Source organism: Colletotrichum lupini, chromosome 3 (assembly GCF_023278565.1).
Source record: "Colletotrichum lupini chromosome 3, complete sequence".
NCBI lineage: Eukaryota > Fungi > Ascomycota > Sordariomycetes > Glomerellales > Glomerellaceae > Colletotrichum > Colletotrichum lupini.
The window spans coordinates 1,988,488-2,906,980 of NC_064676.1; the positions used below are offsets into that span (position 1 = coordinate 1,988,488).

A 918,493-nucleotide genomic window follows, 5' to 3' on the forward strand; every position below is an offset into this window, starting at 1 on the left:
AGTTTACTAAATTAATTATTAATTTTCCGTCCTTTCTATACGTATCTCCTAGCTAGGAGTTTATTTTTATTAGGGGGTCTAGTTTTCTAAACCCGACTCTATTTTAATAAGGCCCGCAGTAGTGTTAATAGTAGTTATAATAGTCTTCGGCTTCTTAGGGTAGTCCTTAGAGATATATTTAGTATTATTATAAATAAAGTAAGTACTATTATCCTTAAGCTTTTAATATAGGGCTTTAGAAATCGTCTCGCGGGTAGAAGTATAACCTTAGTCCTATTTAGTACTTTTAGTACTTCTATTATTTCCGCTACTTTTATTATTTCTATTATTTCTATCTAAGGTCTAGTAAGTCTAATTAAAAACTTTAACCGCGCGGTCCTTTATAAAAGGGGGCTATATTACGTTAGTTAGCTAAGTAACGTACTTAGTATATTTTTAAAAAGTAGCCGTATTATTTAAGTACTTTAATATAGCTTAGTTATGAAGATATATAAGTAGCTTATTATAAAAACGGCGCTTTTACTAGGACTTTAGAAGCTTATTAATACGCGCGAGCTTAGCGAATATAGAGCGCTTTTAGTAAACGTTTTTAAACGTAATTATAAGTACGTCTAGCTTATAGCTAGCGTCGTTTATAATAATCGGGCTAATATAAGCTAACTTAAGCTCGTAGAGTAGCTACTTAGCTATAATAATCTCGTTAAAAGTTAGTAATAAGTATATAAACTCCGTAGCGCTATTTCTAATCTTATTAATAATATACTCTAAGTAGTACCTATTTATATTATAATTAGCGTTCTTTAAGCGCTTCGTAATATACTAAAGCTAGTAATCGAACTTAAGGCTAGTATTATTATTTATAAAAATAAGTACGTTAGGTATTTTTTAAAAGCCATAGGTAACGGGATAGGACGAGGCTAGAGTAGTCTTATAGCTACCCTACGTTTTTAAATATACTAGCCGCTATTTTAGTATATTAAGAGTAGTAGTATCCTAAATAGAGCTAGCTTAGGAGCCGTTTTCTAATTACTTTAGCTTTTTAGTTATAGCTATATTATTAATATAAGCTTAAGTAAGGGCTTTTTTTATAATACGGAGCTCTATAATAATAATATACGTAAAGTCGAGGTTTTTATAAGTTATTACGTATAGGTACTTAGTACTATTACTTAGCTAGCTAATAGCGGATACTAAGACCTGCTCTAATTAGTACTAAGCGATACGTATTTTTAACTACTATTCGATCTACTTAAGTAGGGTCTTTTCGTCGTTTTTAAAGTATAGCTTTTAAATAAGGTCGAGGTCGATATACTACTTAGTATTCTTTTTAAAGAGGATATTATCGTAGATATAAATAGGTAAAGTAAGCTAGTTAGTTACGTTACTAAGGTACGCTAGGCGATCGGCCTAAGTAGTAAAAAGTAAAAAGCGCTCTATTAGCTAGTTAAATAGTACGACCTCTAGGTCGATAACTAAGAGCTTAGCGCCTTTATTAGGGCCTACGACGCTCTATTAGGACTCGTAGAGGCGGCGGCTTTATTAAAAACTATTAATATAAAGGGAGACCTAGCCTCCCTAGCTATATTCTCTAACTATTATATTTAGTAAAGGGGGTATATATTTAAAGAGTATTAATTACGCTACTTACGTATAATTAATTTAACTAGCTATCGCTTAGCTCTCTTATACGCTTTCTTAATAGGGGTAGCTAGTAATTAATTAATTAAGATATTATCGTTCTATTTCTAAAGAATAGTTAATTAAGTAATGTTAAGTAGTATTACGAAAAGGAACTCGAGGTAGGTCGGAACGCTATTATATTAACCTAATTAACTAAAGACTTAACGTAAAGAGGGAAAAAATAGAATAGTAAGTAAAAGCTAGTAAGCTAGCCCTTTAGGCCTAGCGGTCTAGCTTATTACGTAACTACTAGGAGCTTAGCCTCGTAACTTAAGGCTAAGCTATAGGGCCCATAGGGCCCTAGTGCCCACTACCGTAACATAGTTACTATTTATATTATTTACTTAGTCCCTCTAATTATAATAAGAACTATAATTTATTCTTATTTTATTAGACGTTAATAATTTTCTTTAGTAAATTAATAAATAAAATTACTATTAGTATTAGTAATACTCGTCCGTAAATATTAAGTAGTAGTACTAGTTCTAAGTAGTTAATTAAGATTATATTATATATTTTTACGTATTAAGATAAGTCGAGCTTATATACGAGTTATTTAACCCGTTTAAAAATTATAAAAGGCCTAGTATATTATTATAAGTATTTCTTTTTTAGCGTAGTTAATTATAGTATATTATAACCGCGGTATAGTCTTAGTATAATACGTTATCTAACCTCGAAAAATTTAATAAGGCGCTTCTAGTTATAATATAATTTTATTTAGACGGTTATAATAATAATAGCATCGTATACTTTAAGTCGTATCTCTAGTTTAGTTAGTAGTTTATCTATTACGTCTATAATTACGTTAATAATATTATTAAGAGTAAATCCTAAAATAATTTCGTTAGGTAACTTAGTTATTATTACTAATTTATTATTAATCTCGAATTATAATTAGGGAATACTACTGGGCTATTAGTTTAGAGATTCTAGCGATATAAAGTATATTCGTAATACTAACTTAATTATAAAATTTATCTATTTAATCTAGCTATTAGTCTAGGGATAGTAGGCTATTAAGTATAATAGTTTATTACCGTACTTATTTTATATATATTTTTATATTATAAAAAGGAATTTAGGGTTTCTATTACTTAGGATTACTTTTAGTAATCCCTAGTTATAGCGCTATAAAAAGTTTATTAATAACGTTATTACGGTAGTAGGTATTAGGGCCCCTGTGGGCCCCGTGGCTTAGCCTTAGGCTACGAGGCTAAGCTCTTAGTAGTTACGTAACGAGCTAGACTGCTAGGCCTAAAGGGCTAGCTCGCTAGCTTCTACTTACTATTCTATTTTTTCCCTTTTTATATTAAGTCTTTAGTTAATTAGGTTAATATAGTAGCGTTCTGACCTACTTTAAGTTCCTTTTCGTAATACTACTTAACGTTACTTAATTAACTATTCTTTAGAAATAAAACGATAATATCTTAATTAATTAACTACTTATTATATTAACTAGCTACCCCTATTAAAAAAGCGTATAAGAGAGCTAAGTAATAGCTAACTAAATTAATTATATATAAGTAGCGTAATTAATACCCCTTAAATATATACCCCCTTTACTAAATACGATAGTTAGAGGATATAGTTAGGGAGGCTAGGTCTCCCTTTATACTAACGGCTTTTAGTAAAGTTACTATTTTTACGAGTCCTAATAGAGCGTCGTAGGCCCTAATAAAGGCACTGAGCTCCTAGTTATCGACCCTAAGGTCGCGCTATTTAACTAGTTAATAGAGCGCTTTTTACTTTTTATTACTTAGGCCGATTACTTAGCGTACCTTAGCGACGTAGCTAACTAGCTTACTTCGCTTATTTATATCTATAATAATATCCTCTTTAAAAAGAATACTAAGTAGTATATTAACCTCGATATTATTTAAGAACTATATTTTAAAAACGATAAAAAGACCCTGCTTAAATAGATCGAATAGTAGCTAAAGATGCGCATTATTTAGTATTAATTAGAGTAGGTCCTAGCTTTTATTATTAGCTAGCTAAGTAATAGTACGGAGCGCCTATACGTAATAACCCGTAAGAACCTCGACCTTATATATATTACTATTATAGAGCTCCGTATTATAAAAGAAGCCCTTACCCGAGCTTATATTAATAATATAACTATAGCTAAAAAACTAAAATAATTAGAGAACGGCTCCTAGGCTAGCTCTATTTAAGATATTACTACTTTTAGTGCGCTAGAGTAATAGTTAGTATATTTAAAAACGCAAAGTAGCTACGAGACTACTCTAGCCTCGTCCTATCTTATTACCTACGGCTCTTAGAAAATACCTAACGTACTTATTTTTATAAATAATAATACTAGCCTTAAGTTTAATTACTAGCTCTAGCGTATTATAAAGCGCTTAAAAAATACTAACTATAGTATAAATAGGTACTACTTAGAGTATATTATTAATAAGATTAGAGGTAGTACTACGGAGTTTATATACTTAATACTAACCTCTAACGAGATTATTACGGCTAAGTAGTTACTTTATAAGCTTAAGTCGGCTTATACTAGCCTAACTATTATAAACGACGCTAATCGTAAGCTAGATATACTCGTAATTATACTTAAAAACGTTTATTAAAAGCGCTCTATATTTACTAAGCTCGCGCGTATTAGTAAGCTTTTAAAGTCTTAATAAAAGCGCCGTTTTTATAATAAGCTACTTATATATTTTCGTAACTAGGCTATATTAAAGTACTTAGATAATACGGCTACTTTTTAAAAATATACTAAGTACGTTACTTAGCTAGTTAACGTAATATAGCCCCCTTTTATAAAGGACTGCTTAGTTAAGGTTTCTAGTTAAACCTGCTAGACCTTAAGTAAAAATAATAAAAATAGCGGAAATAATAGAGGTATTAGAAGTATTAAATAGGACTAAGGTCGTACTTCTACCTATAAAACGATCCCTAAAGCCCTATATTAAAAACTTAAGGATAGTAGCGCTTATTTTATTTATAACGATACTAAATATATTTCTAAGGACTACCCTAAGAAGCTAAAGACTACTATAGCCGCTATTAACGCTACCGAGGGCCTTACTAAGATAGAGTCGGGTTCGGAAAACTAGAACTTTTAATAAAAGTAAACTCCTAGCTAGGGGATATATATAAAAAGGACGAAAGATTAGTAATTAATTTAATAAACTTATAGGATCTTATAGGGGGCTAGCCCTTTAACATAGAGCTTATATTAGTATTTAATAAATATAGAATTTGCCTAAGAGCCTTACTTAATACGGGAGCTAATAAGTACGGATTTATAAATAACCGCGTAACCCCTCTATTATAACGGTTCTGCGCAGCCCTATTTTATAAATTATAACGCCTAATCCTTACTACTGGATTTAATAAAGAGCGATTAAATAATACTAACGTAGTATAGACCGCTAACCTATATATTAATTAACGGGTCCTTCTAAAAACACCCCTCTTTTAGCTTAATACAGGCCGCTACGACCTAATCCTAAGGTAAAAGTAGTTCGAATACTACGGGGTAAACCCTAATATTCGCTACTCACGTTTAATATAGCTAGAGGACCTACCGTTATAAAAAACGCCCTTTATTATCGTTAGGGATATCGAGGACCTATATACCCTAGAAGTTATTAACGTATAATACTAAATTAACGCCGACTATTAGTAAGACCTATTTAAAATAAATATAACCCGCTATAACTAAAAGCTTTAGTAGTAGCGGGCAAAGGGTATACCGATTAAGATATTACTATACCCGCTAAAAATAATAGCCCGTTAAATATAGCGGTTAGACGAGGCTAAGAATACGAAGAAGATAGAACGTGCTCTTAATAGTACTAATATTACCCCTATAGAGAGGGCTAGGTAGTAAAAACTATACTTAGTAATAATATAAATAGATATTACCTTTATTAGCGCTCCCGCTTTTAAAAAAAACCTAAGGTAGAACGACGTTGAAATAGGCTCTATATTATTTTATAAGCTTAACTATATTATAAAAAATAAAAAGGAGGAGGTAGACCTTTTATATAACGACGACTAGGTTACTCATAACTTTATAATAACGAACTTATTAAAGTATTTGCGGCCCTAGACCGACGTTTTTAATAAGGCTACTAGCGATATACTAGCGCTTTATAGGCTATATAACTATAAGATTAAGCTCTTAAATAGTAGTAAAGAGAAGCTAACTTACTACCCTCTATATAAGTAGTTAGTACCCGAGCTAAAAGCTATAAGGGCCTATTTACTAAAATATTTATAAAAAGGATTTATCGAGCTAAGTAATACTCTTTTTATATTACCGACGCTATTTATAAAGAAGTATAATAGTAGCTTACGCTTTTATATTAACTTCCGTAAGCTTAATAAGGTTATAAAAAAAGACCGCTACTTATTATTATTTATTAATAAGACCCTCGCGTAGCTAAGTAGGGCGAAGGTATTTACTAAGCTAAATATTAAATAGGCCTTTTACTATATCCGACTCGACCTAGCCTCTAAGGACTTAACGATATTTAAAACCCGCTATAGGGCGTATAAGTATAAAGTAGTACCTTTTAAACTTTATAATAAGCTTATTACGTACTAACGATATATAAACGAGATATTAATAGAGTACTTAGATAACTTCTATATAATATATATAAACGATATCTTAATCTTTTTTAACGACCCCCTCTAGTACTAAGAGTACGTTATTAAAGTACTAGACCGCTTATAGAAAGTAGGCTTATAAGCGGATATTAAGAAGTACGAATTTAGCGTTATTTTTACGAAGTACCTAGGCTTTATAGTTTTAATTAAAAGTATATAGCTAGATAAGGAAAAAGTTTTTATAATTAAAGACTAAAAACTACTTATATTACTTAAGGGTATTTAGTTTTTCCTCGGGTTTTATAACTTTTATAAGAGGTTTATAAAGAATTACGGCTACTTAGCTAGGCCCCTTACGAGGCTAATAAGTAAGGGAGTTCTTTTTAACTTTAGCGCCGGTTATAAAATAGCCTTTAAGGCTATAAAGCTAGCGCTAACGTCGGTACTTATCTTTTATTACTTTATACTAAAGCTATTAACGCGGTTAAAAATAGATATTTCTAACTTAATATACGCCGAGGCGTTATTATAGTAATAAGAGGATAATAGGTTATAATACTTAGTAGCCTTTTGCTTAAAGATAATAAGCGGCGTAGAGCTTAATTATACTATTTATAATAAAAAAATACTAATAATAGTACTATACTTAGAAAAATAGCGCGCGGAGCTCGTAAGTTATAAATATAGGTTCGACGTTATTATAAACTATTAGCTACTACTATTTTTTATAATTAAGCGCCTATTTAACTTATAATAAGCCCGCTAGGCTAGTATGCTAGCGGACTTTAATTTTTAAATCTACTACTACCCGGAGAAGGAGAATATACTAACTAACGCCCTTTTATAAAAAATAAAAAATATTTATACTTAGTAAGTACTAAAAAAGGCTAATAGGACATAAGTCCTTATATTACTAGGACTACTATTTCTTAATATTATAGCGGAGCTACGGGCGCTACTAAGCGCCGCCGTTAGCTAACTATAGCTTATAATTAGCTTACTTTTATTAAAAAACGAGCTATAGGGGTACTTATTAATAAAAAAGATTCTAAAGCTTAATAAGGACCTTATTATAGCGTCTCTCGTGCTAATACGAGCGCTAATAACTAAAGGACGCGAGCGCTAGTCTATTTAAAACGACGGATTATTAGTAATAAATAGGAAACTCGTAATACTTAAAGAGGAGAACCTCTATATTATAGTTATTCGCAAGGTTTACGAATAGAAACTCCTCGCCTACCCGGGGCGTAATAAGGTCGTAAAAATAATTAAATAGCGGTACTACTAGCCGGGCCTAATAATAGATACTTATTAGTACGTTTAGAACTACTATACTTATTACTAGTTATAAAAGCTGCGTAATAAACCCCTAGGGGAGCTAAAACCGCTACTAGTACCTAACTACCCGTAGTAGTATATCTCTACCGACTTTATAACTATCCTTATTAATTAAAAAGGATTTAATAATATATAGGTAGTAGTAGACTACCTAGGTAAAAGGGCGATATTTATTCCTTATTATAAGACTATTATAGCGAAAAATATAAGCTAGATATTTTATAAGCGGGTGCTACCTATCTTCGGCCTATTAGAAACTATTATATCGGACCGAGGCCCCTAATTTATTTTTAACTTCTAAGGGGAGCTTTATAAGATTTGTAAGGTTAAGTTATAGCTATTAACGGCGGATTATTTATAAATAGACGGCTAAATAGAGGTACTAAACTAGTATATCCTATAGCGGTTAAGATTACTAGTTAACTAATACTAAGATAATTAGAGTAATATACTATTTATAGTCGACTTTACTTATACTACCTAGCTTAGCAAGACTACGGGGCTATTATTATATAAAATAGAATTCGGTTACTAGCTACGGCTTTTTTTTAATTAGTCTAAGCGAACTTACTAATTCGGCTTTACGAAAAAAAAGCTAAACTATACTAATACGTAGTATATAGCTTAGAAAATATACGAGGCCTAGGAGATCGCTAGAGGTAATATAAAAGTTACTTAAGTATAATATAAAAAGTATACCGATTACCGCCGGCGCCCGGACGACTTAAAAATAAGAGACCAGGTCTTTATTAATACCTCGTATTATAAGTCTGCTAATACGAATAAACTATAGTAGCTATAGGCCGGCCTATAGCCTATTATTAGTACTAAATAGGGGGGTATATAGGTCGTAGAATTGTTAATAAGTAGCTAAGTATACCTAGTTTTTTATTTAAATAAGCTAAAGAAGGCTACTAACGACCTATTACCTAGGTAGAACTAAGAGCCGTTATTACTAATCGTTAATAATAATAGCGAGCTAGAGTACGAGGTCTCTAAAGTAATTAAGTTATATTTATATAAAGGAAAGCTATAATACTAAGTAGATTAAAAAGGATACGATATAGATCTAACGTAGTACGATATAAAGAGCTTTAAGTATGCGCTAGCGGCGCTATAAGCGTTCTATTATTAATACCTAATTACTAAAGGTCTATTACGGAACTTAAATATATAAATAAAAGCCGCCGTAGCTAGCGATTCGCTATTACTAAGGGACGACGATAATACGATAATAGTAATTATAACTATAGATTTACTAAAATAAAGGGTAATTAAGAGGTTTATTTTTCGGCGCTGCGGATAGCGCCCTTTAATATAGAGGGGGGGGTAATATTATAATAATAAGTATTAGGACCCCTATAGGCCCCGTAGCTTAGCCTTAGGCTACGAGGCTAAGCTCTTAGTAATTACGTAACGAGCTAGACCGCTAGGCCTAAAGGGCTAGCTCGCTAGCTTCTACTTACTATTCTATTTTTTCTTTTTTTACGTTAAGTCTTTAGTTAATTAGGTTAATATAGTAGCGTTCTAACTTGCCTTAAGTTCCCTTTCGTAATAACGTCGCCTATTCTTTTATTATTATTATTTTATATTTAGGTATTAAACTAATCTATTTAAATATCTTATTAGTTATTAATAAGATATAGTTATATTTTTTTTTAAAGTTAGTAGTTTTAAAATAAAATTAATAATAATTATATAATAGGGATATAATAACGGTATAATAGGTTATATACTACTATATAATTAGTATATTTTAAGTTTTATCATTAAGTACGTTAAGTAACCTTAAATTTAGCGCTTTAGATTCTATATAAGTCGTAATATATAATATTTAAATAGTATTATAGCTATTTTATCGTAGCCTATATAGTTTCCTCCGTAAGCCGTTTTAAAAATATTAGCGTAGTATATTTAAAGGATATATAATCGGTTATATATACTATACGTTACTTTTTATAATAATCCTTTATATAAAAGAAATAGTAATTTAGCGCAGTTCTTTTTAAGTAGTATTATATTATTATAGATTATCTTAATAATAGATTTAAAAACTAGGTCTATGTCGTAGCCCTATTAGATTTTTTTTTTAAAACTCGGTACTATTTTAAGAAAAATTATACTAATACTATCTTACGTTACTAGTAGTATAATATTATTTTCTAATTACTAGTTATTAGTTATATATATTAGTAGTAAACTAATTTATATAGTATGGGTATTATTAGTTAGGAAAACTAATTGTGCCTATATCTATATTACCTAATCGTTTAGTACGTTATTTAATAAAATATCTAAGCCGCTATTTATTAAATTTAGCTCGTTATATCCCGAGTCGGCTAGTAGTTTAAATAGCGCGTCTAGTATAATATATTCTTTACTTAGCTTATATATAACTTAAATATTAAATTAGCTAGCGTACTCTATTACTCTAATTAGTTTTTTATTATTAGTACTATTCGCCGTAATATTAGCGATATTTAATTATCGTTATAGGCTTATAATAGCAAAATAATTAGTAATAATTATCGTAGTAAGTTTTAATATAGAGATCTAGTAGTTATATTTTTTTAAAACTTAGACAAAACTTAGTATTTCTATTTCTATTAGCTAATATCTTTTTTTAGGCTCGGATAGGGTTTATAATAAGTATAATACTAGTTAAATAGTACCCTTTAATAGTAGTTTAGTTAGCTTCCCTTTATTATTTATAATTATTTATAGTACTTCTAGCTTAATATAATAAGTTATAGTATTAATACCTATTACTATTATATTAAAATTAATAAATAGTAGTCGTATTAGATTATAATAGTATAGTTTAATATTATTTAGTAAGTTACTACGTACTTTTTCGAACGCATATCGTTCTTTATTAATAATTATAATTAGAACTAATTTTATTTATTATTTGCGCCCGGGATCCTTATTAGTAATTTGTTTACTATTTTTAGTCTTTTATTATAATAAATCCGTCTTTAGTTACTCTAGTAGTTTTATAATAAATATATATCCCGGGACGTTATTATAGAGATACCTTGCGAGGTTAATAAATATTTCGAAGTTACGGAGGGTCGTTAGATATTTAAGTTATTTAAGAATATTTAACTTTTTTATTATAATAAATAAGCCGAAAGCGTCGACGTGTTATTTAAAAACGGTAGTACTTGGAAATCTTATAAAGGTCTTTAATAGGTTAATATTAATATTTTTTTATTATAATAAATAAAAGACGGCGTCGAGGTTAGTAATATGCTCCTCTAATATATTAGATCTAATAATAGTATTATTACGGTAGTGGGCATTAGGGCCCTATAAGCCCTATAGCTTAGCCTTAGGCTACGAGGCTAAGCTCTTAGTAATTACGTAACGAGCTAGACCGCTAGGCCTAAAGGGCTAGCCCGCTAGCTTTTACTTATTATTCTATTTTTTCCCTCTTTATATTAAGTTTTTAGTTAATTAAGTTAATATAATAGCGTTCTAACCTACCTTAAGTTCCCTTTTATAATACTACTTAACGTTACTTAATTAACTATTCTCTAAAAACGGAATAATAATATCTTAATTAATTAATTATTAACTACCCCTATTAAAAAAGCGTATAAAAAAGCTAAGTAATAGTTAATTAAATTAATTATATATAAGTAATATAATTAATACACCCTAAATATATACCCCTTTTACTAAACGTAATAATTAAAGGATATAGCTAAGGAGGCTAAGTCTCCCTTCGTACTAACGGTTTTTAATAAAGTCGCCGCTTTTATAAGTTTTAATAGAGCGTTATAAGCCCTAATAAAGGCGCTAAGCTCTTAATTATTAACCCTAAAGTTATACTATTTAACTAGTTAATAGAGCGCTTCTTACTTTTTATTACTTAGGCCGATTACTTAGCGTACTTTAATAACGTAGCTAATTAGCTTACTTTGCTTATTTATATTTATAACAATATCTTTTTTAAAAAGAATACTAAGTAGTATATTAACCTCGACCTTATTTAAGAGCTATATTTTAAAAACAACGGGAAGACCTTACTTAAGTAGATCGAATAGTAGCTAAAGATATATATTACTTAGTACTAATTAAAATAGGTCCTAGCTTTTATTATTAGTTAATTAAATAATAATACTTAGTACTTATATATAATAACTTATAAAAACCTCGACTTTATATATATTACTACTATAGAGCTCCGTATTATAAAAAAAGCCCTTACCCGAGCCTATATTAATAACGTAGCTATAACTAAAAAACTAAAGTAATTAGAGAACGGCTCTTAGACTAGCTCTATTTAGGATATTACTACCCTTAGCGCGCTAAAGTAGTAGCTAATATATTTAAAAACGTAAAATAGCCGTAAGACTACTTTAGCCTCGTCCTATCCTATTACTTATAGCTCTTAAAAAATACTTAACGTACTTATTTTTATAAGTAATAATACTAGCCTTAAGTTTAACTATTAGCTTTAGTATATTACGAAGCGCTTAGAGAATACTAATTATAATACGAATAAGTACTATTTAGAGTATATTATTAATAAAATTAGAGGTAGCGCTACGGAATTTATATACTTAATACTAATTTTTAATAAGATTATTATAGCTAAGTAGCTATTTTACGAGCTTAAGTCAGCTTATACTAACCTAATTATTATAAATAACGCTAGTTATAAGCTAGACATACTTACGATTATATTTAAAAACGTTTACTAAAAGCGCTCTATATTCGCTAAGCTCGCGCGTATTAATAAGTTTTTAAAGTTTTAATAAAAGCGCCGTTTTTATAATAAACTACTTATATATTTTCGTAACTAAGTTATATTAAAGTATTTAAATAATACGGCTACTTTTTAAAAATATATTAAGTACGTTACTTAGTTAACTAACGCGATATAGCCCCTTTTTATAGAGGACCGCCTAGTTAAGGCTTTTAACTAGACTCGCTAGACCTTAGGTAAAAGTAATAAAAGTAATAGAAGTAATAGAAATAATAAAGGTACTAGGGGTACTAAATAAGACTAAGGTCGTACCTCTACCCACAAGACGATCCCTAAAGCCCTATATTAAAAACTTAAGGATAGTAGCGCTTATTTTATTTATAATAATACCGGATATATTTTTAAGGACTATTTTAAAAAGCCGAAGACTATTATAATTATTATTAATATTATTACGGGCCTTATTAAAATAGAATTAGGTTTAGAAAACTAAAACCCTTAGTAAAAATAAACTCTTAATTAAGGGATACGTATAAAAAAGATAAAAGATTAGTAATTAATTTAATAAACTTATAGGATCTTATAGGGGGCTAGCCCTTTAACATAGAGCTTATATTAGTATTTAATAAATATAGAATTCGCCTAAGAGCCTTACTTAATACGGGAGCTAATAAGTACGGATTTATAAATAACTACGTAACCCCTTTATTATAATAGTTCTGCGCGGCCCTATTTTATAAATTACTATACCTAATCCCTATTACTAAGTTTAATAAAGAGCGATTAAATAATATTAGTATAGTATAGACCGCTAATTTATATATTAATTAATAAGTCTTTTTAAAAGCACCCCTCTTTTAGCTTAATACGGGCTATTACGACCTAATCCTAGGGCAAAAGTAGTTCGAATATTACGGGGTAAACTTTAATATTTGCTATTAATAACTAATATAGCCTAAGGACCTACCGCTATAAAAAATACCCTTTACTATTATTAGGGATATCGAGGACCTATATACCCCAGAAGTTATTAATATATAATACTAAATCGATACTAATTATTAATAGGACCTATTTAAGATAGATATAACCCGTTATAACTAAAAGCTCTAATAGTAGTAGGTAAAGGGTATATTAATTAAGATATTATTATACTTATTAAAAACGACGGCTTACTAAATATAATAATTAAATAAGGTTAAGAATATAAAGAAGATAGAACGCGCCCTTAACGGCACTAATATCGCCCTTATAAAAAGGGCTAGGTAATAGAAACTATACTTAGTAGTAGTATAAATAGATATTACTTTTATTAACGCTCTTAATTTCGAAAAGAACTTAAGGTAGAACGACGTCGAAATAGGCTTTATATTACTTTATAAGCTTAACTATATTATAGAGAATAAGAAGGAGGAGGTAGACCCCTTATATAATAATAACTAGGTTATTTATAACTTTATAATAGCGAACTTATTAAAATATCTATAGCTTTAAACCGACGTTTTTAATAAGGCGGCTAGTAATATATTAGTACTTTATAGGCTATATAACTATAAAATCGAGCTCTTAAATAGTAATAAAGAGAAGCTAACTTATTACCTTTTATATAAATAGTTAGTACCGGAGCTAGAGGCTATAAGAGCCTATTTACTAAAGTATTTATAAAAAGGATTTATTAAGCTAAGTAATACTCTTTTTATATTACCGACGCTATTTATAAAAAAGTATAATAGTAGTCTACGCTTTTATATTAACTTCCGTAAGCTTAATAAAGTTATAAAAAAAGACCGCTACTTATTACTACTTATTAACGAGACCCTTATGTAGCTAAGTAGGGTAAAAGTATTTATTAAACTAGATATTAAGTAGGCTTTTTACTATATTTACCTTAACCTAGCTTTTAAGGACTTAATAATATTTAAAACCTACTACGGGGTATATAAGTATAAAGTAATACCCTTCGGGCTCTATAACGGGCCTATTATATATTAATAATATATAAACGAAATATTAATAGAGTACCTAGACGACTTTTATATAGTATATATAAATAATATTTTATTTTTCTTAAACAACCCCCTCTAGTACTAGGAGCACGTTATTAAAGTGCTAGACTACTTATAGAAAGTAAGCTTATAAGTAAATATTAAGAAGTACGAATTTAGCGTTATTTTTATAAAATACCTAGGCTTCGTAGTTTTTATAAAAAGTATATAGCTTAATAAAGAGAAAGTCTTTATAATTAGAGATTAAAAGCTACTTATATTACTTAAGGGTATTTAGTCTTTTTTTAAGTTTTATAACTTTTATAAGAGATTTATAAAGGACTATAGCTACTTAGCTAGGCCCCTTACGAAGCTAATAAATAAAGGAGTTCTTTTTAACTTTAATACTAACTACGAGACGGCTTTTAAAGCTATAAAGCTAGCGCTAATATTAATACTTATCTTTTACTACTTTAGGCTAGAGCTACTAACGTAGTTAGAAACTAACGCCTTTAACTTAATATACGCTAGAGCGCTATTATAATAATAAAAAGATAATAGGTTATAATACTTAGTAGCCTTTTATTTAAAAACGATAAGTAGTATAGAGCTTAATTATATTATTTATAATAAGGAAATACTAATAATAATACTATACTTAGAAAAATAGTACGCAGAGCTTATAAGCTATAAGTATAAGTTCGACGTTATTATAAATTATTAACTATTATTATTTTTTATAACTAAGCGCTTACTTAACCTATAATAAGCCCGCTAGGCTAGTATACTAATAGACTTTAATTTTTAAATTTATTACTACCTAGGGAAAGAGAACGTACTAGCTAATACCCTCTTATAAAAAACGGAGAATATCCGTACTTAGTAAGTACTAAAAGAGGCTAATAGGACTTAAGTTCTCTTATTACTAGGACTATTATCCCCTAATATTATAATAGAGCTATAAGTATTATTAAGTATTATAATTAGTTAATTATAGCTTATAATTAGCTCGCTCTTATTAAAAAACGAGCTCTAGGGGTACTTATTAATAAAGAAGATTTTAAAGCTTAATAAAGACCTTATTATAGCGTCCCTTGCGCTAATATAAGCACTAATAACCAAAGGATACGAGCGCTAATTTATTTAAAATAATAAATTATTAATAATAAATAAGAAGCTCGTAGTACTTAAAAAAAAGAACTTTTATACTATAATTATTTACAAGGTCTATAAGTAAAAGCTCTTTACTTATTTAGGGCGTAATAAAGTTATAAAAATAATTAAATAATAATACTATTAGCCGGGCCTAACGGCAGATACTTATTAATACGTACGGAACTATTATACTTATTACTAATTATAAAAGCCGCATAATAAGCCCCTAGGGGAGCTAAGGCTATTTTTAATACCCGACTACCCGTAATAATATATTTTTATTAACTTTATAATTATCTTTATTAACTAAAAAGGATTTAATAATATTTAAATAGTAATAGACTACTTAAATAAGAGGGCAATATTTATTCTTTATTATAAAACTACTATAATAAAAAATATAAGCCAGATATTTTACGAATAGATACTACCTATCTTTAGCTTATTAAAAACTATTATATTAGACCGAGGCCCCTAATTTATCTCTAACTTCTAAGGGGAGCTTTATAAGATTTATAGGGTTAAGTTATAATTATTAATAACTAACTACCCCTAAATAAATAGCTAAATAGAGGTACTAAACTAGTATATCTTATAGTAGTTAAGATTACTAGTTAACCGGTACTAAAATAACTAAAGTAATATACTACCCGTAGTTAATTTTATTTATACTACCTAGTTTAGTAAGACTATAGGGTTATTATTATACGAAGTAAAATTCGGTCGTTAGCCACGGCTCTCCTTTAACTAGTCTAAGTAAACCTACTAATTTAGTTTTATAAAAGAGAAGCTAAACCGTACCGACGCGTAGTATATAACCTAGGGAATATATAAGGCTTAGGAGACTACTAGGGGTAATATAAAAGTTATTTAAATACGATATAAGAGGTATACTAACTGCTACTAGCGCCCGGACGACCTAAAGCTAGGGGACTAGGTCTTTATTAATACCTCGTACTAAAAGTCTACTAATATAAATAAATTATAATAACTATAAGCCGGGCTATAGCCTATTATTAGTACTAAATAAGGGGGTATATAAATTATAGGACTATTAGTAAGTAGCTAAGTATACCCAGTTTTTTATTTAAATAAGCTAAAAAAGGCTATTAATAACTTACTACTTAGGTAGAACTAAGACCCGCTATTACCGATTATTAATAATAATAATAAACCGGAGTACGAGGTTTTAGAAGTTATTAAATTATACTTATATAAAGGAAAACTATAATACTAAGTAAATTAAAAAGGATATAATACGGACTTAACTTAGTATAATATAAAGAGTTTTAAGTATATACTAGCGGTGCTCTAGGCGTTTTATTACTAATACTTAATTATTAAGGGCCCGCTATAAAACGTAAATATATAAATAAAAGCCGCTATAGTTAATAATTTATTATTACCGAGGGATAACGATAATACGATAATAGTAATTACGGCTATAGATTTACTAAAATAAAAAGTAATTTAAAGGTTTATTTTTAATACTATAGATAGCGCCCTCTAGTATAGAGGGGGGGGTAATATTACGGTAATAAGTATTAGGGCCCTATAGGCCCTATAGCTTAGCCTTAAGCTACGAGGCTAAGCTCTTAGTAATTACGTAACGAGCTAGACCGCTAGGCCTAAAGGGCTAGCCCGCTAGCTTTTACTTATTATTCTATTTTTTCTTTTTTTACGTTAAGTCTTTAGTTAATTGGGTTAATATAGTAGCGTTCCGACCTACCTCGAGTTCCCTTTTATAATAATATTGTTATAATATAATTAGGCTAAGACGTTTATAAAAAGGGCGTCTATTTATCGTTAAATATAGGCGTTTAAGTTTTTATAACCTATTATAGTATAGTTAAAAATATACTATCCGTTAAGTATAATAATTATAAAAGCGTTACGAGATTTGGGGTATACTTATTATTAATAGTAAAACGAACTTACGTTTATAATTATAATATAGCGCTTATCTTTAATAATATTAAAGATATTATCTTACGATTATATTAAGTAGCTATTTAGGAGTACGATTTTATTCAGTTTATAAATATTAATAATTATATAGCCTTTTTATTTTCTATTAATTTTATACTATATTATAAAAACTAAGAATAAAAACGGTATTAAGTTTATAATACGATATAATCGTCCTTAGTTAATAAGTATATTTAGTTATTTTTAAATAACTTCCTTTTTATTAACTCTTAAATAGTAAATCTTCCTCGTCTTAAGGACCTCCTTTTCTTAGCCTAGTTCAAGGGTAATTCGTATTTATTAGTTTTTAAGAATATTAATAAAGCCGGTATTTTTAAAAACGTCTTAGAAATAGTTTAATAGGGGTATAAAGTAGTCTACTTTATTAGCTCCGTTATATATCGTAATTCTGGTTATATATTTCTTTATTTAGTTTATTAACTAGACCTTTATTAACTTAGAAATTATAATTTTATTTAGCTTATTATCTATACTACCGAAATTAGTTACTATACTTACTTAGTTATTATTAACTTATTAATAATAAGTATTTTTAATAATTAAATTAAGGGAGCCGACCTTAGCTTTTATAGGGATTATAATAAGTTTATTAGTATTATTAATAATTATAATATAATATATATTCTCGTTAGTTAATAATACGTAGGATACGAACTTATTATATAGTACTAGCTTAAATAGTAAGTTTTTATTAATTATTACGGAATATAAAACTAAGAGTAGGGAAGATATATATAGTAGTATAATTATTATCGTAGCCGATTAGATCGTAGCTTTAATAAGTAGTTGATATTTAGTATTATAAAACGCCGGGACGTTAATATTATATAATTAAATAATAATAGTAGAGGTAGTAAAGTCGATTTTAAATTTTTTTAGTTTTATAATATCGGTACTAATTAATATATTTATTTATAAGCTATTAATTAGCGATATTTCTTATATAAAGTATGCTAAGGATAGTATGCTATTATTTATAATAGTACCTTTAATATAAAATAAAAAGACTATATAGTCTTATATTTAGTATATATCTATTCCAATACCTCTAATAGTTAGAGAAACGGCGCGTTATTTAATTTTTAAAAATAAAAAATTAGTTATAATTTATTATTACTTAGTAATTGATTAACTATAGCCTATATTAATATAAACCTCTTTTTTAATATCGTTATTAAAAGAAGTTATAAGTTGTAGTTATATAATAATAGATATTTTTATTCCGAATCCTATTTTAATATTTAGCTTAGAATCCGTAATAAAAGTAATAATAAGTAATTTAGCTTTATTAATAGCTAGAGTATTTATTATTAACAAAGTAATTACCGTGTCGTCCTTTATTATTAATATAATATTATTAAGTACGCTTTTCCTTAATCCTTATCGTTTAGTAACTAAAGAATCCTAAAAAAAGCGTTAGCCGTTAGTATTTATAGTCTATATTAAAAACTTATATTATATGCGTTACGGAGATATTAAAATAGTTTATTATTTAAAGCGAATTACTTATTATATTTTTTATAATCGTATATACTTAAAGAGCTAATAATAAAAAATACTACGTCCCTAATTATAAGTACTAGATTATAGTTTAGAGGTCCGTAGTCTGTATTATTAAAATTATTATTTATATTTAGTTCTTTTAGTTAGTCGTTACTATAATACGCCTACTTTAAATTCTAGTCCTCGTTTTATTTTAATAGCTCTTCGTCCTATTTTTTTAATACGTAGGCTTATATATATATATAACGTAATTAGTTATAATTAGAACGGTTTAAATAGTAGTTATTATATTATTAATATAGTTTATTAAGGTTATTACTAGGATTATAAGTATACTTATTAAATTATAATAGCGCTATAGAACTTCTTATTTAGAGAGGTTAGTATGGCTAAGACTAAGTACTTTATTATATTTATTACGTAATATTAGTTATTTAGCTATTAGCCTATATCGTAAGTTAATTATTTAACTAATTACCTCTTTAGAAATTACTATTTTTATATAAATTATTATACTAAGTAAGTAGCTTATAGTTATTTAGATAATTAAAGTCGTTATATTAATTATAATTAGACTACTTATTAAACTATTAGTAATTATAGTTTAGTTAGTAATTATTAAACTCCGGTTTTTGCGATAAATAGAGAGTATTTTAATATTCTCTTTTTTATAAAGCTAACCTTAGTTCGGGGACTAAGTCGTTATTATATAAAGAGCTCGTTATTATTTATTATATTTAGTAATTATTTTATATAGAATATTTATCCTTAGTTATGCGAATTAAAATACTCTCTCTATTATCGAGGTAGTTTAAGAACTAAGCTAGGGTTATTATTATCGTTAGCTTTTTTATTTATACTTAGATTTTACTATCGAGAGCTTTAAAAATAACTCTAAGTTATACTTAAACGTTATTAATCTCTATATTTTATACGTTACGAATTATTATTTATATAAATAATCTAATTATATATTCGTTAACGAGGTCCTTAATTATAAGTTTTTATATGTATAATATATTAAGGGCTTCGGAGGAATTTTATTTAAACCGCTTTTATAAAGTTTTAGTAATAACTTATATTTTATAGTTAAATAGAGCTAGTTATTTTAGTTATATAAGCTTAGTAGTATATTATACTAACGCTATGCTTAGTAAGTAAAATAACTATACCTCCCTAACGGCTACGTTACCTCTAGTTATTACGAAATACTAGAGCTTATTATAAAAAATATAGACGTTAATATAAGTAGTAAACTTAGTACTAGAGGTAATACTATATTTTAAATTATTATAACTAATTAAATTAAAATATTTAATCTCCTTTAGCTTTAGGGGTATAAACTAATTATTATTAAGTCTAGGAGTTAATTATTAGCTATTGTCGTTATTATTATTTATATTATTTATAGTTAAGGCTACTATTTTAGTAATTTGGGTAATTATATTAATAAAGAGATTATTAATCGGGTTATTATTACTTATAGGCTAGTTATTATTATTTATATTACTATTTACTATTTTAGGAAGCTTTATTAACTCGTCGTAGTTATTAAGTAGAGAAGGGTATAAGTAGTAGTTATTTAGGTTAATAATAAGACTTTTTAAATCGAAGTAGTTACTTAGGTTAGTAATACGTATTATTATTAATACCGAAGGTATAATAAGTAACGACTATAATTAAATAAGAGTCGTTAAATAAGTATTATTAAATAACGTTAGTTAATAATTAAACTTTATAATATAGATTTATTAGATTACTATATTAACTCCTTATACCGATTTTAAAAATTCAATAGGGTAGTCTAATTTAACTTTACTAGCGTAAGTATTAATAATTTAGTTAGCTTATTATAATACTTACGTTACGTAACGTTAGTTAGTATCTATAATTCTTATTACATAGGGGTAGTTCGTGTTATTAATATAAAAACGTAGTAATTATTTAGCTTTTAGCTTAGTTATTATTAGTTATATTTTTATAGGGGTAGAGTAAGGATTGTTTAGTAAATTAAATCTTAATTATAATAATATTACGAAAGGGAACTCGAGGTAGGTCGGAACGCTACTATATTAACCTAATTAACTAAAGACTTAACGTAAAGAGGAAAAAAATAGAATAGTAAGCAGAAGCTAGTAAGCTAGCCCTTTGGGCCTAGCGGTCTAGCTCGTTACGTAATTATTAAGAGCTTAGCCTCGTAGCCTAAAGCTAAGCTATAGGGCCTATAGGGCCCTAGTACTTACTATTATAATATTACCCCCCCCTCTATACTAGAGGGCGCTATCCGTAGTATTAAAAAAATAAACCTCTAAATTACCCCTTATTTTAGTAAATCTATAGCCGTAATTACTATTATCGTATTATTATCCTCTCTTAGTAATAGTAAATCGCTAGCCGCGGCGGCTTTTATTTATATATTTAAGTTCCGTAGCGGGCCCTTAGTAATTAGGTACTAATAATAGAACGCCTAGAGTACTATTAGTATATATTTAAAACTCTCTACGTCGTACTAAGTCGGATCCGTATTATACTCCTTTTAGTCCGCTTAGTACTATAGTTTTCCCCTATATAAGCGTAATTTAACGACCTCCGAGACCTCGTACTCCGGTTCGCTATCGTTATTAATAATTAATAATAATAAGTCTTAGTTCTACCTAAGTAATAGGTCGTTAGTAGCCTTTTTTAGCTTATTTAGGTAAAAAACTAGGTATACCCGGCTACTTACTAATAGTTCTATAATCTATATACCCCCCTATTTAGTACTAATAATAGTCTATAGCCCGGCCTATAGCTATTAAAGTTTATTTACGTAGGCGGACTTTTAGTATAAGGTATTAACGAAGACCTAGTCTCTTAGCTTTAGGTCGTCCGGGCGCTAGCGGCGGTTAATATACCTCTTATATTGTACTTAAGTAACTTTTATATTACCCCTAGCGGTTTCTTAGGCCTCGTATATCCCCTAGGCTATATACTACGTATTAGTACGGTTTAGCTTTTTTTTTATAAAGCCGAATTAGCGGGTTTGTTTAGACTAGTTAAAAGAGAGCCGTAGCTAATGACCGAATTCTATTTTATATAATAATAGTCCTATAGTCTCGCTAAGCTAGGTAATATAAGTAAAGTCGACTATAAGTAATATATTACTCTAGTTATCTTAGTATTAGTTAATTAGTAATCTTAATTACTATAAGATATATTAGTTTAGTACTTTTATTTAGCCGTCTATCTAGGGGTAGTCGGCCGTCGATAGCTATAGCTTAACCTTATAGATTTTATAAAGTTCCCCTTAGAAGTTAAAGATAAATTAGGGGCCTCGGTCTAATATAATAGTCTTTAGTAAGCCGAAGATAAGTAGTACCCGTTTATATAATATTCGGTTTATATTTTTTATTATAGTAGTTTTATAATAAGGAACGGATATCGCCCTCTTACTTAGGCAGTCTATTACTACTTAAATATTATTAAATCCTTTCTAATTAATAAGGATAGTTATAAAGTTAGTAGAAATATGCTACTACGGGTAGTCGGGTACTAGAAGTGGCCTTAGCTCCCCCGGGGGCTTATTACGCAGCTTTTATAATTAATAATAAGTATAATAGTTCTATACGTACCGGTAGGTATCCGCCGTTAGGCCCGGCTAATAGTATCGCTACTTAATTATTTTTACGACCTTATTACGCCCTAAGTAAGCGAAGAGCTTTTATTTATAGACTTTACGGATAACTATAATACGAAGGTTCTCTTCTTTAGGTACTACGAGCTTCCCGTTTATTATTAATAATCCGTCGTTTTAAATAAATTAGCGCTCGCGCCCTTCGGCCGCTAGCGCTCGTATTAGCGCGAGGGATACTATAATAAGGTCTCTATTAAGCTTTAAAATCTTCTTTATTAATAAATACCTCTAGAGCTCGTCTTTTAGTAAGAGCGAGCTAACTATAAGCTATAGTTAACTAATTACGGTACTTAATAACGTCCGTAGCTCCGCTATAATATTAGGGGATAGTAGTCCTAATAATAAGAGGACTTAGGTCCTATTAGCCTCTTTTAGTGCTTACTAAGTGCGGATATCCTCTATTTTTTATAATAAAGCGTTAGTTAGTACGTTCTCTTTCCCTAGGTAGTAATAGATCTAAAAATTAAAGTTTACTAACGTACCGGCCTAGCGGGCTTATTGTAAATTAAGTAGGCGCTTAGTTATAAAGAATATTAGTAGTTAATAGTTTATAATAATATTAAACTTATACTTATAGCTCATAAGCTCTGCGCGCTATTCCTCTAGGTATAGTACTATTATTAATATTTCCTTATTATAAATAGTATAATTAAGCTCTGCGCCGCTTATTATTTTTAAATAAAAGGCTACTAGGTATTATAACTTATTATCCTCTTATTATTATAATAGCGCTCTAGTATATATTAAGTTAAAAGCGTTAGTTTTTAGCCGCGTTAGTAGCTCTAGTTTAAAGTAATAGAGGATTAGCGCCGACGTTAGCGTTAGCTTTATAGCCTTAAAGACCGTCTCGTAGTTAGTACTAAAGTTAAAAAGAACTCCCTTATTTATTAGTTTTATAAGGGGCCTAGCTAAGCGGCCGTAATCCCTTATAAATCTTTTATAAAAGTTATAAAACCCGAGGAAAGACTAGATACCCTTAAATAATATAAGTAGTTTCTAATCTCTAACTATAAAGACTTTCTCCTTATTAAGCTATATACTTTTTATAAAAACTACGAAGCTTAGGTACTTTATAGAGGTAACGCTAAATTTATACTTTTTAATATCTATTTATAAGCCTACTTTCTATAAGCGGTCTAGTACTTTAGTAACGTGCTCTTAGTACTAAAAGGGGTTGTTTAAAAAGATTAAGATATTATTTATATATGCCATATAGAAGTCGTCTAGGTACTCTATTAGTATCTTATTTATATATTATTAGTACGTAGTAGGCCCGTTATAGAGCCCGAAGGGTATTACTTTATACTTATATACCCTATAGTAGGTTCTAAACGTCGTTAAGTCCTTAGAGGCTAGGTCGAAGTAAATATAGTAAAAGGCCTACTTAATATCTAATTTAGTAAATACCTTCGCCCTACTTAGCTACGCGAGGGTCTCGTTAATAAGTAATAGTAAGTAGCGGTCTTTTTTTATAACCTTATTTAGCTTATAAAAGTTAATATAAAAGCGTAGACTACTATCGTACTTTTTTATAAATAGCGTCGGCGACGCAAAAGGAGTATTACTTAGCTCGATAAATCCCTTTTATAAGTACTTTAATAAATAGGCTCTTATAGCCTCTAGCTCTAGTACCGACTACTTATATAAAGAGTAGTAAGTTAGCTTCTTTTTACTACTATTTAAGAGCTCGATTTTATAATTATATAGCTTATAAAGTATAAGTATATTACTAGCCGCTTTATTAAAAACATCGGTCTAGGGCCGTAAGTACTTTAGTAAGTTAGTTATTATAAGGTCGTAAGTAACCTAGTCGTTATTATATAAGGGGTCCGCCTCCTCCTTTTTATCCTCTATAATATAGTCTAGCTTATAAAGTAATATAGAGCCTATTTTAACATCGTTCTGCCTTAGGTTCTTTTTAAATACGGGAGCGTTAATAAAAGTAATATCTATTTATAACGCTACTAAGTATAGTTTTTACTATCTAACCCTCTTTACGGGGGCAATAGTAATACTATTAAGGGCGCGTTCTATCTTTTTTATATCCTTAGCCTTGTCTAACTACTATATTTAACGGGTTATTATTTTTAGTAGGCGTAATAATATCCTAATCGGCGTGCCCTTCGCCCGCTACTACTAAAGCTTTTAGTTATAGTAAGTTATATTTATCTTAAATAAGTCCTATTAGTAGTTAGCGTCGATTTAATATTATATATTAATAACTTCCGGGGTATATAGGTCCTCGATATCCTTAATAATAGTAGAGGGCGTTTTTTATAATAATAAGTCCTTAGGTTATATTAACTGTTAGTAGTAAATATTAGGGTTTACCCTATAGTATTCGAACTACTTCTACCCTAGGATTAGGTCGTAGCGGCCCGTATTAAGCTAAAAGAGGGGTACTTTTAGAAGGACCCGTTAATTAATATATAAGTTAGCGGTTTATATTACGCTAGTATTATCTAATCGCTCTCTATTAAACCTAGTAATAGGGATTAAGTATAGTAATTTACGGGATAGGGCTGCGTAGAACTATTATAATAAAGGGGTTATGCGGTTATTTATAAATCCGTACCTATTAGCTCTCGTATTAAATAAGGCTCTTAAGTAAATTCTATATTTATTAAATACTAATATAAGCTCTATTTTAAGGGGCTAACCCCCTACGAGATTTTATAAGTTTACTAAATTAATTACTAATCTTCTATCCTTTTTATACATATCCCCTAGCTAGGAGTTTATTTTTACTAGGGGGTTTAGTTTTCCGAACCTAACTCTATTTTAGTAAGGCCCGTAGTAGTATTAATAGCGGCTATAGTAGTCTTTAGCTTCTTAGGGTAGTCTTTAGAGATATATCTAGTATTATTATAAATAAAATAAGCGCTATTATCCTTAAGCTTTTAATATAGGGCTTTAGGGATCGTTTTATGAGTAGAGGTACGACCTCGGTCCTATTTAGTACTTTTAGTACCTCTATTATTTCCGCTACTTCTATTACTTTTATTATTTTTACTTAAGGTTTAATAAGTTTAGTTAAAAACCTTAACCGCGCGGTCTTTTATAAAAAGGGGCTATATTACGTTAGCTAGCTAAGTAACGTACTTAGTATATTTTTAAAAAGTAGCCGTATTATTTAAGTACTTCGATATAGCCTAGTTATAAAAATATATAAGTAGCTTATTATAAAAACGGCGCTTTTACTAGGACTTTAAAAGCTTATTAATATACATAAGCTTAGCAAATATAGAACGCTTTTAGTAAACGTCTTTAAGCGTAATTATAAATACGTCTAGCTTATAGCTAGCGTCGTTTATAGTAATTAGGCTAATATAAACCGACTTAAGCTCGTAAAGTAGCTACTCGGCTGTAGTAATCTTATTAAAGGTTAGTAATAAGTATATAAACTCTATAGTACTATTTCTAATCTTATTAATAATATACTTTAAGTAGTACTTATCCGTACTATAGTTAGCGTTCTCTAAGCGCTTTATAATACGCTAGAGTTAGTAATCGAACTTAAAGTTAGTATTATTATTTATAAAAGTAGGTACGTTAGGTATTTTTTAAAAGCTATAAGTAACGGGATAGGACGAGGCTAGAGTAGTTTTATAACTACCCTACGTTTTTAAGTATATTAGCTATTACTCTAGCGCGCTAAGGGTAGTAGTGTCCTAAATAGAGCTAGCCTAAGAGCCGTTCTCTAATTATTCTAGCTTTTTAGCTATAGCCGCATTACTAATATAGGCTCGGGTAAGGGCTTTTTTTATAATACGGAGCTCTATAATAGTAGTACGCATAAGGTCGAGGTTTTTATAAGTTATTATATATAGGCGCTTAGTATTATTACTTAACTAGCCGATAGCGGACGCTAGGACCTACTCTAATTAGTACTAAGTAATACGTATTTTTAGTTACTATTTAATCTACTTAAGTAGGGTCTTTCCGTTATTTTTAAAGTATAGCTCTTAAATAAGGTCGAGGTCGATATACTACTTAATATTCTTTTTAAAGAGGATATCGTCGCGGATATAAATAGGTAAAGTAAGCTAGTTAGCTATGTTACTAAGGTACGCTAAGTAATCGGCCTAAGTAATAGAGGGTAAAAAGCGCTTTACTAGCTAGTCGAATAGCGCGACTTTTAGGTTAATAACTAAGAGCTTAGCGCCTTTATTAGGGCCTATAACGCTCTATTAGGACTTATAAAAGCGGCGGCTCTACTAGAAGTCGTTAGTATAAAGGGAGACCTAGCCTCCCTAGCTATATCCTCTAACTATCGTATTTAGTAAAGGGGGTATATATTTAAGAAGTATTAATTACGCTATTTATATATAATTAATTTAACTAGCTATTACTTAGCTCTCTTATACGCTTTTTTAATAAGGGTAGCTAGTAATTAATTAATTAAGATATTATCGTTCCGTTTCTAAAGAATAGTTAATTAAGTAATATTAAGTAGTATTACAAAAGGGAACTCGAGGTAGGTTAGAACGTTACTATATTAACCTAATTAACTAAAGACTTAACGTAAAGAGGGAAAAAATAGAATAATAGGCAGAAGCTAGTAGGCTGGCCCTTTGGGCCTAGCGGTCTAGCTCGTTACGTAACTACTAGGAGCTCAGCCTCGCAGCCTAAGGCTGAGCCACAGGGCCCACAGGGCCCTGGTGCCCACTGCCGTAATAATAAGTTAATAAAAAAGAAATTCCTAGTACTGGGTTATATTATAGGTTGTGCTATTAGATTACTAAGGGTAAAAGTAGGGTTAATATAATATGTTAAGTAGTAGTTAATTCTTCTAGGTAATATGGGCAGAAGCCCCTAATATAGGCAGAAGCCCCTAGGTATAGTTGTGGCTGGTCGCCACTAGTTGTGGCACACAGCCTGTGGCTGTGTAGTGTGGCATGCAGGTTGCGACAGCAGAAATTCCCTTTCTGGGTATTCAGATCGTGATCGGTGGGGTCTTGCACTGTGCTTGCTCCGGTCTGAGTCTCTACGCAGTAGTCTCCAACGCGGAACGACTGGGACCAAGTGAGGTTCTCGAGTTTCTCAACAAAAGGTGTGGGTGAAAGGATAACAGGCGAGAGTCGCGGGAGTATCGTCCGACGCTACTGTCAATTGACGGAAGAGTCGAACAGCTTGACTATCTTGTTCTCTTGGAGAATGGAAATTTGCTGCAATCGTTCGCGACAAGACAAGATAAACATATCGTGAACGACGAGATAGTTATGCTCCTCTAGCATATCGCACTGTACGTAATCCACCCAATTGCCTGATTCCATCACCCTCTCCAACAAAAGATCCAAAATTCTTCTCGTCGGAGAAAAGAGGTTCGTGACCTCGGCATCAGGTAGGCATGTCCCCAGCAACTATGCCGCAACCTTCTCGCAGCTCTCAAGTACACAGCATCTCACGATTGGTCAGACAGCGCACCTCTTTCCCCAAAACGGAAGATCTCTGGGGGATGATATTTGATGAAGTAGAGCCAGCGCAACAGCGGCGCGCACGCGAAGTCTTTTTTGGTCTTGCTGTGCTGTGCTGCCGTGCATGCTGCGCCGTGCATGTGCAGGTGGGTGATTTTACAACCGACAGGGGAGGTTTCTTAGCTTCGCCAAGCAGCGGATCCCCGCGGCTCTCGAAACCACACCTCCCATCATCGACCTTCTCCAGGGATCATTGAGCCCCGGGTAGGTAGTCGTCCATCTCTTTTCCTCGTCCAGTCTCCGCGTGGCGGGTACGGTTCCATGCACAAAAAGGGTTTGGGTATCGGTTCAGCGAGCTTCCGTTGCACGACAGCCAACAGGTTGCTTCTCGACTCGTACTGAGAGTGAACTCGGGAAGCTTTTACATAGCATACAGCTGGACCACGTATACTAGTCCCATAAGATACTCTCGTTAGACGCTCACCTTGTGATACGATTTAAGAAAATTTAGAGGAAGAGACCAATGCATAAGAAGCGTGAAGCCTGACACGGGACTCTGCACTAAGCCAACTCAGGCCTACGCCAGTTCACTCGCCATGTGGCTTCTACGCCGCCGCTAGCACACAAGGGCAAGTGTTTCGGCCGCGGTGGATGGTCCACGGAGAGAACATCGATGTCCATGGTGTAATGAATTTTTGTAGGGATGTGAGCACTTGGGATGGTCCTCTTTACCGAGGAGGGAGAGAGGGGGGCGGGGAAAGCCCACCTCAATGTACACTGACCAACCATTCGTCTTTGGTTTGATTCTCTCTGGCCGTCCGCGGGCTGCTGCCATCGATGGATCATGGATTGTGACGGATGGAGGATGGGTGATGGATCATCACATTGGGGGTTCTTGGCATTTTGTGTCTTTGATTCTCTCCTCACATTCCTCGTCCCCTCGTCCTTCGACCCCGTCCCCCTCCCCCATTGTCTCCAGCACTGGCTAGTCTCAAGCAGACCCCTAGCACTGCACTCCGAGGACCCCGTACCGAAGCTCGAGAGAAAGAGAGACGGTACGGATAGACGGATTTGGGGGGGAACAAGCTAGGAACGGTAGACCAAGTGGGGATGAGCCCATCGTAGTAGCTAAGGGTCAATGAGGTGTACTTTTACTTTGTACTCTGTCACTGCTTTCATACATCCTTTTTAGCTTATTCGATACATACTTAATACTTGTAGTCTCAGCTTTCCACCCTCCAACATCAGACCTACCCACATCAGATGGTTATGCCTTCGTTGCCCAAACTTGGTCTTCTTTTTGTCTACAACTGGAGCGGGTTTTCGATTTATCCCGTTCCTCCGTACATAAGCTATCGGGTTTTGCGTTCACCGGTCTCGACGAGTTCCTGGAATATAGTCACTGCGCCGTCCTCTGTCGACTCTCTCTCTCTCCACCTTTTTCCTGCGTTACGACATTTGACGACTGCACGTCAACTCCCACTCGAGCAGTACCGGAAAATCAACCCATCTTCGCCAAGTTAAAGAGACGTTACTCGAATTTGTCTCGCCCGTAGGCGATCCTGCATCTCAGATTCCAGACTCGGACTTCCACCCTCCTTACCACCGAATCTCGCTAGACGACACGTCCACAGGAATCCACTCACCATGGGTCTAGTAGACCATGCCCTCGAGTACCTTACTCTCAAAGTCATCTTGGTCTTTGGCGCAATAGCTTGGGGTTTATGGGTAGCCGTCAAGCGCTTCGATGAGACCATACGGCTGCGCCGCCTGGCACCCGGCACTCGTGGCCAGTCCCTCAATGCCCGTTTCCCCGGTGGTGAGTTCTTCATGCTATCCGCGATGTAACTTACACATTCGGTGGTCAATGTACTTGAAAACCCCTTTCATCAATGGTTCTGGTTACTCACATTCCCCTTCCCCATTAGGCATCGACTTCATCTTCAAGGCCGTCCGCGGGACAATGACACACAAGAACGTCGAGTTCTGGAAGGACATGCTCTCCAAAGTCAAGGGCTGGACCGGCGAGAAGAGGATTCTCGGCCTGCGCATTGTCTTCACCGCCGACCCGGAGAACATCAAAGCCATCCTCGCAACCCAGTTCTCCGACTACGGCAAGGGCGAGCCCTTCCATCAGGAATGGAAGGAGTTCCTTGGCGACAGCATCTTCACCACCGACGGTGACCAATGGCACGCCAGCCGGCAGCTCATCCGACCTCAATTCATCAAGGATCGCGTCAGTGACTTGCACTGCTTTGAGTCGCATATCCAGACCTTGTTCAAGGCTATTGCCAATGGCGGTGCCTTGGATGGAGAGGATCAGGTCGTCAACATGGATGCTGTTGACGGCAAGGTCATGGACGTCTCGGACCTCTTCTTTCGATACACCTTGGACGTGGCCACCGACTTCCTCCTGGGCCAGGATGTAAAGTCTCTCTCGTGAGTTCCACACCACCAAACCTATACAGCACCACAGACTAATACGGGACCCTCCAACAGGACCGTCAAGCAAGAGTTCGCCGAAGCCTTCAACGAAGTCCAGCGCGTCCAAAACATCCTCGCCCGCGCCGCCAAACTGAAACCCTTCATCCCCCTCTTCTCCTTCCGCGCCGGCCTCAACGTAATGAACGACTTTGTCAACAAGTTCATCGAGCGCGCCCTCCGCCTGAGCCCCGAGGAGCTCGCCTCCAAGACGAAATCTGACCAAGGGTACACCTTCCTCCATGAGCTCGCCAGCTTCACCCGAGATCGCAAAGTCCTCCGCGACCAGCTCGTCGCCGTCCTCCTGGCCGGCCGCGACACCACCGCCGCCTCCCTTTCCTGGACTCTATACGAGCTGGGCCGCCACCCGGAAGTCGTCCGCAAGCTCCGCGCCGAGATCATCGAGCAGGTCGGCCTCGACCGTGAACCCACGTACGCCGACCTCAAGAACATGAAGTACCTCCAAAACGTCATGAACGAGGTTCTCCGCCTCTACCCCGTCGTCCCCTTCAACGTCCGCCTCGCCCTCAAGGACACGACCCTCCCCGTCGGCGGCGGGCCCGACGGCACCTTACCGCTCGCCGTGTGCAAGGACACGCCGATCGGGTACTCCACGCTCCTGATGCAGCGCCGCGAGGACCTGTACCCGCCCGTGTCCGAGACGTTTGCGCACCCGGAGACCTTCTCGCCCGAGCGGTGGTACCACTGGCAGCCCAAGCCGTGGACGTATATCCCCTTCAACGGCGGTCCCCGGATCTGCATCGGGCAGCAGTTTGCGCTGACGGAGATGAGTTATACGCTGTGCCGGCTGTTTCAGAGGTTTGAGAGGGTGGAGAGTTACATGGATGCCGTTGACGGCGGGAAGCCGACGCTCAAGGCGGAGATTGTGCTGCAACCTGGGGATGGCGTAAAGGTTGCTTTTTGGAGGGCGAAGCAGGGGTGAATGTGAAGGATATCGACGCTGCTGAGAGAGGGAGAGAGTGAGGGAGATACAGCTCGTTTTGCGACGAATATTGGAAAGATATTTGAGATTAGGTGGATGACTGATGATTACGACGAACAATCTCAACACAATACTCTTCCTCTGTACGAGGTATTTGTCAAGACAGCGCCAGACGTCTTCGAAGCGCACTGTAGACCAACTGGTGTGGGAGGTTAGGATAAGCAAACCTCTTTTGTGTAACGGACAAGCCCCACACACAACGACAAGCCACAACCCGACCTTTGTCTCCCCCAGAGACTGAGGCTACCCTGGAGGATGCTGCTAAAGCAGGCGCCTACTTCAAATTAGGAGTAGAGTACGGAGTGAGCAAGAGCGGGTACTCGCGTTGGCAAGCAGGGCTATTTGATAGGTCTGAAGTGAGAGGCGGCCGAGTTGAGAGCGGATTGTGGCTGCTGATCTGCATGGGCGACCATTGTCTTGGTTTGGCACCTTTGGGTTGCAGTGTTTCTTGGAAGCTAGCCTGACGGGAGTCGTGTCAGGGGCTATCTAGTGATTGAAGAGGCTTGCGAGACGGGTTTGGAATCCGATGGCGCCGAAGATCTCTTACGATTTGGATCCGTACTTTTATATATATCTAAGGAACCGTGTGCTCTGCATGGGGACATTCCTTGCAACTGGACCGTCACGTTGTGTGCACATTGCGAAAGATGAATACTACTCCGTTGTGATGTTCGTTATTCGAAAAAAATACCCAATCATGAGTCTGAGCCCTGTCATCTCTCATAAGAGAGCATAACTACCTCTTGTTCTAAGCCCCGTAGTGTGATAGGAAACAGATGACGCGTAGCCTCTGAGCCCACGCTCCAATGTGATGATGATGATGATAATGCTAACCAACCTATAACCCCCCAGACAAACTCATGTTGAAAGCATAGCCAAAATGATGCAGAAGATGATGTGAAGATTCAGAAGCGTGAAAAAAACAAGAAACAAAGCAATACCGCGGGAAACGTGGAAACCAAAGGCCTGCAAATAGTTTCGTTTTTCACACAACTCGGAAACTCTCTTTGATGGCAGCTCCCAGCCTCTGAATCGCCTTATCCATATCCTGCTCGCTGGCCGAGGCGAACGTGGCGCGGAAGAAGAGATCCTTGAGCGGGGTGTCCTGCTCGGTGCGGAACCACGAGCCGCGGGCGCAGAGGACGCCCTTTTCGATGCACGAGTTGAAGATTTCCTCCTCGATCTCGAGGAGGGGGCGGCTGGCGTCGCTGTCCGGGTGGGCGGTGTGGTCTATTTTGAGCCATAGCTGGATACGAGTAGGAAGTTGGTTAGTCTCGGAGCGAGTATCGTCACATGGGGAGGTGTACGTGTCTGGGAGAAAGGAGGACGACGTGAAGAAACTCACAAACATGCCGGCCGCGGGGGGCGTCCAGCTCACGATGTCACGGGGGAGATGCCTCTCGCACGCGGCGAGCAGCCAGTCGCGGCGCTGCGTGTACTCCACGCGCAGGTTCATCAGCCACTGGAGGTACCCCTCGTGGCCCCAGGTCTCGTCGAGCAGCTTCCACACGGCGATCTGCGAGAACCCCGAGGGCCCCTGGTTCGCGACCTCGGCGTGGCGGACGAAGCGCTCAATCACCTGCGCCGAGGCCGTCACCCAGCCCAGCCGGGAACCGGGCACGAGGACCTTGGAGAAGGAGTCCATCCGGAGCACGCGGCCGTCCGTGTCCATGCTCAGCAGGGAGGGGATCAGCGCGCCGAGGAACTCGTCGACGGAGGACGGGGGCGGGGCCGCCGGCGCAGAGGCGTCGGGTCCGGCGTAGGGCTGCATCTGCAGGAAGTAGTACGGCTCGTCTTCGACGATGTAGAGGTCGTGCTTCTGCGCCACGGCGTAGATGGCGCGCCGCCGGGCCGCGGACTGCGTCGCCCCCGTGGGGTTCTGGCCCGAGGGGACGGTATACAGCAGGTGCGGCTTGCTGTGCCCGCCCCGCGCCGCCGGGTCCCAGGCAGAGAGCATCTCGTCCATGGCGTCCGGCAGCAGGCCCTCGGCGTCGACGGGGACGCCGACGGCCTTTACGCCGAGCGGGGCAATGGTCTCGAGCGCGGTGGAGAAGCTGTACTCCTCCGTCAGGACGGCGTCTTTGCGGTCTTTGTCGCAGAACATGCGCAGCGTCTGCTCGAGGGCGGCGGTGCTGCCGACGGTCTGGCAGCACTGCCAGTCGGCGTAGGGAGGGTTGTAGACGAGCTCGGTGTGTTCTGTGACGAAGCGCATCATTTGGGCGGAGCCGGTGGACTGGGTGTAGTTTAGGGCGATGGAGAGGTCGTATTCGGCGTCGGGTGCGTCGCGGACGTCGTATTTGCCGACGGTGATGTCTTGGCCGTGGGCGCCGATGGTGTCGGCTTCGGAGAAGTGCGGGGCCGTGGGGACGCGGACGGAGAGGGAGGCGAAGGGGAAGTAGGCGCTCGAGGGGAGACCGCCGCCGAGGGAGATGAGGCCCGGTTTCTTGAGGTGGCGGGCGGCTTGTTTGAGGGAGCAGGGGTGGCGGGAGAGGGACTCTTTGGAAAGGTGATCTTGAAGGTGTGTCAGTGAGATGTTCAGGAGTGAGACCATATGTGAATGGAGCTTACGGTCCCATCGCTTTGATTTGGGTTTCCCAACGGCCTGTGATGAGAGGTCAGTATAACGTCACTCGAAATCTGAATGCCCTAAAAGAGGAAGCATACGGGAGCCTTGAACATATCGCTGTCTGAGGCGGCGGCCACACCCGCAATCAGCTTGCCGGCCTTGGCCCTGCGTTCCCGGACGCCATCGAACGGCGACGGCTGCTGTCTCTTCTCAAAGGTTGCTTTCCTCTCCACGGGGACGGCGTCTGCCACGGACCTGTCACTCGACTTTGAGTGAAACGGGCGCTGAGAGGCGACGGGCTCCCATGTCGCCGGGGCGCGTTCCCGGCTCCGGCGCCGGAGATCTGTAAGTCGAGATGGGGTGCGAGGAGGGGCAGCAGCTGCTGATAAGGGCTCAGAGGAGGCCCGGCAGACGGAGCCATTGAGGCCACGGCGAGCGGCTCTTGAGTACATGCTTGCGGGGAACGAGTTGAGTTGCAAGATGTTTGAAGAAGAGATGTGTTTACTGTGAGATTTCAAGAGGTGTTGTGAATAATGTTGAAAGTTGTCGGTTATCTCAGCCCGAGTCCAGGGAGCTTTCGAGATAACAAAGGGCGTAAGGCGTATCTGACACTCTACACGCGGGCGCGGGTGCACCAGGTGGTGGGGCAGCCCGCAGCTACCCGCAGCTACCCATGACTCCCCCGCATTGTGCTACTGTTTGCCCGTAATTTTTAGGTAATTAGGGGTTCTCTGACCGCTGCGGGCGCTGTGAGCGTTTCCTTCTTAGTGCTGGTAGAAGACCAGTTTGGGACTCTAGTTGCAAATGTGCTAGATTGCGGGGAGGGAAGGGGGGGATTACCGGCCTGTTGAGGATGGATCGCGTGACGCCGGTTGCGGAGAGAGATGGCGGATCCAGTTCGGCTCCGGGTGGATACCCGAGACTGGGGCCTGTCCGGGGGTACTTGGCCGTCGGCCGGTTGGCGGGACCATCGAGAACCGGGTGTCAGTTCACACATAGCAGTGGGTCAAACGAGATAAGAATCATAATGGACACAGTATCTGTCCGGGATGAACGGCATTCGAGACTGATCCATGTGCTTCTTTACCAAGAGCACAGATGCCTGGCCTTTCAACGAGTCCAACACGCCAGCGCACGGAAATCTCAGATAGCGCAACGGCTTCCATGCGTCACGGGCATGTCGCTGTAAGTGTCAGTCACCGCTAGCTGCCTGCGCCCCCCGTCCGAGACACCTGTCCGCCAGACGTTCGGATGCGCAATCGTCACGAACCCGGATGTGAGAGCCGGCGCCCGTGGACATCGAAGCCCGAAGAAGGCCCCCCTACCGACTCGTAGGTATCCCACACTCGTGCGAGGCCTCGCGTCCCGCATCCCGAGCCCCCATCTTGCGTACTTTGTACCTGAATATCATCGTCAGAGACTTACTCCCCATTCAGCTACCTTGACTTCTACTAATCCTTGGAGGTTGCTGCGGAAGAGGGGTCTCACGAGATTCTGGCACCGAGCCAACGGGTCCTGAGTCCTGACGCCAAGGGTCTGGCGGAGCCCCAGCCACCCGTCGTTCACCAGCCACGCCATTTTCGACGCTATCCACCAACCAATCAGAACCTTTGAATTCATCCCAACCTCCCCTCGTCTCAACTTTCTTTCCAGGACAGCCAATCCGAGTTGGACGGACAACGAACAGGGAACACCACGTAGCGGCACCGCGGAACAACGGCCACTGATTGCCTTTCGTCCAGTGCAAGAAAAACATGGAAAACATCTCGATGTTGATGTCCCTTCATTTCCACCCATCAACCATCCCCCCACACCCTCTTGGTAGGTAGTAAGGTACTAGGCAAGGTAGACCGTAGGCGGCGCATGGGGTGATGAATTCTCTTGGACTATTTTCCAAGGCCCAAGGCCCGAAAAAACTGCTTGGAACCCTAGAGGACAAGAGGGAAAAAGGGCCCTGCGCGGCCCGATGACGCTACTGCAGCTGCCAGTGGCTGGGCACATGGAAAATGATTGGGAACATACGGAGTACAGACAGCTCAGATCATATAACACCAATCTGCCGCTGCCATTCTATCACGGCCCGCCCGTGTGATGTACAATTTTCCTTGTTCTTGCTGCTGTCAGTTCTCCCTACCTACAGTACCTCGCGCTTACTCCTGTCCACCCACCCCCTCGTGTTGCCCAAGTGCGACGTGCCACGGACTTACACGGATCCTTGTCTGCATCTTCTTTCCCTGTGACGTCGCCAGCTCCCAACCGGCCTTGGCTTTAGGTCGCAGCGGGCTTTTTTCTTCTTCCACGGCGGTTCGACTTGGAGATTCTCTTCAAGTGGGAGGAGACTTGAGTTAAACCTCTCTTCCTCTCTTTCACCGACGACTTCACCCTCGACCTCCCGAGTCTGTAACACCCTTGCCCTCCACTGGTTCTCTGCGGTGGAACCCTCACACATCCAAATCACGCAATGCTCTTCTCAAGGAGACTATTCGCCGGCCTGACGGCGTTGGCAACAACAGCTTCAGCTCAGACGTATTCATCGTGTAACCCCCTCCAACAAAGTAAGTCTTAGTTACCGTCACACGATGCCACCGACAAGCAACATAAGGTACTAACCTATCCCCGCTCTCCAGCAACATGTCCCGCCGACACAGCTCTCGGCATGGCCATCCACGTCGACTTCACCCAGGGCGCCGTCAACTCCTTCGCCGCATCAGGTAACCCGACCTACGGCTCCGACGGCGTGACCTTCAGCGTCGCCGCCTCGGGCCAGGCGCCGCAACTCATGTCCCTCTTCTACATCATGTTCGGCCGCGTCGAAATCACCCTGAAAGCCGCCACCGGCGCCGGCATCGTCAGCTCCCTCGTCCTGCAGTCCGACACCCTCGACGAGATCGACATGGAGTGGCTCGGCGCCGACCCGACAGAGGTGCAGTCAAACTACTTTGGTAAAGGCGACGTGACGACCTACAACCGCGGCCAGTTCCACCAGACCAGCAAGAACAACCAGGAGAATTTCATGAAGTACACCATCGACTGGACCTCGGAGCGCATCGTCTTCTCCGTCGACGGCACCGTCGTCCGCACCTTGAAGGAATCCGAGGCCGATACAAACCAGTACCCGCAGTCGCCCATGCAGGTCAAATTCGGCTCCTGGTCCGGCGGCGACCCGGCCAACGCCGCCGGCACGATCGACTGGGCCCGCGGACCGACGGACTTCTCCAAGGGGCCCTTCCACATGGTCGTCAAGGACGTTTCGATCACGGACTACTCGACGGGTAAAGAGTACAAGTACACCGACACCACGGGCAACTGGGGCTCCATCCAGGCCGTCGACGGCCAGGTCAACGGGAACCTGGGGAAGGCGAGCCAGGTCACCTACACCGCCAGCGCGGCCGCCGAGACGGGTTCCCCCGCGCCCACGGTGCCCCGCGGCGGTATCGGCGCCGACGAGTCGGCCTCCGCTACGCAGACGGGTTGGCCTTGGGTCGCGAGCGCGAGACCTACGGGCGGTTCTGTGCCGGACGGATGGCGCATGACGTCCGAGGGCAAGATTATTCCCGACGGCGCGGGCAGCTCGGTGCGTCCTTCGTGTCTGGTCTTGGTGGTGTCGTTTGCTGTCGGTATTTTCGCTTTGACGGGGCGGTAGAAGAAGATGTCATGATACGCTCTCCCCCTCCGCCTGGAGAGGTGTTTTTTTTTTCCGGAGTTTTTTAACATGATGTAATGGATATATGTGGTGGAAGAACATTTGCTGGTTTCTGGAGGCACGATATTAGAAAAACGGACGGCTCACATTGAAAAGAAGCCTATGCATTGGACGGCGTTTGGGGAGCATCAGGGGACGGGAAACCATACGAATTGGATTTGAAACGTATAAGACGCATTACTTTTGTAAATAGAATAGACGCAGCAATTTCCTGCGTGAAGAATCACCCGAAACGAATGGATCGGAAAGCAGTTTATCCAACCGAGTCTTTGCAATTGATCCATTTGGATTGTGATTTCTCGTCGTCGCTTCGAGGAGCGGGCAGCCCGGACGGAGGAACCAGAGTGGGTCTGGGACGGCTAGGCAACTAGAATGACTTTACCGTCCGAGCAAGATATTGGGCGTTGTGGCAGAGTGGTCTAATGCGCAAGACTAGAAATCTTGTTCCTTCGGGAGCGTCTGTTCGAATCAGGCCAACGTCGATATCTTTTGCTTTTTGGGCTATTTTCCCATAGCCTCAATCGGTGGCACTCATTGTTCATTTTGCACTTTATTTCATTGACTCATTTAGATTGGGTGTGGCGTAGAAGCCGTTTTTGTTCTGTAAATGCCGTTCAACTGAGTGACATGGAGGTACAGGTTTACAAGCCTCAGTTCCCTCAGACATTGAACCACCAGCCCGCCACACCATCAACATTCTGCAACCACCTCGAAAATCTACTCCGCTTCGTGTTCTCGGCCTTAGGTTGGGTTTGGCATAGCAAAAAAGTCGTGCCATGTCCCCGTAAGCAATGAAGACATGCTGCGTATTGTCGAACCCCAACCTTTGGGGAACGACTTGTTGAAGCCTGACATCACATCTATGCGACACTCTGAGTTGCTGAATTCGCTGTTGTTTTAATTAACTAAGCTAGTCTAGTCTGCTGTGGCCTGTTTGTGGCTCTATAGCAAAAAGGCGTAACCGGCGGACGGTGGCCCCCAGGTCACCGTTCTCTACAAAAGCCCCGTTTTATCTCTTTAAGCAACACCCCCTCTCTTCGCTGTATGCATTGGCACTTCCTCGCGCCCTCAACCGCATCTGATATATACCTTTTTCTCCTTGCCGTCCTGAGTGACTTTCTCCAGATACCGAGTTGGGCCATCGCGTAGAGTGGTCCCTAACTGGCAGGACGTCCCAGGCCCGGGGTAAAATGCTGAAATAGAAATGCTTTTGGTACAAACAAACAAATACAGTAAAAGTGACGAGATACGATGGGGTTGGTTCAGCAAAGCAACTGAAGTTCTGGAAAGAACGCGATCAGAACTCCCAGTCATCATCCTCAACAGACTTGATGGCCCAGCTGAACTTTTCGCGCAGCGTCTTGGAGAAGAACTTCTCAATAGGAACGTCAAACTTCTTGGCAAAGACAACCGTAAGGCGCGGATCAATGTAGTTCTGAAATATGTTAGCTTTGAAATCATTTCAGCCAAGCGAATAACTTACGATCTTGGAGGTGCTCAAGGCAACCTCCTTGTTGCCATCACGATCAGCAGCCTGAAGCTCCAAAGTCTTGACTCTGTCATCAATCTTCTTGGCCTGCTCAACAAGCTTCTCAACCGTAGGGCCTCGGCCTTCCGGCTCGACCTTCTTGGACTTGTTCTCTTTCTTGAACTTGGCGGCGAGCTCGTCCGCAGCCTTAAGGCGCTCCTTACGCTCCTTATCGGGGAAAGGCTTCTCGCCATCGGCCAGGCGTTTCTCGTTGTCCTTTTGGAATTTCTTCTCAATCTTGGTGCGCTGCTCTTCCACCAAGAACTTTTGGTGCTCGAGGATCCACTCATCGGTCAACTCTTCGGGGCGAGCAAAGTATTCGGCACCCTTCTTCTTCTTCACCTTGTTGTCGATCTGAAGCATCATCTGCTTCAGGCGCCATTGCTGATACCGGAGGCCCTTGATGCGGTCGCCGAGTTTCTCCATCTGTGCCTCGTGGGCAGCACCGACAGTGCGCTTGTGGTTGCAAAGAATGGCTACCTCACGGTTGCAGTCGTTGTACAGCTTCACCTTCTCCGCAATCGTCAGGTTCTTGTGATCGACAAGCTTCTGGAGGAGAGTGGACATGGTGAAGGACGCGTTGTAGGTACGGAACACCTTTGCTGTCAGGCCCGGCATGTAGTTCTTGAGATGGTTGTTCAGCTGCGTAGTGGTCAGGCGGTCGAAAATGTCGTCACCGTCAGTCTTGGGCGACTTCTTGAAGAGCTTCAAGTTCTTGAAGACCTGCTTCTCAACAGTGACCTCATCGTAGAATCGAATACTGTCCTTTCCGAGGAAGTCAAAGATGACGGTATTGGGCTCGCGCAGGGTGATATGCTCATACTTGAGGGAGCAGCAGCCGACGGTCTCGGCTTCGTTCTCAGAGTCCTTCTCGTTGCCAGCTCTGAGAGCAAACTTGTCAATCAGGTACACGGCCGTGGCTCTTTGTCGGTCCGCCATGACCTCGCTCTTGAGATCCTTCGTGTAATCCCTTCGAATCTTGTCGATGTGCTTCTTGAGTTCTCTTGCCTTTTCAAACTTCTTCATGTCGCTCTGACCCTTGATCGCACTGGCAGCGCCAAGCATCACGTACTTGTATGCACCGTTGATGTTCTCCTGCCACATAGCCAGCCAAGTAGCCTTGTTGTCGTGAACAACCGCCTTCCACTTGTGACCCTTGGGCGGTGTCGGAACCTTGGCGTCCTTGCCAATGTTGATGGTGATTTGCTCAGGATACACTCGCTTCTTGAGCTTTCCAGTCTTTGGGTGCTCGCCACGGCCGCGGAATAGACTTGGAGGTTCAACGCGGAAGTTGCCAACCTTTTCCTTGCGGCCATCCCACTTGCAGTACATGAAGGGAGCTTCCGTCTCATCCTTCTCAGCCTTGATTGCCTTCTTCTCTGCAGCTGTCCGATTCTTTCTGATGGCGCTCTGTTGCTCGTAGTAATTGAAGATGGGCTCGAAGTCCATCTTCATGAAGTCCTTGATGTCGACCTTGTTGCCTTGCTTGTCGGTTGCTTGGCCTGACTCCTTGAGAACGGCCTTGAAATCGTCGAAGAAGTTCTTCTGGAAGACGGGATTGTCGACATTGTGCTTAGAGTTAAGCATCGCTCCGAAGAAACCGGCAACTTCTTCGGCCTCGACGGGCAGGTTGACCGGCTTGCCATCGTAGAGCAGTCTGACGTTCTTGGGGAGGGGCTGGTATTCGGGTGGGAACATGACGCCGTTGTGCTCCAAGGTCTTCCACTTGACGCTGTCATCCTCCTTCTTAGGGGCGTTCCACCATTCGTACTCTTCCTCCTCCTCGTCTTCAGGAGCCTCGCTTTCCGCCTTGGCCTTTGCTCCCTTCTTGGCTGGTGCTGCGGCAGCCTTGCCCTTTGCTGCCGTAGCCTTGGCCGGGGTGGCCTTCTTCGCTGCAGCCTTTCTTGCGATAGGCATATCGGAGTCGGATTCGGATTTGACCCCATTTGACTTTCTGGCGCCGTTCGATTGGCGCTTCTTTGCTCCTGACCTGGCCAAAGGCACATCGTCGTCGGAGGACTCTTCCTTTTTCGCCTTCTTCGGGGTTGCCTTCTTTGCCTTGGCCTCGCTGGCACGAATGTTGCGAGCCTCCTTGGCGGCTGCCTTCTCAATGTCCGCCTTCTTTTGCGCGAGCCTGGCGCCCAATGGCTGATCATCATCGGAGGATTCGTCGGGCAAGGCTGTCTCCCGGTAGGAAGGAGGCAGGTTCTTGCCCCTCTTCGAAGTGAGAGGTTCGTCGTCCGAATCCGTTTCTGGTGCCTTGACCTTGGTCTTTTGTCGCTTGGCCTAGAGTCGCTGTCAGCCTCGGACTCCGCCACCGTCTGTCTGCCTGCCATGTGTAACCTACCAAAGGAGCATCGTCGTCGCTATCTTCGGTTTCGTCCTTGTAATTGACCTTGGGCAATGATGAACGAGACTTGCGCTTGCCGTTCGTCGATGGGCCATCGACGTCCATCGCATCGTCATCCTCTACGGGTCCATTGCGGATAGAGAGACCGGGCGGGGCCGCTCGTGCCTTGGAGGCGGTTCTGTCCATGGCGATGTCGTCGGCTTTCGATATCCTCGATGCAGAAACTGTCGGTGATCAGGTTAGAAAGCTGTTAAGTTTTCATTTGGTTTCGTAGGCAAAGCCGGGATGCAGGAAGTACGCGACGAGTCAGGTGGGTTCGCTGGGGCGAGAGGAGGGAAAAAGTGACACGTCCGGCGTAAAGTGGCAGGCGCGAAGGGTAGAGCGTCCGAAAGCGCAAAAGTTTATGTTTCTTAGCGTACTTACTATGTCCGTTCGACCTCGCAAGAGGTGCGTCGTCGTCTGAGGAACTCATGGTGGGAAAAGGTCTCGGTTCGCGACGTTTACGGACGGTTAAGTAAGAACTGAATCGCAAAGTCCAAAACCGGGGCTTGGTGGAGCAGAAAAAGTTGTTGTAGAAGCCGATCCGCGCGGAAGAATCGCGTAGATATAGAGGCAAAAGCCGGATGGTTGGAAAGGCCGCCACTTGGTGAGTTGAAAGACGTAGGGAATGGCACCCACGTCTCTTCGAATCGAAAGGGAAGACGAGGATTTTTTTTTTCGAGGGATCGAGGGAACGAAAAAAGAAGGCCGGGGGTGGGAAAGGCGTCGAAGACCTTCTAGCTACGAGCGAAACTTAATGGGGCTGCCCCTAGGAGTCTAACTGTCTAGGTAAGCCCGGGTAGGTAGGCACAGGTAAGCGGGTGGCAGGTGCTGCCAGGACACAGGAAGGCCCGAACCAATCCAAAGCCTGCGCCACAGCTTCATAGCACACGTGACCTTCCTGAGCCACCCGGTGCCGGTCAAACTCAGTTAGCCGGGAAAACGAGGTGGATGGAGTCGGGTGCGAAGACTGCTAGCCGGGGAGGAAAATAACCTCGAACCTACCAATCTCGCTATCCCGAAGCACCGTCCGACAGCCTCAATTGATCTCGAAAGCGGTCGTGGTCAATTGCTCCCCACAAACGGCAGAGGCTCGATCTCCCTAATATCTCAAACTTCACAATGCTTTCCCGGGCGGCGAGACCAGCTCTGCGAGCTGCGGCTGCGGCTCCCTCGCGGTAAGTCGGAATCCACACCTTCCTGAGCTCGGAAAATCGGAGGAAAGGGACAACACGTCAGACGAGTGCCGACGGTCGGCCATCAGCGATGAAAGAGGACGGGACTCGAGGGACATGCTGGGAACGATACCAATTGAACACACACGAGCGAGAGGAGAAATGAGATAAGAGAGCTGTCATGCTGATTGTGCGGCGTTTCCAGAGTTACGGCCAGCGCGCCCACCAACGCTGCCAACTTCGCGACCCTCCGTGAAATCGAAGGCCGCCTCAAGTCCATTCGCAACATCGAGAAGATCACCAAGACGATGAAGATTGTCGCCTCGACCAAGCTCAACCGTGCCCAGAAGGCCATGTCCGACTCTCGCGTCTACGGCGCCACCTCCAACGAGGTCTTCGACTCCGCCGAGACCAAGCCCCTCGAGGGCGAGGGCAAGAGAGAGCTCATCATCATCTGCTCCTCCGACAAGGGTCTCTGCGGTGGTATTCACTCTGGTCTCTCCCGTACCATCCGTCGCGAGTTCGCCGAGAAGAACGCCACCGCCGACCTCGTCATCCTCGGCGAGAAGTGCAAGGCCCAGCTTCAGCGCACCAACGCCAAGGACATCCGTCTCTCCTTCGCCGGCGTCGGCAAGGACGTCCCCACCTTTGCTGATGCATCTGCCATCGCCGACCAGATCGTTCAGCTCGCTGGCGACTACTCCTCCATCAAGATCCTCCACAACAAGTTCATCAACGCCACCAGCTACGAGCCTGTCACTATTGAGGCATTTTCCGAGGAGGCCATCACCCAGTCTCGTAAGCTTGCCCCAACATGAATCAGATCTATACCGGACGAATTGAACTAACATTGTATTCAAAGCCAACTTCTCCGCCTTCGAGGTCGATGAGGAGCTCATCCCCAACCTCCGCGAGTACGCTCTTGCCAACTCCATCTACTGGGCTCTGGCTGAGGGTCACGCCTGCGAGATCTCTGCCCGTAGAAACGCCATGGACGTACGTTACCATCCTCCTTGACATAAACTCTTGTCCAAGATAGTACTTTGAACTGACACGCCATGACAGAACGCCTCCAAGAACGCTGGTGAGATGATCCAGAAGTACCAGATTCTCTTCAACCGTACCCGTCAAGCCGTCATTACCGGAGAGTTGGTTGAGATTATCACTGGTGCCACTGCCTCCGAGGACATGTAAAGCGGGTTTTTTGGCCAAAAAAGCGCGCGCATCAGATAGAGATGATTATTGCCTCTCTTCCCTTTGTATCAAGCTACCAAGGGCGGCTAGTTTAGCCCTCAGTGTACCAAATCCTCGCGAATACATCCTGATCTAGAATATGGATCGGTTATTTTCATCTATCTTAAACCCGAGTCTGAGAAATCTGTGCCGTTTGATAAGCGTGTTGCCATTTATTGTTTTGCACACTCTTTAACGAGGGTGCCTTTATGTACGGGAGCAACAGTAATTACTGTGCAGAACGTTTAAAAAGGCTGGTCTACTACAACCTTTTCAAGGTTCCAACGAGAGCAAATATGACATGTACGGAGGGGGGGGTATGCAGAACTCCTCGACACCGTGAACGAGAAACAAAAATTGACTCCCACCACCACAGACGAGCCCCCCGAATGCACCCTTCCTTGCCCTCCATGCAAATCCGTTTAGAAAACAACAGCCAACGGCCTAACCCCTCACTTAATAGAAAACGAATACCTCATCACACCACCCGCGCCTCGTCAAGTAAAACAAACCCGTCAAAACTCCATCTCGCTGCCGTCACTTTCGGCGTAGCTGACATGCTTCGTCCTGCGGTACTTTTGCGCATTAATCTCCCTTTGCCGCGCCGTAGCAGCACTGTAACTATTCCCACCGCCGCTACCGCTCCCTCCTCCTCCTCCTCCGTTCTGCTGGAGCGGCACGTACGGGTGCTCCCGGTGATACGCGCTCATGGTCTCGACGTACTCTTTATCCCACCGCGCCGACGTCTCCTCGTACTGCTTTACGGCCTCGGCGTACGCCGTCTTCTGCGCGGCGGCCTCGTCCTCGAACGGCTTCTTCTCTTCCACGGAGGCGGCCCGCCACATCTTGGACGTCATGACGCGCACCTCGTTCGGCGCCGTCTTCTTCTTGTTGCCGTTGCCGCTGCTGGCCGCCGCCGCGCGCTCCTCCTCGCACCGCGTACGCGCGACCTCGAAGAAGGCCCGGCTGTAGAGGAGGTAGGCGTTGGCGGCTACCTTGGCCGGGCGTGCGGGCCGCTCGCCGATTTTGGCTTTGGTGTGTTCCCAGGCGGAGAGCTCGTAGGCTTCCAGGCGGATTTGTTCCGGGTCTTTGGGCCCCTCCATTTCTTTACGCTTGTTGGACACGTTGTTTCCTTTCCTTCGGACAAGGGGTGTCGGGACCTCTATCGGGCCGAGCATCGACTCGAGAACCTCTGACGCGGCGCGGAGTCCTGAGAGGTAGGCTCCGTGGACGGTAGCCGGGTGGGTGCCGATTGTGTGTTCTCCAGCGAAGAAGAGGTTGCCGATGGGGCGCGACATGGCGTCGTAGTCGTCCGGGTGCATCTCCGGTCCGGCCGAGGAGTAGCTTCCTCTCGCGAACCTGTCCGACGCCCAGCGGGTGACTACGGACTCGGCGGGGTACGGCACGCCGGGGCCGAAGACGCTGCGTAGGACCTCTGTCGCCTCGGCTATGAGGTCCTCGTTACTGCTGTGCTCCGTATCGAACCCGGCATCACCGGCCATCAGGGCCACGAGGCACGGTATGCCGGTGGTCTGCGTGACGTTGAACCACTGGAACAAGCGGCCTCGTGAAGAGCCGTAGTCGCTTTGGTTTAGGCTGTGGCGGTTTGGGGCATCTCGAAGAACGCCAAAGATGTGCCTTTGCGTATCCCAGAATGGTTGATCATAAACCAGTACAAGCTTGTTGAGCACTCCGTACCCTATACGGGTGACTGCTTCCGTCTTCCACTCGGGCAATGGCGGGTCGAACGCGACGTTGCCGTGTTTCAAGACTCCCAGAGGTATCGTCGAAACGACGTAGTCTGCGTCGATGGACGTCCCGTCCTCACACTCAATCGAAGCACGCCCGTTATTCTGTGGTTGGTACGTGATCTTTTTGACCGCGGATTTCGGGCGTACGTCGAGAGGAGTGGGACAGTGCATGAGGCCTCTGGGAACGCTTTGGTAGCCACCGACGATCATGGTGTGCTTGCCTTCCCACTCATTGCCAGCGTCAATGTCCCAGCCTCCAAGACTGAGATTATGAAGATTTGTAGCGTTACTGTATTCCAGATTCGCAACGTGCCAGTTGATGAGACGGTGATCTTGGGCAGTCAGGTCGACAATGTTGCGGTATTGAAGGACGGCTTCGTCCATGACCGAACCGAGCGTGGCCGCTGGCAGAGTAACAGCCTCGTTCAGATCGATATTGGCGTCGTTTGCCAAACCGGTCTTCAACGTCCACCCCATTGCCAGGGCTTTCTCGGTTGCCTTGAGTACACCTGGTGTGCCAGGCTGAGTGTGGACGCGGCCAGTGAGCTTATCTGACGAGACCGGCACCAGGTTTACTCGTTCGGGGACATTTTGTTGCGAAACGGGCGGTGCATGTGGGAGAGCCGCCACCGCTTCCTCAGCTTGGTGAATTGTCCTGTGGCCGTCACTCACGGCGTCTCGCGCCTCGTCGATCAAGTCTCGATTGCCCTCGATAAGCTTGGCGGGCTGTGACTTGAACTTGTATTCGCTGACGCGATCTAAGCAGTCATTGTAGAGCCTCTCTACGAGCTGGTCCCTTGCAAAATCCACCGGCTTGCCATTGGAATCGTAAATTGTCGTTTCCGATCTCAGGGCACGGTATGGGAGGCACAATTGCGCACGCACGAGAACGTTCATCGGGTTGCCGCGTTCGAAGCCAGTGATGATCATGCCGCCCATTTCGGCGGTGAACCGTTCCCCGTCAAAATCGGGCAGTGATATTGTCGGTTTTGTTTTGAACTCCCTCGAGTAGACCCTTCCACCCACTCGCCCACGCCCTTCCAGCACCACAATTTCAGGCACTGGTTCTCCGAGCGCCCGGAAACGATCCTCATACTGCCGTATTAAGCCGTCCAAATGTCTGGCGCAGCCCAAGCCGGACATACCAGCACCGATGATCACAATCCTTTTCTTGTTAAGCGGGACTTCTGCCTCTACGTCTTCTTCTTCTTGTCGATCGTTCGTCGCTGGAAACTCTACACAGCCAAAGTTGATATACCCGCGTCGTAACAGCCAATCGTAACATATACTTGCGACGTCAACCCATCTGGCACCAGCGCAACCAACCGCTTCGTTCCTTGTCACTGCAACACGTGGGTTATTGTACCAGAGCCGGAGGATGCCGTTTCTGATATTCAGATACGTGGTGACTTGAACATGGCTGATGTGTTGTCGCAGCATCTGATATTCTTCCTGGTGTAGGGCGTACGGGTTTAGTCTCGATGACTCGGCTGCTTCTATGCATTGCCTTGCATATTCATAGCTTGATAAATTCGAGGGTATGGACGACTTCGGCTTCACGTTGAAGGTCTGTCGCAATGCCTCGCGTACCGGAGGGGTCTCTGCTGACGGTATAGACTCTTCCGTATGCCCGTCCAGTTCAACAGGGGTCGTTGCCTTACTAGACACCGACGGCGGGACCGATGAAAGCTCAGACTGGTCGTGATCAGACAAATTGGTCATCGGCGACTCGAAAGATTCGTGAGGGGTATCGTGTGACTGGATGCGGAGGGTCTCTAACGGAGCAGCCGCGTCATCGGGCATTGGTGAACTGATCGATGGTCAGCTAAACTCGATCTCGAGCCTCCCAGCATTCATCTGATGAAGCCAGGACACCATCGTGAAAAGATGCCGTAGTGTATCACCTACTCAGGGTCCGATAATGTGCCGGAAGGATGTTCCGCCTCATCCAGGCTTGAGTCATCCAGGTCCATGTCCATGTCTTCTGTCCACACGACGATTTCCGGGGCAATTTCTGAAATTGCTTCTGATGAGATTCGACTTGACGGCGTTGGTGTCGTCGATTCTGATAAGTGTGAAGTCGATATCCGACTCAGCATCGCACTGGCCCTCGAAGGCGTGAAGTCTGATATATGTGAGGCCCGATCCGGAAAATCCATCAATGATCCCTTCCCAAACCCCGGTTCCTGCTTAACCCGAGACCTCGGACTTGATCTCATATTTCAGTCGTCGACACGGATTGAACTCGAGTATGAAAGATGGATATATATGTTGGCGCAGGCGGATGGTCGGTGATGATGAAATCTGCTCAGTCTGAGTCCCGACCAGGGTGTTATATGGCGGGTCTAGTCCCGAGTCGATAACATGTTACGATATCTCAGGTAGACCCGGATAGTCTCGCTGTATAAGCCTGGTCAGCTGATTTAAGTTCTCAGGCTCGCAGGACTTGATATAAGACGAAGCAATTGCAATGTACTTACCTTTTGACTGCGGAGACGCCACTTGCCCCAGCTGCAGGGCACTGTCCCGTGTTCGGTGCTTGATTGAGCCGTCCCGATGCAGGTCAAGTCGCGGTATACCGAAAAGGCACTAGGTGAGTCGTAAACAACTCAGTCTATTGTTTGAGACAAGTATGTTGAGAAATCAAAAGTAACCCGGTCATAAAAGGAAGTCGTCAGGTACATGACCCGTTGAAATCGCTAAGTTCGGCATTGGACATGAGGAGCTCAAGCGTTCGAGACAAAAAAGGTGGGTCACGTGATGGGCCTTTGCTCCCGTCAGTCGCAAGCCACCCGACCTGACACAGTGCTATATGGGCTGACTGCAGGCCCGAGCCAAAACCGGCAACACCACTGAAGTTCAGGAAGGCACTGACTCGAGGGGCCAGACTGCCGGCTAGCAACACCCAATATTCACGACGAGCAATGATGATTGCTTCTAGTTGGGAAACACTTCTCCACGAGAAGCTCATTATCTGTATGTTGGTCGTATCTTCAAATGCCGAATACGGCGTTCCTGTCTCTCAGCTCTACCAGTCTTCCACCACAAACCCTGCGCCCTTTCTCATGCAGTTGGGCTCACCGGCTTGACGTTATCTCTTGCAAACGAATCCTTCTCAATTGCCGCATCCATCATTCGGTCTCCGCTAATGATCGATGTTGTGCAGATGACGATGTTTCTCCGAGCTACGAATGATACAGATTAGTTTGGCAATGCTTCACGAGATAAGTTCAATATGGATAAATACCTTCTTCCTGCTTTGCAATGAACCGCAAAGCAGCGATTTCGGTGAATGTTATACCTCCGACGAACACCACAAATACCGTTTGCTTCTCTGTGCCTCCCGAAAGCAACGCTCGAGCTTTGACGGCCTTCTCCTCACCCTTTTGCAGCTCGTAGAATGTCTGCCCGCGGACGTGCTTTACGGCCTCGTCGAAGCCGTGCCAGCCCTGAGCCGCGGACGCTCCTGTCGCACCACTTGCGCCATTGCCTCTGGTGACTTTGAGCAGATACTGCTTTTGCAGCACACATTGTACAAGACGGATTGACAGTGGCGCATACCCGCTGTATACATAGGCGATGTCGTTTGGATCGTCTTCCTGAACTTCATCGACGATGAGACGCAGAAGTTTGCGGAGATACGTGTAGTTCGTCTTTGTCCCTGTTGTGTTGCCACCAGAGCCAGTCATCGGGATCATTTCTGCCAATGGAGAAGAGCGCGACAAGAATAATTGAAGCTTCTCGAGGTTATTAAGCGTGAGGATGTGCTGATAGCCGTAGCCCTCGAGGATAAGTCGTCGGAACTGGTCGAATTCCTTCGGTTTGATGCCGCCTGATATGCATGAGTAAATGCAAAGCAGCCTCAGCACTTCTGGTAACGGTGTGTCGCGGGCGATTAATTCCTCGATGGCTTCGAATTGTGAGGAAGGGTCCGCGCCAGCAGCTAGATTCTGCTGAGCTTCCAAGAGACCTTTGAACTGGTCTGTCCGTGTGTACTTCATGACCTCCTCTGCTAGACCTGTATGTATGCGCAGGCTTTGCTGCTCCGCTTGATATCCGGGCAGCTTACTGACAAAGTCCTTGAGCTCAGCGATGGATTTGTGGCTGTTTCGTCCTTCGTAGTCCTTTTGCAAATTCTGAAGTCGCCGAGCGACTTTGTTCAGCAAGCTACCGACAATGGCGAAATTTGTGTCGCGAAGTTGTTCGTATAATTTATCAGAGGAATCCAGCTGGATTTTGCGTTTCCTGGCTTGCGCGCTTGTCGCTGAGGATTGAGAAGGGGCACCGACAACTGTCGTATCAACTTCAGCTTGGTTGTTCTGGATGCCGAATACTTCGTCGATGAGTCCCTCGTAGGTCAGTTGAGTTAACAGAGGAGTGACAAAATCCACTTCGCGGTCGATTATTATAACGCTTTCGGTGAGTGTGCTTGGTGCCAAGCCACCTCGATTCGTCTCGTTCGCATCCTCGCCCGCAAGTATCTCTTGTCGCATTCGTGCTAGGAGCTCCGCAACTCGTTTTGCGTTGTCGCCTTTGCCGATGATTCGGGGAAACAAGCCGTGATTCTGTTGGATCTCCATCAATGCCTTGGCGAGCAGGAATGACGGAGTGACGTCTTTCGAGAGATACAGGTCGCGGAAAGACTCATCCAACTCGAGGGAGAGAAGATCCTTCTCAAGCGGGAAGAAGTATAAAGGCAGTTCAGAGATGTTCACGTCGCCCAATACGCCGGCCTCCTCGAGCAACTTGTCGGAGACGAGTGTTCGTCTAGGCACCCAGAAGATGTGGAATTCATGGCCTGTTTGGCTCTCTCGCTGTAAGCGACGGATCTGCTCTGAGAGGTTGTTAGCATGAAGTGCTGCTCACCCAGTAGCATGGAGATCGGCTGCAAGAAGCCTCGCCACCAAGCACTGTCTTTCTCGGCAGACCACGGATGATGATCGCACGAGTAAGCCTAAGAAGCTTCGTAGAAATCCGATTGGAAGTGAAAGAGAATGTGAGATCCGGATAGTGAAGGGTGCTGACCTGCTATGGCTGACGCATGGCGAGCGCACTCGCCGCGGGCTATGAAGATGACATTTCGCTGGCTGGTGTCGGCGTTCTTGTTCTCGAGGAAGAAGAACTTGTCTACGCCGTATTCCTGGAGAGTAGCGACCTTGACGATGGTACTGATCGGGCCCGCTAAGCTGCGCTCAAGAATGAGGTTCTTCTTCCCCCGGACCTGGAAACGCCGAGGTTAGCTCACGAAGAACAGGCAGCCGGGGCGAAATGCCTTACTTACAGCCTCGAGCAGGTAGAGGAGGTCCTTGCGCGCTTTGTCCTTTATCTGGTCCGTATTGAAGCCAGCTCGAGGAGCCATTTTCAGTTCTCCATGCAACTGGCACCGGGTGTTGTTTCGTGGAGCGCAGATTGACCGCTGCTGGGCGAGGTGACGTGGTCGGGGTAAGGTGAGGTAGGTAGATGGAACGGTGACGGAGAGCTGTGGTCGCAAAGCACCTGGAGCTATCGGGTTGAAAGATTAGATTGGCTACCTCAGTACGGGAATCTTGCACAGAGAGCATTTGCGTCAGCGGGGCCAGGCCACCAGGGTGATTTAGGTGCTACGCTACCTCACAGTGCAGGTGCTCTTTCGGGGAATTCCATGCCGGATCAGTGGGGGCCAGTCACTGTGTCCGGCCCGCTATCCAATCCGCCAGGTCGATGAATGTCTCAACCTGGAAATGTTTCCAGAAACAATGCTTCGCGATCGTTGGTCGCGACGGTTTATTCTGCAGACTTGCAGCATGAAAGCTCTAGAATATGATCTACTTGCTAACATGATGCGCAGTCGAGGTCACCTAGGATGTATACCTTACATGGCCAAAAAAAAGCATGGTCCGCTGATCCTACCAAACATCAACATGGGTGTCAATACCGTCCTCTACGGATGCGATCCCGCTCGTGACACAATTTTCCCGGCTGATCTCTTCGAGATATCGCTCCACGAAAGCTGACGAGGGCCAAAATCGCCTTAGTCACCTCATCTTCTCCCCCTCAGCCGAGCACCAGCTCCCGAACACTCCGCTTGTCCTGGGGTCCCCTTCTGTATGCCGAAATCCGATACAACGCCATACCCAACCCTGCCGCGCAAATGTCTTGTGTTGTTCAAACGGTGTTATCGTGATAGTAGAAGTCAATATCTCTAGGGCGCAAGCGATTGCTCCGAACGAACTCGTCATCTCCCGCCGGCCGCTCGTTCTTTTCGTTGCCTGTTAACATGCTCTGTATACTCATGCAGACGCTCTCGACGTTCTGTACGGGACTCCAGCCTTGGCTGCCGAGCAAATCGAGACAGATGATGCCATTGGAGTAGATATGAGGGTGCATGGGAATCGGTCGCTCGGTGGTCTTGACGAAGGTGACCTCTGGGGGTTCTATAGACCAGATTATGTTACTTGGGGAGGTACTGAGGAGCTGGTATGCGCTGAGAGGCATACCTATGGGATATTGTTGGGAGAACTTGAATTTCAGCCTGTAAACCTGGTCTTTATACAGCGGGTTGTCGTCCAAGACTTTGATGTCCATGATCCATTCTTCGAAGTTGTCGGCCGAGATGAGCTCGATACCGGGAGGCAGGCCAGAGTTGAGCTGTGAGAGTTAGGAAGATTCCTGAGGCGAGCGCGCGCAATGCGACAAGGTGCAAATGGATCGATCGCGGGACGGACAGGTTGAGGCAGCGAGCTGGGCGTGAGGTTACGAACCTTGGACAACTCTTTGGCCAGCCGCTTGGAAGCAAAGCTGGAAGCCATTTTGAAGGGCGATCGAATGGGCTGGAGGAGGATGAAGCCCAGGCGAAAGTGGCTCGACGAAGGAAAAGGGAGAAGTTGAGCGAAGGAGAAGTTGTCAGTCGGCGGCTCGAGGAGCAGCCCAGGCAAGGCAGGCGGGTTGCGGCTCGCTGCTTGCTGAGGGGCTTGTTGGTCGCTTGGAGGGGCTGCCCAGAGAGGAGGACCCCCCGAATTGGTGGTTCCTGCCGAGAACAGCAGCCAAAGTGTCCAGGAATGTGGGAAGCAGCCGATGCGGGAGCCAAATCCCAGGGTCTAAACCTGGGGGTATTAAAGAAAGCCGGATGCAAATCAAAGAGGACGGCAAAGCAAATACGCGCCCAACAATGAGAGTGAACGAGGCAAGTGTGCAGCAACGTCAGTTGTTCGGTCGGTTTAACAATGTTGAGACACGCGGGCGTGTTGGAGACGGTCCACGAGTTACAGGCGTGTACGGTGGCACTTAGCTCTTTACGTAGCACGTAGCACTCAGGTGCTCTATAGGTTGTTTACTGTATGAAGTACCTGTGTACTGCGTACACAGATTAAAGTACTATACTGGAAAGCTGGAACACCTTACCTAAGGCTTTCAAGGTCCAAATGACGCCGCGGGGGAGGATTGGCGGCGGCTCAATGCATCTTGAACCGATGCGAATGCGCGTGCTGTAACCCAGTCGCAGGCCCGGTGGATCCACTTTTCTCAATGCCAGTGACAGCCCAAAAAGCATTGCATCTTTGAAGAGCAAGAGCAAGAGCGGCCAGGGACAGCCTACCTACAGGTACCTTGCCTTAGGTACGTATTCGTTGTGTGAGGCAGTCCTGTTATCAATAAGGTAGCCTCTCATAACTGGGCACCTACCTTATACTGGATTCTTTGCCATCAATCTTCTTAGCCCTCAAGAATAGGTAGGTATATGTATCAACATCAAGACAGCAAGGCGCTGCAATGATAGATGAGCATGCACTTCCGTCTAGACGCAGTCATATGTCACGCGCCATTTCTGAGGATATTGCGGTAGAGTCTGCCAAATATATGTGCTTCTGGAATGTCACAAATGTCTCTACCTTAGCCAGCAAACTGCTTTCTGTCTGAATCATTTCCCTGCTTGAGGGCCGACGTTTAACCACGCCAGACTCAAACACCCAAATTGTCATTGATGACGTCTGCTGGCGAAAACACTTCATGGGCCAGGCTAGGAGGATACATGCAGAGTATAGATCAGGCTTTGCTGAGCAACACTGCAACTCTGATCTATGGATGTCTAAATATTGACAGGAGGGAGCCATCGACACTGCAGCTGTCGACTAATCGGATACCATACCCAGCATGCCTCGTCCACTTAAGATCGAAGATATGGGATCATCTACCTCTGAAGATGCGGTTGCAAGCAGATCGAATCGGAGGATAAGCCTTACGACCCAGCAAACCCAATGGATTGGAGCCTGGAAGTCAATGCCTGTCATAGGCACACGAGGGTGACAGGGCAGCCAGCAGATAGATGCAAGGTGGAAAGAGTGGCCTCCTCAGCCACACTTCGGCGGCTCCCTCATCCTCCGATGTGTGCCTCCATTGCCTCCATTGCCTCCACAGCTCCAGTCGTTTTGATCGTTCAGGATACGGCGGTCCACTCCAAGACGCCCAGGACCCTTGTCCATCATCGTTAGTGCTCGTGGATGCCGTCGCTCATCCACGGCCATGTCCGTGCTCTCCCTCTTCTTCTGCGGCCTGCCCCTCATTTCTCTGCGGCTGAGCATCCTTTTCAATTCTTACCAGCCCACAAGGCTCACTCCAGCCTGCCGTGACCCCTGAATCTTGTTCCCGGTGATGCCACAACCGCCTTTTTCGTTTTTCTGTGCACATGCTGGAGCTGTACAGCCTGAAGGTTAGGTTAGGTTGCCTCCAGGAGGTATGCTGTGTAGTGACTTTACCTTGGTACCTTTACCTGCCCCCTACAGATAGGCTTTACAGATAGACGCAGCACATGAATATATGTATTCAAGAGCCATTCACCCCCAGACCCGGGGACAAGAAGTACCTATTCTCATTCTACCAACAGTTGCAAGGTGCTTGATCCCAAGAGTACCTCTTACGCTCTTACTTCCCGCTTTACCCCACCTCCCCCTCAACCCAAGCACCAAGAGCTACCAGCACCCCGACGACCCCCCTCCCGAATCCCGTCCAGTCTACCTGGGAAGTCTCCATCAGCAACCGCTGCTTCTCTGTCCTGTCCAGGGTCGAGCCTTCTTTCTGCTCGATTTTTCTACTCCAGACCTACGCCAGCCTCAAGCTCTCCCTCATAAACGTCGTCTGCACTCCCACCGCTGACGCCCGCCTCTTCTCGGTCCCATCATCCCCAAGGCTGTGTCTGTCCGATCATTCCACACACACAACTCTCGCTGCGACCGATAACCCCGCCTCAAAAATGAGTTGTAAGTTTTTGGATCGAACTGCTCTTCTGTGATCTTGCCAGGTCGTTGTCCTGCTCTGCCGTGATTGCGAACATGCTACCTCGCGCAACACTTCTCCAGTCCTACTGCTCCCAATCCACAATCAATGCTGACCGCACGCTCGCCCATAGTCTCCAATATGCTCAGCAGGCTCCAGGGCCAACCCGAGAGCTACGATAAGAAGTACGAACAATTCCAGACCAATATCTAGATACCATATCCTGACGTCCTCTCTACAGGGCTAAATATCGCTTCGGTCGCACTCTCGGAGCTGGAACTTACGGTATCGTCCGTGAGGCTGACGGTCCTACTGGCAAGTGCGCCGTCAAGATTATTCTCAAGAAGAATGTGAAGGGCAACGAGAGAATGGTCTACGACGAGCTGGACATGCTCCAGCGTCTGAAGCACCCTCACATTGTCAAGTTCGTTGACTGGTTTGAGTCGCGTGTGAGCAACCCTCCGCTGCGAAGCCATGCCCGGACTGTCAAAACTGACAACTATCTTATAGGACAAGTACTACATCGTCACTGAACTAGCTACTGGCGGAGAGCTGTTCGATCGTATTTGCGAGCAGGGCAAGTTCACGGAGAAGGATGCTTCGCAAACCATCAAGCAGGTCCTCGAAGCCGTCAACTACTTGCACCAGAACAACGTCGTACACAGAGGCAAGTTTTGCCATTATAACTTGGGTGCCCATTTCTTTCTAACTAGTAGATCAGACTTGAAGCCCGAGAACCTCCTGTACCTTACCAGAGATATGGAGTCCGATCTCGTCTTGGCCGATTTCGGTATCGCCAAGATGCTCGACCGCAAAGACGAAGTCCTCACAACAATGGCCGGTTCCTTCGGCTACGCAGCCCCTGAGGTCATGTTGAAGAAGGGCCATGGTAAGCCGGTAGACATGTGGTCCATGGGTGTCATCACATACACTCTGCTTTGCGGTTACTCTCCTTTCCGCTCGGAGAACCTCCAGGATCTTATCGATGAGTGCAGTAATGCTCAGGTCGTCTTCCACGAGCGCTACTGGAAGGATGTCAGCGATGATGCAAAGGACTTCATTTTGCATCTTCTGCAACCAGAGCCCGTCAAGCGCTGGTCGAGTGAAGTATGTACCAGCCCTGCACCAATGTCGACAAATAAGCACTGACAATGACAACAGGAAGCTCTCCACCACCCGTGGCTCAGCGGAGAGAATGCCACCGACCACAACTTGCTGCCCGAGATCAAGGCCTACATGGCCAAGGCCCGTCTTCGCCGCGGTATCGAGATGGTCAAGCTTGCCAACAGAATCGAGACGCTCAAGGCACAAGAAGAGGACACAGAGGACTCAGACTTCCCAGCCGACGCTATCAGCGCCGCAGACCAGTCCAAGCACGTTGGCGCACACGAAGTTGCCACTGGCGAGAAGCGCAGCCTTTCCAAGACCATCAAGGGCGCCATCTTCCGTGAGGTCGTCCTTGCCAAGGTCCGCGAGATGAAGCAGCAGCAGGACACACTCAAGGTGAAGGAGGATGCGGAGAAGGAGCACAGAAGACGCAGCTTTCAGGGATGAGAAGTGACGCACGTCTCTGTATGGTGACCTGGGCGAGTCAGTCAGGACTCAGGAAGATGATACCACACGGGTTGGATGATACAACGGGCCACTGGTCGCGGCTCAGCAGCGGCTTTGAAGTTTTTTTAAGTTCTTACTGCTTTTCGTTGAGCACTCATTTCGTTTCAAGCCGAAGATACATGGCTAGATGAGCGCTATATGTTTGTTGCTTTGCCTGGGCGGGCGAGGGGGGACAGAAAAGCCGGGGACAGATATGACTTTGAGCAACACCCATCACTTCTTCCAGATTCGAATCTCTTCTTACGCATTACTACTTGATCTTTGGTGAATCTTGCATCCGTGGCATACAATATCTGAATGCTTTATGAAATGGCCATTCTTAGTCTCGAGCAATGAAAGTCTCGGTCGCCAGCCTCTGGATATGAGACTAGACTTTGGTAGAAGCGACGTATTCATGCTCTGCTACTTAAATACATACACACAGGAAGTTCATCCCCTTCAACACGGTCTCCGTCATCAGCACAGCAGACGCCTTCCTAGGTCGGTTGGTCAGGTCAAATTGGGCTGGATGGGCGGGAATGGTTCAAGGTCAACGACAATCAAATCACTGCCCCATAGCCTACTCGACGATAGGCCTTCTTCCCCAAGTTCTCCGAGTTTGATTTCCTAGAATGGGCACGGAGAGATGTAGTCCTACCCAATGGTAAATTCTTTATTGAGGGCAAGCAAGGCCCTTTCGATGCTAGGAGCCGTTCGGGGTAGTAAATGTACCCATCGACTTGACCACACAGTCAGACATGGCCATCATCAGGCTCGTGTACGTGTATCCTGCCCCTGACTGCATCTACCTCTCCTTGCCCTCTTGGTCTTCAGGTTTTGTCTTTCATACGCAACTCTCGGTGGGGACGCAAACCCTGACACAGGGAGAGGGAGAGAGAGCGTTAGTAATCAGTCACGGCACATGAAAGACTTTAAACGAGGTACTATGATGTTTATCAAGATGGAACTTTGCTATTTGGCATTGCTGCTACTTGAAGTCGGGGAGAAGGGGGTGAGTCCGGGATAGACTTCTCCGCTGTTCCTTCAACCCCTGTGCTCTCTACTAATACTACTACTACTACTACTAATTGTATTGTTTTGGGTTCGTAACGAGTCGTTGTTGTGCTTGTACAAGGTATATCGAGAGAGAAGTCCGAAAAGACAGACCACCAATCAAGTGCGCCGTCCTGCCCTGAGATGCTGCCGAACGGGGGGTGAGAAATCCCCCTAGATGCTTTTTGTTTCGCCGTGAAATAAATGGACAAGATTGCTTCAAAGCATGGTACAGTAGAAGAAAGAGAGACCGGAGGTCGGTGGTATCATTGTAAACTGGAAACAGGTGGGGAAAAGTGCAAGATACGAGGAAAAGGAGGGTTCGATCATCTGGAAGTGACGGTTCATTCCAACTCAGCGAGAACGCTCTCGCGAAGCGCCTCGTAACGGCCGATATCGAAGCGACGTCTTTGCCAGTTGTTCTGGCGCAGACGCTCAATACGGGCCTTGATGTCAAGATTACGGAGTTCATCGCTGAGCTCCGGGGTCGCTGCCCTGGCGGGGAGAGAGTGGCGTCCCGTATCGCTTTGTCGGGGTGCCGCGAGCTGCTCCTCGACGTTGGAAATGTGGACTGCGATCTGCGATCGTAGGCTGGAGAGCAAGCCGCAGTAGCGGTGAATGGAGCGCTCTTGAAGGAAGTCGAAGGCATCGCAGTCCTCGTTCAGGGGCTCGGGCGTTGTTGGCTTCGCAACCTCTTCCGCGGGCTCATCGGCAGGCTCGGGCTCCTCTTGGAGGACCGGGAGGTAGCGCGGGGGTTCGGGCTGTGGTGGGGCACAGAGAAAGTCGTCAAAGCCGAGAGTGGGAGAGTCAGGGCGGATGAACGGCTCTTCAGGAACGTCGCAGAAGGTGACACGCTTCTTTGGTGGCGGTTGGGTCGCGGAGAGCTTGTTCATGGCGTCCTCGACGGAGCACACGGACGGCGTGGGTGACGAGAAAGCGGTTGAGTTGGTCCACGTCCGCGAGGATGCATGGGACGAAGTAGAGCTCGAAGGCGAATGCATACTCGAGGTCGCCGCTGAGGATGGGCGTGAGGAGCGAGCCATGGTCTCATCCGCCGCCTTGCTCAGTTCCGAGGCTCGGGTGTAATGTTCACGAGCTTGTTGGAGAAGCCGTGTCCGATACGGCGAGGCGCATTGCAAAGGCCGGGAGAGCATGTCAAAAGAGCTGGCGGCGTAGAAGTGAAGATAGATGAGATAAGCCGGCTCAACGTTTGCCTATTGACTCGGTCAGTACAATCCCAAGCTACTTCAGATGAATGCGACTTACAGATTCCTTAATATTGTCTAGGATCTCGCAACAACGCAAAGAGCATGGTCGGTACTTGCGGTTGATATACTGACGCTTGACCTCAGAGACAGCCTTGCTCCATTCAGCAGATGTATAAGGCAGAACGGGGAGCGGTGCCGGCTGCGATGCAGACCGCTTGTGCACTCGAGCCTTAGGAGGTCCAACTGAACTGGTGGCCATGGTTGGTGACGTTGCCACAGGCTGTGGTGTTGTGATGGGGGCGCTGGGCGACGGTGCTCTGTTGATAGGAAAAATAACGCTGCCACGGGAGCCGGCGGCAGCGGGCTTAAGGAGGAGAGGTATTAAACCGCCCATTGCGATAGATTTAGAGTGCTTGCGCGCGTGAAGAGAGTTCGCGATACTAGGTTGGCTGAGTGATGGACGACGGCTCACTCAGCTCGCCACCTTTTCGTCCGATATGAGACCAATGGCTGGATGAAATCAGGGCCAAAGTCTACTCGTGAAGTCGATAGTGCGGGTTGAAGTCCAAGGGCCAATGGCAAGCCGGCGCGTTGTTGGACCAAGCAATAGTGTTCGTTGGTGACACTTATGACTTACGCTCAAGTCGAAGTATCAAGGCAGATGCAGAGTTGGCTCAGAAAAGACGAGAGCGACAAGTGAGGGCTGAAGAGGCCAGACGTGTCCGATAAAGCACGAGGCAACGATTCGGGTGTAAGTGGGTTACCCCGAAATGCGTAACAGGCGTTGTACCGGGACTCGGGAACAGTCTCAAGTCGTCTGAACTTTCGTGCAGGTCGCGTGCAGGTCGATGGTTGACCTTAGCACCCAGAATGATCTTCGTCCAGGGTTTGTGTCAGAAGTTGCGGCAGGAATGTTGGGCTTTTCAGACGTCTAGATGTTCCCACGGCGCGGGATTCGCTTGCGGGTGAACCTTTGGGTTTGCAAGGTTATTAGGACGAACTGGGAAACAATGACGTGCCCAGGTAACAGTCGTCGAGGTGTTGTAGATCAAGGTCGTAGTACGGATACGTAGTACAGGAAATGGTTCGATTCTTTTCCCGTGATCTGTCGAAAACGGGGAAGCAAGCTGTCTGAGGCTGGAGTTGAGATGAGCTGAAGGTCGAAGAGACAGGAACAGCGAAGCGCCGATCGAGTTGAAGACCAATAGTAAGGATTTGTATGTGGTAGCCAAGTGGTGAGGGTGGCGGCTGAATAGTCAAGACCGAGACAAGGTACACAAGGTGAGACCAGCGTAGGTATCTGAATTAATGACGAAGTGGCCACTGAAGGAGAGCTGGGAAAGCTCAAGTAGAAAAGACGGCTTGAGGAAACTGTCAGTTGAGGCTGATGGTACGGAGTATGGACCAAGGCAGTGAGTGAATGGGTGGGCAGCCGATACGATGCGAGAAACACAACAAGAAACGACGGAAGAGGCTGGGGATCGATCACAGGAAAGATTCCTCGAAAATCAAAACTAGAGGCCCTTTGGGCCTGGGGGGATGGGCCGTGTTCAAGTACCTCATGGAGTCATGGATTGCATCCAGGGGAGGTGATTTCGGGACCCCTCAAGCACTCGAATTGGGGATCCGTACGGATACCGTCCACACGTCTGGCAGAGCAGAGCTCGAGCACTTTTCGAGTTTGGTTTGGGTCCTGGGCAGGGTGTTTGCGCATCGACGTTGGACTAGGGAGAAAGGGGGAACAAGCTTCAGGCGTGAGTGGCCTGCGCAATGAGATTTTCTCGTCTCCTTCGAGGACCTGCATATCGAGCTCCATCTCGCTGTGGTGTGTTCCCCTGGCACCGGCGTGGATTTTCCTGTCGACCCTTGCCTCTAACCCTGCTCGTCGTTGGTGCTGCCCATGGTGTTGAACCCCACCCCAATGCAAGTCTCTTGCGTACAAATGTAACTCTGCCCATAGTAGTTTGCGTACCTGGCTACGCGTTGTGCTGCGCAGCCGTGTGCTTTGGGCGAGATTTCAGCAAATCATAAATGGTTCTCTCGGCCCTCGCGTGGATACGCTATGAGCTGCGAGGCGTTGCTTGGTGCGTGGGATGGCTTGAGATGGCTTGGGTTGCTCGGGTAGAGTTGTGAGAAACTCGCCCTGTGCAATCTGCAAGGTGCGAATAGTTCCCACCTCGCAGCAGCGCCCTAGTCCGTTAGCCCGTGGACTGGACACGCTAAGTATCCGTATGAGCCTACGAGAGAAAAGATTCAAGACGAAGACGGGGCGGTCGAAGCCATCGAAGTTTGTGGGACTTGTGCGTATGAAGCAGAAGTGCCCGTACCTGAGGCTATTAATTGCATCCCGAGAGCGCCGTAGCGTGTTCTACACGCGATAAGTAATTAGATGCGATTATGAAGCAGGGATGGGCTTCTGTCAGTGTCAGGTCTGGAATTGCGATGGGGGGAGACGGGCGATGCGCGGTCCCGTTGTGGATTGCACGGGATGGACGGAGATGATTCGCACGCCGGTCGACTATTAGATGTCATTTGCGAAGGGAGGTGATGCTGATTAAGACTCTAGACTCCGAGTCACGGCTCACGACACATTGGAGAAACGCCGTCTGTGTCTCGTCAGCAAGAGAGTTCGACACTTGAGTAGCAACGAACCGGAGGTCCCAACGCCAAGTTTGAAGGGAAGATTCTTGCACATAGCGCGGCTTCTTGACGACTGGCCAGCTGTTGGTGGAGCATGATGCGAGACGGTTGGAAGACACACGAAACCCTTGCTTGAAAGGGACAAGAAAGAGAAAAAGAAAAAGAAAGCAACCCGAGGAGAGTCGGTAGAAAAGCTCGCAATGCCTTTCTCTTTTCGTAGCGTATCGGGTATCCGTAGACTTGAAGCAGAAAACCAACGGCCGTCAAAGTCGAATCCACCGTGGGATAACTCAATCAACCAACGGTTTAATTAGGCCGTGGACCTTCCAGACCTTCCAATTGTATTTGATTTCCAGTTCCCCGGTTGGCCGTCGATTCCGCCGTGTTTGCCGCTGGAGTCTTGCTGGGATTGGTTTGAGGCTTTGAGGGGTGACGAGATGAAGAGAGGGGAGCCTCATTGCCCTCACCCTGGGATCTGGGAATTGGGGTTTGGGAACTTGTGCGGCATGCCTTCTTCCATTGGAAAGTGGGAGTCGAGACGTACCTGCACAGCCAGGGACTTCCCGTCGTGCCTGCCTTCCTTTCCTGGGCGTGGTGGACTGGTGACTGGGCGACCTGCTGCCCTGCACCGGAAGCCACGAACCGACAACCGAACAGCGGGTCTTTCCCTCCCAAACCTGTCCGTACGAACACGTACCCAGTGTTGCAAGTCTCAAAGAGGGCAAGGGGCTCCTAAGATGCTCCACGGAAGGCACCATCCCCTGCATCAGATCTCCATCGTCGTTCCCTTCCTTGGGTTGCTGTCATTTTCCACGCTTCTTTCGCCCCCTGCCTTCCCTGTCGCCAACCTCGTAACCTCCTCTCACCTCTACGGCTTTTCATTGCACCTTATTGAACATCATGTCCACAAGCAACGCGATGTTTTGGCCGGCCCTGTTCTCAGGAACTCCTCTTCTTGTCCAGGTTCATGACAAGTGACAGCATCACACCCACTTCCACGTTCATAACGCGCAGGTGTGACCCTGCAACACTCTCCATGCCACCATGGGACCTTCGACTTTCGAACCGTTCCTTGGGAACTGTGGTCCAAGAACCTAGCTAGCCTACGATCTCTCTCTCCTACTCCTTGTGCACTTGGGCCTCCTTCACCTATTCGGGGCCGGCACTCGAGTAATGCAGAAAAGCATGCAATATGACACGCCAGCGAATGAATCTCCGCCGACATGTAGCAATATGCCCCCTTGGGGCCCTGCCGCGGTCCGCCAGCAGCACCGCCCGTCGGTCCCAATAACGTGGTAACCTCAATATGCGGTGCTCCGTACGGATATCCACGTCGGGCACATGTGCCAGCGCCATGGTCCCTTTCTCTACTTCATCATGGAGTGTCTTTCAGTGGGCAGAATATTCCAATGAGTAGTCAAGCTGCCGGGTTGCCATCACTGCTTCTTGTTCTTACGGTGGCCTTGATGCCCGTCCAGACCACAAGAACGGTGAACGAAAGGAATACAAGTGGCAGAAAACTTCTTCCACCGCCACCGGGACTTGGAGGGAAAAGCAAACACGAAGTGCCAACGCAGAGGAAGTGGACGATGCGGACGAGGAAAAGCAATACAATGGGTCAAACTCGCCGCATCAACCCAGCCCAAGCCCTTACACATGAAAGTAAAAAGGATACAAAATCGACAGAAACTATCCCCGGGTGTCTTGGCGCCTATAATCTCGTGTCGCCCTCCTCGACAAATCCGACGCGGTGCATACGATCCAGATAGTTCGTGCTCGTCCTCGTAGTTGCGATTTCAGGGGCGAGCCAGACGCCAGCGAACGACGGTCGTTGTGCCTAGGAGCGAACTTGATCCCAAGGACGAGGCCTCAGCGCTGGCTCAAGGCTCACGGACTCGGAACCATCAAAAATTGGGACTGAAACGAAACATCTCCATCTCCCCCGCTCGCCTATGAGGTCCCCCCAATTCCTCTTCCCATTACCACCACGTTGTGGACATCCGCACAGATCTCCAAGGACTCCAGACGGCATGCACCTCCAATCCCTTATCACGGTTGCAACCGTGGTGCTGCTGCACAATGGACGTCCGTGCCTACACATTTCCGGTTCTCACCGCAAAATCAAACAGTAGTCTGATTCGTCCTTCCAAGTTTGAAGACTCGTCGAAGACGGGTTTTGTGTAGGTGTTGTTCGTTTGAAGCTGAATGCAATGCAACAAGCTTTGAGCATAACATAGGTGAGTAAGTCTCGTCGGGTAATACTGACAAGTGCGACACTCGCCACATGTTTGTTGTGATTGATACCCTAACAAGAACGACAACTCGTGGGATGGCTATGGAACATAGAAACAGCCATGCACAACGGACAAGCACGAATTTCTTCCAAAGAAGCAAAATACCTTAAAAAATTCAGACGAACGTTGTGCTGCACCTAGGCCCGGTCCCTCCTGCAGTAGCGGACGGAAACCACACCACAAGTGCCAGTTGCCAACCGTCAATCGACCGATTCGTGCAGCTTTCGATCCATTCTTCCGTTTGCAACAAATACGCTCAACTTCTCAATGTCGGCGTTCCGCAAAGCTTTTGCCGGGTTCCTCTCTGACCCTGTCACCTCTGGACAGGCTCTGGTCAGAGGCCCTGTCAACTTTGACTCGAGCCCTGCTCGCCCTATCACGATGTCGGCGGGGTTGTGCGCCTTGGATTCCTTGAAACCCCCACCCGACTGCTTATCGTCGAGTCCAGGCTCCAGGTCCAGCGCTGAGGGGTAAAGGAACCTGCGCGCGGGTCGGCTTGAAGAGCAGGGAGACGGAAAGAGAAAGAAAACGGGACGTCTGCTTGGGTGTGATTACGCCTCATTTGAGCGCGAGCAACTGCGAATGGCTTCAGTCTGTCGCGAGCGGTTTCTCTCCATACCCTACCGACCCCGGATCTTCTCTGTCTCTCTCTTGCGTCGCGATGGATACACTAGCCTTGGACAGTACAGAGATCCGGGGTTGTCTGCCACCTGTCGATGATCGACGGAGCTATAAGGAGAGATGTGCTCTACGACATCAGGCCATCTGAACCCTCGAGCTCTCGAGCTGATCAGACAGCGTACGAATAGCTGGGTACACTAAATCTAGCCGACCCAAGTTCACGTACGAAGTACAAGTCCCTGTGCGCATTGAGTTTAGCACTAGATCCTCCATGGTGCGACGGAACCAAGCTTTTTCTTGCGTGCGGCCGGGTGCCTGACAATCCCGCCGTTGCAACCCGCCAGGGGGCGTTCTGTTTTGAGCTTCCTTTGTGAAGTAACATGGTGGGAACGAAGGTCATTGCTCTGACTACCTACTTGTGCTACTTACACTACTCTGTACTCGTCGTTTCTCTCTCCCCCTCCTCCCCCACGTGGTGGTTTGAGAAATGATCCACGCCAACCTGTAACGATAAACTCGACGGGGAAGGGGGGTTTCTAAATTCTGACCGTGTCGATCTGGCTTGCTTCTATGCGCTACCTGATATAGGTGCGATCGCGGGATATCACTATGTAGGTAGAATCGCTGGCCACAGACAAATTATAACTTATGGTTTAGATAGTTTGACTTGTAAGACTGCTCGGCCGTATTGCACGAGCATTATAGCTAAGAGTCGACTGGAAGATCACAATTCGGACTTGGAGTGGTAGATAGATACCTGAAGGTAATGAATGCAAATCATCGCCGACTAGGTAGGTAGTTGGACGGCCGTTTCTATTTTCGAATGCTTTTTTTGTGCTTCTGCTTCTAAAAATCTTGACCCCACCTCACCGTAATCTATGCGCTCGGTGCTGCAGGCTTGCTCTCCTCCGTAGCTTCCGTCGTCGCCGCCGCCGCCGCCGCCTCCGCGGGCTTCTCCCCTTCCGAGACAGCAGCGACAGGCGCCTCGGCAGCAGCACCAGCAGCAGGCGTCTCGACGACCGTCTCTTCCTTGGCCTTCTCCGTGGTGGACGTGGTGGACTTAATGTCCTCGCCCTTCATACCGCCAACGACGCGCAGGCCCTCGGCCCGTGTAGCAAGGTTGTCGAGCTCGTGCTTCCGCGACAGGCGCTTCTGCACCTCGGGCACGAGCGACGCCATGTCGACGAGCTCGCCGTCCTTTTGGGGGTGGCCCTCGGGCAGGCCCAGCTCCTTGATGCGGACGACGCCCTTTTGAACCTCGTCGTCGCCGAGGATGATGGCGAAGGGGGTTGCGTTGGACTCGGCTGCCTTGAACTGCGGCGGCAGCTTGGGCTTGACCTTGTAGAGGAACTCGGCCTAGAGGGAATGAGTGTCAGCGATGTGCCTTCTTTGTGATCGACTGGGAGTTCTTGTAAGTTGGGTCTTACCTTGACGCCGGCGTCCCACAGCTTCGAGCACACCTCGAGTCTCTCCTTGATCAGACCGGCCTTGGAACCCAAGGACATGACAAAGACGTCAACCGTACTTTGCGGCGCCTCGCTCTCGGCCTGCATCCGGGCCTTGGTAATGCTAAAGATTCTCTCGATACCAAAGGAGACCTAAACTGCCTGTCAGTATCCCACGCGATCTCTTGTTTGACTCCTGCGCTCTGGCGAGGGGGATCACTTACACCAACGCACGGAATTTGCGTCTTGCCGGAGAACATGCCCACGAGGTTGTCATAGCTGCCATCCTTTGTTAGCGGCCTGAGAATTGTGACCTAGAACAATCTAGTTTTCTTTCTCCTTACCGTCCTCCGGCTGCGACACTGCCGACACCGACGCTGGGGTCGTCGGAGCGGTCGTCGTCGTCCTTGCCCTTGCTCTTCTTCTTGGGCTTCGCCGTCTTGCCGTCTGCGTCAGGGGTAACGGCCGGTGCGGAACCTTCCGTCACGACCTCGTAGATGAGGCCAGTGTAGTAGTCCAGGCCACGGGCGAGGGAGAGGTCAAACGACACTCTGTCGAGGGCGCCAAAGGCCTCTAGGTAGGTGAAGAGAAGTTCGAGGTCGGCCATGCCGGCCTTCATCGAGGCGTTGGCGGCGAGCTTGTCGTCGCGCTGCAGTTTCCGGAGCAGGTCCTGCTTGCCCTTCTGAACAACCCACTCGCCGATCCTGTCGGCCACCTCGCCGTCCAAGCCCTTCTCCTCGGTCATCTCCTTGCGCACGTCGGCCCAGGGGAGCTTGTCGAGCTTGTCGACGGCCGAGGATATCGTCCGGATCTTGTCCTCGGGGACGCCGCAGACCTCAAAGATACCGTCGAGGATCTTGCGGTGGTTGAGCTTGATGGTGTAGTTTCCGTTCCAACCCAGGCCCTCAAAGACCTCGACGACGATCTTGATGATCTCGGCATCGGGGATCATGGAGTCGTAGGTTCCGGCGATGTCGAAATCGCACTGGTAGAACTCGCGCATGCGGCCCTTGTTCATGGCAGGCTGGTCACTATGAAGAGTATGTCAGCCAGCTGTCGACTGTATTATAGGAAAATGATGTCGTAGATCGTACCGGCGGTAGACCTTTGAGATGTGGTAGCGCTTGACGCTCTGAATGTCCTTGTTCATGGCGAGCCATCTCGCAAAGGGAACGGTCAAGTCGTATCGCAGGGAAGTGATCTCACCACCCTGATCGGCTAGGTCGTAGATGAGTTTCGAGTCTTCGCCATACTATAGAAAAGAGTGCTGGTCAGCATCCTGCATCTTGTTGTTGAGTCGAGAGCCCCAAGTGGATCGCGGGGTTCTCGCAGGTGGGGGGAGGGGTAAACACGGAAATATGTCGTACTTTGCCTGACAGAATCTCCTTCAACTCGAAAACGGGGGTATCAAGCTCCATGCCACCGTGCTTCTGGAAGACACCCTTCAGCTGCGAGAAGATCTTCTCGCGGATGAGCATGTCCTTGCCGAACCCTTTGAAGCAAACATTGTGTTAGTCCGCAGCGCATTCCGTCGTACGATGCCGTCTTGGGTCGCAAGAGTAAATATGGACTGACAATCCTTGGTGCCCTTTGGGGTCTTGAGCTCAAACTTTGATTTCGGCGCCATGTTGGGCAGTTGCTGTTCGTGGCTATCGCTTTGGTTACGAGACGACGACGAAGACTTGGACGTGGAAAACGCGCGGCTGCTACTGCTGGGCCTGATGCGGGTTCTAGGCAAAAGAGGGGATGTAATTGGGCTTGGAGAAAGAAAAGTCAGTCGGTAGGCCGGTCGGGCGGACCTCGAGAAAATCTTCACCTGGATCTGCATTCACCTGGCTTCCGAGATCTCGGGCGCTTGTTGCGCGGAGGGGGTACCGACTTCAAAAGGGACAAAAAAAGCGGCGCCGGGTAAACTTGGTTGGGTAGGTGACTCAATCGCAGGTTTTGGAGGGGCCGTATGCACTTGCGACGGGTTTTGGGGGAGGGACGGGGTTTGTGAGGTCGAAAAATGGCTGCAAGGCTGTGACTCGACGGGGATGCACCCCCTTTGCGCCATCCAATGACGTACCGCGTAGGAGGTGACAGATCCCTGCCCGGCGAGGCTGGCTGGACTGGTGCCGCTATGTCATCGAGAGCAACAAATCGACATTTCCTACGGTACGCGCCGCGTGATAGATACCAAATTTTAACAGGAATACCCATGAATTATTTCGACGATCTGAATCTAGTCGACTCTGCGCTACTCCACGATTTACGTTGCAACAATCCGAAGTTACACCGTTCGCTGTCCGAAAGATCAAGGTAATGCATATCTTAACAGTATAGGTATTTGGCAGGTATCTATCGCAACAGACGTGCTGATCCAACTTGATAGTCTTGTTGGTTTTTGCAGCACGGCCATGATCACCATCAAGTTGCAACTTCAGCACTTTTGACGGCTGGCCATTGAGTGAAATTTGGCCATGGATGTGCAACCCAGTTAGGGCAATAAAATGATGACGAGAATCAGTTCCTCTAACATACCTGAATGACGTAGGGATTAAAACTAGATGTAACAGTCGACAAGCCTCAATATTGCAAGTTTCAAGTCTATCTTGAATCTTAAGCAGTTAGTCCTGTCCACGTGATCGAAACAGAAAGCTACTGTAGATAGTCTTCCGGACCAATATTTTCTCGTCGCTTCGGTTTTGCGGAGAAGTGCCGCGGAAGCACAATCTAGCTGTTGTCGGGTTCCTACATAGAGTCCGAATCCGATGATGACCCAATTCGCAGTGACATGACAAGGGACTGGCCAGATTGTCACTGAGCAGCCCCCTACCTACAAGTGAGAGAAAGCTTCAGCGGACTGTAGTACCAGCGCAGTCCCATGAAATTTGGCGAAAACCCAATGTCCCGACAGTCGGAGTTTGGTTTCTGGCAGGCAGCAGCAGGCAGAAACTCCGCAAAGGTATGAAGATGAAGAATATGTGTAGGAAGTGTCTGGGATGACGAAAGGTTGTGGCGTAAGCAAAGCGCTACCTGTTCAATTGATCAATCTACTGGAAGTTACCGCAAACGAATTATCTGTCGATAGTAAGCTAACCATATTGATAATGCCCCTGTTGTCAGCCACGCTGAAGTAGAAAAAATGAAATGCGAATGGCCAAGTTTCGATGGCATGGTGATGTGTGAAGATGCACGGCCCGTAAATATCGTAAAACAGTTGCCCGGCGCTAAAAAGTGGGACGACATTGACAAACGATGAGAACAACGCCCAGCGCCGTAAACAAGGTACGCTAACCCCCTTTTGGCCCTTTACGACGCGGACTCTCATTGGCTGCGGACTAGCTTGACTGGAAGACACACTTGGATACGCTTATTGCTGTAGGTTTGATCTTCGCAATCAGAACGGCCTCGTTGGTTGATAGGGACCCAGCAAGAATTGATCCGCGTATTCGGTATCCCAGCGGTCCGTTAGAAACGGGAGCCGGGAGGTTTGTTTTTTGTGACCCAAATGCCAAAATGCCAGCCGACATCGTCCTAAGTTCATCCAATGTTCAACATGGTCACAGTACCACGAAGTCTTCTGACCCTTCTGCCGTGGTGTCCACCCGTTTTGATTTGTAGCAAGAGAGCAAGCCTTGGCTCCGTCACCTGAACATGTCAGAAAATGCAAGCAGCCAGGCTGCCTAGACACTTCCATTTCCCCCAAACAGGACCTCACAAACAGGTACCTCAATTAGACTCGTAGGATGTTGGTGGTAGGGCAGACGATGGCTCGTGCTACAGCTCCCACCATTCCTAAGCGGGATGATTATCCATCCGAAGTGGGCCTATGCTGACCCACCTACCGTCCGTTGAACTTGGAGTCCCCCGGCTGGTACCCCTACGTGCCGTAATACTAGTCGGGTCAAGGTTGCTTTGAGGGCGCTGCTGCACGTCTCGTAAAAGTCCACGCCTGGATAGAAGGCCATTTTTTACGACAAGATGTAATAGACTAGGAATCCGCTTCTTTTTGGGGTTCGACGTCAAGTCGTCCCCTCTTGAGGCTTCCATCACTCCCTTTTGGCTACATGTATTCTCTCTCGAGTACAGATGTATAAACACGTTTAGGACCAACCCGGTCTGCTCGACTCCTACCCTTTCCTCTTCATGTTCATGAGACACGAAAAACATTTTGGTTGGGTTCTTTACATCTTCTTTCCCATTGCCGAGCCGAACCATCATTGGATGCAGGCTTCTTTCATCATTTCATCTCTCCGACGACCGACTAACTATGTCTTCTTGAGTCCGATTCTCGAAAAACAAACGCTTCAGCATGCATAACATCGAGACGGGTACGGTGCCGTCAGACGCCCTGCCTCCAGTGGCAACAGGCGTCCTCGACGACAAAAAGGATGCGGTACATTCAACTTCAAGCAAGGACGATGCGCCTACTCCCGAAACCAAGATCAAGCCCGAACGGGAACCTACTTTCAAGGACTACCTGCGCGTGTTCACGTACGCCACGAAATGGGACATTTTCGCCTACTTTGCGGCTGGCATCGCCTCCATCGCCGCCGGTACCACGTTGCCATTGATGAACAGTAAGGAAATACAACCTTGTTCGTAATGACTGACCATCTGACTTACATGCGCAGTCATCTTCGGCCAACTCGTCAACCAGTTCAACGGGTTCACTTCAGGAGACGGCTCAGTATCTCCAGACGATTTCAAGAGGATTGCCGACAAACAGGCCCTTTACCTCTTCATCCTCTTTCTGGCTCGCTTCGCCCTCAACTATGTCAACAAGTTCGCGTTTAGGATGATTGGCATTCGGCTGTCTTCTGCAATTCGTTTGCACTATCTCCAACGCCTTTTCGGCCAGACTATCCACGTACTCGATTCGATGCCAGCTGGAGCCGCTGCCGGCACCATCACATCGACCGCGAATACGCTCCAGATTGGTATCTCGGAAAAGCTCGGCGTCTTCCTCGAGTTCAATGGCACAATTTGGACTGCCATCATTGTGGCTTTCACTTACAATTGGTCCTTGACGCTTGTGACGGCGTCGGTGATTCTCTTCATCCTCCTGGTCTTGGGTGTTCTGTTGCCTTTTATCATCGAGGGCCACAGTCAAGTGACCCGGGCGGAAGGCAAAGCTTCTGCTGTTGCTAGCGAGGCGTTCTCAAGCATTCGTATGGTTGCTGCCTGTGGTGCTGAAGACCGCATCGCTGCTCGGTATGCTCGCTGGGTCAATGTTGCTCGTCAGAGGGGCCAAGCTACGGCGCCTTTGATGGCTCTCCAGTTCGGCATGATTGTAAGTTCACACTCTCTTCCTTAGTCTGGAATGGCAATTTGTTCTAATCCACCGTAGTTCTTCGCTCTCTTCGGTACTTTCGGACTGGCATTCTGGTACGGCACACACTCATGGGTTGACGGGAGAGTTGACAATGTCGGCGAAGTCATCATGTAAGAAACGCTGAGCCACAAGGACCCTTGAATCACGACCTAACCTACGAGATAGTGTCCTCATGTCAGTCATGCTTACTGTCATGTCCCTCGAGCGTATCAGCACTCCTTTGCTCGCCATCAGCAAGGCAATGGTCGCGGCATGCGAATTCTTGACTGTCATTGACGCTCCTCGTCCAAAGACGGGAGAGCTGAAGGAGCCTGAAGTATCCGCCAACCAGAACATCGAATTTAAGGGAGTCACCTTTGCGTATCCCAGCCGGCCCCACGTCAAAGTTCTTGACGATCTGGACCTGACTATCGAGGCGGGCAAGGTCACGGCTATTGTTGGCCCCTCGGGATCCGGCAAGAGCACAATTGTAGGCCTGATTGAAAGATGGTATACCCTGCAAGACCAGTACATCATCGCCAAGACGATCGAGAAGGACAAGGTGAAGGACGCCCAGAAGAAAAAGAAGAAGAAAAGCAAGAAGAACGGAGCGGATGAGTCTGACGATGAGGAAAAGCCAGAGCCCGAGGAAACCGGACCCTCCGTAGAGCTCAAAGGCTCCGTTTCTACTTCTGGCCATGCCCTCGACGACATCGATCTTAAATGGTGGCGATCACAAATTGGTCTTGTTCAACAAGAGCCTTTCCTTTTCAACGATACGATTTTCAAGAATGTTGCCTACGGATTGATTGGCTCACAGTGGGAAGACGAATCCGAGGATAAGAAGAGAGCTCTTGTCAAGGAAGCTTGCCAAGAATCATTCGCCGACGAATTCATCGATCGCCTGCCGGACGTAAGTACATCGCCTTGCCTTGCTTCTGCGAACGCATACTAATCGTGAGCCTCTAGGGTTATGACACTTTTGTCGGCGACAGTGGCGCAAAGCTTTCTGGCGGACAGCGTCAGCGCATTGCCATTGCCCGAAGCATTGTCAGAAAGCCAAAGATCGTGATCCTGGACGAAGCCACCAGCGCCATTGATGTTCGCGGCGAGAGAATCGTTCAAGCTGCTCTCGACAAGGTCTCCCAGAACCGCACGACAATCACTATTTCCCATCGACTTTCTACCATCAAGAAGGCCGATCGAATTATTGTTCTGAAGAAGGGCAAGGTTGTTGAACAAGGCACCCACGAGAGCCTCCTAGAGGATGATGAGGGTGTTTACTACGGGCTGGTCCATGCCCAGCAACTATCCCTCGGAGACCAAACGGAAGCCAGCGATGACGATAACCCGAAGGAGGAAGACCTCGGCGAGTATCTTGGCCGGGAGAAGAGCGCTGCAATGTCCGAGGCCAGTGGTACACGCCAAAAGTCCGAGGCTGTGAATCGCAACCTTTTCCAAAGTTTCGGTCGGTTGCTGTACGAGCAGCGGAGCCGTTGGTATCTCTGCATCCTCACCGTCGTCTTCGCGGCGTGTGCTGCGGCTGGAACCCCATTGCAGGCATACCTCTTTGCCAAAGTCATCGTAGTGTTCAACCCCCTGAACTCACCTGACAAGATCCGAAGCGACAGCAACTTCTGGTCTCTCATGTGGGCGGTGCTTGCTATCGGTATTGGTCTGTCGTACTTTTTCATGGGATTTGTGGCAACACATCTGGCGGCTATTATCTGCGCAGTCTACAGGCAGCAGTATTTCGAGGCTATTCTATTCCAGAAGACCTCGTTCTACGATGAAGAAGAGAACGCTCACGGCAGTCTTACAGCTCGTGTGGCTGGAGATCCTAAGCAGTTGGAGGAGCTCCTGGGTCTCAATATGGCCATGGTCTACACGGCAATCTTCAACGTCATTGGTGCCATCTCTATTGCGTTTGCTTTCGGTTGGAAACTGGCACTGGTCGCTCTCTGCGTCACGATGCCTATTGGTCTCATATCGGGATACCTCCGCTTCAAGTACGAGATCGAGTTCGACAAGATGAACGCCGCAGTCTTTGCCGAGAGCTCCAAATTCGCCGCCGAGTCCATTGGGGCTTTCAGAACAGTCTCGGCCTTGACACTAGAGGACATGACTTGCTTACGGTATGAAAACCTGCTCAAGGGCCACGTCAGCCATGCCTTCAAGAAAGCTCGGTGGACGAGTGCAGTATTTGGTTTCTCAGACTCGGTTTCCATGGCTTGTCAGGCTCTCATCTTCTGGTACGGTAGTCGACTCCTGGCGTCCGGAGAGTACCAAGCTCAGGGTTTCTTCGTCTGCTTCATGGCCGTGATCCAAGGCGCGGAAGCCGCCGGACAGGGTCTCAGCTTCGGTCCCAATGCAGCCCAGGTCACGGGCGCCTCGAACCGCATCATCAACATGCGCGAGTCCCGGAACCAGGACCTCATCCCCGCGACTGAGAGGATTCCCGACTCGGAGGGCGGTGTCCAGATCGAGCTGCGCGACGTGCACTTCAAGTACCCGACCCGCGACGTGTCCGTCTTCAAGGGCCTCAACCTGACCATTGAAAAGGGCCAGTTTGCCGCCCTCGTAGGCGCCTCCGGCTGCGGCAAGACGAGCATCGTCTCCCTCATGGAACGCTTCTACGACGTGCAAAAGGGCGCCATTCTCTGCAACGGCAAAAACATCAACGACATCAACGTCTACGAGTACCGCAAGCAGCTCTCCCTGGTCGCCCAGGAGGCCACGCTCTTCCAGGGCACCCTCCGGGAGAACATCCTCTTGGGAGTTGAGGATGACACCGTGACGGACGAGCAGCTGCACCAGGTCTGCCGCGACGCCTCGATCCACGAATTCATCGCGTCCCTGCCCGAGGGGTACAACACCGACATCGGCAGCAAGGGCGTCTCCCTGTCGGGTGGACAGAAGCAGCGCGTGGCGATTGCGCGCGCCCTCATCAGGAACCCCAATATTCTCCTGCTCGACGAGGCGACGAGTTCCCTCGACTCCGAGTCGGAGAAGCTGGTCCAGGCCGCCTTTGAGAGGGCAGGAAAGGGGCGGACCATGGTTGTCGTCGCGCATCGTCTCGCGACGGTGCAGAATGCCGACGTCATTTTTGTTCTGGGTGAAGGCAAGTTGTTGGAGAAGGGCAGCCATAATGAACTGTTGAAGAAGAAGGGTGTGTATTGGCACATGGTAGGTTCCACCACCCCCAAGCAACAGAGAGACAGAAGATTTACTGACTTATTTTTCGTAGTGTCACAGCCAAGCACTCGATAGATAGATCGTTGGTAGATATATGGCTCCTCGATGTGCAGAACGGAGGAGTATGAGTGTTACATGATAGGTAGAATAGCTTTGAAAGCTAGAAGGATGGAGTTTTTCTCTTCTCTGCAGAGCATGATGTACATTACTAGAGAACTACACTCCAAGATTCGTAATACATGGAACCCAACATGCGTTGTCTTCCCACCTGACGGCATCAGCACATGCTCGGTGTCATCTCCCTAATAGATGACTATCATGAATATTGTACGTGTGATCCGGTGGTGCCTGATGCTTCACAGGAGAAATAGACTCGGATATTTCCTCAATGGTGGAGCGGCATCTGTCTGCAATAAAACATTCTCTAGGGCCATCAATGATTACGGCAATGCCGAATAGTGTGATGATTCGTGTGGCTTTTCAGGAGCTAACCACGCTTTGGTGAGTTAGTCTCAGGACCTCCTTTCTATTCGGAGCCCTAAGCTCTCCACGATGTCCAACGGCACGATGAGCCTGCTATACTGCAAAGAATACCTTGTATCAAAATGCCTCTCTATTCACAGACGCAGTAGAGCGTCTCGATGCAAAATCCCCAAGGCCCTCAAACTCTCTCTCTCACTTGGAAGAAGAAGGCTTCACATCCCCCATGCCAACCCCGTAATCCTCCTTCAACACCTCCCCGCCAACCTCAAGCGGCTCCGCCTCCTGCAGCACGTACAACATGCGCCCCCACTCCGTCTCGCTCACGTTCTTCCACGCGTGCATCGTGCCCCTCTGCACGCTCACGTCCCCCCTCCGCATCCTCCTCGTCTCGCCCGAGTCCAGCACCAGGTCGATCTCGCCCTCGAGCACCACCCCGTAGTCGAGGCTGACGGTCCGGTGCATGGGGCTCAGCGACCCGGGCGCCATGTCGACGATGCGCACGACGCTGCCGCCGGGGATCACGATGCCGGGCGGGTCCGACAGGCGCCGGGCGTAGGCGGTCACGTCTGCGTTCTGGGCGAGGGGGACGGGGGTCTGCTCTGTGGTGTAGCCGAGGTAGAACTTGGCGCCGCCGCCGACGGTCTGTTGCGGGATTTCGGGGGCGATGGTGGTGTTGAAGATTGCCTTGCCCGTGGAGGGGTCGTGGTCTGTTATGAAGCGGTGGGGGCGGCGGAGGTCGGTGGGCGAGGCGTGGGAGGCCATTGTTGCGGGATGTATGTGCTGTTGTTTGTCTTGTTCAGTGTGGTTTTGTACGAGGTTGATGACGGATGGGAGGTTGCGGTGTCCAGCTGTTTATGTGTGATGTAGGTGCAGTTACTACGTTTGTTGAAAGACGTCAAAAGTATAAATAGTCCATGCCGAAGTCGAGGGGAGAGCCGTGTGACGAAGAAAGTTGAGACGAGCAAGCTTTCAAGAAGGAGGATGGGCGGTCTTCTACTCCCCTCGAAATAAAAGCAACCCATTGAGCTTACAAATGAACAGCTGCAAAGTAGACTTCTGTAACATCCCGTTGATCATTCCCTTTCCCCCGCGCCATCCCACCCCCTCTCCCCCCTCCTCGACCACCATGTTTGAAAGTAGTTGCCGTGTCGGCATTCCGGCGTCGTACGGGCTTTGAGCTTCGCCAGCTTCTCGCACCCATCTGCCATGCCGGAGCGAGTGGGCGGAAAGTGGAGGTGGGGCCGGGACGTCGAGAGGAGGTGGGTTGTGCGGGGACGGGTGTGGGAGGGCGGACAGCTACGGCGGACGCTATGAAACTGTAATCTCTTCACACGTGTCGGGTCTTGTACGGCTGTGCATCTGAGGTAAAAACAAGGCCACCAGAAAGCTGGGGTGGAAGGTTTGTTCTCTGCACATGATCTTGAAGGGTCCTATGCATCGTTGATCTGAGATCTTGGGTTCGGGCTCACGGACGACTGTAAGAGCCGGGTATATTTGGGGAGGGGGCTGAGAAAAGATGAAGTGGAATAATTCAACTTCACAAGGTTGATAGGAAGAAGATTACTGTATAATCTTTTGGAAGCGGGATTGCAGAATGATGCGCATGGTCAGCGTCTTCATCTGGGGCATGTCCAAACATGTTATGGGTTTCGATTATCAAAGTACAATGTTGGGTATTCACCAGGCCCGAAGCCTGGATGCCACTACGAGAAAAAAGTATACACAATGCCTCCATCATGAGATCTGATGATATGACAATCTCTTCCCCTTGCTCCTAGACTTCCCAAACTGCCCTACTCTATCCTCCGAGCCGCAGAAACGTTCGGCACGCCCGTCCCCTCAACGACTTTGGCACCCACAACCTCATAGATGGGCATCTCAGCCAGGAACTTGGCAACGTGATGCAGCGTCGGCAGCTTCTCCCAGTCGAGACCGTCCATCTTGACCGAGACGTCCGCCGCAGACGCCCTAGACACGGCGTGTACCGTGGCGGGGACGTCCTTGGCCTCCTCCTCGTGCGGCACCACGCACGCGTACTCGGCGTCGGCCTTGCCCGGCTGCCCGACCGAGGGGATATACCGGTACGTCAGGATCCCGTAGTCCGCCTCGCCGCCGATGGTGCCGTGCTCCGTCTCGGGCTCGTCGCGGCGCAGGTTCTTGAGCGAGATGTCGGCAAAGGTGGCGCCCCGCCACGAGGCACGGACGCGCGCTGCCGTGGCGTGGTGCTCGAGGTCAATGTCGCAGAACAGCTTCGGCATGCCGAGCTCCTCGCGGCCCGATACGATGGGATCCGTCAGGGACTCGAACAAGACAGACAGGTGGGTGCCGCTGATGGCGGTGCTGTCGCGCTTGACGTACTCGATGCCGTGGATGTACAGACCCAGATGGTTGTAGCCGCCGCCGCCGAGCCAGGACATGTTGTTGAGCTGGGTGACGGAGAGCGAGGCGGCGCAGACGGTGCCCGGTTCCTTGAAGCGGAACGAGTCCGTGGGGAGGATGGTCTCGAGTAGCGTGCGCGACGTGAGGAACTTGACCGACATTGTCTTGAAGGTGCGCTCGAGCTCGGACGGCTGCCGGCGGCCGAAGAAGTCCTGTCGGGGGCCCGGGAAGGGACCGAAGCCGATGGGCATGCGCCAGTACATGTCCTGCTTCTTGGACCAGAGGTACTTGTTGAAGATCTTTGTCGCGTGGTCGTGCTCGTCGTGGCCAAAGTTGTAGTTTGTGTAGTTCATCACTGTTTTTCGTCGTGTTAGTTGATTTGCCAGGGGGTGTATGTGTGTGTGAGAGAGGGGGGGCTTTCACGAACTTTTGATGGCGGGTGGTTGGCCTGGTATTCTGTCCTTGCCGGCTTGACGAGAGAACTCTTGGATCTTGTGCGCGCGCTCCATGCGGATCTTTTCGTACAGACGTAAACGCTCAGGGACTTCGTCGGGCGATGTGCCCTTGGGTAGAACGACTGCTAACGCTGCTCCGTCTTCCATAGCCTGGCCTGCGCCTTGCCCCTGATCTACGGCTCTGTTAGTATCTTGAGGTGGAACGTCTCGGTAAGACGAGACTTACGAGGTGTGAAAGGGTGCGCGGCGTCACCCAAAAGGGCGAGCTTGCCATTCACCCACGTCGGCATAGCCTCCATATCCAACAACTGCCATACATTGACTTCATCGGGATTAACCTTCTTTATCAGCTGCAACACAGCAGGATCAAAGTCCTTGTAAACCTTGAGTAGTTGTTCGATGGAGCCCTTCTTGTTCCATTCTAATGCTTCATCAGTCTTGTTGCTGTACGATGGGGGGTGAAAGAGACTTACCGTCGCTTGCGTTTGCCTGAGACTCGGTATCCGGGTGAATGCAAACAAAGTTGAGGAGCTGGTTATTGTTGCACGGGTAAATCACAATACGCCTGTCCGTACCAAACCAAATTCCCAGTGAGTTCTCCCTGTCGACCAAAGGCGCAGTGACGGGGTCCTCGAGGGCGGCGGCGCGGGGGATGAGGAAGCGGAACGCCGCCTTGCCGGAGCGGAACAGCTTGTAGTCGGTGCCAGTTACAAATTTCCTGACCTTGGACTATTTGGAGAATGTCAGTATCGCCAGCCTTACTACACCTCCGCTCCTTCGTTAACCTACGTAAATACCATCGGCACCAAGAATGACATCTGCCTGAACGGTCGTCCCGTCTTCCAGCGACAGCTCGCCCTTCTCGGGGTCCGCGCCGACAACCTTGGACGCGACATGAAGCTTGGCCGGCGTGGTGACCTCTCCGTCCTCAGCCGTGGCGACGTTGCGGATCTCGTTGTGGAGGTAGGCGCGGTGGACGAGCTGCCAGGGGTGCTGCCATTGACCCTGGGACTTTGTAATGTCGACGTCGAAGCCGCCTTGGTTGTTCAGGTCCCTCTCCTTGAAGTGGTGTGAAGGGTTGGCGCCGAACGTCTCGGCGTAGATGCCCCATCTCCGCAGGAGACCGTTGGAGTTAGGGGCCAGATGTACGGCGGCACCGGTCTCGTTGGCGAGTCTCGACTGTTCGTAAAGCTACGGTTGAAAGCGTGAGTACGATGGGCAGCACGAATGGGGCAATGGGGCGAGTGTGATGAGGCTACGGGTGGGGGGCATCTTACGTCAACTTGGTGACCTTGCCGGCGTAGTGCGATGGCTGTGCTTAAACCACCAATGCCGGCGCCTACAATGGCAATCTTGAGAGGCCGGGGATATTCGTGGACCATGGGACTCGAGTACACGCCATTAGGGCGCTGAGGCTCTCCGTTGACCAACATGGTGCCAAACTGGACGTGTGTGCAGAAGGGAAAAGAGGGTGCGTTGTTCTGTGGTCAGATTGTGAAACAAAGACCTTTACTTGACTCTCGCAGTTGTTTGTGGACGAGGAATTGTTTAAGGGGAATGTCAGAGCTGCGAGTAATGTGGATGGGAAAGTGTGAGACCGAAGCGCCGAGATGTGAAGAAAAAAGGGCCGCAACCATGTGTTATGAGAAAAAAAAAAGAAGACGAGATATAACCGATGTTTGACGGGGGAACGAATAAGACCGTACGACTTACACTCCCCGTCATCTCAAACGCTTCCCGCCCCGGACTTCGACGCTACGCCACCGCGTCGATCGTTCGGTCTGCTGGGCTTCGACAGCTCGGCCCCTCCCTCCCTTGTCTCCATTGCAACCACCATCAAAACTGCCAACGCAACCCCGGACTTTTTGCAATCGCCGAGCTCTCACAGGGCAAGAATTGGAGGGAGCTAGTGAAAGTCATCATGCCCCCTTCCTCATCAGAACAAAAGCCATACCGAAAGAGGGTGACCACTGGCTGGGCAGATTGCTCCCCCGCATTTTCTGCCGACGGGCGGAAGGCCGGAACCATGGCGGGGGAGGGGACGTGTTATACGCGGGACGTCGTTTAGCCTCATCATCCATACTATGCGATCACCTAGTAACCCTGTTCCTCACAGCTGTGCCCATCTGTCATGAGAGAAGCAGAAAACAATCGTCCCGAATAAACTCTTTTGAAAGTACTTGAGACTAATCGAACAGCTGAGCTTATGCACAAAGGTCTCAGCGGTAAGCCTCCTTCGAGTAGTCCCCCCTCCGCCCATTCACAGGAACTTGCAAGGGGAAGGTGACAACGGCCGTTATTCAAAAGGTTGTAATAAACATTTTCAGCGTCGAACTGGAAACCGAATGGTTTGTCGTACAGACAGACTTTCTCGGTAAGGATGTGTCGGGGAGTGTTTGCGGTCAAGGAGGGGGGGGGAGCGAGCAAAAGATCGGCTCAGGTGGGGGTGGGTCCGTTGGGTTTCTTCTTGTTGCTGCTGCTGCTGCTACTGTGACTTGTAGTTTACCACAACTTCCTACACCAATATGTCTATTATTGGGGGGATACATCCAAGCGACATTGAATCAAAGTCATAGCATATGTGCCTCTGTAACTGATGCATCTGCCGCATATAGTACCAGGTATTTGTGTGTTCCAGGTCCAGTTCCAATTATGATCCAATTCCTACCTGTCCATCGCACTCTGTAGCTGCTTATGTTGCGAATACGGCAAAACATAGGATGAGTTGAACTCAACTCATTGGGAATATCAATCTGACCAAAACTCTTCCAGGCCTCACCTTGTTCTACTTCATCCCATCGGATCTAGTCCACGGTAAACGGAACAATAAGATCAGAACCCTACTGCTCGCGCGAACCCACATGGAACCCTCGGCACCCGCGTAAGGCACTCTGCCGCAATCATTACCCCGCCCTTTTCTTCGGCTCCTTGGTGCGCATGCCGGCCCCAATCTGGTCCCGACCTTACCCCGCCCCGACACCGGAATTCCGATACAAAGCTCCGGAGTTCCTTTACAACACAGAGCTCGTCGGGACCGAACAAGGCCGCGCTCACTGGCACACTCACACCGCACTCATCACCCCTTACTTTTGCCGATCGAAAAAAAATTCAACAGGAACTAGGGGGGAAAAGAAGAGAAAAAAAGGAAAAACAGAACACTCTCAGAAACCATGTCTCCAATCCCAACCGCCCTCATCACAGCAGGCAGCGCAGGCCTCGGCGCCGCGACAGCCAAACTCTTCGCCCGCAACGGCTACAGCGTCGTCATAAACTACGCGAACAACAGCGACCGCGCGGACGCCCTGGTCAAGGAACTCGAGTCCCTCTCGTCCACCTCCCCTTCTTCCACAGAAGGAGGCCAAAGGCAGCGCTTCCACGCCATCAAAGCGGACCTCTCCTCCCGCGCCGAGACCTCCGCTCTCGTCGAGAGCGCGGCCGACGCCCTCGGCGGCCGCCTCGACGTCCTCTTCTCCAACGGCGGCTGGACGAGGCTCCGCGACATCGCGGACCTCGACGACAACGTCGACGAGGACGACTGGGACCGCTGCTTCAACATGAATGTGAAGTCGCACCTGTTCCTCATGCACGCCGCGCGGCCGTACCTCGACGAGGCCGAGGGCGCGTTCATCACGACGGCGTCGCTGGCCGGTGTCAAAGTCAGCGGGAGTTCACTGGTAAAACATTCTTTTCTTTGCAATCTCGTTTCTCTCCATCTCTCTCCTGGTCCTCGCCATCTCTGCTGCCCAATATCGTATGGGCGCAGGAAGCAAGCAAGGCAAGGCAAGGCGGATTCTCTAACACGATATGCAAAAACAACATAGGCCTACGCCGTCACGAAAGCAGCCCAGATCCACCTCGTAAAAGGCCTCGCGTTAGCAGCGGGCCCGAGAATAAGAGTAAACAGCGTCTCTCCAGGCCTCATGTTGACGGTATGTTACACAATCCCCACCCTTCCCCTTCCCCATCACTCCAACCCTCATACCTTACCCTTATCTCTGCCCCCCCCCCCCCCCCCCCCCCCACCCCCCCCCCCCCCCCCCCCCCCCCCCCCCCCCCCCCCCCCCCCCCCCCCCCTCCTCCCCCCCCCCCCCCCCCCCCCCCCCCCCCTTGTCTATCTCATCCAACTACATACGTATCACGGCAAGACACATCCGTGAAAAGACAGAAACAGACATGCTCACTGCATACCCACCGTTCCGCGTGTATAGGAATGGGGCCTACAGTTCCCGCAAGAGAAACAACAGGCCGCCCGGGACAGGACGCCGCTCAAGCGCCTCGCCACGGTCGACGATGTGGCCGACCAGGTGCTGTGCTTCGCCAGGAGCAGGAGCGTCACCGGCGCTAACGCCGTCATTGACGGGGGGCTCAGTATTTGAGAGAGAGAGAGAGAGAGAGAGAGAGAGCGAGCGGGAAGGGGGGTTTAACGGAGTACGGTCCACGAATATTTGGACGGAGTATGGATTCCTCTTTAAGAGAAGACGAGGTCACGAGGGAGAGAAACAGAGGTCACAGAGAGAGAAAGCCTGAGAGAGAGAGTCTGGGACAGAGCCTGGCACATACGGATACATGGGTACTAATAGCCCACACACCCCGTCGCCCGTGAAAGCCAGCCACGCAAGAACTAGGGATGATGATAAAGTTTTACTCATCATTGACTCAGGGTCCAAAAGGGCAGAAAGGAAAAAAAAAAACGGCCACCACCACTTTGGCTAGGCAGCCAGATTAGTTGAAGCGAGCCACTGAGGAACCACTGAGCAAGTTTATTTTCAAGGAAAACACAAGAAAGTATGATCAAAAATCTGTATGAAATGGCCTGTTCAAGGGGTCCAGGAACGGGGCTGTTGCGAGCTGCTCAGAGCTGAGATTGGGCGAGAGACATGTCGTTAAACCTGTCCGCGGCCTTGCTTGCCCCCCCACCCCGCTTGCCTGGGCGGCGCTGGTGTCGGGAATGAGGGACCCAGCTCCTCCCACATCCCGAAGAGCCAAGGTGGGCTGGGCACGCCCTGGGCTTGCGTATTGGTGCAACGAATGGGGGGAGGCCAAAGCAAGACCAGGAGGAATTACGGATAGGAAAAAAAAAAGAACGAAGGAGGAACCTTAAAGCTTGTAAAAGGCGCTTGCCCTTCCTCTTATTTTTGCTGTGCTCTTCTTTTCCCGTCATAATATGAAAACTCAATTCTTATAAGTACCGAAACGCCTTGCTATACGTGTGCTGCCGTGAAGGTATCGGTGTGGGATGGGTACAAGAAAACTACAACTTCGTCCGGTCTCTTCTCTTTCTCTCTCTCCTCCTCTCTCCATCGTCTCTTTTCTTATTCCCCTACCTCCCTGTCTTCGTTCCAATGGATATACCGGATGATCGGCCACTTCCACGACTCGTGTCGTATCGCCTTGCCCCAGACGAATAACGGCACCCACAGGACCAAGACGGCAGATGCGATGCCCGCCATGGCCCCAAAGGCATTGTCGTACCCTGCCTTTTCAACCCAGGTATTGGTGTAGAAGGACAACAGGAAGCCAAAGAGTGCTGCAGCAAGACAAGGACCAGAGTCAGCTTTACATGCCGGACAAAAAGAGGGATGCCAAGAGTCGGACGCCCACTTACACTTGAAGCCCATGACGGCCAGGGTGATTTCGCCGGCGACGGGCCGGTAGGCATCAATCACGTACACGAGACAGATGTTCGTTCCTTGGGAGATGGTGAAGGTAACTGTAGATGGGATGATCAGAAACACCGTCGTTTCGACAAAAGAGCATGGAGGGGTGGGACGGGTAGGAGAGGAGAGGAGAGAGGGGGGAAGGCAACGTACGAAGTCCAAGGCCGATGGTGGGACAGATCCAGTGCAGCTGGCTATCGATGCCGACGCCGTAGAGAACGAGAGCCAACGGAGTCGTAACCATACTGATGACCATGCCAGGCAGTCGCATCTCCGGATCCCGCATCCCGCCGTTTCGTCTAGTAAACCAATCCGCAATCATGTCGCCAAGATGCCCGCCCGCCGGGATACCGAGCAACGCACCGAGGATGCCGGCAATGAAGCAGAGGCCAATCTGCCACGAATCGAACCCGTACGCCGTGTAGAAGGCGGAACCAGCATTGGAAGACACAGCGACGAGGAAACCGACCGTCACGGCCTGCACCAGCGCCGCCCAGAGGACCGGCGGCAAGAGAATCAGGCCCAGGGGTCGCAACGCAAGCTTCAGCAGGCTCTCCTGCGTCAGCGTCTTGTTGAAGATTTTCAGCGAAGAAAGGTATGATTGCTTTGAGCGTCTTGTCGTCGTCGTCGAAGCTCCTAGCGGACGAGCGGGCAGCTCGCCTTCGGACCTCACCGACCCGGGTTTGCTCCCGTCTATCGAACCCAGGCGGTTCCAAGCACTCGCTTCGTCTCTCTCGTATGCGGTCTCGGGGAAGGTGAAGAATGCCAGTAGGAGCACAACGCCGACCAAAGCGGCAGAAACTTGGTAGATGACTCTCCAGTTATGGTTGATGGTGATGAGACTGCCAGAACACACGACGGTTAGAAAATTTCCGGCAGGCTCTGGGACGCTTTCCCCATCACTTACCCTGAAATGACCACACCAAAGCCGACGCCCGCAGAAAGGAACGCGGTATAGAGTCTGTATCACTAACGTTAGCGAGCTGCCAGCCTGCTTCTCTGCCAGAACAAGCACTCACGCCATGATGGTTCCTCTTTCGTGCAGAAAGAAAACGTCAGCGATGGAGATGGGCGCGATCGTCTCCGCGGCTCCAGCGCCAAATCCCATCAGGATTCGGCCGGCCAAGAAGCCGCCGTACGAGTGATCGAAAATGAGCCATATTGTGCATGCAAAGTAGATGGAGTAGCTCGCAACGTAGACTGGCCGTCGGCCAAACTTGTTGGCGAGCGGAACCCAGAAGAAGTTGCCCACCCCCTGGAGCAGGGCGGTTGTCGTGAAGAAGTAAGCAGTTCTGGCGATCGCGAGGCTGAGAACATCAGTATCGGTGGCGGCTGCCGGGAAGAACTCCAAGGCTGTATCTAGCAACGCGATCGAGGGTCCTGCAACGACATTCGTTAGCCGGTCGTCTTCTAGAGTACTCTGGAGACGATGGATTCGAGCATACCCGCTGCCAGAAAGTTACACATCATCATAGCGAAGCATATCAACCCCGCCATGTAGTACTTGTACCATTGTGGCCTAAGCGAGTCAGCTGAAAATCCCTGGCTTCTTTGACGATCTAGGTCGCCAGTCCAGTACCTACCAGTTTAAGGGGTCGTTTGGATCTGCTGATGGCGTCGGGATCAATATGATCTCGTTGGTCTCTGGATGCCTTAAACGAACGTTTCCCAACGTCCTCGCCCGCGTTGTTTCCTCCGCTACATGTCTTGTGTTGCTATCCATTACTGGATTTGTGTCGAGAGTCCCCCGTGTTCTGACGATTCTGACGATGCAGTTTGTCTGCCCTCGGCTCGGGATCTCTGGAAGGTTATGGGGCCCTTTCTCCAGAGGGAGTCTTCTAGAGAAGTCACGGCGCACTGTTTGCAAGCCGGGTGAACGGAGTCGTCCGGAATTCCGTTCCAAGAAGTTGGGGAGTAGTGAGAAGCGGCTACTCCCCCTGCTTGAAAAAGACGAGCCCGATCGATGAAACGGTCGAGTCCAGGCGTATCTGCCGCGTCGATCGTTCAACGTGGTTGCATCAAAAGGGAGGTATAGGCGGGCGCGGACGTGGTTCACTGCTACTACTACCTAGCACTTTGCAGAGAGAAGAGAGACGGCAAAAGGTTTAAGCTTTACTGTCTCGGTAGCCCGTCGTTGATTGGATTCTGTGGGGAAACATGGGGCTTCTTTTTCAACAATGTCAAACACAGATGATTCGTTGGTATGATCTCTGAGAAGATGAAAAAGAAGAGATAACCAGTAGAGAGTCGCCGCAGACGAGGAACAAAGAACAATAGCGGGGGAACAGCAAGTCGCGAACGAGTTTGAAGGGTGACTGATGCAAAGTCTGAACCTGGCGTCGCAGCTCCCTCGAGAACGACAACAGCTACCTTTCGGTAGTCTGTGTGTACGGATACACTCACTACCTAGTACCTGGCGATACCTTGGAGAGGCCGACGCGTGGAGTCGCAGTGATGGATGGTGCGTGAGGGCCGCCAGGAACACTGGATGGCACATCCCAAGAGCCAAAGGACGGACGGGGATAGGCGACGGGCCTAAGCAGGAGATTATCAGGCCCCAACCCTGCTCACCGAATTTGAGCACTAGGGTAAATGAGGACAGACTTGGCACGCAGAGGAATGGGAACAGACAAGGATTTAGCCGCAGCGGCCACTGTCTTATCCGCGACTAAGGGGTATTCGATTTCAAGGGGCCAAGTTCCACCAACAAGCCTTTTGCCAAGCCTTTGGACATGGGCGACCGAAACATGACCAGAGGAAAACCAATTGGTGGGTTCTAGCAGGAACGCTAGTGAAGGAGCCAACGAGGGAGTAAAAAGGGACAGATGACAGATGCGACACCCTCCGAGATGAGACGTACGCAAGTGTCCGTCTTTGCATACTTTGTTCACACGGAGTCTGACGGAGAAGAGAGAAGAGACGGAGACAAGGTGACAGGCAAGCAAGCAAGCAAGCAGGGAAGACCTCGAAAGTCGAGACATGTTCGTCCTGCGCGCTTGCGAACAGACGTCAGACACCAAAAGTGTGCTGGTGCTTGATGATGATGATGATGATGATGATGAAGATGCTGATCATCTTAACTGGGAATCATGGACTACATGGAAGTTTACAATGCAGTCCAGCCGAGTTCCGCCCCGCCCAAACCCGCCACCATCGCACGCGTAAGATCAGTTGTAAAAGGTTTCCCGTCCTTGAACAGGTCCAAGCCTTGCTGGAAAGAGCCTCAAAGAGAGGAGAAGAGTTTGTGCCGCATGAACTAAGCATAGGACCCAAAGTGCCGTTTTCGGCCATCAGCTCCGGGTTATGATCCACGGTGTGCCAGTCTTACGTGGTGAGAAAGTGTGGCTGGTGCTTAATATGGGGTTGAAAAAGTAAAAAAGAGGTAGTACACTAGTCGGCTAGTGTGCCAGAGCCGGCGGAGAGACCCTGGCATGCCGCATGTCTCGTCTAGGAGACGCGCAACGCGCTCCCCACGCAATATCTGTGAAGGGATATGTTGCCGTGGACACTAGACAACCGTCAGTAAACACTCCATAGTAATGCTTCTCGACCGTGAAGGCCGGGCAAAAGAAAAGCCTCTAGAGGCCGCTCATGTGGTTCTTGACGGATCCCGCCAGCCTCGCTTGCGGGCAGTGCACTGCATATGCATCTACGACGCTCGGAGAGTGCCGTTCCTGGAATGTGTCAACGACATGCAGAGCCGTTATCTCTTCGTTCGTGGGCCGAGGTCGACAAGGCAGGCTTGGATGATGTTAGAGTCCCAGACTCCAGAGATGTCGGATGTGAGGGCCGAGGCGGGTAGGCGAGGGTTGACCAGTTGAGCGGTATACAACTATGGATCTCAGAGGAGTGGACTTGCATGCGCCAGTCGCTCCGTGATGCCTCATTCTTCTCTTCCTCCACACGGCTCTTGTGTATGGCCAGGCGATGGACCAATTTCATGGGCTCGTATTCTGGTGATTAGAGTAAGGAGTGTTTCAACATGACGTTTCTCCCATCTGACTTACAACAAATAGAGTAAGGGCATGGGCATCGTCGGTTGAAGTTTACCATGTTTCCATATTTGGGCCCTGATCGTTGGCGCCGGCGGGTTAAAAGTTGAAACAACGTGAACTCGTCATGGCCCTATATGTGATGGAGCCATGTGAATAAAGACGCGTTTGCTTTTGTTCAGCTTGCCCCAGATGCCCCGTCAGGTAAGGCAGAATTCAAGCTTCATGCCACGGGTCCATCGACGGTCAAGATATTAGGGTTGCCGGGATATGTTTGACGAGGCTTAAAGGGAGGGGAGGGGCAGGCAGGCTTTCGTCATCCTGCGACTGGCAGACCGCAGAAGCAGCAAACACACCAGACACGGCGGGCTGTCATCTGAAGTTGTGAGTGTCTGGAGTAGTGCGCGCCAATGAGTGGACGAGTTGATGATAGTCGAGACCAAGAGCAGAAGAAGAAGTGTGGTCAAATTCCGCCCGCAGTGTTGGCGCAAGTGGAGGAGACGACGTGGAATCAGAGATGCAGCAATCAGATGCAGGGTGAGGGAGGATGGTGTGGGGCCTCTCCGCCGACAGGAGTACGTATCTACTTTACAATCTTGCCTAGGTAGGTAGGGACGTAGTATGTACTGCGCAATGTACCTGAGGAAGGCACCTTCTAAGCGTGCGCTAGTGAGTGTACGTACTCAAGCCACCAGAATAGAGATGGTGTACTTAACCTTGCTAAGGTCTAGCTAGCGCAGACAAGTACCGCGGCGCTAAAGACCCTAAGGTGGTGTACAAACGAACAGGAAGGCAGGGTACCTTGGACTTATGTCTAGTGCCACGACCCAAGATGATTTTGAGCGACGTGCTTTTGGATGAGGAATTGCGTGGTGCGTAATTGCTATGGTGAAGGGTTCCATTATCAAAATTACTGGGGGAGATCTATCAATAGAGGATGAGTGAGCTCTCCACCCCTAAGCGGGTCTCCATCGGGGAGAACCATGGCACCAAGCCTTTTCGGGACAACCGAACAGGCTCAGGGATGGCACGGATATTAGGGCCTACGTAACGCTCCTGTTCAATCCCGTGCCGATGTTTTCTACGCAGCACTTGCACACATCTGCAGCTGTGCAGCGCAGCGCAGCACCTCACTGCAGAGTGCACCTACCTAAGGTGCCTACCTACCCTCTCCATCAGATGAATCAGACAAGACGGAAGGCAGGACAGTCAGTGGCTTCCTTCCATCCCTTCTATTGTGCATCACATTCTCATAAGGTACCTACCTTCCATATTGCAATGGTCCAATCAACATCTTTGAGTATCTAATCTTCTGATAATGTCTAGAGTCTAGACGCCTTGTTCTTGGGAGGGAAAGACATGCCATCTGCATCCCGTCTGCATCTTCTGTTTTCATCAACCGCCGGAATCCCACCTGAGGCACGGAGTACTCAACATGTCTCTTCCCTCCACTTGGCACCGGACTCTGGACTCTGGACGACTGACGAGCACCACCCTGTCACCTGTGCCTCTCTGAACTCCGCGTCTGGAGTCCCTTGGAAGTCTGGTTACTGGTCACTGATGTTTTCTCATGGGGAACTGCTGGGGCCGCTACGGGGATCCCTGGGCCGCCGAGTCCCCGATGTCTACTTTGTGTGCTACAGTTTCCGCCCATCGCGTGCACAACATTTTCAACTCTTCAAGTATCCCAGTACCTCAACTACCTAGAACACCAGCAAGGACAAAAAGGTATCTGTACCTTATCTGCGGATACTAGGTAACCGCAGTCGCAGCACCGTCTTGCGCCAGCTCCTGCGCCTGGCAAGTCATTATCCATCCCATCACGCTGCACCGAGCTGCATAGATGCAGGGCTTTGCTTCTCCGTCCACGGCGAGCGGAGAGGAAGTTTCCGCCGCTCGATTCCTCACTCCACTCGTCAATTTGCTTTTCCTGGTCAAGACGCATCCTCATGGAGACTTGCGATCTCATCCTGTGCGGCGGTGAATGCGGTCCATCCCGTCAAGTCAGTTGTCACTGTGAATAGGCAGGAAGACCACCGCAGTTTTGTCTGGCCAAGCCGGCTAGGCATTTCGTCACGTTCGTCGCGAGTCATAATGAACGGGGTCAATTGACTTTTTGTCCAGTGTTTGAGCCGACCCGATCGGCAGCGCAAATCGATGACTCGCCCCTACCAAGATCTTGGACATCGATTGCCTTTGAGCAAAAAAAAAAAAAAAAAAAAAAAAAAAAAAAAAAAAAAGGGACAGCCGGAGTGCTCCGAACAAGGCCGCCCACGAGGTCCAGAGATGGACAAAGAGGCCACGACTGGAAATGGCAATGCAGCATACGGATATCATGCCTTCTGCCCGTCTCAAACCAATTCGCATCGGGACTTTGGTCAACGGGGGTCGTGGCCAGCATTGGCAACATGTCCATCAACTGTTTCGAGCGACTGCCAGGATGTCCGATTACTTCCATATGAATGGCTCCATCTGCTTACCTACGTTATCCACTAGACGGGCTGAATTTGTCGGCTCGGGATCTTTCTCTGGAGACACGCGTGCGCGTGCGGGATATGACATGCTGGCCCACAATTATATACATACCTACACCAAGAAGCCTCGCCCTCTTCAACAGCGGAGGATTGTGAAGCATCGGTTAGCATCGTCTGATGATGTTGCCCGTTATTCTCAGCCTCAGACTGCTTCAAAATGGGGTTTGGCCGGTGTGTGTATCCGTATATGTGTGTCCTGGATACTCCAAGGTTATCCATCCGACCTCTTGCGATGCCATCTGCCGGCTGATGTTGTCGTCGATGCCAGAGACCAAGACAGAACTGAATAGGACAGGGGGAGCTTCTTCGGATCTTTTAAGGCATGGTCACAACACTTGGTGAACACGCACACGCACATACCGGTAGTCATACAACGGCCCGGATACTACAACAGTCTAGTCGAGGCCAGGCCGGACTCTTGTTTTACAGCAGCTACACCTCTGAATCTCTGAATGATCATTGGCAGCATCAGCTCAAGACACCTTCTTACTCGGTAGCTAGCACCTACCGTCTTCGCGGAAAAGCCGCGACGTCGTCGTCTCAGTGCTCGGCCGTCAATGGACCCTTGCGCGTCGCCTCGGCCGGGATCTAGGTCTGGGTCTCATTCTCCAGTCGCCCTGCATAACTCCAGACCTGGTCGTTCCACCAAATGCAACCAACGCCCGAGTTTTGGGTTTCGAAGCTCTGGCAGCTCGAGCCTTTCCCCTTTGAGGTCCAGCGCCGGCCAGAGGATGACGAGGCCACCCCCGATCGCTGTCTTTGGTTCCTCTAGGGCAGCCCTCGCATTCGACGTGTTTGGCCCGTCAAGCCAATATACTCATCACCAGCGGCCGACGTACTACAATGTGGCGTTGAAATAATACCACGAATAGTACCGTGATTGAACTGACGCGGCACCTTACCACGTCCACCAGGTCCATGAGGTCTCCAGGTTGGCCTTCTTTTTTCGTCCCGCTTGCGAACCGCAGCCGGTACCAAGTTACGAACGGAGTACACCGTACCGTACGGAGTACCTACCTACCTTACCCTCTTGCATAGCGCCGCCCCCAACATCCACGGCCACAGCTTCCCATCCGCGTCTGCGTGCTCAATGCGCCTCACAGACGCTCCAGCAACTGGGCTTTTACGGATACAACCAGGCTTATTTCGACGGACAAGTACCTACCTACCCTACCTTACCTCACCTTACCTACCTTACGAGTACGTACCTTGTCTTTTTTAGAGGAGTCGTCCCGCTCACAGCCTGAGTGAGCAGCAGCTGCTTCCATGTCCCACAGTTCACAGTCCACCATCCACCAGGCTATTCTTTCCCCTTGCCCCAAGGTCCAACCCAACCTTGTCTCCATTACCTCACATCAAGGTACCTCTACCGCTATCCATACGCCTACCTGTACCTTACATGACCTTGCTTTTACTTTACCTTGACTTGGGCCTTGGCTTGGCTACGATTAACTACCACTACCTTACTTGTGCTTGTTCTACTACTACTACGGCTTCTCCCCGAGCTCAACTCCAGTCTCAACTTACCTCGAGTCAAATCAAAGACTCTCGGCAACAAGACAAGTCAGGTTTAAGCTAAAGCCCTCAACGTTCCCAAGAAAAGACGACACAAGTTCTTGTCCCGCAGTTTTCTGGTCTTGGCTGCAGCCGCACGCTTTTCGCTCTAACTTGGGTTATTATTTGGCTTGCACCCACACCGGCCACCAGCACCAGCACCAGCACCAGCACACTCGAAGCACAGCACCAAAGCTCTCCACCTACCACCTACCTTACCTTAAGCAAGCTTCTGCACCTGATCCGCCGCCCTTGGCTCATATTTCCTTTTCGTCTCCCTCTCCCGACAACCTCCCACATCGGATCTATCCTTCCTGAGGCCAGGTTTGCAAAACTTTTTTGCCTTCACAACATTCTTTTTCCCCCCTACCTTCCGTCCAGCTTGCCGACACAGCCGTCGCGCGCTGCCGTTCGCAGCCAACCATCTTCTTCCGACCGCTTACGGTTTACCACCGCTCCGTCCGGCGCCGTTGGCCTTTTCACGGCCGATTTGCCGGACCCGCCCCGACCTTCACTAACACAACATCATGATGGACGGTGGTCACCACAACATGATGCCAACCCGGGGCGTTGGTACCGATGACCAGCGGGTTTCTGCTTCCAACAGTAACACCAACCCCCTCGCCTCCGGTCCTTCTCCGAATGCCACAATAGTCGTCTCGGCAGCACCTTCATACAACCCTAATGGTCCCTCGCAATCCGTCTCTCCTTCACCCGTGCCAACAGCTCAATCTCCCTATCCCACACCAACCCCGGGCGGCACCCAGAGCCACGCTGCTACCGCCAGTCTGTACCAGTGTGCTCACTGCCAACGGCGGTATTCTCGACCTGAGCACCTCGCCCGTCACATTCAGACCCATACTCTTGGAAAGCGATTCGCGTGTCAGATATGCGGCAAAGCCTTTGCGCGCCAAGATCTCCTCAAGCGGCATGTCACCAATCACGAGAACGACAATGACCCCAACAAAAAGAGACGTCGCACCGATACCTCACCCGGTGCCGGCCGTGTCTCTCACGCCTGCAGACCTTGTGCCACGGCTCGTGTCAAGTGCGAGGAGCAAAAGCCATGCACCCGTTGCCGGAATCGCAACCTAAACTGCGAGTACTCATCTACCGAAGCCGGCTCAGCTGCGGCCATGCATCTGCTTCATCTCTCGGGAAACCCGCACCAGACAACATCAACGCCCGGATCTCTTGCCACATCTCCCTCACAATCTGCCTATGATAGCAGCCCCTCAACAGCGTACCAACAGAACCCTCAACATGCAATGCTGCCGCCCAGAGACGACAGTGGCCAGCTGGGACCTGCTCACACCATCAAGTCGGAATCAGGCCGCATACCAACGACAGAAAATGCCATGCAACAAGTCAACGCCTCCGGCATGCCTGTTAACTACGAGATCGGCAACCAGCAAGGTGTCGACATGACCTTGCCTTTCTCAGACTTTCTCCAAAATGTCATCTACACAGGAGAGATGGAAGCGTCGCGCATGGCCGAGGCACAGGGTCTAGCTGTCCTGGACTTTTGCGACAACTCGAATCTCGAACTGAACGAAGTGGACTTTGGCCTTCTGGATCATTGGAACATGGACGGCATGGGAAATACCGGATCCAACCAAAGCTTCACGCCTCGGACCGACGACTCTGTCGATTTGGTCCAAATGCGCCAAACGCTTGTCAAGGTCTGGACAGAATCACCGTGGCAATGGGCGCCCAACAAGCTCGACTCGGGCTATTTGGAGCACCCAAACTTCTCCGTACCATCCGACGACACAAGCAGCGCTGTTTTCACCGAAAGCCGGAAGAAGCACGCGAGGATTGTCAGGGACAAACTGGACCAGTCGGGCCGGGATCAGATTTTGGCAATCGTCTTGTCAACCTGCAAGAACGACAACATCATGAGCCGCGTCGCATCCTCTTTTCCGTCCCTTGAGGTGATGGACAGCCTTATCCACATCTACCTGGCGCAACATTTCTGCCAGACGTCACAATGGATTCACCACGGCTCGTTCTCCATGAACGCCCAGTGGCCAGAATGGCTAGCTGTGGCAGCTTCAGCTGGGGCTACCCTCACTCCGGTGCAAACCTTGCGCAAGTTTGGGTTTGCTCTTCAGGAAGCGGTCCGAGTTACCATCCCGGCAAGGTTCGAGGATGCCAACACCACGATCAAAAATCTCGGCCTTGTGCAGACTCTGATCCTGGGCCAAGACATTGGTCTGTGGAGCGGGAACCGACGCAAGATGGAGATCGCCGAATGTCATCTCATGATTCCTATTACGGTAAGTAGCTATTTTCAGCTGTCCGTCTCCCACAGCCTGGTTGCTAATGCTTTGCATAGATGATGAGATATCGCGGCAAATTCCAGCGAGCATCGTACCCCATGGTCGAGGTCAACATGTCGGACGAAGGCGAAGTTTTGGAGAAAAAATGGAGGGCCTGGTGCGAGCGTGAGTCGTGGAAGAGGTAAGCTTATAGACCCAAAGGTCCGGGATATCCTTGTGCTAACGCATTTAGACTACTTTTCCACTGCTTCGTGCGAGACGCTCAGACCTCCATGACAACACTCACCAACCCCTCCATGTCGTACTCGGAACTTACCCTGCCCCTCCCTGAAGCAAAGGAGCTGTGGTTTGCAAAGACGGCGGCCGAATGGAAGATGCACTATCTCGAACGAACGAACGGACAGAGAAAACGACCACCTTCGATCGGTGATCTCTTCCGGGACATCAGTTTGTTGGCGACGAACCGCCAGCGACTAGATCTGCAATTTGCAATCTCGATATACCTGCATGGCTACTGGGCGCTCATTCTTGAGTATCTCCAGCTGTGTTCCGTCTTGCGCACCCGGACTTGGCTGAACAACTCTGGAGGGAAGTCTGAGGAGGTACTACGTTCCAGACATGCGGAGCTTTGCAAAGACCTGCAGGGCTTCTTGCTGGTCACTTCCGACTGGCACGAGATGCTTTCGACGCAGGAGAGTCTGGTGCTCCATCTTCTCATGATGAACCTGCACCTCTCCCTCAACGATTTACAGCTCTTCTCTGGCAAGGAAGGCGAGGACCAGGCGCGCCGGGTATTCGGTGACCTGCGCGAGTGGTCGCAGAGCGCCGAGGCGCGCCAGTCGCTCTGGCACGCAGTCCAGATCCTGCGTCAGGCCAAGATGTTCCCCCAGGGCCATCTCAAAGACTTTTACGCCATCGCCGTCCACCATGCGGCTCTGGCGTGCTGGACCTACGGGGTGGTCGCCAAGACGAGCGGCACGGGGAAGACGCCGGTGCAAGGGTTCGACCAGGAAAAGGTGTTTCTGGACGGCACCGAGTCGAACCTGGTGCACCGATTCATTGGCTTCAACCAGGGGCGGCCGGTGATCCTAGGACCCATGAGTAGGGCCGGCGCCACCGAGGCGTCGCTCGACGATCCCAAGGCGTGCATGGAAGTGGCCCAGGAAGTGCTCCGGGCCAACTTTCGCGAGTCGGCGGATCTTCACCCGCCCATTGTCGAGAATTTGTGCCTGCTGATCAAGCAGCTAGGCCACGCTGCTTGGGCAGTCGGCATGTCATGATGATTTGTTGTTGTTGCTATTCATTACGAGCCATATTTTGATATTTCTTTTTACTTTGTTTGTTTTGTACTTCACGAAGAGGCGTCTAGAGGTAAAATGGCGGTCGGTTGTATACCCATGTATCAAAAAAGTTACCTGTCTGCGGCTTCTTTCCAAAGAAGGTGTCTTGCGCTTAAAGCCAAGGTTCTTGGAACCACATCAATCTATATTGCCTACAATACCAAAGATGTCTAGCCTTGCGCTAGCTGAATTACAATTATCGTCCCTTCTCATTTATGGTGTATTCGGTTGCTATCCGAACTAGAACATGGGCAATTAAGCTCACCACTTAGAGCTCAACTTTGGACGGCTAACGCAGGCCCCCCTACTGCGTAGAACAGACGGACGTTTCCTTTCCGACACGGTGGCCTTGAAACTCCTCTTCTCCCCATCGGACTGGCCCCACCATGTTGAAGTTCAGCATGGTTCAATGCTGCATCCAGTCTGCAGAAAGACGGATGTCATATTCAATGTCTAGTGTTCAGTGTTCGAGGCCAGCAAGTTCAGCCACGAGCTTGCAATCAATGGAATTGGATGTATTCGAGCATCAAAGACTCGGACACCTCCGTTTGGGAGCCAAGTCACGGTACTGCGGCATCGCGGCAAGATACAGGAGAGCGTAGGGGGGACACATCCGTCATTTCGGAAATACCGACCCAGAGATTGGCGTTAAGCAAAAATGCAAATGTCTTACACTGCCCCCTTTTTCCCCCGCCCTATAGGGCTCTTCTTAAAGAAGATGTATTATTATGCCTCGCGGGGCATCCGTACGGAGTACAGAAGACTCCAGAGTAAGGGTGAGGTCGTGTAAGGTATGTTTAAGTCAATCACTCGCAGGGAATGGTTGACCGGCTTGCCTGCCGGTACGGGAGCGCTTCCGCAGCACGGAGTAGAATATAAAGCAACGCAAGGGAAACCTTTTGCTTTGGTCCTTTTACGGATACATAGTAAACCGACTTTATCCGTGCTTTTTTTTTTTTTTTTCAAACATTCTGGCCTGTACGGAGTACTGCGTAAGGTAATATGTACCTAGATCCCGGTCCCGGTTCAGCCCATATGCCGCGAGTCATAAGATACCGGGATGCGGATCCTTTGGGTTCCCTAATCTGTGAAGGACTTGTGATGTATGCCACTCCTAAGGTAAGTGTAATCAATGAGGCAAGTCATCCCGCGGGACAAAGTGGATATGACGTTCTACTGTGTACCCTAGATGAGTGTGACGCGGGAAGATGGGGGGGGGCTTCGGGGATATCCCAACCTCCATCGGCTCAGACATGAATGAAATTCGGAGAAGAGATTGAAAAGCGCGGAATTGTAGCGAAGATGTCGCGGCTAATGTGCGCGCTTGCTTGATTCGTTGATGGGTACTGGTCAGTAGTAAGTAGTCAGTCACTTTTTCTGTGTCGCAATTGAGTTTTTTTCCCGGTAAAAGTTGACGTTTTGTGACGTTGTATCTCGTACCTTGCCTTACGCTCTGTCTATTCTTTTTTTTTTTAAACCGTGCTTGGCAGGCATTTCCATGAGAGAATGCGAAACCGAACCGGAGGGAAAGCATTCATTGGCTACTGTCATGATTTACATCCCTCCTCCCGTGCTTGTATTTCGGTATGTGTAGAAGAAGGGAATTTCTTACCGAATGCATATTTCCCTGTCTCTCTGCCCAGCCCCCCCAGGGAGTCGGGAGAAGGGAAGGGAAAGAAGAACCGTGGTTGAGACTCGCCTGTTATGAACAGTGAGATTATAGCAAACAGGACACCCATTGCTGGGTCTTGCTTGGTTCGATACCCGACCCGAACGTCATGGGGGCTGGGTGGTCATACGAATGGTACGGAGTACCCCGTAAGCAAACCAAAGATGCATGAGGTACGGATACTGCGCGCGCACGCACATTTGAATATCCGCACGTACCTGGGGCAAAACAAAATCTCAAAAGCTCAGAGCTCTCGACCTAGCTCATACCTTTTCTCCCACCCCCCCTGGCCGAACGACTGGGGCGAGCATAGACGGATGGGGTTTCTTCACTCCTTATCGAGTTCGGGAACGGGTTTGCAATTGCGGGATGCCGGAATTGTCTGAAGCTGAGAACGGGGCTTGTGCGTGAAGAGTTTGCTGTTTTTTTAATATTGGGACTGAGCCGAGTGTTCCGTTCATTTCTTGAGACGAGGCTGTTCGCATAACTAAGTAACAGAGAGAGATAGAGAGAGAGTGTGTGTGTTTGCGTGGGTGGGTGGTGTTGGTGAAGTAAATGCAGCGAGAGTGGCATCGGCTTAAGAATCTCAAACCTTTGATCACCCGCGCATTCGGATAGTATACATGCTTCAGATGAATGCTACTGCAAATGCACCCAAATCGATGGGTTTTGGGTCCCTCCTTGGCAATCTTTATTTTTGGAGGGGGTTGCATTCGCCAAGGGTTTGAACGGTACAGCGGTTTCGGAGCATTTACGTCGAGTAAAGTGTGTCGTAGAATACTAGAATACCTTATTATAAACCCCTTGTGGATGGGACTGCTTGGCTTGTGACTTGATGATACTCTACGTGATACGGCCCGACGTTCGGGTTCGGTTTGCACAGTTGACCTTGCTGCACAACATCAAAAGTGCAGCTTGCTTTGCTAAGTCGACTTTGACGAGCTGAGTGGCAAAACCTATGGCACTGAAGAAGTTGACACGTCTTTGAAAATAGAAATTACTTATATGGTAGGGGAAAATGTATCTCGTGCAATTGCGGGCGATAGCTTGGTCTTCTGCTGGTCAAAAAAAGAACAAAGGAAAAATAAAAAATCAGTCGGTGACGAGAAAATCCGAGAGTGCTGCGAAGCTTGATATTCGTTGAAGTTCCGAGAGGTGAGGTGGACGATCTCTGAGAGGCTTCAAAATTCAAAGATCGTGCTATACTCACCATGAGTTGCGTACAGACTATATTGTCCATCGTTATCGTCGGAATATCTAGTGGTTTTTACACATCCCGAGCCGAGCCGCCTACGGTGCTGCCGAAAATCATATTTAACAGTCCTGCACTGCACAACAAGTACTGAGTCTTCAGACTCAGTAAGATCATGCCGAACACAATGCATCAGAAAGTCGAAGCCCACAAATTCAAGTAGGAAGCTGAGAGTTGGGTAATTCGGTTGGTGTTCTGATACGTACGCGGCCAATTCGGGGCGGGATCTCTCTCTCTCTGCATCTACGGAGTACCGAACAGATCCCGTGCCGACCGTTACCTGCCAGCCGGGAGCGACGTCTCCACTTTTGACAGGACCACGTGGGGCCAGCGATAGGGATCCGGCCGCTGCGGAGTACTCCTCGTGGGGCCATCTCAGAGTGCCAGGGGGACCCTCCCCGGGCCGATCTAGGTAGTTTGTTGGTTCGTGAAGGAAAGGGGAAAAAAAAAATGACGCCGATCCTTCCACCAAACGCGCGACTCCCGCCGTACAGCACCGGGGCACCGAACACCGACGACAGGTCCTCGGCTCAGCCTCACCAACGTCATCTTACCTTTTTCGAGGTTCGCAAAGGCTTTCCGTCTCAGCCTTCTTTGCTTGCACAACCGTTCCTGTTTTATGGAGTAGTACTCTGCAACATCGGCACAAACACTCATCTAGGGCTCTCTGACTGAGGATCTGTCTAGAGTTGCATGTGCAACAGGCTCCCCACTCGTTTGCGATCCGTGACATCCGGTATATACCAACATCCCGCATCACGAAAGCCCAAATTCCTGCATTTGTCGCTTTCAAACCACCTATTCGCACGATGGAATCCTTATTCAGCGCCTCCATCGAGCCAAAAACGGCGGCGATCGTAGCTACGACCGTCGTCGCGACGCTTTCCTTCCTGTCCCTTGCGCGACTCGGTCTCTACCCAAACTGGGGCACTGCCATCCCTAATCCTCTCAAGACCAAGATTCCCACGCTCGCAAGCGATGAGGTCAAGAAGCTTCCCTACCACCCAGACTACTTTCCCGGCGCCCGTGATGTGGACACGCCTGTAAGATACCACCCCTTCGCCACCAGCTCACCATCTCCTCAAGATGCGCTCCCTAGTACCTTGCTAAGTGATTGACTAACACACACCCTCTCAGTACGGCTCCATCCGCGTCTACGAATGGGGCTCAACCACCGGGCCCAAAGTAGTTCTCATCCACGGCATCAGCACCTCCTGCATGACCCTCGGCCCCATCGCCCACGCCCTCGCCGCCCGCGGCTGCCGCGTCCTGCTCTTCGACCTCTTTGGCCGCGGCTTCTCCGACGGCGTCGGCGACCTGCCCCACGACACACGCCTGTACACCACACAGGTCCTCCTCGCCCTCGCCTCCTCCCCGCTCGCCTGGTCCGGCACCGACGCCGTCCGCGTCGTGGGCTATTCCCTGGGCGGCGCCGTCGCCGCCTCGTTTGCGGCGTCGTTCCCGCACATGGTGGAGAGTCTCGTCCTGCTCGCGCCCGCGGGTCTCATTCGCGCAGAGAACTTTGGCGTGCTGGCGCAGGTTACGTTCCAGTCTGGTCTTGTGCCTGAGCGTATTCTTGCAGCTGTTACGAGGAAGAGGTTGCAGAAGCCGTTGGCGAGTAAGCGATCTAATGCTGTCGGGGACGAGGAAGATCCGGTTGAGAAGGTCGTCGACGTCGCGGCCGCGGAGGTGTCTGGACCCCACGGTGGCAGCGCAGAGGATCAGAAGGTTGAGCGAAAAGTGCGGGAGTACGTCCCCTGGATGGTCGCGCACCACGAGGGTTTCGTCAAGGCGTTCATGTCGTGCGTGCGATGGGCGCCGCTTACGGGCCAGCACGAGACGTGGCGGGTTCTGGGCCAGAGGAAGAAGGGTACCACGGCGGTGTTTATTGGAAAGACGGACGAGGTTATTGATGTTGACCACTATGCCAAGGATGGGTTGCCGTTGTTAGGCGGCGAGGAAAATGTGACGTGGAAGGTCCTTCCTGGGGGTCACGACTTTGTCATGACCAAGACGGAGTATATTATGCGCGAGTTGGATGCATTCTGGGGTTTGAAGGTGCAGTCGTGAAGATGGGTTTTGGGGGAAGGGGGGAATGTGAACATGACGGCTGGGGAGCCATAGACGAAGATGGGTGCGGACAGATCATGAGACGTGTTACTGATAGACTCCTAGAAACGATACCATTGTTTGCTTCCATTCCTGGGGGACACTGTCTAGTAGCAGCGTCCATCTTCGATCTTTGACTTCCAATCTATGCTGAATTGGTGATTTTGTGTAAACATGGACAGTACAAGGATAACGTATTACTTGTCTGCAAGCGTCTCCATCCATTGGCTGACTGGTAGCATGGTGAAGTCTATGAGATGGTTCTATTAAGCTTGTTGGTATCCTTCCGCATGGAATCATGTAGAGAAGCCAAACTGGCTTAACTTCAGCAGCTAGGTTGAGAAGAACATGTAATGAGACGCACACATGTTTGGATATTGACTGGAATCTGCCGCGGGTATATCCATTCTGCCCATCTAGATATGCTATAGACTTTCCACCTCACAGTGTGTCAGCAGATGGGTGTGGGATCTGTACTGTTTCGATGATTGATGTAGAACAGTGTCGCGCTTGTGGGTACACCCTGAACATCACCCGCAGCTGCACAATATAAGATGGACACATCTCTGTCACCTCGAGGCTTCGAAATTTTGAGTTCGCATCGTTGCCCTGTTGGTATAAGTAGAAAATCTACTCAAGTTGGGAACTTCCCACGAAGCCAGGATGTTCATCGTTCAAGTGATAGGACATATACACCCTGTTAGTATAAGTGTATTGATAAGAAGAAATAACACAAAAGCTCAGCACAGTATTCGGGCCACTTGAGCCAATCCTGTGCTTATGAAAAATCCGTTCTTTTCCATCCATATTTAACCACTCAGCTACGTGGCTCCGGGGAGTACTATTGGCCCCTGAGGATTTCTCGTTCCTTCCGACCAATGACCTACCTGTCTATGTACCACCTAGCCTAGAGAATACATAGAGAAAATCAACAAAAAAGCTCGGGCGTTGGTTCGAACCCTATCCCTACGAAAAACCAGCGTCCCAGTTTCTTCATCACCCGTTTAACCACCAGGCTACGTGGCCCCAGCAAGTTTGCACTGTACCGGGGAGACACTTCTTCTTTCGAGTTTGTGTCCTATATACCCTCTAACCCATCTGTGTTGTGGCTCTCAATGGTTCCAGTCAGTATTACGCCCCCAAATGGTCATTCCGCTGCCTCCTTACCTTGGGTAGGCAGCCACGGAGCTTCAATGAAACCTCAGATACTCCGTCGCCTCTCCTTCCATCCGGTCGATCGTTGGCAGATTGATACCCATTTCATTCGGTAATTCACTCCCAAACTAAGAAATGCTGTAGCCGCTAACCTGAACGCCTTTGAAATATCATATGGATGTTGCTCATCCTTCAGTAAGATAGAGTAAAGGTTCGACATAAGGAACACGATAAGTGTAGACTTCTGTCGATTAGCCAATCCCAACGCCATGAGCTGGCACGATCAATCGTTCGCTTCAAACAGTCATTCTCACACCACTGCCCATACTCGATTACGAACACAAGATAGACGTGAATTTTGGGTTAGAAAAAACAAGCTTGGTATCACTAGCTTTGCGCTATCAACGGTTTCTGCAAGCAGGCGCATAAGTTCTAGGAGGCCCGCGATATTGAAAATACGCGCTCTCGTCTCACAAGTCTTCAACCTCGGATGACACTCTATCATGTCCAAGATATAAGATACAACGGCATCAAAAGTGTATGAAGTGGTAAATGTATTGCGCTACTGAAGATGGAACGCAACGGTTGAATGTTGATGGATTTGGGAATTAGCTAAGCTGGGAGACCCCAGCCACGGTGGCGATCCCTGCTCGCCTGGAATGGCAACAATGGGTCGTACGGCAGACTACAAGAGGCACTCTGCTAAAACACTTTTTTTATATATTAAAGCAGAAATCGTATTTTATAGTTACCTTACTACCCAGAATAGGGTCTAAATTAGTATAATAACTTATAAATAGGGGTTATAGAGATTTATAGCTTAAGAAATATTTTAATTTTATAATATATTAAACCGTATAATAATATATAAAATTATATAATATCGTACCCTAATATAAAAGTTTTTCTTTTTTTTATAACTTTATTATAAGAATAACTACTACTTTTTACCCTTTTATAAATAAAAATTACTCTTTACTTAAGTTATTAAACTAATAGCTCGTTTATAAATATTATAATATAAATTTATAATAACTTCTAGTTTTTATATAAGACGTTATTAAACTAATTAACCTTATAATACCTTTTTATAAAACTATTTTAAAACGACTAATTAATAATAATACTTATATAGGCTCTACTCTTTTTATATAATAAGAATATATAAATATATAAGCCTTAATATTAATAAAATCTTTTTTTATAAGCTTAAAAGAGCGGGAACGAAGTATTTAATAAACGAAAAAGGAGCTAAAATAATTATTAATAATTAATATCTCTATTATATTATATAACATATCCTTTTTTAAGAACGAACTTAATAGTTTCTAAGTAACGACTTATATTAATATTTAAGTTATTAAAAAGTTTATTAAAAAAGTTTAGTTTAATCGCTTCTCGACGTTTATTTTATATTAAAATATAATACGATTTATTATTTTATATTTTATAATAAATTAGTAAATTCTTTTAATAAAATAGATAGTATTTCTAATTAATATAAAAAATCCTTATAATATTTTAAAATATTATAAAGTAGCGTACGAAGTTATAAGTTTAAAAAGATTCCTTTTTAAAGCTACGATTTTATATAAAAAAGATAATTATTAACTTTTTATTATTTCTTAAACTAGAATTAAGTTACTAATTATTAAACCTTAGCTAGTAAAAAAAAAAAAAGGTCGTATAAAACTAATTATAACTAAAACTTTAAGTAAAACGACGTATAAAAATATTCTAAAAATACGGCTTTTAATAAGTATTAGTATTAAACTAATAATAAAAATTAAGGAGGAATTATTAGTTAAGTAAAAAAAAAAGATCGTTAAGAAAGAGGTAAAGGCTAAGAAAAAGGTTAAAAACGATAAAAACAATAAAAAAAACGAGATTATAGTAGTTCGATAAAAAAAAAGTTTATAATAGTAAATAACCTAGTATATTATAAAGATAAAAACGAGTATTCTCGTTAATAAATAGTTTAAAATAAACTATAATTATATTTATAATTCCTTTTTATCCTTAGTATTACTTATAATTACGAAGCTATTTAATACTCTAAGTTTAATTCTAGAGTTTTCTAATCTTTACTTAACTTATATAATACTATTTTATAATTTATTAAGTAAAATAATTTCTAGTTAAAGCTTATTATATATATACTACTTTAAATAAATACGAAGATATTAATATACTTTAAAATAAGGATAATTAGCCTCGCTAAACTTCGTACTTTTAGCTAATATAATTAGGGAGCCCTTAATAATTAAAGTATAAATTTATAAAGTAATTTAAAAAAAAATATACGTTTAGATTATTACTATTTTAAATAGCGTTTAATAATTATTAAACTTAATCTTAGTTAATTAGCTATATAAAGTCTTATATAGTTCGTAACGTAAGTTAATAATATAATTACTATAGCTAATTAGAAATAATATAAGGGCGACTTTTTTAATAATAAATTTAATAAGAGTTCTAAATTTATATAAAGTTAATAAAATTAGAACGAATTAGTAATATATACGTAAATAGAAATATAATTTAGTTAGAGAGTATATTTATATAAAATAGCCCTTAGAACTTAACTAGTTAGAAGTATTTTTATAAACGTAAGTATACTTATATATACTAAGATATATATTACTTACTTACTAATATACTAATTTATTTTAATAAAAACGATTTTACTAACTCTTAATCTTAACGTTATAAATACTTTTATTAAAAATCTAGTAATTATAAAATATAATTAGACTTTTTATTATTAAATAGTATTATGAAAGGTAATAATAAATACTAAATATAAGAACGGTTTCTTTCTCTCGGTCTAAACGAACTCGTAATAATATAAATCCCCGTTATTAAATAATAGTAAAATATTATATAAATATATTCCGGGATATATAAATAAAAACCCCTATATAGAACTATATAATAAACTACGAATAAGTATTAATATTAATATAAATTTTAAATTTAAATAGTAAAAGCTTATTATATATATTGAAAAATTAAATATAATTTAGTCTAGGAGTTATAAACCCTTTACGATAATACCTTATTTTACTTAACTAATCTTAAACTTATTATAAAAAGGTTTTATAATATATAAAGTAAAGTTTATCTTAGTTAATAATATAAGCTTATTAGCGAACTTATATATAAATATACTCTTTATTATACCCTTTAATATAGTAAGTAACTTTTAATATACTAAAAAAGAACTTTTCTAATCGTTATTATATAATTATAAGCTATTCTAGTATTTATTATTACTAAAGCTAATTTTATTAACGAAGTATTAATAATTTTATAGTTATAATTATAAATCCTTTAGACTAGAATTAAAAAAAGGATATTTTTATTATTTAAGTATTATTAAAAAATAATTTTTAAATACGAATTAATAAATCTTTAAAAAAGACTATACGCTCTTTTTATTATGAGTCCTATTTCGTAAGTTAACGTTCGAAAGTTCACTTTATAATTCTAGTATTAAAAACTATAAAAATATATATAATAATTATATTATAAGTCTAATTACTTTTTAATTTTATAATAATTATCGTTCGATATAATAAAAAATTAATACGTAGTCGTACTATTCTAAAAAAGTAGTAATATATAAAGTAAGAAACTAAAAAAGAAATTTTAAATAAGACGTAAATATTTATATATAATTATAATAATATATAGGGGTATCTTTTTATTTATAAGGTCTTATAAGTATATATATAAAAATATAGACGCTTATAGGGATTTATAATACTAAAAAGAATAAAAAAGTATATAATAATAATATACGATAAATAAAAGTTTTATAATTTTATTAAAAACGTTAAACTTTAGGGGGAGCTTTTATATAGTTAGTTACGGCTTTTTACGGGCTAAACTAAGCGTATATACTTTAATTTATAGTTAATAAGTATCCTATAACTCTATAGGGGCCTTATTACCTAGGTATTAAGCCTAATTATACTATATCCTAATATATACTTATATAAACTCTTATATTATACTATATAAAAATATTAAATTAATTACTCTTTATTTAGAATTTATATAAGTTAATAATACTCTTTATAATTTTATATATTATTATATATACCCTCTTTATTATCTTTAGCCTATTTAGCTACTTATTTAAAAGCTTTTATTATTATATAGAAGTATATAGCGGGGATAGTACTTAAAGACTTAAGTAAAGCGCTAATACGGACTTTACTACGACTCTTATAATTATAACTACGCTTAACGACCTTAATAAGCGTATTATAAACTAATATAAACTATTAGTAAACTATAAATAAATATAAGGTAGTATAAAGTAATATATAAGTAATAATAAGAGGTATAACGAGCGTATACTTATATATAATAAATATATAGTTATAACTAAAATAGCCCTTATTTATAAAAATAATATAATTAGTAAAAATGCCTTTACTAGCTTTATAATAGGCGCATAACTCGGTATTAATCTTAGTATTATTATATATAATTATTTCAATAATATCGGTAGCCTAAATACGAGTTATAATAATATTTAAGGGTATATAATAGCTATTTTTAATAATTTTAAAGTTAAGCTTAATTTAACGCTAGGGCTAGATTATACGAGTTAGTATAATAATATTAAATAGTATAAAGTAGTATATACTAACTTATATAATATTAAGGTTATAAATTTAATAAAACCCTTTAGGGTCCGGTCCGCCTTATTAAGGGCTATCTTCGCCTTTACGGGTAAGCTAGTTTATTAGGGTTAATATCGAGTATTTTTATTATATACTTTAATAAAACTTTATAACTAACTATAGCCGGCCGTAGCCGTTATTAAATACTAATAACCCCGCTACCGTAATATATTAATCGCTCTTTAAATAGCTAAAAACTACCCCCTACTTTCTACTTTTTTTAATAGTACTAGATTTTTCTTTTTAATCCTTCCTAATTTACTTTTACGTAGCGATTTTAGAGTATTAATAATACTCGGGAGTCGGTTAGGTATTTCGAGGCTATTATATTATATTAGTTAGGTACTAATAAGGGTAATACTTATATTAATATACGTATTTCGGATTTTTAAGTCGATAGTATTTAATCCGTATTTCTTAAGACGACTTTATTATAGTTCGGGGTCCTTTAGTATAATACTTATAGGATCGAACTTCTAGCCCTTGAGGTATCCCTATAGATCGATAAGTTAGCGTCTCGGTATTTTAATAATATATATTTAAGAGTAAGTAAATAATTTAATAATAATAATAATAGTATAATAATAATAAACGGCGAAAGAAGCGTTTTTCGATTTTAATAAAAGAAACGAAGTAATAAATATATATATATATACGAGTTAAAGTTAAAAGCGTAGTAGACATTAGTAATAAGAGCTTATAGAGGTCGGTATTATACTTAACGACGGTAACGAGGGCATCTCTAATACTACACTATTATAAGCTACTATTACCTAGAGAGTAATAAACTTAGCTAAGTAGGCGTAGGCTTATAAAGTAGTAGCGTTGGGCGCTTAATATTGCTATTAATCCGTAATTATAAACTTTATAAGAGGGAAAGTTTAAAAAGGTAGAAAATCTAAAAAAATAGTCTAACGAGATAGTATAAGTATCTACTAATATTATATATTAATACTATATAAATAATATTAAGAATCGCCCGAGTAACTAGTAAAGGTAGAAATAAAAAAACAAATTTAATAAAAAGTTTTTAAAAAAGAAGATAAAGAGCTTATAAATAATATAAAAATCCGTATAATAAAGAAGCTATTATATAGAGGTATATATATTAATAAAAAGGTAAAAGGTTATTTTATAGGACGTAAGGTTATTAGGGTACTACGTAAGTTAATATATAGGGACCGTTAGGAGCTATATATTTTTAATACGGGCTAGAACGCTATATTAAGCGCTTATTATAAGTATTATATAGCATACGTAATTATTAAAAAAGGGAGTATCCTATACGAAATTATTAATATATATACGTAAATAGTTAATGTTAAAGGAAAAAGTAAATAAAAAAAATTAAATTATAAATAAATATATACGCGTAATTATACTTATAATTACGTATATATTAGCCTAAAAGGAAATATAATTACTAATTAGTAAAAATTATACTAGCAATTGCGCATAAAATTACCTAATTATACCTAATTAATATTTCTAATTAGTAAATTACGAATATTATACTTATAATTGCGTATATAATTAGGTAATAATAATAAAAATAAAGTAAAAAAGGGTATAAAGTATAATAAAGCAAAATATAATTATTAATAAGTAACTATAGGGGCGTAGGTAAATTACTTACCTTATTTAAAGAATATTAGGTTAGTTAAGAAAAAAGGGAAATTAATTAATAATAGAAATTAATAAAGAGGATATACCCCTTAATTACCTTACTTTTATTAAGTAGTATAATTACCCTTATATAACTACTACTACTTAAGGTCATAAGTAATTCCTTATAATAATATATAGGATTTATTATAATATTTATTTATATATATAAGAAAGTCGCGCTATTGATATCTAAAATTTATAGTAGCCGTAGGTCTATTAGAAAGAACGGTTTTAGCGGAGTGCCTCTTGCAGTCTGCCGTAGGTCGTTCCCCGCGCCACATATCAGAGCTGGCGCCAATCGCGCGATAAGACGGGGAAAATGGTCTAGGCCGCGATAAGCCTCCAACCGTGGACCTCCCTACCAGGGTGGCTCCAAGAGGTGCATGTGCTCATGCTCGTGTGCCTCGACTTGCCCCTCCAAATATTCCTGTTCCATCCATCACCTAGGAGGTTCCTGCATATTCTGCATAGTAATCGCCTCGCCGACGACAAAAACCGAGGCGCAAATGCACCCGACCGCCGTTGATTAACTGAGTTCAAGTAACATTCGACCCCACCATCTCGGATATTGACTCTTGTTTCGTCATGCTGACTTATCACTGGCCAACAGCCTGACTGTCGTTTGTCCACGACTCGCTCGCGACAGTGACTGATTGATGCGGAACGTATAACGACTAGCTTCATCTCGAGACAAAAGAACAACCACCGCGACCGTACACACCGATAGAGTCGCCGGAGACGATGCAAACGATCTAAGATGGCGAGCTCAGATGGTGGAGCTGCTCCAGCTTCCCTCGACGATCATCACCGCCTGCTCGACGATGCAGGAGAATCGATATCGGGCAGCTCCCACATCGGGAGTGATGCTTCAGACGACTCTTCCGAACGGGGGCAATGTCGCTGGCGGACGTCTCGCTACCACGATATGGAATGCTCTCGCTTCTTCGACTGTCCTACCCATGTAGTCGAGAGGCATCTCTCTGACGACGAGGCCGACGACAGTGAGGCTGAGGAGGAGCCCGCAGTGCAGCATCAGACGGGCGACGATAGGCCTGAAAGTTCATCAAGCGCGAGGCTACTTACCGTCGATTCTCCTGTGCCTGAAGAAACTCCAGAGCCGACCCCAGCACCAAGCTTTGCGCCCGGGCCCGAGGAGACGAATACGGGGCAACCAAGAGAACCAGTAGATTCAGCACAGGCAACCTCAGCACGGGATACTGAAGGGCCTGATGAGTCTCAGGATCCCGAGGAAGCCGCACCTGCACCACCAACACCTTTAAGCTCTCGACTTTCAGAGACTTCTCAACCTCTCCCACCGACTGCAACGCCTGCAACGCCGACCGGAGAGTTCGTCCCACCGGAAAGATCATCGAGCTTGGTTACATCGCAAGCGGCAAACACATCGTCACACGATTCACCCCTACGCCCAGCTCTGATATCCAGCCGATCTCACGAACCCCCGCCTCCACCGCCACCCAGACGGGCGAGTTCTTCGACTGCTATTCAGCCTCCTTTGCGCGGTCAACAAGGATTTGGAGAGAGAAGTGGTCCCCCCGAGTTTGTCGTCCCACGTTGGCAACCGGACGCAGAGGTTGTTCTTTGCCCGATTTGCAACGTACAATTTAGCATATTCGTCAGGAAACATCATTGCAGGTATGTAGAAGTTGAGGGGCTGTGTGACGTAGTTGCTAACAAATTGCAGGAAATGCGGAAGAGTCGTCTGTAACGCCTGTTCGCCTCACAGAATCACCATTCCTTACCAGTACATTGTTCAAGCGCCAGGACAACCGCGATTGGCCGCCCAGAGATACCCGTCTTCCCTCATCAGTGGTGAGGGAGGATATGCAGATTTCAGCAGCCTTGGTGGAGGAGAGCGCGTTCGTCTATGCAACCCATGCGTCCCAGACCCAAACACCACACCGCCGCAGCAGCCACTTGGCTCGCCTTCTCAATTGTCTCCTCGAGGATCGCATTATAGATCGCAAAGCAGCATCAGCACAATGTCCAGCAACGCGCCCGCTCCCTCGCGGTTCTCCGGCTACTTCACGTCGAGCCCCTCCCCGGAGACCTATGCCAGGTCTAGAAGCATTACGGTAAGAGTTGATCCAGGTTCACATTCCATTCATACGCATGCTAACTCGCGCAGCACTCCGGCTCCGGCGGGCCCTCGAGCTCTCGCGGACATTACCAGTCCACTGGAAGTCGGATCATGGCAGGGACTCCGCCGACGTACTACCCGTCCTCATCTTCCGGCTACCCAGGCTCATCCCGCTATCGATCCATGCTGGATGTTGGCCCATCGTCGTCCTCGTCGGCGCACTACAATCGTGCGCTGCCGCCGCCGCCGCCCCAAATAGCCGAGGAAGACGAATGCCCGGTCTGCCATCGCGAACTGCCCTCTCGCACCCTCCCCAACTTTGAGCAGCTGCGAGAGACTCACATTAACACCTGCATCACTTCACACAGCGCTTACGGCGGTACACCGACGGGAGAGACCCCTCCAGTCGGAACGCCACCACCCTTGGCGGTTCGCCGGACTGGTATGTTCCCTTATGTTGCCACAGAAAAGGACTGTGTGGACTCGGCCGAGTGCACCATCTGCCTAGAGGAATTCGAGGTGGGCGTTCCCATGGCGCGTCTGGAGTGCCTCTGCCGTTTCCATCGATCCTGTATCTCAGCTTGGTTCATCAACCATCCTGGACGGTGCCCAGTCCATCAGCATGATAGTTTTGGCTATTGATACCTCGTGTCGTCGGTTCGTTACTTCTCCTCTCGCAGGCTCTGATCTTCCGGCGTTTCGGTTTGCATAGGAGCCGTTCAGTTTAACCAAGTCTTTCCTTTTAACGATGCTTGCTTTCTCTCGTTTTGTTTTGACTACCAGAATCCCATTTCACCATTGTCCGCCGCAACAACGCTATGGGAACAGATAACATGAGCTGAGGCCGGGAAGCGGTCGTCGCCGTCAGCGGATGTGAGTATTTAGAATGGTCGGGGCTGATTTGCTTTCGTTTTTGTGGACTGGATGGCCTCATGGTGCCTTGCTAGTTTTTTTTTTTTTTCATATATACATGTCAGCCAGTGTGCCAGGGTATAATACTTTTGCCAGTAAATACTTCTGAAGCGAAACGGAGGAGGGAGAGGAGGGGAGGCGGCGTGTCGTTGCGCAGAGTCACACTCTCTCACTCCCCTCGATGGAGATACCAGCCACTCAGATTAGATAGATATGTTAGGTTTACTTCTAATAATGAGATGCCATGCTCACTTGTGGAGATTTGGCCCGCCCAGGTACATTCAATTCTCGAGTTTCTCCCCAACTCGTGTCCTGCATTATCCAGAGGAGGGCATTGATTCTGTCACCCGAGTGCGCGCCCCGTCTTAATTATTGCACCCAGCACCTAGGTACGGCTGTTTGTACGTTCACGCCCTGATGGTTGACGGAATGATCTGCCGCTCATATCGAGTTTCTCTCGATGCCTCTACTACGCCGCTATCGTTCCCTTTAGTGTTGCCTCTGCTGTTTCCCTTATCAGTACGATAGCTACTTTTCTTACTTCACGGAGTATACTGTCTATATAATGTACTTGAAGTATCGTAGTACAATGGGAGTAAGGACAGTAGTGATGGCGAAAACAGCGATAGGAGAAAGGACTATCGTATTGACCGGCACATCGACTTCGTCACCCACTTTGTCGCCCTTCCATTCAGAAACCAGTGCCTGACTGTGGTCGTTTCACTCTAATAGAGGAGTCGTAGTTTTCGTGGGGATTCAAGGGGACAAACACAAGGCGCGTTTATATGTTGTAAGACACTCTTCCAAGGTAACGGCAACCCACTTGTACCGCTCCCACCTTGGGACCGTCAAAGGTCCGTCCGGCAGGCAAGCGGACGGAGTCTGGATACCTGCCTACTCCAAGGGAAAGCGACGCACGTCACTTGTCTCGGTAACGGCGTCTTTGTGGCCTCGTTTCGACGTGGTACGTTTCGACCGTTCTTCCTAGTGTACTCGACGTCAAACCACGTTTTGAGCAGAGTGATCATCGTCTGCCGGCCCCTCCCCTCCGTAACCCCCCCCCCTTTTTACGCCTCCTTCCCGTCAAGAGCCAAGACACGGGAAGGCCACTGCGATAGGTAGGTAACCTCGCGGCTCACGCCATTGATGTTCTAAGACCATAGTCTAGAGGAAAAGTTTGGATATTCTTCGTATTTAGGATCCGGATGAGGATCCGTACATCATAGGCAGTGCTGGAAAGGTAGGGTAGGTAGCTGGCCAAGACGCGGGAACATTCCATCTCTAGGACGAGGGTGTTCGAAAAAGGGGGGGAGCCTCCCTCGAGGAGGGGGGGAGGAGAGGATCTAGAACATGCCAGGGCAGCACGATCGCCCAATAAACAAGATCCCTGCTGCGAGTCTCCGGGGGGTTTCCACTGGGCATATCCATGCTCCACAGCCTCCACCCTGGCCGACTGGCCCGACCTTGCCGAGGAGGAGGAGGAAGAGAAGTAGTTGATACTGTGTATGCTAGATCCTTAAAGCCTCTCTTTGAAAATAGAACCGAGCAGCATCTCTTCGACAAAACGAAGATTATGAATCAGCCTGGACAAAGGTGACAGAGAGAGAGAGGGGGGGGGGGGGGGGAGATAGGAAAGTCTGTAAGTTTAGGGACCAGCAAGGACCAACCAGGTCTATCAATGATGAATCAATTACACACGTCGCCGACCTGCATTCACCCACCGGAATCCCGATAATGAGCTTATTTCTTTTCTCCAATCTGTCGAGTGAAATTTTCTGCTCAGTCTCCGAGTTTCCCGTTTGCTTTAAACTCGCCGACTGGTAAATTGCTGCCCCAGCTTTTCTTTTTTGTTCTAGTTGTGTACTCCGTACGGATTACCCAACGGTCAAAAGTCCCGAGCAGGAAAAACAACTCACCTGCGTTCTTAATTTCTCGCGGTGAGGGGTAGTCGCTGCTTACGGGCATTTATATGCGCGCAGTACGGATACACCTCACGCAAGTTGGTATCCGTAGGATGGCAGTGTAAAACCGTGTCAGAGACATAAAACCCTAGAAATGACAGAAATGACTCTGCGTCACTGGACAGTGCAGCAAAACTGGAATGATTAGATGAACGCGACCAACACTTTCCGTACCAGAAACCTACTTTGTAAGGATATACAATGTTTCATGAAACTCAGCTGTCCGTAACCTACGACCCCACCCCTCCTTATACGTTCATCGGATTATTGTCAAGATGCGGGAAGGAAAAGGAAAGAAAAAGGAGGGGCCGGGTAGGTTGTTTGGGGTAGATGGTGATTCGGGGAGGGAGGCTATATCATGAGCGGTATTATGGCACGCCATATGCTTGAAGTTGAGCATGTCTAACGTCAGTTCAAGCCCATTCTTGACACATTCTTGACAGAAGGGGAATCGGGGTGCAGCTTTCAGCCCTAGCCTGGTGTCACCGAGCCCCTCTGATCGTTCACATTCCTCGAGGGAAAGCCGAGACTGTCATCGAGTTGGGGCTCTTGGCGTTAATCCGTTTCGTCTTGATGCTGTTTTCACAGCATTGTTTCGCACGCAAGAACGCCGCCGGCTGGCTCTGGCCCTCGTGGTCCGGTCCCTCAGCGCGGGTTCCCACCCCCGCTGGATATCCTGGTTTCAACCCCCCGTCAATTTTAGATGACGATGGAGCCACGCTCTCGCCACGGAGCAGCGCGCATGCCTGCCCACGGCACCACGGCGCCGGGAGCATAGAGGAGTGGTTCCTCTTTTTGCGTTCTGGACTGCATTGTTTGGTCCGCACGTCCGCCCTGAGGAGCGAGGATGAACCCCCATGAGGCAGGTTGGTAAGGTAGGACCGTAGGATGGACGGCGGCGGCGGCACAGTAGGAGGAAAACTCTCTCGCGCGCGTTGTTTTTTCCTTCCCGTTGGTGGCGCTTGTCCTTCTTCCGTCCCTCTGCAGGATCGAGTAAGATTAAATCAAAATAATACCGGTGTTATGGTTGCCTGCCCTCCTGCTCTAGGCTCTTCCCTCAAAAGGATTGCCATATCCTGCCATGTAGGTGTGAAGTCTTTCCTTGACCCTTTCTCTCTCTATCCACGCTGGTCTGGAACTCTTGCTGCACCCCTTTGAGGTCCGACATTCCTTCACTTGTTGATATTGCCGACTGCTATTCTGTCATTATCCAAAGAAAAGACACCGAGCTTGTCTCTGTCCGAATTGAATCTGCATCCGATCAGTAGTTCCTCCTTGGCTAGGAACCTCACCGTAACACATCGTTATCACGTCCATCGTCTTCGACACAATGAAGCAATCCATTCTCTTGTTGGCCGCCTCGGCCGCTCACATGGTCTTCGCCAAGCCCGTCAAGTCCTGCTCAGCCAAGCCGCGTAGCACCACCGTCCTCACCTTCTACGTCACCCCGACCTACGGAGGCCCGACCATGACCCCCATCCCGACGGCGCCGGTCGTGCAACCTACTCCCGTCGAACCCCCCGTCGAGAGCTCCGTCGAAAGCTCCGCCCCCGTCGAGACTCCCGTTCAGATGCCATCGGTCATCGCAACGACCGCATCGGCCTCGGCTACCGTGGTGGAGCAGGCTGCCCCATCGTCGAGCAGCAGCAGTGCCAGCACCCCGGCCTCATCCTCGACGCCGATCGGCAGTGGTGGAACCAAGCAGGGCAAGTCGACCTTTTACGGCGGTAACACCTCTGGCGGCATGTGCTCCTTCTCGACCTATACCATCCCCTCCGGCCTCTACGGCACTGCCTTCTCCGGCCAGGCTTGGGATTCTGCCGCTCACTGCGGTGCTTGCGTCAAGGTCACTGGACCCAATGGCAACAGCATCACAGCCATGGTTGTAGACCAGTGCCCCGAGTGCGACGAGGGCCACCTCGATCTGTTCCAGGATGCCTTCACGCAGCTCGGAACCGTCTCCGAGGGCATCATTTCGACCTCGTACGAGTTTGTTGAGTGCGGTATCACTTCGCCGATCAAGCTCCACAACAAGACTGGCACTTCTGCCAACTGGTTCTCCATGCAAGTGCTGAACCACAACGAGCCCGTGGCGAAGCTCGAAGTCAGCACGGATGGCGGAAGCACTTGGCAGGCGACCAACCGCCAGCCGTACAACTTTTTCGAGAACTCGAGCGGTTTCGGAACCGAGACCGTCGACGTTCGCGTCACGAGCGAGTCGGGAAAGACTATCACTGTCAACAGCGTCAGCGTCGCCGCCGATTCCGAAAAGGAGGCGTCATCCAACTTCTAAGTCGTGAGCATGATAGTCTCATGAGCTCGGACATTGGAAGTATGGCTGTCGTCTGAGGACGAGCGCGGTTCGGAGATTTTTGTTTCCCTGGCCTGGGCGTCTGTTGCTCTGGCTTGTCGTCTGCGTATGAGCCTATTGTGGCACCGTGTGCTTTGCATGCTGCAGGGACAGAATGCATCGATCGCGATTCGCCTTGGTCGATAGCCCTTCATTGCTTGAGCGAACTCTTCATTTCTTTTTTCTCTTCAATGCTCGCACTGGGCCTTTCTTTCTTTCATGTGAAGACGACTTGGGGTTAGACAGTATGGTTTGGGACCGGAAAATGGCTCGGGGCTAGCCTAGAACTTCCCACTTATGAATTGGTTTTTTGAGCAAGCTCAAAGCGCCTAGTTGGTTTGCGTAGCATTTACGTGGACAGTGTAGCAATAGTTCTCTTCAGATGATCTCAATCTTGCCGTCGACGAACGGCATCTTTCCTCATTGCAGGATCGGAAACTCGATGCGTGCGAGTGTATACGTCTGCGTGGTGTCTGGTAGAAGGAAGCCTTGGCTCGTGGGTGCATGATTCGTTTCGCGCATGTACGCGTGGATAAAGTCGTGCTGTTGTTAGCGTTCGGCCTTGGGTGATGACCGCGATGTGCAAGTCTAAGTTCAACGATGCCGGCATGTTAGATTACCGGTAGAGATCGCCAGGAACCGAGCCTGTCTTGGAAATAGCTGAGACCAATCAACAATGCTTGCAGAGCGGGTTAGCTCGATCAACACGCAGTACAGATCTCCTATCCTCCTAGTCTCTGCTGTTCTGAATCTCTGACTCTCGCGTTATCGGCAATCGTAGTCCGTAGTCCGTAGAGTTTCTAATCCACAAATCAGGAAATGAAGGATGCCTCAAAAGTGAAAACGCGTTCTTTCGAGGTGAGGCTAGCGGCTGGTACCTGCCAAGACGGCGGCGAAACTGTCTTAGTCTTAAATCCCTAGGCAGGAACATGGCGCGATGAATGGACAGATGCTGCTGGTGCACGCTGCGACAAGCTCTGTGTTACTCAACGGCGAGGCTGTACGCCATGGCTAACTTGGTTGAGCTTGCGCAGCTCGCATTTGACTGGTTTCCAACTCCCCTTTCTTTGTAGGAATCGCTGGGAAATGAATTGTACCACGGCATGTTTCGCATCGTTGTAGCGGCAAAAGACACTGGCCACGGAGAGGTGAAATGAGCATTCGTCAGATCGTGGGCAGCAATACCTAGTTGGCGACGGACCACCGAGTTTAGTGTATCCATAGGTGTGATTGTGGCCTGTCAGTCATGAGCCTGTCATCGGTTCGCCATGGTCCGATCGATGAAGGATTGCCGGCAAGGATCGGGTAGCTGGGATGGACGTGATTCGACCGTTGTTTGGTAGCTTGACCGTTGGTCAGGGTGCCCAAGTTTGACCGTTGGCGGAGCTCTGCTGTGCCAGGACCTCGGCCCCCATCCAGCCACGAACTTCCCTGACAATCCTGACGACTGAGTGCAGAGGGGAGTGTCGAGACTGGAGGGGTAGTCGTGAGGAATGTTGGGGTGTACGATTGATTCAAGGTGATAAGCTCGGAATTTGTAGGGTATTAAGATAGGTAGCGAGTCGTCGACGGCATCGAGCCTCTGAAGCATGGATGTACCAGCAGTGCGTCGACTGGTGACGATCGATGACTTGCTTCTGCCGGTGCGGGTCAAGGAGCGTGTAGGGAGTCTGATCGGATAAACTTGGCGGAATTCAATGTCGCAGAGGTGCTGGAGTTGAGACGACACAGCGGATAACGCAACACCTTATAGACGACTGAATTTATCAGCATACGATGCAGTAGAGAGGAATGTAAGCGCGGACGAATGGTGTCGCATCTTGTATCTCAAAACCAAAGTGTGTGAGGTGACAGAGAAACAGGTATTACCCGCACGCTGTATCCGTAGGTATTCTGTATGTCTGCAGTAGTGTGTGTATTCGTAGTGGAGGTGGACGAACTGGAGGAATGAGCTTTCGGTCTCGGCGACCCTGACCAAGCTGGATGTTCGGCTCTTCCCCAAGCCTGCCCTGCCCTGCCCAGCGCCATGCAGCTAGGCAAGGTACGTAGTAAACCGCCCCCGCTTCCCTCTGGTGCTTCCATTCCAAGTGCAACCTTTCCGGGAAGGCACCCAACCTGGCACTTTCCCAGCTCGCCAGTCCCCAAGCAAGCTGAGAACCCCTGTCTTGAAGCTCCAGTAGCCAATCCCGCTGGTTTGGCTCGACAGGGATTGCTGCCCTGAGGTGCTGTAGGCAGCTCCCCCGCCCGACTTCAGCAACCAGTCACAGCCCAATGCAGCATTTCCCCCAGCTGAAATCTGCTGAGGTAATGGCGAGTATTACGTCGTTATCCGCTTTCTCTCTCCCTCCTGCACCACGGACACCAGGAAGCTGGTTGACAGCTTGCAAAGTACCCGCGGAGAGGCCTCATTGCGATTGCTTCACTCCGTACTGCCCGAGAAGTCATCCAAAAGATACCTAACCTTAGGTATCCAAAGAAAATAAGGGAGGTGTGATTACTGGAAATCATGGTCTTAGCCAAGCACTCGAGGTACCTTTATGGTTTAGCATCGCACCTTGCCTGACGGTTAAAACACCCCACCCCCTGCTCTGCTCGTCTCGCTTTTCTGGTGCCATGAACCGGTTGAAGCTGCAGTCGTAATCTTGTAATGTCCCAGTCGCACTTGCACTCACTTTCTTGCATTAAGGTAGGTTCTAGTTGGTCAGAAAACTTGTACATGGCACTTGTACACTCTGCACCACCTTCCATTGACGCCCACCCCATCGATCGGCCTGTTGTTCCGCCCGGGCAGTCTCTCCAAGTTCCAACCGTCTCCAAACGCACCAAGTACTTCGTACCGGCTACCCAATCCATGCCACGGCGTAGCCGCTAGCGAACCTGACGTATCTGTGCCAAATTCCCAATCCAACCTTCACCTTTCTGATTCTCCATCCACTTCATCACTGCCACCTTTGCCTTGCCCTCCCTCCACCTTGGCTTCGTGGCTTCCCGCCTTCTGTCTTTCTTCTACCGAATCTTGTTCTACTTCGTGCCGCCCTCCACAATTTCTTCACTAAGCTATCTTAGTATTCCAACTACTGGCCGACCAGCCACAGTCCGGCCACTCTCCATTCACTCCCTCCTTTTTCCCTGTCGCCGATCTACTTCTCTCTTCTCGTCTCTTTTTAGTCCGAGACCCTCCCTGAGACCCTCCTCGCGTCCCTTCTCCAATTTCGTTACTTGTTCACTCTCTCCCCTCCAAACTCCAATTCCAACGAGGCCACCGGTCTACCTCGTCCATTGCAAGAGCTACAATTGCATGCGTCGGTACAGCATCGCAAGCTGAGCGCCTGGTTAATTGACTCGGTCATCCCACACTAAGCTGCTCCGCGCGGCGCCCGAGAGCTTGACAAGATGGCTTCCGCACTCGAGAAGAACGAGCTCAAGGTTCAGGGTGTCGTCGAGGCTGCCCAGGATCCCGAATCCAACGTTTCCGCAGACGATGCTCAGAAGAAGATTGTCGAAGAGTCCAAGAAGGCTGGTATCACCGCCTTCACCTTCGACCCCGATGCGAGCCCTGAAGAGAAGCGCCGCCAAGCTGCAGCTGTGAGTTGCCCAACCGAGTTCCCCACTTCACCATTGAATTGAGCCGAACTGACACGTCTCTTGTTTGTCAGGCCGTTCCCGCAGGCTTCCATTCCCAGCGAACCAAGGGTATTTCAGTCGTAACCGATGTGGCTGATTCGAGTGCTCCCGTCACCGATCTTCCACCCCCGACCAAAGAAGGCGTCATCGAATTGCCCAAGGACAAGGACGGAAACACGATCAAGACCCACGATCCCCAAAGCCATGACGAAGAACCATACACGAGAACTGGTTGGGCCCCGAGGTTCGGCTGGCCCGCTGACGACCTCCATGATGCGGCAAGTCTCCTAGATCACTCGACCTGGCTCGAAAGTAACATCCCGGATAAATTCTACGGAGACTGGTACCACAATGCCGCCATCATTGCCTTTGCCTGTATCTCTTCATGGCTCGTCGCTGTTTTGGGCGGAGGCCTTGGCTGGGTCTTCATTCTCATGGCTGTCTGCTCAACTTACTACCGGACTTCCATTCGCCGAGTCAGGCGCAACTTTCGAGATGACATCAACAGAGAACTTTCGCTGAAGAAACTTGAGACTGAAACCGAATCGCTCGAGTGGATCAATTCCTTTATGCTCAAGTTCTGGCCTATCTATCAACCCGTTCTGGCACAAACCATCATCAACTCTGTTGACCAGGTTCTCAGTGGTACTACTCCCGCCTTCCTGGACAGCTTGAAGCTCAAGACGTTCACTCTCGGCTCAAAGCCTCCGCGAATGGAGCACGTAAAGACGTATCCCAAAGCTGGAGATGACACCGTCATCATGGATTGGAAATTTAGCTTCACCCCCAATGACACGGCGGATATGACCTCCAAGCAAGTCAAAAACAAGATCAACCCAAAGGTTGTTCTTGAGATTCGAGTTGGAAAGGCCATGATTAGCAAAGGCCTGGACGTGATCGTTGAGGACATGTCCTTTTCTGGCATCATGCAACTCAAGATCAAGCTACAAATCCCTTTCCCTCACATTGAAAAGGTGGAGATGTGCTTTCTGGAAAAGCCCACGATTGATTACGTCTGCAAACCTCTCGGTGGTGAGACTTTCGGATTCGACATCAACTTCATTCCTGGACTCGAGTCTTTCATCCTCGAGCAGATCCACGGCAACCTGGCTCCCATGATGTACTCTCCCAACGTATTCCCCATTGAAGTAGCCAAGATGCTGGCTGGAACCCCGGTTGACCAGGCTATCGGCGTGGTTGCTGTTACTCTCCATGGCGCTCAGGGCCTCAAGAACCCGGACAACTTCTCTGGTTCGCCCGATCCGTATGCCGCCTTGACCTTGAATCGCCGCCAGCAGCTTGCCCGCACAAAGCACGTCAAGGACACCGGAAACCCGCGCTGGAACGAGACTCACTACATCATCATCACTTCTTTCAATGACTCTCTGGATATCCAAGTATTCGACTACAATGACTTCAGAAAACACAAGGAACTGGGCGTGGCATCGTTTGCTCTCGATCAGGTCGAAGAACTGGCTGTTCACGAGAATGAAGTCCTTGAAGTCATTGCAGACGGCAAGGCTCGAGGTCAGCTCTCCTGCGATATCCGATTCTTCCCAGTCATGGAGCCCAAGAAGTTGGAAGACGGCAGCTTGGAGCCTCCGCCGGACTCCAACACTGGTATTCTCAGATTCACAGTGGAGCAGGCTAAGGATTTGGATGGCACCAAGAGTCTTGTCGGTCTTCTCAACCCTTACGCTACTCTGCATCTCAACGGCCGAGACGTCCACTCTACAAAGAAGCTAAAGAGGACCAATAACCCGATCTGGGATAATGGCTCGAAGGAGATGTTGATTACTGACAAGAAGAACGCTAAACTCGGAGTCACGATCAAAGACGACCGCGATCTTACTGGCGACCAGGTCATCGGCAAGTACCAGATCAAACTCGAGGACATGCTGGAGTGCATGGGCAAGAGCCAGGAGTGGTTCCATCTCTCTGGCGTCGCGACCGGTCGCGTAAAGATGATGGCTCAATGGAAGCCGGTTGCTCTTTCTGGTGTAGTCGGTGGAACGGGAGGTTACGTCACCCCGGTTGGTGTTATGCGTTTCCACTTCAAGAACGCAAAGGACCTTCGCAACTTCGAGACTCTCGGCAAATCCGACCCCTACGTGCGCGTTCTTCTCTCCGGCATTGAGAAGGCTCGCACAGTTACCCATAAGAACACTCTTGATCCCGACTTTGATGAGGTTCTCTACGTCCCAGTCCACTCGGCTCGCGAGCGTCTTACGCTCGAAGTCATGGACTCTGAGAAGATGGGCAAGGATCGCAGTCTTGGTTTGATTGAAGTATTCGCTGGCGACTACATCTCGCAAGCTGAGAACGGCGAGTACAACGTTCACGATCAGAAGAAGATGTTCCAGGGTGGTCTGCAGCTTCATGGCAAGGGCATCGCAAAGGGTGTTCTGACCTACACGGTATCCTTTTTCCCTTGTCTCAATGTTGCCGACCCCGAAGATGAGGAGGAAGAGGCTGAGGCGGCTGCAGCTGCGAAGGCGATCGAGGATGCTCCGCGATCGTCAGAGGCCGGTAAATTCAGCAGCTCCATGGAGAAGAAGACCGAAGAGAAGAAGGACGGAGCCGAGTTGGAAATCAGTCCGCCAAAGACACCAGTCACTCCTGTCTCCCCTACTATGCCCAGGAAATCCAAGGATGAGAGCGGCCCGCCTAAGATTCGGCTGTCCCCTCAGGAGCTTCTGAAGTATGAGTCTGGTCTCTTGATCTTCAAGCTCATGGAAGCGGAGATGCCTGAGCACAACACACACTTGGAGGTCTGGGTCGACGACATGGCCTTCCCTTCGTATACCTCGTCTGCCGCCAAGCACAAGAAGCACGCATTTGATGAAATTGGCGATTGTTTCATCCGAGAGCTCGACTTCTCTCGTCTTACACTCAAGGTCCGTGAGAAGGGCGACAAGGTAGAGGGCAGCGACAAGGACAAGGACCACACCATCGCCAAGCTGCAGGGAAACACTTTGGACACGCTGAAGCAGTGCCTGGTGAGTTTTTCCATCTCCTGGAAACATGACAAATTGCTAACCAGTTTTAGAACAACCCCACGACTCTCAAGTTGAAAGACAAGGAAAACCGGCCCAGCAGCGTCAAGGTCAGCCTCAAGTATATTCCCGTCAAGATGCAGCTGGATCCGAGCGAAAGTATCAACAACATGGGTACACTCCGCGTCGATGTTTTGGATGCCCAAGACCTACCGTCAGCCGACTCAAATGGCAAGAGCGATCCTTACTGCAAGTTTGAGCTCAATGGCGAGGATGTGTACAAGACCAAGGTTCAGAAGAAGACGCTGCACCCTGCCTGGAACGAATTCTTTGAGGTTCCCGTCCCATCGAGAACGGCTGCCAAATTCAAGGTCACTGTGTGGGACTACGATTTCGCCGACAAGCCCGACTTCCTTGGAGCTGCCGACATCAACCTTGAGCAGCTGGATCCCTTTAGACCTAGTGAGAGTCGACTAATTCTGGATGGAAAGTCGGGCACAGTCAGATTGAGGATGCTTTTCCGGCCCTCGTATGTCACTCGCACTCGCCAGGGCACCTCTACCTTTTCCGGAACATTCGCGGCGCCTGGGAGAATCGTCACTGGCATTGCTGGAGCACCCATCAAAGTTGGCAGCACCGTTGGTCACGGCGTGGGCAAAGGTGCCTCGTTCCTCAAGCGTGGTTTGTTTTCCAGAAAGGAGGATGACGCAGATGGTGCGTCGTCTAGTTTCAACGATATCCCGACCATTGTCGAGAATGGAGGCAGCCCTCCTGGACCGACACCTGGCCTCGGACTCAAGCGAGCAACTGGATTCTCCACATCGGATGGGAGTGAATCTCCCGATACGCGACCGGGCACCTCCAATGGCTCTACACTAGGAGGTCACGCGCGGAAACAGAGCAACGGGGCCGCTTCTGTTCACAGCTTGAACCCAGGTTCCCCTGGCTCAGGAAGCGCCTCTTTCACCGTCGTGTCTGCTACGGGATTCCCTCCCTCAACCGACTTGTACATCACCATCAACCAGTTGACGCCCAAGCCCAAGGCAATTGGCAAGACCAAGCACCATAAGGACGCCACTGGTTTCTTCCGATTCAACGAGACTTTCAAGACCACATGCACACCCGATACCCAATTCAAGATCGAGGCCAAGGGCGAGCACACCCTCAGGAGCGATGACGACCTGGGCGAAGCCCTTTACTTCGTCGATGAAACCGGAACTGGAGCCGAGAAGGAGATCAAGGTTGGAAGCGGAACGGTCATTATGAAGAGTACCTTCGTCGCATCAGCCAGCACCTTGGACCCTGACAGCCCCAAGTCGATTGTTCGCCGCAGCTTCATGAGCAAGCGTGAGAGTCGCAGCAGAGAGGGAACACCGAGCTAATTGATTTGGTTCCAGCTCGTGTGTCGAACCTCGTTTCTGGACCGTAATTGTTTTTTTCATACGTCCTTTTCCTTTGATAACAAAAAGCTTTTTGAACTCTTTCAGATACCTTGGATGTTGCCCAACAAGCTGGCGATTACCATCCACTAATGAGTCTTTCCATTTTTTCTTCTCATTTTATTTTGTACTGGAGGGCGTAGTCGGAGGCTTTGGGGAGACGGTCGGATAGGGCGTGGACGGGTGGTAGAGAGAGCAGGGCAAACAGGTCCATAGCTTCTTGTACCTGAGTTAAGATGCAATTCAAGCTATCCAATTTCACTGAGCCAGCTTTATACGCTTTTATGCTACATCAGCCTCAAAGCCTTGCACCGTGTCTTAATGCTCGAATTTAGGTCAAACATCAGGAATCTCTTTTCATCATCTTTCGCCTTGTTTGTAAAGTAGGGACTCAGCCAGCCAACCTGGAACGTTTCCTTTAGAGACTCGGACAGCGGACAGCGGGACGGCGAAAAGAGCCACCGTAGCCGAGAAATTTTCAGTGGACCCCGAGTGCATTGTGGCTGGCGCGCGCACCTTTAGCTCACTACTTGCTTGCACGTACTGTTGTAAGCTCTACGAAATCCCAAATACCAAATAATTATTTCCTTCACTAGGCATCCATTGGAGCTCAATCGGCCCCCCCCTTAGCTACAGAACCCTCGAATGACGCCTTCGAATCACCCTCTTCACGCGACTTTGCAATAACTCTGACTTTCCCGGGCCGAAAGCCCTCCCGCTGCCCAAGATGATGCACCCTTCACGACAAGCCTACGTCGAGGAGGCAATGGACGAGGATCGAGGTATCGCGCTGGAGGACGTCCCCGTCGACCACGACTACGAGATTCCCTCCGCATTTGCCGGCGCCGCGCCTGAGAAGACGTCGGCCGTCCTGGCGCAGATGGAGAGGAAGAAGCTGGCGGCGAGTATCGCGGTGCCCACAGACGACAACCGGGTGCGCACAAGGCTCAGAGAGATGGGCGAGCCGATCACGCTCTTTGGCGAGGGCAAGCCCGAACGCAGAGACCGCCTCCGGAACCTGCTGGTTACCCAGCTGCTGGCCAACCAGCAGGAGATGGATGGCATCGAGAACGGCGACATCACAATGGAGGACGCCGAGGATGAGGACGAGGACGAGCAGGACGAGGAGTTTTACACACCCGGCGGCCAGGCCCTGCTGCAGGCACGCATCGATATCGCAAAGTACTCCCTGCCGAGGGCGCGGCGGCGGGTGCAGTTTCAAAAGGCCGAGTCTACGATCCCGTTGCGTACACACGTCAAGTTCCGGAAACAGATCAAGGAGAAGCTGGATGGCTTCGAGCTCCAGGGCAGTCAGACGGCCGGCGAGAGACACGTCAGCATGACGAGATTATCGCCAAACGGAGAGCTCGTTGCCGTGGGGAACTGGGGCGGAGCGCTCAAGCTCATTGAGATCCCGAGCATGGAGACCCAGATGAATCTCCGAGGACACACACAAAAGATTAGCGGTATCTCATGGTACCCGGGGTCCACGCTACCCGAGGCCAACGTGTCACCCGATACCGTGAACCTCGCTTCCGGCGGAGCTGAGGGCTTGGTCCACCTGTGGTCTCTGAACAAAGATACCCCCCTTTCGACCCTGACGGGCCACGGCGGCAGGGTATCCCGCGTCGAGTTCCACCCTTCCGGCCGATATCTGGCATCGGCCTCAGACGACACGACGTGGAGGCTCTGGGACGTGGAAACGACGGCGGAGCTACTGCTGCAAGAGGGCCATTCCAGGGGCGTCTACGCCGTCAGCTTCAACGCCGACGGCTCCCTCCTGGCCAGCGCGGGCCTGGACAGCATCGGCCGCATCTGGGATCTGCGGTCCGGCAGGACGGTCATGATTCTCGACGAGCACATCCAGCCCATCTACGCGCTCGACTGGGGTTCCGACGGCCACAGGGTGCTGTCGGGTTCGGCCGACGGCTGGGTAAAGTGCTGGGACGTGCGCAAGGTGCAGCGGACGGCGAACCTCGGCGCGCACGCCAAGGCCGTCTCGGACGTGCGGTGGTTTCGGGGCCTGGACGACCCGATCGACGGCCACCCGCCCGGCCCCGACGAAAAGGGCGCGCAGCAGCCCAAGAAGGCGGGCACGTTTTTCGTCTCTGGCGGGTTCGACGCAAAGATTAAAATCTTCTCGGCCGACAACTGGGGGTTGGTGCAGACGCTCAGCGGGCACTCCGGGCCGGTTGCCAGTGTCGATGTTAGCAGGGACGGCAAGTGGATTGTCAGCGGTGGCCACGACCGGACGGTCAAGCTCTGGGGCCGGAATGATGGCGAGGGAGTCTAAGGGAGATGATTTGGTTTTAGAGACAGACGGAGACACCGACTCCTGTAGAACAATAAGATACCCCCTTCCGAGTTCAGTCAACTCGCCAACTCCCGTCGAACCAGATTTTGAAGCATCGCCTCAAAGTTCATGAAAGACCATCTATAACCTCGCCTTGGGCGATCCACCAACCCCATCAGACGCCCCCCGAACCCTCCCAAGAACCTCGTCCATCACATCCCCCAACGCCCTCATCGCGCTCTCCCCAACCTGGTGATGCAACACGACCCTCTTCCCATCCAACTTGATCCCCCTCCGCCTCCCAGCCTCATTCCACCGCTCCAAACCCACACCGCAACCCCGGAGATCCAACCAGACCATATTCGTCTCGACAGGCTTTAGCAGGACTCCGCCCCGGGAAACCCACATCCTCCCAACCTCAGCCGCCATCGCCCGGCTCCTCCCCAGCACGCCCCGAGAGTCTCGGTTACCCGGGCCGAAATTCTCTAGAACGGCCTGCCGCGCCGCGGCGGCGAGGACGCCGGCCTGTCTCATCCCGCCGCCTATACTCTTGCGTATCCTCCGCAGACGCTTGATCAGCTCCGACGAACCCAACACCATGGCGCCCATCGGCGCGGCGAGGTTCTTGCTGAAATCTAGGGTTAGAACGTCGCAGCACCGTCCGAATTCTTCTAGAGTGCCCGCGCCCGCGGAAACGGCCTCCCAGAGCCGCGCGCCGTCCACGTGTACGCCGATCCCCCTCTCCCTAGTCCACCCTCTGATCCTCTGCAGCTCCGCGAGCGGCACGACGACGCCGGAGGACGTGTTCTCGATGCTCACCACCCGCGTGGGGCATTTATGTACGTCGTCCGTCACGACGGCATGTTTCTCGACGTCTTCTAGGGTCAGGTACAACCCGTTGCGCGGGCGGATGCCCTGGATCGTGGCGCCCGAGAGGTGTGCTACGCCGCCGGCTTCCCAGTGGATTATGTGCGCGGAAGCGTCGGCGAGGACGGCGTGGGGCGGTTGGGTTAGGAGGGTGCGGAGGGCGAGTTGGTTCGCCATTGTGCCGGTGGGGACGAAGGCTGCGGCGGCGTGGCCGCAGGTTCTCGCGAGCGAGGTTTCGAAGGCGGTGGTTGTGGCGTCTTCTGCGTAGACGTCGTCGGAGAGGGTTGTTTGGGATATTGCGGTTAGCATTGTTAGGGAGGGGGTTGTTATTACGTCGCCTAGGGGAGGTTAGTGGTATTTCTCTCCCTCTCTCTCTCTCGCGCTTGCGCGCGGTCGAGAGAGATGAACATTCGGGTGATTGGGAATAGAATGAAGACGAAGATGAGGGTTTTGCATGGGCTGGCGTAGAAAGGAGGACTGAGAGGGAAAGGGGGGTTCGACTCACTCCTGAAGTCGGACGCGGCGCCGGTTTCTTGGGGCGAACCCCAGAGGATAGGGGTGTTCTCGTCGTCGGGCATCATAGTGAGGAATTCCAGCAGATCTTTAGATGCCGAAGGACGGTGTATAAATTGCTAGTCTTGATGAAATCACGGCGAGTTTCTAGAGCATTTCCTGTATGAAAACTATCAAGCCGAAGCAATGCCGTGGTGGAACCAGGAATCAGGCAACACGGGCAGTTTGGCAGTTGCTTGCAAGTGCGTCCGGCAAGCGCTGTCCAGGTCTTGCAGGGACTATGTTAACAAGGACGCCCCTCAGAGGCAAGACGATCTCATCTCAGCCGGATTGGAGATGTTATCACGAGACACCTACGTTTAGATCTCTTGCCGCCTTACAATCTGAGCCGAGGAAAGGAACATCACCACCCCATCCGAACTCATTGTGGCGTTTCTAGAAGGATTCGGGTTGAGGCTGTCGAGCACACAATCCTCTGTCAGCCGCGCGCGCGGGAGGGGCATCCAGACGGGAAACGGCATGGCGTATGTATGTATGTATGTAAGTGAGAGATGCCATGCAGTCAGCTCAGGGCCCATCGCAATCACGTCGCCCCAGGTCTGTCAAATCAGCGATATAACCATCCTCAAGAGGAAACGAGAGAAGGCTAGTGAACATTCTAGGTCAGCTAAACAGGTCGATTCTAGAAGGTATGCTCGATATGCCTCGGGCTCGGCTCCAGCCCCAAGTAGATCATCGAGGTTCAATGCCGTGATGTGTATCAGTGATTGGACCGTTGACGCGACGTCGGCCTCCAAGTGCTTACGGCAGATGTAACCCGTCTAGGATCTCACATGCAGCAAATAGTCTGCTTCTCCTTTTGATCCTTTAATCACCATGGGCTTTCATTTTGGTGATTTGTAGCAGCATTCACGATCTCCAGACGGGCTTCTTGGATCTCTTGGAAGGGGAACTTAGAGGCTGAGCCTTTTTTTTGCTCGCTTGCTTTCGCCTCTTCGGGATTAGCTGGGCATTTGTTGGCATTGTAGGATTTGTATTGAATATGTATTTGTTTTTGTTTTTTTTTCTGCCTTTGCTGGTTGCTCGGGCGGTTCTTAATATCGATTATATAGTATTAATATATAATATTAATAGATACTCCTACTATCTTGATAGACTATTTTTTTTAGATTTTCTAACTTTTTAACTTTCCCTCTTATAAAGTTTATAACTATGGATTATTAATAATAATATTGGGCGCCCGACGCTATTACTTTATAAGCTTATACCTACTTAGCTAAGTTTACTACCCTTTAGGTAATAATAGCTTATAATAATATAGTATTAGAGATACCCTCGTTACTGTCGTTAAGAATGATACCGACCTTTTTATTATTAATATATACTTTTAACTTCGACTCGTATATATATATATATATTTATTACTTCGTTTCTTTTATTAAAATCGAAAAACGCTACTTCCCTCGCCGTTTATTACTATTACCCTATTACTATTACCTTATTACTATCGCCCTATCGCTATTACCCTATTGTTATTATTATTATTATTACTATTAAATTATCTATTTTAAATATATACTATTAAAATACTAAAATACGTAGTTATTATTAACCCCTAGGGCTTCTTTAATAGCTAGAAATTTAATTTTATAAATATTATACTAAAGGACCCCGAACTATAGTACGGCCGTTTTAAGGAATACGGATTAAATACTATTAACTTAAAAATTAAAAAAATATATATTAATATAGCTATTATTTTAATAAGTATTTAGTTTATATAATATAGTAGCCTTAAAATACCTAACTAACTCTAGAGTACTATTAATACTCTAAAAACGTAGCATAAGAGTAAGTTAAAAAAGATTAAAAAGGATATTCTAAAATTATTAAATAAGGTAGAAAGTAGGGGGTAGTTTTTGGCTATTCGGAGGGCGATTAATATATTATAGCGGGATCGTTAGTATTTAGTAACGGCTACGGCCAGCTATTATTAGTTATAAAGTTTATTACGTAATAAAGATACTTAATATTGACCCTAATAGACCAGCTTGCTCGTAAAGGCGAAGATGGCCCCCAATGAGGCGGACCGGACCCCAAAGGGGTATTGAACATGTATATGACTAAGAATATGAGAAGGAGGAGGATATGTTCTCTTGGCCTAACGTGTGTGTCTGTTGAACAGAAAAGACCGATGCCTTGTCTTCGATCAGCGGTGTGGGATATAAGCCGGTAGCCGGAAGCATAACGCAGACCCAAAAGAAAGGGGGAGAAATACAGACGATGGTACTCTGCTGGCGTTTATTCTACGATTCTCCTCTTCAACCATATTCCTTTCCTCTCGTCCCTTTCCTATACCCACCCACCTAGACTATGCTCACCTCTCATCTATAGCGTTCATCCCCTCGTCCCCTTTCCCCCTCCCACCTTACGCCGGACGCCCCCAGCCATGGTCCTACAGAGCCACGACGCCCAGGAGCCGACCGGGTTTCCCGATGTCAAAGCCCTCGCCGCCGCTGCCGTCTCCTCCTGCGCCGTCGTCGAGGACACGAAGGCGGGTACGTATACGGATGAGAACGCCGTCCTAGCAAGGTACGGACTCGAGAGGCGCGCCGACGGCTTCGTCAACTGGCAGCGGGACTGTGCTACGCACCCGCGGAACTGGACTACCAGACGGAAGGCGTTTGATACCACAGTCATCATTCTGTTTGAGCTGTACACGTGAGAGAGAGCCTTTTTTCTTCTTTTTTTGTATATGTTTTCCGTAGCTGACAGGTTGAAAAGTACAATTATAAGTACAACTGGAGTATGTAATCACACCACCTTACCTTGTCTTATATTGCCTACTCCCCATCTCTGTCGAACCGTACCGAGATAATCCGTGTCGCGGCAGGAACCGAGCAGCGTGGGGGTGTTCGTTGCTACACCAAAGTTCCCTATACTTACCTTACACAACAATGTCAACCTACCCATCAAATACAGAACCAAAGACAGAATGATATGCTAACAAGGCTCTGCCCCTACACAGGCCGTCGCCGCAACCGAGGCGGCTCCAGACTATGGTCTCAGTCGTCAGGTATCCCTGGTGGGCTTCACCCTAATGTAAGCTTCTCTCTCTCCCCCTCCTTCCCAGTTCTCCTGGAAAAGAAGTCCTGACGGACAACAATAATAGGTACCAGCTAGGCCAAGCAATAGGCGGCTTCCTCATCCCCCCCTTTTCCGAGCTCTTTGGCCGCCGCCTCCCCTACCTCATCTCCTGCGCCGCTTTCTGCCTCGCGAGCCTCCTCACCGGCCTAGTCCGCGATCCCGCAGCCGTCTACGCAGGGCGTTTCGCAGCGGGGCTCGCCTCGGCCGTGCCGTCCGTCGTCATCGCCGGTAGCGTGGAGGACATGTTCAACACGAAGCAACGGGTCTGGATCATTGTCCTCTGGAACGCGGGGACAACGGTCGGCTTGTGCTTCGGCCCCGTCTACGCCGCGTATATTTCGCAAGCGGTCGGGTGGCGGTGGGTCTTCCACAGCGCGGCCGTCGTGACGGCGGTGCTGTTCCTGGCCATGTTTGGGATCAGGGAGAGCCGGCCTAGTATCCTGCTGGGGGCCATTATCAAAAAGATTCAGAGGGAGAGGACCACGATGCGACAACTGTCGTGGCATAACCCGGACGAGGCGCGCGACTGGCGGGCCCTGGTCCGGATCAGCGTTCTTCGACCGGGCAAGATCTTGCTCACGGAGCCGTTGGTCGTTATGGTGGCGCTCATCTCGGCGTCGTCGTGGGGCATGATTTACCTTTTTACCGAGTCGCTCACCGTGGTCTACGTCTCGCTCGGGTTCACCAAGACGCAGGCGTCGTTGCCGTTCCTGGCCATCGCCGTCGGCGTCGTCTTCACGTTCCTCCCTCGTCTGTGGGATATGAAGGTCGTCCGAGACTGCCAACGAAAGCAGATTCCCATCCAGCCGTGAGTTTACTCATGTATTCCTCCTATACGTTCATCGAGATCTCTCAATGCTAACCTCCCTTGACCAGAGAGGACAAAATCATCGGCTTCGCGTTCGCCGCCCCGGCACTCGCCATCGGGCTGGCGTGGTTCGCGTGGACGGTCCCACCCCTGGTGCCGGGCGTCCACTGGGCGGTGCCCATGGCGTCGCTCGTGCTCGTGGGCTTCGCGGTCAACGAGACGGCGCACACTTTGAGCGGCTACCTCGCGGACTCGTACCTGCTCTACTCGGCGTCGGCGTTCTCGGGTCTCGCGCTCGTGCGGGCCGTCGCGTCGGGGCTGATGCCGCTGGTGGCGCACGAGATGTACGCCGGGCTGAACGCGAACTACGCGGGCACGATACTGGCAGGGCTGGCGGCCGCGTTCTGCGTGACGCCGTGGGTGTTTTTCCGGTTCAGCAAGAGGTTGAGGCAGAGGAGCCCGTTTGCGCGGTTTAGTCTGGAGACGCACTACCTGACCAACGTAGAAGATAATTAGTAGATCAGTAGTGATTTCCAAAAGCCATGCAGAGAAGTGAAGCGTCGTTTTGATGTCTGGCAAAATTATAGTTTGGGCTTAGTCAATCGGCGTTGACGTGACCATCGAGGAGGGAAGATCGTCGTCGGCCGAGTTTCGACAGGGTTGGATGCGGTGGATGGCGTACCTTATTCGGTGGGAACCAGTGGGGAAGGCGTTCGTGGGTGCTGCGACGAACATGTGTTTGCGGTGTTTTGATTGATTCCAGAAAATGAGGTTGATCATAGAGCCCACGAACTATACGATTCCTGACAGGAAATTGTTGGTGCCAATAACCAGTCGCCTAACGTTCAAGTGACGCCTGGATATCTTCTGGGTGTCCGGAATAAGGTATCTATGCTCAGCTAACCATTGTCAACTCAAAGTGAGACAGAATGCTCGGGCCAGCGTAGCATGCATTCTGCATAACCCGGTAAAGCCACAGGAGTCTCGATCTTGTCCGAGACATGCCACAGAGATGAGAGACTAGACTTATTTCCTCCCCTGGTCAATCCTCTGACGTGGGCTCTTTGTTCCAGACGGGAGCTCCATGCCAGTTGGCATTCCTGAGATGCATTTCCTGCGGATGTTCAAATGTTGTTGTGTTCCCTTTTCCCTTTCAAGTTTTCGTATTCTCCCTTGGGACCCTTGGGAGAGATTCTGGTCTGGGCTCTTGGGTTGCGCAAAGACCAACTAACGGGTTGAGAGAGAGTGTGTGAGTGAGAGTGAGACCGTGAGACGGGGCTGGCGCATAAAAATAGCAAATTTGAGGAATATTAGCGAAGAGGCGGCGTTACTATGTGCGTGTTTGACGAGGTAGCGAAAGAGGCCGGTGTCAGACCACTTTGTGAGGTTACTAAGGCAGGTAGGTACCTTGGGTCCGTACTTTGTATCTTTGGGCTCTGCCGCCCTCCACATTTGGTGACATTTGGTGGACGTCATAAGGCAATCAATCAATCAATCACGCATCCTTGGCCGCTGGAGTCGCTTCTCTCTTTAATCTCGTGGTTTGGAGACGAATGGAGTCGGGACTGAGAGGAATCATTTTGCTGCCTCCGTCGATAGTCGGACATAAGCCAGCAACTACTTGACTGCAAGAGCATGTGAAAGTGGGGAAAGAAAAGAAGTCCAAGTTCGATTGTTGGTGGAATTCCGACTGCGACTGGGAAGAACGATGAACATCCGGATGGTACCTTCCCGCTCCGCTGACAGCGCCGACCAGATTCGGTAATACATTGCAGAATGCCACGCTGATCCCCGCTGCTAGCCGGCGACGATACGGAAAGGGAAGGCTTCGAAAGGGACGCCAGACATGTCTTTCAGCCCAGTGTTGTATATCTGTCCGGCATGACGCTGCATCAAATACAGTGGCCAGGGCAGGCAAAGGAGATACCTTACCCGCAGCCGACCTAACAAATTGGGAATGCCGTGACAATCCAGTGTCAGGGAAATGGGGACAGGCCACTGAAGGAGAGCCAGAAAATGCAAAGGGAAAAAAATCAAAAGACCCAGGCAATTTGGGCTGAGTTGGAACGAGGCAAGCAATGTCCATCAGGTTACAGGCTTACAGCCCCTGCGCCTGCCCAATGATAGCACCCGAAAAGGCCCCAGCGCGGGTGCCCAAATTTTTGGCTTCCGCTTTGCCAATCCCACACCAGTGGACCAGTGTACCTGTGGATCCACATTTCCCCCTCGCGCCTCCCCCTCCAAAGTGCGGTGCTTTTGGTCACTTTCGGTCATTTTGGTGTGGTTTTGGGTGGGTAGGAAGTGGGAAGTGGGAAGGTGGGAGGGAAAAAAAGTGTCCGCTGCCCACAGCCATGTGAATGAAAAGTCACTCAGGTCGCTGGCTGACATGGCCTGGCCCTCTGGTTGGTCCGCTCACCTTGGGTCCGCCACTGTCTTACTGCAGTACTTGTCATTTGTACCTGCCACTTGTACCTACCTTACGCCGAAACCCCCTGTACCCAGCCTGTGGGTGGCCTGTCCCGAGCGAAGGAGGAACGGCTTGGGCGGGCTGAATTTTCTTGAATTTGTTAAACCTTGGAGCCGGCCTGTTTCCATTTGATCCTTTCTCCTTTCCCTTTCTTCAACAACACCATTTTGGTGAATGCAACCATTCCTCCCTCTGAAAATGCCTTGTTGACTGACCGACTACTCAAGAAACCCCATCAAACACCAATGCCTAGTAAAAACGACACTTACGACATCACTTCTTGCTCATTCTTCCGCCGCCAGATGCGCCGAAACCCGAGCCACCAAAACCTCGAGAGAAACTACGAATCTGACCCGCGCGACGACCCCGAGCGACGACGAGGCACGATCTCCGTGCTTCACTCTTATCCATAACCCTCCTACCAAAGTGACGGCCACTACTGGTATAGGGCGCGACCGGGACACCGACGCGCGCCCCTCGTTCACGAGCAACCCATACTTTTACACGGAGCGGCCACCTTAAAGCCTTTCCCGTAAATTACCACCACCACCACCAACCCAGCCATGATTGCCAAGGCGACGCCCGCACTGAACACGGTGCGCGGCTTTCAAAACACCCCCGTCACCTCCGGCGATGAGGATTCCGACTACGGCGTTTGCGCTACCCCGCCTCTCTCCGCGAAGCGCTCCGGCCGCGCTGCCCTCATCGACGATGTCGTCAGCGCCAACTGTAGCCCCAACATGCGCGGGGCCTCCTCCCCTGCTGTCTCGGGCATCGCCAAGCTGCGCTTGCAGATGGAGCCTCTCAGCCTCGACAACTCTTCCCGAACGAGCACCTTGACCCTCAACGGCAGCAACGGCCATGGCGGCCTTTCCAAGGGGCTGGGAATCAGCAGTGCTGTCATGAGTCGCTGCGGGAGCCAGGACGGCAGTCAGAGTGAGGCTGGCAGCGAGCGTTCTGAGACCGGGTCTACGAGCTATGAGGTCAACCTGGAGCATGACTACGTCGACGAGAGCGTACGAGAGCGAAACGGCCACATTGTGCCCATCGAGGGCAGCAAGGACGTTCAGCGTAAGATGACGGCCGACGACTTTGATCCCCTCCGATGCCTAGGAAAGGGAACCTACGGTACCGTGCTTCTCGTCAAGCAGCGCAACACCGGCCGGCTTTACGCTCAGAAGCAGTTCAAGAAGGCTTCCCTTACTGTGCACAAGAAGCTCATCGAACAGACTAAGACGGAGCGTCAGATCCTTGAATCGGTTAACCGACACCCCTTTGTTGTCAAGCTCTACTACGCCTTCCAGGACCATGAGAAGCTGTATCTGATTCTCGAGTACGGCCAGGGTGGAGAGCTGTTCACTCACCTGAGCACCGAAAAGATGTTTGCGGAGCCCGTTGCCGCCTTTTACATGGCGGAGATGCTTCTCGCCATCTCGCACCTGCATAGCACCCTAGGTGTCGTGTACCGTGACTTGAAGCCCGAAAACTGCTTGCTGGACGCTGAGGGCCACCTGTTGCTCACCGATTTCGGCCTTTCCAAAGTCGCGGTCGATACCTCAGAAGACCACTGCAACTCGATGCTTGGAACTGTCGAGTACATGGCCCCCGAGGTCATCCAGGGACAGAAGTACGGAAAGGTGGTCGACTGGTGGTCTTTCGGCGCGCTGGGCTACGACTTGATGACTGGCAACCCGCCCTTCCGCGGCGGCAACCATGCCAAGATTCAGCAGAACATTGTCAAGCAGAAGCTCGTCATGCCGTACTTCCTGAGCCCCGACGCCAAGGATCTCCTGACGCGCTTGCTCAAGAAGGATCCCAAGAAGCGTCTGGGAGCCAACATGCCCAAGGACCTGCAAATCATGAAGGGCCACCGCTTCTTCAGAAAGATTGACTGGAAGAAGCTCGAGGCCAGAGAGGTCGAGCCGCCCATCCAGCCCATGATCACCGACCCCGAGCTCGCCGAGAACTTTGCGCCCGAGTTCACCGATTTGTCCCTGAGCCCCGTCATCACGGCCAAGGACCCCTGGAGCGCCATGTCAGCCAAGGAGGATGACCCCTTTGGCGGCTTCAGCTTTGTTGCGTCGAGCAGCATGTTGGAGAGCCACGCGTTTCGATTCACCACTGAAGTCTAGATTGTATTGTTCGTACACATCATCAGCAGTGCTAGACGAAAGAGTATAGAGAGATTTGGGAGTGCTAGGCGAATGGCATTGGAAAAAAGTCTAGGAGCCTCATTGTGAATTGGCGCGGCCAATGGACGCGCGCAGTACGGAGTTATTGAAGAGAAGCAAAGTCCGTTTATCTTTGGGCACTGAGGGTTTCTAGTCCTTCACTGCCCCGTTCGGTGCATGAGCGACGGAACAGTGAAGCATCGAGATTCGTTCTGTGGTTGGTTTTTTTTCTGGCGCATCACTAGTCCGTAGTTATACTTTTCCCCCTTCTTTGGTAGTCATTGGGCGAAGCATCGTCACGATAATACATACGAGTTTTTTCTTGGTTGACTTTTTTGTCGTGCCCCCGATTCCCTCCTCTTCTGCTTCAAAGACTTTCGGCGACAGGCGCATATCGCGCCAAGCTTCAGTTTGCTTTGCAATCCAGTGGCTGGGATTTGGTCCTGGCACTTTTCTTGGACTCCGTAGTCAACCGCGCGCGCGCGCGAGCGCTTGCTTGGCAAATTCACGGATCTCAAAGGGGGGGGGGGGAGAAGGTGTGTATTCTCCTTCAAGCCTGGCCTGGGTCCCAGAGCCTTGGGACCTTCTTGGCGGTAATCTGAACGTTCGGGAAACCGAAAAAAGCCATGACTAGCTGCCAAGATTTCCAAGACCAAGACGCCGGGGGGATTTCGTAAACGGTGAAGACAAGGAATGTCAGTCGGGATATTGACTAAAAGGTAGAAGAAAGTCTGTTCATCCTTTCCCTACGGGACACAAAAACACCAAGAAGAGACACCGAGAAAGGTAAAAAAAAAGATGGGCTTACGCCAGGCTCGCTGGTGATGTCCTCTATCTTGCTTTCAAGCTAGAAGCTAGTCTGTGGCAGAGGCCGATCGTGGTATATTGTAAATCAGTGATATGGGGTATTAGCTTGTAGCGTTCACTGCATCCCGATTCCGAAGTCATCATACGTTAGGTCGCGTTACCTTGCTTACCTTGCCCCGGGCGGGTTTTCCCTGAACGTCGAGAGGCTTCGGTACACGGCAGGTTTTCATCCTCCAGGATCGATTTGCGCAGATGATAAGTAACAAACAACGAAAACCCGAATGCTCCGGCGTCCAAAATGCTGCTCCGCGTGGAGGGAGGGGTGCATACGGTGATTCCCAGGACATCGGATTGCTGGCCTTGAGGATCTGGAGCATGTTGTCGATGCATTTTGGGGCATTTTTCTGACTACCGGGCTGCATAATGAAGGATCTCGTTACTTTGGCATCAAATAAGTGTGCGAATTGTTTCATGAGCCAGGGGGCCGAGGGCCATGTTCTGAGCGATGCTGATGATTTCAATATCGGATGGTTGCAATGTCGTCGATGCTGGAAGTCTCTCTTTGCAATGTTTTTTGCCAATCGTCCCTTTCTTGCTTGTCGCGCGACGACTGAGGAAAGGTCAACAGAGTATAGCGCAAACCAGATCCATGGTTACACTTGTTGGCAATCCGTTTGAACCTGGCGGACAAAGTATTACCAAGGCAGGGCAGTATTGACCACGTTGGGTTTGTGGAAGAACAGGGCGAGACTAGATAGAACTTGGCGTCATTTGCGCAAAACTCGTACCCGCTTCACTCCTGACTGACAGTAGTCAACGGGAAATGTTTTGCGCCCAACGAAGCTTGGACCCAGCTTGCAGTAACCTGGGGTCCTGGGCAGAGTGGCCGCTGCTGGTGAATCTAGCTGGAATCTGGCGGTGACAAGCATTCGTGATCGAGCTTTGAAAGCTACGCGGTTGATAGGGTATGAAAATACTAAATGAGCGGTCGAAAGAGCCGGCGCATTGAGCGGAACTATCGGACCCCGGGGCGCCATATCGAACAGAGTCTAAATCCGAATACAGACTGAGGTAACCGGGGGATTGGGACCCGTGATGTTACATTGTGCTGAGAAGTGTTGACCCAACGCAGAAATAAGGTAGTCGGCTAGCCTGCTCGTGGGCCATTGGAGTCGAAATTGCTTTTGACGTTTGCTCAGCCTCCACAAGCTCTGCCCTAAACAATAGGCTAGACAGCATGTCGTGGGATTATGAGTAAATCGTGGCCGTGGTGGTTGCGGAGGTGGAGGTCGCCGGAACAACTCATATACGGCGCGGGATGATAGTTGCACCATCGCCTAAGCTCAGCGTTACAGTGGACCTTTCCCCGACTCGCGGGCGGCCCATTTAGTGCAATTGCTGTGTAAGACTGTTGGTCAACCTGGGAAACGGGAGCAAAAACCTCCCATCGGCAAGGTGAAGCCCCGCACTCGGCCCCACACCGGTAACGGCTGCCGTATTGGGTCATCGAGATCGTCGCGAGGAGCCCATAGTATTCGATGTGTTCACTGTGAGCTCAGGTTGGTATGATACGGAGTAGTAAAATAGAGATCATCGGGGATTTGAGTTTCGCTGGCGGCGTCGCGACAGGCTGGGGTTGCTTTTACAGCATGGCGAAGCTGGCCGCCGTTGCTCTTGGAAAAAACCTTGCAAGTCGTAACGAGTTGCCTTCATGGTTTCGCGGTCTTGTCGCATCATCATCTGACACTATCCAGTACTGGGCGCATCAACCATGCCGTTATTGTATCGAACGCTATTCGAGATCCAGCGACCAGGAAGCTCCTGGGCCATTCTTTTTTTGCGAAGGTCTACGTCCAGTTGATATTGGGAGTACACTGGCAGTGTTTTGCGAGGGTGTAAACGCAGTTGATGGGTGTAAGTCCGACTCTGTGATGCTTAGATTCCCGCCAAGTCAAGCCTGTGGGCCCCCTCACTGGCTATTGCAGATCGAGCCCGTGAATATACTAGATGTGACGAGTGCTGTCAAGCAGAAGCCATTGGGATGCTTTTGGCTTGGCGATGTGGTTGAAGCGTGGGGTAGATCCCTGAGCCACACCAAGTGACGCAACTTTGAAGCTGCTTTCGGTTTCTACACTGGCAACGCCCATGTACGATTCGATGATTTCTTGAATTTGTGCACCTTGGTGTTTTGTGTGCTGTCTGTGACCTGCTGAGAAATACTCGGCCATCACTGGCCGTAGACGGAATTCAGGGTTGCAGCTTTGACACAAACAGGCCTGCAAGTCAGCCGGTATCCGTATCTCAACTTGTCCGTGTTGCAGATGTTGAAGGGCTGCGCCGCACCCGAATGACACGACTTCCAACCGTCCAAAGTAGACAACAGTCATCTTGGGAATGCAGATTTCGGATTGAAAGGCATCGTTACCTAAGCCAAGGAACAGCAGGAACCGGCAATTGCCTGCTCAACGTCGGACGAAAAGACGGAACTGTATTGCTGTGAGCTCATACCTTGCAGTAGCAAAGTTTCATCTTCTGGACATGGCGTCGAGAGCGGGCGGATCGCAAGGCTCAAGATCAAATCCTTCCGAGTTTGGCAAGGAGCTTGGTAGCTTCAGCTATGCTAGTAGCGTTTAGCATGGTCTAGACTGATGATATCGACCACTGTCGGCGATCTGCTATCCTTCCGGCCCGTCTCTCAGCACTCTGTCCGCTTTCTTCAATGGGCAAGAATGGAACAAAACATGGAAGCATTGCGCGTCCTGCGTCGGTGCTGATCTTTCTTGTGCCACTGGTGCCGTTTTAGTGACAAGATTTGGCAAATCGGGTCGGGTGTGCGGATGCTTAGTTGGACGGTTTGATCGCCTTTGCTTCCCTAAATCTGGTGTGCAGGCTTTAGCAGTCCGTGAGCCTTTCTTGCACCCACATGGTTCAGTAGAGACCGACTTACACGTGTTTGGACATCGGAGGGGTCGCAATCCTCGGGCAGCGGAAGATGGGCCTTGACCGACGATAGGATCTCGAAGCATTCCAAGAGTGAGGCCTCGCGGGAACGAAAATAGGATTGTCCATCCTTTCGGTGACAGTGAAGGCATCGGGCTGAGACGCAAGAGCAGGGGGATGTTGGGAAATGCCGAAAGCTGCGGCTGCCGTCAGATAAGCCCCTTCCTTGGCAACAACGTACATCGTCAGCAAGCCTGCTGAAAATACTTGGCGAGGATGCTATAGGCGCATGTTGTGAGTCGTGAGAGTGATCAGCTATGATGCTGGGAGATTGTAGATGAGCACAGATCTCGAATCGCCGTACCTCAGTGGTGCCGACTGAGCACAGGTCTCGCTGCGTGTTCTAGGCACTTTCCCTTTCGATACACCGGATATTCTTAGCAGGTGGGCGTCATGAGAATGGAAGCAAAGCTCTGGATTGATCCTGCCGTGAGTGAAAGGTACTTGGGAGTGGAAGTCTGTGAACACACTACGTATCTACCTGGGTACCTGAAAACACATGAGATGCTGAGGTGCCTTATCTGCGTACAACTGTGAGGTACGTACACAACATTTCAGCCAACATGCAGGTGCATCTCGGGCTGTCTCTACGGTCTACCAAGTGCATCATGCGCTTTCCAACAGCTGTCACAGTATTGGACAAGGCGCATGGTGACGATGGATGCAACCCGAAGGCGCGGCTTGGTGCGCTTACCCTAGCGATCGGTGCTCCGTTCCACATCTTTTGTCTTTCCTCTGGTTCAATTCGCCCTCCATGGTCCAAGCCAAGAAAAACAACATGACATGCTTGCGTATGCTTTTCTCACGCTCCAATGTCCGATAGTTCTGCCCTCTACTGTGTAATACGGACAATCCCAAGAAACACTGTTTCTGACCAAGGCTTATGGCAGCAGACACATCAATCACCCGCGCGGCATCTTTTTGCCTCCGGGAGGCTGAGCCCGCCAAGCACATCCATTGGTCTGTTCACCTTGACCTTTGCTCTTTTTCCAACTTCCCAGCATGGTCGTTGCCTTTTCAGCAAACTACGCACGCGCATATGCAGGGTATCGAGAGCCATCAACGACAGGCGTTTCGTTTGCAGTTTCTCTTCGCCTGCCAGGGCTACAGGTACTCCCCTACCCTCTTCTCTCATCTTGTTAGAGTTCGTGCCGGACAACTGGCTGCCCACGGCCCCAAGAAGGACCAGCAGAAACACCCTGCCAACCCACTAGTCCCATCTGCGTAGAACTCTGGTGCTTCCCGCCAGGATGGTCCCCTTCGACGGCCATGCTCTAGATGGCATCTGATTGTTCACACAAATTTGCGACTCCCTCACTGGGCGAGCAAGCGGAACTTTCTCTGGCCTACTCGTCACTGACTACCTTGTAGATGTCAACTTATTCATGCCACTTTGTCACAGCAGGTTCGGTCAAGGACTCAATGGGAACCAGAGGCTCTCTTCCAGCAGCCCCCGGACGGACAAGGACTTCCCCTTCGGTATTACAGGGGTTGGGCTAATCTCTTTGCCCAATCATATCCATTCCAATTGTGTCTGACACCCTAAAGAGAGTAGACCGCATCCAAGACACGCTGCAAGGAGTCAAATTTACGACCTGGGGAGCCTGTGCCTGATTAGTCCTTCTTCCCATTTTTTAGGCTTTACTGGCCCGGGGAACGTGTTGAACCGACCGGGTCCGTCGACGTGGGCCCAACTCTCAGTTTCCCCCCTTGGCTGGCCCATTTGTCTCTACGACGCGAAGCTACCAAGCTACTAGATGTACTATCAAGCCGACAGCAGCTCCTCATCTGCGTGGCTGTGTTAGCCAAGATGTGCCGCCAGACACATGCTGATCTCTAGCCTTCTCTAGAGCGCCTTCAACAAAAATCACCGATGATACCTGGTACTGCAGCCGGCCAACTTATGCGTCGGTTACAAGTGCCCCAGGGGTCATCCCCTGCGTGGCTGGACCTGTCAGAGAAAGTCGATTCTCACTGCCCGCACTCCCCCAAGCCGAGAGCAAGCAATGAGTGGGTGGGCGTGAAGGATGGAAAGGCATGGGCCAGGGCCTGACTCTCGGAACAGACTCGAGAAGTAAAAACGGCATGACTTTGTGCTAGTGTATGAAGATGTCGCCAAGATCTCATAGAAAACGACGTGGGGAAAGAAGAGCAAATGCCAATAAACGCAAATCATAGCAAAACGGTTGGCAAAGGGAGCAAAGCCACGGTGAAAGCTCCGGCCCCTCTCTGTTCGCCGCTTTGAACCTGGCATCCGCACTGCACATCTCCGCCATCGACTACCACGGAGCTGGACTGCCGTCGCGCGTCCGTCACGTCTTCATAAGAACCCCCGGAGCTCCCACCCTTCTACACTCGATCCAGACTCCAACTGCCGTGTCACTCCAACATTCAGTCCGGAGCCTCCCTGCATATCACAACACACACCCAATATGTGCGTCACATCCTGGCCCCCACTCCATCCCGCTGTCTTTGATTTAAGGTCCTCTGAGGCCTCCATGATAGCTTTCATATAGATGTGAACTAACACAACCAATAGTAACAACCACGATATACACGCCTTACCAGCGAACACGATGAAGGCCTTCACAACTTCCTCTCTCGCTGCCGCGCTCTGTATGTCTTGAGCCATCCCTCCCAGACCACCGATACTAACACTTTTGACAGATGCGGCGACAGCCTCCGCCGACGCTATTCAGGCTTGCCCGAATACTGATGTCTGCTTTCGCGTTGCTGTCCCGGCGGCTTCGTCCAGCTCCGGCAGCGGCAACATGTACTTCCAGATGTCTGCTCCGACCAGCTACCAGTGGATTTCCCTTGGCACGGGTTCGTCCATGTCCAACGCCAACATGTTCCTGATGTACGCCGACGGAAACGGCAACGTTACTATCAGCCCTCGCACTGCGCGCGGCCACAACATGCCTACCCTCTCGTCAAGCACCACCCTCGAGCTTCTCAGCGGCTCCGGTATCGTGAACGGTAACATGGTCGCCAACGTCCGCTGCACCAACTGCGCGTCCTGGAGCAGTGGTTCTATGTCCCTGAACTCGGCTTCCAGCTCCTGGGTCGCTGCCTGGAAGTCGGGCAGCGCCCTCAACTCTGCCAGCACCAGTCAGAGCATCCAGCAGCACGACGAACACACCAACTTCAACCTCGACCTGACCCAGGCGACAGTCCAGACCGACAGCAACCCCTTCACGACTACCTCGGGAAACAGTGGCAATGGAAGCGGCAGCGGAAGCGGCAGCGGCAGTGGCAGCGGGAATGGCGGCTCCACCAGCGGCGGCGGTGGTGTTGTATTTAATGGAGGCAGTGGTGTCTCGTCCAAGGTTCTCCTCGCCCACGGGATCATAATGACGATCGTATTCGTTGCCCTTTACCCCATCGGAGCCATCCTCATGCCCTTGGTAGGCAAGTGGATGGCTCACGCTGCTTGGCAGTCGGTTGCCTTCTTGCTCATGTGGGCCGGCTTCGGCACTGGCTACGCTTATGCTCGCGACAACGGTTATGTGAGTTGCTTTTTTCATTTTTTTCGTGAACCGGGAGGATGTACTCCCTCGGGTCGTTTCCAAGACCCTCCACAACCCAGACATCCAGGATCGCAGTGCTGATACCGCGTAGCTCTTTGCGCAAACCCATACCCTCCTGGGTACCGTAGTTGTTGCCCTCTTGGCCGTGCAGCCGTTCCTCGGATACGCCCACCACGCCTACTACAAGAAGTTCCAGACCCGCGGTGTTATCAGCCACGTCCACATCTGGTTCGGCAGAATTGTGATGATTCTCGGCATCATCAACGGTGGTCTCGGTCTCGAGCTCGCTAGCTCATCTCGGGCCTATGTCATTGCGTACTCCGTGGTTGCTGCTATTCTCGGCGTTGCGTGGATTGGATCCGCCGTTTGGGGCGAGATGCGCAAGTCCAAGCGCAACACCGTCAAGCGCGAGCAGAGCCACGAGTCTCCGGATTCCCAGCAACGCATCCCCTACCGCCAAAAGAAATAAGCGCTCGGCCTAGCTCGGTTCCGGGGTTTGTTATGGACGACGGCAAGAATACAGAGGAAAAGACCATATGGGATACAGAGATTAGCCTCTAATTTGTTTTGTGTAATCGTTATACCACAGGTGGCAGTGTGCCGACCTTTCCACGTCTACGAAAGATCTGGGCCGTAGTATGAAGACACGGCAACTCGGGTAGAGCACGGAGTTTGTGGCGTTGTTGGTGATGGGTTTCTTGAATGATAGCTTATGCAATAATGGTCACTTGATCTAAGCCATCGGTATTCGCATGTGTGACGGATAGTCTTGCAGGCTTTGAACACGAGCCCTCGACTCATTGTACCCATCGTTGTGCCCTTCCCTTCTAATCCAACACGGGTAGTATAGCAGGGTGAGCAACGACGAGGAAATTATAAATATGCCGGAAAGTAAGAGAGAGAAAGACATCTTTCCATCAACACAATTCTGCAATATCTTGTCGCTTGTCTCTAGAACAAAAGCAACTGGACCAATCGAGACAGATATTTAGCAAGGTAAATGAGTGACTGGCGACCTGGCTCGGCTTCGAGCTCAGCGTACAACAGCAAAAACACTCTTGATAGTGACGAAAATGACGGAGTATGAGAGACATGGATGTATGAGGTCATGCACCAAAAAGTCGATTGGTCGCAACTGTGAGAGAGCTAGCCCGGATCGCCAGAGGAGCTTAGGCCAAGCTTGGTCCGAACAAAGTGTGGCAGTTTGAACTCTCTTGGTGCGTACTGGTAGGTGTGCCCGGCGTCAAGTGCCAGCCTATGATGTCGGCGGTGGTGGTTTGGTGGAGGGGGGAAGTTGACGAAACCGTTCCTTCTTGGCTGTCAATTACTCCCAATGACCACATCTCGCCCAGCTAGCAGTCACCTTCCGGACGAGATCTGTACCAGAAAGAAGATGGGCAGCGTACGGTAAAGTGTCATCGGTCGTTTCCTCACGTGATATCAGTCCACCCGCCTCCGCTTGTTGTTTCCCCGACCCGCTGCAGCAATGCGTGAGAGGTGGAAGGACGTGGGAAAGTGGAGAAAGGCAGCAAAAGACAGGCGGACAAGTTCTACGCCTGAGACCTGAGGCATCAAAATCACAGCGGTCGGCTGGGAATCATTGCGTCCAACCAGAACTGAACCGGCTCACTCCAGCTTTTTACTGTCCCATCCCGTACAAAACCCTCAACCACCCGTCGTCCGCCTCCCTCCCCCCATCCCCCCCGGTGTCCCCAATTGAGCCAGCCACCACCCACATATCAAGATGCTCGTCCAATTGTCCAGAGCCACTGTACGTTTCTCCTCTCTCTTCCCGTTGTCGTGATGATGATGTTGTTGTTGTTGCCTGTTCGCTGTTGGCATCGGCCTCCGTTCGGACGCGCGGACCGTCGGTCGGAAATCAAGGAAAAAAACTGACGACTTTTTGCCCAAACAGCGCGCCGCTTCGGCTGTCTCTCGGCTGGCGAGGCCCAGCGCCGTCCAGATGAGGGGATTCATCGCTCCCACCGTCTCCCGCAGAGGTTCGTCAATATTTCTCCCGTCTTCGATTTCAATTGCCCCCCAGGAGGAAGAGCGAGGTTGCGTTCGATGCAAAAGCGTTGGCCATTTCGGGTTGCCGGTGCGGCTAAAGGGAGGCCAAGCTCCGAAGCTGGGGAGTGCGCCTGGCTGTCGGATAACGATACCGGTCACGCAAACCACGTGAACATACTCGTCGTCCATTACATTCGCATCGACCACCCTACGCCGATTAATGGTCTTCTATCTCTCCGATTCGCCCGTCGCTCGCTCGTCCTTCCTCTTCTTCCGTTGCCGTCGCTGTCGTCATCGCCCAAAAACTCTTGCTCCGAACCCGTTTCACTAACCCTGCAATCCCCGATACAGCCGACTTCGTCCAGGAGCTCTACCTCAAGGAGCTCAAGGCCTACAAGCCCACCCCCATCAAGGAGTCCGACTCCCAGGGCCAGGTCCAGACCTTCTCCATCCCCGCCACCCCCAAGTCCCCCGAGGAGGCCGACCTCGCCGCCAGCCTGAAGGAGTACGAGAGCATGGCCGTCGAGGTCGAGGGCCAGGACGCCACTGCTGCCGCCAACGGCGAGCCCGTCAAGCACGACTGGCTCATGATTGAGGAGGACGAGGAGGAGCCTCACCACTAGAGCGCTTCAGCGACGTGCAAAACCGTTATTGGAAAAGAAAACAAAAAAGTTTCAAAACGAACCACACCGTCCCGGATTCCCCCGCCGAAAAGATAAAATCGTCATCAATCCTCAAGTGATGGGAGGGAAAAGTGCTTTTCCAACCTTGGCTTCTGGGTTTGTAACCTTTGCCGCTTGCTCCGAACCGACCAAAAGGAGTGGGAAACGTGTTTTTGTGATTGAGAGGAAAGGAGAGAAGGAGAGAGAGAGAGAGAGGAACCCTAGAAACGAGGGGAAAGGTGTGCTGGGAGGTGGTAATCCCGTGTATATTGTCCAACTAAACCTCGCTGGCTAGGAATGCTATTCGCATGCGCTTCAACGTCCTCGGTCCCTCTTGTGTGTATATGGCTCATGCCAATCATATGTGTGATTTTACCTGGACGTCCTCGACCAACAACCACCATATTCCGGCAGCTCCCATGCCAAATGGATTCAAATGACTCTCTTGCTTTCCAAAACGGACCGCATACCTGACTCTGAGTCTTGAGTGAAGACATTGTGGGGAATCCGGAATCTCCCGAACAGAGCCAAAACCACCACCACCACCACCACCACACAGAACCGTCGTCAGGCGGAGAGCCCTTTATCAAAAGACCTCTGATACCCGGGAAATAGTAATTTCTCAACACACAACTCGCACACAACTCGACGGAACCCCCGCCGATTGCTTCCACCAAGATTCCCTGGACGAAAGGGAAAAGAGTCATCTACCCTATGCTACGGGGTCTTGTTTTCAATGCACACCGGGGTGGGTTCGCGTAGTGTTCCTGGGACAACAAAACGACGAGTGATCCACGGCGATTATGCTGGCTACCATTTCCAGAGGTGGAGAGGGGGTGACGGGATGATGTACTGTCTGCTACCTAACCTTGCTTGCCTTTCTCGCCTACTTTGCCTTGCTTTCCTTAACCTTTCATGAGTCTTCTTGATGGCTATCCTTATCCTTTGTCACTACTCTCCCCTTTCTTGATTGTCTTTACCTACCGAATTCCACATTCTTCGAGGGAAATACATACTGTCAGTATGGCAGCTACAGACTCGGCATCTTACACCTCGGAGAATGCATCCCTCCGTTGTCTACGTATATAAAGCTACAAGGTTGACAGTTGGTAGCACAACCTTCCGGGCATACGACCAGCCCCGTCTGTGGAATCGAGTACCATACAGAAACTCCTTTTCCTCTACTCCCGCACCTGCAGGCCGCATCGGCAGCGAGTCACATCGAGGAGGGGGGAAGCTTCTGCGGCATCGGCATGACTGTTCTATTCGCTGAAAAGGTATAGCAGAGACACAAGAACAAAGGTAGTGGTGATAGAAAGAGTGACCCTTACTTGTGTGTCAATCAGGGACGTTGTTGTATGATCTATTGGTAGTTTTGGGCGTCACTACAACACAACCACGTTGGAAGGATACGTCAAGAGAACCTAGCGTCCTTTGTGGTTTTTTGTCAAATGTAGCTGAAGCTAATTAAGCAGTATTACAGACGGTTTTGTGTAGAGCTGATCGCTTTCCTCCTCACTTTCTTTCCGTTGACGGCCCCTCCTTTCTTCGTCGGTACCATCCACCACTCGATATACCGCATGGCGCTTGATGACCGATACAAGGGTTTGTTTGTTGGATATCTAGGCATCCTTCGAACCCCACCCCCCCTCCCCCTGATTCAGTCTCCAAGCCCATGGACCATAAGATTGCCCCAAACGCTGAACGTCTGTCGCAAAATTGCAGTATATCCTATAGGCAAGACTGGTTTCCCCTCCTTTCCTTTCGTACCACTCCATTCGTGAAAGACACATCCTCCCAAAATGCAGCGATGCCTGTGTATCAGCCTTATATCTGATGTGCGGATGTTCCCTATGGCAACGACTCGTGGGAATGTAGAACAACCACATCTTCCGATAAAGGCATCAAGGTCACCAGCATCAGCATCAGCGAGCGGTATGCAGAGCCTATTCGTCAAGGCCTATCGTCGTTGTTGTAGTTATTGTTTGTATCGTGTAAGTAAAAGCTCTTCGATTAGCATGAAAAGCAGCAGTCTGAGGGGCCGATCAGGAATCCGAATGTTCATCGCTTCAGCCCAAAAACGCCATGTACCGATTACACCCCCCGGGCCCAATGATCACATGCAAGGTTTGACCGCCCTTATGCACTGAAATCCATGAATGTTCGTTTTTTTTGACTTCGTAATGATGATGACCGTGTTTTGCTTCTGCAAGAGAGAAAAGGCTGTGTGTGATGGAACTTTTCTTTGTCCTCAAAATAGAACCCAAAAACAAATGACCCAGAAGTACCTTTGGAAAAAAAACCAGAATGCATGAAGTCATTAAACGTCAAAGTGACCACCACCAATCATCTGCTCTTCGTTGGTGGTTGTGCGCACAATGCCGCTCATGCGATTGCCTCTCTGGTTCATGTCCTCCAGGTCATCCCAGTCATCGTCCTGGTGGTGAGAATCACGCATCTCTTCGTCATCATAGCGGCCCTTATCTCTCATGTGATCGTCGAGAGCGCTCTCGTCCACAAACGTGAAGCCCTGGAAGTTGGCCTGCACAGAGGGCGAAAGGGGCGTCGATGTTGCGAATCCCTTGGACAAAGCAGCGGCCCGTTCATTAAGTGAGCCATTGTTATCAAGCGCGTTGGTGAACTCGGGGTCGAAGTACGACACGTCTGTGGCAGAGGTCAACTTGGGCTTGAAGGGAGGTGTGATGAGCTTCTTTGCCAGAATGTCCCAGTCAATGTCGGCAAAGAATGGGTGGCGCTTCAACTCCTCCGCATCGTCCGTCGCACCAAGTCTGTGCTTGGGGTTTCTGTTGAGCAAGCCCTTTACGAAGTTGCGACCCTCCTGTGACAAGGTGTCCCGAGGAAATCTGACCTTGCCAAAGGCGATGTTCTTGTACATCTGTTGGGTGTCCTCCGCATAGAATGGACTCCAACCGCAGCACATCTCGAAGACTAGAACTCCCAGCGACCAAAAATCCACCATCTTGGTGTATCCCGACTCGTCAAGGAGAACTTCGGGAGCGAGGTACTCGGTTGTGCCACAGAATGTGTTTGTGGTATCGTTCTTGGTCAAATTGGCCTTTGACAGGCCAAAATCACAGAGGGCAATGTGACCATTTGCGTCGAGCAGAATGTTCTCTGGCTTCAGGTCACGATAAACGATATCGTTGTTGTGGAGGTGCTGGATGGCCAAGATGAGTTCTGCGATATAGAACTTGGCTCTACGCTCATCGAACCGTCCTTCTTTCTGGAGATGCCAGAATAGCTCACCGCCAGACATGTAATCAGTGACCAGGTAGAGGTCTGATGGCGTCTGGAAGGAGAATTTGAGGCCCACGATGAAGGGCGAGTCGGACATGGCTGTCCGAACCAGGATGTTGCGCTCACCAACGGTATGGGCGACTTCCTTCTTCTGAACAATGACCTTCTTGGACAGGACCTTCATGGCGTAAATGCGTTCGGTATCCTTCTTCCGGACCTGGTAAACTTGTCCAAAGGTACCCTTGCCGATCAACTTAAGAATCTGGAAGTCTTCCGGACCAAAGTGCTTTCTCTCCGTTCGCTGGTAAACGGCTTCCACGTAAATCTCTCCTGTGGGGGCATTCTCTGCCATCGTGTCGGCGTGTCCCTTAAGCTGGAACCAGCCACGTACTGGGTTGCTGGAGTCCCTGTTGGCCTGGAAGTCGACTTGACCCAAAAACTCCTCTCCCTTGTCGGTGTGGTCATAGACGGAAATATCAACCAGCATGTTCGAATCAACAACATCACTGCCGGAAAGTCAGCCAATAAACCAAGTACATCAATCAGTGTGCCCACTTACAATTCTGCCTCGGCGTCCCACTTTGGACTGGTGAAGGATCGGCGGGACCGGTTGCGGAATGTGTTATAATCGGAAATGCTGGTGTTGCTGCTCTGGCGGCTGCGCATAGGAATAGACATGACCGGGCGGCCTGAGTCGCTGCCTTGTCTTTGAATCGGGATGCCTCCAAAGGAGGGGGCCGGGAGGTTCACGTCATCCTCCTCTTCGACGGAGCGCGGGCCTCCTGAGATGAGCTCGCTTCTCTGAAAAACCGCTACGACGTAAGGGTCCTTGGCACGTCGCAAGCCCTTGGCCTCGACGATCTTGATCGTGAGTTTGCCGCGAGCAGCGGGAACTTGAGCGCCGGTGGTACCACGGCGGATGGGTGTCTGAACGCCGCTAGGAGGGACCGTCTCGTTGCTGCTTCTCTTGGAGGTTGACCTCTCCTCAGCCTGAGAGGGCTGCGCCGTTGAAAGCGCCCTTGTAGGAGTTGGTGGACCGCTCTTGAATCCCGCAAACTGTGTTAGCTTCTTGAGCTGATCAACTGACGAAGAGCTGTGAAGGGAAGCGGCTTTCTGCGCTGAACCAACGTGGAAAGTAATGGGGGATGTTGGTGTGATGGGCTTGTGAAGACTGGGGTTTGATATGTGATAAGCATGCACAACTGAAGTTGTGACGATGCTTGAAGGTTGGGACATGAGGGTGAGGCTGTGGCATTTTTGCGGGTAATCTGTGACGCCTCTTTGGAGCTTCGGTCGCGCAGATGAGGATGCCGCGGACCGTGATTCTCCATATCGCAACGACAGACTTCTTTTCAAAAGTCCCGCCGACGACCGTCTGGATATCGGCGGTGTCGGGTACTGATGTGTCTGAACCAGTGCCATGGATGAAGGGTGTGGTGATGATGGCCGCTCTTCGGGGTGGGGGAGTGATGGGGATGTTGGTTCAGGATCGCCACCGGGCACAGCATCCACTGAGCTGACCTGAGAAGCCTTCCCGTCCGTCTCGACTTGTTTCGTTGAGGGACCAGGAAGCGGTTGTCCTCGATTGCGATCCGACGCGACAGGGGCAGATACAGAATTGTGAGAAGAATCTGTACGAACCTGGCCGAAGTAGCTCATAATGCCCGGCAGGCGTTTGTCATGGAGGTCGGGTTGAGGGGTCGCCACCCCGGAGCGGGGCGTATCAAAGCCGATCTGATCCGCGCCATCTTCGTCAGGTGCGGCCGCGGGAGTCCTGCTGGGGTGGTTAACAGTGAGATTCATCTTTAATTGTGGCGGATAATGCGCGGAGGAGGGAAAATCGTGGGTTGGACAACAGAAACAGAGGGATGACACGCTGAGCAACACAGCGAAAAGCGGAGGCAAAATTTAGAGTGAAGAGCTAGCTCATGACGGCTGCCAAGACCATGACCACACTTGGGTACTTGTGGTGAGGACGAGTAATTGAGGCGAGGCGGAGTAGGGAGGAGTTCTGCCTTGTGTGCGTCCCTCCGTGTGTGCCTCTGGCGGAAAAGAACGGGTAAATTTTTTTCTCTCTTCTCTTCGTCCTCTATTGGGCTTGGGGGTGGAAGCAAGGATGCCGTCGCAATAGCTAGCCGGGTAGGTAGGTAGTGCAGTTCGAGGGGGGACGATGCAAAGGGCCAAAAGGGAAGAGCCGTCAAATAGAAAACATGAGTAAAGTGGACTTTTTTGTTCCGAAGACGCCCCGTCTTCATAGGTCCTCGAACACTAGTCAAGGCCTTGGATCGGAGGTTTTTAGTAAATGCAATGGCGGGGCAAGGACACTGGGCGGGCGGAGGGGAAAGAGGAAGAGGGGAAACCATTCAGACGACGCGAGGTGCAGGGAGAGCTTCAATGCTGACTTGACTAGAGCAAGAATGACTGGTTATTCCTACTTTGGTCGTTGGACCATTGTTGGACGAGTCAGGCTTCTCAACTTTGATAAGCCTCTTGCAGCATTGGCTCTTGGACTGGCTCTGGCGTCCTGGCCATGGCCGCCCCCGCGTCCCTACACCTCTATTTGCCATCTTCTAGTTCTTGTCACCGCATTGGCGACCGAACGAAGGGTTCGGGTAAGGTAGGTAGGTGAACATGGGTAGGGGAAGGGATGGGACGAGGGGTACGCGGTGATTTGCATGTGCAAGCGAGTGCTGGATGGGGGGTGTAACAGGACTTTGGACTGATGCGTCGTATATCGCCCTCACTCGCGACATGGTCCACGGAGCAAATGTCAGCTTCAGGTATGCCTGCCACCGGCGCCTACACGAAGCGAACGTGTGCTGCGGGGGGGGGGGGGACCAGTCAAGTGAGCAAGCTCTTAGACCATGTTAGGATAGAGCGAGAATGGGAATGGGCTCAGTTGTTTGCAGCCTCGGACACTCGTCCGGGATCGTCTGGGGTCCCTCAGCGGTAGGCTGAAAGGGCCGTTGACGGCATCGGCCTCTGGCACTAGCCAAATGAGGAACGTCCTGACAGAAACCCATCGGGTGCAGGAAGTGAACAGGCGACAGGAAAGGCCCCTCGTTCGCCAGCCACCCCTCCATCGCCACGCTTTTGGGTAGTATGTGTCTATGTCCGACGATGACATGCCGCATGGAACGGGCAACCTTCAAGAAGAGAGGCTCCTTCCAGGGTCCAATGCGCGCCGTGGGGAAGATCGGGGGCACATATGGGAACAACAAGGTAATGTGACGGGGTGGTGACAGGTAGTGAAAAGCGTCGATGACATATGAGGAGATACCTAGGGTCTCGAACACCCACCAAGCCTAGCTAGCGAGTGACGGAGACAGGAAACGGTACTTTCCATGGTTACGCAACTCCAGCTTTGAAGAAGCAACCAGGCGAGAGGCAGGCAGGCCGGGGTAAAGTCCCATGTGTAAAGGGAAATAAAGGACGGATAACAAGCGAATTGGAAAGGCGTCACAACGCAAGCCGAACAGAGTGAGCGAGCAACCAAGCAAGCAAGCTAGCGCCACAGCTTCGACCGAGCACGCGGTGAAGCAGTTCAACCAACTGGCCGGTGCAGGATTCAAGGGGCATGGAGACAACATGAAATGGGTGCAAAAAGGGGTCCGAATAGGAGCAAAAGGTAGTGGGCAAAGAGGATGCAAAGGGTGTAGAGCACGGCAGAGAGGCACAACGAAAAATTGCACATACCTAGAAGTCGAGCCTGACATCATCATGGCCTGTGTCGCTCGCTTCAACAGGTCGAAGCCGCCTGTGTTTGTGTTTGCATGTGCACCCTCGGAGCCGGACATGGTTGCTGGCTGGCGTCTTTGTGTGACGGACGGTGAAGGTGAAGGCCTAGTCGAGGCAGAGGCCTGAATCCTTGGTTGACGTCAAAACAGGCCCGTGATATGACCGCGATGCCGAGAGATTGGTGGGCGCGAGAGACGAGCGGCAGATGGGGGTGAGGTCTCGCGCAGGTGTGTGCGTGCGAGAGAGAGAGAGAGTGTGTGTGTGTGTGAGTGAGTGAGAATGCGGTGTGAGAGTTGTGAGTTTGGTTCGTGAGAGGAAGCGGCGGCGAGTAAGATGCGGCTGGCGTTGCGGTTGCGGTTTCGGTTGCGGGTGATGTGATTTTTCGGAGGTGAAATTGGAGACTTGGATTTTTTTTTTTCTCTCGCTCTCTTTCGCTGGAGGGGGTTGAGAAGTTGAGAGAGTGTGAAAGTGGGATGGAGAGTGAGAGAGAGCCGGACCACGCTATGAGATCGGGTTGCCTTCAGGTTGTGTGCGTGGGAGTGGAGGCGGCAGGGTGGAGGAGGTAGGGAGGGGGGCGGACAGGAGCCACGAGAGGGGAAGGCGTGACTGGGTCCAGTTGAGACTCGAGGTTTGTTGCTTCCTGCCTTTTTTGCCGTCCTTCTTTTTTGTAGGTACCTTTCCAGGTTGGTGTCCACTGTCAGGTACACAACGCCGACTGGCCAACTGTGGAGGCGAATAGAGGCACGCCGTGCAAGCTGAACTGAGTTGCGTCCTTCCAGTCAGTCACCGGTGGAGGGGAAAAGGAAAGGTTCAATACCAGGCCGGATGGGACTCAGGAGGACAGAGCGGCTGCGAGCAGTGAGGTGTCTCCCGTTGGGTACGGACCACTGGTCGGTACTCTTGTAAGGTAAGGTTGGTGTAGGTAGGTACCTTGGGTGCTTGGGTATCGTGAGGTGTGAAAGTGGGTCAACAGTGACAGCGTAAGGGTAGCAGCCCAGTGTCGAATGGACTGAGGTTATCCAAGCTAAGGCCCGATTGGAAGCCAGGGAGTCCGTGATGCTGGCGATGACAGCATCCAGTGAAAGCCAGAGGCTGGCCAGAGGGGCGGATCGTGAAGTGGCACCCGTACTATGGCAGAATGTATGTACTGTAGTTCTCAACTCTGGAGGATACTACTCCGTCGAGGATTCCGGTTCGTGAGGGGAGAAAACGACCCGATTCTGGGAACCTGGAAAAATTGGGTTCGAGCCTTCAAGGGTGGAGACGGACGAGTCGAAATGAGGTCAAGCGTTGGAGAGTTGACCTTTGAGGTGAGGTGAGGTGGGAAGTTGGCCAGTGAGGCGCCCCGAGTATTTCGTGGGGTAAATAATAAAGCTGACCTGAGTGAGTACCCAAGGTAGTCGTCGGATCGGTGAGATGAGGTGAGGTGAGGTACAGAGGATGTGAGCATAAGCATGAGCGTGGGAGTCGGAACTCTGCGAATGGCAGGTTACAGGCGAGGAAGAGGAGGTGGTGAGGCGGAGTGAGGTAAGAGGCGTGGGAGGAAAGCGGCAGCCCAGGCCCAAGAACCAAAGCCTGCTCTTTCTCTTCGAAAGTGGGGTCTTTGTGTGGAAGGAAGGTGCCTGTCACAGAGGCTGCGTCCTACCTTACTCGGTACTCGATGGATAAGGTAGCCAGCCACCTGGATATCATTCCCAATGGTGACGAGAGTTGTTATAAGGGAAAGCCCTGCCCTTTCTACCTTGAGTTCCAGGTCTAAGGTACGGAGTAAGGTAGAGTTCGAGCAAAGAGGCCGGGAACACCGATCCATCTCTCACATGTACGGTCGACGATGTCAGGGAGAATAGTCACAATCTAAGGTGCCGGTGGAAGGTGCGATGCAGGTGCAAGGCAAAGGTACGGTATTAGCCCGCCGGCCAAAAGATAACCCCACATACAGTCAGAAGGGTAGGTATCTATCTTAATCAACGGTAGCATCTACATGCTTTTACAATACCTACCTTACCGAGTAGATGTGGGAGAAGGCTGGAGAAGAGAGTAAGTGAGGCAGAACCAAGACACCAAGACAATCAGATACCGCCACCATGTATGTGTGTGCGTGTGTGTGCTCACGTACATTAGTAGGTACGAAGAAAAAGTTCAAGAGACAGACTACAAAGTACGGCCACTCCGTACAGAGCTCGGAATGCCGTTTTGGGGAGTTTGAGACTTTTCAAAGTGTTCTGGATTGCCTCCACAGCATTCCACAAATCAACGGCCAATCCGCCTGTGCTTACCGCGCTCTGTGCATCCAATTTGCGCCCCGGGAATAATCACAATGCGACTGGCTGGATGACTGCATCTAGAGGTATCTGGTATTTTCCCTGGTGAGACTGCCCTGGTACATGCTCACATACTGTCGACGGAAGATATCTCGCGCTGCATCTCATCGACATGTATATGTTACAACTTACAGCCCCGAAGTCAATGCAGGCGCAGGTGCAGGTGCAGAGCAGATGCAGCAGGTGCACCTCCCAACTCGCATGTACCTCTTGCCTTTTGCATCCGCTTCCACTTGCACCTGTACCTACTCTTTCATGGATTCCCTTTTTGGATTCGCTTCTCCTTCTACCTCGCCTTATTGTACGTACTCGACTGCAGTAGTCATCCTCGCCTGTTTTTCGGTGCCCTCCGCCAGAAGCAACCATGAGACACGCTTTGATATCTTCCTCAGTTGACCTTGAGGTAAAACCTCGAGGTGTCTGATTCATCTTCATCCTCAAAAGCTGACTTGGTAAGTCATTCCAGAAAGAAACGCCATGCCTTCCAAGTTATACTTAGGGTGCCATCGCGCCACACTTCGGCTAGGCTTGCTCCATTACAGGGGAGCATTGTTCCAGACGACCTTCTAGAACAGACCCAAGATCCAGAGAGGAATGACCAGCGCCTCTCGCGCCTTGAACCAACTGCCAACCGGAGCAGACTTACCAGGCTATCTAGATACCAATATTAAACATCATCTCCGAGCTGAGCGACACAGGTCATTGAGAGGAAAGCGCCGCATTACTACGCTAAAGACTTTGGCCATGGATCTCTTGGGCGGGACCTAGCGCAGACCTGTGGGGGGCTTCGCCGGCTTCCCTCCGAGACCGCCGACCCAAGGGATCCTCCTCGGGAAACCAAAACGTCGACCCGCCGGCGGGCCATGCTCCTCCATTCGACAAGGGCAACCCGCGCAGCGAACCGCCAGGGTGGGTGCGCTGGTGGGTGGGCTTGACGGACGATGCGATTGACAAGGTGGATGAGTCAATCAAGTCTCGACGAACCAACTCCACATCGCCTCTTCCAGCGAAGCATTGGCTGCAACAGAACACCATGCCAAAGTACGGATACCTAAACTATCTCGTGGTCTCGCCCTCTCTACGGATACTTGTCCCCATCCACGCGACTGGAATGTACAGCCACCAACACGGACAAATGACCCCCAAACACCACACCAACGACCTAGTTTTCTTATCACTTATCGATTCACCTCCCACGGCGATACCTGCACCTCAGTTGTGATCCATTAATTACCTCGCCGAGCCAAGAAGGGGGCTCTGCTTCGGCCTGCCCACAACCACTCAACAGCTTCCATCGCCTTTAACGCTCCTCCATCTGCAACAACTCGAATACATGCACTAGCGGAATAAGACATGACCCAGACCTGGATCATCTCTCGGGACAATCGCAGCTTCAGCCTTCATGATATCCGCCACTGTCTTCAGGCTTCCATAATGTCAGCTTTTGACGCTATACCACAATACAGGGCATAGAACCCCCGGTCCATTGCTCAAGTTCGCCTTCACAGCTCCCACATCTCTCGCTAAAACTGAAATTTCTACCGTCCACTATGGGGTGGTATTTGGCACAAGATAACCTTCGTGGCAATGCGGCGGTCAGATAGCCTATTGACCGATGAGTTGCCAGTGACTCCTGTGTAAGCGCTGACCGGCATGCCAGTGTAGGCCATTGCTTCTCTTAGTGTGCTGATGGGCTCAGCTTCATCAATAATGAACCAAGACAGTTTCTCTCGATGGGGAACATTCATGGCATAGCAGACAAGGGGCAAGACTTACAGTACTCCAATGGGGAGCCCCGTTTGCAAGCTATGCCGACTTGCCTAAAGACAGGACATCATCAGCTGTTGCGGTATTCGAGGTAACCAAGCGCATACAATCGTCATAATGGCGAACACTTTCTACTTTGCTCTTCCCTCCTGACATCCACACTAAGCTAGTCAGTCAATCATTCACCTGATGTATCCGTCTTACCACACCGACATGTCTTCAACTATCGGTCAATTCCAAGCGTACTCCTAGGCCTTGTCTTGGAGGGACCGGCTTCGTGGCGACGACTCGCAATTCCGCTTAGCCTGGCAGCCTGGCAGGGCATAACATGGTCCTCTATACCTGTCAACCAAGAACAATGTATCGGTACCGGAGCACCGCTCACTGCAACCATGCGCTGACGTCGCGGGATGTCCTCTGAATCCTGCTTCACATCTCAAGTGACTATTATGCGGGATTCCTGCGCCACAATTTAGTTGGCAGCACCTCAGTATCATGTCGAGACTTTAACCCCGACATTCCCCCACGCTTGGTACAAGATGATGGACGTCTAACGACAACCGTCAATCTTCCCCGCCGTTCAACTCCGGTGGAGAAGCCGTCCCGCCGCTACATTACACAAACCGGTCGACTCCACTACGTCAATTGCCTCTTTTTCGTCCTCCCTCCTTGACGTGGGCGTCCAACTTTGCACCCGTCTGATCCGACGTTGCCCAGCGTTCGAGACATGGCGGGTTTGCGGCTTTTGGTCAACGAGTCGTTAGGCTCGCTTCGCTTCATTGCCACGCCATGCAACCGCTACAAGACCAACCTCATGTCTTGCATCGCTGCCACGGTGTTCCCTAACCGCTATACAAGAACCGGCGGCAACACGAGCATGCTTGACCGAAAAAAAGTAGCGCATGCCTGAGCATTTGATGGGAAGTTGGCTAATAAGGTAACGGTTCCCCGGCACAGAATGTCACGTCTGATAGCCATCTACGGAGAAAAGGTCGACATGTTCCCAACAAGAATTGCTCAACCTATGTAGGAGTCACAAGTACATTGGCCAGTGCCAGGCACGACCGACGAACATGTCTGATCTCCTCTCCGTACTGCTGTACACCCAAACTCACCTTCAAGTCTCTTCTACCGCGCGACCGCGCGTCTTTCACCAACGTTTCGCAACCACACAACGTCCTGAGCGATACCTACCTAGACTCGTCCGAAGAGACACTCGACCCGACCCGCCGGATCTGCACCTCGCCCATCCCGGTTTGTCAACCCAGCAAAGTAAAAGGTTTCGTCCAAGCTGTGGCCCGAGTTCCTCATTGACTGACATTCCCCCCTCATCTCGGAACCCACATGCCGATGAACCTACGTGCTTCTTTGTACGACCCTTCGTGCATGAGAACACTCTTCGACTTTGCGAGACTCGCCATTCGGCATCAGCTTGCAATGGTCTACGTTCTTGGCAAGTCAAGCAAGATTCCGTCGGCTTCGAACAGATCTACGATGCTTTTTTTGTTCTACAGGTTAAGTGAACTTAGGTTTGACGGACCCTCTCGTGCCGTTGGGGGGGAGCTTCATGCGTAAAGATGCAAGCTCGACGTCAATGCTCTCCGTGTTCTGCCGATGAGGGGTCGATGCCTTTTTTCCGGATTGCCATGTGCCAAAGCCGGACGATCTAGATCAATCTGAGAGTGGGAGAAGGAGAAAACGAGAGCCGAGTACAAGGTTTGGATCGATACAGTTTCGATATGTCCCACCTTTATTCCAATGGTAATACCGATATGCTCTGGGCGGTCAACGGCGGCTCCAGGCTGGGACGAGCCACAAGCCTGCCGCTTCTGAGCCGCTTTCTTGGCATCTGGTCGATTGTGATGGACTCCAGTGAGATGACTCGGCACAATCGATTTCTCTGGTTGCTCTACTACCACCACAGTAGGTTCAGCAGTTACATCCAGTCACATCAAGTCATGCATCATTCGAGCATGGCACACCACTCTGCTGAAAAGGTATCCTCATATACATCATCGAGATGCCAGATCGTACATTCAACTCAAGGTCACTCTTGTGTGGTGGTTTTTTTTTCCGGCTCTACAGGCGCAAAAGATCGATCTTAACGGGATGAGGCTTTCAAGGGAAATCACACGATACGGTACAAGGCCACTCTTATAAACCGGGGCTTTAGAAACCAACAGTCTCGCATTCTCATTATCTTCGTAGTTGCCTAAGCATCTACCATCTATGATGTACCCTCTCACGGTCTCGCGAGAGAATTTCTAATCGTGCCCCAGTCTCTTTCCTGTTCATATCCCCAACAGATATACCGCTGACCTAGCAATTATCGGTATAGGAGTTAGAGAAGAAACCTCTCTGAACGAAGGGACAGCTTCTCTCCCCCCATGAGAAATCTCCAGGATTCTCTTCATGTGGGATCCTGTTCTGAAGTCCCTTCTAATGCCGTAACGCCTTTGGGTATACCGTATGCTTCCGATAAACAAGACATTGTTCCTCGTGCCCCTTTTTCTTCTCCCGTATCTAACATAATGCAACGGCGGAGAATGGGTATCTCTCTAAACGAACGCTCGATCTGATGCTTGGAATCAAGTTCGTAAGTCGTAAGTGGGAACTCTTTTGTCCCCGGTGGGCAGTATACATCGGTGCCCATATGTACGATGCTCTTCTCTGCTCTCTCTCTCTCTCTATTCCTCTGCGCGCCGTTGGCTGTGCAAGTGTGCATGTATATTTCGCATACTCACTCACCACCACGATTCGGTCACAACACAACCTAGGTAATAGGCCTCATCTGCTTCTCCTTCCAACTCGCAAGCGGGACTTTCACCCAGACGCCGTTACTCGCTTCCATCCACGTGAGATTCCGCGTCGAGATGAGGATCCTCGGCTTCAGCTTGGGGTCGGCGTTCGCCGCCGCCGCCGCAGAGAAGGCGGAGAAGGGGGATACGCGGGCCGCGTGGAGCGCGACTTGCTGGTTGAGCCAGTGGTCGACGCGGGCGGCGGTGGCGTAGAGGGATGCGAATCTCGGGGCGTATGTTCTGACTGGTGCCGTTGCCGGCGCCTCTGGGGTGGGCGTCTCCGAGACCGTTGACTCTGTCGACTCCGTGTCTGTCGTCGATGGGCTCCCCGCTGCGGCTGGGTGTACCGGGGTCCTGGGCTCGGGAGACTGACGGGAGCCCGCGACGTCTTGGTGGCGGTGGAGTTTCCGGCGGCGGCTGGCGGCGGAGGCTGGAGACGAGGACGACGAGGCCTTGAGCTTGAGCTTGATTGCCTTTGGCTTGGTGCCGGGGTTCGGGGTGGTTGTGCCTGCTGTCGTGGGCGGGGTGAGGATGGGCTTGGAGGGCAAGAGTCTGACTTTGGTGATGGGCTTGAGGTTGGAGGCGTTGGTGTTTGGTGTGAGGATGTTGGCGCCGGCGCCGGCACCGGTGGATGGGGTTTGGGGGTTGGCCATTGTGAAGTCTTGTAGTTGAGGTGTTTGATGTAGTGTAAGTGCTCCCTTTGGCCTGGATTGGCCCCTTCGATATGGTGAAGTTGGTTGGTTGGACTTTGAGGCCGAGGCGGAAGTTTATACTTATTATGCCCAGGTTGGAAATCGCAAGGCGATGAAGGCGGGAGTAGAGTAAATTGAGATTGGGGAAGGATGTTTGCCTTGAGTCTTGATCAAGTTGAGTTGTAAACGATGTTGCTATCGAAGCCCTGGTCGTTGTTCTAGTCTTCGTTGTTGTTGCAATATGTTTGCGTTTCTTCTTCAGAACCGCGAAAGTGTATGAAGGATGTATGAAGAACCAGAGAAAGATGCTAACAATAGCAGGGCCCGAGTACGCCTTTATAGATCGCTCAAAGGACGAAAAGGGCGGTTTCTCGAATATGGGCGGTGGCCGAAGAGGTGAGTGAACGAAACAACGGAGATGGCTATTTGCCTGATTAACACGGCCAAAATGGGACTTTTCAGATGAAGAAGTTGAGGGGAGCTTTTATTCACTGCCTTGCCCGGTCTGACCTTGCTGGGCTGGGCTGAGCCATCTCCGTCACAATTTTGAGGGCGAGGCGAGGCAAGGCGAGGAAATAAGGTCGGGTGGGTGGTTGGTGGTTGAGAGTGAATGACCGACCTGCCTGGTCCGCGTGACTACCTCACCCTACCAACCTATCTCCGTATGCACCTCAAGACTCGAAAAGCCCCACAAGGCTCCAGCAGTCACTCGGCCTCTCTGTGATTCAGACAATTGCCATGCCTTGTCTTTTCCTAGGTTTTTCCAAGGTTCGTGGTTTTCATGGGTTTTGACAACGGAGAAAGATCAAGTTGAATGGAACGGCTCCTTTCACGCAAAAACAATGTGTTGAAACTCCCCTCTATTTCGGGCATCAAACAAGCTAGACAAAGAGTTGATGTAGACAACGTACTCTCAAACACACAATAAAGAGGTTGAAATCCTTCAATACCTCTCTTGTTCTTTCGTTCTTTCCCACCTCAGTTGCAGATTTTGAGCATGGATCAACGAATATCTTGAGCCCCTCCCCTTCACTCCCCTTAAACCAACTGACCGACCTGATAAAATAGATCAAATGGCGACCTAGGCGAAATTTGACTCTTTAATTTCTTGCCTTGTACTCGGCGATAATCTTGTCGATGCGTCGCTCAGCCTCCGGCGTCGTCTTTGGGTTATTTCGGGGATCGGAGCCGCTTCTTGGAAGTAACGGGTCCGGGAAATGCTCTGTTTTTTGGAAGTATTTTTGTAAGCTTAGCCCTCTCATCTCTTTCTCTTGACTTGCTTCAACCATGTCGTTAAGGTGGGTGCCATCAAATCACCTCACAAGCGGGGGGGGGGGGGAAGTTTGGAATTGAAGCGAACGAGGTTCACTTACTGGGGTCGAATCTCTGGTCGAGAAGTTTCGCCTTGAAAGACTCGTACTCTTCTCTAAACTTCTTATTGTTCCAGCTGGGTGCGGCCGCTACCGCCGCCGAAGAAGCTTTGGGGTCGTCTCGGATGCTTCCTCCAGCCTCAGAGCTGGGGGTCTGAAGCTTTACGCCACCTGCTGCCATTGTATCTGCTGCTAAATAAATTTCCTTCAACGTTGTGTAAACGCGGGTTGCTGAAAAGTGATGAGCTGTTTGCCCATGTATATCCTGGGGTTGGGTGTTTGTACCACCGCTCAGCTGTAGCTCGTGAACTCACCTTGAATCCCGACTGGGCAGTAGGAGGATGTGCCAAGAACCGGCGGAGGTGGTTTCAGGAGATTATTGAACAAAGGCCTCGAGAGTTAGGAAGGAAGTATTGAAATGTGGGACCTTTTGCTAAATCCTGTTGAAGAAGCTAAAGTTGAGGTTATTCCGTCACAGCTCTGCCCAAGCACCGCAGTGAGTGATAGAGTGGTAAGTCAGGTATGAGGTGAGATGGACATCGCTCGCCTGCCTCCAGCTGTCACCCGGGCCCAGCCAACCCCACCATTCCAAGGGTGTTTCCAAGATCCGAGGCGCCTGCTGACCCCTGGGTGCCCCTCCACACAAGTCCGGAGAGAATACTTATGGAGTACACAGTTTTTCGCTCAGATAGAGGCGAAAGTCAAAGTAACATCATGTCCATGGCTCAGCTGAGGGGAGCTAAAAAAAAAAAAAAAAAAAAAAAGAAAAGCCGTAGCCGCCTCGGACGCCTCTGACCAAGGCACAACCGACAAGGGGTCCGTTAACCTCACTCATCTCATCCCACCTTTTTTCCCCCTTCTACCTTTAACATCATTGTGAGCATCGACTTCACCACCCTTTGGACAACCTGCCATTTTTGGTTCTTGTGTGTTCACCTTTATCCTATCCACCCATCCAATGCTCCCACATTAGCCCGAGATCACCGCTCGCCTCGTCACGGTCACAGCACACCTCTCTCCTCCCTTTCAGGTCTCAGCTTCCTCAACCGATCGATCGCCCACCACCTTTTTGCAGGCAGGCCTCGACACCCTAGTGAAGCTTCACCCACCCCCACCATCACGGTCACGTTATCACAAACTTGGGTCGCTTCAGGAAACACCACCCGACAAGAAGCTGAAAAGATGGTCAAGAAGGGCGGCGCTTCTCTCGTCCCTGACGCCTGGGAGGATGATGACTGGGAGTCCGCAGCCGACAAGCTTGACGCCCAACCCACAGAGGTGCAGCCTGAACCACAGGTACCGATGACCAAGGCAGAGCGGCTCGCCCAGCATGCCGAGCAGAATCGAAAGCTTTGGGAATCAGCGTATGTCTTTTTACCCGGAGTGTTTTCACGTGCCCAAACTTTGGCCTTTTCTTTCCCCTATTCCTTGTACTGCCAATGGCAATAATTGTCAATAGGGAAAAAAAAAGAAGAGGCAAGCAGCTAACACAAAGTTCGACCTTCACTAGTGACTCCCCCACGCCCACACCAATGACCTTCCTTGAAGCCCAACCCTCAGTCCCCCTCGCCACGGGCTTCAAACCCCAGGTCAAAGTCCTGAGCCGAAAACCCGCGCCCCGAACAATCGCCCGGCGCGACCCCGTCACCGGCCTCCTCTCCCACCTCTCCCTCGCCGACGATGACGCCGACGATCAGCACGCCGAGAAGAAGCCGCAGCTCACGCCCGAGGAAATTCGCGCTAAGCAGCAGCGTGAGCTCGAGGAGAAGCAGCGGCGGTACGAGGAGGCGCGCGCAAAGATCTTTGGCGAGTCGAACCCTTCCTCTGGCGCTTCGAGCCCGAGTGGGACAGTCACGCCACCTAGAGGGGGAGGAGGAGGTACCGAGAACGAAAGAGGTGGAGGGCGCGGCCGTGGACGAGGACGTGGTCGTGGCGGCGGCGGCGGCGGTGGTGGATATCGAGGGAACTCGAATCGACAAGACGACCTACGACGACCTGGTAGCAGTCGATCCGACGCCGTTCGCGCCGAGAGCGGTCGTGAGCTCTACGACCCCGGATACGCACCCCGAGGCGGCTTCGGGATGCACAAGCGTGGGGGCGGCGACAGCCCAAACACGTACAACACGTACAACCCGCATTCTGGACGTTCAACCCCGAGAGACGTCGAGGACCAGCCCAAGCAGGCCATTCGAGCTCCACGCGGACCGGATGGGACTGGAAGAGGTGGATTCGGCTTCGCCAAGCGAGGCACAAAGGAAGGATGAAATTATTGCTATGCTAATTTGACTCTTCCTTTCCTTCACAGAGAGAGAAAGAAGAAACAAGCAAAAAAAAAAGACTACCAGCCTCCACCAATCTTTCCCGCCAGCTGAACGACGCGCTCCGTGTCGCTGGCCTTGTCCTTGCCCACGTCGCTGACCACCTCGCGATACGTGGTGAGGGCCAGTCTACCCAAGTCTATGCCAGTGCAATTCGCCCAATGCGCCAGGGTATCTCGAATGTAAGAAGGCGAAATTCCGTCAACAACGTCGTCTGCTACTTGCAGACCGTCGCCGTTTTGAGTAATACCATTGCTCTCCTCGCCGTCAGAGTCCTCTGCTGAAAAGTAGGCCTCGTCGACCTCGGCCAGGAAATCCTTCTGCTCCAGAGGGCCCGGCTTGCTCTCGTAACCCTTGCGCTCCACGACGATCGGGTCGTCCACCTTGATCTGCCCACCGCCGTTGGTGCAGCCGCCGGGGCAGGCCATGACCTCGACATAGGCGTACTCGAGCCCGGCAGACTTCCCTGTAGGTCTCCTAGCGGCGCCAAACGCCTTGCCGCCGGGCATACGGGACGGCCGCGCCGGCTTCAGCTTGCGGACCAGGTTCTGGATATTGCGGAAGCCGTAGTACCGCGCAGCCTTGAAGATGGGGTCGCCCGTGGCGGAAGCGACGACGAACTCGACGACGTCGGCGTTGCGGCCGCGGATGACTTGGATTTGGGAGTTGGGGTGCTTGGAGGCCACGGTCTGGAGTGTGAAGTAGAGGTTGCCGCCGGAGGAGCCAGCGGCCACGGAAGAGCGGTGGGCTCCACGGGGCGGGAAGAGGAACTTTTCCAACCTCGCGTCCGGGAACGGCGTACGTTGGAGAACACCGGCGGATGGCTTAGCCCGCGGTAGATTAAAGAAATTGAAACCCCTTGACTCGGCCAGCATGAGGACCTCCTTGCTCGTGATAACGCAGTCCACGTCGCGGACCCCTCTACCGGGCTTCCCGTCCCCGTCGGGACCCCACACCGAATCCGTCAGCTCCTCGCGACTAGCCTCGAGCTTCTTGTCGAAGCACGGCATGACGGCCAGATGCCAGATCCTGCTGGGCGGGATCCCTAGCTTCTTGCTCAGCGTCGTCTTGAGGAGGGTGCCCACGAGCGCCTGGGGCGACTTCACGCGCGACAGGTGCGGGAGGACGTAGGGGTGCGTCTTTTCGGCGTAGCACACCCACCCAGGACACGAGGATGTGAGAATCGGCTTGGTCGCGGGGGTCGACGGTGATGGGGACGGCGAAGCGCCTGCTGCTGCTGCTGCTGGGCTACTGCCACCGCCCAGGACCTCATCCGCCCCGAGAACGAGACACGCCTCGCGCGCAACGTTGGTATCCAACACCCACGTGAACCCGTTCCCGTGCTTTCCCCCGCTGGCGAGACCTTGCTCGCCGCCGAAGAGCGCGTCCAGCATGTACCCCGCCTGCCTCTCCGTCGTGCCGTCCCCCGCAGCGGCAGCCAGGCTCGCCCTCGTCTGCGGCGAGACGCTCGCCACGAAGAGCATCCTGCTCTCGTCCTCGAGCCCCTGGACGCGGAACTCGCCCGTGGCCGGGTCCGGGCCGACGATGCGGAGGGACGGGCCGAAGTCGAGGGTGTTGAGGACCTCGGTGTGGGATTGCATGCTCACGAGGACGGCCTCGGCGGAGGTGACGCAGCCCGAGCAGGCGAGGCAGTCCGTGAGGGAGATTTCGGCGGGGGGCGCGTTGCTCGCTGCGGCGTTGGCGCTGGAGCCTGGTTGGCCGTCGAGGATGACTTCGTGTTCGAGGGAGGCGTCGAGGGGGGGTTGCGGGGGCGCGGAGGGGAGGGTTTCGATTGGTTTTATGCAGGCTACGCCTGGACTTATGAAGTCGTTCAGGTCGTCTGCGGAGAGGATTGCGCTCATCTTGGAGGATTTTTCTGGTCGGAGTGTCGTGAGGCGTAGAGGAGGTGAGGGAGGGAGGAAGAGTGGGAAGGGAAAGGAGGGGGAGGCGGGATGTCGAAGATGGCGGGGCAATGCGCGGATGCGATGCGATAGAGAAGTTGGCGATAAGAAGTGTGAGTCGCAACGTAGCGGGGTGAGAGAGAGAGACGCGAGAACACAAGCCGTTCGTCCAAGTACGAGTATGAAAACGAACGATGGGAGAGAGCCTATCTTGGTTGTGGACGACCTGTGGTTCCTCCTTGTATTCCGCGAGGCCGGAGATGCGCAAACCGAGTGGTGGATGGGAATTAATCGTTGATTGCAAATCCATCCCCCACCACTGGGGGTTTTTTTTTTTCTTTTTCGCAGAGTCAACACTGCTGACAGTGCAGGGGCGCCTAGGCTTTGCGAAATCGGCATCCACTCAGTGGCGGGATGGGAAAAGTGGACAGGGACCTGGGCGCCCCTCGCGGCATCGGCCCCTGAGGACCTGACAGGATTACAGGGGGGCATTGCAGCTGGCCGACGCAGGCCGTCAAGTGGTAATCGGGACTATGGAAGCCATGGCGGGCAAGGGACGCGGTGCCGGGGGCCCGTCCAATGACGTCGGTTCGTCGTAGCTCTCTCTTCCCTGAGCTCAACCTTGAAGTCACCTCATTCCACGCGAGGCAACGCTCTACGAAGCTTCATTAATACAGCAACGCAAGCTCTTACAGCAGTCATCCGTAGCCTTCAACTCTTCAATTCCACCTAGATCACTCGTCATACAAAAAAGAAGTCGAAAACTGCTCACCGTATCACCCAATGGACGTAAGCCGTCTTCCATCCACCATGCTCGTCTCATAGAAATCCTCGCTGACATGTAGCCCCTACCATGAACCAATAGGCGATATCAACCTTCAGCTTCGGAAACCTGGGCTGGCTCGCGACCCAGGCCGTCCCGCTCATCATATGGCCGCGCTTCATCACCAACCTCCTCCGCCCCGATGACTACCAGTACGCCGCAGGCTGTAAGTCTCTCCGTCGCCCCCATCCCACCCACCTCGTGTGAGTCCCCAAGAGTTGGCTGACTGACCAACACAACCTCCAGCTCTAGAAGACTACTTCGCCCGTTCCCTAGGCTTCGCCCTCCTGACCCTAGGCCTCCTCGTCGTGACCCTCTCAGGAGCAGTGCCCCTCGCATCAGAGGACCTAAGTACGATGCCCGTCATCCCCCCTCCGTCCCCTTGATGCCCGAACACCAAATCTCTTAGTCTATTCCCGGTTCACGCAACTAACCTCCCAAACAGCACCCGCAGGAACAGTCTCCCCCTACGCAAACGCAGCTCTCATTCTCTCCTCCGTCCACCACGCCTCGGCCGGCTTCTACTGCTACAGCAGATGGCTCCGAATGGGGCAGACGGCCTTTGCCCTCGGCTGCCTCGGCAGCGCCATCTTCGCCGTCTCGGGGCTGTGGTGCCTCATGTTCGCCGGGGACAAGTCGCGACGCAGCAAGAAGCACGGTTACGACAAGGACACGAGCTCGTTCCCCTTTAAGAATACCGAGTCGTATAGATCCAAGAAGAAGGGTTTGTAAAGTGGAAACGGAAAAGCGAAAAGAGAGAGAGAAAGATTGTAGCTGTTGTAGATCGAGAGGATTGGCGGCCATCTGAATGCTGGTGAACACAGAATGGTGGCAAATTAGCAATAATGCTTTTCCTTGATTATGTCCAATGGGCCTTGACTGTCATCTTGTGGTTAAGGTAACACAAGAAAAAAGTCACTCTTCACACTTTGCGCTGCCAACAAATACCTTTGTGAGATGGCATGTTCGGAGTCTTATGCAAGGTTAAACAGGCAAAGAAATGACAATGAGAAAAGCAGTCATAAGCTGCTTCTTTAAGTGCAAATTGAAACACTCTCCCTAGTGTACATATACTCCATGCGCCTATTTCCCTGGCCGCCTTCCTCATGACTCCCGTCATGCACCAAAAGACGTCAAGTTGTGCTGTCCATACTCTCTGCTTCTTCTTGGGATGCTTTAGTAGGTATCGTTTTACGTCCTCTTGCCTGACGCCCGCCTCCGTTTCCTGCTTCCCTTGATCTCATGACGGCCTTGACGAGGGTGCGCAACGTTCTGCTTCTTCTTCTGCTGTCTGTTGTTTTTGGCAAGTCGGAGTTGTATCGTTTCCTGTAAATTCCTCGGCCGCCTCGACCGCTTCGAGCGCACGCACACCGGTACCGTCCTTCCGGTGCGTTGTGATAAGGTGATAAAAAAGCATGAACCAGCCGCAAAAGATGCACAGAACCGGGGAGTCACCCATTCCCTAGGGCACTCCTTGATATTGCCGCCGGCCTAGGTCAATCTGTCCAACTAGAACTGGACGCCTGGGTTCCAGGATACCAAGCGCTGACCCTAACTAGCTGCCGCTACTTCGGTGGATTTAGCTCCATTCGCCAGAGTCTCTTCGGCCTTGGAGGTTTCCTGGGAGTCTGCGCCTTCTCCGTTGGTGACTGTCTGGTTACCTTCTTGGCTCTCCAGCACGCCCGAAAGCTGGACATCTGCTGCGCCAGAAAGGACTGCCTGCCTGCGTTCGTGCCAGTCGACCTCACTCTTGACAACCTGGGAGAAGAGAACCTCCTTCTCGCGCCACAGGTCCTTGTACTGCTTCTCCCAGTACTTGACCTCTTCCGCCAGCTTGACCGACTCCTCTTGCGCCCACTTGACTTGGAATCTACAGAGCTTGTATAGCCTCTCAAGGGGGATCTTGAGCTCTTCAGGAGTGAAGCCTTGATCTTCAGTCAAGGGAGTAAACAGGTCGGCAGAGAGCTCGTCGTCGTCAGCTCCGTCATCGATGGCATCATCGTGTCCCGCAGCGTGTGATTGAGGAGTCTTGATGATGATTTTGAGCTTTCCCTTTCCCGTGGGGCCCGCTTGCATAGACTTGGGGACAGGATCGGAGGGACGCAGGGCCTCTGTCTCGTGGACGGTCCGCATGTGCTTAGCGAGAGCATCTGATCTCGTAAATGATCTATCGCATTCTGTCTTCAAGTTAGCCGGTATGCCCCAAGGCTCTGCAAAGGATGGTCACAAACCTGGTAGATAACAGTAGAAAGGCTTCTCCCTGGTATGGCTTCGCATGTGGGCTTTCAATGCGTAACCGCTAGCATGCCCCATGCTCTTTCTACTGCATCCGGTCCATTCGCACGTGTATTTCTTCTGCCGGCTTTCGATGTGATCGCTGTGAATATGCTCCACCAACTTGTCCATGTTGCCAAAATCACCCGCGTCGCAGCCTTCCCAGGCACAGGAAGTTACCTGCTCCTGGAAGTCTTCCTCGTCTAGTTTGGCGTTGATGGGAGAGCTGGGAATGTCGCCAGACGTGTCCGAAGACACGTCCGACATGCCCTCCAAGGGATCCGGCTCGGGTACGGCTTCTGGTTCGGGTTCCGCGACCACCGCGGGAGACGTTGTCGAGGCTGCGCCTAGCTTCTGGCGCTTCGAAGGACGCAGGAGCGACTCATCCTCATAATCGTGGACCTCCTCCTCCTCGGAGGTATCGTTGTGGTCCGAGGTGAGGGGTGAGTCGGGCGGTGTTGAGTCTCCACGAGCCATGTTGGGCCGTTGAATGATGGAAACCTAGCACTTTGAAAGAGGCAGCGATGAAAGGCTGTGGATTGTTCGGTGATCAAGCGTAAGAATTATCGCTGCGAGAGGAGAAGAGATCGGAGATCAATATAATGAAAACCAAGCTATGCGCTGCTATCGCAGATGGTATGATGAATTAATTGGGAGTAGCCAGCGGGATGCAGGTCAATCGCTAGAAAAATCACATCGGCCTCGTTCTTGACAACTTTAATGATGTTTGCGCCTGGGCTCAATCCTCAGGGTGTCGCGACGAGCAGCGCGGCTCACGGAGCTCATCTTGTGGGTCCACTTACCAAACCAACTCTGCCAGGTGTCAGGGGTACCCTCAGAGGGCAGCCAGTGGGAGCCAGCTGTCAGCGTAAATGACGGCAATCGCCTCCTAGCCAGTCGGTACCTGGCACCCTGTGACCACAACCAGGCACACAGAGGCAAGCCGCACACAGGCACCCACCCGGGCTCACCCCCTGCAACTGTGACTCGGGGGTCGTGTGGAAAACAAAATAAAGTGACTTTGTTTAACCCCTCCCCCACCATAAACATCCCCGACATACACTCATTTTGCGCCTTCGCTGCCACCTTGCTCCCAGCCTTTTCAACACTCCTTGCTTATCAACAAATCTATCATGGCGACCACGCGCAAGGTGTTCTCTCTTGAGGGAAAGGGTCTCAAGCTCGATACTGGCGCCGACCTCGAGCCCCACATCGCCGACTTGCGCTCGGCCGACGTCGAAGAGGTCAGGTTCCTGGGAAACACCCTGGGAGTCGGTGCTTGCAAGCTCCTTGGTGAGGTCCTGGCCACCAAGAAGAACCTCCAGGTAGGCGAACAAGAGTTTCCCGCACACGTAGAACCATCCACTGACCAAAAGTGACTAGTCCGCCGACCTCTCCGACATCTTTACCGGCCGTCTCCTGAGCGAAATCCCTGAGGCCCTTTCCTCCCTCCTCACTTCTATTCTCAACCTCCCTAAGCTCACGACGATCAACCTGAACGACAATGCTTTCGGTATCAACACCCAGGCCCCGGTCGTTGCTTTCCTGGCTGCCCACGTGCCCCTCCAGCACCTTTACCTGAACAACAACGGCCTCGGCCCCCACGCTGGTATTCTGGTGGCTGATGCGCTCTCTGAGTTGCACGCCAAGAAGGAGGCAGCGAGAAAGGAGGGCAAGGAGGTCCCATACCTCGAGACTGTCATTTGCGGTCGCAACCGTCTGGAGAACGGCAGCATGCAGGCCTGGGCCAAGGCCTACAGCCTTCACAACAAGATCAAGGAGATCAGGATGATCCAGAATGGTATTCGCCAGGAGGGAATCAGCCACCTTATTAGTGAGGGCTTGAAGACTGCGACCGAACTGCGCATCCTCGATCTCCAGGACAACACCTTCACCATTAACGGTGCCAAGGCCCTTGCCGGTGTCCTCCCCAATTTGACAAACCTGCAGGAGCTGGGTCTCAACGATGCCTACCTCACGCCCAAGGGTACCAAGGTTGTCGCCAAGTCTCTTGCTAAGGGCAAGCAGGACAAGTTGGAGACACTTCGCCTGGCTTTCAACGACATCACCCCCAAGGCACTGGAGAGCATCGCCGGCGTTGTTACCGAGTCTCTGCCAGCCTTGAAGAAGGTTGAGCTCAACGGCAACAAGGTTGAGGAGGAGGACCCCTCCATCATCGCCATCCGCGAGTTCCTCGAGGAGCGCAAGGAGAAGATTGGTGGCGATGTCGTTGATGAGGACGCTTGGGGACTTGACTGCCTGAGCGACCTCGAGGGAGAGGACTCTGACGAGGAGGAGGAAGAGGAATCCGAGGAGGAAGAGGAGCTGGATGCCGAGAAGGAAGCCGAGATCCTTACCAAGGAGGCTGAGGAGGCCCAGGAGGAGCCGACCGTCCAGCTCAAGGACAAGGAGGTGGACGATCTGGCCAAGAAGCTGGCCAAGACGGAGATTTAAGAGATGTATGGAAGCATTTTCTTTGGTTTACAGGTTTAGATGATGGAACGCAAGAGGAATGACCCCCCATTATACAGGAGTGAGGAGACAGAGACGATACCCCCCAAAATTACACTTCATCCCAAACAGTCTTGACCGTGGTTATTACATGCAGATTGTCATCTGACCGGCGGGAGTCCGATGCAAAAATATCTACGTCATTCTCCTGGTCATTTAGGCTTGTCGCAGTACGGGTGGTGTGCCCGAGGTAGCACCAATCCCGATCGTCACTCCACGGTCACCCCACGAAGCCGGCATCCACGGCGATGCCAGATCACAAGATCAACGAAATGGAATCGCGTGAGCTTGAAGGGCAGTATATAGTATGCGAAAGACTGTCCCTTTAGATTGATAGTTGCAACTACGAAATGATTTCACGAATAACTCGGGTAACGAATATACCTTGACGAACAAATACACTGCACAGAAAGAACTCACCCCCTACCCATCTGAAGCCAGCAATCATGGACTACCTCTTCAAAACCACAGACTCGGTCATTGAGATCCTATGGGACGTCGCGCTCGCCTTCTTCATCGTTCGCATCGCATTATCGTACTTCTTCTTCACCTTTACCGCAACAACGCTGCTCTCATGGACCGTCTATACATATCGCCAATACTTACGACTGCCCCTCGTCTCCGATCAGCAGCAGCGGTATCTCACAACCTCACAAAGCGACCCTTTCGTCTCGGCGGTGATGCTTCTACAGATCGTGGTAGGCCTCGTCGTTGCGCGGTACGTGGTGGCGGTCTACGACGTGCCGCGCGTGGCGTGGTTCCGGCTTGCGATCGGAGGTCTGGCGGCGGCGTTCGCGGCCGGCGCGGAGGGGCTGCTCGGGTTGATTATATCTGTGTATCTACACGAAGGAGGGGAGGACGGAAGGGATCCATGGGTTTGGGAGAGTGGGGATGGATGGGCGTCGGTCGCGACGATGTTTGGCGGGTTGGTTGCCTTTGCGGCGATGCCTGCAGTGTTGATGTGGCTCGAGAGGGCCGAGAGGGCTCCGGCTCCTGCTGGAAGGGCTGAGGGGAGGGAGAAGACGGGGACGCAGGGGCTTGGTGGCAAGGGAGTTTGAGGAAGGGGAATTTCAAGCCAGGGGGTCAAAAGTCGGAGAAGCCCTGGCTATGAGGAATATCGAAACCGGGATGCCGGCGTTGCAATGGATTTGTGTTCACGTCAAGAAAAGGGAGTCTTATTGTCTAACGTTTTGGAAAGCGAGACATGGCTGGATAAGAATCATCAGGGGAAAAGGGTTTTGGTTGGAGTCTTTGGTGGCCCTGCGTGTAAGTTTGAGTCTTGAGTCTTGAAGATATTCACCATGAGGGCATTGTGGTTGGTTCGTCTGGGGTTGGAGTTGAAATTACGATGTATTCCAAGTTTATTGCCTTTGCTTCAGCCTTGAGGTCGTCGTCACCGAGACTGTAGGACTAGACTATTGGATACTTGATTCTTTTGGATCGAGCAAGTATAAAATGAAGAAGAGCCTCCGAGAACCGGTAGAAAGTCAGGTATGTCAGCCGAGACATTGTTCTCAGAGGCGGCGCAGCGTTTGTGGGCTGTCAGCCATGTATTGGCGTGTAAGCCAGGGCGGGTCAAATTTTTAATCTCTGGAATGTTACGGCCTTCCTACTTAAGCTATCCTCCGGGAAGGTTTTACGCCCTCGTGGCGTTTGGCCTGCCCTTGGATCCTGCTTGCTTGGATTTATGGAGAGCTACAATGGTGCTCTGAAAAATCTCCAAAACATGAATGAAAAATCATCAGGATACAGTCGCAACGGAACCGGTAGAAGGAAAAAGCATTCGATTCTGGGAACCTACGAGGTTGAGGTGGGATCGGATGGCAGCTGTCAGCGGGCAAGGTACATCGGGCGCTCCCGCTGTGGTGTCGCTGGAAAAGTGGCAGGGTTTCCATTCTTCAGCGTGGCCACCTCCCCGGGAAAAGCGGGGGCATATCCGGAACCCCTAGGCTACGGATACATCTGCCGTCTGCACCTGTCCGACTACCACCGTACCATATTCTCTACCCAACCTGGCATACTCACTCATCTTTTCTAGCAGCACTTGAACAGCCTCCGATCTGCCAGTGACAGAGACACCTTTTCATATTCAAGGGCATCACAAGTGACTAGCGCTTATCGACAGGCTCACACGAAAGGATTCTGTCCAATGCTTGGGATATGATCTATTGGACTGGGCAAATATCTCTGAAACTCCAATCAAGCGCTTCTGTTGGCAGTTGTGTTCAATTTTCAAGTCTCATCGAAGCATCGTTAACACGATCAAAGTTGATTTGGGAAGAAAGAAACCTTGCTCCAGTCACATTCTCTCCTGTCCTGTCTCCAGCTAGACGAGTGAACCAGAGTTGGTAAACGTTGATGGGCGTCTTTCCGGGAAACGTGTGCCGGAAGTCTCATATTCCCTTTGCCTTTTTTCTTTTCCAGCCCATGTTGCAGATGTTCCCTGGCTGGGGCCCTGTGGCCCTGGAGGAGATCCAGAACTTCGGGGTGGAGGTTTCTCATTCCTACACGTGGTAGTCGACTGCGATGTCAAGGGGGGCTGCTCACAAGGCCACTCCACCACCACCACCTTCTCCTCCTCCCATTCCAATGCCTCCAATACTGCTTTCTAGCATCACTTGGAAAGGTCTTGGAGGTTGGTGAAACTCGCACCACCAGACTCTACTCATTCCTCGTCATGAAGCATCCACGCAATACCCCTCCATCGTCGGGAACCACTCCCCCACTCTCTCTGGATAGTCAACGCGGAAGTCTTGAGAAGGGGAAAGGGAGGCTCAAGTAGCACGACCATAGTCCAGAAACAATAAGAAGAGCCGTCCATCTTCGCACCAACCCGTCCAGACCTTGCTCCTCCCTTTTCCCCTGTCGATCAAGCAAGGTAAATCCAGCCTTCTCCATTCACAGAAAGCTGAAGCAGTCTCGCCCACCATGGTCGGATCATCCCTCCTCCTACCTCTCCTCGCCGTCCTGGCCTCCATGGCCGGCGCGGTACCTGTAAATGAGCGCCGCTCCGTCCGCCCGACGTGCGGAAAGCCGGGCACGGTGGTGTCCACCTCCCAAGTCACGATACCCACCTCTCAAGCGGCGACAGCAGCACCCACGAGTCCGCCCGCGGTGTCTCTTCCTTCACCCATCACCGTCTCCTCCTCCTTTGTCACTTCTCGTCTCGCCTCGTCGACTTCGGCGGGGGTACCTGGCGTTTCCTCGTCGTCGGTGAGGACGTCGGCGGCGGCCTCCTCAGCTTCTGCTGCGCCGTCTTCTCTATCATCTGTGCGAGTGTCCAGCACGGGCACCGCCTCTCCGCCTGCCACCGGCACAGGAACCCCGGCATCGGGATACAGGAATGTCTTGTACTTCACAAATTGGTACGTTAAATGAAAACCCCTACATCTGCAACGGGACCCCAGATGTCCTCCGTGCTAACTTCTGCTTCAGGGGCGTCTATGGGGCGAACTACCAACCAGCAGACATTCCAGCAGACAAGGTGACGCACTTACTCTACTCCTTTGCGGATATCCAAACAGACGGCACGGTGTAAGTTGATCCCAAGATACCAAGGTAGAAAGTTTGCAAGAAGTAGGAAAAGGCTGACGAAAAGAAATTCAGAATCTCGTCAGACCCCTATTCAGACACGCAACGCCAGTACTCTGGCGACGACAACCAAGCAGGCAACGCCTACGGCTGCGTCAAGCAGCTCTACGCCCTCAAGAAGCAGAACCGCCAGCTCAAGCTCGTCCTCTCCATCGGCGGCTGGACCTGGTCCAGCAAGTTCCCCGCCGTGGCCGCCTCGGACACGGCTCGTAAGCAGTTTGCTTCCTCTGCGATCAAGCTCATGATTGACTGGGGATTCGACGGGTAAGAAGAACCACATACACGCAGAGACTCACATACACCTGTGCATGCCTTGCGCTAACAAAACCCCCCTTTTCGCAGTCTCGATATTGACTGGGAATACCCAGCCAGCGACACGGAAGCCGCAAACTTCGTCGCCCTCCTCAAGGAAGTACGCTCCCAGCTCGACGCCTACGCCGCGGCCAACGCGGCGGGCTATCACTTCGCCCTCACAATTGCCTGCCCCGCGGGTCCCTCGCACTACAAGCAGATGAACCTCCGCGGCATGGACCCCTACGTCGACGCCTGGCACCTCATGGCCTACGACTACGCCGGCTCCTGGGACACCACGACGGGCCACCAGGCCAACCTCTACCAGAACCCGTCCAACCCGACGGCGACAAAGTTCGACACCCAGACCGCGCTGGCGTACTACCTCTCCCAGGGCATCGCCTCCAGCAAGGTCGTCCTCGGCCTGCCGCTGTACGGCCGCTCCTTTGAGAACACGGCCAACGGCGTCGGCCTGCCGTACTCGGGCGTCGGGACGGGCTCCATCGAGCCGGGCGTGTGGCACTACAAGGTCCTTCCCAAGGCCGGCGCCGTCGAGGTGTACGACTCGACGGCGGGTGCACTGTACAGCTACGACAGTTCCACAAAGGAGCTCATCAGCTACGACAACCCGGCGAGCGCGGGCGTCAAGGCCCAGTACTTACTCGACAATAAGCTCGGCGGCGCCGTCTTCTGGGAAGCCGCTGGTGACCGCAAGGGCGAGGGCAGCCTGGTGGGTGTGTTGGCGAGCAAGATGGGCAAGCTTGATTCGAACCAGAACTTGTTGAGCTACCCCAACAGTCAGTATGCCAACATTAAGAGCAACCTAGCGTGAAAGGGGGGCTCTGGCTGACGCAAGTTATTTGTGCTTTCTTTCAATTTTGTTTTTGGGCAGGTCATTAGAGGCGTTGGTATGCGCTATGCTGCATTTCTTGACGGGATATGACTTGTAATGAAGTCTTGGGACACGGGCATTTAGCGATGCATATGAGATACGGCCGAATGAAGCCAATGAATTAGACGGCAGCATTCAAGTTTCGCCGAGTTACCAAAGAGTACTTTGCTTGTAATGATTGGTCCAACAGTCAGTGGACTATTCTGTATTGGAGACTGGCCAAAGTCACCGTCGAGTAGCCACAGCATTCACGTAGAAACCAACCTACCTCTAGATCAGTTCAGCTCCCTCAAGAACATGGGCGACAGCTGGGTTGCTGAAACTAGTCAAGAACTTAGTGGGACTTTTGTGATGCAGCTCAACGGGCGCACAAAAGAAGAAACAACAGCGGAAGTATGCCGAACGGTCGAGCACTACGGAACGGGAGAGTATTGTCATCGGACCCGAACGCTCTATCCACAACTGCCGACAGCCCTGGCTCAAGGCTCCAGTGCAAAGGTCGAGTGGACTACCAACGCCGTACGTTTTACGACGACTGCATGGCGATCGCCGCGAGGAGCTTCCAGGGGCTTGGCTCAGCGCTTCGGCAGGAGCCGAGGACTGTATGAGTTTAGTGCTGACGGGAGGGGGCGAATAATCGGTGATTTGGGACTCGACCGGGTCGCTGTAAAGGGGTTAGTTGGGCCCCAAGGACCGCCCACTGGCTCGATCCAATGGCCTAGACTTTGTTCTTGGTTCTCCATTCGAGCCTTGTAGGGTGCGGTGGGAGTTTGAATAGACTTCTGTGCTCAGTTAGATTGTCGAACCGAATTACTGGCCTTGTCGTCCAACCAATTGTCAAGGTCTTGGTCCAACGTGAGATTCCCAAAGGAAAGGCTCGTCCCACCGTGCAAAGGCTCCAAGTGGAAGCGACCCTTCACCGATGGAGGCCGGGGAGGCTGCCGAGGCTGGCCGATAGATGGGCCGTCAATCCCAGTGCAGTCTGTGGGAAACTGCCGACCTGGAGATGGGATGACGATGTTGATGGGTGGCCGTCGTCACGATGGAACTCGACTTCAGATGGTTTTGCGTTCTTCGGCGATGAATTGCTGACAAATCGAGGAAGAGAGGGTAAATTGGATGTCGGAATACGACTAGTACTCGGCGATAGAGTCTCAGGTTCTCCTAATGGTAACGGTCCATGGAGTGATTATAGGTTGGGCACATGTGCCGTTTCGTCGACTAGATGAGTCACACGGCCAGCGACCGAGAGAAAAGGCGCACAAGAGTACCAATGGCACCCTTGTCGGCGTATGAAGAGGGGGAATTGGCGGTTGCGGAGGCAGCGGAGCACCCGAGAAGATCGGCAGAGGAGTTGGTTATCATGTTTAGGCTACCGTGTATTCGTATGTGCTTGAATGCCTGTGTAACTGGTGCAGGTCAGACTAGCTGCTGGGCATAAGCATTCGACATGAAGTTGAGGTTGTCTGGTTGATTGGTGTTGGTCGAACACCCAGAGCAGCAGCCAATATTGGATCGGAGCGATAAGCCTGGGGAATTGGGGGGACTTGAGGTTGACGTCAAACGGAAAGGATTCCTATTGGAGGGTTACATTACTATACGGGCTATTCATCAAGTGGGGTGTTCTTTCTTTGACTCCAAGCCTCCAAGCCACCCCGCTTTCGTCATCAGCTCAGCTGGCGGACCGTGAGCCATGTATCCGTACCTTACCTTTCCATGCCTGTATTTTTCTCCGCCAGTTCCAGCTCTTGATTGAGCGCAATATTGCAATATTTTGGCCCAGGCTTGCTTCATCTTTTGTGCGCGGGGTGATGGAGACAATGATGTTGCTTAGTGACTGTCCATCTCTTCATGACTCGAACCTTTTGCAGATAACCTACCTACAGTAAGGTCAGTACTGCGTAAGTACCTAATGTCTTGTCCCATATCTCTTGCGTGTAAGCCGTTTATACGCAACAAGAATAAGACCGATGATGATCCGGCCGACGTCCAGGTCACTGGACCGTGGTAAGCCGGTTAGAAACATCGTGCATGACCTTGCACTATTCCGCATACCCCATAAGCTTTCGCAGAATGACTCTTGCGCTGTACTGAATCTCTAACATGGCAACGTCAACCAAGGTTTCCAGACCAAGGACTGGATGGCCGTCGCTGACAGCGGTCCACTCTTAATTCCGTTAAGTCCGTCGCAGGTCCAGAATGCGGTTTTGAGCCGCTAGCACTCAAAGTTATTCAGGGTTCCATCCCAGCCAAGAAGTTGCTGGAGACTTCCGGCACCAAGCTTGGGGACTGGGTTTATCTTTTTACATTGGTGCTGAAGTGCGCTTCGGGTTCCCTATTTGCTTATGGAGTATCGTACCCATATGCAGGCATACAATGCAGCTCGGATAGAAGCATGTAAGAGACATGTTCCTAACGTCTTTAGACCTAGAACGTGTGGGCAGCAGGGAGGGGTATGAACGCTACCCGAATTATCCATCGCCCAATCTTTTGGGGTGAGCGTGTATCTGAATAAACTATGAGATATGCGAGTGTCGGCAACCCACCACAATTCGAGAGTTCAGGACTCGCCAGGTGTGCTATGCCACCCTTGTCTGCGTTGCATCCTAGCGCCATCTGGACAGGGTTAGCTGTGAGTAGGCATCAATACACGCGTATGTAAGCCGTCCTGATCAGCAGAACCTCCAATGCGGCTACATTGCGGGACGAGAGGAGGGGAGCAGGTAGGAAGTGGAAGGAAAGAGGAGGGAGACGAAGGAACATTGAGGTGGTGGCGGGTCTCTCTCAGGTCTTCCCCTTCACCCCCTTACGTACCTATCCACCCCTGCCTGTCGTTCGCTGATCATGCTGATGGCGGCCTGCGGGTGCTGTTCATGATTTTGTCGAATCTTTCGACTGCGATAGTATCCGTAGCAATCTCAACTCTTCCCCTCCATCCTCTCTCTTGCTTGACCTTTGCTCACCCACCCCGCAAGTCGCGCAGCTGCTGCAGACGTTACACAGCAATCTCTCGACTTGGACTTTTCTCAATTCGTGGCTTGGTCATTATTCCATTTTCTTCCTTCGCGCAGAGTCTAGTACAGGGCAAGAGTACCCCCAAAAGTGGTGAGTCTTGACTTGCTTGGGCAGTCAGGTTGTGTGGTCGCGGACCACTCGAATCCTTCCCTTGCCCCAACCCGAACCACCAAAAGCTGACGCCGCCGCCAAAGACGCGATCGCAACCTTCCGACACCTCGCCTTTCTTTCGCCATCTTGTCGTCGCGCTGACTTGCGCTACCGCTTTCCGACACTTGCCACATACACCTGCGGCATATCGAGTCTACCCTTGCATTGCGCCCGCATCCTAACTTTGGTGCCTCGACGCCGACCCTATCTTGAGACCCCTGCGCATTGCGGAACCTCCCACCGACTACCATCTCCAATTGCTCCTTACCTTGTATCCGTACACGGGTCGACCGATCCGACCTACGATTGCCGTTGCCTGTCAGAACCTGTGGCAAGATTGCGCTTTTACTGTGGCGCCTTATCACACTGCGACATCGTCAGCAGCCTCGACGTCTAGCTGCCTTGCGCCCTTCGCTCTCGAAGTAACGAGCTTCCCAAACAGTCACTGACCTTTGAGGCGAAACCACGGTCATTGGTCTTATTCCAAGACTTCGGACTGTGACCAACGAAATTCGAGTAGCGCATCTTTGAAGGCCGGACGGTCACATTACTTGCGCTTCATACACTTGGCCGGGCCTTGCTGAAGTACTCGGCCACTACACCAACCTGCCGAGACCGCTCCTCCAGGGCTAGGTTGCCGACGGTCTGGCCGTTGTCAACGTTTCAGTGGCTAAATTTGTACACTCGTCCTGAGTGTCTGACAGCCAACTTGTCGAGCCCTTTACTCTTGCCTCGCCGTATAAGGGATCTTTGTCGGCCAGTGCCATCACTGGTTCCGAAGCGAAGAGTATACACCTGCGTGTGTTGTGCTAGATAGGACCTCGAGTCCGGAGCACGTTTTCATATCCGTGGAAGCCATCGCCAGAGGTCTTTTACGACGCATCTACCTGTTCCACGGATTCCATTGCCATCATGACTCCCACACCACCATCCACGACGCCCTCCTCGGGATCAGGTCGGTCACCCGAGGAGCAGTTTCGAGTCGTGAGGAAGAGGAATAGGGTACCTCTCAGCTGCTATCCGTGTCGGACTAGGAAGTGAGTGCCAGATAAATGCCCCATATCGACTCAACTCGCTAACTTGCTTCACAGATTGTGAGAAAAGATTCACGGCCCGTCACACCAACGCAAACTGATCGATTTGTAGGAAATGTGACAGAGGTCACCCGTGCAGTAATTGTGTAAAGCGTGAGGGTGGTGATGCGTCCTCATGTTCATACGCTACTCCTGCTACTCGTAAAAAGAACCAAAGTCAAGGCTCTTCGAGGCCCGATGACATGCAGAACCGTATTGACCGTTTAGAAGGCCTAGTTTTGTCTTTGATGCACGGAGGTGCTACTATTGACCCTTCTACCGCAGCAGCAGCGGCCGCCGTGACAGGCGCCTCGACAACCAAGTCGAATACTGACAGCACACCTACCTCGGCCAAAATCGATCCCGACGACGAGACACAAATGCGAGATGACGATGAGGACAGTGATCCTGATGGCGAGCTAGCGACATCTTTAGGCGTATTGAAGGTCGACTCAGATAAGGGCAAGTCAATGTACATTGGCCAGGAGCATTGGCATACGATATTGGCGGACATATCCGAAGTCAAGACATATTTTGCGAATCACAAGAAGGATTTGGAAAAGAGCTATGAAAAGGTCATGATGTCGAAACCGGCCAGCGCCAGAGAAGGACCTACGTTTTTGCTTGGAGCCGCGCCAGCTACCGAGATCGAACTGCGAGCGGAATTACCACCCAAATCGGCCGTCCTTGCGCTCTGCTCCAGATACTTCAACTCGATGGACAATGCGGTAAACATTATTCACGCGCCGACTTTCCAGCAACAACTTCGAGCCCACTGGCAAGATCCGTCAAAAACGCCCATCATGTGGCTTGGATTGCTCTATTCTATTTTGTGTCTCGCCATGCTGAGCTACCACAAGGTAGGGGACGAACCGCCGGAGTGGAAAGGGCGGACGCTGGACCTGGCCTCCGAATATCGACTACGCACCGTCCAGTGCCTCATTGCGGCTGATTACACCAAGCCGGTGGAATACACCGTGGAGACGATGCTTCTCTATGTGTTTGGAGAATACTCTTCGAGATGGGATGCTGATCTGGGGCTGTGGCTGATCGTGTCCTTGCTCACAAGAGTTGCCTTCAGGATGGGGTACCACCGCGACGCAAAGTGGTTCCCGACGATTACACCGTTTCAAGCAGTGAGTTGTAGTGCTCCAGATATATATCTCTGGGCAAGTCAGTGTTAACATGGTATTCTAGGAAATGAGGCGGCGTACGTGGGCACTGGTGAGGATGGCCGATGTGGTGTTCTCACACCAAGTTTCGCTGCCATCCATGATCTATGGTCATGATTGTGACACTCAGTTGCCGAACAACATCTTTGACGAGGAATTCGGTCCCAACACCAAAGTTTTGCCTCCTTCACGGCCTAAGACGGAGCCCACCCCTATTGCGTACATGATTGCCAAATCCAAGCTATGCAACGAGATGGGTGACATCTTGCAGGCCACCAATCGTGTGGGCAGGCAACTACCGTACGACGAAATTCTGCGGTTCGATGCCCGGCTTCGAGAGATCAACGACGAGATCCCGCCTCATCTCAAGGTTGCGGCCTTGGAGGGTTCGCACGACCCAGTCACTTTGATCATCGCGAGGTTCAACATCAACGTGCTCTACCTCAAGATCCTCTGTCTGTTGCATAAGAAGTACGTGCCGCGAGCTCGTACAAATCCACGATATGCCTACTCGCGCAGAAGTGCAGTAGAAGCGGCTCTAGACACGTTGCGGCATTTGGTTACTCTCGACAGAGAATCACAGCCTAGTGGCAGACTTCGATCTTTGAGGTGGTTCGTGAACTCGATAGCAACCAAGGACTTCCTTCTGCCTGCCATGCTGGTTGCGCTTGACCTCCACCACGACCGGGTTGCGGAAACGAGCGATGATCGCAGGGCGTCAGAGTCGGCCATGTTCTGGACCCCAGAGCAGCGGATGGAGATGCTTAGCAACTTGGAGCGGACCAAGGAGATCTGGCAAGGGCTTGCAGACGGGTCGATGGAGGCCTTCAAGGCATCCAAAGTCTTGGACATTATCCTGGAGAAGATCAAAGGCCCCAATCCTGAAGCCGAGATCTTCAAGAACGAAAGCTTCCCGGGTTTTGAGACAAATCCGGAAATGCAATCGGACCACAATGCGGCAATGACTCTGGGTATGCTCTCTGGTGGCATGACGCCAAACACGGCAGCCGCGCTCGAAAGCAGTATGCAAAGTACGAACTCGTTTAGCGGCATGGACTTTGGAGTGTCGTTGCCCATGACGGGCCCAGGCATGACGCCAAACTTCCAGGGCGACATTGGTATGAACAACGCGGGGTCTCCGTTCTCGATGTTTACAAACTTCGAGTCTGGCGGAGATTTCCCCGCCAACTTCGACTGGGTATGTTGCGATTCCGCCAATGGCATAATGACATGGTGACTGACAATGGGCTAGAACGCATTTGAGACGTACACGCAGAACGCGAACTGGGCAGCTGATACAGGGTTTGGGCAGATCTATCCAGGTCAATCCTCGCCAGAAACAGACGGCAACGGGATGCCGTTTGGCAACGCCAATGGCGGCATGGCAGGCTAAGGATGCGTTAAAGGCCCGAAGCGCGGGGAGAGCAGTGCAATGGATGAGGGAGGTAATGTGACGATGAGATCAATGACAGAATCAGGAAGGCCTGAGCGATTGGTTCGTTCAGGTGGACAAAATGGGGAACTAGGCATACTCACCTCCGCGTTAGGCTCGGCATGGTAGGATAGAAAGATGAATCCAGATTTTTAGGACATTTGGAAAATACAATACCCTGCTCCCTTTTTTTACACGTGCTTCTTGTTCTACCTCTACCAAGTTACACGTGCCAGAGAGATGGGAGTGGTAAATCGTGGAGACTCCGCCTCGAGGTGACATTGGATGAACCGCGAGTGTGGTGGTTGGCCACATGGACGGGATGGCAGGTCCCAAAGCGGGCGTGGGGAGGTGGCCGTCCGGCGTGGCATTCGGCGCCCATGCCGGCGGTATGCACAGGATTCGGTCCGTCCCTGACACCATGTGCGACGGCTGAGGTGGGCGGGCGGAGGTTTGGCGGAGGTTTGGCGGAGGTGATGGTAGTGTTTGGTGGTGAGTGAGCGAGTGATGTTCTGCAGATGCCAGCAGCAACTCTCTTTCTTCCTAGGTTAGGTTTTTCCCCGCGCCGTGTGCCTTGCGTCAGGCCCAAAACGTCAAAGTGAAATATTGAATCCTGTGCCTGCAGCGTGGTGAGGGAACAATGCGGGGAGAGGGGATCTTGGCTTGCGCGTATTGGTGGGGGTATAGGCAGGAACAGGAACAGGAAGTTGGGAACACTCGCGCGGCGTTAGGAACATGGCATGCCGCATGCCGCACCACGGCCACGACCACGACCACGGGATCTTTGAGTCGTTGGTTGATGGTTCCCTCCCCTCCAAGCACCCGTGGACGCGGCGACGCGCGAGCACTGTCCACTTGACGTTGCCGAGTCATGTCGCCGGGCAGGTAATCTGTCCACTGCGTCCAGTACCTACTACTTTTTTATCTGTAATTAATACAATGCATGGGCGAGTGATGGCTCGCTTTCTGATAGCTCTTGTTAGTTGCCGGTACGCGCCGACGAAAGCGAGGTACGAATATTAGTGAACAATAGCGCGCAGTAGGTACGAAAATACATCGAGAGAGAGAGAGAGAGAGAGCAAAGTAAAGTTTGCTGTTTGGTATCAAGATCAGCAACGGCATCACTTATTCGGTCTTGGCAACGGCCCCCTAAGCTTTCCAAGTTTCCATCTCATTTCTCGGCCATTGCTTAACTTTTTTTTTCTCCTTCTCTCAACCACTCAAGGCAACCTCAACTCCGCCTTTTCTCCTGTTTCCCATCTCGGACCTCTGACCCCCCTCTCCCACCCTTCGCTTAAAGCCTCCACGACCACAACGAGCAGAAAGAACAAGACCCCGGTGGTAGTCGTTGACTTGACCTTTTCGGACCTTGGCAACATCGATACATCACTTCACCAGTCTCCAGGAAAGTCCCAACTACCCCGTTAGGTAGCGGCATCCCGGAGCGGTGAGTGATGGGATAACCCCGCTGATAGGGCCGATCGTGTCTACCTACCCCAGTCAATACGACCCCCCCTTTCACAGCCGCCTTCTTGAAGAAAAATCGAAAGAAGGAGGTGGGGGGGCGGGCGTCCGCTCAAGAAGTTCTCCACGGGACCTTGCCCTGTTGACCTTCTCCCGTCCCCGGCCCCGGGTCTGGGAAACTGCAACAACGAGAAAGGCAGAGGGAAGGGGAACTCATATTCTTTCTCTTTCTTTTTCCTTTAGTTCAAAAGTCGAGTTGGTTCCTGGTTCCTGGCAAGTTTTTTTCTTAGGCGAGGAACTAGGACTCGACTTCAATCTCCTCAAAGGCTCCCACCATCCATCTCTTCATAGTCCACCAACGATTATTCGATCATCATTATCCGACCCTTCTCAACATCGACTGCCTGGCAGCGAAAGAGTCAGAAACCGAGGTAGTCACTATCCTTTCGGATAGAAGACGGCCTGATTGGCTTACCCTACATCGCGCCCCGGCCCCTGAGGACCCCGAGAAAGAGCCAGACGTCGCCTGCTCCGCTGACTACGGCTTCGGGGGTAAGTCACCTTACTCAATCTCCGCTGTAGCTCATCTCTTATAAACTGTTAAGCTTTCGCAAAGCCGGCCCAGCGCCCCGGTTTCCTTCAACGCACATCAGCAAGCCTCCCAACGGGCGGCTGAACCGCAAGTCTCGCCTACGCTATCTCAAAGCATCGCACTCGTGCCGCAGCGCCCTACTCCGTATTCCGCCGCCTTATTCGGCTCTGGGGGGATCCCCTGCTCCAGATCCGGCGAGAAAAGGCTTGAGAGCGCAGACCGGGCATGGGGCCAACCGTCTAATCTTGTCAAAAAAAAAAGTTCAGACTGAAGGTCCGCCAAGAAGTCTATCCGATTACTCGTTGCTGTTCTAAGCCCATTTTGGGTTTAAGGTTGAAGGGGAGAAAACGAACATATAAGTTACGACTTGGACGCCTTTCACGAAGTTTTACGCTTTTTTTCGCTGTTTAGACTTGTTCTGTACACTCTTTTTTTGTTTGTTGTTTCGTCACTTTTCTTTACTTTCTTTTCCTGTTTAGTCTCTTTTCTTTCTTTCTTCGAATATCGGTCACTCTCACTCTCACTCTCGGAAACCTGAAAGCCCGCGGAACGATGAAGGCTCCCACGGCTTGGTCGATCCTGGCGGCCGCCGCCGCTCTGCACCAAGGCGCCGTCTCGGCACTGAGCGCGGCGGAATGGCGGTCCCAGACGATATACCAGGTCATGACGGACCGATTCGCGCGGACGGACGGGTCGACGACGGCGAGGTGCGAAATGTCGGATCAGACGTACTGTGGTGGTTCGTGGTTGGGCATTGCGCAGCAGTTGGATTACATTCAGGGTCTCGGTGCGACGGCTATCTGGATTTCGCCCTTTGTGAAGAATGTCCAGGGCAAATCCCGTGACGGGTGAGTTGGTCCCTTTCCTTTTAAGTTGTCATGAGATGAGGCACAGGAAGTGGTGCTCTCATGAGACATGATGAACAGCTCAAAAGAGAAAACTTAGTCCAACTCGGGAAAATAGAAATCACTTGCTAACATAACATCAGCGAATCGTACCATGGCTACTGGGCGCAGGACATCTGGGAGGTTAACCCACGCTTCGGCACCGCCGAGGATCTCATCTTCCTCGCCAATGCCATCCACGCCCGTGGTATGTACCTCATGGCCGACGTTGTCACGAACCACATGGCCTGGCTCGGTCCCGGCAATACGGTTGACTACTCCATCTACCGCCCCTTTTCCAACGCCTCGGCCTACCACACGCCGCCTTGCGTCATCGACTATTCCAACCAGGACTCGGTCGAGAGATGCTGGCAGGGTACCGACGCCGCTTCGTTGCCGGATCTTCGCACTGAGGACCCACGCGTGCGCCAGGTTTTCAACGCCTGGATCAAGCGCGAGGTCAGCCGCTTCGGCTTCGATGGCCTGCGACTCGACAGCGCAAAGCACGTCGAGCCGTCCTTCTGGCCAGCGTTCGAGGCCTCGGCCGGTGTCGCCGCCTTTGGTGAGGTCTTCCACGGCGACCCAGTCTACGTAGCCCCTTACCAGGACGTCATGAGCGGTGTTATGAACTACCCGGTGTACTACTGGCTTACCCAGGCCTTCCAGTCGACGACAGGCAGCATCTGGAACCTTTCCAATGGAATCAAGACGCTCATCACAACGGCGCGTGACCTGACGCTGTACGGGGGCTTCCTCGAGAACCACGACCAGCCTCGCTTCCTGAACCACACCTCGGACCGCACTCTGCTCAAGAACGCGCTGACCTTCAGTCTCCTTATGGACGGCATTCCCATCATCTATCAGGGTCTGGAGCAGGGGTTCAGCGGTGGTGAGACACCGTACAATCGCGAAGCGCTGTGGCAGACGGGGTTCAACACGCAGTCGGAGCTCTATCTCTGGATCTCCAAGTTCGTGTCCCTGCGCTCGATGCTGGCGGCGCTGGATGGCGGGTACCTCTTTTACAAGTCCCAGCCCATCCACACGGACGACCACACCATTGCCATGCGCAAGGGCTTCGACGACGGGCAGGTTGTGAGCGTCTACTCCAACGTCGGCACCAACCGCACCTACAGCGTGTCTCTGGCCCAGGAAGACACAGGTTTTCGGCCGTGCAAGCTGATCCTCGAGGTCGTTCAATGCCGACCCTACGTGACGGATGCGACAGGCGTGCTGAAAGCGACGAGCGGGAGCGGGGAGCCGCTCGTGTTTGTTCCGGCAGACAAGGTCATGGGGACGGGTATCTGCGCAGGTGGCATAGGCAAGCGTCCTCCTCCTCCCCCTCCCCCTCGTCGTCACAAGCCTTCTCCTCCACCTCCACCTCCCTCTGGGACATCCACCGCAACTGCTGCCCGCTTCTCTACCACGCGCCTCGCTGTTGAGAGTACCGATTATAACTTAGATTCTATCGGACGTTTTAATAACATCACTTTGTCGCCTTGCTTGACATCCCAGCTTTGATACGTGTTCCGAAAATTCGAAACTAAAAGAAACAGCAGACTTTACATGCGAAAAAAAAAAAAAAAGCTCAAGACGAAAACAACAAAATCAAACTCCCGACCAAACAGCAACAAGTCTTCTTTCACAACGCTCATTCGACAGCTTACTTTCCTAGATATTAGTGTGTAGTTTTTTTGGTTTGTTCCTTTCCGACCTCTCACCCACCTTGGGTGGCGGACTTGTATATCGGTAGGCAAGCGACTGGGCGAGAAGCCTAGGGGGGATTATTCACTTCTCTGCTCTGACGGTTGGCAATCCAGGACAGCCTGAGGACACACACTCGAGGCATCCTTATACCCGCAAGACCACCTTTAGGCGTACATAGTTTGTGTGTCGTTTTTTTACGACCCCGAACATAACTTTACAACAATGAACATATGGGAGTTCTACACTTGTAGAAGCCACGGTTTTCAATCTCACACTTCGTTATCGTGGGGGAATGGTTACTGAGACTGGTGATATATTCGTGGTTCGTATCCCTATCCGATGCTGCCAGGTAAATTGAAATGGTATATACAAGAAGTTGAAAAAGGTTGAAGATGAAGAAGAAACGATACAGAGTCCAGCTCCGGAGTATCGATCTCGTGATTTATGCCAGCCCGAAAGCCCCCTTGGCCCTAGCCCAGTACGCGACACGGTCCTCGGTGCCCGAGGTACCGATGCAGTCCATGTAGAGGGTGAACCCCTTCACCGTGCCGGCCGCGAGGTTCTCCCTGACGTCGGCGTCGCACTGCGTCGTGAGGAACCAGGCGGCGGAGCCCCAGGTGTAGTCGTCGGGCATCACGAGCTCGAGGATCTGGTTCTTCTTGTCGTCCGTCAAGCTGTTTCCGTCCGTGACGCCGCCCGCGATCTCCGTCGCCTTGTCTTTCAGTTCCGGGATCGAGAGGGCGTACACGAGGTTGTACCCCGCCATCTGGAGGTTGCGGGTGCCCTGCCCCGGGCGGCCCGGTTCGGGGAAGTGGTTGCGGTTGTAGCGGAAGTCGCCCGTCTCAAAGGCCATCAGGGAGAGGAGGGCTGCCATTTCGCCTTTTGTCGTGACGTTGTATTTCTGGAAGGCCTGGGGCAGGTAGGACGCCACGTGGGATGCTGTTGCGCATTCGTCTGCGAAGGTGGTTACGCCGTCGCAGGAGGTCGATTTGGGGGCTGTTGTGGCGATGATGGATGTTGCGTTTAGGGGGGCGTCTTCGTTTGCGCGGCGGGTTGGGAGGATTGGTTTGGCGAGGGTGGAGGGGAGGAGGAGGGTGAGGGGGAGGAGGGTTGTGAGGATCATTTTGGAGGTTGTTGTTGGTGTTGTTGTTGGTGTTGTTGTGGTGTTGGTTCGAGGTGAGTTGTAAGTGGTGTAAGAGGTGGATGGATGATCTTGTGTAAGGTCAAGAGGAGAAAGCGTTGGATGGCGATGATGCTGATCGTGAACCGTGATATAGGAAGCCAAAGGTTACACTGGTTATAAGAGAAAAGGCTTTTCAAACGAAACAAAGACCCCGAGTACAGAGTACCAGAGCCGCAGCAGGTGAAGGAACGATTGTAAGGTGGCAGAGTGAGTGACACAGTCAGATCAGAAAAAGAAGCGAAGGACTGACGAGAGACAGAGAGAAGATGAGAAAGCAGACGCAAGGAAGAGCGAGGTGTTTGTCTTTTTTTGGGAACCCCCCCCGCGGGAAAGGAAGCAAAGGATCAAATGAACCGGGCTGGGATCTGTGGGTTTTGAACAGTCCCGCCCCTGGGCACAGCATCTTTTGACGTGGGTTCACTAGAGCCCTGGAGGTGAGGTGGTCATGCGCGCGCGCCGTGTAGAAAGACTTTCTGCTTAGTCGAAAATGCAGAAACGAGAGCCAGTGCCTTGCTCCGTTCGGAGTTCCCTTGAGGAGTCCCATTCCCTTGGTGGAGGTCTAGTGTAGAAGAGAGGTGATGTTCCCGTCGCCCTCCGCGCGCTTGCGCCAGTAAGATTTGCGGTTTTGCTCTCCACACGGGATGACCCTGTTCAGAATCATTACCGCTGTCCGCATATTCGGCAGAAAGACGTCTAAAGAAGTAAAGTTCTTTTGGGCAAGTTTGTGAGGGGGTTCCCAGGATAGGGGGTAAAGAAGGGATGGGATTGGGAGGGTTCTAGCTAGGTGCAGCGTGCTCGTTAGCCAGAGATCTTCGGCGAGGCCTCTGCGAGGTGGTCGTGGTGAAACGAAACAGGGGCCAAGCCTACCCCCGTCGACATGTCAAAAGGATGCAGCTGCGCCGTAGTGATTGGCTGAGGGGCTGCGGCTGATGGTGCGGAGCTTCGTGATGTTGCCTCCCTCCCCCCCCCCCGGCTCGGGGGGAATTTGGAGGGGTAATTGGGTGATGCCGTTGCTGCCGAAAGGGCGGCAGACTGAAATGCTTGAAGGAGGCTGGCTGGCTGGTGTGTGTTTTTCCCTTTCCCATCACCTGTTGTGTAAGTCTTGTGGAGTTTGGCGAACAACATGGACTGGCGAAAGCAAGTTGCCGCAGCGGCTTGCACGCATTTCGAAACCCACATACACATAAACAGGCAGACTTTTTGCTTCTTGGGCGGCAAAGACTTGCTGTCGTCCTGTCTTTCGTAGCAAGAGTCAGGGGCAGTCCCGGAAAGACGCTCGTGTACTCTGCACTGTTGCAGATAGACTGGCGCGAGAGATGATGATCCGTCTTGGTTCATGCGCCTCGGACGGCCAGCCTTACTAAGGACTGGGGTGTGTCACTGTAGTACTATGTATACTACCTGTACTGGCGGCCTTGAAATGTACCCAGGAATCAAGGTTAATTTTGGCAGAGAGCATGACAAAGACCCGGTGGAGTCTTTGTCCGTGTTCAAGATGTTTGATTGCGAAAGGAAATGCACATAATGTCAACAGGCAATTGTTTGAACTCTGGCGAACATGGGCGCTGAGTGAGATGTTGAAGCGAAGGATTTCGAGTCCGATGAACTGCCCTGTTCAAAGCCCCTTCCTTGTCAACTACAGCCACAATGCTCTGCCCTGGGCTGCTTGACTAAGCAACTCCCCGGTCTCCACCCAGCCCGAAGCGGATCGACCAATGAGAATGTGTGCCTGGCCCAGTGACCATCAGCGCCAAAGTGGTCGGCTCCTCAGCCCATTGAAGCTCCGCGACCGCGACAAATCATTCATTCAATCCTCCCCTCGTCGCGACCAAATTCAGCTTCGACTCGACCGCGCCGCATCGAGTCAACCCACACAATCCGACAACTCACGCGCGCCCGCGCGCAAATAACGATCACGCATACGCACACGCACACGCACCTCTGACGAACAAAAAGCCATGGGCGAGAACCAAGCGAATGCCGCCAACGCGGCGCAAGGCCCAGCTCCGACAATGCAAATGTACAGAGAGGAACAAGTCCGCCTGCGCCAGATGCTGGACAAGAGGGCAGTGATCGCCAGGAAACTCGCCGCCATCGAGGCCGACATTGAGCAAAAGGAGACGGCCTACCTCGACAGCACGCCAAACGGTAACATCATTGCCGGCTTCGACAACTACATCAAGGGCTCCGGCGCGGCCGCCCAGCGGCGCAAGGCCGGTGCCACGGAGCAGAACCGCGTCTTTTCACGGAGTTCGGTGTCGTATCGCCCTGGCAGTGTACGTCTCCCCGTCAACCGATATCACTCTGGACACAGTCGCTAACACAAAAAAACTTGTAGGAAGCCACGACGCCCGGCTCGACCCCCGCTTCGCATGCGCCGACTCCCTTGTCGACGTCCTTCAAGGACGGCGGCGGTTCGAACCACGCGACGCCGACCTCCGCGACGGCATCGAAATCCGGCAAGAAGAATAAGAAGCAGAACGAAGAAGACAGCGACCACGACTCGCAAGCGCCGAACAAGAAGCGCATCAACTTTGGCGCCGGACGCAAGTGAGAAGGTCTCTCTGTACGCCAGGCTCCATCACACATGTTGGATGAATCGGCAAAGGATGATGTTACGAAGATTTTCTTTCGGATTATGGCAATTTCATTTCGCGTATTGCTGAGGCGACTTCTTTCTGCTTCGCAGCGGTTGCAATCTTCGTAGGCTCCCAAGGACGTCTTACGATTGCGACGTGGGGACCGAGAAAGCTGTTTGCCCAGCACCGCTTACTTTCAGACGTATTTGTATATAGTTCATGCCCAGGCGACGAGTGTAGAAAGCTTGGCCTAGGAGGCAAAAACGTTGGTGGGAGTTGAGGAGTTCCGGAACCACGATACCCTAAAGGGCTTTTTCCAACAGGAAATCTCATCCCAATCACAAAGTGTTGGGCAATACATTGTGGCCCATTGGCTCTTTTTTCATCCAATCCGTCTGCCCTACTGACACATCAGAGATGAGAGGCGATTTGACCAGAAGTGTGTATGTTTGGCCGAGGCTAAGGTCTGTTGCGGGCACTTTTGCACCGAGACGTTGCAAAAGTTCGTCTCCACCCGGTACTTTTGCGCCGTTGGACCCTTAATACTACGACGGAAGGAGAATCTACTCATATCTTCGTATCTAGGCATTGAGACCACCTGCCAACTTGAGAGCATCTCTCTGCCCAATTTATTTCAAAACACTATATTTGGATCAGTAAATTACTGTGCGGGAACAGCTTCGGTCTTGATTATTGCCCTCCTATAGGGTCCTTTGGAAGCGAACTGCCCTCCGTGCTCGTAGAATCTTGGGATCGAGAAGAATCAAACAGGAGGATAGACACTTAAAAGGGTGGACTATGGGGTGAAAGGACAATCTACATGGACGAGAAAGATACCTGCCTACCTAATACTAAAACTCAACCTATATTGGGTACATTGAACAAAGTAGAGAGCCACCCTACTCAGATGTTCTCAATTCCCAGGCCTGCAAGCTTCTCATATTTCCAGCGATATCTCGAACGATGGTCGGTTTCCCCAGGCAGCTACCTACGCACACTTTTATCTCAACTATTTTCGACCTTCTCACCCACCGCCCGCCGCCGCCGCCTCAATACATCAATGGGAAAGAAATTTGTTCATTGTTATCACCAAGGCCCATGGCGTGGCGGGGAATGACCTCGTTTGTATGGCCCCGCTCCCATGGGTCACGAGTTCGAGTTCCGTGTAAAATCACTAGCATCGATACAATTGAGGAATAGCACGTAAAGAGTGAGCCTGGTGATTTTCGTAGGCCCCCCGTGAGGGGGGCTGAGCTTTTGTACTTTTTTGAGATATTTATTGCCTAGAATTTGATTGTGTGTCGTTGTTATGGCGATTCATGGTCGGAGGAAAAGGGCAAGATGCAGGTGGTTCCCTTGGCGGCGCCTTTGCATGATGTAGAATCTGTCGTCTGACGAAGCTTTCTCTGAAGAGTAGCTACCGGGTTGCCTTCTCCACGGACAGCTCTAAGCAAGTTAGCATACCGACCGCTTCGGAGCCGACGGGCGGCGGCAGCGGGCCAAGCTGCAACGAGGGGCCACAGTCTGTGCAGCGCCTGCGCAGGGACTGAGAACCTTGTCGGCCCCAGTGTCCAGCCGTTGCTAGCCTGTCCACAGCTAGTGCGGGGCTCTTCAACCGAGCTTCCATGCCAGTGGAGGTCGGATAGTCGATCCCCCGTCGTCATGTCGCAATTGACAATGCATGTTGACCGACATACATGTATACGACACCTTTCCCAAGCCTTGTGTGTGTGTCCTCTGTCACCACTTTTCCTTTGAAACGTAACTGATTCCATGAACCACCTCTACAGCGTGGTCCTCTAGCTCCTCATGATGACGATTCAAGCCTCCAAGTTTACCCCAGAGGCTCTGCTCTCTGCCCCGCGCAGGTCCCCGGGCATTCCTAACCCATCTGGCACGAAAGTGCTCTATACTGTGAGTTGGCAGTAAACTGGACGAGTCCCAGACGTCGCAACATTGCTATAGGATTTTGTGCTTCTCAATTGAAGTGGTGAGCGCAGACTAACGTAGCTCAGGTCTCGACCTACTCGTTCGAAAGCCACAGCAAGACCTCCCAAACGCGTGTTCTTGACGTTGAGAGTGGCCATTCAAGCCTCCTTTACGAGGAAGCATCCTACAGTGACGTGACATGGATTTCGGACGAGGAGATCCTGATACTGCGAAGCGGTGACAAGGGGGCTACGACCCTTCTGCTGGGAGATGTTACGAAGCCGTCTACGTAGGTCGTCTCTGTCACCAGGCATGCTAAACCCTTCGTTGACGTCAGCCATTACAGAGTCACCGAGATCCGCCACTTTGAGGGCAGCTTGTCAAGCCTGAAAGCCAAGCGACTATCCGACGATGAAGTCGCCATTGCCGTCGCCGTCTTGACAACCCCGGAGGGTGCCATGTACAACCCGGTAGCCGAGAAGAAGCAGTTGACGACGGGCAAGGTGTACTCGAGCCTGTTTGTAAGACACTGGGATGCCTGGGTGTCTGAAAACCAGAACTCCATCTGGTACGGTCTTCTGAAGAAGAACGACAAGTCGTACAAGTTCGAGGGTCAGGGTTTGACCAATGCCCTCGAGGTCTCGCGGCTGGTGTCTCCGGTCCCCCCCTTTGGTGGCAGCGGCGATTTTGATATCGGAAAGCACGGCATCGTCTTTGTCGCGCGCGACCCCAATATCTCCCCGGCCATTTACACAAAAACGGACCTCTACTTCCTGCCTTTGAAGTCCTTTACCGAGGACAAGCCGGGATTGCCTCAAATTGTCAAGACTAGCAAGCTCCGTGGTTACTCGGCGGCACCCGTCTTCTCCAGGGACGGCAAGAAGGTCGCCTTTACCCGGATGAAGAGCGACCAGTACGAGACTGACAAGCCAAGGCTGCTTCTCGTTCCCGACGTCTTCGACCTGGCAAGCGTACAAGAGTTCTACCAGACAGACGACGGCGCCGGCGGCTGGGATGCACGCCCCGAATGGATCACATGGAGCAAGGACGACTCGGAGCTGTACGTATCGGCGGAAGAGCACGGGCGTGCTAAGCTCTGGAAGCTGCCGGCGACTCCGCACGAGGCGAAAGACCTTCCCGCAGCAATCTACGAGGAGGGTTCTGTTGTCGAGGCGAAGCTATTGGGAGATGATGGAGAGAAGCTCTTCATCAGCACGTCATCTAGGGTCGAGAACTCGGCTTACTCCGTTCTGGATCCCGTCAGTCAAAAGACCGATCTCGTATCCTCGAGCTCCAAGCACGGAAAGTCGTTCGGTCTGTCCAAGTCTCAGTGTGACGAGTTCTGGTACAAGGGAGCCGAGGGATACGACGTTCACGCCCTCGTGGTGAAGCCGTCCAACTTTGACGAGAACAAAAAGTACCCGCTCGCGTTCCTCATTCACGGAGGCCCTCAGGCCGCGTGGATGGATAGCTGGAGTACGCGATGGAACCCTGCCATCTTTGCGGAACAGGGCTATATCGCAGTCATGCCCAACCCGACGGGAAGCACTGGTTACGGACAGCAGCACACCGACAATATCCAGAATGAGTGGGGTGGTCGCCCGTACGTGGACTTGGTGAAGTGTTTCGACCACATCGAGAAGAACATTTCGTACATTGATTGTGGCAACGCGGTTGCTTTGGGTGCTTCGTACGGAGGATACATGATCAGTGAGTTAGGACAGTAGTGTATCACGTAGCGATAGATGCTAATCCCTCGCAGACTGGATTCAGGGTCATGAGCTCGGAAGAAAGTTCAAGGCATTGGTCTGCCACGACGGTGTATTTTCAACACTGAACCAGTGGTCTACCGAGGAACTCTTCTTCCCTCTGCATGACTTTGGCGGTCCTCTTTGGGAGAACCGAGAGGGCTACGAGAAGTGGGATCCCGCCCATCATCTCGACCAGTGGTCGACGCCACAACTGGTCATCCACAACGAGCTAGACTACAGACTTCCCATTTCTGAGGGCCTCGCCATGTTCAATGTTCTGCAGGCGCGCGGCGTGCCTAGCAAGTTGTTGATGTTCCCCGACGAGAACCATGTAAGTGCTTAGCTCCAGACGATATTTGTTGGATACTTTGATTACTGACGTGTGTGAACAGTGGGTTCTGAAGCCTGAAAACTCTCTTGTCTGGCACAGAGAGGTTTTGGGATGGATCAACAAGTACACAGGCCTCGACAAGTCTGAGGATGTGGCTATTAGGCAGTAATATGGAGTAGGAAGGTCTGAGAAGGAATGGTGAGAGTAGCGATATGTTGTAAATCGTGAGTCGTGGCGGTACTCAAAAAGTTGAAATGCCATTCCTGATTGGAAATAATGAAGAGGATTCGTCTACCTTGTGTCGCTGAGGCAAGGCATCCAAGCATAAGGGGCTAGAGGAGTGCTGTGCAAATGTGAAGATGCCTGCCTTACATTGAAGTTGTTCGAGAGCATTCGTGATAAGGTAGTAAGTGCCCCGGGGGCAAGTACAAGGTAGGTACAGTATCCACACTGTCGGAGGAGCTCTCCCCAGCGGTTCCCCATCCTGCAGTAGCTCCCACCTCACCTCCTTCCGATACCTTTAGGTCCAGTTCACTGCTGGTCCGAGCTCCTTCCATTTCACCAAGGCTGAAATTTCGCGAACTTGCACCTTCTTCACCCACCCTTAAACTAAAGAACGACTTGCACATAGGGATTGACGTGACCAACGGCTTTCTTCTAACCTATATGTCCATCCAGTGACGACTTGCGACCCGAAAATTACGCGTCACAACATCATGCGAAGCTTCCTGAACCTACCTCAGAACCGAAGGTGACCGACGAAATCGCAAAACCCACGAACGAGCCCAGTCACAGCAAACCCGCGATTTCCTCTCGAGCCGCTTACTACCCTTAATTCTTGGCCCCGACAAAATCTTTGAGCTCTACGATACTCCCGAGGGCGGACCAAACACCTTAATTTCACGGAAACACCCAACCAAATACACGAAAGGACAAACGAAAAAGCAAAATGACACCCCCACCAGTCCTCTTCCACGCCCTCCTCCGCCCCGCGGTCCTCCAGATCCTGCGCGCGACAGGATATCACGCCGCACGACCCGTGGTTCTCGATGCCGTCACTGAGCTCGCGGCGCGCTACATGTTCGCCCTCTGCCAGGCGACAGCGCGGCACGCGGGCGACAACGACCCGCAAGGCGACGCTGGCCCGGGCATGGTGGACGTACGCATGGCGCTGCAGGAGCTGGGTGCCGTGCCTCCGGACGATGTGCTCGCTGAGGGGAGAGGCGCGATATTGGGCGAGATTCTAGACTCGCTGGACGAGGAAGGAAGGAGCGAGGCGGGCGCAGAGCTCGCGGCGGCTGCTGCTGCTGCAGCTGTGCCGGACGGCGAGGGAGACTTGACAATGGCGACGCCGACGGCGGTAACTGAGAGGGGACGCGAGAGAGAGAAGATCGTTGAGGATACGAGAGGCGTGGACGAGTTCATCAAGTGGTTCTCCGGACCGCGGAACAAGGCCATTCGCGAGGCGGCGGTTGGTGATGGGGAGCTGGAGTTGGGCGACTACTTGAACGGTTCGTTGCCTCGACCTCCCTCAATTCACGGGACGGAGAGGAAAGAGAGACTTGCGACAAAAGCTAACATGATGAGATAGTCCTGAAGAAAAAGCACAGCAAGACGGGCGAAGACTCCAAGTACCACGGCACGATCATCGGCAAGGGCAACGACGTGGGCGAGGTCCAGGTCGAGGGCGGCGACCTCCCGAGCATCCACACCTGGCGGTCCAAGATGCAGGGCCCGCCACCGGGCAGCGCACCGTCGGCGACCTCGCCGCGGATCAAGGAGGAGTCGAGACCGCCGAGCTCGGGGCTGAGCTCCGTGGGCGACAGGCTGGGCGACGACCGCGACAGCATGGACTTGTCATAGGGGGCAAACATGCGGAGACGGACGCGCACCGGCAGCACGGCCAGCCAGGCGAGCGTTGTCAGCGTTGCCAGCGTCAGCACGAGTAAGACCGAGGGCCGCGAGGGTTGCGCGGTCCGCCCGAGAGGGGGCCGGGGCCGAGGCGGCTCGACGGCGGGCAGAGGCAGGGGCAACAAGCCTAGCGGTGGCAGAGTCACCAAGAACAAGACGACGACGACTACGGCTAAGGCTAAGCCCAGGAGTAGGTCCAGCACGAAGACGAAGCAGAAGCAAAAGAAGAAGGACAATGACAAGGAGGACGGTGATTTCACGGCATAGCGCGGCGTTTTTTAACAAGGGGAGGGGAAGGTATCATTACTTATTTTTTCGGGTCTGGCACTTGAGCGAGAGAGACAACTCCTACCCTGAACCAAACCAAAAAGTTTATTCGTCACTTTGGAGGCGGGAACGGCAAGCATGGATCGATATGCATGAATATGGGAAGTCATGGGCTTTCATGAATACGGGAAGGGGTGTGTTCCCCCTCCTTCCTTGGGAGGAAATGAAAGTGAAGGAGGGAACGGGTACTCGGATGAGGACAGCATTCATCATACAGACTTCTCCAGCCGAGGACAAGCAGCTGAGGAACGGGGTCTGGCTTTTTTTTTTTTGGGCAAAGCATTGTATAGAGGCCCTTATCTCTAGGCCAATACCTTTTCTGCTTCACCTTAGGCTCGTGACCACATTGAAGTTTGAGTTTCTATTGAAGTGTACACCCTTCATCTGCGTGATGTTACGCCAGTTTGACGAGGTCACGTGTGCCCAAGATGCTCGCTATCTGCAAAAAAAATGTCATGGTGTCAAAAATATGGTTGGTGTGCTTCTGATTCTCTCCGTGTCTATCCTCTCGATAGGGGCTTTGCACTACTATGATGATGGCCCTTTGATCATCTCTCGCCAATTGGTATATCCACCTCTTCTTCCCTTCAGGGGGGGGGGGAGTTCTCTCTCTCTCCCCCTCCTTATATCCTCACGGGGGATAAACAAAACCCAACAACAATTATGTACCATCTTCTTTACCAATTTCGTCCTGGGTGGGGTGCCCCCCTTTCCCGGAAAATGTTTCGCTTTGAAAATAAAACTCCTATGCCTGCCCTTATGTCTTGCCAAAAATCGGCGAGATATGCTGTATGCCTCTTCCCAAAAAAAATATACAGTTTGTGGCTCTTTCTCTTTCTTCCCTTCTCTTTCACCTGGATATATAAAAAACGAGAAATGAAACGAGACACGGCTGTCTAGTTGTCGCGGTGGGCTTGGGCCGTCCTCGACTCGTGCGCGGTGTGTCCCGGGTTTGGCAGAATATCGCCGTCGGCAGTGACGAGGTTGTCCTCGTAATCGGTGCTGTTCCTCAGCAGACCCGCCTCCTCGCCGCTGCCGTCGTCGTTATCGCTGCCGCTCGAGGAGGCGCCCGAGGCGTGCGCAACCTCCATGTGGCCACGCTGAACCTCCTTCTGTGCGTCCTCGCGCATCTGAGTGATCTTGATGTAGTTGTACGCGACGATGGCGCCCATGGTGGTGATGAGACCGACAAAGTTGACGGGCGTGAGGCGGTCGTTGAAGACGATGGCGGCGGCGGAAATTGTCACGACCTCCTTGAAGATACCGGCGATGGAAAGCGTCACGACGGAGGTACGCTGCAGCAGAGCGAATTCCGAAGCTGTCATGAGGAAGGCGATACATCCGGGGAAAAGCAGGAACAGCGGCGTCGTAATGGCGCCCCATTCGGCGACGAGGACTTTCAGGCCCTCGATGAGGGCGGGGAACCCCTCGACGGGGATGGCGATAACGATCAACGTCAGGAACATGACGGGCGCCAGGAAGAAGATGCTGGAGAAGGGGTTCGACGTTGCCGGGTTGCGCAGGAGCAGGATTTGCGTCAGGCCCCATCTGAAACCAGAGAAGAAGGCCGCAGAGATGACGAGGATGAACCCGCTGACCTTGAACTCGACTTCTCCCGACACCATCAGAACGACACCCGCAGTCATTGTCGCAATGATAGCCACGAGGCGCCATGTGGGTTTCTCGAGTCTGAAAAAGAAGGCGAAGATCAAAACGAACGCTAGGGAAGACGATTTACACATGGCTAAAGAGGGTTTAGTTGTTTGCGGTGAGCGTCGGGCGGCGCATATTACTTACTGTAGAATGTCAGGGTGATAAACTTGAGCGAGGTGTTACCGAGTCCAATATCGAGACCCGTTGCAGCACCACACGGCCCAATGCGCGTCAGATAGAACATCTTGGTCATCAGAGGTCTGTCGGGCTCTGATTCGTGCCTCGAGCGGCCCAAATCCGAATTGCGCACTCCATTGGACGGGCGCAGGGAGGGTATTAAGAATAGCACTAATGATGCGAGGCCGAATTGTACCAACATATGGCAGGCCGTCGTGAAAAGAGGGAAAGCAAAGTTGAGGCGGTTCTCATCAAACATCCACTTGTTATACTGTGGGCCTCTTGTGTCAGCTTGTGATTCTGCGGGCCGTAACGACAAAGAGCAGCGTATGGGCAAATGGGCTTACCAGTGAAATGCTGAGAGAAAAGAAGTACCACAGCAATATCAGGGCGACGTTGACGGCGGATTTCCTAAAGACGTTTTGATCTGCTTCCTTCTTCTCCTCGGCCGAGATTTCGCCGCGGACGAAGCGCTGATCTAACCGCGTGTTGTTCCTCTTCTTTTGCTTCTTCCTCCTCTTATCATTCTTGGTCAAACCCGTCTCCTCGTCATCATGGAGATCCTCGTCGGAAAAGCTATCGTCGTCGATGTTCTTAGATGCCGATGGTGTTGCTCCGAGATCCTCCTCCGATATCTTTGGCTCTTCCAGCATGTTCCCCTGATTCCTTGACGGGACTCTTTGGTGGTTACTAGCGCCGGCACTTTGCATGAGCGAGCTGCGGCGCCGGCGGTGGCCGGTTCCTTTCAATGGCTCCATTTCGATCTCGCCGTCGTCGGCGGCGACAGTAGGAGAACGTTCTCGAGCGGCGGTGTTGAGGGAGGAAGAAGAAGGGCCCTGGCGCAACGATGCGTGGGCAGTCTGAGCGGTAAGGACGTCTCGTGGCCGTGGACCATCCGGGTTCGAGGGTGTGTTATCCGTGGTGGTCGCGTGTCCAGGCGAGGGTGCGGTGGGTGGTGGGAGAAGCAGAGGTGACGGGCTCAGGAGGCGACGGTTGGTGGTATCAGTAGTGTGGTGGTGGTCGTGTGAGGAGGAGGATGAGGAGGGGAGGGCGTCGTCGTGGTCAATGGGGTCGGGGGAGGATGACACGGCACTGGCAGCAGCCGAGACGGAAACAGAGGCAGATTGAGATTGAAGTTGAGAATGAGATTGAGATTGGCTAGGGTCGGGAGGCAGCAGGACATGCACAAGTGAAGAGGAAGTCGAGTCGGAGGGCGAGGAGGAGGATTGGGGCATGATTTAATCTGGGAATCCACAGCGGGATTCACAAGCACAACCTAAGCTGCCGGGGCTGGTAGGCTGGGTGTATGCGTACGGTGTGTATTACCGGGTCAGATCCAGTTTACCGGCCGTCGTCTTCTCTGGGCGCCGCAATACCTTCGCAGTAAAAGGTAAGGTAGATCGGCCTAGGTCGATGGGGTCTGGGCTTGTGGTGCTTTGGTGCAATGTTTGGTGCATTTGGAAGCACATTTGGAGTTAGGCTGTCGAGAGGACAGACTGCGCGTGAGAAAGGTCCTAATCCTGGTTCACGGCCACGGCGGTGCGGTGCGGATCATTTCTCCAGTCACAGGTGTCGCGCGGGCGCCCACACGCGGACGAGGTGGGTACGTACCAGACACGCTGAGTCTCTACAAGTAAGAATGGTCCACTGCTAGGGAGAAGGAGAGGGACGGGGCAGGCGGGCTGGGAGGGGAAAAAGGGGACCGGGGACTGCGGTGAGGTGGGGACAGGCCCAACCCACCTAGCAGGTGTGGCAGGGGGTACCTCTGGAAGTTGCTGTAGGTACGTACCGCTGCCCACTGCCCGTCTGGCCCTGCAGCCCCCTGCCCATGATCTCGGTGGCTTATGCTTACCGCCAATTACCGCTACCGCACCCGCCTTCCACTCAACTTCTCTACGCATTAAGTCGACCCACCCCCTTTTGGCCACCCCCCCCTTTTGGCCACCCTATTAAAACATAGTATCAAAACATCGCCACTAACTACACTTAATTAATTAACTATCTTCTACTACTATAATAATATAATTATTATTCTCCTTAAGTAATTCAACCCCTACGAGTTAACTAGGACTAACTAAACAGTCGCTAAAGTCCTCTTAAGCTCTCTATATATTTTAAATATTCGCAAACTTAGTATTTAGGTCTATTAGTATACTCTTCTTTTTTTATAACCTTAATTAGTTAACTTTAGCTTTTAAAACTCGAATATAGTACTAAAATATTACTAAATAATAAGCCTACTCGCTAAATACTTTTTTTACTTTTTTAAATAATAGTCGTTAAGTATTATAATCTAAACTAAGCTCTATAAATAACTTTAACTAATCGCAAAGCTTACTAGCCTTCCTAAGTATTAACTAGTTAATAATAAACGCTATTAATACCTAATTAATAGCTTTTCTAATATTACTAGTTACTTACTTAGTATCTGCGGTCTTTTTAATTAGTATAACTAAGTTAAGTAGGACTATTAGATTAGTAAATAGTCTAGCTATATTAAGGGGATATAGTTTAGTCACTTTTTACTTACTTCGTATATTTAATAACGTTAAACTAACTAAACGAGCTTTTTAATAGTAGCTTAAAAAGTACCGCTTTTTAATAATAATAGAATTATTTACTATATCCTTTTTATTAAGCTCCTTTTTATACTTAAACTTAATAGGTCTAAAAATAGCTATATTTAACGGCTAGAGGATATAAAAAGTATATAGTAATAAGAATAATAAATAAACGTTATTTTTATAGTATTCTTATATAAATTCTATCGTTATATAACTCCTATAGCTATTTAGAACTAATAGTTAAGGCTTATTAAGTATACTAAGCCCCCTAAGGGGAGGGGTCTTAGTCTATAATAAAAACACTATTTTTAACTACTTAAGGGTAGTCTTATTAGTTATTTAGCTATTATCTATTACTATAAACTCCTAATTAGTATAAGGGTTAAGTTTAAATAAAAACTACTATTATTATACCGACTTTCCTTTATATATAATTAGTAATTTAATAGCTCGACTATTAATAAAAATATACTTAATTATAAATACCTAAGTACGCAAACTAGGCTCTTTTTTTTATATTATTATAGTCTCTACTTTACTTAAAACTAAGCTATTAAATCCCTTACTCTTTAAAATACTAGTCTTATTTATATTATACTTATTAGCCTATTTAATATTATTAATCTCTAGTATATTAAGTAATCTAAACTATAACTTAATTATATTAATAATAGCCCTATTTAGATACCTCGAATCGATAGTACGACTTTTCTAGACCTTAATTAATAAGTTCCTCCTTAAGTAAGCGTCTATCTATCTCTTTTTAAGAGGATTTATATCCCCTTAAAATTTTAAAACTCGCTTAGCGAATTTTATAAGCTATTTATAAGTTAATATAACGCTTAAATTATATTAAATACGAACTTACTAAGCTAGCTAGTTTTCTTATTATAAAAGAAGCCTTTAGAAATCTACGAATACTATTACCCTCGTTTAATAGCCTCTCCTATAGTTATAAAAAGTTAACTTTAGAACTCTAAACTTAATTAAGGCCTAATTAACTAAGAGACCTTTTTTAATAGTCTTAAGAGCCTAAATAACTTTATTTTTAATATATAAGATTATTATATATTAATAAATAAGTATATAAAAAAGAATTGCATTTGGACGATTTTTGTAATTATTATAGTAGTTTGAAAATCGTAGGTAGGGTTTTAATACAGTAGCTGGGATAGAGAAATGGGGTGGCCAAAAGGGGGTGGGTCGACTTACACAGTAGTATTCGCATGTACAGTCTGAACTTCTCCTGAGGACAGGTGCTTCAATCTCTGCACAATGTCTCTGCTTCCTGCTCCCAAGATGAAATGTGGAGATGGCCTTGGCACGCCTCACGGTGGAGATGTCTCGTGGGCTTCTGCTGCAGCACTGGCACAACTGCACTTCGCTTCCAGGCTTTCTCCCATGGGCGGTCAGGGTCGTCATCAGGGATGACCTTTCCTTATGCTCCCTGTGACATGCCAGCTCAGAAGGACGCTCACCAAGGCACGCGAGGAGAAGGAGGCGACTTCTGGGTGGGAATCCACATGCAGAGCGGCCTGGCGAGAACAACTGTCAACAAACAGTGCATCCCACCGCGGGCTGGACGAGGATCAATGGGCCTGGAAGAACTGAACGGAAGGAAGAATTGGGTCTGCCTGCAATAGCACCCGCTACTATGAGAGATTTCTCTCTCACGACTTCACCACGGTCACCACCCGGGACGAATGAGGTAGTAACAATACGCGTGTTTTTTGAGTCACCATGCTTCTTCGTTCGTGGTCCCCGTCTTCAGCTGGACAACGTTCCTTTGTCTTTTTATGCTTTCCAGCGGCCCGTCACTAGTGTGTCCTTCTACTAAAGTATCTGAGATTACCTCGAGGTACGCGAAGTTAGCTGCAATGTGTTAGCCCCTTTATCCGTACTGATCCCCCCATCAACCTCACCTACACAGTGGTCCGTAACTACTGGTAGTACTCCGTAAGGTAGGTGAGGTCACAGACCGAGTAGTGTTAAGCATGGAAGCAATAGCATAACGCGAAAGTGGCCCAGATCGCCAGTAACTGAGGGTCGTCCGAAGATGTGATGCTTCAAGTTTCACGGGCGGTAAATGGACCCGTTCGTCCTACTAAAATGCTATCCGACACACACAAACCCAACACCTCCGAAAATGCAACCTCCCATTTAAGCTTGGCCCAGCCGTCTCTCACATCCAGAGTCACAGGATCTCTCATCCACTTGTTGGGGGCCCTGTCCAACGCAACCTTACCGCAACCCCCTCTCCCCCAGTCCCTCCTCTCCTCTCCTCTGCCCCTCACCGCGCTTCTGTAGTCAAGCTGCAGGGAGGTCATTCATCGTGGGCAGTAGCACAAGTCTCTCGGTTATGTTGCTAGCCATGTGCTTAGGTATCACGGTCGTCGGTAGAGCTCTTACAGTCTAACTACCTACCTACCTAGCTACAGGAGTCTAGCGGTCGGGACTATTCCAACTTTGCGACGAAGGTGCTCGGGTGACCAACTGCCCACAGCGATCCAACCCACCTTTGAGAGAGAGAGAGAGAGAGAGAGAGAGAGAGAGAGAGAGAGTCTCACAATGATCTCAGTCTCACACACCAGCCCGTGATTTTCTCAACCCAATTGAAGTCGCGACTCCCTCTCCCACCCGGCCAGCTTTGACCATGTTCCGGAACCGGATCCTCGGGCTGCACAGCAACCCTCTGCCGAGCAAAAGAGAAGAAAAAGCCCGCCCAGCATCTGTTTGAATCATGTTGTTAGCCACCCCATCCCTCTCGGTCTCGAGGTTGCTGATTAAGTGATCAACCTCCATCCTGAACAACAGTCGCATTGTTTTCGTTTCCGAGTCCCATTTCTTTCTGAGACCTTCGCCTTGCAGATACAATGGATACAGCAAAAAAACATGCTTGTTGCCTCGGTCCGCATCCGTTCGCAGGGAGGCTGTTGTTTTCCCCAGCTCTCCCGTCGCCCTATCCTCTTGACGCATGGACCTAATATCCGCACGGTTGAATCCATCCCAAAAGAGGCATCGAACCTCACAGACGGCGGGCATGAGAGAATCCGAGTCCGATGGGTACTCCAGAATCGGAACTATCGACTGACAGATGCAACAATGTCGGTAAACCACCGCGCCAACCTCCCACACAAGTCTCATTTTTTCTATCCTTCCTCTCTCCCCGCAGACGCGGAGAAAAAAGGAATAAGACGGCGTCACAAGCTACCACAGGTCCCACAAACCGTGAAGCTTCCTTGGCCCCTGAGCTTTCGAGGCCGTTGAAATGTCTTGTCTTACCCAGCCAACCAGCCCCGACGTGCTGTTTTGTGCGCGAGAAATCAAACCCGGCGCCAGAAGGATTGAAAAGAAATACCTACAAAAACCCAAGGCGGTTAAGTGAGACACCTAACCCGCCTCGTTCAGCCTTCCTGATTACCTACGCGTACCTACCCGCCGCTGCCCGTACACCGTTGGATTTCCTTTTTCTTTCCCTTTTCCCGTTCCCCAGCGCGTGAGTGTCTCACCCTTTCGTGTAAGATGCTGGATGGGAGGTTCTGATTGAACAAGCTAGACGTTCCAAGGGAGAGAAATAGGTCCAGACCCTTTTCCCCATGATGTCAGCCACCGTCATTCAACACCGTACTCTGTAGATCGTCCCCCGCATACGATGTCCAAGGTCCTTGCGATCGATCTCTCTGTTCAGGTGAGCGGTGGGTTCTTGGGCAGAATAGCTTCGGAAAATCTCCACCATAACCCGTAATCCTTTTCCATGAGAGTTTCTACATAGTACATAGTATTGGGTTCTATTTGATTTTCGTCACATTGTCTAAGCTCCAACAGGGTAGCTTTCGCGCGTGTTGTGCCTGGGGCCTGGGCCTGGGGTTTTGCCGATCTGGCAGCTCAACTTCATTTAGGTACCCATATGAGCTGAGCTGAGCTGAGCTCCCAAAGTGGATTCTCACTAGCGGCGCGATGCGATATTGAACAGCGTCATCAGACTTTCGGGTGCTTGACATCACGCACTTTGGGTCCAAGTCACGCCCCCCTCTCTCAGAAGCTGTCTGCCTTGGGATAAACAATACAACTTTTCATCCGAAGTACAGCCTTTCACCTGAGAGCTCCTATAGCTAGTGCTCATTTGAATTTGGTAGTAGGCAATCACGCAGCGGGAGCGAGCGGCGCATCCGTTTCTGTTTATGCTGCAGCACGTCGGCTGCAGGTCGAGACAACCTGAGCGCTAGGTGTTAGTCGGCGTTAATCATCGAGAGACGACACCATGACAAAAGCGTCCGCTGACATGTGTTTTGTTGGTTTCTCCCCGCAGCCACAGTCGGGTAGCCGCAGATCGTGGCTTCCGCTCTACCCGTTCTCTCTGTGTAATCGCCGGGGTTTAACCCCCCCATTGCTTAGACCTCAATCTTGACTTCATAGCTTACGTTCAGTTGGTTTCCTGGCTGTTCAGCAGTAACCATAGGCTGGATGTCCCCTGTTGTTTTCTCATCTCTATCATATTCATCTCACTGAAAGAGGTCTCATATGAGCACATATAATATTTGACCATATTTGATATCTCCAACTAGCTTCTCCGACGATCCAGGAAACGACGTCATGGCTCAACAGTGCTCGACGAGGCATGTCGCCGGCAGCCGCGCCGGGTACCTGCCGATCGAGGACTATGGTATGATTGGCAACATGCATACATGCGCGCTCGTGGGGACGAACGGTTCAGTTGACTTTATGTGCTGGTATGAGATTGCCTTTCTTCCTCATTTTGTCTTTATGCTACTTACACGTTCCCCTCGGGCCGACGTTACACTCGGCCGAGTGATGAACTTCCCAATGCTCTCTTCATCTCTTCCCATAGCAGCCGATGAGATGATCAACGGCATAAGATGCTACAAGAGGATCATCTCAATGTACCAAGATCTCGAGATCAAAATATCTTGAGACCAAAGCGGTTGAAAGGCCTATCTATCATCCGGCCCTCATGAGCTCAAATTCCCTAGTCGATGAGATACTACCACTTACATCTCGCCCACGAACCCTGACATCTGACGCACCATTGCCCAGGCCGGACTTCGATTCTCCCAGTATTTTTTGTCGGCTACTAGACCAGGAAAAGGGAGGCTTCTTCAGCATCTGTCCTCCTCTGTCCAAGCTGTGCACAACCAAGTGAGCAAACCCAACTACTTTCCTCCATCGTGATACCCCTGACCAGTTTCCAAAAAGACAACAATACCTCCCATCCTCCAATATCTTGCAAACTAGATACATCCACGATGACGGCGTCGTCGACGTTGTGGACTTTTTCCCTCGACCCAAGACTGCCACGGTCATATCGAAGAGCACCCGCCAAGGCGCATTCCGTGAAACGACCAAGATCCAGGAGGAGCTGAAGAAATGGCTCGTCCGTCGGGTCGAGTGTATCCGCGGCCGTCTCCAGCTCGGTGGGTAGCCACTGTTCGATACTCACAAAGGTTCAGTTCATGCTAAGCTGACATTCCCAGATATTGAGATTTTCCCGGCCTTCCAATACGCCAGCGAGTCCCACGTCACCACCATCATCGAGCCGACTCACACGGCAAACAGCCCAAGCAAAGCCGTCACCTTTCACAGCGAGCACTACAAGATGCAGCTCGACGTCACCATCGACGACGTCGTCCCCGAGTCCGAGGCGGACGCATCGGCAGCGGCGGCGGCGGCACCGGCGCCCTCCATCACTTTCAGAAAGGAGAAGCGCGACGGTCTGCTGGGCGAGGGCGTCGTCGCGCACCTGGAAATCACAGAGGGCCAGGCCGTCTCGTTCGTCCTGCGGAACGACAAGCCGGACCACGTCACGGAGAACGTCACGACGGCGGTGCTCGACGGGCAGCAGCACGACACGCAGTCGTTTTGGTACAACTGGATCTCCAAGAGCAAGTACAAGGGCCGGTGGCGCGAGGTCGTCAACCGGAGCCTGATGCTGCTCAAGATGCTGACGTACGAGCCCACCGGCGCCATCGTGGCCGCGCCGACGTTTTCTATCCCCGAGGATATCGGTGGTGTTCGGTAAGGCATTTCACATAATCCCATTGTGCTTGTTTCTTCCCTCTGCTTCCCCTTCTTCCCCTTCAGCTCCACTAGAGAAAGCTCACTGGTTCACGACAGGAACTGGGACTACCGCTTCTGCTGGGTCCGCGACTCGAGCTTCACAATCTACATCCTCCTCCGCCTCGGCTTCTCCGCCGAGGCAGACGCCTACATGGACTTCATCAGCGAGCGCTTCGTCAAGTCGCGCGGCCCCAGCGGCGAGCTGCCCATCATGTTCACCATCCGCGGCGAGACCGAGATCCCCGAGATGGAGCTCGACCACCTCGAGGGCTACCGCGGCAGCAAGCCCGTGCGGATCGGCAACGGCGCGGCGTTCCATCAGCAGTTTGACATCTACGGCGAGCTCATGGATGGTATCTATCTGTATAACAAGTACGGGAAGCCCATCAGCTGGGATCAGTGGTGTTCTGTGAGGGAGATGCTGGGTATGTGTTGTCTCTTTGGACGTTGATGATGTTTTTTCTTTCTTCTGCTGAGCACTGGAGCTGACTTGCTGCATAGACTTTGTCCTTACTTTGACAGATCGTAAGTTGTCAACTTCTTTCCTATGGAATAAGGACATGAGTATTGATGTTGACTAGAACCTGACATGTCCATCTGGGAGGTCCGCAATAAGAAGCAAAACTTCACCTACTCAAAAGTCATGCTCTGGGTCGCCTTCGACCGCGGCCTCCGGCTTGCAGACAAACGCAACTTCCCCTGTCCCAATCGTAGCAAATGGCTCGAAGCCCGCGATAACCTGATGGAGGAGATAATGGAAAAGGGTACGTTTCCCTTATCCTCTGGCGCTAATCTACCCAACCTTTCACAACTCTCTATCCCTCCATTGTTCCTTGGCGCATACACATGCACACATGCCAAACATCACGCGCAAGAGCCGACTGAGAGCAGAGACGACAAACTGACAACCGCCGCACCGGCGGTATAACAGGCTACAACAAGGAGATGAAGTGCTTCGTCCAGAGCTACGAGAACAACACCATGCTCGACTCCTCCATCCTCATCGCCCCGCTCGTCTTCTTCATCGCCCCCAACGACCAGCGCTTCCTAAACACAATGGACCGCATCCTCATGCCCCCCGAAAAGGGCGGCCTCACCAGCACAGGTCTCGTCTCCCGTTACGATACCGAGCTGTCAGACGATGGTACGCCCCCCCAAAACTCCCCATCTCTCGTGCGATGCGATACCTAACCTATATCGCTTGCTCCCCAGGCGTCGGCGGAAGAGAAGGCGCCTTTAGCATGTGCACCTTTTGGCTCGTCGAAGCGATGACGCGCGCCTCCGTCTACGAGCCAAAGTACCTCGTCCGCGCCGTCAACCTCTTTGAGAACATGCTGAGCTTCTCCAACCACCTCTCCATGTTCTCGGAAGAGATTGCCCGCAGCGGCGAGCAGCTCGGCAACACGCCCCAGGCTTTCAGCCACTTGGCCCTCATCAGTGCGGCTTTTAATCTGGATCGTGTTACCGGGTTCCAGCGATGATGTTCGGTCTGGGGGGTTTTTTTTTTGAGTGACTTACCGAGTTGGATGGAGTGTGGGAGGGATGAATTTAAGCTTGGATGAAGGTCATTTCATCTTGAGTGCCTCTGTTGTGCTACCACCTGTTACACAACCAGCCGCGTAAAAGGAGGATGGATCGAGATGAGGGACCCTTGGGGGATTTCTTGGAAATTCTCTGATGGTGTTGTCTGACTTCCCACCTTCTTCACCACGTCAAGAGATGTAGCAATCAGTAGCAATCAGTAGCATAACACGGTACATCGAAGAGGGCCCCGCCAGGAGATGCAGTTCATCACATCACACAGTTGGTACATTCATTGCAAAGTCTGACCGAGAAAGTACTTCTATTTTATGTAATTCTTTGATTATGATGGGTATGGGTGACCTCCAACTCCAGAACGCCAGTCTAGCCGAATGAGCTATTTCTGAAACCAAGAAAAAATCATCCAAGCAATTTGAGGCCGTTCTTGGTCTTCTGTCCAGGCTTGATGACACCGTGACTATGCACAGGGCCGAGGTGGGGTTCATACCCGGTACCATCTGCATTCTTGTTTCCTCCGCCACCACCGTTGCCAGAGTGCTTCTTGTTCTTGTTATTGCGGTTGTTGCGGTGGTCCTTGCCCTTGACGTTGGTGATCTTGATCTCCGTGTTCGCCTTGCGCACCGTGACGGGGTGGCTCTGGATGTACTTGCCATTCATCTCCTTGGCGGCCTGGAAAAAGTCGTCGGCGTCGCTGAAGGAGACGAAACCGTACCCCTTGGACTTGGCGGTGCGCTTGTCGCGGATCACGCGTGCCTTCTGCACCGACTGCCATCGCGAAAAGGCCTTGAGGAGGGATTCGTCTGTGACTTCGCCCGCGAGGTTACCGACAAACAGGCGCAGGTGACTCGGATCCCACTCGGCGAGGGTGTCGTCGGTCCACTTCTTGCCGCCACCCTCGCGGACGACGGTCTTCTTGCGCTCGGGGGGTTGGTTCGCTGCTGCTGCCGCTGCGGCCGCGGCTGCGGGGTCGATGATGGGAGGGGTCGCGACGTTGCTGCCTGTTCCAGGGAAGCCCCCACGACCGCTGGGGACGACCGGGTCTTTACCGCTGGCGTCCTTAGTGCCGTTCGAGCTGTATGCGCTCTGCCACTGTGCTATCTGCATCGCCATGTCCGGGTCGTAGTCGGACGCCGAGGCGGCGGATGCGCCGGCGGCAGGGGCGCCGGTGCCGGGAATCGGGAACGGGTTGCGAATCTGCGGCGCTGCGCCGTAGGTCGAAGGCGGCGCATTGTAGCTCGAGGCCTGGCCGTAACGAGAGCCGGCGCCGGGTTGTGTGTATGAATCGTAAGAGGGCACCGGTGCTCCATAGCGGCCGGCGCCGCCTACCGAGGGCGACGGCGACGGTTGTTGCGAGTACGATGCGTAGGGTGAGCCATAATGGGCGGCGGGCGCGCTGGCATAGGTCGGTGCACTCGAGTAGGAGGTAGGCGCGGATGAGGCTGCAGCTCCGTAGGCGGGTTTGAAGGCGGGCTTGAAGCCTCCGGATGACTTGCTCGGAGGGGGCCTCGCGGGCAGGGAGGGATGAGAAGGTGGATTGCCGGTAGAGGGGCCGCTTGAGATACCTGGAGGGGGCGGGTAGGCCATGATGAATGAACTGCGGGTATGATACGGTTTTTTTGTGCAAGCAAGGCGCGTGTGGCTTTGCTTGAGCTTTTTTGTGGTAACGTACCTCTGAGCCTGGGATGTTCCTGCTCAAAGAAGTCAAATCTCCTTTGCTGTTTGCTATAGCCGACGGTGGGCGTGCTGTTGTCGGGGCTGTCGCAAATGCAGAGATGGGTTTTGCTGGTGATGTATTCGGAGAAATTGTGACGATGTCGTCTCAGCCTCGGCGATGGTGTGTGGCCAATGTGGCTGGTGGCTGAGTTTGATCTGTCACGTGCCGTCTGTGGCTTGTTCGTGAAAGAAGCTCGGACAGGGAAGTGTCCATTGCTTGGCACTGCTCTTCAACCTTCCAGGTGGGTGGACTACACCAACTGCCGCTCATTGCATCCCGCGCACCTAAATCAATGCTTCTCGAATCCCGAGGTTCACAATGCAGCCCATGCCGCCGATTAAACGCCCAGAGAAGTCTAAACTCGGAAAACAGGAATCCCAGTTCCGTCTTGAGCCATTTGATTATTTGGCACCGGCCGTGCTGGTCAGACTCACGTTCCGTTCGGCTGGGATTATCACCATCCCATTTAACCATGCTGTTCCTGCATCAGCTGCATTTTATCCGTCGGACATCTTCAGACGGACATAACGGATAATCAGTAGTGCAGCTATCGGTGTTTGCTGACTGACATCATGGCCTCCGTCGCCCTCCGACACGACGCTGCGTTTTCCCTCGGTCAGGGCCATGCCAATCAGTAATGCGCGTGGATTCTAAGCGGAGCATTAGCGGAGTTCTCAACCGACGACTCCGGATCGTGCGACCGATCCAAGGCCCGAAGGCGGCGGTAACCCCCACTGAGGTTGCCCCTCGTTTTCCCTTTGTGAGGGCCATATTTCTCGATTTGTGAGCAGCGAGGGACGGATTCACCGTCGGCGGTTGCGCTGCGGCTACGCTGCCTCCATCCACACCTTGAGGTACCTTGGGAGATGGAGGTGCGATATTTTCTGTCCCTTCTGCTGAGGGCGTGGGTCTCAACGAACCCAATAGATTGAGGCTGCTTCGGCCAAGCAGTCCAACTGGAGGAATTGGAGGGGTTCATTACGGCCAGCTTCGGTTTGGTTGGGGCCGACTTCCTCTGCACACCATTGGAAGCGCATCGTGATTTGTCGCGTATATCGAGCAAGGCCCGCTATCCGCTGTCCAGGGATAGGAAACGCGAGGCGCATGCGCATCGGCCGCTGTCTTTTTCCCATCCAATGCCTAATTATAATCGCAATCGTTTTGGTGGTTGGTAGTGGTGGTGGTAAGGCTGCGTCTTTCACGGCGTTCTCTCCGACTGAAGGCGGAGTGCCGAGCGCGCGCTCATGGATGAATAGCGACAACGCGACAACGCGACGTCCCAGTATCTCTCTGCACTGCAGGCCTCCTCCAGGGTTTGGACGTTCTCGAAGCTTTGCTGGAACGGCCCGGCAGCATGGGGGTCTCTTCTATGCTGAAGAAACGGAATTTCCTCCAATGCAGTCCGGAGCGAGAGACAGATGCTGCACGTGCAGGGCGGCTCTCAACTCAAAGTCGAGGGACGTTTGGGGCATGGCCATAGGCAAGACAACGATGGACCAGACAAATCACATTCCCTGTGGTTCCTCACCCCCTACCACCCAAGACGGTCCAGGAGCATACGAAGCGAGCGAGCGAGTACCGGAGCTCCGTTGGGAGGGCAATAATATTATATGCCGCCAGCAGACAGGCCGCAACGCTGCAGTGCGTCGCGCAAGATTAGCATTGGTGATTAGGCAAAGCCCCCGCGGCCTGTTAGACCGAGCGCAGAGTGTTCCTCCGCGGCCGTGGGTTGCGAAACGTCAGGGTCTGACGCATCGAGTTTGAATACCGGAGTCGCAAATCCCTCCCCTGGAACACGCAGAGTGTGAGACATGCTCACGGCGGCCAATGGGAACGGGTGCCTATCGCCGAATCGGACCACAACAGGACGGATCCAGAAGCGCCTTTTTGCACGACGGGCTTCGTCAGGCTGGCGCGCTGCTTGACTAAAACACCACCGGCGTGGAGCAGGCATGATGGTCGTTGCTGGGCCGCCCTCCGCCGTGCGGGCCGGTTCTCTTGCACAATGCGGTAACCGTGGTACATCGGAGTCGCAGTGGAGAGTTGGTCGGGTACATTTCATGCTCTCTGAGAGCACAAGTATACCTGGTTGGCGTAGGTGGTGTTTGGTGTCAATCTGCTTTGCCAGACACAGTCAAACGAGTGAAAAAGGCTTCTGGCTTATTTGCTCAACAACAAGAATGGCGGATGGCAGAGAAACGCGGGAAAGGCGAGGTGACAGAAGAGAGCATCGTCATAAGTGCCCCTCCTTGACAGGCCGTCCAATTGGAGCTGGCTGGAGGAGGGTCTGGTCCTCTCAATGGAGCTCCACGTCCTGAGCGGTGATGTATGTGTCCCTCTTCTTTTCTGTATGCGTGTACATACTCCGTAATCCGTACGGAAGTGCTGGAAGTGAAAGTGGGATTGGATTGCCAAAGCATGGAAAATACAAGCAGCGCAAGGCAGAGTAAGGTACCTACATTCTGCGCATGTACCTCTTTGTCCATGAGTAAGCTCGTCCCGCCAACAGGAAAAAGCCAATCATCTCGAGTTAGTCCAGGAGAGTCCAGGAGGGGCGGCCACTGACCAGCCAAGTCAAAGCAGCAAAGCAGCCCTGTCGATGGTCGAACAAGCCGTCTAGTCCCGCTTTTCTGCCCAGTCTTTGAGAGATATCCCACCCCCAAAGAAAGAATGGGAAGCGATGGAAGAGAGAGAAAAAGTTGTATCCGTACCGCAGTAGGTAGAAGGCCACGCTGAGAAAGCACCGGGAGGTACTTGTCGACTTCCATTGGGAACTTGGGGGAGTGGGAGTGTGCACATCTGCGCTTGTCATGGGTGGCCCCTGCACTAAGACAAACCACCCCCCCTCCCCTCCTACCCCTCCGTCGACCCTCCCCCTACAAACTTCGTCCGGGTTGACGAAAGCTCCAGCTTCTCGTCTCCTTCTTGACACATTCCCTAGAGATAAATAACTCGACGCTCCCGCATATCATCAAAGATTCGCGCGTTTGAACCTCTCCTCCATCAAACAACACCCCCCACCTAAACCACCGACACATCATTCATCATGTCTGGACCTGTGTAAGTAATACCTCGCTCTGCCTTCTAAACCCCTCTTCGCTCTCAAGCCAAAAGAAAAATTACCCCACCACCCCGCTCCCGACCTCCGATGCCTCACGACAATGACCATGGCTGCGAATTTCCCGCATGTCGACGTCCGTCGTGATGGCTTCGGTGCCGGTGCGGCCTCGGGAGGTGCCAATGCACATGTAACATTGGCCTCAAGTCATCGCCCTCTCCTTTCTCGACGCAATAACATACTCATGCTCGTAATGCAGCGCTCGTCTTGCCAACCTTGTGGCAGGCGTTGTGCCTGCTCCGAGGTCCCGCTCCGCTCTCCTTCTCCTCACACCTGAATAAGCAACGTCCGGCTAGTGAATACTCAAGCTGACCATCGTCACAGCGCTGATATGGGCCTCATCGGCCTGGCCGTTATGGGTCAAAAGTAAGTTCTACCAGATTTCCATGTGTAAGAATTGAATCACTAACTCTCTCATAGCATTATCCTCAACGCCGCCGGTAATTCCGACAATCACATCCCATACCCATATTCAGGTGGCTAATATCCTTTTCTAGACCACGGTTTCACCGTTGCCGCCTTCAACCGTACCGTCTCCAAGGTCGACCGATTCTTGGCCAACGAGGCCAAGGGCAAGTCCATCGTGGGCGCTCACTCTCTGGAGGAGTTCGTTTCAAAACTTAAGAGCCCCAAGCGAGTCATGCTTCTCGTCCAGGCCGGTAAGGCCGTCGATGACTACATTGACACCCTCATCCCCCTCCTTGAGAAGGGTGACATCATCATCGACGGTGGTAACTCTCACTTCCCCGACTCCAACCGCCGCACCAAGTACTGCGCTTCCAAGGGCATCCGCTTCGTCGGCTCCGGTGTCTCTGGTGGTGAGGAGGGTGCCCGCTACGGTCCCTCCATGATGCCCGGTGGTAACGAGGAGGCCTGGCCCCACATCAAGGACCTTTTCCAGAGCATCTCCGCTAAGAGCGACAACGAGCCCTGCTGCGACTGGGTCGGTGATGAGGGTGCCGGTCACTACGTCAAGATGGTCCACAACGGTATTGAGTACGGTGACATGCAGCTTATCTGCGAGGTATGCAACCCCACCCGAGCTCCTCGTAGTTATATGCTGGTAGCTAACACCACATCCAGGCCTACGATATCCTGAAGCGCGGTCTCGGCCTCTCCTGCAAGGAGATTGGCGATGTCTTCGCCAAGTGGAACAAGGGTGTCTTGGACTCTTTCCTGATCGAGATCACCCGTGACATTCTGTACTACAACGATGACGATGGAACTCCCCTCGTCGAGAAGATCCTCGACCAGGCTGGTCAGAAGGGTACCGGCAAGTGGACCGCTATCAACGCCCTTGACCTCGGTATGCCCGTCACCCTCATCGCCGAGGCTGTCCTTGCCCGCTGCCTGTCCTCCATCAAGGAGGAGCGTGTTAAGGCTTCCAGCAAGCTCCAGTACGTTGGCCGCACCAACAAGTTCGAGGGCAACAAGGAGCAGTTCATCGACGACCTCGAGCAGGCTCTGTACGCCTCCAAGATCGTCTCCTACGCTCAGGGTTTCCAATTGATGAACGAGGCCGCCAAGGAGTACGGCTGGAAGCTTAACAAGCCCTCCATCGCCCTCATGTGGCGTGGTGGCTGCATTATCCGCTCCGTCTTCCTCAAGGACATCACCAACGCTTTCCGCAGCAACCCCGACCTCGAGAACCTTCTCTTCGACGACTTCTTCAACAAGGCCATCCACACTGCTCAGCCCGGCTGGAGAGACGTCGTCGCCAAGGCCGCCCTCCTCGGTATCCCGACCCCGGCCTTCTCCACCGCTCTGTCTTGGTTCGACGGTTACCGCACCAAGGATCTCCCCGCCAACCTCCTCCAGGCTCAGCGCGACTACTTCGGTAAGCTTCTTGATACCACGAAGTCCTTTGACATTTTGCTAATCATACTGTTTCTGCAGGTGCCCACACCTTCCTCGTCAAGCCCGAGTCAGCTAACGACAAGTACCCCGCTGGCCAGTACCACCACGTCAACTGGACCGGCCGCGGAGGTAACGTCTCTGCTTCTACATACAACGCTTAATGGTTTTCTGGATAGGTTAAATAGAGGGCTCACTATAAGAACTGGTATAAGGATGCCAGGAGAATGAAATGAAATGATTACACGTAATTGAAACAAAAAGTTCCACCACTTTCTCATTCCGAACCCTTCCAACGTGCGCCATGCCGAATTTATGAGGTGAAGCTGTTGAGCAGAAGCTCGTCTTAGCTATGACCAAAGGCGGACGACTATCTAGCAAAAAGTTAAAACACACACAGTCACACAGTGTGTCATGATGCAAGTCTCATAAGTAAGCATGTGTGGCAACGTGTTGTACCTTGACTATACTCCACATCCTTCCACATCACTTTTCTTCTATGTAGAAAGATCTTGCGATGCGAAAGGAATCTGACGAAAACTTGACCCCTCCTTTACCGGCGAAGAGCCGGCTCAAGGTCGGGACTAACAGCGAACACGGAGCTGCTGGCACAGTGTGTTCGGAGGCTGGACTCACGGTACCCGAGAAATTGTACCCACATGCACGGACCCTAACCGGTACCTCTATGATTGGCCAACTGTCTACAAGGGTCACTCGTGGTGCCGCAGCCTCGTCGCGACAAATTTGGGGACCGCGAACCAAGCTGCAAGTCAATCAATCCATCAACCAACAGTAGCTTCCCCAATTGTCGCGCCATCTCAATCCTTCCCACGTCTTTGTCGATTGCCCTCCTCACAGATAATCACGGCCTGAGGAGACAATCGCTTGTTCTGCGCGACAAAAGCTGTGCATCAGCATCCGCCCCAACCCCATCGCATCATAAATCCCACGTCGCGATCCACCATGGCGCAAGACCCAAGTGACGGTATCGATCAGGAGCTGGTAGGTCACCGCAGCCAGCATTATATTTGGTATCGAAAAAAAATATCAACTCATCGCTAACCATCTTCCAGCTGAGCCATGCTCATCTCATCTCCGCCAACCACTATGCCGACCAGGCACGCGTCGACCTGAACCAAGTAACGAAGTGGTTAATGGCGGCGCCCCAAGTCGCGAAAGACAAAGCTCCCTTCTTCTGGACCTACCTCGATCGACCCCGCGACGGCCAGGTCTATCTTACATGGCAACCTCTCAAGAGGCTCGGAACCAACTTCGCTAGCGACGGCATGATCTGTGGACCCGAGCAGTACCATAGACAGGACGTTGGAAATGGATTGGTAGGCATCCTGTCGCATTATTGAAGGAATAATCTGACTTTATTTTCAGTCTCTCGAAATCCACTTCGTCAAGTCGGCATTCATTCCTGGCGAACAGGTCGCCATGCATGCTCGTCGCAGATTCCGCCTCGTACCCTCGCAGACCGGAGTAATGAACGCGCCCCAGCCAGACATCAGTCTCTGGATCGTTCATTACGGCCCTTCCGACCCCTCCGACCGCGTCCCTGTCAACCTGATCCCCGTGTCACAAGAGACCCAGCACATCATGGGGACTCGCAACCACCTTCAGAAGTGTGGTCAGATCGCACGAAAGGACTTCATGCTTTCGGATCGCGCGAGCTGGCCCTCGATCCAGTTCCCGCGCAATGGCGGACGGCCTCAGATGTACAACCCGCCGGCGCAGTCGCGGCGCGTGCCGCAGCAGATGGCCTATCCCCCGGCGGGTCCCCAGGGACGTCGTGGCCGCCAACAAGCACAGGCGCAGGCGCAAGCCCAGCAGCAACAACAAGCCTTGGCTCACGCCGAGGCTCTCCATGACGACGAAGAACTCGAGAAGGATCTCTTTGACCATCTCACCCCTAGAGACATTTCCTTCGCACGGTACCAACAAAACCATGAGTGGATGGAGGAGATTGTGTCTTCGCCCTACGGCCTCAGTCAGATTGCGCCCCCTGATCTCGGACTAGGCCTCAAGGGAGAGCTGGCACCTTTGACTGATGGCATCTTCTCAGCGCAGAGCGCAAACGCACTCACTGAGCCGCCCCAGAAGCCTTACATTGGACGGCTAGAGCCTGGCCTGGCTGATGAGTTCAGAAAACGGGTCCAGGAGCACCTCGATGCCACCAAGGCTGAGATGGAGAAGATGAAGGCGGAGCATGCAAAGAACCTGGCAAGCCTCAAGGCGAGCTCGGTATTCGTTGATGCGGAGAAGGATGTGAAAAAGTCCGTTCAGGAGCGTGGACCAGAGCCGTGGCGTCTGGAGGGTTACTCTGCCGATGCGGATGATAACTCCGGCCCGTGGTCACAGAAGCACAACAAGAAGGTGGACGAGATTGTGGCTCAGGTTGAGGCCAACCTGGGCCGGCACATCGAGGTCCTCCACAATGTGCACCGCATACAAGATGGCGGTTTCCAGGAACCCGCCCCTGAACCTGTTAAGGAGCCTTCACCAGTGCCGCCGCCGGCGAGCTCACCTCCCGCCCCGGCAGCTGGTGTAGATGCGAATGCCTCGGGATCACGGCGGCCTTCTCAGGCTGGTTCAAACCACAGTGGCGTGATGGTAGGCGATTCGGATATTGATATGGGAGGCACGGCAGCAGGACTACTCGACGAGGTGCACACTGGGTTCTCTGCCAACTCGACTCCTCTGAACAACTTCCCCACACCGCAAACACACATGTCCGCGTTGAACTCAAACGCAGGTACGCCAGCCAACGCAAATGTGCAGTCGCCCGCACCGGTCCCTCCTACTATTCAGGAGGAGACCGAGGCGCAGACTTCCACTGGCGCTCCTGCTGCCACGGGCGAGGATGTCACAATGGGCAACACAGAGTCCTCCAAAGATGCCTCTGCCACCGCGCCTGATCAAGGAACCGGCAGCGGTGAATGGGTCGTCGTGCCTAAGGGAGGCGCAACGCCCGACCCCTCCGCCGGAGCCGCCGCCACCACCGCCACTGCAACTGAGGGCGACGCTGCCAAGCCTGCTGTCAAGCCCCCGTCTGCTGCCGGAACGCCAGCAGATACTCAGACGCCCGGCGGCTTCAGCTCACTGGGTGACCTGGACTCGGCCGGTGACGCCATGGCTGGCTATGGCGGGTCTATGGGCGATGGTCTGGATATGAACATGGAGATGGAGGACTCTGCGTTTGGCGATGCCTTCCACGGTGTGTCGAACACCAACACACCTGGGAACCAGTCTGAGGGCGGGGCTTAGGGGCCTATCGACCCGCATTTCGATTGGGATACCAAGTATTAGTGAGAGACTGGTGACTCGAAATGAGGGCAGTGTATGTTTAATGCGGCAAGGTGGCTCAGTCAGGCTGGTTGGGACCACTTTTTAGTTTTGTTTTCGAATTGGAGACGACAGGGCCTAAGGCATGTATGGTATTACAATCCACACGGATGGTTAAAGAATGGAATGAATTCAGTCTAGTTCAGGCTTCATGCTCTATTCGCACTTGCCACGATGATGTGTGGTCAAGGGTTACTACGTGTGAGCCCGGTGCCGTAAGGTGTTACATGTGAGGCGTGTAGTGAACAGGCCGCAGGAGAGAGCATTGGGTAAATATTAAGTAAATTGCGAGGTCTATTGACTTCGTCACGTAATGAATTGTATGAAGTTTCCACACGAAAAACCCCAGCGACGTTGGATATTCACATGGTTCAAGATCTACAATACCGAACTAGAAATTTACTTCAACGAGCATTGCCACTACCAAGATCACTGCAACCCGGCATTGAGTGCTGGGCTGAATGACGAGAATGAATACACATTGCTGAAGGCTTTGAGAGTATCCTTAAGGAGCTGGGATCTATGCTTGCGGAAACAACAGGGCGCTATCATCCCAAGGTAGGAGATAATTGATTGGGCTCAATGGTGTGACCAAACCCTTGACCGTGTACCGGTATTGCAGGTGAAGGGCCAATGACCAAGACCTCATGCCTTTTGCTCTTGGAATCCACAGGCTGAACAGCGTCAAACACGGAGAAAGAATGGTGATACATGGCGGTTCATCCCACAGCGAGCCCGGATTACGTTGACAGGGGCCGTGACCAGTGCGCTCCTGTTAGGGAGTAAGCGGGGAGAGAAGGCAAGGCCGCTAACACGGCCCCACCGTCTCCGCGTCGCACCGGGCGGGAGGTTTTAGGTTTGATCGGCGCTAGGTACAGACGTCTCAGCCGCAGGCTTTACACGAAGCCCCCCCCCCCCCCCTTTCCCATGTCATCCCGACTTTTTCAACCTCCCTCTTCCCTCGAAGGTTCGAATGAATTAGCCCTTGTTTTTTCCCGGCTGCTCATCACTAATGGGAGATTAGACGAAAAAACACGCAACAAGGTGCTTTGCTGCCCATGGCTTGGGTTTACTGGCTCGATATGGGGCATCGTAGGGAGGTGTTGTCTGAAGTTTTGCTGGGCTTGCCCCCTGTACCCTTCCCCTTCCTTCACACGAGCTTAACTGTCCATCGTTAAGACGAAAGCTTTCTCAGGAGCTATGAAGAAAATCGACGAGCTTGATTTACATTGTGTAGATTGACGAACTACGGGGTCTACGCTTACATCTCTGCGTAATGCGCCACACTCTAGCAAGCGACTAGTGGAAAAACAAAAAGAGAGATGCCCAGCTGGAAATCGGCAGAAAGATGAAGCAAAGCCCAGGATCGCGAAACCACCCTTGGCCACTTACGAGATCCTCTCCCGCCGTCCCGCCATCGCCGCCCCTCCTTCCACCACACTTTTACCGCCGAGGTCCTTACCAAGTGGCTGAGTGTCGCTCTCGCAAATGTTTCTTGTGCCATCTGGGCAGCCATTGTAGTTCTTGGCCAAAGTCCACTTCACCGAATGGGACCAGGAGGTTTTCAACTTTGTGGTCCCGCCCTCTCCCCCGTCGTCGTACCGAGTCTCGGCCGATGAGACGTGGACCATGGTCGAAAACCCCCCCTGCCCAGCCTTTTTCTCCTTAAGCTTAGGATGACGTTCTGGGGAAATGGTGCGGTTTGTCCACGAGGCCCCCTGTCCAAGGAGTTATTGGACTTACACGCGCCGCTGCGAGAGAGAGAAAGATCCATCCCATCGAAACTCTTCCCGGGAGGTGAGGATCTCGAAGTGGCTCCCCCTTCTTTTGCTTCCCCTTCTCTTCTGCTTCTTACACTTGATCTTCGTTTCTCCATTCACTTCTTGTTGCGCTGTTTTCGAGTTGCGTTTCTTCGATTCTGTCTGCTGACTGTTGTTCACTTCTTCTTTGAACGCCCTTCTTTTTTTTCAAACCTATCCTGCAGGTCAGCTTCACTTCAAGCATTCCGTTCGTTTTACACACGCCCGCCCCTTCGACTTTTTTCGATACCCGAGCCCAAGTTGGCCGACTTTTTTCTCTCTAATCCAAAAAAAAAATTACGATTCTCAATACGTGGTTGCTTATCTTGGGTGGAACTCCGTACGATCTTTATACTCGACGCAAAACATCTTGAGGAAACAACAAGGAAATAAGATGCGATTTACCACGTCATTGAGGCTTTGGGTTTGCGCGGTTGCTGTGTCGGTATGCAATGCGCAGATCTCGAAGCCGAGAGCCGGGGATGTGTTGATGCCGAACCAGCAATTTGAGGTTGAGTGGCAGACGGCGGGCTTACAGGCCCCCATCAACGTTGACCTGGTTCCCAGTGGCAAGACGGACTTGTCAGTCATTGCGGAGAAGATTGCAGGTGAATTTATCCAAGCCAATTTGAACATCAAGTGGAAATCTTGATCTGTTAACCAAAAATGTCATGCAGTGCAAGTCGACAACGTCGGCCGTCTGAACTGGAACCCCAGCGCCTCCATCACAGCCTTTGAGAGCTTCGCCATCGTCATTACGGATTCTGCTCAGGCCGTCGTCGTCTCCGAACCGTTCAAGATCACCCAGCTCACGCAGCAGCCCGTCGTCCAGACGATTCTCGGGGCGGACCCGGCGCAGGTGGAGATCCTCACCGCGGCTGCTGGGCCCCCCAAGGTTGTGTACTCTGGCGCGTTGCCCGCTGAGGCTATCCCCGCCGGCGTCGCTGAAGCGGAAGCTGCCCCCACGGAGCCCGCTCTCGTCCAGCCTGAGGAGTCCAAGAATACTATCTCGAACGGCACTGCGCCTGGAGCCTCTCCTTCTCGACAGAGAACCGGCAAATCCAAGAAGCAGCCCGCGACCCCCAACGAGGACGCCAAACCTCGCAACTCTTCCAAACCGCTCACGAGCATCGCCGAGAAGAACCAGACACCTACGCCGATATATTCGACCATCCAGTCCGCCCCCTCCGCGCCCGCGTCGTTCCCGACATTATCAGCGACCAAGAACCAGACAGGAGTCCCAGGACGTGGCGCTGAGGTCACGCCCACGCCGATATACTCCACAATCCCGGACTCGGGCCCGGCATTCCCAAGTCTCTCGGTCACCAAGAACCAGACGGCGCCCGCGAACGCCGAGGTCACTCCTACCCCTATCTACTCCACGTTGCCCGATACACTCTCGAAGTTCCCGACCCTCGCGCCCACGAACAACCAAACAGCTCCGAGCGCCGAGGTGAGTTCCCCCTGGCTTCTTTCCCCTAGTCTAGCAAACACTAACAGCAGATCCAGCAGCCGGCCAAGAGCAAAGCGCCCGCCGCCACTCAACCAGCAGTAGAAGTCCCAGCAAACCGCACCAGCATCACGCCGGAAGCGCCACCCACGCCCTCCCTACCGATCGTAACTCTCCCAGTTCCTAAGAACAGCACCACCCCCGCCTCGCCCCCGGCCACAAGCGCGCCTCCCGTCCTCCCGAGCGCCGCGAACCCAGCATCAAACAGCAGCGCCACCCCTACAGGCCTGCCCGCCCTCCCCGTCACCGAGCCCGCCGCCGTGGCTCCCGTGCCCATCGCTGCCCCGTCGGCGCCTTCGAACCCGCCGAGCGACGGTACAGGCACGGCTGTGACGAAGCCTGAGCCCCAGACTTCTGACCCGGCGGCGGCGCCGCCGTCTGCCGCCAGTTCGAGCGGCGCGTTGCCTTACAAGGGGACTCTGCCTGCGGACGGCGGCGCGGTCAAGTCCGACGTCCCTGCGTCGACTACCGGTGACCCTACCGATACGGCTAGCGGGGTTTCGGTGACGCCTGTGCCTAGTACCACAGCTGGTGGCGGCAAGGAAAGCGAAAAGGGGGGCGACAAGAGCGGGGACGAAAGCGGTGGTTCCGGCAGTGGTTCAGGAAAGGGGTCAGGCCAAGACTCCGACACCGAATCCGATAGTGAGTCCGGCTCCGGCAGCGGTAGCAGCAGTATCAGTGGCAGCAACACGGGAGTCAGGCAACCCAGCACGTCCGTCTCTTCCACGGCAGCCATCGTGCCTACGCCCCAACCGCAACTTGGCGTCGGCATCGGCGCCACGCCCGTCGTCCAGATCGGACCCAGCATAACGTTGCCGTCGTCCCTCTGGACGTCCATGATCCTCGAGACGGCGGCCGGTTTCGCGGCGCCGAGTGGCGGGTCCTTTGCGGTGGCGACGTCTCCTGCTTTGCTTACGGTTCCTAATGCGGGTTGTAGGACGACGCAGGGGGGCGGGTATGTTGCTGCTGTTTTGGGTGCTGTGACTGCGCTTTTGGTTGTTGTTATGTAGGAGATGAGGGGACAGCGATTATAGGAATCGGGGACGGGGCGAGGGGGGTGGGTTTGGGTGTTGACTAGTGTGTGAACTCATTTTTATCGCACCTTCAATGATGGTACTATCAGGGAGGGAGGATATGAGGTTACATGTAGACAAAATGAGTAAACCGAGTTTCGAGATATCTCATTTTGGACTTTGAACGATGTAGCTTTTGACGATTTCAGGAGTTGAGTGTAGGGTTCAGCGAGTGTGGTCCGATCCTCCTCGAGTTGAGCTCACGGTCATGCCAAAACCATTCAGTTTAGAAGAATATATATTCATTCTGTTGCTTGTATAAGACACCACTAGATATGTTCAAGGTGCTGGATGACCGCACAATGATGAAGCAAAATCATTTCTCTAGTGGGACGGAAAGGGGCCAGGTCAGCAGTGTGATTGGGTAACATGTCACCGCCTCCTCACCATTCATTTACGCAGTGCTGGAGAAACAAAGATTCTCCGGCGTGCTCTCAAGACGATTTTGGTGGTGACCGTGCTCTGGGTGAATCGTCAATATCTCTTCTGAGAAGATTACATAAGTAGACGTTCATAGCTTATAGTTTAATACTTGACCCTCGTGTGAGCACGCCGCTATGTACCTTTCCTTTCTACCCAAGAGGAATAAATCAAAAGTATGTAAACTACATGAACCAAAAAGAGTTCACCCCCCCGGTGCTGAACTGGGGGCTACATCTCTTGGTGCTCATGCTGGGATTCGAACTCGGGTACTCGTATGCGCTAAGCCTGTCGTCGAGTAGGCTGGTTGGCGTAGATAATTGATGTTGACCATTAACCACTCCACCACCCAGCCAGTTTGACCTGACCCATCGACCTAGACGGGCGCCTCCTGGCTGGTGACAGGAATGGATTTGAGGGAGGGTATAAAGGCTTCCTCACCTGTATTCCATCTGATCTCGAGGTAAACAAGGTAGGCGAGGAAGGACCGCTGCGGAAATCTGCTGGAGATGAATCATCCACGGCCATCAAGGTGCCCAGTCTCATATGATACCGTTGCCCAGCACGGGAATGAAGATAAGGTAGAGTGCAATGCTACAATACCTAGCTCTTTCTTGAGCGTATCTATGGGAGCAATGGGAGTCTGATACGTTGACGACCATACCACCACCGTGATTGAGCCCTACCTCAATATTTGGCTAGGAAGTAAGACGATGCTTTTCATCACAATAGATCTGTTCTGTAGTGTATCATGTTCTGGGTGAGGAGTGGCGCCCCGCTGATCATTCTCTCTGATAATCGAACCTCGCATAAGAATAAACAAGGTCCCAACACAGGAATAATGAAGCGCTGTATTCAAGGGGTGCATCACACAGAGTTGTGCCGTCTACCTTGAATGATTTCATTGTCATTGACGATAGCGTAAGACGAACGAGCCCTAACTAAGGTACCTGAAAGTATCCGCTCCGTTTGAGATCGCCTCTGTATCTCATGTTCTCATGCCTTGAAATGCGTCAACTTTTGTGTGCCGGGCCTGTGTCTTGCAAACGATGATTACTCTGGCCATGCCGAATCTCTGAGCCCGGAATCGCAGTTTCTTGAATCAAAGATATCTTTCAACCAGTTTCCCAAGTGTCTCTTCCCAGTCATATTTCTCAGATCGGGGACAACCTTGAAGACCTTTAAACGATGGCTGACTGACTGGCGAATGACTTGATCACACCAAGGGCTATATCGTCGCCCGATCTAAAAGCCAGATACGATTTGGAATTCGAGTGGCCAGGCAAGGATGTAAATCAAATGTGAGTGGGTATGTAAAGACTACGAGAATCGTCACGTCTTACACGGTGAGGACCGGGCAGGCGTGAATATGCAGGATGTTGTTGATGACTAGGCGGATTACGCAGCGGCCTCAGCACTGGCCTTGATGCTGTAAGGGCCGAAGAATTCGGGGTCGTTGGAGAGTTCTTCCTTGACCTAGGGAAGGGATAACGTTAGTAATTGTGAGTCAGCAACGGCGCTGAGACTTTTCCACTTACGATATCAAGACCACCAACCAGCTCACCATCAACCCAGAGCTGAGGGTAGGTCGGCCACTCGGCATACTCCTTCAGGCCCTGTCGTACCTCATCATCTGCCAAGATGTTGAAGAAGCCGTACTTGACCGAGTGCTCTCTCAAGATGGCCACAAGCTGTCTTGAGAAGCCGCACTGAGGCGAGCTGGGGGTGCCCTTCATGAAGAGCATGACTGGCGCCGCCTTAACAAGGTCCGCCAGGCGCTTGAACAACTCCTCCTTGGCCTTGGCCGGGTCGACGGGCTCGTCGACTTGCATCGCGCTGGGACCATTCTCGACGCCCTGGTTGCCGTTTACCGTGGCAGCGGCGCCGGCGGGCTTCTTTGCGTGCGTCTCGATCGCGTTGCGGACCTTGACAGCGCTGCTACCGCTGACAGTCTCGAGGACTTGACCGTTGCGCAGGAGAACGAGGAAGGGCACGGCGGTGACGTTGTATGTCTCGCTAATGTCGCTGAGCTCTTCGGCGTTTATGGAAACCCAGGATGTCTGCGGGGGGCTGGTGACGGGGTATTCGGAGGCAAGGGTCGAGAGGACGGTAGCCATCTGGGCGCATGGGGCGGCCCATGGCGCATGGAAGGAGATGATGTGGAGGGTGGAAGGCGGGGTGGAGGCAATGTGCTTCTCCCAGTCGGCAAGACTGGTGATCTCCGTGATCGTCGACATTGTGCTTTTTTGGCGAATCGCGAATTCTTGGGATGGTCGGTTGTTGAAGGTGATGCGTTAAGGGTCTATTCGGGGTCAATCGGATAGAAGTGGCCGCAAGAGGGAATCGCGTGGAGTCGTAGAGTCTTGTGGAACGCACTCGAGAGGAAGGACGGGCTTGGTCGGACGTTGAATCGCGGAATGATAAGTCCAACGGCTGATAAACCACGGGTCTCCGATACGTCGGGTGGAGGGGTATTATTTGGAGGGGCAAGTCGTGATTTTTCGGGGTGGCTGCGATAGTATCGGGTATAGCGATCTCCGCGGGCAGGAGATGGGGTTGCTGCATGGGTTGATGACTGTAGGGGAGAAAGTCTCGAGTTGCGTCATCTGTCGCGATATTTACGTGGCATAATTACATATGTGAAGAATCCCACTCGGCGGGGACCACACGGGGGCATGCCCAAGCTGCCCCACTAGAGCAGCGCAGAGGCCCGAAGCGGAGAGCGAAAGCGGCAGGCACCTTCGGAGCACAGTGTGTCCTGTACTACTTCGTACGCCGCCTTCTCTGGCCCGCCCTGTTCCTCCCCTCCCCCCCGTCCCCCTCCCAGGCTCCTAGTTACTGCCAGTCAGTCACTTTAGGTAGCTGCCCAGCCTGCCCCGCCTCGACACCTGGCCAGCGCTGAACAACGCTGAGCTGCGTAACCGACCGTCCGCGTATTGGATGCTGGCGGGACCGTGCTTCACCTCCAAGTTCTAGTTCCACCTGTGCTGCGCCTCTCCAACTCTCGGCTGTCCACGACTTTCTGCAATAGAAGAGAGGGCTGGTTTGCTACGTCAGCTTCTTGCCCGTCAGACATAGGCGACTCTCCGACGGAGACCTTTACGATTAAACATCTTCCACCCTACTATTATACCTCTTTCCCCCCTCACCAATCCCCCTCATCTACTGACGACTCAACGATCGACGACCACTGCTAGTCGAGCTTACTGCCCAAACTCGCAATGGCGTCACTCAATCTGTCCATCAACGGACCCTCGATCAAGAGCAGCTACCAGGGAGTCATCAACGGCCCGCCCCCAAACTCGAGCTCCCCGACATACGCTCAATGGGCCTTGTTCTCAGTTCAGGCTCCTTTGGCCAATGCTTTCCAAGACAGCGGCAACAAGGAGAGTGTGCTGAAGGTCCAGAGCACTGGTGGTAAGTTCCCCCGCTCTTTCGCCCGAGCTCCCGACCTCGCTCGGGGGAAGACAATGCGCTGACATGTGTCCTTTCCCACGTAGATGGCGAGCTCTCGGAGCTCATCGAAGACTTCAACGAGGGCCGCATCCAGTTCGCTTTTGTCAAGGTCAAGGATCCCAACTCTGGCCTCCCCAAGCACGCCCTAATTGCTTGGTGCGGAGGCGGTGTCCCCGAGAGGACCAAGGGCTACTTCACCACCCATACCGCCGCCGTTTCCAAGATCCTCCACGGCTACCACGTCCAGATCACCGCTCGTTCAGACAGCGACCTCGAGCCAGAGAGCGTCATGCGCAAGATTGCCGATGCCTCCGGTGCCAAGTACTCAGCAGGCGGTTCCACGTCTTCCGCTGCCCCACCTCCGGTTGCCTCTAAGCCCGTCTTCACACCCACCACATCATCAAGCGGCGTCAACCCCATCGTCGCCGCGCGAAACCGCAAGCCCGCAGGTGTCGACGAGGATGGCTGGGGAGACGATGCGCCTCAGGTGACTCGGTCCCAGCTGGAGAAGGTCGAATCTGCGTACAAGCCCACCAAGGTCAACATGGCAGAGCTCACGAAGCAACGGCAAGAACCCTCCGGCTTCAACGGAAACGGCTCCCAAGACAGGCCTGATGTCGTGAAGGGCGCATACCAACCCGTTGGAAAGGTGGACATTGCTGCGATTCGCGCCGCAGCGAAAAACCAGCAGGATGACAGGCCTGTCCCGGTCAAGGGTGCGTACGAACCCATCGGCAAGGTCGACATTGCAGCTATTCGCGCCAAGGCACAGAAGCCCTCAGAGGCTGCGGCACAGGAGCCCGAGGAAGACGAGCGGCCTAAGTCGCTGGCCGAGCGAAGTGCCGCATTCAACCAGTCAGAACGCTTGACGTCACTGCCGAAGCCCAAGGTCGCCAACAAGTTTGGCGGTGCGGCAGCTTTCACCGGCACTAAGGCCCCCGCGCCCGGTGGTCTTGGATTCGGCGCAACCTCCGCTCCCGCGCCTCCACCAGTGGGTGCCGCAAGCCGCACATTTGCCGACCAAGGCGGCAAGACGCCAGCTCAGCTCTGGGCCGAGAAGAAGGGAAAGCAGGGCGGATCCGTATCCAACGTTGTCTCGCCTCCAGTCACTTCTCCGATTGGCGTTCAATCAACCGGCGAGTGGAAGAGCGGCTACTCTGGCAAGTCTTGGGGACCCGTCAAGATGCCCGAGTACGGCAAGGGCTCCATCAGCCAGGAGAACACTGGCGAGGATGCCCAGCGAAGTGTCGAGACGCCCGCTTCTCCTAGTGGCGGCATTGGTGCCCTCAAGGAGCGCTTCACCGGCGGAGCCCCGCCTATTCCCCGCGAGTCGCAGCCTCAGCAGCAGCAGCAGCCCCAGCAGCAAGAATACGATGAGCCGTCTCCTCCTCCCCCACCTAGCGGTTCCCGGCCTCCCCCGGCCGGTGGGTTCGCTCTACCCGGTCTGCCTTCTAGGCCAGCCCCTGAAGAGGAAGAGGAGGAGGAGGAGCCCCAGTCTCCCATCAGAGTTGCGCAGCCCGTATCTCGCGGACCCCAGGTCGAGATGGAGGCGCCCGAGGAGAGGGAACCTCCCCGCCCTATCCCTACTCAGCAAGAGCTACCCAGGGAGGAGGACCTTCCAGAAGACAACGATGCCGGCCGTGGCGCTGCCGCAGCTGTTGCAGAGCAATCGTTTGGTCAGGAGCAGGTAGCGGCGGGCCAAGCGGACACCGGCGGCAAACGCGCTGTGATTCAATACGACTACGAAAAGGCGGAAGACAACGAGCTTGAGCTTCGCGAGGGCGAATATGTCACAAACATCGAGATGGTGGACGAGGACTGGTGGATGGGAACCAACTCCCGCGGCGAGAGCGGCTTGTTCCCCAGCAACTACGTCGAGCTTGTCGAGGATGAGCCTGAACCGGCGCCGGCGGCACGAAGCGCCCCTCCTCCCGCACCGGCTCAAGCGGAGCCGGAACCGGCAGCTGCCGCTGGCGGCCGAACAGCCACCGCGCAATTCGACTACGAGGCTGCTGAGGATAATGGTAAGAAAAGCGCATCCCCTATTCTTTTGATACCCCAATGCTGACTCTTAGTCTGTAGAACTTTCGTTCCCCGAGAATGCAACGATCAAGGACCTCGAGTTCCCTGACGAGGATTGGTGGTTCGGTTCCTACGGTGGCAAGCAGGGTCTCTTCCCTGCCAACTATGTCCAGCTGGACAACTAGGGATGGATTCATGGGTAGCGGTTAGAAAAAGTCGCCATGACGGCCAGCGACGAATCACGCCCTGGGCCTCCCAACCAAGAACAGTCTTGAGTTGTGAGGCGCTTAGCTGCGTTTGAGAGGAATAAAAACATCGGTCTTATTGTCCTGAGTTTGATTGACGAGAAGCTTGCAGCATTCCGTGATTCCGCCATAACCGTTCAACGCTCAGTAAATGTAGATGTATGATATGTGCACACAAGCCCATGGACGATAATGGCGACTGAACGTTGGTGCTTTAGTCCATATCTTCATCTCATGTCACGTTGACCACAAGTTTCAATACTCATATTAGTGAGGTATACATATTGATTTGCCAAAAAAGAAAAAAAGAAGAAGAAAAGACTACCAAAGAAAGGAAGTCATTACGGCGCATAAAAAATGCGCCCACCGACAAATAATTCATCCAGATTTGACAGATAGATGGAGAGAACAGCGCCATGAACGCCCGTGGGGAAAAAGTAATCAACGAGGTCGCTGAACCCATCGTGAACCCCGTCCCTCCCAAAGTTTTCCACTTTCCTCCAATCGATTCGTCCCTATAACCATCCCAACTTCATTTCGTCGTCTCAGGTTTCGTGTTCTTTTGCGAGTTTGCTTTGCGCCAGTCGAGGCCGATTGAGCCGTGCGAGAGGCCACGTGGAAATAGAGCCGTCGATTTCCATCAATTTTCCTTCCTCTTGCCTGTCGTCGTCGTTTGGGAAATTTGTTGGGAGCCAATTACAGTTTTTTCTTCGACGTTAGGTATTCGCCGTGATCCCGTCGGGTTCCCCACTTTCTTTGGACGGAAACCACAGACCGTACTTTTGACACACCGAGGATGTCAGGTTTTTTGCTGAATCCCGCAAGTGAATTGAAAGAGAGAAGAAAAAAAACATCATCTCTCGCTCTGGCTCTCATTTTGTTGATATGAGCTAAAGTGGGTGAGTGAAGGAGATTTTTTCTCAATTTATTTAGCAAACGTCGAAGCAGCACTCGCAACTGGGATATCGTCAGTCACCGTATATGATAATGGATTGAGATAAGGACAGAGAGAAAACTCACCATTCTGCGCAGCATTCGCACGTCTCGTCAATGACGCAGCAACAGCACAGGGCGGCGAGACAGGCCGTCAAGCAGTTTCCGCCGCCCTGCTTCTTCTGCCGGGGCGCCTGCATGGGAGGCTGTTGCTGGTACTGCATGGGCGGCGGGCCGCCTTGGGGGTAGTAGCCGCCCTGCTGCTGCTGGTAGCCTCCTTGAGGGGGACCGTAGGCCTGAGAATGTTAGTGATTGTAGTTCGCATGTCAAATTCATGATTGTGAGCAAGGTAGAGGCCCGGCGCATGTAATCAAGCTGAGGCATTGGAATGCGCCAACGGAGAAGAATTGTCTGGGCGTGAGGAATGGGGGAGGACAAGACGAGGGTGAGTGCTTACAGCTTGGGGGTGCTGAGGGTAACCGCCTTGAGGAGGGCCATAGTTTTGGTTGTTGTAGTTGCCACCCTGGTTGTAGTAGTCGTTGCTGGCCATCTTGTGTACGTGTGTACTTGTTGTTGATTGCTTGAGATGTAGGTGAAACAATGAAGCTATTCAGAGAGCCGAATGATGGGGAGGATCTGATGGGGAAGACAGAGAGAGGCGAACTGGTGGATAAGAGTGAGTGTGTGAGATGAAAGAATTCCGAGACGGCAGCGGTAGAAGAAGAGCGGAAACGTGTGTCGATAAAAAGGGCTGTATGGAGTAAGGCACGGTAATAAGGCAGTGAAAGAGAGAAGTGGCCCAGTGACAGGTTCGAGGACATCCCTGCTCTGCATCGAAAGTGACGGGCTGGGCGATGCTGCTTGGTGGCTCCCCCTCCTCTCCACCCCCCGTCCCACCTCAGTCACAGTGGAGGTGTAAGGTAGGTACGACGCATCAGCCCAGTACTTTCCAGTCTAAGCATTTTAGTTCCCATAGGCACGTATAGGCACGTAGTGTAGTGTAGCCTGTAGGTATTCCGTCGTCGGATGGGTACTTTGGTACCCTTACCCAGCTGCCACTGCCAGCCAGTATGCAGAGTGAAGTGCCCTGCGTGGTGTAGTCTACCTAGGGACCTACACAATTTCTTTTTGCTGTGCTGAGGTCATTCGGAGAGAGCGATGAGCTGCGGCGCCGAGGAATCGAAGCTTTTTTTTTTCTTCTTCCCCAATCCCAAGACAGTGCCCCCCCGAGACAGCTGCGCATGCCGTAAAGTACCTAGGTAGCACTCCACTGGGACCGAATGAGCGAAAGAACCCCGACTTACCACCACGGACACGTTTTCAGGCGGGGCGGGGAGCCACGAAATACAATCGGCCAAGGCCCGATGAGCGCGATAGATTGAGGTACCCGCGAGTAATCCCGAACCCAACTAACCACTAGGCTACCGGGGCCCCCGTGTCCAATAATGGGAACTTTGCAGTGCTTGCATAGCACTCTTCCACAGTACCTAAAGACTCGGTTTAGACCCGGCATGGCTGAAGGTGATGACTGTTCCTTGCAGACCTGACCCAAAGCGCAGCGCAGCAGGGCCACAGCCGACACCGCCAGCGCCCCAGCCACAACTTGGGGAAAGGTGGATACCGCCTGATTGGCCGGATGCGTGTCCCTGGTGGCGGCATGGTGATGCGTCCTCTCTCCCGTCTCTTTCTGTCTCCTTCTGTTTTTTTTTTTTTTTCGCCATTGATGATGCTGCAAGTCTTTGAACGCCGATTTGTTCCCATGACCACATTCTGTTTGGAGGGAGCAGCTCGTGGGCGATTACCTTACCTTACCGCGCCTTACAACCTTACCCACCTAAAAGCGCTCCGTCCCAATTTCCATCCATAGCTTTTCGCCATGGGCGCGGTGCATAGATGGACCGTCACTCGGTATATGCCGCAGCATTGAACGCCATGATGACAGATTCGATTCACCCTCAACGATACTCGGATTCCGAGGTTCGCGTTCGTGGCGTACTACCACGAATGAGGCACCCTTGGTTCGGGCCAGAGTGAGTCTAGGTAGGTCGTTAGGTGGTTAGCTGCCGCCAAAGTGGCTAGGACGGACGCTGGGCTCGTCTTCGCGCTTGACTTTCGCTGCTCCCACCTGCGATATGCATCTCCGTGGGCGCTTGCGTCGCATGGGAGGAAAGGGAAGAGGTGACGACGGCCTGGGAAAGGAGAGTCTTGTAGCTTCCAAGGTCGGTCGCACACGAAATGTAGTCATGCGACTGAGGCCACGTCCCCTGGCGAGACATTTCCAGCGTATTGTCTACGTCGCTCGTCCCGGCTGACCTGACCTTCTCACGCGGACCGGAGAGACACTTCTTCTTACTACTGTAGACTACCGGTAGTTATACTCGAATACATAACAAGACAGCCCAACATGAACAATACCCACACAAGCACTGCAAGCTGGAGAGCCAGAAGCACCATGATGACACCCCAAATCCAAAACGTCAGGTGTCACTGTTTGAGGTTCTCTTCACATTTGATAGGGAACCTCCTAAGAAACATCCACTTTGGTCAAAGGCATCGAGATGCCAGATGGATCCGGTACCCGCATGAACGTGCCGAACGAACTCCACCAGCAAACATTGGCGCGATTTGGGTGCCCTTCAATTCCCTCCCACACTTGCGCAGCAGACCCAACAGAACGAAGAGAGAACAGCGCACTGCAGCTGAGCCTCTCTTCTTGCCGCTGCGTCTGCTGCGTTCGTACCTATCGTATGCCGCACAGCAGAATGGAAACCACGCACGAGACTCAGCCACCGAAGCATTCAGTGATCCCATCGTACTGCGGTAGAGAACCATGCCGAGCATCCGCCGTTTCTCTTCTGATTGGCCGGAACTAAACCTCCCAGATCTCTAACGCTCACGAACGGGTATCACAGACGCACACCAATCAATCAATCAATCACATGAGCTGCCAGATCTTACCTTTGGGTCTAAGTGATCTCTACCTAGGTTCACACGCTTTTGGCTGCCACAGCCCCGCCTATCAGGAACGATGCCAGTAGAACCTTGGGCTCCAGTACTACCTACCTTACCATCCGTAGGTATTCGACCAGGTACGGAGTACCAACGACAGAAACGATCTGACAATTCATGCCAAGCAAAGGGGTCCAGCCGCCCGGGCGCGGCCCCCTTCGAAGGAACGGTATCGCACCGTTCCTACCGTTCGAACCGCCAAGCTTTGCGGCGACGGCTGTCTCGACGTGTTGGCGTCTCAAACTCTCTCCAGTGCCACGCCCCATTCCCGCTTCTTGGCTGGTCTTGGTTCCCTTTGGAAACGCTCTCATGTGGCCTGCCGCCGACTACAACTCGACTTTCTGTCAATTTTTTTTTCTTCTTCTTCTCGTCGGGTTTGGTCTTGGATAATTAGCCTACTTGTCAATAGCGTCATACCAGACGTCAAACCATATCTGGATGCCTACGTAACGCATATTTAGGTCACAAATCTCTAAGCAGATGGTTTGGTTTGATTGCCTAGCGCAAGGTAAGAGCAGCAGTAACAACAGTCGACATGTTTGATCTCCGGAAATCTGCTCGCGCCGGCCTCGGGGGGCCGAAACGGTCAATACCCGCCCAACCCTCAACCTTCAGCGTGACATTTTCTTTTTGCTCAGAAACTCCGAAAAAAGAAAGGGAATGCCGGAAAATCCGTCAATGGCGGGAACGCGGCGGAACGACAACCTGTAACAAGAACAGGAAGAAAAAAAAAAGAGAGGAAGAGGACAAGACAAGGGCAGCAGCGTTTGATCGCCCAAATCAAGCCTTCGACAAGCACTTTTTCTTCGTCGCAGCGGTGGATCACCCGTTCCCCCGTTCCCCCTTCCCGTGTTCCATGTAGCAGTTTCCAACAAGCAAAACAGGCGTAGGCAGCAAAAAAAAAAAAAAAGGGGGGGGGGGGGAGGCGTGTCACCTACCCCCAACCCTAAAACCCCACCCCCCCCTCCCACTCCTCCCCCCCCCCCCCGATGGCCAACAAAAGAACTAGAAAAAAGAAAAAAGGGAGTGGAAAAAAAAAAAAAAAAAAGGGGGGGGGGGGGGGAGCTATTGTACCTTACCTAGCTACTTAATTACCAGACCGTCTAGTTCATTCTTCCCCCCTCACGAACCCGGAATCCCTAGGTCCGTCGGTGCTCTCTGGTTATCCCCTTCACTCCGTCCACCACACCCAACCCGGGACCCAATCATTCCCGTCGAGTTCGCAACTACGACTCGAAAGGAACTTGAACAAACTTGAGACGGTTCGCAGCCAAGAGGTCGGGGGCTGGAAGCAGCCGCCCAGGCTGTGGTGCTGTGGTGGTGCCAAACACTCGGGACCAAATCTGATAATCTATGCAAACAACTTCGTTTCAAGATGGGTGGCTGCCGAGCGCATCGCATGTCAAATCGGCGGCTCGCCGCGCGCCAAATCTGCATATGCCATGCGGCTGGGGCGGGACAAGCTACGTTCGCCAAGACTTGGCCCGTCATTTTTCAATATGTACCATTACGTATCTATAAAGATGTAGATGTTCCTCTGGTGCGCAATGGTCCCCGCAACGAAATTTGAAATATATGTCATATTGCTTGCTGTATTTTTCGCTCTCAAAATTTCGTTTCACACGTTCGTGTCTCTATAGTCACTTTGTAGATGACGCACTTCGCAAATGCTCACAACAACCACACTTATTATACACTATTCACCCATTGTTCTTTCATGCCTCGTGCTCCAACCCCAGTCCCCCCTCCCGTTGTATCATCATCGCTCATACCTCGGCAGCTGTTCTGAGCCTGCTGCGTGGTGTTGGTGGCTGGATTGTCCAGTGCTTGCTTCTGTGCTGTAACTGTACTGCTGGCCGTAGTCGTCTTCATCCGCTAATACCGGCGCCGACGGCTCGGCGACGTCTGCTGGCGGTGCTGACGCCGATGCACTCGGCCCCGCATCGTAGTCGTCTGGGAATTCCGGTGGCGCGCTGGCTTCGACCAACAGCCGTTGCCGTTCGAGCTCCTGTTTGTCTTCTGTCCGCGCTTCTTGGTGTGTAGAAATGTCATCCAGCGTTGGCGCGGATGGCTCTTCCTCCACTCCATTTGCTCCACGATGATGCGATTGCGGTACGGGCTGGGGCCCATCCTCGGCGTCGTAGATATTCGGCTCCGGTGCTGATGCCCCTGACGGGCCTGCTTCTGACATCTGGGGCGGTCGACTCGGTAAAAGTCTCTCCTCTTGACGACGTGCCCGCTCTTTCTCCGTCATCCTCCCCTCGTCCGGAACTTGTGGGGGAGGTACGTAAGCTGGTGCTTGCATCTCCTCGGGAGGACTCGTGGGGTGTATCGTGATGGTGGGCTGCCGGCTGAGAGGAGCTGGCATCTCAGGAGGCTGCGGCCAGTAGCTCTCACCGTCGTCTGCGTGTATGTCGTCGGTCGGCCAGGGGCTAGAAACCTCTTCCCTGCTGAGCGACCCTTCTCGCATTTGGTATGTCCGCAACGTATTACTCCGCCCACGCAACCTTGAGCTATCCGTAGAACCTAGAATAACCTCAAAAACGACAGAGATGACCCCTTTTTCGCGTCGTAACCGATCCGTATCTAACACATTTCCTCCCCACGAGTTGAGCGCCGCGTTGTTGCCATCGTTGGCCCCTGACCCGGGTGCGAACTGAGCCACCCTAGACTGGCCTCCACCTTGGAGTTGGCTCGCGAGCCTGCCACCCAAATCAACCAGGACCTCCACTTGGTACTTGAAGCTGACCATATCCCCGGGCACGCCTTTGATGGTCGGGAAGACATCTTCGGGCACCTTGAGCGATGCTGTCACCGTCGTTTCCAATGTAACCGGATCGATAATGAGCGGGGCAACGGACTGAGATAGGTCCTTTCGGAAGACGCTCAGTGACGAAGTCGAGGTTAGTGACAAGCCGCCCAAACCGGTCCGTGACCGCGGGTAGTAGTCTTCTTTCGCCAGCTTGCGGGTCTCTTCTTTCGACATAATGTCTGCAAACATAGAGGCTGGCGGTGCCGTGTCAACCCTGCCTTGCCGGTACATGGTGACAATAACACCATGCATGCTCTTTATCCGTTTGATATGCTGCACCGAGACCTTAACTGACACTGTGTCACCTGGCAATGCGCCGCCCTTCAGCATCTCAATCGTTGCCGTGATCGTCTTTTCGTCGACAGCTTGCATTTTGGAGTTTGTCAGCGAGCTACTGGCCAGCTGAGGCTCAGCTCTTGCTAGACTGATGCCCGTGCTTGAGCTGACGGTACTGTCACCACTGACTTCGCTCTGTATATCCGTATGCGTTGGGCTTCGGGGATATTCGAGCGGATCGTGAGGGTGATCTTCTGTTGGCGCTGGTGACTCTACCGCACGCTCGGCATCGTGTTGATCGACATCTGACCCTTGCTCCGTAGTTTCCACTGTGGCCGGATTCTTTTCGTTGCCAGCGGTCCGCTTTCGTCTTGATTTCTTGGAGATGGGTTCGAGATAGATGGTTCGGGAGCGCGGCGGCGCGAGGGATCCAATGTCTATTTGCTCAACCAACTGGATTTTTCGATCGCAGGACGATGTCGGAGATATCGAGGTCGGACGCGTCAGAGTTGCTGTTATCATGTAGGAAATCGTGCCTCGTTCAAACTAAACGCACGCGCGTTAGCAAGTATGCCTTGTCGTGCCAGTCGCGGAATCCGGACGTACATCAATGCTACTAGGTAAGCCCTTTTCGGGGAACACTAAGTCAAACTTGAATTCGTATTTTCCGGCCTCCAACCTGCCCTCACCACTGAGCACCTGCTCGTCCTGAAAGAGCGATGCATAGCCGTTGCCATGGTACTGCGCCGAGGAGCGTCCGGACAAGGCGGGTTTCGCGACGGGGGGCTCGCTGACGGCTGGCCCCTTGTGCACGCGAACGTAGCCATGCAGGGCAACAGTAAGATGGGTTATGCGGATGGGCTTGACTACGGTCAGGACTACAGCGCCATAGACATGGTCGCCAGCCGAGTACTGGCGGTGGGGGTCGTCGGGGCGGACGTGGAAGTCGGCGAGGTTACGCGAACGCGATCGGCTGGGTAGAGCGAAACGAGAGAAGAATGAGCGAGCGGAGGAGGTTGTTTCTTCGACGGAGCCGTTGGAATGCGAATATGCGCCCATGTATGCAACGACTTGTGGGCCGGGCCTTTGGCGGTGTCGTGAAGTTGTGGGAGTCGTCGGTGGTGGTGGTGATGGTCGTGGCGGGTGGTGACGAGAACGGTGATGTCGGCGACGGTGGAGGAGTTGGCTGAGCGGAGAGGGTGGAAGGGCTCAGGCTCAGGCTTAGGTTCAGGCTCGGGGTGGAGATGGGGAAGGGGGCGCAGCAAAGGCGACTTGAGTTGCAGCCTCGACGTCGACATGCAATGAGGGGATTCGCACAGCGACGCCTTGGTGGCTTACAGCTTTTGGCGGGGGGGTTAGTCGAGACTCGACGGTATTGTTGGACGTCCCAGTGGGTTTGTCTTGGCTCGAGGACGGGAAAACGGTAGGTCGGGCGGGCGGGTTCAGGACCGACTCCACGAGGTCTCGGTGTGTCGGGACGGTCAAGGGACCTGTGCTCTGGTCGTCTGGAGCACCTCAGTGTAGGGAGGTCTGCGTAGGGAGTAGGGAGTACGGAGTATGGGCCTTGGGGGTGGTTTAGGCGGGCGTGGGCGTGGCGGGCTGGCGGGCTGGTTGGGAGGGGGAATTGATTTGATGATGGAATAGCTAGCAGGCAAGCTGGGATCTGAGAGATGCTGGCAGCGGATGTTCTTGGTTGCATATGCCAAGAGCGAAGAGGGAGCCTTGCCAAGAAAGCTTCGCTTTTTCTGGAAATCTCGAGGGTTCACAGTCTCAGATTGCCCGTGGGTGCCGGGGGTTCAGGAGAAAAACAACCTGAGGCAGGAGAAACTTGGGGCGACGGGGTCGGGGCCACGTAGTGTGTATTACTGTACAGATGGTACGCCGGATGTAGATTGCGCGGACGCGGACTTTGATTTCCCAAGGGCGAGGATATCCTGCCAGCAGCTCCCGCTATTCTGCACCCAAGTGTGGCTGCGGCCGCCACACGACCGCCGGTCTCGGGTACATACGTAAGCTGGGCTCTGCGTAGTCAGCATTTGAATAGGCTAGGCTAATCAGAGGCCGGTAATTAACTTGAATTATTTTAGTAAAAAGTACGGTAATCGACGCGTTAGCCCAAGTCGACGTATTAGCCCAAGTCGACGAATTAGCCTAAGTCGACGAATTAGCCCAAGTCGACGATTCCGTCGAATTAGCCTAATTAGCCTAATTACCCAGCTGCCCAGCTACCCAATTAACTCGCTCGAAAGGCTAGAACGAGGTCGAGGATTTGCGACGCTTATTCGGGTAGGTTAACTCTGCGAGGCGTTACTGCTTTTAATCATAACTACTATCTCGTGGGTAGCCTCGTTAAGTACTACTCTAGCCTCGGATAGGGTAGCGCTAGCCGTAAAGTAGGCAGTCGTACTCTACGTAGTCGTATTAGTAAACAAAGGGATCGTTAACTTCGCGATTATTCTCTTCTTGCGGCATATTAACGTTAGGAATAGCTTTAATTAGTAGTAGCGGTAGCGGTAGCGACGGCGAGGTCGACGAAGTAGTGGTTATAAGTAGGTAGGTAGGTAGGTAGGTAGGTAGGTGGGTGGGTATGGGCAGCTGGGCTCCGTGGTCGGAGGCAGGGCCTGCCGCAGCCACACTTGGGTGCAGAATAGCGGGAGCTGCTGGCAGGATATCCTCGCCCATCATGAAAGGAAAGAGGCAGAAAGTGAGATAGAGAGCAGCAGAGACAACCTCCAAGACACGCCACTCTAGCTGGCGCCGCCCGAGACGCCTTCCCCCCCCCCCCCCCGCCTCCGTCTCCGTCCCGAGTCTTGCCATTCGACAATTCGAAATCTCTCGATATGCCCTGTGCCCTTGTTGTTGTTGCTGCTCCTGCTATGTCTGGGCTGGCGCCTTATCCGAACCCTGTCTCCCGTGCCTGAGGTGATCCAATCTTGTTGGCCCTCTTGCAGCATCGCTTGCCCGTTTCTGCGAGTCGGCGACCACACTGTCCACCCACAACACACACACACCTCTAGCAGATCCAACCTGTAGGCTGCCCGAAGGGTGGTATCCGTCATAACTCATTGCTTTTAGGATGCCGACAGCCGACGGGAGACCCTTTCCTTCGAACACACTGAGGGATTGACAACCAATGTCTGCCTGCCTCTGTCTGCCTTATTACACGAGACCCCGACCAATCAGTCAACCAATGGCTTACTTCCATTCGGCCAGAGGCCGTGTAGTGTTTAACAGACAAGCATACGGATGGTATACGTGAAGCATGTCGTCCCAGTCCACTCAGGATTCAGGAACAAGAAATGTAAAAATAGCGGAACTGTAAGGTAAGACGTACGGATTACATCCCATGCCTTTGATCCCCCATTCACCCTATCCCACCCCCCGTTTTGCCAAAAATTGCTGTATACAGATACGCCTTCGAGACATAAACTATGCCTCCTCTTCCCACTTCCTCGGACCTCAAGCATAGTCTCAAAGAGGAGAGGGGAGAGGAAACCACACAGAAACCCCCCAGCTTACCTCAGACTGAGAAGTAAAAGACCACAAACTGTGATTCGGCCGGCACCATCCTCTGTGTTTCTCGACCTTCCCCCTGGGACCTAGGTACCCTCGTCGATATTGACATCGGCAAAATAGACGCAGGCCAAGACCAACGGCCCAAGATAAGCCTTGAGGTACTGCTGCGTTGAGTGGGATCAGGGCCTCCTCCGCTATAGTCAAGTCGTAGACCCAGGCAGAATTCACCTTTCTTGGCGGTTACACCGTTTCTTTGAAGGCTGCGGATCTCCGCCCGATCTGGGACTCCGACGTGGAACCTTTCTTGGCTGGCGGGAAAGAAACAGTTCAGGGTTGACTTGTCAGCAGCAACATAGCACTCATAGGCAAATAAACGCCGGCACCTTTGGTCAACATCAGTGGAGCGCTGGGCACTGGGAGCACGGCCTTCCGTCTGACCCTTCGGCCGCAGCTCCTCATCCTCGTTTCGCCTCATCGTCACTCACTTCACATTTGGGCGTGCGCCGGACATACATAGTAAGCGACTCGGGTGATATTTGCCTGCTTCGACAAGCCTTGTTTCGTTTTAACCGTCTGGTATCATGCTATTAATGTCTCGTCTCTCTATTTCTTTCGCACCCCATCGATGCTCTCTGTTCGAGCATATACCATGTTGATGCCCTGGGCTCAGCCTCATGATCCTCAGTCCCTTATTTCCCCAAACTCTCAAGTGACGTTTCGATCAAAATCCAGACAACCTATTCTTTTGACATCCATTGCCCTGCCGACCGTGTCCATCGACCCGCAACAAATCCCCAAAAACGCCACGTGCCATGCCTTTCCGGACTCCGATGCCATGCAAAATGCACAATGAACCCAAGTACTTCTACACTTTTATGCTATGCTGTAATGATCAATCCAATGCTTCGCCGCTGAGAATGCTCGACAAAATACCCGCTCCGACACCCTCGGCAATGTTCTCCATTTCCTTCTCGCCAACGCAGCTGGCCACTCGCTTGTCCTCTCCGGTGGGAAGCGCCGCCTTGCGGCCTCTCTTGCTGGGTGTCTGTGTCATCACAAGTCCACCTGTCTTTCCATCAACAGGGTTGACCAAACCCAGTGTCTCCAGACTTCCGATGACCTCTCGAAACTCTGAGCTTGACAGCGGGTGCAAAACTGAGTCTCTAGTGCAAAGGATAGAATACGTCTCGTACAGAGTTTTGACTGTGGGTGCCATCGTTTGTGACTTGGTGGGGGTAGACGGGCCAGTGGTCATCCTCAGCGCTCGGTTGCGTTTCTCGAGGGCCACCAATGAGCAGAGCGCCGCCTTCTGTTGAAGGTTGAGTGCTTTCAGCCTCTGATTGGTTCCGTTGCTGAAGGCCGCCTGCGTAACTTGGTTCAAATGCTTGAGGAGCACACGGGGTGCACTCTCGGCTGTCAGCGCCTTAAGGGATGTTGCAGCGATGTGTGAGACGCTCCTCGAGGACCCGCTGGAGCCGGCCATATTCGCATTTTCGCCGAGAGGCTTCCGGGACGGTGTCATCTGCAGAACCTTTTCTCTTGCTTCGTTCTCGTGTTGCCGTCTGGTCTCTGACTCAACCACGTCCAGTGCTCTTCGGCAGATTTCGAAAGCCTTGCGCAAATCCCCAGTCTGACTCGAAACCTTGCGCGAGCAAAGCTCAATCGCCGCAGGATGGAAAAAGGGAAGCGTCTTGTCGCTACTGTCGGCCGGCAACAACGTCATCAGACGGGTGCTGATGATACTCTTGATTTGCGCGGCTGAGTATGGGTGGAAGGGAAGAAGATCCGGCTTGAGGTTCTTGGATTTCAGACGCGGCAGAAAGCGGTCGGTGAGGTCGAGGGCGTTCGCAATTCCAATAAGCACCAGTCGCGAAGGCTGCTGCAGAGACCATTCAAACAACCGGTACAGGCTTTCCAAACCCATCGTCAGGATGTGGTCGATTTCATCCAAGACGAGCAAGTAGACAGGTGAGCCCTTCTTCTTCGTCACAAAAATATTTTGTAATTCCTCCATCGCCAATGCTTCCGGTAGATCGCTTTCGTGTCCAAGAAGCTCTAACAAGGTATTGTAGAGGTCCTTTGATGACTTAACACTCATGCAATTGACATATGCTTGACGCACAGCGGTCGATTCTGTGGACTTATCCGTAATCTCCTTAACCATTGCGCTTTTCCCGGTTCCAGGGGGGCCGCTGACATAGAGACATCCATTGGGGGTTGTGGAGGAGCAGCGTTGAACGAATTCCGTCAGTTGCTCTCGTTCTTTCTCGCGTCCGACAAGCTCGCCTGGGTCGGCACCCCGAGCAAAGAGCTGCCGGGCAGAATGGTAGATGGTTTGGAGAGAGCCGGGAGTCAGGGGAGATTGGGGCGTCAGCCTCTGGAAAAGCTTGCCGGCAGACTTGACGACCTGGCGAGGGGTCGAGGGAGAGTTCGCGAAGACATCACGGTGTCTTGGGGTCTGAGGCGTGATTGGGATCGACTTCAAGAAGTTTTGGGAAGGGGAACGTCGGAGCTTCTTCGCAGCCGGCTCAACGTAGGTGTCGTCGAGATCGTTGTCGACATTTGGCGTGGTGGCAGTTACTTCGGGATCCGCGTTTTCGTCGTTCTCTGAAGCAGCTCGAGTTTGCCGTCTGGTACGCTTGGCAGGAAGGTCGACCAAATCTGGGCTGTGTGTGAGAAAGTGCGTTTGGCTTATAGGGGTGATAGGGCCTACCTTGATCCTGGACGGACCTCGTCCGCTTGCCGAGTGAGGCACGAGACATTGTTGCTGGGGATTATGATTATGGTGAAGAGGCAATCGTGACTGACAACTCCGAAGTAGACAACGCAGGAAAGCTTGTTCGAGGTACCAACAAAAGTGAAGTAGGAAGTATCGAGGTGTGGGAAGTCGGAAGCTGTAAGTGGAACCGCAGAGTCTTAATTAAGTGTTAGGCGCGCGCCAGCACGATGACCGGGGAACGACGCGATGCCAGGGTCGCGGAACGCGCTTTCTCGCGATTCAATTAAACACGGCTCGGTGGAGTACCTTGGTCCGTGCGTACGCGACCCAGAAAGATGGGGTCTTGTCTTCGTGCCTCCCCTCCCCTACTTCCAGGCTCGTGCGCAGCGGTACCTTACATAATGCAATTGGGACACGGTTGGTTTCACAGTGTCGGCTCATATCGCCTACGACCGCACTGTCTACCCCTGTTTCCCCATGACGGCCACAGACGGCTTGTGGCAATCGACGACCGGCCTATTGAGGCAGCGGAGGTGCCCGGCATTCTAGCATGAACGGCGGACAAAGCCGCCATCCCACGATACCTGTCTTGGCTCATGGCAATCTTCCTTTTCCTCGCAGATGTGTTTTGATTCTCTCCCACAATGACACACAGACAATCTCTGAATTCATATACACATTCACTCGGATATGCATGGGCTTGGACGGGCATTTCGTCTCACCTAATCCGGCGCATTTGTTAGACAGAGGGGTCACTAGGTCACTAACGTTCCCAACGTTGCTGTTTACCTACTTCCATATCCCTCCCTAACAACCCTGACTACCAACTCATATTTTGCCTTTTACGACCTGTGGTGTTCGTGGAAACACTTTTCACCGTCATGGTTGACGCGGATATGAGAAGCTATAACTCCCGAGTGGATGAGTTCAGGGATAGGGAGTTCCCCATGATCAAAGGTTCATTGGTTCATCAACTACAATTATTCTATCTCAACTTACTGACCAACAACACAGACTCCATATATCTCGACCATGCCGGAACAACGCTATATGCCAAGTCTCTGGTTGACAGATTCTCTGCAGAATTGACATCAAACTTGTTGGGCAACCCCCACTCCGCTTCGCCTTCTTCTCAGTATAGCACCTCTCGCATTGAAGATATTCGCCTCAGACTTCTCCGTTTTTTCAACGCTAACCCTGAGGAATTTGACTTGGTCTTCGTTTCCAACACCACAGCTGGGATCAAACTTGTTTCCGACGCCTTCCGAGCCTCACCAGAGGGCTTTTCTTACGTATACCACCAAGCTTGCCACACAAGTATAATAGGGGTTCGCGAAGAGGCGCGTGAGAGCAGATGCGTTGCGGATGGCGATGTGAGACGTTGGATTGATGGGAAATCTCCTCTGGATGATTCGGAAGCATCAGACTCGCCCACGCTATTTTCATACTCAGCTCAATCTCATATGGATGGGCGACGTTACCCGTTAACGTGGCCATCTCTACTGCGAGAGTCGCCTGCCGTCTCGCACCGGCAATTTTTTACGCTATTGGACGCAGCCTCACTAGTGGCCACTTCTCCTCTAGATCTCAGTAACTCGGAAACGGCACCCGATTTTACGGTTTTGAGTCTTTACAAAATCTTTGGCTTTCCAGACCTTGGCGCTTTGATTGTTAGAAGGCAGGCCGAGCCGATTTTCAATCAAAGGCGCTATTTCGGGGGTGGCACCGTCGATATGGTTGTCTGCGGAAAAGAAAGATGGCATGCTCCAAAATCGACGTTCCTTCATGAGAGGCTAGAGGACGGCACTCTTCCATTTCATAACATCATAGGACTTGATGCTGCTCTAGATGTTCACGCAGAGCTCTTCGGAAGCATGAGTAGCGTAGCATCGCACACAGCATTCCTTAGAAACCGACTACACGATGGACTTGCCAGCCTCAAACATGGAAATGGGCTGCCCGTCTGCACTATCTACTCAGAACGACGCAGCGAGGTTAATGGCTCCGTAGGAAGCGGGCCACTCGTCTCGTTCAACATTCGCGACGCTGCCGGAGCCTGGATCAGTCTATACGAGCTTGAAAAATTAGCCACGTTGAAGAACTTACATATTCGAACCGGCGGCGTCTGCAGTCCTGGAGGTATCGCTTCAGCACTCGGCCTGAGCCCATGGGAGATGAGGAAGAATTTCTCCGCTGGGTTTCGCTGCGGCACTGACCAAGATGTCATCGCTGGAAAGCCGACTGGCGTTATTCGAGCAAGTCTTGGTGCGATGAGCACTATTTCCGACGTTGACTTCCTGATCGACTTTATTGATGAATTCTATCGAGAAGAAGTGTCAGTTGATGACTGTCGCGCCGAAAACCAGACTTCATCGATAGGGTTCCAGGTCCAGGGCATCAGCGTCTACCCGATCAAGAGCTGTGGCGCCTTTTCTGTTCCGCTTGGTATGGACTGGGAAGTCATGCCCGAAGGTCTGGCTTGGGATAGAGAGTGGTGTCTTGTCCACCAAGGGTCAGGACAGGCACTAAGCCAGAAGAGGTATCCCAAGATGGCCCTCATCAAACCCACTCTTGACTTCGACGGTGGCGCGCTGCGTGTAGCGTACAGAGGGAGAAAATTCTCTCACCTACCCGACGAGATCTCAGTTCCTCTATCTGCGGATCCCACTTACTTCGAAACAAACGGCGGCCCTCGTGAGAGGTCCTCAAGAGTATGCGGCGACAAGATTACGACGCAAGTGTATGCCTCCGATCATGTCAACGGCTTCTTCAGTGATATTCTCGGTGTGCCATGCGCATTGGCACGATTTCCAGCGGGAGGACAGGGACCAAGTATGCGTCACTCAAAAGCCAAGGTGCAGAAACATCAGCACCCTCAAGTTTGGGTGCCAAAGGGGAGTTTCGGGGCATCTCCAGAGTTGCCTTCTCCGCCGGATTCGGACTCTGAACAATCACCAGCAAAGATTCTACTTTCCAATGAGAGCCCAATACTCCTGATCAATACATCGAGTTTGCGCGCCCTCAACGACGAAATCCAGGCAACTGGCGGGGAACCAGTTCCCTCCGAAGCATTCCGAGGCAATATCTTGGTCGGGCCAACTCGAGATCCTGACCATCTCCCATGGGCAGAGGATGGATGGACAAAACTCACGATTGGTGGTGAGGATTTCACTATGCTGGGATCCTGCCGCAGATGCCAGATGGTATGCGTCGACCAGGAGAGCGGCGAAAGACACCAGGAACCTTTCGTGACGCTGAGCAAGGTCAGAAGGTTCGACGGCAAAGTGTACTTTGGCACTCATATGAGCCATGATTCCACTAAGGCACTGCTCGGAGAAGGAACGCGCCGTCCAGTGATACGAGTCGGCGACATGGTCAGTGTAGGAGCATGATGTAAGGTACTTCAGAAAGGCTTGGCTGGCATCGGTCAAGATGAATGTCAGTATATGTTCTCAATGAAATACAGACCCCACAGCGGCTACTCCGTTCAAATAAGCTATAGTTGCCCTCGCACCTTTGCTGTCAAGTTCACTGTTCCAAGGTGATAAGCCTCGGTGGTTGCTCCCATAAGAAAGAAAAGGACCTGTTGTAACCAATTAGATCCACCTGCTGGAATAGAATTCCACTTTCTTGATTCTATGGAAGTCAGGGCTGGTTTCTCGTACTCAAAACTCGTCAGGTATCAGGTAGTGCCAGCGAAGAAAGCCAGCAATCAATGATTGAAATGAGCATTTAGCTACTTAACCTACTAATAGTACTTAAGCTTTACGGATATGTAAGGTAGGTACAGTGCGCGCTTTCCTTACTAAAAGTGACTTAGGTGAGGTACCTTGCCTTAACAGCGCCCGTGCACCTATCCTTTCCCGGAAAATGTCGCGTCCTGCAGCTGCAGCTTCGAGTCTATCACGTCTGCTTCCCGAGAAAGTAAGCTGTCTCGTTCCTTCGATTTTTATTCTTACCGTGAAAACGTTTTTCAAACCTTTTTGGTCAATAATTGCTACTTTTCCAGCATCTTGCAGCAGCTGAGGGAAGCGCGCCAGCTTCCTAGTTTCCCCCGGTTGATTTACCACCACTGACGCGCGACAGGTCGGGTGCCCTGGCCCATGAAGGTAGTTTCCACCACCCCCTCCACACGTCCCTACAAATACCCACCTCTAGCCCTCCTCTCCCTCTTCGGCCTTCTCCCAGCTTCACATCCTTCAACACGACCTCTCGACGCCGTCAAGTCCCAGAGGCAATCAACAATCTCCCCGCACCATGGATGGTTGAGCAAATTTCCCGTGTTGTGCCTCTGAGCCAACAGCTTTCTTTTTTCTACCACCCTTTCACGATATTTGCTATCATTCGCAAGCTCGTTGATCCTGCTCGCTCCGCCCGGAAGACTTTCTATCCCGACAGGTCAGTCTGCGACGGCATGCTCCAACGATGACGACCAGACTGCTGCCTCTCGTGGCCAGTCGCAACATAAGGTGCTGCGGTAATCTTGAGTCGTTGCTCAAGGTACGCAGTCGCAGCCTTGTTCTGCTTGTTGGGCTTTGCCTAACGGCAACAGTCCCAGCTTCCAGACATGCTGTCGGCCGACAGAGCAAGTGAGCTCATATGAGCTGCCCTTTCTCTACCATCACGAATATATCACCGTACTGTGCTTTGCGCACTGATCAGGGGCCTTGGAGGCGCACGCGGTGTTAGGCTGGAGTTTAGCCTAAGACATCCGTTCGGCTTCGCTGGCCTTTTCTTCGTCACTTTGTCCTGGGCAGGACGTAAAAAGGCCTTGGGGTTGCATCATGGCAACGAATGGACGACATAGAGAGGCAAATACAGCCCATGTATTGAGGTTACGTTTATGATACTCGTTATGGAGTCACATGTGGTATGTCCCGAAAACTATAGCTCTAGCAAGACAGCTCCCCGACTAACCCACTTTAGCAACGATCTCTAGACTTGCGACGTTCCCAAGGCTGGGCAACCAAGACGTACGACACCATCTCCTTTCTTCAGCAATTAGACTTCGACATACTCTACCTAATTCTGATGACCCGCCACGATAATGACATGTTTGTCTGAGACTTTGGCATTCTTGGTTCTTTTCTTTTGCCAAATGGTATGGATAGTAAGTATTTTGCACCGTACTTGTCCTGCCTTGATCGTACCGCTAACCTGAGCTACAGGACATTGGATCGAAAAAGGACGGCGCCCTGATCATGATTTGTCCTGGGCAGGACTTTAAAAGGCCCCGATTCTCTACGTTGAGGATCGGCACGGATGGGTTTGCAGCTGCAGTTCGGGAATTATGTCTGTCTCCCTCTGCGAATAGGAAAGGTTATCCTGGCAACCCAATTACGCCATTTGGCGCACGAAAATGTCCAGATTATCCTCAGATCCACGGATCACCAGATCATGAGCGTTGGACAGGTGGGCGGCTCCGGCCCCCGCCCCCGAAGATGGCCGATGTGGCCCCGGTCTCCGGACCGGCTTCCAGGCCCGCCGAAGGCAGCCTGGTTGAAACGACGATCGAGATCGACAGCAATGTCAGTATTTCTTGTCACAATCGCCCTCTGGGCATATACTGTGTTAAAATTCGCATTATGCGGAAATATCGAGATGTAGCACGTACTCGCGTACTGTGTTTGGTGCTCTTCAGCTGCGAAGCTCAAGAGCCCGACCCACCGTTGCAGCTTGTGGGCGACTGATGGAAAAGATTGAGCAACACAACCGCTGTCGGAATCCTGACAGACGGGGGTACGCAGGCTGTTATATATTTAAACAGTCTGCCTATCCAGTGCCTACAGACGGGGTCCTTTCTGAAGGAGATAAGCGCGATAGTAAGAGCGACATGCCGAGATCGTCACATCAACTCTCACGATTTCTCGCGGCAGAGGCTACTTTGCTCCGGAGCCAGCATCTCGGACTAGGCCGAGGAGGATCTACCCCACGATACACGCCACCACCCATCCGGGTGCCGATACGTGGGGACAACGTTTGTATTGGGGGCCCGAAAGGGCTCATGAGTTTGGGCTGGTCGCGTCTCTCTGATGTGGTCACATCTGTGGCCATGGAGAAAAGCTCGCGTCTCGATCAACAGTTTTGGGGTTCTACGGTGGGACCATGCGACAAGGGGAAGCAACAGGTGGGGTATTCTGGCTTCAAGCCATGGGAATGCAAGCCTGGCACTTGTTCCCGACTTTCGAGGTTGGTTAAAACTTTGACGACATTGGGGGACAGCGGGTGGAGGATTACTGTTTAGAGTGGGATGACTTTTGATTTCCTAGGATATAGTCCTGGCAGTCGTAATTCAGATCCGACATTTGTCCCCAACCACGTTCCCACTTGACTTTCCTTTTTGTGTTTTGCAACACGTTGACGGCAATGAGCCACATCCAGCTTTGGCGTGTTATGGTCTTCCTAGCGTCGACGGATTCTGCGGCAACGGACAAACTGGGTTAGAAGTGAAAACTTTTGGTTACTGGAGTACGTGGTCAATGAAATGTAGATCGACCATTTCTTCTGGAAGAAACACACCGCTGATCGAAATGTAAAACCCACCACCTTTACTCTCGGAGTAGAAACAAGTTGATCATCTACGAGCTTGTTGACGAAGGGCTGTATGCATATCATATAACACAGTCTACAACAGATGGTTGAAACTCGCCGCCATGTTGAAGTCTTCCACAATGCACGCGTGGGAGGATAATGTGTTAGTCACAATCATCATGAAGGATATTTAGGCCCAGTCAATAGAGATTAGAATTCCATATTCTGTACGGCAAAACGTGACAGGCTAATGTGCCGTGTGACTTTACAAAACTGAGTACCTCAAAGGGCTTCTCGTCTGTCCCAAAACGCCAAACCCACTCAATCTTACAAACTCCCTTATCGCCATGCTCTTGTCACAAAGATCCTATTTCGGGGGGCTAGCAGGGCCACGAGTCCAGCTGCAAAGGCGCATTAGTATGGGGTGTATAATGTAAGCATTGGGATAAACCTACTTATGCCACATTTGCCCGATGAATCCCGGCGCCGGCTTTGAATCTGTCATTGATTGTCTACGGGCTGCGTTGCCGTCGTGGCGCTTTTGGTCCATGAGACCTTGGAAGAGAGTTCCGGAGCTCTAAGTTTACACGTGTGAGCAGCGTGGCGTGCAAAGTTGGATTCAAGGGGTTCTTACACGTCTGCGGCCGGTAGGGGAGACGGGAATATCGACGTTCTTGCTTGAGTCCATGATGACGGTTGGTGTTGATGTGTGTGTGACTTGGTATCTATTCGACAGTGGCTTGTGATTGTAGTTGTCAAGGCGTTTGTAGCTGTGATGCAATGAACGATCTCGAGGATATGAGGGGAAGAAGAGGAGGTATATAAGCAATCCGGCGTCACAGCTGGGTCGAAGCACCCACCACCTAGCTCGAGCTTCGACTTGCCATAGGGCATACGTTCAAGGTAGGTAGCTCGAACAAGGGCCCATGGTGATCCTGTACCACCCACACCCTGAGAATGACTTCACCAATGAGACCACCGCCCACTCCCCTGACACAAGGGATGCGGGAAAGCTTGTCGATGGGCCGGTCAGAACGATGACGGTGTTTACTCGTCTGTCACCATCACACGCTAGAAGGACTAACGCTACTTGGCTACGTGGGGAGCTACCATGTTAGTGTAAGGGGACTCGGGAACGGGGAACCCGCTCGAGGGAAAGGGTGCAGCGTCGAATACCAGTGTAGATACTCTGTAGAGTGCTTTGGCTTTGTTAAGCGACGACGTAACGGCACAAGGTCGAGCGCTGGCGCTCTCCTCCCTCCATCATTTTTGCTGTGGTCTGCCGTCTACTAACCAACGGGAAGTGCGTAATAGTCGATGGACAAGCAAGACATAGACCCCTAACTGCCCCTCGCTCTCGTTACCCCGCGCAGGTACATGGTCTGATCACACTGAACCTGGCACGATTGATAGCTTGCGATGCGATGCAATGGCTCCCAGCTGGAGACAAGATGCTGGATTAGTCTGACATCATGAGCCAGTCAGATGTCGTCGATCCTGAGAAAATGGCACGGTCTATCCTCTTTGAGCATTGAGTTTCCCGCTTCCCGAAGCATCTTGGATTTAGCAAGGGAGACCCCATGGTTGGAACGGATGACAATCGAGTGCCAGGCTTCGCTATGAAACCCATAGAAACATCTGAGGGGGAGCTCGCTTCTTCTCTGCGGTGGGTATTGCTACGTTTGCTACGCTAGGCATGACTGCGGCGTTCTCCATGCAAGCCCTCGCGAATCATGAGCTCGACACGTGATGTTATGCCCAAACCGGTACGAGATCTGCGTCCTGGTGCACATGTCATAGTAGCTCTGACGAAATGATTGCAGTGGATAGGTAAGCAGCCATACAGACAAGAGAGAAAGGGGCAGAAAGGGATCATCGCCATTGGACATTCAAGCTGCGCCCAGTCTGGTGTGCTGCTTCTCTGCCACAACGATCATGTCGGTAGGTAGGTACGACATTGGGGACGTATGTACGGATCATCGTTCGTTGGCTCACGCTCCCGCCCACTCTCTCCACCGCGGAAGGCAACGATCGGCGGGGGAGGAGTAAAAGTGTGGGGAAGTCCGCCGAACGGCAACTCTGCCGGCGCGCCGCCCAGCAGCAGCCATCATGCGTCTAGACCGATGCAGCCTGCCATCCTGCGTCAGGGTCCTGCTGTTCTCATCGGGGCCCTCGTTTCGGAGGCACTCAACAACACGCGCAGCCAACCGTTCTTGTGATACCTATCACCGTGGGTTGGGCTGGACTTGTGGTGGCTAAGAAAGAATGTCCACGCTTTTTTGAGCAGCTTTGTTCGCCGCCGACGTTGCAAACCGCATTCGGACAAGGTAGGATTCGGAAGACTCTTCCACCGTCTCATCCTAGGAGACCAGCCTGATCAGACAATCAGCAGACAGATGGATCGAGAAAGTCGTTCGAGTCAAGAACAGGAAGCCTCGATCACCGCGTCTCAATGGATGATGCCAGAGGATCCGCCGCGTCCCGCTGTTCTAGATTTCAGATAGAGCAGAGATTGACCCGATAGACGCGGCGGCGTGGGGTTCGCGTCAGGCATCGTCTGGTCATCTTTTGGCCCCGATTCTTGGGATTTCTTGGAAACGGCTAGGCCGTCAGGACCTTGCAGACTCGAGGCTTGCAGGAACCGGGAGAGCCAGAGGGCTGGAGCAGAAGCAACAGCGGCAATGCCGTACCCTTGCCCGGCGTGCCACCCTGCTCCTCTGAAAGCAAACGCCCGCCGCTGGCTGTGCGAGTGAGTGGCTTGACGTCAGGGAGCTCAAAGGTAAAAAACGAAGCTAGATGATGGTCAAAGCTGAAAGATAGCGAATTCGGTTTATCGGTCGCAGAGGAGGCTTCGATGGATGATGTAGGTGTGTGGGGAAGGGGAGACGGAGAGATCGGGTACCCACTACCTCCCTTGCAGCCCCTCAATATGCGCTTATCTCAGATAGCCCGATAGGGTGGCTGGCTATTCGATTATCGAAGAGTATGCATCCATTGCAACGACCAACGACGGTTCATCTCAACTTCTGCCCGTCCATCCCTTCGTTCGCAAATCATTGCCATATGCAAACCAAACTGTGTTGATCGGCGAATTACATGGCTTTGGTACTCGATGGAAAAGACACAACTCGAAGGCAATATTGCCCAATTCAACACGCCTCTTCTTCGTGTACTGGACACAACGTCGGTTTGAGCTGATCTGCTAGGCATAATCGTACCGAATGATCGGCTGTTATCGATTCTTGCTCGGCTGGTCGGTACTATCCACTCATAAAGAGTATCACTGTGAGAGACGATAAGTTTTAAGGATCGACAGTTTTTATTGTGTTGTCCTGGGGGACATGTAGAAGAGAAGCTAGGTTGGTAAAAAATGATTAAAGACAAGAGTTAGGGTTAAAAGGAGCCGCTAGGACTCGCCAGATGCCCGCAACAAAGTTCAAAGTCCCCGGTTGATGTTGAATGATCACCGCTAAATCCCTCGCGTTCCAGTCCTTTCCTCTCAAAGTCTTCGGAATCTTTTTGGTATCATGCAGACCGCATGCTGGAAGTTGTGGGTGGAGTGATTGTGGAAAAAGTGCTTTGCGAGAAGCCCGGTCGACAAGCCGACGGGGCGTTGTCAATTATGCCGAAACTCGTCATGGGTGTGCAGTTCCGTGGCTGCAGAGTACCTGCCCGAATGAGTTACCGGCCTGCGACGATTCTCGAATTTAAGCACGGCCACCGAGGAGGCCGCCGCCGAGGCCACCGAGAAGACCACCGAGGAGGGGTCCGAAAAGGCCGGTGATGAGGCTGAGGACGCCGCCAAGGCCGCCGAGGCCGGAGGTAAGACCACCGAGGTCGGGGAGACCGCCAGCGGGAACGCCTAATTTGAAGAATCAGTAACTGTTCGAAGGTGAATGGCATAGACAGTACTCACCAGGAAGGGAAGGAAGACCGGTGCCAGAGACGAGAGGGGCAATCTGGGCCTGGATGGTGGCAATGATGGCCTGGATCTGCTGGAGCTGGGCCAAGCTGAGGCCGGCGGGGAGGCCGGAGCCAATGGCCGTGGCGTTGGCGACCTGGGCCTGAAGGGCACCGATCAAAGCGGTGAGCTGCTCGGCGCTGACAGCACCGGTGGGGATGGCGGGAACGGAGACACCGGGGATGGTGGGGATGGCAGGAAGGCCGGGAATCGCACCGGCACCGGGAACACCCTGGCCTTTTGGATTTGTCAGTTGAAACGGTTCGATCTACGAGCTCTTAATTCACTTACGGATGTTGCCAACAACGCTGAGGACACTGGCCAAGAGGCCGGTGAGGATGGCAACAACGTTGCTCGGGCTGATGGGGAGGTTAGAGAGACCAGGAAGACCCAGACCCGCCAGGGCGCCCAAGCCGGGAAGGGTGGCAAGGTCGATGCCACCAAGCTGGCGAGCCTCGAGCTCGACATTGCGCTTGGCGATGGCGTTGGCGTTGTCAACGTTGGCAATGGCAACGGGGTTGGCGGCGACGAAGGCCAGGAGGGTGGTGAGGACGACAGCGGACTTCATTTTGATGGTTGGGGTTTCCGAAGAAAAGGGGGATTGGTTTGAAGAAGAAGTGGTAGTGAGTGATCCGAAGACTTGAGAGTTGAGAGAGTTGAAGCGGCTGACTATCCTGTAGTGAAGGCGTGGTGTGATGATGAGAGAAGAGATATTGCGATTTGGACGGCGGACGACGAGGCCTTTTATAATGAAATTAGGCTATCGACGAACTGAGGGATCATGGTGAGCTGTCTCTACATTGTCGTCGTCGGCGTTGTCGTCGATGAGCAGTCAGTCTGCCTTCCGTCTTCGTCGGCTTTGCCCTCGACTGGCCCACATCAGTGCCAAGGTCGCAAGGAATCCTCAACGTGTGGTTCACGTTGATCCCCTGCTGAGCGTGACAGTTTCGTGAAGTTCCCGGCTACATTTCCCGCAGAGGCCCATCACAGAGGTTTCGCTTCGGAACCTGACACCGAGCCAACCATGAAGAGGGACCCTTGGGCGGGCACGAAAGGCCAGGCTCCTTGGCTCCTAGGGCCAAGGCGGTCTAGGGAGGGCGGGAAGTCTGAGGCCAAGCGCCTTTGACAGCTTCCTCCCGTCAAAGTCGACCAATCGCTGACCGTCGCTCCAGCCTGCGCGCTACTAGATCCGTCCTGTCATGTCTCTGATGGATAACTCAAACGTGAGACATATCCACCGGTGGGAGGATCGTGGCATCTTTCCTCCTTGCTTCCTCATTGGTGCCTTTCATCTGCGAACAGCTTGCGGGAATGAGTCCCACGGGGGTTCACAATTTCCGCCCAGACCCGATCTCCGTCACGGAAAGGCGCGAATCCCCATATCCACCCATATCCTCCGATGAGACACGAAAAGAATATCTCGGCCGAAGGCCTAGTGACGTTTGCGGGGGGGAGTTGTCGTGATCAGAGTCAGCTCATTCTTCGCCCGCCGTTGCTCCCGCCGCCGATCACCGGTAGGAACACATACCACACTACCTCTCGGATGATATGATGTTACGGCGTGGCTCTTCAATATCCGGCAGCGTCGAAGGAAAGTTGCCCCCTCCCGAAACGATCCACAGGAGATGATCAATGGAGCCCGCTTGCCAGGATATCCTCTCGAGAAGATGGCTTTCGAGCCTCTTGCTGCAATTGTCTCTCCGCCTGTCCTTTGCTGCAACTTCTGCTTTCGTCGGCGGGACACATAGGTGGATGCAATCGTGATGATTGTCGGAGAAATTCTTACGTAGGAGGTTGTGAGGTGAGAAAAACAATAAGTCTATTTTGTCTCAGCCTCCCAAAGCCTCTTAGCCTCAACTTGCCTCCTTTCCCGCTCTCCCTAACGGGAGCTTGCATTCCCGCCCAACCCCGTTTTAGCCGCCTAGACATAAGCGCCTAGAGCCGAAGTAAACTTGAGAACTGACAGCTTGTCTAGGGCAAGATTTTGAAAAGGTCTCACCAACAAGTCTGTCGAATCACGCTCCAGGCTTCCGCCATCTGACATGCTCAAGAATTCATCCTTGGCAAGAGGCGGTCGCGGGCCGACACGACACATTTCTCACTCTGACCAAGTCAAGTTGTGAATGGTAACTCCTTCCGCCTCTCACGCCATAGCTCGCCATCTTAGATGCGAGACATTGAGAACCGTCTTGGGCCGCAATAGGTAGTCGTGGGGCTGTGTCGGTTGGCTTGACTTGCCTGAGGTATTTCTCGAGCATATGTCGAATTCGCTCTTTGGAGGAGGGCTCCGCCTTTGTTGGCACCAAGCCATAACCAGCCCGGATAATAAAATGAGGGACATGAAGTACGGGTCGGGCATCTAGGAGGCTGAATCAACCTTCCGTATCGGTCTATTGCAAGCCACATCAGAATCCTGCCAAGATTTTGAGACGAATGGCTGTTCCCTCACTTGCCTTTCACTCCAAATTCAACATTCAGCACCTCTTTGCGTGAAGAAGGGGTATTCTGAGAGGAATGAAGGCTGAACTTGCACGTCATCTTAGGACGTCACTGACAAAGGGAGTCTCCCACATTCTGAGGACATTCAAAAAGAAGAGACATCTTGCTCATACGTAGGTGGAGGTGGTAATCTCAACCCAACTTACCGCCAGGAAACATGTCTGGCTTGACAGCTGTAACGTCACCCCGGTTGCTGTCACACGGCTGTCAACTTAGAGACGACTAAAAGGAGGCCACCAAGCGGATGTTGCATATCCATATTCATCTATTCTTGCCGCAATAACCGACAAATAATGTCTTTCGCCCTCCTTCACAGTAACCATTATCCAAATTAAGCAAAGGCTACTACTCTAGACAGATGGCACTTTGGCGGCCGCCCGCTCGTGAAGCACGCAGTATGATAGTGAATATAGCAAGCAAAGACTCAGCTTCTTCCCTCCAAGGTAGCAAGTGTCTCCTGCCGAGCCTCCCATACCGATATTTTCTCCTCTTCATGCAGCAAGCTGCCGGGTCTCCTTTCAGACCGCCGATCCTCGTTGCCGGCATCCGGGCTGGAAGGGCCCAGAGACATTCCGACGACCTGGCCTGGGGAGCCTTTGACGGGGTTCGTGGGAGAGCGATTGCGAGCGGGGACTGCAGCGAATACAAGCTTCTTCCGACTGCCATCTCCGGGAATCCTTCGCCTGCGGACCATCCCTCCCCCTTCGTGGCGCCGCTGCTCCTGGTCACGCCGGTCTTGGCTGCGTCCCGCATTGCCCAGTCGCGAACCCGCCTTCTCCTTCTCCTCCTCCACCTCCTCTCCAATTTCAAACCTCCGACGCTGCCCGAGCTTGGGATGTTTCTCCCATAATTCCTCGTGTTGCCTCCGCACGTGGGTCCGTTTCTTGTCGCTGTCGCACAGCCTGCGATGAGCGCGGCCATGTGCCTCGTGGTCGTTGTGCGCTACGCGGTGCTGGTCCGTCTCCTCTCGTGCGAAAGGCGGCCCAGCCCCTTCTGAATCTGATGCTCCCGGACGACAAGAGACTCGAGAAATATTCCCTCGGTGTCCGGGATGCGGTCCCACAACTACCGAGACGTCTGGTCGAGGATGGCGTTGGACCAAGTGAAGCCTAGTGAGCACTTGCTCGTCATTCCGGGACGAGGACATCTCATTCCTTGTTTTGATTGTTGAGCAAGAGCGGGGGCTCAATGTGTCGAGCGTACGATTGGTTCGTGAACGACTGGAGAGATCATCTCGATCTCGAGGGGGAGGATGCCGAGCCTTACGTGACTCCCCAGTGTGTCTTGCCGCAGTCACAAACATCTCATCCCTGGCGTCTTCTCTACAAACCTTCGGCTGCTTCTGAGAACCCTTCGCGGTAGTGGGAAACATTGCGAATCTGGCATCATCTACGAGACGCATCAGAGCTTCCATCTCCTCAGCCAAAGGTCTCACCTCGTTGGAATCAGATCTCCTCAGGGAACAAGTCTCGCGATTCAACCTGCACCCAGTCATTGATCTCCTATAGATGGCATGTCGAACAATATCTCGGCGTGCGTCACAGCCCGTCTCGGTGTGACCAGTGTGATGAGATGATTCAGGCGTTCCGCTTTCTCGTACGATCTTGGGCAGCCGGCGAAGGTTCGAAGGGGTCTTTGGCAGGAACCACAGGGCCACATGACCTCTTCTCGGCGTATAGCCAAAGAAGATGTGTGACGACGCGGTGATCCCTTCTCGCAGGGACTGAAGTATTTGCAGGGTGCCATCGATCTTCTGATAGATGACGATCCTCGTTCTCTCGTCGATCCACGCGTCCGTATATCTCCCTGCCTTCTGCCACCATACAGGCGCATGAACGAGACTGCTTCGCCGCGCGGTATCTGTTGACTTGTTCTCCCATACTCTTTTCCATTCATCACCCCATATAGTCAGCTGTTCATGAAGATCCTCGACAGCCCATTTTGCGCCGTTGGGTAACTTATTGGAGATCGCGAAGCGTCGAGGACCTGACGTGGACGCTCTTGGAAGCTGAATTTCCCCTCTCATTCTGTCGTAAGTCACCAGGTCTAGAATCCGGGAATCATGTGCATCGAGTAGCGAATGAGCTTCCATTGTGTGTTGTTGCCCGGGTTGATTACAGGCAAAGTTGTGATAGTGGCTGGATATTTGGCTGGATATTCCGTCATAGACGGGATCTGAATGGCTCTGCTCCATCTATGCTGCTGTTGGAGTTTGCATTGGCCGTGGTGTACCAGCTTCTTGAGAACTATTGCAGTTGCCACTCGATGAGACATGCTGGCATACGAAATGAGGATAAATGCAGCTAGGTTCGATCAAGCGGCTGTGAAGAAATTGGGTGTCCTGAGCTAGAAATACATTTGAATCTGCCTGGGAGGCTGGTATCAAGATGGACTATCATAGGGTGAGAAGGTAGGGGAAAGGGTGACTAGGGATTTCCGTAGGATTTTCGAGAAAGGGCTTAACAGTCTGGAACTTTCTTGGTGTAATCAAAAAAGACAACTGTGTGCCTAACCATGTGAACTATGAAACTATAGAAAGAACGTCGAAAGGACGCGACTGAGAGAACTAAGCTACTGCATTAGGCCTTCTGTTTTCTTGATGATTGGTCTTCTTCACAACTAGGAAAAGGTCTCTTGATCAATGGAAGCGAACATTTAAGGCAGGCTATGTTCAGAACAAAGAACTTTTGTTACACCTAGTCTTGACTACTTAAAGAGGTTCGGTTACATAATCTTAAGAAGTCATTATGTTCAATACCCGACAAGCATGTAAGCATGTAATGTAGTAGTAATGGCGCTTCTTCGTTTCCAAAGTCAGCTGCACGTATTGTGATAAAGGTGGTAAGCTGAATATTTGCCTCGAGCTTGAGACAGGAAGCAAGACTCCGAAGTACCATAATTGTTTGTCGAGGTCGAGTTGAGTCGCTCGATACCTTGGTAGTAGGCAAAGTTGATATGCAAATGACTCACTTGATCAAGTTATGAAGGAAAGTCACAGTCGTATGTAAGACTGCCTATCATAGTCTTCACTTATTACAGCAAGTTCGAATTGTGAATAGATACAGGTGTTCAAAGTCTCTTGTGTGTATTGTGTCAAAAGGCTTGGTTTCTCTTGTTCGAGGCCACGGAAACAAAGGGATTATGCCAAACAACGGCTGTGTGCATTGTCGTGAATGAAGAGAGTTGCAACAAATCTCATGCTTACCCTTTGTCGATGATCTTTGATCGCGAGTAAAGACTATATTGTGACAGAGCTATATAGAAGTATCCTGAACGAGAGAGAAGTCAGAGCCGGAGAAGACAAACCAAAGTAACTAAAATCACTTATATCACAACAATTGACATAACCGAAGACTTTCCCGGAGTAGGCGGACATACTTGAGTCTCCAAAGCCAGCATCACGTCCGCCATTGAAGGCAACTTCATCCAATAGGAGTAGCAGCAATGTGCTTCGCCAAAACGATTTACACATGCCAGCACCAAGAACGAAAACGCGTAACCTGCCGCAAGACATGGCGCCATCGAGCGGGCTGGTGTTTCCGCCCAGTCCTCTCCTTCTTCTTCGGCGACGCCCCCGAAGAGCCTTGTAGCGAGCTCCGCGCCAACGACACCGTCTGGCCCAGCGTCACCTGCCCAGAGTGCCGCACTGCCGAGGAGACCGGGATCGCCACCAAGGGCATGGTCACTAGTACGACCACGACGAACAAGTACCGCGAGAAGCTCACGCCAGCGGCGCTGGCGGCCTCGCGGCGGCGTAAGGAGGAACAGGATAAGAAGGAAGAAAAGATGCGGACAAACTACTGGTCGATCCAGGAGGACTACCGAGAGGGGTTGAGGAAGCGGGAGATGGAAGAAGCTGCTCGACTTCAGGGCGGTGGTGCTTCTCTTGTTGAGGGGAGCGAGAATTATGCTGATAGGCCTCTCCCCGTTCTTCCTACCTTTCCTGCTGCTTCGGTTGGTGACACTCGCGGGGATCCGGGATACCAGGACCCACGACTCCGTTCCAAGAATATGTTCCCTCCGCCACCGCCTCCGCCTCCTCCATCGACGCCCGGGAATAACAAGACTACTAAGAAGAAGCGCAGGAGAATGGAACCGAGACGTCTGCCCACTGTAACCAGTACTGGTAGCCCGATCAGCAAATCATCTCGACGCTCACAAGAGCAAAAGCGACGATGCTCAGAAGACAAATGGAGACAACACCCACAAGAGAAAAAGAGACGGCGGGTGGAAGAGCAAACAAGACAGAACTCAGACGAGCTAACGAGCCAAAGTTCAGAAGAGGGCCCATATGAACGACCGACAAAGGAGAACCGCTACGGCAGAGACACGGCCTCGGGTAGACAGGCCGCCGACGAGGCTATCCGGATCATGAAGGAAGCCGATGGGCCATCACCGGCAAGGCAGTCTATCGCCGTGAGAAGAGGCAGGGAGATGAAGCAACTGGCCAACAGCTATCGAGAGGAGCGGGCCGCTCCGTGGCCCGAGGAGCCGAGTATTCAACGACGTCCCACGCCCCCGCCCTCGCCGGAGCCGGAGAAGGCGGCAAAGAAGAGTGGCAAGCGCAAGGGCGGTTGGAACCCGTTTGGTAACAAGGATCGCCGAGACGATGTGACCCATTAGGGGAGAGGCACCCGCCGCGAGGTTGTTTCTGACGCTCGTTCCGACGTTCAGTCCTTTGTGTGTTGTGACGCCCGCAAGATAGAGAGAGGGAGAGATCACCATTCTTAGGTATACCTTATGATGCAAAGAGACGAGGCAGAGGGGGAAGGATGAAGGAGATTTGGTGAGTGAATGCTTCATGTTTGTTGAACTATGTATGTGTTTTGAGGGGTTTCCTTGTTTAATTGACATGGACAAATAGAGGCTTCTTTCCCTTCCCAAAAATAAGAAGAACACGATAACCGAAAGCAAGCAACGCGCAAAAGGGGTCCGAATAGGAAACTCCTTTCCGACCATAAAGTATTGTAACTCGGCCGGCAACAGATCCAACGATTGACAATCTGTATACGCGTAAGCTCAAATTGGTATATGATGAAAGTACTCCGCCTATGAAGTGATGGCTCCTGCCCGAATGCTCCCACGCCCTGGGGCCTTAATCCTTCAATGTCTCTTCTGTTCGCCCGTGGCCTCCCTGTGATGGCTTCTCAGCCTTCTTAAATTTGCTCATCTCTGTCAGTGTTAGTTAGGTAGGCGGAGTAGTAAGCACTTGGCCAGCGCTTGTAGTCTTTCCGATAGGTGTGTGAGTTTGGTTGAATTTACATCGCAAGACCGGGTAAGTATTTTGTCATCGGCTGGTCTGCAAAGACTTCATTGGGCCTTTCCGTTCTTGGCGTCGCCGTTCGCCTTGGAGGCTCTGAACTTGGCAATCTCCTTCTCGACGGCCTTGTCAACGCGGCCCTTGAGCTCCTGACGGTACCCGAGCTTGAACAGGAACTCAAGCCAAACAAAGAGAGGGGCCAGGAAGACAGCCTGAACCAGGTTGTCCAACAGCGCCGGCGCGCGCCCCTCGAAGGCGCCGTGCCCGATAAACTGGAAGATCCAGCAGGCGATGTGGATGCCGATGGCGGCCTGGTTGGTCAAGGTAGGGTTCTCAACCCTGAAGTGGTTGCCAGCGGCAGTGGCGGCCAAGCAAATGACGGCCAGGAGCGTGCCGGCAACAGGTTCGAGAAGAACATACAGACCACCCCAAGTCAGGGCTGCCAGTGTCCCCAAGTTAAGATCTAGATTAGGGACGGTGAGCCAGCTAGGGAGTGGAATGAGAGTTCCTGTGTTGGTGGCCTGGGGAAGTCTGTATGAGCTCAGATGAAAAGACTCGAGTTACATCTCATTGACTGCTTACAAGGCAAAATCCGGAAAACAAGATGATGGGCACACATGCCATGTGGATGCCGATGTTGACGGTATTATGGTGGTATGCACCATACTGTGAGCTCATTAGCAACCATGCTAACGACGTACTCTGGAAAGTCGGACAGTTCACGAACAAAGGTCAGGTGTTTTTCCAAGTCTAAAGACATGATGGCGGTGAATGAAATGAGATGGTGCTGAGACCTAAGCCAAGGGCGATGTGGTGGACTGAGAGCCGAGGTTTGTTGCAGGATAGATGCACCAAGACGAGGCTGGCTGCAGGGTCGAGGCTCAGCCGCGGGCGGATCGGCAACAGCTGGAGCGTGAGCGGGCCGGACGGATTGGTTGTGGTGCACTTTGGAACGGCCGTATCGATACCAGAAATTAGATTAGTCGCGGATGCACTATGGGCGACTGGGGAGAGAGTTGGTGATGTTGGCGTCGTTGCGAATGATGGAACTTGAGGGAATGCCGTCGTGTTCCGGACAGGGTTGCAATGGTGTTCATATGTGTCCCACCCAAGCACGTCGAGTTACCTTGCCTTCCGCCGAACCTTTGCGGTGCAAGTACCCGTGGGGCCGCTGGGAGCGCGTTTTTGCTCTTCGGTTCGGGGAGTTCGTAGGGATTCCACTAGATTTCCAGCAGTCCTGGAAGCGACAAGGTCCACAATGGCGGCTTCTGACTGGAGATTTTGGGGGGAATGAGTCCACTAAAAATCTCTAAACGTGCATGCACCAAACATACGACTGATTTCCTCCGCCCAATCTAACGTCGTGCATTTGTCGTGTGAGCGCGTCGGAGGCTGGGGAGGCTCTTAACCGACTCTTCTGATTGAGCTTGAAGGACATCCGGATGTCAAAACATGAAGCTGGCCAATTTTACAGTCCTCGTTGGATAAACAGACTGACTCCATGCGTGATCTGTGCCGCAAGCCCAAATTATGACGCCAGCTCCAACTCATTAGGGCTGGGCTCTCACATCCGCGGCCCAAATGGCGCCACTTGTCGCATCCTGCTGGCATCTGACAGTGCACTCTCCAGCATCGCAATCCACGAATGGGATTTGTCGCTCATTTAATCACTATTCAAGTCGCGCCTAAAGTACCTGCCTTCCAAGGCGTCCTGAACATCGCGCTTACCCCGGCTTCGGAGCGACGACCTTTCCGCCACGGGCCTTCCGCGCTAGCGCAGTGTTTTAGCGCAAGCGCGGTAGAACGAAGTGAAAGGTGTGGCTTGAGCTCCTGCCAATCCCACTTTTCCTGCCTGGGGCATGTGTAGGTGTGGCTGCCCGCAGGCCAAAAAATTCAGGAGCCACTTCTTGCCGTAACAAGGCCATCTCAGCCTCGTCAGGTTCATCTCAGGACAACCTCTCCGTTCACTACCCGTCGAGTCACAACGCTGGCGGCGCATCTCCTTCAGCGCACCACAGAGGAGATATTCGTCAACATCCCGATTCCTCGCGCTTCTCCTTTATTCCGTCCTCGTGTATTTTCTTTCTCGGAGGCGTGTCGCGCGTTGCAACCCTCTAGCTTCAGCTTGTTCGCGACTTCTGACCCTACTCACCGGTCTGCATTTGGAAGCCGCGCATCGATTGTTTCACCCCACGCTTCCAGTCGTGTCACTCGATCGCGGATCGATTGAGACCACATCAACACGGGCACTAGAATTATTCGCATATAATACGAAGAGCTTGGGTTAATAACGCGCCGACGCGTTGTTGGAGGCAGGATACGGCCAACATCGCTGACGACGACACGACGACGATCCGCTTCTCGCCTCCGAGCATTCTGCGCCTTGAAAGCCGTCACGATGTTCTTCCTCTACAACATGGAGCGCAGGGTCACCCTGCACCCCTCCTACTTCGGCCGGAACATGCACGAGCTGGTGACGAGCAAGTTGCTGAAGGACGTGGAAGGCACCTGCGCAGGAAGTTACTACATCATTTCCATCATGGATACCTTCGATATTTCCGAGGGTCGCATTCTCCCAGGCAGTGGCCTGGCCGAGTTCACGGTGGGATACCGAGCCGTGGTTTGGCGACCCTTCAAGGGCGAGACGGTAATTGCTATAAATCTGCCTGGCTTTGTCGGGGAAGCGGCTTCTGACATGAACCCAGGTTGATGCTGTGGTCTACTCAGTCAATCACCAGGGCTTTTTCGCCCAGGCGGGGCCTCTGCGGTTATTCGTGTCGGCACATGTAGGTTCTCGCTTCCGCGCTGGCCAGGCAGTACCTTTTCGTCGATAGCTAACCGCTGCTATTTCTTTATCAGCTGATCCCTTCCGAGATCAAGTGGGAACCCAACGCGACACCGCCTCAGTTCACCAACAATGAAGATACCATCATTGAACCAGGAACCCACGTGCGTGTCAAGGTAATTGGTACGCGCACAGAAGTCGGTGAGATGTGGGCGATTGGCAGCATTAAGGAGGACTATCTCGGGTATGTCAATAACTGCGAAGCCTTGATTGGGTCTAACTCACATATCCTCGCAAAAGCTGCCTCCAGGACTAAACGTCACCCACGATGGGGAAGAGTAAGGAGACGGGCCACGAACGACCACGCCCAACGCGACCTATACAGGCTTTGGTCGGCGAGAGGTGGGTATTCGACACTCTACGCGAGTGGATCCTTGGCCGTTTATGGCAACAAGTGTTGCTACCGCGCAGAGCAACCCTTTTGGACAAGGCCCGGACGAAAATATCGAGAGAGTCGTCTTTGGGCCACAAACGAGACATCGCTACGCTGACCAATCTGCATCCGGGAAGTCAAACATAGAGAAAAGTTTGGAGAGAGAGAAAAGAGGGCATACGCATGCCTACATCGTACAGGGCTGGCGCATTTTTTGCGATCCGCAGCGTCAGATCTGGGTTCCTGAAAGTTGTACAATAAGCTGTTGCTTTCCCACATTCAACGAAATAAAAAGAGCAAAGCTACGAGCAAACACAATGTCGCTCGGGTAGGCTTCTGGAGCGGCCATCCTTTGACGGCGAAGAGTTGAAGTCCCGAAAGTCTATATTGTGACCAGATTTGTGTTCTTTGTGAAGTTTCGAAGGTCTCAAGCTTGGACTAATTGCACGCACTTATCTAGGTAGGTACCTACCTTTCTGTGTATACCTTTGGTGACATCAGGTAGCAAGCACCTGACGAGAGCTTGCTGTGGTGAGGTCGCGGGAGCCGGGAATTCGGCTAGCCCCGCCCAAACATACCTCTTCCCCCACGTTTCCTCCCTGGGTAAGGTAGCTCTGATAGACTAATAACCCCCAATAACATCCGACAATTACCCCGCCGCATGAATATCTCCGTCCCGTGGGTCTTTTCTACCCATGGTACGGATACTGTGGTGGGAATGGACCGAGTTCCTGTCCTAGAAACCCGCTTTACCTCCCCCGGCCCGCCTCTATCTGTTATCCGCGTGCATGCGTAGAATGGGGCGCCATGGCCGGCTTTCCCTCCGAAGAAATCAGTAAAGCACCCCCGCACTAGACAGACAGACAGACGCCTACGCGTATCTGACATAAGGCGCGGGTGACACATTGGGTTGGAGGGGTTGGTTCACATCATGAGCCGATTCCGGTGCTTGATCATGTAGTAAACCTATCAGAAAGGAAAGAAACAAAAGATTTGTATCTTACGTCGCACAGGAACTGTTGCTACTTGCAATTCATATAAACACCATCATTATAATTCGTCAATTTACCACTTCACATTCGTGTATACAAACTACAATGTCGGCGATGCAAGCGGCCAACAAGCTCCGGACGGCCTTCACCAAGGGCGCCGGCCCCAGTTTCGGGTTGTGGCAGATGATTCCCGGCGCCAACGTCTCCCGGGTGCTTGCCCGGAGTCCCGGCGTGGATTGGGTCTTGGTCGATTGCGAGCATGGGAACATTGACGGTGAGCTTGATTGAGTTATCAGAGCAGTGTTGATGCTGAACGCTGAATGAGAGGATCAAGATGAGAAGCTGACTTGTTGGTGTCCTACTTCCCAGATGGCGCCATGCACGATGCCGTCCCTGCCATTGCGGCGGCTGGTGTATCTCCCATTGTGAGGTTGCCGGACATGCAGAGCTGGATGGTGAAGCGTAAGGGCACTACCCCTTTCTCGTGTTTGGGGCAAATTAGACTAACCACATATTCAGGTGCTTTGGATTGCGGTGCTCACGGGGTAAGCAGACAAGCCTCATGTGAACAGGGAGAATGTTTCATTTACATGCGGTGTTCGCAAAGAGAAGAAGCTTGGCTGACGTTTGAAAAAGATCCTCGTTCCGCTGCTCCGAACCGCCCAGGAGGCAAAGGACCTGGTGCAGTCGGCCAAGTTCCCGCCGTGGGGACGACGTGGGTTCGGGTCGCCTCTCGCCATGGAGCGCTTCAGCCCGGCGCCCAGCATGACGGAGTACCTGCAGCAGGCCAACGACAGCCTGCTGACGATTGTGCAGATTGAGACCAGGGAGGCTCTCGAGTCCATTGACGAGATCGCGGCGGTGGAGGGTATTGACGCGCTCTTCATTGGCCCCTTTGATCTTGGTCAGTTTATGCCATCCCTTGAGCCATGCACTTTGGGCCGCTTGTTCACTTGAAGTTGGACGATCTTGGCTGACCGGCATCACAGGAAACAACATTGGCCACCCAGTGATTAACGGCGTCATCGAAAAGGAGCTGAGCGATGCTATTGAGCGCATCCTCGAGGCGACGCACAAGGCGGGTAAGAAGGCCGGCATCTTCTGCACGAGCGGCGAACAGTCCAAGTTCTTCGCGGATAAGGGGTTCGACATGATTAGCGTGGCGACGGATTACACGGCATTGCAGTACACAGTCTCGGAGTCATTGAGCATAGCCAGGGGAGGGGCGAAGCCGGCCAAGGGTGGATCGTACTGAGCGATACCGTAGGAGATGCCTAGAGATTCTCGAGAGTAGAAGGGTATCGAATATGGTAGAGGAGTAGGCTGTGCTGTTTGGTTGGTCGAACTCTTGGCTCGCCTGCTGGCTACCTCCTGTGAGCCAAGCAACGCTGCGGCCGCTCTGGATGAGTAAGAAAGACGATCTTCACAGAGTTTACTTTTCTCCCTCTACTTGATCCATCTTGGCTTCGATCTGATCTGGGTCGAATCGATGCATGAGCTTGACAGCTTTGCCCACGAGTTTGACATCCTCCTCAGGGGCCTCGGCTTTGCTAATGTGGATCTGGGGTAAAGGGGCGCACGTCAACGGATTAGAAAGGGTTAAAGGCTCACTTTTGCAGTAAACTTTTGCGAAGGTGGATGTGCATCATCGGATGGCCTCCTTTTCATCCCACGCGGCAAGGAAAGAAGGATGAACTTACCACGGGCACGTCGAAATCGTAAAGGTCCCTCCACTTCTTGTTCTCTGGCTTCGTGATGACGACCTCCGTGTAAGCAAAAGGCCGGCGATCCCAAACGTTGGAGAGTGCCGATTTGGCCCGCACGCACAAGCCGCACTCATCGCGGGAGAAGAGGGTGATCCGACATGGTTGGACCTTTTGAAATAAACGTCGTGTTGGTGCAAACATTTTTATGATTGCTGCAGATCAAATTGCAAGTCTGCTGTGGACGTCTCGCGATTAACTCGAAATCTGACGTTTATCCCACCGTAGTGTGTGGGCACAACATACTCTTGAACCGAGAAAAAGAAGGAGGCTCGAAGGCTGTGAAACAGCCTCGTTCTCGGTCAGCTGGGAAAGGAAGACGAGGGGAGGAGAGAAAGGATAGGAATGTCAAATATGACGACTGGTACCAGGGATCAGGGTAGGTTGGTGTTGGAGTTGAGTGGGAGGGGCGTACAATGTCTGTGGTTGTATTTGAGATATGTCTGTGAGATTCAAAGTGAGATGATGTGACCTGCCAATGTCTGCCAGTTGCGAAGGTGTGGAGAGAAACGCCCGTTGGTTATCGTTTCGAAATAGTCCGATTGATTGAATGGTTGGATCCGCCACGAAGAAAGCAAAATTGCTGCTCGTCCCAGTCCGTCTTGTGATGATGATGAAATGGGCAAAAAAAGGCAAAAGTGTGGGCTGAAGATGTCTGGTCTTTTTTGGGTCGTAAGTTTGAAGTTTCCGACTGAACTTCCACCCCGGCCGAGTTGCAACTCTGAACCTGCAAGGACAAGGCCGGATGTAACCTGTCATTGTCTTCGGTCAATACTTGCCGAATGTGGTCACATTACGGACGTCTTCTTCAGGAAGGCGGTCAGGACTTTGAAGCAATCGCACCCCACCCTTCGTTATCCATCTCCGGCGAATCAGCAGGAAGATTTGGCGGAGCTTGTGCCCAACATGCATAATTTTGAGCCGCTAAATCGCAGTGACGACGACCCCTGGGAAATTCTGGAATCCTGGAGAACATAGCAACCCCTCCATCGACGACAACCACCCACTTCCACTTACGGGGGCCCTTTTCGACAATTTACATCCTGCTAGACCCGCCGCCTCTTTCATCCACACCAATTCTCAAACGTCACCCGTCGTCAATCTTGAATCTTGTTCATCCTTAACAATTTTTTCCCCCTTCCTTCCACTCCAATTCCTTGGAGCATCACTGTGTGTCCAGCAAACTTCGCTTGCATCTCACCTCAGCACGCGAAAACGGTAGCGAAAGCCCAGCAGCATAAGCTCATCCTGCCAGCCCATCATGGCAGAAAAGTGCGTCCACCAGGGCTGCGGCAAGCTCTACTCTGATGCTGAGGAGCCATGTGTCTACCACCCCGGTCCTCCCGTCTTCCATGAAGGCCAGAAAGGTACTCACTCCTAGCCCCCCAATCACCATACAAACTCTACACAAGTGCTACGCCATGCTCCATGGAGAACGCGTCCTTCCCGTTCTTGTCCCGTGCGGATGTCATGGGATTCCCCTTCTTTCGTCCAATTGCACCTCTCCCATCCCCTTGCCACGAGCCCCGTTCAACCGCAATCAATCGCATTGGAAACATTTCACACGAGACACCGCGGCTAACCTCATTCACCGCTACCAAACAGGCTGGAAGTGCTGCAAACCCCGTGTCCTCACCTTTGAGGAGTTTATGGCCATCCCCCCCTGCACAACCGGCAAGCACTCCACAACCGACCTCCCCCCAAAGATCGAGCAGAAGCCCCAAGCGGACCCCGCGGACGCGCCTTCTCTCCTCGATAAGCTCGCATCGGCAGCGGAACCGGCACGCAAGCCCCTCTCCCAAGCCACAGCCGCTCCCTCCCCTCCGCCTCCACCCCCGGAGTCCGAGTCCGACGACGCTTCCCTCGAGATTCCCGACGGGACCACCTGCCGTCGTAAAGCCTGTTCGGCCACCTACCGCAAGGCCTCATCGCGCGATGGCGAATCCTGCGTCCACCACCCCGGTGTCCCCATCTTCCACGAGGGCTCCAAGGGCTACAGCTGCTGCAAGCGCCGTGTTCTCGAGTTTGACCAGTTTATGAAGATCGAAGGTTGCAAGACCAATGGCCGTCACCTGTTCATCGGAAGCGGCAAGAAGAAGAACGCTGCGGCAGCTGGCGGCGAGGAGAAGCTCGACACAGTCCGCACCGACTTCTACCAGACCCCTTCTACTGTCATCGCCTCCTTCTTCCTCAAGAAGATCGTCAAGGATTCGGCCAAGATCGAGTTCAAGTCGCAGTCCATCGCACTTGACCTGCCCACCTCAGACTCGCCGCCCAAGCGCTACACCACCGAGGTACCTCTGTTTGCGCCAATCGATACGGAAAAGTCCACCTTCAAGGTGCTTGGCACAAAACTTGAGGTGAACCTTGCCAAGGCCGGCGGTGAGTCGTGGCCTGTCCTGCGCAGTGATGACCGTCTCACTGGTGAGATATTACAAATCGGCAAGGCGGGGCGCTTGCAATAGTTCAAGACACCACCACAGGTACGGACTTACACTCTCGCGCACTCGCGTTCCCCGGGAGAGCATTCATGCGGGCTATCGGAGTTAGATGGTCACAAACCCCAGGAGAAACGTCAGCCAAAAGAGATGTTGAGATGACGCGAGAGAGAAGCGAATGAGGAAACACGTGTGTGAGACACGGGCGACCTCTAGACGCACAGAAGGGGAAAGAAAAGAAGAGAAAGAAAGATACACCAGATACCTCTAGATGGGTATGTGAGACATTCATGTCCCACCCAAGGATGCGGTAGCTACTGTAATCCAAGAAAAAACCGTAAAACAAGAAGAAAAAGTTCAAGACATGCTCCTTGGCCCTGACCCCCTACTACTCGTAACTTCGAGGTTCCTTTGGCTCTTCTGTTTTTGATGACGCCTCTGACTCTGCTGGAATGCGTGCTATCTATCTGCCATCTGCCTAGCCAGCCCCATTACCGTGCGGCGTGCTCAAAGGTCATGCTCTGAGAGGCCCGGAGGAGGACAAGGCCTTAGGCCTCGGAGGGGGGATCGACTCGAGCCGTGATCTGGTATGTGCCACGGCATGTGACCAAGGGTCTTGGCAGACAAAACGTGATACGCGGCCCCCTCCTCTGTTGACTCGGTGAAGATCCGTGTGAAGTGGTAAAATGAGTAGCGAGCTTCTTCTCTCTTCCAAATGATCAGCCTCGCAAGAGAGCGGCCTCCAACTCCAACCAAACCGACCCCTGAGAGCACGAGCACAAGCACGAGCACGGATCGTTCTGTCCGTCCGTTCAACCCCAAGACAGAATACAGAGAAAAAAAAAATCAGAAACGTTCTCGCCGTGTGTCACCTTGGGCCTTTTTTCCTGCTTGATTACCGTGGTAGACTCGCGCTTCAGGATTTGTTCCAAGAATACTCGGCCTAGAAACCCGTGCGCTTTCCTCTGTGCTCTTGCGACATGGCCGCCCGCGGCGTAAAGTTCACCACTGAACCAAAAGATTGTCCCCCTTTTTTTTTTTTTGTTGAGATGACGGAAGGTGATGATCCGTGGACATATCTCGATGTTCTGTAAGCAGGCCGTGAACATGTCTTGGCATTCGAACCGCTGTCCATTGCGTCTTTTGGCGGTCAGATTTCCTTTCCTTCTTCCTTTCTTCTTCTTCTTCTTCTTCAAAAAAAAAAAAGGGTCCCATGTTGTCTAGCTATTGTTGCACTGCCGCCTTCGTTGTACTTGCCTAGAGGCTAGAGGCTAGAAGACTAGAATGTGCCGCGAAATGCAGTCTTGCCAAGCAGTCGGAAACGCTGCTAACGACTCTGGTTGCGCGCGCGCATGGGGGGTCGGTTCACCAACAATCACCAGAGACATCACTTTACTTAGTCTGGAAGATAAAGTTGGCGATCATCATGACGGGTCCTTCATGTGCCGGTGGACGGTGTGCACCTTACTACTTAGTGGCTGGTGCCAAAGCTTGCCTTGTCACGCTTGTAGTGTACGGATAGTTGTCCGTGTGTGGGATTTGACAATTTGTGTAATGCTCAATTGGCTTATCTGATTTCCGCAATCTACCTAGTACTCTAGCCAAGGCCAAGCTAGCTAGCGTCAACCGCCCCTTACGGAGAGTTTTCTCAACAGCTTTTTTCTTGTGAAAGCAAACCCGAAAGCCAAGATAATAGGGGACGTGAGTACCCCCCTCCGGCAAACCACAAGTGTGTGTGTGTGTGTGCATGTGAGAGAACAACACACACCAAGGCAGTTCCCGGAGTCCCGATGCAGCTCTACCCGCAAACTAATACCGACGCTAGTGACAACACCCCTGGCACGACTGACATATCAGATAATCAGTCAGAACGAAAGGAAAGCCAGGGGGTGGGGAATTTTCAATGACTGAAAAAAAAAATGGAGAAAATAAAAAGTCTTGGCTTGTTGCGGCCTGATGCAATTGTAAAGAAAAACAGATTGATAAACCTTTTCCAACTCCGAGCCTAGCTGCCAGCCAAACTTGCCAGGGATGATGGACGCAGGCACACGAAGCACGGATAGTGGTGCGCGCAGCACACACCGTCCGTATCTAGTGTCGAGTCAACCACCCTCCATAAACTGCATCACCCAAAACGCCAAGCCGGTGATGTGGATACAACAGGCATGAAAACATGTAGATTGGGAATCTGTGAGAAAAAAGAGGAAGAATAGGCAGGGAGGGCAGATCGAGTGCCGCCGCCGCCACATGAAGGTGGGAATTGTTGGAAATCGCAGAACGCATGCTTGGTAAAGAAAAAAAAAACGGAGTCCTCAACGAAGCGGAGTCCGTCACCCCCGCTGGACCGGCGTCCGTTGATGGAAACGCCCTTCCACTGCCGCGTCAGGATCGGCTTCGTGCTCCGCTTGGCTATTGCCACGAACTGGTCCGTTGTGGTAATACGGCCAAGACGGTGAAGTCGGCGCCCGCCCGGTAGTCAGGTGACAGTGGCTTTGCTCTCTAGCGCGGGAAGGGAGGACGTGTGCCAATGTGCCCGCCGGAGCTAGCAATAGACTCTACAGTCGTAGCTCTAGACCAGCCGCCGTGCCGCTCCCTATGTGGCAGGGATCACCCTGATAAGAGGCCGAAAAGGGATAAAGCCAAAATGGATAGGACGCAGGCCAGTGGAGAATAAGGCTTCAGAAGGGCTGTGCCATGACTGTGGGCGGTAACGGGCGTTGTTGGTCATAGTCGTCCAGATATGTGTATGCGTGGTGTAAGCTGGAGAGTGTGGTGTAAGAGTGGTTATGGCGACCCGTTCTGCAGGGACGCAGCTCGTTTGTGCCTGGTGTTATGACGTGGGGTGTAGCCGTAGGCGGCTGATCTGACGGGATCTAGACTTTTGTTTTTGACTTCGCCGCACCAATGCAAGGGTGGAGCCTGCCCGCTGCGGGATGCAACGGAACCGGCGCCCCTCGCCCTCAACCCGTGCTCTTAGTTGCCGGGTTGGGAGAAGGCGCTCTCTCGTCCGTGCCATTGTAAATCAGCTGGAAGCCATCGCGGCGGCAGATAACAATGGGCTTGTCGTTGGAGCAGCGCCCGATGATTTCGCTGTTGTTCGGCAAGTTGTAAGGCACGGCGTCCTTGAAATGGATGATTGGGCCGCCGTCCATCGTGAGCCCGATAATTTCAGCTCCTTGAATGCCATCATCCTCATCAGAAGACTCGGCTTGAATAGTGTTCCTATATCTCGTTTTAGCGCACATGTTTTCATCTTGGCGGGGGGAGGTTGGGTAGCAACCAATTTCCCGGGGTGGAAAGGTGCACGTACACTTGGCTCATGGGGAGCGTTCCGGCGTCGCTCATCTTCCTCTTTCTCGCTGACGCCTTCTTGACTCTTCGGACCATGCATGTGTGGAAGTAGTGGAACAAACCCGCGATGACCAAGACGGGTGTGCCGAGAGCAAGAGCCCATGGACTATAATGATACGTTAGCGAAAACATGAGGCTTGCAAGTATGGCAGGGAGGCTACACACGGGTTCTTGCGTTGTCTCAGCTGGTGGACAAGGGCCAGAATGACTCCGCATACTGCAATGAGAGATCCGACCTGAATCATGGTGAAAGTCGACCAGTACAGCGACATGAGGTCCTCGCCGTCGCAGAACTGCAATGCCATCAAGGTGAAGACCTCCATAATGACCGTCGCTAATGAGACGCAAACGCATCCCAAGTTGAACCAGATGCAATGCTTGATGGCCTTTTTCCTTTTTGCGTCCGTCTCGGGGAGTTCGCTCACAGCGTCCAATGTCCTGAACAGTTGGTCAGTGAGACTGTTTGAGGAAAGATGACCGTGAGACGCAACGGTTTTGCGGGGGAACTCACCGTGTGTAATTCCATGCTGCCAGGAATAGGATGAACAGATTGAAAACGAACAAAAGCCAGTACATGACATCGAACTGCCATCTATCCAAGTGAGATGCGAATCTGGCATAGTGCTCACACCGCACCGGGTCGAAAGGTGTAAAGTCTTCTTCGTTGGCCGACATCGTGACTGTTGTGTGCGTGTTGATCTGGTTGTTGGGTTGTAGAAGATGCTTTCACGTCTTCTTTTGAAAATCGTCTGGTGCTCCGGATGACAGAGCGTTGATGATATTGGCACTTGACAGATGGTGATGCAAGAGGCTCTGCTTCTTTATAGGTAAAGAGGCTCGTTTTGTAAAGTCACCGATCTGCAGGGTTATGATGAGTCGGTGCGGACTTGTCCAGGCTTGCGTGTGCGAACAGGGAGGCGCTTTCAGTCAGGCTCTGATGGCGGGCAGGGGTTGCCGTGGTGCTAAGTCTGCCGAGGGACACCCCGGTGTGTTCGTGCAGTGTGCGGACTATGAGGCGAGGGGTGTATACTGAGATAATCTGTACGGTGGAGGTATAGACCAAAGCTCCTATGGCTTGTCAAGCAGAAATGTGAGATTAGCTCAGATTGAGATGGCAGAATGGCTCGTCACTGCCCAGGGGACTACTGCAGTTCTGCAGTCACCTAGAGGCCGTTCGCGCCACTCGGCCTTAGACCAATGTGTGGATCCAAGGCCAAGTTCAAACTCATCTTGTCACCAATGATGCACCGATGCTGAGTCGAGAGAGGAGGGAGGCCAGGAATAGTGCTTGAAACAAGACGATAGTGACAGCGTCGTCGACATGGCTGGTGGTGATCCGCATGTGGATGGCGATGCTGTCTGGGCGATGTCTGGGCAGTCTCTTGGCAAGATGCGCGGGATAGGACGTAGATTGCCGATCTGTAGGCGGGCCCTTGGTGACGGCGCATGTGCATTTGGATTGGTCGGCCGCCGCATTATTCTCCGGACTAGGGGGGGCTTAGCAACGACGTCCAGACTTTGCAACTCTGTTGCACAGATATTCCATGGTTCCCTAAGCTCCAACGACGAGCTTCCCTTGTCCAACAATCCATTTCTTTCCCCCCATTACCCCGTCCCATGCCCGCTCCGACGCCGTCAGTGGGAGGCCACCCCGCGTGCCCGCAGTGTCCGCACGTCTCATCAACGAACCCTCAACTCGAACATGTGGTTCCTCAACTCATTCCCTCCATCAGCTCAACTCTGTCAAGCATCATTCCCTTCAGACCAAGATACTCCTTTAGCGAGTCCCACTCAATACCGCCCTCCTCACCGTGTCGCCATTTCTCTCTGTAACCCCAGGCGCATGCGATGTCATCCATGCCCGCCCTCTCTTCTTCACGCAGCCAGCGCTGGTGCAACGGAATACCGGGCGCCCAAGTGACTCGTCGCATATGATCATTGACAGTGGTTTTGGCAACCATCCCAATCGTCGCTGTGAACCCCAGATAAGCCAGGATGGCGGCGAAGGCGAACTTTGTGGCTGTCACGGGCTCCATTGTGTTCTGGAATGCCGAGAGATTGGAGGCAAGAGTGTAGACTCCAAAGGGGGCCGCTGCCACGGCCGAGACGGGCAGAAGCGCCTTCCGCAGAAGCTTTTGGCGGTAGAATGCTTGTGTTGCGTAGCAGGCCTCAACGATGCCAATCGCAGCGTCCAGATTCTTGGCGTCGATGGCGGCACCCAGAGCTGTTTCGGCCACACTTGCTTCGATTGCCTTGTCTGCCCTATTTGGGTTCTGCTGAACATAGGAGATTGCACCCTCGACCGCCTTTGGTTTGGGCTTTGACGCATACAATTCGAAAACATGGGGAAGTGTCTCGGGCCTGCCAAGCCTAGCTTGGATGTTTACGTATAAGTCCAAGACCTGGGGACCAATGGAAACGGTGGGGTGGGCGATAATTTCGTATGCTGACTCGGAGATTGTGTCGACTGTATCCTTGACAGAAACTGACGGGATCGACGCGCTACCAGATTTAGCTGCAGTCAAGTTCGAGTCCAAGGATAACAGATTGGAAGCGGTCGATGCTGTGAGTGTCGAGGCCGGACGATTCTCCGACCTGGATAGATAGGGTTGAATCGCATTTGCGGCGCCTTGGCACGTTTTCAAGACTGCAGTGACGAGCTGCGTGGTGGGAATTCCGTCTGTAGAGAGGAAGTGCTTTCTGCTCTGTTGAACCACGGCCGCCAGCTTGCTCAGATCAGGGAGTTCCTTGGACGACGGACTGGCCGTTGCAGGCCTCTCGTGACCATTCTTTTGCAAAGCCGAAGCAGGTACCGTGCTCGCCAGGCGACTTTTCTCAAAACCCCGTCTCAATGTGGTATTCTCGTAGAGCTGGGCAGATCGAAGAGGGACGATCGAAGGCACGTTTGGCTTGGCGGTATGCTGGAGTCGAGTCTGTTGACCGGCGCGTGATAGGCCCACGCATGATTGACAAACGAAGCGAGGCTGGCGAGCCGCTGGCCGGATGAAGGCGGTCCGCATCATCTTCGTAGCGGAGAGGATAGTGCGCGAGGTCGGGTCGAGGAGGAGGAGGATGACGAGCGTACGCGTCTTCGGTGACTGAGGATTGGACGATCTGAAGCACACAACGAGCGAGCGGGCGTGAAGTCGTAGACTGGCCTCTCTGGGCTGCAGCAGTAGAGCGAACAGCGAAGCAATCGGGATAGATAGTCCGTTTCGTAGCGAGGCAAGCTAAGAGAATCAAGCAAAAGGGGGCCGTCGGGCGGGTGAGGCAGAAACCGTGGGGGACAAGCAGCCGGGAGAGGCCGTCTTGGGGCTTGGTACTGGTCGAGGAGAGAAGGCCGACAAAGAATCCCGGGTGATGTGAGGCACTGGTACCGTGGGACGGTGGGATGAAGCAAAATTGGAGGACGGGAAAGGACTCTCGGAGCTCTGGACGCGACGGAGGTTCCGGGGAAAGCTGGGAGCTCATGCAAAATTTCCACCTTGAGCCCCATACCCCCCAATAGCACGTCGTCTAATTACCCGCACCTGCCCCCCTTAGCCTTACAGGCGATCATTCACGCGGCAGGGAGGCTCTCGCAGCTCGGGACAGCGCGCCGCGCCAATGAGATTAGCAGTTGCCCCTCCTAGGCGGGGTCACTTTGGGGCAAGTACAGGAGAGTACAGCGCCCAGCCAATACTTGAAGGTGCACTGAAGAAACGTGGCCGGCAGCAGCCACAGCCGTCCACTGGCGTTGCATGCCGAGTATTCTGAGAGCCTACGCGCACCTCTTTGGCGCGAACTGTTACACTGCCACTTTACTCACACCGTCTGCTGCGTGTTTCTCAACACCATTTCTTCCAAGACGTTAAAGCTGTAGATCTTTATTGTAGCTCTGCATTAGATACAATTAACATCTTTAGCAATGAGTTGGTCTCTTGGGCCTATTCCGGTTTGTTCCGCAAGTTGTCTTGGCTTGCGAGAGTGCTCATACCCTGGATCACTATTCTTCCCATACGCCACATCGCATGCTTACGTACTGCCCAGCCACAGGTACGTGGAGAGACATTTGAGGCTGATGGGCCATAAGATACTTAGGCTGCTATGGCATCTGCCCGCTAGTTGGAAGTACCTCAGACCAGGCAGGCGCCTCAGCCCACTTTGACTGTAACGGTTGCACTGCCAGCGCCTAACAGCGCAGCGCCTTTGAGCGAACGACCAAGATACTGCCCGAAGATGACGAAACACCACGCGGCTGAAAAGCGACCCCAGAGTACCATCATCCCATCGACCCTTGAGGACACGCTGATCGAACCCCTCGAGAGCCTCAATCTCCTCCTGCTATTGAAACAGCACCCTGTCGCTCCATTCTACTGTATCTGAACGACATCTCTCGCTCATTCTCGCCATTGAACCCAACCTATCAAGCTTGGCTTGCATGAGCCTCCGTCCAATTCCGGCCGACGACCTAACCACCATCAACCACCTCTCCATCGACGAGAGTCAACCACAACAACCATCATTTACTCGATACTGAAAGCGCAAACACATAAAAGACATAGCAACAAACTGCATCATGCCCCCTCCACCTCCGCCGCCGCCGCCGATGCCTGCGATGGGCGGCCCTCCTCCGCCTCCCCCGCCGCCAGGAGGTCCTCCTGGAGCTGGCACTCTACCTTCGAGACCACCACCAGGAGGCAGAGTACGTCTTTGGAGCTCACAAGTGGACTTGAACGCTTTGTCACAGCATCATACTGATACGGGTCACAGGGCGCTCTACTCTCCGACATCACGAAAGGCAGGGCTCTCAAGAAAGCCGTTACGAACGATAGATCTGCGCCGGTAGTTGGGGGTTCGTCTGGTGGCGTTTCCTCCGGAGGACCGCCTCTAGGAGGTGCGCCTCCGGTCCCAGGCTTTGGTGGTGCCCCTAAACCTCCCGGTGGCCTCGCTCCTCCGGTGCCCGGAAATCGAGCTAGAAGCAATAGCGACCAGAGCGGGCGAGAAAGCGCGCCTGCACCGCCCACACAGGCAGCACCACAATTAGGGGGACTCTTTGCGGGAGGCATGCCGAAGCTGCGGAAGACTCGTGGCGCCGTTGATACCGGTGCTTCTATGGACTCGTCATATCTGTCGGATCCCGAGAGCAATGTGCGGTCGTCCTCTGCGCCGAAGCCACCAACATTCGGAGCACCAAAACCTCCTGGCGGTGCGGCGCCGGCCCCGCCGGGAAGGCCGCCTTTACCTCCTCCCAACGCCGCACCGGCCCTGCCACCATCCATTGCCAACTTGCGCAAGACGCCCAGCGATCTACCTCGGCCAGGCTCTTCAGCATCGATGAAAGGACCTCCGCCTCCTATAGGCAAGAAGCCGCCGCCACTGCCAGCATCCCGGAAGCCCTCGACTACGCCGAGCCACCCGCCTCCATTACCTGGATCGCCAGCTCCAGGAGCACCCCCTCCACCACCTCCATCGTCTGCTCCAGCACTTCCGTCCGCACCCCCCTCGGCGCCGCCACCACCCCCTGCTGCTGCTGCTCCCAGAGCTCCAGCGCCATCGCCTCCGTCGAGGTCCCCAGCACCTCCACCTCCTCCACCGGCCTCAAACGGACCTTCGCCGCTGGCAATGCAAGCCGCTTTACGAGCAGCCGGCCAGGCATCTCCAAGTGCTGCTCCACCGCCTCCCCCATCGGCGGCCCCCTCGCCCCCCGCCTCTGCACCTCCTCCACCAGCAGCACCCCCTACGAGGGCCCGTGCTGGTTCTGGTCTACGATCTTCTATGCTAGATCCAAGCGCCTTCACGCTTGCTCCCAATGGTGCAAAGAGTCCAAGTCCTACTCGAACGAACACGATGAGCAGTCTCAATGTCGGCGGTGGTGGTCAACGATACATCGTACAAGATCCTCGATGGAAGTTCCAGGATGATGCCATGTTGCCAAAGCCAAGGGACTTTGTAGGCGGTCCCCGGCGATACAGAGCCGGCAGAGGTAGCAGTGTTCCTCTTGATCTCAGCGCCCTATAAGGGGGTCGGACTAGATACGGATTATTCCGTAGCCTGATCAGCGTCAAGTTCTATCAAAGTTTGGGTCTAGAGTGGCGACCAGCCTCGGGCAATCTACATGAATCAAACGATCTGCACTGCTATGATTCTTGGTGGAAACGCACCCCTTGTTGCTGCATGGAAGTCATCCGGCTGAGATTTCTCGCAGAAGACGGAGAGGGTTCAATTTCGACGCCTTTTGCCGGTGGGCTATTGTTAGTCGCCAAATTGAGGATATTCTGGAGGATTCGGACTCCGCAAAATCTTATACAACGGAACAAGCATTCGCAACACATCCTGAAGGCGTCGTCGTATCGGCACTTCTTGGCCCCATTACCTTGGCGAAACGATCGACTGAGACGAATCTAGATCTCTCGGCTGTACTCGTCTTGGGAAATCTCTTGGTTTTCTTGGTATTCTTGGTACCAAGAACCATGGTTGCTTGTCGAATGCTTACACTCAACGTCCTCTTCTTCGGATGGAACGGGGGGTTTCTACAGATTCTCTTACAGGGTCGTCAGGGACTTTGAGGGGCAGACGGGCTTGGCATGCAAGCAAGCACTCGCAGCGATCTGGAGAGTGAAGAAGAGCAAAAGATCACGTCATTCAAGGGAGCCATCACGCTAGCGAGATGCTCGGTCTTTCTGTTAGACATTGGTAGAAATCAGATTACTTACAAGATCCGGCTAGATTCTAAACCTGATCGTTGCTGGTATATTGATTACCAACCGCTCCATCTTGAACATACGGGTAGAACCAGTACTGGAGTGGATCCGCCGTTGTGTATTAGTCACGTCCGTCCGTCTTCGAGGCAGCCCTCATCTACCTCAATCCCTGAATGCCAGTCGCCTCCGTATAGGCCCGATGGGAAGAACATTCAACCCAGCACGATCACGATCACGATCCTACCTTTCACAAATTGATAATGATAACCCCTCATGTCGTCCAGTTGAACCTGGCATGCTTCATCAACCGGGCACGTGAATCGAAGCAACTCGGTTCAACTTTCCGACTCAGGTAGTAGTAGACCCCATCGCGTCTTCAACGCTTCAGACGAAGGAGTTCACCTAGTTACACAAAACGCAACACAGCCTCGTCAACGCAACTGGTAGTCAGTAATCAGATCTTTCGTTCTGCCCTTGAACTTTTTTTTTTGACAAACTCGCGACAAGAGACTAAAAAAGTTGAGACGAGAATCTCTCTCTCTCTCTCTCTCTCTCTCTCTCTCTCTCTCGCCCGGGCCCGCGTAAAATTGACCGGTTGAGCCAAGTCTCAGCATCTGTAACCGAAACTTGCTTCGGCGCGAACCTCCAAAAAAAGACTTGACGTTGAAGAGAGAAGAGAAAGACCATCCGTAGAAACCCCAGAAGACACCCCTCCCAAAGGGATCAAGTTACGAACAAGGCTCAGGCTTCAAAACGTCCCAAAACAGGCATCATACGAACTCCTCGGGGTCCGGGGGAAAACTCACTGCCCAGTCGAGATTACATCTTATCACATGCACAACATACGTAAAGCGGCGTCCCCGGGAGACGAAGGAATCTTCATGTGAACCGTGCCCCGTTGATTGATTAAAGCTACCTCCTGTAGGGCGTGTGTTTCGGAGAGGAGAGAGGAGAGAAAAAACACCCCGTTGCTATCCCGCAATCGAGGGTTTCAAATACGTCCGCCGGCCGATTGCTTGCAGAAAAACGAAGAAAAAATCACTTTAACCCATGGGTTCGATAGCCCCGCGTCGAGGTTACGATCGATAACCTCACACCTTTGAACAACTCCCCGCTCTGATGCTTCGAACAAATCAAAAAAAGGAACTTGTACGCGATAACCCCCCCCCCTTGAACTGGACCTAGACAAGAGAAAAAAGCTTTCACGCCATGCCGGCCCAGATCCTTGGCTGGTCTCATCCACTTCCACTCCTACACCCCAGATCATAGATCGTTGATCATTTCAGATGAAGATCAAGAACGAGGGGTTCAGAAAAAAAAGATTGATAATGTCCCCGCACCACACAAGCCACCCCGGTTTGAACCCCCGTTTTCGTTTGCCAGGCATATTCCGCGTTTCCTTCCCCCGTTTGGGAAGAAGAGGTATCCATGAAAAGATGAGAAAAACTTGCAGTCGTCTATATTCGTCAATGTCCGCGCTCATACCCGTTCGTGACGAAAAGAGAAGAAAGCCGACAAGAGGTGTATGAAGAAATAGGTCCGGAAGCCCAAAAGATCCAGTACCCCGGATCCGCCTGTACGTAAATAGCATCCGACGCTTCATGATTCAGACGACATGTTCGACGATCGACGCAGATTCAAAAATCTCAGGCGACGACGCTTCGACCAACCCCCGCACCCCACCTCAGGCGACGAAGCCCGCCGCCGGACGATCGAATAACTTCCCGTCCGCACGAAGATGAGTCCGCAACTGCCGAGGCGTTGACACCTACTCCTGCCGATAGTGCTTCCTGACGTCCTACTTCACGGCCGATCACATATCCCGCACCAAATCCTACCACAGACACCAACACTACCACGCCAGCACTGACAACCCATGTCAACAACGTCGGGCTGATGAGGGCATCCTCGCTGGCCGCGACCTTCTTCTTCTTTGTCGCACGGGACGAGCGTGTCTGTGAGGAAGAGGTTCGCTTGTGCTTATCGACACCGTCGGTCTTGGGTGATGAGGGGGCAGAAGACGCCGCCGTCCGTGACGGACGGGCAGCGGGAGACTTGGCAGGAGAGGCGGTCTGAGGTTGGGTAGGTCTTTCAGCCATGAGCTCAGATTCGGGCATCAGCCGTAACTCAACAGGTTGAGAGCTAGGTCCGACTCCGGCATGCGCGGGTGGAGCGCCCTGTCGCTCGGTAGTATCCTTATACTTGGGCAGACCACGGGCGGCAGCGGCGCACGACAGCAGAGTCGTGAGGGAAGCACGGAGAGCCGCGTCATTATCGGCTTGATATGCGGGGGACATGAAGTTTGGCGGGCCCCGGCTGACACTAGTTTGAGATCGTTGGGATAGTGGCGGCCTTACACCGCTGTGCGGATGCTGGTGGATCGCCGAGCTGGCCGAGTGTCTCCTATCCAAGCCCGAGGGCGGATGAGAGAATGCGTTTGGCTGAGGTCTGAAGACCGGATCATCGGAAACGCGACCCAGGGCGGTAGCAATCTCGTCGCTATCGTCAGAGTCCTCCGAATCCTCCTGCGCCGATGGTTGCTGTTGGAACGACGCTCGCACCGGAGGCCGAACGTTCTCGGTCGAGCTCGTCAGACATCGGTCCTCCTCGCTTTCACTCTCCTCGTACTCCTCCTGGCTACTTGTACCAGCGTGGATGGCCGTCTGGTCGACATGAAAAGATCGTGGCACAGGTTGGTTTTGGTGATGTAAGCGACGTCGGCGGGCGGTCATGGACCCACCGACTCGGAGACCGGTGGTGACGATCTCGTCGCCGATGGAAGAAAGAGAAGATGAAGAAGGCTGCGACGAGACCTCTACCCACGAATCTAAAAAGAGAGATGTCAGCATTCTGTCAATCTGACCAGCCGAGTGGCTGTCTTCTAGTGACTGACCGTCATTCCGTCTGCGAGGGCCCGCGGCGGGCTGTGATCCGTTCGCCGACATTCTGTTGTTCTGGAAGTTGTGTCCTGCGCGGTCGTCGCGCTGCTGTCCATCCATTTTGAGGTTTATATTTTTTTGACGCCGTTGAATTTCGAAAAGAAAAAAAAAGTAGCCAGAGATATAGAGAGAGGTCGTTCGTAATCGTCAGACGTCGTTGTCGTCGTGGTCGTCGAGGGAGGTGGTTGGACGTATGTGGGGGGAGTACTTCCTCCGTCCCAAACCCCGCGTTTTGGAGATAAGATACGCTCGTGAGATCTCCGTAGCAAGGGGTCCGAGTTGTCTGTTCGCTCGACGTTGAAAGTGGTTTGAAAAACGCGCTGGTTCACGACGGAAAAGGAGTTGAAGTAAGAAGGGGGAAACAAAAAAGTAGGTAAGAAAGGAAGGGTTGCAGCAGACCGCTTCGACTATAGCCGGCTCACCAGGCACGCAGGGTCGGTGAGATGGTGTTGAGGCCCGGCTGGTGGATGGCTGGCTGGGCCTTTGTGCAGCACGTAGAGGTCGGGGAACCTGGAAGGAGGGGAGGGGCCTCTGTGTCTCTGTGTCCACCTTGAGCGTGCAATACGGCAGGTGGGATAACGGACGCTAGTAGATAATCTGGAATGTCACTGGATGTACATCTGCAGCAGTCATTCGCGTGGCAGATACCTGGTCCTCCGAGCCGGCGCTTGGAGGTTCCGGCCACCGTACCGTGTCAGGTGGCATGGCCTCCGCCTTATCAGACGGGCGTTGGCCGGCTGCAAACAGCGCGATAAGCACAGTACGACATTTCTCTGATCAAGGGAACGTCCTTGATATGGATGACGCTATCGTTACGGTCAGGGGGGGAGGAGAGACAGCCATACACTGTTGCGTACTCCGTACTGAATGGACGCATCCACGTCCACGTCCCGCCTCAGAACATCCCACTTTGGCACTTACACACCGTCCGGGCCGCTAAGTGCAGGCGCTGCAGGGGGTCAGGTGGGGTCGAGATTCACGGCGTTTTGCAGCGGGAAGCGCGAGCTGCGCCCACCACGAGTCCCTCGACCACTTAACACCGTGACACCGACACCGGCTCTCCAAGTTTCGGTCGCATATTGCGTGGTCTACCTCTGTACGGCAACATGGGAAATGCGGAGAGGATTGCCGTCCGGCGCTGCTAGTGGTCTGCCGACGCCGCGACATGCATCCCACGACAAGGACGATCCCAAGACACGCCGTGATTCTCGTCTTATTATCGTTCCCTAAGTCATGCCAGATTCCACTGACGTGCTGTCGTAGGTAGCACTGGACTGCTGCCCTACTCCTTGTCCTTCCCTTCGCACCACCGTTTCCCCAACAGAATAGCCTCCGTTTGGCGCCTTGGAGAAAGGCCACCTAACTTAGTCAAACGGCTGAGCAGGTTTTACAACCATCTGCTGGCGAACGGGTGATCTCCCGTGACGTTTATTAGCTGAGAAGGGCAGGAGTGACCAAAGGACGGGTGTTCTAGTGGGATGGGACATTTCAGAGGAAGACACAGCTTTGCCCGTCATCACGGGGCTGAATACGCACCTCGTGCCGCCCAATGACGCAGAATCGCACATTTTAAGCTGGCCACGAGGCTACCGTTGTATAGGACCGAAATCGGGCAGTTCGCCCCCCCTCCCCCCAAATGAGACATGGAACCACGTTCCCGTCTTAGAACACGGCCGCGATCTGAGATAAGGTCGCAGACGACATCAAACATCACGTGTTAGGTAAATATGCATAGATGAAGGAGGATAAATGTGTATTCATCGAGGAAGGTATCAAAACTTTTATTACAATTGGAGCTGTTCCTTAACGCCGAATCCACCTGGCAATATATGCCTTTTTTGAAATGACATTCACGGGGAGAAGTATACTTACTCCACATCCTGCATCGCATTGCATGGTATCGTTCCAAGTTCAAGAGTAACCGAAAGGGAAGAAAAACGCCTGACTAGCCACATCAACAGCCGAAGCCGTTAAAAGCAACCCCCAGAGCCCACAGAAGCCGTCGTCATCTAGAATCATCGAGTCCCCTCCGTCGAGGCCTGCTAAGCTGGCAGACATCGGCAAGGATCTTCCCCAGTTTCATGATAATAAGCCGTCTGCCCACTGTGAAGATGTTGCAGTGCAACGAATGCCCTCTTGGTCAACCCACAATAGCGTACAGATCCCGCACCGTCTTCTTCCATAGAAGGAGACTTGCCACAAGCCTACGGTCCAAATGAAAAGCCCTCAGGTCCATCTTGTCTCCCAAGAGACTGCTCTCAAAGCCCACAATCCCAAAAAAGGGAAGAAACTTGTGTCGAACCGACAGCCCACAGTAGCCCACAGGAATGCCCGCGAAGTGCCCTCTGATCAATCATCAATGTGCGGCATGCATCACCGTTTAGAAGGTGACCTTGGAGCCCTTGAAATCGCCGAAACCGCCACGGTTGGTGGAGGAGAAACCACCACGGCCGCCACGGCCACCACGTCCACCGCGGTCACCACCGCCACGGCCTCCGAAGCCGCCGCGTCCACGGCCGCCACCACGGCCGCCACCGAATCCACCGCGGCCGCCACCCTCACGCTGGGGCTTCTGGCCGGCGTAGTCCAGGCGGACAGCGCGAGCACCGCGGCCCTCACCAAGGTAACCACCGTTCAGCTGAGTAAAGGCAGTCTTGGCGTCCTCGACAGAGCCGAAGGAGACGTATCCGAATCCCTTGAGGTTACCCGACTCACTACAAAGGCGTTAACATTGATCAAGTTGGTACAAGTTGTGGAATATACTCACGGGTCAGTGGGCAGACGGACGCTGGTGACCTCAGCAGCCTCAGTGAAGAAAGCGCGGACGGAATCCTGATCAATGTCGAAGGGAAGGTTGCCGACGAAGAGGGTGTCGCTCTCGGGGGAGACCTGGTCGCCGTGCTTCTGGGCGCGGTCGAAAGCGCGGGCGGCGGGGTTACCCTCGCCCTGGGGCTTCTGGCCGGAGAAGTCGATGTTCATGGCACGGCCAGAGAGCTCACGGCCCTGAGCGGCCTCGAGAGCAGCGGCAGCAGCCTCGGGGGTAGAGAAGTCGACGTAACCGAAACCACGGCTGCGGCCAGTGTTCTTGTCGGTGACGACGCGAGCGCCGGTGAGATCAGCGAACTCCTCGAAGGCGGCGTACAGGGAGTTATCATCGACAGCCCAAGCAAGGGAGCCGACGAAGAGGGTAGAGCTCTTGTCAGAGACATCGGTGCGTGCCTTCTTGCCCGGGATGACGGGGTCATCAAGGGCCTTGCGCTTCTTGGAGGGCTCTTCAGCCTTGGTCTCAGTCTCGGATGCTTCCTTAGAGTCGGAGGTCTCCTCCTCATCAGAGTCAGAAGAGTCGGAATCGGAGTCGGAAGAGTCGGAGCTCTGTGAATGGATTGTTAGAAAGTGTTATGGTCCTCAAGACGATGGTTAAACTCACGGCCTCAGCCTTCTTCTCAACCTTCTTCTCGGCCTTCTCCTCCTCAGACTCGGAGTCGGAGTCCGACTCGCTGTCAGAAGACTCGGCCTTCTTGGCGGCACCGTTGGTCTTGGGAGCAGCCTCAGCCTCAGACTCGGAGGAGTCAGAGTCAGAGTCGGAAGACTCGGCCTTCTTGGCGGCAGCAGCCTTGGGGGCAGCCTTCTTGACGGGCTTCTCCTCCTCAGACTCGGAGGAAGAGTCGTCGCTGGAAGCCTCAGCCTCAGACTCAGAAGAGTCGGAAGACTCGCTCTCGGAAGACTCAGACTCGGGCTCAACGACCTTCTTGGACTTCTTGGAGGCCTTCTTCTCGACCTCCTTGGCAATGGCCTTGGACTTGGCCTTGGGGCTCTCAGAGGCCTTGGTGACGCCAGCGCCCTTCACCTTGGTGAGAGGGTCGGCGGCCTTGGTGGCCTTGGTGGATGACTTGGTCTTGCCCATTGTGATGATTTTGAAAGGGTAAACGGAAGGGGTATCAAAAACAAGAGATTGATATTTGGAAATAGGCAAGAGAAAGACTTTTTCCAGAGAGGTTGCACAAGAGAAAAGTTGATAGAAGCTTGGGGGTGGGAGCTTGACTTTTAAGGCCAGGGTCTTGGTGGTTGGGGCGAAGGGTCTTGCGACAGAGATTTTTTTTTTGCGATTTGCCAACTTTTCAGCGGGGCTTCTCCCTCGACTGCGCGGGCGGTGTGCGAGGGGCTGCAAGTGGCGGGTCCATCTAGGTACGTACCGAAAAGCCGCAGCCGAGTCGCTCTGGGGGAAAGCAGGAACGACGGCCGTGGCCCGTGAGCAACGGGGGCGCGACTGAGCCTGCGAATTAAGGCCGCCGGAATCTGGCTGACCTCTCTAGCTGCCAGGTTCCTCCACTCCCGACAGCCAACGGTCCCGAAGTCGACCATTGCGAATCCACGAAGCTTGACCACACTCCGTCCGCGACCTCCGACCTCCTGGCTCAATTCGAACTTCATTCCTTCCTCGAGAAGACGACTTTTGAATACACAACTCAGTCATAATGCCGACCCCCGAGTCCGCGATGTTCCTGGCACAAAAGCCCAAGGTGCCCCCAACTTTCGACGGCGTTGACTACGACGACACCAAGGCATTCAAGCAGGCACAGGACGCCATAATCCGTGAACAATGGGTCGGCGCTATGATGCTGCGCCTTGTTGGCGAGGAATTGGGCAAGTGCTACAAGAAGGAGGGCGTGAACCACTTGGAGAACTGCGGTCACCTCAGAGGTTAGTAGGCCTTTGCGAGAGACGGAGGGGAGAGCTCGATTTGCAGTCCACCAGCGGGTGTATCTTGGCCGGGTGAAGAAAAGACGCTGATCAGTGATACAGAAAAGTACCTGCAATTGTTGAAGGAGAAGAAGGTTAAGGGCACACTGTTCGAGCAGCAGAACTACATCAGCAAGCAATAGATATGCTGTACGATGGGACGGAGTAGAAGGGACTGTTGTGAAGCAGGAAGCGGCGCTCTCGAAGACGACCTCTCTCAGGATTTAGAAATGAGGAACGCAGAGACGAGGCTGTGACGGTACTACGTCAACGAGCCGGAGCGTGATGGGCGATATCCCTCACGATATGTACAAATGAATCAAACAGGGCTTTTGAGGTTATGCATCTATCCGTGTCCCAGCTTCTGGTCACCCAATGGTTCTCGAATCAGCCAGCTTTGAGAAAATTCCCGCTGGCTTCTATCAGATAATTCAAATTATTATCTTGTGTTCATCAATTGACTTCAATGACGGGTTGTAAGTGAGGGTGAAGGGCCGGTGAAGCGTAGTGCCCAGAGCCTCCCATGCCAAGTGCGCAACAGGCGCGTTCCGCCCGCCCCAGAATTTTTCCACCCCCGAGCTCCAAGCTCACGCATCCTGCAACACCACCAAAAGTTCAAGGTGATCCTCGTCGACGAACAACCCACAAAGATATCCAGCACCGGTGACGCAAATCGGCCGCGCTCGGCAACCCCCCAGATACAGAAGCCATGATTTGCAGAACGTGCATGCGCCGCGGCGCCTCGGCCTTACCCCGTCTCCAGGCCCCTCGCGCCTCGTCCCTCCTCATCAGACCCTTCTCCCTCTCCGCGCCCTCAAGAAACGCAGTAGAAGCGCCTGCTGCAGGAGCTGCTGCTCCTGCTACTCCTGCCGCCACCAACGCCAAGGACGCACCCCCGAAGCTCTCCTCGTCCACCGCCGACATCCCCGAGGCCGCGGCGCCCATCTCCTCCTGCCCGCCCGGTACCGTCCTCAACGGCCTGAACTACTTCAAGAACAAGACGGACCCCGTCGCTCTCCCCGATGAGGCGTACCCCGACTGGCTGTGGACGGTCCTCGAGTCCAAGAGCGATGCTGTAGAGTCTACGGATGACCTCGCCGCCGAGATGTTTTGTACGTTTCCCTTTTCCCACCCAATTTGCCCTGGCTCAAGAAAAAAAACCATGTTGAGTACAACATCTAACATACAAAACGCACAGCCAAGTCCAAGAAGCAGCGCAAGGCCGCCGCCAAGAAGCAAAAGGCTCTCGAGGCCAAGGTTCTTGCCTCAGGCGACCTCGAGGCCCTCGCACCAAAGGTCCCGCTCCCCCAACAGTCCATCAACTTGCCCGGAGAGAAGGGTGGCGACGTCGAGCACAACCTCGAGGCGGCGACCAAGAGAGACGAGCTGCGCAAGGCGATGCGCAAGGACCGCAAGGCCAAGATCAAGGAGTCCAACTACCTCAAGTCCATGTAAGCGGGGGGTCGTGGTGGCACCGCTGTGGTGGCTTGTTGCATCTTGTATGGTTGCTACGTATGTGGCAGGAAGGGGTCGAGATTGTGTATCATAGAGAGCTCTCAAGAAGGGGGCTCCTGTACAATATCTACGGTCGTCATGACCGGCTTGTTATATCATCACCAAAATATCAACTGGACGAGTAAGACGAACGATGTTCTTAGAGCACTGCGGGCTCTGGTTTCCAATATTAAAAGCTTGTGGGCATGATAACTATACATAGCCGTAGATAAAATTGCTTTGAAGTGGATATTCTTGCCCTTCCATTTGCAATCTTATGTGGGCGCTTAGGGCGCTTCTGCCTTAATCGTCGTCCTCCTCTTCTTCGTTGATAGACGTTTGCTTGAGCGCCAATTCTGCCCTCAGCTGCTTCAACCTGTCCTCCACACGCTTCCGCAGAATCTTGTTTTGTTGGAGAGCCTTCTCCTGCTCCTTTTTTGCAATCTCTGCCTTGAGATTCACGATATCTTCTCTGACGGCCTTGATTTCGTCCTGAGGCGGCTTGTCCTCGTCGTCATCATCGTCATCGTCGTCGTCGTCGTCATCTTCGTCCTCTTCACTAGCGACGGACTCATCCCCATCACGTGCGTTGGCTGCCGGTGTGCCGGCGTTCATAGTCATCGGCGTGGCCCCCTCAACTTGTGTTGCTGGTGTGCCAACCTCAGTCGTGGCCTGGTTCAACTCCTCTTCGAAAGCAGCCTCGAGCTCTGCCTCCAAATCGTGGTCATCGTCGTCAAATAGTTCGCCGTTGGCATAGCCCTCAGAGGGGAAGTAGCCGCTGTCATCGGCCTCGCCATCGGCGTCCTGTTCGTCGTCGGAGTACTCGTCGCCAGACTGCATCTTTCTGTCGTCGATGAACTCATATTTGGAGGACATAGCGGCCGCATCGGCCTGCAAGAGTTTCTTAACCTCGTTCTCCTTTAATTCGATCTCAGAGCGACTGATGATTTTTGCGAATCTTTGATTCGTTGCGTCGTGCATCGGTGGCGTCAGTCCGTGAGGCCACTTGAAGCCTGGCTGAATCATCGCAGGTAATGGTGCCTTCTTTGCCTCTTCGTCACTCTTTACAGGCTGGAAGACCAGCAGCATATGGCAGATGTCGGCTGACTTCATGAGCGTCTTCCGGTCCCAGGACTTCATTCCTTCCGTGATTGTCGGTAGCTCAACCATGACCGCTGCGTACGGTTGGTTTTTGACGACAACGACCGCGCGCCGGCTTTCGTCGTCGAAAAACTTCATCATTATATCCGCGCCACCATCTTTTCGAGTGAGGCCCACCTTGCCTTCTTCGACGCACTTCCTGACGTATTCGCAATGCTCTCCTGGCATCATGCGCAAAATGAACTGCTCCTCGATTGTAGGGTCCTTCTCTTGGTCGCTGGCTTCCGAGTCGTAGCCATCACCAGGGGGATGTACTGGTGGTTTGCCTTTCGACTTGACAACGATGTGACCCGATCTAGGTGTCGATACGTTCGGCGTCTTGAGAAGCTTGATCTTTTTCGAAGACGGTTGGTTTGCGCCGTCGTCATCTTCGTCTTGTTCCCTCTTCTTCGACTCGATGAGCTTGCTCGTGGGCTTGGATTGACGCCCAGCTTTTGTCTTGATCGGTGTTAGTGCTGCCGGCCCAGCCGGCGTTGGCGGTTGTGATGATTTGAGTTTAATCTTCATCCCAGAAGGTGTCGAAGCTGTAGGTGTCGCGCCGTTCTGTTCGCTGAATGATGTCTGTCGCGAATTCACGCTGAGCTTCAGCTTCGGCCGTGGCGGCGGCGGCGCACTGATGTCTGGCATCTTTCAAGGTCGCTCGTCGAAAGTATTACGGGTGTTCGCAGTAAGGTATTTCTGTTTGTCGCATCCAGGGGGTATAGTCAGAGTTAAGAGAAGGATTTCGTTTGTGTAGATCGGAAAGGCAGGCGCGCCTCGATCTTCGCGGGGAGGTTAAGTGGAGCGCATACGGGATCCCTTTCTGATTGAAGGCGCGGGAAACAATGTTCAAGGACTCGTTGAATCAAGTGTGCCGGAGTTGTCGCCTTGGAGAAACTCTTGGCAGATCCGTACGCAATAGAATTCTTGGGTAGAGATTCGAAGGTGCGTGCATCAAGACCGGAGGCGCAAAGTTAGAAGCGGAAGTTGAGATCCATGGGTAATAAGGTACCTTAGGTCCTAGCTGACCACGGTACTTACGCAGTAGAAAGGTACCCGCACCCTGGAAAGTAGCTAACTTTGAGCAAGACCAGCCTTGCAGGTCGCGTGTGGTGAGTGGAAGCTTTAGCGTGACAAACGCTGGCGGCATGGTGCACAGACCCGACTGCTCCTTCAGGCAATGGAACCAACCGCATTCACTTCAATCACCTTACTGGAGACGTTGCGGTCGAACGGATACTCAGATCCATCTTGGTACGGAGTCACAGACTACGTAAGGTAGTTGGTTGAAAGCAAGTCTTTTTCAGTATCTAACTAGGATAAATATGAGCTCTGTTGCCACGCTACCTGTTAAGTTCCATCATCGCTATTTTCTCATCAAACATTGCGTCCTCTTCTACTTGCCTTCTATTGGCCGACAACCATTCTATCAATGTGCTTCACCCAAAGATCGAATGTTCTGCGCTTTGAGCCTGCGTCTCACTCCAAATCATCTCGCAGCTTCGGGTCATCAACAACCTGACTGATATCTTCCCACTGGAGCTCATTCCCTATGGCAATGAATCGGGATCCTTTACGGGTCTTGAGTTTCCGAACTGAGCCAGAAAACTGTTTCAAGAGGTTATCCTGCACAGAATTGGAAATTCCTTCGTCTTCAATGCCCTGAATAAAATCGTTGATGAATTTCCTCAAATCGTTGCCCCTCCTGCGAGGCGCTCGGTAGTACTCATCCATTTTGCCTTGCTTGTATCTCTGGAAGATCTCGAATTGCGTTGGGAGGCGCTTGGGAGCATTGGACTTTGCCGGTTTGGACTTGGGGGCTCTAGACTTGGATTGTTCGGGGACCAATTTAACGCGTCTCTTCGGTTGCTGTTGAGACTTGGGCGGCGCTGAGATAGGCTCCTCACTGTCGACAGCTCGAGGCCTCTTTCTGACAACAGCCCGAACTAACACATGTCAGCTTCGTACTCTGTGTTTTGGGATTTGGATTTCCTACAGTTATCTGGGTCATCCTGCGTCGCCTGCAAGGACTGCTCAGCGACGAGTTGTGCAACCTTGCGGTCCAAAGCCGCCCTCTCTTCATCGCCCTGGAAGAGCCTATCTGCAAAAGCTCTAAGCTCTTCCTCCTGCTTCCGGATCTTTCCCTCTGCTGCTGCATAGTGATTGTTCAGTTCGGCTCCCAGATCATCCAGTCGCTTGGGCATGGGCTGCAGCTCCTGCAGCCTCGTCTCGCTGTTTTTGTTCGTCTCGTCGCTCTTCTCCTGGCGACGAGAAATGTCATCAAGAGCACGACGCATGGTCATGAGCTCTTGATAGATGACAATGTGGCTCATGCCAAAGGCCATCTGGGTTGCGGGAATGGTATTAGTTGCAGCGGCACCATTGTTCTGCATGTACCGTGACGTATTAGAACCAACGGCATCACACAAAGAGCTCTACTGTTGCTTACAGACGGTCCGGCAGGGGCAGCTGTGTGTTCGAGGTTCGACGCTGTAGCTGACCGTTTCTTCGACGTTGCCGGCGGCATTGTGATGGTTGTGGCTTCTCCTGGTTTATGTAAGAGAATAGGAAGGCACCGAGAGGAATGACGTGATAGAAGAACACACACAGAAGTGGTTGGCCAGGACAGAAGAGAGGAACGTCGAGCCGGTTGATGATATACAGAATGAGGGCTGAAGAACCGCCTGCGTCTTGTTTGGCGATGTGTGGAAAGGGGTTGAAAAGAAAGGAGGGCTTCGATTGCTCCCACAGAAGTCGGGGATGGCAGGTCAGGTGTCTGGTTCCAGGGTTTGCATGGCGTCGGAGGAAGTCAGGGCAGGTGCGAGAAGGTTCCTACCATTCCCAGATGTTCGTTGTGGGAAGGAGCCCAAGCCAGTCATTCATGCACCTGCTCTTCCTTGGGAAAGCTGAATCTAGAAGGGGCTCGAGGCATTCAGTGGCTTTTAACGATCATGTGTATTAGCTTAAACTCCTACTGCAACTTAGGTATCGCGTACTGGAAACTTGCAAAAGGCCTCCTCTCATGCGTGTACCTGGCCATTTGTCCCCGATCCTCCTCCATTCGTACTTCCTGCCGCTGGCTCTTTCCCATTCCTCGAAGACACGCCTTGCCTCGAAGTGCGACCACCCTGCATCGAAGACTCGGCATCCTCCAAAGTCATAGACGGCTTGCGGTTCGGGATCTCACTCCCTCCACCGTTCCCCTTGACGGCAGTCCACTTCCCTACGCTCGTTCCCTTCTCCCGCTCCTCAGCAATCCAGCCTAGAAACAGCGCAACGTCCTTAGCCACCACGCCAATGACGGCCTTTGCCTGAATCCACGCAGGCAGCACCCCCTTCGCGTCCGACGCCGTAGCCATAATCCATTCAATCGCCCCCGTCGGCAGCTTTCGAACCCTCTCGACGCTCACGTACGCGCCCACAACCACGCCCTTCTCCTTGACGAGCTTCCCGTGCTCCGACGCAGCTAGGTCCGAGACGGGTATCGACACCACGACGAACTCGTCCACCGCACCCTTGGCCCTGGCCGAGATAATGAGCACGGGGAACACGCGGTTCTTGAGCGGCATCCCGAGCTTATGCTTGATCTCCGACACCCCAATCTTGAAATTCTCCCACGACAACCCGCCCTCGTCAACGACGATACCGCTGCAATCCCACGCGAGCGCCTCCCGCGCCTCCATCACGTTGGGCGTAAACGCCTTCTCGGCCTCGACGTGGTCGTCCTTGAAACACTTGACAAACTCCTCCCACGCCGCCGTCCCCTTGCCCGGCCGATCTTTGTGGATGCTCCGCCGGCACGCCCACGTCTCGCTCGCGACCGAGCTGCTGTTGGGCAGCTGGTTCCTCGCCGCCTCCTTCTCCAGCTCCGCCGCGGGCACGATGCGCTCGTACAGCTCCACGGGCGCCGTCGACTCGGGAAACGTCTTTGTGCCCTTGGCCTTCCACTCATTGGGGCGCGCCGTGCCGTCCTTGGGCGCCACGGCGTCGATGAACGGAACGGCTTCTTGGAGCACGGCGATGAGAAACGGCGCCAAGTCCGCCGTCGTGGCGCTCGGCGCCGGGAGCTGCTCCGTCCGGAGGCCCCATAGGCGGACCAGGGGTCCCAGGTTTTCGTCCTCAGTGTTCATTCCGGCAAGGTCCGGGGGTTTGTTGTACGCCTAAGCTTCTGACTTTATGAGACTGTAGATCCTGGTTGTCATACGAGTAATGCGTGCTTCCGTCGCAAAGAGCTCAAGGTCCCCCTAATCCTGTCACAATCGCAAATTCCCGACGGGTTTCTTATATGAGACGGGTAGATCGGAACGCAGTCTGTGGGTTAAGTAGATGTTGGCTACGCGACGTCAGTGAGCAAAACTCAAAACCCCACGTTTGGTACGCGGCTGTTCGTCTGGCGATTGCGCGAGGTGGTTTGACAGTGACGATGTCAAAGAATAAAGCTCAAGCTCAAGCTCCAGCTCCAGCTTTGGGATGAGTGTGAGGGGAGGAGAGGGATGCGAGGGGGAAGGGCGGAAGGGGATAGCTATACCTAGCTGTCTGAGACGTCCTTGCCAGGTTCGCCGCACTGACCTTGAAACAAAACCAGGCCGATCAGCCGGACCACTCAGCGACGCACTCGATTGTCGTTATCACCACTCTCAGTCATGTCAGGACCCCGCAAGCTACCAATGCTGGGCTACCATGCTCCAAGTGCATAATTATTCTCCGAAATCTTCTTTACTGGAAAAAAGATCCATGGTCTGCACTGGTTGGTGGATGGCCGGTTGGATGGATAGTCGTGATGTCATAACGGTCTTTTGTATTAATATTATTCGGTGGTGACCGTCTAGTCTGCCACCTTCTGGCGCCGTAGCGCTGTCATGTCTAAGTCTCTTTTATCCCTCTTTACCATGTGATATATAGTCATAATGGCTTGCAATGTACAGTCCTCAACCCAGAATCCCTCCTTTGAAAATACTCATCATCTAGGGGTTGCGCTTCTCCCAGTAGATGTTGGCGGGCTCCAATGGCCGTGAGAAAAGGGAGGCGTAGTCTGTGCCGTTGATCTTATTGCTGCCATCGGCGTTGCGGAACTTGAATTCTCTGACAATCATGGCGGTAATGGTCTGCAGCTGCAGGTTGGCAAAGTGCTCACCGATGCAGCGGTGACGACCAGCGCCGAATGGGAGGTAAGGCGATCCGGCACCCTTGCTGACCAAGCCGTAACCGTAATCGATCTTCTCATCATCGGCATCTTCGGGGCGTCCGAGTCTGGGGGCGATAGGAGAGTCGGCGTCCCAGCGGTGGGGGTTCCATTCCTCGGGCTCGGGGAAGTAGACGGGGTCGGAGCCAGAGACACCAGGAGCGGCGAGGAGGGTGTGACTGGTAGGAATGACGTACTTGGTACCGGGAACGGGCATGGGAGATGTGACGGCGCGCATGATGGAGTGGATGGGGGCGTGCAGGCGAAGAGTCTCCTTGATGATGGCCTGGTTAAGGGGCAGCTTGGCGAGGTCTTCGTAGGTCAGGGGAGGAAGGTCGGCGCCGAGAACACGGACCTGCTCCTCGTAGAGCTCCTCCATAATCTGAGGGTACTGGGCGAGACGAAGCATGATCCAAGAGCTGGTGGAGGAGGAAGAGTGCTGGCCGGCCATGAGGAGGGCAATCATCATGTTGGCGATCTCGTGGTCGGGGACCTTGGTGCCGTTCTTGTAGGTAGAGTTCATCAGATGGGTCATGATATCGAGTCCGTCGGTGCGGCCTTGCTCGCGGCGCTGCTTGATTTCATCCATGTAGATCTGAGCAACGGTGCGCTGGGCGTGATCACGCTTCTTGTTCCAAGGGAGAGGAGCCCAGTGCAGCACAAAGTTGATGGAGGTGAAGCCCATGTCGAGGTCGTGGTAGAGAGAGGCAAGGGACTCGTCAAACTTGTTGCGGATCTCGGCGCCCTGAAGAGCGTGGGAGGCGGTGAAAATGGTGATCTCGGCCAGCTTGGGGGGCAGATTGACGACGCCAGACTTGCCCTTGAAGTCAGGGCTGCGCTTGAAGTAGTTGGTAACCTCGTCGGCAATGATGGGGGTGTAGGAGCGGAAGGCCTCAGTGGTGAGGGCAATCTTCATGAACTGGGGGGCGCGTAGCCAGTCAGCATACAACTTTGCGCAAACAGAGTTTGGACTGTCCGCATACCTTCTTCTGCTCCATGAGCTTGGCGTTGGGGCAGTCGTAGACAACATCGCGTCCAAAAACGGGAGTGGTCAAAACAGTGTAGATATCCTCAGCATTCACATCCTTGAGCTTGCCGTTGAGGATGAAGTCATTGCCCTGAGTTCCGAGAGCGACCGTGGTCTTCTTGCCGAGGAGAACGAAAGTGAAGACATCGCCAAACTATGGGAGTAGCGTGCGTTAGTAAGAGACCACACGAGGTAGGTGAGAGTTAGTTTCGGTGGTGGTGCGCATACCTTTTCGCGGTTGGCCTTGAAGAAAGCTGGGGGGTCCATGCCATAGATGACGGTGCTGCCGATGAAGGGGAACCAGTGGAAGACCATGGGAGGCTCATTCTTGTTCTTGAAGAGGATCTGGTTTGCGACGTTGAGGATGACAGAGACGACCACGACAGCAGCGAAGACGATTGTGACTTGCGACGCAGTTCCCAAAGTCTGGAACTGCTGGGACACCGGTCCCGCGACTTCTTGGAGGAGACCCATACTGGGCAGATGAGGGTCTGAGGACAGAGGATGCGTCAATCGAAATGATCTGGCGCGGTTGTCGAGGTTGCCTGTGTTTTCGAGAGCAGTGACCGCACGCACAAGTCGAATATCAGTGGCACGAAGAAAGTGGAAGGCATCGAGAAGGGGGGTCCAGCAGTGGTTTTAAATTATCCATTAATGAGATTAGATACCTGCCGCGTTTTGTTGGGTTCCACATTTTCTTTGCGTAACCAAGGAGCACCACTACCTTACGTCTGTGTGCGCCTACCTTACCTCACCTTACCTGGCCAGCTAGCAGCTAGGCCAATGTACCTAAGTATCCGTTGCATAGCGGCCATGGCTAAGGTAGGCGGTCAAGCATTTCGCATGTCAAAAATTGTCGTGGAGCCAACAAGCTGTGACATCTGGCCACCCGAATCGATTTTGAGGCGTCTGTCACAGGGTTTCTAGCGCATTATGGCAGAGAAAGCCGCGCCGCAACCTCTTCTTCCTTTTGCTTTCTGCCCTTTCTTTCCCATGTTTGCTTCCACGAGATGCCAGGTGCCCCCCCAGTGGCCCCCTTTCCACTCGGAAGCACCTGTGCGTCCCTGTTGGTCGTTGCGCCAGAAAATCGGGAACAGGGGAGGGACCAATCGGTGGCACCAGCAGCTCATCCAATGACGGGCCGTTCGTATTCGTATCTGGAGACCCTCCCTGCCTATTCGAGCAATGGGAGATGGGAATGATTCGATGTGTGCTCCAATTCCCCAGACTCTGGAAACCACCTTTGAACGCGATCAAGCCATTTCAAAATTGCCTCGCTGGTGTCGTCAGTTTTGTCATTGCATGCTGCTGTTATTGATTTCTTACCTCTTTACCATCTTCAGGGGTTCTGGGCTGGATCCTCTTCTTTGCTTCTCATTTGTTTCCAACCCACCTCAGCCCAGCCCATCCGTGCCATCCATCCCACTTTGCTTGACGAAAATCTGCGAATCCTTCCGAGGCAGGTACCAGAGAAGCAGAGAAAAACGGTCTGGCCACTCACATGTGCTCAATTGACAACCCTGGCAACCCGAATAAGAACTCGAGCGGCTCATGCCGTCCACCTCTCCGATGTCCACTATCATTGCCTGCGCCTCCTAACGCGTACTTGTTTCTCATACAGTCTTCAGCTACACAAGGGAAATGAATAGCAGCATATGTCTGGAAGCTCAAGGTCTTATCTGCGAGGAAGCTCATGTCATCTCAAAAGTAAGTATGGACGTAGATGAGGGGCTGCTATTTACCCCTCCATGAGTCCATTCCTCCTCTCATTCTGAATTCACTGAGCTAGGAGTCTAGTCTCTCGAGCCACGGGCAGTACAGGCGTATTGGCATCATCTGACTAATGCACCACAACGGTCTTAGCAAGACATCCTTGCACAACAGGTTTCGACGACTAAGTGAAGGCCACATCCGTTCGAAATCACTGTAGAACCTCACTATACTCATTGTTGCATCCTTACAGATGGGAAGTCCATTATCGTTGCTACATGTCTGCAAGCGGTGCCACTTTGCCAATCGTCCTATGAAGCATAGATCTTCCTAGATAGCAATAGCCAGACGAACACACGATCTCTGCGATCGAGCTCTGCTTGACACTTGTTGCGGGGTCATGGGCAACCAGCAAGTGGCAGTCTACCTACTGCGAGGGACGAGGAGGGTGCCGTTAACAACGATTACCTTTCAACTGATCATGATAGATAAGTAGAAAGAAGCATTGCCGAAGTATCCTTGAACTCTTGTTAGCTTATGACTTGCTGGGTGGTGACGCATGGTGCAAGTCGTCGCGCCAAATTGATCGAGTATGTTCATGTTGCTCGCAACAACTCCGGCGCCGACTCTTATGAATGGGCTCAGCTTTGACTGTTGGCATGAATCAAAGATCAAGGATGCTAGACTCGTCTTATTAATTTTGTCAAGTCGAAGACTCATCGCAGCGACGGACTCTACAACCGGGTCAATGTTTCAAACGCAAGTAACGGAAGGGAAATTTGGACGCATGTGCCGGCGGCATTCATTCGATGGTGTTTCTTCAGGAGTGAATCACCTTCGAAAAGAGCAGTATCGACCCCGTTGCGACGCGACACAATAACAAGCTCACCCATAAGCTGAATATAAGCGAAGAACATTCATGTTATATCCCTGCGTTACGAAGATACGATACAATCGGTATATAATGAGAAACCGCCAACGGCCTTATCGTTACGCGAAACTCGGCCCAAGACGGGAAAGGGCTGACAGATTCTCATACATAGGGTGGGGGCTGGGGCTGGGCTCCGGCCTTGGGCGAGGCGGACAGGTTGCCCGCTCGGAGCACTAGAGTAGATTTCATGTCAGCAACATGAAAACAGAGTAAATTAAAGGGCATTAATGCAGAATGAAGAAACGTACAGGTAACCGCCTTAGTGACATATGCGAGGGCGATAAGCGGAGGGCAAACTAGGTCCTGGTGCTATAAGAGGATCTATTTGGCTGGCTGGACGCATTCCTCTCGGCCAGAAGATGGTGTCGTGTCAGTCGAGCTCTTTTACTAAAGCACAACAGTGTTATCCGAACCTGATTCTGGTGCTCATGGCTGCTGCTGTCGTGCAAGACATTCCTTCAGCACTTCGTGTCGATCATCACCAGCTATACTAAGCATATTCCATGGAGAATACATCACCAAACTTGACGGCGACTTCTGTACCGTTCACTACATCTGTCGCCTACATGATATTTTGATAACCTCACGAAGCCAGATAAACGCCCACCCATAACTCATGGCGAATTGCTCAGCAACTTGTCAGCAACTTGTCAGCAAGTTGCCATCCGACATATTTCTCTGTGCCTGGGACGAGTATTACACGGCACCGTGTCTCCTATTTAAACCGTCATCGCAGGCCACATCTCTTGACCCTTTCAGATTTATCAGGCCCATATCAAGGAAGTCTTGTGCTTGCATGATTGGTATTGGAGGGCAGGGTATGCGAAAATGTCAGCGCCCTTGTGGTCGAACGCGTTCGGCCGCAGAGTCCCGGATGCCCGTTGAGTCACGACCATCGCCCATCGTGGGAAACACTCGTCACCAGAGTGCCTTTTCCTGTTGCCCGACGATACCCGGGTAGTCATTCTTGAGTCGTAAAAAGCTGTAGTAGCGTTTGCCAGCGACGGACGACGCACCCAGAAGCGACTTGCAAAAGCCCACATGGTCCGTCGCATGCTTCTTACAGAGTTCCTAGAAAAAGCAGGAATGGCAAGGATATGACGCATGTCATGCCCTGTCCTCGACCCTTCTGCCTCAATACATGAGAAAGACTACAACATAGACAATAGCGATCTCTTGTCACAGACAAGATAGTAAAATGCTCACAAAGCCTGTCTGGACAGCATGTTGCAAAGTTGACATATGACGGTGCCAAATGTTACTATGCTTGTTCATGGGACCAGTCTTACCTACAGTTACAAGGTCAGGAGATTACCGCTTTGTCAAGATATTGGTCTGAAAGGGCACGAGTACTGTATGGCGGATGGTGTTTATCACATACCTCATAGCAACATAATCAAGTTTCCTTGGTAGCATAAGTACTCATCAAGACATGATCAAATCACACGGAGAACAAGCTAAAGTTTAGAGAGATGTCTTTCTTAAGACATTGATTCTTGCTATCTAGCGTCTAGACTATAAAGTCTGCGCTCCTTGTTTGATGTTTGTCTGGTTGTTTTTTGTGTAATATAATTAGTTGATGCAGTAACGACTGTCGGCCATGGCAATCCGCCAGCCCTGAATGCATGCAGTTGGTTATGATATAAACAAATCAAACTGCAGAGGTATCTCTTTTGTGTAAAAACCCAGAAAGGAAGAATCCACGCCAGAAATGAAAAAGAGGAAAACAGAGAAAAAAAAACAAGCAAGGTACTTTTTGCCTTTGTTTGCTTTGGACGCCGTAAACACCGGAAACCATGCTATGATGAAAAATAGTTGAATGCTTTCCTCATGGCCCGAAATATACAAGCCATGCATGCACTTCCTTTATTGTTTCTGTAGGAATGTAGGCGGCAGTCATCGGGGTAGCTCAGAAGGACATACCAGTCCATCCATAAGGCCCGTCGACGTTGACCCAATTGTGTGCCTCCATGGCGGACTCCCAGCCCATCATGACGGCAAGCAGGCGGCAACCCATGGCGCTGACGGTGCAGACAATCGCATCGCTGGCGTTGGCGAGCACAGCAAGGTCCATCATATACGCGCGACCAATGTAGCCGCGTAGTCGAAGAGTCTCGGCCGAGGGAGCCAGCTGCATGTTCTTCGCCGTTGCAGCGTTGGACGCGCTCATTGAGGAGAGCCCAAGATTCCAGAACATGGCCGCAAAGAAGCCACCCTCCCATCCAAAAGACTCGTCCTCGAAACGGTGCATGACGTGCTTGTCCGTGGCGGGCTTGTGGGTCTCCTGCTTGGAGGCAAGACGGATCTGCTCCTGGGCACGCATCGAGCCCTTGAAGTCCTCGGAGTCGTACACGGTCGGGTCATCGGATGCCATGACAATCAGCGACTGCTTCTTGGCAAGTTTGTCGTCTGCACCATCTCTACCGGTGTTGTTGTAGTTGGCGTCAATAATCTCCTGGGCGCGGTTGGCGATGATCTCCATCGGGATGTATGTGCCGCGGTATTTGTATTCCAACGGGTGACAATCCCCATGCCGAATATGCACACCAACTACAAGACCGTCGTTGGGGTTGGCGTCTCCTGTGAGAGACTTGGTCTTGACCTCCTTGACCCTGTTGATGACATACTGAGTGTCATCCTTGTTGAGATCAAATAGTGCCCGGTAGCCGTCGTGCGCGAGATCGAATAGTTCGCGAAGACCTTCCTCGTCCTGTGCACGGAAGTCGGCATAGGGTTTGCTCAAAGAACCGGCCCAAAGAGACTTGGCCGTTTCTGAGGTGACCACCAAGTGGCGAGCTCGGGGAGGACAGGGAATCATCTCATGACGTGGTGGTGGGCGGCAGTTGGGAATGGGAGGCGGTTGGAAGATGTCGGTGTATTTGCCATACGCCCACCGGGAGTCGTCGATGAAGAAGGCTCGGCCCTGCCTCTGTGCAAGCCCGTAAAAGGTCCAAAGCTGCATGATAGAGTGTCCGATTCCGGCGTTTTCAGTCTCCAATACGAAAGTCATTGACCTCTGGCAAACAGGCTTCTCAACCAGAGAGTCCTTATTCTCTCCAACGAGGTCTCCGTCTCGGCCCTGACCCTTGCTCGGCCACTGACTAGTGGCAAACTCCGGGAGGAGACCTGATTCCTGGGCTTCCGTGACATCGATAAAATATGGATCGGCCGGGGCATCGTTGCTCAAGAGGTTCTGGTCGGTGACCTGAGAACGGTGTCGCATGTCCCTCACACGGGCAGCCACCTCACGGCACTTGCTACACATGTCTCCATATTCCTTCACTGACAATGGGAAGTCGTAACTCGGGGGGATCGAGACAGTCCATTTCGATTTGCCACTCTTGTCGGTGATGACGATAGGAGTTGGGAAGTCTGGCAAATCATCCTGCCCTACCATCTCAAAGTCATCGTTTTTGCCAAGATGAGGCAAGTTGAGCTTCGGCACGCCGAAGATGCTCCGGAAAGGGAAGGTCGCAAAGTAGAGGAAAAGCGCTCCGAATGCAAACCAAAACGTGAATCGAAATACGCGACTGGGCCGCGGGTGGATGGGTGATTTTCGGGGAGGTGGGATGAGGGCCGGTAAGCTTGGGGACGGCGGCGGCGACGAGAAGAGCAGGTGATTGAAGCTGAAGCGGGACGAGGTGGCGGACAGCGGAATCTTCTCGTAGTTGGTGTTACCCGTATGTGAGGCAGACCGTCGCAAGTTCATCCGCGGGTCAGAAATCGACAGCTTGGATTTGCTGAGATCCAGAGGAGCTGGCATGTTTGCTCGCATTATAAGCAACGGGGTAGTAGAAAAATTGTTGGTATCCAAAAGAAGTAGAATTCGTAGAGTCGTCGTTGTTGGGGGTCGTGTCCACTAATAAGAAGCGGTCCCAATGGGTATCTTGTAAGAGGGTTCGAGCTTGGAGCTTTCAGAATGGAAAATAGACTGATGATGGTCTTAGTAAAGGAGTGTCGGATGGCTTCGAGCCTAGTTGGTCATTGGCAAGAGGATCTCCTTCCTTCTAGGAGGCGTTCATGATAGTAACTGTTCCAGCAACGGTCGCACAGGATCGGAGGTCGACGTGGGCAGGCGGCAATGCGGTGGCCAGCGCGGTGGAAGACGAGCAATGCAGCGTGCGTTCTGTGTACAGGACGAGACCGAGGCCGGGGGCGCGATCGGGTCAGGTCTGAAGGAAGAAGAAAAGTATGGTGAAGAAACCGGGGGAGGCGGGGATAGAAGTAAGGTCGTGGGCAGACAGTGAGGGACGGAGCAAGGTGAGGCAGACTCGGGCAACTTCTTCTTTTCGGGCCAAGACTCCAGGCAAGGTACGAACACTCAGTACGGATACTCCGTGGCCTCCAGGGTAGCAGCTGCAGGAGGAGGAGGAGCTTAAAGGTATCTAGCGGCTACGCAGAAAGTGGCCGACCCTTGTCCGAAATCAAGCAGAGAACGCAGTGAAAAAAGAGCCAAGGGGACCCAAAGGGGACAACCGAAAAGGATGAAAAGTGCGATCAACTGCGTGAAGTAAATGACTGATGGTGGGTCTTGGCGGCGATCATCAGAGACCAGGGTTCGGTTGGAGTAGGAGCTTCAAGCAGTGGTGGACTCAAGAGGCTGGTATTGCCCCGTATGTTCGGCCGGACGTTGCGTATGGAGCGGGAGAAACTGGATCAGGCTGCAGCCATTGCTGTAAGGGAAAATCGGGAGGGTAGAGAGACGACTACTTAATGGACTGGGTTGGACGCCGGCTTGCCGACCGAAACAGTCTTGTATGTCATGTAATGCTGCTGGGTGCGTCGTGGACCGGTTGTCTCGTCCGCGGTCTGTGGTATATTGTTTGCAACAATGTGCCCCGTCTTTGCCTGTGTTCGGCCCTGGCGTTCCCCTCTAGGCTTTGGCTCTGGCTTCCCGGCTTTTGGACAAACTCTATCCGATGCCAGTTCGAGTGACAGCGAGAGGATGAGGGAGTATGGTACTGCGCGGTAATTGGGCAGAAGCGAAGGATGAAGATGGGACGATGAGTTGTTCGTCCGGGCCTTTGACTTGATACCCGGTCCAGCAGCGCCGAGAAGGGGGAAGAACCCAGAGGCGAAAGTTGAGAAGGGGGGTGCGGCGTGCCGAGCAAAAAGATGGGCCGAAGGATGGGCAGATGGGGAAGGGCGGGAAGATTGGGGGGACAAGAGGTGTCAGAGCTCCTAGGAGTCTAGGAGGTGTCGTGTGGTGTGCGAGTGAAGCGCAATTGCAGCGTCAATGTCCGTGGGATGAGGTGTCAGCTGTTGCTGTCAATGCCTTGACCTCTTGCTTTTCTGTGATGGTGTTGGTGCCGTGATGGTGCCTCGTCTAATAGAAACTCGGGTGTGGCAACGGGCCTTGCGTTTGCAACAAAGGACAAAGACTATGTTTCTCACGCTTTCTTTCTACCTGAGTTCGGTTAAGACTTGAGAGGGAAAGGAAAAAGTCTGGGGCGCCCGTTGTCAAGAATAAATCCAATTCAGCGGTCTTTCGCATTCAGCCTGATCGGCCTGCTTTGGTCTCTGCCCTTTTTTGGCTCAATTGCAACGGCGGGGGTAAGGTGGACCAACAAAATGCGTCAAACCCGGTGTGCTTGACAAAAGGTATGACGATTGGCAATGGTCAATAGCTGAGCATCCCAGAAAACCCAACTGCGAAACCATGAACCGAAGCAGCCGCGTGGCGGTGCGAGGTTCCATGGTGGAGGGAGCAGCATTTACAGGCTACAGGCTCCAGCAGTAAGAGCAGTGAGAGCAACAGTACATAGTAGCAGATCGTCCGAGGCTGGGCGGGACGGAGTTTCTGATTCTTGCAGCATCATGATCGTCCCCCGAATAGAAACTCAGTTCAGGGTTTCCCCTCGAGCCCCTCATCTTCAGCTGGCCCTTTCACGTCGTGTCATTGCTCCAATGCTGCTCTCACTATTGCCAGGGAGCCAGAAGAAGCAAGAAGCGAGGGAGATCCCACGGGATCGTCATACCCAAGGCGATCCCGCAGCAGTGACCACACGGTCGAACCCAGGCAGATGCCAAAGAGCCCCAACAACCGTCGACACGTTCCTACATTGTGACGGGCGGATGGACGGTTGGCGTTGTATCTCGCATGGGGGGTTTCGCGAAAGTCGGAACCTCGCGGCGAAAGTTGCAACACCATGAAAAGTGGGCAGTAGCTTTTTCAAGGCCAACCTTGACAGACGGAGCCCAACGGTGAGCCCCAAACCAACCTAGCCGTACTCCGTAAAAGAAGTGGAAAATTCGCCTCCAAGAAGACACCGAGGTCAGAAGGGGGAGCAGCGCGCATTGCATCTGCGACACTGGTTGACTGGTTTGCGGGACCGGTCGAGTACGCGCTGAGTAAGTTCCCAAAAAGGAAGCCGATGGTTCAAGGGTAATCCGCCGCGCAAGTATTTTCCTGGTATTGTGCATATGCCAGCCATCCACACAAGGTACCTAGGTGCTAACTTGGTGCTTGCTACCTCTTTAGAAGTCAGGAAGTGTGTGTGGTGTTGGGCGGAGGAACCTCACCGTTCAGTCGCAGCTTCCCAAATGCTTCTCCCCCCACCTTATGTGGTCGCCGGTCACGATTTTAGCACGTTTCAGAACCTCCGGGGTGATGAAGCAGCCAGTCAGAGCCCGCATTCTTGTGTCCCTGAGCCGCAGGGGTCCTCGGATGAGATCCGCCCCTCTCCATCCCAACAGGCCAATGAGAAGACGTATTTAGTGCCTCCCGCAACGTCTTCTACTCCTTTCGGCGCTCTTACTCTCATCTCTGGCCTCCCATTGGGCATCTTGGTTACCGCACCTCCATCGCACCTCCATCTCGTTCCTCCCGGACCTTCTCCCGAAGACGGTCATCACTTCCTTTCTCTAAAATCTGAAAGCGCGTTCCTCCTCCTCTCGGCTGTCAGTGTCACGAGTGTCAACTCATGATCAAGCGCCGCTCCAGTTCGCTCATTCCCAAAAAGGTCATAAGACGGTCCTTCGGAATATTTGTGACGGGGATTGCGGGACCGCTTTGTGACTCCTTTTCCTACCATCTCCTCACCCTCAATCTATGACTTGTGCGAATTCTTCTCATCCCGTCTGCTTGGCTTCCCTCTCGCAAGTCCGTATCCCCAACGCGCTTCTGCATTTTCATCTGCACGTTACAAGGGTACAGAACCGCCGTAATAGGCTCGGACTCGTCGTCAAAAATATGTCACGATTCGAGGCACACACGCACACACATCCGCATTCCCAAATCCAGAAGGCCGCACGTGGACATCAAAGATGGGGAACTCACACCCCTGTCGCGACCCCTTTCTGGATCCCCCAATTTTGGGTCAATTCCGAGCAAGGAAAAACAGAGGGAAAAAGGGCACTGCACAAACTGGGTTACTGAGCGTTGACATACTGCGTATATACCAGGCCGTTGGAAAGAGAAAATCTGCTCTAGTTCATTTTCCCCCCTCCCCGCGCGCGCGGGATCCGCCGTCCTGGACTCCTACCTTGCTCGCTGTCACGCTGAGCACTTTTTAAAGTGGCATCTTAGCTCGGCTTTCCCGCCCGCGCCGTTGAAACCTTGAAGTATGACCCAATTACGAGGAAATCAGCGAAGCAAAAGGTAAAATACACAGCAAGCTGCAAAACAAGGCGTCACCATCACAATTACTATCGTCAGACGGGGGAAATGGTACAATGTCGTACCACCTACTGTGTAGTCTCTCACAAAGGCAGAAGGGAGCAAACAACTTCTTCAACTAGCCAAACACAGCATCTCTGTGCTCAGTCACAGACTCACAGGATCGTCCAAGCACCAACCAATGGATCAGCAATTACACCCACCAACCGAGACAGACAGACGGCAGCTGAGAGACACGGCTCCACGAAAGAGTCAGGGAGAGTCAGAGAAATGAGGCCAACGACTGGTCGGTGATCAATGATTGACAAGAGACAGAGAGTCATGAGTGACAATCTAGGTTTCGTCCTTTTTGTCTGCAGATCGCCATACTTCGTGCTGCGCAAGGTAGGTATTCGGTACTCGGGACCGGGGGGTGCAAGTCCCCATTTGCGTCATATCAAAACAAATTTTGATATTGCGATCCATCATCATCAATCACGCAGTGCAGCAAAACCGCGCCCGTGCCCGTGCCCGGCAGGCAACCAGGGAATCAACAGATATCGCGAACCCACTCCCGACTGTTCCCTGTTCAACTGGGAAAGAAAGGCTCCATCGCAAGGCGCACGCGTCAATGACAAGTCATTGTCTCTTTTCAGAGTTTACGCCAACAAACACCAAACGACCCATCACAAGATTGATGATGGAGAAGCCTAACGTCCCATGGGAAACCTAGATAGACAAGAAAGAAGAAAGAAAATAACGAAACCGAAAGAGGCATGATCCAGGTTTACAAGGCTTTCAAGGCTTCATCCGAGTCAAACCCCATCACCGGAAACTCAAATCAGCTCGCTCCCTCACAGCAAGTCTCGAACCCGTGTCCCTGCCCCATTCAGCCTCCTTCCACATGGGCAAACAAACAACTCTCTGTTCAGCAGCCCGTTTTCCAAATCTCACCACAACTACTCCGTACAATCAGTCATCAACACCATCTATCCAAATTACATCCCAACGCTCCGCGCGCCCGTGCTCGCTCCCGACCGTGCACCCGCCACTTCCGTCCATCGGGTCTCGTCTCTGCCGCCACGCCGCGATCTCTCCGTATTCAAACCCCTAAGCCACACGGGAGGAACTTCAAACCACCACCACCAACAACGTTAATGCTCTTTGAGATTTTGCTCTCTCCTTTTTCCCGCTTGCCATCACAAGCGTCCCCCTCCCTTCTCCTTTCCCGATCCAGCCATCTAGCCTCTCGCCCAAAACCACAAGATTCCCATGTGCGAAATCAGCGAGGAAAGCAGAACTAAAAATAAGCTCCTCAAAGTTCGCGCGCCCGCCCGACCCAAGCTCGCGCACCCCTCCCCTCCTTCTCCTTCGATCCGCCTCGTCAAACCGTCATCTTGGGAAGAACCTGCATCCCCCAAACTCTGTTTGCTCCCCCAAGAAAGCACTCTGAAAATGATGGTCGGGAATCGCCGAGATTGCACCTTTGTGATGGCCATGTGATGATCTGATATCTTTGTGATGGTCTGTGATAGTTTTCCTACGTTACCGTTGAGATTCTCGAGTACTCATTTTGCATGAGATGAGAAACTCACGCTAGGGTTGAACTAAGACGCCTTGATCTGCCATCGCGACTAACATGCGGCCCCCCCTTCGACATGGCGTTGAGAAGGGTCGCCCCGTCTGCCATCCCCCCCTTCCCCCGCCCCCTCTCTCAACGGTCGTCCTCCGCCTATCCTATTCTGCAATCTTAGATTCACCAAGTCCCGGCTAGCACTCCGTCTCGTGAGGCGACCTGCGTTGCCATCAAACAGAACTGGTGGTCACAATGGGTGGCAAACAGAATGCAGCAATCCGCGAGGTGAAGACGTGACACATTGTGACGGGTCCTTGCGATTGGCACACCGTTTCCCCAAGTCGATTATATATGCGCGTTGTAGGTCCAACGGGCATGTAAACCAAACGTACCGAAACAATCATCTCCGCTGTTTGGCTTCGATCACGGCCACAGTCACGGGTACGAGCACGGGTACGGGAAGGATGGTGGCATTTGATGGATCGTGGTATTCTCTTCTTCTGGATGTCGTAACCGCTCATCCGTTATTAGCTAGCTGACCAGGCCTGCTTTCTGATATACGTGAGCCATCATAATCATCCATCAATCCAATATTAAACTGCCACAGGCAGGCCTCGTCGCTTTTCCCATCCTTCTCTGAAACTTCCGCCAATATCAATATCCTGAGCCTGCCTAATGCACTGAGACCACACCTGGTCGTGCAGTGCCTGAAATCTCTGCCGACTCCTCCCTCGTGGGCGTATCAGTACGCTAATAAAACAAACCGACAGTCTCAGCTAACGTCGAAAGAGGGTGACTTGAACCGCCGTTCTTCCAACCAGCGACTACGGCGAAGTAAACTGTAGGGTATAAAAAGAAAAAAAAAACCAGATCGTTGTCGACCTTTCCCGAACGCCTTTCTGGCCTCGTGAGGCACCCTCGCGAAGTCCAACCATTCCCACACCAGATATAAACGTTGAAACTCACACTCCCGACAGAAAAGACCGTCTCACATGCCCATCACCGAGACCTTGTTGGTTTCATCAAATGATGCTGCCTTCCTGAGGGGTTCGAGATCCGCAGGCAACTCTGGATGCACCTCAAGTTTACGATCGCTGACGACGCGAATGCTTCCCCGTGCTCCCTTCACGAGATGGCCCGTCTCGACGCGGTCCTGGATCATCTCATCCAGGATCTTGCTCATTTCATCGACACTCTTGGTACGGTTGCGAGGAGTGTTATGGGCGGCGGATGGTGCTGGTGGCGGGTTCACCGTCGGTGGTGGGCTGTGTTCGTAAAGGGCCGATGTCCTGCCATCGGTGTGGCCCTCTGCCGTGTCTCGAGAACGCGCTGCAGACCGAAGCGCACCCAACATGCGATCCTTGTCGTCCAGTCTAGCCCGAAGCTCTGCGATCTCGGCATCCTTCTCCCGCAGAAGCGTTGACACACTATGGTCTTCTCCGACCATGATGCCCTTATTCGGGGCGGAGAAGCCAACTGAAGTCCTCGAAGAACTGGCTCTTCGTGCCTGCATAAGCCGTTTCTCCAGCGTCTGGATGTATCTTGTCTTGTCCGCTAGGTCGGCTTGCAAGGCGCGGTTCTGAGCTGATAGGGAGGCGCTTCCGTCACCATATTCGCCAATGCTGTCGTCGTCTGTTACAAGCCCTCCTTCGCCACTAGATTGGCGTTGTCCTCCACTCGATCGACCGCTAGAACGACGGCCTATGGTCGATGACGCCGATGTCATTGATGCTGTCCTTTCGAGAAGTGGCCTGCCGCCATTAGAAGTGGCCAATGATGATCTTGCTGATGCCATCGAGGACCGAGGATGGATGCCAAGAGCGCTGTAAGAGCCGCTGACGTTGACACCAATTGATTTGGAACTCAAGATCAGACGGTTGAGGTGATCGATCCGTTCTTTAAGCGCTGTGCGAGCCAGCTGCATTTCGAGCATTTGCTCTTCATGCCGATGCTCAGCCTCAAGTTCACGGGCCTTCTCCTCCAAGACGTCTCGCTCTCTTTCTTCCTCGGCATACTTTGCATTCTTTTCCTTGGCTTGTGTGTCGAGCTGTTGCCGTAACTCAAGGATCTCCATGCGATACCGCTCCAAGAGAACTCTCGCACCGCCATCACCACCGCTTCCGAGAGCCTCTTCCGCCTTCTTGGCATGACTGACAATATTATTCTTTGCTCTTGATGCGAATTTGAGGGTGTTGATCGTCTCTGATGTGTGGGAGTTCGAGGACGCAGCGCTGCCAGCCGCGCCAATCTGAATAGTGCAAAGAATGCTCACCAGCGATCCGCCTGACAACGCGCCTTGCAAAAGCCTGGTCAGCTTGCTGTCGCGATAAGGCAGATGCTTCCCGTCCTTGTCGGCCGCCTTTCCATCCTTGTCCTTGTGCTCCGAGAGTTTGGAGATGACAGTGCCCAAAGTGAGCAAACTCTTGTTGATGTGCGAGCCTTCGGTTCTTCGCTCTTTGGACTCGGCAGCCTTTTCGGATCCAGCGAGATCGATCAAGCTCAATGTTGACACTCGCACGCCACCGGGTAGCATTCCTGACCTTTTGCTGTCGCCACCTCCAGGGTTCCCTGGTATCCGCTCTCGGCTCTCCACCACGATTTGTACGACTGCATGACTTCGGGAGCTCCTCGCATTAAACTGGGTGCTTGCAGTTCTACGCGCTTGGTCTCCACGCGCAATTACCCTAAGAAGCTGGGTAGGACTCTGAACAATCTCCTCTTTCAAGGGGCTAGCGTAAACACCGCGCTTGCTGTCTTCGCGTAACTTGATCTCTTCCTGCCCACCAGCGGGTGCGCCGGGCCCAGTTGACATACTCAGCAAGTCGTGAATCTTTTCGTTGTAGATTTCCAAATAACTGACACGAAGCAGGAATTCGCGGGATGGTGTCTCTCTGATGTAGGAAAAGATATCTGTAATGGCGAGCGGGATCACACCAGGCGAAGAGGCGGTTCCTTGCATCGAAAACGTCTTTCCGGTACCAGTCATACCGTAGGCGAAAACCGTTCCATGATAGCCTTCCATCACACGGCGGACTAGACGCTTTGCTAGGCAGTCGTATACTCGGCTGTTGTCGTCGTGTGTTGTAAAGACATTATCTGACGTCTTGGGTTAGAAGAATTTGCGTAGTTTTGCGGAGCAATAAGCCTCACCATAAAAGTAGTCTCCGCCTTCCTTTCCTCTGTACGCAACAAGAGACTTGCGTCCATCAACCATCCACTCGCCCTCGGCTTTGGTATTCTCGTTTCCGCTCGCATCTGGTCGCACTCTCACACTGACAATCACATTACCCTTGCCGTCTAGTTTGGAACCTCTCTTGTCACTGCTGCCGTCAGATGAGGATTTTGCCGCCATTCCATCGATAGGGTCATCATACGTCGTCGCGGAAGTTGAATACGAGTCCTGGGCAGAAGAACTCCTGCTTTGGGGCGGTGAAGAAATGCTGATAAGGCCATCGGACATACGCACACTTGCGCTTGATATTGACTTGCCCTCGGCACTGTTGTTCAACAGACTTGGCGCGCCGTTGCTTTGCGAATACGTAGACGCTACGGAGCCCTTTGACTTGCGTGTAGAGTTCCGTGAGGAGTCAGCACCAAGTGGACTCGGGGGGAGGCTACTGATGCGATTGTCGCCTCGGGGCGGTTGGGGGAATGAGTTGATGCTCACTGTCTTACGCAACGTCCGCACAGAAGAATTACTCATGGCAGAGGCTGTACGTGGTTGCGGAAGGGCTGAGGTGGGTGCGGGAGTTGTGGGAGGCAGAAAGCCTGCGGAGGGAGCTCTGAGGCCACTCTTCGAGTTCGGTGTTGACGGTGCCCTGGAAGCTGTCGTGGGAATGCCCCCAGTACTTTTCCTCGTTTTCGGTACAGGTAGAGCGGGCAGTGCCATGGTTGGCGGGCCATTCGACGGCCGGGCCGGCCGTGGGAGAGTCGCCATATCGTTGAATAATTGAAGGGAAGGAGCCGTGATCCGTACGCAACTACGGAGTCCCGAGTTGGGCAAGCAACCTTCTAGATTGTCGAGAGCAGTCGAGAAATTGGCCGGTCCATGAACTCGGAGGGTGGAAGAGGGTGGGTGATCGTCGGGATGTTGATTACGTCGATAAAGGGACGTCTTCCGCGTGGGTTGTATTCGTCCGAAAACCACGAGTGTGGACGGGGACCTGGCCTGCGAATATGCCTGTATCCCAGTACTCTGGACCAATTCGAGAACAGGGACGTATGAAACGTTATTATGCGTTGAGGGTGTACAGAGTGAGGTGGGAAGTTTTCATCGGATTGGGGGCTCGACTGTCAGGAGGGTTGTCAGTGCACCTGGACCATGACAATTAAGGCAGCGGGCACGGGACTTGGGCATGACTTGCAGATGCGCCGGCATAAGGGCGATCCCAAGGGGCGGAGCGGATAAGACCAGGGAGGAAGAACCAAAGGGAAAAAAACTTACCAAAATATGATTCAGTGGACAACGCTTGTGTTGTCGTGTTTGGTGGTGGGCCGAGATGGGGTTGGTGAGAAGAGAGAAAGGCAGCGTCGAGCGATTTGAAGGGGGAATCCTGGGATTGAGGTGGCTTCGTATGTCTCGTAGAGTGTTCCTTGCGGTTCAAACCGGGACCCTGTCGGCTCTGTTGGAAGCAAGTGTGGAGGGAAAACAAAGGTCTGACTGTAGTGGATTTTTTGTCGTCGAGCTGTATTCCTTGCGCTAGCGGGCGGCGGGCGGCGTACGGCTTGGGGTTTCTTTTTCGTGGGCTGTCTGCAGAGCACGGTGCCTCTGGTGTCTCGCGCAGCTAAAGTCGCAGGACTGGGATGGCGACGGGTACTCAGATTGGGCGGCAGGTCGGGGAAAGGCAAAAAATTGAGGTGGACGCGGGAGGAAGGGAAGGGGTTGGTTTCGTCGAGTGGAAATGTTTCGACAGCAGAGCTGGGCGCGGGATTTGCGAACGCGGATTCGCTGTAGCTTCGGAGCGTCTGAGCTTCACAAAGGAGAAGTAGGAAACAAGTCCACAGAGTTTGGGTGACGAAGTGCGGAAAGATATTCGACCGGGGCCGCGGTAAGGTAGAGTTGGGACGGAATTGCGTCAAGTCTGAGAGCTGGCGGATGCGATGAGCTCTGTGATGCCGATGGGGTTGCGATGGTTTGTGGAAAGGAGAGATCCGAGTCTCGAGCGCTGGGCTTGTTTGCGTCTCTTGGTCTTGGCGGAGTAATCCGTAGGTTAAGGTAAAGAAGAGGAGGCGGCGGCGGTGGAATCGTACAAGGCAAAGAGTCAGGTTAATTGAGGCGTCCCGTGGGCAAGGTAAAGGAGACGCAAAGCGTAAAAGCGCACAGCGAGACGAGATGAGTAAGGAGTGTTTGGTCGAGAAAATGGAGAAGGCGTGAGTGAATGTGGTGATGAAAAGTGCGTTTCGGTGCGATTAGTGCAGTGGGCGGCAATGTAAGCGGGAAATGGCCGCTATGTGCAACGACGTGGGCGGCGCGAGGAAGGTGAAGGAGTGGCTGAAGGTACTAGGCAGATCCGTCGGATAAGTTGGGAGCGATCTGAATGTGGACGGACGTGGTCGTGAAAGTAGACGTAGTGTAAACGTGGGCGGCAGGCAGGAGGGGGAGAACTTTGGAAGTGAAAGAGGTCGAGAGTCGAGGTGTTCCAGACCAGTGGGATCCTTTCCTCGAAAAGGTCTGTTCCGTGTTAGGCGCGTCCTCGATGCGAAGGATGTCCAATGTTGGACGTTCCTTCCTCTTTTTCTTTCCCTTTTCTCTTTTGCTATTATTGCGAGTGGGAAAGAACCTGGATAAAAGAGAGAGCACCTTCCTCCTCCTCTTCTCCTCTCCGTCTGCTCCTCCTCTCTTCGTTGGTCCTACTTGCCCGGGGCAAAGTAGCGGACAAGTGACAGGGTGCAGGAGTGTAAAAAACAGTGGACCCTTGTACGTACCGTTAAACCATTCTTTGCTTTTTCTGGACGGGAGCTTGTGAGGAATCCACAAAAAGTTGTGCTTGGATATGCCGACAACGGGAAGTATTGCGCAATAGGAATAGAGGGATAAGCTGCCAAACCCAGTGACAAAGTGACGATCCTCGATATCAGCGTCAACTAAGATTGCGGGACGTGATATCTGCAAATCGTAGAGGAAAGAGATAGTCGTCGTCTCTGAGTCAATCGAGAAAGAGCTTGTTCCCCAGAACTAGGTAGGTATTCTAAAGTACCTTGGCTGAATGTGAGGGGGGAAAAGGAAGGAGAAGACAGGATACAACCGGGGTCACGGGTGAGATGGGCAAATACGTATCCATGTACGAAATACTCGTGCCAAATACCAATAAACACAGAAAGGGGAGGAGGGAGGGAGACGAAAGAGAGATGTTGCCTCCCCTGGTCTTCTGCGACCTTGCCCCCGTTTATCGCTTGTATTTCTCGTGTCTGTGTCATTCCCTGCCTTCGTCTCGATTCTTCCCATTTTCACTTCCATTTTCTTTTCACCCCTCCAGCTGGCCGGTCAGGGCTGAGGAGGGCGTGCAACACGGTTGTGATTTCCCGTCCCCGCCATTCACACTTCGATTAGCACGTGCAACTCTCTCTCCGGCCACGATGGACTTTCAAGAACAAAAGCACTATTTCTCTCTCCTCTCTCGACTCCGTCACGAATTGCTTCCCCATCGGCAACTAGTCAGGTACTAGAGACAACGTCCAAGAAATACACCACTCATCACAACGCCCGCAGCCCAACCCAGGAAGTTTTCCCTCGCTAGTCTGATCATCGTCAAATTGGTACCCAGACTTGGAGATTCTACCCCTGTCACATCCCCAGCAAGGACCATCGCTCAACTCAGGAACAGCAAGGGGGAAATCCCTTTCCAGCTTAGTCCCAGAATATACACGGTGCCGCCACGAGCTACCAGCATCAGAGGTACTCGGCACATTAGGACGCCCCTTTAATCGCGAGAGACTGCGCGAGCACTTGGACCATGAGCATTGCTTCCCACTGCACAAGCACAAGTGTCTCGAGACACGGCGCTACTATATCCCTCCCTCATGGTCCTTGGATGATAAGCCACGCCGCTCTGTGGCCTGACTCCTGGCCACTACTTGGTCCCTAGGTCTCGGGATACTTCCAAGACCCCTGCTGTCAAATCCCAAACTGGCTTGCATCTGCGAGAGAGAGAAAGAGAGAGAGCTTGTGGGATGATGGATCGTCTACCTCGCTGGGACCGACGGCACTTGATCCACGACAAGACGCGGATGCACATGCGCGAGCTCCGTACCACCGTCGCACGCATATGCGCGTGCTTTCCAACCCTCAAGCAAGCAGAGTAGCAAGCGTCCGCCGTCAGCATCCAGAGCACAAGGTGCGCATGTAACGAATTGTGGTGATATTGCGCAGCCTCACCTGTCCATCCCACGCCGAGACATGGTGCTGCCACATGTCTGCCTCTTTGTCTCTCGCAAATTTGTGCAGAGTATGTGTTCTGGGTAGCACAGGATACCAGGTATAGCTACGGATACGCGTCACTCCACTCCTACCGCCCAAAGAAGCCTACTTTGTACGGGTTTCCCACGAGCGCCAACAGCTCGGGTTCCCATGATCCATCTCCATGAATCTTCCTCAGACCCGCTCATCACCCTCGGTGCTTTCTCGATCTGTCCCCGAATCCACAGAATCCTCGACAACGTTGACTCGATCAACAATTGGACAGAGCGCGGCAAATGGACTGACTGGGGGCAAACACTTTAAAGTGCCAACCGTTGTTGCAATCAAACAACGTCTACGAATTGCCAGAGACCCCCATATGGACGGACCACGCTGTAATTTCCGGATGCCATCACATCACTACCTCTTCCAGCCAACGAGCTGCCATCTATGGCGTCCCCGTGCGCAAATCTTCTACTAAGCACGCCGAACTAAGACCTCGATAACAGCCATCATATGCAACACTTTCTGCACGACTGCAGGAGCCGTCTCCGGGAAGCTTCCTAGCACGACCCAGAGTTGGAGAAGACGCTGTTGGCGTAAAAGTCTGTGTGACGACAAGCACCTTAGCTGCACTGCTGCAGCCTCGTCCATTCCCCGCCGAACCTCATTCGCCAATGAAGCAAAACGCGACCATGGCCCTGGTCTGGCAATCTCACAGAGCCTGGGCCTGTCGCACGAATCCTACGAAGCCCCCCCCCCCCCCTTCGAACTGGTCAGATTGGCACCATTGGACATTGCGTCTTGGGGTCTGGGGCTCAGGCCATCAATCTATCTGTTGTTCGAGCAGAAAACGTTCAGAGAATGACGGGCGGGATGGTAGAACCCCCGACACCGGGTCACTCTCGGCGAGCCGTCGTGCCGGACGTTCATGTATCACTGCCAGACCTCATCCCGTACTTCACTGTTCCCGTCATCCGATGAACCTAGCGTTCTGCCGCGTTGCTCCGTCTCCGCATTCCCACGTCGCAGGATGGTTGCGCAAGTGCCTCACCATGCTTAGCACTTCGATCCTCTGTCCACATCAAAACGGTACCTGTACTGGCGAGCTTGGAACTTCGAGTCCCGTTCAAAATCGAGCGTTCCACGAGCTCAGTTAGAAGCACAGGCGATGGATGGCCCAAGCTCAATTTACCTCACTGGGACTGAAGTCGGTATCCGTTCCCCAATACTGCACCTCAAAAGTGCTTTTTCTACGTTTGGTTAATGCACGCAGGCAAGCTGCAACGTCTTGCGCCCCCAAAGAGGATGTTGGAGTTTCCAATACTTTTTCCTGGTGGGCTAAGAGCCTAGTCTACGGGGCAACGGGGCTGTCGATCTTGGATCATGTTCCTTCCGACGATCTCTGCTGAGTGTTTGCGAGCTTCTGACAAAACAAACGCTCTTTTGATTAATGAGCTCTATATTATCTATACACTGACTAGTCCAGGTGTCTTGACTCTTGCACGGCTGCCATAACATCCGAGATATCTTGGCTGATTGGGTGAATTTGGATTAGCTTTCTTTGCTCTCCCGCCCGACCTCGGATGGCGGGCTGAAGTACGGCAAGCATTTCAATTTGACAGTTGTGAGCCAACGTCTTCTTCGCTCGGACAATACTATACTCTGGAACACTAGCTGCAGATGGACATACACTATCGTACCTCTCTCCACACAGCCTTTGTGTAAGTTTCGAAAACCTCAAATACAAACCGAAATTTCTGGCGACTCAGCCAATGCAGTGTGTTGTTTGGTCTTCCATGTGGAGGCAAAACGAATGGTGTGTGTCGCTTTTTGCTACCAACTACACCTTTAGGTCCCAAGCCTTTCAACTTTTGACAGCAGCACGCAAATCGATGCAAAGAACGGATGAGAGGCGGTTGACATTCATGCTCTGGCTTTCACAGGTCCGTTCATGACTCAAGAGCCTATACCTAACGAAGTCACATTTAAAAACCGGCAGTTCTCGTCTAAACGTTGGTCCAGTTGCACGATGCTTCGCGACTGGGCGAAGCATGGAAGATCAAACCCCAGGCCCTAGGATTTACCTAGGTGAACCTGGAGCCGCATCACCCTCCGCCTCGCCTTCAAGTGCGACCCTTCACCCTCTACAACAATTTTCGTGCTTGGCAGATATCGACAGGGAGCCGGGGTTCTGGGGAAACTTCACTAATCAACAGGCTTGTTCCCCTTTCAAGCTGGCCGCGCAACCTTCACGGGTTTGCCGTCTATCTAGCAGTTCAATGATGTATTTCGAGAGTAGGGAAGTAATTTTCTTCTCAAATTACGGAAAGAAACGCTGTTAGCAGATAACAACAGCAACTGACTCAATCGGGGTGTGTTATACGTACTATGCTACAGTAGCTCTATCTCTATGATTTTTTCTCTCATCGAAGAATGTTCCCGAGAAACGACCCTCGGACGAACATGCCAGGAGGCGGCCATGGCATCCCAGTCAAGTTGACGTGATGGGGGGCTAAGCGACACGGCAGCTTGTCAAGAGGCAGGTTTCATCGACGCCGATGTTCCCAACATTGTGTCTCTGGTCGCTAGCGACTGGTCGAAGAACATTTGGGATTTCCACGGTATCAAGCTTAAAACCTTTCCCCCGCTGCAGCAGACGACGTACACGGACTCCGGGGTCTCACCCACGATCACTGTATCACAGGAGGCGGACTCCCCTACCTACGCTCCGTGTCTCAAAGACTTCCACGACACCGGCGCCCATGGCTTCCTCCAACACCCAGTTGAACTCCAAACCGTAAAACTCCTTCCATCGTTTGGTCCTCCCCGGCAGCACGCCGGCGAATTCTCCCCTGGCCCTCCTTGCGAGGCGTGCCTCGTCACGGGCTACGCCACCCTCCCACCGCTCCTGGAGCATAGACACGGGCATCTCCCTAAATTGAGACTTGGACAGGAGATGGGCCAGGTGCTCCACAGCGGCGGCGGTCAGTTTTAGAAACGACCCGTTACCGGGCACCGCGATAGTGAAATCGGTCCCCGAATAGGATGACGCGTCGGCGGCGGCGCCGCGGGATAGACGCGGCGCCCCTCCCCCACCACCCGCGGCGTGTATTCCTCCTTGTCCGCCCACGGCGTCGAAGCTTCCGGATGCTGCGCGGGAGACTGCTTGAATGCTCATCAAGCTACCGCGGTCTTCGGGCCGCAAGTGTAAGTTCATCAATGGTGTATTTACGTGCTGCGGATGCATGCTGGATGTAAGAAACCCGGCCCGCACCAGGGCATCGGCCTGTATATGGCCGCCGCAAGCCAGTCGCGGCATCGTCTGCGCCAGCGGGTTCTCTCTCAGGAACTTGACATAGGCGGACCTCGCGTCGTCGTCCAGCTCCGCCGATTTTGCAATCATGTCCTCCAGCTCAGACGTCTGGATCAGCGCCTCGCCCAGGCCGCCGCGGCGTTGCACGTAGATCTTGCGCAGCGCTCCGCCGCGCTGCAACTCTGCGACCTCGCGCTCCACCGCCGTGGGCGAGGCGAGGAGGGCGTGTAAGTGCGATGTTGTCACTATGCCCGGCATGGCTCTGCGGTAATTGAGCACCTCGGCGATGCGCGTGGAGTTCATGCCGGCCGCCTCAGTGGGGACGGGGCCGAACATGCGGCTGCGGGTGTACTTTATGGCCTGGACGACGTCGCGCAGCGACATGTCCGTCGCCAGCGCCGCGACGAGCCCTGCGTCGTCGAGCCTGTCGTGGAAGAAGTCGTCGTCGTAGTCGCCGTCGTCATCTTGGACGTCTGATGGGGTAGTTGTATTCCTCTTGGCGCTGCTGCTCCTGCCGCCGGCAGACTTACGGGGGCTACTTGTCCCGCTATTCTTCCGCGGCGAAGCTGATGGCTTCGGCTTTGGTTTTGGCTTCTTTACTCGGCCGCCGCTTAATATTGACCGCAAGCTCATGTTCTATTACTTTTTCTTTTTTTTATTCTCATTCTTCTCTAGGCGTGTTCCCTAGCGTAATTCGGAAAATGACAACGTCGCAAGAAAATGAGAGAAGAGGTAAATAAGGTTGAGGATTCGTACGGATGGCCTGGGTGTGTAGTGTGAACGTGGGATTTCCGGTACGTCAAAGTCCGGGCGGCTCCACTCGTGCTTTTATGCCCTGTTGACGGATTGACGCACGTACGCCGCCGCGCCCTTCCGGGTGTAGAATTCGGGTGCAGGACCCTTTTTTCGTCCCTCCTTCCTTTGGTTGGTATTGGTGGTGGCGAATCCAACGACTCGGTGCCGCGTCCTAGTTTCTGCGTGAGATTTCCCTTCGTTCAGAGGACAAAGTATTGTTAATCAGCAGTCACGGTACAAGTAAGTAGTCGCAACTCGGGCCCTCGCCAAGAAAGCTGTCAATTTACGTGATGAGAAAAGAGACAACGAGGCTGACCGGTCCGTGGCCTTTTGAATTTTCTGCCTGAAGTCTATCTTATTCTGCCCAGAATAGGGGGTGAGAGTATGTCGAGTTCCGGTCCGTCTGTTCTTCTTTCGGCTTCCTTGGCTATGGTTCGGCTACGTTGGCGAAGGACCGAAGAGGTATCGGAGAAGAAGAAGATGACAGGTGAAATGCTTCTACTTCTCTCGCATTGTTGCACAAAGCTTAGATTCTTGGAGAGAATCAGTTCTGGAACAGAGGGTTGGGACGAAAGAACGTCCACGTTAGTTCTAGTACAGCAAAAGAGATACCTCGCCAACCCTAAGAGCATCGATCTTGGGACGAACATCAAACCCGAAGCTTGGCAATCTTTACTGAAATTCGTATCCTACACTGTGCTTATGGGTTGGAAATTGTAACAATTATTCTCTGCAAAAACGCGCCGACGCTCTTTACTTCATCATGCTGAAAATGAGACTTTTTCCCAGGGCAGCGTTGAGCTGGTTGACGGTCGAGATTTGAACGTTGTCTTCAATGGAAGGTTGCTGGTGAGTTGCGGCCGTAACTTTCCTTGTGAGTATCATCAGTCCGGTCAGTGTTGCAACTCGGCTACGTGAGCACATAAGACTGCAAAGAGAGTCTCGCCGTTGCGCTGTTACGCCGGGCCGAACATGCCGCTCCTCTGCGTTCGACACGAAGGATGGCCGAGGGCCATTGTCCTTTTTGCTTCTCTTTTCGTCCCCCTTTTTTGGTTTCCTCCACCCATCCTAGTTGAGGTAGCACCGTCATTTGATAATGTGTTATCGTGGTGAATGCTTTATCGTCGGAATCCGGCCCCCAGGTTGCACGCATTAATTTCCCGGAATTCAGGCAGAACCAGACTTCGGCACGGCATTGATGTTGGACGGCGGTGACATCGGGATGTAACGCAATGAGTTTGCCTAAAAGGGGGAGGAGTCTAGGAGGTTCATCTGAAATCTTTTCTGCAAAAAAAGAGCTACGGTGAATGTTTAAAATGGCGGCAATGATGTTGGTCTCCTCAACGACGAGGGATCTTTGCGTTGCAATGAATTCTAAGGGTCCCGTATCCGTCCCGAACCTACAACAAAGGGGGGCCTTGATACGTTTCTGCGACCCGGTGCCTAATGTTGCGTGAGACTACCGCCAGAGCTGCTGCACATTCTGCTGCGCTCAAGTATCTCTCCATACCGTGCCCAGTATCCTAGAGCTACGTATCGGGTAACAAACGAGTCCTACGTCGACAGAACTGTTACTATTCTATCTAATACGATTCTTCAACCGCTCTTTGCCGTTCAAGACATGGATGGAACTGGGCTCTAGCAAGTCGGGCGCCCACTCTACGTAGCGTTCAAAGCCAGAATAGTATGGCCTGCCTTCGCATCCGAAACTGCCGACGTTGGAGTCTCCTATTATCAACATTTGGTCTCCGTTCAGTGTCGCGGAAATCAGTTACCAGGTCTCCTACTGAGTGTGCTGCATCGCCCGCCTCCGCCTCCGCCTCTGAGAGTCGTGATGCTTCAATCCTCATGTGGTCCTCTCATCGACGACGGCGACGACTGCTGCTGATTGCCGATTCATCGTATAGCAGTATTTGGCTTCTTTGGCTGTTCTGTGCGGTTCAGACTACCAAAAGTCAAATTTTCTGTTCCATTGAGAGTTCCACTGTGAAACATATCCTTCGAGTATTAAAGCGTCGGTCGTACTCATTGCAAGAAAGGCGGCATGCTACCCTCTTCTCTTTAATATTCTGCCCAATTCTGTTCAACGATGATAGAGTTCTGGGGATATGACAAAGAGGTCGTAACACGGTTGTAGAGGCAGAAGCCCGCCTTAGATCTCGATTCTCCTGACCTACCTCGGTTATGGCTTCACCAAGAAACCTGCCACTCTTCTCGATAAGTATGAAAGTCGAGGTCAATGGCTCGTTGATATCATTGTCGAGCATTAGGAATCGTAAATAGCTCCGAGCCGCCCCTCTAGCGTTCATGTGTCACCTCACGAAGTCGTCGGGGCTCGACTAAAGGCTTTGACTCTGTAAAGGTATCACAACCAAGCTCTCAGACAGCCTCGCTTCCCAATGCGACAAAAACCACGGCACTGTCAGTCAGACCGTAGCATATTTCTCCAATATGGCTGTCACTGTGGCTGAGAATAGAGCCCGGTTGCTTGGTCATGCCGCAGCCCGAGTATCTATATCGCGGGCATCTGCGTTTTGTGTAGTCATCAAACTCGAGGCTCGCATGAAACTCATAAGTCGCGACCATGCCGTCTATACCGGGAGCTCTTGTCTCTTGCGAAAGCGTCGCAACTTGTGGAGAGTAATTTCACCGCGGGGATGACTGATATGCTTCTTCAAAGTCTTCAACATATGTTCATCTGAATATTTGGAAGTCTCCGCGAGGTGATACTGGCACAAAATCACTGTTATCGGTGTTGATTCTACTTAGTGGCGAGCAATCTTTAATCGTTGCTTGTAGAAAGACATTGGCTTACTCTCACGCCACGTCCCGTTGTGTTCACGATGCCTGTGGTCTTCTCATGCCGTTGGTATGGCTCTCGAGCTCCTCGCCATCCAGTATCGTAGATTGCCAAAGCATGAATGGACATTTCCGCTGCTCTCCACTGGCCCTGGATATTCTAGTTAGGAGGCTTCAGAGACAAATCCCTCAAGGGTACTCCCCTGGCGGTTTAGGGATCGGAGTAATAGAGTCAACCTCGCCATGCCATAAAACGAGAGATACGCGTGTAATTCCTGACTGCACAAAAGATATCACGTATTCTTTATACTGGCCAAGAGTGAGTTCATCTCCATGACCCATCGAGCACTGGTCGCTCCCCGTTCCAAGCTCCCAAGAGCTCTCGCCAAGTTTCTACGGGAATCTCGAATTGAAATCCAGGATGCGCAGCATAGCTAGGCGACTCTAGCAAACGTCTTTTACCTAGCTCTTGTAGAATACCAGATGACACGTCCAAGGAAACGACGACACAGGTCTCTTAACTCGGGATTTACAGGTATCTTCGTCCCGCGTCTGCCTGATATGAGAAGAAGACTCCGACTCACTCCTATGAAAGCGCACCAAGCTCAAGCTTGCGGTTCCGCGAATCCCGCTCCAGACAGGATATAAAAAACAAATAATACGAAAGACAGCAAGAGCCATACGATTGCTCATCCCCAAGTCCAGCCTGGCATCAAGGCCACGGACTCGGGCATGTCATATAACCAGCTAGACGTCAGCCGCAACATAACAATACCAAACCTCACACGAGCCTAGAAGCCGTCCCTTGATGAGACCAACCCAGAAGAATACGGGGAACGCGGGCCAAAACAGCCCAGCGTCAACATCACCACAGCTACCAGAATTTCATAGCGAGCGATGCTCCCAACAATAGAGAATGAAAATAAAGAGAGCACACGACACCAAAACATGTCCCCCCGAGACAAAAACAAACCAACGTTTGGGCGGAAATCAAAGGGTCTCAGACACCCCGGCAAACCCAACCAAGACATTGTCTCTTCCTGACTCGACTCTTTCTCCATCCGCTTCTTATCAATTTGTCACTGCTCACTCAACAGTCAAAAGGACAATACCAAGAACGAAAGAGCAGACTCAAAGTTACAAGACAAGCGATCCTCTTGTTGATGTTAAAATTTTTTTTTTTTTTGCTTCTTCTGTAAGCACAGAGGGAGGAGTATTTCGCACTCTGTGATGCCTGATGTCTAGGTAAGTAGGTAGGTAGGTACTCCAACAAGGGAGTAAAAGCTATAAACAACAAGAAGTATGTAAAATAGCACAACCTTCGCTAACGGGAAGTCCAAAATCAATGTACCGGGGAAAGTAAAGACACCCCAAACCCTTTTACACAGCCTTCTCTACTTTTTTAGTATCCTGACAACTCCAATGACATAAAGAAAAAGAAATAGGTAAAGTATCTCGATAAATCGCGCTCGGTGATCGCGTGAGAAAAACTTCGTCCGTAAGGTGCCTAGCCGGCAGTGGTTAAGATATACGAAGTGATGGAGGACATCCGCTCACTCGTCAACTTCAACGAAACCCTCAACAACTCCTGCGCAACATCCGGCTGATCTTTCTGCAGCCGTTGCCATCCCTCCTTGTCCATCCGCCAGGCGACGCAGTCCCTATCAACCGTCACCGTGGCCGTCCGGTCCGTCTCCGAGAAGAAGGGCAGCTCGCCGCACGTCGTGCCTGCTACAATGCTCTCTGTAAGCTTGCCTTGCGGCATGTCGTAATCGGCGCGTAGGATGCCCTTCTCCACGAGGTAGAAGCCCTTGGCGGGCTCGCCTCTCGTGAACAGGACTGTGCCGGCCTGGTATTCCATCCGTGAGAAGTACCCAACGGCCCGGAACCAGAAGTCCTCGTTCCTCTCGCTCAAGCCCTGGAAGATCTGCAACATCAACCGCAGAGGCTCCTTAAAGCTCTGCCACCTCTTCGTGCCCGAGGACTCTGTGTTCGCCAGCGCGTTTCTGGCAGCTTCGTGCAAATGGTTGCGTCTCGGTGAGTTGATGACCAAATCGAACGATCCCCGGTCTGGCTTCGAAGGGACGTCGAGATTCGCTGTTGGTGCGTGACGAGAGCCGTTGTGAAGCGCCTCCTGGCTTGTGTAAAGAGTCTTGAGCAACTCGTTCTCGCAGCTCTCCAGAGCCGAGTTGAGGTCGGGAAGCAATGTAACTTCGATGCTTTCATTGTCCTCATTACCCAGTCCCATGGCCCGCAAATTGCGGCCAACTTCACTTTCCGCGTCCTTCCCACTCAACACCATGACGATGCCCTTATTGTCGAGCAGCCTGCTGATAGTATTGAAAGCTTCACCGGCGGAGTAATCAAGACCTGTGACGTGGTACAGGTCGAGAACGAGATATTTGATGGGCCTCTCTGCAAAGGCACTGTCGTCGATGAGAGCCCGGATCTTTTCTTCTACACTGACGACGGTGCCGAAAAAGAGGAAGCCAGTGAGCTTTACAATGTAGATTTGCCGACGCACTTCCTGCAAGTAGTGATGCTGCGAGGGGTTTCTGCGTACGGTTGAGCCAACAATTTCGCCTGTATAGCTTGCTCTTACAGCAGATACTCTCGAAGTCTGAATGATTAGTGACGCAAAGGCGAGGATAATGCCCACACCGATGCCAATGACGAAATCATAGATGCCCATTACTAGGACAATTACAATCACCTGGTCAGGGAGTTAGCAAAGACTAGTAAAAGACAGACAACAAACATACCGTCAGATACTCGGCCAGTTTCAGCTTCTTCCTTGGAAGCCACACGGCTTCGAGAAGAAGCTCAAAGCCAAGGTCGAAGATAAGAGTGCCGACCATCATGATGGGGATAAAGCCAATGATCTTCGGGCCAATCACCATGACACCAAAGGTCAAGGCTGCTAGCATGACGCCAGCAAGCCGGCTGTCTCCGCCAGACCGCATGAAAAACACGGTGTTGGCGTAGACAAGATAGTTTTGAATACTGCCGCATAGGCCAGAGATAAAGTTGGAGTAGCCGTGCAACTTCAGCTCACGGTCGAGGTCAGCATTGTCCTCACCAGTCTGCAGGGCCAGGGCCGGAACATTGATGGGAACGTGGAGGATGCCGAAAAACGTGAGTGCCAGCATGGCTGGAATGCACTCCAAGACGGCATCCCACTCGACTAGGTTGAATTCTAGAGTTATACTTTAGCAATAGCTGGATACGTGAGGCATAATTCGCTTACTGTACAACGTATAGAAGTACCACCAAGGCTCATCGGCCGGCGGTCCTTCAAAAATCCAGCCATGATCTCGGAGAGTATCGGGCTCTAGCGCATCCAGAGAGAACACAAAGAAATAAAAGACAATCGGGATGGTGATGATGTACAGCGGCAAGAAGTACTTGGAAGCACCTCTTGTCTGACTGTAGAAAAGAACAATGGCCAACAAGAGGGGGATCAGCCAGAGAAGTACTGTGTCGGACTGGAAGAGTTTGTGGAGGGTGTCCATGTCGTATTCCAGACTGCCATCCATTCGGGCAGAAACTTCGAATCCCGTGGCAACCAGGAACCAGCCGACACCTCCAATGCAGCCGATCAAGATGTGCCTGGGGATGAAGCCAACCATGTAGCCGAAGTTGAACTTGCCCATGAGATAGAACACCGCGCCAGTCATCATAGAACTGATAGCATACGTGACAATCGTCGTTGCGATTACAGCGTCTGGTTGATCCTCGCCAATATGGTCCGTAATTGTTTGGGCCATATTATGGAAAAAGGGTACGACCTCGATCTGCGGGAAAGTGAGCGAGGGCCCTATTGCATGATCTGGAAGAACTCACCAATTCGGAGCCGACGCCTCCCTTGAAAATACTACCAGTTGAGAAGGTCAATTGAGAAACAATGGTGCTAACATAGAAAATGGAGATGCCCGCTGAGCCCAGCCCGGCAAAGATGGGCTTGCCGAGGGGGAAGAGAATCATGCCTAGTCAGTCCAGTTAGAATAAATGCCGTGGATTTGTGTACCAATTTCTTTTTTTTTTTTAAAAAAATAAAAAATAGAGAAGGGCATACCGTAAGATAACGCATCGAGAACATTGAGCAGCAATCCAACAATGACAGCCGGCAAGCAAGATACCGGGGCCACCACGGCATTTTGCCATAACGCTTGGCGGTCCCATGCTTTGGGACTTGTCGCAATCTGGTAACCATGAACGATGCGCTCTTCGACGTTCACGGTGAGGTCCTTCAGACCTCCTAACCACCGCTTCTTAGGTCGCTGTTTCTGCCCTTCCACGTCGACTTCGGTGCTAGCTCCGCTCGTGTTGTAGCTCTCGAGACTATCAGACGATAACCTGGGGATCAGGGGAGTACGCTCAGTAGGCTGTCTGACAACGATCCTCGCCGGTTGCTGCTCCTCTCGTTCCTGTCTCTCCGCAGAGAGCGCTCGCTTCGGTTCGGGGCTCGATGGTTCCAATGGCTCGGAATGGGGTTCTGGTGACGGGTCTCGGTGCGACTGAGGAGGTGACTTCTTGAGTAAGTTCGTCAAGATTGAGGGGCCATCCTCTGGTATTTCATCCTCGTTTCCATCCGGCGACGGAGGCTCCGATACCTCTTGTATCGTCTCGGAGCTAGTTGCATGCGTAATTTCGTCATCGTCCTCCTCCTCGTTGTCCGAAATAGCAGTTTCCCGTGCGAGAGCTGACGACTGGGCGCGTTGGCGCGACAGGAAAGCCGGGCTCTGACCCGTCTTCTTGTCGGACAGCAGATACGAGGCGAGTTCAGCCGTATCTTCGCGCACGCTGCGGGCGAACTGGGCGCTGTCGACGGGGGCTACGGATAGCATGTTAGCTGGTTGTGTGTCCTGTATGACGTATGCGCCGACAACGGGATGCTTGCCTAGGTGGTCTCTCACGTTGCCGTGAATGAAGGAACGGATCGGCTCTCGGTGACTCGAGCTCACGGAAGAGGATAGTAAAGTTCTCGAATCGGGAGCATTCTGCGAGTTCCGGCCGGGACTGAGGAGCGGATTTTCCGGGTTAATCTCTGCACTGTTCCTCTGAGATCTCTGGGAGCTCAAGGAAGCGGCTCTTCTCCTCCATGGAGAGAAACCGGCAAAGTTGGGAGAAGACATGGCCAAGGTAGCTAGCTAGCTGGGTGACTGAGTATGCGAACAGTTGGTGTTTGGGCGCCGAGGATCACCGTTGCACCTCTTAAAGGCGCCAATTGTCAGGGTGCCAGGCCGGTGGTGCGGCTGTTCTTGCAGGTTTTACGTCGTGGAAAACATGAGAAGCTGAGCTGGGGTGTGCGCGCGCGAGAGAGAAATGTGTGGTGGGTTTCGGCGCAGATAAGAGATGGGAAAGTGTAGCACTCCGTAGGAGATAGCAGACAGACGGGGCCAGATCTACGGGAAGAGCCAGGATGGCCCGTGTAAGTCGTCCTGGTTTCTGGGTCGTGAGCGGAAAGGCTCCAAAGGCTAACAAAGCCAAAGAAGGGTTGGATGGAGAAAGATGGAAGAAGAGCACGAACCTGGAAACAGGAACAACCAAGTGGGTGGACGGGCTGGTTTAGAGCAGACGGGACGGAGATGGAAAGCGTGGAGACCGTGGAGAGCGTAAGAGCCACCTAAGAGGTAAGTTGAGGGTAAGATGTGAGGGAAGTAGTGGAAGTGTACCAGAGAATTGGACGAGGTTCAAGAGGTTGTCGTCAACATGGCAAGGCATGGCGCGCGCAACGCAACAGCATGCAGAACGACGCAGCACGCAGCAGGTAGCACGCAGAATTAGACGAACGACAAACCTTGATCCAAGTCAAATTTGCATTTTGCATGTGGCCCCTCGCCCCTCAGTAGCGTGCCTCCTACGGCATGCTACCACTTTTACTGCATGGGAGGCACGCAAGTGCTGGGTCCAAGTCGCCCAACTCGCTCAAGCTTGCCAAGTTGCCTCTGTACCTACCTTACCTCAGGAGGTACTTCACTTGAGGTACCTACCGGCTAGGTAGGCTGTTACTGAGATGCTTGTCCCTCTCTTTACGGCTAGCCAGCGCAAATCCTCGTGGTATCTTGGTGCGGGCATTCCGTAGCCCATCGCAGTTCGGGTAGCCGTAACCACCGCACTCTGTATCGTATGTGTTCATGAACCATGAAGACCTACGCAGTGTGTATTGTGTGCATCCATTTCGCTGGCTGCCCGCGGATGGGTGCCGATGGCGCTCGACTCTCCAGTTGCACTACGTAACGCCCGCGAACAATCCCTGCACCTACAGCACGGCGACCCCTCCAGTGAGCCACTTACAGCCGCTGCAAGGCGAATAGAATGGCGAAATGGGTACCGAGTGCTCTGTACTCCGTACCTCAGAAAGTATTCCGTCCGGCACAATGAATGGTTGGACTGGAAGCACGGCAGACCAACTGGGTAGCCCACCCTCTCCAAAGTCGGCTCCCCCACTTCGGATCCAAGGATTTTTTCCCCCCTTCCTCTGGGCTTCGGCGGCCGGGGCCACACTCTGCACACCCTCACTTCTTTCTCCCTCCATCGTGGATCGTGGTGCGGTACCTACCTGTGCCTGTATATCCGTACCTACCCTCCGCTCTCCATGACTTCCCAACAACAATCCAAGCATCAGGCTCTGGACCGGGGGCTATCCAGTGGGCCGTGGGCCGCAGGCAGCATACGGAGGGGAACGAAGGCCAAACGCCCGCACCGTCGAGCGGGTGTCTCCGTCTGGTGTATCAAGATTCATGAGTGACCATATCCTAGCCAAAGCTCACGTCTGAAAGACCCAATGCAATGCATCTTCAAACTCTGCTTCCTTCACAAGTCTCGCGTGGGGTAATACGGCGTGTCAATTGGAGAATTTGGCGTCAATTGCTCGTCATCGTCTCCCTTCAATGGCTCGACATGTTCTGCAACGCTGCAAGATGTACTAATAAGCTAAGGTCACAATCAGCAGACTAACACCTTTGGCCGTCTCCTACTTCGGCCTACATCGGCCCTCCCTTGCTCAGTTGCTGAGGTATACTGTGGGTGTACCTAGCTACCTCATGTCCGGGACTACAGGTCGACAGTCGACCAACAGCGACTATGATGCGGCGCATGATGCAATGCAGCGCACAAGGCCATGCCTGTGCTGTGCAACTGAGCTGTTTTGTCCACAACCGACTGGCTACTCTTATTGCGGCTCCGGCTCGTTAGATGACGGCCCTGCTTTGAATTCGCTTCAAGAGATGTCCAAGGTCGTAGACATGTCTAAGGTTTCAATGCAGCCCGATCTTCCAATGTCGCTATCGCTTTTCGTTCTTCTCATCCGCCGCCGATATCGCGACATCTGATGTTCATTCCCCGCGCGCCACCACAACTGGTCCAAGCTGCCGCACACTGGCTTATTATCGAGGTGGCCCAAGAAGTTGAGGTGCACGTTTGCCTGCCACATGCGAGACATATTCCCCAATTCTCCCCTCATCGCTGACAGCCCAAAAGCAAGGAGGCCGTTACAGACTCAGTCAGCCCAGCAACCCTAGATATGCCGCATGCCTTCTTGGCCCCGGATTCCGTTACTTGAACCTTCATCAGACCCTTTTTGCGGGCCTCATTGTGTTGTTGCTATGCGAGCCACTAGATTTGGCCCCGAGTCGGCCGCATCGGAAGCCGTCCACGATGATGCAGATCTTGGCCCCCATGTTGCTCAGGACCAGGCTTCATGTTGGCAATAACGTTACTTTGATCCATGGAAAGAAGTCGCCTGCACCGCTTGGTCTCTTCTCGCAAGCCCGATCGCTCACAGCCCCTTAAAACTGCATGTGTGCACCCCGGGTACCCCGCGAAGTGCCAGCAGAATATTGCTCACATGTCGAGATGCTCGCATCATCTTGACGCATCGCACCAGGTCATTTTGCCGGCAATGGTGCCCCGCCTTGCTTTTGACGAGAATTTCGAATCTTATCATCCGTGCAAGGGTCTGGTCAAGGCAGCCGTACTTCCGTACCACTTGAGCTCCACAGATCTCCAAGAATGGTAGAAATGAAGACACATTCCTCTTAGCATCGTTATCTTGAGACTCCGAGGTCAACCAGCCAGGTCGAGGTCGTTCATGAGCATCAGCTGAGTTTCTGGAGATAACCCTGTGCTATGAGCCGCTCCACGTCGCCCTGTCTGACATAGAATTGACTGTTCTTGGTCAAGTTGATGGCGCTAGATCCCCGGCGTCAGACGCAATCCTTATCTGCGGTTCAAGAGGTTCAAACTCACCCGTATTCGGTCTGGATCTCTCCTGCATCCTTCAAGACTCTCACGTCGATGAAGAGGTCTCGCGGTGGCTCCAAGCTGCCCGTCAAGTCGATGTCCGTCCATTGCCCTTTGTAGGCAGCCAACAGATCGCCGTACTGCCTCACATACTCCTCCTCTTGCGGGCTAAGGCTGCTCGTAGGACCGTCGGCATTGCCATTAGGGCCCCCCGTTGATGATCCCGCATTGCCTCGTACTTGTTGCCCGGCCAGGTCAAGCACATCGACTCCCTTCCATGCTAGCTCCTCCAATTTATCTGTCCGAGTTCGGTGGTATGCGAGAACGCATCGCTTATTCCTTCGCATGGAGAGATAATTGACAAGGACTGTGCAGGCTGTCGCTTGGTTGGCGGCTGGGTCGAAAGAGCCCTGGAAAGGTTCAAGAACCTCCGTCACATCTTTTTCTAGGTCTCGTACTTCGCGCGTAACGGCGCGTACTATCTCGGCTTGGTACGCTGGCAAATGCGAAAGGTTTTGGGTTCGTTTAGCATGTTGCACCTGGCAAACGCGTTAGCTCTTTGAAACTACGTGACGAAAGGCTGTCTTTGGGCCTGGTCGTACCAACTTGTTGCCCAAATCGCCGTACATCTTGACAAAAAGTATTTCAGCCTGGGCAAGCGAGTGTGAGCTGGTTGTGTTGCTGCGGCTGGCGCGTCTCGTGTCGACGTTCGCGTTGTAAGCTTGAAGCTGGCGGGTACGCAGGCACGGTTCACAAGCTACTCGAGTCGCGTTGGATTGGCTTGCTTACCCTCCCGGGAGGGCCCTCGATGGAAGCGAAGAATTGCCCCTCACTTAGCGCCGCCCCACTTTGATACACAATTCACCTTTGTAAGATTTTGACTGGGCGAGAGCAAAGAGTCATCAAGGTCGAGAGGTGCCAATTCGACCCCTCAATCAGGATCAAGGAATCGGGACACAGAGAAACTAGGGATTGGAACAGAGGTATTGTCTTCTTCAAAAGGTTTTCATAACCTCATTTGTATTCATAAAAGGCCTTGAGCCCGCACTCTTTGTGCGACAAAGGACGCTGCCTTTGTTGGTGCCAGAAACTGTTGCGTTTCCTGAGCCATAACCTTTCTTGTGAGGATTCTATGGATTTTTTTTCATGTCTCCACCATCATGCCTCGTGAAATCATCCCTCCCGTTCATCATAAAGCCCCTTACAGCTTCTGCATAGCAGCAATGTCCACGGACTGGACGTAGTCCTCAAGCTCGGCAATCTCCTCCTCGAGATCAGACAAGCTGATCTTCTCATCCTCGACAACGAGGTTGATCTGGAGCTTCTTGATACCGAAACCGACGGGAACAAGCTTGGAGGCACCCCAAACGAGACCGTCGTGCTCGATGGCACGGACACCAGCCTCGAGGGCAGCCATGTCAGTCTCGTCATCTGCAATTTAGTCAGCGTCATATCCTTGATTTACAGTTCAAGGAGAAATCCTTACCCCAAGGCTTGACATCCATAGTGACGACAGACTTGGCAGCGAGCTTGGGCTTGTTGTCCTTCTTCTTCTTGTACTCAGCAAGGCGCTCCTCACGGATGCGGGCAGCCTCAGCGTCCTCCTCCTCGTCGTCAGAGCCGAACAGGTCGACGTCATCCTCGTCCTCCTCGGCGGCCGGGGCCTTGGCGGGGTTCACGGGGAGCTCAGTGGCCTCAGGGCCGTAGACGGAGTAGGACTTGGAGGCATCACCGGGGAGGGTGGCGAAGTCGCTCTCGTAGGAGGCGATGTGCTTGTACCATCTGGCGGCGTGGGGGTACTTCTCGGCATCAGGAGCGGACTGAAGAGCCTTGAAGGTGGCAACGTCGGCCTGGGAAGGGGTAGAGCTGTGCCGATTGTTAGCGGCAATGTCTTGCCCAAGTTTGCTTTTGCGAGATAAAAGTGAATGGGTAAGGCGGGGGTCAGAGTTGCACGAAGTGCTGGTTTTGTCGTCAAATAGCAGGTCTTGAGGCTGCCTCCGAAACACGGACCAATTTTCCTCATCATATAATGCCAAAAGGGAGTCGAGAGAGGATCATTCGGGAGCGGTGAATAGGGGGGGTTGCAAACTTACCCGACGATGTAGGAACGGGTGGTGAGCCAGCTGTTCAGCACTGACACGATTGTCAGCCCGTGAAAGAAAGAAGAATCATCGCTGCAGAAACTTACTGGCAGCACCAGCATCAGTGAGAAGGTCGGCGAAGCCCATTTTTGCGTTTTGAAGAGTGTGTAGAGGGAAGGGAAAGGGGTATCTGTGGAAGAAGCAGAAGAAGGAGGATGTGTTGAGGTTCAGGTAGAAATAAGTAAGTGAAGGTGGGGTTGGAAAGGACCAGGTCGAAAATTTTGAGATTGCGGTGCTCTTCACTCAGGCTCTAAGCGGCACGGACCCCACCATCTTGGTTGCCCAGCGCCAGACCCCTCTTCGGAGTAAGGACGGGCCGAGAGAGCCCCTGCGGTGGATCCCACGACGGGTGGGATGAGGTACCTGATGGATCCGACGCCGCCAACCCACCTCAGGCGGTAGGCAGGGAGCTCCTACGCAATTGCGGTCGATAGCTCCAAACGGGACAAGCTCGACCTTACGCCAATCGCCCTTCTCCAAATCACCATACAAACGACTACCAAAACCGGACTTCACGACAACAACCCGCTGTTCCTCATCACCCAAATCCAAATCGAAGACACACCATGTCGTCGTCGATTCTGCCGATAATCACCTTTAAGGCTGGTATCTGCGAGGCAGACGTCAGTAGTGCAGTTCCACAATCATTGCCAGACCCTGGTTCGCTGACATCTATCATAGACCTCCAGCAAGCCTTACAAGATCAAGCCGCAGGCGACACCTGGCTACATCTACCTCTACTCCGAAGATGGTTCGTATATTTGCTACCGATATCTCTTGCAGATGCCTAATAAGTCACAGACTTGATTCACTTCTGCTGGCGAGAGCGCACCGCCACCATGGAGAACCCCGATCTCGACCTCGTCATGGTGCCCATGGACGGTGAATTCATCGCTCACGCTGCAGCCGATCAACCCTCAGCAAAGACAAACGGTCGCGTCTTTGTCCTCAAATTCGGTTCTTCCTCCCAGAGACACTTCTTCTGGCTCCAGTCCAAGCCTCAGTCGCGCAACGGAGACCCCAGCTGGTTCAGCCCGCGCGACAAGAAGATTGGCGGAATCGTCAATGCGCTTCTCCAGGGCGAGGAGGTCAACGTGAGCCGCGAGCTGGCGCAAGTTCGCAACACCGACGACAGGCGGGACGATGACGATGACGAAACGATGGAGGATGCTGAGGGCCAGGGTGACCGGCACGAACAGTCCCAGGGAGGCAGCGGTGGTGCTGGTGCTGGCGCTACAGGAGGCGATATCAGAGAAGAAGGCGAGAATGCCAGAGAAGGTGGAGGTGATGGAGCACGAGCGTAGGTTACTTCCTCATGCATGGCTCTGGCGGTTGGAGCCTAGGGTCGTTAGAGTTACACGGGCTACATGGGCACTGGCGAGGAAAAAGACGGCCCGTCTTATGGCGTCACCTGTACTTTTAGAGCCTTTCAAAAGACAAGAGGGTTCGGAGTTTCGGCTTTTCAGCGCAGTGCCCATGGCTTGACTCTTCCATTATATTCTCATGTGCTAATCGCTTCATAGTGCTGCTGGTGGCTCCAACACTGTCGCGGATGCTGCCGTTCGGAACTTCCTGGCATCATTACAAGGCAACGCCAACTTGAGTGGATCACAGCAAAGCGGGCAGCAGCAACACGCAGACAAGCCTTTCCCGTACCTAAGCCATCTTCTTCCGAACGAGATCACCATTCCAATGCTTCGATCGGCATCGGAGGAGTTTATCGACAGCCTTTTGAGCTTTCTGCCACCCGCAGTCGTCGTGCTTGCCACGGAGGCGGACGACCTGGGTGACTCTGAGCCCACGGCAGACGCTGCTGCTGCTGCCACAGCCACGTTGAGCCTTGCAGAGAAGAAGAGCCTGCTGGAGAGAGTGCTCAGAAGTCCCCAGTTCCACCAGGCACTTGGAAGCTTGACCATGGCGCTGCGTGATGGCGGTCTTCCCACAATTGCGGAGGCTCTTAGCGTTAAGGTGCCCAATGGCGGTTACATGAGGGGTGGTGCTATGCCCCTGGGCGGTGGCGAAGCGGTAGAGGCCTTTGTCGAGGGCGTCAAATCAACCGTCAAGGAGAAGAAGCAGGGCTAGATGTGGCTTGGATGTTGAGATGATAGAAATCGAAACAATAGACTGCCTGATATTCAGACCCTCGTCTGGCATCTAGCGATGATGATGATGATGTATCTGGTGAAGACCCTCTGACCTGTCTGCAGATGGAGTGCGAGAACTCCCAGGAGAAACTGAATACAGCAACACATTGTAGGTGCCTTGGGACTAGGCATTGTATGCGCCGGACATATTGAAGGTAAGGAAGTTGACACACGCCCCAGCAACTGATTGACACAAATGAGGTTCTACAAAGACAGACAGCACATTCGACATGTCTGTTCGAAGCCGCCAAATGCTGATTTTACCTCGCTTCCAATATCGAGAGCATTTTCCATAAGTACATTTATCCGTACAAAATATTTGTTATATAGCAGGTAATTCATTCCGATTACACCTACTCCCGACGTATGGGAGAACATGGAACCTGGAAAATCGTGTTGTTGGGTACGTACCCAAGGTTGAGGGACGACAGGACCCCACGTTGACCCCAGTCCCTGCACCGTTGGCCCACTAACGTCACTGGAGAATGCGATCGGAATTCGTGCCTAGATTCAAGCCAAAAGGTGCATTCCAATTTCAGACACTTTGAACATCACACCAAACCTTCACAGCGTTCAAAAGTTTTTAACTCGAGGGATTCTTGCCCTGAAGCCCTCAGTAACCCTTCTCACGATGGCTGATCAGTTGAAGGACCCTCTACCGACGTTCGTCGAGGACTTTGGCAGCGACGAGCGCATCTCCTTCTCCAAGCTTGACAACAAGTACCTGGCCGTCCTCGACGACGGCACCGAGCTCGAGTTCGACCCGGCGACATCCACGTGGGCCGAGGCCGCGGACGAACCCACAGAACCACTCGACGACGAGGACGAGACCGCGGCGCAACTGGCAGACCTGTCGAGAGCCGGCGCCGGCCCGAGTTACAGCAATGGAGGCAGCAATAACCCCAGGAAACGGAAGGACTCGCCCACGTCAGGAGATGCGGGCGGCAACGGCAGCAGCAGCGGCGGCGCGGACAGACAACAGAGCGGCGGTGACGGTAATGGCGGTAACGACAACGGCAACGGCAGGGCGCGGCCAGCAAAGAAGGCGAAGCCAGCGCGCGCACCGCCGCCGCCGCGCCAGAACACAGCCGTCTACGTCACGGGTCTACCCGCCGATGCGACTGTGGACGAGGTCCATGACCTCTTCTCCCGAAAAGCCGGCGTGATTGCCGAGGAGATTGACAGCGGCCGACCACGCATTAAGATGTACACGGACGAGGCCGGCAACTTCAAGGGCGACGCGCTCGTCGTCTTCTTCAAGCCGCAGAGCGTCGAGATGGCCATTATGCTGCTGGACGACACCGAGTTCCGCTTCGAGCCGGGTCCGGCGGGGGCAACGCCCAGGATGAAGGTCCAGGCTGCCGACTCGAGTTATAAGAAGACAAAGTACGACGAGGACACCAATAGCGCGGAAGGGGGGGATAAGAAAGGGGGAGACGCTGCTGCCCCCCGGCCACAGCGGAGCACGAACAACGGGGACAAGCAAAAGATTATCCGCAAGACGCAGAAGATGGCCGCGAAGCTGGCGGACTGGAGCGACGACGACGTGGCGGCGGCACCCGTAGAAAGCACCTCGAAGCGCAACCGGACGGTGATCCTGCGGCACATGTTCACGCTGGCGGAGTTGGAGGAGGACCCGGCGGCGCTGGTGGAGATCAAGGAGGACATTCGCGACGAGTGCGGGAAACTGGGGAGGGTTACCAACGTGGTGCTCTACGACGAGGAGCCGGACGGCGTGGTAGCGGTCAAGTTCTCGGATACGCAGGCCGCGCAGGCGTGTATCCAGCTCATGCACGGGCGGGCGTTTGACGGGCGGATCGTGGAGGCGAGTATAGCGAAGCCGAGGGAGAAGTTCAAGATGTCCAGGGGACAGGTCAGCGATAGCGACTAGGTACTCTGTGGATTTCGTCTTATCTTGTTTGGGACGGTTGGTTTCCGCATTGGAAGGCTTGTATATATAGAATTGTATTACTGCAGACCGCAAGGACGCATGGTGCGGAAAGAAGAGCCTTCAATGGCAGAATACCATATCAATTTTGGGCAGCTTCAAACGTTTCGTTCAAACTTCCAGGCCGCGTTTGCCTTGCTTTTTGAACGGCCAAAACGCAATGCAAGGAGGGTTATCAACTGAGACGGCTCATACGTCGATGAGGGGGGAGAGAAGCGAAGCATTAGACTTGCCAGTATTTTGGCTAACAAAAAAGGAAGGAGTAAGAGATGTAGAGTGAGGGCATTTTCAGGATCCTTATCTCGATAGCGTTCCCACACCTGCAATCCCTATATTCGAGGTTCTACTCATTATTGAACAGATACATTTATCGCCCGTGGAGAAGATGAAGATGTCAATGAGTCAAATTGTTTTTCGTTTCATCTACTTGTTTCTGTTCTATCAAGACTCCTCCAACTCCAGGCCAAATTTCAACTTCATGCCAATTGCCAAACGGAAAGAATCAACAACCCCTGATTTTTGATTGCTGTAAACTGTTTGTGTGTGCGTGTATGTGTGTCTTGATAAGCGCTTTCAAGGCGAGTAGCGTAAGACTGCTCGAGGAAGAGTCTCAAGCGGCCCTCTCGGCTTGGATGTCTGTTCGCTCGGAAACGACGTACCATATAGCCGCCTCAATGATCTTGCACACGATTCTCAACTCGTGGTCATCTGTAAGATACAGTCAGCATTGGTGAAGAACGGTATGGGCCAGACCTGATTTCTTCTCTCCTCCTCTCCCTTTCCCGCGACGATGTATAAATTCTTGTTCGCCTTCGTTGTTGGCTCTCTGCTGGAACCAGAAAAAAGAGTGAACTGTGTGACATCTAGCCGTCACCCGCCGCCGCCTTGGAGAGCAAGGCAGCGGTTTCTTTTCCAAAATCCAAAAAAATCATCATGTGTGTGTGTGAAGAAACGTACCTCGCGGAGCATATACCATGACGAACTCTTCCGGCACGGGCATCCTCACCAACGTCCCCTTCCACGCCAACGGATGCCGCTGGCCCCAGCCCTTGGCCAGCACCTCTCGAATGTCTTCGGGATGGAGGTTCATGTGCAAGCTGTGGTCCGAGTCGTGGACGTGGCAAACCTCGCCGTTGCACGTAACGTTGACGGGGTGCCGCGCAAACAGTGCCAGGCCGTGCTTCTCGAGACAGGACCTCGCGGTACCGAATTTTCCCGGGTTCGCGGCCGCGAGCTTCTGCAACGTCTTGCGGAGGGCGTGGTAGTGCGGCACCGTGCCGTGCTGATCCAGCTGCCTCTGCGGCGCGATGCCGGCGACCTGGGGTCGGGGACCGGGACGATATGGTAGTCGGGTGAGGTCTCCATCCTGGCGGAGGATGCCTCGCTTCGGGAGGATGTTTGGCCTCGCCTCGGGCGCCGTGAAGGGGTCTCGGAGTGCCCAGAGCCGCAGCCAGGCTATTCGAACGTAGCCCTGGAACGTGGCCGGTGTGCCGCCCGGTCCGAGGCCGAGGAAGTTGTGGTAGTCGTTCCGCACGAGCAGCAGGATGGGGATGATGACAAGAAGGGTCTCGGCGATCCTGGGTTCGAAGAAGTGGATGATGAGAGCCAGAGTCATAGACAATGTGAAGATGGCGGGGCCATTGAGAGTGACAGAAATGGCTTCCTGCTTGAGGACGCAGCTCACGGAGGCCTGATCGAGTTCTAGGCCTACGCCGCAGGCATTGGGGGAGGCAATTGGCTCTTCATGGAGGAGAGTTGAGGCCGACGAGGTAGTGATAGCGACGGACATGGCTGGCTTTTCTTGTTCTTACGAGATGTTGAGACGCATGGGCACTAATATGCACAGCCGCCAGGCTCAAGAGGATGGGATGAGGTGAATTCGAGCAGCGGATTTACAACGATGTGGATGAGATGGAGCACGATATAAGTAGGTGAAGCAGCAAGAAGAAGAAGAAGAAGAAGAAAGAAAAAAGATAGGCGAGGAAAAGTGAACGCAAAGTAAGGGTATGTGGTCGACCGGACCTGACACACGAACGAGTGACCACGAGGTTCGACTAGCCACCGGGGGGTCTTGTCGCAAGTCAGACTACCTTATGCGGGGTCGTGGGAGCTGGGCGTCGAGGTGACTGTTGATCAAGTGACGGTGTTTGACAAAAGCGTCAAATCTGAGTGGCCAGTTTTAGGTGAAGGGAAGTCTGAACCACAAGCCGCATATAGCCTTTGGCCTGCAACTCTTCACACTAGGCTCGTGCGAGGTAGAGATAGGCAAAGTTCCCGCCTCGGCGACCAAGCTAGGGCAAAGCCAGTACCGCGTACCGTGGCCCTGTATGCATCAGGCCTCCTGTCCACCAACTTTCTGAGGCAAGCAAGAAGCCGTTGTAATGCAGCCCTCAGTCAACGCAGGACCCTTGCCGAGGCGAGATTACTCCGCACGCTGGAGCGGTGCACTTGTCGACCGCGTTTTTGAGCCTGATCAACTACTCGAAGTGACCGGAGTATTCGTAGAAGTTGTCGGGCGTTCAACGGTAGCCGTCCCACGCCTCGGTGTTGAGTTGAGGTTGCAAGGTTCCACCGCCAGTTCGGGGACAATGTCACCCAGGCCGCCGGTGCCGGAGGGCTTCCTGGGGCCCCGGGGACGGTGAGAGGTCAGGAGGATGTGCTTGAGTTTGAAAGGAGCCGCCGGAGCACTTTGGGGCCAACGGATGCTTGTCTCCACCGTGAGGGGCGCACTTGTACAACTCGACGGCGGCGGGTCAGCCGATTCCCTTCCGAATTTGTCTTCATTGGCTGGCTGCAGAGTGACGACTCTCGTAAAGTTCCTCAAAGGACGATGTGTTGCTTTGCTCGACATCTAATGTTGTTTGATCCTCAGCTCGTATTCTCAGGTGTTGGCGGTGCACTGCCCCTTGGACTATTTACAGGGTTTCAAACGCAAGAAGCTTCCAATTTCAGCAGCGAGTGCCTAACCAGAATCCTCTGAGTTGCACACAGTTGGGCAATAACAACAGTGCAAGAGTCTCGCTGAAGAACTCCAGACCGGAATTGCGTTTTGCAGTCATGGTGACCACGTCTCTGGATAGGTAGGCCGTGCGACTGTGACTATAGAGTTTGCGCATGCCCAAAAGCATCGAACTGCCCTCTCTCTCCTCTTCTTGCCTCGAGCATTGAGCGACCGAGGAAGTGATTGGGAGTGAGAAAACGGCACAGTACATGAACCGGCATGAATCTATTAGGAATGTGGCTTGCCGTTGTCGTGAAGTTTGCTGAGACCGGGAGACTATTCTTGTCGGCTGCGGGCCGTGTTGGGTAAGACGGGACGCGTCAAGGTCTTGCCATCGGAAAGCGCCAATCTATCTAAGCGATGCGGCGCCTTTTGGAAGCGATTAGATAGGTACGCCGTTATGCGGAGCTTGGGAGTTGGGTGGACTAAGTGGGTGAATGTATAATACCTACCACCTCGCAGCCACGAGTTCAGGAGGTAGCTTTGACCAGGGATGAACATAAGGTATGGATAGGGGGTTGCATTGGGAGGGCGACTTTTTCTCTGTACATACGGAGAACACAGCGAGCGTACCACTGTACGTTGTTAGTGCTACAACGCAACCACAGTACGGGGATGCACCGTAACAACTTCCGCCCTCAGCCACATGCATGACAAGATGAAAACTGGGTATGCAAATCGATATTCGCCTGCTAAATCTCGGCGTGTTCTAAATTTGTTCTCCTGGAATCTGCAAAGTCGGCGAGACACGATTGACGGATTGGCGGATCGGTATGGCATCTCATTGCGATAATCTCCTTTGTCGCACTGGCACACTGCGTCGGTGCTTTCTTTGGGTAATGTTTGAAATGAGATGATGAGTCGCGGTCCGTAGGGATAGGCGTTCTTCGTTGGTGGTCTTGCTCGAAATTCGAATCCATCCTCCCTCACCAAACAGCTTGGCAGCATGACGTCGATTTTTTTGGAGATACAATGGGAGACACTGCGGGGTGCATGGATGGGTCAAGATTCATGCTCAAGATTGAAGCTGGCTGAAGAAATGCCTCCCTCGAGTCGGACCGGTAGTTGTAGGTACACTCACGGAATAATGGAGAGACCATGTCTCATGGGACAGCCAAGAGCGTTGGAGCAGGACTCAGGGCTCAGGAGAGGCTGAGACGAAACAGAGCAGCGCGTCCGAACTTGTTGCAGCTTCATCCAGTCTCATTGTGCAGGTCAGATGAGAGTTGCGACAAGACAGGAAACGATTCCATATGTGGCGCGGGTTGTGATTGATTCATTCATCGGCTGCAGTTGCAAATTGCAGACAATCCCTCCTGTGGGCTGAAGCGGAGTGCGAATTGCGATTGGGGGCCGGCGAGTGATCCCTACCTGGCCACCTAGTCAGTTGCAAGTTGGAAACCCAGTAAAGGAAGCAGCGTCGGTGTCAGTTGTCTTCTTTCATCGTGATGCCATGGACCAAGAGACCAAAGACGGTCAAGGCTCGAAAGAGGAGTGTCCAGACAGTGTCAGGATCCTTCATTTTGCAATTCGAGCGTCTTGGATTTGCTGGATTGCAGGAGGACGGGAAGTGGAACGCACCTTCAACTCAAGGAGCCGAACCGTAGCGGGCAACCAGTCCCGGAGTTGGTTAAAATGGTTGTCAGGGAGACCCCAGTCAAGCTTTTAGCGAGGAAGTCGAGACCAAGGCGACAACCCTTGCTGTGCTCCTGCAAGTTCTGGGCGACCCGCATTGGCGCGCACCTAGAATCCAGTCGTAGCCGGCGGGCCTAGGAAGAAAAAGCAGGAGAGGGCAGGCGTGCATCTTGCATTTTGTTCGTCGCTGCTTTGGGCCAAGGTCCCGGTGCGGCGCTGCGGCCCTTGAACCTTTCTTGGTCAACATCCAATAGGCAAGAAAAAAAAAAGCCTGGCACCGACAGGACGGGGGGAAGGGGCAAGGCTACAAGCTGGAGGGGAGTGGAGTGTTCGTAATTCTGCCAAAAGTCACCGCCTACACACCCCCGTTGCTCAGAGCAACATGTAGTTGGCCAGTCATCGTCTGGGACCCCCACCAATTCCCCAATCAGATCCATTCTTTTTAGTGGCGATGGCGTGGGACGCGGATAGGGGGGCCCAGGAAAGAACCAGCTCCACACCCTCACCCTCCTTCCCGGTCCAACAAAGACAATGAACTCCCCCCGTCTCTTCAAATGGAAGGCTCAAAGCAAGGACGACACACACCATTTCACAGTGTGCATCCCACCCAAAATACGTAGTTACTCGGACTGCCGAACCACACTGGTCAACCTTAGCAGCAACGAAATACGTACCTCTCCCAGGTTGTCTTTCGCTGTTTTGCTCCTGCCTTTTTTCCTCATGTTGTCCCGCCGTCGCTGGGTCGCTCATATCCAACATTGATAGATCCATATTACTCGAGGTGGACTCTGTTGGCCCAAACTAACCTCCGTCGTTCGTTTCCCTGCTGCGCTTCATTTCCATATGATGCCCTAGCACCGTGCCCCCGAACCTCATGTCCATCTTTTTGGCTTGCGACCTCTACTTTATTCTGTCCAAAGCATTCATTTCCCATCTTCACCCAATACTACCGACTTCGCCTTTGCTGTATACTATACTCTACGACAACTTTTACCGGAAACCTCACAGGTCTTTCTGTAGTATTACGCGAATCGTTTACACCCAGGCGAGTGTCAGGAGAGCCGCCACGCCCGTCCACCGGGCCTCTACCAACAGCACTTGGAGGTGTTCACGGGTTTCTCGTGGTATACAACCACCGACTGACACCGCTATTGTCGTCTCTGTCTGCCCCAGAAACTAACTCTGGGAACCTCAAGACTCCAATCCAGCACCAAGAATGGGTGTTTTTTCAAACCCATTGCGGTCTCGCGAGAACCGCACGGGCAGATTACCAAAATACGAGCAGCTCAGTCCTCTGCGCACCAAGGAGCGCCTCTCAAACGATGACGACGACTATTACTCGTCCGACGATGAATCGGAAGACTACTCGACATCCTCCTCGCCGAGTGCGAAGAGCTCACGGCAGACTTCAGGATCGCTCTCGAGCGCAGCCATGATGCTCCCGAAGCGGGCTCTCGCGACAGCCCGCCGCCCGCGTACCCACCTTTACCGCTTCCCAAACCGAATCATCCGATACTTATGCTTAGGACTGCTTACGTTCATGGTGGTCATGATCATGTCTCTGGTACGCGCAAGTCACGTTGAGAACAAGATGATCATCGAGGGCAAGGTAGAGAAGAAGCCAGACCCTCCGCCGGTATGGGAGTCCTTTGGCTTCATTCAAAGATACTACGGAGGTGTTCGATCTATAGTCGCCCCTTCCAAGTACATCCCCTCGTACCCCCGCTCCTCAGACGAACTTCCCTTGGACCAGCTCGACATCAACACCACCGTCACCACAACGAGTGAGGATGGCAAGGACGATGCCGTGAGACGCGCTGTGCCCAAGAGCAAGGAGTTCATCGACCACCCTGGCTCCATTTTCGTGACAAAGCCTGAGAAGATGAACGAATGCTTCATCGACAAGGACAACAAAGTTCGCGTCCCGCCTATTCGTTACCTGGAAGGCCGCCCTCAAGGTTTCCCCCAGCACGTCGAAGGTTCTTACGATCTACTCAACTTGCCTGAAGATATCTGCTACGAACGATTCGGACGCTACGCGCCCTATGGTTTTGGGTACTCCGTCCCTGCTGGAGGTCTCGGAATTGGCGAGCACGGCGAAAAGGAAGGTTCCGATGCTGTGTGGGAGAAGACCCCTCAGGTGGACTGGCGGCAAGTCGATTGGGCAGACGCTCAGCGCCGGTGCTACCAGTCAAACAACGAGAGATTCAAGCCGATGCCCCCCAAGACCCCCGCCGCACGTGGTTTCTTCGTCGACGAGCCTGCTCAAAATGCCACCTTGGTGACGCGCGATCCTCTCGACAACTTGGAGCCCGGCGCCAAAGCCACCCAGCCAGATACGAAAGCCGACCAGGAGCAAAAGCCCAAGGAAAAGATGTCCCGTACAGCTGTAGTAATCCGTGTTTGGGACGAGTACAACTGGCGCGAGGAGGATATTATGAACGTTCGCTCGGTCATTTCCGAATTGGCACTGGCTTCAGGCGGACGCTACGATGTCCATCTCCTCGTTCAGATCAAGAACGACGCAGCACACCCCGTCTGGGCCGATCACGAGGTTTATGAACGCCGTATTAAGGAGCGCATTCCCGAGGAGTTCAGAGGCCTGGTCACGCTGTGGACAGAGACGCAGATGTTGTCTCTGTACCAGGGCATCTTCGATCTCTACACTCGTGGACCTGACTTGCCAGTTCACGGAGTTTACCGTGGCCTTACTATGGCTATGCAATACTTCGGCTACCAGCACCCTGAGTACGACTTTTACTGGTCCTGGGAGATGGACATCCGCTACACTGGCCACTACTATGATCTCTTCTCCAAGATGGAGAACTGGGGCAAGGAGCAACCGCGAAAGGGGATGTGGGAGCGCAACTCTCGATTTTACATCCCCAGCGTCCACGGTTCCTGGGAGGACTTCAGACAGATGGCCCGTGTGCAGTCTGAGATGGGAACAGATGGCGCTGATAACGTGTGGAAGAACATTCCTGGCGCGAAGCCTAAGGAGAACCAAGATCCCACCAAGATTACTAGAGGTGAGAAGACCATCTGGGGACCCGAGCGCCCTACCAATGAGGATGACTGGTTCGAGATCGAGAACGACCCTAAGCCGCCTACCACGTACGAGAAGGACAAGTACACTTGGGGTGTCGGCGAAGAAGCCGACTACATTGCCTTCAACCCCATCTTCGATCCTGAGGGAACCACTTGGTTGCTATCAGAGGACATTACTGGATACAACAAGAACAACCGGGACGAGCCTATGCCGCCTAGACGAGCACACATCATCACGGCTTCGCGCATGTCCCGCCGCTTGCTCATGACGATGCACCGCGAGACTGCTTTCAAGAAGCACTTTGCCTTCCCGGAAATGTGGCCTGTTACCGTCGCTTTCCAGCACGGCTACAAGGCAGTATTTGCGCCTCATCCCATGTATGTCGACAGAGAATGGCCCACGGAATATTTGGCCCAGGTTCTCAACGGCGGCAAGAACGGAGCTAGCGGTGGTGCTCGCACTGCAGTGTTTGGTCAGCGTGAGCACAACCTTCGTGGTCTCAGCTGGTTCTACAACTCGGGCTTTGCTCCGAATCTGTACCGTCGCTGGCTCGGCCTCAAAGTCAACAATGATGGTGGCGAGGAGTTCGAGAAGACGGAAGATCTGAGCAAGGATGGGTCCAGTGTTGGCCAGATGCGTGGTGGTGAGGGCCGTATGTGCCTGCCTCCAATGCTCATTCATCCTGTCAAGGGAGTTGATATTCCCGTGGAGAAGATACCCGAAGAGACAAAGGAGAGCGTTCCTGAGTCTGATCCGAACGCATGAACATGAGGAGGCGACTTTGGAGGTGTATGAAGCATGACCTATTTGCGTTGCACTTGGTGTTGTTTTGCTCTTATTTCAAGGGCTACATTTGGGACATACAGATGGTACGGCGTCTTGGGGTTAGCTTTGTTGGATTCTATAACGCATACTTTTGAGGCTTACGAGATGGACTCGTGGCTATTGTAGGAAAAGGCATTAATGCGTTGCCGTATACATGATGTATGATGTACATAATGACTGTCAGGTTAGAGGGAGTCATGATGGCCACATAGGATGGCTAGCAAAAATCTTGCATCACAATTCGATTCAGTAAAATGACCACTTGTTCTTTTGTGAAGTTGTTGCCTTGTGAAGTTTTCCCCAGGCAGCCGGTCAGTCACCGTCCCATCTCGTCGCTTTGAACTGATTTGTGGCAGCGCAGCAAATGGTACCTTGCGTCATCCATAGGTGAGACAGTTATTGCAACGGTATGTTAGCTTCTGGACACGGTGGTGAATTCGAGCTCGTTTATGGCAGCCTGCCTCGTAGCGCAATCTTAGAGGAGGTCATCCAAGTACATTCTCATAGAGGAAACCCAGACTGTGATTTCGTGTGAGTCACAAGGACTACACCAGTGCCATCACAGCTGTGCCTAATGAATCCGTAGATGGGGTATTTAGACGGCTTCCGGTGGCATTGGTGTCATGGATGGAAACCTCCTGTAATCCCACATGGCACGCACGAACAATGCTGGCCGGTTCCGGCTTCCTGTGTGGATGTTGTAACACAAATATTTCCTCTCGAGTAACGAGCTTGTCTGCCAATTGTTGTTATGTAGATGCTTAGACAATGCCAATGGTGCTCCAAGGCTGAGAATAAAGACTCTGTGAGGAGTCTTGTGGTCAAAGACGCTCAAAGGTTCGCCGGTATTGCACTCCATATCAAAATAGCCAAGCCTTGCTTCATGTTCAGAACCATTCGTGTCATTCATGTGATCTATGATACACTATACATCTCAATCTCATCTCCAGGAGTGTTGTTGGCATTCTGGTCTCGAAGAGCATCCTGCCAAGATCCCATCCCTTTTTTGTGCGCCTTCGACCTGTCGTCCCCAGCACGGGTATCCGGAAAACGAAAAATGACGACGCCTTTTTATTCTTAAACTACCCTCTTGACCTCGAAGAATCTGCGAAGCCACCACACCTGGAAGACGGACTCTCCAACGACGAGGCCAATGACGAACAGGTTCCACCACTTGACTCTGCTGTTGGTGCTCTCGGCGGTATTACGGTGAGTGCGCTCGCGAAGGACAATGTAGGACTGCTCATCCTTGACCTGGGCGAGAAGCTCGGAAAGGTGACGGACTATAACGAGGAAGTGTTAGAGAAGCCTAGAAACCCCACTGATAAAACCCATTGCGCTGGCGTGCTCCTTACCTTCAACTTCGAGGGGGTCGGCAGGGACATCGGTTTCGCTAACGTAGACAATGCCGTGGACGTTGAAGGAGACCTCCTTGCTGTGGGCGCCCCAGTGCTCGTTTCCGAAGCAGTAGGTGTACTTGCCGTCGTGCTTCGCGTCGAAAGAGAAGTCGCCGTTGGAGACACTCTTGTCAAAGGTCTCGTACTGGCCTTGGGGGTTCGTGATCTATGGGCGTAGGGAGTCAATCGTTAGTCTTGTTGCCTTTGCCATGATGCAATTGCGCGCAAAGTACGCGATTCGAAAGGGGGTGGTGGTGGGGTAGGTTGGAGCTGGATTCGTACCCAGAAGTCAATGTCTAGGTTGCCGGCGCTGCCAAACTCGCGGTCGCCGACCTGGAAGGTGACGGTCATCTTGTCATCGCGGTGCAGCGACTCGTGGAAGCACTCGCGGCCGTGGGCGGGCAGCTGGATGTTGTGGGCCAAGGCCGAGTGGACGAAGCCAGCTGCGAGGAGCAGCTTGGCGACTGAAGGGAAGAACATGGCGGGAGCTTCCAATCTTTTTTTCCTCAGGGTGGTGTAAGAGCTCTCTGTCGTGGCCGATACGAAAAGACGTCAGACTCAAGCTGGTCGGCAGGCACAGCAGAGTCGAGCTGTTCTGGAGTCGAATGGTAGAGGTCAGGACCGGAGGAAAAAAGGAGCGACGTTGGCTTGTGTCCAGGCTGTTCTCCAGATCGGTTCCTGGAGGTGATCCCTGTTCCTTGAGTCTGGACACTTTGGCGACGTCTGGTTGGACTTGAGGCTGAGCCAAAAGAAGTCTAGCTCGGGGGGCCAGACGTAATGGACCGATGCTTTTCCGACTTTGTTTCTCACGGTACATTGAAGCCGACCCCTGCACGTGATGCGGGTACTTTGTGCTTCAGAAGGGCCCTTTAGCGGTTGACAACGCTAGAAGGGAGCCAACAGGGAGCTTCGAGTGGCCTGCCTTAACCTATCTTATGGTCTGTGCCCAGCTTGACTTGGGGCCCTCAGCACGCAACCTGAGGTACCTTACCTTACCTTATGGAACATGACAGCGTGGGCAGTTTTAGGAATCCCAAGGGCAAGTATTGCCAGACAGTAGCTTGCTAGGGAAGGTACCTCAGCGGGCCACAGGGTGGCGTCCGTTTGTAGCGGTGGTCGAGTAGAAGTGGGGACACAGAGTTTGAAAAACATGGCCTTTCTGAAAATCACCACCAACCTCGTTGAGCCGAAGATTATCTTAGCAAAGCCCACCCCCTCTGCTCGCCTCTATTCCACCCACCTAAACTAATCCTCTTGACACTTGGACTGTCTCCCCCCCTTCACCGACAATCACACCCACGACCAAAAAAAACCACCACCACTCGTCTCCAGTCTCCCGTCGCAGAGGGACTTCGTGAAGAAGTAAGTCACTAGTATTCTCGTCATCACCTGTTTTTGTTTCGACTCCGTCCCTTTCTTTCCAGCCTCTGTGTCATCTTCAGTCGGGTCTTCGTCCCCCTCAGTCCCCTTTCCCACCCCCTCGGCCAAAGTTGCTCTTGCGCGCGTGCCTGCATCGGTCTGGACACGACACCTCAGGATACAGTAGAAAGGCAGAGCAGCCCACCACACGCCCCCCAACCCAATCCAATATCCCTATCCCTCCCTCCCTCCACGTCGCCTGTCCACATCCACTTCTTCTATCCCGCTATCTCCTCTCCTCTATTTGCGAATTGCGGCAGCCTGGTTCTCACCTTCAACCTTGACCAGTTCATCATCGCATCATCTTGCCTTTGCTCAGCGCCCAGGCAGACTTTGGTCAGTGACCCGATCCTGCCCGCCTCCGTTACGATCTGTCCTTTCCGACTGTGCTCTCTTCGTTGCTTTATATCCCGCCCGCATCTTCTCCCGACGTCACTGCCATTTAATCTAAATTCATCAATTGCGCGCTTGCTTACACTGTCGCTCCTCAACAGATTACTTCTTCCTACCCAACGCAACCGACACTTAGACGTTCATCACAGCCCGAACCGCAACCATGGGTCTCGCATTTTCCAAGATCTTCGACAAGCTTTGGGGAAAGAAGGAGATGAGAATTCTGATGGTCGGTCTTGACGCCGCCGGAAAGACTACGATTCTCTACAAGCTCAAGCTCGGTGAAATCGTCACGACCATTCCTACCATTGGTACGCACCACCCCTTACCACCCTATTCTGCCTCTTGTCATCATCGAATCCCGCGCCCCCGCTGTCGATAGTCAATGCATCGAGGAGGCGAATGGCGTGCTAACATTCCGCCCTTTCAGGTTTCAACGTCGAGACCGTCGAGTACAAGAACATCCAGTTCACCGTGTGGGATGTCGGTGGTCAGGACAAGATTCGTCCTCTGTGGAGACATTACTTCCAGAACACCCAGGGTATCATCTTCGTCGTCGACAGCAACGATCGCGACCGTATCGTCGAGGCCCGTGAGGAGCTCCAGCGCATGCTCAACGAGGACGAGCTGCGGGATGCCATTCTCCTGGTCTTCGCCAACAAGCAGGATTTGCCCGTATGTTACCCCGCCACCCCCTCCCCCCTACTTCGGCGCTCCCTGAGGCTTCATCAACTGAAAGCATGCGACTGACCTTTTCTTCTACAGAACGCCATGAACGCCGCCGAGATCACAGACAAGCTTGGCCTTCACTCCCTGAGACAACGCGCCTGGGTATGTTTTCCCTCGAGCATGACAAACTACGACTCTCATACTAATCCCCCCAATAGTACATCCAGTCCACTTGCGCTACCTCCGGTGATGGTCTCTACGAGGGTCTCGAGTGGCTTGCCACCACCCTGCGCAAGGCGGGTCACCAGTAAATGCCGCGAAGAGAAGCCGAACGGACTACCTCTCTTCTGCTACTCTTTCACGTCATCCCTCTGGTACGGTTGTAATTCGCAAAGCTACCGGTCACAAGGCAATCGAATAGTCCATAACTCATTTTCTCGCATTTCCTCGTCCTTCCATCCCCTCCTCCCCATGGTGGTCCCTGACATCACGTGAGCCACACTCCATTGGCATTCTCGACGCAGCAAGCACACACATTCTGGTCTCAAAAGGACAAGTTTCGTTTTGGAAGAAAGGGGGCGTCTTGGGTTGGGAAATCTGTACAGTCCTCACGCAGCAACTCTATACGCTTCTCTGTCCAAATGTGACGGAGAAGCCTACTCATGAACACCCTGGCTTTCTCGCCTCCGCACAATTCCATGAAGACGGTGTTTTCTGCTCTTTTGATGGTCTGGTTTGCCCACTATTCTCGGTAGGGGAAGGGATGAGACCTGGGCTTAACGATTTTCTTCATGACTGGTCAGTCCCCCTATGAGGGGTGGTTCGCCCTGCTTTCCTCCAGTTTGTCGTCTTTGTTGTTAGGTATGGAGGGGGTTCAGGTAGTTCTAGCCTTGAGAGTTGGGACAGAATCGTTATAGACTTGTCTTCCTTTTTTTCTCACAAAGTTTCATGGTGCCACGGGATATGCGATAACGTTCTTTTTTTTTTGGTGCTGCCGCCGTCCCAACCCCTCCATTCGTTGAAAGGCCCCTTTGTGGGAAATGTCTCGCGGCATCCTCAGCCTAGAATTCTAGCCCCCCCCTCTTAAAGCGTACGCTCCAACGCCGTCTTACCGCAGAGCCCCTTTGTGGAATGCTGTCTTGGACGCGTGGGTGTGGGTACTCGACGTCACAGGGATGGGATGTAGGCAGATGCGACTCAAGAGGACAAATGGCTACTCGTGAAAGGTGGGTTATAAGTGCACAGGCTCACTAGACGAGTAGGATCGAGAACGAGTATTGTCCGTGGGTTATGGGGTGGAACATGTGAGTAGAATGCACGTGTAAATACGGTCTATCTGTGATTTTACAGTCTTATGCGGCGTTACAGCAATGCTACAATGGTAGTTGACAAACACTTTCGAGAGAGGGGAATCCAGCCTTTTCCTTACATGTACTCCGTGCGCCTAAACAATGACTCAAAACAAAGTAGTGGTACATGTCGTAATTAGATGATCCCCTTTTCACGCCTTTGACTGAGCCGCAACTTTCAGGCCCGAATTATCCTCATTGATACTGACAACCGCCGTCTCACCGGAGCGCAACTCGCCGCGGATGATCTTGTCCGCAAGCCCATTGCCAATTTCGTTGGTGATGAGGCGGTTGAGCGGTCTTGCGCCGAACTTGGGGTCGTAGCCGCGCTCCGCGAGCCAATCTCGCACCTCGCCGCCAACGTCGAGTATGATGCGCTTGTCGTCGAGTCGCTGCTGCAGCTCCCGTAGGCGGATGTCGACAATGTCCCGAAGTGCGGCGAGGGCGAGGCGCTTGAAGACGATGAAGGAATCGATGCGGTTGAGGAACTCTGGCGGGTAGTTCGCGGCCACGACGTCCATAACAGCCTTCCGGATGGAAGGGTCGATCTCGCCGTCAGCCGTCTCCTTGTACGGGTGGATGGGGTCCGCGCCGACGAGTATGTTTGCGCCGAGGTTGGATGTAAGCACGATGATGGTGTTGCGGAAGTCGACCTTGTGCCCCTGGGCGTCGGTGAGGTAGCCCTCGTCAAGGACTTGAAGGAGAAGGGCAGAGATGTCGCGGTGGGCCTTTTCGAACTCGTCGAAAAGGAGGACGGCGTAAGGCTTGCGGCGAACGGCCTCGGTGAGCTGGCCGGCATCTTCGTAGCCTACGTAGCCGGAGGGCGCTCCGATGAGGCGCGAGATGGTGTGCTTCTCCTGGAATTCGCTCATGTCGAACCGGACAACCGCCGACTCGGTAGAGAAGAGGAAGCCCGCGAGCTTCTTGCAGAGCTCCGTCTTTCCGACACCAGTCGGTCCCAGGAAGAAGAAGGACGCCAGCGGCCTATTCTCGCCACTGAGACCGGCACGCTGGAGGCGCACGGCGTTGGAGACGGCCTTGATTGCCTCGTCCTGGCCGCGGACAGCCTCACGCAGGGAATCTTCCATGTGCACGAGCTTCTCAATGTGGCCAGAGGTAAGCTTGGAAATTGGAATGCCCGTCACCTTTGAAACGACCGCTGCGATGTCATCCGCAGTGACGGCATCGTGAATAAGGCTGCCGTCTGACTTTTCGCCATCTTTGGGAATCTTTTGCTCAAGGGCGGGGATGACGCTGTATCTCAACTCAGACGCGCGGCCGAAGTTTCCTTCTCTCTGTGCCTGGTCCAGCTCGATTCTGGCCTTGTCGAGCTCCTCCTGAGTCTTCTTGACGGCCTCGATCTCGCCACGTTCAGCCTCCCAGCGCTTGGTAAGCTCAGCGATGTCGTCTTCGTACTTCTTCAGGTCCGTCTGCAGCTTGTCGCGACGCTCTTGACTGGCCACGTCCTTTTCCTTGCGCAAGCTTTCGAGTTCAATCTGAATGGTCATGATCTTCTGGTCGAGGGCCATGATGTCTTCAGGTTTCGATTCATGCTCGAGCTTGAGATGACTGGCAGCCTCGTCCATCAGGTCGATTGCCTTGTCGGGCAAGAATCGGTCGGTGATATAGCGGTTAGAGTAGGTAGCGGCTGCCACCAGGGCACCATCGGTAATGCGGACACCGTGGTGGACTTCGTACTTGTCTTTGATACCGCGCAGGATGCTAACTGTGTCCTGGACGGTGGGTTCGTTGACAATAATAGGCTGAAATCTCCGGGCAAGGGCAACGTCCTTTTCGATAAGGCGGTACTCTTCCAATGTAGTTGCACCGCAGCACTGAAGTTCACCACGCGCAAGTGCTGGCTTCAGCAGGTTGCTCGCATCGATCGATCCTTCGGCCTTGCCGAGGCCGAGCAATGTGTGCAGTTCATCGATGAAGAGGATGACTTCGCCCTCTGCCTGCTGGACCTCGGTCAAGACCTTTTTCAGTCTCTCTTCAAAGTCTCCCCTGAACTTTGCGCCCGCAATCAGCGAGCCTAGGTCCAGGGCGATAACACGCTTATTCTTGATGCTCTCCGGGACGTCGCCACGCACAATTCTCAGTGCAAGGCCTTCGAGGATGGCTGTCTTGCCGGTGCCGGCTTTGCCAATGACGACAGGATTATTTTTTGTCCGCCGTGATAGAATCTGAATAGTTCGTTGGATTTCAGCGTCGCGTCCAATGACAGGGTCGAGCTTTCCCTCCTTGGCTTTCGCCGTCAGGTCGATTCCGAATTGCTCGAGTGCCGGTTTCTCTGGCTCGCCACCCATGTTCATGCGGTGTGTACCGCCTGGAGGATGAGGTCTTCCATTTGCATAAGTCCTTATGGCTATCGTTGGTAGAAGCCTGCTACTGCTTCTGAGTGCAGCAGATTCGTTGATGATGGCTCTTGAGATTAGTCGTGTAGGTCTGGGTGACGATGACCCGACGATACGCCGGGCGGATGAGATGAGTTGTCTTCTGGCTTGCATTGTGACTACTGGTCAATGCCAGGTGTTACAAAAGTCGTTCCAATATGACAATTGTACAACAAGCTAAAGAGAGACAAGTACACGGCTTCAAATATCCTTTGAGCAACCCCCTAGTGTTGTCAAGTCACGAAGTCGGAAGATTTCACAAGTACATTCTCGCACTCTCGCTGAGGTCTAGCATGTTCCGAAGCTTTATCTTATCAGCACGTGGCCCATGCGCATGACGAAATGCGAATACCGCCAACGCTCTTTGCCCATCATAGGTAGGCAGTCTTCTGACTACTCAGTAGAACTACATTCATGGGACAGAGACTGTGTTTGACGGGGTCAAGAAAATACCTGAATGAGAGCTCTTGAATACTGATATTTTTTCGGGTAATCAACAGCTCACCCACCACCTCGGGATTAGCAAGAGAGGGAGTTACGTGCTGCTTCTTCGAGGTTGTTGACGTCCAGTGACATCCGACTCCGGCCCTGAGCTGGGAAGCAGACCGATCAGTGGGCCCTGGGGGTCTGGCCCCGGAAAATCGGGCGCACAATCTCCCGTTGGAAATTGTCGGTATGGGAAGGGGCCCTGGCTTACCGCCCGCGTCTACAGAGAGTGCAGAGGTTTCTGCCGCATGCACTCTGCCTAATCCGGACTAGCGGAGGGCTTGCCTTCCACACCCGCCGCCCACACTCGCTAGACATTTTCTGAGAAATCGATTTCCGCCGACCCGACCCCAACAACCAAAGCCTCTCGAACGAGATCAACCACTTCCTTCTTTTTCGTTCACGATCCCCATTCTCCGCTAACCACAACAGCCCTCCACGAGGACCGAGAGCAACCATGTCGGCGAAGACGGAATCCACGACCAAGAAGTTCGGCTCGTCGACTCGGGTCGTCCCCGCCCCCTCCCAGAAGGCGCAGAAGTGGTACAACGCCGACGATGAGCCCGAGGCCAAGAAGGTGAGTTTACTACATCTGCGTGCTGGCGCTGCTTGGAATTCTGCGCATGTGCGATGGAAGGAGGGAAATGTCATTTCGAGAGCGGTCACGAGTTCGGGCTAGGGATGTAATTGGGAGGACACGACAAAGCGAGCGCAACAATTTTTTCGAATTACGACGCAAAACTTCAAGAGTCCCAAGTCGGGACAGCCAAGAGATTGCAGGAGGGAGACAACACTCAATACGGGCACAACAACCAATCGCAAAATCGACCAACGCACACAATGAATTGGAGGCATGGAGGAAGAAGACGCTCGTGATCTGCGGAATGACATGGCCCCCTTTATCACAAATGTCGAATTGCAAGCAACACGCACAAAAAATCTTGAAAACTGGCGACGGCGATACTGACGACGATTGTCACTAGGTCCGCAAGGCCGTCCGCCCCTGGGCTCCCCGCCAGACCCTCCAGCCCGGTACCATCCTGATCCTCCTCGCCGGCCGCTTCCGCGGCAAGCGCGTCGTTCTCCTGAAGACCCTCGACCAGGGTGTCCTTCTCGTTACCGGCCCCTTCAAGATCAACGGCGTTCCCCTCCGCCGCGTCAACTCCCGCTACGTCATCGCCACATCCTACAAGGTCGACGTCTCCGGCGTTGAGTCCAAGAAGATTGAGGAGATCTCCGCACCCAAGTACTTCACCGCCGACAAGGCCAAGAAGCAGGTTGGCGAGGACGCTTTCTTCAAGCAGGGAGAGAAGCCTGAGGTACGATTACATCTTCTGGGACACCCAGATCTAAGTTGAATACAATGGGAACGGGAGACTGACAGTACATGTGTTTCTACAGAAGAAGGAGATCAACAGCAGCCGTGCCGCCGACCAGAAGGCCGTCGACAAGGCCCTGCTCGCCAGCATCAAGAAGGTCGACATGCTCGCCTCCTACCTGGCGAGTTCCTTCAGCCTGCGCAAGGGCGACAAGCCCCACGAGATGACCTGGTAAACAGTTTTTTTCCTACACCAAAAAAGCTGTTGAGAGGGAGGTTTCGTTTGGCGTGTGGGCTTTTCGGGGGTTTGCTCTCTTCGTCGCTGGTCGTTTCAAAAATCAAGGCTTCCGGATGATGTGGACATAGAGACTCCGTGGAAAAGGAAGGGGACAAAGTCAATTGGGATCAAAAAAAGAAGAACCACACATTTTTTTACGCCCAGTTCGCAACGGTTTGAGGAATGTTGTTGTAGACGACGAAGAACTTATGGCTACACGGGCTGGGCTGGTTTTGCCAATTGCATTTGGAAGTCGACGGCATCGGTCACATTTGGCGTCTGTAATGAGGTTCTTCACAAATCCAACACACAAAGAAGATAACGCATCCGGTCCAACGACGACGTGCCTCCCCCTTTACGAGGGAATGACAATATTTGACATGAACCATACACTGCACTTCCTCGACTCGTGATGACTAAAGTGGATGATGTCAAGATTTGATGTAAGGAGCCTGACGAAAATCTCGGAAACGTTCAAACAGCATCCACTGGGTTTCACTTTATGCGAATGGTCTACGAAACTTTGAATGTTCTGGCCCCTTTTAGGAGCATGGTATTACAAGGTTTATTATGGTTGATGCAGGGACCCCTTTCGTTCTCTTCACAGCCAGCCTCTCACAGTTTGGCTGCCTCGGACTTTGGGCTTAGTCACAAGTCACGATCGACCCAGCTCTGGATGATACCTGCCGGAGACGCCTCGTAGTGCTTGATGCTGACCTTGCCGGTGGCCTCGTCGAGGTAGGTGTTGGCCTGGACGAAGACCTTGCGCGGCTGCTTGTTGGCCAGGACGACGTTTCTGGCCTTTGTGCCCCAGAAGTCCATGTCCACGTTGGTCATCTCCTTGTAGAAGGCGGTGCCGTTCTCGACGTCGGCAGTGGCCTTGTACACGTGAAGCTTCTGAAGATACTTTCCAACGGCTGCAAATTGGCAGTCAGCATTGATGTGCCCCAAAGTGCGCGTCACGAGATTGGGAATAACATACCCTCACGACCAGTGGTCAAAATCTTTGAACGGTCAAGCTTGATCTCCAAGTCGGACAGATCATCCTTCTTGTACTCCAGCTTGCAGAAGTCGTCGCCAGCCTGGAGGAAGCACTGCAGAGAGTGATAAGTCAGCATTTGGGCATTCATAAGCGTACGTCATTGTCACCAACCTGCAGGATAGAGAAGCGAGCCTGGGAGTGCGCTTGGCCCCACTTTTGGCTCTTGGGATCCCACATCTCCAGGGACACAAGACCGGCGCGGGCCATCTGGAGGTACGCAGCATACAGGACGTTGCCAGCCTCGTTGTTGATGTCGGTGCTTCCGTCGCCGAAGCCGAAGATCTTAAGAACGGGGAACTCGCATCTGTGCCCAGATTAGTCAGGTATTTCTACACAGCTGGTTGCAGGATACATACCCAAGGTACATAGCGACGAGCTCAGCGCGGCACTCCTCGTATGAAGCAGCAAGACTGCCGAATACGGATCCCCATGTCTGTCCGGGCTTGTACCATGTGGTCACGGGCTTGTCAGTCAAGGGGCTGACGGGAGGGTTCTTCTCGTCAAAGTTGTAGGTTCCGGGAGAGGTCTCCTGAAGAAGCTTGCCGCAGCCGTGGCCAGTCAACTCGTGAAGGCCAACCTGCACCTCAAAAGCAGGGTCCCTGTACTTGTGGTACAACTCCAAGTCGGCTTCGGAGATGAAAGGAATCTTCTCGTTGGGAGCCTTGGCGCTCAGAACGTTGCCGAGAGAAACGTTCTTGAAGCCCTCAGTCTGCCTAATGTCATCGTAGTTGGGGATGTTAATTCCAGCAGGAATTCCAGATCCGGCAAAGGTCAGAACCTCGAGTGATGTGAAGTCGGGCGACAAGAACTTGTCCTTCTCAAAATCCTTGCTCCACGGGAGGAGGGGAATCAGTTCGGGCGCAGCGGAGACGAGAGCGCCAAAGGCGCGGGTACGCTCCAGGTTGACCACAGATGCAAAGCCTTCCCACTCGCCACGAATACCAGCGGGATCTCTGTAGGTCTCGATGAAACCAATGTTTGACTCAACCATAGGGCCCTTGTCTCTGATCCAGAATCTCTGGCTGTCCTTGAATGCGAGGAGGGAGCCACTTGAGAAAGACTTCGCGTATGCCTCGTGCATCTTTGCTTGGTTCTCGTTGTCGCTATTCTCCTGCGCCTTTGTGATATACTCGGAAATAGCCTTCATCTCAGCGGCATAGTCGCCGTATACCAGCTTGATCGTCTTGCCTTTGAGAAGACCATCCTCCACCTGGAACTCAGTCTCCTTGCCAATGTCACCGCCTTCAGCGGGAACGCTCGTGACAGCCGAGGCAATGAGAATTTCGAAAGTGCCCTCCTTGGTCTTGCGGAGACGGTTGTTCTCGGGGAGAAGGCCCTTCTTCTCCATCCAGGCGGACACGGCTTCGATCTCCTCCTGGGTAATGTGAGGCGAATCGGGGTAGTAGGTAGTCATGTGACCCTTGTCAGGGAATCCAAGGTGCATCAGCGCCTGTTTGTCAGAGCTGAAGATGGCACCGTTGGTCGCCTTGTAGAAGCGCTCAGCCTCAGGAGAGGTAGCAGCAAGGGCCGCGAAAGTCTTCTCATCGGCTCTAGGAATGAACTTGGCATCGCCGAAGCTCTTGTAGTTGCCATTGTTGCCCAAGAATTGGGCAGCATACTCCAGGAAGTGGGTCAGTTGGCTCTCATCGACACCAGCCTTCTTGGCAAGGCTATTCCAGTCACCACCACTGCTCTTGTGTAAGGCAATGATGAAGTCGTAGATGGGCTCTGACTCTGGAGAAAGTTGTCTGAGCACAATACGGGTTCCCGCAAACGAGGCTCTAACATGTCCTTTAGCTTCCGCTCCCCCATAAAAGCTTGGCATAGCTAACACCAAGGATGACATGGCATCATAACGGGGTTCTTACTTGCTGATGAAATGCGCATAGCGCTTCTGCTTGTCGGTGAGGGGTTCAAAGTGCTTCTCAATCTCCAAACGGACGACGCTCGGCGGCGCGTCAGCCAGGTAGTGCTTGAGCTCCTGAGCGTTCATTGTGGAAAATCTCTGCCGGCAGGGTTTCGCAAGCAAGGGGAAGTGATTTCTAGGTCTCAAAGTCTTGGGAGAAGTGTGAAATAAAGAAGAAGTAGCTCGCAAAGATGTCAGCCTTTGGAGGGCGGAAATGGATGAAACCCGCATGAGGAGTCGAGATGGTGCCGCACTGGTCATTGGTCACTGATGAGGCAGGTGCAGTGGATGAGCAGACGACAACTGTGTTCAGGCGCCGCCAGCAGCGGGGAAGAGCCACACAAGCCGCAGACGGAGGTTCGTTATTTGAACAGGGGAGCGGCTCTCTATGCACAGGCCAGGAGCTTCTCTATCGTGGCGCTCCGTGGCTTGACTTTCTTTTGACTGTGACGATTGGCCATTATGTTGGAAGCCACTTCTGCTGGCCACGAGACCTGTGGAAATAATTCCCCAGTCTGTAAATAATCTCGTATGCCATGGGGAACATATTCACCTCCCCAAACAGGCTTGGAGGCAGGCGACGACGTTGGAGCTTCAGCCACAATGAGGGGCAATACTGGAACTTTTGTTAACGAAACAACTGATTTATTTACAAAACTACAACCAATAGAGAAGGAGGGGCAAGCGATGGGAACATTAGAAACATTCCTCCAGTGTATTCCACTATACCTGGACACTTGATTTGCTGTGATTTCAGTTCGAGTCTTTGATATCACACAGGTCTGGGATCTCGCCTGCTCGTACCTAGTAGAGAGCCCGGTTGACCGCGGTTAGTGTTGGCTCATAAAATGTGAGTGCCATCCACATGGGGCTTCGCAAGGAGCGAACCACCAACTCGAAGTCAACTTCAACACCAACACTATCGGTTGGATGGTTGAAAGGACAGACTTGTACTTTCTGAGAGACACTGAAACGTCTGGCATTGAGACACAAGAATCCAAGAGATATAAGCGCATGATATGAGCCGTTTGCTTGCTTGACAGCTTTACCCCTTTTGCCCGCATTTCACAGTTCTGGTGCTTTTAAGAACGCACTAATACTTAAGAGTAACGTCCATAAAAGCAGCAGGCTAAACCTATCATGAGAGACACGACCATTGATTGCTGAGTAGAATGGCTCTCTCAATAGTCCGAGTGAATAACTTATACTAAAATAAGCTAGAAGAACGGACTTTTAAGTTGTTGTGAAAGCATTCTACTTGGCGACAGACCACCGACACCCCAGTTCATCGCTGGCGAAGCGATGCCGACTCTTCCCGTACACCGTTCTGCTCACCGAGAGGATCTAGCTTACAGTCTGCACCTGAGTCTAAGATCTGCAGATCGTGCCTGTCAATTGCAGTCTGTCGTTCTATGCATACTTCAAGAGCCAATGGATACCTTCACGTGAGCTACCTACTCGTGCATGAGCAGGCAGACAGCATTGGCAAGCTGCAATGCGCACGTCTTGGTGGTTGCTTGCGCTTCGTTCAAAACCTGGTTCTCGCTATCATATCTGACATTCATCATCATGTTTTCGCGTCGCCACTGACATCCTATATTATTCCCAGTCAGGCCGTGCAGACGAGACGCCTGAGGGTGTAGCATGAGCGGCTTTGAGAGGGCATAATCAAGTGAACGCGCCACCAAGTCACTTGATATATATCCCTCAACCACGACGGAGCAAGGAATGTCGACGGCCGGACGGTATGCTGCAGGAAGCGCAATATAAAGTCGTTGTCGCATAGGCTGGTAGACAAGTTGGGCGAGTTCCCCTTGTCTAGAACGTAGCATTCGGCCAACTAAGCCACCAATGTCAAAGTTGCAACGCAGCGTCAGCATAGCGACATTTGACGTGTCCTAGAGCTTGCGGCCGAGAAGCTCCTCATAGGTACCGGTACATCAGGTACCTAATGTAGGCTTTCGTGGAGGTTTGAACAAGTCTTTAGAGCGATACTGACAGACACACAGGCAGCATCTTGATCAGGCGGTGCAACCAGCCGTCCAAAATCGGTTCACGTTTCTCTCGAAATTCGCAAGGATGTCGCTCACGTTGCGTCTGTTGTGCGACGGATGTGTGGATCCACAGAAAGGAAGAAGTGTGTCGACTCGGCCGGGAAGAGGAGCCGACTGGTGCTGCATGCCACTTCGAGTTGCGCCGAGTTCTCGACCGGGGAAGTGAAGAGAGATCCCGGGGATTCCGAGTGTTCGGACCATTTACCTTGGCGTCTCGGAGCGAGCAGTGCTGCAGGTCAGTTTAAGCGCCCTTGAAACCAACGACGGTGACATGGATGCTCAGACCGAGGGCGGTCACCGGGGAACATCCCCCGCGCCGCCGTGGCTTGGACAAGCAGTATTATTCGAGTTTCACTCTTCTTCTCGCACTTGCTTCAGTACCAATGAGAGTATCCGTGTCTGTGTCTGCGGTGTGTGGAATCCGGAATGTTGGGCGCATTGCATGTAGCCTTCGTCCAGGCCCTCATCGGGAGCGATCTGCCTGGACTGCAATGTCTTGCATGGGCCTCTATCGTGCGTGCCGATGATGACAGGACCGGTGAGCGCGCTCATTGCCAGTTTGCCTCACAGGTTGGTAAGGAATAGAGGAGTTGTCGCAGCCTTCCATAGAGTGGATATGACCGGAGCCCGATGACAATACTGCTGTGATGGCAAGTAACAATGAGATGACCGTTAGAAGAGGACGAAGCTAGGCAATGGTTGCATTACACCAGTGATTCATTCTCTCGATTGACACAGGTACGGATGAATGTGATGTTCAACTTGATAATCGAACCACGGTTACTTTCTCACTGTGTTCAGAGACCCCAAACCACTGTAAGAATCGCCGAGACCTTCTCACCCCTTGTCAAAGAAACATGGCGTTGTGGGGTTTGACTTTGAGCAAAGTGTCACGAAACTTGCAATCGATTCCCCCGCAATAGATGAGATGGGCGGGGGCCATACGGATGCCGCCCGTTCATTGAGCATATGTATATGATGGCAACGGCGTGAGCCTATTTGGTGCAACGTCCACATCACTGCGGAGTATGCTTTCTTGTCAGAGTTGAGGTCAAAAGCCGAGCCGATAGTCGATGGAGACAAGCGTTCCCGATGCATCTATCGCAGTCGCGACGCAATTTTAATAGACTGCATGCTCCACCGAGATATCAGTCACCTGGCTCATGTTGAGAGCGGTGAGAGGCCGATGTGCCGATGAGCGCGGTACTGATTGGTATCGGTACTTGTGGACAAAAATACGCACGTATTTACGTAGTGTGGTCCGTATGTCGAGACATTAAGAAGGAAAACGAATTTTTGGAAAGGGCCCATCCTTGTCCGCTCGCGTGTCGCATCCTCTGACCGTTGGGTTGGGTTCAGTGTTGGGGAAGCTGGCGGGGAGTGCTTGGAGCGGTGGTCGATCCACTTTGGGCTTGGAGAAGGCGGTCGAAGAGTGGTGAGAAATTTGGAGACTTGGAGGAGCGAAAAAGAAAGCGGGCAAAATAGGATGGGACAGCAACGACAAGACGAGCACACGAGCTGACTGCTGGCAATGCACCACGGCTGGTTGCAGCAAGACCAGGACCAGGGCCTAGCGGAGTCTTGCGGAGGGAATTGGAGCCTTTGAAGTCTGAACAGCGTGACAGCGTGGGCTGTGTGGGAAGAAAGAGTGGACGCAGACAGAGGCAGAGGGCCGATGGTGGAGGAAGAGAGGAGCGCGAAAAAAGAGTCTCAGGATGATAGGACGCAATCCGAATGGCTGGAAAGTAGTCAGTGCGATGAAGGGAGGGGGAACTGTTTTCAGACTCCAAACCGAAAACCACATTTTCCCAAGTTCAATGGGTGGGCCAAGGACTCGAGCCGCCATGTGGTGACAATGGTGCCGGCTCGTTATGAGCCCCGCCCGGAGCTCCAGCCGAGCCGAAACTTGAAAGAGCACCTCAGACGCCAGAGTCAGAGCATGCAGACTGCACCTCATGACCCATAGTCCATGGTTGATGACGGGACCTTAGGGCGACGGGGGCAGAGTGGATTGGGCTGGCACGGCTGGGAAGTTAAGATGCAGGTGCATCGGTACGGACCAAGGAGAATGTATGTACTGCCGTCTCGCAAGTTTATATGAATGGACGAGGGAGCTAGCCCCGGTGGCCACTTTCCTCGGATCGCAAAGTGTCAGCCGGCTCTCCCCCGCTTGGCTGTCTTCTATTATTCGTTGGCAAGGTAGGTAGGTACGGGGAGTACGGAGTAGATACCTCCAAGGTATTGACATCGTCCTCGTGCATTCGGAAAGAGAATGGAATGAAAGGCAGCAGCCATAGAGCGGGAGCAATCGTACCAAGTATCCGTAACTACCTCTTTCCCCACGACAGAGTACAGACACAGACACTGCATACCCAGGAGGCAGGTATGATGTAATCCTTGCTTCTCGGTGCTTGCCCGAGAGCCAAACGCACTTTATTGCACTTTCCCCCGTCCATCACCAGTTCCGGACGGGGACCAGGTCTGTTAGCCAGGCTGGTCGAGCGAGAAACGGACAAGTCACTGCACTTGTTCCACAGGAACAACACGGAGTTACAAGCAAGCATGCAGGTGTCCGCAGGTCATTAATGATTAAGGTATTTGGCTACTAGATGAAAGGTGTTCCGAGCTACCGATCCCAATTACCGTAGGTAGGTGTGCGGGTTTTCTCAACATGACCTAAGGTACTGTGCAGGTGTTTTACCTTACTCACCGAACCGACCCCCACTGACCAAATAGGGTCTTCCGACTTCAGAAGCAGAGAAGGATGTGAAGTATCTTCAGTTGTGTTTACTTGAGCAAAAGGTCACCTCATATTCACCTCAGGTCAAAGCTTGCTGTTTGCTGCCCATCATCGGATACTTTCCCCCCACCGAGGCTGGAAATTTGGTCGAGGGCCTAATAAGTTTTTCCCCCTTTCTTTCTATTTTCCGTCTTTTTTTGCGTGTCGAGTGACCTCGCTCGATTCCCTGGCCCCTGCCCGATTCAGGTAATTATTCCCTAGTGCCATGTTCTAGAAAAAGTGTGTCCCCCCACGCTGCTTCCTCCACAGTCCACACCTCGCCAATGGCACCCCCTTCTCTGCCCCCCGCCATTCAGGTCTCTCGAACCCTTTTCATCCTCAGCATCGTCATCTCCTCTGTCTCTGACCAACTGGAGTCTTCCGTCTTCCTTGACCGAGCCCCGTCCTCCGCCCTCCCCGGGACCCGCGACACAAGTCCTGTCATCGCCGCCGGCTTTGCCTTTTCCCAGCACTACGTACACCTACTGCGTAATGCCACACCCTGCTCTGTGCCAATGTGCTAACACTCAGCACAATTGTTTTAGGTATCGGCGTTTGCCCTGGACAATCACTTTTCCTGGTACGCCTGACACTCTCATCCTGGTCTCGTTGAGATGCCGTATGCACACGACGCAGCGTACCGCATCGCACCGCACCGCGCACCGCAGACTGGTACAACACCTTGGGGGAGTGGTACGAATACACTAGAAACACACAGGGGATTCGATTCGCGAACCGAATACAGACACGAAATACCTTTATTCGGCTCTCGATGGTTGCCGTTGTTGGTCTCCCTCACCCTTCCGCCATCACGGTACAGACATAGGATGTTCCGAAGGCCATCAGACTTATTCTGGCTATAGTACATGACAGCCTAGTGGACAATCTTGGAGGGCCGGCCTGAGCACGTCTACCACCTTACCTAGTTGCCGTACCGCAGCTACCAAAGATGATCCCAATAGTCGATTGCGCGCCATTGCTAGGTGCTCAGTCTCAAAACCTAGACACCTGAATGCAGTTACCCGTCGCAACATCTCATGCTCCAACAGCCGGATATTGTAACTTAACAACGGATTCGTTTCGTCCAACGATTTGCCCTCCATCAGGCGCAACTCTGATCTTGTTCCATTCGTCCCACGTCTGCCCCAGATGCGACCTCCTTGGCATTTGGATCCCGCGGAGAAAAAGTACAAGGCGAACGTATCCGTACATGGAGACAGCAGTCAAGGACATCAGACGCAAGCACACAGTCATCTCTGAGCGCACCCCCACGGATATGGGCTTGACCACCCTCCCCCAGTGCTTTGTGGAGTAACGGATTTCTCCCCGCTGGGGTATGCAACACCTTGATTGGCCACCATGAAGACTAGGGGACGCCGCTTTTTGGGATCCGGGTCAGTGACACCCCCCTTGGTCCCTCTCTACCCCTGGCCCGAGAGAAGTCCGCTGAAGTCCAGGTACTGGAACCTGCTGTGCGCTCCCCCCAGGGCGTTTTAGTTGCCGTCAGGGCACCCCTTGAGTCCCGGTTGGAATTTTTTACCTCATCGATCCCCCAGACCCAGAGAAGTCTCGTCCGTGACACTTATAAGACAGGAACGCCCTACACTTACACTCCGATCGCCGTTTCCTTGACTTATCTCTGATCTTTTTGTCACCCTCACAAAAATTAACTTACATATAATACTACACGTCATCTGTTGAATTCTTCAATATCCCATAACTATCTCCTAGATCGTGTCAAAGACCTGAGCTGCTACCTACACGCCTCAACCTATCTCCTCCAGACAACGCAACAGCGCCATAAACCCGCTCCCCTCGAAACAGTCTATCCGTGACCCGTTCCTCCTCACGATATCTCACAAAACAATGCTTTCCTACGACTCCCCGATGCCTGTCAGTGGACAAACTCCCAAGTCTCCTTCGGGACTTACCAACGGCGTACAACAAGCCGTTGCCTCCAAGACCCAGGCTAGAGTTCCTGGGGTTCCGACTACGGCAAACAATGGCGCACACGTAAACGGATCTCTCGACACCAAGTATCACCACATCTGGCTAGTTACTGGTCCCGCTGGCTGTGGCAAGACGACTGTCGCCGAGTACCTCGCTCAAGCTCTGAAGCTGCCCTACATTGAGGGTGACAGTGTAAGTGGTGCTTTCTGGCCTCGTATTTCGGAATTCTGTCTGACTCGCGCCTGAAAAGTTCCACCCTCAAGCAAATATCGAAAAGATGGCCAATGGCATTCCTCTTACCGACGCCGACCGTTGGGACTGGCTTGTTGCCCTGCGCGAAGAGTCCCGCCACCAGCTGGCTGCAGGCTCCGACGGAGTCGTTCTCACTTGCTCGGCTCTGAAGCGCAAGTACAGAGACGTGATCCGCGTTGCTGGATACTACGATCGCTCGATCCTCATTCACTTCATCTACCTGTCGGCCTCCGAAAGCGTTCTGGTCCAGCGTGTGACGGCTCGCAGCGCTGCCACCAACCACTACATGGGCGCCAACATGGTCCGCAGCCAGTTCCAGTCTCTCGAGGCCCCCATGGCCGATGAGACCGATGTCATCAGCCTCGACGTCAGCCGCTCCCTTGAGGAAGTCAAGCGCGACGCCTTGGCCAACGTCAAGGCCGCAATGGAAGAGGAGGCGTGAGTTGTATACCGGCTATAGAAGGCGCACTGTCATTGGTCCTTTTTTTTTTTGGCAGCTTCTTTTTTGGCAAATTATCCTACGGGATATTGGAGTTCCGGGCATAGAAGTGAGCGTTTACTTTTGGGTATTCATGGCGTCAGCATTGGGATCTGGTTCACAAAACTGCTGGCTTTGACAAGTCAGCCTGCATGCAATGTACGGAGATGAAGGGGTGTCACGAGGATCTGCGCCACGAATGGCATCCTTTGCGCAACCCAATCAGCGGGATGAAATCATGCAACAGGGAGGGAGGAGGGACAACACATGGCAACCTGATATATCAAGGCCAGACAGGTTTAATGGGCTGGCCATGGAGGCGACAACGGCGACGTTGAGCCGGTTTGGCGCTTGTTTCCTCACTCCATGCAGGGGTTCGCAAAACAGAGAATTCTCAATGGTCAGGCTTTGGCCGGGTAGATTGTTGCGTTTTCTGTCACTTGCAACTTCTCTTAGTTCAGTATTATACAATATTATAACTGACGAAATATGACTACTACTACCATCTTACTACATCTTCCCTCTCAACGTGCCCAATCTGCCCCTTCTTCCTTCCTCCCCCTTCTGTGGTGTACTCATGTGCAAACCCTTGTTACTGCTTGAAGTGGTGGGCAACCTGCCGGATCGAGGCACTTGCATTGCTACGGAGCATAATCGTTCACGTTTGCCGTTCAGGGATTCTTTAGCATTGGCTGGCGTCGACTCGGTGAGGATGTGGAGAGGCGTTTGTCCGTCGTCACTGGGCCGTCACATATGTCCCTGCCTACAAGTACACCGAGGAGAGGGGGGTCGGCCTCGGGGGCATGTTGGCTCTGTGGGGCAGCCTGGAGCGTTTGGTTGATGTAAGGTATCAATATCACGGCCTTCAACGCGCAAACGCATACGGTCGTGCGTACTTGGGTACACTGCCTTATTTGGTGTTGGGTTGCACACGATACAGTTAAATGCTTGTCAGACGTGCGTCGGGCAGCAGCCCAATCTTGTAGATTTGATGATGATCCTCGTTTTCGTTTGAACTCTTGGATTTGAATTTTTCCCGCAAGCTATTTTTGCCCCTTGATGGTGCTTGCAGAGTAGGTAGGTAGTTGGTTACACCCACCACTGTAGAACCCCTGCTCGCCCTCGCCTCACATCTACAAATCATTAGACGTCTAATTGTCAAGAGTCTTGTAAGTCATCCAGCCCTCCGCCCGCCGACCCACACCTTCATGGAATCCTCGGCCTCTGGCTCCGCATCACGCGGCGGCCGAACGGCGTCATCCATAAGGCGCCTTACTGAGGGTTACCTTTTCCTCTCTCACCATCTCTCTTGGGGTGGTGGGTGGTCCCGGAGTCATAAGGTAGATACAACACACACGCACGCTTACTCCCTTTCCCCCAAAATTCCTCCAGAACAAGTTTTGCAACGCTTCTCACCTCAGATGCATGACCATGACGTCGGGCTCCTCCACAACCCGCCGCACCACCTCCGCGGCCCGGGCCATGGTCGCGCCGTCCACCACGCGGTGGTCAGCGCTCCAGCTGAAGTTGGTAACGTGCTTTCTCACCACCCTGTCCGAGTCCTCTCCCTCGAACGCCGGCACGGCGCGCATGCGGCCGATGCCGAGGATCGCGACCTCCTTGTCGACGATGACGGGCGAGAGGTAGGTGCCGCCAATGTTGCCAATGTTGGAGACGGTGATGGTCCCGCCCTTGAGGTCCGCCGGCGCGAGCTTGCCCGCGAAGGCCGCCTTTTGCAGGCGCGTCAGCTCCGAGGCGATGGAGAGGATATTGAGGGAGCCGACGTCGCGGATCACGGGCACTAGGAGGCCGGCGGGAGTGTCCATTGCTACACCAATGTTGTGTTGGCTGCGCATGACGAGGGACGGCTTTGACGACGGCGAGGAGGAAGGGTCGAGATCGACGCGCGCGTTCAGGATGGGGTATTGGTAGAGCGCCATGGAGACGGCCTTGATGATGAAGGGGAGGTAAGAGAGCTTCGCGACGCCGGCCTCGCCGCCGTCCACCTCGGGGGACGTCGCGAGGACGCGGTTGAGGCGGGTGCGCAGCTGGACGAGGCTGGAGAAGTCGATCTCGTCGGCGTAGAGGAAGTGGGGGATTGCGAGGGAGCGGGTCATGGACTTGAACATTTGCTGTTGGGTGTTCGTGAGCGGGACCCGGGTTTCGAGTTGTGCGGCGCCGGAAGGCGGGGCCGCGGCGGCCGGGGATGGAGTCGTTGCCCCAGCGGGCCTGTCACCGGCGTCGCGGCGTTTGACAAAGTTCTGTACGTCCTCTTTCAGAACCCTCCCGTCTCTTCCCGTGCCGTTAATCTCGGCAATGTCTACGTTCAGGCTCTTGGTCAGATGCCGCACCGCCGGTGTAGCAAGCGAGGCATGGCTACCCTTTGGCCGTGGGGCATCCTCAGTACTGGCCGCATCCTGAGATGCCACCCCCGATTCTTGTCTGCTTTGGTCCTGTGTCTTGTCTTTCTGTTGTGACTTGGGCTGTACAGGAGGTTCCGGCGTCTTTTGTGAGGGCTTCTCCTGTGCCGCTTCCGTCGGGGCTGTCAGCGCATCCAGGTCCTCCTTCTTAGCCCCGCCTTGTATGTCAATGTCGACAAAAGGCTTGCCGACCTTGGCCATGTCGCCGGCATCGTAGTGCAACTTCTGTACAACGCCTGAGAATCGGCTGGTGATCTCCACAGACGCCTTGTCGCTCTGGACCTCACACAGAGGGGAGAATTCTTCGACTCGGGCGCCGGGCTCGACGAACCATTGTATGATTTCGCACTCCACGATGCCTGTGTAAATCGGGACTGTTAGACATGTCTCTGTGAAACAAGGGGTAGAACTGGGTACTTCTAACCTTCGCCAATATCTGCCAGCAAGACAGGCTTCACAACCCGCAGATGCCGTGTGCCGTGGAACTGTCTGGAGGGGTAGACGCCGGCAGCTCTTGCCGCGGCCAGGCGAGCCATGCTCTTGGAGACGTGCCATTGCGTCCGGACGGTGCGCGATCCTCTTTGAAGAAACATTTTGGTTTATTTTTTGAAAAGTTAAAAGGATAAGAAACCAATTCCCAACTTCTAATTTTTGTTCTTTCTAAAAGAGAAATGAGAAAAAGGGAAGGTACTCCCCAAGGAATGTGCGAACGCACTTGCAGGAGGAGTGAACCGCTCGGCGACGGCATTGTCCTTTCCCCCAAACACTCGGCTATTCACGGTGTTCGGCCAGTGAAGGTCGATTGAGTCCCCCATGACACAATGTGAAATGCCCCTCGGGGAAGCTGCAGGGTGGCCCGAGACCCGCTGCGTCGGTGTGCGCTTGGCTCTTTCCCCCTCGTCTCCGCATTGAAGCGTCGCTAATCCACTCTGTTATCGCTCGCGGCTCAAGGGCCTTGGGCTTTTGTCCAATTGTGGCTGGAGACCTTGTGGCGCCAGCTTCGTACGACAGGGAAGCCGGAGTAATGTGGCGCGAATTTTTTGATGTTCAACAAGGCATGGATAGACCAGACCTCGACAGAATTTGAAAGTCGAAGCCAACTACACCAAAACGACCAGGCGCAATGGTTCCAATCACACCGTTACGGACAATGGCTCTGTCCATGGGGGCCTCTAGAAGGACGATGGTCTCTTGCACAGTCTGCGCATGGCGACGGCACCTGAGCACCTCCCGACCTTACCTGGCCGACAAGCTCCCGACCCCGGCGCCCGGCGCCGCCCCCGTAGAGGCTCCGAAGCCCGACCTTCCCGGATCTGCCATTCATGCCCCGAGAGCATACGGCAAGAAGATCACCAACTTTACGCCGCAGCCTCTGCCGCGCCCTATCGGCATGGCGCATCCGCCTCACCCAGAGGACAACTCTGGCGTGGATAGGAGGTCGCTGAAAGAACGGAGGGATGACTTTGTCGACTACGACAAGCATCTCGTGCGTCGTAAAGAGCTGTGAGTTCCCCAGTGATAATGCCTCAAAGAAACACTCAAGACCGTATGGCTGATTGGTATGTCCTTCCTTGTGTAGTAAGGAAAAGATGGCGCGCCCCTACTTCCGCGACTGGCGCAACATGCAGTTCCACGAGGGCAAATCCTTCATCGCGCCCCCTCTACCCTTCAAGGCCGACATGTCCCTCTTCTTCCCCAACTTCGTTGGCGACACCCTTGCAAAGAACGCAAACAACCCCCGCGACACGACGCGGACGCTGCTCGGCAAGGTCTCCGTCGTCGCCGTTTACAGCAGCCAGTGGGCCGACGACCAGGCAAAGACCTTCATCTCCCCCGAGGCCAATCCGGAGCTGCATGAGCTCCTGGCCAAGACGCCCGGCAAGACGCAGGTCCTCCAGCTCAACATTGAGGACAACAAGTTCAAGGCGTGGATCGTAAAGATGTTCATGGGCAACCTGCGCAAACAAATCCCCGAGCATAATTGGGGAAAGTACTTCTTGGTACCCCGCGGCATCACAAACGAGATTAGCGAGTCTATTGGATACCTCAACAGCAAAGTAGGCTATGTTTATCTGGTGGATAACCTGTGTAGGATAAGATGGGCTGCCAGTGGCCCTAGTCACCCCGATGAGAGGGAGAGCTTGGTGAAGGGCATGAAGCTAGTCCTCCACGAGTGGAATAAGAACGAAAAGGCAGCACTTGAGGCTGCCCAGGTCAAGGACGCAGCGAAGGGAAAGAAGGAAGTATCCTGATAAAGAGGACGAAAACTTTTCCTCAGGTGGCTCAGGAAAGCCAACCTCGTATAGCAGTCAGGCTCGTGTAACCTGGCTTTGGCTTACAGATATTCGTGTTCTTATAGTGTACAATATGCACCAAAGATACCCCCTATCCGATTAAAAAAAAGTTCAAAAACAATCCCAATAACGCCTCCGCATTTCCCTTATGCCAATAATTCCCTAGTCGTAACGGCTTTGTTGAACACATAACAAACACACGAGGAACGTCATTTCAGCCATGCCGGGCCTCCGCTTATTACAAGAACCACCAGAACATCAGGAAGCAAAACGCAATAAATGCGCCCATTATGATGCCGTCCCGGCGCTTCTTAGCTGAGATACGGCTAATTAGACTGTTCAACCCCGGTACCTGGCTGGCAGCCATGGTGATACGACGGTTGATGCTGGCGAGTGTCTCGCGCTGGATATTGAAGCTGTCCTGGACAGCGTATGCCTGGGACAAGACGCTATCGGCCATGTTGTGACTATTATCGATGCGGCTGCGCTCAGCAAGCATGTACTCGGCCTCGGCGTTTTCGGGGTTATTGGCACGGTATTCGTCGATGTCGGAGCGAACGTTCGTAAGAAGGTGGGCGCGATCGCGAGCCTCGGAAATGGTTTTGCGCAGGCGCACGAGATCGCGCTTATGCTCGGCGAGCTTCTCACGAAGGAGAGCCAGGTTGTTCTGTTTCAGAGCGGATGAGGTGAGAGCAGCTTCTGAATCGAGGAGGCGGGATAATTGTGAAATGACGTTCTCGCGCTGATGGTTTGGCGGCCATGTTAGTACGGACGTTCAAGGCAGCGAAGGGGGTGAGAGCCGAGGCCTGTCGAACGAGGGCTTGAGCGTACTTTTTCGAGGAGATCTTGGAGCTTCGCTTCTGTGGTCCTTTCTTCTTCTGTGGGCTTTGCCGGGATGTCGGATACCGTCGAGAACTGAGAGTAGGTGTGGAATAGCGTCTCTGTCTGTGGAGGCCGGATGTCAGGGAAGCCTGGATGACGTTCTGAGCGGAGGAATATCGTACCTGTGTTTCTAGACTTCTTGCCTGTTGCCGCAGCTGGGCCCAGCCGGTGTTTCCTGTAGCTGCAGCCATAGCGCCTCGATGCTAATTGTGTATGGCTTGGTGGTTGCTGTACGTTGGTAGACCTTTGATGTCGAGATGTTGTCTTTGGATGGACTCTGGCATGTCCGCGTGTCTGGGACTGTCGGCAGGGACCAGACGCAGCAGGGGAGGAGCTCGGCGTCACATGGACCGTGCACATTGAATGATTATGTAAGTGCCGAAAGTGTTGCACGAGAACTGCAGGTGCGGGTAGAGTCGCATTAAAGTCTGGAGCGTCAAGGATTTGCTCATGATGTGCTAGAACGCCATGAAAAAACTCGCTTGTAGAAGGTATTATCACTCGGGCATTCTGTTTGCCTCATTAGATACTTGTTGACACAAAGTCTTCTGACGAGGGACAGATGGCATGAAACGGGAATTAAGCCTGTGATATCTTTATGCCCAAAGGCAAAAGGGCTAATTGATCAACTTCGAAACATTTGTGCAATATCGCCAGATTCCCTAGATGTCTCCAAAGATTCTAGACAAAGTGTTGCAACTACATGTCGATGCCATTGATATCTCGCTCAGTCAAGCTGCTTTGGCTTGATAACGGCCAGCCCCGGTGACAGACTGTGGCTGGAGTCGCTGTGGCGCAGTTCATGACCAGCGACTTCGAAACCCCAAGGCCCACATGCACCCAATCACAGCAGGCCCCGCGCCGGGTCCCGAATTTTTGCGCACAAACTAGGGCAACAGCTTTTTGCCAAACTTTCAAATTTACGATCGATCACCTCAGCCTCTCTCACGACGTGTCGATACTAACCCAGATATCCAGCGCCACCCCCCATATCAGTCAAGATGGTGAGTGAACCCCTTTTGCTCTCCCTGATGGAATTGGCGATCCTCGAATAGCCCGACGCAACTTTCCCGCCGAATCCTCGACACCCCGCGCCCGAAATAGCCCCTTCCCGACGAAAAAAAGCGAACACCAGAGGCGGCAGGAGCTGCTTGCAAGGAGCCGCATAGGAGAAAAGAGAACCCGTTTCGCTGACGAGAATTCATCATGTCCCAGTCGTCCGGAAAGGTCAAGGCCGTCGCCCTTTGGAGCAAGAACAAGGATGATTTGACCAAGCAACTTGGTGAGCTCAAGACCGAGCTCGGTCAGCTCCGCATCCAGAAGATCGCCTCTTCCGGCAGCAAGCTGAACAAGATGTGCGTTTGATCCCCCCTGTCCTGATCCGAGTTGATTGGAGGAATCGTCGATCGAAAAAAGAGAAACCAAGAGGACTGACCGGTGAAATTTTCCGCCCTACAGCCACGACATCCGCAAGTCGATCGCTCGCGTCCTTACCGTCATCAACTCCAAGCAACGCGCCCAGCTCCGCCTGTTCTACAAGAACAAGAAGTACGCTCCCCTCGACCTCCGCGCGAAGCAGACCCGTGCCATCCGCCGGAGATTGTCCGAGAAGGAGGCCAGCGCTGTCACCGACAAGGCCAAGAAGCGCACCACCCACTTCCCCCAGCGCAAGTTCGCCGTCAAGGTCAGTAGAGTCGGAATATCTGCCATTCGAATGGAGGCTAGGGAGCCATGAGAGGAGCGATTGACGAAGGCCGCATCATGAGGGGACGATCTTCGACACTCTGTTGAGCGCTACTTCTCATGTTCCCTGGCCGAGATCACGAATGGCATCCTTAGGAAACATTGAAACTGACTTCTTCATACAGTCTGCTTAAATTTAGACCGACCGCTGCTGGGTTAGATCTGGGGATGAGGAACAATGAAAATGGTCACGGAGGCGTAACACGTTTTTGGCACACGGGGATCCCGAATTACTCGATGATGCATTGCATGGTCACGGAGGGAAATTAAGGGTTTATTTGCACTTTTATCATTTCTCCCCCCAGTGCTGCAAAACACGAAATGGATTTCTCTCAAGACGGGTCAAAACATTGGTCAAGCGAAAAACGAAAAAGGATGGGCTTCACAAGAATCCCCCTCTCTTGTTCTTTCCCACCCCTCCTTTCTTGCGTGGTGGGAGGGAGAGGATTCCCTCGGGTGTGTGTGGTGTGAGGTAGCATAGAGCTGCCAAAATGATGGGGCCCAAAGATGTCCCGACTTCAAAAGTTTGCTCCTTTTTTCTTCTTCAAATGTGATGGAGTCCCTATACACTGATATATGACGTTGTGTGATGATTACCATTGCTTAAGAGAAGTAAGCAGACACAGGCCAGACGATGTCCATGCTCAAGCTTGTAGTCCCCTCTCATTCGTCCATGTCTACTGTCTATGGCCTATGTCCATTTTTGATGTCGACGCCTTAGACTTGATTTCAAGTTGTGTTACTGCCCTCCTCCCCCATTTAACTGCTTGATATCTGGACACATGTCTACCTTACGAGATTGGCGTCTCTATCGCTGAATTTCGACGTGGTAGGTAGATGACAAGCGCCAATCCGAGGCCTCCGCCACACTTCATCGCCCTCGAGACTGGCCTCTGAAGCTCACGATTTCATTCGCAAACTACAGCAAAGAACACCAAGGCACATTGCCTCATGGAACCATGGTTTTCTTCAGAAGATGAACACTTCCACGCGATGATATGACATTAGTCGGTGATGAGTGGTCATGCCGTCCCCGTCACCACAGGCACACCTCTACTTCCTTCTCGCCGATGGCGATATCGTCTAGAGTCTTCTTAGTGGCAACTACTACTGGGACAATTTTATTCAGCGCAGCACGCTTTTTCTTAGTAGACCAGACTAAAGCCAGACAAACGCTGCTCCAGCTCCTGTAGTTTCCTGCAGCTTACCCCATTTTCTCTTCCCAGGCCTCCATCTCCCTGTGAAACCCTGTGCGGACAATAAGAAGAATCGACCTCGGGATGGGGCAAGTTGCGTGGGAGGGGGCATCCCGCCAACACAAGTACGACCATCTTCTCGTGCCTAGAAAAAGGAAGTAGCAACATGATATCCCGAGGCTTGGCTCCATACAACGTGCAATGCCATGAAATAAGATACTTAATGCCGTGGTGAGGAACAACGGAGGCACGTTTCGAGGGCCGTCTCAAGTTCTTGTCAAATGTGTATAGACTCTACAAAGTCTTTACTTGTCTTAACGTTGAATTAAGACGACAAGGATACTGAAGTGGAATCGCTCACAATGATTGGTTTACGGGTATTGGACGCCGTCTTCTGGCGATGTCATTGAGGCTTCATCCAACGCTCTACCCTCGATGCCTTCGTATGGGTGGAACGGGTCTGGACACCAGGACACAGCACTCGCTCATGGAATTCACAATATTGCCAGTGAAGCGAGGTCATTCCATGGAATACTTTCATTGCTATTCCATCCGTTCCGGCCTAGTAAAGAACAGGCTTCACCCTCACGTTCTGTTACGAGTCTCTCCAGCCATAGATAACAACTCTCGTCGGCAAGGCACATCAAGTCCAAAGACAGCCTGAACTCAAAGGATTCTTCACGATCGGCACGAACACGGCAGACAGACAAAATAGGCCCGCCTTGCCATTCCATAGCGGTTTTTGGTTAACATCAGCATCCACCTCACTTGAGACCCGCTGAACCGCCACCAAACTTGTCGAGCATCACGAACAACGCCCGCAGCCAAGTTCAGGGCATCATTTCCAAAGAGATCCTCCCCAGACCAACGCAAGACTTTCTCCTCAACGCGGCAAATTTCATCATCATGTGATGCCTCCCCTTTCGTGAAGCCACAATACAGAATCTCGCCGAAGCATCGCCAGGAGGCAGGAGGGGAGAAAAAGGGGGAAAGGGGCACGAGGGGTAGGGTGCAGAAGGGTAAATCTACCAACTTCACGCCCCCCCACCCCCCAAGGTACACCATGTCCCTCATCCGAGAGCTCATCGCGTCGGGTATGTCCCTCTACGACCAAACCGATTCCCCTCTCCACCTGACAGAACGCCTCCAAACTTACATTCACCGTACTACCTCTCTCTCGGAAGATACCGTTCACGAGAGAAAACCTTGTTCGCTCTGATTCGTGAGGAAGTCCGCAGAACGTTTTATTCGTGGTTCGCCAGATATGAATTTTGTCGTCAAAGTCTCCCGTCAAAGTCTCCTACTCCTTGGCTGCCTCGCCAGGATGGCGAATAAAGGCGAAAAGTGGGACATAAGCTCGCACATAGTCACCTTCTGTACCGATGAATGAAGACTTCGTTTGTAATCTGATCATCACCATGCCACATGACAATTCTATCATCTCCACTGTCATATCTAGTGCCGTGTAATACTTGGTCACAGGCTGAAGCGATGACGAGACTGGCAAACTATAGACACCACATAGAAAGACTCTCACCATCTCCAGCTCGTATCCATCAACGCCTCAGGAGCACGGAACCAGGACGAAAACCTACGAAAGAAAAGGCAAGAACACTGCTCTGTTGCCTTGCGCGGCAATCGTGGTCATGTCATTCATATGTTAGTAACGCTGCATAAGCCTTCTCCCCCTCCCTAGCTCATACGTGCCCCCGAGACCGGGTCGCTGCCCACTCACCTACTCTGGTCGCAAACCCGGTTTCTGGGGTTGTGATGGCCTGTGATGGCCTACAGGGTGCGTAAGTCCTACCGAGACAGAACATAGATAGCCATCACCGGAATCTCAATGACCCGTCCTTCCCTGATTTCCATGGCAAGACCGGAAAACCATTTTAGCTGTGGAATATGTGCTCCCGAAAGGATCATCTACGGATTGATACAGATCTGTCGTTCAATGATAATATTGGCCTCTGGGCCGAGTGCGGGCATAACCAAGTCCACTAATTTGGAAACAGAAAGATACAACTCGAAAGCCATGGAGAACACCCTCAACATGTTTCGTCAATTAAGCGTCATTCATACGGTATTACTGCTAGTACTGTATTGCTACAATACTAATTCTATCCTCATTGCTGACCGTACCTACCGTGAATTCGTCATGAAAAACAGAATGTTTTCCCAAGCCCACCAAAGTCAGAATAAGTCCAAGTCCCTTGAACTTTTCGCCGCCGCCTTGAACACCGAAGTCTGTTATGCCGTCCTGACCTGATCCATTTCTCCATGTAAACGCCAGTCCGGTATCTTGGAGCCTATAAGGGTATTTCATGAGACGTCGACAAAGAAAAAAGCCATCCGTAGTGTGAGAATGCCCCCCCCCTGAACCACAAAAACCACCAGCGAAGCGATCAACCTTGTCCACGTTGATCACTTACTGTTTCTTCGATCTGCTGTCTTTGTAACTCGACCGCCCTGTGTCTTCTTGATAGACGGAGTAGAATTATCAGCCTTAAGCGCATCCGCGACCTTACGGTGAATCTTCTCATGTCTGCGTTTCTGGTCCAGTCTATGAAAGTCCTTGTCACAGAAATCACACTTGAAAGCACCCTTCACGTTATGCGTCTTTCTGTGTTTCGACAAATTGGACGATTCGCCAAACGCCTTGCCGCAAACCTCGCACTTGAGTGGCTTTTCGCCTGTGTGGGTTCGCTGGTGCATTGCTAGAACATAGTTAGAAATTATTTGGACCCAAGGATATTGGTTTCACTTACTCAATGCACTCTGCTGCTTGAAGGATGCTTTGCAATCGGGAAACTTGCAGGTCCAGGGCTTTTCTCCAGTATGAATCCTCATGTGCTGCGCAAGAGACTGCTTGGCAGACAACGGGGTATCGCATATAGTGCACCTGACCGGTTTGACTAGACGCATTATCAGCATACTTGGTCATTGAAGATGATGAGGACGTGACTCACAGCCGGTGTGTGTCTGCAGGTGACGTTCAAGCTTGCTCTTTTGCGTGAAATGCCCTTCACGCGCACATCCCTCCCAGCAGCATTTGTATCCTGCATCTGTCTTTCCAAGGTTGACGATGTGTCTCTCCTTGCAATGCATCTGCAGAGCGTCATCGTTCGAGTAGCTCATACCGCAAATCTGACCGGCGATTACCCATTGGCAAATGAACACTTCAGCCCCGGGCTTATCAGGGCTGGGCTGGGTTTGTGCAGTGGCCGGAGACGGTCGTGGGGACGAAGACGCCTGGAGCCCTGATAGAGGAGATGTGCTGGGCTCCTTACCTTGGGCAGCATGGGCCGGGTCAGGAAGACCTCCTGGAAGGTAATCAGACTGACGATTCGGCGCCATCAGGTTTGGGTAAGAGTGTTGCGATGCATGGGAATAGTTGGTATGCTCTCCTTCTGGCGCAATAACATGTTGTTCTTGGAAATGGCTAGCCCAATCCTCGACGCCGTTGAGCTCAGCGCCGCAAGGTACAAACCCTGAGCTTGGGTCGGGAATGCAAAAGGAGAAATCAAGTTCACCTTGATGAGCATGCGCTTGGTGAGGAAGCGGGCACCTGGTTGGCAAATTCCGGTTCTCTGTCATACAAGGCCGTATACAGGTTGTCTGAGCGTGTGCATGATCGTTAAGGTGCAAGCCAAGTGCCATCCATCCTATGGGCTCAGGCATGCTAGGATCCTGAAAGTCGATTACAGACTCGAGGGCAGTGTGAAAGAGGTCGGGATTACTCTGAAAAGAGTTGCCCATATTCATTGAATGAGCCATCGACATGGTCATCCCGCCGGCGTGGAAATGACTTGGAGTTGCTGCTTGGATTCCTCCATTTTGATAGGAGCTTTGGGTTGCGTAATATTGAGAAGACATCGACGGCATCGAAGACATCGACGGAGGTAGCATGCCATCCTGGCTGAAAGCGTCCCCAATAGACGCCAGCACATCGGCAGCAGCTTTGTCCTTATCAGAGATGATGTCGTTGGCTGGACACTCGGCGTCTGTACAAAGCGCAGCAGCTTCGTCGCAGTCGTCATCGTCGCAAGCTTGAGCGCACTCTGCATCGGTGCAAACATCGCCAGCTTCACTAGCGCCACACTCGCTAACACATCGATTGCAGTCCAAGCTGCTGCAAGCCGCGGAGGTACTATCATCCTCGAGCTGAGGGCTCGAGTTGGGGGTCGAGACGCCAAAGCCTATGGCCCCCGTTGGTGACATGACGGCATTCGAGCCGAAGCCCAAGGGCATTTGGCCTCTGGGATCGAAGTAGTTGGGTAGTGTAGGCATCGTGGATAGGCTGTGGTGTCTTCGGGCATGCATCGGCATGGTGTTCAGGGTGAGAGGGTGGTTGTGGTTGGGTACAGGGTGGTGTTGGTTGTTGCTATCCGGGCCTCTGCAGGCAATATGGTCGAAGTTCAAATCCATACAGGACTCATCGTGCGATACTGGCAAAGTGACGCCACCGGTGAAATGGTCGTTAAGATGTTCCACGTCCAACGGGTCGAGAAAGAAGCCGGAGGCGTGGCCACCGAAGGACGGTAAGCCGTCGTGCTGGCCGTCCATAACTCTGATATGACGATGTTAAGGATCTCTGAATCTTCCATGCGGCTCGGGAGAAGTTCCACGGAGACTGTCGATCGACCGGCAGCTTGGGCCACTGGAGGTCGGGGGGTTCTTGGAGAAGGTGGGAAGAAAAGAGCCGCAAAACTGAGACCCTGGGGACGGAGAATTCCTCCAGGTGTCAGAGTCGGGGAGGGTAGATGTAGTAGTAACGGAATAACGTTGTGGAGGAAGGTCCAGTAATGAATGCCCTGACGAAACAGAACCAAGACTTGGGTAGAAGGGTAATATGAAAGTGGGATGAAAGCTTCAAGGTTGGTACGAAGCGAGGCGAGGCGAGGCGTGACCAGGCGAGTCAAACCGTTGACAAGGCTTGAGGGGCAAGAAGTCGAGAATTGAAGAATTGGATTGGACTGGGCACCACTGGTTCCTCTTCTCAGGACTCCCAGGGACCAAGGGCAACCCGCAACGGTAGGAAGTTCCTACCCACGTTGTGGGAAGGCGGTGTTGCAGGCGCGCGATGAGCAGGTGCGGTGCGGCGTGAGAACCTTGATGGCCTCTGGCGCGAAAATGCGGCCTCTCTGGCTGGTGACGGAGGGGCTAACCTGCCAGCGTAACACCAGAACCCCTGTCATTGCTGTCAATCACCTTGCCAAATATGCGCTTCATGATTTAATAGGACGTACCTGTCGGTATAATTGAGGAGCGATGGTTGTTGCGCCGGGCTTTTTCTTCCCTTTTTTTCTTGTTCGCGATATTGCACTGCAAAATTCACTCAGTCTCTTGAGAATGAGTCTTTGCCGTGTCTGTTCCTCACTTCCAACCGCCCCAAGGTGCCGACTGCCGCTGCCTTATTATACTCGTCAAGGTCGACTGGAGAAGAAGCCCCAAAACCTTAAAGCCGTAGGAAAAACGAGAGGACCGCCGAGATGAGGCCCTTTCTCCGGTCCTCATGCCCTCGCCCATGTGTCTCTCGAGAGAACTGGCGGGCCCGACTCCAAAGAGACTTCGTCACTTGGCTCTGAGAGGCTGACCACAGGGGTGTGGGTGCCACCGGGGGGGTTTCTGTAATCACTGGCCCGTGGTTGGTACCTGCCCCACCATGTGCCCTTTCTCAGCACATGAGCAGCTCCCCATTGGTTCGGACTGTCTTGCCAGGGTCTGCGTATGTAAGCAGTGTGCAATATCAGATTGCGTGCGTGCCTGTTTATTTGCACTGGAAGACAATATCTCTGAGAATAATACGCAGTAATACCTAAGGTACACAGTAGGTGACGCTAATGGTCAGTGCGCTAGGGACCGTCCTTTATCAACCGCGAGGGGGGCGTTCAAGAGGCAGCAGACCAACTGACGGGTAAGCAAGAGACAAGGCAACATCCGTCAATAGTTCATCCGACTCTAGAACAATGGCAAGCCACTGGGCTGTCAGACACACGGAACAATGACGCGCAATAAAGTTCCGAGGACGACGCCATTGCATGTTTTCACTTCAGAAAATCTCCACGATGCCGCCTCAACACCAAAATTGACTTCTCGAAATGCCCCAAGTGGCGTCCGGGTATGGTAGCCAGCCTTTAGGAGCGGTAGATGTCAGCCACACGTGAGGGGAACGCCATTATAGAGCTGCATGTCTTCGTATGCACATCTTCGTATTACCTTGCGAATAGACTTCCGTCTAGAGTCGCCTTGCCATTGATTGCCATACCATGTTTGCGTCGACGAGCTTGCTTTAGATCCCGCGTCGGGAGCTATTGCGAGATCGGCAATTCACGCATCTGAAAGTAGATATCATCTGCTTCGTAGTCAAAGAGGAAAACTCTAAATCATACGCCCGATGCCGCAGGTTCTGCATAGCACGTGAACACAAATTTCTCATCTCATAATGGCTTTTATTTCCATGCAGCCACCGATTTCAGGCTCCGCTAAACTAAACTCCTTCAAAGTCCATCCCATTGTACTCCGGATATATGTTGAATATCACAGTCATCTGACAAAAGCGGCCCAACGTTTTTTGTAATCTGTGCTTAGCAAATGGTGTCTGCCACCTCACATGGCCAGCCGACATGCCGCCTAACGTGCCGCTCGCATGCTGCTCGCATCTAGTTACGAAGGCTGTTGGGTTGCCAGCTATCATCATCATTTGAAACTTTTATTCCCCCTTTCAGGACCAAAATCCGTCCATTCTCATGCCCAAGATGAATCCCGCAACACCGATTTGGTATAATAACAGACGCTTAATGATGGAAGAGGCGGACATTCTGCTCAACAAACGTAATGCCAAGCTTCTCCGCAGTCTCGAAGACAGCGCCGTCATTCTGGCTGCCTCCGGGAGCTGCAATGTACTTGACTCCGGATCGAGATGCGCGGAAGACGTTGTCGACGAAGGGGAACTGTTTCTTGTCAGAAGGTTTTCACTCGAAGCAGGCACGAACTTTACTCACGAAAGCATCACTTGACACAGCGACATTGGTCAGCTTGCCAAGCCACTCTTCTCTCTCCGCATCAGTAAATGCGGGCGGAACCTCCTCGAAGACAGCCTCGAACATCTCGCGCTCCGCACCGGACTTGGGGAGCTCGCCGCTGACCAACAGATCGATGGCGTTGCTCTTGTCGGGGCGCTTGGTGCCCTTCTTCCACTTGATGCCCAGAACACGGGGGTGGAAACGAAGCCACCAGTTGTCTGCCTTGTCGCCAGCGAGGCGCGTGCAGTGGATTCTGGACTGCTGACCAGCGCCAAGACCAATGACCTGTCCGTTGTAGGCGTAGCAGACAGAGTTACTCTGAGTGTACTTCAGGGCAATGGTGGCCACGGTCAAATCTCGGAGGGCGGACTCGGAGAGAGGCCCAGACTCCTTGGGAGTGATGATTCTGTTGAACGACTTGGGCGCAATCTCGATATCGTTGCGGCCCTGCTGCAGAGTGACTCCGTAGACGGTCCGGGTCTCGGTCTTGGCAGGGACGTAGTCGGGGTCGATCTGGAGGACGAGGTACTTGCCGCCCTTCTTCTTCTTCAGGAGCGCAAGGGCAGCATCCTCGAAGCCAGGGGCAATGACACCGTCAGAAACCTCCTTGGAGATGATGCTGGCAGTGGGGAGATCGACAATGTCACTCAAGGCAATCACATCACCGAAGCTGCTCATGCGGTCGGCACCGCGAGCACGGGCGTAGGCCTGGGCAAGAGGAGAGGAGTCGATGCCCTCAATATCGTTGACGAAGTAAACCTTCTTCTCGTCGTCGGTAAGGGGAGTGCCAATGGCAGCACCGGCAGGGGAGACGTGCTTGAAGCTGGCAGCGGCGGGCTTACCCAGAGCCTGCTTAAGCTCCTTGACGAGGGGCCAGCTGTTGAGGGCGTCAAGAAGGTTGATGTAGCCGGGCGAGCCCCCGAGAACCTTATAGGGGAGCTCTCCACCACTGACGAAGGCAGCAGCAGGCTTCTGGTGGGGGTTGGCGCCGTATCTCAAAGCGGAGAACTGCTTGCCATCGGCGGCGTATTGCTTGCGGAAGAAGTCGGAAATGGCAGCATCGTAGTCGGCAGTGTGCTCGAAGGCCTTGAGAGCGTAGCGGTTACGGCTTGCCTCGGTGATCTCGCCAGCCTGGAGCTCCTTGAGGAACTCGGCGTAGTCGTTGGGGTCACTGAGAATGGTAACACGGCTGTGGTTCTTGGCGGCAGCTCTGATAAGAGTGACGCCACCAATATCGATCTCCTCGACAGCCTCGGGGACAGTGACATTGACCTTGGCAACAGTATCCTTGAAGGGGTACAGGTTGCAAATGACATAGTCGACCTTGTTGATGTTCTGGTCGGCCAAGTCCTTCTCGTCGGACTCGAGGTTTCTTGCGAGTATTCCGGCGTGGACGGCGGGGTGCAGAGTCTTGACACGGCCAGCCAACATTTCGGGGGCCTTGGTAATGGCAGAGACGTCCCTATCAGAAAAAAGCCCATGAGCTTCGGGTTGCACGCGTGAAAGTTTCGGCATGGACTTGCAACTTACTCAACGGGGAAGCCAGACTCCCGGATCATCTTGGCCGTACCGCCGGAGGCGAGAATGCGGACATTCTGCTGGTTCAGGCCCTTGGCCAGGTCCAGCAGACCAGTCTTATCATAGACGGAAACGATGGCAATCTTCTGACCCGACATCTTTGCTTAGGTACTCTCGCAACGACAAGTTCTTGGGGAAGGAAGAATTGTTGTTTAGAGGATAGAGCAAGAAGAGGAAGAGAAGAGGGAGGAATCAGGAAGGATCAAGGGAAACAAAAATTTGCCTTGCGCGATGATGCCTGTGGGTAGGAGGAGAGGTTGCGCAAAATCGGCTTCCGATCAAGGAGGGGGAGGGGCAGGAAGCTACGAAACTTTTTCTTGTTGGCTACGTGATGGGTACGGCGTGTTCCCATACGCGTAGGGCGGCAGGCAAAGTATTCTCTAGGTAGTTTTGCCCCACGTAGCATCGGCATCGCATCCGCTGGAGGCACGAAAAGGAAGGGGAAACGCTACGTTATGCGACGGCAGCAATGACCTCAACTCCAACCACCTAGCGGCTCGAGTGGGACATTGGATGGCCCAGGACTTTCACTCGCTCAGATATCGTATTATTGTTTTCTACCAAGCACTCACCCATCTTCCCTTCCTCAGGTCACAGGTGAAGAAATATTATGATGGAGGAGAAGCAAACTGTTTCATTGTATGTTGCTCATCCCCCCACCTACTGATTCAAGCTCATCAAACCTTGTGGAAAAAAAGAATTGGAGTTTCGGCCATTGGCCCGTCAACTTTTTTGGAGCATCCGCCTCTCTTTTGAGCCAATGAGCCCCGCCCCCGCCGTAGTCTCAAAATGAGCACAACGGCAAGGGAGGGAAGGTAGGTAGTGTACGACCTGAATGACTGTCACTGCGGTGCACTGGACGGCCCGGCAGGGGTCCATGACTGCTGATGGGCCTTAACCCCAACACCGCTAGCGTGCCCCTCGTACCGGGTGGCACAGAGCACTGTGGCAGGGCAATGGAATGGGCGGGAGGCCGTTGTGAACCAGTGAACGTCCCGTCGCAAACCTGGGCGGTCTTGGCCTCATATCGATAGACGAGGTTACCTGACGCGGCCACGCTGATTCTCCGGCTAAAAACCAACAGCCTACCTTTGACACTGCCTTACTTCCTTCCTCGTGACCTTTTTACTTCAAAATAGCTTCGCAACCCGCAAAGCCATCTATCGTAGCGACGGATTTCCAAAACACCTACCCGAGCGTAGAAGCGCATTGCGACAAAAACTGACCGCCTCACCTCCGAACCGCACCTTCCCGGGACCCTGCTCGAACACCTTACGTACATCCGGCCCCGAACACCTCCGTCCCCCGACCTCACCCCGTTCTCCCCCGAACGACTCGCGCCGAAACGACCTCGCCACTCCGCGCGCGCGCACCACCACCTCAGCGATACTATAACCCTAGATACCATATCGCAATCGCAAACTATCCTAACTCTCCTACAGAAACCGTAATGGGCTCTGTCTGCGGCAAGGAGAAGGGGGACAACTTCGACTCCCCGGGTCGCCCGCTTGGCACCGCTCCCCCGCCCCAGCCCAAGACCGCGCCGATTCCTGCCAGAGTCGGCGGTCCGCCACGGACACTGGGCGGTGGTAGCGGTGGCGGCGCATCGGGACAACAATCGTCTGCCGATGCCGCAGAAGCGCGGCGCAAAGCCGCGGAGGCAGCCGAGGTGAGATTCACCTGCCATCTCCCCCCCCTCTTCTCACAATACTGCGCGAATAAACCTACTAACACCTATGCCCCTCAACAGGCCCGAGCAAAAGCCGCAAATAAGTCCACCGGGAAGCTCTCCTCGCAACTGAACGCCCAGAAGAAGCAGACTCAGAGCGATTTGCTCAAGGACGCGAGCACCCAGCAGCTGAGACAACGTGATGCCGATGCCGCTGCGGAGGCTAGGACGTACAATTAAAGACAAGATACGTAGTAAAGGGGGAAATAGAGAGAAGCGGGGTTAGCGACTTTTCTTGATGAATTAGATAATGGATTTGGGTGGACAATGTTCGTTGATAATACCTCTTCGTTTTGGTATTGAAGCTTGGTTTGGAGTTCATACATTGCTGGCGTCTAGGGTGATCTAAGTCATTAGTTACTACATTTCTTCATTTCGCTTTCTCAAACTGCGCTTCACTCTGGTGCTATTGATCTCCGCGCCGACTGCTCTAATTATTATCCTAAAAAAATCAAGTGCACATCAACAACGAACATCTGCACCAGCGTTATCATTGACTCCTCTGCGCCCCTGCCCTATTGCTACCATGGCATTATCTGATATACTACAAGAAACCGGGCAATTTACACGACATTATAACGTCCAGAAGCGGGAGCACGGCTGTCGGCCGTAGCCGCCGCAACAGTTCCTTCACTGAGAAGTCGGGTAAGCTCGGTCATAGCAGCGCCAACCACAACCTCCGTGTCACCCTCAACGAGAATGTACAGCTTCGGGTCCGCTCCGGCCGGGACTTCCTTGCCAGCAGGATAGAAGGTTCCCTTTGTCGTGATCGACACACCAGTTGCCTCCAAAATCTTGGCCACGTTCGTTCTGTTTGTGACCGCCCATCTGGCCTTCTGCGGGAAGTCGTTGATCTCGAGGGTGGCGTGGTACGCACCGGCATCGGGGCCCTTGTTGTCGATGGGCTGTCCTGACCGAAGCTGCCCGGCCTTGCCGAGTCGCTCGTTGATGTTCCTAATGGCTGCGCTGACCATGTCGAGAGGCTGTCCCGGCTTGCCTCCGGCGCCGCCGGCAGCCGGTGTATCCTTGCCCTTGGCCTCTTCAGGCTTGTTGGCGGCACGGGACACAACGGCTGATACCTTGGACTGAATGTCGATGACAGCAGACTTGCCCTTGTCCTCAGCCTTCTCCTCCTTCACGTCATCTTCTTCGCCCTCGGCCTTGTGAGTCTTGCGCTCACGAAGACGAGCAGCTTCACGCTCGGCATCGAGTCTGTCCAGACCCTTTCCACCAAAGCCAGAGTTATCCTTGGCTTTGCCTGCCTTGACCTTTTCTATCCATGCTTTACGCATCTCTTCCAGGCGCTTAGGGACAGGAACACCGCTTTGCTCCAGAGCCTTTGCGATGCCAGGGGCGCAATTCTCCTGGTCTTCAGAAATGTAAGTCACTGCGGTTCCAGTGTTACCTGCTCTTCCCGTACGTCCGGATCTGTGCACCATGTCCTCATGGTGAGAGGGTGGGTCATAGTTCACAACCAACTTGAGCTGCTTGACGTCCAGACCTCGCGCTGCAACAGACGTTGCGACCAGGATTGGCACGATACCGTTCTTGAAATCGGAAATTGTAGAATCACGATCGACCTGGTCTTTACCACCGTGGATCGACATGCAGGGGTATCCCTTGGTCATGAGTTCCTTAAGAAGGTCGTCGGCCTTCTCCTGACGTTCGACGAAGATTAGAGTACGGGCGTCCTCATCCTTTTCGTAAAGCTCACCAAGCAGGCCTAGTAGATGGTAGAACTTTTCAGTCTCGGGAATAACCTCAACAATCTGCGTAATGTTTGCGGGCACGATACTGCGGCCTCCTACGGTAATCTCAACTGGAGACTTGAGTACCTTCTTGGCCAAGGAATCAATGCTGCGAGGCATGGTTGCGGAGAACATGATGGTTTGCCGGTCAGGGCGGATATTGGCGAAGATTTTCATGACTTGTGGCTCGAAACCCATGTCGAACATGCGATCAGCCTCGTCGAGGACAGCGTATGTGACGCGACGCACATTCGTAACACGGCCCTGGTTGGCAGCCAACAGGTCAATCATGCGGCCGGGCGTGCACACGACGATTTCGGCACCGCGCTTGAGCTCGGCGATTTGATCTCTAATGGGAGCTCCACCATAGGCACAGACAGCCCGCAAACCCATTGCCTTCAGAAAGGGTTTACAATCGCGATGAATCTGGACTGCCAGCTCGCGAGTCGGTGTCATAATGAGACCAATGGGACCGTCGGTGTCCCTGATGGGCGGCTGATCCATAATGTGACGGAACATAGGAAGGAGGAAGGCCATTGTTTTACCTGATCCAGTCCTGGCAACGGCGACAACATCACGCCCCGACATGAGAATGGGCAGAGATTGCATCTGAATCGGCGTCGGCTTTTCATAGCCAAGGCCGGCGATGACGTCCAATGTCCGCTCATTGAGACCGCACTGGGCCCACTTCTGTACCGGCTTAGGGACGTTTTTGCCCGAGACTTTGATGCCGTCAAGCTCCGCGCGCAGTTCGGTGACCTCTTCTTCGCTGAGAGCGGCAAGCTCCGCTGGTTCGACCCAGAAATCCTTACGAATAGGTAGTAAGTCTATCTTGCTGTAGTCCACCGTGGGAATATCTTTCTTCTTGCGTTTCGCAGCCATGGCGAGAGCTGCATTGGCGTTGGGGCCATCGTCTGCTTTGAAAGCGTATTCATCGTCACTGAAGTACGCCTCAGGCTCCTGGACCTTCTTCGTGGATGTACTTGCCTTGGGACCCGGCGCGGCTTTTGTATCCGACAGATCGGCCATGAAAGCGTCCAACGGATCAACATCGTCCTCTTCGGCTTCCACGACCTCCATCTTGTCGGCGACTGGAGGCTCTTCAACTGGCTCAGCAGTTTGCGTTGGCGCAACATCCTGCATGTCGACATCTTGCTTGGACTCTTCTTGCGCCTCCTGCAGCTCTCTCTCGCGTCGTTCGTGCGCAGCACGGGCAATTGCAGCAGCTTCTTCTTCCGTTTCGGCAAAGTTGCCACCGTCCGACTCATCGTCTTCATCTTGATCAGCGTAGGGGGTGTCATCAGCCTCGAGGGGAAGTGCGGGTAGCTTTGTGAGTTTCCTCTTCGTCCCTTCCTCCTCATCGAGATCGAGCTTGCGCTTGTTTGCGAGCTTCTCACTGTCGGCAGTCGCTTTGCTGAAACCAAAAGCGCTCAGGTTTCGGTTGGCGGGAAGTGCTGAGGCTATTATGCTGTTAGTATGTGTCCCTCTCATGACTGCCCCTTGCGCATCTGCATAGGAAGGGGGTGGTAGCTTACCCTTCGTGATTGGTGCAACAGGTGCCGTGGGCTTCTCGGGCCGGCCTTCCAGCGCGCCCAGCACACTATTCGTGCCGGTGTTCTTGTGAGACGCTGCCGATTTCTTCGCAATGGCCTTGGGGTCAAACTTGCCCGCGAAAGGCACAGCTGGTGATGCGTTTCCAGAAGTATTGAGCGTTGGCGCTGGGGATGCCGCCGGGGACGCGACTACGGGAGATGCGACAGCAGGCGAGGCGACAGATGGCGAAGCGGGAGCCGGGGACGCCACGGACTTTTTGTCCATCTCCGCGAGGAGATTCCTAGTCTGACTTGGATTAACCTCATTCTCTTTATTGGCCTTGTTCTCTCTGCTCTTCTTCCAGGCCTCGAGCCTGGCGAGTCGTTCGGCCTTTTTGTCAGCTTCAGTCTGGGCTGGGGCGGGCTTGGGCTTAGCAGCCTGTGATATTGAGTTAGCGATCCATGATGGAAAGGGCATGGTGATTGGTCTCACCTCATTACCAGGGGTACTGGTTTTCTCTGGAGGCGCTGCGCCGCGTGGGCGGCTATCATCGCGCTTGCTACGCGGACGGGAGTCAGCAGTTCCCTCTCGCCTCGCGCGAGCTCGATCCCTGGAGTCGTCTCGCCTTGGACGATGGTCCCTGTCGCTATCACGATGCCGCCTTCTGTCGAGAGATCGGTCTCTGTCGGCGAATCGATCGCGAGACCTCCTCCGATTGTCTCTGTGGCGGTCGTTGTCTCGTCGGTCTATGGAGCGATCTCTCCGGCGGTGAGAGTCGCGATCGCGCTCGCGATCTCGATATCGTCGCTGTTGGTACCTGTCAGAGTCGTCCCATTCTCGTTCTCTGCGGTGTCTTCTCACATCGCCAGGGCTCCTGGACCGCGAGCGACGACGGTAATCTCTGCCTCCATCATCACGGCGGTCCCTCCTGTCATCGTCTTTGCGGCGTCTCGCGTATTGGCTTCCTGCAGGCGATGGTGAGCGCGAGTCCCTGGTCCGAGCCATGTTGTAGGTCTCGAGCTACTTTTTCGACAGGGTCTTCACTCGTGTATTTGTTTCTTTGCCACTGTTTATTCTGAGAGTTCGGAACCTGATGGGCAAGTACCGCTGTACGGGGCCGCTCTTCCAATGTACTAGGTCTGTTGGCAAGCGAATGACGGATCTGGCATGAGGGGCGGAAAAGTTGCGACGTGACGATTATCAGATTAAAGTTGATGCGCCAGGAAACGAGGCCAACTCCACCGAGCTTTATCCGCGACAATGCACGGACCATTTCCCAGCCACATCGCAGGTGTGGCTGGTTGCAGAGGGAAGGCACCTCATTCTCACTTAAAACTCTTTTGGCGATGGTTAGTGAAAGAGTTCTTGACTCACTATGTTCAATACCTATGCCGGTTCAGTCATTTAAAATTCACAATAGGGGACTCGACGGATTTGAATATTACAGGTGATATTAGCAATTAGAAAGGCTGCCTTAGGTGATACCTCACCACCTTAAGGCTCGTGCATTCCCCAGATTTTGTCGCCTGTCGCGTGGGGCGTTGAAGCACACCGAGCTTCTCACCTGTCCCCAATTATCTTGTCCCTCCATCGAACTCATTCACTTCTCAACCTACGTCAATCTAACCTAAAAGGACATCTGTCTTAGACCTTCTTTGACATAAAGATTCCCGAGTCGATACAATGGGTGGTCTGGTGGCGTACGCCAGCAGTGACGAAGACGATGAGGTCGAAGATGTAAAGGTGCGCTCACAAAGATGCTCCTCTTCTCACTCAGAAAGCCAGTCACTTACACAATGTCTAGACTGAGATTGCCGATAAACCCACATCTCCCAAGAATAACACAGGCTCAAGTAACACCTCGCCAACTATTTCAGGCCTTCTCACAACCTCGTACTAATGAGCCTCTCAGATAATGACAAGCCACCATCAACATCATCTGCTGCTGCTGCTGCTCCTCCTCCTACCGCCGCCGCCGCACCTCAACCACCAATAGAACCTCAACCATCCACAGAAGCCATAACAATAGGCCCAGTCCAACAACACTCCGTCCCACTGGGCCCCTCCCTACCCCCAATGGACAATCAACTGCCAAATCTCCCCTCAGGAGAAGATCCATCCCAACCCCCAGCCTCGCCATACACCGCCTCCCGCGCCCTCCTCCGCGATCTCACCCTGCCCCCGGTGCCCAACTTCGACATACCCCCTTCGCCGCCGGGCTCCCCACCCCCCGCCCTCAGCGCCAAATTCACCCAGTTTCTCGACCTCAAGAAGAAGGGCGTCCACTTCAACGCCAAACTCGCCCAGTCCGCCGCCCTCCGCAACCCGAGCCTGACGGACAAGCTCATGTCCTTCGTCGACCTCGACGGCCGCGCGGGCTACGCCACCACGCTACCGCCCGCGCTCGGCTGGGACCCGACGTCGGAGGATCTCTTGCCGGAGTGGGCGGGCAGGACGGCGCTGCGACAGAGCCAGGATAAAGTGCGCGGCGCGGGGGCGAGGAAGGGAGGCGGGCCCGTCGAGTTCGTGCCGGCTGCCGCAGCAGGTGCCGAGTCTGCTGCTTCGCCTGCGGCTGGGATTGAGCAAGGGGGTCTCGTCTCGCGTGGAGGAAAGAGGAAGGCGGGTGCGCTGTGAAGAGCAGCAAGCTGGGCCTGGTTGGTGATTCCGTTTGGCAAGGCATCCGAGCTGTTTGGTCACTGACGTCTGTCAGCTGCCTCAGCTTCGGCTTCAGCTGTTCATTTACTACGGTTATCTTGCTTGACAGGCGTTTGAGGGATTCAGCAACTCGGCAAGCTGACTGCTGGGGTACCCATCAGTCACCAACATCGATCCTTCTTCCTCACACTTCTGTGACAGGGGCTACTCTACGGGAACTTGTCATACATCGCGTAGATGGGTCCAAAGCGTCCTGCTCTTTTCATTTCCCGCTCAAGGTTGACCTGCTCGGGGAGTTTCCAGGTTATCGATGCAGCTATCAGACGTCTTGTGTCATTGATTGGGGGCTAATCCTCCACATCTCTGCCATCGCCAAGCGAACTATTTCTGTGTTAATTCCATCCTTGATCCTCTAATTGCAACCCATCCTCGAGTCGCCCGAAATCTCCTTCTCAATTGGCAGCCGCAGACCTCGGTGTCTCTCTGACGCTCGCCGTCGATCTCCTCGGCATCACTTTATTCAATCAATGGCAATGAGGGGAATAAGAATGTGCTGGCATGCCTAGCCGCAAACAAACACACATACGCATACAATGTACGCTAGTGCCGTGGAAAAAGAATATCATTATAACTCGAGGGGGGTTACATGGTCCGCATTGCCGCACAGTGGGGTCTAGAATGGAGACAGAGTTTCGTAACGGCGTCTCAGGTGCTGGGGGGTTGATTGTGTAGCCTCGTTTCTCCTTCTCTGGCCTTGGGAGCCGAGGCGCGCGTCAACGTTGGTTGCGGATCTTCAGCACGTGGGATTGACGACGGTTATCGGATCTCTGATGGGCTTCCCCGCGCCCGACAGCAACTTGAGGCGGGGTATCACACCGCAAGAGGTAGCAAGAGATCTAGAGCAAATATCACACAGCCCCAAAAGCCCTTTTAAATCTTCGCGATTGATGCCCCTACTTCGGGATGACGACTGCCCTGGCGGAAACGTTATGCGCTCGTGCGCTCAAAGAGGGTGTGCTCTGAAAAGCGTCATTTGTCGTCAGATGGTCGAGTTCTGGGACACGGACCGAGAGAGAAGGAAAAAGGGGTATGGATGGGATTTCTCTTTACTTGGGACGACAGGTTGTGTGTGGTAGATGCGTCACTTTTTCTATTCCGTCAGAGTTGAGGCTGGAAGTCGTAGGGACGAGAGGGAATGACGTCGAATCTTAAAAACAGAGTGCAAGTTTGCGACACTGTCAGTTGAAGGTCATCGCGACATCGTATGTGATCTTACTTTAAGTCGCGCTGTGATCAGCCCGGGCAGTAGAGTCAGGTAACAAGGTATCATATTCCAGCTATGTTACGGCTCTACGCCGTCGTAGGTATCTAGGGTCGCTAGATTATCACCACCGCAAAGGTGTCCGATCCATCGCTCTCAACGCTGCCCCCGAGTCGCAAGAGCTTTCCAAGCAACATAATAAAATTCATTAATACTTTCATATTCGTGCAGAACTGTCAACCTTGCCACCCACACTCGTTTCTCAACGCGCAAATAGTGTGCCCCCTTTTCGTTCAGTCCGTGGCAGACTTAACAAAGTCGCTTGAGAATCTAGCTAGTGCAGGTGAACGTGATGTTCAGAGACCTCTTCAACGATTCGCCAATGTTGATATCCGTAACAACCTCGCCAGAGGAGAGAGCATCGGAAAAGTAGGACAGCCTCTGGCCATTGCTGGTAACGTTCTTGCCGCGGAGGCTGAAGGGAATGATACCGTTCTCGCAGGCGGGCTTTTTCTGCATGGCGGCAAGGACGGGGGCTTGATAAATATTGGCACGCATGGTGACGTTGTTGATGCCTGGGTGGAGTAGGAGATTGTCGAGGTAGACGGTGCCAATGTCCTGGCCGTCCAAAAGGTTGACAAAGGAGGCGTTGCCCTGAGAACCTTGATGTTAGTATTGGTTTTTTTAAGAGAAGTTGCATAAACGTACAATTTCCAATGTGAGAACAGAAGGGTTGGGGATCGAGACGTGACCCTTGAAGTTGTCACCCTGAGCGTCCGATGTGAGAGAGATGGTGTTATCCGTAACATTAAGGCCCTTGAAGCCGTTCAGACCTAGGTTTCGTTAGCAACGTGTATCATGGACGCAACCTGGAGATTAGTGTAGTGGCGGCGGAACTTACCCTTCAAGGTCATTGTGTTCTTGAAAGTAACCCCGTAACGCCTGGCAATGCCATTGACCTTGATATGAGTGTCGCCCTTGACCGTAACTCTGACAGACTCATTGTTTTGAAGCCAGGTATTGAAGGTGGTGAAGGCGGGCATGTCGTTGATTTCGATGGGCTGGCTAATGTTGACGGTCTGTAGCTTAACTGATTTGGTCTCGGGGAACGTGAGGTTCACGAAGGCAACTTCTCCTGGAAGGTCCGTCAGGAACATTTTGCCGTCGAAACCCTCGATCGTGGCCTTGACTGAGCCGTCTGATCTCAGCGTCGAGTTGATAGCCATGTTGTATGAAGTGGGTGTTGTCTGGGAGACGATGATGCTATCAACTGTGAGCTCGGCATCATCGAGCTTCTTTTGTGCAATCTTTGGTACGGCAACAAAGATGCTGAGTTTCGCGTTAGAACACTTGGGATTTGGACCGCCTTGGGGAGGATGTTGACACTTACATGAGAAGAACGACGAGAAGGATTCCTGCGACGCTACCGATCAAATAGAGCCACCAGAACCTTGCACAATGTCTCATACATGTCTTCCTCTTGCCACCGCCGTATGCAGCACCACCACCGACGGCGTTCTCGGAGTGAGAGATATCGTGTTTACTCATGTTGTCCGAACTGCTTCGTTATGCGCGTTATATCGTTTGATAAAGCTGTAGGGTTATCCTTCACTTCCGTGAGTTCCCGATGTATGTGGGAGTGTGCGTGTGTACGTATTCGAGTGAACGATAGGAGGAAACTGTCTGTCAAACCTCGATGTCGATGACAGCTCAACAGTTTTTGTCTGGTATGTCAGAGAACGAAGTAATCGAGTGGGACCGAGGGTGTTTAAGTACAGAGATCGAGAGAGATGCTTTCTGGGGTAAAAGCTGGGGATGCCAGGGAATGATAGGCACCCTATGCATCACACGGCAGCGATAGCTCGAGATCTCCATGTCCACATCAGGTATGTAACCCTTCCCCTTCCTTACAGACCCATCGACTAACCCAGCTCGACTCGGTAGGGTAGGCAGGGTAGTGTAGGTTGGGATGTGCTGCGGACCTGCGGTACCTGGGGCGTGGAGCAGGCATCGTGTGTAAGTGCAAGCAAGGTCGCAGCATGTGGTCCGTTAAGCGTGGGTGTGTATGGGCCGAAAGTGCCTATCGAACGGATACATGGCTAGAGTGCGTAACGAGAGAGAACGGATCGGCCAGTCAGATGGCAGGCGTGGCAGGCTGTCCACAGACCAACACAGAAGAATATGCCAGGTCAAATCTTTGACGTCCGAATCTGCGATGGAGGGGAGGTCGAATTACAAGGGCAGACCGGGGCAGCGTTGCCAGATTGGGTGGCATGCCGAGCTACAAGGTCGACACCATCTTCCTACCTAAGCGGATGCCCCGCATTGTGTGTCGAGGAAGAGGTAGGGGGACCCCTTGCCCGCTAACACCAGAGTTACAATCCCGCTGGGCCACCAGAGTGCGGTCCCTCGGCATCTCGTGAACAAGATTGAGCATATGAAAGTGATGTTGGGTGGTTGTGTGTGACTGGGTGTTTACACAGGTCCCCCTTCTGCGTTACCACGGCGCAATATACCGACCTGCGTGGCTTGCCCGCCTAACCTGCAGGGGTGTTGATGAGATTTACCCTGTAGTGTACAAGTGAAGGGGCGACGGATACGAAGTGAGCCGTAGACACGGTCCAGCCGTTGCGAGGAAAGCCGGATCATGTTGGGAGGCAATTGACGATGGACTGGCTGAGATTTGATAGCCTCGAATGAAATGGTGAATACCTAGCCAAGAACGCAGCGGTCCTCTACGCCGTGGTGCTCTCGATGAGACAACCGTCAAGGTGGAGGCGAGTAAACCAGTGGACGTTGTCAACTCCAAGGATTCAAGAGTGCGAACGCCGCCCACTAGGAGGCACTCCGGCGGGCTTCTAGCGTTGGAGAGGGTATCCCCGGCTACCCAATCAAAGTATCATGACCTTGAGGCTGATGGCGTTCCTTCTCTCGTTTTGTGCCACTGGTGAACCTCTTGGGGGTATCCGTATCGTACTGTGTGATACGAAGGGCCAATGGAGGTTCTCAAATTGTACGGTTTGTCAGGTTGACTTTGATGGAAATCTCACCGAGTCTTGGCTTCATCTTGCGCGAAAACGACAGAATTGGTAGCGCGGCGAAGTCGACAATCACATGGTCACGAAGTGTCAGAATTTTCACGGGGGAGCTGAGAAAAGAGAGAGAGAGGGAGAAAGAAAGGAACCGGAGGCAGTGCGGCGCGGAAAGGAGCTGCAGCTGTAAACGGCCAAAATGGGCAGATGATGGGCCAGGATTGGTCGAGCCAGACGTGCCAGAATGAATTGGCTCGGAGATTTGACGCAGAAGGCCAATGATTGACATTTGGAGATACGGAAGGACCTTTGCCTCGCCCTCTTTCCCTTGTGCCCTCGTGAGCTACCTTGTCGTGCAGCCGTGCTTGCCTTAGGTGCCCAATGTTCCCACTACCTACCTTAGGAAAGGCAAGAAGAGGTCGACGTCCCGCTCTCGCCTTGCCCGCGCGCCTCCATTCGCCCTGCCAATGTCCCACTCATTTCTCCCCCAGCATCCCCCAGAGTCTGGGCATTTTTCGGGTAGGAGCGGGGACGGGGACTTACACTAGTAGAATCTTAGCTACCTGGGGAGCCACTCAGAAAGCGCCCGTTACTGAGGGGGAACCTGGAGAGCCCCCGCCTTCCTTACGGAGTATGTATGTACACAAATTGGTGGAGTCGGGCACTTCAGAAGTTCAGAGCTTAGGTACCTACTGCGTCGGTTGGGAGCCACTGTGGGGCGTCCTTCCTAAACGACTTTTTGTCCACCGGAATCATACACCACCACCTTGGAAGTCACTATCAACAGGTACGGACCTCGCGGACCCGAAGGAAGCTCAACATTAGGTTGGATGTCCACGTTGCTCCCGTGTTAAATACTCTCTGCTGTCATTACAAATGGCCTCATGAAGAGCTGCAATTGAACACAGCCCTTACCTTATCTCACTTCTTCTCGACAGTTGAACCCTCAACCGGTCATATCGGCCTAAAGTACCTACCTAAGGTACCTATCTGTACGGATCAGCAGTACCGTTTTTTGAGTTGTTTTGCCTTTCCCCAACGTAACATTCGGCCGATTGAGTCAGCCAAGCTCATTTTTGGGCAAGAAGCTTATGCCAGCCTGCTAGTACTCCGTGCATCATCAGGACACCAGGGTCATGACGAACAGAGACGACAACATCCCACGCGGCCGTACCTTTGTACTCTAGGCGCCGAAATGCATGGAAAGGAAAGACAATTGCCTTTCTGCCCATCACCTCATTGATACCCCGCGGGGACCCCAATGGCTCGTCATGGAGGAAACTTTGCCCATCGTAATTGTGGCTGGATCCCCCGATCCGACCAAGACTATTTTTTCCACAAACACACAGACTTGTCACCGGCAGCTAAGGAAGAGAGGTGAGAGACAACAATCCCTGTTACACCGCGACCGGCCTTAGCGGGGAAATGGAAGCTTCAAAGTTTATGGTTTATAGTGTAATAAAAAGTCCTCACGCGACGAGACACACTACCACGCACATCGCGCTACCTCCCCAACCACCCTACACCGGGCCGCCGTCTTTTCTTCACCACGGTCCCTGGCCTATCAGACACGATGTCGACGTAATTCGTCTCGAGTCGCTCCGCTCCGCCTGACGTTTCTGACCGAGAAAGCTGCGGCACATCACTGCCTACCCACCACCACGGTATACTCTCAACTGGGATTCTGCCTCTCGGGACTCGGGACGACGAATGAGAGAAACTTCGTCGGATCGAGAAATCCCCCCCCAAGAATGGAAGGGGGTTCCATTACAGTCTTCCAAGGGTTTCGTTTCAGGACATCTCAGACCAGCCAGTGACAGGATGACAATGATGACACTGGCTGACATCCGAAGCCTAAAATTCGTAAGAAATTCAGAACCCTCAGCTTGCTTCTATACTATACTGAAGATGTGTGACTCTACAAAGACGACTCAAATTGAGCAAGACAACCGTAATGCTGTGGCGTAACTGATGTCGGATATACATTCCGCGATAGCTACCTTGACCGCTCCTATCCCGTCAGCATCTCATCCCAACGCCCTAAGAGATCCAGGCATATCCTGCTACGAGCGTGAGGCATATCCCACCCTTCGTAGTAAGGACTTCATGCAAACGCTCGGCTTCGTGACCAAATGATGCCATTTACCCCACGTTGGCCCAACAATTTTTACCGTTTTACAAACACAACGTCAGATCAGCTTGCTTCGGCTGTTTCCCTGTCGTGGGGAACTTCCACACTACCTCAGAGCTTCGACTTCACCCACAGGCTAACTCTATTCTCGATGCCAGACTCGCCGTCGTAGATATCTCTCTCCACTGCGCGGGTGTTGATCTGCGGCACTCGTTAGCATCCGACGTCTCACAACAGTCTTGAATCTTGGCCATTTTGGTGTTGCCGCTTACAAATTTAGGTCCTAGGTCGCTGATGCTCTTTGCTCCAAGCAGCCTCATGCATGTCTCCATCTCGGCTTTCAGGACTGGGCGAAAGGTTAGCGATTCGTTCACAATGACACGGCTCCCACATCAAGACTTACTTTCGTATGTCCGCTCGACACCCGCTTGGCCTCCGGCTCCAAGACCAAACAGAGCAGCGCGACCAATGCCTACAGCCTTGGCGCCCAGGCACAGAGCCTTGACAATATCGGTACCGCGCTTGATGCCGCCGTCGACCCAGACCTCGATCTTATCAAAGACCTCGGGGCAGTACTTGCGGATCTCCAGAAGCGTGTGAACGGCGGGAGGTGCCGTATCGAGAGCACGACCGCCGTGATTGGAGAGAATAATGGCCTTCACCTGCGGCGCGTACTGAGCCGCCAGGTAAGCATCCTCGTGCGTCTGCAATCCCTTCAGCACGATGGGCAGGTCGGTGTGCTGGGCCAGCCACGGCAACGTTGTCTTCCACTCTAGGTCTGCTGCTGTGCCGAAGAACAGCTGCTGTCCGACACCTCCACCGCCTGGCCGCTTCGCCTCTTCGGCCTTCGAGTTTGACTCGGACTCGACTTCGAAAGATCCCTCGAATTGCTGCTTCTCGTCAAGCTCACGCTTGCCAGGCCACGGTGCATCTAACGTCAAGGTGATGTACTTGTAGCGGTCCTTCATAGCGTTGATGCGCTTCAGCATGGCCTCACTCTTGGCCCTGTCATTCTGCACGTAAAGCTGCCATCCAAAGACTTGGCCTTCAGGGGAACCCTCAATGATCTGCTCCGGGGTCATGGACGCGTTATTCGAAACGCATTGCATCGCATTGAACTTGGCCGCTGCCCTCGCAATGCCTCGCTCGCCGTCGGGGTGGGCGAGTCTTGCCATGGCAGCCGGCGCCACGAACAACGGAAGTCCTACGTGGTTGCCGAGCAGAGTTGTGGAGGTGTCAACTTTCGTACAGTCGACAAAGACGCGAGGCCGCAGCAGGATCTGCCTGTACACATGACCGTTGTTGCTCTTGGTCCAAAGGTCGTCAGAGGCTGAGAAGTAGTATGCCCACGCCTTCTTGGGGATAATCTTTGTGGCAGCCTCCTCAATCTCGTCGAGGTTGAGCAGCGTCTCGAGCCTGGGCGGGCCCTCCTTGGGTTTTTCGGATTCCGCCTTCGCGGCTTGAGGTTGTAGCAGCGCTAGCGACTCGGGGTCTACGGTGCCTAGACAGTTTTCGGGCTTGAGGTTCTCCTCGAGGATACCCGGCGGGTGTATAGGGTCGTACTCTTCTGTCGCATCTTTGCCGGAAAGCTTGACAATGATCTTGGAGCCGCCGGGGTGTGAAGGGAGGAATTCGGTCACATCGTACACTTTGCCGTAGAGCACCACCCAACAACTGTCGGATGTGTTGTGCTTGGCCACTGTGAGAATTGTATCAGCATTGACTCGATAGCATCGCAGCAAGGGAAGCACGGCAGACGGACCTTCTTCAGCAGTGAATATCTTGGACATTTTGTTAGCAATTCGGAGCTCTACTAGTAGTACAGCCTAAGGGAAACATGAAGAAGAATCTCAACAACTGACAGAGCGGGAACATCATCGTAATAAGTCGCCAACCATTCGGCGGGAATTACCCCGTACGTCTGGCGTCGGAGACCAGGCCCGTGGGGGGCTTGATCTGGGGTTGGGGGCAGTAGAGGAGCCACCCAGTCGTCGAATCACAGGGCACTTTTTGGTCAAGCGTTCTGTGGAGAGGCTTTGGAGTTGCTGGAGCAGTGGACCGGGAGAGCACTGGACTTTGCAAGCGGGGCTCACCCCAGTGGAGAGAACACCGCGAGCGTGCAAAAGAAACCCCGAATATGCCCCGACTTCGGACTTAGATGTCGGGGCGGCTCTCGGCGCTAGACGCTTCGCTTCGCTTTGGCGCGGCAATGATTTTACGGGGACGTCATCCAAATCCGCCCCCCAGAAAGCAATACGTAAATTTCGTCGAGCAACACTTCAGTGACGACTCTCACGATCGCATAGAACCAGCTACTTGAGCTACGATCTCGAGTTGTATACACCAGAATCAAAGCTCAATTGCGATACGTTCACAAGCAACATGCGCACATCAATCCAGACCGGCGTACGAGACGTATCTCGCCTATGCGCGAAATGCCGGCGACAAGCGATAGTGGCCCGGTCATCCGGCGCAGTAGCCATGGCCATCGCCAGCAGTTCGTTATTCACAACACATGCACGATGGGCTTCTGAAGTCTCATCCACGATCCCCAGCCAGAAGCGGTGGATGTCCGGGACCGTCCCGCTGACACGGCCGGCGACGGCGACACCAGACAGCGAACCAACCGCCGCCGCCTCAAGCACGCCCGACAGCACCATCCCGAAGACGCACTACGACTTCTTCCCCATCACCCTCCCCGACGGCCCGCCGCCCAAGGGCCACTTTCCCATCGACCAGCGCGCCCTCCGCCGCGAGTTTCTCCGGCTGCAGGCCAAGGCCCACCCGGACATGCACCCGGCGGAGCTGAAGACGCGCGCGGAGGCGACGTCGGCGCGCATCAACGAGGCGTACAAGACGCTGTCGAACCCGCTCCTGCGCGCGCAGTACCTCCTCTCGCTCCGCGGCGTCGACGTGGCCAACGACGAGACGCTCAAGGTCGAGGACCCGGAGCTGCTGATGGTGGTGCTCGAGGCGCGTGAGGAGATTGAGGAGGCGACGGTCGAGAGCGAGCTCGAGGGCCAGAGGGAGGCTAATGATGGGAGGATACGCGCGAGCGAGGAGGTGCTCGAGACGGCGTTCCGGCACGACGATATCGAGACGGCCAAGAGGGAGGCGGTGAATCTCCGGTACTGGGTTAATATCCAGGAAAGCCTGAATAATTGGGAAGCCGGGAAGCCGATTGTTCTGCAGCACTAGCTAGAGAAGCAATGGTTTTTCTCAGACAAATTCAATAAAATGGTGGACACTTCTATATAAAATAGGAAGGAAGAGAAACTAACGAAGAGGAGAGAGAGAGAGAGAAAAGCGTACATCTGTGATGAGAAGGGCTCGCTCGTCATCATCAGCCGATGATGGGCCGATATTGTACAATACCAGGGTGTTCATAAATTTTAATGATTGCATAACTCTGCTCAACCCCCACCCATCCCTGTTCGCGAATTTAACTGGACAAAATCGACGGAAAAGGTATTAAGTCACGTTTGGCAAAAATTCCCGACTACCCAAAAACTCCGACCTGCAAAAAAATGTTCCGCCTCCAAAGTCAAGGTATCTAAAATAGCACGTTAACTTCATGAAACCAAATCTCCTAGTTTCCGATGGTTCACCGAATTCAGAGGCTGTAATTTATCTGCTTATTGGGGCAATTTTGATTGGTAGAGTTTGTGGTGTCGTACATTACAGAGGTTTCCGGAGAGAACGCCGCTGTATTGAACAATTGCAGCAGGCTCGGTGTGAAAAGACTGTTTACTGCGTTGAAATATGGGCAAAGGATATACGTGCTTTGCGTTCAATGAACGACTTTGTTGTGCTCGTAATGTGTGAAATGTGCTGGCCAGTCAAGTTCCCTGCATCGTAAATGGTCAAAGAGGAATACTCAACTGCCTTTTGACTGATGTTGCCCATTAGACCGTCTCTAACTAATTCCCTATATAGATGAACCAGCTATGAACCATTGCAAGTAGGATTCTTTGCAAGGCCAAGGCACAGGAAAAGAACTTGGAGAATGCCTCATCTACAGCACAATAGGCAGATTGCGGGAGTCTCCAAATCGTACTTCGCGGGCAGTCATGAGTGTGATGATGGCCTCAATTTGTGCTGTTTCAGACCAATCGTCTTCATTATTTGACTCCCATCTCATCTATACTCCACATCGCATGATAGGTATGAATGGCATGGAGAAGTTATGGTGCCCTTTGAAGCATATCGAATCGAGTGCTCCGGAACCTTGGCCCGTGGGCCCCTGCACCGGGGCACCCCTCCAACGGCCCCTCAAAGCTCTTACCCCACCATGCCTGCCTAACTCTATCAATGACAACCACCCAAGAGCTCACCTCAGCTCCTACAGCTCCACGGCTTGACGATCAACAACCAACGTCGAGAAGCACAAGCTCAGATACCCACCCGCCTCCCGCCGCATCACTCCCAAGATCATATTTCACACCAACAGATCACGCACAGCTTGACATACACACATCAGCACACATCGAAACCATGGCGCCCTCGCAAAAGGTCGCCGAGCGGCTCGCCCAAGCCGATTCGGTACCCGGGGACAAGGCCCCGGCCTACGAGTCCATCATCGCCGACATCAAGACCCTCTCGTCCCCTCCGACAGCCGCGTCCGACCTCAACGCCGTCCTTGACGCAATCTTCGCCGCCTCCCTCGGCATCGTCTCCACCCGCACCCTGCTCGCCTCCTTCGTCACCGCCCTCCGCGGCCTCCAAAACGACGACCTCTGGATCGCCGTCGGCAACCACACCCTCGCCCAGCTCGCCACCCAGCCCTCCTCCTTCCTCAACCAGGCCGCCGCCGTCCGCGAGCTCGTCGCCGAGGCCCACGAGAGCGCCGAAGACTTTCTCGACGCCGCCAACGTCCTCGCCGAGATCCCCCTCGACGGCTCCCAGCGCAAAGTCACAAACGACGACAAGGCCCGCGTCTGGGTCCGCATCGCCCGCAACTACCTCGAGGTCGACGACACCACCGCCGCCGAGACGTACGTCAACAAGCTCAAGAACATCATGCACACCGTCCAGGACCGCGACCTCGACCTCCACTTCAAGCTCTCCATGGCACGCATCCTCGACTCGCAGCGCAACTTCCTCGGCGCCAGCGGCCGCTACCACGAGATCAGCGTCAGCCCCGCCATCGCAGAGGAGGAGCGCCTGCACACCCTCGGCATGGCCGTCAAGTGCGCCATCCTCGCCCCCGCCGGTCCCATGCGGAGCCGCGCCCTCGGCCGGCTATACAAGGACGAGCGCTCCGCGGGACTCGACGAGCACGGCATGCTGGAGAAGATGTTCTTCGACCGCCTGCTCGCCCCGGAGGAAGTGGACAAGTTCGCTCAGGGCCTGCAGCCGCACCAGCTCGCCACCACGGCCGACGGATCCACCGTACTGGCAAAGGCCGTCGTCGAGCATAACCTGCTCGGCGCATCGAGGCTGTACCGCAATATTGGCTTTGAGGCGCTCGGCTCCCTGCTCGGCCTGGACGCCGAAAAGGCCGAGGAGACGACGGCGCGCATGATTGAGCAGGGCCGATTGCTCGGCCGGATCGACCAGCTCGACGAGGTGATTTGGTTCGAGGGCGGCGAGGCGTCTGGGAAGAAGGGCAGCGGGCGCGCCGAGGTCGTCGTTGGCAAGGAGATGCGGAGGTGGGATGCGAATGTGCAGAGCGTAGCCGAGGAGGTTGAGAACGTGACCAATGCTCTGCAGAAACAGTTTCCCGTGAGTTTATTCCCTACCTTGCGGTTTTGCAAATCTTCGATGAACCACCTACTAACAGTTCCATAGGAATTCGTGGAAGCCAACTTGGTCATTTGAGATGGATTACTACTATGAAACTGAACTTTACACACACTCACACACATTACCGGCGTTGTAAAAAAGGGGGTTAAACACTGGCGTTTTAGGGATTCATGCGATCAACAGAGACCGCACTGCATATCACAAATGAAGAGAAGAAGCACGTCAGCATGGAGCAGTCACGTAGCCCGACTTACGTAGTAGACAGGAGCTAGACTGAATAAGAGAGGACGGCGAATGAACCATGGGTTTGGAGGCAATATTCGCATTGAAAGTAAAAAAAGGTATCTAGTTCAAGTCTCTCATCCGCACGACCACATAACCCTCGCTGAGCGAGTGTGGATCGCCGTCCTCCTCGTCAAAGGAGATTTGCTCCTCAGCGTTGCGCCGCGCCCTACGCGCTCTCTTGGATTGAGGATTGCGCTCGAGCTCTATAACGTCACGGAGGGCCTCGGCGATGTGCGTGCCCATCCAGTCGTAGCCCGCTGGTGTCAGGTGCAGGCCGTCGTCCCAGTATCTTTTGCACTCCCGATCGGTGAGGGCGTGGAATGGGATCCTCGGATTAAGATCGAAGGCGTGGCTGGGTATTTGGCGATTAGTACGTTTGCTGTGTAATTCTCTCCTGTACACGGAAAGACACAATGGGGAAAACGCAACGAGAGAGAATACGTGTTAAGGGCAGGACATACTAATTTGGTGATTGATGGGTGAGGATAGCGTTGTTGAGCTGTCGCCGGCGGGCATCCAGCTTCTCACTCTTGGTTGCACATTCGGGGACTGTCAAGGCAAGAACCTTGCTACCCTTGGCAATGGCGGAGTCGTATACTCCCCGGAGTGAGTCAAATATCCTATCTGGCGGCACGTTAAATGCAAGGTCGCTGGTGCATCTCGTTAGTATGAGGCGGCTTTCCGGGAAATCTACGTATATGTTGAACGTACTTTGTGCCTCCCAGTATGATTGCCCAGTCGTATTGTGCTTGGCTCACTAGAACATGAAATTAGCAAGTATTTCATCTCCCGCAAGCCGGGCAGATGAGATGAAATGAGAGGAGGGGTGAGGAAGTCGTGATAGAACATTGCAGCGACGTAATAACACTGAATGAGAATGGAAAGGCAAAAGTACGAACTCTCGCTGTCAAAACGCTGCGCAAAGGCTCCCTGCGAAACGACATCCCCAGGCATGCCGTTGTCCGTCGCCACGATTTGCGTGTCGGACAGGTACACTGCGAGCAGCTTTGTGAGGGCGATGGAGTAGGGGTGGTAGACGGCCCCGTAGGACGAGTATCCGGCCGTCAGCGAGTCGCCGAAGCAAAAGATGCGGAGGGTCTTGTCTTTTGACATTTTGAAATCTCCGGCTCCCTTGTCTTTCTCACAAGTCTTGGTGGTCCTCGTCTACTGAGGTTTATCGTATTGTCGGTTGCTGTGTCGGTTTGGTCGGATTCTGCCTAGGTACCTGCGCAAGTTCGCCCCGCCGTTCACGGTAGACTTGTTAACTGCCGTCGGCCTTTTCCCAATCTCTTTCTCGGCCTCCAGGTCCTGATATATTGACCTCAGTTCACTTAAGATCCGGATATTGGTATTTTGACCAGAGTGAAGCTCGCTAAACACCGGGAAAGTGAGGCGAGATGTTGAGCGTAGAACCACAAGCCCCCGGGAAGCGGTCACCGAGAAGCAGGGGGTGTGTGTTCAACCGTCGAAGTCGCAGAGCAAAGATCAAGCGTCGCCCGAGAAGATAGTTGATACGTTCAAAAAAAGGCAAGTATTCGCGCAGATATTGATCCGCTCAATACTGAGATGAATGGCTGGCTGGTTCGTGTAGAGTGTTATCCAAATGATGTACAGGCATTAAATTGTCGTCTTAGGTCAAGCAGGCTGACGGAATGGCATGAAGTTGGACAGAGGTCAGGTGGGGTGGACGGGCGGCGGATGGGCGGGCAGGCAGCTTACCGATTGTAGGGGGAGACACGCCGATAGGCAGGCAGTCACACCTTACTTAACGGGGCAGAGAGTGTGAACTGGTGGTGGGGGCGGGGTTGGTGGCTGCTGCAACCGGGCAGGCTCCCCTTGGACGTTTTAATCGGCGCTTGGGTCCTCAACTCCAGCGTGCTGACTTTCGTATGGAAGGCAGCGAAACCCAAGGAAACTTAGCTTTGAGCAGTCAGCAACCACGACTGGACCTCACCTCGCCTCACGTAAGGCAGGGTAAATCGAGACAAGAGTGCTCAGGCAACAGCGACACGGTGGTTTTTCTTATGGGGCAGTGCAAAAACGCTTCGCCTTCTACGTTGAGGTGTGTTTCGTACCCGAGTGAATGGAAACTACCGTCTCGATACGTGCCTTTGCGTCTCTTTGGACTGAGCGGGTTTGGCTCCGTAGTGGCCAAAACACATGGTCCTTCTCATGCCTTGTCTCATAAACCATTTTCTTTGGAAAAATTGACAGCTCAGTAAAACGACCTTGTTCAATGTGGATTTCGACCGTGCGTAGATATTGAATTGTGTGTGGTATTACACTACAAACTTGAAAGTTTCCATTTCTATGTACATCCTCCTCTTTCTTCCACTTGCCCATCGTAACCGTTTAGTTATGAATACCGTTATAAACATTATATACGTTAAATGTGTATCTTTCCCTGCTGTTTCGTTTGGTATCTTGGAGGCATCTTGACCCGATTCCCCCGTGCCCTTGCGACAATTTGGATATCATGAAATTGGCCGTTTCATCAAAGACGTTCAAGGAAATAAAATGTGACGCTCATCGTGAGGCTGATTCGCACTTCACGCGAGCTCCGGTTGTTGCCAGCGGCCTCTCTCAGTGTGCCACCACCTCTCCCGATCCTTCTTGTCTGAGACGGTCGAAGACGCGTTCCACCGTCCCTGGCAGCCTTCTCGCCCAACGGCGATCTCCTCGCCGTTGTCAGCTGTCAGATCCGCAAGCTCGACCAGCCCGCCGCGCTCGTCCTTGGCGCCCGGGTCAGGACGCAGGTTATACGTGATGCGGCTCTCTACCGTGCCGATGAAGGCCGCCAGTCCATACTTCTCCAGCACCGTGCCGTCCTCATCGATGACGTTCAAGAAGAACCTCGGCAGCGCTGCACGCGCGGCTTCGAGACGAGCCTGCGCCGCGAGCCGGGCTACGTGGAGGTTGGTGCATTCGCGAGGGGCGTCGCTCATGACGGGGGACGCCGGGGCTGTAGGCGAGCGGGACGGCTTCGTCGGCGAGACGGGGCTGTGGGTCGTGCTGGGGGTGGGGAATGAGGAGCTCCGGGCGGGTCCGTTGGGACCGCGGAACCGATCGCTGGCGCTGTCTGTCCTCTCCTGCGGCCGGCAGAGAGCTTGAAAGATGCCCTCGGGATCGTTGGGGCTGCGGAGACTGCGTAGGGAGGGGAACCCGTCGGCGGCGATGCTGCGGGCGAGGATGGAGTCGGCGGCATTGGCGTGGGTCGTGTTGCTCGTGATGTCCCAGTGAAGCTTACGGAGGGACGAGGAGGCAAGGTATGGCATGAGCCAAATGAATGTGTCCTCCGGGAGCATGGGCGCCAAGGTCTGGACGAGGGTAAAAGACTCGAGGTGAGTAAAGTTGGAAAAGATGCGGGCCAAGGCGGGCAGCGAATCGAGGTTCGTGTGGCGTAGAGTCAGTTTCTGGATCGCCTGGCTCGTTGGGAGGGTAGCCAAAGCAGAAATGCCGCTGCTGGTGACACCCGGTACGTGGGTGAGTGAAAGTGTACGCAAGGGAGGGAGTGAGAGCAGGGTGCTGTCATTAAAGGCGGTTACCGGCATCCATGATAGGTAAAGGTGCTGCAGAGACGTTAGGTGCATCAGTGCTGAGCTGATGAGGTTATCCGGAGTAAGGGTAGCGCCGGGGAGGCAGTGAATCGACAAAGTCGTGAGGTGGGCCCAGTCGACGTGGAAATCGAGAAATGCCGCACTCTGGTGTGGTTGCAGGTCACCGGGTGTGACGGAAGCATCGTAGGTTGCCTGGGTCATCGCGGCGACATTACTACCCGAGCTCGACTTGAATCGGTGTTGTCGCTGAAAGGGTGAGGGCTCGACGATCCAATCCATGTGCTTGAGGCGCTTGCGCGACGAGAGCGCATGCAAGAGCTTGCTGTACGAGTGGTTATAATGGGGGTGAAGGCCGATGAGGCGCTCAAAATTAGGACATGCCATGATCAGCGCGGCAACCTGATCGTGATAGTCCTCCAGCAAGACCCCGGTAGGGGGGCTTGGAACCTTGAGAGTGTGAACGAGTCCGGCGAGATACGAGTTCGCTCTCAGCGTCCGTCTAAGGAGCATCATGCGCGAGCCGAACGTGACTTTATGCCGCTTCTTTTGAGATGCTAAATCGGCTCCTACGAGTTGAATATCTTCATACCTGAGAAACGCTGTTAGCCAAATAGCGAGGTCGTGGCGAAGGTGTGAGTCTCACAATGCCACTCGCGCAAACTTGCACCATTTCCTCGCCGTGAGAGTAACCGAGCAGACATCCCTCATCCAACATGTCGCGCAGCTTTCCGTAGGCTTTTCGAGATGCAGCTTTTTGAGCTCGCCCAGGATCAGCTCCAAAACCTCTCCGGGCAGCTTCGCAAAGATTTCCCCAGGCTTCGCCTTTTTTCTAAAGACAGTCGTCTGACTGGGCCTCGAGTACATGTAGTCGGGCCTCCACATAGTGGGACTCGAATCGATGCTTGTCCTGTGGCTGCCGTATGAAGAGCTTCTGGATCGTGTCTCAAAGCTTTCTCTCGAGCTGTTGATACTCGTAACGGTGATGGTTGATGCCTGAGAGAGCTTCCTTGGCCTGTTGAGAGCCGTGGTGGGTAATGATTCGCAAATGAGCTTCGAATCTAAAGGAGCCGTCTGCAAGGCGTATGGCACCCTGGCGATGCGCGGACTTGAGCGCGCGGGGTCTGTTGTAGCCATCGTGGCCATTGTAGACTGTTGCTGTTCACCCTTATGGTGGTACAATTCTGGAGCGCCGAAGTACGCCGGAGCAGGTCCGTGACTGGCGGTCATGAGCGGAGACGACGGGACGGAAACGGAGGCGGAGATAGCTGGACGCGGAGCGAAACGACCAGGGACTCTCAGACGGTTACCATCATGGAGGATGTAATTGGAAGCAGCAGGTGCAGCAGAAGCTCGCCTCTTGTGTTGAAGAGGTCTCGGGTTGCTATGGAGAAGAGACAGGTCGTGTTAGTACGAAGGTACTTCAGGGATCATCCAGCAAACGGAATTCGGCAGCGGGCAAAGTTCCAAGCCAAGAATGGAACAGGTAGTCGGGAAACAAGCAAATCCCAGAAACAAAAGAGCGAAAGGCGCCAACGTGACGTGACGGGGGGTTTCTGTCAAGTTTAATACGAAAGACTTGGAGGAAAGAGAAGGGAAAAAAAAGAGAGAAGGAAATTAGAACCTGGAGCCGAAAAAGGACACGCAAAGAACGGCACCGGTACACACCAAAGAGGCTACCGCTGGGCAATCTGCAAGTGCACCCTGGATTCGACAGAGGCTTGCGCGGGCAGAGAGGTGCGTGGGCTGTGCCCGGACCGGCGCTCGCTCTGATGATCCTATCCAGATGGAGTCTGATGAGTGGTCGCCCATCCCATTGTCTAGGGGGGGTGAGGGAGCGATTTGGGGGTCGTCCTTCCTCAAAGACCCCCTTGACCCTTGGCCCTTGTTGGCCCGCCTCGAAGGGGAAACACTCATCAGCCGTATCTCGAGCTACCGAGGACTTAGAACTAGGAGCGCCCCAAGGCTGCGATGTTGGGCGGCGACTACGGATAACGCAGTGCAGATACGCAGTGACGAGCTAGCCGAGTCGCGCAACCCAGCAACGTGGGCGCGATGACAAGAACTCCCTACTTTAGCACTTGCGCTAGGGCTTACACTACGTGCGGCGCGAAGAGGGACAGAGAGAGGCAGAGAAGCAAAACTTGTCTCGTGGCGTTGCCGCTTGGCGGGTAGCAGCGCAATTCTGCCTTGCTTTGCAACTGGCAGAGACGCGCGCCACTGTTCCTGGTGGAAATTAGGACAAGCTCCTGGCGGTCTCTAGGCACTCCGTTCTGCCGGGCCCCGTTGCGATGGCTCCCGCAGATGGCAAGCCGTAAGCCGTCCATCCTGAAGAGTTACACTGAAGCCTCCAAAACTGCGTTTGAGAATCCGCGAAACAAGGGGAGGGGAGGTGAATCTTGATAACGACGCAAGGATGAAAGCACCATCATTCGATCATGGGATCCGCAACGCTCAACTGAAGCTGGAGACGAGATGCAGGGGTCATGGCAGGGGAAAACGTGGAAGAGGAAAGTCGTGGGTACAGAGTAATCCGAGCTCCCATTTCGTGCGTTGATGCATTTCCCATCTCAGAAGTGACAAGTAACTCTGTCTCCGCCCCGCCCAGCCTGGGCAGGAGGATCTCGTGGGGACGTAATCTTGAGGACAAACCAACCGGAAGAACTTGACGGCATCGTAGGAAGTGGCTTGTTCAGTCGGGCTGGAATCTCCTGCAGTAGGGCCGAGTGCCTATCCGTATCTGCCGGTCTTGCCAGAAGCGTGCCCGCGGTGTCAAGAGCTATAGACACTAGAGAAAAGATCTCGGATTTCCACGTCTGGAGGACGCTTCCTAAAGCAGCCTCCGTTGGGTCCGGATCCACTTGGAAAGAAAGGCTCGGGATCGATAATAAATGAGGCGTGGGGCTGCCCCCATTCAGCACTTTCGTCGGTCGAACGACGCGACTCCCACTCGCGAGCCGTGGGCCGAGGCGTCATCGATGTGCTTCATGTGGGCAGAAGCAGAACAGTTCCGAAGAGGAAGAAACAGCCAAAGAATATGGCCAGGGTGATGTAGAAACGGGGAAATGGGATGAGCCAAAACGAGCAACCACAGCCCAGCGCCATCGCCATCTCATCTCGAGCCGTGCAGGAACGAAATCCCAGACGCAGCAGGTGACGGATCGCGTGAATGAGGAAAAAATAAATTTGCAGCAGTGAATACGAGGCCAAGCGGAACGATGCAAAGTAAAGTGGTTAAACAGAAAAAAAGGCGCGCGACAAGAAGCAGTAGAACAAACAGGCCAGCGAATCAACGACGCAGTAGAGGAGCCAGTACGTGGAACCAGTGGTGTACATAGAACGATGGGGAAAATGCAGTCGTCGATAGTGTTGAAAACTGAAAGATGGGGCCAGCCACTAGAAAAGAGAGACTTACGGAGCTTCTGATTTGCTGCTATTTTTGACATCCAGGAAAACGTGTGCGTAGACGCCATGTCGAATTTCGTTGGCACGTTTGTCGTCCAGCGCTGACAGCGATTGCCTTGCACCCGCTGGCCCAAGGCCACTGCCAGAGACTGCCCGGGCCGCCCGGTAGTCTTTCTGTTCGATAGCGTAGCTGTGGTGCCCGTAGTCGAGTCCGTAGTCGGGATCGAACCGCCGGTTGCCTTTGTAGGAAGTCGTGATCGCTTGGCCCGCAGGCGGGATCTCGTAGTACTGACGTCCGCTGATCATTGTGCCGTCCATGATCCGAGGTTCGTGACCGTCGCTTGCCGATATATCTAGTCGACTGATGTTCTTCTCCTTATTCTCTGTCGTCTCGTTCGTCTCTTTCGGACCGTTCCACGTGCCGTCCAAACCTCGATGAGTTCCGTCGTGTTGCTGCTGCTGCTGCTGCTGCTGCTGATGCTGATGCTGATGCTGCTGCTCTTACCGACTCTTTGCGCTCTCTTCCTCTCAGCCGCAGTCCTACCACCAAAGTTGGGCTGAACGACGAGGCCACACCTTTTATTTCAACGGACAAAAGGGGGTTGCAACCTTGGCCTTCATGAGGTCGTTGTGCCGTAATTTTAATATACCGGACGTGGGGATAGCTTGGCCAGTTGCCGTTGTTGCGAGGGTGGGTTTTCAATTCAGTAGCCGACCCGCTTCAGCCAACCCAAGAGCATCATCAAGAGTAGGATGCTGTTGCGAACTTGCGATGATGGATGAGCCGGAAAGGGGAGACGAGGGGGAGTAGAGACCGAACAATAAGAGCCAACAACTATAACCTGTCAATACCAACAAAACGAGGGTGGAAAGGGAAAAGATGAGAAGACGAGGGAAGCAAGAGGGCGAGGGCCTTCCAGATTGCAGCCTTCATGCATATGGGTGCATTATATTTGAACTCAAGAACCCCATCTCACGCTCGAAATATCCCATCAAATCGCGGTCTGCGGCCTGGGATCTGGACCTCGTGGTCCCAAGACAAAAAGTCAGAGCCCTGCTCGGCGCTCACGCACTCCCGGTCCTTCCACTCCCAAAAGCCCTTACTAGAGCTGCGCAAAGCAACGCAATATGGCGGCAACATTCTGCACTGCAGCGGCTGGGAGGTGCCTTAGTCGCATGAATGATTGGAATGTGGGTAATCTAACCCCTCTATCCCCCTCGTCTAGCTTGTCTCGCGCCTCCAGCTCCAGGCAATCGACGATGGGTCGCAGCGACTCGCAGCTGCCAGGCACTCGACTCAATACATTGGAAGCACCCACATTTCTGGCGTGGATTACTTGTACCCGCTGCCTGGGAAAAACAAGGTTAACAGCCCGACAGGGTTGGTGATGTTCTGGAGCTCTCACTCAAGCTCCAGGCCATTCCCTGAGTGGCGGAGCGGGAGACCGGCCACGACGACTACCGAAGGCGACGAATGAGCGGCCCGGAGGAAGCCAAGGCATATGGCATCTTGCCCTGGCTCTGTTTCGCGGGGTTGCGACGAACCGTGCCGACATCCAGTAATATCCGTATCATCATGTGCGATGCTGATGCTGCACAGCCAGTCCATTCAGAGTTGCGCACATCTCACTACCCAAAACACACTGGCTGATAACTCGTCGACTCAGAGGGAGGAAGACAGGTACGGCAGACTGCAAGAGGCACTCCGCCAAAACCGTTCTTTCTAATAGACCTACGGCTACCGTAAATTTTAGGCATCAATAGTGCGACTTTCTTATATATATAAATAAATATTATAATAAATCCCGTATATTATTACAAGGAATTGCTTACGACCGTAGGTAGTAGTGGTTATGTAAGGGCAGTTATGCCGCCTAGCGAAAGTGGGGCAGCTAGGGGGCATATCCTCCTTACTAATTTCTATTACTAATTAATTTCCCTTTCTTCTTAACTAACCTAATATTCCTTAAGTAAGGTAAGTAATCCGCTTACGCCCCTATAGTTACTTATTAGTAATTATATTTCGCCTTATTATACTTTATACCCTTTTCTACTTTACTTTTATTATTATTACCTAATTATATACGCAATTATAAGTATAATATTTACGATTTGCTAATTAGAAATATTAAATAAGTATAATTAGGTAATTTTATACGCAATTACTAGTGTAATTTTTACTAATTAGTAATTATACTTCTTCTTAAGCTAATGTACGCGCAATTATAAGTATAATTACGCATATATACTTATTTATAATTTAATTCTTTTTATTTACTTTTTTCTTTAGTATTAACTATTTATATATATATACTAATAATTTCGTATAGGACACTCCCTTTTTTAATAATCGCGTACGCCGTATAATACTTATAATAAGCGCTTAATATAGCGTTCCGGCCCGTATTAAGGGTATATAGCTCCCGACGGTCCCCGTATACTAACCTACGTAGTACCCTAACGACCTTACGTCTTATAAAATAACCTCTTACTTCCTTACTAGTACGTATACCTCTATATAATAGCTTCCTTATTATATAGATTTTTACGTTATTTATAAGCTCTTTATCTTCCCTTTCGAAGACTTTTTACTAGATCTATAACCTTAGTATTATATAAGTTAGTATATACTACCCTATACTATCTAATATTACTATATTAACCTATATAATCTAGCCCTAGCGTTAGATTAAGCTTAACCCTAAAATTACTAAAAATAGCCGTTATATACCCCCAGACATCGCTATAACTCGCACTTAGGCTACTAATACTATCTAAACGACCGTATATAGCGACGCTAAGATTAGTACCGAGTCGTGCGCCTATTATAAGGCCGGTAAAGGCATTTTTATTAATTACGTTACTTTTATAAGTAAGGGCTGCTCTAATTATAATTATATATTCACTATATATAAGTATACGCTCGTTACGCCTCTCGTTATTACTTATATATTACTTTATACTACCTCATATCTATTTATAATTTACTAACGGTTCGTACTAACTCATAATACGCTTATTAAAGTCGTTAAGCGTAGTCGTAACTATAAAAGCCGTAATAAAGTCCGTATCGGCGCTCTATTTAAGTCTCTAGGTACTATCCTTACTATATACTTCTATATAATAATAAAAGCCCTTAAATAAGTAGCTAAGTAGGCTAAAAATAACGAAGAGGGTATATATAATAGTATATAGGATTATAAGGAGCGTTACTAACTTATATAGACTCCGAGTAAGGAGTAATTAATTTAACATTCTTATACGGTATAACACAGGAGTTTATATAAGTATATATTAGGATATAGTATAGTTAGGCTTAATACTTAAATAGTAAGGCCCCTATAGAGTCGTAGGGCACTTACTAGCTATAAGCTAGAGTATACGCGCTTAGTTTAGCCTATAAGAGGCCGTAACTAACTATATAAAGGCTCCCCCTAAAGTTTAACGTTTCTAATAAAATTATAGAACTTTTATTTATTATATATTATCGTTATATACTTTTCTATCCTTTTTAGCGTTATAAATCCCCATGAGCGTCTATATTTCTATATATATACTTATAAAACCTTATAAGTAAAAATATACCCCTATATATTACTATAATTATATATAAATATTTACCTCTTATTTAAAATTTCTTTCTTAGTTTTTTACTTTATATATTACTACTTTTTTAGAATAGTACGACCGCGTATTAATCTTTTATTATATTAAACGATAATTATTATAAAGTTAAAGAGTAATTAGACCTATAATATAATTATTATATATATCTTCACAGTTTTTAATACTAGAATTATAAAGCGAACTTTTAAATATTAACTTACGAAATAGGACTTATAACGAGAAGAGCGTACGGTCTTTTTTAAGGATCTATTAATTCGTATTTAAGAATTATTCTTCTAACAATACTTAAACGATAAAAATATCCTTTTTTAACTCTAGTCTAAAGGATTTATAATTACGGCTATAGGATTATTAATACTTCGTTAACAGAATTAGCTTTAGTAACGATAAATACTAAAATAGCTCGTAATTATACGATAATAATTAAAAGAGTTCTTTTTTAATATACTAGAGGTTACTCGCCGTATTAAAGGGTACGGTAAAGAGTATCTTTATATATAGGTTCGCTAATAAGCTTATATTATTAGCTAAGATAAACTATACCTTATATATCGCAAAACCTTTCTATAATAAGTTTAAGATCGGTTAAGTAAGATAAGGTACCGTCGTAAAGGGTTTACGACTCCTAGACTAAATTATATTTAGTCTTTAGATACGTACAATAAGCTTCTACTATTTAGATTTAAAATCTATATTAATATTAATACTTATTCGCGGTTTATTATATAGTTCTATATAAGGGTTTCTACTTATACGTCCTAGAATATACTTATATAATATCTTACCGTTATTTAATAACGGGGATTTATACTATTACGAGTTCGTTTAGACCGAGGGAAAGAAACCGTTCTTATGTCTAGTATTTATTACTACTTTTTATAACACCGTTTAATAGTAAAAAGTCTAATTATATTCCGTAATTACTAGATCTTTAATAAAAGTATCCATAACGTTAAGATTAAGAGTTAGTAAAATCGTCTTTATTAAAATAGATTAGTATATTAGCGGGTAAGTAATATATATCTTAGTATATATAAGTATACTTACGTTTATAAGAATACTTCTAACTACTTAAGTTCTAAGGGCTATTCTATATAAATATACTCTCTAACTAGATTATACTTCTATTTACGTATATACTACTAATTCGTTCTAATTTTATTAACTTTATATAAATTTAGAACTCTTATCGAATTCGTCGTTAAAAAGGTCGCCCTTATATTATTTCTAGTTAGTTATAGTAACTATATTATTAACCTACGTTACGAACCGTATAAGACTTTATATAGCCGATTAACTAAGACTAAGTTTAATAACTATTAAATACTATTTAAAATAGTAATAATCTAGACGCATATCTTCCTTAAGCTATTTTATAAATTTATACCTTAATTATTAAGGGCTCCCTAACTATATTAGCTAAAAGTACGAAGTTTAGTAAGGCTAATTATCTTTATTTTAAAGCGTATTAATATCTTCGTATTTATTTAAAGTAATATATACGCAATAAGCTCTAACTAGAAGTTACTTTACTTAGTAAACTATAGGGCGGTATTATATAAGTTAAGTAGAGATTAGAAAACTCTAGAATTAATCTTAGAGCATTAGATAGCTTCGTAATTATAAGCGATACTAAGGACGAAGAGGAATTATAAATATAATTATAGTTTACTCTAAACTATTTACTAACGAGAATGCTCGTTTCTGTTCTTATAGTATACTAGGTTATTTACTATCATAAACTTTATCTTTTTATCGAACTACTATAATCTCGTCTTTCCTATCGTTTTTATCCTTTTTAACCTTTTTCTTAGCCTTTACCTCCTTCTTAACGATCTTCTTTTTTTACTTAACTAATAATTCCTCCTTAATTTTTATCGTTAGTTTAATACTAATACCTATTAAAAGCCGTGTTTTTAGAACATTTTTATACGTTATTTTACCTAAAGTTTTAGTTATAATTAGTTTTATACGACCTTTTCCCTTCTTTACTAGCTAAGGTTTAATAACTAGCGACTTAATTCTAGTTTAAAAAACAATAGAAAGTTAGTAATTATCTTTTTTATATAAGATCGTAGTTTTAAAAAGGAATCTCTCTAAACTTATAGCTTCGTACGCTACTTTATAATACTCTAAGATATCGCAAGGATTCTTTATATTAATTAAAAATACTATCTACTCTATTAAAAGAATTTGCTAGTTTATTATAAAATATAAAATAATAAATCGTATTATATCTTAATATAAAATAAACGTCGAAAAGCGATTAAACTAAACTTTCTTAATAAACTTTTTAATAACTTAGACGTTAGTATAAGTCGTTACTTAGAAACCGTTAAGTTCGTTCTTAAAAAAGGATGCGTTATATAATATAATAAAAATATTAATTATTAATAATTACTTTAGCTCCTTTTTTATTTACTAAACACTTCGTTCCCGCTTTTTTAAGCCTATAAAAAGAGATTTTATTAATATCGAGGTTTATACGTTTATACGTTCTTATTATACGAAAAGGGCAGAGCCTATACGAGTATTATTATCGATTAGTCGTTTTAAAATAGCTTTATAAGGAGGTATTATAAAGTCGATTAGTTTAGTAACGTCTTATATAGAGATTAGAAGTTATTATAGATCTATATTATAATATTTATAAGCGAGCTATTAGTTTAATAACTTAAATAAAAAGTGATTTTTACTTATAAGAGGGCAAAAAGTAGTAGTTACTTTTATAATAAAGTTATAAAAAGAAGAAAAACTTTTACGCCGGGGTATAATATTGCGCAATTTTATATACTACCGTACGGTTTAATATATTACGAAATTAAAGTATCTCTTAAGCTATAAATCTCTATAACCCCTATTTATAGGTTATTATACTAGTCTAGACCCTATCCTAGGTAGTGGGGTAACCGTAAAATACGATTTCTGCTTTGACACATGAAAAAAGTGTTTTGGCGGAGTGCCTCTTGCAGTCTGCCGTAACAGGGACAGGCCACCGAGGCAGGGTGAACGAGCCTGGCGTCCGCCTCGGGCAAATAGATCCTGTATGCGTAGCTCTTGATCCTCCCTCTGAACCACCTCGTCTCATCATTCTGACCTCGTTTCGTCCGGACCATCACATCAGTTCGGTCAGTGGCGTGTCGGCGGGAGGCTGGGCTGGGGCCAACTAGCAGTCCCGTTTCGCCCTGCAGCGCAGACCAGATGGAAAGTCGATGAGGGAGGGGTGTTTGATGCAGCTAGCCATGACGGGACTCTTCTGACCACGCAAGTTTTCTTTGGCACAGACGGGGCTGGAACCTGCAAGCTGCAGCCGTTCAGATAGACAACGGCCTTTGTGTACCTTGGCCGCAGCACTGATCCAGGAACAGGAACAGAAAACCAGGAAGTTGAAGTGGGACAAAACTCACTTATCCTGGAAATCCCATCTCCAAGGCCGACACACCGAAAGCGCAATACCTAGTCAAGGGGCTCCATTTTCCCAGCATCCAGCTCTGCCAGGCTCCAGCTTTTGCTTGCACCAACACCAGAGCCCTGTGATACTGTGAACCCCCAGGCGCCATAGCGCGTGCTGAGGTCGCATCAAAGTCGCCTCGTCAATCTGGGCTGGACGTCTTACGCGCATCCCGTTGCCGCTTCCGCGTCTGCATTCCCGTGCCGTGTGCCTGCGACGACTGGCCTGCTTCATAGCTGGGTAGGTATCCATCGTCACATCCCGCTTCGATAGCTTGTGTGGTTCATGGATACAGTGACTATAGTGCCTAAGTGTTCTTATTGTTCACGAGTATCCATATAACCTTCTATTGCATTCCTTGAGCCTCGAGGACGTCTTACTGTATTCGCAGAGGCCGTGGAGCGATGCAAAAGAACGTGAGAATGGATAGTCCCGAGAGATCGGAGCAAGGTAACTCGTTCGGGTAAGCTCGTTGCCGTGGTGAGAATCGGTTTCAACGGGCGTCCCTGCTGCTTTCTGTCTTAGTTTGAGGTGGGCTTTTAGCGGCTAACCTCAGACGAACCACCCAGCCTCTGGAATTTGGGGAGGAAACAGGGGGCGAAGGAGTTGAAAGGAGCATTCATCGTTGGTTCGTTATCGACAATGATCATTGTAGGGAGGTGAAAATCGTGAAACGAGTCAAGTCGCCTGCGTCAAGCTGTTCAGAGGTCTCCACGATTGCGCGGCGGTTTGTCGAAACTGATGCAAGTTGGAGGCTCTCTTGGTAGATGTGCATCGTTGGTTCAACTGAAGCGGACAGGATGGGCAGAGAAACGCCTCCCTCTGTTTCTTCCTCGGCCTGAGCCTTGCTTGCCTTACCTAGCTTGTCGTTCTTGCCTTCCGTTGCCATGCTCGGGTAAAGGTTGACAGTTTCACGGAACTTGGAAGGCGTCATGTCATGTCATGCCATGGTTTTTTTTTTTCCTTCTCTCCCTTCCTTTCTTCTTTCTGTGCTCGACGGGCAGGCACGGAGTGGAGAGACAAAATCGTTTCGAACATGGGGGTTTGTCTGGGTCCCTTCCTTCCCCAAATCCCCAGCGTCTCTGTCATCCAAAAGTGCAGGTATCATCCCCAGCCTCTTCTTTCCTTCCGTATTGCATCCTGTGGATCGCACCTTACCTTATGTACAAAATGGATCCACGATCTCCATCGAAACCTTCTTGCCGAGACCTCCGCATTGCATCATCGTTTCGTACCCGTTGTCATCCGTCCTAACGGTTCCTTTGTTGGGCTTACGTATCCGCAAGATCCAAGCCACGGAGTTACCGGTTTTGTTTTTCCAAGAAACAAGAAGGACATGACATGTGAATAGCCAACATACGGCATCCCACAGCCGCCTGGGCGAAAGGGGGGGAAAACTCCAAGCGATGCAATCTCTTGTGCCGGTCCTTTCTTTTGTTTATCATACGTTGGTCGTTGAACCTCATATTACACACGTCCCCTCATCCGTGACTTGGCCATGCCTCGAGTGTCTGTTCACTCGTCTGTTCTCATCCTCCGTGCACCACACGAAAAAACGTCTGAACCCAGTCCCAAAACCCACGAGGTTATCTCGCTTGGCCTTTCCCAGTCCCTCGGTCGAAGCGGCCGCGCTACAGAGTCTTGCCGTGGACCGGGTTCCGCTGTCAGCTAGAGAGGGTAGTACAAACATAAAACAGCCGACGCAACTTTTGCACGAAGCGTCTCCGTTCAAGGTGAGTAGAGGCTCAAGAGAGAGCAAATAGCTAATGCATTTCCCCGTTGGTCCCCGTCCCGGGCCGGCCTCGGACTTCGGCACCTGTCTGCACTATCACTATGAATAGGTCCTTTCAGAGGGGCCGCCGCCTCTCGGACTGAAGAAGTTCGCTTGGCAACAACACCGGCAACAACATGATGTTGCGCCGAGAAACAAAAACAGTGCGTCGTGATGTTGTTAGAAATACCTCGCGTTCCTCCGGCAACAGCGTTTACTGCACTTGACGTTGAACTCGGTTCTCATGCGAACCGATGAGGAATGACTCTGACCAAGGTATCACTAACAAAAGGTTAATTGCGCAAAGTAAGAGAATCTTCAAACAGTGATGGTAGAAACGATTCTTATTGCTGCTGCATCCATGTGCAGCTTAGTTGGTATCTCGAGAGCGCTATACAAACATAATCCAACAAACCTCACCCGTCGTAGAAAGCAGCCACCTAAAAGTACCGCACGAGATCCGGGCCACACGCCCAAATTTCACTCGCCATGCTGAGTTCACCCTGAACTCTAGAAAAGTGCTATGAAAATCGCACTTTTGGCGGGGACTGTTCATCGCTCATTTCCTTGTCCTCTGCAGAGAAGCGCAGGCGGCGCACAGGTCTGGCGGGTTCCCCTCCCAAGTCTCCGTTGCCTTCAGGCTTGGAACTACGCGGGCGCTTAAGACCGCCCATGTTTGTACCATTTGCCAGCTCATCCTTGACCACCGTCGACTTCATCTCCGTGCCATTCGCCAGAGTATCCTCTTCCGAGGACTGACCGCCAGCAAAACTGCTGCCAAAGATTGGCTGAGGGCGCTTCAGCGGAATGGCCTGCGCCAAGTAATCTTTCTGGTCCTTTGGAAGAGGTATAATGCCGACGTTCAAGATCCAGTTGTAGATGGGTTGGTCGTCTATGATGGACTTGCACTTCCAATGCTCAAACTGCGACATGGTCTTCTTGCGCTCCATGATGACTTCTTCGATGCTGTCCCGGAGGACGAGCGTCTCGACCGTCACGGGTTTCTGCTGACTGATGCGCCGGGCTCTGCCAATGGCTTGGGCTTGGATCTGGGGGTTCAGAACGGGGTTGATAAAGTAGATTCGCGAGGCAGCCCTCATGTCGAGACCAATAGCGGCCTGCGACAAGTCCATGAGAATGGCCCTGGATATTTTCTTAGCATACGCAAAAAAACGAGAGTCCACTGAAAACGAACCTGATCGTAGGGTTGTTATTGAAAGTGTCCACGTACTCCATCTTCCGGGCATACGTGAGCTTGCTGGCATAAATCAGGTGACGCACGTGAATCTGGATCACAATGTTAATTCGGAATCACCTGTCGTCGAAATGCTCAAACTCACTACTTCAAGAAGACCCGCCAGATACCATGCCACATTCTCATTCTCGTAGAAGATGATCATCTTCTCTTTTTCTTGGTGCTCGACCACAGCGTCGATAAGGTATGAGAGCTTTGCTGACACGGTGGAAACCAGCATCGCCTTCTTCAGATCGTCTGGAAGTTGCTCCAGCTCGGGCACGGGCTCAGCGGGCTTCGAGGCAGTAGACTTCAGGTGTCGAGCAACCCGTTCACCTCCCAGTCGCGTATTGCCAGCGAGAACCCCTGGAGACTTTGACGGCCGGTGGTCAACCGCGACACCCTGTGCCCCGGACATGATCTGATCGGCTTGCTCTTTACGACCCTCAAATTCCAGTTGACCGTTGAGTAGACTATTCAGCTTCGTGGGCTTACCCATGGCAGAGGCGATCAGCTTCTGCGCGGTAAGTACCATGCCAGCATCGGTACAAGTAGGATTAGCGTCTCGATCGTCGAGGGACCAGGCAGAGCCCACGCCATTGGGGAGAAAGTCGCGGATGAAGATGGGGACCTCGTTATACTTGTTGCTGAAGTCTTTGAGTTGGTTTTCGATGGCAACGTGGGCAACTTCAACGGCCTGTTTCAGAAGAGCTTCGTCTTTCTCGCTGATGAGAACCTTTTTCTCTTGGAGAAAAGTCTCTGCAGTTTCGAGTGCCTTGATTATATCGTCCTTAGCGAAGAAGACACCGCCGAAGAAACTGGATTGCTTCAAGTTGTGAACCAACTGGAGCAGAGCCTTGCGTTGACGAGCGTGGAAGAAGTAATCCATGTCGACTCTTTGAGACTGGACGGCGTTGAAGATGATCATCATCGAGAAGATGTTAAGCGACAACTTGTCTTGGTATGAACCTTCCAATACAATAACGTTCTCGTTGACTGATGGAAGCAGGGTGTTAAGCTCCGACAGTCGATGCCTGACGATGAGAGAGTTCAGTGTAGCGCGCAGCACCCCCATGCGGCCGGTCGACCGGGAGCTATGCTTCGGCTGCATCACGTACACTGCCCAATCTGCCGTCGTATCTCCTGTTTCGTGTACGCTATTGGACCAAGGTCGAGCATTGAGGTACAGCGATGCTATCGCGCCAATCTTCTCCAGATCTCCCTTTTCCGCCTCGGCGAGGGCTGCCGCCTTGTCGGTATTATTTCTGTCGTCGGAATGGGTATCGTTGAAGTGTTGGTCGTCTACACCGAATAAGCCAGTGGCTGGCGTGCCGGTCACAATCCAGCGAGCAGAGATGTGAAGTGCGTCAATAGCCAGGAGGACATTGCTCTTGTTGTTTATCTTCGCGTAGCCTATCTTGTGCCCTTCGTCGACTATACAGCGCTTGAAGTGGACTTCTGCCAGTGGACACCCCATCATCATAGTTTCTCTCCATACCCTATCGAGCCGTGACTGGGTAATGAGGACGAGGTCATATGCTGCGAGGACTTGAGAGTTGGGGATTTCCTCCTTCTGGCTAGTCAACTTCAGGACCTTAAGACCCGCCGGGTTTCCTGGGTGGACGATGTGCTTTTCGAGTTCCTGGATCCATTGTTGAACAAGGTTGTTGGGGACGATAACTATGGATGCATGAGTGTGTCGGACTTTCTTTGCCGGGTTACCAACAGAATTTTCATGCCGCCGAAGGCGCTTGGGAGGCTCCTCGGGGACGTGGTAGCGGCTGGGGTTGCGGCGGATTGCTGCTATGCACTTGTCGTACTCCAGCTCTTGGTTCGCATCATAGACGTTGAAGAAGATCTTCCAAGGAGCTCCTTTGATGTTGGCATTCGAGGCTGCCATGTCAGCGAGTGATCCAATCTTCTTCCTTACGCGCACGTCGCTCCCTTGGTAAATATCGGGGGTGCGGGTGGACAAATGTCGAGTCGCCAAGATGACGGCCAGACAGATCAGGGTCTTGCCTGCGCCCATCTGCTCGGCCAATATACCGCCTCTGACACCATCGTAGAACCTTGGTTCCTTGACGAGGGCTCCGGAGCTAGTATCGTAGTAATAGGCTGCACCATTTTGGTCGATTCCTTTGGCAATTCTTGGATCCAGGAACTGGCCAGGTTCACTTTCGCGCTGAATCATGACCGCAGCTGAGCGACGCTGGTAGTCATAAAGCTTCGACATATCATTCAGACCAGGCAGGTTGCCTTCGAGTACGTTGTAAATGGCATCTTGTTCAAATGGGTTGGTGACAGCATGGGGCGCCGGGTCCGGGGAAGGAATGCTGTTGAACATCTGGAGCAACGAGGTTGAGTCATGAGAGTCTTCTTCATCTCTGAAGACATGTTCGAGTGTGGTTGGAGTCGAAGTGGGCTGGCCAGACCAGGCCTCTTGAGAAAAGTCGAGTTGGGCAATGAGCGCTCTGCGTGATCTTCTTAGCTTAGTGCGGTCTCGGTCGATGGCCTTATTGTCGACGTCGTCAGGCAAGACATAAATTCTTGCAGTTCCGCGTTCCTCACTCTCCGGGCGAATGAGTAGATGGACTCGGATCCATCCTTCGACCACCAGGTTCTTGTAGCTCTTGAAAGCCGCAGACAAGAGGAAGGTATCCTCTACGTGATCAAATGGCTTGGGGGCTCTGACGCCTTTGGCAGGTTTCGTCGGCGCAATGATGCCCCATCTTCCGAATCTCTTCTCCAACAGCTTCCACTCTTCAGATGTAAGCTCAGTGTTTTCCCGCGTGATGATAAGGCTTCCTAATGGAATGAAACTCGATGGTGACGCCATCAAGCGTGATAACAGGCCACCGTAGTGCGTCCAGTTAATCAAGAAGCAAGATAGTACTTATCATTCATAAAAAGCCGCGTAAGTCTTGCTCCTGAATGAGTATAGATGGGAATTTGGATTTTGCAAGTGACAGGTTGATGAGATTGGATGGTTGCTGATGTTTCAGTGTAAGAGGAAGGTGAGAGTAGGTGAGTGAGGCGAGGTAAGTTTGGAGACGCATTGGAGCCTAGGTACAGTGCAGACGACCGCCGGACACAGTTTCTGTGCGCTTTCCGCTCGGCGGAATGAACAGTGCGACTTTGCGAGCAGATGTCAAAGAAGGTATAGCTTTGTAATTCACCCAACTCAATAATTGTTTCTCATTTTCACATCTCTCTCTCAACATCATCTGAATTATTTAGTCAACGAATTAAATCAGAAATTTGGCTCCCCAGCGCGCAAACTCCCATCGCCCATGTTTCGTGTCCCATGTCCTCCAACCCCAATCATGACCAAGACGAGGATAACGCCAAACGACAAGTTGCTCTCTAACACCGACCATGCCTGTCATGGCAAGCAGTTCAAAACTCTAGTTCTTCTTGCCCTTGGGCGCGGAGGTGGCGCTGAACGAGACGCTCTGGCTGGTCTTGCCCTTGGAGGCCGTGTCGTTCTTGACGTTGTTGTCGAGCTTCTTCTGCTCGGCGTCGATCTTGGCCTGGTTGCTGGCGCCCTGTGCTTGCTGCACCTGGAGAGCGAGAACCTCGAGCTGGAGCTTGAGGACCTTGTTCTTGATCTTGCCGACCTTCAGGGCATCGGCACGGCTCCGGACGCCTTGGCAATGGCGTCGTTGAAACCGCCGGCGTCGGTCTCGGCACCCTCTGCGGCGACGCGGGCCGCCTGGAGAATGGCCAAGTCATCCTTGCTGACTCCAGCAAGGTCAGCCTTGATCTGAGCAACCTAATGGAGCGGTTAGCGTCGTCGTCTCGCGAGTGGAAGCGTGTGATGGTAGCTTACGGGGAACTTCTGGGCAACCTCAGCAAGAGCGTTGCCAGCGGTGCCGTCAGAGACTTGGAACTGAGAGTAGTCCTGAACGGAAAGAAGCTTGGCCTGGCGCTTTTCAGCTCCCTCAATGGGGGCGGAGAGACCAGTAGCGGCCAGGGTGAAGAGAACGGCGATCTTGGAGAAGTACATGTTGTTCGAAGGTTGTCGAAAGGCGTGGGTAGTTTGGTACTAGTAATATTTACAGTTATAAAGATATTGTCCGGCAAAGAGTGAATGAAACAGCGCTGCTGTGATGAATGAGAGGAAGGTTGATTATGGAGTTTGATGTATTGCTGATAATGAGAGGAGCAAAAGAAGGAGGCAGTAGATGGTCGGGGCAGCGGGAGGATCTTATACCAAAACTCCCTATAGTACCACAGTCTATTCATGTTCGTCTCCTCCATCCTAACCACACGCAAGGTTGTGCCCGTGGGCCCCGCGGCCTCCCTCTGACCTCTTCGTGGCTCGACGGGCGACTCTTTTTTCGTCTGTCTGACAGGGCACCTCATCTCACATCCGTCACAAAACAACCCCATAGATGATGCCCTGCTCCTGAGTCGTCCGAACCAGCATCACAAGCCCGTGATGGCTCATGGGCGTCTCATCCGAGCCTGGCTGCAACATAAGGGTTGGGCGGTTGCATCAACAAGACCAGCCAAAGCCAGGTTCGACCCCTGATGGACTCTATCGAGGAGACAAGCTTCTTTGCCAAGTAGCGGATCGACGAGCAACGTCGATTGTTCTCTCGGCGAGCCACGATCCAATCATATGCCGCCGTTACATCCTTGTAACCTATAACCTGCGCAATTTCTGCCAATTCGAACCGTCGGCTACCGAACAGGCTCTTCCATCTTCTCGTGTGTGTGTGTGTGTTGGAAGTTTTGGCCTTGTGGCTGTTGCGAGTTTGAAGTCTGTCGAAGATCATGGTGGATCTGCCTCATACCCATGGCAGCTAAACCCGATCGGGCCATCGCTACCTGCCTGTCTGGACAATGTGGGGCGGCTGCCACCGGTTGGCTCATGGGAACGGGTGGGATGGAACGACCAGATGGTGCAAACTGCAAGGTACGGCCACTTTTCCGTCACTCTCTTGAGTCTCTATTCCCACTTCTTTAACATCTTAAAACTTCCCCCGTCAACATTCTGCCCAGAAGCGATCCCGGAGTCGTTCCCGTCTTGGCCATTTGGCGCCCCATGAGCCTCATTGCTTCGCCATTAGTCCCAACTCCTGGCCCATATTACTTTCTTCGGATGACCAGATCCGCGAAAGAGGCAACACATGGGATGCCATCACTCGCTCGCAGCCTACCTTACACAGTACATAGTAAGAGCCACATGATGAGAAATCTCCAGTCTCCAGTAGAAGTTGCGTCCGACTCAAGCTTCGAGATCCCCCGTGCCACCTGACATCTTCGAACACTACCCCTTTCCTCGGCTGCAGTAGCCTCCAAAAAAAAAAAAGGTCGAAGCAGTCGCAGTCACCCATATTGACGGAATCCTGTGAGCGTGTTTCGAGCCTTGGCCCTACCTAGTAATGGGCTCTGCCACTTTCATGCAACCCCCGCCTCAGGAGATCGGACGTTGACCCTCCCGATGAAATCTAATAATTTCGGCACCACCTGCCGAAAGCCTTGCTCCCTTGCAGACACCAACAGGAATGGCCGTCTCTTGTTAGCCGTCGACCTTTTACAAAGTTAGACGACATCTCATATCGGGACGTCAACTGAACCTTGTCCCGGATGGCGGGCGGCACTATATGCGAACGACTGAGTCGAGAGCCCCCTCCCCTTTTTTACGGCCGTCAGATCTCTAACGACCGCGTTTGGATCGACGACGTTGAAAAGTCTTTTTTCTTTTCAACCTTTTTACTTGACTTGTCATTGAATCGTTTCTAGACATGACTCAGCCTCAACATTACGGTGCTTGAGCCTGGGGTTCAATTGCATCATGAGTAGAGCGCTTCTTGGCGAAACAAGCACTGTTTTCCCGCTCAATGCAGAACTCAATCGACGACCAGGGCAGCTGTCATGTTCCAGAAAGACGGAGAAATAGTTTAACAGTTCAACAAGTCTGATTCGGGGGTATCTACTGATGATACCCACGTGTGAAAAACGAAAGCTAGGTATATGCGTGTACCAAGGAGCCATCTCCTCCCTCTAACGCCATGTCTTCCCATCATGCCTCGAAAAGAAAAGAAAAAGGTTTCAAAAGGGGTCATCTATCCAGTAGATGAAGAAGAAGTGAAAACAATGAGTCGTAAATGTCGTCAAAAAGGACCATGACAGAAATCAGCCTCCAAACGCCTTTGTACTTGCGTCCACCACCTGAGTCTAGACCTGTATAACGTTCACTCCAAATGAGTCAAATGAGTCCTACCACCCCCATTCTGCATCTCGTGTCTCTTTGCTCTTGGAAAAGAGTAGCTCAGTTCAGTAACCAGTTGCTCCAGGAATGGCCGAGACGCCAGGGATCGGTGCTGAAGGCAGCGCCGTCGGAATGCCAGCAGCAGCCGCGCTGGGAGCAACCGAAGCAGCGGCAGCCGACGCGCCGCCGTCAGCCTGGTAAACCTTGACCGAGTTGATGAGCCAAAACGCCTCGGTGAAGGCCTGCGGGTTAGCCGCGACGTAGTCGGAGCACTGGGGCGCGAGCGCCGTGCACTCGGCGTTCTGCTCCCATACTTTGCCGGCCCAGTCGCCGCACAGGGCCGTGTTGAAGACGAGGTTCTGCTGCTTAAAGTGCGAGGAGATGTCGCACCCGGAACCGCCGTTGAACTTGGCCAGGGGCTGGCCCCAGGAGGAAGGGACCGGGTTGCCCGAGCTGACGTCGCCGGGGATGGCGCTGCGCGGGAAGAACCAGACCGAAATGGCCTGGGAGTTGAAGTCGACGGCGTAGACGCCGCCGCCGATCGCGTTGAAGCCGTCGCCGTAGTTTTGGTTGCTCGAGGTCGACTGGCCGCAGCCCGTGGAGGCGCTGCCGGCGTTGCAGTCCTTTTCCTTGAGGGTTGTGGAGGAGATTGTGCCGTCGTTGGTGATGCTGCAACCGGGTCCCGTGTGGAGGGTCACGGCGTTGGACTCTTGCGTGTTGACTCCCTCAATGATGTCAATCTCACCCGAGTTGGGCCTGTGAATTATGTCAATAAGTCATTTCATATCGTCACCACGGCTCATGGAGTACTCATGCAGCACTCATACAAAGGCAAACTTACCAGTTGGGACCAAACATCCAAAAGGCGGGCCAGACACCGCAACTGCTAGTAGGCATGTGCTGGATATCAGCGACGAACAAGCCCGTATCAAATGCCTTGTTCGACGTGACCCTCACCGACTGGCGTCCCTGGCCCTTGGTCTTCGAGTCGACACCGAGGTAGATGCCGCCCCGGGCGTAGCCCGCGAGGCCGCTGTTGTTGGCCGTCACGGCGCTCGTGTAGATCTGCGAGCCCTTGGTCGGGTCTGGCTGGTCGAAAAAGCTAAACTCGTTGAAGAAGTTTGAGCTGTCGTAGTTGTCGTGCAGGACGTACTTCTGCTGCTGTGCCTGGGCCGGCCCGGTGTGGCAGCAGAGGAGGAGGGCGGCGGCGCCCACCAGTACCGTCTTGATGCTCTGAGAAGGCATGGCTGAGGATATTCTCTCGAGATCGAGATCCTTCTTGTCTGATGAAAAGGGAAGAAAGGAGGGGTTTGAGACCTTTTTGAGAAATGTTCCTCTTCGGGGTTCTGTTTGGCTTGTATCCTTTCGGTTTAACTCTGCCGGGCTGGATGAGGTAGGTAGTCGAGTGCTGGGATGAGGGTCGATGAGAGCCACAAAAGGAGGATAAGATGTCTGAAGGATATGAATCAAAAAAAGGGATCAGGGAGAGTCAAAGGGTCATCTAAAAGATGAATGAAGTGAAGTAGGAAGAAAATGAATGTCGTCGTATGTTCTGGAGTGAGCCGGTCACTGTAGGTGGTTGGTGGGAGAGAAGTTTCTCGTGTGTGTGTGGTATGTTGCGTCGTCCAAGTCTGGGCAAGACTTCAAGAAAGGGAGAAAAGAGGGGTGGTCCAAGGCCTCTGAGGAATCTGAACCGTTTTTTTCTTTCCAATAGTCCAAAGGAGTGGAAACCCAAGGGCAGAGAGACACACACGATGCGGCTGGGAGCTCTTGGTAGTGGGGTGTTGAGGAGAGAGGATCTCGGCGGCCTCAGCTTCAAAGGGTGGGCAGGAAAGAAAACTCCCAAGAGACTCGTGTCGACTCGGTGATGGTGAGATGGACAATGACGCACAGCGTGGTTGGTTTGCTCGCTCTGGACCCTGATTTTGCTCAAAAGATCTGACTGACGCGGTGAGTGAGACCGGTGGACTTGTGTCGTTGCGCTTGGCAAGAAAGGTGACCAGATGAGGCAAGGTGAATGGGACCAAAAAAGAGTCAGAGGGTTGTAAGAAGGAGTGAAACCTCTGGTGACGACGATAACTTCGGCCGGAAAAGGATTGAAACGGCTGTTGCCTGCCTCCTGGGTGGCTGATGAGAGAGAATGAGAGAAGAGAATGAGTGCCTCGAGGGGGCTGTGAGAAGAGAAGAGAAGACGAAGAAAAAACGTCTGAAGGAGGCTGAACAGAGTCCTTGAGTGTTTAAGCACGACACATCACGGACTCATTAGCCTCAACCACATTGGGGAATGCAGCCAGCTAAATACGGCTCGAGGTTTCCTGTGGTATAGACTGGTGGTGTGGGGAGGGTGACAAGGTGAGCAAGCACCCCGGCCACCGGACAACATTTGGGGATCATGAAAGGTGACCTATCTGATCTCTCCATCTCTCGTCTGTTCTACCGAGTTCTAGGTACCCGAGGCCAGGCCACGTACACGCCGCACAAAGGGCATGGGTGGTTTTGGGAACCATGGTGAGACTTTTTTTCCTTCCTGGCCTCCCATCTCTTTCTCAGTCTATATGCCATCTCGGCCCAACTCCCGGGGGTCCTTGCCCCACGTCTCCATGTATGTGGTTGCGTTGCGCCGAGTGTGTGCTCGAGGGTTCACTTTCCAACGAACGACAGGTCCTTGTTTCAATATGTTTACCCGCCAAGGCTTGACAGAATTACCAGGGGAACCCCCGGGGGAGATCCATAAAGCGAAGACGGGATGATAGGGGAGGGTCCAGCCCGTTTCGTTCTTTTCCCGTGCCGAAGAAGCTATATGTGTTGTGGGTGCTGTACATGGAGCATGCGAGTCGCCTGCTCTGCCGAGGCGAGAGCCAAGTCGAAGGTGGCAGTCAGCGCGAGCGGGGTGGGTTTGTGCGTGCTTTTTGAAAGAAGGAACTGGGGACCGGGGGATCATCATGTAGATTCAACGGGTAGGGGCAAAAAGAGGGTGATCGTCAATGGGTACTTTGCCTTCACGTTAGTACCCTATAGGCTATAGCACGAGTATAGGGGGCTTGCATGGTTCCAAGATGGGACGGGAGAGTAAAAAGGAAACAACTTAGGGGGAAGAGGAAGTTACTCAGGGGAGAAGGGCCAGCCAACGAACGGTCGAGAGCAAGGGAGGACGAAAGACAGACAGGACCGCAAATGGAAAGACGTTTGAAGGTCGGGTTGGATGTCAAAGATTCTAGACGTGGAGTCGGGCGTTAGGTTGTGGTGGGTGGGCGGTTGTAAAGGTGTGGTGTTGGTCGTCTCTGAAACTCGGGCCCCCCATGCCAGGGGCGGGCGGACGGACGTCCAATCGTCTCGCTCCCGCGCCGGCGGGGCCCGTCAGTCTGGAGCACGCGGCACCCACTCGCCTTAGCGGCGGCGGCTCTCTTTCCCAGTCTTTTCTTCCTCAGTGGCTCTGAAGACCTCTGCTACCGTGGTACATCACCGTGCTCCCCCTGCTTCTGTGGGTGCTCTAGCTCTGATCCATGTATCTTTCTTTCCCAGACTAGGGCAAAAGATAAGGTACCAGATGAACGCTGCTGCAGAGGCAACGGCAGTCAAGGCTCAAGTGAACTTAGGTATTGCGCCGAGTCGCTGACGGACTGACAGAGTAAGAGAGAGTCGCCCGCAGCTGTCTGTCACTCCCTCAGACTAACGCAACCTTTTCCCCCTGACAAGAAAGGAGAGGGCGCTAGAGACCTGACTTCGTCGGCCCCTGCATCGGCTCTGTCGCTCGTGGGTTGGTGGGGTTCGACGTTCCCTCGAGGGGCTTGGGAGGTTGAAACATTTGCAGAACACATTGGCATACCCAGAAGACGGGACTCGCAAGAGGGAGGCAGATGGAGGGGCACGCCGCACGAGAGGGACAGTCTGACAAGACTGTAGACAGGCTGAATTGAAACATCTGCCCAACCGCACTCACACATCATGATACATCACACACACTCTCACTCACCTCACTCACCTTGGCTACTCACCCACTCACCTCACTCACTTTGCCACGCACTCACGTAGCATTGCGCACAAGCATATTTCCCCCGATTCTATTCAAACCAAACAACTCTCTCTCGTCACACGGACTCAATCCAATCCATGAGACTCAGCCTCGGACTCGACTCAACTTTCATGAGTTTCGTGCAAACCGTAGTCCTACAGATCCTACTCTCATCGCATCAGCCTCACTCAGGAATGTTCGAGCCTCGAGCCGCCTCGAACAACGGGGCACGCGTGGTGGCGCCAAGATCCACATTATGAGACATTTAGACCGACTGATTCTTTCTTGTCCTTTTTTATCTTTTAATAGTCTTCAGGTTTTTTTTGCTTCTTCGAGGTGTCAACCATCGTAGTACCTAGATATCCCTCGGCACCCTTGCCCACGAGACGCCGGGGCTCATATTAGCCGCTGACGAAACCGCCTGCATCGCATCGTCACAGCACATTGGGGAAAGCGCAAAAAGAGAAGAGTTCATGCTTCTCAAACACACTTACACACATATAGTACGTACACATATACGCACGCATGTGGTACGGTTCTACGAATACTACTCAATCCTTTTTTGCCGATACCCGTTTTCTCCTCATGAACCCCCTCTTCGTCCTTCAAGGGCTTTTGTCTCCTCCTTTTCGGGGGGAACCATCTGCGTGCGATCTTACTGTAGTTGGGACGAAACACGCGCTTCGTTGAAGATCGACCCCTTCCCCGTTCCCCATTCACCCCTTGTGCCGTGCGCCCGCGGCAAAGCGGCCATGCAGAGAAGATGGCACGGTGGATGGGAAACAGATCTTTTGCCATTGCAAAAAGGTGGATATCCATCCCCATTGACATCCCTCATCTGCTCAACGCGCCACTCTGTCTCACAAGTAAACGTCGCATTCTCTCTCACAGCCATGGGATTTGCGACCGCAATGTTGGGATAAGTACGAAGCTACAGACGCAATTTTCATGCAAGCAATGCGATCAGTGTCGGGATAGGGAAAAATGAATGATTGCTGAGGCCGAAAAAAAAATATCCCAAAGCTCCAGAGTACCAGTACCCCTTCGAGGGCCCTCCCTCCACATTTCCAGGGGTTCTAGAAGCAGGGGACGCGACGATCGCCCCGAAGAAAACAAGCTGTCGCCATCCCGAACAGCCGGCGCGGGCAGATCAATATATTCGGAACTCGCAAAGTCCACATCTCCCCGTCCCCAGAAGCCCTGGACGGAGCCCCTGTGTTCGTAAGTGCCGAGCTCTGACTGCTGCCGCCATCTGCTCGAATCAAGACGAAAAGGACGGCGCGATTGCGGGTAACCCAATAAGTTGGCAAAGGAGTCAGTCAGTCATGGAGACGGATTGATACGTGTCAATCCTCAGAGTCACCATCTGCTCTTTGGTTTCTTTTTGATCGTTGCTTCATGCTCTTGGTTCTTCCAGTGGGCTATCTCAAAGCACGTACCGAAGCAGCAATTCTTCCGCAGAAAAAACAATGCAACAAAAAAAAATTGATACTCAGACTGCCGCCACTTAAGGTAAGGTACCTGATAAGAGGCGAAAGGGAACCTTCCATCCTTTGTAGACTGATCACGTCCCGGCGGCAAAGAGTCGCTCCCGGAGTGGAACCGGGGCACCCGCATCACCGCCGCGCCACCCGTTAGCCGCCCCCCGACACGCCTCGACAAAGTCTCAGTGCCGAAGGAAACGTCGCTGGCGAGCCACTTTGCGGCTGCCACAATGCTTATTATCTCTTGAGTCCAAATCGACATGTACCTGTTCCCACATCTTGAAAGTCCCGGTGTTGTTCACAACGCATGTTGGAAATGGCGCAAGCGCTCCGCTTCATAACTTGCCGTGGAATCAAGTTGTCGTGTTCTTGTTTGCCATCTTGCTAATACGGTGGTCAGAGTCCGGTGGCAACGATCCATGCTCGCGATGGCCCAGCAAAAGTGTGTTCCTTTCACAGCTTGACTTCCTCCCCGAATTTCAATCGTTCTCTCACTCGATTTTGAATCGAGCTTCTTCCTTAGACACACACTAGGATTTGGCAAAAGAAGATTGCGAACAAAGTACTCGTTGCCAGCCAGTACTTTGAGAGAGGCGGAATATCTGCTCCCTCTTAACTAATCCTGGCCGTTAATCCCCATCCTCGTGCAAGGAACAGCCTGCCATCGCCACCTAGCCCATCCCCGGTACCTCTCCTCAGGGGCGGCATTGATAAGCTTGTTTGTTTTCAATGCTCCCCCTCGATAAGGCTACCATTGTGTCCGGCACCAATGTCAGACCATATCGGTAATAAATCTCCAAGCCCAAGGAAGCATTCATCACAACAGTCGATCGTCATGCAAGAAAGTCACCATCGGCTATGTAATAGGTAGAAGAGACACGTACAAGTCGTAAGGTAGACAAGGCATAGATTCATCACGCCACCCATATGCAAGCTACCTGTCATGGAGCTTCCTAAGGAGCTGGCGGAGGCTCTTCATGCCAGAAATTCTTTCAGGCGGCCCTGCTCCTCATATACTTCCACGCATATTCTGCAAGTACCATGGCGTACAACGTCTAATGTAGCACGAACAAAAGATTCAGGGGCCGGAAAACAAGAACAGCACCCCGAATTTTTATACATCTCAACATGAGAGAAAAGTCTCCTCCGAATATTCCTAACCGCCTTCAACAATGAACGCCCTTCGTTTTCGAAATGTTATCCCTTGGTCCGCGAAACCGCTGCTGTGAACGGGTTCTGCTTCTTGTTTTTTTTTCATACCGCTCATGAGGGGTGTAGACGTCAGGTTCCCCAAGCTCCCGGGCTTCGCATGCGTATATGTGTAGTATGCAAGATAGGTAATTCCCATTGATAAACAGGACGTTGGAAGTGAAACACGGTTGACCAGCCGTTATTAGATGGCCCAACGGTGATGCGCAAAGACGTATCAGGGCCGTGTCTTGGTGGATCGTCAGCCGTCTCAGAGCTTGACCTTTTGGCCGGTGATCTTCTCCCAGATGACAGCAATGAGATCCTCCTTGAAACGTTCCCACGGATTGCGGTTCAGATAATAGCTGAGCTCGCGGTAGTTGTACATCTCACCCCAGCAATCGCGACCCCATTCGCAGCCGGCCATGTTGACGAGGAAGTCTCGGTCCTTCTGGTCGTAGTGGATACGAGTGTCGTTCCCGTTCTCGGAGCAAGCGCCTGGCGGAAAAGCGTTGATCATGCGCTGAGGGAGGAAGGCCGTGTGTTTGCGGATCCAGGGCTGCGTTTTGTAGAGCTGCTCCAGAGCGTCCTGCTCCTTGTGTTCCCATTCCATGTGCTTCTGCTCGTAGGCGACGGGATCCCACCAGACATCCAGCATGCGATCAGCCCAATTGCCTCTCTTTACGAAGAAGGAGCCGAGGTTGAAACCAGAGCAGTCCTGGGAGAGGATCAGGTTGACCGATTCAGCCTTTCCATCGCCAATCGGGCTTCGGGACTCCTCGTCCAGGTAAGGATCGGTGAAAGGGTGGCTAATGTTCAGAGGGTTGTACTCGTTGATGTCGCGGTAGACGTGTTTGCTTATGTCGTTGAAGATATGGTTCTGTAAGGGATAAGATAGTTCCATGACGTAGGTATTCAAGTCGAGCCACCAAACCCTGAACCCATTATTAGTTCAATCACGCTGAGAATTGAGCGCTGCGACATACCATTCAGCCTTTGGATACTTGCGGAAGGCGGAGCGCACAAAGTCGACCTTCTCCCAGCTCTCGCGCCATTCGTGTGCATATCGCTTCTTGGTGCTCATGTCTACGATCTCAAGATCATATCCCCATCGGTTGGCGTACTTCTTCTTGTTCCGTACACTGTCTCGCTCAATAGCCCATTCACGGGCCCCCTTCCACTCCATGACACCTCCTCCGATATTGGCGGCCAAGATAATGACATACTTTTGGCCTCCACCAAAGTGTCTTCGCCAGTGGTAGACGAGAGCTGCGAGATGGTTAGCGAGGAAAGGAGACTCGAGTCAAGAGGAGGAACGTACGAGTGTTGTAGAAGATGGTCATCGCGAGTGTGAAGAGGAGCAGGATCAGCAGGCGCAGCTTCATCTTCCTGCCCATGCGCGCGAAAATGTTCCGTATCCTTCCCACGAGGGGAACCTTCTGTGCCGCCCATGATCCTCGCCCCAGTTTGTCCTTCTCCTTCTCGACATATGGACTCTGGTTGTTGAACCGCGGTAGGCTGCTTGATATCCGGCGCATGTGTCGTGTGAAGAAGCCTTGGTTCTGGGTAGAAAAGGACGGGTATCCGTTCATACCAACGGTCCTCATCTTGCTCTCCCAAGGGGTGGAAGCGCCGTTGGATGCTGAGAAGCCTCTACTCGGACTCGATCGACCGCTGGTGTTGATGGTCAGGCCAGGGCTGGCCCAACCGCCTCCAGGTATAGGCGAGGGACTGCGCGAGAGCGACATTGCGGTGTTGGGGGTGCCTGCAGCGATAAAAGAACACGAGCTGTCAGCAAGCGGGTCCCGTCATTCGATTGTCCAACCCGTATTCACATCGGTGGCATGTCGGTATACGGGGGGTTGGAAGACGTAGACATATGCGAATAGGTGTACCACGGGCCGGACTAGGAGTTGAGGAAAAGGACGGGAGGATGATGCAGGACAAGACGTACCTGGAATTGGCGCAAGACCAGGCTGCTGGCCGTGGACTCCCAGGAATTGGGGAGAGCCACGGTCGCCTGGGCCGTCAACGTTGACTGCAAGACCGCCAGATGCAGAGGAGCGGCGTCGATGATGTGAACGTGCTGGCCTGCGATCGCTGAAGGACGAAGAGGCGGCGAATTGCTGTGATTGATCCAGGATGAAAGATTATCGAGGGTTGTGACCAGATGGCACTTTACGAGCCGTCTGGTTACAACGCGATAGCCAAGAAGAAGTATTCGCTAAAGGTGTTGGGGAAGGGGGTCGATGTATCCGAAAAAGGGGGTCCCCTCTCTCTCTTCGGAATAGGCAGAATGGCTTCTGGTGGTTCGTGGAATTCAGGGTGAGGCTGTACAGGTAACCCAGCCAGGGGAAGGTGTTTTGCTGCGTGGGCAGGGCAGGTCGATACAGGACCTGGTTGGTAAGGTAGAAGCTCGGAGGATTATGGACGGCAGACAGCCAGAGCCTAGGTGTTAGGAATTGGTGGCTCGGTTCGGTGGTGCTTCTCCCGTAGTAGTGTCGATGCGACGGGGACAGGTGTACGGAGTAGACAGACAGATAGAAAAGTGTTAGGGAGGAGGGCGAAGTGGAGGAGAGTCGTCTTCCGGCTGGGTCACTTTTTTTTCTTTTTTCGCGAGGGTGTTCCTTCGCGGCGCTGGTGGCTGCAGCAGGAAAGAGAGACCGGGAATTGACCGCCTGCTGCCACTGGCGTGGGGTGGAAAGGGAGGGGAAGAGCACGCGGAGACAGGATTACCACAGTACGTGAAGGTACCTAGTTGGGGGGCAGGGATGATTGCTGACGGATGACAACTGGACCAAATGAAGCAGAAGCTGTGGAGGCCGACAATGGAATTCCGAATCTCACAGGCAAATATGAGTAAGATATTGGCAGAGGGGAATGTTTGATTCGTAAGATTCAAGAAAGGGCCGTTTCCCTTTTGTGCGACTATTTGTTGATTTCCCTCCTTTGATCGTCTCGTATCTGCAAAGGGAATGGGCTGGGCTCAAGCTGGGCAATAATACCTGAAGGGAGGCCGTCCATCCCGGTTGGCCACCGTCCAGTCCATCCCGCCGTCAGTCTCTCTTCTAAAAAAGGGCACTTAATTTTGTATTGCTAACCCCTTCTCGCCCGTAGTCCAGTATAGATGCAGAAATCTGGTGCGTCTAATCTTTTTTCAGATGGAACGTCTTTGCTGGGTGCCAGGATGCCAAGGTTTCAGGGCTTCTAGCGGTCCGCTGACATTAAATCATGGGCCCTGCATTGACTCGGGTAGCTTGCACACGGCGACAACGTTCATGCCGCAGCAGTGAGACAGGTCAAGTGTACTTTGAGACTGGTTGTTTAAAGTAATAGGCTCGAAGCCTCCTCAAACTCTCTCCTCTCAATAACCCCGGATTAGCAGCAATTGACATATCAATCGTCTGAATATCGTGATGAGAACGATGTCATAATCATGGATGTTATCTGCCCAAAAAAAAAGAAAGAAGAAAAGAAAAGAAAAGTTTATGAATAAATCATCCTGAATTGAGTTCACCTGATACATGTACAGATTGAGCCAAGGGAGGAAAAGAATACAATCTAGGGCATTCACGAACCTGTCGCAATCGTCAGGGATACCGAATAGCTTGCTGAGGTAAGGAGGTGACAAAAAACGCTCTCTAGCCAAGACATGAACTTTAACGCATTTCAATGCGGCCCTTGAATACCTTACACAGACTAATCTCGCATGTGCTGAAATGAGATGCTAGTGGATGTCGAGTGACGCTGCTCAGCATGGCATCAAGTGGTGTACCTACCTGTCATTCAGCCCTTGAGGCGCGTCTTGCTAATTGGCAAGAATTGCACGATGTTACATCTAATGGTTTCCGCCCCGGAACCAGACTTTCGAGCGACAAGCTGCGGTATAACAATTCTAGACCACATGATGCTTGCCATGTTTGATCCTCCCGATTGGAGATTGCGTTCAAGATCGAGTGGAGCTGTCTCTCGTCTTCCGCCTCAAGTCCAGACCAGTTTTTAAATTAACAGCGGTGTTTCGGTGACGCCAGCATTACAGCAAAGATGCCAACTCCACAGCCAGCGTCTTGTACGAATACTCCTGCCGAAACAACCGCGCCAAAGTTCATTCATATACTGGCGTTGCACGCCGATGACGAAAACTGTATGAATCATACATGATCCCAAGATGTTAATGCTCCTCTTTCGCCCTGCTCTTTGGAACGGCAAGGTTTTCGATTCAGAAAGCCCGAGCCCTCCCTCGTCCATTGCGAGGCAGCTAGCCGCACAGCCACTCACCCAATCAATGCTCATCGTCCACCTGCTCAGGACCTGAGACCGGATTTGTATGGCCCTGTAATTCCATCCCACAGCCATGACAAAAACCAAATCCCACAGCTATGGTAAATGAGGGGTGACGGCTGGCGTGCAGACACGTAACTTGTAAGATAGGATGACGGGCTGGAAGGAAAACCTGTACCTCTGCCCACCAATGGCATACGTCGTGGCATCGGGAAGACGTTCCAGCCGGCGAGGCGTGATACCCGAGTTCTTGACTCGATCGCTTCCGATGCCGATGCTTTACTGCATTCCGACGCGTTGCTGGCTCGTGGAGGACTCGACAATACCTTGAGTGCTTTGGCAGGTGTGGCATATTTTGCTATGACGTCCTGTATGAGCATTCCAATTTGACAAGATCGGAATGTAGCGCGTATAGTGCGAGACTCACATTCGACACACAACGAAAAACGGGCTAGCTGGAACGTTTCGACATGGCTAGCCAGCCAGTCACTGACTTGTTCTCAACTTTGAGATATCAGCTAGAAAGTGAGCAATTCAGCTTTGGAGTTGACAAAACCCGGCCCGGGCAGCGGCATACAATTGTCTCGGGTCTCCACTTCTTCGGCAAGGTTAGGTGCGGAAGATGATCCTTTAACGGCGGCAGGCGTACGGACTCGGTGAAAGGTGAATCTAACTACACAGGTTGTAACTGGCGGGAAATCTATTAATAAGACCAGAGTGGCGTAGGTATGAGTCTTCAGCCACACCTTGTTCAAGCCACCCACACCTACCACAACTTCCCCAAACTCACTCACTCAAACCACACACAGTCATTTGGCTCATCGTGGTTCACTGAATGATATGATTCGGCTACGCGAGATGAGCCAACACTCTGTTCATGGATGTCCTGCATGCCGCTACATCCCGCAGAGCCGTCCTGCCCTCCATGTAACCGCGGCCAAATGAATGGCCAGCGTTGCGGTTGCCTGTGCAGGCCCGAGAGCTGGCCAGCGGCACCACGGCCAATCAGAAGCTCGAGATGTCCAACTGGGCGCCTACCTCATACTGCGAACTGCATCGTCCAGCCAAACATCGCGAGGCCTGGCCGTGACCCATGAACTCAAAGCCGCCGCGTGGTGATTCGGCCCTAGTCATATAATGAAGCTACCTGCTCCTGCCGCGCCATTGCCCTCCTGCTTGTTTCGTGTTTTCAGACGTAGTTGAACGAATCTCGGTGGGTGGCTATCCGGTTTCCCTTTTGTTGTTCATTGTGCGCCTATCCACGACTCACAGCCGAGTATTCCATGTGGGAGAGTTCGTTGTCAATCATTGTAGCACTTTCTTTGGACCTGCCGCTCTTTCCCTCTTTGCTTCCTTCCCGAAAATATCCACCAGCATCTCTTTCAAAGTCACGCCTTTGTTCCAGCTTGACACCACCTCGACCAGAGAAGCCTTTCAGTGATTCGTTCATTCTTTCTCATTCAGAATTTTCTTGAGAGGCTCGAAATCTTTGCATCCTCATCGAATCAGTTTATCACTTCGGAGTCGATCTACACGCATTGTCCCTCCAAAGTTGTGTTCTGAAGTCTCGGACTTCCTACATCAACATGTCCTCCAACGGGCCCACCGTGCCTCAACGGCAGCCATACGATCACCGGCATGATATCGAGAGGGAAGACTGGGAGGAGTGGGAAGATGAAGATGTGGTCACCCCAATCATGGACGATGACCAAGAGCTCATCATGGACAAGACGGCCGCTCCCAGTCCCCTGAGACCAAACAAACCGGTTTCGACGAGATATTCACAGCCACGGTATTCAGTCCAGAAGCTGAGGCGTCTCAAGTCCCGCCAGCGGCAAAAGGCGCAGAACGCCAAAGCAGGGATCAAGGTGGTTACAGACATGGCAACGTTGCGACAGCAGCAACAGGCTCAACCAACCCGGCTTCCTGATCTCCAGCAGCCCAAGTTTGTCGATGCAGCAGCACTGAGGGCCCTTGAGGGGTCACCTAACTCCGCGTCAGTCGGCAATTGGAACTGGCTGAAGATGAAGAAGTCGGACCCAAACGCAAAGTCTCCTCAAAGCGCTGGCCGCAGCCCCCTGGAGCAGGACCTATCCCCAAACGACCGCCCGATTGTCATTGGCATCGCATTGCCGTCAGAGATGGCCGACAGAGAAATCAGCCCCCAAACAGCCATCATTGAGACACCGCATGATCTGCCGCCGAAATATACCAACAAGCCTACCACGACGGGTAAAGCAGACACTGTCACTCCATTGACTCCCTCACAACAGAGATCTGTGTGGAGCCCAGACACACCAGATACCACCTCCCCTTTCCAGTCACCGCACCGCACTTCCAGCATTTATTCTCAAGCAACTGGTCTTGGTGTTGGTATTGGTGTTGCCCACGACGCTCCTCCTGTTCCTGCAGTGCCTTCTACCTACAAGCAACAGGAAAGAGTAGTCAGCGTGGTCCTCAAGAATAGGGATGATGAGGACGATGATGGAGGCAGCCCATGCACCTTGTTTGAGGAGGATGGGACGGCCTCGAACCGACCAAAGCCAACAAAGGCCAAGGAGGCATCAAAGAGCCCAGACAGCGCGGCAACGCAGACTCGTGGTTGGTGGGATCATATCACGACACCCTTTCTAGAGAGGAAGAGCCCTATTGTCCCACCCCAGAAGAGTGAATCACAGCCAGTCAAATCATCAGCGCATGAGGACTGGTGGAGTGAAAAGGGCGCCGGGGTCTTGGTCTCGGAAACAAAAGCCTTGCAGCCTACGGTATTCAAGCCACAAGAAGTTCAACAAGTTATTGTTCAGCGACCAGGCCTTCCAGCATCTCCAAGGCCATCACCACGCAATATAGAGGCGCCGATAGTCAGAGTTCCTACTCCGAGAAGGACCCCATCACCACTCATGGACAGACGGGATCCTTCACCCGCGTCGTCTTCTCGATCAGCTACTCCACGACTTCAGCCCCGGTCAGAGAAAACTCAGCTTGCCGAACCCAGCCCAGCTCCTTCAGAGCAGCCGCCCCCATACTCTCCTCCTCCTCAGCAGAAGGCCGTGCGGTACCGAGCTGTCTTCCCTGCGGGCCACCCTTTGCAGGCACTTTATCCCCCGTCTCCGGGACCAATCTCGCCAGCCATCAACGGAACAATGAGTTCCCAAGGCGGCATCAACATGACCGACATACCCTTGACACCAGCGCCAAGAGGCAACAGCCCTGCTCCTGGGCAGCAAGGCCGCCTTCCAGAACGATTCGCTGGCACGTTTGTGCCGCCGGAACACTTCCTTGCAGCAGAAGGGAACGGTCATCGCGTTGAACGACAGCGTCGTCGCCACGAAAAGGAAGAAATTGCAGCTCGCAAAGCTGGAGGCTTCTGGCAAGGCCGTGGGTGCATTCCGGCGAATGGATGCTATGGTCGCAGCGGTCGTGAAGGTCGAAAGAGAAGACGCGTTTGCCTTGGCATATGCGGAGCTAGTCTTTTCCTCAGCATTCTCATCATCGTTCTTTGCGTTACCCTCATCCCGCGAAACCACGCCTCTGCACCAGTTGACAGCATCTTTCTCAACCTCACAAACTTCCCTCCGATGCCAACCGGGGTTCTCTCAGTTGTTGGCCCGGACAACACCGCCGCAGTCACCGGCTGCAGTAGCCCTTCGACTGTTTGGAGCTGCGCACTTCCCAAGGAAGAACAGGAATCTGTGGCTCCCAACCGTCCCAACCAGCCGACTTTCACCATGCAGATCCAGTGGGATAACAACACGCGCAATCTCTGGAATGTGCCAAATGGTGAACCCCCTCGGCCCGGATCTACCTCTGGGAAGCGCTATTTGAACCTCGGCGGCATCATAGCTAGGGCAGGGGCACTCATCAAAAGACAGAACCCAGTTTTCACACCCAACCCAGCCCCTCCTTCCTTTGAGGAAATGTACTTCCTCGGAAACACAACCGACGGCATTGTCTCCAGCGAGAAAGCTGGCGAACCGACTCCGTTCTATCTCAGTATCCTCAAGTCCGCCAGTGAAACCGTCGGCCCCAACGCTCTGGGCAAGCGTCAGAGTTCGGGGAACTCTACTGATGACTTTGGCATCAGACTACCGGCTCCAGATCTCGAGGCAGATGGCACTGGAGCCCCCGCACAGCTCTTCCCTCATGCTGTCCAGCAGCCCGTACGGCTTTATGATCGCGGCCTCCCGACTGAGCACTACGGTTTCTACACCTACTTCAAGCGCACCATCTACCTCAAGTCCGTCACTACCCTCAACGGGACTGAGGGCGAGAGCAATGTGCCGCTCGACAAAGACGGCGGATCCCGCAGAAGCGAGGCCAAGTTCCTTGTGACGTGGTCTCAGACGCGTTTCCTCGTCCAGGTCTGGACCCGCTCGGCGAACACCACGCAGCTCCTCACCACCCCCGGCACCATGCCTTACCCCGTCACGATCAAGACGGACACCCACGGCGGAGAGTCGGGCGAGAAGTTCGTGTGGCACTGGCCCGTGAATGATCGCCAGGGCATCGATACGAGTACACCGAAGCTTCTCCCTAATGATATCGGCTTTGGTGGAACGACTGTGAACCCTCGAAAGGATAAGAATGCTTCTTTCGGCGGTTTCGATGGTGGTACCGGCGGCTGCCGCTGCGAGTGGGTCAATTTTATTGCCAGGAGGGATAGTGGTAACTAAAGATGAGGAAAACTTTACAGACATTCATGATAGTTGAACGTCGGCCAGGATATAAGGGCCGACTTGTATATGAACTCGAACAGGATCTTGGAGTTGGAAACAGGGATGACATCAGCATTATTAGCATTACTACGATTGCATGGTTGGTAAACAGGAGGAAAAGGATTTCAAAAATGCATGGCAGCTAGAATCTGCACAAAATCTTAATCAATGAACTCTCCAAGATTCTTTAATCGCAAGCATAAGTACATGTGTAAGTAGATTCGCTAAAGAAGGGAATTTTCGTGCGCGATACGTCCCTAGTCTTCCACGGCAAGGGGCGGCCTTCACCAACTCCAGCCACAGCAACGGCGGAAAAGAAGGAGAAAATTTCATTGGGATTCTCTTGGTTTCGTAGTAATTGAATGCCATCTAAAGGCTCAGCTCCCTCAGTAGAATAAAGAAGATTGTCTGACGGGCTGGGGAATACACCAGGCGTTGCAGCTTGGTTTGGGAAGCGTGTAAGTCGGTGAGCCCTCGGTGAAGACAACCGATAAGATTACATGTGATAAGATAAGAGCTTCCCGAACTTCTCATCGTCGCATTGTAGCCTTCCTCTCGCGAAGCACTTCCCGACACCTATATCCACACCATGCTCCCTCAATGCGCTGCCCTTCCCTCACGATTTTCCAAAGATGGCGCGCTCCGTCTCTTCACCTCCATCGAACCGTCAACGGTAACGCAGCAATAGCCCCGGCAGCGCATGTGCGGCCGACACCCTTTCGACAGCAAAACCAGCTCCAGCGCCAGCACCAGTGCCGAACTCTCCTAACCCTCGCAATCGAAACATCGTGCGACGATACCTGCGTCGCCCTCCTCTCCAAAGACCCCGGTCCCCTGGGTCGCGCGACCCTCCACTTTCACCGCAAAATCACATCCGATAGCACGGCCTACGGCGGCGTCTACCCGCCCGTCGCCCTACGCTCCCACGACGCATCGCTCGCGCCACTCGTCGCCGAAGCCCTCTCCTCTCTGCCCCCAGCTGCCTCCGAGGAAGAAGCTCGGAATCACGATGACAGCAAGTTGATACGAGAAGACGGGAAAGGGGGAGGTCGCTTTCTCGCAGGAGAGCTAGGGCTATCAAGCAACAACACGCTCACAGTCGCCGGCACTCGGCGCCAGAAACCCGACTTCGTGACGGTGACCCGCGGCCCCGGCATGTCCGCGAACCTCGCCTCCGGGCTCTCGACGGCAAAAGGCCTCGCAACAGCCTGGCAGGTGCCCCTCCTGGCCGTGAACCACATGCAAGCCCACGCCCTGACCCCTCGCCTCGTCTCCGCGCTCGCCCGCCATGATCCGACGACATCTACAGCGTCCTCATCCACCACCGCCTCCTCCTCTCCAACAGTCGATGTCACCGCTACTATAAAACCAGAATACCCCTTCCTCACCCTCCTAGTCTCCGGCGGCCACACCCAGCTCGTCCACTCCCGCTCCCTCACATCTCACCGCATCCTCGCCTCCTCCTCCAACATCGCCGTCGGCGACGCCCTCGACAAGGCAGCGCGCCACATCCTCCCGCCGGACATGCTAGCATCCCACGGAGACGTCATGTACGGCGCCCTCCTCGAACGCTTCGCCTTTCCCGACTCCTTTGTCCCCTCCTCTCTATCATCATCAGATCCTAGAAGCCAGCACGGTCACGACTACGAATACACCCCTCCCCTCCGCCGCGTCGACGAAATCGCGCCGTACACCGCTCCCCCACCCTACTCCTGGACCCTCCACCCTCCCCTCTCCGCCTCCCGCGCCTTATCCTACGAGTTCAATGGCCTAGGCAGCGAAGTCCGCAAAATCGCCACCTCAAGAGGCGGCTCCATGTCTCTCGACGAACGACGGATCCTCGCCCGCGCCACCATGCGCCTCCTATTCGAGCACCTGGCAACTCGCATCTTCCTCGCTCTTGCCGCCGAGCCGGAATTGAAAGATGCACTGAAAACACTCGTCGTGAGCGGCGGTGTCGCAAGCAATCGCTTCCTCATGCACGTGCTACGGAAGATGCTCGACGTCCGCGGATTCGAGCATGTGGAGATCACGGCGCCCCCGCCAGCGTTGTGTACGGACAATGCGGCCATGATTGCATGGACCGGCATGGAAATGTACGAAGCTGGCTGGGAGAGTTCACTTTCCGTACATCCTGAGCGCAAGTGGTCGATTGACCCGTCCAGCGAAGAGGGTGGCATCCTGGGTGTCCCTGGATGGAGAAGAAGAGAACATTAAAACCTTATGATACCCCTTTTTTGGTTATAGAATCACATGTAATAACAATGTAGAAGAAGCGTGAGAATGAACTTGTATCATAATCTAGTGTACAAGTTACACAACACCTGCACTCTCCCTTAAGAGTATAGATGTCTAATGGACAACCTGACAAGCCATGCTCGATTCCGCGACTGCGCTCGATTTGCCTATCATAACCGTTCTATTCATTCCTGTGCGAGGTAGTAAAATCTTCTTGTCTCCTTGCACGTCATAGTGATAGGTGGGATATATCGCTCTGTCCCGGCAAAAGCGACACTGGAGCGAGATTCGGTCTCGGGCTTCCGCCTGGAGACTGGCCGAAAGCGGGATTCTGGAAGGAACCCCACGACACGTATGACTTCAGCGGCACCAAATCACTGTCCTTCTCCACCGACATCTAGTCCAAGTCGGCAGTGACGTTGGTGAACTCGCCCTTCTCCAGCTTCGTCTTCCAGAAAATGGGATTCGTGTCATTGAAGCCGTGCTTGACCCAGCCCTCCTCCTTGACGTGGTAGAGGTTGATGAAACCACCAGAGTAGGCGTCACGGTGCGTAGCGGCAAGAATACTTCGGCTACCGAGGTCAAGAGCTTCCTGGTCGGTCAAGTCGTAGCGGTACTCAGCGTCCAAAACACCGTAGGCAAAAGTCTGACCACTGCCGACGCAGAAGAGGTTGCCAGGCAGACGAGTGCCGTCTGAATCGACGTAGTACAGCGCGGGGCCCTCCTCCTTCGTAACGCCGGCACACATGGTGCCCATGCTGAGGCCCATGCCCTTGTATGAGTAGACGAGGTTGGCGAGAATCTTGGACGCCGCGGCGACGGAAATGCGGCGCTTGTGGCGGAGTTCGTGCAGGCGGCACTGCATGCCCAACCATGCAAGCCAGTACTGACAGTCAGCGGCACCGCCGGCCATGGTGCCCAGGAGCACTGAGTTGATCTCAATGACCTTCTTGACTGTTTGCGAGGCAATCCAGTTTCCGGCAGTCGCACGGGAATCGGTGGCGACGATAATGCCGCCTTGGAATCGGAAGGCGAGGGTCGTTGTGCCGTGGGCAATCTTGATGGGGCAGTCGGGGTTGGCTCGGTCGTCTGTTGCTGCGCGGAGCCAGGAGGAGGGCTGCATTGAGGGGTTCCCCATGTCAGTCTGATGGTGCATCTCAGGTTCAAACGGAAACCCAGTCAAGAGGTTGAACTCACATGTGCGACCGGGGGCATAGCAAACTTCAATGACAGCGGCGGCGCTCCACCCAGGAGCTCAAGGTCCTCCTGCTCATCGTCTCTGAAGGTGTTGTGTTGCTCGAACGCCGGGCGGCTGTACTTGGCCACAAGGCTGTCCATCTCGGCGGTCAGCGGGCGGGGGAAATTGTCGAATTAACCGGTCGATAAGGGGTGGTGAGAGTAAAGAATTATTTCTGAGCGGGCTTCGTTGATGTTCGTGGAAGTGTTGGGCTTGGTGATGATTGGAATGGGGAATGGGGTTCTTTGACGTTGAATTGGGGAGTAGCTCAGGCAGCTCCATGCTCGCGTCACGGCCAGCTTCAGCAAGGGAAAGTGCGTACCAAGCTGATTGATGCCTTGTTGCCTGATTCGGAATGGGCAAATGCTGCTGCAGGTACGGAGACACCTCAGCACCAAGGTCCGTGTGCACCTCAAGCTTACATAAGGACCTACCTACCTCGAAGTGCGATAGCTTCCAGCGCAGGCCATGGACCGTAACGTACCTACCTTAGGTAGTAAAAGTATTTTCGATGCTTCCTGTCCTCGAAATCCGTAGGCACTCTACACAACCATGATGAAGTTCTCGACATTTCTCCCCTCTTAAGGATCCCTTAAGGGTCAAAATTCGGGGATGGCTAAATCGAGTAGCTCCCCATTTACCTGACCTGAACACCTATCTATCTTCCCATCCGATGTACCTATCCACCTGCTGGCCAGGACACGCAGGGGTCTAAAGTGATCACGTGGATCTGTTGATAAGATAACGCGACTCAAACAGGGTCGAAAATCCACCTCAGCTAAACCAAGGAAAGCGATTCCGCCATCATCCAACACTACCACTTGCGACGGCGAGCGCCATTTCACCCATGATCAGTCTCTCACATCAACTTTTACCAATCGCCGACTTGGAGGTATCACAATAATTTCGCGGCGATGGCTAGTATCGATCGCTATCGGCCTTCCAGAGAGGCCTACCAGCCTCCCACGCTCCCCCCGGGTCCGCCTCGACCAGACCGGCAATCCAGATCTCCCGGGCGTCGTCTCGATGTGCCACCTGCAGTTCCATCTCCCCCGACACACTCATCGCGGACCTCGCCGCCGCGCCCTCATTCTCAGCGAGACACGCGCTCACCCCAGCGGTCAAGGGCGCAAACACCAGGACCTCCGCCCAATCAGTGGTACTTCACCCCCGACGAGACCCTGAGCACACCGAGTATTCTAGATGGCATTTCACCGGCAGAGGAGCGCCTACGACGCGCGAAGGGTGTCAACTTCATATATCAGGCCGGAGTTCTTCTCGACTTGCCCCAAATCACCCTTTGGGTTGCAGGTGTCTTCTTCCACCGGTTCTATATGCGATACAGTATGGTTGAAGAGAAGAACGGCATCCACCACTACGTGAGACATATCTCTGCTCAATCCCCAGTCTAAATGCGTTCGTGTTGGTGTCTTATAAGTGTCAGGCACAATCCGCACTTCCCAGATCCAAACGAGGGACCCAAAAGGCTCAAGCTGAACCAATGCTGACGGAATCGGTTGAACAGAACATTGCAGCCACTGCGCTCTTTCTCGCGAATAAGACAGAAGAAAACTGTCGGAAGACAAAGGAAATCATCATCACAGTGGCGAAGGTCGCCCAAAAGAACCCCAAGCTAATGATAGATGAGATGAGCAAGGAGTACTGGCGGTGGAGAGACAGCATTCTCATGTACGAGGAGTTGATGCTGGAATACCTCACATTCGACCTCATGGTGGAGAACCCTTACCAGCGTCTATTCGAGCTTCTCGGTCAACTCGAAATAGTTCACAACAAACATCTGAGGCAGTCAGCTTGGGCGTTCTGCAGCGACGCCTGCCTTACCTCCATCCCTCTACTGCTCGAAGCACGCGACGTTGCCATCAGTGCCATCTTCTTTGCCAGTATACACACACAGCAGAAGATCGAAGATGTCAACGGCGAACCGTGGTGGAGGGCACTGAAAGGAAACGAAGACAAGTGTGCCAAGGCCATCGACATTGTCCGACAGTTCTACACTGAGAACCCGCTCCGTAAACAGAACCCGTCACTGCCATCACCAGCTTTTGACCTGGCCAATACTAGACAGCCAAGGGATCAGATGAGCCAGGACGCTCTCTCCTCTACAGCAGGCACGCCTTTTGAGCTGGATAGAGGAACGCAGAGCCCAAGAGCTAGGGCTAATGGTCGCGATGACGTCACTAATACTGAGTCTGGCTCGCAGGCCACGCTTAAGGAGCCCGAGAGAGCGAATGGCAATAACCTGGCGTCCCCAGGAAAGAGGAAGGAGCTTGACTCGGATTCCGAGGGCAGAGAACAGAAGCGGGCACGACTGTCCGATAAAGATGAAGGGGAGGTCTTGGACTAGGAGCTCTAGCCTGTAACATTGTAATAATTCCACGGACCATGGGCGTTGGAGGTCCATCGCATTTTACGGCGGGTATTCGGACAAAGGGTCGACAGGCGCAAGATGACGCTTATGTACCATAGTGGTCACTCACTTAAGGCGGCTTCAAGCGCAAGCATCTTGGTATGCGCGAGAGTCACAGCACGCTTTCACAGAGACACGGCGTTCCAAGGGTGGTAGTTTGGCAGAGGTCATGGCGCAAGCGATGCTTTGCAAAGGTAGGAAATACCTTAGCAGTGATTACAATTCATAGCGAATTTATCATAAAGTCAAGAAACATCGCTGCAGATTGAGAGGGTAGTAGTTCATGGTATATGAATTGTTGAGCTACGTCTCGGCTCTCGATGAAGTCCTTCCGTCCTGCCTGTCTTGCGATTGATCGCATCATCCAAGAAATCTATCACGTCCACCATATTTTCGAGAGCAAGTAATGCTGCCCTCTCCTGTCGATTCAGCAAAGCACGCTTATCTGGCCCCATACCTGGTCCGCACATCTCGTGAAGGTGATGCTGAACGAGCTTCACTGGCATCGGGGCACGAATGACGTGGCGCATGAAGCATTCGACAGCCTCCCACGGGCAAGACTCGAATCCAGCGTAAAGAGCAGGGTTTGCGAGGATACCCCGCGCAGACATGAGACCTGCCAACTTGGTGCCACTGGGGGTGAAGTCCGTATAGCCATTATGGCCGTTGATCAGTGTCGGTTCCAAAGGTTCTTCTGGTGCTTTGGATACCGTCGACAGGGGTAGCGTGGCCATGGAGAAGACATCGCCGGATAGAAGGATTGGGAGCGTGTCACCGTATTTCTCGAGGAGAATGCCAAGAGATTCGGTGTTAATAGGGGTGGTGGATGCTGTATGACGGGTACGGGGATGGATCGTCAGGAAGTCGATATTACGGTTCAGGGGGTTGCCAATGACAGTGTCGATGAAGTCCATCGTCTTCCTAGTCAGTGAAGCATGTGGGTAAGCGGAGGACGGTTCCCGAGAGGAGGTAAGGTGCACTCACCTCAAGTCCTTGTGCACACGGATCTTGACGCTGACGCTCCTCCCCTTTGGACTGTCGATATCCCGCTCCTTGCCAACATGCCAGCCGTCACTAGCCAAGCGTTGACGAGTCTCAATGACCATATCTCGCACGAGTTCACGCTGCTCCATAAGAGCGGCACCAAGAGTCTCTGCGCAAGCCCATGACTGTGGGCACCCGCAGTTGAGATCGACACCGTTGACAAAAGGGGCGGCAAGAGATGATGAGCGGGCGAGCTCGAGAGGGCTGTTTGCGCCAAATTGAACTATCGTGGGAGGCTGAACTCCACGGGTGGATATTGTGAGATCTTTGGAGAAGAGTCAGACCGTGGGAAGGTACCGGAGTGAGGCGCAGGGGAGTCAACGAACCACTGTCCCGGGCAAAGTTATTGCGGTTGAACTCTTTCGACAGGATCATGGGTGTCCAGCAGAGATCGGTAGCATATTCATGAACGGTTTGACGGAAAGCGAGCTATGCGGTGATGAGTCAATGGCCTCCTTGACTGAAATACCAGATTTGAATCACCTTGCTATACCTCACCATAGGGGCTGAGACGTTCAGAAATCTATCTTGACTCTTGGCAGCATCGAATATTTTCAGGGGACTGCGTAAAGTCACATGTTGTCAGTCCCCTTGACTCATGGTGAACAAGAAGTGGAACTCAAAACCTACTGTGTTCTATCTGAAAGAGTTCCATTATAGAGGTCGGCCGCCATGGTGACAATCTGGACACCCACAAGAGTGAGTGGTATAATGCCCGAGTTGAGATGAGAGTGTGATTGAGTCGGATTAGGACTCACTCACAACGTCGAAGGCGCCTGCAGCGAAGAATTACAGAGGTTCTTAGTGGAGCAGGGGGGCCCTGTGGCATCAAACCTAGATGGGCGATCCTCACCTGTGCTGTCATAGTGGGGGTGGGGCTCTCTTGCGACGATAACGGCGGGGTGATTTTTCACCGCCTGCCCAATGAGGCAGAAACCTGTAAACTTCCTGCGTCAAAACTTTGCTCTACCCCAGCCAAGTGCTTGCATTTATGAGTCGTTTCTTCCCTCGGGAAACACTCTCTCCACCCTTCTTTTGATCTGGGCTATTGTTTCGCTCTAACTTGCTTCTCCTCACCTTCGCACTCGCGCTATCATAGTCGCAAAGTCGATTTTCACAATGGTCAAGAAGCCCGTCATCGGCCTCCTTGGAGGTGGCCAGTTGGGCCGAATGTTGTGCGAGGCCGCGGGGCCCCTCGGCATCGATATCGCGATCCTGGACGAGGCCAATTGTCCTGCGAAGCAAGCTAACCAAAACAGCCGGCACGTCACCGGTTCCTTCAAGGACCCGGCCAAGATCAGAGAATTGGCTGCCATGTGTGACGTCCTCACTGTCGAGATCGAGCACGTAAACACTGAGGTTCTCGAGGAGATTGCGACCCGCGGTGTTATCACTGCTCCAGGCACCGTTAAGAAAGTACCCTGTAACCCCCATTGGCAGACTCTACGTCTGATCCAGGACAAGTACTTGCAAAAAGAGCACTTCGCCAAGGGTGGTCTCCCCATTGCCCCTCAGATGGCCATTGAATCCGGCCCTGCTATGCCTGAGAGCCTCACGGCCGCTTACAGGGCATTCCAATTCCCATTCATGCTCAAGGCGAGAAAGGGTTCCTATGACGGCCGTGGTAACTTCAAGGTTAGGGGCCCGGAGGACTACGAGGAGGCTATCCGGACAATGGGCAAGCTCTCACTCTACGCTGAGAAGTGGGTACCTTTCGAGATGGAGCTCGCCGTCATGGTTGTGCGAACTGAAGATGAGGACGGCGAGTTGAGAAAGGTTCACACTTACCCGGCTGTCGAAACTATCCACGAGGAGAGTATCTGCACCAAGGTGTACTACCCACCTCGCCAAGTCAGTGCGGATGTATGTGAGAAGGCACGCCAGGTGGCTGGGGATGTTATCAAGACGGTGAAGGGCAGAGGTGTCTTCGCTGTTGAGATGTTCCTGCTCAAGGACGGTCAGTTAGCAGAGACTACAAGACTTGAGGATCAACTAACTTGATGATAGGCACAATCACCGTCAACGAGGTTGCTCCTCGTCCCCACAACTCGGGCCACTGGACTATTGAGGGTGTGCCCTACATGTCGCAGTACAAGGCGCAGCTCCACTCCATCTTGGATATGCTCCCGCGATCTATCAAGTTGCGGCCTCGCGTCTCCGGCGCTCTGATGCTCAACATTCTCGGCGGTGCGCGTGAAGACTCCCACGAAGAGTTGGTCGACCTGACCACATCCTTATACGATGACAACATGGATGTGTTCCTCCACCTCTATGGCAAATCGTCCAAGCCTGGCCGCAAGATTGGACACATCACCGTGACGACTCACTCTGCCAACTCCAGCTTGGAGAGGCTAGCAGCGCCTCTGATTAACGAGGTGAACTACATGCGCGAAGCGCGACTTGATGCTGCTTCAGACCAACTTCGTCTACAAGAGTCTCCTGCCAAGAAGACCAGCTCCCGCAACGCCGATAAGCCCTTGGTTGTTGTCACCATGGGTTCTGACTCAGACCTCAAGGTCTTGAAGGGTGCCTTCGAGATTCTTGAGCATTTCGAGGTTCCCTATGACCTTGACATCACTTCTGCTCACCGTACGCCCCATCGTATGGTTGAACTTGGAAAGACCGCCGCGCAGCGTGGCATCAAGGTCTTGATCGCAGCTGGTAAGTCTACATATGTCAATCGACCCTTTGGAGACATTACTAACATCACCAAAGCCGGCGGTGCTGCCCATCTCCCAGGCATGCTGGCATCCGAGACAACTGTGCCAGTGATTGGCGTGCCCGTCAAGGCCACTCATCTTGACGGCCACGACAGCTTGCTGAGCATCGTGCAAATGCCCCGCGGTTGCCCCGTGGCAACGGTCGGTATCAACAACTCCACCAACGCTGCCCTCCTCGCTGTCAAGATTCTCGGGTCGTCCAGCCTCGAGTACCAGCAAAAGATGGCTCAGTACATGAGCAACATGTCCCGGGAAGTTGAGCATAAGGCTTCCGAGCTGCAGAGTAAAGGATGGAAGGCGTACCTTGAGAACCAATGAGGGAAAATGAAGAGATTTTATTAGCATGTGTGGAACTTCATTCCACGTTTGGGCAGCATTGATTGATACCAGCAAAGGCGTACATAGGAAAGTTAGAAAATAACAAATAAGGGGCGGTCACTACAATATCATAAATGCTTGGTTTCCGGGATAATGCTTCGCTGCCGTACTGCCACCTTGGCTGGTGTGAGAAAGAGTTGTTTCATCAAACGATTTCCGGGGAGATGCATAAGGACTTGCGGTTGAGACATGGCCCAGCGCTGGGAAGATGGCGTGGGTTACCGCTTGAAACAGGACCCGGGGTAATGTGAGCCTACACCTTGAACCCTGAGAGAATCGCCTGCCGATTGTTCCAGAGTGCAAATGACTTCTTACTTTGTAGGCACCACTATATTGTCTTCTAGGTCTGATGATGATGATTGGCATGACTGGCGGGGCATCTATCACTTTCTTGCGGGAGCTAGATATCGGAAGGAATGGCCAGAAACACTAGGATACACTTCTTTCCACTCGGGGGGGTACGGTTTCGATCTCAAAATCGATGATCGCCAGGTCGCCCAAAAACAGACTGTTGGGATCAAACCCACCTCATGCTACGGATATTCACCTCGATTCCTCTTTTCACTTGACTTTGAGCCACTGACATTTATTTTCCAATAATAGAACTTGCTGAAGACGGCCTCGTTCATGTGACTCGCAGTCGGTTGTCATGCCCCAGCACGCCTGGTACATGTAATACGAGAAGGGGCTGTTTCAATCAAACGTGGTGGTCACTGACTGTCTGACTGCTATCAATGAAGGAACCTCTAAGCACATCAGAGCACTGAGTATGTGGCAAGTACAAAAGGGCAAAATCGAGGTAACTATGATATACGACAGGAGCCTGCCATGGCTTATGTCTCAGTGCGACGGGTGTGATCTCTCCCCGCGTTCCGACCAACGTATGTCCTTGACTTGGACAACGTGAGGGGAAGACAAGTGGCCAAGCTGGACAGGAAGAAGGGGTCGATAGACTTCTTGGGCAATACCTCTTTACATCAATGGAAGAAGTGATCAGCCGCATGCTCGGTGCTATTCATAGCTTTTGCACGTTGCGAGGCTTGGTGCCCGCTTCTCGATCCCGGGATGGACATTCCTCGCAAAATACGAGATGACATCCCTTCGAACAACTATCTAACCTATCGCCTGATTGATGTCATCAATTTTGACTACCAAGCGGTGAGCGAAATCGCTCACAGCATGTTACAGCAAGCTGCCTGGAACACACCTGCGGTGACATTCCTCCAAACGGCGGAAGGGGTTTGTGGCCTCTCGAACCATGTTTGTTGGTTCCACACTCCTGAGAGCATCGCACACACTTGACAGCTTGGGTATTGCGTGGGTATCTAAGGTGAACCTATCGAGGATTCTGGTAAATGACTTCGGAAAATGTCCCGGCCGAGCTAATGCCTGCTCTAATACTACTTGCTTAGGATCCTGCTCGCCACATGGCGCATCTCGCAGCAGACGGCCTGATGCATCGTCCTGATCTTTTTGATCCGAAGGACCGGATGCGACTTGAGAAGTGAGTTAGAGATCACCGGTCCAAATCTATCCGCGGAGACCGTTCGCTGACAAGTTGGTCCAGATCGACGCCCTCCTGAGACAAGCGCCTTGGCAGGAATATGATAATCTGGGGCCTCGACAGGTACTGCCTTGACGTCGGCTCGCACCGGTAACTTCTCTTGATAATTAGGCACTGTAGAGCTATCGAGAGTTTCTGCAGATTGATCTAGACGACATCGAGACCATCACCACTATTTCTATGTGTAAGTCTACTTATGAAAGCCCAAGCTTGTTTATTGTGGGAGAAGACTTCATTCTTCGCCAAGGACATGATCGATAAGAATGTATACCTACCACAGCCCGCAGAAAACCGTTTTCTGTCCGATTCCGTCGCTCGCACATCTTTCTCAAGCTGAAGGGTATCACGAACAAAGGTCGTGTGTCTGTATAACCCTATGGGACCCCGCAATCCTGTCCATTCATCCCTTTGATCCTCGGGAGCGAAAACCTGCTAACCTTCTTGCGGCACTGTGGATGGAATTTGAGCTGTTCGAAAACAGCCTGAAGAGTAAGACATCGACTTCACCGTCGATCCTAGATCACCAGACAGCCGTCCATTATGGACTACACCTTGCGGCTTGGTCCTGCGGCGCGCACTATGTCGCCAATTCTGAACCGGATGCGCTCATCATCCCATTCATCGCAGCCCTGGGATGATCTGCACTCGGGTCTAGCATATCTCTTCCTCTCTTGGCAATCACACCAAGAAGGCCGAGGTCACCACCAATTCGAGGCTATCGTGGAATGAACTACCAAACTGGGGCTGCGTCTGCTGAGGCTGAGCAGGGCGAACCAAGCTCGCCTGCGGCCGAGAGAATCACAAACCTACATGTGCTAGTGCCCGTCTTCCCGTCTTGGTAGCTACCCTTATGACGGAGATCGGAGAGCTCGCCGACCCGTACAACCTCGAGGCAAACTTGGGAACATATATAGCAACCTTGATGTCCAGCTTCAGAGACTTTGCTACAGTGCAACTTACATCACCCACTTGACAACTGCCCCTCTGTATCTCAAGCTACACCACACCGCAACCGCAGAGATTTCGATCATCTTCATCACCAAAGGTCACCACGCAACCAAATAGTCAACATGCTCTCCAACAACATCTTCACAATACTAGCCATCGTCGGCCTATCAGCCGCCCAGATCCAAGTCCCGCCCTCCAACGCCGCCGACTGCCCGCGAACCATGTGTCTCGACGGCATCAACCCAGAATGCGGAATCCGATGGGGCGGCTGCTACGACATGTGCCAGCCGCAGATGAAGCCCACCATGCCGCCTTGCAAATCCACGCTGAGCAAGTCGACAATCTCGAAGACATTCAAGCCCTCCTTCACTAGGCCAACCCGGCCCAGCCTGCCGCCCACGCGCAGCCCGACAATCACTCGGGCACCGCCCAGCTTGACTACTTTACCCACGACGGCGGTCGACAACTGCAGCACGCGTAGCGTGTGTGTTGATTACATTAACGAGTGCGGACAGTGGTATGGCGGGTAAGTTTTGCTTCTTCGCTTCTAATGCCTCACATATTAGTACAGCGTATCATGTTTGCTGACTTTGCCGTAAAAACGTAGATGCCACGCCGACTGCAAGCCCTGGCCGTCGTACTCCAAGCCTATGTGCACACCCACGTCCAGCTTGAGTGTTGACCCGTCCACGTTACCAATCGATTACTGAGGGCGCTCGCCGACGCCACAAAGTTATGAATGGGATGAAAGAATTAGGAAGCGATCGAGACAAACGTTTGATGATCCTGTATAATGAATAGATGATATCCTTCATACAATACATATTAGCAGCCTGGTTTCAAAAAGGGTACTTCAGTTTCTTACACGATGATACAGTCGCTGGAGCCACGACATCGACGACATCCCTAAATTTGTACTCAGATTCTCTGTGCCTCACAATTAATTGATAACTCAATCAACTCCGATAGAGCGCTAAGGACACAGAGAATAGGCTGCCCGAGTGTAGTCTTTGAACAAAATGAATTTCTCCTCCTACTTTACACGTTTTTAACTCCAGAGCCAAAGCCCAAAAGCCTGCGGTGTATGCACCAGCCCTAATAGCCTGATTCCAAAGGGTCCAGGTAGCGATATCCCCCACGCGGCTCACCCACGATCATTAACTAAATTGTTGTCGTGGTATTACGATTGCCTTTGATATTGCCTTCCGCCACTCTCTGGCCCTCCCATCGTCTTCGTCTTCCTTTCCCCTCGCATAACCGAATTTCCTACCAACACCCGACACCGGTTCTAATCATAACAGGTTTAGTACACACGCTTGAAGGGAGGAACAGCCTTGCACTCGTTCTCGTCCAGAGTGTTGGCAATAACACCACGGTAGCCGAGGTCGACCTTGCCGTGGGGGTTCTTTTGGAAAGAGAGGGTGTGCTTCATCCAGTTGACGTCGTCACGGTCGGGGAAGTCCTCGCGGGCGTGGGCACCACGAGACTCCTTGCGAGCGGCGGCGGAAGTGGCAGTTTGGGAACTATTCGTCGTTAGTTAACGTCCCCATGAAAGGAACAGTATTGAAGGGAACTTACGCGCAGGTCAACAGGTTGCGGAGCTCAAGGGTCTCAACCAAGTCAGAGTTCCAGATCATGCTCTTGTCCTTGATGGAAACGTCGGGGAACTGAGCGTCAATCTCCGTCATCTTGCGGACACCCTCGTCCAGAGACTCCTGTGTTCTGAAAACGCTGACCTCAGTCTGCATAGCCTTCTGCATAGACAGACGAACGTCGGATGTGGTTCTGCTACCCTCGCGCGTGCGAACGTCATCCAGAGTCTCAATGGCCTCAGCACCAGCATCAGCAGCCAGAGGCTTGTGCTTAGTACCAGGAGTGAACTTGTCACGGATGGTGTGGGAAACGGCACGGCCGAAGACGACCAAGTCGAGGAGAGAGTTGGCACCCAGACGGTTGGCACCGTGGACAGAGACACAGGCGGCCTCACCGCAGGCGAACAGACCAGGGACGACCTTGTCGTTACCAGACTCGTCAACAGTGATGACCTCACCGGTGTACTTGGTAGGAATACCACCCATGTTGTAGTGGACGGTGGGCAGAACAGGAATAGGCTGGGTGCGAACGTCGACACCAGCGAAAATGCCGGCGGTCTCGGAGATACCGGGCAGACGCTCGTGAAGAACCTCAGCGGGAAGATGGCTGAGCTGGAGGAAAATGTGATCCTTCTCCTCGCCAACACCACGTCCCTCGCGGATCTCCATGGTCATGGACCGGGAGACGACGTCACGGGAAGCAAGATCCTTAGCGGTGGGGGCGTAACGCTCCATGAAGCGCTCACCCTCGGAGTTCAGGAGGTAACCACCCTCACCGCGGGCTCCCTCAGTGATCAAGCAGCCAGCGCCGTAGATACCAGTGGGATGGAACTGAACGAACTCCAAGTCCTGGTTAGGCAGACCAGCACGAGCAACCATGGCCATACCGTCACCAGTGCAGGTGTGGGCAGATGTGCAAGAGAAGTAGGCACGTCCGTATCCGCCGGTGGCCAAGACGGTGTGGTTAGCAAGGAAACGGTGCAAAGTGCCGTCCTCCTGGTTGTAGGCGACGACACCGCGGCACTCTCCATCCTGCATAATCAGGTCGAGAGCGAAGAATTCGATAAAGTAGTTGGTGTTGTGACGGAGAGACTGTCCGTAAAGAGTGTGGAGAAGAGCGTGACCAGTACGATCCTCAGCAGCGCAGCATCTGTAAGCCTGTCCACCCTTGCCGAACTTCTGAGACTGACCACCGAATGCACGCTGGTAACTGTGAAGCGAGATATGTTAGCATCTGTCTGTATCCAAGGTGTTTCTGGGCCTTCTTTTCTTCGACTCACATCTTGCCATCCTCAGTTCTTGAGAAGGGGCATCCGTAATTCTCAAGCTCCACGATGGAGGCAGGCGCCTCACGGGTCATGTAGTGAATAGCATCCTGGTCACCGAGCCAATCTGAACCCTTGACGGTATCGTACATGTGCCATCTCCAGTCGTCCTCATGCATGTTTCCGAGGGCGGCGTTGATGCCACCCTGAGCGGCGACAGTGTGACTTCTGGTAGGGAAAAGCTTTGAGATACAGGCAGTGTTGAAGCCAGCCTCTGCGAGGCCGAAGGCAGCACGAAGACCAGCACCACCGGCACCGACAACAATGGCGTCGTACTCATGGTCGACGACGGGGTACTTGCTGGAAAGGTAGGGTGAAGCCTCCTTTGCGCGGAGGTGCTGGTTCGCGTAGATCCGCGCGGCGGATCTGGTCGTGGAGAATGCGCGCGCCTGCGAGAACTGAGATTGCCAAGTATTAGTTCTACTATTCAAGCCGAGGCCGTATTTAAACGCAGGACGGATCAAAGGAGCGACGTACAGCAGGCTTAGCAGCAAACCTCCTCAACGCCATTGATGAGGCCATGATTGATGTGTACACTATCTTGCAGTATCAGTATGCGTTTCGGTCGCGGCTGTATGTTCTATCTAGAATTGCGGGAGGCGAAGGGGGCGAGGTGATGATGGCCGAAGATGTTGGGTTGAAAGCCGCTCGTGTGTAACCGGGTGGATGGATAGATCGGTACTGACCGTTATCGGAAGACGGAAGAGAGAGCGGTCTCCAAAACGAGGTGCGGTCTCTGAGTGATGAATAGACCTCCAACCAGTGTATGGAGAAAAGTACGGAACAAACCACGGCAAACCTCGCACACGTCTTCTGCAATAAGTCAGCTCGGCACCTCGGGTAATCACACTGTTGGTGATTGGTTGAGATAGCTATGGCTAGTGGACTCACGCCACAGCCATAGTCAAGCCACAGTTGGTTTCCGGGGCAGAGTTCACATGTAAAGTCCCGTCAAATTCCGAGATCGATTCCGGGGTATCATCAGTGCGACCGGATGAAAGCTTAGCCTTCGTTGATCAGCCGCCCGAAACTCGAGGTTCTATTCTTAACAGACAGGCAATGACCAAAAGTCAATGTCTCTGGTTGCGATCAATTGTTGACTCTATATTTTGCCATTTCCCCTTTCCCTCTGATTGACAGTTTGATAACTTGTTAGTTTGCACGTCGAATTGTCGAATTGTGTACATACGGGTGCTCTTTGCCCGTTCCCGAGCGGCATTGCCGAGGTGCGGGTGGAACTGGGTCTCTTTGTCGATGGGGAGGAGAAAATCCATGACTTCACGACGAGAATCGCCCATCGTCAGCAGTTCTACTTTGCCACACTTTCAAACAATGCAGAGCCTCGGTAGACAACCACACAACTAAAAGGAGAACGTGACTCTCAACCGACAATTGAAACGCCAACCAATTAGACTTTTAATGTCTTCAACACACAGTAATGCGACTTGATCAGGCGCAACGATCTGCGCGGTTGCTGCAAGACCAATTAACCCACAATAACTCTTGCGCTGCAGAAGTGAAGTGTTGAAAATAGTAATTTAGGGTTACTCTAGGTATCTGGTATGGTGAAGCCACCCCGTCGCAAACAATTCGCCCGTGGCGACTCACTAGTATCGCTTCCTCTGCGTCCTCTTCAATCGGCTCGTTCCTTCACGTGCCGTGCCAGTCTCGGGCCTAGCTAAGCCTGGTCTCCCATCTCATCGCTCAGGCACTTTCAGACACAGGGCCAAACTCCTATGAGTTACTGCGGGCTAACGAAAACAAAAGAAAGCCTGAATTCAAAGTCCCCTTTTAGTGTGTCCAAGGAGTTCAAACTCCAGCCATGCTCATAAAGTACACACTACCTAGTATACAGCCAATATCGCGCCGCCCAAGATTATGACTCCAAACGTAGACCCCACAGCTTCTCTAGCTTCTTAGAAAGCCATCTGCTTCTTGATCTCGGCAATAGCCTTGCCGGGGTTCAAGCCCTTGGGGCAGGCACGTGTGCAGTTAAGAATCGTGTGGCAACGGTACAAGCTCATGGAGTTGTCGAGTGCAGCCTTACGCTCGGCCTTCTTCTGATCGCGAGAGTCGGCGAGCCAGCGGTAGGACTGGAGGAGGATGGCGGGTCCAAGGTACTCCTCAGAGTTCCACCAGTAAGACGGGCACGAGGTTGAGCAGCAGGCGCAAAGAATGCACTCGTACAGACCGCTCAACTTCTTTCGGTCGGCGACGCTCTGGCGGTATTCCTTGCCCTATGGAAGAGGTTAGCTGGGGTCATTCGAGATGCTGCAGTCTGAATCAACGTACATCAGGGGCAGGAGTGTCTCTCTGGAGGTAGGGCTTGATTGAGCGGTATTGCTTGTAGAACTGGGTCAAGTCCGGCACCAAGTCCTTGACGACGTAGGTGTGAGGCAAAGGGTAGACCTTGACGTCTGAAGCGTTCTCTGAAGGGATACGGCCTTTCGTTGTTGTTAGCATTGAATCGCCGTGAGTTCTTTCAGCAGCTTGCAAAGCCAGGGGGCTACAAGGGTGCTTCAGGAGTCAACGTACAAAGGCAAGCGAGCGTGTTCTGGCCGTTAATGTTCATGGCGCAGCTACCGCAAATACCCTCTCTGCAACTTCTGCGGAAGGTAAGGGTAGGGTCCAGCTCGTTCTTGATCCGAATCAATGCATCCAGCATCATGGGTCCGGTCTTGTTCAGGTCCAGCGTGTACTCCTGCATCTTGGGCTTCTCGGTCGGCGTGTCGGGGTTCCAGCGGTAGATGGTGAACTTCTTCATCTTGGGCTCCTTTGTCGCAGGCACTTGATCGCTAGGGGTAGCCAGGCCACGGCGAGGAATAGTGACGGCAGGGCGGAAAGCAGCCTTGGTGGCCGAGCCCAAGACGCGGGTGGAAGAGCGGAGAGATGCCATTATGGCGGTTGGTTTTCGTATGCAACTGGACAGAAAATGGAGATGAATGAATTGATTGTTGACACACCGAGTTGAAGATGAGCGATTCCAACGAATTGGCGGGGCGCGGTGTGGGAAAGCTGCGATTCACCGTAGTATTATCCTTGGTGGCGGTTCAGAGTGTAGTGGTAGACATCATGGAAGTTTGCTTCAATCCCTCGGTTATTGTGTCGAAGCGGCCGGAGCAAAAAGGTGGGACCCTTGACCAATCATTGCTGAGTGATTTTAAACCACATTTCAATTGCCGCTTTTGGCCTCAATCCCGAGCTCTTACCTTGTGTTTCCGGATAGATGCTCAGCAAACCGACTCGAAGGTCCAAAAACCCTGCTTTTAAAGGCATCTTCATTGTTGTGTGAGTAATATACCGATGGTGAAATCTCCAGACTACCTTACTTCGCTGCACATTTTGACAATCATATCTGTACATCCGGAATACCGGCTCGTGATAACTTAAAGCAGCGTGCACCTCCTTCCCCCGGTTTTCGTGTGGAATAAACCGGCATCTGGGACCGGGAGCAGCTGAAAGCTGACTCAGCGGGAATACCCCGGGTAGATAGCAGCCCTGGGGAATCTGGGGTTGGGGCCTTTTTCTTATGACATCAAGTGGACGTTGCATTCCCTTTCAGACGCGACTACCTATCACAAGTCGTCTATCCATTAGACGTTACGAAAGTGCTCGTGTCGAAGAAGCGTCTCGAGCTACGAGAATATCTTGGGCCCGCAATTTAGCTATGTGATTCCAGTCACATTTCTGACGAGCAATTGATACGGTTAATATGCGGACTGCGGAAGCACCGCATCTCCAAGAAACACTCTACATCGCAGCACATTGGAAGCAATGGCCGCAACGGTGACAGTACTGCGCCAGCCTCTGGTCCTCCTCCCTGCCACAAGGCCATTATCACAAGGTACGCTTCTGCTTTGCATCGAATTCTAAAATCCTCGTACTAATTATACTTTAGCATCCGTTAGCTTCTCAAAGTATCTCGCCCGACAACGGTCGACCCCTCCGACGAACATCTCATCGCGATACTTCTCAACAGCCAGAAGCATGAAGTCCGACTCGGCTGCAAAGCTATCCTACCACGTTGCTGCGTCTTTCACCGCGAAAGACCATCCCTACGACCCATCAACACACGTCTTTCACTTCAATCCCTACAACCGTATCCAGCAGAACCGTAGCAAACGCTCCAGACCAGACAGCGGACACGATGCCTTTTTCGTCAGTCGAGTCGGCGACTCTGGCGCAGTAGCCCTTGGTGTGGCTGATGGCGTCGGCGGCTGGGTAGATTCTGGTGTTGACCCGGCGGATTTCTCACACGGTTTCTGCGATTACATGGCTTCGACAGCCTACGGACACGGTTCAATCAAAGACGACCCGACCACAAAGGGCACGGGTGACAAGGAGCCGCTAAGAGCGCAAGATCTGATGCAAAAGGGATACCAGGCGATCAATGAGGACAGCACCGTCATTGCTGGTGGCAGTACAGCGTGTGTTGCTGTAGCATCCTCAGACGGCAACCTCGACATTGCCAACCTAGGCGACTCTGGCTTCATCCAGCTTCGATTGAACGCCGTACACACCTACTCTGAACCCCAAACGCATGCCTTCAACACGCCTTATCAGCTCTCTATCGTGCCTCCCAGCGTAGCCGCTCGGATGGCAGCTTTTGGTGGCCAGAACCTATGCGACTTTCCCAAAGACGCCGACGTCACTCGCCATGACCTCCGTCACGGCGATATCATCGTTTTCGCAACTGACGGTGTATGGGACAACCTGTTCAACCAGGACATCCTCCGTATTGTTAGCAATGTCATGACAACGACAGGCGCATGGCTCATGACGAAGAATGGTGTCCGCGTCGTCGACAATCTCAAGCCCTTTACAAAACCCGCTGAAGACGCCTCAGAGCGACCTTCCGCAAAGTTTCTTACCTTGCAGAGCGTGCTCGCGGCGGAAATCACGTCCGCCGCCAAGTCGGCGAGTCTAAACCGCAACGTTGACGGCCCCTTTGCCAAGGGAGTGCAGAAGTACTACCCGCAGGAGAACTGGCACGGCGGCAAGATCGACGATATTTGCGTTCTCGTCCTCATCGCGTCGGATGACTCCAAGGCCGCGGCCAAGAGTCGCCTTTAAGGCCGTCTTGTATCATTACCAACACTATTTGCGGTATCTGAAGCTCATTGCTGCTTTTTCCAGATGTTCAGAAACACCCCCCCCCCCCCCCCCTAGAAGCCCCAAAAAGGAGCGCCACCGCTGCATTTGCCCGTTGTATCGTAAATCTTCGACCGTCGCCAATTTCTCATTCGGTGACGCAGCAATGTTGTACAAAGGATCCTGAGCAATATCCTATTTTCTCACATACACGCAATGAAGAGACGTCGAGAAGTCAGCAGTCAGTCAGTCAGTTATAGCAGCATAAAAGAATACCACCCAAAATCGATGTCTGACCGTTTCATCGTACTCTACCTAAAAACCAATCTCTACTCGCCTCATTCAATTGCATGTTTCTCTGCTTGGATTTATGCTTCTCCACTGATTAAACTACACGTTTGGCTCATGCGATCGGCAGGAACGGTCGAACGAGAGGTCCAATCGTCTTCCCTTTTCCCCCTTGTTTTCTCTTCTCCTTTGTCCTTGCTATGAAGCGGGGCGAGGCGCTGGGAACTTGCCGATCGCAGCTGTGGCTCTGCTTGGGCGGGTTTCTTGTTGCTTTTCTACGGATAGAGTATCTTCCAATGGACGGAGCCCCTTTTTTTTTTCTTTGAACTCCACGTCAGCTCTGGAGCATGCACCCCTTTCTCCTGTTTTTCTCCACGTGGGGTTGGTCTGCTGTATGAACCACTGATCTGGGTCGAAGAAGATACAGGATGAAACAGCTTTATTCTCTGGGGAAACCCAATGGACTGTGCTTAAAAAAAACCTACCTTACCTTACATTGTGGATGAAGGGTAGAAAAGACAACGAGTTTGGTGTGGACGGGCCCAGATCGATATTTTGTTGTTTGTCTTTAACAGTGTGACGATAACTCGTAGTACGGATGCATAATGTTACATGCCCCTCATGCCAGAGGCAGAGCACGTCCGCTTCCGAGTGGGATAGGCGCAGGTCGAGTGACACCACTTTGAGGTGCAGACGGAAATGTCACCTCACCGAGGGCAAACGGTCATGCGATGCATGCAGCCTGAAGTGGTAATGTCCAGACGCGGGGTTGAGATGACCCAGGTCTCGCTATAGATGACAATCATAGGGAGCAGAAATAAAGATGTAGAAAGGCAACAGTGGATTGAGTTGCTAAGTTATTGTTTAGAGGCCCAAAGACTTCCGATAGGCCCCGACTAACACACAATGTTTACTTCATCATCCCCTGTCCTTCGAGAGCTTTTTGCAACTCGACCCGCTTGCTTCATCTGAAATGCAACTCCTGGTCCTGTTCGTTCTTGGATCGCATTACTGTATTATTAACCTTGGTTCGCATCATATACCAGTCATTGGGCTGAGACAGCCCGAGCATCCTCTCTAGCCACCAGCTTACTGGAAGTAGAGCATGGCAGCGACGGTAAGGCCGATCAGGGCAATGGGAGAGCCCATGCGGACAGCGTCACTGCCGGGAACGGTGGTGGGAGAGCTGGTGGAAGAGGTGGAAGCGCTGGTGCCTATTCAACGGGTTAGTCAGGGTTCTTATGCCTCAAGTAGATGGCCACGTACGGGTGCTGGCGCGGGTGCTGGTAGAGACAGTGGAGGCAGCAGTGGAGTTAGCAGCAGAAGAGGCCGAGCTGCTCGCAGCGGAGGCGGAGGAAGCAGAGGCGGAGGAGGTGATGGTGGAAGCAGCGACAGTGGTGGTGACGGTGGCGGAAGCAGAGGCGGAGGCGGAGGCAGAAGCCGAGGAGACAGAAGCGGAAGCAGTGACGGAAGTGGTCAGGGTGAACTGCTCAGAGTAGTTGGGGGTGCCAGTAGAGTCAGAGATCTCAATGGCGTACTGGTCGGTGGGGAGAGTGGAGGAAGGAGTCCAGGAGAAGGAGGTACCACTCTGGCCAGCTGAGATAGAAGTCAGTATCAGATAGCATCTCACCAGGGCTCGAGATGTACTTACTGGCGATGGTGGAGACGGTCTTGAGGTCGGTGCTGGGGCCGTTCTTCAGGGTGAGAGTAACAGGGCCAGAAGCATCAGACCAGGTGATCTCGAAAGCCTGACCAGCCTGGACGTTGAAGTTGGTGTTGGTAAGCTGAACAGCCTGGGCCATGGCAGCGAAGCCGGCGACGAGGACGGAGGTGAAGCTCTTCATTGTGACGGATTGGGTTGTTTTTCGAAAATTAAGTGATGAACGAGTGTAGGAGTATTAGGTATCGGACTACTGTAATTTAGCAAAAAAGGTCAACAACGAATGTCGGGAATAGGCTCGTGAGGAAACAAAAGGGAGAGAGGCAGGCAACGATGTGAGGGGGGGACAGCTGGGTAGAAAAAGGCTTCCTCGTCTCGCGCAGGCGCGAAATTAGGCGAAGTCGAATCAGGGGTAGAGCATGGAAGGGGGGGCGTGTGCGGGTTCGGCGGAGAGGCAGGCAGGCATGCGACTTACATCAATACCTAGACGGGGCTTTTCCTATAATTACTCGCACGCGTTACTGTTGCTGGGGGTGTGCGGATGGATGGGTGGCTTCTGGGACAAAGTAGCACCAGAAGATCAGCAATTTGAATTCTGGGAGTGGTGTGGTTGTGATTCTTGGTTTTCCTCTTGTGCGCAGAGTGTTGGAGCCTTGGAGGAACTTATTTGTAGTGTGGACCGGGCAAGTTTGTTTGGATTGAGATGGTGATGGAATGGATGAAGAGTCAGGTGGGAAAAGATGGGCGCACTTGAGCTTAAGAGGAGGCAGGAGGTATCGAGGTTGAAACAGACAGGCGCGCGATCGAGCCTTCCTCTTTGCTATCTACCAAAGTAGGTCCTCATGGCGACATCATAACAAGCACCCAACGCAGCAACAGCCGGGGACGAACAGCAACCGCGCGCACCTTGAGGCTTCTCGAGGGCGCCGCGGATGGCATCACGGCTCCCACTGGGTGCGCGGACTTACATACCTACCTTACCTTAGAGTAGGTACCTGACCTTACTTGTAAGGTAGAGTACCACAGGTAGGTACCTTACCTTGGTCCTCACACTGGTGTGGTAAGCGTTTTAAGGGTGGTATGGTACCTTAGCAGCTGAGGAAGTCGCAGGCTATTCGTCGCAAATGAGAAAAGGAAGCGACGACGACGAGCGGGGGGCGGGTACCTTCCCACCTCTTCCAGCAGCCCTGGCAACAGGAGTGGCACTAACTCCCAGATTGGACTAACGTGGAAAATTCTTGGAGGGTACCCCTGTCGCAGAGAGGAACCTGGCGAACCCCAGGAGAAGCGCTAACAAAGACCAAGCTTCAGTTTCTTGTCCTTTGGTTGTTTTTGGTACTGGCTGATGTCCGGCCTGACTTATTTCTGCTTCTCCCAGTGGCCTCCTCTTCTGCCGTAAAATGCCACGACTGCGTGCAGCAGCTTCAGCTTACTAGCGTTGGTGTTCCAGGTTAGCTGCAAGTTTTACCTTTGCTCAATTCACCATACATCCGCACGCCGTCGTCCGGTACTTTATATTCGACCTAAGGCAGGTCAGGTACCTAGATAGCAACTCTAAGACGACCGTATGGTATTCTTACACGGTACCTAAAGTAGATTTCCTCCAAGCTTACTCCAAGGCGATGTACGATTTCTCAACTACGTGCAACCACTGGGCAGACCCCCGATGCAGCCGTCAACTCCCCTGGTACTCCTAGCTTGCGTCCCCGGAGTCGTCCAAGGCTCCTTATTGGGCCCTTTTGGCTGGGCAATGGAAGGATCACGACCATCTCGGGCAACAGCAGGGAAGTTGGAAGAGGTCTGGGCCTCAACGGTTCTCGCCTGGGAGTCTGGGACTCCGTCCTGGGACCCAGGGCAGTCACTGGCGTCAATTTGAACAATGCGCCCAGCAATGGCACAATCTTCCACATGCCATGCCATCTCGCTTCCCTGCTTTCCAGCCCACAGCAGGTGACACCACGTTGGAGCCCGCTTGAACGGCCCAAGGCGCGAAGAGACCCCAAAAACCCCTCGGCCGGTCTAAGTACCTTATTATCGAAGAAAGTTAATTCTTTTTAAGTTATAAGTATAAGAATATAGTTTTAATAAAATAGTATAGTACCTATTTAGTACTTAAATTAAAATACTTTTTTAAGCTTATTATAAAAAAAGATAATTATATTACTAATTACTTATTATTAAAGTTCGTAATATTATAGTTTTAATTATAATAGCTTTATTTATAATAAGTAAAAAGTTTAATTATAAGTTTTTTAAAAGCCTCTCTTTAAGGGCTATAAGAGCCTCCAAGTTAAGTTAAAATATTTATTAAAATATTAATAACTAAACTAACCCTATAATAACGGCTTTAATAAAAAAACTAAGAAATAAATTAAGAAATAATATTAAAATCCTTATTAATATTAAGTACGATTTATAAAGCGTAGTAACGTAGTTATAAAGTATTAATAATATATTTTATATTAAAAAGACTATTATTAATATTAATAAAATAAATAGGGCTATATTAATATAATATCTTAGCTTTTTTTTATAACTCGAGGACTATAACTTTAAATAATATTAGAAATTTATTAAAAAGCTCTTTTAAATACTTTAATATATTTATTATTATTTCTATAATAATAAGACTCTTAGTACTTATATATAAGTATAAGTTATTTATTTTTAAATAGTAATATTAGCTTATTAATAAGCTATTAAAACTATAATTCTAGCGATTTTTTAACGAAGGAGAGGGTAGAATAGAGGAAAGGATGGGTAAGAAAAGGGTTAAGGTTAAATAGTGCAGAATTCGAGGGCAGGGTAGCGTCTATATATACTATAGCAATCCTCTAGTAATGCAAAACGATAGAGTTAAACAGTGCCCTCGGCCGGTCACTGACTCTCTCACCATCGGATGGGTACATACGCAGTACAGGTCACACTACCCTTCATTGTACGTTCCGACAAGCGGTGGGTACATTCGTTCTGGTCCGGTAATGGGGAAAGGTTCCTGTCGATCTGGGTCTCTGGAGGCGCAGCAAGGGAGAGTGGTACGCAGTAGACGTCTCCATCTCGCACATTTCCAACGGCCGCCCTCCTCCGAAGCCCCTTCTTCGCATTGGAGTGATTCGCAGCGGACAACCATGGCGAGGGCCCTTTTCGCCCCCCATGGGAATGTGCGAATGCTTCTGCTGCTGCTGCTGCTGCCGCTGACGCCCGGCTCAGCCTGCAATTGCGTGCGCAACCAACAGCATCCATCCCTCCACCCTCCCTTCCAGCTCGTGTTCCATTTCTCCACGGCAAAACTTTACTTTCCGCGGACCAGTCACGAGCCGCCTGCGATCCCATCATCGATCCGAGTAGGCAATGACAGCTCAAGGCTCCCCCACCACACTATTGGAGGTGACGACGCCTATGGATGCTTGATGCTCGTGAAGGTGGCTTTTACGAGTGGTATATCCGTCGAGAAAACCTATGCAGAATGCTCTGCGCTTGTGCATTTGGAAGACTCGAAAATAGCATCGGCACTTACACACCTAGCCTTGATGTGTTGGGACACTTACGTCGTCAATCGTCCGAGATCTGTGCTTCATCTGCAGAGTAACATGCCTGTACGTTCCGTTCCACGCCTTGTTGTGTTCGGGTGGGAGCACCGACATGACTGACGCGCGAGACAGCAGATGAACTGCTGTTGACATACTCAAGCGTGTCAAGTTCCTTTTCCTTTGGTTCACCAAGACACTACTCTGAAAATCAAGCAATACTGGTGTCCGTCCCGTTTCGCAAGGACAGTCAGACGCACATCAATCTGGAATGGGACAGTCCTCTAATACCGACCAGGACAGCCTACTGTGTAGAAGAAGTCATGGCAGGCTACGGATCGCCTGATGAGGATCTACCGAGGGCCTCTGGGGAAAAGATTTCACTCGCGCCTTCACCCGCTTGATCCGTGCCGCAAGTTGCCATCCCGCCCCATCGGTCCAAAGTGCAAAGTCTCACGGAGGAGCCAGGAGCATGCACATATTGCGTATATTACCGTCCCATTTGTCGACGCGCCTCGCTGAGTCGCTGCATCCCATCAAATCATCGCGCCAAAGCGGCAATCTCGCTCTCTTTCGGGTGACCGGGGAGCCTCCTCCAGAACGATGAATAAGATGCAACGACGTCAGGCTCGCCGCTCGCCTATGCCAATGGCGTTTTCCAGTTCCCAGTTCCCACCGAGTCCAATTTCCAATGCACACCCCGTTGGGTCCCGTTGTGGAGACCGACATTGGCCAAATCTCCCCAGCGCACGCTACTTCACGGCTTGCACGGTACCTGCATTCTGCGCAATGGTCCTTGCTTCTGGCCTCCAATCGACGGACTCGGACACTAACAGCTCTCGCCTGACGGCCCTGGCCCAGGACTCTCATTGGAACCCTGTCCATGCGTATGCGCCCTTCAGAGAGGCTCCACGGCCGACGACGGGAAGCCTGCAGCATCGACAGGGCATCGCCTGGTTCTGACTATGTCGTCCGAACCCGTCAGCAAGTTTGCCAATTCCAAGTTGTCTAGTGTATTTACCACGAAATGCAGCTCCCACAGAGCCATCGCCCCAAACCATCGGATACGGCAGCTCACAGGATCCGGCAGCCTCTTAACCTCCGTTGGGAATACATGCAGGGGTCGCACCCTCGCTCTCTCCGTGATAGGCTGGGCTCTCTCCATACTTTGCATATTGTCCACCCAAGCCACTTACTCCGGACTTGGATCTGGCAGTAGGTAGGTATCTCAATCCTCAACCAGCCGTGCGATGACACTTCATGGCCATGCCATGCTTGGTTCTTGGCTGAAATGGAACAAGCCTGCTCGCTCAGGGGGCGTTTCACTCTGATACTCGACTGGAATGGAAGGGCACCAGAACCACGGAGTTTTCCTCGGCTTGACTCAGATGACGTAAGTATAACTCTCTGACGGCGATGGTAGGAATGCCGGCCTAGCAGCCATCACTTCAGTTCAATACAATCATGCCGTTTCAGCTCATAGCTCGGTCAAAACATCAAATTCAGACTGGGGCGATGGATGTTCTGCAGCGCCACAGCCGCGTGCGTCAATCAATAGACGCGATACGTCTCGTTCGCTGAAAACGCTCACCAAGCCGTCAGTCTCGTAACTTGACCGAAGGAACAGTCTTCCATGAGAATTTACAGGCCCTTGAATGTTGAAAACCATGCCGCGAGCTGGATCGTCATAGTGTCTTATGTTCCAAAAGGCTCACAAACCCACATCCATGTGACAGGTTGTTATCTTACATCACCGCAAAGCCTCCTTTGCCTCAGCAGAAGACAACACTCGCGAACTCATGGCCATTGCCCGAGATGTATGCATATATGCTGTTGCGCCGGTCTATCAGTCGACACCATAGACCGGGATGAATGGCATGAATGGCCGTGGCGGTGGCAAACTCACAAGAGAGGCCTCCTCTCCATGTGGTATGTAGCTTTGACTGGCATGTTGTCTATTCACGAGGCGAGCCCAGAGTGCATCGAACGACACCTCGCCGAACACCCTCAGCCTCCTCCCTGACTTGAGTTACCGTTGCTCCTCTTCCCCTAGCCTTATCCACAAAATCATCGAGTGAACCTCCAACGCCAAAGTAAAGCCGCTTCGCCCCAACCAGCGCCTGCGACTGGCAGTTGCTACGTTGGCTCTGTTCTCTATTGAGGATGGCAAGGACCATCTCGTTGAAAGCGTCGAGTGCGAAGGGCGAGTAGATGGTTTCCGCTCCAATAAGAAGGGTATCGAAACTGCTGGACCCGTCCAGCTTGGACTGAGTCTCATAGAGAAGATCAACAAGCTCCACTGACCAGCCACCAGAAATGAAATTGAGAGAGATTTGGGAAGACGTCAGGAACTCCTTGAATTGCTGCAAGACCTCTGATGTGAGTTCGAGCTCGTCTCCCATCGCGAAGGCCTCTTCCAGGGCGGGGTTCTGGTCCCTGCGTTCCAGAGCCCAGGCGAGGATAAAGTTGGGCAACGTGACCAGTTGCAAGACTGTCGGGTTGTAGTCGGCCAGGGTCAGCAAAAGTGGCGATCTCGGCGCTGGATTCCTCAAGGTCCATTGCAAAAGAGCGAGCGATGGAAGCCCTGTGCCGCATCCAAGCTGCGGATAGGTCGGTTAGCTTTCGGTTCGCCGCCAGCAGGGCATGCAAAATAAAAATAAGAATAAAAACGCGCGTCAGGTGTTCAGATGCTCGTACCTCGATCACTCGGAGAGGCCGTTGCTTGAGCAGGTCCAAGTATTGGCCACTGGCGAGAACCTTGACGAGGTCCACGCTGCTCTCCCAGCTCTTGAAACCGCCCTCGTAGACGCCCGTCTTGACATCGTGGCTGCCGAGGCCTTCGGCATCGGCACCGTCACCGGCGGCCTCATCCTCGGCCATGAGCTGCACTCGCACGTCCCAGAGCTCGCGACGAGGGATCTTGATGAGGCTACCGTCGTCCAGGGTGACGTCCAGGGTCCCGAAGGCGACCTTTGAGGGCAGCCTGGAGAGCATGTCCTGCAGGTCGTGGGCGGTGGGCGGCAGCTGGGGTTTGCCGGGCACCGGAAAGGCGCTGGCTGTTGCAGCGGACTGCGGGGTCTCGGGCTCCGGGGCGGGCGCGGAGGCCTCGGCGGCCGGGACGGGAACGGAGTCGTCCTCTATGTCATCGCCGCCGAATCCGAAGGAGAATGATGCCATATTTCTCTTCGAGGGTGGGAGACGCCGCGTGGATTTGCAGGGTTTTTGTATTACCTTTCTGCAAAAGATGAGTGAGTTGAGTACGCACGAAAGAGACTATGAAAATGTGGGGGCGCGGGTTCACTCACAGAGTCACACACACAAACACAAAACGAAACGCAGTCTCTTATTGGAACCTCACCGACGCAAGCTACCTTATCGGGTGTGTTTGTCGAATCGGAAAACCAACGACAACAGAGCTCTTACGCCACTCGAATGACTTGGTGGCTTGCAGATGTAAGAAGTCTTCTGAGGCAGTGAGTCGATTAAGCTTGAATCAAGTTTGCGATGCTGGTGCCTGTCAGTAGCATGAGTTGGTATAGTCAGGAAGTCAACTGCTTAGATTGGACTCACAACGCCCAAGGTTGGGTTCAAGCCGTCGCCACCAGCAAATCTCGGCCTTAGCAAAACGTCTTCCTGTTGCTCGCATATCCAAGGCACCCAGAGAGTCGCCAGCTACTAATTGGCCGAGTCGACCACCAAGCCAATCGTCATCGGTGGCCAAGACTGGGGATGCTTGCTTTTTGTTTGCCAGAAGTTCTTCCCTATCGGCGCTTTATCATTCGAAGACTCTTCTAATTCTGCACCAACGCCGCCCGCCGCATGTTTGGGCACTTGCTTGGTCGCAAAGAGACCAATAACCAGCAACTTCTCAGAGAGGCTCCATGCAGTGCGGCGACTAGGGAGGAGGCATCACAACTGGGCGATTGTCTCATATCTATGTACCTGTACAGAGCCACGGAGCCTCCCCTTCGGCCTTCGGATCTCGTGCTGACCAGCCCAACACCCATGCCCTGCTGGTTTCTGCGAAGGCGAGGGCGAGGGCGAGTGTAGAAAGCTGCAACTTTAATAGGCTGAGTGGCGTTCGGGAAAATGATCCGCAGCTGAGCCTATTCCTCCCACGTCTCTGACCGCATCTCTCGCGCATGCTCTGCTCTACCCTCTGCGCTTGCTCTTCACGTAAGGTAGATTGAAAAAACAAAAAAGAAGAAGAAAAAAAGCCGCAAGCTGAAGAGCCAGCGGCCGTTCATGGCACATGACGAACCTGCAAGCCGTGGCCGCAGTGGTTCATGGGCTCAGCTGCAGATGCCTGCCAGACAGACACGCATCTCTGCATCCTAATGGCCCGGAGGATCTGGTGCATCTCGAGCTTTGTGCTCCTTCAAATGAGATCTCGTGTCTCAGTGGTCAGCAAACGCGCGAGGATGCCGCCCCCTCCCGTCATCCCACCATCTCTACCATGCGGCGCCGAACATGCTCACGGCCGATCGACAATGGACCCGGCACTCGCGATTCCCTCTCTCGGCGATCCACTCTAATCAGGGCATCACACATCCCCTTTCTTCGGTTCTTCGTCAGCTGAGATGTCGTCAAGAAAATAATGAAGCTGATAGAACGGTCGGCAGCCAAAGCATCCTCATCCTCAGGACCGCATTGTCTTTTGCCTCCAGGAAACGGCCGGGATCAGACCCCTACAATGGCATCTTCTCCATCCGTAGATACGCCCCGGTTTGCGCTCCATATCGCCCCCCGTCCGCGGCACTCACCACGATCCCGCTCCGGCTCCACGCCTCCATCCTCCAGTGCGGCAAGAGTCGTGATTCGCCACTCACCGTACTTAGATCCATGCCATGAACACCCCTCAGCCCGGTTCTTCCCTCCTCCCGCCGTGGTTGGATGGTTTACGACCTGGTCCAGCCCAGGACCCTTTTCTTGCTAATCGGACCTTGCTTGACCGCAACGAGCTAGCAGACGTGCAGACAACCCATTTTGTTCAATTCTTCTGCCCATGGACCAGCCTTGTTCCAAAGTCATTTGGATACGTGCAGCCACACCATGTGCCGTTGCACCAGCCAAGATTGATAAACTGCCCGTCGTAAATCAACCAACAATGAGGCCCGGTGCAGACCCCTCCTAGGCTCCTACGACAGGAACCCCCAATTGAGAGGACCCATACCCATTGGCGCCTCTCTATCCGTAGAGTCCACCGTTTTGTTTCATGTGAGCTGTCTCCTTTTCATCGTCAAAGTCTATGTAGGTATGCCTCTTGACAAGAAAGCTGTGCTGCGTCAGCTCGTAGTTTCCACACTAAGGTGGTGCGGTTTTTGGTGTTAGTCGCGGAGGCATGGTAGATTTCACCTCGGACTATGCTGCCTGTCACTGACAAGGACAACGTCTTTTGGATCCCGCTCCAGCGGATTCACTCGTTGCTTCTTCCTCTCTGGCGCTTTCCGGTTTGTCTCATCCCATTCTGCCATGGTAGAGGCTCCTTTGCAATTATTGGCTAGTCTCCGTGACAGGCCGCCGCGCGCTACACTTGCCAAAAGTCCACAGTCACCCGCCCGCATCCTCTCTTTAAACCGTATCTCCACCAAGCGAGCAGGAGAAAGGCGCTTGTTCGGAAAGAGATTCCTTGCAGCCACTCGCTGGCGCCTTCCTCGGGACTCAACACCCCTTGGCATCTTCAACTCAGATATAAACCGGTCTCTTCTTCCTCTCTATTCTGTGCCTAAGTAGCTCTACAGGCACGCAAACCAGCAACTCTCACAATGACACGGCAACTCCCTCAACTATCTCGTCATGTCGACGCCCAGGGTAGCGGATCCAGTCAACCTATTCGCACCAATACCGCCTACACTGTGAAGGAAGCGCCGTTCGGGACTCCGCAGCCCATTCGCATTGTCGGGATCGGCGCCGGTGCAAGCGGCATCAACCTGATACGCACCCTGAGAAACACTCTCGGTCCCTCGACGTACGAGGTTATGGTCTACGAGAAGAACGAGAATGTCGGGGGTACCTGGTTCGAGAACCGATACCCCGGGTGCAAGTGCGACGTGCCTAGCCACAACTACCAGTTCAGCTGGAGACCGAATCCGGCCTGGTCGAGCTTCTTTGCCCCCGCGGCAGAGATTGAGGACTACCTTTGCCAAATATGTGACGACGAGAAGCTGCGGCCCTTTATCAAGACTTCGCACCAGATCATCGGCGCGGCTTGGTCGGAGTCCAAGGCCGTGTGGGAGTTGCAGATCAAGAACTTGGGGACTGGCGCCGTCTTTGAAGATTATGCCAACTTTTTCATTGACGCAACTGGTATCTTGAAGTACGTACATCTCCATTGGAGTTGTGTATTATATTAACGTCTGACTTGCCTAGTAAATGGAGATTCCCGGACGTGGAAGACATCGCGGTTTTCGAGGGTACCCTAATTCACAGCGCAAACTGGCCTAAGAACTTTGACTATACAAACAAGACGGTAGCGGTCATTGGGAATGGTGCGTCCGGCGTCCAGATCGTCCCAGCAATGAGACCACGTGAGTATATACCATCCCTATCATGGCGACGCAGCCAGCTCACAGCAAGCAGACGTGAAGAAGCTACATCACGTCATCCGGACGCCCACCTTGATTATCCCTCCTCGAGTTGCCACAATGAAGATGGGGCCTTCAGCAGCTCTCCTGGACCAAATTGAGATGGACGAGAACGAGCGATTCTCAGCGGCGACGATTGAAAAGTTCAAAAATGACCAGGCCTTCTACAACAAGTTTACTAAGACTCTCGAGATGGACTCCAACATCAAGTTCGCCATCTCTCTCATTGCGGGAAGCCCTCAACAGGCTTGGGCGCTGGGAAAGACTAAAGAATTCATGACTGCGATGCTCAAGGGAAATGAGAAGCTCTGCAAGCAGCTGATACCCGACTTTCCCCTCGGGTGTAAGCGACTCACTCCCGCCCCTGGATATCTCGAATCGTTCCACGATCCCCGGGTCTCCCTTCACACCGACGCCATCAAGAGGTTTGTGCCGCAAGGCATAGAACTGGCCACTGGGGAGATCCTCGAAGTCGACGTTGTCGTCTGTGCCACTGGCTTCGACTCATCGTTCCTCCCCTCGTTCCCGTTAGTCGGTCGACACGGCAACTTGCAGGACATCTGGTCCGAGCAAACTCCTAAAGCATACATGTCCCTTGCTGTTGCTGGTCTGCCAAACTTCTTCAGTAAGTCGGGATTCCCTTGCGCTTACCGCTTCGAAACTAACCATCCTGCTTGCTGTAGAGTTCCTGGGGCCCAATGCGCCTGTTGTGCAGGGTGATGTCTTTACGCTAAGCGAGCACATTGCCACTTACATCGCCAATACTATCCTCAAATGCCAGACAGAAGGCGTGCGGACTATCGCCCCGTCTGAAGCGGCCGTGGAGGACTATTTTGAGCACATCTCAGCCATCATGCCTCGCACAGTCTTTGCGGGCGGATGCAGATCTTGGTATAAGCAAGGCGAGGTCAACGGCCCTGTGACAGGTCTGTATCCCGGGAGCCGTATGCACTTCATCCGCTTGCTGGAGCGATTTAGGGGCGAGGACTGGGAGTACACGTATGAGAATTCGAAGCAGAACCGATTCGCATACTTGGGCAACGGGTTCACGGCGCCAGAGATGGCGATGCTCAAGGCTGGAGCGCCGCCTTCATGATAATGGCGTTGGGGGCCGCGGGGACCAACATTGCCTTGTACATAGACAGGGATAGACGGCTGGGTCTTGTACTCAGTGGCATCACTTTCTGGGTGGTTTGCAGGCGTTGATTTCTGGGAAGGGTCTAGTTCTAGGCACGACGGATGATGAAGTCCGATTTGAGTGTTTGACGATTCAAGCAAGTCTAATACCAGAATGGCGTGTGACACACTGCACAGACAGGAATCACACGTTAACTTTATGACACCACTATTGCTTTCCCCTGTGGACCCAAACTTGTTGCCTGGGCCTCGAGTCGTCAAGTGAGACCCCTGTTTTTTTTCTCTTTAAGTCGGAGGAGCCGCGGCCTGCGGGAGTCATCCAATGTCTCGGATGCTGAGCCACGGAGTGGTTGTGTCCAGGCAACTTGGCGCGGCGCACCCGAGTGTTGGGTACGTTGCTGGGTGGCCCCGTGAACCGACTGACCAGTTTTCCCCTGGTCCAGCTGTGTAATGCCTGTTCGTGCGGAGTTTCTGCGGGAGATGCGAGGGCTCGACCGGATAATTGGTAATGGCGCTGTTTTGGGTCGTTGGGAGGAAGTCTCGATTGCGCTGGTGTTGTCTTAATGTGAGATATGGCTTGTACCGGCCCAAATAGGCAACACGAATGCCTGTTGGTTCTAGTACATGTAACTTGAAGGTTGGGTTGGAATTGCTTAGACGAAGCAGTTTATCTTTGGCTTGATGGAAATGGAACATGATCTCCGCCTCAAAGAACGAGTACCATCGAATGGACGGTAATACTAGTCCATGAGCCTCCAGTGGCTTGCCCTGCAACTGAAGATTTGTTTGGCTGGAGATAACGGAATGCTGCACGTAGAATGAAGGCAAGTGATTCAAGACTATTGCTGAACGAGTTACGCTCTGATACGGCATTACACTTGAGCCGAGTAACTAGGATGGTTTCGAGTCAATGCGATGGTTTAATGTAGACTATTGACAACTCCGTCATCTCGAGACCTTGCGGCTGAGATGCTGGGGAGTAGAGTCTTTGGCTTTGGAAAAAGAGTATCATCAAAAGGGCGATAGTCTATCTTGCAACCGAGACATCTATCCATTATGTCAGTGTTATACCGAAGGAAGTTGATGGAGATTGGATCTCAGACTCTGAAGGCGTATATATGCAGCTCTTCAACCGGTTTCTTCGAGGCATGCTCACATTTTCCTCCTCCTGAAGGGTAATTTTAGAATTGCATCCTCACCCGTCGGGGATCCTGGACAAAATTCAGTGTAGACACGCCAGTTGTCTGGTGTGAGTTGACATCGAGGAATAGTCTCGGCTGGTATTATCGGTTCCGCCAGACTTAGTGGCATGAGTGACTTTGTGGACTCTAGTGTCCTTCTTTCATGGAAACTGGACTCCATTAAATCTCGGCTGGTTGACTATAGCCTCCGAACCTATCCCTAAATGACGAATATCGTCATTAAGACAAAATCGGCGAAACGGTGAGCCGAAGAGCAACCAGCTTAGCCTTTTACATAGTCCAAACTTCCCATTTCATGTACAGTACTTTCACAAGCCTTTTTCGTCTACTTGAAAAGTAAGATTCCAGCCGGGTTGATGGTTCTGCATGAGAAATGGTTGGTTGGCACGTAGTTTGTTGGTTCAAGTTCGATCATCATAGCGCCACCCCGTTTAGTGGCCCGACCCGCTCCATAAGGCCGGCGCTTAGAATCATGCACCAACCAATTCCGAGTCTCATCTTTCTCTTGTCTTCTGACTCCTACAGATATCTGATTACATATCTTTCACCCCATTTCTCGATTTTGTGGCGCTTCTCACGAATGCCTTCTCAATGAGATTGTCAAGCAGCATCAACACTTGCTTCCCGGATCTCGTTCGTATTCCATCTCGTTCTGCCTTCGGTCACGTATGTTGGGAACATGCTGCGCCCCTCCGTTTCAACCAGGGTCTGCAGGAGGGCAGACTGACAATTGCTGCGCGAATGTAACAGTCGCTATGAAGCCTGCCAACTGAGGCGCACATTTGACCACTCCATCGGGTTGCCACAGTTTCTCAGGTTTGCTGCGTCTGGTTACAACTTTACCTAGACAAGTTAAATGCAGTAGAGGTCAGCCGATGAAATATGCATGTCGGAAAGTTGGTGTTGGCAGCCAGGATGAGAGTTCGCAGGCCTATTGGTGTGTATGCGGCGCGTGTCTGCTCCATATCCTGGCGAGTGCTAGGCGCTTAGCATGCATAGTGCATCGGGGCGGATTCCAAAGAAGGCCCCTCTCGTGGGCTTGATCTTTGGGCAAGTATCTGCACTGCCCAGATGTTGGTTGAGCGGATTCATTGAAGAAGTGCCACTGTCCCTCACCTTGGTTCCCTGTTGAATGCGCAAGTTTTGCATTTGCCTGGCTCGAAAGCCGGGAATCGCTATCCTTATGAACCTATTCACTGTTTCTTATATGGACTTCGTTGTTTCACTCTTGATCGTACACTGCCTGGGTTTTTGTTCTAGATCGTCGCAAGATGAGCCAAGATGAGCCAATCTATCTTTTGTCGTTGGGTATGTTGCTCCTTGGCCATTTGGGAGGCCTTATCTAACACAAGGCAGACGGTGGAGGCATCAGAGGGATATCAGAACTCGTCATACTACACGAGATTATGAAGCGGCTACAGAAGGTGGCAGGACTCAGAGAATTACCTAAGCCTCAGGACTATTTCCATTTGATGGGTGGCACAAGTACTGGAGGGTTAGTTTGTCTTTCCAATACACCGTGTTGCAAAGTTCCGCTAACAGCAGATCGTTGGAAAGACTAATTGCCATCATGTTAGGTCGCATGGGTATGTCGACTGAGGAAGCCATCAACGCATACGAAAGTTTTGCAAAGGACGTTTTTCGAAAGAAGAACCGCAGGCGGTGGTGGAACAGAACTTATAAAGAGGAAACACTCGTCAAGATCATACAAGACAATGTAACCAAGAAGAAGCTCGCAAAGACCACGATGCTCGACGACACGAGGGAAAGGGGGCTCGCTTTTGTCTGCGCAGCCACATATGACGCCTACGAAGCCTACCTCTTCCGAACGTACAAAGGGAGCAGCAACTGCGCTCACAATGTGGAAATTTGGGAGGCGGCAAGGGCAACATCAGCGGCACCGACATTTTTCCACCCGATCTCCATCGAAGTCGAGGCGGAGAGGGACCAGTACGTCGACGGTGCCGTGACCTGCAACAACCCGGCTCGCCTTGTGTTGAGTGAAGCCGAGTCCTACTTCGGCCCGAGGAGGACGTTGGGCTTTCTTCTCAGCTTGGGCACCGGACTGAAAGTCTCCGATAAAAAAGTCAATGTGGTTCCTCAAGGACAGCTTGTAGATCGTCCAGTCGTGGCCAGACAAGGCAGCGGCGCACTCTTCTCAAGAGGCACGATAAAGATTCTCAAGCATGCCAAAGCATCGCTGACTGATTCCGAGCCTGAGCACCAAGCCCTAGAGCAACGGTTCCAGAAAACACACTACGCATATTGGCGGTTGAATTTGGACCGGGGTGCTGCAGATATCAAGCTGAATGAATATAAGAAAATGGGGTTGTTGCGGGCGGCAACGGAGAGGTACTTACAGGACATTGAAGTCTCTACCAGCATCGAAAAGATCGTCAGCATGTTGCACAAGAAGGAGGGCGTCGACCTATCTCTTGATGCCGCATGTAAGTATCCTCACCAAGCTACTCTGCTAAGTGACTGACTCGCAGTAGGTCATGCAGTTTCTGACGCAGCCTCGAAGCAAGCCCTTCAGCAAGAGGTTCAGATCAACAGTATTGCAAGCCCGCAATTCACTGGCAGATTAGACATACTCAACAAGATGGAACGACACTTTTACGAACGCCCTTCCGGATCGTCGCCTAGAAGACACCTCCGAATTTGGGGTATGGGTGGAATTGGGAAGACGCAAATTGCCCTCAAATTTAGAGACTTGTATGGGTCGAGGTAGGTGGCACGACGTTCATCTCAACCCATAGTTTTCTTACTAAGTCCGCGTATTTCAGATTTGATCGGGTGTTTTGGATTAACGCCGCCACGAAAGATTCTATCTTTGAGAGCTTCAGATTGTTAACAGCTGAGATTTTCGACGAAGAAGCTGGCAAGCCTAACATCAAGAGAGTCCAGAATTGGTTGGCGCAAAATCAAACTGAAGAGTGGCTTCTTGTCTTCGATAACAACGACACAATCGACGTGAGCAACTATCTCCCTCCGGGAAACACTGGGAATATCCTTTTCACCAGCAGACGGAAAGACATGTCACCTATCCTGGACGCCAACCAAACAATCCCTGTCGACATCATGGATGCAGAAGATGCAGTCACACTATTCCTCCGCGCGTCGCAAAGGCAACAGGCAAAGTCAGAAGATGATGATGTCGAGAAGTACGGGAAGGCAATCGTTCACGAGCTTGGATATCTCCCTTGGCCATCGATCAGGCCGGTTCTTTCGTTTATATTCAAGAGTGCTCATTCAAAGACTACCTCAACAACTTCCAGAGACGCCGAAAAGACATACTAGGGGACCCGCCTCTGTACCCAGGAGTGTTCGAGCACAACCCAGCTGTCTACGGTACATTCGAGCTTTCCTATGATGCATTGGAAATGCAGTCAGTGGGAAAAGGTCGGAAGGGCCAGGCTGCTCTGAATGCTCTTCGCGTCCTCAACATCTTCTGCTTCTACCACAATGAGAACATAACGACGTATATCCTCAGTAGAGCAGCCACCAATAAACAGATGGAGACGACTTTCATAAGCGGTGAAGAGGGTAGCATCGCGCCGCTTCCATTGCTCGACCTCACAGAAGAAGGTGACTGGGATTCGACAAATTTCAATGACGGGATTGCGATGTTGAGGAGTTACTCTTTGATCAAGAACTCTCTCCTGTACGATGAATCGTACTCTATGCATGTTTTGGTGCACTCTTGGGCTAGAGACCGAATGAAGCCAGAAATGCTGGTCTTCCAACGTAGAGCAGCCCGTGAGATACTCTTCTTTTCCGTCGGGAGAAACAATCGCCTCATCGAAGAGCTCTTTGCCAGCCAGGTGCTGACACATATGCAGGCATGTCTCGACCAGGGAGGCTCGGAGGATATCGAATGGATGAGACGAACGGAGCAAGAAGGCAAATTCGCCCAAACACTTGCGTACCTGGGACTTTGGGACAAGGCCACCGCAGTCCTGGAGCAGATCGTTGCCGGCAGGCAAGAAAAATTGGATTGCAAGGACTGGGCAAACATAGCGGCATTGTGGGATCTGGCTAAAGTGTATCGCCACTCTAGCAGGCTACGAGAGTCCGACAAAATTTTCGGCTTGATCTTGAAACTGCTTCCGGAATGCCCTGACAAAACCAAAGTCATCAGGCACAATTTAAACATCCAATTCGACTGGCTAGAGTTGCTTATTGTTCAAGCAGGATACTTGCAAGCCAAGATGTTGCTAGAAACCATTATGAAAATAGCAAAGCCACAGGGGTGGACATCTAAATGGTACCACCGCGGCTTGGCATCATTAGCAACTATCCTACGAATGGAAGGCGATACGGAGACGGCTGTCGCCCTGGAGATGGAAGTTTACGAACACTGCATCCGCGACGACAAAATCGAACCGGGTCACCGCAACATGATGACCTCAATGAACAATCTTGCAGCATTGCATTCGGAATGGGGGATGCATGAGGAAGCGCACCAACTCTGGTGTCATTTTCTGAGCAATGAAGAACGCCTCAGAGGCAAAGAGAACCCAATCACCCTGCAGTCGAAGCGAAACGTCGCCACGGGCTGTGCAAATTTGAACCGTCTTAAGGAGGCCGAGGAAATCTTACGCGAGGTTCTAGAGGTCAGCGAAAGGGTTCTTTGGAGGACGCATCTTGATACGCTGGCAACAATGGATCAGCTGGCGGGCGTTTTGGCCCGGCGCGGTGAGACGGAGGAGGCCACTCGGCTTTGGGAGGAATGCCTCGAAAGTTGGGTGGGTAATCTTGACAAGCACCATCCTCTTATAATGAGGACGACGAAAGTTTTAAAGAGATTAAAGGATGATGGTGCTGTTCTCGGGCTGGAGGACTTTCAGGCTGGTGGAATCATGCGTCCAAGTGGATGGAGATTTTATTCTGTCAAGTTGGAGTTGGAATTCGACACGCCTGTACTCAAGGAGATTGCCGCCAAAAGTTTGCTTCTCTGGCGAGAGAGGGTTGCACGAAACCAAGGGCGTAGACTTTAATCGATAAGTTCCGAGGCGGGGTGCTACATTGGTAGTGGCGTCTCTGTGAGAATCGTCTGTAAAATACTTTCGTCAAATTGAGGGAAATATCCCACAATATGATCCAACGAAGGTGCGCGATCATCCAAGGCGAATTGTGTATCACGACCTTGATTCAGACTGCCGCATAGCAGGTTAAGTCGGTGCCCATTTTGCGTCTTGCTGCGCCTCTGTGCCACTTAACGGGCAGAAGGTAATGATACAGCATGACTAGTGACATTCCAAGAGAAGAAAGGTCACTCTTTGGATAACAATCGCTTTTCAAATCATAAAATTGAGATCTCGCTGTTATGGAATAGCCCCTTCTTCAACAGCCTCACAAGGCACAGTCAGTACGAGTGTACGCAGAGACCCGCAGGAAGGCCTACACATGCAAGATGCAGTTGTCTGCTGTACAGTGTACAAGGCTCTATCGGGCACTGTATGGATCATCTCAGTGACATCGCAGGGGAAAATGGCGATTCACATGACGAAATCCCTAAACACTACTCACTATTATCTCGAACAACTTGCATCGCGGTGACCATTTACCATTGGCCCGAAGGCTCATGATCGTACTCGAGATCTAGTGTCTTAAATTTGATAGACTTCGCGCTTTCCTATTCACTCAATTGTCGCAGCCTCCGACCCGAAAACTTCATCACCGCCAACACGACATTATGCGATCTGCTTCAATCCTGAGGATGGCCTCGGCCTCCGTCTCAAAGGGCAATGGCCTGAGGCCAACGCCGATGGCCCTCTTGCCCCCTATTCCGCTTTACCGTCGTCTTCTGCGCGCACACCGCAAGCATCTTCCTTCCGAGATGCGGGTGCTGGGTGATGAGTACATCAAGGCCGAGTTTCGTGCTCATCGCACAGTAGATAACCCGGCGCACCTGGTATGTCCTCTGCTTTGGTGATGGCATGATTAGGGGAATCATTCTTTACCCGAGAGAACTTACTAATAATACCTTCGAAATGTGCTAGATCGGTTTCTTGACCGAATGGCAATTATACGCGCAAAAGATTGAGGGCAACTCGTGGGTTGGCGAGAAGATTGACCCCGTTAAGGTTGCCAAGATGAGTGGTGAGTTCCCCTTCATTGGTAACTGTCACAATGGCTGACGACTCGTTTCCCTGTCAGACGAACAAATCGGCCAGCTTTATGAGCTGATGCAGGCAATCAAAGAACGGCGTGAGTCAGGAGAGGGCGAGGATCAATCATGATATCATTGCCTCAATGAAGTACCATCCAAGTCAATAATGCGACGTCCGCGACTTGTGCGCGTTTGTATTAACAACTATGTAAATCTAAACGTCGAAGAGAGAAAATGCTTGATCGGTGCGGAGTCTCTACAACGTATGGAAGGCTGCCCCTTGTGTGTAATTATAGACAAGAACCAAGAAGTCAGGCCTTGCGCATCGTCATCGTCGTCTTTCAGTGTCTCTCAGTGTCCCTCAAACGCCTCGACAATCCAGTCGGCTTGAACAATGCTTACTTTCTTAGCATAGTTTTTCTGCGTGAAGACATGCTCAAGGAACATGATAGCCTCTTTCTTCTGTCCGTGTAGCACACTGGACGGGTGAATGGCAACAACGTGCTTGCCTTGTGACGTGACGTAGCTCGCATCCGGCGCCAGTATAGCTGTCTTGGACACGAAGCCACGAAGGAAGCACTTAAGCAAAGCTTCGGCCTGTTCCGGAGCTAGAGGAGTAAAGGGCTGGGGGTCTGGCGGCGGAGCCTCTGTAAGAAGGCCTTCTTTGAGACAGAGGCTGCGTAGTTGTCTGCGGATGTTGAGCGCTGTCTTCATGTTGCGAATATTGACCTTTCTCTGCTTGCACCACTGTATGCGATCGGCGTTCTCGGCGGCGTATTGTTGCATTGTGGTAAGATATGTTAGGATATCGCCTTCCCGGCGGTAGAGCTCCTTGCGAAGTTCTTCAATTTCTTCGCGTTGTTCTTCCGACTGCAGCTGATGGAAGATGTCGTCGCCAGACGTGATGCAGGAGATGACGTCTATCGTCTCTAGGACGCAGTCGAATTCTGGCTTGGCGGAGGCAAGCAGAACCGCACCAAACGTCGCAGAGACGGGAAATCCGGCCATCTTGCGGCCGGCCTCGGTGATTGTGCCGTCGTCTGCCAAAGCACCTAGTCCATGAAGGCTGACTAGTGCTCGTTCGATGGCTTCCACATCAGGGGTGTCCATAAGGGGAAACCCGAGAATGTCATCAATGCCTCGTGCTTTCATCGTCAAGACAGCTCCCAGAACATCGATCCTCAGGATCTCTGGCAAGTCTGTTTCCTCGAGTGTGCTGAATGTGCCTTCAGTGTATAGCCTGAAGCACTTGCCAGGGCCTTCACGACCAGCACGGCCTGTTCGCTGGATGGCGGAAGATCTGGAGATAGGTTTTGCTAGTAATGATTCCATGCCGAGGCGAGCGCGAAACTGCTTGACCTTGGCCTTACCGCCGTCCACCACGTAACGTACACCAGGTACAGTCACGGACGTCTCGGCAATATTCGTAGCCAGCACGATTTTCCTCGTGAAACCTCCCTTAACAGGCTGGAAAGCTGCATGTTGTCCTTCCATTGAAAGCTGACCATATAAGGGTAGAACCTTGATTTTGGGAACATTGGAGGCCAGCGTTGCGGCGTATTCCTCGAGCAGTGACTGAGCGGATTCGATTTCCTCCTGTCCGGTCAGAAAAGCAAGAATATCGCCAGGGAGCGGCTCTTCCACATGGATTTTGAAAATCGTTTTCAACAGGGATTCCTGGATATCCGGCACTGGTTGGGGAGTATGTATCGTCTTGACCGGGTACTGCCGGCCCTGGATCTTCAGTACTCCCACAGAGTTGCTTGTCTTGTTGATCAAGTCGTCACCGCCGCCTTTTTCTTCGGGACTGTTCGTAGAGAAGAAACTTTGAATCCGCTCAATATCCGCTGTGGCACTCATGACAACAACCTTCAGTGGTATGCCGCCACGGCCCTTCCTGCTACTAAGCAGGATTTGCTTAAGAAATCCGGACACCAGATCCACGTCAACACTTCTCTCGTGGATTTCGTCAACGATAACGGCGCTGTATTGTTTCAAATCTGGATCTCTCAGAAGCTCCTGAAGAAGCATACCTTCGGTGAGGAACTTGATCTTCGTGCCCTTGGGGACCTGGTGATCAAAACGAACTGAGTATCCAACTACTCCGTCACGGCTCTCACCGAGAGGCGCCCCAGCCTCGCGAGAAACTCGATGCGCTAAAGTCGTGGCGGCGACTCGACGTGGTTGTGTGACTGCGATCATGCCACCGACACTGACTTCTCTTGCCCCTGCGATACTGACAATTTGTCTCCTACACCACGGCTCCCTGACCAAGAACTGAGGTATTTGAGTACTTTTTCCGGAACCAGTTTCACCAACGAGAAGGAGTACATCATTTTGGCGTACGCGAGTTTGTATCTCCTCTCGGTGTGCCCAGATGGGTAACTTTTGCCTGATCTTCAACAAGGCAGGATCTTCTCGCCATCTTGGGCCTCTTTTGTCAAATTTTGGCCTGTCTCGATCCTGGGATGTTTTCGACGAATGGTTGATGAAGGTCGGAGCTGTTTGGTGCGAAATTTTTGAATCTTTGACTAATGCGTCCGACGTGGCATCATTTTCTGTATCCTGAACAGACCGTAGCTCTTCCTTTGGACGTGGCTGAACTTCTGCTTCTTTTTTCTTTGCTGGGGGGTTGAGATATCCCTCGAGAGAGATTACTTTGTTACCAACCTTGATCGTATTTTTGCCATTAAGCTTCCGCTTTTTGGGGGCGCGTTCAGCGTCCAGTACAGAGGACATGTTGAGGTTGCTAACAGAGTTTGCGATGTGATGTGCAGTCAGCGGATAAGTGAGAAATTGACGGGAAGAAAGAGGAAGAAATTTATGGGGAGACCGCTGGGTTTGGGTTCGCACCAGGTGAGTTTCTGTTTGACTATCTACCCCAGATTTACACAGGGCACCTGGGATATGCACCGAGGTAGGTACCTGACCGCCTCATCGCAGTGGCCGCAACGTCTCCTCCAGAGCCTCTTCTTGAATAGGATAGTTGAAATGAGAAAATTGATAGAAATCTGTTAAATACATAAGTGATGGTAGCCTGTAGTTGATTCTCAACTGGCGAAATAAATACTCCCACCAGGTCTCCAAATTGTGACTGACTTTGTCCGTGTGCATCATGTTGGTCAGACGCCCAGCCTCGAAAATACTGTGTCCCAATTGCAAATTGCGTCACTTTGGTCGCTTTCAAGTGTTTCCCCTCACTCGTACTGATACAAATCGCTTGCTTGCTCCCGCCTTCTCGTATAGCAAGGCTAGCCCAGCGTTCTCTCGTCGACAGACGATCTTCACCCCAACAATGGCGGACCGCTACAAGCTCATTTACACCGTGCCAGGTTCGGTCTGCTTGATATTATCGAACAGAAACCAAATCATACTAACTTCCTCTGGCATTCCAACAGCTTCCCACTTGGTCGCTACCAAAGACGCCATCTTCGAAACGGGTGCCGGTGTCTATGACCAGGGCAAGTATGTTCAAGTGGCCTTCGAACTTACCGGCCAAGGCCAATTCAGGCCCGTAGCGGCAGCTGGGGCAGACCCTCACACAGGCGCAGTGGACCAGCTTGAGCGAGTCCTAGAGTATCGAGTCGAAATCCTATGCTCTGACAGAAATGTTGCGAAAGCCGCTGTGGCAGCTCTCAAAAGGTATCAAGTTTAAACTTCAAAGTTCTTCTTGCTTTCGATTGACAATATGGTCTCTGTAGCGCACACCCTTACGAAACCCCGGCCTATGAAGTTTACAAGCTGGAGAACATTTGATTACCGACCAAGCTCTTCTTTCATGTTCTTTGTGGACATTTTCACGAATGGATATTTGGTGGAATCGTCTCCCAACCATCTACTTGATGCGGTTCAGACGCTCTCTGTTCATTCTGACTCCGTCGTCGACGGCATCGCTCTGATGAATAGGATTTTAGCATCAACACAAAACATGAATAAAGTTTAGTGATAAGACTTACCTTTTTGGCAATATTGTTGATGAGAACAGTCTGTGCATCGACCTCATTCCCTAAAGCGTGGGCTCCCAGGTTAAGACGCGCAACCGAACCGGAAATAGCGGTGATATTGTCATCAATCGCCCTCTCTTTCTCTTCTTCTTCCTCGTCTTCACTATCGAGAGTGAACTTCTTCTTGGTTTGTCCCTCTGACTCCCTTTGAGGACGACCAGACAGCGACATTTCCCTGAAGGTATCTTCCATTCGCTGGTTGGACTTGAAAGCCTCGTGTCTGGTTGCCTCGCGAACCTCACGCTCCTGGCGGTGTCGGTCGAGAATCGCCGCATCTCGTTGTGCCGCACGCGACTTGGATGTGAATGGGTTGGCGATGTGAACTGCAAACATGCTTCCATTGGCCTTTTTAAGATCCTTGGCGCCCTCCTCCGCCTTCTTATTGTGGTTTGCCGCTATGTCCATGTTCCTTTCTGTGTTGTGCAGACGCTCGCCTTGAGCAGCAAGCCTAGCGAGGGACGCATTGGCTACGTCCTCAATGTTGCTCGCATTTTGACGCATTCTTTGGGTGGCCTGAAGAGACTCATTTCTGATATCCTTGATTTGTGACTTGGTAGCTCGGTATTCCTCCTCCTCTTGCTCTTCGGCTGTGAGCTCACGGGGAGCTCCGTATCCGCCGTATCCCCCATCAGCGCCAGACGGAGTCGTCGATTGGCCGTAGCCTCCAGCCTGCGGCTTGTTCTGCTGGTATCTGTCTTGAGCTCCGCTGAAGAGCTCGTCGCGCACAGCATCGGTGCTGTCACTGTTGGTCCGGCCCAAACCGCCGTAGCCTCCGGGTCCGCGAGCCCCGCCATTGGCACCTGATCGCTGATTCGCGCCGTAGGCGTTCTGGTTGTTGTCGTAGCGATTCGCCCCGTATCCTCCTGCGGCCCCGTACTTTTCATTCCCGTACCCACCGGCAGGCTGTGGCGGGGCACCTGAGCCAGCACCGGCCCTCGGGCCGCCAGGAAGGCCGCCGGGGGCACCGCCATTGATGGGCACACCGGCTCGTGCTCGTTGATAGGGCGTCATGCCGGCGTACTTATTCGCGTCCTGAGCGTAGGGATCGCCGCCAGCTGGAGCTTGTGCGTAAGGATTGTCGTTGCCCGGAGCAGGAGACTTGCTCTTTCGCCCGAAGAGGGCGGAGCGATTGGCATCGTCGCCTTCGTCGCCGCCTTTCTTGCCGAAGCCGAACTTCTTCATGATGAGGAACGATAAAGTGGAAAACTTGGGTTTCGTCGAGGTATGGTGAATGTGGTTGTACAGTTGAATTTGTTCTAGAAGAAAGCAAAACACAACGTGCCGCTGAAGGTTTGTCTAAGGAAACAGAACGTAAGGTAAAGGAAATGTATAAAAATAAGGGGAAGTCAGGTCGTGGAGGGACAGCACGGTAGATGGTTAGATGCAAGAGGTACGAGCAAGGGACGGGCAGCACCAGCGGGCCCAGCGGGGACCTAGCGGGGTTGGACAAGGGGCGTCCAGTAGCAGCTTAATGTGGCAAAATCGGGCCCGTCTTGGGTGTGTTTCGAAGGCGAACGGAAGTGCCCCCCTCAGGCTTCAGGGTCTAAGCCATAAAACATTCGTCAGGCTTCTAATGGTTTGGGCCTGACTTGGGGAATTGGGCTTGGGCCAGCGACGACCCGAAGCGCAACGAATCAAATATGCAAACTGCCTGGGTCAGGCCTGGGTTCAGTGTTGCGGGCTGCGGCAATGGAGAAGACTTTATCCTGTTCGAGATGACAGGGAATGAGTTAGCTACCCAGGTACTCCGTACCGACATATGAGTTGGGGTACGGATCTCCGTACACGCTCTGTTGACAATCAGATTATGGCGCAAGGAGCGGGCTATACAATGGTGGTGGTCATCATCAGCCTATAGCAGCTCTTCGTGCTGGACTCAGCCTTGATCCTAGCGCTGGAATCATCGCTTTTCCTTGGTCGCTCTTCAGCTTACTGCGTAATCCGGATGTGTCGTCTTACTGCGTAGTGCCGCAACCAGACTCAGTATCAGACGGCATTGGGCTGAATACCTAGGCAAGCCGGTCGCATCTGCGTATACCTACCTTACCTAGATAATGTATCCGTGCTCTGTGGTTTTCCCACAATTCGCCATACGCATCTTATCTAAGCATATGGCCAAATGTGCAGTAGCATTATCGCTTATGCTCTGTGAACGTGGCATTATGCGCTGATTACCTACTCTTTCCAGGTAGCAAGGAGATGAAATTAGGACTGATTTCCGAAGCAAATGAGTCCAGCCTCATCTGGGAGAATGGTCCTGCGGAGTACTTCGACAGTGTCTGTGCCTAGAGGCCAAGCGAATGCAGCCTTGCAAGACCCTAGGTGCATGTGAATGCGGCAAGACACGTTGGCTCTTCTACCATGTTCCGATAGACTTGGAGATTCGTACCTTAAGTTAGTGCAAATGTTCGCTTGCAGGCAGTGGTTATTTTCATGCTGTACCGGATCCTCGGGTATTACAGAACCAAGGTACGGAAGGGGGAACAAAGATAACCTGACTGCTATTATTAGGCAAAGAGATTTATTGAGCCACTGACACAGGTACCTTATGTAAATACGTACAGACCTGACCGGAGTCCAAAGATTCAACGCATGGCGAATGACCAAGTTATCTTACCTAGGAACAGTACCAACAAAAAGAGGATTGCCTACTTGGTATTCAAAATTCAATGTCAACCATTTACAAGAACTCTCTTCAATGACAAGACTGGCTTTGTCATAGCTAGCCAAGCCCGAGGCCAACAATGTAGGAGCTGAACAGATCTCAACAAGCGCAGGTGGAAGAGTTGATGAGCCCGTTGGCATGAGTGAGTCTACTTCAGGTACTCGCAGCGTAGACAAGTTTCGAGATCCTTGGTCAGAGTCGTCGCTATGGATACTTTGATGCAATTCAACGCTGTGGAGTGTGGACTCATGGAGTCATTCACCGCCGGCCGGTAACCTAGTGTAATAGGTGGCTGCTATATGGTGCCCCATGGTCGCTGGATAAGCTGGTGGTGGAATACCCGGACTTTCCCCGCCCGGGGACTCCATAGTCGAGCCACTCAGAGAGGTGCTAAGGCAGTGTCCCATCTTGCCATCTTACCCAACAAGGTATCTTAGTCACTTTGAACTTGACTTCCGGCCAACTGCGTCACACCTCGGCTGAGACCTCTCACCGTCCTTCGAGTCATTGCTTCGGCCAGACTGCAGCGTCAAAACTTATCCATAGCCTCTCTCTGTCCAAAGCCTCCAATCTTTGAATGCACTTGCAAACTTCCACACCACAAATATCAGACACAGCTGCGCATAGATAACGATCGCCATGGCCTTCAACTAGGAATCCAATTGAGATTCCTCCCCGTCACTCCAAAGTCAGCAACAGCGCCTTGAGCACGTCGCAGATATCACCACTCAGCTCAGTTATCAAAATGATACCGCGCATAGCGTTTCGTTCCTCTGCCCTTTTTACTGCAATAGCTCTTCAAAATCGGCGTTGACATTCATCGCGAGTTTGTTTCTACTCGATATCACGCGCCTGAGAAACTGCCACACATTCGCCACCACACTCCCCATCCTATCGCCACCCTTGTACTTGAACCATGGCTTCCGGCTCAATATTCACATTCGATACGGATCCTCAACGGGTCTCATCCCCATGGCTGGCTCCTGAAGACTCTGGGAAGAGGTCCAACTCTGATAGTGGACAAATCCGGCCGGGGCACCTCTCAGACTACCGCGTCACCAAGTTGGAAGCAGAGCCGCAAGAAGGTCCCACTGAATACAAGCTTCACCTCTTATTGCGGCCAAGACGGACATACACCGCTATGAGCACCATATCTTCCACCCAAAACTCCAGAATTCCCGCCAGCCGCTCAAAGATTGCAACTGCTGCCCTGTCGGCCTCTAGTCAGAGCCGACAGGTCCGTCTACAACAACTGACTACGCAATTGCTTTGGAGGCTCCAGCAGTCTTGTGCCTACCATGCTCTGAATCCCAAGGACCTCATCATACCAAAATTACCCGATGATACGGACGACTTGAGCCAGGCCATGACTCCGCAGAAACCTCTCCCAGGCTTGGAAGAATCTCGTGGAGCATTGTATGAGATTGGTGTTGCTGATGACGGGACTCTGGTGGGGCTTACCAAAGACGAAATGGACGAGAGCATTACGACACTCAAGGTCATGGCAGCCACGCTAGGCTGCCGCGTCGAAATCCTACGCCATGTAATTGTTGGCGAGTGCGAGTGGCTAGAGACGTCCGAGTTGGTGGATAGTGTGGCCACTCACCCTGCCCAAATTGCTCGACAGGCAAGACTGTGGGTTGTAGAGGCTCTCGTTACTCCCGACTACTCAATGAAGAACGGGCACCCAGATGGCTCGGCAGAGGGGCGTCGCGAAGTGAAAGAATCGCCAAGGGCTACCGAGTCTGTTGTGCAACCAAGCAGAGGGCGCTCTACCACGGATCAGCTAAGGATAACGCTCACTGGACCAACGACGTCCGGGAAGTCTACTTTGCTGGGTACTTTGTCCACGGGCACTGTCGACAACGGACGAGGAAAAAGCCGGATCAGTCTCTTCAAACATCGGCACGAGGTCGCATCTGGGCTTACTAGCTCAGTAGCACAGGAGCTTATCGGCTACAAGGACCGCGCCATATTCAATTATTCGCAAGATCACGTTGAGTCGTGGATTGATATACACGACAGTGCTGAGAATGGTCGCTTGGTTTTTGTTTCTGATTCCGCCGGCCATCCCCGTTACCGCCGGACCATTCTCCGCGGTTTGTTCGGCTGGGCTCCACAGTGGACTATTCTCTGTCTGGCGGCAGACGATACTGACGCGAGTTCGACAAAAGACGGAGCGAGTTCTACCGCCAATGACGTCCTTGGAGTCGCAGGGGCTGGCGTTGATCTTGCCAAAGCTCATCTCGAGTTATGCCTAAAACTGAAGACTCCGCTGGCTATTGTCATCACAAAAATGGACCTTGCGACCAAAGCTAGTCTGCATCGAATTCTTGGACAGCTCTTGACACACATCAAAGCAGCTGGCAGAGTCCCCAAGATCCTCCAACCAGCTCAAGGCAGTGTTCAGGAATGGACAGCTGTTCCTTCAGCAGATCTCGACAAGGTGAAGGCTGTCACCACAGAGATGGATCGGGATGGGGACCTCCTCAAATTCGTTCCAATAATACTTACCAGTGCTGTCAGCGGTGCTGGTATTGGGATGACACATGCCCTCTTGGAGAGCCTCCCCCTGCCACCAGTCCCTACTGCCAACGACTACGTCGGGATGGCATTGAATCCCGAACAGCCGTCGTGCTTGTTCCACATTGACGACACTTTTAGCCTTCCAGCGTCCTACGCTTCTCTTGCTGAGAATCCCGATCAGAATGACATGGGAACGGTTGTATCCGGATACCTACGTTTTGGCCAGCTTTCGGTCGGAGACAGCATCATTGTTGGACCATTCCCTTCCGGCGAGGACGACTTCAAAGGCATGACACCGGAGGACCGGGCCTCTCCTGGCAATTATGGGCTGTCAATATCTCACCCATCGTCGGCAGAACTTGCCAAGATTGCAATTCGCAATACAGTGGCAGCCTCCACAATCCAAGGAGAATGGCACAAAGCCAAAATTGTCAGCATACGTAATTTACGGCTCCCCGTGAACACACTTGAAGCTGGTCAAGTCGGCACCATTGGAATCGTGCTGGAAATGCCCCAAGAGAAATCGGCAGAAGCGGCTTTCGAGACACCGTTGGCAGCTCCTCGAATCCGGAAAGGCATGGTCCTGGCCATTCCATCCAAACATATGGCGGACACCGGCATGTCCCTCCAAGCAGCTAGTGGACTTACGGTGTCATTCAGAGACCCCAACACTGCATCGCTGGCGTATGGGTCTCTTGTTAATGTTTACGTCGGTAGCGTTCGGGCGGCGGCCCGAGTCAAGGGTGTTTCCAGACTTGCCTCAAGAAACGGCTCGAACAAAGTCAAGCCCGAAGAGACTGAAGATATCTTCGACATAAACGAACATGACGAATCAGCCCCTACATATGATCTTGAGTTCTCGGGCGGCGTTCAGGTTACATTGGAGCTGCTAACCAGTCGAGAATGGGTCGAAATGGGCTCTCAAATCCTTGTGCTCGAGGGAGGCCGCAATGATAGATCTGGTCTAGAGGGCTTCATGGGAACTGTTGTCGAGATTGTGGACTGATTTTGCTTCTTGCGTTTTGCGTTTGCGTTTTGCGTGGGAATTTTGTTTTGATCAGACTTTATAGCGGCGTTGTTGAGCATGTTGCCACATCCTTCACTTATAGGTATCGTTATACCAGCGTTGTCATGTTCATTTTCAGATTATGGTTCTGCCATGATGTATACCTGCGACTAGACCCATATGCTGGTTCCCCAACGCCTGACGCCAGAAATGCCCCCTTGACTATCCGTATTTTATTATGCCCTCACCAAACCGTAGAACAAAGTCCAGGTGAGAATGAAACCTGAAAGACCTCCGAGCAGCCCACTCGTCCAGAAGTCGAACGGCCCCTTGAAGTAACGGCTCGTGCTGAGGAATGGGAAACCTGCTGATGTCGATTCGGGAGCGATGCGCAGGACGTAGAACAAGGCGGCGGTGATGAAAGAGAAGACGAGGTAGAAGAGGAAGCCGCTGTACGATTCGAGACCGAGGATGCCGGCTGCGACACCAAAGAGGGATGCTGAAAGACTCTGCAAGTTTGATAGGGTCTGCAGAGGGCGCGATGTGGTTAGCGACAAAGATTACGTCGGCCATTGAGGCCAGCTTCAGGGACCTATCCCACCTTGGTGTTGTGCATCACGGATTCCTGCACAATGGGGGAGATTTGGTAGTCGCGTTCCGACGGCATCGTGGCGGTGTTGCTGGTATGGGGTGCACGTTTATCAGGTCGCCGGAGAGCTCGTGTCTTATCAGGGGGCAACGGAAGACCTTGGGTCTCGCGGTCGTATCTTTTCCGTCGGCGATGCACTTCGTGTTTGGGGGATCTACCTTAGGTAGTGGTGTCTGTTCTGTTCATTGAGCTCTTCCGTCACAAAGCGGGCCACGGATTAGGTAATGCCAGCTTCCAATCGAATAAGGTATGGTCCGTTGGGGTTTTGGCAGGTCACTGGCTCACTATGATTCCTTACCTAATCCCGCGAAGGAAAGTTGGAGATCGGTTCACGGTATGATAATTTTCCAGACTCCCTACCTACCTGCCTATCCAATCTTGCGTTAGTGTCCCCAGATCGGTGGGTGGAGAGTCATGTCGGTCTCGGCTCCGCCCCGTGTCGTCCCATCCAATGTACCAAAATAAAAAATATGCAAATAATAATCCCCAGGTACGCAATACGTGATGCACAAGCCACATTCTCGGTGCGCAAAACCTCACCGCGACACCGTTAGAACGCTCCGTTAGCTGGGGCAGATCATATGCAACCACCCCACCGAGGTTCCGACTTTGTACCCCTAGCACCTTAATCGGTTACAGGGGTCCAGTTTCCTTCCCCATTCGCGAGCGGGCTGGTCACTCTCGGGTCGGCGCTTTGAGCGAACTCTCCCTTCCCCCCTGGTGAGCCCTCCGCAATCACAATACGTATCCGTACTCCGTACATACAATCCGTATATATCCCCCGAAGCACCGTCTGCCTACTAGAGAGCAGCGTTTGCTCATATTTTGCCTTTCCCTTGAGTCTTTTAAATATTAGTCGACCAAAACATCTCACCACCCCTCAAACCGTTCACGATCCCACTACGCAGCGGCCAACGCGACGACTTGGGGCGACAGATGGCCGTGCTGCTTGCAGGTGCCTCCTCGATACTTGCCAGGTCGCTAGATGGAGCCTGTTGTGTTTGACCAGTCGCCGCTCGCAGAGTATCTTCGTGGTGAGTGCAACTTCCTCATAGGCGAACACCCGTCATGCCATTGAGCTCGCCCACTGATAATCTGCGCGCATGCTGTAGACGAAGGCGAAGAGGAGCAGGCAGGATGGGCGCACGACGATCCAACCTACGATGTGTCGCCTCCTTCGAGCCCTGAGTTCGCGCCGACAGGTCGGCCGATGGTTAGGTCGAGATTCCGCAATAATCCCCTCAGAGTCGACATACCTACCAAAGCGGCCTCCGACAAGTCTTACAGACTCAGCTATTCGGTGCGCATTGTAAATCCCCTATCTGTTGGCACATGGGGAAATTACTGATGTGTGTCCTTTCCAGACCGCGGTAGCATCCAGGATTGACCGAGCCGACAACTCCAAATTCCTTGAGCAATTTCGCTATACTATTATCGCGTCCCAGCTATTGAGTGGGCACTCCATATTATCCCAGAACCATGCATCATCCCGGTCCGCCGATATGGCCATTGACGGAAACCCGGCCGACAAGTTGCTGGATTCAACGAGCGCGGTCGTCGTCGTTCTAGGGGCATTGGCTCTCGTCGTCTCGATCAACTGGCTTGCAGGAACAGGGCCATTGAGCAAACGGCGCACTTTCGTCATTCTGTTGGTTTTTGTGATCGCTGCAGGGATCGCCCATGTGTTTATGCGTAGACAATGGCTGAGGTACAGACGGCTCCAAGCACTGTCAGAGGTCACTGCATTTGTTTCAAACTCTCAGGAATTCGACAGCGCGACTGGCGCAGCGATTGCTCTGGTGCAAGAGGTGGAACTTGTTTCCAGAGGTTACCGTCTGTAAGTTCAATTTCTCCTCTGGCCCAGTAGCTGGCGAGAAAGTCCGTGATGCGCTGACACAAACTTTAGGAGTGCGCCTCTTCCGCCCATCAGCCGCATAGAGGATCGCTCACAGACTCGCAAGTGCGTGCGGCTCCGCAGGGCTCTGAGGGCGTGCTTCGCGGATGTCATTCCCGCATACGATCAGACCGTGGCGGTAGTGAAAGGGTTCTCGGAACAACTCGACCTCGAGAAGTACTACGACATTTACGATATCAGCGATTTCGACATGTCCGATGCCCAGCAAGGCTTCAAGGAGGATGAGTTTGAGGACACCGAGTCTTTGAGGACGCTCAAGATCCTCGCCGCACGGTTTCACACCATCCGGAAGATGTTCTTGTGTGCATTGTTGGCCCTGGACGCGAGCGGTGAGAGCGACGACCTCTTGAAATGGACTACCACAGTAGAAGCGGTGCGCACTCTCAATACGGTCACCCAGAGGGCATTCGACAACCTGAAAAGACTTCTGAGCGATGAGGAGTGTAAGTGATCTTTTTATCTCACTATAAGGCGTGTTGACTAACGTTCGCAAGCATTCCCACCACCGCCAACTCCAAAGATGCCATTAACACCTGGTCGTGAGAGATGGAGATCACAATTACGGAAACTGAACTCTTTGTCCAGCGGTATTCGCGGCTTACAGGCTAAATTGACGCTGTTAAGGGAGGAGTCTGACAGAAGCCTCAATGAGTCTGACGACATTTCCGAGCTCGGATCCAACCTCATGTCACAGTATGAGTCCATAGGAGCTGACCTGAAGATACTGATGCAGGCCTGGGAGGAAGGCAAAGCGGCACTCGCTCTGGGTATCGACCGGAACGAAAAGCGACTTTCTTCCATGAGCACACTGCTGTCTCCGACCAGCTCTCTCAGTGGGCTCACGACAGTTGATGAAGGAGGCGGAGCAGCCGAAGCCCTCAAAGCTTTGAACGGAGAGTCCCCCTCAAGCTTAGACTTTAGCAGCACAGGAGAGCCCGACACGGAGGAGATATTTGAGGCGGTCGCTAAGCCGTTCCGGCCCCGCAGCTTATTGACGAGAGACGAGCGCATCGTCAAGATGAGAGAAGACCGGGAGAAACGAGAGATCGCCAAAGAAAAGGCGGATGCCAACAGAGGCATGCTCAAGGAACTTGAGATGGTCATCAACCTCCGGCCCCGCCCACGAACCGGGACGAATCCATCACGCATTGTTTCGATGTGATGAGGACATGACATTTGATGACGGACATGGCGTTCTGGTGCAACGATTCAGCTAATCACAGTCATTTGAATCTTCGTTTTCCTTTTCTGTTCTTGGTTTCTGATACATAATCTCTGCAAACACATTCGCACTTAGGATGCATATAGAAGGGGATTTCAGGGAATCCGGATGGGAGGTATCGATCGCTTCCAGTTGACCCATTTGTATTGTATAATGGCACTCATGCCCAGCATGACATCTGGTGCAGGCTCAGAGATCGGGCCAGATAATCTCTGGAGACTACTTTAAGTACTACAAGCAAAAAAAGTTAGTATCTACTAGGGAACTAAAAGCGAGAGAAATCAATAGCCCTATGGTTTGATCTGTACTTTGTTTTGTTTACATCTTCACCAGCCACACAGGGTTGCAACAACTCCAGTGTTTTGTGCCGTTTTCATTGCTTATATCCAACGGTTGCCATCCGGAGCTTGAACAAAGAAGCCCGGTCGTCAGGGAGAAGAAAGGGGGAGCCACAATTCAGGGGCTTGGAGCATCAACGTACACCCCTGGCGAAGTGGAGAGAGCTCGGTGAGCCCGGGCCAGCTGCTATCTCAGGAGGGCAAAATGCGCCTGGCAGGCTGCTCGCTTGTCCTTCCAAGGATACGTAGGTGAACGGTGCACGAGCCATCCGTCAGCGATCAAAGACGGAGCGGACGCTGGCTGGCGTGCCTGTGAGTGAGTGTTCCTGCCCCCCCCCCCCGCGCGTTGTTGGCGTTGAGCCCTATTTAACGCTTGACGCGTCGTTCCCTCGCCAGCCCACTACGACGCGCGACCGTGTTTGCCCATTAAAGTGCTTTCCGCGACAAGACCTTCCACCCTTCATCAACCCCTCAACCACAGACTTGACGATCTCAACTTTCACAACAGCTCACCATCACCTCTGTGCCTTCCCTTCCGCTTCCTTGATACCCGAAGATACCCCTCTGCTCTTATTCTTTTCACAAACATATAATCAGCCAGTACGTCGTACCATCCGCACTATTTTTTTTCTTTCTTCCACGATCCTCCCAGTTTTCGATCCAAGTGCATGACGCTGACATTTCGCAGAGATGTTGGAAGCCAGACTCGACCAGGCCGATATCCTGAAGAAGGTAATTCTTTCCTAGCTTGGTTTGATAGCCATGGCTGCTGGTTCTGTGACTAACCTGCCCAGGTTGTCGACGCCATCAAGGATCTCGTTCAGGACTGCAACTTCGACTGCAATGACTCCGGCATCATGCTTCAGGCCATGGACAACTCCCACGTTGCTTTGGTCTCCATGGCTCTCAAGGCCGAGGCTTTTTGTCCCTTCCGCTGCGACCGCAACATTGCGCTCGGCGTCAACCTTGGCTCCTTGACCAAGGTCCTCCGCGCCGCCCAAGGCGACGACATCCTGACGCTCAAGGCTGAGGATGCCCCCGACAGCCTGAACATCCTCTTCGAGAGCTCAGCCAACGACCGTATCAGCGAGTACGACCTCAAGTTGATGGACATTGACCAGGAGCACCTGGGTATTCCCGAGACGGACTACGCCTCCACTATCACCATGCCGAGCAGCGAGTTCAGACGCATCTGCGCGGACTTGATCGCAATGAGCGAGTCGGGTAGGCAGCGCTGTCCCTTCTAAACACTTTTTTGAAAATACAAATTCTAACTTGCTGCCGCGTACAGTTACGATCGACGCGAGCAAGGACGGTGTCAAATTCGCTGCCAGCGGTGACATTGGCAATGGATCCGTCACCCTGCGAAGCCACACCAACGTGGACAAGCCCGAAAACAACGTCGAAATTGAGCTCTCTGAGCCCGTCTCCCTGACCTTCTCTCTCAAGTACCTCGTCAACTTCTGCAAGGCCGCCGCAATTTCCAAGCAAGTCAAGATCTGCCTCTCGAACGAGGTACCGCTGCTTGTCGAGTACGCTCTGTCGGGCTCCAGCTACCTGCGCTTCTACCTGGCGCCGAAGGTAAGTCTAGTCTCTTGCATGACACTCAACACCATCAAGACAAAAAGCTAACGTGCATCCTAGATTGGTGACGAGGAGTAAATCGGCGATTAACGACGGAATGAAGTTGATATTGCTGGCGTTGTACGGGATCATGGACGGGGCAAAGGGCCTGTCCTTTTTCACTCTGGATTGAGTTTTGCATGTTCTAGAGAAGATACGCAATACGTTGGTGAAGGAAGAGCAAAAAGCACTTTTTGGGACCACGAAAGATAATGAAATAACTGTTTCCGCCTACCTTACATATGAGACCATGGGTCCATGACTTTGATACCTAGTGTGCTCGCCATTCATCGAGTCCAGTCCTTTACTGGATTCTCTCAATTGAAAGAGTGCGCCAGCTGAGAGCAGCTGCAATGAGGCGAGCTAGCTACCTTGCCGTCAGAGCTTTCCAATCTCGGGCTAGTGCGGGGTTCTTCGATGCGCCCTTTGGTTTTTTTGGCGGGGTCGATTTTTTCCCTGGAAATGTCACATCGGGCTGGGCGGTCATCGGCCGTCGCAACGTCAGAGTCAGAGCAAGAGCCACTGCCAGAGCGGGAATTGCGAAGCTAACCAAGTGGAAGAACCTGGAACCGCATTACACCCGTTTGGATCCTTTCTAATCTCACTTAGTCACTCCCATCTATTACCTCTCTCTCTTGTCTTCACACGAGACCAAGAGATATCTCCGGAATAGATAGACATCCGGGTAATTGCGCCAATACAGGACCTCTCACTTTGCCCAGATTTTTGTTTCACAACGCATCGAGTTTGTTTGTCTTATTTCCGCACCATTCTTCAACGCAACACTCCTTCTCATTGTCCAGCAACTGTAATCGTTCCGCGCATCGGCATCTTTCCCGATAAAGCATCCCGCCGATAACCGACTTTTGAGATCTGAGAAACTACATACACACGCCTTCAGTAAAACATACCTACAGTATACCATAACCACGCATTTTGAGCAAGCAATAAAGTGTTGTTCCTGAGACGTCACAAGTCTCGCAACAGGATCATGACGGTGGAACTCCCGATCCCCGATACACGCGTCCTGGCCGTCGCCAGTCATGTAAGGCTTTTTCTCTGAGCTCTCACAACCTCGACCGAGATGTGTGACTGACGGTCCGATACAGGTTGTGTCCGGGTGAGTTTGTGTCGCGCCCTTTCACATACGCCCCATGTGCGCTAGGCGTTTCGATAAGCAGAGTGTTGGACCGCGGGTCTGACAGCCTCTCGCAGAAATGTAGGAAACAAAATCGCCGTCTTCACACTGCAGTCCCTTGGCTGCGATGTCGCGGCTCTCAACACCGTCCAGTTCAGTATGGCCTCCTCCTTCCACTCTCTCCTCCCTCTCTCCATGACTGACTTCCCTTCCCTTCCTCCCCATTATCATAGGTATTACTTTGCTAACACACACTCTCTCAAAAAACGATAGGCAATCACACAGGCTACAGACAATGGAAGGGGACAAGGGTGTCCGCCCAGGAGATCCGGGACCTCTTTGAGGGGCTCAAGCAGTCGTACCTAGACGACTTTGACATGATGCTCTCGGGCTACATCCCCGGCGCCGAGGCCGTCGTGGCCGTCGGCGATATCGCAAAGGAGCTCAAGCGGAAGCAGGCCGCCGCGGGGACGCCGGGCGGCTTCTTCTGGGTCCTGGACCCCGTCATGGGCGACAACGGGAAGCTGTACGTCGCCGAGGAGGTCGTGCCCGCGTATCAGAGCCTCGTCGAGCACGCCGACTTGATTCTCCCCAACCAATTTGAGGCCGAGTATGTTTTCTATCCTCTCTTTGTCTCCTTTCCCCCCTCCCCTTCTTGTGTAAATGGTCAGATATCCACAGCACCTCGGCGTCTTTTCCTTCCCCCCCCCCCCGGTGAAAGAACCCTCATATGAAGAAGGAAACGTCAAACCCCTCTTTCACACGCACAACAGAGACCACAAGACAAAAAAGACTGACGAACGGGAAAACACCAAGGCTCCTCTCGGGCGTCAAAATCACCGACATGCAGACGCTCCAAACCGCCATCCGCGCCCTGCACACAAAGTACCGCATCCCCCACGTCGTAATCACCTCCGTCTCCCTCGCCTCGCCTGACCACCCGCCCTCCCACCTCTCCGTCGTCGGCTCCAGCATGTCGCCCTCCACCGGCGAGCCGCGCCTCTTCAAGATTGTCTTCCCCGCCATCGACGCCTACTTCTCCGGCACGGGCGACATGTTTGCCGCCCTCATGACGGTGCGCATGCGCGAGGCCGTCATCGCTGCCAGCGCCAACAGCGAGGACCAGCAGCAGCTCAAGGACCGCGAATCCTGGCTCAGCGGCGACGAGGTCGACGCGCTGGACCTGCCCCTCGCCAAGGCGGCGGAGATGGTGCTGGCGAGCATGCACGAGGTCCTCACGCAGACGGCGCGCGGGATGCAGGAGGTCGTCGCGGCCGCTGGCGGGGACGCCTTGGCGGAGACGGAGGAAGGGAGGACGAAGCTTCACCTGCTCAAGAGCAAGAGCGCCGAGCTGAAGCTCGTGAGGAACCTTGCGAGCTTGCGGGAGCCGACTGTGGAGTTGAGAGCGAGAAGGTTGTAGAGGGTGCTCCCCTTGGACGATAGGGGTCAGAGAGTCAGGGGTTTGGAGGGGACCGGGGGGGGGGGGGGGCGTGGTTCGAAATCTTTACGACGGGGAAGAGAGAGAGAAAGACCTATAGAGGCGTGTTTGGTTTTGGAAAGGCGCTTTTGTGTGGTGTTCCTTTGCTGGTTCATAGATTTGAAAGTAAGCGTGCTTGGGTAGATAAATGTCACCTGCATGTAGAGACGGCCTGTGGATCAGGACTAGAAAAAGGCACATCGTGGTGGTCGTAGCATTTGTCATTATTCGTCCATTTCCAGTTCTATAAGAAATCCATAACTTTTGTATCGTTCCCATGGTGATGTGATGGCATCGGTTGGTTCATCCCCGTGAGCTCAATGTCTTGTAAGCCATAGCGCGAGGCCTCCCTATCGAACCTACCAAACGCTACCGTATCTACTGCGCAAGAGAAACGCCGGTGCTGCCGAACCCGCCAGCGCCGCGCACGCTCTCCTCGAGCTCGGCGACCTCAACGACCTCGGGAGTGAAGATGCGCTCGATGATGAGCTGGGCGATGCGGTCGCCCTCAGCGACCTCAAAATCGGTGTCGGCGTGGTTGAAGAGGAGGACCTTGACCTGGCCGCGGTAGTCGGCGTCGATGACGCCGGCGCCGGTGTCGATGAAGTTCTTGGAGGCGAGGCCAGAGCGGGGAGCAACGCGGCCGTCTATAGTGTACGAGAAAGTGTGGTCAGTATATCGCCATGACTACAAGTGCCAAGAAGGGGGAAGCTCTTGAGGAGCTAGCTGTCAACAGGAGAGGTCTCAACACATACAGGTGCCAGCGGGGACAGAGATGGCAATGTCGGTGTCGACCATGGCCTTGCCGCGGGCCGGGATGGTGGTGACCTTTGCTGCGTAGAGGTCGTAGCCGGCGGCGAACAAGCTGCCGCGGGTCGGCAGGCGAGCCTTGTCGGAGAGCTTCTTGATCTGAAGAGGTGGGCAGGGCTCCATGGCGGCGGGGACGGGGGCGTCGTTGGAGGAGGTCTTGACTCGCTTGGCGGGAGGATCGGACTGCTGCTGTTGTGCGGCGACGGGTTCAGAAGAGGTCATTTTGGGTTGAGAGAAACGTTAGGGGATGTAAAGACTACAGAGTAGAGTTTACCTTTTCGCCGTTTGAATTCTGGGCTAGAGCAAAGTGGGGAGTCGAATGCTGAGCGAGAGTCTACTCCTTTGAATCGACAAGCTAGGTGCCTGCTCTGCTGGAGTTTTCCACTGCCGGGTTGTCAGTGGACACTCTCCCACCGTCTGCACTCTGGCGGTGTCGCGCGAGACGCGTCAGGACGCGGCAGAGCAATTGACCAATCAGAACCAGAGATGCCAATTGCCCATTTACATATCAAGTACGGAGTACTCCGTACTATGAAGAGGTCGTCATCCGACTTAAGGTAGCATGCAAGGGCATAAGCTACCTCATGGCATGGCAGAGTTCATTCATCTTGCGACGATCTCTCTCAGGAGAATCAGATAGCCTCAGAGTTGCCTTGTGAACCCCTCCTGAAAGAAAGGCTCGAAATCTCAAAAGTCTGTCGATTCTCCATACTGATTTCTTGCATTGACGAGGGCGGAAGGAGATGCTTCAGACGCATGCTTCGTACGCCAAGGTGCCAATCTGGACACCAACTTTTTTTTTTCCGTTTTACCCAGACCCGGAGGCAAGTGTAGAGTTAATCGCATACACTGTGACGCACTATCGAAAACGAGCGCGCACTGTGAACATCGGAGCCTCACTTGTACACTGCAATGGCCCCAGTGAGCCTATGAGAACTGCGTGCCCTGAGTCAAGAGACTCAACGCTTAACAACAGGAGCTTTTCTCTGACATTGCAAGGCCCAGGGTAGACATGCTATCGTGAAAATTTCATTTGATTGCCTGGTTGGCCATCTCCACACGGGGGATCTGCGCCGACTGCGTCGCAGTCACACTCGCACGGATGTGCGGCAGATCAAGCCCTGCTAGTCGTCAAGCTCTCTTCCAAAATCAATGAGCTTGAGCCTAGTCGCGTCCCTAGGATGGAACTGCGCGACCTTGGACCTGACGAGGAATCGCGCCGCTGCTGTTTCCTTTGAGAGCTTAACGTACGCCGCAGTGCTATCGCCAGCTGCTTCAGCATGTTGATTCAGAAGCTGTTCTGTAAGATCGCGCATCTCGCGACCAGCAGCCGCTGCCTCGTCCGTATTGCCTTTTCCGCGGCCGGCATCCTCTTGGGATAAACCCCAAACTTCCTCGAGGCGTCGTTGTCGTTTATCCTCGTCCACATTGGATTTGACTTTGACAGGTCGGCCCTGGGCGTTGAAACCAGCACCGAGTTGATCCGAATCAATTTCCATCATGTCGCCCACGACAGGTCCGCCGAGGTCTTCCGCAGCTAGTTGACCTCCCAGGTGACCGTCAATGAAGTTTCTCAAAGCTTTGAGTAGCTTGGTTGTCTCCTTGTCGTAACGCTTCTTCTTTTGCCTCAGTTCGTCCAGTCTTTTCTTGGCTGCCTGTTCGGGCGTCAATTCCATCCTAGATTCGGCCTCGTCTTTGAGAAACAGAACTCGCTTCTCCAAACTCTGCTGGAGGGTTTTCTGGTCAGACAAATTCGCCTGCTCAACTTCGAGCCTGCGTTTGGTCTGATCGAAAGTGGCTCCTTGACTCGTCAGATAGTCTTGGGACTCAACAACGGTCTGATGAGTCGTTCGCAGGGCAAGTAGCGCGGGTAGAACGGATTCCGAGAAAGGTACGAAGGGAGGCGTGCTGGCAACTTGCTCGAAAGCGCCTCTCATGACTTCATAAGGTTCTTGTCCTGGTCCAGGAACATTCTGGCTTGAGTTGGCATTTCGTTGAAGCTGTTCACGTATTAACTTATAGAACTCAACGAGCATAAATTAGGATGCATACTGCGGCAAGCTCTTCCCGGTATTGCTCAATCTTCTCTTGGAGTTCTCGCAAGCTCTGATCCAGGCTCAAGGTGTACCTATCGCTGACGGGACGGGGTGTTTCGTCCATGCTGTGCTGAAAGCGGTCGCTCAAAGTGAGAGGCTGCTGTGTGTTGTTGTATGTCCCTGATACAGGCCAAACAATCCGGTATTTTGGCGACACGGTGCAAATATCAGATAGAATGGCGCACGCGACCTCGAGAGGGTTTCCCGGAGGAAACGAAACACTTCAAGCAACGGTAGCACGCGCAGGTCTTCAATCCGTCCTAAGCTCACGGCCCGTCGGAGCAATGGGCACGTCCAATGGTGTCGAGCGTCTGATTCGATCCTTGTCAGAATAATTAAGGCGACTTCGGGCGCTAGATCGTCTCTGCTTGTTTCATACGAGGTGTCACTGTGTGTCGGGTGCTATCAAGATTTCCGGGGGCGCAGACAGTCCGCGACTTGCACAGATGATGGCTCTGTCTTGGCTGTCAAGCAGTCTGGCGCGCTGTCAATCGCGATTCCTGACTCGGTGGACTGGATTAAAGAAGGAATTGTTTTAGTCGTCGGTAGGGCTGTGGCTGCTCATAACGATGACACTGGCAGCGACGAGGAAACTTGTTGAAAAGCAATCGATGCCTATCTCTCTCACATTGGCGAGACGTGTCGTGACGTTGTGCCGGTTCGCTTTGTGTACTCTGTAATACCCCGTACGGAGTATGGTGTGCAGGAGGTGTGTTGGTGCCGATGGGAGCATCCCCTTGCATTGGAAACAATGCAGAGCACCGCGTTGGAGGCAGGGTCGGTCGCAAGGCGCAAGGCGCAGCTTCCATTTCCCTCCCGCACCTTTTTCCTTTGGTCAATTAGTCTGCGGGAGATGTGCGGAGGAAATGCACACGAAATAGCAAACACTGTGCGGCTCGCTGCATGGATCTGCCCAATGAAACATCCAATCCCCAGCATAGGCACATAGGTGGGAAGGCACACAGGTATCCGTACGGCATCAGAGTACCAGAAGGACCAGCTGGTTGCGCACCTCACGCTGCGGAAGGTACGTTAGGCACCTCCGGAGCGGGGGCCACCTTCTCCCCCATGTTGCTTAATCTGCCGGAAAGGTATCGTCTCTCACTGTGTGGATACCTCTCTTTTTCTGGTGCAGAGTGGAGACTTGTCGAGGCCAGGCCGCAAATGAGGCAAAGGCACTGGCTGCGTCAATGTAGAGGCCGTGCATCGAATTCAGACACTGTACTGGCCCTTGCCCCTAGGCGGGCACCGATGGGCTCCTGGCATTGGCGCCGCGCTGGCACTTGCGCTGCTTGTTCTGAGGAGAAAGCGTGAGAATATCTTGCCTTCCCATCCCGTTTCTCAAACCTCTTCGAGACATCCGGAGCCCCCTTCCAACCCATCTGTTTGCCCTGCACGGTTTTCTCTCCCCATCTCTTTTAATCACCGACTCGCCTCTTCGTCTCTCTCCTCGTTTGTCGAAAGCTTTTGGTGGGTTGTGTTTTTCCAACGGCGCAGCGCATCGGTCCCCCACAGTTTCGCTTCCCTCTCACGTGTCGCTTCCAAAAGCTATCCAGGTCCGACTACTCTGGCTTGACGGTCGGCGCGTTGCCATCATCGTTTCGTTGCTTAACAGCTCGACAAGCTTCAAGGAGACAAGGAACCTCACGCAAAGAAACATCAAAGCTCTGCTTGCAGACTTGATACCACGTCGCGATACATCGCAGCTTGGACTGTTCGGAAGAAAGGTTTGAGCTTCTGCATCCGAATCGCCTCCCAGATACAACCTTTGTCAATCATCAGCTCCTTCCCTCCCACCTTCTCTACCTCTTTTCCATCATCCACCTTCTTCCTGCCCGTCCGCTGCCTCATCGCCCAGCCTCGCCTTCCCTCCGCTTGACCTGAGTATCTTTGCGATTCTCACGATTTCGGAAGTCACCTCGAACCTGATAGGATAGGAGTCATCCTGAACCCACATCCCGATCTTTCAACTTCACGATCTCTGTCTACCCTACGACCTTTATCCTGCACGATCAAAGCCACTTCACCGAAGAGACATTCTCTGAACCCGATCCCGACTACGCCACTACACCAGCCCGTTTTCCTTTGAAAACCGTTGTGGTGTAGATAGTCGAATACAAACAAGCTCTTCTTGAACATACACGGAATTGCGAAAACTTGTGTGAGACATTAACAACTAGCCCATCATGTCCGCGTCGCCCACCCAACCCGCCAACTCGGCCAAGCGCCCCCTCGAGGAGACCTCGTCCCCTTCGCGTAGCAACGACCAGCCCGACGCGAAGCGCCCAGCCTTGGACAAAATACTGAAGAGTGATGAGGAGGTTGAGATGGCGCAGCCACTCGACGCAACTACCATCCCATCCACGGATGTGAACGGTGCCGACAAGACCAACGGCGCTGATACAAAGTCTGAGACTGGCGCCGAAGGTTCCGAGACGAAGCCTATCCAGAGCTCCGTTGCCGGCTCCGTTCCCGCGACCTCCACGCCCTCGGCAAGTCACGATGAGAGAGATTGGATTCACATTCGCGCTGTCATTTCCAGCCCGGAAGCTGCCACCGTCATTGGAAAGGGTGGAGAAAATGTGTCAAACATTCGCAAGATGTCGGGTGCCAAGTGCACCGTCAGCGATTACCAAAAGGGGGCCGTTGAGCGCATCTTAACCGTTAGCGGCGTTGTCGATGCTGCTGCAAAGGTTTGTAACTGAATCGCTCTTGCCCAGAGGAGTCGTAGCTAACCCAGTCGAATAGGCCTTCGGTCTCATCATTCGGACTCTCAACAATGAGCCTCTGGCCGAGCCATCCAGTGCCCAGTCAAAGACGTACCCTCTGCGCCTGCTCATCCCTCACATCTTGATCGGTTCCATCATCGGAAAGGGCGGCGCTCGTATCCGCGAGATCCAGGAGGCTTCCGGTGCAAGGCTTAACGCGTCCGACTCCTGCCTGCCTCTGTCGACCGAGCGTTCGCTGGTGGTTATGGGTGTTGCTGACGCGGTTCACATCGCTACATACTACGTCGGCAGCACCCTGCTAGAGCAGCTGAATGACCGGTTCGGTGGACCTGCTGCCTCCGCATATGCGACAAGGAGTGGTGGCCCCGCTGGCGTTGTCCCTGGCGGCATGCAAGTTGTCCCATACAGCCCGCAGCCAACCACTGGCAACTACGGTAACCGCGATAACTACAACCGCAGACACGACGCTCGCGCCCAACATCACGGCCTGCCAGCTGCTCCGTACGGCGCGCAGCCCTACCCTCACCAGGCAGCCCAGCCCAACCCGGCCATGCCCATTCACTACGGTGCGGCGCAGGCTGGCGGCTATGGCGCCGCTGCTCCTATGCAACCCCACGCAGGTGCTGCCATGCCTCAACCTCACGGCGCTCACCCAGCTCAGCCCGTTCACGGAGGAGCCATGCCAGGCGCGCCTTTGACCCAGCAGATCTACATCCCTAATGATATGGTTGGAGCCATCATCGGAAAGGGCGGGCAAAAGATCAACGAAATACGCCAGATCAGCGGTAGTGTGATTAAGATCAACGAGCCGCAAGACAACAGCAACGAACGCCTGGTCACAATCACGGGCACAGAGGAGTGCAACAGGATGGCGCTTTACATGCTCTACTCTCGTCTTGGTAAGTAGATTGAGGCCAAGGTCAGCAGGGTCGAGCAAAGTGCTAACAAGTACAACAGAATCGGAAAAACACCGGATCTAGCGTTGACGACGTTCATGACTTTACTGACTATCAAATTTTAGTTCGGCAAACCAAAATTTCGGGCGGAATGGCACAGTTTCTTTTCTTTCGCGAAACATCATCGCCGTGTTTGGGGGATATCGGATTGGTCTCTAGCGACATCTACGCCGCGAGACCCCGGCTACATCTGGAAAGGGGGACTGGTCTCGATCAGCTTCGGCAGATCAAAGGTGCTTTTAGAGGAGGTACTACTTTTAATAGTGCACTACTCTCTTTTACTTCATCCATTCTCCAGCACATCTTGACTTCCTGCCCACTCTCATCACTATCACCGTCGCGCGCCCCATCGGTCGCCGCCCTGTTCGGCCCTGCTTGTCGTCCTATCACCCTCACTCACACAGCCCTGACGGTTATGACAGCCTTGACCCCTAGAATATCGTGACCCGTTCCCCAACATCGTCCTGATCAACTCTACCACATACATTCGTGCACTCTGCCCTACTACATTCTCTCTACCTGCCGTATGACACGCGCGCATATCTCGTCTGGTTGAGGAGCAGATCAATTCTTTTTCTTGCCCGCGCCTTGGCGCAGGAGACGAGGTCACAGTGGACACTGATAGTTTGGCCTCGTGAGAATGAGATTGCTAATCGATTCCCAATAGGCATCGGACGAAGGCGGCAGTGACGAAGTTTGCTGGCTGGGGCTGAGACGCATCCACAACTCGGAATTCATGAGATGGACGTAGGAGACGGTAAGTGTTGACATTCAATTTGCACGTGCTGATGACGCGCAGCAATCCTGCCTCGGATCAGAAGTAAGCCGCACAAGTTTGCACACAGGATATCGTGTTGATAGACGGTGGTTGGGGCACAAAAGTATATTACACATCTCGTCTCATCGTAATCCCATCATAAAGGTACAGTACGTAATCGTAGTCATCCCATCCTGGTAGCTTTCTCCTTCCAAGGAACAAACTTTCACATGGAACTAGCATTCAGTATATTCGGTCCTCAGATTTGCTTCAGATTTACGTGATACTGTTCATCGTCAGTCAGTGATGCAGGCAAGTAAAAAGATATCGATGGCCTCGACAACAACATACCATGGAAATGTCCTTGCGGCCTGATCTCAGCAAGTGAATGTTATCAGATATGGCTGTAAACAAACTCAGTCAGCTTTCTTGCTAGAGCCTACGTGGGAAAACCTCCCTCGGCAGGGGGTTAATGTTGACCAAACTTACGTCCAGCCTTGGCTTTGGCGTCGAGGTGAGCCTGCTTACTATCCCATCCCAACAAGAGCGTCACAGCAGGGCCCTTCTCCCCGTCCCCGCCTCCGGAGGCGGCGTCCACGGCAAGGGGCGTCGAGATCTCGCCGTACGCGTGCCTGTGATACCCGACGACGCTCGCCCGCCCCTCCGCCAACCCTTTGGCAAACTCGGCCGTCTTGCCCGCGAACTCGGGTTCTACGCCGTACGCTACAAAGACCTCTGTGCACGGCGCGCGGAGGACAACGGACGGCGGGTCCTGGTTCGCGGAGAGAAGGGGGACCTTGTAGAAGACGGGCGAGGAGGCGGCGACGACGGCTTTGAGGGAGGCGAACCAGGGCATGTAGGCCTCGGACGAGGCAAAGGCGGAGAAGGCGTCCGGGGAGGCCCACTCGATGACCAGGACTGTTTTGGATGGGTCCTCGAGCTGAGTGCCCGTGTAGAGGGCGTCTACGCCGGGCACGGATTTGAGGGTCGAGGTTACGTCGGACCAGGCTGCGGGCGGTTGGGAGGGGGGCGAGGTGTCGTGGTTTTTGAAGGTGAAGGTTATGAATTCTGTAACTGGGGCGGAGGAGGCCATTGTTTTTGATCCGGTTGACTTTGGAGAATGTAGAATGGTTGGGATGATTGATGGAGGTGGAAGAGGGGTGAGGTGTGTGAGATAGGTGTGTGAGATAGGTATCAGGTCCTCGAAGACACTTCGGATATGTAACTGTTTCCCCGGGGTTGAGTGGGACTTTATATCTTGGACAGTTATGATGCTATTCACGACTTTGGGTTTCCTGCAATCAACAAGTGATTGACTTCGTCACGAAGTACGAGCACCTTCTACAAGGTTCTACATTCGAGGCGGGACGTTGCACTTCCATCCGGCCGCATCGGGACGTATAGGTCACGTGGTGTGGTGCGGTTCTACTCCGCACCGCAGGGCGAAGCTTCTGGTGACACAAGTCTCTAAGTTTGCGAATGTCGCAAGCCACATTGCGGCATGTCTTCTGCCGGTTCCTCAAGCCCGGTAGGTGTGCATGTTCTCTACCAAGGGATTAACAGGAGCCGGGAAAGACAGGCCCACGGGCTTTGATCGGATTGCTGAAGAAAAAGAGCGGGAGTTGAAATGACGGACGGGACAGCCATGCATCGGGCTCCGCACCAGTAGAGGCCGGCCGGATCCACTCCCGCTCGCTCCAGTTCCACGGAACCTCCGCCCAGCGACGGCGGTGATGAATCTCGGGCGCGTGGCCAACCTAGATGATCCTGAGCGGCACTTGCTCCCATGTGCATTCTTCGTGCAGATGATGACATCGAATGGAAAAAACACCCCAAGTCTGATCATAGCTTGACGCTAGTAATAGCGCACCTTCTTGTGGGCAGGGCATTCCAACGGTTGAGACCCGGCTCAGAAGTTGTCTGGCCTTGAAACCACGAAAGGGTGAGGCACAGGAATGCCACCATTCCGACGATTGCTTCTCCTCATCGGCAGTGGGCTGGCTGGCTTGCGCTTTCCTTACATGGGGGTGGGAGAAAGTACCGTGCTTGCCCAGGCGCGCCCAGGTTTGCTGAATGCTGTCTTTCGGGCATCGCAAGTTGACTTAGGGCTGAGGTGAAATCAATAAAAGGCTTTTTGGTGTGGCTTTCGATGTCGCAACCAGTTTCTTAACCTGCAGGAAGCTTACAAGGTTGACTCGTGTGGACCACGATGCTACACCCTTCCTCACCGTCACTCGGTAGTCACTGAATGACAAGCAACGTTGTGCGAGAGCCCCAGCATCGTGGCACCACTACACGCATGCGAAGCTTGCTCGCTAGCACCGCCTGCATTGTCGCGGGAAAAGAACGACAGGCAGTCCTTGACCACACTAACTGGAATGCATAAAGGCGGTCTTGTGACACCAGATCTCGCAGTGAGCGCTATCGCTGTGCCACTTGACTGCACGTAGCCGAAAAACCAGTGGTCCGTCCTCGGCCGTATTCGAGCTGCTAGGCACGCTGACTGCATCGTAGAGTTGCAGAGAAAAAGCAAACTCGTCAACGGCTGTCGAGCGTGCTACAAGAACCACAACCTAGCATGCGTTTTCAAGGTCTAGGTGTCTTTGAAAATGGCCTCAGTTAGATATGTGCGAGCCCACCTACGCAGAGACTATTTCTGTCGCTGTCGAATTTGCTGCCATTGGCCCATGACGTCGCTTGAATGTAGTGGCAGGTCAAGGGGCTTCTCAGCTTCAGATGTCCTGCCAGTCAATGCCTCCATGACTTGGGTTCCACGGTTTGCGACTCGTTGTGGATGGGTCTTGCTTGCTGGGTCGTTAGCTAATTGACTATGGGTAATAGAGTTTGGTGTTGAAACTCTGACAAGGGACGCAAGCGATGGGGACCTTGCTGACGGCCGACCCGATGCGTCGGACGAGTCGTTCCTTGGGTCCAAAATTGGGTTGTGACAGTGGTGAATGCAGAACATCGGATTATGCAGAGACGGGGCGGAAGACTGCAAGCTGGAAGTCATTGCGAGGGCTGAGGTTCGTAATCGAGCCATCATATGAGATGTCTTCGAAGAGATGGTGTTTTCGCAAAGCTACGAGATAGCCGAGTTCAACTTCACAGCGCCCATCGGCTTCTGTCCGAGGTCTAGATTGGAGCAGCTGGTTTAAAGTGGAGGACGTTGGGTTAACCATTGCGCGAAGCTGAGGCCCAGTCCGCCCCTCCGTGCTGCATTCAAGCTGCCCCAGGTCCACGATGTCCTCACATTCCGCAAACAAGGGTGTGAGTCGTCATCGGCGTGGAAATGGAAATGTCTCCAGACTCCAAGTGGCAGGGGTAGAAAAGCAATTGCCAGCGGGGAGACTGTCTGGTGTTCCGTGATTGCGACATCTCAAATCCAGAGTTGGATGCTTCGTCAAGTAATTGATTTGGTTGGATCCGCTTTATCTGTGATGTGAATTAACTCGCAAGGCCAACTCAAGGTGGCAACGGATTTCCAGCTGCAAAATGGATCAATCGGACACATTACTGATTCGAATTTTCTCGCTGGATTGTGAGCGTGTATGCTCTCGCTTGGCAGCTAGTGTCGCTCCTTCGTGTGGTTCTGGAAGGGCCGAGGACACAAAAGATCCTTTTGTGCATGATGTATCGTCACTTCGGGTCCTCGGGGGGGGGGATCTCCAAACGTCTCTTCCCCTGGTTGACCACTAGAGTATGAAGCACAGACTAGAGGATGCGGCATGGCAAATTTAAGTGGCCGCTTTGACGCCAGGCCGATGGTAGTCCGCCACCTAGCACTGCGGTGAAAAGGAGACGGATGAGAGACGGACTGGTGCCAGGTGGATGGCATAGGTGTCGGCGAAAGCTGAGGGATGGAGAGTTGGCGGCAGCGGCTGGTGCCAAGTCAGGCGATCCCATGAACCGTTTCCTCGTTCCTTGCAGTGGCCGTGTCTGCTCCTGTCGGTACGTACCAACGAAGAGATGTGACTGAGCAATCAGCAGTGTCTATTTCGAGATCCCCGTTAAGGTAATTAATTAGCTTAAACGCTCTCTCGTCAGTAGATGGAACACGCTGTAGCAGAACGTCGCATCATCTGAGCCATGTGTGGGCTCATCGGGAGCGAGACACCACCAACAATGACCGCTGGAAATTGGATAATAATGAGTATTTATGTCAGCGTAGCAGGTTTGTTGACCACACCCGTACAGATAGATGGCCGGGGAAATTCCCTCGAGGGGCGAGACCGCCAGAGCATAGAGGTATGTGGGTAAAGCTACCTACCTTGTGAGGGTCGATTTAGCGGTTGGAACTGCTGGCCGCAACCCCGTCTTGGTTCTTGACTTCTTCCAGTTGTCTCCAGGCTTTGGTTGGAGGTCAAGTCAACAATGCTGCTCCGCCTCGAAGCATCTCTTCCTCGATGTACCTTGGCTAGCACGCCATGCCCGAAACTTGGCTCTTGTTGGCGGCCTAGGCTAGGCTGGCCTCGTGCGTGAAGTGGTACTCGAGGCTTGATGTTTGTTTCCAAGTTTCCAGAGCTTACACCGTGCTTCGTACACTAGGTTCCGCCCTATCCCGGCTGTTGGGAAACGTAGCCATTCCGTTTCGAGGCCTCGCGTGAGATGGGTGAGTATCCGTAACATGGGGCATTTCGAAATGGATGCGAGCAAGAGTTGCAAGACGAAGCGAATTCGAAGTTGCCGAAAGCTTTGATTGCCTCGGAGGTGGTACTGTTGCCTTGAGGCGAACCACTGCACACAAAAAAAAAAAGTGTCCGCCTGCAAATGGGAGCAGCTTCGGAAGCAAGTGGGTTGCGGGAGATCTCGACGTCTCGTCACCCCCTGGAATGGGACGAGTGGGTTACCTAGGAGCCTGCGAGGTGCTGCGCTGGTCGCTTCATTGGGTGAAATCGCGGTCCACTGAGCAGGAAGCGGAAATCGCGTTGGCTCAGCCCTGTTCGGTTGTGATCTGTTCCTTGCACTGAGTGGGAAAGTTACTTTGCAATTGGGAGAGTATCCGCGCCGCATTGTGGCACCCAGTGGCACTCTTCTTGCAGAAGATGCCAATAGTGTAATGCCGTCAGGCTGCAGCTCCACGAATTGTCAGTGGGAACCCTTACTGCGTAGAAATCTACGTACGCGCTTCAATTCACGCCGCGGTCAAATAAATGGAGCGTTACCTGACCTTGGGTTAGAGATGGAAAGAACTGAGGTCGGCTGGTTGGGTGGTCCTTCGAGTCCTCAGGTGCAGGTACGTACCTGTCTTACATGAGAATGGAGGAAGTTGCAGTCGGGAAGGAGGTGCCTGCCTCTAGGCCCTAGGTACCTGCGCCAGGGAAATTCAATGGCCCACACCCCCTGGCTTAGATGATTCCACCCAATCAGAACGGGGTAATCTCGTTTTTAATTTCCACACCCATGTCTGCGCTGTCGGCGGCGCAGTTGACAATTGCGACGATGGCATGCACAACTTCACCAGACGGCGGGAACATTGCGCCCAACTTTGCTGGGCTTCCCCCTTCTGTGCCTTACTTCGTCACAGCCTGTGCCTGTGCCTCTCCAGGTTTTCGCTCCCTCCCAATGTGATGCCCATGAGGCCATCGTGTGTACCTTGCCTAATTGGGTCAGGATGTCCCCGACTCACCCCTCTCTCTGTCTACACCCGTAGAACCTGGTATTTTCGCTGAATGTCAATGTCAATGGGACCCCCCAGACCATGGAAGAGAGGAGGAAGGAAGCCATGGGCCATTGCCTTGCACCCCCTTGCCGCGCGCCCGGAGCACTCACGGTTCACCTCACCACCCTCACCCTCGGGGTGCAGTACTAGCAGGGGTCATGCTCACCTCACCTCCTCTTCTTTTCCTATCCCTCCTGTCGTCGTCTGCTCTTTCCTTCTCTTTCCTCTTTCCCTCCTTACCCTCAACCCAAGTCCCAGTCACTTTACCCCGTGCCGTTGTGCGTCTCATCATCTGGCTTCAGCCTGACACTCTTTTAAATATAGTCATTCATTAACCCGTCGCATAGACACTTCATTCTCCCTTTTTCCAAAACCAACCTTCTCACTTTCGAACTTCCAGTCGCTCGTTCCTGGACCTTTTCAGTCTTTTTTATTTTAGACCTAACTTCTAATCAACACCTCTCCAACACTCAAACGACCTCGTCGACTCAATCCATCAAAATGCAGTTCAAGATCTCCGCCGCTGCCTTCCTGGCCTTCGCTGCCTCCGCCCTGGCCCAGAACGCCAACTTCGACCCCGTCACGAAGCCCACTCCCAACGAGAAGATCAACGCTGGTACCTCCTACACCATCGAGTGGACTGCCCCCGATGCCTTCAAGGACGTCACCGTCTCCATCAGCCTGATCGGTGGTGCTACCCAGAACACCCAGATTCCTCTTCAGGACATTGCCTGTAAGTATACAAGTCACCTGGCTGTGTGGGACGTGATGGAGATATCTACCATCCTCCCGGTAGCCAATTCGCGATGAGATCAGGAAGGAGAACTAACACGCTCTCAGCCGGCATCCCCAACTCTGCTGGAAAGTACACCTGGACCATCCCCAGCACTCTCGGCAAGGACGCCTTCTACGGCCTGGTCGTCAAGTCTGAGTCCAACCCCACCGTCGACTTCCAGTACTCCAACCCCTTCCACATCATTGCTGGCGAGGGCTCTGCCTCCGGCACCACCACCGTTGTCTCCTCCTCGCCCACCGCTACCGTCACCCTGTCCGCTGCCAGCGTTTCGGTCACTCCTACCGCCTCTGCTTCTGCCTCGGCTTCCGCCTCTGTCACCAAGTCTGAGAGCGTCATCGTAAACTCCACCGCCGCTCTTTCCACCACCGCTGTCCCGACCCCCGCTACCCTGAGCGCTCCTGCCTCCACCATCACCAGCGTCACCCGCCCTGCTACTAACAGCACTGGCACCGCTACCCGCTCTGCTATCGCCACCGTTACTGGTGTTGCTGCTGGTGCCCAGGCTACTGCTGGTGTCTTCGCTGTCCTCGGTGGTCTCGCCGTTGCTGCCCTTCTCTAAGCAACCTCCGTTGCAGCATTTACTCGGATTCACTACATCTGTTAAAACTGCATTGAGCTTGGTTTTGGGTTTCAACGTGCATATTTGGTCATGAATGGATAAAAAGACGGGTGACACGGCTTCAAGGCTAATGAACTCGGGTATTCCGTATCACTACTGCCTTGAGGAATGGGTTCCTCCGCACATGGCGTTTTCCTGTGTTTTCGATACCAGTGTCCCCGTGGACGTGGGTGATCACGAGGGACGGGTTGATACCTTTCTAGTTGATAATGTGAGAGAGAACGATTCAGTCTGTTTCTAAAGAAAAAGAAAACAACTTTTTACAATGCTTTGAGTCTTCTTGCCTATGATTCAACTGAATTCTGTGACATGTCGATCACATTGGGGTAATGCTGAGATGCCGATCAGATCACCTTGCAGCTGCCATGGGACGGCCGCAGCTTGTCTGACGTGAACAGGTGGGATTTTCAGGCACAACTGCGCTCCCTACCACGCCTAGGTCCCAGCACACTGTCTCGGCGGGCTGACTTCTTGTGTTGACCACAGGTGGCAAGGGTCTGCAACCACAACAGCGATCCTGCAGCTTGGTACCGACAATTCTACACCGTGAAGCTAGGTAACATTTTCCTGTTGTGTTGTTATTCATTCTTGAAATGACACGGCCGATTCAATTTCAGCAATGACGTCTTTGTTCGTTCTTCCACAATGCCCATTGTTCAGGCAATTTACAAAGGCCGCCGATCAAAAACCCACAAAGCAAGCCCCCGGCCGTCAACGGCTACGATTTCCCGGGCCCGGTCGGACTCGGGTTCAAGAAGGTGGCGGTCGGGGTCTGGCTCTAGCGGCCAACGACAAACGAACGCCAAATTTTCAAAGCCCCCTCTGTTGCTTCCCCACAGCAATCTTCAATAATCTTCAATAACAACATAGGAACAGCGGCCAGCTCGCGCCAAGACAAGGTTTTATGTGTGTGTGTGTGTGTTTTTTTTTCCTTCCCTACACAGGGAGTACGGAGTATTAGTTCGAGAATCAGAATAAGAAACCTGACACGAACTGGCTCATGACTCGGCCGGTTTAGATTGCAACTCCAGTTTTTCTGGAGACGGTTGGAAACTCTGTAAGAAGTCCGGCGGTCCGGGATCAGACTTGTTGAAACCTTTCCAGGAGTACTCCGTTTGCTGAGTGCGAGGTATCCGTATGCAGCAGTTCTTGCTTTTTCCCTTCTTCTTTTCTCCTTGGGCGCTTTCGGTGCCGCCCGAACTCGCCATTCTATGATTCTTCAATCTATCCTGGCGGCCCTTGTTTCGGATTTTGTCACTACCACCTCAGATACCGGTACGGCAGCATCTCTGCTCTCTTGGGAGCGGCCACTCCGGCGGTTCCGGATTTACCTGCAGCTATGGTAAAGACTGGTTGAGAGTCCCCTAATCACCAGGTATTCTCGATAATAAACTGCAGTTGGAAGACAAAAGGGCTCAGATTCATCACGGGTATCCAATACGATTACGGAAAAAGCGGCGCTGATGTGGGAATCTACCCTCAATATAAAGGAAATCAAAAGAGTGCGACTGCATCTGCGTCTGCGTGTGCAATGTATTATACTTTCGGCTTCCTCATCTCGGGAGGAACGTTGTGGGAGTATGCGTGGCCTTCCGGCGCGGCAGTACCGACTACCGCAACCCCCTCCCACGGTGACATCGTTGCCCAGGCTAAACGGTTCTTTCACGCACGCCAGCAATACCGTCTCACTTTGCTGAATGGCGGGGAAACCATTTATTTCTCCCAGTTCCTTGGAGGGTTTGACCTTGTTTGAAAGCTGCGAGTGCGGTATTGCGGTCGTATATTGAAGAACTGGTTAATGCCCGTTGAGCCGGTCTAATCAGCTGACACTCCGTCCAGCTGAGAGTCAGGCAGAGGAAAACATTCTCCCTGGATATCCGGGTCCGGGGCGCTGGGTGTATGGGCAGTAGGTAGGCGCGCGTCTCCCCCTTGAGCCCGCAAGAAACGCACTCCCCGTCCGTTCCAATCATGTCTGCCACGGTCCTGAACCCGTCCTGCTTGCGTGACACACATTCTTTGACGGTGCGTGTCCAGGGGGGCCTAGGGGAATCATCTCAAACTTGACTAGAATTCAGCCGTGGTTTGTGGCAAGAGCTAGATTCTTGCGAAATTCTTGCAATGGGAAGGGTTCACTTGGATATGCTAAAGCCCACGGATCATGTCTGGGTCGTGCTGATGGAGTAGTTCCGTGGATGGTATGAACTCCTTGAAACGAAGCATGAGCATAGTATCACTTTGTTCGTTCCACTGCCATGCTTGTGCTGGGAGACGCGGCTGCGCGTACGAAGGAGGGCGTGCTCTTGATGGGTGGATGTTTAGGAAGTTCATTCATCTTGAGAATATCTTTCCCAATCAATTCGCAAAATCGCGATTACATATGCCAGGCTGAAGGTCTAACTTACATGCTAAACTTGTTCATGCTGGAGTGCTCTCATAGTAGCGTCTTCGGCTCCTCTCAACGTGTTTTCAAAGCTCGGCCTGAACATCTGACCAGGTTGCCACAAGTATCTGCTCAAAGAGTATGGATAGCAGAGCCTCCCAAATTCATGGCCATGTATCTCGTCGTCAGTCTTATCAGGGTGTATGTAAGCACATAATCAACGGGAATACGCTCCTAACGAAGGCAGATGTCGGACACTCATCTCCTCCAGGCAGTCAAGAGCGACCCTGCTCATTGTCGGCGCTCGGTAGAGAGACTTTTAGGAGTGTATAAGCCCCCGTTCGTCTGTGCCGAAACACAAGCAGAACTCAGTTCCAAGCTCTTATATAGCTAGGTCCCTAGGGTCGTGTACGCTATAAGTATCACTTGCGAGGTCTGGCACCCCCGCCATCTCCCTCTGTTTCCAAAAATTGACAGGGCGAGAAGTCTTAATACCAACGATGGTAGTGTACTAAGGCTGAGAGAGTACAGAGTGTCGACTTGCCTGATTCAACTTGGAACATATGGAGCCACTCCTGGTGAGTCTGCTGTGATGGGATCGGACCTCCTAGTCATAAGTTTACCCCCTCTGTATGCAGAAAATATAGAGCGTTTGTGAGTCTATTTCACATGTCTTCAACGATGTTGCTTTCAATTTCAAGAAGCAGACAATCTCATCGGCTTCAGCATGTAAAACCCGGTACCGAGCAAAGTACAGCGACGAAGTGAACAAGAAGCCATCTATCACTTCCGGCTTCTCAAGAGCGCCAAGTTGTATTTTTGTACTGAACCATAGCGTTCGGAAGTGTCACAAAAGCGCGAAGCAAGGCTACTTGCCTTCCATAAGCCCAGCCTCCGGAACGAGTGGGTCCAAAATCTTCAAGGAGTGCTCACGTTCTACGACTATTGTCAGCTCATCGTGAAACGAAACCCGATCAGCTTTCCAACGAACCGAGATAAGCTACCGGTGGGTGGTCTTTCAATTCTGAAGTCACTGATGTACAGATTGCAAGTGCCGGCCATGCGCAAGAGAAGTAACTTGAACACGAGTCAACGTTCCCGTTTTGGTACACCATATCAACCCAGGCATCACTCTACGAAACGACAGACGCCTTCAAATCCATCATGACGCCAAGACATGGAGGATTGTACCAGAACACAAGAAAGTCACCAAATAAACACGGCGAATGATTTATGTGCAGGTGAGAGGATGCCAGTGTCATCAACGGGGACCCACCGAATAAGCTCATACTTCAACTCACACATCCCAGCCCGTGATGGAGATCTGCCCAAAGCCCTAAACGCACACATACAATGGTGGTGAGTCGAGCCGGGCTGCTTTGCGGAAAGGAAAACCTACTGCATATATCAATCCAAGAGATCCTCAAGTAATGTCAAAAGTAGAAGGCGAAAGCAAAGTCGAAAACGAAAAAAAAAAAGTGTTTGCGTCAATCGCTGACGGGAATTGAGCCCGACGTCGCTGGTTATTGTTAGTGATGTTGCCCTTGATGTTTTTCAAGTGATGGATGAAGCTTACGGGTCGAACCCACAACCTTGAGATTAAGAGTCTCACGCTCTACCGATTGAGCTAGCCGGGCGGATGGAATCCTGCCTGATGGTTGGTAACGGGTCGAGGGCCGTGGACGGTTATGGATGGAGGGCGAAGGGGGGGGGGGGGCTCCATAGTCTTGAGCGGGCCCCTCGTAGCAGTTTGGAGGATATATACATGGAATGGTGTAGTCCCTGGGTATCAAGTGCTTTGAGGTACATGACTTCTCGAGTAGTTCCAATGCTGAACATGATGGCCAACTTATTGGAGCTTGTAGGTAGCAAGGTGAGACGGAGGTTGGCCCCCTGTAGACATACCAGGCAGATGTGCTGAGATGTCTAGTCGTACGTATTTAGTATCTCATATATAGCCATGAGGTAAGACCTTATCCGTGCAAGCAACGGCGCTGGTGTGACTGTGAAACTATCCCTGATCAATATGCCAGGTGTCTAAACATGTTGGACAGGTTCAAATGCTTCTTACATGTCTTAGCTTCGTACAATTCAGTGTAGCCATGACCATCTCTTGTCTCAAGTCTGCCACATGCAGGACTTGCGGGAGATATTCATGTGAGGCGAAGGAAGGGCGGCCGGCAAGCACTGGTCAGTGCCATTCAGATGGTAACAACCATCAGACACAAATTTTGAGCACAGGCACATTCCGTCTTCTATGTGAACGATTCCATAGTACGAGGGAGAGCACCTGATTCAATAAGCTAAGAGGCGGCGGCCAATGTCTCTAAGTACCAGTCATAAAGACCTTCCTCGAGACTGGAGAGTCCAGACCTGTGTATCGTGTGCCTCGCGAGGTGTGTCTCTTTCAACGGGATGACTAGGAATGGGATTTACTTCGCTACTACGCGTAAGGGCCTTCGAGCGTGGCATGGGAACAGCCTTAGTATCAACATGGGCATTCAGCCTCTGCAAAGGTTGAGATTCTCAATTAGCGTAGGCTTGCCAAAGTGGTGTAAATGGAAGAGACCTACTATCATGCCCAGAGAGCACGTTGAATTCGCTAGCCTGTCTCTTGATTCACTGCATATCCAACTTCTGTAAAGCAGGTTCGAAATCGAGAAACTGGAAAAACTTCCTGCAGATCTAGACGCACCAGTTGAACTCGGCATTGGTAGTGCTACTGGGCGAAGGGTGTGGTCTCGTGTCTGATGGCCTGGCGATCTCAGAGATGACGTTGAAGGGTGACCATTACGTGTTGCTGGAGCGTTCATCTGTAGAACAACAACGAGTATCGGATGGTGATTCACCGCGCGAACGCCGAGACAAAAGCCTCGCGCAGGCTGGTTTGATATCATTGGATGTCCTTAGCCGTTGTTGTCTCGGACGTAAGAAGTAAAGCGGCGCAGTTTGGACAGCATCAGAAACACTGAATAGATCGCATCGTACGTTTTGTTCGCTGATGGCAACCTCTGGCCAAGATTTGGGGGGGACCTAAATATTGTCGTACAGGTTAGCACGGAGATTCCGGTTCGAAGACATCGGATGAAAGCTGTTCTCGTCGAACTGTGAGTCCTGTGAGTGGTCGCTTTGCTACGAGGCATCTTTCCCATGATTCTGCTAACCGGGTCAGATGTGCATGTCAGCGAGAATACTAGGTCACACAATTACGAGAAATCCTGGCCGTACCATGTGGCATGCTATTGAGCTAATTGGTACTTAGTCTGGGGCACCCTTTCTCACTAAATGCCCGAAATTGCAAATACATCATGACCGTGGCGAATACATGATTGGGCTCGAAACGCTCGGCTGGACACAAATCGTTCGCTCTCGACGACGAGACTGCTTGTGGGACAAGTAGCCGCTTTTGGGTGGCATATGTACGGACAAGGTGCCATTTACTTTGTGCCCCGACTGAAGGCTTAGATGTGATAGCAATCTGATTTCAGAGCCTGTCCTCAACACCAATCAGTCCAGGTAACTCCGCTCCTGGAAGAGATAAACAACACCTACCTCGCCCAGATGATACGTAAGGCCATACATAAGTAGGCTAATCGGGTTTTCAAATCAATATTGGACGCAATGGTGTCTCCATGAGTAAAGATATGGGTGTGGACGTTAGCCGGAGATACAAATTTCGATCCACTTGCTCAGACGAGGAAGGCAGTTTTGTGCCCACTGCCGGCCAGCTCGTGGAGCCCCGGGCAACTAAGACTTGCTTCTTAGACCCCACGTCCTCTGGCGTTATGCTCTTGAGCATGACAAGTCGGAAACTTCAACAGCGTCGTCACGATGGCGCCAGATAGGGAGTTCTGGACCCGGCTAAGTTCACGAATGCCAGTGGAATTACTCGCTCTCAATGCTGTGATCGGAACTTGTCGTGCTTGGCTGAAGGGAAGGGTGTCCTCAACAGGCCGGGGATCCAAAGGAGGCCAGCTTGAAGCAGGGTTTAGGCGAAAGGCGAAAACACTCAGATACAGGTCCCTGCCGCCGCTCACAATGGAAAGAAAAGCATAAAGTTAGGTGTCCAGTGCGGCCCGCTTGGCCAGGAAATAGCGGGCATTGTGAAATGTTGAAGCATTAGGCTCCCTCCGTCTCAACTTCAGATAACAAAAGGTCGTCGTTAGTCTGATAAGAGAGCACCCGACGAAATGCTTTTGCTCAGCACTACATATGTGTCACGTTTCCTGCGCCCTGAATGTGCTACGTATGCTGAGCGCCTGCTCCCAGGTTGTACCTGTGATGCAGTCGAGTACAAGCAAACGCCTGTATGGTCAAGAAATCTTCGGACAGGTTTTATCCATTACTCTCATCTCAAGTCAAGGAAGAGAACTGGATATGTCCATGCAGCCGCAGCTTAAGCGCATGGGTCTCTGAATGCACTGAGGGCTGGCGACTGGATGTTGGTTGTGCCGTTATCTTGGATTGGACAACTCCGCGGAGGTTGACTTACACGTGTGGAAATGGCAAAGGGGGTCCGCATTGCCGCGTTGAGTGGAGGCTGAAAGAGCCGTTCAAAACGCCCGCAACCCACGGCCGCTGTGCCGGATCCATACACAACAGATGCGGTAGCGCCAGTTTGTACGATGCTTCTAATGTTGACATTTGAGCCACAAGCTCCAAGTTGATAGACATGGATTTTGAGGTCGGAATCGAGTAGTAAAGTCCAGACCTTCGCCACGCCGGGTGTGGATGGCAGGGAATGGAAGCCGGCAAACCGGGGGTATGCACGTCGCGACGGGAGACGGGAAGACTGAAGACCTGAACCAGACAAATGGGACTGACGTGGGGGTTTGAATGGCTGACATAATCCATCGGAACCCTTTGTTAGTGGATCTTCTGTGCGGCTAGGTAGGGCCTTCCATTTTTTGTTCGGCCTTCGTTGTCTCTTTATCTTATCTCAACTCAACCTCCCTCTCCGAATGCAGCGTAGCAACCTAAATCTCCCTAGTCATCCTCAATTTTCATCAGCTCTTGGGCAGCTGGACCCCAACATGCTTCTCCCGTCATACTTGGGGAGCATCACGGCCAACGAAACGTGGGGAAAGAGAGTATCAGGGAGAGCCGGCGGAGGATACCACAACCTTGCCCCAGTTACGGGTCCCCGGACTACACCACCCCGTTTATTTCTGGCCAGTCTTTAAGGGACAGCAAGCGGCACGCGGTCCATGATCAGGATCAACGTTGTGCCAATTCCTCTGCGACGTCAAATAATGACAAAGTATGACATTATTGTTCCACGACGTTGGCCTCGCTTTGTGATGACTGCCAGCTAGCGCAGACGGCACCATCACCAAGGAAGACACGGCCGTCGGGTGCCAATTGGACGGGCCTAGTCCATATCAAAGACCAGTGCCAGGTCCTTACCTAGTCTAGTTTTTTCTAGGGAGCCAAGCCAGTGCTTGAAGTTAAATCGTCGCCGGCCAGGACTCCATCAACTTTCACCTTTACAAAACGTTGCTCACCTGATATTCTGTGCCCTTCAGTCGCCAACAACGCAGGAGAGCATTATTACAGACCTCAAAGTCGGTTGGTTCCAAACCATCGCTACAAACTTGACGCACATGCCATTCATGGTCGAATGAGCCCCGCGGAGATCGACGCCAACGATTAGGCATTCGCCAGTCAGATACCAGAGTCAGTTCCTTATCTCTTGGATGCCAGGGGTGGGGCCTGGGCTCGACCGTCACAACCACATCTTGAGCGCCTTCTGTGAACCTACCAAAGATAAGCAATAAGCTCAGAAGCCTCCGTTTCGTCGTATTGTTCCCCCTTCCCTTTGCCCCCCTGTCCAATCATTCCCCTTCTAAAGCACTTTACTGAGTATCTTAAAAAGGCAAGGACTGTCGAGATAAGGCATATGAACCTAGCGTCAGAGGCCACCCGTTTTGGCTCATCACATCACTGCGCTTCACTGCCTATTACACTGAAGGTTGCGACAGCGCAGTTTTAGGCCTCTTGCTATATTCAGGCCGCTTCTCAGTTGACGGAGAAGAAATTTCTAGCTGATTCTTAAGGCCCAGGAAAGAAGTACGCCGTCGTTGGCGTTCGTCTCAGCATTCCTCTCGGCTCTGGAAGAGATTCGCCCGTGTCTCGTCAAGATCGTGGCTGTCTCTCGCTCACTTCATGTTGGATCCTCAAACAATAATTCGCAGTTCATAGCTGTCACTTGTTAGAGCTTCTCCTTGGCTTCCGGCTACCATGACCTAGGAGCCACGTTGGGTCGAGGATTAGAGACACAACGTGCAGTATCGGCACTCTCATTCAAGACATCGCCCTAGTGCCTCGGCCTACCTACGCTACAGGAAAGATTGTGTCATCTCCGTCTTTCTCCCGTCGACGTATTCTTATCTGAGAGATCGACCAGCCAGCCTGCTGCCCAGTATCAAGTCTATCACGCAGTTGGTGTGGTCCGGTCCCTTTACGCCTCTTGGCCGCCTTCCATCCCGTCAGCACGTCTCCGTCACCTTCGCATTTGTCCCCCCCCCCTTCATCCTTGTATCCCCGCGGCAGGGCAGGGGATTTCTTGCAGGAGAATCAATCCGGTTTAGCGTCTTGCTGTCCCGGAGATGCATCAACCGTCTTCGATCTTCAAGAAGCATATGTCTATCTGTTGCAAGCATTCATATAAGAGTGTTCCTTGAGCCTTCCCAGTAGCCATAACCGTAGATCTCACCATCCAGACAATCGACAACATCAGCAACCAGGTTCTTTTAACAAGCCTCGAGCTTCGGAATCCTTTTCTACGTGGGTCATCACTGGCGACTAACACGAACCCACGACGTTTACCACGCCTTAAACCACACGACACCGAAAACTACGAGGAAACAGCGCAATCATCATCACGATGCAGCTTTCCGTTCTCTGGAGGGCACCTGAGGTGAACCCTATCAATCGCAAAGCGCGCAGTATCCCTGTATTCAACATTTTCAATGTCTACGCACGAGCTTTCCACTTTTCGTGGCTCGGTTTTATGATTGCCGTGCGTATAAGTCTTGGTGGTCTCTTCCGTGCATGTGGACTGACATGGCGATAGTTTTGGGCCTGGTACACGTTTCCGCCTCTTTTGACAGTCACAATCAAGAAGGACCTCAACCTTACTACGGCACAAGTCGCAAACTCCAACATTGTTTCTTTGGTCGCAACACTCTTCATGCGGCTCATCGCTGGACCCGCCTGTGATCGCTTCGGTTCGCGTATCGTCTTTGGCTCGCTGCTTCTCATCGGCACTATTCCCATTGGCCTTGCACCGCTGGTCAAGGACGCCACAGGCTTATACATCTCCCGCTTCTTCATCGGTGTTCTCGGTGCTACTTTCGTTCCTTGCCAGGTGTGGTGCACTGGGTTCTTCGATAAGAATGTTGTTGGAACCGCTAATGCCCTGGCCGGCGGCTGGGGTAACGCTGGTGGTGGAATTACCTACTTCGTCATGCCCGCAGTTTACGACTCTTTTGTTCACGCACGCGGCTACTCCCCTGGTCAAGCTTGGCGGTTGACCTTCATCGTACCCGTCATCTGCCTGTTCTGCTGTGGTATGGGTCTTCTTCTCCTGTGCGAGGACACACCGACGGGCAAGTGGGCAGATCGCCACCTCCATGCCCAAGAGAACCTCCACTCTCACGGCGTTGATGCCGCTGTGCGATCCGACGTTGTCGATGTTCCTGGCGGTATCACTGACCGCAACAACACGGGCTCCATGGCATCCGATGAGGAGAAGAACAGCACTCACGGCAAGAACGGTGTCGTTTCCGACCATGAGGCCACCCTCTCTCGCACGGAGATGATTGAGACGGCTCAAGCTGATACTGTCGTCAACCCGTCCTTCAAGGAGGCCATGCAGGTCGTCTTGTCTCCTCAAACCATCTTCCACGTAGCCACCTACGGCTGCTCCTTTGGCGGCGAGCTCGCAATCAACGCCATCCTCTCTTCTTACTACCTGAAGAACTTTCCTTCCCTGGGCCAGACTGGTGCTAGCAACTGGGCTGCCATGTTTGGCTTCCTCAACGTCGTCACCCGCCCCGCTGGCGGTGTCGTGTCTGATCTGCTTTACCGCTATGGTGGACAGAACCTCTGGCTTAAGAAGGGCTGGATCACGACTTGCGGCGTTCTCACCGGCGCTCTGCTCATTCTCATCGGTCAACTGAACCCTCACAACGAATCAACCATGTTTGGTCTTGTCTTCCTGATGGCTGTCTTCCACGAGGCAGGCAACGGAGCCAACTTTGGTCTCATTCCGCACGTTCACAGCTATGCCAACGGTATCGTGTCTGGTGTCACCGGTGCCGGCGGAAACTTTGGCGGTGTGATTTTCGCCATCATCTTCCGCTTCATGGACCAGGGAACGAACTATGCAAAGGGCTTTTGGGTTATTGGCTGCATTCACATTGCTGTCAACCTGTTGGTTTCTTGGATTCACCCGCTTCCCAAGGCTCAGCGCCACTGAGCGCAAGGACGTTCACGAACATTAATGACTTTTGGTTACGATTGGTTTCTTGTCTCATAGCTCGCTTGTTTTGAATAGGGTCTGAGCCCGGTAGACTGGCTTTTGGGGGTCTGTCTGGAGTATGGAACGGACAAAAATGATATCCACTGTTGGCATTCTTAGTAGATAATTCGATTTTGCGCAATCTTAGCTCCGTCTACAACGTATACAACCACTTCTGGACCTTTTTCGTCGTGACTTTGTACTGATGGCTTAGCTGATGTGGTTCGACTGCACCGAACAGAACAGTGATGGAGTGTCAGAAATTGTACCTCAACCGGGAACCAGTGAGTGAGAGCCCAAGTGGGAAGTTTACTGACGCTTAAAACATGCGTGCATATGAGGAAAGAGGCGTACCTTCCTCACAAACAGACTTGTCTGATGACCCACGTCGAACTTGCGGCATCGTGGATCTCAAAGGAACAGGTAGCTTCCCGGAGTGCCGCCAACACTCTAAGTAAGCACCTCCCCACTCTCCTGTTCTTCCTTTCCGCCTCCACATCATCAGGTCCCGGCTTCCCGTCCTTCTATTCAATCCCCCCACTGAGGGTCTGAAAGATAGGAGGGACATTGCTCCGTCCGAGGAAGCCACCTCGCTACTCAGGTACGTCATGCATAGGAATCGATTGCACAAGCGCCGTAGAGATTGCGTGTAAATTATGCTACTATTCTCTCTCTTTTGCCAACAACATTGCGGGAGAAAAGTCTTGGTATCATGACCGGAGGTCTCTGTGCAGCAATGGCATCTGAGATTGGGATTTTGGCAGGACGGAGAACATTTCAGTTACCCACTGCATACGGGGTATCCTTCAAAAAGACATTCCAAATCACAACTTAGCCAGTAATAAACGGATCTTCGTCTTGCCAACCATCTACGTTGCAAAGTTTTGTGAGCGCTTGCCAGTGAACGCCATTTCCAGCCTAATCGTGGTGTAGATTGAAAGGGCAAGACAATCATAACTAACATGCTGATCATCATGCGAACAGCGTCGGGATGATGAGCAAGTGTGATTGGCTGCATGAGAAATGTCGTCGACAGGTAGGCCCACCTCGTACTCGAGCGCCTGATCACGTGAAGACGAGATGCTTCTTGGGCAACTGACTAAGCCAAGACGCGACGACACGCTAGCTAAAGTGGGTGGGGGAGCAAACGCGGTACGCACTTTCAGCGTGATGGGCCGGGTGTAAACACCAACGACGAATCTTGCAACGACCATCAAAGAGCCTCAACTGTGCCCAGAAACGTCTCCCAATGACGTTCGGAACACCCCAGGTATACTACCTGCAGTCGGATAAATGACTCGAAACAACCTTGGGGACCATCTCTCCTGGCTGCTAAGCAACGTCGCGCTATCTAAACCCACCGATCTCGCCTTTCCACCAGCCCACGACCCCTCCGGTGCCGACTCTTCACAATCCCAGAGCCGCTTTGGTAGCTCAAGCTCCCAACAAGAGCTTCCGACTCGACCAAATCCCCAGTCAATACCTGGCAGGACGCATGCAGGATCTGCACTTCATGTCCTGGACGCGGTGGAACAGCCACGGGACTCTAGGGTGGCAACAACGGGAAACTCCGCGTCCATGGCGAGATTGACATCTTCCACAAGGCCTAGAAAGCCCTCGTTGGCGGTGAAACAGCAGCAACCGCCACAGCAGCTGTTGACGCCCTCCTCGACGACGAGTGGTGGCAGATTCCAGCAAGCTTACACAGCTAAGCTTCGGCAAGAAGGTGAATACACACTATCCATCTGAAAGTACACTGACTGACCGACTGTAGATGCAGAGAACGAGCGAAACCGGGATGCTCCATCATCTTCGAAAGAAGGAAAACACAAGCCGGCGCCGGCACCCACGCCGGACTTCCTCGACGACGACGATGACGAAATTCTCGACCTGACTGGCAATGATACCGTTTTGTCATCAGACCCAGTGGGATTTGATGATGGGGTCACCATATGGAACGAGGCGCATGCGTCAAGACCGGAGCCGCTGAGCAAACGAGGGCAGAAGCGGAAGAGCACTGAGATGAGCAAAGCGGGTGACTTGGAGTCGGATTCGGACGAGTTCCCAGACATCTACAAGACGTTGGGAACACCTGCGCCAAAGGGTAGTCGTTCGGTTAAGGGACCGAGGACAATTCCCTCCAGTATTCGTCGAGCAACTACCGACAAAGGGGTCATTGAAGAGCGTACTATTACACAAACAATCAGTCGGACCCAGCGTACCTACAGAATGTCTGAAGAGCCTGCTGGCAACGGCACACCGCGACGATTACCTATGGCTTCGGGAGGTCAGCAGGTGCTTGGTCGGACACCAAGCAAGGCTTTACGGATATCGTCAAGTCCAGAGTCGAACTCCAGAGTCGGGTCACTAGATCTCCAAGCACAGAAGCAACGCAGCAAACCCCGGGTAATACAAGATACGGATGACGAGTTCGATGACGGGGATCTTGATGAAGAGCTTCTTGCTACACCAAGCCGCCATACAGGCTCAACTATGCCGTTTACGAATCCTAGGTCAAGGCCGGCATCGATTCCTCTCGATGACACTATGCTATCTGATGGGCTTGTTGCTCCTGATACCCCCTCCATACCTACCTCATCGGTGCTGCGACCGGAAAGCCACGAGGCTCCAGCCGAGACGAGCTATGCACCCTTGCCGTCTCGAGATCAACCGACGAATTCCACGTCTCAGCAAAGCACCTCTTCACAGACGCAAAAGTCTGCTGTGCTTAAGTTCATTCTAAACAACAGAGACTCCCTCAAGGCCAGGGAGAAGATGATTCAAGACCAGCGCGATCAGAACCTGAAGGACTATGCCAGGGTCTTACGAGAAGGCACTAAAGAAGATCGTGCCCAACTTAAGATTGCAAAGGAATTGTTGCTGAAACAACAGGCTGGGCTGGAGGAAGTTTCTGAGCTGCTTAATGCACATGCGGCACTTGAAGATGAGAGAGAGCCTCTCGCAATGCAGATTGCCGATGCATACAGCGAAGGTCGCGATACTGAAGAGGAAGAGAACCGCTTAGATGAAATCGCCGACAAAGTCAAAGATTTGGAGCAGTCCATCGATGAACTTCTCCCTGGTGTCGGCATAGTGGACGAAACCTTCATCGAAGAATACCGCAGATCCAAGTCCGTGGTCATGAGCACGCAGCCTGGCCACAAAATGTCTTCTAGGGCATCCAGGGATATACCAGGACTCACGGAAATGGATAGTCAAGTCATTCACCAGACACAGTTCCCCGGGTCGTCAAGGCTTACTGACCCAAGAGATCACTCGCCGCCGCCGTTTCCCCGGAGTCGACCGGCAGCTCCAAGGAGTGCGAAACCTGTTGCACCAAGTGCCAAGCCCCGTCGACGCGATGAGTTCGAAGATGAATTCTTCGATGATATTGAAGACGATTACGGCGCATTCATTCCTCCCCCGCCACCTGTGTCTAGGCCAACACCAAATCGAAAGAGTCCTCCCAAGAAAGCGGGTCATCGTGCTCAAGACATGTCCAGCGACTACGGCGATGATGCAGACGCGGACATGCTTGCACTGGCTCACGACTTCGAGCTTCGGCAGTCTTCGTCTGCCGAAACAACGAGAGGCCGCAGTGCACTGACTTCGACATCGGGCAATGCTGTTCAGCCTTTGAAGGCAGTCGAATCACTGAAGAAGAGAGAGCCTTCGAAAGCGAAGTTGTCAATGCCACCAGAACTGATGAAACACCCCTGGTCAGCAGACGTGAGGAAGGCTTTGAAAGACAGATTCAGGATGAGAGGGTTTCGCTCTAATCAGCTTGAGGCTATCAACGCCACACTCGGAGGTGAAGATGCTTTCGTGCTGATGCCAACCGGCGGCGGTAAATCCCTTTGCTACCAACTTCCAGCTATTGTTACTAGCGGCAAGACGAGGGGAATTACGATTGTCGTCTCCCCTCTGCTTAGTCTTATGCAAGATCAGGTGGATCACATGTCAGCTGTCAATATTCAAGCTGTTTCGCTCAATGGCGAGACGAGTTCCCAGAAGCGAAGTCAGATTTTCTCTTCGTTCAAAGAGAGGAGTCCGGAACTTTACATCCAGCTGCTCTACGTCACGCCGGAGATGCTGAATAACAGTGACAACTTCATGAGGGCCCTGACCAGTCTTTACTCCAATAAGCGGCTCGCACGAATCGTAATTGACGAGGCACATTGTGTCAGTCAATGGGGTCACGACTTTCGACCAGACTACAAGGCACTAGGCAAACTTCGCAACCACTTTCCTACTGTTCCCATTATTGCACTTACGGCCACAGCGACTCAGAACGTCATTGTCGACATCAAGCATAACCTAGGCATGGACAGCTGCCAGGTCTTCAGTCAGAGCTTCAATCGCCCAAATCTCACGTATGAGGTTCGGCGGAAAGAGAAGGAACTGATCCACAAGATCGCTGATTTGATTATGTCCAAGTACGACGGACAATGTGGAATCGTTTATACTTTGTCGAGGAAAACTGCAGAGCAAGTCGCCGAGAAGCTGCGTTCTCAGTATGGCGTCAAAGCAAGTCACTACCACGCGCAGATGACTCCTGAGGACAGGATCAGAGTACAGAGGGAATGGCAAGCGGATAGGATCCATGTCGTTGTAGCGACAATTGCGTTCGGCATGGGCATTGATAAGCCTGACGTCCGTTTCGTTATTCACCATTCGATCCCCAAGAGCTTGGAAGGCTACTACCAAGAAACAGGGCGCGCTGGGAGAGACGGTAATCCTTCGGACTGCATTCTATTTTTCGGTTATCAGGATGTAGCCACACTGAAGAAGATGATTTCGCAGGGCGAAGGAAGCGAGGCACAAAAAGAACGGCAACGAATGATGCTCAATCGAGTCACTGCGTTCTGCGACAACCGGGAAGACTGTCGCCGCGTTGAGATTCTTCGCTACTTTGGCGAACAGTTCAACTCTGACGAGTGCGAGAAGACCTGCGACAACTGTCGAGCAGGCGCTGTCTTTGAGCAGCAAGACTTCTCTGAACTTGCCGTTGGAGCTATACAGACCATTCAACTTCACGAGCGCCTGACTATAAACCAGTGCAGTGAAATCTTGATGGGAAAGAAGTACCAAAAGACAATCGATCCGCATCCTGACGATCCTCATGGCATCGCAAAGGGGATGAAGAAGCATGAACTCGAACGCATCATCGATAGACTTACAGCTGAGGAGGCCCTAGAGGAGGAGAATGTGGTGAACAAGAGGGCCGGTATCGCGATCCAGTATCTCATCGTAAGTTGCTCTACTGCTTATATCTGGCTCTATTCAATAAATCTAATACGTTCGTAGCCTGGTCGCAACGCCCACTTATTTCTCAATGGCCGACGCAAACTATTGTTATCGGTCCAGGTTTCTGATAGGAATAGGGAACCATTGGCACCAAAACCCAAAAAGCGGACACAAAAGAGCAAGAAGAACGAAGAGCAGGATCTGGACGAAGAACCGCCGAGGAGACGCCTGCCGCCTTCGACCAACGTGTCTTCGCCAGCGCAAGCTCGAAGAACGCAAGACAAGAGGTCAAAGGGCAAGTCCCTTGCGACCGTCATCGATTCTGACGAGGAAGACGAGGTGCTAAGGCAAGAGATGGCAGAGGAAAGTCTTTCGCTACACGCAAACGGCTACATCAAGGATGGCTTTGTCATGTCCGACAATGAATCTGACGATGGATTCGAGCCACTGCCCCCACCTCGAAAACGTGGGAATGCCTCCAAGCCGGTTGGGCCCCGTATCGAGGAGGACATACGACTAGGGGCACTTGACGAACTGCACCAAGACGTCGTCCACAATTTTGTCCAGGAGGCTAAGCAGCTCGAGGAGTCTCTGCGGAATGCGCAAGGGCTCCGAAAACCTCTGTTTTCCGAGAAGAGTTTCCAAGAAATGGCTATCCGGTGGACAGAGACTCTCCCTCAAATACGACAAATTTCAGGGATTGAGCCAGAAAAGGTGGATAAGTTTGGGAGCAAATTCGTGCCCCTGATAAAGCGTTTTCACAGCAACTACAAGGCAATGCTCAGCTTTGCGGACGAAGACGAAGACATGGAAGCCGAAGAGCAGAGCATTGTCGATTTGATTAGCTCCGACGAAGACGAGAACATGGATGATGAGGAAGAGGAAGAGGAATCTTCGAAGTATTTCAGTAGTGGACCGCCTCCCCTCGCGCCTTCTGTCCAGGAATGGAACCAGCGAATGAAGGAACTAGATACGGCGCCTCCGAGCCGAGCCTCATCGTCAACTTCGACAAGGGGGCGTGGTGGTGCTCGAGGCGGTCGGAGATCAGGGGGTCGCAAGGGCTCCAGCTCATGGGCAAGCAAGAAACAAGGAGGCGGCGTTACCAAGAAAAAGGCTTCTGGCGGGGCAAACAGAAGAAGCAGCGGCGGAGCATCAGCTTCGAGAAACAGCGCCGTGACCAGCTACTTCTCCAAGGGAAAGAGAGGTGGTGGCGGTGGCGGCAGCGGTATCGGGCTAATGCCACACTGAGAAGCCGGTGAGAAGGGCTAGCATATGATATATGTGTTGGTATGGAACTAGACATACCTAAAGGGATACAACGGACGAGAGGAACATCAAACATGACTGGGGTCAGGAACACAAGACACATGCTCCACTTTATTCGAGAAGCAAACATTCATGAGGCAGGGGGGAAACGGTCGTGACAAGTTGGGGGAGAAGAAGTTTTATACCTTTCATGTCTCAGGGCGGCGATGGAGCAAGCGATTCCGTACGATGATGATTTCAGGGGCAGGCGTCGCCCGGTCTACAAGCATTCTCTCAGGCGCAGCATAGGCACATTTTGGCATTTTAATGTTGACCATGAATGATTAAGACATGTATTCCTCTGCCGTACTCAAGATGCTCCCCGATGTCCACAACCTTTATGGCAGATGATTCTCTTGCTTCATAACATGACCAGACTAGCGCTAGGTTTTACTCAGTCCCAATTCGACCCTGATGTATGAGAGTAACTTTGGGACTCGAAAATACGAATTATCAATTTGCGTCTTTTCGCGCAGCTAGCTATCTAAACCCTCCCTCTACGCGTCTCCTGCCCTCCGGCCCATCCCACCATTCCCGTGAGATATCAGTATCATGAGGGGTATAAAGTCCGTTCGCGAGGTCCGATCCATTCATTGCAATACAAGTGGTGTCTTTTGTTTTGTTTGTTTTTGAGGGTATAGCCTCGGGTTCATCGGAGCGCGACTTGGGGTTTCCGTGCAGTGCATCGTGACGGTGATGGCTCACGATCATATTGGACCTTCCCACATTCGTCCGAAATCAGACTCCATGTTTCCCCTCCTGGTATAATACTAAAAAGACCGTCAGGCAGGTATCCTCCTGCCCAAGATTGAAAACTCAAACGCCCCTCGACGGATCCCAATCCGACGCCTCGCCAAAAAGCAAATAAAGTAGGATCAATCAGTGGCACTGCCGTGAAAGAGGGTATTCGAATATGTACAAACTTCAATATCGTGGTGTGATGCCAATCCGGCCGAGGCAAAGCAAGTCGAAAACGACTCAAAGCCTTGTCCTCCGTTTCTACCATTGGTGCTTCGTCAAGTCCGCCAGCGGGGTTTGCCTGTCACCTCAGCTACCGCCTCGTTTTGCTGCGTAATTGTTGCCAACGGAGAACTAAAAACCCTCCTTTGCCTGGATAAAAGAGACTCCTAGCCCCTCCATCGAGGCTTCTGGCTAGAGGTGCTTTTAGACAGCTCTGGGAGAGTCTTGCGTGTAGTATTCCGCGACACTGATCGGGTTGGAGGGGTCTCCATGCCACCTGTCGTACTGCTTGCTTTGAGTTGTGGCAATTGGCTAGTTCGACGCGTCGATGCCAACGAGCTTGCAGGACGGCTTGGTACGGCTCTGTCGGCAAATGAGTGAAGCTTGGGTGGTTGAAGAGAGGCACGTCGGCTGGACTGAGACTCCAGACCGGACGTAGAGACAGATGAAGATAAACGCGGCTTAGAGAGTGTCTGCTGAGAATACGGGACAGGTGAGGCCAGACGCTCCCTAAAAGACAACTTCGATGGGGCCCTCTTCGTAGGTGTGTCCTCGGGCATGGGCGACGCGGATGACTCTCGGGTCAGGGGGCTCCGAAGGGTTGGCAACCTCGTACCGCCGGGCGATGAAGATCGCGGGGTCAAAGAGGATGATGGACGGGCGGCTGGCGATGTCTTCTTGGCGTAGGGGCTAGGGCAGGTGAGGGTCAAGGGTTTGAAGTTGTGACCGATACCAACATCAGTAGTGTTGGTCGAACCATTCCACCTGGGCCGATTAGGCTGCGTGGAAGCAGGTCTGGGGATATTGCCCGCAGATGGAGTGCCAAGCCTCGAAGTCATATTGGACAATCGAGGTACCAAGGGCTTGCGAGGCATTTGAGAGGAAGGTGTTGGCAACGACGACTGTCTTCTTCCCGATGGCTGCGGCAAGTGACTGTTGGTGCTCACAGAACGATTCTTGGCCATCTTGTTTCTGGGAGTGACTGGCTCTAATCCGAGACTCGACATAATTACCGAGGAAGGAGGGGAGCTGCCGGGAGTATCGCGGCCACTACCAATCGTGGAGCGATCATTTGACAGCATGCTGGAGATAGAATCCCTCAACTGCTGGCCTCTAGTATCCACGTGAACTTCGTCCACAACCACGTCCATCTCTCTCATCTCATCCTTGATCGATTCCCATTTCGCCTGCATCTCGGCATGCAAACGTAGAATTTCGCCATTGACAGTTAAGCGGTCCTTAACACCCTTGTCGATGATGGCCAAAACTCGCTCGATAGCTGGGCCATAATGCGTCTTCTTGGCGTCGTAACTCTCGATCTTTTTGATCATTGTCGGTGGGTTGCTCAGATGCATACCGGTGTCGACAGCTTCCCTTAGCTTGATCATCGATCTCTCAACTGATTCGATCATCTTTTGGGCCTGTCGTCCTGCTCCGCGAAAGACAATGACCCAGCGATCCTCACCCAGCTCCTTACGCAGTGATTCGGCATCCTTTTCCAGCTTTTTGTAACTGCCATCGAGACCTGTGCGTCGCATGTCCAATTCCTCACAAGCAGTTGGGAAAGATTTCTCGGCTCGGGCAGCGAACACCGCGAGCCGCATGGGGAGGAAGTCTAGCGATGCGCGCAAGGGTTGCATCCGCGCGAATAGGGCTAGAAGACTAGAATCATCTTGTGACAAAGTGGGTGTAGGGGTTCCTGGAGACGTTGATCCAGGACTGAGCGGAAGACCAGGTAGGCTGAAGCGGTTTTGCGCTTGCATCCTGGCGACGGGAGGAGGAGTATCCTCAACAATATTCTCGAGGTCTCCAATGTCGACGCCGTCGCCGCCTGCGGCAGCCATCAAAGACTTGTGGCGTCTTTCTTCCATCTCGAAGACCAGACGGCTCAGTTCGTCCATTTCGCTTTGGATGTCTCCCAGAACACTGTTCCACAGTTCCTCCCACTCCATCGCGATTTCGACTTGTCCTTTGACGGTATTGAGTGCTGCTTTGATGTTGGCCCATTCCTCGATGATGGACTCCATTTGGGAGACGGCGCGATGGAGATCTTCGGGCGGAACGTCGGCAATGTCTTCGCGGCCTTGCAGTTCTTCGATAGCACCGACGTACACTTTAATCAATTTCTCGAAGCGATGTATGGCGTTCTCGACCTCTTCGTATCCTTCGCGACCTCCCGCCGCGGCCCACTCAACGTCATCATCGCTATCCAGACCGCCAATAACCTCTGATGCCTTATAGATCCAACTTCTAATTTGCTCCGCAGCGTTGATCAAAGCTTTCGATGCAACCTGTGCTGTCGGGATGGCAGACACCTTGCTGGACAAGGACTCTGCATCAGGAAGCTGGAGTGATGTAAGTTGAGCTAGCTGATTGGCGAAAGATGCGCGGGAAAGCGTGTAGATGGAACCGGGTCGCTGATGACCGGGAGTAAAGTATGACGCAAGATCAGGCGTAAACTCGACCGCTGGCACCGGCGGTGTATCTTTCGGAGGTGGAGGTGGTGGTTGATCGGAGGCGGGAAGGGCTCCATTGCGTTCGAGATGCTCTCGTCTAGTCTCAAGTTGTACCTTGGTACCGTTCCCATTGGTGTGGTCAGGCAGACGGTATTTATGTGTCTCCATGTCCAAGGGCGCCGTTGTTATGATCTCGGGTAGGACAAGAGACGCGCCCGGGGCAACGTCTGGCGAGGATGACAATATCCAAGTGTTGGGGTCTTCTCTCGAAGCAGTAGAAGATGCAGTCTGTGGTCTCGGTTCGTCGGACGATGTAAAGCCCTTCCAAGGGCGACCGCGTCGATTGATCTTCGATTCGACGGAACTCGCCTTATGGTTCTCGTCTATCAAGCGAATCTGGTCTTCAGGCAGGCGCCCAACTTGGTCTTGTTGAAGTGGTTGGTCTGTTGACTTCTTGTGCGAGGTAAAGCCGAGCGCTTTCAATCGGGCGGCGAGATTGGGTGAGGGTTTGCGAGTTTGTTTTGCCTTATTCGTTGTAGGGGAGCCTGATGGTGTGGTGTTTGTGGATTTTGAAGTTACTGTGTTATCATTTGTCGGTCGTGAGGACGGTTTGTTTTCGGTGGTGTCGATGATGTTGTTGTTTACAACCTGGGGCTGCGGGTTTAGCTGGAAAAGTTGCGGGCTGGAGACGTCAGAGAAGCCAAGGGTCAAGTGGTCTGCTGTAGTAGTGGCTTCCTGGGCCTGCGCCAGGTCCTCCGCGTGCAGCAGGCGCTGTGGTTGGTGGCTGGAACACGAGTCTCCAGAGGGGACAACGGCACAAGCAGTTGTATTTGTGTTGTTGCAGCTGGCCTCTGCCTCTGCAACCGATCCTTCCGTGGCTGACATTTGTTCTTAGTGTTTTGTGGGCAAACCTTCAATTGACGTGACAGCCCTTTTGCGGTTTTCTGTCCTTGATTCTAACGCAGGCCCCGCGCGCCTCTGTAGAGACAATCGCCTCTTGCAGTTAATTCTGCTGCAGTACGGTACGTGGCCAGTCGGAGACGGATGACAATGAGAGTACGACTGAGCTGGCTCGTGGATAGGCTGGGTCCGGTGGTCCTGAGCTCGAGTGATGACTGGGTCTAGCAGACTGATCCTCGCCGGGTTCAGTTGGGTCATCTGTGGGTTGTCGAATGAGGAGGATCGATGAGCGGCGCTGGAATGCTGGGATTGCTGGATGCCTGGGCGAGCTCGTCAAGCGCACTGTTGTCAGTGCCTTAGTCGGTGGGGTACGCCGCAGCATTCAGCGACCAGGGAGTCTGGGGGAGCCGGCGAACGGGAATGTAATCGTTATTGGAGGCAACAGACATACGCCGCAGTATTAGGTATGGGAGTGCAGACGCCGGTCGGTACTGGTGTGGTTCTTTGTTGGGCGTCCACGCGATTGGGCTGGGATGCAGAGGCAATTCGTCCAACAAAGCGCCAAAGATTTGAATGGATTGCCTAGCGCGGCATCGGAAAGGTAAGGGTGAGAGGTACGTATGGGATATGGATGGGTCTCGCAAGACCTCGGGAGTTTGGAGACCAGCAGGATGTCAATTCAGTCTCTGGCTTAATTGGCGTTCGTTCTTTACTCGGATCGGTCGCATGCGATTATGCTGGGTTGGTCCTTGCTCCGGCGCAAGTAGGAGGAGGACTAATGTAGGCGAGGAATCTCCAAGAGCGATCGAGGAGGGACGAAGCGATGAATTCAAAGGCGTCGTGTCTTGTAGTAAGGCGTCCGGGTCGACTGGGTGAATGAGGCAGAAGGGACAAAATGAATGGAAGAAGCAGAAGAAGAAGAAGAAGACGAGAAGGGATTGGGCAGCAGGAATGCTAGAAACAGTGTGTGAGGGAGCGACGACGAAAGTCAAAAACGTTCTCCGGAGTATTACCTCTGGCGGAGTGTTCGTATTAGTCAAGATGAGGTGGAATAAGGTATGGAAAGAAAGCACTGGCCAGAAAGAAGGAAAGAAGGGGAAAAGGGAAAAAGGAAGGAAGGGAAGGGAAACGAGTGCCTTCCGAGAATGAATTCGAATCGGGGGGGTTGGAGGGGAACGATTTAGGAATTCGGGAAGGAAGACGATGAGGACCTGGGCGATTTGCACAAGACGCGGCGGGCTCGTTTTCTTATCCCTTCATCAACGGCGTCCCGTAAATTGTGATACTTTATTGATTTGCACGAAGCTGCGCAAGCTACATCAAGCTAGCCTCTACCTTATTCTGGAGCTGAGCCTTTCCCTCATCTCTCTAACCTTACCTCGACTCCGTGACCCATCGTCAATGTTACACGGAGAACTCAATAGAGCATGGAGCCACAGACCGATTGTGACAAAACGAGACTTGACTCAAGCATGAGCTACAACGCCCATCTGCGGCCTCCTTCTACCAGTACGACACATCACAGCAAGCTGTCTCACAGACATAACATGCAGCCGTTGAATACATATATCTTTGTGCGTCGCCATCGTCAACACTTGACGACTAACACCGTCTGTTCCTCGACCACAGTTACATCGGCCCAAGCTTACTTATCTGCCCAGTCGTTCTCGACGCTCGCTCCTTGGCCCCCGGACGATGAAACATACTTCGACTCCTTGCACATGTCCTTGTTGATTTCCTCCGAAAAGTTTCGCCATGTTCAACAATCATCGTCTTTGACACAAAAGACGCCCGCATCTATTGAAGCATTCGTCGAGACATGTTTTCCCTTTGTACGGCAGCAAGGTGGTGGCATTAGCCTTTACTACCACAAGACAACCTCGGACATAGCTGTTCATCATGTCGTTTTATGCTCAGACAACGAATGAACGTCTCAAAAGATGGATTTCAAGGTACTCGTCTCTAGATTGCCGCCACCAAACGCACAATTTCGAACAAATTGTCAACAGAGTAGCGATTGCTCAACCGTCAACGTATCGACCCGCGACCATGCCCCATGTCGCTCACGAACCAAGAGTTCATTGCTCTTAGGGTCTAACATTAGTGCCCTTGCAATCCCCGAGTGGACCACCACGTTGCTCGAGACAGCTCTTATTAGAGAGCCTTGACCATATTTCCGCAAGTTACGACGTTGCAGTGGTATCACCACTTGTGGCAGCTGATGTCCTCTCCTCTCCGCCGACCCTGACCGCAGTGGCAGACCTCGTTCCCCGTTCTGGACTGGTCACCCGCTAGCTGGCCGGGAGTCCTGGCTCTTCGGAAGCCCGTGGAAGATTGGATGAGCCGGGGGGACCCTGTGTCGTGGGCCAGCGGATCGGTAGCCGTGGGCCGTAGGGCCTCGACGCTTCGCGCACAGTTCCAGAGACCCGGACATGTCCTTCTTGCTTCTCGGCTTAGGCAAGGGCTGTTGCATCAACCACGGTTGACTGATCGGTATTTCATATGCACACGTTGCGTTTCAAGAACCAGCAGCACGAGCCGTTCGGCGCCTGATGTTTCTCACATGTGCCAGTCCAACAGGCATAGCCGTTGATACGCTGATACTACGTCAGGTAACAGAATCTAACAGAATCTAACAAAGACTCACACATTTCGGGACAAGTGTTGTCGGATTGAGCTGCGACACCAACGGCTAGTGCTGCATAGCATGCTGCATATTAAGACGTCGGGCTTATGCAAGGTACTGGCAGTTCTATTAACGGCAATAGGTTGGATGAATGTCTCTCGTCCAATTTCCTGAGAAACTTGGATGCACGTCATACCCAATTCTGCCTGCACAGATTTTGTGCTCCTCATTTATACACGCATTGGTACAGATCACGGATGAGGTTGAGCACAACGCCATTGATTATATTGGGAGGGGAGTCGTGAGTGGAGAGGTTAGCCCCTCAAGCTGACATAGAGTTGTCTGACGCGATGGCTTGCATATTACTTGCATTACCGGAATCACCAGGGGGCCAGAATGGAAAATGACAGAGATGCGGAAATGGAGAGTTTTGCACTCAGCATACCTAACATACCATGCTTGAGAGCACAGAAGCAGAAGAACAAGGGTGAGGGCAAGACACAGGCAGGCACTACTTCACCTAAGACTTTTCAATGCAGCATATATCTTTCATATTCCGAGGCCGCAGCGAACTTGCAGAATGTCTCTTCGGAACCTATCGATCCACTTGCTCGGAGAATCCAGATGTTGAGACACTGACAAAAGGTCGGCCAGCAGACGAATAGAGCTTCTGTGGGACAGGGTCAAGCATGGGGCAATGGTCTAGAGTCTGGCGGGAATGGCCGGGCCGCGACACGGATAGGGCAAGAAGCAGAAATGTATGGCCCTTGGCGCCATGTGGCTGAGGTTGCGCGATAATTAACAGCCATGCTTGGTCCTGTTTCTCTCGCAACTTGTCTTTCTGCGCTCCTTGGAGTGCACCCATCATTTTCGTGCATTCTGGGTGGGAAATCCTCAGTATATTTGCCGACCAACCAGCGAGGAAGTTGATAGCGATGCGGGAGGGAGCCCGTGTTTGGGATTGACGAAGAAAGAGGGGGGTTTGTTGGTCTGGTTCATCTCGATATCGGGAAACACGGAGGCTTTTGGCGGAATGAGATTATCCACTTGTGCTTTGTTGGCCGGACGAGCTGCTGCCAGCTGGACATTATTTATGATTTGTGCCCCTGAAAATGTCATCACCACGGGAATCCGACTTGCAACAAGGTAGAGGGATGGGATAATGAGCTCAACGACAGCTTGGGATGCAGGAGGGCTGATGTTTCTCATGCCTAGGGTAGCTTTATCATATAGTTAAGATAGAGGTTGAGCTCGTTCTGGGCATCTTTACGCAGCTTGGCCATTTGCGCGTTGCTGAGTCGATGTTTATGAGTTCCCTTTGAGAATGTCTGGCTGAGATTCAGCGGTCATTTGCTTCGCACTTAGCGCATCCTGACGAGTTTGTGGCGGAATAAGTAGTCGGCGATCCCCTCTGCCCTAGTGTATGTACCTTAGTGAGGAACACATGAAGTTGGAGAAGCTGCTGATAATACCAATCGTTCTTTCGGGTACCTACGCTAGCTACCCACCTTCAGGTCCAGTTGTGGAAACCAACTTGTTCCGTTATTCTTTATAGTAGGCCATACGGTCGTACCTGTCCGAGGTGCTGCGTTTCTTTCTGAACTCGAGAAGAGCCAACCAGCCGTTTTGTAATATCTCTCCGAATTCCGAAAAGAAAAAAAAGGCAATCACACACAATCGAAGATAACGGCTTCCGTTTCACACGTTCCATCGTATCCCTCCAGCTCCAGCCTCCAGGCTCACACTTGAAGCAGCAAGCTCCAAGGTCCCGCGTCCCGCATCCTACGTCCCACCTTCCCCTCTCCTTTCCTTTGCACGCAGCAGGCACCCTCGACGCACCCCACCTTCGGAGAAAACGCGACGTTCAATCTAAACCGTCCCTTCCTGGCAAGTCGCGAGCCACTCGATTGGACCCCCAATTTGCCCGCTGGAGACTTTCCCTCGTCAGAGATTCGCCCTCGGCCTTTCCACACATCTCCACTGACGCAACCGGGACGAGGATCTTGGCGACCACACACTCCCGTCACACACCGCACCGGACTCTTTCTTTCACCTAGGTACCTTGCCAGTGCCTTACGTTGTGGCCAAGCTCAACACAGACCCCTGACACCGGAGAGTCGCGTCTTGTCACAGCACGCAGTCACGCAGGCACACCTTACCCTCGACCGTTCCTAGCCCACGACGAGCCTTGAAGAGACGAGACTTAGCTTTCTTTTGCCCTACCGTTGCCAACCTACCCTGCCTAGCCAGTGTTTACCGTCCGGGGTTATTAGTCCAAGAAACTTTCTCCGTCCGCTTCGTTCATTCTGGGGACCGTCCGTCTAATCACCACTCGCTCGCTTCATTCTTTTTTGGCTTTCACCTGACCAAATAATTCGCCGTACGTCCCTCGAACCACCAGCACACGTTTCTTCGCGAGCGTCAACCGTCTTGCTTGCCGACCCTCTGGACGCTGCTGTGCACCCAGTTTCCTTTACACGACCGTTTCATTTGCAAATAGACCTCTCCGACCTGTACATACCTTGAATCGTTGCCACATTGGTCATCGCACCCCCTCACGTTGCCTATCGCATAGCTTTGAGACCACCGCCGATACCTAGCTGAGACGAGACGTCGACATCATCTGCTCGACCGCTACCGCACCCTCCACAATATCACGTACCCGCCCAAGAGCTTACACATAATCCAACCAGGCTCTCGAGCTTCAGAGCATTCGACTTTCTCAGCATAACCGAAATAATGGCCACGGCAAACGAAGAGACGCCGTCGTTCCGATGCGACTCCCCATCATCAGATGCATCTCCAACCCCAGCTATTGGCGCTTGCCCCGAGCTTTCTCGCTGCGTCTCGACTGCTTCTTCCGTCTCCCACGGATCCGCCACCGAGGGCAACTCTCGCGAATCTCTGGGAAGCTTCCGAGGCAGCACCTACTCCAGACAGTCCTCTGGAAACTACAGCCGCCGCTCCGATATCAGCTTCGCATCGTCTCGACAGTCCACTTGCAGCAGCGTGGAAGTTGGCCGCTCTTCTAGTCGCCGCCGAGGCTTTGTTCGACCGCAGGGCACCGACTTCGCTGCGAGTGCTCGTCACAGAGAAAGCGTACTCAGCCTGGGAAGCATCGCCCACCTACAGTATTATTTTGCGCGGACCGGTCTTCTCGACGGCAAGGGTGCTCAGCTAGCAAGAAAGAACAAAGCCAAAGGAGGACTGGATCTCTCCTCTGTCAGCAGCTCCAGCTCGAACTCGCCAGGAATCGTTGATTCGGGGGGGAACAGCCCAGAACTAGGCTCTCAACCTTTTGGCGCAGGACCCATGGTGGAATCGCCTACAGATGACCACTACTACTCTGACGATTTCGAAGAGGACCCGGATGTTCTGCCTCCGACCGCGAGCACTTACATTCACAGAAACAAGCCGGTGCCGAAGCCTCCTACGATCGAAGAGCTCAAGGCGGACTTGACAGGATCTCTCGGGAAGGCGGCTCAGGCCTTGAGACACGCAAAAAAGCATAGGGATAGCAGCCCTGTGCCGGAACTGCCGGAGATTCCTACAAGAGGACAAAGCGAGCCCCCCAAGAAAACGTCAACAGGCTGGCACGAGGTTCAGGGCATGCACATTCTTGATGTCATGACACTGGCCATTCGAGCTGCCAGGAACTATTACACAGCGCATGAAGTCCCCGAGCGACTGGACGCCATCAAATCTGAAAAGGAAATCCGCACAGAACTGCTCTCTGTCATGGAGACCTTGAAGCAGATGGCAACTCGACAATGGTCAGGCGGAATGAAAGACGAGGAGCTGCGCATCCTCGAATCGTGGATTTCCGGACTTTTCAGCATGTTGAAGATTGAAGAGGAGATGATTGAGGCAGAAAAGGCGGAGCGAAGCTCTTGGACATGGCTGCAGGGTGACTGGGCTGGCAAAGAAGTGGAAAGAGAATTAGCTTTCATGGCTTCTCTCGTCCCCCAGGCCGACCCGCTACCAGACTACACGCCTGCAGCTCACGCAAGCGAGTGTCCGACGCCTTATCTCATCAGTTTGCAGAATGGCATTCACCTAATTGAACTGCACAATGCGGCGGTGAAGAGGTCAAAACGGCGATTCGGCTTGATTACTACATTCCATACCGACACAGACAAGCCGTATCGGTCTGCAGACAATATCAGATACTGGGCCAAAGCAGCAGAGCTGCGCTGGGAAGTGCTACTCAAGGTGGACGCCTTGGGTATTGTTTACAATAATTCTCCCGAAGTCTGGGTTAACTTCGAGAAGGCCATCATGGATTGGAGCCGAAAGGTCCGCGAGGAGATCACTTCTGAACTTTTGGGCTAAGCATTTGCTTGTCCTAGGCTGCTGTCGTTATGATTTACGCACCCAAATACCCGTCTTTTCTGGAGTTCTGTGGTGGAATTTGGTTTTCATTTGTTGCGTTTAACCCCCTAGGAGGCTTCGGATCTATGCACTACACACGTACTCGACGGTTTGCATGTTATCTCGCAATACCATCTAGATTACGGAGATTTCAGGAGATTGAAGTGTGGAAAATTGATGGTCCATCAATGGACGTGAGATAGGATATTCGGGCGTTGGACAGTTGTTTCCTACCATTCTTAGTACATAACTTTACTGGAGGCTTGTCCCTCCCAATTGATATTGATCTACGACCACTGCGCTTTTGAACCTGCCTCGATATCTGAATGCTTGAGATTTCGGTACCCGATTTGCTGGATGTATAACATATTCTGTGGGGTTCTCCTGACGAGAGGGAGGATTGAGTAGTCATTAATGTGCTTTTCACTCAGGAAAGCTATTCAAATTGAAGCTCCCGTATCAATGTTGCCCACCTGAACCCATTCCATCTCTCATATTCCAGCATTGATAGAGATTTGAGGCCGCGTTCAAAAGAGGGCCGATTTATCAGACCATCGAAGCCACAGTAATAGGCTACTGATGAAGTGAGCTTCGCTAGTACTTCTCATCAATGCACAGCACTTCAAGCTGAAGCCGTCATGTTCCTTGACGATGGTAGGAGCTGAGGATTGACCGGGAGCTGGTATTTCCCGGGGCCGAGATTACAACCAATCAGAGCAAAGTGGCAGAGCTTCGGTGGCCACAGGGATAGGGCGCTAGTCGGAGCTGAGCCGTGCTTGCCTTTGAGGTAGAAGGCTGCAGTGGGACGTACGTCGACACCACAACCTCCGAAAACAACGATCTGATTACCACACGAGCTACCTCACCCACTCCCATCCACCAACCGACCCAACCTTCGAAACTCGAACCCCGAACGCGATCACCCACCGCCACAGCACCACCTTCCGAACCGCAGTCATTCCATTTCCTCGACGAGATCAAGGCAGTAGCCCTTTCCTCTTCAACTTCCCACAATCAGAGATGTCTTCCGACGAGGAACGCCAGAAGGCTCTCGACTCGTACCGGGCCAAGCTGCTCGAATCCCGGGAGTGGGAAGCTAAGCTCAAGTCCCTGCGGCTCGAGATCAAGGATTTGCAGCGGGAGTTTGACAGAACCGAAGACAACATTAAGGCGTTGCAGAGTGTCGGTCAGATTATCGGCGAGGTCCTTAAGCAGCTCGATGACGAAAGATGTAAGTGAAGGCATCCCCATCCCGCTTTCCGCCTCCGATGGACACCGTCCCCGCCCCACCACCACTACCTACCACGATTGCCGCCAAGATAGAGACGCGAATGATTGGGACTCAACTTTTGCTAATCAACGTTCCCATTCACGAATAGTCATCGTCAAGGCTTCCTCCGGTCCCAGATATGTCGTCGGATGCAGATCAAAGGTTGACAAGGTCAAGCTCAAGCAAGGCACGCGCGTGGCACTCGATATGACGACACTCACGATCATGCGTATGCTTCCCCGAGAAGTCGACCCCCTCGTCTACAACATGTCACTGGAAGACCCCGGTCAAGTCAGCTTCGCTGGTATCGGTGGACTGAACGACCAGATTCGCGAGCTCCGCGAGGTCATTGAGCTGCCGCTCAAGAACCCCGAGCTCTTCCTGCGTGTGGGCATCAAGCCGCCCAAGGGTGTTTTGCTTTACGGACCTCCTGGTACGGGAAAGACGTTGCTTGCACGTGCCGTGGCAAGCAGTCTCGAGACCAACTTTCTCAAGGGTAGGTCTACTCCGTGGGGAGTGGTGGAAGACGGTAGAAGGAAGTGTGCTAATGAGGTCAAACAGTTGTTTCTTCAGCAATTGTCGACAAGTACATCGGAGAGTCTGCCCGCCTGATTCGCGAGATGTTCGGCTACGCCAAGGAGCACGAGCCCTGCATTATCTTCATGGACGAGATCGACGCCATTGGTGGACGCAGATTCTCTGAGGGAACCAGTGCGGATCGTGAGATCCAGAGAACGTTGATGGAGTTGCTCAACCAGCTGGACGGTTTCGACTACCTCGGAAAGACCAAAATCATCATGGCCACGAACAGACCTGATACCCTCGATCCCGCGCTGCTTCGTGCTGGACGTCTCGACCGCAAGATTGAGATTGCCCTGCCGAACGAGGTCGGCCGTTTGGAGATTCTCAAGATCCATGCCCAGGGCGTGGTGACGGAGGGTGAGATTGACTTCGAGAGCGTGGTGAAGATGAGCGATGGTCTTAATGGTGCGGATTTGAGAAACGTCGTGACAGAAGCGTAAGTGACTGCACATTTTGACAGCACCCGTAATACCCGAAGCTAACTAGTCATGCCCAGTGGTCTGTTTGCCATCAAGGATTACCGCGACGCAATCAACCAGGACGACTTCAACAAGGCAGTACGTAAGGTCGCCGAGTCGAAGAAGCTGGAGGGCAAGCTCGAGTACCAGAAGTTGTAAGGTCAGAGAGGAGGCGACATGATGATTCACGGGATGAGGCGCGGAGGAGCAAAGGAAAGACATCGAAAGGGGCGGCTGGATCGAGCATCGTCGGTTCTCAGCCGTTTAGAGGGTCTTTTAATGTGTTAAACAGTGTACAATACCCGAGTCCAGGTTTGGGGTTGTTTGCCATGGGATCATAGAGACGTACGGTGTGGAATAGAAGCAGCTACGGGATCCCAAAGATGAAACAAGTGCATGCACAAGCAGTAATGTCCATCGTTGACGGCGACGTTGTACGGAGGTATATTAGCCCGTATGATCAGCTTGCATTCCATGACCGCGCAACAGGACCTATACGAAGCGCTTTGGCGTTTGTATCAAGAAATATCATGAAGAATGCATGGCCATGGTGAGTTTTCTTATCTCTGCGCCCTTCGAATGTTCCCTGGTAGGTAGGTAGGTATTTTTGGGGGGCCCGAGTCTAGGGTAGCCCGTAGCTGTGAGGCTCCATTTTTGAAGCTATTGATAATTGCACAGCCTCGACTGAGCTGGGGGGCTGGGTACGGGGTGTGGTCCGGCGCGGCGGCGCCACGTGCCAGAGTGCCATCTTATTGAACTGCTCAACAAACAATAGTGTGTCTGTACTCGAGAGCGCTACTCACTGGCAGAAGGCCTCCGTTTACTCATCCACCTCGGCGCACGGCGAGGATGCCGTGTTAGGCCAGTCACCAATGTCGAGTTCGACACGGGCCTTCATATCTACAGCAGGCCCCCGAGTAAGCGTAGGGCTGGGGAGAAAGGAACGGGGGGTGTACCCTTTGTGGTCCAAGCCACAGATAGCTCAGGGGGTGCATTTAGGTACTGCTCATCGACATGGCTTGGTGTAAGCGAAGCTACAGCGGGTTGTGCTTCTTAGTCGAGTCTTACATGATCTTTCTGTTCCTTCGCTAACAGCTTACACCGCAGGCAGACGACGGAAGCACATGCTTACAATCCTGTCTGACGAGAAGAAAACGGGTGGGGAATGAGGTCGCACATTGTAAGCCCGGGAGGATCGAAGGTCTGGTCCTGAATTTGTGATTCGACGAATCCGCCATGCCGTGCAAAGGAGGCTGTTGAAGCTGCTGCAAGCGGATGGCGGGGCTCTAGCTGAGACCACCTCTATGTGCTGGGTGATCTCGCACGGCAACGAATAGAGACAAAGCTTAGCCACATGTTTTCGAGGGGAAGATTGCCGTAAGACTGGAGATGAGCGACTGCAACCGGGGCATGCTCTGCAGGCGACGTCTCGAGTACCCCGGCGGCCGTCTGATATGAACGCATCCACGCATGAGGTGTTGGACTTTGTTTGAATCTGGCTTGGTGGGTACGGCGTTCGCTTTTCTTCGGATTGAGCAACACTGAAGCCATGGCGAGGTGCCTCATACAGTTGTGCGATGCATGGTTTCTGTGTGGGCCGTACCGGTCTTCCATTCGGCCTATTTGCTGATTCCAGGGACCGTGGAACGTGGATTATGCGTAGCACGAAATCGATATCAGAAAGATCTGGATAGCGCGCAACGAGCGGCTGTATGATACTAAACAGGCGCGCTCGACGTGTCCGGGCTTGGCTCAAAACTTCAGGGTTTGCCTCGGCTGGGTGGACTCGCGACCGATTCGAGAAGATCTGGGTCAAGCTGGGGCGGCGAGATGGGCGGTGGCATGGAAAAGTTGCCAGATGGTGATTTGCAGGAGAGGCCGGTCTAGCAGGGTTCTCTCCTCGGTGCGAGATGTTATTTTTGGCGACTGGTATACGGAGTGGACGACAAGCCGCCCCTTTTGTGGCCCGTTCTCACGATGGCAATTGAGGCTGTACCTCTTCTTAGTGCGTTGTCTTCTCTTTTGTTTTTTTCCCCTTCTCGTCCGCTTCTTTTCGTACCTGGAGGCCCCACTCCCTCCCTCCCCTGTGCAGCCCCTCCATGCTTCATTGGTGCAACCAGCAACGGAGCCAAGCAGCAAGAGTTGGACACCAGGGGACCCGAGCTTGGGAATTCTTGTCGCTTGGTGTCACATTGGCGACGATCCCCGCTGGATTCTTTCTAGCGCTTGACAACCAAGGGGTGTCCGCACCCAGATGATTGGGGACTGGGGCACGTCGGAGCCAGGTAATACGAAAAGAAGGGGTAAAAAAAGCGATGATGTCGGTGATGGAATCCTCAAAAAAACGTTGGAGGGTGGGACAGGGCATGACGAACGTAGGTAGCCGTTGCACCGATGCCCGAGAATAGGGGACGTCTTTGACGCAACACCAAGAAATAATCAAACCGACAAATCGGGTGGACGGAGCGTATCGCAGACGTTAGACAACTAAGGTAGCGAGTTGTCATGTTTGATCTCTTGTGTACCTGACTATTAGTGCACATTACGTGCAGTTGTTGATTTGCTTGGTAGAATTGTGATTCCCAATTAATGACGAGATGTTGTTGGGATAAGGCGGTAACTGGATCAGATCTTGATGTTGGCGGGTTTGGGGGCACATGGGATGAGCACTTCAGGAGGCGCGTGCTCGGATAGGTACGAAGTACTCCGTACACCGTACCTGCCATGCCATGCGTGTGCATGTATTATGGGAGAGTGGGGGAGCTCGGGTCAAGTTAAGTTCCCGTAGCTACTTCGTACATAGTAGTCCATAGTCCATAGGAAAGACGCGCTGGTAAAGAAAGGTACGGGCTGTGGCAGAGAAAGAGGTGTGTTGAAATTCGATGGATGGCAAGGCGGGTGAGGCTTTACAGCAGAAGTTGATGGCAACAGCTTTCCTAACTCGGTGCCTGCTTGGTGCAGGCTTCATCATAAGCTGACTATTTCGGAAGGCTTTAGCGTTACAAATGCAGCTTGCGGAAATCGTGCCTTTCTAGCGGCTGGATTGGAATGGAAGCGGCGAGAGCAGCATCGGAGTCAGTGGATGCCAAATCGTGCTCAATCAAGTGTTGGTTAGCTGATCATCTATAGAATTCCTCAAGCGAGAAAGGTGAATGCGCATAGCACATATGGTATTATCCAGGACTCCGTACTTGCAAGTAAGTGCTATGGAGATATTACTGTGAACCATTTGGTCAACAGCATTGGTCGTACTGTATCCGTAACAGCAGTTGAAATGAAGAAGCAAGTCTTTTCTAAAGCCCACGATGTTATCGCGGTACGTACCGAGGGCGATCTTTGGAGCTAGTGTAGCAGCCGAATGGCTCAGCCAGGGAATGGCGCCACAGTCTACGAAAGGAGGGGGGGGGGGCTTGAGGAGGACGGGAGGAGGAGGAACCCAAGAGGAACCCACTGGGAGAGCCTGGAGGAGGTGAGGGATGGGAGCGGTGGGTGGCATTCCTGCACTGCGCCTGCGGCCGCGTCCAGGTACCGTACGGATAGTCTGAAATAGTGTCTGTCTCTGGATGAAATGAAAGCAAGAGGTGGGATGGCACAGAAAACGACGGACCAGTCAATGATGCAGCACAGACAACATGTCAGACATTGGGCTGTAGGTATTCTTCCTTGTCTGCAGTCTGCTCAGGCACACAAGAAACAACGGATTTCGCCGGGATGGGGCTAGAAATGTTCTTCAAGATGTGTGGTTAAGTCAAGGTTCCAAGGAATATCGCGATGTGTGTTGCTGCAGGCAAGTGGTGCCAGAAGCTGCAGCTCCTTTGCTGTTGCCGGTGAGGTGGGGGCCCTTCCAGTCTCCAGAAACCTGCTGCCCCTCACTCGCTGCATTCGCGGCTCTTCCACTGGCTGAGCACGTCTGTCTTTCCCAACTCTGACCGGGTCGCCCCAGACATCGAACTGCAAAGAAGTGCGGATTACGGATACCGGTACGGATAGGTCTATGTCTGTCTCTCTGCAGTCTACAGAGTACATAGAGTAGGTAGGTATTTCTGCTCCGTCGAAATCTAGATCCATTCTCCATTCCGTTGCCCTAGCGCCTGTCTGCTCCGAGTCCTGACATATGCCATCCCAGCTGCAAAAGTGTCAGACACCTCCGACTCGGTGACTCGAGAACTGCCTTACCCATCATCATTTGTAAACCGACCCAGCAAAGAGTCTACTGGACTTTCCTGGAGGCACTCGAATCAATGATTTAGACATGATATCCAGCAAGCGAAAATGACAACGAGACGCTGCTTCCTGCCAACTTCTACAGCTAAAAAAGAAAACGGGCAAGACAACTAGCTCAATAAACAAACATGACCGTCTCTCAAAGCATCTGGCCTCATTCACTGCTCTCAGAGACTGAAGTCTTCTGCTGATGTATCAGGTGAATTGTAGGTATCCGTACACACTATCCGAACTTGCCTGCTTGCTATCCTGTGATGAAGGCATTGCCTACCAAACAGCAAGTAAACAGTCAGTACACTCAAAACAACACTTCAGCAAATCATTGCGCGCTTGTTTCTTACAGCCTTGTTTCCTTCCCTGGCTTTCTCTGGGCAATAGCAAGACATCATCGTCCATAACAAGAACGAATACCACCACATAGTGTACCTGGCCCTGCCCACTCACCCCCATCCTTCCGTCATCTTTGGTCCTCACCCTCACCCTCAACCCGTGCCGCGCCGCGCCCTCTCGGTCATCCTCAATACGAGCACGCCCCTGCCACACCCCGCCCACCGCCCCCCTCCACGCCTCTAGGCGCTACTGCGTATTCTCTCCACGTACACAATACACTCTCCCCTCCCATTGCTCTCCAGCCAGTTGAACCAGCTGCACATAAAGCTGCTCAGCTCCCGCCTCCTGCATCTTGCTCTACCCTACTCATTCTCTCTTGATCCAACTATTCATCTCTCTCGCTCTTCTTGATACCCTTCGCCGCCGCCTCTACCACCCGAGTCTCCGCCTCTTTTTGTTAATTGGTCTTTTACGTTTCTTGTCAGGGTCTTCGATTGCGTTGAATCAACATGTGGTATGTCCCCCCAATTCCGCTCCCCGCTCTCCTGAAAGCTTGCCGGCATCCTCCCCTTCCCCTCCATCCAGCTTCTGCCAGCTGAAAAAAGGGGTCGGAGCGCCGACAGCCACAAAGGCAATTGGCAGCACAGTAAGCAGGCAGTAAGCTGACGTGCACCTCTCTCCCAATAGTGGCATTTTCGGCTACGTCAACTACCTGGTGGAGAAGGACCGCAAGTTCATCCTCGACACTTTGGTGAACGGTGAGTACACCGCCTCCTCCTGAATACTTCCAATTGGAGCCACATAGCTCCACCTTATCTCGAGAGCTGTTTTGCTAACGGGCCTCTGCTTCCAACAGGTCTCTCCCGTCTCGAGTACCGTGGATACGACTCGGCCGGTCTTGCTGTCGACGGTGACAAGAAGAATGAGGTCTTCGCCTTCAAGGAGGTCGGCAAGGTCGCCAAGCTCAAGGAGCTCATCGCCGAGTCCAAGGTCGACGAGACCAAGTACTTCGACTCACATGCCGGTATCGCCCACACTCGCTGGGCTACCCACGGCCCCCCGTCTCGTCTGAACTGCCACCCCCACAGGTACGTTTGCACACCCGCAAAAACAACAGCAAACTTTCCCCTTAGAATGCTTCCCTGTCATCAAAATCTCAAGTAGCTGACATGACTTCCCATCTCCTAGATCTGACCCTACCTGGGAGTTCACCGTCGTCCACAATGGTATCATCACCAACTACAAGGAGCTCAAGACCCTCTTGAGCGCCAAGGGCTTCAAGTTCGAGACCGAAACCGACACCGAATGCATTGCTAAGCTCGCCAAGTACCTGTACGACCAGCACCCCGATATTGGCTTCACCGACCTCGCCAAGGCTGTCATCAACGAGCTCGAGGGCGCCTACGGACTTTTGATCAAGTCCGTTCACTACCCCCATGAGGTCATCGCTGCCCGCAAGGGTTCTCCTCTTGTCATTGGTGTCAAGACACAGAAGCGCATGAAGGTCGACTTCGTCGATGTCGAGTACTCCGAGGAGGGTGCCCTCTCTGCCGAGGCTGCCTCCCAGAACGTTGCCCTCAAGAAGCAGCAGGATAACTTCTTGAACCCCAACACTCTGCTGGGTGCCCCCGACAAGTCGCTTCTGCACCGCTCGCAGTCGCGCGCTTTCATGACCGACGACGGCATGCCCATGCCTACCGAGTTCTTCCTCTCGTCTGACCCGTCTGCCATTGTCGAGCACACCAAGAAGGTCATGTACCTTGAGGACGACGACATCGCTCACATTCACGAGGGCTCGCTGAACATTCACCGTCTTAAGAAGGCGGACGGCAGCTCCAATGTGCGCACCATCCAGACCCTGGAGCTTGAGCTTCAGGAGATTATGAAGGGCAAGTTCGATCACTTCATGCAAAAGGAAATTTTCGAGCAGCCCGAGTCCGTCGTCAACACCATGAGAGGTCGTCTCGATGCCGCCAACAAGACTGTCACCCTTGGTGGTCTCCGCTCCTACATTTCTACCATCCGCCGCTGCCGCAGAATTATCTTCATTGCATGCGGTACCAGTTATCACTCATGCATGGCCGTTCGCGGCGTGTTCGAAGAGCTGGCCGAGATCCCCATCGCCGTTGAGCTGGCTTCCGATTTCCTCGACAGACAGGCGCCCGTCTTCCGTGACGACACCTGCGTCTTCGTCTCCCAGTCTGGTGAGACTGCCGACTCTCTCATGGCTCTCCGCTACTGCTTGGAGCGCGGTGCCCTGACCGTCGGTATCGTCAACGTCGTCGGTTCCTCCATCTCCCTGCTCACCCACTGCGGTGTCCACGTCAACGCCGGTCCCGAAATCGGTGTTGCCTCTACCAAGGCCTACACCTCCCAGTTCATTGCCATGGTCATGTTCGCCCTCTCCCTTAGTGAGGACCGCGCATCCAAGCAGAAGCGTCGCGAGGAGATCATGGAGGGTCTCGCCAAGATCCCTGAGCAGATCAAGGATATCCTCACCCAGGACCAGTCCATCAAGGAGCTCTGCTCCAAGACTTTCCAGAACCAGAAGTCCCTTCTGCTCCTCGGTCGTGGTGCCCAGTTCTCTACCGCCCTTGAGGGTGCCCTGAAGATCAAGGAAATTTCCTACCTTCACTGCGAGGCTGTCATGTCCGGTGAGCTGAAGCACGGTGTTCTTGCTCTCGTTGACGAGAACTTGCCAATCATCATGATCCTCACCCGTGATGATCTCTTCAAGAAGTCGCTTAACGCCTACCAGCAAGGTAAGTCTAGAATATCAGCCAACGTTAAGCTTGGTAATTTGCTAACAAATTGGATAGTCATTGCTCGCAGCGGAAAGCCCATTGTCATCTGCAACCCTGGTGACGAGGAGTTCAAGACCAGCGAGGCTGAGAAGATTGAGATCCCCAAGACGGTCGATGCCCTCCAGGGTATCCTCAACGTCGTTCCTCTGCAGCTGATTGCCTACTGGCTGGCTGTCATGGAGGGACTCAACGTCGATTTCCCTCGTAACCTGGCCAAGTCTGTCACTGTCGAGTAAACTGCTCACATAGCCTGAGTGAAGTTTGGTTTATTGTCGGGTGATTCGCCCCCTTGGAGTTGGGTTGCCAAAAGGGAGGATAAGCCCTTGATGCTTTTGATGTCACAGCGGGCCACAAAAAGGCGATGGCAACTTCGGAGCCCTCTGATGTATTACTGGGTATTGTGAAAATGAGGGAATGGTCCAGCATGGTAGATTTGGGCCGGTCAAGATAAAGGAGCGTATCTTTTTGAGGTTAAATGCCGTAGTCAGGCAACCTGAAGCAATGAAGAACATTATTGTCTATTTCATTTGGTGTTCCACATGCTTGCTCGCACACGCCTGATTTCATCGTGATGTCGATAGGCCCTGGGTTGCAGGGCTCGTGCTTCTCTTCTACTACTTGCGTCTCATGAGTATTCCCACCCACGGAACTGCCAGAGCTTATGCCGAATACCCAGTCATTGTCATGTCATTTCCACCCATTCTCTCACTGCCTGTCTCTCTATGTCCCAAAGATCCTTGTGTCCGTGCCTTCCCCTTAGTTCACCTGCGTACCGTAGCCGCGGATCCGTTCCGCAAACTTCCAGCTCTGCTTCTCAAGCTTCTCACTCTCCTTCAAGTCGACTCCATCCTTGGTTACTACAGCAATCGAGTAGGAATCCGAACTGCGAGCGTCACGGTAGAAGAGAACCTTCATACACTCCTTAATCACGTCGACGGCCTGCTCCTTGGAGAGCTTAGCGGCGGTCTCCTCATCGGGGGCGTAGCGACGCATGATGGGTTGGGCGAGGGCTGAGCCGAAACCCGTCGCCAAGGAGGGAGAGGTGAAGGTGGTGCCGAGCAGGTCGGCGGCGGCGAGGAAGGGCTTGTTGTTGTCGTCGAGGCCGGCGACGAGGAGGTGGTTCCAGAGGGGGTCGAAGTCGGAGCGGCGCTTGTAGAGGAGCTTGGAGAGGTACTTGTGAAGGTTCGCGGCATTGAGCCGGGCGGGGGCGTCGTTGGCCAGGTCGTAGGACTCCTCAATGTCGAGGCTTGAGAGATGGCGGTCGAGGTATTGCATGTCGGAGACGTCGCCGCCGAAGCCCACGACTGTGGAGTTGGCGAAAGTGCGGAGACGCTTGACATCGGTGAAACGGGCGAGGGAGCCGTAGGATGCTATATGATAGAAGAATTGTCAGCTTTCATTATTGGAACAGTATGGTGACAGCACAAGACGGCATTGAAAGGCGAGCAAAGACAAAGACGTACCCAGGTTGTCGGCGGCGATGACGACACCTTCGCTGAACTTGATGGCAATGACTGATGTACCCGTGACGATGGGGGCCTGTGTCGCTTGGTTGGGACCATTGGTGTTCATGTACGAGCCATCGTAGGCTCCGTAGACGTCGTCTCTAGGCTATGAGGAGGGGTTCCGGCTTGTTAGTCTACAATGCGAGGCTGAGATTCCCGGGGAGGAGGGGAGGGGGGAGACTGGGGATTGCGTACACGGCCCCAAGCTTGCGGTCTGTGATCCATGATGGCTGGATTTTGTGTAGTTTGGAGATCAAGGTGATGAAAATGTGGTCGGAAAGGAGGATAGACTTCGTCGTTGTTGCAAGTTCGTGGGTGGGTTTGGTGATGGTTCGGTATGTGAAGTTGATTGAAGCTTGTCCGGGGTGAGCTTCGCGTCCCGTGGGTGCCTCTGCAGGCCGCCTGGCTGGCTGACTGGCTGACAGGCCAGTTGCTCCTGCTGCTGCTCCCGCCGCCGCTAGAGCTACTGCGTCAAGGCTCTGGTGCCTGACAAACGGGGCCGCAAGTTTGGGGTGGGCTTACCAAAAATGGTCAGCTTGGAGCTGTTGTGGTGGGTGATTGAAGGTGGCGTACCTGGTACTCTGGTTTGCACCCTTTTATCATGGTATTTTGGTACTCGGTACATCAGAGCTCCAGGGGTGGATGGTCAAACAAACAAGGAGGTCGACCAAGTTCAGTCGCATTGCTCACAGTCCCTCGTCATTCCGTCAATACCACGGACGGCAATTGTGGTGTCGAAAACACACCCCCGACTCCCCCGACTCCCACGATTGGCCTGATCCTAGCCTCAATACCGCTCGCATTCGACTCGCCCTATCCAGCCCCTTCCGGATTGCCCTATCGCAATCGACCACCACCATTAAACATCTCCCGGCTCGCTCCAAAACACCAAACACCAGCCCACCCACAAGATCACAACAATGTTGACAGCAATCGGCCGCGCCGCCGCTCAGCGCGTGCTCCTCCGCACCGCCCCGCTGGCAGTACCGCGAACTCAGCTTGCCGTCGTGCGCGCAGCGTCTTGCCGCGGCTTCTCGACCTCGCAATGGGCGCGCATGCCTGCCACCAAGGCGGCGACAACCACTAAGACCAAGACGAAGACCACGGCCGCCAAGAAGAAGCCTGCCACCAAGGCCAAGAAGCCCGCTGCTAAGAAGCCCAAGGCGAAGAAGAAGGTCGCCGTTAAGAAGGCTGTGCCCAAGAAGAAGGTCAAGAAGGTGGTGCTCACGCCCGAGCAACAGAAGAGGCTCAGGGTGCGGGAGTTGAAGACGGCAGCGCTGCTGGAGGAGCCCAAGAAGCTCCCAACGAACACATTCCGGGTGTACGCTGAGCAACAATTTGCTACGGAGCCCACCTCAGACTTGAAGTTGACCGACCGGGTCAAGAGCATTGCCGAGTCTTACAAGAACCTGTCCTCATACGAAGTCCAGGTAAGGCCTGACCCTCTGTCTTGTTCCTTCTGCTGTGAATCTCCAACAGAAGCCCCTCGATCCATATCAAACAAGAGACTGACAAACCTGGAATACATAGCGTCTCGAAGAGACTGCCGAAGCCAACAAGCTGACCAACAACGCGGCCTACAAGTCGTGGGTTGAGTCGCTCCAGCCTACGGTTGTGGCCGAGGCCAACCGCGCCCGCACGAGGCTCCGCAACCTTACCGGCAAGCAGGTCCCGCGGACCATCCGCGACGACCGCCTCCCCAAGAGGCCGCACAACGCCTACGCGCTCTTCGTCAAGGCGCGATTTGGCAGCGGCGACTACTCCAACCACACCGGCAAGGCGAGTGAGAACATGCAAGCCATTGGCAACGAGTGGAAGCAGATGTCACCGCCCGAGAAGCTCGCATATGAGGAGCTCGCCAAGGCTGACTTTGACCGTTGGGAGCGCGAGTCGCTGGAAGTCTTGGGCCATGTCGTCAAGCGTAGCCCTTCTCCCGAGTAAGAAAAAATTTACCCAGTTCAGGTCACGAATCTGAGCGGTAGCCCCTTTCTTTCTCTCCTCGAGGATTCCCCTTGAGGAATAAATTCCACCCCGCGGCGTCAAGTGTCAAAAAAGTAGGATATGCCTGAGCGAGTTCAGCAGAGCGATGAATCGTGTACGAGGAGGAGCAAGCCGGGAAGAGGAGGGTATGCTTATTGGTTTTCCTTGTTCTGTACAGAGTAGGAATTGCTAGAAGGATCGATCGGTCGATGTTTCTTAGCTATATTTCAGATACCAAATGTCAAAGAGAGGTTTCGCGACTAGAACGAAATGTTCAATTTGCTCCCTATATACCATTTTGAAGGTGCGCCCATTGTTTATTTCTATGCTAATCAGGTTGTTTGCCCCGTATCCAAACTTGTCAAGCAGTACCGCCCTGTCGAACCCATTACCTTATGCAAACGCCTCGCTTAGCCAAGGAAAACAAGAAGGAAGTAAAACGAAATGAAAACAGCCCGCCGCGTCGTCTCCCATCCTACTACATTCCGTCGTCGGGATCGTCCTCCACGCTCTCCCCAGAGTCGGAGTTTTCGTGGCCATTGGTGATGACAATAACCTCACCCGCACCGTCCAGCCACCTCGCCGCATCCTTCTTCAGCGCCCTCTCGCTCGCCAGGTATAAGGCCAGATAGATGTGACCGGCGATGTGGCCCCAGCAGTACACGCGTATACAGGACCAGTCCTCTGCGCGTTTACACCAGACGCCCCATCCCGCGAACCCTTCGAGGATGTAATCCGTCAAAAAGTGCCAGGCTCGCTCGCGGAGACTCGGTCGCCAGCCGGTCCAGTCCAAGTGCCAGTGGCCTCGCTCAAATGGACGCAGTTCCCTCGTCTGTTCAACCGGGGCAAAGCGCTTCGATATCCTGAGTTGGCGGGCCAGCTCCTTCAGCTTGGGCGTTAGGAGATCATCTGGCGTCAGCTCGCTGGTGCCGACGGGGGGGCCAACGGGGTGGATCTCAAGACGTGCGAGGTAGCTCAAGTGCCTCTCATTAGGAGGCCGTTGAGGTCTGAAAAGATGGCTGGGCCCAGGGCCTACATCTGAGGAGCTTCTCGTGATGACAGACCTCGATTCCGAGATGGGCGCTGACCGTTTGTGCCGTTTCGATGGAAGTAGGGGCTCGGAGCCGGCTCGGTTTGGCGATGACGGTATTGCTCTCTTCCGAGACGGTTGGCAAGGCGTGTCCTGTATTATCTGCTCAAAAGGAGAGCTGACTAAAGGCGGTCGCTTCAGAGCAGGGAACGGCGTGTTGAGGATTATAGCATCTGCGGGAATAGTAGAGGCCGCTGGAACTGGGGTGGCATTGCTCTTAATTGCCAGGGAGTTGCTCGACGTTACGAGAATAACCTGACCATCGTCCTCATCTTCATTACAGTCTTCCTCTATGACTGGCGTAGCCGTTGCGACTACTTCTGGAACTTGTTGCTGGCTTGCTTCTGAGGACAGTTGCTGAGATTCCTCATCGAGTTGGCTATCGAACTGCCCTGCCAGATGTTCAAAGAGCCGGCTCGGGGATGAGAACTCGGCGAGAGTGATGTCATATGACGGCTGAGAATCACCGACGACACTGGGAGGAGCTACCCAGCTAGCCTGCGTTGGCTGTGAATCAGCCACAGGTTGAGACGAAGGCGGTAAGTCTCTAGATGCAAGTGGCTGACCGAGACCCGGGGAATTCCTATTATCCAAGACACTCCTAAAAGACAGTTGCTGTGATTCGAAAGATCCAAAAGTTGCGGGGTATTGAGGTGGCGGTGGTGGTATATGTGGTGGTGATGAGGTTGCCGGTTGCGTTGTTTCGCTATCGAGGTTCGGCACATCTGACCAAGCAGGCAATGCTGGTGGCTCGGCCTCTGAGCTGGGGATAGCTTCGACATCTTCCTCTTCTGAAGGTTTGCTGGAAATATTGGTCTGTCTCGTTGGTGCAAAATCGAGATATGCCTGTGCAAGGGCTCGGTAGCGCACATCATCGATGTTTCTGCACGGCGCTGTGACGTGCACTAGGATCTCAACGTTGTCATGTGCCTCCATGACAACCTCACTGCGAAACTGGAGAGTACATTCATCTCCAAGAGCAAGCGCCAAGATGCATAATAATGGAAGGTGCTTTCGTAAGGTCCAAAAAAGATGAAGCAGGTTACGAAGATGATAGGTGACGGTAGCTTTGACCAAAAAAGGTGAGAAGGAGAATAAAGGAATCCCGTCTGTCACTCTTCGCCTAAGAATATGTCAGACTCAAAGTGAAAGTGAAGTCTTAAGAGACGCGCCTACATAGCAGTCTCGAAAGTCAGTGCTCTTCGAGGTGGGGCACCTTGCTGTATTCCCCCCTGCACCTCATGTCATGTTGAATGCGGAAGCAGACACGCATCTCACCGGCCCCACTACAATAGCGTCGTAGAGGTTGGATGTTCTGCGAGGTATTCTCTGGCATGTTCTCCATACGGGTAGCCTAAATGCAATTAGCGCCACTCAGAAAGTTCACAAGTAGTTATACTAACCCTGGACGAGTAGCATTGCCTAGCTATTGTGTACTAGGTACTCAAGCTGTACTTTGAAATTGGATCGAACAAACTGAAGCTTGGCCTCTCTGGTGCTGTGCCATTACCCCAGAAATCCTCAGTTCAAGGGACCAGAGACAACAGACCACGCCAATTAATTCTCCTTTCCCAGAGCCTCCTCCAACTCCTCCACCTCAGCCCGTGATAACACCCCAACGACCACCCTCTCTCCCACCCAAAAACCAGCAGCGCCGCGAACATGTCTGCAAAGCCCACCACGCCCCCCAACCTGGGCAAGGTCCTCGTCGTCGGCGGCAACGGCTTCCTCGGCCACCACGTGGTCAACCAACTCCTGGCCGGCGACCGCTGGGCCGTCGCATCCGTCGACGTTGTAGATCTCCGCTGCGCCAACAACCGCAACCCCAAAGCCAACTACCACGAGGCGGACATCACCGACGTAGACAAGATCAAGTCCCTCTTCGAGAACGTTAAACCCGACGTCGTCGTCCACACCGCCTCTCCCGCGCCCCAGGGCGACAGCGCCATCGCAAAGGATCTCTTCCGCAAGGTCAACGTCGACGGCACCGCTTCCATCATCGCTGCCTGCCAGGCCGCCTCCGTAAAGGCTCTCGTCTACACGTCTTCCGCGAGTATCATTAGCGACAATGCCACCGACCTCATCAATGCCGACGAGCGTTGGCCCGTCATCCGCGGCGAACTGCAGACGGAGTATTACTCCGAGACCAAGGTGCGCACGCCAGCCTACGAATTCCCACGCTCCATTGCTCTTATAATGCGATGGCCAATCTCCTGCTCTTCTCCTTCACGTGTTGTTGCGTTACCAATGACTGACATGTGACCATCCGTAGGCCGCCGCAGAAGAATTGGTCCTCGAGGCAAACCGCCAAGACCCCTACCCCCTCCTCACATCCGCCATCCGCCCCGCGGGCATCTTCGGCGAGGGCGACACCATGGTGACGCACCAAATGGTCAAGATCTACCGCGAGGGCAAGACGGGCGTGCAGCTCGGCGACAACGACAACCTCTTCGACTTCACCTACGTCGGCAACGTCGCCCACGCCCACCTCCTCGCCGCCCGCCTCCTCCTCGCGACCGCCGCCTCCTCCATCACGCCCCTCGACCACGAAAAGGTCGACGGCGAGGCCTTCCTCGTCACAAACGACAGCCCCATCTACTTTTGGGATTTCGCCCGCGCAATCTGGCGCGCCGCCGGCTCCGACAAGGGCACCGACCACGCCTGGAAGATCTCCCGCGAGTTCGGCATCGCGCTGGGCTTCTGCTCCGAAATCTTCTTCGCCATCATCGGCAAGCCGCCCATCTTCAACCGCCAGCGCTGCATCTACAGCTGCATGACGCGCTACTACAACATCAGCAAGGCCAAGCGCCTCCTCGGGTACCGACCCATTGTCGGCCTTGACGACGGCATCAAGAGGGGCGTGCAGTGGTTCCTCGACCAGGAGAAGGCTGGCAAGGTGAGCGTCAAGGCATGAAGGACGCTGTTACAAAGGCGATGATGGTTATGATGAAGGACGGTGGTGTTTTAGGGATATGAGACCTTCATGTTGAAAAAAAAAGTTTTCAGAGATTTTTCATCGTATATATACATAAACAACCCCTCAATGCCAGAGGGAACTAATAAACGGCCAATAAGCGGCCACATCATGAGCAAGAGCAACATATATCAGGCCGTATTCTTTGCCTTTCTATGCGTGTAAGCAGGCGTTGCGAATGGGCTGTGAAACATGATTGTAGGACACGCGAGCAGCAACATGTTTGCACACATATTCAGAGGCAATAGTTGGAGAAAACCTGCAGGCAATGCTTGGCCTGTCCTATTCGCGTTGGCGGAACTACCTAGGTGGCCCTTTTACTCCATCCATAGCTACACGGAGGAGCGTCTTTCAAAGGCGAACAATGGACGAGGTTTCCCCATTCCTCCCGACCCCTTTCTCGAGATGCGCGCAAACGTGGCGCACTATTCGGCCTCCTCCCTTCCCCCTGGCTCCAGATCATCTCACAAATGTAATCCGATATCTCCCTCTTTCAACAAAAGAAGCGAAGCTATACTAGGTCTCTCGCGCAAGCCAAGAAGAAACGAGGCTAGCTGTCCAGCTCGAGACATACCAATCAAACCAGACCGGTATCACCCATCGACAAGTCAATGGGCATAGGGCCTTTACTCCAAACAAGCCAGGGTCAAACCAAGACCACCAGTCCTCTTTCCCCCCCTTTCCAGTAGACGACAGGATCGTAATTTGTGCGAAGGAACACCAGCAGACCGTTAGGATGCCTCATTCCATATCGATCCGATGCTTCACTCTCGGAGAAGCCAAGAAGCAGAGGGTTTGACAAAGTGTTGGAAGAGAACTTTGAAAAGAAATACAAAAATCATTCATGCCGCCTTGTCGTGAGTTGAGTAGCTGAACAAAAGAAAAGTCTTTTGTCCTTTTGATGAAAAACGGTTGGGAACGCCGCCAACAATGCATGGATATGTGACTCTCCGAAACCCCAAATCGCAGTCCCAATAGAATGCGTAGCAAGTGATGTGAGCCTCGTAGGAAATCACTCTTCGATATGTGTGTAGTTTTGCTGTTGCGGTTTGGTTTGGTTGGATTATGTGTTTCCACCTACGCCAACACCGCTGTTCTGTCTTCCCCAAACCCCACCCGACTGGCGCCATTCTCTCTTTTGAGCTTCCGAAGGGCCTTCGGTGTCTGAATGCTCATACTGGCTTCCACCATAGGGTGAAGGGTGGCCATTTTCTTCATGTGGCCGCCATCTTTGGGGTGGTGTACCAGGATTGGGTTGGTTGAAAGGAGGAATGGGCATGGGCGGTTCCTGCACAGTGCGAACGCTGCTCTCTTGTTGTTGCCACAGAGCGGGGTCAGTCTCAACCCTTCGGGGAGGGGGCCGGGATGAGTTATCTGGTCTGTTAAAGACCTCATTAACTTCGCCCAACCCTGGTCTTTGACCCATGCGGTCCTGGTAACGCTTGAGGATGTCCTTTGTAGTGAGATCGGCAGTGTTGCCAAACACGAATGGATCGTTGACCATTTCCATAAGCTCGTCGGGAACCTACAACTAATTAGTATTGCGAAATGTCTGATGACGGGACAGCAATCTTACCAGGCACATTTCTTCGATAGACGTGATCATATCGTTCACGGCGACAATGGCGAACATGGGGTCGCTGTCCAGTGCGGGCGCTTTGTTGCTGTTGTAAAGAATGTTCGGTGCAATAACGGTTGCCAGATTCTTGATGTCCATCCTAGATCCGGCTTCCTCATCCACTTGATGGAAGGATCCGGCCCACTTCAAAAAGCAGAACAGAATCTCCAAGCAGTCTCGGTGAGCCTTGGGCAAGAGACAGCAGATGAGGTGCAGATACGACTTGCGCTTTGCATCGTCCTGAATCTTGGCGACAGAAATCCAGAGCTTCTGGAGCTTGAAAGTCAAGAGTGGATCGGGCAGCTCACGCAAATAGCGCTTCAACAAAGCGGCAACCTGTACAACAGGCTGGTCCATGAAGCTAATGCTGTCGCAGCCTTCCCGGTCGATTCTTTCGCAGAGCTCAGACAGCTTTTTGATGTTGCCGTTCTTTCGGAAAACACCCTCAACGGAAAGATCCATTTTTCTCATGGATGAGATGAGGTCGTCAATAATTGCAGGAATCTTGAGTGTTCCGGGGCCTACACCGTCTGTTGACTCGGCGCCATCCTTGTCAATGATGACGTCCAAGGGTACTCCGAAAATGCCCTTCTTCTTGACATTCTTCGGCCGGTCGTTCTTGAAGGCCTTGCCCAAGTTTTTCCAGAACGTGGGCTGCTTTCTCGACTCGATAAAGCTCAATAACTCTTCCAGAGGGAATTCGTTCTCAACGGCAGGCGCCAGAGTCAAGACTGCCAGGTGGCGCACGATAAAGTACTCCAATCCCGAGAGCTCCGAAAAGTACTTCCGTCCCAGACGCTGAGGCATCGCATCGCCCATGCGCAACTCAGCCTCTCTACCTGCCGACTGCGATCTTTGATGTCCCATGGGGTCGGTTGCGGGGGACCGGAAGAGTTCCTGGCGGTTGGGCTTATATTGTTGCTCTTTGACTTGTTCGGCAGCAACGATTCGCGGGATATCATCCAGCGTCAGAGCGTCTTGGTGGTTGAACATTTTGTCCGTTGTGCCTTCGTCGTTTGGGCCTCTTCGTTCCTCGAGAATATGGAGGTCCCCATCAGCGCGGCCTAAGTCCTCGCCCGCGGATCCTGGGCGAACGCTACGTCCCTCAGGCCCGTCCATGATGCGCGACGTTCTGGCCTTGCGAAAGCTTGAAGACAAATGCTTGTCGAGACGAGTACTTCTCAATCGGCGAACATCATTCAGCGTGTTCTCGTAGGAAGACTCGCGATTGTGCTCCCGTTGATCTCCAGCGTACGACTTCGAGCGGTTGTCTGAGTTTAGGTAGGGTGCTTCTCCGGGAGCCAAAGTTCGGGCACCCTCGCCTGGACCATAACCATCCGAGTTCTGGTCATCGTTTTGCCGAGGCAAAGCGCCATTGCTTCGCAGGATGTCCAACAACCGCGCGAGCGCCACCTTCAACAAGAAAACGTACTGCTGGAGCTTGGTGACATGCTCAAAAGGCGGCATATCATCACCGTTGGCGCCGATGCAGTTGTTGCAGTAGATCTTCTTGTCAAAGGCATTGTAGCGAGCATCTTCCAGCTTGCGACCGATGTCTCTTGTGCAACGTGAGCAGCTGACGCAGGCAATGTGCCATCGCCGGTCGGAGTTCTTTGCGCACTCGTCTTCGACAGACTTATTGCAGAGTGCACAGTGATCAGAATCCTTCGCCGAAAGGCGCGAGTTGCCCGCAATAGCCTGTAGAGTGTTGTCGTCGGGCTTTACGCTGTCCAGTTCGCTCAGGTCATCCAGGAACTGATAAATGCCGTCGGAGCTCTTAGACTCCTTCTCAAGGCGTAACGCTCCCTGCAGACAGATTCGAATGAGAAGCTTGAGATAGTGAGCAAGACCTGTGACTAGGGACAATAACTCCTGAGTGACGCCAAGCTTGCGGGCTCCCGTGTCCTGGGTCTTGGACAGCAGCGAGAAGAAAGATACTATCTTTTTGCACAGAAGCTTGGCCTCACGACCGTACGACAATCCTATTTCTGGGCTGTTAGCGAAGAACGTGATCTGAGAGTATGGCTATTCAAAGCTCACCCTTGAGCTTCAGTTGATCCATGGAGTAGTCCAGGCGATCAGCAGACTGGAACAAGATCTCAACGTGCCAGATGAACTTCTTGGCGACCAGCACACCGTCGACATAGGCGCCGTTGCTCACGTGGAGGAGCATATCGGAGATGCATGCTGCGGACGACTCCTCGAAAGTTGACAGGACGCTCCAAATACGGTAGACCTTCTCCTCCATGCGCTCTTCCTCCTCTCTAATGATGTCGCGCATCGCGGGGTCGTCGGTCTCCTGAGGTAATTCGGAGGGGTCACTCGGCTGCGTAAGTCGCACGTTCCAAAACTTGTGGATCATGTAACACTCGGGATGCCAGTGCTGGTTCTGGCCGTTCCTGTAAATTTCCACAAACTGCTTGAGGATTGCAGTCTGGCAGCCATTGCATCTTTGCGCAAACTGCGTAGAGTAGTGGTAGTGACAATACACGTTGCCATCGTGCTCGTAGTAGCTGTCCTGCGCGCCAAAGACCGTGGGACACAGGGAGCATGTGAAATGGTCGACGTGATACTTTCGGTCGAGAGCGGTGATGTAGGAGCCTCGAAGGGCGCCGCCGCACTGGAAACAAAGCAAACCCAGCCGGCGGAAGTAGTCTGTCTCGCACAGAGGATACTGTCCTTCACCACCTTCATCATCGACGGGGAAGAACTTGGAGGCTACAATCTGGCCGCAATCCTGGTGGTAAAATCCGGGTTAGAACAATTAGGGAAGGACAGGGGATATTCTGAAGACGTACACGACACTTGAAGCAATCCAAGTGAAAGGTTCCGTCCAGTGCGCGAACGAATTGGCCGGTGAGAGGCTCTCCACACTTCTTGCAGGTCCTCTGTTGACCGCTGGCTGACCGCCCACCTCCTCTTCCTTTGGATCTACTGCGTTCACCGCTCCGCCTTGAGTCGCCCTCTCGACCAGGTGTTCTGGGACCGGGTGAACGTGAGGGCTGTTGTGAGCGGTAATTTCTTTCGGGAGTTCTCCTTCCTCCGTTCTGCCAGACTCCATCACCGGGATAACCAGGTTCCATAGGGGTGGCGGCGGGGTGGGCTTGCAAGCGGTCGTCCGGCGCCCCATGATCGTAATCCGACGCCATGGTGCAGTAATGTTTGCGTCGTCTTGTCTGCGCGTGGTGTGTTCGATTGCGACTCTTCACTGGTAGGGCGGGATGGATTGGAAAGCGGCCCGTCAGCCTTGAGTGTCGGAGGTGGAAGTTGCCAGGAAATTATCGGTCGGCATCAGCTGGGCTGCGAAAATGCCGGGGGGTGGTCGTGGTGGAATGGGTAGGTAGGTATGTACTGGGGTCGAGAATTGAAGAAAAGGGTCGTCGTCGCACGGCGGCGGTATCGTGCTGGGCGATAGTAAATAATTCGGGTAACGGCCGTCAGGTACTCGCGAGACTGGCAGGAGACGGGTAGCCACGTCGCAGGCGCTGGCCTGAAGGGGATGGTGGTGGTGAAAGTAGTGGTAGTCGGGGTTGGGATTGGGATTGGGAGTCGGTCGAGTACGAATAGTCGGGGGTCAGGGTGAGAGTGAGGGCGTGGGTGAGAAGAGGGTCGGGGAGAATGGGTCGGGGTCGTCGAGGTTAGGTTGTTGGCTTGTGGTAGTGGAGCAGCCCAGCAGCGACAGGGCGACGTTTGGAGCAGGAGCTGAAATGCTGCCAGCGACCGACCGAACACTTTCGTCTCTCGTCTCGTCTCGTCCGAAGAAAGGAAGGCGGAAATGAGATTGAGAAGGGAAAAAAAACCACACAAGGGCGGACCACAGTAGTAATGCAAGGCTATGTGATGCGGGAGGGGGAAAATAGGTAAAACCTAGAAACGTCCTGTCCTGGGCGTCGTATACGTAGTGGTAGTGGTCGCAGTCCAAAGTCCAGCACCAACACCGGCTGGAGAAAAGGAAAAAAGGGGCCGGGTCGAGGATGATCAAAGGAGTGTGGGCGAAGGCGCGGTGGTGGTTTTGTTGTGAGGCGTTCGTTGCTGGCCGTAGGGAGATTTAGTGTGGGCTTGATCGGCTGCACCCAAAAAGATGGGCGAATCCCAGGGCCGGGCTGTACTGTGGGTGCAGATGTGGGTGATGTGAAGGTAAATAAATGGGCAAGAGAATCCAAACCCTCTATCGTTTTTTTTCTTATTCTCTTGCGTTTTGTTTGTCCGTACCTTAAGCCTTGAGCACGCAGAAAAGGTACCTCGGGAGGAAGAAAGTAAGGCAAGGTTTGTATGGGAAGATGAGGTACCTACGTAGGTACGTAGGTAAAAGGTACGGATATGAGTCGCCAAAAGTGAGGTAAGTGGTGTGCACTGTTACCGTGCCTGCTTCTTGTGTGGTGTGGTTTGTGCGGGTGGAAGGTAAGTACCTAAGGCAGTGGAGGGCAGCGAGCGGTAAGGCGAGCAAGACAGAGCGGAGTGAGAGCTGGGCGGGCAAGGAATGGGAGAGCCGAGAGAGGGCGAGAGAGTGAGACTGGGTCAGGTTTCTTACCTAACCTTGGGTATTACCTTCAGGCAGGTACCCAAAGTGCATGGGAGGTTCCTTACGTTACGAAAAGCCAGCACCCAGGCACGCAGGAAGTCAGGCACGCCACACTACGGAAAGTGTAAGGTACCTTCCCGTCCCTTCCTCCTTCGGATACCCAAATTACTCCTCACTGCCGTAAGGCGCTAACACTGGGGATCATCATCTCTATGCACTGTTTGGGTTCTTCAGAGACGCTGGCTTGTGGCGTCCCTGAGGATGACTTCTTTTTTTATTTTGCCCACCTCCTTCCTTCAAGCCTCCCCAGTCTGTCTGGAACGAAAGATACGACGGCTTACCTACGCAGTACGTGATGTACAGATTAAGATACCCCCGGCCAATGAGAACGAAGGTGACAACATGTTTGGCCTTCAAGTCATCGGCGTTGGGCTTTGCTGCCCATACCTATTTGTAGGTACCTTATTGAGCCTGCACCTGCATGGTGGCACTTCCGCCCTCTCCCACCTTCCCAGCCCAATTAAGACGGTGAGTCCTCTGTCTGTACCGTGGATGAATACCTGTCAGGCAATCTCTCACGAGGGGAAGTTATCCAAGTAGAACAGCCAGCAGCACCTGGCAGCAGAAGCCGTCTGCCATGCAATGCCTTGCCAGGGGGGCTTTCATTGGGCGTCCCCCCTCTTCTCCCAGCGGAGAACGGGACAAGTCTGTCTCGTCCTCACTGGACATGGAAAGGGAACCCGTGATGATGATGGGGATCCAATGCTATTTACAGTGGAATTGCAATGCTCCTGCCAGGACGAGCGTGTGGATACCATACCTTTGCCCCCATTGGCGCTTCAGCCGAGGAATCAAGTTGACGTCGGTGCACGGTCCACCGCAAAGATGCCCGCGCAGCGGAGAAGGAGGAGGGGCTTCACAGCATTTTTGGGCGCTTGGCCGAGCAGGAACGAGGTCAGGAGCAGACAATCTGACCCGGGACGCGAGACGTTGCCTTCCTGTCGAAACCTTACCCCCAAAGTTTCTTACATAAGACACCAAGGCACCTTTTTACAGTACAAAACCTTGATTTTCAAGTCCGATGATGGCAGTCAACCAATTCCTCAATAAGAGAAAGTCACAATATCAATTAAGCCAGGTTGCCTTTAAGAAAGCTGTGGTAAACATCGCAAGGGGGAAAAAGCGTCCAATCACCTGCAACATCACGTGGATCTGGCTGATCTTCGGCCACCTCCCTCCTTGGGATGATCTCGAAACGGGGCTCCACCAAAATTTGGATATACGAGTTTACTTTAGATAAACGCCGATGCAAGCTTCGGGAAAGGTTGATCTAAAGTAACATTGCCGTCGTATGTAATCTGCTGATCCCAACGGGCCTGCTCCACCCATCTAACGACTCATCGTGAGCCTCGGGACGAGACCAGGGACCTCACTCGGTCTCGGAACTTGTTCACCGGCTTCTTCTCACAAGCGTGCTGGTCTTTTTCAACCCCCTTTACTTATTCAACCTCAGTCAGATCACTTCTGACTGCTACATCAGTCTCTTATGCATCTTGCGCTATCCGAAAATATGTTTGCATCTTCAGCCACGTCCTTGCCTCTCATCTTGCCCTGCGTCGTATTCAGAGAAGACAATTTATGTGATGCCTAGCCAGCCACCTGTAGCTGCAAAATATGCTTGGTCCAGACTGTGGTCTTGCTTACCCGTTGCTTTGCGTCGTCCGATAGTTCGACCGGTGCTACGGTCCGAACAGCTATTAACAAGCTACAGCGACCTATGCGCCGTACAAACGTCTGGTTTTCGGTTATTAGGTGAATAGGTTGGCTCAAGTGATATCGTGGTCTGTGTACATGAGAATCTACGACTCAGCTTCCCAGCGTGACAGAGGAACATGGGTTGAGCTGACATGGTGATGCAGCTAGGTATCACTTTCGCTTAATTTCATCTGCTGGATGTACCATCTGAGCTTTTTTAGGTAACACTACCTATGACTATAGTCTATCTCGGGCTCTTCCAGAAATGTTATGCCTTGTTCTCTTATGGGCTAAGTGCTCAATCCAGCATCGTTCCATAAGATACGACTGCAGAAGTCCCGGTGCCAAGTATCGTGATGTATTCATTGAACATCTGCGCTATCTATGCCCTTCTGACGGTTTTCAGAGTGGCATTCTTTGCCACAGTCATATCAAACTCTTTACGTTAGAGTATGAGCTTGATCTGCCCCATTATTGCCTAGTTCCGCATTTCCTTGTGGACAGACCTGGCGGTTTGCTGTCAAATGTGTCAAGGCACGACTCACTCAAGAGGTACGCTACCCCTAGAATGAGACCGTCGCAAATGCCTTCTATGGTCATCACGTTCGGAGGCTCGTAGTTGAGGGACCAATCGTGGCCATTTTCAATCTCTTTAACATGACGAGCTGATTCTATTCATGTTGCTGCAACTTGCTCCCTAGGATGGATGATCTTGACAAGGCGAGATGACCAGAGTTGAAATGGCCTCATCGGCCGAGTGGGTTTCCGCAAGTGAGAACTAATTTCACCCCTTCTCACCACCCTAATTTTACAATGAGTCTATCATCTAACATGACTGATTTGACGTAGTCGGTCATTCGGCGTGAGTTTGACACATTTCATTCGGTGAGAGACGTCCTAAGCCGAAGGCAAAAGGCTCCAACTACTTCCAACCCGATATCTCTTGAAGCATTTTGTGAATATTCCAGCGCACACAGGATAAGTGAGAGAGAGAAAGAGGCTGATATCCACCATCGAAGCTTTCGGGTATCGTGTTGACCATGCAGCGAACTCAACGTGGCATAGTCTCGTAAACACACCATCCTCTGGAACCAGAGCGCTTGTCCCGGAGATACAGAGAGTGAAGACAGACGGGGTAGACCCAACTTGAATATGTTTAGTTACGGAACTACACTAACTCAAAGTCCCACATCAATGCTTTTCGATCAACCGACTATATAATTGCTAATTGACGCGTTTATTACTCGCGCGCGTAGACATCTTGCCGACTGGTTATCCCGCGCTGGAGCTACGACCGCACACACGTCCGACTTCACCCCCGCGTTGCAACAACTCATCAACACAACGAGCCCAAGTCCTCTCCAACGCTCCCAAGTAAATTCCTCCCATCTCACAGTTTCGAAGGCCTTGATGCCCATCAATCTGGTGATTTTCGTAACCCATCATCACCAAGTGGAGTACACCGATAAGGACCCTCCCAAATCAAACCATCTCATACGCCACCCCTATCTTCGCCACCAAAGTCTCTATCGTACTCAAAAGCACACTCAGCAACACGGCTCTAGCGTCCTTTGTACTAGACACTATTTTCCTGCTTTGCTGAGCAAGAGTTGCGGCAAACTCTCGTCCTGATCAATCCCAACTCAAACGTGAGACCCTTTCCCTTCCAATACCAAACAATCCCAAAGTAACCCCGCCCCCACTTCGTTCGCTTCCATCCACCCACCTCTCAACTGACAACCTTGCCACCCAGTTTCCCAACGGCAGCAATATGAACGACACAGAAGGTTTCGCGATCGCAATCGAGGAAGCCAAGACCGGCGCCTCAGAGGGCGGCGTCCCGGTACGTTAAAACTCATCGCCATCCGGGGAAGACGTACGACCCCTAACCCGACCCCAGATCGGAGCCGCCCTCGTCTCCGCAGACGGCAAGCTCCTCGGCCGCGGCCACAACCGCCGCGTCCAGATGGGCTCGGCTATTCACCATGTAAGTCAAACAAGTCTTCCGATGAAACCCCCCTTCCCCCAATCACAAATCGTATCAAAAACTCAAACGGCTCTGGACACTAGGGCGAAACCGACGCCCTCTTCAACTCAGGACGTCTGCCCGGAAAGGCATACAAGGGCAGCACAATGTACACGACTCTTTCCCCCTGCGACATGTGTGAGTCTCCCTCCCCTCTCTTCCCCTCTGAATGCTGAACCCGGTTCTCAACCTCTTCCACCAGGCACCGGAGCCTGTCTGCTCTATGGCATCTCTCGCGTCGTCATCGGCGAGAACAAGACCTTCCTCGGCGGCGAGGAGTACCTCAAGCAGCGCGGCGTGGAGGTCATCGTCGTCGATAGCGCAGAATGCAAGGCTCTCATGGACAAGTTTATTGCTGAAAAGCCTGAAGTCTGGTAAGGAAGATGCCCGTCCCCTGCCAACCGGACGGCACATCTTGCCATTAAAGCACCTCGAGAGAAAAATACTGACCAAGCCAGGAACGAGGATATTGGGGAGGAATGAAGTAAATAGCCAAAGGTGGACAACGTATGTATAGGTAGTGAGCGTTTGACAACGTATCACGCATTATGTTGGCTACCAGAGCCTTGAGCTACAGCTTTACTCGAGAACTTGCTTTATTCAACACTAGGACATCTAGCAACCGCCCTTGGCACAAGGAACCCATCCCGTTCCGCCAGCCTCCCCGGTGCAGCCAGTTGCTATCACAAGACAACGTGTCTGTACCTTGACACAAGTTTTTCTTTCGCGCTTGAACGAAATGCATAATCTACACTAGCGGGGCGGGAGTTTCTGCTCTCCGGCCCTGGACTTCAACCATTCCTTATACCTCATACCATCTTCCAAAACTCCCCAAAGTCGCAAAATGAAAGAAACATGCCGTAGTCTCTCAAGAGAGCAAGTTGCGTAGAGAAGGACTAGTGCTCGCTCCCGCGGGTCGAGGCGGCTCGTTGGAAGGGCGCATGCCGGGTGTCCTCAGCGGACCTCCGGCATCATGAGCTGGGGGACTTCCGTATGGTGAACGCTGCGGAAGAAGTCCCTGAGCGAACGCATCGGGGCCTCTAGGCTGAGGCCCGCCATTTGGTAGGCCGTGAGGTGATCCGTGAGGAGGTTGCCGATAAGGATGCACATAGGGCGGTGCGTGTGGGCCATGGGATCCATGAGACATGGGCCCCGCCATCAGCGGCGAAGGCGGCATTCCGTGATGCACAGGCTGGCCGATATGTCCATTGGGACCGGATGGTGGTGTAGGGGCCATCGACATTGGAATCATTGGCGGAGGACGTAGGTTAGCCAACGGCTGGAAAATAGGACGCTGTGGTGGCGATCCATGACGTGGAGGTGGGCGACTGTTCCACTCGTATCTTGGTGCCGGAGGAGGGCCATAGGGACCCGGAGCTTGGTGAGGAGCTGGAGCCGGGTTTGGCGGCGGTGGTGCGGCAGCAGCCTGAACTGGCGGCGGCACGGGCACAGGCACAGGCGCTGGATGCGGAGCTGCAGGCTGGGAGGCAGACGGCTGTGGAGGAGGTGCCGGAGCAACCCAGGCATATGAAGAGAGGCTTCGAGCTCTGGCCTCTGCGCCGGTCGTTGGTGGGCTCCTCAAGGGCGGAGGAGGTGCTGCGAGAGCGTGATGTGCGGGGACAACCGGTAAAGGTGGAGGTGGTACCAACCTCGCAGCAGCCTCGATGACTGGAGATGGTTCTTTGGGTGCATGGGGAACCGGCTTCCTCTTCAATTTGCGGCACTTGTGACACTGGAACTTTCTCTGCTCGACAAACTTCTGAGCTTCTGAGCCAAGGCTTCCGTAATGACCATTGGTGAGTTCCCGCTCATCGGAGTTTTCAATGGGCCACCACTTGAGAGCGACGTCGATGCCACAGGTAATGCATATCTTCTCTCCTGCTTGGTGAGTGCTCGGGGTTTCGCTGTTCACACTCTGAGAAACAACGTTAGAAGGTGCAGTGGTGGTTGATGCTCGCCGAGTGCTTGGCGTCACAGGAACACCTCCCATCTTCGCAGCATTCGTCATCAGGTTGGCCTTTCTGACTGTGCCAGTCAAGGTGAGATCTGCCTGCTTGTAGCTCTGCACATAGTACTGTAGAGCAGTGAGGCCATCCTCGTCAACAATGTCGTGCATCTGATGAATAACGCTCTTTGTTGGAACGTGCTCCTTGCACCACACTGTGGCGGACATGACACCAGTTTCGCCATTAATGGTGACGAGATTGAACTGGTCACGGCGAGACCCCTTTACAGGGGTGATGTCAAAGCCGAGGAGATAACCCTTTTGGCGAGCGCATTCAACATGAACTGGGAATAGCGATTAGTAGGCATCCAAGAAGTTGAATGAGCAGTACTTACGAGGGTCTCGGCAGTAATGGCAAGTAATGCAAGCACCACCTTTGTGGTTGCAGGCCAAGCAAACCTCATCGTACCTGGCACGAGGGATAGAAGGAATGCCCTCAGATGGACTCAATGCCTTAGCATTGCCAAACTTGACCTCAGGTGTCCAAACAGCACAGGTGACATGGACCCAGTTGTTGTCTGCGGTCCGTTTCAAAGGCTCCCTGGGGTTGACTGGGCGATTGGCATCCTCCTGCTTTTTCTTGTAGTAGTCGGCAGCCTTTTGTGCCTGCTCTCGTTCCACTCTCTCGCGCTCCTTTTCCTTCTCTGATTTCTTCTTGGAAGTAGAGATCTTAGGCTGCTCAACGAAGTCATGCTCAGTATGCTCAATCGGGCACAAGACACACTTGTATTGCTATCCAGAAGTCAGCATATGAAACGAGATTAGTCAAGGGCGGTAAACCACTTACGATCGAAACCTGTGGGCTCTTGTCATTGGCGCACATATCGCAGGTCCACTTGCCAGGGTGCCTGTTGTCGACAACTCCATAACAGTTGCGGTGGACTGTCAGTCTGCATTCCTTACACGACAGATGCTGATCTCCCAAGGGCTCCAACTGGTTGCAAATTGCGCAAGGCATAGTCTTGGGCTTCGGGATTTCTGGAACTGGTGGAGGCGCTGGTTTCTCTTTCTCGACCGCCTTTTCCTTCTTCTTCGGTGGAGCGGCAGCAGGAGCTGAGTCTGAGGCGAGCGACTCTGAGTCTCTCTCTGGGGCTGATCCCTTGAGCTTCTTCCGCGGAGGTTCGCTCGAAGGTGCCGCTGAAACTGCCACAACCGGCTCTGGAGCGATGGCCGGCGGAGGGGTGTTCCAGTAAGTATGCATTTCCTTAGCTGCCTCAAGCTCTTTGAGGAGTTCCTCGTCCTGTCTTTTCTTCCAGGCTCGACCACCTGCTTGAGCGATCTTTTTGGCGACCTCATCCATTTCTTCCCATTGAATGCCGTAGCGCCGCCAGAGCTCCGCGCATCTGCGACAAAGAGCATTGATGTACTGGCCTTTGTCCTTGGTGGAATTCTTGCCCTCGCTGACAGGTGTTCCCGATGCATTGGGAGCTCGCCTCCATTGCCTGGAATATTTGGTGTGGCAGAACTTGCACACGAAACTCTTCTTCTTGCTTGCCGCCTTCTCGCAATCGAATGCAGAGTCGTCTGCATCATCGGCGATATCGTCCTGCAACTTGCTTGCAGCAACCTCTGCCTTCTTGGCTTCCTTCTTGCTTTTTCTGTTCTGGAAATTTCCCCAGATCTGTTTGCCTTGCGGGGTCTTCTTCCAGTTGTAGTAATATCGTACAATCTCTCCAGGCGAAAGAGTCTTGACGTGTCGCTTGACGAGATAAAGCTCGGATCCGTACTTGCTGACACCTTCCTCGAACCTCTTCTGTTCCGTGGCCGTCAGATCGGGTTCCTTGAAAGTCGCCTTGTTCACTTCCGAGAGCGCCTTCAGTGCGCGATCTTCATCAAAGTCACTGCTGTAGTACTTTGCCACAGCAATATCGTGGAAGTTGGTCGAGTTTTTTGCCAGACCAAACTTGGCCGTCAACTCTTCCGCCTTTTTCATGTACCGGTCGAGCTTGGCTTCCCACCCAGTATTCTTCTCCGTTGCTGGGGGAGGCAACCAGATGCGTGTAGCTGTGGCGTTCGGGTCGTCAGGGTCGTCGTCTTCTCCTCTCGCCACATAACCCGCAGGTTCATCTTGAACCCACTTAGGACGCTTCTCACGTCGAATCTTCTCAGCCTCCAGAGCGGCAAGCGCTTCTTTCGATAGCCCGGGCCCTTTCTTCCCTGTCCTCTTGAACTCCAGAGGCTTTTGATACTGTACAGGCTGGCCGGGCCAAGGAAGCACGGGCGCTTGATGTTTGGGACCTATGCGAGTGCTAGCGCGGGGGTAAATTCGGTCATCGTAATCGAGGGCATCTTCGGGCCTGCAATGCATTCCAAGGTAGCGCCAAGGCCACAGGCTGGCTTGGTAGATTTGCTCTGCAGTGCCCGTACGATGGGCGTCGTCGTCCTCAGCAGGACTCGTCCGTTCGGTGTCGATTTGCATCTCATCATCATCGTCGTCGTACAAGTCCTCATCATCAGCATCGCCTGCATTTTCCTTGAGACTGTTCGGGTTGGGAGTATGCCGAGCCTCCAATTTCCGTTCCTGCGCACGACTACAAGCAGCGCAGGACCAAGCGAAGCCTCTGGAGGGTTTCTTGAGCAGGGGCGGCCTGACACAGTTCATGTGGTATGTCTTCTTACACACAGCACAGTCGACCGAGTCATTGCTGTAATGCTGTTAGTGACCCCAACTCTCCATGAGACTGCTGCGTGGGCGGACTAACCTTGCACAGTAGCCACTGCATCGCTTGCAGGACTTCACCGCACTAGTGAACTCTTTTCCGCGGCCCTGCTCCACAATAACGAATTTCCAGCGTTCGTCTAGCACTTTCTTCACCCTCTCAGGCACGTTCACAATTGTCGACGTAGGGATCAGATCGTAATTTTTCTGGATGTAGCGGTCGTACAATTTTTCGTACCAGAAATTGTCCGAAATTTTTCGGTATTCGTCCATATTGGGAATTTCCGCCTTGTGCAGGATGTGGCACTTACCACGCAAGGCTGTCAAGGGACTGATATCGGAATGCATCGTCGCAAACACTAGTCGGGTGTCATTCACCTTCTTGCCGATATCCTTGGGTCGGTAGAACCAATTGATGCGAAGTGCATCCACCGGCTTTTTGCTGTTATTCTGCATGTGGAGAAACTCCATGATGCGACCCAGGTAATATGGCTCGCCCGGAGGCTCACACACGAGATAGACATTGTCTGTGAATCTAGATCAGCGAACAATCCTCTCCAGGAAGAAGGAGGGAAAAAAATTGAGACGAGGCGTAAGGATGATGAGTGAGGGTACGTGAAGGTGCGTGTGTGGTTTGTTGCTGTCTTACCATTGGGTGCTAGTACGGTACCGTCATCCGCCACCAACTTTCCATCTCTGGGGACTGCACCGGAGTTCTCGAAACTGAGCATGTTCGTCTCTGCGTAAGAGCTAGCGTAAGGACCCGACGCCGTTTTTCGTGATGCCCCTGTGCTGGCGCCAGACGACGAGGCCGTCGCAGAAGCATGAGCCTGAGAAGTCGCAGCTGCGGCGTGTAAAGCAGCCTTGCGCTTTTTTGAGGGTTGCGTCGAGTTTGTCGAAGCCGGTGTTTGCGTGGTCGGGGTGGAATTTGCTGGCTGCACGTCCTTTGCTCCGTTCTGAGGGACGGTCGACTTTGTGTCGTCAGATGGCAGGGCCTTGCGGGTTGAGCCGTTGGGTCGCGCGTTCTCCTGGATGGACGCGGCCGACACATTACTGTGACGCGCCGATTTCTTGGACTCTTGATCCTTCTTCTCTGGGGCGTAATCATACATGTCGACATCGAGATCCTTGTCCTCGGCGTAGTTTGGGCGCGATGAGCCAGTGCGGTTTCGTGACCGCGTCCCATAAGGGTTTGCAGCTTCAAAGGCGGCAGCGTCCTTTGAAGACTGGTCCAAGCCCATGGCAGATGACTTGGTCGTGGGTTGAGCGTTGCGAAGGGCGGCGTCCAGCTCAGTCTGATGTAATTTCTGGGCGGCAGATGTTGATTTGGATGTCGACGCGCCCGAAGTGGCAGGCTGCGTGGAATCCGAGGCGTCTTGTGCAGACGGTGTGGCGCTGGCAGATTGGTCGTCAGAACTGCTGGCGGTTTGGTTTTTCTGTGCCATGATGGCGGTGGCTAGCTGCGCGTTGGCGGGAGGTGAGATGAAATATGTCGGGGCCCTTCCCGCGGGTGACGAGATGCAAGAGGGCCGACAGGGTGAAGTTCGTCTGCAAGGCGGCGGAGGCTCCGATCCATAGGCTGAGCCAGATGGGACCCGACGTCGACTTATCCGGTGAGGCAGGCGGCCGTGAGCCAGACGCAACCCATGAGATGGAGATGGATATGTGTGAGTGACCGTGTCGAGGTGTGGAAGAACGGTATATGTAAAAGGCTTGGAGCTCTATGGACCAGAAAAGAAAGTCGCGGGGGGAAGGCGCGTGGAGGTAGTGACGCGGGTGAGTGTGGAATTTGGATTATGAATGTGGGAGAAGTAGAGATGTGCGTCTGGGTTTGAGCGTGGTGGGCGGTGGTGGTGGTGATGGGTGAGGTGAGGTGAAGTGAAGTGAGTGAGGTGTGGTGGTGTAGATGAATGAGAATGTGAGTGTGAGAGACGAGACGATGGAAAAGCAAAGGGCGAGTGAGAAGCTGGGACCCCAGTAGGTAGGAAACCGACGAGGAAGGTTCGACGGATCCGCGCGACCAGGGAGAATGGAAGCAATGGAGCCAGCTGGAGAGCCGAAATCGAGCGTGTTTGTGAAGGTGGTCAAGATGGGCCAGGGAGGAAGTGATGTGGAAAGGAAGGAAGGAGACGGGAAGAAGAAGATGGGTCCAGGTCCAGACAAGCGGAAGGCAAAATGGTAAGAAACGTCGAAGAAGGTCGACCGACCCCGTACCTGCCTTTTGTTCTGAGGTGTGTAGGTGTACGGTGTACCTTTCATAGCAGCGCCGGCATGGCACCAAGTCCCGTCCAGGTCCAGGTCCATGTCCATGTCCAGGACCAGCAACCACAGCAGAGTAAAGCAAAGCAAAGCAAAAGCACCACGCACCGACGAACCTGCACCTGATCCGTCTTTACCTCATCCACTTGCCTACCGATAGATTGGCCTACCTGCTCTTCCCACCTTAACCTGGCTTTGCGACTTGCCTTGTCTTGCCTCATCCATAAATCTGGGCTGCCGCTACGGAGACCGACTGCTACGATGGATGGCTCCCACTGCCGCAACGCAATGAAGTCGGGTGGGTATGTAGCTCTCCCCAGCTAATCTATGGCAAGATACTCACACACACGGGGCAAGGGCCCAGGGACTTTGATGGGACAAGTAGTATTAATATGGGAGAATGGGGGGAGGGAGAGAGAGTGCGTGTGTGCGCGCCATATGGAAATCTGGAAATGTACGGATACGTACCTGCGTACCGACAGACCAATGCTAAGGTAAGCTAAAGTACCTAATGCCTCTCCAGTCCCGTCTGGGCCAGCAGGGCGGCAGCGGGAGCAGGAAAGAAGCAACAGCAGCAACAGAAGCAGGAGAGAGAGAAAGCAGCAGCGGCAGGCCCCCCTCGCTCTCTTTTTTTTTTCTCTCTTGCGGATGGATGGGGCTGCGTGGGAGGTGAGAAGTATCGATCTGCTGCAGGTCGGGGAATGCTACTCGCGGCTACACACAAAGTACGCGCAACTTTGGGTATCGATACGTCTCCACGACCTGCATGATACAGATGGATCCACTCTGTACCTCTGTACCCGCTCCCGCAGTCATCACTCTCGCACCAAAGACCGGGCAAGGGCCCGGCGACCTCACACCTCACCACAGGCTTGCCAACGCCGCAGAATCCAACCGCACGCCCCCCCGTCCATCTCACCACCCGTTGCCTTCTATCAGATCGTCACCGTACTTTTGCTGCGGTTTTTGCTCTTCGTTCAGTTTCTTCAATCGATTCCAAGGGTCTAGCCCCGAACTCAGTCAAAGCAAGTCATAGTTTTACTCATTCGCGTCCGCAGAGGTGCGCGCGAGTGTATGTGCGTGACGGAGGGAGGGAAAAGAGACGACAGATTCCATCGATTGAGTGCGGCACCTTCAAGGTAAGGTTGTCAAGGAAATATCCCACAAGAGGAGAAAGAGACACAGAAACAGATGGGGAGTGGGAAAGGAAGCGAAAGTGTGAGTGGACGATGCCCAAGACCTGCATGAGGCGACGTCTGTCCCTCCGCACGCGCGCCCTCTTTCTCTGTCTCTGTCTCTCTCTCTCGCGCGCGCTCTCTCTCTCTCTCTCTCTCTCTCTTCCTATGGTCTCCGTCGTCTCCTGTCCCTGTCTAACTACACTAGCAAAATAGCCATGTCTCTGTCTCTCTCCGTGTCCCGCTCACTCGCTCGCTCGCATGGTAGCTAAGGTATTGACGTACCTTGGCTGGTACCCGTTCTCCGTGCATACGCTACCCTGCCTTCATCGGACATCAGATACCTTGCCCCGACCACATCTCTTGCTATCCGACTTGCCGAATCAATTCTGGATAAATTACATCTCGCACCTTGTGCCATCAAATCGCGCCAGCAACTTGGCCTCATCCGATGCGAGCTATCAGTCTCTTCAGTTTGCTTCGCTCGCGATCAAGTCGAGTTAACGACGTTGACGTTCAGAGAGCCTGCCGGCCGGGGCTAGCTGGCTCGTTGGGTCTGGGTATGGGTCGGGGTTCTACGCACACAGTACTTGGCATGGAAGTACGAGTACTTTGGCAGACACGCAGCGCAGCGCGGCACGAGGCGACTGCCTGGGCATTTCATGGCAAGGTGCGAGAAAGTCACTTTTGGCTGTCTTTTTTTCACCACACAATTGTTACCCAGCAGGACCATGTCCATCCTGTCTGTCCCTCCATCTCGCCATCTGTTTTGGCACTTTCCCTGCAGTTTTGACATCGCCCGCCTTTCCTAGCCGACTAGTTCTCCTTCCTGCTTTCCTCCTTCACTTTCATTCCCAATCGCGCCCGCCTTTGAATCTGGTCAAGGTATCGACAGTCTTTCCTCTTCAACTCTTATGTCACATCACTCAATTTACATCTCAAACGTTGTCCGGCATCATCCAGTCAAATCTTGATCAGCATCTTGATCGTCTTGACCTGAAGAGCCACCGAGATATCTTTCCTGCTCCTCATCCGGTGACAAAGAGCACAGCAAAGGAATGCAGGTGCGAAGGCCCTCATAGGGACTGACAACATTGACTATCACAGTCGCCGCGCCTCCTCTGCCTCAATTGTTGCTTGCTGATTGAAGGCTGCTGCTTATGTTCAACAGGCTAACGACTCGCCTACTTCTTCCTTCGATGCCCTTCCTAGGTTCGTTGCACCCCCGGCTTGTCCAACCCTGTGGAAACGAAGGGCTCCCTACCACGTAGGGATGTGCCCACGAGATGTCGTCCATACCCCCGTCATCATCCATGTGTGTCGGTTCCATTTCCATCCCACCTCCTGGGATACTCAGTGGCTCTTGGCCGCCCACCCCAATATCAAATCAACAGCACCTCCTGCTCTCGCCGTCTAGCGCCTGGGTTTTCCCTCTCTTTCGCCTTTCCTCAATCAAATAGGCGCCTTTTCAACCGGGCCTGTTTCTGCTTTCCTAGCCAACTATGTCTGTATTCGCATATTGCTCCAGGCTGGCCGATCGACGCCCTACATTAGATGGCTGTCTTCTCCACAAAATGGTGGCCGCATGAGGTGGTCACTTCTGGCTCAACTTGACCTGCACACCAACCGGATGGGACGGTGCCTCATTAATGACACCCAACTTCATACGTATGCTGTCTTCCCTTGGTACTCTTTTTCTTACCCCCCCATTGTCCAATTTTCTTCCCCTTTCCAATCAGTCATAGCATGACTTCGGACAACAGACCGACCGTATTGATCCGCCATTCCCTACTACGATTTTCGCACTGAGCTTGGTTATGTGCATCAAAGCCCTGTCAAACTTATATGCACGACATGGGGGTAACAAATTCCGGAGGTTATCACGGCAACGCTTCCAATGTCCCCCGCTGTCGGTATTGAGCACCCTTCTTTTGCCACCCTCACCCCTTTCCTTAATCTGAACCTCACCTCTCGGCGGATTATCCCATCGTGTGCCAGTTCGCCTGGCATGCAATCTGGGTTTTTGTCAATTACCAGCCCCAGCACTGGTTGTAAACCCAGCCAAGTCGAGACACAGCTGATGCTTCTGACGGATGCAATTCCACATCGTCAATATCTTCCTAATAATCACTATTCTGCGGAATCAAATGACATGGATTTTTGCACGTGAGCTGTGCGGATACGGCACGTTGTTGGTGGCAGATCAGCCTTGGGCCTCGACCATTTTTGCATCGGTCTTTAGCTTCTTGGGAAACCTACACTCTGAGTTACCGTCTGACACTGTAAGGTTCTCATATGAAATGGCGGGTCACCCAAGCCACGCAACCAAGTTTCCCGTCTGAGAATCAATGAGAGGTAAAGAGCGACAGCTTCAATCAGCAGAGCGAGAGCTGCATCGACAGAGCAGTCAGATGCCGACCGTTGCCCGCCCAGCTTCCGAGGCAAGGCGCGCGCACCACCACACAGAGCACTTGAGGACTACAGATGAGATCGAGGCACACTGGGTCCCGCTCCCGCATTCCCGGGACTTGTTCTTAGGCGAGTGCAATATCCTATTGACGTTTCTGGCGACCGTCCGGTTTGAAGACACATCAGCGCAAACAATACTACGATGTGTTTCAAAGTTCAAACCACAAGCCAGCTCGACCCATTCCCTCCTGGCACGGAGACTCAGCGCGCTGAGGTTTAAGGCGTCGTGGAGAGACAGGTAAGGTACGTAGTACATGGTCATGTATCCCAACGGATACGTACCGACTTGGACGTCGGAGTGGAGCCGCAAGGGACCGCTGGCAGACGACTAAGAGGTACGTATCTTTCCTCCACCATTCCAGGAGTGGCGGCACTACCTTACCTAAGACAACTCGAACGTACCTTATCCCAACGATGATGGGAGACCTGGAGGAACCTTTCTCTCTCGTTCTCTCACCTCCAAGACACTTGTTTTGAAGGTTTTACACAATCGGTGTCAGGACCTTCAAATCAGTTTTATTTGAAGAGTGAAACAAAAGGGCACTACTTGCTTTTGTCTCTAGCAGAGATACTGCGGAGTGAAGTTGGTGCTTTCACAGCTTGGGCCACGACCGCGCCGCAAGCCATCGGCGGCAGCGACCGCATCGCGCGAAACAAACGGGGGGCCAGCCTCGGCGAGCGCGACTAATGAGGTGAGGAGTTCTCCGTGGTGTGCAATCGACAACGGGTGTGTACACCCACAAGGCGTACAAGCAGCTGCTTCCAATCTAAGTCTGGATTGTGCAGCCCTGGAGCCGAACGACGAATGGGCCACGTCTTTCTTCTTATGAGCCAAAAATCCATTTACCCCCTTTGTCGCCATCGAATGCTCTCTCTCTGGCGATGGGGATATCCTGCCATTCCATTTGCTGGGTTTCTCAGCAATGTCCACGATATCGAATCCCACCCTTAGCTACATGTGGCTACCTTGGTCGGAAATACAAGCAGTTCGTTCACGAGTCAATCGAGCGCCCACATTTCAGCATCGCGCACAGCTTTCCACGATTGCTCTCAAGGGAACATATAAGATGAAAAGGATTGAAACGACCAAAATCGTGATGGCTGCCCGGAGTGCTTCTGTCGACTGGATATTATTTGGACGCAATGGCTTTCGCGATCGGTGGTGAAGCCCACTAGCGGCAGACGGGGGACGTCAGAAAAACCAGATAAGATTGACCGCATTTGTCGGTTGGTCCGGCACGCCGCACAAGAGAGGGAAAAAAGGAAGGGCACCACATGCCACATGTTGCCAGGGGCCGATCGCTGACCAGCAACAAGCGCATTCCCGGCCATTTCCAATCACTCCTAATCTACCGGCTTCCAAGTTATGCGCTGCCTTGAACCCCGACTCGTTTCATCGAATGGAACCCAAGGTCAATACTGCGTATGCAACTTAGGCAGTGGGAGAGCGCGACATTTTTATCGTGAAGATCCGACTTTCACTTAAATGTCAGCGGTAACGCACCAAGGCACACGAGGCAATCGCTCACCCGGTCGGACCAATGGCCATATGCCCTGCGCCGAGTCATCGACGCCCCGACTGGAATTGACAATATTGGACCTCGAACCTGGCTGGGCCTGTGCCGGAGTTAGTCCCTACGCAGCATATGTCTGCCCTCGAATCTGGTGCTCCGAGCGTGACATGCACAAGGTATGTTCCAGCTGATCTACTGCTACTGGACTGGCTCTACAGGTGCAACTGGCTGCATCGATGTGGGAAAAGGTATAAGATGAAGGCCAAGACGTGGGATAGGCTTGACCGAGGTGACAATTTTCGATGCAGTCATTGAGCTGCCAGTACATAGAGTCAGGCTTTAGCTCGCTGTATCCATCAGGTTGACGAATAGCCTCACTCTACGTCGGCGACAGTGTTGGTCATCGAAGGAGGGGAGCCCTTCTGGCTGACCATCTTCGTCATTGGGAGATGGGGTCGTGATCACTGGTGGTGGCAGGCCATGACGGAGCGTTAAGGAATATGTGGGGCCGACTTGAGGATCCCTGTATTGTGACAGGGTCTTGCTCCTCACCAAAGCTAGGCATTGGGGACCCGATACTTTCCATTCCCTTACCTTACCTTACTGTGTATAATCCTTACCGTATGGTTCCAATGCTCCAATACCACTTGCTCTGGAACCTGGATCATCCTTCGCCCAAACGAATTTGTTCTGCGGTGTAGTTTGGGTTCCTGATGGCTGCTGCTGGCCACCTGTCCGGTGCCTCTTACAAAGGAACCGGACCCCCTTGCCCCCAACGCGCGCTGAGAGGCTGACCTGTCCCGCCCTGCCCTTTGTCTTTTCGACTGCGGGTTCTTGTCTTCCATTGCCAATGGTCGTTAAACGGAGACTACCTATCCAGACTTCTTCCCTCCGCACCCCCGATCCCATCCCGTCCAGTCTCTTACAGCTCAGACAAGCGCCCCCCCCCCCGGGGCCAAGCGAACTTGGTCTCCCCTCAAAATCTAACCATCACTTGGGGCAGCCCGTAGCCCCCATCGGCTCAAGGTTATCTAGTCCAGTCCCTGACTGCCTACCTTAGTCGGCCCCGATTCCAACAGATTTCTGCAACAGCGATGGAAGGTCAGTGCCACGTCTGGTCTATGGAGTAAGGTAGGTAGTCAGCCACGCAGGTCACCAGTGGTACTCCACCAGACTGGGTGTGAGAAGTGTGGCTCGGCCTCAAGTGGGGGCGGTCTGACCGGTGCGTCTAGAGTACGTATTCGCGACCCCGTCGACCGGCCGATTCCAGAAGCTCGACTTTCACCTGGTGGTTAAATTTCGGGCGGCACATGAGGTAATACCTGCCACACCGGCCGTCTTCCGTCACGGTGCTGATGCTGAGGTAACCAAACCACATCCTCCAACACATGATTTCGCGTGGCCCAGCAGAAGCGGGTCATCCCTGCTGCTGCCTTCCACACGTTCTGCAGGACGCGCTTTCCCCAATTTTTAGCAACAAGCGTTGCATCACCAACAGGAAGTAGCTGCCTGCCGATGCAGTCCCATGCACAACAACATTCAAGTCTGATGCTGGGACCCATTCCATTTCACTTCTCTGCTCGTCCTTTTGCTGCCTTGGCTTTTGCATCTAACTGCAAATTTGGATTTGCCCTGTTTCAATGGACTGCATTTTGACGTTTGGTGACATCTTGCTTCACAATGGCCACTAATAACAGCATCTGGCACAAAACATCCGTCGAGGTTGCCGAGGAGCAAGGCCGGAGATATCACGCCGTGACAACCACAATTGCTGGGCAGAAACGACCTCGCGCTGAGTCTGCCCATCCCACTGCGCCGAAACCAACAATCTTGCCCAGTCACACCTCGCTAGTGCAGAGAGCATCAAGTTTACCACCTGGGCCCCCGAAGCTTGTCGCGAGCCCGATCATCTCATTGAGCCCGGCGGCTACTCAAGGTCCATCTGAATACACACAGCGAAGAGAGCTCCAGCCCACGCCTTCGTCGTCTTCGGATCCCTTACTCGCTCTTGCCCATCCGTATTATGGACTTCCACGTTCCTTGGTCCGGAACTTCTACAGCCTGGGTATCAAAATAATGTATCCATGGCAAAAAGCATGCCTTCGCGGACCGGGGCTTCTCGCTGGCGAAAGAAACCTCGTTTATAGTGCTCCGACCGGAGGTGGAAAGTCTCTCGTGGCTGACGGCAAGTTCGTCCATCATTCTAGCTGACACAGGACTGACTAGACGACAGTCTTGATGCTGAAGAGGGTGCTCGAGGAAAAGAACGCCAAGGTCCTTTTGGTTCTACCCTATGTCGCCCTTGTACAGGAAAAGGTCCGTTGGCTTCGAAACATCGTCCAGGGCGTAATGAAACCAAAAGATGAGATTGACGACGAAAAACGCATCTGGAGGCAGCGAGCAGACGAAGGCACGATCAGGGTCATTGGGTTCTTTGGGGGAAGCAAGATTAAGCCAACTTGGTCCGACTTTGACATTGGCGTGTGTACCATAGAGAAGGTGGGAAGCATACGGCCTACGCCTTGGATTCAGCTAACTTTGACCCGACAGGCCAACGCACTTGTCAATACGGCGATAGATGATTGCACCATTAAACATTTAAAGTCAGTTGTCCTTGACGAACTTCACATGATCGACGATGACCATCGCGGGTATCTGATGGAATTAATGGGCACAAAGTTGCTCACCCTGCCTCAACCGGTGCAAATCATCGGCATGAGCGCTACCATGTCTGTGGGTGCGATCTTGCTGCAGATTTTCAGCCACGGCATATTCTGACACGACATCTTAGAACATCAGTCTCTTGGCTACGTGGCTGGGAGCTCATTCGTATGAAACGCGCTATCGTCCAGTGCCGATCGAAGAACATCTCGTTTACGAGGGCAACATATACCCAGCGACAACGACAAGCGAGCTGCTGAAGACGGCCAAGAACCTTAATACAGCCACTCAAAAGACGGGATCAAGAGCCACAAGACGCATAGAACCTTCCGGTCACAAGGAATTCCAAGATCCCGTACTCAACGCTGTTGTTTCACTTGCTAGCGAGACTGCTAAGGCTGGCTACGGAGCCTTGGTCTTCGCCAGCAGTCGTTACGGCTGTGAAGCAGACGCCCGTTGGATTGCCAAAGTCATGCCTGCTGTAGACGAGCTCGAATCTGGTCTAGTTGAGAAGAGGACTGAACTCATGGCCGAGTTGCGTAGTCTCGGAACAGGTATCGATCCTGTTCTGGAAGAGACGGTACCCATGGGCGTTGCATTTCACCGTCAGTCCAACCACGAAACTTTGACAAGCTGAAGAACTAACATAATCATATTCAGATGTCAGTTCACATTAGATGCCGTGTCATTGAATCAGTAGCTAAATGTTGCAGGCGGGTCTTACCACGGAAGAACGAGACATCATCGCCAATGCATACGATGCTGGGACACTCAAAGTGTGTGTAGCAACATGTAGCTTAGCAGCTGGCATAAACTTGTAAGTCCAGTGGTGTGGCACAATCGTGTGTTGATTTGCTGACAGCTTTGAGGCCGGCACGACGAGTAATTCTTCACAATGCTCGTATGGGAAGAGATTTTGTAGGGCCATCGATGCTCAGACAGATGCGTGGACGGGCCGGTCGCAAGGGAAAGGACGAAGTCGGAGAAACCTACCTGTGCTGCCGAAAGGACGATCTTGAGCAGGTTGTCGACTTGATGCACGCTGAGATACCGCAAATCACAAGCGGGTTGATGACGGACAGAAAGCGAATACAAAGGTCAGAGACTCGGCATAAACGCGCAGTAGTATCCATCGTGCTAACAGTACTCAGAGCACTTTTGGAAGTCATTGCCATACGGTTAGCAACAAGCCGAGATGCGCTGGACGAGTACATAACAAAGACTTTGCTAAGCCACTCTGGGCCTCTGGAGTCCCTCCAAGACTGCGTCGAGGTCAGCCTCAGAAATCTGACGAACATGGGCTTTGTGTCCGTAGACGACTGCGAGAACTACCAACCGACAAAACTTGGGAGGGCCATTGTGGCTTCTGCATTGGATCCTGAAGATGGTGTCTTCATCCACAAGGAACTGGAAAGGGCGCTTCAAGCATTTGTTATGGACGGAGAGATGCATATCCTTTACACTTTCACACCCGTCCAGGACTCTGGCATCAACATCAACTGGCAAGTCTTCAGGAACGAGATGGACAATATGGATGAAAGTGGACATAGAGTTCTCGGTTTCCTTGGGCTTAAGCGTGCTGTAATCAACCGGCTGTAGGTACTCCTCGCGCCCTTTTTTGATGTCGCTAACCGTGATCAGAGCGCAGGGTAGTGCACTCAAAGAAACGACTGCTGAGGAGAAAGAAGTAGTTCGTGTACACCGTCGGTTTTACATGGCCTTTCAATTACGAGACCTGTGTAACGAGATGCCCATCCACGTTGTGGCGCGAAAGTACGATGTGCCGCGAGGTGCCGTTCAAACCCTATCCCAAACTTGCAATGGGTTTGCGGCTGGAATGGTCAAATTCTGCGAATACATGGATTGGGGGTAAGTCGAACTACGCGCCACACGGGTAGTAGATTAATCGCTAATCGCATCGGCCAGCGTTATGTCTGCTGCATTAGATCACTTTTCAGACCGTTTGAGAGCTGGGGCAAAAGCCGACTTGCTGGCCTTGGCAAAGATCACTTTTGTGAAGAGTCGGACAGCGTAAGTTGCGCGACCGGGGAATGCGTCGGAATATCGTCTAACTTTGTGGAACAGAAGAGTCTTTTGGGAGAACGGTTTTCGCAGCATTGCGGCCATCGCAAATGCTGATCCCAACGAGCTCCTACCAATTCTGATGCAGGTAAGCAGGCGACGGAACTCTTGATTGATAACAACCTCATTGTTTGACAGGCTCAACCAAGTAAACTGCGCATCAAGGAGCAGGAAAGTATCAAATACGAAGGAAAACTCATGGCCAAGGCCAGGGTCATCTCGGATTCGGCCAACCGACTGTGGCGTAAGTCAAACCGAGAGACATATCGGCGCCGTTGGTGGACTGTAAGTCGGGCTAGCACAGCAGCTGACTATACTTGCGTACAGGTATTCAAATGCAACAGGAAGTCTATGAGGAAGAATGACCAACATGTCGGAGGTTGTTGGCAACGGTTGGAGCGGCCTACAGCACGCTCTTTACTTGCAGCTTGGTAGCACCGCGGCCGTTACGAAGCTGGTACATCGTACCCGGGCATTTGGCTATGGTGCTCATAGGCTCTTTTTACTACCTCCCGCAATAGATGCGCATGCATGCCGTCGCACATCCGCCAATAATTGGTGACGAAGATGCCTAACCTGCATTGCATCGGATGGTGGCCCCTCCCACCGCATTCGCAGGGCCGGATATTAACGCGAAGTGCGTGTGATAGAGGGCCGCTCCCACCGCTACTCTGGGTCCCCGTGGCTTCTCAGTGGTCTGACTAGCCGCGATTTTGGAACAAGGCCGTAGACCGACAGCAACCAACACGAAAAAAAGGTGCAACGGTGTAAGACAACCAAACGCAACTCAGGTTCATCACATGGCACCCGCAGTACGGTGCTGCATTTGCCTGCGTCCCGTTCCGGAGGTGCGCATAGGTCCAGACAGGCACCCACGCCAAGACTGACCTGGGTCCTAGACACCCACGGCGACGGATTGCATAGGAAGCAGACCGAGGTGGGTGGCATTCCTGGGAATGTTCGCTAGAGAAATAGAGCCACAACCGATCGACCTAGGAATGGCAAACCCAGCGCAAATCCCGGGTGGCACCTGACATGCAATCGATTCTTCTATGCGACAACACAACCGTTCATGCGCGAGTTACACAGCAGGGGAGACGGGAAAAGCAAAGAATCTGACTCTGTCCCGAAAGGGTTTTGTCCGGCGGACCTCTAGTGACCGAGGTGCGCCTCGCCATAGGTAGTTGGCGGTCGCGCCCAGAAGGCTCGCGACCAACAAAGGTCTGACAGCCACCGCCCACCGAGCTACCCACCCTCATCCGTCTTGTTCGACATTTGCATATAGCTGTGGGTGTGGCTGCCTGACCTCGGTCTGGTACAAGTCTAAGCTATATGAAGCGGTTGTTCCTTGTCTCCGAAATGCGCTCTCATGTTCCTCTCTCTCCTTCTTGTTTTTGTTTTCTCGTGGTTCTTCGACTCGACTTGTTCATTTTCTCTTCTGGTCACCTGTTACAGCTCATCAGAAAACAAGATCGTGAGGTCCGGCCTCGCAACAGTTCCTACAGAGTCGAACTGATTCAACCTCGTACACTGACTGCATTGCGAAATGTCCACTCAGAGCCATGCCCATAGTGCTGGCGGGAGCAGTGCTGATGCAGATGATGCCGTTCGAACGCTGGGCGATGTTATGAGAGCACGACCGACCGGGTTCCCGGACGTCGTTGTCATCGATCAGACACATGAAGAGAACGAACGGAAAGATGATCCTAGCCCTAGCGAAGATTTGTGGCTCAGTTCAGCAGACGGTCGATACAGTTCGACCATCGTTCCCTTGCGAGTTGGACGAGCGCCGAATCAAGAGATTTTCCATGTACACAGAAATATCTTGCTAGCGACGGAATATTTCCGAAAAGCCCTTTGCGGAGATTTCAGAGAAGCTGAGGCCCAATCCATGGACTTTCCAGAAGAGGATCCGGCCATTTTCCACTTTCTCGTCGCCTTCCTCTACCAAAGAAGCTTTATTCCTATCAAGCCAGCAGCGTCAGCACTGGCTGTCGAGGCATCAGAACGAGGGAAAGCACAAGACTCTGGCTACCGAAGCGAATCGGAGTCGGAGGTGTCATCGTCGGAGGCCAGTGAGGCCAGTGCCAGAAGTCGAATCCGGGCGCAGAGGCGGCAACGGCGGCGGGAGCGGCAATGGGACCGCATGAACCGGAAACAGCCAGGTACACACCGCCCAGATTGCAGATGTCCGCGCTGCACCACAACCATCGGCTCGCCATGCTGGAACTGTGGCGTTGGTCGCGCAAGGCCGATTCCGGGCCACCTTCCGCCGCACATCATCAACCCTATGCCGCCAGTGCGGCCCCTAGGTTTACAGCCACACAGCCGACGCCGTAGCCGACAGCAAGTCATCACACCGCCAGAGTCAACGCCCTCGGTCGGTTTGCCAGTCTCTACCAACGACGAGTATGCGGATGGCGACCGTATACGAGGCCAAGACATGCGGACTTTTCTGCTCACATACGAGCTGAGTCTAGAGGTATACATTGTTGCCAATAAATTCCTCATGGATGACTTCAAAACTGCGATCCAGCGTCACTGCATCGACATGCTCGAATCCGCCGGACCTGATGCAGCGCAGTCGATTGTGTTGCAACTTTGTTCGAAGCTCTACGCCGGCGTCCCTGAATCTGACCCATTATTGAGGATGATCTTTGCGCGCGTTGGCTTCTTACAGCCTCTGCTCTGGCAACGAGCGCCGCAGTTCACGTCGGAATTTCTGATTGGGCATCCAGAAGTTGCGGCTCTTATGCTCCGAGAGACAGCCATTCGAAGAGAGGAGGATCTAGGCAGTAGGGCGCTACCGTCCATGGAACGGGCGACGCACCCTCACGTCATGCCTATGTGGCCGGTTGCGCCGCCTATGCATCCTCATATGCGGCCTCCGCCGCCTCCGCCGCCGCATCATTGGCATCCAGGACCGTTTGGTGTTTAAGTGTTCAGGAAAAGGCACGGCTTTCTCTCGATGGAGTCTGCCCTATAGGGATTGTCTGCCATGGTTGTCTTGTTCAACAAAGAGGAGAATATGGAGACGGCGGCACATGAAGGCAAGAAATCGTCGTCGACATGACTAGGTAGTAGGCGGTTGTATCTGTATGTTGTTGGGAAAAAGGAGGAAAGCGAAGACGTTGCTTGCTACATGGGTGGTCGAGTGGTCAAGGCGAAAGAAACTCTGTTCGATGGAGCCCCATGTTCGGGAGCCTTTGTCCCACGGCGACGGGTCCCTCATTGTGGAAAGAGATATCACCCCGTCATTTGGATGGAAAGCGAGGGAAGAAATTACTGAAATAAAACAAAGGCGCATCCCGTTTATCCGATCGAACCAAAATCCATGCAGGTTTCTGGCCCATGTGACCCTTTTTCTCTTGCCAGCAGCCCGGTTCGGCGCGCTGCGCTGCGTTGCGCCGGGGCCGTGGCGGCAGGGTAAAAGCGGTCGGTCAATTTTGGAATGAATAGGTAGTGGAAGGTTAGTAAGGTAGGGTTTGTTGCATCGCGATATTAGGACAGACTCTAGCCGTCGCATCCACGCGGGCCCGCGAGTGTCAAGCGAGTCGGCAGAAGCGAAGGGTAAGAGAGTCATTGATGCCATTTGATCCATCACAAGTAGAAAGAGAAAAAAAGTAAATGGTTGCGGCGGAGAAATTGCATGGTCGAATCTGCCATCCATACGAATACTTTCGGGGCATGATTGTGCAGAGATACCGAGCGGCGCGAGCCCACCACCCCCCAACGAACCCCAACCCCCCCGTCACCACCAGCTTTGCTGATTCTGGGGGAGTCGGGGACACTGGTTCACAGGCTGTTCAGCGCTGCTCGAAGCTCCGCAGCTCCGGGGAAGCCAGTGAAAAACAGCTTCACCAAGAGGGGAAACCTTGTCCGCCCAAGATCCCCACCATCGGCGCTAGCTACCCCACACACGGAACCAGGCACAAGGAAAGCAACAATGACAGCTTCTACATTCTTCCTGCTTCTTGGGGGTTGTTCGCGATGCTTTCGTCCGGAACAGGCCCCGAATTGGTCCTCTGTTCCCGGACGGCGGATGTACTACGTATGGTGGAAATGCAAACTAGTGTAGATTGGGCAGACAGGCTTGGATTACATTATTACCTACATCCATTGGTTGACCCCCTCCTCCTCCTCCTCCTCCTCCTCCTTAGGCTCCCCTGGGGGGCGGCCATCGGTTGCAACGGGGGGCGAACTGTCTCTACATGGGTATAATAATCGTCTTCCAGCCACCAGCGTCAGCTAAAGCCCATCCAGTTCGTTTCCGGCGTTCTTGCTGAAGCCTCGTGAGAGTCGAGTCGAGTCCGCCGCTGCTCATCGAAGTTACCCTCCTCCCTCTTTGAACACCGCCACCCCACGCCGAAACGAGGATCTTCCACCCTCCCCGACGATCGTGTACCGCAATGGCGCCCATCTCAGGAACCGTAGCGACGGTGATCACGGCGTTGACGGCGGCCTTTAGGACCTCCGGCCCCGCTCTGCAGGCGCAGGCGGAGCAGAATCACCTCCTGGCCGAGCTCGACTACGGCAACTTCCAGGGCGCCTACTCGGACCAGTATAACATCTCGTACTGGCAGAAGATTCCCTACGCGGCGCCTCCCGTGGGTGAGAACCGGTTCCGGGGGCCGCAGCCCCCCGCGGCGGTGGAGGGTGTCGTGTATGACTCTAGCCAGCCGTTTGATATGTGCCCTCAACGGACGGTATGTTCTCAATCTTGTGGTTTCGTGGCTGTTGAGTCATTGAAAGAAGAAGATGTTGTGCTGACTGGATCCTGGGCGCATTTGTAGGTCAACGGCTCCGAAGATTGTCTGTACCTCGGCCTCTACTCCCGCCCCTGGACGCAAGACCAACCCCTGAAGCCCGTCGTCGTCACCTTTTACGGCGGCGGCTTCATCCAGGGCTCGGCCTACTTCAGCATCCCGCCCTCGGCCTACCCGATCCTCAACGTCTCAAGCTCGTCCGACATGATGTTCATCTACCCAAACTACCGCACAAACGCCTTTGGCCTCCTCCCCGGGAAGCAGATCGCCGCGGACCCAAAGTCGGATCTGAACCCGGGCCTGCTGGACCAGGAGGCCGTACTCAAGTGGACGAAAAAGTACGTCAAGCAGTTCGGCGGTGACCCGGACGACGTGACCATCTGGGGCCAGTCTGCGGGCGGCGGCAGCGTGCTGGCGCAGGCCATCGGCCGCGGGGGGCAGCAGAAGCTCTTCCGCAAGGCCATGGCCAGCAGCCCGTTCTGGCCAAAGACGTACGCCCACGACAGCCCCGAGGCACAGGCTCTCTACGACGAGCTCGCCTCCCGTACGGGATGCGCCGGCGCCGAGGATAGCCTGGCCTGCCTGAAGAAGGCGGACGTGCAGACGATTCGGGACGCCAGCCTCGCCATCTCGAGCTCGCATGTCACGAACACGTCGTCCTTCACGTGGTCACCTGTCATTGACGGCGAGTTCCTCAGGGAGCCGCTCTCCGAGGCCGCCGCGGCGGGGCGGGTGAACATGGACCTGGCGTTCGCGATGCACAACACGCACGAGGGCGAGAATTTCCTGCCCGGCGGGCTCCAGAGCGCGACGGACGTCGGGTCTCCGCCGTTCAACTCGAGCGAGGCCTCGTTTGACAAGTGGCTGAGGGGCTTCCTCCCTGGCTTTGGCGACTGCGAGATTGAGGGCGTCAAGAGGCTGTATCCTGCGGCTGGCACGACGGAGACGATTTCGTATAACACGACGTATGTGCGGGCCGGACTCATTTACCGGGACGTCGTTCTGTCGTGTCCGGCGTTTTGGTTTTCGGGCGCAGCGCCGAAGGGGGGTTGGTTGGGCGAATACTCACTCAACCCGTCCAAACATGCTAGCGATACCGTCTGGGTGAGTTTGGGTGCCTCTTCAGGGAAGCATCTAGTCGGTGGGTTGCTAACAGATATGCAGTGGAATCAGGTCAATGCCGTGCAAAAGACGGACCCAGCACGCTACCAGGGCTATGCCGGTGAGTACACAAGATTGCATGTTGCCTACGGTAAAATACCATCACTAACACTTACTGTTGCAGGGGCGTTTGCGTCTTTCTTCCAAACGGGTGACCCGAATGCGCTCAAACTGTCGGCATCAACGGAAGCTGGTGTGCCGCCCCTCAAGGACAGCAAGGAATGGGTCGTCAACCCTGAGGGGTTCGCGACTACTGACCTGGGGCAACTAGAGAAGAGATGTGGATTCTGGAAAAGGACGGCTGCGAAGATACCCATTTGAGGCGATTCTAGATATGTACATGCGTGAAGTGATGAATAGAGGTACAAACTAGTCGATTGGGTTGTCACGAAGCTTGAAAAGCTCCCTCATCACCTCTTCCGTCTTGGCGCGCAGCGCGGAGTGATATAGCTGGTTCGTCTCGTACACCTTGGCCTTGACGAGCGCGGCCGTGTCCTTGGCGAACTCGTAGTCGACGTACATGTCGTCGATGTAGCCGGCGGCGTACACAGGCACCGTGTTCTCGCGCAGCTTCTCTTGGTCATACAACTCCGGCCACTGGTCAAATTTGGCTAGGATCTCGGCAGCTTCGCGCAGTTCAATCAGCTCCGGGTACGTCTCAAAGTGTAGGGGAAAGATCATCTCGCCCGAGAAGTAGAGAGGCGGGGCTGTGAACTCGGAGATAGCGGGTTCCTTCGCCAACCAGGAGAACTTCTCCAAGGACTTGCCGACTCTGTAGGCTGCCCAGTTGGAGACAGAACCCGGTCCATCAGTGTAGATGGCCTCGTGCAAAATAGCATAGATGATGTTGCTGTCAAAGGACGTTGCCGTCTCAACGTCCGTCAGGGACGCGCGCGTGAAGAAGCCGAACTGGTCCAAGTCCGTCTTCAGCTTGAGGATGGTCGAATGCACCGAGTCGAGTCCACCATGAGCACCAAAGGCAAGGCCAAGAGTGAGCAGTCTTGGAATGGTGAGGTATCCGCCGCCAGGGAGGTTGACCTGCTTCTTTTCCTGTATGAAACGAGCCACCTGATGGACGGCTTCGATGTCTTCGGGATACTTTTGGTAGTAGGCTTGGTTTCTCTCCTGGACTTTCTTGAAGGTTGCCTCGTACACCTGCTCGGGCGACTTGCCGACAGGTGCGAGACCGCCAGTGAGGAAGACTTCCCGAAGGCCTTGAGGGAACCTCGAAAGGTAGGTGAGAGACACAAAACCGCCAAACGATTGACCGAAGAGGGACCACTTTTTCTTTTCTTCCGGGAAGTCTTCAGTAAGACAGGCTCTAACGGCTTCGAGGTCATTGACGATGTTGTCTTGGCGAAGTAGTTTGAGATGATCGGCTTGCTTCTGAGCATTGCCCTCGAGGGCTAAGGTAGCAGCGGAGACGGGAGAGCTAAGTCCAACTCCTCGATAGTCCAAGAACAGGACCTGGTATCCTCGATCCAAGGCAGTGCGAGTGATGGGACTGTCCTGAGGCTCTGGGTTACCAAACCCTGGCCCGCCTTGCAGAAACACCATCCATGGTTTCTGCTCTGCCTGCTTTTTCTCACTTTCTGTCGGAGGGACTATGGGCCTCTCGTGCTTAGTGACACTTCTGCCAAACAATTGAAGAACGCCCGAAGCTTGATTGCTGTAGTCCTTTGGAACCTCGAAGAAGAGTTCAGACACGAGGAATTGACCTGTCGTTTGATCAGTGCTGATCTTTAGACGATCCTACATGGAGAATTACCTGGGATGACATGCGACCTCTTACTGAGAAGTTTCGCCGCACTAATTACTTTAGAAGCCATGTTGAGCCGGTGGTGGTAAAGTGAAGGCTTGGTGACGGCACAGGAAAGCGGGAAAACCGCAGAGCAAACTGCTTAAACAAGAACACTAGACTTGATGCTGGCAACTACGCAAGCATGAGGACCTTGAGAACCCCGCCTAGATGGCGGTGCAAGATAAAGTGCCGTGAGATGTCGCACCTTCTCAGTTGGGCAACCGGGTCGGTCACAGTGTGACACTGTGAGCATCGCATTTCAGGAACAGCACCTTCAGGGAAAGCATTCGATCACTGAACTCCTCAGGTTTTCCACTTTCAAGAATTAGAATTCGCTCTCAATTTGGAAGCAATTATGTGCCAAGGTATATGTCGATAAGCTTTTAATGACTTCTTACAGAAGTCACGGGGATATGCATATGCAACTGATTATATATTCTCGAAGTTGGCTAGAAAGAAGAGATTTAACTGCTCAATAGAGCATAAGGTGCTGGCGTCCTGAACAATTTCGAGCATAGGGACCGACATGGACTGGTAATACATGAGGTTTGAGGAAGAGAGAGAGAGAGAGAGAGAGAGAGAACAGAAGACCTGTATGTGATCGCACAATGCAATTACACAAAACTGGAATTACGATGAAATACGCGCGTAGAAAGAAGCAAGCATGCTGGCGATATTGCGGGCCATCCGTTGCTAGGCAGGAATTTCTTCCGACTCCCATTCCTTGCCTCACTTTCACTTTCTTAGAGGTAGCAATGTTCTAGATTCCTTACATAAGCTCAGCTCCGATTCCGGGTGACAATCCACCAATGACATCAACCCCCGCGTACGATCCGAAGGTGCTCGGCTCGGCAAAACCTGGGTCGGACTCCACGCGCGCCGTCTCTCTAGCGAACCTACCAAGTCCCAACTTGGGGAAGCGCCTGGTGCACGATGGGCTGCCAAAGGAAAGTCTCCCCATCCACCCAAACATCGAATACCTTCTCTTCCCGCCACTTCATGCCCCATTCCACATGTTCCGAGCGCGAAGCCACCAACAGTGGGATGAATTACATACATCTAACTACGACGCTTGTTGAATCCTTCAACGCTCTTGCCGATGAGGTCCAGATCCTGACCGACAGGAAGACGATCCTGGAGCACAAGCTCAGATTCGCCCACGAGCAGGTGAGTTGAAACGAAACGCGCAGGGGTTTGTCAGCAGAGCCACTGCTTTGCGACACTCTCCTCACCACCTCCAACATGATGAACAACCTTAGCTCTAGATCAAGAGCTTCTTACACAAGGGGCGAAGACTGATTCCTTTTACCATTTTCTGACTTGCAATTTTGCAACTCCCCCATCGCTTTCGCCTCCAGGCCAGCTTCGGTGGTAAACCTTGCTAATCGGCCGACCTTCGCAGTACCAGTATTTGGCCGACAAACATGCCCCTGCTGCCCCCGAAATCTCCGAAGTATTGGCAAAGTTACAGCTGCCGCCAGAACTCGCGAATCCATCGCTAGAAGACGCCAACCCCGTACCGCTACCGAAGCGCAATAAGCTGGATACCCGAAATCAGATTGCTCTCATCATCCGAGACGGCCGGCGCGTTGCTCAGCAGCTTACGTCAATCGGCGAAACGAGTAAGACGAGCGACTCTAGCAGAGAGACTTCTTCTCGTGAGGCACAGACCGGAACTTCGATGTCTACCGTCCTTGAGCAAGACTTTACGATCGAGGGGAAGAAGGGGCCTTTGGAATGTCCTTTCTCTTCTCAGAAGGCGGACAGCGCAGGCGAGGGCGATGGTGAAGCGCAAAGCGCTGAGAAGGGCTCCCAGGACCCTACTCCGCACCACTCTACGGACCCCATCTGTGCCGCCATGTTCGAGGAATCAACATCTCAAGCGGCTCCCGGCGCTGCCGATTCCCCGGCCAAATGTCCCATTCGCTACCTAGACCAACACTCCCCGGAAGAGATTGCACACTACGTCGAGACACACAAACACGAGTTGCCTCGCAGTCACGAGGTCTGTGTGAGGAGATACCAAAAGAACGAAGTGCAAATCAAGAAGTTGGACGCAAAATACGGCAATCTGGTGAACATGATTCAGGGGCTTAGTGCGCTACATCAGCCAATGTTGCCAGAGTCACAGCAGGAGCAGGAAGAAATCGAACGGGCCTCGAATGAGAGGGTTCACAACTGGGCAAAGGCTGTCACAGACACGACGGTAGATGATGCCGAGCAGTCTCAGCCGGAGCCCGAAGATGCAGATGAGGCCCGACAGAGCCACTTCGACCGAACGCTAAAAGAGGTTCGAGTAGGCGAGTCTCCTAGCCGTCCATGGGGTATTTCGGTCCCAATCTACGAGCCTCATGGTATGGGCGACGAAGAGCGTCCTCTTTCGCCTCCTCCAGCACCCGTCTTTATGCCATCTGGTTCTGAAGGCGAAGAAACACCAGCGCCAAAGACAAAGACTGGCAAATGCCCCTTCGATCATACGAAGATGGCAGCGATGGCAGCCGCTCGTGAAGAGGCCCAGCCTGTGTCTCCTACACCAGCTCCAAAGCTCATGTCAAACGAGATAGGCGAAGATGTATCGCCGCCAAAGCCTGCAGGAAAATGCCCTTTCGATCACGCTCAACTTGCTGCCATGGGCTTCGCGTCGCCTCCGCCAAATACTGGCGATCAAACCTTTGTCCACCCTGAACCGAATCCTCAACCTATCGAACTACCGTCGACGCCTGTGAAGCAGCAGCCGCCTTACAGCGCACCCCCTCAACAACCGACATTCATCAACCCACCTCTCGACGCGAACAAGCAGTACACGCCGAACGGCGTGCCACAGATGGTCTTCACGGGCCCAGTGTTCATCGGCTATCCCATTGAGCAGGCGATCCAGTTTATGCAACACTTCCAGGGGAGGCAATAGTGATCTGAGCTCATGACACCTTCTAATCTTTGTTTCTCTCCATTTTCCGTTTTGCACATACGACTTTCTATTTTCGGGAAAGGGCGGCGTTTGTCTGTTTTAAGCGAAGGCGTTGGGATGTGACCTTTAATCCAGAGCTAGTTTTCCTCGTCCACCTTCGTGGATTTTCCCTATTCCAGCTACACCCCGCGGTGTACTGCACGAGCTTGATGTACGGATTGATGAGGCAGAAAGGGAGGGTATGGTATGAGTGGACGCAGGAGGAAAAGCAGACAGAACTCGTCCGTATGATACCACACAAGACCCGAAATGAGACATTGATATCACGAGAATACTCCGTACTATTGCTGCCCGATTGGTGCTTCCCCGTACGCTGCCCTGAGCATCATTTGTCCTGAAACATTTCAGTCATGTTTGATGTCTAGAAGCAGTGTCTAGTGCCACATCAGCTCTAAGTCTACAGTGCCGTTGCTGTCCGTTTAGAAACAAAAAAACGCCTTACTCCGAATCCTTGAACCCGCCCCCCTTTCCGTTGTGCTCATTATCAAACGGATTCACGGGCCCCTCGCGCCCGAGTTTCTGCCCGCCGCCTTCATTTTCATCGTCGTCGTCATCATGATACCCGCCCTCCTCATCAGCCTCACGCGTCCACAGCGAAATATCGTCATCGTCCATGAGCGCCGCCACATCCTCTGGGTCCACGAGGCCGGCCTCAATATCCGAATAGTCGGGTGCGTCCTGGCCGGGCACCAGACCGCCCTCCGTCTCGGCCTGCTCCAGGGCCAGCTCGGCAGCGCGGGCCATGGTGCGTTGGTAAATGAGCCAGCCGACGACTAGGCCGACGAGGCCACCGAGGATCATGGAGATGTAGTTGATGGCTTTGCCGCCGGCCGTCATCTCGTCTCCCTTTTCGGCAATGAGGGCGAGGCGGCTGCCGATGAAGACGTGGACGAGAAGCTTTGGACTATTCGGGATCCTCTGTTAGTTGTGCTAGAACTTGGGGAAGTGAGGCGAGGACACAATTAGGTGTCCCTACCGTGCTCACCTGGCAAGGGCCGTTGAGACGGCGAACATCCAAGGCTTGATGGAAGGGATCGTGGACAGGAACCCGTTGGACAAGCTATACGGCAGCGGACAGAAGCGCACCGCCGTCAACATGCCGATCCCGTCCTTCCTCAGCACCTGGCCTAGCGCGATGAACCGGTGATCCTGCCCGACGAGCTTGTGCACGTAACCGCTGAAGATGCCCCTGCTCGTGTAGAAAGCCGTCAAGCTGCCCGCGATCGTGGCCGTCGCGACGATGGGGTATCCCAGTGGAAACCCGTAGACGAAGCCTGAGACCGAGATGGCGGTGCTGTAGCCAATCATGGGCGGGAAGGCCGTCATGAAGGTGAAGGCCCAAATGATGAGCCAGCCGAACGGCAGCGCGCGCCATTTCTGGGACACGGGCGCCAGCCACTTGAAGATTGCGTGCGAGTAGATGAGGAACAGAAGACCCAGGACGTTGACGACGAGGAGGAACGCGGCGACGGCCACGCGCTGGACGGGGCTGAGGCCGAGGTACATGCTCCAGAGGCGGTTGCCGGCCTTGACGGCGGAGCGCACCGCGCGGTTCACGCCCGATAGCGCCGTGGTGCGCCTGGAGCCGGATTGGCCCCCGCGGCCGAAGCGTGCCGCGGACATGCGGCGGGTGGTTGTCGTTCTCGAGGAGGACGAGTTACCGCCGATGTTGCGGATCCATGGCGGGCGAACGTCGGCGTGGGCTTCGGAGGGAGAGGACGGGGGATTCGGCGAGAGGGAAAGCGCCCTCGCTGCTGATTCGTAGTCGGCCGGCATCGTCGGTAATCGATCGGGGATCGGAGGAGGCAAAGACAGATGGAAGCGTGGTGGCTTTTTGGGGCCCGGAGGCTCCGGATACAGGAAGCTATTCGCGGGGCTTCGACCAGTCGATTGCACGCTCGTTTACCGTAATTTCGTCTCTTTCGCAGTTAGAATTATAACTGGTTCACTCAAAAGTTTCCGAGGCCATTTCGACAAAATGGGATAATCTTTGATGGAAGTACAAAAATGGAACACAGAGAATAGTGATGAGGGAGGAGAATGCGTCGCAATGTTGAAGGAGCTGACCTCACTCACCCACCGCGATGAGGTAAGCTGCCTAACCAGAGTGCCCCAAGCCACACCTAGAGACATGCGTTACGCAAGGTCCGCGGTTAACTTCCATGGATCGCCGGGCCCGTCAATGCGGGCGGGCTGCTACCTTGCCAAAAATAACCGGGGTTCTCCAGGGTCGTTGGAAATGCCCTAGTACGACGTACCTTATTTTAGTTGCCCCAGAATGTACGGTTACACGTATAGAAGGGCCGTGGTAGGAAACCAAAATACGTGAACTTGCGCAGAAAAGAAACTCAGAGTTGGAACACCAAGGCTTGCTACCGTTCCTGATGACGACGTTTACAGAGCATTACCTAAAGAGCCCGTTTCATGGGAAAACGCAATGAGAATGTCTCATGTTTCCTGCGGACGGTTTCAATTGCATGGCATACAGGGGGTTCGATGCATAAGGCACTCGCACGTCCCAAAATGGCAGCCGCTGTGCATCCCGTCCACGTCGGTCTGCCTGCCGACTGACCGGCCCAGTGTCCGGCGCTCTCCAACCTCGGTGGGGGCTCCACTCGAGCTGGAAAGCTCAAAGTGCTTCTTCCCTGCATGAACTCAACCTACCGTAAGGTACGGATACCCGCCCGATCTTACCTAGACGCGGCTCTACTTCCACCGTCGTCATCAGCAATAATGCATCACTTTACGCGCTAGGGCCTTGAGATAATTCTGATAGAGGAGTTCGCTTCCTGGAGCGTCTTGTTGACATTTTCTACTTGCGGTTCTTTCTACTTTATTGTCTTTTCATCACTTCTAGGTAGCCGGTTGTTATCGCCGTCCACTAGGCCCCTTCGGAGGATCCCTAACAAGCATCCTGACTTTGCCGTCCCCAATCTCCACACCCTGACTCAAGATATCAACCTCTTCTTTACTGTCGTCTGCACTCGACGTTCCTTCACGCGCCAACGACTTGTCGTAGCTTCGAGCATCAATGCCCAAGATGCCACCCATATTGTTGCGATCTCCAGGGACGGAGAATTCGCGGTAGGCGTACCTCCACTCGTTCAAGAAGTTACGAATCGCCTTGCCGACCTTGTCCTTGCCGTTCTTACTGTGATGACCAGTACCGGTAATGGCGTAAATCGGTCGAGTCTCCTTGCCGTTCTCCATTAGAACCCGCTCAAGGTATTCCACGGCTTCCTCAGGGTGAAGTCCATGCAGGTCTACATATATCTCGGAACTGTTCGCAATGCCTCTGTTGCGTTCCTCATAGAGCTCGCGCGCTGCTTCTCGATGTGCCTTCCGCATCAAGTCATTCTCGCTCTGGCCTCGCAGACTCAGAGCTTTGGCAGCCCTAGCATCGTTCCGGTTCCATGCTTGAGCAGCGCTAGTTTAGTGGTTAGTCTGGCGAAGTATCTTTCAGAAATTGCTGCTCTTACCTCTGGAGGAACTTATTCCTGAGACCGCCGTGCTTAATAGCTTCTTGTCGAGCTTTGAGGTAGGCCTTGTTGGCTCTTTCGCCGGTTTCTAACCACGGAATGTGTTTCGGATTCTGGATCGCCTGTGCTGCCGCGCTGTTTTCCCCGTTCCGGATATTGGTTGAGCTCCCATTTCGTCCAATCTTTTTAATATCTTGGCGGAGCAAAGCCGGCCCTGGAGACGGCGACATCTTGACGATTTCAGCAAGGGAGTTTGGTGCGTAATTTTCCTTATGATTGTGGCCGTGTCCACCCCTTTTCCCGTGGTGTTTCTTGCCTTGCTTCGCTGCAGCAGAGCCTAGAGTAGGGAATGCGTCTGCATCGTCCAGCGACGGAGCCACAAGTTCCCTCGCTTGCTGGTGTCGGCTTCCTGGGCGAGATCTAGACCGAGGGCTGTCGCTCGCGTAGAACGGCTTCAGGCCGGGTGGGGGCGTAAGCCCGATTGTAACACCTGGGCTTCCGCTATAACTGCCAATGTGATCAGGCGTGCCGGGTGGAAGTGCTGGGAACAAGTTCAGATCGGACAAGTTGGCCTGCCTTGTTGGCGGAGTACTGGCCCCGTCCAGCGCCAGCTTGTTCATTAGATGTGCTGGGTCATGGGAGAATATGCAAGTTTCGCCAGCTAGACAATTGCCCATTACCCAGTATCTTGGTAGTCATGTTAGCTGAAGTTGTACTTAAAGCTGGAGTAGGATATACTTACTTGCACAAATGATTGCTCAAGTCATGACTGAATCTGCAATCTGCCCTTAAACATTGTCCCGTGGACATGTAGAATTTGCAGATAACGCCCGACCTTTGTCCAGCTGGGGTACTGGGCCGTCCTTCTGCAGCAAGCGCCTTTCCTATCAGAGACACCTTATTGTCGTCAGGCTGCGAGCTGCTATATCCGTTCTCTTGCGCCTGACTTTCCATGATTGATGCAATCGTTGCGCTTAGGTCGTAGCCATGGAGGGCAAGAGCTGCTTCAATCTCCTCATCAGTTCGTGTCCGGCCGAGAATTGAACGCAGCATGTCATATGGAGACATGTCAGCTTGCTGTGACGACATGGAGGAAAACTCGGGCGCAGCAGCATTCAGGCCACTTGAGGTTCCGACAGATGATGTAACGCTGATAGCATCATCGGCGACAAGCCACTCCACGTTTTCCGTCTGATAGTCGCCAAAAGTTTCATGAGAAGGTGATTTGTCGTTGGCGAACTCGTATGCGTTCAAGTTCGGGCTATTGGGTATGGCGGGTGTCGCAAATGCAAGTCTCGGAGAGGGCCTCGGAGAGGAGAAGGGAGAGGCCGCAGACGATTTCGTTCTCGTGAAAGATGGAGTAAAGGAAGGAACAAAGCCTGGAGGGGCCAAAGGACTGACCCCAAGTCTGGGCGAGCCAGACAGAGGAGTGGCATTGCCGCGCCATGATGCAGGTGATGGTCGCCGCAAGATAGTCTGGCGGATAGGAGGAGGGGAGGCCGCCAGTCCACCTCCATCACGGTATCGCCATAGGACATCCAGGATCGCATTATCTAGTGAGGAGCCATTCAGAGTCGTCTGGTTTCGCAGGAGATCTTCTAGCTTGTCCGTCTTGTCTTCATCCTCAAGGGTGACATCCTGGAGAATCGGTAGGCAGATCTCGTAATGCTCGTCGGAAACCATGTTTGCGCGGTTGGAGGCCAAGACGCGGGCCTGGGTATAGCAGATAGAGGCAGCAAAGGTGCGTCAAAAGTAATGTATTGCGTGCGTATGTAACGGTTAAAGCCGAGACCGTAACGGCGCGTCTATAGATGGTATTCGGTCTTGGGTTGAAGCGGAGCAACTACTACGTAAGGCTGACGGCGGGAATGCAAAAGCAGCGGTTGTAGCGGCGTCAGGCAGGGTTTAGGTAGGAGTTGACGTCGGATGTCAGCCTTCGCGGATGGCCGTGGGGGGTTGTGTTTGAGGGTAGACGAGTTCTGTCCGCCAGCGCAAAGTCAGAACTACTAGAAGCAGGACGCGCTGAAGTCTCGTGTGTACTTGAAAGAGTAATCGAAGAAAAGCGAGCGAGTTGGCGATGGGAGCGAAGTTGGTGGGCGGGATTCGATGGTTCCGTCACATGGTTTCGGAGCCAGGGGCAGAGGGGGGATCGTCTCGAGCTTGCTGTTGAATGAAGCGGTCGGTATTACGGGCATAAAGTACGCGAAAGAAAAGAGGCTTCCCCTTTTAGGTGGGCTTGGGTTGCTCACAAACTGAGCCTTTGTTGCCAGCCGTTGAAAGGCTAATGTAGAAGCGAGACACGACGGGAGGAAAATGGGAGATTTGGAGATGGTGGTTTGGATGGCGGAAATGCAGCCAGGTGCACGTCGTCGTTCCCCTTCAGCTGAGGACGGGGCCACTTGAGGGCGGCAGAGGTAAGGTGAGTTGCGGTCGGGTACTGGTGCGTGCGTGCTTCCTGCGCTGCTGCTGCACCGCTCCTGTGGATGCAAGGAAACAGGTTGAGGCAAGGTGAGAGAGAGAGTCTAGAAAGGTAGGTAGGAAGGGATGATGCACACCACCCACCAGCTGGCCAACAGCTCTTTGGGGGTCGGGGAACTGGGACCCGGTGTCAGTGGACTCACGCTTAGCGGGCACGTACCGGAAAGGAGCCAATCTCGAGGCACGCTAGGATAGTTAACCGGGACGTACCCCCAAGAAGCACACCTCCCAATTGCCCACCCAGTGATCCACTGATGGGAGTCCTCAGGGACGACCACAACGGGGTGGGGAAAATGATGTACGTACCTTGCTTGGTACCTCGCCTTACCTCAAGTTCGGTAGACACCCTCCTATCCTGGGCAGTGACATTTTCATCTAAACTGTTCGAATTCAAGAATGCCCAGGGTTCTGACTTCAGCGACAGCTTGAAGCGGGTTATGGCGTGAGACCCGATATCTGAAGTATGAAGCTATCTACACCTGCACCCTGGAAAGAAATCCAACATCTTGGTATGCTATATGTTGTGGGTTCTTCTTGCTTTTGAGGAATTACTCGAATACGTTTTAGACTGGAAAGGGAATATGGTAATGCTGTCTTTCCAATGTTAGATGCTAAGCGGCGAGGTACTCGGTAGCGGAACAAGATTGAAAGACAGATTCTTGTTTATTCGGTGCTTTCATTGAAGCCGATCCTCTGTTCAGCTCTGCCCTTGCCGACCACAGTACGCCCTTTGTACTATTCTGACTCAAGTCGCTCCGTCTTAGTGAGCGAGCTGACTTTGATGACACCCGAGCAAGGTTCAACCAAGGAGCCATTCTTGTACTCTGTTTCCAAATCCCATTCGGCTGAGGGCTACCTACGAGGTGTGTCGGACAAAGCTGCGGCCAGGAGAGGGAGATACAAGGGTGGCTCTGCTTCGTCCACGATAAATCAGCCATGTCTTTGAAAACAATGAGTGATGTACTCGAAAGACAAACACAACGAAGGGTCTCTGCCTCCCAGTATCGGACAAATCCTTGCTCTAGTACGCCGTATTGCCATGTACAATAGGCAGCTTAAGGGATTTCTTCATCATCCAGGTCATCCCCAAATCCGAAGCTGAAGCCACCTCCGTTGGCCTCTGCCTGGCTTCCGCCTACTGCTTCCTCCCACTTCCTCTTTTTCTGGATGCTCTTCTTCTCCAGAATCCGAAGGGCCTGTTCTAATAAATCTGGCTGTTCCTGGCGGAGTCGCTCAATGAACAATACGTATGGATCAGCTACCTCTTGCTTGAAGCCAGAAACCTGGTCTGGCTTGTCCCTTAAGAATGATATGACTTCGGAGAGCTGGTTCTTCGGCACGAAGTTCTGGGTCAAGGCAATTCCGCTTTCCAAATTGACCACTAAATGCCACCATCCACTAGGCACGTGTAGAATTTCCCCCTCTTGGCAGATACCCTCGACGCAGTCGGGTGACCGACGTGCTTCAGCATGAAACTCGAGAAGCCATTCTGCGATGCTCAAGGGGCTGGTAACCTCGCTGCTGTCCTCCGAGACAATCACTCCGGGGACCATAGCCGCGGGTGGAAACATGATCCAATATTTCGCACCTTGGATCACCGCGTTCCATGCACTTGTCCCGTTGGGGTCCTTATGAAAAGTTGATCCGCTCCGTTCAGGCCCGATGATGAGCCAGCGATGGGCAGGCCGTTCCTTTCCCAGAAGCTCGAATAAATCCGGACCAAAGCACTCCGGCTTCCAATAAGCTGCCCCCTCCTCTTGGCCAATCGTAATCTTCATCTTTTCGGCAAATTTCTTGTCGAATAGATAAAGAGGGCTCTCGTCATCGTTGTTGTTCATGTACTCGTTATATGTCGAAAAGGGCCAGTCAACAGCCTCTGCGCGGAACTCTACATCTTGGTAGCGTTTCGATATGGTATCAATAGTCCATCCGTGGCAAACGGGCCACTTCTGGATGTAGTTGGTGAGAACGAAAGGGGTATCGGTCCAGTTTTCAGAAAACTCCTCATAGGTCAGGGTTTCCATGCGCTGAATCGTGTTGCGAGTTGGTATCCTTGAGGTGAACTGCTTCAAATCTACATGGCTGCAGACAAAGGGTCTGTGTAGAACGTCGGAGAAGACATCACTGCAATCAATGACTGCTTGTTGCTCAGACGAGAGTTTCAGCTGGGTAGCCCTCCAAGATCCTTGCCATTTGCCCTCAAATCTTCCTGAGCTGTGAGATCTAAGATTGCGTTAGTAAAGCCAATGAATTACTAGTCAAGATACGTGATCACGGTAACGTTCTCTGATCCTTCTAGGATAAGAGTCACCAGGAATGCCCAGGCGAGTACAGCTCTTATTTTGATTGAGTAAAACCACCGGGGTGCGGATGACTCTGTAAGTCGCAGCGCTTGCCACTAGACACCAATAACACCCGATCTCATGATTTCCCTTTACTCAACAAAGTGGCCGACTTACTGAAGGAATAGCGTCTTCCACAAATCATCCGATCGGCAGAATGCGTAGAGGAACCTGGAAGTGTAGCCTAGCTTTCGAAGACGATCCTCATCGAGATACTCCAAAAGGAGCATAAGAGCCTCATCGGGCAAAATTTTCAGATATCCGATGTGTTTCCGAGCGTTCGGACGGTCCGAGAGATACTGGTTGCCCAGCGGTTTCACTCCCAAAGGATGAGTTGGAATTGACTCAGTCGACGTGACTGCATTTTCAAGGGCCTTTGAGTCATAGTCGTCGAGGCTGGTGTTGTCAGCATGGCTGTTGGTCCGGCCATTGGATACAGTGCCATGGTGTGGCACAAATGAGGTATCGTTCGCCATGTAAGGTGGTAGGTAGGCGAGTGACTAGGATCCTTGGGTCATTGGAAGGACATTGACATGCGTATGTGCTGCTTTTGGCTAAAGGGAGGAAAAAAATAGTGACGGGGATGACGTTGGAGAAACCAGACATGCAAAAAGGTTGAAGAATCTACCTGACAGTCTAAAGTCAAAGAAGAAGGGTGTGAAAATGAGACGAGAAAATAGCTGTACAAGGAATCATGTCACTGGGCGTAGCGGCATCGCAGGTGCAGGTGGTACGAGCCGGGTGTGGGTGGCAGCAGTGCGTGGCGGACACATGCTTCGATAAACATGTTCTGTGACTCAATTAATGCATGAAGATTGTCTAGAAGAAAATCTGGTAGGCATTCCGCCACGATGCACCCTCGAGGGGGACGGGATGGGCGACAGAGCAAAGAAAACCTAGCAGGCAAGTGCGGCTGCTGTGCCTTGTATCGTTCCTGCTATCTCCGGCCTTGCCAGCGCTGTGTCCCGCTGTCAGCAGTCTCTCATAGCTGCACTGCTAGTGGTCGCTCATTCACTAAGGAAGGCACGGCGGGTGTGCCCTAATCACCCATCCTGCCTGTTCCGTTTAGCGCCACCTCGCTTACCGCATAAATCGAGGGGCCGCCCGCCGCCAGGAAATTTTTTACGTGGTCAAGAATTCCTGCAGCTGCTGATAAAAACTTCGTCTCCCACCCCGAACAATCAACGTGCACCATCACCCCACGAACAACCAAACCAAACGCACCCTTTTTTCCTAGATTCAGTTCTACTCTTGCGTTTCGCCAAGAGTATCGGATCTAGTTGAGACTTTAATTCTTAGACTTCGATTCGTCGACATATTTCGCAAAACTCTCCAACGAGACGTTTGCGATTTTCCAACCCCTCGCCAAACCCCACCTTCACGACGATATTTCTAGATCCCAAGCTGTGCTTGTGATCTAGATTTTTTCCACAACACAACCGCAATCATGGCTGACAAGGGTCTTGAGGATGTGCCTGAGGGTAAGTCTTGCGACAGCATATGAGAGAACGTGGGCGCGGCTGTGCGAGGCTTCGTATTTCGACACTGAGGACGTCTACGAGTCGCCGACCGACCGCCTCCCCCTCCCTCTACCCAGCGCCTAGTGCATTATTTTTTCAAGACGACAAGTCGCTAACAAATATCTCTTGTCAGGCCAGATCGAGTCGAACTACGATGAGACCGTCGACTCCTTCGATGACATGAACCTGAAGTCGGAGCTCCTTCGTGGTATGTCTTCCCGCGCTCAAAATTTTCGGGCGGAAATGCCCTCACTGTGGACTATGTTGCTGACTCTGCCTCACCAGGTGTCTACGCCTACGGTTTCGAGCGTCCCTCCGCCATCCAGCAGCGTGCCATCATGCCCGTCATCAAGGGTATGTTAAATACCTAATTGTTTTGCGAACTCCATTGCTCACGCTTTGCCCAGGCCACGATGTCATTGCTCAGGCTCAGTCCGGTACTGGCAAGACCGCCACCTTCTCCATCTCTGTCCTCCAGAAGATCGACACCAACGTCAAGGCTTGCCAGGCCCTCATCCTTGCTCCCACCCGTGAGCTTGCCCAGCAGATCCAGAAGGTCGTTGTCGCCATCGGCGACTTCATGAACATTGAGTGCCACGCCTGCATCGGTGGTACCAGCGTCCGTGACGACATGAAGGCTCTCCAGGACGGCCCCCAGGTCGTTGTCGGTACCCCTGGCCGCGTCCACGACATGATCCAGCGCCGCTTCCTCAAGACCGACTCCATGAAGATGTTCGTTCTTGACGAGGCCGACGAGATGCTTTCTGTAAGCTATAAAAAAGACTGCAATTTTTCTTGATTACGTGCTAACATAATCTCTCAGCGCGGTTTCACCGAGCAGATCTACGACATCTTCCAGCTTCTTCCCCAGAGTACCCAGGTCGTCCTTCTGTCCGCCACCATGCCCCAGGACGTCCTTGAGGTCACCACCAAGTTCATGCGCGACCCCGTCCGCATTCTCGTCAAGAAGGACGAGCTTACCCTTGAGGGTATCAAGCAGTTCTACATTGCCGTTGAGAAGGAGGAGTGGAAGCTCGACACCCTCTCCGACTTGTACGAGACCGTCACCATCACCCAGGCCGTCATCTTCTGCAACACCCGCAGAAAGGTCGACTGGCTCACCGACAAGCTCACTGCCCGTGACTTCACTGTCTCCGCCATGCACGGTGACATGGACCAGGCTCAGCGTGACCTGATTATGAAGGAGTTCCGTTCCGGATCTTCCCGTGTCCTGATCGCCACTGACCTTCTGGCCCGTGGTATCGATGTCCAGCAGGTTTCCCTGGTCATCAACTACGACCTTCCCGCCAACCGCGAGAACTACATCCACCGCATCGGTCGTGGTGGTCGTTTCGGACGTAAGGGTGTTGCCATCAACTTCGTTACCGCCGAGGACGTCCGCATGATGAGAGAGATTGAGCAGTTCTACAGCACCCAGATTGAGGAGATGCCCATGAACGTTGCCGACCTCATCTAAGTAACGAATTCACGGATACACGCATACTTTCTCTTTGGAACGGAACAGGCCCTGTTGTCTGCCGAGATCGATCACGCACCGGATCTGGCACTGACGTTTGAGGGTGGATTTTACTCGAGATTCATCAGGACTTGTTTGTTGATAGATCGCGGAAGGCTACCTGGCGAGTCACAGGGCGTGGCCAGCTGACCATCTTCTTGGTTGACCGCTGGACGCGCCCCGACTCATGGGTGGAATTGAAAACTGGCTTGCATGCGGAACGGCTTACGAGTCTTTTGGCACCTTAATACCACGAAGGTGCGGCGGACTGGTACCTAAAAGAATCATTGGCAAGGGTTCTAGTTTTTGATTTTCGGTTTCCTAGTCTCTCTGTACGTAGGGGCCACGTCACGATGAATCTTCTCTTAAAAATACTCTCTGTGTCTCTCTTGTTCAAAGTGATTGTGCCTGAGCATACGTCGTCGCAGAACGTTACGGCGAAATGCCCCAAACTCCCCTCTTGACACTCTGATCGCAAGGCAGTATACCAGCAGGGTTCCAACGAAGGAAGCGGGGGCGAGTATGCACGAGGCTGGATACTTGGGAATGGCAGGGCGACTTGCTGCCACGACATGGAGCATCGCCCTCGGATGTTCCACCATACAGGCTTGCCAGTGGCTGGAGTCCATTCAGACACAAACTAACACGCAGTGCGTTCAGTGAATGGGGCCGTTGAGCAAGGCCTAGCTGGGTCTTGTTATCAAGGCACTTGGAAGCAACCGCCGCCCATCAAACGAGGTTGGGCTGCGCCACGTGGGCGGGCCGTAAATTCGATGTCTCTCTGGTCGCATCCCAGCTTGTGTAAAGGCTCTCAACGTTCGTGGCTCGACATAGCCCAGTCGGAGCCTGAGCGTGCAGTTGTGGGGCTCATGGACGATGCGACAACATTTTCTTCTTCAGGTTTCCTTAGACCGAATTTTGTGCTGCAGTAACACAGTTTGAAAATTCTACTAAAAAATCACGATCAATCGCCTCACGTTATATCGAACTACTTAAAAAAAAAGTTCAAAAAAATTGGTAGCTTCTCTTTGATTGAGCGTGTCATCCTTAGTGCAGGGGCCATGCTACTGTGAGGGAGGTTAGTGACTGTTGCACGATTCGAACCCGGTCTTTCAGAATAAACTTACATCTTCTCTGTATCGTTTCAAATTGACCAAATGCCCGAAGGCGAAAGCAAGCGCAAATTTGGCCCCCTATAGAGGGCGTAAGTTCCGCACCAGTAGGTCCGTGCTCAGCGCCTGAGGCAGAGGCCATTCTTAGGCTTCATCCTCAGGCCAGAGCTCAACAACCCCTCCTCCCCCTTCACCTCAGCGAGAGAACCTGAATGTCAGTGCTGCCAAAATTTTGGTGGGGGATTTGCTGCGTTTGCGGGACATCGGTCTTTACCCCGCCAAACACACCAAGACCCCGTCACCACCAAAGTCATTCTCGTCGAGACTCAGTGTCGCTTACCACAAACTAAGAAGATCAATATCTTTTCATATTACCCTTCAGACTTGGTGATACACTCGACATGGCGAACATGATGTTTTTTTCGTTGAGCAACCCGGAGACACCGGTGCAGTGCATCGGCGCGCAGACGACAATTTTTTGTGGCCCGGCCGATGAGGGTTTCGAGTTGTGTGCGGGATAGACCTTGGTTGAGGGGAAGAGAAGTTTCATGCCCGGGGGATAATTTTTTCATCCGCCGCGGCTGACTTACAGCAGAATCTCCCTCCCCTCCCCTCCTTGCCCTGGCCCTTCCGGCCTTTCCCTTCCTCCCTTTCTCCTCCGTCCTGTCAAAGGACCGTCTGAGGTGTCGGGGAGGGGACCACCCCTGGGAACCACCCTCCCCTTTCTGTTTCGTTTCGTTTTGGGCAGTTCGTTAGGGTTGCAAGGAAGCGGGATTGAAACCTGCATTGAAACTATTGAGTGTATGCAACTAAACGAATGACCAGGCCCTTGCCAAGGGGGCGTGAGATGGGGAAACTGCCCCTGTCCATTAATACGGGGCTGCTTTGGCAGTACATCTCCGGGTTGTGCAATTGGCACCTTCAAATCAGCAATCATGTTTGGACAAGTTCTGACGATGCTTTCTTTCGGTCTTGATTAAGATGTGCGTTGCTAGAAGCGCGATCTCCTCAAGTTGCATACCTGAGGAGTCTCATTGCGAAGGCGGTAAGAGTAGGCGCTGCCAACCACATGGCGGTAGATCATGTACAGAGCATAGTTCTTTGAAGGTCTTGAAAGGTGATTCAAGCATCTCGCCCGTTGAAAGAAACAGACTCTTGTTGCCATACACTTGGCAGATACATGGCGAAGGCTGCTATTTATCGGTGCCAAAAAGAAAGAAAAAGAGCTACTGTAAAATGAAAGTCTGTTCAAGGAGAGCACATCATCCGCCGTAAACTGCTAGGTAGAGACGCTATTCATATCCGTGGGGTTCCAAAGTGGTGCAATGCCGGATCTGTTGACAGGACATGTCTGCTATGAATATTTGGGCCAGAGTGTTCGCAGTCATCGTTGGCTTGCACCCGTCGTAAAGTCTTGTTGAATCCGCAAGACGTCCGGACATTGCTTGATATTTGCTAGATGTTGCGCACTATGCAATGCACAATACCGCCGAACATTGGTCAACATGCAGTCAATGTCTTCAAATGATCAGATAGTAGGAGACCAAACTGACAGAAGAGGTTCCCACTCACGCCTGTGATACTCAAGGGGTATCCTGCCGGCTCCTCTCCTTATTCCGGATATCTAACTCCCAAGCTACTCGCTCGTGATGCCTGGCTCCCAGATACTCAACGGACGAGTCCATATAATAACTCGAGACACCAAGCACTTGGTAATGAGACCCATTCTTTCAACACCCAAAAGCCAAGAACTAATTTCCCAGCGTGGGTTAGGCAAATCGTATTTCGGAACTTTTGCTTGGGGGAATATGTGTTCTAAATTCACGACAAGCTATAGGCACATGTTGAGTGACATATCTGTTTGTAGATTGGATGACTGAAGACCGTAGCCATCGGTCCAAAACTATTGCAATATCCTACTCAAGACATGTATGGGTTCGAATTTCAATCGACTGCCCATCTGCATCAAGTCAATTGACTCGGGCATCTCACTCCTCATCACCCCGGCCAAGCATGCTTTCCCTTTCCTTACCCAATCTCAACGCCAAATCACCCCATACCAGCTTGCGCCAATGATCTGATCCCCATCAGTACCACGAGGGGCCGTGTGGACGTTTCATCCCTACGGCAAAAAGCTCTTTCCACACACTTATCGCTGATGAGCGCATGAGCTCGTAGGTTCTCACCTACTTGTATAGCACGACGACGGGCCGTTCAACGGCCTATTTTCCGCCGGCCCGGGCCCTCTCCAGAACGTCTGGTGGTGGGAGGTACTCAGGGCCAAACGACAGCGGGAGAAGCTATTCACGATGATCAGCCCAAGAGTTTGGCTCAATGACTTGGGTTTTGTGAACTTACGGCTTCCAGTCTCATGACTGCATACTTTCCGTCCTTGTTGAACATGAGGATGGGCGTTTCCAGGTCCACGAACTCACGGATGCTAACAAAAGAAATGTCAGTCAAGGGTCGCCTTGATGGTTCATGATATGTGTCCGAAGGCTGCGAGACTAGGGTATCTTCAAGAGGTTGACCTACAACTGCCGGCACATGCCACACGGGCTACACGGAGCCTCAATATCGGTGGCTACGGCGACAGCTTTGAAACCCCGGATGCCCTCTGTGATGGCCTTGCCAAAGGCTACTCGTTCGGCACACGTGCCAACCGGATAAGAGGCATTCTCAACGTTTGCTCCAGATGTGTACTGTCCATCTTTAGACAATAGTGTGGCTCCTACGCGGAACTGACTGTAAGGGCAGTACGCCGTCGCCTTTGCTGCCGTTGCCTTTTGGTGAAGCTCAGTCACCTCGGCTGGAGTAAGTCCGTACTTTTTGGCTGTCTCGGCCGTCTGAGACTCATTGGCGATATCGAAAACCTCTGGTGTGAAGCCCATATTGATCTTAGGTGAGAGCAAAGATATGTGTGGGAAAGGGAGTGATATGATGAGGTTGAGAGATGAGGAAGCGGACGTGATGTATGAGACGAATCTATGATCCTATGTGTGTAGTTTGGATGATGGGTCCACGGGCTGCTGCTATTAGTTTGTTCTCGGCGGTCTCTACGGTGGGAACGCCCTCTGTGAGAGCTACTGGCATGCTCCATTTATGGGGGGTCCGGGTGCCAAAAGCGCCCCCCGGCCGTCTCCGAATTCCGTTTGCGTCTCCTCAAAGTAATCTTTTTGCTATCAGTTTTGGAACCGAAAACCCGCACTTGCCATGAACCCTCCCGTCCTCTCCCAACCGTCGCAGACGTCCGTTTCCGCCTCCAAACTTCCTGCCTAGTTGGGCTGCTTACACTCATGACATTAGACCCCCGGATTGGACGGACATCCCCCCCATATGACCATGGCTTAGCATGTACGCCTCGCCGTTCTGCAACCACTGGACAACCCCGCAGTCTATCCTTAGCTGATTACCTACCTTCAACGCCAACTTACGCCTTGCCGAGGGGTATCGTAAGCGGGTTCATGGCACTAGGTAATCGATATCCGTGAGCTAATGCCTTGGTTATGGGGTCACGAGATGTGCCTTGACGGGATACACTTACGAAGAGCCGCCGTCGACCACCAGGTTTGCTCCCGTGATATAGGAGCTGAAGCCCGAAGCTAGGAATCCGGCTACTCGAGCTACTTCTTGAGGGCTACCTGGTCGCTCGAGGCCCACGCTTGCTTCCGATGCCTTTGGATGAGGAGTGTCACTTTATAGATTCATCGGGCCTAACTTTCTCCTCTTCGCCCTTGTTTTTGTGGGGGTTTTGACTTACTTCCTTTCCTTGCAAGACCGCAGGCGGGAACTGGGAGTTCATTCCCTTCATATCGACCTGTATGGCAACACTGATCAGTACCGTTCTGCTCAGCTTGGGGAAGCAGAGCACTCTCACCCCGTTCAAATCTAGGCCAACGTCGATCTGGCCCGGAGAAATGCAGTTGATCCTCACCCCCGAACCTTTGAGCACAGCAACGCCGGCTTTCACGACACCAAGCGCGGCGTGGGCCGCCATCGTGTAGCACGGCCCCCAGCACCCGCCATACGTCGATGCCACGCTGCTGATGACGATGATGCTGCCGTACTTTTGGCTCTTTGGCGCCGCGTTCGGGTACGATTGCTTCTCCGTCAGTTTGGCCATGGCGGGAGGCGCATACTTGAGCGCGAAGAAGGGCGCCATGGAATGTGCCTCGAAACACCGCTGGAGGTCGGCTGGTGTCGTTTCGTTGATGGACGGGGGCCCGAGCAGGCCTGCGGATGACACCCAAATGTCGAGGCGCCCAAAGGCATTGAGAAGCTCGTCAATGAGAACCAGAGTCTCTTCTTCTTTGGCAACGTTGAATGGATAGGGAATAATCTTGGTGTTGGGGTGCTCTTGGTGCACCTTGGTGACGAGAGGCTTGAACGTCTCATCACTGGCCGTCTTGTCGCATGCTGGACCGTGTCATTCATTTTCTGTCCTCGGTTTCGTTCAAGATTTTGGTTGTCATCTTACCATATATAGAAGCGGCCCCATGAGCTGTCTATGTATTAGTGACGCCTTTTCGAGGTAGCGAACAAACTCCTACCTGCCAGCTCTTCGATGATAGCCCGTCCAACAGGCTGAGCGGCTCCTGTGACAACGCAGACGAAGCCATACTGGCCACGATACTTAGTACACCATGCATGAACTTCTAATGGTAGCAATGACGTACAAGCTTGCCATCGGCGCGGTAGGGACTGAAGTCAACAGTCGTATCCATCTTCGCAATTTATGAGATGATGTGCTAACTAAAGTGAACCGTAATTACATATACGTGAGAAGAACAGAACCTAACAGAGTCTCCTCTCAGATAAAACAAGGGAGGCCGAGCTGAAATATTCAGATTCGATACAAAAAGTCAGGAGCAGAAGAAGTAACCTCAAGTTGTGCCACACTCGAGGCTAGACTCTGAGCGGCTCAACCTTGCATGCCCAAACGGGCCAATGCCGTCACCAACACGCGAACTGAGATGATGCTTCTCCGAGGGGATTGGCAGCCTTTGCAGCTACCAGACTGTGGAGGCGAAACTTCCTCCAACCAGTGCAAGATTTATGCTGTTTTTTGGTCAGAGATAAGGTATTGCAAAATCAATATAAAAACCATCGACTCAGGTGTTGTTCCACTCGCTGACTTGAGAAGTCAGTCTTTGTACATGCCGTAAGAACATGGCTCAACTCAGTCTGCGAAACCAGTTAACGGTGGGTTTCGTTGCTTTGGGGCCGGCATTGGCTCTAGCTTTCAGCCCGCGCGGGGTGTCCATTGAGATCCGCGCCTACTACCGATATCAGTGACATTCAAATCATTTTTGTCTGATTGGAGGATTCTGGTCGTAGGCCCGGACGACGGAGATGCTCATATCTCCCCCACCAGCTTCCAGTAATAATTTGATCGCATACCTACCTTACAGATCGGCCTATCATATGCATTTTGACGGTTGCTGGTCATTGTATGAGCTGATCATCATAATATCCTGCAGTGCTGTTGACCCTAATGCAATTGTTGATCATACTTTGGCAGCCTTTGAAGCCTAGAGTAGTCAAGCATTTAGAAGGTGAACAATACGTCGAGGAATCGCGCGAACTTTCTTTCATTCAATGTGACCCACTGCAGGGGAAGTAAGCCGGTGTAACTCTTGAAATCGGTTTGCCCTGTTGGCAGCGACGGTTCTGGAATACCTTGGCCAAGTATCGAAACCCGTGAGGCTAAGACGCCAGCTTCTGCTGGTGTCTATGCCAGCTGATTTCCATCGATGAGAAGTGGAGGAAGTTATACTGTGGTAAGAGAACCGAGTATCGGTATGCCCAAGAGTGCTGGTTATCTTTCTTAGAGATACTGAGCTTATTCAGGGCCGAGTTTCAAAGGAGCAAGAAGTGTACCGTTCCTAGGACGACACTGTCCGAGCACGACCAGAGGTGCATTGGGTACCTAAGGTCCGAAATCACGGACATCTGCAGGATGAGGAGGATGACCTGAACACACCCGCAACCGGGTCAACGTTCTGGAAGGCCGGGAACCTCAACAAATATCTTATGAGACGATGCGACACAATAGAGTGCGACCACGCATGACTTAAAGATGAGCGTAGTCTGATGCCATCGGCCGAAGTCGTGGGGGTTTTTTGCCAGTATTAGGTATGAGGTTTACAGTTAATATTGTGTTGCCACACGTTCAACGAACTGTTGAAACATGAATACTTACAACCAGGCATATTTGTTTGATGAGCAATTAGTAGGGTGAGTGCCGGCCTCGGAACGCTGATGTGACAGTACGACAAGGAGGTTGTCTCGCACTCAGCTAGAGACTGGTGTAAGCGAGCATGTCTGTTTGCTGGAGGCTGAGCTATCCACCGAGCAGGCAGTCGCCAGCGGTGACTGATACTCCTATGGAGACTGGTCCGCCGTTCCTGCGCAGTGCAGAATGACGATGACGGATGAGAAATCCACCTCTACCTTTTGCCCCGCTTAGCTAAGATTCCCGTCGGGTGGTGGGGACCAGATTGTCGGAAATTGTTAACGGGCTACTTCTGCGATACGTCGGATGTGTGGGATAAGAATAGGCTTCGAGGCTGGTTGGGGAAAGGAAATCAGGCTGAGAGACGGCGCAGATTGTTATCAGAGACCCCTGGAAGGCGGACAAAGAGTTATTTCTGGGGCGATCAGGGTCCGTCCTGCTGGTCCTCGAGGTAGGAGTCGAAGGACCGTCAAAGACCCCTCGGACCAGGTACCTATGGTAGGAGAGGACGGAGAGGCTGCAAGTATTGCATCATCAGCACCGCCACAGTGGCTGGAAAGAATTCCATGTTCTTCCATCGATTTCAATTTGGGGCCATTTGGGCGCGGGACATGCGCAAGGCGACCCGCCTTTGCAGCCTGCTTCTCCCTTTATTGTGAAAAATCCAGTGTCCCAGTGTCCCGTCACTAGCGCACTTCGGTCCATTCAGCCAAGGTACATTTCCACCGTACTCCTCCCCGCCAGGAACCTCACCCATCAATAACTTCCTCGCCAGCCCGGCTACAGATCTCCTCTCAATTTTTTCCTACTTTCCCCCGCAACTATCTCCCTCTTTCTAGTTTTACATCAGATACCCAGTTGCGCAATCGCCATTCTCGACTTCTTTCAGAAAGTGAGTACCTCTCGGTGTTTCCTGCAGCGCAAAGCGAATCGGAGTTATGTTTTTACCCGCCAAACTAAGTCCGCTTTACCTCTTTCTCCTGCTGAGACGGCTCTACCCCGAAGCCGCCAAAAAACGATGGTTTTCTCTGCTTCGACCCTGTCTTTTTCGCATCACAAAAGCGGGAATGCGCAAGACGACACTGCAAACCTAGCGAACCATTTTCGATTCATTCAGCTGACATTTGGTCACCCAGGCCCCTCCATAGATTCCTATTCAGACCTCCGGTTATCGTCAAGCCTTAGATAAGGATTACTGTACCAACCAGCACGATGGTCAAAGAAACGAAGCTCTACGAAACCCTCGGCGTACGTTGAACACGGAAGTGCCTCCAAAGAGCTGGGACAGATCATTAACATTGAAACAGGTTGCGCCGACGGCGACCGAACAGGAGCTGAAGAAGGCGTACAAGACAAATGCCCTGAAGTACCACCCTGGTAAGCACCAATAAACCCGCCGCATCCTCACGGGCCGGCTGACAAGACCTCCACAGACAAGAACGCCCACAACCCCGATGCTGAGGAGAAGTTCAAGGAGATTTCCCACGCCTACGAAATTCTTTCCGATTCCCAGAAGCGTACTGTCTACGACCAATATGGCGAGGCTGGTCTCGAAGGCGGTGCCGGCGGTGGTGGCGGCATGGCTGCTGAGGATCTGTTTGCTCAGTTCTTCGGTTCCGGTGGCGGCTTCGGCGGCGGCCTTGGAGGCATGTTCGGTGGCGGCGGCATGCCTAACCGCGGACCCCCCAAGGCTCGCACGATTCACCACACTCACAAGGTCTCCCTCGAGGATGTCTACCGCGGAAAGATCTCCAAGCTGGCTCTCCAGCGGTCCGTCATCTGCTCCAAGTGCGAGGGCCGTGGCGGCAAGGAGGGTGCTGTCAAGCGCTGCGCTGGCTGTGATGGTCACGGCATGAAGACCATGATGAGACAAATGGGTCCTATGATCCAGCGTTTCCAGACCGTCTGCCCTGACTGTAACGGAGAGGGCGAGACGATCAAGGACAAGGATCGCTGCAAGCAGTGCAACGGAAAGAAGACCATTGTCGATCGCAAGGTTCTCCACGTCCACGTCGACCGTGGTGTCAGGAGTGGCACCAAGGTTGAGTTCCGCGGTGAGGGTGACCAGGCCCCTGGCATCCAGGCTGGTGACGTTGTTTTCGAGATCGAGCAGAAGCCCCACAACCGCTTCACTCGCAAGGAGGACGACCTTCTGTACCAGTGTGAGATTGAGCTGGTGACTGCGCTGGCCGGTGGAACTATCTACATTGAGCACCTCGACGACAGGTGGCTCAGCATCGAGATCCTTCCCGGTGAAGCCATTGCACCTGGTATGTCAAATTCCGTGCTGCCTTTCATGTTCGTAGTTACTAACACGTCACAGACGCTGTCAAGATGGTTCGCGGCCAGGGTATGCCTTCTCCTAGACACCACGACTTCGGCAACCTTTACATCCAGTTCAACGTCAAGTTTCCTGAGAAGGGCTGGACAGAGGACCCCGCGGCCTTCGAGGCTCTCCAGAAGTTGCTTCCCGCCCCTTCGCTGCAAACCGTTCCTCCCCCTGAGGCTATGACCGAGCCCGCCGACCTCGAGGATCTCGACAACTCTTCCCAGGCTAGAGTCTTCGGAGGTGCTGGCGGTATGGACGAGGACGACGAGGACGGCCACCCCGGTGCCGAGCGCGTGCAGTGCGCTTCTCAGTAAATGACGTCATGTTCCGATGGTATTGGTATTACGAGCATCTCTGGCGTGGTGGGGGGAAGGGGGCGTGGGCGAGATTTCTTTTCACAAACCCGTTCGACAGAACGAAATTGCATATTTTCTCCAGTCACGGATGAACGGACACGGTTGCATGAAAACGGTGAAGGGGCTCGCCGTTGGGAGACCGTTCTCAGATGGTGGAAATCAACCAGCCACGACGTCTCGCCTAGACGCCCGTGTCGGGTTCGTCGAGAATGGAGGCTGGATTCAAGTGGACCAGCACACATTAACAGGGAAATCTGGTCCAGCGCGTGCTTATTCTCAAAACATCACTTGGCTTCTTTTGCTCGACGGACATTCGAGACTTGGTAGGAAGGCGTTCACGGTCATAGAGAGGATAATTCGCTGAATCGAATTGATGATAAACGTGCCTGATTTGCTTTTGCCCGCCTGATGTATGCAGCCCCCGCAACGTAAATTTTGACGCAAGTTCTTCCCATGTCTATTCTTTTGACACAGGCTCGCCTTCAGCCTGCGCTTGTTCCTCGCCTTCTCCCTCCTCGCCATGCTCATCATCGCCTCGCTTGCGCAAGTCCTCGGTATTGTAAAGCAATTTCCTCACCTGCTCGTGAGACATATCGAACTCAGCCTCACTCACGCTAGCGTCCTGGATTCCAAGATCCTGGGACGAGAAGGCGGCGCCGGTCCATCTAAAAGAGACGATACCGTTGGGTGCGGCGTCGTTCTCTGACGGGTCAATGGTCACCAATATGCTCGTCATTGAGTTCTCGGTAGCAATAGGTGCTACGTGAAGCGGGTTTCCAGGGAGCGAGATGGTCTGTACGTGTGAAAGGGTGTTGTCTTCCGCCAAACGAAGGACGAGGATGGCAGATACGCTGATTATCGACTTAGCTATCATGGATTTGGTGTTAGAGATAAGAGTGACGAACCTTTCGCATACTACCAGGACGACAGGCACCTGTAAGCCATTCTCCGTGACATTGGCCGAAAGCAGCTGGGCGACAGCGACCTTTGTAGTCTCCTTGTCGATTTGCTGAACTTGCCCCAGGATATCGAATTTGGAAAGGACCTTGCCGTTCTCCCAGTCCCAGGCGAACAGCTCGCTGTCTCCGCCTCCCGAGACCAAGATATCCTGACTCGGCAGCGTCAGCGCACTGATGAAGTTGGCGTGGCCGAGGCAGAAGCCCTCGATGACGTGGGCGTGCGGCATGAAGCGCGAGACACGGATGTGCTCGTCGCGGTCGGCCGTGATGATGTACCGGCGGGATCCCTTTGACGCAAGCGTCAGCGCAGTGAGCATGGAGACGTGGCCGATCTGGAGCGTGTGCTCGAACGCCGGCTGTTCCTTTGTGACGTCGCGCTTCGACTTTTGCTGCTCGCGCAGCTGGCTCTGGAGAGCGCGGAGGTTGCTCTTGGAGTGCACTGTGAAGGAGTTGGCTTCCGGCGTGAATGGTTTGGCAAGCGCGGGGGCCGTTTCGGAGGCAGCCTCGGGCTGAGCCGCGGCGTCGGAGGATTGCGATACTTCCGAGGGGATTAGCGGCAGAGAGTAGACGTCTCCGAATTTGTCTGCGCTCAAGATGGTTTCGCTGTCTGGGCAGATGAGGACCGAACAGGGACGTTTAGGCATTTGTCTTTCGAGTTATGTGTTAAGGCTAATGTACATGACGGTGTAAGTCGGACAACGTACCTCTGGCTCAACTCCTTCAAGTTTCCCTTGCCGTCGTGCTCAAAGACCCAAAGAGACTTGTCATGACCCGAGATGGCCAATAGGTGACTTCCGTTGCTGGTGGTCGTCATGATAGTGATGACAGGGTAGTCCGGGACTCTCGCAAAAGCTGCGCCGCGGTTGTTTTGCTGGCCATCCCGGTTGTTGCGCCTCAAGTTCTTGGTTCCCTTTCTCCTATCTCTTTTCTGCTCTTCGGCCTTCTGAGGTTCGCTGTCGACAACCATGGCATCGGTATCCTTGACTTCTTCCTGGGCCTCTTCCGCCTTCCCCTCCTCGCCGCTATCGACTCTCTGACGCTTGGCGGGCGGTCCATCCTCCTCGTTGGCTGGAGTTGAAGGCGTGGGAACACCAGAGCTCACTTCAATCTCAACTTTCGCCGCAGCAGCTGACGCAGCAGCAGCAGCAGCCTTTTCGACGTCGGGATGCTTCCATGTTGAGATGTGAGCGCCGTCTTCCAGGCTGAAAGAGTGAATCTTTCCACCCCTGGCAGCAAAGATCACATTACCCGCAGGCTCGAGGCAGTTGTAGAGAACCTTCATGGTGAAAATGCGACTTATTCAAAGTTGTCCTCGCTCAATTGGCATGAGTTGAAGTTGCGCCTGCAAGGGACGTAGAACTTTCACTTCAGACTCATTGCATCTGAGCACATGCCCCACCACCAGATCTCTGTGAGGAAAAAGAGCGGTACAAGCTAACATGTATCTTTTTTCTCCAAAGCTTGGGCCAGCAATCTGCCTGCAGGCTGCCCCGCGCTTGTCCTCCTCTGGGACTAGACCCACTCGGTTGCCCTGATGGGGGCAGCGGCGCCCAGCCGCAACACACACCGAAATTTCGTTTGGTGAAGCAAAAAGCGCAAATTCTGGGGACAGCCTTTTTTTTGCCTTTTACAACATCAACTTTTGATACCCAAATTCCCATCACCAACCAATACCCAAAATTTCTTTTGCCCTTAAACAACCTGCCTTCGTAAATAAGAAGATATGGGGGGCAAAACTGCGAACAAGGCCGGCTACTTCGACAAGCTCAAGGGCTTGCTCGAGGAGTACAAGTCCATCTTCATCGTCACCGTCGACAATGTCAGCTCTCAGCAGATGCACGAGATCAGACAGTCCCTCCGTGGTGAGGGTGTCGTCCTGATGGGAAAGAACACCATGGTACGTTTTTCGCGACGCGGAGCTCAATCGCGCATCGCCGACCTTGGAAGAACGCGTTTGCTAACCTCAGTTTGAAATCTAGGTTCGCCGTGCCCTCAAGACCTTCATCCCCGACTCCCCCGAGTACGAGCGTCTCCTTCCCTTCGTCAAGGGTAACGTTGGTTTCGTCTTCACCAACGGCGAGCTCAAGGACATCCGTGACAAGATTCTCGCCAACAAGGTCGCCGCCCCTGCTCGTGCCGGTGCTCTCGCTCCCGCCGATGTCTGGGTTCCCGCTGGCAACACCGGTATGGAGCCCGGTAAGACCTCTTTCTTCCAGGCTCTCGGTGTCCCCACCAAGATTGCCCGTGGTACCATTGAAATTGTGTCGGACCTGAAGCTCGTCGAGGCCAACACCAAGGTCGGCCCCTCCGAGGCCACCCTCCTCAACATGCTGAACATCTCCCCCTTCACCTACGGCATGGGTATCGCCCAGGTCTACGACCAGGGCAACTGCTTCCCCGCTGATGTCCTCGACATCTCCGAGGACCAGCTCCTCAAGACCTTCGCCGGCGCTGTCACTGCCATCGCCGCCGTCTCCCTGGCCATCAACTTCCCCACCCTTCCCTCCGTCATCCACTCTTTCTTCAACGGATACAAGAAGGTTCTCGCTGTCGCCATCGAGACCGACATCTCCTGGCCCGAGATCGAGGAGCTCAAGGACCGTATCGCCAACCCCGACGCCTACGCCGCTGCCGCTCCCGCTGCCGGTGCTGCTTCCGGCGGCGCTGCCGAGACCAAGGCCGAGGAGAAGGAGGAGGAGAAGGAGGAGGAGTCCGATGAGGATGGCGGCTTCGGCGGTCTCTTGTATGTTCACCCAACCCTTCTGCGCGTTTTGCCATTGCTAACATCCTTTCTAGCGACTAAATTTGACGGGAAATCGGTGATGTTACGGCTACTATCTGGGCTACGAATGGGTTTACGAAGATACGTGGATCTTGATCGCTGTATAGATGGGTTGCCGGTCAATCAAGCACATCGCATTTGACGGCAAAAACAATTCGCTCTTGACTCTTGGTGATGTGACTATGCTCGTAAGCATTCACTTCTCCGTCTCTCAAAGGTTAGTACTTGCTTATTTTTTGTTTCTATAACTTCCCCCTCGCTTCCTATGATTATTTAAATGTTCAAGAGCTTTTTAACCCTGATCTACTTGATGTCACACAATTTCCGTATGAGAGAGCAACTTCAATCGTTATCTTTACTTTTCAGCCTCAGTTCCACGTGGGTATCATGGCTAACATACAAGAAGGTACAGGTTTTGATATCACACCGCCCTATCGTACAGTGAATTTTCCCCACCGCTTCCCATGCCGCCAAACGTGATGACCACCACGCCTTACTTAGCCTAGATTTTTTCAATACCAAGAACATTTTTCGCAATGCTTACAGCCGCTTCAGGCATATTGGCCAATTTTGCAACCTTGAGTGCGTGACTCTGCCTGTTGATGCCCTTGACCAGCTTATGAATGTAGACGAACCCGCCGTCCTCATCCTCGTCCACATCTGTACAATACATCTCCACCCGTACCCGTTCACTCACACCCTCACCCTCGCCACCGCCCAACCCATCCCGCACCGCCAAGTCAGCAACACGGTGGAAGTGCGTGGCGAACAGCGTCCGACACTGGTTGACGGTCACCAGATGATGCAGACAGGCGTACGCGACCGCTGTGCCGTCCTCGGGCGTCGTGCCGCGGCCAATTTCGTCCATGATGACAAAGGACCGCGGCGTCGCATTACGCAAAATGTGCGCCGTCTCCATCATCTCCACCATAAAGGTGCTCTGGTCCCGGTAGAGGTTGTCCGCGGACCCGACGCGGCTGAAGAGGGCGTCGACGACGCCTATCTCGGCGTAATCGGCCGGCACGTAGCAGCCCACCTGCGCGAGGATCGTGATGAGGGCGTTTTGGCGGAGAAAGGTGCTTTTGCCTGCCATGTTGGGCCCCGTGATGAGCCAGAGCTTCGCCCCTTGGGAGCCGGAGCCGGAGCCGCCACCTACTAGGCAATCGTTGCGGATAAAGGTGCGCCCTTGCTCGTGGAGTCCGCCCTCGACGGTGGGATGCCGACCGCCGATGATGGTGTGGCCGGTGGAGTTGTTGACAATGGGCCGGGTGAGGCCCTGCTCGACGGCGAGCTTGGCAAAGGAGGTGGCGATGTCGAGCTCGTCGAGGACGGCGGCGTTGCGACGCAGCTTGACGAGGTTGAGCACGACGGCGGCGCGGAGGGCGTGGAAGACGCGCTGCTCCTCGGTGCGGATGCTGTGCCGGGCGTGCTCGAGCTGGTGGCCGAGCTGCGTCCACTCCGGGTCGTGGAAGGAGCTCGTCGACTTGCTGGAACTCAGGGCCCTGATGCTGGTGGAGGCGCGGGCGGCGTCCTTGCCCCTGATATGGCAGAAGTGGCCGAGGGCCGGTGACCAGCGAAGGGTCAGGGAAGCGGCGCCGTGGCGGTCTCGGAGCGTCTCCGTGAGGGATTCCTTCTCAGCGTGGAGGGCTGCTAGGTCGGCGTGTAGCCGGCGTAGGACGGCGCTGGCTTCGGGTTTCATGATCCACGTCTCGTTGTCGTCGGCGTAGGCCTCCCGGACCGAGGTGGGGCGCTTCTTCTTCGCGGCGGCGGCGGAGGCTCCCTTGGGGAGAGCAGCTGCATCATCTTCTGTGCCTTCGTTACTGACGATTTCCTGGGCGAGGGCCATCATTTGCCCTGCCTCGCTAGCCTCGATCTCATGCTGGTGGACGATGCCCTCCTCGTCGATGGCATCCTTGATACGGCGCGCGAGACTCAGGGGCCCCTTGAGGTTCAGGCGGGCCGTCATGTGCGCGAGGCACGTTGTCTCGTCGGCTGCTTCCGCCAACAGCTGATGTATACTGTTGGTGGCATGGATCGTGTTCGCCAGGGCCACCAGGTCGTCCGGGTCGCCTCTGCCGAGAGCGAACTTCTGCACGAGTCGCTGGGAGTCGTGGCTGCGGCGGAGCAACAGGACCACGCCGTCGCGCAGGTCCGGCTCCTCGATGAAGCGGGCGACCAGGTCCTGCCTGAGCTTGATGGTGTCGAGCGACGTGGACGGCGCGCTGAGCCAGTCATTGAGGAGCCGGGCGCCGCTCTTGGTAGCCGTCCGTCTGATGGCGTGGAGGAGGCTGCCGCGAAAGTTGCCGTCCCGGATCGTCTGTTTAATCTCGAGTGAGCGCACGCTGTTCTTGTCGATGCTCATGATTTGCATGTTCTCGTGTCGCGTCGGCGGCTGCAGCTTCATGCTCAGCCCTAGCAGCCTCTCCTTGACGTAATGCAGCAGGAGGCTGCCGGCCGTGACCTCGCGTTCGGTGAAGGCATCGCGCGTGGCCTGAGGGATTTCGCTCTCCAGCATAAAGGTCCAATCAGAAAGACGCCTGATGTCGCCGAGGGGACTGTACGTGACCAGATGACGGTCCTCTGCGAGAATGGGTAACAGGCCATGGTCGGTCTGGGCCTGGATCTCGCTGTCAAGCACGACTTCTTTGGGGCATATCCTCGACAAGATCGAAGATAGAGCCGACAGATCGGTGGCCTGCGTGTAGAACTGGCCGGTGGACAGGTCTAGCCAGGCGAGGCCCAGGGGTAGCGGTGGTGGTGCGGCAGAGTCACCAGTTGCCGGAGTCAGGCTCCGGTCAGCGGCTGAATGGGACGAGTCTGGGGCTCCTGTCTCGTCTACCCCTCCCCCGGACTGGGCTGTCGTCGCATGGATAGCCAGCACGTAGTTATTGGCATAGGGATCCATGAAGTTCTCATCAATCAAGGTTCCTGGCGTGATGACACGAGCAACTCTCCGATCATGCAACAGGCCACCGGACTTGACCTTCTCGGACGCATTATTGGGAAACTCCTCAGCAATGGCGACATAGCGATTCAGATCCTGGACCAGCATCTTGAGGAACCGATCCAGCTGAAAGAAGGGAAAGCCGGCCTAGTAATCATCACATATCAGAACCAAAGAACACGAGACTAACAACGCACGTTTTTCTGGTACACGAGAGGAGAACTAATTTACCATGGAAACCGGACCAGCACTCGTCTTTTTCTGAGCAACCTTGAGGTTCAAGAGGGGGCCGAACTCCTCGGCGTGCTCAAAGTACAGCTCATAGAAACCGCCGACTCGCGTCAAGAGCACGCAGTTGTCGAATTTTTGCATGTTGCGGCGCGCTTGCAGCACCACGGTTGGATAGGTCGGGCCCTCATCTTGCACGGGACGGGGATCCAGCGGCAAAACGCCCTGGGGTAGATCATCCAGCTTCACTTTCGACTTTGTCTTCTTGCCCCTGGCAAAGACGGACAAGTGCCAGCTCCTCCCGCCCGGCAGTCCAGAAACTCCAACTTCTCGGCCGAAGCTGGAGCCGCGAGTCACTCCATTGCAGCGGCGTAGGCGGAGGTGAGGTGCGGAGACAGAACAAGATCGGGCAGTAGTCAGTAACGGGGTAACCAGATCATGACAGGCGAGTGTGGTGAGTGGTCGGGGTAACATGTGAGCATATCATGAATGTGAGCTGTTTGGACGCGATGTCGGTCCAAGTTTTTTCCTTTGGCCTTGTTGGTTGATTGGGTTAGTCAGTGTAGGTACATGCGCAAGGGAGCTTAGGAATGTAGTATGGTGCTGTGACGGCAAGCGGAGGCTACAGTCGAATGATGAGATAATGATTCGGGTAAAAGATAGATGGAAACCGGGGTTGAAATGGGCTGAATGGAAATCATGCGAGCGGCAGCGCGGACGTGAATTATCGCGAGATTTTTCGGGACGGTAGCTTGAATCCGCCCCAATCGATTGGCTCCCATTGGGAGGATTCTTTGCAGACGGGCCTGGCAGGCCGGTCGCTGTGAACTGCTGTGTGGGGCACATGGTCCAGGTGTCCGGGTTTGTGGTTCGCACCGCGTTGAGGTGCCTTAAGTTGAGGTAAGGTAGCATGGCATAATTACGTACAGACCGGGGTGGAAATGGCATGACATGTTCCTGAAGGCTATCGGCGATAAACGGGCAGTTAAACGAGGCCCTCTGTGTCGTCGGAGATGTGACGGCGGGGGGCCTGCTTACACCAACACAATTACACAATAGACGGGAGGCAATCGGACTGCGGGCAATAATGAATGCCTGCGGATACCTTGGGATCTGGATAAAGCCAGTCTATTGCGGTGGTAACGTAATCATTGCGGCAGCTTCGCCAACCGGATGCAGGACCAAACAAGAATGGAGTTGCCAAGCGGAGAAGAAACGGGGTTAATGGAGAAGGGGATACTATCGGAATTAGGGGTCCTGTACCCGCAGAAGTAAGGTCTTGTTTGGCCCATCGAGGCAGATAGAGTCGGTCTTGTAAGCAAGATTTGCGGCGAAAGGGAGGGATGTGTCAAGATCGCAGTTGCTGTGAGCGCGAAAAAGCCAAGAAAGGACAGCATCAATGACGATCAAAGATTGCGTTTGCTGTAGGGTGTTGCATTTGGGTAGGCACGTTGGTTCTTTTTTACGGGTACCTGCCTGGTGTGCATCATCGTCTTACGAGACTCTGTTTCGTCTAGCGTCATTCTGTTGGAGAGGTCGTACGTAGCAGGGACAAGCGTGGAGGCCCGTTGGAGTTGAAAGGGCCACAATTACAACAACCTGTTGGCCAAGATAGGGAGTTTCAATGGATTATGGTGTGTGGGTAACAGTGCGCTCCTGTAATGGATGACTGTATTTCTTTCCAGTAAACTCGTCTCGAGGGTGAAGATCTCAAGCCCCGGGTTGTTTTGGATGGAAGGTTCGGGTATTCTTGGGCCAGAGTTGCGGAACGATCCGGCATCGTGGTTGCCTCGTTGCAGCAAGGAGGTGAACGAAAGAACCAGAATTTCGGGCACAAAAACACAGTGTCTGACATGCCAACAGCGCCTAGACAACCACTGAGAGGAAGCGAACTCTCTGTTGGTGGTGAGGCTGGTGCTATAGTGCATAGCTCTGCGGGCGATGGTCGAATGATAACACCGTCATGTTGAGATTGACAGGGCGGGGGTCGCATCATATGTAGCGGCCATGGCCATATCGTGGCTCACCGGCCATTGGGATCAACGAACAGCTGGATCCATCACCTTGACCATTTCGGGTCTTTTGGGTCTTTAGGGGGAACTTAACCTATGAGCCTGAGACTGCTTGCAGGAAGGCGGATGAGGGTGGGCTGGAGACAATCAAAGATGGGCAGACGGGCAGAGGTTGCCGCCGCCCCAGAACACCCAATCTCCATTGTGCGGCAGCACCCTGCGTTTCTTGCCCTTTCCAGGGTAGCTTTGCTCGTGGTGCCTTCCTAGCTTGACAACTACCTGTATGTAATGTGTGCTGGCGGTGTCTGGGCCTGGACACATGGCAGCGGCGGCATGGGAATGTCCGGTTAAGATGGAAAGACATGGGCTGTTGTGTTTTGACATTGACGATGGATGGAGAAAAGAATCCGCATGCCAGGACCCGATCCGCAGCGCGCGGGGCTGCAAACGGGGGTTTGGTAAGGGGGAGAAAGCCAATGTGAACAAAAGATGGAGTTCAAAAGCAAAAGTTGCGTTGATGTTGTGCGAGTGTGGCTACTGAGACGGCATGTGTGATGATGGGGTGGCTTGGTCTGGCAGCGGCTGCTGGAGGCTATCTGGAGAAGACATCGTCGGATGTGCACGCATGTGGACGCAAGGCAGACGATGGGACAGTGCAACATGGGATTATGGGGAAATGGATGGTTCGGATCGTAGCATGCCACACTCATACCAGGCGACTGGATGATGCTTGGATGAGAGTCCACCCACTTCACCCAGGCTGGCTATCGAGGTGAGGTGTAATGAGGTTAGGTTGGGCCCGGAGAGTTGCGACGACGTGTAAGCACAATAATGCCACCCACTGCTTACCTCACCTGCGCCGGATACATCGCTTTTTGACGGAAAGGAAAGTACAGTCTGACCGCCATTACCTCCCTTTACCTTAGCACCTTGGTAAGCAGGTACCTTACTTTACAGGAAGGTAATGCGCTTGACCGGTAAATGGCTGTAAGGAAAGCACAATCCCCTAATCCCTATGTCCGCTTGATGGATGGAAAGTGCGACAGAAGGAAGAAGGAGCACCTTCGAGAGAGAAAGACAAGAGGACCCACCCGTGGCTCACGGGATGGCCGTTGTAAGCGGAGTTGCAACAAGTCGGTGAAAGTACCTGGGACGCCCGCCCTACAGCATCGAGGTACGTGGGGTACGTACCGGGCCTGGCCCCAAAAGTACGGCGCGGTTGCCATTCGGTATCGGCCGATTTCGACTCCTTCTCAGCCCATTCTCGCTCACTCTCCAAATTTATCATCAGACCCTTGGCCCAAACATGGCAACATGCGCCGTCATGTCGCCCTTTGCATTTGAAATATCGCCTTGTAGGTATATATCTCTTTTTCAGTGCCCCCCGTTTCCAATCCGTCACCCCTCATTTCCTACCGAACACTTGGTTTGATACGTCTACCTCGCCTGTCCATCTGTCTTCAGCGGATCCCATCCATCCCACACCCTTATCCGTCTCATCTGCTGCCAACACAACTACTACTACCACCACCACCGCCCACCACAACCACTACTATTACTCCCGCCGCTCCCAACATCCACGACTCCTTCCTGGTCCTCGATCCTCCCGGTCTCACCTCACTCTGTTATCTATCACTACCGAATACCTTATCCTACGACTTGTCTAGTATTTCAGATATTATACACCATTCTCCCGTTGCTGTTACGAACGTGTCTTCGATCGACAACAGACCGAACTCGCTTACACGCCCCGGTGCACTTACAACTTGAACCTCAATAACACCAAACCAACTACACCACGTTCCACGATAGAGCAACGCTGCTCACATCACATCCACCCTTTATGGCGGCGCATCTACCTACAATCAACTTCAACCCTTTAGCTCCCGTCACACCTCCGCCCGAGCATCTCTCCTTCCGGAAACCTGCACTTCCCCTGTCTGCTCAACTGAAACGCAAGGCCGCCGAGGCCAACATCACCAATGATCATGTCACAATGAAGAAGGAGCAATCCCCATTAAACAACCCGTCCATGGCCCCTCCAAAGCCGACGTCGATTCCTAGTGCGAATGCAGACCCGAACCAGCCGCCCATGGATCCCAGATATGTCGCCATGGTTTCGCGTATCGCTGCCTATTACCAGCAACGTTGCCAGGCTATCTCCAACGCGCAGCAGCAAAGATGCCAGGCTTGGGCCAACATGCACAGGCAAAAGTGTCAAGAGATGATGCAGGCAGCCATGCTGGTGGTGGCGTGGTACATCCGCGACCGGATTCAGCGGAGACGCCGGAGGCAAAAGAAGCAGTTCCGCACCGGCTTGAGGGCGCAGAGCACCCGATCCCGCGTTACAAAGGGCGAAGGAGTACGGCGCTGGGTCATGAATGTGCCCGAGGGCATGTCATCACCGCACATCCCGGGGCTTGATGACCTCGCTGACCAAGAGGAAGCCCACTTCTCCATGGACAAGGAGGTCCCACCGGACAAAGACACTAAGCTATTTGAGATGGCCGACAACATGATTAGGAGTCAGTACCGCAAGGTGGAAGTGCCCATCCTCGGCGTGCTAGGCTTCGAGGAGGACGAAAGCGAGAGTGAGAGCGAGGCCGACGACGACTTTGACCAGCTCATGGAGGATGAGCTCGAAGATGGGGAAGTTGAAGAATACGACGATGAAGATTTGGATCTAGACGATGAGGAGGACGAAGAGGATGGATCCGAACTCGTTCACCGCGGTACAGGCACTGGCACCGGAAGTCGGGGCAAGGACTCTGGCTTGTCATCTTGAAGTTGGTGTTTGGGGACTTCAGGTTTGCTTCTTTCTCGGCTTTTTGGTTTTTTTAATGTGTGGCGTTGAACGGCGGGCATGGACAACGATGTGACGATTGGATTAGTTACCCTGGGCGATCTACGTACCTTGCTATTTTGGCCACTTTGCACATAGTATCTATATATCCTGGACCGCGTCTGTAGGAAACAAAGACGAATATTCTTACAACATATTGAAATCATCCCATTCTACAAGTTTCAGCTGATGAGTGATCATCTCAAGCCTTGAAAAGCTGATGGATCTCTGCCTCTGAACTTGCAAAGTGATAGAAGTAAATGGGGGGAAACCTTAAGTCGGGGGATCGTATGTTGGCGGGCACCGATTTTTTAAATCTCGTGGAACAATCGAACCATTGCTTTTCGCTTACGAACAGCAAACCATGCCCTCCAACCAACCGGGGTTGGGCTTGTCTTTTATTGGCGCCACTTCCGTCGGTTGACATTTTCCGGTGCTGTTCTCTTGCACATGGGAAGTGGAGGGGGTCTCCTATGAAAGAGTGTGCCCTCGGGCTCTTAACTGGTGATCTGGTCATCGCGATCAAGCTGCCGCCGGTTCCCCATTTGACTGACAAGCGATATGCGCACTCATCTGCACGTCTCCCACTCCCTACAGGTTGCCCCGGATATCCACCTCGTTCTACCCTTACATGCAAGCGAAGGCGTACAGAACTGACACCTGCTCTGCCCGATGTCTCCCAATGATGTGACCTCTTCTTGTCGTTGTATTGGTGTAACTGTATTTGCGTCTCAAGCTCACAAGACCATTTTTTGTCAAATCGTGGTGCGTGATATTGCGTTTGATGGCTGGGCAACTGTTCACGAGATCCAATTCGAAGTTGTGAATATTTATGACCAAGTACCCTGACTGTATGATATGACTTTCCCTCTCTCACCATTTCCATCCATCTGATCCGTTGTATGGACATTGAAGTCGAAAGCGCGTATGGGAAACAATGCAACGTGGTCGAGATAGTGAACGAGTAATCCAGGTAGGGAGGTGCTTCTAACCAAAATACAATATTTAGCCACAGGGTAGTTCGTTGCGGAGCCCCCTTCATGTGTAACCTAGGTTTCTGAGAAGCGCTACGTACTCGCCCACTTCAGGCGCAGCAGGAGCATTTTGGACCGCGATACCTGTATGACCATGGATGAACCAAGGTAAGTTGCAAGTGCGCCAGTCGAAAGCAACCGTACTTGCGTGTTGGTGCATACCGGCTGGGGGTAAGTACACTCGGTCGAAAGCAATGAAAGTATGACTTACAGTGGGGTGTCAAAGGTTCGTGTGCAGCGCACAGTATCCCGCAAAAGTATCACTTTTCAACAGCGAATAAAAGCCTCATTATAATAATAAACTCAGGAAAAAAAATCACTATATAACTATTTTACTATTATTTTAGTATATATATAAGTTACACTATAGTTTATTCAATAATTAAAGCGTAAAATAAATCTTTTAGGAAATAGGTTTTAAAAAGCTTTTATTATAGTAGATTATAGGGCCTCTTAAGTACGAATAGCACTGTACTTCTTAGTAAATTTATTTTTCTTTTTTACTCTACTTTTATATTTTACTATAATATACTAATATAACGTATATTAAAATATATAAAAAATGATTCTATATACCTTATATACTTAAATATTTAATTAATATTTTAAAGTATTTTATTTATACCTAAGTTTTTAAAATATTCGTGGTTATAAAGAGACGTAATTAGTAGGCTCAAGGTGACGCACTGGGAGGGTGTACACGAACTTTTGGCACCCTACTGTACACCGACGAAGGTACATCCTGGCTGTCTCCAAATTCTATCGTCAACATCACACTTACTGCAAGGTGGCATTCGACACCTCACAATAACAAGCTGTGCTCTGCATCGTTTCTTGTTTCCTTTCTACGAGGGCACTTGTTCCTTTTTGGTGGCCATCCGTATCCTCATTGTACTCGTCTACCTCATCTCCATCCGTGGCGCTTCTTGCTCCGGCCATCTCAGCCCGGGCGGATATCGAATCACAATCCTAACATCGGTCTTGTCGACAATCCTCTATACCGTCACCTTCCCCTCTCAGCCGCTGGGCGCTGTATTCGTATCACCACATCGACAAGATGAGGTATGTGAGGTGCTCTCAATGGTGGACGATCCACCGAGCATATTCCGCCCGGTGTTCCGAGCTACTTAGCTTCTCCAAGGGGGATCGCATGATGGCTGCGTCACCTCCATCACACGCCCATCCTTTGCCCAACCTCCCCGCACTTGTCGCTGCACCGAGCTGTCCCCGCACGCTCCTACTGGCTGTGTTTCAGTGTCTGTCTATCTGTACTGCAGGGGTACTCCCGTGCTCTACCTTAGCTCCCCCCTCAAGAGCTTCGAGTCCGTCTCTGCTTTCAGACAATCCCGAGGTCAAAGCTAACAAGAACACCCTCCTTTCGTAGCCATAACAACTCCAAAACCCTTAATCAACACCTCAACGACGCCTTCCAAGCTTCCCAGTCTTCAGAAGAACAAGGCGCCGGTCCACCTTTAACTGCTTCGCGATCCGATCATCACCACTTATCGGTGCCCCATCGTGTACGCCGATTGAACAATCGATCAGCTCCACCTGGTACCGTCGAGCAATTGAAGCAGTCCGAAGACAGGCTACTCGACAGCTTCGCTGGACAGACCACCATGGGCGGCGGAAAAGAACTCAAGAGCAAGAGCTCTTACCCAGCTCTCGCGTCTCGACCTGTCGGACAATGGATCTCAAAGCTCTACAAGGATAGAATTAACCAATTCTACTCTACCGGGCAATGGGAGAAGCACAATCTCCTGGCGTGCGTAACCCCCCACAATGCCCCGTAGTAAAGCTGGGGAACGTCCCGCTAACTGCGCTATAGCATGATGACGGAGGGCACCGCATCGGGCGAACCTCATGTTAAACTGTCCGTCTGGGACGCTCCCGAAACCACTCGACCAACGTTCAAGGACGCTGTTTCGCACGAATTCAAAAAGACCGAGGTGGGCGCCTGGTTTGGCCCATCATGGTCGACACATTGGTTCAAGGTTGTCTTGACCGTTCCGAAAGAACTTCGTGACAAGGACCTGCTTGAACTTCACTGGGATGCCAATAATGAAGGCCTCATCTGGACCGAGGATGGCAAGCCGCTGCAGGGTCTTACTGGGGGTGGCGAGCGGGTAGAATGGATCCTGCCCAAGGAGTTCAGGGACGGCAAGGAACACATCATCTACATCGAGATGGCCTGCAACGGCATGTTTGGAAACGCTCCCGGTGGAGACTCAATCCAGCCTCCAGACCCAAACAAGTACTTCCAACTGGGACGGGCTGACATAGTTGCTGTCAACCCCGAAGCACGAGCACTTTACTTTGATATCTGGATCATTGGCGATGCTGCACGGGAGTTTCCTCAGGACTCGTGGGAGCAGCACAGAGCTCTCAAGGTTGCCACCGATGTCATTGACGCCTTTGAGCTCGGCAACAAGGAATCGATCGTAAAGTGTCGAAAGATTGCTCAGGAGTACCTTGGTTCGAATGTCGACTCGCACAAGGTCTACAGCGATGACAAAGAGCCTCAAGTCTACGGCATTGGCCATTGTCATATCGATAGTTGTTGGCTCTGGCCTTGGGCTGAGACCAAGCGCAAAGTCGTCAGGTCTTGGTCTAACCAGTGCGATTTGATGGATCGATACCCAGAGCTGAACTTTGCTTGTTCGCAAGCCCAGCAATACAAATGGTTGAAGGAGTTGTACCCCTACGCCTTTGATCGTGTCAAGACGAAGGTCAAGGAGGGCCGATTCCATCCTATCGGAGGCAGCTGGGTCGAGCACGACACCAACATGCCCAGTGGAGAGTCTCTTGTGCGACAATTCCTGTACGGACAGAGATTTTTTGAGAGCAACTTTGGCGAGCGTTGCCAGACCTTCTGGCTTCCCGACACCTTTGGATACGCTGCTCAGCTTCCACAGCTGTGCCGACTTGCTGGCATGAATCGCTTCCTCACCCAGAAGCTCAGCTGGAACAACATCAACAACTTCCCACACACCACCTTCAACTGGGTTGCTCTTGATGGTAGCCAAGTAATCTGCCACATGCCACCATCAGAGACCTATACTGCCGAAGCGCACTTTGGCGACGTGAAGCGCAGTGTCAGCCAGCACAAGTCGATGGACCAGGACCACACCTCCTTGCTTGTATTCGGAAAGGGCGATGGTGGCGGCGGCCCTACTTGGCAGCACCTCGAAAAGCTCCGCAGGTGTCGCGGTATCTCTGATCAGATTGGCATGCTGCCTAGAGTGCAGATGGGCAACAGCGTCGATGACTTCTTCGACAAGCTGCAGCCGAAAGCCACAGAGTTTGTCACCTGGTACGGCGAGCTCTATTTCGAGCTTCATCGTGGTACATACACCACGCAGGCGAACAACAAGCTCAACAACCGCAAGTCGGAGGTCCTGCTCAGGGAAGTTGAACTGCTTGCCACCATTGCGACGCTTAGTGATACCAGCAAGAGCTACAAGTATCCCAAGAAGGAAATCGACGATATGTGGGAGGCTGTCCTGCTCTGTCAATTCCACGATTGTCTTCCGGGTAGCTCCATCGAGATGTGTTACGATGATTCAGACGAGGTAGGTCTCGACACAGCGGATTTCACCTGAACTATTGCTGACTAGATTGGCTAGCTCTATGACATGGTCTTCAAGACGGGCAAGAAGATTCTTGAAGATATCCACAGTGTCTTTGGAGCGTCCGCCGCCACCACCGGCCGTCTTAGTGAGACGGTTGCCCTGAATACTCTCCCTTGGCACCGCAAGGAGGTTGTCGAAATATCCGAGACCGAAGCGGGTGTTGCCTGCGGCGAGGGCCAGTTGTTGACCATTCGTCCCTTCAAGATTTCTGAAGAAGAACCAGCTGTTACGATTGAAGAAGTTAGCAGCGGCGTCTTTGTGTTACAAAACGACCAGCTCAAGGTCAAGGTCGAGAATGGCACCATTACATCCCTCTACGACCGCAATGCCGATCGCGAGGTGATCGCAAAGGGAGGTAAGGCCAATCAGTATGTCATTTTTGATGACAAGCCTCTCTACTGGCAAGCTTGGGATGTCGAGGTGTACCATCTCGACACTCGAAAGGAGCTCCCGAGTGGCACAACGTCAATTACTGAGCAAAAGGCCCATCGCGTCAGCTTGACTACTCAGATCAAGATCAGCGAAGAAAGTTCGATCAAGTCCACTATTTCTCTCTCCGCCGCCCTCAAGGGGCAACAGTCATGGGTTGAGTGCAGTGCTGAAGTTGACTGGCACGAGACTATGAAGTTCCTCAAGGTCGAATTCCCCGTGGATGTCAGAAATACCGAGGCCTCTTACGAAACAGCGTATGGCCTTGTGAAGCGACCTACTCACTACAACACTAGGTATGCTTTTTCCAATATGTCATGACAGAGCTATTGCTAATGAATTGTACAGCTGGGACATGGCCAAGTTCGAGGTCTGCTGCCACCGTTTCGCCGATCTCTCTGAGCACAACTACGGAGTTTCTATCCTTAACGATAGCAAGTATGGTTTCGCCACTGTCGGTAACCTGCAGCGCCTCTCTCTTCTTCGGTCTCCCAAGGCTCCTGATGCTCACGCCGACATGGGAACGCACCAAATTCGCTGGGCGATCTTCCCTCACGAAGGAACACTGAGCTCCTCCACTGTACGGGCAGCCTACGCCTTCAACAGCCCTCTGAAGCTACTCTCTGCGCCCAGCGCCGTGCAGGCATCTCTCAACAAGAGCCCTGTGAAGCTCACTGGGGATGGCTCTCTAATCCTCGATACCGTCAAGCGTGGCGAGGACGACGAGGATGTAACGCGTGGCGAGCTCCCCAAGCGCAAGGGCCGCAACGTTATTCTTCGCGTTTACGACAGTCTCGGCGGCCAGAGCAAGGGTGTCATTGAGACGACTTGGGACGTCAAGCGCGTTTTCAAGTGCAACCTTTTGGAGGACGACATTGAGGAGATCAAGATTGACGGTGGAAAGTTCTCGATTACTCTGCGACCCTTCGAGATCGCAACATACCGCCTCGAGTTGTAGGACGAAGATTTGAGCGACTGCGGTCTCGATCACGAGTGTCCCTCGGATGAGTATGAGTATGACGAGGTGAACGAACAGCTCGCCTCCACCTTGAGCGAGATCTTGGACCACGAATATGTACACTTGGGCTAGGAGGCGCTGCGATGGATAATGAAGGCTTTAAGTAGGCGCCTGTACTTCAGAAAACTCTTGAAAAAAAAACCCAAAAAAAACCCAGAATATCTCTCTAGCTCCTTTGCCTACATACGCCCTCCCTAGAACGCCGTGGTGACATGAAGCCCATCGAATCTTCCTTGGGAATAGTAGAAAGATGAAACATCGTTATACAATACATCACTCTTTGCGCAAGCCTCTTGGTTTCGTTCGTCCTTTGAGTCCGTCTACCTCATTCACAGCGACCCCTCTTGAGGCAGGTCTTCAATGACGCTCTCCACCAGGTCAATGAGCTCGTCAATGTCTGGCCTCTCAGTAGGCTCGACATTGAGACATTTCCTCACGACATCGCGAATGGGCTCGCTGATCTTGACTTCTCCGGCTCCCGCACCGGCGTCCGCCGTGGCGGCCGCTTTGCCCTTCATGCCGCCGCTGGTTCCCGTGCGCTTGATGCCCTCGTCGGGGAAGCGCCAGTCGCCGCCGAGGACGCACATGCTGAGGGAGCCGCCCGTCTCGTCGGAGCGGGCCTCAAAGGGGGACTTGCCGACGAGGCAGGCGTAGAGGGTGCAGCCCATGGACCAGATGTCGACTTTTGTGTCGATGACGGTCCCCGTGCGGACGTCGAAGAGTTCGGGGGCGCGGTAGGGCATCGTGCTGTGCTCGGCGGCCGTGTCCTGGACGGCGATGGCGAGGGAGTGGGACGTTATCGGGATCGGGGAGGGGGCGATGGAGCCCAGGTCCATTAGGATTGGGTTTGAGCCCGAGTCGTCAATCATGATGTTGCCTATTTTTGGTCGCAACGTTAGTCTTGGGCGTCTGTCTTTCTGAGGAGCAGACGAGGGCAATTAGGGATTAGGGAGCAACGAACCTGGCTTGATATCCCGATGCGCGTACGACTTTACGTCCCCGGACCCGGGCGTCTCGCCCTCCATCAGCGGCCTCTGCTGCTCGTTCTCGTCCTCTTCGTCTGCGCCCGCGGCGGCCGCCATACTGGAGACGCGCTTCCCGCCCTTGTTCTTCTTCCCGCTCTTCTTGCGCTTCGGCCCGGCGCCCTGATCGTCTTCGTCGCCGTTGCCCATCTCCATCCTCTCCATTGCGGCGGGCTGTGACGAGGATTGCCCGCCACCGCCGGTGTAGTGATGCATCTCCCTGAGCGCCTTGCACACCCCGAGAAACAAGAGCATGAGCCTGCGCTCGGGGAAGGCAGTGTGGTTTACGAGGTTGGCGTTGATGAGGTCCTGGAGGTTGCCGCGGCGGTAGTAGGGGAGGAGGACGTAGACCGTCTTGGAGCCGGGCTCGCCGCCGCGCTCGGTGGCGATGGCGTGGTCGACACCGTGGATGATGCCCGGGCTGCGGGCGAAGAGGCGGTAGGCGTCGACCTCCTTCATGGCCTGGGCGACCGACTCTGCGCCAAAGGGGCATCGGATCTTTTTGAGGGCGAATTCTTCGGCGGTTTGGGTGTCTTGGACGAGGTAGACGTAGGAGAAGCCGCCCTGTGTGTTTTCTCAATGATTAGTGCATGTTCCAATTCGTCAAGCGTGGAAAAGAGGAGAGCGCGAAGGAAGCTTACCTCGCCCAGCAGGCGGAGGATCTTGAAGCTCCGACTGTTGATCTTGAGTGTCGGCGAGCCGGGGAAGCAGTTGAGGCAGTTGCCAAAGGAGTAGAGCACGTCGAGGAATATTTGCGCCATCTTGAAGGGCGGGTGTGTATTGATTGCGTAAAGACGACTGGGGGGTTCAACCCGGTACGATACGGTAGTCTAGGGAATTGTCGTCGAGTTCGCGTATGGTAGACGTTGAAGCGCTGGTGTTGCAGACCAAAGAGATTCCGCAGTCGTCCGTTCTGGGTCGGCGTATTGGTGATCAGACACTTTGAGAAGAGAAAGCGTATTCTCTACCCGGAATTGGAGGTCCGTGACGAATGAGGTCGGGAGAAAAGTGTCGTTAAGCAAGTCTCGCGATTGGAACTACGCGGACAACAATTGAAATGACAAAAAGAGGCCCAACGGGGTCGAATGCTGTAAGATCGTGGGATATTGCGTTGGCGCGCGATTGAAGAAACAAGAATCAGGACAGCTAATAGCTTGCCCGCTTACTTGCTGCTATGCTGTGTGCTGTGCCACTGCTTGCTTGCTTTCCCCCCGGTAACCAAAGTGGGCAGGAAGCTGACGGGTTGACGGGGACGCTGACGCAGGTCCGTAGTGCTGCGGTACGGTCCACGTCCCAGTAGTGCGCTTCCTAGGATCCGCTTTCGGGGAACGCGGGACTCGGGAGGGCCGTTGTAGAGTCTGCAATCGAGTACAGTAGGGTGCCAAAAGTTCGTGTACACCCTCCCAGTGCGTCACCTATAGCCCACTAACTACGTCTCTTTATTACTATAGATATCTTTTAAACTTAGGTATAAATAATATAGTTTAAAGTTTTAATAAAGTATTTAAGTATATAAAGTATATAGAACTATTTTTTATATATTTTAAAATATATTATAATAGTACTTTATTATATAATATAAAAGTAGAAAAAAAAAAGAATTTACTACGAAGTATAGTGCTATTCGTACTTAAAAGGCCCTATAATCTATTATAATAAAAATCTCTTAAAACCTATTTTTTTAAAAGATTTATTTAACGCTTTTATAATTAAGTAAAACATAATATAACTTAGATATATACTAATATATTAGTTAATTAGTTATATAGTAATTTTTAATATCTTTTTCTTATTATATTTAAGTTTTTATTCGCTGTTGAAAAGTAGTACTCTTGCGTGATACTGTGCGCTGCACACGAACTTTTGACACCCCACTGTATATAGATGTTCTAGTGTATAGTCGCTGGGAAAGAATGCGATTATTCTGTGCTTGCCGCAAGCAATTGTTAAGGACGAGATCACTATTCTCAATGGGAAATTAAAGGGAAAAAATACGACGAAAACTTTGACATGATCTGAGGCGACTTCTTCGAGGGGACAGACACATCAGACCAACAACGGAGTATGTACCTCACCAGACGTGCCTGGCACCCAATACCCAGCTCTGGGCTGCGCCCTGCTGAGGATTTGAGGTACGAATCCCCCGTCGTGCGCAAAGGCCGTGAAACGTCACCAGGGACCCTCTGAGGTGGAGAAACGTGGAAGGGCACACACTGGAGAGTGGCATTGAGCACCAGAGGCCCCCGGCCGGCAGCGACGGGAAGACCCTTGTCGTCTGAACGCAGCCCGTCCGCTAGGAACATTTGATGATATTGACTTCTCGACCGAAGAGCTTCACAGCCCACGAGAATCTCCCGTCGATTGAGGGGTGTCTGCAATGGATTCATTATTCATGTTTTGAAGGTCTACTACTATTAGTATTATAGAAACCTCTCGGGGTGAACTGAATGTCAACAAAGCAAGCCAATGACCTCATGTCACCATCCCCTGCTGTCGGTTGACTTCAACATGCGAAACCAACTCCGCGAAACACAATTCTCATCGAGCTGTGGTATCATCGCTACAAATGCTGTCACGAACGAAAAACTTCCATCGCTCTAGCCGCCCTTGAATCCTACACAAAATGGGATATACCGCACTCTGACATTGAAAGACCGGCCAAGACAAGCACACCAGAGTGGCCAGGCCCTTCTTTTCAATCCAAAACAACGCTTGCTGTCGAGATTCAAAGTCCATCCGCCTAGAATGCATCTTCGAATGGACAATCGACGCTTTCGTGTCCATCTCTCTCACATAGGGCACACCACTTGGAGACGTCGACAATTCCGCTCTCCTTTCCAGCCACAGGGCCGGAATCCATCGGATTTGGGAAGATCTTGACGGTCGGCGGAGGAGCAAGCGGCTTAGACTTGATTGGCGATAGAGGAGCCGGTTTGTCTTCGGCGGGGATGGGCTTCAGTTCCTCCTTGATGGCCTTGCCGGCATCGCCGTTGGTCTTGCCACCCTCGTTGCCAAACATATTGGTGCAAGTAAGGATATCGTGTCCGCCAGTCTCGCAAATTTCGCACCAAAGAGTACTATTATCCGTGACTGACGAGTAGGCGTCACTTTCGGGCATCGTGTCCAGTGTACGAACACGCTTGTGCGTCGTCGTGGGAGACTGGGGCTCGCTGTTGCGCATCAAGATGACGGTATCTCGAGAATCGCGCAATGAAGAACGCTGCGCACCGCCGTTGGCCAGAGGTCCGGTGAGCTGAGTCGTGACGCTTCCCCTACGAAGTCTCTCCACTTCCCGCTCGAGCTCCTCCTCGCGACGGCTCTTGTCTTTCACGACATCATTGAGCTCTGCCAGCTCGAGCTCCAGCCTTTCACGAGCCACTGCGTTCTCGCGTACGGAGGGGTCCTCAGCTTTGTCGGCCCCAGGAACAGAATCGCGACTGAGAGAGTGGATGATCGCCTTAAGACCCCGAATCTCATCTTCCTTCTGCTCCAATTCCTTGGAAATGGAGCCACGGTCTCCGTTGCTTGGACCTGTGGTGCCGTTCATTCCGGCTGATGCCTTTTCGCGCTCCCTGCGCAGCTCAGTTCGTGTACGCTCGACTTCACCACGGAGGAATTCGACCTCCCCTCTTGCTTCCGCTTCACCGCGTCGTGCGTCCTCGAGACCCTCTTCGAGCTCTTGAACCAACTCCTCAAGCTGCTTCAACTGACGAGCTACCGAATCTACGTCATCCGTCCGCGATTCGAGCTCACGCATTTCCATCATCAACTCATCGATGCGCTTTTCGTATACTCGTTCGGTTTCGGAACTAGCCATTTCGAGGGTGTCGATGGTGCTTCGGAAGTCGGCTCGGTGTGCGTCGAACTCGGCAGTGAGCATCGCAATCTTCTCATTCTTTTCTCTGACCAATGCGCGAAGTTGCATCGAGTCCTTATCGTCGAGACTGTTGCGCTTGGGTGCTGACAGATCCGAACTCTCCATAAGAGTCTGAAGCTCGGTCAAACTGCTCTCCATCTCTGCCAACGTAGATGCTTGATCCCTCAACTGCCTTTCACGGTCGTCCAGTTGTGCTCTAAGCCGGTCAACCTCGTCGTCGTTCTGAGCTCGTGACGCGGCCCTTGAGCCGGCTCCAGCCCGCGATGGTACTCTGAACTTGGAGCTGTAGGAAGATACCGAATTGGTGCTCCCATTGGTCTGTGTTCGCTGCAGAGTGGCTGGTGGCTGGGGCATCGGCTCTTCGTCAAACATTGACGTTTGGCCAAGGGCAGAGGCACTGCGCGGACCAACACTTGGCTTCCTATCCAATCGTGAACCTTTGCTCGGGTCTCCAGCCGTTCCACGAACGCTCTGCGCGAAGCGATTCGGGGCAGGAGAGCTGTATTTGGAAGGCACCTTTCCGGGTGTCGCCAGTGATGGTCTCGGTCCTGGGGTCATCTGTAATTTTCGTACAGGCGACTCCGGGCGTACAGAGGGCCTGCTCATCGACTTCTTCAGTTGAGGACTGACTGATCGGCCGGGGGCAACGCCAGGGCCAACAGATTTGCTGAATAGCGGCACTGACGGCGTCGGAGGTGTGTTCGTGGAGTTCTGCGTGCCGACCTTGAGACCGCCCATGGTGCTGGCAGTGGGAGTGTGAGGAAACGAGCTGGAAGACGAGCCCGGAGGAGAGTCTCGTCTCACGGCTTTGTTGAGAGGGAGAAAGATGCCTGCGCCAGGAAGAGTCGTAGTAAAGTAGGAAACACTAGATGCAGTCAGGCGCGAATGTTATTGACAAACTGGTTGGGCGCAAACTTACCCTTCCACTTCGCCCGAGTTCTTGCCCCGCTGAGAGAACTCGGGATGCAGCTCGACACCAGCAAAAGTGCCCTTCTTTCCATCCACCGAACCAATAAAACGGACAGTGCCTAACATGTTGCCCGGGACTTCAACGACATCGCCGAGAACGAAATCGGTCCCGGCCCTACCGGGCGTGGCGGGTGGCATTTTGCGATCGGGCGACTCGGCTAGCACGCTGTTGTAGGCATAGGACTCGCTTACATCGGGGATGGAGGCGAGAGACTTGGGAGTAAGAGCAGCCAAGGAGGATTTGCGCGGAAGCGATTGATGGGAGGGCGTAAGTCGCGAATGTGTGTTGTAGAGGGAATTAAGACTGGGAGAGGAAGCGGTTGTGGAGGAGGCGAAGTTGCTAGTGAAGCTGGTAGCTTTGCGAAGAGTTCGCGGCGGGTGGGCAAGACTTCTATGGGTCGGCGCGTATGCGGCGGTCGCTGTTGTTGTGGTGACGGACATGATGAACAGTCAGGTCGGGTCGATTTGGGTGTTTAAGGCCAGACGGGTCCAGAAGATTATTGGGCGCGGGTGCTCGCGTACAGGGTGCCAGCCAGTAATGCGACCGCTAGATTGCGCACCGGATGGCAGCTTTACTGGCCTTGGCTCACTACTAGGCGGCGCGGGTAAGACCAGGTTCCAGGTTGTGGTGGTGGTGTTGATTCCCGAACGCCCCACTCGTCGCCCGCAAGGTAAGGTATCTTGGGGCCAACGTCAACTAAGGTTGCTTGCCTTAGTCGCAATTGCAGCCGAGCAGCGAATGAGAGGCGCGAGGCAGGCCGTGTTGGGCGATAGAACGGGAGGGTTAATTCGTAAATATCTGACAGCCTTGGGTGGGAAAGGCAAGCGCAAAGACGTGGCGGACAGGACAAATTTCGGTCGATTGGGCGGTAGGCAGTAAACTGACAGATAGACAGGCGGACGCTATACCGAAAGAGCGCTAAGAGCTAAAGAACCGTGAGGTGTGATCGTCTCGGGGCCTTGGGCGTGTCTTTGACGTGGAGAATGATTTGTCTCTAACAGTCGTCGCGAGTTCGTCTTTCAATGAGCCTGACAGATCATCTGACAGCTCCGAACAGCTTGACCAGCGCCGACTGATACCAAGGGTTCCGTATGAGTCGCAGGAAGAGCGAAAGAGAGAGAGAGAGAGAGAGGCCCGGGCAAAGATACCAGGGCAGTCGGCAACGACGGCGACGATGAGAAGATGAAGGACAAAAGAAGCCCGACGCAAGCAAAAGAGTTAAAGTGGTCGCCAGACGAGGGGCTTTTTGTGACGCTCTGAGCCTCCTTTCCCCTTGTGAGCCCTTGTGAGAGAGCACGGCCGTCCTGACTCCTTGGGATGGGGTCTCAGACGTTGACCACTTATGGTTCAGCTCTTTAGGTAAGGATCCGTAGACCAGCGAGATGCAGGGGTGATGGATGTCAAGGGGAGCGGGAAATGGGTTGGTGATCCGTCAGTTGGAGTAGCGTTACCCTTGCGGTGGGATCAGGTACCGTGACGGAGGTGTGTGTGGTCGTTGGAAGGTGGTATTCTCGGGCGAATACTCAATACTCTGTAATTGAAGTGAGGACTGAAGTGAGGACTGAAGAGAGGTAGGAGTCGCAAATTCGCAAATGAGGTGGGATGGCGGGATGGTGGGATGGTGGGATGCAAAGAATGACAAGAGCAAGACACATACGCCGTGGCACACGGGCTGAGAAGAAAGAGGCGAGACAGACGGAAGACTGGAAGACGAATGATTGGGAAGGAGAGAGCTATATCTGAGTTGGGACGAGACAAAACGAGCAAGACTCAACTGTGTCTGCGTCTGCGTTGGTCTTCTTGGTTTTGGTCTCGTCAGGTCGGGCACATTCCACAGCTGTCTCTTTGTATCGCGGAGCAACAGCTCAGCTACTTGTTTACGTGGATCCCGATTCAGTCCTTCGCTGGACTGGACAGGCAGCTTCGTCTACCTTACCTTACCAGGTCTTGAAGCTTCATGAGGTGACGAGGTACCTAAAGGTAGGGGATCGAGTAGATGCCCGCCTGCAATTGGGCCATCAGCCTGCATCGCTCCTTCATCTTCCCCATCACACATCGTAGCGCGGCCGCAGATCTCACAAAAAAAAGACCCTGGAACGTCGAGAAGACACAAAAGGAGGCTCGTCAGTGGCCCCAGCTGCTCCCCATTCCCCTCGCGGTTGCCATGACGCTGTCGTAGCTTTGCATCGTCCGAACCGGTGGCTGCTTAACGCTGCATGCAGACAGCGGAGGTGTATGTAGACGCCCAGCCCAGTCCAGCAGGGGCAGTTTGACCGCCTACATGCACCTCAACGTGTTCGACGTCTGAGGAGTATCCGTACAGAACCTGTCTCTTCCTCACGCCGCCGTTGCTCGTTGCCATGCAGCGGGTGGTTCACCAGCAGAGCTACTCACACCATGGGTGGGAAAATCTGCCTCCTCTCATCTTGATGGTGTGCTTCATCAAAATTTCTGCAGTCGCACATGGGCCCTATCATCTCTGGAAAACAATGACTATCCAATGTATCAATGCAACTTACACTGTGACTGGCGTAGCATCAGAGCAGTTATTGCGAGCAACCACTCACAGTCCAATGTCGCCAGGCAATCTTAAGTTTGGCTCGATGCACCAGTTCGTTCCGTCTGCGCCTCCCAAATTTAGACAGACACCGGTCGAATTCTGACGGATTTGGAGGGTCACATAATTACCACAACAAATGTTACCTCATCAGTACCCCCTCATCCCGGCAGCCCGCCCATGAAAACCTACTGTGTATTCATCCTCAACGGTCGAACCGACTCCAAGAAAGCCAGGGAATGAGTCGTGTCGTAGTACCGAGCATTGCGGCATTGCTACTCCGGACTGTCCTCGGCTCTCAAGAGAGAAAGAGGCTCCTCCAGGTTATCCGTTGAAAGAAGATGGATCCTCCCTGCAGCCCGTCACGCGGCTGCATGATGCGAATCAGCACCAGTTAGGAAAGGACAGCGTCGCATCAGATCCGCCAAACGGCGCTGCTGACTACAGAATAGGCACAGAGTACTCCGTACGGAGCACAAGAGGTTGAGAGAGCCCGCATTCCGGCTCGTCGCCGTGCTGCTCGTATCAAACCCCTGCATCAAGCTCAAGTAAACAATACTGATCCGAGTCAGAACGGCGCAAGTCATGTTCAGCTTGTTCGTAACCCAATGCATATTCCCATTCGATATTATCCATCTGAGAGCACTCCACGGATAATCAATCCACATGCTTTCAAGACCCGATGAACCGGATGAGCCGTACTAGGACCGCCTGGTCGGTCGAGAAATGGGTACCCGACAACTTACAGTACAAGCCGAAGATGAAAGACGGGTCCCGGGGTCTAGTGTCAAAGCTTCTGGGAACAAGCCTCCGAATCGGGTGCGGATAGCTGGGCTTGACCAGTGTCACAGGGTGCCACCGGTTCAGTGCGTTTACGCGCTAATTTCTTAAAGCTCGACGCCGGAGCCTGGCAGTTCCCCAGCGCCCAACGGCATCCATCATCGGATGAAAATTACCTGGGTTCGCGAATCTATCACCCTCACCCCTTGGGCCATCGTGCACGGCAGACGGTGGGGTTAAAACGGCATTTCACGTACTAACCTGAGAAGCAATTCGATCCTCTTCTTTGTATCTCGTCATAACTCTATCGCTGGTGTTATGCTGCTAAGCTTGCTGCACCCATCCCATGCAGGCTTGTTGCTCGCGGAAGAAGCCCCGCCCCTTTATTTCTCTGGTCGAGTTTCCCACCTCCCGAGTCAATGAGACGCGAATGCTATACTCCAGGCTCCGTACGGAGTACATATGCCGCGTCTTGACGCGTGCCTTTAGTCCAACTCATGTCATACGACATGAGGCTACCCTACCCCTACTCAATATCGATGGCTTAAGAGTGTCTCTGGCTATCCATCCTCTCGCTGGTCTGTGCTGAGTAGGAGTTCCTCCACAGAAAACCTGACGGCACGTCGCCTGTCACTCATTGCGATGTTGATGCTGTCTCCGAATATACTTGAGCGTACATTGTGTGTCCCTGTCGGGCACTTGCGCGATCCCGCCCGTACTGCTGGGACTTTTCTTTGCTTTTCTGCTGGAACCATGCTTGGTGTTTAGCTTGGCGAATCGTGGCTTCTCTCGATTATGTCCTCCCTTCCTATCGGTCTGGTACCGTCGTTGAACACCATTGCCTCACGGTGCTGCCGCCTAAGACGCTGTTCTTCGGCCGAGTGCTCTCGTGTCCGAGGGACTTGCTCGACTGCTTGCAGCGCTTCCGCGTCGTCATCAACGTCTGCATTGCACAATGTGGACTGCAAGGCAATGGTGAATCCGGCCAAGTTGGTGTCTGGGTTGAGGTCGAAACTCGTCTTGGCGGCGAGGTTGCAGGCGAGGATCGCCTTTGCGCCTTGGGTAGTGTGTGCGATCCTCGTGACAATGTCGACGATGCGGTTATTCTTGTGCTCCATGTAGTATATGAAGTTTTCCTGCCTTTCGGCTTCGGTGTCTCCCCAGTGTTGTTTGGCCAACCACTTTTCCACGAACTTGGCCTTGACCAACATGTCGGCACCGTACTTGGTGATGAGCTCGAGTACGAACATGAGGCAGAACCTCTCAGCCATATCGCGAAGGTAGTATTCGTCCCAGTATTTGTCGTCGAGTTTCGTTTGCTCCGTATCGTCGAGACTTAGTTCAAGGGATCTGACGAGGGCAGAGTACGCTCTCCATGTGTGCAACTTCGACAGGCCCTCTGCGAAGTCTAAAAGTCAGTCAGCTCGTCCGTCTTGTAAAAAAGATTCCCTTGCCTACCATTAGTCTGCCCAGTAAGCGTTGCCAGGGCACGAAGGTTCTTCATACGAGTATCGTAGTCCGGTCGCGTGATGCCGTAGAGGAGCTGTCGCACCGTACCGCTGTCGTTTACAGCACGGTCGCAAAGTATTTTGATGGCAACATCTCGAATGGAGAAGTTGGGGTGGCATAGCAGCTTGTCGAGAGTATCAAGGCCAAGCGCGTCTTCGGTTTCTTGTGTAATGTACTGCGTCTTTGGCGGAGTGACTTTTACTTCGTTGTCGTCGCGAATGTACGTCAGCATCTGGGTCATCATAGTGACCAGGCCAAAAGTAGCGGCCCCAATGCCAACAAGGATGATGCGCTCATCGCGGATAAATGACGTGAGAGTCATCTTTTTTGATGCTGAAAAACGGCCCTATGAAGCATGGTCGCCTATCGATACATAAGCATTGAGCTTTCGCGTGTGGGAAACTCTCAAGGCACACAGCTGTACGGAGTATGTAGCTTGTAACGATGGATGCTCGGAGCTCAAGCCAAAGCATCCATGGGTTCTGCCTTGCGCCACCGCCCAGTCAATCCCCACCATCCCGATAAGATAAGCCAACCGTCCCGCTCAAAAAATTTGGGCAAGTGCGAGGACCGATTTGCTTTTTGATGGAGTTTGCTCGTACCTCAGCGACAACAACGCCGAGTATCATTTACGCCCGACAAAATGGCCGGCTCGCAACTCAAGCGGCTCAAAGCCTCCCTGAGGGAGCAGGGAATCACTGGTCCTCAGAAGTCTAAGAAGCAGAAACGCCAATTCGCGCAGGACGAAAAGGCCAAGACTGACAAGCGTCTTCAAAGAGGTGCTGCGCTGGGACAAATCAGAGAACAATTCAACCCCTTTGACCTGAAGCACAACCCACGAGGACCCAAATTCGATGTTACAACCAACAGGCCTCAGACTGGAGCCGCAGCGAGAGGAGTCAATGGCCGTCCTACCGAGGCCAAGTCTCTGGGCGAGCAGAGGGTAAGACTACACTACCGCTCCTGCGCAGCACTTTGCGATGCTAATAAATCTGATAGCGCCGAGAGACACTTCTCGTCGAGATGCAGAAGCGCAACAAAGTCGGCGGTATTCTTGATCGTCGATTCGGTGAAAACGACCCCTCCTTGGCCGAGGAAGACAAAATGCTCGAACGTTTCGCCCGCGAAAAGCAGAGGTCACGCAAGAAGACATCGCTATTCGATCTCGAGGAAGCCGAACCACTGGGCGAATTGACACACATGGGTCAGGCTCTCAACTTTGAGCACCATCCGAATATGGCCGACGATTTCGACGAGGACGACCTTGGCTCAGACGACGACAGCGACTCCTCCCTTTCCGCGAAGAAAAAGCTCAAGCGCCTGCGCGAAGCTGGTTTCGGTGAAGACGAAGAGGGAGCGGTTGACGAGCCGGACAGGAAAAAGTCCAAGAAGGAGGTCATGGAAGAAGTCATTGCGAAATCGAAGATGCATAAGTACGAGCGACAGATTGCCAAGGACGAGGATGAGGACCTGCGAATGCAATTGGACAAGGAGCTGCCAAACCTCCACGCTCTCCTCATGGCTCATGGAAAATCGGATGCGCAGAATAAGGATGAGGGTGGCAAGTTGATTGCTGGAGTTGACAAGGCAACTTTCGATAAGGAATTCGATTTGCGCCTGAAGAAGCTCGTTCAGGACCGCCGTGCAGCCCCAACAGAGCGCACAAAGACCGACGAGGAATTGGTGGAAGAGGAATCCAAGAGGCTGAAGGAGCTCGAAGAGAAGCGCTTAAAGAGAATGAACGGCGAAGCTGTCTCTTCCGACGAAGAAAGCGAGGAGGATGAAGAGATGGAGGATCAACCTGCCGAAGATCCTGCTTTCCAGTGGCTTCCTGAGGAGGAGGAAGAGGATTTCGGTCTCGGAAAGGGCATCAAGACCAAGACCCGCCCGACGGCGACAGAGCTCGGCTTTGACGATGAAGACGACTTCCTCATTGAGGACGATTTGATTGCCAGCGGTTCGGACCTGGAGCCTATCGAGAGCGAAGAGGAAGAATCGGAGGAAGAGGAGGAATATCAAGGCGACGATTCCGAAGACGAGGAATTCACCAAAGGTCTGCTCAACGAGGAGGAAGCGAAGAGCTCTGTGTTTGCAAACCCTGGTGGACAAGGAGGCGCGGAACTCGACAGCTCTGAGCTGCCTTACACTTTCCCATGTCCGCAGAGCTACGATGAACTCTCGGCGCTGGCACAGAAGTACCCTAGCGATAAGCTGCCTACCATCGTGCAGCGTATCCGAGCTTTGTACCATCCGAAGCTGAACAGCGCGAACAAGGAGAAGCTCGGCAAGTTTGCTCAGGCGCTTGTGGACATGATCGGTCACGGCCCACGGACCAACAGCAGCCCATCTTTCCAAGTGCTGGAGAGTTTGGTACGACACATCCACTCCCTCGCTAAGATGTTCCCCGTCGACATTGCCAACCAGTACCGTTCCCATCTTGAGGAGATCAGCCAACAACGCCCTCTCGCAGTGCATGTTGGCGACCTGACACTACTGACTGCTATCGGATCGACATTCCCTACATCAGATCACTTCCACCAGGTCGCAACTCCTGCTATGCTTACCATCGGGCGCTATCTCGGTGGTAAGATCCCTCAAACACTCAGCGACTATGCCACTGGTATTTACCTTTCGACCTTGGCAGTCCAGTATCAGCAGTTCTCGAAGCGCTACGTTCCAGAGGTCATGAGTTTCTCTCTCAACACCCTGTGTGCTTTGGCTCCCTCAGCAGTCTCGAAGCTTTCTGGCAACTTCCCTCTTCATGAGCCTGCAGCGGATATTCGCGTCGCAAACGCGCGGAAGACGGAGCTCCGACAGCTCTCTCCGGCTGACTGTGCCAAGTTAGAGGTGAGCGGTGCGGAAGCTGAATCCAAGAAAATTGCCCTGTTGAGCACAACTCTTCAGCTTTTGGGTGCTGCTGCAGACACCTGGACTGGAAAGCCTGCTTTCAATGAGACGTTCCAGCCAGCACTTGACATTGTGGCTCACCTGAGCAGCAAGTCAAGCCGCTCGAAGTTCCCTGAGGCTCTCGGTGGACACCTCGCCAAGTCCAAGCTCAAGATGGAGCGCATGCTCAAGATTGCCCAGCTCTCAAAACGGCCGCTTGAGCTGCACCACCACCGCCCGCTTGCCATCAAGACATTCATCCCCAAGTTCGAGGACTCGTACGACCCAAACAAGCACTACGACCCGGATCGCGAGCGTGCGGAGATGGCCAAGTTGAAGAAGGAGCACAAGAAGGAGCGCAAGGGTGCCATGAGAGAACTGAGAAAGGATGCCCAGTTCATGGCCCGCGAGAACCTGCGTGCGAAGAAGGCCAAGGACGAGGCGTACGAGAAGAAGTACAAGAGGCTCGTGGCGGAGATCCAGAACGAGGAGGGCAGGGAGGCGAATGCGTACGAGAGGGAGAAGGACGGCAGAAAGAGGGCCAGGAACCGGTAGACGGTTTGCGCTTCGGTCTTTTGTGTTACGGTATGAAAAAGTTGATGGGTGCTTTTCGGCATAGTTTATTCCCTTTTTTTGTATTCAATACCAGTAGAGGTAGAGGGGTGGAGAGCTCAGTCGTGGCTTCATATACATGATTAGGCAAAGGGCCATTAATCAAAATTCCACACCCAAACGAACCAGTCGGCAGACGGAGTGCCATTATAAAGCCCGGAGACACCAGCGTTCATGGCTCTGTCATACGGATGTGTGAGGTGATTCGAAGTCGTCCATATGAAGTGCATTTGTACAGTGTAACTAGCTAAATTTCCACCATCCATTGACTGCCTGGCCTGCCAGCTGACGTCGGTCCCACTCCAAGGTACCCCAGAACGTGCATCAACAAGCTCTTTCGACATCCCTCAAGTTCAACATTGCGATGAAGGCGGACTGCCACCATTATCACAGGTGTTCGTCTAAGAGGCCGCCCCGGTATAACGACTCAAGATCTCTCCAGCTGTTCACAAGCCGTGAATTCCCCAGCTCATAAGATCTGGATTCAACATACCAACACTGCGCCTCATAACACTGAAGAACCACCTACCAAGTCCACGCTTACACGGCCTCACTCACACCATTAAACAAACCCAATACCCAAGAACGCGAAAGCCTTGCGTTCAAAAACCAACCCCACACCTATACAAAACTTTCAGGTGGACAGGCCCTAGGGCAAATCCGCCACCATCCAGCAAGCCATGGCAGCCTCCGACGATGAAGACGACTACATGAACATGACCTTTGACGAACCAGCCGCCTCCACCAAAGCAAAATCCCAACCAGAAACCTCATTGCAGCGCCGCCAGCGCCTCAAACGCGAAGGCGAGATCCGCGGCCGGCCCAAGTCCAAGGAGGAGCTCGCGGCCGAGGAGGAAGCGGCGCGCGAAAAGGCGCTCTCGCGGTCCCTCCTCGAGACCGCGGCCGCCAAGAAGAGCAAGGGGTTCGCGATGATGGCCAAGATGGGCTTCAAGGCGGGCAGTGCGCTGGGTGCAGGTGCCGGGGCGACAGGCGGCTCTGGTGCTGGCAACGATGCCAGGACGGAGCCGATTGCCGTCGAGGTCAAGGCGGACCGGGGCGGTATCGGGATGGAGAGCGAGAGGAAGCGCAAGTTGAGGGAGGCGGCGGAGAGGATCGAGGAGGAGGTGAGGGAGGGGAAGAGGGTAAGGGTCGATCCGTTGGAGTATCGGGACCGGGTGAGGATGGAGAGGGAGGCGGCGAGGGTGCAGGCGCAGGTGTTTGCGGCGCAGCGGGTTTCGGAGAGGATGGCGGAGGAGAAGGAGGGCGAGGAGGTGGCCGAGTCGCTGGTTGTCGAAGGGGCAGCGGAGGACGGCACCAGTCATCACGACGAGGGAGACGGCAAGAAGGACAAGACGACGACGAAAAAGACGCGAGCGGCCGGCGCGGCGTCGAGACCGCTCAAGTCGATCAACGTCCTTTGGAGGGGTCTCGCCCGCCACCGCGAGGAAAAGGAGCGGGACCGCAGGATGAGGTATGATCTGGAGCAGAGCCTGTCGCGGCTGCCGACGTACGAGGACGACGATGAGGACGCCGACGACCGCACGGCGCTGGGCAAGAAGCAGGTTGTCTACGTCACCGCGGAGGACCTGGACGAGGAGGATCCCGAGCTTGACGAGTTCAACGAGCTGGAAGACGCTGAGAAGCTGCGGCGGCTGGTGGAGTATCTGAGGAGGGAGCATCGGTACTGTTTCTGGTGCAAGTACACGTATCCGGACGATGAGTTGGAGGGGTGTCCTGGTGTCACGGAAGAGGATCACGACTAGGTGGGAATGGAATTTTGCATGCATGGTATCATAGTATTGAGTGTCATTATAGTGTACAATATCTACATCTTGATGTTACAGAGAGGACTTGTGGCGTCTAGCCCCTGCCTTTGCGTGCCAATATATCGTACACGCCCATCTCCTTGGCCACCATCGACACCTGGCCCTTGGCCAGCTCACCAGCTTCTTGCATGTACGCCGTCTGCAAGTAAGACGAGTACTCCTCGCCACGCTGCTTGAGCGACATCTCGTCTAGAGTCAGAGTTCCTCCAATGGACTTCTGTCGGGTTTCGACGTGCGAGTCAATCTTGCGCTTAATGAGGCGAAGCTTCTGTCGCGCCTGCGTTGTCTCCCAGGCAAGACTTGTAGTCTCCATCATCATCTCGAGGGCCAACACCTCGGGCGGAGTGAAGTCGAAGACAGCCTTAAAAGCCTGGAGGGCAACGACGATGCCGATTTTGTCCTTTAGTCGGCGGAATGTGTGGAGGATCTTCCTCGCGATTTGCCCGTCGAGACCGTCTGGTTTGAACACAGACGCGAAGCGAACCATTTCTGCAAAAGTCTCGCGTGTAATTCTGGTTTCGTTGACGAGCTCGTCGCCTGCAATATTGTGCAGACGATTGGCACCAAGCATCTTCCACAATGCCATGAACGTGTAGGGATCAGGTTTGACCTGACGGTCATACACGAGAGTCTGGTACAGCTGGCGTGCCTCAGAGATGTTGCCGTTCTGTGAGTGGGACTCCAGCAACTGGTTCATCATGAAGGCGTCCGGGCTGATTTCTGCTTCTCTGAAAGCGTCCCATAACTTCGCTAAGTCGGCATGAAGACTTCGAAGGCGATAATTCTCCGCAAGTAGGGAAAACGTTTCGAGCGTGGCCTTGGGCATGGCAGCTGTATGAGATTTCACAGACACTTCGACTGTACGAACCGGCCCTTCCATGGTTGAAAGTCGACGACGATTCTCGACAAACTCCACGCGAGCATCGATCATTTGCCATGCCAACTTGTCCGCCTTCTCCAAATTGTCGGCGCCACCTGACCTTTGCCAGGCACCAATAAGCCCATTCACCTGAATGCTGGCCGCTTCGATGCCCTTAAACCGCATGAATTCGAAGACGCTATGCGCTCCATCGAGGTCTCCAGCACCGATAAGTCGCTTCAGCCATTTTCCGAAAAAGAATTTGTTGCCGATTTGAGAAGGCAATCGGTCTCGTCCACTCAGCTCGACCGTACTAGAGCTCATCATATCGACGAAGGCTTGCAAAGCGTATTCCGTTTGTCCAGTCGTTAGGAAGAAAGAGATCACCTGGTCGTAGTCCTCGAGCCCCATTGAAGAGCCAAGAAGGTCCCTCATTCGACGGTATGCGTCCCAGGCCTTTATCCTTGGCTCCGCGTTCGGATTTGTTGCACAACTCCTAATGTACGGCAACAGAATGCGTGGATCGAGTTGGCGCTCGAGAAGCTTGTTCACCGCGCGTTCTCCCTGCACAAGATCACCTTGTTGGCAGAACATGCGCACTCCAAGCTCCCAAAACTCCTTGAAGGTATCTGCGCCACTGTCGCCGAGGGTGGACATACATCGCTTCCAGTTATCGATGGCCTTGGCCTCCCATCCGTCCACGAACATGGCTTCGACTGTGACAAGCTGTTGCGAAGGGCTCAAAGCAACCTTCGCCTCGCTCATGTCTCTTGCTAGCAGCGAAAGATATGTGAGACGGCTTGGGTTTTTCGCATCGTCAAGCGACAGAATGTCCCACAGAAGGTTCCAAACGTCTTGAGGAACATGCGCCCAAGCCTTGGCTAGAGATTGCCTCGCCGCGCCGTACGTCTTCCACACCGTCTGGGCAGTCTTTGCCGTAACATCCTCACCTCGTCGCATCTCTTTAGTCGTTCGGGAGAGGAGCGTGTTCAATCGTACTATCCGTTTTCGCTGGTTGAAGCTCCACACTTTCTCGGGGATCTGCGGAATTGGGGGTTGCTTCTTCCGTTGTGAGGGGTCCACGCGAGCAGTCGCCTGTATGACGCCCAGTGTTGCCGCGTGGTTCTTGTAATCGAATTGACTGACATCGAATCCTCTTGCCTCGAATTGGCTTTCTAAGTCTTTGATGTATGCGTTCAAGCTCTCCAATGTGTCTTCGGGGTTCCTGGCATTCCCGAGCTTGTCTTCGAAATCTTTCGCAATCGAGTCGACATCGTTGATTCCCAAAGCACCCAAGCCGCCCTCATTCTGAAAACGAGAGAGCGTGCGCCGCATATCAGCCGCAAAAGTCTGGTTCAGTTCCTTCTTCAGATCGTCTACGCCACCCATAGATTCTTTGAAAGCATCCTCGTCCCCCAGCCGCTCAATCTGGCCGGATTCACCCTTCTCGAAGAACTTTATAATAGGCTCGTCGGTTCTTTTTTGCATTAGTTCCTTGAGAAGGTCGGCGGCTGCTCTGCTCGGATCGGCATCGGTTTGGGTGGAGGGCGTCGGAGAAGATTTGCGCTGTGCGTTCTGAGCACCTGGTCGAGGCTTGACTCCTAGTTGAGCAATACGGGAGCTATGTCGAATCGCCCATGGCGGCGGGGCAGAAGAGCCCAAAGTTGACTGGCATGACTGGCAAATGAATGTGTTTCGACATGCTATGTCACGAAAAAAAGTTCTATGAGACATAAGGAGAGGCGAAGTTGGTCAACATAAAGGAGAAAGCGAAGAAAATGGGCGCTTCAAGCAAGAGAGGAAGCTCATGGCACGTAGAGAAACGGGTCAGATTTTTTGATGGACCCTGAACCTAGGTGCACCTGCATCTGCGCGTCGCGAATCATTAAGAGCTTATCTTATCAGAGACATCTGTATTCCCTTTACCGCCTACCACTTGTAACAGATTCTGCGGTCATATCCCGGCAGAAAAAGATAATTTTCTAGATCCCACCTTCGTCTACTCTTTTTTTTCTGGCCGCGGATATCACCAGCACCCAAACGACCCACGGCAAAAATGGCGTCCGCTCCCGAGTACCTGCGGTTCACAGGACACAGGTCCTTTGCGCAGCGACTAATCATATCAACTCTGACTGGTCGGCCAGTTCACATCTCTAAGATTCGCAGCTCGTCGCCGACACACCCCGGTCTTGCGCCCCACGAGATTTCATTCCTCCGACTACTGGAAGCCGTCACCAATGGTAGCTCTATGCAAATTTCGTACACCGGTACGACCATCACGTACCACCCCGGTCTGATCACTGGAACGATGGCTGGCTTTGGCGCATCCGACGGCGACGTCATCGAGCACAACCTCCCCGCAAACAACAATCGCGGCGTCACCTACTTCCTCCTCCCAATCTGCCTCCTCGCGCCATTCTCGAAGGCGCACGTCAACATCCGATTCACTGGCCCGGGTGTCATCACATCTGCGACTGAGACCGGCGATATCTCTGTCGACTCCTTCCGCACAGCCATCCTACCACTCTTTGGGCTCTTCGGTATCCCGCCTGCGCGAATTGAGCTGAGAGTGCTGTCGCGATCCTGCCCTGGAAAGAATGGTAGAGGTGGCGGTGGTGTCGTTGAGCTCCGGTTCGCAAGCCAGGTCCGACTCCCGAAAACGTTGCACCTAAACCGCAATCCCGGCAAGATAAGGAGGATACGAGGAGTCGCATACTGTACGGGAGTCTCAGCGTCCAACAACAGCAGAATGATTCACTCGGCAAGAGAGGTCCTTAATGCTCTCGTTTCAGACATTCATATCGCAGCGCAGTACGATACAGCACCTCTTATCACGGCGGCCGACAAGTCAAAGACACGAACAGGCATCGGCTTCGGTCTCAGTTTAGTGGCTGAGTCGAGCTCTGTCGGTGTTCTCTACTCGGCAGATGTAGTAGCGCCACCTGTTGGCGGCGTAGTGCCTGAAGATATTGGCAAAAATTGTGCCTATCAACTGCTGGAAACCATTGCGCAAGGTGGATGTGTCAGCAAAGCATCGGCCAGCACCGTCATGACGTTGATGGCTATGGGATCTGAAGATGTAGGAAGATTGAGGATAGGAAGGGATGTCATCGGAACAGAAGAGATGGTTGGGCTCGCCAGGGACTTGCGGACATTCGGCGCGAGTAGTTGGGGTTTAAGGGACGTTGAAGACGACGAGTCGAACGATATACTTGTTTCGGTCAAGGGAAGCGGTGTTGGTAATGTTGGTCGCAAAATTGCTTAAGATACCAGAATGCGATCATGATACCATCTAGACTACCTCTGATTCCTCTGGTTGCGTTCTAGCTGTGGTATCCTCCTCATTGCGGACAGTCTCGTCAATGTCGCGGTATAACCCAGGGTTTGAAGCGAGTGACCTGCCGCTCCCCAGTAATCAGTGGTAGCGTGTCTAATAGTGTGAGATATGTGGAACTCCCCCAAATCGCCGTTTCCTGAACTGAAGACATCGAATAAATGCATCCCACTGGCTGCATTCGAGGACGAGCGTCGTCTTGAGGATCTCCTTCGTGAAGGTTCCTGGCCATGTTCAGCTTCGCCGTTAGGCCTCAGAGACTGGAGCTCCACGCTGTCTGCGCCTTCCAGGTCCAGTCCAGGTGCATCTCTCAAAACGCCCCGCTCTTCGGCGTCGTGATCTTGGGTCGAAAGACCGATCGTCTCTTCTAGTGCCGGGGGCAGGCGGAAAAGCAATGGCCTTACAATAGGCCGTAGCTTCTCTCGCTCGGCATGGACTGCCAGCATGAGACATTGCACAGCCAGTATTATACAGTCGAGAGCTAGAAAAGCAAGCCTCGAGGTTGGTGGTTTCTGCCCGATGAAGTCGACGATGACGCCGCCGTGAAGATAGCCACGCGCAGCTTCGCCAGCTACAGGTAGGGATGCAAATATATGTAGCAAGATACATAGCAAGTTCGGGACAAACACTGATATGACTTGTGACCGGGCTGCCGCCATAGTCAATGGGTAGTCGTCAGGCTTGGGTGTAAGCCAGTGGTGTTGGCCATAGACGCGAACTGCAAAGCGGAAGATGGAGCACCTGAATAATAGTCAGAACATGAGATGACGAAGCATAAGAAGGGGAGAGTGGCATACTCCATGTAGTATAATGTGCATAGCTCTGCGTATACTATGGAGTCGAGATTCCGCAGTAATTGGGTCAAGAAGTCGAACTTCTTTGCCAGGCCGGGATTGATCTTTCGATGTTTCCGCCGTCGCCTTCTTCTGGAACCTCTAGCTTCTGCATCATCGGCGCGGTTTAAAGGCTCTGGATCCCCTCTGCCATCCTCCTGGTCGTTCCCGAAAGGGATTGATCGGCCTGGCAGGGTCTCTGGCGCGGCATCATCGACCATAGCTCGTTGGCCTCATTGGTGTCGGCGGGGATTCCTGCAGCGTGGCGACAAGTGCGACGCTTCACATACTCCAGCAGATTGGCAAATGACGGCTAGAGAAAGTGGAGTTGGGTGTCAAGATAAAAGCACGAATGAAGGTATTCCCGACCGTTGGGACCGTGATGCGAACAGATGTGGATAAAAGCCGACCGAAGCCAGCTGCAGGGATACCAAGTGTGACGCCACAGCTTGAGGAAGGGAAGGCAGGCACGCAGGCAAGCTGTCCAGGACTCGACGCGGTAAGCTCAGGAGCTAGATCCACTGGCGCGGGCACCTGCTGATATCGGAACAGGAGAATCTTTGATACGAGTACCCCTCCATCCATCCCGCGCAAGGGTCCACACTCCCCTCCGATTCGACATTCGCAGCGGCCAAATTTCTGCCAGGAGTTCCCGCCTAATTTACAAGTGCCCCTCTGACTCAACGAGCCGAACATCGACATCTCGACGTGCAAGCCACCTATCCAGACAACAACGCACGAAATCATGGCGACGGCAAGCAACGGTCCTTCTGGGGACCTTACATCCCAGATCCTTTTGGCTTTGTCCCAGAAGGATCCCATCCTGTCTGCCGAGCACTTCCCAGAGTTCCACTTCACGGACGTCAAGGCCGCACTGGACCGCCTCGCTAGTCGTTCCATGGTCACATACGAGTCAATTGACCGGGAGGAAGCCGTCCTTGAGGCCGAGGGCAAGCAAATTGCTGAGCACGGCAGCCACGAAGCTCGTGTCTTTGAGGCGGTCCGGAAAGCCTTGGAGGGGTTGACGGTTCAAGAGCTTGAGGCTGCTGTGGGAGACAAGAATGTGACGAAGGTCGGCCAAGGCAAGGCCTTCAAGGAGAAGTGGATCAAGAAGGGTGGCGACGGCAAGCTCATTGCGACTGTAAGTTTGCCTGCCTCAAATGTCACCACTACATGCTAATACCGTGTGCGCAGGCCGACTCGATTCAAGATGTTACTCAGGCTCAGCTTAAGCAGATCCTGGAGACAAAGACCCACGAGCCCAAGATCATCACCGACTTGAAGAAGCGCAAACTCATCAAGACCCAGAAGGTCATCGCATACAAGATCCAGAAGGGACCTGAGTTCGCATTGGAAATCAAGAAGGAGGAGACGGACTTGACGGCTGACATGATTGCGTCTGGCTCATGGAAGACTGCCAACTTCAAGCCGTACAACTTCAAGGCTCTTGGATCCGACCAGAACTCCGGCGCGCTTCACCCCCTCAACAAGGTCCGCCACGAGTTCCGTCAAATCTTCTTCGAGATGGGCTTTGAGGAGATGCCGACCGACAAATTCGTCGAGTCTGGATTCTGGAACTTCGATGCCCTTTTCGTGCCCCAACAACATCCCGCGAGAGATCTCCAGGACACTTTCTACATCTCGGATCCCAAGGTTGCAGACAAGCCTGGTCCGGAGTCGGAAGACGACAAGAAGGATTACAAGACGTACTGGGACAACGTCAAGGAGGTCCACCAGGATGGCAAGTTTGGCTCAATCGGCTACCGTTACCCCTGGGCTGCGGACGAGGCTCAGAGGCTTGTTCTCCGCACGCACACGACAGCCATCTCCACCGCAGTACTTCATCAGTTGGCTTCCAGAAAGGGACCGGACGGCAGACCTCCTCCGGCCCGTTACTTCTCCATCGACAGAGTCTTCCGTAACGAGAGTGTCGACGCTACGCATCTGGCTGAGTTCCACCAGGTCGAGGGTGTCATTGCGGATTACGGACTTACACTGGGAGGCTTGATGGAGTTCATGGAGATCTTCTTCAACAAGATGGGTATTACAGACATCAAGTTCAAGCCGGCGTACAACCCGTACACGGAGCCGAGTATGGAGATTTTCAGCTTCCACAAGGGCTTGAACAAGCTCGTCGAAATCGGTAACAGCGGTATGTTCAGACCGGAAATGCTCGAGGCAATGGGTCTGCCCAAGGATTTGAGAGTATACGGTTGGGGTTTGAGTCTGGAGAGACCGACTATGATCAAGTACGGCATCTCCAACATTCGTGAGCTGTTGGGACACAAGGTGGATTTGAACTTCATTGAGAGAAACCCAGCAGTAAGACTTGACAAAAACTAGAGGATTCGGCATGGGAAAGTAGAAAAAGGGACACGACTTACATGAGATGAGCTTGGGCTGGCATATGTTGGCGAATGGAATACCAATCACGTTTTGAAAGGTCGTACTGTCAAGCTGTCAGCCATGAGGTTACCAGGGTGTTAGGACTCAGGTCTGTCCCATCGACGATCGTGAGATTCAGCTGCCCCACGGCTACCCTTCCGCAGGTGGACGATTTAAATGAGCTGTCAACGTCTGGCAAGGGTCGGCAGGTGATCCTCATGATAGATTTTGACATCCCATATCGGTGTCATTGGTGTCATCGGCGCCAGGACCGATTCGGCCGCCTCCGAGTCGTTCAGCGGCATTTGCTCGGACTGTAGTTGAGGCATTGGCCAATGGTTGAGATGAAAAATTGACGACTCCCCGGCACTGAGTGCTAAAGGCGGGGCAAATGCCAGATGTAGCGGGGTTGGTTAGGCCAAACGTCAGATCGCATCCCAAACGGTAAGAAGCTCGGGCCCTCATTCAGGACGAAAAGGTGCGTGCAATTCGACTCTGGCACAGGGTGTAAGACTCACTGAGCACCGTGGCGCCTCAGTGAGAGTAGACGACAGACGGGCAGGAGCGAACGAGCGAGCGAGCGAGCGCCGTGAGTCACTCCCCCAGGACTCCAATGTCGAGTAGTCCTTGCCAGATTGACTGGAGCAGCTGCAGCACGCCCGGGGAATATTTGCAAGTCCCCATGGGTCTCCAGCCGTCTCAATTGAGTCAATCATTAAGGTACACTCCCGATATGTACCGTACATGTAGCATTATTTCCATCCCGAAAGAGTTTGTTTCCGTGACTCAACAGTGCATGTTGTCCAAGCTGCCAGCAATGTCTGGGCACCTTGAGCTCAGGGCTACCTACCTCCGCAGACACGCAGGAAAGAATGGAAGGCAAGGTATGCACAAAGCTCGAGTCGGCTGGGACGAACCAGTGGGCGAACCTCCAGCTTCAAATACTCTCTCGCTTTAGGATAAACCAAAAGCCAGGGAACGGCTCGGGGCATCTGACGGTTACAGACGAGGATGCGTTGCTGAGAGTTTTGACAACGCTGTAAAACCTTGTTCAGTACCTGCACTGTCAGAAATTTTCGCCAAATCCCAAGCCTCGCTCATTAGAGGTGAGGGCGGGAGACACTAGGGTGGTCCCTCAGCGAGAGAGAGATGGATGTGCGAGGGTGTGTACAGTCACTGCGGTGACGCAGAAAGTTGCGATAACGGCGCCCAAGTGGTCCCTGGCGCAGTAGACGGGGCAGCAGACGGGGCCTTGAGGGAAGAGACGGATGTGATACCACCCCAGTTAGCGTCCTGAGCCATTGTTGGGCCCCCCCGATCGGCCAATTCAACAACCGCTGAGAGAAAAATTTCCTTATCTTATCACAGTTCGGACCGCCTTTTGTCGCTGAAGACGAAGACCGCTGCGACCATCTTCCCTCCCCACAACTCTAACAAAGCTCACGGAAGAGTCACAAACCTTCCCTCCCCGGCGGCCATAATACCTCTTCTCTCTTGGTCCAAAAACCATTCAATTGGCTCTGACCTCGAGTATTCTCTCTCTTCCCCAAGGTCTTTGTCGCATTGATCCCTTGAATCCTTCACAATGCCGTCGGCCATGTCAAGTTCTTTGGCAGGTCGAGCTCCGGCTGTCCTCCGACATGGTCGCCGAGTCCCTACGGCTCTGACTGGCCGCAACTTCACCCTCGCCGCCTCCAACGGCCTGGCCAGAGCCCAACTCCAGAACAGCAGTGCTAAGCTGCTTCAAAAGCGTCTCTTTACCGCGAGCGCACTTCGTCCCAGTGCCGCGCAATCTGCGCCGAATCCCAAGGCTTATCTTGAGAGCGGTGTGATCAAGCCTTCAGCGGGCGTCGATGTCAAGAAGGTGCTCGTCATTGGCAGTGGTGGTCTCGCCATTGGCCAGGCCGGAGAGTTTGACTACTCAGGTTCGTTTGCTTGCCAAACTCGCGCTCAACAAGTGCAGAGAATGAGTCACAGACACCAAGGAGCATTCTGGCTAACACGACTCTTCATAAAGGATCACAAGCTCTGAAGGCTCTGAAGGAGGCCGGCGTCAAGTCTGTCCTCATTAACCCGAACATTGCCACCATCCAGACCAACCACTCGCTCGCCGATGAGGTCTACTACCTCCCCGTCACACCGGAGTACGTGACGTATGTCATCGAGAAGGAGAAGCCCGATGGCATCTTCCTGTCTTTCGGTGGCCAGACCGCCCTGAACTTGGGTGTTCAGATGCAGCGCCTGGGTCTCTTTGAGAAGTACGGAGTCAAGGTTCTCGGAACCAGCGTCAAGACCCTCGAGACCAGTGAGGATCGTGACCTTTTCGCCAAGGCCCTCGGCGAGATCGACATCCCTATCGCCAAGTCCATCGCCGTTGGCACTATCGAGGAGGCTCTCGACGCTGCCGAGAAGGTCGGATACCCCATTATTGTTCGTGCCGCCTACGCACTCGGTGGCTTGGGCTCTGGCTTCGCAAACAACGAGGAGGAGCTTCGCAACATGGCTGCCCGCTCCCTTACTCTTTCCCCCCAGATCCTGGTTGAGAAGTCTCTGAAGGGCTGGAAGGAAGTCGAGTACGAAGTTGTCCGTGACGCAAACAACAACTGCATCACTGTTTGCAACATGGAGAACTTCGACCCCTTGGGAATCCACACTGGAGACAGTATTGTCGTTGCTCCTAGTCAGACTCTGAGCGATGAGGAGTACCACATGCTGCGATCTGCCGCCATCAAGATTGTCCGTCATCTTGGCGTCGTCGGAGAGTGCAACGTTCAATACGCGCTCCAGCCCGACGGCCTTGACTACCGTGTCATTGAGGTTAATGCCCGTCTTTCTCGCTCTTCTGCTTTGGCCTCCAAGGCCACCGGATACCCTCTTGCGTACACTGCTGCCAAGATCGGCCTGGGCCACAGCCTCCCTGAGCTCCCCAATGCGGTCACCAAGACCACTACTGCCAACTTTGAGCCTTCCCTTGACTACATCGTTACCAAAATTCCCCGCTGGGATCTTTCCAAGTTCCAGCACGTCAAGCGCGACATTGGCAGTGCCATGAAGTCTGTCGGTGAGGTTATGGCTATCGGCAGAACCTTCGAAGAGTCTTTCCAGAAGGCCATCCGTCAGGTCGACCCCAAGTTTGTCGGCTTCCAGGGTGACAAGTTCGAGGACTTGGACTTCGAGCTGCAGAACCCCACTGACCGCCGCTGGCTCGCTGTTGGCCAGGCCATGCTCCACGAGAACTACTCAGTAGAGAAGGTTCACGACCTGACCAAGATTGACAAGTGGTTCTTGTACAAGTTACAGAACCTTGTCGACTGCCAGCACGAGCTCGAGGCGGCTGGTGGTTTGGAGAACCTCAAGAAGGACCAGCTCACCAAGGCCAAGAAGCTCGGTTTCTCTGATCGCCAGATTGCCCTTGCCACTGGAAGCACTGAGGACCAGGCTCGCGCTGCTCGTCTTGCCTTCGGCATTCGCCCGTGGGTCAAGAAGATTGATACCCTCGCTGCTGAGTTCCCCGCCGACACCAACTACCTGTACACCACCTACAACGCCTCCTCCCACGACGTCACCTTTGAGGACAAGGGTACTATCGTTCTTGGTAGCGGTGTCTACCGTATCGGTAGCTCCGTCGAGTTCGATTGGTGCGCTGTGAGCGCTACCCAGGCTCTGCGCCAGATGGGCCACAAGACCGTGATGATCAAGTAAGTCTCAAAGATTCAACTACGAAATGCCAAGTGCTAATAAGCAATCAGCTTCAACCCTGAGACCTACAGCACGGATTTCGATACTGCTGACAAGCTTTACTTCGAGGAGCTGAGCTACGAGCGTGTGATGGATATCTACGAGCTTGAGAGCGCTTCGGGCGTCGTGGTCTCTGTCGGTGGCCAGCTGCCCCAGAACATCGCCCTCCGTCTGCAGGAGACTGGCGGAGCCAAGGTTCTCGGCACTGACCCCAAGGACATCGACAAGGCCGAGGACAGACAGAAGTTCTCTGAGATTCTCGACAGCATCGGAATCGATCAGCCCGCTTGGAAGGAGCTTACCTCCGTCGAGGAGGCCGAGACCTTCGCTGACCAGGTCGGCTACCCTGTCCTCGTCCGTCCCTCATACGTCCTGTCTGGTGCTGCCATGACTGTCATTCGCAGTCAGGAGGACCTGAAGGAGAAGCTTGAGGCTGCGGCCAATGTCTCCCCCGACCACCCCGTCGTCATCAGCAAGTTCATTGAGGGCGCTGAGGAGATCGACGTCGATGGTGTTGCCTCTGAGGGCAAGCTGATCCTCCACGCCGTCTCTGAGCACGTTGAGCAGGCTGGTGTCCACTCTGGAGATGCTACCCTTGTCCTCCCCCCCGCGAACCTTGACCAGACCACCATGGACCGTGTCAAGGACATCGCTGAGCGTGTCGCCAAGGCGTGGCGCATCACCGGTCCCTTCAACATGCAGATCATCAAGGCCGATAACCCCGAGGGCGGCGAGCCTCTGCTGAAGGTCATTGAGTGCAACCTCCGTGCCTCCCGTTCATTCCCCTTCGTCAGCAAGGTCTTGGGCACCAACTTCATTGATGCCGCCACCAAGGCTCTTGTCGGCCAGGACGTCCCCAAGCCCGTCGACCTCATGGCCGTCAAGCGCGACTACCTCGCCACCAAGGTACCTCAGTTCTCCTGGACCCGTCTCGCCGGTGCCGACCCCTTCCTCGGCGTCGAAATGGCCTCTACCGGTGAGATTGCTTGCTTCGGCAAGGATCTCGTCGAGGCCTACTGGACCTCCCTGCAGTCGACCATGAACTTCCGCATGCCCGAGCCCGGTGAAGGTCTCCTCTTCGGCGGTGAGCTCAACAAGGATTGGCTCCCCACCGTCGTCAACTACCTCGCCCCCATGGGCTACAAGCTGTTCGCCGCCGACGACGAGGTCAAGCAGTTCATCGAGTCCAGCGCCAAGGGCAAGGTCTCTGTCGAGGTTATTGAGTTCCCCAAGGAGGACAAGCGCGCCCTCCGCGAGGTCTTCCAGAAGTACGACATCCGCGGTGTCTTCAACCTGGCCCAGGCCCGCGGCAAGACCGTCATGGACGTCGACTACGTCATGCGTCGCAACGCCGTCGACTTTGGCGTCCCTCTGTTCATGGAGCCCAAGGTAAGTTCCCCGGATCACCATGACAAAAAGTCAACTTGATGTGAACGAATTCGCTAACAAACAATCAACAGACTTCCATGCTCTTTGCTCAGTGCATGAGCGAGAAGCTCCCCCGCAAGGAGGGAATCCCCTCCGAAGTCCGCCCGTGGTCCAACTTCCTCGGCGGCAAGCCTTTGTAAATACCACCAACTTTATTCGTATCTTTTTTCAAAAATTTGGAGTTTTAGGTTAGCCGGAAATGTTCTCGTTTCTACGAACAGAAAAAAGAAAGACCTCGAAATCGGCGAAGGGCGATGGTGATATCGGCAAAGGGGGTGGATTAAAAAAATAAGGAACTTTGTTTTTATTTTACCCCTTTTTCTTCTAGTTGAAAAAGAAAAGAACTTGTTTAAAACAACGTCTCTTCCCCTGCTCCGCTCCTGTATGTGACTTCATGCTCTTGCTCTATTCCCATCTTGAAATTGTTTCTGGATAACTACTATGGCAACAAGACCGACTATACGATGGCCTTTCACATCATCAAGAACTTGGAGACGTCGTGATGAGGGGTACTGCTATGCTTTCAGGAATGGCCATCTTCGGATCGGAATGTTGTGACGTGTAAAGCACAGCAGACGCTGAGGTGAAATGACTTGAACTTGAAGATCGTGAACAGTGGATTAGAAGATGAGACCGCTTCATTTGGGTTTCTTATTTGAACCCAGGCCCCCCTTTAATCCGGAGAAAGTGTTGACTAAGGTACAGGTGCCTTTGATCGCTTCCACTTGCTCAAGGACCATTTGTGCCTCCCATGCCATCACATGATTCCCTGATCCCCAAACACCAAGCCTGTCACCTTTGGCCAATCGCATAAGCATGCATTCCCGATCCTTTCCCATCTAGAGTTCTCGAGAGTTTTGAGAGAGCCTTTTCCCAGGGTCCGCATCATCGCTTGATGACACCCAGTTGCGTAGAATATTCGGATTCACAGAGCACATCTCACGAAATTGCTCTGCTTACCGAGGTGGGTGACGCTCGTTCAGCCTGAAGGCAGCAAATCGTTTAGCAAGGGGTTCTTCTGTGGTCCTGAATTGGCGCCCAAATGGATCATGCAATTCACTGGAAGCGGGATGGCCCTCGGACTGCCGTGGGCGCTTGGGGATTCGCTCACCGGTCGATTGCAGGATCGCCTGCAAAGTCCTCCAGCCCTCGGTAGATCGCAGCTGGTAGTTGTCAGCCAGGTCGTGTTGCGATGCAACTCGGCATAACAGCGACTCTTCGTCCTAGAATATGTAAGTAATAAGCTTCCAAATCAGCGTGACCAACACACCTTGGAAAGAATGCCCATCTGGCGAATAAAGGTGAGTAAGTGGAAGTTGGACATTTCCAAGCCACCTTCGGCGGGTTTCTGACCGCCTGAGAACTTGAGGATCCTAGCGGCCGCAGAGTGTTCTTGACTTTCGCCCATGTACTCGCGGTTCTCGATGGGGAAACCCAATTGGGTGAAAGTAGGCTTGGACTCATCCGGGAATCCGTGTGTCAAGGTCACGAAGAGATACTCTACGGGGAACGATGGCTTTGCGTTCTCCTGTACATTGGCACCGTACTCATTGATCCGACGGTAGAAAACTTCGGGGATGTATCTTGTCCGGCTTGTGGATCCGTCGTCTTCCTCTTCCTCTTGAACCAGCATCACGTTGGGGTCAGCTGAGGGTTCGATAATATCGGCGCGGACCATCTCCACAGCATCGTTAGAAGCCTGGTATGATGAAATCGAGATTTCTCCTGACTCGTTGCCCGAGACAATGCAAGTGACGAAGTTGGATCCAAATTTGCCGCTGTCGCTCCACTTGGTGGGCTTGGGGTGTTGAGCCTGTAAACGTGAGATGAAGCAGATTTCCTGCGAAGCCAGGAAGTACGAATCAGCGTGTCTCTTGCAAACGACTGATCCGTCGCCTGCTCCAGCGTCCAGAAGGTCAGTAAAAATGACGCCGACCTGCTGCAGCCCACAGAGCCTTGCGACCTCATCAACATCTTTCTGGTTCTCCCACGTATTCAACGACACGCCGTCCACTTCATCGATCTGGGGCGGCTCATAGATGGCCTCGACGACGGCCTTTATGCCGAGAGGTACAACCTCATACTCTGTGTACCGGCCGTACAAGATGCCCAATCTTTGACCTCCCGTCTTTCTCCAAGCGTCGATGAACGTGTCGATAATAGCAGGTGACGAAAATTCCACATGGTCAACCATGCGGAATGGCTGCGGCTGCAAGGTGATGGCGCTCGGCTGGCACTTGGTGCAGATACCTTCAGGCCACTGAGGATGGCCCGAAGGACAGTCGCGCTTGACTCTGAAGTATGGCTCGACAAGGGGTGGGATATAAGAGCTTCCAAGCTCAGGCTTGTTCGTGGCGGAGTTGATTTTCCGCAAATGCGAGTGGAACGACAGATACTTGATCTTCTTCTCGTCCAGGTACTTCGCGTTGAACGGATCCAGAGGCATGCAGTAGTCACACATGCCCTTCGGTCCGTGCCGGCACATCTTGTGGTCGCGGCCTCTCGGAATCTTCCCATCCTTCTTGTCTAACCGATCGTCTAGTGGATGCTGCCTGACAACATCCCAGGGATTCTTGATTTTCTCGGACGGCGACGTCACGGGCGGGGGATCGATCGGCAGGTTTTCGGTCGGCAGAATGGGCTTGCCGTTGAGTCGGTTTGAAGATGCCAAAGGGTGGCTTGCTTCGGTGCCGTTCGCATCACCGTTGGCTTGACCATCTTTGAGCTTGTAGTTTATGAAGATGAGATCGCCATGTCTGCGAAGAAGTTAGTATTGTACTCAGGCTAGAGGCTAGACGCTGGCTTACTTCAGTCCGATCTGTCCCACCTTGAAGGAGGCGATCTCGACCAAGTTCTTAGCATCGCCACCTGTAGGTGCATTTGAAAGGGTTATGGAGTTCGGGTCGACGGTCTCTGGAAGATTCGGAATCAACTGGAAGGGTCAGTCGGACCTCGCACAGCTTGTAGAACAGATGACCTCATACCAGACTGCCCAGGTGTCCAAATGTGTCGTTGACGTCTATATTCAGACGACTTGTGCCGTCGGGCCCTCGGAGTCTGAGGAGCATCTTGGATGGCGAAAATCGAAGCTCTGGAAGGTGTGATCAATGTCGAAAAAGGTCGGGGGGTATAAGGATTAAATAAGAAAATCTATAGAATTGATTTCAGAGTAGAGCGCCCATGCCCTTGCATATGTCGTTTCAAAGCTGGTGCGTGAAAAAGAGACGTTGTAGCAGGGTGAAGGAGTGGAAAGAAGGCTCGAGTTTGTGGCAGCTTTTGCTTTCGCTGTTGCTTAGTGGGATGAGATGGGTTCATGAGAGCTCCAGTGCGTACCACTTGGCCAACCTAAAGGTGAATCGCCGCAGCTTGCAACAGCGTCATCAAAGGTGGTGCCTTATTGTGGGACCGGCAAAACGACGGAGGGGAGGGGGATGCACGTTCCTTCAGCGGCCCCTGGCATAGCTTATTCACCACCCAAGCAGGGGCAGTTGGGAACGGCCTTACAGGCTTACACAGTACTAGGATGGCTTTCGAGGCAAGGTGCGACCGGACCAGCAGCCACACTTGCCCTGCTCAAGGACCAAAGGTCTCTTTGTACCCTTGTACCTGGTCCAGGAAGCTGCCGCTTTACCAGCTGCATTCATCAAGCACCCAAAGAACCATGGAAAAAGAAAGATGTATTTTTATTGTGGAAGATTCGAAAGTTGAGTATGTCTTTGAATCGTTATATTGTCAGTTTGCCAGTCGATTTTAGTCTTCCTGTGAATTACTCGGGCCAGAAAATCCAAGGTGCAAGGGCTCAGGTATAGGGCGGAGTAAAGCAGCGGGACGGCCTTTGACTTTACAGTGGGCAGCCAAAAAAGTGTCCAATGCGACGGGCAAGCTGTCCTGTCACTTTGGTACACTACTGGACACGCTTCATCAACACCAACGACAAATCGCCTGCAACCGCAAATTCCTTGTCCTTCGTTCATCCTCTTTACTTTCCCACCACGATCCTTACGAGCGCACAATAAACCGCAGCCATGTTCGATGTCGACTGGATGAGCCTTGTGCTCCCTTTCGCCTACCTCACGGTTCTCGGCGGCGTCTTCATGACCTTTTCCACGATTTACAGAAAGCGCAAAGCCAGTAAGTCCTACCGTCCTCTTTCGCGCAAGAGCAGCCCGCGATGCCGACGATATCCTCAAAAAACAAGAATACTGACCAAGGCTCTTTCATTGTTACAGCTCAGAGCGCCAACCTTGCTCCTTGGTTCGGTCCCCATCTGCAGCGCAACATTTACCTGTCGCTGCTGCACCTCGAATCTCCGGAAGAGGGCGCCGAGAAGTCCCCCAAGATCCCCTCCACCGTCATCAAAGCCGCCCTCCTCCGCCGCGCTGTTGAGGATATCCACCGTCTGGTCCAGATTCGTTCCGCCAAGCAGGCCTGCAGCACGTTGCTGCAGCGGGGAAGCGTCGGTGATGATCTGTGGCAGCGCTTCCAGCGTGCAGAGAAGGAGATGGAGGATGAACTGCGCGACGTCGTGATGGAGGTCAGTATACCTACTCCAGAGCCCGGGGCTCTGTTCAAATTAGGAGATTGCCTACTAACGTAATACCCAGGCCAATGCCCTTGCCCCCAACTGGGGTCAGTCCATCTTCCAGTCCGCCAACGAGATTGCCGCCAACACCATTGTGCGCAACCGCCTCGAGGAAGTCCAGAACACCGTCGAGCAGGAGAAGGCGTGGTGGGAGAAGCGCAGATCGACTATCCAGACCGAGTTTATGAAGGAGCTCGACGAGTCCGAGAAGAGCTCGACCGCCCCTCCCAGTGTTGATGGCGACGCCGTTCTCGTTGACTCTACCGCCTCTACCACCAGCACACCCTCCAAGAAGAAGAAGGGCAAGAAATAAGCAATACGGCCATCATCTCTACTATACCACAAATTCACCTCCATCCACACATCATACGTCCCGTCCACATATCAATAAGCGCTCAGGCGCTCCGCACCGTCCACATTGTCATTAGATACCTCATCCCCCCGGTGTATGGAAAAAGAGCATTCAACGGCTTCACGGTTTTTAGGCGTTAAGGGTCATAGTCGGCACGTTTTGCATCATGAATTGATTGAAAGTCTCTAAAATGCTTGGTTGACCCCTCTTTTCCCCAGACGTGAGTCCATAGATGGTCTAATTCTATGTGGAAAGCTATGCCACCAACGCCTTGAAATGTGTTGTGATATCAACGCAATGCCATGCAAGAAAGCAAGAAAACCAAAGGGCAAACCCGAACTATCAATGACAACCTTCGTGGTCTCGAAAATCATGAGTACCACGGCATCTTCCTTCTCAAAGCCTCTTCGTCCTCGGCTAATCTCGCCTGCCGCGCCTCCTCCATGATTTGCTCCTCGGTCTTGATACGTATCCGAATGGGAGTCTCACAGCCTCTGTTGCGCAATATACGTCAGTTGCAAATCCAGACTCAAAGTGCTATAACGTTCCAACGTACCTAAGACCGATAAACTTGCCAATCTTCCTGCGCTTCTCCTCGACGGTGAGGCCCGACTGCCAGGTGATGGGGCAGGGGTACTGCCCAGACCAAGGCGAGGGACTGCGCTGGTGGTAAAAGCGCGCAAGGTCGTCGAGCTGGTCCTCGGTGAGCAGCCAAAAGTTGAGCAGCGTCGCGGGGAAGGCCGGGTGGACGGCGCCCGTCGACATTTGGACCAGAGGGGCCAGGGGGAGGCGCATCTGGCGCATCTTCTCCTGGAAAGCCGCGTTGCGGGCCGCTCGCCGGTTGCCGATGCCGCCGCTAGTGGTGTGGTGGTGTCTGGTTGCCATCTTTTTCTTCTGTTTTCTTTTTTTCCTCCTTGAGTTCAATGGTTCCTCTCTTGCGTTCTCGGCTCCCCTTTTATCCTCCTGTCAGACTCTTCCGAAGTATGCGGTTCGTCTCCAGGGATTGGGGTGTCTTAAGTTCGGTAGCTCTGTGTATGCTTTCGAAAGAGTATTATGAATATCAAGGTACCGGCAGCACGGTTCGATGGCAACGATCAGAGAGAAAATTGATTTTGTAGTAGTGATTCAAGTGATGAGATGAGTTTCAGCAAAAAGTAGAGTGATGAATAAAGTGTTTTGAGAGATATAAAATGAAGATCTCCGTGAGAACAGACTGTGGCGTCTTGCAGCTTTGATGCTGTCCTCTCCCCGTCTTATTTTTGGTTCCTTTGAATAGAATAGAAGAGGAGGCTCTGTGCTTTAGATCTATGCCTGCACAGACGGGAGAGGGAATTAGAAAGTAATACGTGTTTGTGTGAAAAAAACGTTGTTGACTTCTATAGATTCTCGAGATAGGAAACTTGTGGTGAAAGAGATCGATGTTGAAGCATCTATACACACTTGAGGATGCGGAAGACCGCCTCTCTTGTATGTTCGTGAGCAAACCGAACCCAAAGGGACGGGGCCCGGCCACTAGCCGATTGAACCCTCCCATCACACCGTTCCCCCTTTTTCCTCGATATGGCTTTCTTTGACCCGGAACAGCAACCCTGATCAGAGACAAAAACAACAAGAACAGAACCCCCCTCCCCCAAAGGAGGAAAGATGATGGATCAATGGGGCAATGGGGGGGCCCACCACAAGCAGCTGGAACATTGAAAAAAAGACGGGAAAGAAACCGTCACAACAGAAATCCAGACCACACTTCCTCGCACGCATTACTCCACCAGAGCGACCCGACCGACTGGGACCCGAAGTCAAACGAGGAGGAAGGGGGCTGCGGCAGGGCGACTAATACGTCAGGCGAGACACGACTGCTTTGTCCGTTGACGGCCAGAGTTTGCCATCCTGGGTAAGGTCAGGCGAGGTTGTAAGCGGCGTTTACTTTCTTCTGAGAGGGCTTGGGAAGAACAAGCCCCCCTACCCAGACTGCCGGTTCTCTCTCGCTTTCCTCCTCTCTCTCTCTCTCGCTCTCTATTCGGACTTACAAGTCCAGGTGGTTATTGTGTGCCGACTCTCTTTATCTGCTCGATACGCCTAAAATCCAGTATGAGACATGGCGGAGGGCGGGGAGGAAGAGGGTCGGGTGAGTGACAGCTCGACAGGGGGTGGAGGAGCGAGACACAGCGACGGAAAGGATACAAGGTGGTGGGCTCGCGCTTCTCGTTGCGTATGAAATGTCTGAGAAATTCCAGTCCGGCCGGCCTAGAAACGAGTCGCGTGCCGGCCGCAACAAGAAGCCAGCTCCGCCCGCCCCGAATATGGAGGTTCCGAGACAAGATCCGCCCATTCCACTCCGTTTTCCCTCCTCGCCATGCTTCCTCTACCCTCCTACACATTGACTTACCCTCAATTACAATTCTTACTCTTAGCACAGTCCCTCGCCTGGCCAAAGACCGGTAAATCGGACAGCCGTGCTTTCAGCGGTTTGCGGACGGAGCTTGGATTTGTGAAGGGGGGCTGAGCAGTCGGTTCCGTGGTGTCCCGGACGACTACTAGACAAAGAAGTCAACGTACAATAGCCTTGTCCAAGGTTTAGACAGACACAAACACGAAAACACTGTGCTCGACCCTAAAAAAACCATGTCAATGACAAATTTCCTTCAAAGAGACACCCGTCCCCCCCTCCAAAATGGCCTTACAATCCGTCTTTTTGATCATTCGAAGAGTGGTCTGTAGAGGTAAAGCATCAATTTTACCTGCTGATACTGAACAAAAAAAATAACATCACCAAACGCCGAATTATCTCTCCTGGACTACGCGTCTGACGTGCAACCTCACGCCACGGCCTCGTTTCACAGTCCCAGGCCGTCGTCGACAAGCCTTTCAGCTCCTAAAGCCACTTGAGCTTGGCAATGTGGTCCGTCTTCTTCCTGCTCATCTTGACAAAGCCGAGTGCTTTTAGCTCCGCCAGGCCCCGGTAAAAGGACACCAGTGCCCCCCGCTCATCGGCGTTCCCTTCGCTCCCCGTATCGCCGGCAACCATGGCGTAGAAGGCGGCCCATAGATCTGCGACGTTGATGAGGTTACCCGTCTCCAAATACAAATGGTAGAGCAGCGACGTGACGGGCATCGTCGTGGAGATGCCCTCGTCGGTGCTGCAGCACGAACACGCGAGGTAGTCTTGCGGTCGCTTCAGGCTCCGCTCAAAGACATCCTGGGGCCGAGGTACGAAAACGTCGCGGTACGGTGTCTTGGAATCGTAGAGCCATGTCTCGTGCAGGAAAATCTCTGCGGCCGGTTCGCAGTGTGTGACGTCTTGGAATACTTCCGCGACACGGTCCACGATTTTGGTAAAAGCTTTATCGTCTTCGGAAAGGGCTGCCGAATCGTGGCTGAGCTGCACCTTTTGCGCAACAACGGTGGTGCGAAGGACCCGGCTGTGGCCACTGTAGGCGCTCCGCAAAGTGCTGCCGTCCTCTTTCGCCCTGCCGAGAAGCTCCTTTGAGTCGCGGAGAAGGCTTTCTACAAGAGAAGGGAGGTCCCCGGCCTCGGACTCCCATCCGGTGAGACACAGCTGGGCATCTCCGCTGGCCACGGCGTCTTGAACACGTTGCAGCATCGAGACAAAATCATCCGGTTGCATCCGCTTGATGCTTTCAACAATGTCCCAGCCATCGGACGAAGGGGAAATTCCCTCGGCCACCGCCTTCATGTACATTGAGGAAAAGTCATCTTGAACGAGACCCGTTGCCTGGATGAGCTTGAGCGAGCGGAGAAGGCGGGTGACCCATTCCCGTTTTTTCTCTGGAATGTCGAAAACCTTTTCGCGCAACAGGTCACCATCCTCCAACAAAGACCTCGCTAATCTCAGATCCTTCGCTTCAACGGCCTTCTCAACCTCGCGCCGAAATGAAGGAAGCGACCGGATTGACTCGATATGTACGTCCTGGACAAGTTCGCTGTTCATTTCATCGTCCTCCACAGCAAAGACGCTCAACGGATTTGCATAAAAGTGACACATATATGCGTACTATGAATGTCAGCCCGGCCGCTACAGCATTCATTTGGAAGCCTTACCTTAATCGATGCGATAAAAGACTGAATGCTGGCGACCTGGTCTTGCTGTCTTTCCACGAAACTATGCAACAAATTCTCTCCCAAAGTCAGAGCAGCATCCGATCCCGCAATAGTCGGCTTGAAGATCTGTTCCAAAATCGCGCTTGTTTGGACGACATCGAACTGAGCACCGTAAAGATGTTGGCACGCGGATTTGAGTAATCGCGCTTGCAACAATTCTACTGATGTTGCGATGCCAAATAAAAGTGTGAATGGGATCTTTGGCCTCCATGAGCTGATTTCAAAACGTCAGTATGCTTCAGAAGTCTGCTGTGATAGCAACTTACTTGAAGAGGATGATGAGATCGGAGAGAAGAGCGCTGTCAAATCCTTCGCTATCCTGGAAAGAGACAAAAATGTGATCACATTTCTGCGCCGTTGAGAATGCGTACAGACCCTCGAGGTCGTAGTTGAGATACTTCCGGCCCTGATGTTTGTGAGCTTAATATTGCATTCTTCAAGCTGAAGGAAAGTAAACCCACATCTTGTCCGGATGCAATTTCGACATCATCGTCATCCAGAGATCCCCGAGACGTGGCATCCTCAATGATCTTCTTGAGAGCAGCCTTCAAATTGGACGCTTCCGATGACTTGAGCCTGACAAACTTGCTTCGCGTATTCCCCTCAAGCGTTTCGGATAACTGTTCGAACAGCAGGTCTTGAGATGAGATGTTTGGGCCGGTGATGATAAAAGCAGTTGGGATTTTGCTCCTGTGGTGCCGTCAGTCGTGCAAGTCAACCCCACGCCGTTCTCACTCACTGTGAACCAGACTGGTCACGAATGAAAGCAGTCACTTGATCTAGAGTGGCCGAGTTGGCATCACGCAGTTTTTCCTACCAGATTTCGTGCTCAGCGTAAGGTTCTAGTAATTGGGCATAATGCTCTACCTACCTGGGCTTTGGACTCAAGATGGTCCCAGCTCGTTTGGAATTGCTTCTCGCGGAGCGCTACGCACTCGGGAAGCTCTTCGCCGTTCAATAAAGGCACAAACGAGGACGAGGTTGCGATATTCGCCTTTTCGACGACAGCCTTGTTGGACAAACGGCGACGTTTGGCGGGTCGATCCACTCCAGCTTCGTCACCAGGAGGCCGGAAGATGAAGGCGGCCTGTAGACGGAGATCAGCATCAATTACACATGTGAGAAGCAGAACCACTGACCTGGTGATCTTCCTGCCTAAATTGGGGTTCTTGGTCATCTTCAACACTCATTTTGTGGGTTGACATAGGCGGTTGGCGGTGAGAAGATATGTCGTTGAAATGGAGGTCGCGCTTTTCTGACTGGCACGCGTCGCCAACATCTTCAAAGCACGGACTTACACAGTGTCGCAGACGTGGAGCACTGCACTTTACCCCTTAGCAACGCTGGTGTGCACAGTGTGTAGAGGCTTGGGATACCTTTATCCCCGTGGTGACAATATCACGGACATAGCACATTTAGATGCCTAGGAATTGGCAGATAAGTGCGTCGGGACGCAAGCACGTCTTTCAAGGCGTTTTCCATATAAATGACATTAAATCAATCCTCCAAGGCCGTGTTGAACTAGTGACTACCAGTCTCCTCGCCCTCCTAACATCGCAAACCCTTGACCTGAGGCGAGCTTCATTCTACCTCAAAAACTTTAGGCCATTGCCATCCTACACCTGCCTCATCATAACCCAAACAAGCGGTCGCCGCAGGCAATGCGAGCATCCGTGGATGCCAAGACTGTCCTTTCTGAGCTGGATTCCTCTCCCTTGGGGGCGCCTTCACCCCTTTGTACAATGAACCCGCTTCACTGGACGAAGACGATGCATGCCGTCTGAGATCAGCTCTGCCGCAGTTGCTTGTCGTCTAACGATTCCCAGCTGCACCGCTTAGAAACACGGGAACAAGTAATTTTACACCGAAACCAAGTTGAGATCGCTTTGCGATTCGAGAGAAACCGTATACGCCAGGAAACGCAAGAGCCCAGGCTCAAATGGCCCGAGACGCCCACAGTCGGCTGGGCCTTGTCTTCACTTTCAAGATTTTTGGGAACGTGAACGGGTTCCCTAAGACTTAACCTCATCCGTTTCCGGGGCCGCAGATGCCTCCTACGAATTTGGTTAGCTCATCTCAGCATGTTCATGAGACACTGTTACTCACCTTCTCACTGGGCTCTTCAGCGGGCTTCTCGGCCTTTTCGGGCTTTTCTTCTGCCTTTTCAGGCTCCTCGGACTTCTTCGCACTTGCCTCCTTTTCGGTCTGCTTCTCAGAATCCTCGGACTTTTCAGCTTCCTTGCTTTCCTCTTTAGCACCGTTAGGAGTGGCAGAAGTCTCCTTCTTCTCCTCAGTCTTTCCGGAGGTGCCATTGACACCATTGGTGGGAGCCGGAGTTGCGGACGCAGCAGCGGCATCACCACCACTGAGAATCTTGGTCCACTTGTCAAGGAGCGTCTGCGAACGACTCTTGAAGTTGAATTCCTCCTCTTTGGGGATGGAATCAAGCTTGAGAATAGCCTTGAGGACCTTGTTGATCTTGGTCGCCCGAATGATCGAGACCTCAAGATCTGGGAAGCTCTCAAGCTTAGTAATGTAGTCTGACATCATCTTCATCTCTTCCTCCTTCGGCTCTTGGTCTCTGGTAAGCAAGCCCTTCTGAAGTTTGTGGCGCAAGAAGAGAACCTCCTTCTGTAGTCCGTGTTAGCATCTAGGCTGGGAGCCGTGTCATGATCTTAACTTGCCTCCTTGCGTTGGTGCTTCTCTTCAGCGGTGAGCTCAGGCTCCTTAGGAACTTCCTTCTCCGCCTTCTTCTCAGCACCCTCCTTCTTGGCTGATTTGGACTTCGCAGGCTTAGCGGCTGACTCTTTAGCCGACTTTGGTGTAGCTGTCCCGTTTGTCGTCTTAGGAGTGGAGGATGTGTTCAGCTTGATCTTAGGCTTCTTGGCAGAATCAGTCCGTGCCGGGGTCTGTAGGAAGTAAGCTTTAGGACGAATCCTATTACGTCTCCAGTAACTTACGCTAATGGCTTCTTCGTCCGCCTTTCTCTTCTTGGACTTGGTCTTCTCCTTAGGTTCGGGGACCTCCTCCTCCTCGTCCGCAGCATCAGCCATGTCGACATCATCGTCCGAAATGACCGCAGGAGTCTTCTTCTTGTTCTTCTTTGCGGCCTCTCTGGCATCCTTGGCGGCCTGCTTCTGAGCTACTTCATCTTGGTATTTCTGAAGCTCGTCCTTGTAGTAATCAAGGGGGTGTTGCTCGATGGCGAGCTCGAAGGCATCGCGCAACTCGACCTTCTTGACTTTGTCGGTGAGGAGCTCGGTCGCCTTTTCGGAGTTCAGCTCTTGGAGAGCAGAGTTTGGTACCCAACCGCTGGACAATCACGAGTTAGCATCGAACGTCTTGTGGTCGGGTTGGGAGCTTGTATCATCAATTGACTTACAATTCGTTCGTCCGGAGGTACATGACGGGGAATGTGCGGTCATTTTGACGCTTGCCACCATCAGCAAAGTCTTCGCGATACGTGCCGTCGGCACGCTTCGCGGTGACGGGACGGCTCTTGAGCAGGGTCTCGGGGAGCATTTCCTCGTCGCAGACAATGACGGGCCATTGAGGGTATCCCTTGAGCTTGACGAGGAAGTGATCGCCGGGTTGCGCATTGGTGTTGAAGAACTTCGCCTTCGATGCCTTCTTGCTAAGCTTTTTGCCCTTGTGTTCCGGAATACCGGACGATCTCCGACGCGACTTGGACTTATCAGCTGTCGCATCAGCGGCGTCAGCGTCAGCAGCTGGCGCTTGCTCAGCATCATTGGCAACGGCATCAGATGTCTCTTTCGCCTCAGCTCCATCTGTCACGTCCTTCATCTCGACGTCCTCGTCCTTGGATTGTTCGTCTGTCTTGCCGGATGATTCCGCGTCTTTGGTCTCAGCTGCTGTCAAGCAATGCGTCAGCAAGATGGTCAATTGAGTATGCAAGTGCTGATATCAAGGTTAAGTGGCGACGGAGAAGGGACTTACAATCCTTGTTTTTGGAGTCGTCCTTCTGCGCATCCTCGGTGGTCTCCTTGGCAGCTGCCTCAGACTCAGATGGTTTCGCGTCGCTGGCAGCAGTCGCGGGCGCCTCAGAAGCTTCAGCAGCAGGCGAGGTTCCTTCAACCTTCTTCTCCACCTCCTCAGTCGCGGCAGGCGCGGATTGACCGCTGGTGGTCGGCTCGTCAGACATGGTCGGTGATGTGGCGATAGCTTGGAAGCTGGGTTGCAAGGGTATGGATGGGGTAAATAGGCAAGTCGCGACGCCAAAGACTAATGGCGATGGGTCAAAGGAAGAAACACGCGTCGTGATACGCGCGGTTCGTGATTTTTTGTTGTCGCGACGATGGTAGAAGATAATCTGGCTGCAGGAAGGATGATGGGCGCGATTGGGAGCTCCCCGTGTTGTGGTAGCAGAAAAAGGCAATGGCCTGGAAAAAGATGAACGCAGAAACTCTTGGAGTTGGACGCGGATGACGGCGGAGACACGTGACTAGCGCTGATCCACCAAGGGACGAGTTAAATCGCGGAGTCTCAGTTGCGCGACGCCTGTGAGAGGGAACGTGGACGTGGCCCGGTCAATGCCCAGCCCACCGAACGTTCGCTGCCTCGACTCAGCCACGCTTCCTTCACTTCAATATCACTTTGACCCCTGTCGAACGCCTCCGGCAGAGATACACCGCGATCAGGTTACATTGCCTCTTGTGGTTTATTGAAGAAAAAGAAATCAAGATGCGTCGTTGACTTTAGTTGCGCCTTTCCCACTTGAGATAGGTTATCAATCACCGTTGTTCAGCGTTCCTATGCCACCTTGGCCGCTGAGGCACCACCGCAACTGCTGTCGCACCGCACACTGTCTGCGCAACCGGTCTTCAGGCAATTCAACCCTGTCGAAAGAGGACAAGAGCCGCCTGTAGATGGTTTCTGATAAGGGCGAAGAACTGAATGTGACCAAGTCTGTCTATTACCCTCAACTCCACTCTCGATCGATATAGTACACATTGCGATATTGTACGGACGAGATGGTTCTGCCATCTGCCGAGCCGTCTATTCCTCGTCCTCTTCCTCATCGCTGTCGTCCACGTCCATACCCTCCGCAGCCGTGATGGAAAATTCGCGCTCTTGATCCACTCCGACGTAACTGTCGCTCATTAGGAATAGCTTAAGGTCGTGCTTACCAGCTGTTGGCACCGTAAACTCCACCTTCACCTTCAGCTCCCGTCCGATCGTGACACGCTTAATGGCAAGCAAGTTCTTCGTCGTCTGCTCCCCTACAACAAGCCACCAGTTCTCCAACTTCTTGGCTGGGTAGAACGGTGCGTGCACAGTCGGGTCAAACTCCTCATCCTCCTCCACTTGTCGTTGGATCTGCACACTAAGGTACGCAGGCTCGTTGGCTCTGATATCGTCCTCATCCAAGACACTGTGTTCAAGCTCAATGTCGGGGTATTTGTCATTGGTGAAGGCGGCAGCCTCACCCAACTGCTTCTGCGAGAGACCAAGACGCTTGACCAATTTGGCGTAATCCGGGTTCTCTTCGGGGTTCATGGCTTCCATGAAATCGAAGATATCCTTGACACTGTGAGAAAATTCGACGTTAGTTTTGCAAATCAGCACTGCATAAATTGGTACATACCCAAATTCGTTTGCCACCTTCACAACCTCAGGTGTAAAGTGAGGAATCTGCTTCAAGGGGCTATCGCGATCCCACATCGCCTGCACAACCATCTGCGACATTTCCATGGCGTTCATGGCGTTGATGTGGCCATCAGATGAGAGAATATCAACCGTTGCACTCAGGAGACTGAGAACCTTGGAAATGATGACTTCTTGGTCCTTGGCCAAATCAATCGGCAGCTGCATTCGCGAGAAATGCGCCTGCAGGAGGACAAAGGCCTTGAAATGGGCCGAATCATACACAGGCTCTGCCATCTTGACAGGAATACGGTCGTAGATCCTGCGGAGAATGCCCTCCTCGTGCCTCCTGATCTGGATAGCTTCGAATTCAGTAGCCGATGTGATAATTTCCAAAACGCCCTTGAGTTTGGTCTTGGCGCTCAGAGACAAGAGGAACGTCTGCATAGTGATGTAGGAGATGTTGTAGTATGCTGCAATCATGGCCGCGTTCTGCGGCGCAACGGAGCCATCGTCCTCGTCAAGCTCAATGATCTTGGAGTCGCTCAGCTCTTGCAGGGTGGTCTGGATGAGATCCGACATGTAGTCGCTGAGACCATCCTGCGTAGTGCTGGTCAAGCTGTAGAAGCTGGGGTTGGCCAGGAGACGCCTGTAGAAGTAGGTGAACGTCGTCCAGTTGATGGCATCATCACCAGACTCGATCATCTTCGTGCTGATCTCGGTGACAAAGGCATCGTGAAGGTAGTTGTGGAGATGTGACTCGACAGGGAGAGCCTCATTCAAAAACTTCTTGTAGAATTCTCTCTTGGCTGACGGAAGCATAAGAACGCCCCGGCCTCTGCCGTCCTTGGAAGGTCGGAGTGCCTTGCCGAACATGTGCAAGACTTCGCTTAGGGAGTAATCGACATAGCGATGCTCGCGACCCTCGAAATATTGCGTGCCCATGACGATGACGAGGTGGGCAGTGCTGTTGAGCTCCCAGCAAACGTCACGAGAAGCAACAAGCACCTGAATAGCTCCATGCTCGTACAGGTGCTTGACGATACGCTTGTCGCTCTGACTCAAAGCCTCGTGGTAGTATCCCACGCCGTGAGAAAGAGACTCGGCGAGTGCTTCTTCGGAAATGCGATCAAGAAGAGGGCGCATCTGCTCCACCTCAGCGTGCAGGAAACGGTCTTCGTCATCATCCATGAAGGCAGCTGTCAGCAGATCACGCGTGGTCGCTCGTGTTTGCTTCCGACTCGGAACAAACACAATAGCGGGTTTGTCAGCGGACATCTGCGTGATGGCCAAGTAAGTCGGCTTCGCCATAGACAGCATCAGTGAAGGGAAGTGAGGATTGGTGTAAGATTGGATGTGAAGTTCGAGGGGTACAGGGCGGACGTGCGGGCTGAAGTTGTAGATATCGTGCTTCTTCGCGTCGATCCACTCGCCGAGGTCGCGGGCGTTGGCAAGGGAAACACCAAGCGCGATAATTCTCATTGGAAGCTCAGTCTGGGTTCGGATGTAGTGCATTCGCGAAATGATGATTTCGTAGACATATCCCATGTTGTTTCCGAGCAGATGAACCTCATCTGCAATGAAAAGCTCGACAGTGGAAACGTTCTTCCTGCGCTTCCACTGGCGGGACAATACATCCCATTGGATGGGAGTCGCAAGAATCAGGTCGCTACGCTCCAGAATCTTCAAGTCGGTAGTGGTTTCTCCCGTGAGCTTCTCGATAGTCTTTCCACCCCGGAGACCGCCAAGCCTCTTCTGCCAGTCATCAAGGCGTGAGTCGATCAGCTCCTGGAAGGGTGCGATGTAGACTACACGTCCAGCGTCTGCCTTAGACCAGTGTCGCAGTAGAGAAAACTCTGCGCATACCGTCTTGCCACTTCCCGTCGGCGCACCCACGAACACATTCTGATCGGTGTTGTACAGCGAGTTGAAAGTTTGCGTCTGGATGCGGTTGAAGTGGTCCCAGTCAGGGTACAATTTGGCATACTCTTTGGCCTTCAGCGCCGCAACAGGCAAAGGCTGAAGCTCAAGGAGCTCAGTGTGGGGAGGAAACCTCTCGGGAAGAATCAGCTTGTGGAATGATACTGGCAATCTTGTTTCGGAATGCATCCAGCGATCAGACACAACTGAGATAAAGTAGTTCGGGGGCATTGGCTCTGTGATCGGCACGGTGAAGTCGACAATGTGCTCGTTCGACTCAGACTCGGCGTACTCCTTGCGCAGCAAGAATTGGTCACTGAAGAGGATATCCTCTCCATCACAATCCTCGACGAAGATCCAGAAACTTTCCGCTGGGCCGTGGATTTCGACATCCCACTCAAAGTTGGGAGCGATGCTCAACTCGACTCGAAGCATGGATCTCGTAAGTGGCTGAACTTGAGCCTGAACCTCCACTCTGGGGAACTTGGCAACCAAGCCACAGACAGTTCTGCCGGCCTTGGGCATGCCAAGCAATTCTCCCATTCGAGGAGGATCGAGGTCGAAGTAGTTGCTCCAAGACACTTCGATTCTCTCCGACTTCTGCACAATGTCTCTAGGGCAGTTGGGGAACTGACGAAGTGGTGACATGGTTGGCCACATGCGCTTCTCTGCCATCTTGCAAAGATCCAAGGCGGTCTTGGCCACAGACGCCCATCCCTTCTTCATGGTAATTTCGAAGATGGCGCGGAGAATACGACCAGCGGATTGAGTGACGTAGACCATATCAGCCATAAGGGCTAGACCGTCCAACTTAAGTCGTGAGATGTAGGCTTGCAGCAACACGTTGATCTTCGCGTGAGGCTCCTCGATGCTCTCCTTAACTGGGATCGGAACTCTGCCCAACAACTTGGCAAGCTCAAGCTTTTCATCCTGACGCACGGGGATGTACTTGAACTCTGCACTCAGAGAGAATACTCTGAACAGCTCAATGGTTGTGATTGAGGGTTGAATCAGGTTGTTGTAAGTCTCCATAGAGCCATGTGTGATGTAGTAGTGGGAAGCGATACGCCCCAACTCCGTTGACTGGAGCTTGCCGGTCTTCTCATCGTATTTGATAAGATTTGACTTCCTTAGTACTGAAGCAGCAGAATGAATCAAATCAACTCGTTTTTGTTCCAAAGCCTCATCATCTTCGTATTCCGCGCCAACTTGGTAGAGGCCGGGCGAACGTAGCATACGAACGAACAAGTAGGTGTAGCCAAGCCATTCGACACCCTCGTCTCTACTGCGGACGTTGCCGAGCACAATCTCGGCGTTCAAGTTGTCCACGAGCTTACTGACGAATTGACTCTCGATTGGTAATTGTTGATTGAGGAGCGACAAGTAGTACTGGATCTCGTTCTGGGTTGTGATGATGATGCCCTCGCCATAGGTATCGTATTGTGGACGCCCGGCACGTCCAAGCATCTGCAGGACGTCCTGGGGGCTGAGCTCAACCCAGCTACCTTTCTCTGGAGAGTATACTGAAGTGCCTTTGATAATGACGGTATGCGCTGGCAGGTTGACACCCCAAGCAAGGGTCGCGGTACAGACAAGGACTTGAATAGCGCCACGGGCGAAGAGGTCCTCAACATCTGTACGATCGATGCGGTTCATACCAGCATGATGAATACCGAAACCGTAAGGAAGGATATCCTTGAGGTCCTTGTCGGTGGCTTGGCTGGCCGCTTCGTTGAGCACCTCGCGACTTCCTGCATCGTGACGAAGAATCTGATTGATAGTGTCCATCTCTAGAGCCTTATCACGAATGTAGCGCGCAGTCTTGGCAGTCTCCTTTCGTGAGTGAACGAATATGAGCATCTGATTTCCCTTCGCTCCTACATGCTCAATGACCTTGTTGTATGTGACATCGTTCATGGTCTTCAGCTGCTTGATGGCCTTGCGATCCGTGACTCCAATGAATTCTTGGCGCAAGGGGCAGGGACGGAAACTACCATCAAAGTGGAAGAGACCAGTGCTGATATCCACACGCAAGAAGCTAGCAACATCCTTGTAGTTTGGCAGTGTCGCAGACAAACCAACCAGACGGACGGGCTCGCCAGTCTGCTCAGTCTTCCTGATAGTTCTGCTGACGATGCTCTCCAGAACAGGACCACGGTCGTCGTGGAGCAAGTGGATCTCGTCGATGATAACCAAGCGCACTAGGTTTGTGTAAGAGAGATCGGTAGCCTTTCTCGTGATGACGTCCCACTTCTCAGGAGTAGTGACAATGATCTGGGTCTCGGCGATTTGAGCCTTGGTAAGCTGACGGTCACCAGTCAACTCAGAGACCTTGACACCATAGGGTTCAAGTCGCTTTCCAAAGTTGCCAACTTGTTCCTGTACCAACGCCTTCAAGGGCGCAATGTACACGATTTTGAAGTTATCCAGCTCGATGTCGCCAGTCTCAGGATTGCGGTTCTTGCCGATTTCTCGAAGAATTGTAAGCATTGCCACATTTGTCTTTCCACTACCAGTGGGTGCACAAATCAGCATGTTGCCATCGTCGCCAAAGGCTGTTGGGTAGCACTTCGACTGGATCTTGTTGAGGGATTTGGTGGTACCGAAGGGTAGGCGGGACCATTCTGGCATTTCGGTTATGGGAACGAGTGTGTCGCTGGCATCACTGCGCTTCTTGGGAGGGGGCACGTGGATTTCTTCGTATCCCTTGAAAGTTCGTTTTGTTGACCCCTCCGGCAACCTGACCTTGGGGTTGCTCATGAGATGATTGCCCTGGTCGAAGACCAAGTTCTCCAGGTTGATGAGCTTGCGCGGTTGCAAACCACCCACCAATCCCTGGGGGCGCTCGTCTTCTGCGGGGGGAGCATTTGTGAGTGATGATGGGGCATCAAGGTCCATCTTGATTTCCATCTTCCGTCCTTTTTGGTCGTCGCCCTTCTTTCCAAATTTCTCATTAAGAATCCACTGCAGACCTTCGGAAGCCATTTCGCGCTCCACCACAGCTCGCTCTTCATCCGTCTCAGCCCTTGAATGACGAGTGAGCCAAACCACCTTCTCCCTGTTCTCAATAAGGAGTTGGACTAATTCGTGATGCTCGTAGTCGAAAAGCTCCATGAGGTCGTTCTCGATCTCTCTGAGTGACTTGTCCTCTCCGCCCTGCTCATCAGGTTCGCCGGAAAGAATGCGCAAAGCGTCGGTCGTCTTGTCGTGCTGTTCGTGGGAATCCGCATAGAGCTTTCCGATCTGTCGCTGCAGCCAAAATGCATCGATGTCTCGAGCAGAGACACTCTTTGCCTGCTTTGATTCCTGTGCTTGCTTCCGAGGGGCTGAATCGATGACCATGGCGTCGTCTTCCATGTCCATCGCATCGTTTGCGTCGGCGGCGGGTTCGTCCTCATCCTCGTCCGCTTCCTCGTCCTCGGAGGACTCTTCCCTGACTTCATTCACAATGCCTCCTTCCTCATCATCGGAATCTTCGAAAACGACTGCGACACCCTGTCTTTCGTCTAATTCGGCTCCGTCGGCGTCTTCTGCATTGTCGTCCATATCCTCATCCTCGTCTTGCGCGTCGTAGTCTGTGACTTTCTTTCCGAGATTTACGAGCTCGTTGAATTCCTTCGCGCTCATTGAGACACCCAAAAGATCGTCAATTTCCCTCTTTTTCTCTGTGTCTTTCAAGTCGTCGTCCTTCAGGAACTCCAAAGTCACGTCGGCGGCGCTGATCACGGCAGTTTGGGGGACATCGCCAAGATTGTCAGAAACGATCTTCAGTATCAATTCGAACGTCGCCCGTGTTGCCGGTGTGCGCGGGCGGTATCGGATGCCCTCGACGAACAGGTCTCCAGTTCCCAGGACACCAGCACCTCTCGGCTGTGCCTTTTCGCCCTTCTTCTTCTGCTCGCGAGCTAGCACGTCCTCGCCCTCCTGTAAGCTACCGCGTTCCACGCCGGTAAGGCCAGTCGACTTCTTTTGTTTCGGTGCGATTTCGCGAGCGACGCGAGCTCCCATGTCGCGAATGCTCAGCTTTCCAGCGAGAGACTCGGGATCGCCCGTGGCCTCATCATTTCGTCTTGAAACAAAACGACGGTCCGCCTGGAGGACCAGGTTGGACATGGCCGAGTACTTATACTGGGATACATCGCGGTGTTGGTCTTGGTTCGACATTGTGGCGATGAATTGGAGGGTATCGTATTGTCTCGATTGCGCTCGATGATCGAATTGGTGCAGGAGCTTGTCGAGCGACAGCAGCGAGCGGCTCGCGCCGTGTCTTTATTCCGTTTATAACGCCGTGTTGACCTTAAAATTGATGATTCGTCAAATATTACAGTATCGTTTTGGTATGTTCCCGAAGTTCAAGTGACTCAATGAGAACAGTATCGCGATGTGGCTAAGGTGGGTGGAGGCGTGTAATAGATGTCTCGACGCCTGTCGCGCGAAACAAATTTCATCTGCTGGTTGCAATGGCAAAACCCGGGAGATGGCGCTAGGCGGCAAACGCGCTAGTAGCACTCCAGCTCAGGCAGATAGCTGCACGTGACGTCGTGGCGTCGACCTGTCACTGCATCGACACAGGGTGGAGTAGCGATACCCAAGAAATCCACACCACCCCTGAACCACCGAGCTGTGTAAATCACGGTACCAGCATCCATCAACATTTACACGTGAAGCAGGATTGAGGCCAAATTTTGATGTGGCGGAAACATCCTACCTTGGCACGACTGGAACATTCTCTATGGCATAAACTGAGGCTTTCTGCGACATGGATCCAGTTCCCAAATCCATTCAAAAGGTTCAGGCATCACTTGAACCTTACGTCAAACCACGGGAGCAGGTAGCGTACATCCGGCGCGCCTTGGCCCTCCATCTTCAGGCCTGCCGTCAACCAGGACCCATTCAGGAGCCATTGTCTCTCGTTGATGCTTCTTGCAGAGTGAGGCCAACAAGTGAGGTCAGAGGCTTACAGAAGGAATACCTCAAAGCCTTGAATGCGAACCTCAAGGCTCGCAATGAGTACGAGATCACTCGGGATGCAGCGGTAACGGCAGCCCCATCCCGGCCCAAGGCTGCCGACCCTGGGGATCAGATTGAGCAACATGTGGCCCTTGTCAAACTACGCCAGAAGCAACAGCGACTGTTGACGATTCAAAAGTACTTGGACCTTTTGGGACGCCAGCCCGCAGCATCACCAGACTTTCTCGACCTGGAAGATATTTTCAGAAAGTCAATGTCCTTGCCAGAAGTTCCAAAAGAGGTTGTGAACGGCTTTTCTGTTAGCGCCAGTGCAACGAAGACAAACCTAGGAGGTCTAGCTGATCAGCTCGAAAAAGTCGTGCTGAGAGCCAAGCTTCTGCTTCAGCGTGAAGAGCAACTCCTTAACGGTGTTCGACAAAACACAGCATCACTGGCAGGCCAAGTTAGCGACGAGGCCAAGGCGCATGCTCTGGATGCTACTCGAGCTGAATTGATCAACTGGATTGAGACGGAGCTCAGTAAGGCCTCGGGAGAAGCAGACGACCAGGCAAATGGATACAACGGCCATACCGAACAAGCCACTATCGACGAGCATCTGGGCGATATCAAGAGCAAATACAGCAAATATGTAGCTTCGAGGAAAGCGCTGCTCAACATCGTCTCAGAGCAGACGCAACCAGTCCTGAAGCCTGGCGGTGACGTCTCATCTTCAAACGGCCGAAGCCAGCCCATCCCCCCAGCACCCACTGTACACCTTCTCTTACCTTACCTCGAGAAGCTTCTCTCGCTTTCTCGAGAACAGAAGGGGATGATCACACAAAAATCGCACATCCACAATGTTCTAGCTAAGCAGGCGAGGGAAACTCGACAGGCGCTGGATCATCTCGCTGAAGAAAGTCAGCTTCTTCCGGGACATCCTATGCCTGGGGCGGGCAGACCCAAGTCAGGATTCGGAGAGGACTTCTCCACAGCCATGGCTGAGAAGCCAGTGCCTTCAGACCGAGTCAAGCCCTGGGTGTTCGCAGCAGACTCGGCCAAGATTGCGACGTTGGAGACTGTTGCGGAGAAGATTGAGGAGGGCCAGGTCGCACTGGAAGGCTCTACAACGGCGCTTCAGGAAATTGACAAGCTCCTAGGTCACGAGCCGAAACAGGCCGAGATGGAGGCGGGAGACACGACGGAGGAAGACATATGGTTGACGCAAGGGTCAGAACATAAGACGGGGACGAGGCAGCACATCAGACACCAGAGTAAGGGATCCACGATTACGCATGACGATATTTGGTCTGTCATTGATGGGAAGCTCGGTCTCATCGGTCATGAAGATCATATTTGATTTTCTGTGCAGTTGTTACATACCCCTCATAGATGGATTTTGTTTGCCATTATCAACGCCTCTAATTTGCCAACCCGGACGCCGCTTAGTGTTGACCAAGCCCATGACCCAATATGAGTACTGATCAGTTGCCACGACCGCTCATAACCCCCGATATCCTCAAGGCCAAATCGAGGATAGACAAGTGCTCATCCGCGCCATCCACAAGTCTTTTGTCGACCTCGGAAAAGATGAGAACAATCTTGTTCTTCTGTACATCTGGGATGGTGTCGTCAAATACGAGTGCTTGGTAGAGCTGGAAAACTGTTAGCAACGCGACGAGCGGTCAAATATTGGGGGGTAGCTCACCTGAGTAACAACCTGCCCAGCACTCCAGCCATCTGCCACCATGTCCTCGACCACCTTGGCCACCCCTGCGTACGTGTCTGCAGCGCCTTGCGGGCGGATGGCAGAGACTAATGTGTCGATGGTCTTGTCCGGAATGACACCAGCGATATCTTCAATAATCTTCACCGTGACGGGCTTTTTGTCGACGTCCATAGCATCACCCCCGGCGGCGTCTTTCTCGCCCGCGCCCACTAGTCGCGCAGCACTCTGCAGGAATGTGATAGCCTTTCTCAGATCGCCCTCACTGCACTTGATGAGGGCGTCCACTGCGCCTTCCTCCAGCTGTACGCCCTCGTTTTCTGAGATATCCTCCAGTCTTTTCTTCGTGTTGGTCTGGTCTAAGCTCTTGAAGCGAAACTTGCTGCAACGACTTGCAAGGGGGTCGATGATTCGCGTGACGTAATTGCAAATCAGGCAGAACCGCGTGATTTTGCTGTATGTCTCCATGGTGCGGCGCAAGGCACTCTGTGCGTCTTGGGTCATGGAGTCGGCCTCGTCCAAGATGATAATCTTGAATGGCGGGCAAGGGTATCTCTTCTTGTATTCATTCGTCGGGTTCGTCAATTGCATGCGAGCAAAGTCCTTCACCTTCTCTCGGACGATGGAGATTCCACGCTCGTCGGAAGCGTTGAGCTCGAGCACGCGTGACTTGATCATCTCGGGACCGTAGAGTTCTTTGGCCAAAGCTAACACTGTAGAGGTTTTTCCTGTGCCTGGGGGGCCGTAGAATAACATGTGCGGCAACTGCGTCTCGGGGTTAGCAATGCCTCAATGCATCAGGGAGCAGTCGTACGTTGGAGGCTTGCAGCGTCCTCTGCAAAACCGTGACGGTGTGGTCTTGTGCTGTGACATCGCTGAGAGTCTTGGGACGGCTGTCGGTAAACGTCAGTATGGTGAATGAGAACGCGTACGACTTCTAGCAAGTTCGTGGGAAGACAAACTATTTCTCAACCCATGGCTGTGCTCGTGGCGGTTGCGCAGATTTCTCTGGCTTCTGGGTCGATGTGCCGTTTGCCGCGGCGGCCTTCCTGGCCTTGAGGTCGAAAAAGCTCGCCATGTGTAATTGATCGTTATCTCAATTGGAGGTTTAACGTTGCAGGTCGTGATATCTTGTCCTGTTCTATCAATCGTAGCTCTTCTCTGCACCTCAGGTGTGTGGCGGTAGTGACGATCGTAGAAAATCAATTAAACTGTCAGACGCGCTGCCCAGTCGATTTGACGCGTATTGGAGCTTTCTTGACCGACAGGGGTGTAAACCCACCGCGTCGACGGAACCCCGCGACCGTCCCACTTTCGAGGTACCCTCGGAACCTTACATGAGATACGTACCGAAAGCTCTCCAGTCCGGGATAGGTACTCAGTGCAATGTTGAAACTATCTTACACTTGTCAATAAAGCGACCATAACATCACTTCTTTCACAGTGCTCTACTTCTGTTCATTGTGAGTTTGTCTTTAGTTCATTTCATTCAACGGCTCACTTTGTTCAATCAAAGAAAAATCGCCCATTGGCTGAGAATGTGAACAGTACGAAGGTTCAGATGGGCAAATGGGCGTAAAGGGTTCCTATACGAGAAGCAAGCTGGTCATCGCGTTCTCGTTTTCTCAAGCATGATTGTACGGTGGAAGGGGTATACTACCAATTCCTTAGAGACTGCTTGGGCCACACGTAAGATAATGATATCATAAGGGGGGAAGGAAGCACTATCCGATATGGAACCCGATGGCATCCGATGTAAGATTTCGAGTAAGACCTTACCCAGATGACTAGGACTCAGACCTGGTCAGAGGCGACCTTTGAACGGTTAGGAGCGGTAAGGGATCGTTTTGACATGTATAGTGAACACCGCCTAAAGCAAGTGCCACACCTCAGCTACTGTCATCGATACTTCTCCAGGTAAAGCAGGCTCTGTTTAGTAGAGGTGATTGTGTGACATCAAGTATTTCATTCAGCCACATCTCATTCAAGGCTGAGGTAAGAAGATATCCTATGGGCATTTCTCCATTTTGTTGCTCCGTCGCATTTCTCAAATTTCGCGTCAATGAAAGCACCGCTTTACGCTGTGGGGCTTGAAAGGAGTTCTTAGTTGTGAAGTTCAAAGAGGCCTCTTCACCATACAATAACGCTGCGATTCACCTGCATCAACGCACCCTAAAATTACCCCTCCTGCCCCGCCAAACTGCCAGTTTAGGCACTTGGTGCAGCTGCCTCGTCCCAGTGTCCCATCAACTGGGGTGAGCCCTTACCGCCCAGAACTTGTACTTCTACCAGCCCGAGCAGCATTAAGGTAGCCTGTGGTAGTGCCTATCCACCTCCCTACCCTGGTTTTCGACCACCAACCAAGCAACCGACAACCAACAGAACCCACCTCAAGTTGCATCTGCCCGGTCGCAGAGAGCGCTTTACTGACCAGACATCTACCATTCTCCCAGGCTCTCAGGCCGCACTCACATCTTCGATTCTCCATCAACTACCTACCCCACGTCAAGGAGAATCTACGATCACTGCCTACAACCAAGCTTCTGCCAAAGCACGCTCACTGACTGTCAAGGGGCAGTGCCTGACCCAACTGGCATCATGGCGGATCAATCCATCATTCGGATTACCAAGGTACCTTAGCTGCCCCGCCCCTCACCAGAGCGATGAAGGAGGGGCAAGAATGGCAAGGCTGACATTTGATCGCACAACAGGAACTGGGCGACATCCAGCGAACCTCGGATCTTTGTACGAGCCTCCCCGCGAACACAGTCGAGCCCACATGCTGACCTCCTTGCCAGCTATAGCTGTTGCTTGTCGTGATGTCGATGTTCGCAATGTTAAGGCCTTGATCATCGGACCTCACGACACTCCGTACGAGTTTGGGTTCTTTGAGGTACCGATTTGATGTGAAAGTGCCCGATTTGCTCGCAGTACTAACGGGAAAGTAGTTTGCGATCAGATTCAACAAGGGTACACTTCTACTATAATGTGGCAATTATGGGTGGGTTGGACTGACGCAAATGTAGATTACCCTAGGAAGTCGCCCAATGTCAACGGTATTACAACGAACGGAGGTCGATGCCGATTCAACCCCAACATCTACTCGTCTGGCAAGGTTTGCTTGTAGGTTTACCTCCCGCAATGGAGTATTCAGTAGCAAAGAGCACTAACGTGTGTTGCAGGTCCATCCTCGGGTATAGCCAGGCGCATGGGATTTGCCAAGGGACTTTTGACTAACAGGACCTAGCACATGGCGTGGAGAGCGTGGAGAGGAATGGTCTGCGGCACAGGGCCTCGAATCTATCCTCATTTCAATCCAGAGCTTAATGTCCGGAAACCCTTACGAGAACGAGCCTGGATTCGAGGAGGCCAACGAAGCATCGGATAAGAAGAACCAGAAGGACTACGTCCAGAAGGTGAATTGACTCGCTGCTGTGTGGGGATGATGAGAGACAATATAACTAATCATTGCTCTAGATACGTCACGAAACACTTCGAGTCGCCGTCATCCAGCGTATGGAGGAATACCTTGGTCTCACACCCGACGGCAACGCTATTGCCCAACAGTCTGCGGCGGACGGAGATCAACTGGATATCGACAACGATGATATCGACGATACGAACGTTCCTTTCGAGCCTTTTAAGGATTTATGTAAGCGCCGGTTCCTATGGTACTACGACAATTACCTCCTTGCTGTGCAGAAGGCAAAGACCGAGGTCAAGGACCACCAGGCGTTTGTTCGCATGCCGTTTGAAGGTGCTAGCAACACCATGGATGGCAAGTTCAACTACACAGAATTGGAAAGACGTCTGCGGAATGTCAAGGCCGCGCTTGACAATGAGCTCGTCAAGTGGGCGAAGGATGGCGAGGTTGCGATCGAAAAGGAAATGACACTTTCCGTCAACTTGCGCCACCAGTATGAACAAGTGGTGCAGGCATTCAAACGTCAAGACATTCCTCACGACGTCCAGTTGGAGGACAACAATCCTTTCGTTTGGATCATCACCTATTTCGGGCGTCCAATGACGAACCTCGACGGTGGCCTATTCCGCTTCAAAATCCACTTCAGTACTAAGTTCCCCGAGGAGCAACCTCGAGTCAAGTTTCACACACGCATTTTCCACCATCGCATTGCAGAAGACGGGACAGTGTGCTATTTCCCGAACTCACTTAGGAAGGAGGACGTTCGAACTCACATCGAGGCTGTGTTTACGGCACTGGAAGAAGAAGATCCGGCTTACGACCCTCGAACTTTGGTACACCCTGAGGCGCACACCCTCTACTGGGGAGGTGCCGAGGCGCGGAAGAACTACAACAGGCGGCTTCGTAGATCTGTGCAGCAGAGCATGGAGTAAGTCGCTCTCGGAATCTTGCCCTACGTTTCTAAGCTAAACTTTTCAGTGACTTTTGATATTGCTTCTCATGACCACCTTTAGTCTAAGGCACATCACCACGGGTGCGCGGGTGTTCACCACGCGACCAACGCGGTACCAAAGGTGGACATTTTTCCGGTTATCGGTTTCCCCGGTCATGACGGGGATGGTAGTGAAAATTGATCTTGGCTTGTCCAAGTTCAAGTTGCTTTCAGAGGGCTGGACGGCGTTAACGGCATAGGAATCATGCATATTCAGGAACGGGCTTGGGATTGTCCCGCTAGACTCCAGTAGATACCTCGGATAACGACGCGACGAAAGTAGCTACGTTCGAAAGTTGATATCGTTGTTTTTCTTCTTCTTTTTCTTCTTCAGACTCGAAATGGAAATATGGCCCTGGCTTAACACATCAAAACGCCTTCGTTTCCATGCACCCCATTCATGCTTAACGCCTCGTAATCTCATGACCTTAGTAAAAAAGCATCAATCATACATCCATTCCCGGGATGTTTGTTCCGGCAACCTTGCCTCAACCGGCTTTTCTCAAATCTTTCGGACGGAAGAAATGTCATGTCTCATCGCTTGCTTCCCCTTGCCTTCTTCTCGATCCTGTCCTTCCCAGGTGTGTAAGGGGCCGCGACGCCGATGAAGGGTCTCTGGTTACCTCCGGGCTCCCCTTTGAACTCGTATGTCCCGCTGGGTCCTAACGTTGCCGGAGCGCCTTGGCTTGGTCTGGCCAGCTGGTCCGCATGAATCTTGTCGAGAGACTCGCCGACGACGGCATATTGTGACCAGTTGATGGGCGGACAGCGCACCACGTTCTGGGGCTTAGGAAGTGACTCCCACGGCTGTGGCGGTTCCTTCGCCTTGCCTTGCGCGGCACTCCCATCTGCTTTGCCCTCTGTCTCGTCGTCTGAGTCCGAATCAGACTCAGCAAACAGCTTGTCGCCTTGCGTGTGCACTTTGCCTGTGCCGAGGTCGGCGAGGAAAGCTGACGGATTTTCTACGGCGGCGTTTTTTGCGGCGTTGAGCCCTTGGATATCGGCGGCGGCCTTTCTCGATTGCATCTGGAGGATGGAGATGGCTGACTTGAGGGCGAGGACATCGGGGTTGGAATCAAAGTCGATGGGTTCGGGACGCGGAGGGGGGATGGCGGTAGCGGCGGACGGCTGGGAAGAGTGGGTGAGGAGAGGGCGGTCGGCAGCGAAAGGGGCGGGAGGGTCCGGCAGACGGGCCGGGGGTAGGGTCGGGGTTATGGGGCTGATGGGGGGCCGGGCGGGGGATGAGGAGCGAGAGGATCGCGGAGGGGTCTGCTGCGCATGTGGTGGGTTTGTTCCGCCTGCCGAAGAGGTTGTGGCAGCAGTCGGACCAGCAGCCGCAGACGTAGATGGCGCGGGTGCCGGCGCACTCGATGTGCGCGGTGAGATCGCGTCTGTTTGTATCGTGAGTCCGGGCATAGTTGGGAGAAGGCTTGCGGCTCGCTCTCAGGAGCAGCGGTGCTTCTTGGTTTGTTTTCTTGTGGTCGGCGCCTGGGTGTGTGAGCGGGAGAATAGAAGGTTGAAAGTTGGAATGTGTTTCGTCTCGTGGTGGGGTTGGGAAGGAGGGGGAACGGGAGTGCACTCGGAGCTGAATGTGCACCGTGCGTTTGGCGCGCCGCGCGTGCAGATGGCTCGGGAAGTTTGTCAGCTTCGGATACTAGCGCCGTGCAGGGAAGGCTGCATTCAGCTTAAGTCAGGTTCTCAAGCAGGTGCCTGTGGGCTTATGTGCCCGTGAGAGGCTTCTAGAGAGGAACTGCGTTGTGATATGATACTTTCGACGATGAGGGCGCAGGGCGGGCTGCGTAAGCCAACGGACGTAGGAGTTGGGTGAACTCAAAGTGCGTGCGCCAAGCGACGGTTTCTGTTTGTTGACTTTGCTGGTGTTGTTGTTGATGTTGTTGGAAGTATTGTCCTACCTACTCGTGTGGCCCGCCCGATTCATTCAACGGATTCCAAAGTCAAAGGTTGGATGAAAGACAGGGAAATGGAAACAGCGCTCCGAGGTTGACGTTCAAATGCAGGTTCGCCACTGGCTAGCTCGATTGGAGCAGGGCGCCTGCAGAAGATTATCAAGATCGGAATCACGTCGCCGACGGGAGGCAGGCAGTGCACGGTCTACCGGTACCTTACTACCTTACCTACCTAGGCACTCGGTATCCGTATGTACATCTTAGAAAGAGCGTGCACGTGCCAGGTGCTCCATTCATTTTCGTCAGGGTCTGAAGTGCAGAGGTGGACTAGACTGATTGGCTGTCCTCCCGAGACTTCTGTTCAGCAGCTATTGTGAGGGGAGTCGCCGATGCAGAAATCGACGATGAACCTCTTTCCGGAGAGAAACTCCATGGGCATTGAGTTCACGTCCAACAAAAGAGCGTATTCTCGAATCTCGATCATCTGGCGATGACGTCGAAAGCACTGGTGCGGTTCAGGTCTAGCAGTTCAGCTATCCAGCCAGAGCTTCTGAGAATCCGTCCAACGTTGTTCTACCGTACGTCCGTATTCCCGCACAGCCCATGGTAGATTTCCGAGCTTGCCTAGATTCGTGAGAAACTCGACGGCCTCTAGAAGATGTGATATTTTACCTTACGCAGGAGAGGGCACATCTGGTGCACCGGAACGAGGAACGGAATCCGCGGGCGGCAAGTTGAATCTGTGATACATCAGATTGTGGCTGCAGCAAGAAAACTTGCTTCTTCCATTTTACAGCCCACGCTATCGAAATCTCGATATGACCCAGCACCACAACTCCGAATAAGGAAAACTTGTCGCAAAAGACCCGCCAATATCTAGCTTGAACTCGGTCTGTCTTCAATATTGAATCTAAACAGCGAAGATTTTGTCTCATTTCTTTCTGGCGATCATCAGTGCATTCTTCTTCCTCCAAAACATCCAACTACCGCACAAACGGGCCCCCTCAACCTGCTGGCCAGTAGACAAAGGATGCTGCGCCCCAATACGGGAAGCCTAAAGTGTGTGAGATGCATCTTGGTCCCTGTACCATACCGCTGGGTTAGCCGTGCTTTCAAGCTGAGAGCACCACATTCCCCATCTCGGACGGTCAACAAAGGACGAAACGACACGCCGTCGAAGGGCTAGCAGTTGGTTTTGCTGGGCCAGTCTTGCGTTTTGGTTCCTGAGACACTACGAGACACCTAACCAAGGGATGACTAGGTCGACGGTCGACCGAGGAGTCCGACGGTGGAAGTCCCATTCCTTGCATGGACCCAGCCCTCGAACAACTTCAGGCAAGGGCTCTGCTCATAGTTCAACGATGCTGCAGTAGTAGAGCGGCCGGGGAAGACGTCACTCATCTCGTGAGGGTGCCCTAACAATGAATACTAAACGTCGTTTCTTATGGATTACCGCACAGTCTTTGCCAACGTTGGCGTTAGCGTATGATTAGTGACATGTGGCGTCCAGTCGTATTGCAGGGCTGGCATATCGACAGGGTCGGGTAGATGGTGTCCGTGATGCCTCGCTCTTTCTGCCCTCAACATGGCAGGAGCTAATGGGCACGAGGTGCTGAACGCCGGGGTAGCATGCCTGACAAGGCATGGCATCCACCAAAAGAAAGCATGGAAGGTGCAGGCCAAGCCAATCCGCCTGCTCTTTCCTGAAGAAAAACTTGGGAAGGCGTGGAAGGTAATCAACACGAGCGGGGCAAGAGCACAAGAGCGAGCATGCATGGCTTCTGAGACCTTTCCGTCCCATGCTCTTGTTTCCATTCCGCTTCTTTTGGGCCGGCGTCAAATTACACGTTACTGCCACGAGGTCCTTTTCTCTCTCTCTGTTGATCTTTTCTACTTCTACTCCTCGCCCGCCAGTTCTTCTTTCTCTCCTCTCTGACACGGCCTCAACTTTACTGAACATACAAATTCCTCAACACTCAGTTCCAAAACACCCAACTTCTTCGCCTCGAATACTTGTTATCAAACTCTACCATTCTTTTTCGCCTTCTCCGCACATATACATATCCTCCAAGCCACCTTCACCTTCGCCCTATACGGAAATTGTGTGACACTGTCCGTCCTCACCTACCAAAGAATACTGTCTGGCGTCTCTTCTGCAAATCTCGGGGAATTCGGGCGTCTTTTTCGAATGTTTGAATAGCAGTTTTACTAGTCTATTCTCTCACCGAACAATGCGGCTCTTCCATCGACATCGAAACAAGCAGAAGAACCCGCCTCAACCTATCCAAGAAGACCTGCTTTCACCCTTCGACTCACCAGCACCTTCGCCTCCCATTCGGAATTTCTCATACCCAACCGCGGCCTTACGACCACCGTCGGGACCCTCCATCTCTTCATCCGCACAGCTGGGTATTCACCTACCTCCTGCCGGTTTTGGAGAAGCACGAACATCCACAACTAGTGGCCTCATCGAGCCCCCGTTCTACTGGGCGTCATCGTACAGACCCATACGGGAGGAAGAAATCGAACCCTCGACAGATTCGCAGTCTTTCATTTCCGATACTGGTCCAGAGGCATTTGTCTACGGCTAGGGGCCGATTCCAGAGAAGAAGAAAAAGAAACGGCGAAGTCTCCTCGGAATCTCAACACCACTGAGAACCAAAAAGATCATTGAATCCGAAGGACTGCCTCGAATCGATAGAAGTGCGCCGCAGAATCCTGACCGAGATTCTCTCACTGGATCTCGAACTACTCATCCACCAGCTCGGGCTGTCTTTGAAAGCTCACCTAAGAAGGCGTCTCCTCAGAAGCGCGCTTTTGTTCTCGGTCACAAGTTCGCCAAGTCAGTCGATCTTGCATCCACCCACCTACGCCCGCCGAGCCCACTTCGCCCGGCATCTAGCTCAGGAATAGCAACAGTCGACACGCGAACTGCCCCTCATAGGATAGGGCTAGCGATAGACGAAGAAGATAACCATCCAGGAACTTTGCTCGATCTCTCAGACGACGAGATGGGTCTCAGACGCAGAATCTCGGAGATGGACTTGAGGATGTCCCCTCCGAAACGCATGTTCTCCGACCATTCTCAGACATCAGAGTACAGCGCTTCTACAGTTAGTGTCAGTGGAAGCCCTACAAAGAAGAGACGAAGTGGTAAGACCAAACCCAAAGACGGCAAGCATCATTGGGTGAGCCAGCTCAAAGACTGGTTCAGTACTGGCGAGCCGTCCTCTCAAGACTGGAAACAGCTCAAGAAACAAGAGTACCACAAACATGGGATCGCGATGAATGACCCAGATGCCAGCGCAAAGCTGCACGCTCCTATTGGAGCAATTCCCGAAGAGGCCATCAAGCCTTCCAGCGGGCCTGATCCCGAGACGATTGCCAAGAAGAAGTTTGCCAATCGAAAGCAGGTTCGCCAAGCATATGGCGGTTGCGAGAGAATCTCCGGCTCTGTTTCATCTGAGTCTTCGGCGGGTAGCAGGGAGGTCAATCCTATTGCCCCATGGGCATAGGCGTGATACTCAACAGGCTGAAATTGGGGAAGGGGCATGCCTTTATTTGTGACAAGGCAGACGCGGGAGTAGGTGGATTGATGAACGAGACAACGACTGAAAGATGATGACGATTTGCTTGAATCGCGTTTGCATTATACCCGTTTCTAGACGCCACGGCAATGAGCCTGTCACAGAAGCTGCGGTGGAATTTTCAAACTTTGTTGGCCGTTTGTGCGCCACAGGATGGAGGGCCTGAAACGACTGTCTTTAAGAGCACCATAGTCTGATGAAAGCGGAAGATTTCCCACTATGCTCCTTGAGTGCCAAATTCACATGCCAACGTAATGTTCCCAATGGTTGACGGCTGGTGACGGTCACAGAGGATGTTGAAGGTACATGCGTACTTGACATTGACGATGAATAGTTCCTATTTGGAGATCTGGAGCAGTCGTGGGCCAGGAAATTGGGGCAGTCACAAAATGTATCGCAATATCGGTCCCCAATCGCGGCATAACTCCACAAACTTGCCGGAAGTCATGTAGGGCACACTGGAGTGGGACGATTGAGAGATTTAGTCACGATGGGATTCACCGGTGGTGTGGAGGAGGCCTAGCCGTCAAGATTGCGTGAGTGACAGCTCGATCGCATGCGGTTGGTTGGTTGATTGGTCAAGTCGAACACCGAGACACCACTTGATGCTCGTGTTAGCTCAGGTATGGAGCTGAAAACTGTCATTGGCACCCGCAGATGCAGATGCATTTGCAGGACAGCAAAGAGCAGCTGGCTGGGTCACCACCACCAACGTTGAATTCCCTGTTTCTTTCCATGCTGCCCAAAGTGAGGCGCGAGCATTTGCTTCTCGCCAACTCGCTCCCGCGTTGGCTACCAACGCTTCGTGAATCCCCCACGCTAGGCCGGAGCTTAGCTCCGAGTCGGGTGTGGAGATTTCGGACGGGCAGTGTGCTGAAGCAGTAACCAGTGGCCAGCTCCCCCGACTGGACTGCTGGAAAATGGGGCCTTCCAATCGGCGATCCTCACGGCGCCAGCGCCGTGGTTGTTTTCCCCACCTTTCCGCATTCGGTGACAGCGCTGTGTGTCGCGTTCCCCCAATTGCAGAGGATGACGTACATGACCAGGAAGCTCTGGCCTCTGCCCTCTGGTGAGTGGTGGTTGCAGCATTGATTCGATGAAGCTCTGGGCCCCCCCCTGCCGTCATTGAGACGTCTGTGAGCGGGATGTAAGTAGGTATTAGTGCCTAGTCCACGGTCGTTCGTCTTAGCTGCTTCAGTCTACCGCCATTTACTTGGACGTGTGTCCCCCAGTTCCCAGCTTTCTCCCTCTTTCTCTCCCTCGTATTCTTCCTTTTTTGCATCGGTTTTCTGTACTTTTCGGTCAAGGTTGCATTTACGAAAGATACCCTGCCGCATATCACTTGTGCCACTTGGTGCGAATATCCCCCCCGTTGTCCAGGCCTTCGACGATAGCTACGACACAAAACGCCAGCCATGTCTTCGCTTTGGGGTTCGAGGAACAAGAAGGACGACGATCAGGAGGTTCGTGATGGACCTGGTCCTCCGGAAGAGAGAGGTTCGAATGAGTACGCGGCACGGGAACCCGATGAACACACTCGGCTCCTACCGAACCGGCTCGACAGCGACAACCGCCAGTATTTGACGCCCGATGACCCGGCGGTGTCTCCGTATAACCTGTGGACGGTGCGATTGCTGCGATGGGTGACTGTTCTCTTCACGGCCCTCACTTTCACGTGGTGGACTCTGACTTTGGTTTCCTCCTTCGTTACGCCGCCTGGGATGCACACCCGCGGTTCCGGATTTTACGCCTTCAGCTATTCGAGCGTGGCACTGTTCACGCTTCTGTTTACTCTCGTGTTCTTTGCGGCTCCGTCCAAGGCTGTCCGGGTTCTGGCCATCTTTATGGCTCTCATGCTACTTGTCAACATGATCCTCATTGTTGCGGTGCAGAAGAACCGTTACGAAGAGGCTGGAGTGGGAGTTGCGAGTGTTGTCTGTAAGTTGAGAGTTTGGCATCTGATGTGACCGGTCCTTTGCTGACAAGGCCACCCTCAGGGGCATTCGTCGTGAGCTTGTGGGCACTCGCCTGTGACCGAACTGTGAAATGGGGCAAGGCTGAAGAGGAGGAGAGGCTGACTGGCCGCGTTGAGACGAGACGCACAGTCTGGGAATGGACCGAGGTGCTCATCTCAACGGTGGCCTATGTCGTCCTGTCTCTGATCATCATTCTTATCACTGCCACTCTGATTCTGCGATCTCTCGATGCCGGGTTTGGCCCGCCGGGCGAGCAGTACTGGGTCGATGGCGACCAATACCGCATTCACGTCTACTGCGATGGCAACGGCACCGATGCCGCGGGCAACAAGCTACCTACTGTTTTCTTCGAGGGAGGTGACTTGCCAGTCGAGAATGGACTGTGGCAGTTTGCGCAAAACGCTCTGAAGAACGACTCCATCTCAAGATACTGCTTCGCCGACCGTCCGGGCTACGGATGGAGCGATACCGCCCCCAGCCCTCTGTCAGCAGGCATGGCAACTGACGCCCTAAGCGAGGCTCTCGCACGAGCTGGTGAGAAGGGCCCTTGGATCCTTGCCAGCGCTGGAATTGGTTCCGTTTACTCTCAAATCTTCTCCTCTCGACACGGCAGAGAAGTAAACGGCCTTCTTCTGATCGATCCGCTTCACGAAGACCTTCTTCACCGGGTTTCGGACCCCGGTAGAGGCTTCTCCTACTGGCTTCGTGGCGTATTCTCCCCTCTTGGAATCGAACGTCTCCCAGGCGCCATCTTCCGTGGACGCACTAGCGCAGACCGCGTCTGGGGTCGTTCAGCCAGACAGAGTGGAAAGTACCTGTTCTCAAAGTTGCAGGAGAGTCTCGTGGCTGATTCACTCACCAAGCGCGAGGTGATTAGTAGTAAGGCCATCCAGTACCCGAATACCCCACTGGTGGTCATCAGCTCCGGCGTCAACATTCGCAAGGACAGCGAATGGGAGGACAAGCAGAGAGATTTCAGCCATCTGACGAGAAACCTGAAGCATTGGGATACGGTCGACGACGCGCCTCACAACGTGTGGGAGACGTTGGATGGACGTCAGAAGATTGAGAAGAGACTCCGGCAAATGGTCCATGCGTGAACCTATTGATAACGGCGTGGCGGGCCTTGGCATCTAGTTTGTTGGATCGGGGCGAGTTTGAACGTTGTACCCGTACGGAGTAACACAGACACGGTCGGGTGGCCATCCCTGAGTTGGGTTTAATTGCGGTGCGAGCGACAGCTAGGAAATGAAATGATGAAAGCGATTTGATTTTCGACATACTTTGTGTGTTGTGGAGTTGATGGTAATTGTCTGCGTCGTGTCCGTGAAAAGAGAAGCAAAATGACTCGTAGGTATCTTTGCTAGAAGTTTCGGCTCTGCGTCGTATTAGCGCCTCGATAGGCGGCTTGCATGACTTGCGAGGTTTCCGAAATGCTTTAGCGGGATGCCTTTTATCGACCAAGTTGCTCGTTCCTCATCGATTTGTCTCGAAGAGATGTCTCATGAAGGAGGAGAAGAGAACTTCTGCTGCACCGGACAGAATTGTGTAGAGAAAAAGGCAAGCGGCGTCAATGCCACGTGCTGTATGCAACGGACAAGGCAGTTAAGTTTTCCGGTTGAAGAGATTTGTTATCCACACCTCTTGTCTTGGACGGGATCTTGCATGTGGTGTTTGCTTGTTTTTGTTGCGGGAAGCTTTTTTTTTTCTTTTGGCTGGTCGCAGGGAACAGCTCCGGCTGGACAGTCCGGGTGTTGCTCACGCGACATGTGGCCTCTCTGAGAGTGCCTTCCTAAGTTCTCGGAGGAAATCTACAAGACACATGGTCAAAACTTTCCTCGGCCTTGTTTCTACTTATTGCCACTGCTGCTATGATTGCTTCACATTTCTCATGTCTTTCTCACTGAACACGATTTAGACAGCGCATGGCAACTATGATAGCAACAATGACTTTGAGAATGCGGCTCCTTGTCTGTTGACCGGCCCAGACATCTTATTTTGTCACCCACATGCTTACCGCAGTGTAAGGTACCTTTTGAGATGGGATGGCCAAGTTGCGGCTCGCCAAGGACGCTGCTACTCAAGTAGGCTAAGGTTCGGACAGCTTGATAGATTCGTCCCATGTCTGAAACTTAAGCTGCACATCATCATGTAAGTAGCGTCTGAACTCTGAACCTTGAATTGTCCGATGTGTATGCAAATCCGTGAAATCAAGGGGTACATGAGACTGCGTATTGCATTGCATTTGATCTGTGACCTACACGTGCGATTTGCTAGGCGCGACCACGACTCCATAGACGACCGGCGACCGACCTTACAAAGTTGCTTCTACCCAGTACCTCTTACTGCAGTAGCAGCTGAAGAATTGATGCCAGCGGGCCAGCCCGTGTTGGGCTGGAGCGAGGTGGTGGTCAGGAATTTAAACGGATACGAAGTGAATTATTTTATGGAAACAGGTCGTATGCAGACTATGAACACGAGGGAGAATTTACGAGCCCACTCAACCTTGAAAGGAAACAGTTATCTACGGATAGTAAGCGGCCAATTCACTCGGTTCGCTAACAGGTAGAACTGTCAACGGGCGAGTACGACAAGTTCGTGTTGAGAACCGCTCAAGGCCGAAGAGCCCCTCCCCAGACCCCCCAGACCTCCCTCTTATTTTAAAACGCGACCCAATGACGGCAATGCCTGCGCTCTCGCGTCTCCGCCCTTCACCCATTCTCACCACTCAGCAGCTTTATTCTCGCCCAGCAAAGAGGACCCCGAAAGTGAGACCAAGAAGCCCCCTCCAATGCTCCCCCAGGGCCCCAAGACCCGACTCAGTCGTCCAGCAGGAGCCCCCAACTGCAACGGCACAACGGGTCCCTCCCACCTGGTGCACCCTGGGCCTCGGAGCTGGAGAATGGGACCCCAAAAATAGTGTGGAATTTGCCTTCGGCCGGCGCCTAAGTATTAGTGCGGTATACCTACTGCGTAGGCCACCCGTACCCAGGAACGGTAGGGACAAGGTCCCTAGAGAGGTTCCGTGCTCTTGGGGCTTGGGATTCCAATCCTCCCCGGACACTCAACCCGGAATGGCCGCCCTACAGCCCAGCGAGGGAGTCAAGCTTCGCCATGGAGGAAAGGACGTGCTCGTGCTGCGACGTGCCTCTGGTGTCATGCTGTGCGTGCGGCGTGATAATGGCCATGTACGATGTCCCACGATGGAGATGGCGTGAGGTGCACTGAGGTTGACAGACACCTGTTCACTTATGTCTCGTTTGCGTTGCCGAATGGGTAGGGCAGCCTTCCCGATCAAAGTGCCCGTCCATCAAGTTGATAAGACCCATGTCTGGACACCTCGACAATCGCCTTGCTGCCTTTGTTTTTCTTTCCCTCCCTCATGCAGGTAAAATGAGCCGTAAGCCAAAGTTCCTATAGTCGGAAGAGAATCAGTACCGCAATCAGAATCAGTGGAGAAAGAACAGATACCGTCCGACTCCTCTTGGGGATTTGCAAACGATGCGGTTGCCGTCCACTCGAGATTGGTGCTGATACTGGGGCAACCTGACCTGACAGCCGAGTAACGCCCCTCCACTGTCCGGTACAGAAGAAGGCACCTGTTCTGTCTCGCTTGTGACGTGCAACCACGTCGACCCGGCCTGGTTGGGCGGGGATCGGAAAGGGGGGTTGAGTTTGTTGTAGTGTCAATGACGGCCCCTGGCCACTTAAAGGGCGGACTGGAGTCTTCAAGGGTCCACGCATGAGGGGGGAAGTAGCGTAAAGTTCCTAGGCAAGGAACTTGGAGACAGACGCGCTGTACGCACCGTGGTAAGGTACTTCGAGGTATTAGCGAGGAGTCGGTCCAAGACAACTTGGAAATCTCACCTCACCACCTCACGTATCCGCACTTCACGGGCGCCTGCCCACATTCAACTCCCCCATGCCTTTTGTTGCATCTTTTGCAACTTCCATGCTCGAGGACGCTGGAACTTCCTTCTTCAACGTGGTGCATGTGGCCGTCCTTCGCCTGGAATCCGCATGGTAATGATTAGTGAGGAAGCCAAGACCCAGGTCCAGTATCCGTACATACCTTACCTTCCCTGTGTCGTCGTTAAGCTCCGCACCCGCAGACCCGCGCGTCGACTGCACTGCTCTGCACCTTACCTGCGTGCCTGCCTACCTTACCTTACCTTGCCGCTCCGCACCTTCCAATACAATACCACTGCGTACCTACCTGCGATCTCTCCGAAACTGAAACCCCTTGCTTCTCTTGAATAACCCAACGTCGAAATCTCACCCCATTTGGGCTGAAGCCACCGACCGCCTTTCTTTCACAGTCACGGTCGCATTTGCAGTGACGCCAGCAGCAAGCACCACCAACTTACCTGCTGCAAGGCAAACAATCCCGATTCGTCTGGGCTCGTTGTGCCAAACCCAGACCTTCTCCAACCTTGAATTGTCACTGCTCTCGCCGCAACTACCTTGCTTCGCACCCGCCGGGCTGACAGACGACTACCTACCGCCAAACCTTGGGTAGGCCACTTCGCACAATTATCACGGGTGCCGCGTCCTTCTCTCAAATCGACTTGCCAACTGTCAAAAATACAAGAATCGCACTTTCCGCTCACGAGTGGTTGCGGACATTTTTAGCAGCTTCGACTGTAGTCTGCTCTGTAACTCTTCGAGGTATTTCAATTTCTGGTCTGGCTGCTGATACCCATACCTCCTTCCTCCTCCAACTACATCCCACCGGAGAGGCAGCTCACGCCTCCTACCTTGCTTGACTTTGCTGACGCTGCCTACTTTGCGCAGGATCCCACCTACTCCTATGGTTTCGATATTACCGCGCGTCGATAACGATTTCAAACAATGGAGAACGAGCCGCCTTCCGCGACCTCGAGGCGGGGTCGTCTAATGGGGAAGCTCTTTGCCCTCAAAGAGAAAGATCGCAAGCCCACGGCCGAAGAAACAGGCAATAATATCAATGATTTCCTCAACGGCCCCTCTGATACCCTGCAGGTCAACCATGCCTCGCCTTCCACCGCCATCCCCCAGCTTTCGAAGCTCGATATCTCCTCCGCTACTCGCTATCCACAAGCCTTGTCTGTTGCTAGTCACTCACAGCAAAGCCTGAACCCCCCGAGCCAGTACTCCGCCCGCAGCCCTGGCCTAAGCCCGGGCATCCCACCTCGGAGCCCGCGGCGTAGCAACCGAAAGGGCTTGACCGTTCGTTTTGTGGACCAGAAACCCGACATCATTGGCGAAGGTGGTGATGAGTCGGAGATCCCAGCCATTGAGGTATCGAGGCGCAAGAAGCAGCGACCTCCTCCGTCCCCACGACGTACACCCGTGGCTGCTGTTCACGACTCCCCGCCGAGAGCGCCCTCAGCGCCGAAAGAGGACTCAGACTTCATGCCTGGCCGCCTGCGACGAACACAGACAGGCTTCTCCTCTGTCAGCAACGAGCCCATCGAGCCCAAAGAACCCCCTCCAGCTTATAGAGAGGTGGCACCAGGTAACGCAGTTTCGGCGCCATTCCTAGACACCCCGACCATCGCGAAGAACGAGAATCGAAAGTCCTTCATCGAGCACCAGCAGGCGGAGATGCGACAAGCAGAGGGCAAGGCATTTGCAGAGGCCGCACGTCAAGCTGAGCGGGAGGAGCATGGAGGCCAAACGCCTCTCGTACCGCAGATAAACGAGTCCCCAACCAGATCTCCAGTGCCACCTAGCAAGGTGCCTCTCCAGCCGAGATCCCCAGATGACTACAGAAAGCCTCCCGAGCAAAGCCCCTCATCCATATATTCCAGCAGCACCGAATTCAGCCAGCAGCAGAACACAGCTGCCAACTTCTCTCGGCAGCCTTCTGTCAATTCCCAGTACCACATGGCGCCCCCATCTGCAACAGTCGCCTCGAGACAGGCATCCTTCAACTTGCATGATGCAGTCCTTGCAGTTGGTGATGACGCTCTGAACACATTCGTCACTCGCACTCGCCACTTTAATGAACTATTCAGGCTGCATGCCGAGACAATCAAGCCTATTTCGGCCTGTTCACCGCTAGAGCTATCACGTGCTGCACTGTGGTGGCTCATCAAAGGACGCACTGCTTTAGAGGTTGCAGTTCGTGCACGACCTGGTAGTCCTCAAGACCAGATGCAGAACGAGAATGATCGCCAGCAGGCATATGCCAACCTTGCCAAAGGCTACTGGTTGGTGGAGGAAGCCATACCTGAGGTGCAGGAGAACAAGCGCCTTGCGCCCGATGCAGGCATTACTGAGATTCGCTCAACGTTGGTCGGCGCTCTCAAGAAGCTTGCCGTCTCAATGAAAAGAAACGGGTTCCTTCCGCCTGAAGAGGCGTTCTTGCCTCAGACCATCGACAAGTCTATCTGGGTTGAATATCCCCGACTGAGCGTTGACATGATTGCCTTGCTCACTGCCGATTCATCTGCAGCCATGACGGGTGTTGTTCGCACCCCCTCTGCTTTCGAAATTCTGGAGACTCTGCCCCCTAACGATACTGCTGAGAACTTCACATTCGGCAGAGTGAGCACGGACGTGTTCTTGATGGAACAGGGCATGGATTCTCAGAGATTCTACTTCCCTTGCCTCCTGACCATGGTCCGACCTAACAAACAGCACAACTTGGTCTTTGTTATCGCTAGTCAACACGGTGAAGTGAACTTACGAATCCAAGGAAATAAGAACTCGGGCCCGACCTGGGACGATGTCCGCTGGCGCAATTCAACCCACTCACTCGAGATCAAACTGCCCAGAGGCTTCATGATCGTCGTTCAGTGCTCACAGCAGGACTACCGAATGCTGTGGAATATGTACGATTTCGGTGCCCAGGTGCAGTCGACACTGTACGCTCGATCCGACGAGCACTGCGTTTTCCGTTCTACCCTTCGGTCATTCCAGTACTTCGACTCAAATCCCAATTCCCGGGCGTTTCCCAAGGAAGCCGTGGCAAATTGCGATGTGGCTCTGTTTGAGAAGATTCATAAGGAGCATGCTGCTGCAGGTCCACGCGCTTACCATAGGGGGTACAGAATCGTCGTGGTGACAGGCCCTCGCACGAGAACGCTGAGCGGTGTCAACCACACCTACACGCCACAGATGCCAATCCCCTTCAGTTTCCTTAGGTCGGACGGAGGTGATGCTGCCTTGATGCTCAAGTACGACAATGTCAACCCGGATCCGAACAAGCGCATGAAGGTGAGCATGGTGCTCTCGTTCGCTGATGAGGGGGAGCGGGCCCAGCTCAACAGCCTTATTTCCGGTACTTCTGTGCAAAAGGATGAGACGATCTACGCAGATGTGCCCCTTATCGGATTCTCCATGTCGACATCGTTGCAGGATAGCAAGTATCTTCCAGGCGTCAGCCAGATCCCCTGGACATCCCTTCGAGTCATCAACGAAGATGCCGACGACGAATATCCTCGGACAGTTCTAGCCGACAGATTACGAGTCATCGTTGAATCCAAGCAGGGTTTACTCACCGACCGAGTGAACCTGCAACCCGGCGAATTGCGAGTGAGGCTCGAGGTTCAAGAGACCAAGTCTCTCGTGGTGATGCGCCAGCCACAGTTCGACATGACTGCAAACGTAGCAGACGGAACTGTTGGCAAGGAGATCCCCAAGGCTATGACCGAAATGCTCCAAATGCTGCAGACGACCCAAACAATTCGCACTTACAGCTTCCCGACGCAGAAAGATCTCCATGCCTTCCAGGCTGCATTGACTGGATTCCAAGTCGTCTTCGACGGCCTCGCCGCTACCTTTGCAATTTCTCGACGAAGAATGGTGGTTCCGATCCACAAGAAATGGGAGGCGGGATTGACTCGAGTCCAAGTGGTGCAACAAGGCACAATCATGCAACTCCTCGCGTTCTTCCCAGACTTTCACCACGGCCAGTGTATGAACTTCGTTTTGAAAGGCACGGATGTATACGAGACGTTTTCGAGGAGCAGTAAAGCTGGTATCAAGTTTGTTGACGCCAAGTTCCCCATGCCACGCATGCCCAACGGCAGCGACGGACCGTCAGACGACATGGGATTCATTTGTCTGGACCTGCCGGACCTGCCGGGTGAGCACGACGACATCACGCTCCTCTTCGAAAACGAAGCGGGTAAGTTTTTCTAGACCCATTGCCGAATGGACTCGGGCTCATGCTAACTCCCGAACAGAACGCGACCGGCTGACGCAGTGTCTACCGGCCACCGTCAAGGGTTCCAGGTCACTGAGAGGCCGATAGACGAAGCCCACTCGAATTGACAAGTAAGGAGCTGTGAGAAAAGCGAAGAATTATCCAAAGCATTGTTGTGGTTGGAAGCAAGACCTGGACATTCGGAAAAAACAAGATACCCATCAATCTGTTCATCACATTGCTTTGCGAACAACGAATAGCGAGAAAGGAGAGATGGATTAAGCACGGGGACGGAAAAGGGCAGAACCCGCAGCCTGAAGATGGCGGGTGGATTTGGCATTGGTTTATACCGAGATGACAAGTGCCTAGGCACTCGGATGATGTGGCAGGTCTGGCCGGAAGACCCGGGACAGCCGCCATGGTTTGCGAGGCTAGGCATCGTTGGGAGCCTCTCCAGAGCGGCCTACTTTTTTTTGTGTGGTTCTAAGCAGCAACACGACCGGATCATCAGGGTTTGGTCACTGTTTGGCTGCCTGTCAGGATATCATGGTGGTTGTAGAGCAAAGGGCAGGCATCAAAGCATGCGCTTACGAGCAGCGTGCCTTTCCTTAGGTAGAAAGGACAGCAGCTTGACAATGATACGCGTATTAAGTGACATACGACGAGTATCCGACACATACGATGGTGCCGAAAAACGCGAGTGACATGGGCTATGGTACCCGTGCGGGCCATTCGTCCATAAGCTGTGTATGGAAACAGAGCTGTCCATTCAGTGGTCCACCAGACTGGAACGTCGTGGACCTCTTGGTCGAAGGGCGTGGGACTTTGAGGGTATGAGGTCTCGGTCTGCAACTCGAAGTGGTTAATATTGCTTGGAAGTAGCAGCACTGCCACAATTGACCTGCATCATGGGGGTGAGATGCCTGGGCACGCCAATCACCTGGGTAAGGTAGGTGACTTGGTCTTGTTGAGATCTTGTTCGGCGTTCTCCTCTCCATCTTCAACTGGGATGCTTCCCTTAGGTACCTAACATATGCACGTATAGACAATTGCTAGCTCGTTGTAGAGCATTTCATTTAGGTAGATACATATGATTTGGTCGAAAGCTTTCATGTATAAAATAGACGCGAGATGGGCCAGGTCCTCAAGATGAGATACCTTTCCGCATAAGTCTCAATAATTAGTACCCTGCAGCAGGGCGCACCGTGTAGTGGGCGAGGGATTCAAGCATTTTGAACAGAAGGGGGAGTCGCTCACTGCATGATTGGCTTATGAAGAGAAGCCGGCGGGCATGTGATTGGGTGCAGGGTAGCACAGCATTTGATGGTATTGAACATGGGATGGGACGGAAGAAAGGAGTGGAGGGGGGGAAGCTGGGGTGACAGACACTCCCGTGCGAACAGATGCGGATGCGCGGGTTGGCATCTCGATGGCTCGCTCGCTGCTCCCCGCCCGTTGGCACTTGTGGGAAATATTGCGGAAGTGCAGATGAACACCCCAGTGTTTCGAGTGACTCTTCATAAGGTGGTTCGGGTTTGTCGGGCTACTTTAGGCTTCTTCTTGGGTACCATTGCACTGGACTTTAGAGATGATGACAGCTAGGTTGGGGAAAGCACGGCGAGGTAGGCAGCTAAGGTAGCGGTGCACGGAGCTAATGGAACATGATGGCATTGGAGAAATGGACAAAAAAAAAGTTTTCCAATGAATGGCGCGACGTCATCACCCCTCCTCCTCCGCCGTCCTCCGTTGTGGGGTCACCTCCGTACATCAGCGACGTAAGGACTGCATGGGAGCCCAGCCCAGGCCACTGGCGACTGTATTGGTGCTGACCATCACAGGTAGCTAAGAACTGCTAAGGTAGGCGTGGAGGTAGCTTCCGTCTACGACCTTACCCAAAGTTGCCTCGTTTTGACACCAATCTGCTCTCGCCATTGACAATTGCTAAGGAATCTGCCAGGCAATCGTCATCTTGTGTCACCAAACTACATTGTACACGGTCTTGTGCTCCTTCCTTACGACTCCAGACATGGGAACTCATCTTTGACCTCAGTCTCTTCTCAAATTCCGGCCGTTCCTTGGTTAACCAACAACCTGGAACAGCTACCTACCTTCATCGACCTTCATCTGACATCCGCCTCACCCTTTCCGCTTCGCCCGGTCTCCCAGTGGGCGCCCAGTCACTTTTTTTCATCCATTTTGTTCTCTACAGCTCTGGTTTACGTTCCAGCTCAGGTTGTCAGAGGCGGCAACGCCCAATCGAAAACAGCAAGCGAGTGAGACATCGATAGGTCATCTTTCCTCCCGCCAGTGCCCTTCGCCAAGCGGGCCTCTTTTTCTCTCTCCAACTCTTCGCTTCTCTAAACTCAACATCATTAAACCCGACTTCTTTCTTTCCCACTTTTGCATCCGACTGATACGTCCCCAACCTTTATCCTCCCGACGCTTCCTTCGCCAGCAAACCCCTTGCCCCGAAGAAACTCAAATCATCTTCGGCTTTATCGACCAACAACTACTTTTAGTACGACAGGTTCCCACAAAGTCCACTGTTCAACTGCTGCCACTCTTCACTGCCGTCCCCTCGCTCTCGCTCGACTACGTACCGGGCTGCGAGGCCCCATCCTTTACTTGCCGGCTCTACCCCTACTTGCAGCTTCAAGCAACCCGCAGACGCCTTTTAGGGGAGCACTGCCCCTCATTCCAGCAAGAAGGCACATCCCGGGCACCGCGCCGATAAGACCGATAGCGGTCTGAAAGTCAACTGAGGGGCATCGCTGCACCCACCGCCCACCAAGAGCCAGTCGCAGTCATGGGTTTGGTCCATGTGCCAGGAAGACGCTCCAGAGCCTCCAGCCTCAGTGAGTCTTACCAGCCCTAGCGGCACTGCCTGGTCCGTTGTCTGGATAATACCAGTCGTCCCCTCCTCGTCGCGCCTGTTGTGGACTTCATACAGCGGCAAACTCGCGCGCCTTCTAACACCCTTTTCCCTTTACATACCCTTACGGCCCGTTGCCCGTTTCCCTATACCCTGCTTGTTTCCCTAGTCGCGTACCTTGGCTCTGGCGTCTTCCGGGAGCCGAAAAGCCTCCACTCCCACTCTCCAGACCTCTGTCGTGCGCAAATCGAAGAAAAAAAGTTGCCTCCAACCATGCTGACCTCTTGGCTTTCCAACCCACCAGCTAGCAATCGCTCGAGCATCGACGAGGCCAGAGGCGCTGCTGAAGATGACGACACGACTGTGGTCGAGGCCGACCAGGGCAACGGTGAGTGAAGCCTCTGCAAGAAACGTTGCGCCCGCATTTGCCTGCTCGCGGGGTGCTTCACGCGCACTCGGCTAATATGGAGTCCAGTGCTCGGCCACATCATCTCCCAGCTTCGTCCGGGAGCTGACTTGAGTCGCGTTGTTTTGCCGACCTTCATTCTTGAGCCCCGTAGTATGCTCGAGAGGATTACAAAGTCAGTAGTCTCCGAAAAAGATGCGGGTTATGAGACCTCCTTCGCTGACTATGTGCGTTTGTCGTAGCTTCATGTGCCACCCCGAAATGCTCCTCCCTATACCCGAGATCGACGACCCTGTACTACGATTCGTCTCCGTTGTCAAGTTCTACCTCAGTGGATGGCATATTAAACCACCGTCGGTTATTCCGAGCTACCCGTATAAGCCGTATACATTGCTGACCTATACCCAGAGGAGTGAAGAAACCCCTGAACCCGATCCTCGGCGAGGTTTTCTCCTGCTACTGGGATCTGCCCGATAACACCAGGGCATACTACATCTCCGAGCAAACATCGCATCACCCTCCCAAGTCTAGCTACTTCTACATGGTCCCCGAGCACAACATCCGTGTTGATGGCACACTCAAGCCCAGGAGCAAGTTCCTCGGAAACTCGGCGGCGAGCTTGATGGAGGGCACAGCGGTCTTGTCGTTCCTGAATAGGGGCAAGGTCAAGACAAAGGGCGAACGATAGTATGTTGGTCAGGAAGCCGCTCGTGACATGATACGCTGACCTTGAGACCAGTATCTTGACACAGCCAAACATGTACGCTCGAGGCATTCTCTTTGGAAAGATGAAGTATGAGCTAGGAGACCACAGCTTTGTCCGGTGCCCAGAGCTCGATTTGGTCGCCGACATTGAGTTCAAGGTGAAGGGCTGGGTCAGCGGTACCTATAATGCGATTGGTGGCTCAATCAAGCATGAGAGCACAGGCGAGGTCCTTTACGAGCTCTCGGGCTTTTGGAACGATGAGATGTTTGTCAAGGATGTCAAGGTAGGTTCAGGATGATGCTGCAGTTTTGACACGTTGCTGACAGCCTCAGACCGGTCATAAGGAGATGTTCTTCAACGCTAGACGGTCGAAGCCCAGCAGTCCCCTGGTGCGGCCAATCGAAGAGCAGGATGAGCGCGAATCTCAGAAGCTTTGGGCACCGACAGCTCAGGCCGTAAAGGATCGCAACCATGAGCTTGCGACGGACGAGAAGACCAAGGTTGAGGACAGACAACGCGAGGAACGCGAGACAAGAGCTCGCGAAGGCGTTGAATGGAAGCCTAGGCTTTTCAGAGCTGTTCAGGGCGGCCCGGGTGGTCCTGAAGAGGGCGAGGAGGAGCTGGAGTGGATCATCAATGCTCACATGTGAGTACATCTAACTCTCACATCGGATCAAGAAATACTGACACAAAATAGTGACCACACGAACCCAGAGAAGCAGACTGAGCAAATTTTGGCCATATACCCTATTCTTCCGGGCCAGAAGCCTTCTACGACAAACGCCATTCCTCCCCACAAGCCCTCTGCGACAGCAGAGGCCCCAGCCCCGGCCCCCGCTCCGATCGCCCAGCAACATGTTGGAGGCAATGACTTGATCGATTTCGGCGACGCGCCAGCTACCACTCCGGCAGCCCCAACAGCAACTGCGCCTGCTGTTCAGCCACCAAGCGGTATTCCTCCGGCAGCTCATGAGGCGCGGAGTGGATCCAAGGACATCGAAGGGATGCTCAACAGCACCGGAACGCAAGCAAAAGAGGGACCATTGATGGACTTCACAGACATGAAGAAGAGCGTACCGCCGCTGAAGAGAGCCGATGAGAGTAACGACAGCTTCCATGATGCTTTGGAGTAGATCAGAGCCAAGCTATTCTAGGACGCACGTCCGTCCCTCTGGTTTTTGTTTTCCCCTCTCACCCCATTTGGCGAGCCCCTTTTTTGCCAAACATCACATTAATTCACCATGGGAGGCGGATCTCTGGCTAGAGGGGATGGAGGAAAGGGAGGCTGGTCGGGGGGTAACAAATTATAAAGCTTTTGCATTGGCGAACACCCGGGGAAGGGGTTTGGTAGAAAAGGGATACCTCTGTAGATATGTATAGCATTGCTTACTGCTCAGTAATAACGGCACTCAACTGCGGATAAGTTTTTTGGACATGATTCACTCCCAATATTCGAGGCAAGGGTTGATGATGATGATGCAGGGGTCGTAGTTGCTCTTCGATTTGGAGGCACTACTTAATCTCACATGTTTTGTTACATGGTGCTCTGCCCTTTCAAGAGTTTCTCCCATAGTACCCCATCCCATCCCGGAAACGCCATAAACGCCGCTCTCACCCTCTTTTTTATTTGGTCTTCCAATCCACCCCTTTGAGACAGGTACGGGGGATGGGTATCAAATTCTCAATTTCTGGGGGTTTCGCCTTGCACTCTTCGTCTTCCTCTTCCTCCTTCTGCTGATTAGACCTCTCGTGACATGATACTACATGCCAATGCCCGGCGGCCCGGCTTCCGGCAATCTCCAAACAGCCTGCTTTGTTTTGCTCAGCCGAGCTTCCATGCCAGAGTTTGATCATCGTCCGCATCCTTTGTCGTTTGGAACCGTCGCGCTCTGTTCCGCCTGATACGACAACGATACGCTTCAAACAAACAGCTTTCAATCGTTGTGTTCCCCTGAATCGAATTACCATCCCTTTCTTGCTCTTTAGTACCGACGGCGCGTGGGTTCGGGGGTAGGCGAGCGAGACGGGCTCCTCTCGTCGCGGCCGCGGTCCTTGAGCCACTTCTTGGTGCTGAGGGTGAGGTCGCGGTCGAGGTCCTCGGAGGGGTTCTTGCGGTGGATGAAGTTGCAGAAGCCGCCGCGGACGCAGCCCTCGCCCGAGTTGAGGCGGCAGCAGGCCTCGCGGAAGTCGGTAACGGGGGAGAGCTCGCAGTATATGGGGCGGGCGGCGTACCACCGCGAGTTGAGGTCGTCGCAGGCCTTTTGGGCAGAGTCTTCGTATTTGAAGCGGGCGTAGACGTTTCCTATGAGGTCTGTGTGTCTTTGGTCAGTATACCATCATCTTCTCAAGACCACTAGAGAATGGGTGAGAGGGAAGGGAGAAGAGGACGACGACGACGCACGGTCATTGTTGTTGTCGCACACCACGAGCTCCTCGAGCTCGCCGTACTTGCAGAGCTCGCACCAGATATCCTCGTAAAAGGCGTCAAAGTGGTTCTGCAGCTGGGACGGGTTCATGCGGTTCTTTGGGTCGTAGGCCGGGTTCTGGTAGAGGTTGGGCATGAGGATGGTCTGCGAGTAGCTGGGCTTGACGTGTTTTCTCGAGCAGCGGTCGCCGTGGCGGCAGGCGCCGATCTTGAAGTAGAAGGAGCAGTTGACCTTGTCGAGCTCCGTGCCGAAGATGGAGGCGAGGAAGTTGGCCATGGTTGCGGTTTGAGACTGTCGTCGCGACGTGGGTTTCGAGTGTGCTTGTATCTGATATGCAACTCCCGCGTGGTGAAGTGATGGACGATGGTTCTAGATGCTTGATTGCTCGTTGGGAGGGAGAAACTCGATTGTCTCGTTTGGCGGCCGCGTTTTTTGATGGAGCTGCGGAAACGGGCTTGCTTGCGGCGCGACAAATGCGACGGACCAGAGGTTGGAATTTCTAGCAGCCTCGCGCGCCACGACGATTAGTAATGTTGAGGCTGGAGCTCTGCCTGTGGCTGGAAACGTGTGGCTCGAGCAGCGGTGGGTTCTAGGCAGTTCTTGCTTATGGAACCCCGCTGATTGTGTTCAGGGACTGGAATAAACAGAGTACGTACCGGCGTTGCCAGCCGATGGTCTAGAACGTTTTGGGCGAATTGTGTGGTTTCTTGTTGTTTTACGATAGAATCCAAACATTCCCAGGTCAGCCTTACAACGGCTTTTTCTCATTCCAGGTCCAGACAATGATCCTCGGTTCTGGCACAATTCAATGTTCCCCTCATCTAAACAGGCCATAGAGGCTTGATACCAATCAAAACGCCTTGCCCAACCTCATTGCAATGCTGGCTTCGACAAGTTGCTTCTTGAGCTCCTCATCTGAAACACTGGGTTCTCCTCAACCCAATGATATCGGACTCTTAGTTGAAAGACGCCAACAGAGGGATCATCATTTTGGTCTAATGCTATGGACCGGCTTTCAGATTCGTTTGTGCGTCTGCTAGACTAAATGATGTTCTGCCCACCGTAACTAAAGGTTCACTCATCCGATGATGATGACTTGTCGACAGAAGTCGAAATTCCGAGGTGTACAGTCTAACCTCAGGTCACGAGACCACACTTGGATGGAAAATCAACAAACCCGCGCGTCGCTGAACAATCTCAATAAGGTTCCTTCCGAGAGATGATGAAAATATTCACGGTCTCCGGTGGGAAGACATGGTGAAACCGGTCGTTGGACGCGCTATCTCACTTGCCGACCAGTCGCCGCAGTCCCGCCGTCCCAGTCACTCTCGGACTTGAAGCCAAGCAAAAACCCCCCCAAAATCCACTAAAACATCCCCGAGAAGAGAGGTGGAGCAAAGAAGACCAAGCCGTGCAGCACCATTGGTGCAACACCGGCTGACTGTGGTGAAAGTGAACCCCAAAACGGCCCCAAATCAGTTGGAGGCTTGCTGGGATCCTCCCCGTTGTCGCTGCATCTGTGCTTTCCCACCTCCTGCAGGACATGCGCAAACTTCCCGCCCGTGCGCATCTAACGCGGACCAAAGTCAACACAACTGGTCTGTTGCTTCGACAGCCCTCGACGCACACTCGTCTCTCCCGTCCCGTCTCCTTCTCTCCCCTTTTTTAGTGTACGAATAATTACACCACCCTCACAATCCTTCCTTGACTCTTCTGTGTACACTATTTCCCCCTTGGCGACGGAGCATCCTAAAAATTCTTTTTTTATACCCACGATCGACGCCATTCCCTCCGTCCACATTTGCGAGGGATCTACAGAGAAGCTTCTGCCCGTGTTCCATCTTGCTTGACACGGACCCTCTTCCGCCAATCCTCGACATCTTCCGTCCGATACCCTTTGCCTTATATAACCCGACCCGAGCGCTTTCTCTCTCTCACAGCCGCGGGCCATGACTACGACGGACGCGACTCTGTACTCCAACTGCTGACGACCTTCTGTTCGACAATCGGTCACAGCACCGACGCTCTTCCTTCCCGCTCCGAACCTGTACATACCTTCTCGACGCCGCTACCATGGATCAGGCCGATATCCCCGCGCTTCTGTCGCGCCTCGCGAGCGACGAGGACGCCGCCAGGAAAATGGCCGTCTTCAAGCTGCAGTCTTCTATAAACGACCCTGCCTTTGCCGACGTTTTCATATCCTCGGGAGGCCTGGTCATTCTACGACGCCTGATTATGAGTGCGGGAGGAAACACGTTGGCGTACTCGTTGCAGAGTTTGACGCGCCTACTGGAAGTAGACATGGGCTGGGAGATATTTGAGGGATCGTCGTCAGGGGATCTCGTGGAGCGTATTGTCGAATTGATCGTTACGAACCCTCTTGTCAACATTTTGCGCGGTGCTATGTCGATCCTGGTCGCCCTCGTCGGCCACACACAGTCTTCTCGCCCGACGACCCCTCGCACGCCGGGATCTTTTGGTTTCAGGGCCCTGAAGCCCGCCGTCGCAGTCTACCCGCAGTTCTTTGAGCTCGTTATCGCCCAGCTCCAGTCCGCCGACCACGCGCTGTGCGCCAATGCCCTCATGCTCATCAATGCCATGATCCGCGACGCTGTATCCAGCGACACCAACATCACGAAGGCGAACAACCCTGCGATGGAAGAGTGGTCAAAATTCATCAAGCGCTTGCAAGATCTCGGTCTCATCAAGGCAGTGTACAACCTGATGCAGAGCTCGTCACTACAGGATCTTGCGCATCCTCTGCTTGAGTTCCAGTCCTTGACTAAGGTTCTCCTGAGAAAGTGGCGGGAGGTGAGGGTTGACCTTGAGCGGCCCGAGCACAGGCGGGGACTGAAGGGACTTCACCTTGCCAGCAACCCAGAGAAGCAAGTCAATGGCATTCACCGGTTGGACGAGGTCAATGAGCTTGGGAAGAAGGGAAGCCGGCGTCACAACCCTGAGAAATGGAAGAGACTGGGCTTCGAAACCGAGAGTCCTACACAGGAGTTTGAGGTCCCTGGTTTCTTGGGCATGATGGACCTGACAGACTACGTGCGCAAGAACGAGGACAGCTTCCAGAAGATGCTTCTGGAACAATCCACAAAAGCAAGGAACGAAAGGTGCCCGGTCGCCAGGGCAAGTCTCGCAGTAACGATGATCCTATACGATCATTTCGAGGTGGAGAAGTCGGACGTTGAGGACATTAAGGGTTACCAAGGCTTGGACGGTATTAAGAACAACGAAAAGCTATTCCGTCCGCTCCTCCTCCAGTGGTCACGACTCCACACGGCCGGCCTGCAAGCTTTCTTCCGCGTATGGAAGTCCACCGCTGCGGAGCACCTGGATTTCGAAAAGGTGGCAGAGCTGGTCCGAATTCTCATCGAGCAAGTTGTCGGCCAGGCAAGCCGGACCAAGGACGTGTTGGAGGTCGAGGAGGAGCTGCTTGAGTACGACTGCACCAGACTACGAGAGCTTCAGATGGAGCTTTTGGAACTGTCGTTTGAGGATCAGTGGGGTCAGCATTTGTATCAAGTCCGAGAGGAGTTGAGGCAAGAGGCACTTCAGTTTGTGAAGGAGCAGCGGATCCGGTGTCTGCTCCAGGGATCTTGGTTCTCCAAGCCGCTACCACGGCGAGACACCAACCCTAGAGACGAGAACCTCAAGCGTCGTTTGTATACGCCGCGCCCTTGGCGGTTCGCTAAGCTGTCACACAATCGCCGGTACCTACACTACGCCGACTTCGAGGCACAAACAGCACAAGATCCGGGCCTTGACATTTTGACGGAAAAGGTCGATCTCAGCACCATCAGCTCAGTCGTGTCCAATGTGTCAGCCTCCAATGAGGAAAGCCGCAGCGCGACTAGTAGTTCGACGCTCAAGAACAACGTGACAGTCAAATCGACAACCAAGATCACCATCTTCAGCTACGCCAATCCCGCGGAAGCTGCCAACGGCGGCGATGCCAAGGAGCAGGCTATCCTGACTCTCAACCCGGTCTCGCACAGCCTGGCGTCGGAGTGGCTTGACGGTCTGTTGATGCTGCTCAACCAAGCCCCCATCACAGCCGAGACGAACAAGCTTGTGAACCTCGTGAGCGACTTTGGGCTCAAGATTAGGCTTCTCAATGTGAGAATCGAGGCTGCGTATACCGGGCCGCCACCAGGCGCCGGAGTGATACCTAGCAGGGACGGCCTCGACGAAGACTACTTCTACGACGTGTGAGAGATTTTGTATGACCGGGACGGTGAGGGCTCGGGTCATGCAATGGAGAGCGGTCCGAAATCGCTGTTTTTTCCCTTTGTGATGCTGGTTTTTTTCTTTGGTGGCTTACATATACCCGCGTTTTCCTCTTGCTCTATACCGGCCAGGGATGTAACGAAATGGAGCCAAGACAGGGAAAAAAAACTCTTGATCAGTTGTTCTCTCTGGCTTGGCCGTCTACAATGAAGCATAGCGAGCGGTCCAGTGGCGTCGTTAGGTAATCATGGGAAGGAAAGGCTTGGATTTGGCAGGCGACGATTTTTCTTACAGTGGCGAGAATGCTACCATATATGGTGTACAGGTCTTTGGTGGGTTTGTTTAGCTGTGCTGGCAGGGCTTCTTTTCTTGTTCTCTCTCTTCATGTATGCTCATGCCTCTCGAGAGCTAGGTCTTGAAGACTTGCTCGAGTATATTCCAGACGTCAATACTACAACTCATGAACATATTCTCGTTGGGACAGGTGAAGGGAATACCAAGTGTTTGAGTGCGCGTGATGTCTTCGGCTGCTGGGTTTTCACGATTCGTTGGACTTACACGCTTCTCCTGGCTTGAGATTGCGTACTGTTCCTTTTCAGCAATGTTGTAAGTCGGTACGATATTGTCAGATGGTCGTGCTAGTGGTGGTTCTCTTGCCCACGGTTCCGCGCGACTATAGGTTGAGATGGAAGTCCCAATTACCCGATCTTCTCTGGTGCCGACTTTCTCTACAACGTGAGTTCCTTGTGCCATTACTTTATAACTCCGCAAGGCAAGGAGTGACCAGGGAGCGAGCTCAACAGGCAAGTTCAAACCAGTTCTGTATTATCTCAAAGCTCGTGACCCGTACTCCTATCCATCTACGACCTCGCCAGCCTTTTCGAGGACCGGCTTTCCCACCCCGCCGCCCTCTCGAACCCATTCTTGTGGAAATAAAAGTCCTCGAGCGCTTGCCGGGCCTCTTGGCTGCTGGTCACCACAAATGGACCATGCTGCACGACAGGCTGGTCCAGGGGTTCACCCGCAATCAGAAGAATCCGCGCGCCAACAGTCGCCGTGTCCGGAACTCGCATCTGCACCGCGTCGCCCTCCAACCCGAACACGACAGCTTGGAACTGCTGTGCCTCCATCCGGTCGTCCTCGGTGGAGGAGCCGATCTGCGCAGATCCCTCGACGACGTACGCCATCGCGTTCCAGCCCTCGGGGACTTGCTGGGCTATCTCGCCGCCCGGTTGGATTTGAATGTCAAGGTACCATATCGGCGTATATGTCAGGTCCCTCACGCTATCGACACCTCCAGACACGCCCGAGATGACTTTCACAGTAACCCTCCCGTCGTCTAGTTCCGCGAGCGGGATCTCCGCAGCCTTGAGATCACGGTACCGCGGCTCGCACATCTTCAAGCGCCGCGGCAAATCCACCCACAACTGCAATCCCGCTCCACCACTCCCGTCCTCGGAGGGGATCGGCTGCTCGGAGTGCATGATCCCCCTGCCGGCCGTCATGAACTGCAGGTCGCCGGCGTGCAAGATCCCCTTGTGGCCCGCAAAGTCCTCGTGCTCGACGGACCCCTTGAGGATGTAGGAGACGGTCTCCTGGCCCCGGTGGGGGTGGTCGGGGAAGCCTTCGCCGGTGGCGCCGTCCAGGTGGTCGAGCATGAGGAAGGGCGAAAAGGCGCGGAGGTGGTTGCTTCCGATGGAACGGCGGACGCGGGCGCCTGCGCCTTCGGATTGCTCGGGGGCGGTGAAGATTGTGTGGACTGTTCGGAGGGTTGACATGATGTAGGTGTTGAAGTTCTATCAGAAAAGGGGAAGGTTCTCAAACACACGGCTGTAGTTTCAGTCGATGGAATGAATCATTCATGGAATTGTTCAGCTTGATTCTTGTCCGAAAGGCGAATGATACTTGTATGCGAGCTTCTCACGATCATGGCCAAATTCGTGTAAGTGCCCTTCTAAGCCAGTGTCAATTGGCAAACGGTTGCACTTAGCTTATAAATACTATCCACCTCACCTAACGCTTACGAATGCTTACAATATGCTCTTCCAATGCCATATTTCTTCATTAAAGGAGCGGATCAAGAAGCTATGAAGGAGCTTTGTCGCATATGAGAAAAGAGTCTACAAGACGGACGAATTTGGACAGCGGACATTTGAAGAGTGCCGGAGGTGGTCCCGCGCGGGATCTCCAGGCTAATGTGCAATAGTGGAGCACGGCGGCAAGATCACTATCTAGAAACTGGGGTTAGAGGATCCCAGCCGCGCGGGACGGTTCTTAAAGAACTCCTCATCCGTGGGCTAGCAGTGAGTACAGATATAAGTGCGTGCTATGTTTTTATTCCTGATTATCTTGGATAGTGCTGTGAGTCTTTCTCAATAACAAGTTTGAGGTTGGCTGGTTGTTAGAGGGTTGGGGGCCTTGACTTCGGGCGTTTGGCTGGCGGCGCGCAGTCAATGTAGTCAAAATTGATATCGCTGCATCTGATTCGAAATGCTAAATCACCAGAGGTGTCACCAGACTCAAGTTCCTAGACCTATCTTGCAGACAGGGATTTCAGAGTATTCGTAGGGCTGGGGAAGCTTCTATCCTATCCACCACCCCCGGAGGCCCCAGACAATGGCCCCCAATATCCACCCCTGCTCTGTTGGCTTCCCAGCCCCTCAATATCGGAGCTTCAGCCGCGGGGCAGTTTCCCAAACCAAACCTCAACCCCCCTCGAGATATACGAAATATCGATTACCTGCAACTCGAGACTCCGAACGCTTCAGCCGTTGTGAGCTGGAAAACCATACACAACAACACCACACCTGGATTCGACTTTGAAAGTTTTTAATCAGGATCAGAGACAAAGTAAACAAAAAAAGGGTTCAATGTCCAAAGTATGACATCACCCTCCCGCACCTACCGCCCTTGAAACCAAAGCTTCCCCGACAACCGCGGACCAACGTTCTTTCTCCCCCCCTCCGGACAACGCACATGGTCCGCCGCCTCCCGTGGACGCATCCACACCTTAAAGTCGGCCACGCCGTCGAAAGCAAAACTCAACCAAAATCCAGGAAGCGGGCTACGTCTACGGCCATCGCTACCGCTACCACCCCCATCATCGATACCGGAACCCGCGATATCAGCAGTTACTTCACAGCTACGAGGAAAATGAGCTACCGGACCCCGCGCCGCGGCGGCGGCCGACGGCTAATGTATAATAGCGGCGGCGGCGGCAGCAGAACGACGACCCCCTATACACCCAATCGCGGCGGCGGCAGGACATATTCCCCCTCGCCCCCTCCTTCGCAAAAGAAGCGTCTCGACGGGCTCTTCCTCGAAGGAAACTGGTACTGCAACTGCCAGCCGCGAAACACGGCCAAATTCCTACAAGTCAGCAAGAACACGGCCAACAAGGGTCGGTGGTTCTACACGTGCGAGAAGCGGCGCGGCGGCTGCAACTTCTTTCTATGGGCCGAGGACGCGGAGAACAGGGCCGAGGGGGCGACCATGACGTTGCCGCCCATGCCGCAGGATGGTGCTGCTGCTGCTGCTGCTGCAACGCCTCGTCGGGCGACTGGCCAGACTCCAGGTGGTTTCACGCCGGGTACGGCTTCCACTATCAAACCCTCTGCGATGAGAGCAGCGGCGGCGGCTTCTTCAACGGCAACGATGGAACCGCCGTCGTCGCCTACGGCGCAGAGAAGCGCCGCCAAGCAAAAGTTCATGGACACCTACTTCAAGAACAGACCCGTCCAGGTGCCCGCGGAAGAAGAGCCAAACGATCTCATGGTCACGGACGAAGAAGCCGAGCTGCACGCGACACCCGCGCAGAGAAAGAGGAAGAGAGTCCTCTTCGACTTTGACTCTGACGACGACGACGGAGAAGAAGCACAGGGGCAGGGGCGAGGAGGAGCCGGGACCGACGACTACGGTCTTGACGACGACGTCTCCTCGGACGAGGAGAGGGCCATGACCGAGGCCATGGAACGCAGCGCCAAGAAGCTTCGCATCGAGGATGGTGGTGTTGGTGGTGGTGGTGGCGGCGGTGCGCCTTCCACGCCCGCTGCGCAGCGTACGGTGCATGGCGGTGCGCTGCCTACGCCGCAGACAGTCAGCCGAACCCTCTTCCCCGACGCGAAACGCCGCAAGGTCGGCGAGGACGTCGTCGGGGAGATCTCCCCAGGCAATGTCTCCTTTTCGACGAGCACCTCGTCAGCGACGCTCGGACGCTCAACAGCAGGAGCGGGAACTGTGCCCCCTTCCTCCTCGCCGCCAACCTCGACCCCACAAGAAGAGCAGCTCGATCCAACAGAGGAAGTCATGGCCCTGCTCCACCAGGGTCAAAACGGCGTGGACGTCGCCGCCGTCAGAGCCGTGCTGGGCCGGTTCGCGATGAAGGCCAAGGGGCTGGCGCGGGGCCGGGACACGGTGCGGACGGCGCTCAAGGCCAAGGACGAGAAGATTGCGGAGTTGCAGGAACGGGTCGCGAATCTGGAGGCGCGGGCGAGGACGCAGAGAGAGCAGATTGCGGATTTCAAGGCTGGCATGATGGATTTGTATTCGAAGCATTGAGGGCGTCTCTCCGCTTCTCTCGGGCAACGTCCCTTCTTGCTTTGGAGTGTGTTTGGTGTTTCGTTATTGTCTGGATTAAGGCGGTCTAGGAGGGAAGGGAGAGAGGCTTCGGATGGAGACTCGGGTATGGAGAGCCATCTACCCCGCGAGGTGGGCTGGTGATCCATTCTCCCAAGGTTGGACGAAGATGGGTTATGATGGAGTCTGGAATTGAGGATACCCCCCGCTCGCACGCCCTTCTGTTATGGTTTACTGGTAGTAAGTAGATAGCAACTATGAAGAAGATGATTTCTCGTTCTCAGTGCACCTTCTTTCCGTTTGAAAACCCCTTTTCTGTGATGAGGGTGTACTCCCATCGAGATTGGCACCGTCACATGAATCGGCTTTCGGTTGTTATAGAACACACTATAGTCCTCCTTGTTTGAGTACATGACTTCCCCCCAGAATGCTAGCTAAATGAAGTTATATGTACTGACGTTATTGCTCCCACATAGGCTAAGTATCATCAACTCTAGTCTCGCCTCTCCCAAGTATCGAACGAATCGCAGAGAAAGAAACGCAGAGTTCTGGCAAACCTCGGGAAAATCGAAGAATAATGTCACAAAACTCAATGAAAAGTATAAATCTCGTCAACTGATTCAAAATAATTCAGGTATTGTAGACGCGAAAAGCCATTAAACGCCAGGGTTTATGCGGCTTGATACCCTCAAATGTGCCAAACCCATGAAACCTGTCCCAGCCGACCAAACCACCCATGTATGTGAACCCAAGTTACGAGCCAGGGGATATCATGCTTTCTCTAAAGCTTACTGGGCAAGAACCTCGCGCAACATGACAAGGAAGTTATCCTTGAGCTTGTGAACCTCGGACACGGGCGGCTTGGCCGGCTCGCCGGCGCTCCGACGGAGTCTATCGCGTCTCTTGGCCCGGCGGCGGCGCTCGGCCTCGATAGGGTCGAGCTCGTCCTCCTCCTCCGCCTCATCTTCCTCATCCCCGTCCTCGTCGTCATACGCCATGTCCTCCAAGTCCATCTGGTCGAGGCCAAAGTCGGAAGAAGAGAAACCAGTGGGTACCAAGTCGGGACCTCCGTTTCCTTCGGCCGCCATCTTTTGTCTCGTCTTGTCGTGATGCCACTTCTTCCTGGCTTCTTGCCATGCAATGAGTTGGTTAACCTCATCGATGACCTTGGCCTTATCGATGGCACCGGAGCTAACACCTCCCTCGAAGAGCGCATTGACATTCAAGGTGCCGTTTTTGGGACCCTTCCTCAAGAACTCCAAAATGTCCTCAATCCAGCCCATCAGCTGGTCAAACAAACCGTTGTCGTGTGTGTGGACCTCGTGCACAAACTTGTAGAAGTTGTGCTCATGTCTCTGGCAGAGATCAATGAAGGCCTGGACGGTCTGGTTCGGGTCCGCCGATGCGTCCTGCTCTTGGCATTTCTCAACAACCTACATTGCATGTTAGTGCTGTTACAGTAGTTTTTCACGAGACTGCCTACCTGAATCATGTCGTCAATGAACACAGCAAAGTCCGTGACACTGCTGTAAACGTTTGCCGACTTGTAGACCCGAACAAGGGGTTCGTAGAAGATGCTGAAGAGATCTCTGAAAAGCTGAAGTGTGACCGGCTGCTCCACCAACTGCAACATCATGGCCTTGTCATGCTGTCTTGTGCAAAGCTTCAGGTACTGCTTGAGGTACGAGAACAGCTGAGCACCCTGCTTCAACTCCTCGTCAATGTTCTCAACAGCGTTGTTGAAAGCGACGTAGGCGTTGTAGAGTCGGCCAATCTGTTCCGAGGTGAGACCAGGCTCAAGGTAATCCGAGCGGAGGATCACGACAATCAAGTCAATATCTTCAGCAGTCGCTTCTTCCCTAATTGCGAGTTTGATGTGCTCCTCGGCTTCGGTATACATCTTCAGCTTGCCAGTAAAGGCCGCATCGCCGATCTTAGCGCCGAGCGTGTCGATAGACTTTTGGAAGCTCTTGATGCCGTCATTGAGGGTCAATGAGAAGATGCGCTGAAGAAGAGATCGGGTGCCGAAAGGTTGCGCCAGGAACACGTCCAAGACACCGGACATGACAGCAGCCGGGTTCGCAATTCTGATAACGTTCTTGATGACGGTGTAAGGAATGAGCGAGTGGATCCTCTTGGCTTGGGCGAAAAGCTCGGGAGAATTGTCTTCTGCAAGGAACAGGTGGTAAATCGTAGCTGCGACCTCTATCCGGAGCCACTCGGCGAACTTCCGGTACTGAATGCTCAGGTCCTGGATGGTCTCCTTCTCCTTGATCTCCTTGAACAGTGACGTAAGACCGTTGCGCTCGACAATCTCTTGACGGAATCTAAATGCTGTTAGTACTTGGTAGTGGGGGGTACAGAGTGCAGGATTACGCACTCCTCCATGTAGATGTCGAGCTCGGCAGCGCGTTTCCTTGCCACCTCGTAAAACTTCTTTTGCTCTTCCACACGCATCGCATCGACTGCCTTTCTCCGTTCAATATCGTCGATATCGGCATCCGTCGGCGTGATCTGGTCCCTGGTGAGGAATTCCTCCATAGCCTTTGTTTGCGCAATCTGGGGGTTCGAGAGCAGTGTGCGAATGAAAGCTCTGAGAGAGACACGCTGGCTTTCACGCCACAGCGTCACTTGTTCGTTCTTCTTTCCTCCGAGGAATGGCAGGGGGCTCTTGGGCCTGCTGTCTGTTGACACGCGAGGCGAGTTGCGACCTGAAGTAGTGGAGCTAGCACGTTTGTGTCCTACACTGATTAGCATCCACGGCACCGTACGGGGATGAGAAATACTCACCTAGCACCGACAACTTGGAGTGGGTGTCCTTTTCGTGAGGAGTAAGACCAGTCATCATGGTCGAAACAGACGACACCGAGGAGGCAGAAGAATCCGGGCTTCCACCTCCCGTCAGAGAAGAGAACAGACCCGTAGTCGTCGTATCCGACTTGTTCTTCTTCGGCAGAGTGGGCAGAACCTTGCCCGGCAATTCGAGGCGTAGTCTCTTATGTAACCTGGCGAAATCGCTATATCTTCTACCGATGAAGAACTCGAGCTCGCCCTTTCGGTGAATGCGCATAATGAACTCCTGAAATCGACATTAGCGTCTGCATTGCTCGCCCAGCAATGACAAGTCGGGAGAGTCAGCTTACGGCATGCTTGTGAGATCTAATAGTCTTCCTCTCCGACGTGATTCGAACGGCAGCGATGTTCACATCCCAGCCATTGATGTAGTTGCCTTCCGGCAAGGCATGCATGACGCCCGTGTCGATGGCATTGCTGTCGACGACCTCGATCTCGGAAAAGCGTATCCTCTCCTCAAAGCCGGACGAAGTCTTGCAACCAGACACCATCATCAGCTCAACGAGCTTTTGACATTTGATAGCCAACTTGCGCCGCTTGGTCTCTTCGAGTCTGTCTTCGGAGGATGAAATATTCTTCGTCGCAAAAGATTCTAGGAACTGTAGTTGAGGGTGGTGGAACGAGTCAGCGGAGCTAGTCCGGAGGAAGTGAGGGCGGTTTGTAATGGCGCGGGGGAAGCCTCTTGTCTTTTGCACTTACTACTTGGAGCTTGTCTTGCCAAAACTCCTTCTCTCTGGCCTTGTCGAGGAAAGGGAAATCGCGAACATGGTGTACAAAGATGTAGCGGAGGATGGGGAGCTCCGAGTCGAGGGGGGATACCTCTCCAACGTCGGATTTGAAGGGGGCGCCAAATCGCTTGAGAGCCGTGGGGGAGTTGAGCTCCGAGATTTCGTACTTGACTTGCTCGGAAACGAGCTCGCGCTTGAGGTCTGGCGGGGTGGAATGTTAGCACCTTCTCCTCTTTGTTGGATCATGTCGAAAATGACGGGCGGCTTACAATGCTCTTGCTTTCCTGTCAGGGACTGGCCCGGCGGGGGAATAGACATGTTGCTCTTTGAACGAAGGGGAAGCTCCCTGGTGACCGGGGCTTGGGCTGGGTCTACAGCAGCGCCATTCTGCGGTTGTTCTTGGGATGTCGAAGCCATCAGCGTCGTTTCTGTTTTCTTTCGAGTTGTTTGAACCGTTCTCGGGGGCTGGCAAAGGTCTCTCAGAATGCCCTCGTTTTTCTTCGGTGCCAAGATCGTGGGAGAGAGGAGAGAAAGGTGGTTGCGGATTTGCGGAAGGAAGAAAGGGTCGAGAGAAGGTGGACAAGCTGACTGGCGTCAGAGCAACAGCTGGGGACCCGCGACGTAATAATCAATTTACGGACGGTACAGCGGTACTGGGGGGTGACTGGGTACTTGGGGGCTGGGCACGAGCCGGGTCTCAATAGTATGTAGTGCGCGCGGCAGATCCCAATGGTTAGGTTGTGGTCGCAGGGCGGGCAGGGAGCGGGCCCAGATCGCAGTGGGGGCGCAGGCGGCGGTAGGCTGTAGGGTCGCTGTACGTAACGCGCGTATGGCGGGGTAGTTACAGGCGCTGCCCACTATGGTGCTGCGGTGAAGGTGAAGTGCACCTAGCTCTGGCAGCAACAGTGAATGAGGTGAGGTGGAGGGAGGAGGTACTTGGTTTGGTAGTGTGAAGGTACCTTGGCCAAAAGTCAGTGCTGTCAGGTGCTCGTCGCGGGGCCCTGTAGGTTGGGTTCAAGCAAGTGGGGGGGAGCCCGGCCGGAGCCTTATTTTAGTCCCGGTTCCCAAACCGCCTAACCTTTTTCCTCACTCGTTACCCTCGCCGTCTTTGGTGTCTATTATCGATCGCAAGGAACGGAGAGCCCTCCTTTTCTTGGTGTTGCCTCAGATGCTCCCCCTCCCGGGTGTTCAGACCTAGCTAGCTCTTACTAACAACTAGAAGCTGGGTGGCATCAAGATAACCTATGACGGGAGCTCGGCAGGTTACGTAGCGCCCAAGAGGTTGGATGAGACGAGACAGAATGAGCTTAGAGCTCGGTGAAGCTAGGCAAAAGATGTGATTGGGCGTTGGAAGGGGGAGCGCGTAGGTGTGTGCTGTGCGTCAGGTCAGCTGTGCGAGAGGCGAAGAGGGCTGGGCTGGATGGACGGATGGGAGGTGAGGGGGAGGGGATAGATCGGGATGTTTTTTCATTTCTTTCTCACGTCGCGAGTCGCCTCGAAAAAAAGGCTCAAGCCCGGCCGGGACGGACGTTGGATATCCTTAGCACGGAGAGACGGCACGCAAGCGTCGTTTGGCGGGGTGAGAAAACACAGCAAAACTTGACAAAAGCAGATAAAACGAGGCAGGGGTCGTTTCTAAAAAAGCAAGGAACATCTTCCGTAACACGCGGAAGTACCCCAAAAAAAACCAACAGTCCCCAATTCTCTCTTCCAGTACACTGAGTGCAATACTTGTACGTCCAACTTTGGTGTAAACTCTGTGTGAACAGACAGACAGACAGTCAGTCAGTCAGACAGACTCCAAAGTTCAGGGTCCTCCTGTTGCGGCTTGCGGGTGCCTGACAGCGATGCGAAGCGAAGTTTGGAGACGCGAGAATAGTTGGAGGTGCGAATAAGAACCAACGAAGAAGAGAAGAAGCTCACAGACAGGGCAGGGATCCGTTCCATGTTGCTGTCACTGCGCAACACCTCGCACCTCAACTTGAGGTGGACGAAGAAGCCAAGCCTTTCCGCTCCCGCATGCCTCTTTAGTCACCGCTGGCGCTGGGTGGAAGTCCGGGATGGATAGGGAACTGCCCGGCCCCGCCCACCTTACTACTAACGTGTGTATGTACTTTGTATGTAGGTTGCCCGTAATCCCCGACGGTATTCTTCGTTGACGCTGACGATGACTTGCTGCTGCGCCTGGCTGTGTGCCATCGAATTGTTCCCAATTGTTTCTCTCTCCAAGGGCTCAAACAGCCCAGCCACACCGCAGGAGGCCAAGCCCCCCAACCGCAATACCTTATAACCTCAAAGACTCACGACTCGAGCGTCGAGACACACCCGAATGGCGCCGAGAATCGTGGCGGTGACTATGACCTATCTCCCCATATTGTCGAAAATTGGCCATGGGATGCATGACGTCGTGGGGCAGCACACCTGCATGCTGTGCAAGTACCTTCTCAACTTCTCATCCACCCCAGCGATGCGGAGCCGAGTGCCGAGACCAGACACAAGAGACACCACACAATACCAGTAGAGATGCTATGTAGACACGGACGCAACGCCCACTGAGCTTCTTCACCAGGCTGCCCAGCCGCTGTTTCCTCGACACGCCTCACACACTTCAGCCACAACCGCTTCTTCAACTTCCCTGGTTGACCACACCTCAACTCTGGGCAACACGACGCGTCCAGTCTTGGCCGTGCTTCGCTTGCCATTTCCTTGTTCAAACCGTTTTCACGATTCACAGAGCCAATGCACCGGACCCGCAAAGCAAGCAAGCAATAACTACAGAGTATAGTCATCAGGTTGCAGAAGGCGACTGGGCATGACTTGCAGAAGTTGCACATCGTAGCACATCATTCGTTGAAACGAATCGAACAAGTCATGAGCAAAAAAAGACTCCCTTGGTTGACCCCACCAAAAAACAAAAAAAAAACATTGTGTTGTCAACTCACAACTCAGTCATCAGCCGCGAAGCTGTGCAAAAGAGCCAAGGCCGTAGACGCGCAATCATTGTCGCCATCAGCTCTTCCTTGGGTGCTTGGCTCCGGACGAGACCGAATCGCCTTATGGGGCAATCGACGTCTAGCGCCGCCCACTTCCTCACTGACGTATCCGCTCTCAGAAGCACACCTCATTCTTTCGTGAGATTCTACGGCCCTTTTTTGGATGACTTTGTTCCCATCTATCCCCGCCGTATCCACTCTCGCAAAGACATCACAAAACAATTGCTTTTCCCATTGATCAACAAACATTCCAAGGCTGATTTCAGGCGCAGAGTCTCCAGAACGTGGCTCGGTTCGCCAAAACACGGGGGGAGTTGGTTATGTTTCCCAATCTGTTCCCCCAACCGCGCCAAACTCTTTCGGCGCCGTAATACGACGGAAGCATGGAATTCATTAGACGGGCTTCTGGAACCCGCGGCCTGCGGACACCCGCCCGGACGATCTACCTTTAGTGCGACGCTCAAAAAGTAAGGTACGTAAGGTGGTGCCAAACGTCCAACATCAGCCTGCGTGTTATACGCTGTCGCGCTCCGAGGAAATCGGAACGGCTAGAACAGCCCAGATAGGGAAGCATCAAGAGAGAGACAGAGGCAGGAATGACCCCGATCCCACACGCACCACCCAACCCTTGCGCCTACCCGGCTACGGTGCCGGGAGCCCAGGAGTTGAAGGACGCTGTAGGTAAGACGCACGGGGTGTGGGTCACCGCGCCCCCGTCGGGATTCGGGGCCGGCGCCCATTCGGTGATCGTCCAGGGCCCTGAACAACATGCATAATATCTCATTTAAGGAAGCAGCACCTCGGCATGCCCGATTGCGTACCTGGTACGGAGTACTCGTAGGGCTGCCCGCGGACGGGATGTCACATCGCTTCGGGACATCGCCGGCTCTGCTGTCTTCTCGCAACTACCGATCTGGTTCACGGCAGGATTGTTTTCCTACGGTTTGATAATTGGTATGACTGATGACTGTTTTGCAAATTTGTGAGCTCTGTAGACTTTTCGTCGAACGCGTTTTTCATTTCCAGAAATGAAAGGGGGGCAAAAATCATGAGTTTGATGACGACAATCGAGACTGTTTCCGATTGTCGTAAGAGGTCTTATGTCGTACTCGCTTGGAGCATCAGGGCACGCGGGTGGTACAGTGTAGTCAAGAGCTCGCCGATACGTATGGAGAAAGGTCAGGCCGATCGAGGGCCAGATGCGAGCAGAAGGGTGACACCAAGGGATGTTCGAGTTGGACGTAGGTCGCTGGTTTAGCGAGAAACCCGGTACATCGTCGCCGGACTCCACCGCATACCATCTTAAGCAGCCGATGTGGAGATTTCTCAGGATAGAATGCGGTCGAGCTCTCGTTCCGAAACTGTGAGCATACGATCCTGGCTAAAATATTCATCAGGGGCAGATCCCTAAGCTGCATCGTCAATATTCTTGCAAGTGATGGATTAATGTAGACTCTGACCATGTGTCCGATTAAACGTCAGCCTGTCACACAATTTCAGAAGACGAGTTGCTTTATCGATCGTGGGGAAATGATCACGTATCAAAAGCTGCTCCTCAGTCGGCTGTGTGTCTCATTCGATACTGATTGCTCCATATCTGCCAGAGAGCCGTTGGGGACAATCTATTCTAAGAGTGTGTCCGTCTGTTATTATCAATAGAAAGCTGCCTGGAGTATTATCTCAAGCCCGTATGGAAGCTGATAGAACTAATGTGGTAAGACATCAAGTCAAAAGAATCATTGGAGTGAAAAGAAAAAGAACAAAAAGCGGTACAAGCTAGAATCAAACTCAGACCTCACAAAAACAAAATCATCGGGGGTCGACTCCCTTTGTGTGTTCTTGCAAGTGATCAGTCGCAACTACTGCGCCGGGAGGCTCCTCATCCGATGGTGACAGGTGAAGCAAATAATTTTGCCAAAAGCTACCCATATTCAGTGACTGTATGGCTCTTTCTTAACAAGGTCGTTGTCCCTCTTCGCCGCCTTGCATTTCCTCTGAAGGGTTACCCCTTTTTTGTCAAGTCCGGGAGTCACAGACGTGCGGTCTTCCCGGGAACCTCATTCCGATCACGTCCAAGAACGTACAGACGTTGAGTCCTATGTTGCTAATTCACCTACCCACTACGATCTCTGACTGCCGCATACTCTTTATCCCTACATCATTATAGCACTTGGTTCACATCATACTATAGCAGCTTGAAGCTACAGAAAAGGCGTTGGCGAAGTTGGATCCTAGGCAAATCATTATCAAAGCCATTGCAATCTCTCACCGTAATATACAGGGGCAGTATACATGTCCAGTATTAGGTAGAGATAAAAACCAATGATTGAGCTTCAAAAAGGATCTACCAAGGCTGGTCTATCGCACGCCCATGAAAACAAGGGGAAGCCTGCCTCAACCAGGAAACAGAATGGACGAATCTGAGTACAGGGCACCAGCCCCAATGTCAAACAAAGAGCTATGCTCTTTATTTCTGCTTCATGAGGGGATTCTCTTCGTCTTCGATACCGGTCTCGACTACATCGTATAACGCCACACCAGACAACTCGGTGATAGCTAGGTATACAAGTTTTGTGCTAGAGAAGGTGGCTCAAGGCGGAAGTTTGCTACGGGCGCTCTTCACTCCTGCGTTTTCGGTATTCCATTGCCTCGATGGCGGGATACCGTTCCCTCACGTCAGAGTTCCTTGAAACACAAATGGAAAACTGACGAGCCATCATTGGGAACTGGGATGGTTCGATAAGTGTGGGCAGTATCCAGCACTGCGCGGAACCAACTGCGCGTGTTCCATGGCCATACCCATGGCCATGATAAAAGAGGATGGTGTAATACGAGGAGGCAAATCAACCCTATATTCTACGCGGTGCTTCCTACCTGTCAAGGCATAGAACCCTATTCAGTAGTCTAGCCAAGACCGAGAAGAGATATTCAGAACCAGAATGCACCGCGAGAAAATATCTACACCGAGATTGCAGACAAAAGAGGCAAAACCATAGGCCCAAGGGCTCTCTCGTCGTGTTTCATCGCTACGCGTCTAATCTCACTCTACGTGATAATCTCATGCCGACAAGCTCGGATGACTTCCAAAGAGGGGGCAAGTGCCAGTACACTACGATACATAGAGCAGAGGGTCCCAAGCAAGATGGAAACCGAGTAATACCCAGAGCTCGGTCGATTTCCTGGAATACGCCTGAACGCAAGGCCCTTGGACAATACGACAAGGCTTGATGTCGACTGAGCATTATCGCCGTATCGTACCTGAGGATGCCACACGAGGTTGAGAAGAAGGTGTGGGTTGTGGACATCTGCGACTATTGCCATGATGAAGCTTGAGGCATAAACCCCCTGGTAAAGCCTCTGTATATCACGAAGATCGCGGGTGTGGGTAGTCAGACCCACGTGAAGCTCTCTCGATGAAAGTGGTGAGCAGAAGCTTTGGCAATGAAATAGGGGTAAGTTATGTAGAATTGCGAACTGAATGGCTTTGAGAGTCGAAACGAGTCACAATCTTGCAAACGAAAAAGAAGCTATATTGTAATCAACCAATCTAATAATGCCTCTGTTGTGTGGGTATCATATTAATATGCAGTAACCGCAATGCCAAATCCCTTTTCAAACACAGTATGTCACAAGTCGATCCTTCGAAGCTCCTCAAAGCTCGTCAAACACCCTCAACCGATCCTCTTCCTCCTCCCGCCCCCGTCTATCCTCCCACAAAGGCGACAACTTGGGCGCCCGCTCAGCCCCATCCACGCTCCGATTCGCCCCCTTCCCAAGCCCCTTCAACGCCCTCCCGGCAGCGCCCTCGGGATCCGCCGGCCCGCCGAGGTACTGCGCGCCCACAAACAGCAGGATCAGCACCGCAAACACCACCGACGTGACGATCCACACGGCCCGCAGCCTCTTGCGCGTCTTCTCCTGCCACTCCCGGTCCGCCCTCTCCCACCCCTCGATCCGCCGCCTTACGAGGTCGACGCGACCACTCAAGCCCTCGATCCTCGTCCGCCCGGACTCGATGCGGCCCTGGAGCGTCTTGATGCGCGACTCCTGCTCGCCGAACTGCCCGAAAGTGTCGAGCTGGCCCGCCACGTCCCGCGCCATCTCGTCGGCCTCAGAGACGAACTCGCCCGTCATCTGCCGCGAGGCCTCCGTCAGCTCGCGGATCGCCGAGATTGTGTTTTGCAGCATGCTCTTCTTTTCGAGGACCGAGTAGTACGTCTCGTCTAGTCGTCGGGTTGTCGCTGTTGAGAATCCGCTGAGCTCGACGAGCGAGTTCTTCAAGCCGCTATACGTAGAAACACCGACATGTCAGTCCCAAGCTTCTTCAAAGAAAGACCATCACGGAAGAGAACGTACGCAACCCTATTCGCCGTCCGACCTTTCTCCTCCACCAGTGCAGCCTCATTATTCACCTTCCTCAGCTTCCTCGAAGGCGGCGTAACAGTAGCCGGGTTCTCTCCACCCCCAATCATCGGCCCAACAAGCGCGCTCGTCCTCCGACTTGAGTCCGGACTCCTGCTAGGCGTCACATACTCCGACCTCGTCATGTCGAACGAGCTTCGCCCACCCAATCCACCAGCACCAGCAGCGCCGGGCGCTCTCTCATCCAAGAGCAGAAGCCTGTCCCTATCTTTCCGGCTCTGCGCGTTCAGGTGCAGCGCGTGCTGCGTCGGGTGGTGGTGGTGACTGTGCCGGTGCCGATGCATCCTCAGCGGCGGCGAGAACTCGGTGATGGAGCGCGTGATCTGGTGCCGCGGTCGTCGCGCGGGGAGTAGGGCGGCAGCGGCGGCGGTGGCCGTCGAGGTTGCGGCAGCAGTGACGGGCGCCGAGATCGGGACCGAAGCTATCTTATCGTTGTTTCTGCTCTTGCTCTTGCTTCTGCTGTGGCTGTGGTGTACGGATAGGTGCTGTTGTTGACCGTGGTTTTGGGAAAAGTTGGCGATAGCGGCTGCCGTCATCAACGTCGAGGCCGATGCCGACGGCAGCTCAAAGCCGTGAGCACTGTCGCCGTTGGCAGACATGGTTTCACCCTGTGCTTTTTCGTCCTTTTCCCACCACCCCCTTTCAAAGAAACTGGACGATAGAGAGAGGCGCTCCAGCTGCGGCTCCGCCGCGCTCAAGCAAAGCCGCACACGCCAGCGAGTACCTATGCTTGTTGCCCAGTGCCGCCCGCTGAAAGAGCGCTGAAAAAAAAGACCCTCCCCGAGCCAGACGATTTCTTTGGTTGGGACGGCCTATCCGTAGTTTAGACTTTTCTGACCTATGCCTGGAACGGTCAATGCTTTGGGCTTTTGGGGGGCAAAAGAGATGCGCTGGGTTTGTGTGTGTGGCTGTTTCCTTGCAGAAGGGAGGTCGCAGTGTGGAAGATCGGGAAAAAAGGTGGAGGTGGAGTGTGCACGGAGATTCCCAGAATCCCCAGTGAAAGCTGGTCGTTTGGTGCTGCCTTTCTGCATACCTCTCTATGTATGGGCCAATGACGCACTTTCACATGCGCCTCTCGGGGTCCTTCCCCGTTGTCATGAAACGTCGTCTGAACGAAACCACCGGCACTTTCCTTGGTGGACTTGCAAACTGCTGGTCCAGAACCCCCCTTCCCAAAAATGAGGATCAAGTCATACGCTTATTGTTTCTATGTAACTATGAATCGCGGCCCACGTTTGGCTGGGCTTCCATTGCCGCCATCTGGCCCTTTGATCCGATTTCACCGAGCGAAAGAGCTCGGATGAGTAGCCTCATTGGGCTTTCTTCGTAGTACACATCGTAGATCATCGCAGATGGGATCAGCAGTTCCATCCCTCCTCTGTTCCGTCCCGCCGGCTCCGGATCCGCCTCCCTGTCGCCTGTTGCCCGCTCTGTGGGTTTGCTCCTTGTTGTAGCCTTGGTATCTCCACGGGGGTATCGCTTGACGATATAGCGTTCGGCCTCGCATGAGCCCCGTGTGTGTTGAGTCGTTTGTCGACTGAGCTGTGCAAAATACGGGCGCGTTAGGCCCGACTCTTTCCCTCCACCACCGGAGTCTGTTTCGGAATTTGTCACGGGGGAACCGGCGCTACTCCTGACTTTTGTCGGCGCCGAGATTCGATCGTAGTGCCCTTTCCAATAGCAACTCTGCCCGTGTGCAGTCAAGCTCATGAATTGATGAGCTTGTTTCGCTTCTCCTTCCTCTTGAGTCTTTCTACACGCTTCTTGTGCATCTTCTCGGCCATCTTCTCGTATCGCTCCTTCTCTTCCTTGGCGGCTCTTCTGTCCTTGATAGCCTGGACTTTTTGCTGTAATTGTTGTCAGCCGAGTAGCCCGAGAGAGGAAAACAAGCATAGGGAAGCATCATCATACCTTGCGCTCTGCCTCCTTCTCGTCTTTCATCTCCTTCTCCTTAGCCTTCATCGCCGCCATTGCGACGCGCTCCTTGGCGCGCTTCTCGTAGGAAGTCAGGCCTGACGTCGGCCTAAATGCCTTCTTCGTCTCGTGCCATTGCTTGCCTAAAGGAAGAAAAAGTTAGCTTCAAGCTGTCGGATGAGCCCAAGAATGGGACAGATGAAAGTACCATTCTTTCGCATGCCAAGCGGCTTGTCGACAGCGGCAGTAGCAGCTTGGGGCTCCGCAGCAGACATGATGACAGGTGTTGAAGAATTGCAGACTTCAAAGGCTGAGGAACGTTAATTTGCGTAGTCGAGATTTCAATGTGCAGCGGGCGGCATTCAAGGTCCCTCACGCCGAACAGAAAATTTCTTGCAAAGCGAGGGAATGCGGCGGGCGGGGCGCAAGGCTCTGCCGTTCAACCAGTTAAGATGCACGCTGTCACTTGTGGCGGTGCGAGTACCCAGAAAATAAGCTACCGTGCATGTGGCTGAGGAAAGGGTGCCAAGATGCTTCTCAGGGTCCTTGCTCCGCTCAGAAGCCAGATGTGCATGATAATGGCGCCGCTTCGTGACAGAAGCAACATTGATACGACCCTCGAGGTTGGGAGTAGTGGGAAACCAAGAAAGAAACCGACAAGGAGTACGATCTCCATGACTTAGATGACGATGCTCAACTGGTTTCGCGATATACTTTGGATCTATTGCCTAAAGCTGACTCGCTACGTTGTTGCGCTTGCGAGAAAGCCTTCCAAACGAGTCTCGTCATCAATAACCCGATGTATCCGCCGTTTGAAATGACGTCCGAAGCCTGAGTCCTTTTTTTTTTCTTGTGTTATTCTCTTTGCGCCGCCGTCTAACGGCTGTGGCTCATGGCTGGGCCTGGCTTTGAGACATCATATCGATTGGTGCCTCAAGGAAAACGAACTTCGGCCGGGAGCTCGCATGAAGGACTGGCGTGTAGTGTCGGCAGAGATGAATGGCGTTGAGATTTGGTCCCTTGTCAAGGGAACAACAACAAACCGATCAAATTGCGGTTGAGATGTACCGCTTCTAGGCAGGCAAGCTCATGTCCGACGATGTGGCGGCGCACGAGGCTGCCGAAATGACACTGAAAAGACATTCCTCCTTTCCCCAGCTGCCAACTTGGCAAAGACTATCAGATTCTGGAGTCGGCATCCCTGCCGCCCGAATCAATCGAACGCGTGCCTTGTCACGTCAAACTTGGATATCCCAGATATTAAACCCTAGGTTCCCGATGTTTAGAGCCTCTAGTGATCCTTAAAGATGATGTCTTTACTGGTCGGCGCAGGGATACCGGAGCAAATATTGACGGGGAATTAGGTAAAGACAGCTGGCACAAAAAATTTGAACAACGGCGGCACCTAAAATTTGTGATGACTTGGCCACCACTTCATTTTATTACCGAGGGCGTGGGGTCATGCTGAAAGCAGCTGCTGGTCAATCTTGCAGGCGAGATTAGTTTGGGTCACCCGCAATTCAACCGGACCCGGCTTGTTCAGAATTGCCGCCAGCAAACGTTGAAAGGGTCGACAGAGGGCCACCAGCTGGCAGAAGCGTAGGGGACAGTTGGGTGAGGTATTCTTAGAACAGTTGGCAGATCGGATCGGATATGAAATGATGCAAGTCAGTAAGTCGACCCACCCCCTTTTGGCCACCCCCCCCTTTTGGCCACCCCCCCCTTTTGGCCACCCCATTTCTCCATCCCAGCTACCGCATTAAAACCCTACCCACGATTTTCAAACTACCATAATAATTACAAAAATCGTCCAAATGCAATTCTTTTTTATATACTTATTTATCGATATATAATAGTCTTATATATTAAAAATAAAGTTATTTAGGCTCTTAAGGCTATTAAAAGAGGTCTCTTAGTTAATCGGGCCTCGATTAAGTTTAGAGTTCTAAAGTTAACTCTTCGTAACTATAGGAGAGACTACTAGACGAGGGTAATAGTATTCGTAGACCTCTAGAGGCTTCCTCTATAGTAAGAAGACTAGCTAGCCTAGTAGGTTCGTATTTAGTATAATCTAAGTATTATACTAACCTATAAATAGCTTATAAAATTCGCTAAGTAAGTTCTAAGATTCTAAGGGGATATAAATCCTCTTAAAAAGAGATAAATAAACGCTTTCTTAAGAAGGAACTTATTAATTAAGGTCTAGAGAAGTCGTACTATCGATTTAAAGTATCTAAATAGGGCTATTATTAATATAATTAAGTTATAGTTTAGATTACTTAATATACTAAAGATTAATAATATTAAATAGGCTAATAAGTATAATATAAATAAGACTAGTATCCTAGAGGGCAAGGGATTTAATAGCTTAGTTTTAAGTAAAGTAAAGACTATAATAATACGAAAAAAAGAGCCTAGTTCGCATGCTTAGGTATTTATAATTAAGTATATTTTTACTAATAGTCGAGCTATTAAACCACTAGTTATATATAAAAGAAAGTTAGTATAATAGTAGTAGTTTCTATTTAAACTTAACCCTTATACTAGTTAGGAGTTCATAGTAATAGATAATAGCTAGACGACTGATAAAACTACCCTTAAGTAGTTAAAAATAGTATTCTTATTATAGACTAAGACCCCCCCCCTTAGGGAGCTTAGTATATTTAATAAGCCTCGACTATTAGTTTTAAATAGCTATAGGAGTTATATAATAATAGAATTTATATAAAAATACTATAAAAACAACGTCTACTTATTATTCTTACTACTATACACTTCCTATATCCTCTAGCCGTTAGATATAGCTATTTTTAGACTTATTAAGTCTAAGTATAAAAAGGAGCTTAGTAAAGAGGATATAATAGATAATTCTACTATCGTTAAAAAGCAGTACTTCTTAAGCTACTATTAGAAAGCTCGTTTAGCTAGTCTAACGTCGTTAAATATACGAAGTAGGTAAAAAGTAACTAGACTATATCCCCCTAATATAGCTATGTCACGGCAGTGGGCATTAGGGCCCCTGTGGGCCCCGTGGCTCAGCCTTAGGCTACGAGGCTAAGCTCTTAATAGTTACGTAACGAGCTAGACCGCTAGGCCTAAAGGGCTAGCTCGCTAGCTTTTACTTAATATTCTGTTTTTTCCCTCTTTACGTTAAGTCTTTAGTTAATTAAGTTAATATAGTAGCGTTCCGACCTACCTTAAGTTCCCTTTTATAATATTACTTAACGTTACTTAATTAACTATTCTCTAGAAATAGAACGATAATATCTTAATTAATTAACTACTTATTATACTAACTAGCTACCCTTACTAAGAAAGTATATAAGAGAGCTAAGTAATAGCTAATTAAATTAATCGTGCGTAAGTAATATAATTAATACCCCCTAAATACATACCCCCTTTACTAAACGTAATAGTTAGAGAACATAACTAGGGAAGCTAGGTCTTTCTTCGTACTAACGGCTTTTAATAAAGTCGCCGCCTCTACGAGTCCTAATAGAGCGTCGTAGGCCCTAATAAAAGTACTAAGCTCCTAGTTATTAACCCTAAGGTTACGTTATTTAACTAGTTAGTAGAGCGCTTTTTACTCTTTATTATTTAGACCGATCGCTTAGCGTATTTTAATAACGTAGCTAACTAGCTTACTTTACCTATTTATATTTATAATAATATCCTCTTTAAAAAGAATACTAAGTAGTATATCGACCTCGACCTTATCTAGGAGCTATACTTTAAAAACGACGGAAAGACCCTATTTAAATAAATTAAATAATAGCTAAAAATAGGCATTATTTAGTATTAATTAGAGCAGGTCCTGGCTTTTATTATTAACTAGCTAAGTAATAGTACGGAGCGCTTATATATAATAACCCGTAAGAACCTCGACTTTACGCATACTACTACTATAGAGCTCCGTATTATAAAAAAAGCCCTTACCTAAGCCTATATTAATAATACGGCTATAGCTAAAAAACTAAAATAATTAGAGAACGGCTCCTAAGCTAGCTCTATTTAAAATATTACTACTTTTAGTATATTAAAATAACGGCTAGTACGTTTAAAAACGCAGAGTAGTTATAAAACTACTTTAGCCTCGTCCTATCCCGTTACCTACGGCTCTTAAAAAATACCTAACGTACCTATTTTTATAAGTAATAACACTAGCCTTAAGTTCGACTACTAGCTCTAGCGTATTATAAAGCGCTTAAAAAATACTAATTATAATATAAATAGGTACTACCTAAAGTATATTATTAATAAGATTAAAAGTAATATTATAAAGTTTATATACTTAATACTAACTTCTAACGAAATTACTATAGCCGAGTAGCTACTCTACGAGCTTAAGTCGGCTTATACTAACCCGACTACTATAAATAATACTAGTCGCAAGCTAGACGTACTTATAATTACGCTTAAAAACGTCTATTAAAAGCGCTTTACGTTCGCTAAGCTCGTATATATTAATAAGTTTTTAAAGTCTTAGTAAAAGCGCCGTTTTTATAATAAGCTACCTATATATCTTCGTAACTAAGCTATATCGAAGTACCTAAATAACACGGCTACTTTTTAAAAGTATACTAAGTACGTTACTTAGCTAGCTAACGCGATATAGCCCCTTTTTATAAAGAACTACTTAGTTAAGGCTTTTAGCTAGACTCGCTAGACCTTAGGTAGAAGTAATAAAAGTAATAGAAATAATAAAGGTACTAGAGGTACTAAATAGGACTAAGGTCGTACTTTTACTTATAAAACGATCCCTAAAGCCCTATATTAGAAACTTAAAAATAGTAGCGCTTATTTCGTTTATAATAATACCGGATATATTACTAAGGACTGCCCTAAAAAGCCGAAGACTATTATAGCCGCTATTAACGCTACTAAGGGCCCTATTAAAATAAAGTCGGGTTTAGAAAACTAAAACCCCTAGTAAAAGTAAACTCCTAGCTAGGGGATACGTATAAAAAGGATAGAAAATTAGTAATTAATTTAGTAAACCTATAGGATCTCGTAGGGGGCTAGCCCCTTAAAATAGAGCTTATACTAGTATTTAATAAATATAGAATTCGCCTAAGAACCTTACTTAATATAGAAGCTAATAAGTACGGATTTATAAATAACTACGTAACCCCTTTATTATAACGGTTCTGCGCAGCCCTATTTTATAAATTATAATACCTAATCCCTATTACTAGATTTAATAAAAAGCGATTAGATAATACTAGCGTAGTATAGACCGCTAACCTATATATTAATTAATAGGTCCTTCTAAAATCACCCCTCTTTTAGCTTAATACGGGCCGTTACGACCTAATCTTAGGGTAGAAATAGTTCGAATACTACGGGGTAAACCCTAATATTCGCTACCGACGTCTAATATAGCCTAAGGACCTATTATTATAAGAGACGCCCTCTACTATCGTTAGGGATATCGAGGACCTATATACCCCGGAAGTTATCGACGTATAATATTAAATTAATACCGACCGCTAGTAAGACCTATTCGAGATAGATATAACTCGCTATAACTAAAAGCTTTAATAATAGCGGGCGAAGGGCATACTAATTAAGATATTACTATGCCCGCTAAAAATAATAGCCCGTTAAATATAGTAGTTAAACGAGGCTAAGAATATAAAGAAAATAGAACGCGCCCTTAATAGTACTAATATCGCCCCTATAAAGAGGGCTAGGCGGTAAAAACTATACTTAGTAGTAATATAAATAGATATTACCTTTATTAGCGCTCCCGCTTTTAAAAAAAACCTAAGGCGGAACGACGTTAAAATAGGCTTTATATTACTTTATAAGCTTAACCGTATTATAAAAGATAAAAAGGAAGAAGCAGACCCCTTATATAATAACGACTAGGTTACTTATAACCTTATAACGACGAACTTATTAAAATATCTGCGGCCCTAGACCGACGTCTTTAGTAAGGCTACTAATAATATACTAGCGCCTTATAGGCCGTATAATTATAAAATCGAGCTCTTAAATAGCGGTAGGGAAAAGCTAACTTACTACTCTCTATATAAGTAGTTAGTGCCCGAGCTAGAGGCTATAAGGGCCTATTTACTAGAGTACTTATAAAAGGGATTTATCGAGCTAAGTAATACTCTTTTTATATTATTAACGCTATTTATAAAAAAGTACGATAGTAGCCTACGCTTTTATATTAACTTCTATAAGCTTAATAAAGTTATAAAAAAAAACCGCTATTTATTACTACTTATTAATAAGACCCTTACGCGGCTAAGTAGGGTAAAGGTATTTACTAAGCTAGATATTAAGTAGGCCTTTTACTATATCCGACTTAACCTAGCCTCTAAGGACTTAATAACGTTTAGAACCCGCTACGGGGCGTATAAGTATAAAATAGTACTCTTTAGGCTTTATAACGGGCCTATTACGTATTAATAATATATAAACGAGATATTAATAGAGTACTTAGACAACTTCTATATAGTATATATAAATAATATCCTAATCTTTTTTAACGACCCCCTCTAGTATTAAGAGCACGTTATTAAAGTGCTAGACTACTTATAAAAAGTAGGTTTATAAGCGGATATTAAGAAGTGCGAATTTAGTATTACCGCTACGAAGTACCTAGGCTTCGTAGTTTCGATAGAAAGTATATAGCTAAACGAGGAGAAAGTCTTTATAATTAGAGACTAAAAACTACCTATATTACTTAAAAGTATCTAGTTTTTCCTCGGGTTTTATAACTTTTATAAGAGGTTTATAAAGAATTACGGCCGCTTAGCTAGGCCCTTTACGAGGCTAATAAGTAAGAGAGTTCCCTTTAACTTTAATACTAGCTACGAGACGGCCTTTAAGGCTATAAAACTAGCGCTAATATCGGCACCTATCTTTTACTATTTTAAGCTAAAACTATTAACGCGGCTAGAAATAAACGCTTCTAACTTAGTATATACCGGGGCGCTATTATAGTAATAAAAGGATAATGGGTTATAGTACTTAGTAGCCTTTTATTTAAAAACGATAAGCGGCGTAGAGCTTAATTACGCTATTTATAATAAAAAAATACTAATAATAGTACTATATTTAGAGGAATAGCGCGCGGAGCTCGTAAGTTATAAATATAAGTTCGACGTTATTATAGACTATTAGCTACTACTATTCTTTATAACTAAGCGCTTATTTAACTTATAATAAGCCCGCTAGGTTAGTACGCTAGCGGACTTTAATTTTTAGATCTACTACTACCCGGGGAAAGAGAACGTACTAGCTAACGCCCTCTTATAAAAAATAAAAAATATTCGTACTTAGTAAGTACTAAAAGAGGTTAATAAGATATAAGTCCTTATATTACTAGGACTACTATTTCTTAATATCGTAGCGGAGCTACGGGCGCTATTAAGCGCCGCCGTTAGCTAACTATAGCTTATAGTTAGCTTACTTTTACTAAAAAACGAGCTATAGGGGTACTTACTAATAAAGAAGATTTTAAAGCTTAATAAGGACCTTATTATAACGTCTCTCGTACTAATATAAGCGCTAGCGGCCGAAGGACGCGAGCGCTAGTCTATTTAAAATAACGGATTACTAATAATAAATAAGAAACTCGTAGTACTTAAAGAGGAGAACCTCCGTATTATAATTATTCGCGAGGTCTATAAATAAAAACTCCTCGCCTACCTAGGGCGTAATAAAGTTATAAAAATAATTAAATAGCGGTACTATTAGCCGGGCCTAATAGTAAATACTTATTAATACGTTTAGAACTATTATACTTATTACTAGTTATAAAAGCCGCGTAATAAACCCCTAGGGGAGCTAAGACCGCTACCGGTACCTAATTACTTATAGTAATATATCTCTACCGACTTTATAACTATCCCTACTAATTAAAAAGGATTTAATAATATATAGGTAGTAGTAGACTACCTAAGTAAAAAGGTAATATTTATTCCTTATTATAAGACTATTATAGTAAAAGATATAAGCTAGATGTTCTATAAGCGGGTGCTACCTATTTTCGGCTTATTAAAAACTATTACGTCGGACCGAGGCCCCTAATTTATCTCTAATTTTTAGGGGGAGCTTCATAAGATCTGCGGGGTTAAGCTATAGCTATTAATAGCGGATTATTTATAAACGAACGGCTAGATAGAAGAACTAAACTAGTATATTCTATAGCGGTTAAGACTACTAGTTAACTAATACTAAGATAACTAGAGTAATATACTACCCGTAGTCGATTTTACTTATACTACTTAGCTTAGTAAGACTACGGGGCTATTACTATATAAAATAGAATTCGGTTACTAGCTACGGCTTTTTTTTAATTAATCTAAGCGAACTTATTAATTCGGCTCTATAAAAAAGAAGCTAAACCGTATTAACGCATAGCGTATAGCTTAGGGAATATACGAGGCCTAGGAGATCGCTAGGGGTAATATAAAGGTTACTTAGGTATAATATAAAAAGTATATTAACTGCTATTAGCGCCTAGACGACCTAAAAATAAAAGACTAGGTCTTTATTAATACCTCGTATTAGAAGTCCGCCGACGTAAATAAACTATAGTAGTTATAAGCCGGCTTATAGCTTATCGTTAGTACTAAATAGGGAGGCATATAGGTCGTAAAATTATTAATAAGTAGCCGGGTATACCTAGTTTTCTACTTAAATAAGCTAAAAAAGGCTACTAACGACTTATTACTTAGGTAGAACTAAGAGCTGCCGCTACTAATTACTAATAATAATAGCGAGCTAAAGTACGAGGTTTCTAAAGTAGTTAAGTTATATTTATATAAAAGAAAGCTATAGTACTAAGCGGACTAAAAGGGATACGATACGGATCTAATATAGTACGATATAAAGAGCTTTAAGTATACGTTAATAATACTATAAGCGTTTTATTATTAATACCTAACCGCTAAGAGTCCGCTATAGAACTTAAATATATAAATAAAAGCCGCCGCGGCTAGTAATTTACTACTACTAAGGGACGATAATAATACGATAATAGTAATTATAGCTATAGATTTGCTAGAATAAGGGGTAATTAAGAGGTTTATTTTTCGGTACTACGGATAGCGCCCTTTAGTATAGAGGGGGGGGGTAATATTACGGTAGTAAGTATTAGGGCCCCTATGGGCCCCGTGGCTCAGCCTTAGGCTACGAGGCTAAGCTCTTAGTAGTTACGTAACGAGCTAGACCGCTAGGCCTAAAGGGCCAGCTCGCTAGCTTCTGCCCACTGTTCTATTTTTTTCCTCTTTACGTTAAGTCTTTAGTTAATTAGGTTAATATAGCAGCGTTCTAACCTGCCTCAAGTTCCCTTTCGTAATAGCTAGACTACTTACTAATTTAATAGTCCTACCTAACCTAGTTATACTAACTAAAAAGACCGTAAATACTAAGTAAGTAACTAGTAATACTAGAAAAGCTATTAACTAGGTATTAGCGGCGTCTATTATTAACTAGTTAATACCTAAGAAGGCTAGCGAGCTCTATAATTAGTTAAAGTTATTTATAGAGCTTAGTCTAAACTATAATACTTAACGACTACTATTTAAAAAGGTAAAAAAGGTATTTAGCGAGTAGGCCTATTATTTAGTAATATTTTAGTACTATATTCGAGTTCTAGAAGCTAAAGTTAACCGATTAAGGCTATAGAAAAAGAAGAGTATACTAATAGACCTAAACACTAAGTTCGCGAATATCTAGGATATATAGAGAGCTCAGGAGGACTCTAGCGACCGTCTAGTTAGTCCTAGTCGACTCGTAAGGGTCGAATTACCTAGGGAGAATAATAACTATATTATTGTGGTAGTAGAAGATAGTTAATTAATTAAGTATAGTTAGTGGCGATGTTTTGATACTATGTTTTGATGGGGTGGCCAAAAGGGGGGGGTGGCCAAAAGGGGGGGGTGGCCAAAAGGGGGTGGGTCGACTTATGGTTTGGGCCGGAGCCGCGCTTGCAAAAAAATTGGTGGGAGTTCGGGGGAAAGAAACATTTGACAAGGGAAGAGTACGAAATGGGAATTGATGGGGACTGAACATCCCAGTCGGGGTGGAGATGGCTGTCAGCCAAGGAGGCAAAGCACCATCACGAGGATGATTTTTGTTCCCTGCTGGGAGATGAGTGTTTGAAAGGAGGAACTGTTCCTGATTTGCTTATGGAGGATTCTGCCAGTGGCAGGATTGAATACGACCATCAGTCTCGGCATGTCATCGACCCAGGGTTTCAACATGGTGGCAATAGATATCCGTACGGATACACAGCAGAGATGCAACTGATGCGTTATTCCTCACCGCGTTGTATTTAGTATCGAACGAAGAACCATTGTCAAAATCCCTCTCGTCGATATCAAACCGAAGTGCCTCATTCTGTGTTCGATTGGTGCGTGGCGTCATGCAGGTCCGTCTGTGCACTATGCAACTTGAATTCGCGTAGTGGGTTCGAATGCAACATGGCGATTGACAGGCCAGATTGGTTGGAGCGATGCAAGAGGCGCGAAGGTTATCATCTATTGCTTCTGCAGGTGTATCTGCAACTCTCAGGGTGAGTGAGCAGCAGCCGCATGAGGGCGGCTTGGGAAAAGCATCGGGCCTTGGTAGGCCAGCAACGGGTAGAAGCCGCCTGTTTGTTGATGCTCGTCGCGATGGGTGACTCGGAAACGTTTGAAGGGTAAAGAGTTGATGGCCAGGCCACTAAGCAAAGCTAGTCGTTTGGGGATAGCTTCGCCTCTTTGTCATACTTTGATGCCATGGGTTGAACCGTGACGGCGCCGTCGCACGAAGAACCTGTTAATTTTTCAACGGGCTGGCGGACGTTGATCAGAGCTAGGTAAGACCAGGCTTGGAAGAAATTCGGCGGGCCCAGTCGTTCGATCAAGAGAGCTCCTGGTCCGGCTCCGACGCCCGAGTTTGCGACTGAGTCAAGATGAGGCTCCCGACCGTAGCAACGAAAATGAAAACAGACTTTAGAGTTAAGCCGCGTGATACTCTCTTTGTTCCGCTGTAAGCAATTGCAAGCCTCGGATAAACCATCCCTCGGGCGGTTTATCATAGTTTGTGGCTTCCTCAAACGTTGAAGGCGCCGCCGAAGCTGTGCAATGATGGCTCGACGCGCACTACCCGCACAAAGCCCTGGAATCGATTGCTGCCGTTGTGAACGTAAACGAGCGCTCCGTGCATACGAACTGGCCTGCCATGCCTGCCAGTGACAGAAGAAGACATAGCCCTGTGTGGGGTTGTATGGTTGTGTTGCCTTTGATGCTCCATCAGCTCCGACTGTGACATGCCCCCCCACTACTACCTAGGCGGCCAAGTGGGTTGAGGAAACGGGGGCGTCAAATACGGGAACATGGGAGAAATAAGGTAATGATCCCATCTCATCCCATCCCATCCGGAAAGCGTGTGGTGGTTGCCAATGATAGGACATGAAATGTTTCCTCTAGCATCATGTCGCCATTGCTGTCCCTGTACGACGATTTGACAGATGCTGTGCGCCAATTGCTGAAAAGACGGACGGCATCAGTCGAATGTCCGCATACCATCCCGATGTGCGAAAAGTGAACAACTGAAGAGGCAACTATTGACAATGGCATTCGTCTCCCTCGGAACGCCTCTCCAATTCGCGTGGATTTGTCCTCCGTACCCTATTCACAATAGTGAGGTATTCGTAGACACTCGTAGCTGTGGTTCCAGTGGATCCAGAGATTTCCCTTTCCAGACTAAGGAAAAAGCAAGCAGATCTGCCAGGTGCTATCGGTCATCTGGCCGATTGAAATAAAATGGAGATGGGAGGGGTCTTTGAGGCTTGGAGGGGGAGCCATCGTCTCCTCTGGGCCTGGGGGTACGCGGGCGTTTCTGAAGCCCAGCAATAAAGAGTGGATAAAGAGTGACGAAGGGACCTTGGCACATATGTTTTACACCCCTGGCCATCTCTCGTTCTCAGGACCGTAAGCCAGTCAGAGGCCGCCGTTGTACCTGGACGTGGAGGAGAAATTCGGCTCCAGTGCCGCCTCAGCGCCCGTGTTACCATCGAAGAAGTCCATTTTGGGACGCTGCACTGAGCCCACACACATCGCTTGACCGCTTTGGCTCTGGCGTTGGCCGTGGACGAGGTAGAACCCGAGGCGTCGGCCCATTTTCGAGATGCGGCGTGGCTGTCGATTCGAATCGAGTTGAAGCCCCCGGCGCAATATTCGTACATAGGTACGGCCGCCGATGTCTTTGATTGGGGTTGAAACCAGGCCGGGTCGCTCGGGTCGAGGAAAAGAAGCAAAGAAGGTGTTCAGTATACGGGACTGAATCTAGGTTAGAAGACGAAGCGAAAGTGTAATCCCCGATGAGGTGGTGCTTGGGCGGGAGCTGGGTGTATGAACCTTGGGAAGTGGTAGGTGTCGAGCAAAACATGATATGACATGACTTGAAGTGACTTGGCCTAACTTTCTGGTGCCTCATCGTCCCGTCTCTCCTCTCGAGGCTTTAGTTGTGTCTTGTGGTGGCTTTCTCGCAGAATTGCCGCAAGGGGCGGATGGCAGCGATGGAGATGGAGGGGGCGTGGTCGAATGGAGCCAACGCCGTTGCTGTACCTGCAGAGACGGTTGTCTGCCATCGCTACTCTGGTGCTGTTAGTCGGGCACGGCGTTGCGATGATTCGCCTCGTCCGCATTTGCCATGTGCTGGTCATCCGGTCGTCCATCATAGCACCGGTCTGGATTTGCTCCCATCGGCACCTTCTCTTGTCATCCCCCCAAACCCGGAGGTGCCGTGGTTGTGGTTGAGCTGATGATGTGCGCTGCTGCTAAGGTATACTAACGTAGCTGACGGCTGAACTTAATCGCTCACCGAGCCCTACTTGGCTCAGTCTTTGCTGGTAAGTGATCCATCAGAGAAAGTCAACATCTGGTGGTTTCTCTCTTTGCGAAAAGTGAAGTTTCCCGCTCTGAGTCTTGCTCTGACCGTGCATTTCGTGAGCCACTTGCGGGATGCGACGGGGAAGCGCTCCTGGAGAGTTCCTTCCGCCTGTGTGAAAAGATACGTATCGCTACCTCCCCGCATGGAAGGTCTTACCTGCCGTGCCTGCTTGGTGTGCGTGTGTGTGCTTGAGTGCTTGGAGTGGACTTAGGTAAGATGAGAAAGAAAAAGGTACGCATACTCCGTAATACCAGGGCAGGAAATCAAGTTCAGTCTCAGTGGTGGTGGCCAACAGAAAATTCACTATTGCACCGCAATCAAGTACCTGAACACAACAGCCCAAGGGTACCGTGGTCTCCGTCCCTTACACAATGCACGACACAGAGCGCACTGAACTCTCAGCGCCTCTATTCCCTGCCTTCAGTCCACTTCCGTTCCTAGGTTCTCTTTTGACTTATAGCAAGCCGACTCATTGCAGGCCCAGATCCACTGTTCCAGTCTCAGAACTATCGTCAAACCATTTCGATAAAAGTCAGATTCCCTTTGCCCAGTCCGTGATCTTGCCTTACCAGTAGAAGGGTCATGAAATAGGTAGGTACCAAATACGCGCATGAGAGACAAAGGAAAGCAATAGCGAACGTGTGTTTGAGGCCACACGAAGCGGTGAAGACGTTGCGTTGCCATTGACGGCTGAGGTGCAGCTTCGCGGGTCCCCTAGGCTCTACTACGCTCTGTCTAGTCCTCTCGTGCCAGCTTCTGCCTGGCAACCTCGTCAAGTCAACCAAGCCAAACAAGCCAACAACCTACTGGGCCGCCGCTAAGGTCAGGAAGCAAAGGAAGATGGGCCTGGGCTGTGGCCGCCTAACGACGGCCGAGTCTTAGTGCGAACTGGTACGGGTGTTAGAGCTCGCTAGCATGGAGGAGGGGAGGAAAAGGTGTGGCAGCCAACATCTCACCGTCAACTCACCTCAGCGACGATTACTCGGTACTAGTACGGCCACTCACCACACTTCGCACAACTACGGGAAGCAGGTTCCATGATACGCTAGAGAATCCAGTCTGTGCCCTCCTCGACGACCTGGACCTGGGCCGCCTGGTCAGGTTGCTCAGGAACTGAGCGGCTTTGAGTGAGCGGTTTGCTGGAGGCAGGCTGGTCGGCGCACCCAACTCAGTGCAGAATTGGCTGCAAGGCAAAACACCAACCTGTCAGGGCCCGTCTAGTTGCGGCAACGTGTGTGCGTGAATGCAGTGCTTCATGCAGAATGCAGGGCAGCACAGCGATACTGCTGCACGTTACGTTGGTTACAGACACAACCAAGACAGGTCCGGAAGACGGAGTATGTCAATGTCATCTGGAAGCGTCGAAGTGAGTAGGGAACCAGGGGCTTCATTGATGGGAATATGAATCTTCTAGCTAGGTACTCCTGATGAACTACTGATACATTTGGAACTGTAGAGCATGTATGGTCTTGTTCTGTGTGTAAAGGTATACATACGGCGCGTTGTGCCTCAACTAAGTAAGTAGGCAGAAAACCGAATGTGGGCGCATACGAGTTTCAACAACTGTCCCAAACAGTGAATAAAGAGTACTCGATAATTTTTGTTCAGCTCTAACCGCCTTATATACACATCTTTGCTTCGACGCGACTCTCTGGATTCATGTCTTTCATGAACAACAGATACCTGACACGTACCTTGTAGTGCTTGCCTATACATAATATGCTCTGTTTACCAAGAGTCCAACCCACCTCCTAAGGACTGGTCCATGTCTCGCTGGGTTCAAAGCTGAGTGAGGTGTGCTCTGTCAAATCCTGCGACGCGAGGTGCCTCTTTGCTGTCTGTCTGCCCCGTTCCGTATGCGTGAATAGGAGAGATACCTTGCTTTGCATAGTAAATCCGGTGCGGATATTCGTACTTTGTCTTTGAGGCACTCTGAGTGATGAAATGCGAGTGCGCTACGGCTGCTGCCCCATCAACCTGAACAGCCCCTGGTCGTCCCTGCCTTGCTTGTCCGGGCCCTGACTGTGACTTCCAGGTTGGAATCACAATCGCACGCCCCCTGGTCGTAGTTGTTCCTGCTACTACTACTTCTCCCTCTTTTTCCCCTGGACTTCCTTCCTCTGCAGACTGGCCCCCCCTCTCCCCGAGCCAGTCCAAACCCAACTGAGGTTTTCCTCCCACACACCCTCTTCATCCCTGTCTTCTCACCCCCCTTTTCTCCCATCGCCAACACACCCCGACCGCTGGACCCGACTCGTCGCTTCTTCGCTGTTGTGTGTATGTGTGTGTGTGTGTGTCTGTCCCCAATTCTAATCCTAAATCCACCCATCCATCCCATCCTCTCTTTAGTCTTCCGCGTCGCAACCCCCCTCTTCTTCCCATCAACTCTCTTCCCCCCAAAACCCTTCGAGGCCGTCGTCGTTTCTTGACTTCTGTCTCGTGGTTCAATTCTAGTTGTAGATCTTGCAGATTTGCTTCTGGTCTTGTGCCGTCCGCTCCTTAACAACACCTTCAATTTTCATCTTCGATAAATAGCATTTGTCTTACCTGGTCGACCGCTTCTGTCACGTACGCAATCGTGAACGCCAATTTCGCCCAATTCCCATCGTCAGCGCGCCATATTCGACTTGTTCCGAAAGGTGTTTATTCGCCCATCGATTCTTCCAATTCTCTTTCGCGATATCAAAAACGAAAAGAAGAACCAACTCGCTAAACCTGCCACCTTGCAGAATTAATTACGAAACCCGCCATCACTTCGCAAAACGCCCCCTGACGCGTCGTCCTCTGTCGAGCACCCAAACGATCCTCCATTCTCAACCAACGACGACCATTTTGCATTTGCGCCCTCTTTATGTCCCTCTTTTAGTTGCTGATCAAACCTGTAGCCGCAGAGCGGCTCAGTAAAGCATGGCAACCACTGTCGGACCTGAGAGTATGATGATAGCCACAAGTACACAGGTTTTGGACGAGCCCTCGATGCAAGCGATTTCTCTTCCAGTAATGCTGGATAATTCTACTTCCTCAACATCATCATTCTCCGGACCACACTCTCCACGAACGATGCCTCCACTACCAAACCCACCATTCGTCTTCCCGGCAAGGCCCTCTTCGGCCTCTGCACCGTCATCCTTCTCGAGAGCAACTGGGCGACGTCCGCTGTCCGCCATCGAAATCCAAGACCGATCGACCTTCAACATGAACTCAGAAGCAGCAGATCGGCCGTCAAGATCACCCGCGCTTCCCAACTTTACCTTCAATCCCGGCGCTTCGTTGTCTCCAGATACATCCCTCTTGCTTAGCCCGCCTCTATCCCCTCCGCCTGTGTCCCCGAGACTAGCGGCATCACCTGCAAGACCAACTGGAGTTGGACACAGGAGAGGAGGGAGCGAGTTTGTAGGAGGAAGCATCCGTTCTGGAGATTCCATTACCGTAACTGGCACAAGCCCAACGAGATCCGAGAGTGGTTTTGCGTCCCCAAACTTCCAATTGCCCCCGAAGCCTCCGGGCGGTCGTGGCCACAAACACAGACGCTCTGCTGCGCTCTCAAGCCATGACCTATCTCTCATTGTCCAGCCTTCAGCGTCCGGTAACCTTAGGGGCAACAGTGCTCCTACAAGCCCGGCTGAATTTGATCGGCGTTTAGACCATCACAATGCGGGTCTGGTCGAGAAGACTCTGAAGGGTGTTGAATCCGAACCAGTCCTCAGAGTGCCCAGAGAACTTACCAGGCCAGTCACCGCAGATTCGGGTTCATCAAGTGGCAGGGCTTCTCCCGCAGCCAGGCCAGTCACGCGTGCTCGTGTTGGGTTCTCTGATACCCTCGAGTTCATCCCACGCCCGCTATCAATGGTGTCAAGCGATACTTCTAGCACAGTTACAGCTCGACCCGGAGGGCATTCGGTATCTGGAAGCATTTCGTCCATCATTTCCATCCCAACGACAACTACACATGTGGAGACCGAGCCTATTATTCCTCTGGTACTTACACCTTCTCGCCAGAACAACGAGTCCAGGCCTAGCACTGCTGGGGCGGTTTTGGAACGATCCCAGAGCATCCAATCAGTCGGGGCATCGCCAAGGAGGAGAAACTCCATCCCTACCCTAATCAACGTGCCTGAAGCAGGCTCTGTCGGCCCCCCGATGCCTAGTCCAACCAAGACTCCCAAGAGGTGGTCATTCTTCGGATTGGACCCTTTCAACGCAACTGCGTCACCACTCCGCACGAGACCCGTGAGCTCGAGTTCTTCAGATTCTGGATCCAAGCCAACCAGCTCATCTTCCTCATCAACCTCAGAGCCCAACTCGGAATCGGTTGGCTTCTCAGAATTTTCGGACCACGCCGGCCAGAGAGCAGACGGCAAGAAGTCCAAGAAGAAGAAGAAGGTCAAGAACTGGGCCGGATCAATTCTAGCACGAAAGAGTAAACCGCGGAACAAGAAGTGCAAAGACCTGGATCTCACGGGCGATTCTGCCCGCCAGTTCGAGACAATCGAGCAGAAGGATGAACCCCTCACACTCTTGATGGAACCGGAAGTGAACGTCGAACCGGTCACACCTACACTCATGGTGACGGATACATCCAGCCAACCTCAGAGCTTACAAGAATGGAAGCCGCGCTCTGCCTCGGCCCAAGACGACACATCTTTCCCCATGATTGATCTGGATGCTGCGCTGGGTCCTTTCAACACGCCTCTTGCGAATAACCCTGAATGGGACGCCGCCCAAAAAGCCGCAGCCTCCACCAAGCGCCAGCTGCACAGCGCACAGGGTATGAAAGGCTTCAGCGGGCCAGGAATGCACTACCACCGTCGCGCTGAAAGCGCCCCTGAGATGGTACCATTCGATGTGGGCCGATTTGGCATACATCGTTTTGGCAGCAGCTCGACAATGGCCGACGTATTCGAGGAGGACGAAGAAGACGACGAGCACCCTGGCAAGTGCGCATCACTGTACACGAGCAGTCGTGCCAACAGAGGCGATTTCAACGACAGTGCGGAATCCTCTGGCGACGAGGCGACACCGCCCGCTGTCAACAAAGTCCAGCAGCCCATTCTTGACGATATTTCTATCAGCGGCCCTGATGGCAGCATCAGCCGTGATCAGGTCACTGGTACGGACGCACCGAAAGTAGAAGCCAAGATGAGCGCGGAGACAGCGCCCATTCCCCTGCAAGAGGACGTCATTGTTGAAGAGCCCTTTGCCCAGATCCCCGAGTTCCGTACCGGTTCCATCTTCAACGAAAAAGCAGAGTCTACTGGTTCCGCAACCCCGTCTCCGCGCAGAATTCTCGCCAGCAAGGACTTGGCCCCTGTCGACGTTAGTCCCCTCCACCTGCCGACTGCTTCGCACGTTCCCGTCAGCCCCTATTCAATGAGCCACGCCTCATCCTTCCCATCACCCCGTTCGCCCATGTCATATGACGCTCAGCGGATTTCTACGGCACCATCTTCAGTCAATGAGGAGAACGACTTCCAATCTCTACTTCTCGGGGAGCCGGGCCCAGAAGTCAGGCTTTCCGTAGATATACCGTCATTGACCTCCAGTCACTCGACCATGACAAGGGACAGCTCCTTTGCCACCAGCTCTCAATTGAGACAGGAGCCCATACGACCCGACCAACAGCGGCCGGTCTCAGTATCTTCAGCAGCATTCGGGCGGCGGCGATCCAGCCTTGCCAGTCTGAGTAGACTTATCAGCAGTTCTCATGGGGAGCGAAGCAAGCTATCAATGGAGGTCTCATACGATGGCGAGGGTGACAAGAAGCACAAGTCCAGCAAATCGAAACGACTCAGCCGGATGATGCGATTCTGGAAGCCCAGCAAAGAGGAGGCCGCATCCTAGACTTCAATAGGAGACGCACACCAACGAGTCAGGGTGACTGGCTACGATATAGCCAGCTTTCACCGCAAACAACAAATGTGACTTCATGACGCATGTATATGGAATTATTGTACAACTCTTTACACTTTCTCTTCGACCAGATCCTTCTGGCGGAACAATGTCTTTCTTCGCTAGGACGGGATTTGCGGCTGCAACTACATTGCCGACGCAGCCTGGCTAGCGAAAGAAAAGCATCACCGGGTCGTCACCAAAGCTTCACGCAACGCGCAGAGATGGGAACCCCGACGACTCGGCTTTTTTGGGACACGGATTCGGCGTTCTTTGTGATGATAGCATGAGCAGCAAGTTGCATGAGCATAGCAGGTTCGCGGCCATATGTCTTGGTGACAACTGTGGGGGCCGGAAACATGTGGTTCAATGGTTTTGTTTCCGTTCTCTGGACATATCGGGGATGAAATGCGAATTTAGGAAGGCGAAAACTTGGCGAGGCAGACAAGTCGAGGCACTTTTGCAGTGTCTCTCATAGTTCTTTGGCCGGCCGGCTGTTTCAGCCCTCTAGACGATGGAAGATGGCACAAATCGCGACGTAGACAAATATTAATGAACATATTTCTGAGAGTCACTCTGAATCTTTCCACTTGCCAATGATACTGAGTTTAAGCATTTGCATTGTGAAGACTTCAGTGACACTGGCCGGGATGGCACGAGACGGAACAAAATGGAACGCAAACGGCGTACGGACGATGCGGATGATGTTGGCCAGATGCCGGACTGAACCCGGAGTCGAGAGCCGGCGTGGGAAACCTCGGCTGAACCCACGGGACCCACCTAGGTATCCTGTCGCGTCACAAGGTACGTCTCATTGGCACCCTGGGGAAGCTGGAGAGCGTGGCTCGGCTACTGCTAAGGTAAGGTAACTAAGTTAAACCCAGCCCATCGGCTTGGGGATTGCCCCAAAGCTTTCCCCCCAATCCAAAAAGATTATCAACAGCTATTCATACAGCCAGCTTGCTCCGAGAATCTACTCGAACACTGTCGTGAACCACATCAACTCATACGCGATTACGTACCAATTGACCGTCTTCCCTCCCTTACTTGCGACCCATAAGCTCCAGGAGCCTATCAGTCGAACCACAGGTCCTCCCCCCTCCGTCCGTCCGTCCGTCCATCCATCGCGCGCGCAGCCCGGATTGCAAGCAGGAGACAGGAATCCCAACTTGTCGAAGATGTCGTGGCGCATTCAGAACCTGCCCGATTCCCAGACGAATCCCTCGGGCGCGGCGCCAGGAGGCGGAGGAGAACGAGACCGTGGCAGCAAGAAGTCAAAGTCAAAGTCCACGTCGGACGGGCGCGGCGCGATCAAGAGGCTCATCAAGGAACTCGACGTGTGGCGGTCGGAGAAGAAGGAGGAGAGGGGCATCGAGAGGTTGGGCCCCGTCGACGATGAGGATCTGTTGACGTGGGAGGCTGTTGTCAACGGGCGGGGGATCGGGAACGGGTATGATGGTAGGTCTTCTCTCTCTTCTTCTTCTTCCCTTGCACAATCGCACCCCCTCCTTCCATCTTGGGGACCATAGCTAATATTTAATCCGACGACACAGAGGGCCGCTGGCTCCTACACATCCAGATCCCGACAGACTACCCCATCCGCCCGCCGACGATACGCTTCGCGACGCCCGTGGTCCACGCCAACATTGCGCTGCAGACGGGCGAGGTCTGCCTCGACCTGCTCAAGGACGCCTGGACGCCCGCCTACAGCGTCCTCGAGAGCGTGCGCGCCGTGCGCACGCTGCTCGCCTACCCGGAGACGGACTCGCCGCTCAACGTCGACGTCGCGGCGCTGCTGCGCGGCGGGGACGTGCTGGGCACGCGCGCGCTCGTTGAGTTTTGGTGCCGCGATGACGAGGGGCGGTATGATGGGCCGTAGAGGGGCCGTAGAGGACCGTAGATGGAGGGCCGTTGGGAATTGGGGAGGCGAGGGGAGGTTGGTTTGCGGGGTGAAGGCTGTCGCTGTCATCGTAGCTTGGAGGCGGCATAGTCTGACTTGGGGGAACGTTACCCTGCCTAGCTGGCTGGTAGACTGATGCGGTCCAGTCTTCTAAAGGGAGAGAATTTGGGTTGGATTTCAGCAGCGGCTTATGTTTTTGGGTAAAGATAACTTGACAAGATCACATACATAAAATGTACATGGAACGGGATGGGCTGGGAAGGGAAAGGACGGAAGGCTCGTTTGGTAGGGAGTACCCAGAGGGCTATCATCATCACTCAATGACAGATTGTATAATTGCAGCGAGAAGCTCACTTTGAGATACAATATCATTTGTTCTATCACACTAGAGCCCTTGAAAACATGGAATAGGTGCTCTCTCTAATGCCGCGGATATCTTGCTCAACCCACGATTCGTCACCGCACCCCCCTCTCGATTCCTCGCGGCGCGTCGTTGTTTTTCATCTTACACCCTCAAGAAGCCAATGGTCAGAAGTGAAGCCTTCTCTCACCCCCTTTAACCAGCTAATCCCTCCGATATTCCACCAGGCTCCCAGATTTGTTTATGTAGTTTGCTGTGTGAAATGTACTGCAGAGAACGCCCGTTGCCCAACCCCCCCGCCGCCATTTCCCATCCGAAGAAAGTGGAACGCAATTATGTTTTGGCAAGATACGAAAGAAAGGGGGTAATCTGCACATAGGGGTAAAGGAGCATATGAGGTTTCTTTCCAATGAGGTCTGTTCCGCGCGTAAAATTCGTAATACCGCCACCGATGCTGTTGGCGACTAAGAGGTGGGTGGGGGATGTTTCAACTTTCTGTTTTCCATTGAACACCTCTAGATGAAAGGCGTGATGTACTCGTCATTTTGTTTCCCAGATCACATCCATCGTGATGCCTAGCCCTTACTCATTGTAGTGATAAACCTGAAGTAGTGTGAGCGGTTGTGTAGATCAATGACATCTTGACGAGGTCTACTTACTCTGTAATTCGGGAGTCCGAACGGTTGCCAGCCTAGGCGCTTCGCCATCTTGGCGAAACCTTCGGTCTCAATGAGGTGATAGAAGGAGAAGGGTGGGAACATGGCTCCGTCGCGGTGGACGTCTGCCTTGACAAGCAAGGCAGTACCGCCGACGCCGTCCAGGGGGATCTCCACCGACTTGTCCTTCTCATCGGTGCCCAAGTACGCCATCAGCGCGCGGTATGTCGGCATGTCCTTGTATCCCTCGAGCAGGATGTCGTCGGGTCCCATTGTCTCGGCCATCTTTTGCGCAATCTCGCTGTCCTGCCAGCTGTTGAAGTCGTAGGGCCGCTCCTCCATCTTCTTGGTCTCCGTGTTCATGTAGCGCTGGAAGCAATTGGGGACGATGACGGGCTTGTCGTGCGCCGCCAGGTCCTGGATCAGGGTCGGCGGGGTCTCGACAATGTCGGCGTCGAGCCAGAGCACCCACGACGTCTGGGGGCCCAGGGTCGTGAAGAGCAGCGAGTTGCGGGCTTTTGACATGACGGCGCGCCTGGCCTTTTGGTTCTCCATCTTGTGCCGCTCGCCCTCGTCCTGGGATGCGATGGCCGGCTCAAAGTCCTGGCGCATGATAACGATGCTCTTGAAGCGGTTCTTCTCTGAGCCCTGGGTCTTTGTGATTTGCTCTTGTAGCTCCGCGGTCGCTGCGTTTCCTTCCTTGGTCTTGGGAAGGATGAAGCCGAGGGAGATGAGGTCGTGGGGGTAGTTGAGGTTCAAGAGGTTATCCCAGTATTCCTGGTAGAACCGCGCCATCGGCGTCAGGATGAGGACGGATTCGCGGTTGCCGATGGGGTCGGTCGTGATGGTGACATTGTTGAGGTTGTAGCGGACGACGGGCGGCGGTCTCGTGTCGCCCTTGGCCTTCTTTCGGTAGGGGGCGGTAGGAGGTGATAGATGGTGGGAGGCGGTACCGGCTGGCTCTGCCTTTGTTGACTTGGAAGGTCCGACGAGGAAGACAACGATAAAGATGCAGAGGACGGCGCCGAGGACGAGGGTTACCGGGTTCGCCTTCTTCAAGCGAACTGACCCCATGGGACGGGCCATGGCAGGCAATCTGACGAGTAGGGAGACTATGCGGAAATCATAAAGGTTGTCGAGGGATCAGAGGTGGTTGTTCGATGGTTTTTCGGCTTGGCTTGGCTTTCGCGAAGCTGCAAGCGAGCTTTGGTTATCGCGGGTATTGGGTCCTAAGAAGAACGGGTACGGTTTTCTTTCCTTTGTCGCAGGGAATCGGGGGTGCCATGCAATAGATATGAAAGATGACACTGAGCGCTCCTTCCCGTGTGTCTCTCGCCGAGGGAGTGAAGAAATTGGCCAGATACGAGATTCCTATTTCTGGCGGGCTGGTCAACTCAAGGGATGCGCATCGGGAGGACAGCTCTACAGTAAAGTTACACTTCAGACGACAAAAGGGGCTTAGCCTCATCTCCCTCGAGGACTAATTCCGGGCCGAGAGATCCTCCTGCCTCACGTCAGGGGATGCAGGGCGCTGACGGCACGGATGATACAGGCGAGACAAGCGAGACAGCGCCTGTAAAGCTTGCGACCAGCAGCGCTATTTGGTGCTTGTACTTGCGGGTTCACTCCACTGACTGAGTGGATAACGGTGGGCGGATGGGAAGCCACTGGGAGTCTGAGGTGGGTCAAATGGAGTGGATTACTCGGACCCCTGAGACCTGTAGTGGGGAGCCCGCCAGGCGTCAAAACATGGGGAGCTATTTCCAGATTTCCTGTTCTACATACATCTCGAAGCCAATTGGTGCTAACCTATTTAAGCAAAGTTCCAGCAGAGTCGAGGGGCTTCAGCCACGTACCCACTTTGTCCCTAGCGCAGCGTGCGCCACACTTCTTTGGCGGTCGGATGCTCCATTCAATCCGCGGTCAGCCGTGCCTGCCTTTACCAGCTGCGTCTACTGCACTCGGTCACTTGAGTCGCGATCAGCATTGTTGTCCCTTTTACATCCTGCAGCAAAGTTCACCTCCCACGGTACCGAGGTGATTTTTTTGACCACCCAATTCGACATCTTGGGTTGCATAGATTCTTTTCTGAACATACTTCCACCCAACAAATCATCATGGCGGACAAGCTGGACCGCAGCCTTGACGAGATCCTTGGCGAGAAGGTAAGGAAACCCGCAGCCTTGTACGATATGCGACCTCGGATCTGACCAAAATAATTGCAGAAGAGCGACGGCCCTCGCAACAACCGTGGAAACGGTAGAGGTGCCCCCCGAAGACGCGAACGCGAACGCCAGGAATATCCTCGCGACGGCGTTAGAAAGGTACGATGCCGCATACACAACCCGTCACCTGGTAGATCTCCAGGCTGATTGTCCAGGTTGAATGACCCTCCTCCCTCCTCATCCCGGTCGACCACGACTACCGCGCAGCTTTCGGTTCCATGCCGACCGTCTTGTTGAAGGCCGGGAGCGGTACCTGTCGATTGCAATGGCACAGCTAACAGGTGTCGCCGTCCTGCGATACAGTCCTTCCGTGACGAGCCTAGAAACCTCGATAGGTATTTCCACGCAGAATGAACTCCCAAGGTGGCAGTGAGCTAACCCTGCGAATAGTGAATGGGTTCACGATCGATTCGAAGAGCACGGTACGACCGAATATCCTATACCACACCGACAACATGAGCTAAAGCGGAGCAGACAATCGCCGTGCGCCGGCCCCTCGACGGAGACGCGACGAGCCTGAGCAAAGGCAAGTTTTGTGCCGTATTCCATCCGAGCATACGCTGATTGGATGTCACAGAGATTCGAGCAGCTCGAAAATCCGCGTCGAGAACATCCACTACGAGTTGACTCCTGACGACTTGGAAGTATGCTCCCCTAAAGGTGTCGAATACCGTGGCCCGGACTAAAGCTTGTGCAGGAATTGTTTAACAGAATCGGCCCTGTCGCGAAGTTGGATCTCAAGTATGATCGCGCTGGTCGCTCGGAGGGCGTTGCCTTCGTCACGATGGAGTCCCGCGAGGATGCTTTGGACGCGATCAAGCAGTTTGACGGTGCTAATGCTAACGGTAAGTGCCTTTTTTCGAGTCAATTTGTCATTGGCAGTTCAAAGACTAACATCTCAGGCCAACCCATCAAACTGTCAATCATTGGCGGTGGAGCCGGCGGTCGATCTCGCAACCCCTTTGACTCGGCGGTGATGCCGGGCCGTCCACTTGCAGAGCGAATCTCTGCTCCCGGCGGTCGCTCGAGATCCATGTCCCCTGGACGAAGATACGATGTCGACGAGGCTGCTGAGAGAGGCATTGACAGATACGTCCCCGGAAGCCGTGGAAACCGTTCGCGAAGCCCTATGCCCCGCCGGCGCGGAAACGGTGGCGGTGGTGGCGGACGCAGACCTGGAGCTCGCAGAGAAGGCGGTAGAGATGGTGGCAGAGACGGTGGTAGAGATGGCGGCAGAGACCAAGAAGGTGGAAGAGGTGGCCGCTCGGGTAGAGACGGGCGTACTCGGAAGACACAGGAGGAACTGGATGCCGAGATGGCTGACTACTTTGGCGGAGGCAACTCCGGAGAGGCTGCGCCTCAGCCGAACGGTGGCGCTGCCGCTGCCGCGGTCCCCGCCACGAACGATGATATCGATATGATCGAGTAAACCCTGGTCCAGCTCAGTCTGACCTTGGTTTATGCTGCACGGAATGTCTCGGGCCAGTCCTCAGACCAAGTTACGAGAGAGGAGAAGCCTGGTTGAGACACGTGGAAAGCCAGTTGTCAGAAAACCCCCTATTGTGCGCCTTCACCAATAGCATCGTGGACCATTAACTATAGAAGTCAACAATAACACCATCAGCTTGTTGATGAACCTGATCTGAATCCGGATTACAGTCCGCGCATGGTCCAAAATCAGGGACTCGAGTGAACCAGGGCACCAATCAAGGATTTTGGAATCTTGGACCCTTTTCTTCGGCATTGCCTCCGTGGCTTCTGTGCCCACTTGCCCGAGTGGTCCGCCGAAGATTTCCTGAAATATTCCTGCCGATGTTACTCGGTAGGTTTGCAGATCCCCGTTTTCGCCGCTTTGGGCCCCCTGGAGACTGGAGCAACTCAACAAGGACGAGTTATCGATGGTAGCGGCTGTTCCTGGGTACCTCGGTGTGCTAGGGCCTGGTTGTCCTACCAGGCTCACCTTCACCTATGCGGCAAAGAGCAGGGCATGTCTCGGTATGGGTGAGACTGGCTTGACTGGATGTCCGTACATAAACTGCAGTGCCCGTAAATCGCAGTCGTCAAAACAAGGGACATGCCTATCTGGGGAGGTCCACGAGTGAGCCGCCGCGGCGCCGCCCCCTAAAAAATCAAGTTTGCGATCGTCGGGGACCCTCCATGCATGCGAAGAGTGTGACATACAACTTGGCAACGGTCCTCCAAAAACCAAGAAAAATCACCCATGTCGCCCCAGGTCCCCCGCCAAGTGCACGTCCCGGCCTGCAACGTCAGGGTGCATGCACCTCGCCCGCGCCCGCGTTTGCACGTCGCAGGAAGAAGCTCTGGCACTAAGACAAATGCCCACTCCAACTCCCCGGCCCCCAGTCTGCGCCTCTCACTTCCCGTCTCCCCCAAGTCTCCCACCACAACACTCCAGCTCTCTCCCGGCGTCTACCTTGCCTCACTCTTCCCACCGTCACCTCAAACCTTGGAAATCGTTGCAACCGGAATGGAGAGTCGACGGTGAACCGTGAACACGGACACGACCACACTTTATTCAAACGGAGACACCGATTGCTACCATCGACCTGGCGACTCTAAACGGACCGACGATAGGGCAAGCGCAACAATATGACGGCTGCTAGTGATAGTACAGACTTATATCACCTCTCCCGAGCACGAAGGCCCGTCTTGCGCCCTTCGCTGTACGACTGAATCGTGAGAATAACGATCGACACATAAAGAGGCAAACCACCTGCAGAGCGCGACACGAGGGTTTGTTTCAACCCTCGAATCTCCAACATCTTAACTTTTGACATCAGCGGAACATACGCACCCACCATCGTCGTGTTCAGTATATACACAGTTAATCTAAACAACTCTTGATCAACTTACACTCCGTCATCATCTATCAACCGGTTCTACTGGGCAGACTTTTCATCACTTACACGGGATGGAATCAGCCCAGCACACGGAGGGCCCGTCGCCAGCTTCACACAACAATAACACTATACTTACACCAAATAACTCCCAGCAACAATCACGGCCCCGGCCCAAATCTCAACCACCCAAGCAGCGGAGGAGACCGCCGCGGCCACAGGGATCAGACTTGAGTAGGAGACCTGCGTCGGACGGCTCTGACCGCGACAGGGAGACCGACGACGCTGGGGAAGGCGCTGCCAACCCAAAGCCTAATCAGTCAGGCTCGGGACAGTCGGCGTCGAGGCCTGCCAGAAGACGCCCAGCTGCCCCTCGGCCTGCGCCAGCACCATCGACAGCGATGCCTTCGGAAGATGAGCAACTAGTCGACCCGGTACCACTCCGGTCAGGCCATTTAAACCGACGGGCCGCACCTAGAAGAGTGCCGCGCCTCGGCGAGAACAGCGCGTCTGCGCTGGCATCTGACACGGACACCACGAGTAGCTCATCGTCATCATCATCATCAGCGTTCCCACCGATCCGGCGGCCTCCGGCGTGTCGTCGGCGACCGTCGGATATGAATCTCTCCCTGAGAGCTCCGATAACTGAGATGCCCGAGGACGGTGGCGAGCTCCCTCCTGGCGGTCCCGACTTCTCTACACCGCGACCTCAACGCGAGAAGAACCCGCGAGAAATCTTACACGAAGGCGAGCGAGGCTTTATTGTTGACCTCAGACTCAACCTGGACGTCGAGGTGCACATCAAGGCGAAGCTCTCTGGTGACCTGACACTGTCAGTGTTATAACATTTGTTCTTGGAATAAGGACAACGGATTTTGTGACGAAGGTGCGATGATGTTATATAGTGTAAGAGTATCCTGGCCGGCGCATAATGGATCATGGTGTAATAGTACTGGGGATAGGAGGCGCTAGGAGGTTTGGGCAGGCAGCATATGGTTCATGGTACGAATGGCGTCGAGAGCGATCTTTGGAAAACTTCAAAAAAACGAGTGCAGCGTTGAAATGTAACTGAGACAATGTTTAAGTCTTCAAAGCTACTTTTGACCCTTTGCCTGAAATCTACATTTCGTCCAAGTTGTACTTATGGGGAGAGTGAATCAGTCTTCAGTCCGTCTTCTTCTTCTTTCTCTCAAACCCCTCCGTCAAAGCAGCAGCAACGTCCTCCACCGTCGTGCCCCTCTTCCTTTTGCCAATCTTCTCCCCGCCCAGCGGCGAATCCTCCGCCACGGACTTATACACGCCCGCCGCGCCGACAAACAACTCGGGCCCAAACCCGCCCTCCTCGGCGTGCGTCTTGGCGATCTCCTCCATCTCGCGGACCCAGCGGTACGCTTTGGGCGGCATCGTCACGACGCCCTTTTCCGCGGACTGCAGGTGCGAGGGGAGGCGGGCGGCGAGCTCGTCGCGCAGGTGGGGGAGCACGCCCATCCTGTGGGCCGAGATGAAGGCCTGGGTGGCGATGGCGGTGAAGCCCTTTGAGAGGGAGGCGAAGCACATTTTCAGGCCCGAGGCGGCGCCGATGGAGTCGGAGATGTGGTTGCCGCCTAGGGTTGCGCTTAGGCGGGCGCCGAAGGATGCATTTGCGTCGCCTGGGGAGGAACCTGGGAGGGAGAGGTCGGATAGCTTGTCGGGGCCGGACATGGGCATGCCCGGGACGTACCACGCATCCGGGTCGTTGTCGTCGTCGCCGGTACCGGGCGGCGGGGCCGAGGCAGAGACGTTTGTGCCGGCGTTGGGGGCGGATTTGGGCCTGGGCGGGGCGCCGATGATGCAGGCGTCGACGAAGCGTGCGGGGGCGCGGGCGCGGGCGAAGGAGGCGGCGATGGATTTGCAGGTGGAGGGGGCGACGGCGTTCATGTCGATGAAGTAGAGGGGTGTCTCGCGCGACGATGCAGCGCCGGCGAGGGCGTCGATGATGCGCTCCGCGGTGGCTTCTGCGTCGCGCGGGGGCACGACGGAGAGGATTACGGCGCACTGGGATGCTAGGGCTTCGTCTGTGTCTAGGAGCTCTACTTTTGCGTCGCGGGCTCGTTGGAGGGTGTCCTCGCTGTAGCAATGTTAGTTCCAGGTTGATATCGAATGTTTACTTCATACAGGTGGAGGGTGTGTGAATTTACCTGCGGCCTTTGCAGTTCGTTGCGACTTGGAAGCCTTTGGCGATGAGGAGCTTGGCGATGCCGACGCCCATGTCGCCGATGGAGATGACTCCAATCTTTGAGGGCGTCACGTTGGTTGCGGCCATGATCGAGGAAGCGGAACGTTGAGGATTATGTCGTCTAAATTATCCGTCTAAATGCTTGAGTTACCTCTCGTTGATAAAGAATGAGATGTATGAAAGAGAAAGAGTGTGCATATCCACCTGCGGCGATCTGAGCTGCAAGTTACAGAATTGCGTCAGTTCTTTTTCGTCAAAACCCTCCCGATTACCTACACCACGACACCGGATGACCGGCTCAAGCTTTGCAGCGACGACGAGAGAAAATACGTGACAGAGCTCATTCCCTAAAAAGACAATTACAGTAGTTTTCCCCCCTAGTCTTACATCCATAGATTTTACATCTTAGCTTGAGGCTCCCAAGCCTTTCTCCGTGTGCAGGCTAAGCCTTCTGAACTTGGAACGTTTTTGGTCAGGGAGTCCCAAATGTCCGATCCACGCTCCGGGCACGTCCAGCTTCGTCTCACGGACGAGAGGATGCAGCGACCTGCACTCAAGGAAGAGCCCGTGGGTTGTCACCGCACCAAACTGGTGCCGAACTTGTTTCCAGTCTCGCGAAGCGGGAACTGGCGATGCCTCTAACCGCGCGTCGTCCGTCACTCCAAAGGAGTCGGTGAACTGAGATTCGCCTTCCGCTGCCGTATTCGCTTTGGCCGCGGTGAAGGGCGGAGCGACAAAGTATTGAATGTACGAGCCCGGAGCGATGACGCCTTGTTCGGCGTCGCCGCCACCGTCGTTCCGGTTCTCAAAGGAACGGATGAAGCTGTCAAGATCCTCTTCCTCAGAGGAAGCGGAATACTTGACTTCGGGATCGAGCGAAAGGAGGCCTGCCTTCTTCCCCCAGCCGCCGCCGCCGCTCTCTTCATTCTCTGGTTAGATGAGCTTACTCATTGTTGGGCTGGGTGTTCAACTTACGAATCTTGTAGACCCTGGCACCCCTATTGATGAGCCATTTCATATATTCCTTCGTATTCAGGACCATGGACCACTCGTCTCCAGCGTTCCGTACCTTTGACGATGTCTCGGACAACCGGTTCAAGAACTCAATGGTTCCCGCTTGGTCATCGCCAGGGGGACAAACAACTCCCCATACACCAACGGGGCCCGGAGGGAACTCATGGCCCTCTGCCGTCCGCCTATCGAAGAGCGCTTGGACAGCCGTCTCGAGCTCCGCAGAAGCAGGCGTCTCTTTACCATCTACGTCGACCTGCCTGATGATGTTGCCCAGGCCCGATACGATCTTCCGCGGAGCCGTGATGGGGACCAGGGGTGCCTGGATCGAGTTGGTGTGATCGCTCCCTCTGGTGTAGATGTTGACTTCCTGAGCCCGTCGCTCTTCGCGCTCGACCAGATCCAAACCCCCCTTCAGGTTGACTTTCCAGCGGCTAGCGATGAGAGTCGACTGGAGGCCATTCTGAAAGATCGTGTTCGCCAAGGGAAGTGTGCATACGTAACTGCCAGGCTTCGACCCGTAGGAAAACGTAATGGCAGCGTTCAGCTTGTCGTTGCTACGAGGAGCAGACTGCATGTTAGGGCTCCTCCCCTGCCACAGCCTCGGCATGATCATATCCTTTGGCCCGTAGTAGAATGAGAATCCGTGTGGGATGTCACCGAATGCACGAAGGGGGTGAAGGCCATCGACTACACCGGTAAGAGCGTTGAACTCGCGACCCACATCGCCGGATGATTTCGAATCCCCAAAGGGTCGCAGCAGTGCGGCCGTAAACTTTTCATCTAGCAGCCATGACGCATATGGCCGGGAAGCAAGTACTACAACCGCGCCGTCATCTTTCTCGAGGCCTGCTTTCTGTAAAGACCTGACAGTCTTGGTCACTCTCTGAACGAGGGTACCCTATTCACGCGGTCAGTATTAATGAGATATGAGATCTCGATGCAAGGAAGATCTCTTTTTTTTTCCGGCAGGCTCACCTGCCAGCTCTCTTCATTCCCGTGGACAGAAAAGCATGCAGTTTTATATCCTCGTCTAGCCAATGAATGTCTAGCACACTGAGCGAACCGGGGGATGGCTCTCTGGATATACATCGCGTCACGGTCACCACCTCCAAGCTGGGCCGAGCTCTCGGAATGCTTGTTCTTCGTCCGCGACTGGATTGATAATCACAGACGCATATGCTGATGAGATTACTTCCTTTCTTACAAACCCATTGAAATGAATTGAGGTCTTGTGTGAGTCAGGTTCCCGCAACTGCTCCAGCTTTGTAAGGTAGGAGGAAGTGAATGAATGTATGATGAATTATCCAACAACCTTGATTGGTGTGGCTGGAGCTTGAGCTTCCCAGGTTCAATGCGTCGGCAGGAAAATGCGCCAGGGGCAGAAGCGGCGTCGACCATCCCAAAGGAACTTTGGTACCTTATCGGCTCTGAGGAACGGATACTCGTTATCGATAAGGCAAGTCATCGATAACCCCCCCTTGCTTGTGGCTGGTAAATCGGACTTGAGCACCTCAGGTTCCCTGCGCCTGTGGCTCGCACCCGAATTTTAGCTGCATGACCCCTCCAAGGCCCTCCTCCTCGAACACCCAATCCTGTGACTCAAATCCGCGAAGTGCTGCAATCAGACCGCCGAGTCATAGTTGCTTGCCCCTCCTCGGAGACCTTTGGAGATTTTTTTGTATTTGTACCATCAGTCGAAGCCCACCTCCCCGGGCTTCTTCGCAAACATATCCACCACGTCCAACTCAATATTTCTTCGAGCACTCCGCGTGCGCCCTCCATCACTCAGTCTACGTCCACGTCCTCCCCGTCTTCGACCTTTCCTACAGACACGTGCCACCATGGCCACCGACAGCGGACGCGGAAACCCCAGTGCGCAAGCCCCTCCTCCCCCATCCCACACCCCACATTCTCACGATGCCTCCCGGCCCAATTGCCATTGTGACGCCTTCAGACATTGAGCTGACCCATGTGTCTCCTTCCCAGTCGGCGCTACTGAGGGCCTCAAGGAGGAGGTTCCTCCTGCCGTCTCAAACGAAACCAAGGCCCAGGTTGCCTCGACGTCCGCCACCCATGCCGCCGGTCAGGATGCTGGTGCGACCGCTGGCGCACCTCCCAAGGTGAAGACCGAGAAGGAATTGGAGAAGGAGCGCAAGAAGGCCGAAAAGGACGCCAAATTCAAGGCGAAGTTGGCCGAGAAGGCCGCAAAGGCCGCCGCAGCCCCCGCTGCATCCAAGAACAAGGAGAAGAAGGCCAAGGCCGAGAAGAAGGAGGAAGAGGCTATCCCTGAATACGTTGAAGATACCCCCAAGGGAGAGAAGAAGCGCCTCAAGCCCCTCGAGGACCCCCACTTCAAGGCGTATCACCCTGAAGCTGTCGAGAGTGCCTGGTATGACTGGTGGGAGAAGGAAGGCTTCTTCAGTAAGTGATACCGGTCGCACCCCTTTCTTGTGGGAGGTCTTGCGTGAGCTAATTCAACCTCAACAGAGCCCGAATTCACTGCCGAGGGCAAGGTTAAGCCCGCGGGCAAGTTCGTCATCGCTCACCCTCCTCCTAACGTCACCGGTGCCCTGCATTTGGGCCACGCCCTTGGCGACTCCCTTCAAGATATCATGATTCGATGGAACCGCATGTTGGGCAAGACGACGCTCTGGATCCCCGGTTGCGATCACGCCGGTATCTCGACACAGAGCGTTGTCGAGAACATGCTCTGGAGAAGAGAAGGAAAGACCCGTCACGACCTCGGCCGTGAGGACTTTGTCGACAAGGTCTGGGCCTGGAAGGGCGAATACCACGACAAGATCAACGCTGCTCTCCGAAAGATGGGAGGAAGTTTCGACTGGAGCCGTGAGGCCTTCACCATGGACGCGAACCTGTCCGCCGCCGTTGCCGAGACCTTTGTCAGACTTTTCGAGGAGGGTACCATCTACCGCGCCAACAGACTTGTCAACTGGTCCTCCAGGCTCACCACCGCCCTTTCCAACCTCGAGGTTATCAACAAGGAGCTGACCGGAAGGACATTGTTGGAGGTCCCCGGCTACGAGAAGAAGATTGAGTTTGGTGTTTTGATTCATTTCAAGTACCAGATTGAGGGTACCGATGAGTATCTTGAGGTTGCCACCACCCGTATTGAGACCATGCTGGGTGATTCAGGTATCGCTGTTCACCCGGATGATCCTAGATATACGCACCTGGTTGGAAAGAAGGCCATCCACCCCATCATCCCGGGTCGTCTGATGCCCATCGTTGCGGATACCTATGTCGACAAAGAGTTCGGTACCGGTGCCGTCAAGCTTACCCCGGCCCACGACCCCAACGATTTCAACCTGGGCCAGAAGCATGGCCTCGAGTTCATCAACATTCTTACTGATGATGGAAACATCAACGAGAATGGTGGCAAGTACCAGGGTCAGAAGAGATTCGAGTAAGTGACTGTGCAGATCTCGCATACCCTCATGCAAACTAACCTCTTTAGCGTGCGTTATGCCATTCAGGAGGAGCTCAAGCAGCTCGGTCTCTACGTCGACAAGAAGGACAACGCCATGACTATTCCCCTTTGCGAGCGCTCCAAGGACGTCATTGAGCCTCTGCTGAAGCCCCAGTGGTACATGAGCATGCGCAGCATGGCCGACGATGCCGTTGCCGCTGTCAAGGACGGCAGAATCAAGATCAAGCCCGAGTCCTCCGAGCGCAGCTTCTACGCCTGGATGGCCAACATCAACGACTGGTGTATCTCCCGTCAGCTTTGGTGGGGTCACCGTTGCCCTGTGTACCTGGCCAAGGTTGAGGGCGAGAAGTCCGATTCCCTGGACAACAAGCGGTGGTTCGCTGGCAAGACTCGCGAGGAGGCCGAGGCCAAGGCCAAGGCTGCCCTTCCCGGCAAGAACTTCACTCTTGAGCAAGATGAGGACGTGCTCGATACCTGGTTCTCTTCTGGTCTGTGGCCCTTCTCAACCCTGGGCTGGCCCAACAAGACCCAAGACCTGCAGGAGTTGTACCCTACCTCTGTCCTCGAGACTGGTTGGGATATTCTGTTCTTCTGGATTGCCAGAATGGTCATGCTGGGTATCAAGCTTACTGGCCAGGTTCCATTCACTGAGGTGTACTGCCACAGCCTCGTCCGTGACTCAGAGGGCCGCAAGATGAGCAAGTCTTTGGGTAACGTCATTGACCCCCTGGACGCCATCGCTGGTATCAAGCTCGAGGACCTCCACGCCAAGCTTCGCACCGGTAACCTCCACCCCAGCGAAGTTGCCAAGGCCGAGAAGTACCAGAAGCAGGCCTTCCCTGATGGTCTGCCTCGCAACGGTGCTGACAGTCTTCGCTTCACCATGGCTGCGCTCACATCGACGAGCGGTGATGTCAACTTTGACGTCAAGGTCATGACTGGTTGGAGAAAGTTCTGCAACAAGATCTGGCAAGCGTCCAAGTATGTCCTGGGTAACCTGCCCGCGGACTTTGTTCCCGCCAAGGAGGCTACCGTTGGTGTTACTCTCGCGGAGAAGTGGATCCTTCACAAGCTCAACAACTCCGCCAAGGAGATCAACACCGCTCTGGCGGCGAGAGATTTCCAGCAGGCCACTGGTATCGTGTACCAGTACATTCTCAACTTCCTTTGCGATGTCTACATTGAGAACAGCAAGTCCATCATCAGGGATGGCACTCCCGAGGAGGCCGCCAGCGCCGTCCAGACCCTGTACACCGCGTTGGAGGGTGCGCTGACCATGATCCACCCCTTCACACCCTTCCTCACGGAGGAGTTGTGGCAGCGTCTGCCTCGCCGCCCTGAAGACAAGACCAGGTCCATCATGCTTGCCAGCTACCCCGTCTACGACGCCAAGTTTGATGACCCCAAGTCCGAGGCCGCGTACGAGCTTGTCCTGGGATGCTCGCGTGGTGCGAGATCCCTCATGAGCGAGTACGCTCAGAAGGAGGAGAGCAAGAGTAAGTCACATGTGCCGATGTTGCGATGTAGGTCCCACCCACTGACACGATCATCAGTTATTATCCAGTCTCACGATGCCACCTCGCACCAGACCATCAACGACCAGGTGGCCTCCATCAAAACCCTTAGCGGCAAGGGCGTCACGGGCATCGACATCATTACCTCCGACGCCGCCCGTCCCGCCGGCTGCGTCGCGTTCCCCGTCGCCTCCTCCGCCTCTGTGTACCTTCACGTCAAGGGCCGCGTCGACCTCGACGCCGAGGTCGAGAAGGCCAAGAAGAGGCTCGACAAGGCGCGCGCCAATATTGACAAGCAGCACAAGGTCCTCAACGACCCCATCTACAAGGAGAAGGTCGCCGAGGCCGTCCAGAAGCTGGACAAGCAGAAGCTCGTCGACCTCGAGTCTGAGGCCAGGAGTTTCGAGGACACGATTAAGCAGTTTGAGCAGCTCAAGCTCGAGTAAGGGCTTGCGTGTGAGTGGGATAAGGAGTAAAAAAAAGGTAGACGCATTTATCTGTGGTAGAGATGCGATAGGACTGCTAGTTGAGGGGGCAGGATTTCTTTGCTTGTCGTTGTTACCTTATCGAGAGGTTAGGGTTTAAATAGAGCCCGTATGTCAAAGTTCAAGAAGAATGGCGTTGAGACATGATATATTTTGAATGAGGCATAATCTGCCTTTGCCCATTGATGGTGCGCCTCGTACAGTGATCCTTATTTGCGTCGATGCGAACGTCACATGTCACCTAGAGCCACCCTAAAAGCAATCAAAGTCGATGTAGGGGGCATACCAATCACATGCCATGTCGCAACCTCTCACTTTGCCAACAGCCCCCCGAAGGACCTATACGCATCCGCGTAACGCCCACCTGCGCAAGCACCCAGAAAGAAGAGTTCAGCTTTTTACTGCTTCTTCTTACTCGCAGATCCCTTGGCCCCCTTCTCCTCCTTCTCCAGCTTCGCAAAGTCCTCGCGGTCCTTGCGCTCAGCATACCACTGCCCAGCCTGCAACACCAGCACACCAACCAACACGAGCGCCAAAATGGTATTGCTCGCCGCCAGCACCTTCAAACTATCCTCCTTGCCCAGAATGATCTCCCCCGTGACGGGGCCGTCTTTCACTTCTCCGGTAAAGTTGGGGTCATCCCAGATGCCCGCGCTGACGGACCGGAGGCCCTTGACAATGTTGGTGATGTAGACGCCGACGCCGATGAGGTAGAGGACGAGGGACGCGCCGTCAAAGAGGACGTTCGCTTCCGAGGGGCGGAAGAGCTTGATGAAGAAGCCGAGGAAGCCGGTGAAGACGATGATGTTGAGGAGGCGGCCGATCAGGGGAGGCGACTGGTGCATGAATTTGAGGTGGGTTTCGAGGTGGGCGAAGAAGGTTTCCGGGACGGGGGCCGAGGTCCAGAGGAGGGGGAAGTCGTAGGGGAAGGAGGCGAAGAGGATGCCTAGGAAGAAGCAGGTTGCTGTTTGGTGAGTTGTTAGTTTTCTCGGTTGGGTTCGTGGTCAAGGAGCTCTCGCTCTCGATGCGCGAGTTGCTGATGGGGGAGGGGGGAAAGGAGAGGGGACGTACGCCCGATGATCATGAACGTCGCAAAGGAGGTTGAGCCGCGGTAGTTGCGGGATTGCGTGGTCTTTGACCAATCGACCCAGCCGGACATGTTGGGCGGTTTCTCGTTCTGCTATTCGGCTTTGTGGTTGCGGTAGAGAGCGATAATGCGCGCGAGCTTGCTGTCGCGACGAAAGAATTCGCTTTATAAAGCGCAAAGGTCTCGACCCGTCAAAGATATGCGCTGACCTTCTCGATAGAGGTCAGAAAGCCGATACGTTCGATTGCAATTGATTGCTATCAATCGCGCAACACGAACAACGAGGGGTTGGGTGAACGGAGTTACGTGTGTAGTTGAAGTAATCAAGAGGGGCAAGAAACCGCGGGCGGAGGAGAGAGAGAGAGAGAGAGGTTGGGTGGTATGTGCGTTTGTTTGTTCGCAGAAAAATGCCCCCCCCCCCCCCCCCCCCCCCACCCCCCCTCTTCTTCTTTCCGTCCTTTTTCTGTCTTGTGGTTTCTGCCGAGTAAGCTGCTTGCTCGCTTCTTCACCTGTGTTGTGTTGTGTGTTGTTCAGCTCGTCCTCCACTGCCATTCCTCCCCCCCCCCCCCCCCCCCCCAATTCCTTGTATCCGTATTCGTGGTTCGCATTTTTGTGCAAAGAGCTTAGCCCACTGATAACGGCCTTCGTCTACTACTAGGTAGAGTTGTGCTTACGTAGGTGCCCACTCAAATCCTCACTCCTTGGGTCCTCCCATACTCCCCAACCCAGTTGGCGGAGAAGCTACCTACGTTATCCACAAATCCTCTATCCGTATCATTCAATCTTAATCTTTTGCGGAGTTGGCTGGACCTATGGATGGAGCGACTCATGAGTGGATTGAGCTAAGATTGCCTAGCATCTGGTTTTCTGGAAAGCCCAAGGAATTCCAACTGGAACATTATTCAAATAGCGTCGGTTTACGGCTGGCCCGCTAGAGCTTCTGCTAGGTCGCCGGCCGGTTGACCTGGCTTTTCTCGAGCCGTGGAAAGTTTTTAACCTGCAAAGTGCGGCTTTCGTCGGGCGGGGGCGGAGCGGAGCGATATGGCTACTTATCACGCTGTCACTGACAAACGCCATCATCAAGTGCGGGCGAGCTGACACCATGTTGACGAGCTGAGCCACTAATCACGCTGCCAGGCTTCCCGAATCCGCGTTACACTCACCTAGCCTGACGGCAAGGATGGGGGCCCTGGAGATGTTCTCGAAACATTCTGGCCTCTCTTCCCCGAGATGACAATCCGGAGATTACGACTGGGTAACCTTGTCATACGGGCCCGTTGTTTGTTTGTCTTGCTCTGTCTGTCTGAATTGTGCATCACTCGGAGTATACCACACGTCTGGTGCATCTTGTATCTAAAGCAGCGGAGCACTTTGGGTCTTGTCATGATTGGAACTAATCCGTGTCCAACTGAGGGCACACATCTGCATGTTATACACGCACACAACCTGCAGAACCAAGTTGTGGCTACCTGACCGGTCGCCTCTTCCACTTCTTGCGGGCATTATCGTCCTGAAATTCGATTGCACCGGTAGAAGGCTCTCTGGCCTTTCCCTCTTTCCTCTCACCGAGATACCCGCACGCTTGGATAAAACAAAAAGAAAACAGAAATCCTCGTCAATGGAATGTATCCCACAAAGACTGTTCCAACCAGATCGTCAAGAACGGGATTGGGCAGTCGTATGTACGGGTAGAAAAAGTAAGAAATTAAAATAAAAAACGTTTCGCTACCATGACAATGCTGAGCCCGTCAGAAGCTGCGGGCAGGGATCAGTGCCGAATCGCAAAGACAGGAGACGCCTTCAACTCAACGGCTGCCGAGAACAGAATCGTCATCGTCGCCTCGTGAGTGGGAGAACATCTCCCGGGGTATAATGACAAACCTGAAATGGAAAACAATGCAAAACAGTGCCGCAAATCAAATATCAAATCCGCACTCCTGTCGACGACGGCTTCTTACCCAGCGTCATTTGGCTCAGCGACAATGTCCTGGCTGCCTTCTTTCGCTGGGGGTCTTCGTCCTCGTCGCGCAACTCCTCCCCGAACGCGCCGTAGCCGTGATGCTGCTCTTCCCTTGGCGTCGCGAAAACCTCCGAGTACGAGTCCTCGTCTCCGGGGCCGGTCCCAACGCCAGAATCTTCAGCCAAAAATTGCCGATTTCTGGACGCGGTTTCCTCCTCCTCATCGGATGAATCCTGGTCAAAGGCAGACACGCTGCCAAACGACTTGGCAGTTGGGGGAGGCTCCATTGCCAGAGACATGCGGCCGTGACCGCTGGGCCCAGAGATCATATTCAGGCGTCTCGTCAACTTCTTGACCTGAGACTCTAGGGCCTGTCGAGAGGCTCTCTCCGTCTCCAGCAGCGCGAGAAGCATCGTGTAGTGATCTGCTGTGAAGGTCTCTTGTGCCCTGTTCGGCTCGACGCGAGATAGTGCTGGTAAGCTCGTCACGCCACGGATGGTGGAATTCGAGGTTGGCCTATTCATGGATGCAGGGAGTTGCAGAGAGCCCACATACGTGGGAGTCTCGCCGAAGGAGGTGTGAGACTCCTTTGAGTGTGCAGAGCTGCTGTACCGGGAGACTGGGGCTTGCTGGCGCGAGAGTTGCTGCAGTGCCGGATTGACTGCGGTGCTTGTCGTCTGAGAAGATGGATTCGAACCCGGTACCGATGGCGCAGGACGTTGCGGCTGGCTCATGTGGATCTGGAATCCAGGAACAGAGTTGCACAGATGCGTGACCACGTCCTCCACACGGTGCATCCTCTCCTCCAGCGTCTCTATGCGCGTCTCGATGCTGGCCGCCTGCGTGATCTTCATGCCAGCCATGACATTCATGTGCGTCAAGTTCCCAAACGAGAATGGTTGAGGTGGTGTGTGCACCTGTCCCTGCTCGATTGGGGATTCGGGCATGCTCATGGGAGGGGCCATGCCCGTGAACTGGTTTTCATGGTCTGGAATATTGGATGACGCCGGCGATGCGATGAAGGCTGGGTCATAGCTCTCTCTCCAATATCGGATTTCGTCGCTTCTGCGCCGAACTTCGGATCGTCCTTCTGGATTCTGCATTCCACTGAGACTCCTGGATCGGCGCTTTTGGCTAACATCACTAGTGATGGCTCGCCCAATTTCTTCGGGGTCATCGTCATCTGTGAAAAGGCGGCTCCCGCGGACGTGGGTGCTTGCAGGACGAGGCGAGAGGCCTGCAAGTTCTCCCTCGCGACTCCTGAAAGGAGCCGAGTAGATCTGACTTGTCGTGGCTGTGGCCGCCCTCTTGTGGCCTTGATACAAAGATGGGTCGACGTTGATTGAATTGCGCGCACTCTCAATGGCGGTAATGTCTTGGGGCCCTATGGAGTGAGACCGTAATGCTCTGTCGTACTCCGTGATCGGCAAGGACGCCGATCGCTTTGGTTCGGCTTCCTTGACTCGGCTTAACCCGGAAGTGTCCTGTTGGTCCCCCCGTCAGTCTCCAAGTTCAGAAAGAATGCTATGGTACGGGAGCAGCCGGTGCCGAAACTTACGCTCTTGTGTTGGTTCGAGGCGTTGTACGTCGATACGCGCTGCGAATCGGTCGAGCCCTGAGAGCCCGTCTTCTTTTTGCGGCCAAAAAGCTTCCCCAACGCGCCGCGCAATGTTGACTTTTTGCGCTGTGGACGATCCTTGCTCGCGCCCGTCTGTTCAGATGACGCACTCACGGCGGAATATCGCAAGTTGCTGGATGCGTTTGTTCTTCTTTGTGATTGGGGCGTGTTGGCCTGTGTTGCGTGTGTCGCCGATGTTGGTGATGATGCTGAACCGGAGCCAGAACCGGCGGAACCCGTTGGTGCAATCACCGAGTCTGCTCTCGGGGCCTGTGAAACTTCGGGCTGAGGCTGAGGGACCGAGACAATCGACCCGGCCCTTTGTTCGGCCTGCGGCGGATGCATCATTTGCTCCTTCATGTCGCCCTCGGTCAGAGGCGTAGCAATCCCGGTACCCGGGTTGCGCATTGGGAATTCGTCGTCGACTGGGCTAGGGATAGGAATCGGGCCTGATATTTTGCCCCGAATGGACTGGCCCGTTAAAGATCGAGGTACTGCGCCAGGAGCGGCGGGTGGGTTGGCCGACTTGAAGAGGCCCATGGCAGTGCCAGCAATTGGTGATTACTTCGTGCGTGGCTCTAGGCTAGAGCGAGTGTGAAGGAGGCCAGAGGACGAAGAGCGTTGTATTTGATAGCTGACCCCTGTTATGCCATGAAGTGTGGTGAGGTCCGAAGAGAGATGACGGAGAAGGGTATAGATATTGTTGGTGAGACCCAAGAGGATTGCCAACGGGATGCGTCCGGTGCCGTGCCGTGACGATTTGTTTAGTTCCAATGCCAATGTCAATGCCCGGTTCGCCAGTCCAGGCTGGGTGGGATTCTTGATCGGACGCCCCAGATGTCTAGGCCAGGTGGTGATCTATGCTGGAACCTGATTCATGGTGCATATAGACAGCAATGCGGCTTGTCGTCTAGGCCTGTCGGAATCGGAGAGGCGGGAGAGGTGGCGAAATGCGCCCTCTACAGCCGCGGTGACGCTGAGTATCCGTACGAGAGGAGAGGAGGAAGTCGAGTGGTCAATCAAGGCACGAGAACTGAGGCGAACAAAAGGAGAGAAACCCACGAGGGGACCGAGGATTGGGGTAGTAGTTAAGCAACTAAGAAGGGGGGACCCTAGCAGCGCATGCGTCATGTATCAAAGGAGCACCCGGGCAGGTCTGCGACAGGCTGACGAGGCGGGCCGGAGGAGCAATGTTGATTAGAACGGGCGGTAGCGTATAGCGCGCCGCTTAGCCTGAGAGGTAGGGCGTGGAAGAAGAATGGTTGGTGAAGGGTATGAATTAGACGACAAGAGAGAGCAAAGTAGTGGTACCTGAAGTAGATCAGGGAGCAAGGAAAATGGTACGGCAGGTATTCGTACTTGAATAATAAGCCGATAGGCAAGCAATAGGTAATAGTAGATGTGTTGTAAGACTGGTCGGGGAAGAAGCGAAGAGATGCGGTTGGTTCAGAAGAGGCTTCTTTATTCCTTGTTCCGCGTGTCTACAACGGCAAAAAGCACAACACGGCAGAGGGCAGGAGGAAAAAGAAACAAACAAGGACAGAAAGGGCGGGAGAAAAGGGAAAGCAATGGCATGTATCTGTATCGGTTGTTCTTGCGCACGATGTGTACAATGTACTTTACGAGGCACACCAGACTTTACAACGAACCAGCAAGGGTTCCTGAAGGGGAGGGACTCGAGGAGATGGAAAGACAAGGGCGGGAGGCTCTCTGATGGGGACCATGTATCCGTACACTACGGAAGACCAGAGAGGAAGATGCAGAACAGACGCAGATGCTAGCGCGATGAAACAAGTATGCATGCACGACCAGGAGGATACGGACCATTGGAACGCCGTCAATGGTGCGTATTGGCCCGCGTCTAGGATACAGTGATGGGGCAAGTTGCAAGCCGCAAGCCGCAAGATTCGAGAAGAAGGACAGGCCAGCCGTTGGTTTTCTGCGTCTACGGCACGGACAGCCACCGTCCACGCAGACGCGTTTTCCAAATCTGGACTGAATGGTCATGGCATATTATGGTACATGATTTGCACATCATGTCTTGCCCTCGAACTTGTCAGGGTCGATTCGAGAGAAGAGAGAGCGAACAGAGACTCAAATTGCTCAGCAGAGTAACGGGACGGGGCAGCAGGAAAGGTCCGAGGTCAACGACAAGCTTGAAGCCGCAATGGAAGCCGATGCGTCCCATTCCACGACGGTTTCCATTTCATTTCGTCAGGGTGCCCTCCCTGGTGGTGCCCCCGGCGCCCCTCGTGGCCTTCGCCGTCGCCGTTCGCTCGCCGCCCCCTGCTCCATGTCGTTCTTGGCTTCCCTGGCTCGGGGGATAGCCCTTGTTTGAGGCCAGTGCTTGGGGCGCCCAGAGCAGTGGGGAAGGAGAAAGGACGTGGGACCCCCCTTGGCTGGAAGAGCATGTTGGAGTTTTTGGACTCTTGGATGAGCCATTGGATGAGCCATTGGACATTTGGGGGTCGTGGACTTGAGTCTCGGAGGACTGGAAGTGGTGGTCGTCGCGCTAGAGGCGCAGACGGTGACACCTCGACCAACTGAACTCGGCGTCCTTGCCCATCCAAGGCAAGCCACCTTTTTGTTGTGCAGGTCGGAGCAGGCCATTTGCCAGGGGACACAGAGCCGGGACTAGACGTGAGCTGCAAGAGTTGCGTGTGGTGTCTGTTGTTGTGGTAGGTCTGTGTGGTTGAGAATGAGTCGGGATTGGACGAGGAACGTGGGTGGACGTTGACTTTGACCAATTGTCACGTTTGGGATATCGTGTGTCGTCCATACGCAGGAGGAGGGCGTCTTGGGCGTCGTAGGCGTGTATGAGCGACGTGAGGGATGAGTGGAATGTGGGAGAACGAGGGGCGTAGACAGTCACCTAGGTCTTGGGCACATTGTACCGGTATTCGATACTCGCCATCCAGGCAAGCACCAAGCCAGCGACGTCGGCTCTTCTATCCATCAACAAACAACGTCCCAGGCGTCGATCAAGGGAACGGGTGGTGAGCGGGGGGCGGGCATGTTGAAGCGGAATCATCGTGAGAAGTGGCACGAAAATGGCCAATATTGGGGCTCGTTACACCGACTGAATAAGGTATGGTATGTGGGCAGTGTATTGGCAAAAGTAAGTACTCCGTTGTGCCCATACAAAGCTATGAAAAGAGGCCTGGGTATCAATCGTTGGATTCTCTCATCTCGTCAGTGGCAGTTCCAGTTCCAGGACCACACTTTTCCCACGGATATGCAATGTCTCAGCCTCAACGCAAAACAGTTTACCCTCCCGAATGCCTAAAAGGTCATTGTGATCCACGCGACCTGCTTGTTAAACGACCGTGACCACCCCCACATGCGCGACTCACCTGCACTGACAGCTGTGAGATGAGGAGTCGACGGATGGTACGAAGTTTTGGTAGATGTCTAGGGTACCAGGTACGGATACCATGCCTGAGAAGTACCTCTGGTGGGGACTAAGGTACTTTACTGTGTAGAAAGCTCCTCCTGCCTGCGTGACTGCCGCCATCTGTGGTCCTGACATGATATCTGCAGGCGGCACTGAGTAAGAACTTTCCGTGGGTAACTACTTCGTAAGGATTCGAGAAGAAGAGTAACGGACTGGGAGGAAAGAGTATGGAGTCTGTGGAAAGGCAATTCCCGGCCCTGCCGGCTCCATTTCACCCGGATTGCTGGTCCGACTTCTCCTCCGAGGAGCTGCCGCATTTGGCGTCTTGTTTCAGTCTTTGCTTCCTTTCTTTTTTTTTTCCACATCAACATGGGCCCAACAAGGGAACTCGCTCCCGCTGCCCGTCCCGCCGTGGCTCATTCCATGAATCCATGTTGAGGTCACAAGTCGGAGGTCACTTTTGTGTCTTGTGGTCCGTGGGTGTCAACCTCGCATCGCCAGATACGAGACTACCAGTACCTACCTTCATCCTCGTTTGGTCCTCGGGTTGCAACAAGCCTGCACATACCGATAACAAGAGCCAAAGACAGTCATCGAGAGTCGGTGTGTGATTGATGATGCCGCCTACGGCTACATACTACTACTCTACACACGGATACTGCCATCCGCTACGACTCTAGATTCGCATCACTCGACCCGGCTCTTGGCCTTGTCGCTACCAAACCCCGACTCTATCCGTGCTGATCGGGTGAAGGCATCGACCAGCGACAGGCCTCGTCTCTCAAGTCCACGCTCTTGTATGATGAATCCTAGTCGTTCTTCAAGTTGACGGACGAGTCGTGGACGAGGTCAAAGCCATGCTGCTCGAGGGTGCTGGTAATTCTTACCAACAATCCACACTGCGTCTAACCTCTTAGTCTGTCGGCCATCGGCCAACACCATCGGAAATCGACCAAGCCTAGCTAGCATCTTCACCCGACATGGCGTCCCAGATCCCGCCATCCAAGACCTCTATCGCCAACTAGTCGTCCAATATCATGACGCCGCGCTAGGGTATCAGCGAACGCCTGCCTTACCCCAATAGGAAGTGAGCGAAGGCCCCGGCAAACGGAATGCTGGAATTTCGTGCGTCCTGCCATCAAGAAGCAACGGCACTAACTCGTCTCGTCCGCCTGGCCGTTTGCACTATCTCATTCGCGGTTGGATGCCTCTGTCACTCTGACTGGCGCCGCCGCCGTCAGACCTGACAGCCATCCACACTAGATTCTAGCTGGTTGAATCCCGATTGCTCAACGACTCTTCATCTTTTGTGGTAGCGCTAGCTTCAGCTCCTCAGAAGCAACGCTGCACTTGCAGAGATGTGATTGCTAGCCTCTCGGACGAATCCAATGTGCCACCGAGCCGCAGGTTACGACGGAGTTTTCCTCACTTGGATCGCTGCAACCACATGCCACGTCCTCCTGCATGCACCTGCCACCTGCCTGCATTACCTATTCTTGGTTCACGCCAGCGGCAACCTCTGGATGCTGCGGCACAACTACCTCACTCAATACTCCAATACTGCGTAGGAATCAAGAAGTTTCCATCACAACTCACTTTGAGCCCCTTCTTGTAGGAGCGAAACCCTTTCTAAGCCGTGTCTTCCAGCCCCCCCGTCGACGACGTGCAGCATCTTCGCGTCCAAAAGACAGGCCAGTATCCATACAACTGCATTTGGGACAGCCCCACATCGCAGGATTCAGAGGAGGCTAAACCACCACATGGCTTGCAAGCCTTTTGCCCGTCGAGCAGGACCCCCGCTGTCCCCTATTGTCTGCCTAGATCAAGACCATTCCAATTCTGGGCGAAGCTCGATGACAGTCCCACGGCTCGTATCAATGTGGACAGCTTCTCCGCAACGCAATATGGTGGCTTCTTTGGCCTGCTCACCCTGACTCGTGGGGGGTTTTCAGCAACGGCTAAAGGCACCGCGAACCCGCCGTGATTCTTTTCCCTTGAGGTTCTGGTTTAAAACACCTTGCCAGAGTCGCACGGAACAAAGCGTCGGAAGAATTATTGGCCAGTCAGCTATTTTCGGTGCCTATATGCGATCACGATATAGCTTCGTCCAGGAAGGCGGCGGCTCCCTCGTGGACAACCAACATCATGCAATGCATATTGCAGTTACGTGGGCGATACAGGTAGCAAAGCCATGCCAAATCACCCACACGGAGTGCTCGTGCCTAGTCAATCACGTCAATGTAGCCCCCCTAGTCCAACCTCGATCCAACACCTGAGAAGCTATCCCGCTCCAGCAACGGTTTGATCGTCTTGCACAGTGGACCTTGGCGGAGCATCATATAGCGAGACAACCGACTTATGATCGCCCGTCAGCCCAGAGCACGAGCGGCCGGCATCTATAGGAGCCGAGTATAATAAATGGCACACGGCTGAAGCTGCTGGCAAAGCACATTACTCGCCAGCGCTCTCCCAGCCATCGGAACACACATCCAATTGGTGGTTTGCCCCGGAATTAGCCATGTCTCATAGACATGGAGATGAACCATTCTTCTGGAAGCGAGTTGAAGTGCCGACCGAATGTGAGTGATCTGGGCTGTGCAATGTCCTAGCTCACACTATACATCCGGATGTCTAAGCTTCCCAAACTTGGCTGCGCAGTTGGGATGGTACAATCTGATAATAACAGATGTGATGGCCAACAAGATATATTCGCTGCGCGGAGTCAAGGCAGAGTGCACAACGCAGCGAGATTCAACGCAACCAGATATACAGAGTACGAGATAGGCGACAGGCTTTTTCACTTTGGTCTTGTCTTTACGACAGACATGGCTTCAATCCAACACAGGAGAGAGAGCCCTGGTCAAATTACAGATGATATCTTGTGCCAAGAAGGATCAAGACTGATTTGTTGAGTTCTGGTGCGGGCAATCCAATATCAGCCGCAGTCTCAGGTCTGCTTTCAAATACTTTATCCGTACGAATAGTCCGCAGACTCCGTACATAACCCCAAAGGCACCGCGAATTCCAGCGCACAATCTCGTCGAGACCGAGAGGGTAACGTCCAAGTCAAGCATCCCCCTCCTCCTCGGTAGGAGAATATGGCGGGTCTGGCCACGCGAACAAGGATGGCACAGGTCGCCAGACGTGGAAAGTAACCTGAAACATACATGGATGCCACTTTCTTCGTCTGATCAGTGACGGCTGACATCTGTGCCCCCGTCCCTCCACTCCAAAGGACCCAAAATCTTTCTCTCCCTTCTTCTTTCGTCCGCTGCCCAGGACCGCGAACACGACACGACAAGCCACGACCCAAGTCGTCTATGCCCTGGCGCCCATCAACTTGCGTCAACGGACGCACCCTCCCCCAATGAACCCCTGGTGGGCCGCGAGCATGGTCGACGGCCGATTCAAAATTCTACGATACGCCGCGCCAAAAGTCAGACAATGCAGCCTTTTCCTGTTTTGGCATCGTTGGGAAACCAGCACATCCCGTCGCATAAGGATTCATCCCAGCTACCCCTCCACGGCGGGCCACCACATCGACAAAGCCGGTTCGTCGGTATTCCAGATCGTCTGTTCTTTCTAGCCACGAGTCCTCTCGTCGCATAAAGGTCGACATTGGAGAGGGGCGGACCTTGCATGGAAGATGGTCCCTCGGTAACGCCGCCAGCCCACGATCTCCCCAACCGTCCCAAATTTAGGGACCTTTCAGGACCCTTGAAGTGACGATAAATCCGGGTAACGTAGATCAGCGTTCTCTTCGAGGAAATCCATCCACCGTTTGAGAAAGTTGCTGCCTCTGATCATGACACAACCCAAGTTAGCAAGAGAAAAAAAAGAAGAAAAGAAGAAACAGGCCCGAGATGTTGGACGTTTGACGCGGCTCAGCAGATGTCTCAGGATAAGCCTGCCACCATCTGTGCAGACTGCAGAGGTGCTCTGCGCCGCACGCCCCAAAATCAACTAGGGAAGGGGAAGGTTTGGGGGAAGAAGGGGGAAAAGAAAGCAATTTTCTCAAACCGACTCACCTCTTGACTGTCTCTGAATCTCCGATCACCGTCAGCGAGCGTTTGGGTCTCGTCATCGCCACTAAGAACGCATTAACATTCATGCGCTAACGGTCGGCCGCATACTGGGATCTTCCCAGCCTGGCCGCGGCCGGCGGGATCATCTCTCGTTTGAAGCTTACCGTTCAGTCGGCGCTTCTCGCCCAGGAACCCTACTTCTCCTACGGAGTTGCTCCGTACAAGGCTGACAATGACGGCCTCTTTTTCACGGCCCTGGAAGCCGTCAACGCTGCCCAGCTCGATGCCAGGGAACCGTTCTTTTAGGGGCGCTAAAATGGCGAGCTGCGTTCGGTTCATCCGATGTCAGTTTTCATGCCTTGCGGCTCTTCGCGACGGACCCAAGATTTCCAAACAGAAGATCCATAATCAAAGGGGGGGAAGGGGGCTTCGTTGGGTTTGACCAGGCTTACCTGAGCGTTGTAAGGGGTCACAACGGCGATGTCCTCTGGCTTCACTCCCGCGTCGACCAGCTTCTGGACGTGTTGCCGGACCAAGGCCCCTTCCATCTCGTTGCTCTTGCTCTCCCCGTGCAAGCTGAACTTTGCCTTCTTGACGGCGTCCTTGTCGTCGTCCTCGCTCCTCTCGGGGTAGTCGCCCCCTTGCGTGTCGATGAAGACGACCGGCTCGTTGGTGTCTTCCGTGTCCTCGACCTCGTACGGCAGGTCTCTGAGCAAGCGCTCCTTGACCGCCTCCGCGGCGATGAGCTTTCCTTCGTAGAGCTCGTCCGACGGGAACCTCATGATGTTCTCGTGCATGCGGTACTGTGTGGTGAGCATACGCTTGATGGATGACCCGTGTAGGGCGAGAAGCCTATCAAACAGGGTCGTCTCCAGCGTCATGCCCTTGATTTGCTTCTTCTCCGCGTCTTCTATGGGGGCCGCTGACTTTGCTGCCGCCGCCGGCTTCACCTTGGAATTGAGCGACTTGATCGTCGGCGGCAGCTGCAGATGATCGCCGGCACAAACGGCCTTCTTGGCCGACAGTAAAGGCACCCAGCACTGCGCCTCGAGCGCCTGGCTCGCCTCGTCAATGATGACGACGTCGAACTGCTGGTCCCGGAGCTGGTGTCCGCCCGCGCCGTGCAGCGTCGCCAGGACGACTTTGCTCTCGCGAATCAAGTTTGCGACGCAGCCGCGCTCGCGCTCGCGGAATTCCTTGCGGAGCTCCTTGAGGTCGGCGTAGATTTGGCGCTTCTCGCGGCCGTTGCGCGTTTTTTTGATAGAGGCCTGTTTTGCGTCCATTTCGGCGCGGACGTCCTTGACGATGGCGCCGGCCTCGGAGGTCTGGGTGAGGACGTCGAGGGAGTGGGCGAGGACGCTGGGGAGGAGGCGGGCCGGGTGGCCGAGGCGGAGGATGGGGATCTTGTGCGGGGCGAGGCGCTCTACGATGTTGTCGACGGAGATGTTGGAGGGGCCGCAGACGAGGATGCGGAGATTGAGCTTGATGAGCTGGAGGATTAGTTCGATTAGGGTGTGTGTTTTGCCCGTCTTTTTCCTCCTTTTTCGTCAGCCATGGCGTTTCTTTCATCGGGTCGGTTAGGGGGTTGAGTAAGACTCACGCCTGGCGGGCCGTGGATGAGGGCAACTTCGCGGGACGCGAGGGCGAACCGGATGGCGTCCTTTTGGGAGTCGTTGAGAGACGGGTCGATCCATTGGATCTTTGCGAGCTCCGTGTCGGATGCTAGGTCCGGGGGCACCGGTGACGGGCTCGAGAGGCCGAAGAGGACGCGCATGAAGGCCGTGTATTCCGATTCCGTCATCTTTTCGATCTTGCCCATGGTTTGGCTCATCCTGTAGGCGCTTGTTAGTCCTGTCTGCTCCTCCGCTAGGTGCTGCGGCATTGTGATACTGCCACAAGTCGTCAATCACGGAGAGCCCAGCCTGCTCCCGTGAAGCCTCGCACCAAGTGACGCAGCTGACAGACTCCATCTCTGTCAAGCATTTGATCCTTGACCGACAGACGACTGAAAAGGAAATGAATCAAGAGCAGAAGATCTCACCTCCGGTACGTGACATCGTCAGCAACCTTGACAATCCAAACCCTCCCCGTAAACTCCCTCTCCTCCCCCTTCCCCTCATCAACAGCAACGCCAACAACCTCCCTCCTAACCCTCGTAACCACCCCTCTCGCCCCTTTACTCTCGAGCTCTTTGACTTCCTTCTTCTTCGCATTCCCCGCGGGCTGCTCCGAGATGAGCACAATGTCCCCCGGACGGAGGCCATGCTCGGGTAGTTCACCGGAAGAAGAAGCAACGGCGGGATCGGAGGATAATTCGAGGACGGTGCGGCCGCCTAGACCTGTGCGGCGGGCGGTGACGACGAGGTTGGGCAGGGCGAGGCCTGCGCGCTGGAGGGCCGTGGGGGAGTGCGAGGAGACGAGGGCGGACGATTCCGAGACTTCTGCGGCGAGTTCGGCCTCGAGGAGGGTGAGTTGGGTTGTTGCGAAGGAGGGGGGGGAGAGGGGTTCTGTTGAGGGGGACATGTTTGTATTTTGGGGAGGGGGTCTTTTCTGTTCCCTTTATTGACGTGGTCCCAATGCTTCTTTTTTTTTTTCCCCTTTCCTGGCGCCTTTTTCTGAGTTAGGTTGTCTTGTTGGCGGGATGAGTTCTCATGACCTCACGTGCGCGCGAGTAAATGGGTGGTGATACTGAGATTGTGGGAAAGTGAGGTGAGGGAGCTGCGGTCGAGATGAAAGAGTGTGTGTCGTTGTCTGCGCCTGTTGTAAGTGGTTCTGTGCGGGTTCCCCACAATGTGAGGTGCAGCTGGCTCGGCTTTTTTGACGTCATCTGATAGGTTGGGGTTTTAGAGGGGTGAAAGCTCTCGACGCTCAGCTCTTGGCTTTCAGGTAAGGAGATGAGATGAGATGAGGTGCCCGAACGGGCCGGATACCTGCGTCTTGCGATGCGTCTCTGATGCAATTGCCCTTTGTGGGTTTCGCGTCGGACAGAGATTGGCAGGGTAGATTACATGTAATACAAATATGCATGATGCCGGTTGAGAAAGGGTTACCTACTCAAATGGCGATTCGTCTTCAAGTGAACGTGCTCACTGAGCCGCCCAATTTTGCAAGGATTAAATTGGGCTTGCTTAAATATTAACGTTGTCGATTTCCGCGGCCATTATAGTATCGCATTCAAGTGTACTCTGTCTCCTAGCTTTCAAGGTGGATTTCTCACGTCACCGTAGAAAATTGCTGGTTGTGCTACAGTGTCCTCGGTTGTGTATTATCAGGGTATTATATACTCATTGCTGCGTCATATCAGAAGCAAATAGACATAATGTAGATATCGCATCTTTCAACCAACTCAAATCCCAAGTGTCACCTCAATGCAGAACGCTCTCATTTCAAACATATGCAGCCAGACTTAGGCACCAAACATATGAACTCCCCGTATAAAGACCGAAACCTGTCACACGATGGACAAATCACCGCTCCCTGCTCGTAGGACTCACAACCACAACCACAACCAAGCTCACAGCCATCAGCGCAAACGCCACCATGGACACGATGATGATGGTCCCGCGGCTCGCGGGGAACTTGCCCTTCATCACCCACTGCTGCGCGCGGAAGTAACGCTGGTAGCCCAAGAACAAAATGAGGATGCTGATGCCCAGGAACGTCGCGCCGAGCGGCTTGCCCAGCTGGCGGAGGGTGTGGCTGTTCGGGTCGTCGGTCCCCGGCGTCGAGAGGGACGAGTTGAGGCGGAAGAGCTGCGTCACGGCGATGCCTATGGAGGCGAAGGCGAGAGATGTGCGGAGCCATGCGAGGAATGTTCGTTCTGTTTTTTTGGTGAGAAGAGTTAGTTAGTCCCGGTTAGCTGGAGCTGTATACGGCTGTCATGATTCTTCATAGGTGAAAGTGCCAAAAGAATTCGCAAAAAAGAGTAGCTCATAGCGTGGAGTCGAACTCAAGGGGTCGAGGTCCGTCTCGAAAGACATGTGGAAATCCCTAGTCCCCAGCTGAGTGTTCCACTGAGCTAAAGCGCCCGGGGGAGTTGGCCCCCGTTTGCCTGGGAGATGGAGGAGGATGGGTTATTCATGAAGGGATACGCTGTGGCCATTGGCAGCCGTAGAGAAGCGTTGAACCGTGATGGGTTGGAGAGGCGGCTGAACCGTCTAGGTTGAGGGGGAAGCTGACCCGGATGGGCTGAGCTCTCGTGACAAAGTGCGAGCGCAATACGTACCGAGCGCCAGGTGATCGCGAGCCACGCTGCCCTTGTTCTCCAGCTCAATGCTCTGGAAGCTGGACAGCAGGATCGTGTACCAGGGTTCCTTCCTCTGCGCTTCTCTCTCCCGCTCCTCCCGCGCGACCACGGCATCGTAGTCTTCGTCCTCCCCTTCCTCCTCGGCCTGCGCCGGCAGGGAGTTCCTCGCCGACTGAACCGACTTGCGCGGCCGCATGCCGGCCAGCTCCGGGGTCGTCGCTGTGGTGGTTACGGCGGACGGTTGCGGCGCCGAGTTCATGCTCTGGTAATTGCGGTCCGGGCCGCGGGAGATGATGCCGACGTTCTCATTGTGAGAGCCATCCGCGCGGGAGTAGTGCCGCGGGGGGCTGGCGGGAGCGGAGCGGCTTGTTGAGAGTCCGCCGCCCATGGCTTGTGCGCGGCCTCGTGCGTTCTGTTTTGGGGGAGAGAGGGAAGGTGTAAGTAGGAGGAGGTATGTATGATGGTAGACGGGGAGAATGATCCGGAATCAGGAAGGAGAACAGAACATGGGGATGGGCAGAAAGGAAACGGAGAAGCGAGGTCAATGTTGAATTAACTAGGGTTCAGAGAGAAATGCCGTGGATTGGCGGCCAGAAGGGTCGGTGCCAAGCGATGAGCGAAATGTACATGCTCGTAGACGACACACGTTTAAACACACGCAGAGAGGGTTCCACAGTCCCAGATCCTCGGTTGGCGATGGGGTAGGATGCAGAAGCGAAAGGAGCTACAGGTAGAAGAACGTACCTCGAATATCTCGTTAATGCGCTCGTTGGTGCTCTGCCTCCGGGAGAGCGAGCGCGGGGACGCTGGCGAGCGTCCGTCGTAGGAGGAGGAGCGCCTACTTAACCCTCTCGGCGAGGCGGTCGCAGAGGACTGGGATTGCGGTGGATGAGCATCGGACGACGGTGGTGGTGGTGGAGGAGGTGCAGGAGGAAAAGCAGTAGCCGGTACCGCTGCCGGCATCGATGCGGCTTCTTCCTTGGCGGAGGCCATCACGTCCGAGACATGGGCAGTTGACGTCGAGTACCCTCAGACCGAATAGATAGAGAGGCACACTGGTAAAAACGCGGTTTGAAGATGGCGTCCCTCACGCCAGAACAAGGGTCTGGTGACGTGATCAAGAGGCGGAGAGACGGTTTGAAAAGCGAAAATGGCGAAAAATGGCACTAAAATGTTTCTTGCCCAGAATTCGGCTCTTGGGGAAAGCTCTCCTCCCCGTTGAGCTTAGGTATGGAGAAGGTTGGGTGGGCGATCGCGCAGGGCGGCTGATGGAGGTGCGTTAGTGCCGTTTTCCTCATGCAATGCCGCCGTTCGCTAGCGCAATTTCTCGGCCGGCGGCGGAGGATGCGGTAATGGGGACCGACCTGGGATGCCTTGCCAGTGGAGGACTGGAAGGATGGTAAGTAGTTGAGAGGAGTATGGTGTAGGTAGTGAGGTGGTAGAGAAAAAAAGTAGCGTAGGAATAAAGTTTCAGCAAGATGAGGCTGGCAAGTGCAGGTCCTTTGCTGTAAAGAAATGAGACGAGACGAGTCGAGTTTCCGTCTTCTTCACGTGTACATGGTGAAAAAGGAACCCCATGACATAGCTTGGGCCCCTCCAGAGCTTTATCTGATTTTATCCATTGGGGAATTTGGGATGGAGGGGGTTACCGTTCACTGGTTGGTCGCCGACCATCCCAAGATCTAGGCCGTCTCTAGAATTCTGGGGGGGAGCCGCTTGACCCCGCCGATGCCGATGGCACGGAGCCTGGTCCTACTCGTCGCCAATCGGACCGGCTGTCGGGGCGGCTGGACGGATACGGGTCACCTTCGGCCCACGGTCGACGTCTGACAACCTCACTTCTATCCTTTGCAGTAGTAAACACACTTTAGTTATACGTCTATCTTGATGTGTTAAGGAACCCTGATGATTGCCAGGCCTTGGGGTGTCTAAGGCGCCGTCCAGCCTTTCAGTACATCCGCTCGCGGCCTAGGACTAGCACGATGTCACCCAGCCTACCACAGCGGAGATGGAATGCTACTGTGTGACTTTGGACTTCCGCAGTCTTTCTCAGCTAATTTAACTGGTGATTATTTGAGGTGATCTTTGAACGACTGTCTTGCCGTAGAAAGGGCTACTCTCGTGGAAAATACAGACATTTGCCGGAAGTAGACAATCTCACAAGATGATTCTCGAGTACCCTTGGTAATCACTAGTGTGCAGAATCCACGTCGGGCGGAAATAATAGACTGACGACCAAAATGATCGCTTCGATTCACCAACAACTCTTTCTCGAGGATTAATAAACATGTGAAAGGCTGCTTTTTCGTTGCCTCTCGCCGATTGAATCTCCAGACGTCAAGACTGGCGATGATCGGAGCAGCCCCAAGTCTCGTCGTTGCCATTCCCCCACAACTACGAGGATCGCTACAAGACGATCTTACAGACTGGTTTAGAATGTTTTCAGAAGCCCACAAAGTGACTCCAAGATGGAAGGAGCATCTCTCATTCATTGCCTCCGCCGCCGTAGTATTCAGTCAATAATAACCATGAGAGGGAGGGAGATCTGGAGATATATGCCCTTGTTTAGTCTGTGAATGTGTATGTTGGGGACTGGGTATCCGCTCGCTGGAAAAAAAACCGTGGCCTCTCGGACAGAATCACCAGGAGTCATACTCTGCAGAGTCCACGAAGTGTCCCAACAAATTCTGCGTCCTGACGTCTACCTGCTCTCGGTCTTACTCGCCCGGCCGCCTGCAAACTCAACATCAACACTATCGGGAACGTCGTAGGCCACTATAAAATGACAATGCCGATTCTGTAGGCTTAAAGGGTTCCAGGGCAATGTCACTGTTGGAGCGATGCCCTCTATGGCGTGTCTTAAGACCGAGCGATCGTCTGATATCTGTAGATGCGCGTATAGCGACGAAGAACAGGATTGTATAATTCACTTTAACCAGACGCCCTTGTTCTCCTTCCCCCACGTTGCGAAAATATTCCTTTTGGTATGTCTCTGTACCGACTTTGGAAAGTAACCGACGGTATCTCGAGGCGAAGAAAGTACACTTAGCATTAGAGCCTATCTGGCTCATTGCGATGATCGCAGACGGTCTTGATCCCTTGGCTCTGGACTTCAATCCGTGGAACTTGGGCATGATGAGAGCCCGCCGCCCTAGGTAGTGCGGGCTGTGGTTCCGCAGATGAGACCTCCATGAAGAAGAGTCTGAGACGTTTATATACGCAGCAAATGAGAGTCTGAGAAACTCGATCCTTCTAGACTGAAGACCACAGAGTCATCAAGCTGGATCACTGTCACAAGGAAGGGTCCCCCCATATGTCTGTTTTCTTTTTCTTTGGATTGCCCGAGTCTATCGAGATCAGGAATTTCGTCCCCTGTACGCTCAAGACTTCATATTTCGTAGTAGCTCTTCTCATTCTAAGAATATTACTCTAGGCACAGCGCAATTTTGTGCCATCTCACACATGCTATAGCCTTCACAATTTATTGATGTCCACGTCTTGGATGGCACCATCTTAAATTACAAAGGTCTCCTTCTTTGCCTCGTTGTTTAATATGGCTGACCGAAGGCAGAAAGTACGTTCGTTACGCTGTATTGAGACAGTGTTGCATACCGGTGGATACACATGACTGATGACCTCACGAAGCATTTTATTTGTAGGATGATTGATCTCAGATGAAGAGACTTCGTAATGCGACTACGGTGATGCTCATTCATTTCCAGAGACAGTCACGGGATAAGCCGCGGTAAGTAAGTAGCCATCTACAATAGCATACAAGATAGCTCAAACGCATAGCACAAACGGGTCTTGTGTGACTGGATTGCTAGACGGAGTTGCTTGCAGCCAGAGTCGAGATCAGTATTGCAAACTATCAGGGGTCGAGATCACCTCTACCAACGACGATATCTCCATGATTTTTTCAGCCATACACCATACGAGTAATGATTACGTGACGTAACATTCGGTATCAAAACAGACGCTACGACTTGAAAACGCGGCCAGTTGCCTGTACGAAGGTGCTATAAGCTCGAAGACGTGTAAAGGCTCATGAGAACTCCAAGAGCCAACGTTACGGAGGGTGGTGTCCAGGACGAATAATATGTACACCTGGAGATCTCTCGAAGCATCGCTTCGTTCTCATAAGAGTAAAGACGTTTCTTAGATGAAATGCTTGTCGATCACGGAAGACCACTTGATGATCTCCGCCGAGCACATTTCCACCGTAATGGCGGACTCTTTCGACATCATATCGATATATATCCGACTGCTTACGCAGGACTCAGACCCCTACAGCCTCAAATCCCAATTGAGACGGGGATCACCCAAGCATAGCTGCCTCAAATACCTGACACTCTTCTCGATGGACCCAATTGTGTCGAAAAGGAACACAAAGACCCGCAGCAAGATCACTTTATCTGGCAAGACACCACGGGAGATGGCATCTAGGGGTCATTTGCGGTTAGATAAGGTCACATGAGGACGAGGGATCTCTTGGCGGCCTAGGGAAGCTTGTAAAACTCAAGTCCTTTCAATGGCAAGGTATGGCTACGGTCAATCTCATAGGGAAGCACATGAATACTGAAAAGGACATGATGGCTCTGACGAACATGCCATCATTTCCTCGCACAACTCGTCCCGGTACAACAACCATACGAAATGTAAACATTCTAAGTTGCTGTCTCCCTGTAGAGCCCTCTACACTGGAAATGATTCTTACTTCACCCATTAAACTCATCATATCGTCAATAGAGTGTATCAAGTCACCTTTCACAACAGAGGAATAACGAGGCGAGCATGAAAACGACACCCAGCAGCGAACCACGATTCAGTAAAACATTTCTCAAGTAGGTAAAGAGAGGTATAGGCTAAAAACTCCCACCCGCACATCTAGAGGAAGGAGAAAAGCCGGCAATATCCCACCAACACAAGGTAACTAACCGGTGTTCTTCCCTCAGTGCCTAAGCCCAGAGGTTAATATCAATGGTAAAAAAAAATGAAGCCTTTGGCGTACGTAGGCACATCGACCATACATGATCAGAGAAGAGCCACCCTTTTCTGCTTCTCCCAATCCTCTCACTGGAAGGGATGATTATGGCACGCTTACATTCAGACACATCGCAAGACACAAGGAATCCTACGCATAGGACGCTTTACATCTCTCTGGCATGTCGCTAACACCTCAAAGCCCATAGAGCAAGAGCACGGTGACGGTTCGCAGAGACAGTAGCCATCAGAGCCATCACTACCACTAGGATCTACATGTTCCCGATCAAGTAATACACTTATGGATGACCTACAATCAACGAAAGCCCCCTTTCCCCAAAGAGCAACGTCCCGATTGTCTCCGAGACCACACGGCCACACAGCCACCAGGAGCAAGCCCAACATCTCGAGATACCAACAGCCCCTGACCTCTGCATGCAGACCATTCCCTCAGCCCACCTGAACTCACATTGAATATACGAGCCGAGTGAGAGCCCAAAACACCCGATTAACCTCAGAAACGAGATACGGCCTCATCGAGTCTGTGCCCAACACCGTGGCGATACACACGCCAACCCAACGCCACAGCTATCTCCAACAAGACAGATGACCCGACGACGACGACGACATCGCCCACAGTCGCGAAAATCTCGCCGCGTCCTCGTCGCGCAGAACGCGTCCGATCAAGAAAACACGGCAACGTAAGCAGCCTTCCACCGGTCCTGCTACGCCATGTCGGGATAGTCCTCTCACGCCGGTCCCCTCGACGATCACCAAACGACACACACATACATCTTAGCCCAACTCGTCCAGGAACGGGCTTACATACACCCACACACATAATCACGACACCATCAAAGAAAAGACAAGAGATAACCCCACAAGCCGCCTGAAACCACGCGGCGCCCTTTTTTGGGAGTCGAGTACCTACCTAGTGAGCCGGAAAAGCCCAACATGATGTTCTGTCGCCGTAGTCCCCCGTTGGCCGCGCCCCCCTCTCAACGGCTTCTTTGTCCTCCGGCGCGCCGGCGTCTTTCAGCCCAAGGGGGATCTTAAGTCCCCGCTTACCTATCAGAGAGAAAGAAAAAAACGGAATTCCGTGGTGGTGTGCTGGAGATGGCCCGCCCCGAGCCTCTTGTGTGCAGACACGAAAAAAAGGTGAGGCGGCCTAAAAACCTAGTTCATGGTCCCCGAACGTTAGTCCGGTGAGTTTTGCAGAGATAGGGCGACAGCATACAGAAGAGGTCTCTCTTTCTCTCTGGTGTGTGTTCCATCGTTGGGGTCGTAAGGGTCTCGGAGCTACGAGTCAGCCCATTCAAACGCCACCGCCGATAGAGAGCGAGGAAAAAATAGGGCGCCACTCTGGTCTAGATTGATAGACCACAACCAGGAACCCGTTGCTGCCACGAGGTTGCTTAGGAAGAAGAAGAAGACGAAGAAGCGACCTGAGCAAACACACACGCCCCCGGGAGTCTCTCCCCGCGAACCCGCTTCTCGCCGCCGTTCCGGTGGTCAGACGGACTAGAGCCAACCCAACCCAGACTGAATCAGGACGGGCCCTCGACACCATCCAGGACGCATCGCCGGCCAGTCACTTGACACAGCGCCGCCTCTCCGGGGAAACGCACCTCACGCATCCCCTCGACGACGCGGAACCGCGGAGCGAGTGGTCCACGGCATCCCAAATTCCCTAGATCTTGGCCGGACTCGTCTCCTTCTCTCACCCGTACCAAATCGCCGCCGGGCAATATAGCGTAGGCGTCAGCATCAGGGCTCGAGCCACAAAGCCAACAGGAACTTGACGAGCCAACCGAGCCACCGAGCCAAACGTCAAAAAATCCAATACCTCTTAGACCGGCGAACAGACACAGTGGTACCTCTCTCTCTCGATCCGCAGGTCCTCCCCTCCATGATCCATCCGTCACCACCAACCCCCCTCGAGGATCCCCTGGCTTGTCAGTGTCGTCCCAAGAGCTTTCGGCATGTGACACGGACGCTTCATCGAGTCAAGCAGCGCAGCCGCAGCGTCGCCTGGCGTGGACCGCGCGGACCCCCCCCCCAGCGCTCCGCCTGCCCAGCTCATTTTTGCCTGCCGCGCCGTACAGTTCCTGATAGAGAGAAGGTCAAAGCATCTGCGAGACATTTCTTAGCGAGAAAAGCAACGACAATTGATTGATTGATAACGAAAAAAAATCTCTTACCACGTAGACAAACTTTCTGCCGTCCGCCTGAAAGCTACAGAGGGCCAAACCGGAATGTGCGGGGTTCGTTGACTGCTCGAGCGGGCGGGGGACGCAGGAAGCGCAGCCGCTGTCTGACTATGGGAGCATCATTTTTTCTTTGGGCGGCAGAGGGCCGACAAGAAGCAATGCCTGCTGCATCTAGGCCACTGCCGACAGCAATAGTGGATGCTCATGGCCTCGCAGTAGTTCCCATGCTACGTAACCGTACGGATGGATAGCGTTTGCTTTCCAAGTGTCAAAGGTGACTCTCGTACGTCTTGCTGCGATCCACGTCCCATCCGAGCCACCTCGGACACATCGAAGGACACACCTTTCCTGAGTCTTCGGTAAAAGGGAAGACTTTCCCCAGGCACAAACGGGTGAAGATCGACAGAATTATTCGGCAGACGTGACGACCCCGAATTTCGATATTCAGCGGTGAGAACCAGTTCAAGCATAGGTCGTCACTGGTGGTGTCTTTCGTTTCTCTCTCTGTGTCCCAGTGCCCCTCTTCAATCCTCTACACAGTATTCCGCGAGCCGGGGGCTTTCTGGTAGTGTTGCAACGCAAGGTCCTCTTCCGCATGAAGATGGCGCCCCCGCCCGAGTTGGACAGAGCCCCATTCGGATCTTCAACTAGAGACCGAAGATCGTAATTTTGACCCAGGAAGATGCCATCACAGGCAAGCCGCTAGCAGCCCAATTACCCTGATCTTAAGTCGGGCACAGAAAGCCATCAACGTGGTCAGGTTCAGGGTCCATTGGAGGGCCAGAGGCGTATCTCAGGATAGAATTTCGGGGAATATGTCATGAGTGAGTGAGTGAGTGAACGCTTCATCATGGCCGGGTCTCGAGCGAGACTGGTGGATGATTTTCACGCAGCCTCGACCCCCGAGGGTATTAGACCCAGTGATGGAGAGTGCTAGTGCCGCACAGGTCTCGATACTTTGTCAACAACATCATGCCTTCCGGCGCCCTGATCATCAAGAACTTGTGGCGACGACACACATCGTGTGGAGAGAAAGACTTGACTAGAGAGACTGCTGCGTCAAGCGTTGGGTTGCGTCGACGTAGGTCTTCGCGCGATGTCTCATTGACCACTTGTAGCCAACTTTTGATGTAGTAAAATCGGGACAAGAAATTGAATGCGGCCTTGTGCGCCGTGTGCCTGAGCGAGCCCTTTGCCTGCATCAAGCTGCAAAATGCAACCCACCACTCCGCCCAAGCCCGCCCTAATCCCCGGAAAGAAGACACCGGTGTACCCGGAGGCCCGGAGAGACAGCCGGTTTGCTGGAAAGCAATGGGTTTCTTGGTGGCGGACGAAGGCTGGAACCCACCCACCCCTCCACCGCATCTCTGCTTCAGGAACACGCCGTTCGTTTTCTCGGGTGCAAGTTGCAGCATAGGCTGAGTGAGTGTTGCCATATGCATGCTCGCCTGACTTTGCACAGATAGGTATTCAACCACCTGCATTTGCGACCATGCGGACTTCTTTGTCCACGCAGTAAGGCTGCTCATCAGTCACCACACATCGATGTAATGCAGGTCCGAGAAGTTGAAACCAACGCACTCCTTCACCATTCATCACTCGGCATGATGCAGGTGAAGTTTCCCTCCAACTTTGCCTCTCCCCAGGCTAACATCTAGACAGCGTGTTTCAGGGCTGCCAAAGACCTCGAAAGTTGGGCACTGCAGGCTCTCAAGACTTGAGACTCGAGAAAACCAACAAGTTTCCGAGTCCGAGGTAGACGGGATGCCAAGTTTTTCTCGTGTCTGTTCCCTCTAGTCGTTTTGGTGGTGGGGTTGTAGCTTGTTTTCTGTGGTCCATAAGCTGGCATGCCTCAGCTCTCATCGTATTCGAATTCCAATATGCCAAAGTCTGGTGAAAACCCTAACTTTTGACAATATTCGCGCATGCTGTGTCGGAAACGGCTGTTTGCCCGCGATCACCCATCCGGCAAACATTGATATCTTGGAAGCGCCTTGGCTTCTTACTGGCTCCCGATATTGAAGATTTCCAAGTTTCTGGTGCAGCATATTACATTGACCGCTCACCTGAGGCTACAAACTGCAGCTGTCTCTCGCCACGTGAAAGTCGTTGTATTGCGAGCTAGCTCCCGTCAAGCCACCACCCGCATCTCGCTCTCTCATTCAGGTGGACAAAGCATTCAGCATACGTTGCCGGCCACCGTCTCACACCCGCGCATCGACTCGTGCCATGGTTTTTCTTACCCTGGCGGTATGATGTTCTCGGTCTACTGACCGTGGAGCTGTCACTAGTTTAGTTAGGTGTCCCGATGTGCCAGCCGTTGGCCGAGGCCACTTCCACGTTTTCGTTGTGTTGATAGATGCATCGGCTTCCTGTCCGTTTCCAGCTTTGAGATGGCTGTGCAGTGTGCGGTACAGTACTTCGTGCGGACACTGAGAGACCGCACCGATGACAAAAGCTGAGGTTGGATTCCGGGACGCTCAATCTCCCATTCCCCACGCTAATCACTTCTAGAAGGTTGAGTAACGTCGGTAGTTAGAGACAAGGAAATGAGTTTATCTCCCGTTCGTGGACCCCACGGAAGGTGGACGCCTTTCTGGTGCAGATATTGGAGCCTATCGCGCTTGGCTGTGAACCACTGACGAACCATCGGCGGGACAAGCGGGAGGCCTGTTAGGACCCTGGCCTGGTCGTCTTCCACGTTGCCATCTTGGAAATCGTGAATGGGTCGTGCCGATGGCGAGCTCCGGGCTTGTCAATTTCGTGGGCACCAAAATACTATTCATTCGAGCAACGTGACACCAGGGACTCCACCGCACCGAGCTGCGATCAATTAACAATGTCGTGTACTATTTGACCGGGCAAAGGCGGGTGGCTTCTGGAGAATCCTCTGCCGAGGTCGAAATGCTGTTTTGAAGACGGTTCGATCGACATAGTCATCAATGGGAATGGGCCGATTAGTGACAGACGTTTATGTATACTGAGATACCTCGTGGCTCTTGGTGATGAATGTTCGAAACGCCTCACAAGTTCCAACGACTGGCTGGCGTCGAGAAACCACGGCTAGACTACCGTATTCTGTCGGTGACCAATATAGATCGGCCGGATGATATGGCCGGTTGTCATCACCTCGGGCAGTCTGATACGTGGTGACGAAGCTATGCCTTCTAGAACAATGGAAGGATGCAACATGAGAAACGGCTCCATCGTGACCTGGGGCCTCTGCTTCATGCTGGTACCCCTTCCATCTGCCTTCCGTTTTCCATTGTTTCCAATGGCACAAGGCGCTGCGTCATGATAACCATGGTGCCCTAAACAGGCAAGTCCCTCATACCCAAGGCTATGCAGGATGCTTCGTGATGGGGACTCAGGCGTCGGAGTATGTGGGCCCTGAAACCTTCTCGAAGGTCTTGGAGCCTGGAGGCCTATGGGCTAACGACCGCGGGAATGCCCATTGGCCACTCCGGAGGAACCCCTTGTATTGACCGGTGCGACGGGGTACCCCTGACGAGACGAGTTGGAGTGCCCCGTCGGGAAGCCTCAGGATGACAGCTCCCATTATTAACCGATTTCTCAGAACTACTGCAAAGTATGTGGGCTTCGTTCAGCCGGGAGAGGACAATGAGTCCGGTCTGTAACGCCACGTATCCACGCGTGCCACGGCAGAAGAGAAGAGAGTGTCCGTAAAAAGGGAAAACTTGTCGGCTATCCAGTGCTCCGGCTGCTCTAGCCAAGTCAGTTTGTTCTTGATTCAGCCCAATGAATAATTCATCCACTCGACCTTCCCTGTCGAAATGGCAAATATTAAGTGAGTTCAGTGTAATTGTTAGACCGCACGAACAATAGTGAGGCACCCCACGGGCTTGACTTGGCCGGGAACGTTCCTGATTGTCAATGGTTGCTTATTGCCGTTAGCTGGCAGACTGATAAGTAAGAAGTGCCTTGCCTGACAGTGACGCTAGGGATTCACTTGATCCCGGAGGATCTTCCACGCCAAGTGAAGCCCCTGCCCAGTCCGTGACCGGACTGCTAGCCTCAGCAGTTATCTCTAGACAATACGGAGTACTGGTTGGCGATAGCGATAGCGGTGAATATGCTCATCGACTTCTTGGGGTAGTCGGGTCAGGACAGTCAGGCTAAACGGCGGCCCCAGGCTCCAAAGCATCTTCGGGCCCGTTGGAGGTCCCTTTGGCGATCTTCCAGACTCATGCCCGGTTGCGGCGAGGACCCTTGTGGCCGAGCAAGAGACAGATGGACAGATGGTGTGGCCCGCCGCTTGGCTTAAATTTGAAGCAGGCCTTTGCTAGATTTGCCAGAAATCCGGGGCAACTAGACCGGAACAAGGCCCGTTTTTGGGCCTGGTCGCCGTTGGGGGTCTCGGTGCCACTGGCTGGGCCGGGACCCCACGGCTTCCTACCCGGGCCGCCCAAAGTACCATGTCCACCAGCCAGGCACCCAAGTCGTTGGAGGTGAATTGGAGCGTTGGAGAAGGGAACTTCCCAGAGAGAAAAGAAGGGCCCGCGGGTACAATTGGGAACTTCATGAGCATCAAACGACGGATCGCCGGGGTCTCCTCGATCAACCAGCGAATAGATCTGCTGAACTTCCGTCCTTGGACATCGAAATTGCGCCATCCGTGGCTTTTAATGGCTCTCGGTGGGGAGCTTTAGGGAAGCGGCGGTCGGAGAGTTCCAGCGGATGACAATGGTCGGCTGCTGATCTACCATGGACCGTTAGCTGATATTCTAGTGTGGATTGTTGTTCAGTGGACATCTAAAGTGTGAACATGTCTGGCTCACATCACACAACGCAAGAGACCAGGCGTTGACCAACACGACCACCGTGTTGGGACATCTTTGTAAAACGGGGTCAATGGAGGAAAATTTTGCAGTCGGAAGTATATTCCTACATGGTGAATCCACACGTTAGGTCGGGTTGTTGGAAGACCCGGGCTGTTTTGGGCTTAATGTGTTCCGGTGTATTGGATCGTGTCAGTGTTTGCTCATGTCTGATCCAGCAGCCAGGAACGGCCCAACCACCCTGACGGTGGCGAAAGGATTCTGAGCCAGGCACTTGGCTCCTCCCCGTGGCCTCCGCTGAGATAGCACCTGGTCTGCCATCCATGAGCCCCGGCCATTTGACAAGCCTAGGCTACTTTGCTGGCCTAATCCAGAAAAGGTCGGCAGGCATATGGTTGAGCCCTGGTGCCATCAACTTCAGTAGGACTCGAGTCCAGAAAGGTTATTAGCAGGCAATCGTTCTCCATGCCATCCCATGTCGGTCGCAGAAGCCGGGCTCCTATTCGACTGCTAAACCCACAATTCGAAAAGCCACTTTTCTTCGTAGGGCTTTAGAACGGTCCCAAGCGTTATGCTGCCGGTTCCCCGTAGTCTGGGATGCTGCAGCCAGACCCCACTACCACCCATGGTTCGACCGAGAACACCTTGTTCTCGAAGTTATTACGAGGGATTTCGGGCCTTCGATGCTGGTCTTCGAGACCTTCTTCTCAGCAAGCCAGCAAACCCCAAGGAATTAGGCAGTGGGTGGGATGACCGTCGGAAACTACTCGAGAGCGTCTTGACGTTGTTCGCATTCTCGACGATAATAATACTGGCATTTTCGGGCTGCTGGGTCGCTGATACCAAGAGCATACCCATTCGCTATTTTGAAATCATTGTAGAGGGATTTGACAAGATCCAACCTGGAGAGCCTGAGTAATGGGATTAGTTGCTTTGGTGAGGGGGAGAGGAAGCTTGGAAAGTTGTGGGATGCCGCGATGCCCAGCATACTGTACCTGCATACAAGGGTGCAACGGTTCGTCTGTTCCTGCATATGTATGGAAAGAGAAATGTACTTCGTACCTTGGCACCTTCGGGGCACTGAGTGGCCTGTAGCATCTCAAAGCTTGCAATATGCAAGGTACGGATACGCTGAGCTGTGAGGACGGAGTACACTACGTGGTACCGTTTCTTCCGAAGTACCGTCCGGCGAATCATGGGTGCGCGCAGCAAGACCGGGGCTGATAAACACCACTTGTATGGAAGCCCTGACGTGGTTGCGTGGTCGCATGAACGGAGGCAAATTGGTGATTGGATAATCGCCAGGGTTTTGACCGGACATGGAACCCTGGCACAAGCTCACCGGAACTTTCCCAGCTGTGAGAACCACGCGTGCGACGGTCAAATACCTATTGCAGATGATCTGCGTGTGCGAGACCGATCATGATAAGATGCCCAAATAGGGACACAGCGCCGGTGGTGCATACAAGTTATGCAACATAGTGTCTAGCATAGCCCGCTTCGACACCGATGTGCACCGGAAGATATGCTGATAATGTATGCTGTCTCCGCTGCGCGAGAGACCTGGACTCTATGCATGGCTGCATGGGTAGAGACCGGGACCACACAGAGCGATAATGACAAGATGATAAGGCCAGAAACGAGTCGAGTCGGTTGTCAATGGTGCAAGCCGCGGGATCGAGCCGGTTTGTGCCCGCTTTGTGCTGCGGCGCAGCGGTTTGACCCATTGTGCGTGCATCGTCCATCCATCGCTCTGTGGCAGCTGGATGGATCATGGAGCAAACAACAGAACCACAGAACTAATGCACCATTGGTGCCGGAGGTGCTCTGCTGCAATTTTATGCAGAGAGCTAACGTCTCAGCTAGAAGACTAGTGGGAAGAAGGCCGTACCATAGTCGAGACTTGTAGTTGCCTGAAGCTGAAAAGGTAATGGCGATGACGATGGAAAGGTCTCTCTTCCTGCAAAGTCTTTCGTGTTCACGGCTGAGTCGGTTGTCTGGAGATGGAACCCGCCTTTGCGGGTCTAGCCGACAGCATTGTGGAAACCAGACTCTCGTTACGCGACTTGAGCTGCCGACTGAAGTCATCGCCGTCGCCCTTCCTATGGCCAATGGGATATTGTCCATGTCCAACATGGCTAGCGGAGGAGTCGATAGAGCTGCCACATTTCATCTTGGGACAGCTCTGGCGTCAGCGAAATCAATCTGCTTCCAACCCGGCCGCCCAATGCGGAAAGGTAGAAAGCAACGGAGAGGATAAGTCGAGCCGTTGAAACGTGCGGGATTGGCGGCGAACAAAGAGATGCGGATACCTTTGAGACAGACGGTTGGATGGAGATATGTGAAAGTAAACAGTCTGAGTTGGTTGGACCGTTGCAAACGACGCTCTGCTCTGTGCCACATTATAGCTAGGACTTGAAGCGGCGCAGCTCCCGAGTGACTGGTCATTTCTCAAGAGCCAGAAGGCTTGATTGAAGAGGCTGTTGTTGGAAGCAGCACAGAGAGCAGAATCTGTTTGCTTGCTGTTGGAGGCTTTAGACCAATGGCTAACGGCAAATCGACATTCGATACACTCTGATGGATCGGGAAGCTAGATGAGTTTGCGGTTGGTGCTAGTTGCTGTTGGTCCGCAAAGTCGAAAACCAACCAGCATGCCATCACTGCACGACCTAGCTTTCGCATAGGCTGAATTGTACCGATGCAAACTGCGTTCCCGTCGGTTGCCTCTGACATCCCAGATTGCGAGGCCCGGGCGGATGGATCTGTGATCTGGACGAGACGAGACGGCCGTGGAGTTGACACATGCACCTTGTCCCCAGAGGTGTAGGATAGAGTGTGGCATATCCGCAGTATCGCAGCGTTCAGGGATCGAATCCTGACAGGAGTGCTTGGAGGCTGGAACTAGTGCGCCGCAGACTTCCACGACTCCACGAGCCTGGCCAAGCCCGAGTCCCTCTCAAAGCGCGGTCCCTGCGAGCATCAAGTTCAAGATGATTTAGTGTATACTGCCGATACGTATGATCTGACAGGCTGAACCTGGCGTACCGGCACCAAGGTAACGTTCATACGAAGTATCGTGGCGTTGTCCCTCCCTGGCTTGCAAGTGAGGTGGACGTCAAGGATGATATCTATCGATAAGGCAAGAATTGGTGCAACATGAATCCGAACAGCAGTGACAGGTCGCGGGGGAATTCTTGGTCATCGGTTTAGGGTGCCAAGGTGTATACCGTCCGACCATCTATCCGTACCCGAGTATCGTGAGGGTGTGGTGAGGATGAAGCGGGGTGGTGCAAGGGGAGGACGAGGGCGAATGAGGGGTAAAGGCGCTGGTCGTGCCTCGCGTGCGCAGACAGGCTGCATCTCGCGGTGTTCCTTGCATCTGCGTTTCCTGTAAGGTACAGCAATCATTTTTCTTTTCTGTGGAAAAAACTTTTCTGGTCAAAATTTCGGTGGTGGTGGGGGTGGTCAGAGTTGGGGCACGCCGCACACGTACCACAAAGCTGTGTGGGCATTCAAGGAGGCAAGGTACACAGTTAAGAAACATAGTAGAATGCCTTATTCAGAAACGAGTGCGTACGTAAGGCGGGCTCCATGCGTCTAATGCGAGACGAGTTCGTTCGATGTCATGGTGGATGGTGGCCTTGGTGGACGAAGGACGGCATATAGTGGGACTGGGTAAAGTAAGTTGTTACTGAGCAGTGAGGTTGGGTGGTTGGCCATCAAAATCTAGACGTTGTTGCGTTTCTTGTCGAGGGCCTATCGCAGGCATCAAGCTGCAAGATGACCGCCGAGGTAAGGACTTGCCTAGCTGATGGTATCATCACCCGCATCGACTGTGGATATGGGAGTCTCGGCCCATGAAAACGAAGGGAAAATCCTGACTGTTGTTGACGCAGCTTTCAGAATGAGAATCGATTGTGTGAGTTATGACACAGTTGTCACTTACCTTAGGTCTTGGAAGTAGGTAGCTGCTGCATGAGGTAGGTGGGAGAATGGGGACTCGGGAGCGCCTTCTCACAGCCGAATATTTGCTTTTTCCCGCATCATGGATCCAGTGCAGACGGGACTGACCAACAGGGCACCGGGACTCCCGTTCGCCAATTCCCAACGGCAGCAACTTTCCTTGCTCCCCCTGCCGCCTTGCCAAAGAAAACTCGATGGAAACTTGGGAAGAGATGGAAGGGAAGTGGGTAGGAAGGAATTTGGCACTTGGCTTTCGAGAGTCTTCGGGTTCAATGGCATGCAAGTTGGCTCCATCTCAACTGTGCCTTCTCCAGGTTGGCCGCAGCTGGCAACTGCATCTGCATCTGCATCTGCACCTAAGGTACGAAGTAATCCTGCTCCTGCTCCTCTTCCTGCATCTGCAGGTACATCCTTGGTCTGGTGCCTTCCTTTTCCAACCATGCGGGGTGTGAGGCCTTCCAGGTTAGGTTGCCTGTGACATTCAGGTTGGTGTTTGAACGGACGGTGACATCGAGTCCTCCTTCCTTCCCATCCCATCCCATCCCATCCCATCCCATTAGATCAAGTAGTCACGTGGCGTATTGCCTGAGTCTGAGCACTCGTACCTGCCTCGAATTGACAACTCGGTACCTCAGGTGTAGTAGCTCACCCGCCTTACCTCTGTCGAAAGATAGGTGGAAAGAGAGAGCATCACCGTTTTTTCCACTTCATCCGAACAGACCAACCCGCCCGCCCTGTGCCTTAGCCCGCAGCCATTACTTTCATGGATTTAAACATTGCCCTACCGAACCCATCTCAGCTCCGGATCCATGGGTGCTGCGTACTTACGTGCCCGTGGTTCCGTGGTGCCTCAATAGTCCATGCCTTACACACCTTACTTGACGGCATGCACGCCGAGCACTGCCTCAACTAGACTGCCTGCTGCATGGACCTCCTCGCCGCGACGTGGTGGCGACAATCTTGTCGCTCTTCTCAATCATACTTTCCATCCTCCCAGGGTCGGATTGCCAACTCGGACCTGAAAGATCGGATGTCACTTTGTCGCCCACCGTCCGTGCAAAACTCGACAGCATCATGAATCAACTGGCTTCGTTGGTTGCTTCACCATCAATATCGGCTCCCTGCCCTGTCCCGTCATGATCATCAGCCGCGGGCCGCGGGCCACTCGAGAGGCTTGCTTAGTCCCAGCCATCGCAACCTCGAACGGCCTGTCTTAACTGTCCACTCTTCAACATTCAAGCATATCGAGGCAACCGAGAGTAGTCCAGTCTGAAGAGGCTCCCGCCAATCCGTCAACAATGCCAGGGGTGTCAGGGTTGATGCTTGGCCGTCACCAAGCTGCTGGACCAACCGGGACGGCCAGTCCAGAATTGGTATGCTAGATCTGTCGAGACAACTCAACTCGGCTTTGGCGGGGTCGTGGTCGGGTGACGCAGTCAGCAATCCAACGCCCCCCGCGCCGGCTCGACTCAGCAGACAGACGCGTGAAAGAATGGAGAACAAGTCGAAACCAGAAACAACGCCCGTCAACATATCCGCCAGACTAAGACTCACGAGTGATATGGATCCGTGAGAGTCCAGGCGCGCGAGAAACTCTTGCTAGTGGCGGCTGCGTCATCGCTAGCCAACGCGATGCCGCAAAGCCACTACCAAATCCTCAAAGCGCGACGCGGGGTCATTGACTGGTGATAGCAAACGTGTGACGGACGCCCAAATCGACCACTGATATGCCAAGCGGCACTCAACGGACGTCTAGTGGTGGATGGCACCTCACGGCAGAGCTCATCGTTAGACTCGTTGCTCTAGAATTTTTGCAGGGGGTCGCCAAAGATGCGCCTGCTCAGCGTTCTGAATGGCCCGGCCATGTCTCCATCACACATCCTTTGTGCGTTTCGTGTTCCTGCACAACTACGGTACCCACCAGATGAGAGGCTTGCATAGCTGGCCCCGAGAGGGCTCACTGGCGCGCTGGCCAGCTGAATACGACGCCCGTATGCATCGACATTATTCGAGCACACTCACATGTTCGCCGCTTCCAAGAAATCGAGTTGTGCTACGAACCGGGGGGGGGGGCACTCGTTGTTGGCCCCCCTCGCATGCCGTTGGCTTTGGTTCCCACTCGAGGAATCCAAGGGCTTATCCGTACAGAACTTCAGAAGAAGACGGTGGCCTCCGAAAGAGGAGACGCGGCGCACAACGGGGATTAGTGGGTGTGCGGCCTCCGCCAGGGCCATTTTCACAATCAATCCAATACTCGGACGAATTAACATTTTGATAGCTGTGGGCTTTTATTCTTAGAAAGCCGGGACCACGAATATACTCCAATAACGCAGCAATTATGTGCCTGACGACATCGGATGGATGAGCCACACACGGCTTTCCCAGAGCTGCGGTTGCAATACTACCGCTCAAGCCCACTGACCCCTCAGTTCAATGACAATTGACAGGCTCTGTTCGTTTCTGCGGCTCTGGCATGAATGATAGACGGCGATCCGCTGGCTATCCTAGCTGTCTATGTCAATGCTGCTCGGGCAGCCCAGCAATTGCCGCGATGCTCCGCGTTTTGAGCATCTCGGAGCAGTCATAGTCGCCTGTCTGGGGATTTTAGACAAGCACAGCTCTGCTCAGCCGCTCTGAAGCATGAAAATGGATTACGAATGCTCCCACGAACCGCGAAACTTGCTGGGGCATTAGCAGAGCCACCGTGATCAAGGAGACGAACGGCAGTTGGCGTTTTGCCCGCAAAAGAAACAAGCTGGTATTTTCCCCTGGTTGCCGCTCACGCTGGTTTCCCTCACCATCACCATTGCCGCTGTTGTAACTACAGCTACCAGACGCAACTTCTCGAGTGATCAACAGTAAGCGGCGCATCGCCGTCCAGTGTTCACTGGACTGGTACCTTGCATGCGCGCGTCGACCATGCTTCGCTGCGAGTGTGCTAGCACAATGAGCGATACGACTGGCGTGCAGCATGAGTGTGTCTGCATGTGTGACTGTGGACAGAGGGTTCATCCAGCGAATGATGGTGCCCAAGAGTGTGGTCGGACGCGCGCCAGACTGGGCTGAGATGGCCAGTACCAATCGAGGAAGCCATTTGTGCTAGTTGTGTGGACGGCGATGTGTCTAGCGCTATCCATTTGTGCCTCGAATTGCCGTCCTATGAATGAGTACATGGTCCTCGGGTTTATGCAGCTCCGCTGGGTTACCTCGACGTACGGATACTCTTTGCCCAGTGCCCACTGGCGAACGAGGTACCTCGAACCTGTCTCATCTTGCATACTCTGTTGGTGGCAGGCCGATTAAAACTACCTTAAGCGTTCTCTTTCCTGGTGGTGTTGCTTGGTGCCTGTCTACGTTGAATGACTGAGAAGCCGCTGTGGCTTGGTTGGCTGTACTTCGGCCTGCTCGGTATACTGCAACCAGGTTCTTGCCTTTCCGTATTCAAGGCATAACGGACTATGGACTGGGCATTTAATCACGAACAAACGGCTGATGGCACTCTTAAGGACGGCGGCATACAATAGTCATGTATAGTGCTTGCTCTGTGCTCAGGCCATGATGCTCCCCCGACGCCCGTTCAGGGCCGCCGTCAACGCCATCTGCCAGCGTTGGCTTGGTTGCTGTAGCCGTCTGAGAGCAACGTGACGGCTGGTTGGGGCTTTTTCTCTCTACTCCGGCTTGCAAGTGAGAATTGCTCGAGGAAGACGTCAGCCACAATTCCGGCCTTGGGCTGAACGAGTTGGGGTTGATATTGCCTGCAGAACGTATGGCTATTTTTCATCTGAAAGACTGGGTTTACAAGAGCCTTGACGGCATCGAGGCCGGCGTGTTCCTGCAAGATGTCGTATGTGGGCGTCTGTTGGCACCCAGCAAACTACCTACAGTACGGATACGCAGCCAGCCAGCCAGCCAGCCAGCCAGCCAGAGGGTCCTCGTCGTCGGGTACTTCAAACAGGCCGGCAGCAAAATAGAGCAAAAGACTACCCGAACACAAACAAGAACGGGGAAGCTGTCAAGTTCCCTTCAGAGTGCGGTCGGTACATCCGGGTGATGCTTGATGGCCCGTCTCGTCTCGTCTCGTCCGTTTCGTCCGTTTCGTCGCTTTCTGGGCAGGAGACGGAGTGAAGAACACAGAACACAGAACGGAGAAGGGGAGCTCGTGGCTTGTCTGAACGGTGTGTCCATACGAACATCCATCTTGTACCGTACCTGCATTTTGCTCATCCAGAATTAGAATTGACCTGCTGGCTGCGCCATCCTCTCGTCCCAGCCCACCCACACACAGCATGCCACCCACAAAACGACACAACTCATCATCCGGTGCGGTAGGGCCAAAGCACCGTGGCACCCAGAAGCCCACCAGCACAACTGCACCACCCACCTGATGTCCGCTTGGCCCCAGAGCCAGACATGCAGAGGGCATACAGACAGACAGACAGGACCCACCCATGACACCGTCTCGTTCGCCTGGTGTTCCTGTTCCTGGTCCGTCGCCGCCGTCGCTCATCCATCCACACATATTCCCAAATCCACCCACTATCCAACGAGTGTGGCGGTCCACTCACACTTCTAACCTCCTCTCCCCCCCCTTCCGAGTCCACGCGCTAGGAACGGAAGCCCATCCCAGCGACCGAGAGCTACGTACCGACAGAGGAGGGATTCCGGTACGTATCTCCACACACCCTAGCCGGGTCGTCTACGTACTCGGATCCACACGATACGTACTCGTTTACCCCTGGCCCCGGTCGACTTGTGTGGGTGAGACATGCCTGCGTGGAGAGGGAAGACGAGTGAGAGAGAGAGGAGACGAGGGGACGGGGGTTCGAGGACGAGGGTCTGTCGACTCGAAGGCGCGCTAGGGTCTGGGATGGTCTGGTCGGGTCTGCCACTTGGCTTGGTACTCAGTGTCCTGTACCATCGGCCTATCGACGACTTTTATCTTGCGCCAGTCGGTTGATCTTGGTCTCTTTCTACTTATCCCCCTTCACCACCCACGTTCATTTCACTCTCGCTATTTCATGATCGACACTCCGTTCGGCTACAGTGCGCTGTGATCTTTTCTTCTTATGACCTCTCGGTTCTTCCTTCTTTTGAGACTCGACATTTGGGAAACACTTCGACCTGCTCGAACCATCCCGTCCTTCCTTTAAACACAACTACAACTCAGTATCCATCAACCGTCTTCGAGCACATAATACACCAAGCTAGTTCAACTCTATCATACCTTTTCGATCTTCCAACGACATCTTCCGAGAACAGAAGACAGACAGAGAAACGCTCCAGACGAGTTCCATGTACAACTAAGACAACCCACACTTTCACTCATCGAGTCATCAACACCCTGACGGTCATTGCCTACCAACGACCCGTCGTCCTATCCTTCACACAGAAGAAACCGAAACCCACCGTCATTAGGCCAACTGCCCATCACCCAGTTCGAAAGAACTTGGATTAAGTGTACAACAACGACAACGCTACACCACGCATCCTACGATTAATCAGTAAAGACGGACTCAAACACCCCGCCGACTAACACCCACAGCTCAACACGACAACCTTGTCTGGTGCGTCCCGCATGAGCAATAAGAGAACAACGGATGGAAGAAGTTAGGAACTGATCATCAAGCAGACGCATCACAATGGACGCCACCATGATGACGGCTCAGGCAATGGGACAAGCTCCCTTCCTCTACTACCGCCCCGAACAGAAGCTCGACACCTCAAGGCACCGTGGTCACTTCTCGCAGCAGCCCACCATGTCCCAGCACATGCCCATGTACCCCATGGTCCCAACTCTGCCTTCAACGCCCATCTACTCGCGCCCTAACTCGTCCTGCTCGCAGCCCATGGGCCCTACGCTGTACAGCAACGGACCCGCGAACATGACGCCGATGGCATCTCCCCAACCCATGAGCCACAAGCCCGCCATCATGCTCGAGACGGAGATTTGCGACGATAGCCTCTACTTCCCGTCAACACCGCCGCTGTCGACCTGCGGCAGTGCCATCAGCAGCCCCAATGCCAGCTACGATCTTCTCCAGACACCGATGAACCCCATGTTCTCCGGTTTGGAGGGTATTGACGGCCTGGAGGGCTTCAAGGAGACGCTGGAAGTGCCTGAGAACCACGCTGTCGACTGGAGCAGCTGCGGGTCACCCCCGATGACACCTGGTAAGTTGCAATCACACTGCGTTTAATTTTCCCTCTTCGTTGTGCACCGACTTGTATGCTTTCGACCTGCAATTCCATACACTTTTGCGCTGCATGGGCCTCGGCGGATTTTTTGACCCCATTCCCAACGGCCTGGGTGGTGGTGGTTGCCGGAAAGCAAGTTTGGCGGGGCACTTCGTGGGATTTACTGAGGGACGTTTTTCGGAGGCTAACTCAATTTGGCAGTCTACCTCCAAAACCAAGCAGCCCAGGTCCCCTCGCTTAACACCAACACTAGCGACCTCCTGTCCACCGCATCTTGCCCTTCACTTTCTCCCTCTCCCTCACCGTACGCCAGGTCTGTCGCGTCTGAACAGGATCTTGACTTTTGCGATCCTCGCAATCTCACCGTCGCTGCTGCACCCAACACCTCCAACCCGACTCTGGCGCCCGAGTTCCCCGCTTTCACCCTCGGTGATGAGCTCAGGAGTGAAGTTTCTGCCAAGACCCCTACCTCAGCCCCTTCTCAACCGACCTTTGACTTCAACCCTGCTTTCCCTCACGGCCTTCCCGCCTTTGAGGACCTGAGTGATTTGGAGTCTGAGGACGACTTCGTCAACGGTCTTGTCAACCTCGGCGACGCTCACTCTGCTGAGGTCCGTCGTCCCCGTGCCTGCACCGGCTCCAGCGTCGTCTCTCTCGGCCACGCCAGCTTCATCGGCGAGGAGTTCAACTTTGACGAGGCGGATTTCTCTGCGCCGGCCTGCCTTCCCAGCCCCTCCTCTTCCTGCTCCGACAACGACTGCCACCAGGTCAAGCGTCGCAAGGTAGTCAAGAAGGACGCGAGCGAGTCGGCGCCCAGCATGAACACAGCTTCTGGAGCTTCCCAGGCTGCTAGCAGCGAGCAGCGTTCCAACAGCCAGGCTCCCGCTTCCGAGGCCAACAGCTCTTCCGACTCTGAGTCCAACTCGGCGCCTCTCCCGGCTCCCGTCAACCGCCGCGGCCGCAAGCAGTCCCTCACCGAGGACCCCTCCAAGACCTTTGTCTGCGAGCTCTGCAACCGCCGCTTCCGCCGCCAGGAGCACCTGAAGCGTCACTACCGCTCCCTCCACACCGGGGAGAAGCCTTTTGAGTGCCACGAGTGCGGCAAGAAGTTCTCCCGCAGTGACAACCTGTCTCAGCACGCTAGAACCCACGGCAGCGGCGCCATTGTCATGGAGCTCGACGACTCAGCCGTTCACTCCTTTGACCACAGCATGATGGGCCACCCAGAAGACTATCACACTCTTGGCAAGGTCCTCTTCCAGGTTGCCTCTGAGATTCCCGGAAGCGCCAGCGAGCTCTCCTCGGAAGATGAGAACAGCAAGAAGAAGCGCAAGCGCTCTGACTAAACAGTCCGAGTGACTTGTTTTTTCGCATTCAATTTCAGCATCGACAGCGACTAACCGTCGCTCTCGATCATGCCCGACACGACTTTGATGACGACAACTTCTTTTTTGATATTTTTTCCTTCTCAGGCCAGCCCCGCTATGTTTTACGCGGATAGGTCACTAGGGTCACACAGGGTGCCCTTCCACAGGAGGACCATCATGAACCACCAGAAGATGATCCGCCTTGGGAAGGGCCACATGCGAAAAGTGCAAGCGGGTTTGGGCATTTTCTCACCAACGCATTATCTTCCACTGTATCAGTATTTGCGACGCCAGACTCGCCGACTCCTCCACAGGTCTCGGAACATGGTCAGCGTCGAAGGGATGCGTTGTTTCAAGGGCAGCATTCATGATCACCACCAAAAGTTCAAGAACGCAAGGGCAAAGGCAAGAGCAATCCGGAACCAGGACAACGGCGTGTAACGGCGGACTTTGTTTCAAACAGACTCACAGCAGCAGCATGATTGTTTATTCGTTTGGATTTTTTTCGGAGACAGAGGAAGAGGGAAGACACAGAGACACAACCCAAGACTCAACATCCATCCAATTTTTTTTTGGCAGCGGCCAAAGCGTACTTTTCTCTACGCTCGTTGTAATCTCTCCAGCATGTTCGGAGGCCGGCAGCCAGCATCGCATTTGGAACATGGGAACATTTCTTCTTGTGAGCGGCGACCCGACGCTCGGATACCTCTCTCTCGGGAAGGTTCACCGTCTGCGGGTTCGTCGCCTTCATGTGTTTACTTTTTTCACCATCGAGTTGGGATTCTTCTCGTTTGAGCTCTTATCTTGTTGGTCGCGGATCCAATTCAGTGTGAGAGAGAGGAGGCGGAGGCGGAAGCAGAGGAGGAGGGGGTGCTTGGAGTGCAGGTCACCTCATCATCGGACAAACAGAAGATGGATTTTCATTTCTTTTCGCCGCAAAAACAACTTTGTAAACCTGTACACACACAAACACATTTCTGAACAAAAAAAAAAAAGAGAACACTTTTACGCGCTGCCAAAAACTTTTCCCTACCTAGCCCGCATCTTGACTGTGATCAATGCCTCCTCTCCCTAAGTGCCTTTCGCGTCCCGCGTTGTGTGATCTGACTCGGGGGCTGAACAATGTTCTAGTTCATCGATCGATGGGGGCTTGACTTATACATTCCTTCGACGTGGGCTCAGCTTTTTCCTACCTTAGACAAGACATCAACCGGTGTTCCAGCCCGGAAAAGAATACCGTCGTCATGCGTTTGTATTCGCCAATCGGATGTTTTATGGTTTCTTTTTTCTGAATCTCTGAGGCCTTTTCCCGATTCCCATTCTTCTTCCCAAGTCTTTTCTTAGGCATTGTCTTGTCTCGCCAGCGGGATGTAACTCAGCTTAGTAGCTAACACCACAACCCCCCCCCCTTCCCGACGTGCCTGACTTACACGCCTGCCTTAGCGCCGCAGCGTTTATGACTGATCGAGGAAAAAAAGTCCACCTGGCTGTGTGGCCCCAGGTACCCGAAACGATTCCAGTGCGCCGCCCCCCTTCAACGGCGGACGGCATTTGAAGTGACGTTTTTTTGGTTTCTTCTTCTCTTTGTTGGGTCACGCCGCCACGGGTGTTGGTCTCACCATCTTTTTTTCCCCTTGGGAACTTGGGAACCTGCCTAGCACGCCTAGGCTCTGGGAGTGAGTAAGGCGTGCGTTGGGTTTTTTTTGAGTCATCACACTTGTCAGCCTGCCGCGGAACTGACTGGGTAGGCTGTACGCATAGGTAGGTCGCGCGTCCTTCTTTGTTTGTTCGACAGGCCGGGCTCCGCTCCCCATTCCCCATTCTCGGTCGCGGACTGAGGTCCGGCTGTAACGGTCTCATTTTTCCCACTTTTAATTTTTATTCTCTTCGCCAAGTTCTCTCCCACACTATTATTTGCCATTCTCTGGGTGGACATTTGACGTGGGCGATTCCCGGCGGGTTCGGTAAGACCGTCCGCATGTCGTTTCGCTAGTCGGGACTCTGAAGGCTATGTTTAAACGATACTCCGTGACATGGTCTGTAGCTCTACTATCCGAGTCGGAGAGGAACTGTGGAGGGCGCGATAGACGTGATGAACAAGTCACATTACAGGTGTAAGTGCCGAGGTAGGTAAGTGAAAAAAAAGCCTAGCCGAGTACACACAGCATGCCTCACCACAATCGTGCCATTGACGGCAGATATATTTCGGATTACGAAGTTTTGCTCTATTTCTATAGGTCTGTCACATTCACTCACTTTTCTTCTTTGCATGGCGGGGTGATGTGATGTGGTGTCGGACGGTAAGGTGGGTTGATCTTTTTTAGAACCGAGGCAATTCTATCCGGCGGGAGGATGATCGAGGCTTCTTCTTTATTCTGGTTCGATGGAACGGCACCAAGGAAAAGCTATCGGTGGTTGAACAATTTGATTTTACCGTGCCACTGACTACTGTGCAAGAGAGGCGCGAGTCGTAGGAGAGGTACGTCAGCCTGTTCTGTCAGCAATGATGCATTGCATGGTCGTATACACACTACACACTCACGAGTCACAGTGACGAGCTGCCAAAGACTGCTGTCAGGCTTGCCCTGCACCGATACGAGAGGATTGGGGGCCGGGCGGCGGGAGTGGGATATTGCTATTGGACTTTTCGTTTGGTTTTTTTTTTTTTGGTTCGACGCGGATATTGCTTGCCCAACATCGAGTCAAATCCTGGACCAACCACTACCACCACCGTTACACAATGGATCAATACAAACCATTTACTACTCCGTACAAGCTTTCCCCCCGGGCTTTGCCCTGCCTATCGACGGATGCCTATCCGTAATATGTACCTGCTTTGCTTGCCTGCCCGGGTGCCCGGCTCGTTGGAAAGCGTAAAGTTCACCTGTTGGTTCAGTTGACTTTTTGGTATTAATATCGAGGGTCATGTCTTTTTGGGGGCCATGCAACGTGGCTCGTGTACCTGACGAACGATGCGGGAAGAGCAGAAAGTCAATCTTGCGCTTTACCGCAGACTGGTAGCCAAGCCACCCACTAGCTCCGTTTTTCGCTGCATCCTTCAGGAAGTTTAGGAAGTTCAGGCCCTGTCTGTGGTTCGAATCGATGAAATTCGATATTGGATCTTCCTGCTAGGTGCCTTGGCTCTCGCAAGGTGCACGGAGCAGTTTGAGCAAACTTCACATTTACATGGGATGGGGGGGCACGGATGTGAAATAGCAAATCCGTGTTGGTGGTGACTATTGGCTCTTGTTCATCTTACTGGTCCCCCCCCGCGCGATGGAACAGTAAATTAAAAAAGACGGCAAAGCGACGGTTTAGTTTGGAGCGAGATGTGACGAGAGTTGCAGGACTGGTGATTGCTTCTTCTCACCGCTTCGTGAGGGATGGGGTCTGAGCTCGAGCAATCCCTCCCAGATGGGCTCGTCTCCTCATCTCATTCTCATCCTCTGAACTATGGCGATTCTGGGTGAAAATTCTGATACCGTCCAAGATCCATATTGCGCTGGTCAAGGCTTCAAGCTCTGTCAGGTTTACCTGATGGACTGGCGGGGGCAAGTGGATGTGATTAGGCTGGCAAGAAGTTGCACTTGAGATTGATTGACCGGGCTTAATCAACAGGGTCTTGCGGATAGTCGTCGCGTCTCGGACAATTATCTCTTCTCTTGCCACGAAAGTTTGACGGGTAATTAGGTTTTGCTTGATGGGGGATGGTGCTTGAACCGTGCTCGTAGGCTAGCAGTGAACTATTCGTATCTCTTCTGCTGATGTGATTATGACACAGAAGGGCCCTCTGATGGACATGATGGCGATGATGATCACGGACTCTTGGTGGAATTCAACGTGGACAGGTGACTTCGCAACAAAAGTCCTAACTCGTCTTTGACAGTTCCCCCGTGGTGGATGATACCTCAACGAAATGAAAGCTGGCCCATCACCGTTCATCCAAGGGCTGGACTCTTTTGGCGCAAGCAACTTGATAGGTAGCCATGCTGCCGTAGGGACAAGGCGGGCATTCCGGGTAATCCAACGTCGTTGTGCCGGTAGCCCCAGTTTCAATGCACATGTTCCATTGGAACCCGCAAACCCGTCCCATTGCCTCTTTCCCCCCTCACTCTCAATCTTTTTTTTTTTCTTTTGGTCTTAAGCGAGTTCGCTCGCGAGTCGAGATTTTCTAGAATTCCACATGGAAGTTCAGGGACGAGGGTGCCGGCGGTGTAAGGTTGACTGGAGGGGCCTTGGAGGGTATCAGCCCATGAGGCATGAAGCGAACTCCAGTGACAACTCCAGCGCAATCTTGGGGCGGCCCGCCCGAGCGAGGGTTATCTTCAGAGGGGCACCTCTCGACTCGCACGAGGTGGAGGGGGGAACTCGGGAGACTGGAGACTGAGTGTGAGCCTGAGGGGAGAATGAGACTCTACGGATGTGGAGAGAGAGAAAGAGAGAGGTCGAAGGGGGATACCTCAGGCACAGGCATGGAACGGCAGTCCCACTAATCTACAAGGCCCGTCGCCGCCCGCGACCCCAAAGCCCCTCTCCTTCAAGGCTTCAAGGAATCAAAGCCAGACCAGGTCCCCCAACACTAACAGGACCGGCGGAGTTTGACAAAGCTGAAGGGATTCCCTCATCCTGGGAACCGAGGCGTTCGAGACGGCCGGGCCCCCGGGAGGACGGCCAGGTTTTGGAATTTCCCTCCAGGCCACCCCCGAAAAAAGACCCCACCCGTTGTCCACCAGTCCCGAGTCCCCAGCGGCGCGGAACTGACCGGGGCCCCCGACTAACGAATATCAAATTACCACCTTTGTTTACCATGTCCCAACCACCCATGCGCCGAACGTAACCCAGACCAGAGACAGCCCAGGGCTAGCGAAGGGTATGAGAATGGATATGCTCCAGTCAGTCGTCGTAACGGCTTTCTATCATGCAACAGTCGTGTTTGTAATGTGGTACTGTACCGTATGTTGCCCCCTCCCCCTTCCCCCCAAGGGCCCCCGGGACAGCATCCACTGATGGGCAAAGAAGGAGTCGAGGCCGGCCAGTCGGATCTCGATGGAAGGAAATCGCTGCAAGGAACGACTGGAGGGCAGGGTCTCCATAGCTTCTATTGCATCCAGCTGCCGTGCCGTTTTGGCGGGTACGGAGTACCTCACCTCACTTCACCTTGTCAAGCTTGTCTTGCCTTCTATAAGGTATCTTATGCGTACGGATACCGTTACTAGGGAATGATTCGATAAGAGCCGGGGAGCATCTTGACGGCTGACCACTACCCACATCATCAATCCATGCAATAGAAGGAATTGCGACTTCCATTCCTCACGTAGGGTGGGGGCCATTATACTAGCGGAGAAGCTGCAATTGCTGTGAGGTTGTGAATAATGCAGGTACAATAGATTATTCTTGACCTTTTCGTTGTAAGTTGAACCGTTTCCTCCTGCTTTCCGTATTGGGCTCCATTTCGAACTTACGGTCAGTGGGCCCGTCTTTTTTTTTTTTTTTCTGTGAACGTTCCCCTCCTTCCCCTCCATGGTCAGAAATCCAAACGTCGTACCGGGTTCCTCACTGACTCCGTCTTGTACCACGTCAAAGGCTCAAACGACTTCAACACTCATCAACCTCCATTCGCAGTCCCGGCCTCGCGACGCCGCGACGTCCCGAAGACGGAGCTCCTAGTCATTCAAGGGTCCCCTTGAGGTCTAGACGAATCTGTCAGTCCCCATCCCGCCATACCTCCGTGGTGCGCGGAGACCCAGACAAGCCCATCAATCTCGGACCATTGACTCTGTGCACAAAGGCTTTCCACACTTTACGCCCGGACGCATACGCCAACGCGAGGGCCTGCACAGAAATTACACGCTGCACAGCACGGATCACGGGCACAAGGCACACACATATCCGTAAAGACACACGGACAGACGTACTCACCCGAGTCCCCCCAGTCCTACCGTCCGCCTGCATAACGTCGGACGCCAGGCTGAAGTCTGCCTGCCCGCCATGTCATCCGAACAGCTCAATGTCATCGCCCTGGTCTCGGGCGGCAAGGACAGTTTCTTCTCCGCCTTGCACTGCCAGAGGAACGGGCACCGACTCGTGGCACTCGCTAATCTCTTCCCCTCCGCCTCCGTCAGCGCCGGCTCCGACGCCACGCGCTCGGCCCCAGCAACCATCATTTACAAGCCCACGAGGGATCACGTAAAGGATGTTCAGCTGTCAGATCAGTCTACGGGAAAGGAAGAGAAGCCCGTGGTGGAGGAGGCTGGTAAAGGGGCCGACGATGAAGCCGACCTGAATAGTTTCATGTACCAGACCGTCGGCCACCAGGTCATACCCCTATACGCAGACGCCACCGGCTTGCCGCTCTATCGCCAGCCCATCTACGGCGGTGCCAAGTATGAGGGCAGAGACTACGACTCCCATGCCGTGCCGTCGGGTGGTGCTGGCGGTGATGGCGACGGCGACGCGGGCCCAGAAGTCGACGCGGATGAGACGGAAAGCATGGTGCCCCTCCTCCGTACCGTCATGGCGAACCATCCAGAGGCCAACGCTCTCTGTGCGGGAGCCATCCTGTCCACGTACCAGCGGACGCGCGTGGAATCCGTCGCGCTGCGCCTGGGCCTCACGCCGCTGGCGTACCTGTGGAAGTATCCCGTGCTGCCCCCGGTGGTTCCGGGCGCCGTCGAGGACGCCCAGCTGCTCCACGACATGGCGGCCGCCGGTCTCGACGCGAGGATCATCAAGGTCGCGAGCGCGGGGCTTGATGACGATTTCTTGTGGGAGAAGGTGAGCAGCATCGCGGGCGCGTCGCGCGTGAAGCGTGCTCTCAGACGCTTTGGCGCCGCCGAGGGCGCCGTCATTGGCGAGGGGGGCGAGTTCGAGACGCTCGTGTTGGACGGCCCGCCTGGGCTGTTCAAAAAGGCCATCGAGGTGCCGGAGTTCGGCAGACGGACCGTGAGGGAGGGCGGCGGGACGTCGTGGTTGAGCTTTCAGGGGGCGAGTGTCCGAGAAAAGCAAACCATTGACGCGGGCACGGGAGAAAGCTGCTCTCCGCCCCGGGTTCCCAATGCCTTGGATCCCCGGTTTCAGTCTGTCCTGGAGTCATTGCCCGCGGCTCGGGATAGCCAGGTGTCGATAACGGACTCATCATCATCCGTTGATGGCTTCACGCAAAGTAATGGCAAAACACCGGTTCTGCCGAGAACTCCTTCGGACGATATCCACTGGTCCTTTGCTGCTCAAGCGGTATCGGGCCAGGGCTCCTCTGTCGAGCAGCAGACCGAGGAGATAGTACAGCAGATTCAGAAGCTTCTTGCTGACCACACTCCGCCGCTGCCGACGACGGCCATCACCAATACCATCATCGTCTTGCAGTCCATGTCGGATTTTCCAGCCATCAACAAGATCTACAGTAAACTCTTCCAGCACCCTAATCCTCCGTCCAGAGTAACGATTTCTTGTGGCGAACTACAGGCCGGAAGTGCCATCAACGTTCATCTGACAATAAAGCCTGCGCTGGAGCCTCGTGAACGGAATGGACTTCATGTGCAGTCGAGATCGTACTGGGCGCCAGCCAACATCGGCCCCTATAGCCAGGCTATCGATGTACCCCTGAGGAGCGGCGGTCAAGATACGGCACACGACGGTATCAGAGCAGTAACGATTGCGGGCCAAATTCCGCTCGTCCCGGCCAGCATGATCTTGCCCACGGAAAAGGAGGGCAACCTGGAGATGCAAATCACTCTATCTCTGCAGCACCTCTGGCGCATCGCCACCGAGATGAAAGTGCAGCTCTGGACCAGCGCGGTAGCATATTTCCCGCGCACACCAGAGGAGGCAGACATGAGACGGCAAGGCCAACTTGCCGCGGCCGCGTGGAGCGCCGTTCACAAGCGCGACGAGGACGAGGACGGAGACGGCGATGGAAGTGGCGGACCCGATCTGTGGGATCGCAAGTTTAACCCGGCGTATATGTCTCTCGGCGAGGATGCCGCGGCGGCGCAGAAGCTCCCGGATTGGTCGGCTGTTGTGACGGCTGACGGAGACGATGGAGAGGCCGAAGGCCCCGTTCCGCCTTTCTTCTCCGTCGAGGTCGAGGAGCTGCCTCGCCAGGCCGGCGTCGAGTGGCACGCCCACCTCGGCCTTGCAAAGGCGCCCTCGTCGTCTGTCGAGTACCGGTCAGCGGACCAGGCGCCTTCGGCTGATGTTCCTTTCTACAGACGTGTTTGCCACGTCGTTGTGTCAGGGACGTTGGTACATTCTACCATCGCGTGGCTTGCTGTCAATGGCCCTGCTACACGTGCGCCGAAGTCCTTTGATGAGGTGGAAGAGTGGATGAGGAGGGCGTATCGGGAGTCTGTTGGAGATGCTGGTGAAGGAGGAGATCAACCGTATTTGGTGTATCTCAATGTGCCAAAGTGTGCGGTTTCTGCTGCGGCTCCGGCCGGATCTTCTGGAGGAGAGAAAGGGCAGGCAACGGCGTTTGTTAAAGCCAGGTCGATTTGGGGAGTTGATGGAGAGAAAGTTCTCGCTCTTGGGCTTTGGAAGTAAAAAAAAATGGGTGGCTTTCTATGAAGAAAATAGACAAAAGGTTCAATTGGCAAGGAAATTGGAGTATATTACTGCTTCTGTGACTATCTCTTCATGCCAGTCCATTCGGCGCTCTTCCGGGGGGTTGGCATTTGAAGTACCGAGGCCCCTATCTTCATTCCTCAATGAGTTGGCTATTCACTCTACAGCCGGGGACATGATTAACGAAGTCTCAGAATTGAGATCGAGCTTATGGAAGGAATGGGCCATCGGAGACGTTGCGCAAGGATGAGATATACGATTGGGTGGCAGTCTACTTAATCGGTCTCTTGGTTCGCTCATATGGAATACACTACCAAAGAGCAATTACGCACAGGCGCAATCTCCTCCCCAGAGCGCACGTTAAGTTCAGAAAATATCGTAAGTACAACCGAGTGGAGAGACAGTTCGCCGCGGTGGCATCTCCTGACATGGAGGGAAGCAGACGTGATATGAGGACCAGACGGACGGTCAGAATGAATCGCAAACACCCTTTTCATAAATTCGAATGCGTCATTCGTCAACTGGCTTCTAGCGTGCGACTCAGGGCGAACTGACAAACAAAATAGCATCGTGATATCTTGGTGAAATCCACGCTGATTATGTGTTATCTTTGTAAGTCTGGTGTGTTTGGAGTTGACATCGAGGCGGGCAGCATTGGCGAAAGCGGGGTGTAATGTTGCGCGCCCTTGATGTAGCATTAACTGACCGCAAAGTTCAACAAGGTAACTTGGCCGAGCGGTCTAAGGCGCCAGACTCAAGCTTACTAAGCTTCATTCGTTCAACGGATGAGTATTCTGGTCTCGCAAGAGGCGTGAGTTCGAATCTCACAGTTATCATTTTTGCATTTTTAAACCATTGACATGAATGCCTTTTACCAATTACCATCACAAAGAGTTGGTTTTGTGTAACATGAGGCAATGAATGCGACGGGGAGCAAGTGGACGTGGAATGCTTGTGTTCGTCGAGGTCCGAGCCGCGCACGATGGAATAAGTCAACATTGCACGAAGGAGATACGCTGATGTATGTCTTCTTCTCATGCACAAGTAAGTAGTCGTCAGCCGCGCCATTCTATGTTGACGAAATACATCGGAATGGATGCAAACGGAGCTTACGCCGCCTCTCGGGTGACACCAAAGCCAAGCCAATATCCGAGACGTCTGCGCATAATTCCCGGCACGAGGAGCGAGTTTCTTGGCCGAATTGTCTCACTTCCCACGCCGTGGCTTTCGATCCTATCCGCAATGCGTCCTCACGAACGACCTCATTGACGTCGGATTCGCCCTAGACGGCGACGATCTTGGCGGAACCCGCTAGCCTTGCCCGGCTGATCGTTTTCAGATCGGTATTCAGAAAACAACGTTGAGGGCTTGGGAACGGGGAAGAGATGGCGGCACGATGAATCACCGGCCTTTCGGTATGGTTTAATACCTGGTGCCGGTCCGCGCATGCTTGTGCGGCATGCTGGTATCGGTTTTCCGCTCCCCTTTCTCTCTCTCTTCTCCTGTCGATCCACGAGGAGAACAATCCCGCGGAGGCTTCACATTCTTGGCAGGACTGAGGACGACATAAGCCATGCCTGGAAATATTGGGACTGACGCCATGGCATCACAGGCCGAGTGCCACTTGAGGCACTTGCCAAACTCATACGACAGCGAGGGGATCGGCCCATTGGACCTCGACACCCCGAGCAAGGAGGCCTATGAAGCAGAGGAGGAGATCCCGCTGGTGGATCACGACGATGATTTTGGTGTCGTTGTTCCTCGGACACATCCTCGAGCACGGCAGCTGCCTGTGTGGCTCCGATACCCCAGAAACATCTTCCGTGCCTTGATTCCAAGCTTCCTCAAGGCCTCGGATCCGAATGCCGTCCAGAAGCCGCTTCATCCTACAGCATGGCTCGGTAAGTTCTGCTTGAATTCGCCTTCCAGTCTCAAAGGACAAGAGCTAACAAGAGACCCGCCCCAACCGCAGATGGTCTCCGTGGTGTAGCCGCCTTCTTCGTCGTCTGCCACCACTGGTCCCTCGTCACAGCCAACATGAACATCCATCGCGGCTTCATGAGCGACGACGACCCCATGTTCATCCAGCTGCCCATCATACGCCTCGTCATCTCCGGCTTCTGGTCCGTCTGCGTCTTCTTCGTCATCTCCGGGTTCGCGCTGAGCTACAAGCCCCTGAAGCTCCTCGGCCAGCACAAGACGGCCGAGTTCGCGACCGCGGCCGCCTCGTCGGCCTTTCGGCGGCACATTCGCCTGTTTCTGCCGCCCGCGATGACGACGTTTGTGATTGCGTGGATTTCGTATTTCGGATGGTTCGAGATCCCGACGTCGGGCGTGGCCGTGCCGGCGCTGCGGCCGCCGCGGTTCGATCGTGCTTACGACCAGCTGTGGGACTGGGCGATGAACCTCATCGGGCTGTCGGACCCGTTCGGGAGGAACTTGCGGAGGGGAGAGGGGTACCCGTACGAGCCTACGCTCTGGACGATCCCGATCGAGTTTGACTGTTCTCTGGTCATCTTCCTCGCTCACGTCGCCTTTTCGAGGTTACGCACCCGGGTTAGGCTCGGCATGAACCTCTTCCTCGTGGCGTACACCCTCTACTTCAACTACTGGCAGTACTTCCTCTTCCTCGCAGGGCTCCTCTGCGCCAACCTGCACTTCTACTGGCAGCCTGCCATCGGCAATAACACCCTGCCGTACGTGGCAGCAGCAGCAACCCCGGGACCACGTGGCCGCTTTGCCCGGCTGAGCTTCTCCCTCACATCGTCACCAACCTACAGCGTAACCAAAAAGATGCTCGGCACCCTCTCCTTCCTCGGCGCGCTCTGGCTCCTCTCGTACCCAAAGGGCACCGGCACGGCCGGTCTCTCGCCGGGCTATAAGACGCTCGTCGCCATCACGCCAGAGCGCTACGGCGAGGGCGAGTACCTCTGGATCCCGCTCGCGTCCGCCTGGCTCGTCTTGTCGGTCGACCGGTCTCCGTTCCTGCAGCCGCTCTTCACGAACCGGGTGATTCAGTACTTTGGCCGCATCTCGTACGCGCTGTACCTCGTCCACGGCTCGCTGCTGTGGCTGTACGGGTGGCACCTCGTGCGCTTCTTCACGGGGCTGACGGGGGCGGAGACGAGCGGGCAGTTTACGTTTGGGGTGCTGTTGGCGACGTGCTTTTTCATGCCTGGCGTGGTGTGCGTGGCTGACTTTGCGCAGAGGTATTTGGATGCCAATGCTGTCAAGTTTGCGGCTTGGTTTGAGGGGAAGCTGATTGACAAGAGGAGGTAGAGATGGGTGCTTTAGTACTTGTATTGAAATGCTGTTACACTACCTTCTCTAGACCAGGGGGCCTGTGACGAGCGGGATATAATGATGAGAGTTGTTGTAGTCTTGCGTGGGTAATATGGCAAAGTTGCGTCGTATCATGACTGACAACAGATAATCCGGTAGAAGACATGTGACTTGAGACGGGAATCATTCTTCCTCGAACGCAAGATTCACATCATCATGCCGATGAGGAGAAAAGAACTCCTACCTTTAACACCAACCACTTTCCCGTCAAAGAAGGAAGAAGGAGAGATGAATATTGTCCAAACAGATTTTAAACCAAGAAGCTAAGCCGGATCACACGTTTATGTTGGTTCCTCAAATCCCTCGAGTCGCCGCCGAGTCCCCTTCTCCCCCCTTCTCCCCCCACAACGGCAGCGGGTACTTTAATATTACAGACCGCCCCCCCTGGTCGATCAGATAACTTTTTTTACATCTGATAATCCAGCTTTGTCGGCCATTCCGCGCGGGTCTACGGAGTACGTTAGCCTCCCACGCTCGCATCCCGCTCGGGTTTCCTGATTTTCAAGGGAATTCCCTTCCTCTTGGTCTGGGGCAGAATTGCCTCCATTTCATGAATGATGTGAACTAGGACCGACTCGGCCGAGTCTAGAGAACTAGTTTATAGTTATTTGACGTTTATCCACACCTTTTCAGCTGCGAGGGTTTTTTCTTTTTTCTCGAACCTGCGGCTATGAAGCAGCAGCATCTTCACACTGCAGAGGTTTTGTTGCCGCCAACAAGAACCCACGAGTTTCGGGCAGAGATGCTCCATCGGGCCAGGGACCCGATGCAAGCCAGATCCGTTTTCCTTTGACGTCTTGGCGATACTGGAGCTCTCGCTCTCTTTAGAAAGTTACTCGAGTGGGGAAAAAACAAAAAGACCAATTGACCCTCTTCCACGTAATGGAGTCAATAAAAACCCCCCGGGGCAAAATGAAGTGCCAAAAAGGGTCGGGTCCAATGCGATGATGGGGATTTATAAAGGAATACCCGGCACCTAATCTTCGCGCGTGCGACGTGGGTTTATCTCCTGGGATGTCTGCCAGCGTTCTCTCTCGTTTTGATCAATTTTCTTTTACTTTTGATCACACGCTCGTTGGAGGTATAATTTCAGACCAGCTCTGACAATGAGAAGGGACGGACTTGTCGTCGCCGTCATCAGCGGCATCGCCGCGTTGTCGCACAGCGTGGGAGCCGCATATGTCTGGCCTTCCAAGTACGACGAGATTGAGGATATCCTCTCATTACAGACGGGATACCGCAGCAGGGGTTTCGTCGAAGGTTCGTGATCTACGCCTCCAGTCCCGCCTCTCTCGTCCGCCCCCCTCCTTCGCTCCCCTTCCCTCAGCGTTCCATCTAGTTAACACACACGGATGACTTCCAGGCGTGACCCCTTGCTCCTTTGGCGGCAACATCGCCGGCCGCCAGTTCGCCGCCGAGTGGATCCGCACCGCCTTCCACGACGTAGCCACCACCGACGCCGCCGCGGGGACAGGCGGCCTAGACGGCTCCATCTGGTTCGAGGTCGGCCGCGCCGAGAACGGCGGCGCGGCCTTCAACAACACCTTCAACTTCTTCAGCAACCTCTACTCGATCCGCGCCTCCGCCGCCGACCTGCTCGCCATGAGCGTCGTCGTCGCCAACGCGGGCTGCGGTGGCGCAAAGATGCCCTTCCGCGCGGGGCGCGTCGACGCCAGCACCGCCGGGCCCGCGGGCGTACCGGAGCCGCAGACGCCGCTCGACACGACGCTGGCGACGTTTGCGAAAGCCGGCTTCAGCCAGAGCGAGATGATTTCGCTCGTGGCGTGCGGGCATACCCTCGGCGGCGTGCACAGCCGGAATAACCCGCACATCACGGGCCTCGACCCGAGCCCGGACACCGTGACCAAGTTTGATAGCACGTTTGACGACTTTGATAACCGGATCGCGACCGAGTACGTGCGGGGCAACACGTCGAACCCGTTGGTCGTCGGGCGCAACGAGACGCTCAACTCGGACAAGCACATCTTCTCGTCGGACGGGAACAAGACGATCAGGGACCTGGGTTGTACCAAGAACGGGTTCAGGACGGCGTGCGCCGACGTCTTTACGCGCATGATTGATACCGTGCCCGCGACGGTGCAGTTGACGGAGCCCGTGGAGCCCGTCGATATCAAGCCCTACGTCACGCTGGCGCTGAGCGGCAACGGGAGCCTTGCGTTCAGCGGCTGGGTGCGCGTGAGGACGACGCAAGGGACGGGTCGGGACACTGGCGATTTGGCCGTCCATCTGAGCTTCGCAGATCGAGGGGGCGAGGGTTCCGTTGTTGTCCCCGCGACGCTCGACGAAGGCGGCGCCACGCATGGGCTCTGGGGCGAGACGTTCGCCTGGTACCAGTTCGAGACGGCCATCAGCGCAGCGAGCGGTATAAGCAGCTTCCTTGTCCACCTGACGACGCCCTCGAGCAACGCCACATCCGTGTACAAGAACGACGGCAGCGGGTTCCCGCTAGACGACGCGCTGCTCTACCAGGCAGCCTCCTCTTGCGTCAACCGGACGAGCGTGAACAACGAGCGCACATTCACCGTCACGGCCGCGGTGTTGAAGGAGCGCGCGGGAGATGCCGTGACGATGGACATTGTGCGTCTCGTGCGGCGTTCCGAGGCGATCCACAGGAGGCTCGACGTCGAGAGCGTCGAGCTCGCGGCGACGGGCGAGGAGGATAGCGGGTATGCGCTCTTCCAAGCCCAGGTGCAGCTTGCGACGAGCGGCTGGAGCACCAGCTTCGATCTTGTTTTGGGAGGGGAGAAGGAGGTTCGGGTCGACTTTTTGAAGACGCAAGCTTGTCCGCGTGTATAGTGTTTAGGTGACTCTGATCACCGCGTCTGTAATTCTATAATTATAATTCATTGAGGAGATACCGCACCGCAGCTCAAAGCGATGGGTGAACAAGTGCTGGGTGATGTTAGAGTGTACCAAGATCAACACGAATTGGCATCATTACGCCCGTCGCGGCAATTTTGAACTCTGAAACTATCCAGGATCTTGTCCCAAGGCTTCTGCTCAGACTGTGTCATTCCATATCACCAACTTCTGCCTTTAAGGACGTATATCGTCCTCAAGGAAGTCACATGGAAGGAAGAAGGACAATATACCAAGCGAACGCGAGACTGAGGCTACTGAGCATATGTTGCCAGGATATTGCAAGAATGCGTGCGACGGCATTCCTCAGCAGTATCAGAGAGAATACCATGTGAAAGTTATCACAAATAGGGAAGAGGTTAGGTGATGTCCGAGCACTGTGAAGAAAGATACTATCACTCCGAAGCAAGAGTGTATGACCAGCATCATCATATGGTATGATCATTTAGGGGCACCTTTCTACTACGCATCTCAAGAGTAGAACGAAGGCTTCTTCATTTGCCGTAGCTCGAGCGAAGACCACTTGTCTAGCTCGAACACATGTGCCAAGTCGCACGATATGCTTGTGTTTGATACTCGCATTCCCCAGAAGTCACTTGCCGCAGGGAGAGTGGGAGCTGTGACGCAGGGGAAGACTCCCTGGTGCCTTTTGCCGATTGTCCCCGCGCAAACCGCATGATGAGACGGCAAAACTTGCCGTTCTCACAGCCAACCAGAATGTTCACATTGAGACGTAGGGGACGTTGTTATCAATCGAGCCATAGCGTTGGGATAGCTGCACCGATAGGCGAGCTGTCTCTCATGTTTGATCCGGATATTTTGGAAGCAGACGCATTCAATCCGTGACTAGGGGTCAAGCAATCGACGGTCGGCTCCGGTCTGCAGGCAGGCCTTTTGCGCGGGGCCTCGCCGATCAGAAGGAGGAGAGCCAGGTCAAGCAGGGTAAAGAGGCAATGGAACTAGCCAGTCTAGTCAAAAAGCCCTCAACGTGCCGTCTTAGCCCCGAGGAACCAAAGACGGTGCTAGTGACTAAGACTTTCCAGAAAGAAACCTGGGGACGACCAAGTTGGCGGTACCCTCGGGGTCTGCTGTTCATGGCATTGGCGAGTGGGGTCAGATCGGAAAATCTGGAGAGCAGCCGCGTGGTGTTGTGTTAAGGCCGGCCGGGTTGGTTGATAGTTGGGCGAGAAAAAGCTATGAGGATGAGGCACGTTGGATACGGCAGTTGATAGAGCAGAAGGTATAGGCCGGAGCCACGCCATACCATGCCATTGCCATACGAGAGCGTAGCTGTGCCGCGCATGTTATGCAAAGGAAAGTCATCGTAGACATGAAGTCTCGTAGGATTCTGCCATGATGTTGTGAAGACTACTGCAGTGGTGTGGGAGGGAACTGGGCCTCAGGGTTCTGCTTAGAACTTGTTGGAAGGGACATGGAAAGTAGGGGGTCTCTGGAAGTTGCAGAAAGCCGGTGACAGAAGTTGAAAAAAGAAACGAATAGGGCTCCGTCAGGGACAGTGACAGTGACATGTCGGATGCTGGCTGCGCTGCTACACTAGGCTGTGTGTATGATGTATCCGTTCGCACCTCGCCATGTCAGAGATGAGCATTGGCGTAACATGGGGAAGGGGCCGACGGGAGTAGAAGATAATGCCATGCCCGGCATCGGGGGTTTCCACGTTTCCAACCTCCGTGCTTGGTACCCGCTAGCGGAGCTAATCCCGGACGAGGATGGTCCAACGTTGACATTGGAATGTTTCCGCAGTCTGTTGGTGGTGCAGTGATAATACCTTAGGATGGGTAGATATGAGAGTCAGTATGACAGATGTCGACGTCTGCAAAATCCGGAGTAATTGGCTCGTGATGGTGTCGTTCATGTATGTACTCTATACAGCGCAGCTTAAGGTATCCAAAGGTTGCAACTCTATCGAGAGAACCCACTTGGGCGCCGAGAGGACAAGCTGCCAAGGTGCATAGGCGGACCTCAGCGGAGGGGTCGAGACTGGAATCCGACTGAAGACTCCATCGAAAGATATGGGACGGTACTCCTTAGGCCGGATGAGGTTGAATGATTTGTGAGCAGCGACGTATCCATATCCATATCTTGCATGGCAGTAGTCATAGTGTAGAAGGAGAGGGTCTGAGTTGGGTTGGGTGGGAGCTTGAGGTGGGAAGAGAAGTGAAGTGAAAGTGAACTACTGCGTACCTATGAAGTGGTGATGCTAAAAACGCCGGGCAGGTGTTGCTGGAAACGAGGCTAAAGTCAAAAAGTGGCCTCATAAACGGTCGCGGCTTGCCCCCGCCATGGCGTGAACGCAGTCATCCGTCAGCCTTCAGAGGTCGAACCCGTGGATTCTGGAAGGTGTGAAGCAGGCACGCCAGGCCTAGGTAGTGGTATTCGTAGGTAGAGGAAGGAGCACTGAACGCACCTGCCACGTTCTGGAGCACACCGAAACGGGACTAGCGCCCAACCAGCTGGACCCTGCTGTCCCTTCCGGATGGGGGTCGGCCAATGGGAAGAGGCTGAAAGTATGGCAGGCATGGGTAAATAATCCGTGGTGGTCTGATTCTCACTCGATTCCTGCCGCTCTCCAAAAGCTCATCATGCCACTTTCTGAAATCGTTTGAAGCATCCGCGAAGCAATCTCCAATTCTGTCGAACCACCCAGCTATCAGTCTGCAGGCCCCTCCCCTCTTTTTTTTTTTTTCTCTTCCCACTCTCTCGGTCTTGTAGGGACTCGTCGGTTGTTTTTTCCTCTCTTCCCTTCTTTCCCTTCTCTGATTTTCTCACCGTCTTGTCTGCCCTCTCTGCGCTCTCTCACCCCGTTCCCCGTGTGTGCTTGTCCCGTCTGCTGCTGCAGCCCTGGTCCAGCAACATCCGTCATTGGTCTTGCTGCTAGTTCGCTGCAACTTGCAAACCCACCTCACCACACACCCACTATTCTGGTCCTTGGTCTCTAATCCGCCCTGGTCTGGCTGCATATTGAGCGACCCTGCCGTATCTCATATTATTATTATATCTCGAATACCACCTCCTGGGACCCAACAATTTTCCCTTACGTCGCACACAAGACAAAGACCCCTCGGACGAAGAGACACCACACTAAACCTCTTGACGGCTGGAGCCCGTACGAAAATATCCCGTTTCCCTCATCGCTTCGCTTCGAGCTCCACGCCTGCTTCAGTCTGTGCCTTTGAGCGCCAGTGTGGTGTATCTCAAGCCCGCGCATTACATCCTTGACCCCACGTTCGAAAGTCTTCAACCGCAAGCCGTGCGAGCGCGGCAAGCCAGCCTGAACACCTACACCTACCTCTCCAATAGTCTTCGTTCGACCTCGTTGGCGATTGGTCCTCTGCCATAGCTAGCTAGCTAGTCACTTACTTTGCAAACCACCCAGTATCACATACCGACGACCAATTACCTCGATTCGGTAGTCCTGTGAGACTGTGACATCACAACACGCCTCTCGACTATGGCACCTGGTGTACTTAACTCGGACGGCTCAATGGAGGACCAAAACGGACAGACTGCCCCGACGAACGGGCTGGCCGGCACCGCCGCTGGCCGTCTCCATGCTATCGATCCCACTGTAGACACACTCACCCTCCTGCGCAGCTTGCCTGAGCCTCCTATAGAGGCCCAGGTGTGCGTGGTTGGTGCTGGCCCCGCTGGTTTGATGCTGGCTGCCAATCTCGGGCGCTTTGGAATTAAGGTCGAGCTTATTGACGACAGAGCTGACCAGACGCCTGTTGGAAGGTAGACAATCCATACACACATACCTACCATGCCTCTGTAAGCTAATACCCGAAACAGAGCAGACGGACTGCAGCCCAAGACGATCGAGACTTTCCGTCAAATGCGCCTCGCCGACCCTCTGCTCCTCCGCGGTGTTCGTGTCTACGATATTTCCTTCTGGCGAAGCACTGCCGACGAGCCGCTGCACAGACTGGGCCGCGAGGTACACTACCCTCCCGTCATCGACGTCCTCGATCCCTACATTTTGCTCGTTCACCAGGGTATGGTTGAAGGCCTCTTCATCGACGACTTGAAGAAGCGCGGGGTCGAGGTACGGAGGAATACCGCATTCGAGTCCTACAGCGTTCCGGAAAACAAGGCGGGGCCCCTACAGGTTAACTGTCGCACAAACGTAACCCAAGACCGGCGGACAATCCTGACACAGTACTTGGTTGGATGTGAGTGAACTACTACAAAACCGCTGCGCTGGGAAAGACATATACTGACCCGAAAAAGGTGACGGTGCCCACTCCAAAGTACGAAAGAGCATTCCTGATGCACGGGCTATTGGCCTTTCGCAACCAGCAATCTGGGGTGTTCTCGATGGCGAACTCATCACCGATTTCCCAGACATTTGGTCTAAGACGCTAGTATACTCTCAGGAATACGGCTCTATTCTAATTATCCCGAGAGAGAGGAATATGACCCGTTTCTACATTGAGCTGAAGGCGAACCCCAAGGCCGACAAGCGAGAGCTTGGCCAGGAATTCGTCATGGCTCGAGCGAAGAAGATCATGGCGCCTTTCGAGGTCGACTGGAAGTATATTGAGTGGTTCGGACGTTACCAGATTGGTCAGAGAGTGGCCAGTCGGTTCACCGACCCCCATCTGAGGGCGTTCCTCGCTGGTGATGCCAGTCACACGCACTCCCCTAAGTCTGCTCAGGGCATGAACACCTCTATGCATGACTCGTGGAACATTGCGTGGAAGCTCAACCTGAGCATTCGAGGACTCGCGAAGCAATGCCTGCTCGAGAGTTACGAAGAAGAGCGGAGAAAGATCGCTGTTGACCTGGTCAACTTCGACTACGAGCACGCCAATCAGATTGCGGGAGGTGACGCGGTAGCACTGTCAGAAAACTTCAAGACGAATGTCCGTTTCATTTCTGGCATCGGCGCTGAGTACTCTGAGAGCCCCCTGAACAGGCCCGACTCTCAAGGCCTCATTATGGGAGATGCCAGACCTGGCTGCTTGCTTCCCCCGGCCAAGGTCACTAGATACATCGACTCAAATCCTGTGGATATTCAGCTCGACATCCCGATGCTCGGACAGTTCCGCATTTACCTTTTGATGTGGGATATCCAGGCGTCGAGCCCTTTCCTGGAGACTTTCTGCCAATCCATCGCCTCGGCAAACTCTTTCATCAGCAAGCTCTCAGCCTCGGCTAGTGCTTCTTACGCTGCGCAGCCCAGACTGCCATCGTCTGAAGACATCTACTACCGGCCCGAGAGATACACGGCCGTCAGCCATCTCTTCACATTTGCCTTGATTAGTGAGTCTTGTTCACCAGAAATTCAGTTTAATTACTAACACTAGCCACAGCTACAATGCCCAAAGATGATGTGGAGATCTCGGACCTGCCTGCCCTGCTGCAGGACAGCCGCTGGACCTTCTACCTGGACGACATTCCAGAACAGGACACGCGTGGCCAGCTTTGCACGAACAAGTGGCTTGGTAGCCTCGGTCCCGGTGAGGTTTCCATTGTCAACGTACGACCTGACGGCTATGTGGGTTCCGTTGGCCGATGGGATTCCAGCATGGACGACGCCGGCGAGGAGGCTGCCCGCTGGCTAGACGAATACTACGGCGGCTTCCTCCAATTGCCTGGCGGCGCATCGCCTACCCCTACCGCAACCCCCATGGCAGTTTAGACAGATTCCCTTAATTTTGAGTCCGATTCAGGGACATTTTTACTCGGGCATATTTGTATCATACAAATCCCACTTCACACGACAAACGCGAACACACAATCCACAGCCTGAGAGACACCAGGCATGCAAGGAAAGACGCAGACACGAAATCATCACTTTCTCTCTTCCAACTTATCCGGCAGGTGTTGGGGAGTGTGGCGGCGCGGTACGGTTGTTATCACGGCATTTTCAGGAGCTAAAGGGGATAGTCGCTAAGTACGCTCTGTTGCAAAGCAGGGGTACTTGGATCTCAATTTTGTTTTTTTCCACCATAGCTGAGCTTTTCAGGGATGAGATTTACCACATGAGGCAGACACATGTCAATAGATGGAATATTTCATTGCAGATCCCCTGCTTTGGGTCAACTCCCCCGGTTAAATTTAGCTCCACGAGCCCACGCATGCAGTGAGCTAGGGCAATGATCGTGAGAACATGACACCACGTTTGGGAGGGTTCATGCGAGCTGTCATCTTCTATTTCCCCATGTACCCACCCTGGCAGCTCTCTCTCGTCCCTTACCAAGTCCCAAACCTAAGCAGTAAGCATCCGGGATCTTGTTCCCTCCGAAGGAACCGGTCGGTCTGCCGCTGCACTGCTCGGAGCCTGCATGCGCTAGAAGGGAGGAGTGAGTAGCTTGTACGGCACAGGTCTAGGGAGGGATGGGGACCGTCACCGCCCAGCGGCATGCCGTTGGTCATCAATGAGGGTGCTGCGACGTTCCGGGACGTGAGCATGATTCGATTCCGATAGGGCTGGCGTGAGGTTATCGTCTGATGTGATGGGGATCTAGGCCTCCCACGCCATGCCATACGCCCAAGCTGTAATGTACCTGGATATTGTGCGCTAGAGGGAGTTCGCTTCATGAACGTCTTCCTACCTTGTTCCGCATGTCGTCTGCTGGCTGGTAGGCATCGGCTTGGGGTTTCCCCCGCTGCTTAGATGCCTGCCTGTACGACCTCGTTTTCCGTTGGTGTCTTGTGGTTTTGCCCTATCTGGTTTGTTTCGTTTCTGTGGGGTCGTGGAGGTAGACGTTTGTTGTGGAGGACTTTTGAGGTGATATGCTGGGGATGGACTGACGGGGGTCAGCGCAGCTGTCCGGCTGGGTAAGTCTGCTATGCCGACGACGTCCGTGGTCCGGGTGACTCCACTGCGGTGAGTCGGCTCCGGTGGGATGATGACCGGAGCCCTCGTCACGACCGGCTTTTCGGAGGGCTGTTGGCCGCTGGCCTTCGGAGGAGGCCCCGGAGTTCAAGGACCTGCGGGGTTTGGGGTTTCCGACGTCACCTTGTTGAGTGAGGTGCGCAACATGTGCTTCTGCTCTTTGACTTGGAGGTATTGGGTAGCTTGTAGGTCACCTCATTGGCCTGCGGAAAAATCCAGGATTCCTTTCTCAGGCCTCGCTGGAGGTTTAGTGGCGGAGCAGTGGGAGAGTCAGCCCGCTGTTTATTTTCTCTGCTACGCCTGGGCACAGAGACGATTTCCCTGAATACAACGATGATGAAGATTTTGAAGTTGACCATTTACTTGCCAATTGCGAGGATGCGATTGTATGTTGGTTCTCCAGTAGATATAACGTAACACTTCTACTCTGATACATGGGCTCTAGTTTATGAGTAGCCCTCAGCAGAACCAACTACTAAGCTAAACCAGGAGTGGACGTTGAGGTACACATTGACATTAAAGAACAGCTGATGTACAGGGGAAATGGGCCGGAAGGTTTCAACGCTTTTTTCTGAAGATTGCCCAATGGCCCGTGTTAGATGAGCAGCAGCCCCTCGGTGACGCCGTCCACAGTGAAATGTGCGACCTATTTATAAACCACTGCTGGAGCTCTTGAGACTCTACAACGATCCAATATCATCATATGAAAAGGTACGAAAGGGGGAAAATCAAATGAGGATGATGGTAAAGGGGTCTGTCTATTGTTGGCGTAGGGCGGTTGAGTCTCAAAGTTGTCTGTAGCTTTGACTAAACTATATTTGACTTTTTGGGGGTCCTAAAGAAATAACCCAATACCCAAAATAACGAGACGATTCACAGCCTTGAAAGATCGACTGGTGCCCCAAACGCTCACCACGGCGAATTGGCCGTTTAGCTGTACGGGGGTTTTTACGAGAACCATAAAGTATCAGAACTCTTGGCGAGGACACAGAGAAATGAGATTGTAGACATTGCAATGATTTGTAGAGTCAGAAGGTTACGGCGTGTAATATGACTAGGCTCAACTCAAAAGCCAACTCAAAGGCTAGAGTATCGTTTACGGGACTTTGCTCCTTTTTACGCACCTACCGTACCTACTTGTACCAACCACGTAACAATCGAGGTTATCATGTATAAATTGGGCCATGATCGCAGCAAATCAAACTACTTTACTCCAGCTCCATACGCCAACTCGTTCAAAGCATCACCCAATCCTCTCACCCTGCCTCTACCCGTGTAACTACACACAGCAGACTCACTTACAACTTCACCAGATGGCACCACATCGCCCACCACGCAGTTCTCCGTCTTCACCATCCTCCCCCTCCTCCTCTCCTCCGCCGCCGCGGCAGCCCTAGACACCGCAGAAGTCCGAGAAGCCCGCTCTCTCGACCAATCCTCCTCGCCTAACAATGTCGGCGGTGGTTTGCTGCCCAGAAGAGTCGAGTGCGACTGCTGCAGAGCGAAGGGGTCCGGATATTGCTGGTACAAGGAAGCGAATGGTGATAAATACGTGAGTTACTCTCGTTGTTATTGACTTTTGTTTTAGTTCATTTGCTGGAAACCACGCACCGCTAATCGATGGGTGTTGTAGTGTTCTGCTTGTATTGTTGATGTTTGCCAGAAGAGGTGTCTGTGATAGGTTCTGTTCATGACGCGGGTTCATGAAGGGGGGTGGGGGCGGGCGTCGTGAGAATGGTGTTGGAGACATGGGAATATTAGACGAATAGCCATGCCGATATCTACTAGATATAACAACAGTCAAAAAGAGTTCACCCCCCCGGTGCTGAATTGGGGGCTACATCTCTTGGTGCTCATACTGGGATTCGAACTCGGGAACTCGTGAGCCTGTCGTCGAGTAGGCTGTGGGCGTAATTTGATTGTTGGCCTTGAACCACTCCACCACCCAGCCAGTTTGTCCTGACCCCCCGACCTAGAGGGGCGCCTGCTGTTGCTGGTGGCGAGAATGGACTTGAGGGGAGGTATATAGGCTTCTTCCTGTGTGTATTCTCTGTGTATTGGGGGGTGGGAAAATTCATCGGATGAAGGCTTGGTAAGGCAGGGACGGTCGGCGCTGTTTATATCTTTCCACGTAAGCAGAGCTGGCTGTCAGGTACGAGCCTCTAGGAACAGAATGAGTGTTATCACGGCGTTAATACAAGATGAGCGTATCAGTGCGATCTAGTCATTGATACATGTCTACTCTTATACAACTCTAGTCTCGTACGATGCAGACCTTCTTACATATATAATACACTGGCTGGTATACGTCCCTCACGCATGGTCATCCTTGATGCCCCAGCTACCCACCAAAGCCATGGCCTTGTCATCGCCCTTGGCAAGACGGTCGTCCTGCAAGGTATCCGCCAGACACTGCCACGGGTCCCGGCTGCCTCCCCACTTTAAGAGGTTCTCCTTGAGCCGCTCGCCGTTCTCCCGGCTGAGCGCCTTGCCGTCGGCGCCGGCGGAGAAGACGACGCGCCAGACCCGCTCGGCGAGGACGCGGTCAAAGACGTAGCTGTAGTAGGTGCTGCCGTAGCCGTGCAGGTGGCCGAAGAAGCCCTGCCAGCACGTGCCGGCGGGGTCGGCGCCGCCCTGGGAGAACTGCTTCTGCAGGCCGTGGTAGACGCGCGTGGAGTTAAAGGACGGACCGGCGACCTCGGGGCTGTGGTACGACTGATCGAGCAGGGAGAGGAGGATCTGATTCTCCGTGTCGATGCCCTCGAAGCGCTTCGCCAGGCGGATCCGCTCGGCGACCATCTGGTACGGCAGGGGCTCGTCCGTCTTCCAGTGACGGGCGAAGAGTCCTAGCACGGATGGGTCTGCGGCGAAGTGCTCCATCAGCGTGGATGGGAGCTCGGCAAAGTCGGTGGCACATCTCGTGCCGGACACGTTCTGAAGCTTGGTGCGAGCGAGGATGGAGTGGATGGCGTGGCCCATTTCGTGGAACAAGGTCTCGACCTGGTAGTACGACAGGAGCGCCGGGGCGGAGCTCTTCGCATCGTGCTTGGGGAAATCGCAGACCAAGGCAATGGTGGGCAGCTGCATCAGGACGCCATCCTGCTGCAAGCTCTCCATGCCGTCGTTTGCGGCTTGCTCAGGTCTCTCAAACTTGGGCATATCGGAGGTGGCGTTGTGGATGTCTTCCGCAGCCTCTTCGACTTCGTAGGGGGCGATGGCTCGGGAACAGCGCACTGTGAAATGAGCAGGGTTGGGCGACTTGTCCTCTCTGTAGAACAGGTCGCAGTACAGGACAGCAATGAGATCGCCCGTGTCCGTCACAACATCCAGGCGTCGCACATCCTCGTGCCAAGTCTCACCGGGCTGCGACTCCTTTGGTCTGAACTGAATACCGTAGAGACGAGTGAACAGTCTCGACATGCCCTGCATGACGGTGCCGATGGAGAAAAAGGACGGGAGGTGATCGGGATGACGGACTGGCAGACTCATCTCGGACCGCACGCCGTCCATTAGGAAATCCTTGTCCCACGGATGGACTTGAGTAGCAGTGCTGTCTAGTCGGGTCTGCTTCAACTTCAGGAGGTCCGACATTTCCTCGCGAACAATAGGGGTATTGTACTTTTGCAGCGCGTGAAGAAACTGCATCACAGCGCCGGGAGACTTTGCCATCATTCTGTCTTTCAGGGAAAGGTGGGCGTAGCTCGAGAACCCCGCCAGGTCCGCCAGCTCAGAACGAAGCTTGAGCATCGTCTCGAGCAGACCGACTGTCTGCTTCGAAGCGGTACGCATGGCGGTGTACACCTCCTTCCGCGTCCCCTCGTCCTTGACGCTGCGGAGCGCGGCCTGAGCTTCAGGGCCGGTGGTGGGGAGGCGCAACTTGCCCCTCATTGTGAGCGCTCGAGCGATCCCGGGGTATAAGCCGTAGAAGCTCGATGAGGGAAGCACAACCTCCCGCTTCGCAGGCTGCATGTCTGAGACGAACATGGATCCAACCTCACTTATCTGCTGCGAGAGGTCCACGAAGCGATCCCGCTCCTGCTGCGGCAAGTCGACAGCCGACTTGGTGAAATCCAGCTTGAGAATCTCTGCGACCGTCCTCTCCTCCTCTGACCATGCCGCGACCACTTCGGGCTGCTCCATAGCCTTGACCAATTGGTCACTCAGTCCGGTCATGGTGTTCAGCTGGTTCATATACTGATAGACCAGCGACCAGGCTCCGGCTGCTGCTTGCTGGAATCTGGGGTCTGGGTGTGTCATTCTGACAAAGTCGGATAGATCGAGTACTCGGCAGAGAAGGTCGCTAAGACGGTCAAGGTCCTTGACGACGGCCTGGTATTCGGACACACTCGACGCATGGAGGACTCGGTGGACAATCTTCTGCGCCTTGTCCAAGCTCTTGCGGGCAAATACGTAGAAGCCATTCGGGCTAGTGAGATATCGATTCTTGAAGAGACCAACACTGGGGCCGGCCGCCTTGAAGGCCTTGGACACTCGGTCGGGGGAGTCGAAGAGTTCGCGCAGGATCGCATCGTCGGTATTCCTTCCCGGAAGTGAGTGGTCGGCCGTGATGCTCGAGTGAGCGGCGCCGGACACTGCGGCTATCCACCGGCGCTGTTGGCCTCGGGAAGCTTGCCGAACGCATTGGGTGCAGACCCAGAGGCCGCGGGTTGAAGATTTGATCATTATGAAGAATCCGTCGATGGCGCGACCATAACTACGAGTCGAGACGAAAATTCTAGTAAAACATGTAGCCAGAAAAAAGGAGGGTGGTTGTAAATGCGACCAAGGGCCGTGACCATGGGAATGCTTCTGGATAGGGAGAATTAATGGGAATGAGATAAACCAATCGATAGGCCGTAGCCGGGATGGTATCCGGACTGACGGCGGGAGTAATTTTTTGTGCAAGGGTGTGCAGTGCTGCCAGTCATCTCAGGCCAGTGCATAATCGAATTCCCGAGCTCCGGAAATAGCCGCACCAGCGTCCAGTGGGCCTGGCGTTAGGTGCTTGCAAGCACAAGCATCATTCCGTGACATCCAAATAATTCTCGCGAGACCAAGACCCAATTCCCTCAATCGACCAATTGAGCGGACCATGGCTGCTAGAGTGTTGCTACAACGGGTAAATTTCTCTTGCCAATCAACTAGTAATCGAAGTAACGACTAATATGAGATCCATAGCGCGCCGCGCCGTTAGCAGCGACGGTTATGCTGGGAGGATTCGCCCTGGCACCCCGAACTGCCTACGCTGAAGCTCCCGAGAGCAGCCACGTACGTCCGCATTCGACTCGCAGCACCTAGATAGTAGCATAGCTGACAATCATGCAGTCCAAGAAGCCCATCTACGACGACCTGGAGCTCTCCGCGACGAGTGGCACTCTCCCTCCTCCGATCCCCAAGGCCGAGCAGCCTCCCCAGGCCGAAGAACCCAAGTCGCGAGGACCTACCCCTACCGACCGTCTCGCCGTCCAGATCGGCAAGGCGCGCCTCGCCCTGTACCAGTACGCCGTAGGTGCCGAGGATGCCGTCAACCGGACGATGGACAAGGCCTTCAACCTCGAGCAGTCCTTCACGGGCACGATCGCATCCCTCGCCCCGCCCCGCGAGAGCGGCGAGAAGCTGATGCCCGGCGCCATTTACGTCCTAGTCGCCGCCATGGCCGGCAGCATCGTCACCCGCAACCGCAGCATCATCCTGCGCGCCACGGCGCCCCTGGCCTTTGGTATCACTGCCGGCTGGACCGTCCTGCCCATCACCATGGGCAACGTCTCCAACCTCACCTGGAAGTACGAGCAGCGTTTCCCCGTTATTGCGCAGGGTCACCTCAAGCTTCGCGAGAGCATCGAGAACAGCTGGAGGATGGCGAGGCTCCACAGTGAGATTGGTGTACGATATGTTGATGAGAAGGTCACGGATGCCCGGGAAACCGTCGAGGACTGGGTGAAGAAGGGCAAATAAAGGAAGCGTGGAACTGTACCATAGAAGCGAACAGAATCGCTGCCATCGGTTCCTTTTGTAATTGAAACATTTCATCAGCTCGATGCTTGTCTTCAGAGCGAAGCAAATCATGGTGAGTGGGCATTATCCAATATTATGTGTATAAAAGTCGTATTTGGGTTCTATATCCCTCAATTCCATTAACCTGGCCTGTCAATGAAGGACCCAGGATGCCGCTATGCTTTTTTTACCGATGGCCCCAAACTCCTATCTATGTAAATGAACCCGGTTGAGAAGTGCTATGTGATGTATCTCAAGTTTGTAAGGTAGCAGGAGCCGGCTGCGTTGGCTGTGTTTCCTTGGGCGCGCCGACACCCCTTTGAGACTTGTTTCGAGGGGCCTGCGCAGCCCGGCTCTCGACCATCTTGCCGCCGGCCGCCATGGCGGTTGAATTGGGCTTCTTTCCACCCTTGCCAGGCCCCTTTTCCGGGTCGACGCCTTTGTTCAGATCAGTCTGCTGAGCAAGCTCGATGAGATCCTCGAGCCCGAGTGCGCGGCAAATTTGGGTATAGCTCTTGCACTGATTCATCTTTTGATATGTCGCGCTCTTGCCCGGGACAATCTGACAGAGCAGGTATTTCGTGTTGCCATACTTGTTGTCGACCTCGAGCGCGTACTTGACGTATGTTGCCGCCACTTCCTCCCAGGACGCCAGGCCTCCGTCTGCTTCCGTCCTGAAGCAGCTCGAGTTCGCCTCAGCTGCAGTGGCAATCATCGCGCCATCGACTCCAAACTCCTTGATCAGGTCGACTGCTTGGTCTCGGCTCTCGACGTCGCCGTTCATGATGCAAGCAACGCCCGCCTCGTGGCATACCTCCGCGACCATACGAAGCTGCTCGCGGATGGCACGCTCTCTAGGACGCATAGGTGTCGTGCGGCAGTGGATCGTGAGGCCAGTGATGCCCGTGGCGCAAAGCTTGCGCACAAGGGCTTCGGTCTGTTCGGGTGTGTCCAAGAGGCGAATCTTGACACTGATGCCAATCTCGAATTCTGGCATAATGTTCGCAACCAGGGCCTCCAAGATTGCGACAAGCTTGTCCGGAGTCTTTAGAAGAGCCGCGCCCATTCCACCGCTAATGCTGAACGGCTTCGGGCAACCTGCGTTCACGTCGATGCCGGCGACATCACCCGCCACGAGCCTAGCCGCCTGTACTGCCAAGTCTGGGTCTGCCGTCCCAATCTGGAAGATGAGCTTTCCAGCCTCCTTCTCCGGGTGTGTGCTGAAGATCATCGCCTCGGGCATGTGCTTTGGAGGGTTCTTGTGGCCGAACGAGGGGATCTTGGTGAAGTCTATCGTGTTGGTAACTGGGTTCACTGTGCGCGTCGTGCCGATCATGGCTTTGTCGACTGTCTCAGGGCCTGTTGAACCTGTCAGTGCGATTCTTCAATGTTCCCCATACTTGCGACTTACCCCAGACTAGGTCTGCGCCATAGTGTAAGGCCAAGAGGCGAGAGGGAAGTTCGCCAGAGCGGACCATGGGCGCAAGAACAAGCTTGCCCCTATAGTCCACACCCCGGCGAGGAATCGGGACTTTCTTGATTTCTGAACCCATTGTCTTGAGCAGCGTGCGAAGGGACATGGCCAGAGGGGAAAGTCAAGCTACATGGTCTTGTACAAAAGAAATGGGAATGGTCGGCGCAATCCGATGGTTGACTCCTTCGGCGATGCCCTGACGGGCTAGAGTGCATTACGGAGAAAAGTGTCACGGTATCTTATCGATAAGCAAGTATCGGGGTGTGGCGTGCGAGTGAACAAGCAATGAGGATCACCAATCGAGGAAACTACCGACCAAAAGTTTTTGAGATGCCACGAATTCCATCTTTCTACCGAAAATCTGCCATCAAATATCAAATGTCCCTGATCACTATTTAATCTGATTGTGGGTCATTGGCTGTTTTATGTGCGTCTGCTTGAGTTACTTGAGAAAAGTACTTGACTGCTGGCAGTGCTCTTGACTATTCAGCTTGGCGTCGCTTAGCCGAATTGGATGCGAGATGGGCACTGCTTTTATATGTCAAGTGCCGCCCGCGACTTGAAATCGTTGCATCCAGTAAGCCACTTTGATAACTCGATGTTTGGATACTGGATTAGAGAAGTTGTTTTGCTTTGGGGGTTTCCCCAAATACCAGTGCAGTAGTGTTCTACCGAAGTTCTCATTATAATTTGTTGCTGGGGTTTTTGACCGTCTCACTTACAAAACCGAGGCAACAACCTTCCCACTTAATCATGAACAAATTCCCTCTTACAGTTAAGCCTTTCAAAGATTGTGTTCTAGAAGAAAACTCAACCAATATCAGCTATATGAGCACAAGTTGGTGCACTCTGGTAGGAAGACATTCGAGCCTTTTGTATGGGTAGCGCACACAAAAGACATAGGCACCTTGGGAGGTTGACATCACAATAAACTCAAATAGGCACTGCTTGAGAGCCTCGACCATGTCATGTACCTGAACAATTAATGGCATCGCCTTGGGTTGAGACTTAAGAGACATCTGGTAGAGACCTCGACACTATGGAGGGGTAACTGAGGGGCAAAGTTGCAGGGGTACATCAGCAAGCTCCAGCCACGGTGAGGCTAGTGAAGAATTTTCTGAAGGCTGCGTTGCGTTGTCGGCAGGTTGCTGTCGCGACAGAAGCAGACTGAACGATTCTCCCGGTTTCTTCCTTGCCCCGTCCTGGCCAGAAGCAATTGCCTTTTGCCTAGCCTCTGCAGCCCCGATAGCCGCGAGTACCTCAAAGACCCATCCAGCATCCATCCTGTTCGAACGGCAGCAATCCAGCCACGGCTACAACTCTTAGCGTCTTGCGCAACACTCACCTCTTTTTGCCATTGAACCTCGGATGAGACCGAAATAGTCTTACCGCAATTGCTGAAGAGTCCTCTGTTGTGTGATATAACTCTAAACGCCACACGCCGAATTCCCCTTTGATCACCCTTTCTTCTACTCTCCTTTGACCGATTTCCCTCCGGCCCGGCCCCAAGGTCACTTTGTATACTACACTACCTACACATGCCGCTGCTACGAGGCATTAAGCTGCAGCTCCCGTCCCTTCGCAAGACAACTGTCAGCTCTGTCAGCTCATTCACCCCCGTATCCGCACTGCCTCTGCCTTCCACCGCCTGTACTGGTACTGGCCGCCGCGCACTCAGTTTTCGCGTGCCTTCCGCCCGACCCAGCCCCGTTTCCACACTCACTCGTCGACCCCCGATACAGGCCCCGTCCCGGGCCAATCACTCTGCAACCCTGGCGGCACACACCAAGCTAACGTCCGGGTCTCCTACCCCTCCCCCTCCATCCCTCCTTGCATCATCCGCCAACGGCACCCCTCCTCGCCCGTCACAAACTGCTGGTGCCCCCGGTATTAAATCCAAAATTCCCTCCCAACGCACCGCGCAGATTGCCCGTCACTTCTCTACCATCTCAAAGGACTCTGACCCAAGTTTCCATCACCAATCGCCCGCAATGGCTTCCCCTTACTCCCTCCGCAAGGTTGGTGCTCCCAACACCCTCGAGCACCGTGTCTACATCGAGAAGGATGGCGTCCCCGTCTCCCCCTTCCACGACATTCCTCTGTACGCCAACCAGGAGCAGACCATCCTGAACATGGTTGTTGAGATCCCCCGCTGGACCAACGCCAAGCTCGAGGTAAGCATTCGTGTCCCCTTCTCTATTGTGCCGTGATCGCTACTGTTGCTCTGCCATGAGCATTGTGACACGAACACGAACGAAAACGGGCATGTGACGCTGACCGACAATTCCACCCGCAGATCTCCAAGGAGGAGCTCCTCAACCCCATCAAGCAGGACATCAAGAAGGGCAAGCTTCGCTACGTCCGCAACTGCTTCCCCCACAAGGGCTACCTCTGGAACTACGGTGCCTTCCCCCAGGTACGAAAGAAAAAAGGCCCCTGAAAAGATAACAGCTTGTGGTCGAGAAAAACAATATCTAACGCTGTGCTCCAGACCTGGGAGGACCCCAACGCCATCCACCCCGAGACCAAGGCCAAGGGTGACAACGACCCGCTCGATGTCTGCGAGATCGGTGAGCTTGTCGGCTACACCGGCCAGGTCAAGCAGGTCAAGGTCCTCGGTGTCATGGCCCTGCTCGACGAGGAGGAGACCGACTGGAAGGTCATCGTTATCGACGTGAACGACCCGCTCGCCCCCAAGCTCAACGACGTCGAGGACGTCGAGCGCCACCTGCCCGGCCTTCTCCGTGCCACCAACGAGTGGTTCCGCATCTACAAGATCCCCGACGGAAAGCCCGAGAACCAGTTCGCCTTCACCGGCGAGTGCAAGAACAAGAGGTTCGTCTTGAACAATTGATATACTTACCTATTGTCCTTAAGCTAACCAAATGCCACAGCTACGCCATGGACGTCGTCCGTGAGTGCGCCGAGGCTTGGGAGAGACTCATCACCGGCAAGACCCAGGCCGGCAGCGTCTCCACGTAAGTTTTTTATCACGCAATACCTTGGCACAGCAAGCCACGTTTTGTCTGGATACCCTTTACTGACAATCATGTCTTTAGCGGCAACACCACCGTCCAGCAGTCCCCCGCTCTCATCAGCGCCGGCCAGCTTCCCCCTCTGCCCGCTCACGAGGAGCTCCCCGCCGCCAAGATCGACGCCTCCATCGACAAGTGGTTCTTCATCAGCGGTGCCTCCGCATAAGGGATTCCTCCTCCCTCTTGTGTTTTCTTGAATTGGTAGTACCGGCGGATTGCTTTAGCCAGACGAAAGCTCAGACCATATTTTTTGCGTCACTTTGTTAGTAGATGTAGTCGAAAACGGAGTCAGAGCTCGAGGGCCCGAAAGGCGTCAACTAGAATACCAAAAAAGTTAAAGTGCCGTAAAATCTGTGCCATTGGAGCTGCTGTTTATGACCCAAGTCATGAGCTTCTTGTGATGTCCATATTTTTCTATTCGTAGGAGTCGTTTTAGTCCCCTGAAGCACTTTTGTACAACAGCAGTTTGACAGCATCTGCCTCACTCGTCTAGTCTGTCTCCTACACACTGAGCCGCCTGACGTAGCCAATCGAGAGAGCCCTGAGGGATATCTATCGTTCCCAATTCCAACATGAAACGCCGGGTTATCGTTAAAAAGAACAAGATGCTATAATAGTACACGGATTCTTCCCTCTCTGGCCTTTACGTCTAGTCGGTCAAGTCGGCAGCCTTTTGCAGGCCGCGAGAGTGTCTGTCCACCTCCTCAATCATGTTCTTGACGCCCATCTTTTCGCAGTCAATCGTAATCTCCTTGCCGTCCTCTGTACACACGCGATTCATTAGCCAAGATCCATGCTTTCATCCTGGTGGGTTGAGATAGGAAATAGGCAGGTGCAGACGGCAAAGGGGGAACGTACTGAACTTGACATAAAGCGAAGCGGGCTCCGTCGACGTCCGGGGCAGGAGGATAGTCTTGATCGTCGTGCCCGTAGAGCGCGCCGTGGGCGGGATGTTGGACATGAAGAGGCGCGCGGACTTGGCTGCGGGCGAGAAGGGGTTGAACTTTGTCGTGATCTCGGTCATGAATTTGGTAATCATCTTGGCGGTTCAATTGTGTCTCGCAGGAGGTGTAGGTATGGCAGAATGTGAGGCGTTTGGGCGGTATCGTATCGTTCAAAGCGGACTTGAGGGCGAGGTCGGACGAGAGGGGGGGATTGGTGATGGTGTAGTCAAGCGGGAGGTGGTTCAACTTTCGATTAGGTACTTCACAATGCGCTTCGAAGCTGTCGCCAAAAATTTGGGTCGCGTGGCTCGTGTCGGGACTCGGGAGGACGGGGGGAGGAGCTTGGACGCCGCCGCGTGTGGCTTGCCGCATCCCCCGGTGGCCGGAGACCATGTGGCGCAGAAATTTGCATATTGGTATAACGGGGGGCAATATCCCTCTGTACCACACATTTCGTCACCGCGAAAGGCCAGCTTTACGCCCCTGCCTTGCATCATCGCACCTTGACTTATAACACTCCCCCCCCGCTGCCCGAGAGCATTCCCACCCGACTTTTGCAAAAGACGAGTAAATGCGCACGCAGCGAAGTAAACGAGCCAGATCACAAAGTCGAAAAAGGGAAAAGAGGAAGTAAAAGAAGCCATGTCCTTCGAAGGTCTGCAGGAGCGCCTGACGGCCCTGCAAGAGACCACGACCCAGCTCAAAGACCTCATCGACAGGCTTCAGAACCTCAAATTCCAGCCGGGATCGGTCCCGCTCGGCAGCGGCGCAGCAGCAGACGAGGAGAACAGCGCCAGCGCGGAGCTGAGCTCGGAAATCAGCCAGATCATCCGGGAAGAGGAGGACGAGCTGGAGCTTCTCGGGGAGGAGGTGGAAGATCTCAGGGACGGCAGGCCGGGGAGCGAGGCGGAGCACACAAAGACCCGTCTCAAGGATGGCGTGGAGAGGTTGAAGCAGGAGATCAAGAGGTGAGGATCCCCCTAGCTCTACCCTCGGTTGACAGTAATTGCAGGGGATTTCGAACGGGAGATCGAAGGTCACTAACACGCAATGTCACACATAGTTCACGAATCGCTTTCCGCAAGGCACAACTCGCAGCTCGGCGCAACCTCTCCCAGGCCCAGCGCCTCGAGCGCGAACTCCTCATCCAATCCTACTCGCAGCCCGTCTCCGAAGCGTCCTCGCCGTCCCTCAGCGCGCAACAGAAGCCCGACGTCGTCCGCCACCGACAGGTCCACCAAACCCACAACAACACAAGCTCCCTGACAGAAGAGGACAAGCAGACCGTCGGCGCCAGCGGTAACGTCACCAGCGCGCTGCGGCGCACGCACGACCTCATCGCGGCGGAGCTGGCCCGCAGCGAGTTCGCGCACCAGACGCTGACCGAGTCCTCGGCGGCGCTGGCGCAGCTCGACGACTCGTACGGCTCGCTCGACACGATGCTGGCGAGCTCCAAGGACCTGCTGGGCACACTGCTCCGCTCGAACAAGAGTGATACGTGGTACCTCCAGACGGCGCTCTACATGCTCATGGCGACGGGCGCGTGGCTTCTGTTCCGGAGGTTACTGTACGGGCCCATGTGGTGGCTCGTTTGGCTGCCGTTGCGCCTGGTGTATAACCTCACTGTCGGCGGCGGCGGAGCGGTGGTCAAGTACGCCGGGTCCGGAAGCCCCTCCGAGGCCGTGGTGGTCAACGAGGGCAAGATTGATGTCGAGGGTTTGCCGGATGAGTCGCTGCCTACCATTGAGCTCGGACGGGAGCCGCAGCGATCGGCGGTCGGTGGAGATGCCGAATCGCTGGTCGAGAAGGTGGGTAAGATTGTGGAGGAGATGCCGGCAGAGATCGGCGAGGAGACGGCTGTGGACGAAGGCGAGCCGCTAGAGGGTGAGGCCATCATTGACCAGGTGCCTGGTGATGAGCTGAAGCAAGGGGCGCAAGAAGCGCAAGAAGAGATTAGGCAGCGAGACGAGCTCTAAGTCAAGTAGTCAGGCGACCAAATGTCGAGGGGCTGCTCTTACGAAACGCCTAAGCGGTTTCGGTGAAAGAAGAAATATCATCACATGGACAATGATTTTGATCTCCGGCACTCGTACGTTTGACCCAGCTTGCGACTAAGTAGCTGTATTGCTGCGAGACCTACGTCTAGCGGTGCCCCGTTGCAGGTTTCGAGAAGCGCCCAGGGCGCCGTTCCTTTGTTCATCATGTATGTGGCATTCCATCATAACGGCCAGGCCGCGATGAGGAATTTAGCAATTATGATTTTCGCATACTGGCGCATCTCGAAACCTTACCCCGGCTCCAAAAATCGTCCCAAGAAGCACCCTTTAGAGCTTACTTCGAGAAGCGCCGTTCTAACTTCTAGAAAGGAGAAGTGACATGGAAAGCCGGGCGAGTAAGCAGCCAATAACATGATGCGATCGTAAGGCAGGGATGTGTCTTTTCTCTGCCACGTTCCCCAGTGCATTGAACTTGGGCGCCAGGGAGGAGCATAGAAAGGGCCGGAGCGGTCTAGTGTTCGGACGGGGGAGGACGGCATGACGTTGTGAAATTTCCGTTCTCTGGGATTGAGCAACAGGGAGCAAAGTCGGACATGCCGTGGGATTTGGTTTGGTGAGACCCATTACCATAGAATATTGCCATCGAAAATACGTATGCCGATGTTGTAGTAGTTATTCGAGAGTCCAGATATACGAGACAGCCCGTGGCAGGCTGCACACAACCCAAGACAACTAAAGGTGTAACGATGTCTTATTTGTTGCCGAATTCTCCGGCTTGATGCTGCAAACGGGAATCAGAAGAACTGAAATGGTGCATCGCCACAGGCGGAGGCTTGACGGCGCATCCTCTGGGCGGGCCATAACCTGTAACGCAAGTCCAACGGCTCCACGGCACGGCATTGGTGTGTTGGGAGGTGTCGTGTGGCACTGTCTGTGGGATGCAGATCAGAGATCGTTCATTGAGCGATGTGGTTGCTGGGCATCTCGTATTCATGCAGAATCCGCTTCATACGAAATCCAATGAGGCGAAATGTATTTCTGGGTTTGTTGGTCCTATTCTCGATCTCACTGCAGCTGGCAACGACACTTGTAACTCTAGGAATGCATTGTGGGTGTCCCCCATCAGCCCTCACACGCCCGTGTAAGTGGTTGGCCTGACGGGTAACGGCATATGACGATGATCGGCTGTCGGTCGGGAATAGAGTAGACCCAAATGACTCCGGACGAACATGAGCTCGTTTGGACGGATATCCATCCCGTCCTGTAAAGAGCCGTCACTAGGAGGTGCTTCGAAACGAATCTAGGTCACAGGGGGGAGGATTCTCAGTGGACTGATGGATCGTCATGACCCGTCACCGGTGTCGCTCCTAGGCCGATGGATGGGCAAAGTGCCAAATGCTGTTGACTATTCACCATTTCACCGCAGTTGGCCGTCCCACCGTCGAGAAGAAAACTTGGCGGCAGGTTGAGACTCGCTCAGGTTCTGTGGTTCTGTCTCATCTAGTGCTCATCTTGGGTCCTTGGAATGGCCGTTCAGGTGCTAGTCGGCAGCGCATCTCAGCTTTCTCAGGTACCCGATGGAGCGCTTGCGCAGTGGTATAGAGTGTGGCGCTCCAGCGCTTTGTCCGGTCGACAGGTCGACAGCACTGGTCGTCTAGCCCCTGAGACAAGGGCATGTGCCCTCGGCCAATGGCACGGTGCCATTTGCCAGGAAACCCTGCATTACTCGAGGAGACGCGCCAGGGTCGTGTCACGCTGGTCGTTGAGCATTCGTCCGTGAAAATCGTCTGTTGTTTTATTTTCTTCTGCTCATGTTTCCCCTGTGCTTGACTGTCAACATCGTCTGAACGGGTTTCTTCTCTAATACCACGCAGGCACAGGTAAGCCTCTGCAGCTATATTGCCGTGGTTGCATCGATAGCGTGCTGTATGGGTACAGGGCTCAAATTGAGGCGTCAATGCCTCGAATACCAAATTCAATGTGTCAAATGAGACCTTGTACCCGCGTGGTGGTGGTGGACGGAGGCTAAAGTCGTGGCGAGGTTCGATCGAGGGCCTCGACAAAACGCAGAGGGGAATACGAACAGACCACCAGACCAACGGCCCTCCACACTGATGTAATACCTCGCTGGCCTTGGACCCGGCAAGTCCTGATGGATGGAGACATTGCAAGGGACGAGACAGGTGACAATTGGCTCGCCGTTGCAAACAATGTGAGGAGATTCGAAGAGGCCCTGGCAATCCTGGCAGAGGGAGAGGGCAAAAAGTCAAAGTGCAATTTTAAAATTGGGATTAAACAGTTGGTCCGGGCCCACTTTGGCAGGCATGGTTGGTCTGCAAGACTGCAAGTGCTGCACCTCGTTTTTCCTGGGCCGGGAGTATTTTCTCGCTCTTGCTTTCGCTTTCGACGCGGACGGGAGGGAAGAAGGAAGTGGGTTCTCTCCTCCGTGCCTCCTTCCTAGTGTATCCGTAAGTTCCTGCCTTACTTCGAAAAGGCTCAAAGTGCCTAACCTTAAGGCTATGTGCGGTACGTACCTGCCTTAGGTCACGTCCTGACCTCAGTCCATGGCGCAGGTCCCAATCTTTCCCCAGACGCGGCGCGATCCAATTCGATCGTCAACCTCCATCCAACCTTGCTTTGGGCTCCCCTTTTTTCGCTTGTGTTTGGCTTTTGAGTCCATCCGCCCACATCAACAACAAGGGACGGGGGCAACCGGCTATGAGTCGAGTCACAAGTCACAAGCTCAACCCGAAGGAGAATCAGGTCTTGTTGGCCGGCTTGGCTTCTAGTACGTGGTGCTGCTCCGTACCTAGCACTCACTTACTTTGCTCTTTTGGTCGTCATCTCTTGCTAATACCTAGTGTACGCAGTAAACCTTTCCAGGTCCTCGTTGAGCCCACACCCTGTCTACCCACCCCAGAATCCGCCCTTGCAAGTTGCGTGCAGACACAAGCGTGTTCCCGGCCCATCGACACACGGAGAACATCGATGGGCCACACAACTTTGCAGCTGAAGAGGTGAAGGGGGTGGGTGGGCAGCGCAGGGAAGAGACCACACTACCAAGGCTAATCATAGCATGGCACCTGGGGGCGCGCCTTGGCTTGTCACCCCGAGCGGGAAAAGGTCGACATTGGATCCAGAGATGGATTTTCGCTCGGAACACTGCACACTATTAAACCCACCTCCAGTCCATCCACTCTGTTCCTGGTCTCCCTTCCTTTCCTCCCTCTCTCTCTAGCCTCTGCCATACACTCGTTGCTCGATCACCTGTTTCAAAACGCCTACATTCGCTGTTCTTGTTCGGATATCAACAACTTACACCATTCTTAATACACCTTTGTAACAGCACAAAACCAACTACTACCAGTCAAGATGCGTTTCACCTCCATCATCGTCACCGGCGCCTTCGCCGTCCTGGCCGCCGCCCAGTCTACCACTACCACCTCCGCTTCCGCTGCCTCCTCCGCCCAGGCTGTCATCGAGAAGTGCCTGTCTGGCTGCCCCGCCACCGACGTCAACTGCCAGGCCAAGTGTATCTCTGTACGTTTTGAGACCCAAAAATGGCGTCAAGCTGAAGGATTTTCAACAAAAGACTAACACATGGTGCTCACAGGTCCCCAACCCCAACGAGGACCAGGTCAACAAGACTACCGCCTGCGTCGCCAAGTGTGATCAGGGTGACGGGAGTGCTGCCGCCACGGATCGCTACGCTGCTTGTACGCAGAAATGCATCACTGAGAACTACTTCAGCAGCGGTGCTACCCCCGCTGCCACCGCTGGATCTGGATCCGGCTCTGGCTCAAGCGGTAGCGCGACAGCTGCCACTGCTACCGGTTCCGCCGCCACCGGCTCTGCCTCTGGCACTGCCACTCGCGCCTCCGGCTCATCTGCTGCCTCTGGCACCGGGGCTGCTTCCAGCTCATCTTCCACCGCCAACGCTGCTGCCCCCGCTCTGGTCGGCTCTGCTTCGTTCGGTGTCGTTGGTCTTATTGGCGCCGCTCTCCTGATCTAAATACCCTTGCCATTCGGAGGATGAACATGAAAAGGAGGATGACAGGAAGAGTGGGACGAATGTATGGATTCACGGAGAGGGGTATATACCATTTGGGAGACGATTGCTATATATGTGGTCAATGATTTAATAGGCAGATTAAAGGATATGTGTTAATGTTACTAGCGGACACCAACGTCTGCCAAACGTCAATATCACAATGTCTTCCTCGTAGTTCGTGCGTGCTTGAAGGTGTTCGTGTTTTTGTGTGACATGCGGTCCATGTACTGAGTTGAACGCATATTCCAAGTGACAAGCGGATCTGAGGCGTTGCTCCTTGCAAGATTATCTGGGTTCGGTGCGCGATGCGATTTGCTTTTTGACGGGTGGCGGTTTGGTTTCAGACGTAAGTCATCCGTAAGTGACCCCTATCACGTTGTTCACTGCAGGGGCGTCACAAGACCCTCGTCATTAGATCGATTTCTTCGACTTCTACTTCGTAATCTTCTTTCAGGATCGGGTAGGAACAGTCACTGGAATGTCGCTGATCCAGGGGATACCCAGCTGTTTCATCTCGACGGCCAATTGGAAGAGATAGTCCAAGCTACGGAACATCCTCGTTAGCATATTTCCACCCTGTTTAGTTGCGAGACAAACACTCGGTATGAGGGAAATCAGGAACAAGGGATGGGGGAAGAGGAGGAATGTTTCCAAGATGGAAGAGCAGGTTTCCGTCCCGGTTTTCTGCAACGAGGAGAGAGACATGATAATCTCATTCTCCCAGAGGAGGAGACTCAAACTCACCTCTCACACTGCGTCTTGGCCTTGTGGACGTTGTCGCCCCAAACATAGACGCCGTGCCTCCGCACCAGCACGGCGTATGTGTCAGGGTACTTGTCCATGGCCTCCTCGAGGAACTCTGTCAGGTCCTCCTCGTGGGCCGTGTTCTCGATAACGGGGATGCGGAGGGTGTCGTGGTACCCGAGATTGCCTTGCTTCCGGAACCCCTTTCCGAAGCCCTTGATCTGTTCGATGTTGTTGATCTCGAACAGCTTGTCGTTGCCGCCGGCGCGGCCTTGACCCTCGAGGATGAGGGTGACGAGGACGGCCCAGTGGGAGTGCGTGTGGATGCAGCAGCCGGCGCCGCGGCGGGTGAAGGCGGCGAGGAAGAGAGGGGTGCACTGGGAAGGCTTGTAGGAGGGCGGGGAGCGGAGGTAGACGCGGTTTTTGAGGGATGCTTCTTGGGCGGCGAGAGAGAGGACGTAGATGTCCTGAGGCTTCATGAGTTCTTTTTGGACGCCTGAGGGGGCGAGGTAGACGAGGTCGCTGGGAGGGTGTAAGTGAGAGTCATGATTCATGTGTTTTAGGTAGGTTTGTGTGTATGTGCACCAAGCGAGGTGAAGTTTGTGGGCAATGAGGTATGATGCGATGTTTGGCTTCTTGGTGTATGAAATGAGGAAGCAAGTCGTGATTATCGAATGAGATATGGACAAATATATTCCATTTACAAGTAGGGCTTGAGATGTATAGACTTACTCATTTCGAATGGAGCAGCCACCACCGGTACCAGTAACCCAGCCTAATGTCCAGAACTTTGCGCAAAGCGAAGGGATGAGATTCGCGGGGTGTTCCGGGTCGTTTGAGGTGACGAGCAGGTCGGGGTTCTCAATCTCAGTTGTGGACGCCATGGTGGACTGGCTTCTAAGGTGAGTTTCGCGGGGTAATCTGGGTAGCGAACGGGGGGTTCTCGAGTTGTGATACTCTGTTATGCTCGATTTGGCTCGGGCTAAAACTTGTAGATGGCAGTGAAAAATACGGAGATCCTAGTTTGGAGGTACAAAATTGTTTCTCGGGTATCCAGGAAAATCTGAGCTCACGGTTGCGCTATATTTACTCAGTAAAACCGAGTTCTCCTAGTCACAAGAGTCGGTAAAATTTCTCACCAGCCACACGAGCTCATATGAGGCTGAGTGAGGCGGGAGGAGAGTTGAGCCAGTGGCAGTTGTCGCCTTCCCCACATGGCGAGCACGCAAAGGCACGGAACGCTCCTCCTCCACTCCAAAGAGTTGCGACTTAGGAGACAGTGACAGAGGCTCTTGCGATTGGTCAATCCTCGCCATCTCGCACCTCTCTCAACTCGGGTCCATCGGCAGCCCCAACTACAAATGGGCACCGGGTCATAGCTGGTAAATACGACGGCGGGATTGACAAAGTCTCATAGCACGGGTTCAGGCATTGGAAAAAGGGGACGGGTACCAGCAGGTGGTGCTAGAAGAGATGATGAGACAGACTGGTGAAGAATCGGCAGCTAGTCCGGTCGCTGGTTGAGGCTGATTAGGCGTCCTGCAGGTGATGCGACAAAAAAGAGGACACCTAGCCTTTTTTCGACGACGGTCGAACGCCCATGTTTCTATTTATCCCGTCGAGTGGGGAGCGCCCACCTTGACGCCCTTATTCAGGAGGAAGCTTTCGTGAGATATTAGGACAAATTAGAAGCCTGACTCCTGTCATATTAAATCCACAAACACGCCTGCCCGAAACGGATATCTTTTCGATCAATCGAGCCGGTGAACCCCAGCCGGGATCGTGTCGTGCGAGTGTCAATCAGGCGCTGGCTTAAATCGAGGCATATCTGTGCATTTTCGCAGTCTTGTCTGCTCAATGTGCACCCATATTACTACTCTGGTCGACTGTGTGTGATATTAGTAAAGCAGTGAATGGCAATGGCAGCTCCAACGGCGCGGCACTGATACAGTCCATCTCGAGACATTTCGGGATCAGCCGCCAACCTCAGATACTAGCCTCGATTGAATCGCAATACATCGCGGAGTGCATGCTTCTGAGAGCGATACACCAGTCGCTCTTCATCTTCCGCCAACTGGTGTAAAAAGGAGAGAATGGCAACCCAGCCAAGGGCGGAAGAGCTCAGTCCATCAACCAGGATCAGCAATCGAGACTTTGGAAGCTCGTCGAAGCACCATGAATATCCCCTCCTTCCCTTCACTGTTAGAACCAGTGGATCCCGTTCCGTCGCCAAGGGCCCCCGCACTTTCCTCACCTCACCGAGCCACAGTCCGCAGCCCGCATGTCATTGTCAGCAGAAGCAGCCCACTGAAAAAGGTACCGCAGCGGCTTTGCATTGGCTACACCGGGCTGTGGTGGGCAGCGGCGTGCTACCCCGACGACTCCTGAAGCTAGGTAGCGGATTGCATGCTACGGCAACTGCTCTCGCTGCTGGTACCCCCGAAAATTCTCCAATTTTCTGTCAATTTGATTGGCTCAGAACCTCTGCCTTGCCGAACCTTACCCCGACGGGCCACACCTTAGTGAGCTCTCCCCTACCTGGCCTTTTTTTCGGGTGCTCTCTGCTTTTGGTCGCTGAGGTTTGCTGGGGACCTTTTACCGCAAAAAAAGGACACGTTGAGCACAACCCGCTTGCGCGTGCCTGCCTCACAGACTGATAAATCCGTCGTCTTCCTCGCCCCATTCCTCCTTCCGAAACTCTTTTCCCTCTCCTTGGGAATTTCCTCCTCGAAAATACCAATCCTCTCCATCCACTGCGACCGGGAGCCCTTTCTACCCTCTTTGTCATTCAATTGACAATCTTTCCTTTACAACCCAACAGCTTTAACGCTACTTACCTCCCCCCTCATCTACCTGAACCCGACTGAAGCCGAGACACCGATACCACATCTCGCCCAACATGAAGTTCAACGCTGCCGCGTTGTCCGCCGCGGCAATGTTCGCTGGCGTCTACGCCGACGATGCTCAGAAGGTCCTCAGTGAGGATAAGACCTCTACTGCTGCTGAGTCCTCTACCTCGGTCACTCCCCAATTGTCCACCTTCACGGTAAGCTCTCCCCTTCTCCTCGCCAATGGCTTTCTTTGTTGTTCCGAGTGAAGCTTCCTCCCCCTCACTGTTCATTCGCTGCAATCTGATGCTTGACGCATGAGCTCAATGCACAATGGGAACGGGCTGGAATCATTCTTTGGAGCTTCTCTGCGCCTGCGCAATAGGCAACGAAATAAGCGATTATCTGACAATGGTTTTTTTATTCTACAGCCTACTACCCTGAAGGCTCCTTTCTTGGAGCAGTTCACCGACGACTGGGAGAGCCGCTGGAGCCCTTCTCACGCTAAGAAGGACTCCAAGGATGACGAGGAATGGGCCTACGTTGGCGAGTGGTCCGTCGAGGAGCCTACCGTCTACAAGGGCATGGAGGGTGACAAGGGTCTTGTTGTCAAGAACCCCGCCGCTCACCACGCCATCTCGGCCAAGTTCCCTAAGAAGATTGACAACAAGGGCAAGACCCTCGTTGTTCAGTACGAAGTCAAGCTTCAGAGTAAGTTCCGCATCACTTCGCTCAAACTACATCCTCACAACAGAGTGCTAACAATCGTTCCCTCTCAGACGGTCTTGAGTGCGGTGGTGCTTACCTCAAGCTTCTCCGTGAGAACAAGGCTCTTCACTCTGAGGAGTTCTCGAACGCCACTCCCTATGTGATCATGTTCGGTCCCGATAAGTGCGGCCACACCAACAAGGTTCACTTCATCTTCAACCACAAGAACCCCAAGACTGGTGACTACGAGGAGAAGCACCTTACCTCTCCCCCCACCGCTCGCATTGTCAAGACCACCGAGCTCTACACTCTCATTGTCCACCCCAACAACACTTTCATCATCCAGCAGAACGGCGAGCAGGTCAAGACCGGCTCCCTTCTTGAGGACTTCTCCCCCTCCGTCAACCCTGAGAAGGAGATTGACGACGCCAAGGACTCCAAGCCTGAGGACTGGGTCGATGAGGCCCGCATCGCCGACCCCGAGGCCAAGAAGCCCGAGGACTGGGATGAGGACGCCCCCTACGAGATTGTCGATGAGGAGGCCACTAAGCCCGAGGACTGGCTCGAGGATGAGGCTCAGACCATCCCTGACCCTGAGGCCCAGAAGCCCGAGGACTGGGACGATGAGGAGGATGGTGACTGGGTCGCCCCTACTGTTCCCAACCCCAAGTGCACTGAGGCTTCTGGATGTGGCCCCTGGACCAAGCCCTTGAAGAAGAACCCTGATTACAAGGGCAAGTGGACCGCGCCGTACATTGACAACCCCGCCTACAAGGGCGTCTGGGCTCCTCGCAAGATTAAGAACCCCGACTACTTCGAGGACAAGACCCCCGCCAACTTTGAGCCCATGGGCGCTGTAAGTATCCCCGATAACGTACCGGTATGTCTTTCGCCTGCTAACAAACGAATCAACAGATTGGCTTCGAGATCTGGACCATGCAGAACGACATCCTCTTCGACAACATCTACATTGGCCACTCCGTTGAGGATGCTGCCAAGCTTGCCGAGGAGACCTTCAAGGAGAAGCACCCCATTGAGCAGCTCGCTGAGCTCGCCGACAAGCCCAAGGAAGCCGAGAAGCCCAAGTCCCCCAACGACCTCAAGTTCCTTGACGACCCCGTTCACTTCATCAAGGAGAAGCTTGACCTCTTCATCACCATTGCCCAGAAGGACCCCATCCAGGCCGTCAAGTTCGTTCCCGAGGTTGCTGGCGGTATCGGTGCTCTTCTCGTCACTCTGATTGCCATCATTGTCGGCATTGCCAGCTCTGGTGGTGCTCCCCCCGCTGCCCAGAAGGCCGCGGCTGATGTCAAGGACAAGGCGAAGGAGGTCAAGGACAAGGCCACCAAGGCTGTTGCCTCTGGCGCCGACGTCGCGAAGGACGCTACCAAGCGCAACACCCGCAGCTCGTCTTAGATGAGAACGGTTCTTGCGATTGAATTGTGAATTAGTTTGCTTTCTCTTTGATATCGTCGCCGGGAGAAGGCCAGAGGCCTAAAAGTATCGTGCTTTAACGTAAGCACAAGGGCGGTATCAGGAACCGAAGAGAATCATGGATGCTGCTTTTTTCAGTTTAACTCCCTCATTCTATGCCTGTTTTTGGTCATCGAGGGACAGACAGAGAGCATGGCGTAGGTGTATTCTAGCTACCAAAAAAAAACAAAGGGATTGATTACAACATTACGTTCCGATTTCAGATGTGATGTGCAATGACATGTCAAAAGCGAAATGTAATTGTGTTCCAGGTCCATCCCGTCATCTCAAGATAAGGTCATCAGCTCCGCGGTCAAATGTGGCCCCCGGTCTCCCGCTATGAAGGTCTCAGATCCACCAGCCGCTTCTCCGCCGCATACGCAGTAGGGTGATACGCTGTTTACGCCGTTTACGCCGGCGAAGAGCGCCCACCTGACGCTTGTAGCACCAAAAAGCACGGTTCCCTCTCGGCATAAGGCGGCATTGGGGCCGGCTTCGGCTGGGAGGAGCCAACTGGGAGCTTGGGGGAAACTGGGCAGGGATTCTGGAATCAGTAGGAGCCATGGCAGCGTTATCTTACCCCACCCCAACCTTTCCCCACACTCTGGGAGCTCGCCGAGTTCCCTGGGACTTTATAAGGGACTACGATGTCGCTCAACTCCGGTGCCCGCGTCTCTTGTGAAAGAAGTGGCTGGCAATTGGCTTGAGACGAACGATCCCAGGACGACGGAGCGGACAATTTGTTGTTCTTGCAGTGTGTAGCACTATCTGTCTCTAGTTTACCCAATCGTTGGCTGTCGTCAGAGACCTCTCCTATACCCTTCTTCCTCTTCTTCCTTCTCCTCTCCCCTCTTCTCCCTTTTCCCTCCTTCTTTCACAATGCGTCGAGCATTCACTCGAAGCATTACTACCGGTGCTGGCCGAACCTCTAGAGCATCTCTCACCCGCTCGTCACTCCTCTTCTCAAAGCCTACCATCATGGCCTCCTCCGGCTCACCCACCTCCGCCGTCGCGGCGAGGAGGATACACGCCACGGCGAAGCACCTCAACGCCGCCCTGTACTCGACGGCCGAGTCCTACCCCAACACCCACGAGAAGATTGCCAAGCCAGAAGACACCCCCTTCTTCCTGGACAACAAGTTCATGACCTCGGCCGCGACCGACTTCATCGACCTCCACGACCCGGCCACCAACAACCTCGTCACCCGCGTGCCGCAGATGACCACCGAGGAGCTGCAGTCCGCTGTGGACTCGGCCGAGAAGGCCTTCCCCAAGTGGCGTGCCATGAGCGTCCTCGCCCGCCAGCAGATCATGTTCAAGTTCGTCGCCCTCATCCGCGAGAACTGGGACCGTCTGGCGGCGAGCATCACCCTCGAGCAGGGCAAGACGTTTGCCGACGCCAGGGGCGATGTTCTCCGTGGTCTGCAGGTTGCCGAGGCCGCCTGCGGTGCGCCTGAGCTCTTGAAGGGCGAGGTGTTGGAGGTGGCCAAGGACATGGAGACGAGAAGCTACCGCGAGCCATTGGGTGTTGTGTCTGCCATCTGCCCTTTCAGTAAGTGAACCCGACATGGTTTCTTTGGTGAAGCACCAAATAAAGAGGCGAAGCTAACAGGGTTTAGACTTCCCCGCCATGATTCCCCTTTGGTGCATCCCCATCGCGACCGTCACCGGCAACACCCTCATCCTGAAGCCCTCGGAGCGCGACCCCGGCGCGGCCATGATCCTCGCCGAGCTCGTCCAAAAGGCCGGCTTCCCCGAGGGCGTCGTTAACGTCGTCCACGGCGCCCACAAGACGGTGGACTTCATCCTCGAGGACCCCGTCATCAAGGCAGTCAGCTTCGTCGGAGGCAACAAGGCCGGCGAGTACATCTTCAACAAGGGCTCCGCCCACGGCAAGCGCGTCCAGGCCAACCTCGGCGCCAAGAACCATGCCGCCGTCCTGCCGGACTGCAACAAGAACCACTTCCTCAACAGCGTCGTCGGCGCAGCCTTCGGCGCCGCCGGCCAGCGCTGCATGGCCCTCAGTACCCTCGTCCTCGTCGGCGAGACAAAGGAGTGGCTCCCCGAGCTGGCCGAGCTGGCCAAGAAGCTCAAGGTTGACGGCGGCTTCGAGGCCGGTGCCGACCTCGGCCCCGTCATCTCCCCGCAGAGCAAGCAGCGCATCGAGAGCCTGATCCAGAGTGCCGAGGACGAGGGCGCCACCATCCTCCTCGACGGCCGCGGCTACAAGCCCGCAAAGTACCCCAACGGCAACTGGGTCGCGCCCACCATCATCACCAACGTGACGCCAGAGATGAAGTGCTACACGGAGGAGATCTTTGGCCCCGTCCTCGTCTGTCTCAACGTCGACACGCTTGACGAGGCCGTCGCGCTCATCAACAAGAACGAGTACGGTAACGGCACCGCCATCTTCACCCGCTCCGGCGCCACCGCCGAGGCCTTCCGCCGCAACATTGAGGCCGGCCAGGTCGGTATCAACGTGCCCATCCCCGTCCCTCTGCCCATGTTCTCCTTCACCGGCAACAAGAAGAGCGTTGCCGCGGGCGGCGCCAACACGTTTTACGGACGTCCCGGTATTTCCTTCTTGACGCAGCAGAAGACGGTCACGTCTTTCTGGGCGTCTGCCGATGCGATTTCGCAAAAGGCTGATGTCTCGATGCCTACACACTCATAAGTTCTGTGTGTTGAGGTGAGGAAGGGAGTGGTGGGTATGGCGCGTATGTAGGTACCTCGAGCCAGGCAGCGTAAAGGATGTTGCTTGAGCACGTACCGGGATGATTGCTATGGTTTTATGATGGTTGAAAACGTCGGCGTGGCAAAAAATGATGAGAACTGCAGAGACAGTTCGAGAAGAATAGCCACACCAAAAAAAGAAAAAGAATTAAACAAAATTTCAAACAAATACCATGGTTCGCACCCATATGTATGTCATGATCCTCGGCGAGGCTAGAATATGTCGAGGCCGCCCTGTCAAGTGTTTCCCGCCTTGTAGTGCCTCACTTAAAAGACCTCGGTCATCATATCATGAGAGCGATTCCCTACTCTTGCCATATGCCAATATACCTTTACCTGCTGAGAAACCTTCTCGCAGATTTTGAACCATGGTGGCACCTCCTCAAACACTTATGTCGTGATCTATTCCCACCACTACAAACAAATTACGACCAAGAACAAGCCTCGTTCATCATGTTCCTCGAACCAAACTCTAGAATGTTTCACTTCCATTGTTCTTTAGCAACTCGTCACTTTTTCCTGGTGTCTGGAGACAATACCATGTGAACGAAAAGCCCGTGCTCTTTGACTTGGGATTTTCGTAAAAAGACGTTGAGGGTTTCATGATATTACAATGAGGCGTCTAGTGGTGTCACCCAACGGAGTTAAGAAGAGGTGAGCTGGATAGACCGGAACAGAGTAGGTCTGCGTCTTTGTGAGTTTTCTTGGCTAAGCACTTGGATAGAAGTTATTCCTGATGGGTCCAAGTCATGAGCGTTTCTACCGGGACATCCCTTTGGAAGTGATCAATGCGTCGACTTGTTACAGCTTCTCCATGCGAAATAAGAGCATAGCACGCCGGGATATGGTACAGCCTTGTGAACCTGCACCAGGGTCTCGAAGTCTGACAGGGCGCTAGCTGCGTAAAGGAGAAGGTACAAAAAACCATGGTAACATATTGGTCTTTTTTCAATCGTCTGTTATGGTCGTGGTCGACTACGACGTGTACCATCGCGGTTATATGTGGTTCCTTTGAGCAGGGCTCATCACGTTCCAAGAGTCTGGCCGTTTGTTCACCTTTGTAACCAGTCTCCTCCCATAAGACCACCTTTCACTCACCCTCATAGTACATAGCCTCATGGTGAAAGAGAACAAACAACATCAAACCTCTCACCAGAACCCTTTCATCCCAACTCATCCCCCAAGGTCACAAGCCGTACCTCAGACCCCTCACACCGCCCACCTGATACCCTTAATCACTCACAATTTTCTGTTTGCCTCTCGAATCCCAAGGGACGCCCTGGGCCGCTGTATTCGAGTGGTTAAACACCTGATAGAAAATACCCCTGGTGGAGGGGGGGGGGGGGGGGGTGAGGTTCTCATAGGATTGTAGATCCTCCATCGATTGCCGGCATCGCGGGTTCAACCCCGGGTGTCAGACATCCCGGCGGTGCGGGTATGTCCGAATTTTTAGGCGTTTTATTTCTACGGTAATGTTCTTTTTTGTTGATTCCTTTTGGTTCTAATGTTTTTGGTGGGCTTGAAGTGAGGTTGGGGATGTGTTTCGAGATGTGTATCTTTGGTGTCGGTAGTGGCGTTTCGATCGTAGTTTGTTGTTCTTGTCTAGGAAGGAAGGTATGGTGCGGACTTTTAGTGAGTGTGAATCGATGCCTGGTCATCGTATGAAACTTGCACTCGGCCGTTATGGCAGGCCATTTCACAGAACTTCTACCTCGCTTTCGGTTGTTAGATGTCGGACATGGAATGCCCAAATGACTGTCGTTCACGGCCGACCTCTTGTTATGCTCTTTCGAGACCATCACCAGAACCATATACAGCCAGTATTTAAACACCTCTTACTTAACATGAACCATGCCTCCCATTGTCTAATTTCTCAAGGAAGTTCTCGTCACGGGTGAGCCCTTGTCATGGATATCCGTGCAAACAAGATATGTATTTATATATCCTCTGCCTACTCGAGCGTCACCTAGGCTTCAAACTAATCAACCTATATAACTGAACCTACACCAACAACGAAAGACAAGTGAAGCGACCGTGGGTATATAATCCTGACCAGAATAACAAAGGAAAGAAAAAAAACATGAAACGCCCCTTTTGCCACTGCCGCGAGGTACAATCTGCCCAAGTCTTCTAAGCGTCAAGCGAATGTCTGCCAGGCCTATAATCTTCTCCAAATCTCCGTCTTCATGTCCAGCATGTTAAAATGTTTCTCTAAAGAATATGAGAAGAAATACGAGAAACAAGGGAAGAAGAAGCGAAGGAGCAAATATGCCGACATTACAAAAACTTCAATATCATCAAGAAAGACACACTCAACATCCCACCCCCACCCCCCTTCACTCCCCTTGAGACAAAAAGAAATCATCGACCAGGCTGCGACGGCATCTGCGGCGTGTACGGCACATACGGCTTCCCCCTCCGCACGTCACCGAGCTCCGCCTCCTCCATCATATCCGTAAACGTCGTGTTCCTCTTCACCCCAGGCCGCCCGCCCACTGTTCGCGGGTCCGCGAACACGCTGATGCTCTCGCTGCTCGGCTCGCGCTGGAGGTGTGATTGGTTGTTGCTGCTGTTGTTGTTGATGTACCCCGGCTTCGGCGGCGCGAGCGGGTTCGGCACGTTGGGCGGCTGGAGGCGCCTGGACCCGGAGTTGGGACGCATACCCCTGATGGGAGCGACGGCTCCGGTGCCTGCTCCCCTCCCGGGCGGCGTCCGCGGGGCGGAGTCGCTGCGCGCGAGCCCGATCGGGTGGTGCGCCAGCGTCGTCGCCGTCGAGGAGAGGCGGTTGTGGCCCTTGCTGGGGGTGGTCCCCGCCGGCGATGTGACGAAGCCGGAGTCGCTTCGCGAGCGGGAGTGCGTCGTGGACGGGGTCTTTAGGATGAAGTCCGTCCGCACGGTGGCGTTGTCCGTGATGGGGATGGGCTCCGAGATGATGTTGCCAAAGGACGAGGTGGACGTCGACGGGCGAGGACCACCGCTGCCGCCGCGTTTCTTCTCGCTGAGTGGAGGCGGGCCGCGGCGACGGCGGCGGGCGCAGAAGAGGAGAAGAGCGACGCCGAGGCCTACGCCTACGAGGAGGCCACAGAGAGAGCCGATGACGATGGCGGTGGGGAAGGTGCCGTTCTTGTTGTCGCTGTCGCCGTTGTCGTTGTTATTGTTGTCACCCGCGGGCGTCGTGCTGGCGGCGATGGTCGTCGGGATCACGCTCGGAACGGTGGTGGCTGTCGACGTCGGCTTTGGAACCGGGGTGGAGGCTTCCTCCGGCGCCTTGGTCTGGTCCGAGTCTTTCGTGCACTGCGACAGGCTATTGCAGCTGTATCCAAAGGGGCAGCAGCCGTCGCCGCAGGTTGCGAGTGTGCCGTTGAGGACGGTGGTCTTGATGGAGGCATCGGGGTGTGCCACGGGATCTTGGAGGTTGATGTTACATGTGATGGGCGAGATTCTGTCGCAGCTCTCCCCTTCGGGACAGCAGAGGACGGTGGTGTTCCCGGCTAGAGTGATGCATTTCTTGCCCGTACCACAGCAAAAGTTTCCTGGGAGGCCGTTGCCGCAGGAGGTGAAGCCCGAGGCGGCGCAAGTGTTGTCTTGTCGCCCAAAGACGGAGGGGATGGAGGCGGCATTAGCAGAGGCGATGAGGATGGAGAGCACCGCGACTCGTGTGCATTTTCGTAATCTCGACATGTTCCGAGGTTGGGGGTAATGTATTGTGTTTATGATGGTGTAATAGTTGGGCCTCTTTCAGCCAGGACGTTGCTTGATGGTGTTGCAGGGCCGGCGGTGAAGTCTGAGCTTTTACCGCAGAGTCAGAGGCGCGTATCAACAGTTGTGTAAGTCGGGAGTCAGGTGGCGGCTTGTGTCAATGGTTCATGACCACGGAAGGAGAGTAACGAGGCCCCGAGACCCTTGCGGGGAGGAGAAACGGGACACAAAGGCGTAGAAGTAAGTCGTGGGTTGAAGAAGTTTCGAGTTGAAAGAGACAAGCAGGTACAATGGGATTGTCGCTATTCACAGATGAAAGGGTGTAAGACAAGGAGTAGCTACTATGTTGTTCATCAGGTGGCAAGAGGCCTCACAAAAGGAACCCAAGAAGCAGTTTGATCGAGCAAAAGATGACTTCAGGAAGAAAGATGCAACAACGACGAGAATGAAAAGGTGAGCAAAGAGAAGAATCGGGCGATGACCCGAAGAATGAGATGACGATATCGCTCCCACCCGATACTGAGCCAAAAGTCATCCAAGCCCAATCTTTTTTGGTCTGGCTCGATATCGCGGCAGGGCGGCATGGGGGCCAGTTCTTCGGACCCCTACGACTGCCACTCGGCGGAGGACTCCCGCAGCAAGAGTGTAAGAAAAGAAGAAAAAAGTAAAAGACTCTTTCAGGTTCGACTAACGAACTTGCTGCGCGGCTCCGAAACGAACGAGCTTGCGCCTGTGCCTAAAGAAACAATGCCACCCGATCGACCTCGCCTAAGTAGGCCGGCTGGTCGGTGGCCAACCAAGTAGCCCCCGAGTGGCATCGCGGCGACTCACGAGGGTCTACGAAGGGGGACTCCTGCTTTGCAGAGATTACCTTGGGCTCTGCAAGCGCGACTGGATCGCAGCGGGCGTGAAAAATTGGTGGAGCGATGGTGTTGCGAACTCTGGACGTCTACGGTGTCACCATGTCGACGCGGAAGACAATAGCCCCCGAGCTTTTCCCATCATGAGAGAGTATGATAGGGCATAAGCGGCCAAATTTCAGACCTCAGGGCCCCCTGCCCCCAAAAAGGCTTGAAAACCATTGGCGGATATCAATAATCAGCAAATGAGTAGCGGCGACAGCAGATAGATGGCAACATTGGGCGGCAGAGAGTCTCGCCGTGAGGCAGTGCTGGTCTGGGTAGTCGCTGGGCCGGCGACAACGAGAGGCTGTCGTTGGAGTATGTCTCCTTGGTAGTGGGGACTTTCTATTCCCCTTGGTGGTTGAAGGGTCCATGGTGAAGGAAGGGGTTGAAGGGTTGAAGGAGAATGAGAGGTTGTGAGCGGTTGGCGAGTCGCCCAGTCAAAGAATAGAATTTCCTAAAGGAGTCATCCAAAGTGCCAGAATGTAGCCGCGCAGCCGAAACGCGCGCCTATGATTCGTTCCTGGCGATTGCGGCCCCGACTCTAGGGATGGCCCCTGCGTCAAAGGCGTCCGGGGTGGCGGACGCTGAAAAGTGGAGACAAACGGGACCGCTGGGCCGCTCCATTGCTCTGTTAGCGTCCGTCGTTCCCTTTCAAGGCCCCATTCTCTTTTCAGCAAAGATCCAGGTACTTTCGTACTCTTTTGGGGCGTCCGCCTTTAACCGCTTTATCCCATCCATGACACTGTTCAGTATCTTAGGTGCTAAGCAACTAGGGTAACCAACACGAAGGAAGGCTCGTGGTGCTTAGGGATTGAGACTCAACCCTTGACCTCACTAAAGGAGAACAAGGGTTCAAGACATGGTACCTTAGGTTATGGACATTGACCGAGGAAATTCAGCCTCCAAATCACAACGACAACCTTTAATGGCCCGCCACTGGGGCCGTCCAAGCCACACGTGACGTACGCCATCCGTTCCAGCCACTGCAGCCACTGAAGCCACCGAAGCCGCTATTCCCGTACCTTGGTTCTACCTCATAGGCTTATACGCCCGCCGCTCTGCTGGCCATGCATCGGCTCCCTCACGTTCCCTCAGAAGATGGGTCACAGGATCGCCTCGCGAAAGCCTCACCTTTTGACCGATCGGCAGCCGGCAGACGACGAACCTCCAGTCAAGAGCCGTGCCTCCCATCTCGCAATGGAGGAAACCGGGGACCATCACCACGTCCACGGGCCAAAATCGGCCTTGGCCTACACTGTCCGTACAGCACCAGGCAGCATCACCATCGTCGTTGTCCTTCTCGCTTCAGCTCACCAAGGGGGGAGGGGTGTATCTGGGCACACTTTGATCTTCTCAACTTCCATACATGATACCATCGTCAGAACCCCCGTCAACCTTCGCCGTCGCCGTCGGTGAGCATGTAAGTCGTGTCGGCCACAAATCCCAGGGTTCGCCAAAAAAAGCCCATGAAGATCCACCGCAACGGCGGTCCCCATCTCGACCCGATGCCCCCTCATCCACTCCCAATCAAATGATCTACGAGCAGCAAAAATGCCTTGCCATGATTGCCATGTTTCTGCCCATTCGCCAACCTCGCACTTGTACGGATGCACCACCCCCCCCCCCCCCCATCCACGTGACGATACAGGATTCGCTCAGAACCTCTCTCGAAGAATTCCACGCACGTCCGATCCCGTGGTCTCATCCGCTGCAGGGCCCCCGGCAAATGAAAAGACAGAGAAATAGAGAGGAATGAGGGAACGACTTTTCCAAGCTTCAAGGTTTTAAGCCCCATGCAAGGGAGAAAGGGCAAATCGCAAACCACGAGCACCGTCGTCACGTGGATACTTGATTGAATTTCCCTGTTTTCGTACTACGCTAATTAATACTGGTACCGATCTTGTGCACCCCTCCCCTCCCCTCCCCCAAAGACGATATCGGCGCCGAGAATTAACCAACCCCCAAGGGGACCACTCCATTTTCGCCAATTCACAGTGATTCACAACACATATACGGAAATATGTGTGCGTACACCGTATCTCGAGCGTGTTCAGTGACTCAACAACGGCGGTGAACGGTCCCCCGAAATCGTGGGGAACGGGTACGGGTTCGGGCTATGCAAGTGGTTGGCGCTTAAGCTTGGGTGAATCTCGCTTTCCGTCATCTGAGACCTATCTCTCTTCCCTGTCTCTTTTTTTTCTTTCCTTGCTTAGATGTAAGTCCCCGCACAAACCCAAAAACTCCCCCTCTCCCTGTCGTCAACACCTTAGATGGATGACAGAGGGGTGTGTAATCTGAACAATTGAGACTCGGATATCAAAGCCCGTATGAATAGGATCTCGAGACCACAGTTAACTCGATACTGTGGTCCTCAAAACACCCCAGCTGTATTGTTGTACAGACGCACACCCACCACCATTGCACAGTAAGGTAGCGAACATGAATACACACAAAGGAATGATGCCATGGACCTCCAGATGACTTGACTTTATTCTATCCCACAACGATGGGTTTCTTGCAGAACCAGCAAAACTCGGTATCCACATTCCCAATACCCCAGGCCCCATAGTCTCCAATCAACCCTTCTTTCAATACTCATCATATCGTCAGCACTCTGAACAAACGACCCTGTTCACCACTGGCGTCGGACCTCCAATCCATGAAACATTGCACACTCAACCATCTCGGATCTTTCTCTTACCTCACCCCTCCCTCCCTCCTCTTTCGTGATCACCCTGAACCTAAGTACCTCGGTGTCGGGGAGGGAAAAAACGGGATTACCCAATTCGTGATCCCGGCCAAAGACAAGCCACACAGACCGAGGATGGACGTCAGGTGAGCTCACCTTGAACCGCACACCTCGCAGGGCACTCCCCAGCTAAGGTACCTGGTAAAACACCCCGCCGCACACCGGGCCAAAGCTCACCGAGCCAAGCCGACCTTCACCGCTACCTTACCGGCAAACCATCTCTTCACCTCCACAACACCGACACCACCAGACCTCAAAGGGACATGGATACACAAACCCAGGGTACCACCAGCTCGCGCGACCTCTTTACCCCTCCAAACCTCCCACCATACCTCTACCCCCTTCCCCCATCTCATAACCACCGGACCCCCTCCGGCATCGCAAGAACAACCTCCATTGACGAAGAAGAGAAAGGACCGAGAAAAAGATGGCGCTACCGCGTCGGTACACTCAAGCGAGGTAAGGTGTACTATAGTGCGTGTGAACAGTAATATAGCCCACCATGAGAAGAACAAGCTCTCTATCCATTTCATTGGGAAAATTCTTCGGACCTGCGCTACCTCATGACCACCCACAGAGCCAACTACCTACCCACGCCATGTCCATCGCATCCAAACAATCCGCATCCTCCCGCGACATGCTTCAATTGGCTTCCGAACAAGACACTGTACTGTAAGGTGCCTTGGGTACCTCACCTTGAGCAAACACACGTTACAGTGACCCTTTGTACCACCCTCGATCGGCAGCTTGCATCTTCACCTCCCACCGTTCCCCTCCTCTACTCCCGAGTTGCCAAAGGAAAAACGTCCCATCGCTGTTCTCTTTCTCCTTGTCTCTCATGTTCAATTCGTCCAGTAATCGATTCCTCTCGTCCGTCACTCCCGTCTCACGCACCCTCCCCTCCATCGTCCCATTTGCGCGTAAGCTTCGGCCCAAGTGCTTCCAAGGGGGGAAGGTGGTGGTGTTCGCCACACCCGTGCAAGTACGCAGTAAGCCGGAGAACTTTCCTACCTTAACTTACTGTGTACTCTTTCAAGATTCGACCCCCCACCCTGGCATAGACCGGCCCAGACAAATCTCGGACTCGGCCGGTGGGCACCACTGGTGAGGGAATTCTTCACAGCTTTCAAAGCCCAGTAAAGGGGGGGGGGAAAGGCATGATTCGAAAGTAGTGCTTTTGAAATTGTTGGGTATAATGTTTTGGTATTACATGATTCATATAATCCTGCTCGATTCTGCCAACTGCTCCGTAGAGAGCCGAAAGGCTACCGAATGAGTACCATGTGAAGAAGTCAACTGGGAAGCTAGCCCATCGCAGCTCCCAGAGCCCTTCTCTTTGATCCATCCGATCCAGTCCAGATGCACCGAACTGCTAGTCCCAAAGTCCCAAACATAAACTCCGATGAAGCCCGTTTCCCGTGCTCATGCTATGGTATACCCAAGAGAAAAAAGAAAAACCAAGATATCAGACGAAAGTGTGTTCCGTCTGAGTAAATGAAGAATAGTCGTTCGTCGCATCTCATGTTTCCATTGCATGTTCCAGGGCCTCACCCAGGCAGTTCCTTTCCCATCATCCCTCGTCATCATCCATCATCCTGGCAGCCAGGCCCAGCTGCCCCGTGCACCCTCACCCGTGAAAGTGTCCAGTCAGAAGAAAAGGTAAAAAAGTGTGATCCAAGTGTCTTCGCTCTCATCGTTCATGTCCGCTCCGTGTGCCTTGCGGCGTGTCCTTCTAGTAAACTCAAAGCAACCTTCGATTAGGTTGGTGTAAATGTAGAAAAATGTGGTATCAAAATGGGGAAGATCAGAAGAGAAGATTCTAAAGTGTCCAGCAGTGCAAGACAGGCTGCCAAGCAGCCCTGGTTGCGCGAAAGGGAATAAGCGATTGCCTGAATCACCTTTGCGGAGGCGGTATACATACCATGCAGATGGAAGGCGAGCCTTCTGCACACATTTATACAACCCGGAACCAGCCAGGATGCTAGATGAGCAAGAAGTCCCAGCCCTTCATCTGCATGACATCCCTCCAGTGGATGTATGCTACCGCCTCAGCTCCTTGCGTGGAACCAGGGCTGCCGGCGCAGCTGTCACTGCTCTTGATGTTGCCTGTCTGCATCCAGACTTCATTGAGGAGCGAGGCGACGCGGCCGAAGGAGCCGCAGTCAGACACATCGCCAAGCTGGGCAACGCGGTCCTCAAAGAGAGCGCGGAAAGAGCTGCCAGGCAAGCTGACAGAGCCGCCCACGAGGTAGACCCAGACGAGACTGCGGTCAAAGCCTCCAGATCCCGAGGGGATAAGCTGGAGAACGTTGGCAAGCTTCTCAACCAAGCCGACACAGGAAGCCTGCGCGGGATTGAAGCCGGGTACCAAGCTGCAAAGGTAGATGCGAGCGGCAAGGCGGAACGCGGCTGTCATGTTCTTGGAAAGCTGCTTAGGGGAAAGGCTTCCGTTGTTATTGTAAGGCATCTTGGGACCAGGCTCGCCAATCTCGGTGAGGTTGATCTGGTCGCCAAGAGCGTGGACGTGCTGGCAAAGAGTAATGTCGTCCATGCCGCTTCCCTTGAGAGCCTCGAGGCAGGCGATCTCAGAAATGAGGTACATGACACGGTCATCGCATCCCATGAGCTCGCGAAGACCCAGGCTGGGGTTGTTTGACAGGTGCTTCTCTCGGTAGGTGTGGGCAAAGGTAGGAGCTTGTCCCTGCATGGTGGCGCCAAGAATGTCAATCCAAGAGGTCAAAGTCATGTTGAAGGGAGTTTGGGTTATCTGCTCATGGGGATCCGAAACCAGGCGGGGTAGGTCAAGCTTCTGGACCAAGCTGATGGCAGCTTGGAAGTGCTGGTGCCAGGGGATGTCGGGCAGTGCGTCGTCGAAGCGACCGACGACACACTGGAAGAAGATGAGACCCAAAGCAGCCTCGAGAATCTCCTGATGGTTCTCGTCCTTGTTCAAAGCGTCGCAAAGAGACGAGATGGTGGCGTACCGATGGCGCATGATGTCCTGATCAATCTCCTCTCCGGGAACGTTCATGGTCGCCTTGTAGTGCTGGGCGGCGATGCTAAGACAGCAGTGCAGGTAACCCTTGTTGCTCTGCAGAGCCGGCAAGATCAGATCGGAACCGACTGAGCCATGTTGGTTGGAGTCGAGGATGGGAAAGATGGTGGGCAGGACGAATTGGATAAAGTGGTCCAGCAGGCGCTGATCGTTCTCGTCAAGCTCAACTGCGACCTGGCGGTTGGACATGGCCGGGCCATGAGAGAAGTCGAAGAAGTTGACGTTGAGGGCCTCCTCGCTAAGGGACTCCTTGCGCTCAGAGTAGATCTGCTCGGTCCACTCGCCGTCGAGGGGCACGGAGGAAGGCAGGATGGTTCCCGGGGGTGGGGGAGTGTGGTAGGTGCTGAAAGTGGAAATGGTCGACTCCCTTAGAGTGGGCACATCGTTCATGTAGACCTGGCGCTCAGTCTTGACATCAATCTCGTAAGGCGAGGGGAAGCCACTGAACATGAAGTCGGGGTGCATCTGGGGGTTGTAGGCAGCATAATCGGCACCGACAGTTGGCGGGCTGTTGAAGTTGAAAGCCTGGGAGAAGTGCGAGTCAATGGAGGCGGAGCGAGTGCGGTCCAGAGGGTCGGAAAAGGTGGCAGAGGTGGGCAAAGAGTGCGACAGGCCTGGAGGAGAGCCGACGGAAGTCTGGATCGTGTGCGACGCCTTCTCTGAGAGCTTCTTGCGCTTGATAATCATCTTGATGTCGTCCTTGTGCTTGCGGCGGGCATCGTTGTTGCTCCACCACATTGGGCGCTTGTATTCGCATGTCAAACCAAGATGTTTGCAAGCGGAGCACATTGGCGAGCCCTCGTCGCACTTCTTGCGGCGCAGTCTGCAGGTGTAGCATCCTGTAGAAAATTCGATTAGTCTCAAGTGCCTAGATGAGGTTTGACCATCGTGGAGGACACAATTTGAGGTAAGTAAGGGAGAGTCGCTCCCGTGTAAGTGGGATTTGGATGTGGGTGTAAGTCAAGCATGGCTAATACCATGCCAAATGGAATGGGATTTGGGGAAAAGAAGGGGGGGATTCTTGGGATGAACGTACCTGTCCTTGAACGGCGGTGCATTTGTGACTTTGCCTTGGAGCTGGCATTGTTGCTGTTGGTGGTGTTGGCTTTGCAGGCCGACTTGGCCTTCGCAGAAGATGCGACGGCCATGTTGACTGCAGCTGTTGATCTCATGAAGTCCTCTCGAATGTGGTTGGGGGGTAGAGATGCCATTTGTACCCTTCTTCTGTTCGCGATGGAGGTACCTGCGTGTGAATGACAAGCCGAGCAGCGAAGACAGAGCTAGAGCTGGCTGGCTGGGGCGGAGGAGAGAGAGAGGAGGGAGGGAGGGGTGTGGTGAAGGGTGTGTGAATGTGTGGTGGACCGGGGGTGATCAGGGACCAGGGTCGATAAGTGGAGGGGCGTGGCAGGAACCGTTACACTGTGTAGAGACGGAAGCGACCGACACTGTGCTCTGGACCGGGGAAAGAACGACCAGGGGTCCTGGGGGGGTGTGAGAGTGCGAGTGCGCGCGTTGTGGCCTTCTCCTCTTTTCTTCTGATTTGTGTGTGCTGTGTGTGTTTGTGTGCTGGGTGAAGCAGTCTTCGTTCCTCTGTGCTCTCTCGCTTCTCTTTCTTTCCTGGTAGCCAAGAGTGAAAAAAAAGGCGGGGACAACCTGGGATCGATGTTGGAGAGGGGGGGAGAACTCGACGAGGGGGACTCGATGGTCAGGAATCGTCTGTTCGCTCGCCCGCTGTCAACGCAATTTGAGATGGGAGACCGGGTTGTTTGTCGAATGGTTTGTCGAGTTTCCAGAAACCCGAGGTTCCAAATCGTATCAGATTATTGAATTATTTCTTTCTTCCTTGTCGTTCAAAATGCAACAGCAAATTTGATCTCGTTTCGTGAACTGTAAGCAATGGGCGCACTGCAAATTGTAAAATTGCAAATATGTCGAGAGTGATCAACTGTGGGTTTTCTGGTTTCGGTGGTGTCGAATGAGTGACTGGTCGTTTAGCAAGTCCGGCTTGCCTTGAACTGGATTATCGGGTGGTATTCGAGTGGTTGGGGGTTTCCGAAGATTGTGGACGGAGGGTATCAAAAAACAATTGTATGAATGAGAGAGAAAAAACCTTGAACAAACACTTGGATCACTTTTCCTTCTTCTTCTTCTGCTTGACTTCTACAGATCAACAACGAGAGGAGGCCAGAATCCGACTGTTCGTGATGGATGGTCCAAAGTCTTATATTGTGGCCGCCTTCATCATGACCGTCCTCTTGTTGCGCCAACCAACGGGCCTTTGAGTGGTCTGCCTGGTGTTCACTACGTAGCCAACATCAATATTGTTCTAAATTTGGATACACCTATGTATGTGTGTCTCCATCGTCCCCCCGAGCCGTGAGTGTGTGTGTGTCTGCTCTGCATTCCAGACTAACGTAGGCTAGGGCACAAGGCAGGCCGGCTGGCCGCCTTCACATCGAGTGCGTGAGACTTTGACCTGCGCTTACAGGCTCCAATGAGAATGGGCCGCCAAAGGCGGTCGCACTCACTGTTGGACCCCACCTGAGAATAGAATAGGAATGGACACTTCCGCGTCGAGAGGGGGGGCAGCTTCGAGATGGACGACATGGGTGCGAGCAGCTGTCGAGCGAGTGAACGGGCAACGCATGCATATCGTGGCTTGCCATGGCTGGCTCTGGATGGCAGGCCATGGGGACCAAGGTGCCAAGCACACCTTCGACCACCTGGTCACCACGCTACGCAGAGACATGCAGAACCACATGGGGCCCGCCTCCTGTTTGCCCAACCCGACTTGCCAACCTGCTATCGAGTTGTGCTCCATCCGGCCATATGCCTCTCCGGCTGTCCGCCGTCGATACCGCGTCCACTCTGTCGTCCCGGGCCCTGACCGGTGCAGATGCTGATCTTCAATATCGACTGGAAGGGGAAACTTGATGCTGCGAGTAGCAGTTCGCCCGGATGCGAGTTCACCCCGCGGGAGTCCGTTGCGCAGCCGGAGCTGCAGAAACACATAATAGTATCCGTATGGATTATCTGTATGGTCTTGATCTATCTTGTATACGTTGCACCGGCTCCGACATCAAGTACTATCGATAGATGGTCCCCCTCGGCCGCCAAGCAGGCCGTCGATGGCACGATTTGAGGAGAGGATTTCGGGGGCCGACGGATGACCAAGCAATGAGCAGAGCTACAGTTAGCCAGGCTCCCCCTTGCAAATGACATTTGGTCGTGGATCATTTCTCCCACTAACAAGCTCTGTCCTAGGATCGCACGTACTTGCATGAAGCTGGCCAACCACCAACACAGTTCGCTGAGCTTGTGGGACCCATCATCGAAATACTACCGTAGGTATTCGTAGAGCCAGAAGCGAAAGCCGGGCAAGAACCTACGGGTTTGCATGGGTATGGGGCCCTGTCAGCCTTTTTTGGTGAGGTTAGCCCTGTGTCTGACAAACGCGGTGGATTCATCCGATCATCCCATGTGAGGAGCCTCGCTTCATGGTTGCATGATGGATGTCCATGAGCGGAACATGACTAGTCAACCGCTGGAGCCCCCGTTGAATGGCATCAAATATGGCAATCAGCCTGATCGTTTTCTGGGAATGATCTTCATTGCTGTTGGTTCTCCAAAGACCCATGCTGGGTGAAAGTTCAAGCCCCGTCGAATTAGGTCCCGTAGTGTTTGCTACTTTGGCAACAGGTTGCCGACTCTGGCGAGAGCGATGTTGGATCTCATCTTGCCTCGTGTTCTTCTTTGAGACTTGGACTCGGCCGAACAAGACAGGGCCTTCTAAAGAGCATCCACAAATGAGAAGGCCGAGAAAGGCGGTCAGCTCCCGGATTGGATGGTCCATACGGCCACTCAATGTCGGTCGAATGTGGCTGCCGGAGTTGATACGGTGGAACTAGGACTTTCTGTCGTGCATGGCGAGAAGTTCAGGGGTGCTTTGCTGTATCCTGTAGCCTGTCAGCAGGTGGGTTTGTGCTTGGTGTAATTGGATTATCCGTAGATAATCAAGAGAGTGAAAATACCTCGGATCGTGGGGAGGATAGGCGAGTGAGGCGAGTATCCATCTCCAAAGATGAGCGAGTGGGTTTTGATGGAGAGTGGAAGATGTCGAGGCCGGTACTTGGCCATCGATACCCAACTACAGCCGAAAGTGGTGGCAGGTGCAGCAAGCAAGGGGGTATCATGGCACCGCGGGAGATGTCGTGCAAGGTGCTCCGCTCCGCCAAAGCCGTAAGGATTTCTTTACTTCTTGCCTGCTGTACTCCGTACTCCGAAGTCGTTGCGAATAACGGCTGCAGAAAGGCACAGGGACAAGGTTGCGGCTGGCTACTCGTCCTCCCGATGGTAGGTAGGTACTACTCCGTTGAGGTATTTGCTTTGCGTTTCTTTTTCCCTCTCCAGTCTCCAGCACCTGCCACCTCTTTGCTTGGACAGCCTGACAGAGGTACGGAGTACGTCGTTAGCGTCATTGTCGGTGCAGTCGAGGTTCCTTTGTCAAGAGGGCTGGCGCAGACGTTGATTCGACGGCGAGGTGTGACGACTTGTCGTCTCGTGCAGGGCTTCGGGACCAACCGTTCATTAGCGCTTGTGATGTCGCAGGGATTTAAGCTCTTACGAAAGGACCGCTACGGCCCCGGATTGGCTATTGTTTGCTGCAAGCGAGAAGATCGTGCAGGAATATTGGTCAGGGACCCCCCAGCTAGTCTTCCGGGTGGGGGCAGAGCTTTGGCCAATACGCGGCAGGAGCGCGGCAAGTGACAGGGCACCTTCTCGCGGGGTTCGCATGCTAAGGCACCTTAGCTCCATGTTTCCTGCCCTTCTTGTCTCTTGCTCTTGCCCTCGCAGGGAAGCAAAGGCGCTGCAGCGGAAGGCACGTATGGCACGTTCCTCAGATGCTTGTCCACCATCTGCCAGCCAAAATCTGGCTTTTGTGCTTTCCTCACGAATTTCGGCCAATCACGGTGACGTATCTTCATCTCTTTCCCCTCCTATTCCTGCTCTCCGCTTCCTTCCGTGCCGTGCAAGTGCTGCCGAACGACAACCTAAGGTACCTTCCTTGCCGTATGCATCTGGCAGGCACGCCGCCCGCCGCACGGCAAGTTTGCTGTCTGGAGGAGGCACGTCGGGCAAGGTCCGCCGATGATGGTGATCTCCCGTCAACAGGACGCTCTTGCCTGGTGAGCTAAGGTACGGACTACCTATGTACTTGGCTACGTTGCCCTAAGGTACGGCATCGGAGTACCGCCCTCACCACCTTCCGAGACGGAATACTCGGATCATCTTCACTTCCCTGTACCTTCCATTGCTTGCTTAAGCAGTACGGATAGGTACCGTTCATCTGACCATCTGGCCATCTGGCCATCCGTCACCCTCGGAACAAACCTCATCCATGATCCCATCTGGTCCTATTTCTGGCGGCCTAATTAGCCGCCCAGCTCATGATGCGTGATCGAATTAACCCTCTTTGCGTCACACTATTTGCCCTTTTGCAACTCTGACATGTGGGCTAATTTGAGCACACCTCTCCATGCGTCATCCAGCTCGTCACATCGTCTAGCCGCTGCAGCTGTTTACTGTCACCCGCAGAATTCAGTCACGCCAACTAACAACCGTCGTCTGCTTCTATTTTTATTTTACCCCCATTCTGAGAGGATTATCCCTCTTATCCGGGAGTTTAACCCGCCAGGTCACGATATCACCCCATATCGATAGTCTGCCAACTTTTAGATCATGCGGGCTAATTATGGCGACAGCTTCCCACCCAACTGGCACCATCGCCCAAAGGACCTAATTAGCTCCAACGACACTACCTACCGCCATTACATCCGAACTCCGTCAACTTTAGTTCACGCCAATACACTCGACGGAGCGTTGGTTTGCCATTAATCCGGGGTCTACGGAGTACACTGCAAACCTACCCGTCAGTAACGAACGGTCTTGCATCGGCGGCTCGAACCAACAGCTCGCCGCCTCGAGGCAGCACCCGGCCTGTACAGCATCCGTGCCGTACCTACCTTGACTAGGTTTCTGCGCACGCGGTCATCAGCCAACAGCCCAGGGTCTTTTTTCTTTTCCTTCGCAACATGATGCCTGCCTTTCTGCCCGCTGACAATCACAATCATCGCAAAATGTCCACGATCGTCGCCCATCGCGTCTCTCGAGTCTCAGGGGGCCCATGGCTCGCGGAGTGCGCAACAATTATCTGCCCGTCCCGCAGTACGGATACACTACGTCCCGCCTTCGCCGCAGTAGAGCCCGCCGTTCGTCAGCGTCCGTCCCGCGGAAGACGCAAGTTTATCCGGTCAGACGCCACATGTGCCTCGCTGGTCGGGTTGCCGTTCTGTCAGACTGTCAGTGCCCAACTGATTGATATCGGTGCTCGCTATCACAACCTCATCTACATCCGACCCTTCCATTTGCATTGTCAGCTCGTGCGGCACATATAACAACACTATTCGACATAAATATTCATTCTCTCGCAGCCAAATATGGCATGATTCAACGATCGGCGTGGCCAAGACACTGTTTTTGTGCCTCACCCTCGGGCCCTCATTTCCCCTTGTACATGACGGATACTACACTGCGGATATGGTGGCATTGAACCATTCGATTGAGTTGAGGCGATCGTCGACTTCGGTTGCAAGGTCAACAGCCTCGTTCGTACCTGCTTTCAGCCAGAAAGAGGCGACAGAAGGACGCCCCTGTCACGGTGCAATCTCCTTTTCTCCAGATCACACATATCGTTTCCCTCCACTACCTATGTCGGCTTTCATCTTCTGGAGTCGTCAATGGCAGCGAGCAAAACCCCGCGCTGTTGATTGGCGGACAGACTTTGAGGCGTTGAGGTGTGCCCATCATCCCCAATCACTGTCCTGTTGTGGCTAGATTAATGTGATGTGATGTGAACAGCATCTTTGAACCTTGAGGGTCGAGATATCGGATTGCAGGGAATGCGGCCGCTAGATTTTGCGGAGAACAGAAACCACGCCTGGGCATCCCAGTCTTCCCGCTCTTCCGCTAACAGCTCGCGAACGGCGCAACATCGCGTCGCTTCTGGACCCCAGCCACGCGCGGCACATCGACACAGATCCTAGTCGGAACCTACGGCCTCTAGTCTGTCTCTGGGCTCATTGTTTGCCTTTGGCGAAAATATTACGTCCGTAAACATGGAGAAGAAGACGCGCGAACTAAGAAAGATCGCGGCATTATTCAAAGCGGCAGACAAACCTTTGTGGTCGACTCCCTAGCAAATCTCACAAGGCCAGGAACACCCTGGCCGACATTCTCAGCTTTGAGCTCCGTACCGTACGGGAGCACTGTACCAGATCCATGCTCTCCCGCCCTCCCGCTGAATCTGTGGATCTAAGCTTCCAGGTCCAATCCCCAACGCCGCGATTCACTCAAATACTGTGTTGTATTGCGGCACAGAATCACAAATACAGCGCATACTGCGTTGCAATTTGGAAGAGAACATGGCCCCCGTGAGGTCAGATTTCGGACCCCAAGGCACAATAGGAAAGTTTGCATGATTTTCAACGTCGCATGTCTAGACATTACGGGATGGCATGCAGCTGACAACCTTTCTCTTCAACAATCGACAATTCAAATAACACCGAAGATTTAGCATTCTAGGCCCTAACATCGGATGCATTTCAACCAACAATGAATTACGAATTTGATGTTGCATTGAGGATACGAATGACAAAGGAAACCTTGAAGAGCCATCTTACGGACAATGCCTCCCATTGTCTGGATAAATTGACTGCTTGCGATACGACTCGTGGCAGATGGATGCCAAGCACATTGCAGATGATAAGCCACGCCCTCTGTATCGGCTCGCCTCGCCCTGTCAACTACGAGATGGCAGCCATTTTCGACATGCCACTAGTGGAGCGCCAGTTGCGGACCGAAATCACGATGACCTGCATCCGTCTCGCTCAGGCCATCCGCGCCGCATCGCCATGCGATCTGACGAAGAGATTTCTAGGGGCTTGCAAACGGTCACAATGCAACGAGTTCTGGTTCTGAGACTCGTCAACACCATCACAATCCCCTTTCCAGCATCGAAATCCACTGGTTGACATGAGCGGGAGAGTCATCCATCCACAACAGTAGTGCGAGGCTCGCATTAGTTCGCCATCATGTGAGAGCGCGTGAAAACGTGTTCCAGCCAACTCATTGGAGGACATGAGTTGCGCACTGGAGACATGTCTGGAGAACGTCGTTTCTCACGAACACACACAAGGTAAAAACACCCTCGAGAATACGCCGATTCATTCGAGGATGGCCTCCCCCAAACCACACCATCGTCCGCCATACTATAGCCATCAACCCCTGCTGGGCTCAATTGCGGGCTGAGGGGTGTGTACAAGGTGCACTGTGCCCCAGCCCACGTTAGGGTTAGCCATATTCGATGATCCTCCTCCAGGATCAGAAATTGAATGCGGACGCCCTGCCCAATTGCCTTGGAACATGGCCTGGTCTTGCACTGAATCTCGAATGGCCATCGGGTAGAGTCGGCCGCGGAGCATAATTATCGACAGTCAATTCTCCATTGCTGGGATTTTCTTCCGCCATTCGCATTTCGGCCTCTTACTGGTCGCTGTTTAACCTCAATCACCGCCAGGTGTTTCTCTGTGCGACCCGGCTCCGGTCGGACAAGCTCTCTCTATGGATTGCCGTTGAAGGGACTGAGACAACAGCGCAAGGAAAGATTCTTGATCTGGCCGAGACACTGAGGCATTGTTGAACACATGTTCTCCCTGTCTCGCGGAAATGATCGGATGAGGTCATCCAAGGGCATGCCAGACGACGTGAAGAGTCGGTGAAGAAGGCAAGACTGCATATGATTCACAAATTCTTGTCCCGTCGGATACCGCCACGGCTTTTTTATGTCTCGGAGACGCATCGAACACCACCTGGAATGAACATGGAAGATGGGGATGCAGTAGCGGGAGCGTGCCTTATGCTTCCCTGCAGAGCGTCACACTGCTAAGGCAAGTACGGGGTCGACCTTCACAAGTTCACAGCACTTTTAGGCTATCTTATGAGTCAGCGGGAATTCTCTGCGCTGGCCTCTTGTCGTTCCTCGAAGCACATTATTGCTCCCTTACATGTGGAGATGTGTGGTGCTTCACCGACACCGACACACAGAAGTTGATGTTGCGCAACTGGTTGATCGCCGGCCGGGAGAGGGGTTGGAATTTCTGGGACCGGAATCGGCTGCCACCATGGTAGCAATGGCAACTCACCAATGCTTTGACTTTTCCAATGTCATTATCTGCGCCCCAATCAGATGTGCTTTTTGGACACTTCGATTAGCAGAGTCAGATCCTGTATCCGGAGAGAGAGAGAGAGAGAGAGCAGAGTGGTGGTGTCAGCTTCCCAAATTCTGCAAGGTCCGATACTGCAGCTCTTTCAGATATCACCGCATCCCAATCCGCCAACCTACAAGAGTGTGGCAGCAACCATATTTCGGACATGGCATGTATCGCATATTTGTCTCAACGGCTCTGCGGGGTAGGAAGCTGGCCACCGAGGTCTTGTCGTACCACCATCTCCAGACCGTCCATCGTCGTCTACCTATCAAGAGCACATTCTGCCAGCCCCCTTTGTCCCTCTTGGGATAGGTATGGCTCGCTGGATGGAGACTCTCATCCAGCAAACAAGGCCAAGAGTTCCCATTCCACGGCATCAAGCTATGGAAGCTAGCGACGGGTGCATACATACGAATGCAAAAGCCCAAGAGACCTGCTGCTGCTGCATCAACCATGTCCTCTCGTCACACTTTTGACCGCCATCTGCAGGGCTTGTGAGTATGAAGTCATACGTGGATATGTGACTGGGGATTCATTGACTGTTGAGAGATTTCTTTGCCTCTATCAAATTTGCCTGGCAGCAACGGTGAGCCAGTTGCGCAGGTCATGTGCCACAGCTACAGCTTTTGCCTGGTCACGTTGTTCGCTATTGACACGGAGCGATTGGGCGGTAAGTAAGCATCCAGAGGCGCGCATGATTTGCGAGCTGAGGGCAAGGCGAGACTAATGATAAGCGATCCACGGACTGCGCCGACAGTGATACTCAAGGTGGAGGATGAGGAGCGCAACGAGCCAACTGGGCGAAGAAAGGTCATCTTTGGGCGTGGCAGGACCCATTAAGATCCGAAGCGTCCCATGTCAGTCCAGTCACCCAAGAGGACCAATTCCAAGACGAAATCTCGCCTCATATTGGGACCTTTCGTAAAAGAGGCTTCTCGCAAGGCCATTGGCCTCGTCGAAAACCCCCGGACGGAATGGTAGTCTCGGTTTGATGGGGATTTCTCCGATGGAGGCCCGATGGGCATACTGAGTGGCTGAGAAGACCAGTGAGGGGAAGTCAGTTGATCGTGAGGGTGGGGTCCTGGCCCTGGACCGTGGACATTTGAGAGTCGAGACTCGTCGGGATCGGAGGTGCGCGGTGGGCTGTAGGTAGCCGAGGGTGCAACATGAAGGAGGCAGAAATGGGGAGAGGGGGTGTAGATGTGGCTGTAATTCTCCCCTTTCTTTCTTTTTGGGCCTCTCTTTACTGCGTATGGTTGACGGACGGTCAAGTAAGGTGGCCGGTCACGGTGTAGCACTGATTTGCTCGTCCCCGCCATACGGGAAAACGAACTGCTGGGCAAGAAAAGCCGCACGATGCAGGACTTCTACGGGCCATTGCATTCCTTGGGAAAGTTTCCCAGCCAGAAGGATTCGGGTGGCCGTTGAGAGGACGGCCATTACGGGATTGGGCAGGGCGCTCACATGGCTTGTCTCGTCTCGTCTTGATCCACATGCCTTGACCAGACTAAAGGTGCGAAGTGTCAAAGACATAGCTAAGAATACGCCTGTGTGGTGCTGGGCTTGATCCTGGGGAAAAAAAGAGACTTGATAAGATTGGAATGTGATGACAGCTAAGGTCCGATAAGTGATGGGTGGTGGGCCGTGGGCGGTGATAGTGACACAAGTCCGCGAACAGCAGGCGGTGGGCGGCGCATTTTGGGGGTTCTCTGCAAAGGCCGCGAAAGGCGAGAAGAGGGTGCCAAGCAAGCATGGGAACTCTGGCATGGATAGCTAAGGTAAAGCTGTAAGCTGGTTGTATCGGTAATGGTATGTAAGCTGGGCACTAGCGAACCACGAGCGGACGGGCGGGCGGGTTGAGGAAAGCGTGCAGTGTGCAGTGCAGCTTTTTTCTTTGCTTTTTTTATTGCTGTGGCATGCGGCTTCAAGCTTGTGTGGTGCGAGGTCATCAGGAAAAGAGAAGAGAAATGGACGGGGAGTAGAGAGGTGTGTGTGCCGGGGAAGCTGCTCGTCCTTGCCCCTGGTCCTTGTCAGTGGTATCCTTGCAGGTGATGGACAGGGCATGATGGGGATTTTAGCTCGAATGGTGTGGGGGCTATGGGCCAGAAGAGTCGAGTTCGAGGACGTACGGAGTGTATGTACCAAGAGACAAGAGCCCATGTTGCGGGCGGTGGACTGAACGAGGGTTGAACGAGGGTGCGCAATCGGGTGTTGTGGAGTTGTAGATGACTGCCCAAAAAAAGGTGTGAAAAGGAAAAGCATTGAAGGTGAGGTGAGGTGAGGTGAGAGACGTATCCGTTCGGATACAGTAGAGAGAGAAAGAGAAAGAGGATGGCAAGGTCTCATCCCGGCGGATGTGTGCCACACCCCCATTCCCCTCTTTCCCTTCTGTCTCCTGCCTTTCCCTTTTTTTGTGCTTCACGCCGTTGACGGCCGGCGACCGGGGGGTGGTCGTCGACATGCCCCACTTATTCAGACGACAAGCGAACAGCGAGTGGCCGCCAGATTGAGAAAGACGGGCGCTTAAACGCCGCCGTAGCGGCAAGCCGGGGGCAAGGATGTATGTACGTATTCCCGTAGATAACTTCACGGTATCCCGATTTTCCAACCAATGGCGTGTTAGCGTTCCCTAAAATAACATCCCACGACATTTTGTTTCTTTGGATTTATGGCCAATGGGAAGCTCCAGCGCCTGCCTCTTGCTCTTGCCCAAAGTCCAGGTCCGTCGGCTGGGCGCTATGCACGAGCTTCTTTTCCCGTCCCCGGCCAATCAGGTTTACACTTTTCCCGACCTTTGCGCCGTCCTAGACCCTCTTTCTCCCGTTCCTCGCTTCAACCTCTGTCTCCTCTCTCTGTTCGAAGTTCGAACCACCCCCCTTCCATTCACACATCCTCACAGAGCAGAGACAGGTCCATTGCTGAGTACTGACTACTACGCTTCCCCACGCCTGTACGAGCACGGCTTCCGCCCACTGCTGCTGCTGTGCTGCCCTGTGCCTGGCCAGTTGCCTGTGTTGGGATATTGGGGGGGGGGACGAACGGAGTACATGCCGCGTCCTGCGTGGTGCTTCGCTGCAAGTGCAAAGTGCTTGCTGCCGGTTGTGCACCTCTATCCACATGGATGGCTGCCCGGCTACACACCCCCTTTGGCCGGGGAACCACCAGCCTTTGAAGCGTTCCCTCTCTCTCTCACTCACTCTCTGTCTCTCCTCACATCTTCACCCAACAACTAATCGACGCCGGTATCGTCGCCTAGGACCACCGCCGTTGTTCAGGGTTCAATGAATGGTCGATTCATGGGTTGGGCCTTTGCCCGCTCGGCCACACACACACGCACGTAGGTACACGCAAGCGCACTCTTCTATCTGCCTCTGTCGTCTCTCCAACCCAGAACCTAGCACACAGAACCCAGATACCTAACCTGCCCACACACCACCCGGGCTATTATTATACACTCGACTGGTCTGTTCAGAGTGCCACCATCGGCGCCGTGTGCAAGTGCCACAGGTCGAATCACACCAGAGCCAGCATGCATATTGGGGAACGAGGGCATGCCATGGGTAGGTGATGGGATACCTGTGCGTGCTTCTGCTGCTGCTGCGTATGTGCTGTGATCCGACTCTCTCTCAACCACCATGCTTCCACCTCCTCCTCCTCCTTCTCAACGGTCAACCACCCCCCCTAGTCTCACATCCCTACACTGCTCCGTCGTGCATGGACACACTAGACATACATAACTCGCGGTAGGCGCCCGCCTTGTACCGGCTCCCCTTCTTCTTCTCTTTTGCGACCCGTTACATACCAAACGAGCATATTCGGCTCTGCTGGACCTCATATCTCTTTTTCCTTTAGGCATCTCCTTTTCGCTGGTCTTGTTTGCTAGCCCCGAGGCGTATTCAACCTCCCCATAGCTTGCACTGCGTGCCGCTATCCCCAAGTATCTACAGGCTTCATAGAGCAGAGTGCTGCCGGCAACGGCTTTCCCCCCTCGATTCCCAGCTGTACGGGAAAAAGCAAAGAAGAAAAGGGTACCAAAATTGCCACGGAGGAGGCTGTCCTGCGCTGTAGACTGCAAGTCAGATATAGCCAGTCCACGCCCTCTTGAACATTCCTCCACCCCACTTTCCATATCTGGGAATAACCACTTACACACATACACACAAAATGGTGAGTTGAGGAATGACAGTCAAAACGGGGGTTTTGCGACGCGGTGTGTGGCTTTTGAGGCTGACTTTGCGCCGCTAGAATTACACACAAGAATATGAAAGAGGCGAGCGTCGCCTGCGCCATGAGATGCGCGAAAAGGCGCCCATGCGCGACACATTCTTTGGCATCAAAGCCGAGCCGCAAAGGCCAACGTCGGTAGCGACCGAGTTCATGGACATGGAATGGGACGACGACGTGCTCAGCGAGTTTGAAGACAACTCTCCTCGGATCAGTGTCAACTCTGTAAGTGATTTTGTTGGAAGCGGCAGTGGCCTTGTCTCCAAGAGGGCTATAGCTAACGTGTGTGGGCGCAAAAAAGTCTGGCGGCCAGCCAAGTATTACAACACTCTCATCCTACGATGAGGTGCAGACGCCAAGATCGAGTCAAGGGCGGATGATGTATGCGACAGAGATGATGGAGTCACCAAACAAGAACATTGAGGGTCCTTCCGGCCCGCACCTGTTCCGTGCTTCCACCGCCAGCTACTTTGACGAGGCCATCCTGACGCTGTCCCCGGTGACACCCAAGACGGCGCGACCTTTCGATGAGCCATTCCGACACATCAGACCGCAGCAGCCGCCGATGCCCCCATCCAGACACCAGAGCGGTCCCTTTCAGTTCACGTACGAAGAGTTTGAGTCGAGGGAGCTCGTCTCATGGACGCCAGAGATGGTTGCGCAGTCGATGCTCAATGCTGGCATTGAGCTCTCGGTCGCCGGCCGCTTCGTGGAGAACGATATCAACGGGCCCATCCTAATTACGTTGAAGTTTGAGGATCTCAAGGAGTTGGACATTCCGTCATTCGGCATGAGGACGCGCGTTTGGAACCAGATTCAGGTCTTGCGCGACAGCAGACCCAGCTCGCCACGCGCCCCGACGCCGATCCAAGACGAGCCGAGCCGAGAAGTCAAAAAGGAGACTCGCGAGGTCCGGGCGGCGGAAAGGCAGCAGACGGACGACTGCGGGATGAAGAGGAGCAAGAGTAGCAGAAGGCGGCCCAAGAAGCCGTCGCACGACGATATCATCACGCCCATGGAATCCGTGTCCATCGTCGGCATCGAGCAGGTCGTCCCCAAGCCGCACCAGTGCGCCAAGGGCGAGAACTGCTCAAAGTGGAGGAAGCAGCAGCGCCTCATCGAGGCCTTCAAGAAGGAGCACCCCTTTGTCGACCTCGACACGGAACAGGTCGTCATCACCGGAAACCCAGGCAATCCGCACACTGCCAGGGCTCTCGATCCTACGCAAATCCTCAGGCCTGTCTCGGACGCCGTCCCGTCCGTGGTGGCTTCCTCTGACGTGCTGGGCCCCGGCAACGCCACGCCTCTGCAGTATCTGCAAGAGGCTGCCCTCCGCAACGTCATCTCGAGGGACCCCCAGGACAATGTGCGCCAGTTCCTCGACTTCCAGAAGCACGAGGATACCACGGTGCCGCCGACACCCCCCTTCGAGATGGGCTTCCCTGCCATGAAGGCCCAGCCTGAACGCCTCCGTCACCTGCCGAAGCTCTCCATCCCGGGTAAGCAGGCTCCTCGCGCCAGCCCTCTCCGCGCCTCGACAGTCCCTCCTCCGTCAGCCCACCCGGAGCCGCTCCCGACACCCCCGTACCACCAGCAGCAGCAGCCGCAAGGCTTCGTCCCCTACCACATGGACCGGGCCGAGGCCATGTCTCCGGACCTGCAGAGCCCCATCAACAACCCCTACCGCTTCGGGACTCCCTTCTCCGAGATGGACGTCCCCGTCACTGCCGTGCCCATGGACCGCATTGCCCGCGACGTGTCCCAGTCTGTTCCTCCTGAGATGAACTACCGTCCCGGCGTCTCCAAGCAGCAGCAGCCGCCCCTTTCCCGCACCCAATCCCGCTCCTCTGCCCGCCGCCCCTCGTTCCCCGTCCTTCCCGCCTTGAACGAAAACACCGCGACCCCCATCGCCCGCACATCACCCAGACACACTTCCCCGCGCACATCCATCCGCCCTCAACCCCTCCAGCAACAGCAGCCTCTCCAAGCCCCTCCCCGTGTGAACTACCCCTGGTCCCCCATCGAGCGCACAACCCCCTTTGAGCAAGCTATCCCGCCCATCACCCATCTCGCGCCCTCCCTCCCCGTCAAACAAGCCGCCTCCGCCGCTCAGCAGGACGGCGTGACCTTCCAGGGCCCCATGAAGAAGCGCAAGACAAAGATGCTCCGCCACGAGTGGAACGACACCTTCTGCACCCTCAAGGGCACTCGTCTCGCCGTCCACAAGGACGCAAAGACGGTCGACCGCACGCTCGAGTACGTCGACGTCGACGACTACGCCATCGCGTGCTCCAGCCTCGCGTCGCAGAGCAAGCTCTCCGCCGCCTTCAAGGCCGTCCACTTCAGCTCCTCGTCGTCACACAGCCGCGAGAAGAGCGACCCCGTTGCGGCGTTTAGCTTCCAGCTCATCCCGCAGGACAAGGACAAGGAGTCCGCGGGCGCCAAGTTGCGGAAGCGCGGGAGCGCGCTGCACGGCTTCGGGCACGGGCACTCCTCGAGCCACGGGTCGATCCCCGCCGAGGGCGCCAACGGCACGGGCAAGACGCATCATTTTGCCGTCAAGAGCCGCGATGACCGTATCGATTGGATGCGGGAGTTGATGCTCGCCAAGGCGCTGAAGCAGAAGGGTGATGGGTTCGAGGTCAGTGTTAACGGCAACATGATCTAGACCTCCCTGTCGAAACGATCCTTTCTCAAAAGCCAAGAAAAGCACCGAATATCCGATAATGACTTGCGTTTCATGTTTAACGTCTGTTTTTCACTGCTTTTCATCTTCACTTCAAGCAAAGCAAGCCAGCAAGCGAGCAATATTTGCCTCGGGGACTTTATTTCTCTTATGAAAGGTCGTCATTGGTACACTCTTTTGCCATATTTTGGATTTCTTCTTTGAGAGGTCGAGCTTCTCGGGCACTCTGAGAAGCTTGAACCATCTCCCTCGTCTCCTTTTTCCATTTCATCTCCTCTCTTGCATAAGTCATCTGGATAGCGGCATTTGTTACATCCTTGAAATCAGATTCTCCCTCCCCCCTCTACCTGACGCCGGGTATATGACTCCTTTTTTCCTCTATTTATTACAACAGGGGGGGAGGGAAAGGATAGGAAACCCGGGGATTTTGATTTGGACAACTCTGTTGAGGTTCCTTACTGAACATAATTATTCTATTTCTCACTGTCTCTTATTTCTCTGATGAAAATCGAAAAGAAAAACAAAATACCAAAAAGAAAACGACACGTACGGAACGGAAACGGAATGAAATGGAACGAAAAGACACTCCTTTGCCCTTTTTTCTAAACATATTACTTACTACTGGGAGGGATTACCATGATACCTAAGTTTACTTTTTTGTTATAGCTATTTGAGAGAGTTTGGTTGCAAAATGAAAAATAGGGGGGACCTGAACAGGAGCCGAGCCGCTGTTGTGGGCGACGCTCCGGGATCTCGGTTATGAAGATGAATACCATTTGCTCTTTCTTCTCGTGACTTTTGAAGCTGTGAAGACTTCCCTTGTGATGTGATGTATCAGAGGTTGAAATTTGGTCTTTGCCCAAGAGAGAGTCTTGGCCTGGCGCGAAATGCAGTCAGGGGAAACAGAGTTGAGAGGAAGAGGGGGGGTTGAGACGAGACGATGAAGAGTCTTTGCTGAGTTGAGCGATTCGAATAGAACCCATCTATCGCAGCCTTTTTGTCTTTTTCCAAGTTGAAGCAAAGATGAAAGGCAAGGGCAATGGAAGGTTTACTTGTGGGTGAGCTAATTCGGCCCGGTGAAGCTCATGGGGATTCTCTGCAGTTTCCGTCTGACATAGTGGCCGGGCCCCTTTTCTGGAACTCTGCATAAAGAACGGAGCATTGCGGTCCTGTTTCGTTGCTTCGCTTGCGGCATCAATGTATGCGAAGAGAGACGTGGAGGTAACTTTACCTTGCCCCCTTGGATCGGTTTCAAGATATCAACAGGGCAAAGCTTTTTTTTTTGCATCACCTCCAGCCGGGCGCGGTTTAAACGGGGCGCATTATCTCGAAGGTCCAGTTGAGGACCATCAAGAATTCCTTGCTGGGTCTTTTCTTCCCCTTTCCCTTGCTGTCACTAAATGAATCAAGGGCAGCTTAGGGTAGGAGAAGGTATGGTCTTGCCAGCAGCTATATGGAGAGGCCAAGGGGGTGAGCCCGGTGGTACGACCAAGAGTCGTACTCAATCTATAGAGCACATCTAAACAATTTGTTCGGTTCAGAGGGATGGCACGATCTTAATTGCCAGGGGGGGGGGAGTCTTTAAAGTAGTACAGGAATAGTACATGTTACTCTGCAACCACCCATCTTCTCTATATGTGCAGCGGTTTCTATTCTTACAGTTTCGTCTTGCCTTTTTTGATAATTCCTACATGTAGTCCGCCAGTCCGTCGCCCGCCCCCGACTACTATCCACACAAGATCTTGCAGGACTATAGGGGGGATATCTCCCGTGTCGATGGACGGGTCTCTCCTCACTTCTCCCCCTTTCGCCCCAACTCTCTTCAAAAAGCTTGGCTAAGCTCCCCTATAGCGGCTTGTAGATCGCATAGTAGTCGCGCCACAGCCATCATTTCACCAGCTCTCGCAGCTCCCACAAGTCCGGCGATCGCTTCTCACCCTCGCCTCCTCCTTTCTTAGTTTACCGCATGAACTGTGGCCGGGAAGGGATGTCCGCCGCGAGGTTGACGGCCTCCCAGTCAACCACCTCCCACCACGCCTCAGCAAACGCCTTCTTGCCGCCGCGGCCGCCGACGCCGAGCCCGTAGTCGCGGATCCACGTGTGCTCCCACGTGTTGAGGCACAGAAGCGGCACGGCGTCGAGCGCGCCGGGCGGCTTCGTTCCCGGCCTCTGGGCGGCGGCGCTGCGCTGGAAGTACTTGTTGGCGGAGCCGCCCAGGCCGACGGTGTTCATGTCGGTGCTCTGGAGGCGCCAGTGGGCGCCCGGGTAGGGGGAGCCCGCGAGGTAGGTGGTGAGGATGCGGTAGTCTTGGTGGCCTGCCTTGACGAGCCAGACGAAGCCGGGACCGAACATGGAGGAGGCGGTGAGGATCATTTCGCGGCGGAGGGTGTCGATGGAGGAGAAGGAGTGGGAGAGCTCGGCGGCGAGGGACTCGGGCATGGGTTTCGGGTTCGGGGTGATGTTCTTGAAGAAGAAGTGGGTGTTGTGCGCCATGGAAGCGTTGTTGAAGACGGGGGCTTGGGAGGGGTCCTGGGCCGAGGCGAGGAGGATTTGCTTGACGTCGCGCTGTTCGAGGTCGGTGCCTGTGTTGCTGTGGTTTAGTATGTCTCTGGTTGCTTTATGTGTCACATTGAATGTGATTGGAACGATTCGAGATTATCATGCGACGGGAGCTAGGATCGCCGAGTTAGGAGAAGGAGAACAGCGTAGACTGACCTGCAATCAAGGCATTGAGCTTGTCAAGGACAAGCGTCATGTACTGGTTCCACGCCATATCGTAACCGTCGGCCGACAGCAGACCCGGCACGCCGTCCTTGAAGTCGTGGGAGAGCTGGGGGACGTAGTGTATCGAGCGCTGCTGGAGAGGTCTGGCCGGTGCTGCTCTGGCGGCGGCGGCGATGCTCGCGCCGATGCGCGGTAACCTTAATCGTGAGAACATTATTGTGGTATGTGTATGTCGGATTTCCTCAATCACTGGTGGATCTTGGGGAGGACGGTCGTTTGGAGGGGCGTGGTAGGGAGGTTGAACCGTGTCGCCGACGAAAGGGAAAGCTGTAGGCCGGGAGCTTCGACGATGGTGAACTTTTTTTTGGGACGGCTGTTCCCGCGTGTCCAATTGGCGCGTTCGTTTGTGGCCTTATGATTGAGGCGCGAAGACGTTCCGATGTTTTGTGGGGTCTTTTTCGGGGGTGGGTCTATGAGCCGGGAGGCACTTGGTGATGGCTTCAACTTACAAGATGCAACTTCCAACTTGCACGGCATGACGACTAATGAGGAGCATCTTCCGAAGAGTTCGGGAAGAAAGACAACCCTGTGTTGGATTTTCTTGTGACTTGATAGACTAGAAGAATCAGCGACCGGCCACTGCTCAAGCTCCTCCCGGATGGTTCGGTTCTAAGCCGTGAATGCACCAACATCGACTACAAACCCAATCTTCAATCAACGTTGCCACTCGTCATCCCGCCAATCCTTCCACAATCGTAGTCTATCATTGTCACGACCAAGGTTTGAACAGGCACACCAACGTAACCGCCAATTTCAAAGCCTACGGCATGGACTCGGTTCCAGCCCACGGCGACTGAGTAACCGCCCGCGCGCCCGCTCGTCTTACACACACCACCGCCAAAGACTGACTGGGCGCTTACACAGTACTGAGAACCACCCATGAGCAAACAAGGTCGCTGATCCTCCTTCCGCGCTCTCTGTGAAGGGCTTGCTGCACACTCACATGTATCTTCTCTCGTCAAGCGTCATCGGACAACACTTCTCACTCCACTGGCGAATGCTCCCAATGGGCCGAGATCCAAAATCAGCAAAGCACCTGATCCATTCCCAGCAACAAGAGAAATCAATGCCGATAATCTTCTTCAAACAGTGCATCTTCAACTCAAGTGCTGTAATTAAATATATCCTACATCGGAGTCTCCCCCATTCGTTCGTCGCAAGGAATGTCAGAGATCAGACGATCGAGACTACCTATACCTAGTAGGGGCGATACGGTTGGACAGCCGTCGGCTCATTTCGAACCCCCCCCCCCCCCCCATCTCAGACCGCGGCATGCTGGAAGGTTCACAACAGTTGGGACCGGCCAAATAGACGACTACCTCCATGCGACTACTTTGACTTCTTCACCTTATGGGCCTATGGCTTTACGATCAACTCAGAGGCGCCCATTCTTGTTCTTGTTCACGCTCCTTCTTCCTCAAGTTTTTATTCGGCCAACAGGCATAAAGTTGGCACTTTGTTGGACAACATCTTCTTCCCCGACTTGTACTCAACTATCATCGGCGCCGGGGTTCGCTCATCAGACTACGGGAATTGTTGAGCGTTTCTTTGCTATATGCCAACACGTTTCCCGATGGTCGCTGCTTCTTCATTATAACTTGTACTTCTTTTCACTTGATACAGGTTTTTCGCAAGTATATGTTTTAATTCTCAGTATTCAAAGGTATGGCCATGGATAAACGCCCCGTTACATGCAGCCCAACCCAACCCTATGCCGAATAACAGCCTGATCCCGCGGAAATCCCCACGGAGCACCACCGAGGAGGAGAAACGTCATATACAAGAAAGTCCGCCAGCCACGTGGCTTCAAACCTCGTCGTCTTCAATCATGCCAAGGACATCCAATTCCGTCTTCACCAACCGCTCAAACTCTTCCCTGTCGATACCGGACGAACGAGCCAGCAGGAAGAGACTGCGAATGCTCCTCGACACGTGCTGCTTCACGCCGAACTCGTTCTGGTCCTGCTTGCCCACGCTCTCCTCGAGCTTCTCGACCAAGCGGCTGCCGTTGCTGCTAGCGCTCGAAGCCGGGCGCGGATGAAGGAGCACAGCAGCCCTGTCTTCGTCAATTTGACTATGAATCGAGGGCGACCGCGGGGGTTCAGCCAGTGTCCAGGAGCCGTTTGTCTCGTTCAGACCCTGATCCGAGTTATGCTGGCCTACAACAGCGCCGAGTCCCAGAGGAGGGGCCGTTTCGAAACCCTCAACCTCTTCGTCGGGATCGTGGGCGTCCATTGCCGGTTGTACTGAATCATATTGTGCATAGTACGCATCCTCTGCCGAGTCGGTTCGGAACTGGCCCAGCTGCGACGCCTGTGGTACGTGCGGCGCGGGGGAACGCTTGACGGCGGCGGGGGACTCATTTGCTGGCGTGCGGGCAGGAGTTGCGTCGTATCTGTCCCAGTAGCCATCGTCCTCATCATCATCCGCCTCGGCAGCGTCATTGTACGCTGAGCTGGCTGGTGCCTTTGACGTCGTCGTCGCCTTTGACTTTTCGTCTGCATAGGCCTTTTCGGCCTCGGCGATGGTCGAATAGCCGCCAAAAGTTCCAAAGGGTACCGCCTTGTCGGTGACGCTAACCTCGCCGATCCTCCAGCCGTCGCCGCCGCCATCCTTGTCGCCGACGCAGTAGATGAGTTGGAAGGTCAACTCAAGCTCCTCGAGAGCAACAAAGGCCTGCAGGGTCTCGAGATCGAGCCGCCTGTACCTCGTCTTCGCGTCGTATTCCCAGTCTACCTCGACCTCGCCAGATACCGGGTGAGGCTCTAGCCTGCCGCTCTGAACAATCTCTGCCAGGCGCGCCGCCTTGTCGGTGTCATATGCGAGGAGACGGAGCCATGGCTCGGTGCTGGCCTCTGAAAGAAGTTGGACTCTTTGCCTCAGGATAGGGCTGAGAAGAGGCAAGACGCCGATGGCGGGCTGTTTAGAGATGCTTGCTGGGACGAGAGCAGGCAGTAATGGAGCCAACAGGCCGCCGATGTTGGGCATTGGTGTGGTAGTTGAAGCCATGTTTGTGGTCGTGATACAGGTAAGGGTATGCTGTCAGAGATATCGCTCCCTCGCGGCCACTCCTTGCCGGGCGGGGAATGTAAGATATTTGAGGTGGCGAGATGCCACTGGTTGAGTCTGAGCGACTGTGGTGGTTGGTTGTGTGTATGTGTTGGCGGCGGCACTCGTGACAGTAGGTATCACATGCGGCAGCGCTACTGGGTATCCTGGTGTTCAGTTCAGCCTGCCTTGGAAATCTCTGCCTTTGTAGTTGGGTCTGGGCAAAGTGGTAAGTAAGTAAGTGTTGTAAGATATGAGGTATGAGAGTATACACGATAGAGAGAGGGGATCGCAGAAAAGAAAAGGAGGAAAAGTCGCGACTATTATGAGAAGCAGGTGTGAGAGGCGAGGCGAGACGACAAAGTCTAAGGTAAGGAAGGTATGGTCTCCGTCGAGTTACGCAGAGTCGGCGGCCCCACGCTCGATGGCTCCGTGGTTCCCCCCTCTCCCGTCCCAGATCCCAAGGAAGTCAAGGGCCAACAAGTCCAGATCCACCTGGAAAAGGCTGGTGTCGACCTTCCCGGGTGACGGATACCTACTGCGCAAGGTGGTGAGTTCGGTCGGGGGGCTGACCCCACAGTTGAGGGGAGGCAAGGGCGGGCAAGTCGCCAAGGCAGGCGGTTCTGGCCAATGCGGAGGCACATTCAAGCAGGTCAAAGGCAGTTGCGACTCCGCCCTGAGCAGTCGTTTCGGACGGAGGGAAGTTGACCACTGACGGTCGACCCAATGCGACATGACTACTTCCCTGCGTGGTACGTAGTGCATACCTCTCTCCGAACTTTCCTCCACTGGCTACTTGCCCAGGTGTCCTTGACAAAAGGCGAGCTGACCAATGACACGCTGCTGAGTTCTCTTGCACGTGTCAAGACTCTTCATTGCTCATGGTACCAAAGGTGCCAATTTGCACACAATGGGATTTCCGGCTCCAACTTCCGTATGTCTTTGCCTTCTCATCCACGTCTCGTCTCATTTCGGCGTGGCTTGTTTGGGGCTGCTACCTAGTCTCACGGTTTTTTTTTTTTCTCTTACGCTGTGTTCCGTCTTTCGTTGCCGGCCCTGTCTCTGTTTCTCTCTCCCAAAATATCCGTACGTGTTGGAAAAATACCCGGTATCGGTACCTTATTCTCTTCTCGCGGCTTTCCCGGCGTCTCGTAACAGGAGTTGCCGAGCATTGACGAGACAAAGACATTTGTCAGGACTGCTTTCCCACATGGCATTCACTCAGTGACCGCATTGCCATGTCTTTTCTAGACTTCTTCCTCGTTTACCTCTGTCATCGCTATCACTGAGGCATACCTAACATAGTGACCCGTGCAGCACAGGCCCCTGACTGAGGCGCTCTTCCTGTAATTTCTTCTTCCTCTGCTCTACCTTATCGTGTCCTCTGTAATCATCAAAGTGTTATCAATGTAGGTCACGAGGGTTCACCTACCATTGTCACAAGACAGCGAGTCTGAGAACTCGAGATATGTCACCACATTCCTTCTCCCGCAGGCAAGTCTCGCAGCGAGTCCCGTGAGATAGCCAAGCCCCCCTCTCGTCTCTTCTTTTCTTCTTCACTTTTTTTTTTCCGATCGTAGGTATGCCATGTTGAAATTGAACTTGCATTTGCATATTGCATCTGTCCGTGGTCTTCCATCGCCGCTCGCTCTCTAAGAATCTCTCCCGCTATGTTTCCCTCCGCACGGGTGAAGGGGACCAGACCCTGCGTGGCTGTGCTGGCACGGCTGGCTAATCTGCTTTTGGTGACTTTTCATCCATCTAGCAAAGGCTCAATGCGAGGAAGATGCCCCTGTTGCAGCCTGCAGCTTGCAGTCACGCCCACAGTGGAGCCAGGCCGCAGTAAACATCCCCCGAGCTGCAGTGGCCAAGTGGGAGAATCGAGAAGGTCCCGTCCTTGACAGCCCGCTATCGTCGGAATTGCGTCACACTGCTTGGGGTCTCCTAGCATTTCGGGGTCGGTTCCATCCAGGCAAGGTAAGGAAGCTGGGGGTGTTTGCGCGCGATAAGGCCAAGCAAACTCACCTGCTCGGACCTTAACTAACACTAGTACTCAGAGCTACTCATCTTACGTACAAACAAACAAAAATTCCCCACGCGACGAATATCAACGGAAATTCCAGAATAACAGCGACATCTAGCGAACAGACGTTAGAAGATTGTTCGTTTCTTCACAATCCCGAAAGAAAATCGCCGACTCTCAAACACGCTCACAATCAATTGAGACCCCTCAGCCTCATTGCGGAAGCCTCAATTCCTGCTGTTTTAGCTTCCCGTCATCGCCACAGAGCGAAACGAATCACGACGGACACCTCGCCGTGCCATCTCGGATCGCGCCGCTTGGACGGACACCCACAGACGACACCAACCATCTGACCTTGATAAACCTCGCACCCCCGGGCCCGAAGCCCACTCGTCCATCGCCGAAGGTCAGAGGCAAGCGAGCAGCCGCCTGTCCGCTCTGCTTCTCTCTGTCATCCATTCCTGCTGCATCTTAGAGTTTCTGCGCCAGGTCCCACGAGGACACTACCGGATGCATGTCGCCCAGCGGCGAACGCCTCAAGGATGAGGTAAGGCTAGACCTAGACTTTTCCACGCCTGATGTGACGGTCTCTCCGACCTGTCAACGACCTCAAGTCACGTCACGATGCTGACACACTGTTCGCGCCCAGGGCTCCCGTCTGCAGGTTGTAACGGCCGGCGCCACGGCCGGCCTGTTTGCTCGGTAAGACAAAACCCAACGGTTGAGGCTTAGTGATTCACGCTGACCATTGCCGCCTTTTGTCGCGATAGCTTTGTCATTGCCCCCCTCGATGTCGTCAAGATCCGCCTGCAGCTGCAGACGCACTCGCTCTCCGACCCTCTGTCGATCCGATCGGCCAGGGGCGGGCCCGTGTACAAGGGCACCCTGAACACCATGAGGCACATCATCGCCAACGAGGGCATCACTGGCTTATGGAAGGGAAACGTCCCCGCCGAGATGATGTACGTGTGCTACTCGGCCGTTCAGTTCACGACGTACCGCACCACGGCGCAGTTCCTCAAGACCGCGTTTGACAACCGCCTACCGAACGCCGCTGAATCCTTCATCGCCGGAGCCGCTGCCGGCGCGGCCGCCATGACAGCCACATACCCCCTCGATCTCCTACGAACCCGGTTCGCGGCGCAGGGCAACGACCGGGTGTACACGAGCCTCCGGCGCGCGGTGGCGGATATCTATCGGGACGAGGGCCCGCGCGGCTTCTTCCGCGGCCTCGGACCCGGCGTGGCGCAGATCGTCCCGTACATGGGCATCTTCTTTGCTCTGTACGAGGGCCTGCGGCTGCCGCTGGGCGATCTGCACCTGCCTTGGGGCGGCGGCGACGCCACGGCCGGCGTCGTGGCCAGCGTGCTGTCCAAGACGGCCGTCTTCCCGCTCGACCTGGTGCGGAAGCGCATTCAGGTCCAGGGGCCGACGAGGGCGCGGTACGTGCATAAGAACATCCCCGAATACCCCGGTGCGGTGCGCGCCATGCGCATCATTTTCGCGAAAGAGGGTGTTCGCGGGCTGTACCGGGGTCTCATGGTGAGTCTTATCAAGGCTGCGCCTGGGAGCGCAATCACGGTTTGGACATATGAGAGGGTTTTGAGGGTGTTGCAGAGACTTGATGGTTCTGATGACCAGCGGTTTTGAGTCTTTCTACACGGATAAGAAGGAGAGAAAAGGAGACACCAAAAGTTGCGCGTGGGCTGAAAAAGAAAACATGATACCCCTTTTTAGAGAACGGGAATGGGATAGACAATTCCCTTGTACAGCATTCCGAAGGTTATAGATACATCCTTCACATATAGATAAGACGTAATACACAAAGGCACATTTGGTGCGTCAGGAGACAACTTTAGTCGCCAGAGATGGCTGTCATTCATTTCTGTGACGAGTACACACACCTGACTACGGGACTAACACCTAGATCTTGCAGGAACCCTCAACGGCGTGGAACATTTGCTTTGCTACCTGTAGGCGGGGGATTTAAACACGACAATCACAATGAGATGAGGAAGAATGGAGTTCCGAACGAGAGATTAGTTGCTTGATGGTGTCCATTCTTTGATCAAGGCCGGTGGCGAAAGCGCCTGGCGGCTCAGCGTCCTCGAAGGGCTGTGGTTCCCATTAGATGACACCCCCATCCACGGAATTGTCCATCTTCGTATAGTTCGAAGCGGCATGACACCACTGGTTGCCGATTCCCATTGCGTTGTATCGGAATACTCTCCAGCCTCCGACGGGAAACGGAGAGAGACGTGTGACTTATTGGGGTTAGTACGTGGTGAGGCGAGACTAATCAAGGTCGATGAATCCCATCTCTTTACCGTAGCTAGGGTACGTCTGGAAGCCATTGTGCGCATCGCACGAGGGCTTGAATTGGGTGTGGTTGATGTGTTCCACGTTCGGCAGAACTGACTACCTTGAATGTGGAATAGACGACGGCTGCCCCGGGGAGGGGCCGACGAGACGTCGGATCTCTCATTATGCAGGGTATTCTTGCCATTGAATCGCTATCTAAGTTATGTCCAGAAGTAAACGGGTAAGCGACGTTGGCAGGTAGATTTAGGATATCTCAATAGCTGTCATGGGATGCAGTCTAAATTCAGGGTCCCTTACTCTTATCTTCATTATAACAGATACGCGATGCATTTGATTCCCGTTTTTTACTTCCAAAAGAGCTGGTCAACTCTAAAGTCTCTTAGGGAATCGATGGTCTTATGGATCTTACGATATATACGTTAATTAATGAATCTCATGCAATAGCATAGCGTGCTGCCTCAGAGACATTGTTCATCACTTTATGTGCTTCGTGATTAGACTCACTGATTGGACTCGACTAAAAAAATGAGTCTACAAGCGGACTCGAACTGAAGACCTTCAAAAAGAAGAAGCCACCAGGGTCAATTTTCTTTGGGTTGAGGTCGGGAGTGGGCAGTCCCAACTATTAGGCCAAAGAGATCTCCTCATCCGATGGTGGCAGAGGAAGCAAATTACCGACCTAAAGACCATGGGCGGTCACTGAGTGTATGAATACTCACGTCTATTGATACCAAAATATGTATATTCGTCCCGTCCACCATGATCAACAACACACACCGATTTTCTCATTACCTTATTACTTCTCCAACGTCCCATTCTCCTTCAACCCAGCCACCTTACCCGCATTAACCCGGTCCGCCCTCTCCGTGCACTCCTCAATCACCCTCCAGAACATGGGGATATCCAGCCCGCGCGGTATCCTCACGCCCTCGCTCCCCGGCGGCAGGGCTTTCGCGACGGTCCGCCCCAGCTGCGACTTGCCCGTCTTGGCCTCTTCCAGGTCGCCCTCCGTGATGACGGTGAGCTCGAAGCGCTCGTGGTACTTTACGCAGTTGCCCTTTTTGCCGTCGTAGTCGTGAAAGGGGATCTCGTGCCGCGTACCCGTCAGCACGGCGGCTACGGCGAGGGGGTCGTGGAGCGGGGGGCCGGCTGTGATGCCGAAGACGTCGCTTTTGTCATCTGTATCAGTATCTACCGAACTATTGATGGCGGGATTGTGGGAGGAGGGCAGTGGGAGAGAGGGGACGAGTGTAAGTGAAACCTGTGTGTATACACATACCTATACGTCTTGGCGAAGAACATGAGCAGCTCAACCAACATCTGCCTCAGCGTCGTCTTCCCCTTGCCCGTCTTCTCCCCGCCGTGCGTACCATACAGAAGCGCGTCCCGCACCTCCTCGGTGGCAAGAACCTGATGCGACAAATCCAACGGCACAAGCGTCGTCTTGGCCGCGAGCGCCTTATTATGAAACACGGCAGCGGCGGCCTCGGGGTCAATGATGATGTTGAACTCGGCCCACGGCGTCCAGTTACCCACACGGGGGACACCGTCCACGACACCCAGTACGATGTCGGTGAAGCCGTCGCCGATGGCGCCGCCCATGATGCTCAGGCCCTTGAGGTGCGCGACCAGGTCCGGGTACTTTGCGAAGAGCTCTGCGACGTTGGTGAGGGAGCCTGTCGCGACGAGCCAGGCGGTTCCGGCGGGCTGAGCGGAGAGGGCGGCGGCCATGGCGTCGATGGCGGGTACGGAGCGGTCTGCGTCTTTGGAGGGTTGGGGGAGGAGGTCGGTGCCGTCCAGGCCGGATTCGCCGTGGATGTCGGTGGCGGCCTGCATTGGCGGGCGGGACATTGGCTTTGCGGCGCCGACGTGGACGGGGATGTCATTGTGTTTGCCGATTGCTGTGAGGATTGAGGTGGCGTTGTTTGTGGTTTTTCTGAGATGGTAGTTAGTATTGGGATTGAGTGATCATGAGATGTGTAAGAGATGCGGGATGCAGGACGAAGTTTACTCACTCGAGGGGGGCGTTTCCGAAGACGGTTGAGAGGCCTAGCAGCTTTATTGTTGGGTGGTAGGCTGCTAGGAGGATGGCAAAGGTGTCCTGTGGAACTAATTAGTACCGGCTTGACGGTGTTCAGTGATGATTTGTTGCAGTATGTCTGACTTGTCACCGACATCTGAGTGAGGCAGCGTAACATCACAGGGACAGGATGAGTGACACATCACGAAGCTTAGGACAGTCAACAACTCACATCATGGCCGGGATCACAATCCAGCCAGACCGGCACCGGTGTTTCGGGCAAATCGAGGTCAACCATGATGGCTCAGGGTAAATGGTTGTTGAGGATGACAGGTATGTGTGTGTGTGTGACTTGTGTCTTATCACAAGAGGCAGTGAAACGGCACAAGATTATGATGAAAATGATACTCTGTACGGATACGTGGGTTTTTGGTGTTCCCTCGGCAAGGTGAGCAGACCACGGACGTTGTCGCCGGTGCCGTGGGGTTGCGCTTTTAGTTTACAAGCCCGTGTCTGGTGTCCACTTTCGGTGGATAAGACCAAACCAAACGAGCACGGGGTGGTGGAATGGAGTAGAACACTGCGCAAAAGGTAAGGTATTCTGGGGCTCCAAGGATGGGGGCGGGGAGCCGGCCGGTCTACAGCGGGTCTGCGGACTGCGGAATTGCTGGTGACGAGTCGAGAGGAAGCAGGAGGTCAATTTTAGGCAATGACTTGGATTTTGGACTTTTCCACACAACGTTTGGCCAATCCCATCAGGACTATCATGTCTGCTCTGTTTCGGCTTCTTCATCTAGGTAATCCCAGTGGTCGGGAAGTCATGGGACAAGGGAAGCTTTGCGGTTCCATGGTTCTTGGATGAATCCTGCGCAAAATAAAGTCCACCGGGTTTTTCTTACCTCACGAGCTCACTTCACAGGACGAAATTAGTCTTGGGGCGGCGGGCAGGCAAGCACCGTGGGCGGAGTCGGGCGGTCTCTGATAAGTGAGGCGGTGCCCTCCGAGCGCCGCTGCAATTCGACCTGCGCCCGTTTCGGAAGGTCCAGCAGACACACAAACACAAACACACCCGAGAAAACAACCTCCCGTGCTTGCCGGGCCGCTGGAATTCTGGGAAGCTAGAGCCTAGCTGAGTCACCCTGAATCTTGACTGTCTCGACGTCCTGCTGTGTATTTGAGCTCAGGGATTTGTGCTTTGAGGATGATTCGTAGTGAGAAACCGCCTAACATATCTGTAGCGATAGTCTTCCGACGGTCCAGGGGTTTAAAAGTCCATGTACCTAGAAATCAACATTCTCACACGCTGGGCGGTAAAACAGGACGATTTATGTGGTCGACGCGCTCTAGTTTGGGCGCGTGAAGGGTATCATTTTGATTTAGTAAAAACGATGGCTGTATGCGTTTGTGCAGGATATTTCAAGAAACAAGCCAGCAGACTTCAAGCAACAGCTCTAGTACAAGCTGTTAGACAGCTTGAGTTGACTTATTTGCCCGCTGCCTTTCGCTGCTCCATTACTCTCAGCACATCAGCGGCGTTGTTCGCGTCGCCCTTCCTCTTCTTGGGGCCTCTCTTCCTCTTGCTCTTGCCGCCTTGACCGTCGTCATCGTCTCCCTCGTTGCCCCATTCCGAGAGCTTCACCGGCGCATCGTCAAAGTCTGCCTCGTCTTCGAACCTACTGGTGCCGAAGCCCATGTCCATATCTTCGGCATCTCGGTCGACACTCTGCAGCATCCTCTTGTGGCGCTCCCGACGAGCCTTGGCTTCCTCGTCGTCGTCCTCCGCTTCTCCCTCCGGATCTTTGTTTGCCGCCTTGAGCTGCGCAGCTCTCTTGAAAGCAGCCTGTATCGCCGGATCAGACATGGAGGGTCCTTGCAGAGTCTGCGAATATATAAGGTCTGTCTTGGAGTCCTTGAAGTAGTTGCGCGCTTGTGCTGGCCGCGGCGGTGGCGGCATCGCCATTGTGTCGGCGCTGCTCTCGTTCTTGGTCTTCTTTTCGTCCTTGACCTCTCCCTCGCTATCCTCATCAGAGCTGTCATCCATGCCAGCTAGTGGGTCATAATCGTCTCCTGCATCGGCAAAGATGTCGTCGTTGTCGTCTTCTTCAGCTTCTTGCTGTTGCTTTTGGTAAAATTCGGGTACCTCCATACCCAGCGGCTTCGCATCCTTGTCCGGGATAAACTCTTTGCGCATCTCCTCTTCGACTCCTGGCTGCAACTTGCGGACCTTCCTCTTCTCGTGGCCATCTTCGTCTATAATGATCAAGACTTCACGGCCTTTGCTATCCCGTTCGATGCGGCTTCCGGCCTGTTGCTTAGCACCAATCTTCTTAAACTTGCTGTTCAAGGCAGCCTCTTGCTGAGCCTTGGCAGCCTCTCTCGCAGCCTTCATTTCGGCCAGGATCTGGTCGCGAGTTCTCTTTTTCCCAGGTGCGAGAGCTACAGGCGCAAGTTGGCCCTTCTTCTTCACCTTTTCCTTTTCGACAGCCTGCACCTCTGTTGACTCCAGCTCGTCGAACGCATCGTCAACTTCCTCTTCCGGGGGTGCTTCGGCTTCTTCTTCGTTGCCTTTCTTGTCCCCGTAAACATCTTCGCCCTTTCGTATTCTTTCCAGAAGCTTGAAGTCCAGTCCCTTGATCAGATGCGTACTCGAAAGGTCTCCTCCCGCGATGTGGCTGCTAAGCTTCTCAAACGTCGCTTGGTCAATCTCCTCGTTCTTCAGGGCTTCCTCTAGCGCCTTTATCCTTTTAGCGCGGTCATCTTCCTCGTCGTCGGTTCGGTCTCGTGCTCGGTCGACATAGCCCTCTGCGAGTCTAGATCCCTTCGGGGCTGATGTGCGAAATTTCTTCTGGGGCTGCCCTGCCTGGTTCCTCTCGGCAAGTTGTCGCGCAAATTCATTTCGGCTATGACCAACTCCAACGGAGCGTCTGGTACACGTAATCAGCCGATGGATCACAAAGTGAAGAAGACAACATACGGAGTCATGGGAATGCTAGATCGCTGTCGGGATCCCAGCGCGCCGCCGCCTGGGGTTGCGGCGCCTTTGGTTGAAGCATTGCTCGGCGACGCAGCCTTGCCAGAGTCAGCACCCAAAAGCTTTCGAAATTGTTGATTATTCATGATCGCTCTTTGTCGCAGAATTGGTGACAGAGAGGTGAGCGGCCGCAAGCTGGGCTAGTTTATCAGGCGTCGTCGGCGGAAGCTGTCAGTGCTTCCTGAGCAGTTGAAGAACTTTGATTAGTCATGCAGATCTTTGGACGTGCGGGCTGCAGAGCGCGACGGACCCACCCACTTAACGCGCTTGCAGGCATTCACCTCGGCCGGGGCTCCGTCACTCACCAACCTTGAACTGTCACCACGCCCTTCTGTTGATTTACGCTTCATCAAGAGAAACGAATGAACGTCAGACTCACTCACAACTTCCAAAGATGGTGCTTTACAGTCAGCTAGCTGTATGGACGGGTTGATTTGCAAGAAAAATCGTCGAGACGCAAGTCAAAAGTCGTCCGCCGCCATCACTACCAACACTCATGCAGCCGTGAGTCTGCGCATTACCCGAGACAACCGATAGAATGGGTAGTCGCCTTGAGAAGAACTCCTCGCAGGTGAGGAAGCGGATTGAGAACCATGAGTTCACCGATGAGACTGGCGAAGAGTATGAGCAAAGCGCTTTCGGCGGCTTTGGCGACTACTTTCGTCGGAAAAAGATCAAGCTTCAAAACTTGGACGCCGACATGCGCGCCGCCTCAAGTGACAAGCCTCAAATATTCAAACGCGTAGTTGCGCATGTTATGGGCTATACGCAACCGCCGCTTCATATGTGAGTCACTATCTATATCTCTGCCACGTGAAGAATATCGCTAATCAACGCTCCAGCTTACACCGCGAGCTTGTTCAACATGGCGCAGGCTTTTTGCAGTACCTGGATTCGAAGACCATGGCAACGCACATAATAGCGTCCTCTGTTCCGCCTAAGAAGTCCGTGGATTACAGCAGGTATAGACTGGTCAAACCAGCCTGGGTGACGGACTCAATTCAGGCTGGGAAACTCCTACCCTGGTCGGATTATCGGATAAACAACCACGATGGACCGCGACAGAAGGTCTTCAAGATTGACGAATCTAATAAGCTCAGTCAATCGACACCACAAGTGAAGAGAGGCTACAGGGACCAGACTGATGCTAGCTTCTACACGAGCCAGTTCAAGGGGTCTACTGCAAGTCCCGCGACGCCCTCTTTGAGCCGTTTCGCTGAACGGCCCGAGTCTCCGCTCGCTCAACACCATGGTCGAAACTCGTATAGTCCAGCCGTCTCGCAGGCTATGAAGAAGCCGCCGATGAAGTCAAAGGATGACGTGGAGGAATTCGATGACATGGAGATTGACGAGCTTATGGTTGGCATAGTCCCAGAGGAGGACAAAGCAGTTGAAGTGGAAGAGGTTGAAGCGAAAACCGCACCACAGCCAACAATTGACGAAGACGGCACCCGAGGAGGAACCGATGAAGCCAAGCAGGAACCGAAGACATCAAACAATATGACATCTGAGGAACATAATGCCATACTTCTCTCGGATCCCAAGATCTGGAAATCATCAACGGCGAACCCCGATTTCTTGAAGCAGTTTTACTCGGAAAGTCGTCTTCACCATCTTTCGACCTGGAAAGCCGAGCTGAAGTCGAAGATGCAGAATCTCGCCAAGGAAAAAGGGCCATCTCTCAAGTCGGTGCGGAGGAGGCCAGGGTCACGGCGGTACGTTATCCACGTCGATTTTGACAGCTTCTTCTGCGCTGTTTCCCTCAAGAAGAACCCACAATACGTCGACAAACCAACTGTAGTTGCTCACAGCAGCGGCACGGCCTCGGAAATTGCAAGCTGTAACTACGTTGCGCGCAAATTTGGAGTCAAGAATGGCATGTGGATGAAGCGAGCACTTGAGCTGTGCCCGGATATCAAGGTCTTGCCATACGATTTCCTCGCGTATGAAGAAGCCAGTCGACTGTTCTACGAGTCTATTCTCGATATTGGAGGAGTTGTCCAGAGTGTCAGCATCGACGAGGCCCTCGTTGACATCACGTCAATCATTCTGTCCTCTGCCGGATCCGATGGCGCAGGGGTTGACGAAGGCAATATCTGGAGAGAACAGGAAAAGGCTGAGGAGATTGCTCTCACCCTGCGTAACAAAATCAAAGACGTGACTGGCTGTGCCGTATCAGTTGGAATTGGGGCCAACATTTTGTTAGCGAAGGTCGCGCTACGAAGAGCGAAACCAGCCGGGCAATTCCAGATAAAGCCGGAGCAGGCGTTAGAAGTCATTGGTGAACTTGAGGTGAAGGACCTGCCTGGGGTCGCCTACAGTCTTAGTGGAAAGCTCGAGGAGATCGGTGTCAAGTTTGTCAAAGATATCAGACAGGTATCTAAGGAGCGGCTATCTTCTTCGCTTGGACCAAAGACGGGAGAGAAACTTTGGGAGTATGCTCGCGGCATTGACAAGACCGAGGTGGGCGAACAAACACCTCGAAAGTCCGTCTCGGCAGAGGTCAACTGGGGCATTCGCTTCATCAATCAACAAGAAGCCGAAGAGTTTATACTCAACCTGTGCAAAGAGCTGGAGAGACGCCTGCTCAGTGAAGAGGTCAAGGGCAAGCAGTTCACAATGAAGATTATGCGACGAGCTCAAGACGCACCCCGAGATCCACCAAAACACCTAGGGCATGGAAAATGCGATTCATTCAGCAAGAGCGTCCTGTTTGGAGTCGCAACTCACAACGCCGAAACCATTGCCAAGGAAGCTGTCTCGATTCTTCGATCCTACAAGTTTACCCCTGGTGACCTTCGAGGTCTTGGTGTCCAGTTGACAAAACTGGAGCCTCTCAAGTCTAGCAATACTGGGCTCGAAAGCAGTCAACGACGGTTGGCATTTCCAAATTTTGGTGGCCAACCGTCGGCAAAGAAGGCTCAAGTAGAATCGATTGAGGATTCAAAGAGTCCTCAGAAGACAAGGAATACCCAAACTCGGGGCGATGTGTCTGTAGATCCCATTGCAGATGACCCGTTAACACCCAGAAAGCCCAAAGTGCATCCTGCTTTGGCTCTAGCACGGGCTGGTGAAAGGGACGAAAAGGCCCACACTCCTCTCAACATCATGGGCACTCAATTCATCCTTCCCTCCCAAGTCGACCCTGCGGTGTTGGCTGAGCTGCCAGGCGACATACGAGCTAAGCTTCTGAGGGGCCAAAGACCAAAGCCGGAGCCTAGACAGGCATCTCCCCAAGTGAAATCGCGGAGTAATAGTCCGGCGGTTCAGGATGAGATGATCCCATCTCAAGTTGATCCGGAGGTCTTCAACGCTTTGCCAGATGACATGAAAGCTGAGGTCCTGGCGCAGTATGGACGCAAACCGGTGCAACAAACCCGTTTGCCGCAATCACCACACAAGGACCGACTTATCCAGGGGAAAAAGCCAATCACGCCGACAAAGCGAGGCAAAAACTTGTTCAACGCCAGGGAGAGGCAGCAGGATGCAGCTGCCAATCGCCAGCAGACGAACTTCTTGGCGAACAAAGGCCCTGCGAATGCCGCCCAGGAAGAAGACCCAGAAGAGCTGGATCAAGCATTCCTCGCAGAGCTCCCAGAGGACGTCCGGAAGGAGATCATCGAGGACCACCGCAAGAAGCGGCTGGCCAAACGATCTGGTCTCCTGTTCAACGCCCCCAGGAGGCAACAGAATGGTGAGTCGAGCGACGCTGCGCCCGCTGGACAGACTAAGTTGCATTTCCCTGCGCCGCCCCCCAAGATGAACTTCATGGGTTCCGCCGTGAAGTCCATCCAGGAGATCAAAGACATGCTCGAGGCCTGGCACGACGGGACGCGGTACGATGGCCCGCATCAAGACGATGTCAAGGTCTTTGAGAAGTATCTCGTCAGGGTCGTCTCGGAGGAGCGAGACATGCAAAAGGCCTCGAAGCTGGTGCGGTGGCTCGACTGGCTGGTGGAGGACGACGGCAGCGAGGGACGGGGTAAGCAGGGGTGGAGGAAGACGGTCGTGGATATCAAAGCGGCTGTCCAGAGGGCTGTTGAGCAAAGAGGCTTGGGTCCCGTGAGATTGTAAGGCTATCGTATACGTCACGAAGTTATGATAGGATACCATTGATTGCGTTTGCAGTTTGGCATCGATTTACCTTATGCAGCGTTTCTGAGGCGGCAATTGAAAAAAAGCATCGCGATGTCTGACTTTGGACCTCACATGTGAGATGCACGTTGAGATTTACGCTGCGAGAGTGAGACAAAATCATCAATTCAGAGATTCTATAGGCCAGATGCACACATAACAGGGGGGTATCCTCCAAAGAAACAATAAAACGCTGCTGTCGTGTAACCATTCTTTCGTCCTTCGAAGAGGCTCTCTCCCATCACCACCAAGACACCTCATCACTAGACCATCACATCTTACAGCAATACGTACGTCGCCAAGCCGCCCACGACAATCGCGGCCCACGACGCGGCTGCTGGCGACGATCGCAAGCCGGCGCTGACCATGTACACGCTCAACTTGAGCGCACCGCCGCAGACCATGCCCTGGTTTCCGTCGCAGAGCAGGTTGCACTGGCTATCGTCGAGCTTGACCGCCAGGCCCGAGATTCTCTGGGCGCACCAGCATTCGCTACGCACGTTTGAACTCGTCAGTCTTGTTTCTCGTCTTACACACACACAGCGGGCATGGCCTTATCGGAGAGGTTTGAAGGAAAGAAGGGAGGGGGAGAGAAGCGAGGAGAGCGAGAACACGTACCGAGAATACTCGACGCCGGCGTAGTTGTACTGCTTATCGGCGCCGGTGCTGCAGAAGCTGAGGCATAGCGGCACCGTCATATTGCCCTCCATGACCTTGGATGCGCCGCCCGAGAGAGCGCGCTCGTGGGCCGTGTTGGGGAGGTCGTTTGTCTCGTTGTAGCAGCCTTGGTACTTGTACTTGTCGGAGCCCGTGTAGATTGAGAGCTGGGCCGCCGTGAGGGGCGCGAGGATGGCGAGGACGGCGAGGAGGAGGAGACGGGAGAGAAGGGAGTTGCGGGCCATTGTTGTCGTTTTGGGGTGTTTCTTGGAAATAAGGCTGTAGTTGGATGCGATTGTAGTCGGGGGGCCTCGTTTCTGTCCTTCTCTTGCTATCTATTGAGTCTTTCTTGGTGAAGCTGTGGGAACTTTGGCAGCGGCGGGATCGTCGAGTATTGTTTCTTTGCGCGCTGAGTAGAGGACGGTTATCGACGCTTATCTGGAACCAAACAATGGCACACCGGATATCATAAATCGTAAGGGGAGATTGAGACACGGGTATGGCGTATTCTCATGCTAAGGTCATCTCTTGGTCGGTTCTCCTTCAAGTCGTCCAAACACAAAACACCGAAATGAGCGAATGAGTGAAGCAAAAGAGCGCAGAGGCAAGACGAATGAGAGAGAAAAAAAAAGATAAGCAGGCTAAATCACCTTTATTCCGTCCGGGCGGCGCGAAACCCCTTCAAGGAGATTTGCACACCATCACTGCGCCGCGATGAGGCTGGAAGCCATTGGTGGTTTGGGTTTAGTGCCCAGACGCTACCGCACCCTTTCGATAAACCTCACAAACGGGAAAATCTCACATTCAGGTCCCTCAGGAACGGTCCAATGGGTTCTCAGCGTCCGGGAGCCCGCTAGAGGTCTCGCCTGGTTTGCATAGGCTCAAAAACGCACATTTCAGGGGAGGGCCCTTGTTCGCACTTCGGGAGAATAGTGAGTTGTCTCCACTACAGCTGAAGTTTGGGGCGTGTTCTAGACCAGATTGAGACGGGCGAGAACGATCTCTTTGGGTGGGAGTTGGGTGTGGTCCGTGGGCGAGCCCGGCGCCGGGGTTTAATGATGAGGGCGAAGATCTCAGCTGTTTCCACTACCAAGAATGTGAAGCATACATTTTCTCTCGTGAGGCTTTGGCATTTTCTTGTAATATAGTCACTTGATGAACTCAAATGGCATGCCATTATGTTGTAAATTACTATCATTATTGTGAATGTCTCGTTTCGCATCCCATCTCATTATCATAGTTTGAACCAAGAGACGAATTACCACTATCCATGGTCTGTTCTAATTAGACCGAGGGGCGCACCGGGCGGCAGATGTTTTCCAACGTCAACATATTAGCTGCCAATCTGCATTTCACTCTCTTTTCGGTCTCTTCTTCCCACAAACACGCATATGGGTGGCCTTCAACAGCTGGCCGCTGGCTTCTGATTCCACCATGATAACGACTTACTGCAGTCTTTCAGAATGACCGAATGTCTGGCTTCGACAGAGGTCCTCTGGTAAGCGATTGATATGGATCACCTCCGATGATCCTTGTCCTCTTCTTTCTTGAAGATACAATAGACAGCTGAGCTGCCTTGGACTTGGCCATCGCGTTCCGTGCTGGTGTGTTCTGAGAGTACGAGAACCCACAGCATCGGACCGGCTGTGTTGCAGCATTACTTGCTGTCTGACAGAAGCCCATCCAGTTCAGCGACGCCAGTCTCGGCGAATTTTGTGTATACCCTCAGCTCGTAATCGCTCAGATACGTTTGCGCGTTGCCTTCGTCTTCAATCATCTATTACCACTTCAACCCATCAGAGTCGTAATCACAATGCGTCACTTTGACCAGCGTTAGTTAGCACAGGTACACACACTACCCCTAACCCGGGGCCTCCAGGAAGCAACTTACAAAGCGCTAATTTCCAAGTCTCCGAATATCCTCGCCTTGAGGGTAACCTCAATATCAAGATTCAACCCCAAGTGTACCGCAAACCCTCGGCTCTCGGACCCGGCATGCTTGTGCTGCTGTTGCCGGACGGGTCTTGTCTTCCGGGACCTTCGCCGTCCCCGGCCGAGATTTTGACTAATCTGTCTCATCGGAAACTCTCTTTCGGATTCGGTTTCCGACAAAGACATGTCCGTCGACGGCCCCGCTAATACGGCCGCGGGCGGCGGGGCGGGAAGCTCGTAGTCTATCATCGGTTTGTCATCGTCTGGAATTCGTGCGGGTTTCTTATTGTGGTTGTCCTCGTCGTCTCCGCCCATGTCGATGAATGATGTTTGTTCGACTGGTAGGGAGTTGTCAAATGGCATCGGGCACCATATGAATCTATCGTCGGCGAGAGGCTCTACGGAGCCGTACATTTCTTTCGGGAGCCAAACTGTCAAGCTGTCGCGTTTTGCCATCTCTTCTGCTTTTCTCTCTCTGTTCCTTTCTATAGCGAGTGTAGTATAAGCGAGTGGAGTGTAAGTACGTAAAAAGAACAGCGAGAGTAAAGAAGTGAGAGACTGTCAAGAATTTGGCCAAAAGGATAGATGCATTTCTATCCAGAAATGGGGAAACAGTCATCTAAGTACGTATCCGGCCCAGACAGACCAACTCTTTCATCATATCCCCCAACATCAACCACCATCAGCAACGAGCCAGCACCTCACAAAATCTTGGCACACAGCACCGAGCAGGATTCGAATAGCCTAGCCGGCCCTCTCACCAGTGACCACTGGGACCAGGTATCACTGCACCGCTCGATGAAATCATGTATGGGCCCGGGTGGTATTCGCTTCCCAGGGTAGTCAAGAATGCCGCGGGTGCGCCCCCCGGAGTTCTGGCCAAGAATCGACCGAGATCTGCAAGAAAGCCGATCGCTAGAAGGTGTGGAACCCGAACCGCCCCCAACGGTGCAAGAAAACCCGGATTTTTGGCATTCCGTTTCGAAGGGGTCCTCTGCTTGCCTGGCACCACAAGCAAATAAGCACGCCGCTGATGACATCCTAACACCACGTCGCTGTCGATTCGACCCGTTTTATTCTCCCATCTGCTTGGGTATCACTACCACTACCGGCAACGGAGTAGACCATTAACCCCCGAGTGCTAATTTTGGAAACGGCTCAGGGGTCTTAACCGTCGTCGCTCAGATCGGAGGCTGAACTACATTGACCACCTACTTTGCTGATCAACGGTCCTCCTCGCCCAATGTAAAACCCTTCTGCCAGGTTGGTCGGAAACTTTCGTCTTCCCAGTCATGGAAGCCAGCCCCCGTGGAGTACATAGGCAAAGCCAATTTTTAATGCATCTCACTTTTTGTTACACTACGTGAAGCCAGCTGTCGTGTTGAGATCTACTATATGATCGATCCCTGCAGCACATAGAGGAAGCTCACTACACCTTTCCCAACCAGTGGCTTCATGGATGCCATGGGTAGTCATGAGAAGCTCTCCCACGCGAGCTTCAAGCATCATGACAAGGTTCTCGAGGCTCTACTGATGGAGCCACTACGAGACGTCCGTTACATCCTCGACAAAGACAACAGCAACTCATGTTGTCTTTCACCTATTCACACATTTATGCCACAAACCCTTCAATCAAGGATCAAAAAATCCCCATTGAAGTTCAAAGTCGCTTGAGCAAACCAAAGCCTCTCGAATTTTCACACGATCCTGGCAGTGGGGGACTGCTCGTATCGGATCGCATCTCTTATTTATCTTCCACACATCCATGTGCAGAACCCTTTTAAAAAAAGGTCCAAACAGTAATCTTTTAGTGCAAAGCGAGCTCAAACACCCAAAACCCCATTCTCAGTAGGCTGCTAGTAGGGAAAGCCATCATGAATGCGCGGGTACTCTTCCCTTACTGATACTCCTTACTCCATCGCCACAATGCATCACTCATCGCCTTGCCGTTAAACCCAGGAAGCGGCCCCTGATCCCAACTCTACTACCCCTTATTCTTAGCTGTTCTGCGTTCTGCTCGTGTTCGTCAACGAATCTCACGACTTGGGATTCTGAGAAACACTATATGTCCAAGTCATGATTCTCTGACTTGATGTTCCTTAGAAAGTTGCGGGAATGAACTACTGAGGAACAGAAAAGAAACAAGTCACTTAGAGAATGCCCTTTTATAGGCGACCACCCAGGGTTGCCAGTTCAAAGTCCGCCCTTCCGACCAGGACGGTCTACGATGGGCGGAATGTCGGAGTATCGTTCGATTTTCTTTCTTTTAATATACCAACTGTCTATCGCTTGCCGAATGCATATCATACCCATGGCTCGTTCCTTCTTAAAATGATTTCTACAGCCAAGGCGGTCCTGGCAAGCTCAACAATATTACAACCGTCCATCTATTTGTACCTCGCTCCCCAGTGCAGTTTCCGAGGGATCCCCAGATGCAAAAACTTTCGCAGAATGAGGTAGGCATCGTGGCGGGCCAGGAATCAGGGCATCGCACAACGAACTTTCTTGAGATCTCCATGAGCGTCCCCAAAGCGGATGGACACGTGGAAGGCAAAATAACCTCAAAAACTTGAATATGTAGTATAATGCGTGTGTGCGTAAAGAAATTGGTATCATAGATCGACGCACCAACCTCACATCGATCTCAAGCGAGTGAGGAGCTACAAGTTTCCTATCTTTCTTTATAGCAGAGTCAACAAGACAACAGCATGCCCTGGAAGCCATAATAATACCGCTTTTCCCTCCCGTATCTGAATCGCCAATGCAGTGGGTACAGCCCAGTGGCTTCCACTCTATCTTTCAAACGTATTCTTCCATGCCCCAACTCCGGTGCTATACTTCCAATCATGAAGATTCAAACATGCAAAAAGCCTTGGAGCAATTGTCGCCGCATCACAATACCTCCAATGAGCCAACATTCAATAGTGTTCTCACATCACAACACACTTCTTATCCTTCTCTGATTTACCATGAGTGGCATTCCTACTAGACGTGGAAACTTCCGTCCACGCAGTAGAGCTCGCGACCTCGTGATCAACCTGCTTCTTCTTTTTCTTCTTCTTTTGGGAACCATTCCAACCGCGCCGTTTCGCGTCCTTGATGTTCTTAGCTGCACTCCGCTCGGCACGACTGGGTCTTCTGTTGACCGAAGAATGCGACTGCCGGCCCGCAGACGACGACGGCGCCTGTAACCATGCCGGCATCAGACTTCTGCTGCCAGAAGCTTCAGGCCGGTTTGTGGAGTTTGTGCTGTATATCGTTTCGAGACGTTCCACTGTTGGTCGTACCGGGCCCGATTGGGTTGGGCGTGGATGACGCGGGATCGGAGCCAGTAGAGGCATCTCGGTTCTCCGGTTCGATTGCTGACGAGTAGGCGCATCGAATGCGCCAGTGACGCCGCTAGGTGTGCTGATGATCAAGGGTTGGTCTTCGAACTGTGATTTGGCAACTTGAGTCTGGTTCTGAGCTTGTCCCTGGGCTTCTGAAGCAGGCTGCGAGACAGGCTGTGGGACAGATGCCCGACGAGATCCAGGCCGGCGGCTTCCCACTGGTACGCGCTGGACTGAACTGAAGTTTCCAGAAAACCGTCTAGATGGAGGCAGCTGCTCATGGCCCCGCAGACTGGCCAATTGATCTGCCATGGGGAATGGTGGCAGTGAAGACCCGGCAATGTCGTCGACTCTTGCGTCAGTCGCAGGAGCGGAGTAGGGGTGGCTGTTTAGGGGACCGCCATCTGGACGAAGGTGAGATCCATCACCTGGCTGCGCAGATCTAGGCCAAGTTGACGCATTGGAAAGGCGTCTGACTGACGGCAAGTCAGTAGTAGATGCTGATTGTGGCTGTCGCAGCCCCGCAGTATTTGCAGGGGAACCTGATGGAATCTCCAAACCCAGCGAGGGAGGCGCCTGAACCTGCTGAGCGGCCGGGGATACGACTGATTGCTCGGGAGAAACTGCCTCAGAATCTTGGTGTGTCCCAGAACTTGATGGTCGAGCCTCTGAAACTTGGCTGACCATCCGCTGGTCGTCAGGAGAGATGGCATGAGTTTCGCTCTGTCTTCTCGCCGCCATCCGTGGGGAGTCTGGTGGCGAGACGTCATAGATATCATCGTCAAGATCAACATGGGCCGAAGGGCTGTGCGTCGGACGAACTGCCGAATCTGCAGTGCGCGGCCGGCTCATGAGCGTCGAGTCACTAGCTATACGCAGATGATAGCTGGCATTAGCCGGGGGGCTGTTGACCGGCTCTTGATAGCTTAGAGGGCGGCCTGATGATTGAGATAGAGCAGGTCGCGTCGGGAGAGCCCACGCCGATGCGCCGATGGCAGGCGCGGCTGTTTGGGTCCTCGCTGGCTGACTCGGTATCTGCACACCGCCAGGTGTAATGACAGCGTTCCGTAGGAAAGAGGGCAAGTCACCGGGGTCGTCCTTTTGGTAGGGAGGCGGCGGTGGAACCCAGTTGTCGGCGTCGCTCTCGTGAGGATGCTCACGTCGGCCGTCAGCTCGCCGATACTCTACCGGTCCAGCGGCCGGCGGTTGCGGGTGGCGGCTTCGGTTCATAGCAGCAGCAGTGGCAGCGCGACGGAGAGTGTTGGTGGAGCGGGGCCCGTCATGCGAGTAAGGGGCTTCGACTGCCTCCTCTGCCTCTTCTTCTCCAATCATCGAGGCGGTCTCGCCTGCCCCAGGCGCCGAAGGTGAGGTTGGCTCTTGCACATTGATACGTGGGGCTGCTCCAATTCGCCTCGGAACGAGAGGGTCGTCCTCGACGTTATCGTTGTCGGCTTGTCGTTCTTCTCGGGGTTGTGGCATGGGCGGCATCGGTGGCATCGACGGCATAGACGGCAAAGGGTTGCTCCGGGCTGCAGCGCTCGTAGCTGCACGCATCAAGGCACCGCGATCTCCCCGTTTCTGGGCCACAGTCCTGCGACGTACAATAGCCACTTCGGTATCGATATCCCTTTGCTCCTCTTCGAGCACCTCAGGCTCCTTGGTGCCCACTTCAATCTCAATCTCCGTTCTAACACCATCTTCGATATTGTAGTCAAAATCTAGGAGGGTAACTCTGCCACCGTCAATGAAGTCGATGTCGTCCTCCTCAATGATGGATTTTCCAGGGGAGATGCCCCGGGCTGCGATGACGAGGCGCTCCTGTGCCGATGTCTGACCAAAGCCCGCAACCCACTTCACCGTGCTGACACCGTCGAGTTCGGCAATCTTTGCACCCCAGATGAAAGTGTTCCGGAGCTTATCACACAACATTTGCCATTGGGGGATCCTTGGGTTCTCTTGCGCCCGGGACGATGACGAACGCGAGGGAGGACCACTATTTCTTCTTGCTTGTCCAGCCAAGGCTGACAATCCATCAACTCCTGAAGAGTTGAATTCGGGTACAGCGTCGAGGTCTTCAGGGACACCATAGAGCCAGACATCTTTTCCTTGGAACCCAGCACTGACAAGATCCCCATGGAAAGTCGCTGCGGGAAGGGTGCAAGGCGTGAGCTTAGCCTGAGATCCTGGGTCAGGTTTCGGACCCGTGAAATATGTTGTTCCGTTTCTCAGATCTTCGATGCGTACAGCCCTGAACGTCTCGAAACTACGATCGTAAGTAAAGGTCCAGCTCGCCTCTTCTTGGGCAGAGTCCTGTAGCAGCACAGCATGACTGCAGTCACGACTGGTATTAGGGAATAGAATAGACGTAGTCCAAAGCGCGCTGATGCTATCGTCGGCCATTTGGTTGCCCGGGTCATAATACGGGGCTGTGAGGATGACTGTGGTAGGTGGTGATGAGTGGATCGTGGTTCCAAGGATTTGAGTGCCGTCGAACGAGAAGGACAAGGAATCGACTCCGTCGCATTTGACAGCGCGTCTATCTGTAGGTAACGCGCCAGGGTTGACTAGGGATACTTCGATACCCCCTTCGTACGCAGCAGCTAGGACAGACCCGCAGGGTGAGAGGGCGATAGTGCGCGGAGCATGATCCAAGATCAGAGATTGGGTGCGGCGCGGTGGTGACTGCTCCAGATCATAGAGGTCGACCTGCATTTCAGAAGATAACACGGCTAGCATCGAGCCGTCGTCCTTGATACAGGTCGACACGGGACGGCGCAAGATCTTGAACTCCCTTTTGACATCGATATCCTTCCCCCGCACATCGAGAACGTAAATTCGAGATGAGTTATAGGCTAGAATGTGGTGACCGCGGGGCGACGGACTAAATTGCATTCCCTCGCCGCCGGGGCATGACGAGGAGCTGATGGAATTGGATATCAACTTGATAACGGTTTCGCGGGGTCGCAGGTACGCTTCGAAAAGGTTGCGTTTGACTTCTCTGGCGAATAGTCGCCTTAGGCGCGGAAGATCTTCATCTTTGACATCGGTATCGCGAAGCTGAGGATGGCTCGAGGCATAGGATTCGCATTTGAAGAGGTGGAGGGCATAGAGCTGGGCCTGCTGGGCGACTGATCGCCATTTCGGGTTGAGGAGGACGAGAGACGCAAAGGAGTCGGGGTCGGTGAGCTGCAATATCCTATGGCCAATGTCAGTAAATTTGTAAGAGAAGAGAGATTGAGAGAGATAGCAGGGACACAGCCATACTGTTGGATAATCTCGTCCGGGAGGCGATCAAAAGCGGAATCCGGAGCCAGGATGGGGGGTTTGTCAATGGACGACCGTGATGCCACTTCCCCATGTCCTCCAGCGTCAGTGCTGGTGTCCATGATGGACCAAGGGCAGCCCGGTTGCTTGGTTGCTTGCGGCGAAGTTGCTGTCGCTGCGAGGCTAAGAGAGCGAAGGGCGGGAGGAAGTTGACATGATGAATCGTCTGGAGTTTTGGAAAAGGGCCGTTGTTGAGACGAAGTAGGAAGGCAGCGCAGTGCGGTGCAGGAGAAGCAGCAGTAGACGCAGAAGCAGAAGCGAAGCGTTAGAGGCAAACGCAAAGACAACAAGTGCAGGAAGCACAACAGTGTGAGCTGAGTGTGGGATCACAGACTTTGTCTCTATTGGGCCCTTTGGTCTTTAGGCTGGGACTTGGGAATTGGGGACTGAGGGACATGGACATGCGGCTGCGCGTGCGAACGCAAGCAACATGTGGCGGAGCGACGCTACTGGACCACCTGAAGTTAGCCCATTATCTTTGCATCAGTGGGTGGATGGTGTGAGTGGTGAGTTGCGTGAGGGTATCCTCCAAAACAACCAGGTGCATTTCTGTCTGCCTGCTGCTGGGCTCATTCTGCCCCCCATCCCCCCCTGTTCCTAACGTACTTTACCCACTGATTTGGCGCTAATCATCGGCGTTGGCACCTTATCGGAAGGTACCCGACCAACCCGAGCTGACCTTGCCTAGATCTTCCGTTCCATGGGGCCCTTGGAGTTTCTTTCCGCAGGCAAACATATTTCAAACAGACCAGGGACCCCCCTTTCTATCAATAAGGCGTGACGACCTGCACGTTCTCAAGTCCTTTCTGTTAAGACTTGGGTCTCGGGAGTGCTCAAAAGAACTTTGAATAGTAATGGTCAAAGGTCATGAAGGTGAATGATCCCTTTCTCTGATTCTGCGACACGCTTCGAGGTTCACAACACTACCGATAGCACTACATCAAAGGCAACCAACATGCATCCTATTGCAACCACAGCTGCACCCTCTTACCCGCTGGATCTGTCATTGACATCTGGGCGATTGGAACCTGTCTTCCTACCTATGGGAAGGTGGAGATAGAGGCCTTGCTTCAGAGACACAAGGCTTCGCCAGGTCACTTGGGAGCTGACAACATGAGGCTGAGTCTTGAAACCATGTAACAGCAGCAGACTCTCTACCACTTCGTTGGGCTTACTCTCTCTAAGCTTATCTTGGCTTCTCCTTGCCTCATCACCATGTGGCTATCGTAAGTCTCTGGTGGCTACTTCAGACACAACATCAAACCGGTGGCGGCTGGCTATCCGCTAAGAACCAACAGAGAATGGCAGACTCGTTCTCTGACTGGTGCAGCTTTGACGCTGTTGGGGAAGACATTGAAACAGGGATGCGGGACCTCAGCGGCAACCTGCGAATCGCGATATGCAGGGAGAGAGCCTACTATCAACCGTGTCAAGTTGAGCCCCGAAGGCATTAATCAAGTGTCTCTTATGAGCAGCCACCAGTCTCATCTCGACATAACTCTACAAGTGAGAAAGATGGGCCTTTTCACATCTCAGCTAGAAAGGTGGAATGCCCCCGCCAACTACCTTAGCCCAACCGCCCGACGCAACTCTCTTCCAACAGTCCACTTCCAACACGCAGAAAGCCCAGCGACTCGCC

At 52.6% G+C, this 918,493-nt stretch overlaps 306 protein-coding genes and 3 non-coding genes across 309 annotated transcripts; 151 read left to right on the forward strand and 158 right to left on the reverse strand.

Moving 5' to 3' along the window:
- Positions 1-29,691: 29,691 nt before the first annotated feature.
- CLUP02_05331 (cytochrome P450) lies at positions 29,692-31,468 on the forward strand (the record flags this gene model as incomplete). The annotated part of the gene is made up of 3 exons (XM_049284339.1): positions 29,692-29,863; positions 29,973-30,483; positions 30,544-31,468. The coding sequence occupies 3 exons, from the start codon at positions 29,692-29,694 to the stop codon at positions 31,466-31,468; spliced, it is 1,608 nt and encodes a 535-aa protein (XP_049141482.1).
- Positions 31,469-32,513: 1,045 nt separating this feature from the next.
- Positions 32,514-34,546, reverse strand: CLUP02_05332 (aromatic amino acid aminotransferase; the record flags this gene model as incomplete). The annotated part of the gene is made up of 4 exons (XM_049284340.1): positions 32,514-32,774; positions 32,874-34,039; positions 34,097-34,130; positions 34,193-34,546. 4 exons carry the CDS (start codon positions 34,544-34,546, stop codon positions 32,514-32,516), a joined length of 1,815 nt encoding a protein of 604 aa, XP_049141483.1.
- A 2,009-nt stretch (positions 34,547-36,555) lies between these two features.
- CLUP02_05333 (glycosyl hydrolase family 16) lies at positions 36,556-37,737 on the forward strand (the record flags this gene model as incomplete). The annotated part of the gene is made up of 2 exons (XM_049284341.1): positions 36,556-36,649; positions 36,722-37,737. 2 exons carry the CDS (start codon positions 36,556-36,558, stop codon positions 37,735-37,737), a joined length of 1,110 nt encoding a protein of 369 aa, XP_049141484.1.
- Positions 37,738-38,197: 460 nt separating this feature from the next.
- CLUP02_tRNA080 lies at positions 38,198-38,279 on the forward strand. Its single transcript has one exon. It is a non-coding gene; the product is annotated as a tRNA-Ser (tRNA).
- An 815-nt stretch (positions 38,280-39,094) lies between these two features.
- CLUP02_05334 (eukaryotic DNA topoisomerase I) lies at positions 39,095-42,147 on the reverse strand (the record flags this gene model as incomplete). The annotated part of the gene is made up of 4 exons (XM_049284342.1): positions 39,095-39,232; positions 39,281-41,611; positions 41,673-41,899; positions 42,099-42,147. The coding sequence occupies 4 exons, from the start codon at positions 42,145-42,147 to the stop codon at positions 39,095-39,097; spliced, it is 2,745 nt and encodes a 914-aa protein (XP_049141485.1).
- Positions 42,148-42,836: 689 nt separating this feature from the next.
- On the forward strand, positions 42,837-44,083 carry CLUP02_05335 (ATP synthase F1; the record flags this gene model as incomplete). The annotated part of the gene is made up of 4 exons (XM_049284343.1): positions 42,837-42,892; positions 43,095-43,687; positions 43,752-43,885; positions 43,955-44,083. 4 exons carry the CDS (start codon positions 42,837-42,839, stop codon positions 44,081-44,083), a joined length of 912 nt encoding a protein of 303 aa, XP_049141486.1.
- Positions 44,084-44,637: 554 nt separating this feature from the next.
- Positions 44,638-51,232, reverse strand: CLUP02_05336 (flavin containing amine oxidoreductase; the record flags this gene model as incomplete). The annotated part of the gene is made up of 7 exons (XM_049284344.1): positions 44,638-47,683; positions 47,782-47,938; positions 48,354-48,462; positions 48,955-49,058; positions 49,121-50,707; positions 50,899-51,094; positions 51,155-51,232. 7 exons carry the CDS (start codon positions 51,230-51,232, stop codon positions 44,638-44,640), a joined length of 5,277 nt encoding a protein of 1,758 aa, XP_049141487.1.
- Positions 51,233-52,017: 785 nt separating this feature from the next.
- Positions 52,018-53,401, reverse strand: CLUP02_05337 (ubiquitin-conjugating enzyme; the record flags this gene model as incomplete). The annotated part of the gene is made up of 4 exons (XM_049284345.1): positions 52,018-52,286; positions 52,350-52,500; positions 52,578-52,879; positions 53,254-53,401. 4 exons carry the CDS (start codon positions 53,399-53,401, stop codon positions 52,018-52,020), a joined length of 870 nt encoding a protein of 289 aa, XP_049141488.1.
- A 796-nt stretch (positions 53,402-54,197) lies between these two features.
- Positions 54,198-54,410, reverse strand: CLUP02_05338 (uncharacterized protein; the record flags this gene model as incomplete). The annotated part of the gene is made up of 1 exon (XM_049284346.1): positions 54,198-54,410. One exon carries the CDS (start codon positions 54,408-54,410, stop codon positions 54,198-54,200), a length of 213 nt encoding a protein of 70 aa, XP_049141489.1.
- Positions 54,411-54,532: 122 nt separating this feature from the next.
- On the forward strand, positions 54,533-56,673 carry CLUP02_05339 (uncharacterized protein; the record flags this gene model as incomplete). The annotated part of the gene is made up of 6 exons (XM_049284347.1): positions 54,533-54,556; positions 54,755-55,103; positions 55,253-55,304; positions 55,361-55,568; positions 55,630-56,226; positions 56,281-56,673. 6 exons carry the CDS (start codon positions 54,533-54,535, stop codon positions 56,671-56,673), a joined length of 1,623 nt encoding a protein of 540 aa, XP_049141490.1.
- A 1,436-nt stretch (positions 56,674-58,109) lies between these two features.
- Positions 58,110-59,367, reverse strand: CLUP02_05340 (uncharacterized protein; the record flags this gene model as incomplete). Its single annotated transcript, XM_049284348.1, has 2 exons — positions 58,110-58,979; positions 59,032-59,367. 2 exons carry the CDS (start codon positions 59,365-59,367, stop codon positions 58,110-58,112), a joined length of 1,206 nt encoding a protein of 401 aa, XP_049141491.1.
- Positions 59,368-61,398: 2,031 nt separating this feature from the next.
- On the reverse strand, positions 61,399-63,271 carry CLUP02_05341 (uncharacterized protein; the record flags this gene model as incomplete). Its single annotated transcript, XM_049284349.1, has 7 exons — positions 61,399-61,491; positions 61,559-61,686; positions 61,937-62,345; positions 62,501-62,567; positions 62,635-62,692; positions 62,748-62,980; positions 63,054-63,271. The coding sequence occupies 7 exons, from the start codon at positions 63,269-63,271 to the stop codon at positions 61,399-61,401; spliced, it is 1,206 nt and encodes a 401-aa protein (XP_049141492.1).
- Positions 63,272-63,324: 53 nt separating this feature from the next.
- CLUP02_05342 (uncharacterized protein) lies at positions 63,325-63,645 on the reverse strand (the record flags this gene model as incomplete). Its single annotated transcript, XM_049284350.1, has 2 exons — positions 63,325-63,450; positions 63,505-63,645. The coding sequence occupies 2 exons, from the start codon at positions 63,643-63,645 to the stop codon at positions 63,325-63,327; spliced, it is 267 nt and encodes an 88-aa protein (XP_049141493.1).
- A 462-nt stretch (positions 63,646-64,107) lies between these two features.
- On the reverse strand, positions 64,108-64,801 carry CLUP02_05343 (uncharacterized protein; the record flags this gene model as incomplete). The annotated part of the gene is made up of 2 exons (XM_049284351.1): positions 64,108-64,402; positions 64,755-64,801. 2 exons carry the CDS (start codon positions 64,799-64,801, stop codon positions 64,108-64,110), a joined length of 342 nt encoding a protein of 113 aa, XP_049141494.1.
- Positions 64,802-65,404: 603 nt separating this feature from the next.
- CLUP02_05345 (histidyl-tRNA synthetase) lies at positions 65,405-67,801 on the reverse strand (the record flags this gene model as incomplete). Its single annotated transcript, XM_049284352.1, has 7 exons — positions 65,405-65,884; positions 65,956-66,126; positions 66,198-66,252; positions 66,318-67,004; positions 67,068-67,225; positions 67,341-67,465; positions 67,549-67,801. 7 exons carry the CDS (start codon positions 67,799-67,801, stop codon positions 65,405-65,407), a joined length of 1,929 nt encoding a protein of 642 aa, XP_049141495.1.
- Positions 67,802-70,270: 2,469 nt separating this feature from the next.
- CLUP02_05346 (ABC transporter transmembrane region) lies at positions 70,271-74,546 on the forward strand (the record flags this gene model as incomplete). Its single annotated transcript, XM_049284353.1, has 6 exons — positions 70,271-70,538; positions 70,593-71,251; positions 71,309-71,403; positions 71,459-72,185; positions 72,242-74,458; positions 74,520-74,546. The coding sequence occupies 6 exons, from the start codon at positions 70,271-70,273 to the stop codon at positions 74,544-74,546; spliced, it is 3,993 nt and encodes a 1,330-aa protein (XP_049141496.1).
- A 596-nt stretch (positions 74,547-75,142) lies between these two features.
- Positions 75,143-75,712, reverse strand: CLUP02_05347 (cupin; the record flags this gene model as incomplete). Its single annotated transcript, XM_049284354.1, has 1 exon — positions 75,143-75,712. One exon carries the CDS (start codon positions 75,710-75,712, stop codon positions 75,143-75,145), a length of 570 nt encoding a protein of 189 aa, XP_049141497.1.
- A 1,031-nt stretch (positions 75,713-76,743) lies between these two features.
- CLUP02_05348 (uncharacterized protein) lies at positions 76,744-79,217 on the reverse strand (the record flags this gene model as incomplete). Its single annotated transcript, XM_049284355.1, has 6 exons — positions 76,744-77,684; positions 77,757-77,957; positions 78,011-78,205; positions 78,258-78,513; positions 78,574-78,975; positions 79,062-79,217. The coding sequence occupies 6 exons, from the start codon at positions 79,215-79,217 to the stop codon at positions 76,744-76,746; spliced, it is 2,151 nt and encodes a 716-aa protein (XP_049141498.1).
- Positions 79,218-80,954: 1,737 nt separating this feature from the next.
- On the forward strand, positions 80,955-82,160 carry CLUP02_05349 (short-chain dehydrogenase; the record flags this gene model as incomplete). The annotated part of the gene is made up of 3 exons (XM_049284356.1): positions 80,955-81,458; positions 81,606-81,713; positions 81,993-82,160. 3 exons carry the CDS (start codon positions 80,955-80,957, stop codon positions 82,158-82,160), a joined length of 780 nt encoding a protein of 259 aa, XP_049141499.1.
- Positions 82,161-83,096: 936 nt separating this feature from the next.
- Positions 83,097-85,164, reverse strand: CLUP02_05350 (uncharacterized protein; the record flags this gene model as incomplete). The annotated part of the gene is made up of 7 exons (XM_049284357.1): positions 83,097-83,311; positions 83,390-83,494; positions 83,595-84,283; positions 84,349-84,402; positions 84,461-84,821; positions 84,887-84,960; positions 85,025-85,164. 7 exons carry the CDS (start codon positions 85,162-85,164, stop codon positions 83,097-83,099), a joined length of 1,638 nt encoding a protein of 545 aa, XP_049141500.1.
- Positions 85,165-86,478: 1,314 nt separating this feature from the next.
- CLUP02_05351 (uncharacterized protein) lies at positions 86,479-86,748 on the forward strand (the record flags this gene model as incomplete). Its single annotated transcript, XM_049284358.1, has 1 exon — positions 86,479-86,748. One exon carries the CDS (start codon positions 86,479-86,481, stop codon positions 86,746-86,748), a length of 270 nt encoding a protein of 89 aa, XP_049141501.1.
- A 1,622-nt stretch (positions 86,749-88,370) lies between these two features.
- CLUP02_05352 (uncharacterized protein) lies at positions 88,371-92,039 on the forward strand (the record flags this gene model as incomplete). Its single annotated transcript, XM_049284359.1, has 16 exons — positions 88,371-88,480; positions 88,542-88,573; positions 88,627-88,670; positions 88,760-89,123; positions 89,190-89,536; positions 89,700-90,138; positions 90,236-90,305; positions 90,367-90,538; positions 90,599-90,729; positions 90,795-90,812; positions 90,882-90,957; positions 91,033-91,124; positions 91,245-91,357; positions 91,484-91,601; positions 91,675-91,845; positions 91,916-92,039. 16 exons carry the CDS (start codon positions 88,371-88,373, stop codon positions 92,037-92,039), a joined length of 2,421 nt encoding a protein of 806 aa, XP_049141502.1.
- A 9-nt stretch (positions 92,040-92,048) lies between these two features.
- Positions 92,049-95,083, forward strand: CLUP02_05353 (uncharacterized protein; the record flags this gene model as incomplete). The annotated part of the gene is made up of 3 exons (XM_049284360.1): positions 92,049-93,800; positions 93,860-93,984; positions 94,036-95,083. 3 exons carry the CDS (start codon positions 92,049-92,051, stop codon positions 95,081-95,083), a joined length of 2,925 nt encoding a protein of 974 aa, XP_049141503.1.
- A 3,790-nt stretch (positions 95,084-98,873) lies between these two features.
- Positions 98,874-100,134, forward strand: CLUP02_05354 (uncharacterized protein; the record flags this gene model as incomplete). The annotated part of the gene is made up of 2 exons (XM_049284361.1): positions 98,874-99,107; positions 99,202-100,134. 2 exons carry the CDS (start codon positions 98,874-98,876, stop codon positions 100,132-100,134), a joined length of 1,167 nt encoding a protein of 388 aa, XP_049141504.1.
- An 8,316-nt stretch (positions 100,135-108,450) lies between these two features.
- CLUP02_05355 (FYVE zinc finger protein) lies at positions 108,451-110,503 on the forward strand (the record flags this gene model as incomplete). The annotated part of the gene is made up of 4 exons (XM_049284362.1): positions 108,451-109,346; positions 109,396-109,786; positions 109,840-110,310; positions 110,372-110,503. 4 exons carry the CDS (start codon positions 108,451-108,453, stop codon positions 110,501-110,503), a joined length of 1,890 nt encoding a protein of 629 aa, XP_049141505.1.
- Positions 110,504-110,931: 428 nt separating this feature from the next.
- On the reverse strand, positions 110,932-111,731 carry CLUP02_05356 (uncharacterized protein; the record flags this gene model as incomplete). Its single annotated transcript, XM_049284363.1, has 5 exons — positions 110,932-111,043; positions 111,115-111,207; positions 111,275-111,412; positions 111,470-111,541; positions 111,622-111,731. 5 exons carry the CDS (start codon positions 111,729-111,731, stop codon positions 110,932-110,934), a joined length of 525 nt encoding a protein of 174 aa, XP_049141506.1.
- Positions 111,732-113,994: 2,263 nt separating this feature from the next.
- Positions 113,995-114,957, forward strand: CLUP02_05357 (rare lipoprotein A; the record flags this gene model as incomplete). Its single annotated transcript, XM_049284364.1, has 1 exon — positions 113,995-114,957. One exon carries the CDS (start codon positions 113,995-113,997, stop codon positions 114,955-114,957), a length of 963 nt encoding a protein of 320 aa, XP_049141507.1.
- A 386-nt stretch (positions 114,958-115,343) lies between these two features.
- On the reverse strand, positions 115,344-117,629 carry CLUP02_05358 (uncharacterized protein; the record flags this gene model as incomplete). The annotated part of the gene is made up of 11 exons (XM_049284365.1): positions 115,344-115,575; positions 115,635-115,674; positions 115,893-115,912; positions 116,001-116,251; positions 116,335-116,454; positions 116,522-116,725; positions 116,790-116,840; positions 116,955-117,262; positions 117,368-117,418; positions 117,513-117,547; positions 117,595-117,629. The coding sequence occupies 11 exons, from the start codon at positions 117,627-117,629 to the stop codon at positions 115,344-115,346; spliced, it is 1,347 nt and encodes a 448-aa protein (XP_049141508.1).
- A 778-nt stretch (positions 117,630-118,407) lies between these two features.
- On the forward strand, positions 118,408-123,016 carry CLUP02_05359 (C2 domain-containing protein; the record flags this gene model as incomplete). The annotated part of the gene is made up of 3 exons (XM_049284366.1): positions 118,408-118,599; positions 118,671-121,637; positions 121,688-123,016. 3 exons carry the CDS (start codon positions 118,408-118,410, stop codon positions 123,014-123,016), a joined length of 4,488 nt encoding a protein of 1,495 aa, XP_049141509.1.
- A 784-nt stretch (positions 123,017-123,800) lies between these two features.
- Positions 123,801-125,366, forward strand: CLUP02_05360 (WD domain-containing protein; the record flags this gene model as incomplete). The annotated part of the gene is made up of 1 exon (XM_049284367.1): positions 123,801-125,366. One exon carries the CDS (start codon positions 123,801-123,803, stop codon positions 125,364-125,366), a length of 1,566 nt encoding a protein of 521 aa, XP_049141510.1.
- A 141-nt stretch (positions 125,367-125,507) lies between these two features.
- CLUP02_05361 (beta-eliminating lyase) lies at positions 125,508-126,814 on the reverse strand (the record flags this gene model as incomplete). Its single annotated transcript, XM_049284368.1, has 2 exons — positions 125,508-126,571; positions 126,739-126,814. The coding sequence occupies 2 exons, from the start codon at positions 126,812-126,814 to the stop codon at positions 125,508-125,510; spliced, it is 1,140 nt and encodes a 379-aa protein (XP_049141511.1).
- A 2,381-nt stretch (positions 126,815-129,195) lies between these two features.
- CLUP02_05362 (major facilitator superfamily transporter) lies at positions 129,196-131,217 on the forward strand (the record flags this gene model as incomplete). The annotated part of the gene is made up of 5 exons (XM_049284369.1): positions 129,196-129,467; positions 129,531-129,552; positions 129,775-129,848; positions 129,919-130,701; positions 130,770-131,217. 5 exons carry the CDS (start codon positions 129,196-129,198, stop codon positions 131,215-131,217), a joined length of 1,599 nt encoding a protein of 532 aa, XP_049141512.1.
- A 1,604-nt stretch (positions 131,218-132,821) lies between these two features.
- CLUP02_05363 (uncharacterized protein) lies at positions 132,822-133,690 on the forward strand (the record flags this gene model as incomplete). The annotated part of the gene is made up of 3 exons (XM_049284370.1): positions 132,822-132,979; positions 133,075-133,206; positions 133,396-133,690. 3 exons carry the CDS (start codon positions 132,822-132,824, stop codon positions 133,688-133,690), a joined length of 585 nt encoding a protein of 194 aa, XP_049141513.1.
- Positions 133,691-133,731: 41 nt separating this feature from the next.
- CLUP02_05364 (uncharacterized protein) lies at positions 133,732-135,300 on the forward strand (the record flags this gene model as incomplete). Its single annotated transcript, XM_049284371.1, has 1 exon — positions 133,732-135,300. The coding sequence occupies one exon, from the start codon at positions 133,732-133,734 to the stop codon at positions 135,298-135,300; it is 1,569 nt and encodes a 522-aa protein (XP_049141514.1).
- Positions 135,301-135,889: 589 nt separating this feature from the next.
- Positions 135,890-139,867, reverse strand: CLUP02_05365 (uncharacterized protein; the record flags this gene model as incomplete). Its single annotated transcript, XM_049284372.1, has 18 exons — positions 135,890-136,051; positions 136,148-136,186; positions 136,317-136,756; positions 136,804-136,937; positions 136,997-137,058; positions 137,214-137,327; positions 137,381-137,636; positions 137,695-137,817; positions 137,894-137,938; positions 137,998-138,103; positions 138,161-138,571; positions 138,634-138,747; positions 138,883-139,018; positions 139,094-139,162; positions 139,228-139,365; positions 139,432-139,570; positions 139,628-139,677; positions 139,745-139,867. The coding sequence occupies 18 exons, from the start codon at positions 139,865-139,867 to the stop codon at positions 135,890-135,892; spliced, it is 2,661 nt and encodes an 886-aa protein (XP_049141515.1).
- Positions 139,868-141,722: 1,855 nt separating this feature from the next.
- Positions 141,723-143,145, forward strand: CLUP02_05366 (uncharacterized protein; the record flags this gene model as incomplete). The annotated part of the gene is made up of 3 exons (XM_049284373.1): positions 141,723-141,762; positions 141,814-142,655; positions 142,768-143,145. 3 exons carry the CDS (start codon positions 141,723-141,725, stop codon positions 143,143-143,145), a joined length of 1,260 nt encoding a protein of 419 aa, XP_049141516.1.
- Positions 143,146-144,420: 1,275 nt separating this feature from the next.
- On the forward strand, positions 144,421-145,309 carry CLUP02_05367 (ATP synthase complex subunit H; the record flags this gene model as incomplete). The annotated part of the gene is made up of 3 exons (XM_049284374.1): positions 144,421-144,447; positions 144,592-144,676; positions 145,038-145,309. The coding sequence occupies 3 exons, from the start codon at positions 144,421-144,423 to the stop codon at positions 145,307-145,309; spliced, it is 384 nt and encodes a 127-aa protein (XP_049141517.1).
- A 1,062-nt stretch (positions 145,310-146,371) lies between these two features.
- On the forward strand, positions 146,372-147,464 carry CLUP02_05368 (uncharacterized protein; the record flags this gene model as incomplete). Its single annotated transcript, XM_049284375.1, has 7 exons — positions 146,372-146,423; positions 146,462-146,625; positions 146,722-146,777; positions 146,832-146,953; positions 147,013-147,058; positions 147,227-147,283; positions 147,398-147,464. 7 exons carry the CDS (start codon positions 146,372-146,374, stop codon positions 147,462-147,464), a joined length of 564 nt encoding a protein of 187 aa, XP_049141518.1.
- A 204-nt stretch (positions 147,465-147,668) lies between these two features.
- Positions 147,669-150,409, reverse strand: CLUP02_05369 (uncharacterized protein; the record flags this gene model as incomplete). Its single annotated transcript, XM_049284376.1, has 3 exons — positions 147,669-147,890; positions 148,998-149,112; positions 149,166-150,409. The coding sequence occupies 3 exons, from the start codon at positions 150,407-150,409 to the stop codon at positions 147,669-147,671; spliced, it is 1,581 nt and encodes a 526-aa protein (XP_049141519.1).
- A 3,947-nt stretch (positions 150,410-154,356) lies between these two features.
- CLUP02_05370 (uncharacterized protein) lies at positions 154,357-157,105 on the forward strand (the record flags this gene model as incomplete). Its single annotated transcript, XM_049284377.1, has 14 exons — positions 154,357-154,381; positions 154,466-154,628; positions 154,690-154,710; positions 154,800-155,056; positions 155,110-155,117; positions 155,236-155,363; positions 155,434-155,778; positions 155,832-155,883; positions 156,028-156,101; positions 156,161-156,260; positions 156,348-156,523; positions 156,603-156,674; positions 156,737-156,763; positions 156,874-157,105. The coding sequence occupies 14 exons, from the start codon at positions 154,357-154,359 to the stop codon at positions 157,103-157,105; spliced, it is 1,680 nt and encodes a 559-aa protein (XP_049141520.1).
- A 54-nt stretch (positions 157,106-157,159) lies between these two features.
- On the forward strand, positions 157,160-158,700 carry CLUP02_05371 (uncharacterized protein; the record flags this gene model as incomplete). Its single annotated transcript, XM_049284378.1, has 6 exons — positions 157,160-157,327; positions 157,407-157,951; positions 158,010-158,037; positions 158,103-158,304; positions 158,360-158,487; positions 158,641-158,700. 6 exons carry the CDS (start codon positions 157,160-157,162, stop codon positions 158,698-158,700), a joined length of 1,131 nt encoding a protein of 376 aa, XP_049141521.1.
- Positions 158,701-159,205: 505 nt separating this feature from the next.
- CLUP02_05372 (uncharacterized protein) lies at positions 159,206-159,883 on the reverse strand (the record flags this gene model as incomplete). Its single annotated transcript, XM_049284379.1, has 1 exon — positions 159,206-159,883. One exon carries the CDS (start codon positions 159,881-159,883, stop codon positions 159,206-159,208), a length of 678 nt encoding a protein of 225 aa, XP_049141522.1.
- A 1,139-nt stretch (positions 159,884-161,022) lies between these two features.
- On the reverse strand, positions 161,023-161,473 carry CLUP02_05373 (uncharacterized protein; the record flags this gene model as incomplete). The annotated part of the gene is made up of 2 exons (XM_049284380.1): positions 161,023-161,144; positions 161,296-161,473. The coding sequence occupies 2 exons, from the start codon at positions 161,471-161,473 to the stop codon at positions 161,023-161,025; spliced, it is 300 nt and encodes a 99-aa protein (XP_049141523.1).
- Positions 161,474-161,710: 237 nt separating this feature from the next.
- On the forward strand, positions 161,711-163,556 carry CLUP02_05374 (uncharacterized protein; the record flags this gene model as incomplete). The annotated part of the gene is made up of 5 exons (XM_049284381.1): positions 161,711-161,807; positions 161,867-161,998; positions 162,069-162,108; positions 162,174-162,656; positions 162,803-163,556. 5 exons carry the CDS (start codon positions 161,711-161,713, stop codon positions 163,554-163,556), a joined length of 1,506 nt encoding a protein of 501 aa, XP_049141524.1.
- Positions 163,557-163,630: 74 nt separating this feature from the next.
- CLUP02_05375 (iron only hydrogenase large subunit domain-containing protein) lies at positions 163,631-165,472 on the reverse strand (the record flags this gene model as incomplete). Its single annotated transcript, XM_049284382.1, has 1 exon — positions 163,631-165,472. The coding sequence occupies one exon, from the start codon at positions 165,470-165,472 to the stop codon at positions 163,631-163,633; it is 1,842 nt and encodes a 613-aa protein (XP_049141525.1).
- A 118-nt stretch (positions 165,473-165,590) lies between these two features.
- CLUP02_05376 (uncharacterized protein) lies at positions 165,591-167,193 on the forward strand (the record flags this gene model as incomplete). Its single annotated transcript, XM_049284383.1, has 9 exons — positions 165,591-165,622; positions 165,686-165,804; positions 165,883-165,934; positions 165,996-166,099; positions 166,245-166,300; positions 166,377-166,500; positions 166,581-166,685; positions 166,744-167,058; positions 167,159-167,193. The coding sequence occupies 9 exons, from the start codon at positions 165,591-165,593 to the stop codon at positions 167,191-167,193; spliced, it is 942 nt and encodes a 313-aa protein (XP_049141526.1).
- A 332-nt stretch (positions 167,194-167,525) lies between these two features.
- On the reverse strand, positions 167,526-169,085 carry CLUP02_05377 (uncharacterized protein; the record flags this gene model as incomplete). The annotated part of the gene is made up of 4 exons (XM_049284384.1): positions 167,526-167,625; positions 167,704-167,825; positions 167,904-168,511; positions 168,566-169,085. 4 exons carry the CDS (start codon positions 169,083-169,085, stop codon positions 167,526-167,528), a joined length of 1,350 nt encoding a protein of 449 aa, XP_049141527.1.
- A 656-nt stretch (positions 169,086-169,741) lies between these two features.
- CLUP02_05378 (ran GTPase activating protein 1) lies at positions 169,742-171,062 on the forward strand (the record flags this gene model as incomplete). Its single annotated transcript, XM_049284385.1, has 2 exons — positions 169,742-169,933; positions 169,992-171,062. The coding sequence occupies 2 exons, from the start codon at positions 169,742-169,744 to the stop codon at positions 171,060-171,062; spliced, it is 1,263 nt and encodes a 420-aa protein (XP_049141528.1).
- A 503-nt stretch (positions 171,063-171,565) lies between these two features.
- On the forward strand, positions 171,566-172,177 carry CLUP02_05379 (uncharacterized protein; the record flags this gene model as incomplete). The annotated part of the gene is made up of 1 exon (XM_049284386.1): positions 171,566-172,177. One exon carries the CDS (start codon positions 171,566-171,568, stop codon positions 172,175-172,177), a length of 612 nt encoding a protein of 203 aa, XP_049141529.1.
- A 1,870-nt stretch (positions 172,178-174,047) lies between these two features.
- CLUP02_05380 (chitinase 1) lies at positions 174,048-175,833 on the forward strand (the record flags this gene model as incomplete). Its single annotated transcript, XM_049284387.1, has 4 exons — positions 174,048-174,484; positions 174,555-174,653; positions 174,726-174,974; positions 175,053-175,833. The coding sequence occupies 4 exons, from the start codon at positions 174,048-174,050 to the stop codon at positions 175,831-175,833; spliced, it is 1,566 nt and encodes a 521-aa protein (XP_049141530.1).
- Positions 175,834-179,970: 4,137 nt separating this feature from the next.
- Positions 179,971-182,696, forward strand: CLUP02_05381 (fungal specific transcription factor domain-containing protein; the record flags this gene model as incomplete). The annotated part of the gene is made up of 4 exons (XM_049284388.1): positions 179,971-180,042; positions 180,302-181,267; positions 181,329-182,501; positions 182,556-182,696. The coding sequence occupies 4 exons, from the start codon at positions 179,971-179,973 to the stop codon at positions 182,694-182,696; spliced, it is 2,352 nt and encodes a 783-aa protein (XP_049141531.1).
- Positions 182,697-185,343: 2,647 nt separating this feature from the next.
- Positions 185,344-187,193, forward strand: CLUP02_05382 (alpha amylase; the record flags this gene model as incomplete). The annotated part of the gene is made up of 2 exons (XM_049284389.1): positions 185,344-185,639; positions 185,780-187,193. The coding sequence occupies 2 exons, from the start codon at positions 185,344-185,346 to the stop codon at positions 187,191-187,193; spliced, it is 1,710 nt and encodes a 569-aa protein (XP_049141532.1).
- Positions 187,194-187,821: 628 nt separating this feature from the next.
- CLUP02_05383 (uncharacterized protein) lies at positions 187,822-188,502 on the reverse strand (the record flags this gene model as incomplete). Its single annotated transcript, XM_049284390.1, has 1 exon — positions 187,822-188,502. The coding sequence occupies one exon, from the start codon at positions 188,500-188,502 to the stop codon at positions 187,822-187,824; it is 681 nt and encodes a 226-aa protein (XP_049141533.1).
- Positions 188,503-190,520: 2,018 nt separating this feature from the next.
- Positions 190,521-191,116, forward strand: CLUP02_05384 (histone acetyltransferase subunit NuA4; the record flags this gene model as incomplete). The annotated part of the gene is made up of 2 exons (XM_049284391.1): positions 190,521-190,838; positions 190,901-191,116. The coding sequence occupies 2 exons, from the start codon at positions 190,521-190,523 to the stop codon at positions 191,114-191,116; spliced, it is 534 nt and encodes a 177-aa protein (XP_049141534.1).
- A 1,837-nt stretch (positions 191,117-192,953) lies between these two features.
- CLUP02_05385 (prolyl oligopeptidase) lies at positions 192,954-197,924 on the forward strand (the record flags this gene model as incomplete). The annotated part of the gene is made up of 13 exons (XM_049284392.1): positions 192,954-193,055; positions 193,157-193,359; positions 193,417-194,780; positions 194,833-195,152; positions 195,214-195,303; positions 195,612-195,791; positions 195,877-195,940; positions 196,118-196,663; positions 196,744-196,967; positions 197,016-197,313; positions 197,435-197,643; positions 197,743-197,807; positions 197,906-197,924. 13 exons carry the CDS (start codon positions 192,954-192,956, stop codon positions 197,922-197,924), a joined length of 3,684 nt encoding a protein of 1,227 aa, XP_049141535.1.
- A 362-nt stretch (positions 197,925-198,286) lies between these two features.
- CLUP02_05386 (triose-phosphate transporter) lies at positions 198,287-200,455 on the reverse strand (the record flags this gene model as incomplete). The annotated part of the gene is made up of 3 exons (XM_049284393.1): positions 198,287-199,134; positions 199,188-199,491; positions 199,568-200,455. 3 exons carry the CDS (start codon positions 200,453-200,455, stop codon positions 198,287-198,289), a joined length of 2,040 nt encoding a protein of 679 aa, XP_049141536.1.
- Positions 200,456-200,561: 106 nt separating this feature from the next.
- Positions 200,562-201,050, reverse strand: CLUP02_05387 (uncharacterized protein; the record flags this gene model as incomplete). Its single annotated transcript, XM_049284394.1, has 3 exons — positions 200,562-200,654; positions 200,750-200,960; positions 201,010-201,050. 3 exons carry the CDS (start codon positions 201,048-201,050, stop codon positions 200,562-200,564), a joined length of 345 nt encoding a protein of 114 aa, XP_049141537.1.
- A 2,009-nt stretch (positions 201,051-203,059) lies between these two features.
- CLUP02_05388 (uncharacterized protein) lies at positions 203,060-203,621 on the forward strand (the record flags this gene model as incomplete). The annotated part of the gene is made up of 3 exons (XM_049284395.1): positions 203,060-203,192; positions 203,246-203,412; positions 203,493-203,621. The coding sequence occupies 3 exons, from the start codon at positions 203,060-203,062 to the stop codon at positions 203,619-203,621; spliced, it is 429 nt and encodes a 142-aa protein (XP_049141538.1).
- Positions 203,622-206,377: 2,756 nt separating this feature from the next.
- CLUP02_05389 (glycosyl hydrolase family 15) lies at positions 206,378-209,340 on the forward strand (the record flags this gene model as incomplete). Its single annotated transcript, XM_049284396.1, has 9 exons — positions 206,378-206,685; positions 206,735-206,941; positions 206,999-207,216; positions 207,277-207,817; positions 207,917-208,284; positions 208,361-208,384; positions 208,441-208,623; positions 208,746-209,003; positions 209,072-209,340. The coding sequence occupies 9 exons, from the start codon at positions 206,378-206,380 to the stop codon at positions 209,338-209,340; spliced, it is 2,376 nt and encodes a 791-aa protein (XP_049141539.1).
- A 460-nt stretch (positions 209,341-209,800) lies between these two features.
- Positions 209,801-210,985, reverse strand: CLUP02_05390 (RNP domain-containing protein; the record flags this gene model as incomplete). The annotated part of the gene is made up of 1 exon (XM_049284397.1): positions 209,801-210,985. The coding sequence occupies one exon, from the start codon at positions 210,983-210,985 to the stop codon at positions 209,801-209,803; it is 1,185 nt and encodes a 394-aa protein (XP_049141540.1).
- A 1,799-nt stretch (positions 210,986-212,784) lies between these two features.
- Positions 212,785-214,049, reverse strand: CLUP02_05391 (uncharacterized protein; the record flags this gene model as incomplete). Its single annotated transcript, XM_049284398.1, has 6 exons — positions 212,785-213,112; positions 213,193-213,234; positions 213,289-213,429; positions 213,480-213,745; positions 213,827-213,914; positions 214,000-214,049. The coding sequence occupies 6 exons, from the start codon at positions 214,047-214,049 to the stop codon at positions 212,785-212,787; spliced, it is 915 nt and encodes a 304-aa protein (XP_049141541.1).
- A 233-nt stretch (positions 214,050-214,282) lies between these two features.
- CLUP02_05392 (6-phosphogluconate dehydrogenase) lies at positions 214,283-216,251 on the forward strand (the record flags this gene model as incomplete). Its single annotated transcript, XM_049284399.1, has 7 exons — positions 214,283-214,349; positions 214,381-214,423; positions 214,516-214,599; positions 214,654-214,673; positions 214,731-215,257; positions 215,317-216,070; positions 216,130-216,251. The coding sequence occupies 7 exons, from the start codon at positions 214,283-214,285 to the stop codon at positions 216,249-216,251; spliced, it is 1,617 nt and encodes a 538-aa protein (XP_049141542.1).
- Positions 216,252-217,050: 799 nt separating this feature from the next.
- On the forward strand, positions 217,051-219,357 carry CLUP02_05393 (uncharacterized protein; the record flags this gene model as incomplete). Its single annotated transcript, XM_049284400.1, has 3 exons — positions 217,051-217,089; positions 217,161-217,424; positions 217,474-219,357. The coding sequence occupies 3 exons, from the start codon at positions 217,051-217,053 to the stop codon at positions 219,355-219,357; spliced, it is 2,187 nt and encodes a 728-aa protein (XP_049141543.1).
- Positions 219,358-220,595: 1,238 nt separating this feature from the next.
- CLUP02_05394 (uncharacterized protein) lies at positions 220,596-221,165 on the reverse strand (the record flags this gene model as incomplete). The annotated part of the gene is made up of 3 exons (XM_049284401.1): positions 220,596-220,633; positions 220,664-220,734; positions 220,828-221,165. Coding segments are annotated over 3 exons (447 nt in total), but the record flags the coding sequence as incomplete, so codon positions are not given.
- A 463-nt stretch (positions 221,166-221,628) lies between these two features.
- On the forward strand, positions 221,629-223,754 carry CLUP02_05395 (uncharacterized protein; the record flags this gene model as incomplete). The annotated part of the gene is made up of 3 exons (XM_049284402.1): positions 221,629-221,842; positions 221,912-222,687; positions 222,747-223,754. 3 exons carry the CDS (start codon positions 221,629-221,631, stop codon positions 223,752-223,754), a joined length of 1,998 nt encoding a protein of 665 aa, XP_049141545.1.
- Positions 223,755-225,635: 1,881 nt separating this feature from the next.
- On the reverse strand, positions 225,636-226,474 carry CLUP02_05396 (glutaredoxin; the record flags this gene model as incomplete). The annotated part of the gene is made up of 2 exons (XM_049284403.1): positions 225,636-225,713; positions 225,776-226,474. 2 exons carry the CDS (start codon positions 226,472-226,474, stop codon positions 225,636-225,638), a joined length of 777 nt encoding a protein of 258 aa, XP_049141546.1.
- Positions 226,475-227,458: 984 nt separating this feature from the next.
- Positions 227,459-229,900, forward strand: CLUP02_05397 (SH3 domain-containing protein; the record flags this gene model as incomplete). The annotated part of the gene is made up of 3 exons (XM_049284404.1): positions 227,459-227,654; positions 227,738-229,717; positions 229,776-229,900. The coding sequence occupies 3 exons, from the start codon at positions 227,459-227,461 to the stop codon at positions 229,898-229,900; spliced, it is 2,301 nt and encodes a 766-aa protein (XP_049141547.1).
- A 36-nt stretch (positions 229,901-229,936) lies between these two features.
- Positions 229,937-230,481, forward strand: CLUP02_05398 (uncharacterized protein; the record flags this gene model as incomplete). Its single annotated transcript, XM_049284405.1, has 4 exons — positions 229,937-229,983; positions 230,050-230,119; positions 230,179-230,230; positions 230,360-230,481. 4 exons carry the CDS (start codon positions 229,937-229,939, stop codon positions 230,479-230,481), a joined length of 291 nt encoding a protein of 96 aa, XP_049141548.1.
- A 351-nt stretch (positions 230,482-230,832) lies between these two features.
- On the reverse strand, positions 230,833-231,443 carry CLUP02_05399 (uncharacterized protein; the record flags this gene model as incomplete). The annotated part of the gene is made up of 4 exons (XM_049284406.1): positions 230,833-230,850; positions 230,899-230,917; positions 230,981-231,189; positions 231,351-231,443. The coding sequence occupies 4 exons, from the start codon at positions 231,441-231,443 to the stop codon at positions 230,833-230,835; spliced, it is 339 nt and encodes a 112-aa protein (XP_049141549.1).
- A 4,218-nt stretch (positions 231,444-235,661) lies between these two features.
- CLUP02_05400 (arrestin) lies at positions 235,662-238,049 on the reverse strand (the record flags this gene model as incomplete). The annotated part of the gene is made up of 2 exons (XM_049284407.1): positions 235,662-237,536; positions 237,597-238,049. The coding sequence occupies 2 exons, from the start codon at positions 238,047-238,049 to the stop codon at positions 235,662-235,664; spliced, it is 2,328 nt and encodes a 775-aa protein (XP_049141550.1).
- A 3,349-nt stretch (positions 238,050-241,398) lies between these two features.
- Positions 241,399-243,398, reverse strand: CLUP02_05401 (cell division control protein; the record flags this gene model as incomplete). The annotated part of the gene is made up of 2 exons (XM_049284408.1): positions 241,399-243,172; positions 243,220-243,398. Coding segments are annotated over 2 exons (1,953 nt in total), but the record flags the coding sequence as incomplete, so codon positions are not given.
- Positions 243,399-244,688: 1,290 nt separating this feature from the next.
- Positions 244,689-246,617, forward strand: CLUP02_05402 (MOSC N-terminal beta barrel domain-containing protein; the record flags this gene model as incomplete). Its single annotated transcript, XM_049284409.1, has 1 exon — positions 244,689-246,617. One exon carries the CDS (start codon positions 244,689-244,691, stop codon positions 246,615-246,617), a length of 1,929 nt encoding a protein of 642 aa, XP_049141552.1.
- A 1,655-nt stretch (positions 246,618-248,272) lies between these two features.
- On the forward strand, positions 248,273-248,915 carry CLUP02_05403 (uncharacterized protein; the record flags this gene model as incomplete). The annotated part of the gene is made up of 2 exons (XM_049284410.1): positions 248,273-248,326; positions 248,394-248,915. 2 exons carry the CDS (start codon positions 248,273-248,275, stop codon positions 248,913-248,915), a joined length of 576 nt encoding a protein of 191 aa, XP_049141553.1.
- A 143-nt stretch (positions 248,916-249,058) lies between these two features.
- Positions 249,059-249,469, forward strand: CLUP02_05404 (uncharacterized protein; the record flags this gene model as incomplete). The annotated part of the gene is made up of 1 exon (XM_049284411.1): positions 249,059-249,469. The coding sequence occupies one exon, from the start codon at positions 249,059-249,061 to the stop codon at positions 249,467-249,469; it is 411 nt and encodes a 136-aa protein (XP_049141554.1).
- Positions 249,470-250,123: 654 nt separating this feature from the next.
- Positions 250,124-259,113, reverse strand: CLUP02_05405 (uncharacterized protein; the record flags this gene model as incomplete). The annotated part of the gene is made up of 35 exons (XM_049284412.1): positions 250,124-250,157; positions 250,221-250,333; positions 250,391-250,526; positions 250,675-250,811; positions 250,867-251,014; positions 251,149-251,220; positions 251,269-251,373; positions 251,446-251,561; positions 251,644-251,677; positions 251,752-251,894; positions 251,954-252,129; positions 252,184-252,204; positions 252,274-252,414; positions 252,447-252,695; positions 252,765-253,039; positions 253,292-253,424; positions 253,478-253,618; positions 253,673-253,954; positions 254,009-254,458; positions 254,517-254,679; positions 254,741-254,900; positions 254,948-255,019; positions 255,079-255,149; positions 255,246-255,536; positions 255,717-255,814; positions 255,903-256,084; positions 256,167-256,222; positions 256,273-256,322; positions 256,363-256,409; positions 256,454-256,524; positions 256,582-256,705; positions 256,741-258,391; positions 258,449-258,608; positions 258,691-258,716; positions 258,945-259,113. 35 exons carry the CDS (start codon positions 259,111-259,113, stop codon positions 250,124-250,126), a joined length of 6,297 nt encoding a protein of 2,098 aa, XP_049141555.1.
- A 547-nt stretch (positions 259,114-259,660) lies between these two features.
- Positions 259,661-260,839, forward strand: CLUP02_05406 (uncharacterized protein; the record flags this gene model as incomplete). Its single annotated transcript, XM_049284413.1, has 1 exon — positions 259,661-260,839. One exon carries the CDS (start codon positions 259,661-259,663, stop codon positions 260,837-260,839), a length of 1,179 nt encoding a protein of 392 aa, XP_049141556.1.
- Positions 260,840-261,526: 687 nt separating this feature from the next.
- Positions 261,527-262,236, reverse strand: CLUP02_05407 (uncharacterized protein; the record flags this gene model as incomplete). The annotated part of the gene is made up of 3 exons (XM_049284414.1): positions 261,527-261,997; positions 262,059-262,142; positions 262,204-262,236. 3 exons carry the CDS (start codon positions 262,234-262,236, stop codon positions 261,527-261,529), a joined length of 588 nt encoding a protein of 195 aa, XP_049141557.1.
- A 1,638-nt stretch (positions 262,237-263,874) lies between these two features.
- On the forward strand, positions 263,875-266,941 carry CLUP02_05408 (HpcH/HpaI aldolase/citrate lyase family protein; the record flags this gene model as incomplete). Its single annotated transcript, XM_049284415.1, has 8 exons — positions 263,875-264,123; positions 264,182-264,262; positions 264,336-264,599; positions 265,708-265,960; positions 266,056-266,148; positions 266,206-266,231; positions 266,323-266,590; positions 266,676-266,941. 8 exons carry the CDS (start codon positions 263,875-263,877, stop codon positions 266,939-266,941), a joined length of 1,500 nt encoding a protein of 499 aa, XP_049141558.1.
- A 177-nt stretch (positions 266,942-267,118) lies between these two features.
- On the reverse strand, positions 267,119-268,208 carry CLUP02_05409 (glutaredoxin-like domain-containing protein; the record flags this gene model as incomplete). The annotated part of the gene is made up of 5 exons (XM_049284416.1): positions 267,119-267,247; positions 267,298-267,309; positions 267,387-267,604; positions 267,696-267,892; positions 267,922-268,208. 5 exons carry the CDS (start codon positions 268,206-268,208, stop codon positions 267,119-267,121), a joined length of 843 nt encoding a protein of 280 aa, XP_049141559.1.
- A 502-nt stretch (positions 268,209-268,710) lies between these two features.
- Positions 268,711-269,914, forward strand: CLUP02_05410 (CORD and CS domain-containing protein; the record flags this gene model as incomplete). Its single annotated transcript, XM_049284417.1, has 2 exons — positions 268,711-268,816; positions 269,055-269,914. The coding sequence occupies 2 exons, from the start codon at positions 268,711-268,713 to the stop codon at positions 269,912-269,914; spliced, it is 966 nt and encodes a 321-aa protein (XP_049141560.1).
- A 2,566-nt stretch (positions 269,915-272,480) lies between these two features.
- CLUP02_05411 (uncharacterized protein) lies at positions 272,481-273,913 on the reverse strand (the record flags this gene model as incomplete). Its single annotated transcript, XM_049284418.1, has 6 exons — positions 272,481-272,647; positions 272,725-272,778; positions 272,853-273,109; positions 273,168-273,344; positions 273,404-273,676; positions 273,750-273,913. 6 exons carry the CDS (start codon positions 273,911-273,913, stop codon positions 272,481-272,483), a joined length of 1,092 nt encoding a protein of 363 aa, XP_049141561.1.
- Positions 273,914-274,401: 488 nt separating this feature from the next.
- On the reverse strand, positions 274,402-274,692 carry CLUP02_05412 (uncharacterized protein; the record flags this gene model as incomplete). The annotated part of the gene is made up of 1 exon (XM_049284419.1): positions 274,402-274,692. One exon carries the CDS (start codon positions 274,690-274,692, stop codon positions 274,402-274,404), a length of 291 nt encoding a protein of 96 aa, XP_049141562.1.
- A 258-nt stretch (positions 274,693-274,950) lies between these two features.
- Positions 274,951-277,289, reverse strand: CLUP02_05413 (uncharacterized protein; the record flags this gene model as incomplete). Its single annotated transcript, XM_049284420.1, has 4 exons — positions 274,951-276,468; positions 276,905-276,968; positions 277,047-277,094; positions 277,261-277,289. The coding sequence occupies 4 exons, from the start codon at positions 277,287-277,289 to the stop codon at positions 274,951-274,953; spliced, it is 1,659 nt and encodes a 552-aa protein (XP_049141563.1).
- Positions 277,290-277,658: 369 nt separating this feature from the next.
- CLUP02_05414 (proline-rich) lies at positions 277,659-280,375 on the forward strand (the record flags this gene model as incomplete). The annotated part of the gene is made up of 8 exons (XM_049284421.1): positions 277,659-277,722; positions 277,783-277,922; positions 277,991-279,211; positions 279,309-279,400; positions 279,426-279,772; positions 279,812-279,913; positions 280,011-280,236; positions 280,348-280,375. 8 exons carry the CDS (start codon positions 277,659-277,661, stop codon positions 280,373-280,375), a joined length of 2,220 nt encoding a protein of 739 aa, XP_049141564.1.
- Positions 280,376-281,567: 1,192 nt separating this feature from the next.
- On the reverse strand, positions 281,568-282,920 carry CLUP02_05415 (uncharacterized protein; the record flags this gene model as incomplete). Its single annotated transcript, XM_049284422.1, has 2 exons — positions 281,568-282,748; positions 282,815-282,920. The coding sequence occupies 2 exons, from the start codon at positions 282,918-282,920 to the stop codon at positions 281,568-281,570; spliced, it is 1,287 nt and encodes a 428-aa protein (XP_049141565.1).
- Positions 282,921-283,727: 807 nt separating this feature from the next.
- Positions 283,728-284,090, forward strand: CLUP02_05416 (uncharacterized protein; the record flags this gene model as incomplete). The annotated part of the gene is made up of 1 exon (XM_049284423.1): positions 283,728-284,090. One exon carries the CDS (start codon positions 283,728-283,730, stop codon positions 284,088-284,090), a length of 363 nt encoding a protein of 120 aa, XP_049141566.1.
- A 1,150-nt stretch (positions 284,091-285,240) lies between these two features.
- CLUP02_05417 (RNA recognition domain-containing protein) lies at positions 285,241-286,764 on the reverse strand (the record flags this gene model as incomplete). The annotated part of the gene is made up of 3 exons (XM_049284424.1): positions 285,241-285,574; positions 285,628-286,232; positions 286,288-286,764. The coding sequence occupies 3 exons, from the start codon at positions 286,762-286,764 to the stop codon at positions 285,241-285,243; spliced, it is 1,416 nt and encodes a 471-aa protein (XP_049141567.1).
- A 571-nt stretch (positions 286,765-287,335) lies between these two features.
- On the forward strand, positions 287,336-287,743 carry CLUP02_05418 (NADH-ubiquinone oxidoreductase 12 kDa subunit; the record flags this gene model as incomplete). The annotated part of the gene is made up of 2 exons (XM_049284425.1): positions 287,336-287,561; positions 287,664-287,743. 2 exons carry the CDS (start codon positions 287,336-287,338, stop codon positions 287,741-287,743), a joined length of 306 nt encoding a protein of 101 aa, XP_049141568.1.
- Positions 287,744-287,975: 232 nt separating this feature from the next.
- CLUP02_05419 (uncharacterized protein) lies at positions 287,976-289,240 on the forward strand (the record flags this gene model as incomplete). The annotated part of the gene is made up of 5 exons (XM_049284426.1): positions 287,976-288,076; positions 288,142-288,263; positions 288,299-288,712; positions 288,799-289,051; positions 289,150-289,240. The coding sequence occupies 5 exons, from the start codon at positions 287,976-287,978 to the stop codon at positions 289,238-289,240; spliced, it is 981 nt and encodes a 326-aa protein (XP_049141569.1).
- Positions 289,241-289,397: 157 nt separating this feature from the next.
- CLUP02_05420 (uncharacterized protein) lies at positions 289,398-290,882 on the reverse strand (the record flags this gene model as incomplete). Its single annotated transcript, XM_049284427.1, has 1 exon — positions 289,398-290,882. The coding sequence occupies one exon, from the start codon at positions 290,880-290,882 to the stop codon at positions 289,398-289,400; it is 1,485 nt and encodes a 494-aa protein (XP_049141570.1).
- Positions 290,883-291,713: 831 nt separating this feature from the next.
- CLUP02_05421 (uncharacterized protein) lies at positions 291,714-292,761 on the reverse strand (the record flags this gene model as incomplete). The annotated part of the gene is made up of 3 exons (XM_049284428.1): positions 291,714-292,180; positions 292,231-292,579; positions 292,684-292,761. 3 exons carry the CDS (start codon positions 292,759-292,761, stop codon positions 291,714-291,716), a joined length of 894 nt encoding a protein of 297 aa, XP_049141571.1.
- A 493-nt stretch (positions 292,762-293,254) lies between these two features.
- On the reverse strand, positions 293,255-294,364 carry CLUP02_05422 (uncharacterized protein; the record flags this gene model as incomplete). The annotated part of the gene is made up of 1 exon (XM_049284429.1): positions 293,255-294,364. One exon carries the CDS (start codon positions 294,362-294,364, stop codon positions 293,255-293,257), a length of 1,110 nt encoding a protein of 369 aa, XP_049141572.1.
- Positions 294,365-295,198: 834 nt separating this feature from the next.
- Positions 295,199-296,710, reverse strand: CLUP02_05423 (cytochrome P450; the record flags this gene model as incomplete). The annotated part of the gene is made up of 3 exons (XM_049284430.1): positions 295,199-296,335; positions 296,400-296,597; positions 296,672-296,710. The coding sequence occupies 3 exons, from the start codon at positions 296,708-296,710 to the stop codon at positions 295,199-295,201; spliced, it is 1,374 nt and encodes a 457-aa protein (XP_049141573.1).
- A 1,518-nt stretch (positions 296,711-298,228) lies between these two features.
- Positions 298,229-299,070, reverse strand: CLUP02_05424 (uncharacterized protein; the record flags this gene model as incomplete). The annotated part of the gene is made up of 5 exons (XM_049284431.1): positions 298,229-298,427; positions 298,508-298,529; positions 298,585-298,621; positions 298,679-298,804; positions 298,939-299,070. 5 exons carry the CDS (start codon positions 299,068-299,070, stop codon positions 298,229-298,231), a joined length of 516 nt encoding a protein of 171 aa, XP_049141574.1.
- A 116-nt stretch (positions 299,071-299,186) lies between these two features.
- On the reverse strand, positions 299,187-299,702 carry CLUP02_05425 (uncharacterized protein; the record flags this gene model as incomplete). Its single annotated transcript, XM_049284432.1, has 4 exons — positions 299,187-299,257; positions 299,333-299,393; positions 299,498-299,540; positions 299,638-299,702. 4 exons carry the CDS (start codon positions 299,700-299,702, stop codon positions 299,187-299,189), a joined length of 240 nt encoding a protein of 79 aa, XP_049141575.1.
- A 1,291-nt stretch (positions 299,703-300,993) lies between these two features.
- Positions 300,994-302,847, reverse strand: CLUP02_05426 (uncharacterized protein; the record flags this gene model as incomplete). The annotated part of the gene is made up of 1 exon (XM_049284433.1): positions 300,994-302,847. One exon carries the CDS (start codon positions 302,845-302,847, stop codon positions 300,994-300,996), a length of 1,854 nt encoding a protein of 617 aa, XP_049141576.1.
- A 244-nt stretch (positions 302,848-303,091) lies between these two features.
- On the reverse strand, positions 303,092-304,578 carry CLUP02_05427 (uncharacterized protein; the record flags this gene model as incomplete). The annotated part of the gene is made up of 8 exons (XM_049284434.1): positions 303,092-303,210; positions 303,289-303,440; positions 303,497-303,658; positions 303,714-303,745; positions 303,804-303,996; positions 304,047-304,273; positions 304,366-304,410; positions 304,492-304,578. The coding sequence occupies 8 exons, from the start codon at positions 304,576-304,578 to the stop codon at positions 303,092-303,094; spliced, it is 1,017 nt and encodes a 338-aa protein (XP_049141577.1).
- A 165-nt stretch (positions 304,579-304,743) lies between these two features.
- Positions 304,744-306,011, forward strand: CLUP02_05428 (uncharacterized protein; the record flags this gene model as incomplete). Its single annotated transcript, XM_049284435.1, has 4 exons — positions 304,744-304,820; positions 305,014-305,137; positions 305,276-305,435; positions 305,566-306,011. The coding sequence occupies 4 exons, from the start codon at positions 304,744-304,746 to the stop codon at positions 306,009-306,011; spliced, it is 807 nt and encodes a 268-aa protein (XP_049141578.1).
- Positions 306,012-307,457: 1,446 nt separating this feature from the next.
- Positions 307,458-308,184, forward strand: CLUP02_05429 (uncharacterized protein; the record flags this gene model as incomplete). The annotated part of the gene is made up of 3 exons (XM_049284436.1): positions 307,458-307,555; positions 307,614-307,779; positions 307,927-308,184. 3 exons carry the CDS (start codon positions 307,458-307,460, stop codon positions 308,182-308,184), a joined length of 522 nt encoding a protein of 173 aa, XP_049141579.1.
- Positions 308,185-309,245: 1,061 nt separating this feature from the next.
- Positions 309,246-311,960, reverse strand: CLUP02_05430 (kinesin motor domain-containing protein; the record flags this gene model as incomplete). The annotated part of the gene is made up of 2 exons (XM_049284437.1): positions 309,246-311,353; positions 311,408-311,960. 2 exons carry the CDS (start codon positions 311,958-311,960, stop codon positions 309,246-309,248), a joined length of 2,661 nt encoding a protein of 886 aa, XP_049141580.1.
- A 4,370-nt stretch (positions 311,961-316,330) lies between these two features.
- Positions 316,331-316,813, forward strand: CLUP02_05431 (uncharacterized protein; the record flags this gene model as incomplete). The annotated part of the gene is made up of 1 exon (XM_049284438.1): positions 316,331-316,813. The coding sequence occupies one exon, from the start codon at positions 316,331-316,333 to the stop codon at positions 316,811-316,813; it is 483 nt and encodes a 160-aa protein (XP_049141581.1).
- A 1,541-nt stretch (positions 316,814-318,354) lies between these two features.
- Positions 318,355-319,602, reverse strand: CLUP02_05432 (uncharacterized protein; the record flags this gene model as incomplete). The annotated part of the gene is made up of 1 exon (XM_049284439.1): positions 318,355-319,602. One exon carries the CDS (start codon positions 319,600-319,602, stop codon positions 318,355-318,357), a length of 1,248 nt encoding a protein of 415 aa, XP_049141582.1.
- A 4,468-nt stretch (positions 319,603-324,070) lies between these two features.
- Positions 324,071-327,698, reverse strand: CLUP02_05433 (cyclic nucleotide-binding domain-containing protein; the record flags this gene model as incomplete). The annotated part of the gene is made up of 5 exons (XM_049284440.1): positions 324,071-325,276; positions 325,326-325,747; positions 325,811-326,357; positions 326,407-326,549; positions 326,639-327,698. 5 exons carry the CDS (start codon positions 327,696-327,698, stop codon positions 324,071-324,073), a joined length of 3,378 nt encoding a protein of 1,125 aa, XP_049141583.1.
- A 2,964-nt stretch (positions 327,699-330,662) lies between these two features.
- Positions 330,663-333,035, reverse strand: CLUP02_05434 (uncharacterized protein; the record flags this gene model as incomplete). The annotated part of the gene is made up of 8 exons (XM_049284441.1): positions 330,663-330,756; positions 330,814-331,346; positions 331,410-331,535; positions 331,597-331,654; positions 332,013-332,238; positions 332,294-332,673; positions 332,901-332,940; positions 332,996-333,035. The coding sequence occupies 8 exons, from the start codon at positions 333,033-333,035 to the stop codon at positions 330,663-330,665; spliced, it is 1,497 nt and encodes a 498-aa protein (XP_049141584.1).
- A 479-nt stretch (positions 333,036-333,514) lies between these two features.
- Positions 333,515-335,030, forward strand: CLUP02_05435 (uncharacterized protein; the record flags this gene model as incomplete). Its single annotated transcript, XM_049284442.1, has 4 exons — positions 333,515-333,571; positions 333,630-333,699; positions 333,750-334,248; positions 334,472-335,030. The coding sequence occupies 4 exons, from the start codon at positions 333,515-333,517 to the stop codon at positions 335,028-335,030; spliced, it is 1,185 nt and encodes a 394-aa protein (XP_049141585.1).
- A 693-nt stretch (positions 335,031-335,723) lies between these two features.
- On the forward strand, positions 335,724-336,983 carry CLUP02_05436 (splicing factor u2af-associated protein 2; the record flags this gene model as incomplete). The annotated part of the gene is made up of 1 exon (XM_049284443.1): positions 335,724-336,983. One exon carries the CDS (start codon positions 335,724-335,726, stop codon positions 336,981-336,983), a length of 1,260 nt encoding a protein of 419 aa, XP_049141586.1.
- A 667-nt stretch (positions 336,984-337,650) lies between these two features.
- CLUP02_05437 (uncharacterized protein) lies at positions 337,651-338,829 on the reverse strand (the record flags this gene model as incomplete). The annotated part of the gene is made up of 2 exons (XM_049284444.1): positions 337,651-337,748; positions 337,998-338,829. The coding sequence occupies 2 exons, from the start codon at positions 338,827-338,829 to the stop codon at positions 337,651-337,653; spliced, it is 930 nt and encodes a 309-aa protein (XP_049141587.1).
- A 302-nt stretch (positions 338,830-339,131) lies between these two features.
- On the reverse strand, positions 339,132-341,238 carry CLUP02_05438 (uncharacterized protein; the record flags this gene model as incomplete). The annotated part of the gene is made up of 10 exons (XM_049284445.1): positions 339,132-339,166; positions 339,282-339,363; positions 339,447-339,517; positions 339,579-339,891; positions 339,941-339,951; positions 340,030-340,317; positions 340,359-340,466; positions 340,595-340,616; positions 340,663-341,023; positions 341,123-341,238. The coding sequence occupies 10 exons, from the start codon at positions 341,236-341,238 to the stop codon at positions 339,132-339,134; spliced, it is 1,407 nt and encodes a 468-aa protein (XP_049141588.1).
- A 251-nt stretch (positions 341,239-341,489) lies between these two features.
- Positions 341,490-342,856, forward strand: CLUP02_05439 (uncharacterized protein; the record flags this gene model as incomplete). Its single annotated transcript, XM_049284446.1, has 7 exons — positions 341,490-341,644; positions 341,699-341,756; positions 341,789-341,884; positions 341,961-342,077; positions 342,148-342,270; positions 342,333-342,457; positions 342,532-342,856. The coding sequence occupies 7 exons, from the start codon at positions 341,490-341,492 to the stop codon at positions 342,854-342,856; spliced, it is 999 nt and encodes a 332-aa protein (XP_049141589.1).
- Positions 342,857-342,892: 36 nt separating this feature from the next.
- On the forward strand, positions 342,893-345,490 carry CLUP02_05440 (uncharacterized protein; the record flags this gene model as incomplete). The annotated part of the gene is made up of 1 exon (XM_049284447.1): positions 342,893-345,490. One exon carries the CDS (start codon positions 342,893-342,895, stop codon positions 345,488-345,490), a length of 2,598 nt encoding a protein of 865 aa, XP_049141590.1.
- Positions 345,491-346,627: 1,137 nt separating this feature from the next.
- On the reverse strand, positions 346,628-347,427 carry CLUP02_05441 (emp24/gp25L/p24 family/GOLD; the record flags this gene model as incomplete). The annotated part of the gene is made up of 3 exons (XM_049284448.1): positions 346,628-346,833; positions 346,906-347,113; positions 347,230-347,427. The coding sequence occupies 3 exons, from the start codon at positions 347,425-347,427 to the stop codon at positions 346,628-346,630; spliced, it is 612 nt and encodes a 203-aa protein (XP_049141591.1).
- A 526-nt stretch (positions 347,428-347,953) lies between these two features.
- CLUP02_05442 (ADP-ribosylation factor) lies at positions 347,954-349,739 on the forward strand (the record flags this gene model as incomplete). The annotated part of the gene is made up of 7 exons (XM_049284449.1): positions 347,954-348,003; positions 348,280-348,309; positions 348,390-348,702; positions 348,896-349,070; positions 349,190-349,434; positions 349,525-349,590; positions 349,647-349,739. The coding sequence occupies 7 exons, from the start codon at positions 347,954-347,956 to the stop codon at positions 349,737-349,739; spliced, it is 972 nt and encodes a 323-aa protein (XP_049141592.1).
- A 1,190-nt stretch (positions 349,740-350,929) lies between these two features.
- Positions 350,930-353,287, reverse strand: CLUP02_05443 (ATPase; the record flags this gene model as incomplete). Its single annotated transcript, XM_049284450.1, has 1 exon — positions 350,930-353,287. One exon carries the CDS (start codon positions 353,285-353,287, stop codon positions 350,930-350,932), a length of 2,358 nt encoding a protein of 785 aa, XP_049141593.1.
- Positions 353,288-354,116: 829 nt separating this feature from the next.
- CLUP02_05444 (ribosomal protein L6e) lies at positions 354,117-355,213 on the forward strand (the record flags this gene model as incomplete). Its single annotated transcript, XM_049284451.1, has 3 exons — positions 354,117-354,236; positions 354,643-354,978; positions 355,061-355,213. The coding sequence occupies 3 exons, from the start codon at positions 354,117-354,119 to the stop codon at positions 355,211-355,213; spliced, it is 609 nt and encodes a 202-aa protein (XP_049141594.1).
- A 689-nt stretch (positions 355,214-355,902) lies between these two features.
- CLUP02_05445 (peptidase family M49) lies at positions 355,903-358,463 on the reverse strand (the record flags this gene model as incomplete). Its single annotated transcript, XM_049284452.1, has 5 exons — positions 355,903-356,171; positions 356,237-356,348; positions 356,408-356,600; positions 356,653-358,077; positions 358,165-358,463. 5 exons carry the CDS (start codon positions 358,461-358,463, stop codon positions 355,903-355,905), a joined length of 2,298 nt encoding a protein of 765 aa, XP_049141595.1.
- Positions 358,464-359,487: 1,024 nt separating this feature from the next.
- On the reverse strand, positions 359,488-360,457 carry CLUP02_05446 (uncharacterized protein; the record flags this gene model as incomplete). The annotated part of the gene is made up of 5 exons (XM_049284453.1): positions 359,488-359,590; positions 359,661-359,756; positions 359,832-360,042; positions 360,151-360,196; positions 360,260-360,457. The coding sequence occupies 5 exons, from the start codon at positions 360,455-360,457 to the stop codon at positions 359,488-359,490; spliced, it is 654 nt and encodes a 217-aa protein (XP_049141596.1).
- A 40-nt stretch (positions 360,458-360,497) lies between these two features.
- On the reverse strand, positions 360,498-362,060 carry CLUP02_05447 (uncharacterized protein; the record flags this gene model as incomplete). The annotated part of the gene is made up of 9 exons (XM_049284454.1): positions 360,498-360,581; positions 360,638-360,737; positions 360,793-360,895; positions 360,993-361,039; positions 361,098-361,354; positions 361,413-361,478; positions 361,599-361,707; positions 361,772-361,887; positions 361,917-362,060. The coding sequence occupies 9 exons, from the start codon at positions 362,058-362,060 to the stop codon at positions 360,498-360,500; spliced, it is 1,026 nt and encodes a 341-aa protein (XP_049141597.1).
- Positions 362,061-363,319: 1,259 nt separating this feature from the next.
- Positions 363,320-363,625, forward strand: CLUP02_05448 (uncharacterized protein; the record flags this gene model as incomplete). The annotated part of the gene is made up of 2 exons (XM_049284455.1): positions 363,320-363,511; positions 363,581-363,625. The coding sequence occupies 2 exons, from the start codon at positions 363,320-363,322 to the stop codon at positions 363,623-363,625; spliced, it is 237 nt and encodes a 78-aa protein (XP_049141598.1).
- A 1,276-nt stretch (positions 363,626-364,901) lies between these two features.
- On the forward strand, positions 364,902-365,679 carry CLUP02_05449 (thermoresistant glucokinase family carbohydrate kinase; the record flags this gene model as incomplete). The annotated part of the gene is made up of 2 exons (XM_049284456.1): positions 364,902-365,177; positions 365,236-365,679. 2 exons carry the CDS (start codon positions 364,902-364,904, stop codon positions 365,677-365,679), a joined length of 720 nt encoding a protein of 239 aa, XP_049141599.1.
- A 1,448-nt stretch (positions 365,680-367,127) lies between these two features.
- On the reverse strand, positions 367,128-368,728 carry CLUP02_05450 (2-oxoacid dehydrogenase acyltransferase; the record flags this gene model as incomplete). Its single annotated transcript, XM_049284457.1, has 2 exons — positions 367,128-368,494; positions 368,560-368,728. 2 exons carry the CDS (start codon positions 368,726-368,728, stop codon positions 367,128-367,130), a joined length of 1,536 nt encoding a protein of 511 aa, XP_049141600.1.
- A 530-nt stretch (positions 368,729-369,258) lies between these two features.
- Positions 369,259-370,387, forward strand: CLUP02_05451 (ATP10 protein; the record flags this gene model as incomplete). Its single annotated transcript, XM_049284458.1, has 2 exons — positions 369,259-369,638; positions 369,715-370,387. 2 exons carry the CDS (start codon positions 369,259-369,261, stop codon positions 370,385-370,387), a joined length of 1,053 nt encoding a protein of 350 aa, XP_049141601.1.
- A 280-nt stretch (positions 370,388-370,667) lies between these two features.
- On the reverse strand, positions 370,668-371,763 carry CLUP02_05452 (vesicle transport V-SNARE protein; the record flags this gene model as incomplete). The annotated part of the gene is made up of 3 exons (XM_049284459.1): positions 370,668-371,171; positions 371,261-371,588; positions 371,657-371,763. 3 exons carry the CDS (start codon positions 371,761-371,763, stop codon positions 370,668-370,670), a joined length of 939 nt encoding a protein of 312 aa, XP_049141602.1.
- Positions 371,764-372,312: 549 nt separating this feature from the next.
- Positions 372,313-373,046, forward strand: CLUP02_05453 (ribosomal L29 protein; the record flags this gene model as incomplete). The annotated part of the gene is made up of 3 exons (XM_049284460.1): positions 372,313-372,315; positions 372,527-372,666; positions 372,770-373,046. The coding sequence occupies 3 exons, from the start codon at positions 372,313-372,315 to the stop codon at positions 373,044-373,046; spliced, it is 420 nt and encodes a 139-aa protein (XP_049141603.1).
- A 3,451-nt stretch (positions 373,047-376,497) lies between these two features.
- Positions 376,498-378,813, reverse strand: CLUP02_05454 (zinc-responsiveness transcriptional activator; the record flags this gene model as incomplete). The annotated part of the gene is made up of 3 exons (XM_049284461.1): positions 376,498-376,556; positions 376,680-376,964; positions 377,217-378,813. 3 exons carry the CDS (start codon positions 378,811-378,813, stop codon positions 376,498-376,500), a joined length of 1,941 nt encoding a protein of 646 aa, XP_049141604.1.
- Positions 378,814-379,292: 479 nt separating this feature from the next.
- On the reverse strand, positions 379,293-379,776 carry CLUP02_05455 (uncharacterized protein; the record flags this gene model as incomplete). The annotated part of the gene is made up of 2 exons (XM_049284462.1): positions 379,293-379,447; positions 379,635-379,776. The coding sequence occupies 2 exons, from the start codon at positions 379,774-379,776 to the stop codon at positions 379,293-379,295; spliced, it is 297 nt and encodes a 98-aa protein (XP_049141605.1).
- A 1,268-nt stretch (positions 379,777-381,044) lies between these two features.
- Positions 381,045-382,948, reverse strand: CLUP02_05456 (phosphoribosylaminoimidazolecarboxamide formyltransferase/IMP cyclohydrolase; the record flags this gene model as incomplete). The annotated part of the gene is made up of 3 exons (XM_049284463.1): positions 381,045-381,200; positions 381,252-382,734; positions 382,803-382,948. The coding sequence occupies 3 exons, from the start codon at positions 382,946-382,948 to the stop codon at positions 381,045-381,047; spliced, it is 1,785 nt and encodes a 594-aa protein (XP_049141606.1).
- Positions 382,949-384,300: 1,352 nt separating this feature from the next.
- Positions 384,301-384,759, forward strand: CLUP02_05457 (uncharacterized protein; the record flags this gene model as incomplete). Its single annotated transcript, XM_049284464.1, has 2 exons — positions 384,301-384,519; positions 384,601-384,759. 2 exons carry the CDS (start codon positions 384,301-384,303, stop codon positions 384,757-384,759), a joined length of 378 nt encoding a protein of 125 aa, XP_049141607.1.
- A 383-nt stretch (positions 384,760-385,142) lies between these two features.
- On the reverse strand, positions 385,143-388,865 carry CLUP02_05458 (DEAD/DEAH box helicase; the record flags this gene model as incomplete). Its single annotated transcript, XM_049284465.1, has 3 exons — positions 385,143-387,787; positions 387,863-388,298; positions 388,353-388,865. 3 exons carry the CDS (start codon positions 388,863-388,865, stop codon positions 385,143-385,145), a joined length of 3,594 nt encoding a protein of 1,197 aa, XP_049141608.1.
- Positions 388,866-389,543: 678 nt separating this feature from the next.
- CLUP02_05459 (HCNGP-like protein) lies at positions 389,544-390,494 on the forward strand (the record flags this gene model as incomplete). The annotated part of the gene is made up of 3 exons (XM_049284466.1): positions 389,544-389,603; positions 389,665-389,713; positions 389,773-390,494. 3 exons carry the CDS (start codon positions 389,544-389,546, stop codon positions 390,492-390,494), a joined length of 831 nt encoding a protein of 276 aa, XP_049141609.1.
- Positions 390,495-392,106: 1,612 nt separating this feature from the next.
- Positions 392,107-393,324, reverse strand: CLUP02_05460 (uncharacterized protein; the record flags this gene model as incomplete). The annotated part of the gene is made up of 4 exons (XM_049284467.1): positions 392,107-392,430; positions 392,485-392,609; positions 392,678-393,105; positions 393,167-393,324. 4 exons carry the CDS (start codon positions 393,322-393,324, stop codon positions 392,107-392,109), a joined length of 1,035 nt encoding a protein of 344 aa, XP_049141610.1.
- Positions 393,325-393,462: 138 nt separating this feature from the next.
- On the reverse strand, positions 393,463-393,787 carry CLUP02_05461 (uncharacterized protein; the record flags this gene model as incomplete). The annotated part of the gene is made up of 3 exons (XM_049284468.1): positions 393,463-393,485; positions 393,553-393,613; positions 393,692-393,787. 3 exons carry the CDS (start codon positions 393,785-393,787, stop codon positions 393,463-393,465), a joined length of 180 nt encoding a protein of 59 aa, XP_049141611.1.
- Positions 393,788-397,050: 3,263 nt separating this feature from the next.
- CLUP02_05462 (FMN-dependent dehydrogenase) lies at positions 397,051-398,729 on the reverse strand (the record flags this gene model as incomplete). Its single annotated transcript, XM_049284469.1, has 4 exons — positions 397,051-397,140; positions 397,212-397,285; positions 397,343-398,638; positions 398,702-398,729. 4 exons carry the CDS (start codon positions 398,727-398,729, stop codon positions 397,051-397,053), a joined length of 1,488 nt encoding a protein of 495 aa, XP_049141612.1.
- Positions 398,730-399,321: 592 nt separating this feature from the next.
- CLUP02_05463 (Fe-S protein assembly co-chaperone HscB) lies at positions 399,322-400,137 on the forward strand (the record flags this gene model as incomplete). Its single annotated transcript, XM_049284470.1, has 1 exon — positions 399,322-400,137. One exon carries the CDS (start codon positions 399,322-399,324, stop codon positions 400,135-400,137), a length of 816 nt encoding a protein of 271 aa, XP_049141613.1.
- A 959-nt stretch (positions 400,138-401,096) lies between these two features.
- CLUP02_05464 (PCI domain-containing protein) lies at positions 401,097-402,759 on the forward strand (the record flags this gene model as incomplete). Its single annotated transcript, XM_049284471.1, has 3 exons — positions 401,097-401,103; positions 401,156-402,663; positions 402,730-402,759. The coding sequence occupies 3 exons, from the start codon at positions 401,097-401,099 to the stop codon at positions 402,757-402,759; spliced, it is 1,545 nt and encodes a 514-aa protein (XP_049141614.1).
- Positions 402,760-403,029: 270 nt separating this feature from the next.
- Positions 403,030-411,069, reverse strand: CLUP02_05465 (uncharacterized protein; the record flags this gene model as incomplete). Its single annotated transcript, XM_049284472.1, has 22 exons — positions 403,030-403,321; positions 403,431-403,619; positions 403,681-403,726; positions 403,869-404,133; positions 404,221-404,277; positions 404,348-404,523; positions 404,582-404,613; positions 404,758-404,884; positions 404,956-405,021; positions 405,075-405,253; positions 405,523-407,115; positions 407,170-407,907; positions 408,227-408,508; positions 408,621-408,782; positions 408,864-409,092; positions 409,180-409,383; positions 409,445-409,506; positions 409,783-409,899; positions 409,939-410,408; positions 410,473-410,543; positions 410,645-410,841; positions 410,906-411,069. 22 exons carry the CDS (start codon positions 411,067-411,069, stop codon positions 403,030-403,032), a joined length of 5,718 nt encoding a protein of 1,905 aa, XP_049141615.1.
- Positions 411,070-411,104: 35 nt separating this feature from the next.
- CLUP02_05466 (uncharacterized protein) lies at positions 411,105-417,092 on the forward strand (the record flags this gene model as incomplete). The annotated part of the gene is made up of 7 exons (XM_049284473.1): positions 411,105-411,119; positions 411,173-411,313; positions 411,367-411,474; positions 411,533-411,609; positions 416,503-416,599; positions 416,680-416,867; positions 416,948-417,092. The coding sequence occupies 7 exons, from the start codon at positions 411,105-411,107 to the stop codon at positions 417,090-417,092; spliced, it is 771 nt and encodes a 256-aa protein (XP_049141616.1).
- A 56-nt stretch (positions 417,093-417,148) lies between these two features.
- On the reverse strand, positions 417,149-417,629 carry CLUP02_05467 (uncharacterized protein; the record flags this gene model as incomplete). Its single annotated transcript, XM_049284474.1, has 3 exons — positions 417,149-417,279; positions 417,387-417,515; positions 417,569-417,629. The coding sequence occupies 3 exons, from the start codon at positions 417,627-417,629 to the stop codon at positions 417,149-417,151; spliced, it is 321 nt and encodes a 106-aa protein (XP_049141617.1).
- Positions 417,630-417,652: 23 nt separating this feature from the next.
- CLUP02_05468 (uncharacterized protein) lies at positions 417,653-417,940 on the reverse strand (the record flags this gene model as incomplete). Its single annotated transcript, XM_049284475.1, has 2 exons — positions 417,653-417,792; positions 417,865-417,940. 2 exons carry the CDS (start codon positions 417,938-417,940, stop codon positions 417,653-417,655), a joined length of 216 nt encoding a protein of 71 aa, XP_049141618.1.
- Positions 417,941-418,042: 102 nt separating this feature from the next.
- Positions 418,043-418,952, forward strand: CLUP02_05469 (uncharacterized protein; the record flags this gene model as incomplete). Its single annotated transcript, XM_049284476.1, has 3 exons — positions 418,043-418,281; positions 418,358-418,739; positions 418,848-418,952. The coding sequence occupies 3 exons, from the start codon at positions 418,043-418,045 to the stop codon at positions 418,950-418,952; spliced, it is 726 nt and encodes a 241-aa protein (XP_049141619.1).
- A 39-nt stretch (positions 418,953-418,991) lies between these two features.
- On the reverse strand, positions 418,992-424,376 carry CLUP02_05470 (uncharacterized protein; the record flags this gene model as incomplete). The annotated part of the gene is made up of 12 exons (XM_049284477.1): positions 418,992-419,127; positions 419,198-419,217; positions 419,314-419,920; positions 419,973-420,064; positions 420,118-422,903; positions 422,979-423,001; positions 423,082-423,205; positions 423,291-423,390; positions 423,461-423,657; positions 423,681-423,783; positions 423,841-424,002; positions 424,071-424,376. 12 exons carry the CDS (start codon positions 424,374-424,376, stop codon positions 418,992-418,994), a joined length of 4,656 nt encoding a protein of 1,551 aa, XP_049141620.1.
- A 1,405-nt stretch (positions 424,377-425,781) lies between these two features.
- Positions 425,782-426,014, reverse strand: CLUP02_05471 (uncharacterized protein; the record flags this gene model as incomplete). Its single annotated transcript, XM_049284478.1, has 2 exons — positions 425,782-425,889; positions 425,970-426,014. 2 exons carry the CDS (start codon positions 426,012-426,014, stop codon positions 425,782-425,784), a joined length of 153 nt encoding a protein of 50 aa, XP_049141621.1.
- Positions 426,015-426,081: 67 nt separating this feature from the next.
- CLUP02_05472 (tat pathway signal sequence) lies at positions 426,082-428,738 on the reverse strand (the record flags this gene model as incomplete). Its single annotated transcript, XM_049284479.1, has 7 exons — positions 426,082-426,203; positions 426,305-426,987; positions 427,073-427,639; positions 427,802-427,828; positions 427,983-428,459; positions 428,534-428,639; positions 428,702-428,738. The coding sequence occupies 7 exons, from the start codon at positions 428,736-428,738 to the stop codon at positions 426,082-426,084; spliced, it is 2,019 nt and encodes a 672-aa protein (XP_049141622.1).
- A 44-nt stretch (positions 428,739-428,782) lies between these two features.
- CLUP02_05473 (uncharacterized protein) lies at positions 428,783-429,172 on the reverse strand (the record flags this gene model as incomplete). The annotated part of the gene is made up of 1 exon (XM_049284480.1): positions 428,783-429,172. One exon carries the CDS (start codon positions 429,170-429,172, stop codon positions 428,783-428,785), a length of 390 nt encoding a protein of 129 aa, XP_049141623.1.
- A 4,014-nt stretch (positions 429,173-433,186) lies between these two features.
- On the reverse strand, positions 433,187-435,964 carry CLUP02_05474 (galactosyl transferase GMA12/MNN10 family protein; the record flags this gene model as incomplete). Its single annotated transcript, XM_049284481.1, has 8 exons — positions 433,187-433,850; positions 433,902-434,184; positions 434,237-434,680; positions 434,741-434,821; positions 434,870-435,041; positions 435,093-435,552; positions 435,636-435,895; positions 435,953-435,964. 8 exons carry the CDS (start codon positions 435,962-435,964, stop codon positions 433,187-433,189), a joined length of 2,376 nt encoding a protein of 791 aa, XP_049141624.1.
- A 2,818-nt stretch (positions 435,965-438,782) lies between these two features.
- Positions 438,783-441,869, forward strand: CLUP02_05475 (uncharacterized protein; the record flags this gene model as incomplete). The annotated part of the gene is made up of 1 exon (XM_049284482.1): positions 438,783-441,869. The coding sequence occupies one exon, from the start codon at positions 438,783-438,785 to the stop codon at positions 441,867-441,869; it is 3,087 nt and encodes a 1,028-aa protein (XP_049141625.1).
- A 642-nt stretch (positions 441,870-442,511) lies between these two features.
- CLUP02_05476 (glycoprotease) lies at positions 442,512-444,128 on the forward strand (the record flags this gene model as incomplete). Its single annotated transcript, XM_049284483.1, has 1 exon — positions 442,512-444,128. One exon carries the CDS (start codon positions 442,512-442,514, stop codon positions 444,126-444,128), a length of 1,617 nt encoding a protein of 538 aa, XP_049141626.1.
- A 418-nt stretch (positions 444,129-444,546) lies between these two features.
- Positions 444,547-445,487, reverse strand: CLUP02_05477 (proteasome component PRE2; the record flags this gene model as incomplete). The annotated part of the gene is made up of 2 exons (XM_049284484.1): positions 444,547-445,293; positions 445,347-445,487. The coding sequence occupies 2 exons, from the start codon at positions 445,485-445,487 to the stop codon at positions 444,547-444,549; spliced, it is 888 nt and encodes a 295-aa protein (XP_049141627.1).
- Positions 445,488-446,300: 813 nt separating this feature from the next.
- On the forward strand, positions 446,301-447,751 carry CLUP02_05478 (cyclin-K; the record flags this gene model as incomplete). The annotated part of the gene is made up of 2 exons (XM_049284485.1): positions 446,301-446,765; positions 446,912-447,751. 2 exons carry the CDS (start codon positions 446,301-446,303, stop codon positions 447,749-447,751), a joined length of 1,305 nt encoding a protein of 434 aa, XP_049141628.1.
- A 344-nt stretch (positions 447,752-448,095) lies between these two features.
- CLUP02_05479 (dihydrouridine synthase) lies at positions 448,096-449,723 on the reverse strand (the record flags this gene model as incomplete). The annotated part of the gene is made up of 7 exons (XM_049284486.1): positions 448,096-448,735; positions 448,799-449,123; positions 449,185-449,287; positions 449,357-449,420; positions 449,489-449,541; positions 449,621-449,634; positions 449,693-449,723. 7 exons carry the CDS (start codon positions 449,721-449,723, stop codon positions 448,096-448,098), a joined length of 1,230 nt encoding a protein of 409 aa, XP_049141629.1.
- A 254-nt stretch (positions 449,724-449,977) lies between these two features.
- On the forward strand, positions 449,978-451,896 carry CLUP02_05480 (phosphoribosylaminoimidazole carboxylase; the record flags this gene model as incomplete). Its single annotated transcript, XM_049284487.1, has 3 exons — positions 449,978-450,815; positions 450,866-451,519; positions 451,574-451,896. The coding sequence occupies 3 exons, from the start codon at positions 449,978-449,980 to the stop codon at positions 451,894-451,896; spliced, it is 1,815 nt and encodes a 604-aa protein (XP_049141630.1).
- A 2,694-nt stretch (positions 451,897-454,590) lies between these two features.
- CLUP02_05481 (uncharacterized protein) lies at positions 454,591-455,178 on the forward strand (the record flags this gene model as incomplete). Its single annotated transcript, XM_049284488.1, has 2 exons — positions 454,591-454,994; positions 455,076-455,178. 2 exons carry the CDS (start codon positions 454,591-454,593, stop codon positions 455,176-455,178), a joined length of 507 nt encoding a protein of 168 aa, XP_049141631.1.
- A 593-nt stretch (positions 455,179-455,771) lies between these two features.
- Positions 455,772-457,907, reverse strand: CLUP02_05482 (succinate dehydrogenase; the record flags this gene model as incomplete). The annotated part of the gene is made up of 4 exons (XM_049284489.1): positions 455,772-455,991; positions 456,047-457,270; positions 457,341-457,783; positions 457,863-457,907. 4 exons carry the CDS (start codon positions 457,905-457,907, stop codon positions 455,772-455,774), a joined length of 1,932 nt encoding a protein of 643 aa, XP_049141632.1.
- Positions 457,908-457,934: 27 nt separating this feature from the next.
- CLUP02_05483 (uncharacterized protein) lies at positions 457,935-459,209 on the reverse strand (the record flags this gene model as incomplete). The annotated part of the gene is made up of 9 exons (XM_049284490.1): positions 457,935-458,138; positions 458,192-458,234; positions 458,277-458,392; positions 458,440-458,464; positions 458,571-458,707; positions 458,765-458,893; positions 458,994-459,033; positions 459,108-459,136; positions 459,201-459,209. The coding sequence occupies 9 exons, from the start codon at positions 459,207-459,209 to the stop codon at positions 457,935-457,937; spliced, it is 732 nt and encodes a 243-aa protein (XP_049141633.1).
- Positions 459,210-459,301: 92 nt separating this feature from the next.
- On the reverse strand, positions 459,302-460,281 carry CLUP02_05484 (succinate dehydrogenase iron-sulfur subunit; the record flags this gene model as incomplete). The annotated part of the gene is made up of 3 exons (XM_049284491.1): positions 459,302-459,622; positions 459,678-459,829; positions 459,921-460,281. 3 exons carry the CDS (start codon positions 460,279-460,281, stop codon positions 459,302-459,304), a joined length of 834 nt encoding a protein of 277 aa, XP_049141634.1.
- A 154-nt stretch (positions 460,282-460,435) lies between these two features.
- CLUP02_05485 (uncharacterized protein) lies at positions 460,436-460,937 on the reverse strand (the record flags this gene model as incomplete). Its single annotated transcript, XM_049284492.1, has 3 exons — positions 460,436-460,520; positions 460,595-460,661; positions 460,715-460,937. 3 exons carry the CDS (start codon positions 460,935-460,937, stop codon positions 460,436-460,438), a joined length of 375 nt encoding a protein of 124 aa, XP_049141635.1.
- Positions 460,938-461,159: 222 nt separating this feature from the next.
- CLUP02_05486 (5-azacytidine resistance protein azr1) lies at positions 461,160-462,458 on the forward strand (the record flags this gene model as incomplete). The annotated part of the gene is made up of 2 exons (XM_049284493.1): positions 461,160-461,229; positions 461,284-462,458. 2 exons carry the CDS (start codon positions 461,160-461,162, stop codon positions 462,456-462,458), a joined length of 1,245 nt encoding a protein of 414 aa, XP_049141636.1.
- Positions 462,459-463,853: 1,395 nt separating this feature from the next.
- Positions 463,854-464,608, reverse strand: CLUP02_05487 (uncharacterized protein; the record flags this gene model as incomplete). Its single annotated transcript, XM_049284494.1, has 3 exons — positions 463,854-463,978; positions 464,031-464,360; positions 464,416-464,608. 3 exons carry the CDS (start codon positions 464,606-464,608, stop codon positions 463,854-463,856), a joined length of 648 nt encoding a protein of 215 aa, XP_049141637.1.
- A 1,450-nt stretch (positions 464,609-466,058) lies between these two features.
- On the reverse strand, positions 466,059-466,451 carry CLUP02_05488 (uncharacterized protein; the record flags this gene model as incomplete). Its single annotated transcript, XM_049284495.1, has 1 exon — positions 466,059-466,451. A coding segment is annotated over one exon (393 nt), but the record flags the coding sequence as incomplete, so codon positions are not given.
- Positions 466,452-467,289: 838 nt separating this feature from the next.
- Positions 467,290-468,914, forward strand: CLUP02_05489 (uncharacterized protein; the record flags this gene model as incomplete). The annotated part of the gene is made up of 3 exons (XM_049284496.1): positions 467,290-467,362; positions 467,515-467,956; positions 468,698-468,914. Coding segments are annotated over 3 exons (732 nt in total), but the record flags the coding sequence as incomplete, so codon positions are not given.
- A 992-nt stretch (positions 468,915-469,906) lies between these two features.
- CLUP02_05490 (uncharacterized protein) lies at positions 469,907-472,311 on the reverse strand (the record flags this gene model as incomplete). The annotated part of the gene is made up of 8 exons (XM_049284497.1): positions 469,907-470,551; positions 470,649-471,134; positions 471,217-471,251; positions 471,375-471,413; positions 471,522-471,683; positions 471,755-471,846; positions 471,900-472,057; positions 472,213-472,311. 8 exons carry the CDS (start codon positions 472,309-472,311, stop codon positions 469,907-469,909), a joined length of 1,716 nt encoding a protein of 571 aa, XP_049141640.1.
- An 827-nt stretch (positions 472,312-473,138) lies between these two features.
- Positions 473,139-473,425, reverse strand: CLUP02_05491 (uncharacterized protein; the record flags this gene model as incomplete). Its single annotated transcript, XM_049284498.1, has 2 exons — positions 473,139-473,255; positions 473,333-473,425. 2 exons carry the CDS (start codon positions 473,423-473,425, stop codon positions 473,139-473,141), a joined length of 210 nt encoding a protein of 69 aa, XP_049141641.1.
- A 291-nt stretch (positions 473,426-473,716) lies between these two features.
- CLUP02_05492 (phenylacetone monooxygenase) lies at positions 473,717-475,631 on the forward strand (the record flags this gene model as incomplete). Its single annotated transcript, XM_049284499.1, has 4 exons — positions 473,717-474,267; positions 474,321-474,478; positions 474,531-475,160; positions 475,219-475,631. 4 exons carry the CDS (start codon positions 473,717-473,719, stop codon positions 475,629-475,631), a joined length of 1,752 nt encoding a protein of 583 aa, XP_049141642.1.
- Positions 475,632-475,987: 356 nt separating this feature from the next.
- On the reverse strand, positions 475,988-477,034 carry CLUP02_05493 (uncharacterized protein; the record flags this gene model as incomplete). The annotated part of the gene is made up of 4 exons (XM_049284500.1): positions 475,988-476,563; positions 476,604-476,699; positions 476,776-476,840; positions 476,872-477,034. 4 exons carry the CDS (start codon positions 477,032-477,034, stop codon positions 475,988-475,990), a joined length of 900 nt encoding a protein of 299 aa, XP_049141643.1.
- Positions 477,035-478,145: 1,111 nt separating this feature from the next.
- Positions 478,146-483,119, forward strand: CLUP02_05494 (uncharacterized protein; the record flags this gene model as incomplete). Its single annotated transcript, XM_049284501.1, has 14 exons — positions 478,146-478,182; positions 478,231-478,298; positions 478,361-479,321; positions 479,370-479,601; positions 479,661-480,096; positions 480,153-481,622; positions 481,680-481,863; positions 481,925-481,986; positions 482,045-482,069; positions 482,128-482,241; positions 482,297-482,432; positions 482,500-482,791; positions 482,880-482,979; positions 483,037-483,119. The coding sequence occupies 14 exons, from the start codon at positions 478,146-478,148 to the stop codon at positions 483,117-483,119; spliced, it is 4,200 nt and encodes a 1,399-aa protein (XP_049141644.1).
- A 221-nt stretch (positions 483,120-483,340) lies between these two features.
- On the reverse strand, positions 483,341-486,106 carry CLUP02_05495 (helicase associated domain-containing protein; the record flags this gene model as incomplete). Its single annotated transcript, XM_049284502.1, has 3 exons — positions 483,341-485,824; positions 485,890-486,000; positions 486,089-486,106. The coding sequence occupies 3 exons, from the start codon at positions 486,104-486,106 to the stop codon at positions 483,341-483,343; spliced, it is 2,613 nt and encodes an 870-aa protein (XP_049141645.1).
- Positions 486,107-486,284: 178 nt separating this feature from the next.
- CLUP02_05496 (uncharacterized protein) lies at positions 486,285-486,745 on the forward strand (the record flags this gene model as incomplete). Its single annotated transcript, XM_049284503.1, has 3 exons — positions 486,285-486,321; positions 486,388-486,631; positions 486,691-486,745. 3 exons carry the CDS (start codon positions 486,285-486,287, stop codon positions 486,743-486,745), a joined length of 336 nt encoding a protein of 111 aa, XP_049141646.1.
- A 79-nt stretch (positions 486,746-486,824) lies between these two features.
- On the reverse strand, positions 486,825-488,175 carry CLUP02_05497 (uncharacterized protein; the record flags this gene model as incomplete). Its single annotated transcript, XM_049284504.1, has 2 exons — positions 486,825-486,884; positions 486,946-488,175. 2 exons carry the CDS (start codon positions 488,173-488,175, stop codon positions 486,825-486,827), a joined length of 1,290 nt encoding a protein of 429 aa, XP_049141647.1.
- Positions 488,176-490,574: 2,399 nt separating this feature from the next.
- On the forward strand, positions 490,575-493,190 carry CLUP02_05498 (GTP-binding protein; the record flags this gene model as incomplete). The annotated part of the gene is made up of 1 exon (XM_049284505.1): positions 490,575-493,190. The coding sequence occupies one exon, from the start codon at positions 490,575-490,577 to the stop codon at positions 493,188-493,190; it is 2,616 nt and encodes an 871-aa protein (XP_049141648.1).
- A 236-nt stretch (positions 493,191-493,426) lies between these two features.
- On the reverse strand, positions 493,427-493,956 carry CLUP02_05499 (uncharacterized protein; the record flags this gene model as incomplete). Its single annotated transcript, XM_049284506.1, has 2 exons — positions 493,427-493,717; positions 493,792-493,956. Coding segments are annotated over 2 exons (456 nt in total), but the record flags the coding sequence as incomplete, so codon positions are not given.
- Positions 493,957-494,125: 169 nt separating this feature from the next.
- On the forward strand, positions 494,126-498,976 carry CLUP02_05500 (uncharacterized protein; the record flags this gene model as incomplete). The annotated part of the gene is made up of 17 exons (XM_049284507.1): positions 494,126-494,173; positions 494,250-494,275; positions 494,353-494,559; positions 494,748-494,781; positions 494,825-494,873; positions 494,952-495,139; positions 495,204-495,676; positions 495,746-496,197; positions 496,249-496,904; positions 497,052-497,157; positions 497,318-497,469; positions 497,564-497,626; positions 497,711-497,921; positions 498,003-498,046; positions 498,109-498,538; positions 498,606-498,895; positions 498,959-498,976. The coding sequence occupies 17 exons, from the start codon at positions 494,126-494,128 to the stop codon at positions 498,974-498,976; spliced, it is 3,447 nt and encodes a 1,148-aa protein (XP_049141650.1).
- Positions 498,977-499,928: 952 nt separating this feature from the next.
- Positions 499,929-501,495, forward strand: CLUP02_05501 (pyridoxal kinase; the record flags this gene model as incomplete). Its single annotated transcript, XM_049284508.1, has 5 exons — positions 499,929-499,982; positions 500,047-500,057; positions 500,153-500,232; positions 500,349-500,685; positions 500,892-501,495. 5 exons carry the CDS (start codon positions 499,929-499,931, stop codon positions 501,493-501,495), a joined length of 1,086 nt encoding a protein of 361 aa, XP_049141651.1.
- A 1,991-nt stretch (positions 501,496-503,486) lies between these two features.
- CLUP02_05502 (uncharacterized protein) lies at positions 503,487-504,522 on the reverse strand (the record flags this gene model as incomplete). The annotated part of the gene is made up of 2 exons (XM_049284509.1): positions 503,487-504,362; positions 504,415-504,522. The coding sequence occupies 2 exons, from the start codon at positions 504,520-504,522 to the stop codon at positions 503,487-503,489; spliced, it is 984 nt and encodes a 327-aa protein (XP_049141652.1).
- A 1,187-nt stretch (positions 504,523-505,709) lies between these two features.
- Positions 505,710-508,967, forward strand: CLUP02_05503 (KH domain-containing protein; the record flags this gene model as incomplete). The annotated part of the gene is made up of 12 exons (XM_049284510.1): positions 505,710-505,768; positions 505,825-506,172; positions 506,241-506,295; positions 506,391-506,558; positions 506,639-507,151; positions 507,207-508,086; positions 508,209-508,376; positions 508,442-508,495; positions 508,579-508,667; positions 508,769-508,777; positions 508,811-508,890; positions 508,943-508,967. The coding sequence occupies 12 exons, from the start codon at positions 505,710-505,712 to the stop codon at positions 508,965-508,967; spliced, it is 2,448 nt and encodes an 815-aa protein (XP_049141653.1).
- Positions 508,968-509,159: 192 nt separating this feature from the next.
- CLUP02_05504 (uncharacterized protein) lies at positions 509,160-509,993 on the reverse strand (the record flags this gene model as incomplete). Its single annotated transcript, XM_049284511.1, has 3 exons — positions 509,160-509,186; positions 509,252-509,304; positions 509,390-509,993. 3 exons carry the CDS (start codon positions 509,991-509,993, stop codon positions 509,160-509,162), a joined length of 684 nt encoding a protein of 227 aa, XP_049141654.1.
- Positions 509,994-511,965: 1,972 nt separating this feature from the next.
- Positions 511,966-512,641, forward strand: CLUP02_05505 (uncharacterized protein; the record flags this gene model as incomplete). Its single annotated transcript, XM_049284512.1, has 6 exons — positions 511,966-512,033; positions 512,103-512,168; positions 512,223-512,290; positions 512,360-512,441; positions 512,500-512,524; positions 512,600-512,641. The coding sequence occupies 6 exons, from the start codon at positions 511,966-511,968 to the stop codon at positions 512,639-512,641; spliced, it is 351 nt and encodes a 116-aa protein (XP_049141655.1).
- A 1,662-nt stretch (positions 512,642-514,303) lies between these two features.
- Positions 514,304-514,712, forward strand: CLUP02_05506 (uncharacterized protein; the record flags this gene model as incomplete). Its single annotated transcript, XM_049284513.1, has 3 exons — positions 514,304-514,408; positions 514,449-514,487; positions 514,554-514,712. 3 exons carry the CDS (start codon positions 514,304-514,306, stop codon positions 514,710-514,712), a joined length of 303 nt encoding a protein of 100 aa, XP_049141656.1.
- A 351-nt stretch (positions 514,713-515,063) lies between these two features.
- CLUP02_05507 (uncharacterized protein) lies at positions 515,064-515,917 on the forward strand (the record flags this gene model as incomplete). Its single annotated transcript, XM_049284514.1, has 2 exons — positions 515,064-515,295; positions 515,403-515,917. 2 exons carry the CDS (start codon positions 515,064-515,066, stop codon positions 515,915-515,917), a joined length of 747 nt encoding a protein of 248 aa, XP_049141657.1.
- Positions 515,918-519,844: 3,927 nt separating this feature from the next.
- Positions 519,845-520,698, reverse strand: CLUP02_05508 (uncharacterized protein; the record flags this gene model as incomplete). Its single annotated transcript, XM_049284515.1, has 6 exons — positions 519,845-519,876; positions 519,934-520,004; positions 520,123-520,250; positions 520,330-520,368; positions 520,429-520,544; positions 520,692-520,698. The coding sequence occupies 6 exons, from the start codon at positions 520,696-520,698 to the stop codon at positions 519,845-519,847; spliced, it is 393 nt and encodes a 130-aa protein (XP_049141658.1).
- Positions 519,926-519,990, reverse strand: CLUP02_tRNA101. Its single transcript has one exon. It is a non-coding gene; the product is annotated as a tRNA-Lys (tRNA).
- A 160-nt stretch (positions 520,699-520,858) lies between the features above and the next one.
- Positions 520,859-523,211, reverse strand: CLUP02_05509 (uncharacterized protein; the record flags this gene model as incomplete). The annotated part of the gene is made up of 11 exons (XM_049284516.1): positions 520,859-520,929; positions 520,993-521,239; positions 521,313-521,390; positions 521,437-521,513; positions 521,640-521,725; positions 521,785-521,853; positions 521,910-522,045; positions 522,130-522,380; positions 522,579-522,662; positions 522,730-522,792; positions 522,850-523,211. 11 exons carry the CDS (start codon positions 523,209-523,211, stop codon positions 520,859-520,861), a joined length of 1,524 nt encoding a protein of 507 aa, XP_049141659.1.
- Positions 523,212-525,243: 2,032 nt separating this feature from the next.
- CLUP02_05510 (nitrite transporter) lies at positions 525,244-526,839 on the forward strand (the record flags this gene model as incomplete). The annotated part of the gene is made up of 2 exons (XM_049284517.1): positions 525,244-525,378; positions 525,433-526,839. The coding sequence occupies 2 exons, from the start codon at positions 525,244-525,246 to the stop codon at positions 526,837-526,839; spliced, it is 1,542 nt and encodes a 513-aa protein (XP_049141660.1).
- Positions 526,840-528,174: 1,335 nt separating this feature from the next.
- On the forward strand, positions 528,175-533,376 carry CLUP02_05511 (RecQ family ATP-dependent DNA helicase; the record flags this gene model as incomplete). The annotated part of the gene is made up of 3 exons (XM_049284518.1): positions 528,175-528,607; positions 528,656-532,131; positions 532,189-533,376. The coding sequence occupies 3 exons, from the start codon at positions 528,175-528,177 to the stop codon at positions 533,374-533,376; spliced, it is 5,097 nt and encodes a 1,698-aa protein (XP_049141661.1).
- A 1,184-nt stretch (positions 533,377-534,560) lies between these two features.
- Positions 534,561-537,734, reverse strand: CLUP02_05512 (uncharacterized protein; the record flags this gene model as incomplete). The annotated part of the gene is made up of 1 exon (XM_049284519.1): positions 534,561-537,734. One exon carries the CDS (start codon positions 537,732-537,734, stop codon positions 534,561-534,563), a length of 3,174 nt encoding a protein of 1,057 aa, XP_049141662.1.
- Positions 537,735-541,058: 3,324 nt separating this feature from the next.
- On the reverse strand, positions 541,059-541,584 carry CLUP02_05513 (uncharacterized protein; the record flags this gene model as incomplete). Its single annotated transcript, XM_049284520.1, has 2 exons — positions 541,059-541,216; positions 541,287-541,584. 2 exons carry the CDS (start codon positions 541,582-541,584, stop codon positions 541,059-541,061), a joined length of 456 nt encoding a protein of 151 aa, XP_049141663.1.
- Positions 541,585-543,114: 1,530 nt separating this feature from the next.
- Positions 543,115-544,707, forward strand: CLUP02_05514 (uncharacterized protein; the record flags this gene model as incomplete). The annotated part of the gene is made up of 1 exon (XM_049284521.1): positions 543,115-544,707. One exon carries the CDS (start codon positions 543,115-543,117, stop codon positions 544,705-544,707), a length of 1,593 nt encoding a protein of 530 aa, XP_049141664.1.
- A 1,059-nt stretch (positions 544,708-545,766) lies between these two features.
- Positions 545,767-547,215, forward strand: CLUP02_05515 (26S protease subunit rpt4; the record flags this gene model as incomplete). The annotated part of the gene is made up of 4 exons (XM_049284522.1): positions 545,767-545,977; positions 546,126-546,512; positions 546,578-547,034; positions 547,095-547,215. 4 exons carry the CDS (start codon positions 545,767-545,769, stop codon positions 547,213-547,215), a joined length of 1,176 nt encoding a protein of 391 aa, XP_049141665.1.
- A 463-nt stretch (positions 547,216-547,678) lies between these two features.
- CLUP02_05516 (uncharacterized protein) lies at positions 547,679-550,552 on the reverse strand (the record flags this gene model as incomplete). The annotated part of the gene is made up of 11 exons (XM_049284523.1): positions 547,679-547,816; positions 547,889-548,013; positions 548,071-548,090; positions 548,189-548,358; positions 548,411-549,012; positions 549,116-549,236; positions 549,307-549,321; positions 549,582-549,775; positions 549,856-550,004; positions 550,060-550,151; positions 550,241-550,552. The coding sequence occupies 11 exons, from the start codon at positions 550,550-550,552 to the stop codon at positions 547,679-547,681; spliced, it is 1,938 nt and encodes a 645-aa protein (XP_049141666.1).
- Positions 550,553-550,804: 252 nt separating this feature from the next.
- Positions 550,805-551,242, reverse strand: CLUP02_05517 (uncharacterized protein; the record flags this gene model as incomplete). Its single annotated transcript, XM_049284524.1, has 2 exons — positions 550,805-551,089; positions 551,183-551,242. 2 exons carry the CDS (start codon positions 551,240-551,242, stop codon positions 550,805-550,807), a joined length of 345 nt encoding a protein of 114 aa, XP_049141667.1.
- Positions 551,243-552,119: 877 nt separating this feature from the next.
- Positions 552,120-554,650, forward strand: CLUP02_05518 (glucosamine-fructose-6-phosphate aminotransferase; the record flags this gene model as incomplete). Its single annotated transcript, XM_049284525.1, has 5 exons — positions 552,120-552,124; positions 552,298-552,368; positions 552,467-552,698; positions 552,799-554,372; positions 554,430-554,650. The coding sequence occupies 5 exons, from the start codon at positions 552,120-552,122 to the stop codon at positions 554,648-554,650; spliced, it is 2,103 nt and encodes a 700-aa protein (XP_049141668.1).
- Positions 554,651-555,170: 520 nt separating this feature from the next.
- CLUP02_05519 (proteasome A-type and B-type) lies at positions 555,171-556,144 on the reverse strand (the record flags this gene model as incomplete). Its single annotated transcript, XM_049284526.1, has 3 exons — positions 555,171-555,784; positions 555,878-556,025; positions 556,115-556,144. The coding sequence occupies 3 exons, from the start codon at positions 556,142-556,144 to the stop codon at positions 555,171-555,173; spliced, it is 792 nt and encodes a 263-aa protein (XP_049141669.1).
- Positions 556,145-556,839: 695 nt separating this feature from the next.
- On the forward strand, positions 556,840-557,860 carry CLUP02_05520 (HMG box protein; the record flags this gene model as incomplete). The annotated part of the gene is made up of 2 exons (XM_049284527.1): positions 556,840-557,349; positions 557,450-557,860. 2 exons carry the CDS (start codon positions 556,840-556,842, stop codon positions 557,858-557,860), a joined length of 921 nt encoding a protein of 306 aa, XP_049141670.1.
- Positions 557,861-558,377: 517 nt separating this feature from the next.
- On the reverse strand, positions 558,378-559,925 carry CLUP02_05521 (uncharacterized protein; the record flags this gene model as incomplete). Its single annotated transcript, XM_049284528.1, has 1 exon — positions 558,378-559,925. One exon carries the CDS (start codon positions 559,923-559,925, stop codon positions 558,378-558,380), a length of 1,548 nt encoding a protein of 515 aa, XP_049141671.1.
- Positions 559,926-560,651: 726 nt separating this feature from the next.
- CLUP02_05522 (3-beta hydroxysteroid dehydrogenase/isomerase) lies at positions 560,652-561,903 on the forward strand (the record flags this gene model as incomplete). Its single annotated transcript, XM_049284529.1, has 2 exons — positions 560,652-561,140; positions 561,262-561,903. 2 exons carry the CDS (start codon positions 560,652-560,654, stop codon positions 561,901-561,903), a joined length of 1,131 nt encoding a protein of 376 aa, XP_049141672.1.
- A 1,123-nt stretch (positions 561,904-563,026) lies between these two features.
- Positions 563,027-566,730, reverse strand: CLUP02_05523 (RhoGAP domain-containing protein; the record flags this gene model as incomplete). Its single annotated transcript, XM_049284530.1, has 4 exons — positions 563,027-563,488; positions 563,540-565,563; positions 565,622-566,318; positions 566,380-566,730. 4 exons carry the CDS (start codon positions 566,728-566,730, stop codon positions 563,027-563,029), a joined length of 3,534 nt encoding a protein of 1,177 aa, XP_049141673.1.
- A 2,010-nt stretch (positions 566,731-568,740) lies between these two features.
- CLUP02_05524 (uncharacterized protein) lies at positions 568,741-569,136 on the forward strand (the record flags this gene model as incomplete). Its single annotated transcript, XM_049284531.1, has 1 exon — positions 568,741-569,136. The coding sequence occupies one exon, from the start codon at positions 568,741-568,743 to the stop codon at positions 569,134-569,136; it is 396 nt and encodes a 131-aa protein (XP_049141674.1).
- Positions 569,137-571,629: 2,493 nt separating this feature from the next.
- On the forward strand, positions 571,630-572,367 carry CLUP02_05525 (cytidine and deoxycytidylate deaminase zinc-binding region; the record flags this gene model as incomplete). The annotated part of the gene is made up of 5 exons (XM_049284532.1): positions 571,630-571,701; positions 571,759-571,845; positions 571,929-572,022; positions 572,087-572,258; positions 572,343-572,367. The coding sequence occupies 5 exons, from the start codon at positions 571,630-571,632 to the stop codon at positions 572,365-572,367; spliced, it is 450 nt and encodes a 149-aa protein (XP_049141675.1).
- A 385-nt stretch (positions 572,368-572,752) lies between these two features.
- CLUP02_05526 (BAH domain-containing protein) lies at positions 572,753-577,993 on the reverse strand (the record flags this gene model as incomplete). The annotated part of the gene is made up of 5 exons (XM_049284533.1): positions 572,753-574,173; positions 574,225-574,621; positions 574,677-576,534; positions 576,592-577,075; positions 577,198-577,993. 5 exons carry the CDS (start codon positions 577,991-577,993, stop codon positions 572,753-572,755), a joined length of 4,956 nt encoding a protein of 1,651 aa, XP_049141676.1.
- Positions 577,994-578,342: 349 nt separating this feature from the next.
- CLUP02_05528 (uncharacterized protein) lies at positions 578,343-578,858 on the reverse strand (the record flags this gene model as incomplete). Its single annotated transcript, XM_049284534.1, has 1 exon — positions 578,343-578,858. One exon carries the CDS (start codon positions 578,856-578,858, stop codon positions 578,343-578,345), a length of 516 nt encoding a protein of 171 aa, XP_049141677.1.
- A 387-nt stretch (positions 578,859-579,245) lies between these two features.
- Positions 579,246-579,843, forward strand: CLUP02_05529 (uncharacterized protein; the record flags this gene model as incomplete). The annotated part of the gene is made up of 2 exons (XM_049284535.1): positions 579,246-579,301; positions 579,501-579,843. The coding sequence occupies 2 exons, from the start codon at positions 579,246-579,248 to the stop codon at positions 579,841-579,843; spliced, it is 399 nt and encodes a 132-aa protein (XP_049141678.1).
- A 3,531-nt stretch (positions 579,844-583,374) lies between these two features.
- CLUP02_05530 (uncharacterized protein) lies at positions 583,375-585,621 on the forward strand (the record flags this gene model as incomplete). Its single annotated transcript, XM_049284536.1, has 14 exons — positions 583,375-583,561; positions 583,628-583,674; positions 583,744-583,874; positions 583,945-584,078; positions 584,142-584,203; positions 584,274-584,325; positions 584,360-584,455; positions 584,527-584,662; positions 584,719-584,882; positions 585,026-585,066; positions 585,125-585,143; positions 585,198-585,328; positions 585,417-585,466; positions 585,510-585,621. 14 exons carry the CDS (start codon positions 583,375-583,377, stop codon positions 585,619-585,621), a joined length of 1,362 nt encoding a protein of 453 aa, XP_049141679.1.
- A 24-nt stretch (positions 585,622-585,645) lies between these two features.
- On the forward strand, positions 585,646-587,303 carry CLUP02_05531 (DEAD/DEAH box helicase; the record flags this gene model as incomplete). Its single annotated transcript, XM_049284537.1, has 5 exons — positions 585,646-586,158; positions 586,192-586,464; positions 586,516-586,698; positions 586,757-587,231; positions 587,287-587,303. The coding sequence occupies 5 exons, from the start codon at positions 585,646-585,648 to the stop codon at positions 587,301-587,303; spliced, it is 1,461 nt and encodes a 486-aa protein (XP_049141680.1).
- Positions 587,304-587,330: 27 nt separating this feature from the next.
- On the forward strand, positions 587,331-591,646 carry CLUP02_05532 (DEAD/DEAH box helicase; the record flags this gene model as incomplete). Its single annotated transcript, XM_049284538.1, has 16 exons — positions 587,331-587,443; positions 587,496-587,723; positions 587,778-588,221; positions 588,268-588,495; positions 588,553-588,657; positions 588,712-588,796; positions 588,847-588,993; positions 589,088-589,165; positions 589,230-589,266; positions 589,359-589,434; positions 589,500-589,542; positions 589,608-589,645; positions 589,705-589,831; positions 589,889-589,974; positions 590,047-590,187; positions 590,281-591,646. 16 exons carry the CDS (start codon positions 587,331-587,333, stop codon positions 591,644-591,646), a joined length of 3,342 nt encoding a protein of 1,113 aa, XP_049141681.1.
- Positions 591,647-593,117: 1,471 nt separating this feature from the next.
- Positions 593,118-594,956, forward strand: CLUP02_05533 (carboxylesterase; the record flags this gene model as incomplete). Its single annotated transcript, XM_049284539.1, has 4 exons — positions 593,118-593,414; positions 593,502-594,578; positions 594,639-594,696; positions 594,760-594,956. 4 exons carry the CDS (start codon positions 593,118-593,120, stop codon positions 594,954-594,956), a joined length of 1,629 nt encoding a protein of 542 aa, XP_049141682.1.
- A 48-nt stretch (positions 594,957-595,004) lies between these two features.
- CLUP02_05534 (uncharacterized protein) lies at positions 595,005-596,464 on the reverse strand (the record flags this gene model as incomplete). Its single annotated transcript, XM_049284540.1, has 2 exons — positions 595,005-596,353; positions 596,428-596,464. 2 exons carry the CDS (start codon positions 596,462-596,464, stop codon positions 595,005-595,007), a joined length of 1,386 nt encoding a protein of 461 aa, XP_049141683.1.
- A 905-nt stretch (positions 596,465-597,369) lies between these two features.
- Positions 597,370-599,344, forward strand: CLUP02_05535 (uncharacterized protein; the record flags this gene model as incomplete). The annotated part of the gene is made up of 2 exons (XM_049284541.1): positions 597,370-597,603; positions 597,839-599,344. 2 exons carry the CDS (start codon positions 597,370-597,372, stop codon positions 599,342-599,344), a joined length of 1,740 nt encoding a protein of 579 aa, XP_049141684.1.
- Positions 599,345-599,842: 498 nt separating this feature from the next.
- CLUP02_05536 (uncharacterized protein) lies at positions 599,843-601,537 on the reverse strand (the record flags this gene model as incomplete). The annotated part of the gene is made up of 3 exons (XM_049284542.1): positions 599,843-600,308; positions 600,390-601,268; positions 601,485-601,537. The coding sequence occupies 3 exons, from the start codon at positions 601,535-601,537 to the stop codon at positions 599,843-599,845; spliced, it is 1,398 nt and encodes a 465-aa protein (XP_049141685.1).
- A 735-nt stretch (positions 601,538-602,272) lies between these two features.
- CLUP02_05537 (smr domain-containing protein) lies at positions 602,273-605,730 on the reverse strand (the record flags this gene model as incomplete). The annotated part of the gene is made up of 6 exons (XM_049284543.1): positions 602,273-602,831; positions 602,884-603,570; positions 603,626-604,596; positions 605,249-605,360; positions 605,446-605,478; positions 605,690-605,730. 6 exons carry the CDS (start codon positions 605,728-605,730, stop codon positions 602,273-602,275), a joined length of 2,403 nt encoding a protein of 800 aa, XP_049141686.1.
- A 686-nt stretch (positions 605,731-606,416) lies between these two features.
- On the reverse strand, positions 606,417-608,179 carry CLUP02_05538 (F-box domain-containing protein; the record flags this gene model as incomplete). Its single annotated transcript, XM_049284544.1, has 2 exons — positions 606,417-607,575; positions 607,821-608,179. The coding sequence occupies 2 exons, from the start codon at positions 608,177-608,179 to the stop codon at positions 606,417-606,419; spliced, it is 1,518 nt and encodes a 505-aa protein (XP_049141687.1).
- Positions 608,180-609,150: 971 nt separating this feature from the next.
- On the forward strand, positions 609,151-610,700 carry CLUP02_05539 (ATP-dependent RNA helicase eIF4A; the record flags this gene model as incomplete). The annotated part of the gene is made up of 6 exons (XM_049284545.1): positions 609,151-609,184; positions 609,357-609,431; positions 609,509-609,577; positions 609,631-609,989; positions 610,047-610,145; positions 610,404-610,700. The coding sequence occupies 6 exons, from the start codon at positions 609,151-609,153 to the stop codon at positions 610,698-610,700; spliced, it is 933 nt and encodes a 310-aa protein (XP_049141688.1).
- Positions 610,701-611,786: 1,086 nt separating this feature from the next.
- Positions 611,787-616,575, reverse strand: CLUP02_05540 (uncharacterized protein; the record flags this gene model as incomplete). The annotated part of the gene is made up of 23 exons (XM_049284546.1): positions 611,787-611,806; positions 611,867-612,000; positions 612,046-612,098; positions 612,140-612,166; positions 612,246-612,374; positions 612,442-612,576; positions 612,674-612,748; positions 612,873-612,960; positions 613,199-613,306; positions 613,844-613,928; positions 614,001-614,037; positions 614,107-614,151; positions 614,210-614,321; positions 614,387-614,844; positions 614,912-614,990; positions 615,060-615,135; positions 615,210-615,229; positions 615,286-615,321; positions 615,396-615,526; positions 615,612-616,267; positions 616,329-616,352; positions 616,402-616,471; positions 616,528-616,575. The coding sequence occupies 23 exons, from the start codon at positions 616,573-616,575 to the stop codon at positions 611,787-611,789; spliced, it is 2,646 nt and encodes an 881-aa protein (XP_049141689.1).
- A 2,723-nt stretch (positions 616,576-619,298) lies between these two features.
- On the forward strand, positions 619,299-620,729 carry CLUP02_05541 (DnaJ domain-containing protein; the record flags this gene model as incomplete). The annotated part of the gene is made up of 4 exons (XM_049284547.1): positions 619,299-619,334; positions 619,394-619,463; positions 619,520-620,356; positions 620,410-620,729. The coding sequence occupies 4 exons, from the start codon at positions 619,299-619,301 to the stop codon at positions 620,727-620,729; spliced, it is 1,263 nt and encodes a 420-aa protein (XP_049141690.1).
- Positions 620,730-621,228: 499 nt separating this feature from the next.
- Positions 621,229-623,012, reverse strand: CLUP02_05542 (WD repeat domain-containing protein; the record flags this gene model as incomplete). Its single annotated transcript, XM_049284548.1, has 2 exons — positions 621,229-622,378; positions 622,435-623,012. The coding sequence occupies 2 exons, from the start codon at positions 623,010-623,012 to the stop codon at positions 621,229-621,231; spliced, it is 1,728 nt and encodes a 575-aa protein (XP_049141691.1).
- A 441-nt stretch (positions 623,013-623,453) lies between these two features.
- On the forward strand, positions 623,454-624,533 carry CLUP02_05543 (ribosomal protein L10; the record flags this gene model as incomplete). Its single annotated transcript, XM_049284549.1, has 3 exons — positions 623,454-623,627; positions 623,710-624,473; positions 624,527-624,533. 3 exons carry the CDS (start codon positions 623,454-623,456, stop codon positions 624,531-624,533), a joined length of 945 nt encoding a protein of 314 aa, XP_049141692.1.
- Positions 624,534-624,880: 347 nt separating this feature from the next.
- Positions 624,881-628,158, reverse strand: CLUP02_05544 (MutS domain V; the record flags this gene model as incomplete). The annotated part of the gene is made up of 3 exons (XM_049284550.1): positions 624,881-624,943; positions 625,057-627,603; positions 627,688-628,158. The coding sequence occupies 3 exons, from the start codon at positions 628,156-628,158 to the stop codon at positions 624,881-624,883; spliced, it is 3,081 nt and encodes a 1,026-aa protein (XP_049141693.1).
- A 110-nt stretch (positions 628,159-628,268) lies between these two features.
- Positions 628,269-630,604, reverse strand: CLUP02_05545 (uncharacterized protein; the record flags this gene model as incomplete). Its single annotated transcript, XM_049284551.1, has 10 exons — positions 628,269-628,505; positions 628,612-628,812; positions 628,948-629,106; positions 629,157-629,208; positions 629,278-629,616; positions 629,712-629,734; positions 629,806-629,833; positions 629,860-630,230; positions 630,320-630,460; positions 630,551-630,604. 10 exons carry the CDS (start codon positions 630,602-630,604, stop codon positions 628,269-628,271), a joined length of 1,605 nt encoding a protein of 534 aa, XP_049141694.1.
- A 935-nt stretch (positions 630,605-631,539) lies between these two features.
- On the forward strand, positions 631,540-632,481 carry CLUP02_05546 (uncharacterized protein; the record flags this gene model as incomplete). Its single annotated transcript, XM_049284552.1, has 1 exon — positions 631,540-632,481. One exon carries the CDS (start codon positions 631,540-631,542, stop codon positions 632,479-632,481), a length of 942 nt encoding a protein of 313 aa, XP_049141695.1.
- A 259-nt stretch (positions 632,482-632,740) lies between these two features.
- CLUP02_05547 (uncharacterized protein) lies at positions 632,741-633,448 on the reverse strand (the record flags this gene model as incomplete). Its single annotated transcript, XM_049284553.1, has 1 exon — positions 632,741-633,448. One exon carries the CDS (start codon positions 633,446-633,448, stop codon positions 632,741-632,743), a length of 708 nt encoding a protein of 235 aa, XP_049141696.1.
- A 1,181-nt stretch (positions 633,449-634,629) lies between these two features.
- On the forward strand, positions 634,630-638,591 carry CLUP02_05548 (glycosyl hydrolase family 38; the record flags this gene model as incomplete). The annotated part of the gene is made up of 5 exons (XM_049284554.1): positions 634,630-634,634; positions 634,957-635,337; positions 635,401-637,144; positions 637,199-637,929; positions 637,982-638,591. The coding sequence occupies 5 exons, from the start codon at positions 634,630-634,632 to the stop codon at positions 638,589-638,591; spliced, it is 3,471 nt and encodes a 1,156-aa protein (XP_049141697.1).
- Positions 638,592-638,845: 254 nt separating this feature from the next.
- CLUP02_05549 (CAP-Gly domain-containing protein) lies at positions 638,846-644,960 on the reverse strand (the record flags this gene model as incomplete). Its single annotated transcript, XM_049284555.1, has 12 exons — positions 638,846-638,971; positions 639,026-639,528; positions 639,613-640,237; positions 640,315-640,434; positions 640,493-640,586; positions 640,840-641,031; positions 641,765-642,045; positions 642,104-642,116; positions 642,155-642,233; positions 642,319-642,413; positions 642,478-644,415; positions 644,470-644,960. 12 exons carry the CDS (start codon positions 644,958-644,960, stop codon positions 638,846-638,848), a joined length of 4,557 nt encoding a protein of 1,518 aa, XP_049141698.1.
- Positions 644,961-648,417: 3,457 nt separating this feature from the next.
- On the reverse strand, positions 648,418-649,839 carry CLUP02_05550 (uncharacterized protein; the record flags this gene model as incomplete). Its single annotated transcript, XM_049284556.1, has 5 exons — positions 648,418-648,469; positions 648,535-648,625; positions 648,681-649,265; positions 649,316-649,712; positions 649,783-649,839. The coding sequence occupies 5 exons, from the start codon at positions 649,837-649,839 to the stop codon at positions 648,418-648,420; spliced, it is 1,182 nt and encodes a 393-aa protein (XP_049141699.1).
- Positions 649,840-650,009: 170 nt separating this feature from the next.
- Positions 650,010-652,807, forward strand: CLUP02_05551 (Nop14-like family protein; the record flags this gene model as incomplete). The annotated part of the gene is made up of 2 exons (XM_049284557.1): positions 650,010-650,309; positions 650,366-652,807. The coding sequence occupies 2 exons, from the start codon at positions 650,010-650,012 to the stop codon at positions 652,805-652,807; spliced, it is 2,742 nt and encodes a 913-aa protein (XP_049141700.1).
- A 737-nt stretch (positions 652,808-653,544) lies between these two features.
- CLUP02_05552 (G-patch domain-containing protein) lies at positions 653,545-654,627 on the forward strand (the record flags this gene model as incomplete). The annotated part of the gene is made up of 1 exon (XM_049284558.1): positions 653,545-654,627. The coding sequence occupies one exon, from the start codon at positions 653,545-653,547 to the stop codon at positions 654,625-654,627; it is 1,083 nt and encodes a 360-aa protein (XP_049141701.1).
- Positions 654,628-654,724: 97 nt separating this feature from the next.
- CLUP02_05553 (pentatricopeptide repeat domain-containing protein) lies at positions 654,725-657,435 on the reverse strand (the record flags this gene model as incomplete). The annotated part of the gene is made up of 3 exons (XM_049284559.1): positions 654,725-657,226; positions 657,282-657,353; positions 657,412-657,435. 3 exons carry the CDS (start codon positions 657,433-657,435, stop codon positions 654,725-654,727), a joined length of 2,598 nt encoding a protein of 865 aa, XP_049141702.1.
- Positions 657,436-657,605: 170 nt separating this feature from the next.
- On the forward strand, positions 657,606-658,814 carry CLUP02_05554 (18S rRNA biogenesis protein RCL1; the record flags this gene model as incomplete). The annotated part of the gene is made up of 1 exon (XM_049284560.1): positions 657,606-658,814. The coding sequence occupies one exon, from the start codon at positions 657,606-657,608 to the stop codon at positions 658,812-658,814; it is 1,209 nt and encodes a 402-aa protein (XP_049141703.1).
- Positions 658,815-658,846: 32 nt separating this feature from the next.
- CLUP02_05555 (uncharacterized protein) lies at positions 658,847-659,937 on the reverse strand (the record flags this gene model as incomplete). The annotated part of the gene is made up of 2 exons (XM_049284561.1): positions 658,847-659,624; positions 659,681-659,937. The coding sequence occupies 2 exons, from the start codon at positions 659,935-659,937 to the stop codon at positions 658,847-658,849; spliced, it is 1,035 nt and encodes a 344-aa protein (XP_049141704.1).
- A 524-nt stretch (positions 659,938-660,461) lies between these two features.
- CLUP02_05556 (tRNA synthetase class II core domain-containing protein) lies at positions 660,462-662,059 on the forward strand (the record flags this gene model as incomplete). The annotated part of the gene is made up of 2 exons (XM_049284562.1): positions 660,462-660,857; positions 660,911-662,059. 2 exons carry the CDS (start codon positions 660,462-660,464, stop codon positions 662,057-662,059), a joined length of 1,545 nt encoding a protein of 514 aa, XP_049141705.1.
- Positions 662,060-663,686: 1,627 nt separating this feature from the next.
- CLUP02_05557 (carbamoyl-phosphate synthase) lies at positions 663,687-667,407 on the forward strand (the record flags this gene model as incomplete). The annotated part of the gene is made up of 4 exons (XM_049284563.1): positions 663,687-664,026; positions 664,119-665,799; positions 665,872-667,228; positions 667,300-667,407. 4 exons carry the CDS (start codon positions 663,687-663,689, stop codon positions 667,405-667,407), a joined length of 3,486 nt encoding a protein of 1,161 aa, XP_049141706.1.
- A 340-nt stretch (positions 667,408-667,747) lies between these two features.
- On the reverse strand, positions 667,748-670,335 carry CLUP02_05558 (nuclear protein localization protein 4; the record flags this gene model as incomplete). Its single annotated transcript, XM_049284564.1, has 6 exons — positions 667,748-667,865; positions 668,029-668,158; positions 668,241-668,490; positions 668,538-670,023; positions 670,075-670,199; positions 670,252-670,335. The coding sequence occupies 6 exons, from the start codon at positions 670,333-670,335 to the stop codon at positions 667,748-667,750; spliced, it is 2,193 nt and encodes a 730-aa protein (XP_049141707.1).
- Positions 670,336-671,292: 957 nt separating this feature from the next.
- Positions 671,293-672,162, forward strand: CLUP02_05559 (preprotein translocase subunit Sec66; the record flags this gene model as incomplete). Its single annotated transcript, XM_049284565.1, has 3 exons — positions 671,293-671,398; positions 671,497-671,801; positions 671,872-672,162. 3 exons carry the CDS (start codon positions 671,293-671,295, stop codon positions 672,160-672,162), a joined length of 702 nt encoding a protein of 233 aa, XP_049141708.1.
- A 409-nt stretch (positions 672,163-672,571) lies between these two features.
- CLUP02_05560 (uncharacterized protein) lies at positions 672,572-673,086 on the reverse strand (the record flags this gene model as incomplete). Its single annotated transcript, XM_049284566.1, has 2 exons — positions 672,572-672,695; positions 672,758-673,086. 2 exons carry the CDS (start codon positions 673,084-673,086, stop codon positions 672,572-672,574), a joined length of 453 nt encoding a protein of 150 aa, XP_049141709.1.
- Positions 673,087-675,073: 1,987 nt separating this feature from the next.
- CLUP02_05561 (origin recognition complex subunit) lies at positions 675,074-677,525 on the reverse strand (the record flags this gene model as incomplete). Its single annotated transcript, XM_049284567.1, has 7 exons — positions 675,074-676,213; positions 676,261-676,534; positions 676,587-676,726; positions 676,782-677,010; positions 677,060-677,133; positions 677,192-677,407; positions 677,460-677,525. 7 exons carry the CDS (start codon positions 677,523-677,525, stop codon positions 675,074-675,076), a joined length of 2,139 nt encoding a protein of 712 aa, XP_049141710.1.
- Positions 677,526-678,332: 807 nt separating this feature from the next.
- On the reverse strand, positions 678,333-688,008 carry CLUP02_05562 (Sec63 Brl domain-containing protein; the record flags this gene model as incomplete). The annotated part of the gene is made up of 10 exons (XM_049284568.1): positions 678,333-678,374; positions 678,427-678,951; positions 679,056-679,229; positions 679,281-679,632; positions 679,703-680,192; positions 680,278-680,782; positions 680,837-680,893; positions 681,100-681,230; positions 681,290-681,430; positions 681,468-688,008. The coding sequence occupies 10 exons, from the start codon at positions 688,006-688,008 to the stop codon at positions 678,333-678,335; spliced, it is 8,958 nt and encodes a 2,985-aa protein (XP_049141711.1).
- A 595-nt stretch (positions 688,009-688,603) lies between these two features.
- On the forward strand, positions 688,604-690,151 carry CLUP02_05563 (uncharacterized protein; the record flags this gene model as incomplete). Its single annotated transcript, XM_049284569.1, has 1 exon — positions 688,604-690,151. One exon carries the CDS (start codon positions 688,604-688,606, stop codon positions 690,149-690,151), a length of 1,548 nt encoding a protein of 515 aa, XP_049141712.1.
- A 124-nt stretch (positions 690,152-690,275) lies between these two features.
- Positions 690,276-691,595, reverse strand: CLUP02_05564 (replication factor C; the record flags this gene model as incomplete). The annotated part of the gene is made up of 4 exons (XM_049284570.1): positions 690,276-690,446; positions 690,500-691,282; positions 691,332-691,410; positions 691,480-691,595. 4 exons carry the CDS (start codon positions 691,593-691,595, stop codon positions 690,276-690,278), a joined length of 1,149 nt encoding a protein of 382 aa, XP_049141713.1.
- Positions 691,596-693,115: 1,520 nt separating this feature from the next.
- CLUP02_05565 (ubiquitin-conjugating enzyme) lies at positions 693,116-695,132 on the forward strand (the record flags this gene model as incomplete). The annotated part of the gene is made up of 7 exons (XM_049284571.1): positions 693,116-693,148; positions 693,229-693,262; positions 693,322-693,388; positions 693,554-693,640; positions 693,765-693,933; positions 693,995-694,869; positions 694,955-695,132. The coding sequence occupies 7 exons, from the start codon at positions 693,116-693,118 to the stop codon at positions 695,130-695,132; spliced, it is 1,443 nt and encodes a 480-aa protein (XP_049141714.1).
- Positions 695,133-695,466: 334 nt separating this feature from the next.
- CLUP02_05566 (uncharacterized protein) lies at positions 695,467-696,348 on the reverse strand (the record flags this gene model as incomplete). Its single annotated transcript, XM_049284572.1, has 1 exon — positions 695,467-696,348. One exon carries the CDS (start codon positions 696,346-696,348, stop codon positions 695,467-695,469), a length of 882 nt encoding a protein of 293 aa, XP_049141715.1.
- A 2,722-nt stretch (positions 696,349-699,070) lies between these two features.
- CLUP02_05567 (uncharacterized protein) lies at positions 699,071-700,354 on the forward strand (the record flags this gene model as incomplete). Its single annotated transcript, XM_049284573.1, has 2 exons — positions 699,071-699,404; positions 699,603-700,354. The coding sequence occupies 2 exons, from the start codon at positions 699,071-699,073 to the stop codon at positions 700,352-700,354; spliced, it is 1,086 nt and encodes a 361-aa protein (XP_049141716.1).
- A 1,487-nt stretch (positions 700,355-701,841) lies between these two features.
- CLUP02_05568 (uncharacterized protein) lies at positions 701,842-703,502 on the forward strand (the record flags this gene model as incomplete). The annotated part of the gene is made up of 2 exons (XM_049284574.1): positions 701,842-702,364; positions 702,424-703,502. The coding sequence occupies 2 exons, from the start codon at positions 701,842-701,844 to the stop codon at positions 703,500-703,502; spliced, it is 1,602 nt and encodes a 533-aa protein (XP_049141717.1).
- A 1,575-nt stretch (positions 703,503-705,077) lies between these two features.
- CLUP02_05569 (uncharacterized protein) lies at positions 705,078-705,620 on the forward strand (the record flags this gene model as incomplete). The annotated part of the gene is made up of 1 exon (XM_049284575.1): positions 705,078-705,620. The coding sequence occupies one exon, from the start codon at positions 705,078-705,080 to the stop codon at positions 705,618-705,620; it is 543 nt and encodes a 180-aa protein (XP_049141718.1).
- A 704-nt stretch (positions 705,621-706,324) lies between these two features.
- Positions 706,325-707,168, forward strand: CLUP02_05570 (uncharacterized protein; the record flags this gene model as incomplete). The annotated part of the gene is made up of 4 exons (XM_049284576.1): positions 706,325-706,425; positions 706,501-706,610; positions 706,698-706,842; positions 706,922-707,168. The coding sequence occupies 4 exons, from the start codon at positions 706,325-706,327 to the stop codon at positions 707,166-707,168; spliced, it is 603 nt and encodes a 200-aa protein (XP_049141719.1).
- Positions 707,169-707,253: 85 nt separating this feature from the next.
- Positions 707,254-710,971, forward strand: CLUP02_05571 (uncharacterized protein; the record flags this gene model as incomplete). The annotated part of the gene is made up of 4 exons (XM_049284577.1): positions 707,254-710,518; positions 710,577-710,625; positions 710,693-710,863; positions 710,926-710,971. 4 exons carry the CDS (start codon positions 707,254-707,256, stop codon positions 710,969-710,971), a joined length of 3,531 nt encoding a protein of 1,176 aa, XP_049141720.1.
- A 1,229-nt stretch (positions 710,972-712,200) lies between these two features.
- CLUP02_05572 (oxysterol-binding protein) lies at positions 712,201-715,653 on the forward strand (the record flags this gene model as incomplete). Its single annotated transcript, XM_049284578.1, has 14 exons — positions 712,201-712,311; positions 712,379-712,433; positions 712,494-712,809; positions 712,859-713,132; positions 713,215-713,289; positions 713,329-713,471; positions 713,578-713,646; positions 713,717-713,796; positions 713,884-713,989; positions 714,057-714,167; positions 714,223-714,501; positions 714,554-714,803; positions 714,853-715,166; positions 715,218-715,653. The coding sequence occupies 14 exons, from the start codon at positions 712,201-712,203 to the stop codon at positions 715,651-715,653; spliced, it is 2,619 nt and encodes an 872-aa protein (XP_049141721.1).
- A 306-nt stretch (positions 715,654-715,959) lies between these two features.
- Positions 715,960-717,222, reverse strand: CLUP02_05573 (uncharacterized protein; the record flags this gene model as incomplete). The annotated part of the gene is made up of 4 exons (XM_049284579.1): positions 715,960-716,016; positions 716,165-716,451; positions 716,514-716,831; positions 716,922-717,222. 4 exons carry the CDS (start codon positions 717,220-717,222, stop codon positions 715,960-715,962), a joined length of 963 nt encoding a protein of 320 aa, XP_049141722.1.
- A 1,797-nt stretch (positions 717,223-719,019) lies between these two features.
- CLUP02_05574 (ELMO/CED-12 family protein) lies at positions 719,020-721,167 on the forward strand (the record flags this gene model as incomplete). The annotated part of the gene is made up of 1 exon (XM_049284580.1): positions 719,020-721,167. One exon carries the CDS (start codon positions 719,020-719,022, stop codon positions 721,165-721,167), a length of 2,148 nt encoding a protein of 715 aa, XP_049141723.1.
- An 875-nt stretch (positions 721,168-722,042) lies between these two features.
- CLUP02_05575 (pirin) lies at positions 722,043-722,960 on the reverse strand (the record flags this gene model as incomplete). The annotated part of the gene is made up of 1 exon (XM_049284581.1): positions 722,043-722,960. One exon carries the CDS (start codon positions 722,958-722,960, stop codon positions 722,043-722,045), a length of 918 nt encoding a protein of 305 aa, XP_049141724.1.
- A 1,198-nt stretch (positions 722,961-724,158) lies between these two features.
- On the forward strand, positions 724,159-725,739 carry CLUP02_05576 (uncharacterized protein; the record flags this gene model as incomplete). Its single annotated transcript, XM_049284582.1, has 1 exon — positions 724,159-725,739. One exon carries the CDS (start codon positions 724,159-724,161, stop codon positions 725,737-725,739), a length of 1,581 nt encoding a protein of 526 aa, XP_049141725.1.
- An 806-nt stretch (positions 725,740-726,545) lies between these two features.
- CLUP02_05577 (PX domain-containing protein) lies at positions 726,546-729,755 on the reverse strand (the record flags this gene model as incomplete). Its single annotated transcript, XM_049284583.1, has 7 exons — positions 726,546-727,190; positions 727,241-728,084; positions 728,138-728,482; positions 728,544-728,836; positions 728,901-729,209; positions 729,310-729,539; positions 729,608-729,755. The coding sequence occupies 7 exons, from the start codon at positions 729,753-729,755 to the stop codon at positions 726,546-726,548; spliced, it is 2,814 nt and encodes a 937-aa protein (XP_049141726.1).
- Positions 729,756-735,982: 6,227 nt separating this feature from the next.
- CLUP02_05578 (uncharacterized protein) lies at positions 735,983-738,260 on the reverse strand (the record flags this gene model as incomplete). Its single annotated transcript, XM_049284584.1, has 3 exons — positions 735,983-736,616; positions 736,688-737,477; positions 738,089-738,260. 3 exons carry the CDS (start codon positions 738,258-738,260, stop codon positions 735,983-735,985), a joined length of 1,596 nt encoding a protein of 531 aa, XP_049141727.1.
- Positions 738,261-738,459: 199 nt separating this feature from the next.
- Positions 738,460-738,942, reverse strand: CLUP02_05579 (Cgr1 family protein; the record flags this gene model as incomplete). Its single annotated transcript, XM_049284585.1, has 3 exons — positions 738,460-738,600; positions 738,665-738,810; positions 738,876-738,942. The coding sequence occupies 3 exons, from the start codon at positions 738,940-738,942 to the stop codon at positions 738,460-738,462; spliced, it is 354 nt and encodes a 117-aa protein (XP_049141728.1).
- A 12,996-nt stretch (positions 738,943-751,938) lies between these two features.
- On the forward strand, positions 751,939-752,142 carry CLUP02_05580 (uncharacterized protein; the record flags this gene model as incomplete). The annotated part of the gene is made up of 1 exon (XM_049284586.1): positions 751,939-752,142. The coding sequence occupies one exon, from the start codon at positions 751,939-751,941 to the stop codon at positions 752,140-752,142; it is 204 nt and encodes a 67-aa protein (XP_049141729.1).
- Positions 752,143-754,474: 2,332 nt separating this feature from the next.
- On the forward strand, positions 754,475-757,408 carry CLUP02_05581 (cell wall proline rich protein; the record flags this gene model as incomplete). Its single annotated transcript, XM_049284587.1, has 1 exon — positions 754,475-757,408. One exon carries the CDS (start codon positions 754,475-754,477, stop codon positions 757,406-757,408), a length of 2,934 nt encoding a protein of 977 aa, XP_049141730.1.
- Positions 757,409-758,106: 698 nt separating this feature from the next.
- CLUP02_05582 (ubiquitin-conjugating enzyme) lies at positions 758,107-760,085 on the forward strand (the record flags this gene model as incomplete). The annotated part of the gene is made up of 8 exons (XM_049284588.1): positions 758,107-758,316; positions 758,368-758,914; positions 759,010-759,331; positions 759,431-759,445; positions 759,503-759,556; positions 759,684-759,730; positions 759,768-759,883; positions 759,921-760,085. 8 exons carry the CDS (start codon positions 758,107-758,109, stop codon positions 760,083-760,085), a joined length of 1,476 nt encoding a protein of 491 aa, XP_049141731.1.
- Positions 760,086-760,299: 214 nt separating this feature from the next.
- On the reverse strand, positions 760,300-761,459 carry CLUP02_05583 (uncharacterized protein; the record flags this gene model as incomplete). Its single annotated transcript, XM_049284589.1, has 2 exons — positions 760,300-760,320; positions 760,377-761,459. The coding sequence occupies 2 exons, from the start codon at positions 761,457-761,459 to the stop codon at positions 760,300-760,302; spliced, it is 1,104 nt and encodes a 367-aa protein (XP_049141732.1).
- A 1,031-nt stretch (positions 761,460-762,490) lies between these two features.
- Positions 762,491-764,027, forward strand: CLUP02_05584 (RNA binding protein; the record flags this gene model as incomplete). Its single annotated transcript, XM_049284590.1, has 9 exons — positions 762,491-762,558; positions 762,599-762,697; positions 762,754-762,811; positions 762,873-762,961; positions 762,989-763,020; positions 763,065-763,128; positions 763,176-763,242; positions 763,296-763,443; positions 763,501-764,027. 9 exons carry the CDS (start codon positions 762,491-762,493, stop codon positions 764,025-764,027), a joined length of 1,152 nt encoding a protein of 383 aa, XP_049141733.1.
- A 29-nt stretch (positions 764,028-764,056) lies between these two features.
- CLUP02_05585 (uncharacterized protein) lies at positions 764,057-764,777 on the reverse strand (the record flags this gene model as incomplete). Its single annotated transcript, XM_049284591.1, has 3 exons — positions 764,057-764,115; positions 764,189-764,564; positions 764,607-764,777. The coding sequence occupies 3 exons, from the start codon at positions 764,775-764,777 to the stop codon at positions 764,057-764,059; spliced, it is 606 nt and encodes a 201-aa protein (XP_049141734.1).
- A 753-nt stretch (positions 764,778-765,530) lies between these two features.
- Positions 765,531-766,301, forward strand: CLUP02_05586 (uncharacterized protein; the record flags this gene model as incomplete). Its single annotated transcript, XM_049284592.1, has 1 exon — positions 765,531-766,301. The coding sequence occupies one exon, from the start codon at positions 765,531-765,533 to the stop codon at positions 766,299-766,301; it is 771 nt and encodes a 256-aa protein (XP_049141735.1).
- A 319-nt stretch (positions 766,302-766,620) lies between these two features.
- Positions 766,621-767,758, reverse strand: CLUP02_05587 (uncharacterized protein; the record flags this gene model as incomplete). The annotated part of the gene is made up of 2 exons (XM_049284593.1): positions 766,621-767,563; positions 767,634-767,758. 2 exons carry the CDS (start codon positions 767,756-767,758, stop codon positions 766,621-766,623), a joined length of 1,068 nt encoding a protein of 355 aa, XP_049141736.1.
- A 318-nt stretch (positions 767,759-768,076) lies between these two features.
- On the reverse strand, positions 768,077-769,897 carry CLUP02_05588 (uncharacterized protein; the record flags this gene model as incomplete). Its single annotated transcript, XM_049284594.1, has 4 exons — positions 768,077-768,591; positions 768,647-769,583; positions 769,661-769,808; positions 769,890-769,897. 4 exons carry the CDS (start codon positions 769,895-769,897, stop codon positions 768,077-768,079), a joined length of 1,608 nt encoding a protein of 535 aa, XP_049141737.1.
- Positions 769,898-770,526: 629 nt separating this feature from the next.
- CLUP02_05589 (valyl-tRNA synthetase) lies at positions 770,527-774,093 on the forward strand (the record flags this gene model as incomplete). The annotated part of the gene is made up of 5 exons (XM_049284595.1): positions 770,527-770,557; positions 770,672-771,106; positions 771,173-772,109; positions 772,161-773,629; positions 773,687-774,093. 5 exons carry the CDS (start codon positions 770,527-770,529, stop codon positions 774,091-774,093), a joined length of 3,279 nt encoding a protein of 1,092 aa, XP_049141738.1.
- A 437-nt stretch (positions 774,094-774,530) lies between these two features.
- On the reverse strand, positions 774,531-775,291 carry CLUP02_05590 (ER membrane protein SH3; the record flags this gene model as incomplete). Its single annotated transcript, XM_049284596.1, has 2 exons — positions 774,531-775,096; positions 775,204-775,291. 2 exons carry the CDS (start codon positions 775,289-775,291, stop codon positions 774,531-774,533), a joined length of 654 nt encoding a protein of 217 aa, XP_049141739.1.
- Positions 775,292-777,142: 1,851 nt separating this feature from the next.
- On the reverse strand, positions 777,143-779,337 carry CLUP02_05591 (uncharacterized protein; the record flags this gene model as incomplete). Its single annotated transcript, XM_049284597.1, has 2 exons — positions 777,143-778,663; positions 778,738-779,337. The coding sequence occupies 2 exons, from the start codon at positions 779,335-779,337 to the stop codon at positions 777,143-777,145; spliced, it is 2,121 nt and encodes a 706-aa protein (XP_049141740.1).
- A 38-nt stretch (positions 779,338-779,375) lies between these two features.
- On the reverse strand, positions 779,376-781,812 carry CLUP02_05592 (uncharacterized protein; the record flags this gene model as incomplete). Its single annotated transcript, XM_049284598.1, has 10 exons — positions 779,376-779,438; positions 779,528-779,638; positions 779,668-779,830; positions 779,944-780,264; positions 780,333-780,376; positions 780,447-780,792; positions 780,851-780,890; positions 780,947-781,288; positions 781,342-781,669; positions 781,762-781,812. The coding sequence occupies 10 exons, from the start codon at positions 781,810-781,812 to the stop codon at positions 779,376-779,378; spliced, it is 1,809 nt and encodes a 602-aa protein (XP_049141741.1).
- A 169-nt stretch (positions 781,813-781,981) lies between these two features.
- CLUP02_05593 (uncharacterized protein) lies at positions 781,982-782,311 on the reverse strand (the record flags this gene model as incomplete). The annotated part of the gene is made up of 2 exons (XM_049284599.1): positions 781,982-782,079; positions 782,161-782,311. 2 exons carry the CDS (start codon positions 782,309-782,311, stop codon positions 781,982-781,984), a joined length of 249 nt encoding a protein of 82 aa, XP_049141742.1.
- Positions 782,312-783,579: 1,268 nt separating this feature from the next.
- CLUP02_05594 (uncharacterized protein) lies at positions 783,580-784,175 on the forward strand (the record flags this gene model as incomplete). The annotated part of the gene is made up of 2 exons (XM_049284600.1): positions 783,580-783,755; positions 783,839-784,175. 2 exons carry the CDS (start codon positions 783,580-783,582, stop codon positions 784,173-784,175), a joined length of 513 nt encoding a protein of 170 aa, XP_049141743.1.
- A 1,724-nt stretch (positions 784,176-785,899) lies between these two features.
- CLUP02_05595 (uncharacterized protein) lies at positions 785,900-791,455 on the reverse strand (the record flags this gene model as incomplete). The annotated part of the gene is made up of 10 exons (XM_049284601.1): positions 785,900-785,990; positions 786,220-786,280; positions 786,381-786,540; positions 786,669-787,706; positions 787,817-788,048; positions 788,258-788,723; positions 788,878-789,043; positions 789,711-790,036; positions 790,442-790,874; positions 791,207-791,455. The coding sequence occupies 10 exons, from the start codon at positions 791,453-791,455 to the stop codon at positions 785,900-785,902; spliced, it is 3,222 nt and encodes a 1,073-aa protein (XP_049141744.1).
- A 308-nt stretch (positions 791,456-791,763) lies between these two features.
- Positions 791,764-797,557, forward strand: CLUP02_05596 (uncharacterized protein; the record flags this gene model as incomplete). The annotated part of the gene is made up of 27 exons (XM_049284602.1): positions 791,764-791,861; positions 791,960-791,969; positions 792,149-792,286; positions 792,379-792,483; positions 792,570-792,646; positions 792,739-792,977; positions 793,109-793,229; positions 793,266-793,409; positions 793,474-793,617; positions 793,733-793,836; positions 794,108-794,117; positions 794,185-794,207; positions 794,290-794,416; positions 794,524-794,543; positions 794,650-794,910; positions 794,966-795,120; positions 795,212-795,290; positions 795,354-795,391; positions 795,585-795,672; positions 795,737-795,802; positions 795,887-795,932; positions 795,987-796,146; positions 796,245-796,368; positions 796,420-796,501; positions 796,817-796,956; positions 797,020-797,171; positions 797,240-797,557. 27 exons carry the CDS (start codon positions 791,764-791,766, stop codon positions 797,555-797,557), a joined length of 3,069 nt encoding a protein of 1,022 aa, XP_049141745.1.
- Positions 797,558-797,680: 123 nt separating this feature from the next.
- Positions 797,681-807,490, reverse strand: CLUP02_05597 (uncharacterized protein; the record flags this gene model as incomplete). Its single annotated transcript, XM_049284603.1, has 50 exons — positions 797,681-797,856; positions 797,935-798,134; positions 798,194-798,302; positions 798,394-798,447; positions 798,498-798,526; positions 798,601-799,176; positions 799,245-799,309; positions 799,390-799,497; positions 799,563-799,727; positions 799,864-799,921; positions 799,990-800,052; positions 800,102-800,165; positions 800,230-800,406; positions 800,451-800,478; positions 800,506-800,653; positions 800,683-800,723; positions 800,785-800,868; positions 800,937-800,966; positions 801,053-801,194; positions 801,276-801,381; positions 801,493-801,539; positions 801,626-801,681; positions 801,722-801,884; positions 801,997-802,192; positions 802,260-802,428; positions 802,508-802,607; positions 802,701-802,763; positions 802,975-803,046; positions 803,155-803,315; positions 803,357-803,449; positions 803,517-803,590; positions 803,637-803,856; positions 803,933-804,216; positions 804,263-804,414; positions 804,488-804,556; positions 804,621-804,766; positions 804,826-804,934; positions 805,006-805,329; positions 805,372-805,424; positions 805,482-805,647; positions 805,703-805,954; positions 806,147-806,210; positions 806,279-806,331; positions 806,401-806,467; positions 806,526-806,662; positions 806,718-806,749; positions 806,783-806,889; positions 807,067-807,122; positions 807,203-807,266; positions 807,349-807,490. 50 exons carry the CDS (start codon positions 807,488-807,490, stop codon positions 797,681-797,683), a joined length of 6,114 nt encoding a protein of 2,037 aa, XP_049141746.1.
- Positions 807,491-807,560: 70 nt separating this feature from the next.
- On the reverse strand, positions 807,561-808,687 carry CLUP02_05598 (uncharacterized protein; the record flags this gene model as incomplete). The annotated part of the gene is made up of 5 exons (XM_049284604.1): positions 807,561-807,885; positions 807,972-808,063; positions 808,115-808,219; positions 808,335-808,377; positions 808,440-808,687. 5 exons carry the CDS (start codon positions 808,685-808,687, stop codon positions 807,561-807,563), a joined length of 813 nt encoding a protein of 270 aa, XP_049141747.1.
- A 1,742-nt stretch (positions 808,688-810,429) lies between these two features.
- CLUP02_05599 (uncharacterized protein) lies at positions 810,430-810,936 on the reverse strand (the record flags this gene model as incomplete). The annotated part of the gene is made up of 1 exon (XM_049284605.1): positions 810,430-810,936. The coding sequence occupies one exon, from the start codon at positions 810,934-810,936 to the stop codon at positions 810,430-810,432; it is 507 nt and encodes a 168-aa protein (XP_049141748.1).
- A 1,120-nt stretch (positions 810,937-812,056) lies between these two features.
- On the forward strand, positions 812,057-813,958 carry CLUP02_05600 (uncharacterized protein; the record flags this gene model as incomplete). The annotated part of the gene is made up of 3 exons (XM_049284606.1): positions 812,057-812,588; positions 812,814-813,579; positions 813,823-813,958. The coding sequence occupies 3 exons, from the start codon at positions 812,057-812,059 to the stop codon at positions 813,956-813,958; spliced, it is 1,434 nt and encodes a 477-aa protein (XP_049141749.1).
- Positions 813,959-814,027: 69 nt separating this feature from the next.
- CLUP02_05601 (uncharacterized protein) lies at positions 814,028-814,420 on the forward strand (the record flags this gene model as incomplete). The annotated part of the gene is made up of 1 exon (XM_049284607.1): positions 814,028-814,420. One exon carries the CDS (start codon positions 814,028-814,030, stop codon positions 814,418-814,420), a length of 393 nt encoding a protein of 130 aa, XP_049141750.1.
- Positions 814,421-814,529: 109 nt separating this feature from the next.
- CLUP02_05602 (uncharacterized protein) lies at positions 814,530-818,072 on the reverse strand (the record flags this gene model as incomplete). Its single annotated transcript, XM_049284608.1, has 16 exons — positions 814,530-814,709; positions 814,748-814,852; positions 814,887-814,934; positions 815,217-815,335; positions 815,410-815,649; positions 815,721-815,824; positions 815,914-815,968; positions 816,030-816,126; positions 816,426-816,468; positions 816,518-816,614; positions 816,676-816,700; positions 816,811-816,863; positions 816,942-817,066; positions 817,350-817,692; positions 817,759-817,847; positions 817,915-818,072. 16 exons carry the CDS (start codon positions 818,070-818,072, stop codon positions 814,530-814,532), a joined length of 1,881 nt encoding a protein of 626 aa, XP_049141751.1.
- Positions 818,073-819,967: 1,895 nt separating this feature from the next.
- On the forward strand, positions 819,968-822,517 carry CLUP02_05603 (uncharacterized protein; the record flags this gene model as incomplete). Its single annotated transcript, XM_049284609.1, has 1 exon — positions 819,968-822,517. One exon carries the CDS (start codon positions 819,968-819,970, stop codon positions 822,515-822,517), a length of 2,550 nt encoding a protein of 849 aa, XP_049141752.1.
- A 742-nt stretch (positions 822,518-823,259) lies between these two features.
- CLUP02_tRNA081 lies at positions 823,260-823,374 on the forward strand. Its single transcript has one exon. It is a non-coding gene; the product is annotated as a tRNA-Leu (tRNA).
- Positions 823,375-824,138: 764 nt separating this feature from the next.
- CLUP02_05604 (WSC domain-containing protein) lies at positions 824,139-829,439 on the forward strand (the record flags this gene model as incomplete). Its single annotated transcript, XM_049284610.1, has 13 exons — positions 824,139-824,439; positions 824,511-825,813; positions 825,875-825,881; positions 825,980-826,117; positions 826,189-826,237; positions 826,305-826,335; positions 826,579-826,674; positions 826,995-827,140; positions 827,244-828,691; positions 828,808-828,908; positions 828,977-829,091; positions 829,146-829,195; positions 829,268-829,439. The coding sequence occupies 13 exons, from the start codon at positions 824,139-824,141 to the stop codon at positions 829,437-829,439; spliced, it is 3,957 nt and encodes a 1,318-aa protein (XP_049141753.1).
- Positions 829,440-832,232: 2,793 nt separating this feature from the next.
- Positions 832,233-834,425, forward strand: CLUP02_05605 (FAD binding domain-containing protein; the record flags this gene model as incomplete). The annotated part of the gene is made up of 4 exons (XM_049284611.1): positions 832,233-832,516; positions 832,574-832,953; positions 833,012-834,046; positions 834,097-834,425. The coding sequence occupies 4 exons, from the start codon at positions 832,233-832,235 to the stop codon at positions 834,423-834,425; spliced, it is 2,028 nt and encodes a 675-aa protein (XP_049141754.1).
- A 2,545-nt stretch (positions 834,426-836,970) lies between these two features.
- On the forward strand, positions 836,971-837,303 carry CLUP02_05606 (uncharacterized protein; the record flags this gene model as incomplete). The annotated part of the gene is made up of 2 exons (XM_049284612.1): positions 836,971-837,177; positions 837,259-837,303. Coding segments are annotated over 2 exons (252 nt in total), but the record flags the coding sequence as incomplete, so codon positions are not given.
- A 635-nt stretch (positions 837,304-837,938) lies between these two features.
- Positions 837,939-840,308, reverse strand: CLUP02_05607 (peptidase family M3; the record flags this gene model as incomplete). Its single annotated transcript, XM_049284613.1, has 1 exon — positions 837,939-840,308. One exon carries the CDS (start codon positions 840,306-840,308, stop codon positions 837,939-837,941), a length of 2,370 nt encoding a protein of 789 aa, XP_049141756.1.
- A 409-nt stretch (positions 840,309-840,717) lies between these two features.
- On the forward strand, positions 840,718-841,580 carry CLUP02_05608 (uncharacterized protein; the record flags this gene model as incomplete). The annotated part of the gene is made up of 3 exons (XM_049284614.1): positions 840,718-840,744; positions 840,804-840,893; positions 840,951-841,580. 3 exons carry the CDS (start codon positions 840,718-840,720, stop codon positions 841,578-841,580), a joined length of 747 nt encoding a protein of 248 aa, XP_049141757.1.
- A 292-nt stretch (positions 841,581-841,872) lies between these two features.
- Positions 841,873-843,199, reverse strand: CLUP02_05609 (dihydrouridine synthase; the record flags this gene model as incomplete). The annotated part of the gene is made up of 2 exons (XM_049284615.1): positions 841,873-842,978; positions 843,031-843,199. The coding sequence occupies 2 exons, from the start codon at positions 843,197-843,199 to the stop codon at positions 841,873-841,875; spliced, it is 1,275 nt and encodes a 424-aa protein (XP_049141758.1).
- A 428-nt stretch (positions 843,200-843,627) lies between these two features.
- Positions 843,628-844,376, reverse strand: CLUP02_05610 (uncharacterized protein; the record flags this gene model as incomplete). Its single annotated transcript, XM_049284616.1, has 4 exons — positions 843,628-843,789; positions 843,867-843,917; positions 843,984-844,130; positions 844,170-844,376. The coding sequence occupies 4 exons, from the start codon at positions 844,374-844,376 to the stop codon at positions 843,628-843,630; spliced, it is 567 nt and encodes a 188-aa protein (XP_049141759.1).
- A 255-nt stretch (positions 844,377-844,631) lies between these two features.
- Positions 844,632-846,294, forward strand: CLUP02_05611 (inorganic pyrophosphatase; the record flags this gene model as incomplete). Its single annotated transcript, XM_049284617.1, has 5 exons — positions 844,632-845,267; positions 845,390-845,509; positions 845,585-845,928; positions 845,988-846,071; positions 846,153-846,294. The coding sequence occupies 5 exons, from the start codon at positions 844,632-844,634 to the stop codon at positions 846,292-846,294; spliced, it is 1,326 nt and encodes a 441-aa protein (XP_049141760.1).
- A 483-nt stretch (positions 846,295-846,777) lies between these two features.
- On the reverse strand, positions 846,778-847,167 carry CLUP02_05612 (39S ribosomal protein L53/MRP-L53; the record flags this gene model as incomplete). The annotated part of the gene is made up of 2 exons (XM_049284618.1): positions 846,778-846,890; positions 846,987-847,167. 2 exons carry the CDS (start codon positions 847,165-847,167, stop codon positions 846,778-846,780), a joined length of 294 nt encoding a protein of 97 aa, XP_049141761.1.
- A 547-nt stretch (positions 847,168-847,714) lies between these two features.
- Positions 847,715-849,048, forward strand: CLUP02_05613 (uncharacterized protein; the record flags this gene model as incomplete). The annotated part of the gene is made up of 2 exons (XM_049284619.1): positions 847,715-848,040; positions 848,136-849,048. The coding sequence occupies 2 exons, from the start codon at positions 847,715-847,717 to the stop codon at positions 849,046-849,048; spliced, it is 1,239 nt and encodes a 412-aa protein (XP_049141762.1).
- Positions 849,049-849,132: 84 nt separating this feature from the next.
- CLUP02_05614 (uncharacterized protein) lies at positions 849,133-849,610 on the forward strand (the record flags this gene model as incomplete). Its single annotated transcript, XM_049284620.1, has 3 exons — positions 849,133-849,161; positions 849,219-849,443; positions 849,532-849,610. The coding sequence occupies 3 exons, from the start codon at positions 849,133-849,135 to the stop codon at positions 849,608-849,610; spliced, it is 333 nt and encodes a 110-aa protein (XP_049141763.1).
- Positions 849,611-851,633: 2,023 nt separating this feature from the next.
- On the forward strand, positions 851,634-852,090 carry CLUP02_05615 (uncharacterized protein; the record flags this gene model as incomplete). Its single annotated transcript, XM_049284621.1, has 2 exons — positions 851,634-851,857; positions 851,931-852,090. 2 exons carry the CDS (start codon positions 851,634-851,636, stop codon positions 852,088-852,090), a joined length of 384 nt encoding a protein of 127 aa, XP_049141764.1.
- A 351-nt stretch (positions 852,091-852,441) lies between these two features.
- On the forward strand, positions 852,442-853,081 carry CLUP02_05616 (uncharacterized protein; the record flags this gene model as incomplete). Its single annotated transcript, XM_049284622.1, has 2 exons — positions 852,442-852,609; positions 852,683-853,081. 2 exons carry the CDS (start codon positions 852,442-852,444, stop codon positions 853,079-853,081), a joined length of 567 nt encoding a protein of 188 aa, XP_049141765.1.
- Positions 853,082-853,275: 194 nt separating this feature from the next.
- On the reverse strand, positions 853,276-855,928 carry CLUP02_05617 (methylthioribulose-1-phosphate dehydratase; the record flags this gene model as incomplete). Its single annotated transcript, XM_049284623.1, has 11 exons — positions 853,276-853,488; positions 853,595-853,664; positions 853,865-854,386; positions 854,597-854,846; positions 854,899-854,944; positions 855,004-855,132; positions 855,188-855,328; positions 855,352-855,403; positions 855,583-855,692; positions 855,752-855,806; positions 855,882-855,928. 11 exons carry the CDS (start codon positions 855,926-855,928, stop codon positions 853,276-853,278), a joined length of 1,635 nt encoding a protein of 544 aa, XP_049141766.1.
- An 835-nt stretch (positions 855,929-856,763) lies between these two features.
- CLUP02_05618 (calreticulin family protein) lies at positions 856,764-858,816 on the forward strand (the record flags this gene model as incomplete). The annotated part of the gene is made up of 4 exons (XM_049284624.1): positions 856,764-856,910; positions 857,124-857,403; positions 857,472-858,256; positions 858,316-858,816. 4 exons carry the CDS (start codon positions 856,764-856,766, stop codon positions 858,814-858,816), a joined length of 1,713 nt encoding a protein of 570 aa, XP_049141767.1.
- Positions 858,817-859,752: 936 nt separating this feature from the next.
- Positions 859,753-861,547, forward strand: CLUP02_05619 (methylmalonate-semialdehyde dehydrogenase; the record flags this gene model as incomplete). The annotated part of the gene is made up of 2 exons (XM_049284625.1): positions 859,753-860,425; positions 860,493-861,547. The coding sequence occupies 2 exons, from the start codon at positions 859,753-859,755 to the stop codon at positions 861,545-861,547; spliced, it is 1,728 nt and encodes a 575-aa protein (XP_049141768.1).
- Positions 861,548-861,897: 350 nt separating this feature from the next.
- Positions 861,898-862,911, forward strand: CLUP02_05620 (uncharacterized protein; the record flags this gene model as incomplete). The annotated part of the gene is made up of 6 exons (XM_049284626.1): positions 861,898-862,148; positions 862,256-862,300; positions 862,354-862,453; positions 862,505-862,590; positions 862,644-862,711; positions 862,763-862,911. 6 exons carry the CDS (start codon positions 861,898-861,900, stop codon positions 862,909-862,911), a joined length of 699 nt encoding a protein of 232 aa, XP_049141769.1.
- Positions 862,912-863,967: 1,056 nt separating this feature from the next.
- CLUP02_05621 (uncharacterized protein) lies at positions 863,968-865,287 on the reverse strand (the record flags this gene model as incomplete). The annotated part of the gene is made up of 1 exon (XM_049284627.1): positions 863,968-865,287. One exon carries the CDS (start codon positions 865,285-865,287, stop codon positions 863,968-863,970), a length of 1,320 nt encoding a protein of 439 aa, XP_049141770.1.
- Positions 865,288-866,613: 1,326 nt separating this feature from the next.
- CLUP02_05622 (uncharacterized protein) lies at positions 866,614-867,745 on the forward strand (the record flags this gene model as incomplete). The annotated part of the gene is made up of 6 exons (XM_049284628.1): positions 866,614-866,630; positions 866,697-866,903; positions 866,961-866,984; positions 867,110-867,172; positions 867,251-867,622; positions 867,658-867,745. 6 exons carry the CDS (start codon positions 866,614-866,616, stop codon positions 867,743-867,745), a joined length of 771 nt encoding a protein of 256 aa, XP_049141771.1.
- A 3,195-nt stretch (positions 867,746-870,940) lies between these two features.
- On the reverse strand, positions 870,941-874,621 carry CLUP02_05623 (uncharacterized protein; the record flags this gene model as incomplete). Its single annotated transcript, XM_049284629.1, has 10 exons — positions 870,941-872,837; positions 872,912-872,984; positions 873,051-873,167; positions 873,232-873,308; positions 873,377-873,549; positions 873,665-873,745; positions 873,877-873,997; positions 874,147-874,174; positions 874,263-874,315; positions 874,443-874,621. The coding sequence occupies 10 exons, from the start codon at positions 874,619-874,621 to the stop codon at positions 870,941-870,943; spliced, it is 2,799 nt and encodes a 932-aa protein (XP_049141772.1).
- An 856-nt stretch (positions 874,622-875,477) lies between these two features.
- On the reverse strand, positions 875,478-875,867 carry CLUP02_05624 (uncharacterized protein; the record flags this gene model as incomplete). The annotated part of the gene is made up of 1 exon (XM_049284630.1): positions 875,478-875,867. The coding sequence occupies one exon, from the start codon at positions 875,865-875,867 to the stop codon at positions 875,478-875,480; it is 390 nt and encodes a 129-aa protein (XP_049141773.1).
- A 3,818-nt stretch (positions 875,868-879,685) lies between these two features.
- CLUP02_05625 (uncharacterized protein) lies at positions 879,686-882,180 on the forward strand (the record flags this gene model as incomplete). The annotated part of the gene is made up of 11 exons (XM_049284631.1): positions 879,686-880,044; positions 880,136-880,166; positions 880,269-880,388; positions 880,452-880,503; positions 880,567-880,767; positions 880,822-880,981; positions 881,053-881,138; positions 881,180-881,636; positions 881,685-881,834; positions 881,922-882,010; positions 882,098-882,180. 11 exons carry the CDS (start codon positions 879,686-879,688, stop codon positions 882,178-882,180), a joined length of 1,788 nt encoding a protein of 595 aa, XP_049141774.1.
- A 27-nt stretch (positions 882,181-882,207) lies between these two features.
- On the reverse strand, positions 882,208-883,991 carry CLUP02_05626 (uncharacterized protein; the record flags this gene model as incomplete). Its single annotated transcript, XM_049284632.1, has 6 exons — positions 882,208-882,374; positions 882,434-882,546; positions 882,629-883,100; positions 883,167-883,360; positions 883,470-883,924; positions 883,980-883,991. The coding sequence occupies 6 exons, from the start codon at positions 883,989-883,991 to the stop codon at positions 882,208-882,210; spliced, it is 1,413 nt and encodes a 470-aa protein (XP_049141775.1).
- A 1,513-nt stretch (positions 883,992-885,504) lies between these two features.
- CLUP02_05627 (PH domain-containing protein) lies at positions 885,505-888,232 on the forward strand (the record flags this gene model as incomplete). Its single annotated transcript, XM_049284633.1, has 3 exons — positions 885,505-885,507; positions 885,586-885,789; positions 885,866-888,232. 3 exons carry the CDS (start codon positions 885,505-885,507, stop codon positions 888,230-888,232), a joined length of 2,574 nt encoding a protein of 857 aa, XP_049141776.1.
- A 519-nt stretch (positions 888,233-888,751) lies between these two features.
- Positions 888,752-888,856, forward strand: CLUP02_05628 (uncharacterized protein; the record flags this gene model as incomplete). Its single annotated transcript, XM_049284634.1, has 1 exon — positions 888,752-888,856. One exon carries the CDS (start codon positions 888,752-888,754, stop codon positions 888,854-888,856), a length of 105 nt encoding a protein of 34 aa, XP_049141777.1.
- Positions 888,857-890,209: 1,353 nt separating this feature from the next.
- Positions 890,210-891,188, reverse strand: CLUP02_05629 (superoxide dismutase; the record flags this gene model as incomplete). Its single annotated transcript, XM_049284635.1, has 2 exons — positions 890,210-890,832; positions 890,966-891,188. 2 exons carry the CDS (start codon positions 891,186-891,188, stop codon positions 890,210-890,212), a joined length of 846 nt encoding a protein of 281 aa, XP_049141778.1.
- Positions 891,189-892,840: 1,652 nt separating this feature from the next.
- On the reverse strand, positions 892,841-894,043 carry CLUP02_05630 (uncharacterized protein; the record flags this gene model as incomplete). Its single annotated transcript, XM_049284636.1, has 1 exon — positions 892,841-894,043. The coding sequence occupies one exon, from the start codon at positions 894,041-894,043 to the stop codon at positions 892,841-892,843; it is 1,203 nt and encodes a 400-aa protein (XP_049141779.1).
- A 2,576-nt stretch (positions 894,044-896,619) lies between these two features.
- Positions 896,620-897,755, forward strand: CLUP02_05631 (uncharacterized protein; the record flags this gene model as incomplete). The annotated part of the gene is made up of 3 exons (XM_049284637.1): positions 896,620-896,652; positions 896,755-896,807; positions 896,876-897,755. 3 exons carry the CDS (start codon positions 896,620-896,622, stop codon positions 897,753-897,755), a joined length of 966 nt encoding a protein of 321 aa, XP_049141780.1.
- Positions 897,756-899,223: 1,468 nt separating this feature from the next.
- On the reverse strand, positions 899,224-900,745 carry CLUP02_05632 (inosine-uridine preferring nucleoside hydrolase; the record flags this gene model as incomplete). The annotated part of the gene is made up of 4 exons (XM_049284638.1): positions 899,224-899,626; positions 899,707-900,363; positions 900,443-900,528; positions 900,680-900,745. The coding sequence occupies 4 exons, from the start codon at positions 900,743-900,745 to the stop codon at positions 899,224-899,226; spliced, it is 1,212 nt and encodes a 403-aa protein (XP_049141781.1).
- A 92-nt stretch (positions 900,746-900,837) lies between these two features.
- Positions 900,838-901,677, reverse strand: CLUP02_05633 (uncharacterized protein; the record flags this gene model as incomplete). Its single annotated transcript, XM_049284639.1, has 4 exons — positions 900,838-900,886; positions 900,951-901,240; positions 901,404-901,549; positions 901,608-901,677. 4 exons carry the CDS (start codon positions 901,675-901,677, stop codon positions 900,838-900,840), a joined length of 555 nt encoding a protein of 184 aa, XP_049141782.1.
- Positions 901,678-901,930: 253 nt separating this feature from the next.
- Positions 901,931-903,564, reverse strand: CLUP02_05634 (uncharacterized protein; the record flags this gene model as incomplete). Its single annotated transcript, XM_049284640.1, has 2 exons — positions 901,931-903,347; positions 903,422-903,564. 2 exons carry the CDS (start codon positions 903,562-903,564, stop codon positions 901,931-901,933), a joined length of 1,560 nt encoding a protein of 519 aa, XP_049141783.1.
- Positions 903,565-904,016: 452 nt separating this feature from the next.
- CLUP02_05635 (impB/mucB/samB family protein) lies at positions 904,017-907,552 on the forward strand (the record flags this gene model as incomplete). Its single annotated transcript, XM_049284641.1, has 2 exons — positions 904,017-904,264; positions 904,321-907,552. 2 exons carry the CDS (start codon positions 904,017-904,019, stop codon positions 907,550-907,552), a joined length of 3,480 nt encoding a protein of 1,159 aa, XP_049141784.1.
- Positions 907,553-907,890: 338 nt separating this feature from the next.
- CLUP02_05636 (WSC domain-containing protein) lies at positions 907,891-908,514 on the reverse strand (the record flags this gene model as incomplete). Its single annotated transcript, XM_049284642.1, has 2 exons — positions 907,891-908,104; positions 908,231-908,514. 2 exons carry the CDS (start codon positions 908,512-908,514, stop codon positions 907,891-907,893), a joined length of 498 nt encoding a protein of 165 aa, XP_049141785.1.
- Positions 908,515-910,077: 1,563 nt separating this feature from the next.
- On the reverse strand, positions 910,078-910,657 carry CLUP02_05637 (uncharacterized protein; the record flags this gene model as incomplete). The annotated part of the gene is made up of 2 exons (XM_049284643.1): positions 910,078-910,090; positions 910,161-910,657. The coding sequence occupies 2 exons, from the start codon at positions 910,655-910,657 to the stop codon at positions 910,078-910,080; spliced, it is 510 nt and encodes a 169-aa protein (XP_049141786.1).
- A 2,474-nt stretch (positions 910,658-913,131) lies between these two features.
- On the reverse strand, positions 913,132-917,286 carry CLUP02_05638 (F-box domain-containing protein; the record flags this gene model as incomplete). Its single annotated transcript, XM_049284644.1, has 3 exons — positions 913,132-916,726; positions 916,795-916,977; positions 917,276-917,286. The coding sequence occupies 3 exons, from the start codon at positions 917,284-917,286 to the stop codon at positions 913,132-913,134; spliced, it is 3,789 nt and encodes a 1,262-aa protein (XP_049141787.1).
- Between the last annotated feature and the right edge of the window lie 1,207 nt (positions 917,287-918,493).